This window comes from Drosophila teissieri, chromosome 2R (assembly GCF_016746235.2).
Source record: "Drosophila teissieri strain GT53w chromosome 2R, Prin_Dtei_1.1, whole genome shotgun sequence".
In the NCBI taxonomy this organism is placed as follows: Eukaryota; Metazoa; Arthropoda; class Insecta; order Diptera; family Drosophilidae; genus Drosophila; species Drosophila teissieri.
In genome coordinates, this window is record NC_053030.1 from 4,437,456 (window position 1) to 5,500,823 (window position 1,063,368).

General features: G+C 42.7%; 110 protein-coding genes, 1 long non-coding RNA gene, 5 other non-coding genes and 3 pseudogenes across 196 annotated transcripts; 59 read left to right on the forward strand and 60 right to left on the reverse strand.

The window, feature by feature from the left end:
• The first annotated feature begins 339 nt into the window (after window positions 1-339).
• On the forward strand, window positions 340-5,505 carry LOC122614037. Its single transcript, XM_043788497.1, has 6 exons — window positions 340-832; window positions 2,934-3,270; window positions 3,557-3,765; window positions 3,910-4,165; window positions 4,285-4,760; window positions 5,001-5,505. The coding sequence occupies exons 1-6, from the start codon at window positions 625-627 to the stop codon at window positions 5,207-5,209; spliced, it is 1,695 nt and encodes a 564-aa protein (XP_043644432.1). The 5' UTR covers window positions 340-624; the 3' UTR covers window positions 5,210-5,505.
• Window positions 5,506-8,616: 3,111 nt separating this feature from the next.
• LOC122613468 (UDP-glycosyltransferase UGT5) lies at window positions 8,617-10,630 on the forward strand. Its single transcript, XM_043787664.1, has 2 exons — window positions 8,617-9,284; window positions 9,342-10,630. Exons 1-2 carry the CDS (start codon window positions 8,617-8,619, stop codon window positions 10,240-10,242), a joined length of 1,569 nt encoding a protein of 522 aa, XP_043643599.1. The 3' UTR covers window positions 10,243-10,630.
• Window positions 10,631-17,114: 6,484 nt separating this feature from the next.
• Window positions 17,115-31,880, reverse strand: LOC122612370 (rho guanine nucleotide exchange factor 7). Of its 8 annotated transcripts, none has more exons than XM_043785936.1 (9): window positions 31,453-31,880; window positions 26,445-26,840; window positions 26,187-26,387; window positions 25,696-26,116; window positions 25,400-25,639; window positions 21,765-22,185; window positions 21,409-21,648; window positions 19,455-20,303; window positions 17,115-18,046 (listed from the first exon to the last, which is right to left on the reverse strand). In XM_043785936.1, exons 2-9 carry the CDS (start codon window positions 26,780-26,782, stop codon window positions 17,853-17,855), a joined length of 2,904 nt encoding a protein of 967 aa, XP_043641871.1. In that variant the 5' UTR covers window positions 26,783-26,840; window positions 31,453-31,880; the 3' UTR covers window positions 17,115-17,852. The 8 variants fall into 8 exon arrangements, with proteins under 8 accessions (XP_043641871.1, XP_043641873.1, XP_043641872.1 ...); XM_043785935.1 differs by lacking the exons at window positions 17,115-18,046; window positions 19,455-20,303 and adding an exon at window positions 23,050-25,327 and having other exon boundaries at window positions 21,507-21,648; window positions 26,445-26,829; window positions 31,453-31,506; window positions 31,697-31,880; XM_043785932.1 differs by lacking the exons at window positions 17,115-18,046; window positions 19,455-20,303 and adding an exon at window positions 23,050-25,327 and having other exon boundaries at window positions 21,507-21,648; window positions 31,453-31,506; window positions 31,697-31,880.
• A 375-nt stretch (window positions 31,881-32,255) lies between these two features.
• LOC122615224 (la protein homolog) lies at window positions 32,256-33,887 on the forward strand. The gene is made up of 2 exons (XM_043790182.1): window positions 32,256-33,327; window positions 33,400-33,887. Exons 1-2 carry the CDS (start codon window positions 32,353-32,355, stop codon window positions 33,595-33,597), a joined length of 1,173 nt encoding a protein of 390 aa, XP_043646117.1. The 5' UTR covers window positions 32,256-32,352; the 3' UTR covers window positions 33,598-33,887.
• A 105-nt stretch (window positions 33,888-33,992) lies between these two features.
• Window positions 33,993-72,845, reverse strand: LOC122615223 (protein spire). Of its 5 annotated transcripts, XM_043790177.1 has the most exons (18): window positions 72,421-72,845; window positions 71,648-72,345; window positions 62,137-62,204; window positions 49,098-49,215; window positions 48,555-48,664; window positions 46,850-46,967; window positions 46,705-46,787; window positions 43,174-43,304; window positions 42,744-42,855; window positions 42,315-42,447; window positions 38,864-38,937; window positions 38,595-38,802; window positions 36,979-37,068; window positions 36,576-36,721; window positions 36,032-36,370; window positions 35,764-35,967; window positions 35,387-35,700; window positions 33,993-35,325 (listed from the first exon to the last, which is right to left on the reverse strand). In XM_043790177.1, exons 2-18 carry the CDS (start codon window positions 72,240-72,242, stop codon window positions 35,106-35,108), a joined length of 3,063 nt encoding a protein of 1,020 aa, XP_043646112.1. In that variant the 5' UTR covers window positions 72,243-72,345; window positions 72,421-72,845; the 3' UTR covers window positions 33,993-35,105. The 5 variants fall into 5 exon arrangements, with proteins under 5 accessions (XP_043646112.1, XP_043646114.1, XP_043646116.1 ...); XM_043790178.1 differs by having other exon boundaries at window positions 33,994-35,325; window positions 46,705-46,784; window positions 71,648-72,845; XM_043790179.1 differs by lacking the exon at window positions 36,979-37,068 and having other exon boundaries at window positions 71,648-72,845.
• LOC122615225 lies at window positions 69,258-69,710 on the reverse strand. Its single transcript, XM_043790183.1, has 2 exons — window positions 69,656-69,710; window positions 69,258-69,595 (listed from the first exon to the last, which is right to left on the reverse strand). The coding sequence occupies exons 1-2, from the start codon at window positions 69,663-69,665 to the stop codon at window positions 69,276-69,278; spliced, it is 330 nt and encodes a 109-aa protein (XP_043646118.1). The 5' UTR covers window positions 69,666-69,710; the 3' UTR covers window positions 69,258-69,275.
• A 9,089-nt stretch (window positions 72,846-81,934) lies between the features above and the next one.
• Window positions 81,935-82,692, reverse strand: LOC122614194. The gene is made up of 2 exons (XM_043788715.1): window positions 82,591-82,692; window positions 81,935-82,486 (listed from the first exon to the last, which is right to left on the reverse strand). Exon 2 carries the CDS (start codon window positions 82,476-82,478, stop codon window positions 82,158-82,160), a length of 321 nt encoding a protein of 106 aa, XP_043644650.1. The 5' UTR covers window positions 82,479-82,486; window positions 82,591-82,692; the 3' UTR covers window positions 81,935-82,157.
• A 20,228-nt stretch (window positions 82,693-102,920) lies between these two features.
• Window positions 102,921-103,703, forward strand: LOC122614652. Its single transcript, XM_043789269.1, has one exon. It carries the CDS (start codon window positions 102,921-102,923, stop codon window positions 103,323-103,325), a length of 405 nt encoding a protein of 134 aa, XP_043645204.1. The 3' UTR covers window positions 103,326-103,703.
• Window positions 103,704-109,785: 6,082 nt separating this feature from the next.
• Window positions 109,786-110,624, forward strand: LOC122613376 (trypsin). The gene has a single exon (XM_043787524.1). The coding sequence runs from the start codon at window positions 109,814-109,816 to the stop codon at window positions 110,588-110,590; it is 777 nt and encodes a 258-aa protein (XP_043643459.1). The 5' UTR covers window positions 109,786-109,813; the 3' UTR covers window positions 110,591-110,624.
• A 48,211-nt stretch (window positions 110,625-158,835) lies between these two features.
• Window positions 158,836-160,371, forward strand: LOC122614097 (venom allergen 5.02). 4 transcript variants are annotated; one of them, XM_043788573.1, is made up of 3 exons: window positions 158,836-159,395; window positions 159,453-159,841; window positions 159,895-160,371. In XM_043788573.1, exons 1-3 carry the CDS (start codon window positions 159,276-159,278, stop codon window positions 160,364-160,366), a joined length of 981 nt encoding a protein of 326 aa, XP_043644508.1. In that variant the 5' UTR covers window positions 158,836-159,275; the 3' UTR covers window positions 160,367-160,371. The 4 variants fall into 4 exon arrangements, with proteins under 4 accessions (XP_043644508.1, XP_043644509.1, XP_043644507.1 ...); XM_043788574.1 differs by having other exon boundaries at window positions 159,453-159,844; window positions 159,920-160,060; XM_043788572.1 differs by having other exon boundaries at window positions 158,840-159,395; window positions 159,456-159,844.
• A 17,283-nt stretch (window positions 160,372-177,654) lies between these two features.
• Window positions 177,655-178,499, reverse strand: LOC122614403 (annotated as a pseudogene).
• A 702-nt stretch (window positions 178,500-179,201) lies between these two features.
• On the forward strand, window positions 179,202-180,016 carry LOC122612844. 2 transcript variants are annotated; one of them, XM_043786699.1, is made up of 2 exons: window positions 179,202-179,500; window positions 179,564-180,016. In XM_043786699.1, the coding sequence occupies exons 1-2, from the start codon at window positions 179,243-179,245 to the stop codon at window positions 179,876-179,878; spliced, it is 573 nt and encodes a 190-aa protein (XP_043642634.1). In that variant the 5' UTR covers window positions 179,202-179,242; the 3' UTR covers window positions 179,879-180,016. The 2 variants fall into 2 exon arrangements, with proteins under 2 accessions (XP_043642634.1, XP_043642633.1); XM_043786698.1 differs by having other exon boundaries at window positions 179,202-180,016.
• A 564-nt stretch (window positions 180,017-180,580) lies between these two features.
• LOC122612842 (plasmanylethanolamine desaturase) lies at window positions 180,581-185,642 on the reverse strand. Of its 3 annotated transcripts, none has more exons than XM_043786695.1 (7): window positions 185,498-185,642; window positions 185,011-185,197; window positions 182,098-182,338; window positions 181,646-181,857; window positions 181,363-181,581; window positions 181,139-181,308; window positions 180,583-181,072 (listed from the first exon to the last, which is right to left on the reverse strand). In XM_043786695.1, the coding sequence occupies exons 3-7, from the start codon at window positions 182,333-182,335 to the stop codon at window positions 180,982-180,984; spliced, it is 930 nt and encodes a 309-aa protein (XP_043642630.1). In that variant the 5' UTR covers window positions 182,336-182,338; window positions 185,011-185,197; window positions 185,498-185,642; the 3' UTR covers window positions 180,583-180,981. The 3 variants fall into 3 exon arrangements, with proteins under 3 accessions (XP_043642632.1, XP_043642630.1, XP_043642631.1); XM_043786696.1 differs by having other exon boundaries at window positions 185,504-185,621; XM_043786697.1 differs by lacking the exon at window positions 185,011-185,197 and having other exon boundaries at window positions 180,581-181,072; window positions 185,498-185,630.
• Window positions 185,643-185,917: 275 nt separating this feature from the next.
• Window positions 185,918-186,745, forward strand: LOC122614139 (28S ribosomal protein S18b, mitochondrial). The gene is made up of 2 exons (XM_043788628.1): window positions 185,918-186,312; window positions 186,369-186,745. Exons 1-2 carry the CDS (start codon window positions 185,948-185,950, stop codon window positions 186,697-186,699), a joined length of 696 nt encoding a protein of 231 aa, XP_043644563.1. The 5' UTR covers window positions 185,918-185,947; the 3' UTR covers window positions 186,700-186,745.
• A 173-nt stretch (window positions 186,746-186,918) lies between these two features.
• Window positions 186,919-189,168, reverse strand: LOC122613567 (protein nessun dorma). Its single transcript, XM_043787795.1, is given in 4 exon segments — window positions 186,919-187,194; window positions 187,255-187,996; window positions 187,999-188,754; window positions 188,824-189,168. Coding segments are annotated over 4 exon segments (1,806 nt in total). The 5' UTR covers window positions 188,969-189,168; the 3' UTR covers window positions 186,919-187,031.
• A 141-nt stretch (window positions 189,169-189,309) lies between these two features.
• LOC122614067 (transcription initiation factor TFIID subunit 13) lies at window positions 189,310-190,084 on the forward strand. The gene is made up of 3 exons (XM_043788534.1): window positions 189,310-189,449; window positions 189,512-189,854; window positions 189,926-190,084. The coding sequence occupies exons 1-3, from the start codon at window positions 189,405-189,407 to the stop codon at window positions 189,946-189,948; spliced, it is 411 nt and encodes a 136-aa protein (XP_043644469.1). The 5' UTR covers window positions 189,310-189,404; the 3' UTR covers window positions 189,949-190,084.
• On the reverse strand, window positions 190,016-191,560 carry LOC122614062 (pyridine nucleotide-disulfide oxidoreductase domain-containing protein 1). 2 transcript variants are annotated; one of them, XM_043788528.1, is made up of 2 exons: window positions 190,763-191,560; window positions 190,525-190,707 (listed from the first exon to the last, which is right to left on the reverse strand). In XM_043788528.1, exons 1-2 carry the CDS (start codon window positions 191,475-191,477, stop codon window positions 190,673-190,675), a joined length of 750 nt encoding a protein of 249 aa, XP_043644463.1. In that variant the 5' UTR covers window positions 191,478-191,560; the 3' UTR covers window positions 190,525-190,672. The 2 variants fall into 2 exon arrangements, with proteins under 2 accessions (XP_043644462.1, XP_043644463.1); XM_043788527.1 differs by having other exon boundaries at window positions 190,016-191,559.
• A 120-nt stretch (window positions 191,561-191,680) lies between these two features.
• Window positions 191,681-193,216, forward strand: LOC122614064 (PI-PLC X domain-containing protein 2). 2 transcript variants are annotated; one of them, XM_043788530.1, is made up of 2 exons: window positions 191,681-192,064; window positions 192,118-193,216. In XM_043788530.1, exon 2 carries the CDS (start codon window positions 192,137-192,139, stop codon window positions 193,001-193,003), a length of 867 nt encoding a protein of 288 aa, XP_043644465.1. In that variant the 5' UTR covers window positions 191,681-192,064; window positions 192,118-192,136; the 3' UTR covers window positions 193,004-193,216. The 2 variants fall into 2 exon arrangements, with proteins under 2 accessions (XP_043644465.1, XP_043644464.1); XM_043788529.1 differs by having other exon boundaries at window positions 192,123-193,216.
• A 26-nt stretch (window positions 193,217-193,242) lies between these two features.
• On the reverse strand, window positions 193,243-207,361 carry LOC122614060 (kinesin-like protein KIF14). The gene is made up of 2 exons (XM_043788525.1): window positions 205,799-207,361; window positions 193,243-195,291 (listed from the first exon to the last, which is right to left on the reverse strand). Exons 1-2 carry the CDS (start codon window positions 207,239-207,241, stop codon window positions 193,366-193,368), a joined length of 3,369 nt encoding a protein of 1,122 aa, XP_043644460.1. The 5' UTR covers window positions 207,242-207,361; the 3' UTR covers window positions 193,243-193,365.
• On the forward strand, window positions 197,854-203,707 carry LOC122614068. Of its 4 annotated transcripts, none has more exons than XM_043788538.1 (2): window positions 197,854-198,340; window positions 203,539-203,707. In XM_043788538.1, exons 1-2 carry the CDS (start codon window positions 198,184-198,186, stop codon window positions 203,691-203,693), a joined length of 312 nt encoding a protein of 103 aa, XP_043644473.1. In that variant the 5' UTR covers window positions 197,854-198,183; the 3' UTR covers window positions 203,694-203,707. The 4 variants fall into 4 exon arrangements, with proteins under 4 accessions (XP_043644473.1, XP_043644470.1, XP_043644471.1 ...); XM_043788535.1 differs by lacking the exon at window positions 203,539-203,707 and adding an exon at window positions 199,888-200,705 and having other exon boundaries at window positions 197,859-198,340; XM_043788536.1 differs by lacking the exon at window positions 197,854-198,340 and adding an exon at window positions 202,769-202,981.
• Window positions 207,362-207,651: 290 nt separating the features above from the next.
• On the forward strand, window positions 207,652-209,367 carry LOC122614066 (6-pyruvoyl tetrahydrobiopterin synthase). Its single transcript, XM_043788532.1, has 5 exons — window positions 207,652-207,785; window positions 207,850-208,212; window positions 208,320-208,399; window positions 208,739-208,884; window positions 208,948-209,367. Exons 2-5 carry the CDS (start codon window positions 208,145-208,147, stop codon window positions 209,158-209,160), a joined length of 507 nt encoding a protein of 168 aa, XP_043644467.1. The 5' UTR covers window positions 207,652-207,785; window positions 207,850-208,144; the 3' UTR covers window positions 209,161-209,367.
• Window positions 209,363-216,790, reverse strand: LOC122614065 (alkaline ceramidase). The gene is made up of 5 exons (XM_043788531.1): window positions 216,265-216,790; window positions 213,905-214,161; window positions 213,694-213,831; window positions 210,433-210,725; window positions 209,363-209,686 (listed from the first exon to the last, which is right to left on the reverse strand). Exons 1-5 carry the CDS (start codon window positions 216,400-216,402, stop codon window positions 209,616-209,618), a joined length of 897 nt encoding a protein of 298 aa, XP_043644466.1. The 5' UTR covers window positions 216,403-216,790; the 3' UTR covers window positions 209,363-209,615.
• LOC122614061 lies at window positions 210,857-213,106 on the forward strand. The gene is made up of 2 exons (XM_043788526.1): window positions 210,857-211,254; window positions 211,456-213,106. The coding sequence occupies exons 1-2, from the start codon at window positions 210,890-210,892 to the stop codon at window positions 213,029-213,031; spliced, it is 1,941 nt and encodes a 646-aa protein (XP_043644461.1). The 5' UTR covers window positions 210,857-210,889; the 3' UTR covers window positions 213,032-213,106.
• A 642-nt stretch (window positions 216,791-217,432) lies between the features above and the next one.
• LOC122612605 (protein valois) lies at window positions 217,433-218,848 on the forward strand. The gene is made up of 3 exons (XM_043786337.1): window positions 217,433-218,067; window positions 218,125-218,501; window positions 218,554-218,848. Exons 1-3 carry the CDS (start codon window positions 217,528-217,530, stop codon window positions 218,738-218,740), a joined length of 1,104 nt encoding a protein of 367 aa, XP_043642272.1. The 5' UTR covers window positions 217,433-217,527; the 3' UTR covers window positions 218,741-218,848.
• A 136-nt stretch (window positions 218,849-218,984) lies between these two features.
• On the reverse strand, window positions 218,985-227,685 carry LOC122612602 (ovarian-specific serine/threonine-protein kinase Lok). 4 transcript variants are annotated; one of them, XM_043786332.1, is made up of 7 exons: window positions 227,131-227,685; window positions 226,889-227,046; window positions 226,513-226,621; window positions 225,997-226,434; window positions 225,752-225,807; window positions 219,725-219,903; window positions 218,985-219,665 (listed from the first exon to the last, which is right to left on the reverse strand). In XM_043786332.1, exons 1-7 carry the CDS (start codon window positions 227,315-227,317, stop codon window positions 219,362-219,364), a joined length of 1,431 nt encoding a protein of 476 aa, XP_043642267.1. In that variant the 5' UTR covers window positions 227,318-227,685; the 3' UTR covers window positions 218,985-219,361. The 4 variants fall into 4 exon arrangements, with proteins under 4 accessions (XP_043642267.1, XP_043642268.1, XP_043642266.1 ...); XM_043786333.1 differs by lacking the exons at window positions 218,985-219,665; window positions 219,725-219,903 and adding an exon at window positions 224,833-225,513 and having other exon boundaries at window positions 225,573-225,807; window positions 227,131-227,404; window positions 227,466-227,684; XM_043786331.1 differs by lacking the exons at window positions 218,985-219,665; window positions 219,725-219,903 and adding an exon at window positions 224,833-225,513 and having other exon boundaries at window positions 225,573-225,807; window positions 227,131-227,684.
• Window positions 223,297-224,696, forward strand: LOC122612603 (protein valois). Its single transcript, XM_043786335.1, has 3 exons — window positions 223,297-223,915; window positions 223,973-224,349; window positions 224,402-224,696. Exons 1-3 carry the CDS (start codon window positions 223,376-223,378, stop codon window positions 224,586-224,588), a joined length of 1,104 nt encoding a protein of 367 aa, XP_043642270.1. The 5' UTR covers window positions 223,297-223,375; the 3' UTR covers window positions 224,589-224,696.
• Window positions 227,686-228,226: 541 nt separating the features above from the next.
• Window positions 228,227-231,029, forward strand: LOC122613038 (condensin complex subunit 2). Its single transcript, XM_043787001.1, has 3 exons — window positions 228,227-228,772; window positions 228,827-230,377; window positions 230,449-231,029. The coding sequence occupies exons 1-3, from the start codon at window positions 228,461-228,463 to the stop codon at window positions 230,791-230,793; spliced, it is 2,208 nt and encodes a 735-aa protein (XP_043642936.1). The 5' UTR covers window positions 228,227-228,460; the 3' UTR covers window positions 230,794-231,029.
• Window positions 231,030-232,984: 1,955 nt separating this feature from the next.
• On the reverse strand, window positions 232,985-263,441 carry LOC122613622 (short neuropeptide F). The gene is made up of 5 exons (XM_043787867.1): window positions 263,130-263,441; window positions 235,167-235,311; window positions 234,652-235,109; window positions 234,213-234,443; window positions 232,985-234,150 (listed from the first exon to the last, which is right to left on the reverse strand). The coding sequence occupies exons 2-5, from the start codon at window positions 235,273-235,275 to the stop codon at window positions 234,103-234,105; spliced, it is 846 nt and encodes a 281-aa protein (XP_043643802.1). The 5' UTR covers window positions 235,276-235,311; window positions 263,130-263,441; the 3' UTR covers window positions 232,985-234,102.
• A 1,819-nt stretch (window positions 263,442-265,260) lies between these two features.
• Window positions 265,261-266,109, forward strand: LOC122614075 (arylalkylamine N-acetyltransferase-like 2). Its single transcript, XM_043788547.1, has one exon. It carries the CDS (start codon window positions 265,311-265,313, stop codon window positions 265,977-265,979), a length of 669 nt encoding a protein of 222 aa, XP_043644482.1. The 5' UTR covers window positions 265,261-265,310; the 3' UTR covers window positions 265,980-266,109.
• Window positions 266,110-273,926: 7,817 nt separating this feature from the next.
• On the forward strand, window positions 273,927-321,099 carry LOC122612697. 2 transcript variants are annotated; one of them, XM_043786474.1, is made up of 6 exons: window positions 273,927-274,335; window positions 285,992-286,026; window positions 307,809-307,854; window positions 318,417-319,012; window positions 319,177-319,974; window positions 320,254-321,099. In XM_043786474.1, the coding sequence occupies exons 4-6, from the start codon at window positions 318,590-318,592 to the stop codon at window positions 320,455-320,457; spliced, it is 1,425 nt and encodes a 474-aa protein (XP_043642409.1). In that variant the 5' UTR covers window positions 273,927-274,335; window positions 285,992-286,026; window positions 307,809-307,854; window positions 318,417-318,589; the 3' UTR covers window positions 320,458-321,099. The 2 variants fall into 2 exon arrangements, with proteins under 2 accessions (XP_043642409.1, XP_043642410.1); XM_043786475.1 differs by lacking the exon at window positions 320,254-321,099 and adding an exon at window positions 320,033-320,092.
• Window positions 321,100-322,894: 1,795 nt separating this feature from the next.
• On the forward strand, window positions 322,895-323,753 carry LOC122612948. The gene is made up of 2 exons (XM_043786869.1): window positions 322,895-323,036; window positions 323,099-323,753. Exons 1-2 carry the CDS (start codon window positions 322,959-322,961, stop codon window positions 323,663-323,665), a joined length of 645 nt encoding a protein of 214 aa, XP_043642804.1. The 5' UTR covers window positions 322,895-322,958; the 3' UTR covers window positions 323,666-323,753.
• A 268-nt stretch (window positions 323,754-324,021) lies between these two features.
• On the forward strand, window positions 324,022-324,790 carry LOC122612950. The gene is made up of 2 exons (XM_043786871.1): window positions 324,022-324,168; window positions 324,224-324,790. The coding sequence occupies exons 1-2, from the start codon at window positions 324,097-324,099 to the stop codon at window positions 324,764-324,766; spliced, it is 615 nt and encodes a 204-aa protein (XP_043642806.1). The 5' UTR covers window positions 324,022-324,096; the 3' UTR covers window positions 324,767-324,790.
• A 300-nt stretch (window positions 324,791-325,090) lies between these two features.
• On the reverse strand, window positions 325,091-326,443 carry LOC122612949. Its single transcript, XM_043786870.1, has 6 exons — window positions 326,313-326,443; window positions 326,229-326,255; window positions 326,010-326,165; window positions 325,816-325,947; window positions 325,580-325,750; window positions 325,091-325,527 (listed from the first exon to the last, which is right to left on the reverse strand). Exons 1-6 carry the CDS (start codon window positions 326,361-326,363, stop codon window positions 325,309-325,311), a joined length of 756 nt encoding a protein of 251 aa, XP_043642805.1. The 5' UTR covers window positions 326,364-326,443; the 3' UTR covers window positions 325,091-325,308.
• A 323-nt stretch (window positions 326,444-326,766) lies between these two features.
• LOC122613787 (mucin-2) lies at window positions 326,767-328,028 on the reverse strand. Its single transcript, XM_043788170.1, has 2 exons — window positions 327,864-328,028; window positions 326,767-327,789 (listed from the first exon to the last, which is right to left on the reverse strand). The coding sequence occupies exons 1-2, from the start codon at window positions 327,891-327,893 to the stop codon at window positions 326,881-326,883; spliced, it is 939 nt and encodes a 312-aa protein (XP_043644105.1). The 5' UTR covers window positions 327,894-328,028; the 3' UTR covers window positions 326,767-326,880.
• A 151-nt stretch (window positions 328,029-328,179) lies between these two features.
• LOC122613790 lies at window positions 328,180-328,858 on the forward strand. Its single transcript, XM_043788174.1, has 2 exons — window positions 328,180-328,340; window positions 328,401-328,858. Exons 1-2 carry the CDS (start codon window positions 328,317-328,319, stop codon window positions 328,779-328,781), a joined length of 405 nt encoding a protein of 134 aa, XP_043644109.1. The 5' UTR covers window positions 328,180-328,316; the 3' UTR covers window positions 328,782-328,858.
• LOC122613791 lies at window positions 328,854-329,368 on the reverse strand. The gene is made up of 2 exons (XR_006325707.1): window positions 329,170-329,368; window positions 328,854-329,098 (listed from the first exon to the last, which is right to left on the reverse strand). It is a non-coding gene; the product is annotated as an uncharacterized LOC122613791 (long non-coding RNA).
• Window positions 329,369-329,498: 130 nt separating this feature from the next.
• Window positions 329,499-330,502, forward strand: LOC122613788. The gene is made up of 4 exons (XM_043788171.1): window positions 329,499-329,692; window positions 329,757-329,873; window positions 329,935-330,123; window positions 330,178-330,502. The coding sequence occupies exons 1-4, from the start codon at window positions 329,520-329,522 to the stop codon at window positions 330,356-330,358; spliced, it is 660 nt and encodes a 219-aa protein (XP_043644106.1). The 5' UTR covers window positions 329,499-329,519; the 3' UTR covers window positions 330,359-330,502.
• A 21-nt stretch (window positions 330,503-330,523) lies between these two features.
• On the reverse strand, window positions 330,524-331,824 carry LOC122613789. The gene is made up of 3 exons (XM_043788172.1): window positions 331,754-331,824; window positions 330,833-331,257; window positions 330,524-330,776 (listed from the first exon to the last, which is right to left on the reverse strand). Exons 2-3 carry the CDS (start codon window positions 331,242-331,244, stop codon window positions 330,640-330,642), a joined length of 549 nt encoding a protein of 182 aa, XP_043644107.1. The 5' UTR covers window positions 331,245-331,257; window positions 331,754-331,824; the 3' UTR covers window positions 330,524-330,639.
• Window positions 331,825-332,079: 255 nt separating this feature from the next.
• Window positions 332,080-463,926, reverse strand: LOC122614110 (protein sickie). Of its 7 annotated transcripts, XM_043788593.1 has the most exons (16): window positions 434,669-434,758; window positions 433,027-433,197; window positions 402,711-403,072; window positions 382,000-382,130; window positions 381,045-381,153; window positions 379,450-380,952; window positions 364,999-365,576; window positions 364,794-364,938; window positions 364,374-364,700; window positions 364,239-364,265; window positions 361,872-362,245; window positions 361,552-361,703; window positions 334,084-335,912; window positions 333,770-334,025; window positions 333,228-333,707; window positions 332,080-333,166 (listed from the first exon to the last, which is right to left on the reverse strand). In XM_043788593.1, exons 1-16 carry the CDS (start codon window positions 434,741-434,743, stop codon window positions 333,047-333,049), a joined length of 6,639 nt encoding a protein of 2,212 aa, XP_043644528.1. In that variant the 5' UTR covers window positions 434,744-434,758; the 3' UTR covers window positions 332,080-333,046. The 7 variants fall into 7 exon arrangements, with proteins under 7 accessions (XP_043644528.1, XP_043644527.1, XP_043644529.1 ...); XM_043788592.1 differs by lacking the exons at window positions 364,239-364,265; window positions 434,669-434,758 and adding an exon at window positions 462,322-463,926; XM_043788594.1 differs by lacking the exon at window positions 364,239-364,265.
• Window positions 376,876-377,337, forward strand: LOC122614114 (protein Turandot E-like). Its single transcript, XM_043788602.1, has 2 exons — window positions 376,876-376,943; window positions 377,001-377,337. Exons 1-2 carry the CDS (start codon window positions 376,876-376,878, stop codon window positions 377,335-377,337), a joined length of 405 nt encoding a protein of 134 aa, XP_043644537.1.
• LOC122614112 (xenotropic and polytropic retrovirus receptor 1 homolog) lies at window positions 397,318-400,013 on the forward strand. The gene is made up of 6 exons (XM_043788600.1): window positions 397,318-397,453; window positions 397,515-397,861; window positions 397,996-398,330; window positions 398,402-399,109; window positions 399,178-399,344; window positions 399,405-400,013. The coding sequence occupies exons 1-6, from the start codon at window positions 397,385-397,387 to the stop codon at window positions 399,717-399,719; spliced, it is 1,941 nt and encodes a 646-aa protein (XP_043644535.1). The 5' UTR covers window positions 397,318-397,384; the 3' UTR covers window positions 399,720-400,013.
• Window positions 463,927-474,467: 10,541 nt separating the features above from the next.
• On the reverse strand, window positions 474,468-474,644 carry LOC122615378 (annotated as a pseudogene).
• Window positions 474,645-474,887: 243 nt separating this feature from the next.
• LOC122615383 lies at window positions 474,888-475,003 on the forward strand. Its single transcript, XR_006325832.1, has one exon. It is a non-coding gene; the product is annotated as a U5 spliceosomal RNA (small nuclear RNA).
• A 2,568-nt stretch (window positions 475,004-477,571) lies between these two features.
• LOC122615372 lies at window positions 477,572-477,768 on the reverse strand. Its single transcript, XR_006325824.1, has one exon. It is a non-coding gene; the product is annotated as a U2 spliceosomal RNA (small nuclear RNA).
• Window positions 477,769-495,109: 17,341 nt separating this feature from the next.
• LOC122614113 (histone-lysine N-methyltransferase SETMAR-like) lies at window positions 495,110-495,977 on the forward strand (the record flags this gene model as incomplete). Its single annotated transcript, XM_043788601.1, has 1 exon — window positions 495,110-495,977. A coding segment is annotated over exon 1 (801 nt), but the record flags the coding sequence as incomplete, so codon positions are not given.
• Window positions 495,978-497,311: 1,334 nt separating this feature from the next.
• LOC122615373 lies at window positions 497,312-497,495 on the reverse strand (annotated as a pseudogene).
• A 475-nt stretch (window positions 497,496-497,970) lies between these two features.
• On the forward strand, window positions 497,971-498,094 carry LOC122615384. Its single transcript, XR_006325833.1, has one exon. It is a non-coding gene; the product is annotated as a U5 spliceosomal RNA (small nuclear RNA).
• A 1,073-nt stretch (window positions 498,095-499,167) lies between these two features.
• On the reverse strand, window positions 499,168-499,307 carry LOC122615382. The gene has a single exon (XR_006325831.1). It is a non-coding gene; the product is annotated as a U4 spliceosomal RNA (small nuclear RNA).
• A 14,659-nt stretch (window positions 499,308-513,966) lies between these two features.
• LOC122615175 (RNA-directed DNA methylation 4) lies at window positions 513,967-516,820 on the forward strand. 2 transcript variants are annotated; one of them, XM_043790109.1, is made up of 4 exons: window positions 513,967-514,245; window positions 514,746-515,203; window positions 516,317-516,495; window positions 516,558-516,820. In XM_043790109.1, exons 1-4 carry the CDS (start codon window positions 514,051-514,053, stop codon window positions 516,803-516,805), a joined length of 1,080 nt encoding a protein of 359 aa, XP_043646044.1. In that variant the 5' UTR covers window positions 513,967-514,050; the 3' UTR covers window positions 516,806-516,820. The 2 variants fall into 2 exon arrangements, with proteins under 2 accessions (XP_043646044.1, XP_043646045.1); XM_043790110.1 differs by lacking the exons at window positions 516,317-516,495; window positions 516,558-516,820 and adding an exon at window positions 515,458-516,210.
• A 25-nt stretch (window positions 516,821-516,845) lies between these two features.
• LOC122615176 (RNA-binding motif protein, X-linked 2) lies at window positions 516,846-517,529 on the reverse strand. The gene is made up of 2 exons (XM_043790111.1): window positions 517,249-517,529; window positions 516,846-517,183 (listed from the first exon to the last, which is right to left on the reverse strand). The coding sequence occupies exons 1-2, from the start codon at window positions 517,471-517,473 to the stop codon at window positions 516,944-516,946; spliced, it is 465 nt and encodes a 154-aa protein (XP_043646046.1). The 5' UTR covers window positions 517,474-517,529; the 3' UTR covers window positions 516,846-516,943.
• Window positions 517,530-517,774: 245 nt separating this feature from the next.
• On the forward strand, window positions 517,775-533,160 carry LOC122615174 (GTPase-activating protein CdGAPr). Of its 2 annotated transcripts, XM_043790107.1 has the most exons (8): window positions 517,857-517,920; window positions 518,302-518,371; window positions 526,964-527,368; window positions 527,424-528,697; window positions 528,771-530,396; window positions 530,464-530,776; window positions 530,866-532,730; window positions 532,789-533,160. In XM_043790107.1, exons 3-8 carry the CDS (start codon window positions 526,997-526,999, stop codon window positions 532,865-532,867), a joined length of 5,529 nt encoding a protein of 1,842 aa, XP_043646042.1. In that variant the 5' UTR covers window positions 517,857-517,920; window positions 518,302-518,371; window positions 526,964-526,996; the 3' UTR covers window positions 532,868-533,160. The 2 variants fall into 2 exon arrangements, with proteins under 2 accessions (XP_043646041.1, XP_043646042.1); XM_043790106.1 differs by lacking the exon at window positions 518,302-518,371 and having other exon boundaries at window positions 517,775-517,920.
• Window positions 533,161-540,766: 7,606 nt separating this feature from the next.
• LOC122614369 (brain-specific homeobox protein) lies at window positions 540,767-543,309 on the forward strand. Its single transcript, XM_043788938.1, has 4 exons — window positions 540,767-541,194; window positions 541,504-541,772; window positions 542,146-542,448; window positions 542,959-543,309. The coding sequence occupies exons 1-4, from the start codon at window positions 540,767-540,769 to the stop codon at window positions 543,225-543,227; spliced, it is 1,269 nt and encodes a 422-aa protein (XP_043644873.1). The 3' UTR covers window positions 543,228-543,309.
• Window positions 543,310-545,500: 2,191 nt separating this feature from the next.
• Window positions 545,501-547,848, forward strand: LOC122613053 (fructose-1,6-bisphosphatase 1). Of its 2 annotated transcripts, none has more exons than XM_043787027.1 (3): window positions 545,501-545,555; window positions 546,618-546,961; window positions 547,133-547,848. In XM_043787027.1, the coding sequence occupies exons 2-3, from the start codon at window positions 546,623-546,625 to the stop codon at window positions 547,796-547,798; spliced, it is 1,005 nt and encodes a 334-aa protein (XP_043642962.1). In that variant the 5' UTR covers window positions 545,501-545,555; window positions 546,618-546,622; the 3' UTR covers window positions 547,799-547,848. The 2 variants fall into 2 exon arrangements, with proteins under 2 accessions (XP_043642962.1, XP_043642961.1); XM_043787026.1 differs by lacking the exon at window positions 545,501-545,555 and adding an exon at window positions 546,121-546,190.
• A 373-nt stretch (window positions 547,849-548,221) lies between these two features.
• LOC122615374 lies at window positions 548,222-548,414 on the forward strand. The gene has a single exon (XR_006325825.1). It is a non-coding gene; the product is annotated as a U2 spliceosomal RNA (small nuclear RNA).
• Window positions 548,415-548,648: 234 nt separating this feature from the next.
• On the reverse strand, window positions 548,649-550,837 carry LOC122612741 (tRNA-dihydrouridine(47) synthase [NAD(P)(+)]-like). Its single transcript, XM_043786552.1, has 4 exons — window positions 550,691-550,837; window positions 550,482-550,632; window positions 550,124-550,424; window positions 548,649-550,026 (listed from the first exon to the last, which is right to left on the reverse strand). Exons 1-4 carry the CDS (start codon window positions 550,720-550,722, stop codon window positions 548,681-548,683), a joined length of 1,830 nt encoding a protein of 609 aa, XP_043642487.1. The 5' UTR covers window positions 550,723-550,837; the 3' UTR covers window positions 548,649-548,680.
• A 156-nt stretch (window positions 550,838-550,993) lies between these two features.
• On the forward strand, window positions 550,994-552,377 carry LOC122612742 (GTP-binding protein 10 homolog). The gene is made up of 3 exons (XM_043786553.1): window positions 550,994-551,090; window positions 551,150-551,672; window positions 551,731-552,377. Exons 1-3 carry the CDS (start codon window positions 551,049-551,051, stop codon window positions 552,315-552,317), a joined length of 1,152 nt encoding a protein of 383 aa, XP_043642488.1. The 5' UTR covers window positions 550,994-551,048; the 3' UTR covers window positions 552,318-552,377.
• Window positions 552,378-552,947: 570 nt separating this feature from the next.
• LOC122615162 lies at window positions 552,948-566,802 on the forward strand. 2 transcript variants are annotated; one of them, XM_043790080.1, is made up of 9 exons: window positions 552,948-553,891; window positions 555,379-555,524; window positions 555,583-555,912; window positions 555,973-556,237; window positions 556,298-557,380; window positions 557,440-559,943; window positions 560,003-565,792; window positions 565,854-565,955; window positions 566,020-566,802. In XM_043790080.1, the coding sequence occupies exons 1-9, from the start codon at window positions 553,306-553,308 to the stop codon at window positions 566,338-566,340; spliced, it is 11,127 nt and encodes a 3,708-aa protein (XP_043646015.1). In that variant the 5' UTR covers window positions 552,948-553,305; the 3' UTR covers window positions 566,341-566,802. The 2 variants fall into 2 exon arrangements, with proteins under 2 accessions (XP_043646015.1, XP_043646014.1); XM_043790079.1 differs by having other exon boundaries at window positions 552,948-553,162; window positions 553,226-553,891; window positions 560,003-565,955.
• A 549-nt stretch (window positions 566,803-567,351) lies between these two features.
• LOC122614209 lies at window positions 567,352-569,962 on the forward strand. Of its 3 annotated transcripts, XM_043788737.1 has the most exons (5): window positions 567,352-567,379; window positions 567,447-567,616; window positions 568,624-568,893; window positions 569,627-569,780; window positions 569,833-569,962. In XM_043788737.1, the coding sequence occupies exons 2-5, from the start codon at window positions 567,485-567,487 to the stop codon at window positions 569,937-569,939; spliced, it is 663 nt and encodes a 220-aa protein (XP_043644672.1). In that variant the 5' UTR covers window positions 567,352-567,379; window positions 567,447-567,484; the 3' UTR covers window positions 569,940-569,962. The 3 variants fall into 3 exon arrangements, with proteins under 3 accessions (XP_043644672.1, XP_043644671.1, XP_043644673.1); XM_043788736.1 differs by lacking the exon at window positions 567,352-567,379 and having other exon boundaries at window positions 567,419-567,616; XM_043788738.1 differs by lacking the exons at window positions 567,352-567,379; window positions 569,833-569,962 and adding an exon at window positions 568,969-568,998 and having other exon boundaries at window positions 567,420-567,616; window positions 569,627-569,716.
• A 967-nt stretch (window positions 569,963-570,929) lies between these two features.
• LOC122614242 (transcriptional activator hap3) lies at window positions 570,930-571,971 on the reverse strand. The gene is made up of 3 exons (XM_043788774.1): window positions 571,825-571,971; window positions 571,453-571,760; window positions 570,930-571,398 (listed from the first exon to the last, which is right to left on the reverse strand). Exons 1-3 carry the CDS (start codon window positions 571,895-571,897, stop codon window positions 571,309-571,311), a joined length of 471 nt encoding a protein of 156 aa, XP_043644709.1. The 5' UTR covers window positions 571,898-571,971; the 3' UTR covers window positions 570,930-571,308.
• A 90-nt stretch (window positions 571,972-572,061) lies between these two features.
• Window positions 572,062-575,638, forward strand: LOC122612528 (zinc finger protein 26). Of its 2 annotated transcripts, none has more exons than XM_043786211.1 (7): window positions 572,062-572,268; window positions 572,401-572,522; window positions 572,817-573,038; window positions 573,097-573,565; window positions 573,624-574,424; window positions 574,475-574,932; window positions 575,055-575,638. In XM_043786211.1, the coding sequence occupies exons 1-7, from the start codon at window positions 572,160-572,162 to the stop codon at window positions 575,388-575,390; spliced, it is 2,517 nt and encodes an 838-aa protein (XP_043642146.1). In that variant the 5' UTR covers window positions 572,062-572,159; the 3' UTR covers window positions 575,391-575,638. The 2 variants fall into 2 exon arrangements, with proteins under 2 accessions (XP_043642146.1, XP_043642147.1); XM_043786212.1 differs by having other exon boundaries at window positions 573,627-574,424.
• Window positions 575,639-575,739: 101 nt separating this feature from the next.
• On the reverse strand, window positions 575,740-576,624 carry LOC122612529. Its single transcript, XM_043786213.1, has 2 exons — window positions 576,492-576,624; window positions 575,740-576,431 (listed from the first exon to the last, which is right to left on the reverse strand). The coding sequence occupies exons 1-2, from the start codon at window positions 576,525-576,527 to the stop codon at window positions 575,877-575,879; spliced, it is 591 nt and encodes a 196-aa protein (XP_043642148.1). The 5' UTR covers window positions 576,528-576,624; the 3' UTR covers window positions 575,740-575,876.
• A 935-nt stretch (window positions 576,625-577,559) lies between these two features.
• LOC122614788 (tyrosine-protein phosphatase Lar) lies at window positions 577,560-695,652 on the reverse strand. Of its 5 annotated transcripts, none has more exons than XM_043789444.1 (20): window positions 695,638-695,652; window positions 681,401-681,473; window positions 671,063-671,344; window positions 638,814-638,945; window positions 638,566-638,727; window positions 608,722-608,901; window positions 598,496-598,732; window positions 598,291-598,437; window positions 597,940-598,215; window positions 597,635-597,658; window positions 594,175-594,275; window positions 593,053-593,245; window positions 591,727-591,877; window positions 591,497-591,633; window positions 589,054-589,350; window positions 583,073-583,212; window positions 579,620-582,961; window positions 579,445-579,555; window positions 579,074-579,379; window positions 577,560-579,005 (listed from the first exon to the last, which is right to left on the reverse strand). In XM_043789444.1, the coding sequence occupies exons 3-20, from the start codon at window positions 671,157-671,159 to the stop codon at window positions 578,937-578,939; spliced, it is 6,102 nt and encodes a 2,033-aa protein (XP_043645379.1). In that variant the 5' UTR covers window positions 671,160-671,344; window positions 681,401-681,473; window positions 695,638-695,652; the 3' UTR covers window positions 577,560-578,936. The 5 variants fall into 5 exon arrangements, with proteins under 5 accessions (XP_043645379.1, XP_043645378.1, XP_043645381.1 ...); XM_043789443.1 differs by lacking the exon at window positions 695,638-695,652 and adding an exon at window positions 695,227-695,493; XM_043789446.1 differs by lacking the exons at window positions 589,054-589,350; window positions 695,638-695,652.
• On the forward strand, window positions 599,043-600,242 carry LOC122614790 (protein screw). Its single transcript, XM_043789449.1, has one exon. It carries the CDS (start codon window positions 599,043-599,045, stop codon window positions 600,240-600,242), a length of 1,200 nt encoding a protein of 399 aa, XP_043645384.1.
• Window positions 695,653-696,273: 621 nt separating the features above from the next.
• LOC122614789 (zinc finger protein weckle) lies at window positions 696,274-698,422 on the reverse strand. Its single transcript, XM_043789448.1, has 3 exons — window positions 698,119-698,422; window positions 696,805-698,054; window positions 696,274-696,741 (listed from the first exon to the last, which is right to left on the reverse strand). The coding sequence occupies exons 1-3, from the start codon at window positions 698,323-698,325 to the stop codon at window positions 696,498-696,500; spliced, it is 1,701 nt and encodes a 566-aa protein (XP_043645383.1). The 5' UTR covers window positions 698,326-698,422; the 3' UTR covers window positions 696,274-696,497.
• Window positions 698,423-698,655: 233 nt separating this feature from the next.
• On the forward strand, window positions 698,656-699,942 carry LOC122614007 (proliferating cell nuclear antigen 2). Of its 2 annotated transcripts, none has more exons than XM_043788458.1 (2): window positions 698,656-698,828; window positions 699,121-699,942. In XM_043788458.1, the coding sequence occupies exons 1-2, from the start codon at window positions 698,721-698,723 to the stop codon at window positions 699,778-699,780; spliced, it is 768 nt and encodes a 255-aa protein (XP_043644393.1). In that variant the 5' UTR covers window positions 698,656-698,720; the 3' UTR covers window positions 699,781-699,942. The 2 variants fall into 2 exon arrangements, with proteins under 2 accessions (XP_043644393.1, XP_043644394.1); XM_043788459.1 differs by lacking the exon at window positions 698,656-698,828 and adding an exon at window positions 698,830-698,850.
• A 232-nt stretch (window positions 699,943-700,174) lies between these two features.
• LOC122613295 (E3 ubiquitin-protein ligase Hakai) lies at window positions 700,175-702,182 on the forward strand. The gene is made up of 3 exons (XM_043787404.1): window positions 700,175-700,806; window positions 700,959-701,479; window positions 701,546-702,182. Exons 1-3 carry the CDS (start codon window positions 700,449-700,451, stop codon window positions 702,038-702,040), a joined length of 1,374 nt encoding a protein of 457 aa, XP_043643339.1. The 5' UTR covers window positions 700,175-700,448; the 3' UTR covers window positions 702,041-702,182.
• A 205-nt stretch (window positions 702,183-702,387) lies between these two features.
• Window positions 702,388-703,909, forward strand: LOC122612907 (probable phosphomevalonate kinase). The gene is made up of 2 exons (XM_043786781.1): window positions 702,388-702,696; window positions 703,007-703,909. The coding sequence occupies exons 1-2, from the start codon at window positions 702,623-702,625 to the stop codon at window positions 703,500-703,502; spliced, it is 570 nt and encodes a 189-aa protein (XP_043642716.1). The 5' UTR covers window positions 702,388-702,622; the 3' UTR covers window positions 703,503-703,909.
• Window positions 703,865-705,292, reverse strand: LOC122612906. Its single transcript, XM_043786780.1, has 2 exons — window positions 705,012-705,292; window positions 703,865-704,954 (listed from the first exon to the last, which is right to left on the reverse strand). The coding sequence occupies exons 1-2, from the start codon at window positions 705,186-705,188 to the stop codon at window positions 703,986-703,988; spliced, it is 1,146 nt and encodes a 381-aa protein (XP_043642715.1). The 5' UTR covers window positions 705,189-705,292; the 3' UTR covers window positions 703,865-703,985.
• A 386-nt stretch (window positions 705,293-705,678) lies between these two features.
• Window positions 705,679-715,093, forward strand: LOC122613847 (protein spitz). Of its 3 annotated transcripts, none has more exons than XM_043788248.1 (3): window positions 705,679-705,808; window positions 711,337-711,531; window positions 713,789-715,093. In XM_043788248.1, the coding sequence occupies exon 3, from the start codon at window positions 714,006-714,008 to the stop codon at window positions 714,708-714,710; it is 705 nt and encodes a 234-aa protein (XP_043644183.1). In that variant the 5' UTR covers window positions 705,679-705,808; window positions 711,337-711,531; window positions 713,789-714,005; the 3' UTR covers window positions 714,711-715,093. The 3 variants fall into 3 exon arrangements, with proteins under 3 accessions (XP_043644183.1, XP_043644185.1, XP_043644184.1); XM_043788249.1 differs by lacking the exon at window positions 705,679-705,808 and adding an exon at window positions 710,516-710,601; XM_043788250.1 differs by lacking the exon at window positions 711,337-711,531 and having other exon boundaries at window positions 705,687-705,808.
• Window positions 715,094-715,628: 535 nt separating this feature from the next.
• Window positions 715,629-716,996, reverse strand: LOC122613845 (transmembrane reductase CYB561D2). Its single transcript, XM_043788247.1, has 3 exons — window positions 716,657-716,996; window positions 716,405-716,597; window positions 715,629-716,003 (listed from the first exon to the last, which is right to left on the reverse strand). Exons 1-3 carry the CDS (start codon window positions 716,960-716,962, stop codon window positions 715,693-715,695), a joined length of 810 nt encoding a protein of 269 aa, XP_043644182.1. The 5' UTR covers window positions 716,963-716,996; the 3' UTR covers window positions 715,629-715,692.
• Window positions 716,997-717,626: 630 nt separating this feature from the next.
• On the reverse strand, window positions 717,627-718,733 carry LOC122614610. The gene has a single exon (XM_043789217.1). It carries the CDS (start codon window positions 718,713-718,715, stop codon window positions 718,047-718,049), a length of 669 nt encoding a protein of 222 aa, XP_043645152.1. The 5' UTR covers window positions 718,716-718,733; the 3' UTR covers window positions 717,627-718,046.
• Window positions 718,734-719,143: 410 nt separating this feature from the next.
• LOC122614609 lies at window positions 719,144-719,813 on the reverse strand. Its single transcript, XM_043789216.1, has one exon. It carries the CDS (start codon window positions 719,811-719,813, stop codon window positions 719,145-719,147), a length of 669 nt encoding a protein of 222 aa, XP_043645151.1. The 3' UTR covers window position 719,144.
• A 1,221-nt stretch (window positions 719,814-721,034) lies between these two features.
• Window positions 721,035-724,029, reverse strand: LOC122614404 (CD109 antigen-like). The gene is made up of 4 exons (XM_043788973.1): window positions 723,987-724,029; window positions 723,272-723,604; window positions 721,295-723,213; window positions 721,035-721,236 (listed from the first exon to the last, which is right to left on the reverse strand). Exons 1-4 carry the CDS (start codon window positions 724,027-724,029, stop codon window positions 721,051-721,053), a joined length of 2,481 nt encoding a protein of 826 aa, XP_043644908.1. The 3' UTR covers window positions 721,035-721,050.
• Window positions 724,030-725,185: 1,156 nt separating this feature from the next.
• On the reverse strand, window positions 725,186-732,641 carry LOC122614605 (alpha-2-macroglobulin-like). Of its 3 annotated transcripts, XM_043789212.1 has the most exons (8): window positions 732,485-732,641; window positions 731,592-731,661; window positions 729,270-730,001; window positions 728,785-729,211; window positions 728,380-728,717; window positions 727,761-728,314; window positions 725,579-727,701; window positions 725,186-725,503 (listed from the first exon to the last, which is right to left on the reverse strand). In XM_043789212.1, the coding sequence occupies exons 2-8, from the start codon at window positions 731,612-731,614 to the stop codon at window positions 725,264-725,266; spliced, it is 4,437 nt and encodes a 1,478-aa protein (XP_043645147.1). In that variant the 5' UTR covers window positions 731,615-731,661; window positions 732,485-732,641; the 3' UTR covers window positions 725,186-725,263. The 3 variants fall into 3 exon arrangements, with proteins under 3 accessions (XP_043645147.1, XP_043645146.1, XP_043645145.1); XM_043789211.1 differs by lacking the exon at window positions 732,485-732,641 and having other exon boundaries at window positions 725,579-727,698; window positions 731,592-731,819; XM_043789210.1 differs by lacking the exon at window positions 732,485-732,641 and having other exon boundaries at window positions 731,592-731,818.
• Window positions 732,642-734,229: 1,588 nt separating this feature from the next.
• On the forward strand, window positions 734,230-735,713 carry LOC122614608. The gene is made up of 3 exons (XM_043789215.1): window positions 734,230-734,538; window positions 734,791-735,013; window positions 735,077-735,713. The coding sequence occupies exons 1-3, from the start codon at window positions 734,374-734,376 to the stop codon at window positions 735,406-735,408; spliced, it is 720 nt and encodes a 239-aa protein (XP_043645150.1). The 5' UTR covers window positions 734,230-734,373; the 3' UTR covers window positions 735,409-735,713.
• Window positions 735,601-738,745, reverse strand: LOC122614606 (protein ref(2)P). Its single transcript, XM_043789213.1, has 3 exons — window positions 738,249-738,745; window positions 736,063-737,562; window positions 735,601-736,007 (listed from the first exon to the last, which is right to left on the reverse strand). The coding sequence occupies exons 1-3, from the start codon at window positions 738,418-738,420 to the stop codon at window positions 735,862-735,864; spliced, it is 1,818 nt and encodes a 605-aa protein (XP_043645148.1). The 5' UTR covers window positions 738,421-738,745; the 3' UTR covers window positions 735,601-735,861.
• An 861-nt stretch (window positions 738,746-739,606) lies between these two features.
• LOC122614405 lies at window positions 739,607-740,296 on the reverse strand. The gene is made up of 3 exons (XM_043788974.1): window positions 739,967-740,296; window positions 739,734-739,911; window positions 739,607-739,670 (listed from the first exon to the last, which is right to left on the reverse strand). Exons 1-3 carry the CDS (start codon window positions 740,265-740,267, stop codon window positions 739,607-739,609), a joined length of 543 nt encoding a protein of 180 aa, XP_043644909.1. The 5' UTR covers window positions 740,268-740,296.
• A 934-nt stretch (window positions 740,297-741,230) lies between these two features.
• LOC122614607 lies at window positions 741,231-742,527 on the reverse strand. Its single transcript, XM_043789214.1, has one exon. It carries the CDS (start codon window positions 742,454-742,456, stop codon window positions 741,323-741,325), a length of 1,134 nt encoding a protein of 377 aa, XP_043645149.1. The 5' UTR covers window positions 742,457-742,527; the 3' UTR covers window positions 741,231-741,322.
• A 1,171-nt stretch (window positions 742,528-743,698) lies between these two features.
• On the reverse strand, window positions 743,699-747,598 carry LOC122612756 (ethanolaminephosphotransferase 1). The gene is made up of 5 exons (XM_043786571.1): window positions 747,185-747,598; window positions 746,870-746,938; window positions 746,157-746,779; window positions 745,919-746,099; window positions 743,699-744,899 (listed from the first exon to the last, which is right to left on the reverse strand). The coding sequence occupies exons 1-5, from the start codon at window positions 747,260-747,262 to the stop codon at window positions 744,567-744,569; spliced, it is 1,284 nt and encodes a 427-aa protein (XP_043642506.1). The 5' UTR covers window positions 747,263-747,598; the 3' UTR covers window positions 743,699-744,566.
• Window positions 744,929-745,723, reverse strand: LOC122612757. The gene has a single exon (XM_043786572.1). It carries the CDS (start codon window positions 745,495-745,497, stop codon window positions 745,054-745,056), a length of 444 nt encoding a protein of 147 aa, XP_043642507.1. The 5' UTR covers window positions 745,498-745,723; the 3' UTR covers window positions 744,929-745,053.
• Window positions 747,599-748,088: 490 nt separating the features above from the next.
• LOC122614034 (centrosomal protein of 104 kDa) lies at window positions 748,089-754,245 on the reverse strand. 4 transcript variants are annotated; one of them, XM_043788494.1, is made up of 9 exons: window positions 754,104-754,245; window positions 753,958-753,986; window positions 751,961-752,128; window positions 750,701-751,790; window positions 750,028-750,166; window positions 748,954-749,969; window positions 748,754-748,899; window positions 748,593-748,694; window positions 748,089-748,532 (listed from the first exon to the last, which is right to left on the reverse strand). In XM_043788494.1, the coding sequence occupies exons 2-9, from the start codon at window positions 753,968-753,970 to the stop codon at window positions 748,390-748,392; spliced, it is 2,817 nt and encodes a 938-aa protein (XP_043644429.1). In that variant the 5' UTR covers window positions 753,971-753,986; window positions 754,104-754,245; the 3' UTR covers window positions 748,089-748,389. The 4 variants fall into 4 exon arrangements, with proteins under 4 accessions (XP_043644429.1, XP_043644428.1, XP_043644427.1 ...); XM_043788493.1 differs by lacking the exon at window positions 753,958-753,986 and having other exon boundaries at window positions 750,028-750,142; window positions 754,104-754,241; XM_043788492.1 differs by lacking the exon at window positions 753,958-753,986 and having other exon boundaries at window positions 754,104-754,241.
• LOC122614036 lies at window positions 752,575-753,644 on the forward strand. The gene is made up of 3 exons (XM_043788496.1): window positions 752,575-752,833; window positions 752,968-753,160; window positions 753,217-753,644. Exons 1-3 carry the CDS (start codon window positions 752,669-752,671, stop codon window positions 753,543-753,545), a joined length of 687 nt encoding a protein of 228 aa, XP_043644431.1. The 5' UTR covers window positions 752,575-752,668; the 3' UTR covers window positions 753,546-753,644.
• Window positions 754,246-754,538: 293 nt separating the features above from the next.
• On the forward strand, window positions 754,539-755,467 carry LOC122612178 (dolichol-phosphate mannosyltransferase subunit 1). Its single transcript, XM_043785621.1, has 3 exons — window positions 754,539-754,699; window positions 754,757-754,967; window positions 755,035-755,467. The coding sequence occupies exons 1-3, from the start codon at window positions 754,596-754,598 to the stop codon at window positions 755,443-755,445; spliced, it is 726 nt and encodes a 241-aa protein (XP_043641556.1). The 5' UTR covers window positions 754,539-754,595; the 3' UTR covers window positions 755,446-755,467.
• A 51-nt stretch (window positions 755,468-755,518) lies between these two features.
• LOC122612177 lies at window positions 755,519-762,321 on the reverse strand. The gene is made up of 10 exons (XM_043785620.1): window positions 761,771-762,321; window positions 760,327-760,447; window positions 760,073-760,269; window positions 758,567-759,833; window positions 758,396-758,501; window positions 757,524-758,338; window positions 756,711-757,449; window positions 756,458-756,648; window positions 755,924-756,399; window positions 755,519-755,866 (listed from the first exon to the last, which is right to left on the reverse strand). Exons 2-10 carry the CDS (start codon window positions 760,395-760,397, stop codon window positions 755,649-755,651), a joined length of 4,080 nt encoding a protein of 1,359 aa, XP_043641555.1. The 5' UTR covers window positions 760,398-760,447; window positions 761,771-762,321; the 3' UTR covers window positions 755,519-755,648.
• Window positions 762,322-762,749: 428 nt separating this feature from the next.
• LOC122613557 (protein lev-9) lies at window positions 762,750-770,779 on the forward strand. Of its 2 annotated transcripts, XM_043787777.1 has the most exons (16): window positions 762,750-763,162; window positions 763,578-763,877; window positions 764,079-764,258; window positions 764,326-764,517; window positions 764,588-764,764; window positions 765,328-765,510; window positions 765,629-766,425; window positions 766,483-766,690; window positions 766,754-767,760; window positions 767,859-767,966; window positions 768,022-768,332; window positions 768,387-768,532; window positions 768,708-768,822; window positions 768,886-769,004; window positions 769,061-769,220; window positions 769,672-770,779. In XM_043787777.1, exons 1-16 carry the CDS (start codon window positions 763,111-763,113, stop codon window positions 770,624-770,626), a joined length of 5,010 nt encoding a protein of 1,669 aa, XP_043643712.1. In that variant the 5' UTR covers window positions 762,750-763,110; the 3' UTR covers window positions 770,627-770,779. The 2 variants fall into 2 exon arrangements, with proteins under 2 accessions (XP_043643712.1, XP_043643713.1); XM_043787778.1 differs by lacking the exons at window positions 765,328-765,510; window positions 765,629-766,425; window positions 766,483-766,690; ... (6 more) ...; window positions 769,061-769,220; window positions 769,672-770,779 and adding an exon at window positions 764,831-765,212 and having other exon boundaries at window positions 762,784-763,162.
• A 236-nt stretch (window positions 770,780-771,015) lies between these two features.
• On the forward strand, window positions 771,016-776,961 carry LOC122612478 (rho guanine nucleotide exchange factor 18). 2 transcript variants are annotated; one of them, XM_043786131.1, is made up of 3 exons: window positions 771,016-771,418; window positions 771,493-772,241; window positions 772,968-776,961. In XM_043786131.1, the coding sequence occupies exons 2-3, from the start codon at window positions 771,545-771,547 to the stop codon at window positions 776,192-776,194; spliced, it is 3,924 nt and encodes a 1,307-aa protein (XP_043642066.1). In that variant the 5' UTR covers window positions 771,016-771,418; window positions 771,493-771,544; the 3' UTR covers window positions 776,195-776,961. The 2 variants fall into 2 exon arrangements, with proteins under 2 accessions (XP_043642066.1, XP_043642067.1); XM_043786132.1 differs by having other exon boundaries at window positions 771,497-772,241.
• Window positions 776,962-777,061: 100 nt separating this feature from the next.
• On the reverse strand, window positions 777,062-781,094 carry LOC122612479 (DNA topoisomerase 3-alpha). Its single transcript, XM_043786134.1, has 4 exons — window positions 780,873-781,094; window positions 780,180-780,813; window positions 779,669-780,130; window positions 777,062-779,610 (listed from the first exon to the last, which is right to left on the reverse strand). The coding sequence occupies exons 1-4, from the start codon at window positions 781,026-781,028 to the stop codon at window positions 777,158-777,160; spliced, it is 3,705 nt and encodes a 1,234-aa protein (XP_043642069.1). The 5' UTR covers window positions 781,029-781,094; the 3' UTR covers window positions 777,062-777,157.
• Window positions 781,095-781,711: 617 nt separating this feature from the next.
• Window positions 781,712-785,981, reverse strand: LOC122612174 (zinc finger protein swm). 2 transcript variants are annotated; one of them, XM_043785615.1, is made up of 6 exons: window positions 785,852-785,981; window positions 785,272-785,547; window positions 784,746-785,211; window positions 782,377-784,686; window positions 782,174-782,302; window positions 781,712-782,109 (listed from the first exon to the last, which is right to left on the reverse strand). In XM_043785615.1, the coding sequence occupies exons 2-6, from the start codon at window positions 785,328-785,330 to the stop codon at window positions 781,885-781,887; spliced, it is 3,189 nt and encodes a 1,062-aa protein (XP_043641550.1). In that variant the 5' UTR covers window positions 785,331-785,547; window positions 785,852-785,981; the 3' UTR covers window positions 781,712-781,884. The 2 variants fall into 2 exon arrangements, with proteins under 2 accessions (XP_043641550.1, XP_043641549.1); XM_043785614.1 differs by having other exon boundaries at window positions 782,377-784,689.
• A 273-nt stretch (window positions 785,982-786,254) lies between these two features.
• Window positions 786,255-787,593, forward strand: LOC122613028 (cytoplasmic tRNA 2-thiolation protein 2). Its single transcript, XM_043786987.1, has one exon. The coding sequence runs from the start codon at window positions 786,326-786,328 to the stop codon at window positions 787,538-787,540; it is 1,215 nt and encodes a 404-aa protein (XP_043642922.1). The 5' UTR covers window positions 786,255-786,325; the 3' UTR covers window positions 787,541-787,593.
• Window positions 787,569-788,840, reverse strand: LOC122613029 (nucleoside diphosphate-linked moiety X motif 19). Of its 2 annotated transcripts, none has more exons than XM_043786988.1 (2): window positions 788,649-788,840; window positions 787,569-788,583 (listed from the first exon to the last, which is right to left on the reverse strand). In XM_043786988.1, the coding sequence occupies exons 1-2, from the start codon at window positions 788,736-788,738 to the stop codon at window positions 787,588-787,590; spliced, it is 1,086 nt and encodes a 361-aa protein (XP_043642923.1). In that variant the 5' UTR covers window positions 788,739-788,840; the 3' UTR covers window positions 787,569-787,587. The 2 variants fall into 2 exon arrangements, with proteins under 2 accessions (XP_043642923.1, XP_043642924.1); XM_043786989.1 differs by having other exon boundaries at window positions 787,570-788,558; window positions 788,649-788,743.
• Window positions 788,841-789,198: 358 nt separating this feature from the next.
• On the forward strand, window positions 789,199-790,637 carry LOC122613287 (nucleoside diphosphate-linked moiety X motif 19). Its single transcript, XM_043787391.1, has 4 exons — window positions 789,199-789,343; window positions 789,406-789,620; window positions 789,683-790,025; window positions 790,117-790,637. The coding sequence occupies exons 1-4, from the start codon at window positions 789,251-789,253 to the stop codon at window positions 790,519-790,521; spliced, it is 1,056 nt and encodes a 351-aa protein (XP_043643326.1). The 5' UTR covers window positions 789,199-789,250; the 3' UTR covers window positions 790,522-790,637.
• Window positions 790,638-790,710: 73 nt separating this feature from the next.
• Window positions 790,711-791,846, reverse strand: LOC122613288. Its single transcript, XM_043787392.1, has 2 exons — window positions 790,951-791,846; window positions 790,711-790,894 (listed from the first exon to the last, which is right to left on the reverse strand). The coding sequence occupies exons 1-2, from the start codon at window positions 791,802-791,804 to the stop codon at window positions 790,792-790,794; spliced, it is 957 nt and encodes a 318-aa protein (XP_043643327.1). The 5' UTR covers window positions 791,805-791,846; the 3' UTR covers window positions 790,711-790,791.
• Window positions 791,847-792,861: 1,015 nt separating this feature from the next.
• LOC122612285 lies at window positions 792,862-794,495 on the reverse strand. The gene is made up of 2 exons (XM_043785783.1): window positions 793,516-794,495; window positions 792,862-793,456 (listed from the first exon to the last, which is right to left on the reverse strand). The coding sequence occupies exons 1-2, from the start codon at window positions 794,444-794,446 to the stop codon at window positions 793,017-793,019; spliced, it is 1,371 nt and encodes a 456-aa protein (XP_043641718.1). The 5' UTR covers window positions 794,447-794,495; the 3' UTR covers window positions 792,862-793,016.
• Window positions 794,496-794,708: 213 nt separating this feature from the next.
• Window positions 794,709-796,440, forward strand: LOC122612286 (nucleoside diphosphate-linked moiety X motif 19). 4 transcript variants are annotated; one of them, XR_006325605.1, is made up of 6 exons: window positions 794,709-794,906; window positions 794,967-795,211; window positions 795,278-795,535; window positions 795,618-795,695; window positions 795,757-795,964; window positions 796,028-796,169. XR_006325605.1 is itself a non-coding variant. In XM_043785784.1 (6 exons), the coding sequence occupies exons 1-6, from the start codon at window positions 794,817-794,819 to the stop codon at window positions 796,228-796,230; spliced, it is 1,086 nt and encodes a 361-aa protein (XP_043641719.1). In that variant the 5' UTR covers window positions 794,724-794,816; the 3' UTR covers window positions 796,231-796,440. The 4 variants fall into 4 exon arrangements, 2 of the variants coding, with proteins under 2 accessions (XP_043641719.1, XP_043641720.1); XM_043785784.1 differs by having other exon boundaries at window positions 794,724-794,906; window positions 795,618-795,699; window positions 796,028-796,440; XR_006325606.1 differs by lacking the exon at window positions 796,028-796,169 and having other exon boundaries at window positions 795,599-795,699; window positions 795,757-795,774.
• A 15,229-nt stretch (window positions 796,441-811,669) lies between these two features.
• On the reverse strand, window positions 811,670-815,215 carry LOC122612743 (transcription factor Maf). Its single transcript, XM_043786555.1, has one exon. The coding sequence runs from the start codon at window positions 814,684-814,686 to the stop codon at window positions 813,157-813,159; it is 1,530 nt and encodes a 509-aa protein (XP_043642490.1). The 5' UTR covers window positions 814,687-815,215; the 3' UTR covers window positions 811,670-813,156.
• Window positions 815,216-821,565: 6,350 nt separating this feature from the next.
• On the reverse strand, window positions 821,566-824,292 carry LOC122613482 (alpha-tocopherol transfer protein). 2 transcript variants are annotated; one of them, XM_043787683.1, is made up of 6 exons: window positions 824,144-824,292; window positions 822,750-822,909; window positions 822,595-822,689; window positions 822,185-822,526; window positions 821,916-822,094; window positions 821,566-821,842 (listed from the first exon to the last, which is right to left on the reverse strand). In XM_043787683.1, exons 2-6 carry the CDS (start codon window positions 822,883-822,885, stop codon window positions 821,719-821,721), a joined length of 876 nt encoding a protein of 291 aa, XP_043643618.1. In that variant the 5' UTR covers window positions 822,886-822,909; window positions 824,144-824,292; the 3' UTR covers window positions 821,566-821,718. The 2 variants fall into 2 exon arrangements, with proteins under 2 accessions (XP_043643618.1, XP_043643617.1); XM_043787682.1 differs by lacking the exon at window positions 824,144-824,292 and adding an exon at window positions 823,114-823,224.
• A 1,951-nt stretch (window positions 824,293-826,243) lies between these two features.
• Window positions 826,244-832,350, forward strand: LOC122612794 (DNA topoisomerase 2). Its single transcript, XM_043786626.1, has 5 exons — window positions 826,244-826,486; window positions 827,403-827,990; window positions 828,048-828,471; window positions 828,536-831,573; window positions 831,642-832,350. Exons 2-5 carry the CDS (start codon window positions 827,433-827,435, stop codon window positions 831,957-831,959), a joined length of 4,338 nt encoding a protein of 1,445 aa, XP_043642561.1. The 5' UTR covers window positions 826,244-826,486; window positions 827,403-827,432; the 3' UTR covers window positions 831,960-832,350.
• Window positions 832,351-832,389: 39 nt separating this feature from the next.
• Window positions 832,390-834,734, reverse strand: LOC122612795 (ran GTPase-activating protein). Its single transcript, XM_043786628.1, has 5 exons — window positions 834,505-834,734; window positions 833,764-834,445; window positions 833,223-833,703; window positions 832,845-833,021; window positions 832,390-832,771 (listed from the first exon to the last, which is right to left on the reverse strand). The coding sequence occupies exons 1-5, from the start codon at window positions 834,608-834,610 to the stop codon at window positions 832,442-832,444; spliced, it is 1,776 nt and encodes a 591-aa protein (XP_043642563.1). The 5' UTR covers window positions 834,611-834,734; the 3' UTR covers window positions 832,390-832,441.
• Window positions 834,735-835,681: 947 nt separating this feature from the next.
• LOC122615216 (heparin sulfate O-sulfotransferase) lies at window positions 835,682-837,654 on the forward strand. The gene is made up of 5 exons (XM_043790164.1): window positions 835,682-835,983; window positions 836,050-836,368; window positions 836,427-836,565; window positions 836,625-836,845; window positions 836,919-837,654. The coding sequence occupies exons 1-5, from the start codon at window positions 835,857-835,859 to the stop codon at window positions 837,160-837,162; spliced, it is 1,050 nt and encodes a 349-aa protein (XP_043646099.1). The 5' UTR covers window positions 835,682-835,856; the 3' UTR covers window positions 837,163-837,654.
• Window positions 837,655-838,046: 392 nt separating this feature from the next.
• On the forward strand, window positions 838,047-844,626 carry LOC122615217 (alpha-tocopherol transfer protein-like). 5 transcript variants are annotated; one of them, XM_043790167.1, is made up of 6 exons: window positions 838,047-838,183; window positions 839,049-839,163; window positions 842,700-842,879; window positions 843,412-843,506; window positions 843,569-843,722; window positions 843,861-844,626. In XM_043790167.1, the coding sequence occupies exons 3-6, from the start codon at window positions 842,711-842,713 to the stop codon at window positions 844,346-844,348; spliced, it is 906 nt and encodes a 301-aa protein (XP_043646102.1). In that variant the 5' UTR covers window positions 838,047-838,183; window positions 839,049-839,163; window positions 842,700-842,710; the 3' UTR covers window positions 844,349-844,626. The 5 variants fall into 5 exon arrangements, with proteins under 5 accessions (XP_043646102.1, XP_043646104.1, XP_043646103.1 ...); XM_043790169.1 differs by having other exon boundaries at window positions 838,124-838,141; XM_043790166.1 differs by lacking the exons at window positions 838,047-838,183; window positions 839,049-839,163 and adding exons at window positions 841,591-841,728; window positions 842,380-842,503.
• Window positions 844,621-848,026, reverse strand: LOC122615218 (ras-related protein Rab-9B). The gene is made up of 3 exons (XM_043790170.1): window positions 847,583-848,026; window positions 845,788-845,982; window positions 844,621-845,622 (listed from the first exon to the last, which is right to left on the reverse strand). The coding sequence occupies exons 1-3, from the start codon at window positions 847,772-847,774 to the stop codon at window positions 845,236-845,238; spliced, it is 774 nt and encodes a 257-aa protein (XP_043646105.1). The 5' UTR covers window positions 847,775-848,026; the 3' UTR covers window positions 844,621-845,235.
• Window positions 848,027-848,244: 218 nt separating this feature from the next.
• Window positions 848,245-850,010, reverse strand: LOC122614285 (RNA-splicing ligase RtcB homolog). The gene is made up of 2 exons (XM_043788834.1): window positions 848,588-850,010; window positions 848,245-848,521 (listed from the first exon to the last, which is right to left on the reverse strand). The coding sequence occupies exons 1-2, from the start codon at window positions 849,878-849,880 to the stop codon at window positions 848,294-848,296; spliced, it is 1,521 nt and encodes a 506-aa protein (XP_043644769.1). The 5' UTR covers window positions 849,881-850,010; the 3' UTR covers window positions 848,245-848,293.
• Window positions 850,011-850,277: 267 nt separating this feature from the next.
• On the reverse strand, window positions 850,278-856,512 carry LOC122614286. 3 transcript variants are annotated; one of them, XM_043788836.1, is made up of 2 exons: window positions 856,378-856,512; window positions 850,278-851,239 (listed from the first exon to the last, which is right to left on the reverse strand). In XM_043788836.1, exon 2 carries the CDS (start codon window positions 851,231-851,233, stop codon window positions 850,511-850,513), a length of 723 nt encoding a protein of 240 aa, XP_043644771.1. In that variant the 5' UTR covers window positions 851,234-851,239; window positions 856,378-856,512; the 3' UTR covers window positions 850,278-850,510. The 3 variants fall into 3 exon arrangements, with proteins under 3 accessions (XP_043644771.1, XP_043644770.1, XP_043644772.1); XM_043788835.1 differs by lacking the exon at window positions 856,378-856,512 and adding an exon at window positions 853,845-853,977; XM_043788837.1 differs by lacking the exon at window positions 856,378-856,512 and adding an exon at window positions 853,890-853,900.
• On the reverse strand, window positions 851,317-856,515 carry LOC122614282 (alkaline phosphatase). Of its 4 annotated transcripts, none has more exons than XM_043788824.1 (2): window positions 856,378-856,515; window positions 851,317-853,406 (listed from the first exon to the last, which is right to left on the reverse strand). In XM_043788824.1, exon 2 carries the CDS (start codon window positions 853,365-853,367, stop codon window positions 851,577-851,579), a length of 1,791 nt encoding a protein of 596 aa, XP_043644759.1. In that variant the 5' UTR covers window positions 853,368-853,406; window positions 856,378-856,515; the 3' UTR covers window positions 851,317-851,576. The 4 variants fall into 4 exon arrangements, with proteins under 4 accessions (XP_043644759.1, XP_043644760.1, XP_043644758.1 ...); XM_043788825.1 differs by lacking the exon at window positions 856,378-856,515 and adding an exon at window positions 853,925-854,058; XM_043788823.1 differs by lacking the exon at window positions 856,378-856,515 and adding an exon at window positions 853,845-853,978.
• Window positions 854,128-879,761, forward strand: LOC122614284 (leupaxin). 6 transcript variants are annotated; one of them, XM_043788828.1, is made up of 9 exons: window positions 865,516-865,617; window positions 868,247-868,429; window positions 870,169-870,332; window positions 870,397-870,562; window positions 870,943-871,084; window positions 871,142-871,233; window positions 871,292-871,437; window positions 875,940-876,623; window positions 879,186-879,761. In XM_043788828.1, exons 2-9 carry the CDS (start codon window positions 868,345-868,347, stop codon window positions 879,450-879,452), a joined length of 1,746 nt encoding a protein of 581 aa, XP_043644763.1. In that variant the 5' UTR covers window positions 865,516-865,617; window positions 868,247-868,344; the 3' UTR covers window positions 879,453-879,761. The 6 variants fall into 6 exon arrangements, with proteins under 6 accessions (XP_043644766.1, XP_043644762.1, XP_043644768.1 ...); XM_043788831.1 differs by lacking the exons at window positions 865,516-865,617; window positions 868,247-868,429 and adding an exon at window positions 854,128-854,426; XM_043788827.1 differs by lacking the exons at window positions 865,516-865,617; window positions 868,247-868,429 and adding an exon at window positions 860,392-860,587.
• LOC122614290 (C-type lectin 37Db) lies at window positions 860,715-861,354 on the reverse strand. The gene is made up of 2 exons (XM_043788840.1): window positions 861,267-861,354; window positions 860,715-861,195 (listed from the first exon to the last, which is right to left on the reverse strand). The coding sequence occupies exons 1-2, from the start codon at window positions 861,343-861,345 to the stop codon at window positions 860,822-860,824; spliced, it is 453 nt and encodes a 150-aa protein (XP_043644775.1). The 5' UTR covers window positions 861,346-861,354; the 3' UTR covers window positions 860,715-860,821.
• On the reverse strand, window positions 861,507-862,211 carry LOC122614287 (C-type lectin 37Da). The gene is made up of 2 exons (XM_043788838.1): window positions 862,090-862,211; window positions 861,507-862,031 (listed from the first exon to the last, which is right to left on the reverse strand). The coding sequence occupies exons 1-2, from the start codon at window positions 862,178-862,180 to the stop codon at window positions 861,562-861,564; spliced, it is 561 nt and encodes a 186-aa protein (XP_043644773.1). The 5' UTR covers window positions 862,181-862,211; the 3' UTR covers window positions 861,507-861,561.
• Window positions 862,340-863,066, reverse strand: LOC122614288 (C-type lectin 37Da). Its single transcript, XM_043788839.1, has 2 exons — window positions 862,971-863,066; window positions 862,340-862,905 (listed from the first exon to the last, which is right to left on the reverse strand). Exons 1-2 carry the CDS (start codon window positions 863,059-863,061, stop codon window positions 862,436-862,438), a joined length of 561 nt encoding a protein of 186 aa, XP_043644774.1. The 5' UTR covers window positions 863,062-863,066; the 3' UTR covers window positions 862,340-862,435.
• A 987-nt stretch (window positions 879,762-880,748) lies between the features above and the next one.
• Window positions 880,749-888,742, forward strand: LOC122612454 (peroxisomal acyl-coenzyme A oxidase 3). 3 transcript variants are annotated; one of them, XM_043786092.1, is made up of 6 exons: window positions 880,749-880,865; window positions 885,494-885,653; window positions 886,206-887,129; window positions 887,288-887,413; window positions 887,471-887,816; window positions 887,924-888,742. In XM_043786092.1, the coding sequence occupies exons 2-6, from the start codon at window positions 885,519-885,521 to the stop codon at window positions 888,472-888,474; spliced, it is 2,082 nt and encodes a 693-aa protein (XP_043642027.1). In that variant the 5' UTR covers window positions 880,749-880,865; window positions 885,494-885,518; the 3' UTR covers window positions 888,475-888,742. The 3 variants fall into 3 exon arrangements, with proteins under 3 accessions (XP_043642027.1, XP_043642029.1, XP_043642028.1); XM_043786094.1 differs by having other exon boundaries at window positions 880,855-880,869; XM_043786093.1 differs by having other exon boundaries at window positions 880,856-880,873.
• Window positions 883,093-885,027, reverse strand: LOC122612455. Its single transcript, XM_043786095.1, has 3 exons — window positions 884,117-885,027; window positions 883,815-884,010; window positions 883,093-883,750 (listed from the first exon to the last, which is right to left on the reverse strand). The coding sequence occupies exons 1-3, from the start codon at window positions 884,901-884,903 to the stop codon at window positions 883,258-883,260; spliced, it is 1,476 nt and encodes a 491-aa protein (XP_043642030.1). The 5' UTR covers window positions 884,904-885,027; the 3' UTR covers window positions 883,093-883,257.
• Window positions 888,743-889,095: 353 nt separating the features above from the next.
• On the forward strand, window positions 889,096-892,320 carry LOC122613293 (keratin, type II cytoskeletal 1). 3 transcript variants are annotated; one of them, XM_043787397.1, is made up of 6 exons: window positions 889,096-889,225; window positions 890,536-890,631; window positions 890,944-891,220; window positions 891,324-891,398; window positions 891,485-891,710; window positions 891,965-892,320. In XM_043787397.1, the coding sequence occupies exons 2-6, from the start codon at window positions 890,571-890,573 to the stop codon at window positions 892,196-892,198; spliced, it is 873 nt and encodes a 290-aa protein (XP_043643332.1). In that variant the 5' UTR covers window positions 889,096-889,225; window positions 890,536-890,570; the 3' UTR covers window positions 892,199-892,320. The 3 variants fall into 3 exon arrangements, with proteins under 3 accessions (XP_043643332.1, XP_043643335.1, XP_043643334.1); XM_043787399.1 differs by having other exon boundaries at window positions 889,124-889,234; XM_043787400.1 differs by lacking the exon at window positions 891,324-891,398.
• A 988-nt stretch (window positions 892,321-893,308) lies between these two features.
• Window positions 893,309-896,168, forward strand: LOC122612845 (hornerin). 3 transcript variants are annotated; one of them, XM_043786701.1, is made up of 5 exons: window positions 893,309-893,447; window positions 893,885-893,897; window positions 893,968-894,003; window positions 894,354-895,800; window positions 895,908-896,168. In XM_043786701.1, exons 1-5 carry the CDS (start codon window positions 893,399-893,401, stop codon window positions 896,058-896,060), a joined length of 1,698 nt encoding a protein of 565 aa, XP_043642636.1. In that variant the 5' UTR covers window positions 893,309-893,398; the 3' UTR covers window positions 896,061-896,168. The 3 variants fall into 3 exon arrangements, with proteins under 3 accessions (XP_043642636.1, XP_043642635.1, XP_043642638.1); XM_043786700.1 differs by having other exon boundaries at window positions 893,316-893,447; window positions 894,345-895,800; XM_043786703.1 differs by lacking the exon at window positions 893,968-894,003 and having other exon boundaries at window positions 893,332-893,447; window positions 894,345-895,800.
• Window positions 896,169-896,496: 328 nt separating this feature from the next.
• LOC122614022 (probable GH family 25 lysozyme 3) lies at window positions 896,497-898,875 on the reverse strand. Its single transcript, XM_043788476.1, has 4 exons — window positions 898,674-898,875; window positions 897,556-897,831; window positions 897,314-897,451; window positions 896,497-897,048 (listed from the first exon to the last, which is right to left on the reverse strand). Exons 1-4 carry the CDS (start codon window positions 898,744-898,746, stop codon window positions 896,576-896,578), a joined length of 960 nt encoding a protein of 319 aa, XP_043644411.1. The 5' UTR covers window positions 898,747-898,875; the 3' UTR covers window positions 896,497-896,575.
• An 8,615-nt stretch (window positions 898,876-907,490) lies between these two features.
• On the reverse strand, window positions 907,491-909,995 carry LOC122613830 (parkin coregulated gene protein homolog). The gene is made up of 4 exons (XM_043788227.1): window positions 909,747-909,995; window positions 909,580-909,650; window positions 909,129-909,508; window positions 907,491-907,891 (listed from the first exon to the last, which is right to left on the reverse strand). The coding sequence occupies exons 1-4, from the start codon at window positions 909,831-909,833 to the stop codon at window positions 907,629-907,631; spliced, it is 801 nt and encodes a 266-aa protein (XP_043644162.1). The 5' UTR covers window positions 909,834-909,995; the 3' UTR covers window positions 907,491-907,628.
• Window positions 909,996-916,624: 6,629 nt separating this feature from the next.
• LOC122614084 lies at window positions 916,625-917,768 on the reverse strand. The gene is made up of 2 exons (XM_043788555.1): window positions 917,581-917,768; window positions 916,625-917,128 (listed from the first exon to the last, which is right to left on the reverse strand). The coding sequence occupies exons 1-2, from the start codon at window positions 917,752-917,754 to the stop codon at window positions 916,754-916,756; spliced, it is 549 nt and encodes a 182-aa protein (XP_043644490.1). The 5' UTR covers window positions 917,755-917,768; the 3' UTR covers window positions 916,625-916,753.
• Window positions 917,769-919,189: 1,421 nt separating this feature from the next.
• On the forward strand, window positions 919,190-931,637 carry LOC122613150 (tyrosine-protein kinase Dnt). Its single transcript, XM_043787184.1, has 4 exons — window positions 919,190-919,722; window positions 929,425-930,589; window positions 930,710-931,006; window positions 931,085-931,637. The coding sequence occupies exons 1-4, from the start codon at window positions 919,539-919,541 to the stop codon at window positions 931,194-931,196; spliced, it is 1,758 nt and encodes a 585-aa protein (XP_043643119.1). The 5' UTR covers window positions 919,190-919,538; the 3' UTR covers window positions 931,197-931,637.
• A 37,401-nt stretch (window positions 931,638-969,038) lies between these two features.
• Window positions 969,039-970,380, reverse strand: LOC122613992. Its single transcript, XM_043788441.1, has 4 exons — window positions 970,165-970,380; window positions 969,652-970,106; window positions 969,308-969,595; window positions 969,039-969,253 (listed from the first exon to the last, which is right to left on the reverse strand). Exons 1-4 carry the CDS (start codon window positions 970,275-970,277, stop codon window positions 969,114-969,116), a joined length of 996 nt encoding a protein of 331 aa, XP_043644376.1. The 5' UTR covers window positions 970,278-970,380; the 3' UTR covers window positions 969,039-969,113.
• A 458-nt stretch (window positions 970,381-970,838) lies between these two features.
• On the forward strand, window positions 970,839-972,403 carry LOC122614059. Of its 2 annotated transcripts, none has more exons than XM_043788524.1 (4): window positions 970,839-971,121; window positions 971,193-971,751; window positions 971,807-972,094; window positions 972,160-972,403. In XM_043788524.1, exons 2-4 carry the CDS (start codon window positions 971,373-971,375, stop codon window positions 972,309-972,311), a joined length of 819 nt encoding a protein of 272 aa, XP_043644459.1. In that variant the 5' UTR covers window positions 970,839-971,121; window positions 971,193-971,372; the 3' UTR covers window positions 972,312-972,403. The 2 variants fall into 2 exon arrangements, with proteins under 2 accessions (XP_043644459.1, XP_043644458.1); XM_043788523.1 differs by having other exon boundaries at window positions 971,297-971,751.
• Window positions 972,404-1,008,678: 36,275 nt separating this feature from the next.
• LOC122613529 (myb-like protein X) lies at window positions 1,008,679-1,011,862 on the forward strand. The gene has a single exon (XM_043787742.1). It carries the CDS (start codon window positions 1,008,810-1,008,812, stop codon window positions 1,011,678-1,011,680), a length of 2,871 nt encoding a protein of 956 aa, XP_043643677.1. The 5' UTR covers window positions 1,008,679-1,008,809; the 3' UTR covers window positions 1,011,681-1,011,862.
• Window positions 1,011,863-1,063,368: the final 51,506 nt, after the last annotated feature.

Sequence of the window (1,063,368 nt, forward strand, 5' to 3'; positions counted from 1 at the left end):
ATATAGATTTTAAATGTAGCCTTTTGGTAACAAATGAAAGCACAGCAGAACTGGCTGTTTGTCAACTGATAGGCGGCCGCTGATAAGGGAAAAGCCATTTCCACATTTTCCATCTCTCAGAGGAGAGAGCGCCAGAGAGCGAAAAGCTTTTACGAAAGCTTTTCTTTTCGGCCTTGGCATTGGTAAGCCATTTAGCTACGACTTCGGCTTCGTTTACGGCCAACAGCTGATCCGAATTGGCCAGTTGTTGAGCTGTCTTTGGCCCGCTGATTCAGTTGTGCCGCACAGGTTAGAGCGAGCGGTTCTCGTGTCGTAACATTCGGAAAACTAAACTATAGACACTGCGGCTATTGGACTATTTATGATTTTTTGTGCTGTGACAAATGCGATTTATTTGCTGACAAAAGTGTTTTTTGGAAATTAGCTGGTATTGTTCTGAGAGAGCCGGTCGTTCTGGCTAAACAAAATACCCTTCAACTACGGATAAATAAAGTATCTGAGCTCAAACACTTGGGTCCCCTGGCAACACTTGCATTTTCCCTCACGACCAATCGCCCAATAACTCCCAGCTGACACACATTTGATGAGAACAAACAGCAAACTTAAAAAAATCAACCGAAAATAATGTCAACGAAATCAATGGCAGCCCACGGCAGCTGCAACATGTTGCTGCTGTGTCTTCTGCTCCTGCTGCCGTCGGTCACCCCCGTCCGCTTGCCCAAAGGCAGCAGCAACAATGCAACAGCAGCCACCACTGCAGTAACCGCATCAACCGCAACAGCAACAACTGCAGCAATCCGCAATACCAATGCTAAGGCTGGCAGTAAATATGGTGAGTCCTATGAGCCGAGGAATACATTCAGACAATCACAGGCCCAGTTGAAGTTGCAGCTTCTAAAAGTGGTCGCAGGCATGTCAGCTCCACAGGAAAAATTACCTTTATACTAGTTTCTCATTTACCCAGTAGCAGAAGGGTATTATTTGTATATAATTTATATCCATATAAGCTGCAGCCAAATTAGGAATTTTGTTTTACGAAATATCTGATGAATATGATGGTTTCTCAAAACCCTTACAAATATTAATTGCAAACGGCATATGAGGTTATAGAAAACAATCATTTTTCCAAGTACTTTTTTTAAGGTTTAACTAGAACACAATATTATTTAGCGTGTTGATTTTCTGTTTGCCTATTCTTGTCGAATGCTGGCTAATTGCACTTGGTCACGATCATAGCTTTTTTCCCTGAACCTAGTTGGGTTCCTTGTGGTATTTTCCCTACGCCTGCCCTTGGTAGCAAACGAAAGACTCAGACAACGAACTTGCCCGGGGGCCAACTTTTTCTGCACCGTGCGCCAATCATGTGGGCACGCGGGAAATGTGTCGACATTTCCTTTTGGCCGCTAAATGAGGGCGGCTGGCACGCCCAGAACCGCAGAGCGGAAATTGCAAAGAGATTTTCAATGGAGAGCAAAAGTGTCATTAGGCTAGGACAACATGCCAGTAATTGTTGACCACAAAACACACGTTTCGGCCGTTCTCTCTCTAATCGAATTAGCTAAAGCGGTGCAATTACCCCACCATACGGTGACGGATCAAGATTTCTCTGGCCAGATGATAGAGGATAGAATTTGCCGACCGATCTTTTATTTCAGAACTTCCCGCTGGCTCTGGCCAATGGAAAAATAATGAATCTGTGGTCTGTTCTCTTCGACACTTCCATTTCCTGGCTTGCATAACACTGCAGTGACAACTTACGAAAATATGGTCTAACCGAAAATTTGTGCGCCGTCATAGATTGAATTCCCAAGATCGAAGAGCACCATTAATCATTGCGATGCTGCAATTGAAGTGTCTGTCATTTCTTCGTGGCATTTTTATTAATTTTCTGCTGGATTTTGGATTTTGGCTCAGCAATGGCATCTAGCTGTAGCCCCGATATCAGAATTTGTGCCATCGCAGACTTTTCACTTTTCCATGTTCTCTGTGCGAAATTCGCCTAAAAATGCTGCCGCTACCATGCACAGCCGCACACAAAATCGGTGTCAATGATTTCAACATGGGAAAAGCATGGAAAAGACAGCCACCCCAAGCTGCAACAAGCGCAACATTGGCAACACAGCAACATGGCCAAACACAAACAAGTCAGCTTCGGCAACTGGCATTTCTAATTGCAGATTATGCAAGGTTCTGGCTCAGAAGAAGTCACCAAGCTGGCGGGCTTGGGAAATCGCCTCGAAATCGGGGCTAAGTGGGCACGGAAAATTGAAAATTTGCTGGGACTCGACGTGGTGATTAATGAATAATTGATCAGGGATTTATTGTAGTACTGTCTTTAAATGCTAAGGTATAATTTCAGTTTGAATTCGAATTCGAATGTGTGTGAATACTACATTCTATCTCGTTCAACCAAAGCTCTTGGAAGCAATCTTTACTCCCATTTGAGGTCCAAGTACCATGTTGCCCCATCCCTTTAGCAGTTCAGCATCATCATCATCATCATCGTCAGGTCTAGTTTTTATTCCGTCTTAACTGTCTGCCCCCCTTGGCTAATTCACGTCACACTTCGAGCCAGATCCTCAATCACTTGCAGCTGGAGTGGAAGTGCAGAGCTGCGGACTCCAACTGGCAGCACACTTCAGATCTTCTTCTGCAGATCTGCCAGTGGGAACAAGCACTTAGTGGGTCCACAAAAAACCAACCGAATGAAACAGAACTAATCCAAAAGCGTGTCTGAAACTCAGGCGGCGGAAAACAAGTTCCTTGCCCCGAACCTATGCTCTTGCAGAAGAGTAACCATGGTGGCTCATTTGCATGCAAGACCAACAACTACCAACTACCAACTGCCATTACCACTGCCACTGCCACGAATCTTGGCTATAACCCCGTTTTCCCGTTGCTGCCCATGCTCATGCTTTTGTAACCTTCGATAGAGATACGCGGCGTTGCCGGTGAACCAAATTACAAATCGGTGAATCTGACCTGGGAAGTTGAATTCGTGCCGTCGGCCCATGACACAGATTCGAGCCCCAACTCCAACTCCCATTCAAGCTCCAGCTCCAACTCCAGAGCGGACCAGGTGAGCGCGACAAATATGAGCGGCGATGTGGAACCGCCCCGGGATCTGGCATTCCAAATATTCTACTGCGAGATGCAAAACTACGGCCCCCAGCGGTGTCGCGTCAAATTGGTGAACGCCACCACCGCCGAGGTGTCCCAGGAGGAGAATGAGAAGGCGACGGATCAGCAGGAGGATCACGAACCCTCGGGGTAAGTGGTTCTGCCATTTAGGAAATGCAAAAGTTCGTAACAATGTTGGCGCACTTTAAATTCGAAATGTAATTGGATTTACCTTTACGAGCAGTAGAAAATTTAAAATATATTCACTTTTAAGCTTTCATTCAAGAAAATATTTTAAAAGTAATACAAATACTTTCGCATGACCTTAAGCAAAATGAAATACAAGTAATATTGCACGAGTGCAAGTAGTTGCTTGAATTTTCACTGCAAAGCTGAATGTCATAAATTTAATACCATTTACTCAATATTTGCGTAGTTCCCATGTGCAACACTTTGCTGCTGCTGTGGACAACTTGCGTATGGCCACCAAATACAGTTTCCACGTTCGCCCGGCGGTCCAAAAGCGCCTCCAGGCGGGCGGAACTCGCAGTTCCAATGCCCGGGCCGACTTCCACGATGAGAATGAGATCGAGAGTGGATCCGGACATCTGGCGGGACAGAGCATCGTCATACCCACCAAGGGCTGTAAGTGGTTTCCAAGTATTAGTTCAGTTTATGAACAAGTTACGTTTGTAAAAAGCTAAATACTAAACGTATAACGAACAGAACACTTCACTTGTACTTGTAGTACCTAATTATTATATATATATATTTTCCGAATATTACCAGTCACCGCACATGCCACCCAGTGTTTGCCGCACGCCTCAGAGATCGAGGTTGAAACAGGTCCGTACTTCGGAGGACGCATCGTAGTGGATGGAGGAAACTGTGGGATCAAGGGCGATGCCAGTGATGCGGCGGACAAGTATACGATGAGGATCGATCACAAAGAGTGTGGAAGCTTGGTGAAACCGGAGACCAACACGGTGGAGACCTTCATCACGGTGCAGGAAAACCTTGGCATATTTACCCACAGCACAAGACGGTAAAGAACATATGTGTAGGCCATTTATTATTATTCTATGTATATGTTGCAAAAATATTAAGCAGCGTAGCACCTTTAAAGAGACTTACAATTTTGAACACCCCCTTTCCCAATCGTAGCTTTGTGGTGGTTTGCAGCTACCATTCGGGCATGCAGACGGTCCGCGCAAGCTTCACTGTACCCGGAAAGAACGGAGTGGCCGCCGCCTACGAGCCCAACGACGCATTTGAGCCAGATGAGGATCAGCGCCTGGGCCGGGAACTTCGACAGATGCGTTACGTCAACAAGACGGAGCTGGTGCTTCGCGAACCGGACTCCCAGCGGGAGTCCCAATCCGATTCGGAGTCCGTGGAACAGGATGCGGTGGTGGAGCAAGCCCCGTCGCCCACCACCGAGCCGGCTTTTCAGCCCAGAGGTCAGGGTAGAGCTCTGAACCTCAACGAGGTCAACAGCTTGGCGGATGAGCCGGCGGAGGGACATCACTTGGAGCCTGTGGTGGGCACCAAGTACGCCAAACTGGTTGTCGACCAGAGCCACAGCTCCTGGATGCCGTTGGAGGCGGGCTCGCCACCAGGTGGTAGCGAAGAGAATGAAGGTAAGTGACTTGCCTGCGCCAATCGTGATTCCTAAATGCCCATAAACCTAAGGAAAAACTAAATATTTTTGTTGATCCATAGGAATAACTTTCAAGACACATTTCACATTTTTCTGCTAAATTATATCCTCATCCATGAGCTCCACATTTTCAATCGTTCTGTAGGAATTATATTTATTCTTTATTATTATAAAAATAGTTCAATGGATTTTATCTACACCCTTTTTTCTTCCTGTGCAGCCATTCTGCGTTATATTGGCTCCCATCTGAGCAGCGTGCTGGTAACCGTCTCGCTATCTGTGATAATCATCAGCATTTGCATCGTTCTGCTGCAGCGCCAGCGGATCCGCTCGCCGCCCCGCAGCCCCTCCCCCTGCCTGGCCGCCCACCTGCCGCACAAGACGCTGCCGCGCGCTCTGCAGCAGCAGCAGTACCAGTGCACCCTGTAGGTGCCCCTGTTCCACCTTCACTGACTGCCCCGCCGAGCCCCCCGACTTCCAGCTACTTAGCTATGCCCACTTGTCTTGCTGAATGTCAAAGTTTTGCGAGATAGAAAACTACATTTAGCTGAAGATGACTGCGCACAGCCACGCCCCCATCCCCGACTCCTGAAAAACGGTTTCCAACTCAAGCCCCATCGGTACCAGTGGGTTAAGCATCCTCCGATTTACATAATTGTAAGTTTGACTTCGACTCTGGCCAAGCTTTAACTGCGATTGCGAGAAGGACGAGCGGACATGGCACTTCTCATAGAGCGAGATTAGTCTGTAGACTCCTAGATGTAAGGTTTTGTATAAATTATGTATGCGCAGAGAGAATATATATATATTTTAGCTACTTAATAAAGTGTTTTTTTAAATTTAAATCGGACTAAAAGGGGTTATAGAAGCCAACTAAATGCAAAAGATGATCAATGAATCAAAAGGTAAGCCCGACCTAAAATTTCAAATAGGTCTAACATAAAAACAGAGTCCAACCAGACACTGCGTTATAAAAAAAAGATAGTTAAGAGAAAATACCAGTGCAGAGTCCAACCAGACACTGCGTTAAAAAAAAAAGATAGTTAAGAGAAAATACCAGTTTAGCGAAATAAATTCAAATATGAAGCACAGAATGATTTCCGTTATCGAATCTTTCCCAAGCATTAGATTCTGATTCTGCGGAAATGAAAGTCAGTCAATAGGTCGACTGCCCTTATAGAAGCACTCCTCCACAAAGTTCTCACTTCTGACCAAGAAGCCTGCCGATATCTAGGTTCCCACTGCCATCATCATCAGACTATAATTTCGGAATTACGTTCTTACCGATTTCACCAAGGGTTACGAACGTGTTATGTGTCTGGGCTTCTGGTCGTAAAGCAAAATTACGAAATTATGTTAAGATGTTGGCTCGTCAGACGGCGATTTGCATGAAAGTGGCACACAAAGTGTTGTCAACTCCGCACGTTCTTGGTTCTTAGTTCTCCACGTACCCTAAGTTCTCCACTTGGTCTTCATCGGCTTCGCCGGCTCAAACGGAAGCCGGCAAATATAAAACATGTAACGAGGCGACCGACAAAAGACATTATCTGCAGTCGTGAGCTCGTCTTGTTATTGTTGCCGGTTGCCCAACACGGAGGGGAGACTCCAGTTGAGTCCAATACCAAGTTGAAGCCGGGTCCAGAAAGCAAAACCCAAAATAGGTGGGCACTTACCCTCGATGAGACAGCGGCGAAAGGCTTTCTGCTAACTTTCTGATTGAAGTGCCTGGACTTGGGGATCGCTGGATTTTGCATAGAAAAGCCATTAGGTTCGGCTTTTCATCATCATCGCCATCAGATACAAAAGTTTTGTCTGGCCTTTTGTTTGCATTATTAGAACACAAAAACCAAGTGAGCGTTAAGATCGCGCGCGCAAAAGCCGAAAAAGAAAAATGGAAAACTACAAAATGCTAGATAAACAAACTTTCTCATCTGCAAGCTAGAATGCACTGGGAAAATAGTTCATAGAACTAAAATAAATATAACCATATGGAAGTGAAAATTAAGTTACTTCCTTTTTTAATTCATTTATAATCTTACATACGTTGTGTATGTACGTAATACGTTCGTATTACTAGTTCTTTATTATAAAATTAATAATAATAAATTATGAGGTGATAAGTAGAGTAAATGGGTGTAGTAGATCCCTTCAAACGTATAAAACATGTAGAGGAAAGCGTGTTTTTCACCTTCTATAATATATATACTCTTGATTACGATCAGAGAGAGAGCAGAGTCGATCTGACCATATCCGTTTCTCCGTCCGTATGTCCGTATAAACGTCGAATTCTCGCGAACTATAAAAGCTAGAAGGTTGAAATTAAAAGATCGCCACTCCACTTTAACGCCCACAAACCGCCCAAAACACAGTCAAACTCGCATTAGGTGTTTTGTATATAATAATTATATATAACTTACTTATTCATTTCTTGGAGTGCTGGTGGAAGCTGAAAGAATCTGCGCGAAGTCCAGCTTTTGCCTTCACCTTCACCCATTTCAATGGGCCTGTGGTGCTGGAGCTGCACCACCGCAACCACCAGCGGCTGCTCAAATTTCAAATTTCACCCACAGTGAGGCCTGGTGTTTTGACGTTGATTAGCATGTGGCACACATAAATCTCTGGGATTGGGATTGGGCTTCCGTTTCCCTTTTCGAACGCACTCTGCAGATCTCGAGATCGCAGATGGCGGCAGAGCATGACGTGGTGGTGCATTCACCAGTTGAGGAGCCGCCGGGGAGTCGAGTGGAGTTGTGGAGTTGTGGAGCCGTGCATAATGAGGCCAACGATCTTGGCCAAGAAGCCAGCCGAACCAGTTAATGAGTCGCCGCCGTCTTGGATTAGAATGCGAGCAGCTGACGAAGACGAAAGTAAAACTGCCTCGAGAAAGTTTTCATTTCTTGCCAAATATAGAGATAATTTTTCTTGTTTAATTTTTCTAGCCGGGATTATTAACGTTCGAACGCAGCAGGCGAATGCTTTCTAGGGTAATTACTGGGCCACCTCCTTCTCCAGGTTACTTCTAATTATTTGCGATCTGAGCCCGATATTTGTGTCAGGTCCGCAGATCTGCATTCTGCCGGCAATTGCACCCAAATGCTAGTATCCCCCCATTTTGGCCCAAAACAACTAGCCAGCATCTGGGTTATCTTTTGGGCAATCGTGATCTGGCAGAACCACAAAAATGGAACAGTCGCCGAGCGGCTCATTGTTTTTAGCCATCATTTGTGTTGGAGTTTCTGTTGTGTTTCCGAACCCAGATTCTGGGCTAATGACAGTCGCACTTTTTAATGATTGTTATTATGAATTATGTGTGGTTTTCCGAGGGGGATCCGGCTGAAGAGGGGCTAGAAATCGGTGTCAAATTGGGGATTGTTTGCTGCTCGAAATGGGTGAACTTTCGCGGTTATGAGGTTAAAGACTGTTTTGGCCAGAGTTCGTCGACAGCTTTAATTTGATAAGCTAAGTTTTACATATAACGTGTATTGCAATTTATAGATAACTCCGCAATCATTTTATAAATGACGTATATTTTGAAAAAAAAAAATTCTCCTTCACGCAAAGTGTTGATAAGATGGGAACTCTATTTGCTCTATTTGCTATTCACACCAAAGATTAGAAATGTATTAAAGGCGATAGTGCAAGTGCTATCAATACGTGTACAACGAAAGGTTTCAGGAACTCCCATGGATGATATTTTATTACCACACGGGTTATCGCAAACTGGCACTACTAAGAACGTACTTTTCCTCAAGTGGTGTGTCATTTCAATTTTGTATTCCAATATACAGACCCTCGATTCATTTTCACTGGCAGTCAAATAAAAATCGGCGATCAAAATGGTTGGGAGTACAAATGGTTATTTTTGGATTGTCCTAGCAGTTACTTCGTTGATTTACGGAGCTGAAGGAGCAAATATCCTGGGACTCTTCCCTAGTCTGAGTCCCTCACATCTGATCATTTCGATGTCAGTTGCAAAGATTTTGGCAGACCAGGGGCACAATGTCACGGTTGTTACAGTATTGGAGCCGACAATTACCCACAAGAATATAAACTTGGTTTCAGTGCCAATGACCAAGGCGGAAATAAAGCAAAGGAGCGAGACAATTGGAGCCAAACAAAAGAACACAAGCCCCAATCGGTTGATTTCCATTCTTAATATGTCAGGTCAAATGGACTCCATGTTGAGGAAGATGGCAGATGTCCTGAAGGACGAACGAGTACAGGGGTTGTATTTGAACAAAGACAATCACTTCGATTTGGTGATATCGGGCTATTTCATGAACGACTACCAACTTGGATTCGCTAGAAAGGTGAATGCTCCGGTCGTTGTCCTTGCCCCCAGTTCACCCAGCCAGATGCTAAACTCTCTTATTGGCAATCCCCATGATAAAGTGCAGAAGGAGGAGGGCATGACATTTGGACAGCGTTTAGATAGCTATATAACCAGCCTCTTGTACGGAATATTTGTGCGCCAAATCGACCAGCGAAATCGCCAATACTACAAGTATGTATATTCGTATTTAAATCCATTCAATTTAAGTCACAATGATTTCGATTTCAGTGAGCTTTTTGGGGATGACCCCACCATGCCGGAATACACGGACGTCCTTAAGAATACATCATTAGTTTTCTTCTGTTCCCATGCAGCCAGCGAGGGACCCATTCGGCCTAGTGTGCCAGCTGCCGTTGAGATTGGAGGCATTCAGATCAAGGATAAGCCGGATCCCCTCCCTAAGAACCTGGAGGAGTTCCTTAGCAATGCTACCCATGGAGCCATTCTTCTGAGTCTGGGCTCCAATGTTCAGGGAAGCCACATCAAGCCGGATATAGTGAACAAGATTTTCAGCGTTCTCTCGAATCTCAAGCAGCGGGTCATTTGGAAATGGGAGGATCTCGACAAGACGCCCGGTAAGTCCGACAATATTCTCTACTCCCGTTGGCTGCCACAGGACGACATACTGGCCCATCCGAGCGTCAAACTATTCATAAATCATGCCGGAAAGGGAGGTATTACAGAAGCTCAGTACCACGGAAAACCCATGCTTTCGTTGCCGGTTTTTGGAGACCAGCCTGGAAATGCTCATGCCATGGTGAAAAGTGGATTTGGTCTCACACTCAGCCTTCTTACTTTGGAGGAGGAGCCCTTTAAAGCTGCCATTCAGGAGATCTTGTCAAACCCAAAATACAGCCAAAGAGTGGTCAAGTTTTCCTCCCTCTATCGAGATCGCCCAGCGACTGCCCGGGATTCGTTGATCTTCTGGACGGAGTACGTTATTCGGCACCGTGGAGCAGCGCACCTCCAGAGCCCCTTGGTGCACATGGACTTTATAGCCGCCAATAACCTGGATATATATGCCTTAATCGCGGCTATTTTAGTTGTTTTTTTATTAATACTAAGGAAAGTTGTTCAAAACATTTGCAAAAGACACACAACAAAGTCAAATAAGGTTAAGAAGCAATGAGTATTCATCATAAAATCGTTACCTTTCGAAAAGTATCGCTTGATACAGTGTTTAGTAATAGTAGTGGCTCACGATATATTATCCGGCCACAAATAAATGAATGATGAAAACTCCGAACGATTATGGGTTTGTGCAGAAACTACCGACCAATATAAAGTGTAACTACAGATGCTTCGAACATAATTTAGCGTAAATAAAAACCTGATGTTTGGTTAATTTTCTTTTGCATTTCCCGCCGAGATTCCCCTCACGCGCCGCGCGCAGGAAAACCGGAGTAGAATAACAAGTGGAAGTACCATGCCCAGATCCAAAGGCCTGGGCTATAACCACATCTCCAGACAGCAGTCTAGTTATAGCCTTGCACTGAAAGAATCAGTGTGACACTTTAAAAAAGCATTAAATACATTGTACAATATAAATATTAATAGGAATAAATAAATAAGGAAACACGTATCACGGGAAAAAAATACCACATTTATGTACAAGTTGTAGGTTCATAACAATAACTTTACTTGAATATCTCCTAAGATCTTCCCGTGCACTTACATATGTATATGCACCTGCTGTTGTTGCCTTCTGCTGATTTGCCGCATCGCTGCATGCAAGTTATGTCTCTATCAGGTTTAGAATTTGTATCTGACGCCGCGGCGTGCAGAATTCGCAGCCAACTTGATGCATGGACGCAGTTGAAGCGCAACGGTTGCTGCAGCAACTGCAAGTGCAAGTACAAGTACATCTGCAACAGCAACCTGCAACGTGCCACATGCGGAAACCACTTTGGCAGCGACTTTTGTAACCGTAAGCAGCCCATTCCCAACTCTATCGCAGCCCGAATAGCATTCTCGGTGTCGCAATGCGTTGCAGGCGTCTGTTTTTGTCGGTTTTTGTAGTCGTCATAAATACCCTATAGATCCAGCTCTATAGGCTACCGAATCGAAAAGTACCTAGTAAATACTATTTGAATTTAGTTTTGTAGTTATATCGGTTGTAGAATACAAACTGCTGAACATATCCCAAAATTTAGTAATAACTTGAAATGCGAACATCGCACCGCTACGATTATGCATTTCAGGCCTTTTTTTTAAATACCAGTTTCAAGACGTGGGTTTCCTTTAGAACGCGCCGCTTTGGCCATCGCGCATTTTTAAGCACATTTTTAGGTCTCTTCATTTGGCTCGTCTCGTTCTGCGAGTGGCTGGCGGCATCCCAAGGAGGTCCATCGGGCCATCCCAGATCACCACAACCCATCTAGGCCCATTCTTGGCCACGACCATGGCCAACCAATTCCCAAACTCAAGCCCAATACCAATCCCAATACCCACTTCCCGTTCCCCAGAATGGCCATTTCATTTCGGCTCGGAGCTCATAACTGTTCTTGACGCGCTTACCTTTGAAATTAGCTGGCCTGGCCAACTCCAGCGTGCGTTTTGGCCCGTTCTGAGTGACAACGGTGGCGGTCACGGCCAGAAGAAACCAACTAGCCACGCCCCCTGGGCCGGCCCCTGCTAATCAACTGCGTATTTCAATTTACCGTTGCCAAAAGTCAAAAAACCTACACACCGAATGGAGTGGACCAGGCATGGAGCACTTAGGGAAATTCAGAATTAGCTCTCATAAACCAGCTATGAATTGGTATTATTTATCTATTATATTGCATGCCCTAACTCTGATTTTGTGGCTCGTTATATGCTAGTATTCTATATTAATATTTTAATTCAATCGCAGCCGCACATTTAATGGAAAATGTAGATTTGTAGAATTTTTGCCAGTGCTGTGGAGGCGGAAAGTGACTAGGCACCAGGGTGTAATGAACAAGAAGTTATCTTCCGGGGGACTCACGCTGATTGCGATTTTTATGCGACACCCGTTAGTTTTGGCCCATTATTGCCGGCACTCTATAATGTAGGTTCTGCGGATGCAGGGCCTCCGGACTTAAGAGTTGTGCAGATGGTGGGAGATCTCCGTGCCATTTCGTGGCTGTATTCCCTGAACCCTGCACCAGACTCCACTCCGCATTAAGTAATTTTCCCATTGAATCTGCTCCAGATTCCACACAATTGCTCCGCCACTTGGGCTTCTACCGCGCACTTCTCTCCCTGATTTATTTATTTTGCCAGGTTTTGCTAATTTTTATTTACTTGCAATTTCCAACTCTTGCTCGAAATAATTGCAAAAAGCTGCTTAGAAAATAAACGGAATTGGGCGCAGGGCGAAAGTGTAGTAAGCCATCTTAAATGGGTTCGGGCCATTAAATCTGCGGCCCGATGAAACTCATTTGGGTCGCTTTGTTGCTTTCCTCACTCGTTGGATTTCTATACAGCGGGCTATACACATAGCCTAATGGGTGTCTGTGAGAGCCATCCAAAGATAATCGCCGAAAGCCCCGTAATTAACAATGCCTGATCTTGGGTAGATCAGATCCAAGAGGGCTGAATTCAGCATCTACAATTTGAGTGGATTTCTAATAAAAAGTGCTTACGCGAACCCCCTGAAGAATTTCTCTTTCAAGGCTTAAGTGCCCGAAGTTTTCAATTGTCTTCATAACTACCTTTTATTAGCTAAATTATGGCAATACTATTAATAGAAATTTAAATAGCCCACCAAGTAGTTGGCTAAGCAGAGTTCTTGAAGATTAAATAACCTTTGGATTTTCTTATTAATTAAGTACCAAACCAATTATTAAGTATCCCAAATGCCAAAGAGCCGTCCAAAGGAACTTAAATCATGCTAATGATTGAACCCTCCGGGTCAAAGCTTTTAGAATGATCAAAATATGTATTCCAATTCTGACCCATACCAGCAAAGACCAAATGGTGTTCCCCACCAAGGAAACAATCCATTTTAGCACCAACACGAACTTGAGAACCACACTGCCTACAACAACTATGTAAGCAAACTAATTCGAACTTTTCCCAAGCCGCGCTCTTCCCAGAATTTTCACTTTGAATTTCCGAATACCACCTCCCCTACTATCAATGCTCCAAAAAAAGGCCCATTTCACTATTAAATCTTTAAGCAGTATCCCGCTGCGTCCGATTTTCGAGAGCCATGACCCCAGAAAGCCCTAAGATCCATAAAAATGAAATATATAGGGGCGGGGGGAATGGAACAGAGACGTCAAGAGACAGCAGACAATGCCAGCGTTTTACTAACTTAATTCTACACCTCGCATTATTCAGGCCCCAACTCAAGCCGACATAATTATATGATTAATAAGCTCCATTGTGAGCGAGTCGCGAGTTGGATGAGCGTGAAAATGAAAGTGCTGTCGATGGATGGTTGGAAAACTATGTGTGCAGAGATGGCAGTGCAGTTTTCCGTTGCACTTTTCGATTTCGCACCGGTCCGCGGGCTCCGTTATTATATATAGTATATTAGCGCAGTGCGATATAGCCACCTCCAACGTACCCATTGTTTGCTTTTAATCTTCGACGTGCGAGCGCAGACAGGTGCACTTATTAAAGGCGCTGCGAACCGCAGCGCAACCACTCATCGCTCATCTAACGGATCGAATGGCCTTCATGTAGACGCATGGAGGCTGACTTATTGCCAGCACTGTGTTGCCAAGATCAATTCAAATCGAACGGTTTTGAAAACCATTTGTCCCAATATCGTAAGCTTCAATTAAACGTAATTTAGCTAAAATAATACTATCATCCTTAGTTAGCCTTTGAATATCATATTTTAAATTTCAGATATTTTCCCACTATTCTCTCGCTATTCTCTGCTGCATAGTGTACATTTGTTAAATTTTCGTGTACGGAAAGTACTGAAAGTTGGTGTCAGACGCGCTTTCGTTGGGCATTAATAACAGCAGTCAATAATAAATATACTCGAAGTGTCCCGAAGCTGGCACGCTTGCTTTGAATGTAATTAGGGTCACAAGTGATGGAGACGGAGATGGAGTCCGAGATGAGCCACCAACCATTAGTGGTGCTCAACCACACTCAGGCACACTCTTGTGGATTGACTTTGGGCCAAAAAGCGACGTCAAATGGATGCTGACAAATGCCAGAGCACAGTAGGCAGGAGAACAGAAAAACCTTTCTTGATAGTTTTGCCATGTAAAACAGAACACTTGAAAAAATTCGGAGAAATATTTTGTCTCTCGTAATTAAAACTATCTATGACTGACAATCTTTGATAAACAGATTGTGTTTATCGTAATTAAATGAACAAAAAAGGGAATACCCATTAGATTTAAATTGACTGAAAATGTATTGCTTACATATAAAACCATGAGGAAAAGTAAATGAAGCATTATTTCTTTTTCCGTGTATGTACATATGTACTTTAACAGTCATCGAGAAATTTGAAAAACTTAGCATGGACCGTGAATTGGGTTAGAAGCATCGCATTGCATTGACACCGATCGAATTGAGCCATCGAGAATCTAAGCCAGCCACCGCTGCGTATACGTATGCCGATGCAAACGAGAGTACCGATATCGATGACGTTCTGTCGGGTCGTTCTGTCCTCTCCTGATTTTATGCCGCTACTCACGATTACCGTAGATGATGAGCTGCTGACGATGGATGTGGTGGCCAATGTGGGTCACATGCCTTGATGCTCAGCCACGGAAAAGTGTTTCTATGCTGCTGTTGGCTAATATCATCTGGCGATTTAGCATTCGAGATATGAGCCTGTGTACGTTTGCACCGACTTACAGAATCATTTCGATATTCAAATTCAATCTCTGCCACAAGTCTCGTGCACCGAGTAATTACGACCAGACGGCGATTTGAAGATGATCAGACGGCTGTTAAACGATGGGTTCCAATTGTATGTCCAAAATAAAAGAGGAGTTTCCGCAATAAACTTAACGCCCACAAACCGCCCAAAACTGTCACATTTTGGTTAGACTTATAAATTTCTTTCGATTTGCAAAAAATGTATCTAATATTTGAGGAAATTGTCCATAGCGTTTTGTTTTATCTTGTTTTGCCTTTTTTGCAGATAACGAAACCATGACAAAGCCAGTTAAGAGTAAACTACACTCTACTATATGTACTAGACTATAAAAGATGATGTATGTATGTATAACCAAATATTCATAAAACAATAAGTTCTAAGATATCAGGTTTAGGAATGGGAAGATCCAATTACAACAGGAAATAATTACAGAATTGTTTCAATCAAGTAATGAGGCATGATAAATGATTCAGCTGTCAGTTACTGTCTCCGCCTCAAAGTAAATGGCTTAGTCCAATTAGGGAAGTATGCTTAAATCGGAGTTGCTGCAAACCATAATTAAGAGCCATTTATAATAGTTAACCTCCGTGGACAAGCCTCATGAAACACAAAGCACATTTCCCCTAAAGTCGAAACAAAAGTAAAAGCTAAAGGCAAATGGGAAATGGGAACTGTGAATTTCTCCACACTTAATATAGTAAGATAATATATCAGTGGATCTATTAATATGTAATAATACGTAGTCAACCACCAACAACCATGGTTAACCAAATAAGACAAGCAATAAAACACAACTGCTACATATGCAATGCAGATATTGTGGTTTACATTATAATTTAAGTTTCCGAGTTACCAGCAGATTAATCTGGGAGGCTGACATCCATGGGCTAGCGTTGAAAATGGGTTAACTTGCGCGAACCAGGTGAGTTATTTATACTTTAGGAGGCCCAGTCAAGAGTTAATTCCAGTGCAGCGCCAGTTTTATTATCCCCACCTGCCAGTGCCATCAAGGCTATTATTTTGTAAGTCAACTGAGGATGAAGACGCTACAGGATGAATTGATGTCAGACGTTAGTTCAGAACACTTGGGAAAACATTGTTTAAAAAATAATTCTTAGCTCACAGGATTTAGATTTCCCATAGTGAATGAGACCGAACTTATTGTAATGGTGTACATTTGGGTTAGGTAATGTCCATGCAGTGTTGTCCATCAGTGGTTTATCCTAAAAATCTAAATATATTCATGTAGTAAGAAAAGTATCTCATTTGGCTTGCAGGCTATTCTTGTTTAGCCTAGTAAGCTTAGGCATACTTCTTCTTAATAAGGAAATTCGCGGTGTTTTCACGAATTACCAATATAACTAGTTTTAATTTTACTCCCTAACCAAAGCAGAGAGCATCCTCTTTCTCTGCGTGTAGGCCTGCAAAAATTGCTAACCGGCGGTAATTGCTAATTATTAATAATTTAATAGTTGAAAAATAAGAAAGGCAGCCAGCCGGAGAGCGAGCCAGTAATGATTGTCATTAAAGCTGGAGTGTAGCCACAGGGCCGAGGTGCCACAATATCCAACCGTTTAGTTAAGCAGCTGCAATGCATTTTGGCCAACAAGCAGAGGGAGGAGCAACCTTCCAGATTGCATGCGAAAACTTCCGCAAGCCTTCGCATCCGCAAGTCTAAAGCAGCTTCGCACCCAGGTTCCACGGCCCCTGGAGCCTAGGAAGTGGAAGTGACACATTCCGGCCAAGTCTGCCAGCCAGCCAGCCTGCATTGTTCTTAAATCCTTACTGACACACTGAAATTGTTTTGCCAACAACGTCGCTCGGTCTTGACGTGGTTTGTTGTTCATTTGTCGCTATCTTCCGCTGCCTCTGCCACTGCCACTGCCACTGTATGTTCCCGCTGACTGATTGCAATCTTATTATGCTCCCCTGTGGTCGGACATGGGTTTCCTCTTTCCTCTTTCCAAGTCGCACGAAGCAGAGCAGAAAAGCCGACTGGCACTCCGAATTATTCAGCAAAAATTGTCAGACAAGCGATAGCGGTTATACATTGTTTTAGACTCGTTAAATCGTTAGGCATTCTTGGGATCCGGAGTGGTTCTGTTCTGCTTATGTGGGTTCCGATTGCAATCTCCAGATGCTGCCACTTGAGAATGTAATAACTCAATGAAAGCCTCTAGTTCATTTACATTTTCTGAGCGTGTATATTATTCAATAAATGTTCTACGTATAGTCGGTAAATACAACATATTGAGCGATTTTTCGTACGTTGTTGCAGCTTACTAAAGTATTGGCACATTTTAAAACATTTTGCATTGTCCATTTGAAATCATAGTTCAAACAAAGAACAAAACTGGGTCTATCTTTTTGTTTAGCTTACACAAGCAGCTATGAAAAGCTGCATGGCGGCAACGTCGTAAAATAAGTTTTAAACTAAAGATTAAATCTATGCATTATAACGAGTTAATTATGTTCAAATGGGTTATAAGCAGACGATCGCTGAAGTTGTCCGAGTTTTAAGAATACTATAGTTCAAATTATGTATGCGGTCAATCAAATATGTTAGGTATTTTTGCTGGGATCAAAAAATAATTTTAATTTTTTTTTTAATTTTTGAGACATTTGATAGATCGGACGACAATAAGATAGATAGAAGCAGATGCTCGGTAACATTACAAATAATTGGCATATTGTCCATTCACAAATATACATACACATAAATATTACTCGGTAAATACAATCCATATACGATTCTAAAAACCATATGTAGTTAATTTTTTTTGGTAATTGACCCACTGCCCCCGAAGATGCAAAGTAAGAGTGTCTAAAAGTGAATTAAAGCTAAAAGCAGCGGCGGGTTTAGTTTCGATGTATCGATCGAGGAATCCCCTCCAGAACAGTCCCGGTCACTTGCATAGTCAACACTTGGGCGTATTGGCCCCGCTGCTCACACTGCTCGTCTCCAAGTGCTGCATGAGCAGCTGCTGAAGATCGGCTCGCAGGGCCCGCTCCTCGTTGATCTGCAGCTTGATCTGGGACATATCCTGCTGCATCTGGCGAATGGCGGTCCAAAGTTGGCGCAAGGTGGGGGTCATGTCCTCGTTTTCAAGGCCTGCTGGGCGGTGTGTGTTTCGGTGGATAAAAGAAAATCGAACAGAGAACAGAATATGTTAGTGTTGTGTGCGAGAGGTCGAATGTGGGACAAGGGTGGATTCATGGTAATGTACAAAATATGACTATGTAGGGATAAAAATATGTTTAAGCGTGGGTGTGAACTATAAACTATTGCTAGGATAAGTAGTGTATATCTAGAACGTCATATGTCTAGGGAGCCATAACACAGGTTTTCCAACTACAGGACATCAATCTATGGACTACTCTATTAGTTGAAGGGAATATTTAAGTTATCGCTATGTTCATTAACAGAAAAGCACACAACCACATAGACAAACAAAGGGAGATTCGTCTTGTAAAGAATTTTATTCATGGTTCGATTGGATTCGCTGAGTTATTCCTCTTTCGCGTCGACAAATATCAAGTCAATTACAGTACAAACGTATAAACTGGTTAATAGTAGAGTATGTAGTAGTTATTTTTGGTTGTTTCACAAAACACTTACAAAATAAGTTCGTTTATCCATCGATCAATAATGCACAACAGTTGGTTACTTTGATTTAGTTGCTGATTCTAGCTATTACTAATTACTAATATTTAAAGCGCATTCTTTGATTACACATTGCACACTCTTTGATTTAATTGCTTGCTAGGCAGGTAACGGACATTTAATACAAAACTCACTAGGTCAATATCCTCCAAGAACACAGATGCAATAGTAGATAGATTGAACTATGGCAATTAGTAAATTTCTATGGCAAAATTATGATCCGCACTCGATTGGCCACGTAAAAATATTATTTGTCAAGGCGTGGACGGAAATTTAAGGACTGCCTTTATTAAGCTGAACTAAAGTCTATAAAAATTCAAAACGGAACCAGGAGTTGCACTCAGTGGCAAGCAACATCTTCTCACGTAGTCTCTTATTCGCCAAGTCTATTCACAAATTACATATTGGTAATAAGCTAAGTTAGGTGTAAAAAATATAAGCTAAGCTCAAACTCTAGTTACAGTCTAGGTGCCGTGAAATTCGGTTGGCTGCCTGAAATGCAGACAGTTGGGCGAATTTCACGGCAGACACATCAAGGCGCAGCTTAAGGCTAAGACAATCAAAGCGAGCACAAGTTAATCGCCCATTCGCTTACAGCTTTATATAGTTCGCTGGTCTAGAATCTAAGGCTTGTGGCATTGGAAGCTTTGCGCAGCCAGTAAATCAACTAAAAATCAAATCAATCGATAAAGATTCGCACACAGAGCGCATTCAAAGCAAAGAATCTGTATCTGGAGCTGGAGCGGCGTAATGCGATATGCGGAGGCGATAAGGATGACTGATGAAGGCATGATGATGCCCCAAACCCAGACTCAAACATGGTTGATCTTGCGCCACTGCTTCATCACAAAATTACCGCAACACCAGCTGCCCGACTGCCGTTTGCTGCCATCGACATTAAGTTCCGAATTCGCCGTGCGCCCAGCTCCATTGCTCCGCAGCAGTTCCCGCTCCACATCGCTGTCATCGGATCTTTCTCCAACGGCCAACTGAGGAGTGCTCCTCTGAAGCGTACTGGTCCGCAAGGCTCCGCCGCAATTCATCAAATAGCCCGCACCATACCCGGCATAGCGGTGCGAAGTGGAGGTCTCAAAGGAGCGGTTCAACCGGCGATCGTAGAGTCCTGGGTGTCCTGACGGATTTGGCTTCACTATAGTGGTGGCTGTGGCGTTTCCAGGGGATCGCTGATACGACTGCTGGGCCACCAACTTGGGGGCCGGCTTGTTTTTCCTTGGCAGCAGAGGTGATGTACACACATTGTCGTAGCCAGAACCAAAACCACTTTTAAGGCGATTCAGGGATTTTCTGGTAGCCCTCTCTTCAGATAGGGCTCTCTGGTAGTCCTTGATAGAGGGCGATCCTCCCGCAGCTCCGGATAAGGAGTACCGTTGAGCCGGTGTCGCATTCAGCGAGGAAGACACCGAACTGGAGTACAGGTTAAAGTTGTTGGGACTGGCCTCGCGCCAAATAAAGGAGGAGTTCAAACTGCCGACGGAGTGCTGTCGACCTTGTTGCTGCTGGACATGATGTTGCTGCTGCAAGTGTTGCTGCTGCAGGTGATGCTGCTGGTGGTGGTGCTGATTGAGGTAGGCTGAGTTGCCGACATTGGCTATGAAAGGCAGCTGTGGATTGGAGGTCGAGAAGGTTTTGCTCGTTTTCAGCTTGCCACCGCGGATGGGCAGACACGGAGTCCAGGGTTGCAAAGCTACAGATCGGTTTGGACCAGGTCGGATTGGAATAAAGAGAGAGAGAAAAATGAAGAGATTTGAAGAAACGGAAAAACGAAATACCAACAACGACAACAGTTGGGACCAAGGAGAACCAAAAACCCAAATAAAAAAGCAAAAGGATCACAACGCCAACAAGGAGATAACCACAATAACCAAATGTGATGAGGGTGAATAAAGCAGGAATATGGATAGACTGATAGTGTTTTCCTATAAGGATGAGTAAGACACCAAGGGAAGAAAGCGCCCACAGGATAAAACCAGTACCATTAGCAGGGGACCACAACAATACCAGTTGCAGTTAATTCAGGACTGCGGGGTGAGTGTGCAATAACCTAAAGCAAAAATCCAACATATATACAGAATGTGCAGCTTAATGTTAATGGTAACAACTTAAGATGAATTGAGCCTGGGAATGGGAGTTGGAACAAACGGCGGTAAGAATAAATTAAACTAAGGTTTACATGGGTAATGGGATAACAAAAATAATGTTTATTTGAAGTAAGAAACAAAGTAATTCGAATTCAATGGTCGTCAATACAAATAATAGCTATACAAATACAAAATAATTGGCTTTTTTAAAGCAAATAACTTTGGATTCCTTTGCTCGCTGCTTAGCACCAATTGCAGAGTTGAGTTTGTTGATCTTAAAACGAAATCAGTTGCCAATTGTACAACCAAAAAATCAATCGTTTCTCTTAAACATAATTTGGTAACTGGTTAACAATTTGTAAGCTTAAAGTTAATAGTTCAATTAAGCCTAATACAATATTCTCGGTTAAATTTGGAAAATGGTTCTTCGTATAGTGCAACGCCTTGTGAAAAGTGAATAAAACCATGAAATTACAGAGCAACCAAACCAACAAAATGATAAGTGGTTTGTTTAGCGGCTGAACTCTTAAGTGAGTCTGTGTTTTGTGTGAGGATTATACAGCTGTGTTTTGTGTGAGTGTGTAAATAAGCAACTTAGCTAACAGTTTGTAACTTTCGTTCTTCAGCAAATGATAATCAAACTTGGTTTGGGAGCACATAGAAGTTTTTACAGCTAGATGAAGCACATCTGGGATGGCCTGCGCCACTTACCCGAGTGGATCGTGTTCCTGGCATTGTTCTGGTAGGCGGCACAGTAAGCCTCAAAAACGCGGAGCACTAGGGCATCCTCCTCGTAGGTGGGCTGGTTCTTCCTTCCGCTGCAGTAGCTGGCCAGGGCATTACTGGAACTGCTGCCGCCGCCACTGCTGCCACTTCCCGATCCGCTGGTGGCATTCAACAAACTGGGGCGCAACGGCGGCGTGGGTCGCAGGCAGCTGATGGTCCAGTTAGCTGGGGATGCAAAAGTATGATGCTTAGTTCGAATATTAAAAAAGAGGAAAAGAAGAAACCATCATGCAACCTTAGTAGGAAGAAAACATCATAGGAGTAAGTTCTCAATTTCTCACCCTTTGTGCTTCCTTTCCTTGCGCTTGGCACCCCCATTCCCACTGCTGCCGCCGCTGCTGCTGCCGCTGCCTGAATTACTGGACTGGCGTCCATAGATGACGCCTGGATTGGAGCTACTGTCTTGCTGTTTGGTGTCTGGGCTGAACTTGATCTGGGGCCGGCTGCCCCCAGATGACTTGGCAGACTTGGTGGTTGTGGTGGATGCAGATGATGTGGTGGAAGCTGAGTGGGCGTGTACTGATTGTAGCTGAGGTGGTGGTTGAACGACTGGCTCCGTTTGTGATGCGACATCGAGTTGGTGGCCGGCGACCCCTGGTTGCTGTGGCTCCCTCCGCTGCTGCTGCCGGGCGGGATGCTGCTGGGAGTGGCAAGCGGACGACCGCCGGGTGGTAGGAGGATGTGGCTGGATGGCGGCGACATCTGCAATGCAAGAGATGAAAAGGCCTGGTTAATAGTGCTTGTGTTTTTCTAATTTAATCTTAACGCATAAAATATTGTAAGTTAGTTTAAATCAAAGAATATTTATGCGAACCGCCGTCAACAGGATCAGCGGTACAATAGCAACAAGAAAACGTACAACAGCAGGTGAATCCTTCAGGCAAGTCCTGCAGCGAGCCAAGCGCAGCAAGCAAATCGAATCGAATGCGTTTGATTGGTTTTTGATTTATAATTTTCATTCTCATTTTGAATTTTTGTGTTGTCTAGCGTTAGATAGATGTTTTGTAATTCGTTTAGCTTTACGACGGATGAAATTTCAACCCAGAGTGAAGGGAGAAACAGTAAAACTAAATGTTCATTGAATGCCGTTTGATCAACTGCAAGTTCTTAAATTCAGAAATCAGCATATTTAATTATTACCTGCTTTCAAACATCCTATGATTTGGTATGGTTTATATTGATATTCAATAAGTAGGTAAATTTAAACCTTAATGTATGAATGAAACTTGTATTTAGAGAAACATATTTAAAAGCTACTATTTGTTGTTTTATTAACAATTCCTTTAGAAATTTGGGCAAACAATGAACTCGCACGGGGTTAGTCAAAGGATGTGCTGATGGAAAAGCAATGTTTGATGACTTTTTTGAACGTGCTGCATTTGGCCAAATGGTTGCTGATAGAGCATTAGGGATTTTTGAATTTGGTGAACTTGAGAGCAAAACGAATTTACAAAACAATCAAACGGAACACGTGCACGGAACAAACGCCGCCAGCCAGGGAAACCGGATACCATTCGACAGGAATCCGTAAATTACCTGGCCAGCGATCTATTTCGGATTGCTTGCCTTCTTCGGCGCCGGAAGCAATGTGGCCAGTACATATGGGGCAGTCGAGCGAGGAAGAGTCGTGGGTGGGGGCAATCAGGCCTTCGTCCTCACTGCACAGTGGACAACTGGAGGATGATGTGGTGGTCGTCGTATTGGTGGTGCTGGTGACACTGCCGTTGTAATAATCCGCACAGGTTTGGCATACCGAGCAGTACAGTGCGCCCTCGCTGTAACCGTTCGCTCCCAGGGAACAGAAGCAGCTGGAGCACACGGACCCCGAATCTTTTGAGTCCTTGGAGGGAAAGCTCTTATTGTAGGCGTGGGCTATGCCACGCACCACCTCCGGCGGCAGGCGCTCTTTCTTCCACCAATGCGCATACATTCCCGAGCGAAAAGTGGCCTGCGGTTCCAACTGATCCGCGGAACTCGAACTAAATAAGATATTGTTTGGTGAGATATTTCTGTTAGTCTCATCCATGCTTGAGCTGGAGGGCAAAAAAATACTCCTCGTATTTACTTGCACTTGAGCAGAGCTAATGCAAGTAGGTTCCTCTTTGTGATTGGTAGGGGTAGTAGATGCATCTGATAGTTGAGGCTGCTCCTCTGATAGATCAACAACATCCTGAGTGGTCTCCGGAGTAAGAAACTTTTCCCTGAACATTCCGCACACATTAAACCTCTCTGGCTCCACATTATCCAGCATATCGTAGCCTGCGGCCTCCATGGGAAAATATGATTCCGGGTTGGGCGGATCCGGTGAGGTAATTGTGCAACTGCCAGCCAATCCGCTGTCACTCGACCTAGGACTGGGACACTGGGAGTTTTCGCAGCAGCGGCATTTGGTGTCTAAGTGTAGATCCGGATCTCTGCGTGGCGGTGGGGGAGGGGCCGGTCTATTGGACATCTGCAGGAACTGATAGCTGATGCAGCGTCTAATGGAATCCATGCTTCTCTCTGGCGGGGTATTGCGCTTTCTTAAGGAGGTATCGATGCAGAGCTCGGTGGTGGAACTACATCTTGTGGCAAGATTTGGATCTGTCTTTGGATTTCCTGTTGATGGGCTGTCGCTCTTGTGGGAAACCCGCTTATCCGAGTTATGAATATGGTCCGGGAAGGGCGTAAGTGCCCGATGGAGCTGTAGAGGTTTTTCTAAGATCTCGTCGTAGTTGTAAAGTAGTTCTGCCTGCAGTTTATCTGGAGCAGATAGACAAGCGGCTGGTAGATCAATGGAACTGGAGTGCAACTCCTCATCCTGCTGCGCATCCACACTCTGATTCTGCATTTCCTGGCGATCTCGCCACGTTGGTACATATACCTCGGTGTTCTTGCTGTGATTGAAGCGATTGCCCACAAATATTGTTGGCATGCTGTGCCTTTCTGTCGGTGAAGCTGGAAGGGGAGTGGGTGGCTCTTGGACAGTCGACTCCCTGCTGAGATCATCAGGCATACTGGCTAGATTCTCGCAGGCGGTGAATGCACCACCCAATCTAGCTACAAAAATTGAACTGGCATCGGAACTTTGTTGTTGCAAGGAGAACGATGGCTTGACCTTTAAAATTGGCTCTTCCTCAGCACAGTTTGTGATGCTGCCACCGATACCTAGCTCCAAAGTAGCCGTTGATGTGTGCACACTGGAATTTCGGGCCGTCGATTTTCGAGCCAAAGCTCTAAGGGCCCTGGATCCTATAACAAGAGACTCCTTTTTCAACTCGTTGAGCGCTAGAACTTCGTCCGTGTCTGCGGAATCCAATTTAATAAGGTTAATAGAGGAACAGTGCCTCCTGGCACCTGTCCCGTGGTCTACAAAAGTGCCTGTAGAGTTGCACAGGGAATCATTGCGCTTGTTTTGGTAAAACTGCACATACTCAAACGGATCCGAGTCGTAGGAATGCACAAAATCATCTTCAAAGTCATCATCATAGCTCTCCGAGTCTGTTGGTAGTTCAACTGCATCCTGTCGTTCCAATTCGGACTGCCCCGAATCCTGGTTGGCATTGAGATCTTTTAACTTAGCAGATGCCTTATGACAACGCTTTTTGCGCAACGCAATCCTCTTGAGATCGATGCTCTGGCGAGCCTGCGGATACAGAAGCATCTTTACGATAGCACTCCTCAGTCCTCCACATTTGACAAGCCTGGCAAAGTGAGCACTAAGATTGGCGTACGGAGCTGTCGCTGGGTAGTTGCTTGGAGGAAGAGTCAAACGGAGAGGCCGCACATGGCATAGGGGGCTGGAGTAATAGGCACATAGCGAGAATCGAGTGCAGTAGCCCCGTGAATCCAAATGTTGACTTAGCTGCTCACGGTTTAAAGTGTTGCCAAAACGAAACGATGATAAAGGTGAATATAGAAAAAGTACACTACTTACATGAGCGGCATTTAGTTGTCCTAGCGAGGAGTTGCTCAAGTTGCTCAATTGCCGTTTGATGCCCATTGGCAAGCTGGGATTGTTGGCATTAAGCAACTCCACCCACTTGTTGGCCTCACTCGGACCCTGGCAAACTGCTACAATGCGATCGATCAGGGGACTGCTTATCTCAAAGGCGTTTTTGAGGGCATCCGTATCCTCCAGCCGATTTACTATTATTCCAGTTAAGGGTAGCTTGCCCTGCGTGTAAAAACCAATTATAAACAAATTCGCCATGTTGTACTAGTTTTTCATACCTCATAAATGAATGCACTCATCCGCTGACTAACGCTAAGAAAAAGCAATGTTTGTGGGAAGAGCACAAAGTAGCGATCGCGATGATCAGCTCCAACTGCAACGCTGCCCATGTGGATGATGTCTCCAAGTGTGCTTAACTCTTGTCCCTGCCATCCACGCACTGGCCCCGTGAGCACTTGCAGCTCCAGTTCTTTTTGGCGTCGCGTGGCCGAGCAGGTAGCAGCTATGTCTTTGTACACGGCAACACTCCGCTGGGTGTCGCCGCGATCCGGATGACTGCTCTCCATATGCCGCTCTAGCTCCTGCAGCATGGCCGAGTATTTGTCCAGTCGCCGAAAGGGCTTTGATAGACCTGTCGTGAGCACTAGTAAACCAGGAGTGGCTGCACCCTGTCGTTCCATATACTTTTCCAGATCGTCCCTTTCAAAATTGGAAAAAATGTATATTTAATAACAAATGAACACCACAATTGGGATGGGAGAGCCTATACTTGTACTTATCCAGTATAACTATGGCCTTAGGATGGGCAGCACAGTAGGCCTGGTGGACCTTCTTCATCAAGGGGGCGCTAGTGAGAAATAGTTTTCCAACTCGATCGTTACACTCCTCGATCTGGATGAGCAAATCCTCATGCGTTCGCACAATCTCCACGAAGTTACACATCAGCTGGGCATACTCATCCTGACTGAGCCTGTGGCAGGTAGAATTTAAAATTATTTTAAATTATATCAGCGAATGGAAAACATACATCTGCGTCTGTTGCATGGGTTCCAGGAAATTCTCGAGCAGACCCTGCAGCTCGGCCACATGTGCTCGCTCTGAGTCAAGCAGATCCTTAAGCACTACAGACCGATACTCCTGGATCTCCTCCGGTGGCCTTATGGTCTCCGTAAGAGGCAGCTGCACCTTGCACTCATTGACGTAGTTGCTGGGAAACCAGCCAGTCTTATCGTTCAGCGTTCCCTCCCACCAGCCGCCATCCTCTCGCTGGGTAACCGTGATGACATCGCCCTTCTGGAAGCACAACTCGTCGTTGTTGCTGCCCATGAAAGAGTACTCCGCCTGCACCACCAGTGGCTGATCCATTGTCGGATTGTTGAGGGCTGATCCGAGTCCGCACTAGATTGTTTTAACTGAAACGAGCCTGAAATGAGTATTGAACTTGAAACATCAGCTAGCCAATTTGCTCAATGAATTAGCATATGTGAGCATGTCGCTTGTTATATACAGCACCTACGCATTATTGCAGCGATGAGCTACATCATCGTCGATCGCTCGGAATTCCTCAGCTTTTTGGCATTAGCCAAGCAATAATTATGGCCCCAAAGAAGAAAACATTTTGAAAACATCTGTCGAGAAACGCGTGCGCAAGTTTCTTGACACTTTTCCGGCGACTCCCCTTCCTTGTTTACTGCAAGTATCTGGAAGACTCGTGCGCTACCCGATGGCCAAGGTCACACAAGCTGCGAGGATCCATTAAAAAATTGGGTAAAAAGCACTCGCGTATAGTGAAAGAAAAACTTTTCGGGCCATAAAAAAATTTGAATAGCCGGACAGGCCAACAAATAAATCATAAAAAACGGCCACGTCGCTTTTATAAATATTTACGATATTTTTTATATGTGTTGATCGAACAACTCTTTAAAAGATCAACATTTTATTTAATTGTGAAACACTGTCGTTGACGGAAATGGGATGGGCACTTTGGATTCTGGAGGCAAGTGCATTCGATCCAACAGCTATCTACATATAAAAAGAAGCAAAATCGCAAAAAATTGTGGAATACCTCGAGAGTTATATTGTGACATTGCTACCCACAATAAAACCTCAACATTCCAAAGAAAAAATCCAAATAGTCTTTTGTATGAGTAACACCTTGTAAATGGCATGTTATAAAAACGGGAAATAGTAATGGAATTCGTCCATTGTAGTCATTAACTGATGACTAAAATAACATTTGTTATTATTTAAAATTGGCAACACACATCGCTTTTGTTTTTGTTGGATTTTCAGCTAGTGCAAAAATTAAATTCTGGACTGAAGAAGCCAAAAGAACTGATCTAGTTTCTAGGCCCCGTATATATAAATAGATGGATCACATTGTTGCGCTATTGCCGCAATGAGTAAACGCAAAAATATGAATAACTTGGTTTATTTTGCTTAAATATTTTTTCTAAATACTAAAAATAAAAAAAAACGAAGAAAATATACATATTGGCGGATCGCAAGTCCTAAATGGCCAACTGAACCGTTTAGTTTTTTCCGTATTACTACAGCTCTCCAGAGATGGTCAAGATTTATTTGTTGACTGCCCCGGCACTTCGGACCGAGATCATTTCCCTAAGGCAAGGTCACGTTTTGGATGCACACACGCATGAAACTCTTAAAATGTCGCTATTTCGCCACTTTGGCACTTGAATACATATACCCGCTACTCTGCTGTATAGATGGGTGATATATACTTTTTCGACAATAAATTGTGGTTTGCCGTTTTTGCTGCTCGCAGACGTTGCACCGCACGCGTTCATTGCTTCAGCGAAACTGCCGAGAAAAGCGGAAAATACCGAAAAGCTGGCGACATATGGCAGCCGAATTTTCCACGGCAACCGAAAGTGCCACTCTCCCAGTCATTTTTTGAGAGTCCCATCGGATCGTAGGAGAATCGAATATATTTTCAGATGTACGCGAGCGTTTTCGACCGGACACATCGCATATTTTCACACAAAATCAACAGAGATGTGACAAAAAATATAAATCCGGGGACAAGCTTTTCATCTGCGTTTCCAAAATAGCGATTCGGGGGATTGTGATGTATCTTAATTTTATTTCATTGAGAAATAAGCGACACCAGCGGCATTCCTCGATGTGCTTTTGTATTGTGTTTTGAAAAAACCCATAAAAATATTTGTGCTGAAATATATGCGGCATGGCAATTGGATGTGAGATTTTCCATGTTTGCGGATTCAGTCATCAATCGAAATCTTCTGCATTTTAAGCAGGTCTGGATCGGAAGCATACAGAATTGTTTCAGAAAATTTCACCTGTTCTACTCAGTTTCCTGTTGGTTTGAACATAGCTATACTATATACATATGCCTGTGAATCATATGGAATTTGAATACTTTTAGAATACAAATTTAAAATCACGCGACACACATTGTAGTTTAATGGGAAGGCCGTAGTCTCAGGAAACGTTAACTTCGCATTATTTTTAGAATTTAATATTTCAAAGACTATCATTCTAAAGCAAGCAAGGATGCTGGAACAGTAAACTATACTGAAAACTATACTAAAGATGTTTAGGCTTATAAACCGACAGATAATATTGAGCTATATTAATCAAAAACTAAGCGAAGCCAAACAATATTCTTTCGGAAAAATAATTCATTTTAGTGCATGAGTACATAGTACATAAACCAGAGATTTTTAAGTCAAATTTTTAAATCTGCCGTTGCCAGAATGTGGAATAAACATTCATTATAGATGCATCGCTAAAGCGAAGCCAAATGTATGTCACTTTCCACCACTTCGTTTAACCCTGAAATCACTTTAAGTCCATGGCCGGGAACAATCAAATTTCCGTAGGTGGTGGTGCACCAAACGATGCATCGGAGGTCAGATGAGCAGATGCATATATGCAAATACCGAGTGGCACACACCCAGATATGCATATATACATACCTATGTACCTATATACCTATATATACATACATATGTACATACCCCATTGAAACTCTCGGAAATTTTAATTAATTCATTAAACTTGCACATGGCGCTTCGCTGATCGGCACTGCAGTCCGCGCTGCAGACACAGATACAAATTTCAGATACAGATACACCCGGCCCACGCTCTCCGCGTATAAGAGACAACTCTTTTGGTTATTAACGATCCGTCGCTGAAGGCGAAATTCAAATGAATTCCTACGGCTTCCGGAAATGCGCAATTTGGCGAGAAAAACGTCGCATCCATCGGTGGGGAGAACCCCAAATCAAATCACCGAATGTTTATTTTCGTGGGACGCTGGGAACGTAAACAACAATGACGAGAGATGTAAGAAAAGCGAGTGGACTTTTTGCGTTGCTTGCTTTGTTTTGCTTGGCAAAGACAGCGGCAAAGACAAACAAAGTCAACCAAACCCAAACCAAATTAATGCAGTTCTGCCTTGTCGGGACCGGATCCGAATCGCCATCCCTACTACCTCAGCCGAACTGCACTCAATAAGGCCGCTTCAATGTGTCAATACCGAGATTTACAGGCTGCACAGCAGCCACTTGAGATGCATTTCCTCAGATATATGAACGTATTATAGTTTGATTGCTGTGCTCGCCGTATTTATAGATACTTGGCGGAGGAAGTTTTTGGTGGGTGTGGAGTGGGAGTTCCTATAACAAGTGGGGATCCCATGTTCTCGACACCAACACACCTATAACGAGGTCAACAGCGGAAATATGAAGTAATGCTGTTTCCCAGCAGCCATAAACGAAAATCCCGCGCATGATTTGACGACCGATAGTTTGTTTTGGGAAACCACAGGCCCATGTACAGATACTCCCAAAATGCTTTAATTAAAACGTAAGAATAACCACCTTAGGGCGCAAAGGGGAAAGTGGTTCGACTAGGTTACACCCTAGACTTATATACACATTGTACACCTTAAAATGCAAGATATTGTCATCTTTTTGTTTGAAAAGGTATTTATTTTTGATTCAAATAACATTGTCTAGGGTATGAAAGTGATATTGAACTGGTGTTTTTTTTTACCTTTAAAAAGGTATTTATTTTTGATTCAAATAACATTGTCTAGTGTATGAAAGTGATATTGAACTGGTGTTTTTTTTTTTAACCGCAACCAGGACCATTTGTATGAAAAGAAAAGAATGAATTTACATTCAGCTTGCCACCCCCTTTCATAGAAAATTCTCTTGGCATCGGTTCAAAATTGTTCGGGTAATGATGCTTGTTGGTTCTGGGGATCTAATAGGGGAGTTTGGGACTAGGAGGCAAGTGGCAGGTACCGAAACGTGCCTCCGTCGTCGTCCGGCATTGCTTTTTATTCTCGCAACGAGTGCTAGCAAACAAACGCTATTCGAGAGGAGCAGAAACGGATGCCCCACATGAAGTCCTGCTATTGACCAAATGGATTATGCAGGCGGGCCTCTGAACTCCAGAAGCCGGCAACAAATTACTATTACTCGAGCAGCAGCAAGTTGAACCACAATTGTGCCGAAAGTACAGGAGTCATTCTATAAAAATTATTTTTCACGCTTAAAAGTTCATAACGTAGGCTTTTAACTCACGTTTTTAAAAATGTAGTACACTACTTTCTATATTGATGTGATGGCTAATAGAAGTATTGGTTTATAGAGTAGTAACTGCATAAAAACAAAATCTTAGTCTACTATATGCTTTTATTATAAATGATTTCTTCAGAGAGGAGAGGAGAGAGGATGGAAAATAGCAGAAAAACCATTTTCTGGTGGAAATCTGGTCTCAAAAAAGACGGCAGAAAACTCATTCCATTCTTATATATGCAATATAATACCCCCATGGCGTTCCTTTTAGGAAGACGAAGGCTAGATTAGGTTTGCCCTTGTGGAGATGTCTACGATGCCTTAGTTGGATGACGCATAATGAAGTAAATTTTCTGATGCCACTGTACGTTTGGCTATACGAGTAGTTAAACCTGACTCATTTCCACGGATAAATATTTCCCAGCCAAGTTTTCTAAAGGGTTACCACTGTAGTTTTTAGCTCACCTTTAGCTGCGCTTCGTTTTAACAAACATTTGTTGCTCCGTTTGTTGCTGTTCCCTGTCGTTCGTTGAGCAAAAATAGAATAGTGACTAATACTTGAATTTTCCCAGTTTCGTTGGTTGCGCGACTTATTCGCCCTTATTATAATATACACAATTGGTTATAGAGCAAAGGGAGCACACTTTTTACTATTTATTGCCCGATTTTCGGTTTTTTTCTAGGCCGACACAATCTGAACTGCACTCACTTTTTTTCAAAATTCTTTTTTACTTAAGTGCCGATTCCGCGTTGCTGGGGCTAACCGCTTGGAACGCCCTTTTATGAACCAGGTGCACTTATTTAGGCACTTTTAGCAACTATCTTTTCCCATGGCAAACATAAATAAAACACAGCGCACGACCAAAATAGAAACCTAGAAAACCAGGGCTGCAATAGCCCGCATCCAAATTAGGGATGTGTGCGTGCCAAAAGGTCCTCGGCATCGATAGTGCTATCGAGAAGCACTCCGTGACTTTGCATCGATAGTTCGGGAGTTAGATTGAAGTGGTGCAGCTATCTATGTCAAAAATAATATAAACCATGTTCCGTCATATATATTTTTTATATTACTTTAAGTACGGTAATCAGATACTGTTATAATTTTTTGCTGATACATTACATAATGTGACAGAAATGTGAACAGATAATTATGGAATTTATATTTTCATATGAATAAATCAAGATGCCCGCACAGCATTTTTAAGTAAATGCTTGCCGCTAGTCACGGTTTCTGGCCTGTGCACCTCTATCACGGCATTTCGTGATTAGTGTTGCAAAACGCCGTAACTCGTTTTACCGATTTCACACGTGTTTTAGTGAACGCACGTTTAGTTTTCATTTCTTCGCGAAATTCTCACAGCTAAAATGGCCGAAGTTGCTGAAACCCTGAGTGTGGAAAGCCAAGAGGAGGTGGCACAGCCCGCCGAGGAGCAGGTGCTGGAGGCGAAGAACGGCGACGCCAAGGAAGAGCCGGCTCCCGCAGCAGAGGAATCTGCTGGCGACTTCTCTAAACAGGAGCGCGCCATAGTCCGCCAGGTAGAGTACTACTTTGGTGATGCCAATCTGAATAGGGACAAATTTCTGCGCGAGCAGATAGGCAAGAACGAGGACGGCTGGGTGCCTCTGTCGGTGCTCGTTACCTTTAAGAGATTGGCCTCCCTGTCCACGGACTTAACCGAGATCGTGGCTGCCCTGAATAAATCCGAGGAGGGCCTCGTGGAGATTAGCGAAGACAAACTCAGCCTGCGTCGCCATCCGGAGCGTCCCATTCCGGAGCACAACGAAGAGCGGCGCAAGGAGATCCAGGAACGGACAGCCTACGCCAAAGGCTTCCCATTAGATTCGCAGATGAGCGAACTGCTCGACTTTGCAGCCAACTACGAGAAAGTGGTCAACCTGACCATGCGCAAGCATTACGATAAGCCCACCAAGTCGTACAAGTTCAAGGGCAGCATCTTCCTTACCTTCGAGACCAAAGAGCAGGCAAAGGCTTTCCTCGAACAGGAGAAGATCGCTTATAAGGAGCGCGAACTGCTGCGCAAATGGCAGGTGGACTATCTTAAAGAGAAGCAGGAGGAATACGCCCAAAAGAACGAGAAGCGCAAAAACAAAAAGGAGGCCAAGCCTGAGCCGGCCTTCGAGTTGCCAAAGAACGCCATTGTTGTCTTCGAGGGTGCTCCGGAGACCTCAAGTCGCGAGGAGATCCGCGAAGCCTTTGAGAAGATCAAGGACTTTGAGGTGGCCTACATTGAGTTCGCCAAGGGCGAAACAAAGGGCTCTGTGCGGCTGACCGAGGCCGATGCGGCCGAAAAGTACATCGCCAAGGTGGAGGAAGGCAAGGTAAGAATCACAAATTGAGCTATACATTTTTTTCGAATCAGCTTATACGTAACCGTACTTGCCTATCCATAGCTCAAATTTAACGAAGAGGTCTCTCTGTCTCTGCGAAAGGCCACCGAGGAGGAGGAGAAGGAGTTCATCGACAAGGCCATCGAGTTCATGAAGAAGCGACGCGATTTCACCAGGAACAAGGGCAAGCGCTTCAACCGTAAGCGCCACGGCGGAAACGACCACAAACATGGTGGTGGTAAGAAGGCGCGTGGGGATTAACTCATCCATCTATATTCCGCCACCCGAGTCTTTTGATGGCAGTAGACCAAGCTTAATTGTTACTCGGTAGATCTAGTTGACCTAGCTTTAAGGCCTTACATATAAACCCCATGCTTTTTTTTACCTTGCGAAATAATCGTAAGAGGTACGGAATATTCTTCAAAAATGTATGTATAGTCTGTTACATAAATAACGAGATGGACTCTAATTTATTTTACATAGAAGACTACGAATCCATTTGTTTCCCTCAGCAGAAAGCTACAAATAAAAACCAATGTGAAAAACCCGAATCTTGTTCATTAGTTTGTATCTTCATTTATTATTGCTGTTTTGTGTATTTTTAATCTCTGTGTGTTCGTGTGTGTATTAAATTATTGTAAATGAATTTAGCTTAAAGGCATAAAATTTAATATTACAAGTACTTAAATGCATTTGCAATTACAGATAAATGAAACAAAATTTTTTCAAAAACTGTTAGAAAAATTATAATAGCAACTACAATTAGGTAATATAATGTTTGTTATGGGCTTGCTTTGCATCATCAGCTTGTACAATTATATAGACGTCGCTTACAACTTAGACGCTCTTAGATAGAATTAAAACTAAGCGAATTAACTAATTAGTTTGGCCTGCATAGCAACGCCGTCTAAAATTAAATTAAGCTATCAAGTAGTTCTTGCGTTATACATTGACATCGTAGTTAATAGGGGAACAAAACGAAAACTTCACAAGGTAAACAAAGATCTGCGCAAGCACAAAAGTTTCACAACATTTTTGGATAACTATTTAAAGAAACGAAATTTTTTTCTTTGAATTGGGAATCGTTTGTGAATATGGGAGTATTTTGAATGATAAATACGTCGTTCATGCTGAACCGAAAGCAGGAGCCCGGGTACAAGTAAGGTCGAATATATGTGCACTTGATATACGCGGATACAAGAGTTATGATTACATGTACTTAACCAACTTTTACGCATACTTTGAACAGTTAAAATCAACGGCATCGTATTGCGATCTGCGATAATATAATGTGTAGCGACATGTAAGATAGCTCTTTTATAAATAGTAAGTGGTGGGGTGCGCTCAAGCGGATCTCTCTGTAGCCTGCAGAAAATGTACAAAGCTTCAGCCAGGAAATCTCGGTATTTTCACCTATGCTTATTCACTAGACTAACACGATTTACAAACGAGGCTCCTTGAGGCTCTATCCTTTTAAGTGTACAACAGTCGATCTATTCCATATCTATGTATGTATGAAAATAGCTAAATATGCATGTGCGCTCTGAAGGCCCTAAAACAGCAACGCTGAAACTGAAACTCACAGGTAAGGTATGTGGTCAGTAATCAAATAGTGTCTGTTGTCTGTCAATATCATGTATCAATGTCATATATTCAATGGTACTATGTATAGCGATGTACAGCCAAGTCAGTCGTTAGAACTTCATTGCAACCATCCTACGGTCTTCAAACGCACTGCGTAGTTGTCCTATCTCTGATCTGATTCCTGCCTACTTCCAGACGGGTGTCAGATCCAGGGTGAGATTCTGAATGGTGCGGTTCCTGGCAGAGCTGCGCTTCTGCTTCACGGAGCTGGTGATCTCGTTGACCAGTCCCTGGCAGTCGTTGCACACGGTTACCTGTTCGCCTCGAAGGTTCTCCTTTTGCTCCTGCGTTTGGGCCAGATGGCTGCCCGAGGAGAAAAGGTTGAATCCCCTAGAGAAGCGGGATCTGGTAATAAATTAAGGATTATTGTAACTCTTTTGAACCACAACCCCATCGCAAAACTCACTTTCTCTCCAGGGTGCTGTTGTTGGACAGCGGTCGATATGCTGGACTGTGCACGGGCAGACTTCGGGGTCCCTCCATGCTCCTGGACATGGCGTTGTTGTAGTGCTGCTTCTGCTGCTGGTGGACGCCCGAGGGTCGCATGGCCGCGGAATACGAAGACGACATAGTCGCCTGGTCGTGCAGAGCCTCCACGGCCTGTCCAGTGGCGGCCGCTGAGGAGGAGGATGCTCCGGGTCCAACGCTAATGCCCGGCGTGCTCATGTTTGATCTTTGGTGCTTGGGTGAGGATGGGGCACTGCCCACCGTGCTGCGAGTCTGGAAGAAAGGAATCCAAATAAATAATTGCATGTTTACTAGTCAGACTGTTGGGAAGCCTACCTTTCGCTCTGACTCGGAGCGCAAAAGGCGCTCTATCAGCGACTTGGGGAACTGGTCGTCCATGATGTTCCCCGTCGATGACGAGTGCGCTTGTTGGGCATGATGGGAGGGTGATGGGGTGCTCGAGCTGGCCGGACTGGACAGCAGCGATGGCGAGATCAGCACGAGGGGCACGTTGCGGAAGTGCTCTGAAGGAATTCGCATCTGGGAAATAAAACTGAAATTGTAAATATGCAGGCCTAGGGATAACCATTAACCAAATACCTACCTTCGTATAGCACTTGGCGCAGACCGTGCGCTGGCACAGCTTGCACTGAATGCCCCAGGGACCGAAGAACGAGAACCGAGTGCGCAGGCACAGGAAGCAGACGCGACGCTTTTCAACATCCTCCTTGACGCGCACGTCCATCGGCAGACCCTCCAGCTCCGCCTTGGTCATGACAGAACGGATGTGAACGATCTCCGCCAGCGTGACGGACAAGCGATCGTCCCCCCGTTCCATCCAGGTCTGTTTGTCCATGAAGGACTTGTTCCATGGCCCAAGTGAGGATGTTGAACTGCCCTCGTCAGAGGGATGGGTCTGCTCCGCAGGACTTCTTTTAGGCGTCTGCAAAAGATTGGTAAATAAAAAATTTAAATAAGAAGAATGTGAATGCAGAACGGGTAGACAATGAAAAATGTCTAGCATATTGTGAAGTATGAAGTCACACCACAGATGGTTGTACGTCCTCGAAAGGATAATAAAAAAGTAGAGAGCACCCACTCCCCTCGATATCCTTATTAACCATAAACCATTATGGGGGCGAACTTACCTCCTTCCTAACGTCGTCAGATTGACGCGACTCGGGACGCGTGGGTGGCATTGAGTGCGTCTCGTCCAGGTTGCTCTGGCATCCAACGATGGTGTGGCGGCGCAGGGAAGCTCTCCTTGACTCGCACTGAGTGGCCAGGTCGTAGGCTGTCAATTAGAGAGGAGAACGGATTCAGCCAGGGTCAACAGTGCGTCTGAGTTATTTTTATACATGAAGGACAGTAAAGGCGGAGGGAAAAGCGACAAATGTTAAATGCCAGATGTGTATTTCCAAAGCAAGCTGTTTGTTTAGTAGCGTGATATATGTAGCGTCTAAATGCAATTTCGATATCCGATAGGAGGGACAATCATGCAAGATGGCAATGCATTACGGTTTTACGTGTTTTTTTTAAGCAAATATTTACATTCCAGGACCGTGTCGTAGAACTTGTGGTAGTCGTCCTTCGTGAAGGATGGCTCTTCTGGAGGCGCCGCCTGCTTTGCTGGTTGTTCCACTGATCGGGTTTCATTTTCATTTTGCGCAGCAGTTAATTTTGTTCGTTTTTGGATTGTAAGCGTCATTTTTTTGTGGCAATTTAAAAATACGTTATTTTTATACGAATATCGGCAGCCGAGACCAATAAATTAGTACCAAAGGAAAAGCCACTACGAGGGTGCCATAATAAATAATACTAAGGGCAAAATGCACTAGACTTTCTTTTATTTCTACATTCACATTTGTTTTTACAAAATATTTCGAGATTTTTTGTTGTATATTTGTGTGGTTCATTGTGTGTGCTTAAGTGCCTCCTCAACCGATCGTCAATTTTGTATTGTTATTTGCCATTTCCGCCCACACCACACCAAAATTTCTATTCGGTTTTTTAGATCTTAGTGCGAGTTTTGGTAACTTTTCATTCTCTCGATTTTGCTTGGGCTTTGCTTGCGTCATACAAAATCATAAAAATTAATTAATCGATACAGGCTAGCAGTGTGATCACAGAAAAACGATCAAATACCTTGGCAAAATAAGATTGTGTTTGTTTTTTTTGTTTGTTGTGTAAGGAAAGGAAAAAAAGTAAGAAACAAAAATAATGTAAATTAAAATTATGAAAACTTAAACCACACCGCAGACAGTTCAGTTACTTTACCATTAAATAACAAACAAAACGGCATTTTATTCTATTTGTCTTGCGGTTTTGTAACTTTCTGTCCGCAATTGAAAACTAAAATACATACTAAAATACATACGTAAGGCAATGGCTTGGCCACGGCATTTAAGCTAGAGCATAAAGTAAACCGGTTTTAAAATATAAAATTTTTTTTATGCAAAGGAATTTAGTTGTGACAAGTGGTTAATTAATACTTCATAATTTGGAGAAAGCTTCTTAAAATATTGTTAAAATGTTGCGACAGGTCAAATTGTTAAGATTGCGAGGACAAGAGAGAACGCTATAGTCGAGTTCCCCGACTATCTGATACCCGTTATTCAGCTATTGGAAGTTCGAAGAAGACAATTTTAACACTTACAGTTATAAAATATCAAAACATTTTTTAAACCCTTTCCTTTTATAGTTCCGGAGATCTCGGCGTTCATACGGACGGACAGACGAACGGACATGGCCAGATCGACTCGGCTAATGATCAAGAATATTAAATGTATATATATATTAATTATTATATTATATATATATATTATATATATATATATTAAATATCTCAATTATATGGTATTGAAATTTATATGTATTAAATAATAATATATTTATTTATTGTACGCTGTATGCTTAATTTGTAAAAAAAATTATTTGCATGTATTTATTTATTAGTTTGCAGCATATTTAAACGCCTCTCTAAATTACTAAACTTAAATTCGAAACCATAAAATGTTAGTGCATCGGCGCAATTTCTCTCAAATTTCAATCAAATCCAAACCGCCCCTGTTCTTTGTGCTCTAGTGGCGTGTGCTCCCAAAGTACCGAAGTAAGTTATAGATATACGGACATATGTTGCATAATCCGTGGCAGAATCGGATACTCACTTGTGCGTCGGGGCCGCATCAGCGTCGCCGTCTCGCGGCAATCTTGTCGTGCCTGACTGGGCACCATGTAGCCACCGAACGGATACGGCGGCATCTTGGGCTGCGAGCAGCGGTGCATCTCGACGAGATGTGGATGGTGCTGGTGGGTGGCCGCTGTGGAGTGGGAGCTGCTGATGCTGTTCTCATCGTAGAAGAAGGTATCATCGTCCTGAAAAATCGGGAGGTAGGTAAAATCACCTTGGAGGCTAATAGATTTTTACGAAACCCACCTGAAACTTGGAGAAGTCCACTTTGATGAGCCGCTGTCTGGATCGTGACAGCGTGGAGTTTGCATTTGGAAGCACTGCAAGAAAAACAGATCGGAGTAACAATAAGTCCTCGTTTCTCAGCCGAAAGTGGTGGGAAAGTTTTAGGCTTGATTGGATTATCTAATGAATATCATTGGACAATGAAGCAGGCATCTCTGGATAACTCGCAATAAAACTGGATTTTCCAGCCCTTTTTGCCCGCTCATTGCGCAAGTAGAGGTGACATGTTTAGGTTCTCACTTCACCGACGTCAAAAGTAGTCATAGTTTTTTTTTTATTATATTTAGTTAGCTACTCCATAAAAGCCGTTAAGCCCCTCGCACCTAATGGTTCTACTTGGGAAACCCACTCCGCTTGTGCAACGCCTGGGAACTCGTATCTGCAGCGGAAGAGTTCGCTTTGCCTTTGTGCAACTGAAAGATACTTTATGGGTTCAGGGCTCTGTAATAACTGCTACGTGACTCGACTCGCTACTGACTACTGACCACGGACCACCGAGGGCTAGGCATTATATCCACTAGCATTAACCTTTTGGCTGGGGGCTATCTCGAGCGTTTTCATCGATCTGATTATTCGTAATTATGAAAACTAGGAACTAGTTAAAAAGCCTAGCATTTTAAAACTCACATAAAATCTTAATCAGTTAATCATAGCACATTCTGAACTACTGTAGCGACTTGTCAAACCTTTAACAAACTTTTTTTAGTCTATTTATCTTAGGCATTATTTCTTCATGCCGCCAATGACCAAAGCTTTAAGATGCAGTGAAAAAATAAAACAAACTATTTTCCAATGTTATTTGGCAACGAAGAGTATTTAGCCTTCGGCGTATGTCCAGATCTGCTTTGGACCCTATTTCTTCATGCCCCTAATGACTGAAGCTTAAAATCGAAGTCACAATATGACGGCAATTGCCGGAGCACTGCAGTTGCCTTGGAGTAGCTCCTTGAGCCCAAAAACACAAAAACACTGCCTCGACGAAGTGTACGAGCGCCGAAACCCTGCCCCCATCCCACCCACTTGCACTTTGGGGCAGGCCTGAAATCGAAACCAGGTCAAAGCGGAGCACATTCAACAATGGAGAAACGCTATTGTGTGTTTTTTGAGGGTCTGGAGATGCTGATGTCTACCTTTTGATGACCTGATAGCCTGACGTGGTTTGGGTGTTGGCGGATTATTGGAGGCCGATGCTCTCGGCGCCGCCCGAGGTGTTGGTTGAGGCTGGTCCAGATCCTGGCCAGCACTCGGTTTGGGGATCGGACTGGATGTGGACTGCGCCTGACTGGACTCGCCGTCAGAGCCGCAGTACAGTGAGGCATCGCTGCCGATGTCCACCAGATCCGACTCTCGCGGCATGTGATGCGACCGGAAGACGGAGGCCGCCGTAGAGCGTTTCGCTGGCCGCGTTTCCATGGGTTAAGCCTGGCACATTTCCGTTTGGCTTTTCACTTTTCGGTTTTCTCACACGGTTGCATGGAGGCTATCGATCCGAGTCCGAAAAAGGGAAGCCACCCTCTGGGCCGCACTGTTCTCTCTTTTCAGGGAGGGTTGATGGGAATCAGTCGGTCTTATCCTGCAGCTCCATTAAATTTGGTTGAGCGTTTGCCAATGTCTACTTGTGACACTTTGTTGAACTTTGCTTGTTTTAATAGATAGCCACCGCTTTCGTTTTCATTTTCACTTAGCTTACTGAATAATTGAAAGCTGAAGAGCGGACAACGACGAGGCGTCCCCAGCGAAGCTCAACACGGAACTGAGAAATGTGGCAGCTGTCAACTCGAGTTTCCCCACTTCTCAGTCCGGTTTGCGCATGCGTCGCTCGCGGAGAGAGCGCCAATGTTTTGTTTTCACATTTAACGGCCGTTGTCGCTATTGTTGTTGCGTGGGTGATTTATACGTCACCGTTGAGGTGATGACGTAGACTAGCGGCCGCAAGGACTCGCCACATGTGATGAGTAAGCGCGTAAAGTTCCACGACGAAATGGCAGGGAGTTCCAGGAGAAGGATAATATCAGGTGGGGTCGGCATGCACTCCAGGTTTTTGCACTTCTAATTGCATTACTAAGCCTGCCATTAATTGAAGAGTTTACATTAAAAACCTGCTACTACTTAAGCGTCTCTAAAACCAAAACATTTTATTTTTAAGCTTCCATAAGTATACTTTGAAACTTTAAACTGAAACTTTTCTCCTAAAGGTTAGGCTACACAATTTAAACCATGTAAGGTAAAATGTAAAATGTGTGAAAAATATATGTATGTTTATTTATCAACATCAGATTAGCCAACAAAATTGTTTAAACATGTTTAAACTACTGACAACCGCTGGACTGACTAGTTAACCAACTCGATAAGATTTTATATAGTTATACAAAATATATTCGGTCAGCTGCTGCAATATTAAAATGAACTTTAAAGTCGAAGAAGTTTCCCCGCCGAAAGAAAAGCCAAACAGCCAAAAGTAGCCAGCTTAGACTGAGGTGAGGCTGTCGTGCTTGGTTTTCTTCGATTTTCTTGGCTTAAATGTTGCAGTTGCCGTTGTTGTCGTCGCGTTGTCTCTATCTTTGTGTGTCACAATTTTGCACGCTTCCCCCATCAAAGAGGATTGGGGATTTCAATGTTGGGTTCGGGGTGGGGATTTCATAGGGAAAATTTGTAAAGCCCCCCTACACTTTGTAGATAAGATTTAGTTTGTAATGTTTTAAAAAACTTAGTAATGGCAATACTTATAAGTTCTGCGGAAGAACCGCATCAGTTTAATAAGAATTCGATATTAAGAACTTTCTCTTGGTTGCTGTGCAAAAATTTCTTTCAGTGTTGTGATTGGAAAATGTTGCCGTTTTTGATCTATGTTGGCATGCGCTCTTTGTCCGGCAAACACACACAAACAGGCAAACGGCAAACAGCAAACAAAAAAACATGGCAGAGAAATAGGAGGACGGACGGACAATGGGGCTCCCCAGCAACAAGTGCAGTGAAAAGAGTTTTTCACTTGCAAGACTTTGCCAGTAACTAGTTTTCCACCAGCGCCCCTTTCTCTATCCCTCATCAGCACTCCTCTTTATTTCTCGGCGGCGGGAGACATCGGTTGCCTATATAGGCGACAACAATTTATGGGCCATTGGCGGTAAAAATTTGGAGTCGGCAAACAACGAACTTAAGGCCAGGATCCAAGCGATGGAAGCCCGCAAAAGATTAGAGGCGGCATCTATTTTGGCAGGCGTTGTGCAAACTGCACAGGTCTCCCTTTGACAATGGGCTTGGCCTTTTGAAGGGTAGGTCAGTGATAGGGGAAACCATTAGTTGGCCCCACTGTACTCTTACCACACATGCAAGTGTATGTAGTCTTACCAAAAAAATTATTTTGTATATAAAAGTCTAGTTTCAATAGTTAAGTTAAACATGGATCACTCACCCCTTTCCTTGAGGGTCGGTGCTTCCGGCGGAGTGATCTGCTTGAGCTCCGTTCCTTTCCGTATGGACTCCATGAGCTGCTCCCGCGGAGAAGGTTCACACATGCGCGGCGGGCCCAATTGGCGATCGCTGGCCTGGTGGGTCCGGAAAATACAGAAACAAAAACGGACAGTGAACTAAAAATTTTTATTTCAAAAGAGAACAACAATTTGATGCATTCGGTACAAAAAATGGGGAATCACGGCAAATGAAATGAAGTCGAAAGGAGGGAAAGCCTCAAGATCAATATTTTCATATTTCACACTCTGCAAGCGGCAAATGGGGATTTTGATGATGAGGGATTGCAGTTGGGATTGCGGTTGATTTGGGTACTGGCCGTGCAGTTCGATTGGGAATTCATTGGCGCACTGGGACTAGGGGCTTTACACACCTTCTTCAGCGGCGGCCGTGACCTGATGAACTCCAAGATCATGGCGTGGGCATCTTTCTTAACACGCGGCGGAATATCGCCGTTTACCATCACCTTGCGCAACTGATACTTTCTGTAAAGAGAAATTCGGGGTTAGATGCGATTTCTAGATTGGGTATTGCTTTCATTCTTTTGTTGGCTACAAAAAAGTGTTTTTAGGATATTCTCTTTACTGTGAGCGGTGCTAATTATTTTATATATGCACAGACAGAGACCACTTATATCAGTGTTAGCAACATGTCCACTACTATATCGTGTGATCGTATAATATTTTGTGATTTATTCTAATAATCATTAAGTAAAACAAACAAAACTAAGTAACCACCATATATATATGGCATATCACCTGTTAAAAACCAAGTTACTCAAATATCGAATGGTTTGTACTCACTTGGCTCGAATGTCGCCCATGAGTATTTCGTAGGGCGTCAGCTCGTATTCGATGGGAGTGCGCTCGTGGTTGCTCTTCTTCAGCCGCACTCCCCGACGCAGTTCGTCGATCACCTGCACCCAGAAGCGTGCCTGTGGATTCGGGAAGGTGTGGTTAATCAATAGAGATCCAATACTAGATAGCAGCGACGGATCGCTGGAGATGTGGGACACGACAAACATAGAAACAGGCAGTCCACAAACAAACAAACAAACAAACAAAATGGAGAACATGCAATGAAACCATGGACCTACTTGCAGTGCCCTCCACAGCTGCAGTTCGTGCTTGAGACAGGAAGAAAAACAAGCAGACAGAGTGGTGAGAGGTGCATTTCACTTTTGCAATTATTTTTATTTAATTAGCCAATAATTTAGACTCCCGCTGCGAGGGGACCGATCCAATCCATCGGCATGACAAGTTAACTGTGCGTATGAGTAATGAGCGTTGAACGCTGCGCGATGGCAGGAAGACTATTTAGCACACAATGGGGCCTGATATGTAACAGTGATCCGCAATTTCACTTTCCATTCGCCATCGCCTTCCTGTACGCTGCCAATTGGTGGCCATGCATCTTGAGACACCTCATTAAACATGCAAAACGGCCGAGGAAGGTGGAGCGCATCTAGGGTCCGATTTCAGCTGAAGGCATCAATGGCAGCACATGTTTTGACACCATGTTGCACATATATGTACAAACGATTAAGATGCCGCGCCACGCTTCGACTTCGCTCACCGCAGCAGCATTAGACACAGCAGCTGCCACATTAACTTGCAGCAGCAACATCAGGCCAACTTTGAGAGCATATTGAGCAGCTTCCGCAAAAGTTGGGATGTATCTGCAGTTGCTTTTGAAATACTTTGGCCCATGTGCGTACAACATTGGTATCGTCTGGATCGAAAATTAGCATACGTAATCATCATCATCATCGAAGGCAGCTAGGCGAGACACAGACGCGATGTCTGCCAAAAAGAGAGATTTCCTCGGAAAACCGTTTTCCCCTCCCAGCAAAACACGTTCAAAGCCAACGCGAAAAATAGTAATAAAAAAGAACCAGCTAGATTTCCGCAATTCCAGCATTATAATGCCTAAACAAAAACAATGTAAATTCAGTCAAAAAGTGTTTTAACAATCAGTTGACTGTGTGACATTCTGAAGGCTGTTGTCTTCCCAGAAAACACGATAAAACGCTGACTAAAGACACACTTCTTGCACTTTTTTTGGCAGTAGCTAAAAAACGAGTGCAAATAAAAGAAAAACACTCCCTATAAACAATAGACCAAACAGAGGTAGAGAACTCTTATCGGAGAAGTATAAAATGATAAGATGGCGTTTAATCAACGCTCTACAATGAACTCAAATTACGTTTCACAATACCAACAAAACAGAAGACACAAAATAAACACACTCGACTGTATTTGTTGCCAGGTCTTCATTTCGCATATGATATATGGTGTATGTCTGGCCAATTAATTGGCCAATTCCACGGCTGCACCCTATTTTTTAATCCCCGCCTTTCGGCACATGCAAATGCACGGTATAAAAATATTTATGGTCTATTTCACTATCTGGTTGTGTTTTTTGTACTCCAGTATAGGCAAATAATGAATAAATTATGTCGTCTATTTCGCACGCAAAGGTTTCTTATTTTTGCGATTTTTATTCCTCGGACGATTCCTACATTTAATGAAGCCTACATTTACTTTCTTGGATCCAATAATTTATATTATTTTATAATGATTACTGCCCTAAACTTCTGATAAATTTCTTTAGTGCGGCTCTCTTGACGATTCAAAACACAGAAACAAAACAAGAGAGAACGCTATAGTCGAGTTCCCCGACTATCTGATACCCGTTACTCAGCTAGTGGAAGTGCAAAGGAGAGTTTTTGGCGGTTTGTGGGCGTTAGAGTGGGCGTGGCAAAAAGTTTTTTGGGAAATCGATAAAAATTTACAAGACTAATACAATAATGAAAAAATATCAAAACATTTTTCAAAAGTGTGGGCGTGGCAGTTTTTGGCGGTTTGTGGGCGTTATAGTGGGCGTGGCAAAAAGTTTTTTGGCAAATCGATAGAAATTTACAAGACTAATACAAAAATGAAAAAATATCAAAACCTTTTTCAAAAGTGTGAGCGTGGCAGTTTTAGGCGGTTTGTGGGCGTTAGAGTGGGCGTGGCAACATGAATCGACAAACTTGCGCTGCGTCTAAGTCCCTGGAGTCTGTATGCTTAATCTCAACTTTCTAGCTTTTGTAGTTCCTGAGATCTCGACGTTCATACGGACGGACAGACAGACGGACAGACAGACGGACGGACAGACGGACATGGCCAGATCGACTCGGCTACTGATCCTGATCAAGAATATATATACTTTATATGGTCGGAAACGCTTCCTTCTGCCTGTTACATACTTTTCAACAAATCTAGTATACCCTTTTACTCTACGAGTAACGGGTATAATTATTAAATTGAGCAATTAGAAGTTCATATAAATAAAGTAATTTCTGAATTTGTTGGTGATAATAATTTGGGCCAACTAATTGGCAACTGAAATACTTGCTATATTTTCCGACCGATCATAGCTTTTTATTTTAAATCAATATGGTTTATAATCATGGCTAAAATATGGATAGTTTACCTGAAGAAGATTTTCCGAAGTAGGCAAAAAGTGTGCAATCTTAAGCCATTGGAAACGAAAGAACCACCTACTCAGCATATTCTCATCCTTTTCAACTTTTGGGGGCAAACTTTGCCACCTATTCTTTGAAAGGCTTGGGTTTCCATCTGATTGAACAAATCAAACACACCTCGAACGGTAAAGACAACTATAGTATAACTTTTCACACCACAAAAAGTCAACAAGAAGCAGAAACAAAACAAGAGTGAATTTTGGCTTGCGTGCCTGGCCAATTTGCGTGTGTGTCTCAATGAGTTTGAGAGGTTGTATGACTGCGATATAGCGGTATCGGACCGATGTGATGATGGCAAACTCCTGTGATGGCCTCGACACATTCGGCAAAGGTCACACCGAACGCCTAAATATATAGATGATATATGCGTCCATTATAATAGCTCACGATATCCCATAGTACATACACAAATGGAGCGGCGTTGAACTCATTAGGATGATGGCCAAAATGGAGGCGACCACCGCGGGCCAATTATTGAAATTAAAAGTGAGTTTTATTTGGCAATGCCTGAAATAGTTATAGTTCACTTTTTATTCCAGCCCAGAGCGGAAAACCCCGCCACAAATGCTCGTGATCTGTGCGATAATGATTATGATGATGATGGCTCATGGCATATGTTTTCGTTCGAAGAGGTGCGCCAAACAAATCGTGAGTCGCTATCGCCACTGTAGGCCATTAGTGGAGCACCATTACATAACCTAGCTATACTTAGGTATGGTATGGTATGGTATGGTATGGTATGGTATGGTATGGTATGGTATGGTATCTTGGTGTTTAAGGGGACGGCACTCTTGAAGAATCTTACCCAGTCGTTGAAGCCCAGCTTTGCCAGTTCTTGTTGCGTGGTGGCCGATGTTTCCGAGGCCTTGATCAGTTTCTCGGCACCTGCTTATTTAGATTATTAATTAGTTAGCAGGTTGCTTCTATATTGTGACAGTAGTAGCACTTACCATTGTTCAGGACCTGCTGCAGAAATACTCGGAGCTCTATGGTCTCCGTCACGAGGGCTCTGCAGACAGCTCTATAGTGATTCTCTGGCAGGGTGGTTTTTATGTGATTTCTGCAGGTCTATTAGAGGATAATAAAATGAATAAAGAAAATAAAGGCACTAATAACAACTTCAAATGAGGTGAGGAATAACAAACCAATCCAAGAACCCCTTATTCAGTGATAATCAGGTTTTCAAACTTATCCGTGTGCCACACGACTATAGCCTATGTATTTATATATCACATTAAGCTGCAGTATATTTTTTTGATTTATTTTCTGAGCGTCCATAAAAGCTACATTTTTTCATAATAAATTCTTGGAACAATTCGAAAGACTACTATTATCTGCGGATTTCCCGCATGCATACGTTCTGCGTACCAAAAGCTTATTACGTTTCACGCCTTCGGCAATTTCCTTTCACTTATTATGATAATCATATCGCGAGTATCGACCAACTCAATTCCTCCAAACAAATCTTATCTAAGACGAGAAGCACAGACATTGGAGAAAAGCAAATTTATCAGTATCAGTTGCGGATACTTTTCCACTTAACGGTGGAGTGCTAGAAAAGTCAGGCAGGTGGAAAAAGATCAGGGATCCACTCACTGTGCACTGTTGCCTGACAGCAATGTGTCAATTCCATAAAGTGGCTCATTAGAGAAGAACCACCCAGCTCCGCCCCTTCGCAGAGCACTCAACCAGAACCGAAGATACCGGCTCAATCAGCAACGGTGTGAGGTTCATCACACGCCCCACTGCCAAATCGGGGATCCTCGAGTGGGTCTCGAATGGATCTCCGGCGGACCGAATGGGACGGCAGATGATGCGCTGGTTGCCGGAGAACGCGGAAGCATTCCCCAAGCGCAATCAACTGCGGCAGGTAGGCGGTTTCAGATTCAGATTCAGATTTCTGATTTACAGATCTGCGGCTGATTTCCTACGATTACGAAAGCGTTTGGTTTTATGGTTATTTCGGTTATTTAATATCGAAGCAATCGAGCTGCAATTGAAATTGTTTTCCAGTCGGTCGCTCGACCGAGCATCAAAAGCTAGGTATCTCACTAGAACCCGGACTAAATCGGCATGTTTGCGGTTAGCCGCGATACAGATACGCGCACAACAAGTATCTGCCAGCCAGTTACTTTGATTTCTGCACAGAAAGAAAAATGGTCGCATTGATATTGAGAAGTGGAGATCTTGATCTTATGTTTCACTAGCGATCATAAAATAAAGTGCGATTGAAATGTAACGAGATAAATAGCAGATGAACCCGGATCCCTAATAAATAATAATATATTTATTTTGTTATTTTCGTAGACTTTTCGTGTAGACTGCGCACACTAATTTGCAGCGTTTGGATTGTGCATTTTTTCTGTGCTTTGGTTAACTGTAACGTGAGCCAAACAAGTTTTCCCACCGATGAATATCGATGCATTGGCTCAATGTATACGAGTATTTATATTTATGCCAGAGCTGGCAAATAGAGCGAATGCGCGCCTGGTCAAAAGGTCAAGTCTTGGCGCACCCCCGAAAGACTCTGACTCACCCTTGGCTCGGAGTTCGATTTGCATTGGATTGTTTTGGTTTGGGCGCCTTGTTTTTGGCACATCATGCCACGACCCGATTGCAAATGTCAGATACGATCGACTCGAATTGGAAACCCACCTCGATTATGTGCTCTAGTTCTTTGGTATCGTTGCGCTCCTCCTCGGTCTCGTCGTCCCAGCGCTTGTCGCCCTCGTCGATGCCCTCGTCAATGCAATCATCGTCTGCCTCTGCAATGAACAAGATCCAATCAGCTCTATAAGGTTTGAATATAGAGTTTATTGTATTATAATTATTTTTGTTAAATTTATCACAAAGAATACGTGATTCATGGCACGCCGCCTCACTTAACCTTCATCTTGTTTTCGCTCGTGGAGCTCGATAAACGGGGCTTTCCGTTGCAGAAGGTTCCTGCTCAAATATGATTAACTGACCTCCGATTGGGGAACTTTAATACGAGATTCAATTGCTCCTCTAAGCTACATGGCATTTACATGAGTCACAAAGAAAACGAGCACAACACGATCACAAAGAAAATAATGTCAAACACGAATGTTCTCTTATCTCAAATAATTTACGCTGGACTAGTAACACACTTGATGATCATCCATGGCGTTAGGGTTTTAAAGGACAAACCTATCACTGCTGAGAATCTATACTCACCATCTGCCGTCATAAAGTTGAACAGATTCTCTAGCTCCTGTGACACTTGGCACTCTTCGTCCTCCGGCAGATTGTAATCCAAAGCGGTGTAGACGATTTCCGCCAGTTCGCTGATAATCTGCAATAACATTAAACGGACAAATATTAAATATAATAATTACAGGGCTATGAAAAAATGGCATGCATTGCCGAAAGCAAACTGCAGTTGAAGCTGGGGCCGAAGGTTAGGGCCGATGAGCCATAAAAAATTGTGCAGCGTGTAATGAGTTAACCCCCCGAAGCCCTGAAGTCTGCGAGTTGGGGACTCTGTGTGCCTTGTTCAGACAGCAGTTCATTAAACTGACACTCTAATTGGAGTTTGAAGTTGACGGAGCTTCGTTGGAAAGCAGAAAATACATATATATATGTATGTGTATATATTTATATGTAATCAGTGTTCGGGAAGTTGTAGAGTTCAGGTGCAGCAACAAGCAGCGCCAACTTCAAACAGCCAAGTGCAGTGTCAGCTGTTGTTTCACTTTCACTTTGGCGTTGGCGAAATCACTTGCCGAAAAAGCTACAAGGTGTTAAAACATCCAAACATCCGAACCGAAGAAGCCAAAGCCGTTAAATAATAATTCGGTGGCGTTATTTTAAGCCCAGCCAGTGAACCCGTCTTCATTGCCAGCCCAATCTTAATCTCAATCTCGATCCGCATCCAAATCTGCGCGTGGGTTGCCGCCGCGGCTCCGCCCACACACTTAATGCACATTATGGCACATTTTCTCAGCCACGTTCACATGGATTTGTTTTTATCGTGGAAATTAAATGATAAAACATTGTGACAGCTGTGCAGTGGATGCATTGCCGAGTGGCATTTCCACCCGGGGGCCTGCACCACTGAAGAGGTTGACAACAAATGTCAGCTAAACGCTTCCAGCGTTTTTTGCACCTCCGTAGAGTATGAGACCCTTACATCATTTGCCGAAGAATTGCATCTGCAGTTGTTGCACCTCAGCAATTTCAGTTGCAGGCGCTGAAGGTTGAGAGACATAATTAATGGGAAAATTATGGAAGAGGTGGAAGTCAAGTGAGCGCAAATGGGAGACGGTAATACTATAATATGTAGTGGTGAAAAACAAATCCAAAAACAACATTAAACCAGAAGATGCTATATTTTCATATAAATGTTTGAGATGCAATGAACAATTTTAATGGCTGAGAACATAAATGATTTATTTTACTGAATTTATGACTGTGGAAATTCGTATTCTTTTAGAAGTTCATCAGAAAAAAAACTTATTAAAAACAAGAAAGAACGCTATAGTCGAGTTCCCCGACTATCTGATACCCGTTACTCAGCTAGTGGAAGTGCGAAGGATAGTCTCACTGACAGTTTTTGGCGGCTTGTAGGCTTTAGAGTGGGCGTGGCAAAAAGTTTTTTGGAAAATCTATAGAAATTTACAAGTCTAATACAAAAATGAAAAAATATCAAAACCTTTTTCTTGGGCGTGGCAGTTTTGGGCGGTTTGTGGGCGTTAGAGTGGGCGTGGCAAAAAGTTGTTCGGCAAATCGATAGAAATTTACAAGACTAAAATTAAAAAATATCAAAACCTTTTTCAAAAGTGTGGGCGTGGCAGTTTTGGGCGGTTTGTGGGCGTTAGAGTGGGCATGGCAAAAAGTTGTGGCAAATCGATAGAAATTTACAAGACTAATACAAAAATGAAAAAATATGAAAACCTTTTTCAAAAGTGTGGACGTGGCAGTTAAAGGCGGTTTGTGGGCGTGGCAACATGAATCGACAAACTTGCGCTGCGTCTATGTCCCTGGAGTCTGTATGCTTAATCTCAACTTTCTAGCTTTTGTAGTTCCTGAGACCTCGACGTTCATGCGGACGGACAGGCGGACGGACAGACGGACATGGCCAGATCGTCTCGGCTATTGATCCTGATCAAGAATATATATACTTTATATGGTCGGAAACGCTTCCTTCTGCATGTTACATACTTTTAAACGAATCTAGTATACCCTTTTACTCTACGAGTAACGGGTATAATTACAGAAGTTGGCATCATCAGGCTGAGAGATGGCGAGGTCTTCTTATAATTATCATACCCAGCAATTAAGAGTATAATGACAGCCTATATAGGTACAAATCAGGCGACTTTTAAGCAGGAACCATTGGCTTGTGAATTTTCCCATGCAATTAGCAGTTAGAACAGAACTGGGAATATCTTTGGATTCGAAATGTGCATTGTGGATGGTAAACTGTAATGAGGCAAAGTGTAATATGCCAAAGGCAACTAACTTTATGGCTATTTCTTTACCCCACTTTGCATATACTTCCATCAAGTCTAAATAAGTGAGACTGTCTTTGTCGAGGGTGCGCCTGTTCCCAATCCGCCAATTCTCAGCGAAAAACGAAAACTAAAAGAAACTGCTCGCCGAACTCGGGCTAATATCAAAGTTGAAACCACGGACATGCAATGCGGCAATTATATAGTAAGCCAGTTGCCAAAGTTCCATTTCGGTTTTCGGCGAACAAAGGGTCTCCACATCCACTCCACCTCCCATCGTTGTCAATCTTGTCAGTTTAACCTTTAGCCTGACCTCCACGCCGAGGATTAACTATACTGGCTGTTGGTTCTCATCGGCTACTGCCTCTGGCTTTCCCCTTTTTTGGGGCAGTTTGCACATAAGCAGGAGCTGCTGAGTCAGGCGACACTAATAGTAGGAGGGGAAGTAGTAGGGCTGTCTGGTGAGGTGTGAATATTTGGATGTACTTTGGGGCGCAGCTGTAATTGCCGACTGTCCATTCGAGTGCAAAATACACTAGCTTTTGTTATGAAAATAAATTAAGAAAAGGTAAAACAAATTATCAAAGTCTATGAAAGTCTGGACTCTTTTGGAAGTAACATTCAAAGTAATAGAACTTATTCTTATAGATACATCTAAAAGCCATGTTTTAGCAGGAAAATAGTTACTAGGATTTCTAACAGTTCTAATATTTCTAGAGCCATAACTAGTTTTCTCAGAGAAGAAACTTTAGTTGCGAGTCGCGGAGTAAAACTTGATGTATTTATGTGCGGGCCTCTTGCAATCCTCCATTATGACTACCCATTGTCTCCTAAGCATCTGGGGGAATCATAAACTCCTTGTCTGGTCATCTGCCTCCACTCTTTGCTCGCGGCCAGCCTCTCCGGTCTTGAGTCTACGATCTCCTACTGTTTTCTGTGATCTACCCACTTGACTTGACCATTTCCTAGAGGCTGCCGTCGTCTTTTTTCTGTCACTATCAGGATTCACATTTTATGCAATTGTTTCCATAGAAAGAATGGCGTGTATAAATACGTATATATAAAGAGGAATATAGTATATATAGGCAAACGACAATCGGCAGCCGGCGCACAAGCAGCTCTCCACTTGGCCACTTCTCCAGGCTATCTGGTCAGTCGTGATCAATGTTGGCAGCAGCAACTCCAACATTGCAGCAGCAACTGCATCAGCAACAGCGGCAAAAAATGCGACGCCAATGTAAAGCAGCATAAAACGGTCGGAACTCTTTTTTCGTTTTTCTAGGAGGGAATGGGGGGTCTCAACAACGTTGACAAGGCGACGCTCGCGACAAAGATTAAAATCTCTAGGGAACAGAGCTCACAAAAACAAGAATAAGTAAAATAAATAAAAAAGCGCGGAGAGACAATGAGAACTGGAAATATTTTTGTAAATTACAATGCAATTTTGTGCCACGCACACAAAAGGCTCGGTTTTTGCCTCTTGTTCTTCTATTTTTGTTTGCTAAGCCCGGTCAACTGTTTCGGGCCCATTAAGCACTTTACATTCGATGTGGCAAGATCAAAGTGGCTAAAATTTATGGCCGCAGATACTGAGATACCCGGGACCAACTGCCTGCTCTCGACCAAGACCCAGTACGGCCCACAGACTAGTGGGTTGAAGGAAACCAAACCACATCTCGGCCGGCTGGAAGCAGGTTATACAATTTTAGATTTTCCAGTTTCTCTGCCAGGCATCCAAGATGGATGACAGGGGCGACAGGTGGGCAGGGGGCATGGGGCACGGGGGCACGGGGGCTGGGGATCATTTGTGATAAGGAGATGGCAGGGGAGGCCAATGAGTATGCATGTTTGACCCAAATTCAAGACAAGAGTCGAACAGCCAAGAGAGAATTATGAATATGAGCGGTACACAGGCGGAAACGTTGGGGTTCCTGGTCACTGGAAACATATCTCTAGCAGCAAAGCAGCAAAGCAGCAAAGCTGCCATTAATATGAATTTATTTCATTTTGCAAAGCCATGATCTGTTATTCATTTAGTTACATTAACTAAAGGCATTTCATAAACTCATAAGCCAATATATACTACAATATATACTTTTTACGGTGCACCACACAAGCCGCATATCATCTAATAATTGCGTTCACAGCTTGCTGATAAGGTGTCGTCAGCACACCTAAACAAGCAGGGGAAAGTGAACGGGAATGAGAATCTAAATAAATGTGAATGCGAATGCGAATGTATGTGAATATGAGCGAGGACTTAAGTGCGAATGAGTGCGGCTCGGCATTTGTAACTGTCTTGAAATAATATTTGCACATTTTACCAAGACCGCCTGCAATTAGCAGTGGAAATGATTATCAGGCAGGTGGTTCCCCGCCCTCTTACCTTTCCCCTTTCGCCTACCCCATTTTTGAGGTGCATGTTGCCTTGTGGATTTCAGGTGAGTCTGCTTTTGTCGTTTTCTTGTCTTTGTTGCCAGCGACTCGTTTGCCTCGCAAACTTTTGTTTGTTTCGGCATAGACCTGCGAACTGGGTTAATTTTCTATATGTACATATATATACATACATACAAATCTATGTACAATATATAACTATGCTGGTGCTACGATTATAGTTGATGTTCATGTAGAAAACGGTAATTCACACGATTCGCAACGTCTAAAATTGTGAATAACAATAATTTCCCATTATTTTCTTTCTTTGTTGATACCATAAATACATATACCACTGGCTCTTGGCCTGAAAATCGGTCGCAAGAGGCAAGTATGCGATCTGTTGAGAACTGATAAGGCAATTATGGAGTTGAGAATGTAGGGCACAGCGAGAGATACCGGGAAGCCCAGTTGCAAGACCAACTGGCATAATATGACTCATTGAATTATTACTATTATTTTTGTTAATGTTCGGTCGCAGTCAAAGGCCCAATTTTTCTCAGTGGACCATTCTGGAGATTAGAGCCATTTGCTCATCGCCGTCGTTTGCTCATGTATCCATGGGAACCTATTTCGCCAATTCCGCAGTTTACCCAACCCATCCATCAATATCGAATGCCTCAATCAAAACGCTTAATGCAGTTCCGGTAAGTTCTCTGGTCCCAACATCGGAGAACCGACCACCTAGAGAAGCCTTCTCGGGCACACAGCCAGACAGAGCCTCTTTTAAAGACAGGCTTAGAATGAGAGATCGGAGATTGCGATCAAAGCCCTACAGCAACCAATGAGCAGCAATAACCAGCAGATCGGCCGCCAATATCAAAAACTGAAACCCAAGATCCCAGCGTCACAACAGACCGACAGACCGACAGACAACGCATCGATAATAATCGATAAACGAGTTTTCGGATTTTGGGGAGCGAGGTGGGGCGTAATCCCTAACAGCATTATAACGGAACCCGAAACAAAACGCTAATTGTACTCGCCTCTAGAACATGACTGGAATCGAAGAATTGCCAAGGGGCCATAGCCTACAAAACGGCATATATCAATATTTGGGCATCTGCGGATCGGGATCGGTTCGGCATGGGGGAACGGTACGAGGGGGAAACCAGAGGGGGTGGTGATCATACTGGTACTGATGGCGAGGATGAGATAGCACAAAACGCTGGCGTTTAATTGGGTAATTGGCTCAAGTACCGTACGTATTACCACCGGCGGACCAAAACAGAAATTGAAATACGCGCACATGACTGCAGAACTCAGTCGAACCGCTCTGAACTGAACTGCCCCTCGATATCAAAAGACCACGAACACGTCGCAAAAAATATACGCCCGAAATTGGTCATAAAAACGGGCTTTACATCTTTATAATATTGCTGTTATCTTCGACATAAAACATGAAAAATGGTAACAACGAAATCATGAGCCGCAAAAGCATAGAAACTCACATATATACAGATTGGAGGTGAATAGGGCTAGACTAGAAAATAAGTTGATAGGCACTTTAGTTTCAATATATATAATATATGTGCTCTCAAGTTTTATTTATTTCGCCCTGTGTAGCGGTCATAGCCACCACTACACCCCTAATGCCACAAAATTGCAAGTGTGCCTATGAATCGAGTCTGGCCAAGAGAAGTCGGAGCTGGCAAATAGAATAGAATGGCTAGTGCCGGGACCAACTCGTGACTGGCAACCAGTTGCCAGAGGTTTCCCATGACGGGCTCCAAACTGGACGCCAGCAGCAACTCCTCTATGTGCAGGCAGGTCCCAAAAAATTAGAAAGATACATATATATACTTATACGCTGCACGTACATATCCGTGTATGTATGTTGGAAAAGTAACTGTTACTCTCCCAAGCGAACCAGCAACTTGTTCGGCGTCTTCTTTCCATTTTGCATTATAAAAGATGTTGGCGAATTCCTGATACTCATCGTTTAGAAAAATGTATCTAAATTGACATTGCCCTATTATAATCTGTAGACCACCACAGATACTATTTGCTTAATTTCTTAATAACATTTGATAAGTTTATTAAAGAAAACGTAATTGCAACTTTAGAAATATTCAAGAGATTGCGTTTAAAAGCTAAAGAAATAACGCTTAACGTTTAAATAGCCCACCCATTCCTACCACCCAAAAAGACAAAGGGTATCAAATAAAGACTGGTTCGCTTTTGGAGTGTTGTTTTGGGGGTCTTGAAGTGGCAGAGCAATTGAACAAGTGAGTGCCTGGCATTGGTGTGTATCTGTGGCCCAAACCCGTGGCCTGGACCCCAACTGCATCTCGTCTTTGGGGGCTGCTGGGCCGGCCCATTGAAGTGATGTTTTAATGAGTCCTTTATCACGTCCATGTGCCACGAACTGGCAGCCCCAGGAATGGGCTTCAATGGGTTGGGTTTCGTCCAGCGAGAGCCACGAATTATGGCTTCATTCCCACATAGAAATCCCAAGTGCAACGACTTGGACGTTGGCATTTATTCTAATTTCGAGTGTGGCCGCTACTTGAGGGCCTCCTTGTGGATTTTCGGATCTTGAATTGTTCTTTGTTTGCCTAACGGTCATCGAAGAGCAGGAGGGGGAGCGGCCTCGGGCGTCAAATATTGACATGCATTCAATTCAAATGCTAAGTGTTTATTTAGGCGCTCAAAAGGTTGAAGTCTGTAGAATATGCAGTTTAAAAAATAATGGGAAATAAGATGTAATATGGCTTCGACATACAAAAGTTCTACTATCAACTTTTGTGACGAAAAGCTATTTTACAATCCTATTAAATCCGACTATTGCTCTTAGCCGAAAAGTGCATTTTTTATTGTCAAACAAATTTTGAACGGAGAATCGGATATTAACAGATTTTCTTCATCATAAACGTTACATACCGGCGGCTAAATAGTTTTCTTAATTCGAGCAACGTTTGGCATGTAGATGAATAAGCAAAAGTAAGACAGACAGAGGAACGAACATGGGAAGATCAATTCAGATAGTGATCCTGGATCAAGAATATACATATGTATCTAGAATACATACTGCACCAGGAATCTGGCAGACTCCTTTAATCTTCGAGAAACGGGTGAGGAATATTATTAATATTAATATCAATTCTACTGGCAGAATATGTGGATAATAATTTTTAAAACTGCCTGATTAAACAATTGATTTCATACTCAATATATTTAAGGCCTTAACTTCATTAGTAAAGAGCTTATTTCAACTTCGAATTTTGCTCAGTGTATTTATGTTAAAGGTATGTGCAAAAGCACGGCGGTGCATGCAATTACAGACAGTCGTGAATACAATTGCTCCATAGAATCAGCTCCAAAGACAATCCCGTAGCACCAGCTCCGCCGAGCCATGAAGTTTTGCCTCTTGGCTGCCTCTCAAACTTTTCCTCCGTATCCCATATATACCATTTCCAATTCCACTCCCTTTTCGGCCATCATTTTCATCCGCAGGCCCGAGAAGGTTTAGTTGATCGACACTTTTATGTTGACGTCGTGCGCGCGTTGTCATCGTCATCAACATGGTCATCATCCCCATCCCGTGTGATCCTCATACAATTCCCATACCCGTTCTCTTGGCAGTTCTGGTGCTGTGCCTGCTCCATTGATTGATTCCCTAGAACAATGGGCCATGGAGCGATGCGTCTGCGCCGTCACCAAGGCGAGCAGGCAGCAGGAGTCGAGTGTCACAGTGGGACCAAGTATTTGGTTTGCTGGAGAAATTTGGTGAGAACTCAGAATAGGTTTGAATGCAAAGAAAACAAAGTATGCAAATGAATCCATTGCAAATGCAGAAGTGGTCTTATTGAACATATGAAAGTGTACTACAAGTACCATTTTATTATTTTGGATGTTCGAATTGGGTTATCTATTATGTTTGCAATAACAATAGATTCATTCCCCGAATTAACTGTATTTCCTTTGGCTTTGGACACTGAAAGTGTAAGCATCGACCCACTGCGCCGTTTTTCGCCTATTATAAATGCGTGCCTATAGCAGCCAGTCAAATCCAGAGTCGAGGGGTAGCCGGAGTCAGAGAACCAGAGCAAAAACCAGAGAACCAGACGAAGCATAAAGCAAACGGCGAGGCACTCAACCAAGTCGCCATCCAGAGGCGACTCATTGTTTTTGGAGCTGGCCAACGGCAGCAGAAGCACCAGCAGCAGCCCAAGTTGCAAGTGGAAGTGGCAGCAACTGTTGCTCGTTGCTGGTGCTGTGTTGCTGCTGATGTTGTTGCTACCGGAGCATACGGCATACGAATATATCGGGACGAGCTGAACCCATAAAAGTACGGGCGGGCCAGTTAAATGGAACAGGTAGGCCAGCTGTTCACGCTCTGAAAAAGCGATGACTTATTTCGTTAAATTTTTCAAAGCAATTCGAGAAAGAGTTTTGAGGCGGAAAGGAACGAAACCTGAGAGCCCTATTTTATGCATAATATTTACAGTAAATAATTTGCACGCCTTTGGGGGCTAATATTAGGTCGGAGTAATCATAAAGCCTTCATCTCGCACCGCAGTTTGCATTGGTAATTGCTCATCGCACGGCATTGACTTCACTGCGAAAATATTTATCCCAATCGATGTCCAGGTTGTCCAGGTTAACTGACTTTCCGACCAATTTTGAATGAAATTGAAGTCAGCTGCGCATTAAATTACACTGGCCTACGGTGTGTCACCCGATATCTATGATATTTGGGCCACGGCTTCTGCACATCGTGTGGTTATCTATTTTGGAGATACGAAAACTCTTTGCACGAGACTGTTAGCCCTGACAGCCGAAAACGGTTTCATAACCAAATAATTGTTTGTTTGGTGTAATGAATTTATATTTTAGGCGGGAGAATACGCTATGGAGGTGGAAAACAAGGTACCGAGCTGAAAAGCAAAGGTTTTAAGACACATGTAAAGTATATTTCTCAACCTGGCGCCATTAAAGGGAATTAGATTGTGGGATGCTTAGTCACCAGATATCAACAGCCTTGGGTGGTATAGTAAAATTCAGTAATCTAGTGTTTGACCAGAACTACACTTAATTGTATCACGTGAAGGTAAGAAATATAGTTTCGCAGTATGTTGTATAATGAAGTCAATTAAATGTAGTAATTCCATGTCGCGTATGAGATAATATTTTAGATAGATCAAATGGTTAGAAAAATATGGCTGCTAGTTACATAACATGACCTTTACGAAACGTTAGCAGTTTAATCCGGAACTGTCTTCTGGTAACATTAAAATCACCCAGCTTAATTATGCCTTTCCCTATTTGGCAATTCGCCCGTATAACCCAATAAAAGACAATTAAAGAGCCCAGAAAATATTACCGCAGCCTGTCAAGCGAAGTAATCCTATTTGGCGGCCCCGAAAAGCCGCCAAAGCTGCCAAAGCCACCGATTTCCGACTTCGATTCCCTCGGGTAGGTGGCGCACCCAAACAATATCGGAAATCCATAAACCAATTACAGAAGTGCCCCTATGCACTGCAAAGTTGAACTCTATGATACGCTATTTATGGCAATGCAAGCGCAACAAATGGAGCCGACCAAGCCCTTATTCAAACTTATGGAAGAAATTGGATGGTGTGGGGACATGTACTTTCGAAGGTTTTTTTCGGCTGTTTGCCCAGTGAGCAGTGGAGTGTGGCGAAGCGCATCACCGATTGACTCACTTTTGTGGGGTATGGATTACGGATTTCTAGACGACCTTAGTAGGCTGGGCAGACCGCAGAAATTCGCCAATCGACTTCCTAGTCCGCATCCCCATAAGGCAGACCGCCTGTCATTTAGTCAGTCAGCCATTTTGTCAGTCAGTCAGCTTGTTAGTCGTTTCAACTAGCCAGCTAGGGAGCTAGTTGCAGATCACGAGTTCGGGTCTCGAAAAGCGATGAAGACTTCTGCGGTTAGTGGGCTGCCTTCCAGCTGCAATTTGTATCTGCAACCATAAACATATCTCTTTTCTATCTTTCGGGCGCTTAGCGAGTATATGTGATCATCGATTTTTGTACTTTGCATAATATGCAATGACGATGATTATGATTTCTGGTTTGTCATATGATAGGCGCCACAAGTTCCGCATCGCATCGCATCGCATCTCATTGCTTCGGTCTGTCCTTCGGGCAATTGCATAACCCCAACTTGGCGATGGGAATGACTGGGTACCCAAAACAAAGGTCAAACATGCCTAAAGTGCATTTTCGAGCGGAAAATGTCACTGCACGCGCTGTCACTCTTAACGCCGAAGTCTTCGGTCTCCGGCAATTGTTTTTCCACTCAATTTCAATTGTTGTCGGGGCTTTAGGCAAACAAATGAACATTTTTGCGCATTGCACTCGCACTTTTACAGCCCCTTTTCGTTTTGGGGGGCGGGCTAACCTTACCAGCAACCACCATCCCCTGGGTAATTTTTGCAATTGTTGTATAATATTGTCCAATTTCAGCTTGTTTCAGCCACTGACGGCTGAAACGGCTTGATTTAGTGGATCGTAATTTAGGGGGCTCACGATGGGGTGGTCAAGCTAATTGATATATACTTTCAACGTTGACTTTGATTTTGTGATCCTAAGTGTACTTTTTACGTAAGATATCTTTAAACGACATCGATTGTAAAACCTAAAATAAAATAAATACTTTTCAGTATTTTAGTATTGAAAGCATTAACTTTAAACCAACCATTTAATTTCCTGAACGCAGCATTATATGGTACAGAGCACATCTTCTTTTCAACTTTTTTAATTTACCATAAGATTGGCTACCAATTATAGTTTGAAATATAAGTTTAACTGAAACCTGATCTTATTTACAAAACAATTCCCTCCGTCTTTTCATATTTGTGAGGGAATGTGTGCTACTCGACTTAAATGGGGTCTTCTAAGACCGTAAATTATAGGAATGTTAAGGTAACTACAGCGCGGCGGGGGTTCTCATGAACCCCAAAGACAATAGAGCTGCCTTGTCCGATTTGGGTAGAATGAATATATAGCTAGTATACCCAAAGAACGACCTCCATCGAGCGGTGAAACATGCATATTTCCCACACACATCCATTACGGCAAGCACACTTAATTGAAAACGGCATCTATATAGTTTGCAGAATGTGGTCGGGGAAAGAAAACAACGAGGGGCAAACTAAAAGATACATTAAAGTTTCCAGGCGTGGAGAAACTTGGCGCTTCCATGTTACGATCTTCTTGGGCCCAAAATGCAGTTGGCCCTCTTGTGGCTGCAGTTGCTTACTGATTTAATTACCCCGCGGAGATCCAAGCCTGCCTCCAAGCAGGGTTGCTAACGATCGCCATGTGAATTCTCCCGCGTTGCGCCTGCGCATTTCCTCAGCTCTTTGGTTCGTTTTAAGTTTTCTGTAGCTCTCTAGTTTTTGGCCTATGGGAACTGAAACCTTACAGTGCATTCTTCGTAGTACTTTTTTTTTGGGCAATACTTTCGCATGTGCGGCTGTGTTGAACATCTGCTAAAATTGCCATAAAATCGTTGATGGTGCTGTTGCGCCGCCAACACTTTCACACATTATGCTAGGGAGCTCGTCTCACTGGTTGTAGCTCATTTTGTTTTATGGCCTGTTCAATTTGATGTCAGCTCTGGGCCTTTCGAGATAGGAGTTCGTGTGGGGGACTTCGTTGGGGCTGATTGAAAAGAGCATGGGTGGAGCTAGTACGGCAGAGAAACTGAGGAGCCTAGATAACCAATCAATTGATTCAGCACCTCAATCTCTTGTACAAACCATTGGAAAACTATGCCGTTTTCTAAGCAGCAGTGCGTACTTTGTAAATTATTTTTTCGAAGTATATGTCATCGTTATTGGGAACAATAAATGCGTCTTTTACATTCCGATTCAAATTTTGATTTTCGTTGCGTTCTCTCTGGTTTGTAAAAAGACATGAACCATTCCGTGATAACACTACTAAAACCCTACTATAACCAGATTATTAAGAGCTAAGCGGTAATTAGTGCAGTGCAGTTAAAATCTAATCCATGCAAGCGACACTTAACGCGTCTTACGATCCGATATTAATCCGTTCTTGTTTCAACTCTTCCGCCCCTTTGATTCGAAATCGGCGCTGCGGGGCTTAGAACCCATTTCTTTTATCATAAATCATTAGAGCTTAATTTAAGTCGAAACCGGAACCGTAGCAAGACAGCGAAATGAACTCATTTGAGTTCAGTTTACAGGCCGTACTTCTAATCTGTAATCTGAGGGCACTTAATAGTCGCCAACTGGCCGACACGAGAACGATATACAAAGACTTTACGATCCATTAAAGCCCCGGGAACAAGAATGAAATACTCATGGACCAATCAATCGATGTCAAACTCACCTTTCTATGCGAAACGACGAGCGGCGTGTGATGGTGATGATGATGGTGGTGATTGCTGTTGTCGAAAGCTGTTGAGTAAACAAATGGGGGATTAAATATTGTAAATTATAAAGACTTAGTGCGAGTGCAATTAATAAATTCGATTACAGTTAGCGGAAAATCAGAAACGAGTCAATTGCAATTAAACAGAAAGCCAAACAACAGCAGACATTGTTCACCTTTCCAATTGCATTTTAAAAATATGCAAACATTTCGAGTTTCAATTTTTGTTTTCTTAGCTCTGCAACTTCCGCACTTGATGGCCAAGCCCAGTGCATAAAAAAGGGGGAAAAGCGGGCAGAAATTGTAACAGAAATAACAAATACCAGTGCTTGGAAACGGGTTCAGCAATCATAAACTTGTTGTGCAGACAGACAGATACCGGGGTAGACCGGCGGTACAGGGAGCGGTATCGGGAGCGGTACTGGGAGCGGGACTGGGACAGGTGGTGCTGGCAACTGCTGACTGGCAACTTGGCGACTTGGCGGGGTGGGGCGGTGCGGTCCAGAAAATTGTCAATGGACATGCCGAGCAATTGTATTATAACTCATATCTCTATAAGCCATATAACGCGCCTGGCATTTTGTTAAACAATTAAATGCAATTTTCAACTAAAAAAATAGTTGACTCAGCGCGCCGCTACTCGACGCTCATTCCAAGGTGCCCGAGTTGGTTTTTTTCGGTTTGATTGGCTGACCGGCCGGCTTTTCATACAATCTGCGACAATAAAGCCATGGAGAAAGGGGTGGACAGCGGTATAAAAGGGGGAGGGCAGTCAGTACCCCCATATCATGGCGCAGCAATTCCACTTTGCAGTTTATTAAGCGTGACTGACTGACCAACCGGTTGGTACACCCAAACTTTAAATACCCACATAGGCAGATATTATTGCAATCAACTTGATTTTGCTATCTTAGCACCCAGTGGAGTACGTTAAATTTATGGAATATTCACGAACGTATTGACGGAGCTGTTTGCATTTTTATGCATTTTAGTTTATCGAAATAATGGCATTTCGTTTTATCCAAATAAAATCATATATGTATATCATTTACCCTTGTTTCCATCTCGAAATACAAATAATTTTCCGGTCTTAAACTTCATAATTAGAGTTTCCTACCTGATTTACTTCTACGGTAATAAAAACTTATACAATCCCGAAGTGATTCATAAGGCCCATGAATTACGGGTATTTGATCTTAGCTCTTTTGGCCCTCCATTGTGTTGGTTCCGCATTAAACTCTGGACCTAACTAGAGGTTAACGAAGTTAGCGGGTCAAACAACCAGAACACAGTTTTCGGAAATAAACCGAAAACCGAAAAAATAGTACAAAAAAGGCTGAACACGAAAATAAAAGATGAGCTCGAGTGCCCAGCATGATATCATTATGATGTGTTTCGTACTCCAGCTGGGTTGTCCATCACTTTCGCAGGAAATGAGTCAAAAAGAGGTAACTTTGGGGTTCTAGGCAAATTCATCCCAAAATTCCAACGCGGACACGACATGCCGCGACTTAATAATTAAATAACAAATATAAAGCTTCGAGGCAGACCGTCGGTTCCAACAAATAATTAATTGACATTAAGCAAAGAATTTCAAATGAAAAGAATGCGCTGCCATCTGCGAATACGGTCGAAATTTGCTCAAATTTGGTCTTTATTAATGCTTGATTTATGAGACAGTCGTAACGCTTTTTCGCTGGCAACATGTGCTTTTGATTGAGCGTTATTGAATTAGCTAGTGAGCGTTACAATTTGAAAGTTCTCAGCGAATCCGGCAACTCAGAAACAGCTGTTGGTACTTAAAAGTTGCAGTTTATTTGCCATATGTTGAGATAATCGATCAGCCAGTCCATTTTATATGATTTCACATCTGCGTTTCATATCTTAGATTATCTAGTCCATTACCTTGTTTAACAATCAGTTAAGAAGTAAATGGTGAGTAAGAAGTAAATGGCTATAAAGAAAGGGTAATTGCTACTTCAATTCCTAGTCATTCCTAGTTTTGTTGATAACATTTCTAAATCTAATAGTTAATATTAGTCGCAATCCTCTGATTTTCACAAATAGTGGCCTTATAGTTGACCAAATGTATAAAATCACAGTGCCCTATCTTGGAATGAATCACCGGTCGGTCAATGCGTCAATTTCAAGTCAGTTAATTGGCGATCCGACATTGGTTGCCAAATAGAGTTGGATTCTACTTTCCTATACACATGGTGTTGTGCACTTTGCTCGCTGGAAAAAAAGAAATTAACGAACCCATTTCGATAAGATTAGATTGCCGGGGAACCGCTCTAAAGCGTGGACATTCGAAATTGAATGGGAAAAATTGCATTTCCGATTGGAAAATTGCGAAAAACATCGAAGTACACGGCGACCAGTCTCAGGGTCAGACAATGGATTTTCTTCCCGTCGAATCCAATTAATAATAGTAAAGCCAAGCACTTTGCCAGCCCGGCTTCCAATTGTTTGGCAGCCACAGCCTCGGCAATCTCATCATCCCACTTGCATTTCATCAGGTTCAATGGAAACTATATAATAAAGTTTTATAAATGTTGCTGTAGGATTTTGTGGTAGAGGTGATGGTGAAGTGCACGGCTCTGGTGGTTGACCAAGTGGCCTCATGGCAATTTACTTTCTAATGTCAGCAAAGTCATGTGCAAGTCAACGGCAACCGCACGCTGACTGGGTTTTTTTTGGTTTACATATCTTACATATCTTATAGAAATTGATAAATAATTTGTGCAAAACCTACGAAATCTATGCAGATTTGTGAGCAAAATTATTAAGACGCAGCGATATATGTTGAAGCGTTATAAACGTACAAATCGTCGGCATTTTAAAGACCATATTTTGCCACTGCCTTTGAACCTCTTTTCTATCCCATAATTTAAAGACGGCGAATGCTTTTGGCATGTGTTTCACGTGGCGATGGATATTTACATCAACTATAGGCATATTTAAAGTATTTATCAATCAAATGCGGGCAATGAGCGGTTGATGAGTTTCCTCCTCGCCTCTGATTCATTTCGGCTTTGTTTTGGTTACACCTAAGTGCCTGCCGCGTCTATGCATTCAAATTATAAATGAATTAATAAGCGCGGATGAAAAATGAATCAGGAAATGATAGTTTGTTGCCAATTAACGTAATTACGGGCGTTGGTTTTCGGAGTGATTACTCAATAATCAAGCGTAACTAAACTTGGTCACTTTAAACAGAATCAAAATGGGTTTTTTTTTAATTTAATAAGTTTTGGTCTATTGTATAAAGCTATTGAGATTCAATGTTACAATTGTTACTTCAAAATTTCATCGTTTAGTAGAAGACTTCCGATTTTCCCATAACGTAAGCCACAACATAAGCTTAAAGATTACCCCAAAAGATCATTAACTCAAAAACCATATTGCCAACCAAATTCCCAGTCTATTTTTCGGACGTTCATTGATGGCTGCTTTCTTACATCATAAGGAAATTCACAATACAAACGTACATTGCCCACAAAAGCTTAACACAATCCGATTGTAACCTCTGTGAAGTAACCATTCCTGCCAGAGATATTCCGAATCAAGTGAATGGCATTCCGAACTTAGCCCCAAAAACCACAATATCCACAATTCCCATTCTTTAATTATCGTGCGTGTATTTTCAATATTGCATAAGGTCTGGAATATAATTCCCTACAAAGGGCGGGGACAAAAGATTCCCAATTTTGGGCCTGAACCGCTTCAAATGTCACTCTTGCTTTCATCTTTTGTGATCTCGAGAGAAAGAGCAAAATGTGAATATTTATAGCCCCCGATACCAAATTAACGCCGACAAATAGACGAACAAATTCATAAGATATGCAGACTATGCAAATTCGCCACCAAATAAAAATAGTTTGCAGCTGAAGCCAAAGTCAGGCCAAATATCCACTGAAAATAGCCGGCTATCCGCGCATCTGTATCTCAAAAAAAAAAAGATATTCAGACTCGTCAACAGGTTGCTGCTGCGGTCCAACAACAATTTTGTTTATGGCAGCGTTGCTGGTGTTGTTTCCACTCTTTGAGAAATGTGAAAGATGAAAGCGTAAATGCTGATTAAAGATTGTTTCTTCCATACGTATGCCGTGTACATAAATTTATATTGTAATTTCAGCGCCGGCGATATGCAAAGTGAAAGAGATTCGAGTTTTTCACTGAGCCGGAGTCAGTCAATCAGTCGGTCGGTTAGTCGGTTATGATAACAGCGATATGGCACCACCCGCTCCACAGCCTTCAGTCTACAGTCTTCAGTCTTCGAGGCAATCTGGAGTCCGCCGTCTAATTTCACAGTCATCAAGGCGCGGTACCGAGCCGCGTAGAAAGCGAGAGTCTCGATTACAGTTTAGTGCGCCTGCGCAGTCATCGTGGCCCGTGAAAAATCGCCATCAAGGTGAATTACCCCAACCGGAGGCGCCCACGCCCCGCAGTAAATGTGTCAAGCGAAATGGGATCGGCGGCTGAAGATGAATGTATCTCACGAATATATAAATTAAACTGTTATGCGATTGCGATAGACGGTGCAAAAAATGAAATGCATGTGGGATTTCGAATACTGAATTGGATTTACCTAAATTATTTTCGTTTAGTTACCATCAAGTTAGATATCAATTTCTGATAAATAACTTTTAATCACTTAACGTACACGGAGGTTAGGGAAGCAAACCCTACTGTTTTATATTCTAAAGGAACGTAGATCACAAACGTTTGTTTAGAATTTAACAAGATTATAGCACCTGTCTTTAATTTAACTTGACCAATCCCAACAAGGTCGATTGAATCTATAATAATCTATGACTCTAGGCCTAATCAAATAATCTAATCTTCGAAATACTATTGTAGTATGGCGACTAATTGGTTTAACCAAGAGTTTAGTACATTTCTTTTCGAAGTCTCATAATTCCATAAATAGAAGTCAAGCTTATCACAAATGTTGCTATTATATCTAAGACTACCACAGTATCACTACAAATCTGTTATAATACCCTTATTATATGTTATGTTATATACCTATGTTATAATACATTTGTAGACGGGCCATAGTTTAAATATATTCCCATAAATAGAACCTTATCAGATGTATACAATACACATTATAGCTTATCAAACGGCAGCACTTTCTTTCCAGTTGTCTTGTTCTATCGCATATCCGGAGGCAGGTTCCCATGAAGTAGATTTCTACAGTTCACATTCGTCGGAAGCACGGGTTAACAAACCTTTTAGCAAGTTTTCTTGTCTACCTCCGAGTCAAAGCTGTTTATGTGGCTGCAACTCGACACACATTTGAAATATATAAGCACGTACATTAAGCGGCGACATATAGGTGTTTTATTTACTTACAAAAACGATAAGATAGGAATACGAAAAATAGCTCTATCGAGGCGCATTTACTCAACGACTTTGCCGCTTTCGATTGCGTTTAATTGCATCAAAATGTATTTATAATTTGGAGCGTAAACAAGCGATTCAGGGTCAATCGGATCGGTTAGGCCTCAAATGTGACCGCTCAATGGACCCCACAAGTGTCATCCAAACAACGGCGGGAAAAGCAAGCCACAATTTGGATTATCGTCTGATTTATTGGGTCTGGGACGCACTTTCAAAACCCAAGTCTCGGTCTCGGGGGTCTTCCATTGAGTCTCTGTCTGTGTCCGAAGGCGACACAAAGTATTTCCATTTCAAAATGCAGCCAATGGTCAGCGGATTTCGTAACTCGAATGCAAACTGCACAGGTGGACAAGTTTCGGAGAGGCCCAAAAATACAAAATAGTCCAACGCATTTGGGTCTCTGAAATTTGGTTCAGGTTCGTCGTCGCGCTTATGTCACTTTTTGTCATTATGAAAAAATTATTATATTAATTGTGCCCCAAAACTGGAGCGTCAACAATAGCTGGCAATTCAATTTGGGTCTATGATGTGTCAAAAAAAATATAAGCTAACACGGAAACCTAAAACCATGTGGTGTGGTCCCCAGAAAAACATAAACTATTACTGCCGGTTTTTAATAAATGCATTTCAGACAGCTACCTAATCCGAAAAAACATAAATTCCAAGATACTTTGAGTGGGTTACGAGGTTGCAAAATCAAAATGTTTGGTGGTTTTGAAATCACTCATGACGGTTAGCTAAAACATTTTACCAAAGTCAATATCTTAGCTTTTCTGGAAACTATGGAATTATAAATTACATGCCACTAATCACAAAATTGAGAGACGGAACCTTTGACCTTGTCTTGAATTGAAGCCATTTCGAAACTTCTCCATTTAAAAATGCCAAACTTAAATGGCTAATAAAGCCCATCGAAGTGCCTAATAAATAGGCGGCCCATTGCAATTATCATTTGGTAACTCTTCATTAGACCCCACCCAAAAGCTCTGCTAGACAAAGAGATAAGCCAAGATTAGCAACAATTTCCCCTTCGACCATTTAAAGATACTTCCAAGAGTCTTTTTTTCATTTTTCTCCACACAACGGACAACAAAAAGTGCACCAATTGGCTGCTGAGCTTTAGTTTTGTTATAATTTTGTTGGGTTTTTTTTTGTTGTTTCGGTGCCCGTTGTTTGGGTAATTTTTAGTGTAATTATTTAAACATTAAACCAGTTGAGCGGCCAGTTGTTTGTATTGTCGGTGAAAACAATAAAGTCATAGACGTGAAAATAACATATCATCACCCAAGCGGATGATTCGAGGCCCAATAGGGATTTTTTTTAGCTTTCTTTCAGATTTCTTTGATTACTTCGGGTGAAATGTGTTTGGAAACGGAAGAACCCAATTAAGTGAGATGAATTAAATGAAACTCAGAGGCAAACATAATCAACAGCTGGCTTGGAAAGAGAGAACCTACCGCAACAAATGTTTCCTTTTCTTTTCCCTGTTTTCCGGTTTTCCGATTTTCCCGAACTGCGCATGACCCATGACCTTGGAGAGAAGGCTCCACAAAATACGTGGGCGAATTTTCCAGTGGAAAATTCTCAATAACCAAACACCTGCTAGCGCAAGCCGTTTCCCGAATTTCTGCGAACCTGCTAAAAAACGTAATGGCGAGCTTGTGTGTTGACAGATTCAAGCGCCAATTTTATCGGTGCTCCTCTGAAAATGTGGAAAACACTGTGGAAATTGCTGCGCGCCTAATCGAGGCGCCAGAGGGCGCGGCGACCCGACGGCGCCGCCGACGTTTTCCAATCAAAAGCTCCGTCTCCCACGCCCCGGTTTCCATAGTCGCGGGTGCTCCCGAGGGTTCCGATGGTCTCCGAGGGTCTGGAGCCGAATTCGACACAATCAATGATTCGATGCGCCCGTGGATGCGGTTGTCAGGAGGCGATGGAGCGCGATTTTCAGCCAACGGAAATCGAAATCGCTGCGGCATGTTCAAAGCCTCCACCGAAACAATGTAACCTGCGAAAAACGTTTCACCGATTTTATGTATTTGTTTCGGATAACACAGAAGCAGCCGACCGCCAGCCATTAGAAGGTGCTGAAACTGATGGCATCCACCCGTCCGTCTACCATCTGTAATAACTTGTTTGAGCAGACTAATTGCCCCCGCTGGCGGTTCTCGAGGTTCCCGAACCAAAACCTTTCAATATCTCACCTAATAGCTTGAATTTTAGCGGATAAATTAGCGTCGATTAAGGTGTTACAAGGTGAACTTAGATAAGAAATAGGGGATTATATTATTTATTATATTATTTTAAATGCTATACTCAAATGGGTTTTAAAACCCCCTTAGGAACTTAAGAACATTACTCCTGACCCATTCCTACAGCATTATCAGCCGTTTTTCTATAGTTTCTTAACCTCCGATATACATAGTTCAATTAATACTGAAACTTGTATGTACATGCCCTTAAGATTACCCATGTACCTGGCTAATTGCTTGTAAGAGCTAACTAATTGGCCTCGCTGATTCAAAAGCCGGCTATAAGCAGAGTTGGCCTGGCCAAATAGAGAGGCTCATTCGAGAAAAGATGCAGTGGAATGCAGTTAATGCCGCGGACCAAAAGCTGTGTGACTCACATTAAGGGCCACCTAGGAGAGCGAACACCAAGATTCTCATCACTACCCACGTATAAACGCATTTTCCAATTAACGTGGCTTATCTAAAAGCCGATAGATCACCGACATGTGTTAAGACAGTCCTCGCAGACGAATGATTAAACAATTAGCTGCGAGACACACTCAGACACGTTCTGTAGATTCAGAGATTGGGAGGCGAAAAAGCATCCCTCATCAAATGCAGAGAATTCGGGGGGAGAAAGAAGACGTTTTGATCGATACACTGGAAAAAATCTACTTTGGTAGATTTTGATTGGATTGTATTTCTGTAGGAAAAGGTATTCAATTTTCTGCTCATCCGAACATGACCGGCATTTCTTCCAGTGATATTTGTGCTCTCCGAGCTACAAAAGAAAGTGAAAAACACTGCTGATGGGGTACTGGGTACTGGGATGGGAGATGGGACCTTCTTCATGGGAGTCGCCGTTTACACTTTCCCAAGCCAGCACGCAATCAGACAGAAGGCAGAAGTGGGGAAAACCTCAATCAAAGCTGGCTGCATAACTTAAATGCAGAGGTCATCATCGGATGGCGGATAGTGTGGGTTGTTTGTTTGGAAAGCGCTGGGATTCCGATGGCGATCGCCGGGCGATGCCAATAGTGAGATGGATGGCACACGGAAACCCACATCACGGCAAATGTCCGAAAATAAAAGGCCAAGAGAAAGAAGTTAACTGTGGCTTATTAACTGAAAATGAAAGCGTTTGCCCAAAAGACAAAGACCCCTTAGCATTCGGAGTGGCATCGGCTCAACCGGTTTCCCGGCCCAGCTAATCACAGCCCCAGTTTTCATCACTGTTACAGTTCAGCATCTGAAGTCAACACCCAACTGAACTCTGAGGGGCCGAAAGCTATACACAAAGTATATAGCTTTAGACTGGTCCAAAGACACACAACGTCACACAAAGTCAAAAGAATATACAAGCGTAGCCAAAGATAGTCAAAGTACATTTGCTCGCCATGTAAATTATTTGTTATTAAATAAGTAGCTATAGCCTTAAGAAAAACGACATTAAAATGTCGTTTGGGGTTGCCAGGTTCATTGGGTTATCAATGCAAATTGTTGGTTGATCAATGTTGTATTAAACTTTTCCACTTCCATAGAGATGCTAAAGATTACCAGTTTTGTATACTACGGTAAGAGATGGATGTACCATTTCTAACTATGAATATAGAAAAATTTTAATTTACATGGTTACCAAAATATAATATGTATAAAAAATAAAATATGTTTCATCAGACCCACTGATTCAAAGAATAGGAGTTTGCTACTTGTTGAATTTCTGATAAAATTGATTTCTAAAATAGGAAAAGCTGAAAAGGCACTAAATTCCGCTAACTGTAGCCGTGTAAAATATGTATATTGATTTTCCAGTAGGTCGGGCTACTTACCTCTGTTGATGACGCTCCTGTCGCCGCTGCTGCTGGCGCTGCGGTCCGGCTGATCCCCAGTCCCACCGTTCTGCGCGGGAATCTTCTCCTGCTGCAGCTGCTCCTTGGGGGGCAGCTGATCCGGGCCGGAGAAGTGTACGCTGCCGTCGCGGTGGAAGTGCAGCTCGAATCCGGTGGGCAGCGCGGCCTCGTAGTCAGCGGCACACGAGTGCGCCTGGACGGCCACCTGGTGGTAGAGCCCGGCGAACTGGTGGATCAGGGCCCAGGCCTGGTCCTCGGACAGCGGGGCCTTGAAGGAGTCCAGGATGTCGTGCAGCGTGACGCACTGTTCCGCCGAGGAGCAGCAATGGAAGGCTTGCTGGATGATCGGGCGGGCTTGGCCCGGCTCCTCGGGATGCACACTGGAGGACATGGCCAGCTGGTCCGCTGGTAGCTTGTGCTGGGCATCGCCGTTGGCGCTGTCCGGTGAGGTGGACAGGAAGGCCTCTTCCTTGGCGTCCTTGAACTTTCCACTCGGCGTGGGTGTGGGCGTGGGCGCGGCCTTGACCTTGGTGGACGGTGTGTCCGCCTGGCCATCCGTCTGGTGCTCCGTCATTGTGTGTGTGAGTGGCTATCGATGGCTTTCAACCCGATTCCACTGCAAAACCGGCAGTGGCCAACATATAATTGATTTTTGCGCCTCTTTTGGGTGGGCTAACCTGCAAATTTCGCGGTTTGTTTTTCGTTAGTTTTGCTGGACGCGCTCGCGATTTTATTTTTCTTATTTTCCTCACTTTTCTCTTTTTTGTGTTGTTTTGTGTGGAAAGCGGCAAAGGAAACTTTAATACAATAATAACACAACACAAGGGATGGGATATTCGCCGCGCACAATTTTATTATTTTGTTTTTGTTTGTCGTCAGCTACATTAAACACAAAGCACAGGGGTATAACAAAAAACACATGATTTTCGCTTGAGAATATTGAAAACTGGCGTCACGTTTTTGTTTTCGCACTTTATGAGTCGGCATTCGCAAATCGCCGTTAGACTCTTCTGGGAATTTTACAACACATGAGCTGGAAATCACGAACTTTTCATTATTTTTATTTTCGTCTGTTTCATTTGCATTTCTCAATTATTTTCAAACTCGGTTTTTCTTCGGAAATCGCACTTTTTCGCTTTGCTTTCTTAAACACGTCCGCTCGCCGCGAGTTAAGTTTTACTTCTGTTTTACTTACTTCCATTCATAGCAATAGCAACAAGATGATGCAACATTCCAAAATGTTGCCGACTGAAATGTTGCTGACTATAATGTTGCCGACTGAAATGTTTCCGGAACGGTATGGAATGGTATAATAAGATCACATAAATAGACATTTAAATCAAATTTTGTAATTATAAGTGTGACACATAATTTTACACCATCCGAAATGTAAAAAATAAAATAAATTTTTCTTTGTTGTAATTGTAATTGTATTCTGATTTACTTGTAATTAAATCACATAATTGAACATAAAGCTACCTTGTAATTAATTATTTTTGTAATAATGTAATATAACTAAATATTATCCAGAAGTTAGAAACATAAAATCAATAAAAATAAAAAAATATTGCTGAAATATAATCCAACAAAACCACAGCAGTTTGAAAGATATGTTTTCGTTTTTTCGAACTTTCCATTCGCCGAATTGAAGTGCTAGTGCAAAATATCAGTGTCTATAGTTAATAATTAATGCCCTTAGCGGACTTGACCCAAAAGCTGGTAGGCGAATGGGGCTTGTGATCAAAAAGTTCGCGGAGAACATTCTGGAGTCTGCAACCCAAATATCGACGCTTGGTCCTGGTCGTCGACAAACTGTCCAAGAAAAAGTGTGTTGGTGGATGAGGGGAAGCAGGCCGTGATCGCCAGTCAAAGACGAAGGCTGGATCACAACCGAGTCGTATGCCTTATCTAAAGGAGCGATAAATGCAAAAGGAGACCTAAAATCACACGCGAAAACGTGTGATTTCCCAAAAAAAACACCTGTGACGGTAGAGACAGGCCGGTTAGGAGTGGGAGGTGGAGGTCTTTTCGAGGCAGGCAGCAGAAGGACGCCTCCGAAATAATGTCCATTCTCCTCGGCGAGATGTTCCACCTCTAGCAGACCTTCCGATACCAGCAAAAGATCCATGTTGAGCAGGAAGAACGTCAACACGAACACATCATTGCAAGGCAAAGGAGCACAGTATTCTTTAAGGACCTTAAGGACCTTAAGGACCTCAAGGACACGTACCTGTCTAAAATAATTTCAATTTGGCGTTGAGCGAAAAGTATCCGCACAAAATTATGAATGCTATTCATCTAAATGAATCGGTAAGTACTCGCACTTGGTTTTTATTTCTTACAACAATATATAAATAAAGAAGGTGTCCGGGAATATTCTTGTGGTGCACAGCGGAACTGATCCAATTTCCGGTCACTATTTCGCGTTTGTATGAAACCACCTTCAAAAGTTTTTCACCAACCCCCAAAAACCGAGCAAAGCCCCATTTTTTTTATCTCTCAAAGGAATGACAAGGAAATTAATAACGTTAGATTAATTATCCGACCGCAGAAGTAAACAATTATAATCAATAAAAGCAGATGTAGTTTGATATATATCAATTCTGTATATCAATCGTTGAACTAGTAAGTAGTAGTAAATAAGAGTTACAGAGTGTGCAGAATTGCAGTCCTCGAATAAGAAATTGTGTGAATAAGAAAGAGGGGTGCACATAGTTCTCAAGCTAAGTTTCGATTAAAGGCTGATTACATTTTTTCTGCTGTAGTTTTTGTTGAATCGAGCATTTGCCCATTAACATTTGTAAAGGAACTGTGGCTTAATTTCCTACGGGATTGGTATAGTTTAAGGTTTTTGGTTTCATCTTTGTTAATGTCACACGGTAATTTTCGTACTTAACTGTATTTTTTTTGTTTACAATTATTAGCGATTTTGTGACCCCACACACCCAAAAAAAAAAGTAAAGTAACAGGTACTTATTTCCTCTTTGGCTTTTTATTTTGATTCCGGTTTTCATTGTGTTTTCCATTGTCGGTAAACAACTTTTGCTTTTAATCTGGTTGTACTAATTTATTGTATTTGCTTTAATTTTGGACTGCAATTTGGGCTGAGGTTAAAGTGGTACATCGTGCCAGCGGATATGGTTAGATATTAAAGTTAGAACAGCTAATTTTAGATAAGTTTAATTAGGGCTATTCATTACACTCGAGTTATTTTTCGAGGTCACGCATTGAGATGTGAATTTAATCTTGTACAACAGCCCAGCGAGTTAAGGGAACTCAAACAATATGTGCAAAATAAAATAAAAAGCAAATAATATAAATGCAACTGGGGACTAACTAACACGTAACAACAAAAATCTTTCAGCGCCACACAAAAATGTCTTTTTAAATTTGCCTATACTAAATGCCTGACAGAAGTCATACATTTTGAATTAAACAAACATTAATCAGTTATAAAATTACCCCATCGATCTCGAAGCCACCGCAGGAAGATACGTATCTATATGGAATTTCACCAGCTCGCCGTTTCAAGGTCTCTGGAAACCGCGGAGCATCCGACAACAATTGTAACTAAAAGATCGAAGACAGGCGCATTTTATGAGTTAATACGCCCCATAAGTACGGCCCCCATTCCACCGACCAAGTTATGATATATGAGCCGTAAATTGAAACTTTATATCAATGCCGACTCGCTGGGGAGAGATTTGCATACATACTCGTACAGTATTGTTACAGCATCGGCATCTGCGGTAGGCTTTAACGACGTGTTTTTGTCCGCTGGCAGAAATGAAAATAAAACTAAAAGTAGGTACGTGTAAGTATGAAACAGTACAAAACAGCATTTATTAATTGGCGGAGGAACCTGGCCACGTAATCATCGAACAGCCATAAAAGAGTGTCCTCAGCTAAGGACACCGATGGACCCCAGCTGGCCAAGAAAATGACGACACCTCGGATCGCAGATTGTCATTAAAATCGCAGAAGCCCGTCGTTGCAGTTGTCGCCATTTTATGGGCCAATCACTAATGAATTAATTAGCCAACTGCGTTGGCTTACACCCAATAAAAATGATAATTATTGGCATTGGCCAGATTGGGCAGACAGATCTGTTGGCTTAGATGGCGGGTTCAACAGCCGGCGGCGAACTTCAGCCCACTCCAAATGCAATATACATGAGTATTGCAGCTGGATTGGTCTTTGTTCTCCATTCAGTATGCGAACCTGACTCATATGAATCACTCACAATAACTCAAAGAACTCAACGGGCCAGCGCCAGAAACAAATGTGAATAGGTGTAGTTATGGTGCCGCTTAAATGAGGGCATATTCATGCCACCGGGGCTGAATACCTTCCGAAAATAACAAGTGTTTGTGTTAAGATTGGGAAATTAGTACGATAATTCGGTTTTATTTCCATCGTTAAAGAAAACATCTTTAGGTCCTATTAGCATTCAGCTTAATTTCATATACATTTTGAAGGAGACATATAAAAATATCTTTAAGTACCCTTTTACTTCATTGGTTTTTTATGAGCTTATTGGTGCTTCTTTAAATGTCGATTAATTTTTCATTGTTTTTTATTTTCACAAAAGCGTTTTATTAAAAAGTAAAGAGTAAAAAGTTTAGCGCTCCATAAAGTGAACCAATGAAATCGAAATATACTTGCAGTCTCATTAAAGTTTTCAGGCTAATATTTGAAGTACAACATAGACCAGGTACACAATAAATAATTTAAAAATGTTTTTTAATATGTTACATGTAACTACAGGACATCTAGTAGTCGAGTTCTAGATATTTTTCCACTGACTCCATTCTCTGCCCGTTGACGACTGCTGTTCTATTGGGAAGGTTCAGCCAAGCGTTGCATTTTTGGTCAATTACGTTTGTCGCGCGGGTGGCACTTGGCCAAGCTCCAAGCTGCAGCCTCAGCTTCGGATATATATCTGACTATATATAGCTTTTTTCAACTTGCCTGGTCAGTAGGTGGGCGTGGATTCTGAGTCTGTGAACGGGCATTGTTTGTCATGCCACAAACCTTCACACCGGAAATGTGCATCCGTTTTTGGACAGAGTTGCATGTACTCCAGCGGCTAAAGGCCAGCATTTAGTTTGGTTTTGCCAAACGAAAATGGGAGTTTCCGAATGTGTGCCAAACGCAGGTAAGTAGAGTCGCTTTTGGCCAAACTTGGTTGCTGCATATTGCGTCCTTTGGTTGCCACATGTTGCAGCATTTCAGCAGAGGATGCAACGCTTCGATGCGCTTGACACTTTGCTCAGAAATTGCATAAATTCGAAACAGTTGCACATCGGGCCCTTTGCAAAGGCACAAAAAACATTAAAATATATTGTATTGTAAACTCGGAACTAAAAGATTTTAAATGGGTTTATTTAAATTAAATACCAGAACTGACGTTTTCATTATTAATTTGATTTTCCTAATAAACAACTTTCATTTGTGATGTTCCTGTTCTCAACCAAACAGATTATTTTCTTGGTGGGGGAACTGGAGCGTCTGCGATTTGAAGATATGTTTGAAAATGGTTATTATTGTCACAGCCCCGACTTGGCGTTCAGTGAAAAAAACCTGCCAGTCAGTCAACCCGTCAGATACGGATGCATGTGGCCGTAGAGTGTCGGAAGGGGAAGGGGAGGGTATGGCTTCGAGGTGGGGATCTCGGCTCACGTTGGGAAATCACGGGAGTGCAACTAATGGGCCTTACTTTTCTTTGGGACTGTTGGCTCCGATGTCTCCTGGCCCTTTACAATTGTGTAATATTCTGTCGGCATGTTCAAGCCCCAGCCTGCAGTTGTGGAGTTGCTCTAAAAACGTGATGCAATTAGGCCTTTGAAAGCCTGCCGTTGGCCAAGAAGAATGGAGGAAAATATAAAAACGAGGGGAAAACTTTGTGAAAAGGGCGGCGGAGTTATGATTATCGTACGTGTTCTTCTCAGGTAATCAATTTTTTCACCTCTTCATTACAATCTGTGTTTTCGAATGTGGGAATTTTGTGCAGGTTTAAATGGGGTGTATGTTCATGGGGGTCTAAGACATTCTAGGCCTGCATATTCTTAATTGCCGCCTCAGATGCCAGCTAATTTGCAAATGCAAATCAAGTGATTTTCCAACTTTCCATCACACATTATGGCAATTTCACCCTTCCCATTTCCCCAACCACTTGCAACTGAGACCAGCTTGGGAACTTCCAGCCCTCTTACGCCCATTAATGCCACATGTGGCACATTGACCCAAGTGCCAAATACCACACCAGCTAACCCAGAAAACACCAATGACAAGAAGAACGTCTCCCTCCTCGGAGAAGTAATAAGTATTTTCTATTTTCTTTGGGCCAACTCCAGTGATCACAATACGCATTATTTTCGCCGGCTATAAAGCATTCTTCAGGGGCTTAAGGCAAAGTATCGGAGAACTATGATCGCGGAAGAATCGAGGGCCGTGCTCAAGTAGACGTGACAGAAGACAGAAGACCTTCGGAGAAAGCTGGGAATCGGCGGAAGAGTCGCAATCAGCGGAATCACTAAAATCACCGAAATCACAGAACGATTCCTATGCGGCGCGCTCCAATTTGTGTTCATGCAATTATTTCAGGTAACTCCGATTTGCCTGCGAAGCTAAGTGGCCCATTTAAACGGTAGGGCAGCGCATTTAAACTAAGTGCCACTTAATACACATCCAGAACTATGGCAAAAACCCCTGACAGCAAATGAGATTGTCTCTCTAACTCCGAACCAAGCGAAGACAAATACACACCGAGAAATACGGGTAACAATATGGAAATATTCATATATAAATATGAATAAAAGGGAAATATGTAATTGAACCTATTTCAAGTAGATCTTTTGTAATACCCAAATATGTGGGGCGTGGTTAGGTTGTCCTTCAATTCAAGATATTTGGTAAGTGCCTAAGTTCAACTCCACCTGGGGCACATTCAGCAGTTGCTCCATTCGGCTGCCTCCTATGTGTAATGCAATTTCTAAAACGTGATTCGTGCAGGGACAAAATGCCACACTCCACTCCCCCAATCTGGCCGATCCACCAAATCCCCGATCTTCAGTGGAGCACAACAAAAGCCTATTAATATAATTGGTGTCTAGAGTCTAGAGTAATACTTCGCGAAATGGACCCGCTGTCTGCGCTTTTGGATTTTGAGCTCCGTCCTAAACGATTATTAGCTGCAACTCAGAGGCGACTTGATGTTGGGAAAACATGCCACAGTTTTCCCAAATCGCATTGAGTTTTTCTCTATTTGTTGGCTGACGGGGCACAGTCACCGGGTCTTACTCCCAAATAGATCAAATAAAACCGCTGATCGTGTCGCCGCCGTCGATCGATTGCGCACATTTTGTGTGGGCCTTTCCTCTTATTTATTTTTCAGAATTTTGTACAACGTTTATGGGATGGCGCTTTATTTTTACTAGCGCGCAACCAATATGCGATTTTCATGGGAACAAATCGATCGGAAGTCCCCAGAGGGGCTGCCGTGTTGACAGCGCGATAAATTTGAGTTAGGATTGCGTTCTGTCGCGTCTGCTGGATCGGATGGTCGGAAATGGCCACCAAAGTGTGGGCGGAAACAATTGGGGTAATAAAAACTTTGGGCTCCATGTGATGACGCAATCTATTGGCCCAATAGGCACGTCTATTAATTGAACTTAAAGCTTATTGTCGATGTCGCGCAGACGAAACCATAACTTTCTGACTTGAGAGTTTCGACCAAACTATTTAATGTCGTATATCCGAACATGAATATCCAGCTTACATTTCAAGATACTTTACCTGCCTGACTAATAGCGGCTCGAGTCCCTCCTTGTGCCCCATATCGTTTTAGCAGTGGGCAGCGAACCCTTTAGACCCCAACCCCTTTAGCTGGAGCTGGTAATCTTGGTCGCGGAATGGCGACAACAAATCAGCTCCGATCGGTGTGCGATCTTGCGGTTGCCCGGCCATAAACTAAGTGACCACCTGCGAGTTGGCTGGCGGGCATAAAGCAAAGTCTTTATGGGCCGCTATGTTCGACGATGACAACGACATCGACATCGCGATGGGAAGCCATCGGTGGATGGACACTGGGATCTGTGGACCGGCGTTCTCGTTTGATGATAATGAAGATCTCCGCCAGAATGGTCTCACTTTCCGAGGAGCACTTAGAAAAAAGCCAGAGTTTGATTTCCTGAACAGAGAATGCTTAATTTGAGACGTTAGTCCACTATTTACTATATCTACTATATACATATATCAAACAAATGTGAATAATTTTAATATTAAAGGGTTGTGTTTACAGTGTAAACTTTACACGCAAAGAAGACGTAAATTCGTTAAACCTAGTTCTTTTCTTCCTGTGTCCTGGAACGAAGTCGCCTGGTGTTTAATAAAAGAAAAAAAAGTGACATTTTCAGTGATTTCGAAAAAAGCCGACCACACAGCCGCCTATCCACATGGGCCGGAAAAGAGAGAGTGAGAACCCAAGATCGGGATCTGGACTTGCAACCTGAGTGCGCACTTTCATTTTCAGCTACCCGCCGCATAATTAATTGCGACCGAAAGTGGACGACGGTTTTTCGTGGCGGCAGAAAGTAAAAAAGCACCCCGATACCCAATCGAAGGAACATCGAACCTGTAGCGACCACCAAACCGGATCACTACGGCTGGCTTTTCATACCCGGAGCAACTTTCTTCTTGCGGCTTCTGACACACTAAACTGACGCAACGCAGCGTGTGGCAAGTGTCTGCCGGGTGATTCCCCGATCCCCATTCCTGCCACAAAAGAGTTGAACTTGCAACGCCCACGAAAAATCCATGGAGGCATGAAATGCCCCGGCATTACAACGAAAATGAAGCAAGTTTTTAGCACGGAGTGTGGGCAATGAAAAGGGGTTCCCCATGGTGCACATGCCAATTTCCCACGAAGCAGATGCCTGGAATACCCTTTTGCTAGGGTATCACTTTCAAACCGAACACCTAAGAAACAGTCGACCTTCTATTGTCTAAGGCATTAGATATTTCTTATCACACCAATGCTAATTAGGGCACCATGAACATGCATTATAGCAGTAGTAAATACAATCGAATTACTACAAATTAGTGTTTCCGCTTTTAAATTGCTCAATATAGGTTATTGGATTTTATTTTACAGGTGTAACTACGCTACAAGGAGTGTTGCAGATGCCGAACCTAAACAAAAACGCAAAACTTGGCCCAAAGCAAAAAAGCGAAGCCAACAGAAAATCCGATCGACAGTGCAACGGCTGACAGAACCAGTTTAATGGCACTTGAAATTTCACCAAAAAATCTGTGAATCTCCAGGCGTAGGTAAGGAGGGGCAGGGACGGGGGCTGTCCGGGGGCTGTCCGGGGGCGTGGCAAGTTGATTTGCTTAAAAAGAAATTCACTTTCCTTCGACGGTTTTACTTTTTCAAATTTCGTGTGCGAATGCTTGCTAGTCGTTTCTGGATTTTGCTTCGGTTCGACTGGAGACGAGTATTTCTCTGCACGGAAGATAATTTTCTTAATTTAGTAATGATGGTAAGAATGCCGTGTATAAAATTGCTATTATTATGCCCTCCAGAGGCAAATAACTTGTTCTATTATTAATTTAATTTTATTATTTGAAGTACAAAGGAATGCGACAGGGAGTCCTGTGCTTGTTCATAATTTCTTGCTGTGTAGACAAGGCGAAGAAGGTCACAGTGTGTTGTAGATTATAAGGATTGAATGCGATACGAGGCCCACAGCCAACAGGAGGTGGTCAAAGCCAAGTCGGAGGTCTAACTAGTCATGGGACTCACAGAGACCCAGAAAATCCACAATCGAATGCATTGGCAATGAGCGCAAAAATACTTTTAATGAAAGTAGGCACTTTGCTTTTGGGTTTCCTCGGCTTGTTTGGGTTTTTCGGATTTCTCGTCGTTTTGTTTTTTAGTTTATTTAGTTTTCGAGCAATTTGATTTGTGGTAGGCAGCCGTGGAAAATGGTCTGTGGCTTTAGAGGAGCATTTCCACAGGAGCTCTTCTCTTGCCTTTTAGCAAGAGGTGTTTGCGCCAACTATTTGGACGCGGACAATGGATGGTTTATTGTCTGCGGTGCTACTGTAGATCCCCAATTGGTGGGTAAGCTTCAAAGCGGATCTATTTGTGGGGTGTAAAGTAAATCAAGACAGCTTGATGTTGTATGTTTTAGTGTGGCCTCCCCATTTTCACTATCGATGAGGGTGACATTTTATGATGGCCACAAGCAGTGAATAGAAAAATGGAATTTCGATAGGCTTTTACTCACAGACACTAAATATGACATCAAACTAATGTGATGCTTCAATAAAATGATCTAGTTTGTTTTAACGATAAATCTGGCAATTTTAATATGCTGCGATGTTGATAAATAGCTCCACGCTGCAAATTCTTCTTATGGAAGCCCCAGAAAAGTGTTATTCAGAAGTCACCGTTTAAAAGAACGCGTGTCGTAAGGTCTGGGATCTATTTCTTCTTATCTTCCTTTTTGTCCTTGTCCTGGTCCTTTTCCTCGTGGGCCTCTTGGGGTGGAGGTTCCTCTGCCTGCTCTTCCTCCGCAGGCGGAAGTCCCAAATGCATCCTCGACCATCGAGGAAGACTGAAGAGGCAGTAGAAGGGAATGATCATCATGACGACCAAGGAACCGCATCCAATAATCAAACGCTGCGCAGAACTCATCGGAAATCGAGGAGGACCGGCCATGGGTATATAGTTGCGACCCGTGGGCTTTAGGTGCTTTAGGATCCCCATCTCGTTCAGATGTTTGCGCATTAAAGAAGTACTCATGTTGCTTCCTAAAATGGAAAATATCTAAAATATAATATCAAATCTATAATCAAGTTTTAAAGTCTGTATACTTTTAAAAAGATTGTAACTAGATTGTTTACGTCCAACTTACCAAAGGTGTTAACGCCCGTGTGGATCAAACGAAAATGACATAATATAAAGAAAGATTTATAAGACAATTCACCCCAAATACGGAAGACCCACAGCCTACTGGAAGCTGAGAGAAAAATTCAGCAGGAAACAATCGAAAGATGGGGTTCATACACAAAGGTTAAACAGGCATTAAAAATGCTAATGAAAGATATGAGCCCGGAGGCCTGATTTCAATTCAACTCGCAGACACAACACTTGAAGGAAAATGTGAAATTTTAATTTGGAATTCCGTGAGTAGACAATTGTCATGATGGATGGGATTATTTCAAAAAGTGTGCGATGAACTGCGAATGCCCGCGGATTAGTGCAAGCATTTGGCATGGTTTTGTACATATTGAAGGTAAATATGCTTAAGACCGCAGATTATAGAATGCAGTTCATTTGTTCAAAATGCAAATTAAAGGCTGTGTATGCTGAAAACAAATATTCAAATTGTCAGAAACTTAATTTAAAGAGGTATGTACGTTGAAATCATCTCCTAACATTTAAGAACAATAATAATTTAAATTTCCGTTTTCGCGGCTCAACTCTTTGTGTTTTCATAGACACGAACCGGGGTTCGGTTCCTGTCTCTGCTAAGTATATTACCGTAGTACAAGGAATGGCCGCACAAAAAAAATTGATTGGGTGGCGCCCCAGAAGTGACAAACATTTAAAAAAAAACTCTTGTTAACTACGAAGTTTTTGTTGTGTACCGAAATCAAACCTTTGTACTTCGCAAAAAAGGCACTAAAGTGGGAAACCCAATTTTGCAATATAAGTGAAGTGAATTTATGAGCATCCTAGTGGCTACCGCTAAGCTAACATTGTACTATAAAATAATGTATTCGCACTGCAGAGTTCATGGTTTATGTTCAATGTTAACTATTTACAACAGCCAAAGTTAAGGGGATGTCTCTCAGTCAGAATTTAAGTTTTATTTTATTTGTGAGTTTTATTTCTTTAGATAAAACATAACAACATAACTCTTCAATTAACCCTTTGCACTGTGGATCCGAATAATTTGATATCCTTTTAGTATTGCACCCGCGGCCTTTAGTGGTGCTCTTTGGGGTTCATTTTCTTATTTCCTTTGTTGGTGTTTTTTTCTGTTGCTTTGACAATATTTTTCAAGTTTCTTTTAACATACTTTTCGTCACTTAAGCTACGACAAATATTTTGATAGATGAGCTTAAGCACTCACCGAAGCCGTCGTTGATATTTGAAACTGGGACCTGTCCCGCTTTGAGTTTGCTTACAAGTGGCCGTTTCGCCCACCACCCAAATCCAGCCACCACCCACTCCCGCAGGTTTTCCCGAATTCCACCCACTTCCCCCAACACCCACCCACTTCCCCGCATGTTCTGGGCCAGATCTTCTTTTCGGTGATGTGTTTGCTCTTTGTGCGGCAGATGAAGTTTGGAGAGCAAGTTTTAAGCGAATTTTGTGCGAGAGTTTCGCCTTAAAGATTTAACGGGAAAGCAAGGTGTTCGTGGGAAAGTTCCTTCCCAGGAAAATTTCCATTTGAGTATGCGATTTCGGGGAAATAAGATTAATGCAGGGTTCATCAAGCCATCATTACCTGATGGCTTTAAACGTACATGAAAAGTTCTCGCTAAAGGCCATCCTGTATTAAAATCATAGTATTGCGAGGAACTCTACCATTGCGCAATGAAAGAATTTGATTTTTTACAAGTATATATCGATCTAAAATGGAAATTTTGGTGCACTTATTTAACTATTATTTTTTTTTATAATAATAGCCTCTTATTTTGCTTGCTAATTCTTTCCATTTATTTAACTGTTATATTTAACTGTTATATGTAATAGTAATTAGTAATTGCTTAATATTTATAGCTGGAAAGACCAAGCCACGAGCAATAATTTACAAGAATTATGCGTTTTCCTATATCCTTCCGCTCTCTAACCCCCATAATCTTGAACTGCCAGAGCAAAGTGGCACGAAAACTACACCCAATAACAAAGAAATCTGGAACAGAGGGAAAGTATAAAGCGAGATAAGTTTTCAAGCCGGAAAATTACACAACTTAGTCGTGGGGCGGGGAAGAGGGAGGGGAGGGCGCTAAGGCCAGGGATCGAGCAGCAAAACAGGGCCTAAGAATATTTACGATTAGACGCAGGACTCGCATTCAGACAACATTGTGAAGGACTCATGCATATGTATGTAGTATATGCAGGCACATCCTAGTAGTGTGCATGTGTGTGTGCGGCGGAAGTGGAAGTGAAAATGGCACACGCAGTGTCCTCCAACTAAGTCTCCCTTTTCAGCCACTTGGATCGCTGCCAGCTTGTGTCCGCGTGTGTGTGAGTGGGCCAGTATGGCGTTGTTGGTGTTCGTTTGTGTGATGAGCAGAGGACAGCTCTGAGTCCTGGTGACACTTGAGTGGAGACAGACAACCACTTGACTGCTGACTCGCCCTGAACAACCAGGACAACAACGGGCCAGGCGCCACCGGAACGGGGAAGCAATATCTCTGGGAGGGGCGCGTCCTACAGCTGTGGCTATATTATTATTTTATATTATATATATTAATTACTATTAATATCAGATTAAAAAAAAAACAGCAAACGTGGTTGTAAACTGTGATCAGTGTTAAAAAACATATATCTTTAATGAATTGCTGATTTTGTACATAATTGTGGCAATCTGCTGGTGAATCTCTCTTATTATCTTGACTGTATCTGTTCCAAGCGCAAGTCACGGCATATCCTTATGCAGAGGACATTAATGTGCGTAACTCGGACAATTACCACAATGAAAATGACCAAGAAAAAGTTCGGCGAGGAGGGTTTTAGCACACACACGCTTTGAGGCAGAACAGAATTTAGTACTCAAATATTGGCAAGTGACGGAAAAGAGAAGGATGTAGCCGGTCAAGCTGGAGCCGCTGCAGATGTAGAGCACAACAATAAAGATCCAAATGAAACTCAATGGTAAATATGAAGGGGCTCAATGAATGGGGGGCTGTAGCGAAAGCTCACATGCCCCACGAAGCCTGTAATTACATGGGGATTTAAGTGCTTTGGGATTTTAGTTTTTATTTTCGGTTTCGTGGTAACAATGCGAAAAGTCCTCACCGGCCAAATGCAGTTGAAGAGAAAGAGCGAAATGAAAGTAAACTAAGCTCGCAACAAATTGAAGGCGGTGAAGTGAAAGTACGAATCGATCTTAATTGAAGGTAGAAGTTCGGGGTTTAGTGCAGTCCAGTTTTCAGTTCAGATGGGGCACCGCTTTTTGTGGGATTTTGTTCTGCCAACGGTTTGTTCTTGTTTCACATGAAAGCTTATTGTAAAACGTGCCGTATTATAGTTTTAATAATTTTTCGGCTACATTGTCTATCTCTCAAAAAATTGTATGAAAAACTGTACTGTCTTAAAATTAGTTGCAAAGCTGTCCAAAAGTGGCAACACATTTATTACTAGCTTAAAACTAACACCAAATACTGTAGTTGATCTTAAAACAAGTGCACAACACTGCGCGATGCTCACGGCCACGATTGCACGCGGTCCTTTTTCCCAGCATCTACCCACTTATTTGGCAATTGTCTTTCATGTAAATATGACCCGGGATTTCCGCACCAACACCCAGGATGTGTTAGCCCAAAGGCAGGAAACTCTACATTTTTTACTGCCACTGTTGTTCTGGGCCGGGCATGCAACAGCTTGTGTTAATCACTTGCCCGAAGGACCTTAATGAGTACAACTACAGCACGGGTAGCAAAAGCGGGATATAATAAAGACGCCAGTTTTGAGGCAGTAATCTACCCAATTTCATGGGAAGCCTATCAGGCGTCCTACATAAATCAATAGTGGCCTGAAATCACTGGAGTTGGTGTCTAAGAGTATGCAGGATATAATGATACTTAACCCATTCAATGAAGTAAATTTATTACGTACTTTGCGAGTGGTTTTTAATTACTTTTAAGTGTCATGTAGAAAAATGTCATAAAAATTAAGCTAAATATCAAACAACTAATCGGTTTTTATACTGCACATTAATATATTTAAATTTCGTTTGTTCGAACAGACTCTTTGAATACCTTAAAAAAAGTGGAGAGCCATACAACATACAACATTATCATTAAAAAAATCAATTTGCAATTATGTGCACCGAAAGTGTGAGAGCTTTAAAAAAGTGACAAAAATTATATCACGTTGGGTGAATGTATAAATTTTACAGCGTAAGTGAAAAATGTGTTAAGTGCATTAATATTAAATTTTATTTCCCTTGGCCGTCTGTGGAAAAATGCGGGCCGAGTCTACACGTCCCCGTGTCCAAGCCAACACATACTGTATATGTACTCGTACATATGTGGATATGTGGACATTATATGGATAGGCCTGCCTCAACCAGAGGACTCTGGTTTTTTCATTATGTGAGCCCAGCAGCAGTGAGTTCGACAGCAGCAACAACGTGAAGATGAACAACTGTGAAGGACGAGGATTAATGCGAAAAGATTTACATCCGGAATCAGTAGGCTACAAAAAGAAGATGCGCTCCTTTGAAAAAGTGCGAGAACACCGAAGCATTTTCGTAACTATATGCAACAATAAACAAATCTTTAAAAAGCATTTACTCTTTATACCATGCTTTAAGCACCCTTAAACGGCTTTCAATTGTTAATCACAAATATTTTATCAGTGTATATCAGATGAGCAGTTACAGGATCAGCACAAGAAATTGCCCATTGCAGAGGGCTAAAATGTTTATAAGCAGGGCTACCAACATGACGTTAATCTGAGCCCTGTCCCATTTCGTATCGCCCAGTCGCACATTTGTTTGTCGGTCGGTTCTACACATTTTTGGTAGCACCATTCGCTATTCGTATCGAATAGTGATTGGGACTTTGATTTGATATTTGATAAGAACCTGAACATGTCGACTTGCTGTGCAGCTTAATGTATTTGTTGCTTATAAGCTGAATAGCTTGACTAATTTGAAAACGAATACGGGTATTCACAATACGAATAGTTTGCTATTGAATCGCATTCAGCAGTTTATGAATCTGCTTAAGCTAAACGAACTGCGGTTAAAGCAATTATAGGGGAAATAGTAAATGATATTCAGCAGTGTCCGGGATTTTCAGGATAAACGTGCGGAGATCGATAAAAGTGAAATGGCAGTATCGTTTAATTGCATCGACTGCATTGTAAATTTTCCGGTTGAATTTGCCCTACCTTGCGGTTATCAACACCTCCACAAAATCCCAGCAACTAACCAGAAAAAGGCACGTCAGAGGAAAAATCAACCTTTCCTGTCAATGGATGGCTGCTGTTGTTATGTTTTCCCCCTCCGTCCGCTTGGCTTGATTTATGTGGCTTTAATGAAGTGCATGAAGCGTTGGAGGGCTTGCGGGTGGTTGGGTGGAGGTGGGTGGTTGGGTGGAGTTGGGTGATTGGGCAGTGGTTTATGCCAACCGCAGAGGGCAGGACTCCGGGCTCCGCACAAAGGACAGCAAACAAAGTTAAAGTCATAAGCCAAAAGCGCGTTGCAGTTTTTGTATCCCAGCTATTTCGAGACTCTGACATGGCTAACCCCTCAATGGACAGGAAACTCGCATCTGACCACCATATGACTGCAACTAACTGCTGTTGAACTCAACCTCAAACCTAATAAATAGCTTAATTAGTCTGGTGTATGTGAGAGTGGGTCCTGCGCTCTCACCTTCGACTCCGAGCAGCAAAAGGATCCAGCCAGCTGACCCGCAGTCCCATTACATATTTAAACGGCTGCCAGTTGTAGAAGGTCCTGCAGATCCTGTCCTCTGCCATGTCTGGCATTGGAAAAATGTTCGTCGAGTTATTGTCGGGGAGTAAACGTTTGGAATTGCCCTAGAATGTATTTGAATCGCTCTTGGCTGTTTTATTCTGTTCTATTTGAAAGACCATCACATTGCGTAATTTGGACTGGCTCTAAAAATACAATTGCAAAAAGTGAAAAAAAAGTTTGGAAAATTAACTGTTCAAGCCGATTAAAGTTGAACCACTACAAACGCGATTTTTTTTAGTTTCAAGCGAAATTAAATCCGCTTTCATGTAAATAAAATTAATTTAAATTGGATTTTTAAAATAAATCACATTTAACTCCAAGATTCAACCGAGGGCATTTTATCCATAAATTCCATTCCAATAAACTCTGATTTACTGTCCTTGTACTTTTTTCAATTGCCGAAAATCCTTCAGAGAAATTAAAAGTGGAAAAGGCGACCAAACACAAAAACCCAATTTATAAAAAAACGGTAGATATATACACGCTTGCATTTGGGTATGTTTGTAATTTTATACATTTTCCACTTGTTTTTTTTCACCACTTGTAATCGGAGTGTGTGGGCGGAAAATGGATTGGATAAGGCCGAAGGACGAAGGACGTGGCACACGTGCTCAAAATTTTCCGAAATTGTTGTTTTTTAGCCCTGCCATGGACGCTATTATTGCTTCTGCTGCGCGTTGTCCACTTTATAATTATAGACGTCAGTCAGGCATTTAACCAGTAGCCGCTGTTTTTGTTGCCTTGTTGCTAGTGAACTCAGCGGCATAAGCGAAATGGTTGCCGGCCTCGTCGGTTTCAATTTGTGTGGGTCTCACGTAGCACGCACACAGGGCCACTTGCCTCTTGCCACTTGCGTTTGCAGCACAAATGCACAGTCAAACTCCCAGAACCCAAATCCCTCGAACTAGCCAGAGCAATCGGAACCAAAGTTGGTCTGCAGGTCTCTTACACGGCAGCCTAAGATACTATCAACTCTTCAATATTTGAATAGTTTTCCAAGACGGGGCTTATACTTACGTGTGACTTGGTCCGTTCAAGTGAGACTCGTCTGTACGCGTACTCAAATACCCTTAAACATGAAAACAAAACAGTTATTGCCACCATGTCCGCCCGCGGTTGTTGTTGCTGGACACGCGAAATAATTGCTTCATACATAATTATCGCGAGCCGCGCCAACCCCCACTCACCACTCGCCCTCCCCCTTAACCCCTGCACGCCCCATTTATTTCGCCGCTCGCGGCTTTTGGTTTGCATATGTTTGTTGGTGTTGGTGTTGATGTTGATGTTACTGCTTGGCATGGGCATGAGTGTGGGTGGTGGTGTGGGTGTGGGCGTAGGCGTAGGCGTGGGCCGAGCAATTTTGTGGTCTGGCGCCTATTTTTCGTTTGCCGCACAAAAGTATGCAACGCATTTCAGTATTTAGCTATGGCACAGTGTTGGTTTCGCGCGGGCGCGGAAGCGGAAACGGAAACGAAGGTGCGACAGGGATAGGTGATACAACAAATTTGGCAAATTAAAATGTATTAAGTAACAAGAATGTTTAAGTTAAGTGAGACGCGTGCAATAATTCATCTAAAGTGAACATTGAGAGCGTAGCGCATGCAAATGAAAATTTAAATGCATTGTGCAATTGAAACGAGGACACTTCTTTCAGTTTAAGAAAAGGTACCACAAGTTTCCACTTGAAATTGAATGTATTATTGATCTTCTTGAAGCACTGAGTGTTAAAAACATACTTACAATTTAAACTAGAAATGCAAACTTATAAATTTCCCTTCCCTGGTTAAATTGTTAACCCATACTTCAAAGATGTGCAGGTGCTCGCTCTTCGGCTGCAAAAGTGGACAGCGTTTTTAATTAATAAAAGCAATCTGCACACGCCTGGAAAGAAAAGATCTCTTCCAGTCACTCTTGTCGGCCAGATGCCAGATATTTACATAATCGTTTGTCTGTTGGCTTATCCCCATCTTTCACTTGGACCACTCTTTCACTTTGTGTCTGCCAATCAACTGTGAGGTTGAAAGAGGGGCCTGATAGGGAACTACAAGTGCTCGAAGGCAGCAGAAGTTACGAATTCCCCCACCTTGGCTTACCCTTCAAGTCTGCGGTGCCATGGATGACTGCAAGGCGAACGGAAATCGAGGGGCTGGTTGGTAATGCAGGCAGAAAGAGCGGGCTTATCGACTTCAAAATCGAATCAAATCAAATCAATTTGCAAGCGCCATTCGTAATGGAGAAATATGCCAAGTTCCAACTTGGCAAAAACAAACTCGGCAAAATAGATGCAGCCGGGCTTTTGTGTGCGCTCCTTACCCTTTCTGTTTCTCTATCTATTTCCATCCTACCTAGTGCACTCATAAATCTCAATTTTCACCGGCAAATGGCTGGCAAAAGTTTTCAGCTGCTTTCCTTTCCAACTGTTTTGCTTTTACCTCGGGTTTCAGGGGAGGGTGGCCTGCATTTCTTCTTTTAAAGGGGTTTCCTTTAAGGCACGGCTGAAGTGCAGGGCGAATATTTAAACACTCCTCCTTTTTTTCCAGATTTTCAGCTGCACAGCAATTACAAGCGGAATGTTGGGGCAGCCAAAACGTTCGCCTATTTTATCTTTATTTCGACCTAGTCTACTTTATCGTCGCACACACCGCACAGCAAATATCTTTTGTTTTATTTTGTGGCAAGCGTTGCCATTTCCGCCATAAAACCGAATCCCTTTGCAGCCCCACTCCTCCGAAACCCATCCTCGAGCCCTAGGACCATAAAAAATTAACAAAAACAAGGAGGGCTGACAAGAGAAATATTCTAAACGGCACAGAAAAAAATGGGAAGCTGGAAAAAAGGGTAACATAAAGCTCTCTTGCCCACAAAAATCGTAAAAAATTAAAAGTATCTCGCAGATACTCTCGTCCGGCAACAGCATTTGCACATGACCGTAGAACCGGAGGAGCGGAGGAGCAGTACGGATTCGGGGAATTACTGTGGAGCAGAGGCCGATTTCACTTCTCGGCACAGTCTGCGCCATAAATATTGCTCTATGGTTTCGGTCATGCAACTAATTACATTTGCATAACTGTGCGGAGTCCTTTTTGTCCCCTGTCCTTCTCATCCCGAAAATGCGAAGCATAAAAGTCAAAATAACCAAATAAAATAGAGGGCCTGGTTAGACAGATGGCAAAGCGAGAGTTAAGTTAATGAAAAGCGAATCGAATTAAATAAATAAAACGCAATATAAGGTTAACAGTTGGCAGGAAAATAAACACACAGATAAATTTAAGCACACAGACATATATGTACATATATACATGTTCACGTGCACAATCATATTTCTCTGGGTAAATTTGCTGTAGCGATTGCATATCGACAGACTCAGATGTATTGCATATTTGGCAAACAATGCAACGGTTTAATAAAGTGCAGTTTTCTACAGTGCAATATAGCAAAATCAATTAAAGCCAGTTCTCTCAGTTCTCCTCTCAGTTTGTAGTTCAATTGGTAGTATTCCAACCAGAATTGGTCTCTACTTAAAACAAATTCATTGAGTCAGTCAAGACGTCGATCCTTTGGATCTCTTTGTGGTTGGGGAAAACCGTCATCTGTAAGACCACGTTCTGGTTAAATAATTAATGTTCTTTATTTTTGCGATGATTTATTAATCCAATATTTCAATGAAACTAAGCTTAATAACTTAATACTCGGCATCCAGTCCCTGAATCCAGGAACCTCTCAATTTAATTCACTTTAAGCGACAAGACAAAACGCTGTAATTAATTAAGTGCATGCACTTTATGCCAGAAAGCGGCTAGGGGCATCCGCATTTAGATTCGGGGCTTGGGATTCGGGGATGGCGGTGGGGCTAAATCGCAGACGTTTAAAGCCGAAACCGCACAATCAGCTAAATAGCAATTGCCGGGCTGTTTGGCAAGCTGGCTAAGGAGGGCAAAGTTCAGAGGGAAAAGGGTTGCCAGCGGGGCGGCGGCGACTGAAAGCCGCGACAGAAGGCGTCAAGTGACATCGACACCCGAATGCCAAACACCTGACAGCCACCGCGGGCCCCTTGCCAACCACCCAAGCCACCCAACTCACAACACCCAGCAGCCAACTACCCACCACCTAACGTCAACTTCATTTTGCCTGTTTTGTTGTCGAGTGGGCCAAAACGGTGGCAGGAAATGCGAGCGGTGAGCGGCGAGCAGCGAACAGCGAGTGTGTGGCAAATTAATTGACACTGCGCCAAAAAGTTTGCCAATATTATTGGCATCGGAAATTGTTGGTTCAAGATCGCCTGAATTGAGAGGGCAAGTGGTTTCTGGACTCTAATTTGGCTTTCGGTGCCAAACTAATTAAAGCTGATTGCCAAATGATGATGACTCATCTGGCTGAGTGATCTATTTGCGCTGCAGAGTATGGACTTGGTAAACAAATCAGTCCGATAATTTGCTATGTCATGCATATAAAATGTATAAAGTAAAGGTAAGGCGAAAGCCAAGTTAAGCTCGGTATAAAGCACAGTACAACTTGTAAGTTCAAAATATATATTTCATCAAGATGGAAAAAAAAAAAAAAAAAAAAAAAAAAAAAAAAAAAAAAAAAAAAAAAAAAAAAAAAAAAAAAAAAAAAAAAAAAAAAAAAAAAAAAAAAAAAAAAAAAAAAAAAAAAAAAAAAAAAAAAAAAAAAAAAAAAAAAAAAAAAAAAAAAAAAAAAAAAAAAAAAAAAAAAAAAAAAAAAAAAAAAAAAAATAAAAAATATATATTTCATTAATATGGAGCGCTATAGTCGAGTGCTGAGTTTCCCGTTACTGGTGGAGTTGTTGAAAAGTCGCTTTGGTCCTTTAAAGTCGCTTTGAATATCTCCATACCCCGCACATTTTATTTAGCTAAGTAAAGAATATATGAAAAAGCTGTCTACAATGTTCTCACTTGTTTCGTTGAATCATTGATAACGTTTCACATCCCAATAGCCTAGCGAGGCGACTAAGTATCGCAGCCCAAAGTCATCGGAGAAGAACGAGATGAAGACTGAAACGCCACCACCGGGACTTGACATAAAACCTACTATACTATCCTGTACATTCTTTGCCATTATAATTATGCCCTTTCCTTAAATAATTAACACATGTAATCTTTGTAAATAACTTAGATATCAAGAAAAATCGTTTAAGTAATACAGATTAAATTAAGTTGTCCAATAAGGGTAATAGTACGCTAGTCCAATTAAACAATTTCGTTGAATAAAAAAAAAAGAAAAAAATTTATAACGCAATTTTAGAATTTAGAATTCTTACAATAATCCATTTAAAGCATACTCAACAGTAAGGCTGTAGCATGAATAAATAGAATGAAGTACAAGTATACAGCATATAATACAGCACGTACAGCATATAATGTGTTGCTTAACCCTTACTAGTGCCTATAAAAAATAGGAACATTCGCTTAGAATATGTGCTATGAAATATGCTGATCACGCAGGATGTCCGAGGGATATTCTGTTAAACATAGGGTTATTCTCAGAAAAAAAGGATCAATGCCCTTTAGGCGGCTGTTTTTATCGATGGCCGTGCAGACCATGGCCCGAAAACATGAGTGGTCCCAGTGCAATGGCGTTGAGCTGCTCCCACGCGGACGCTTGGCTTTAATCCATTGACCAATAGACGCACCACGGCCAAGAGCGATTCTCGATTCTCTCCACCCGCCAGGATGCTTGGATACAGGATTCAGGATACAGCACTAGATGGATACTGGTATGCAGGGGCAGATATTAACATGCGACGGCTGCTGCAACGCAGCGCAGCTGACAAAATGGCCAGTTGGCTTATGGCCATGGCCAGTTGCCGGCACTCGGCAGTCGGCAGTCGGTAGTCGGCAGTCCCCTGGCTTCCTGTAAGTGATCAATGTTTGTCTATGCTCTGCGGTGTGCCAAAAACCCAGCCAGGCCCCCCACCACCCCAAAAAAAGTGTGGTACGCGTCCTGGCCAGTGGCCACTGGTCATTTGTTTGCTTCTGCTGCTCCCAGGCCAGGGAGCCCCCGGAACGCACACTCCCATCTCACCCATCGTGTTGCTGGAATTGCCTTTGTAAACATGCATAAATTGTTGCATACTTTTGGGCTGGATGCGCCTCGAGTTGCTCTCGTCCTGGTTTGGCCCAGGGAGGTTATCCTCCCACCCATTGCTTAGCCTGTGATTATGTTTGTAGAGCCTGTTAGGACCTCGCCCACCGATACAAGCCCTTCGCCAGCGCCGCTCGTTAAGTGCCAGTGACTTATTTGCCTTGTCATCGTGTGGGTGTGGACTTATGTGCGCGTGAGGCGGTTTAACGGTGGTCGGCCACAAGTTGGCTTTAAAATGTACAAAGACGTTCCTTTTAGCTGATTGCCGTTTGAACTAATCGATTTAAACAGTAGTATGCCTAATCTGTTGGTAAAATATAATGTGTGTATGTCCAATTTAGAACCACTATAAGTGCATTTTGATGTAGCTACCTTTTGCCATTATTTCAGCACCTCATGCAACGTTTAAAAGATTTCCCGTTTCCGTATATAGTGTTCGAACGTTCAAGTGGGAAAAGCCGTAATAATTTGGGCCATATATATGGATAATACTTCCCTAACTGGCGCCCGCTCCCCAGTTTTATCTTTAAAGTTTGCCCCAACTTTTGTCAAGCCCCACCTGATGATGCTCCCCGGCTATAATGGCAAGCTTGGAACTTCCGCTTTGTGGCAGGCAAACGCCGACGGACCCCTTTTCAGTACGAGTTGTACGTGTTGTGTGGGAATGCACACGCTGTGCGCTTAATTTCTCAATAATGCGCGCCAGCACAAGGCGAGAAATTTGCCTGATAAGCGGTTTCCTCGGCATCCCCAGGCCCCGGTCCTCCGTGCAATTCTACTGCCTTTCAACCCATTCACGCCTTGGAGAAAGAGCTCGGAGCCGATAAAACCAGATGCACAGTGGGCCTCCCCGGTGGGGGGGATGGGGCAGGAGGAGACAAAACTCAGACATTTTATTGGCCTGGCCCGAAAAAGTCAGAAAAGGGCTGACTGAAGGTAAACGGCAGCGACTGCTGCTATGCAGGGGAAATAATAATGGCGCCCAGCTGTGAGCTGCATTTGAAGAAGTCCCGTTGAGTGCGGGCCAATTAAAGAACCCCAAGAACCAACGGCTACAACAAAAATCATTAAACGTGCGAGAAAAAACTGAGAATGAAAATGAAACTTGCAACTGCTTTTTAAAGTCGATTGTAGCGCCCATTGAAGTTATACTCGAGTATTTCCAACTCCAACTCCAACTCCAGCTTCAACCGTTCTCCGCTCGAATTCTTTTCATATAATAATTGCATACTTTGCGGTTGCGGTGAGCGGTATGAATGGAAGTCATTTTCAGGGAGTGAAGAAAGTCAGATGGTGAGAAGGAGAGGAGGAGGGAAGGAGTGGCACAAACCAGAGCAAAGGAACCAATATTTACACTTTAAGTTTGCGTGTTAAGTGGATAAATTAATTGCTTGGAACTGTTTCAGTGCTATCAAATTTATTGCCAATCCAAACGAGCTCAAGCACCAGGCGTATTACTTATTGTAAGATTGACCACTTTGTAACTATTAGGGAACTTTTTGCACTTGCAAGTCTTTTGGCTCGATATTCAAATAGTCTTAAATCGAATCGCTGAACTTGCTTTTGTGCATATTTACGCATATGCTTGCTTTTGAACGGCCAAACGGGTTTTTCTCTAATTGGATATCCACTTTGAGTGTTTTAAACAAGCTTTCATTTCATATAAAGTTAGGTACAGCTTGTGGTTTTTTACGCTCTCGACTCCCATTATGCTGCGATAAATTATTATCGTAGCTTCAAACTTTATAAAACGGATTTACACCCTTTTTTGCTGCTTCCATCCCTATATTTTTTCTGCGATATCAATTTTTTCGCAGCGTTCCTTCGGCCCTCCGCCGTGGATTCTTGGACAAACAAGCAAAAGTTATAATTTGCCATATAGACACAAGCATTAGCGATGCGTGGCGGTGGGTATTTGAGTGGGTGATCTGGGGATCCTGGGTGTGTGACGTGCTTTTGCACGCGAAATTGCTCGGAAGTAATTTTGTTTACCTTCTATTTTGCGGTAATTGTTTGCATATGCAGCTGACAAAATTGTCCTCTCATGGCTAACAAAAATATACATCCAATACAGTGGCTGTCATGCTCCCCGCTCCACGAACAGCTCCCCAAACAGCCTTCGGCGATAGGAACTTGGTCCGTTGACCGAGTTGTGGCAGGTAGCTTCCAGGTAACAGAAAACTAGAGTCGGAAGTGCGTGCGCTTGGCAGTTGAAGGGCTTTCTTCCACACCCAGCAGTTTGAAGACAGGAAGTGCAGCAAATCAGGCAGCCAGGACCCTTAGAGGGGAATTCCTTGAAGTCCGATAGAAGTCCGATCCGATTCAATTGACTGCGGCCTAATCAAAAACAGTGATGCACACGCATTTCTAAGTGTCCTTTTAATTAGTGTGCTTCTTAGTATATATTTGTTAATATTTTACGAAAAAATGAGTATTATTTGCGTAGCTAGGAATCTCAAAAACATTAGTACAAAAATCCTTGGAAAAATATATAAAAATCAAAGAGGGCCCAAGCCTACAGGAGGAAACCATTAGAGACCTTAACTATATCACACCCTACTCCGTTCCCAGGGTATCAGAAAAGTTGGTGACTACTGACTACTGAGTCAAAGTGGCGCTCGCGACCACAGTTTGTTTTTAGCTTCGGCCGGCCCGGCGCTTTGATAAAGTGCAGTCCCCGCAGCATAAACAATGAGGATATGTGGCCAGGAACCACCTTCCGTGGGCGGCCCTCCTCCTCCGAGGCTGTCGTGGGGCGTGGCCAGGGCGCTGCAAGCACGTGTTTTTGCCCGTGGAGTGCTCTCGGTGGCCGTTAATTGAAATGCATGTGCTGGGCTGGTGGACTGAGGTGCGAGACTCCTGGAACCAAAGGGCCGCAGAGGCGTTGACTGGCTCTAGAAAGCGGCTAAAGGTGTTTTCGGTTGGTCGATAGGGAGAAAAGCGCGCATATCAGGCTGCAAGGGTACCTCGTCCGCGGTCTGCAATTCTTGAGGCCTTAGCTTCCAATAACCAGGATTAGTACGAGTATCTCTAAAAGGAAGGAAATAGAAATTGGTCAACTAATTTAGGCAAACGTCACAAATTACTTGGTAAGCACTTTATCATATTTAATTCAAAGAATTAAGAAGTGACATAAAATAAAATCAATAAGAATCGAAGAATGTTACAGTTTTAAGTCAGTTCCCCTAATCCAGGGTACCCCTGGGTAGTTACGGATTTCCACTCGGACTCACAATCAAGAAATATGTACACTTGCGGTTACTCTTTTGTATCCTGGCTTTGTATCCTGGCGTTCGACTTTCATCTCGGGGCGTTTCTGTTGTTTTAGTGCCCCCACTTCCGCCCATTTCCACGCCCACATACCGCCCACCGCTCCCTCCCGCCCTTCTCCAGCGGCGAAGGGCCTTCTCTTCGTGCTTACTTTTGCACGCACATTTAGCCGGCGGCAGTTAGATTCATTTTTGGCTGTGTACTTACGTGTGCGTGTTAGTATCTGTGTAGCTGTGTATCTGTGTATCTGTGTATCTGTGCATCTGTGTACCAGAGCAACCGTGTATCTGTGTGCTTGGCAGTTATAACACGCACATTTCGCCTCGTGTAGTTCAAGCGGTTTCTAATTTCCTTGCCGCTAGCTGTAGCAAATTCTAATTTATTTGCAAACTATGTAACGCACTCTCCCTCCGATTCGCAGCCACCCTCCGGGGTTCGTGCCCCCGGGCAGCGGCAATTGCAGCAGGAAGGGCAAAGGTCGCAGCAGGAGCAGGTGTGTATGCTGAACGAGAGAGAGTTTCCCCAAAGCGTTGATTAAAATAACGCCCTTTTCGAAACAAAGCATCTGAGGGGAAAATAAATAAAATAGTTCACCATCGCCGCGGGTGGTAATAATGTTTAGCATGTGCTGTACAGGTGTTAATGGGCGAAATACATAAGCTTTAGTGGGTTGAAAAATTCGATATATTTAAAAAAATCTAATGTGTTCTCTTCAAATTTTAGGAATAATGAATAATTTGAAAGCACAGAGCATCAAATGATTTCTGTGTTTATTGATTCATCGGGTGTATCTGCTATCAATCCCGCATTAATTGGGAGGTTGGATGTTGGAAGTCCGTCAGTTAAAAAGGCAATTACAAGTACTTATTATCGGATATATTGAGCTCAACAACATCGAGGTTAAGTTGACTTTGCAGGATATTTTCGCAGTAAGCCCTCAACTTTCGTTTTAGAGCAGACAAAGTACACTTGTCCTGTCTTGTGCATCCGGATAATGCAGAGGCCTACAAAATGCCTATCCATTCAGTCAACATCAGTCAGATTATGTCCTCATCTGCGCAGGCACAAACGAAAAAGGACACATAGTCGGAGTGAAGTTTAATTTCCAAAAAAAACATAACAACTTCAGCTCACCCTGCTGCTGTTGGTCGGATGGAAAAGTCAAAAATCAAGGAGGCCCGAGCTCAATGCAATCAATGGCTTAAACCAGAGCACAATCGGTTGGCAACAACAATAAAACAGCATCAAAAACACGACCAACAACTCCAGCAACTTGTCAAACAACCAGGCCACTTTACACAGATTGAGATAGGCAGAAAAATTGCAGTGAGCTGAGAATTTCATAACAATTTTCATTGCCAGACTGTGGGGCTTTCAGGCTCAGTCCAAAGTAAACAGTGCTGGGCTTCTAGATGTATGCAGAGCATTTTTACCGACCCATCGAGATCGGGTGGGTGCGGGTGTGGGTGTGGGTGCGGGTGGGGGGTGAAAGGTAAAAATCTTGCTGATTGAATGGTTTACTTCCACTCAAGCTGCCCACCCCGGCCTCAGCCAGTATCCAAGCAACAAATTGACAAAAATTGAATAAAATAATACCCAGGCCTGGCTGAGTTTTTCATGCGTGTGGCTTAAGCCAGCACAGCCAGCACAACCACTAACACTACCACAAGCACCACTGAAATATGGCCAGGTGGCTTTAGCTTATGCAATCCTGCAAATGGAAATATGTTGTATATATTTATCGCTCGCATCGCCTGCTTTTCAAGTAATATGGAAAGGCAAAAAGTTGCACTACGCAAACTCGATTGCAACACTTACACAGGCAACCAACTGACACAAGCACAGAACGCACACTTTCGCACGAGCTTTCAGTGCACAGAGCATCAAAGTATTGCTAAAAACGCATTTCAACCTGTATTAAGTCCCTGAGATATATCTTTTTAAATTATAGCAAGTTTACTACTTATTCAACGGTAGGTCGAGCTTTGTGATTGCACCAAAACAGCTTATTAAAATGCACCCAATCCCAAGAGTAACTCATTCAACTGCTATTCAAGGGGAAGAAACCGAAAATGTTGGTCCCACTGTGCCGTGCAGCGCATAGTGAACATTTGCGCCTACAAGCGGGCAATAGATTTTGCAATCTGCTCTGTATTTGCGCACATGATTTTTCTCACTCAACGTGCGTTGCTTCCTGTCCGCGTTGTTGTTCACTTTGTTGTTGCCCGCGCTACCCATCTTCGCTGCTGGAAAAGCTGAGAGCTAACATGCCGCACAAACTTTAAGGCTTCAACAACTTTTGAATAACATTTGCATTCTTTCGGTTATCACTGAGGACATTAATTGCACGCCTATCTGGTCTTTCCCTAGTTTGATGTTTAGTATGTAGTATAGATATACTTGGTTATAGGACACACATACTGACTACTTGAAGTACAATTATCTTACAACTATCATCTATTTAAATGGGCCGATACCTCAGAAACTCCTCTTCCGTTGACCAACATGAGTCCTAATAGTTCGAAATCGTCCTGAAGAGGATATGCGAAAGTCGGATTATCCCCAAACGCTTCACATATATGTCCGCAGGGTGTGTGAAGGAGCGGCCCCCAGAGCGGCGTGTGTAAATGTGCATATGGAACTTGGCTGATGATGGGCCACTGCGAACTGCGACGAGGATGGGACCCAGCTGGATGGCAGTGGAAGTGGCGTGGTCGGTGGGCGGAGTGGCGTCATAATGCTAATGATATTTGCCTTAAAGAATGGCAGCCGGAGTCGGGTTACAGGTAACATCCAGTTAGCAGCTGCTGCTGGGGACTTTAGTGATGAAAAACTCTTTAGAAATGCATTAGTAATTTTCCATGGCTTGTTGGCCAGGACCTCGGTCCTTCTGCTGTCCCTTCCACGGTTGTGTTTTTGTTTTCACAGGTTTTCACAGTCAATTGACCAATGAAATGTGCAGAGGAATGAAGCGTGTATAATGTGGAGTGGCCGATGGAACGATCGACTGGCTGAGTTGGATTGCATGTGTCTCCAATGAAAGTCATTTATCCTTTTCATTCTATACAATTTCAGCTTTATAAGTTTATTTTCAACTCAACAAATCAAGTATTGTAATTGTTTTAAGAATTTCGTTAACAGAAATGTTAAATTCAATTTAAAGTAAATTAGCTTGGCCTTAAAGCCCATTTCCATATCCAAAGTATGATTTGCACTGTTATTTTAGTAGAAGCCGTCATTAATTTCTTTTGTCACCATATCAGAAAAATTATTTTTATGAATTTAATCTGGTTATAATTGAAAGTTTTTACGAGCACATGATTATCTTTGAATGAATTTATAAGGCAATTTAAAAATACTAACCATTTAATTTTGACAAAAGCTAAGCTTGGAAATATTTTTTGGACTTCAAACCACACATTTGATTGACTACCACAATTTCTGCATTTTTGTTTGTTTATTTAAATCGAACTTATTCGCTTATATTACATTTATATTACATTTATTCGACAATTAATTTACGAAAATTTCTAAAGGTACAAATAAGCAAATTACCTATATATTTGTTATTGAACATTAAAAACAAAATGCAGTAAGTGAATACCTGCAGTGAAATTTGTTTTTAGTAATAATCGTAACTGACAGCTCATTTGATATTATGCGGCAGTGCAAACAGCACATTTAAGTTCCCCATAATAAAATCAGATTACGAATAAATATGAGCAACTAAAAAATTCGAATTGCTAATGGCAGAATCTCGTAATTGACAGCTCATTTGATTAAAATCGTTTAAAAACGGCATTGAAATTAAATTCAATGCAAAAGTAATCTGTTTTACATTATTTCAAAAGTTATGATTTTATTTATAGTACGTTGAAAGGATAAACACGTTTGAAATAGCTGCAACATAAGAGGACTTTCCACGCATCGTTTGAATTTAAGAACGGGAGTGCTCTATTGCTTCTTCATAACTTTTTGACTCCATAAATGCGGTTTGATACCCTCTTGACAATCGCAGTGGGAACATAATTAAATCATGAGTGTAACGAATAAGTCTAATGGATTCTCCCCCATCTAACTCACACTAAATTCGAAGTGGAGCTGGGCGTTCCGTGATAATGATGTCGTCGAGGCCATGATGGCATGGGCGTGGATAATCGTAACAATTATCAGCGATGAGTCTGCGACACTTGACGACAAACATTGCCAAGCTTTATGCTCCAAAACCCAAAACCCCCTTCAACTTGTAGTACTAGTGGAGCCCCTGCCGAAATCCCCACCCACTTGGGGGCGATAAAATTTTGTGGCCCACAGTAACGCTCAACGATTGTGATTGTGTTCATTGACTTTGGTCTAACGATTTTGTTGAGTAGGCTAATGTGTCAGGACGGGCCCTATCCCTATTGTAGCCACTTTATGGTGGCAGATTTTGGAAGTGGGACAAGTAGAGGGAGCCAGTGCGTGCGGACGGGAGCTTATCAGGCTTATCGGCCAATAATTCCCCGATAGCGCATTGCGCACATTCGACTGCCACCATGAATCAGCCGTTGGATCCATGAGCGTGATTTGATAACTGGCGTTTTGGCTTTATCTGCCCGCCTCCGCGCACCGAACGTGACATTCCAGAAAGGACGTTCTAGACGAAGGGTAGTGAATTTGGCCAGGCTTTTCAGTTTTGAAAGCAACATAGCATACCTTAAGGTATTCAACAGGTATAGGGTATGGCCAGTAGATAACATTCAAAGCTCTTCAAATAAATACAAAACCGTTAAAAGTATCCATACAAATTTGGTCAAATTATATTCAGAAGCTCACGAGAAATCTTTAACTTCGCTAAAACTTTCACTCTTCCCAATGCACGTGCATTGCTTCATTGCCTTGTATCAGGTTCTTCAATAACCTATAAATAAAACCACACATTTCGACATACTATTTTTATGTCCGTAGGTTTATCAAAGTCGAAATCGTATCGCTATAAAAACACAGCACTTGGTGCCCAACATTTAGTTGCAGAGATTCTGCCAAACAAACAGGCGCTGTGCAGTGCAGAGAAAGTAATAGTATTAATTAAAATTATTGAACAACCCGTGGCCGGCGAATAAATTATAATAATTGACAGTGCGAGCGATAAATTAAACAGCGAAAAAATGCCCAATATTGTCGCATTAAAGCTGGGCGGCAGCTATTCGCTGATGGCGGGTCACCAGGACGAGGGCCATATCCTTGCGCTGGACCAATTGGCGTTGCAGCAGCAAATCAGTGCGAATTTCCTTTTCCACGCGTTCTCGAACTACAAGAAAACGCCATCCGAGCGAAAAACGCTGGACTTCATTGCCAAAAAATGGCTGCACATCCAGAGGCTGTGGCGCGAGTTTCGGCTGAGGGATAAGCAAATACGGCGGCGAGGCCACAAGGATGCGCGCTTTCTGGAGCACGACTACTTCCAGCAGGAGCTCTTCGAGCTGGTCCACGAAAAGTATATGGTTGTCCGTGGATTCCTGAGTCGTGACAAAAGAAATCTGCTCGCCGGTCAGCCAGCAGCACGGCCATAATGTTTATTCAGACGACGGTCGACGGCGACAAGGCGGTGGAAGACCCGTTTATAAGAAGCAAAATGGAGCCGGCAGGAAAAGGATGAGCCAAAAAGGATACGGCGACACGTGGAAACTTATTCCCCTGAAAAAACACCATTCGAGTGTGTGTGGCCTGCACTGAGTCAACAGCTCGATTCCGGCCCTGGGATGATATCCGTCAACAGCGATTCCATTTCCATTCCCCAATGCCAATTCGAATACGAGTCCCAATCCCAATCCCAATCCAATGGGCAATCAATCTGACTGGACTCTGGACGCCATCTATGCCCAATGATTGATTGCATTCGGCAATGCTTTCCACAATTATTATGATTTGCCAAAAGGTTATACAAGTCACGCTGATGACGCCGATTGGGGCGACGAATTGTGGCCAAAGGCACTTTAACTTTTCAAAGCACCTTGGAATTTAAATAAAGTTTCTTTCACCTTTGCAAATTTAATCTGGATCAAACGAATGCCACTTACTAAAAATATGACCAATTCACTGGGGAATTCCTGGTCGACCGGCCGAAAACACTTGACGATTGTATCGCCCAAATCAGCGATTAGATAAGTCGTGCCTTGGGAATTCCGCTTTCAATAGGGGGAAATGCCTTTGCCAATTAGGGGGACCGTCCGCAGCTGTCTGCGAGGCAAACTTAATTTACTGTCCGGAATTATCTTGTTTTGGCCAGTTCTGTGAACGGGGAATCAATTTCCCTGTGCTGTACCAAGTGCAGCGCTAGACAGCTAATAAAAACTGGCCGCACACCAAAACAAACTAATTCGATAATTTGTTTTAGATGCCCAAGCGAATGAGCAAAGGCCATCACAAGTAGGGTGTTTAGCCACGTTCTTGGCATTCGTACCGTTTTGGGCCGTGAACATCGACTTATATCTAATTTAGCGCGATTAAGAGGGAGCCGGCAAAAAGGCAGCGAAACAAAATAGAGGGCGGCCTACTAAACTGAATTAAGACCGCAAATTTATGGGCCCCCGCTACCATCCCCAATCAAAACCCCTAATGGGAACCCAATGTTGGGAAACCAATGTCCTTTCGGCGGGATTGTGAAAATGTTTGTTGTTGTCAAACATAATGATACGTGCAAGTAATTGGTGTAGTTCCTTACATTAATTACGATACAGTCATGTGATGCAAACATGAAAAACCTTAAATTTCTCTTATTTTTCGGTGGCAAACTACTGAGTTCTATATCTGTATAGTTCACTTTCCATGTCCATGTTACTTAAGTAGTGCATGTTACTTAGTAGCTACGGTTGCCCATAAATCAAGGAACCAGCTTTCTTGCTAGCACTCATAATATGTAATAACATTTTTTGGCTAAACATTTTCCACCACGACCCACACCCGATTGTAATCCCCTGCAACCCGCTGTTATGGTCGACAATCAACCCAAATTGATGTACATTAAAGCCGGGTGTGACCCTCCTGCCCACCATCTTCGGTGCCAAGTAGTCCTCGTGGCGGAGTGAGAAATAAATTTATGTAAAGCAAACGCAAGGTAGACAGACCCACTTCCCTTCCAGTAGGCCTCCAAATGGTCGTTCAAATGCCGCGGAGTGGCGTTGGCCGAAAAGGACGAAACGAACAGCGGAAAATAAAAACGTAGCATATTTTAGAGGCTGTGCGCACTTTAATAAGATTTATTAAGTCGCGAAGGACCGCGGGAGGACCTCGACATTGACTGTGGGTCCTTGGCACTGTCTTAACCAACAACAAAGGCAAATAGCCGTACTGAAATGGGTGGTGGGTGTAGGGTGTGGGTGTTGGGTAGTAAGTGCTGGGTGGCATTTGGGCCAGCCTGTACCGCGCTGTAAATATTTGTTACTCAACTCTTGCCGCCACTGTTTGCGTTTTGTGTTGTCGGCTGTTTGTTTGCTGTTTGCGTCTTGCTCTCGGATTCTGCAGCCAACCAAAATCCCGCCCACATCGCACCACCCCACGTGTTTATTTTGCAGCTAATAAAAAGTTGATGTGTTGCCTGTGTTCTGGCTGGCATTTTTTTGTTCTGTGGAATTTTTCGCAGTAAGCTGCTGTTGGCGCCTAAAAAGCGGCAATGAACTTTCGCTGAACATACTTGTATTTTTTACCCCATTTCACAGTTTTCTTTCCTTTCCTTTTTTTTGGCAACGCTTTGAGGGTTAACATATGACTCCAGCATATGTGTGAGTCAGTGGGGAAAGTCGGTTAAATGGAGCGGCAATTGTTTGTTTGGAAACTTTGGTTTCGCCAGCTTGGGGCCAAAGATTTGTTTGTTCCGCCACAGAAGTTTTCCCAGTTGATCTCAATCGGAAATCTGTGAGAATAGGAGTATGGGCTCTTGGAACTTCAAGGCAATTAGACTATAATATCTTTTCGATTGAGACATACCCGTGTTGTATCATAAAGATAGCTGTAACACTGTTAAAGGATTAAGAGTGTTGTGATAAGAAGGGTTTGGTTTAGACTGCTGATTTCTCAGGGCTAGTCTGAGTTAATTTTCAGTTCCAATTAAGTGCAAATGGCTAGTCAGTCATGATTTTAAAAACTTGAAGAATTGTAGAAAGTTAGGGCAAACACGTGCCGCACTTATTCTATTTAAAAACAAGAAATATCAAAGAAACGAATGCATTTGACTCTTATTTGCGGATCCCATTATTCCTTCAACCAATTGGGCAATCAATTTTGGTTCTAACTCACTAATCTGGGATCCCTATACAATTCTGTCCCTTTCCCTTTGCTAACCCCAAAACATATTAGAGACGAGACTGCAACCAATTGCTTGGCTTATTCCAGTACTCGCTCGTGTTTGGGAGCATGTTTGTGTTTATATCGTAAAAAGAAATTTAATAAATATTTTTGGGGCTTCCAGCAACAGCGGCAGCAGCGGGGGGCAGTGAACCATTTCAAAAAGCGGGAAAAAAGCATGAAACAACAGAAACGTGGAATCATGAAAAATTGATGCCCCTGTCGTCTGGTGGCGCCACCTGGTCTGCCCTCTCTCTTGCACGGCATCTGGCCGTCTCTCTCATGCACACACACCCAGTAAATAATGTAATAATCTGGCCGGGTTGTGGTCTCCCTGCGACGACCCATAAACCGAAATTTATGCACGAAATTCAATTATGCTTAAAATGTGGTTAATAGGCCGTCTGGCGGAGCCTCCAACTGGCAGCCATGGCAGCCATGGCAACAATGGGCCACAATGGGCACCCCATGGGAAGAATATGCAATGGTTACGACCTCCCAGGTCCCCAGATACACTCCCCGTATTATACCTTTAACCTATCTAACGAAATTTATTAAATATTATTCGGCCCACACCCTCCTCCTCCTCCTCCTGTTGAAATTAGATATTGTTATGTTGTTATTTAATAACAATTTCAGTATTTGTTGTTACTCTTTTATGGCTCATATGTGGGGGCCCTAACCAGAAATGGTCGCACTCTCGCCAGGAGTTTTATGGGCCCCCGAACCGGTGGGAAAATATGAATGTCCTCCGAACGGAAGCTTGACTTGCTTTTTGTTGATTCTTCTCAAATGGTTTATGGACCGGGACACATCATATTTTCATCTCGTTTTATGATTTAGTGGACAGACAGTGTCTGTGCGAAAGTTAAAAGTGGTTTATGAGTGGGTCAGAATATTATTTTGGACAAAACTGGGAAAGGCAAAGTTAATTTAACCGAAATTTGACAAATGAAAAATGCTCTGGAAAAACATAAAACGAAGTGAGTAATGGAGAGCAGCAAGTTAATTCTAGCTGAATGAGGTCTGGTGTAGCTTATACCATCTTTTTTTTTTGTGATGTGAGCCACACACTTCTGTAGGCCGGAGCCATAAAAGAATTAGATGCAATCGAAACGGATCCAACGCAGTTATTTGTCTGCTCACTTGATGGACTTAACACTAACTGAGCCCCTGGCTTTGTATCCCCTCCCCTCCTTCCGATTTCTTGTCTTCTCTGACACTCCAGCAAACTACAACGAAACAAACCCGTGCACATGAGCTGAACTCGGAGCAGGAAGATTGGACGCAGGGAAGCCGTGTAGGGAAAGTCTGGGGCAAGTGGAACAGAACAGAACAGAAAGACAAACTCAAAGTCAGCTCAAAACTTGCAAAATGATTTTAAATGACACAGGGACTGGCAGACGCAACGCACACCCCACATTCACATTCACATCCTCGGTCATGCGTCCTGGGTCTGGGTTTAGGTCTGGGTCCTTGGTCCTCTCCTCGATCTTGTTAAGATAAAGTCGCCTTGCAAATATTAACAACAACAGTACGTTGATAGAAAAAGTAAATACTGAAAACAAAATGGCAACAGCAGACTAACGCAAAAACGCTGGAAAAGCGCCTGCAGGTCGTCTAGGCGCTCGATTCTAAGACAACAGCCAGCACACATGAGCAGCCATGACCATGTCGCGGATACAGGGGATCTCATCGTGCAAAAGCTAGTTGTGTTAATAATTTATCTTACGTAGGGTTAAAAACTCTCGAAATTCAAGTGAACATTATTATTTATATTGTTAAACACAGGATCCGTGTACTTCTTTCTTAAGCATAATATATTTACAATTGTTGTTCTGCTATACCCTGCTACACTGTGGACTTGTGTCCCGCCGTGCCAGCGCTATAACGACAACGTGAGCCATTTCCCAGCTTTGTATAGCTCCATTCTGCAGGCGGTCGCTTCGTTGGATCCCCTTTCTCATATTTTTTTTAATCTACTCAGAGACATTTTTCTTTCAATGTTGTCGGAGCCCCTTCCCCTGCTGTATTCAGCTCTTTTTCTATTTGTCACCCAGATAAGTGTTTTGTAGTATTTCCTAGATTTTTTGCCTTGTTTCCTTTGATACGCCCGGCGAAGGAAATCCAAATCTTAACTGCACTGCGCTACGTGCCTTGTGGCCCCGGCATAACCAACTGTCATGTCAGACATGTGGATGTGCCAGGGTGTGTCACTCCATCCCCTGGAATAGTCCTCCTCCGTTCCAGCATCAGTTGCCCAGTTGGCAGTTGGCAGTCGGTTCTATTCAAGCGGCAACTGTCTTTAAGTCCCTGCCACCACACACATCCCACATGCACATCCTCCCTCGCCGAATCCGAGTTAAGTTGAGTTGAGATGCCGGCGAACTGCTTCGAATCTTCGGTAATAGATATCAACAACTTTTCGGAACAAGAACAAGAAGAAGAAGAAGAACATGAGACCCGCTTCGAATCCGCTCGTCCTTTGCGGATTTAATAGATTGTTCTCGTCGGAGTGCGTTTCCTTTTCGGGGAGGATGTGTGTGCGCGGTAAATTAAAAATGAACTTTGGCAGCTCAAATTCATGGTCATGTTAACTTCTTGCTGCACTTGCTCGTGGCTGGTCAACTCCACTCAACGCAGTTCGCCATCGTTTGTCTTGTTCGTGGCCCCCGAGGGTCCTGGCCCCAACCCACTCTAACCACTCAAGCCACTCCACCCACGATGTCCTTCGAAAGTTAGTTACGGACTGGCTTTAGCGTCTGCATGATAAGATAAAGCTTTATTCTGTTCGCGGTTCTTTGTGACTGCTGTGTTGGCTGAGCAGATTGCAGCTGTCTCTGGCATGTTTCAGAACTGCATTCTGAGGATTCAACATCGAGTTCAAGATAGTCGAATCACATGAGGCTGTTCGGATGCGGTTGAGGAACTCCCTTTATTTGTCCTAATTGGTTTATGACCTTGTCAAGGCAAAAACTGCGGACCAGAAGTATTTGTGATAACTAATTAATTTTATCTTAATACCACATGTTTTCGTTTCTTCAACTTTGATACAGATTCAACATGTTTGAATCAGAATCTACGGAATGATACTATTGTTCTAAACTTTAAGTTCAACAATATATCCAAAATTGAGTATATATAATGTATTATTATATAAACAGACTTATTTTGTAATCAGAACGTTTGAATTTCCCACGCATCGACTTTTTTTGTTTTTTATAATACCTTTTTTAGAACCCGCACATTAAGTCATCGATTGCAGTTGGATTATTTCCATCAACAATATCACCTAACCAGAATCAACAGAATTATAAAAATGTTTAGATTGATTTACAATCAGTGCCTGTGATTGGCACGCGATTCGCTCCATTAACAATCAACCATAAGCAATGTATACTTTGGTTATGTTATATGGGTTTTGTTTTTTATGAGAGTATCCCAAAATAATTCTATCATTAGAGCAAGAATACTTTGGCTCCCATATATAGGCACTTGTTAAGCTCTTTGTCTGATAGATTAACTAGTTGCGATTATTGCCGAGAACAATAAACCTTAATCGAAAGGCGTCATGGACCTAGACTCCTGATAGAGAGACTCTGATTTACAACTGCAAAGCCAGCCAGTCGCATGGTCAATCGATAAGGCCCATGGCTGAGATCACTTGGCTATAAAAGTCGAGGCCTCGAACGGATGGCGGTTAGTGATCACAGTGAGAATGAATCGTTTGCTATTGAGTGTGGTGGTGCTTGTCGCCCTGGCTGCCTCCTGCCATGGAAACCCCGGTTTGGACTTCCCCTTCGGGCGGATTGTGAACGGCGAGAGCGCGGACATCGAGAACTTCCCCTACCAGGTGTCCATCCAGACAACCAAGGGCTCCCACTTCTGTGGCGGAAGTCTGATTGACTCGGATACCGTCCTGACCGCCGCCCATTGCATGCAATCGTACGCCGCCAGCGAGCTGCAGGTGCGAGCTGGTTCCACGTCCAGGAGCTCCGGTGGTGAGGTGATCAGCGTCCGCGCCTTCAAGTACCACGAGGGCTACAACAGCAAGCTGATGATCAACGATGTGGCCATCATCAAGTTGAGCTCTCCCGTTCGCCAGACCTCTAAGATCCGGGCCATCGAACTGGCCGACTCCGAGGCCGTTTCCGGAACCAAGGCAGTGGTCTCCGGCTGGGGCACCACCTGCTTCCTTTTCTGCTCCTCCCCCGACACCCTTCTCCAGGTGGAGGTGGATCTGCTGCACTACAAGGACTGTGCCACGGACACGTACAGCTACGGCAGCGACTCGATCCTGGAGACCATGGTCTGTGCCACTGGCGAGAAGAAGGACGCCTGCCAGGGTGACTCCGGCGGTCCTTTGGTTGCGGAAAACAAACTTGTGGGTGTGGTGTCCTGGGGCAACGGATGTGCCTGGACCGGCTACCCCGGCGTCTATGCCGATGTTGCCAGCCTTAACACCTGGATCGTTGACACCGCTAACTCGTTGTAAACGGAAATAATAAATGCAAGAGTATTTCAAGATATATATGTATTTATACACACACATTGAGTAGTTGCTTAAATGGTTTTCACAGGATTCCGAATATTCCAGATTCTAAAATGGATAATGGATAATGGATGGTTAAGAGTACTTCCTACTTTGTTCTACTTTTGGGAACTTATCAACTGTAAGATCATTATTCAGATTAATAATATTTAAATACTACAATTTTTGGTGCAGCTCTATAAATCGAATAACATTGCGATTTTATTAGTTAGATCAAATAAGCCAAGCCAGATCTGGTCAAGTGAAACCTATGGAGACCACTTTTCTGCTAACTGTTGTATAAAATCTATCCCAACAAAATGTATAAATCCGTTTTTGGCAGACTGGGCAGTAATTCAAGAACCCCGACCTGTTGCTTCACAACCTATTCGCTGTCATCGCGATTTCGGCTAGACTATCCACACCCATGCACCAGGAAACACCGCCTCCTCCGCAATCAGGCCAGACTGGAATTTTGATGAAAAATGTATTAAGATACTAGATACAACGGGGGATACGACTGCGACACAGAGCCATGCAAATGGGAACTTGTTCGTACTCTTGGACAGAAAAGCAATTCGTGTTGCTCCCGCCCATTTTGTCTATCCGCCTTTGTCGGTATTTTATAGCTTGGCTCGATCTTGTTTTTGGGGGCGTGGCCGGTGGTTGTTTTCTATAAAGCTGTTAAATACTTAAGTGTAATTTATGGCATGCGATATTATTCGGCTGTGTGTTGTCATGTTTGCCTAAAGTTTTACATATGCCAAGCCCAAACTTAAACGAGCGAGGATAAGCTCACAAGGGCAGAGCCATGAAGTTGTATGCCCAAGTATCTGGTGAGTAATATGCTGGGGCGTCAACAAACAGACTTACACGAATTTCTTATGAAATTGTTGTGGCCACTGTATGTGTGTATATGGCACTCATATGTTTGTATCTATACACATGCATGCCCGGGTGGCCAAGTTTGTCAACTCCCATTTAGTGCACAATTCTTTGCATATTTTGGGGCTGTCTGTCGCCTTTTGGGCGGGTGGGTGTGGTTGCCTGTTTTGCGTGAACAGGTTCCAGTCTATTATCACTTAATAAATGAGCCAGTTATAGACAACTCGTCTACTGCTCCTCCTGTGGCTGCTGACGGCATGTCGTGGCATTTGGGGATTGCCATGCAGGGTTAGCAGCCCAGATTAACATCACTTGTCAGCTTTTAAAAGGATTCAGGCCAAAGGGCACTAAGTTATAAAGTCAGCTGCTGAGATTGCCTTTTAGCAGCTATTAAACCACAAACCTGTATATGACTTATTATTAATATGGACTACATATGTAAGGACCAGGACAATTTTACTGCCAATTTATGAACACAAGCTCAAATTGTAACGTATGTAAGATTGTTTTGATTAGTAATATTTTTAAGAAAACTGAAGAAATCCACATATCAGTGGTAATCAAGCTGCTTTCCCTGAACGTAGAGTAACTAAAAGATAAATAAATTATACGTGTTTGGAAGTATCTGTATGCCAAACAAGACTGCTTTGAGAAAAGTTCGCTAGTGGATAAAAAAGAATATTGTTTTCTGTTACACACGGCCTGCTTTTTCTTCGATTTAAATTAACGGATTATATAATAGACGGATTAAACTGCGATGCTCTCTAAATCCTCGTTTTAAAAGTCCTCTTTTCACTTCATAAGCTGCACCTCCCATACAAATTTACCGCTTGCTTCCCTTGCACCACCCTCGTGTATCATATACTCGAAAACACCCAACTTTGAAAAATGCCAAAAATATCTCACATTGTGCCCCCGCAATTGACCCATGCAATTTTAGGTATAGACCCCTGTAACGCCGGTTATTACAAGTGGCAGAGCAGTCGGGGTGACGGGGTTTTCAGTATGGCGTCGGGATTTCCAGGGTATTTGGGAGTTATGACCCCGGCAGCCAGGCAGCCGGACATCAGGAGGGCATCAGGCTCCCAGTCATCGAGACAGGTGAAAAATTATATGCCAGCAGTGGGGCATAGCGCAAATCGCTGACGTCCTGCATGGATTTCCGATACACCGACACTTACCGTCTATGTGTGCGCTTCAATTTCAAAAGATAACAATTTTAATTACAACGTTTTGCGATATATTGGCAACCGCAGCAGTCTGGGCACTCAGGCAACTAGCCGCCTCGTGGAATGGAACACGACATTGTACATATAAAGTGGGTCCATTCTGGTGGCTCAAGCGAGAGAGAAAGAGGAATATCTGTGATATTATTGAGGAGTATACGTGTATACATATTGCACTTTATGAAATATCTGATAAAATTCTTCCAACCCTTCAAGTTTTTCTTTAATTTTAAAGTGAGTGTTTTAAAATGAGAAGAAAAAAGAATCAAATATAAATAACGTTTTAAGAGATTGTAAAATAATTACGGCACCCACACAATGGAACGTTAATCCTTCAGAACCTAAATGTTTTACTTTCAGATAACCAAAACTTAAATCGCGCATCCACCGAACCATTCAGCGGAGCTGCATTTAAAAATTAATCGGATATGAAAATCAAATGAGTCGTGCATTCGGGGCACAGTCCTGTGGCGTGAAACAAAAGCATCCAGCTCCTGGACAGGTGGCAGTTTCCATCGCAACACATCGCATTTCATCGCATCGCATCGCAACGTATCGGATCGCAGATTCTACGACCGGTGGCCTCTAGCCAAGCGAACTGACAGGCAGCCTTATTATGAGCGCTTTTTAAGTATAAACATCAGGCTTCCTCATGTGTTTATGACATAATGACAGCCAACTCGTTCCCGGGACGATGCCCTGGCTTCCGCTCCGACTCCCGCTCCTCGCTCCTCGCATTGCGCATACGCCACGTTGCCGATGGCAGGGCAGGAGCAGTCCAGTCTGCAGCCAAGTTACTTTCTGACAGTTATGAGGGGATTCAAATGTAATCAGCCGTTTTTAACTCTCGACCTCCCATCGCTACTGCATCCTTCTAACAGGTTTACGAGTGTTTCAGCCGGTGCTGATGCTCAGAACTCCTCGATTTACGCGACGGGGGCCGTTCGAAGTGCCAGACAGAGACAGCGGCAGCGGACTTAGCCGCATAAATTCAACTTCGGGCGATGCCTCAGCGTCACTTTTTAATTTCTTACTCTTATTCCGCCTCGTTTTATCCTGCATAACATAATATAATTTATGCCCGTCTGCCCGAGTGGCAGATAAAGGAAGAAACTGTGTCAACTTTGACTCTGATTGTGTCAGTATCGGGGTGGCTCAAAAAGTTTTGAGTAAGTCGCCGTTTTTTACTTCTGGTGGGCTCATTAACAGAGCATGGCTTTGTTTATTTCTAAAACACTTGAAATTAAATGAATATTAACAGAAAAAGACATTTATAAAATAATAATTTACTTTGCTGAAAGTTTTCAATCCCACGCCTTTAAATACCTACCCGCTGGCCTTTATATTTTTAATATTTTGTTTGCAGTGGACTTTGAGCTGAACGGGCAGGCATATAAGCCATCGTCAATCAAATTTAAATTAATTAAGTTAAGTTAGCGCTGATATAAAGTCGCGGATTTTTTCAGGTTTGGCTCTTGACTGAACGCTAATTGAATTAAGTTGATCGGAGTAAATACAGAACTCGAAGCCAGGGCTGCCAATTAAGCCCCGCCCATCTCTTATTTAATTAATTAATTCACACGACCAATGCACACATTCGTACCTCCACGCACACGTATGAGTATGTGTGGGTATGGTTGGGTATGTGTGCACGCATTTAAATGTCAAGCGAAAAAAGTTTTCAAGTGCTTGACAAAGTTTAGAGTAAAACAGCAACTAATTGAAAAAAAACAGAATTAACAAATGCAGCTTGCAACATGTTTAAGTGCCCACAAGTAGCTTTCCTCAAACAAATTATTTTGTATCGCAAATAGCTAAGTGGATGAACATTGATGTTGAGCTCCAATTTCAAGCTGATGTTTCCATGGAAGGGTAAAATAAACTCTTATTCTTCAATACATGGCCTTTGATTTGATTTATGTGCTCCTCTGACTATTTTATTAAATTTGTGATACGCTTGCTAAATTGTGTGGGATTGAGCCATATGTTAAATCTAAATAGTTTCAAAAACAATTCACAAAATGCCGGTTTCCATTTGGCCTGAACCTAACGTTTGGTGGCTTGGCTTTCGTTCTCGAATTGTGGCTTAGTGCCAGTGGGCAATCATTTTCGAGGAGGAGCAGTCGACCAGGCTCAGCCACTCATTACTCATTTGCCATAAACTTTCCTCGACTTTTCATATTTTCAAAATGCAGGCACATACACATACACGACGGCACACTCATTATGCGCTTTTCAGCCATATTGATTTTGCTCAAGCACTAAGTGCAAGTGGATTGGGGTGGACCAAAAACCGAAGTAGCAGCGAGGACCGGGGCCAGACAACAAATCGGTAGCTATAAATCCTGCACTTATAACTTTTCAACAGTTTTTGGTACTTGTTATTTCTGGTTGAGCTTTTGCACAATCATTTTTTGCAGCCGGGTAGGTAGGCCTTTTATGGTAATCCTTGTCGCAATTTTCTCTTGTTTTTTGTGGACAGTATTTTCGGTTAAAATGTAATTTGTTTTCACATCAATTTTTTGTCCGAATTTTCTTATCTGCACAGTTTATTTGGCTTGCCATACTTGTTACTCGAAAAACAGCGGGCGAGGTCTACATGTGTTTTGGCCATGCCCCCAATCCCCAACCCCTCACCACACTGCCCCAACTCTCAAAGTTATCCCCAGCTCCACCCCATTTCACCCAACCAGTCAGCCCACAACAAGTGGCTGCAAAAGGCCTTGGAATTGTTCGGCTTCAAAGGAATGAAGTTGAATGGGAAATGTTGCCACAGAAGTTTTCCCTCTCATTTCGTTTGCCTTCCTTTTTTCGTAACAACTTTTTGGTATTTTCCAAAGAGGGAATGACATTTTTACCGAGGTCGCAAGGCGGTGAAGTGAACAAGTGTAGGGAATGATTGGGGTCAATGGTTCGTGAGTCTGCCAAAGCTTTGGCTAATTTCTCCACATTAAGCTTGCGTCCATTTCGAATCCTCCATCGAAACCATTTCAGTTCAAGCGCTCACAAAAAAATGCAAGAATACCTCATTTCGTTATGATCATATGGTAAAAATCGATTCAAGCCATTGAAAGGATATTGCTCAAAACTCTTAAGTAACAGCATCTACAAAACTGTGGCACCACCACCCCCACCCCATATTTCATAACGTAATTACACTTCAACAATAATATGGCAGGGCATGTAGTAAAAGGAAAAATACACATTTTGAAGGGCTCAAGAGCAAATCAGAGCAGCAAATGCACTTTCACCAGTGGAAACTGCACCGAACAAAGCTCAACATGCCGCAAAAACCTGAAACAAGGCAGCTGCCTGTTGAGAAAATTTTGCGTAAAAACTATTAACTTGTTTTGTTGGCAGCAGGCAGAGGCCCAAAGCAAAGAAGTTCTGGGGGACAGATGGCGGCGAGGGCGCACATGTTATCATAATTGCAGAGTGCACTTGCTGCCAGCCTGACGCTTACACTGAGAGAAGTGGTGTTTACCCAAATGGTAACGGATGTTTTCAGTTTAAAGCACCCATTCCGGTGTCGAATAAATATATTTTGATAAATCCAGTAGCTACATATCTAAAAGGTTTTTTCCATTTTCCATTTCCATTTACCTATGAAATATGCTGTACTACTTTATTGCTTCCAGTGCACATACATATGCATAAGGACTCCCCCCACGCACACGCATACTTGAAGAAGCTACTTAACATCTCCATACTATAAATGAGTAAGAGTTGTTGCTTGTTGTTGGGCGGGGGTGGGGTGGCCTGTGGGGAAGGGGTGTATTTTGGGGGCTGTAAAGAGTGAAGGTTGGCTCCGCATTGGGCGAAAGTTTTATGTTTTTCTTTACCGAAAGTTCTGTTACCTTCTCGCTAGACATTGCAGTTGTTGCTGCTTCCCACACCTCATCAAAATTTGGGAAAGTTTCGGTTCGCTGTGTTCCTTTTTTTACCGTACAAATTTTCAACGCTTAAGTGATTTTCGCTGTAGCATACTTTCGGATGCCATTCACATGCGTTCAGATTTTTAAAGTGGCGGCAAAAGCGGCGTTGGCGGTCAACACGCATTGCGGCATCAGCTCACACACACACTCGCACTCTTACAGGACTCTCAGGACCCCCTCAAAACACACCAACCCACCCCACCCCGCCCCCTGTTGTCTGCCCCTCTGGCGTGTGTCTGGCGTTAAATTGAAGGCGTTTAGCGTGGCAACCGAAGGACACTTAAATTGTTTTCGCTTTGCTACCGCTTTTCCCCCATTGCCGCTTTGCTGTTTTGACGCTCTCGTTTTTTCACTTTATTTTTTCGTCGTTTTCCAGGAAAAAATCATAAAAAATGCATGGCCATATATTTTCTTGTTGCTCACACAAATTGCGCTATTATTTTTCCGTGTCTGCATTGAGTTGTCTATTAGGAGCGGCTTAAAAAAGTTTCCTTTTTGGTTTGTTACATTTTCCATTCAGTGCGTCAATTTGGCTAATTTCACATGTGTGCCAATAGGTATTTCGGCCAACCATTTATTTCTAAATCGGCGATGACGCCCGTAGTTGATATTTTAGTTTCTAAAATGCTCTTAATTTTTACATGATCTGCCGAAAATTATAAATAAGAATTTAAGCCGTATCCCTTCTGGCTACAAATTGCAGTTTAAAGTTTGGCATTGACCTTTAATTTTTTAATAATATATTTTCGTGGTTTATTTTACCTTTGGTGTATTATTTACATAATTTAGATCAATTGTACTTTTAGTTCATTCAACATTTTTTTTTTTTGCATCCTTAAAGCGTTGCTTTCAAATCCCAAAGGATCTATTGTAATGTTTCGCTGGTCGAAACCGTTTTTTATATGGATATCATGGTAAAATCCCATTCAACGGTGCCACCAGGGATATATAAGACTTCCAGGTACTGGGGCTAAAAGCGAGTGCCAAGTTGTTGACGGATTTAAAATAGAAAGGAGCTACGCGGTGAAATCTTAGGGACAATAACCAAGGAAAAACGGGGCTAAAATCTTTACAGGAAGCCCGAAAACAAATTGTAGCGGAAGCTCACCAAACACAATAAATGTTTAATAAGCCAAAACGACTGAACAAGAAAAGGCAAGCAAAAAATAGTCACTTTAAATCGGAAAAGAAAGGAAAAGCGATACTGATGGAGCTGTCTGGAAAATGAAAAGCATGGTCGATGGTAGGTGCGTTTCGTAGCGGAAACTTAAGCGTATCCTTCACGAGCCAAAACGAAGACGGCGAAAAGGAGTTGGGGGCCTCGGAAAAGTGTGTAGTTGTAGTAGGAGATATTTATGCTATTTCAAACAAATTCCAGGAGAGACACTTTGGCTGACATTTTAATTGTGCGGTGAGGGGGAAGCTCGGGATGGCAAAACTAACATCTAAAACAATGCTGATGATGAGTTTCACTCTGGCTACTAAGTGGGTCGCTTGAAAAAGCCATAAACTTCACGAAGTGTATGGCACTCAAAAAGTTGAGTCTTAAAGCAGGTGGAGCTTCGGATTCCAGCTAAATTCTTAAATTTCTTGGCTTTAATCATTTTTATGGAAATAATCACTTCATCTTATTGACCTCACGTAACAATACTATAATCAATGATTTACAAAATACAATTCACAATAACTTCAAAAGCGGAGTGATTGGTATTTAGTTTTAGCGTTGAAGGAACTAAGATATATTATAAGTATTTTATTAATATATCATAATATTCATATTAATAAACAGTTATGCACTTAGAGCTGATTTCCTTAGCACTCGAAAGAGTGGCTTCATGTCACCTAGCGAAGCCCACTTAAGTACGGTCCGTGGAAGTTCGAGTGTCCTTCATTCTGTCTGCTGGACAAGCACTGGAGCATGACCCCAAACATCCACATTACGATCCGCTGACCTAGCCCAATGCACACTGTATCGCCCCAGTGAAGAACAGCAAGGGGAATGTGGGGAATATGGGGAAATCAGGCGGGCGAGATAGGCAAAAAGTCAGTAAGCTGAAATGAAATGAAACGCATAAGAATCGATTCGATTAGTGAAATGAAATTTACGCCAAAATAAATTTGCACGACTTACCGACTTGGCGCGCCTAAGTGTATGCCATATATTTTCCTCTCTCATTTTTCCCGACGCTTTTCCGGGAAAAGCGCCATTGTTGTTGTCCTGGGCATGTCATGGTGTTGCTGCCGGTTTTCGTTGGACCTCTTGTTGGTGTTGGTGTTCTTGTTGTTGTTCTGTTTGTTGTTGCTGTCGTTGTCGTTGTTCTTGTCTGTTGTCGGCGGCGTCGTCTTTGTCTCTAAACTTTTGTACGTTCATTAATCTTGCGATGCGTTTTCACTGTTGCGCTCTCTATGTGTATGTGTGTGTATGTTTATATTGGTTTGTGCTTGTTTCCGCCTGGCATGTCCTTCCTACCCCCACCCACTTCCACCAGCCCCTCCCAAAAGAGAGTTTGTTTGCCTGCTTCGCCGCTTGTTTCCCTTTCTTTCTGCCCTCCCCCCGCCCTCTTCACTACGTCCTTGCCGACATCCTCGTGCTTGTTCGGGACACTTGTGCGACAGTTGTTGCATGATAAGGTTTAATCTATTTAATTGTAATTGATATTTTCGCAAGATAAGACAACTCTGCCTTTCCTTTCCCGCTCGCATTATTTTTTGTTTGTGTCTTGTGCTATTCCCGTGCCTCTAACACCCATTTATAAACCAAATGAGGCGTCTACAACGTCGATAAGGATATAATCTGCCTGTTGTTGGTGGCAACTTGTTGGCAACACAGGAGCTTTCGCTAGCTATCGGGGCTAAATCATAATTTATACAGTGCCATGAAATGAAAGCAGCCAAGAAAGAGCAAATTCCTTTTTGACTTCAAGAGGGTAACCGAAAACACTCTGGCTTATGAACTAAATTAACTTATTTTTTATTTTTTACAGAAGACTCTTGCTCTTTTGCTTTTTGTCATCCAATGTTGCATTCTGTAACTAATTCTCCAAACTATTTTTTCACAAAAACGTAACCGAACAAAAGATTTGAGCTGGTTGAAAAGCCACGCGATGTGGCGATAAAACAAAAATTGTTTGGGTCTGTAGAATAATTTAATTATCCTTGTGCTTAGCTCCTTATTTTGAAGTAGACATCCCAGTTCCTGATATCTATGCATTTCAACGCAATCAAATTAAAAATAAACTTTTGTATGTATGTTTTTAACAAAGACAAAATAAATTATTAGGTTCTGTATCCATGTTATTTACATTTAAGCCGGTAAAATAGAACGATTGGAAATTAGTGAGCAATTGCTCGGTGCCCGGTAACATTGAGTTAGGAAAATTAACTTTAATTTCGGATAGACAAGTTTCTTCCTCCACCGGAAGAAGGGACTTTCACTCACACTTCCGCTTTTGGGTTTTAGCCTGCCTTTTTGGCACCTGCTTAGACATTAACGCCCCGCAAGGCAAAATTTCCTCACCTGCTGCCGGCACGAAGGGCCCACAACATTTTCAGATAACCAGACGCATTGCTCACATCGATATTATTTATGCATGAGCAGTTGAGAACGAGAGGAGGGCCGCAGAGAAAGCATTTTCCACAACACTGTAAATTTAAACGGCGGGGGTGGTTGGGTTGGACTGGTTGGGTGGCCTTCCCCCAATCACGGCAGGATTAATAATAATTGTTGTTGCCTACTTGGCACACAGTCAGCCTGCTCCTGCCGCCACTGCACCTTCTGCCACGCCCCCTGGCATCCTCGGCTCTTGACTCTGGCTTCCTGTTTGGTCTTTTGTTTTTATTGCTTCATTTTCGATTATCGAGCAATGCACTTATCGCTGCCGAAGCGCCCGCCCATTGTCAACGTCTTCGATCTTTGTCAGTCGAAGGATAAGAAGTGGGCGGAAACGGAGGGGAGTGTGGCAACTGGAGCTCAATCTCACTGTGTTGTTGCTTCACCCTGCCGAGTGCCTCATCTGTCTCTGTAATTGTTGCTTGTTGATTTCAGTCGCGAGAGCTTTCCTCCTGCCTGCCATTCTCCCGATTTTATACTTATTTATCTAGATACACATATTATATAGCCGTATACAAGCATACAATATACATACATTTATAGCGAGCGGCACGCGAAGTCAGGCCTTTCTGCCTGTCTAGGCCAAGTCCTTGCCCCCTCGTTTCGTGCACTCCTTCAAGGATTCAAGTGGCAAATGGCAACTTGGCCAGCGTGTCAAGCACTCCTCGCTGATGCTGTCCTTCCACTTCGGCTTTTGCTTTTGTGCCATCCGCGAACAGGGAGGCTTGTTTTGGCCAGCTGCAGATGGAGTGAAGCTGCAGGAGTGGTAAATGCAAGGGAAATCTGAGTAAATAATGTAAAAGGAGATTAGGGAATAGCAGATATTCTGGTTTTTAAAAACAAATGCTGCATTCAAAGTATACTGCGTGGATAACCTTCGTTAGGAACTATTATTATTGCAGTTGTGTAAGTCTTAAGATATAGATACATGTTTGATTTATTCATTATACAGAATGTATAGAATATTTGAATGAATTGTCGTAGTAGAATATGGCATATTCTTATGAGAACAATATACAATTGTAGACATATATGTACTCTATGTACCCTCCGTCTCGTTTAATCCCTTTATTTTAACAAGTTTATCCAACTAAATTCCCATCTATGCGACATGCAAAGCTAATGTAGCATTTAGAGGTTTTCATTATAAATTGATCCCTGAACCATTTGTGTTTGGCTTCAGAAATGGAGCATCGACTTCTGTGCTTGTTTTAATCAGCACAGGACCACAGGACCACAGGACAACCTGCCAAAGGGCAGTTGGTGTGGTCTTTGATCGGATAGCCAGAGAGAGATGGAGAAATGCCGAGTGGCCTTCCGTTCCTCGTTCGCCATTTTCCACCGTCAGCCACTCACCAATTTTGTCACTAATTTAACTCTTCCGCTGCCACTTAGTCGCTTTTCACTGTAACTAACTAAGTCCCAATCCGGCGGTCCGCCTCCGCGAACTTGGCACAAGCCTAAACCCAAAAACCTGTCGAAATGCAGAGCAACGTGTACCAATTGTGCAGTGTGGCAACTGGCGAAAAGAGCAACAACGGCCAGAAATCGCAGATGGGGAAAAACTGGGCCTCGGAAAACTGCGAGCTGGAAACTGAAAACTGAAAACGGAAAACTGGCAGCAGAAAACTGTTGGCGTTGAAAAATGTTCGCTTGGCATTTGCCGAAAAAGTTTTGTGCGCTCACACAAAATGCACGACAAATGCCAAAAGCTTCTGCTTGTCGAATGCAGGACTCAAAGCCAGTCGTCCTGGCAGCCTCACAGGACCCCACCCCTCGCACCCCTCGCACTCCAACGCCCCTACTCCTTCTCCCCCCTCAAATCTCATGTCTGTCGTCCTGGATGGCTTTAGTTCCTTTTGTTTTAGTCAGGTCGAGCGCCATTTTCTAGCAATTTTTACTTTTTAATTGACATTTGTTTGTTTATGTGTTGGTACGAGTAATATAGATGTGTCCATGTGCAGTCACATACATACACATGCATACGTGCATTGTCCTCGTGTTGGTGAGCACTTTACGACCGGCGGCAGACATTTTTGTAATTATAGCGCAAAATTGATTTGATTTTTGAGTTTAATAAGTATTGACAGGATTTTTAATGAAGTGGGCAGCATGGAGTGTGTGTCCATGTGTGTTGTTTTGCCACGCCCACCCGTGCGAACGTGCCCAAGTAAGTGTTTGCCTTTTGAGGGTGTGGGAGCTTGTGTGTTAGTGGGCGTTGTGCACAATTCAGCCCAAAGTATGCCACATTAAAATGTAATTGAATAATTTTATGCAAAGCGCTTGTAAAAGTCATTGACTTCGTTCGGGTCTCGGCTGTTCTAAAGGATTCAATTGTTGGCGGCTATTAAACTGATGCAGCCCAAAACTGCCCAATTTTAAAGTGGATTTTCCCGAAAGCCCAGCGCGGATGCTTTAAATTTTAATTTAATCCTTCATGCTTGTTTTCGCATTTTCTGGGTATATTTTTTATTTTTGTAATTTTATGTCTTTTATAAATAAATTGAATTCTTTTTCTAAATTTTATCCATCTGCTTCCAGATACAGTTGAAAATTATTTAATTCGTTGTGGTAATATTCCAAAAACAGAAAACATTCAAGCAAATCAACAAATTGCAACTATAAACGTACAATAATAAAATACTGACAATAATAAGCTTCTACAATTCGAATAATTTTAAATGGATTTACAAATGATAAACCATTCCCGTTAGCTTATCTGTTTATTTGTGAAAGCCAAGCTAGAACTAAAGTATGCGATGAATTCTCACCATTTATTTATTGAACTTTAAACTGAAGCACCATTACTTAATGGTCTGGTTTAATCATAAACCAGAAAACCAATAATACACGTTTAAGAACCAATTTAAATATTTAATATGCTCCTAATATGTTGAGGTGGTCTTCGTTTGCGTCAGGTCTTCATTTAAATTGTTACAGCACCAGCCAGTCAGATATTTTATTCATAAATTGTTTAATTTAATTTCGAAGCCCTTGTTTTGCGGTCGGGTTGTGTTGGTCGTGTTTTTGGCTCGATCTAAGCCAATGTCCTGGTAGTCCTTGCTGGTGGTCGAGGAACACTCGGGATTCTGTGGGGATTGGTCAGCTGGCAGCCCGACATAAATTTGCAAATCGACAAATATGTCATGCTCAATACGGTGTGTAAGGGTGTGTGTAGGGTGTTTGTAGGTGGCATTGGTGTGTTTTTGATGGACAATGTTTGCTTATCGCTCCACAGGCTACGTCACTGACCCCAATGCGTTCCTTTCCCGTCTCCTCGCTTCCCCTTTTGCACCCCCTTGGCCCCTTTGGGGGCACGTGACTGACGCCTTGGTTCCAGTTCCCAATCCCAGCCTTATTTTGGCCAAAACCGACTGTCCTGTGCGCCTAAATGTATGCAAGATAGCATCTGTTTTCGTCGTGTTTCCGACTTACACATGTAAGTCACTCATATTTGAGTGTGCGTGTGTGTGACTAAGCGCCTACATTCATAACACATGTATGCGTATTAGGCGCAAATATTGAGGCTTTACTTAAACAGCATTAAGTCGAAATTAACATGTCTAAGCCAGGCCGAAAGGACCTTCGAAGCGAAGCCACATATAGCAGATAGAATCGCTGATAGATTTGCTGGGTTGGTGGGCATTCACTTTCAGCCAACTTTTACTCATCAGTCCAATAAAAGAAGGATTGTCCTTACATTTAAGGACAACTTGGCTTTGTTTTGGGCCTCGCTCAAAAATAAAGCAAAGGAAAGTCCAGTATAAAATAATATTGTAACAAGTAAGAGGAGCCAAGCTCAAGCATTCTCCTCGGCATACAAAAATTCGTGGAAAAATAAACCCATTAAATAAATAAAATTCACGTGTCCCACACGCTGTGTTCTAAAAATGTGCCAAAAATTTAAGTTCAGCTGCTAAATACAAGTGAATCAAAGCTTTCCGATGGCCCATTGAATGAGCTTTAAAGAGAATCAAAGGATATTCTCTTTAGTGGTGAGTTCCTTGTTCGGCAGGACTCGCTAAGAGAAAAGTAAGAACTCGTGAAAATCATTTCAAAGTTGAGTAGTAAAGAGTACGTCGGCGGTTTATGGTTGAGTGATTTTATATTTAGCCATTTCTTCTCTTAGATAATGAGAGTTTTTTCATAACAAATGAGAAGCTCAAGAGAGAACTTAAATCTATTTGAGAAAATTTTAGGCATAGTGTTAAAATTGCAACTCAACTCAAAATGCACACTTTTAAAGTGAGTGAGTTCTCTGTTAAGTAGAGCTAAATTTACAGACTTACTTGTGGGCGTTAGAGTGGGCGTTGCAACATGAATCGACAAACTTGTGCTGCGTCTATGTCTCTGGAGTCTGTATGCTTATTCTCAACTTTCTAGCTTTTATAGTTCCGGAGATCTCGACGTTCATACGGACGGACAGACAGACGGACAGACAGACAGACAGACAGACATACAGACGGACAGACAGACGGACGAACAGACGGACATGGCCAGATCGACTCGGCTATTGATCCTGATCAAGAATATATATACTTTACGCTTCCTTTTGCCTGTTACATACTTTTAAACGAATCTAGTATACCCTTTTAATCTACGAGTAACGGGTATAAATATCAAAAGTTTTCCAAAAGTGTGGGCGTGGCAGTTTTGACCGGTTTGTGGGCGTTAGAGTGGACGTGGCAAAAAGTTTTTACTCTCCTAGTAACGGGTATAAAAACTTTGAAATATAGTTACCCATTCTGTCTTATATTAGTTATATTAGAATGTAATTAAAATAATTATAATCAAACAATTGTCATTTGCACAAAATTCGTAATTTATAGTCAGTTTATATTCATATGTATGTATATACATATGTATATGTGCATATATTTATTTTTTACGGTGTAACTCCTTAGGCAATACACTTCAATTTTGTACTAGAGCTCAGGTGTGGTAAGTTACACAAATTGACTAAACTGGAATACCGCAAATTGCTAAAATATTTACGCACATATCCAACATATTTATGTTACCCTTCAGCTATCGATTATTTGTCGGCCAAAATGCGGAAAATGCCACAAATTCTTGAAATAAATGCGGTCGGCTCTGCCATGGCAGATATTCAGATAAATGGATTCAGATAAGATGCATATTCTCTGCCGTCACGGCACCGATGCCGAGTAAAAGTCATTAATAATTCATAAAAATAAATTTTACAACGAAATTCAATTGATTGTGTAAATATTTTCCTTTACCGCAGAGGCAGAGGCCAAAAACCCAGAGAATGGAAAGCGGCAAGGCAACTGTTTCGCGACCCAATTCGCTCTGCCGACATGAGGACACGGGAAAGTGGCTTCTCTTGCCTTTTGATATCCTGACGGGTTGTGATAAATGTCCTGATCTCAATCCAGTTCTGTGTCCTGTGTGCACCTGTGGTGCACAGGAGTTCAACTCATAAAAAAGGTATTGCCTATCCAGGCCCCAAAAGCGAAATATATTGGTATTTACACTTAAGCTAAATTTCCGTACATAAATCGAAAAATTCGATTGAAATTAGACAACGCGTTTCGGGGACCCAAAGTAAGTACTTATTAGTACTAAGACATTAATACTGAATTACAAGATCATGATGATATATATTATATTTTAAATTTATCTGAGCACTACTAGGTTTGTTATTATTCATTTGTATGTTCTTTATGTTCTTTGTTCAATAACAATTTTTCTTGGGCATTTTTAATTAGGCGCCAAACACGAAGTGGCTGAGGTCAATAAAGGACCAAAATACACCACTAGTTATGTAAAAAAGATCCATAAATAATGTATAAGTAGACCTGCTTTGTATCTGTAACTACGATACACTCCTGGATAGAAACAACAAAGTTGTAAAAACAAATCTCGGCCTAGCCGCACTAACAACACAACCCAAGGAAAAACATTTATACACCGAGCCAGGCCGCAGGTTAAATGTATGCAAATATAAACAGCGTGTGAAAGATATGGCCAAAGGGCACAAGGTGGGCGGGGCTGGGGGCGTTGGAGGCGGCATGGGCGGTGGGCGTGGCACCTCACTTGTAACCGCCTTGAGCGGTACTTATGCCAATGTTCTTGCTCCCTGCCAGTGCTCGCCTCAAGTGCCTACTCCACTTCATTGTTACACTTGCCATCCCCATCCCCATCCCCATCCCGAATGTGTGTTTTAGCGCGGGGTATGATAGGTATGATGGAATAGCTCTACTGCGGGATCTACCTAGATATAAGCTGACCTGGTTTGATCGGAATGGCTGCAGCACTTAGGTGTGCTAAGATATGCAACTGCGTAAGTGATATATTCGAAACTTCTAGTCGACAGAAGAATACATTCGATACTTGAGCATAGTTTCTATAAATGCTCCAGTTGGTCAACAAGTTTATTGTTAAAACATGTACACATTTAATTAAAATGTAATAAAAAACAAATGTACCTTTTAGACACTCTATGTAATTATTACTTACTGAGAAACCTTCTGGGTAACCCTTAAATAATATGGCACAGCTGCTTACTCAGAACATTTGCCGCATGTCCTCAAGCTGATTAGTGTATGCCGTGGCATTTTGATTGCCTGCCCCGGCAGCCTGTTCCTTGAACACCTGTTGTGCCAGGACCTTTTTTGCCTCTTTCCGACTTCGCTTCTGGGCCTCTTGGGTAAGAAGGCAAGAGCAATCGAGCGCGTAGCGTAATAAATTAAATAAAAACAATTGGTGGATGCTTGGGAATTATTAATAAAAACAAAACCAAATCCAGAACTCGTGAAAACCGATCCGCCAAACTCAATTCATTTGGTATGCATGACTTATGGCCGCCGACGATGATTTGCTTTTAGAAATTTAATTAGCGCTAAAATACTGTTGGTAAAAGTTATTGGCAGGCGCAAGTCGACAAAAGTCGCGTATAAATCGTAAACTTTTTAGGGTCTCATTTATTTACTTTGGCAGGTTGAACCACTTAGATGGCAGGAAAGCGCAGCTATCACAAATTAGTCCATAAAAGTTATGAGTTTATAAACGTGAGCCGTTAAATTGAAATCGGTCTGAGCGAATGAATATTTTATTCTGTCCAAACAAAGTAAACCGAAATGAGTCGGTCAAAAAATGATATCAGCAAAATCAATTAAAAAAGGCAAAAGGTTTTGACCAGTTGTTAGCGGAAAATGGTTTTTAAAACGTAAAGTTGTTTTGTGTGACAATCACGCGAAGAGGATTTAACCACTTGCATGAAAATACACATTTAATAAAGATTTAAGTTTACAGCGAATGGATGGAATGAAATGTATATTTTTTCCTATGGTAACTGTGCCCATGTGATAAACAGTTGTTGAAAGCTGAATATATTAAATATTTAATGGTATTCGGGGAAAGCTGGTAAGAAATCGTTTGGTTTTTGTCCTGTATCAATAACCAAGAACTTTGATTGTTTTAAGGTTTCGTTATTAATTGCTGAATTTGGATTAGCTTAGCTCACTTTAACACTCTAATCCACCAACCGTATATATTTTTTTTAGATATTTCAATCACTCCGCAGATTGGCATTTACTTTGCCAGCTTCTTTTTCCATTAATCAACACCTTTTTGCCGGCTTGTGAAACACCTTTATCCCATTTCCAGGCAAAGTTGACATTCTATTAGTCAGGGCAAAAACAGCAAACCAAAGACGGAAACTACAAATGGAAAATTCTTGCCGCTCATTTGCATAAAGCGACCATAAAACAAAACCGTAACAAAAATCGAACAAAAAGCGAAAGCCCGAAAAAACAAGAACGAAAAATCGAGGAAAATCCGTAAGGAACCGCAGTGGGAACTTCATTTATCAAGTGTACAGATCTACCGAGCCTCTCGAACACATCTAATGATAAATTGCCCAGCACTGAGCGGACCACATGTCGTATGATTGACGTGTGCTCTAATGCCCAGCCTCGGCTTGGGTCCCATGTCCCCCGATTTCGGACTGCTGCAGTTCCTCCTGCCCTGCCTCTGCATAACTATGCAAAATCGCAGCCAAACTATTTATAATATTTTAAGCCCTGCCCCGCCCACCACCATCAATCTGCCTGCCTCATATTAGTTATGCAGGCGGGGCTGCGTTGATGAGAAAATGCAAATTAGTTACTAACTTTGCCACAGCCCGCTACTCATGGAGTAAATAGCAAAAAAGTGCAAAAATAAGGGATGTGGCGCAGGGATGGGGAGGGAAACGGAGCGGGGCGGGGCGGGGTGGTTGGCATCGCCATCACCTGCTCTTCTGCTCTTCATCAGTGTCACAGACAGCCGAAAAGTATGCAAACATTTTTCGCACTTTGTAATTAAACAACTCAAAAGACAAAGAAGACTTAAAGGCGTTGCCGGCTCCCTTCCTTTCGTCCCCTCGTCCTGTACTCCTGCCGTCCTGTCGTCCTTTCGCTTACCCGTTCCCCCTCCCTGTTAACCAGGACTGGCAACATTTGCACTGTAATGAACTTTTGCAATAAACTGCGCCGCAATTTTTCGCTGACAAAGTTTGGCCCTTTCCCCCAAACCCAAACCCAAACCCATCATTTCGCATGGACACTCGAAGGAGGAGCTCGGAGAAAGTGCGGCAGAAGGCGAGTGGGGCGGAAGTGGGGGCCGGCATCTTGTGCCTTTGCTTATTTGTTTTGTTGCGTCTCTTATTTCCGGATAGCTGCGCATTTTTATTGCGCTCAAAAAGTATATGCAAGTTCAAATGTCAAACTACTTAAAAACTTATTGTTAGCAGAAGTACGGCAAACGGCGGGACTAGACAAAACTACCAAAGGAGGGGCAGAATGGCATGCGGATGCTGACTCCTGCAACGAATGGTGATTACCCTTAGGAACACTACGCACAAATCTTCAAAAGAATTTTAACATTTTTCAGTAGAAACATATTAAAAAAAACTATTTTCGATTAACGTTTATATAACAGTATTCTTTTATTCAAGTGCAAACTTTCCAAGTGATTTCAGGCCACAGCAGATTTCTTTAGCACCCCTGATTATAATCATTTTAAAAGCTTAACAGCCATCTTACCCATCCGCAGCTCTTTCTCTAGCAATATTCCAAGGAAGTCAAGCGGATCGCGACAAGTTTTTCGGGCAAATTGCAAAAACCGGCAACGAAAGTCAAACATTTTCAATAAAACTGCACCAAATTATTTGTCATCTGTGAGCGTCTCTGTGGGATGAGCGAAATCCACTTCACGCAGAGAGAAAGATAACCGCACCACGTAGCTCTGAACACGTTTCAAGTTTTCACTTTAACTGCAAATCAAAATGTATTTAAATGCATTTGGTCGTGATGGGTGTACAGTCTCCCAGTCTCCCAGTATCGCAGTCTCCCCAAAACCAGGTCCTCCCACCTCAAGTCCCCATTCCGCATCCATTTCCCGGCTGGTGAGCTCCAGTGAGCTCCTCTCCTGGCAGTCGCCTTCACCTTTTTGGTGGCACAAATAGACATTGTTGACTTTGCATAATAATTGAGTTTAACTACTGCAAAATGGGAAATGGAATCGGGAGCGAGTAGAACGAGCAGTTCGAGCAGTGCCTGGGTTTTGGTGGTGTGAGTTTAGCTGCTTGGATGGGTTTTGTTTGTGGTTGAAGGAGCCCAACCAGCCAGGAGTCAAAGCCAACTGAAGGACATGCATCCACCTATCCACCTAACCGCTCTTCCGGAATCCAGCCTCAATCTCCCTCCACACACTGTGAGTGTGTGGCATCGAAATTTTTGGAAATTTCCTCTGAAGATACGGGAGGGGCGGGGTATCCCCTGTTTCCAACCAAACACGCACACACACACACACACACACACACACCCAACACTCATCTGCAAAACAAACTTGGGCATAGTGCAAACTGCTCACGCACCATCTACCCATATCGCAGGATCGCAGGATCAGGGGCGGGAGAAGTAGCCTCCTCTTGCGGTAACCAGCCACAGTCTGTGTTGAAAAGTAAACGGCAGACGCCATCAAGAAGGCTACAAGTCTAGTTGACACTGGTGGATTTACGGGGTATTTTAGGTACAGCTCACTGAAATTGGATATGATTCGCCATTCCAATTGCCAATTGATTGCATGAGACTCGAATTGAAGTCCACGTTGGCAAGTGCAATTAGAAAGTGGCAAGTTATTTCGGAAAATTCATTTAATGAGGTACAGACACGGCCTAAATTACAGACGCTGAAATTAAACTTAAACATTTTTCAATTTTTATTTCTGTTGCATTTTTGTATTGTTAAATTATATAAAAGCGTAAATATAAATATCCACAATTAAAAAAACGTACTTTTTAATCAAATATGTTTCTTTGCCGAAACCAATTGAGCAACTAATTTAGGTTTTATTTAAAGAAAGGCCTTTGACAAATACGCGTTAATGACATCATATGTACTAATTCTATTTGTAATGTATATATGAGCCTGTGCGAGCACAGCCTTGAACATTTATTATTCGAAATAGAATTGGTAATTGAAGCTTTTAATATAAGAGGTCATGCATATGTAGTCGATATTAATAGTCGAAGAACGCACCTTGACCACGCAGCCCCATTACTTTTCATCCGGCCTGTACGCCCCGGCTGGAAAACTAAATCTATGGCTTCGAACATCCGGCGTCCAGCATCCTGCGTCCTGCGTCCTGGATACTGGCTCCGACATCCCACATATCCTACATCCATGGCTATGTAAATCAGGCACTGTTGGTATTTGTGGGGCTGTGTGTGTGAAAACGCCTGTGTTTGTGCGGCCAGTAAGGAGTTGTCAACAAAAACATAGAGACGCACTTACGGCCCAATATAGGCAAAAATGTTGCTGATGTGATGCGTTGCAGCCGTAGGAGACTGGACAGGGCGAAAAATCGCAGACAACCTGCTGCAGTTGTCCTGCTGCAGACTGGTGTCCTTGCCGCCCGGCGTCCTTTCGGAGAAGCTGCCGCAGACGCCTGGCGCCCCGTTCGGCATCGGCCTTCCATCTGTGGGAGTGTGTGTGTGTGTGTGTTTGCGAACTTTATTAGCAAAATTGTGTTAGTACCGAAATATCCATTAGCCCAATTACGTGTACTTTTGCAGCAGCCAGCACAGCAGGACGAGGAAGCAACTCCTGGAGATCCTGCAGCACTTCGGCAGCAGGAACTGTCCCAAGACTGATAAACAAAGTGCAAGCACTTGCACAATACCAAACAAACGAGACGACAGTCGAGTTGACAGCCAAATGTTCAGGACTCGCCCAGAAATATCTCAGCCCACAAAAATAATAATAAATGTAAGACAAGTAAACGAAGCTTCCGAATTCTGCTGGGGCAGAAGCGTCGGGAAAGTGCTTTGTTTTTTGAAATGCTTTCTCTACTAAGTTTTTTAGTTGAAGTGTATATGGTGTTTCAAGAGGAAGGAAACTTTATGCAAACTGCGAAATATTATTTCAGCAATCGCAAGGCTGAGTGACTTTGGAGAGGACAAAATCGATTCAAATATATATAAATATGTGAAATTTTATTAAAGTATTATTTGCGTTTCCAATTCCATATGAATGCCATCTGTTGGTAAGAGTATCCATGAACAAACCCGATGAAAATGAAAACAAAATGGCCGAGATTTTCCTGGCCAGTCATTGGGGCTCTGCATGCTTTTGTGGTCTTATTCCAATTTCCAAAAATTAAGATATATGCTCATCGAGCGTATTTGATTATTATTAAGTGATAAATATGTATATTTCCCTGTGCTTGTGTTTTGCTCGGTCAAGAAAGAAGCCAAAATTGCCAAGTCGTTACTGGGATATTGAAAATTATTGGCTCATAGCAGACTACGAAATCGAGAAACGGGCTTTGTAGTCTAAAGTCTATCATATTTGTTTTACCCCAATGATTGTTGAGCAACTGGACGTTTGATGGACAACTGTCAAGTCCGGAATATTCAAGAGCTTTGGACGCTTTGCGGGCAATCAAAAGCCATACTACATTTCCCCTTGCTATTTTCTTTGCCTTTGGATTGAGCTTTGTATTTTCAGGAAAAAGCATATGATCCTCTTGGGAAAAGTGGGCTGCTGAAACATAATACCAAACGAATTTTCATTTTGAGCAGCAATTAGGCACGTACCTGGCTGCTTTAATGATACGGAAACCAAAATACATTTGTATTTTCATCTGTCGTGGCTAAGTAACCCCGTACATTCCCTCGATAGTCAGCTTTCCCAGATGAATACATCTGAGTTCTTGGGGAAATTAAACTTTTTACCATAATTGCTCAGCAATGATTGTCTAGGTTGTCGTATTCTTCACACCATCTTTGGCAAACTTTCTCTTTTGTTTGAATGTTAATAAAGGAAAACGGAGCGGCTTTCGTGGAGGTGTAAGAAAAATCTGACAATATGCGATAAATAATTTCCAACAATTTTCCTCTTTGCAAGGCAAATCTTCCTCTTCAACGTTTTACCACCATATTTTTGAGGCAACGGCCTGTCAGTGCCGCCACCTTCCAGTTCCCTCTTAGCCATTTGCAGACCCCTATTTTCCTTCCTTAAGCGTCCCTTTCAGCCCGTAAATAGCGGAAAATTCAATTAAAAGCTTCAGCCACTAGAAAAATATCGTCGCCATGGCTATGACTATGACATAGGAACAGCAGGCTCGTCCCTTGAATTGCGTAGGAGGATGAGCGAAAAGGATTCCCTCTGGCTTTTCATTTTTGTTGTCCCCTCCCTCCCCCCGTTAACACGCCTTCCACGGCGACGACAGAGCCAGTGACTAAGCGCAGGAGTATAAATTGAGGGGGTTCCTTGCAGGTGGAGGAACCAGGATCCTATGGCCAGAAAGGCTTATATCGGGCACAAGGATTAGCAAACGATACTAGGAGGTATTCAATTAAAATATTACTTGCCTTTTCAGCTCTAAGCTAAACATCGCTTCCATTAAATATTAATAACACTCATCTATGGAACAATGTTCTATATCACTATTAAATAAATTGAAAGGCGGGGTTCAAATATTTCTCTTATTTCCTAAGACTGCAATCCCCTTAAAAATCCATCTCCACCCTTGACCACCAGCACTGGACTGGAGTCCAGTTGGCCCAAGTTTCAGTTGAGCAATCACGTGACAGGTTTGTCAGACTTTTGCTGGAAACAACCCGAGCCTGCCAAGTCCTCGTTCCTCCGCCAATGAAAAGAAGTGTAAAATAGTGCACAGTTCCGTTCAACGATTGTCTGTGGATTCCCGTTGGAAGGGAAAATTGCCGACATGCTCATTGCTTTATTCGTCTATGCCTTACCATTTTGGTCCTTTTCCGTTATCCTTTTGTTTTTATTGTCCTTTTCGTGGCCATTACCACGAGCTGTTACCACTAGGGGTAACAAACAAAGGCACTGGGGCGTAAAAATTGATCAGCAAAAAATATTTCCAAATTACTCTTAGCAAAGATTTACTTGCATCTGATACTATGTGTAGTTTTTAAACATTTTTTTAGTAATTTCAATTTATTTACTGTTTTGCATTATCAGGATAAAATTGTAATTAAATCAATTTCTTAAGACTTCTCAAATATTCTGTTGTTAAATTTCCATTAGACAGACGGAGGCAAAGTTCGCCTACTACCAGATACCTATTACTCAGCTAGGCATCACACGCATCTGCATGCTTAATATCTACTTCCTATATTTTATAGATCCTTTGGTGATAAAATTCATACGGACAGACGGACGGACAGAGGACAAACGAACACACGGACATGGTAGGATCGACGCGACTAGTACTGTTGATCAAGAGAATATTTATATATACTTTATAGAGACGGAAACCCTTCCTTATACCTGATATATACCTTTTAAAGAATCCAGTATGCTCCTTTACTCTACGAGTAAGTGGTAGACAAATTGGAAAAATTTAAGAGGTGATAGTAGGAAGGAACGAGCAGCAGAGTCAGAATCATTGGACATGCAACCTGTCGCGGTCAGTTCCCTGTCTTGTTTTCATCCCTTTTTTGTCTTTGCTCTCCTTGGAAACCCCCATCTTCAGTCCAGGTCCTAACCATCTCCAGAGCACTTGGCCTACACTTCAAGCCCATTCCCACTGCCCCTTCTAGGGATTTGTTTGTTTGTTGCCCGATTTTCCTACTTCTGGCCCGGTCTTCCGGACCAGACGGGTCTCGTCCTCTTCTGAGTCGAACCAAACTGATCCGGAGTGGACTGTGTGATAGACACGCTTTTTCGCTTCCTCCCTTGTAATTGACAGATTTTTTCCATCGTTAAGCCAGACAAAATGGTAACGACATCGTTGCCTACGCTGTCGACAGTTAGACCGAATCCAACTTGGTCAAACTTCGCAGAACGGGAAAGGAGGTTACCATTTCCAAATTCCCTGATTTTTCCCCGCCAATCAAATGCAAAATACAGGCGGAAACTGTAGAATCGGTTTGGCTATATCTATTGAGTTGTATCTACTAATGAGCAACGATGGTGAATTGACTCACAGAGAAACAAGGAAACTGACATAATACTTTCTGTTTTTTAATTTTCTGTAATACATAAATATAAATATGAAAATCACAAAAGCCATGCTAAGCAAAAGCAAATCAAAGCTATCATATTTTCACCTTTATTTTGCATACAAGTAAATATATTAATGTTGCTCTTAGCTATTAATTCACTGGTCTCAACTTGCCAACAATTCGATTCCCTGGTGAACCAGACCAGTTGAACTTCACTACATTCTTCGAGGTTAAATCTGCCATTTATTACCAATCCCACATTTGTTTGCCTGCCACCAACACGGACTTTGTTTGCACTTGGCACCTGCTGCATTTGATTGGTCGGCTTTGGGCAGGGGCTTCGATATATGAATATTAATAGACCTTCGAGCCATATGCATCGCATTCGAAATTATGCGTCGTAGGACGCAGACCCAAACAAAAACCCCACCAGAGTCGAAAGAGGGGCGCAAAGCGATTGAAAAATGAAGTTAAATAATGGGGAGTATTCATTCTACCCGGCTCCTGGACGGCCAACTCTGATTTCATACTTAGACACACGCACTCATGGAAGGGTTTTCCTCTTTTTGGCTGTCTCCTGCTTTGCCAATTTTTCACTTTACTGCATAAATATTTATTGCAACTCAATTTCGCAGGCAATAGAAATGCCATTTGCACCATTAATTCAATGCAACACCTGCCAGCGACGACTTGGCTCTGCTCCTGACTTCTCGACGGCAAATTTTTTCCTACGACTCTGTACTTTTCTTTCCCCTTGACTTTGGCCATCTTGCCAAGGGATTGGCTTGATGGTGGTGGTGATGATGGTAAACTTGGAATTTGAAAAATGAAGTCGTGCTAAAATTTTTGTGTGTTTATAAACATTCCAATAGCTTTATTTGCTATATACTCTCCCACAGCAAAGTCCATGGTGAAAGGGGGTGGCTGGCTGTGGCGAATGCCAAAGGAATGCCGAGAAAGGGTGGCTGGGTAAGCTTTTGGCCATCATCGTCCTCTCGTCGAGATTGCTGTATTCCCATTCATGGCCTTTATCGTTTGTGGCAACAGCTGTTGCCTGAATTATGCTAAATTTACGCCCACACCCGCCGAAATGGGGACTCGAACAAACAACATCATCATGGACATTCCCCCATTTTGCACCGGAAACTTCATCATTAGCCGCCCAAACCCATCGAAAGCCACAGCTACCTTCACACCATCATTGTCATCATTTGCGGCCGTTGCTGTTACTCTGCCAGCTATTTTCGGTTATTTTTAAGTGATTTTTAATAAAGTTGACTCTGGTCTATGTGGCGGGTAAAAAAGGAAAAACGAAAAACGAAAAGAAGCGAGCTGCGCCAGGAAAAACCGCAAGTGTAAAGCGTTTGTGTGTTGGGCGCCAACAGGAAGTTTTATGCCCAACTTTGGCAATCACCCACTCACACCGATGGAGAGAAAATGGTTTGGCATTTATTATGAAATTTGAGGTTAAGTTTTATTTCATTAATTTGCCGCACCACTGGCAAAATCTGTATTTTTCATTCCGTGTTAATGTGCTTGTTAAGTTTTTCCAATCAACAGTCCTGCCTCGATGATACCCACATTTTCCTCGTTTCTCTTCTGATGTTGGTTGTGGTCATTTTGGCTAGCCACAAAACAGACAGTCGAAGCAATTTGCTTTTTAAAATGATATATGCGTAATATGGTTGGCTTTGTAGAGTTTTGATCGTTTCAGGCGTGTTCCTTTATGACTAGCTTTGTTAAATTTAAAAACATAAACAAATAAATATAGGAAAACGTTTATTGCTTAGCTTTATGTTTATTTTAACGCATTTTTAATTTTTTTCGAACATACATATATGCAACTTTTGAATGTAACGAAGGAAAAACTAAAAAAATTATTTTATTGTAATTTAAAATTGTTAAATTAACTGAAATATTAAATGAATGACTTTTAAAGCGTGAACGGTGGGTAGAGTATCTTAATGCCTACTTCTTTTCCTAAACCTTTTTTAACTTTGATGGTTTTTTTTTCGCCCTAGCTCCTTTTACTACATCAATTTACCAATCCGCCGCTCACAGTCATTATTCGGAAAACACTAATATTGATAGTAAAAAAGCTGAAACGGAGCTGGAGCAATTCAAATCAAACTATTTATTATCTTGTCATCCTTTTTCTGCATTCTGCTGCAAATGAAAGTCGACTAAATTAAATTCCGCAACGTCCTCGTTCTTCAATGACAAACAACAAAAAACAAGAACAAACCAAGAATGAATAGTGCAAATCAGTTAAGCACATCACTCACATTTCCCCTCTATGGAAAATGAATGCTTAGCATTTTCTCTCTTTTCAGGCGAGTATAATTTATAGGAAAACTTCATTGGTGCGCACGGCCTTTTAAACCATCCCTTGAACTATTTCAAATCTGTATAACAAACAGTCAGGGAGTGCGATAAATGTGTTTATGGATTTGATATCCTTGACTCAGCATTAAACCATACAGCTCAACTCAGAGAGGAATTTCGATATACATTTTCATTCTTTGAAACACAGTCTAGCTTTGAAACTTGTATACTGTTACTATAAGTAAGCTATAATGCTTTCAAACCATCACTTGAATTATTTGAAATCTGTATAACAAACATTCAAGGACTGCGATAAAAGTTGAATGGATTGGATATCCTTGAATTTATGTTAAATCATAGAGCTCTACCTAAGGAGGAATTTTTATACATACATATTTTCATTCGTTAAATCACTATCTAACTTTGAAACATTTATACTGTTACTATAATTAAGCTATACAGCTTTCAAACCATCAGTTGAATTATTTCAAATCTGTATAGCAAACAGTCAGGGAGTGCGATAAATGTGTTTATGGATTTGATATCCTTGACTTAGCATTAAACCATAAAGCTCAACTCAGAGAGGAATTTCGATATACATTTTCATTCTTTGAATCACAATCTAGCTTTGAAACTTGTATACTGTTACTATAAAAAATAAGCTAAAATGATTTCAAAAAAAAAAAAAAAAAAAAATATTACATGATAAATAAGCTATAATGAACTTTCAATACTGCTATACTATAACATAAGCTAATTGAATTTCAATCTGTATAACAAACATCAGACTGCGATAAAAGTAATATTGATATCTGACTTAAAAAAAAAAAAAAAAAAAAAAAAAAAAAAAAAAAAAAAAAAAAAACAAAAAAAATTATAACAAACATTCAAGGACTGCGATAAAAGTTGAATGGATTGGATATCCTTGACTTGACATGCTTTGAATCACAGTAAAAACTTGAAACTTTTCTGTTACTATAAATGTATTATTTTATGAGATATTTATAGCACAAAGTTGTGGTGAAAGCTCTTTTTTGTACAATTGGAAAAACTCTACACATTGATCTAAGAGCCTTATTAAAGTCTTAAAGTAAGTAAAAGCATTTATAGAACTGTTAAAACATAGAAAAACATAGTAGGTACTTTTAAAGGTCCTGTTATTCTACTTCCAAATTTAAGCAAGTCAATGTCTTTAAATATTTTATTTATTTATTTTTTCTTTATTATATTTTATTTATTTAATATTTTATATATATATATGTATATTATTATACATATATGTATATATTATACATACATTAAATATTAAAGATTCTTAGATTGGGTTAAGCTAGGTCGCAGTATTTTTTGTAATTCAGTTGTGGCTCCAACATATTTACTTAGAATTTACAAATATATATCAAAACGAAAACTTTCATGAATATTGCATTGACTGAATTCCAGGCAATGAAACCTTGTTGCTGCCATAACTAATTGCTTATTAATTGAAAGAAAATTAAATGCTCATTTATACCTTAATGGGCAGCCAACTGAGTCTGTGCACAGTGTGAGTTACCATTTATATTCACCGGTTATACACCGATGAATTTTAATCCGAATGCCAATTCGATTCCTACATTTATGAATGATAACTTAATTAATGTACCTGCGTAATAATGTAATGGAGGTCTTTTATTTAACCAACTAAGTCAGTAAACATCTTTAAAAAATAGAAGTAGAGCAATTATTTATGAAAGCTGTTGAGTATATGTAACTATCTGCGGATATTGGCCTCATTTTTCCTTGGCATAATTTAATTAAACCAAAACGTTGCAATTGCGGATATAGAAAAGGCAGACAGTCATTTTCCCCCAAAGAGCATCACACAATCATCTGGCTTTTAAAATCCGCTCAAATTTAATTAAAAAAACTTCTTTGCCTTTCCCAGTGCACACAAACACAAATAAAGCTCAATCAATTGAGCACAGACAAATAAGCCCCGGTGCAGCGGAAACAACAGAAAACTAAAAAACAAACATGTATAGATATACTACTATACAAATAAACAGAAATTGCGGCTATAAAAATGCCAAAGCTGGCGGAAAAAACGGGTTCATATAGACCCAAAAAACGTAAAAGAAATATTTTTAAAAATGCATGTAGAAACAGGCAAATTCAGCGAGGGAGATAAAAAATTTTGCCACAAAAAGGCTTCAATTTCGCGCTTAAATTCGTACTTTTTCACGCAACGTTGCATGAATTTCGTAAAAAAGTGTTCTTGCGGTAGAATGATGCAATGTTTATTTAATTTTAAAGGAAATATTTAATTAAAGTGTTTACCTTATAGAAAAACATGACTAACCTCACTAATTTTGAATAATGAGGACGAAATAAAACAAACCTGTTGAAGCTGCACTATTCTAATAAGTTAACACATTTTATTACTTCTCATTTAGGTGCAGTAAGTTTAACGTATCCCATGTATTATCCTGCATTTTATAAACCCCATTTACAACGAGAATAATTTTCACAAATGTATTTGACTTCTGACCACTTTAGTGACATATTTCACATGTTTTTGGACCTGTTCACTGCTGTTTCCAGATTTTATAGTCTTGTTTATGCGTTATTTATTTCATTTTTATGTGGATTGGCGGCTGGTTGAGAACTAAACGAGATTTTACGCTCAAACGAACAGGACGGCCGTCAGTCAGCGCAAAAAACAATGTAAAGAAATCAGTTTTTTGCACGCCCCACAACATTGATGCTAGGTATTTGGAAAGCCGCAGGAAAGCAGTTTATAAACAGTCACCCTCCGGTTCTTTTCCGTTTCAAGGGGCGGGACAGCGAGAGGAAAAGGGGGCGTGGTGTGCTGTGGAAAACTGAACGTAAATGAAATGTGTTTTGCGTGCCGCTGCCAAAGTCGAGAGTTGTGAGCATGTGTGTGTGTTGGGTCCTTGTGTGTGTGTTAGTGTGTCAACTGCAAAAGCCGCACGTCCACACACACTCACACCGACTCACTTTAACAAAGGCAAATAAAAGCTGAACTGCAGCTGCAAATATGGTTAAAAGGGTGTGCGTTCAGGGATCCACAAAATCGATCATCGCTTGCAAAAGTAAGACCAAATCGAGACCCCTAAAAGATCCGGATTCTTACAGAGCACAAAATTCAGGCAAATATATCTATAATTTATATACTTATTTTATATAATACTATATCGCTTTAATCTACGAAATACATTAAGTCATTTCTCAGAAACAAATTATAAACAAATTCTAATTGGAAAACTTCTTTAGCTAGCTTCAAAGTATCAGGACCCCATTCGGCGGTATCGCAAAATGTCACATGCAACAATTTCCGAGCGCATTTTAAAGACGCTCTTTATGCGCGCCTTTTTGCGAGCCTGAGTGCCACCAGCAAATACACGTACACGAGTGACTGCCTTCGTGTGTGCGTGTGTGTGCTTGTGTGTGTGTGATTGTGTGCCTGTGCAGCGCAAAATTTTATTTGACTTGCGTGTAATGTTCACTCACTTTCGCGCACAACGGAACAGAATGCCATGCGTCTACGAGTATATGGAATGTGCCGTGCATAGGTGTGTGTGCGCAGCTCAGCTACAAAGTGTGCTACTACTTGTGGCACGGATGTGCCTATGCGGCTGCTGATTAAATAAGTTGGCAAGGGGCTTTAAGAAAGCGGGTTGCTGCTGGACCAACGGACCAACTTAAAAGTGACACCATCCAGCAGCATTTCGACTCGAAAAGGGAAATATAAATGAGTCAAAGGCAGGACAGAACTTTAATAATGCAGAAAATCGTAATTTGTAGTCCGTTTTCCGGGAGAACACATGCATGGCTCTATGCCTCTATGATTATTCTATATCCTGTCTGCGCTGCAGTTTTCCCAGCTACTGTGCGCGCTTGTGTGCGTAAGTCGGTTTCATGCATTTTGTATAAGTCCCTGCTTAAAATGCTTTTTGGAGTGTCTGTGGGATTATAACCACCTTTAGCAAAATGCCGGCAAGAAGATGCGAATATAATTACATTTCGGCTAAAGCTTCAGTCTGACTTGCTTGTAGTTGCTGCTCGGGGGTTTGGGTTACGGGATTACAACCGAGAGTCAGCAGGCAAAGGGAATAGTAATCGAAATAGATGCTAGAATGTTAGAAGCAAGCATCTTTCACCACCACCAACTTAAATCAGAGCTCAAGCCTTTAAGTTCGTGAGGTGAGTCCACCTTGATGGTGAAAAGGCTGCAGGCAAATTGTTCCATTCAATTTACGCAAATGCCCTCGTCAGGACAACAATAAAACTAATCCCAGCCACAAAAGTCAGGCTAATTACGCGTAATAGTTTATTTAGCTGCCGGCGCAAAACCACAAACGACGATTTAAATGGCCATCCGCTGGAAAAGGAAGCGTTTTGCAATTTAATGTAAGCAGTGGCCGAAACAAAACGGTGTCACAGTGGGCTGAGACTGCGTCGAAAGCACTCAGCTAAACTTAGAACGCACAGCATGTTGACCCAAAATGAGCAGAAACTATTCGTGCTCACAGTACTCGCATCACGCATACGCCGCGTTGTCCAAAACAATGAAAACAAAAACGGGAGCGCAGTTACACCAGCTGACTGCTGTCTGGACAAGCTAATGTACGGCACCAAAAACATTTGCATGGAACACATTTGCAGGGTGTGGGGCAGGAACGACAATCCACTACAGAGCTCCTAATGAACCAGGACCACCATAAACACTTTGCTCCCACCAATCCCAACCCACCTACACATCCGAGCTGCCGAGGATGTGCCTGAAAGTGATAGTGAAAGAGTTCTTTTTAGAAAGCACACACGTAAGCACAGCCAAGTGCATGAAGTTTAAAGCCCTCACGTCCCTGTAATTATGCAGACCGGAAAAAGCAAGGAGCAGGAGCACAAAAAAGAGTCCTGCAAACAAATGAAGGGGCTTACACACACACTCTAATACCCTCGTCCCTGCACGTGTCTCACATTCACAACAACACGCCGAGATTTAAGCGCTCGGAAAATCACTCGGAAACTCTGGGAAAAAGGATTTACCAGGGAACTAGCTCGGCATGGTTTAAAACGGGTGAAAAGGACCCTGGAAAAGTATTTAAGCGAGAACCGAATGTTTATTGCCTATGCTGTTAAATGTTTATTATGGAAGAAAATCAAAGTTAAATCTTTAAACTGGCTCAAGTAAGTGTTTAAAATTCATTCGCAGAATTTAAATAATATATTCTGTGTAATCTAATTACAGCGAAGTAGCGAATGGAGAATCCAGCCTAGCATCAGCTGGAAAAGCCTTGGCCAAAACGAGTATGTGTAATAAAGATAGCAAAGGGCTGTGGAGCAAATAACACGAAGCGAAAGGAAGTCAGTGCGTTATGGGCCCTTTTAGCCGTCAAGGAGTGAGCGGAAAGCAATTAAATTCAAATAAATGAACTTAATTGAAGCAGATTAACCCCAGCAGCCGCCGGAAGTGCAACAACGAGCGAAGTGCACCGCTGGCTCTACCAAAGGTAGAATAGGAATAGGGATGTTGGCGATGCCGTGTGCATGCTCACCCAATGTCCTTGTCGGCGACATTTGCCCTGATTTCACTTCCGCGGCAATATCCGTCCTCCTGCCCTGAGCCTTGGTTGTGCAGTGCTTTATTTACACAGTTTTGATTAAATTGTAGTTCAAGTCATTAAATGAATAGTTGTTTACTATTGGGGTTAGGCCGGGCGAAAGTTAACCATTTTCCGCAGCCTCGTTGGAACTCAGCCAGAGTTAATGTGCCGCGATTTTTACGCTTGCAACTGGAACAACAAAGTGCACGCAAGTGTACATAAATGCCTTTGCAGAACTTGTGGCAGCAAGTGTTCCTAATTTCGATAAAGGCATTACCGAGATATGGTTTCTGTTCCATTTGAACTTGAGTATGCATATATGGCTTACATTAATATGGGGTAATAAAAATTCATTTCATGTATTTAAAATATCAAAAATATCAAACATCAAAATACAATTTACACCAATTAATTAATATTCAACTTAGCGGATTTTGCGAAAACATAACATGTAGGCATCCAGGAAGTTCGCTTCCCAGAACCACCCATTGAGCAAGGCGTGCTATTTTATGGAACATAAACTTGTGCATGCATTAATTTAATACTTCTGCACCACTGAGCAAATCCCGCATGAATTTGCATTTATAAATATATCAAACTGTTACACAGCCTGCTTCGCATGTGTGCACTTGCGCACTTGAAGGATTAATTGATAGCATGCGAAAGGTATTAAGTTACTAGGTCGCTCCAACTGACCCCAACTGAGCAGAAGTTGATGGGTTTAAGCCTCCATTGAGAGCTCTCACAGGGTAATTGCAGCAATGGTTTAACAATTTGTAAGCCGTATATAGTTGTTTTACATTTTAGTTGTTGTCGGCTTATTGGAAGCTGACGCGATACAGTAGAAGTATGAATTGCGTTAAATATTTAAGGATTTCACATCGGAATTCTTTTGTATTTAGACTTTCTGAAAAGTTGTAAGGTAGAAGAAACTGCTTTATACCCAGGTACATGTATTTGTCAGCAGGATATCTTGGATAAATCTAGCCATGTCCGCCTGCCTGCCTATGTGCTTAAGTTAGTTCACATTGTTAGATTAATTACTGACCTGTAATATGACAGAAAGAGATCTCTCAAAAACAATAATTATCACTTTTAATTATACGCTTGTCAAGAAACGTAGCGGGAAAATGAGAGATATTTCCAGGTTGTTATATTTATTGTTGCAACTTATGGACGCCCAATTTATTTGGCATTAATATAGAAATTAACGAAAAAATGACACAATTGTTCAGATCCCAAAAGTCATTAAATAGTTATGAACAAATATGTAATACCCGCTACGTAAAGCTCATCAAATAAAAAAAAAATTATTTGTTTACCAGTTACTCGTAGAGTAACTTTTCGACTCCATAGAGTACATATATTTTTGATCAGGATCACTAGCCGAGTCAATCTGGCCATGATTGTCTGTACGTCCGTCCGTATGAACGTCGAATTCTTGGGAATTATTTAAGCTAGAAAGTCAAGATTAAGCATTCTGGCCACACCCCACCCAACACGTTAACGCCCACTCTTTAAAAAGTGTTTTGGAATTTTTCCATTTTATTATTTGACCTGCTAATTTTAATCGATGTTTCAAAGTCATTGCTCTCAAGCCGCAAAAAATGGCACGACCACAACTTTGAAACCTGCTTTGATTAATTCATATTTTATTATTTGGCTTAACAATGTTAATATGTATATTATATTCACTTTTATGGAACTATGAAAATATATTTTTATACCCTTTACTCGTAGAGTAAAAGGGTATACTAGATTCGTTGAAAAGTATGTAACAGGCAGAAGGAAGCGTTTCCGACCATATAAAGTATATATATTCTTGATCAGGATCAATAGCTTAGTCGATCTGGCCATGTCCGTCTGTCCGTCCGACTGTCCGTCCGTATGAACGTCGAGATCTCAGGAACTACAAAAGGTAGAAAGTTGAGACTAAGCATACAGACTCCAGAGACATAGACGCAGCGCAAGTTTGTCGATTCATGTTGCCACGCCCACTCTAACGCCCACAAACGGCCCAAAACTGCCACGCCCACACTTTTAAAAAATGTTTTGATATTTTTTCATTTTTGTATTAGTGTTGTAAGTTTCTATCGATTTGCCAAAAAAACTTTTTGCCACGCCCACTCTAACGCCGACAAACCGCATAAATCTGCCACGCCCACACTTTTGAAAAATGTTTTGAAATTTTTTTCATTTTTGTATTAGTCTTCTAAATTTCTATCGATTTGCTTAAAAACTTTTTGCCACGCCCACTCTAACGCCCACAAACCGCCAAAAACTGTCAGTGCTGAAGACTCTCCTTCGCATTCCACTAGCTGAGTAACGGGTATCAGATAGTCGGGGAACTCGACTATAGCGTTCTCTCTTGTTTTATTTAATAATGGCAAATCTATTGACTAAAATGATTATCAGTAAAACTGAGGCTTTGATAATAACGGCGCCTAAATTCAAATGATTTACGTCCATTTATTGTAACTTTCCTTTCGTTTACGTATCCAATGTATATATCAACAAACGGAAAACGGAACCATTTGGGACGTTAAAGCTTATTATATTTCCCAAAACCATATTTTCTACCGAAAAGCGTTTGGAAAATCCGATAGCCGATTCATCAACACTTTCTACAGCTTTTCCGAGCTTTTCGCACTCTTCTATGGGGAGTATTAGCATTCTGAGAAGGTTTATGATATGTGTTATGTTACATCTTACATATTATTCATTTCATTAATTATTATTAATTATCCATAATGTGTTTTTAGAATTTGTGAATAGTCTTAAAAGTGCATTTAAGTTCTAATACTGCATTAAACGCTTAGACAACCGCCACAATTGAATTTCAAGGACCCCAGGGCTCCAATAAAATTGTCAAAAACTGCAATCGCCCAGGGGTGCGATAAGAATCAACATGAGCAAAACAGAAAAATACACGAAAATAAAACAAGGGGAAATTCCAGAGAGAGTAAAAGTTTCAACTGCAGTTACACTATTGAGTTTACCCAGCACACTTTAATTTGAATGAAACTAAAATTAAAAGAAGAAAACTCATAAACTGCGAAAACAAGTGGGTAAAAATGGCGAAGGAAGTAGTAAAAGTTGGGAATAAAAACTGGTAACGCGAAAAGTGAAACTGGCCCCGGTGAAAAGTTCCAGCTAGTTGTTGATGTTCTGTGTTCCTACTGTTGACGCTTATGGGCGACGCAATGGCGACAGAAAGTTCAAGGTCAGGCCAAAAGAGTGGCTCCACAGAGTCTGAGTTCTGTGATGGAGCCTCCTCGACGGCGTCCTTAAAATCCAATAATTGGGCAATGTTCTGGGGCCAATGGCCCTCGCTGGTTAATGAGAATCCTCCGAAATTTCTCGCTGATTTGATTAATGGCGGTGGCCTATCCAATAAGTGTCAATTACTGAGGACTTTTAGGCAACTGGCAACTGGCAACAGCACACACTTTGCGGGTTTTTCCTTACCACATCACAGTACCTCTGTCAATTACCTCGTTGTTGCTGTAATTTGGCTCGTAACGACATCTGACAGGGCTAACACGCCTCCAAGCCAAGACTTTAAAATAAATTTCTAGTCAATTCTGTCGGTTGTCTGCTGTCTGGCGTATTTTTATCATGGCAATGACGTACAACAAATCCCCTTAATTCTAGGGGTATGGGTGGCCATTCGGTGTAAGTCGTAGTAACTTTGAGATTTATCCCAGGGGATTTGCTATTTTTATAGGCAAAATAATGAGTTTTTACTTTAATTTCAAGGGTTGGCTGCCTTCTTATGTTTTTCGCCATTGTACAGAAACTGAAAACACCTTAAAAATATATTTATTGAAGCACTATACATTATTTGTACTTATGTTGAAACAATACCCTTTCTGTAAAGGATGGAAATTGAATACTAAAATTCTAGTTGGACTATTGGATTTATTGGTTGTATAGCGAAGGTCAATTTGCCGCTTTTGCAAGCCAGTACACAAATGTCATAAAACCAAACGAATTGTATTTGTTGACTTCCAATTCATTATATTCAGTTGATATCCAAATGAGAAGTGGCACTCGAGGCTCAAGGTCACTGCTACCACCTGACTTTCGTTGATTGCCCCCCAATCACCATAAACCAGCAACCAGCAACCAGCGGGCGGTATAATATCCATCATTATGGCAGAGCCCCCACCATCCCTGAACATTATTAGCCCAAAATATATGCATTATGTTTTAGTATGTATTTTCATTACCGCCGCGCGCGTAATGATTAATATTTCATGCACTCTTCCTTTTCGCAAAGGACCTCCGTCCCTGCCTCCCAAAAAGGAGCAGACGTCTCATCGGCACAATGGAGCAGACAGGAAGCCAGCGACCGACAAGTGCTCGAACACATGGGAAAGGGGGTGGGACCTTTCCTTCGTTCCAGCCCCCCCTGCACCTAGGAAGCCCTCTAAGCGGGGTCTTCAAAGCGCCAGTGAGGCGAAGATAAACACATGTCAAATGGAAAGTAGAGAGCCACGACTCCGAGGTACCCGGTACTACAAAAGAAAAGAGTTAACAAGAATGCGGGTGGAAAAGTGTGACCTTTAATGGCAGAAGTCACTTAAAAACTTACATTTAATCATACTATAGGTGAATATGAAATGACGCAGAGTACAACATACTCCTACATATTACAAATACCCTCTAAGGCAAAACAAAAGGAGCACAACAGAAGAAGAATGGGAAAACGACATAAGAAGAGCGATGAGGAAATTGCGAGAGACGTGTAAGAAATTATAACAAGAAACATTTATTTTTATTAAAGCCAGGACATGGCAGGTGGTTATGGGAAGGGTGGAAAAGGGGAGAGGGGGAGAGGGGGGCTAAGCAGCTATGGAGCTAAGGTAAAAGGATCTGCTCTTCCAGCCAGTCATACAAAAAGTGATCTCATAATCATCTGCCGTGTGTATTTTGCTTGGCAGCGATGCCAAAACGCCAAACAAGGCGCATAATTTTTACACAGGACCTCATGCATCCCCGAACCCCCTGTCTCCTAATTCAGCCACATTTTCCCCTCTTTTCGCTTCACTTTTCTGGCTGCAGCCGGAAAAGCGAGGAAATGCTGCTGCTGCTGCTGCTGCCTTCGCCGTTAAGTTTCAGCGCGTGTCTTTGTGCAGATTAAATGTTTGTCGTATTCTTTTGGAAATGGCGGGTATTAGCCCAGTTGAAAGGATATGGTGAGGGAGACGGAGACGGTGGCGGTGACGGTGGCGGTGGGTGGTATATGTGTGCACAGCCCAAAGGACATCAGTTTATTACGGTTTATTAGTGAGAAGACAGGCATTTCTTTCATCCCCATCCCCATCCCCATCCCATCAACGAGGTTGCCAGTTGAGTAGGCATGTTGCAGGTGAAACTCTCCGTTTGGCATTCAGCCAAGAGATACAAAGACGACAAGGATATAAGGATGGAGCAAGGATAAAATCCAAATTGTTATATCATTGGCGCAACCATCTTCGGAAATGTTTTATCTTTTATCTATAGAAATTTAAGTATTGCTTATTTTACCGTGCGACAATCAGTGCAATGGAATCGATGAAATCAGAGAACTAAGAGGAGTAGCTCAAATTAGTTTTAATCGGATAGTTCATATAGAAAAGACCAAATGCAATGAGCTCTTTTATGCATTCAAATTAGCTTCTTTTTATACTCTCTTCTTTCTAGTGGTATTAGTCCTTTGTTTTCAAACTTCCCAGTCTTTCTCAGCTGCTTCTGCAACCCGAATTCGTTCAGCTTCCGGGTCTCAATAATTACAGCAGCATTGGCCGCCATTATGCCGCATAGTTAAACACACAACTGGCTTAAGTAATTAGAAGTCGATTACACAGACCGCGGGCGGCATTTATGCTGACTGAAGCTGGAGGTGGTTAAGGATTTTGCACACCGAGTTGCGAACAAGTCGGAAACATTTCGAGCGCATTCAAATGAAGGGGAGAACTGCAGCTGCAAGTCAGCTTCGAGCAGAAATCCTGGCAATTAAAAAGGACTAAGAAAGTACACAAGTGGAGAGGCGAGGCGGCGAGGCGGCTAGTCGGCGCCAGGACAAGCTGAAATAAAAAGGGAAATGAAAATAAAGTCGCCCTGACAGTTGGAAAATGGCCAGGAAAACCGAGACTGCAACCAAAAAGGTGCAAACAGAACCGCAGAGGAACAAATTGCCGCGGGCATTGCAACAATTAGTCGAAGTCTGTGTGCCCCCACATGACCCAAAACAATCCGGAAAAGTTAAAATATTTGCGCACACACACGATGTCGGGCGTTTTAGATTCACCACGTTCAGAGACCACGACAAATTGCCCACAATTCGTGCCTAATTTTTTGCAGACAACTTTTTCGTTGAGCTGTGCCTCGCGTTCGCGATGCTTAAAGTGCTGCTCAGCTTGGGCTTGAAAAATCGGCTGGAAAAACCGTTTGGCGCACTTTGCACTGCACTTTGGCTAATTGAATGCGTGATGCCATTGCCATTGCAGACTGCGTGGAATGTTCCCGGCTTTGTTGGATCCTGAGAGCCTCACGACAGCCGAGGAAATCTGAGGAAATCTGAGGATGAAAAACCTTGACGGCGAGTACTTTTCGCTCTTCTCGTAAATCTCCTTGTCCTTACGCTCCTTTCTGCCATGAGCATGACAGACAGTTCACAGTTCAAGCAACTTTTTGTGAGTCAGCCAGGTTAATCAAATTTGAAGGCAGAAGGAGACATCTGCCATCGAAATTCGTAGAGGAATTTTCGGTTTGGCGGACCAAAAGAAATGTATTTAAATAGCGTGACTTTAAGCCAGTGCCTAATACACACTTTAAATTATATGAAACTCAAATCACCACTGCATAGTTAAGTATCAATCGATTGAATGACGAAACAGAAAGCTAATAATGTTGTTTGCCCCAAAAATCTCATTTCACTTCCAACAAACCACTTTGAGCAATTAATTTTTTATGCAAAGCCATTAAGTAATCAATTAGATCAAGCGAGATTCTCATCTTTAATGCAACTTTCGCCTCGCAGAAAATAAAATACGTTGTCCTTATATGCCTGTGGAAAATGAAATTTCCAACGTACTGCCGTCGGCGGAATTCATAGAAATGGAATGCTCGGTGCCGAAAAGCTTTTATCAGAAAACACTAGCCAATCAAACAAATAGGCAAACAAATCTGCATCAAAATAAATTCAACTTCTTTCCACTGACTTTTAGTTCGTTTTGCATTCTTCGTGGATGGGGTAGAACAACACAACGCTCGGAAAATGACCAAGGGCGATTGGGAAAACTGTGAGGGGCTCGAGAGTGGAAAATTCGACCGAATAAAACCAGAAAGAACTTTGAACTAAAAACGATTCCGGTTGCCTTTTGGGAAACAGCTATGCACACACAAGGAAATGGAAAACACATCAAAGGATTGTGTCTCTGGAAACTGCTGTTTGTCCATCTGAATGTGGGCGTGGCGAGGTCAATCAACGCGATTGAAAAGTTTTTCCATTAGATTTATGTTATAAATAAACCACCGACGTCAATCAATTTATCAATTTATCAGTCCAAATTGTTCCTACTTAGCGGGGAAATTAGTTTAAAAATTCTATCTCAACTACCCCTCCACAAATGACAAATGCAAAACTGAATGACAGTGGCCGAGAGTATGTCGGTTTTTCCCCGTCAGCTACTTGCATTTAAATTGACAAATGCCATTCAATGCAGACATCGTAACTGGAGCGTGGTTTGGTTGAGGTGACTGCCATTCGAAACTTTCTGAGCATGCGGGTAGTGTGTTAGAATGGCAGAACAGGGAGCAGCTTCGGCATCCCACATGACATCATTAAAATGCAAAACGCAAATTGCATCCATGGCAGTGAAATTGGCGAGGCAAACAAACTTTGCGGAATGTCGAAAGGGGTACGAACTCGAACCAATCGATAAGCCAGCTTGGGAGGGATTTTGAACACTGATCTGCTTCGACATGGCTGCAAATGGAAGAGGCACCATGGAATCTTCACTCACATGTTGTTTGGTTTGCTCAGGGTCCCTCAACTGCTGATATGACATCATCCAATTGGGTTTTATGATTAAACTATACCGTGAGAATGTACACGTTATATTTAGATCCATTTTATATATAAAAACTTAATATCTACTTATATTTTATAGCACAGCAATTTTATTCTTTGTGCTTCAGAAATAACTGTAAAATAATTTATTATATCTACTTATATTTTATAGCACAACAATTTTCTTTCTTTTGCTTTAGAAATAACTTTAAATGAATTTAATATCTACATATTTTATAGCACACCAATTTTCTTTTTGTGCTTCAGAAATAACTTTAAATAAATTTAATATCTACACATTTCATAGCACACCCATTTTCTTTTTTGTACTTCAGAAATAACTTTAAATGAATAACCATAATTACTACGTACCTATGTACTTGCTAGCACGCAGATTACATTATTTATTTATATAGTACATGTCAAGCAGATGTTCTGTTTGCCCACTCAATCATAAAATTCGAATTATTGTCGCAATACGGTGTTGCAGTTCCCATTTCTCGGTACAAAGCTGTGTTCTACTTGTTTTATTGGTTCACTGAAGCATTCAATCATACGTATATTATTTTCAGGCAATCCACCTTAATGAAGGCACATCCGCAGTCTTGGACCTACAAACAATGACCAAGTCGGCAGCCTTTGTGATTAGCATGGTCAATAAACAGAATCTGAATCACAACCACAACCTGAAGCCTTTCCGACCGGCAACAGCAAACTTAAGGGCTTAATCAAAGAGACCACCACCTACCACGGGCTCCCCTTTTTGGCCCTGATTAATTTATGCGGGTCGAACTAGCGACAAACTAGAGCTATGACTCGAAGTGGCTTAGATGGAATCGGAATCGGAATCGGGATCTCAGAGGGAGGAGGTGTTGGCCTGGGACTCGATAATACTTAATACCAAAGGCGATTACACTAATGGTGATTGGCTTTATGCTTTACGAGGGACTCAAAGTGCCAGTGAGACAACTTAACGGCTGCTAACTTTGGCCTAACTGTTGATCACCAGCCAAGTTTTGTCCGGCACTCACAAATCTTTTCGCCTTGCTCGGATGCCTTTTTCCCTGCCAGGCAAACTACTAACAAAGTCGTGACAAAGTCATTGACTGTATGGCATTTGCATAGAAATGCAATTTTCGGCCAAAAAACACACACAACGGAATGCGGGGAAGCCGTCGCCAAAGTTCTTCCTCCCACTTTGGCCTCATCCCTCCGGCGACAAACTCATATAATTTCTGGCTTAGAAAGTTGTGGCCCGCGTAAATGGTCCTAAACCCGCGCTGGAATCGATTTTCCCAAGACCGCTTAGCAGTTTTATCTGTATCCGCATCTCCACCTCGGGCTTCCCGAAAATTGCTCGGCTAATAGTTGGTCTCCGGCATATTGACAACTTGTTTAATCATAAATTCCATAACCTAAGCTAGCCTGACTCAAAATATGGTGGCAATGGCCAAAGGAAAATGACAATTCCTTTATTTTTGCGGTGAATTCGAGGAGGGAAAGTCGGATTGTGGATGGGCAAATTGGAGAGATATTGTTCTGCTTAGAGATTGCTGCGTTTAATATTAGAGTAGGTAATGGAACTTGTGCCTTGGCCTTTGTGGGATTAAAGATGACTTTTATATAGAGGCCACACTTTAGCGTCAAATATATAAATGCATATGAATGGTATTTTTTTATTTTCTCGTTAAATGCAATGCCATTTATCACTTCATAAAAGCACTGAAATATATTCGGCTGCATATCCACAAAAACAGGCAAACAGACAAGTAGACCAAAAGTTACGAGTTTTTGTCGTACAATTCACTGGCATAGCTGCAGTTGCTTGAAAATAAACTCCAAAAAAAGTAACTTTTCAATTAAAGCGGAAAGAGAGTTTGCTTTTTACCCAAGAGGAGCCGCAAACGTTGCAGTAAATTGATTGAAATATGCAATATTTCAACGGATCAATAAACGTGTTATCTATCCATTTGACTGCAACTCAAATCTAAAAGTCAAATAGGAAATGTGACCCACACGAATGACTCTGATGGTAAATTTCTGTGTACAATTGGCCGTAGTTTTTGCATTCGTGACAACAGCATATGCTGGAAAGTGCATAAAAACGTTATAGTCATTACAATTAACACACTCACAACCGAAACTCGAAAAATCAACCACACGGAGAATAAAAATGGTGGAAAAATCGAGGAAAACTCTTTGTCGTTCTGACTCTCTGGGAAAACTGTCAAAAAATAACGTTGCTGATTTTTGGCCAATTGAACGAAACGCTTGCATGACGATTGAGATAAAACAATTCGCTTTCATTTAATATTTTCACAACGATACGCGAAACAATTCGCTCCCCGTGGAAATTTAAAACGGAGACCAAACAATTTTGGCGATTTTAGAATGGCACCAGTTTTTTGTTCGTTTATTTAAATTTCTTTCTGGCTTTTGCTGATTGGCATAAAACTTTACGCCAATGGAAATGGAACTGCACTCGACATTTGACTTTTGAAATGACCGCAGCAGCCCACGGCGGAATGGAAATGTGGAGAACTTGCAAGAGTGCGCACTACCAAAATTTGCCACATTGACACAATGAGGCCAAAACTGAAGCCGGGATAAGGACAACACAGTACAGCGAACCTGGCTACCAGCTCTTTTTCAACAATTGCATTTTTAATGGCTTTGAATGAGAGAAAAGTTGCTTTTCCACTCACTAAAACTAATTTACCATTCCGCCAATCAGGGAAGAACTTCCCTGGAGCAACTATCGATTGCATTTTCCACTTAATGTACGCGTATACCTGCTTTAAGAGTTTGCGGATTTGAGTATAGTTTCTGTACGGTTCAGCAGCTCCAATTTTGTCGATTTATTCATTTAGACTATTTGCCATTTGGATCGATACATGAAAAAATATGTTTATCCCCGTCGCCAGGGTGAAATGTGTACAGAGACTTCTGCAAAGTAAATAGTTCACTAACCCAGTTGAAATAGCAATGTATGCCTGTCTCTCCTATTGTCAGTTCATATGAATGTCGAAATTTCGAGAACTTCAAGATATTAAATTAGGTATCCAGATTTCAATCTCAACAACTCAACTTTTCAGCTTTTCCGAGTTCCTGATATCTCAATACCCAGACGTACCGAGCTAGATCGACTCGGCTAGTGATCCTGATCAAGAATGTACATATTTTTAATGTGATCGGAAACACCATTTCCTTATACCTGAGTTACGCGTATAATAATGACTTGAATTGGCAAAAAAATAGGTAAGCAAGGGGAAAATTAAGCAAAAAGGAACCGTATGGCTTCGCGTTCTCCAAGACCATTTCCCATTTCCCATTTCGAACTCGTTTTTTTGCACAAGGCTTGCTCTTTGCCGACATAACTTAATGACGTCGTTTTATGTTTCACTTTGGCAGCGATGGCAATAAATTACCTGTGTCTTGACTCTTACTCGTGCTTCGGTGTTGTTTCCTGCTCCTGTTGTGAAATGTGCAATTTCGACCTTACCTTGCCACCCGTACTCCGCCAAAAGAAAAATCCGGAGAATTCATTGCGTTAGGTGCTGGGATTACCGGAGTGGAGTTTCGTCGGTGTCTGCTGTGAAAGTGAAATTCCGGGACATACGGAGACTGAGAAAACACCCGAATGCATGGAAATGGAGATTCAACACCTGGGCAAATATTTCAGACGACAAGCCAAGGTGAAAACGGTATGCCAAAGTGGAGAGCCAACGGGTTGTCGTTAGTTTGAATTTGCACTGTGGTCGTCTGGAAAATGTGGTATATGTGGCTTTAAGACTGTTAAATTTTCACTGAGGTTGGGGGAGATCATCATAATCAGAAGTGGAAATCATTGCAACGAATTTACTGGAATTTAACGCTGCTTACATACTACCTCAAACACTTAAGAATAATGCTCATTAATTCATTATGCTCATTCCACTCATTGAGGAGCCATTAGTCAATTAAAATTCGAAAACAATACAACGATTTTCAGTACAATACACAAATGCCGCCTGTCTGTTGCATAAGTAAAGTGTGTATTGTTTTTTAATTTCGTTGGCACTGCAAAAATGAACTCGAAACTTGGCTGCTCTTCCTGATGTGGCAGACACTGAAAGTGACAGAAACAGTTGAAAAACAACGGAAAACTCGAAGGGGGCGGAGTGGTTGCATTTTCACACCTGAGTGTTTTGCCAGTGGCAAGTTGAGCTTAACTAGACAGACAGTTGGATTGTCCAAAAGCGTCAAAGAATTCTCGTCTGATTGTGGATAAACTGTTTTTCACTTGGCTGTCACTGCTCCAACTTCGGCAAAATTAAATCTCATCTCTTCTCAAGAGCCTTCCATGCGAATGGCTCTTAGATATGTACAGAGTATTCCTTAAAAGGCGGAAAGTTGAGCAAATATCCCAGGTAGATTTACCCCACAAAGTCCAGAGTCTTTCGCAAAATTTGTTTAAACACTCAGAGGCACTTGGGTAAAATGCACACGTAGCTACGTAGCCACGTAGCCACACAGCCACATAGCCAAAAAGAGGTAGAAACTTGAGGCAAACTATCAAAAATAAAAAGAACCACATTACACGGCCAATTGGGAACTGATTGGGTCTGATTTTGGCTCACTGAGGTGGATGAAAGTGCAGCTCGACCAGATTGATTGCTGTCTGCAGAGCTGGCAAAAATTCCTGCCCCTCGCCTAACCCGTTTCCACTCCCCATCCCAAATCCCCAAGCCCATCCTGGCACACACACAGCCCCACATCTCGAGGCCCGTCTCGAAATCCTGCCTGCACTCCAAGTGAAGAACATTTAGCCGCCGGGCCGCCGCAAAGTATGCAATGAGTTTGCACTGAGCTTGGTGAGCAGGCTGTGTTTGTGTCATGTAATCTGGGCGTTATAAATAAGTAATTAGCACATAGTGCAGGTGCAGGTGCAGGTGCAGGTGCACTGACTCGTCAAACATTGCGTCGCTCCCACATTTCCACGTTCCGCAGATCCCACACTGCACCGCACTTAATGGCCTCCGAGGAGCGCAATTCGGTTTCCAGGACCTTTGTTCTCGCATAATGACGCTCTAGCCTTATCTTTCAAGCGCGTCGAACATTGCGTCTTGTCTCCGTGTTTGGGTCTCAGGCCATAGGTGAGGAGGAGCGACCTTCGGGCCCTAAACTAAAAATGAAGGAAAAACCCGCCTTGTTTGCTCGTTCAAGTCGCCTTTATGAGAACTTGCCTCGATCATTTAGAATGCGCGAGGTTTTAATTGCTGTTGCTCAGGAAATGTCAAGAAGACCTTTTCGATCATAGGTCTTTTACAAACATAGCCAGTTTTATGGGTTTAATTTTTGCACTAATCTCTTCTTGTATTAGACACATTTAAGATTAATAAATATAAAAAAAACAAGAAAGCTATAGTCGAGTTCCCGACTATCTGATACCGTTACTCAGCTGTAAAAGTGGAAGAAAATACAACACTGACGTTTTGGGTTTGTGGCGTAAGAGTGGCGTGGCAAAAGATTTTGGTATATAGAGTTTAAATTTAATTCGAGTTAGACGAACAAAAATGTGAAAAATTCACAACATTTCAAAATATGAGCGTGGCAGTTTTGGCGGTGGGGCTAGAGTGGGGGCAAAAGTTTTCTGCAGATCGATAGAAATACAATATAAAAAAAAAAAAATATCAAAACATTTTCAAAGTGTGGCGTGCAGTTTGGCGGTTTGTGGGTTAGAGTGGGTGCAACATGAATTGACAACTTGCGCTGGTCTATGTCTTGGTCTGTTGCTTATTCTCTTTCTAGCTTTTATAGTTCTGAGATCTCGACGTGCATACGACGGACAGACAGACGAACAGACGGACATGTCAGATCGACTCGGCTATTGACCTGATCAAGAATATACTTTATATGATCGGAAACGCTTCCTTCTGCCTGTTACATACTTTTGAACGAATTTAGTATACCCTTTTACTCTACGAGTAACGGGTATAATTAAATTACAAATGTTTTGATAAAAGTTATAGAATAAAATAAATTCAAATATTCAACAAATATAAGGTTATTGTCACACAAATCCTTGCTTAATTCACTTAAAGCATTTGTTGCAATTGCGATCTTTATAATGAGCTCACATTTTCCAATGTTTATTCAGGCGCAATATGCTCCAATAAAGTTTCCGGCAATTCATCCTGAAAAAGGACACCTGAAATGGACCGAAAAGGAGACTGTCAGCCAGGCGACTTAATACTGAAACGGAAACGAATTAATGGCGCCAGAATGGAGCTTCAACAGCGCTGGAAAGTGGGATGTCGTTGGCATATACGTGGATTCGTGGGCCTCCCATTCAATCAGGCAATTAACATTAATTATGATACACGCTCCAGGACCCGTTTCCCTTTGGCCACTCATATCGTATCTTCAACGCATTTGGCTCGCGTTAAAAGCATTTTTGCGACAACTGCTCTCGAAATTCAATTTCGGTTTCCTTTCTTCCGTGGTTTTCATTACTTTTTCCTGCGACAATATGCGCTGCTGATTTCCCCACAGGCGATTGGGGGGATTGTAATTAATGCAGAGTTCGAGGAGGGGGGCTGGGGGCCGGGGGTGTGTGAGTCATCAGCCATCAAATACTCACATATGGCCATCGATATGACAATTTGGTGCATCCATTTTCAGCAACTAATTGGAAGGTAAAATCTCTGGAGAGGTGCAAACATATTGCAACGCTGCGTATTTGTTTGGTAAATATTATGTTTTGATTGCCGCCATTGAAAATTGGCATTTAATATGCATAAATGTGAAACTGAAAACGCAATAGTAAAGGTGCTGAACTGCCACATACCCCGGGACTTAGATATACCAGAAGTAAACCGTCTGTTTCCAGACTTGCTCCTAGCATCTTTATTGCATTTAGAGTGGCCATGTCCGTAGGTGTTGGCCAGATAAATATAATTAAAAATAATAAAACTTTATTGTTAAATGTGGAGGTGACAGTCTTTTGATTGTTCGTATCATTCGAATCCATACGGCCCAAAGAACTTCCAGTTACATACTTTTCAACGCATCTAGTTTACCGTTTTACCCTTCGAGTAAATGGTATAATTACAGAAAAAGCTTCTATTCATTTGACTAAATTGATATTAAATACACAGTTAGTTATGTGGATATGCAAATTTTAAAATTCATGGACGTTAAAAAAGATATATAAAGAAATGTATCTTGTCCTATCGCGGATTTAAACACAACTTATGTATAAGCATGTATAAACATATTACATATTTATCCCCCGGAGCATTTTTTTTTAATTACTCTGAAACGCAGCTCCATTTCTATGAAAACCGCGTCGCTTTTCTCTATTTAACACGTCAAGAATTTCCATCTCTGATAACCCATTTCATTTGGATGCAAACTTTAATCGCGTTTTTTCACTTTGAAAACGAACATGGCGTGAAAAACGGATGTAACGACTTCGGCACATTTTCAAACTTTTATTTTTGCCCCCTGTGTGTCCCATCGCCTTCTCGGTTCGTTACCTTTCAAACTCAATTAGTTTAATTAATTCGACGTAACGGTGCCATCTCTTTGTTACCAATAACATCAAACCGTCCAAAGATGTACAGATTCTGCAGCAGCCACCAAACGGGGTATGAGAAATAGCTGTGGAACTCTGTGATTTTTAAACGCACTTTTTTAAGGCTTGCAATTGAACCCGTCCATTTGGTAGACCTTAAAACTGCTACTGAATTTTTACATCAACTTATTCGATTAAATTCTTATTTAAGTCATAAAATCGAACTTCTGCTCTACTGCTGTATAGTTTTGTACTTACTTCGGTCCAACCACCAATAAGTGGATTAGTCTGATAGTTGAGTGGCTTAACGAACTGCAGCAGAACAGACAAAAAAGGGAAAAAACTGGGCAATCTGTCTTCGTTTTTTAGCTGAGCCCCTGTTAAGCGGCAAATGTGGTGCAGCTAATGTGTGTATTATTGGATTTATTATTTCACGGCAACTAAACAGGGGATTTTACTCCCGATCGCTTGAATAAAGAACGTTGGGCTGAAAAGTTCACGAGACAATTGAGTGCAGCACAAAAGCAGAAGTACGGAAACGAGTTTTCCCTCTTAATTCCCTCATTAAAATACTAAATTCTGCAATCAGACAGCCACTTAAGCTTAAGTCGTTTCCTGAATCAATTGCCTATGCCTTTTCTTTATGAGCCAGGCGAATTGCTTTGAGTTTTAATGCAACAACATATAATTGATAAAAGGCATTCTAGAAATAGTGAAATATCTTTAAATGTGAAGAACTAAAGGGCCAATCAGCCTGATTCTATTCAAATTTATCCATGCCCTAAGGCACTCGGAGTATAACAAGTGAATGGAGCTGCTCTCAATCAGAAATATAAGCAGCCTAATTAGTCGCGGATCAAGCGTAAAATTCAAGATTTAATATAGGCACGTCAAGGGCTCGATTTATTTATTTTAAAACCTCTGCCGGAGCACACACCTTTTGTTATTTATGCCATGATAAAGTGGATCTGGCTGCTGTTCTCCACATTGTTTATTCGAGATATAGGCGCTTCAAGTAAATGGTGCCAAACTGACCTTTGCAGAGGACAACACGTGCTTTGCGAGGACAATGGAGTGGGTAGTAAATGGGTAATTCCAGTCATTCAGATCGCCTAACAGAAGTTCTTCCAGAAGTTTCACTCTACTTGTCCCAAACAAGCCACTGCTGTTGTGGAAATGAGCTGGGATATGATATACCTTATCGTGGACCAGCACAATGAATATCGCAACAAGTTTGCCGGCGGAATGGGTCAGCATGCGAAGGCGGCCAGGATGACCACGATCGAATGGGATCCGGAACTGGCCAAAGTAGCTGGTGCTCTGGTGCGTCGGTGTGAGCCCATCAGAGATCAGTGTGCCATAACACCGAACTACAACCATGGGGAAGTCAGCTACTCGCTGGAAAAGTACTTCTGTATGACCTCGAAAAAGGACGCCCTGAGGAAACAACTTGATCACTGGTTTGACCCAAGCAGTAAAGACGAAGTGCATAAGCTTTTCTTCTCATGGACTAGCAATCAGCAGTAAGTCCATTTACCGGAAACTGCCAAATATTATCGAAGATTTGTTTCAGGGAACTGTCCAAAAACTACTTTCAGGTACTGAGGGATCGAGCAAACCGCGTGGGCTGCGCCATAGTGGAATATATTAGACCAGCTCTGGTCCACCAGTTGCTGAAGTGCGTTTACAACTGCGGAGTGAGCCTCTGCGAAGATGAAGACAATCCTGTCTACGAGGACACCGATGATGAACCCGCTTCGGAGTGCATGAAGGGAACCAATAAAAAATACACGAATCTTTGTCACAAAGATGAGCTCGTGAAGAGCTGCAGTGGCGGCTCTTTATTCGAAGAACCTGAAAATGATTATAATGATGGTCAAAAGGAGAATGTTGAATATGACTATGATGTCAATCACATGTCCACCGTGTATACACTTCCAACTTACGACCCAAATGACGTGTTGCCTCCGTTACCAGACAACCCCGACTTTAATCCAGAAGACCTTTTAGGATCACCTAGAAAAAACGGAAATAAAAGGCATTAAAAATTTGTTTTAAAGTTACTTCCTAATCAAATGAGATGGACAGTGAGTCATCTTTTGGGTGTATCTCTTCTGAGAATGGTTACAAGATTTGCGATCTGATCTGAAAGCTGAAAAGTGTGACTCATACCCCATTCATAAACAGCCTCCGATTCGTAGTCCACTTTTCCGGTCCACCACGATATGCGAATGGTCAGGAAAAGTATTTGAAATGCAAGCTCTCGTATGGATGAGGTTTCGGGTAAGTGGGTTCCTTGGCACCCTGGGAAATCAAGGAACCAGGTCTCTCATGCCGGCCGCATTTAGGCACTTCAAGTGCAACCGTAAATGAAATGAAAACGACCGCACACAAGTAACAAACCAGGACAACAAGTTCGTGTTTCCCCTTTTGCAGAGCCAAGGCGTGTTTCCCTTGAAAACAGTGAATTTTCTACTGGAAGACTGAAACTTATCAAGAGAGAGAACTGCAGGAGTCTGAAATTTCCTTAGTTCATCGCATTTCAGCCTGCCATTTTGCAGTTCGGATTGGGTGCAAAGTGAAAATGGAATTCAATCAATTTCACGAAATAAAAGTCCTTTCCTGATGCACATTTCCACAACAATGATTTCAGTTTTTAATCCTCTTTCGGTTTACGAGTACTGAACGGTTATCATCGTGAATTGAGTCCTTGTTCGATGCTGGGTTTGTAGTTACTAAAATAAGACTGGGTATCCGTGGTGGTTGGTTTGACTGGATAATTAAGCCAGCATCAGCATAAAATACGATGATTCCACAGCAAAGATCTTCAAGTTAGGTTTTAATATTTCCTCGCATACTAATGCCCGGGTTAACCCGTCCGGCTAAACCATCAAAACTGTGACGCAACCAATCTGAATTTTAATACCAGCTTCTGCCCCGGAGTTTCCCCACCAGGTGGTGGGTGGATTCCGCTTCTTGCTTCTGAGGAAGAGCCCAGCCTGAATGGCTGTCGCAATGTATTAAATGGCCAACGTGGCTTTCGAGGGGGAGGGTGGGCAGTCTAGCACTAACCGCAATTTATGTCGACTTCACTTCCGGTCTGTGGGAAATAACTCTTGTTAGCCTGCCAGGAGCCAGAAGTCCTGCCCTGTTGTGCACTGTGCGTGGGTATGGGTTTTATTATGGGTGGGAGTGGGAGTGGGAGTGGGTGTGGGTGTACTGGTGCTGGGGCTGGTGCTGGCGGTATTTCTTGTCATCATTTTCAGGCAGCTGCAAATTAACTTGCATAATTCAAGCGTCAGTGGGAAAATGTGGTCCGAGTTCATCGGCGCATTTAAAGACTGGCGAAGACTATTATGTCCTTGTGTCCTTGGTGTCTGTTAAATTATGAGCCCACTGGGCGCATAAATCAACACAATGCCTTGTTCGCTCCTTTGCTCAATTAATAAGAAATTTGCATAAATGAGCTTTAATTAGATTGGGCGCCAAATTGAAAATGGTTAGCGTATACGAAGTTTGCCGGTTAGACTCTGCTAAAAGGTGTTTTCCACATTTCGGCGAAGCCAAGTTGAACCTTTCAATACAAGATATATTCGCCCTTATTAAAGTTGCGTTCTCCCTTCAAAGAATTCTGTACAAGTAGAAATTGTATCCAAACACTGGGAACTACTCCTCATTATGCATAGTCAGTGTAGGAATGACGACAGTCTCTTTGTCCTTGGATGTGGCGCCACGAAAACGTCAAGATTCGGCACTCTCATAAATTCTATGGCGCGTGCGGTTCGGGTTTCTAGTTCTGAGTTCTGGTGGCAGTAAATCTGAAAATGTTTAAGCACTATCCGAAAAATCGAGAAGCCACTGCAAAAGCCAATGACTGCCACTTGGCAACATTGGGAATTGAGCGCAGCGGAAACCGAGGAAAAAATTCGAAGAAAAGGAAGTATAGTATAAAATGTGAATGCGAATGCTGGCGGCTTGTTGCCGGCATTGGAAATTTACGAGTGACACAAATGTCCTTCCTGCTGCAATGCAGTCGCTGGGAAATGGGAATGGGAATGGAAATGTGAATGTGAATGTAAATGGGAGAAGCTGGTTTAATGACAAGACAAATTATGAAATTTTTAGATGCTTAACTCCCTTGGCAAACTTTCAGATACAAAATGAGTTTAAGGGAAGCAGAAGAGAGGAGGGCGACAGTCATTGTAAGTATACATAAATATGTACATTTTAAAGCTTTGTGTTGAGTTCAGTGTGGTGTATTATTATGACCTTATTACGCATATTTTCAAAAATATAATTAATTCGATTTCTGATAAATGGTTTCTGCGAGCTCGCACCACAATACATTATTCAATTGCGAAAATGGTACGCATTGAATTTAAATGGGAATGTTCTGTTCGCCCATACTCCCTAACTAGTATAATTAAATAAACTTTAAATTGGTCAACCTTACAACTTTTTGTCCCCGTCGACAAGTGCAGTCCAAAGTTATTCGAATGCAGCGTAAGTTTTAAAGGCAATGCAATCCCTCGGAAATCCGCAAACAATGCCGCCTGTCTTTCATAGAACTTGGTCCTGGGTGAAGTCATGGGATAACAATAAAGCACACAAAGCCAACAAAAAAGCCGCAAGAAGCTGCCAAGTTAGAGACAAAGACCCTTGCCACATTTTGTCTCCTGGCCTGGAAGATGAAATGGAGATGAAGGAGGAGCAACTGGGAGCGTTCCAGTCTTCAATTCACATGCATGTGGCCGTGTCAGCAGAAAGATTATCAACAATAAGAAATATGTCGACCTATCGAAGTTGAAGTGACAAAGTGTGCGGCGGTGGTCTCATCCATCCAGTCGGATACAGCCAGTGTTTGGTACCCCAAATCTCAGGGCCCGACTTTTGTTAACAAGAAGGATATTGTGGCTGACAGGAGTCGACAACGTGCGGCCAGGATTGATGTGGGTGTTGGCTGGGGATATTTGTGTTTGCCACTCGAAACAATAAATCCACTCGAGGCCACTCCAACCCGAAAAGGAAACTGAATCAACCACAACAACCCAGCGGCAAAGATTGCAAAAAGTGAAGGACCCCGACGACCAGAAAGATTCAAAGTCTTCGACAACTGAATTATGGAAAAAGTTCAACAAGGTTGCTGAATTGATTTGGGTTCAACTGTATCTCAATTGACCAACTGACCTGTTCATTTTATGTAAAAAGTACATCCAATCGATTTTCATTATTAATTGCTTCCGCTACTTTTTCCACAGCGAACAATGAGCGTAAATATTTTGCAACGAAACAAAAAAGTTACATAAAGTTTAAACAGACTGAGGGAAAATAAAAAAATTATTTAATTCAAGGTTATATGGCAAAAACATTTCATTCCATTACGACCACAAACCCCTCAACACTTTACTGGTGAAAGTTTTTGAAAACTAATTAATTAACCTCTAATTGCATTGGCAATGAAGTCCAATTAATCAATCTGCATTGCATACAACAGGAACAAACCTACTTGGTACTTTGATTAATTGCCAAAACTGGGAATGGCGAATAAAAATGCATTTCGAGATTGGCCAAAGCTGTCCGAAAGTTGAATCAATCTTCGTTTCGCAAAGTTGTCCTGCTCTTGCTTTTGACACTTCGTTGGTCGCATTTTCTGGCCAAAAGCGAAGGAGGGCCATAATTGTCAGTGGCAGGTTCTAGTTGGTCCCGGGATTGGGAAGCAAAGTTGAGAAGGGTTGAGTTGAAGACGTGATTCGACGTTGTAAGATGCTGTACAGCCAGTTTTATGAGAGATGTAATAAATGTTATACTGTATTAATTTTTCAGCCTTTTCAAGAGTCATTCATTTAAGAAGCACAACTATTTGCTAGGCTTGCTTTTCATCTACTCGTGGCTCCACGAATTAAAGTGAGTTCCGGGGAATTCCTGCTCCTTTGCTCCTTTGCTCCTTTGAATTCCTGCTTTAGTGCGCCATAAACTCGTGGTGCAAGTACAAGAAGGCAGCACGAAAGTCGCATTGAAATTGAAGCCTGTCTCAATGTTTTTGTTGTCGTCTGGCGAAGACACTTGAGACTGACATATAAAACATGTCTCGTTGAAAGTGCGTGCGTTTCTGCTCTGCCTGCATATTGCGAGACCAGGACTCACCGAGGCAGACATGTCCTTCCATTCAGAAGCACGCCTATCCATTCCGATTTTCAGTCCATTTCAATGGACAAGCTCACTCTCTTATCGTCACAGGCAATTTGATGCCTGATATTTTTACCATTTAGTTCAATCAATTTGTCACAATTTCCGGCAGTGGTTGATAAAAACCAAAAAACAAAACCAACGCAAACGAGAGAAAAGCACCCTGAGCCAGGACCTATTGAAATCTAATGGGACACACAGCTCCGTGACTGTGGAAGACGATGAGCATGGCGACGTGGATGGTGCTGGGACTGGTGGGAATGGTGGGAATGGTGGGTAGATGAGTGGATGGGTGGATGGCGATGTGGATGTGGAATGCTCGCAGGTCATTGATCAGATCTACGCGACACACATAACAATGGGCCCTGGACCGAACCCAAACTGGCACGTACTCCGAAAATTTGTAACTTGTTGAAATAATTTCCTTCCTTTTAACCCCAGAGTGATTTGATGTGGTTAACCTTTCCGTATGGTAAATGTCAAACATTTATGATATAAATTATAATATAAATTGTTTTTCTAAATAATATGTTGAAGATATTTTATTTTAATGCGATTAATTTGCGATAAGACTATTATTTTTTTTAAATATATATTTTTTTATTAAGAAAATTGTCTACGATTTTTGTTCGAAGCTCTCCGTTCAATACGAAAAATAGGAAAATCTATCGCCATGATGACTCTGATATGATACAATAACTCTGTAGCCACTTTAATCAATTAAATAAAGTGGTGCCAAGCATAAAGTGATGAAGTTTATTATTGCCATGACACATAAAACAGAACATCCCTTTAGGCCCTCGGGTTTCCTTTGCATACTAATGTTAATGCGATGTGTTGCAGGATAAGTGAGATCAGATATGAGAGTTTGTGATAAATTCGGACGGTTTGACTACGTTTCGAGCTCCTTTACTCGCCCCATCTTGTACTTTTCATTTTTGAATGGAAGAAGAACTGCAAAGCGTTGCATACCTGGAGGCGCAGTCGAGAGTTATGACAAATGGCCACACACTCACACACTCGCGTTTTTGGCGCCTTTTCTCCAGCTTCCCTCCTTTAGGTCCCGACTTTTCCCGACTTTTCCCGGCGGCTGCAGTTTCTATTAAAATTCAAGTGCGCTGCAGCACAGTGGCAGTGAGTGGGGAGTGTTTGTCGAGTCCCCTGCACGGAAATTACATTGTAAATTTCACCGCAAAGTCCAAGCTAGGCCAGGGCAAAACTGGTTCCACCGAAAAAGAGCAAAACAATTTAATTAAAAACCGTAAAACCGTGTGGCGAACAAGGATTCGGTTTCGTTTTGTGCTTGGGCCTTCCACATAGTCCCCCTTAATTAGTTGACAATCTGCGCCATAAAGGTCAACGAAAAGCCAAGCATTTCTTGTCAAGTTCGAGTTTGTGGCTAAGAGATCGTGTTTTTAGTTTTTAGCTGATGACAAGTAAAGTTAAAGTTAATAACTCTTTATTAAAAATAACTGAATGCCACCGTGTGCAAAACAAATAAATAAAAACAACTGTTGTTAACTATAGTAATGATTTAATATACTAACCAGATAAAAAAAACCATATAAATTAAATTATGGAAAGGCGAAATATTGATATAACAAACATCTTTTTAAAAGAAATTTAAGATGCAAGATACTCAGATATCCGTATTAAAGCACTTAAACAAGCGCTGCCTAATAAGATAAAAAGACTACAAGTAGAAAGCAGGCACTAAATTTGTCGTTTCTCCCTGTTAAATCGCCACCTTTTTATTGAGCACTTAAGGCCTTGATAATGTGTCAGAGCAAATGCAGAAGAAGGGGTAATTTAAATCCGTGTCTGGTGGCAGCTTTGGAACGAGTTAAGTAAAGTGTTTTGTCGGCCGCTCATAGCATGTTGACCATCGCGTTAGGTCATTCGACTTTCCGGCTTTAAAGGGCCATAAAAAATGTACGGCAGGGAACCCGTTGCTTTCGTCACGCGATTCTAACGAATTTTCACTCCTTAACTGGCCAATTGCGTTCGTTTTTCTTATTGTGAGTGTTCTACGTTTGTTTTACTTTCAGGTATCCAATTACTAACCGAAAAGGTAGTAGAAGCAAAGGAACTTTCACTGCTAATTGCATTTAAGGGAACATATTTATGTACTGGCAAATCTTTGATTTTACCAGTCACGCAATCTTTCAATAGCGCACTTTTGAGTGCTGGGTTCGTACTCTCACCTTAAACCGTATGACAACTTTCTCTGCATACAGTGGAGACATTTTACCAAATATATATAAATAAATCCGAGCTGGAAATTATAATTTAAAGGCCATACACCCCGAGCCTAGCAGGCTGAAAAAATAATAAATAAAAATGGGAAAGGCCCATAAAATACCGCAGAGTTACAAACTAAATATTTACGTTACTTTGATAAACATTTTCGAGCAATAAATAGTTGGCTTTACAACTTTATTATGGACCGCACAAAAGCCCAACGAACGAGGAACCGAAAAAAGCAAAAGCCAATTTAAACATAAAAGAACCTTTTGGGAAAATAAAGAGAAAAACAAGGCAGCATGGCGATTCCGCGGTGTTAAACTTTTTATGACTTCCCCTTGGATTTCGGTCCCTCTGCGCTTTCCTTTCACTCGACTCTGTTGAATACAAATATTTCTGTCTCCACAATTTGATCGTTATGGGTCCATTATAATTTGTGCCCTTATTATGGGTTTTATGTCTGAGAACAGCCAAAGCCATTAGAAGGTTGAGAATTGCTGGGTCCAATTAGAAATGGGTTATTAAAATTCTCGGTCACGCGTCTACAATGCCGCGTTTGGGACACCTGTACTGTCTTTCCGATTCTTTATTTCGCAATAACTTGGTCGTGCCTTTTTACTTTGACACTTTCGAATAAAACTTCCTAAAATATGGGATTAGCGCAACCGACGTCCTTTTCACTTCCCTTTTCTCCCTACATGTCCTAAGCTCTATTTTAAAGGCTAAGCCATTTTGCTATTGGTTTTCCCCTTCTTTTAGTCTACTCATTTTTGTTTGTCAATATGTAAAGGGGAAACCGACAAAATACCTGTCTCCGTCGCCGTCGCCGTCTCCGTCTGTTATTGTCATTCAGTTTGTTCATTCTGCAGGAGTCCGGTTCGCTTCGTTTATTAATGGGATCCAAACACAGCCGAGTGGCAAGGACATGCAAAGCAGAACAAGGACTCAAGAGGACAACGCCGTCGATCCCCGCTGACAGACAAACCGGATACTCAAGGTGACACGAAGATATGTGAAAGGGCAAAGGCGAACCCCCTTGCAAACTTCTGGATTGCCGGCGTTAAGGGTAGTCGAAGGAAAATCGAGGTGCAGCCTACGATGTTGCGTACATACAAAAGTAAAAGTAGTTCTCAAGTGCCGCACACTTCCGCACAATGCGACAAAGTGTAAAACGTACAGCAGGAGCTGCTGCAGGGAGCAGCAGAGACGGATCTTGAGGCGAAACAAAAAGTTGCAAGTCGGAGACAAAGTGGGCCACAGGTCCAATAAAAAAGCAAGAGATGCGAATACATCCACATCAGGATGCTGCGACCGAAAGAACGAGCAAAATCGAGCCAGATACAGACTGAAACCAAAACCGATGTGCTTCTTCCACACTCTTTGGAAACTGAGATGCATGAGGCATACTACATACTACATGCGAGTAGGTCCTGCTGTATTTTCGTCCATTCGTCCTTTCTGTCTGACTGTCTGACTGTCTGTGTGCTTGCTGACAGCAGGATGGCAGAAATTCAAGTCAACACTTACAAGTGGAAATTAAAATAAATCCAAAAAATAATGCGCACATGCTACAGAAGGAGCATTCATATGTATAACGCATACCGGTGTACGTCAGATAAATCATACTTAAAGATATTGTGCAGTTCACTCAATATTAAATACCATAAAAGCTGGTTAGAAGTATCTTGAAATAATAGAAATGTATACTATACTTAAGTTGTAAATCACAGTTCCAGGGCTGAAAGAATAAGAATCAAAGGTATACGAAGAACTCTGATAGCGCTAAACAGGAAAGTAACTGAATATTTTACAAGATAATGTTAAAGCTTAAACAAATTTCAATTTCCGAACGATTATACCCAATATTTAATTAGCATATTCTCGATTCAGTCAATAGCAAGGCTCCACTGTGGTACGCAGTTGGTATATGTTACGGCAAGGACATAACTTGGTCGTCAGCAGCTTGTGTGCAATGCGTATGCCAGTTTGCCCCTTCCTCCGCAGAGAAGCCACTTGCAGCCGGTGAATGTCATGCTCACACACAGATACACACGCACACAGCGGCAGTCTTGAAGGAGGAAGCAGTCGATCCTTGAGTTTTCATATAAATCTATAGCAGCATAAGACCGAGAAGTACACATGCTACATACACGCATATGTACATATATGTATAATTTATATATTTGAGGGTAATGCATATTTATCTTAAGCACTAGCACACACTAAGACAGTCGAGCCAACTTAAGGGCATTTTCCAGCTGAATGACTGCGATTTATCTCCCCTCTCATATAGGAACTATCTGTCTGAATGCAGGAGTTTTTTGATCGAAAATAACTGTGTGGAAAAGTTGCGAAATTAAATCGAAGAAGTTGGTAGGAAGTAAACCGATAAAAAAGATTGCAAGAAGTTAAACCTTTCGAAAGGGCGAAGTGTCACACGCTTTCAAAAGGTTGCCAAATAAATTATTTTAAATCGTAGACGTCGGAAATATATGCAATAGGTATATATAAAACCGCTTCCGAGCTTATTTAACTCCAAGTTAAGGCAATTGGCTCTAAATCATCATAACTTTGAAAATGTAAACTTTATCCCACGTTGCATAATCATTATTCTCGTTCTCGCAAGCTGCTCGAAATGTTAGTCTGGAATTCTTGCGTAAAGCGTGGATGCTAAAATAAGATTCAATTTGATTTCCATTCTATTAAAACTGTCTCATTGAAGATAATGGGCCACTTATGTACGCTTACGGTAGCACGAATAATATCGCAAGCGAACCAGTTCGAGTGAATTGGATAATCGCCATGGAGAACTGGAACGACCTCTGTCACTGTACTATTGATAAAACAAATTGGGACTTTTCCACGTTAAGAGTGTGCTGAGAGAAGTAAGATATCTCCATACTGTTCTACAAATTGCATTATTTGTTCAGTAAAGCATGCTAGCTTCTTCACATATTCTAAACTGGGCTGCTTTGGGGACTGAGCAAAGTTTAGTTTCCCCTACTGTTTTATATTCCATTCAAAAGTCTACTTCCTGATTGATAATTAATTCCTAGAGCACATTTCCGTAAGCATTAATATTTAAACTCATATTTTCCGGCGCTTTTAATGTAGGTTTCAATGGTGCATGCCCAAAACTTGGTATCCCAGATCCAGATAGGCGAAACCAAAACTGCTGTATCCAACTGCAGCCATCCAACTATTTCCCGGTGTGAGCCACAACGCAACAGAAAGCAGTCAAAAGTTATAATTTCAATTTCGGCAACAAGCGAGAACTTTTCGCAGCTCGTTGGTGACTTTTGGGCAAAACATCTAGAAAATAATTAAATAAGGAAAAGCTCGCCAAGGGGCCAACAGCACCACAGCACCAGAAGTCAGAGGGCCAGAGCTAAATGCTAAACGAGTCTCAAGTGAATCGCGACATTCGAGCCAACATGAAAAAGAGGAAACTACCAAAAATAATAATAACAGCTACTGCAACTTCAAGGGCCAACAATTGCATATGCACTTGTAGCCTTCCGTGGTGCTTCAGGGCTCACAGGACTCACAGGACCCCTCGGACCTGGTAAAAATCTGTCCATTGGCATTGCAAGAAACGGGAAAGTTTTTCAATTAAATTTGTTTAGAATTTAACTTTGCAATTGGCCCGACCTCCGACCTCCGAGTCCTTCTTCAGGGAAGTTCGCAAAGAAACCATTTGGACATTTCTTCGAAGACCCGAGTGGAGACCCAAGTGGAGTTCACGACTTCTTAGACCGGCGAAGTGAGGGACGCAAAGAGTGGCTATAAATAATTAATCCGTTCGCCATTTCATCGTAATGTTTGTTTGCCAATCTGTTGGGTGAGCGCAATTCAAAATTGATGGGTTCATTGTGGCATTAATTGATACTGAACGTGAGTGGCATATCAAAGTGCCTCGTTTCAATTAGGCCTGATTGATGGGTGGCCCGTGCTTTTCAAAAACAACACTCCTCGAATGTAAACAAACAACATGTAGTTCAGCCACTACTTAATTATATTATTCGTTTTTGCATGGGAGAAACTTTAAGCTCCGCAGTAGTCGCAAAGAAACTATGCCTGATTTCATATGTTAAGTTTCCATTCCATTTGCAATTAGTAATTAGTCCATTGTCGTATAAATTGTAATATATGTATATAAGTTGCACTATGCACATTTTCCTGCTCATCTCTTGTCAATTTGCCTTTGAACTCTATACTTGGCTACTTGGCCTGTTTGAGCGGAAAGTTATGTGAAGGAGAAAGATTATTGGGTCAAAAGCCGGAGGAGGAGGTCATGTGAGCTCAGTTTTAATTAGTCGCTCAATATGCTGCAGCCCACAACAATGGTTGTGTGTGAGTGTGAGTGGCTAAAGCCAATCCTGGCTCATGTCCAGTCAACCGATGTCCTTTATATAGCTACCTTTATCTGCACAGGTCCAGCCTTATCTGGCCGTTAAATCCGTTTTACGTGCTTCATGAAACGAATTGTGCCACACGCGGCATTAATAAATTACACGGAATTATTTTGATTGTGCGCCATTAACCATCCCACTGAATTGCCTTTTTTTAATACAAATTTAAAAACATTACGTAATGTATTATTAAAGATGTTGGCAACATACAACTTTCAAAGCCATTGATTATGAAATTAGGATTATTCAAAGATGATACTTTCAAATACAACAACTCATTTAAATATTTATTTATAGTATTTTTTTGACAAATTACATATTGTGGCAGTTCGTTAATTATGGTTAAATAAATCAAATATATTTCATATTGAGTGCATAGCATAGAAAATACAGGATAATAATATATCGCACTGTGTTTAGGCAATTAAATAAAACAATCCATTGATGTGTTGATGATACATAATTTTAAAAGTTTACATTTATAGTATTACATATATAAATGCATTAAACTACTCAACACACAACTCCTAGTTTTAACCCGCAATAAAACTTTTCACAGGACTTTCGAGCTTTCTATTCAACGCCCTTTCAGTCCTTTCTTCGCCGCAACCCTTGCCATAAATATTTACATATCTTAATGCAAAATTAGACAATGCGACCCACAAACTTGGGGCTAAAACACTAACGCCCTAAGCGGTCGCCATTCGGTTGATTGGCGAGAAGCTCCAGCAACCAGCAACCAGGACGAGGACCAATACGACACCCAAGATATTACAAACAATACTCAAGGAGACAGCAAACAACGTTGCAAAAAGTTAGCCACGCTGAGGCGGCGGCGGCGGCGGCGGCAAATAAAAAAGTACACAAAACTGGAGGAGAAAGAAAGAACTTTATGCTAATTTCACTTTTCTTGAACGATGGCATAACCCAATTCTTCTCCCTGGCTTCCTGGCTTCCTGGCTTCCTGAGTTTTTTCCCATTTCCGTCCAGAACCAACAGATAAATGGCGCCAGTAGCTGGAAGGAAAGTAAGTGTATGACTTGAGGTGTGGGAAGTGGCTGATATGATAATTTCCAGCATTGAAGGGCACGCAAAGTTGCCACAGGATGCGGATGCGAGTCGAACGTGACCCAGGCTAGGAAAGTGATGGCTCCAGGGATGCAATCAAATCCGAAGCGAAACTCTAGTTGACATTACTTTTTATTGAAGCCAGTTATGATTTATGAAGATTTGGCAGGCTTAGATGATCGAAAAATCACGCATGTTATATTTTCTTAAAAACTGTCACTTTTTAAACTCAAGGGCATCACAATAGGGGAGCAACCTTTTTCTGACACATAATCCTCGGAGACTTATGCAATCCACAAAAAGACGTGAAACAAAGGGTTGTATTCGTGGAAAAAAAGGATACATCTGTATATAAATAAATACAAATTCAAGCCAAAATGTACGTACATTTGTATGTTCCATAAGTCTTAGACAAGAGTACCTGTATCCAACCCATTATATAAGGGGTCAATCTAAAATATTGCTGAGCAGCTGATTTGCTCTGCGGAGGTCAATTCAAAATGAATTTCTAATTAGGCAGCTCAAAGGCCGGAATGCAATCGTAGCTGGGAGCAAACAAATGCGGCTAATTAACATTTCTGCTGCCTTCTGACACGTCATCAGTCAGTCCTTCAGAGCCTATTCAAATGAATTTCCCATTTCCCATCCAAGATCCAGCATTTAACCTGACGACAGTGGCGGTCTCGGGAAGCGGAACACAATAACACAATTACAATTACAATACCACTATTTTGTAGATTTTATTTATTCTTATTTTAGTTTTTACATATCGGATGATGTTAAACTAAGTGTCACAACTATGATAACCTTGTAGATTGTATAATGCACATGTTCATGCATGTGATCTTATTATTTTGTAAATCAAAACAAATATTTAACAGAAGTATAAAACTCTCGGTTGCCATTTGAATTCCTATTGGAACGTATAGTTGAAAGAGAAAAAAAAGACTGCTTAAAACAAAATTATATGTACGGACAAAAATGCTCTCTCAGTTCCAATTCCATTCGTTTCTCCTTCGGTTTAATTGAAACCAGATAGCCAACATGTTGGCTTCAAACATGTTGGAGTCGAACAGGTTCGGTCTCAAATTAAACTTGAGTGTAAAAATATTTCACCTTTTTCCCCCCCTTCGGTTCGAGTGAAAACAGCTAGCCAACATGTTTATGCTGAAGTCGAACAGGTTCGGTCTCAAATCAAACTTGAGTGGACAAGTAATTCACCTCTTCTCTACCCCTGCTTTTGTTGCCGCAACATTTCTCCTCTTTGGCAACATATAGGGGAAGAATAGCGCCACCTGGCGGTATTTGTGAGGCTGCGCAGCTCCACCTGGTGGCAAATGGAATATTCAGTGGCTCCACCAAGCGATGGTTTTCCCATCGCTGGCTCCACCTTTCGGTAAATTGTGGTTTTGTGGCTCCTCTTGGTGGCTTATGTAAAATGGTTGAAATATTAACTTTATCAGTATTCTCTTACACCTTACTCATTCATTATGTTTCTAGCAGTGTATTAAAAATGATGTATCTGGCTCCAGTGTGCGGGGTCCATTAACAGGGGTGCGTATCTGGCGATTTTGTGATGCATTTAAGGTTATTATCACGTATTCGCTGAACTTCAGGTAAAGGCAAGCGGATGAACGAGTAGATTTTGGGAGCCAAACGCTAGAATATTAGAAAAATGTCAGTATAATCCCTAAGATGCACAATCTGATGTATTTGGTATCAACACGCCCACGCAGTGCAATAGTGATCCAAAACTGTGCCACGCCCACGCTATGCCGATATTTTTGTCTTGTTTTAAGTAACTCTCAATCCTGAACAGCTGAGAGTAGTATTTATTTAACTGACTTTCGCTCACTGAATACGTACAGTCACAATCAAACAAAATTGAAGAATGATAATAACAATAATGAAAAACCGAAAAGGAGCAACTTCATTTATGACTTAACTGTCCACAAGCTCAGTCCGTGGCGCATTAGACCCCATTTCTGTTCTCAGGGAATGGTTGAGGCCACTCATTTGGCCATAACCGCCTCGCGTATATATCTACACATTGGTTTAAAGAAGGGCCAACACCGAAAGTGCAAAATGCTAACTGCGACAAAACTGAAGAAACTCGCTTGCAAATTGCTCCAGCTGATCAAAGCATAATCCAGAAGTCGATCAACGAGCTGGAATGATGGGAAACGGGCGTCTAACTGGAAAAACTTAGGTACACGAACCAAGAACACGGAAGCAAAAGAAAAGCTCTAGCTCCCGTATAAAAGAGTCCAACTTCAGAGAAAATAGAGGAGAAACAAGAAAAAGAAATATATGAATAATCTTAGATCAAACCGGGCAGCTAAAGTGTCGAGAGGAACATTTAAGCACAAAGGACCACTTTTACATCGCGTTTCGTGCAGCACCGGTTTAAGGATCTCCAAAATGGGCCAACGTCGTTAACAAGTTTGAGGTGATAGACCATACGCAAGAAATTGTTAGGGTCTACAATGCGTTGTGCCTCGTAAGTGATGGGAAATAAACCACGAAAAGAACCATGCCCAATCAGTACTAAGAGAGTAAAAGCAGTTTCATGCCGCCGACCCATCGGTAGAGTGACTTCCCAAAGAGCCCACATCCGACGAGCTAGCCGGCAGCAAGCGTGCCTACCCAGGACGCAACTCCTTTGGCCCACGTCCCTAACAGGCATGTGGCACTAGTATGCTGACGTACCAGACGAAATCACACCATTAGTTACTTCCAAGTAATTAATTATTTAATTTTTTTTTTTGTTTTGAATTCCTTTTTGTATTCCTCTCGGGAACTTAGGGCATCTACGAGAGCGATCCATCTAACTTTGTTTTGTGCTGTCTGTTTAGCATTTTCCCATGTGATGTTTATTTGGGAAAGTTCTGGTTGAGCGGTTCTTCTCCATGTTTCTCTTGGTCTTCCTACCATCCTTACTATGCTTCTAGGGTTTCTCCTCAGAGCGTCCCCTATCCACATCCATTTCTTCTTCCTTATTTGGGTGTGTATCGGGGGCTCGATCGTAACGCGCCACAGCTCTATGTTGGCTATTCTGTTTGGCCAGAATACTCCACATATGATTATCAGGCATTTGTCGCTGAAATCCTGCAGCTTCTGCGTTATTCTCTTCGTTGCGAGCCATGTCTCACTTCCGTATAGCAGTATGGATTTCACACACGCATTGTAGATCCGGAGCTTTGTTCGTCGCGACGAATTCTTGGGATTCTCGGATTCTTCGGGTCGATCCTGAGTTGATGAAAAGATGTCATGTCATATTGCAAGTTATTTCTAGTGGATTCAATGTCAAAGTAGACTTGTTCGAGATATATTGCAACGAGACTGCTGATCTTTTCGTTCGTTTATATCTATGGTACTGTCCACAACCGTACATAAAGTTCTGATCCATGGCCCACGAATCGTCCAATTAGCAATTTTACTGATAGGACAGCTATCTGAAGAAGCTCAGGAGAGCATTACGGAGAACATTACTCGCGGAAATGTTCACGAGAAAAGACATTTTTCTCCGACTCTTGGCTTCATCAGATCCGCTAATTTCAAGCCTACGAAAGGCAACTCCGAAAAAGGGAAAAAGTTCGTTTCCAGAAGCGATCGCACTACGCTGTTACGAGAAATATACTTCTGAAGACGAAAACACAGAAAGTAGTAAATCGGAGGAAGAAAATTCTGAAAGCGTTGACGGATGTTCGGATAGTGATGAATTATGTACTTGAAGAAATCGTACCTTTTTGTAATATAGATATATGTAATAACAGATAAGAGAACGAATAAATAATATTCCATGGAACATGTTCATAAATGTCGTTCTTCTTGAAAAAAATATCCATTATTTTGAATTTTTGATTTGATTCTGGTAATGAGCGAATTTCAGTACAAACGCACTATTTTTGGCATAAATGTCTGCCATTTTGGATCCGCCATTTTAAATTTTGATTTTTTTTATCATTTTCGTAATCAGCGACCCCAAAACCTATAAAGATGTTACAACAAACGAAAAATATTGGCTTTTTGATTTTTGGCCAGGAATTTTGGATTTCCGACCACCGTGCGTCGGCTGATTTGTCTGTCTCTCCATATGCGGTATAGTCTCCCAAATGCTAAGCGGGCCTCCACTGTTGGTTATGATGTTGCCAAGGTATGGGAAGCTGGTGACGAACTCGATTCGGTTCCCATGTATTGTTATGTTTCCTTGGTTGGAGTGGTCGAAACGCTTAGCTTTTGTTTTTGCTACGTTTATCTCAAGTCCGACGCTGCTGGCTATCCTGACGATGTTATCACATTTCCTCTGTATGTCGCCGAGTCTAAAGAAATGCTAAAGAAATGGTCAATACATCCGCAATTTCTCGTAAGATTCAATATTCTGATATCCCAATGTACCTCCAATACTCCATAAAAAGAACATATAATACCATAAAATTTTATTAGTGCATCTTTTTTGCTAGACGATCCGATCGAAATTATAATAAGAAATCTAAATTAGGATCCTAATAAAATGTTTTCGATAAAGGATTTTTCAAAGATTTCTCAGATCCATAGTTCTGTCATCGAGGCTTCTTCTTCCTTTATAATAGAAGATCAGGCTTACCTGCTTACTATTACCATTTTTAATCCTTATTGCTCGATTAAAATGATAAAGTACCTCAAACATAAAATAATTAGAGGGCGATATTTCGGCAGTTCGACCTCTAATATAGTTTACCTAATCACAGAGCAAATTTGTGACTTGTGTCGTAAATAAAATGGTTGACACGCCCAATTATTATCCTATCCATTTATATGGGTACCGCATCGCATACAATATTTATATCCGTTTCTCGCAGAGTCAAACTTTTTGGCAAATCGATAGAAATTTACTAGACTAATAAAAAAAAAACAAAATCACAGCATTTTTGAAAAAAATGGAAATGGAAGTTTGTTTTGGGAGTAGCAACGTTTGCTTTCGAAACTCGAACAGCGTAATCGTCTATAGAATTTGCATGCTTAAACTTAAATTAATTTTACATGATCACACATCCGCCCAAAAAATACAATTAATTTCAAAAGTTTTCATATTTTCTCACAGTGGATGATATACCCGTTACTCGCAGAGTAAAAGGGTATACTAGATTCGTTGAAATGTATGTAACAGGCAGAAGGAAGCGTTTCCGACCATATAAAGTACGAGGGTCGTTTGATAAGTCCGTGACTTTTTGAATAAAATATATTTTTTTCGTCAAAGAAGCGTTTTATTTCTCAACATAATCTCCTTTTAGCTCTATACATTTAGTCCAGCGTTTTTCCAATTTTTTTATTCCTTCCAAATAATAGGTTTTCTCAAGGCCCTCAAAATAGTCGTTTGTCTTAGTCTTACCGCCGAGCCATTTCTTCATGTTTGGAAACAAAAAATAGTCACAGGGGGCTAAATCTGGAGAATATGCTGGATGGGGTAGCAGTTCGTAGCCCAATTTATGAAATTTTGCCATGCTGACTACACACGTGTGCACCCGTGCATTGTCCTGATGGAACAGCACTTTTTTTTTCGCCAAATGCGGTCGTTTCTGCTTCAAATCAATATCGAATCTGTCCAAAAGCTCTGAATAATATTCGCCGGTGATCGTTTTACCCTTTTCAAGGTAATCGATGTGAATGATACCTTGTGCATCCCAAAAAACTGTGGCCATGACCTTGTTGGCCGACAGACCCACCTTGGCCTTCTTTGGTGCACGTTCACCCGGAGAAACCCACTGTCTTGATTGTTCTTTGGTCTCTGGTGTGGTGTGGTGGATCCATGTTTCGTCTACGGTAACGAAACGGCGCAAAAATTCGTTTGGATTGCGGTTGAACATCGCCAAACACTCCTTTGAAATGGTCACACGGTTGCGCTTATGGTCGTGTGTGAGCAATCGCGGCACCCATCGCGCGGAAAGCTTTTTCATGTCCAAATATTCATGTAAAATGTGATGTACCCGTTCAGTTGAGATGCCTACAGCCTCAGCTACCTCACGCACTTTCATTCTCCGATCATCCAATATCATTCCATGGATTTTGTCGACGATTTCTGGCATGACGACCTCTTTTGGGCGACCTGAACGTTCGGCATCACTTGTACTGGTACGACCACAACGGAACTCAGTAAACCATTTCTTAACCATTGAAATTGATGGTGCAGAGTCCCCATAATATTTATCAAGTCTTTCCTTGGTTTCGGTGATGGATTTTTTACGCAAAAATAATGCTTAATTAGCACACGAAATTCACTTTTTTCCATTTCGTTAAAATTCACGAGATCGTCTGCTTTCAATGCCTATAAAACGCAAACAAAAAACGCAGCTTTCTCAAAATTTTACAGTCAGCTGTTAATCGATAACTGCTGACAGGAGCAGTGTTGTATTTAGAGCAGGTGCGCGGCAAATACAAAAAGTCACGGACTTATCAAACGACCCTCGTATATATATTCTTATTCAGGCTCGATTCAATCGATTTAGTTTATCTCAATACTAAAACCAGGAGTAGCTCCTATAAACAAAGCATCACCAATTATTTCTGGATCCAGAACCAATCTGAAGTAATAAAAAATAAAGTTGAAACTATAAACACCTTGCAGAGCCTGTTGGTAATTGCTCAAGAACAACTAAAATACAGAGATGACATTTTGCAAATGCAAGAAAACCAAAAATGTGGGAGCCAATACCCATAGTGAAAGCGATTCTTATAAACTGAAAACCAATAATAACTTTTAATATATTTTAATATTTCTGTTGAACGTTTTTTTTTTGGAATGGAAATGGAATATAACTAACTGCAGCAATGGATTTGTTGGCATACGATATAAACCATTTTTAACTTGAGATTTAGTGTAAAAACAGGAAAATCTGAAATCGAAGCGTAGTGGGATATTTATATGTAATCATCTGATAAATAATAAAAAAAAACATTTTTTTGTATCATATTTCAATGATTATGAATCCAATTTGCCAAGTCGATATCAACAGGCCAGAGTGCCAGAAATGGATGGTCCAGGTTTACTCCAAATGTCGGGATCTCTTCAAAGCTAATACATTGCCCAATTGGGGTGTAGACAATACGCCTGTTCTTTATAAGGCAGGTGTGGAGGCCATGACTGTCGTAGATTGCCATCGGCTCAAGCGGGAATTGGCCAAGGAAGTGGCTAAAGAGAATGACGAGGTTGATGATCTGGACGATCTGGATGAGCTGGATGATCTGGATGAGGTTGAGGAGGTGGAGAACGCTCTTGATCCAGAAAGATTGGTGGGTCTATTTCTGGTCCTCTGCGCAATCGTTATCCTGTTCGTTCTTTTATGTCGAATGAAGCGTCGAAACATAGAATTAAAGGAAGTTGAGGTTCCGAAACCGGAACCCCAGGAAGCTCCACCTGCTTCAGCCCCAAAAAAAAAGAGAAATCGAGCCGCCAACTGCAAAAGCTGGATGCGCAGGAGCTGTAGACCCTTCTTCCTCCACAACGAATCTCAGGTCAGACAGTACCAAGCCCGTGCCGAAATGGAGGTGGCTGTCCACGAGGAACGCACACGGCGGAAGATCGCCATGTGGACAAAGGCCCGGGAGAGGGATGCCCAAAAGAAGAGGGATAAGCTGCAAAGAATCATAGACAAGGCTTCCAAAACTTAATACCGAAGGGCCACAATACCTACAATTTTTGAAATATTTGTATGTACCCCTTTAATGGAAATCACACATAAGTAAATAAAAGTATAAATATAAAAACAGCAATTTACAAATTACATAGTCGTTTTCTCTTAGCTGGATTAAGAATAAGGTACAGTTACCGTTTAGGGTTTCTTTTGTTTCACTTGCAACTTACTTCGTAACATAGATGTACAACATACAATAAATATATACCACGTCGATGTCGGCTTTTCAGCTTATGGATTTATTTTCTCAGATCACAAAGAATATTTCCGTCTTAAAGTTACTGCGTTGTGCAACAACAGCTCAAATGATATAAGCAACTAGCCTCTTCGACGCCGATCACTCTGAACTCTAGTGAATTACTTGAAAACAGTTGCACATAGCCAAATCCTTTGGAAATAAATTATACAAACTGGTCTCTTACACTTGCCACTAAAGGTATGTCCACTAAAACGGTTTTCGTTTGTCCAGAACAGGTTATACTATAAAATCGTTTTAAGGCAAAGGTTGAAGTCACATATTTGATTGCATACAGCTCCTAGTTTAATTGTATCTTTTATGTATGTATAGTTGTAAATAAATTGATTTACTTTAGGCCATCGATAAGCAGCGATTATTAGATCGTATTCAGACGGTATTGCTCTTCAAGCTTACATATATATCAAGTAATTACTTATATTTTGTGTAAATCTTTAAAAATTGACCAGCCAAGCTTGTGCTCAACAGTTATTAATCTGTTCCACTTATTATTTAGGTATACGTAAGGCTCACTCGTAGTACGATTAATCTGTGGCGAGATCAATTAGTTTATGCGCTCTATTGTGCGAGTGTGTGCAGGTGTACAATAGCAATATGGTATTTCAAAAACACGAACTTAATCTAAAACAATCAACTATTTTTAACAAACATGCAACTGAGAATTATGTGATAAACCTAATAAGTATGTATGCAATCTTGTCTCATTTAAAGCTACTTCATTCTGTTAGAAATACCGATTGTATGACAACATATGAAGGTGACGTTCAGCAATTTAAGGCCGCTTTTGGTCCATGTTTCCTATATACATTCGCTGGGCAGCGAGCCTATGTGAGTTTCTTGGCCCATTTCAGGTCGTCATCGCGGGGCTTGAGCCCCGTAAAATGCTCGATGATAAGCTCGAATGTTGACCAGAATCTACTCGAATACATAAGCCATTATAACCATTATAACCATCATAGTTGTTTTGATAGAGGGCCGTACCTGATGCGTTCCAGTGGCCAGTTAAGCCATCCGGTGGTGATGCAAAAGTAGGTCTCATGGGGCGCCACGTGATGTATTCGATGATGCTTGCGTGGCAGGATTATGTGACAGCTCTGGAGTAACAGGACCCACCTCGGCAATCCCCAATAGGTATGCGACCATTTGTGTATCTTAATAGGGTACGTTTTAAGTTTTGGCAGCCAAGGAAAAACGTTTCGATATACCTGATTGGTCATGGCCACGAATATGGAGCAGAGGAACACATAGGCTATCCAGCCGAAGTGTTGCTGGATCTCGCTGGGCGTCCTGAAGTAGAAATAGTGGACCAAGTACCCGAGAATTGGTATGCCAACCATAAAGTTGTCGCCATTCGTCTCAATGAAGTCGTGTCGCGTTATAGATGTGGGATCTAGATGATGCTCGCGAAAGGGTCGGAGGAAGTTCTAAAATAATCAAAAATATATTCTATATCAGTTGACACATTAAAGTCTCGATGTATATGCTTACCTTTCCAATCATGGGAATGTCCACCGATCCCCATGTGTCTGCCGCCCAGTGAACCAAGCCGGAGGCAAAGTCAGCCGTTATAATGCCGCACAGGGCGGACAGAAAAGCCACACTAATCCGCTCCAATCTCAGGTGCCTAACGATCAAGGCCAGGTTGATGATCATCAGGCCAATGCAGGTGTATACGCAAATGATTTCCTGGGCACGTTTTCCTATTTAAATAAAAAATGGAAGTCATTGAATCCAAGAGTGCGCCCTATAGTCGAGCGTCTCGACTATCATATACCCATTACTAAGGTAAAGGAAGTCAGGGTTTGTAACTCTGTAGGTTATTTTTAGCAATTCAGGGCATGTACTTTATTGAAATATTATAAATATAAACTTTGAAGTTCACCTTCTAGTAACTTTACCCGCAACAGCCTTATAGTATATAGCCTGTGTGAACTGCTCACCTGGACTGTACAATAAAGCCAGTTCCTGAGCGCCCTTATTCTGCGGACCCCATCGCGGAGAAGTCGAAGTTATGGTTGTTGAGTTGGGGGATGTTGTATTGGTGCCAGTGGGGGTGACCTTTAGCTCCTCCGGATTAACCGATTCCTGGTCGTCAGTGGCGGCGGGTGCTAAGTTGCCATTGGGGTCGTCCTCGTACATGGAGTTGGCCAGAATATCCATATCGCTCTTGGCCGTCATCGTCTGCGGATGGAGGAGTTTAAAAGAGGAGTTGAGCGAAGTAAACGGCTTGGAGGCCTTGACGACAGTTCCTGACTGATTGAATTCAATGCAATGACTGAATTCAATGTCAGGCCACCCGATTTGATTGCCTGTGAATAATGGCATCTGGATCAATTGGTAACCCCTACATAATTGATGATTGCGGGGCCAGCCATGTGGTCATAAAATACGTATATCTATATATTTAAATGATTAAAATGTTTTCGAAAACCACCAGCTTTCGCTGCAGCGCAACTAAAGGACACACCGTCCGTCGCGTAGCTCCAAAGGATGACCTCTGGTCAGGGATCCCAGCATGTTGCGTCGTTCGTTGATGTCATTACCTCCAGCTGCACCGACTTCCCTCCCTCTTCAGCACCAAGCGACTGGTCACGCAATATTTTGGACTTACGCCTGGTCTGCAGGGACCACCAGAAGCTAACCCTACCGAATGAGCTGACCTAAGTTGAGTTGAGTTCAGTTGAGTTGTCATAGGCGGAGGCGCGGTCTGGATGTGCCTTAATTAGGCAAATTGGTATTTAAATTGTTGTGAAGGCTATTTTTTGGGTAGGTTGATTAACGCGATGGGCTTATATTAGTATTATATTTTTAGCAGCTTATTTGTTTCTTTGTTATTCGCTGCTTTATAGTTGATGAGGCACTGCTCGCTCATAAATGGGTTCAAACACGTTATGTGGGCGTAAAACGTGAACAACAAACAAAGTCTCATTTGCACTTCAAGTTGGATCAAAATAAAGTTATTTTATTATTTTAAACTACTATGCCCTTTACACCTCAAGATATACTATTTCCGAAGATTACAGTCTGGATGAGAACTTTGAAGCACAGTCAACAGTCCAGACCAATATTAATGGTAATAAGACCGGGGCACCTCGATCAGTAGATCAAACTAATTTTTCATATAAAATAAAAAATATGCCAGAAAATATGACCTCTTTAACTAGAAAGCAATAGTTTATTGATTGCCGTTGACTTTTTATGAATTAAGAATACTTACTCCCCCAAAGCGCAATGGGGATTAGAAATTGACAAACGCGCTCGCAGTTAAACAAATTATCCCAATACGAATCGGAAATATTACACAAATTAACTGTTCCAATGCTTCAAGGGCCGTATTTCATTAGGGAACTAATGGTGAAAACACATTAATCAAAACCGGCAACTGCCTATTGATAAAGCACCTCCGAAACACGCGTGGCCATATATTCCTTGCTACTAATGTTTCCGAATCCGAGAGTCCGAAGGACACGAGGACAGGACCTGTAATGGGACGGTTGAGTTCCAATACGCCCAGCTGGCAAACGCAAACATTTCAGGTGACGTGCACCGGCCAGGATAAACAGACGGACGGAATGAACCCAGTAGAGTGCTGATTTCAATTTCAACTGGGGAGAACGCTGTAGTTGAGTGCCTCGACTATCAGATACCCTTTACCGATTAAAAGAAATAAGAAGGTGCAAGGATCCTTGCAAGGATCGGACGATTATAATCGTTATAACCTTTTAAAGAATATTACAATTAGAACGTTGTTCGGCATACTATTCGTGATACGGATACCTTCGTGAATGATCTCAATTGTTCAGTTTTTGTGAATCCCAATAAAGATCATGTCAGACTCGTCTTGAAGACAACTTTGTTATGACGGTAGAGATGAAACCTATCAATCCGGGATTCATATACTTCATAGGGTCGGATACGGTTTTTTGTACCTGTTACATAATCTTCAACGAATCGAGCATACCCTTATGCTCCACGAGTAACGGGTGTAAAAACACATGCCAACTCCTGAAGTTGTGGGTGTAAATGTAGCGATTGTGGGTGGTGGGCGGTGTTAAGCGGCGAAACCCAAATGAATGTGAGAATGTCGGCAACTAAATTCTTTGGCGCCGACTTCAGGGACGCCCACGCCTGTTTTAGATACCCTGTAGCCACAGGGTGCGATCAACTTGTTTGCTAACTAAATTTTATTCCAGTTGCAAAAAAAATGTTCAATGTATGTCAGGTAACCATTTCACATTGAAAGAATTGAAAAACAAAAAAATAAATTTAAAACTTGATTACTTGAATTATTATAAGATATGTATACTAATATAATAATAATCAATATTTTACGCGTTTTCCTAGCTTACTTTTGCCAAGTTTTTCAAGCGATTTAAATATCAACGCACTGAAATCCCATTAACCTGTTCTTTCAAAAATTTGTTGTCCAGAGAACAGAGAATTCCGTCCTTCGAACCGCCCACCTGGCTAATTATTCGTTTGTTTGCTTGCGCAAGGCATAAAAAAGGGCGCACAGCCAACAGGTAATAATTTGGCACAATGTAGCCACGATTTTTGTTGTGGCGCCGCGGGAAAGAAACAATTTATTACACGAAATGCGCGAGAAGACACTCCAAATGGGAAAGTTTGTTTCGTTTTCCAAAGGCAGGTTGTTTGGAAAAGGTCCACCCCATTCCTTTCGGGTGACAAAACCACCAGCTTTTGTTTGCCCGTCCTAACTGCGCTCTTCTTTTAAACATTTGTAGTTGGCATAGCGGTATTTATAGCCCCGTTTATTTGTTGTCGCGACTTTTCGCGAATTGATAAGAAACCTGCAATCGGCTCTATTTTTAAAGCAAGCGAAAATTACTCACCGCTTTGCAGGTGTTTCTATTGTTATTGTCGGAGCTCCAATGTTGTTGTTTGAGGCCTATTTCTTTCAACAATTAAATCTAAATGACCGTCTGCCAACTATTGATTAGGACCAAAAGCATGTGCACACGCAAGAAATTGTGGGGCATTCACTAGCGGCGCTTTACAGCGAACCCAGGCGTCGACGTCCTATTTTTTATAGTGGCATCGAAATGTAAATAAATGCCGTGCTTTTTTCTTTCGGGTTTTGTATGCACGTGATTTAAGGCTGCCCCACCGTACACACACACACACACACGCACGCCGCGCACTCTCGCACTCACAAACACACGCGGGCGCGGGAGCTGCAGTAATAGTACCGCTACTTTGCACCAGTAAATTCCGAAAGAAACTAAACTAACGGGAAAACCGAATCGTACGGCGCAGCCATTTTCATTCATGCCCCGAAGTCGCGTGTGTGTGGGTGTAAACGTGAGTGTCGGCCACTACCGTTACGTTGGTTTATTTTTGCGGTTTCAAACGCCACAGTCTGTAATGTTAGCCGTTTTGTCGTTGTTAAAAATATTGTAATTTTGACGGTTAAGCAAGTGCAAATTATGACTTAGAATTTTGAAACTACAACCGCAAACAAAGCTTGCTTGATTGCTTGATATATGTAGGTTTCTATCTAAACGAGAGTAATTAAACATTTAATAAAATAATTCATAAGTATAGGTTATATAAGATAGTTTTATAGCTGCTCAAGCCTTAAGGCTTATAAATCTTTGTATAATATTTAGTACATCTTATGAAAATAGTTCAATCAAAGTTTCAGTATAAGCTAATTAAAAATGTATCAAACTAAACATTGGTCGGGGAATACCCCAGTGATAGGTGTTCCGCCCCTGAATGTATCGATAGTCGATAGCTCGGCAGCGCTGCCAGTAGGTCGGAAAACATATGGTCCACCGGCTGCACGCAACTTACCTTGTTACGTCGCCTCTAAATTTTTTGAATTCATCTAGGTTTTATTCAATTACAATGTTGCCGGTAGCACTTGGAATTTACAGAGGACTGGTCAATATTACTCGGAATAGCCGGGGAGCTTTTCACACGGCCAGCGCCTTTCGATGCAAGGCGGGGACTTCGACTGAAGAAAATGATGCGGCTGCCCCTGAGGGCGAAGGAGAGGATACCACCAGTGGTTCCGCACCGGACGCAAAAGATCGCAGCAAGGCTATCCCCGTGGAGACCTCGATTCGATACTTAAAGAGCGCCGCTTACAAGCAAACCTACGGCGAGGACTTTGTGTGGACGCAGTATCGGTAAGTGCAAATGAAAACATGCACATAAAATCTTTAATTGCATCCAAAATCTTTAGGCGCAACCACAAGGGCATGTATGCGCCGCGGAAAACACGAAAGACGTGCATCCGTCAGAACCGTATCTCAACCGGAAATCCTTGTCCCATTTGCCGTGATGAGTACTTGGTACTGGACTACCGCAACACGGAGCTCCTGGAGCAGTTCATATCGCCCCACAGCGGAGACGTCCTCAGCTACTCCAAGACAGGCCTGTGTCAAAAGAGTCATTTGCGACTAATGGTAGCCGTTCAGCAAGCCCGCGACTCCGGATACCTTACATATGATGTTCCCTTCAGGGAATATGATTACAACGAGTACTACGGTAAGGAGCAGAAGCAGAAAGCTTAACTAACTGATTTACTTGTTTTAATTAAAAGAAATTACTGTAAACAAATTCATGCGTATTGATCGGGGGAATTATGTATTAAAGGTAGTCTTTTCTGGAAAACGCTCTTACATATATATAAACTAACTTTAACAAAATGTAAAACAAATAAGGTTTAGAGAAGGGGACATCCAACGAAATCACAAGATCAAGACACTGGACTAACGAGTTTTCCCATATTTTTTTATTGACGATTATCAATAGGATTTTCGGTTACCGCTAAGTTTAAATTTATTAATCAAGTAATTGCTGTATCGGGTGAACTGATTTAAATGTTAATGTACAAAATGTACCCCTAGACCATTTGAATGTTCTCCTTGTTCTCCCCACCGAGTTCGTCCTCAAGGAGCTGTTGATGCGATCGCTGAGCCAGCAGCTGACCGGATTCGTGGAAAACTCGCACATTTTTCTTGCAGTTGTAAAAGCTGCAATTACCTAGCAAGTTATCCTCGTTGAACCTGAAAACCAGTATATTAGTCGTAAGTTTGAAGTGTAACTTAAAACGTATTTTTATTTACCGCTGAAGTTCGCTGAATTTGTTTAAAACCAGTGCTTTTTCCGTTCTTTGCTCTCCCAATACAAAACCATCTGCCAGGATTCCTAAAGCACAGTTTTCAAAACTGCACTTGCTACCCTGCAGATTAACCGAAGTGGTTTTCTCCAGCAACTCTAGTCCAGTCTTGCAGGTTATAAACTGGACGTTTCCCAACTCAGCGCTAGATTTCGGTCGCATCGATACACCCACAGCAAAGTTTTCAATTAGGCAACTTTTGAGTTCCACGCTGGCGCCTGGCATGCAGACAATACCCTCCTGGGTGCTGGAGCTCCCATCGCCCAGCATGCGACACCCTCGCATGGTCAAAGTGCCGTTGCGCAGCAGGATTCCTCTCCGGACATGACGGCAATCCAATACCAATTCGGACAAGGTATAGTCGCCATCAAGGACCAACAGGGTGCTATCCTCATCACTTGAGCAAACCACAGGCAGCAGGGAAAGATCTGCAGAAGGAGTTAGTATGGCTTTCGGATTAGAGAGCCCCCTTATGCTGCCATTATCGTTGAGGTGCTCCAAGAATTTGATTGTGTGCTCGCCAGGCGAAAGCAGAATATCATCGTTGCTCTGGCAGATGCTCAGGACATCCTGCAGGGTATTGGACAGTTGCACATGCGATTCCGGCTTGATAAGTGTCTGGGCCAGCTTAAGCAGTTCAAGCTGATCCTGCAGTTTCCCCGGTAAGGTTACCACATGGCTTATGGAATCCGCTCTACCAACAGATCCTCCGATTGTTTGGTTTTCCCTGATGAGCAGCGAAGCCGCTTGAGGCTGTTTGACTGCAGCTCACTATAGGCTCGCCTCATTTCAGGATTTTCAAGGATCTCGAACTCGCTCCTTATGATTGCCATGCGCAGGTGCAGGCACATCAGATCCGTTACCGGAAGACTGGAAACATTGAGACTGCCATTGACACTGGCCGCCTTAGATTGTCTTTTAACGGGCTCTGCTGCGTTGTCACTGAGTTCCACAGCCTCGTCGTCGCTCTCGGCATCGCTGAGATCCAATTCTAAGTAGTCCAAACGCTGCTGAATGTATTCAGCCTCCGTGAGCAGGGTGCGCATGTGCAATGCAAGTGGGCGAGGCAGTCTGTTCTTGCTGAGATCGCAGACTAGTTGTATACGAGCCTGCAGATGCTGTTGCACCCAATCCCGATCATCGTCGTAGTCCTTGTCCCAAGGCATCCACACATGCGTATAGAAAAAGCGCAACCGATCGATGCATTCTGCTGTGGTATCCACATTCAGCGCGGTGTTCTCCTGCTGCACAGTGGGCCACAGCTCCACCAGAGACACTTCATTACTCTCCGGAAGGTGGACGTCGTTATCCTGCACGGCGGTTACAACAAATACCGCCTTCAGCTCGTCAAAGATCACCTGCTCCACGTAGCCGTAAACAATGGTAGGATAGCGCATTTTCAGATCCTCGCAAATAACTCGCGGTATTTTCCAAATCGCCTGCCATCCTTAAATCCATATAGTATACACTATACATGTAGTTGCTTTTTGCGCACGAGTGTGTGTGGGTGGCTTACCTGCAGGCTCAATTTTTAATTCAACGTAGGATTTCCACTCGGATCGAACCTGGGATGCAGGCATTACGGCTCCTTCCCATGAAAGTACCGCCTCCGCTTCTTTTAGACGCTCCAGATACGATTTTTCAAAGGTAAACACTTCCATTTTCCCCTATTAAATGAACTATGTGTTCGTTTATAAAAATTTTTGAAATGCGTGTTCAGACGAAGGCTTCGATACCGATTGATCGGGCGATGTGCGTTATCGCACAGTACAACCATGCGTTGAGTTTGTCTAGCTTTTTACTCTTTGACTGTTATTTTAAAAGCGCATATTTTAAAGCTACTCCTGTTTTTAAATATATATGAATTCTGTGTTCATGAGCTTAAGTATTAAAAATATTGTTGACAAGCTTAGATATTTGAATTATGAATTCCCGATCTAGCTATTTCTGGCTAGATTTAGTATCAGCTACTTTTCTCGACCAATTATCGCCAGCCCTACTGCAAGTATCGATTACAGTACTCACTCAATGCGGTTTTATTGGCGTAAACACAACTATTGTATACAAGTTTAAGATTTAAATACATATTTGAGCACTATGGCCTCAAATAGCATGCCAGAGGAGAGTTTCGAGGGCGGCGATGTAAGAAAATAGTATAAGCAACAGCTCCAAGTCTCCGGTTCTTTCCTAATCACCCATTTCAGTTCAACTTCGATGACGATGCGGACGATGACCAATTTGTGGCTACCAACTCCGGAAGAAAGCGCCTTTTCAGCAAGGAGCTGCGCTGCATGATGTTCGGATTTGGAGACGACAAAAATCCATACACGGAAACCGTAGACTTGCTGGAAGACCTGGTCATCGAGTATATTGCTGAGACCACTCACCGGGCAATGGAAATCGGTCGAACAGGCCGCGTTCAAGTCGAGGACATTATCTTTCTGGTGCGCAAAGATCCCCGAAAATACGCCAGGGTCAAGGATCTCCTGACCATGAACGAGGAGCTGAAGAAGGCGCGAAAGGCCTTCGATGAGATCAAGTATGTGGGTGAGTATTGCAACGATCGTCATCCCCAGATCTAGATATAACCCAACATTTGTTTTTCGAATTTTTCCCAGGCACCGAGGGCAAGCTTAAATGACAGCGGCCAAAAAAAGCAACACCAAATCCACGTGCAAGCCAATCCTAGCAGTAAGCTCCAATACAAATTATTTTACAAGTCTTTAATATTCTAAGCTAGCGCATAATAAACTAATCAAAATAGTCTTCAATGTCAATGTCGGGATTCAGAATGTCGTCGCCATAGGGCTCCAAATCGATGCCGTTCAGGATTAGGTTCTCGCAAGTCTCTGCGAGATCATTGTTGCCGATTAGCATGGCTCCCCGTAGTCTGCCATTCTGAAGCACAAACTTGATGTATTCTTTGTTTCTCGTGCAGCGCACCAGAATTTCGTAGTCCCTGCCCAAACCCTGACCATTAAAGCGTCCCAACAGAACAACAGGGTATCCGAAAAGTTTGGTAACGTGGCCAAAGAGCTCGAAGCAGAAATCCTGGTACACGCATTCGCCTTCACTGGCGGCCGCCATACTTCTCCCCGCCATGGAGCCCATTTGCCGAGCTTGAGTCCACAGGCGCATCTGGAACCAGTGCATCGCGGCTGGCCAGTTGGCCGTGCACACATCACCGGCCGCAAAGACATCCACCAGATTGGTACGCATCATTTCATCCACGCATATGCCACCATCTGGTGAAAATTCAAGTGGGGAATCACAGGTGTAGTGGGTATTAGGCAAAACCCCCGTTGCGGAAACAATAAAATCACAGGTCAACTGCTCAAAGCTCCCATCCTCATGCTCCAACTTAACTATAACACCTGTGCGGTCGGCGAGATCCTGAACGCTGTGTATACGAGATTTGTAATAGATCTTCGGTAGGCGCTTCTCTTCCCTTTCACCTGATCCACTCAAATCGAAGGTGCGATGCCAGTCTGGACCCAATGCAGCTCCATGGTTGTTAGTCTGCTCCTTGGGCAGCACTTCACTGTACCGCATTCGCTTAATAGCTGTAGCTGGAGAGGAATCTTGCTCCTTAAATTCATTCATGGCTATGTGAAAGAACTCCGCTGCTCCTGGATCCACAAATGTGGCCGAGATGTGGGAATCCTTAACCACCCAATGGACATTTATATCCTTCAGCTCGTAGGCCAACTCACTGGCAATGCCTCCATTGCCCAAGATCATAATATCCTTTGCTGTCGTCAATTTTCGCTGCAGCTGCAGTACAGAGTCCGTGTCTCGAATGCCAATGACAAGGGGATTTACTACTTGGCCGCAGAAGAGCTTGGGTCTTCCACCAGTACAGAGGCACAGATAGCGATACTTAACCTTCACACCTGCTTTAGTCCGGATGCAGTGCTCGCTGCTGCTGATGTGATCCAGTTGATCCACTAGGGTCTCGAAACTAGCTCCCATTTCGGAGACATCCTGTTCCCGAACATCGAACTTGTGCAGATAGCGAGCCACCGGCACCAAATTGGTGACACTCTTCACGATGCTGGACTCAGTGAGCAGGAGAATGGAGGCATTGGGTCGGCAAATTGCCAAGGACTCGGCGCAGCTGACGCCAGCGATACCTCCACCGATCACCAGAAACTCGCACTCCCGCGACATCCTCGGGAACAATTGCTATGATGAAATACTAAAAAATAATGAAATAGCAATGTGATTCACATTCCCTAACAAACAACTGAACAGCTGATTGCGGGGCAGCACAGTGAAACCTGTTTTTAAAGCACTCCACGAAAAAAGTGGCATAGGTGGAAAGTCTAACAAATATATATTTCGATTGAAATTTACATGTTCAGAAAATTAATTTTTTACGATGTTACTGCTGCAGATATTACACAATTATAGCAATGCCGTTTCAGCACAGTGGTTGCAGTCTCGAGCATGAACTGTACTTTGTGTTTATCACAAAGAAGATACCATCAGCTGCTTTGTTTGGTATTTAAAAAATGCCACAACTCAATGCAACCCCACTAAATATACCGCGCAACAGCCAAATAAACCCCTAGGGACGCCTCTGGATTATTTATAGACAACCTTAATATCAACAACACTTCATCGGTGTATGTCCCATATTAGTCTTCAGAGAAAGAATTAGGAAGGACGAGGAGGCACCATGTCCAAGGATCACTGGATGAGAAATCTGCAAAGTGAATTGCGCGACCTGTCCATCATCAATCTGGCTATCCCAGGTACGTATGAGATCATCGCACTAACTGAATTAATTGAGCAGTCTGCAATCTAGTATAGGATCCCACAATTCGATGACATATGGTATAAATAGCAAGTCTGAACTATCGCCAGATGCGGAAACTTCCATTAGGCGATGGCATCGCTTCTTTCCCTGTTTCGTCCGCCGTTGGTCCAAGACGCAATCCGCTGGCACTCTGGAGCAACTCGAGTTGGGAGTGCGGTACTTTGATCTAAGGATAGCCCAGAAGGATGACAAGTTTTACTACTGTCATGGCCTCTTCGCCATGGAGATTTTCGAGCCGCTTTTAGAGATCCGCCAGTTCGTCGACTCCCATCCAGAGGAAGTGGTTATCCTAGACTTGCAGCACTTTTACGCCATGACAGTGGCTCAGCACCAGCAGCTGCACAAAGATCTGATCCAGTTCTTCGCCCATCGTCTGTACTCCACGGTAGATGGTTCCCTCAAGGATTGTACTTTGAATAGATGTATGGAAATGCATCGGAGCGTGGTGATCATCTATAGGCGATGTCCCATTCCGCTGCCGCTTAGATTCTGGCCCAGTTATTCGTGGCCCACTCCGTGGCCAAATAAAACGAGTGTCAAGAAGCTGCAATCCTTTCTAGAGGACTCCCTACTCTCGCGACAGCCCCAGCAGGGTTATGTCTCCCAATGCCTTATCACGCCCACACCTCGTTATATCGCCTTACGGCTCTTCTTCACCCTAAAGAGCGCAGCAAAACGGGTGGACAAGAAGCTGGAGCCTTGGATTCAGGAACAGATTCCAGGTCCCTTCGAGCCAAAAGACGAGCCTAGGGTTAATGTGTTTCTGGCCGACTTTGTAAGCCTTAAGGACGGACAGTTCTGCGATTTGGTAGTAAAACTAAACACAAAATTACTGGAACTATTGGCTGTGGATAGGAATCTGGAGTCCACTTGAAAGCGTGGCAAAGGAGGACCCGAATGATGGAGATTTCCGCTATTATAGGAAAGGCAGAGGGAAGTCAGGGTTATTAGCCTGTGGTACTTTTAATATTTTTAAAAGCCAATATTTGGATTTTACTATGAAACAAAATAGGTCTGGAAAACGTAGAAGCATTCTTTGTAAGACCGAAAATCATGAAAGAGAATAAGTGATTTATTTGATAAACTATTTGTAAATTGTTTTTTTTTTCTTTGTTGGTGCTATTAATATATTTTATTTTTAAAAACCAATATACAAAATATATATTTAAAAACATAAAAACAAACACAAAGCACATTGCAGCATAAAATTTAGTCCAAAGTGCGGTCTAATCTTTGTCAATCTATAAGAAAACGCACAGCCTTCTGAGTTTTCGAAGGCGAGGTGACGCTTGCAGTGGCTTCCTCCCGAGCCAATGAAGTGTGCATCCCGTTGAGCACAGAGTCTAGTCGTGCCAGAGCCTCATGCAGGCTGACGGCCAGGACACCGTTGTCCTGATAATTCTCCCGCTCGAGTAGGGCAGCCTCGCAGTTGTGGCGTAATCGCTGGGCGGATCGCTGCATAACTTGCAGCTCTTGCTGGACGAGCGAGGTAAAACTACTCTGGCTGCCAGGTGTTTCCTCAGGATCGTAGGTCAGCAGGCGTTTGGTGAAGTGCACCAGTTGACTTCCAGGTGAGGGAGTTGATGTCTGCCGCGGTGTATTGCTGTTGCTGCTCGTCGCGTTTAATAGTCTTTTTAGCGGTTTATTCAACAAAACATCCTTCATGGCACTCAGATTAAGGGCGATGCGGCTCGAGTTGTGTGTGTCACTCAGAGTCTCATTAAGATCCGCATCCAGTGGTTTCCAGTCTACCTCAACACTCTGGAAAATGGTGTCGGCATTCAACTTTTCCTGCTGTTCTGAATTATCCCTGACCAAATCCAACCACACTCCGAGTCTGGCAGTGGGCCACTCGGCCTTTAATCCTCGCTGCTTATCCAGGATCAAGATTACAGAGCGCAGCAGACCAAACTCATCGGGCGTCTGAGTTTGTCGGAATTCCAATGGCAAACCCAACTGGCGACAGCGCTGGGTGGCCTCTTTGACCATCAACTGGGTTTTGTGAAGACTCTCCTCCGAGGGATTCAGCATGATACGCTGAATATCTTCCAGTATAGTCGACTTCTGTGCTGGAGTTGATACTGCATCTTCCTGTCTTAAGGGTGTGTGTTCCTGTTGTTGGGCCCAGGCTAGAGCTTGGCGTTCCGTCTCCAGCATCTCGCTGTTGCATTTGTACTTAAACTGCTCTAGTTCGAGGCACTGCAGACGCTCCTCAAAGTCCCGGGCATGCTGCGCCCGCTCCTGTTCGATCTTAGTGAGAGCGGCTCGCTTTTCCGCCTCCAGTTCGGTGCGAAGTTGCTGCTCCTGCTTTTGCAAAATCTCCTGATGGGCCAGCTGGAAATCTACCGGACGATCGGACTTGCCTCTCTGCGAGCAGAAGGGATTGGAAATGCGAAAGTAGTGTGAACCACCTATAACGAGGCGGTCCCCATGGAACAACTGGCGACGATTGTCCAGGAGTTCTCCGTTCACGTAGGTCTCGAAGTCCTCGCTGCCGGGAATGACATACAACTTGCCACCACGTTCATGCTCGATGCTGCAGTGCTGCAAGGCCACCAGTGGACCATCCAGTACAATATCAGGCTGCGAACTAGAACTACCTCCTGGCAGACGACCTCGTCCTATCCGCACCAGTCCTTGGGGCAAAAGATAGAACAGGGTGCCACTCAGTATGGGATCCGCTGTTAAATTGACCAGACAGGCCTGCTTTTGCTCGGCGGTTAGTTCCAGGGCCAATCCCCGGCGTTTCAGTACACGAAGTTCCGACTTGCGCTGGTCCTCCGCCTCCTTGAGCTTCTCCATCCAGGATTTTTGCGCTCGACTCAGCTCCCTTTCCCGTTCTGCCAACTGCTGACGCAGTGCCTCCACTTCAGTCTCATCCACGGAGGTTTCAATAATGATCTTACGTGGCACAGGATTATTAGCATTGCCGGACAAGCGCCGCTGGCGTTCGTACTCGTTCCTCAACGACTTCAGGCGATCCACTTCGGCGCGCAGATCCCGTATGATTTTGTCGTGGGGAGATTCGTTCACCTTCACCCGGTTGACGATGGAACGTGCCTTGCAGGCGTATCGCAAAGTGGCTAGGGTCTCATCCGCATGGATACTGGCCGGTGATATGGTGGCCAACATGACCGTCTTCGAGTTCCCGCCGAGATTTTCCTGGAAAGAAGGAAAACCAAAAGTTGAATTTAAAGTGAGTAATTGTTTTGTTTTGATGTTAATCTCTGGGGTAAATCACTTTACTTATTGGCAGGGTCGATGCAGCAAATGGGTGTTGTATGAAACCTGTAGCTTGACTTTCCGCTTCTCGCTTTTATAACAATATTTTTTAACACCGTTAAAATTAAGGTAAATCACAACAAGGGCATACATGAATCAGTAAAACTAGTGTAAGCCTAATATAATATACATATATATTCCTGAATTTTATTTGTATGATAGATGTAAAACTTATAGCCGGGAAAAAATCTTTTAAGGAATAAGAAAAACCTATTTACGTATTACGTCCTAATGTTTCCTATATGGAATTGTTATTGGAAATGGTCCATATAATTTGAATGTGATAAGATTTAATACGATATATGGGCTAAAGAAAAAAAAGCAAATATGAGTCTCAATAAACGTATTTTTCCCAAATTGATAAGGGCAACTTAAGGGCAATTTAGTAGAAAAGAATATACCCTTCTATGCGTGAGGTATGACGATTAACAATCAGTAAACACTGAGTCCATGGCGACTATAATGCACTCAAAAGCACTCAGAACAGATGCGTGAAAATCTCAAGGAATGGAAAACTGACAATCTAAACCTTCAAGTGTGTGTTTCGATTGGGGACGCGGTGCGATAAGGACGGGCAAATTGATAAGACAACACCCAACTGTTTGCGTAAAGCTACCGTGACAAAGGCACCTACTGATGGTCGCTATCATCTGACTTATCAGAAACTGCTGTGCGGGATTGGTAAAGTTGTTGTGCACACAAAATGCAATCACATGCAAGTACACGGAAGGAATAGGTTCGAAAATATAAGCTATTAATTCAAAATGTTAATTACATATTTGCTTGGTGTGATATTGGTGGAGGTTATTACAATTGCATTGCCCATACGCAGCATTTATATCTAAGAGTTCTTTTTTGAAGTGTACAGTGTGCATATGTATTCAAATAAAGCTTTGTATTAGCTATTTGGGACGCATTCTTGGCAGTGTGCGTAAGTGACACTTGTTTGATTAAGCAGGTCAGCACCATGAGCCAAACAAGAGCGGGAAAGGAAAAGAAAATGGTTGATTACACAAACTGCGCAGCAGCAGCGGCGTAGGCGTGCACAGTGGTCGGAGGTGCAAAAACATACCATGAAAAATAGCTACCATGGGCATAGGTGACCTTAGGGGCCCGTCAGTGTCGTCTGGTCAGAATCTGGGTCCATTAACCGCAAATTAAACCATATTAATGGCGACGCTCTCTGTTAGTCATTCACGTACCAAAGCGTACCATATATCAATAATTTCGCCTAAATATAGCTCTCTGCGTCCTGCCACCTTTAGAAATCATTCACGATCTCCTCAAAAGTATCTAAAATTCGCGTACACCAAAGTTAAACCGCAGGAAAGCGCTAATTAAGACAAAACAACAAAACCTTGATCGGAACCGGCTAAAATGACGTAGACCACCAATTATCACTACATTTTAGTAAATTTTTCAAATATTCGCAAACTTCTTAGACCCCTAGACTACTAAAAAGTGCAGCAGTGGCTTTACAAGCTGTGAGCCATTGTTGGGTTTTCAGAATGACACGCGGTTGAAATACTGTACATTTTGACTATGGAAAGTTTTTAAAAACACTCCATTTGGTCTTCTAAAAAGTACTCGATCCGCTTAGCAACCAAATTTGGTTTCATAAATTAGGCTAAATCACGGCATGGTCGGCCTGTAGTCTAGACCGTGATTAGCGAACCTTATAAAGACAAGATGTCCATCCAATCCTCCAGATGATCAGCCGTTGAACATCCGTCAGATCACACTCATGATTACTTTTTCGTCATCTTTGCGCTATTAGCAATTCCCCGCTAATAAGAAAAACTTCCAAGAGTATTCCTCATGCACCGGCTAATTAACATTTATTAAAAATTTTCAAACTAACACAGGGTGAATCATTTGGAAAATGGTTACTTCCACTGCCGAAGAGATTTTGAGAGTAGCGACCCACTGTGCCCCAAGTCAGTGGTGTAACCACTGTGGCCACTCGAAAGGGGAGGGGTCGGGTGGAAGGTGAAGCTCTGACAAAAGCACGAGACGCGAAAACACAACAAAACACAATGCCGCACATACATACGTGTTTATAAACAGGCACACATATTTTCCTACAAGTGCGGGCAGCAGAGTATAAACTCCTAACCGAAATACTAGCAGACATTGAAAATATTTAACCAAAATTTCAAATAACAAACTATTAAAATGTAATTTTTTTTCCAAACCAAAATCTTTTGAGGTGTTGATTAAGCAAGAAGAAAGTCCGTTGGCCTAAGTTTTTAAGTGAGGTTTTGTTAGCTATTAGGCCCAGTCCATTCATTCAAATACACATGCCCTAAAGTATTTCCCGCGATAGTTCACACACATTCACACGTCGGCACATGAGAAGTAAATATAGGGGAGACCCGAAGTGCGCAGCAAAACAAGAGCCGAAGCACAGTCAGCGCACGAGAGCTACAAAAATGCAGTAATTCTAGTGTTCGGCTTTCAGTTTCACGAGAGACTTCCAACAGAATACATCGAATTTCCGCGAGAGATTTGCAAATCGAGAAGAAAGAAGAAAACCTCTGCACCGAGTTACCTCCACGCAAAAGTGCACAAAAAACGTTATAAAAACAGAAACAAAGTGATTTTAAAAGCCAGAGTTCATTGGACGCCCAGCAATCCGAGAGACAAAGTGAAACGACCTCGCCCAACGCGGCAAAAAGAGAGAAAAAAAACACACCCACATCCCACACAACATCCCGCTGATTGGTACTGCAGTTCGCAAAAAAAGAACCAAAAACACAGCACAGCATCGACATGGATGTTTGGGGATTCTGCGTCAGCGACACCACGATGGCATATGGCGGGTCCATGCGCAGCGGGTACTACAGGGACTACGAGGAATTCCCGTATGGAACCCTGGAGTCCACCACCTCCTCACACGCGGTCAAGGACTGCTACAGTCGAGTGCAAGGTAATTTTTGGCGACAAACAGATAGCTTCGTACACATAGCGCGTAGAATGCACTGTCAAAAAAAGAGGGGCGAGATAGGCGCGTTTTCCACATGTATTCGCGTATTGCGTGCGTGTGTTGTTTGCTGTTTTTGCAACAATTTATAAATAGCCAGCCTGATTTCTTAGTCCATGTGCATGAGTGTGTACGTGTGTGTATGTATGTATGTATGTTTGTGTGCGAAACACGCCTTAATTTTGCGCACAAGCACAGGGTGTCTAAAGTTTCGCGGCGCAGCTCGCCTTATCAAGTAGGTTCCAGCCACACACCCCCCCGATTTTGTTTATATTTACGGCTTATATCCACGTGCTGGGGGATATTCGCGCTTAATTGCACACACACAACAGCTAAAAGCCCACAAGCTTCCTTACGAGTTTCCGGCATTCCAAAGCTAAAGCGCAATTCACATGGACACACAAAAAGAGTACATATATCGTCACCTGTGGAAAATCGTAAAAGGCAGCAAAGATACACATTGTGTGGCTATTTTAGAGGTGGTTAAACCCGCTCTTATCGAGGTCAGTTAAGTTCATTAAGAGGCACTCTGCACTCAAATATTTTAAGATTATTAAATACACAGACAACAGGTACTAAGAACTGAGACTTGGCTGTACCTCCAGGGTCGGCTCACTAAAATTGAGCAGGTGGTCGAACAATGGATTCTTTTTAGGGAGGAACAAATAAAGCAGGGCTTCATTGTGTTCGTTTGCCAAAACTGAAGCGCAATAACAAAATTGAGGTGTGCGAAAGGTAAACCTTCGTATATTATACATTCTTATATGACTAATTACGCGTAATGAATTATCGGGCTGCAGAGAAATACAAAAATAAAATCTAAGATTATGCAATGCAAATATTTAGCTCACTTTTGACTTTAGATTTACATGTATGTAGTAAAAACACAACTTACTTTATATTGGAATTGTTACATGCATACGGATATGCATATATGCCTATATCCAATTTATACATCACTTTTTTTCAGTGTGGAACACATTTAGAGATTATGCAAGGTCGCTTATCAGTGGCTATGAATAGACTTTCCACATGGATCGGCTGGTCTTTAATCAATAATAACCGTTTAGCTTTTAACATGGTCAATTGAGCAATCAAGGCAGTGGTTTAAAGAACTAGACAGGTCACTAGACAGGCTCACAGAGTGTAAGTACAGTTACAGTAGGTAAAAGACAACAATGTGACTATTAGAACCAAATATTAGATAGGTTAGAGTACCAGTACATAATAATATTAAATTTATAGCTGCTTGCGTTACAGGGTCACACGTCGAATAACGGGAAAAATCGGGAAGGGGAGGGGAGCCATCGTTGGCGACGTGACGTCGTGAACGTAGACGCAGCGACGTCACGTAGTCAAATCAGCTGTTCGACGGCCAGAAGGGCACGTAGGCCGAAAAGAGCAGAGGAAGCGAAAGGGAAAAAACAGACGAGGGCGAACATTCAGTGCCGACCTTCACTAACCTGTGACTTATATCATTCTCTCCATTGCAGAAAAGTGCAAGCAGATAAAGTCCGAGAAGCAGATGCGCAAGGACTGCCCGTTCTGCAAGGAGCACAAGAAGCGACCGCTTATCAACTACATGCGCAAGCGGGAGCAGCGGAAGCACCATGACAGCATCTGCGAGGACGAGGAGGACATGCACGAGCATGAGCATGAGTTGGAGCACAGCCACAATCACAGCCAGTCGGCCGTTCTTGCCGCCCCCCAAAGCTGCAAGGTGTGAGTGGGAGCGGGACGACTATACTGCGGACGATGCCAGCAGCATTCGCGAAATGCCATATATGTATACAAATGTATAACCAGAAGAAAGGAAACCTGAAAGAGTAAGAACAAAGACGAAGAAAACCAGAGGAGAAAAGAGAATGAACTCTTAAAGACGAAGATTGAGCGAGAGAGCGAGACAGCGACCTGCAGCTACAATAATCCAAGGCAACTGTACCCCTATTTTTGATATGGTTGTTAAAGCATTTCCGCGTCGCGAATACACTACCATTTACAAAAGCCAGATCCACTTGATACCAATTTACAACTCCCCTTTTTTCATTAGCTACCACTTCGTTTTTACACCAACTTCGCAGTTATGTACAATACAATTCGTTTACCGACAAACAATAGCGCACGACGAATAATCTTGTAACGAAAACCTGCCCGCTTGACCAACGCATTTTTTGACCTTAGGCAAACCAGAACATGGTAAAAAACTAAAAAAAAAAAATTATTGTATACACGAAACACAACAAGGGAAGCAAAAGCAGAATTTTCTATTTTGCGTACGAGACTGAGTAAATTGCAGTAGAAAATTTTTAAATGTTTGTTTTCTTCGTTGAATTAGTTTGGACCCAATTGGATCAATTACAGGTATACCGTATAAACAGCACGAAATAATGAAAACTATAACAAGCAAAATGCTCCATTGCAGCCAATCAAGGTTTACAACTATTATTTTTCGATATATGCGTAGTACATAATTTGGACCCCGTTTTTTATTGTATCCTTGTCTATATTAGACATTCCCCTATATTTATTGTAATACCAACTGGGCGTTGCACAGTCCGAGCAAGTGGCAAAATGAAATCAAATCGAAATATGTATGTTATGCTGTATATGTAAAAGTTGAAAGGGTTTCAAAAGTTTATGCCTAGTTAAATTTTGTTAGCCCAACTTGTAGTTACAGAACAGACAATGTTATTAAGTTTTTGGCGTTCAGGCTCAACTGTGCAAAAAGAAGGACGGAAATATTATAATAACGATTTAACAATTTCATTAGTCATTTAAGTAATTGATCAAAATATGATGATTTGTGTAAAATTTGCTTGCAGGTACCAAGAACATTTTCAATTTATACAATGTTATATATCATATATATTATATATTAATGGTTAATTTAAATTATATGTAAATCAATAAAACGACAAATGATTAAAAAAAATTGAAGTAAAAATGTGTATTTTAATCCAAACTGATAGAGTATTTATATACTAAATTCATAGTGCTACATTTTTTGAAATCAAGTAGAGATTTGATCACAAAAAAGAGATTCGACACCTGTTTCTATTACGTTAAGGTGGGTCAGTTCGGACAACCGACCTCAACTGGATAAAATTTTCCAAATAAAAGCTCTAATTTTTTTTGCAAATCTTTACGGAAATCTTTCCGTCTCGCACCAGTTTCCTAATTGAAGTTAATCCGTCCTTTGTGAGCTGGAGCTGATCTAAATGTTTGGAAGCTTGCGAAGATTAAACACGATAAGTGAGTACTTGATGGCTAAGGTCAGGTTTTGAGCACTATCCTGGGAGCTAAGTCTGTCCCCGAGAAAGCACCTCAAACCCCAATAAACCGACCTGGAACTTGACCGTGCGAATGTCCACGGACGCCCTCACCGCAATGAAACCCCCACACGACCTAACCGAATTGAATTAGAGCAATGAACGTGTGACACGCGTAGATGAGATCACTCGTGCCTTAATCACGAAAGTCAGGAACGGGACAGCGAATCAAAATTTCAACTGATCAAGCTGAGAACTGCCCCGCACGCCATCCGTTTCCATATTTCAATGGGTGTGCACGGGTATGTGCAGGGGGCGAAGCGGGGAAAGCGCTGTTTGAGAAAAACAAATCGCGGAGGAAGCCATACATTCAGTTGTTTGTGCAGTGAATTCTACTCATTTTATATTCAATGCTAACCACTTGGTTCTCGGGAAGTGGAACTCGACGGGGGGTGAGAGCGCGAAATATATTATTAAACGCTGGCTTAAATTACAAATGTTGTTATGCGGGAAACTGGAACGAAGACCACACGTTCTAAAGATTATGCCAACGTGGTCTGAGATAAAGAGGTACTGGAACTGCCACCAAACTTTTGAATTCCATATTTACTAGAGAAAATTTAAATTGTTGAATGACAGCGGACCTGCCCCCAGTGAAAAACCCAGAGTTCTGCACAGTTAGTCAAAATCTTATGAAAAATTAATATGGTTACTGCTTTGTATGTCACATTGTTTCGGTCCGATAATTAGCATTAATTTGTGAACTGAAAACGGAGCTTATTTGAAAATTAATAGCGGCGACAGACAACTCGACTTTTCTTAATTACGAAAATAATAAAATGACGTATCAACAGTGGCACGCTTTTTGTATTATACACGTATTAAACACCACGGATCAATTGATTTTTAAATCGTGTGAACGTACGTCATTTGCATTCAATTCGATGTTTCTGGATTTCATTCCGAAACCCACATCCACTTGCTATCTGAACAGTGTTTGTGGCTTTCCAACGCGAACTCGGAAAATTCTGATTATGAATTCAGTGCGGTTTACAGGGCTTTGCACACGAACAAGTTTGTTTTGGAATTTATTTAGAAAGCTGACTCCACATTTCCAGTTCCAATGTTGCTTCAGCCATGTGATGGCCTTAACGAGTTAAAGTCGTATAAAAATATAGAAATATTATAACCAAAAGGATATCAAATCCCTGCTGTCTTAGAGAAAAGAATAGATCCTTCTGCACTTGAAAAATGCTGAACCGTTTGTTAAAAAAAATTAAAAGTTCCGGAGGAGTCAAGTCGCAAGGTGAATTGGAACGTTAGCTACTTGATTTTTTATCGAATGAATTCATGTGTTCCTAAAAATATATCAACTATTGTAAACGTATTATTCTTTAAACAAAACTTTCTGTAAAACAAAAACACTTCCATAAAAGTGGATTGTTGTTAGGCAAATTTAATGACAGTATAGGTAATAGTATTAAAAGCAGGAACTGCAGTTCACTCATTATTAGTAATATATCCTCATTTTTATCCTTTTTTGTTCTGAATAATCAGCTTTTTAGATAATGAATTGTGTTAAAGCTTCAATATGGCTTTATAATGGGGAGTCTGATTATGGTTATAATAAAAAAAGACTGCCAATTTTCAAAGCACGAGTGCAGTTCAAATTTGAAGCTTTAATAAACCATCCAGATTTTTTTGTACATATTCATTAAAGGTTCATTTGTTTTAGATATTTACTAATTTTGATGCAAATGTAATGAATTCTGCTATTGATTACCTTTAGTGGCTTGAAATGACTTTGTAAATGTTTAGTTACCATTCAGACTATCTCTATGAATTATTCATATTCTGTACAAATTGTTATTGCAGCTCTTAAGGATGGAAAAAAGCTGAGCAAGGGCAATTGCAAATGCGAGCCATCAGCCTGCAAATGTGGAAAACGGCGACAACGACAGCAACAATTGAAAATGTTGGTGTCGCAACTTAGGAGACGCGATAACGTATCAAGTGTAATATTGTTTTAGTACCGGAGTACGCCTCAGAAAACACAAATAAAACATTATCTGCAAAGTATTTTTAAATCTGTGGGGTGGCAAAGGAAGATGTAGATGGAACTTGGGTTGCTTATGCAAAGATAGGAAAAGTACTTGAATGTTATCAAGAAACGATGGAAAGCCAAAAATATCAGAGGCGACCAAACAAGGTCGCTTCAATATTCTTTCCTGGTAGAGAAAATGTAACAAAAACCCTAACGACGTACAAACTAGTGACGATCGCACATTCAAACTATTCAACACATAAAAAGTTTTTTTTGGCAACCATAGCGGGTTTAAATTGTTCGAGGAGTGGTAGTTTCCTACGCGCATTCTGTGGTGCGATTCGTCACCACGGGAGCTGCCGTGCAAGGGTCCCCAATGGAATTGGTTACAACCAACTTGGGTACGACGCCATACTATCAAATATTTGTCTCCACCTTTTATGGCAAAGACCGCGTACAAAAATAAATCATGTGAGCAATTTTATGGGGCGTACTACCGTAACTAAAAGCGAAGTGGCTGGACACTAAATAACTCTCAGTGGAACAGGTTTCGGGAAAAAAGACAAGTGTTCGGACTTTGAAGTACCTTCAATCAAGAGACTCGCACTTAGGCGCCGTGTAATTAGTCATTGAGTGCAGTGGAATGATTATAAATTACGTTGTAAATGTCAGGTGCACCTTTTTTTAGAAGCTGATACTTGAATTATATAAAACCCATACTATTGGATTAACTAGCCTTGTAATATTCCAACAATCAAGATATTATAAACTTGTTATGTTCGTTTGAGAACAGTTGTTAACTCAAAGGGCACACATATGTAAGTATGTAACATGGATATACTACGGTTGTTACTCAATTCAAACAATCGTGAAACAAATAGCTTTAATATGATAAATGGTAATGCTCTCGCTATGTTAACTAATACAGAACAATCGAGTCCCATGACAATTTAATAACAATTTTTTAGTTAAGCATGTAAACATTACCTATGCCACCATTTGCGAAGGTCTTATAAAAAACAAATTATATTCCTCAAGTCAAGAAACTGTTTTTTGTTTTATTTTGCGTTCTTAAAATAATTTTCTAGAAAGTATACACGTGCCTTTGTATCAAGTCATAAATTTTATAAGCAAATAAAAAGCAACAAAAATAGATTAAATAGATATGATAAGAGGCCAAGACTTTAATCACCTTTTTGATTGAGGTGCGGGAGGTCTTTGATTTGGTATAATAAAATGAATAAAAGGCTTTTCTATCGAAAATGATAGGGAAGTAAAAAAGGAACTGAGTCTGACATTAATATTAACAAAACAAACTTATGATAACAAAGTTCGAGTTCAGAACTCGAGATCTTATATTTTGTCCTATAAAGTCCAGATAAACTGAATCTAATCTCTGCCTGCTGTTGTCTCTTCTTCCCTGTTTTTCGGACAGTTTGCCGCTTTATTTTATTCAAGGTAATTAGCACTCCAGTTAATTGATAGAGCAAACACAAATCTGTTAAGCAGCTGCTCCTCAAAATGCAGACATCATTAAAACTGGATTCGCGTGTCTGGAGTCGACACATCTTCACGAGATGATATCTCTCTGTAGACAACGGGCTTGGCTCATCACAGGATTTGTGGAAGCCCTAATATCGTGCCCAGCAATTCTATTTGGGCGGTTGGTTATATAAACGTTTGTTCGTATGAGCTTTTGTAGGTAATTTCCTCAGGGGTCGACGTGTCATTTGCATTCCCAGTGCAGTTCGACGTACTGATTGCTTTCCGGGTAATTATTGATTGTGAGGGGATCCCATTCCGTGGGCCACTGCCTAATCAAAGCGAAAGTGTTGATAACCAATCCATTGGTGGTGGCAAAAGTGGGGCCTTCCCCACTTGCGAATAAATGCAATAAATATATGCATATAGTGAAGACATATTCTGAATTATTACCGAACTGAACTTCTTTGTAGGCAACCACCTCCGAGTTTAATTACAACTTCAAAATCATGGAGGATAAGGAAGAGTTATCACTAACCAAAAGTAGTACACCCCACTGACCCACTTGATAAGTACAAACGCAGTTAATAACTATTGTGTAACACTTACCCTCAACAGCCAGGTGAGCACGCTCTCCCTATAGGGAACGAAGGTGCTGGGTGCTCCAGAGCCCAGGGCTCCATTCCCGCTGGCCTTGCGGGAATCGGCAAGAGCGGCAATAACTTTCCCCAGCGTCAGGAGGCTCTTGTTTATGCTGACGCCCTCGCGGATCCTCTCGCCATTCGATCCAGAGACGCTTATGCGTTCGCTGCCCGCCAGGTCCACCAGACTAATCTTGCTGCGTCGTGTCTGCCGGAGGGAGGAAACCGTGCCCGAATCCGTATCTGAGGACAGGCCATCATCACTGCTCAGATCGGTGAGGTTCAGAACAATGTTGAAGATGGAGTGTGAGCGCGAGCTCTTGTCGTTCATGGCCGTGGAGGCAGTGGCCCGCTGGGAGTTGCCCACGGCAAGCCAATTGCGGAGTGCCGAGTAAGAGTCCACCGAGTGGGCACTCAAATCCACTACGTAGGGCCCAAAGATGGGATGCTCTCTCACCTTTAGAGCCGGCCGCTGCTGCTGCTGTTGGATAGGCGTGGAATCTCCAGAGCCAGCTGCCGCATGTTGGACACTCAGCAGATCGTGTATCTTCTCGTTGTAGATCTCAAAGTAGCTGACCTCCACCTCTACCTGCAGCTGCTGCTGACTTTTCACAGCCTCTATCCGGCGGAATAGCTCGTGGCAGAAGCGGGGTATGATGCCCGCCTCATCGTGCGGCGGTCCACCGTCCAGAGCGGCGTCATCCAATGCTTCGATGCCCATCATGCTGTAAGATTTGCCCGAGCCCGTCTGTCCGTAGGCAAACAAGCAGGCATTATAGCCCTCGAAGGCGGTGTCGATCAAAGGACGAGCTGTGCCCTCAAAGATTTTGGCCTGGCAGGCGAAGTTCTTTCTCTCAGGATCGCATGAGTAGTAGACCTGGTCGTAGCTAAAGAAGTGCGTCACCCCGGCTGAGGAATCAGCACTGCTTCCCGCTTGGACAGTCAGCTCGTTGCTGTTTCCGTGCACCTGGACCACATTGGTGACCTGACCACGTGTGCATTCCAGGGCATTCAGGGGGCGCACTCGTACAGCAACAATCATGTTGCTCTCCTCGGACACGCTAAGGCAGGACTCCATAAGGGAGTCCCGCTCCTTCGGCCTGTTGCAGCTGGATTTCCCGGTGCCTGGAGTCTTTGATCTTCCAGGAGTATTGTTTGCATTCCTATACAGTGACGAGGGTGTGTAGCAGGCATTTAGCGCCGTGGACTTGGATTTCGGTTGCGGGGTGCTTCCACTGAAGGCAGTGTTCAGCAGCTGTTCGGGACGATCCAGGTGAACGCGGTGATCCCGATCCTCCGTCCGCGTCATCAGCACCTTCTTGCGCATCTCGGACGCCGGCGTGGATTTGTGGACTCCTCGCGTCTGGAACTGCTGGATGCGCTGGCGCACCGGTGTGCTCTTGTTGCTCATTTTTATTTTGTTATTGCGGGCTCTACGCTCGTTTTTTAAATAACTGTAAGGAGTTTCGAATTATTGCGCGGCGTCGTTTGTTATTTTATTTCTGGTGACGGGCGTCAATCGATAGCAAAGCAGAGTTGATTTCAGTGACACCACTGAGATCTGGCAACGCCACTACGCCCCAGGGATGTACAGCACATTCAGATTACACAAAGTAAAAAAATATACTTTTATATAATGGTCATTATAAATAATAATGTATTTATCGGATGGCTTTTATTTATAACTTTCAATAATTCCAAATATTGTAATGCTTTTCTCCATAAAATGATTTATTTTTGGCCAAATTTTTAAAAGCTAAATCATTTATATATAGTGCGTGTATTCTGCTAATGTGAATCGCTGAGAACAGTTACGGTAATAAACTGCGCACTGGTAGTGAAAACTCATCTCATCTCTGGCCGATAACCGATTGCGCTGCTTTGTTATCGGCAGCAGCTGTTGACGAGCAACGTAGACAAAAGTAAATATTATTGAAAATCCACAGCAAATAAAGGTGAGCGCCTTGCCTAAATAAGTCGGTTACCATGACTTTACCACATTAACCTCTGTCTTTGCAGCACATATAAGCTTTTGCAAACTAAATCGAGGAAACATCATTTGCTAATCAGCTGCATTTGCCGAACTCGAAAAGTTCAGAAGAAACTAGTTCCGAGCGTGCAAAGTCACAGTAGTCGCATTTGTGGCTTATATTTCCTTGTTCCCCCGATCCAAGTACCATATAAATAAGCGCGGCTCGAAAGCAGGTTTTGCATTCATTGTATAACAGTGCCAAAGCGCGCAGCTGATCAGCAGCAGATATAAGTCCGCATCCACATCCAGATCTAGATCAGATATAGTATAAATAGACTTGAAATGTCGCAGCAACCTGTTGCCTTCTTAACCCGTCGCGAAACTTTCAGCGCCTGCCATCGTCTCCATAGGTAATTCGATTGAATCAAATTGAATCATTCAATTGCTTGACTCAATCACGGTTTACAAACCAATTCAGTTCAATTTAAAACGATTGCTGCACTTATTTCCTCCCTAGCCCCCAATTGAGCGATGCCGAGAATCTGGAAGTCTTCGGCAAGTGCAACAATTTTCACGGCCACGGACACAACTATACAGGTGAATAATACCCCCTTAAACTCACTTAATCGCCTGATTACCTGCAAAGTGCCACACTTATCATATTACCTGGGTTCAATCAGGTATAACCCCACTAAACTGGTAATTTGAGACCGAAAAAGTGCCTAACCGTAGCAAAACCTTGGCCGACAAGCTCGCTTATCAAAACCATATTCAAGTTCAACGCTCAAAGGCAATCAATATGTACTGGCGACCGAGAATTGATAATGAGTAATGCTGTGAAGGAGCATAAAACTTTGCTTAGCTTGACCGCAATTATCACAACAAGGTTGAATGGATCTTCAGAGATGTCCTTATAATCCTTTGTAATCTTTTCAGTTGAGATAACCGTTCGCGGTCCCATCGATCGGCGAACCGGAATGGTGCTAAACATATCGGAGCTGAAAGAGGCTATAGAAACTGTGATTATGAAGCGCTTGGACCACAAGAATCTCGACAAGGATGTGGATTACTTTGCCAATACAGTAAACAACCAGAATTCGAAACACAACTTACCTTACTAATAAACCTATCCTTTGATGCCCTAGCCCAGTACCACAGAGAACTTGGCCGTCTACATCTGGGACAACATCCGTCTGCAGCTGAAGAAGCCGGAATTGCTGTACGAGGTGAAGATCCATGAGACTCCAAAGAACATTATCAGCTACCGTGGCCCGTATCCGCTCAACGGGATTTACAACCCCATTAACAAACGCATCGCCCACGATTCCTGCACTAATATATCGTCGGATTCGGATTGAATAGCAAATTACTTTCGACTATTGTGACATCGCCTAACGAATTTGATTGGACCAATGCTCAGCGAACACTCACCCAACCTCTTAAGCACACGTGTAGAAAAGGACAATTATCATGTAAGGAAAAGAAAAGTTATACGAATTACACAGTATGTAGGAGTAAAAAATGTTTATGCAACATAACATTGAATAAAACACAGGCAACTGAAATACTATACTTTATTGCGATTAAACAAGATAGCTTGCATTTCTAACGCAGTACATTTGTCGACATTTGATTAGCCTATGTAAATCATACTTCCTAAGCTATCGCTCTATATGGCAGCTATACATAATTTGGTTTCTGCGCTGAGCAGGCGAGCTTTGTAATTAATAAATAATATAGTTATTCCTCCTTCTGCAACTCTAACTTATATCACGCTGTGTATGTTTCTGTTTGGAGTAACCGAATTCATGCCTTAGTTCTTTCCGTGCTTGTAGTCATAGTCCTGCATGTACAAGCTGCAGTAGACGAGCCAATCTTTCGAATCTGTGGGATCAGCAAGGTAGCGGTTTGGATCATTTGAATGGCATAATACTTTGAGCAACGATCTACTTTAATTAGTGTTTTAGTTGTGGTTACTACCAGTAGTAAGAAGGAGCTAGTAGATTTCCAATCCAGGATGAGTAAAGCTGTTAGTTTGTTAGTTTGTTAGTTTGCGTAAACTAGATAGCCACAAAACAATTTACAAAGTCAGGTACTGACCTAATAAACCTAATAAAATTTGTCTTTTTGGGAAAGCGTAGGACTTTCTTGTTCTGGAAGTCATGGGGTGAATTAGTTCATAACATATCACAGTCCGATGGTAACTCATACTCATAGAACGGGTTAGAAGACTTTGATTAAACTCATCTAAGGGGTAGACGGATTAGTAAACATGCCTTAGATATGTCTTTTTAGTTCCACGGAACAATCGCCCATTTATGGACTATGCAGGGCGCTAATATTATTGGCTTAGGCCCAATTGTTCAGGTGCACCGAATATTAAGGCGTTTTACAGACTTATCTCTTTGGATACAACCGCGAATCCGATTCGTTTGCTTAATAAATATATCTATGGCTAATAAACGGTTTCAACTATATAAAAAGTGTGCGCTACAATTGCGTGGCCGTAATTTTACAATAATTGTTAATGGTTTTAAAGCATGTACGATATTATCGCTTGGTCTTTGGTCATTTCTCTGCCACCTCTCCACTCCAGAATCGTCTTTAGATGGTGTTTCGCAGAGCCTTACCTGGATTCCGTATCGAAATGAAGGGTATTCCGAACTCAAACTCGTTCTTCGGCCAGTACTTTAGCAGCGGCTGTCGCTGGGGCAGCTCCGATTCCACGTAGAAATAGGCGAACAGCACCAGCACCGTGTAGGCTGCTATGAAAATAAATATGTGCCAAAAGCCGTGCAGGTATGGAAAATTGATCGATGACCAGGCCTCGCAGAAGATCCGGTCATTAATCCAGCAGAATACCGCGACTGCCCAGACTGTCGTCGATCGAATGCCCAGGCGGTAAACCCTTTGGTCACTGACTCTATATAAACAAGAAATATATAGGGGCATTAATAAACTATTATAATTGAAAATAATTTAAAAAGAAACGCCAATACTTTTATGTTAATGTAGCCAAGCGTTGTGAATGCAATTATTAACGACACTTCTAAGCCGACACTGAAATTGCTGCTGCCAGAGGTGATCATGACTCAAACGCCTAAGGAGTTTCAAGCCCTTTTCATCCTAACATGCCTGGGCTTTTGGAACAGGAACAGTGTTCATGGGGTAAACGAGTACTATGTATATAGTCCGGTGTGCAAGATGCCCTCCGTGAATCCCTTTACGTGGGATACAATGAATAACTTCCACCGGAAGAAGCTAAGGCAATGCCACAACGACAGCGACCTGGTTACAAGTGAATTCGACTTTGAGACTCATCAGTACCGACTGCATGTACACGAGCACCTGGCCAAGCCAATTTTGAACAGGAAGGGCAATGCCACCCTGGAGTGCGAGTACCGGCAGATTTCACGGGATAACTCCAACGAGAAACCCGACGATACCTATAAGTGAGTATAAACATAAACTGCCGATTAGCTAAGGTGGTTCAACTGTGATTAACTCGAAGCGTTCACTATTCCACCGCCCAATTGGGTGCATATTGTACAAAAAGGAGTATTACTATACCGGTTAATGTTGAAGGAATCGATAGGAGCGATTTCACTTAAGCAATTACTTTTTCATTAACAAGGCAATTGCTCTTCTTGCAGTCAGCTTAGAAGGTGCCCCATAAAGCACCACCAGTTCGTCCCAAACCACACGGATTACATGATTACCAGTTGCTATGTGAAGGACGTTAGCAGACACCGGGAGCTGCTGCAAAGGGATGCCATTTCCTTCATCGAGGACCGCCTCCCAAAAGAGAAGGTCAAGGAGTTTGTGGAGGGAGAAAGAGAGGTGCACAAGCCGAGTGTTCTTATCATGGGATTGGACTCCACGTCGCGCATAAATCTTCGACGAGCAATGCCGTCGGTTTACAAATTCGTAAAGCAGCCCGGATGGTTTGAAATGCAGGGCTACAATAAGGTGGGCGATAATACCTTTCCCAATCTTCTGGCCGCGTTGACAGGGGATTCCGAAAAGGGAGTAAGGGATTATTGTGATGTCAGGAAGCCGGGCTGCCTGGACTCCTTAAACTTCATTTGGAAGCGTTTTAAGAAAGCCAACTACACAACAGCCTTCGCCGAAGATTGTTCATCCATTAGTACCTTCAACTACCTGAAACCGGGATTTGTGAAGCAGCCAACTGATTACTACCTACGTCCTTTACTTTACGCCATCGAAAAACAATTTAAAGTGACCAATGACTTCGGATTTGCCTACTGCGTGGGTCGTCATCTCAGTTTCAGTTACGTCTGGGACTTTGGTCAGCAGTTCATCGATCGCTTCCTCGGCAGATCCCCCATGTTTGGGATTCTGTGGAGCAACAGCTTCACCCACGATTACTTCGAGGGAGCCACTGCGCTGGACAACCTGTTCTGGAAGTATTTAAAGTCCTTCGAGGAGTCCGGTCTCTTCCGTAAATCCATCGTGATTCTGATGAGTGATCATGGCCATCGGTATAATACTTTGAGGCGGGCTGCCACAGGGTATTTTGAGGAGCGCATGCCGATGATGTTTATCTATTTGCCATCCTGGTTCCGGCGTAAGTATCCCCATCTGGCGAGTAATCTCGGGAAGAACCAGAATCGCCTGTCCTCCAACTATGATTTCTACATGACCCTCCAGCACTTGCTCCAGTTGGATAGCACGTCCGTAGATGATTTCCCGGATAGCCTCAAGGCCAGACAGTGTAGGAGCTGTCAATCTCTTTTCTTTGAGCTGCCCTTCAATCGCACTTGCCAAATGGCCGGAATCGACGAGAAATGGTGCTGTTGCCAGCCCACGGAAACCATTACGAATTCCCCGTATGCGAGGATAATTGCCGAAGCAATAGTGCAGCGAATGAATGAGCACTTGGTTAGCCAAAATCTGACCCATCTTTGCCACAATTTCACATTTGAAAACGTGGAGAAAGCTGACCGCAAAACCATCCTGTCCAACGGAGTTAGGCCGGCAGATAGAAACGAGCACGTTTATATCATTATGTTCCAGACAGTCCCGAAAAACCCCATTTTTGAGGCCACTGTGCATTGGAATAGTCGAACCCAAAGGCTGCGTCACATAGATGTGGAGGATTTAAGTCGATTGACCTCTTACAAAAACGACGCCAACTGTATAAGACGCAAGAACGCCAAGAAATATTGCATTTGCAAGGACAGCTTAAGTCGGTCTAGTAAATACTAATTAGAATTTATAATCTATGAGGAAAGTTTTTCGCAAGCAAACAGAAATAAATATGGAACTATTTTTCAACTATCACTATTATGTGAAATATGTATCCTTACTTTTTTAATAGTTTCCAAAATTAAAATCAAGGGTATAACGCAATTCCAGATAGTTGCGGCCCAGATACGTCATACATTACCAAATTTTGTGACAGCTGTAAGTCCCAAAGGAAATAATCAGTGGCCCGTTGACTACCTAAGCCAATATAAACAATAGGCCCTTGAGCTGAGTACTCTACTCCAGGTTTATCTTAATTACACAGTGGAATCGATTGATATGATTGATTGATGCACCGATGTCTTGCTCAAAACATTGAAAGCCAGTGCAGGGAAACACCCTTTCGTTTCGATCTTTGGTCTACTCGAACCATAACATATCATCTATGACAAGGAATAAAATTGAGTAAATAAGTGCTGATAAGGTGGAAACAGTTTTTACCCAGCCCAGTACACTTGTTCCCAAAGATAAAGCAAAATCGCATACGTGATAACAGGGATGAGTGATAATAGGATACATGATTTATGGGTTTTTCGGTTCATTTCGGGTCACCAGGCGGAAAATCAGAGCCGTCTGCCTATCGGTAAGACCCTCAGATTTGAGTAGTGGCTAGGTAAACTCACCTCTGCAGCTCTGTGTAGAGCATTACCATGGTCGGCACACTCATGAACATGAGAACAAAAGCGTTAACAATGGGCTTCCACCATGACAAGCCCGTTGCAGCAATCGCCGACAACAGCATGAGCCAACTGAACGTTTTGCTGAGAACAAAGGAAACCGAAAGTCGGGGGATTTAGATAGCAGCCATAGCACAGAGGGGTTTACAGTTCTTACCGATCGTTTTTCACGAACTTGGGATAGTAGCGCTTCGGATAGAAGAGCGAAAAGGCCGCCATGAAGACCCAGAGGATGGCCAGTTCATCCAGCAGCTGGCCAATTAGACTTAGGGTGGCATGGAAGTACATCGAACTCAGGCCAACCACGATGAGCAGCACCCAGATGACGTGGATTCCGGGCGTCACAAAGCGTCCGTACTCCTTGAAGAGCATTATCAGGACTGGCGGGAGGAGGATGAACAGAAAGTTGCTAAACTGTTGAAGCAAAAGCAGTAGAACGGATTTAATGTAATAGCGTTTTTCATTCTTCAATTAGTGTGACACTTAAAAATCAACAAGGGGGAAAGCCATGATCGAGTATCGTGACTACTAGATACCATCTACTCAGCTAATGGAAGTGCTATTGTAAGCAGACTTTGAATGCCTTCTCTTCCAGTAAGAAGCAAATTTAAACATAATACTCCGACTTTAACCATTCTTGGCACGTAGATGGTTATTGATAAGATAAAATACGAATACTTTAAGCATGTTGGCTGCAAGCAGAATCTTAATCTGAAAGAAGAGCCTGCTCTCCTACTTCCTTAGATCTTTACGTTCATATGTAAGCAGTGATCCTGATGAAGAATATATATCCCTTATAGGGTCGGAAATGCTTTCTTAAACCCATAACATACTTTTCAACGAATAATAAGTTAAATGGTAATTATTATCTTTTTCCTAGTAGAGTTCTATGATATGCAAATGTTTCCATTTTTCTTTGTGCATATCTCAAAACTATGACCATATGTCTCGATGTTGGCATAATATGCTAATTGTATAAATAATTAATTGAGCTTCCATTTTTACGTGGGTCACCGCGGCAATTTGCACCGTGTCACGTAAATGCCTGAGCCAATCGAATGAACAGAAATTATTTCCACTTTGCAAATGGGCGAAAAGGGAAGCAATTATCACATCTAAAGGGTGCAAGGAACAACATTGCCCAATTCGTATTCTATTAAGACAAGTGATAAGGCACTGGGCTGGACCCGTAAATATCTTTATACTATTACGATATATATACAAAGTCTCGCTTCGGTTTCATCAGAAGTGCCGCTGGTTATTGTGCAGCAGAGTGTCAAGATCGGGGTTATTCACTCCATTCGCTGAGCAAACCCAATTAAACAAAGCCGAATTGCGTTTCAAGCGGCGTGCACTTCACTGGCCCACAAACGATTACTCATGTCGACCAAATTAATTAAAGCCCATTTCCATTATCGTTAGCAAGCGGAAGTATATCTCCACCATATTAAAGGCTGTTCTACAAAGTTACTTTAGGCTTCCCATTTCACATTGACCGAATTGATGGTACTGCGTTCTATTTGAAACGCAAGATTGTAAGTTTCGACATACTATTGTCATTGTGTTGTGGACATATGGGGGCTTTGATAACCTCTGTACTTGGGTCCACTTTGAGACGTTCTATTTCTTGCTGGGAATGATAACTAATAGGCTGTAAAACTATTTAACGGGCTAATTTGCAGTTTTTACATTTTATATACTCTTATTGAGTTTAGTAATAAATTTAGAGAATGCAGTTAATCATATTGTTATATAGAATATAAAAACATATGTTTACAGTGTCGTCGTTGCTTTGATCTACTTTTAGTAGTTTGTATTCGTAAACTGCGTTTCAATCAGCGGTTTGCATCAGACGATTAGCATTGATAAGGCATAATGAAAGTGAGACCGGCACATATCAAGTTACGACTGTAAGAACGATTTTTTAATGCATATGGCTATCAATACAACTAACACCGCTTTTGTTTAGACAATTATATGATATACATATACATACATATATACAAACGGCAGACTAACTGAAGCCAATATGGAGCGCACTATCTATGTACATGTCATAATGCATTAAATTAGTGAGTGATGATAACTACCAAATGAGAGAAGCTAACCCTAGCAATACTCAGTTTAAAGTCCCTGTAGCAGCCAAGGCTGAAGAGGCACGAGTTTCCAGTCCGAGGGCAAAATGGGGGTCTTTCTTTTCCCTGCCAACATACCAAGTATCATATCGACCGGACGGACAGGTGTGACGCGATAAGAAAACTGCATTTTCCGGGTGTCGCACTGCGAAAATGGCCCTTTGCCCGTCTCGCCATCCCAAACGAAGCGTGGCGAACAGCATCTTTTGTTTACGTTTCCACTCGGTCTCGCTCTAAAAAGGTCAAGGCCGTTTCACAAGGAAAACTAGCAGCTGTCTGTGAAAGGGTGAAAAGCAATTTCAGCCACTGCGGCGGGGCCAACTAACTGGGGCAGCGAGAGCAGAGCGCATAAATGACATTTTATCAAATCGCATATACGCACCGTGTTCACGAACTCGGCGATGTTGGATGAAATCAAGTAATTGCCCTCGCACCAGTCGACGGGCGAGCTTCCGGGCCTCAGGTGCTCCCAGGCCATGGAGTAGATGTCCAGCAGCCCGCCGCCCCCCATCCCGCCCATTTTGAGTTCACTCGAGGGAGGCCCGACCGCAGAGATCACAGCTGACTTGGGGAGGTGGTTCCGCTCGTTCTACCCAGGCACTTTGTATTTGTATCTTTTTTTTCTTTGTCGCCTTTCTTTGCAATCTTAGACCAGCTGCAATAGTGCACTTTGCATAATAGCACGGTGTGCAAGCACTTGCGTGTCTTTGTTAATTGCCTTCCGTCGCGCGGCTCTTTACGGCCCATGTATTCCGAAGTTATGTAAGGAAATATTTCGTTCTTGGTGGCTCAGGCAATGGAATCTACGACGTTTGAGACGCTGCCGACTCGCACTAGGAACGCACTATTCAAAAAAAAGCCAGCGCGCAACGAGCGACGCGATAATAATAAACAAAAATACCCACTGTGTGGCCGCGCGCAGGGGAACTGTAAATGTTTGTCGTGGTGGGAAATCCCCTAAAAAATACCGTTTGACTTGGCGGACAAATCACAACAATACCGTTAGGGAATGTATAATGTACACATGTATGTATAATGTAGAACATTTAAATTTGTATAAATACTCAAAGACCTACTACCCATTATCGGTTTTTAATTAAGCTAAGCCTTTCATTTCTAAAGCTAATACAGCTCAAGCCCTACAGTTGTATTAAGAAATGTATAATAATAAATAAATAAATGGCCTACTATGATCTTTGATAGTTAAGCGGCAGTCCACGTAGTGGCGATGAGCACCAAGAGTGCCCAATTCGAAAATGGAAGCTGTTGCAGCCGCTGTAGCAAAATATGTAAAAAACTTGTAAAAATTATGTAAGTGTTTCTTTTAATCGTCCCAAATGAGTTCAGAGGTGCATTTGTTTAATAAAAATGTTAGGTGAAACGGAAATGTTATTCAAGTATACCTTTTACGAGCACATAAAACTGATATTTATGGGAATAAAGGAATTAACTTTGTTCAATAAGTCGATAAAATTTTAAATACCAGAGTAACCAGCTTGCAAATATTATTAATATTAATGTGTAATAATATCGATAGCTCGATTTGCGCTCACATCGATTTTTTTTTACTTTTGCCGGGCACGTTGCTCTTACTTCGCCGCTTAGCCATTTCTTGGTTGTTTTCCGGAGTCTTGAGTGAACGACCATGTTCCCGCAACGCAGCTCAGAGGTGTACCGCACTCCGGTGACCCACCAGCCTCCGCCGGCACTGGAGCTGGCCGGTAACCTGGAGTATCCGAACCTCAACGTTGCGGACCTGAACGCGCGAATGGAGAACCTTTCCCCGCGTCTGCACGACTGCTGGGACAGCATTGCCATGAATGACCACAACCACTTGGCCCTGGCCACCAACCGACGCGAAGGTCGCCACTGGTGGGGCATGTTCTTCGGCTATGGACGCGAACAGATGCACCACATGACCGTGGACACGGCGGACTTCAAACTACAGGCGGATCACACGGTGAACATTGTACGCTATGCCGAGAATGATGTTCTGCTAGTGGCCCTTGGGGATACGCGACTCCAGGCCTGGTCCACATATTCCAAGGTGCGAGATCCTCAGTCGCCCTATTGCCTCTTCCTCGTAGGCGAGTCTTGCGCGCATCCCACGCCCATCAGCCAACTGTGCGTGTTCAAAGCGGATCCCCGCAAGGCCGTTTCGGGCTCAGCGGATAGCACCCTTAATGTATGTATGACAATAGAGTGAAGAAATAGAAAATATCCAACGGAATCCTTCTTGCAGGTCTGGGATCTCTCGGGCGCCGATCTGGTGAGCTCCTACAGATCGCGCTCTTCGCACACCGACAAGTTGACTGCCCTCACCACACCCTCGGCTTCGGCCGACAAGTTTGTGACCTGTGATCGAGGCGGATGTGCCCGCCTTTGGGATGTCAGGGCAGCGGCTCCTTCATCCACGTGCCTTTATGCAGATTCCAGCCACTTGCTGAGCTTCACTAGTGCCGCCTGGGCCTCTGCCACGGAGCTTCAGGGTGACAATAACATTTACCTCGGGGACTACGACGGCAAGGTTCATACTTTGGACATCCGAGTGCCGCGGAAACTGGCGGAAACCAGGAAATACTTCGACAAGGGCCATGTCGCCCAGTTAATAATCAATGGGTACGAGTTTTGGCGAATCAGTGGAGATTATCTTTAACACACATATTTTCAGGCCCTATCTGGCTGCCATGAGCAATTTGCCCGCCTCCGTGAAAGTGGCTAATGTGCAAGCGGGCCATGAGTTCATCTACACGCACCAAGATACCCATTCTCGGCTTACAGATGCCGTTTGGACCGATGATAGCACCCTCATCACCATCGGACATGGTCGCAAAATGGTGACGCATACGATTAAATAATTTTGCTGGAGGCCCTGTGATTTCCTTTAGAATTTGGTGCATTTATTTTTTTAACCACTTAAGTTTCTATTATACACACCAAACTTGGTTCTTGACCGAGGTGCTACGACTTTAGTTTGTACCACACTATTATATTTAACTATATATAAATGTATATAAGTAGACGAACCAATTCATTCGTTGCGACATTGCAAGGAAGAGGCAATTTATTTTGAATCCTATAAATGAGCGTACAAAGTAAATATTACTTAAACAAATTCAGTTGCTTTATTTCGAAAAGCTGAATGGTTTGCTGAAGAGTCAAATTCTTACATTTAGAACTTTTAGTTGCTAAACATCTACAAGTAAATAAATCGTAATAATATTCCAGTGGAATGGCAAAATTCAAATCGATAGGAATCTTAAAATAATTGTGAAGCGCCCGGGTTTGGGCAATGAAACTTACACTAGACAACACGTAAAAATAAACAACCGCAAAAAAATACTTCAATTCGCCAATACACTCGGATGCGGCGTTGTCGGCGGTTTGGGAAAAATGTTGTCGCTTAATTTTTCCAGAAAATTAAAACCTTTTCGCGCCTTGACCTATGGGTATTATCGATGGAAACTTTGAAACAAAACTTAGCGTCGCGAACGCTTGGTGGGTGGTTCAAGAAAGTTCTCCTCCTCGATCTCCATGCCATCGAGCTTCATCAGCCTCTTGGCCTTTTGCAGCATGGGCGCATCCCGCAGCCAGCTGCTCTGCAAGACGTCATCGATTGAGGGTCGCCTCTCGGGATCCACAATGAGCATTTGGTTGATCAGCAGCTTGGCGCGTTGCGAGACACCCTTCCAAGAAGGGTGTCCGTACGCGAATCTGCCCCTCTTTATTTGCTGTGCCGCCGGGGTTCCATACTCGTCTGAAAAGGGCAGAGTGCCACTCAGGCTGCAAGATATGAATATTTTTCTATTTCATCTTAGTATGAGAATAACATATTGGCTTACCAAGTAAAGAGCACCACTCCCAAGCTCCAAATATCTACTTTTTTGGTGTAGGCTTCTCGGCCGCCGGTTATCAGCACCTCGGGGGCCACGTAGAGCGGAGTGCCACAAAGCGTCCGCATAACCGAGTCCTTCTGAACAAATTTACTCAGCCCGAAATCGGAAACCTTAAGCAGGGTCTCCTCGTCATTGGTCACAAAGCGTCCGTACTCCTTGAAGAGCATTATCAGGACTGGCGGGAGGAGGGTGAACAGAAAAGTGCTAAACTGTTGAAGCAAAAGCAGTAGAACGGATTTAATGTAATAGCGTTTTTCATTCTTCAATTAGTGTGACACTTAAAACTCAACAAGGGGGAAAGCCATGATCGAGTATCGTGACTACTAGATACCATTTACTCAGCTAATGGAAGTGCTATTGTAAGCAGACTTTGAATGCCTTCTCTTCCAGTAAGAAGCAACTTTAAACATAATACTCCGACTTTAACCATTCTTGGCACGTAGATGGTTATTGATAAGCTAAAATACGAATACTTTAAGCATGTTGGCTGCAAGCAGAATCTTAATCTGAAAGAAGAGCCTGCTCTCCTACTTCCTTAGATCTTTACGTTCATATGTAAGCAGTGATCCTGATGAAGAATATATATCCCTTATAGGGTCGGAAATGCATTCTTAAACCCATAACATACTTTTTAACGAATAATAAGTTAAATGGTAATTATTATCTTTTTCCTAGTAGAGTTCTATGATATGCAAATTTTTCCATTTTTCTTTGTGCATATCTCAAAACTATGACCATATGTCTCGATGTTGGCATAATATGCTAATTGTATAAATAATTAATTGAGCTTCCATTTTTACGTGGGTCACCGCGGCAATTTGCACCGTGTCACGTAAATGCCTGAGCCAATCGAATGAACAGAAATTATTTCCACTTTGCAAATGGGCGAAAAGGGAAGCAATTATCACATCTAAAGGGTGCAAGGAACAACATTGCCCAATTCGTATTCTATTAAGACAAGTGATAAGGCACTGGGCTGGACCCGTAAATATCTTTATACTATTACGATATATATACAAAGTCTCGCTTCGGTTTCATCAGAAGTGCCGCTGGTTATTGTGCAGCAGAGTGTCAAGATCGGGGTTATTCACTCCATTCGCTGAGCAAACCCAATTAAACAAAGCCGAATTGCGTTTCAAGCGGCGTGCACTTCACTGGCCCACAAACGATTACTCATGTCGACCAAATTAATTAAAGCCCATTTCCATTATCGTTAGCAAGCGGAAGTATATCTCCACCATATTAAAGGCTGTTCTACAAAGTTACTTTAGGCTTCCCATTTCACATTGACCGAATTGATGGTACTGCGTTCTATTTGAAACGCAAGATTGTAAGTTTCGACATACTATTGTCATTGTGTTGTGGACATATGGGGGCTTTGATAACCTCTGTACTTGGGTCCACTTTGAGACGTTCTATTTCTTGCTGGGAATGATAACTAATAGGCTGTAAAACTATTTAACGGGCTAATTTGCAGTTTTTACATTTTATATACTCTTATTGAGTTTAGTAATAAATTTAGAGAATGCAGTTAATCATATTGTTATATAGAATATAAAAACATATGTTTACAGTGTCGTCGTTGCTTTGATCTACTTTTAGTAGTTTGTATTCGTAAACTGCGTTTCAATCAGCGGTTTGCATCAGACGATTAGCATTGATAAGGCATAATGAAAGTGAGACCGGCACATATCAAGTTACGACTGTAAGAACGATTTTTTAATGCATATGGCTATCAATACAACTAACACCGCTTTTGTTTAGACAATTATATGATATACATATACATACATATATACAAACGGCAGACTAACTGAAGCCAATATGGAGCGCACTATCTATGTACATGTCATAATGCATTAAATTAGTGAGTGATGATAACTACCAAATGAGAGAAGCTAACCCTAGCAATACTCAGTTTAAAGTCCCTGTAGCAGCCAAGGCTGAAGAGGCACGAGTTTCCAGTCCGAGGGCAAAATGGGGGTCTTTCTTTTCCCTGCCAACATACCAAGTATCATATCGACCGGACGGACAGGTGTGACGCGATAAGAAAACTGCATTTTCCGGGTGTCGCACTGCGAAAATGGCCCTTTGCCCGTCTCGCCATCCCAAACGAAGCGTGGCGAACAGCATCTTTTGTTTACGTTTCCACTCGGTCTCGCTCTAAAAAGGTCAAGGCCGTTTCACAAGGAAAACTAGCAGCTGTCTGTGAAAGGGTGAAAAGCAATTTCAGCCACTGCGGCGGGGCCAACTAACTGGGGCAGCGAGAGCAGAGCGCATAAATGACATTTTATCAAATCGCATATACGCACCGTGTTCACGAACTCGGCGATGTTGGATGAAATCAAGTAATTGCCCTCGCACCAGTCGACGGGCGAGCTTCCGGGCCTCAGGTGCTCCCAGGCCATGGAGTAGATGTCCAGCAGCCCGCCGCCCCCCATCCCGCCCATTTTGAGTTCACTCGAGGGAGGCCCGACCGCAGAGATCACAGCTGACTTGGGGAGGTGGTTCCGCTCGTTCTACCCAGGCACTTTGTATTTGTATCTTTTTTTTCTTTGTCGCCTTTCTTTGCAATCTTAGACCAGCTGCAATAGTGCACTTTGCATAATAGCACGGTGTGCAAGCACTTGCGTGTCTTTGTTAATTGCCTTCCGTCGCGCGGCTCTTTACGGCCCATGTATTGCGAAGTTATGTAAGGAAATATTTCGTTCTTGGTGGCTCAGGCAATGGAATCTACGACGTTTGAGGCGCTGCCGACTCGCACTAGGAACGCACTATTCAAAAAAAAGCCAGCGCGCAACGGGCGACGCGATAATAATAAACAAAAATACCCACTGTGTGGCCGCGCGCAGGGGAACTGTAAATGTTTGTCGTGGTGGGAAATCCCCTAAAAAATACCGTTTGACTTGGCGGACAAATCACAACAATACCGTTAGGGAATGTATAATAATAATGTACACATGTATGTATAATGTAGAGCATTTAAATTTGTATAAATACTCAAAGACCTACTACCCATTATGGGTTTTTAATTAAGCTAAGCCTTTCATTTCTAAAGCTAATACAGCTCAAGCCCTACAGTTGTATTAAGAAATGTATATTTATATATGTGTGTATATTATTTTCCTTACTTTGACCAATAAATAAATGACGTACTATGATCTTTGATAGTTAAGCGGCAGTCCACGTAGTGGCGATGAGCACCAAGAGTGCCCAATTCGAAAATGGAAGCTGTTGCAGCCGCTGTAGCAAAATATGTAAAATTTTAATTTTCTTTTAATCGTCCCAAATGAGTTCAGAGGTGCATTTGTTTAATAAAAATGTTAGGTGAAACGGAAATGTTATTCAAGTATACCTTTTACGAGCACATAAAACTGATATTTATGGGAATAAAGGAATTAACTTTGTTCAATAAGTCGATAAAATTTTAAATACCAGAGTAACCAGCTTGCAAATATTATTAATATTAATGTGTACTAATATCGATAGCTCGATTTGCGCTCACATCGATTTTTTTTTACTTTTGCCGGGCACGTTGCTCTTACTTCGCCGCTTAGCCATTTCTTGGTTGTTTTCCGGAGTCTTGAGTGAACGACCATGTTCCCGCAACGCAGCTCAGAGGTGTACCGCACTCCGGTGACCCACCAGCCTCCGCCGGCACTGGAGCTGGCCGGTAACCTGGAGTATCCGAACCTCAACGTTGCGGACCTGAACGCGCGAATGGAGAACCTTTCCCCGCGTCTGCACGACTGCTGGGACAGCATTGCCATGAATGACCACAACCACTTGGCCCTGGCCACCAACCGACGCGAAGGTCGCCACTGGTGGGGCATGTTCTTCGGCTATGGACGCGAACAGATGCACCACATGACCGTGGACACGGCGGACTTCAAACTGCAGGCGGATCACACGGTGAACATTGTACGCTATGCCGAGAATGATGTTCTGCTAGTGGCCCTTGGGGATACGCGACTCCAGGCCTGGTCCACATATTCCAAGGTGCGAGATCCTCAGTCGCCCTATTGCCTCTTCCTCGTAGGCGAGTCTTGCGCGCATCCCACGCCCATCAGCCAACTGTGCGTGTTCAAAGCGGATCCCCGCAAGGCCGTTTCGGGCTCAGCGGATAGCACCCTTAATGTATGTATGACAATAGAGTGAAGAAATAGAAAATATCCAACGGAATCCTTCTTGCAGGTCTGGGATCTCTCGGGCGCCGATCTGGTGAGCTCCTACAGATCGCGCTCTTCGCACACCGACAAGTTGACTGCCCTCACCACACCCTCGGCTTCGGCCGACAAGTTTGTGACCTGTGATCGAGGCGGATGTGCCCGCCTTTGGGATGTCAGGGCAGCGGCTCCTTCATCCACGTGCCTTTATGCAGATTCCAGCCACTTGCTGAGCTTCACTAGTGCCGCCTGGGCCTCTGCCACGGAGCTTCAGGGTGACAATAACATTTACCTCGGGGACTACGACGGCAAGGTTCATACTTTGGACATCCGAGTGCCGCGGAAACTGGCGGAAACCAGGAAATACTTCGACAAGGGCCATGTCGCCCAGTTAATAATCAATGGGTACGAGTTTTGGCGAATCAGTGGAGATTATCTTTAACACACATATTTTCAGGCCCTATCTGGCTGCCATGAGCAATTTGCCCGCCTCCGTGAAAGTGGCTAATGTGCAAGCGGGCCATGAGTTCATCTACACGCACCAAGATACCCATTCTCGGCTTACAGATGCCGTTTGGACCGATGATAGCACCCTCATCACCATCGGACATGGTCGCAAAATGGTGACGCATACGATTAAATAATTTTGCTGGAGGCCCTGTGATTTCCTTTAGAATTTGGTGCATTTATTTTTTTAACCACTTAAGTTTCTATTATACACACCAAACTTGGTTCTTGACCGAGGTGCTACGACTTTAGTTTGTACCACACTATTATATTTAACTATATATAAATGTATATAAGTAGACGAACCAATTCATTCGTTGCGACATTGCAAGGAAGAGGCAATTTATTTTGAATCCTATAAATGAGCGTACAAAGTAAATATTACTTAAACAAATTCAGTTGCTTTATTTCGAAAAGCTGAATGGTTTGCTGAAGAGTCAAATTCTTACATTTAGAACTTTTAGTTGCTAAACATCTACAAGTAAATAAATCGTAATAATATTCCAGTGGAATGGCAAAATTCAAATCGATAGGAATCTTAAAATAATTGTGAAGCGCCCGGGTTTGGGCAATGAAACTTACACTAGACAACACGTAAAAATAAACAACCGCAAAAAAATACTTCAATTCGCCAATACACTCGGATGCGGCGTTGTCGGCGGTTTGGGAAAAATGTTGTCGCTTAATTTTTCCAGAAAATTAAAACCTTTTCGCGCCTTGACCTATGGGTATTATCGATGGAAACTTTGAAACAAAACTTAGCGTCGCGAACGCTTGGTGGGTGGTTCAAGAAAGTTCTCCTCCTCGATCTCCATGCCATCGAGCTTCATCAGCCTCTTGGCCTTTTGCAGCATGGGCGCATCCCGCAGCCAGCTGCTCTGCAAGACGTCATCGATTGAGGGTCGCCTCTCGGGATCCACAATGAGCATTTGGTTGATCAGCAGCTTGGCGCGTTGCGAGACACCCTTCCAAGAAGGGTGTCCGTACGCGAATCTGCCCCTCTTTATTTGCTGTGCCGCCGGGGTTCCATACTCGTCTGAAAAGGGCAGAGTGCCACTCAGGCTGCAAGATATGAATATTTTTCTATTTCATCTTAGTATGAGAATAACATATTGGCTTACCAAGTAAAGAGCACCACTCCCAAGCTCCAAATATCTACTTTTTTGGTGTAGGCTTCTCGGCCGCCGGTTATCAGCACCTCGGGGGCCACGTAGAGCGGAGTGCCACAAAGCGTCCGCATAACCGAGTCCTTCTGAACAAATTTACTCAGCCCGAAATCGGAAACCTTAAGCAGGGTCTCCTCGTCATTGGTCTCCAGCAAAACATTGTCTGGTTTTAGGTCACGATGGGTGATGCCTGAAAGTGAAAAAACTGTTTAGGGGAAAGTTCGATTGCTCTGTTTGCAATAGTCCTACTAGTAAATTTGTTAAGGTGGAGGAATGCTTTGCCTTTTAATTGAAATCAAGAGAGCTTTCAATGCTCATGATGACTTACTTATTTTCACAAAAAAAATGAACGAACAAAAATAAATATAATTAGTTTTACCCCTATCGTGTAGGTACTTGACAGCATGGCACATTTGGTAAAAGTAAAGCTTCGAGGTGTCCTCGCTGAGAAGTTTGTTGGTGATGATCCGGTTAAGAAGGTCACCGCCACGCATAAATTCCAGCACCATATACACGGAATCCGGCTTGTCCACGATGTCGTGCATGCGGACCACGCATGGATGGGAAAGATTCTTCATAATCTTGGCTTCGTTGAGCACCCGATCGGGATCACTAAAATTGGTGCTGGGTCGCGCACCAGAGAGCATGTTTTTCTTAACAATTTTCATGGCAAACTGCTGGCAGGTGCGGGTGTCATAGACCAGACGCACCAGTCCATAAGCCCCCGATCCCAGCTTGCGATTTACATAATACGTATTGTTAATCTCCTCGGGAAGGCCGATAGACTCGTTCGGGCTGAGATCCTTGAATACAAAGGCTACAAAGAAAGGCAGGTGCAATACATCAAATTACTTGCGAGTCCTTGTCGATATCTGTACCTGTTTGTCAATCTTACCTTTGTACGTTGGGTGGGACAGAGAAATTACGTCGTCATTCTTTAGAATTCGCATCCTGTTTGTGCCAATTTTTTCATTATTCACAAACGTCCCATTGCGTGAGAGATCCTGAAAAATGGGTGAGCAAAGGCAATGGTTACATCGGAAATTTAAAAAAAAAAAGCATCTGAGTTCTTTGTAAGTGGATATTCAGTATTTCAGTTATTTTTTTTTAGATAATCGCAACCAAATACAATTTAAATTTGAGTTCTAAGTTAGTTTTATCTGGCTAACTTGCGGGTTGTCATAAGGTTTTGTTAGTTTACTGTATCCTTTTACAACATTTTCTCCGAACGCCAACTTATTTTCCAATATGGTTTTGTAACCTCGACCTACCTGAATATAAACTGGGTTGGTAAGCTCGCAATTTGCCCGTTTTATGATAAAATGCACTTTGGAAATGCGCGTCAGGATTTTCTCGGGCAAATCGTTTAGCGTGAGTATTAAATCGTTGGCCTCTCCGCGTCCTGCGGTGAACTCGTCATTGTTAAGATCTGTAATTAGTACAGCATAGGATGCCCATTAATACATGCAGTGCACACGCAATAAAGACACAAAACAGGTGGAAATTCGGTTACCAACAGAAAAGGACGAATGCGTATAAAGAATTCGGTATTTTGAACTCGTACCCAGCGATTTGATCTTAATATTCTTGCCATACAAGCGGCCCCAGACAATCTTCTCCATCGGCTGGCTCTCCACTTGCGTCCAGATATTGGAGGCCTGGCTTTGGGTTCCCTGGGTTCCTTGTGTGTCGCGTGCCATGGTTATTCCGAATTTCCGCAACCCCGTAATCACGGATTCCTGCTATTCCGCAATTCGAACTGAAAAGCCCGTTAGGTTTCGCTGGAACTGCGCAAAATCGGAAGGTCCAGTTACTCCAGTACTACCACAGGTAGAAATGAACACATACACGCAGAGGGTAAAGTTCGGTAAAGCTAAAAATTGTATATTCAGTTTTGAAGCTCAGATCGTTTCCTTTGCCCTATTCAATTACATCGAGCCTTTCGCGTAGCTCTGGCAAATAGTTATTTAAAGTTTCTCAGACGAAAACAACGAAAACTAACAATAATCACGACATTGAATAGATGTGAACTGCGCGAGGGACTCACAAGTTCTGCGGCTGTGTGTGTGAGAGTTGCCGCCTTCCAGGGATGGAGTGGTTATCAGCGTCAGTGTTGGCAAGAGACGCGAATGCCATTTAAGGATTTTTACCAACTAATTATTTCTTAATTGTATTTTTTTAGACATTATTGTCAAAAGAGATGTGACACATCTAAAAAGAGTTTATTAATTACCACAGTGATAATTATATAAAAAGGAACATTTGTTTAGAAGCGAAATTACAAAGTATAGGAAACAGATTTATGAAATTTAATCTCTTTGAAAATGAACAGTCATCCCTGGTTGACCTCTAATTAGCTGTGACCGTGCTTGTAAATCCCTGAATGCAAAACAAAGTTCATATTCATGTTTTCATTCTATTTCGATGCTTATAAATGTAACTTAAGTTTCTACAAACTTTTTTTTAATAAAATACACTTATTAATAAAGTTCATTTGGCTTAGAATTACATTGCAAATTCTTTAGCGATTTTCCTGTCCCTATTTTCTAGCTAACTTGGCATACACTTAGTTTTAACCAACACTAAGATGCAGCCCTAAATTGCGGCGTCGTTTGAAAGAAACTGTAAACTAGTACTAATACCAGCGCAAAACCAGAAATAGACAAAATACAATCAACAAAAGTGTTTCAAAACTGTTGAATTGGGAACGCAGCTATCGTTGAAAGTGAATCTGCTTAATTGATGTGTTTTTAAAAATTCATTAAAACCACTAGCCTCCGGGAATCAAAATTTCCTTTGCTGTGCGCTTACGTTGGCCCTGATTTCTCCACTTCCCTGAAAGGATGACCCTGCCCCGCTTGGAAACTCCGCTCAGGCGGTCCGCGGTGGGCAGTTACCAAGAGGGGGTGTCCCGCATGCTAACCCCCCTTAACGACGACGAGGCGGAAAGGCGGGAAGCTCGCCGTCGCACGCTCCTGCAGCAGCAGCACCGCCCAAGCACTCTGGAGTCCATCGAGGACAATGAGACGATCAGAAACTGCCTGGAGATCTACAATGGCAACAAGCTGAGCAAGGACAACGCTTGGAATTTGATGCTCATCGATTCGCTGGCTAATCTGCTGGATCACCATCACAAGCGCATGAGCAACTTCAAGGTGAGTTTTGTGCACATTAAGTTCATGTAGAAATCATAATCGCTTCTTCCCTAGATGGCAGGTTCCTCTTTAGAAGCCTCTTCCAAGGTGTACGGTCTGCGTGTGGACTCCATATACCTGGATGCCATGCGCATTTCAGCTGGCTTGAGTGCTCGAACTCTTACGGATAAGCAACTCAACGCGGCCGAGGATGATGATGGCCTCCAAGGTGAGCAGGCGACTGGCGAGGGACAGGATTCAGAGCAACAGGCTACCAAGGAAGCAGCGCCCAAGCCCAAACGGCAAAAGAAGCCGATATCTACAGTGACCAAAAACAGAGATACGTTAAACAGCCGACTGGATACGGCTCCCTTGCAGGATCCTGTGTTTGGCAAGCTAAACTCCACTGTGGGCTCTATAAATGCTTCGAATCGTCTCATGCACAACATTCTTCCTAGTTTCGACTCGGAATTGCGCTTGCGCACCACCTACAATTTCTGGAACAGCGAAGAGTCCACCGTGGAAGTCCAGGACCACACAACGCTTAATGCAGAAATAGAACAATGGCCAGCCGAATCACTTATGAACACCAATCTCATGCGCAAACTACTGCCACATGCTGAGAGATCAAATCTGCGTCCGCTGCACACGGGCTACATCATCACAAGTGCTCCTAACCCCAAGGCGGCCAACGAAAAGGCAACGCAGGCAGTGCAGGATGAAGATCCCGACGAGGGTCTGGATAATGCCGATGATATGTGTGTAAATGAGATTTCCATGGCCTTTGACATTAATGCCGAGTGTGAGCCCATGCCGGACTTTGATGGACCACCGCCTCTGGTTCTGGAGGTGGACTCCAATGAGCTGGAGGAGCTCACTACCGAGGAGCAAACGGTGATCAATAATTGTCGCCGGCTACGCAAGCAGACAGAGTTTATCGAGGATTTGCGACCCGTAGACGGAAATTCTAAGCTAGAGTACTCCTACAGGCCGATGGATCAAATTTCCCAGTTTTGGGCCGGTCCCTCGCACTGGAAGTTCAAGCGCACTCGCCCGCGCAGCACTTTCTCGCAGGCCAATGGCCAGGTGGACACCCAGCCTATTCGCAGTCAACGACCCAAGAAGTCAGCGCTTCTGAGCGCCAACCGAAGAGCCAAGGCTGTGGATTACGGCAATGTGACGGAAAACTTTTTTCAACAGCTGGACACCACAATAAGGCAGCGCAGGGTGAATTTCCAAAAGAAGTGGGATCCCCGAAAGCTGATATTACCCACCAAGTTTGATTTGGACCCAGATCTTTTCTTCAAATACGACTCCGCTCCCAGCATAAGGTTGTCGAAACGCGTTGGTGAACCTGATTCGGATGAGGGCGGAGATCTTGGCATCGATATGGATGCGGATATGCATCACGATGATGACAATGACCAGGAGCTATTCAACAACGAACATTTTACGGATGCTGTTCCCGCCAACGTGAGCGTTATTGCGGCGATTGCCGCGGAGCATGCGGCCGAGGCAAGCATGATGGACGTGGACGCGGGGGAGATGGGCCTCACCCAAATGAACGCCACTTGCAATAACACTGTCTTCGAGATTGGCACAGAGTTCGAGGGTGCTCCATCGCAGGTTAGATATTACAATAAAATCATATATATATACATATATAATATAAATCATATAAAATAATTTACGTACAGGTTGCCAAAGTGATTGTTCCATTCGCGAAGAGAGCCAAGGTGATAGACATGAAGAATCTGAAAAAGTCCTGCAACTCCCTAATACAGAAGCAACTACTAAACGCTGTGCCAGAAGAGACGATACCATCGCATCCAAAGAAAAAGAACGAACACTATTCAAAGGGAGTTGCGAGTTTTCAGCAGGTGTATCACAAGCTGCCCAATCTATTGACTACCAAAATGGCAGACTCGCTGTCCCCGTCGGTGGCTTTCTATGCGGTTCTGCATTTGGCCAACGATTTGAAACTGCGGCTAATTCCTCAAGAAGATTTAGAGGACTTTCAAATTCGTCAGGTAGTGGATTAAATACCTTTACTGAGTTTGCAATTCATAGTTTTAGTTGCCCCTGAATGCTGTTACATTTCTTTCGCACGGCTACACAATAATCTCCTAATTGTATTTTTAACTTTGTAACCCCAAATCGTATCAGTATTCTCAAACAAATACCCTCACCCCAGTCGAATCGGATTTTTATTTACAAACGAAGCATTGTTCTGATTTAAACACTAGTTTATAGACAATAAAATAGAAAACTTCTGAAAGTCTTTCATTGTTTTAATCGGGTGTTTTCTTCTTTAATAGGTAAACGTTTTTTTTTTTGGCACACAGCGACTTAAATCTGTTATAAGTAGACGTCTATTTTTTATTCGTATTTGTGTTGCCTTGGATATGTTTTTAATGTATGCAAAGTAAACGCCACACATATTCTTGTGTGCCTACTTTTTTCCATAGAAAAGAATTAAAACTTTTGCATTAGTTTTGGCTGTTTATGTTCTGCCGGTCTCAGACAGAAGCAAAAGTAGTTAACATTGTTTTTCGTTTCTGTTGCTCTTTCATTTGCATACTTGTGTTGGTGCAAACTGACAGAAATAGTTTCATGCTCCAGAATGAGTAACGGGTATCAGATAGTCGAGGGGCTCGACTATGGCGTTCTCTTTTGATAAGCTCATCGATTTGCATACTCATCACATTTCATTTGGGCAAAAATGAATTTTTATATAAATCATTAATTTGAAACAAAAATGGTAAAATGTTGCTTGTTTTCTATTCAAGAATTTGCCAATTGTTACTTTTCAGGTGCGATAAAATTACAATGCTTACAGTGTAACATGGAGAAAAACGGAATGGAAATCCTTAGTCGTTTTTAGTTGCAAGTGGTTTTTGTCGCCTCCTGAAGAGGATTTTCCTTCAGCATTGGTGTATGTGGGACACATATTTGTTGGGTGTTGGGTGCCGGTGTGTTTGTGTTTGTTGGAAAACTTCGTTGTTTACAGAGCTCTTTTAGGCGACGCTTGCGTGTGTGTGTGTAATTGCATATTATTTGCATAAATATTTGCCAAGTATACTAAGTAACGTTGGGCGTCTGCTGATTACACTCTGTACATATGCGAGACGAAAACAAGAACATTGACAAGCAGATCATTCGAAAACGTTTCCAAAAAACTTTTGACATTAGCGAATGACACCGAACAAAGTTGTCATCTTAAAACTTGATTCTAATCTGCATATTTCAACACGCGTAAATCAGAAATTGACGGGTTTATATTATTACCATTTTTGCTTTTGAACTTAAATTATTTATAAGTTAAGCTTCTGGGAAATTTAGTTTTGTTGCGCTTTTTATGTTCTCATAGTTCTAACTAGTTTTTGTGAAAAAGTTTCCCCTGATTACATGCTTCCCTTGATTTCATGGGAAATCCGAAAATTCAAAATTCCATTTCATTAGCAGAAATTGTTGTTAAATAATTTGAGAGCATGTATCTTGAACATAATGACTTCTCGCAGTGAAAATATTAAACATGTAGTAAACATATTAAGCTAACCCGTTGCCGCCCACAAAAATTGTACCCTCGTAAAGTGCATTTTCATGTTAAATGTTCAATGCCTGCATAAAATTAACAAAAATAATGTTTCATGTACGGATTTATAACCATTTTAGGCAACCCACATTCCACAACATTACAGTTGAAAAGTTAATTATCAAAACAAACACCAACAAAGAGTTCCACCTGGTGGAAATGGGCGCTTTGGAGGATGGGGCAACAGAGTTAATGGCGATGACTGTCATCACAACAGGTGGGAGGCCAATTGCGGCGGATGGTTTGTGTGTGGCCGTGAGGATTCTCCTGCCCATTTCCCTGATGCCATCGTCATCAGAGTTTTTGTTTCTTGTTTGGCTTTGGTTTTGGTTTAATTTTCTTGCATTTGTTGCCTAATTCCATTATGGGCAGCAGTTGGTTTCCTGGCTTTCCAAGTTGATAATTCCAGGAAGTGTTGGTAGATTCATGGGTTTCATGCGGAAAAAGTTTTGTCTAGTGATTTTAGAAAGTTGGATCATAATATAGATTCTTTCTGTTAATGGGGAAAAGTGGAAGGGTAGGCATCTATAACGTAAAAAACTGAAAGCTTTATCAATGGTAAGCCCACCCAACACAGGTAAGAATACACAGTTTTAAGTTTTTACTCCATCTGAGTTATTTATTTGTTGCATAGATCGAGTAAAATATGTTTGCTTTTATTATGCCTGCTCTTTTATTTACATTCATGATATTACACACATTTAAAGGTATATATGCGTATATACTGATATATATCGCGGTAAACGGTTTTCACAATTTTTAGTGGAAAATTGCACTCAGCTGGTTATGGCAGCTGCTGGCTCATCAAAAAGTATATTTTCTTCATAATAAATATTTTAGTTGTTAAACAATAATTTCAATGATGGTGTAAATTAAATATACAAAAGTGTTCTAACCACAATCAGCTTTATGCTCGTTTGCTTTTGTAATTCTTTTCTCCTTTTATTAAAATACATCAATAAAATTTTAATAGACAATGCTCATCGTATATATATATATATAGTCGTATGATATAATAGTTGATATACATATATGTATTTATAAGTTTTAGCACACATAATATAACAAGTGTTACAGTAGTACAGCTTCCGGGGGCCTCTATGTTTTTCAAACATTTCCATCGTAACGTTAAATCGAAATTCGCTTACTAGTTTAGAAATCAAGAAGATTTTCATTAATAGAACAATAAGTTGTATGGCATTCTACCGTTGTCATAACAAATTGGCGCTAATTTTTAAAAGATTTTATCATTTATTTTATATACATTGAGTCTAAGCGTTTTTTGGGCATTCAAATAGTTTCAAAGTTGCATAATTGAACATGTTAGGAATAGGGAGACTTTACTGTTTTGAGAGTTGGCTATTGATACAAATTCAAAAGTATTGAACAAAAGACAAAATGAAATATAAAATATAAGCCATTGGAAAATAATCCACGTCAATATAGGTTTTACCTTGTTTTACCTGCGCATTGTTAAAGATTGCAAAAGAATATTTTTATAAGTTTTCGTTTGCTTGAATATTTGCTGAAAACCAAAAGTAAAACTAAGTGGTTAATTATATGTGTGCATGTATAATATATATATTCATAGTGTGTATTTCTAGCCCATGCGATCTCAAAATGCTTAATCAATAATGCCTTATCCAACGCGGGCCTTATATGTTTTCTGTATCTTATTGACCGTGTAGCTTGTTGACGATTTCTATCAATTGTTGCCAATCTCCTGCTGATCCTTCACATGGCGGATTATAATAGTTTAGTTCTGTGCCTTGGGTGGGGTTGATGAGGTTTCCTCGGGAGTGTGCTATATTTGCAGAAGAACTACTTTTGTTTGGGCACATAAAATTATCTGATATTCATTCCTACCTTTTGCTCTGAAGGGGCTTTTCCAGTGCTCCTTCCCCACCGCAAGCGCATCGGCTTACGGACTTCCCTTTGGAACTCCGATGCATCGTTATTCAGATCCGCATCAGCATCCTCGTCGTTGGCATAGCTGGCCACGTTCTCGGGCATTTCGTACTGCTGCTGGAGGGCCACGAGCATTCGGCGCATTTTGTCCGAGTTCAAAAGCGAGTTGTACCACTGCGATCGTTCAATCTAGCAAGTAGAATAGACACGAATTAAAATGGGGGCCAGATCTTTAGATTTTATTATTTGAGATTGCTGAATAATTTAATCAACTTTTCTTTGTACTTCAGATATCTTAAAAGGTGCTTAAAAGTATGCAACTGAATGCTGTACAGGTTTCATTAAAAAGCTAATACACCTTAATAATGTTGTATTACAATACAAATTCGATTATTACTTGTTCATTGTCCCCGTTGTTTGCCTCAAACTGAGGAACACTCCGTCCCCAGCGAAGACGCTGAGGCTTTCGCACCACTCGCTCGTAAAGTCCGTCGTAGTCGGCACCCAGGTCGGAATCTGACTCGGAAACCAACTGCTGCTGCTGCTGCTGGCCGTTGAGGGTGAGTTCCCGCTCCAGGAGGTCATCATAGGCGGTCCTTCTCATCTGCGGCAGATTGGGATCCCGCCTGCCGAATCGCAAACGCAGGGAGGGCGACCTGATGGGCTTCTGGTTGACGTCGCCGAACCAACGCTTCTCCACAATACTGTTCAGCATGTCCGGATCACTGCGTCCGAACCGGAGGCGCAGCGATGGCGAACGCTGGGCCTTGCGCTCCACCTGGTGGTTGGGAAACACGACGGGTCCGGCGTACTCGCGCTGCAGCAGATTATCATACAGATTGCTCAGGGGAGTGCCTACAAAAAAGTCTTTTGAGAATTGCTTCTTGGGCGGAGGCTGCACTGGGTGGTCACCTTGAGCTGAGGAAGCCTCCGCCTGGGTGGGATGTTGCATCTGGATAGTCACCAGGCATATAAGGGCCAAGGCACAGCCTTGACTCAGTTCCCGCTTCAAATGAAACATTTTACCCTATCACTCTTGCCTCGCGTTGATGGGAAACTGTAAGAAAGAAAACAAGGATGAAAAATTAGAAATGCAACATAAAGAAAAAACACAGCTGTCGTCGAAATACCACACCAAGAAGGATACATTTAACATTTACACTACAAATTGGTGTGACGCCTTTTGAATGCTTCATTATTATTATAGCATTCCTTGAACTTTTCTAGAAATGATCAAATTGCATCAAATTCAAAGCAATCCTATGTCTATAAAAATGTAAATTAATAAGAGTACATTATTTTTCTCAGGCATGTAAAACGTTTTCTATTTGATGGCAGCTGTCTTAATACAACAGTTTTTAGTTAACATTTTCCCTAGAACCACAAGAGAAAAATAAATATTCTTTTTAGAAGCATTTGCTCAAGCAATAGATTGAAAAACAAAGTTCATAGCGCAAAATACTTGTATTTCAGAGCAAACTCTTTTTTAGGTAGTTTTCCATTGAAATGCTTACACTGCACATTGAAAAAGCACTGAAGATAAAAGCGGCTTACCTATATTTTCAAAGTGAAAAACATATTTTGTCCAATGGAAAAGAATTTATGAGCGAATATTATTCATGACTACACTTGAATGAAGCCGCACACTCGAACATGTTCAATGTGTTTTTCTATTTAAAGCCCTCGAAAGGTTAGCTGCCAGAAAAACCCAACAGCTGCGCCAATGGCACCATTAGTTGCCACAGTTTTTATAGGAATTCACACATTTTACCAAATGATGTCATGGGTTAATGGCTTGTCTAATGGTCGGGGTCATCGGTTTTCCATTATTAAAAATTTAAAAATAATCAATACAACTGCAATTTGTGGCTCGTCCTCAGCATAGACGTGTGCTAGACAATGCGGAGGACCCTCATGTTTTTCACATCAAGTGTGAGGCCTTCCCTTCCGTTCATTGTAATTCGGTGCAGGCGTCATATGTTCACTTTGCAGCAAACAGAATAAGGCCAGGAAAAAGGCAATTGAATTATTTATAAGCGGAACACAACACATGCACGGCTCGAAGGGGAAAGAATTGCATCCGGTTGGTTGAGACCTTATGAATCCAGTCGGGATGCTGATAGACAGTTTTCCCTTGGGGCAGTACACCCGAGGCGAAATGGGGAGATTCCTCGAGTGGAGCCCTCATGACGAGAAGTGTCTGAACAATGGCCCGAAATGAGTATGCAGTATTATGCACAGCAGTTTCTCGACAGGAAGAGACACTTTCCCCCGAATGGGGCTGAATTTTCAAATATTGTTTTGGCTCTTTTTTGCTGTCGCAGCAGGCGGAAGTGGAATGTTAAGCCTTTGCAGCAGCATCGGGAGAAAGCTGGATTGCCTGGGGCGTTAAGTGCTGGCGAAATATTTTCTTAGGAGCTGGCTGTTGATGGCGATGCAACTTGTCGTATACGTGATAGTCTGCGTATACGTGATGTCAGCAAGGCGAGCCGGAAATTGAATTGTAGTTAAGACAGGGGCACGTTTCACGAAATAGTGTCGCCATGATGGGTAATAAGTAGATCATTCGAGGTTTTTCAAAAGCGCCTTTTAGGTATTAACTCGGCAACTGAAAGAGAATGATTTTCCAGGTTCTTTCAAAATATCTCAAAGAAAAGGGTTTTTCTAAAAAGAAAAGCCAATTTATCATATAAAGAATAACTATGTTTAAGTGTGGAAAGTGCTTTAATCCTTAACAACTGACGATACCCAATCGATCGCATGCCTTTTTATGATTTACCATTTGCAGTTCACCGCCATCCATCTCTTCAGATCTGTCTGTCCAAGCCTTAATCGAATTGACTTTCGCTTTCCCCTTTCCTGGCAGGTCCAGCCTTTGGCCAATGATATCTCGGAAATGTCCGCCGGAGAGTGATTTGTTGGACGGAAGCGTTGGCCAATTGCCCGGCGTAGTCCGACCACTTGGTATGGAAATTTGGTATCTGCCCGGGCTAGCAAGTGAGTGTTTGGCCGATGAAATGTGCCCCAAGACTGCGCGACATTTGGGACGTTTGTCAAAATTGAAAGTGATTTATCATCGTTCTCTGGCGACGCCTTCTTGTTGGCTTTTGACGAATGACGAATGAGTTGTGCGATGTCTCCTAGATAATGATGCTATTTACGTCCGAATGGTGGCCATTCCGCTTCTTGGTGGCCATTGAAGGAAGATCACGGTTTAGCAGGCTTTATAAAACAATGCGTCAACCAATAAATGGTACATGACAGGACGAATATTTTCGGGTTCTGGAATTGGGTTAGGAAAATCGCTTGATTGACACATAATAAGCAATCCCATTAACACATTGTTGAGCATCGAGGGCCTCTTTGGCAGTTTATCCCAAAACACTCGACACCAAGAGAAATGTATTTCTACACTTGATCTTGATAACTTATTAAGCATATTAATACAGCTCCTATGGTTCATAGAGTCAGAAATAAATAATGAGGTAAATACATGAGTATAAACGAAATCTATCTACCAAATCATCGACGTATATCTGTGTAAAAAAGGGATATTTAACCGTGTTCTTGTTGGGTAGTGTGATTTTTCCCCCAACGTCTCCTGAAGCGAAGCGTGAAAAACACATTGACGACGTTTAAATAGCCTTTACGGCATAGCGCAACTAATACATTGAACGCCCCAAAAAACAGACCTTAACACACACACGCATTACCCCCCACACACACACATGCACAACAGGTTGTTTTTGCTCATGTCGAGACTTTGACGAGGCTTTTCGCCCTCTTATTTGTGTGACACACAAATTTTATTTGCCTTTTATTTAACAATTTTTATTTCGCTCTGCGAAAAAGGTCATCTGGTGCTGGTCAGCCGGACCCAAACGCACAACCCCACCGCCGCCCTTCGAACCTTTAACTATTGCCCCAAAAAAAGGTTACTGTGCCCGGCTATCTAGCTGGCTTTATGGGACCCCAGCCCCTGGAAAGGGCATTAAAACGTTTTGACAAACACATTAGATGCCTTCGTCCTGGTCTGGCGGGGCTGCTCTCTGGTCCTAGGATCCTTTTCCCCTAAGCCAGCTACGTTGTAATCTTTTGTGTTTTATCAACATATTTGATGAGCCTTTGCTGCCGTTGCTGCTGGCTGACATTTTGTGGTTTTTGTGCTGCCTACTTTGTGGCTTTTGGGCGTTAATCATACGCCCTGTTGTACTGGGCCAGCCATGTGGTTAGTTTTTTGTGCCCGAAAATGTTTATAACTAATGAAATTAAATTGCCTGACACTTAGCTGATACCCTTCTCATTGGCTTCTTATTAGAAACTAAAACTTCTTTCTTTTCAATCTCAACTAATGCTTGCCTTTTTAGACTTGTTTTGGCGTTAATATTTATTTAAATTTCTAGGTGCTATGGGTTTCTATGGACAAACATTTATACAATTTTATATTTTGAAATGACCATCTCTAACATTTCTCGGAAGTTCTGACTTTAAGGTAAATATAGTTGTACCCATGTGGAGTGGAATTTTTTCAGTTGGTTCACACTGGCATTAATTAAACCGAGAAGGACGCAGCTGCCGGTTTTGAATACGACGCACGGATTCACCTCCCTCTTTCTGGTTTATGTTGGCATTCGTTCTGAAAGGAGTGCGATTGTGTAGGCGCCAAGTGAACTGTTGCGAACCAGAGGCAAGCAAACACCCACAAAAGTCATGTTGATTAAATTTTTTGCCAAGTTTGGTTTTTCTGCCACAATAATAAAATATGTGGGGCGAATACTGCCTCAGGTATGTGTTGCAGGAATGGGTCAATTGTATTTTTAGTAGCGCAGGGAGGAAAACTTGCACTATGAAAGGAACGATTTGAGATAAACTTAGGTGCGTCCTCTGGAGTAAACAATGTGTCGGGCATTATCGCATTGTCAAGAGACTGAACTTTTTCTTCTGTGTCTGCGAGGCAAATTGTAACTATGGCTTGTTAACGTTTTATTCTCTTTTTCAGATATTTCATATAAATGGGCTGAACAGAAAACTATGTAAATGGAAATATAAAGTGTTATATTTTTATTTAGCTGAGCACTAAATAAGGGCATAGTCAATCATAGCTGAAAAATAAATACACCAGTAATAGTATTCCACTCTTAGAATTCCTCATTTTAGAATAGCATTTTAATGTCTTTAGTCTGCAAATAGACTTTTTGGCTATTACCCTCCCCCGGAGGATGTTAGCAATTTGGCCAAACTTTGTTCGACACTCCCAGACACTCAAAGCTGCAGCCTTGGTGACTCCAGTGCGGCTACGTGATGCCGGAAGCAGGAAATGAATGTAATTTTCGGTTTGTTGTTTAGCATAGAAATGGCACAACCGATTGTTGTCTCGGCTCCTTTGTTTATGTTTTTCCACTTGGCCCAAATCGTTTTGTAGCTCCAGGGGGGTTTTACATTCCTAATTTGCCTTTTCCGTCACTTGCTTGTGACACCTGCAGATGGGCCTTAAAGCATAGTAACTTCAAATTTGATTAAAAAACGGTCTTTAAGGAATTTGCAAAGCTTTTGCGTTGATTGATTTGCTGCTGTCTGCTGTCTCGCTGGACTTTTTTCGGGTCAGGACCCCGGATACTACAAAGGAATTCGAACAAGGACGGGTGACATAAAGTACTAGGTGTCGGTCCCAATGAAGCTTAACTTTGGAGTATGGAGCTCATATTTATTGGTGACGAAAAGTTGCCCCCTGGCTTATACCAACAATTTGTTGTTCCTTTTTTTCGGGTTTGGCATCAAAACCAATAAATTCGATGGTAAGCGAATCAAATAAGTTACTGGAATTGAAGTTTTACTTTTGGCTTACCGACTGGAAGGTTTCCATTAAAATATTTTCGCTTAACATCCCATAAAATACAACAAAATGTAACCCTACAGTTCTTTAGGAATGCTAATCATCGATAAGTAGAAATCTAATGGATTCTTAAAAGAAGACGGCTACCTTTAAACTTTGATTGAGTGTCGCTTTTGAAAGACCCTTTTGGTCGATCCATTTGTATTCATTTACATAAGCAGCTTTATCAGCTTTTGGTGCAAGCCCAAAAAGGGAACTCAGTTTGCCAGTGTTTGTACTTGATGATGCGTTTAAGTTGTAAGTCTTTTGATTTAAAAGATTTTGCATAATCTCGAAGCGAAAAACAACTGACCACGTGCCAAGTCAAGGATTCAGATCTTAAATCTGCGAGCTTACACAGATGACAGAGAGTGGCAGAAGGTGAGTTGGGTTCTTTGGCCAAAAATTAATAGCCTGTCCAAAGTCAAAGTCGACAGACCACATGGGTCATCAATTGCTGCATGTTGGGCATTAGAAAACAAATAAAACACAACCAAAAACTCAAATTACAAATAACAACAAATAAGCACTTAAGCTCAAATATAAAGTCCTGCGAAAGAACAAGACCGAAGAAGGGCAAAGAAAGGCACCGGCAGCGGCAGTAGGCAACCCAAATCCAATATAAATTCATCAATATCCACTTCAAAATGTCTGCCCCAAAATGGCAAATATATGGCCACGGAGCCGAGCCGGCTTATGAAAAATCGAGGAAAATATGTTACGCACATAGATTCATTCAGTTTCCCCCCGCCTGCGTGTGAAAGTCAAGGAATGTCTAAGATTACACGGCAATTGATGTCTTTTTTGCGGGCCATTGTCTAATACCTTTTCGAAGGGAAAATCGTTTTAAAGCTTTAAAAAAATAAATAAATCTGGCATGGGTATGGGTACAAGGGCGTGTGGATTAGCAGCTTAACATTCCGCTTCTCATGCTTTTGCCATTATCAAAGCGTACAAATTGTAAACTTGCTGCCCTGCAACCCTCATAATCTTCGGTTGATAATCGCTGCAGACGAAAAGTTTTTGGCAGTAAGCGTAAGTTGCGGAAAGAAACTTTGGTTTTCGGTTAGTGAATGTAGATGTGCTATTTCATCGGGCTACTTTTTTCTACTTTTAGCGGAATTCTGTCGAGTTACTCAAATGAAATTAACAACTGAGTTGGCAGCGTAAAAGGTTAACAAGATGTTTGCCAAAGTTTTTAGCAAACTTTATTACAGAGAAAATATTACAGCATATGCTATTTAAGCAAATTTACGTTGGCTTACCTTAGGCGCTTCTATTTATACATTTATACATATCATACATTGATATTTTCAATATATTTGTTTATCTAGTTGAAAGTGCAAATTTGAAAGAGAAATCCTCGTGAAACATCTAAATTAAAATCAGTTTTAACAATTATATCAACACCATAACAATGTCAACGAGCAAATTAAAAGATGAATTCGATCCAGATTAAATTAAAATTTTTTAAATTCGTTTAAAGTTTAAACCCAGAGATATACAAATGCAAACACAATGATAGAGTCACTTGAAACAGTCGTCCGTCTTGCTTGGCCATCCATTATAATCAAAGTTAAGTTGCTATTAACTCCGAAGTTGCCATCAGCGCCAGGTGAGCATGGTGAGCTGGGCGATCCCTGGCCACGGAGCACCACAAAGTGCAGCCAATGTGCCAATAATGGCAATGAAATGTGCCCCGCCAGGGGAATCCCACTGCAAGTCTGGCTCAAACTGCGTTGCCAAGGCTCGGTCATTTGGCTTCGTGGCACGCAGCACATGGACATGGACAAGGACGGACTATATTGGCTGATGATGGCCACTATGGCAATGATGGTTTATTTATAAACACCAGACTTATTTGTCTGTCTACGCCACAGAATGAAACCATGATATGACTGGAAAGTAGTTTCAAGGTAAAACTATCAAGGCACTTGTGGCCCCAAGTCACTGGGAATTGGATCAAAGGGGCTCTTCGGGAAATTGTTCGCTTGTCAAAAGTACTTTAAAAGGGTCGAAAAGTGTGATCGTGACATAAAACCTCTTGAAAGTAAACTTAGCCCAAAAAGTATTCATATCTCTAAATTTGGTTGTTGGCAGAAACATTTATATTGTTTTATTTTGTGTATATATTACTACATAAGCACCTTACATGTATTAACTTATTATGCAATTTTTAGCGGGTTTCACAAGCTTTTTTAATATATTGTTAAATACATGGTTAGGGAGGTTTAAATGTGAAGGGTCCTGTTCGTTACAGATACGAACCAAAGTCGCATCCATAATTTGTTGCACCTGCACGTATCGGCCATCAGCACATTTATTTTGCTGTAATTTCGCCACATAAAATATGGTCATAAATCGCCGTTGACAACTTATTGAAAAGCGTAGATAAAGCAGCATCCAAAATTGTTACTCTGCTCGTTGTTTGTTCATTTGGCAGTACCATAATGTTGGGGCACGTGCTACGCTCCCATGCCAAGTGTTAAATGGTGCCCAACGATGGGGCTTATGGGTCGAGGGTTTCGGGGTTTCCCCTGGAAAACTGTTCAGTTCTTCAGTTCGCTACTCAGTGGTGGCAAGCGTGAAATTGAAATTTATGCTCTAATTACAAATGAATGCCCCGAACAGTAGGCTTTCATTATTGTGTAAGCGGCTTGCGAGGCTAATGCGCGACTCAAGTCAAGTGCTTTTTCTGTATTCTTCACGTTTCTACGGTTCACTCTTGTTTTGTTGTTTGTTTTGAGGAGCGGCTTTGTGGCTGAAATTTTCGGGCTAAGCTAATGAGAGTTGAGCTTTTATAAATTTTTAATCACTTTTTGAGGGAGACACTGAACTGGAGCGACAAGGCCTTCGTAGCTGAATGAATTTCTTTATTTAAGCAATTAGAGATTGATAAATATTTAAAGGAAAGTGGCCAAATCAATACGAATTTTGCATTAAAAATGTATGGGTAAACGCTTTAAATAAAAAAAATATTTATAAAACACATATGCGTTTAGTTAAAATAATAATTTAAATGCATTTATCAATACACCTATTTAAATTAGACTATTTATACCCGTTACTCGTATAGTAAAAGGGTATACTAGATTCGTTGAAAAGTATGTAACAGGTAGAAGGAAGCGTTTCCGACCATATAATTCGACCCACAAGCCGTCCTAAACTGGCACGCCCACACTTTTGAAAAATGTTTGGATATTTTTTTACATTTTAATTATTTGCCCAATATCTGTTTGCCACTTTTTTCGATTTGCCCAATACCTTTTTGCGACGCCAATTCTAACCTAAAATCTAAAAAACTGTTAAATTTCTCCTTTGCACTTCCACTAGTTGAGTAACAGGTATCAGATAGTCGGGGAACTCGCAAATCTCTGACTTATCTAAGCCAATTTAATTATATCCAATTACTAAATTAATTCGCGTATGTCATTAAATTCGAGACTGACGAAAACGATTTAGCATAATTTCAACGCAAGGCGTTTCTTTGAAGTGAGTGCTGGCGATTTGTAGTGAATCCTTGGTACTGTCGATGGCCAAATTCGGTGTTTCAGTTCCAATTCGATGGTAGACGCCAAATCACTTTGTAGACTCCGCTTAATGCCGGTACCTTTCTTCCTTACTTCTATTTTGGCCCGGCCCGGCTCGCTTTGACCTTTTCTTTTTTGAATGGATGAACAAAAACTTGAAATTGAACTGGCTGTTGTGGGCGGTGGAAAAAGTAGAATAGTAGGGAAGAAGTAGAATGAAGGACAAGTGGCCGTGCCAGTGTAATTACATACGCAATCAAATGGACAAAATCCCTGTGACAGTTTGTAAAGTTTTTTTTACGTTCAACCGTCTGACAGTTGAGGACATCCTTGGGCCATGCGCCGGGGGATCCTTACATCCTGCTATGTCGACAGCCAAAGACCACTGTTATTTTGTAGTTTGTTGGACTTTGCATACGCTTTGGCGGGGTTCCCCGGCATAATTGAAAGCCCATTAACATCGTTTACACGCTGAAGCGTGAAACAAGCGACAGTTTGTGTTAATTAATTAAATAACTCCGGCCGAACACCCGATGAAAAGACTTGCTGAGTGCTCTGCTGTGAGACGATAAGGCAAATTATGGCCCGAAAAGAGAAAGAGAAAATGTTTGGGGATAATGCCTGAGTTGCGGAAAATCGGTGACCAAAATTCAATTAATCAAGGTGCTGTTCCCAAAACTTGTTCTGTGATATTTGTATACCCTTACTCGAAGAGTACACGCTGAAGCTCTATTCGTTCAAAAGAATGTTAAATGTAGAAGAAAGCTTTTCCTATAAAGTATGTATAAATTGTTGATAACTACCGCGTCGATATGGCCATCTCCGTGTGTCCTTCCATCCGTCCGTCTGTCTGTCCGTATGAACCATAAAAGCTGCTACAAAGCTAGAATTAGGCATGCAGATTCTAAATTCACACAGATTCTAAAGCCAGCCACTCTCACAATTTGGACATTTTTTTAGTTATTTTGTTTTCTTATTTTTTGCGCATTTCTATCGATACCAACAAAGTTGTATTACAATAAGTTCAAACGGCCCCAGGTTACCCTAGTTAACAATCTGAGTAGAAGAGAACGCTATAGTCGAGTTCCCCGACCATCAGATACCCGGTACTCAGCTAGTGGAAGTGCGAAAAATAAATTTGGACATTTTTCTGGCATACTATAGAAATAGGTTAACAAAAATAATTAAATTAAAAAATGTTTCAAAAGCTTGCGTGGCAGTTTTGGGCGGTTCGTGGGCGTTAGAATGTTTTTTTAACAAATCGATACTCCCACTAGTTGAGTAACGGGTATCTAGTAGTCGATAAATCAGACGAGCGTTCCCTCTCGTTATTAAATGCCCATTAAGTGCTAGTATGCAAATGGAAGGGATTTATTTTAGTTTTCCTTCTGCTTATTTAAAGGACAATGCTTTGAAACTAACTTAACCTTTGGAATTCATTAACGCACTTTTAAGCTCTTTAGTGGTTGAAATGTTATTTCATGTAACGCCCATATATATATTTCAACAAAAAAGGAACCTATTGATTTATCTGTACCTTAGCTAGTGAAAGTGCGGGTCTTGACAAAGTGGCGTTGTGGCAAGTTTTGTTTTGGACTAATTGAATATCAAAAATGTCAACTTGGCGGTTTGGGCCGAGTGGCCAAAAGTTTTGCAATCGATAGAATTATAAGACTAATACAAAATGAAAAATATCAAAACATTTCAAAGTGGCCAGTTTTCTTAAGTGGCCAACATGAATCGACAAACTGGCTATGTCTCAGGCCAACCAATTTGAATTCGACATAGGACAGACAAAAAAAAAAACGGACACAAGACAAAAAAGACGCTATGATCTGATCAAAATATATACATATAAACCTTCTGTGTTTACCACGATTGCCCCCAACGGATTTTAGGGGACAATCGGCCAAAAGACCATGGAAGGCCGATGAGTTAGTAAACTGTTAATCTGATTCTAGACGTTTTTAAATTAAATAGGCTAACGGGTTAGTGTTTATTCATCAGTGTTTGAGCAATGACTGAGAGATATCCCATTTATTTACTTCAAGTTAAAGCAAAAAGGGTTTGTTATTTTTTTTTTTAATTTTAGCATTTAATATCCTTTCAACAACTGCGATGAACAAAATCTGTACGTGACCTTTGCCCCTGAAATGTCGAGGGGCTGAAAAAGTTTGAAGCTGAAAATCGTTGACTCTCTGGCACTCAGACGCTATTCATAATTGACTTTTCTAGTGGCGGAACGAATTTTGCAATGCAATTAAAATTGTTGTTCAGTTCGCACCCAACTTTCTCGTGGCCAAGCTAATTAGCATGAACTCTTTCAATTCATTTCACTTCCACATCCGGCGAATCATAAATAACTTAGCACTGGGAGACACAATTGAAGATGTCGAAGTGGAACAGCTGTCAGTCGGTGATTTCCGTTTCCGTTCGCTCGCTTAACCTTAAATTCGACTTTTTGAATTATGTAAAAATAAAAAATCATGGCATTTTTTCAGGCTAAGGACTTCGTTTTGCGGAAATGGAACAGCTCCCAGAGGTCCCGAAAAATACGTTTTGGGGTAATGTCGTCGAGAACGTGCTTAAAAAAATAGGGCCACGTGCAGCAATATACGCAATTTTGGCATTGCGCAGACACAAATGTATTTTTTATGTTTTGGTTTTCTTTTTTGTCCACTTATGAGTCCCATAAGAGTCGGAAGGTGTTTGTCATTTGTTTGCGTTTTCTATGATTTGCTGCTTGGCCCTGTAATGCTGTTAATATGCAGCTTACCAGCCATGTTACTGTTTCACACACTTTGGCTTAATCAATTTATGAAGCGAACTGTATAAGGAGCACGATCCTGTTTGACGTTTAGGTTGTTTTTGGGCCAAGGGAACGTACTTGACGACCCACCAAGGAGGTCACATGCTCAATCCATAAAAAACCGTTGCCAAATGTTCATTGTTTTGTGCCCTGACTGTTTACATTAAACCATTAGCTAATTCTGAAAATATTGCTGAAAGGTGGCTTTAATTAAGTGTAACTCTCACTGATTTAAAAATGATGTGTTGTCTTAAGTGCTAAAATTACTTTGAAGTCTTTGACGTCAGTGAGCTGACCAGAATGTCATAATTAATTTTATTTAGAAGTAGTAGCTTGATAAAAGAAAAAACATTCTTTTCCATTTAGTTTTTATGATTCGTCGTGTTAGAACAGTCCCACTTTTAATTACACTATTCCAGTCATTAATTAAAAGGCAATCACAAAGACAGCAATTGTGTAACTAACTTTGTAGGAGCACACCATTTAAACAATAGAAACGCAAAGTGGAAACGGCGGGGTAGCTTTCATGGTCAATAAAAGGACTCGGAGGACGAAAGGCAACTGCAATTACAATATGAAACCTAATGCTCCGCTAAATATGAAAACAGCACAACTAACTAAAGCCCAACTAAGCCGGATTCCGACACCTCCACTTCCAGTTCTCCTCTTGGGCCTTGGGCCACCCAATTCGTCGGGTTATTAAATAGATAAAGCCTGTGGCAAAGGCGGCAAAGTAGCAAAAAGCAAAACCCAGACCGAAAACCCCAAGGATTCTTGGGGGCGACCATTATGGCAAATCCCTTTAGTTTGCCGCTCTCGCAGCCGTTTCTATTTGCACATCGTTTTGTAATGTAATGCGAGTTGTTGCGACAAATTGCTGGGGATTTGGAGCCACTCGAATGTCTGCCCCCAATGAAAGCGTCTCACCCATTCAACCATTCCGCCCTGGGAACATGCAACTGGGAACTGAGAACTGGGAAAGGGAACTTTGGAGCCTGGGACGATGGGCGATTGGCAGTGTCAGTCGGTCGGTTGAATTGTAAACCGTAGTGTGGCATGCAGTCGGACTTAAGAGGTGAATGGCTTGAGCTTACGCCGCTTGCAACATCTATTTTCTTCCATCTGTCCCCTCATTTAAGCAAATTTCACACAAAGCCCTCGACTGAGGCAGTTTTGGTATTGGGTTCTCTGCCATCCTAAGCGAACTGAAAGCCGAGACTGTTGTTCCAGCACTGTAAGATCTTGTTTGCGTTGCATGCACTTCAACTGGTTTTCAATTGCAGTTGGATCGGAGAATAGAAGTAAGTGCCAAGACATATAGCTGTGTAATCAGGGGTTTCTGCTCAAGAAGTATGGAATTGATAAATGAAATTGAAATTTTCTTTTACTCTAACTACATAAATTATATAAAATCGAAGCTACAAAATATCCATAATAGGAAACTTATTGATTTGTGTATTGATTTTGTAAAATCAATTTGTTCATAATAATAAACTCATATTTAAATGTTTGATCTATAAGTTAAAACTTAAATTTGCAGAAGTTGGCTTACTAATTAATGATATTTTAAAAATTAATTTATTTATTTTTAAAGCACGGCTACAATCGTTTTTCCTTTTGGGTAAGACCTCCTTTTTAAAGTATATGTGTCCAGATATAAGCTATTTATTGGCTAAATTAATGGCATGCTTCTGGCTGCTTTAGCAATTTATTTTAGGAGTTCAGAGTGCTGTGAAGAACCCGCAAATCAGACACAAAAAGTGCTCCCTTTAGTTGGCATCTTAAATTCCGGGAATTTATTTCTTCAACTGAACCTTCAACTGAATCAAAACGATTTCGCCTACCTGAGGCAAAAGTTACTGACACCACGAGGGCGTTCATTAAATTAATTTTGCAGCTTTTGATCGATGGGGGCACTTTCTACTTTCTGCTTAACCAATATATGTAATTAATAATCCAGGAGAGCTACAGTCACGGCAAACGGCGAGAGCATTGAAAGGCATTTCATTAAGAAATTGCAAGGAGCACTCAACGTGAGCTGAGTGTATCGAAGGGAATGGAATTGTGTTATTCGCTGAGACCCATAAATTGTATAAGCATTTGCATTTGGAGAAGTGCACGCCAGGTCGTCCTGAAAGTTACGTAAAGCGTTTCCCTGAAGGGGTTTCATTGACTTTTACATAAGCTCATGTTCATATCCTTGCAAGCGATCTTCTTCCGCCTTGCTGGGTAAGTAGTTGAAAGTTTTGTCGGTGACAAAAGTATCTAAACTTAGCATCGCTGAATGGCTAATGTCATTGGCATCCGCAGTACGGTTCACTAATCGGGCCATTACTTTCCATATTTGCCCGCTTTCATTGGGGGTCAATTGGAAGGGAGAAAGGAGGTCCTTTTGACAGGTGGCATAACAGCAGGACACACAATACTTTCGGTTCAGTTCCCATATTCCCCATTTGCCATTTCCCATTTTCCATTTCCCATTGCCAAACAAAGGTCCATTGATATCGCAAGTGGATCGGAATAGAGGTGGCTTTACCATGTGGTTTTTATGCCCCAGCTACGACAAGAGTCTAGACAAGAGTGAAAATGCAGTTTGTGAGTTTGTCCAGTCGCCACTTTCGGTTCAACGAAAGTGGCTCAAATGATTGGCAACATAATGTGCAAGACTTCTTTGGCAGCTTTACATTGAAAGCATTTGTTTGGTAACTGACTGCAAAGTCGAAACGAAATTTCTATCTAAATCTACATATTTTGTTCGACAAAAGTTAATTTTTATTGAATTTGGGTAAAATATTCAGTGAGAAATACTAAATTGACTAAAATGTCAGATCTATTTAAAAGCTCGTAGAAAGCTTTTAAAGTGGTTATAAATATCGGGATGACACTAAACCAAATAATATGATTTGGCTGAATCTTCCATTAAGACAATAACTTTTTGTTGACAACATCAAAAAAGAATAACATGCTCATAGAAAACCTGTTTAAACCTTGAGTATGTATACTTCCTTATAGGTTTTACCTTCTCTCTTGAGTTGCTCTTAGTTAGGATCCCTCACGAAAGTTTCCAGCTTACCTACAAATCACCTTCGATTGATTACCATTTGTTCGTACTCCCCGCAATTTGTCTTCCAGCTTTCGCTTTCAAATCGCCTGCAAACTTCAATTCGTTTATTTCTTCTTTGATTTTTTCAGCCACAAATCGATAGCTTAATTAAGCGTGAGAATTTCTCTGGCTTTATTAATAGGTTGCCTTGGGGTACGGTACGTCCGTATGGAACTACTCGCACTCGGGAGGGATTATCACTGCCATCATCTGCTGGCCGCAGGTCAATTAGTCAAAATGCTGGCCGGCACCTGCTCCTGTGATGCATCCTTGGTTCTATCCAGTTTCGTTGGCCATCACCTGGTCAATATTTGCTCACTTAAACGTGCCTTAGAGTCGTTAAATCTGGCACGCCCACTTCGGATGGCCATCTGTTTTGCCTCCCTTTTTGCCGATAAATGTGTAAGGTTAAAGCTAAAAATATGCTTTAAATTTTCGGAACCGAACGACAGTCTCAACCCTTTGATACAAGTTTCCCTTCAATTTCGCCTGCCGGAAACTGTGCAACAAGTATTTTTTGCTGCCATGCCTATAAATTAGTGTCAGCCATGATTAAATTTCCTGAAGCCTTGTGGTTATCTAGCAAGGGGCGTGGCAAGGTCATTAAGTGGCAAGCGCTCGGCTTCCAGTGAGCTGGCTTATCACTAACAAATTGCACATACGCCATGGTTGACTTGAACTGATGACAGGCCATCGGATGCAGCTAAAATTACACATGCAGTTAGTTAAAACTGCTGACACATTTGCCTGACCCGACCTGGCCACCGCCACCGCTTCCCCCTGCACCTACCGCCTCCGATAGGCCACGCCCCCCACGCCCAAAGTGGAGCAGCAGCTGTTGGGGATGCGAATGAATTTCCGTTATGAACTAAGCCAGGCGAGTGGGCGGGTGGACGCCTTTGGGAAAGTGTGTGTTATTTGCACACAAGTGTTGCCCACTTTATGCGGCTGGAAGAGGCTATTTCGGCGAATTATGTATTTCCAATTTTAACAAACTAATATAATTTGACAAAAATGTGTCATTAGGATTTAAAATTGTTCAGAAAGTACAAGTTAGTCTTTCAAAAGTGTCTAAAAGTATGCCTCAATATGCTTTCTTTACTGCATACTTCTGGCCTAGATTTCAGCTCCGTTTATTCTTATACTATTCTTAAATGTTATGTGCGAGTTTTGAAAACCTCGTCTGTCTAGTATTTCAGTTTAAAGTAAGAAAAAGGCCAAAAGAGCACCACTTGGTCGAACCGTGTACGTTGTTGCGTGTTTGTTCACACGCTTTGCACTCGTCATAATAATAAAATGTCCCAGGTCGACCACCCACCCCCTCCCGTGTATCTTCTGAGCGCAACACGTGAACAATGGCAATTGTCTTGGCCTGACATTCTGGCACAGGTAATACAGGTAGTGAAGATAGATGGATGAGCAGCGCTAGCTGAAAGATTATACACGCGCTTGTTCAGCTTCCTGTGCGACACCATGAATGAAAGTGATGAAAGTTGGCCATATTTATGATAACTCGTTTTTGGATTTTATTTCAAGTTGCTTACAAGGAGTAGTACGGAGCTGAACAGAAGCACTTCAAAGTATCCGCATCAATTTAATACACAGAGAAAAGAAATAGTAAAATACTTTTAAGACGGGAGCTACTATTGAATTTATATTAGTATACTTTCCGACACGGCTTTAACAAGATTGATTTTAAATAAGCGTATCTTGAAATACCTCCAAGTTTACAGACTTTTCAAAAAGAAGAAAATTCAAGGGCGTATTATAAATCTGCGGAAAGGAACTTTCCAATCAAGATGGTTTCTTTTACCTAATGATTCTGCCACCCGCTTTTGTCTTCCAGAAACCGTTTCTTTTTCGGGACGGCTCAGCTTTGTTGGGTCTGTTTCACCAAGTTTTTTATTCCACCGAGCAGAACAATGCGCTTGTCAGCTTCCTGAGATTCTAGAGACTCCTTCAAGTGCTAATATGCCCATTAAAAGGCACCCACTTCGAAATGAGCAGCACACAGACAATTGCTGTGAGTGACTGCACACAATGAGCATGCGGAAACTGTCACGGAAAAGGAAAAGCGGAAAAGCGAAAGTGGGGGTTGACCCAAAAAAACATTCGGCTTTTGTCGCGACTTGAGTGCATTGCCAAGGAGATGAGAGCTCGGAAAACTCGCGGATATTTATCCATACGATATACTGTTGATTTAAGACTTCAGGTTCTGCACTTAGAAACATGCCATCAATCAACGTAGTTTATGCTGTGGTAATTACTGCGGTCATGTTAATGTTACTGGGATTGAAATTGAATTACCCAGAACTGACAAGCCCTGATTATATCTATGCTCGTGGCGCTCAGCTCTCATGCTCATTATGTCACAAATTGACGTTTTATTGGAATCTTATTAGCCGTTTGCATTCCGTCTCTAATTAAAATGGTCACGCCTTGGGCGAATGCGCCTTCCTGCTCGAAGGGATCAGTTCTCGGGAAATTATGCATTTTCAGTAATATGGCAGTTGCGCAACGTACATATGTGCTTGTCGGAAATCGACAAGCAATTATCAAGAAAGCTGCCTCAAATCCATATGCCACTCACTATGGCTAACAATTTTCGCACTGAAACTTGACCCAAAGGCTTCAGGGACGGTTATTGGTGCGCTTTAAAGGCTTTTATACCCCCAAAAAAAATGGCAACGCTAATGGGTGGCGGCGGAAAGTCAAAAGACTCCGGCCCTGAATGTGTGATTCAGCTGGCAACTTAAAGTGGCACAGCTGTTGCATGCTGCATATTGAAGAGGCCATGAAAACTCCTAACTTTCCATTTGGGCACACACGGGGGTTGAATGTCAATGCGCCTTAATTTTCTGGACCCCTCAGGCAGATATTTCCTAATTAAGTCCGATTTGGGTAGTACTTTTTAATAATTCATAATCAACAAAATCGCTTTTACCAAATAAAGTAAAAAATGTTGCGTTTTATAACATAAGTAGTTTTCCGCGCTAGTAAACAATTAGTTGTTGGGAAATGTTGGTACCTTCTAATGTCAAAATGCCAATTGACGGTTTAGCTAGCACATTGTTAGCAGCTCAACTTTGGTTTCGATTCCCACGGGCACTTATTGCGACCTCCTAATTAAATCTAAGTACTCGTTATCCTGTAAGGCCTTTGTCCTTTTTTATAAAAAAAAATAACACATAAACGCCTCTGATTGCGTTAACCTTTGAGGTAATTACGGATTAGTTGCTCTGACCTACGCGATAACTACCTACCTCCTGTTAGACAGAGCCACTTGAGCTCATAAAGAATGCATATGGGGAAGGGCAAACAAGCAGTCGTCCATCAATTGCTCGACTATCCAGTGCCAATCGAAAGTGAATTGATAAATAGGCAATGAGGCCAGCCGAAGGCTTGCAAAAGACCTATCGATTTTGAGTCGAGTAGTGCGTGGGCGAATGTAATATGGCTTAAAGAGCTGGTCGTTTTGCGACCAATACACATCCGACTCGGTCTGCCCGCAACTGTCCCATTTGCGGTTGGGAGAACGCAGTTACAAAGCAATACTAAGGCTGCGGCTTTGTGGCCCAAATGTCATAGACCAATTTCTGTTTGGACTGCTGTTGCCGTCATTTCCTTGGCCGAATCGAATGTCTCGGCTGCGTCACGGATGTGTTTAATTAGATGCATTTCATTTCGGCCAATAGAGCTTAAATTAACCACTAATATTTATCGACGACGATTATGGAGTAAACGATATTTTGCCTTCTATGCATAGGACATGAATATGGATATTTAATTAAATGTTTTACATCAGGCGGCTTACTTTGCAAATGAAATCGATTGAAACTTCCATAATTTTTCTCATATGGGACCTGTAACACAGTATTTATATTTGCCACATAACATAAATTCCGAATGACATTTGATGTTTGGTAAAAATTATAATACAGCTGCAAATGGTGCAGAGTGCGCAAAATGTGTTTTTCTCAATTTTCAATTTTAATACCCAGCGTGGGTATGCCCCTGCGGCATATTGATGTTGGCCACTCCCCTGTCTCCTATTTTGCCCCTCCTCCTTTTTGAATGTCCTGTCAATTTTTTGATGGCCACTTTACGCCATTTTATGTGACACGCAAAGCCATCCATGAATAGTCATGTCATACACTTGTTTATGGCCAAGTGTGCAATGGGCTTTATTTATTTCACTCGGCTTTTAAGCTTCCCTAAAGTGGTTGTTAAGCTGTAAATATTCAACCGAAGCTGGAATTTTTGGTGTTACATTTCGGACTGGGTTCGGTTTCGGATCAGTACCCTTGCGGAAAGTGAGTCAAGCATATAGGAACCAGTCCCTTTAAAAGGAAACTTATTTATTTCATTGATAATATTGTATTTAGAAGAAATTAATTTATGGTTTCGATAGCATTTGATAATGCTGAAAAACTATTGCTGCTGCATTTTCACTTAGCTAATTATTTTTTTTTTTTTTGCATTGCTAACGCAGTTTTTGGTATTCTGATTTCTACAAATCTGTCATGGCCGAAATTAAGAGTAGCTGGATAATTTACCTTAATTCAGACAAGAAAGTTAAAATCGTCGTGGTCGACTGATAAAGAATATTGCCCTAATGCAAACAACTTGACTTGGTTAATACAAGTCACTTGGCAGTATAAGTCGCCAAATGTGTTGCAAAATGCTAACGTAAATGAAGTCTACAGCCGACGGCTAAGCGTAATGCCAAATTGTGTTTACAGTATTCAAATGAACATTCCTCGCCGCCAGAAGTCCATCAACAAGTGCAGAGCATGGAGTACACCCTTCGATGGAAATTGCTTATTGCGGAGGAGGAAAATGCCTGCCGCCGAATTAAGAGTAAATAAATGTGTCTTGTCCCTGTTCATTGTTTGCTTTCAATCATGCTGCAAACAGAGGGTTTGGCGAGTCCTTACCACTTGTGTCGGTATGTATGTGCATGTATGTATATGTGTAAACACGGAAGTGCTCCTGATGGGCATCTTGAAGGCAGTATGGAGATAAGTGCAGTCGCAGATATCACGCATACGCCGGGTGTCCATAAACTTTTTTAATGGATATGGATATGTGGTGCGCGCCAGCCCCTCTGAGCAATTAATGCGAGTGAGAAATTATTCGATAGGGAGACTGAACGTTTCCTAATTCTTTGTTAAACTCGGTGGTTTCTTCCCGAGCCTCGTTAAGTGCCTGTGCAATGATTTTCATTTATGCCGGGGCGTTATTTGATTTATAAAACGCTCTTATTTTGATGGACATTTTCGCTGAATGAACACGAAGCTGCCTCTTTTAGGCAGTTGGTCTCGTCTGTCTCGCCTGATTTATGTATTTCCCCTAGCCCAACTTCCATTCCTAGCGCCGCTTGAAATAAATTTAAACGAAAACTGTGCCAAGTGTTACACGAAGCTTTTTTTCGGCGCGTGCACACGACAGGCGCCTTGAAGTAATGAAAAAAAAAACAGGGAAAAAAAATTCATTTTTGTGTGATTAAATAGCTGAAAATCGCGTTTACATATTTAAGGCATTTATTGAATTAGGCACATTCGCTTGAAATTATAATTGAAAAATAATTGGGGAAGTTCAATCCATACTTGCAAATACTGCGTATTTTTCTTGAAGCTGTCAAGGCTTTATCAAATATTGGGGGAAAAAAAAAATTCATTCTTTTACCATCTGAGCCATCTTGCAATTCGCTCAATTGCTTCCGTGCAACCCCTTTAATACCTCATTACACTTTTACTCCAGATATAATGAGCTATTCAATCAAGCAGAAATGCTGTGCAAATATTAGCTGAAAGTCATTCTAGATTTACCCAAAGGCAAAAAGCCTAAAGATGTAAAATACGTTGCGATTTCATTTAACCGCCGCTATTGCGGCTGGCAAATGAAAATATGAAAAAGTTTGAAAATTAATTTTAATATAATGGAAACATCCACCAGCACTGCTAGGGAGAATATAATGGGAACTTTGGCTGATTCGTTTAGAACCAAAATTATAAAGTAATTGAAAGCTATTTGGGTTGATGCGGGCCAAGTTTGCACTCAATGGGTATGGACATACATACGTCACTAGTGCGATAAGCGAGTAGATTTCCATATCAGCAGTCAGAACATTTTAATATGAGAAATCTATATTCTCCCCCACAATGAGGACACTAAACACGTTATAATCGCTACTTTATCGGGGCATTTACCGCTGTTCAACCAAAGCAAGATAACTCATTTTGGATTAGATAGGGTGCTATTTACTAACTGGGTTCTATCTTTATATCCGATTCCCGAGTGGCGACTTAATTTTGTTGACCGTTTTGGTGGGCAGGACACGTGATTTCGTCATCTAATTGAATAAATCAACTGTTTTGACGGAGGGACATTGCTCCTATGGTTCCTTATAATGTAATCGTTTTGAAACAAATACATTAGAAAAGTGGATGAATCAATACATGTCTAATTTCATATTTCTAACGACCAGAAAACGCAAAATGCTTTTTCCGATATTTTAAAAGAATGTTAACATTTCTTCTTCGCACTAGCTGAGTAACGGGTATCTGATAGTCGAGGAACCCGACTTTTGTTTCCTTTCTGTTTCAGAAGTACCATTCAGCCATCTTTATGGTATGCTGATAAATGAATCAGAAAGTCGATTAAAAAAGAATTGTGATATATATTTGATTTCAGAGCATGCCAGTGTTTTTTAATTGATAAGATTCTTTTTTTTTACCACTTTTATTAAACGGTGTCACATTCTAATCAAACCCATATGCCGCTTTTGTATTTATTTTGCACATGCAGAGCGAGACAATTATTCAGAATAACAGGATTTACACGTGTTAATTTTTATTGCCGATTTTTTTACTTTGTCAAGCATTAGAAACTTGTTGAACAAATAACCATGCTGGAATTTTGATTGGTATTTATTCAATATATTTTTAATACTTTTCCGCTATTCGATGGATGGCAATTCCGTAGTTGAGGAAGAAGCATGCAAAGCTGGGTGAGGGGTGAGTATTCATTGACCTCAGTTGAAACTCGTGGAAAACACATGAATGCAGGTGGACGAGGACTTTATTTTTCCTTTTTCCCGAATGATATGGAAGCATAGGACGGAAACTGGACATGCTGTGATTCATATTGAAAAATACCGATGCGCCTGATTGATTTACGGGTACGTCGGCTTCGTTGGGCCAACAACCCCGAAGGTTTGCGGGGCACGCCAGTCCGCATGAAAGGTGCCACCTGCCGCAGCCATTGGTTGTGACTGTGATCGGGACTGGGATTCCAGGAGCATTTGTATCTCTAGGCGTCTCTGGTGCTCATAATTAAGCTTTCATGGCCAAATGGCTCATAAATTGGTTACAAGGATAGGAAATTGGATGCGCTCTTGCTGTAGCTCAGAAAGTAATGAGTAGTTCGGAACGGCCATGTCTGTCCCAAGTTTGTTCTTTGCCGATAACATTTTGGCTATTACGAATTGCAGAATTAAGTAGTCTTGATCTGTTGAAATGTTTTGTCGATGAAGTGCAACACGAACAAGAGAGAACGGTAAAGTCGAGTTCCTCAATTATCAAATACCCTTTACTCAGCTGGAAGGAGAGCGCAATTCCTTGAAATATCGATGGAAATTGGCACGGAAAATTATAATATGAAAAAAAGAATCAAAACATATTTAAAAGCATGACAGCTTTTTGTGGGCATGATCATGCATTTAGTGGTCATGGCCGATATATTTTGTTTACATATAAAAGGCATAACAAAACAAAACAGGTGCCCCTATCTGCATGCTTAAGCTTAACTTTCTAGCATTAAACTTTTTCTAGCTTCGGTGATCTCAACGCTCATACGGACAGACAAACGGAGGGACAGAGATACGGACGGACGGACAACCGGACATGGGGAGATACACTCGGTTAGTAATCCTGATCAAGGGTCTATATATTATATTTTATAGTGTCGAAAACGCATCTAACAGTTTCCTGTTTTCAACGAATCTAGTATACAATTTGACATTGTTGTCTATTTAACCGTGATTGTTTTTACACCCGTTACTCGTAGAGTAAAAGGCTATACTAGACTCGTTAAAATGTATGTAACAGGCAGAAAGAAGCGTTTCCGACCATATAAAGTATATATCTATATTCTCTCACAAAACGCCCAAAACTGCCACGCCTACATTTTGAAAAAGGTATTCATATTTTTATATAATTCTCTATCGATTTGCCAAAAAACTTTTTTTCTAAGTTTAAATTTCTAAGTTTTTAAATTTCACAAACCGCCAAAAACTGTCAGTGTTGAAATTTCTGCTTCGCACTTCCACTAGCTGAGTAACGGCTATCAGATAGTCGGGGAACTCGACTCTAGCGTTCTCTTTTGTTTTTATTATAATTTAGATCAGTAAGTAATAGATTGATTATTCAACAATATATCAATATGGGTCAATGGTTTTTATATTTAATTTTCAAGAAACTCTTTTAATATGTCAGAAGTTTTCCATCTCAGGTAAAACCTTTAGAATGCTATAAGTCACAAAGCTTTATTAAAAGTTTTCTAAGAGCTACAGTAGAAGTTGCAATTTCTTTTCATAATTTCGCTTGCCTAATTGGATTTATTTTTCGCATTTCCTCAAATGTCAACTTGATGATTTCCATTTGAATAATCGAGGGAAACAGAAAACGGAGTCCGATGATTAATTTGCCAATCCGATGGCTGGCTCGTCTAATGCGCTCGACAGTCGCCTAATTGTCTAAAACAATTTATGAGGGTCTTTCTCGCTTATTTGAGTTGGCAGTTTATAAATACTTTTGCCCTTTGGTAATTCTTCATTCAAAACGCAACGAGCTGGGCAATTAATTAGCTAATGAAATTACATTTGAGTGGCTGAAAACCTTTGGCAATACAACCTGTTGACAGTTTTTTCGGAAGCGTTTTCCGTTTCGTGTTTTCCCCAATTACATACATATCCTTTTGGTAAGCCAGTAAAAACCGGCTTACCTGCCCTTGGGCCACATTTGTAACGTGTCGCATAATTAGGGCCAGCTAGAGTCAAAAACTTAAACGTTGTAAATTACTCATGGATTTTTCGCCGTCCGAGCTAGAGCTTAAAGTGTTTGGCTTTTGTGTTGACAAAGCCGAAGCCTAATTGTATGCTCAAAAAGGGGGAAACATGCGTCCTTTAAAGTAGCATTTCCTTCACATAAGTGAAGAAGTATTTTTAATTGTTTTTCCCAACGACATTTAAAATAGGGCTTTGCAAAAAGTCCACATAGAGCTCTAGGCGCAAAAATATTGTTTTGCCCTTTAAGTATTATTTATTGATTCCCAAAACTCTGGGTAAAAAGCTTTTGGGATCAGCTCCTATGAGCTGTCGAAATTTATTTCAAATAAAATGCCATGATTTGCATTGGTGAAATAGCACCATGAATCAGATGGAAAACATACCACACAGAATCCAGTGAGGATGTAGCCAATAAGTCATGGTTAGTCGTGGCCCATAAACAGCAAATAGAAGCATATTGCACGCGTGTGCAGTGTTCGATTTTGTCGCCGACTGCACATTGCGTACACGCAACGTTGGCCAAAGCTCATTAGAGCTGGTCGTTGTTTTTAAATGGGCGTGTCAAATCCGCCCACTTTTCGCTGTGGGCGAAGGACCTCAATCACGGCTGAAGAGAGCTCGTCAGCTCGTCAAACTGATTTAATGGCGGGGAGTCCACTCACAACACGTGCAACCAATTAAAATAGTTTTGCAGCTAAGCAATTATGCCAATTACGGGAGGTCTCGCTGACATGACCCCGTGTTCTTCGATCAAAATCTTGAGCAAGTAGATTATGTGTATGAGAGAAGTTCACTGATATGTGACATGTGCACCGTGGACTGGAATTAAGTCAGAAATGTCACCCCAATTGGCCATAAAGTGCGGAGAAGCAATCTTGAAGCCAAAAAGGCGACACAAATTCTAGCCAATTCTCCACCATATTTACTTATCACATTCAAACGGCAAACTGAGAAAGCTACGAATGGCCAACAAAGAAATTGTATGGTATCTGGCGGAAATGAAGGATGAGACAGGAAGGGGCATCAAATTACTTGGCTTGGTCGCAAAGTGGTTAATTTCAGGCTTGGCTGGAATGGGCGTGGCCGTTCGGAGGCGGTCTAAGCCAATTTGTGGAGTATTGTGCGCATTGTAAATAGTTGAGATGTTGTTTTGGACTTCTCGAGTGCTCAAGATTTATTTATTCGGGATTTGCCTGTTGATAAAGTGCGTTAACAGCAATCCTTGTGTGGGATTTAAGAGGATTAAGTTCTCTTGCCATATTTAAAATAAATATTTATGAGTCTTTTGCTTGCCACTTGCGACAAATTTGATAGCATTTAAGCTTGTACGGTGATTCTTGTCAATTCAAAATGTCGCAATACAATAACAAAGCCCAATGAATCGTATTAAATATTTTTATATATTTGCATGATCTAATGAAAGTTATAGTTTTAGGGACAAATTGAAATGGTAATTCTTCTAAAATCCCAGAGCACACTTCGCTAGTTGTACTTGACCATCCAGCAGAGATGTTTGCACACTACCTAGTTGAATAATTCACTCGGAAGGATACCCCTTTTTACTGTCTACCCTTTCGGGTTACCCTTTTCTCAACCATTTCAGCCATCTCGGCGCTTCCTGACAGCCAGGAGCCAGTTGAGAATGTAATAAAGAGCTCACAATTTATGGCACCTTTCCAGGAGTGGCAGCATTGTGCAAGATGGGACTAAGCCCTGTCACCTGTTCGAGGAAGAAGGAGACAAACGGAGTTCAAAGGTAAACAGTTGGCACCTGTTGATGGCCACCTGTCACCTGTGCATATTTAAACATTTGTGGATTTTGTAGAAAACAATGTGTGGAGTTGTCCTCGGATCAACAATTAACCAAGGCTTTGTTTGCTCAGCTTAATAATATAATCTAGTGGGATATAAATTGTGAAACTATTCGTGTCTGTCGCATTAATTTCATTACCTCCTGTTTTGGGTCTTTTTGGGACCGTTTAATTTGGTGGAAAATTGCATGGGCAGCTAATTAGGTTTTGTTAGGCAGGATAAATTATTTGACAGGTACCGTCCCCGTTTGACCTATCCGCCAACGCATGGAAATGCCTAAATTTTTTCCTCTGTGGTTTCTTTGCGAGCATGTTATTGTGTCAACGTCTTCATTTCATTGTTTTCATTTGCTTCGGATTGGTTCGGCGACTTCTGGCTTGTGGGTGCCCCAAATTGTGGCATTGACACTCGCCGGAAGCCAAGGAAAAACATTTGCCGACGGCTTCTGATCGGACCGACATTTCTGTCTGGCATTTGTAAATCGGTTTTCACCCGCAGACCAAGCCTCAAAATTTATTGTTGACTTGCCAACTCAAATCAATACCCCTCATACACACATATGTGGTTTCAATTAAATTTGAATAAATTCGATACGCCTCGAATTAAATTTTCTGACAGTTTAAATTACCTAAAGAACAAGAATAGAACACAATTTTATATTCGCTAATGAAAATAATTCTTTTTTTGGGAGTTTCATGGGTGTTGAGTGTTGGGTGTTGATATTTTATGGCATTTAATTTGTCGTGTTAAAAAATAGCAGCCACATTTATTTAGGGGCACATTGAAGCCTCCGCAAAAAGCTTACGATTTTGATCAAAACAGATTGAAATCAAATCGATGTTTTGTTAAATTTAGCTAAACTCGCTTAAATATTCACACTTGCTTACCTACATTGTAAACTTTTAAATATTTATTCGCCGCAATCTCCTTCACAGACAATTAAATTAGCTAAGCCGGGCAAATGTGTCAAAATTAATTCTAAAATGTCATCAGTTTAATTAATGCAATTTCCGATGCTATATTGTGGTGAGCCTGGTTCTGCCTCACCTGTTTGAATTATTTATGCAAATTGAGAGGCCCACAAATGTTGGCAACGGATGTGTGTGATAGGCGGAAACGGATGACAAATGTTTTAATAACCTTACTTTGCCAAGTGAGCATGTTGTTTTAAGTGTGAGCTCTTGAAGTCACTGGCTAGCTATTTTTGCCCAAGCCAAAGAGCAGAGTGTTAAATAACCAACGGAAAAATGAAAAATTAAAATGGAGCTAAGCAACATTTCAGCCCAAAAGGACAGACAGTAGGACAAAGACAAACACTAAAAACTCTGTTTGCATAATGAATGAACCGGTTTTAGAACAATTCGTGCGGTTTGTCCTGCAGTGTAATATATTGATAGAACCACTATTTAAGTCAACTCAAATCAAGAAATTGGTGTAGGTTGAAATATATTTGACTTAAAACTTCCGCAAATAAAAAAGTAATTGATGAAAATAATTGGACGCATTCAATTCACATTGTCAATACTCCATAATCTGTATGTGATTCATTAATTTGCACGTAATTTAAATGTTTACATGCCACTTACACACGCCAATGTTAAGCAATGAAGCTCTTTGATCACGTTATTTTATAATTACTTGCGTATTTCAACACCATTCCTTTTATCTTTAAATAGTTACAAATGTCACAGATAATGCTTTTGTAATGATATTTATCAAGCGGCTTACAGATGTCGTTGGGAGACTTATTTTTACCACCATTTCGGAGTCCCTGTCCAGATTATCATCTGCAAGGGACGTGCTCAATCTGACACGCGAATTTGTTAAAATTACTTGACTCCTCTTTTGCAATTTCACCCGCTTTTTTCACTTCCGTTTCCGCTTTTTGTAAGCCATATGTCATGAAAGTTACCTCCATGCCGAGGCACGCCCACAATGCCTATATTTTGGATCTATCAAGTAAACGCCATCTTTACTTGTTGTTTTGTGTGCCTGCTTCTTTTTTGGTTGATAATGGTATAATGTTGCCTACTTAGCAATTTCTTTTTCTTTGAGGCTCTCCCGATCTGTTGTAAAATTCCTAGTTTATGTTTAATTTGTTTCACCTTACCCGTTAAAGTAAAGTATCTTATGGGGTCTGAAGAGCCCTTTTAACAAATTATAGCTTGGTTCTAAAAAATAGCTCGATGAAAGCCGCTATGACTTTGTATCTTACACTGACCCGAAGAGTTGTAAGAAGGCTTTATGCCAGACTACAAAAACACAGTAGAAAAAAATTGATTGACAATTATTGGTATTTTATGAGTTTTGTTTAACAAAGTAGCTGATGTCGTTTTGATACGGGTGACGAGGGTCTTTTGTTGACATTAGCCTTACATCGATTGTACAAAAAAGCGAACATGATTCATGGTGACTACTGACTTAATATATAAAAGAATCATTTTGGCGGAAAAAATATGTAAGGGTACCACACACGCCAATGGTAACGAAAAGACGTTCATTAAAATTAAGTGGTGCTCGTCTTCTGATATTTCTCTTTAATGTTTTTGAGAAAAGCTTGAAGCAGGAAATGTAATGTTTTAAAGTCGTAAACATATATTATTTGTCGTGATTTGGAACCAAAAAAACTTCTAAAAATCAATTTCTTAATTATAGTCTGTATTAGACTTTAGAACTCACCTGCACTTCAATATAACAACACGCCTTTACTTTATTAATTAATTTAATTTATACAGTGGAAATTCAATTAACTTATTCAAACTGTCTTGTTCCGTAATAGATTTTCTTTAGAATGCAATCACTGGTTTAACTGGATTTTACGTTTCACAATGTATTCCACGCTTTTTGAAAATTAAATTAAAATGTTTGACAGCTGGTCAAACACTAATCTTAGGATCACACAAAATGGAGTTGAAAACTAGGTTTTTTGAAACCTTTTGTGCGGTTAGCCGTTTCAAGGTTGATTGGTTGGTGGTAAGTTGAGATTCCTTCGAAGCGCGCCGAACGAATGCAACGGCCACGAGGAAAACGACTTGCTTTATAGCCAGCCGTAAAAGCCGAATTCCTCCCGAAACGCAACGAAGTTGATGATGTCGGCATGTGGCACGTAGTTCAACTTCAACTGGTTGCTCCTGTTGCTTCTTCAATCAAAGCTTTTCCTGCTAGCCGGCTACTCGAGGTTTGGGTCCTGGCTAATAGAGAACACTTTGCCGCCTACGCATTTCATACCCTCACTGGTGGTTTGAAGTGGGAGTATTGGTATTGTTTAGAAATTTGCTCAAGCGAATATACATATGTATGTTTGCATATATATTCCTGATCACGGAACTCCCTGAAGCCATTTTAAAAACTTTGAACCTGGTTTGAATCGGAAAACGACGTCCCATTCAAAAGAATATTACAATCTCGTTTAATTTATCCATTTTATATTTCACAGTACGGATTAAAGTATTTACCTTCAATCGCTAACATTTTATAAATAGTTTCCATCTAACGTCAATGATTGATTCAAATAGCCTACATATGTATTCTGGATCAGGATAATGGATACAGAGTATCCCATAGTCGACTCCCCTAAGCTAAGCTTTCCTACTTTTTTGTTGCCAATTCCGTTGTTGTTGTGGTGACGTCAGCGGGTCGGGGACGCACTGATTTAAAGCTGTGCTAGCTGCCTGCCATTCGCTGGAATCGGAATTGGCCAAGTTGTTGTAGAGCTGGTCACCTACGCACACATATCGGTAGGCGGCGCCTACGCTGGGATACTAAAAGCTAAAATCTGGAAGGATATAGATATTCAGTTATTGCGACCTTTATTCGTTCATATTTGTAATCTGGCACTCGGGTTGCTTACTCCTGTCCTCATGTTCCCTTCTTAAATTTCGTTTTGCAGCTGTATTTACTTATCACTTTTGACAAGCTGTCCCTTAATGACCAATGAAATAACAACATAAAAAACAATATGGTGTTGATATAGCCTATGATTGCGGAAAGTTTTATATGAGTCATTTGGTCCAAGTGAAAAGAGATAAGACTTATTAGCGTATTATATTTGAATTTAAATTATTTCTTTAGCTGAGTAACCAAGTGCCAATCGCGACACTCAACTATACAATATCAGAAACAAGAAAGAAAGCTGTATTGGCTTTCCGTGATTATCAGATACCCATTACTCAGATTGTAGTTGAGCTCGGTAAAAATATAACTATTTTGTTATTTAACGCCGGTTTGCTAAGATAACATATACAATTTTAAAGACTATTCCAGTCCAATATGCTGCTATAGACTTCTTATCGCTTGGCTATTCAATGTAAAGTGTACACAGAATTGATTGTGATTAAATGAAAAAGGAAACAAGAGAGAACGCTGTATTGGCTTTCCGTGATTATCAGATTGTAGTTGAGCTCGGTAAAAATGTAACTATTTTGTTATTTAACGCCGGTTTGCTAAGATAACATATACAATTTTGAAGACTATTCCAGTTCAATATGCTGCTGTTGACTTCTTATCGCTTGGCTATTCAATGTAAAGTGTACACAGAATCGATTGTGATTAAATGAAGAAAGGTTTAACACTAGTTGACCATGTTTATATTTTCTCTTAAAAAGTTTAAAAATGTTTGCACATTTTAATTTTAGTACAAAGTACAAAGATGAAACATTCGTAAAATAATTGGCGCATTAGGCTTAAATTAAAATTCAATTCGTATTCTTTACGACATTTTTATTCGCTACAATTTTTTGTGCTATAGTGTAGCAATAAAAATAGATAACCCGCTTGTATAAAGGCATAGATCACCTGACCACTACTTTAGTTTCAATTCATTCGTCAAAAAAGAACGAACAAGTTAAGATCAAACCCACTATGGTCTCCAGCACAAAAGATGGTATTACCATAAGGATCATGACAAAAGAGGACTACCCAAGTGTAAAAGCACTCATGAAGGACTCCTTTTTCCATTCAGAGCCACTGTGCCAATCAACTGACGAAGAAGTTGAAAGTCAAAACGAGAAGGAGAACGATGAATATCACCTGTCGATGATTTCTCAGGGCACCTGCTTGGTGGCCATCGATGAGAGCAATGGTGGACGGTTGGTGGGACTGGTACTTGCTGGTGCCCAGTATCCCGACGATGTGGAGAAACATCGCATTGAGGCAGAGGCCTTGGAGCAGAACTTTTGGGGACGCCTCAGCAAGTTTCTCTCCAAAATTGAACGGGAGGCCAACCTCTTTGAGCGCTTTGGCATATCGAAACTGCTCTACTCCCACATTACCACTGTCGATGTTTCAATGAGGGGCAAAGCACTGGGCTCACGACTCGCTGGTACTTTAATGGAGGTGGGTCGATCTAAAGGATTTCCCGTGATGGTAGCCTACTGCACGAGCTTTTACTCCGCCCGCCAAAAGGAGGCACTGGGGATGAAGTGCGTCCATTCGCTCTCCTACGCCGATTACAAAGACGATCAAGGACGACCGATCTTTACACCCGCAGAACCACACACAATGGCTCGAGTTATGGCCATCAAACTGTAATTATAAAAGATTATATAAAAAAGATGATAGCAATCAATGAAAAGTACTTAGATAGATTTTGTGAAGCTCCTTCTTCCTGAAATCTCTCTTTATACTTTGCATTGATGTGATTTGGTCTTTATGATTTATTTTTAACAAAACAATAAAAACACTTAAGAGAACGCTATAGTCGGGTTCCCTTGACCATCAGATACCCTTTACTTAGCTAGGTGGAGCTGAGGGAGGTGGCAATTTTCTTTAGTAGAAAAGCAATGTGCAAATAAACAAATAGTAAAATTAAAACATTGGATGTGATAGTTTAAAGTTGCTTAAGAGCGTTAGAGTGGATGGAAATATTTAGAAAGAAACTTGCACCGCGTAGGCAATAGAAGCTTTCTAGCTTTGTAGCTCGTGAGATCTCATGGATTCAATACGGACAGACAGACGGACTCGGCTATTGGACCTAATCAAGAATGTATCTACTTTATGGGGTCCGAAACTCTTGCTTCTACCTGTTGTATACTTACTTATCAGCGAATCTATCCTAGCCTTTTACTCTACAAGTATACATACTTACATACTTAACCAGTACATTATACCTTTTGTCTACATGTATGTTTACATTTAACCACTTTTTACACAACTTTTTAGTTTACGTTATTTTGACTGTACTATTATTTGTTCACAAGTAAAAGCTTTTTGGATTTTTTGTATTAGATGAAGCTTAAATCTTGGATTTTTGGGAGTCACGCTCGAAATTACCGGCTTGGAATAAGAATCAAGTATTAGTATTTAATTGCTTCGTAAATGGCCTGTGTCCTAAGTATTTACTTTTTTTTTAGTAGAATATACCTTTTTAAGATAAATTAATACGGTTTTTACCAATTATACTCTAGTACAGCTCCTAATTAATATGGTAGGTTTATATTTTGGTGAAAGAAAAGAAATGACGGCAATGATGTTCCGGCATAACCTAGGTAACCCAGTAAAATATGACGTGATCAAAATGTCGATCTAACGTGGATTCTACAACAAACATATTCAACGCCCCAAAAATTGCCTTTAATTTATTGAAAAGTTGTTCGTGCGTTGTTCAGTGAAAAAATGCACCTATTAAATTTTAAAAACTAAAAAAATGGAAATTGAGCTGTGGCTGGAAACATGTTATACAATTATTCTGTTATAAAAATTAAACAAATGAAATATGATAACAGGAAAAATATTCGGAAAGTGTTGATTTTAAAGCAACAGTCATTAAATGTATTTATTTTCTTATAATTCCTTAACAAAAGAGTTTTACTATTTCTCCTATTGTGGCATATATGTATATTAGTATGCTTTGCAAGTATTTTATGTAGCTATTTAACATACATTCTAGCGCTTTTAAGGATTAATTGTGCAAAAGTTTTTACTTTTTTAGAGCTTAATTTATTTGTGTCTCCGGTAGGTAAACATTTATTATACAAACTTTGAAAATAGATTAGAAAACAAATCATTTCCACTGTTTAGTTTACAAATGTTATAAATGTTGTATATTGTGTTTTTACCTTGAGGTTATTTGCTTATAATTTTTAAAGTGTTCCCAGCCATATGTCGGTAGTTCTCATAAAAACTTGAGGTTCGAAAGACCAGTGGGTAAAGTGGCATATGTGCTCACCGCTTCGACAGCTTACACCCACTTTGATATTAGCGCTTGATCGTAGTCTTCAGCCTGAGACAACTACCCAAAAAAGTAATCTCAAGAGAAGACGGATTCGATTAACTACATACTTTAAGCCAAAGACCATAACTTGACGGGGACCACCTCTTGTAGGTCTTGGGAAGGTGTGAAAAATCACATGGAAGCGGGATTAATTGAAAACCCATTACTCCCATGGAACATCCAGGATGAGCCCGTCGTTAACTATGATTTGCGGGCCGCGCAACAGGCGAAGACCTCGTTACGTGCCATTCCTATCCTATATTCCTGCTCCTGCTGGGCGATGGGACCCCATGGATAATGATAATTTCGCATGACGCTTTCCGCTCGACTGACGCTGTTGTAAAATTTTATCGCCGAAACATGACGGGCAAATCAATTTTTATTATTTTATCGTCATCGACGCCTGCTTAAGCGGCTTCAAGAATTTTCCTTGCGCGGAGGCGAGACTTTTGTGCGAGTGCCGCACAAATCTATAAGACATCTCTAACTAAGCCCAATCATCAGGGGAAAGGATGCCCTGCAACCTGGTAACATTCCGGCTCTAGACTCCCGAGAGAACAATAGGCCTAAAGTACCCGCCACTCCAGCCCCAACAATGCGCTAAATCATTATCAGTAATTATGCATTGTGCGCCCCCTGACAATGCAACTCATCTGGGAGGATGTACGACTGCCTTTTTGAATGCGCTTTCCATTTATTTTTGCATTTCATTTTTCCCCTTTTTGAGCACACATTTATGATTGATTTCGCTGATTGCAGTTGGCCTTGAGCTGGCCTTGTTCTATTAATAGGCCCGCCAATCCTTTCGGAGCGTCCTCCCACCTCATCATCATCAGGTGGTTTCCTCAAACACCTCACCTCAGTTCGCCAGGAGCTGCATAATTTATGTGCTTCAGGCAAGCGTTTTATGCAATTAAACAAGCTGCTAATGCCATTTGCAGATACGTCAAAGATAGCCACAGTCTAGGGAAGGAAAATAGGGGCCAAGACGTTGTCTTATTTGGTAAGTAATTTCCAAATTAAGTGATTACCCAGAAGGGGGCCAAAAGCCGTGAAGGTGCGCCTTACAAATCACTCAACTGTTGCTCAAAAGATGCTTGGCATACTTCCTAAGGGTTTTTGGGGGGTCGGACTGGGGGGCCGGAGCCAAACGTTCGAAAGCCCCAATCTTTAAGAGACTGGGCTTCCTTGGCCAACAGCTGAATAAAAATAGAATGCTTGGGTAGATATTAAAGTTCTGTCGACTTTATTGAGGTGCACTCTGCCTGTTTAGTCAATCAATAAGCAATATAAGAAGTCATATGTAACCAAAACTAAACTAACCTTATCTGCAAATTCAACACAATTCGATATAAATTATTTTTTCAAATAGAACCAACCGAAGCTACATAAAATATTTGTAAGTCAAGTTCTTAATAATTAATCTATAATTATTGCCTTACAATATACAAAAAAAAAGATAGACCTGACTATTTGAAAAAAGTAAAGATATTTCTTGGATATAGTTAGGGTATCGAATTTTCCTTCCCTATAAACGAAATAATGCTTTGTTCTGGACAAACAGAGAGATCATTCTTTATTATCTAAAGTGAACTTGTATCTTAACTCTTCGCTGAGTTCAACTTCGACGTTCCTGGGTAATAAATTAAGCTGCATTTGGCTATTTTTGTAGTCATTAGGCAAGACTGCAGTTTGTCTGTTTTTGGTCTTGGGCCTATAAGTGATGGGTAGGCGACCATCGACCGTCTTCATCTCCTCCAACTTTTTCCCGGTTGGCCAGAACCGAACCGTAGAACCTGGAGCGATGCAGGCTTCTATCTGCTACAAGTTTTAATGAAGTCTCGCCTGAAGATCTATATGTCTGCCGGAGTCGCGGTGGAAGGCTGAGTTATGCCTCTTTAGTCTTCACGTGGAAATGGCATTATGAGTTATGTGTCTGTGGTTCTGCGGAGGATGGCTTAATTTCTCGTCAACGCCATCGTCATCGACCCCGCAAAATTTCTCCCACAGTGCCACACAGTTCAATTAACATAATTAATGTGCCTGAGTGTGCTTAACCCAACTGCACCTGTCTTATCTCGACTCGTTGGATCCTTGTGGCATAATTTTGGATCGGTTTACGCATTGTTACAACTCAATTCGAGTTGCCTGCAGCTCTGATACCTGACTTACTGAACAACTAACTGGAACCGCGTTTAAAGCCTTTCGCCTCGCCTCTGAGCTAGCAAACATGGGACATACATAGTTTATTTTTGTTTCTAAAAGAGAAGTGATGTGTTAACCACCTACTTTATGGTTCGAGTGTAATAATATTTTCGAGTTAGCAAAATGTAATCATGGCTGGCGTTGTTCCTCACATTTTATAATTTTCTCACAGTTTCATAGTGGTAGCTTTCAATTTGAACTTCTGTGTTTTTATTACATGCTTTTATTTTATAAGGCCATGCGAATTATGAAATAGGGAGGTGATGTTTGTGACTCAGGCCTTCCTCGCACTTCATTTACCGTCCATTCAAAATTTTAACAACTTCACATCAAATAACACTAAATATAAATACACCATCCAATAGCGACTAAAATTAGTAAATAATAAATATATATATAGAAGGAATCTATTTTGCAGTCGAAATGGCATATGTAAACATGAAAACTGTAGGCTAAATCATTCAATATATAATTTTTATTGATGCAAAGTAGTTTCTTCGTTTACTTGGCAATCAGCGAGCCATTTACTATTCATAAACTTTGCAAACCATGGAGCGAATTTTTTTGTTGTTCGAAAAGTTAGAACCACTTTAAGCAGCCAGGACCACAGCTAATGCATGTTATAAAGTTTTACTTTCCAGATGCTTGTGAAGTTTTATGACGGCATTTCAAGCTCATAGTCAGGACTCTGAGGAGTGACAGTTGAGCATGTTTAGCTGCCGTTAGGTGGGCATATTAAATGACTCCTGGCGGGTTAATAATCTTCTCCATGCCCGGCCATTTGTCAGTTTTGGATTTCATATTTTTCGGGGACGGCGGTCCCCTTCAAGTCCCCCTTCTCCCCAAGAAGTGCACTCGAGAAACAATTTCAGATTGCACTCAAAGCTAAATGGGCGCTCAAAAAGGTGACGATGGGTTTAAGCAGCGGAGCCGACATGTGTGAAATATGATATGCTCATTAGGGCTCTTGCCCTGTCTTTTCCCATCCAGCCACCCGACTGCCACGCCCCTTCCTCCCTGGGCCGCCCAAGTCGCCACGCAAGTCAAGTGCATAAATAAACGACTGGCTGCCTCTTAATGAGAAAGATGACGAGGGTGATGCGGCGTACACCTGCCGCCCGTCTGCGTTTGTGATATATCATCCGGCTGCCGGTGCGCAGCCAAGGACACCTGACAGGACTACCTCATCCTCCTCCCCCATCTAGCCACCCACCCAGACACCCATCCAGCCACCCACTCAACCACAAGTTGAGTGAGAAATGTAAAGCAGTAAGACAGCGGGAATCTGCCTCTCAGTCAACTGGATTTCACGGCTTGTTCCCGATGGTAGACTTTTAAGATTCCGCCCAGGGAATCCTCGGGTGTTTTAAAAGACAGAAATCACGTTGTTTTTGTTGTTAAACAAATTCTTAGCTTGCAACAATTGTCATGTTTTTACACGAAAGTGTATGGTTTATTACGTCCACAAAGCCCAAAGCACATACAACTATAAAAATTAAAAAAAGCACACGATCTATAATCAAACCACTTTCATGTACGCTCACTTCAGAAGAGTATATCAATCCCAATGAAGCCCACTTCAGTTGGCGATTCTGGTTTTCACTTCAATCGGACTTAGTAAGATTGTTGGCATAGTGCGTGGTCAATCGGCATAATAAATCATTATAACGCCCACCGAAGCCAAAACTCCGATCACCGATTAAGTCATCATCAGCACAGGGCCAGAAGACCGAAAGGGGAATAAGTGGACTCAGCGACATGGCCAAGATCGGCCATTCGGTGGAAACAATGCGTCTTCGTCATTACTGGCGTGCCCAAAAGTCGCCTTGGGGTCAGGGTCGGGTTTGGACCTGGGTTCGGGATCGGTTTCTCTGCTTTTCGGGCTTGACGCGGGGTCCATTGACGCCAGCGAAGCGCCTATGGCGGGGCTCACTTAAAAAAAAATAAAGATTTAATCTGTTTTACTTACTAATGAAGTCATTTAGAATGTAAATATTGAGCCGAGTACAGAAAGCTAAAGCAGAGTTTACAAACGGAGCGTTTTGCGTTTGCAACGCCTGTTTTAAAAGATTCGCAAGCTGAATGGAAGAGAGTCTTTTCCATAATTCCATATTTCTGATCTATTTAAGTTTCTTCTAACACCGAGACAAACTTAAGTTCTCCGAATTATAGCTATGAGGTTAAATGCAAAAACTCAATAAAAACTTGGGTTCATTGACTACAAGAGTGGGTCTCGTCACCTCACAAGTCGATATACCTGTTATTATCCGCACTCCCTGGCGTGAAGTTCTTTTCTAACATCGATTGCATCAAAGTCTTCCTCCGTTTAAGTGGATTATGTTTTATTTTTGCATTTTCCAACTACAACTATCGCCTGCCCTGAGGCACCTGTTGAACCCACTGCGATGGCCACATTATTTACCTACATCTCAATCTCAACCATAATCACAATATTTACACCTTTCTCCATCGCTCTTTCGGTGCTGGCTTCCGCTCTTCGATGGAGGAAACAGTGTTATACAAATGCAAATCAATTGTAAATACAAATAGAAAATCTGGCCGAAAGCAGTGGAGCAAAAGGTAACATTGAATATAAACAACAAAACGCCGTTAACAGCAGGATCAGCCTTAGGAAGTATTCGCCGAAGTTGCAGTTGTAGATACACCTGAATCAACTTGTTGAAATGTTATTTAATAATATTTCTAGATGCCATACAATAGTAATTTAATTTTTTAGCTTTATTTAAGATTATTAAGAGTAGACTGTTGCTGAATATGTACTAAAATGTTGCCAAATAGTTAGTTAGTTAGTTAGTTACACAAATTTTCTTTCGGTATTGCGACTGCATTGAGACTAGAAGCCTTGCGTTTTCTTGGCCCGGTGTGAATTTATTGCTTAATCATGCGCCTTTAAAGCGGCACGGCTGAAATGTAAATAAGGCGCAAAGGCAGCTGGGTTACCCAGTGGGTTTTGGGTTCGGTCTTAACAAGGTGAGTGCTTGTCCAACTGGACGCGCTCCGTTTTATTTTCTGGCCATACTCTACGGGATCTTCCGGGTAGGCGTAGGTGCAAACGTAGCAAACGGCGTCAAAAAGGACAAAAAAACGAAGTGAACGAGCGAAGTGTGGCTGCAACTCTGTGTCGTTTGTTTTATTCGCCGGGTGGACGTGGGCGATGGGTAAACGGCGCAATTAATATGAGGCACATGCAACAGCAACAGCAGCAGCAGCAGCAGCAAAAGCAGCAAAAGTAGAACCAGCAGCAACAGCTGGCCCACCCACAACTTGCAACCAGCAGCATGTTCGATTCTGGGGTGGCATGTTGAAGTTCGATTCGAACCAGCTTGTGATGAACCTAACATAACGATTCCTTTAAAATGTTGTCTTGAAAGTTTTATTTTAAAGTTATTTTTTCCATTTTGAGTTCGATAAATTTATTAGACTAACATCTTTCTTATAAAATCAATGGTGAATATAAATATGATTTTTTTGACTAATAATCCGGTTACTAACGCTAAAATGTAGCCAAAGAAAGCGTTACCAAGTTTTTGGCTCCCCATTCTCGAACCCTTGCTTCTGGAAATATTTTTGTAACCACTTTCGGAATTAAGCATAGTTAGTTCTTCTAGAACCGTGGTGGCGGACTTGCAAAAATTGTATAAAATAATTATTAATAGATCAACAGATGGGATAAAAATATCATTCAATGCAAAGAATTTAAAAAAAATCTTTTTAACGGTGGTGTATTCAAATCGGAAAGTTTTCGTAAGAAAGTTAACAGGCTAATGGCAGGCAAAATCGTTCGATATTAAAGAAATTCTATCATTTTTGTCACTTCTTCTCTGCTGTTCACTGATACACCTGTGTTAAAATGTGTATTTTCGCACGGTTAAGAAGGAGAAAACTGAAGTGAGGAAAGGCAACATGTTGGAATCGAACTTGTAATGCTTTCGCGCGGGCAACTAACTGCGAACATAAAGCTCACCACTCAGTCTAAAAACGAGTTTCATCGCGTTCGGCTGCCGACTCGCACAATTTTTGAATTCATTTTTGGCCTGGCCCACTAAAAAAAATAATACAAATCGAAAACAAAGCCCCATTGCGCCCCATTAAGCAAATGCTAAATTAGTTCGTTGTGTAAAGGTGTGAAGCATTATTTGTCGAAATTGGCCTACCGCAACAAACCCCATTTGCTTGTGTTGGTTTTCGCCCAATTATTTGGCCAAAGTACCACGGAGTTTTGTAAAAATATTTCTGGAAAATCTTCCTCAAAGTGCAGTGATTGTGTTTGTGTGCTCGATTCGTTTGTAGAACGGTAACAGGTAAAACAACATCAACATCAATATCAACAATCCGAATCCGAACGAGCGACCGCTATCGGTGAATATAACCATTAAAATGAAGTTAAAGTCGCTCCCCAGCTGCATACAAATGCTGCTGTAAATAAGTCTAAACAAACACTGGCAGTTGGTGAGTTTCAATTGCCTTTTGGGCTTTTCTGGGGATGGGGGATGGGGTCTGAGGTCGGGGTGTTGGCCAGATGTGGAATAAATCATAATTAGAGGGGCTTACGATCCGAATTGGGTTATGGGTACAACGGAAACTCAAGTGTGGGAATCTGTGTTAGTTGTCTTTATTTGTGGAACTATTTCGAGCTGCGTTAATTGTGGCCCAGTGTTTGCCGTGTATACTTATCGCATTAGCGAGCTTAAGGAGCTGGAAACTGGCGGAATTATAAATACATATGTGGGTTTTTAATTGGAGTAGATTTCAGAAATTAGAATAAATATGCATGCTTCTATTTTGCTTTACTTTGCTTAACAAGTAATTAAAATTCTATTTTTATTTTAGATACATTTTTGATCATTAGAAAGATTAGAAAGATTCGTATTCGAATCTATTTGATATATAGTCTAATCCATCTTCGAGAGTTAAAAAAATACAAATACGCGTTTATCATTTTTCCCTAGCTACTCTAACTCTAAGAGTTAGGTGTAGAACGTGTTTACTGTGAGCCAATTTGAAATGTCAGGGATAGCTTTAGAATTATGTTATATTTGTAAGTTTGCATTTGTCCAGTTGAAGCCATTTACCATTTCCAGGTAGTAGACTATGTCGTCTTCTTAAAGCCGTTAACTGTGGCCTGGACTTCAGTTCCTTGACTCTCGGTACGGTTCTGAATTATATGGAAGCAACCCGCAAATTTTTGGTGCTTGTGGAAATTATTTCTCGACAGTTGCTAATAAACCTGCCTACTTCATGGGCACAGCTCGCAACGGTCATTACTCATGCCAAATCTTCTGTCACTTCACACCTTCTCCGGGTAATTCTACGGTCAACTTGTCAACACGACGTGAAGTGGGGTCTGTGTGCGTGAGAGCTCTTAAGCCTTATGCAACAGCTCAAATTAGCCATGCAATTTGTACTTAACTATTTGCAGCGTCTGGTTGCAAGTAGGGGTCTTGAGGAATGGAGATGGATACTGGGGACTGCTAACTGGGGTCTGTAGAGTGGGGTAATGGCTTCTACAGGGCACTCTCTGCAGAGGCGGGAATAATAAAATGTCCAAGGACTTGGAGCGGACAAGCGACAAGTTTATCACTTGTTAAGCCAAACGCTGCAGACATGCAGCAGGCTTCATCGTGCACCATCCCTACCCAGACTCCCAGTCCTACTCCTATTCCTACTGCATCCAAGCACCCCGCTTTGGGAATCCAACTCCAGACGACGTCGGCGTCGAGTGGCAGGCCCAGATGGGCGCGGCAGATAAGAAACTGGAACCAGACCCGAAAGACCAGGCCAAGAATTGGGCGTTCTGGCTCAGATCCTATTTGCATGGCACTCGCTTGAAGTGGGCCACTCTCGGCCTGGATGAAAGCGGATATCGGGGCGAATTCACGGAGACAAGAAGTGAAGCGTTTGTAATACGAATCCATTTACTCATCTGAGCTTAAATCCTAAAGAACAAAGGTATGGGTACTTCAAAGTCAAATCTTAGTTTGGGCGCACCCAGTAATAATGTATGTATAAACCATAGCAATCCAAAACGTTAAATAAACATATAGGATATAAAAAACATGAATCTTAGTACAACATATGTTGTATAGATTGCCATTGTAGGCATTTATCACCAAAGATTCCTGATTTATTTTCAGTGCATGATTCAGTGATGAAACTAGTGTTTAAACTAGTGTTTAACTAAACTATTTCTTTTATAAATAAAATATCCATATTTTTCTACAAAATAGTAAATAATTCCTATGACCCGGATGTGTGTATAAAAAGCGCTTTACCATCAGTAAGCCATCAGGCAAAACGTTTGCTATAATATTCATAGTCCCAATCTAAAGCCAATTGCAGGCCATTTCTGAGTATCTTTAGGCAGCTGGGACTTTAAGTTGAGTCTAACGATATGGTCCCGACCTTTTCGGGAGTCCCTCGAAATGGGGTTTCATCCACGACCTGTCACCGAAAACGGAGACTTCCGCAGACGCAGCTGCTCTTCTTTCATTTGGGCCATTTAAATAATGGCTGCAAATGGTTGGGTGACAATAAAGAAGTCCAGCAGCCACAAGCAAAATGTCCGAGCAAAACCGATATCGCTAATAAATAGTTGAGAAAAAGTCCGGAAGCGAACGTCAACTGAAAAATTACGTATACGCAGGCATTGATGCTCATCGATAGTGCGACGTGGACTCGCTTTCGTTTCCACCGTTGAGACGACCGTGTTGACTTTTCATTTTCAATTTTCATTTAAATTTAGTCTGTCGAACAGCGTCAGTCTTGTGTATGACCATTGAATTGACACGCTACCTGGCACTCGGGGCTCTTCTGGGTATATGGCCATTATTGAGGCCATGGGACATAATTGATTATGAACTGGGGAAATTGCGACAGTCAATAAAGAAAATCCCACTGTCAAGATCGACTAGACAGGAGCTTTAAACGTGTACACTAGTGTGGTTAGTATTCTGTGAAATTGTAAATCAATGTCATTTAAATGAAGCATCCTTCGACTCTGAAATTTGATTCCTTTCTAATTAAAGTATCTGTCCTTAAATATCAAAGCCAAGGCAAATATTATGAATGTGTAAATATGCCAACCAATTATCCGTCAGCTTGCCTGTAAAGAAACCTTAGAAGTCATTCTAAATTATTACACTCAAACTCAAAATTCTTTGACTGAAGAATATAAACTTGAGAAGTTCACTTCAAGTATAAAATGTTTATCAAGCATTTAGCTAAACCAATGAGTTATTTTTTTAAATTGTGTTTAAATAATTTATATTTTTTACATAGGTAAGTTCATATTTTCAGTGTACAAAAGAAGGCAATAGAAGGAAAGCAATCAGTTAATCTACCAACCACCTCAAGAGCTACAATTGAAATCCTCTATTTAACCAGCACTTTACTTACAAGAGCTCTTTGTAATTAACTCTCACAAATCTATTAGGACCAACTTTTCCCAAGAAGCTCGACCAATTAGCATTATTAAAGTATTCTGCTGTTCGCAGGCCAAAAGAACAGGTGGCTAAACAATGCTAGTCACTCCTTTGGATCTGCCCGAGGTCGTCACTTTGATTTGCACAAGGTATTTGCAGGGAGCAGCAACAATGGGTATTGCTTTTACGCAACTTTAATTAGCAGGACAAACAAGCTGTTCTGACACGCCAGGAGGTAATACCTTTGACTCCACCCCTCGTGGCCCCTCGTGGACCCTGGCATGTCCTTTGGATGCCGTTTTTACTTGGAAACCCGACCACCTTTGACGAACGGAAGAATTGGAGAAAAAGGTGGGGATATGGGGGGCACCGAAAATATACTAAACACAAAGTCAGAGTTGAAATTTAATTAAAATGCTGCTGGCAAGAGCATTGAACTGTAGATATGCAAAATGCGTCCTTTTAGGGCCGATTCTGCGTATGCGCAATTTTTTGCCTATTATCAGCAATTAATGCGGCTATCTTCTTAGGCCGCCTGTAATTGAATTTTTGGTTTGCCCAAGGGGCCTGCGAACTTAGCAGTCGCTGACCCTTTTGTTTTTGCTTTCGCACGTGTCCTGCAAAATTGATAAGCCATAAATATTCGTTTTGCCTAAGAGCAACAGTTTGGCCACAGTCCGTAAACATAAAAGGGATTCTTTCCAGCCTGAATTCTATTCCTTTTCTCGGGTCTCTTGGCCTCAAGTGTAACTCAAACAAATGCCCAACAAAGAGCACGAAAAGTTTTGTTCTTGCGAAGATTTCATGTTATGCTTCATTAAGTTAATGCTGTTTTCACAATAAATTTTCATTCTTTCCATTTCGGCGCTAACAAAGAGCATTTCAGGCATGCTTATGCTAATCCCAAAGAATTTCCATTTCTCCTGGTTCTCCTAGAGTTGATTTTGCAGATAGTGTGCGAAATTTGGGGGAATTCCCCTGTATTGTAGCATTACTGCAATTGGCTTAGAGAAACATAAATGTAGCATGAGTGATAAGGATGGCAAAATATAATTTATTTTGCATGAACTAAACATTGCAGAGTTAACCCTTTTTAATAACAAATGCCTCTGGTGGGTTAGGTGAGGTCCCGCCTTTCAGGTGCGCTTGAGTGACTGGCTGTCACGATTTGCTCTAGAACTTAGGACTTCAGCGGGGCGAGTGAAAGGCATTAGGAAAACGACATTGCTAAACTATAAACTGATGAACTTGGCACAGGTAAATAGGTGCGGGCTATGGGGCGGGAAAACAAGTTGTTTATAATTGTATTATGCGAACTGCAGCGGGAATATGTCGTTCGACTAAAGGGCCCTTGGCCCTTCTATGAATATATTTGCTTTATTGGAGCGTGAGTCCATGAGCATTCATCCCATTCCCATGCATTTGGCACTCTGTCACGCTTTGATTGAGTTCAGCCGGGCTTTTCAGCTGCCAGGGGGTCCATCCATCAATATCAATATAAATGCTGCTGACTTACCGGCTTGCGACCATGTTCTATGACCTGTAATGCTATATTTATATCATAGGATGTGATAGTGGTAATCGAAAGCTAATAAATGTTCTGGTTTGCCCAATTAATCTGACTGAACTATTTGATAATCAGTGTACTACCTCCTAACTACCCACATAATAAAATAATATATTGAATGCAACCGTTTTTGTAAGTTCCCTGTCACTATTTCCATTCTCACTGTTGAATAAAGTTTAGCATTACAAATAATTTAAATATTATTATATTACAATTTCAAAGTTAAGTAAAATTTGTAATTTTACTACAGTTTTGGATGACTTCATAAATTGAAAGATTTTTGATACTAATTATTTCTCAAAGTGGAGAAACAAGCATTTGCTTTTTCGCATCACAGGGAATACCCCTTCTAATGGCGGTTCGGGTTGTGGGCAAGCTCGTGAGCCAAGTTGTTGGCCAAGTCGAGAGCCAGTGCCATTGCAGTTCATTTGGCCAAAAGCAAGCGATCTCCGTACTTGCTGCCCGCTGTTGGCTGAATTTTTGGCTGGATGGTTGGCAACAGCCAAACAATTGCCCAACAACGAGAACCTTTCTCCGAAAAAGATGGGGAACAGCTGCTGGTTTTGGTAAGGGATCTGGTATCTGGTGGCACGGGGAATAGAAATGGGAATGCGAATGGCATTAGGAATGGAAATGGGCATGGGTTTAGGCCATGGGTCTGGGCATTCTAGCGGAACTTTGTGTCGCATTATGCCGTGTTTCGGGTTGTCGGTGGATGTTGCTGCTGTCGTGGCTGCATGTTGACTCCAATGCTCGGTTACAATTGCTTTTTTTTTATACAACCTGCCAGCAACATGCATAAATACATAGATACAATTGTATCTGTTACTGGGTTTTGCACACACACACACATATTACGTTTGGTTTGCGCTTGGCTGACGCTAAAATCATACAACCTCCCCTTGCAAAGGGCTTTTAATTATTCCCATGTCACATTTCAGTTTTGTTTTATCAATAATTAGACAAAATGCGAGCATTTCAAGAGCACAGATTGAATTCGTTGTGATTCCGAGCCTAACCAGGAAACACCAATAATTTGTACATACATACCAGTATATGAGGACCGACAGATAATTGAGCTTAATATGAATATAAAGTTCATTTGCCAACAGTTAAATGAAATGAACTGCGCAGACATAAAACATTTGTATTCAAATAGTGCATATTTGGGTTTGCTTATTTGAAAGTTTCCAACTAAGTAGGTTAGATTTCCAAATGAGCAAGCATGAAAATGTTGAAGATGATTCTTCAACTAAATTCTTTCGAAATGTTTTTCTAATTGCCGACCATGGTACTCTAAGTAAATCTTTTTTAGGGTGAGGAAGTTTTCTTACGAAAGCCGTCAAGTACAGGTCCATCATAATCAGATTAATTACGACCGCATACAAAACTGACCACTTTACGCAATTATAAGACATGAAGTTCAGGGCTACTACTAGATAAATCCATGAAACTATACTTTTCTTATGGACCCGTACCTACGCCAACTTTGAGTTGCATTCAATGGCATGGACAGCATAAAAGTTTATCGCCTTGTTTGATGGCCAAACTTGATCCAATGGCTTTATGGATGGGAAATAACTTTATGGATCACTCGAGCGACCGAGGCGTTCAATTAAATGGAAGGCACACGAATAAGACGGTCCATAAACCGATAAAGTAAATGACATCAGCTGGAGGGGCAGAGAAGACGAAGAAAAACAAAACCGACACGAAAAGAGGGCAAAGATATGTGGAGCTGGCCACATTTTGTGGGTTAATCAAATTTAGTCGAGGCTTTCCTTCTTTTCCTCACTTTCACGGGGTAAAAAACAAATGACGGTGGCCCATTAGGCACCTGTGTACTCGCCTTCTCATTCGTATTCGTGTGCGTTCGTTCTTGTATGCGGTACACATGTATCTTGCAGATACGTTTCACGTGGCTGCCACAGATACCAAAAGGCACACGCATTTTACGTTAATTACATGTCGCTACATTGTCGGGCTTTGTAATTATTTTGACAGCCAAAGCGTTTCTGCCGTTTTTTGGTATCTCTGCATTCGAAAATCCGAGAGTTACAGTTACATTCGTTAGCTATGCGTTGATATAATGTTTTTTATTTCTTTCTTGCTTTTCCACAATGACGAGCATCTCCAAAATCCCCCCAAATACCCCTCTTTCGGTCCGGCCGGCAGCCAGTCAGTCACTCAACCAGTCGGTCTGTCAACAGTGTTTTGTTTAATGAGCTTTTTACGAGCCGTGCAATGAGTAGATCTGTATGTACATGCAGACCCACGGAAGATACAGATACAACGCGGCAAAGTTGATGTCGAGTTGCTGAGTACCCACACATGACATCTACAGTTAGGACGGAACGTGAGGCCCAAAGCACAGAAATTCGAGTTGACCCCGTGGGTTGGTAGTATCATTTGGTGGATTTGGAAATAGCTCCTGAACTAGGCAGTATAAGGAGCTTAATATTGCCTTTTAGTCAAGCCAATTGGGTTAGTCCTTGAAAGCCGTAAAATTCTAGTAAAGAACCCTTCTAGTTAGAACCCTCATATATTTAGGAAAGGCTTAATTCCTCTAAGCCCAATGTACGAATACATATTTTCATGCGGTAGTTTGATGGCGTGGTGTAATTAAAATTACCTATGATCTATCTAATAAATTAAAAAAAAAAGATAGATTATTCAGCTCACAAATAATGCTGGTAAAGTGCCGCCAATCTGCAATTGATTTATACCCAACAGTTGCGCCAGAGGTAAAATTTATTGAACAGCAATTAGGCGCAAAAAAATATCAATTCAAAAATATCATTTCTGCGCTAACAGAGAAAAACTTCTGGGGAAACCCTCGGGATCGTGCGATCCCTTTTGAGGTTTGAAGAGGACTCAGTTGGTAGGAAGTTAGTTTTTAGCCCGTTCTCGACTGTTCTTCACTTTGATGGAAGCCGTATGTATGAAATGACAACCGAACATCAAAGACGCTGCTCTTCAGCCAAGTGCGATTGCAACTGGAATGACGGCTATGAGGATAATGACTGTGGGGTGGCAATGAAAAACCAATGTCTGCGGCTTTTTGCACTATTTGATTGACTGCTTGACTAACTTTCCACTAGCATTGCAGCAGAGTGCTTCATTTTCAACTGACTTTTTTCTAGTTTGGGGACGAACGCGTGCGCGTTACGCTTTCGGTCAAGCAAATCGGAATAATCGGCCAAAGCCATATATACTGGTGGTACACCGGTAGTCATGACTGTGGCCCCCTGGCGCATAAATGCATAAAAAGCGAGACGAGTTAGTTGTATATTCGCAAAACTATTTGCATAAGCGGCAACGACGAAAAGTAACAAAAAAACTTCAATATCCGTTGTTTGAAGCATCGTCGAGCAAGCAATTGTAACTGCCAGATACATATACATTTGTATTTATGCTACAATCGACGACCGTAGTGTCGCATCTACATATTCGCGGCTGTATTTGGTTTCCATTTACGAGGTTGTTGTCGCTACCGTTGCCCCCAAAGCTGGCCCACAATACCCCCAATGTTATTATTACTCCCCGTGCAGTCAATATGGAAATCGAATGCTGACATATCCCGGGAAGCCATGTATTATTGCTCGTCAAACGGCCTGATACTTGAGGGTATTTTGAGATTGTAGTATGATGATGACGTTTTGTAGAATTGCATTATATCTATAAATAAGAAATTCAATTATAACATTTATAAAGCTAGTTTATTCATTTTATTTTAAATGGTTAGGAAGCTGAGGTTTCACTTCCCATGAATTAAAATCAATTAAACTTCTCCTACGCATGAAGTCAAATAAATATGGGAACGAGTTTTTTTTTACCATATCCTTTCAAATGTGTTCTGTTTGCCACAACAGTTTTTCTATACAATTTCTGAACTAAGTAAAACAGAATTCAATTTAGTTTACTCCATCCCCCACCTATTTAAAAGGAAAATCGAAATGAAACATTTAGCATTCAACAGCTCCCCCTGTTCCCCTGTATTTCGCAGCCAGCTCGTAATCCTTTGGCATTAAATATGAAAAATCAATTTCAGATGCTGTACTTTGGCATAAAAACCGCAAAACGCTCGACCACAGATACAAGACCTTACACATTCACGTGTCATAAAGACTGAAAAACTGAAAGCGGTAAACGCGAGGAAGAATGAAAATAATACAAGCCCATGCATTGCACCCCTGGACTCAAACTCATAACAGTTTCATTGTTAGTCGGGGAACATTGCATATAAACGTAAATAGCATGAATACACCGAGGCAAATTTATTGAAACTGCGGTAATAGACGGAAAAGAAAATAGGTAGTGAAACCAACAAGGACATGGTCGCACTTCAGTAATTGTAATCTTATATTTCGATATTGGAGGCCTACACTTCATAACAAATTTTCATCTTAAGATAAATCTAGGCATTTTTAGTAAGACCATACAAACGGGTTTTCCAATAGATTCGAAATTTTATGAAAACGTAAGAAATTTCATACTGTCGTGTAGTGTAGTGCAGGGTATATGCATATGCATTTGCCGGAGGGCAAGTCAAGGAGCTTTCGGTGCGGAAGGCTCAGGAGTCGAGGGCTAGCAGTGGTGGGATGTAAGGTCTTGTGGCACAGCCTGGATCCCTCACAAATCAACCCCCGTTTCAGAGCAACGCCAACCCCTTTGGTTCCTATTAACGCTTAGGTTGAAATGAAAGTTTTTCCTTCTGCTGGCCGATATTTGCATAAAATGTGCAACGCCTGCTGGCTGCTTGGGTTACTTTTTATTTTTCAGTTTTTTTTTGTAGTATTTATTCATGCAACCGCCTCGATTGCTTTCCATGGACTAGCACGACTTGCACGTACTTTTTCGATTGCAGCTCGCTGTAATGGCATTTATTTGAAGCCTAGTCAAGTGCCTCACAAAAAAGTTGGCGGCAAATTAATGAAGTTTTACCACCCTGATTAAAACTTTGCTCTTAACCTTACAGCTCGGCGTGCATAAGGTCGTGGGAAAAGTTATCTTCCGGCACATTTCCATTTGTATTTGCATTTCCATTTTTATTTCCATTTTCCCGACTGCGATCTCTTGTCTATTTTCTCAAAGCCTCTCTCATAGTTTTGCGAGTGTGAGTGTTTTCGATTCATATCGAGGGTCCGCCCTCATCTAAGATTTGACCCAGTTATGCCCTGCCCGCAATCACGATTCCCAGTTTCATTTTCCCATTTTAATTGTAGTCGCTTTGGCTCTCTGTTTTGTGGTCATCATTTTTTCTTCATTGCTCCGGCTTTAAACCGGTCAGATAAATAGCCAGGAGGCTGGTTTATTCAAATTGCTATTGTTGTGAATAAAATAAAATATCTGGAAAGACTTTTTGTGTGGCTTTGTTCGGACTGCCTTTTTTTGGCTTTTGGCGCACTGAGATTGATGGAGATAAATAAAGAAATGGAGTGGGATGGCTATAGAAAAAATATTTGTATTATTCATCTGCTTTGAGGACGATTGTACGGGAAAATAAGATTGGCATAGCAAATATTATTTTGATGTTTTTTACTCCTTAAACAACTTCATGGCCAATTTAACTTAAAACCAGTGATGGAAATAAATGATTTTTCATCAAGCTTACGGTGAATAATATGTGTTAGTGTGCATAAATATTTTCATTAATAAAATAGACGCCATCAATTAAACTGCTTTATATAAATTTCACAAAGGGTGTTTACACAATTCATCAAAAAGACCAGGTGGATAGTACACTCAAGTGCTGGGTTTCCATTTAAGGTATTGGTTTAAAAACTGTGAGGAAAAGAAACACAGAAATACATTTTAGGAATGCAATTAGCAGACCAAGGCACAGAACTTAGGCCATAAACTTAAACACATAAGTAATAGTTGAGCTGTCGTTGTTCTGGCCATTTGGTTCCGCCACTTTAGGTTTAACAATTGCAGTTGTGTGCTTAACATCCAAAAACAAACAAAATGCGGTTCACGCAGCTGGAAGAGATGAACAAACAGTAAGGAAAGCACCTACAATGGCCCCGGCGATCTTGAAACTGGCAATTGGATCTGCTGGCCCCGGTGCTTAATCAAGTGTGAAATCTTTAATCAAGTCGAGCTCCCCATGACTGAGTGAATTCCCAGCTGCCGTCGGCCGAATCCCAGACCCAGTACACTTTCCACTCCCCATCCCCATCCACGTCCCATCCACGTCCCAATCCAATCCCCAGGCCAGTTTAAAATCGCAGCTCCAGTAACGGCCCCAAAAAGCCGATGCAACGCAGCTGTCCTCTGGCTTTGGCTTTTCAGTTAGCCTACCTGGCATGACCTTTTTTCCGCCACTCAAGTTGTTTTTTATCATTGGATCCCTTCTCGGAGGAGCCCTCCCACGCTCCCAGGCCTGTCAATTAAAAGCCCATTCGATGGCCCAGGCCCTGAACTGCACGACTCGTTGCCAGTTGGCTATAAACAAGGCAGAAAAGTACAAATAAACCAAGAAAAACGCTGCTAAGCTGTTTTATTTTCTCTGGCCACTTTCGAGTGCGAAATTAAGCGAATTAGCTGTAACTGCAATGGCTATATTATTGGCACTGGTTTTGGGCCAACTGACAGCCTAGAAAAGTTTTCACCGGAAATAAAAGAATTTCCATTACACATGCGAAAAGGCTTATAGAAAGTTTTGCTAGGAATACGTCACTCTCCGTATATTAGATGTGGCAAAAAACTTTGTTGAAATACCGCAGCCCAGTAAATTTCTAGTATAATCATTATAATTTTACCAGCTCTGTTTTAAGTCCATCTGGCTTATTTATTTAAGCTATCTACGAGGATAAGGGATTCAATGTTAGAACTTAAATCCTGCAAAAAGAGTGGACTTGTTCCAGCCATGCATCTTTGTTCCAACTTAAGGATGCTCTGCACTTTGCAGACTCTGATGGACTCACCGAACCACAAATGACTCTCTTCTTAGACAAGCAAATATTGCTTAACGTAGTTTTAATTTAAAAGCGACTACCAGGTAGCGTGCCTTTGGGCTTCTGGGCAAAGGAATTTTCCACTACTACAGTGTTATTTAGTTAAAAAGTTTGCGAGATTTCTTCATCTAATAAGTATTTTCATACATTTTTTGCAGTTAATGACAGGAAGGAGAGCTTTCAAGAACTGGAGGTAAGTGGAGATATGGAAAAGGGTTTGTTCAGCCCCGGAAGCACATACGCGCACATTCAAGGGACCCAAGGGACGAATCGGTATCAATCTTAATTTATAACAAATTTAATGTGGTTGTTTTGCTGTCGAAAACCGAATTCCCCTCGGAAAAGCTTGAAAAGCGCCAACACATATGCAAGACTTCGGTCTGTGGGCTTACCACCCAACGGGCGTTGAATCCTTAAATCCTTGTCGTCGACGCCCGTAAATATGCCACAAAAAATATTGAAATGGACGCCATGGAACGTGTACGGCAAAACACACTTAAGTGATTTTATGGCCCCATTCAAATGTTTTCAAATCAGCCGAACGTGAACCACCGAAGCTGAGGTTTTTTCTCTGTATCCATAAATTGCTTGCCAAAAACCTCAAGGCGTCTCCTTTGTTCCGGCATGTGAACAAGTGAAAAACGTTTATCAGCAACAAGTAGACAGAAATGCTTCTCTGGAAAACTCCCTGATTTTCTTATCTTTAAGCTCCGCCTGTCGACGGTTCTCGATTGGCCTGGCTTTCCGATTGACTGACTGACTGAGTGCGCGATTGAAGGAGTGACGGCCACACGCGGTTAAGGTCTTGCATACTTAACTAGGCCACATTAAAGGGGGTCCTCTGAGCCCCGATAAATTATTGAGCGATTCTCTGCCCCTGAGTTCCTGGATTTTAAATTCGAATGCCTTATACTCGTTGGTACTCCGTTGGGCGGCCATTAAGCCCTGTGGATGCCTTTTTGGCCCATTCGATAATTGCTTTTCCCACACTCACCCCGATGAAACTCTTTCCTTTAGCACAAGCAGATAATGTATTTCAAATTGTTTACCGTATACGCAACATAAAACTTGACAAAAGTTTGTGGCAAATATTTACCTTACTCTCCCTCTCCATCGCTAATGTATAAATAATTGCATGTCACTTGGCGACTGAGCAAACACACACTTCATTGTTTGCCCCTGCGATTTGGATTTAACTTTGCGTCTGTGTGTTTTCTCTGCCAGGCTTTAATTTTGATTTAAGCTGGTTTTTCACTATATACGAGTATGTCGGTTGACGGCCTAACACCTCGGCATAAGTGGCTAGGGAGCCGCAGAAGGTCTGTCATTATCATAATGCCAAATGGACGGCTATACTGCATAATTACCCACCCATCTGGGGCTGAACCAAATCCAAAACAAACCCAAGGGTTCAATTTGCGTTGACAACTAATAATGCAAATATGCTGGATCGCATGTGTGTTTCTTTATTATTTATGTCACATTATTATTATTATGCCATCAATAATGAATCCGAAAATCAATGCTGAACCAGAGGCCAACCGAGCAAAAAAAATTGTTAACTGATTCGCTGACGGAAAACTCCGCAGTTCAAAATGTTGCAATGGACAGTCGACAGCTTGTTGCCAGTGGCGTCTTAAATAATGAAAGCCATTAAAAAGAATAAACTGATTGTATAAAAAAATGCAAACAGCACTAAATGGCAATTGCGGCCGTTCAAAGACTATATGAAATAAAAGTTGGTTACGAGGCTTACGGTCACAGAGGTTGGGAAATGTGTCTCTTTCGCTTTCCGCCACTTTGACCATCATTATTGATCGTTATTGGTGACGAGTTGCATTTAATTGAGTCTATATATGTTACGATTGCCTTTCTTCGATTGAATAACTAAGCGTAATACCCGATATCTAATTTAGTGGTTACTTAAAATATATCTGTAAAAGGAAGCTGCATTATAACTCATCCCTAACTAAAATTGTGTAATTCTTATGTTCATACTCCTAGTGTGTATGACACCTCATTCCTAAAAGATTCCCTTCACTTAAAATTTGGATTTACTAAGGTAAAATAAGGGTTTTAGGTTGCTCTCCTGCTAAAAGATGAAAGCATATTTGACACAGCCCATAAAAGGCCCCTTCCTGCCGACCTCAAGGTTATCTGTGACTCTTGTTTCGGCTTTAAACGCGAAATCGGGATGTCTGTGGCCAGAAAGTCGCGCCGACAAGTCTGGAAATGCGAGTTTGTCGCCCTCTGCGTGTCTGTTGTTTGCTTTGCGCCCCATAAATCACAAAATAAATTTTGCGCGTGCAAAATATACATATATGAAAACGGAAGAGGGAATGCAATAAAAAGTTTTTGATTTTAGATCTTTTTATTTGCTTGCGCGCGGGTGAGCAAAATGAATCGCCGAACTCCAAATGAAACTCCCAAAAGGGAGACGCAGGCCGGAAACGGAAGTGCGTAATGCCATACGTGACCAGAGTCCAACGAAAAACGACACTGGTGTCTGTGGTTTGTCCACGGCAAGGTGCAAACAATTTTTATGATTAATTACAGGGCCCCGAGCCCAAAACAGCATGAGCATGGGCACGAACATGAGTCAGTGGATCTCTGTTCTTTTGTTGGTAAATGAAACAATAGCCGCATTTGCACTAAAAATAAAATCAGGCAGCCATAAAAATGTAATAAAGGAAAAGGTTTTTCTTTTGGAATGGAAGAGTGGAAGAGTCATTTGCTTCGTCTGGCATGCCATGTCGTAAATACTGATTATGATGTTTAGGCGCCACTTTATGAACCGGTTTTATTTCTGTCATATGCACAGCTCGTAAAAATATTAAGGTGCAATCAAACAATTTCCAACGGTTCTCGAATATCGGTCAACCTTTCCATATCATGATGCCGTCATATTAATTAATGACTTATAAGCACTGCCCAAGTACTGAAGCTGTATATTATTAATCGGACTAATATATTTCTAAGAAGCTTCCTAGTAGTTGAAGCAAAGACATTAGAACATTATTGTATTGTTTCTTATTTTAGGAGTATTAGAAACCTTTTTTAAGTAATCTCTTATGGCCGTTTTGTCTTCCTTTGTGCTGTGATCAGTGGTCAAGTTTGGTCAGGAGTTTTAATTAAAACTAATTAAGGCGGCAATTCATTCAAAGAGCACCTTCACAGAGCCCTGACAACGCCCAGTTAATTATAGGTCATGCCTAAACTGACGTAATTGTTTGGAGGCGATGCCGGTCCCCGATGCCGGACATCCCCACTATTTCCTCCAAACAACCCCCATCAACCCGCCTCTGGATGCGGAGTGCAGCAAATGAGCATGGCAGCATGGGAGCATGGCAAATGTGAAAGCAGCTGTTGGCCAAATGTGCGAAAATTACCTGCAAATGGCTGTCGAAAATGACTCGACTAGACCACGGCCATGGTTGTCCGCTGATTTGCATAAGAAAGCTGGCGGGCTCAGCTGCAATTCCGCCATTATTCATGCGCCAGTCCGTCATTCAGTCATTCTGTTCTTCTGTTATTCTGTTAGTAAGTCAGCAAGTCAATCGCATCATTCTCAGGTTCTACTTCTGCCCTGAAGCATCGTCACCATCAGCATCTGCATCTGCATCTGAATCTGGATCTGCAGCCGCTTGACTTTCTTTTGGAGGCGAGTTCTTTCTTCGGATACCGACTGCAATTGGGATGCCTCGTAACTGTACTCTCTACAAGATAATGCCGCAATTTCATTATGCAGATTGACTGGACCACCTCAAGTCGACCCTTCTGGGCTCCACTGCTCTGTCTGGAGCTAAAGCCAATGGCATGCGGTTTAACTGGGCCAGCTGCAGATGCATTGAAGCCATCTCGTCGGAGTCTCAATTACTTGGCTTGGTTCAAAATACCCTTGGGAGAGCCCAGTTGTCAAAGAGGGGAGCATATTACAATGCGGCTTTAAAGGAACACCATTTCATCATGTCGCCTTTGAGTGAGCTCCATCAGAGTCCCTTTTGCTGGCGTATCAAACTTCAGATGAGCGTAAAAGCAGGATGCGAAAAATTACTTCGGAAGGACATTTCACCGTAGGCCTTTTTGAAAAGAAGTTTTGTTTTCCTCTTTCCCTGTAATGTAAGTTTGGGGAGTGCTTATATTAGGGGAAAACCGCAAAAATTAAAACGGAGAAATAGCAGCACGAAACGCCGTTAGCAACATTAAAACATGGCTTATTTAATGAGGACAGAAAAAGTAATTAACATTCTTTTTTAGTATTTCCTCTGGTCAAATGGTGAACCAAGTTATAAACAAAATATTGAAAAAAACCAGATACTGATTCGAATATGTTTCCAAGAAGATTTTCGTTCGAACAACAGAATTTATAAAATAAGCAGTTTTAGAGGGAATCCCTTCAATATTTCAAGGAATTGTAGTGTGTCAAAAAGTTTTTGTTTACCCTTGTGTTTCCATAAAATGACTACATGTTCAGTTGGCCTGTCCCTCAGCTCAAAGCCCTCCTTGAGTTTTTAATTATCCCTGGCAGCGCGAAAACTTTCTCAAGTGTTTTCCCTCTCGCATCCCCAGTTTTCCGGAGGGTTCCGGCAATTAACGCCACGTTTTGAGTGGCGAATGTTTTGTCCTGTTGCCGTAGCTTTGGGTTCGCGGCCTTGGCTCACTTATTAATTTGGCCAATTTAAAGACGGAAGCGTCGGGCGGCAGAAATAAATGAAAATTCATATTTCTCGGCGGCATAAATGCCGTGAGAGGAGCGCTGGTAGCGCTGGTCTCCGGCTTCTTTCCCACAGCCCCGGATGGAAATGAAGATACACGCACCCACAGATGCCGCAACTGCCACCGCAGCAATAGCTTAAGCATCAGACCAATTTATCCGAAGACTTCGCGGCGACTTTTCCCACAGTCATCGCCATCGCCATCGCCATCGCCATCGTCATCGTCATCGCAGCGGAGAGGAGACTGTGGCGCCACAGTGGCTGCCAAAAGATGTTTGCCACAGAGGAGAGCCATTCGGGACCCGGATGGTTGGGTGGGTGCATTAACGAATTGGGACAGTCAGAGTTGGATTTTTTATGGGCGCCTAAAACGCAAATTGACAAAGCACAATGCTTTTGGGAAAGCTTCATTAATTAATTGAAACAAATCATTCGCCGTTAAATCGGCGGAGAAATAAGATGAAATCGTGTTGGTGAAACCTAATTAGCTGAATGAACCTCCAGATGGCTCCGTACCTCTGCCCCATTCCAGACCCATCATCTGCGTCAACTTGAAGCCGATTGTTGTTCATCCGCACGCGTACGGCTCAAATATTCCAGCGTAATTGTTTGGCCCTGCCCGGAGGTTTTCGAGTGACCCAGAAAATATGAGGAATATGGGCGAGTGGATGATGATGAGTTTTGAGGCTGTCAAAAATGGTTCCTTTCTTTTCCAATCTTCTCTATTCTGTCCAAATTGCTATGCTGGGCCTAGACAGCTGGCAATTTATTGGACGGGATTGGAGTGAATTGGATTTGGCCAAGTGCAAGCTGCAGGTATTAAATTAAAACGTGCCCGGCCGAAACAGAGTCGTGATGATGCCGTGGCAGCTCTTAACCCGCTGACGCCCAGCTAGTTAACCCAAAATGAAGGCCCAGTCGCAGTCAACACTCAACAGTCAACACCATCCATACGATAGGCAAAAACAAAACCTAAAAAAAAGGGGAAAGGGAACGGATGACTATGGGTGAGGTTCTTTCGCTGCCTTTCCTTGGCCACAAAATGGATTATTATGTTAATTACTGTCACGTCACGTTTCGTGTTCCGTGTCGGTGGTGAAAAGGCTGCCTGCTCTCCCCTTTTTTCCCAGTCTCGCCTGGCTTTTCAGCCAAATGCAGTATGACATCTGCCTCAGCTTCTGGGTCTGCAGCTGCGTTTAAGCGCCATTCAGCTGCAAATTAGCGAACATACAAAATATGAGCGCCAGCTGGGCGCATTTACTACTCACTCCTCAGTGGGCGGCTTGTGTGGCTGGCTGCCTTTCCGCCATTTTGGTCTTTGTGAACAGTAAATTCATACAATTCATTTCCATTGAGGGAAATGCGCACAGTTTCACGAAAGAAATTACAAATTGAATTCGAGCAAAAGACCTTCTTGCAGCGTAAAGTAATTAATGTTCACTAAGTGTGGCAATATATTCAAGTGGTAACTGAGTGTCTTTTGTGTGATTCATGATAGTGGACACGGGTTGTCCACTATATTTTTCCATGGTGGACAAAAGGGGTCTAGAGGCCTTATGTTCGACTGTATTATTTATCTGCCTAAATAAGCTTGCCCGTCAATAGCAACACATCATTTATTTTCATTTTCATAGAAGCTCAGGAAGCAACAATACCTAATCAAAAACAAAGCCAAATGAGCTTAGGCCAGAGCCAAAATTCCAATATTGTTCTTGCATTGTTTAAACTTCGGTGTTGGTGTTTATTCCATCGCCCTAAGAGCAAAGGAATGCCTTTGGGAAATCTATAATTAGACTTGGCTTCGACTGACCAGTCGGCTTCCTAAGATATCGCGTACCAGGGCCTGGAAACTCGAGGCTCTTGTTTCGGGCCGTTAACACTCTGTTCGATATTATTAAATTAGAAGCGTCAACAATGGCCAAGAGTAGAAGAAGAACTAGACTTGTTTCCAATATCTCTGTTTTTGGCAAACATTTCTAGACCATGGCCAAAATCCGGTTTTCGGTTGGTGGGGCCCCTCGTACTCGAGGTCAAGACTTCGACCGACTCATTCCCATTGACGTGCGCACGTCTCGAGCCAAATAATAATGGCCGTAATAATCATCAAATGAAATAATATAGAAGAATTATGTTAATCGCTCGGTCGCCGGCGACTGACCATAAAAGGTAGCGCGTCCAAAAAGAGAGAAACTTCTTGCGTAATCGCAGTGCATTCGGGCCCGACTGCGATTTAATTAGCTGGTCGACTGGACAGCTGGACAGCGAAGACCAGGCTCACAATAGAGCGACGTCCTCTTATCTTTCGCCGAGAGCGTTATGAAAAATGAAATAATATATTTTAATATTGTCCCTTGGTCCTGCTTTCTGTTTGCCGAGGCCCGAGCATGGTTCATTTAATTTTCATGGCTGTTTCGGTGAGCACCTGCAAATGACACTTGCTTTGATATGTAATTAGAATTTATGAAAGTGTCAACTTGGAAAAACTTTGCCGGACACCCGGCCAGACACGCCTTCCGATCCCATCCGCCCCTCAGATGACAGCTACTCCAACCATCATTATTCAGACGTGGGCCAGCTTGACAGGCGGTCCAGTAAAAGTGGCCAAAAGTGTCTCCGAGTTTTCAGCAAGGAAAAGCAGGGAAAACGGTCGGGGCGAAAAGTTGTGGGTGGTGGCCAAGTGTGACGACGGAACGAAACTGGGCCGCCAAAGGGGAATTAGAAACCAAGGTAACGCCGGCCAGAGGTCGTAATGCCTTACGTAAAATGGCGACAAGCCGATACTGCAGCGTACCGGACTTACCATTTACTAATTGCAATTGCCAAAGAGAAGCAGTCTGTTGGCCATACGTAAGCGGCTTATAGGCCAGTTGACAAATTGTGCGAAATATCTGCACCCCCTGCCATTTATTCATTTTAATGAGGCGCACGTAGTGCCAACTGAAGTACAAACATTAGTACTAAAAGTCGAGTGCCGAATATGAGTCTTTTATTTATTATTATTTATTTTGTACTTTTTTCGTACTTGTATATTTGATTTTTGATGTGACTTGCGTGTTTTAATGACGTCGCTTGCGTGCTTAAGAAAGTGTTGAAAGTTTCCTTTCTTGTACTCGTATTGCTGCTACGATTTGTACTGCTGGCAGTTTAATAAGCGGAAACATTGGGGCAACATAACAACCCCGTCCGAAAAAAAAGGAAAAGAAAAACAAGACGGTGGGAGGTTGACAATGAACCCCCAGAAAACGCAGTGTGTGGGGAAACCCAATTATGACACGACAATAAAAAAGTTTTGTTTTTATTATTGTTTATATACACACTTCGCTTTTATTTTCATTGGTAATTACCGCATGAAGTTCGCTTACTTTTCCAACTCTTGACGACGTTGGCTCTTTCATTCGCCATTCAGGAGAAAGCCTTTCTAATGCACTTCTCATAGCCACGATTGCAACATAGTTAAAAGTAATTGTTCCTCTCCCAATAAAATGGGCTTTTTCTTCTTGTTCTAATTGCCCCGCTGGCTGGGGAAATGTTTTTTCTTTATGCTCAGCAATTAAGAGCACTAGGATTGCTCCCAGTGAGATATAAAAACTGAACTCCCAACTTGAAGGCTGTCAAATTATTAGGATGTCTAGTTTCTTTATGGATGATCGTTAAGCTACTTTTACTTTGCCTAAAAAGACCTATCTACTACTTTTAAAAATACCTATTCAGCTCAAAATAAAGCAGTTTAAAGATGAATATATATCAACTAATTAAAAGGGCATCACAACGCTCGAAAGCGTAAGCTTTAGCCATATTATTATTTAGTTCTTACAATTGTTTTCTCTTATTTTTGATTCATTTTTATAATTTGTTGGGACTAGAAAATAGTTGCGCTAAGTACATTTTTTACGTAGCACTTAGCCACTGCACTCTATCAGTCTCCTAATTGTGAGTGCTCAACAGTATTTGGCCACAAACAAGCCGAACTTTTATTCAGCCAGCTATTTTGCCACTGGCCCATTGCCCGCGCAAATCACAAAACGCACTTAGCGCAGATTGTGAAAGTTGGAAAAGTTGCTGCCACAGGCAGCCCTAGAAAAAGTCAGAGACCCATCTTCCAGTTCGCATTTTCCGCGATGGGAAACCCCCGTGGAAGTTCTTGCAGCCGGATTGCTCTCCTGATTACCAGCTCACGCACTCGCCACTGCCACACGCTGGGGCAGATAGAAAAATAAGCAGAAAATGCAAAAACTTGCAGCGACAAACGAGTTTTGCTTATAGGCAAAGTTAAGTGTAACGTACCGCAAAGCAACGGCACAAGAAACGTGAGAAACCGGAGGTACACCAGCCTAAATAGTACAAAAATTAAATCGCATTCCAAATGCTCTTCTTTGTAAGCTAATTTCTATTTTCTACTATACTTTTATTACACCACTTATATGCATATAGTTGGAAAACATCGCTAATTATTATGTTATGTTACACATGTAACAATATTTGCTTTAATATGTTATTTTGAGATTGTTTGATTGTATTATATTATGAATACTTTCCGGTACGATTTAAACATGCTTCAACTCAGCCTGCTATTGATATCACTCCTCAGGTGAGTGTACCTAAATGTCATAATTATGGCCAAGCACTGAGTTCGTTTGCGAAAACAGCTTGAGAAAACGGAAAATGGAAAATAAACCGAGGGCAGTGGGTTAAGTTAAACTTTTGGCTGACCCACTGCGTGCGTGGCGCCCCCTGGCGGCTCCCGTTTCGGATTTCGGTCACAATTGAAGTTGCGCTTTGGATAAGACATTTACATATAGTATATGTATGGCTGCGATATACATTTTATTTTTATTTGGCCAACTCTCGAGATCGCAAAACCGGTTGCCGCTTGGTGGGTGTACTTCAGTATTTATTGTTACTGCTGCTCTGACTTTTGTCTCTGCAACACAGCGGTCTCGATTATGCAACACTTCGTGTCGCCGCTCCAAACTCAGAAAGTTGTGCAAGCCACGGCAGTTGGTCTTGTATTTGTTGATTGTGCCTCAGTTGCAGTCTCAGACTCAGTCTCAGGCCCAGTTTTAGTACTTTTGTGCCTTGTAAGTTGGGGAGACTCCCGACTGTCAAAGCGAAATGCCCCACCAAAAACCAAAAAAGCAAAGCCGAGTGCCAATCTGGCCGCTCTAATCAGCAAGCAAATTTGCTGACATGTCGAGCAAAACGGCCGAAAAAATCGGAGGGGAAAGCCCAGGTATCCGACACAAATGTGGCAAATAAGCCGCTTTGCGAACGGCTACGGAATGGGGCATCAGAAGGAGAGAAATTGTACAACCGCAGCTGAGCGAAGCAATTTAGACGATCAAATGCAAGGTTCCACGGCTCAATCAATACGTTTTTAAATTTTGTTGGTGCGATACAATTCTATTTGATTATTTTCGATCATCCCATTATCCACACACAGTACATGCCAAACTATTGCCTTTACCAAACAACGGTAGCTGCTCAAAGTAACCCCGTCCCGTTTGTAGCAAGTTTCATGTTCTGTCGGTCTATTGACAATCGCATTGTGTCTGGTTCTGACTTCCGTTTCAAGGCGACACACTTCTGGGTAGAACAAAGCACTGAAAAGCCTCTTTGCATGCGCCAACTCAAGCCCAGATTATTGTGCACATGGGTACTCACGCACCCGTGTAATAAACTTTGGATCCCCCGGCTCTTAGCTGTAAAATATAATCTGGTTGCACTTTTGACTAGGCTAATGCTCCCTATAAGTGGAGTCACTTCCGCTGTTCGCTGTTGGCTGTTGGCTGTTGGCTGTCGGCTGGGTTGACTTTGCTGCTCTGGCTTTTGGGTGGGGATTGTCTTCAGCGGGAGACCCTTGCCTTGTCTTCCCCGTCGGAATCACCTATTCTGGCACCTGTTTCCAGCTTTATCTGCTCACTCCCAGCCCCAGCCCCAGCCGGTTGCTATTGGTTGCCCCATTTCCTCCGGACGACTGCATTAGAAGCCAAGCGGTTGAACAACAATAACCAGCAGACGAAACCGAAACAGTGGAAAGATACACTTGAAATTAAGCTTATACATATGTATATGTACATAGCAAGGGAACTAAGAGTAAATAATACAATTTTTGAACAATTGAGTATACAGTCACTGAGGTGGCAAACAATGGGAAAACAAGAATGAAAGGAGGATATAAATAGGAATTAAGAAAAATATTTTTTAAACCATTATTTATCCACCAACACAAGGTGCAAACAAGAGAGCAATTCAACTGAAATATTTTCAAGCCCAGTTTATTTTTAAAGCTTGGTAGACCAAGCTGCATTGATGTCTATATACATACATACATATACCATGTATTATACCACTTTATTTATACCAAACAAAGTATTTATATTCTTGATCGGGATCAATAGCCGAGTCGATCTGGCCATGTCCCCCCGTCTGTCCGTCTAGATCTTAGAAACTATAACAGCTAGGAAGTTGAGATTAGTTATGCAGATTCCAAAGACATAGACGTGGGGCAAGTTTGTTTCCTGGTGTTGCCACGCCCACTCTTACGCCCACGAACTGACCGACCTCATTATAAAAAAATGGTTTGATTTTTATTATGATTTATCTTGCCAACATTCTATCAAGATGCCAAAAGAAATTTTGAACTTTCTTGAGGAACTCTACTATTGTAGCGTTCTCTCTTGTTTTTATAAACTTAGCTAGGCAAGTCACACTTCATTGACCAATATATATTTAAAATAGCTTTAAAAAATTTGGAATATATTTTTTGGCTAAGAAAATAACAAATTTCACGCAATAAAGCTGTACAAATGGCATAAGCTACCACAAAAAGTTTCTACTTTATACTACCAACTAATTAACAAAAGTCAAATTGTGTCGACCTGGGCAATTAGCCACGTAAATTATATATGCACCTTGTAAACGTTTTGCGCTCTTGTTGATAATAAAGTGGATTGCTTTCTTTTAGTTAGAATATATTTATTAATACTTTTGTTTTGTGCTTCGTGCACTTCCATTCAGTTTTACATTCTTTGAGCAAGTGACATAATTATGTTATTTAACATTACATTACATTTCATTACATTATCCGCGATCAGCTGATTCATTCTTATGCTAATTAACATTTCATATCAAGGCATACACATTTATTCCAACACGCCTCTTAAATTTGTTGTCTTGATTTTCTTTCATTACTTTAACTTTACAGCATCTCTATTTCGTATAAATTTCTGTTTGTCTAACGCTTTGGTTAACATGTCTGCTATATTAAGTCTTGATTCTATCTTCACAATGTCTATAATACCTTTTTCATAATTTTCGTTAACATAATGATACTGCACTTCAATGTGCTTCGAATTTTTTGTAAAGTTACCAAATTTAGCAATGGCTACTGCGCCTGAATTATCTTCGTAAATCTTTATCGCTTTTTCGTTATCAATATTAAATATTTCACATAACATGTTTTTGACAAATAATATTTCTGTGACTGCTTCTGACATGGCAATGTACTCTGCAAACGTTGAACATTTTGTTACTGCGTGTTGTTTGTGTGTTTTCCAATATACTATATTTCCATACATTCTAATTATAAATCCCGTCGTGGATTTTCTATCAACATTATCTCCTGCATAATCGGAGTCTACCATACAATCTAATAATTCATTATTCTTATTCTCTTCAAAAGTTAAATTCAGATCTCTTGTCTTATATAAATATTTTAATACTCTTAGCGCGTATTTATAGTGTGTTGAATTGTAACAACTTTGATATCTGCTTAAGTAATTTACGGAATATGATATATCTGGTCTTGTACCTGCGCTTATATATAATAATTCACCTATCAAATTTCTGTATTTAATTTTCTCATCACATTCAGTTGCTTGATCTAATTTTAAGTTTGTTTCCATTGGAGTTTCGTATAGCTTAGCATTTTCCAGATTATACTTAATTGCCAGTGATTCAATATATCGTTTTTGATTTAACGTCATTTTCTTACTTTCAGTACTATAATTAATTTCTATTCCAATATAACTTCCGATTTTTCCTAAATCTTTCATTGTAAATTTGTTCATTAAACAGTCTTTAATTTCAGTTATTTTCGTTTTGTTCTTACTGCATATCAATATGTCGTCTACAAATACTAAAATATATATTTCATCTTTATCCTTTCTTTTTACATATAAACAATAATCGTAATTGCTTCTTATAAAATTTAATTTGTCGAGATATTTATGCAAACATTCGTACCATGCTCTTGGGCTTTCTCTTAATCCATATAATGCCTTTATTAATTTATAAACTTTGTTTTCTCCTGTTTCGTAACCTTTTGGTTCATTTACATAAACTTCTGATTTTACATAGCCATTCAAAAAGGCTGTTTCGACATCCATCTGATTTACAAACAGACCATTTTTACAACAATATGATAGTAATATTTTTAATGTTTGCATTTTTCCTACTGGTGAATATACATTTTCTAGTCGTTCTCTTTGTTGGAAACCTCTTACTACTAGTCTAGCTTTGTATGTCCCATCACTTTTCTTTTTGTACACCCATTTTACATCTATAATCTTTTTGTTTATCGGTTTTTCTACAATTTGCCATGTATTATTTTTATTTAAGCATTGCATTTCTGTATTCATTGCTTTGAGCCATTCTTTCTTTTCATAACTATTCATCGCCTCTTCGTACGTGTTTGGTACAATGGCATTTACATAATTGATATAAATAAAATGTGTTACTGGGTTACCGTATAGATTTACTGGTCTTTTATTTCTATTTGATGTTCTCTGCACTGTTAAATGTTCTTTGTTTTCCTCACCCTCGCTTTCATCGCTAGTTTTTGAATTAACTTCTTCCGTGTCATTTAGTTCGTCTGTCTTAGCGTTATCTTCATCATCTTCTTCATTTTCATCTATTTCACTTTCATTATCATTCTGCTTGTTTTTCTCTAGGCAAATTAATTTTGTTTTCTCTTCCACAACTTGAACATGTCTTGCGTTTATTACTCTATTGTTTAGTAAAACTCTATATCCGTTTGTATTATAACCAACTAATACTCCTAATTCTGATTTGTTATCCCATTTACTCTTTCTGCGTACTTCTGGAACTCTAACAAAAACTCTACTTCCGTATATTTTTAAATTTTCTACATTTGGTTTTATACCAAAAAATATTTCATATGGGCTTTTATTTACTGCTGTATTTGCGATTGTTCGATTTTTTAAATAAGCTACTGTGTTCATCACTTCTGGCCAATATCGCCTATGTATGTTTGCTTCTCTCATTAAGCACCTTCCAATATCCATTGCCGATCTGTTATATCTTTCTGCTACGCCGTTTAATTCGTGTACATACGGTGGACATGTAGTTAACTGAATTTAATATTTCTCTATTCAAATATTCTTTACCGTTATCGCATTGGATTTGTTTTACTTTTTTACTGAACTGATTTTCAACATAATTAACATATTCTTTTAAGCAGCTCGCAGTTTCGGATTTATTTTTAATACAATATATTCTCGCGCATTTACTAAAATCGTCAACGAATGTCAAAAAATATTTTTCCCCACAATAACCTGTTGTGCTGTGTGGTCCGTTTAAGTCTGTATGTATTAACTCTAATGTCTCTTTAGTTTTCTTTCTATTGTTCTCGAATGGTTCGTTTGACATTTTACTTTGTATACAATTCGCACATTTCATTTCGGTATTCTCGATTTTATCTGGCAGACCATCTAACATTTTATTCTTAATAATTCTATTCAAATATTGAAAATTTACGTGGCCTAATGCCCTGTGCCATTTTTCTTTTTCAGTTAATTTAGTTACATTTGTATATATTTCATTTCTTTTATTTTTTGGCATGAAGCTTTTTACATTATATAAACTATCAATTTTACTCGCAACTGTCAGCAATTCTCTCTTTTCGTTATAGATTTTTGTATCATTATTTCTGGCTACGACTGTACATTTATTTTCAGTTATCTTTGATATGCTTAGCAAATTTTGTTTTATGCCTTTTACAAAGTATACATTTTTAATATCGATCAAATTTTCATTGTTGTATGTTCTAAAATATGTTTCTACATTTCCAATCTTGGTCGCTTGCAATTGTTTGCCATCGGCTACTTTAACATTAATAGGATTTTCAAATTAATACAGTTCTTAAAAAGTTTACAATCGTTTATAATGTGATCAGTGCATCCACTATCTAATAACCAATTTACTGTAGTTTCGTTGTTACTTTCGCTGTTATTACAATTTATTAATTTTTCGTTTCTTATCATTCTTGTTGTCCATGACTGTACGCTGTCGCTGTTTTCTTGTTGTCTTCCTTGATTCCTGTCTCCTGAGTAATTTCCACGTCCTCGACCATTTCCATGATGTTGACCTCTGCCTCGGCCGCCTCTTTGATTCGTATTCTGATATCGCCTGTTGAATTGTTGTTGTTGTTTATTTTCGCCTCTCGCATTTTGCTCAGCATGCCAGCAGTCCCTCTGAATATGACCTGTTTTGCCACACACATAGCATTCTTTTTTAGTTTTGGTGTTAAATGTGCTTACGTTATTTTGTTTGTCCACTGGACCTCTGTTTAAACTTTTTTCTTTTATTTTTGATTTTACGTACTCTACCGTTCGTTGTGCTTCCGGAATTACATCTAAGAAGTCTCCAATATAACTGTAGCTTGTTGGTAGTGCTTTTAAAAGATACCTCATTTTTTCGTTTTCGTCTATGGTGCCTCCAGCGTTTTTTAATTTATTTACTGCTTTCTCGAATTCTATAAAAAATTCTTCCACTGTTTCATAGTCTTTTAGTTTAATTTCGTCGATTTTTCCTCTGCACAGTATTTGCAGGGCTGTTGATTTTGTCGAATACATTTCATTTAACTTGTTCATAATTTCTAATGTCGTTTGGCACTCACTAATATATTCTAACTGTTTGTCTGATATTGTACTGATTAAAATTGTTTTCGCTTTTAATTCTGTTTTCATCCATGTTGTTTCATTATCTTCCGTTGTTCTTGTTCGCACTGCTGGTTCTTTGCACTCTTTGTATTCCAATATTGTCATTAATCTGAATTTCCAGCTTCCAAAATTAGCTCCATCGAATATGGGCATAACAATGTCTTCGATTTTTGCGTTAGCACTCATTTTTTCCGTTTCACTTTTAATCTGTTCGCACACTTCTTTTATGTCTCTTTCTATGTCATTCATTTCATGCACATTTTCATATAGGGTCACACTTTTCTACTTCCATGTAATAAAAAGGCTTGCACGTGAACTTTTAAATTTTTAATCTGCTTCCATCAATCCTTTTAGTTTATGTTTTCAATCTTTTTCCGTTTAATTGTTCAGCATTAGTCAATAGTCTTGTTTACGTATTCGTATTTTTTAATATTTCGCACTTTTAATATTGTTTTTCTCTTTTTATTTCTTATACACGTTTTTCTTTTTTTTTTTTGTCGCTTCACTCGAACAGCATTTATTTTTATAACTTGGATTTAGTTATACACTTTGGATTATTTTCTTTTCTCGAACCTTGGATTAATTTTTTCTAACCTTGGATTAATTTTTTCTAACCTTGGATTAATTTTTTCTAACCTTGGATTAATTTTTTTTTTTCTAACCTTGGATTAATTTTTTTTTTCTAACCTTGCTCTGCTACCATGTTGATAATAAAGTGGATTGCTTTCTTTTAGTTAGAATATATTTATTAATACTTTTGTTTTGTGCTTCGTGCACTTCCATTCAGTTTTACATTCTTTGAGCAAGTGACATAATTATGTTATTTAACATTACATTACATTTCATTACATTATCCGCGATCAGCTGATTCATTCTTATGCTAATTAACATTTCATATCAAGGCATACACATTTATTCCAACAGCTCTATTTAACGAACTTTCTTAAGAGTATAGAACATATCTCAAATACTTTCATTTCATCTTAGAGCGCGCAGCTTGTGGCTATAAATTTGGCCCATAATAAATCCAAGAGAGTTCATTTTTCCTTGTGTAAAAGAGAGTTTACGCACCGAGGAAGCCACCGATTTTCGAAGGAGAAAATCTTCGCTGACTGCAACGAGTCTTGTTCGATTGTTGTGGTTGTTACCGGTTCTTATTCTTGCGCGTTTTGTTGTCAGTCTGGCACCAATCAAACGGCCTGCACGAGCACTTAGGAGCCAAGAAAAGCAGCTGTTGCTGCTTTTGGCCCGATTTGCCGGCTGCCTGTTGCACTTGTTTTGGACCGCTTGTTCTCGTTCTCGTTCTGCTGCTGGTTTGGAATAGGATTTTGGTTGGTTCTGGTTGGATGCGTTCCAGTGGTCTGAGCTTGGTTTTTGTTGGCTATTTGAATGCAAATATTTTGTATACTCTGTTGACACATTTACCAGAATATGCTTTATGGGAAAATATAGCGGAAGCTTCACAAAAGTTTTATTTACGACGATAAACTGTTGGTGCGCAATAAAATAAACAACTTTTGTATATGTAACCAACAATAGGCTCACAAAAAGATATAAAGCACATTTTCCGAAAACTCTCCTTTTGTAATCCAATACTAGTCTTATTCTGCCCAAGAAAGAAATAAACAATTGTGAGTTGAATGAACTGACCGCAAAACAACCAAGTAATAAGCCAAAGCTGCTGCCCCTACAAACAAAGCGAGAATAAACTGGCCGCAATGTTCACAGTTGGCCAAAAACTGAGTCACAAAAAAGGTGCCAAAAGCCGAGTTGAGAACCATGATTGCGACTTGATCTGCCTGGGAAAATACTGGCGGCATTTTGCACTTAATGTCATCAGTTAGCGCCTCATTGTCCCATTGTCCCATCAACTTCCGATTCGATTCATATCCAGACTGCAAAATATTTTGAACTCAAATTGATTTGGAAATGGAATCACATTGAGGGACTTGTTTGCCTGTTTTCAATACCCCCAGGTCGGAAATAAGCCAATGTGAAGCAACTATAAATTGGTTCAGGTTCAGTAACAGTCGTTATTGTTGGCCAGTCGCTTGGTTGGTTTGCTTTTAATTATTATTTCTGGCTGACGCAGAAATATGCAAACAAGATATTTGCCTCTCATTTTTTGGCTCGGCAATCTCTTTGCAAAACTTTTTAATTACATAGTTTCGACTGCGGTGGGCGTAAGAGTGGGCGTGACTGGAAGTTATTGCAGCACTCTACATATTCATGCAGAACCACAGAAGAAGCAAGGAACTGGGGAGTTTGCCCTGGGATCCCATGGTTATAAAGTTACAGAACATGCAAAAAAAGCCGGTGACGGTGAAATTATTTTTCCTTCACCAGTGAAATACGAATTTTCAGCTAAATTAAAACAATGCTGAGGGATGTAAAAGTATTCATATATCATCTCGCTTTTCCAGGCGAAAAGTCCTAATAAGCTTACCACCGCCAGGAAGTGTATCAAAAATAAGAAATGCGGAAAAGCCACATGTTTATTTTACTTTCGGTACGTGCCAAATGAAAATAAAACCCGAGCGCAGCAAATTTAATAAATATGAAATGAGTTTGTCATACACACAGGCACACGAGCTGCCAAACCCTTGCCCCAATTACAAGGATGCCAGGATTCCGCCGCCTGCATGCCTTCGATAACGTGCCGCAGCGCCAAAAATACCTTTAAGCCAGACCCAAAGGCACTGGCGGTCGGGGCAAGGACCTTCCTTAGCAAATAAACACGCACTTACCGGCTCAGAGAACTTTTATGGGTCCTCCGCTAGCTAGCCGCACACAGACTCCTCGTGAATAACGTGTGACAAAATAAATGCCACTAAAATAAAGGATCACAAGTCGCACGGCGTATCCTTGAGACATTCAACAAATGCCAAACAAATCGAATGCCCGTATAGAAAGGGAAACAGAGAGATAGAGAGAGAGAGAGCTGAAATATGTGATTATACGCGCATAAAACAGCCGCAGGACTTCGAGTCCTTGGCCTGTCAGGGCGAATCCTGTCCCTAGTTTCGGGCCCAGCAGCGGAACTTGTTGAATAAATAGGGAAATGAACGGCAGACTGTCACACAATCTGCTGATTGCTACACAGGAATTCCTGTTGCCCGCATTCCTGCCTCCTGTTTTTCGAAACGTTATAAGTAGAGCTCGTTGGCGCTCCTGGCTCGCTAATAGCATTTCGGAGAGTCCTGCCAGTTACACCGTGAAACGACAAAATAGTTACCTACTGTATGTGATGATGACCAGAGCAGCGGAGGGGCATTAATTGGCTGAGGACGAGAAAGTTCAGCGTGAAAAAGTTTAATTATTTTATGAAGAGGTAGAACGTAAATTAGCAAAACAAAAAAATACGTACTCACCGTTTCTATTTAAACCTGAAATAATGTGACATCAATGAAAAGTTTTCGCCTATATCACATTTTGTTGGTGAGAAGAAGTGTCATAACGGAAGTTGGCAACTTTTGAATAATGTATATAAAGTGAGTGCTTAAAATGCATAGTTTTCATTTTAGTAGCAAGCAACTTTGTTTTGGACAGCAAAGGGTTAGTATCCTGTATTCCCTATTTAATAGGGAATAATAAAATTCTTCGAATGATTTTCGTGGTCTTGGTATAATAATAGGTAGTAGGTATAATAAATGAATGATAGAATATGTTTGGGATAGGAGTTCCCCTTCTACCGCTTCGTTAGCTAACTTTTGGGGAGTTTTCCCAAGTGAGCATCCATAGTTCACACAGCGGAGGTAACAAAACATTGGCAAACTCCACAAGGAGGGAGCTCTGGAATCTATACCATGAGAATGACAAGTGCATAATTTATGCGAACAATAGTGGCCACTGTTTGCCATCTCAATTCACACGACGGGGCAGACAAAATTGTTACACAAACCGAAAGGCGGTTGGGCATTTTTCCCCACCTGTCTGTTTGCACAAGCTAATGGGCTCATTCATTTTATTTCTCAGAATAAGAGGAGGAAAAACAAATATTTTCTTATGTTACTTGCCTCTGAGAATTGTGTGATGCCGGGGCAGAAACTTAAAAAAATGTATTCCACCGATAAATAAGATCGTTTAGGCGTTGCGTCTGGAAAAGTTTGCTTGGAAACTAGAGTGGGAGATTTTCTTACTTTTCTTCAATTGGTGAATGAGTTCGAAGAGCATCACGAAACACGTCATGTATACGCCACGTTGCTTGAATGTATTTCTTCTGCTCGTATTATTTGTCTTAGGTGCTAGCTGCTTTATAATGCAGCTTTAGTATACTCGCTTTAGTTTGTTGTACTTTCACTTTACGTGTTTTGAGGGGCATCTAGAATAACCTTGCCATTCAACCGACGAACACCCCACCCCAGTGCCTCCTTCCTCGATGCATCAATGCAACAGCCTCGCTTCATCAGTGTTAACCCTCAAAAGCCCGCAGGCTGGCATTGTCCTTGGTGGGTCGTCTTTTGTTTCATTTCGCAGGGGAATGGCAAATAAACCTTAACCAATCTGGGACAAATAGCGAGTGAGCAATGGTGAGCGGAATACCTTTTAAGTATACTTTAAAAGGGGGCTGAGAGTAAAAAGAAATTATAAATATAAGTGGAACAAAACTGCACGCAGGGATCTTAAGTAAATACTAGAAATAATCTGAGGAAAGGTAACTATTGTTTAAAACATTTAATCAGATCATTAAACTTCTTAATCAAAGACTACTAACTCACATAAGATTCCAATTGTGTGGAAAATTCTGTTCGTCCGCGCAATAGGTGGTCTTTTGGGTGGACCCTTTTTCATTGTGTCGAAGTCTTAGAAAGACTGAAACTGAATAAAGGATACTGTGTTGCACAATAAAGTGTGCACTCGGTCGATGGCACTCTTACGAGTTCGGTGGCTTTTTGTTCTCGATATTTATCACGTCCTTTGTGCTTTCGGCTTTGCCCACCGCAGTGCATTTGCATCCCGATTGCAACGGTCTCGAGCATAACGAAAACTTGTCCCGCAAGCCGAATCAACAAAAGACACAAAACTTTGGGCCAAGTCCTCGAATCCTTCGAAGAAGACAAGTTGCTAACGCAATTGGCTTGGCCAATTCCCCTCCCCAAAAACGCCAAAGGCGTAGAAATGTTGTGCAATTTGTCAGTCGTAAGGCGATCAAGTATTGAATAACAAGGGGGTTGAGGGAACTGGCTGCATCCCGATTGTTTAGATTGTTATCCGTATCCTGTTTCCAAACATGATTAGCCCGCAAAATTGGCATTATTGACATTCGTTTGTTGTCTTGAATTGCGTAAACAGACGCCTTAAGGTCTCGCCAGTATAAATCACAGTCTTTGCTCAGCTCAACTCTTTTGCCATTGGCAAAACTGATAGTATCCTGCAAAGGAAGCAGCTTTTCAAGGGCTGAAAAGGGCAATTTAAGTCGAGTTTAAGTCTAAAAGCGGCTTTCATTATGCCAGCCTGTGAAAATATTCAGAGTATATCAACAGAGTGCTACGACAAATTTGCTAGCCAAGCCATGTATACGCTTACGCAAAAGCGGAGAACTGTGCTGGCCCATATCCTTCTGGACCATATCCTTTTGGGTTAGAGTGAATAACATTACCCAAAAACAATGCCTGGCAATATAAATAAAAAATAATCAAGCCAAATGGCCCGAGAAGCGGACAGTAAAATGTATATGTGCATTCATTCACACAAAGGGCTCAACACAATTTGCATGGCTGGATTTTCGCCAGGATACAAGGATACAAGGATACAAGGGAGAAAAGGTGTTGGAAGGACGTGCTCCTGCGGTGAAGGAAGCCAGCTGTCACAACAATGCCGGGAGCCAATGCAAAATCCAGGCATGAGCAGCGTGGGTTTAATGATTTATGGCAAGAGGGCTCTTCTATGGCAACTTGGCTGAAAAAGTGCGTTTCCTGGCAAACCACAAGCACATCTAATATTTGTCCGAAGCCCGACTTGTGACTCTACAAGCAATCCTGTATCCGCAGAAGCTAAGCTGGTTTTTCCGGAAATAGGAGTAGCTGCAATTGATGGTGAAGCACTGCAGCTGAGGCTTGGAAAGTTATTCGGTTTAATTTCTACCAACTATTTAAACGCTCCACACCCACTCGAAAAACATTCGAGACATTTCACGGTCGCCCAGTTTCAATGCAAGTAATTCCATCGCATATTTTCATTATACACTTTTGACAATGCCTTTGACGATGTTTCCTGCCATCAGCCCGCAGCACCGGGTTTTGACATAATTTAATTCGTTTTTATTAAATTTATGTAAATTCTGCTTCGTCTGCTTGCAGGACTCCCAATCCCTTGGCGCGGACTAACCGAAAGTAAATTGAAATTGTAAGTAGCCGAGAGCATTTTGCACATTTCCCGATTAATCCGCTGAAAACTGTAAATTATGCTGTCAGCATCAGGTCGGAAATGGGTTGGGTTGGGTTCGGTTCGGTTGGAAGAAAACCGGGAATAAGCCACAGGCTGGCAGGCAGGTCAGAGTTCAGCCATGTTTAACGATTTTTGCACTTGGCCAACGTGCCGTATGATTGATATTCGAAATGGTGGCGCTGCGGTTTGGTTTACGGTTAAATTAATGCGAAGCCAAGGTGTTAAATTGCCCGTAACCGCGCCCACAGCATAGAACACCCCAGCGGCATTCACGAAAAATGTAAAACAATTACTGCTTTGCATTAAAAAACACAAGAGACAATGTCCTGTGGACATTGTGGAAAAATGTCATTAGATTACTGTATGGTTCTACACTCAACTGTCCTTTGTGGCTTGTCGCAAAGATTGGGTAATGTCCCTGTCATAATACGACAAATAGAAACTAAGCAATGACATTGTCATTGTTTGACTATCATCGGCTTCGGATGTGCACCTGATTATTGCCATGGATAAAAATCTGGAAAATCTTTGCATTTTTAATGACCATTGCGTAAAACAGAACTCTTGTACTCTTTTTGTACTGAGGGCAGTTGTACCAATATTTATTTAATTAGTTGTATGTAAATTCTTGTGCAACGTATTCGTTCCCTGGTAAAGTGTTCAATTTTCCCATGCTATGCAGCTCTTGCCATTCAGTTAATGCAGTTTACTTCCCTCGACCGTTTTTATCACTCATACGACATGTGGAACGCAAAGAACAGCGCAGAACGGATAATTTACTTATGTAGCGCAGTGTAAAGCTGTTACGTTTTTGGGGCTGGCACTTTTGACCTTGCCACGTGGCAAGCGATGGTTTCAGTTTGGTTAGCAAAACGTGGGGTAGAAGTACAGAGAGATGTGGAAAACGTTTGAATTATGCAAGTTGAGCAGCTAGCAAACGTTCTATTTTCGATTTTGAAATGTATGAAGTGGCTAAAATTGAATTAGTGCGCAGGATGTGTTCAATCCCAAGACCAATTTATGCGCCACATGTTACAGCTGGCCGAAGTACCCATTCGTCCTAGCTGGAATTGTAAAAGTTTAAATTTTTCATTGGGTGCCGGATAAAAACGACAGTCTTACACAAAGTTTCCTTTACCCAGATTGAGAAGGACACGCGGCCGTGCCAACTCATTTGGTGTCTGGTGGCGCAAAACTCTCGCCATCCGTTTCCGACAATCGTGGGAAATAAATTTTTAAATCTGCCTGCGAGGGGAACGTCCGCGGAAAACACAAAGCACTTGCTGTTTTATGTAACAGCCACCCAAAAGTTTAGACGGGATAGGTTACAGGACTGAAACTGTAACTATAAAGTATTGATAACGCGGTTGTACATTTAATAGCCTTCGTGATCAGGACCTTTCTCAATTAAGTTCTTCAAAGTTTAAGTGATGGTAAAATACTTCATATTAATAATTTTTTTGCTTTGCTTTAGATAAGGGCTAAGGAAGCAATAGAACAAATACTTTCTTTTGTCTGGCTTACCCGGTTTTTATGAAGTTTATTTATCATCTAAGGGGCATCAGCTAGTCGAGTTTCCGCACATTCGGACTTGTTGAATCCATTTTAGAGTCCGGCTGAGAGTGTAAAAACAGCAGAGGCAGTCGCATTTACGGCCCACTGTCCCAGCTGAAGGTAAACGTAAACGTGCGAAGGACACTCGAGACGAGGGGCAAGCTGGCCAGAAGGAGGGGGCGAGGAGCCTGAATAGAAGCTGCATGGAAGCCCTGACAAAATGTAACAGATTGGCCGCAGAACACATATTCAAGGCGGGGCACAAGGCTAAGGCCCAAAGAACCATGGAAAATGTCGGGAGCCACATAGAGATGCATATTTAATCCTGTTGATTTTTATTTGTTTCCGTGTTGGCCCTTGCTCGACTATTTTTCATGGCTCTTTATCTGCCCAACGATTTTGCATGCTGCAGTGTGGCCCATCACCTCGGTCCGCCGACCTTGCACGTGTCCTTGAAAGAGTCTTCGGGTATATGACATAATTTCCCTTTCCTTCCAAGGAGGTCTTATGTTCGTCTCCAACTCACCGATGACATTTGCAATATAAATATCAGTGAAAGACATTAATCACTTCAACTTTCGTATCCTTTGAAACTGAACAAAAGTAAGCAGTACGACAAATAAAAATTAAAATAAAGATATACTCGTAGATATTCTCGCGGAAGCAGATTAATTGGCCCGCCAAGGTAAACGAAACAACATACGATGTCACTTTGGCCAAGTTCTCAAACTCAGTTAATTCTCAATGCACCAGTTAATGAGAATTTATATAACTGACATACAGAATAAATGAGATTGGCAGACATCGCGCCAAAGATAGTTGCGTTCGCTGAATTTCTCAAGGTTTTCTCAATAGCAATTGTATCGAAATAGAGTCACACAACTTCGTTTTCCATTTCGATGCGGGTTTGCTGTATAAATCGGCGATTCATCCCCAAACCGAAATTCAAATGCCACATCATTAAAAGCCACGTTCGCCCAACTAACAGCGGAAGTTTATGTGGTCAACAAGCTAATAAAGTCAGAGTAGATATAAACATGCGAAAAACGTGTAAGTCTCAGCGGGGCAAACACGTTGCCTATTACAGCGCGTGCCTTCAATCAATCAATCAATCAAGGCATCGGTTAGTTTTTGGTGCCACGATCGATTTTGACTGATTCACTTGCCACCCGGAATGAGTTGTGAAAGTTACCAGCCTGTGAGTCGAATTGTAAGAGGTCCAAACTAATAGCAGTTGCCTTTAATGAGCTGTCAAATATGACGGCGGTTTCGAAATTTGAATTAGACTTTTGTGAGTTGCAATTCGAATGGAAATTTAAGTATGTGTGGCAAGGGAATTCGGATTAAAAATTAACATTTAGGATATATTTGGTGGCCCCTATTTATACCTATTCGGCTTTAAAACATTTGAAAACCCACACATGGGAAATCAACCAGGAAGGTAATGTCAAGTCCTCTTATCCCAGCTTCCGTTTTCCTCTCAGGAAATTAAGTCACGCGGTACAGAAATCAGCTGAAAAGTAAAGTAAAACTAATCCTCAGTTGAGTAAAATATTGGCATTAAGTTGGCTTGACTCTCAGCTCATAGCTTCGCCAAAAGCGCAGTGAGCCGGAATTCGCTTTCTCGGCCACGTTTAGTTTGAGGGGATCTGGCTTATTAAGTTGGCCATCAAACCACAATCAGGAGATCGAAGGAAATGCCACTTCGGTGGAAACGAGGATGAGCCAACTGCCCACATTGACAGCGGAAGGCAGCCAAGGTCATTATCCTCCTCGCCAACTGCCTCATCATCATCGAGTTAATCAAAATGCCATTGGCCATTGGCCATTGCCATGGCGTGGCCGAAACTGTGCGCAGAAGAGAAAAAATTAGCTTGAAAATTGTTATAGCATTTTGTGGTTCCTCTCACCGCAGAATCAAATCGGCTTAGAAACACGCTGAAGAATTCCCTTTCATCTCTACGCGTCTTCATGCTTTTTCTTTCATTACTCTGCACTTGTTTTCATTTATTTTTGTGTTTTTGTTATTTTTTATACGAATTGCTGGCACTGCTCACTCACTGGAATTCTAAAGTTACTTGACCGCAACAAAGCGTTAAATTGTGCCGAGTTGTTTTCACCACTTATTTATATCAAATTTGTTCTTAATCAGCTGAAAGCGTAGCCAACTTTGCCCGCCTCATGACGAGCGGTTTATATTCGAGCTACAATTGAGTTTACAGCCAACTCCGAGCAGGATATTTTAAGTATTTTTCGGAGGGGAACGTATAAAAGGATTTCATTGTAAGAGGTTGAATAAGAAAAGTGTTTAGTCACCTGAATTAGGTGCCCTCTGGAAATTACTGAATCAGTGCGCCGTTATCCTTTACTAGGTTGCCATGAAGATTTTATACATTTTAATTTTTAAATTGGTTTCTTGTGTTTGCATTATTATTAAATGTAGTATCAATTTCATCTCTCTATTATGCAAATTATTTTGTAGCTTGTAATTCTGATTAAACTTGAATTGTCAATCAATTTCTTCGCCCATGGCTTAAATGCTTAAAATGCCGGACGCATTATACCCGCTGCTCAGTAATATCCTTCGGCCACAAGGAGCAGATTGTTGAGCCGGGAAACGCATATGTACGGCAGGCATAACAATAACAGGACGAACAAAAACCCTATCCGTGCCACATCGCAGAATACGTGCGTGGCATTCCACTCCAGACTCTGTTGTCCACCTGATTCCCAGGATGCGGAATTACGTGCCAGACCGCCTCTTTTGCGATCCTTTGCCTCGCCCGCAATCCTTTCGCGCCCCAAAGTAGACTACGTAAATTAAGAAATGCCCAGTGCTCAAGTATCACTTGCCTTGAACATCTCGTTTGCTTGCGGCCAGGAAAATGGTGCAAGGAGCTAGAAGGTGAAGGAAAGGTAGACTGAGGCAAAAACTAGGTCAACTGAGCGTTTTTATCCCCCAATAGGAAGTCCCAGTAGGCGGCTGACAAATTTAAAGGACTAAGCTTTTATGGAGCAATTAAGCCCTGTTAATAAAATCAACCTTCTGCTGACGACCAAACAGAAAACCAGAAAAGTGAAGGCTAAATGGATATTCGTTCCTGGCAATTAGCCTTGAGTATCCTCCATAATGTATGTGTCCAATGAACTGCCAAGGGTTCTAATAGGCATAGACAGTGAGGAGTATACACGGGGAAGAAGGCTGGTGTGATCTGAAATGTTTAGGTAGTTGGGGAAAAAATCAATACACTTTTTAACACAAAAAGGGATAAATCACAAATGTATATGCTAAATAAAAAAAATGAGTTATCAATTCGATGTATCCTTTGGCACAACGATACTTTTATGTTTGGAATTTAACTTTTCCATTGTTTCTGTAAGCTGAATTGAGGAAATTCACTTTTGCAGCTCAGTGTAGTGTCTCAAAGGCCTGCGCCTAATTGGGAATAAATATTTTATTGGTGAACCATAACAATACAGTTACCCCAGAGATGCGAAAGGAATACATACTTACGTGAGCTAACTCCCAATCGGTAGAAGAAGTAAAAATTGATGGGGATGCAATGGAAAACCCCTCCAGATCGGAGAAACACAGAGAGCAGGCAAAGTGATGGCCTAGACCCACATAGTACGCAGACATCAAAAGTCAATCAATGTAATGTCAAAGCTACGTGGCTATCTGCCCAGCTTGGAGTCGCATATATAACCCAAAGCAGGGGGCGTGAAAGGACCCGACTCAGAGGACTGGGAAATGGAGAATGGGGAAAGGAATGGGAAAGGTCCCAGGGTGGTGCACAGCTTGACAGGAATATATTGCACTCGCCGCCCAGTTGGATACCTTACTATCACCTGTCCACGCCCACCCAGAAAATGTTTGCAACTTTACGGCTTTAAGCCAACTTACCGAGTGCGCTGCCCAGCCCAGGCCACTCTGCAGATAAATGTATCTACGTGCCTGCAAGTAGAGATCTGGATGCCATTGTTCTGCACAAAAGGCTCCAAAACAATCGGTGGAAAGTAAGCGCCAATAACACAACAGCAATATTCAGAAAAAGTTCACTCTCAAAATCCCGTTTTTTGCTGAAAATTTGGTTTGTTGAATGTATTTTTTCAATTAGTTTACCAGTATGCCTGAAGGTTTAGCAGGTAGTAAGATTACGAATTAAGAAGATTCTTCTCTAAAGTATCTGGAAGTGCATCTCGCATTCGCAAAATTCATATCCCTAGGAGTAACCCAACAATCATTAAACATGAGCTAAATAACTAATTGGAGTCATTGGCTAAACACTGCGTGAATAACAATAAATCTTTAATGAAATATACCCAATTACAATATAAAATTTGTAGCAAGTAGTAACCTTATATAGACTCTAATAGGCTTATAATTATGCACTGCCTCAGCTCTTCGGTATCGCTGCTGTCCAGCTATTACAATTTAATTAAAATGCCATAAAGCGGGAACAGCTGGCCGAGATAGCAAACTAGCAAACTGAAAAGTGAGACGAGCTTCCAGTGGAGTCCTGGTAAATAGCAGGCTTTAGCCACTCTGGTGGGCCATTGTCCAGGAGCGGGATGCCAGCCGTGATTACGGAGATGAGCTCACAGTCATTTAACTTTGGCATCGCTGTGCATTTGGCACACACAATGACAGTGGTGTTGGTTATTGGACTCTCTGTGAAAGGAGTTGGTACTTTATCTATGTCATATCATCAGAAATAGTCAATGTCTGTACTCAATGCATTAGGAACAATTATTTTGTATAATATACCGAAAGCTTTATTACTTCAGGATTTGAAAATGTTGTATATATTATTCTTATGTAAGCCCATTTTATACAAGCCTTGAAATTTGAGTACATATTTTAAAAATTCCTTTTTTCGACTCGCTCCCGTGAAGTGTCAGAGTCGTTAAGAGCGATTAAAGTCTCCTTTTCATAATATAATTTATGCAGCTGCCACAAATTATGCTACTGGTAGGAGGTACTCTATCCATTTAACTCTAGGGTCCTTCAGTGTCCTGCGCATTTTCCGTGCTGGGTAATGCGAGCTCGAAGCCATTTAATTAATGCTGAGCATTAAGCGCGATTATGTGGAATAAATGACCAGAAGAACCGGTAGAAACGATTACCCTACAGGATGGGGCAATGGGGCTCAAACAACTCACTTAATGGTCAATTGGCTAAGAGCAGCTTTCCGAGTGTTAAATTGAACACGAATCGATGCACCGGGCAGGTTTTTCCTCCCAGGCTCTTTGTTTTACGCCTTCAAACTACCCCAAACTTTAATCGAAGAGGAATCCAGCTCTTAGTGAGCCGAAAGTGGTTGCCTGCCTGAAGTTTGGAAAACCAAATCCATTTTAGCAACGCACGCATAATGTGAACGGCGGGCAAGCAAACAAACAACGAGAGCAAACAAACAACGGCTAACAAGCAACATGTGGAAGTTAAGAAATGTTTGCCGTGCGCTGTAAATAATTCCGAAATCCCGCTTGCTCAGAGGCCTGAATATGATAAGAGATAAGGAGTCGCGATGGAGTGTGTACCAAACAAAAGGAATATAAAGTAGTCGAGCAGAAAGCGAAAAACTTCAGATTGCAAATAATAAAGGGCGAAGGAGAAAAGTGAAAAGCGCACAGGAAAACTCTGCCAGACATCCTCTCTTTCAGGTAATTGAAGAAGCAGTTGGGGTAGAAAAAACGTAATGTTGGAGGACAGCCAGCGAAATATGCTTTATTGATTGGATAAATATTTAATGCGCTGGAGAAACACATTTCTTTCAGTGGGGCTGGCAAATTTGCGTGTAAAACGGCTTATAACGGTCACGTTCCACCTATAAAAGTAGAGAGGCACCGAGAGAGCGACGCACAGGATTCGAGTATCCTGCCCAGCTGGCGAAGACCCCAAAAGTTAGCAGGGTTTTAGCGAGGGTAATTTCTGGGAAAATACAATAAGATAACTCCTGGCTAATGTCCCGAAATTTACTGAGACACTACCAAGAAACTGTGCAAGAGGGCCTAAGTCGCCAACTCAATGGCAACTATTGCGGCATGCGAATTATCTGCTAAGTTCAAGGTCCATTTTGCATGAAAATTCACCTGGAAAATGTAGGATATCTTTATTACACCAAATAAAAAAAAAATAGATTACGAATGTGAAATATATTTATATACGAATTTTATTTTATTTATGCCAAACAATATTGTTGATAATTTTGTAGTAGATATTATTGTATGCCGAGTAGTGAGTAGTGATTGCTAACTCTTTTCCTGTAGAACATCAAAAATTAGTGTTTTACTCATGCGATTTGAAAAAAAACTAATGGCTGTTTCAGTTTAACAACTGGGAACTATTAGATCCACAGGCGAGAGTTTATCTAGTTACACAGGTAGGCAACTACCTGAATGAAACTGCTTGAAGAAAGGTTGTTGTTTGCTGAAGGGCTGTGATGACGTCTAACATCATTAATAGTGTCCTTTCATGTTTTGATGGTCGTGGTCAAGGCAAAACAAACAGTCCAAGAGCAGCCGGCCTTTCAGGGACGACAGAGCTGGATAGAATCACATGGAGGAATGTGCCCGTGGAACTTACTGACATGGAGGATGGGACTGAGGTTCAGAGGGCTATTTACCCTCGCTGTTGTTTCAGGCCACTTTATTTGTCTGTTTCCTGCTCTGCTCCCTGGCTGCAAAGTGTAAAAACTGTGAAAAAATCACGTTCATCACATAAACACACAGTTCCAGCCACATTACGCACGAAAAAGGTACCGCAGCCAAAGGACAGGCATAATTAATTACCCCCAGGCCGCAAACATTTTACAGCCACTGTCTGGCCATGGAAACCCAATGAATTCCTCACACTGGGCTACCGAAAATAGCCCGGCAGGATAGGAAACAAGGCCATGTCCATCTGACATTCTGAATTTGGCCAGGAGGTCAGGTGTCAAGTCAAAGCAGCCCGCTTACGGATTCAATTTACCAGTGGTTATTGGCATACTCGTAGTTACGAATATGACTGAGGGGCAGAATTTATTGTCATCATTGCATGGAATATCGCCCGTTTTCTGTGGAAACCAAGGACATCTGCAAATGACATTGTCGAATGTGTTAATTAAACATACAGATAAAACTCAATTTGTTTTATCTCCAACTAGGCTAGCCACTTCGGATGTTGATTAGATTAGATATGCATATAGTTATTAAAAGAAAAATGTTTTAACCATCAAAAGTAGTTAATATCGATTTAAGTATTTACCTTTATATACTGTGACCGCTTGTCGTGTTCAACCTTACAATTATTTAAAGGCAACTCATTCTTGTCTTCCTATAAATTTGAGCAAAAGTGAAGTCCAGGTACTTACTTAATTGATGGCGTCAGTGAGTCACTAGCTTGTATAGCAAATAATTCCTTCTCAATTCATCAGCTTTCAATTAAGACCTAAGTAAATTGAAACTGGTCGATCAACTCGCCAAAGAGGTTATAAATCGAGGTTCCAAGTGGAGATTGACCTCGGCGATAATAGCATTACTCGAAACTAGCAGGTGAACAAGTGAGAACTTGGCTATTTCCCATCGCTCGTGTGCAATTGTCATAATTAAGAGTGATGAATGAGTCGGCGGATGCAAGTCGGCAGTTGCAGTTGGAATCCCTTCTGAGGATGCGAACATGGAGTGTCTTTAACTTTCATTGGATCTCAGACTGAAGATTGCGTGTCTGGCAATTTGCTAATAGTTTTCAATTGCATGTTCTTGGCCAAAGAGCATTCCTCATTCCCCATGCCGGCAGAACGGAAGTTCTCAAGTCACTCAACTCAACTTGACTGTGCTGATGAATTGCACAAATTAAAGCTGAAAGGTATTTTAAATGAAAATGTTAAAAATGTGGTTCTTGCTTGCTGGTCTTCCTCCGCTTCTTTTCCTTTTGTGTGTCGTCGTCTTTCCGTTTTCCTGGCATCTCAGGGGGTTTTTGTTCATGGCCGAGCTACGGAACAGATTATATGGATAATTTCAATTTATCTGGGCTTAGAAGAGCAGCGACGTGAACCATTTCTGCGGAACTCATTAGATCTCCTGCACTGCAGATGCACTTCAATCCGCTTTAACAGGCACTGAGCACTGAGCACTTTAATTGGACGTGCCGGTAATGACTTAATTCTTATCCGAAATCAAAGCCCTAATTACTTTCCAGCAAAATCATTAGGCATATTTCAGTGTTTGATTTTTCCCACACCTGAGGAAACGCATTACAGTGTAAAATATAATTAAAATCCCTTAGCTAATCTGATTACCAGACAATGCCATAATGACAATAGTCATAAGCTCATAAATTCCAACCCCAAGTCAGCCCCATCGATAGATGGGAAACTATTAAAGGATTCCCGACTCTTATCTGGGGACGAAACCAAACCGCAGGTTGCAGAATTTTACGGTCAGTTTCACATTTCAGTTTGAGCGCGTCAATGGGCCACGGGCTAATATATTCAAATCAAAGTGCGTGTGTATATACTTAAAACACTAATTAAAATTGCATAAGGGAGCGCAAAGTGGGTGGCCCGAATAATAATAATTCCCCGAATTTAAATTTAATGGTTGCTTAATGTAATTCATTTTATGCATTATGCCATTTTCTGTCCTGTTCCACTCTCTGCCTGGCCTTGTAATGGAATTTGCATTGTGGCATCTGTCGCATCCGTGCCATGGGGCGTATACGTAATTTGAGTTTAAACCAAGCTCCCTGGGGTGGATAGGAGATTGTTGAAAACCTCCTTCGCCCACCCGGTCGAGGTAAATTATTCGAATACACAGGAATAAACAGCAAGCTGGACAATGCAGTGCGCAAGCAACCACTCATGAAGGCTTAAGTTTAAGTAAATATGTGGCGGGGATTCATCTTCTATTTGTTGCTTGTTCTTGAGTTTCACTCGACCAGTAAATATTGACTATTAATAAAACCCCCGCGCATCCTCTTGCAGTCAGCACGTTCTCGGGTCCGGACCAGTGCACATCCATCGAGCGACTGCCGGGTTTTGCATGCTGGCCGGGCAGATAGCCCCGGCGTGAGCACACACATCGGGCTGGAAAAGATATAGGCAACGAGTCATCCAGCCATCCAGCCAACCAGCTGCATCGAATATATCTCGGCCAAATGTACGCCGGTCGGGCGACACAATTTGCCAAAACCATCAGCAGCATGGCGTGCAGCATACAGAAGCAACCTCAGGCCCCGCAATCAGTGGATCCTGGCACTGCAGGAGTGGATCGGGTGGGTGGAATGGGAGGGGGAGGAGGTGGTGGCCCCAGTGGAGCTGGCACCGTCCCCTCCACCCCGAAGACCAAGAGCGCCCAGCCGAGGGGCTCCCTGCCAACGGATGTGAACCAACCACCGTTGGAATTTCAGTGGCCACCGCCCGTTCCTGTTTCGATACACACGAGCAACTTGCGTCTGAACATGATGAACCAGGATCCCAAGGACCTCCATACAGCCCGAGCCATTATTGAGGAGCTGCGCTCCAAAGTGCGCTTCCAGACGGAGCACATCATGAAGTGGCGCAAGGCGTATGCCATGCAGGTGAGGTCAACCATCTATAATACATATGTAGTAGTGAGTTCCTATTACATGATTAGTAAAATTATTGCATTAGGATTAAAGTTAACAAGAAATGTTAATGCTTGTTTTATTAACCATTAATGGATCATGGATTGTAAATACCCATCCTTATTTCCCGCCCTCAGGTTCAGCAGCACTATCGGTATCAGAAGGAGAAATCAGATCAGATGAACTCGTTGACCTCGCAGCTCTTGCTCCTAGAATCCCGACTGAAGCGGAAGCAGAAGCAGATAGCAAGTCTATTGAACCATCGGGAGTTGACCATCCAGCGTCAGCAGAAGATCATCGACACCCTGTCCTCCCGGTTGGTGGATCATGGCTTGGAGACCATTGAAGCTAGCTATGCCAACGAGCTGGACTCCCTGAACGACTCGGACTCGGCGGTGGTGCTGGAGGACATTGACTCCGACAGTCCGATGACCTTGGGCACGCGACGGAAGAGTAGTGGCGCTGGCGGATTGGGCGGAGTCCTGGGCAGCGACGGCATCACCATAGTACGGTCCATATCCGATGCGATCGAGACGAATCACAACAAGTACGGAGCGGCCAGGCGAAACAACTGCTTCCTGCGTCGTCCCGATATCCTGGAAACCGTTTACTCCGTCGAGGAGGATCCCGAACCCACCACGGACGTGGCCGAAAAGCGGGACAAGTTCAAGAACCGCTCAGACAAGGCTCTAAGTTCGAGCTCGACCGAGGGTCAGATAGACGCCGCCAGTTCCTCGACCGCGGACAAAGCCAAAGATTCATCGCCCGTCGAGGGCGGATCCACCATTCCAAGACGTCAACTAGGAGCCCTCAAAAGATCTCCCAGCCACGACTCTCCGTGCACCACACTCAGTGTCAAGGTCCCCCAGCTGCAGCCACCATCTCCTCCACCATCGGCAGGTGGAGCGCAGGAGCCGCCCAACGGAAAAACCCAGGTAACTGAGAACTAACGGATTGAATTGCGGAATGTTGCACTTAAATTTTAAATTTCAGGAAAATGTTGAGCCTTTGGAGGGAATTCCCATTTTCTTAGATTGCGAAATAATTTTATAACATTTCTTAGATTTTAAATTTTATAAGGAAAAATACCTTTTGTTTTTCTGCATAGCATCAAATTTTTAATTAAATGCATTAAACCAGTCGTTGGCTTTTTTAATTAAGTATATAATTTGTTGTATTAAATATATATAGTTAATGTATATATCCCTTTCCAGGTGACCAACTACAACCGGGTTATGTTGAACCATCGCTCGGTGACGAAGCCCAAGGACGTGAAATACAAGCGCATCAACAAGGCAAAGTCCAAGAGTCTGGAGGAGCTGAGAGGGCGTCTCAAGAACCTAGTGGAGCGGCCTCCTGGCCTGGACGGCGGTTTCTCCGGCGGCATGATGCCGCAGACGGCGCAGTCATATGCGTGACACTCGCAGCAGCCGGACGGGGAGTCCCAAAGGTCAACGGAAGGGGTGAAGTTGGGAGGGCAGCCGGAGGCGGCGATGGAACCTCATCCGCGGAGGGAGAGCGCGGAGCCAATGACTTCGACCTCGGCCACGACCTCGACCTCGACCACGACCACGACTTTGATCTCCGCCGCCCAGGAGCCGCAGGGCAGCAGACATGGCTTTCCCAAGAGGTCGCTGACCTTGCCGCGCATCCTGGTGCCCCGGCAATCAGCAGCGGGACTGGCGGGCTCTAGCGGCGGGGGCGGCGGTGGGCGTGGCGGCTTCTAGCAATTAAAGAAATTTTTCATACGCAATTGTGATAAAAAGTAAACACGTTTTCTTCCTCCGTCTCTGTACTGCCGACTTCAGTTGCTTTAACATGATTCTCTTTTGTAACATTTGTTTCCTTGACATTTATCCTAAGCTTAGTTTGGTTAACTATGCATTTACATACATAAGTCTAGCTTAAGTTTTACAAACCGTACTGCATTTTGACGTAACATTACACATAGTTTTCACAAAACAAATAAATCATTTTGTAAACCTAATTTTCTGTCTATGATTTTCACACTTTACAAAGAGCGTATGAAAAATTTCTCCAACCGTAAGTCAGATATATCATACAAATGAACGGAATGTGTACTCGAGGACAATATTTCCAAATCCCAGATGTTGAATGGTGAGTAGCTCCAGTCAGTCCCAGAATTGTGGGTGAAACTAGGCTAGAAAGGATATTATAAAAATTTACTCAAGGTATAACTAAATAATATATAAGAACAAATGCATACTTATATTTAAGCAGATTGTTAATTGTTAATATTACATATATTTCCGCAACATTTAAGAGCTTCTCTGATATGTCTTTTACATACATAAAGCATTTCGGCTTGCTTTTGAGAACTATACATCCAAAAAACGTAAGAACACACTTCTCTATTAATATTCGATCTAGTTTTAAGCTCTACTCCATGGACTGTCTTCTAGATAACAGAATTTACAATTGATCATACATAAATATGAGTATATTTTCTTACTAACTATTACTAGCCATTTATATATATTTAATATCTTTAACTAGCATAAGGTAGGAGAATATTATTTTTGCATTTTGTCACGATTATTTTATAACTTGTTATCGACTATTGGGGTCTGCATGGCCCCAATGTCCTAAATGTCAGATGTACCTTGAGAACTCGTAAAATACTGTACAGATTTAACCCAAATATCAGCGTTAATATTAGAAAGTGAGTTAGAATCTCCATAGGTGTGAACTTCGACAATGGCTGCTATCAGGTCTCAATTATAAAGAATACATATATTTAAAAGCCAAACAGTACAATACCTGGACAGCTGAAAAGCAACAAGCTATATATTCGAAATACTCTTAAATCAAAAATATATCAATATGCAACTTGGTGTTTCAGTGATTGTCCTACAACAATGTGTACCTACATACGTGTGTCAAAACAAATCATTTCCAGTATTGAACTATAGAGTATGGTAAAATAAACCTCTTGAATTCCTAAGTCAATTGGACGTTAATTTAATTATTTTAAGCAGATTGTTAAAAAAATGCCAGTGTATTTGCCAACAATCGCGGGTAAAGCGTGTTATTCTGAACGTAAATTAAATAAGACTTATGTATAAGTACTTTTTGCTGAGATACAAAAGGAAATAGTTATAAGGTCGTTTGTCGCATGCCAAACGCTTCTTGATTTTTAAAAATTTATGTAAATTTCAATGTATGTAACCAATAATGATGTAAGCAATGCTTTTTCAGTCTTCGTTTATATTATCACGAATTATTTTTCTTATCCATTCACCGCACATTTTTCGATCATTTTAAAAACCACCTTTCTTTGTTTTTTGCAAACTTATGAGATCAGGCAGAAATTATTGTTATTGTACTAATTATCAAACATATTTAAATAATCCGGGCACATTCTTCACGTTGCATTCATTTTAGAAACACTTTTTCGATTTTTTACAACCTTCAGAGATAAGATCCAACAAGTTGTAATTGTACAAATTATCAAGCATATTTTGATTATCCGGACAACTTCCTTCCCGTTACAATCCAAATTACAAATGCTGAATATGAATATATATATATATATAGTCCGGTTGAATATGCGATACTACGAGAATGCAGTAGCTTGCTAATAACCTAAGTATAAGCTAAGATGTGTAATTTACAAATCTAATTGTTAATATTACTTGTTTGTATGCAGATTACTACTAATATTCGACTATACGGCATTTTTTTCTAGCAAGCTTAAATTGAAAATCACGAACAAACATTAATGGCCATTAATTTGCTCACTCTATGAAATTCGACTAAACAGTACTTAAGATATTTTCTACTCGCGCTTAATAAAACAAACAAACGAAACCTAAGCTAGTCGAGATTGTTTGGGCGGGGAGACTTTTTCGGATCCGTCCGGCATGATCAGTCTAAATCGAGCAGTGATCGGAGAAGCATGGCGAGATCAGGGCGCAGTTCGAGGTTTCTTATCGGCAGCACTTGCTGGTCGGTGGTTACAGGTCTTATCTGCCTGGTGAGTCGGTGAATGCAAGTGGATCAGATAAGGTACTTATTGATTTTCCTCTCGATTGCCAGGCTCTGGCGGACTCAGTCCGAGTCCCAGAACGCAGCCCTACGATCCTGACGGAAAACACAATTCAGGCGGTGGAGAGGCTCTTCAATCAGGTGCTCTACGCGACCATCGAAGATGCCCGCCAAAGACTTCCTGGTCTTCCAGCCAACGAATCCATCGATCGGCAGTACTTCGAGGAGCTCGACCTGGTTGCTGGGAACGAGGACTACTACAGCACTGCTTTCTATATCTTCGCCTGGATAAACAGCGACCTCATGTACCACAACACTCCTAATAAATTGCTTATTGAGGTTTTGCCCGGCGAGAAGATCGCCATCCGCAGATTCTTCGCCAAGGTAAAGCCGCATCTCACTAAGTATCTGCGACTTAGTCGGCAGGACAGGGGTGAATTGGCTTCCAATATCACCCAATTGGCCACCGAAACTAACGACAGTCTGATCACAACCTTCTTGGAGTTTCCCCAAAATCTAAAGGGCCAACTTCCTGAGCTCCAGCTAATGGACTACACCAAACTGGCTCAGGCATTAGTGCAGGGGGTGGCCAGGGGTATTTGGATGAAAGCTGAATAGCAAAATATTTAAGCAACATTATTGAATTAGGAAATGTTTGTAATAAAATGAGGCATTGACTATAAAATATATGTACTCCAAAGAGAAATATTTTATTTGCATTTGGAATCGGAATCGGAAAATTTCCGCACGTCTGATCAACTTGTGCAGATCTCGGGAACTGATACTTTAGAGCAATAAAGATATTAACGTGACCTGGGAAATATATACGACGTTATAATCACTAAATAGACGGTTTCCACTACCCACTAATTAAAATACGAAGGGGAGTACTCGTTCTTATCACGCTCACCGATTTCTGAGGACTGATTACAGTCTACATGTTGTCTCACGATCAGTGGGTATTTATTATAGAGGCGTTCTTGCATTTAGTATCAACTTTGTGAATTAAAGAGAGGGATTATAAAAGGAATCAGTTCGATGGAAACTAGATGCAGTTTGAAATCATGGCTAGCAAAATAACTTGGACTTTTCTGTTCGCGATAGCTGCCCTCCAACTTTCGGTAAGATCCTTACCACGAAAATATCCTGCAGAAATAAACTGAACTTTTAACGCAGCTCGCAGCTCCGCCCATAAACAAATGGCAGTTACAATTTGAAGTATCCAATGAGCTCTTTCAAATGGTAACGGATGCCATGGAACAGCTGAGAAAAGTCTTCCAACTCGTCATCGACGAAGCTGAACTTATTTTACCACCGGACTCCAATGGAAACATTCTCAGGGAGCTCAAGGAATTTGTCGCGGCCTTGGACACACTGGACTTCGATGATTCGTTTGAGCTGAACAGACTGGAAGACGCTCTTGAGGAATTGGAAAGCATCATTTCGATTGCAGGCAGCAAAGAATTCGAATCAGAAGCTGACGAGGTTGTGGTCCAGCTATTCATACAGCATGGAGTTGAGGACCTGGAGCATATACTGGAAAAAAATTTGGAATCTACTCTGAAAACAGTCGAGCAGAAGGTGGAGAAGTATATGAGCACATGGTCCGACAGTCGGTTGGCTAGAAACTCGGACTTAGTTAAGCAGTTTAATGAATTTAAGAACGAGAAGGATGTGTATGAGAAGCTGGATAAGCTATCCAATTCTGATTTCATTTAAATATAAATATTATGTTTCAACTAACTTTGAATCATTTCCAAACGTCAATTATCTATGGATGAATATTCGCAACGTATATAAATTCCATAAACTGCCGTGCTCACATAAATAATAACAAAAATCCAGAGTTCGTTTTTCGTATTATCACGCTTGCCGTAAGCTAAAAATTGATTACATATTGCAACCAGTTTAACAATCAATGACCATATAATATATTCGCTAGTAAGTGTGTATTAATTATGGCATGAATGACGTAAGAAACGCGGAATTATTTTTGCTCTTTTAAACAATTGTTAACAGCCAATTTTCAATAGCTCTCATCGATAGATTTACTGACTTCTTTTATTCCTATTTAATACGACTATTGTTTAGACTAATAAATAAAGCAAGTAAAATGAATAATTATTCCTAGTGGAAAGAAGATTTACATTAGACTGCCAAGTCGGTATAATCTCTGGCAGCCTCAACTAGTTATTCCAGAACTCAGAAGACGTCAGCTATCAGCTTTGAATTTCACTTATTAGTTTCTATTAGAAAGGCGGTTAAAAGTTGCGGAAAGATGATCCAAATCCATTCCGCGAGTCGTACACATCCCGCTCGATCTGCGGAGGTCCTCTTCCGTCAGAGGTGTAGCTATAGGATTCGGACCGGTAAAAGTTGTTTGAAGAGCCTCCGGAACCAAGGGGGCCACTATTACCAGCCGAAATACTGGGACCTCCGGAAAATAGGGGGATCATGGAACCACCAGATGGTATAGGTACCTGAAAAAAGTATATTAGTTTATTTAGCCAGTAAAAAGATTGATCTCCTTACTGGTCCAGATACCCAGGTTCCCGAGTTTTGGTTGCCGAAAGACGTATTAGGAATTGGTCGAATGCCTCTGCCACGGAAATCCGGGGAACTCGGAAAAGGTCTGTTGTTAAAAGCGTTGCCTCTGGGACCCACATTGTAATCCGATTCGAATGCATTGTCGTAGTTGGGTTGCTAAAATAGTTTATAGTAACTACAAGTAACTACTAGTTTTTGTAACTACTTTTAATTACGCTTACGGGAATGCGAAAACCGTTTGTTCGGGGAGGACTCTGAGAAAAAAATGGTCGAGACTGAAATGGGATAGGTCGCAGTGGAAGGTCCTCCTCTTCGTAGGAGGCGGTCACTTCTTCCACTTCTCCGCTGGATCTCTTTAATGAAATTAAATATAGGTTTAAATAAATGTATATTAAATATATTAGAAGAGACGAACATCTAAAAACCTGACATCATTTCCTGCTTCAGCCAAGGCAGTGCTATTTCCGCCATTTAAGGAAGATCGATCGGAAATAGGTTCGTTGCTCGATCTCTGGCCCACGGGCTTGAACAGATGCGTCGGAATGCTGATTGTTTCACGAGGCACCCTCACCTGGGGATTATGGAAAATTGTACATGTATATATACTTTTTAAGGTGTCTGGTAGCAAACATACCTTGGGCTCCGGCAGAGTGTGGCTTAGCTAAAAATCCAGATCGCATTGAAGCATAAGTTATGGAATAGGCCGATGTATACCTACCCCCTGTGCGATGAACAGACAGCCCAGCAAAACGAATTGAAGCGGCAACATCTCGCAGATCTCGACAGGTACTTACGTCTCGAACTTCCGACGATCGACAGAACTATGAGTTGACTGCATGGAATGCCATGCAGTTAAATGCAACTACGATCCCAACCCGTCCGACTGGAAATAGTCAAGGTGAGAGCGTCGGGGCCGGGGTTATCAGCCTGGGGATTACACGACAGGGAAATCAGAAGCAAATAAGTCAATCTGCTCATATGCGCAAATCAGCAATTATCATTTTCCCGAATCTAGGAGCCGTTCATTTAGGAGCTAGCACTTAATTCACAGAAAGAAAACCACAAGCTATGCAAAATATGATTCCCTCATTAATTGAAGAACACTGTACCGACCCTCTCCTGATCGAAAGCCTTATATGTTATATAATAATATACAAAAACTTACGAAAATATAATATTAACGGTATTTAATGTGTTAGGAAGTACATTTCAAGAATGAAATAAAATTAATATAAGATTGACTATCTGGGGTCTGAAGATTTTTTCACAGTATTCAGCGCAGAGCATTAGTATCGTCCATAGCCGTAGGGCGATCCATATCCGCCTCCTGGACGTGGGAAGCTGGGTACAGAGATCACTGGCCTTCGGGGAACCAAAAAGACCTGTGGGTAGCCAAATCCAGGTGGCTTCAGGGCCACATCCTCATCATTATCCCCTTCTCCAGACCTGTCCTTGTGCTTTTCTTCGTCGGAGTCTTCCTCATGATCGTGATTGTGGGGGTATCCGTAACCGGGACGTGGAGGTCCGTATCCTGGAAAGCTGGCCCAGTTACGAGGCTGGTTGAACACCGGAGGTTGATAGGGAGAGTAAGGGGGTCTAAAGATCGGATAGGAGGGGTATCTAGATAACTCCGGCGATTCCTTGTCCGCATCTTTGGAAGTGGGCGGTGTCGCCGATGTAGGGGGAAGTTTTGGGCCCGCGGCGGAGAATATTACTCCAGGGTGGGAGTAAGGATACTGAATGGGGTATGGATAAGGGTGGGAATGCGGATGAGAATTGGGATGAGAATGGGGCTCATGCTTATGGGGCTTTGGCGTTGTGGTAGTTGTAGTGGTGGTCGTCGTCGTGCTTGTGGTTTCCGGTTCTGGAGTGGTGGACTCTGGGAGAGCAGATCCATCATTGTTTTGTAGCAAACCATCGTCCAGTTGTCCCAATCCGTCATCCGGAGCAACGGTGGCCTCACCTTCCTGCTGTATAGCAGGCGTTGTAGTGGATTCCGGCTTTGGAGTTGTGGTTTCTGGCTCGGGAGTGCTGGTAGTCAGTTTCTTGTGGGGATGATGAGGCTGATATTGCGGGGGAAGGTGGGGCTCCGGCAGGTGCGTAGCATCTGTAGTCTCCTCGTCGCTATAAACCGAGGCATCGATTTGTTTTTTAGCCTCATCGAGCGACAATTGAGCGTAGCTAAGCGCCAGAAGCTAAAAGTTAAATACATTTTAAATAACCACAGTTCGAGTCATTTTCCCTGTCCTGGCCAAGATCTGACACCAACCTGGCTGATTAGAAGCAGCTTGATAAACATCTCAACCGACTAAGTTCAACAAGCAAGGGCCCAGCGAAAACTGATTGTTGTCTGCCGGTCATAGCTGACTTATATAGCCCAGAATCGCCCACAATTATGGAAATCGGTAAGCCCACAATTACAGTCAGCCCCAGAGCAATCAGCTCTCGATCTCTCTCGAAAAACCCGATTGGCATCAGGTGTTGGATGCGTCTGCCGGAATTTCCCTGACTGCGTTGGCAATTAAAGTCGCCACCTATCAGTTGGTCGTTGGTCACAAAGAGAATTGGTTCTGCCCGCCAATCGCAAAATCAGGCAGCGATTCCTCTAATCAATTTTGAACTGCTCCAATCGATTCCACCTGCGCAGCGACTATAAAAGGTGGCTTTGCCCAGTCGGCGCTTCTGGTTTCGACGCAGCATATGTGTCAGGTGTGACGTGAGCATGGCGAAACTTGAACTGAAGCTGGTGAGGCCCATGGGGTATTCCCTCTTTTTTGCAAATACTCGAAAGTATTCTTTGTTCTAGATTGGAATCGCTATATTCTTGGTAGCCGCTGTCGAGGCTCAGGAAACCCCTGCGGCTGAATCATCACCAGCATCGCAAACCGCTGGTGAAACTTCTCCAGTAACTGAAGGCAGTTCTACCGGAGAAGTAACTCAGCCCACTGTAGCGGCGTCGGAGGTTACAGGAGCACCTACAAATAGCACCGATATTATTGATGGCCCGGACAACACAGACAACACAAACGATCCGCCTGGCCCCGAAAATGGAGGAGATCCATTTGTAAAGCCGGGGAACCATATAAAGGGACCTCGACACGTCAGAGCACATGATGGCTTTCACAGCCTGAAGACGGAGAAACATTGGGCTCACTGGAACGACGCTTTTACCACATCAGGTCCTTAGCTAATTCTACCCATTATACAAAATAATTTTGTGACCAAGCTCGGAAGATAACTGAATAAAAACTAGTATTGATTATATTAGTATTGATAATTTATTTGCTCAGAAATGAGGAAACCCTATATGGTTTTACCAAGAACTTTAAAGATGACGAATGAAATTAGTTGACATTCTATAGTTCCACAATGCGGTTGGTTTTTTTCTGCTTAATAGGTTAGGTTATACAAAAATTTATCGAAGTCCCTCTTTTTGTGCCTGCAGATAGTATTGCCCAGACACATGGGTCACTATGGATTCCACGGTATCGAGAAGGAAAAGCGCTGGAAAAACACCATCATAAACCAAATAACTCCATCTAATGGCTGACAAGGTCGGGATCGCACGCGATTACCTGTGGCCCGTTACAAAATCGTTCACAGGGCCATATTGTCTCAGATCTCGTCAGACAATGGGAAGCGGAAACCTTGTCCATCTATCAATGGATCACTGTTAATTGAGCATTTTCAATGTTCAATGTAAATAATAAATTGAATTGTATTAATTGCCAAGCGATATACATTTCTAATGAGAAATGGATTTTCAACATATGAAAAAACTACCTTCAAAATGACTATAAATAAATGTTTTTTTGTTGTATTTTAAGCTAAATCACTAATTGGGAATCGATTGGTTCCATAATACATCTCAGCCCTCTAATTGTGATTTTACGCAGAGGTTAAAATTACTCTATAAACTACAGCCATGGGATCAAGGCTCTATCCCGCTGGCATCCTCATCCTCCATTGCCTGCTGATGCTCCTCGTCCATGTGGACGGCAAAGCTAACCAGAACCACTCGGAGAATGACAGACAGCGTCACCTACGACCACACAATCTGCACAGACCTCCATACGAGGGTTACGATTGGCACAAGCAGTAAGATACACATCCGACCAAGTTGAAGATACATTTTCGAAAGGCAACCTTTCACCTACTTTAGCTATAGCCGAGATACGGAACCAAAGGCGGCAGCTCCAAATGAAAAGGAGCCTCCCAAACCCAGATCGGGTCATTTGAAACAGAAGGAACGAGCAGCTAAGGGTAGTTCGCACTGGATGTAGGTTCATCATCTGCATCACATAAGCATGCTCTGCGATAAAGGTACATATTCTTTCCAGGAGGGTTCATAGCGTCTACCAGAAAGAAAAGGCAGAGCTGGAGGAATGGGCTCGACTGAAGAATGTAACTGATCAGGAACTGAAGATATTCTTTGACGGGGAAATTTCTACTACAGACAAGTATAAATTATTTCAGAACATTCTAACCGTTGTTAAGATCCTGAAAGCGGTGAAAAAAAAGGGATCTGTGTAAGTAGTGTTATTCTGGTATGTCTTGCAAGCCGTTGAAGTCCTTCTTTTTAGAACCGAAAATGAGAAAACAATGCTAACTCCGGAACTGAAACCATTGATTTTAAAATTCGGCCGCATGTTTGAAAAGGAAATTATCAAAAACTCCAAGACCTTCCAAGCCTTGAAGATGGTTGTAGAGGAGGTTAAAAAAAAGGACAACAAACATAAAAGATCCCAAAATCGTCATCACTAAGTGGCAAATAAATTGGCTATGCCTGCTTCATTTTTCAGTCCTAAACTAGCAGCTATAACGTAAAGTTTGTAATTAACATACAACATGGTCTATTAATAAATCGATCTTTAAGGCTGCACCTGAAGGTTGGTTTCCTTACAGAAACGGTTGACTGATCCGAGATCGTTTAGTTTAGGCAGCAGCCATAACTTTAATTTCGACTATCTTGCTTTTACTTAATACACATAGACGTCGTCTAACTTAATCACACACAATCGCGGAATTATTTAACGACAGCGCACTTAGTTCTTCCACTTCTTGTTCTCGTAGTCCCACTTGGAGGTCAATCCGGTGACGGGGTTGATTTCCAGGTCGATGATGCGCTGCAGCTGGGCCTTCTGGTGCTCCTCGTCGAAGGTAACGGGCAACTCATCGTACACTGAAGGATTATACTCAATAATGAATTACCCCAAAAGGGACTTGTCAAAGGCTTACCGAAGAGGTTCATCAGCACGGCCACCCAGATGGCGGCGGCGGTGAAGAGGTGCGCAACGCCCAGGTGGAGCTTCCACTCACCGGATCCAGCCTGGACCTCGGCGATCGTCTGGCAGAAGCTGGCGCGGTACAGAGCCTTGATCTCCTGGGGGCTGAGCTTCTTCCAGTCTCCCTGCTCCTTGGTGCGCAGAGCGTTGATCTCGTTGGTGGGCTCACGGAAACGCACGGCGGGCAGAGGGTAATCCACGCGATCTGCGTAGCAGGCGGTGCCGTTCCAGCCGTAGCCCACGATCTCCCGCTTGCCGATCTTGTCCAGTGTGTGGACGGCGGCCACGCTGCCCACCTGGGCACTCTTGGGCAGCTGGGAGACCAGCTGGCGGAGCACAGCACTGTTGAGTAGTCGCAGGGCCATTTTCTCACAGAGTCTGCAAGGGAACAACATGAATATCAAATTATAAGGTATCAAAAAAGGAACATAAGGTCTTGCACCCGGGAAAGTCAAATTTCCAAAGCAACTAGGCGGTAAGCCGAGAATTGTCACGGGTCTGCAGTGGGATATATGGAGCCCACTTAGTTGGAGGTTATGTAACAGCTAGCTGCACTACGTGCTAAGTTACAGAAACTATTGCCATAGGAATCCCATTGTTTTGATGTTCCAGTAGCCCTACTGGTCATTTATTTCTTCCGATTTCGTGCTGTTGGCATAATTTCCGCATAATTCTCCCATTTTTCATTGCCATCACAGATGTTGTGTAATCGGTGGGCGGTTGCATCTACCGGAAAACGGCTTTTAAACCGGTGACAACGGGGTTTCCAATATATCTAGTGTTGCTTATCTTGCTCGTTAGATATGAAGGTTTGTGGTCGCAGGTACTAGGTAATTTTCATAATTTAAACAATTTTTAAAGCACTTTTACCTACTTTTCTTAGACTTGCTGAACAATGTGACCAAGAGGAATATGCAAAAGATGGCATATATGGATGGGTAATCATGACTCGGTAATTCGGTATTTTCCAGCCACAACAGTGTGACCGCAACGCGATTGGAAAAATAATAATATTAATACATCGATAAGTCACTGGGTATCGCACATGGCGGGATATTTGAAATGCACTAAAGAGAAAACCAAAACCGCCAGCTATTCTTTTTCATTTTGTATCGCAACCTGACGGGATATTTAAATGGCAGATCAGGAGATGGACTGTATATTCTATTTGTAGCTTGCCGGCAATAAAAGAAAGAACAATTAATGTTTGATATTATATTTTATTTTGATTTGATGTCATATCTCATAAATGCACACATTTAAATTAGACAGAGACACATAATTTGCTTTATCGTATCATATAGTTTTGCTGCTTGAGTTGGTAGTATATGAGCTTATCTTTCGATAGGGATCTGGGTTCGGAAATTTTGCTATTTTATCGAGGATGGGGCATTACGTATTCACTCTCGCGTATTCCTGTGTTTAAGCGCGGCTTGGCATAATAAATATTTTAATGGTATTTTGCTTTATTGGGCTTTATAAATATGCAATATGTTTGTAACAATATTTAATGATAATTACGCAAATAATTAAACTAAAGTGAAAGCTTTTCCTTCAACTATACATCTTGTAAATTGGTAGTAGCAAAAACTTAGAGCTACATTTACAATAGAGTTAGGTATTAGTTGCAATTTAATTTATATGATCCGCCGGTTCTGGGCTGGGATAAAGGGTATAAAAAGTCTAGACCGCCGGTCATGTTCACACTTAAGCATAGGGGATGGGGGGTTTAGTTGGTTCTATATGTACAAAAATGAATTCACTTGTCTTATCTCCTTAACATTTCATGTCACTTAAGGTTTAATTTCTCAAGAGTTGGGTACTTCGGAAACACAGCCGGGGTCCTAGCATTTTGGGATGGTAGTGCTTCGTTATCAGGTTTCTTTAGTTGCTTGGACAATTTGCATTTTTAACAAGTGCGCTAAAAAGTGCAATTTACTCTAGATGGCAGGGAGTGGTTAGATACGATGGGTGGAGAGGTCGGTGACTTGGTGCAAATGGAAAACTCTTGGAACTGCTTTTGATCCTCGCTGCGAAAGTAGAGCAAGAAGTCTCATTTGTGCGGGAAGAAGGTTATCATGGGTGCAGCAGACCCTCGACTGGTGTGTTTCTTTTAGTTAGTCCATCTAAATTTGGCATGTACGAAGTGGTTGGCTTAAAAAGCTGTTCACTCTGCTCCGGCGGAACTTTCGGGTGTGACATTCGAGTCCAAGCTGGCGCAATCGGATTCCTGGTCCTGAGCCTCCGAGTAGTTGGCCGCCTCCTGCAGGCGCATCAGCATGTTGAGCTATTGATAAAACGCGTCATAAGTTAAATATCAAGGAAAGGAACTTTATTCTATATCTTACCAAGGGATCCTGTTGTTCTCCGTTGGTTAGAGCCACGCCTTCGAGTCCCACATCCTCGGCATTGATTTGTCGTAATGGAGGCACAGAGTCCGGACCGTAGGGCCACGGGTAGGAGTTCCTAATGAAGGCGGAGGGGTCGTTCCAGGCACCTCCTCGTCGTCCATAGAGCTGAACTCCCTCGCGCACCGCCTCCACTAAATATGGCGACAGGTGGTAGTTCCAGATGTCGGTGAACCACACCTGCGAGTCCTTCAGATCCATCGGGCAGGCGAGGAATAGCCTCGGTCCGATGGTCACATCACTGGAGCTATGCACCTCCAGGAATCGGTTGATGTGCTGCCAAACGGAAGGCAACCAGGCCAGAACTGCCGCCAACTCCGGTTGAGGATGTTGCGTCTGCAGTTCCAGCTGGAAGAGTCGCCGCCTCAGGAAGCGACCCAGGAAGCCTTTCACGGGCTCCATGTGATTGGCTGTTAGAACCTGTTATAAGTGATGAGCACAATAAGTAATGATCCAATTTTTAAGAATCCCCAAAGACATACCCATCGGAAATTGTGGTGCAGCTGCAGGTTGGTGGTGTTGCAAGTGGCCTGCGACATGGTGCCAATAATGCAGGGCAGCTTGTTGGCAGGCCCTGCGCTCAGGAGACAGGAGAAGACATCGCCCAAGGCGGAGGCATGGTGCAGGTTGTCCAAAATAATCACACAGGGAAGTTCGGAGACTCCATTGGCAATGGCAGCCTGTTCGGCAATGTGGCCCAGATACTGACGCAGATCCTTCGAGGATTTGTGGTCAACACTAATGGGGAGAAATGGTATACCAATCTAAAATATATAGTGGGCTCTTTAAGACTTACTTGAACGTGGCAATGGCCTCCGAAGGGTTGCCCCTGGCGGAGCGGGCCACAAGGAACTCGGCTAGTCGACGGGCCAGGTAGGACTTTCCAGTGCCGCTGGGCCCGCACAGGATGAGCCGACGGTGTTCCGTGAGCAGGCTGATGTATCGGTGGACGATGCTGCGGGGGATGAGGCTATCGAAGGCCAAACTTCCCACCCCCTGTAGGCAAATATATAGGGTTCTCACGCTGCCCACTATGTAACCACAGGGCAGAAGTTCCGGGAATCCCATCTCGGGACCCCTCTTCGCCTCACCCAAATGGTACGAGGTGATGGAGTCCGTGTTGAGACCCAGATTGGTGCCCGGATCAATGCGCGCCACGTAGTCCTTGAAGGTCTTGCGCACCACGTAGTCCAGATTCTGCCACGTTGTCTTTCCGGAGATGTAGGTGCAGGCTATGACGAACTCGTTGCAGCTGGCGCTGGCATAGTTGGACTTCCTCTCGCTTTGGGATTGGGTATCCGCCTCGTGGCCATTGGCATAGAAGCCATCGAGCTCCTGCAGCTCCTCACAGTACTTGGAAAACGCCTCTGGCTGGCCCAGATAACAGGCAATGGCTATCTTCTTGCCATCGCACACATCGGCCAACTCCTCCGTGGCATTGGCAATGTGCACAGGACTGGCCATAGGAGCCGCCTCCAAGGCAGGCGGAGGTGGTGTTAGGTCTACGTGCGTACTGGGACTGAGGGGAGCCACATTGACGCCATTTGGAGCCGGTGGTGATGGTTGTTCGGGAGCCGGGGCAGGTGGCAAACACTCCTCCTCCAGTTCAAGTTCTTCAGCGAGTCGAGCCGGAAGTTCCATGGGTGGGCGATTGTTACTATCGGCGAGGGAATAGCGCCTTGAGACCTCGGAGCTTCCAGCCACAGACCCATTGGGACTGATGGCCTGGCCCAAGCTGGCCTCCGACCCAGCCAAGGATCGCGTCGTTACCAGTTTCTGGAGACGCTCGTTGTTGTGCTTCAGGGACATCATCTCCGCCCGCATCTTGTTCATCATCTCCTTGAGGCTCTCCAGCTGGGAGGCCGAGCTCAAGGCCTCCAGGCGAATATCAGTCAGGACGAGATCCTTTTCGCGCAGCTGCTTCTTGAGGTCCTCGACCACATGCTGATCCTCCTGCTCAATGGCATCGATGGGTTTGGCATTGTCTATGAGGGTGACGGTCTTGGCGGGACTGCTCTGCTTGCTATTCGGCAGGGGAGGAGCAGGTTGGGTGGCCAACGAGGCCAGTCCCAAGGGCTCACCGTGACCATTATGCAGGGGAATCTTTCCAGCAGCCAACTCTTGCTGCGAGTGGTTTTGATGATGATGGTGCCCCACATGACGGCTAGTCTTGGAGATCTTGGCGTTGCGGGAGAAGGCCTTGGTGAAGCTGCTCCGCAGCCAGCCCTTCTTCTTGTTGGCCTTGTTCTTGTCTTGGGCCGCCGAGCACCCGGAACTGATGGAGTTCAGGGAGCACATGGAGTCGGTGCTGTGCTGCCGCTGCATTCCCAGGGGCATGGAGCCATTGTTGGCATTAATGGCGCGTTGGGAGCCCGAGGTCGGTGGCTTCTGGTCTGAGCCCGGCGGACCCAGGGCCTGGAGCTGACCTTGACCCTGGGTCTGGACACCCATGCTCTGCATGTGCGCCGTGGTCAGTCCCGCCTGGATGGACTGCTTCCTCAGCAACTCGATGGTCTGCCGCATGTCCGTCAGCTCGCCGTCTTTTCGCTCCGCCGTCGCCGTCAATTGATGCAGTCGGTTGGTCATGTTGGACAGCGACTGCTCGAAGGCGGTGACCACATGGGCCTGCAAGGAAGAAGATGAGAGGAGCGATTAGTTTGCGGTTTGTATGGGCTTAGGCCAGGTCTATACATTCATCATCGTCCGTTTTGAGCACATCTCGATCGTGCCTCGCATTCTGAGGCCGAGCGTTGCTGCTTGGCATGCATGACGTTGCACCCGCAACTTGCAACTCAACGCGGCCACATGACTCACTCACAATAAGCCGGGCTCAATGCCGGGCTTAAGTTACTTTTGAAAACTTCTGATTCTTCTTTGGAGTAAGTGCACTTAGAAAACGTATCACTAAAAACCACTTTTATATTTAAAACCTTTTTAAAGTGTTTTTCAGAATGCGTTTTAGGCAATGTAAGGATGTCTTTGAAGTGATAAATGAGTTTAAAATGTTGCTCCAGCTAAAGTTTTTGGTTGCTTCTCTAATACTATACTATATACTATGATATCGCCGTGTGAATTTGAGAACCTTGCCATTTTATGTGCTTTGTTATGCCAGCATTTGCTATTGTTGCTTTTTTTTATGGGCCGACGTGACTGGTCAAAAATATGTGCATAGGAAAACCCAGGGTAAATATATATATATTTGCATCAAGTTGATGAGTGTCATTAAGGAAACTCAGAGAAGAAAAGTGGTGACTCAGAGCGGATGTTGTAATTGCATAGGAAGTAATATTTTCCTTTTGCTGGTAGAATTGCTCATTAAGTACTTAAGCATTTTAGTATTATTAAATTGGGCGACACGGCGGGAGTTTTAAGCGCGCCAGACTAATTAAATTATGAATTGGCAAACGTGATCACAAGTGTACAGCACACCAGAGCACATTACAATCAACACGATTTGCATTAAAAAACCACGTAGAAACCCTTTCAACTTTCTCCGCTTCAGCATATTTGGAAAAGGGCTCTGGAATCAGCCTCGTTTGGCTGCCAACTCACGTATGTGGCAAGCATAAAAATTGATTACGGTGCGTATGAGTAACGTGACACGCAGTGCAAGGCGGCAGCTGCAGGAGCACATCCTTTCATTTCCGCCAACAATTAAAACGATTAACGACTCATTTTCCTTTGGGTGGGCGATAAAGTGGGAAGTGCCAGTGATTTTATTCAGAAGCAGCCACCAAATCAGCTTCGCCCATAAAACATTGCCTCTTTCCGACCTTGAGCTACAAAACCTTTGCGGGAGTGTTCATCTACTGCTGATGAATATCCGTTTAAAAATGTCCCTCTACAGAGCGTGCCATCGCAATTTGCATAAATGAGTGGCTAATTAAATAGCGAAACGTGCTAGATGGGTATCAGTAAACCAGTGGGACATCGGGGTATAGTCTGAAATACAGATTAGCGGCAGTTCTAGCAATTATATTTCGCTGTATTACGAATGTGTCTCTATATTTGTTTTTAATTTTTCCAATAGCTGTGAGTTTTGCCGGCAGCTTATAATTTCGATGAGGTCATTCCCATGTCCAGCTAACTAACTTGCCGCATTCCAAAGGTAATTCTGCGGCATTGCGCGGCATTAGGAGACCCCTATAATTTCCGGAGCCGAATCAACTGCGATAAGTATGGTATTTAATTAAGTTTTAAATTATATACTCTACAGGTTTCGGTAGCAACCGTAAATGGCTCGATCAATGTGCTGAAAGCAGCTCAAGTGCAGAGCGGATCAAGATTAAAGAGAAGAGTTGTTCACCACCCACAGAAGGTAAAGCCATTGCAATATCGTTTAAATCAGCCCAGACTCACTAAAGTATCATTATTAAGTATTGGTATCAGATGGTAAACTGATATAAACTGATCAATGGAGCATTAAACGCTACTTGATAATTCAGTTGCCATTGCAGAGGAATATTCCCCCCTAAAATTACTTGTTTCCGTCTCTTACGCATTTAAGACCCATCTTAGTGTCCGGAAAAAAAACGCTTTGAAAGGAAACACCCTCTTCAACTACTAAAAGTCAAACATTAAAGACCCCAAAAGAAAATGGCGAACGACGAGGCGAATAGAGGGAGCAGCATGAAAAAACGACATCGAAATTAAAAGCAGCGACGTTGCTCCAAGCCCCGCACAGTGCCCCTCAAACTGTACGGTAGTGGGTCTGGAAAAGGGAGCTTGCTGTTGTTGCTGCAGCCTGCAGATGATGTTGCCGCTGAGCTGACGTTGCTGCTGCTGCTGCTGCTGCTGCTACTCTTGTTGCGGCAGTTCATTTGCACGTTGGAGGCATCGAAGCGTTAAACGGTTATGCATCAGCTGCGAGCGACACGCAGTCGGAAAGTAAAAAACCGGCGAATAGAAGGGGATAAGAGCCAGTCGGTGCAAGGGGCCATATGCTAAATGGCTAAGGCAGCAACAGAACAGAATAGAACCCCCGACCAAATTGCCAACTTTAATTTGAGTGTCAATGTGGCTGGTGGCGGATGTGGGGTAGTTGGGCTAGGTGGGGCGTGCTGCTGGTTGTGGCGGATGCATTGAAGAATTTATCGCTGGCAATTTGCAGAGAGCAAAACAAAGTTCAAGTTCAATGGTGGCCATACATTGTTTTCCCCAGCGAAAAATAAAGACACATTTAAAAGCAGCGTTTAAGCAGGGAAAATGCTGCTTTACTGATAACCAGCTGATTAAGTTTCGACTCGATAAGATAGTTGGCCTTCGATTGGCTGCGTTCCGGTGATAGTGGGTGATAAAAGTAGGTCGCACCGCTCATGTCCACTGTAAAACTCAATAAATCCGGCCAGCCCGAAATTGTCCGCTGGTGTTGCTGCTGCACATAAATCATGCTGCAGCAGCGGCGACTGTTGCTGCTGCCCACTTGACAACTGCTGCAGACATCAGGCGACCATGTGTTCGTCCCTCGTAGCGAGATTTTGGTGTGTTCTGCTGGTTACTGGTGGTGTTACTGGCGACATGCCGTAGGCGGGTGCACTTTGACCTTTCCCATGATTTATGCCCCGCAAAAACAAGAACAAACACAACAAATACAACGACAATGGTAACGGCAGCACCAGCACAAGAACCAGCAACATGCAGCAGCAGCAGGAGCAGCAGCAACTGCAACACTTGACATTTGCTGCACTTAGACAAAAGAAGCAAACTGTAGCAGTTGTCACTGGGCTTCCTGATTTATTATTCCACTGTGGTCGTGGCCGTGTGTCCGCCTAATTTGCATTGGAATATTTGATGATTGATGAAGGCATCTGCCCCTTCTCTGATAATAGTAAAAGTACTTCCAGGATGCCTGTATTGGGCCTGTATGACCAGGATGTCTGGGCGGTAATGACTAATTGAAGAAGGCCTTGCAAGGTCAGGTGCCAGTCAGTTGGAGCTCGCAGGTTTCTTTCGGCCAGGTCTGATGGCTTTAACCTTGCTTAAATATGGATGTGTTTCCCTGTAAAGTTGATTGGATTTTCGGATAGGGCAAAACTAGTGAAGACGGATGGAAGCTGAAGACTCTAACCTATCTGACTGTGCTTTGATGGAGCCCCCTTATGCTCGATTGCTAATTAAGATTAGAAGGAGTTGACTGTCACTATCGCAGGAGAATAAGCCACTTGAAATAGATAAGATAGCGTGTGCTAAATAAAAACTATTTTTAAAAGCGGGTATCTCTTGTTAGCCATTCAAAGCTGTGAGAAAAGAACAGCACAGTTTTTGCGTATTTAGTAACATGCTGTGTTCTCTAATGAGGATTTCCTGCCTTCGGATTCCTTTCAACCACTTGTGGACTCGATTTCCCGTTGGTTTCTTCATTTCAGCCGAAAATAATTTCATCCGACCCAATCGAATTCGAGCTCTGAGGCCTGCCACATCATAAAATGATTAACAAACTAATCCGTTCTGATTGTTTGTGGCGAACACAGTCACAAATCGAAGTGGAACCCCAAGGATCCTGACAAGGCGAGTTGGTGCCGCGAGCGTAAAAAATAGCATATCATCATTAAAATCTTGGACAGCTCTGGCAAGATCGGCAGAGGGAAGTGGAAGACGCAAGCCCACAACGAAGTTGTATCCACACAGTCCAATCGAGTCCACTTTGATCCGCCGCCGCAGTCTCCGCTGCATCTTCGACGTATTTTCCTTTTTTTAAGAATGGAAGACTCTGTCCCAGCGGCTGGTGAAAGATCGCGATTGCCGGCTCCATTATTTGTACAATTGCTGATTCGTTGCCTCTGCTGCCCCGCCGACCAAATACTGCTACCCAGATAAATATGCCATTTAGCTAATGGTGGCACCACACACTTACGTCGACCCCCTCGTAATTTTCGTATTTTCGGTGTGTGAACTTACCTGCAATGGAAGAAAGAAGAAATGGGAAATTAGTTGATTGAAAATGCTGAAATTGGGTAGCAGGGATTACATATAGACACATATAGATATTCATAAATATACAAAGTGTACACACTCCTTTAGGAGCTCTTAAAAAAAGTATTATATAATACTGAGCTTTATTAATGATGGCTGTTCATGGCATCCCATTCCCATTTTTATGATGTCTCACCAATCACCAGATAATCATTTGATGGCTTGCTTATAGACATCACCCGGATCAGTCCAAATCCAAATGAGCGTTTGGTAATCGGGTCTTCTGCTTTTCTCCCGCCGATGGTCTGAACATTGTCAGTTAATTCCTTTATCAAATACTCTGAGGAATCACAACAATGACTGGCTTTGGTTGTCCACGATCATGACGATCAATGGGCATTCAAGGGCCTTCGCTCCCCCTTCCAATTCAGGTTTTTATATTTTTGTTGTCGTATTTTATTGATTTCGTTCAAGACCGGAAGCAACAAGAGGCACGTCCAACAAGAGACAATGAAGATGCAACGATGACGATGGTAACCATATAATATTGATGTGGAACATTCAAATCAACATCGCAGCTAAAGTTTCGAGCTTGTTTACATTTCCCCTCTTTTGTTGCTTATCAAACAAGAGGGCAAAAGATTTGGATTTGAGCTTGGGTTTGAGGTTTCTGGTTTCTGGATTCTGCAGCTCGATTTTGTTTGACCGTTGTTGTTTGTTTTGATTCTGGGCTCGAGTCCAATTGAGTTTACTTTGCCAGCCGCTGATTTCCTCGGGGAGACGGGTATACCTACATATAGATGGGTATATATAGTCGGCACTGACTCGTCCTTTTCACCAACAGCTTCATCATGGTCACGTCTGTGTTTGTGAACCTTCTCCTTCGTTTTTTCCACTTTTCCAGCTTGTCTTGCGGTTGGAAACAAGTTTTTTGTTCTGTTTTTTGTTTGCTGGGTTTTGGCTGTTGGCTGTTGGCTGTTAGCTGTTAGCCTTTCGGGAAGGGAACCCTGCCCAAGAACTACTTGTACAAAACTGGTTTTGAGCCTCAGCCACCTGTGACAGGTCGAATGGCCACAAAAAGCCAACGAACATATGAACAAATGAACAAACTACGAAGTCCAAACACGTGCCCAGCTCAGAATAATTTGCTGACTTGCACAGTGAAATGAATAAATATTTATAGTTTAATTACAAATTGAACGGGCGAGCTCAGGTGCGGCAGCGGTGAAACTCCGAGAAGCATTTGGGAATCGTGTGGAGATACAGTGCTCTTTGCCTCAGAGAAATACAAACTGGCCGCCAATTGGGAAAGACGCACTCGGCCATTCAGTCAGTCAGTATGGCTGATAGTCTGTTAGTTGGTTAACCAGTTTCTTTGTTGGCTCTGTGCCGCAGTTGCAACTATTATCTGCGCGATATGAATATATTTCATGTGCAATCGAGCACTCGCCACAATCGCCGGTTCGCCATCTCGTTTATCAGAGAGCAACTGTTTTAATAAGCGATCCCCGATAGATAAAAGCCAACAAGTTATTTAAGGCCAGCTCGAGTTGCCAATTTGTTGGTGTTTTGTCAGCCAAAGATTTATTAATTATGCATGGCAGCACTTCGAAAGTGGCACAAACGGTTGACGAACTGTCCTTGCCACAAACCAGAGTCTTAGCTGGTTGAAAAAATCTATAAGGTGCCACAAATGGGGGACCTCACTCAGGGGATACCATGTGCTGTACGGAACCCATTCAATTCCTGCATCTACCTTTATAATTGCACTTGGGCCGTCAGGTGAGGTCAGTCAATGAATGCTCAATTGAATCAGTTTGATATCTTTACATTAATCAATTAACCATTGACAATTCAACCTCTCTTCAGTGTACGGACAAGTTTGCATCAATCATTTCACAGTCTAGATATGCCCAACAATACCAATTGCCAAATATGTAGATTCCGAATAATAATAACAAAATACCGCGATGAATATAATCAATTGAAAGCAATCAACTTTTGGCTTTCAACCCCTTGACCCCCCAATAAAAATTGTGATATCACCTCCGACCATCTGGAACCAGTGCTCCCCCAACTGCCAGCGGCGCTTGTTCACACGCCATCTGACAATTTCACTTTCCACGGTTCCACAGTGGAAGTGGACTTCTTGGCTTCTTGGCCAGCTCGGGTTACCACTGCCATCGCGGACTGGCAGCTGCTAGAGCCGCTCATAAATAAACATGAAATGAACACGAAAAACGCCTTAAAAACCGTCGGCGGCGTCGCTGGGGCTAAGCCTAAAAACCGCTTTAAAAACGCGCCAAATCGAATGTGAGCAAAAAACTACTAAAAAATGGATAACAAAAATGAAAAAAAAAACGTATAAAAAACCAACGTACTCAGCGTGCGGCATTAATGGCAACTTTATTTGTTTTGAAAGTTGACATTGATTGGACCCGCAATTGGCGACGAAGTCACTCGGTTTTGTTGTCTTTAGTGCTTGGCCATTGATGTTGGATTGTCGGTCGGAATGAGCTGGGTATATAGGTTGATATAAATGGGCATATTTCCTCAGGCCTCTTAATTCATTCAACATTTGCGGATTAAATTGCGATCACTGAGTACCCTAGCCTTAATGCTGAGAGATTTCTTTTATGGGTCTATTAATTATTATAGTTGGTGATTGTCTGGGATATTCTATGATATAATAAGGAAAAATATAAGAAAAAGCATTCTAAGCTGATTCATTGAAAATCCATTACTGCGATGTTGAAACAGTAACGTAGCTGAGAAAATGGCCAAGTTATTACCAATGACATTCTTGCTCGAGTGTGGATTTCAACAATAACATCGCCACCTCTCGGATTCATTGCGATATTTTCTTTCCCACTGCAGGGCATTCCAAAGGCTGGCAGACTCAATCATCGATGTCGGATTTCTTTCGTGGACATATCAATTGCGTGTTCCGCAAAACCAGGTCATCGGTTTTGGTCATCAGCGGCAGGGGCCACCACTGCAGAGACAGCGACTACAGATGCGACTGTGCCGTCGTCGTGGGATTAAAAGCCAATAGCTCGCCAACTGTAATGGATTACCATGGGACGTGAAACTAATGGGTGAAGACTGAGCCTGGCCTGGCGGCGTAATATGCCGTATTTCCCCGGGCCCAAAGGCCTTCCGAGCCGGGCTGCTCATGCAACTTTGATTAAATCAATCAGCGCACAAAAGCATCGCATCTAACGGCGACTGACAGTTGTGGCAACTCAGAATGGGACTCGCTCTTCACCAGGTATTCTGTGGCCACTATAGTCTCAACTTGCCGTCGAGTTCATGTCCACAGCCCACAGTCCACAGCTCCTGCATAGCTTGGCCATATTCGATGAGCTGCAGCGGGAGCTGCATTCGTAATGCCAACGCTGGATGAGAATTCCAGGTGAAGACATCAGCGGGCACAGAACACGCACCACATCCAATCTATAACCGCAGCAACAAACCGCACAGAATTTGTAGAATCCAATATTGCATGCAGTTTGCCAAGCGATGTCGGATTTCTTTCAGGGGCAGTTTTCTTCTCTCACAAATGGCGTGAGTTTCTTAAAGCAGTTTGCCTATTTCCCCTTAAAGAAGGAATATCAAAGGTAGGTTGATCATAGAGAAAGAAGTAGATTGGAGCTAGTATAACAAGGTGAAGATAGTTTAAAAATGTAATTCAGATATTGAGAATGAACTCCAGTTCATAGTATCCCTTCAATATTATTTTTATATTACGCGTATTATTGAATCAGTGCTGTACTTCACCTGTTCAAGATCCTCCTGGGGCGAAGTCGCCAAGGTCAAGGATCCACCGACCCCTCCTCCCACGCCTGATCCACTGATCGGCGGGCAAGACTGCCGCTTGAAGTCTCTGCGAATTGCCAGTTCGTACCAGGGGATCAAGGGCTTGCTCCGCAACGTGGTTTGGCATCCTATCTTGAAGTCCAGTGGATCCATGTACTCCGGTGCCATCCGGTTCAAATCACTGACGGCGGCCTCGGCGGAGGCGTAAATGTTCCCGGCGGACTGGTTGCCTGCCCTGTAACGCCAGTGGCCGCCGCTGGCCACGTCCAACATGGAGCCAGTGGGCACATCCAGGCTTCGATGCAGTCCAGCGCCCATGCTCTTGACCCTCATGTGACCCAGGGTGTGGTATCGCCTATCCACTGCGTTGGGCAGCATGGGCATGGCACTGGGGATCACCAGCAGCTCATCCTGGTCGATGGTGGCAAGACTCTGGCTGGTGCAGGACCTCTCCAGCAGCTCGGCACTGTTGCTCCTTTGGGTCACAATTGGAAGCTCGTACAGATTAAGGCGAGGACTGGTCGGCGGTCGCATGGGCGTGGCATAAATCTTTGGCTTGGCATAGAGGCTTTCCCGACGAACTGGCGCCGGAGGTGGTAGTCCTGTGGGCGATCTTGGCGTCTCGTTCAGGGACAAGGTCATGGGACGCCTATTGCCCGTTGAACCCACCGAGTTGTGGCGCAGGGTTGGCGGTCTTAGACGCGGGCAATCCCGCTCCTGCATGTCGAAACTCATCCTAGGTGAGGGCGAGTAACATCCGCGATCTGAACTCTCATAGGAGCTCCGGATGCCACTGTCTAGTCTCCGTTTTGGACTCTCTGGAGCAGTGTACAGGAAGATGGGCTCCTCTTCGCCGGCTGTGTTATAATCGGGCGTCTTTGGAGTGGCACTACTCTGCAGGGAATCCAATGAGAACCGGGAGTTCTTTTTCACATTCTGGTAATCACAGGGCATGCTGCCTCCCCCCGAGGAACTCGAAGCGTCCGAGAGAGGGCGAAAGGCCGAGGGATTGGTGTATATAGGTTCCAGATCCCCGATGGTCGGGGTTCTAACAGGTTTCGCCCTGGCGTAGATCTCCTCGGACTGACCGCCCGGCAAACTGTAGTTACTCCTCAGGGAAATGGTCCTCTGCCTTCGTGGCTTCTGCAAGACCGGCGGGAGTTGGGCTCCATTCTCCGATTCCGCCCTTATCGATCGGGATCGGGTCAATCCGCGGGCGCGTATCGTAGCATAGCCATCGTATATAGGCACCGATATCGGCGATGGAGGCGGCCTATTACTCGCACTGACTGCCGACATTTTTCTGATGGTATTTTTCTGTAGTTTTATGACTTTTGCTTATAGGCTTTTCATGCTGTACCGTCTCTGTTTTCGTTCACTTTAAACATTGATTAATTGCTGCGGCATTCAAATTGAGGTTTATCATTTATAAGCAAAGAAATATAAAGTTTGCCCCACTCGCGCACTCGATTGTTCATTGCTGGGGTCCCCCACTGGGACTTAAGAGATAAGACTGCATCAATCATTTTTAATTGAGCCTGGGATTCATAAATTGAAGCCGCTGGTCCAACGAACTCGGCCTGACACGCCCCAAACTCTAGTAACTCCCCATCTTTCTCCGCTCCAAAACCGCACTCGTCTCGTCTGCCTGTCCCTCAAATTTGGTTCGTTTCTATGGCCAAGTTGTCTCATTAGCGCCTAATTAGCATCTATTCCACATGACGCACGTTGTGTCGGATTTTGACGGACATCCTCTATAGAAAAGTGGAATAAAAGCGAAACTATCGCACCTTAGAGTCTCTTAATGGAGCAGCACTTTGGGGGGAAGTCATATGGATAAGATACTTTCTTGAAGGTTCGTACCGAGGGATCGTAGGGAAAAGTAGAGTGGGTGTTGAATGCAAAGGGAGGTGGAATCAAAGGAAATGAGAAGTTGTGAAGACGAAAGTGAATAAATAAGCACTAGAGACCCAACATGTATCTCATTAAAACATTACTCAGTATTAATCTATCTAGAAAGTCTGTTAGGTTCACTGCCAGAAATTCACTTGAGTAAATACTTTTAACCTTCAGCCAAATGCTTAAAGGACGTGTCAGTCAGCAGACCTAATATCTAGGAAATAAAACAAAAAACATTTACTGTATATTTCCCCCTAAAACTATATCTCATGTTTCCTTTTTGCCGAGAGTCTATAGTTTCATGGGTTTCATCATCTACGCGACACTTTCGACTGACACCAACGGCACTTAAACATATCTATAAGCATGTGGCATCCCGAGATCCGCTGGAGTCGCCACATACCCCTCCCGTATCCAGTCCCATGGCCATTCTGAAACCTATTCCTATGGCTGAGTCTGCCTGTCAATTGGTTTGTCGGTTCAGTTCGGCACGGTTCGATGACACTTGGGAGCCACGAAGGAGTTCTGGTTCCTTGTGGGGCTGGGGCTACATGGAACATAGAACCACAGTTCGATGTCTGCCGGACTTTTGCCATTTTGCCATTTGGCCATTTGGCCAGTCGTCTGGTTAGCTGACAGCGGCAACAATAACAAGGAAATGCAATAAACAACCATTTTCTAATGTCATCAACATACTGCGAACGACGTTTCAATGTTTCTGCTTTATTGCTGTTGATTTTCTCTTTTTTCTATTTTTTTATTGTAGGTTTCTGCAGTTGGGAGTGGACTGGGAAGTGCTCGAGGAGTGAGAAGTGGCAATTGTGACTGCTCTGGACAGTTGCTGTTGTTTTTAGCGCTGCGTGAATTGGCTGTAATTGTTTTGATTGCAGTTCATGGTGTGCTACACTCGGTTGTCGGACTTCTCGGTTCCGGGGCTCGGTTCTCGGGGCTTCTAATAAAGAGCGACTTTAATTGCGGACTTAGAGTGGAGTGGCGATGCGACGGAATGTACATCATTTCGAAATTGCTCAATGTGAATGAAGAAATTAACTAAAAATTAACGCTCACCAGCGATTAAAGTAACACTCTGAACAGGAATCTAAGCTAAAGTGGTGGTCGAGTATTACGATTTCTGTAACAGTTTAGTGGTAAAAATGTAGTCAAACTGCAGTAGTGCTTGAAGGAAACATTTTGGTTAGGATCATCAACCAAATTATCCATACACAAAATGTAAATTTTCAAGAGAAGTTCCACACATTTCTGTTCCTTGAAAATATCAATGCAATCAATCAAACCTTTCAATGAAGATCCAGTAGACGATTACAGTGTGAATCACCATACAATTTGCTATACACACCCAGACATAATGTTGCAGGGACTTTGCGACAAAGTGTAATATTTATGGCCTATGCAAAGCCCAAGTAAAACAGAAGTGGAAAGGTCCAAAGTGAGTCAGCCTGCGGCAAAAGTTTGAGCAGGACTAGCCCCAGTTTGTGATGCACTGGACGGGGGAAAAAATTCAATCAACCCAATCACGAATCGTGCAAATTAATTCGAGCACAGCGAAAATAAATCAAATTTTGTCAAAATTCAATAGCCTAAAGCACCCACAGGGCATCGGGAATGCGCTTGAATTTTTTCTCCTTCAAAATTTGACTTTTCTGGGTCATGTGGGCGTCTAATTGTTGGCATTTTTCTCCGCCGATTGTCTTTGTCTATTGAAATTTATGCAATTGCAGCTTGCATTGGCATTTAATGGTGCATTTGGTATCTATTGTTATGCTAAAATAGTAAAAATTGAACTTTTGAGGCAGGCTAAATGGCAAGGGTTCAAACCCAACTCGTTTCCTCTGCGAAGGCGTTTGTTATTCCTCCATTTCTAGTTTATCGTTAACGCACCTTTGACAGCATTGACAACTTTCGCCGAAATGCAAAACGCGGCTGGGGCGTTTTTCAGCGGCTTTATCGCGGTGTCTGTCGCAGTCTGTCTAGATTTCTGTGCTTTTCCTGTGGGCAGGCAGCTGAAAAATAAAAGGGCCAAAGTCTAGACAACGGGGCTGCCGAGCTGTCTTATCAGCCAGCCGAAATCTAAAAAGGAAATTGCCTGGGACTCGGTAAAAATGTATATACAAGAAACAGCGCTTAAATATAAGCAACTGACTGAGAACGCTGAGATCGAGGGGGTAATTTGATTAATGTGCTTAGGCGATGGAATCAAGCATATATAAAACTGCTGATGATTAAAGCGTGAAGAGACCTGCTCAACACATGTTCTCAACAGAGGAACTGGGGGTCGCTTAAAAAACTATTTTTACTGGTGATGCTGACATTGGGACTTCCATTGATCACTACGCCATTTGCTGGCACAAAACTCGTTGGCTAATTGTGTCAGGCGCACATATCCAAAATATTGTGAGTGCTCAATTTCGAAACTGGTTGAAAAAAACATCATGTGTGTGAAGTGCGCAAAAACGCAAAGCCGGCTTGAGCTGTCAACTGCATAGTTAAGTAGCTCAGAACTGTTGGGGCGGCAGTTTTGACAGGTGGAGGTGTGTGGTTGAAATCATTTTTGGCTAAACATCAATGCACTTGAGAGCCATTCAATAATTGGGGCTTTATTTGCCTTCATTCGGCTGATCAAGAAGCTCTGCCATTAGATCATTCAAGGTGTGTTGAAGTAACAAAACGTGACGCAAATAAACTATAAAAAAAATGATCAATTTGAAAGAACAATTTTATGCCCGCCTTTAAAGTGTTTTATGGCTCCTCTTTCAAATTTATGAAAATTAGCGCTACAAAAACATTTTGTGTTGACAACGGCGGCGCCTAAGTCGCCAAAATTATTTCCACCGAAAAACCGGCTTATCATCGACTGTTTATCTCCGCGATCGTAAAATTATACAATTATTATATTTATGCAAAAAATAAAAAGGTCTTGAAAAGGGAGCGCCAGCAATCTACAAAACTAAAAGTTTCTATACACACATTTTTCCCAAAACTTTACCCTGAAGTTTATCGGCCTGCATTAATTAGGCACGAAACCTGCTGTGCGAGAGGGTCAGAAAATAAAAGAAGGGGCTAAGCCGCCGTTATGAGCCGAACTCTGGACACTGAAAGAAAATAGTGGAACATATGATGTTTAGAATGCATTGCAGGCATGTAAAGAAGTAATGAAGTAATTGTTTTTTTTGGAATTACTCTCCCCTATGTAATTAAGTTTTATGCATTAATTAACAAATACTCGTGCACCCAATATTCATGAATTCATATATTTTAATATGGAAAATCTGAGAACGTTTATGAGTTTTTCCGCTGTGCAGTCTGGGCCAGCTGGGGATTTTTAGCGGGTGGACTTATAAAGTGCGAAACCGGTTCGCCAGCCTAGAGTTTCTTAATCGGCCAGAAGACCCAATCCAAGCCCGAAATGGAGGCAAGACGATCTCCGGCCGTTCTCCACTTCCTCACTCGACGCACTTGACAGCCGCATAAGCACTTTTGTGGAAATTATAAACAATTGAGGCTAATTTAAGTTTCTTTATTTTCATCTACTGGCAAACGCTGGGAGATGTGCAATATCGTAGACTATATAACAACATTAGCCGTGTAACTCGAGAGGATTGCTCGAATGGGGAAATGAGTTTTTGCGTCAGAGTGCTTTATATATAGACTTAATGCATTTCATTAAGAGTCACTTGAGGCGCGAGATGCTGCAACGCCATCTGAGTCTGCTATTCAATGGGGGTGGAAATCGCCAGCCATTGCATAACGAAGGTCAATTCAATGAATAAAAAGCCAGAATTTGTTCAATCGAAGATTCGGTCTGAATGGTACGGAAGCACGCCGGCTATTTCAAATGGAAAGATGTAAGCTAGTAATGCAGCAAGCAAGTTAATACTCGCTTAATGAGATAAGAAGACAGCAATCTAAAATTTGCACGCCGTTTAAAGCTGTTTAATGATAATCCTATTTCAGAGAGCTGCAAAGTTGCTAGCTATAAGAGGTAATATCTGCAGGCTTTATTACCAGCTATTTTAAATATTTGTCTACCGCAGATAAAATGATATTGATAAGATACAAGTGCAGTTAGCCCATTTTACTGGTTTTCCGTAGAATTTTGTAGACATTTAAACAGTACTATTCCGTCGAAACCCAGTGACCATTTCCACTTTCCTGCTCCATCTTTCATCTGAGTAAAATGTTACAATGGCGGAGCACCCTTTGGTAATCTGCTCCAGCAGCAGCATAGGCTTCTACAATAATGCCCATTGGGCTGCATGTTTGAGGGGCATAAACAAAGTCGACCCCCTAACCCAAACCATTACATTACCCGAAACCCGAAAAAAGGAAGAAGTGCAAGGCCCGAAAATGCGAGAGAGGAAAACTTTTTCATTATTATTATTAGCGCCGAAGATGGGGGCCGCCAGATATAACAGAGCCCAAAAACTCATCAGCATAATCAACAGGGGAAAGGGCGGCGAATGTTGCATGCCACATGCACACAGCCTGGTTACCGACCGACTGAGCTGAGCTGAACAGACTGACAGACTAACAGACTAATGTGCAGTTGTCGTCATTGTTTTGTGTGCATGTACAATAATTCCAGATACTACAGCCCCATTGTAGTTGCTCGTCAAGTGGACTGCCATCCGGCGCTGCGAACTGGGAAAAGAGTTGCCCCGAGTTGTAATTACGGACAACTCGAGTGGAACTCCAGTGCCAGATCCCCAGCTGAGAGGACAGCTGACCGAAAATTTGAATTCAGGCGCAGCCCTATCGCCGTGAAGACCAATAAATTTCCAATTGCATTTCATTAGCTTTAAGCATTCGAACCAGACTGGCCAAGACCAAGACTGAGACCGAGACCAAGACTGATAAATGGTCTGCTGACGTGATTTGTTTACCAGCGACCGAGACTCGATTCCCATTTTCAAGAGGCTATCGTTTTGATTAGATTTCTTGACGCTGCTATTCGGATCTTTCGTTATTTTATGACTCCACAATGGACTCCTGTTTCTCACTCTGTTTCGAATCGTATGCAAATTTTCCAGTTTTGTTCGAAAGTGAAGTGGAAGTGGGGTGTCTGCTAGATGCTTTCTATGCGATTAACAAGGTCTGGACATATTGATGGATGTCTCCAGATACGCCATCTGCTTATTATATTTCCCACTCGCATGTTGACTCAGTAAATCAAGTGAGGATAGTCAATTAAGCCGGGCGGTCATTGAGAAAAGTGTTGGCAGAGTCAACTCATTTATTAAATCGTTTTTCCAAAGGAAAATAACAGACCACGTTCCAGCCCTGGCGATACTTTTAATTTACCAATTTGATCCATACTCATCTACCTCGCCGAGAACAAGTAAAGTTCTGGGAGAATGATAATTAAATTTTCAAGAACCAAAGGGAGCGCCTTCTGTGAAAACTCAAGCACTAAATGGAAGCCCCAGATAAGAAAAGGGCTGGGTAGTTTTGGTTGGTAGTTGGAGTTGGCCTTTCCGAGAATCATCATACAGTGGATCTGGAGCAGGCGGCCGAGTTGGATGCCCGCTCAATGGGTTCAGTTCAGTGTTTGTCAACTGCAATTAGAAATATGTACATGGCAGCGGAATGGGAATCTGACTGGGAATGGGTTTCATCTGCCAGCTGCCACAACATTAGTCGCAGCTGATTAATGATTGAAGCGCATTCCTCGGTCTTAAGCGGTGCCACTCCTCTCGCTTAACAGCACAAAAGTAGACAAAAGGCGGCTTTAATGCCTCTTTATAGAGTGCCAGAAAGCCACAAGGACGGCTGCATCCTGCTGCAAGCAGCTGCTGCCCAAGGTGCAGCTCAATTAGCCAGCACACGCCGTCCACGAAAGGTGCATCGATAGGGTGAGCACTGGGAAGGGCAACCTTGGCTGGTGGCTACTCCGTAATTTGGCCAACGAGAGCGGCTCGAACTGCCCTTGCGTAATGGGTATATTGGCCAGGGGTCTTTGAAAGTCCATCTATCGGATAGGCTGCCTACTGTACTTCTGAACATGAAACTTGGCTAGTTAGAAACTAATGTTAACCAATCCCTTATATGGTGACCTTATTGTTTAAATATCAGATATATAAAACAGCACATGATCGAACGATTAAATAACCTTACCATTTGTAAGCAAGTGAATCGAATTACTCTACAACTGTAGAACTGTTTCGTTTTCAAATTATACCTCCCCAATTTCTCTTTGTCTTCGCGACATGATTTTCCCATGACAATTTTCTTTAAATTGCTTCCTCCCCACAATCTTTTCTTGCTGGGCTTTCATAATTATCATTTCTCCTGGCTTTACTCTAAACCACAATATTTTTCGGCAATTAAGGAAGACAAAGAGAAACTTCGCCCGAGTCTTAACCCTTTACACCCGACCCTTCTAACCGCTGGTGGGCAGAACAGGTAGCGCCTCAACGGGAATCTATTTAGGTATGCCAGACGGCGCCCTGGGTGCCGATATCTGGGATTTCGTGGGTCATTAGCCCGAACAGTAGCAGGCATCGATATCGATGCGGGTCACAGGCCAGTCAGCTCATAAAATTCGCCCGTAATTAAGTGCCTCTACCCCCAGTTTTCGAGCCAATTTCTTTGAGTGTTTCTGGACTGGCCCTGTGTGCAGTGTACATATGTTTACCGGGCGATCAAATATTTACATGGCATTTACATCAAACACGGGGAAATGCAAATCACCCGACAGGGCGACATATACTGCCAGCTGGAGACAGACTGTTTGGCGGCATCCAAAGTCGGTGGAGTTGCAGGCATTTGACATCGTTTCCTCTTCCTCGATTCAACCGAAGCCAACTCAACTGTCGACAAACAAAATTGGAGTAGACACTGCCATTTCCAGAGTACTTCAATCAAAGAAAAGTGAGCAAAATTGCTGCCTTTTATCGGCTCATGCAAGTCAGGTCTTCAGGGAAAGGCTGGCGATCTTGGGATACTTTTGCGATACTTTCCAATACTTTTCTGATATCTGCTGCTAAAATATGTACATATGTATGTATCTCAGGCTACCCATCGACCGTTTGGCCGGAAATTGTTATGGACTTGTGCGATCGGCGGCGATCCGAGGCGGCTAATTGAACTGGAAAACTTGAGCAGTTTTCCTTCGACGATTTTCACACTTTCTCGCCGGCCGAGCAGTTCAAAGAGAAACGGCTATTAGAAATCAAAAGCAACTTCAAAGTTGACTCCTGTCGGTGTGTGAAAAATTACAAATTAAAAACTAATTTTCCTTTTCCCCACCCCTAATGGACTCCACCTTCTCCGATTTTCCGGCATGACTAATTTTGATTAGCTGCGCGTGAAAATTTATGCGCAGCAGCGGCGTCGTTGCAAAAATCAATCTTCATCAAGGATGCAGGCAGAAAGTTCCCTGGAATAACAGCATAATTAATTGCCATATTCTCTCAATTAAAATCTTTTGGGGGGCTGCGACCCTGTGTAATTTCTTTCATTTGGGACTATGAAAGCCAAGGCTCATAAATCGTTTTTGTTGAGGGGGAGTCCACGTTCTGCAACTCCTGTCCAATAAGAATTCCTTACACACACTCCCCAGGATATAGGGATGAATGAAATAATGGGAGCCGTAGCATTCCCTTTGTCTCCTTTTCCCGATTTTAATTGATCGCTTTCCACGCACACACGCAACGCGAAAAATGGAATGTGGAAAATCGTGAGGGAGGGTGTCACCTCTCGAAAATTGGGACAGCTGCCCGGAAAACAGAAAGCCCATATGCGAGGGAGATCAGGGAGGGAGTTTCCCTGGATCATTCTGAACGATGCCACATAACTTACATCAGCCAGTACAGTCAGAGCTAATTCGCTTATTTTTGTTTGGCTTGCGAGATGTTGAACCGAAGTCATTAGCGGGAAATCAGCAAAAACAAAGGAGAATTTGTTTGGCTGAAATTTGGCAACATCGTATAGCATTTCCCACCAGCGATTTGAAATGCAATCCACGGGCCAAATTAATACTCAGCTTTCAGTGGGAATAACTTTAGCTGAACAACTGCGACTGCGAACAGAAAACCTAATAAAACACCACAATGCAGCAGACAAAGTCTTTTATTAACCCCGTATTCTGGTTCTTCTTTTTGACATGTTTGTGCCATTTGTGTGTAGGCTACTGTTCGGTTCAATTGCAAGGGACATGGACGTGGTTAGGGGGTGATTTACGGTCCGGCCTGGAGATCATAAAGTGATATCGACAGTAAGCAGTTGCATTTGTAAAGTGTGGTTGTACTAAAATGGAGTATTTGATATCCTTCGCGAAGTCCTGAATGTAAAGCTATTTCAAGGAGCACACACATGCAAATGATCGGCCATTAAAGACCAGGAAATGCCGCTTGGTGAATGGAGTGCCTAATGAGTAATCAACAGAGAGCAGTATACTTCTAGTTGTTTCCAAAATAAATCCCCTTTGAAACTACGACACTGTGTCAACCTTTTCACCACTTGCATGTGTGGAGCTGAACTCAACAACTCGCCCATCTCATTTCGACATGCTCCATTAAGCGTTTTGCCATTGTTGCACATCTCCCTGCACCTATGCAAATCTCCATGGAGCCAGTTTAATTTGTAGCTATTTTGGTGGATGAAAAAGAAAACAAATAAATAGGGATAGGAGGAAAGTGTCCGAGTGAGTCAGCTGGTATGGCAGATTTTCCCCGGTGCCCCTGAAGTGTTTTGCTGATTTTGCAATTATTTGCGGGGCTCTAGTGACGAGTAACTTTATAGCAACTCTCCCTGGGAACCAGATACAAATATACCCTGGGAATGGGACACCCAGGCAATGAACAAAGTATAGTTTGTGCCGCAGCTTCCGCATGGTTCATTTGTATTGCAATGCTGGCGTATTTGCTTATCAGTTTTTATCTCGTTCCGTGTCTGTTAATTTATGCAATTGTAGGTGAACTTCTCTGTGTTATCTTTCTGTGTCAGCAATTTTTAGTAGAAGAACTTTTGCTGACCGGTTTGAAACACAAAGTTGTATCCATTCATTTCAAGGTGTATTTTGTTTTGCACGTCACAAACACGTTTCTCATTTGGCTTTGCCGTTTTTCCATTTATTTATAGAGCATAGAGCATTTAAGCTCTGCTCAATGAACCTATTGGCCCGCGTAATTCTGTTGTATTTCTCACAAATCTTCACCTCACTTCGCGCAGCACTTTGGCAATCAGTTGGGCAAACAGCCGCCAGTGATCACGCACTGCAGATACACCCGTACACCCGCTCGAAAAAAACACCCGTCAGATACTCCGGCTCTCGTCTTCAGATACACCCGATGCGCGACAGTACGTGCTGCTCCGCTGGCAGTCGGATTGGAACTGGAACTGAGGCCCGCCGAGGTTGAGCAAGATCAGTTGCGCGGCTTCTACTGGTACCGGTTCGCTCAGTTTACCGGTTCGCTCAATTTCAAATCGTTCGTCTTATGGTCTAGCAAAAGGAACTTGAAGTTGGCAAAATCTTCAGAATATTAGGATGAACCGGGCACGGGACACATAATTAAGAACCAGGATATGACAAACTGATTGCGATCTTCGGGGAGCCCCAGGATCGATAGCTTGGTAACTCCGATTTGTGATGCGTGTGGCTCGACTTCGAACGCGGAACTGAATATGACACACTCGACGCGACTCCGAAAATCCTTTGGCAACTGCTCCAGCCGCGACGTCGACTGCGCAGCAGCAGCAGCTGGAAGTGACGCCGACTTGTCGGCGACAAAACAAATAACAGACTCCAAAGGGAAAACAAAGCGGAGGGGGTGGATGCTCTCACGGGTCGGGTCCTTCGTTTTTCAGGGGCGCTACACGTATTTCACAGCACATGAGTTATCACGCGACGCGAAGGTCACATCCTGAGAGTAGACCCTGAGAGTATCCCTGTACCCAATCGTGTGAAAAAACTCAATTACTATAATTATGTTGGCTTTGAACTCGTCTATGGATATGATCTAACTCATACAGCAGTAAGTAATACTTTCAAGAAGTTTTTCAATGTGTGCATGTCTAATGTGTAAATTATTCATAATTTTGTTTTGTTTTTTTAGTTCTTAAATTTTTTAAATTTTTGAATTGTATTCTGACGGAAAGTTCTAACAAATTAGACTATCCTAAAAACAGTGTTATGCTCCTTCTAAGCTCCTTCATAATACGAAATTATGTAACGCTTCGCATTCTTGAGTAATAAATGGGCATCAATGTTAGTACTTAATTTCTTATGTAGACAAGTCAAACATCCCAAACTAGGCAGGGCATTTGGACAACAGGCATGCCTCTCCAGAGTATCCTGCAGGACTGCCAGCGACCAGAGTCAGGCGCCAACGTGGCGCCACCGCCGAAGGATACGTATGTTTTTGCGGACCGTGTCGCAGGCGTCTGCCCCATCGACGACCCCTTATTTAGATGAGCGCACAACTACGCAGACCGAAAAAATTACAGACGCAGCTTCCTTGGCGGCCAGGATGGCAGGACGGCAGGACAACAGGGCGACGACGAACAGCAAAGTGGAAAAAATTGCAAATTTGAGTTTTGTGTTTTGTGGCTAGTCGTAAGGCCAAAGTGAAGGACAAGCCGGTGGGGACGCACAGCGCCCAATGTCGTTTATTTTTGGCGCGAGACTCCGCGGCGCCACTAAAGAAATGTCTGCACATACTTTATGCTTCCGAGCTCTCGTATGGAGGCCAAGTCAGGGGGACTGGGACATAATAGAGCTGCTAAGACTTCTGTGGGTGGTGCGCTTAACGAGTCTAGTGGGCGGCCGCTAAAAAATGATTGATTATCGGCCATCAAGATGAAGTCGGGTGGTTGGCTTTAGACTTTTGGCGAGACTCAGCATAAATTGCCGACTTGGCATTAGTTGAACTGCTGTTGGCCTACCCAGTGGCATATATCCGAAATGGATTATATGTGAAAAGTAGTAATAGCGGCGAGGAATTGATTTCATGCTGGAATGGCGACAGCTGTATAAATTATGCCTTGGTTAAATTCTACGTAGTAGAACAATGGAAATAAATTGTTTATAAGCAACCCACAGATGAGCTGAAGGGTTTTTATAGTAATTTTTACATACCCAATCTCAGTGTATACATTTCAAAGACAAAAACTGCAGATTTTTACTTACCTGAAAGAAAAAGAGCAATACATTAGTTTAATAGGTCATTATATCTACTTGAAGATTGGTCTCTTGCATAAATTACGCATGAGCATGAACCTAAATTTCTTACTTGAGACAATCAGAAACATTTGCGCCACAGCCATTAAGCAATTTAGGCGATTGCTCAGTTTTCAACCAAGGGTCACTCAAAGGGTAAGTTCAATGGGATAATATTTGCACGAGCCTTAGAAAAAGAATACGTACATAAACGACTTTAAATAAAATAAAAACCCATTCCTAATACATTCAAGTGCATTCTCCTCAAAGCCCAAATCAATTAAATTCTAGGCAAGCAAACATAAAACATCCGCCCCCACTTATTCTATATTCTGAGTAACCTTCCCTGTCTGTACATTCCGTATCTTTATCTCATTCAGTCCAGATAGAGTCACCCGGGAATAGCTCCGAGATTTGGCGCGAGTTCTGCCGCTTGAGGCGATCTGTCTAGTCTTATACAGATAGTTATGCCCCTTTGTCTTATCGCAGGGGGGTGGGGGAAATAGTTCCAGGGGGTTGGTGAGGGCTCCATCACGCTTTTAGTGTTATTACACTGGGATGCATGGGTCCCATGTCCGTTCTGTCCCATGTCTGTGCCCCCGGTCACTTGGGTCAATTTCGAGTGCGTGATAAATGGGTGCGTTGCGTGGCGATTCCCCAGTTTCGTGGCGTCATGTTGATGTTTTTGTTGTGGCTTAGCATTTATGGTCAATGATAAGATTGCTCAATTGGGGTTTTTCTACACCGAGAGAGTGGAAGGGGGCAAAAGCTGAATGGAGTTCGACTGAGTCGAAAGCTGTTTAAAGTTGATGTAGGTTGGAAGTTGTATAAGCTGTTTGGGTTTTATGTGAGAGCGCCTGAATAAAGCGTATTATAAACTACCATAAAGCTCAGCCTGATAAGCAAAACGGGGAAGGGGTAGGGTGGGCCATAGAAAGGGATACTCGCTTGGGGGATTGGCACAGACTAGAGTTGGAAAAGGTAAGGCTAATCCGTAGTACCAATGGCTACAGAAGTGACTGACGTTTAACGAAGTTATACAGAAGCTTATTCATAAATGTCTGGTTTGTGCAGACTTGTTTTGGGCCAGGACAGACGAGTATTATTCCTATCTCCACATCAAAAGTTCAAGCAAACAGTTCGCATTTATATCAACTTTTGAGAATAAGTATAAAACTTGCAAAATTAAAGGGCAGAGTTCCAAAAATATTCCCAATCCTCCTGAAACTACCCACATTTAAGCGCACATCTCGAGAGCATTGCAAAAAGTTCACAAACTGCATTGTCAGACTTTCAGTGCCCCATCCACATCTCAATTTCCTCGAGCAAATGCGAAAAACCAAACCAACTGCCAATGTATGGAAGCTTCAGTTTTTTTTCAACTACCGCAAAGTGAAATTTCATGACGTCGAAGCCTCCACAACGGGCATCTGTCAATAAAAAATACTCGTAATACAAAAAAGCCAATGGCAAATAATATGCGTCAAACTGCTGACAGACTGGCATTGGATGTGGATTCAGGAGGTTCAAATAGATCGATAGATGGACTGAGGAAGTGCGGGAGCGACATATCGGCATCTATGCCATTATAAGCCCAGGCGGAAATTTAATTAACGCAGGCAACTTTGGCCAAGACAATGGCAGGGAAAGACAAAAGAAACGACAGTAAAGTCAATGGGCAATTAAAAAGTTTTTAATCCGCAATGGACGAAGAGCAGGGGACTCTGAATTGCGAAAGAAGTAGCAAAACTGTAGTTAAAAATCCCAGGACCACTTGAAACTGTAAGTCGTTTTCGAACTTTTAAAACGCACAAGCATGTCGGTATTTGCAAACGTAATTGAATAAGAAGAGAATTGATCGCAGATGGGACTTCATTCATCCATCATCATGTTGAGCCCTTTAAAAAAACGGTCCATACATTGTAATTCTATATTCACATATTACACAGACTAAATTCAGGATATATAGTTTTCCTGGAACGCCATATAAATAATCGCAATTTGTCATTTTCGTATCTTAGGTGTGATCACACTGGAGGAAAGTTTGACTAGCCGGCTCGGAATGTAGCTCAAGTGTTAGCATTATGGTAAATGTACATCTCTTGCTCAACCCACTCGCAGATAAATCATGCTGCGGCGACCCATTTTCCCGGCTCTTTCCACTTTTCCCCACCCAAGCACCTAATCCACTTAACCAACCAGACTCACATCCAGACCGCATATCAGACCATATCAGCTGGGACAGATTCCAGCCGGCATAGCTCCATTGCAATTATTCTCCGTTTCCACATTGTTTGCACTTTTATGGCAGCTGGACCGTCGAAGGTTCTCTGCTCCGCCGCAAAGTGCGAAAACGGTGAAGTGTTGGGGAAAACTGGCCAAAGTTGAAATCAACTTAAAGTTTCTGCCCATCAAATCGCCATCGAATCCATCAAGTCCACTTCTACCAATTTACACGTACGCCTTGACCTTGGCCCCAGACTTTCCCATACCCACCCACTCGGAGCTGCCGGAGCTGTGGAAAGTGGGGAAAAATAAGAGATTTATGTTGTCTGCCTGTCTGGCCCCGATAAATTTGATGGCGAAAGGTGTGGGTGGCCAAGGGGAACTGGCTATAAAATACTTTATAGCGATTTTACAATGTAGACAGGCATAAAGTGTACAATGACTGCTCCAAAGCTCTTTCCCTGACGGAATGCAATTTAAACTTTGTTTTATTTTCAAATGAAAATTGTTGGCAAGAAATTTGTAAATGAAATCAATTTCAGCCCCACATGCAGGGAGGTTCATCAAAAAAAGTCGCCCAAAAGTAGGCGAAAGTTGCTCCCCACCTCTTCAAGTACTTTTGTCTGCCGCGGAAGTTTATCAGACTTTTGCGTGACTTCTGTTGACAACGCACACACACCATTTTATAGACAGAGTCACAGTTTCAGTCTTTTAGTCCTTACACTTGAAGAAAACCGACATAAGAAAACAACATAAATGTTTACAGCTCCTAGAAGTTGCAGTCCAAATATTTGTACGTACAACAGAATTTTAAATAGAGGAATTCGAAATAAATATTTTATAATTTAAATGAAACTTAATATGAATTCAGAAAAGTATTGCAATCTTTCGATCGCTGGTTCCTGTGTGCCGAGCATCTTAACTGGGATATGACGGACGGCGACTTGGCGGAAAAGTTGGATGCAAGCTGACTGTTTGATAAGGGAAGCGAACGAATCTTTCAAAGAGCTCAGCTCTTGGCACGCCATTCTGGAGGGAAAGTGGAGGGAAGGCGGTGAAGCAGCCAGTTGCCACATTTTTTCGGCATCGCCCCTGAGCGTAGGCCATGAAAATGCGCCAAATGTTGCAGCAGCTGCGAAACCAAATAAATTGTGGCCCAAAGTACACGGCATAACCACTTAAATTAATGGCCGGGCACAATGCAGACGGCGAGGCTAAACCATAAAAGATGCGGTGGGCCAGATTAGGAGGAATTCTTCTTATTTTCCTAATTTATTCAGGTGACTTTTGTTGCAGTTGGCACTGCAGTGCCAAGTGGCTATTTGGACTCAGCATATTATATAGCATGCTTTTCGGATTGTTACGGAAATAGGGTTTTTATATAGGACCCTGACAATAAAAGTGATAAAAGTTCAATTTAAAATTGTTAAAAATAAATTGGTTGAATAATGAGTTGGATAACAAAAAATAAAAACAAGAGAAATCGCTATAGTCGAAAAATGCTTCAAAAGCGTGGGTGTTTCAGTATTGGGCGGTTTGTGGGCGTTATGGTGGTCGTGGCAAAAATGTATTTTTGCAAATTGATAGAAGTTTACAAGACTAATGAAAATATGAAAAGGATCAGAATATTTTTCAAAAGGGTTGGCGTGGCAGTATTGCGCGGTTTGTAGACGTTATGGTTGTGCTGCGTCTATGCCTCTAGAATCTGTATGCTTAATCTTAATCTTCTAACTTTTAAAGTTCCTGGGATCTCGGCGTTCATACGGACAGACGGACGAACGGACAGACAGACAGACGGATATGGCCAGATCAACTCGGCTATTGATCCTGATCAAGAATATTATATAGTCGGAAACGCTTTATTCTGCCTGTTACATACTTTTCAACGAATCTAGTATACCCGTAGAGTAAAAATGTATACTTAATTTCTTTTCATGATATAACGGAAATATGCTACTCCTTTGTGATATAATTATTGCATTAATGATTGAGTGCGTGGTACTATTTCCTTCTTGCTCTTCAATATTAAATACATTTCTTATTTTATTTGTTATTATACAACTTGTAGCATAAAAGACAAAATGCCCTTGTGTCGTGCAAACGTTTCAAGTGATAGGAAAGACACCAAACATATCTCAGGCTGTCAGTAAGTTCAGCCGAGCAGAAGGATTCGAATGCACTCACAATTCATCTGAACCTAAAGCGAATGTTTGGGCATGACGAGGTACTCACATTGGTTGACAGCTGGCTGCTCAGACTGAGCACCTGATCCCGGGCATCCTGCAGCTCGCGCTTCAGCCTCCGGATTTCGTGCGCCTGCCGCTCCTCCGCGTTTCCGTATAGGGAACTGCCTCCGGACAGCAAGGAGGCGGCACTGCCGTGAACTGAAACGGAATCACAACGGCAAAGTTGCATTAATCTGCTCTTAAGCCTGCACTTAAAGAAGCCCATTAAATATTCTGCAAAAGTTCGCTGGGTTTGTTATGACTTTAGAATGAGAGGGATTCCAGATATTCAGTTTAGGGCTACAATCTTTTCGAGTGTAATCTCACCTTCGTCATTCTTCTTAGGATATGTCAGCCGATGCCCGACCATTGCACCAGCGCCTGCCCCTGCGCCAGGACCCACGAGTCCTGCGGCTAATGTGGATCCATGGGTGGGCGATAGTACCGATGCGGCTGCGGCTGTGGTGAAGGGGCCGCGGGTGAGCGGGGTGGGCGAGGTGGGCTGGCTCCAGGCCACGCCCCCCACGCTGACGCCCATGCCGGGATTTCCCTGGGCCGCCTGCGATTGAGCAGCCATGGCAGCTGCCATTTGGGCCGTTAGCACGCCGTTGGTGCCCACGGGCAGGCAGTAGTAGGGCTCGATTTCCACCTCTCCAGCACGACTCATCATCGAGGGATACATCTTCTCGGATTTCGTCGATCTGAAATTGAATCTCATTAGTATCGTGTGGCGCTATGTGACATTGAATGAGTGTGCGAATGAATCAAAAGCATTCTAAAATGGAGCAAGGCGTGATTATAAGTATATAGCATCGGCATCCTAAGCACTCTAAACAAACTCACCCAAAAGAAACACGCAATATAAAAATTCATATTGTATAAAATTTAAAGAGATTTTCCGAGGAGTTATCAAAACCAAATACATAGTTGTATTAAAACACGCTGGACACCTCTAGTCTTTCTCGATTTAGATCACTTCTGTGATGAGTAAATGTGGTCAGACAGTTGCAAATTTCCGTTGCGATTGTCAACTTTATGAGGCCGATTTTATTATGAAAATGAAAAGGCCCCCATTTCCGGTTAATTCTGTTACAAATTGGTTGCGGCCACTGTGCATTTGAATGATAAGGCTACTCGGTGGAGCCATCGTTGCGTTTAAGTCCCTACACAAATTGTCATAAAATGCAGAGATTTCTGAAAGCTCACACAATGACCGCTCCACAAACAGAAAAGGATTCCGGAAAAGGATGGGTGCTGGTCCAACCAGTCATGTCCACTCGCGTGGCTCTGATAACTGTGACATTAATGGCATTTCGCATGCAAATCTAATATTACGTATACGTCAAGTGTGCTCCCGTCGGTACGGGTGGGCTCAGTTGTTTGCTTTTGGTGGTAGGAGCTGTCGGTTTTCTCCGGGGCTATTTGCCACAAACTTTGGCTGTGTGAATAGCAGTATAAAATATGATAACAAGCCACTGAGCTGGTTTCAAGTGTTTCTATTTCCTCTGACATTTCCCATTGCATAATTGATGTGGATGCTTTGAAAGCGAAGGCACATATAAACTGGGAAAGTAGATATGGGCCATCTAAGTGGGAATTGAAGGACTTTGAGCTGGCAAGGATTCGGAAAATGTCTAAATATTTGACCTATGTGGGTGAACAATTTTGTTTTCATCGTGACATTATTTATTGAACCATTATGCAATAAATTTACTCCAAGTCAAAAAGATCGATTTTTATATCTGTATGTTTGTATATTTTCTGTATAAATTTGTGTTTTAAATATTATTTAATTTCTTGCCTTTGTGGAACACATTTTAATGAAGCACTTGACCACCGACAACCGACCGCAGTCAAAAACTCGCTGACAAAGCAGCCAAAAAAAAGAATAGTAAGGATATCTGCATCCTTGCCAAGTCGGAGTTCACAAACCTATTGACATGTCAAATAATAATCTGGCCATCAACAACACCTCCCAGCTAGCAGACTCTTCTTTGTTTTTTCGTTTTCCATTTTCCCTTTGGGGTTTTTATTTTTTTTTGAATGGTTTTCCCAGCTCCTTTTTCCAACGAGCTTTCGCATTGTCTGTTGGCGACAACCTGCCCAAACGCCATAGCATCGGAAAACTTTCCTCTTTAAATAACTGGGCATGTCGCCCTTCTCAGTTCTTCGGCTTTAAGTGAATCCCTTAAATATGAAGAGCGACACATGGAAAAACAAGCATATGTCCTGGCGACAAGGAGGCTACCAGTCGAAGGTAAGTTCGCTTGGCTTTCTGGTGGCTCAAAACAGGAATACCAAAAGTTGTTTGCATATTTAAGGGAGAAGAAAAAGTAAAATTCCGCTAACAGGCAAAAAAGTGTGCTTGTATGGTAGTCGATTTTTTTTATACGGACATTCCTCCCTTTAGTGTGTTGTGATACATTGAAAAAAAAAACATAAAAACAGCAACTAAACTTGGGAGCTCTGGAAATTAAAAACCCAATGGTGTTACTCATTATCAAAGTCTACAACGCAATGGACGTGTTGGTGATAGGATAACTTATGTAGATAATAAGCATGCAACATGTCAAAAGCGAGTAGATGGCAAAAAGTGGTTAGGCTGTTGCTGATTTTTTGCCGCAATGGTGAACTGTTTTTTCATGAGATGCACAAATGTTTGCATAAAAATGTGTGCTGAAACGCTTTGGTCACCTTGGATATGTCCTTTCTTTCAAGTAGCTGTTCAAGGGTAACCAGATGTACAGAGGAAAAAGAGAGAAGTAGAGATACAGGTACATTCATGCAGCAAGGGAGTGTTTACTATCTTGACATTGAAACATAACCAACCTTATGCTATTGCTGCGGTTCATGCGCGGACTTTGCACGTAGGGCGACTCATTGCCTGACATTTGACCCGCCATCTGACCCGCCATCTGACCCGCCATCTGACCCGGTCCTCCAGGGCGATTGTGTATCATCTTGTGACCATGACGGGTCATCGCCGGGGACCCAATCTGCAGCTGCTCCACGGACTCGCCGTCAGACAGCCGACTGCCCGCCGTATTGCTATGCTTGAGCCACATGGCGTATGAGCTATATTCTGGCTTGACCTCAGCGTAGGTTTGCGTATCGGACAGCGATCCGTCGTGACGAGCACCTCCTCGATTGGAGATTCTAAAAGATAGAACAATTTTAAAGCTCAATTGTACGGAAGTCCCCTATATTTTTGGATTGTTAAATTATCTTCACTTGAATATGTTTACTTACCTGTGCTGAAATACGTGCAAGTCGCTGCCCGGCTTTGGTAGGCTGTGTGATCCGGTGGCTAGTCGTTCCCTAATGGACTGGCTCAATTGGGTGGCCGTTGGTCCGGTCAAGGAAAAGCTCCGATGCTGGGTATTCGGTGGAAGCTCTGTAACAGATTACAATACATTTGAAATAAGATAAGAGGTGTTCATTTACTTATACTCACTGTTCATGTCATTGGGCAGGGTTTGGGTGCCGCCGGCAATCTTGCGACCGCTGGCGGTCCGCGGTACCGCCGATACATGAGCGGTACGACCGCAGGGCAGTCCATTTGCTGCCGCCCCTCCGGTGGCCATCATCATGGCGATGTTCTGCTGCTCGGCGGTGGAGGCGATGCTGCCGTTGGCGCGCTTTACATAGCCAAAGCTGGGCGGAACACCCTTGGTTCGCGAGGAGGAGGAGGGCGATCCCTGCTTGGAGGAACTGCCACTCCCACCGCCGCCCATGCTGCGCCGGGATGGCGAGGACTTCTCCGACTTCTCCACCTTCTGGCCGTTGAGCGGTTCCGGCATTTTGCTCCAGTTATCGCGCCCATTCCGAGATCCTGGCCGGTGGTGGGGACTGCCATCCATTTTACTGCCGCCTGCCGAGTTATTGTTGTTGTTATTGTTGTTGTTGTGGGCGTGGGCGTGGGCGTGGGCGTGGGTGGTGGTGGAGCCGCCGCTGGAGCTGGCCTGGCTGGCCGCTGAGCTGCCGTTCGCGGCGGTTCCAATGCTGTCCAAGGAGCCGCGACTATTGCGAATACTGAAAAGATGACCAAACAACGGATTATATATTATAACCATTATATAAAATAGAAGAACAAATCTCTTTATAATAATGTACTTATAAGTATGTAAACATTAGTTTATGGAGGCTAATTGCCTAGCCGCTTTTTAAAAGGAAAAGGATGGGCAATTAAGTATATTTCGCCAACAATTTTTTTTTAATTTATGCGAGTCAGGCCTTAAAATTGGTTGTATATACCTAGATTAGTACTATAAAATACATTTTTATAATGTACACATCAAAATTCTATTCAAGAGTTAAATTGCCGAACAATGGCCAAATCAGCGGGCAAACAAACGCCATTCAAACGACGGAAAGTCAAGACAAAGGCGGACAAAAGACCTTAACCAGAGGAGCTGGCAGACAATCCGCAAATACAATTGCCAAGTGGCTAGCGAAAGAGGTGTTCGGGCGGGCAGAGAAAGGGGCGTCCCAAGGAATGGCTACATTTTTCAATTAAAATGACAAAGGATATTCCGACTGGGAGCAGAGCGGGAGTGCCTCATAGTCGAGACTCAGCCGGAGAATTGCATGTCTAATCCAAGCTGCGTCGCAATGGGGAGGTATCATCTCCGCTTGGCTGCCATATATCAAAACTAATTGGGCGTGTCCGTGATCCAATAAATAATGTTGTATATTTATGTGGAAAGTCACTTTCTGCTGCCGAGCGCACGAATTGCGCTGGTAAGTATTTTCTAGAGAAAGTAATTTCTAGAACGTAGTAGCAATAAAGACATATATCTTGTATAAAATAAATAATCTTATTTCCAATTTTGGGAACTTAAAAAGAATTTGAGTACGACCACGGTCACTCGCAAAATATTCCAGTACAAGTGAAATTCTCAAAAAGTTGCATAAAATAGTTACAAAAAGGATAATTATTTTAAACGTGATAAAATTTCTTTTATTGTTTCATTCTCTTTTGATAAAATAATAAAGATAAATTGGTTTTAATACATTTCAGGCTCTAATCTTCTCTTGTTTTGGAATAAACCAGAAATCCTGCCATAATGCAAAACGGAGTGGCAAAATGAAATTGCAAAGATAAAACATCGCAAAGCCGGAATAGCGAGTACTCCATGTGGCTTCTGCTGGCATCAATCCACATTATAACAATTTAAAGCATCACCAATCTAGATGGAGTTCATGGTACAACAACGGGAAAGCTGGCCAATAAATTAACTAATTGGTGTTGCGTTTCACAGCGGTTTCCAGGGCGACTAAAGTGCTGAAATCCTGAATAGTACGCTATGATTTGGGGCTCCGTAAAGTGGAACACGGCCGAAGGACGAGGAAAACAGCTGTCTGGGTCGTAAAACGCAACTACACCCCAGCAAGCAATTACAGTTCAGCTCGACCCGAACTGGAGGGAAAAAACAACATTCTCCCTAAAACTGAGACGTCCATTTGGATCCGAGGGTTGGGTTCTGCTCGTCAAACCCTCGAAGAATGCGTGACTGTCTCTTGGGCGAGTGAGGGACTCTTGTGGGACTCTTGTGGGGTTGGTGTGGACGGAAAATGCCAGTGAAAGTGGCATCAGAAGTGACACATAAAGCTCATAAATTGTCGCGCACTCAATATGCATGAAAGGGGAGGAGTGAAAAGCTGGGGAAAAGGTACGTACGGAAGCAAAAATCAATAGCGATTGCCATATCACTGTGTAGGTGGTCAAATGACCCCCGATGCCTCCTGAACGGCCAGTGGGTGAAATCGATAGGAATATCAGTCAGCATGGGTGGGCGAATATGAGCGCCGCCCTTAAATTCAATTATAGTTAACTTAAACGCTGGCATACATCAATTGATTAAAACCAGTTGCGACTCGCCGTATCCGTGGAACACATCTTCGGCCAACGCTTTGTTTAGTTTATTTATTAACATATCGTGCTATTCTTTCAGTGGCAATACAATGTTTTTTTATCGTTCTTTTGGACTGTGTGGGCTCGTTGAATGTATTTAGTTTGTGGGATTTAGTATGCGAATTCAATGTGAACTGCAAACTCTTTTCAGCTTCAGTGCAGTGGCAAAAGGCAAACAAATGACGCGTAGCAACAGAATCCTTGCAATGGAGGCATTTTTCTTCCCCTTTCAGCGTCAAGCTTCTGCAAAAAATTGCGCATACATTTTTTGCGGGCAGTCAAAAAAAGAAACGGAAACTGGCATACACCCATTCTGAACAGACTTACAAGCAGGGAATTCGAAAGGAGCAACGGGAAGCGGATTTATAGCCATTATTCGAAATGGAACGAAGAAGAGCGCAGCTAAGAGCCGAACTTTTAATACCCTTCCAGAGCACTTTAACGCATTTGTTCGTCTTGTTTTATTCAATAAAAATAAATACAAATATTAAAAAGGGGTGTTATAATAGCGGGTCTTACATTACTTTGAAGCAGCACCCTTCTTTTGCATTTTGTTGCCAGGAACCGAAATACGATATTCTCTTTATTTTAGGCATTATTCCTATTCTATTCCTATTATTTTGGTAGCTTGTGCCTTTCATCGTATTCAACATGGCTAACAAGTTTAAAGACGCAAGGACTATCAGATGTGGATATGAATCGATTCCGAGGAATGGCATGCGTATTGGAACTATTGCGAATTAAATATTGGATTTTGATTAAATCCAGATTGCTTCTAACGTCTATAAACAATTTTTAATCGCTCTAACTCTTCACGGCCATCCTTTATTGTTAAAAATAAAGGCCTCGTCGTTCACTGTACTTGAGGGTGGCAAGGACCTCGTCTCCTAAATGGAATCCTGGCATTTCAGAGCTCCGTCCTGCCGTTGTGTGCACTTTGTATCGATGTCAGTGCGCGGACTTTAGTTTTAGGAGCACATGCGGCATATACGTAGAACGTGTTGCCAAAAAATAAATGCCTCCCCAGGCGAGAGTGCAAAAATGAAATTCCATGCATGTCTGCAGCGAACTTCCCAGCTCCACTGCTCCCACCATTTCGGCCATTTTAGTCCGCTGGAGCTTCCTAATTTCGTGCACAAAATGTAATTTGCATGGGAGCCGAGCCGAGTGGCAGGAGCACAACAACCAGGGCGGAAAGACAAAGTGAAAAGCCATAAACAAGCGGTGCTCATTGCGCTTTAGAGTGTCGGTCTGTTTAAATTCGGGGCTGTGTTCGAGTATTTTTTAATTTAGTCTCGCTAATTTATTCCCTGGCCAAAAGCACGTGTTCAATTTAAATGAGAAGGCCTCTGACGGCCATGTTTTCAGAAGGGGATTGCTTTTCGAGGTGGCAACACATTGGCGTAATTGCCGCTTTTAATTGGCAGTTGGCTCCGAAATTCGCCAAACTGGCATGGGCTTTTACGTAGATAATTAGGCGTGGAATTCAGGTCCTTGACAAAAATTAGTGACCCTAATTCACACAGGCACTTGTGTATGCGCACAAGTGACTAATGGGGGTCGTGGGCAGGACTTGAGGAAAGGCAAAGAAAGGTGGTAATGACTCCAAAGAGGGAATGGTGGTTAAGTGGATTGCATTAGAATCACCATAGTTCTGCTTATTGTAATTCTGCGATGTAAAAAAATCACCGAAGTAAAACAAAATCTCTCTCTTTCAGCTCATTTTATGCTTAGCTTCCTTCTTGTGTAAACCATATAAAATAGGATGTACTATTGCAATCCTTTTCATTTATTACAGCTGTCAGCAAAGCAAGAAGCGTTGGCGACAAAGTACACCGACTTATCAGCCCAGGAAATAGCAAACAATGCTACAGTGTCCTTCGGATCCCCTTCCCTTCCCTATCCCCGCACACGATAACGTTCTGTGAATGGAATTCTGACAGCCTTACGGGCGTTACGAGCGCATTAATAAAAGTGTCGAACATGCAGGCCGGAATGTGGGTGGCACGCTCGATCCGAGATGAGTTGGCACGCAACCTTCAACCGAGCTCCCCCCAGCCTGGATTCTATTCCGCGATGGCCTTGCAAATGGCGGCGAACAAGGCGAAAAGCCGCCTAAAAGCAGGCAGCACTCGAAACAAGGCAAAGAGCGGGGACTGTGTCAAGGATATTATGGAGGATTTGGTGGGCGCTTCTGGCAACTGAGTAGCAAAGAGGGATCCTTTTTACCACACTTGCTTTCTGTGCTCTAGGATTGTTTTATATTTATACACATTAATAATAACATATTTAATTTGGGGATATAATTATTGTCAAACAGATAACTAAAAGCAAATATATTCTTTTCATTCTCATTTTATTTCCATCTAGGTTTAACCTTTTCAGGTGCCCTAATCCCACTGAAGCCATCTGACTCGCCACTACTGGGTAGCAAAAAGAATTGCACAGTCGTACGAGCAGACCCACATGAATTATGCAACCGACAGGGAGTATTTCCCCAAAGCAATTGTTTGCCTTTTGCGATACTCGACCAACTGTGTGGGCCATAAATTATGGGCCAGCCAGGAAAATAGGTCCAGTTGGTAAGACGAAAAGCGGCCTTCCAGTGAGTTAAAACATTGTGTGGGGGACCACTCAAAGGCGAAAGTTTTTGTGAAACATAAATTCTTGGCCGGTTATTTTGGACTTCAGAGGGCTCCTCGGATAAAAGCGTCAAACGAATGCAGATTAAATTAAGCACAAAACTTTGTTAATATGCTAAGCCAAAACATAATACTTCAGTTCGGTCCAATGGCTAAGAATAGTGCTGACTGTAAAAATTAAGGAGCTGAGTTTTTGGTTGCACATTTTAATTACGAAAGCTGCAAATTACAGACAAACAACAGACAGAGCTAAACACTCGGAGGAGCAGGATGAAAACCGGATATGAGAGATACAGAAAGCATCGGACAAGTTGACTTTAACAATTGAGAAGGGAAGAAGATAAATGAAACTTATATAAAGTACTAGGCATGGGGTTATTTTGGACAGACGAGCTTTAATGACAGGACATCTGCTGCTGTATTGAGTTCCCAGTTTCAGTTTCCCATTTCAGTTGAAACTAAAGGTACTTTGGGTTAGCCTTTTCAAGCATGTTATAATTAAAGAACTTAATGGGCTTTCCACTTTCTTACCCCTATTTTCACCTGGCAGAACTACTTAGGCTGCTCATTAATAAACTCATTTGGTAAGTTAGTTAGTTTGTTTACGTCGCTTGTCAGTTTACTTCGGGGTCCTTCAGTCAGAGGACACGCAAAAGACAAGCCCTCTTCGATAGCCCACCACAACGCCAAGTAATTGGCTGTTGCTAATCACATTGTGCCATCGATTTCCCATACAAAGGACACACCTCCCGGCTGCTCACATATCTGACTTGCCAGGAATATGTGTGAGCCAGGATAAGCAGCAGGATAAGTGGTATATCGCAAGGTATATTGCGATTTTCCCTATGGCCCTAAATCATGCAAAGTGGGTTTGCGTTGCGGTATTGTTTTTGGTTCGCCACTTGACAGTTTCCACTGCGGCAAACTTCTGCCGTTTTTAGGCCAACCCGTTTATGGCCCGTTTGGGCCGTCCTGTCTTGCCTCGTCCTGTTGCCGTGTTCCCGGGTTTCCAGGTCCTTCCTCCGTTCGCTCTTCCCTGCCGCAATAGTGTGAATCTCTTTCTGTGCTGGCCGACATAAAAGTTTTATATATGCCAGGCCAGCGTTTGAGGCGTTTTTATTAGCCTCTGACTGTCTTACATAAATTTAACATTAAATTAAGTGCCATTTCACCTTGCTGGAGGGTTGGAATGCCGGGAACACGAAACTAAAGGAAACGTTTTCCGCAGTTCATTGCTCTTACATTGACCATTGAAACAGGGGAAGTTTATCAGATTGTTTGGCTTGAAGAACATATTCGCATTAAGGAACTCAGAATACTCCTTGTCCTTCCACACAATAGATCAAATATTTAAAAAACCTCTTGTTTTAAAGACTTATGACTTCAATTTAATGGCTTGTAATCAACAAGTGTTTATTGCTTAATTTGGAAATCACACCTCAACTCAAAAGAATGCAATTAAAATTAACAACGTTTGTAGAATTATCCAGAATATTATTTTGTACCCGGAAGCCACCTCGCTGTTCAGCTTCTCAACTGATTCGGGATTGAAACCTCATGGCGCCTGGATGAGCTTAACCAGCTTAACCCTGTGCGGTTGCTGGTGGTTCTTCAGACCCCAGTCAGGCGTGCCTCGAAAGCCGCTTAGCTTATTTTAAATTCCAGCTAAGCCCGAGCACAGAAACTATTAGGCAAAGCCACTTGAGGGGGTTGAGAGGTGAAAAAACAGGTCCTCCGAAGGATACACACTGCCTGTTGCTTTTGGTGTTGTCCTTTTTGGAAAGGAGGCCCCCAGTGGTTCCCTTTTAAGATTTATGGGCGCTTCCAACTAGTTGGAATATACATGAATAGAAGAAGGTCTGCTATTTGAAGTAATTGTTGAAATTGATGGACAGTTGATAGACAGAGCGAGTAAATTGATTAGGGTGACATGTGGGAAAATGCGAGCGGGTCTGGCTTCCATGTTTGTTTACCTTTGACAGGGGGCCCTTTTTGTGACCTTCTTTGCATACAACTTGGCCAAACAGAAGGACAAACACCAGAGCAAACACACCAGGACCGAGTAAACAAAGGCCGGAGTTCGAATGGAAGTCAAAGTCGGTCCGAGGGTTTAATGCCCCGGGGCAGTCATTGACACCCGCTGCTCCTCCATTTGCTGGCGAAGGTAGGATCCCGATTGGAACGGAGTAATTTAACAAATTTACCTTTATCTGATGTCGGCAAATATTGGAGAAGTTTTCACTCCACGAACATTGTTATCCGCACGCTGAAAAGTATGCAAGCTAGGGTTACTCATGGGAATTCGTTTTGTTTTCCCAGCACTCGAATATAAACCACACTTCACTGGTCATTTGAATATATTCATTTCAAGCTAAATATTTCGTTTACACTTTTTAAAAAGCTCTACGAATAAGCCGATACTTTTTGTTGAGAGTCACTTAAGCTGTTAGGAGAGAGAGAGCACAAGTCACTTCAGAAATCGTACGCAACGTATTTATTAACTCATTTTATTTTACAACTTTCCACATGTTTACTGAATTTTAAATATTTTTATGAACGCGCTGTTTCCGTCCGCTGGTTCCGCAGCATTTTCATGTGGCAACCGCAAAGACCGAGTGTTCAAATGCGTTTCTGGGGTTGCTCTCCGTTGTGCCGTGGAAAACCCAAGTTCGAAAGGCAGGGAAATTTCGAAAAGCCATTTTAAGAGCGGCCAAAAGAGAGCCGCTGGGGATAAGAGAACGTTTCTGGCGTTTCTGCGTTGAAAGTAAAAGGTTGTGTGACATGCAACGCCAGTCGAATTCAAGACACCTGCCCACCCGAACACCACGCCATCTGGGTATGGCCATACCTGTCTGTTTGCAACTTTGGAGTTTCGCATTTTTGGCTTTGGGCGTATTTTTTGGTCCGTGCTCTGCTGGCCACGCACTTGTTAAATAGTTAAGCAGCCCGGAGCATGATAATTTGCCAAAACAGCAAAAGGGGGAATTGGATGTGGCAATGGGTTGGAAAGTTTGGCGAAAAGGAAGTTCTCGCAAAGTTTGTAGGATGGCTCCAGCCTGCAATTGATATTAATGGGCTGTCTTACCATGAATAAAAATAACTTGCAGATTTTAAACTCTGCGCCAATAATATTCAGGGGATTTTACATTAAACTTTTTAATTAACGAACACTTTTCTATATTCAACACACTGCTGCATTCCATTCAGCAAAGAGATTATTTTCAAATTTTCAGAATCTTATTTGTGTTTTCCTAAGATCAAAATATGTTTACAGCTACCAAAACACTAATAAAGCTGTCATATTTCTTTCTCTTAGAACGACAGTCATTCGGGTTTATGGTTCCTCGTACGTGCATCTAAAAAGCGGGCTTAAGTTTTTCTTTTTCCCGTAGTTCTGCGCTTTTGCTCTCTTTCGGCCAAGTCCTGAGTCCCGCCAGATGATGTGAATCATGGCCAGGAGCAGAGCAAGGGAATCGTGCGACTGCCAAGTGGGTTGGTGGTGCGGTGGTGCGTTAGTGGTTCTCTCGTCCCTGTCCCACCCACTCTCGGGCAAACTGTCTGCCAAAGCAACAAATGTCTTTCAGCCACAGTTCGGTGGAGAGAGCCACATACAGCTGTTGGCCGAACTTAAGAGAAAAGCCCAGTTCGAAACTGAGTTCGCTCTTTTCCTGATGCCAACAACCGAAACTCGTTTCGCACTGTTTGGGCGTTTGTCAGCCCGGCTTAAACGCCAGAAATAATTGAGCCAAGGGCGGGCTGGTTGTGCTTTTGCAATGCACCAAAAACCGAAAAAACCGAAAAAAAAATCTGCAAAATGTTCACAAGTGTTTGGTGAATGAAAAGCGAAACTTGATTGGCTGGCAAGTTGACGATGGAAATTCATTAATTGACAGCGATATCCAAGCACCATGTGCACACACAGAACATTTTATGGCATTTCATTATTGTGCCGCAGCTCATTAATCTTGTGGAACGGAAAACAGTGATTTCGTTGTACAATTGGCTGTCCAATTGAAATTGATAAATTAGGGAATATCGAATATCGAACAACAATGATAAGCAGATGTATAAGGTAAAAATAATACAAATAATATTAATAATATAAACAAATCAATTGTCATTTGGGTCACTTGCGATTATCATCTCTCTGCCTTCCTAAACAATCAAATAGTCAAAGCCGCTTGCTACTCTTCCCCAAGTCATAATTAAAAAGGCGCGATGCTGGCCAAAAATATAACTGAGAATAATAGCTTGGAGCCGTGGCCAAGTTATTGCAAAGCAATTAAGTCAGCTGCTGCTGTTTGCCAAGTCCAAGCCACAATATATGTATTAAACGCAGACAGATACGTACACACACACTAACGTGTTTGATTCGGGCATGTGGAAAGGTCAGTTATGGCTTAAAGGCTTACGATTGCTTGGCCACACGCCTTGAGTTGCTTTTAATTGTGCAGCACATGCCGTGGGTGAGTTCGAATGAAGGAAGTTGGCTTTTGAGCCGCAGCGCCTGCTGCTTTAACTATTTTATTTTCTGGCATACGGAAAACTGCAACTGGTTTTTGATTCGCCAAGCCTGACAAATGTTGCAATTGTTTTGCAGCGCAATTTGTTAAATTGCGTTTGCAGAATGTCAAATGAAAACCATACTTTTCGTTTCTTCTAAACCATACATTCATCAGATTTTTTTATAAAACTATTTAATTTAATTACGCATTCAAATTGTATCACCCAAAAATGGTTGATTTCTGCACGGTAGCAACAGCTTATAGCCACATAAACTTTGAAGAACCTTTTTAATCCCAATATGAATTTTCAATTAATATCTTATCTTGAGTTGCCATTTCGATGCCTAAGGATATCCTGCGTTGCCATCCTGATTTCTAGGATGTCGACAACTGAGAACATAGGTTTAAGTACAAGATATCCTTAGTCATTTCTCAAACCATGTAGAATGTATATCTCCGCAGAATATTATATACGAGCGAAAAGTAGAAAACCATTAATATGTAGAAAAAAATGAATACCTTTTATAAACAATTGAAAATCATTTCCACTTTGTTGTATGATTATACTAGCCCAAATACAAAAGATATAGACATTTAAATACTTTAAGAGCAAAATACTTTTATTTTTCCCTGACGCTACAAGAATTGTATACGACTTCAATAAATATAACGCGTCCATAATGCGTCACACGAGCATTAACGCAAAAGGAGGTTCAAACAAATTGAATACCCCAAAAATGTTCGGTTCATTTAACCCACCCGACACTCGGGGGTCAACTAAAACCGGAAAAAAGTGGATGAGAAAAAATGGAGCCCAAAAAAGTGTATCAAATCGAGGTTGTTGAGGGTCAGTTTGCCATTGAGCACTCGAGTGGACAGCAGACAGGTGGAAATGCCCGGTCAGGAAACACTTTTAGTCCACGCTGCTTGGTTCACTGAGTCTGAGGATTGCATTAATAAATTGCATTAATTCGTATTTTAAGGTGATTAGGTGATTATCCTCTTGAAGCTCACATTTTGTAACTATTTTTAAGCTAAAAAAGGTTCTGGAAAATTCCCTTTCGAAAAATGCAATAAAAGTTCATTTTCACTTACCGAGTCCGGTAAAAGTGTAAGAATGGCACGCTCGCACCATAAATCAATTGCATTGAAAAATGCTTTATTAAATAAAAGGAGGTAGCTGGGATTTCCGATGGCCAGCGCCGAGCCACCGAGGATATCGCCATATGTGCGTCCAGTCGGGGAACCCCTGTCCCTAACCCCCTCTCAACAAACATTCTGTCTGGCTTGCACCTAACTGTCTGCTTCCGATGCCACAGTTGTTCCCTTTTCCCTGCGCTGGCCATCCAGATATCCATATCCATGCTGAAATATGTTTGCGCCCTGCTGCATTTTGATTTACTTTCATGGCTAGACAACGCATGCTGAGGCGTCATAAGACCGGCTCACTTGTTGGGCTTCGGAAATTATGTCCTGCAGGTGTCTGCGCCGCAACTGATTAGCTCCTGCCCCCAAGGACTCGCCGAGGGTCCTGTGGCTCCACCCCTGACGATAATGCGACAGGTTGCCACTGAGCGACGTGCATTAAAATTCAATTACCACATATTTTCAAACTGCACTACGTGACCGGGCTTAGAGTCAAGGGCCAGGGTCACTTTCTGTTTGTGATGGCAAGGCGCTCAGTAGTAGAATTACTGAACTCGAACAGCGACAGCTGTTCCTATTTACAAGAGCTCAGTTCGTTCCGGCAGTGGTATTGCATTAATTTTACAGATCAAACGCGCTGACAGAACCGCAGGCTAATGAAAACGTGAAAAGCCTCTGACAGCCCCACTTTCATTTAAATTCCCATTCACAGAACGAAAGCGCTTTTTAATAAAATGCGGTGATGTGTGGGCAAAACTCCATTCCGACAAGTTCTTTGACGAATGAAGAATAAATTTCGAAAACTTAATTTTATAGTAAGCAGCTACTCTTGCCTAATATTTTAAGCCGAATTATTTCATAATATGAGCCTAATAAATATCTCTTAACTTTCTTGTTTTCAAGAAAGTGGTAGAAGGTCACTTCTTAAAAAGTTAATAAATATATACATTTCCAATTGCGCCTTTTCTTAGAATGTTTCATTAAATATGTTGCACTTCCTTATCTCGCAGAATTATACCCTGAGAACGAATTCGGAGAAATACCCTATAATAAATAAGTGATAAGAAAGCGGTGCAGTACGGTTGCAAAACACATATAAAGCGGAGAGATTGAGACTGCAACTTATGAGTTACAATCGAACAGAACCCAGCTCCACATCAATATTGAAGATGCATTCCGTACTGCAAATTAGGTGAGCAATACTCAAATGGGATCTTAATCCAGCCGGCTTAATATAAAATATTTTTAGCTGCCTTCTCGTTGTTCTTAGCTGTCTTTTGGGCTCAGGACAGTCTCAAAGTGAAGCCGAATTCGCGGCCAAGTCCCGAGAAATAAGTCAGATTTTCGGCAATTCCTCCGTCGATAAATACACGAAGGTGCGCAATTTGCCCGCGCTGGTTGCCTTTTACGAGAAATACTCCAGTCGCCTACGACTGACAGCTCAGGAGAAGAATGGTATCGATAAAGCTATACGGCAGTATCGGGCACAGCAAAACCAGAAAGTTGATGGAGTATCTGCACAGGGAGGATGGTTGCTTGACATCCTCAAGACAGTTGTGAACGTCATTATAAAGGCCGTTGAATAAGATCACATGGATAAGCTTGGAACTGGAAATTCGTGCACCAATTGTCAAGATGTTTTAATTGTAAATTTGTCTGCTTGAGTAAAAGTCAACTTTTCAACATACGAAAAGAAACACATTTGTTGGAACGTTTTTATACTAATCTGGTTAAACAAATAACTGCAATAAAAATAAATTAATTCAAAATGGCGTCTTTAAATGTCTGAGATTTTATCTTAAAGTGGTAAACCAAAACTAATAACAATACCACATTCAATTTACAAAAGGTTGATATCAACTTTTGTGTCGAAACATGATTTACCTGCTACTAAATTAGTACAAAAACTTTAACTCATTCAGCACGTTTTATATTAATATGTATCGGTTTACTTTACTGTTTTTCCAATGGCCCACAATTATAATTAAAGGTCGTTCTCTTAATATTCTTTAGCAGATAAACCAGGTTTAATTTAGGCAGTCATTTCAATACCATCTACAAGTCTAAAGATATGTGTTATATACCCATATATGTATATGTATGGTTAGATAATTTATTATCTAGTGATGATTCTTTAAAAGAGTATGGTGTACTGAGAAAATGATTTACTAAGATTTGGTTGAAGCTAAGATGATCTCACTCAGTGCATCAAGGCAAAATATGAAGACATATGAAATAGTTCTCCGAATAAAGTAAATAGACAAATCTTCATCCGTTAAACATCCGTTAAAGATCTGTTTGTAGCTTCTTTCAATTTAGAATATTTGCTAAGAAATATATTTGAATTTTAAAATAAAATTAACACAAATATTTCCCCAACTGAAATCTAGCTCAACATTAAAAATTAAGAGGTTCAAAGCAAACTTCAACCTTTTTTGGAAAATAGACTCGAGCAGGTGGATGGGTATCAATGGGGATTTCCGGCCTGCCATTGACAATTTGTAAATGACATTTGACATACCGCAGCACGGATTCTGGCAGTTGACGTCGAGTGGATTTCATACAAATTGGCAAATTTTAGCTGGATCGGAGCTGGCCTTTGTAAAGTGGATACCCTTGTGTATCCTGCAGGAAGTTGTTGAGGTAGTCAAGTGGCTGCCAATGCAATTAACTGCTTCACGTGGTGATGAGAGGTGCTCAAATGGCTGTCAGTACTATATGTTAAAAGTGTGAAACAAAAAGTGCGGCCAATTGTGCGTGGAGCCAGCTGAGTGAAATGACACCAAAACACATCCAAAGTGCACCGAAGCCTGAACTCAAAGAAGCGCCCGAACCGGCAATTCTTCCGTTTAAACTTCGCTTTTTGGCCGCACCAGGCGACAAAACAAGACGCCACATTTACAAGACACAAATGCAGGGTTCATCTTCTTGGAAACAGCCAGCCATACCAGGCTACAATCGAAGAACGGCAGTTTTTGGTTGACTCATTGGTGTCAGCGGAGGCAACACTGCTTTAAGAAGCAAATTTCGGATGACTCATGGCAACAGGCGAGAAAGTAAGTGCTCACCTTAGGAACCACATTGCCAATCAAGGCTCAAGTAAGAAGATGGCTGGTGTCAAATTAGCAGAAGGAATCAAAATATCCCACAGGCAATTTCTTTTGCTTTGTAATTCGTAAAATACTAATGTGTATAACATGTTATATAAGCGATTCGGATCCCATAAAGAATATTCGTCACCAGGAACAGTAAATCACACGGCGGGAGGCAGCAAAGACAATAAATAAATTGAATTACAATATTTCATTAAAAGGTATAGAGATATAAAGATATTAGGATCTTTTATATACGACGTCAAAGAGTTTTGTTACACTCTTGGGTATTTGTGTCCGAGAATCTGAATGGTCAGTTCTTGTTAATTTTTTATTTAATATATTAAGAATTAATTCTTGAAATTATTTATCTCGCCGCATTACATTGTTCAGGCAGTATTGATAACTTAAGAACGAATTCAGAGAATAACCCAGTAAGACTCCCATCCGAGAATGATAAGAAGGCGTTGCAGTCCGCTAAAACTCCTCCTAATGCAAGCCATCAGTTTCATTTGAACAGTACACAAAAGCAAATCAATATTGAATCTTAACCAAAATTGTCCTTAAATTTAAACTTAATGAACAAAATGTAAGTATGGAACTTACCGCTCTTCAATGGTGGTAGGCAGTTGGGTTCGGGCCCGCATCATGCTAAGAAAGTGCTTTCCGGGTGAGATGCCTCCTGCGGACGAGCTGGGCCCATTGAGACCGCTGCTGCCCTCTGAAAGGTATCCATTGTCGATGTCGTGGAATCGCGACCCCCCCGGGGAGCCGCCCACTCGCAGAGCATCGCCATCGCTGCAGTAGCCCTGGCCAATGTCGGATTCACAAAAGTCCAGGTAGGATTGATGTGGGTGGTGGCCACCGCGAGCGCCCCTCGTCGGCAGGGTCACGTGCGAGTTGTAGCCCCTGAGCAGCGGTCTCATGGGCAGGATTGAACCTCCAGTGGCTGGTGGCGGTGGTGGGGGCAACTGCTCCTCCTTGGACTCGTAGATCGTGCCCACAATCTTGGAGGGTATCGTGTGGAACTTGTTTGGCGAAGCGGTGGGTGTGTTGGGTGCCGAGTTGACCAGCGGCCTCGGCAGTCCCTGTCGCTGGTGGTGCGGCGGAGAGGACAGTATATGTGGTCCTGCGTTGTACTCCAATTTCCTAGGAGCACTCAGGGCGGACTTTGGTGGCGGAAGGCGACTGCTGCCGTAAATACCCGAGCTGTGCTGCGGAGTACTGGGCTCACTCAGAAACCCATGCGATGATATGTGGCTCGTTGGCTGACTATTCGCATAGTAGGGAGGTGGTGGCGTCTGATTCTGATTCTGATTCTGAAGGATATGTGCATGTGTGCTGATGGGTGGCTCAGCCGGCGGTGCCTGGGATATGTTCGAGGATATGTCACTGGTTTCGCGTTTGAGCAGCTGCTGGTTCTGCTGAGATTCTGGAGCCGGAGGGTGGCCAGCACCACCACCCAAGGAGGGTAGCTTGCTGGTGCCCTTGATGGCGGCAATAGGCTTGGGCAATCCCCCGCCACTGGGACTCTGGAGGAGTTGGGGCGCCTTCAAGGAGCTCTTCGAATCCGACTTCGAGTGCAGCGAGGACTTCGAGGACGTCTTGGGTGTGTTCTTCTCCACACCACCAACTCCGCGGACCAAAGAAGACTTGCCAGTTCTGCCCATTGTGGAGCTACGTGACTCATTGCCCGATTCCTCCTTGTTCAAGGACCTCGCTGGACTCTTCTCCTTTTTGTCCAGCTTGGTTGCCTTGTTGGCCTGGTCCTTTTTCTGCTGGGCGGCCAGCAGCTTGGACTGCTTCGTCTTGGGCTGCGGCTTCTGGGAACTCACGCTAATACTGGGTGGTTTCAGCTGAGATCCATGACCATCATTTAAACTCAGGCTGGAATCGGAGCGCTCTGAGCGCGCGGAACTGAAGCCCGATGAGGAGGATGTCCTCTTTGACTGGATCTGCGTTTTGCTGGCTACTGAGGCGGCATTTACCGCATTTTGTTGCTTCTCCTTGTTGAACAGCTTCAGCTTGTCCAGCATCGAGTGCTTCTGGGGAGCGGTCTGCGGACTGCTCGGCGAGGGAATGCCGCTCTTAACGCTCGGGGGTCGGAGGCTGGAATTAGATATATTATTTAAAAATTATAAAGAAATGGGTATGCATTTCAGGAGATATCTCCTGTAGTGAAGACCTCAGTAGAATCTTACCTGTTATTGTTGCCGCTCTTGAGGCTCTGGATTGTGTGGTTGCTTGTGGGCGGACTGTTTGGACGGCTGGTATTGAAATCACTTCCGCTCTTTCCCAGGCCCGGTATTGCTGAAAACAAGAGCGATATCAAGGGTTACGGAATGCTTTAAGGAACTGCAAACCCACTCGACTTTACGATTATCGGCGTCCCCTTAACAGAAAGAGTCAGAGGCTATAAATTAATGCAAAGGGCAATGCGGACATTAAAGTTAATTAATTGCCTTGCGTGAGGCTGATAACAGATTGGGAGGAGTCTGGGCTCCGAGATTTATGATTGCCCAGAGACCAGTCGAATATCTGGAATATAAATCATGATGGAGAGTGAAACTGTTCTATAATATGCCCACGGCCGTGATTCAAGCTGAATCACAATTTAGGTCAAAAATGCATGTCGAACGGGAATTGAGGTTGATGAGATTATTCTCACATTTCATTTGATTGCTAATATAATATTTCTACGCTATTTGTGCTGCTTACCCTGAAACCAAGAAGTTCGTAAACTTGTGTCTCTGAATTTGTTGAACTTTGAATTACTCTCCAGCCTCCTAATTAAATGAAGAATTCAGTTACCTCGTCCACAAATCAACGTCACCTTTTAGGCATACGATATTCTAACCCCAAACGGATCCCCAGGGATCTGATCTGACTGTGAAGTTGGGACACCCCCTCCAATACCAAAATCTCGGTCACAGACCCACCCATAAAACGCATTTGAAAAGGGCTAAGTGCAGTCGCTGTTTTCCAGCTTCGGTGGTTGTTTCCCGACCCCCGAAGCCCGACCCTCGAGACCGAAATTTGTTTATTCCCGGTAAACAACGGGGAGGTCCCTCACCTCCCTTCGAGAACGCATCAGGGGTGGCTGAGGGCTTACAGAATTTTTTAATACACTTTCCCAAACCATAGATGAGTACTCACATGGCGTGTGATTCGGTGTGGGTGGCAGTGGACGCACTTTATCTGGCGGACAGCGCCGTTGGACCATCACGGTGGCGGGCAGTGGAATGGCAGTTCCGCCATTGACCTTTGCGTAGGCGGGAGCAATTTGTCTGCAATCGAGGAGAAATGCATATAGATATTAAAGTGCACATAATAACGGGAATAATTCATAGATTCACAGAAAATTACAAATGTGTTTTTTAAAAATAATCTTTTATGGTTTTAATGGCCGTCGCCCACGCCTCTGGTCCTCGGTAAATATTTATTGGCAGTCTGCATTCGCAGATTTGCGTGGACTGCGGTATCGGTATCTGTAAGATACTTTTGCATTAATTTCATGCTCACAAATTAACGAACGTATGGCTTGTGGTTGCCGCCAAGCCCCTTGGTGCAATAAAAAATAAGAAGAGAAAACAACATTGACTTTAAGACCTGGCAGAGCAGTAAATTTTTTATGTTCGTAATCATAAATTTGCATATCTTGTTGATAGTCAACTGCAAAGTACTTTGTTTGCGGACATGTCAGGAACGTAGTTACATGAGTAGTCTCTTTGATTGGTCTATAATTGTTCCTGAATAGCAAATGTAATTATATTCCGAGCGTAAATCTGGCTTCCATGGTCATTCAATGTCTCTTTGGACAAGTATAAATTTGCTTAAATGAAAAATCGTGAAAAGATGCTTGAATCTTCTTATAGTAAAGCTCCTCCATAAATTATACTGAAACACAAAACAGTTTTGCCGAGCTTTCCGTTCTAGTCTGCGCAATTAGTCATAAGTCTGATTAAGAAGGCAAATTAAGAGGAAAGTAAAGAAACGTATAAAAATACAAAACGCACTAACTTTTAATAAGTCGCGCACATAAACTTCTGGACGGGATGCCAAGCCAAGTGGCAGACAAAGATACAAATGTATCTTATGGCTGCCGCCACACAATTGTTGTTGGCCATTAATAAGTCAGCCAGAAAAAGGCGGAGAACTGGTAGCAATTGTATTAAATGAGTAAAAAGCAGACAATAAAAACAAAGCTGACAGACAAATGAAGTTGCCACGTCTCCTTCTGCAAATTAAATACGCATGCCAGACTCATGGTCTCGGCAAGGATGTTTTCTTCGCCAGGACATTCTTACTTGCCGTGGCACAGGCAAACAGCCAACGAAACTTCGCAAAATCTTGCAAAATTACTTTCGCATTATTTTATTTGCATTTCATATTGTTCCTCAAGACGTCCACGGAGTTTGGTTCGTCTTTGTCGACGCGATTTGTTAAAGGATTGTGTTCGCACACGAAACACTCCTTTCACGCATTTAACTCGGAATTGTAAGAGTGAAACGGAACGCCTTTATGCCTTCGGAAGCTCACACGAAATCTCAGTTATTGAATGGATTTTCATGGGTGCACATTTGTATGTTTGTTATGTGAGCAAACGCAACAGAATACCTGACATTCAAACCCTTTGGCACGCGAAGTAAAGTACTCATTTTATTTGCTTTAAATCATAATATTAGAATCATTTTTAACATCATTATCATAAATATACCATGTGAAACCCCTATCTTTCTTTGCTAATGATGCATTTGTACATTTTGCTTGACACCCGCCTCCACCTACATAGTATTTCACCTCGACCCCATCCCATATCTACATCTGCAGGGAACTACTCTGCATGCATTTCGTATCTTTTCGCTGCGATCTCCCCTTCAGGTGTCGCATGTCAAAAGTAATGCACCGGGCGCCGCGACATCTTTTTATGTGCTTTATTTTGGCCCATTCCCCCGCTGTTGCACAAATTGAATTTACGTCTTTATATTTTTGTTGTTTTGATTTTTGATTTGTTGCTGGAGATGCGGAGATGCGGAGATTTGCACAGATGCAGAAATGAACCGAACCGAACAGAACTAGGAGCAGCTGCCAAGTGTCTTTGACCTTTGCTGGCAGACTGAATGAGCCACGGGTGTGTGTTCCTCATAATAGCTGCCCCTGCGGATGGCTGATTCTCCGTTTCCAATGCCTTCCACTGGTGGCATTCACCTGTGCTTTACCTCCTCTTACATCCAGCTACTCCGCCATTGCAGAAACCCACAAGCCCACGCAGTTTTGGACCACTCACTAAACATTTCCGTGTGGCAGGGGGGAACGTTGATGGCATCTGTGCTTCCATATATATATATACATGTATACATATATATGTATGTATATATGAAGTCCTGCTCCTCCTGCTCACACCCCCGGAAAACTTCTCGTCCTGGCTGCCCATTAGTTTGCATTGCATTTCGCTGCTGCTTTGTGTACAATGTATCACTTGAGTTGCATTTGTCATGGCAACAGCTTCTGAAAGCCTGACTCTCGTTGGGGAGCTGAGTATTACACTCGAGGAATAAAGGTGAAGTAACGCAATGAATTTTTATTTGTAAACACACCCAAAACATCTAAAATACTTCAACCGCTTCTACTCATGAGAAACTTTTTTCTGAGTGCATAAACAAATATTATTACAGTTTGTGCGTTCATATAATTTAACTGACTACATGACTTATAGAAATATTTCTAGTTTTCTGCTACCAAATATTAAAATGGCCTTTCATCGTGAGTTCTTTCCCAGTGCAATTAAGACAAGATTGGGTCTACGTGCATGGACACAAGGAGGCTCCACTGGCTTGCCTGCTGTGACCATTTTGGGAATCTGCCAGTTGCCTTTTATGCAGCATCTTTCGCTTTTATTATTGCTCCGCACACATGGAGTGTTGCATGGAGTTAGCCCGTTATGGTTAGATCTCGAGATCCGGCTTGTCCCTTTGGCATTTGAGTTATTTAACAATTTGAAGCCATCCGAGGAAGAAATGCTTTGGAGCTTCGAACGGCCTCACCTCAAGACCGCACGACAGATCGGTTCGGCCAATTTTCCTATCCCTCTTAACCCGAAAACCTCTTGAGCCCTCTAAGTTTTGAGTGGTTGTGGCGGTACTGCCGTTAAGCGCAGAGATTTCATAAATTTGCCACAGCAATTCGGCTGGCTACTGCACAACCTCAAAGAACAGAGGAACCGAAGAACTGCTATCCAAAACAAAACCGCATCCATCGGATACTCCCCCTTGCACCGCCAGAATGTTTCAACTGGCCTGCCTGTCAGCCCAAATCAACAGCCAAGGTCTGTTTGCAATTTATGCGAGTTGGCCTGGCCAAAAAGCCAGAGCAACTTGCGCCACTCGAGAGTAAGTAACTGTGTCTAAGGAGTGCTTTATTCTTACTCTTTGTATCTCCTTTTTCCCTTCGCCATTGGACTTTTGAAAAGGTGTTGAATGGCTGGTAATAAGCAAAATTATATGCCATTGATATGGCATGTGGAGTGGCCCACAAACGGAGCGCAGAATCGAATTAAAGAGCTATTCAGAGGAAGAATGTTAATGGCTCGGGAGAAACTGTAAATGAAAATCGATTGGATGTGTTTATTTGAGCCTGTTACCAATGAAATCACAAACAATTCCACGCGAGTGCATTTTCCAGAAGGGAAATCTTACACGGCTATAGACACATCTTTCTGTTTACATATTTGGTGTTGCTTTTTATAAATTACTCATCTTGTGAAAAGCAGTCCGCAAACTTTCCGTAATTTTCGCTTGAACGTATTTATTCTGCTGATGAAAGGCTTTGGGGATAGGGATACCTTACTCTTTCACTTAGCTCATAATCAACACCGGCTTTGTTTCCAACTAAAAGCCATGCCACAATGTCTCCGCCCTTTGAAATGTTGGTAATGCGATACGCTGGAGAACGTGTTCATTCTTTAGAGTCGTGTACCGTCATCTACCATCATCTACCATCATCTACATAGTGCCCCAGACCCTAGGGAATCTCCTGACTTTCTGGTTTGCTGGCCCAAAAGAAACAGAACTACAGCCAAGTCATATTGTGCTCTCCCATTTTCAAGTGCACACATAAAGTCACGATTTTCAGCTATTAGACGGGGGCGAAACTTCGTGCTTTTTGTCTTTTGTTTTTTGTGCGCCTTTGGAGACGCATTTTCTCAGCTGCAGCTGGTGGCACAAGAAACAATTAATAGCGTCTGCCAAGATATGTACATACATACACCCTCCCCTTCCAGATCGGCAAGCTGAAAGATGTTTCTCAGCCTGCTAATGGCTGTCGTCATCGTTGGACTGCCACCTTTTGTCGGCTGGTTGGCACCCTTAAATATGCAGCAGGTTGGCTTAAGCCTGTAAACAAGCCGCAAATGGAGAGTGGCCGGGCAAACAAACAAAATAGGAACACGAGGAGCGAGGCTTGGGGCCTCGAAGGACGTGGGGAGACCCTCTTCGGCAGCTTCCACACTTGGCCACCTCAAGTGGCGACTTCCACTTCCTTGTGCCGCAGTCACACCCAGTCTGCAGTAGGGTTTTTTGAGGGAAATGAGGTGGACTATTCACGATATTCAGGGAATACTTTTGAAACGAATTTGTATGACGGGTTTAAAGAGTTCCAACCAGCACAGTGCTTGTTTGGCTTTGTTCCTTATACCTTAAACTGATAGAACGTTTCATGATTTTACATAAGTATATCCTTACATGTAGGACATATTTTGTGCCCCAATAATGACATTTACAGCGTTGCCCCAGCAGACATAAAATAGGCATTTTCTTCACACCCAAGGCTGAATGCAGCTGACAACATTTTGTGCTTTATAGTTTGTTTGAGGAGTCGAGTCCCTCACATACGCATGTCCTGTGCGGGGGTTGCTCAAACAAACAGCATTTTCCAAGGGTTGGACGAAGACTACTGATAAGTAGCACATAGGCAGATTCCCGAGCACTCGCTCTCTTTTTCAATTATGCAACTTTGGCAAATGTTTTATTTATTGACTTTGAAACGAGGGGGGAACTGGAATGTCACACCATTTTCATCATAACTGAAAGGTTTTTAGCTACGGTGGTTGATTTCGGGCATGCGTTTCTTTCAAACATTATTTAAGGGGGTTGGCAGAGCACTCCCGCAGTGTGTTCCCATATCTAAAATGCACTTTGAAATATTTGAGTATACTTGAGTAATATGGATATGGTGAGGCAGCTGAACTCTGCCGATCGCTGGATTATGCAACGAATTTCCATTGGGAGAGGGCAACAAACCGAGGGCTCCAGCTGGATTTAGATGCCGTCTGGCTGGCAGCCAGAACTTCTTCATTCAGATCCCAGTGCTTTCGGCACTACGATCGTTGCGTGTCATCTTCTGTGTCGTTTTCGGCACCTCCAGACAGATGTATGTATATATATATGTACATATGTACATACCTAAGTAAGCACTAGATGTGGAAGAAGTCGGGACAGACTGCGCCGGCATTAATTATGAATCTGGAGTGAGCTGGGAAAATTTGCACTTGCCCGCAAACATCTTGGGAACCACAAAATGTCATTTCCATTAGCTGCCCGGAAAAAGTGTTCCTAAAAATATCCCGTTTAGCTTGAGAAATTATCGTAAATCTGGTGGAACTTTGTTTTCATTTTGGGCTAAAGATAGCCCCGAAGTTGGGCATGATTGACTTGATTTATTGTGCTGACACTTGGCTCAATTCGAATGTTCTTCGTACCCATAATGACACTCATTAGTGGCCAGAAATCTAAACTTACACTTTCCCGGAAAAAATACGAGTATATAGAGCTGAAAGCTCAATTGGTTGGTTACCTTCTGACATCCGGTGAGTTGGGTAGACTGCGACATTTCCGTGAACTTTTTCCACCATTTGCCGATGAGGATGATGCATTTCCCATGTTTCTTGTGTTGACGGGGATTATCGATAACTAATTTAAATTTGGCATTTGGATGCAACTTTGGCACTGAATTAGCTTTTGCTTTTTTCCTTTCCCTTTTTCTCACGCAGAGTGTAATCTGCAGTTTTCCATTACTCTTGTTTGGTTCATAGTGTTCGCAGAGGTTTATTATGAAAATATCTATTTATCTTGAGGGGTATTTAAGTTACTATTAATAGCTTCTTAACAGACTCATTAGGCTATTTTATGGCTTTATATTGTATACTTTATGGCTTTTGAAAAAGTGTATGATGTCTCCACTCATATTTTTATTTGAAATAAAGATCAAAGGGTATATTTCTGATCCCTCCGGTTCTACATATATGAAACTCCCATCTTCCACCAACAAACTCGATTTCCTTCTTCTCTTCACTATTCCAATGCTAATTACATAAATACACCAAAATGGTGTATTTTCACAGTAATTATGAGCTCAGATATCGGAACGGAATGTTTACTTGGTGTAATTAGTTTGCAATTAAGTCGGGGATGCTGCAGTGGAAGTAGAAATGGACCAAAGCAGCCAAAATGCCTGGTAGCAACGCCCTCCGGTCAAATACAGTCCGAAAAGGGAAAAGTAATCCATTTTGGGGTGACCAAAGCGAAATATTTGCACAGCACTTTGATCTCAGCCCAAAAACAAATGGGGGTTGCACAGGCGGTCGGCGGTCGGCGGTCGGCCAAGTCCCAAGTTTAATGCAATTAAATGAACATATTTGCAGCTTCCGTGCAAGACAAACCAAACCAGACGGACCGACATTTGTTTTTGATGTATGATGCCGATGCGGCTAATCGAGAAGAACCGAAAAAATGGGGTAGATTTTGCTCAACTCGCTATGAACTTCTCGAGGATTGAGCGGATGCGGATTCCCTGCTCTTTTCGCTGGTTCCTGGCAGGAAAATCAATAACTTCAATTACAAGGATGGAAAGCTGGAACAAAAAATATTGCGTGTACATAATACGCACGTGTGCGTGACACGTGAGTGGGTGGCAGTTGCGCCCACCCACCGAGAGTCCTTGGAACATCCTTTTTTAGGAATTTTTCAAGTGCCTGCTAAATGCTCTCAAAGTGGTCATATTTTCCCATCACCCCGGCAGTTGCGAGGGTGCGAAGTTCATGCTTAATCAATTTGTCGTAAAATGTAATGGGCAGAAACGGGCTGGATTCGATTCGATAAATGTAACAAGGGACTTGACACGTGTACGGGGATCGTCAGCTATTTCCCCATCGACTTTGACTTGTGGGTGCACTTTTCTGATTTATGGAAAGTTTGCACCGGTTGCGTAATCACGCTGCCACGACAACAATTACGACAATCAGAACCTCGCAAAAAACCCGCACTAGGCCAGACCGAAACCTCTCGACTTGGCTGAGTCCCGACTGACTGCATAATTTCCATAAATTGTTGCAAATTGCTGTTTGTTGTTTGTCACTCAAGTCCGGGCCCAAAGAGCTCGGCTGGGCGAAGATGTGGAACAGGAAGCTAGGCGGCATCTATGGAAATCCATGAATAGTACAGGGGTGTCTTGGCAGGCTGGATTCTCTGGAGTGAAAACGATGTGCTTACAAGACTTTTGACCCACGATGAGTTGGTTTTCCAACGGGTATAGAAAAGCTAACAGAAAGGTGATTTGCTGGGCGGTTTTCATTGAAGATGCTAAACATCAAAAGTGATTTTTTTCTCATTTAAAATTAAAACTATTTCGCATAACTGAGAAAGTAAAAGAAGTATGTAAAAAAATCCCATTATTTCCTCTATTCTGTGTACTTAAAATCAGTAAGATAGTAAGCCCATATTTAAGGCATGACAGCCTATAGATTTGGCTGACGCTCTCATCACGATGGCTATAATGTCTGTAACCAATTCCCATCCTGCTCCCCGCCACCCTCCATAATCACCGATAACTAATCGTTCGATTCGAGAAATATCACGTAGCCAACTTGAGCCGCAACTTTTTGACACACTTAAAATGCCGACGGCCGCCAGTTGAGTTGGGGAAAAGTTTCGAGTGGCAGGACTGAAGGAAACTGTGTTCTTATCAGAGCGTTGCACTTTTCGCACACTGCATAAAAAGTGGCAGAGTCGTTTACCCAGCTCTTATCTATGCCGACACATAGGAGGCCCGAGGGGCGCTCTAAGGAATTATTAAAATCGGTTTTGGAAAATGCATTTTGCATAGTGGCCCGAAGCGGCAAGAAGTGGAAATTGACGTTTAGTCACGTACAATGGTGCCCGCAAGTTGGCTAAAGAAAATAATTTAATATGCGGCAAAGAAGTGGCAAAAAGTTGTTGAAAGACACGCATACATAATCCAATATGTGAAAAAACACTGCGAGAAACGAAAGCGGTTGGATCTATATTTAAATGAACAGATTTTACTTGGAACTCGAAATTTGTATGGAAAGCTTTACAATTTTATTCAGTGTTCAACAGTGGCTATTGGAAGTTGTTTCATCACGAACATAATCCTCCTTCGCGGGTGGCAAAAAGTGGGCGGGTTTTTGGAAAAGCCATACCTCAGAATGCAGATTAGAGAGGAAATTCACAGGGAAAATGAATGGGTCTCCGAATCAGTGTAACTCTGCCATTGTTGTTGCCGGTCAAACACGACTGGACTGGACTGGACTGGACTGGAGTTTGTGGGCCATTTGGCAGTTTCTTTGTCCTGGAGCGTCTCGAAACATAAATCTAACAATGCTAGCGTTCAATCACTCCAATGGTCCTCGGGTTTGTGGAAACTCCAACGTGGCGCTACGGGCACATGCAGTGCATATCAAACCGAACTTCGTCTGCGGCTTTAACAAATAAATTCTGAGGAGATTTATGGCAAAAGCCCGCCCCAACCCCACAATCCCCTCTTAGCTGACATAAAAAATACTTCTATCTAAATATAAACAAAGCAGAGGCATGAAACGAAGCGAAGGGCGGACTTGGGGATTGGGGAACAAATTTAAAACGTGCAAATGCACGTGCTGCTCCAAATTCTAGAAGCGCCAGATGAGGAGGGGTAAGTACGCATGTGGAATTGGGGGATTTTGGGGGAGGGAATGGGAATCCGGGGGGTTGCCTTTTGCGCTCCAGCGAACAGCGGGGACCAAAACAAAAATAGACAAGTTTATGGAGCAGAAATCAACTTGAAAGAGTCTTTTAGCTTCCGCTTAGATATACAAAAGTGGAGAAACGAATGAAAAACAAAGGGAAAAGCTACAAGTTTCGAGAGTGTCACAACTTGGCGATACCCTCGTCTTCTGGGTTAATGGGCACTGCACTTCTGTGGACAGGAAATAAATCTCTTTTACTGCACTCCCAAGAAGGAGAAGAAAATTTAAAGCAATCCATATTTCACGCTTGTATGGCCAGCCCAGTCACCATGGGTACTATTTTACTAGCAACCCAAATGGAGTGGAAGTGTTGTTTTTCCATAGGCTTACACCTCTAATTTGATCGAACTAATGATAGTTTCGGCTTCGTACGTTTAATATTTCCCTTTAGACAAAAAGTGCTGGGTATCTGAATGGAAACCTGAAGACAAAGGCGTTTTTCTTTTTATATGTCAAAGCAAATCAACAATTTGTCACGGCATTTTGCATTGAATGGGAGCAGGGGGACTGATAGGAAGGAGGGCAAAGTTGGGTGGGGCCAGAGATTTATACGCATTTCACTCTTTTTGGGCAACTCAAAATGACATTTGTCTTCCGACTATTTTACCCTTTCCAACTCGTTCCTCCCAGGCAGCCAATTAACTGCTTGGAAGGGCCGCCTTAAGATCAATGTGCGAGGTGCGGCCCACATCTTGAATTTAAACGGAAAATATATGTATGTGTATTTACATGAATATTTCATAATCGCTCGCTGTCTTCTGAAGTTGCAATTGACATTTCCTTGAGCTGTCTGAAATCTTGATTCTTCGCTCCGCTGGCCTTTTCAATTGAAAAGGCGACAAGAAACGTAGAAGGAGAATCAATGTTGCTGAACGAGGGACTTGGGTGGTCTTTCAATCGCGTTTATTCAAGCCACATATGGACTTTAATTTATCAAGCAATTTGCACAAAATTTGAGTACATCAACAATTTGTGCATCAACACGAAAGGTAATTGCGTTGAAAAGATGTAAATGTTAGGTGAAGAGATTTAAAACTTGGATTATTCACCCCACTATTAATATAATTATACGTGACTTTCTCCTTGGCTCGTTTAAGATGCAATTCTTGAAATATCTTCATAATTAATGCCAGCAGCTCGTCGCTGAAAATCGCTTAATTGTCATCGCAACCACAAGGAGTTCAGCCCGCGTCCCGGTGGCCATTACAATTATCATAATTAAGCCATTAGCGCAACGCTGCAACTAACAATCAACTTATAGTGCTCACTGCTCCCTCAACTGTCAGGTACCTCGGGTTATTCACACGCTTGCCCCGAGATGTTGTGCCCCTATCATTAGCTTATGTTTGGGATTGAACTGAAAGCAGAGGAATAGGGCTCCCCGAACAATTGATTTTGCTTGCTTGATAATTTGACAGCTTGCGTCTGATATCTCGAGTTTCGAATTCGATTCGACTTCTGTGAGGGTTGCGAGTTCAATGCTCCCCCACCGAAGGATTTTGACAGCGCCTGTTACCCGCTTGTCAGATTGCCAGATTTTCAGTTTGTCAGTTTGTCAGATGTCAGTGGCAGAGCAGCATTGGAAAATTGAAAACTGAATGTAGCCGACTTCAAAACGTCTCATTCCCAACCTCTAGTGAGCATAATTAGCAGGAATCCCGAATCCCGAGAATGGTAGCTTCCACGCATCTTCCCAAACATAATCCTTTTGGTCCCAGGTGCCACTTGAATAAAATGAAATTAGAGACGCAGGGAAACGCGCTTAAAGAAGCTCCCAAGATCCAACAGATTCGAGGCAGTGATTAATTAGAGACACGCGTCGAAAGCCCCGAAAAAACCGGTTATCCACCAGTCTGCAACATGCGATGACAATGGAGATTAGCACCCTCTGGGATCCCAAATTTGGTTAGCTTCTCTATCCATTGTCTGCCACTAATTACCGTTGAAACCGCTCCGAACTTAGACAACTCCCATTTTCTTCAGACCGTCTGACTGCTTTGGAGGCAGTCATATGGAAAGGTGGCAAATTAGGGTGAAATTGACTGATAAGAACGAAGATAAAGTTCACCCTTTACTAAACGATGTTGTGGTTCGATAATTTCCGAGTTGGGATTGCATTCCAAGGGCACGAAATCAAACTTTTACAAAGCATTTATGGCAGTTTATTTATGTTGGCGTTGGACACAGCGTATTCCATGTCAGAATTTCATTGGAAGAACGGTAAGTTGCAGTGAACCTAAGACGAAGTTTAACTAGATTTTTAAGGAGAAAGCCACAAGCTATTAGATCAAATATCAAATGAAATACATTTTAGTTAGCTAGCTATCGTATATATTGCTAACGCTATGCTTTTCCAACTTTTGTATTCTGAAAACTTTTTACTCCCAAAGGTCCGCAGACATGAAAGCCAATCCTTCCAAGGACTTAAATGGCGCACAGCTCTTATCAAGGATACATGTATAAAACATGGGCCGTGGAGAAAAATCGTCTGGTCTGGCCATTTTTTGGGTACTGCTTGGCTGGCTGCAGTAAGCCTTTTAATTTGTGTGCACTGAGATAAGGCGATAATTATGGAGGGTGCTAGAGAGTTTCAGGGTACGGTTGATGGTGGGTTTTTAAAGCCATGAAGCATACAGCCAACAGCCTGTTGGATACATTTTATGGACGAACTTTATGTACGAGTATAAAAGTCGAAGAATCCCAAGAAAATTCTGCGATAGCACATCACTTGGCACATTAACTTTATTTTGGCACTTCTGAGCGATGCTTCTGAAGCGTCGGTAATCAACTTTATTCACACACTCTTTGACTTGCCGCCATTTATTTTTGCGAGTGGCACGCGTCGCTTGAAGCCGGCGAAACAAAACAAAACAAAACAAATCAAAACAATCCGTATCCAAAAACGTATCCGTACCCGCACGAAAATCTCCCGTCCGTCGACGCAGCGAAACCAAGCGACCGATCCGAACTGCTGGTGATGGCGTCGAAAAACTCGCTTGTGCCGGCGATTTTCGTCCCAACTCACAATTTTCCTGCCAACATGTTCGATGTTCGAAGTGGAGGTGGTTGCATTGTACACTCAGCAAAACGGTGTCAGTCAGTAACCGATGTCAAAATACAAAATAAAATGCACTGAAAACCAACAATTTATTATCTCCAATCAAATCATTGTTTCTTAATCATTTTAGGGATCGAATTGAATTTACAAATGAGAATGAAAAAGGTACATTTTTTGATGCATGATTTAGGAAGCATGATTTAGGAAGCTAGGCAATGTATTTAGAAAGGATTTCAGCACTTTGACAACAAGAGCTTTGAAGTCATACGAAAATGCATTAAAAAACTTATTTTCCTTCCAACATTAAATGAATGTTAAATAAAATGTGCCTCATTGACCGCCTCATTTCACGGTGTGCATCGAACCTCTGGAGGCGTTTGACTTGCTCGCTGTTCGCGTGCTGCACTTGGCGGCTGCTCCAAAAATACTTGGCACTTGCACTTCTGGGAGGAGGACTTGGGCGGAGGGTCTCGTCTCCTCTGAAGTTCAATGCACATGCCCCAGCTGCTGGGGGTCAAGCAGCCAGTTCGCCGAGTGGCGAACGAAACCAATTAAGCCGGCTAAAGTTATTGTTGGCCAGCAAACAAATCGCCGCAATTCAACAAAGTAAGCAATTATAGCAAATAGTTTCGAGTCACATAAACTGTCGCAGAATTGGAGAGTCTCCGAAGTCGCGGCCAGGCAGAAAGTAAAACTGTTTAATCATCGAGCTTAATTTCCATTGGGAAGCTCGTCTGACGCCAAGCCGATCGGACACGCACTCAACTCGTTTCATCCAGTTTGGATGTAGTGTTTCTGCTTATACCCTAACCCCTTTGGTGGCTTACTTCACTATAATACTTTAAGTGTGTGCATTTGTCGGCTTGCTGCAGTCGTCTGGCATTGACACTTTTTTCAAATGCTCTATTTTTAGATCGGATGAAGTTTATGGCCAATGCATATTGCGCAGCGTGTCGAAATGATTGCAATTACTGGCATGTGCGATGTAGCCCCAAAATCGCAATGATTGAACGGCAAAAACGAGTTTCGATCTGAAAGTGCTCCGGGGAGTTTGCCACTATAATTGGAGTTGGGTTTTAGTGTATTCAGTAGAAGTGGGCGGCGAAGAAAGTGGCCGAATGCAATTAAGTTGTTGCAGACAGCTGAAAAAAGGAGCAAGGGGTCGAGTTGACTAGCTTCGAGCATAGGTTGGATTTCAAATTGAATTTATTGGGCAGATATTGTCATGGAATGCGATTGGAGCCCATGTAGCTGCCACGTCTGAATAGTGATACACAGAGTAATGTGGCTAGCAGGCGAGTGTTAATTGAATGGAAGCCAGTAAATTAACTGAAATTATATAAACTATTTGATAAGCTACGAGTAAGTTAGTTAGGGATGTTACCTACAGTAATGGAATAGTCTGTCCCTTGTTTACTTGCCTCTAATGTTTTCTAAGGGAAATAAAGAGTAGAAAGATGCTTGAGTCTTCCACAACTCTCTATCTTCAACTTGTTACATCCACAAACAGTTTAAAAATAAACAGCATCTATCCTCTGTCCCTCTGCCACTCCTACAAAATTCAGAGACAACCAAAACTAGACCCAATAAATCTTTGTTTGGACAAATCCAAAAAGCATGAAAGCCTTTCGCCCGACTTGCCACACACAACATACGGATATAACCAGATGTAGTTCCAGACGGACTGCTCCGAAACCCCCTCCTAAGGCCATTAAGCCCCTGCTCCGGACTCAGGACTCCGGACTCGAAAAACACCAAGCATGCATTTTACTGCCTTTTGTCCGACTCCGGCGAACTTTCCGGACGGAGAGGAGCTCAGCCGGGCACTTTATCATTTCAATGGCCACCGGCGGACACTGCAATGTTTACTTTTCATTTTATTTAGTCTGTCCCCGGATTCCGCCGATGATGTGTACCACCCCGTATTGTTCACTTGGCCGTCCATCCAATTGTTGAGCGGTTCGTCTATGCAAATATTTTTATTTGTCCAATGGTTATGGGTGTCCAGCCAGGACAGCCCCAAAAAAATCTGCTGAAAATACTCTAGATTTCACTTATTAAATGGCAAACTTGCCATTGCCTAACATGGAAAATGCCTCAACTCCTCAGTAGAACTCAACCAAATCAAAATAACTCCTGATGCTTAGGCTAGAATATATTTTAAATAGATCTGAGTCTAAGCTGTATTTTTGTTCACTACTTTGCATAATAGCCAATTATTACGGATCGTACGTTTTCAAACTCTACTTTAGCCTGCGAATTTTAACTAGAACCAGCACTGCTGACATCTGCTCATTTTTCATTGCTGAAAAAGGGTAATGCTCGGTATTATATTCCGCACATGCAGCTGTTCTCTGGCTTAGTTTTCCTTCACCATCACCCGGGAAATTCACGAGCCGTAGTCATCAGCTTAATCAAGTTCTTCAAGTAGTTCATGTTCCCGGGGGAGTTAATTACCCGAGTATTTAGCATATAATTATGGAGTTCACCTGTTTTCATCATCGCCTGTCCGTGTCTTGTTCTCCACCCAATCCCCCCCAGAAATGGTCCCTTGAGGGCAGGACCAACTTGATGCCCCGCCCATTGGCAATTCAATTTTCCTTTACGACCGAACAACAACAACAACAGCAACAGGGGGAAAACTGTTGGAAAAAGTAATCATCGTTGCAATTGTTTCACATTTTTCACATTCTGCCTCAGAGGGGAAGATGAATGCCGGCTTTGATGATGACGACTGAGGTGAGATGGGAGTCCTTTCTGGCCCCCCACAACTACTCATCTTGGGATGCCTGTAGACGACATTTTCCCACTTTTCCCAATTTTCTTTTCTTATGACTAATGGCAAGCCTCCGGAATCGAATTGTGGCTCTCCATTGGAGAGTCAGCGAGCTTAAAGAGTTGCAAAACTGAAGCCAACCCTCAGTCAACTCGTTTTTCTGGCGTTCTCTGTATTTTAATAATACACCCAAGCGCAATCACTTCAAAAAAGGCGGAAAGCTCGAAAAAACGAACTTGAAAAGCCAGAAAATTGTAAGGATGGAGTTGTGGTCCTGCGGACATCGTTTGCGAAAACAAAAGCGAAATTGTCAACTGCTGGAATATGGGAGTGGGAAACGCATGTCAAAATTTGCGTGGTTGTCCGCGGACAGTGAGCAAGTTTCACGAATGGAACAAATTTTGTTGACGTTCTAGAAGGGATGAATTCTCTATTACAGGATTCAAGGCTGCTGGATTTTGGCTAATAATAATGCCTTAGGCTAATTTGGGATTTAACTTTCTGGTTTAAACAAAATGTGTATCAATTTATATCAATCGTATTATGATCGCAATAGAACTAGTATTATTTGTCAAATAATTTGAGCTCACAATAAAAGTGAACATACGAGTATAAAAGCCCTTTAAAAATGAAGTTCGGCAAGACTCTTGATAGTCTCATGGTACCCGAATGGCGGCATCAGTACATGAACTACAATGTAACTCTGAGTTATTTTCCAATCCTTAATCCAGACTAAACTTTCAATCTCATTTTTCCAGGAGCTAAAGCAGTTGATACGGAATGGCGTGAGCAATGCGCCCAGTGGAGCTCGGCCAAGTAATGATGTTGTTATCGGATACTACAGGGACTTCGAGGAGCTCTTCTTCACCACCTGCAGAGGTGAATTGACCAAAGTAAATGACTTTTTTGCCCACAAGCAGGCGGAAGCGCATCGCAAGCTGGCCACCCTCAATTACCAACTAGACCGTCGTCGTGCTCAGCAGGATCCTCGGGGATCGTCGATATCCAGGGGCTCAGCTTCGTCAAGGACTCGCCAGGCGGAGGACAAGCGTAAGATGCCGCCCATCAAGAAGCTTCGTCTGGCCATGAGCGAGTTTTATCTGAGGTATGTGTCCCTAATGTCCCTGTCCCTTACGACCCCTTCACAATGTTTTTCTAATACGAATCTAACATCAGTTTGTATGTTGAGCCCCTTATTTGTAACTTGAATTAAAAGAATGCTAAAGTAGTAACCCCCAGCCTGATAATGTTGCAGAATTATCAGACACTGAACATGACAGCCTTTCGCAAAATCTGCAAGAAGTACGACAAGAACCTGAAATCAGAGGCTGGACTTAGCTGGTTCGAGAGATTCGTTCTAGTGTCGACTTTTGCCATGACCTTGCAATTGGACCGAATGATCTCGGACACGGAGGACCTATATACGGAATACTTGGCCAATGGAGACAGATCTAAGGCTATGGCCAAGCTTCGAGTGCCGCCATTGGGCCAGCGAACTCCACCGGTTCGCGTTTTCAGCGCAGGGCTCTTTCTTGGTCTCTTTTTGGTGGGAGCTATTATGTGTATTGTATCATGTATGTAGATCTTGTACATTTGGTTAGCTCGCGGATGATCGTTTGTTATCAGACTGCCTTTCTTCCTGTAGATTTCTCGTTAAATATGAGTCCAGAGCATCGCTACACCTTTGTCAGTCTGTTTAGAGGGCCCATTTCGGGTGTGACTTTTGGCTTCTGTCTGGCTATAAATATTAAAGTGTACGAGAACGTGGGCGTCAACCACGTTTTAATCTTCGAAGTAGAGCGCAGGAGTGCCTTGGGGGCCATGGGGTCCTTGGAAATAGTCAGTTTCTTTGGATACATGAGCACTCTCAGCATTCTGCTCTACTTGCTCCACAAGGAGTTCTTTATAGAGGATCCGCACTACATACCGCTGGTCCAGGTGGCCGTGGTAGTTGTGCTGTTCGTGAACCCCGTTCCCATCCTTTTCTACTCAGCCAGGATGTGGCTATTGACCGTCATGGGACGCGTCCTTTTGACCCCCTTCTTCTTTGTGAACTTCGCGGACTTTTGGGTGGCGGATCAGTGGACCTCTCTGGTGGTCAGCATCGTGGACCACTATTACCTAGTCCGGTTCTATGTGCGATATTTCCTGGATCGGAGTGATGCCTTCGAGTTTGAACCGGACTACGCGGTGGCAGTCATTAGATGTTTGCCTGCGTGGTTTAGGTTCGCTCAGAGTCTTCGAAGATTTAGGGATAGTGGCTCCAAGTCCACGGATTATCTGATCAACGCCTTAAAGTACTTTTTATCCATAGGGGAAGTCATATGTTCAACAATTCAAATGCAAACAATTAGTACGTGGGTTAATTCTAATGACTCGATTGCTCGAAATAATCTCAAACCTCTTTGAAAACACCCTTAGGCCAATATACTGAACTATTTGAGAGCCCCTGGACTTGGGCTTATTTAACAATATGCATTGTTTCGTCCATTTATTCTGTGTTCTGGGACTTGCTGATGGACTTTGGTTTATTTAGAGTGTGGAAGGGTGAGAACCTATTTCTACGCGACAACTTGGTCTATCCCAGGGTAAAACCTTAAACCATCATTTATTCGAAAGTAATCAATACCAACATATTTATTCTACAGTGGCTTTACTACTTTGTGATCGTGGAAAACACCCTGCTTCGGTTCGTTTGGATCTTGGAGTTCGTCCTGGTCTATCAGGATTTGCTAGCACCGTACAATGGAAAATCCTTGATTTGCTTCAGCGAGATAGTGAGGCGATTTTTCTGGAACTTCCTGCGCCTGGAGAACGAGCATTTGTATAATTGCGGGCAATTCAGAGCCACAAGGGACATCTTCATAACGAGGTTGGATCCGCAAGAGGAAAGATTCCTGGAGAGTGTAATGAACAATACGGAAGATTTGAGAAGGGAAAGAAGAGACAAAAAGTACTTTTAAGGCGCAATCCATATTCTGGTGTTGTGCTTGCCTTACCCTTTCCTATTAATATTAAAGTATTACATGATTAACAACTTAAATTGGGCTGTTTGAAATTAAAGCTGATTAAAGAAATCTTAAATTTCAAAATTCAAAATTCCCTTCCTTTGAATGCCTGTTGCATTGCCAACATTTCGGTTCCACTTTCGTTTCTCACTTTCCTCCTTGCCGCTTCGATTGCCAACAATTGACAGTCAATGAAGCGTTTACCCCAGACCTAAACACAAGCTGCCAGGATTTTGGGCGGCCGTCCAACTCTGGGCACGCAAATTGAATAAAATTAATCTCACATTTACGAAATTAAAACCACAAATGGAATTATAAATTCAGAACAGAGGGGCCGACCATGTGGAAAAAACCAAGCCCGCAGGACAACAAAAGTTAAGCCAGACGAGGCTGAGGACAACAAGGACTTGACAATTTGCCAGTGGAGAGTGAAGAGTGGTCACAGCCAGGACGAGTGCACTTGGAAGGGGGAAGAGAAAGGACATGCTGGATCCTGGTATCCTGGGATCCTGGGGGACTGCCTCTTGTTCATGGTCACGCATAAATGCATGCGAATTAGAGAGCCACAGGAACACACGCACGTGGGCGGATTTATCCAATTCAGGGGGTAGCTGTGGGGCCCAACATCGTCCATGTGAGTTTCCGCCCCCTTGGAAGACCTCTCCCGTCTTCAGGGGTTACTTTCGAGCCAATTCCAGAAGCAAAGCTCGGTTACAACTGCTACAAATACAATACATACGGCTGGCATGTCTGCCAAAGCAATTTGCAGTTATAAATGGTGGGAGTTGTGCACTCGGGCTTAAATCGCCATCAGCTGTTGCTAAAATCCGGAGAATAAGTCGGGGTATTGGGGCATAAATTCAAGTGCTTTATGTCTATGGGGTATGTCCCCTAGTTTTAATTATGTGCGTCGGTGCAACATGTTGCTCCAGCCAGCAGGTTGTCGCCAAAAAATCACAGTCAGTGCTTCGAGGAGCTGAAAACCTGCGAAGTGCCGTGAAATTGGAATTCCCCACGAGCAAACCACCCACCCTCTGTGCGGAATAAAAAAGCAGTCAGTAGCAGCTGGCGTTGTTGAAATGCTTTTGAATTTTGCATTGCCCAAATTCCAGCGAGGACTGCCGCTAATGGTACACGCAGAGAAAGAAAGTGGGATAAATATTTTAAGGTTGTATCATCCTTATTTGCTGGGCTGCTAGAGTGCTGTACGCTGTCTTGAATAATGTAGAATTTCAGTTTATTCGCAGGAGGACTTTTATACAAGTGCACACAACTTTCAGCACCTGGACCAGCAGCAGTGGTTGACTTTCTACACTTTTCGTGTGGGTGTACCACTCTCGGGGTTGCTATTTTGTCACCGTTCCGGGTGGCTGGCGGGATCCCCAACTCCCTAACTGGGTCTAGGTCGCCAGACCGCAGACAGTATAAACATCGCTCTGGAGGGTCGATGCCACGGCGCGCAAGCGAAAGTTTTGCGGCGCAACTTTAAGTGAAGCGCTGCAGCCGCCTGATTGCGTCGCCTACCACAAACTAGGCGCAAGGACGACCGTAAAAATGCTGTGTAATTTATTTGTCTGCCAGGACGACCAGCAGCGAACGCAAAACATTTCCGCAGCACATTTAAATTTCATAGCCAGTGAAAGTCATCAACGCTTTGGGGTTCGGGTTCTAGTTAAACGACCAAGTCGGAGGACGGGAAAGTGGGACGGGGCGCCACACAAAAGCTTCCGCTTCCTGTCTGCATCTGCGAGGATTTCCCCGAGGGTTGCAAACACGACGCTCCAACGGAAAGCCCCAAAGGAACGAGCCGGAGTCAAAACCGAAGACCTCCCCACAGACATTGGGCAAATAAAGTTTTCTAATTTTGCCATCTTCTTGCTTTGAATTTTTCTGAGAGCACTTGCGGAGTTCCCCCTCTGGCAGAGATTTTCCTCTCTTTAAACTCGTAGCACGCCAATTGTGTTTGCCTTTCTGGAGTTTTCCTGCCATTTTCCCGATGACATCTGTTGGCGGCGGTGTGGAGCGTTGTGGGGCGGAACCCCAAAAAAATGGAAACCCAATCCAGGGCCCAACTGCCTGTAATTTCCGGCAAACAAACCAATAAATCATATTAAACTCGCCAGGAATCCTAGTAAAGCGCAGAAAGAAATGCCTGCCGGATGTCTTATGACGCTCTAAGCTAAATTCAAAGGAAATCTCTGACATTGATATGCAGTTTTTTGGGTGGCACTGGGGGAGGTATTCTGAATCGATGGGGAGTTTCGGATACGTAGAAGAATTACACACCGCTTGTGGAGTTTTTGAAATTGGCTAGTTTCATTTGAATTTTTGCTGGGCCAAAACACAACTCTAAATGCAATTATGAGCAAGCGCGGAGTCTTATCAAAAGTAAAAACTATAAATTTAATAGTAGAATGCTTTTTATCTAATACCAACAATTTAGAATAGATTCCAGTTCTGATATATTTAAAAGTTTGAAATTGTATATTTTCATATTTTTAAAAGGCCCGCAGTGGTTCGAGTACATGCTAACATCGCTGCTAGCGATAAAAAGCTCGTTGCTACAAGAGACCAATGCAGCGGCTCACCGCTAGATGGCTCTGTATGTAAGGCGAAACTGAAAGTCACTTTAGCAATTATATGACAGTAGTATAGGTGTAAGATGTAAAATGTAGAATGTAAGTAGAACTCGAGGTGTGCAAAAGTGTGCAATGAACTCTAGAACTTTGAATTGAAAAAGATGGATCAACTTATTTCGGTGCATACTTCTTAGCATAAATAAAAAACAACGCGGTTGGAAATTAAGAGAATGTTTCTAAAAGTATATAACACAAAAACGTTGTCGCAAACCATTCAATTGCACACTTCTAAGCACTTACAGAACAATCTTCAAATATTTGGTTGCGGATTTGAGATATTTAAAAGATGCTCACGCAATAAACTTACCGATTCACCATCTCATTGCCGTTTTCCAGCGATTGGGCCAATTGCTGCGGCGTTTGCTGCTGCTGCTGCTCCTGCTGGTTCTTATCCTGGTTCAGACTGGATGCCGGAGTCCTCAGTCCGCCGATTCCCAGAACCGAGCCGGCGATGAGAGTCGACGAGGCGCCCACTCCGCCCACTCCGCCGCTGCAGCCAACGCCGATGGATTTGGTCTGCTTGGCCTGCTGCTTGAAGCGACTCAAGGCGAAGAAGAGGGCGAGCACGGCTTTCAGGCGACCGGCGCAGATGTCATTGGTGGTGATGTTCTCCAAGCCGCCGACCGACTGGCTTCGCAGCACATGCAGACACGAGTTGACGTTGTCGAACTGAAACAGGGATTGAACAGCGGAATGCAAATGAAATCAAGGCTCGGGAATGGCCCACACTTAAAGCTATTTAACTACGCGATGATTCATGGGCGGATCTCTTTGGGCCGCCTAATATAAATGTAAATCCTCGAGCTGGTTTTATCGCCGGGCGCCTGCAAGTCGTGATTTTGACATGACTCCCAAATGAGGCGCCCCCGAAAAACACCGATGTACAAATGCGTTTTTTATGGCTAATTTGCCCAGGCGTCTTTAACTGCTTCACGCACACGACCAGGCCAAAGAACCTCTCGACTCAAACCGAAGCCGAACGAAACAAAAACTGACATTAAGATAAAGTGTTCAGGCATCAACTGCCCCCCTCAGCACCGTTTTCCATTTCCATTTGTCAACACCAGAAAAACACAAGAGACAGGTCGCACGACTTCGAGATACTACGAGTATGACTTGGGATTAGGAGAAGTTGAGGCTAAATCTTGAAACTGTAAAAGTACTCATGCTGCATCTATGGAACTCGAATAGTTCTATGTAAATTAAATTGGTCTTTAACCATAAATAGTATTTAAACGGCCCTTTTATATTTGTATATTCATTTTCTATTAGAAAGGAAAGGATTTCAGATATTTAAAATCACTCTGTGATCAGCTACCCAACTCGCCACTTTGCTGAGCGAGCCAAATCTGGGAAAGAGATTGGGCAGAACAATGTCGACGGGCTTCCGAAAAACTTCACAAATTTGTCTTTTCTGTATCGTAGAGCACGATATTTCATATTTTTTCCCAGCTTTGTCACAGTGGTTGCAACAAATTAAAAGACACAAAAAGCATTTATATAGTTAAATAGAACTGAGAGGCAAATGTCGAAAAATCAAACTTGACAACTGACATGACGGCAGACAAATGACAAACGTCTGCTGGCTGTGTGCACTCAATTTGCTGGTCGAGAAGCCGAGAAGTCGAGAGGTCGAGAAGTCGATGCATCCGACGGTCCAAAGTTATCTATATCCAGTTGACAGTGGGGCTGGGCGGACGAACTTTAAAAGGCTGCCAAAACTTATATGGCAAACTTTGTAATAACTTCGTGAGAGACAAAATGGCAGCAACTTTTCGCCCAATGACTTTGTCAAACAATTGCAAAGCTCCAATCGCAGATAAGTTCAAGTTCAATGCCGCGCCATTATGCGTATCTACGAGATACTTTCCACTCGAATCCTCTTCCCCACCACCCATGCCTGTCAGCATTAATATTTGGCCAAAGTGTTCTCGCTAGCTCGCAGTTGCTCAATTCCTTGCATTATAAATTGAGACAATAAATTTACATTAATTTCAGCTTTCCTTTCTTTGTTCAGGGAAAACGGGGCCACTACTGGAAAGCGGAGAGCTTCTACCTACGGTCTATCAATTTGTATCTGTTGCTCGTTATCGATTGGGGTTTCAAATGATAGATAAGTTCTGTCGAATGCCACATTAACTTCTGTAGTCGCCGACGAAAGTTTTCCTGTCTTTCAAACAAACTGCAATTATTATGATGTTGCACTAATTGGTCCGAGTTAAAACTTTAGTTTTGAAAGTTACTAATGGCCCTAAGAAATTGTCCAGATTTCCTGGCTAGACTTTTGTTAGATCATTACGTGTAATATTGAAACGAAATTAGATACTAAGGGGAACCCAAAGCGAGTACTAACATAAGCGGCTTTTTGTTTAAACCGTAATAATAAATTGATTTGGTTACTGTTACTGCAATTCTCCATTGTAAAAGCCATTGTAACATCGAATGAAACAAAGCATTCGAACGTGTAACGCATTTTCCGCACCTGCATTTCCCCGCGCTTAATCAAACTGTCTAAGTGCGATTGAGCCAACAGATCGGACCATTTGTTACGGCCCCGTTAATGGGGAACTCCGCCATTAGCTCGCCTTGACAACATCATTTCTCTCCGCGAACCCCGGTTTTTACAGCCGTTCCGAGGGGCAAGTACTATCGTTCGATCAATCACGCGCCGCGTTGACAGCTGCAAGTGTCAAACAGAGCGGTGCACTTATTTACTATGCTCCACAATGAACACCGCCCACAGAAGCCACAAAGCTACAGTAGCCCAGTATACACAGGGAGAAATAAGCACCCCATATTAGTATTAATGCTTCGACTAGAAGAACACATACAATTTTTGACGTACTTATCGCCAATCGCCAATCATCATATATAAGTTCCTTGATCGTGCATTTTAAGAAATGCATTTCATAAGTTTTCCTGTTTAAAACATAGTTTTCAGGCCTTGAGATGCTTGGTTTCATGAAAGAGCCAAATAATAGTAATGCTTTCCGGTTTCGGAAGCATTTCTTCCTGAGCTCAGAAACCTTATCACATTTCCCAAGTGTAGATACCCGTGACTCAACAGGGTCACAGAACACGAGTGTCGGTGGCACAGTTAAGACCCATTGAATCGCGTAGCTGGCGCAGGCAAAGTGCATCGAAACCCCGACTTACGTAATATGCAGCAAAAGTCAAACAAACCACAATAGATGGGCGGCGGGAGGAGGGGCCGAAAGTGCAACAAGATGCGGCAGCTGCTGCCTCTCCAAAGAAGACGGCGAACCGCAACTTGAATGCAACGAAATCGCGAAACCGATACGATACTCCAGCAAAGTCTGACGCAGCCACAGAGCAAGGAGCTTCCCCCTCAATCGGATACCCACACACAAACGGGTTGAGCAGCGAAATATTGGGAAACGCAAGGCAGGCTCACTCCCTTTCCCCAAAAAAGAAAATAAATGCAAATAATATTGTTCACATTGAAGCTGTCAATTGCACTGGGGAGCGAGTCCTATCATTGACCCCTCCTCCAAATGGGTAAACAGTGGTTTCCAGTGTATTTTATAGCTTTTAAGGGTAAGCATGTTAAGGATCTAGTAGTTATACCAAGTTGAAGGATTCCATGTGACATAATATAATATATATATTTGATGCTTCTTAGAAAATGTCGAATTCAATTACCTTAAACATTTAATTCAAAAATTAGTGAATGCTTCAAGAAAACATCAAAGTTTTCCGTTGCTTTGCGAATTTTCCTTCATTTTCCACATCGTTTGAGCGCACTGTAGCGATATGATTGGACTTTTCAACTCTGTGCCTGGTGCGCGATCGAAAATGAAGACAACAAACTGGCCAAGTGACGCTTATTGTCACAGGATGCAGTGTCATTAAAGCCGAAAAAGGGTGGCGAGTGCAGGGGGTGTTCCAAGGAAGGGACGAGGACGGACGAGGGAGGACGAGGAAGGATGAGGAAGGACGAGGTCCTGAGGCAAGAGCTGCAGCAGCCATTATTGACATTCTTCGATTTTTCTATCTTTGTGTTTGTGTGCCAAGCGCAGAGAATTTCTGAATTGCACTCGATGCATTGTGTTGGAGCTGGTGTTGGTGTTGTTGTTGGTGTTGTTGTTCGTGTTGTTGTTGGTGTTGTTGTTGGTGTTGCTGGCCATGGCCAGTGAGTCTGTATTTAAGTCCTTTTCCCGCTCCCCGTTTCGCTCTCCGCAGCCTCACCCATTTAATGCGAATTTATCGCAGAATGCGGAGCGCATCTCCTTTTGCCGGCTCGAGGCTCCGCCAAAGGATTAAGAGTGGTCAACAAAGACGACGTAAATGAAAAGGCAAACGGACCAGAATCGAAGCTCTGCGGCCATGGAAAGTCCTTTGTTAATGGCGCTAAAGAGTGGCCCGCCCAACAGGACATCATGTCGTCCCACTGAAGTCAACTCATGAGTCCGTTCCGTGTGTCACTTCATTTAAAATACTATATGTACATTTCGTTTGATTTATACACACTTTAAAGCCGATAGCTATAAATCAACGTAGGCGTCTGCTCCTCTTCCCCAAAGCCCGCGGCCAAGCCCCTTTTTTAATTAACCGCCGGCCAAAGGAATTATATAAAAAAAATGCGAAATATATGTGTGTTTTCGTCTGCGATTTCGGCTACAAAAACAATATGGAAATTCACCAAATCTGTGAATTTGTCAGGTGGGAGAACCAAAAATTGAATTGTTTTAAAGAGTAATTGCTCGGCAAATTGATCATTTTACCGACACTGCAACGTGAGTGCATGAATATACATACCTTTTCATAGTAGAATTAAATTTCAGCTCAAATATAAAAAAGGGTAATCGGTTAATTTATTTTCAATTCAGTCGGTTTGAGCAATAAGTACGTTTCACAGTCTTAAAGTCTTTAGGTACTTCCAACTGAGTTCGAGATTCCCCTTGATGAGACAAAGCTCCCCCAAACCAATTAACAACTAATTAAAAGCTCAGACACACACTTCACATACACTTTCCAGCCGAGAAAGATCCTCGAGCAGCTGCGTAGACTCCTTGGCATTCGGAAATCAATAACCAAATCCACACAAATTCTTCGAATCACTCAGAATGAGAAAATTCCTGGGCAATGATAAGCAGACAGACAATTGCATTCAGACACCCTCTCGATTGGGAATTCGAGAATTTGGGAATTCGAAGTGCGGAGGGCAGCGCAAAATGGCAAAACAATTTCAATAATTTCAAGTGTCCTTCGTGGCAGGACAGCAGTCACTCAGCAGTCACTCAGCAGTCGCCCTCACAAGGGTTCGATACGAGATTTGGCGATTTGGGACAATTGTCGCCAAAGTCACGACTTCCACCGATAAGGGGCTATAAGAAATTGCGAAGTAAAATAAGAAATAAAAAATAAAAATCAAATGAAATTGTTTCGGGGCGGCTAAGAAGTAGAGCCCGCTAAGACTGAACTGTAAATTCAATTTACGAATGACTGCAAGTGCAACACGCGTACTGCACAAGCGATTTGGCTTTTTTTGGCTGCCTGAGATGGCCAAAGGCCAAAGCGAAATGCAATTTGATTGAAGTGAAGAAATGTAATTGAAATTGCCGGACATATGTGTTTGCCGGAGACAGGAGACGGCGTAGAAAGAGCCGGGCATTCGTAGATGGCGTAGATGGAGCCAGTTTAATTTGGCAAGTGCAATCGAGTGAAAGTTGAATCGGCCATCGTCGCTGCAGCGAGGGAATTGAACCTTTAAGTTCGGAAATGTTGTTCTTTTATGTCAAGTATCCCCACTTGAGCCATTTATTTCTTACTCATGAGCTGTGACATTATGCAAAGTAGTTAAACAGTAGTTAAATTAAGTTTAAAGTTTAAGGTTCCCTCTTTTTAGTGTGCCCTTAATTTTCTATAATTGCTTCCTACTTACGCCACGAAAAGTTTCACAATATGCTAAGATTTGTCTTACTGAATAAGAGAGTGGAAGTGTAAACGGAACCAAGTGTAGTTGAACTTACTGCTTCCTGCCAAACGAAGTGGTCCCGGGAAACTAATACCTGTTCATATCAATAAAGTTAATAAGAAACTTGTATGGTTTTCTAAAGACTCCACGCTGGAGACCTCCCACTGGAATTGCGCAACGCAAACTCCGTCACATCCGCAGTTTCCTTCCCACTCCGATGAATTTCCCAGCAGCCACATCGTTACTTTCCTCTGTGTTGAAATATTTAGTAAGATTTCAGCGCATTCACAGCAATTGTAGCAACTTTTCAGCCAGCAACGAAATCACTTTCAGGGCTTCTCTTCACAAGGAAATCCACCCACTCCCCAAATTCGTTCCTATAGCGACCTTTGGCAAAGTGCGTGTGCTCCGGCGCATTAAATTGATTGCGATAAAAATATTTCCAGGATGAGGCGCGGCCAATTTGAGTTTAAGTTCCCCCGCCCACACACTCGTCTCTCTGGAATTTTCTTTCTTTCTTTTTCCCATGAAACTGTAGCAGAGGAAAATGAAATTATCGATAAAGCCAGGGGAGGAGCTTAAGAGGCGTCTTAATAAAACTGCAGCCATGGGTGGCCATGGTGGCCATGGTGGCCATGGTGGCCCGGGAAATGCCAGAAGGACTGGCAAGGAGACTGGGCAAGAACTAGTAGGAAAGCACACACGGTCACAATTTAAATATGCATTATGATTATTTACTGCCAGCGCAACTTAAATAGGAATACAGTGGGAAAATAAAAATAAAAATAAAACGTGCATAAAGAGACGAGGGTCTCAACTCGAGATGATGATAAGCCGGGAGCTCTGGGTGGGGAAATGGGGGAAATGGGGAAAGCATAAGCAGGCAAATTGCGCACGCAAGCTCCTCAATTTCCTCCGCTGGATTCGAACGTCTGTTCCCGTTCTCCGTGTTTCGTGTCCCGTTTCCCGGATGCCAGATCCCTGGGCCAAGGCTCCCCCACTCTCCTCGCCGAGATTAGCCTGGGAGATATGGTATGCTAAGGTGCCGCTCCACTCCACCTCCACCTCCACCTCCATTCCACTTGGGGCGGCCTTCAATAGGCGTCCGAAGAAAGTGCAGCGCCGGCTGAGAGCATTCGCTGCGAACGTGTTTCCACGTTGCACTTACGCAAATCGGAGGGACATTTCTGCTCACGAGGACATCTGTTTGTGTGCACCTCTTGCCAAGCCATCAATTTACCGAAGAATTCATTTTCTGATACCTTCAGCTATGGATGAGCTACAACAACACGTACTTTTTGGCTATGTTGTTGGCTATTGAGGCTTCTTAGCTGATGTACCTTTCATCAACTTTATCCATGAATTCCTCTCAGTGTTTTAGCGCGTTTCGCTGCATTTGCCATTGGCACACAATTGGGTGAGTTTTCCTTCTTTTGGTGTTTTGTTTTCTGGGCTGTCGGGTCGCAACACCATCTTAGCCTTAGCTACGCCTTAAGTTATGCTCTGCGAGTATCGCCTGCCACCTCGACCTCCCCCACTTTCGCCACCCAACAGTCAACAGCCAACAGCCAACAGCCAACAGCCAACAGCCAACAACCAACATCCAACGGATAACAGCCAACACGGATGCCGCTCTAAGCTGTTTTCATTTTTATCCTTCGCGTTGCGATGCGAGTGTTTAGATTGCGAGAAATTGCAAGTTGCGTCAAAATATTTGCCCGGCTGACACGGAATGCAAGCTAATCATTTGGGGAGAACTGTAAGCTGGATTCTGGGCAAAACATGGCAATCAATTGGCTGCGATGCTTTGCCAAGGATCAAAAGCACAAATTTGTAAAATTAATTATAAATATGAATATGCGCTCAGAGTTTGTTTCATGCCCGGCTGCATCGATTGGAAAATATAGGAATATTTGCCCAGTTCGCAGCATTTTCAAACTCACTAATTGGTTGGCGTAATCAGTTAGCACAAAATATGCCCATAAATATGCATGAAACAGCAAACAAAATCAAATAATTAATAACCCGTCATTTGTGTTGCCGCTGACTTTCCACGCCCAAGGAGAGTGGAATGCAAACATTTGAAGCTTAAATTTCATTTGGGCCAGCTCGGCATCAGCAGCCTATGCAATTTGCATTGTTTGCACAATAGTCAAAGATTCGTTTGTTTTACAAATTTACAGATATAAAATCAATACAAACACCGTGTCGGTGAAACGTCATTAAGCCCACTCACCTGCAGCGCAACAGAAAATGTTGAATGTGGCCAAAAGTGTTAAGCTTTAAAGCGAGAATATTTTCGAGCTGCCAAATGACAATGGAAAAATATGGATTGTTCTGAGAGCATGAGCTTTTTTCATATCGATGATAAATCGTGACAGCTATTGAAATAAAAAGAGGTTACGTTGACAAATCAAACATGATTGCTTCATATTTTTTCGAGCTTCATTACGGACGAGTTGATGGGCATACACTTTAAAATGACTTTTTCAAACTAATAAGCCTAAAAAGTATCTGTTCCCGTAGTTCAGCGCGATAAAAAGAAACTCACGAGCAGTAGATATCAATCAACAACATACATTTTCAAGTTGTATCGTCGTTTGTATCCCCGTTTTTTGCTAAATCGCGTGTAATACATTCCGGTCCTATTCAAAATATATTCTATTGAAATATTCGGAATATATATTACCAAATACATTTTTCTTCTCTTTTACTGCAATGCATTTTTCAATTACTCCTTTACTCCTTTTCCCGCTGCATACATTTTATTTCGACATTTCGCCCTGTTTGGTTCCTCTTTTTATACGGGGAGAGACTCATAAGTTTACGTTCGATTTTGGCGTTTTTAGTAAAACGAAATTGATATTTTATGGCCATGCTCATCTGGCCAAAAGAGGGAAAAGGGGGCATCGGGGAAAATGGCGTTCAGCATACGATTTCAAAGTTTATGGCGCGTGTATCTGTTAGATATACTTTTTCTGTGTTATTTACATGGATACTTTGTGCGGAGATTTGAGTTTGAGCGTTTTTTTCTCTTCTTTTTTATAGTTATTTATGAATGGGGCATTGTTTGAGCCGCATACGAAAAGCACGCCAAACTCAATCGACACATGGCCAACTGCAATGCGCGCTTAGATGCAGGAGCTTTGATTTAAAGCCCTCTGCAGTTTGCACATGGATTAGCCTTTTGCAGTTGATTTTTTCTTTCGAAATGGCATTGCCGGTTATTTAATTAGTAAAAGGCACATCAGAGCTTACAGCTGTAAAAAACCGTTTAACAAATATATTTGTTCAGCTTTCTGTTGTTTGTTTAAGGGAACCAATTCGTTTACATGGACAGAATGTCAAGTCAATGAAATCAAATTAACTTATGATTTAGCTAGGCACCATTTTTAACATAATTTAAATCTAAATAATTGACATGAAATATTTTTGACTTCTAAGCTCTTGCGTTCCCATATATAAAGTTATAAATCTTGGCTGAGCGTTTTTATACATTTTAACCAGTACTTTATATATTCGTTAAATTGCCTAGAAGATAGCTGCAAGTCTCCGGATAGCTCCAAGTATTTGGATACTTTTTAGAAGCCTCCGAGGCAGAACACGTGCCATTTGTCGGCCCCAGACTCATTTGATTATCATGTGACAGGATCGAGGTAGGCAGTGTACTTGTACATGGTAATCAACTTCTGGCAACTTCAAATTGTATCTTTTTCTTAAGAGAGAGATGTATTTATGAGGCCCATAAATAAAATGGCACACCAAACGAAACAAGCAAACAAGCAAGAAGAAATGTGAAAACGTGCTGGGCATAAAGTCTACCAAAATTCAAATTTGTTTTAGCCCCACGTAGGAGAGGCCCGAAACAAATGGACTGAGGCAGGTATAAAAATCCGAGTGGGGTATTCAAACAAAATTTGATATATTCATTAAATGATATTCGGCTGCTGCGGTGCCACATCCCATAGTCACATCGCACATCCGTTCCCATCACAGTTGCCATTTGCTGTGCCAAAACTGCAGTCGAGCGTGAATCCGAGGTATCTGTATCTGTGACTCCGTGGAAAAAATACATATACGGGTGTACTCGTATATATTTTAGCGGTTCTAGTGCGGATACGAAAGGTAAACAAACAAATGGACTGTGCAAGCAAATGAAATATTGAAACTAAACAAGCTGGAACAGGTGTCAGCGTCGCCGTGCGGAGGTTTCATTTGACGAGTATTCTTTCCACCGATTGTATTATTTGCATTTCATTTACGTTTCCCTTTTTGTTTGCCCGGCTTCTCTCCGCTTTTTTGGTTTGTTATTTTTCCATTTTGCAGGTGTCCAGGCCAATTTGGGACCCAGAAATCAATCAGCATTCGAATCGCTCACTTATTTGTCAATGGTTGTCGGCGGTTTGGCCGCCTTTGTTTTTCGGCTCTTTTGTCTTGCCTTGAACTTGACACTTACCACTTGCCACTTGCCACTTGGCCAGCGAACTGGGCAATGCCGTTAGGCTCTACCGCTGGCCTAAACGGATCCAATATGGCTCCCAAATGGGCCAAAATAATACTTGAACGTTTCTAATTCCATGCTAATGACAGGGCCAACGCAAGCGGAAGTCGTGACTTGGGAAAGCTCAATTGTAGCTTATGGCCGAGAAAATGTTTCGGTTTGGCTGCGATGGGAACACGGCTAATTATGGCTAATTAGGTAAATCGACTCGTCGAACTCGTCAGCAAATGCAGTTACACATCGACAGCGCGTGGACAATTGTAGTTGATTAGGTGCGGGAGAATTGAAATTTTAGTTGCTAATTTATAGGCACATGTATTTACTCAAAACGGCAGTGAAATTATCGCTGCACGATCAGTTTTAAACACTCTGGGATCATTGTTGAATATCAAGTATCTGACTAAGCGTTACAACGAATTTTAGAAACTGTAATTGTTTGTGTGTCAAATAGCCTCACTAGTGACGCGCGTTTCCATTACATTAATTACTCTTTCATTCATGAAAACGAAAACTTATTAATATGTTATTATTATGTTTAAATTTCAAAAACAAATTTCCAGTTTGTTCTAACTTACACCAGAATCATAAAGTCAAAAGACCGAAGAGCTTTCGAAATCAGGAAATCATGCAAATGATCGATCTAAGCTGTGATTTTGGCTAAGGCAATGGTAATATCAGCAATTCCTGAAATCAGGTCAGCAATCATAGGTTGCCACAACATCGACCACTCGAGGCAATCGTTAGAACTCCGAGCAAAGGCGTTTATAACTTTGCTCTTATGGGCCGAGTCAACAGGCCAAAGTCAGAGAGGCGAGATTCAGATTCAGATTCGAGTACAGGGTGTGTCACTTCCAATGCTTTCGCACTTTGCACTTTTCAGCCAGAAAAATGAAAGATACGAATGCCACAGCGTCGGCGTTTAAATAATTGCGCTGTCAAAATGCGTTAGGCGTTTGTTTTGGCCTACGGACTCCTCCGCCAATCTACCAATCTCCCAATCTACCAATATAGCAATCCAGCCAACCACCGATTTCGCCATGTCGGTGCGCACAATATTTAATTATAGGCTACATTTAACACAAACTCCCCGGTTGCTGTTTGTTATTTGTTATGCATAATGAACTTACGCATGCAAAATTTATCAAATTTGCCACGCAACACGAACGCAGAATATTTCATGTCGCTTGATAGAACTTCGTACTTCGATGACACTGAAAAAGGTGCGTGTAAAAAATATTTTAAATGCAATTTTCATAATTCAGACTCTTCTGCCTCTAACTGTTCGGTTGTGTTGACAAATTAATTATGTATTGATATGCGGTTTTAGTGCTCACAGAGGCATACTAGTTTTTGTGCTCGGAAATGTCATTTAGAAATAGCGTGTGCGAGAAATTTAATCTGCGAATAGGTGAATAGCTGAAACTCCGATAATTAGCTGGGTGTAACCGTTTAAAAAACAAAATTTGTTATTATTATATTATAATGATATTATTATTATTGTACAAAAAAAATTACCGAATAAACTCAAAAAGAGTAAGTAGGACTAAGCCCACAACATGACGTATAACTCAGTGGATCAGATCGATCAGAGATCAGTGCAAATCAGGGATCACATATTAAGAGCTCTTCCAGGAAGTCGTGTTACCTACTCGTCGGTCCCATTCAGACCATCACGCACAGCTATCTTCGCAGGTTCCCGAGTGTTCCTGAGTGACGCGACGTAGGTAGGTAGCTCAGTTGCTAGGTAGCACGAAGATGCCAGGTTGCATGCCCTGGACATATCCTTGAAGCTTGCATTTCTCGGCTGTCAACTGTTTAACTTGGCTTAACCTGCCCTGCCCCATTCCAGCGCTCCCCCTGGGTTTTTTGCATATTTGACTTTGACACTTCGCAGTTGCAGTTGCAATTGCTATTGTGCGTTGTTGCTTTCGCCCCTGTTAACATGTCCAACTGTTCGTTGTTCGGTCCGTCGGTGGGTCTATATGTCGGTCTATATGTCTGCCTGCCAGTCGGCCGACTACAGCTCCCTGCGTCCAGCGACAATGAGCTGGGGCATTCCTCTTGAACACGCAACGTGCAATTGTCAGTGTCAAGCGTTGCCGCCACTGCAAAAATATATGCATACGGCAAATATATATATATGCATATATATATATAAATATATAAATATATCTGCATCTGTATCCGTAGACATTAATGCTCGAGTGGAAGATCTATGTATGTGCAGTGCCTGGGATGCTGCCGTTGAGTCTCCCACAGCCCCTTGTGCGAATCACAATATATATAAATAGTTCACACTTTAAGGGAATTTATTCAAAATAGTAAAACAAGTTATACATTTCTTTAAAAAATTAAAATATTTATATTACCATTTATTCTAGAGCACTTCCACTTCGCCACCCCTTTGAAACCCCATCAATTTGACAACTTTTTTAGTGCCGCCATCAGTCAGTTGCGGGATGAACTGAGCAAATTGAGTGATGGTTTTCAGAGCGAATGAATTATTTTCGTTTTTCCCATGGCTCTGGAACAATTGCATCTTGCCTGCACCCCGAACACAGTCGCACAGTCGCACAGTCGCACAGAGTTGGCAATTCAATTTAAAGACCACGACTAGTTCATGGCCAACGCAAATTGTCGGTGGAATCCAGTTTTCCCAGCCTAATATGCCTTTTAACGAGCAAAGCTCTTCAAATGGCTGGAGGGCATCGAAAAATCGTGGTACACGCGTTTTCTGGTCATGTTTGACAACTGCCGAAAATGCAATTAACATTTGTGCCCGGTAGTTGTCAACAGTTTCGCAGACAAACACGTTTTCATGCGAAAGCACGCTTGCAGTCAAGGGCGGTGCTTAGGAAATTATGGTGGGGTCATTGGGGCATTAGCTATATAAAATATAGCAAATCTAAGTAAAGCCAGGTTTGGAAATAGTTTAAGAGTTAGGCGGGTTTCTAAAGGGTTTCCTAAGCCTATTTGAACTACCCACACACATACTTTTCAACTAAGTGCCCGTGGTTTTTAACCATCCTCAAATTCTGGGAACCGAATGGAGATTAAAATACATGGATAACATGAAATTCTTTAATAAGTGATCGGCAACGTTGAGAATCGTATCTTATCCAATCTGCACTATATCTGCGCTCTCTCTGCTCAGGGGCCCTCGAGAGTCTCCATTCACCCCCCTGCAACTCGGAGGGGACTGCGCCACTGCCTCGGGCGGAGGTAGTCATGCACAAACAGTTCCGGAGACAATTGCGCCGTTAGAACTGCACACAAATGAATGCCCTTTGGCACCTGTCGACATCAACCTGGTTTGTCGAAAATGTTGCATAGTTTAGTTGCACTCTGCGAAATTAGCCAATGGCCAGCACGGCTCGGCTCGTCTCGCCTCGAAACTCTGAATTCGGCATTCCGGGGGATTCGGATTGGGGATTGGGGATTGGACTGGCATGGGATGGATTGGGTGGGATGGGATGGTATGGGATGAGATGCTATGGGATGGGATGTTTTGGGATGGGCTGCACTGGGACGAGGCAGCACATTTACCTGCATTATTTGCACGTAGGATCCCCAGCGGAGTGGAGGCGGACCTGGCCGACATTAATGCATAATTTTGCCAAACTATTTTGAGGTTTGTTTGCCTGGCAGGCAAACCGCATGCTGCAGCTTCAGTAGCTACCTCCACCTCCACCTCAACCTGCACCTCCACCGCCACCCCTCCCACTCGCCCACTCCCAACCAGGCCAATTTATTTGTCATGTCAATATTAACGTCGTGTAGCCAGAGATTCGGCACAAAACGCACACCGAGAAAAACAAGTCAACTATATTGATCAACTTTACACATTCATAAAATACTCTCTTGGAAAATATCTGTCAACATCAGTCAATTACTTTGTATCTCTATACAATATAGCATAATGATAGCTTATGTGACTTACAAATATTTCTGTCTTTTTTATTTTTAAGCCCTGTCTGCAATTATATTTACACTTTTTTTTTACACTGCTTAGACGTTTAGAGATCAAGAAGCAGCTCCATCTGGCTTTCGCATTCTAGCGAAACATAATTTACTGTGCCTTCGTTTTGGGATGCGGCTTTTCTTGCTGCTGGCAACGTGCCGAGCTGACAAATATTTGCAAAATCCAGGCAGCAAACTAGTTGGCAATTGTGAATTTAATTAGATTTTATCGGACAGGAGAACTGCGAAACAGAGGTGAAATGGTGTGCTAATGCAGTAAAATGGCAGCTTTTCTTGGGAGTGTCGGATTGGAAGACACGTAGCCAATAGGTGCCGAAAGACAGATGTTAACTCTATGATCGAGTTTGACTGACTTGTCTATGTTTTCCAATTGCCAATCTGAATTAGTTTACTGGGCCCCCGCCCAACTCCTCGCATTCAATTAGCCTGAACAATCGCGGAGCAGCTTGGCCTCAAATTATAGTCTTATGATTTCCTGTCAAGCTCCATGAGCGTCTCTACTGCACTACAAATGCTGCAGTAAACGAACAGCGCCCAGAAATCGTATGGCGAACAAGTAATAACCATAACAACGAACTGATTTGTTGGCCAATGAAGCGTGGCTAATTGCCGCCACTTGAATACTTTAAAGTGAAAACTTGTCGCCTGCTAATGAAGTCATCAAGCAGATTGCAGACTATGTAAAGCGGCAGTCGAAATCGCTTTTCCCATTCCCATACTCATTCCCATTCCCATTGCCGTTCCCGTTCCCTATTGGACCTGACATAACAATGGCAAGAGGGCGCCTTTTGGCCAGGCACAGATCGCCTCGAAGGCGCAGCCTTTTGCCATGTTCAACTTTTTACTTCTTGCGATTTTTCAACGCCTTTGCCACAAGATTTATGACCGCACAATGCGTGACCGACTGGCGGGAAAAACAAGGAGTGGCCGTCGCTCTTAGGCGGGGCACACTGTGGGGCGAGTGGGGCACGCACCTTTCTTCCTTGTTAATTTCGAACGAAATAAGAGTTGTCGTGTTAAAAAATGTGTTCAATCAATATTTTGATTGCGTGCAATTTCTTTGCAATGCAGCCGAAAACGAAGAAAGGCAATCCTTACAAATGAATCGAGTTAATCAGGCATCAAGGAATGCAACTGGAAAGACTCTCAATTACTGTGCCCACTTATCACTCACTTACATTTGTAGTGTATTGCCTTTGGTGGGAAATGGAAAATGAATGGTTTGCTAGCTTAACGAATTTGTTTTCAAATAGTAAAACCATGAGCCATACAACCAATTAAAAACGCGAAAGGTACTCAGGAGGAGAATAAAGCAATTTTGTAACAGGATAACATTAGATAGTTCACTATGTCCTGTGTGTATTTTTTTGGTTTTTTGTTTATTTTTGTTATACCTCATGAATAAGATTTTTGCGTTCTCTTAGTCACTCGCTTGGCACAAAGCCAAATTAAAAGCAAAACAGCATTTCGGCCAATCCCCAATCCGTATGTCTAATTACTCAGTTCCCGCAATGCAGAATTTCGAATTCAGAATTCCTCGAATTGTAAATTGTGTCACTCCATCTATTCGCGCATAGAATTGCGTGGGCATCCGCCTGGATTTCGTCAAATCTCTGGCGAATATTTTATGCTAAAGAGGCTAAAATGGAAACTTTAGAGCGCAGCTGCAAACTCAGATGCAGATGCAGATGGATGGGAAATGGCCAAGCCATGCAACCGGAGGCGGTTGCACATGTGGGTGGCTTGACTGTGCCATCATACCATCACACCATCGTCGTCGTCATCAGCAGCATTGTAATCTGCGGCACGATCATCATCATCATCGTCATTGAGATTTATGTTTGTGTTTATGCTGCTGCCGGTTGACATTTCCGCTGCGCTTCTTCAATCAAAAGGCAGGCGAGGAGCGCAGAAGTGATATAAAACAAAATCTGCACGTACCAAAAAATAATACAAGTCCGTCGTATCTGGACAGAGTGACGAGTGACAATGTGAACCAAAGTGGCAAACAATAAAATGCAAGTCGGGCGGGCGATAAATGATAAGGCACGTCGACTCTGCTGATTGCAGTTCCAGTTGGACGGCACTTTGTGTTCAAGTTGAAGTTGAAGTTGAAGTTGAAGTTGCAGTCAGTGCAGTTGGGCCCTAATGAATGGGCCTCTGGCCCACTTGGAGTTCGAGTGGTGGAGTGGCCAGGATTGCAGGGAAATGACGTGCTGCAGCCATTGTGCGTCTTGAACTGATTGAGTGGACGGCTATCTATTGAGCCGAGTTCCTTTGAAGGAGCCTCTTTACCCGGGTAAAATCATTCACGTGCAATTAATTAAGCCATTTGGTTCGATTCAGGTGGGATAGAGGAGCGAAATTGGCCATGGGCCACGTTGGAACCACATTGCTTTATATTGGGTGGAAAATGTAAGAAAGGACTTGCATTAACAGCTCGGTTAAATTCGCTAATAGATTTCCGACCACAAGCTAACTCAAATCAATGCAAGGCTCTTCTGTTCAGCAAGCACAAATTATACATATATTAGCAGCAATTTACCTAATTTTACTTTGATAATGCACTTTTTACCAAAAACCAACCTTCAACCACAATGGCAAACATTTGAAGTTTTGAAGAGTTTCCGCCTTATTTGCAGTCGTTTGTCTTATCTGATTTCGAGCTACCATCCAATGTCTTCTTATTCTTTCTAGTCTTTATTGAACGTGTTTTGATTGCCGGTTAGCTGAGCTACCTAAAAAGTAACTTCCCCGCTGAATTCCTATATATAATTAATGTGAATTTCGCCCACGAAGTTGGCCAATGTTTCGCCCCCGGCGTACCAGTAAAAACCGAAAAAGAACCCGAGCAAAACTGCTGTTGACTGAAGTTCGCCGACCATCGAGGGGCCCTCTAACAAGCCCAACGAAAACCCGAAACGAAATAACCCCCAGCCAAAATAAATGAAATCAATAATTTGTTTACTTTTGTCAAGAAATTTGTTGTGGCCACCCAGGAAACACTGTGAGGAGTCAAGGGATTGTGATCGAATGAGTGCTGTCCCTAGCTAAATACTGAAAAAAAATGATACTCTAAACAGTTTAACAACAATTAAACAAATTAACAATTATAACAAAATAACATTAATAACCATTAAATAAGCTAAACTAAAAGAAAGCTCTTCAAATTGAGGATTGGAATCCATTAATTATCCATAATCCATACCTATTTGAAGCCACCCTTTCAGTATAACTCGTGATGCTGCACAGCCCTGTATGCCCGAACTACAGGGTACTTCCGATTTGGTTCACACACTGCCCGGAGCAAAAGCGAGACATTCGAAGCCGTGCTAATTTGTAGCGCCCATTTCCGTTCTTTATGTGGCGGCGGGTCCTCCGCGGATCCTTTGGATCCTCCGATTCGCGCTGTGCGGTCCACGAAAGATTTTCTTTATTGATGCCCCACAATTAGCACGCCGCAAGAGCCAACCGCTGTCGGATTCGGATTCCGGTCGTAAACAAAGCTTAACGCCCTTTAACCAGACGATACTCGAAACAAAGTACACAAACCGCAAATAAACCAGCGACCTTGACTGCAGACCAATAATGGCTGAGTGTGAGGTGGCCAGCCATGTGGATGACCACCAACTGGCCACCAACTGCAGCCAAACTGAGTCACCTTTGAGCACGGAACCGGTTTACCATTTAACATTCGGTCGGGACGCAAAAGGTTCTTTGAACCTAACCGTTCTGAATTCGTTGATGGATTTATTTTGTGTTTAATGCGGCCGATTGTCGAGTAACGCGTGCCGTATTTCGAAATTCACTTCAGGGGAAGCGCGCCAGTTGACACAACTAATGGGCTGCGTTAATGATGAGATATTAAAAGAATGTTTGGGCAGTATCTCCGTGAAATCTCCATCGAGTATGGCACAGTCTCATATAAAGTTCCTCCAATGAAGTTTTGTAGAGATCCATTAAACGCAGTTTAGCACTAGCACTAGTTTCAGAGATGATGGCCTATTCAGTACAATACAGATTATTCAGAATCCTGTTAAGCCTTGAATTGTATTTAACTGGCAATTTAAGAGCATTGCACACTCTGAAATAATTTATTTACATCTACCCAATTTGCCTGCTCCTTCCTTAATAACTCAAGCTCTAATGTGTTGACGCCCCTAATAATGATAAATGCGTTACTTTCAAATTAATACTGAATTATTTTCGAAGTACCAGACTTTCAACTTAATAACCACAGCCCAAACTAATAAGGACTGCCACTGACCCACTAATTGAGGCTTAGGGTGCCTCCATCTAATTGGCAAACGCAATTTATGGCATCGAAAAACACTTTCCTCGCCTTTGTGGCCACCACCTTGTGGCGGCAATAATTGGGAACAATCGGGCTTAGAGCAATGTTTGCCGTGTGCAAATTGGACAAATGTGATGCGGAAGTTGTTAGGAGGGGTCTAAACACGAGACACAGAATTCCATTTGCCATTCCATTGAGTAGCAAATCGGAAACAGACAAAACCAACTGACAAGCCTGTGTTTCGGCCAAGTTTCGCCTTTGGCATTAATGGGTAACTAACGTGACAATGCGCTCCGACGATTAGCAAGGGGTTTTTTATTTGGTCTTCTGTCCAATTTAAATTTCTCTTTGCATAGGATGGATATGGCGAAACAAGACATGAAAAAGTTCGGTTGAAAAAATGTTGTAGAAAAGATAGCAGCGATTAACTTTTTTGGCAAACCATTGTATTTAAAACAAGAAAACTATAGTCGAGTTCCCGATATTGATACCTTATAGATTGAAAGTTGCAGACACAAACTCACAGTTTCGTTTGGCGTTAAGTGGCAAAAATTGCAAATCGATAGAATTTACAAAAATACAAAATGAAAAATAAAACATTTTGAAATGTGCGTGGCAGCTTTTGGCGGTTTGTGGGCGTTAGGGTGGGCGTGGCAAATATTTTTTTTGGCAAACCGATAGAAATTAAGGAGACTAACACAAAAATGAAAAAATATCGAAACATTTTTCAAAAGTGTGGGCGTGGCAGTTTTGGGCGGTTTGTGGGCGTTAGAGTGGGCGTGGCAACATGAATCGACAAACTTGCGCTGCTTCTATGTCTCTGGAGTCTGCATGCTGAATCTCAACTTTGTAGCTTTTGTAGTTCCTGAGATCTCGACGTTCATACGGACGGACAGACGGACAGACGGACAGACGGACAGACGGACAGACGGACGGACAGACGGACGGACAGACGGACATGGCCAGATCGACTCGGCTATTGATCCTGATCAAGAATATATATACTTTATATGGTCGGAAACGCTTCCTTCTGCCTGTTACATACTTTTCAACGAATCTAGTATACCCTTTTACTCTACGAGTAACGGGTATAAAAACAAACAATTTCCCTCTTCTTAGATCGGCGAACATCGACTCATACAAATTTGCTGTTAATAGCTCACGATAAATAGCAATAATATTTTATTAAAAAACCGCAAAGAAGTACGTTTCGTTTTTGTTGACATATGGTGTTCCAGAACTTTAGGATTAATTCCAGTTCCCCGTAAATTCAGTTTGGCATGCTGGATCACACTTGTTCGGCCTTATAACGTGGAAGTCTCAATTAATCCAATTCCTCAGCCTGTTTGGAACACATGACGCACACGATGACTCACCTCCGAGCAACTACAGCTCTACTGCCACAGCCTCAGCCACAGCCACTGCCACTTTGCAACTTCATTGGCCCGCGGGCCAAAGTCCACAGGCCGTTGCAACAGCCGTTTGTCTCGTGGCTGCGGCTTCAACATTTATCCGGCTAGACAAAAGCCTAATTCTGTCTGGCCAACCAGCTGTCAGCTGTGCAGCACATAGGTGGGTGGGTGGTGTGTGTGGGAAAGTAACCCCCACTAAATAGAGACGGATCCGGCAGCCTAACGAAAATTAAATTTAATACTTGCCAGCCAGTAACCCGCCCAAATCTTGTTAAATTAATAAACTTCCAAGTCACTGTGACAGCTCGTTGCAGAAGCAAGTCAGGCTCGATTTAACGCTCAATTTGGTGGCTTAGGCTTAGATTTAAGCCGGGGTATTAGCCAACCACGGATGATGATGAATCGCCAGCCGTGGCCCAAGCTCATCGCTGTGTCAGTGATAAATAAAAGCTCATTAGTTGGCCAAAACTTTCGGCCAGATATCTTCCTCCCCCTACGAAAAATAAAAAACCCGCCAATCGGACAATCGGACAATCTTGACAGATAGCCAGCCATTGACTTTTCGTGTTCCTAGAAAGCCCAGCGGGAAGCTCTACAAAATCACGTTACTGCACACAAAATCTGGCCAAAAACCACCCAAGAGGTGATCTCTCGGGGGGATTAGTTCAACGAAATTTAATAAGCCCCTGCCTTAACAAAGGTCAATAGCAATAATTATGTAATTTGTAGCTGGAATGGGCATTTTATTGTCAACCTCTGAGGGGCAACCGCCGCCATAGCCATTCACGGCGACAATAAGGGGCAATAGAATGACAATAAAGTTGGCCGACAATACAGGCAAATGGGATTGAAAAGGTAATTTTATGTACGAAGAGCACTTTCAGAGTGGAATCGGAGGCAGTGGCTGCGATATGTGGTACTAAGAGGGGCTGGGGTCCAACTAAAGGATTTTTAATAAGGTAAACGAGTTCCAAAGTTGTTTGCATGAAGATTGCTTCATTATATGTTTTTCTTATAATGTATAAGCTCGATGGCCATTTAAAGAAAGTTAAAGTGAAACCGATTCCGCTTCTTCCGATTTAGTGTCGCTGAAATCCTAATTGACCTACCGACCTCCATGGTCTTTCTTACACTATTTTCACTACCTTTTTAAAGACCACCTTCATTCACACCGATTGCAGTGGAACAGTAGGACGCGGCCCCCGTGGCTCATACTACGCCACTGGTCCGGCGCAGCTGTGCCCCGGTTTTAGCCGGAATAGATGGGCACGTAGCCGAAGTTTGGCCGCACACGCCTAGCCACAAAGGCCAAAAATTACCTACATGTGGATGGATGTGCGTATGTATGTGGGTAAAAAGGTGAGCCGAAAGGAGGTAACCATGTATGTATATCGGTATATGGGCTCACAATAGGCAGGGAAAGTCGTAAAAATGACGTGGCTAACAGGACGCAAAGGGCGGAGATCGAGGACGATAGGCTAACAAGGGGCGTGGCAATCGCGCCTGCCAGCGGCTTTCGGGTTTTCCTTCACCTTTTGACAGTTGTGTCATGATAATTAGTTTTGGCCTGGTCGGGGGTGTCATGCCTCCTTTTTTATGGCTCCTCGCATTGTTTATGATGATTTGATGTTAATTTAACGTAAAATTGATAAATATCTTGGTTAGAAAAGAGGGGGAGCACGGGGGAATGGGTCAAACATTTTCATTTACCTCTTCAGTTTTTCGGGTTTCTGGCTGCTGTTGTGTTAGCCACTTGAGGTTACTTGACCTGCATACGTCGATGGCACGAAATGGTTTTCATTCCTCTTGTTTGTTTTTAAGTTTGGATATTTCAGCTCTTTTTGGTGGAGCTTAATTGGAGCAGCGACAAAACAAAGACGCTTGAACGAACTTTTTAATTGATACCATCTATTGCGGAATTCGCGCACAAATATGTATGTACGATGTGCACATTTAAGGCAATCAACGTTCGCAATTAAACAAATGAAATGAATTTTTCCTTTTCAAGCTTGAGAAATCAGCGGTTTAATTTGCATGAAGTCAGCACTGTACACTGGCAGAAAACTCGCACTAAACGGCTTTTTGCACTCTGGATTGATCAATCATCTGCTTTTGATTAGCAATCTATTTTATTAGCTTGTTTTTATTCAGTTCCCGCGAAAAGTAACCGAGTTCGTAGGGATCTACGAACGCGACACTTCCAAACGACGAGAAACACAACTGTGTCGAGCAACAGTTGGTTGTCTACTGACTCGTAACCGGCAAAAGATCGGTTCTTCGGCTGACTTCGGCTTCGACTTCGGCTCAAACGTTCGATTGTTTTGGGTCGGCTCATCTGTTTTTGCTTTGTTTTGTTTGCCCATCGAACGATCGCACAGCTGTTTGATCAACAGCAACATTTTGCAGACAGGTTTGGGAATGTTGCCAGACTGGGGATCGCTGGGAAACGTTGCTGACCTGGGAAATGTTGCAGACAGTGCTGACCGTTTCGGTGGGATTTCCACAAGTCATAGAAAAATGCTTATTTTGCTTATTATTATTGGACTATTGTTATTTTTAAGACAAAGTATCTAGTTTGACTTTTTTCCTTTCCTGCGTACGTGATTTTCATATCTTCACTGTTATCTTTTTAGTTTTTGGAAAATCCTGCAACAAAGTCCCAACAAATTGTAGTTAATATCTCAGCAACATGTTGCCCAACAAAATTGGTACCAGCTGGATTGTATTTGTTGTTGTTTTCGTGCCCAGACATAAACACATTTCAGTTCTTCAATTTTGATTTCATTTTTTTGACAGTTGTGGGGGTGTGTGGGAGAGGGACAGAGCTCTACTGTCTGCTACATCGTTCTGGGGGCAATGAGTAAACAAATTTTAAATGGAATTTTCAATAAGTCATCAAAGAGGTACGCATGAACATATCTGTGCGTGTGTATTTCTTTGTCTTGATGGATCACCTCTTGTTGTTGTTCTCCTGAATGGACTCGTAAACTCCGACACAGTCCCCAAGTCCCCAATAATCACAACGATCGCAGGCGCAGTTCCCTCAATGAATTCCCCATCAAACCATCAACGAGTTCAATAGTATCATAAATTATAATTGCAAAAACGTGCAAGACAATGCCCAAAGAACAGAGTCGAATTAAGAAGTGGGCCAAACTGTGCAATTCGGTCTTTTCAGTTGAGTTTTACATGGCCCAGCGAACTTGCGAGTCAACTGGCAATTAAAGAACCACAACCACCGCCGAATGAATGGCAAAAGTGGCAGTCGATAAATCTATATGGTAATCACGAACTGGTCGCATCGCCAAATATAAGACAAATAAAATACGGTTGGACTTTTACAATACACTATTGAAGTATTCAAATATACATATTAAATGTTTTGATAACAATAAAGAAAAGGTTTAAGGATATGTTCCAGATCAAAAATCATGCAAGTAATTCAAATGTCACGTAATGTCACTAAAACAAATGTAAGTTTAAAGAAAAGTTCGATTGGGAAAATAGTTACGAGTAGTATTCTCTTTATACTTCTTTATTTATACCTCATTTATTTTTCCTACCATTGGTTATATGTTTGAGTGAACTCGCTTAGAATCAAAGTCCCAACCTTACCTTCAATTGCAAGATCTTCCAACAATTGCGACATGCTGGTTTCCAAGATCACTTCGCAGATCGTGAAGATCCCTTGTAACCCCAGCGATGCCAAACCTCAGTCATGTGGGTGGCTTTTCCACAAAATCCCAATCGATGATAAATTGCAATGAACTTCTCGCTGTGGCCTCCAAAAATGATGTCAACAAGAAGTTCGCTGCACATAAATTTGGAGAGACGAGGCCACAGTTAAAAAAATCGGGGGGCCGAACTGAAAGCCAGAAATATGTCGGCTGGGTCAACCTGTAGGCAAAGAGCAAAGTCTGCCAAGTGTATGTTCATATATATAAGTATATGTAGAGGCCTTTGGAAGTCTGCATCTCTGTCTAAATTTAGATAGAACATCTTGCAGAGCACTCGAAATGAGGTCGATGCTATGTTCCGCCTTTTTGAAGTCGTTTTTGGGGAGGAACCAGTGCAATTAGAGGAGCATCAGAGGCACCCAAATCGACTGTGGGGCCCCGTGTCTAATTAAGTGCGTGAATCTTGGCAAGAGTTGCTCACGAAAAAACCGGACCGAAAATAGAAATGTATTTCCACACATTACACATTTTGGACTTGGGCCAAAACTTTGAGCAGTTTAGCCAGCCAATTGAAGTGTAATTCACTTCCGCTTTTGTTTGTTGACCAAACAACCAGTTGGGAAGCCAGAGCCCAAACCATAACCGCAGCGAAAACAAAATCCAGACCGACCGGACTGGATCGGACCAGACCAAGGACCATGACCATGTCCATTTCACCATTTCCCCCTTTTCCCATTTCCATGTCCATGTCAACTGGCCCAGCAGGCGACAACGGGCAAACATCTGTCCAAGTCCAGTTATCAGTGGAGCTAATTCCCCGACTGGTCGGGGTCCTTGCTCCGATTTCGTTACTGGGTATGGACCTGGGAACTGGGAACTGGGATCTCAGCTCTGGACTCCGCACTCTGCACTCCCCCAATGACAATTACCGAGTACGACCACAGCTAAGTACCAGACAGGGGATTTCCCGCCGCACTCCCCTTGTGAGCTGGTGGAAAAGCTAAACAAAGTTCTCGAACACACAGAAACAGAGAAACACAGAAACACACACGACCGAAGGGGGATTTACATTTGTAATTAGAAAGCTTTGGCGAAACTTTGACGAGTGAACAGCCAAAAAACGAACACAGAAAATCCATCAAAATGAACTGCGAAATGCGCTCTTAATATACCCTTAAAATAAATAAAACACGTAGATACAAGGGCGGAGCACTTCTAAAATTGATGCTGCTTGCCTGTTTGATAATGTGTGCTATTATTAAGCAATGGTATTAGTATTGTACGGACTATTTAGTACCTGGATGTATTTTTGATTTCATTGTAAAGAAATATATATCTATCAGTCGAAATACTAATAACTACTAGTTCAAAAATCCAATTTACATGGGGCTTAGTGAGAAGGAAAACAAAAAACATTTATCATAAAACATCTTTTGTGCAGTTAAAATGCTTTCTGTGTCAAACTTTTTTGTTTTAAGCGTTATGCTTCTAAATGCTCGTAGTGCCACATGCACCATCCAAACGCAATTTGGAAACTTTCAGTCGCCAACTTGAATACTGCAGTTAATGTCTCTAATTTGCTGCAAGAGCACTTCAGGGCAACAGGACAAACTAATGAAATAATGTTGTGGCCTTATAGTTTTCGAGATGGCTCAATTGGCCAACCCCCGGCTTACATGGCGTATGATAAACAAACTTGCCAAGCGAATCAAGAGCACTTGTTCTGTTGACCAATAGAGACTTGGCATATGGGCGCCGCTTAAAGCAGGCTTAGAGTTGTAATTTGTAAGTGAAAAGAATTGGCATTTAAGTGGCGGGGTAGCTAAAGTTTAGTGCGGCAACTGTACTTGAAAGTTTCCCTGACCGGATCACGTGCCGCGACTAATTTATGCAACAGAAGGCGCAGCCATTGATTGGTTGCCCCACCCACTTGGCACCCAGTGGCACCCAGTTTTCCACCTACTATTCCACCCATCTTCCAGGCTTTTCTTCTCGTACAACTTAATTTGTGAGCCGGAATTTATGGATGCTGCACGTGCAAAAGGGCCTGAGTTGGCCTCCCAGAAAGTTTTTTACCGCCTGATTTGTGGTAACAAAACTTTTTTGTTATTCTTTATTTTTCCTTTTTTGCCTATTTTGCCTTTGCCACGCAATTGTGAATTGCAAAACACAGAAAAAAGCGCAGTTGAATTTGTATTTTATTTTCTTAACCCGTGGAGCTGAGGAAGATTGTGCAAGCCGAAGTCGACTATATTTAGCCAATTGAAATGTACACAGAAAAGCTTAGCCCCGACCAGCAATTGTGGCATTGTAAACTTTAATGTGGAGCCATAAAAACTATGCATTGTTTACCATGGAAACGGTGCAGGGAAACGAAGGAGAAAATGGTATATGGTATCCGGTATCTGGGCTACGAGAGGAATTTCCCTAAAAATAAATCCAAGTCTGCTGCATTAATGAACTTCAATTCATTAAAGCGGCAGAGGAATCCGTAGCCCCATCCTTAGTTACCTGCCACCTAAGCAGATTTCATTTTAGATAGAGCAGACGTAAGCTTTTCCATTGAACTACGAGCATTGAACAGGTGAACAGACAGGTGAAGAGACGGGAAAGCCAACTAAAGAGGTTTACGGAACAGTAACCAATGGTGGAAATTGGGCTGCACGAATTTTTATGCATTTGCATTTATCTTAAGTGGAACCCAACATGTAAACTGATGGGAGCAGTAATTTTTAAAAAGATCGAGTCTGACTGGGCATCAGGAATTTATTTCGGCTTTTGTCGATCCATGCAGAAACCGTTTATTTCCCTAATATACCCTTTGTTTTTCGCAAAGCTCTTAAGCTAGTAAATATCTCTATCTTAGCCACAAGATGATTTTTCCTTTTAAGCCTTCCATCTGAATATTTTATATTTATTCCTTGCATAATCACTTAACTTTTAAGCACCCAAATCGATTTAAGACGGAAAGAAAACCTCAACCTCTCGAATCGCACTTCAATCAGGGCATTTATCTGAAACAACAATGGCTCGACTTCTTCGAGGGGCAAATCAGTCAAGCGTATTAAATTGAGCTATTGTTTTAGTTTAATTACATAATAATTGCCTGTGCGTTGTTATTCATGTTTGTTTGCTGCTAATAACTGCAAGCAGCTTATGGGAAAAACCCACAGCAACTCCAGCAAAGCGTAGTCAATGCACGAAGAATGGCCACGGCAACTGGCTTCAACAGAAGCTTTTGGCCTGCACAGGACAGGATGAAAGGACAAAGGACCAAGACGGGCAATTATGTAAGACACAGCATGTGCTTATTTTGATTTAATTTGCCATTTAAGACTTCGCCCGCCCGTTATTTACATACTTGATTGGGAAAATCTTTATGTGCGAGCTCGTATGTATGTATGTAGGTACTATTTTACCTTTTCGACTTGCAGCATCCACATGTTCCCTTTGTTTAGCTTGAGAGTGGAAATCAAATTAGTAGCGCTGTAAAATTCATTTGAGTAAATTTGCACAAATTGCTCTTTGTAACAGCAGTGACTCAGCTGAAGGCAGGACTTTAAGGACAAAGTGAAGAGGTTGGAAGCGAGTTCTTTAAGTCCTATATTCCTGCCGCAGAAAATTCCAAATGTTGGATGTGGCCTATGACAACAATTTCGCTTATATGAAAATAGATCTTTAATTCCACGAGTTCATTCAAATTAAGCTAAAGATCTGCGTATATGAATGGATCTACCCACTTTAAACGGACAAAGACTGGCTACTAAAGCCGGTCAGTTTTCGAATGGAAAAAGCAAGAGCATCTCGTACACAAACTATTTTAACGACCCTGTTAACTCTTTCGTGTTAAGAGAAGTGCAGTTCAAACTGCACTTCAGTTTTCGCGAACTTTAAGCCACCGTTCTAACCCTTTCGCCTTTAACTCGATTTTTGCGGCCTTTAATTTGGATGCCAGGAAACTTTGGCTTTCGGGTTTTCTCCTACGCGTTGGCAAGTGCCGTCGCTAAAGTTGACTTTGAACACTTTTACGTTTCGCTGATTTTTCAAGAGTTTCGTTTTCCTTTTTTATTTTCCGCTGCGGCTCTAGCCACATTTGACTCCAGCCCGGATCCTTCGGCTCTTTCAGATGCTCCCTGTTCCTTCGTCGTCACTCATTAGAAAAACGTTGCGAAAGTCGAAAAAAATGTGCACTACGTGTTGCAGGGGCGAAAAAACGGCAATGAAAACCCTCATGTAAAGTTTGCACTGGCAAAAAGTAAGCTGGCTCACAAAAAAGGTGGAGATGGTTGAGAAAAGACCAGGAAAAGTTTATTACAAAGTTTGGACTGAAACACGCGCCAAAGAAAGGAGAACGCAAACTAAAGTTTAATATTTGATTTAAAAGTTGATAAAATTTACTTTAGTCTGCACTCAATGCACTCAGCGCGGTGTTATTTGTTTTTATTGAATTTGTTCAAATGTGTCTTGGCCAGATTCCCTTGTTCTTCGTCCTGGTTTCGTCCTTTCCCCGAGGTTTTTCCTTTGCCAGCGCTGCACCTGGTTTGCGTCCCGACTACCACGTGGATTTCTCATTTTGCCATGCAAATATGAAAAGCAAATGGGAATATGGAAGAAGAGAAGTCGCCGGTTCGCAACAAAAAATGGCCTGAAAATGGGAAAATTTTCAAATGCATTGTTTGCTGGCTTTGGAACGGAAAACACGAATAGTGCGATGGAGCGGGACAGCGCATGGCCATTGTTTTGAGTCCGGGATATTAAGGCAGGGGCGGGGTTGCAAAGGGGTCGCACAACAGGTATAAAACCACGGGGGCTCTAGTTAGGGTAATGAATGATGAAGTTGTAAGGACAGGATCAATGAAAATCAGACGGCAGAACAAGCATTTTGCAAGCAACGAAAATTGGCTACATTTCGGAGGGGCAAAAATGGAAGATAAAATATATATAGAATATAAAACAAATGATTCGTTTTTGCAACTAACACAAACTTAAAGAATGTATACTGTAATTCGCAGAGGTTAATCTTGAGCAGTTTTGTATAGGTCCCTATACTTTTAACACCAGTTGGCACAGGATGCAGATGAAGAGACTACACTCACAACTCTCTTTAATAAGTTGCACATACATTAATAGCTAAGCAAATGCGACAACATTTTACCAGAGGTGGTTTTAATTTGGGAATTTCATTTTGACATGCAAATATATTTTCGAATTTTCCGGCACCGCCAGCAGTTATTTGCATTTCCATTCGATGCGGAACGAGTTTGCCATTCGCCACACAATCATAAACTTGCACCTAAACGTATAACCGTTCCCCCGACCATCTAAAAAACACACAAAATTCGCATGCTACCTACTAATTTTGGATATATTTTTTATTGCATTCTTTTACTCTTTTTTCGTCTATATTTGAACGGCAAATTGGCAAATTGAGTTTGTTAGTCCAAGCTCCTGCTCGTCAACTATATGGAAGTGTATATATACAGGGAAATGCAATGCATTGCATGGCTTCGAGCTTCTTCATCTCAAATAAACCCAATTTGGCGCCCATGTCACATACGTCAACGCGACTCGGTCACGCCCACTTTTGGGGCAAGTTCGCTGGCAATTTGTCAGCTATTTTTCCACGTTTTTTGTTTCTTTTTCTTGCGCTTTTTCGCTTTCGGATTTTGTTTTTTCGATTCTTATATTTTCTTAGCAGCATCACGTGCCACAACGGCGCACGTTTAGCTGAGCTTATCATTTTCTCAAAGACTTTGTCTCCTGGCATCTCTAACTCGCAGTCCCTGCCGCCTGTTTAATATGCAAAACGTCAACTAACCAAAAACTGACAAAGTTGAAATAAATTTTTATTTCATGGACCCGCTTTCAGTCTCTGTTTATATATCGGCAATGAACTTGCCGCAGAATCAGCGCAAAACCGACGAAAATATGCCAAAGCCTCCGGGAGTCTTTGCTCCTGAAGAGCTGAAAGAGCCTAGCGAAAGCTTTTTTTGGCAATCTTCTCACGTAGCAGACAGAAAAGTAAAGGAGAAAAACCAGGAAAAATGCACAGTTGGGGCTCCACAAGGTTTTTGTGGAGCCCGGAAAACCAAAACTTTTTAATTTTAATTTTAATTTCATAAATGCAGCGAAGTGCAACCATCGCTGCAGCAGATTCGAAATCGTTGTCATCATGCCAATTCAATCAGAGGAACCGGTGGAGCAACTGGCACCTGGTGCCAAATTGCTTAGTGCGGCGGAAATCATCATTTTCCAACTCGTAACTGAATTGTGGAGCTGCCGCCGCAGCACGGATGAAAAAGTTTGTCATACGCCCCGTGGTACAGCCAACACGGCGGATGACGGATCCACCTTTCAAATGCACACCGCACTCGAAGCGTGTGAGCGTGTGTATGTGGAATATTTTCACGTTGAGCCGGCATTTGCATATGTCGGATAATGGTCTGGCTTTAGTCGCTTTCCCTCTGTTTTTCCACTTCTCCATTTTCCCATTTCCATTTGGTTTTTTTGGTCGTGTAAAAAACAATTAACGCAAAAAATGGGAGTGACTCATGAGCCTTTGCGGATGAAATAATCAACGCTTAGATTTTTCCACGTTTCCAGGGACATTTCAGTGGTGCGGTAAATGAGCAAAATTCCAAAGAAAATCAGCTAGTCATTGCCTAATGGAAGTTTTTCCTGCAGTTAACGTTTAATTCAAATTATTCTAGATGGTTGGAGAGCTCTTTTCGTTGAGCAAGACGTGCAAATACATTGATTATCCAAGGTTTGCCCTTCTACTGGTAAAATGGTGGAATTCTTCCTTGGAGTTAAATCTTACCATTTGCTGTTGATTCTTTGGCTTCTTGACCAAATCGGGCACCTTGAAGCCGGTAACTGCCTCGATAACCTCGGCGAGAAGCAGACCATCTCGACAGTCGGCGGAGAGATCTGTGACTTTTCTTTTCGACTTGGCACGTTCCAAGTAATAGTTCGCCCAGTCTGTGTATATCTGAAAGGAGATGAAAACATATGAATTTAAATGTTTCATAAACGGCAACCTAATGGTGCATTGAAGTTGTAATTATGACGAGCCATCCCAGCTGTCCCCTGGTGCTGCACAAAACTGCAGTCTTTTAGCAATTTGGCTTTCAGGATATCATTAGCAATCCTGCCGTTCGGCCAACAGCAACATATGCACAAGGAGCTGAGCAAACAAATTAAAATTGAAGATATTTCCTCCCAGAGAGCCCTTGCAAGTCGTTAAGAAAATCTGTGCAACAATTTTGGCTAAACGAAAAATCCTCTTTATTTCTTGGCCGTTCTAGTGGCCTTATCCTCATCCCATCCTCAGCCCGTTCACCTCCCTTCCCCCGCAATGTCCTGCATTCATTTGTTGTCTTTGGTCGTCCTTGGCCCGGTATATCCTTCATCCGTCTGACTTCCTAAATTCGGTTACATAAATTTAACTACAAGGAATACAAGTTATGTGAATAATGCCGAATGGGTGTTTGGGCTTTATGGGCTATTTCGAATTTTAAAAGTCTAAGGTCAGATAGCAATGCAAAATCAAACAATTTTGATATCTATTGGTAAGCTACGAATATTAAAAAATATTTTGAAAATTAAAGATGCATTTCGGTTTGCTTATCTATCTAAAATCATCTTGCATACACTTTCTTTTGCGAAACTTCTGATCTTCAGGGTATTTGAACTTTCCTTTTTGTTTCTGGCAAGGGCATTATTAGCTTTCAGACATTGGCCCTTACGTCGTTAGCCACATCCTTACATAGTTTTATTGTGCCCCCTGCCAGTTGGCAATCCTAATGTGGCCCTCATCTTCCGGACTTTTCTGCATATGCATGCGACACATTTTATGTTCGCCTTGCTTGGCAATAAAAATATCTTGCATTGTACTTTTGCTATCTTCGCCAGCCTTCTGTTTGTCTAGCTGCCATTCTGTTATTGTCCCTGGCCCTGTTCTGGCCCTGTTCTGGCCCTGTTCTGGCCCTGTTCTGGCCCTTTTGGCCATACTCCTCTGTTCAGCTATATTCCATTTCCGACCGAGTTACGGACGGGCTTTACATCTCAAAGGGCCAGACACACAACAATGGACTTGGCCCAGGACTTTGAGCCGGCTTGCTTGTCTAACTCTACCCCATTTTTCAGCTGCTTTCTTTAGGCTCGGGATTTGGCTTTGGCTTTGGCATTGGCTTTGGCATTGGCTTTCCGAACAATAAACTCAAAACTTGTTAGTGGAAAATAGCCGGGCAAATGCCACTGTTACTGGCTTATAGCTCATGAGCTGCAAGGACTGCCTCGGCGTGTGTATCTGAGAGATACTTATGTTTATAAAGCGACATTTTTTCCACTTTCCACGCTTGCAGCGTGACATAAATTCAGTTAGTCTTGCTGAGCACAAAAAGCTACTCTTTGGCTAATTAATTTAGTTCCATTAGTTGTGTCTCGTCCTTTATACAAACCTCGGCATAGTCACGCGTCAGGATGCCGTTGATATTATCACAGGACCCCTGGTAGCTCACACAGCGAGCCAACATTTTTCCGCAGCTAAAAAGGTTCACTGATTGATGGAGTTGATTCCTTTTTTTATTTACACTTTTTCACACATTTTGTTTGCATTTACAGGGAGTCGTTTATCATTTGGAATGGCAAATGGCTCTAAATATTGATATAATATTTAATTATCTCACAGTGTCAAGAAATAGTACAATTTTACGAATTAATACAGCATTTCAATCAATTAGAGGGTTAAATCCATTGTCCAAATAAAGAACATGTAAAGGCTTGGAACAATGCCCCACAACAACAATTTAAAATGTCCTTAGTAAGGCCCCATAATACACACACATAACAGAGCCCATTTTTCAAACTCCTGTACTTATTACACATTATGCACCTTTCAACCACAGCCGTGTTTATGGGTAAGCCCTCTCAACACGTTTCCTTCCTCCAGTGCTTTTCATAAATAATAGATTGCTTCCAACGGTTGCCCGCAAGTAGAAGAGCTGCACTGTAGAATGTATTATTTTTTTACAGTCCCATTAAAATGTCAATTATGATAAAGTTTTATTGGAACACCGAGCGCTGAACACATTAAGCCTTATCAGCGGGACCAGAATGGAGCCCGCCTTGGTAATAATAATAATAAAAAACATTAGGCAACATTTTCACTTTCACCCTTTTCAAAAACACTTCCCGTCTTCTAAACAAATACCTGGTACCATTTAGGGAGTATTGGTTCCCTGAGAAGGCCAGTATTTGAATTTAGAAGGGCTTATAAATTTAAAATGAGCTTCGCCAGCTTGCGTTTCAAAATGATCTTAAAAAATATAAAATGATTGGAATTGTGGAATTGTATGTACCTAAAGCCCTGAAACTAACTGAACCTCTTGCTTCAAGCATTGTACATTTTAAAAAATATCGCATTCAAGGGTATTTAAAACCCTATACACCTCTTGCATGCCTTGCACCTTGCTTACTTACTTATTATTTATTTTTTGGAGTTCCGTGTTGAAAATCACACGCCCACTTGGACAAACTAATTGAAAATGAAAGTGGCACCCTGAGCTGACAGCACCAGAGGCATCCTCGCCATCATTTTGCCAACAACAGGTTGGTTGTTTGGCTGCTCCCGAACCCGCGTTCCGGAAATGGGTTTTCGGGCAGGACCCAGGTAGCCCCAACTGTCCTCTTTTTGGGGGTAGCGCTTATGCATAATTGGAGCTGACACCCTTGTCAGCGACAATTCAGATTTGTGTAGGCCAAGCATTTTTGCTGGCCTGATAAGTTTTAGTTCGGGGCTGAAAAGGGGTTGACAAATCGTCCAGGAAATCAATTTCGGTATTGGGGGTATGAGTGTGGGTATGGGTATGGGTAAGAAAAAGGTCAAACGGCCATTTAGGAAATGAAAAAGCAGCCACGCCCACCATCCGGGGTCTCTTATCTAGTGTGTAAACATTTTTCGGGGGTTGAGCGGTGTTTCTGGGTGAACTTTAGCCCTGAAGTACTTTACTTTACTTTCTGTGAAATGTCAGTGAAATGTCAGAATAAAAGTAATGCTGATAAAAATTTTATAGCTTGTCAGAAATGTGCAAAAAACAAAAATAACCGCCCCCGAGGGCTTGCTGTCGCATTCCCTGTTCCTTCTGTTCTTTATCAAAAATGTCGCGACTTTGGTACTTTACTTTATTGGAATTTGCATGGCAACAGCTACAGCAACAGCAAAAGCGACAGGTGATTTTAGGGACATGGTGGGATGCTTCGCGTCGAATTTATGTTAAATCGAACGGCCATAAATGGGGTCTGCAGGCTGTTAAATAACTCCATCGATGATGTGCGCCATGTGCCCAAGTGGGTTTCGGTTATCTCGCACTTAACAGTCGCTTTAAGCCGCTTTAAGGATTGGCCAAAAGCCTCTGAGTGCCAACTCAGGTGTGTGAACTCCTGCCATTCTGCACAATTCTAACTCAACGCGGCCTCAGTAAATTGATTCTTAACAGTGCGTTTCAGCCATGGTAGTTCAGCATAAATTATTATTATTATTAATTAATATAATTGTTGAATATTAGGAATTCGTTCTCATGTCTTGCAATAGTAAATTATTAAGTATAGGCTTAAAATTATGATTATATTATGAAACGCTGTGTAAATGAATTTTCAATACTAAGCCTCTCACATACGTTGCTCCTGAACATCGAATATGCTCGAATGGCATCCAGTGACAACCTGTTGTCAGCCTTTGATAATGGAGCTCCCCGACTTCCATATTCCCTCATCGGAGCATTACACCCAGTAATATGAGCAAAACTCTCCCCAGGATATGGCTTTGTAGTCAGCATCCCCATCTAACCTCATTAATTTGGATTGTATTATCGGCTTTTATCGCATTCGACCCAACATTTCAGGCATCTTCACTTCTTCCACCTGGAACTCAATTTGCCAGAAACTCAATGAAAGCCTCAGAAGAAGGAATCAAATCACAGATTGACATTTGAAAGTAATGTCAAAACAATCTCGGACACCTTTCGCCCGGCAACTTTGATTTGGAGGGACTTAAAGAAATGGGGATCGGGGAGAAATTCGAGGCAAGTGAACTGATTGGGCCAATGTGTTGATGTGCCCAATCAACCGACTTTCATATCAAAGGCAGGTCCGTCAACATTGCCAAGAGTTGGGGGCACAGAGTGAGACATCGTTTAGGATGGGTCTATCGCATAAGAGGGTAATAAAACCGCCTTTAAGCGATAAAGGCATTAAAATGCCTTTAATGCATTAAAGAGCATTTACAAAATGCTACCTACAAAAGCTATTAAATTAGAGTTTGCTTTTTATGAACTATAAATAGCATATCATGTAGTGATAATATTTTAAAATAAAACATTAAATGAATCTAAAATACTACGAAAATGACTTTAATAAAATGAAATGTATTCGATATAGCAAACAAGTTGAAGCAGCTATAATAATATACTTTTGTAATTTTATATTTGTAGCTATGTAATTTAAGGTAATCTATTTATTCAAATGAAGCAAAAATTACCATGAAAATAAAGTTTAAAGACCCTATTAACAACGTTGCAGACCAAATCTGCAAAACCGGAGTTTCTGTTTGTTATACATTGCAATAAATTCCTTGTCTAGTGCCATTTACTCTCATATGCAGCTTTTCAAATTCGCTTACACAATTTTAAATAAATAGGCAATTCAAGTGTTTTATGACACTGAAATGGACGGCAAAGCTCTCCACAAAGCCCTTCCTTCGTTTTCAGATAATCATTTACCAACACACTTTATCGCCTACAAAGGCCAATAAACTAAACCCTTGTCTCCGCCATTCAAAACCCCTCCCTCGTCATTCAAACATTCAAACATTTGTGTAGGTGTGTCAAGTGAATAAAAAGCCCAAAGTGATTATGGGCAATTTCCAGAAGAACCCGTGAAAGAAGCTTCTGAATTGAGTATTTCTATTTGTTCTTCTATGCTGTCGACCCGTCCATTAATTGATAACAATTCGTGACACAATTATTGGAAAGCTCGCCTCAATTCTTTTATTACCCATAACAACTAGGCGAAACTGAAGGCACAGCAAATAAACAAGAACATAAATTGCGAAAACTCAGTTAAGGAGGGGAAATCAGCATTTCTGCTGATGGACAAACGGAAAAACGCGAAAGGAAAAGTAAAAGTTGAGACAGAAATGCTTGTCAACTGTCACATAAATAAAATATAGAAATTTATTTTTTGGCAAAGCCAAGCGGAAACTCCAATGCCCTCCCCTTCGTTTAGCGATTGTCAAGAAGGAAAGGTGAGGGATGGCTTGTCGCTTTTAATAATGACAACTCATCAAAAATGTATATGACCCAGTTGCCCGGATCCACACACCCCCACAAATCAACCTACTAAAAGATGCCAAAAAAAGAACAACTTTCACAAATAAAACACAAACGGATCCATAACAAATCCCAAATATATATAAAAATATATTTCATCCGACAAGTTGGCCAAAACTTTTGCCTTACTGTTCGGCTAAAGTGCCGCCAGCACTTTCATGGCAAGTGGAGAAGGTCCTTGGCGGGGTGAAGGATGTTCCAGCTGGGGCTAAGTGCCAAATTAGCGATGCACGGGGTCGGTTGCTCCAAAAGGTCTCATCGGGGAGTATTTACGGGTCAGATAAGTGGCAAAATATAGGATACAGGGCACAAGATACGGTCGATCAGAATTGATATAAAGTGTTGAATTTTGAATCTGTCGGTGTGGGAAACCCATTAATCTATTACAGCTTAGGAAATATATTCAAGCTGTACTTGTCTAAATACACTGAAGTAGCAAATTAAGATATTGTCAGAGTTCACATGTGCTCTTAATATAAACTTTGACACAGATCACAAAAGATAACAATTTGATTAGTGTCATCTGCATACTGCTTTATTTGGGCAATTATCGCGATCCACACATCGACAGCTTCAGCAAAAGCCGAACATTTTGCTGGTAGTTTTCCCGACCATTAGTCCGCTTGACCTGCCGCTTTATCTGGTGGAAATCCAATGAAAGCTGCTTTATGCAGACATTAAACTAATTGCCCGACGCATCAGCTGCTTGCCTAATTTTGCATAAAATTTGCACAGAATGAAGAAAAAACACCAATGGTTGACCGCAGGGAGTAGGAGAAAAGCCAGGAAGACCGCATATTGGACCGCAGGATACACACGAAGGGACTAAAAACAGGCCACTACGCCAAAGTCAATGGGCATTCGGGCAATTGAGCACAGATGCGAGTTGAAAGGACCGGTCGCAGTGTGAGTGACACGTGGGCTGAGTTCTGAGTGGACACAACCACCCAGCATCCGCTGTAAGGCACAATGGAAATCGATATGTGGGCTCCTAAAAATAGTACCCAATTTCATAATGATTAAAAGGCTGACCCGAAAGCTGGCAGGCCAAGAATAAAGTAATTTTTTAAATTATGCTTTCAATTAATTATGCGACGCCACATTGCGGCACCCTTTGGAAAATACTGCAAACGCAAAGAAGAAAACTTTCTGGCGTTAATTTAATTACCTCTAAAATGCCGAATGAGGGGTAAAATGGGCTCAACTGCTTATTATTATGCCGCACGAATGGCAGCGCGGTGTTAACAGCTGTTAAGGCCATGGCGTGTTCGGGCCAACTTAACAGCCATGAGTCACCTGCAATTGACGTCGAGGGTGTGGGGTGCGGGGGAAAATCGTGAAAATAAGAACCCTTTTAAGAAGCTCCTGGCTTGTATTACGCATACGCAACGAGCAACGAGCCGACCGAAAAATGAAGGCACAACAAGGTGAAAAGTTGCCCGGGGGGGCGAGCAATCAAAGTTTGCCACAGGCAGAGAAAACAAAAAATTGTTTCGAAAAGGGTGCCTCCTTTTAACAGCTTGTTTTTACGTTCGAATTTAAAACAGCTTGCAAAAGGGGGGAAATCAAAGTCCCGGACTGGGAGCTTGAGGAGCTAAGTGGAAGGGAAAAGGGGGCACAAAGAAATTGTTGCCTAATGGCTTCATTGCTGATGGGCTAAAAGGGTTTGGGTTTCACAAAAATGAGCTCGTTGGAGCTTGTAATGCTCCGTTGTGTGCAAAGGCATGGGGAATTTGTATAATATTTTAAAATTAAGTATTTTCCTTTAATATGATTTGTGGTCCATTAATAAGGTGGAGAATAGGAAAATTAAACCCTTTAAAATGCATTATTTTGTGCACATCCGCTGTCGCTAAAATTATAATTGTACTATTTATTTCACTGCAACTAATGTAATTGAAATATACATTTGTTCTGTTTTAAAGTTAATATGCTGATGACTTTAACAATTCAGAAATTCAACACGACCTGTATTATTCACTATTTAATTTGAAATTTATTAACCACATCAATTACCACGCATTTCGTTCATTATAATGGGAATTCAATTAAACTGTTTGTTAAACATTAAGCCCTCAGCACTCCGAAAATTGATTTATTATTGCTGGCACTATCATTTAATGTGCAGCATTCAATAATTTATCTTATCGGGCGGAAACAGGCATTTTCCACCCCCGCCAAAGCGAAGCGCATTTTTATTTACACTTAATTAACTGCATTTTCCGAAGCACATAAATTTCACTTGATTAAACCATTTGCTACACTTCTTTCTCAGAATTCTCTTTAAACAAAAAACGACCGAAAGCGCAATTAATCCATTAAAAATAAGTCGAACCAGGGGAACCCGTCTAGGTCTAGGCACGCTTTTCAAATCTCTTTTCCGCCGAACCGAACGGAAAAGCGCTTTTCCCCAACCGCTAAGCGACGCGATCACAAGCGAACTGAGCATCCGAGAGCATCCAAATGGGAGCATCTTGCTCCTCTTCCAGTTGGGAATCTATTTTTGGTAGAATGCCAGCAACATTTTCACGATGGCCGGCAACATTTCGTCGAAACACACGAAAGAAAATGCGTGTAAAACGGAAATGTTGCTGCTGCCGGATTAAGCGATCGTGGAATGGAAAATGGAATACGGAAAATGGGAAATCTGTGCACACTCACCGAAAATTCAATTACTCAAACCATTTTGGGAAAAATCTCAAATTTAAATTACAAAACAAACAATTAGATTTGGGCACAAGTGAGTGATGGAAAAGCAGCAACTCCAACATGCCAAATGCACCAGCACAAAACAATGAAATGAAAGTATTCGTGAGTAGAGGAAAACAGAGGGTTGGTAGTAAGTGTTCCGTTCTGTAATACAATATCACTCAAGATGGAAAGTTTTCAGTTTCAGCGGTGCAAGTTCGGGGTGGCAAAGATGGTGGCCAATGCAAATAAGTCAAGTTAAAATTAATTCACATTTCACAACGGCAGCAGCAACAACATGTTGACCCAAGGCTAATGGTTAAACAAAAACAAGGAAAGAATCCTTGCTTATTTTCTGGGTATGTCCCGAACAGCAAATTGATGGGTGGATGGGTGGACACAAGGCAAGACGCGAAAGTCAGAATGGAAAGTCAGTAAGGGATGCATTCTTCTTTTTTGCAAGACACTTTAAAAGTTTCCCAACTTAAAACCTCCTATTTAGTTTTCTTTACCCACCTGTCAAGCCAGTGCGAAATTAGCGCTGCAGCCCCTACAATAAAAACTATTCAACTTGTAGCCAGTCATGCAACAGTTTTCCCCTTTTGGCCATAAGACATGCAAAGTCACTACTGAGGTAAATCAGTAAATTCGAACTCGCAGAGTTGCAAAGCGAACTTACAAGGACTTAAAGTCCAGTGCTGCAGTAAATCAATCTAGGAATAGATACATAAATTGCGGACTTGTGGGTATCGTAAAGCTTAAGTTGTTATGCCCTAAATAAACACATTTCAAATTTATAAGAAACCTAGTAAAGCATTTATAAAAATAATAAACACATTTATAATTTATAAGAAACCTAGTAAAGCATTAATAAAAACAAGATAATTAATGAAAAAACAAGGAAGTTCCTACTTTCTGGGTAATTTTACACACACTAATTGTGCACACTTCATTCAATATGTATTCGAATAGATTTAAAACCAAATAATTAAAAAGGTTAGGATTGTGGTTGACAAAACACTTAGATTTTTTGTATATAAATCAATCCTAATACACTCTTTCGCATCTAGATCCCACGACGGCTCCCCTATTAGACATCAAAAACGATAGTTCTAGCATTTTGCCAATTTGTCGCCCTTTGACTTGTTTTTCTAAGCCACCACTTGACATCGTACCGCAGACCACTTCTGATTAGCCCAGGCTGAAGTTTATCGATGCAGCCGATTTAATGGGAAGCTACTCGAGAGACTCCACGCCAAAGCATTCATACCACTCATAGCACTCATACCGCCCATGGCAGTGCCACCTTGACAGCACTTCGTCTACATCAAAAGCAATTGCTAAACGGGACCCTCTCCATTCGACGCCACTGAACCCAGACAATGCATCAACAATATCTAAATATATGCAGCTTGTCCACTCTTTTAGCCGGCAAGCCCCATGGGTTTCCAGTGCCATTGCCAGTGCCAGTGCCCCGCCAACTTTATGCCAGTGCCACACGCTATTTTTACAAACAATTTTGCAAGTTGACAAGGATTGGGGAGCAGAACAACAGCGAGACGTCTGGGATGGAGGAGCACACGACATTGAACCACAACACGGAACAGGATCGGCATTCCGGGGATCCAGGGGATTCAGGGCACCCAAGGGGAGGAGTCATCGGGAACAACATGGCAACTAAGTGGCCCCTTCAAGTGGCTGCTTCCTGTGGATGAGGACGTGGTCGGAATGGGGATGGGGATGGGGATGAGGGTTTGGATGTAGATGTAGATGTCCCTCCAGCTTGTTAGTTGTTTCGCAAATTTCCTTCTCGCTCGGCCAAGTCAATACAGCAAATTTTTGCTGACTGGCAGACGTTGGGACTGATGAAGACTAATTGCAGTTAATGCGGCGTGAAAACGGCATCATCAATCGGCCTTAGAGTGTTGCAAGTGGCAAGTTATGAGCGGACCTATATGAAAACCACCACCAGACATAAACAAAGGGAAAACGTGAAGAGTTTACGCCTAATTAAGTAAACTACTCATGTTAATTAACACAGAAGACAAACAAAAGGCGCGGCGCAACTCATTTGGGGTGTCAAAAATTCGGGGCTATTTATAGGATGCTGACAACAGGCACTTCAAAATCAAAATTCGTTTAATAAACGCACAGGCAGCGGGAGTCGGGGGGAAGTCAACAAACTTGAGAGTGGGGAAATCGTTTCAAAAACAAATTAGGCTGCTCACATAGAGTTCAAGGTCCGAATTGCTAATGAGAAGCAAAAAGGATGTTGGGGTATATAGACATTTTTGTAGAATATAATTTTAAGGGCTTTGCTGTTTGCTTATTTTATTAAATATAATGAGAAACTTTTTTATTGGCCATCAACCTTAATTGCAACCTTCGGATTATGAAAAGCGCTCTTTATTGTTATTAAATTTGTATAAATTAATATTGCATTATTGTTGGAATGTTTGAACGAAAAGCGAGTAATTCAAACATCTCTCATCCCGATCCCAAGTATAATTGTGAGTCAATGACTGGGTATTCCCCGGTGGCAGATAACGTGCCTGATCGCTTGGCGATGCGTATTTATAGAAATAGCACAAGTTACACTGGCTCCCAGAGAAACATGTGCCACACTCCCAACTAGGCGTGTCTTGTTGTCTGCCGGCGCTGCATCTTTGACAAAATAAATTGCATCAAGTTCAACGCCGCCAAATGTCGAAGTGGAAATAGGGAAACTGCTTCTAAAAATATGTAATAGTACAGCAGCCAGTTGGGAGGGAAAAAACTGTCAACGTGCCTCATGATTAATTGCAACGTTGCACCGACCGGAGGGCAACTTCCTTCCTTGTTAGAAAGACAGCGCGTGCGTGGACCTCAGAAAACGAAAAGAAAAACTGAAAACCCGTGTGCGGGCCTGGAAAACCTTTGACTGATCACATGCGGAAGGAACAGGAGGTCAAAATATAGCACGAGTTGGGGGAGGATTTTCAGCCACATGAGTTCATGGCGCCATAATTTATCGTCTCTCATTAGGAGTTGTTATAATTTCATAACTTTTCAGGGAAAGGGTTGAGCTCATGTGACAACGTGCTGTAATTAATTTTCGCACCACGTCCTTAAATTTAATCGTAAAATAGTTCTCCAACAGGCCACTTTTAAGTAGTGTGTCACAATTTCACATGGACCATTGCGAAACAAGTTTATGGACGCCACCGCCAGCCAACTTAAGTCCTCCTTAAGCACTACCTCTCCCCGCTCCCCCGGCGACGTCGTCGTAAATTACGAATAAACCACAAATCACACATTATTACAGCATATTAAACCATTCCGAGAACATCAATAAAACATAAAGAACGGGCACAAGAACAAGTATGTAAAGGCCGTGCGTTTCTCGATTTCTCCCTCTTGACTTACGGCCAATGGAGCATTTGCATGTTGCTTGGCAACATTGTTGCAGGCCCACAGAAATGAGTTGACATTTTCTGGACTGTTGTTGGTACCCTGTAAGTGTGCAGTGCTCGACAAACTGCTTCCCATTCAGGTGATCAAAAAGATAATGCTCCAAATTGATTAGCCCTAGATGTTCTTGCCTTCTCGACAGGTTCAAAATTATTTTGTTGCGTTTGCTGCATAAGAAACTTTAGTTGAAAACTGATCTTTCCATGGGACTATATACTTTAAAATGACATCATTAGCAGGTAACAAGCGGTCTGTGTTTTTCACAAAGCCATGTTATTTTTTTGCGCACTTGGCTCTGCCTTTTCGCCCCTGCTTTCAGCATTTTTAAACTTTCATGCGGACTTTCAGCGCGTCGGATGTCACATAATTATGAGCGTGGAGCACGCGTCTGAGGCAGCTGGCTTTATTATTTAAGCCCTTATGCGTGAGCATGTGAACTATGTACATGCATACATACATACATGCACTATGGCACTATGGCAGGATGCATGTGAGTGCGGTACATAAAGGGTGCAGGAGTTTATGGTAAAAATGCCTGTTTTTTACGACGTGCTAACTAGGATAGGATGGCCCCGACAGACGCCACATCTACACCGATTTCCTTTGGCTTCCGTGGTCGTGTCTGGGCATAAAGTCAATTAAATGTGTATAAATTTAATGAGGACGTCGGTGGAGCTTAATGAGCCCGTAATGCGCACTGCACAAAGAGCGATGAAAGCCGCTTGTCTCCAGTTGCTTAATGGGTATTTCGATGCCCGTTAATCACATGCGAGTGACCAAATCGAGACTATTATGGCAGTTCACAGGTTAACTGCGCCACACGAGGGCCTTTGATATGGCGCTTTATTACATATATGTACATATACTCGAAATACCTCTCTTTCTCTTTTCCTTTTACTTTTTCCTTTTAATAATTTAAATGCATTTAAACGCATTTAAACTAACTTGAACTTATGCGATCTTTATTTTTAACATGTGTATCACCTATATATTTTCCTCAATTATAATTCATAACCAGCCATTCGGCTTGTCAATACATCTTACCACGAAAATAACTTTAGAAATTTAATTAGATTCTTTTGCATAATTCCCATTTTTGTTCTTCCAACTTGCCAAGGTTTTTCGATAAGTTCCTAATCCACTTACAACTTATTAGCATCGACAACATCGAGCCGACAAACAAAATCGCCAAATCAGCTTACCTGAAATGAGAGAGAAGCGGGGCAAATTAGAATTTTAATAATGAAACCAAATTAAAGTTCATTTAAATATGAAAATGAAACAGTAAGCTAATTAGCGGCCAGAGACGCAATCTTGAGCAGATTGAGTTACCCAGGCTTGGACTTTTGGCCAAATATCAACAGCAATTAGGAGGCCAAGATTTTAAATTCGTAAAATTCCCTTTTCGTTTTGGCCACGAAAAGCCTTCCACTTTGCGTTGGTAAATATTAGGAAATTCCTTGCATTTACCATCAGCTTCGTGGCTTCATTTTACGCTTCAAGTGTAGTTAATGCCATGAAAATTCCTTTGGTCTGCCAAAAAAGTGGAAAGAGGAAAATAAAGGAGCAACAAAAGGGAGGCGCCTACTTGCACTTGTGAAGTTGGTCCATTGGCCATCTGGCAACCATTTCGGAGCAAAATGGAGAAACGAAGAGCCAACCATGTCAACCAGCTTCCTGTCTAATACTCTAATATCCGTTTTACTCGTTATCCTTTTTCCTTTTTTTCTTTGTATTTCATTTTCTTTTTATTTTTTCTTTTTTTGGTTTCCTAGTCTTATCCACTTTGGTGTTGTTGCATTTGACATGTGTAAGTGGCTGTCAAGCGTTTTCAGAATGATATTTTTCCTGTCGACCGGCACCTTCTGCTTTTTTCTGCCCCCCGTTGTTGTTCCTTTTGTCCTTCCGCAGTTGATTTTATTTACATTTCTTGAATTTTTCAACCTGCCCAGAAATCTAAGGCTCCCTTCAATTCGGGGCACTTATGCTAATATTTTTGGGGACGGGTCAGGAAAGTATTCTATTTGCACTTCCCACCCTGCAAATTGTTGAATCCATTTCACAAATTGTAAATCCTTTCTGCAGGCGTTTTACCAAAGGCATGGCCTATTTTCGGGCTTAGGCAAAATCTTTTAGTTATTTGCTACCTCGAGTGGATCCTTGTCGGTTTCACTTTCTGACGAGGGATAGCAACAAATCAGTCAAGAAAAACCCTTTTGATACTTTTCCATATTGGCCACATGTGGAAAAGCGTATAATTTTAAATGGGGATTAAATTACAGACATCGCAAATCATCGAATCAGAATCATGCAATATATAGAGCATAATGGCACGGTAAAAACGACTACAATATTATTTAAATGGTTTTAGTTAAAACCTTTTCAACAGTTTGTAAACTTGTTTTCAATTTCAAAAACACAATGGAGACCCCAATGAAATTTCGCCTTAAGTTTGCATAGAAACCCAAGCAAATTAACCTTTCGCAAAAATTTGTGCCATAAACTCCAACTCCGACGACTTTTAAACTCGCATTTGCAACTATGCTTTCTATAACCTTTCCTGTTTCGGTTTGGAACTTCACGAAACCTTTCAAATTCCAGTTAGGAACCCAGGGCAAGTAACCTTTCAAGTTCAGTTTTACAAGCTTAGCCCGAACTCCGAACGTTTCCAAGTTTAATTCACTGCAGCCATCGAGGAAACCATATTCTGCACGTCTTCCGCCCAAAAGGAGTGTGGTCCAAACAAAAGTTTATCATTAAACCGAAACTTTGTTGTATTAAAATTGGCTGGGCCTGGGACTTTGGGTGGCCCAAGCCGACATGCATATGAGTTTTCCAATCCCCGGAGCAAACGAGTGTCTTTAAACTGATAATTGGATTTAATTTTTGAATAGACGACGAGCCTGAATGGACCTGGACCGGGTCCAAGACAAAACCCATTAACATTTTAGACACCCAACCCGAGCGCAGTTTGCAAAGCCCCAAAAGCGCCTGTTTTCGGCCAGCAGCAGTTTTCCAGTTTTCCTTTTGAGCTGCGAAAATTTTGACATGTGCTTGCCGCATAACAATGCCTGGAAGTGAGTGGCTCCCCCGAGTGTCACATAAATATTCATTTTCTTGACTTTGCCGTCACTGGAAAAGGGTGACTGTTCAGCGCCCTTGCCCTTTCCCCAACCAACCAACCAACGAACCAACCTCTTCTGTTGTTGACTCTCCCGAATGCGTGTTACATAATCCCCTTAGAGCTGCCAGGGGCTAATTTTTAATTTTTATGGTTCACATGCTTTGCCCGACATCTCCCCCCCCTGCCCTCAACGTGGGCTCATAAAATGAATAATTGCCACTTTTTGGCTCCAGTAGCTCGTTGGATGCTAATAAAGCGGGACCCGGCCAGACTGGCCGTCCACCCCACCAAACAAATGGAGATTAATTTTATTATAATGTTTCCCGGCTCTGGCGACTGTTTTTTCACTCCCCCCATTGGATTTCCCTTTTTGATTCGGTTTATGCTATTTTTTGCTTTTGTATCCCGGTATTAAATTAATTTGGGGGCTATGCTGGGCTTTGGCCAGCGTAATTCTGTTTGACCAGCCCCAACGTCTATAGAGTGGACACTTGATTACATTACACAGCTCCTGAATATCCTGAATATCCTGGGTGGACATGGGGGTGCGAGTTTGAGTGCAGGCTTGAGTGTGTGATGTGGTTTGGCTTGAAATGAGCGCTTATGTGCCTTTGATATGGTCTTTTGGCTAGTGGCTTTGTGTCTGGGCTTAAACGGGTCATTAAGGTCTGTTATTGGCTAATAACTTCTTATGCTCTTGCGAAACATTCGCCAGTCGAGAGTTGAATGAGTTCCTAATTGCTTAGTAGGTATTTACAAAAGATTTAAGAACTTTCATTTCTCCCCACAGATAATTACCTAATTATCCTACTACCTAAGCCTAGAAAACAAAACTAGTTTACTAAAAATAAACTTTTTCATACTTTGCCTTTCTTTCCCTTGAAATCTTTTTAATTAAATATAATTGTCATTGCTCCTGAGAATTATTCTCGTTACAAGCACACATTTTTCTTAAATAAATATGCAAAGCCCACTGTTCGTATTCCGAATGGAAATTGTGTTCCAAAGGGGATGCATTAAGCCCTAACCAAGCAGACCCCAAAATGTTCAGATATTTGTATAATGCTTATGCCTTAAAAGGACGCAAATCCAGACACTCGAAAACAATCATTCGGCTGAGTCAACAAGGACATGAAGTTGGAGCTTTGGGGGCTACGCGCTTTTGGCGGGGCGTTATTCAATGACAGGTTGAGCGGCTGAGCGGCTGAGAGGTTGAGCGTTTTGTGGGAGGACGGTTCGGTATGCATAAATCACTCTCACTTGCTTACACAAGTAGGCGCAGAGTCGGGAGTTGGGAGTTGGGAGTCGGGCTTTCCACCGGAAAATAGAAATATTCCGTGGAGCAGACTGGGCTTAACGCAATTTTCAATTTTTTTCTCCACTTGCTGTTTGGCTGTTTTGCTGTTTATACTGGCCCCCACAACGCAAAAGGACAAAGGCGATCCGAACTGGACGTAGCTGTGGGTCAAACACACACGTACGCGTATATGTGTGTATCCAGACGGATTTCATTTGACAGGACCTGCCACGCCCCCTCCCGCCACACAAACACACACAATATTGAAAGGGAATAATAACAACAGTTGGGCAAACAATGTGCCGCCCGTTCAGGTCACGTTCCTGGGCTTAAGCCTGTCAAGCTGCAGGTCTGCAGGGGGCCAGGAATTTCGGGAACACATTTCTCGTGCTGTATAAACAATTTAAACGATACACGGCATATTTTTGTTTATTATTTTGCTCTGTCTGCCGCATAATGTTAAATTAATACGCCCCCCCAACACAGCGCCTTCTTTTTCATTTTGTTCCTTAGTCAATTGGCGTGCTATAAATATTTGGCTGCATACTTTCGGGGGCAACGTATTTGTTCTGTCCATAAGCCGCTTTTGTGCTGCTCCTTCACAAAACGGGAAAGTAAATAATTAACTCCGCCCCTATTAAGTTGATGGCCTCATAACACATTTGGCTCAATTAAATCAACACACTGCGAACACTCACATCTAAATAAATAAACAATGAAATCAAAACAAGTTCCAGGAACACGAAAAAGTTTTACCAAAAAATAACATAACAATCCAGCGAAAGGAAGTTTTGTCAAAACTTTGGCAAACTCAAACTTTGCCTGCTATTAGCTGAAACAACAAGGGAACGGGAACGGCAGAATGGGATGGCAAGTTTTGGGGTGGGGACACTGCCCACGCGTCCTGTCAAATTATCTAGGGAAATTATTTTTTAACACGCACCAGGACTACAAGGACAGAATTTGTGGGAAACACTCCGGGAATATTTGCTGGGAAGTGAGGAATACATGCAAGAAGGCAGTTTTATGTTTCAGGAGATGATGTTATTAGTGTCACTGCTGCGGAAGATTAAAAATAAATATGACAGGCACTCCTGGCTGCGAAAACAACTTTTATCAGTAGCGATTACTTCCTTACATTTATTTTCATAAAAACCCAAGTGGCATTTAGCGACTGAGTTCCGCCCTACTTTGTTCGCCTAACTTTCAAAATATTTAAGTGCAGCACGCAAGTGTATTGTTTATAAAAGAATTTATAATAGCACGCTCAAATTACGGGAGATGGTAATCATGTATATCGTTAGTATGTGAATGTTACTTAAAAGCGTATTTTATATGGCTTAGATAATATAATAAAGTTGAACAATTAAGTTATATGCTACTTTACAGAAACTCAGCGAATCATCAAATGGCTTCAACTCGCTGCCACTCTAACCAATTTTCGATACCATGGAACTGTTGCTTTTGGCCAAATAAATAAAGCGCCAGCAAGAAGCAGTCTAAACACTCCCAGCAGAATCATCGGAAACAAGTTTATTTTAACTTCCACTGCCTGCCACTTTTCGAGGCAATGAAAGGGGTGTTTCGCTGAAGCCATGACTATTTACACAGGCACCGAAAACGTCCCTAATTAGCCGCCGTGCAGTTTCGAGTGCCAGTGCGGAAAACAACCAAAATATTTGCACTACAATTTGGCAGGAGCCAAACCCACTCCGCACCACGGAAATCCCTCGGGTTTCAGGGGGATTTACGTATTCGTTGCGGTTGGCACCTGCGGCTAGTTGGCCAAGTTATAACTGTTGCCTAGGTAAGTTTGCGTTTGACTCGACCACAAATCAAGGCAAAAGTTGGAGAACATTTTTATGACTTTCTCATAAGTTCGTCCGCACGCAAAGCAATTTTTCAATTTTGTGCCACGCTGATAGGCCGGCACGATTTCCGCTGACTTGACAAATCGTGCAGGAATGAAATGTAAACCTTTACATACAAAAACTTCATTCCACCCCACTTCTCTCTCATAGTCGTGCTTCTTATTTCTCCTTTTTTTTGCTTATTACGTGCCCGCGTTACCAAACACGGAATGGTCACAGGGCTCGAAGGACAAAGGACCCTCAGATGATGATGATGAGGAGGCACAACCGACGGCCCAAAGGACTTTTCGGGACAGCCTAATATGTTCAGGGCCTGCGGCCTGAGCTTAAGTGAAATCAACGAGAAATATATCCATTTATCTAAAGTAAGAAATCATAAGCAATCAAATGCAGTGAGACTCTGGAACGATGCTCTATAGTTTCGGGTTAGTTAGCACTCGTGCTTATGAGGAATATTTTCATGAGATAAATACATAATATGTACAATGTCACACAGAAATATTCTAGTTACATCCTTAACCAAAATTTCGATATATTTATGTATGTATACTCCATCTATTGTTTTTTAGTCAAATTTAAATAATAAATTGAACCAAAATCCGAATGGCAGAACAGTAAAAAAAGCAAATTATTTCTCCTGCAACCTGCAATGAATTCTAAAATTATTGCAATATATATTGCCATTGCTAATATACTCAGCTCGATTCGCTCCGAGGAGTGCACTGTAGGGGCAGAAAATCACGACCAGGACGAGCTCAATGGTTGCCTCTACCGCTAACACTGTACATTCATCACTCAGGGAAATGGAAGGAGCAAAAAGTGGGCGACTTAGGTGGCGAAAAAGTTGAGTTCAGTCTGGAGAAAGATGAATGACTTGACAAATGCGCTGGTCATGAATCAAATATCAATTTGACAAGCGGAAAACTCCAAAAGGAGCTCAGGTGGCCCTTACCCCTGAAAGAAAGCCCCAACTTATTCAATTTAATTGCGGTGGAGCCAGTGTAAATGACACGGGGCTGTGTGGCCAAGCAATTTCGACTGGGATTAAACTTCGAATTCGCTGAGGGCCCAGAGATTAATGAAAAACTTTATCGCTGCAGTTCGCAATTTTCGACGTGAGTGTTTATTAAGTTCGGCTGCAAGTTAGATTGGCCTGCTCCAGGATAAAGCTTCCTTCCAAGCAGCCAAGCAGCCATCAAAACTCGACGACGTTTCATTAGCAGGCGGCGAAAAGCTGCAGGACAGCGCGTCTGGGGAATTTGCATAGAGTCAACTCAACAGACAGACACACACATCACATTAATTATAAACAAGCCAGCCGCATCCGCTGGGAATTCCACGGGGAAAGCCCAATCTACTTGATTAATAGTGTGCAAGCGGCAGGCAGCTCGAGTCGAGTTGAGTCCTCGTCACTCGGCTGCTTCCAGCTAGATAAATGGGAAAAAGCAAACAATTAACCCAACAAAAGCAGTGTCACCTGCGATTGGGGCTACAAAAACACCAACCCCATCCCATCCTATGCCATTCCATCCCATGCCATCCAATCCCATCCCCTCCCGAGCTTATCAAACAGACGGGGCCCTGGACTCGATGGAAGTAGTCCAACTTCCTGCACTGGCGCTGCACTCCGGGCGCTTTCATTTTTATTGCCACTGTCCGGTGGAAAAAATCAAGCTAGGACCCGAAATGGAACCGGAACTCGAACGGATGCCAAATGCCACAGTCAGTTTTTGCAATATGTCGCCAGTCGATATGGCACGGACACTCCTATCTCTACAAATCCATGGCCCTCCTGGATGCTCCTCCTTCCCGATTCCCATTTCCATGCAAATCTATGCCAAATTCAGCGACATTTATGCCCGAAAGGCGGGAAGCGATTTTGCAAAAAAGTTTTATTCTTGTCCGTTATGCATTTTTAAATTATTCTGGAAAAACTGATTTGCGGGAAGGTGTAAGAGATACTCCAGAAATATGTTAAAAGGTTTAAAATGAAATGGAAAATTACTGAAATACTGACGTTTTGCCACCTTTTAAAACCATTTACTAATAAATCATCTATAAATTAAATTCTTTTTGGCTCGCCGGTAAATCTTTTGACATATGCCTTTGCATAACTTGTTGGAAAGTGACACGCAGCTTTCCCAGCACTAGATCTTCTTGCTTATTGCGGTCGGGATCATTATTTACGCCGTCAACGATATTTTCAAATATTTAAAAAAATATGCAAATGCACCGGCAAGATGGATGCAAGAAATTCCAAGGGGTCTAGCCAGGTTAGAAAAACAAAAAGGGCAAATGCATTTTTCAATGACGCCTGAGGGCTAAAAACTTGCATTTGCATGCGTAGCTAGTAAACCCAAAGACCCCAACCACGAAACATTTGAAATGAGGTTGCCGGTGCCTTTGCAGAGTTGAAATGTGGCTAAGCCACAAGGGAAGCTGGAAAAATGGAGGGCTAAACTGAGTTGAAATGCGGTTGGTTTGGTTGGTTTGGTTGGTTTGGGGATATTATTAAAAATTCTCGCAATGCCAGTGGCAGTGAAGTCTGGCTATGCAAAGAGGTGTTAGAAGGGACCCTGCTCATTACTCTTGCTCCCTTTCGCCCCTTGAAAAGTGTGACAACCCATTTCCAAACTGGTTAAAACAGTTGAAACACTTTCGCAGAGAGTGCTCGAAAAGTGCTGACGATTCCCCGTCCAAAAGAGAAACGGAACCATCAATTTCTAATAATGTAATTTGGTAAACGTCGTTTCGTACCCCGAACACCCCCTTTTGAGGGTGGAAAACTTTCTCTGGCTTTCATCACGTACAGCTAGGGAAATTCGCATTGGCGCAGCGGAAAATTTTGCAAAAGAAAAAATTGTTGTTTAACGAAGGCAGTTAGTCAAATATTTGCAAGTTGCATCAGCAAAAGCCGAAATGAGCAGAGAGCGCGGGCTCCGGCAAACTGAAGCTCAAACTCAATTACTGGCCATGACACCTCACAACAATGCTGGCGGAAAATTCAGGGGAGGCAATTGCCAGGGGGATTGAGCAATCCACACCCACATCAAATGCAAATACAAGCCAGAAACATTCGCACGCTTCACCCGGAAATAGCTGGGATACCGGATGTACGACAAGGGTGGGCAATCGTGTCCGTGGGTGCAAGAAATTAAAATCTAATAACACAGCTCAGAGCATAAATATTTGTTATACTTTCCATATCAAGTTTAAGGCTTAGCTTAGCATTGGAATAAAAGGGGGAGGACTGCGCCTGGGTGACCTTTTCGTTCCGCCCACCCGAAACCCCCGCTTATAGTTTACGGTCGCCAGGACTCCGGGATGCGAGTGCAGGAGGGATGGGTTGCTGGGCACATAAAAACAAATGATTCAACACTCCATAAGCCCCAGGAGTAGGTGGGTGGTATAAACTCCAGGGTAACTGCAACAGACATCCTTGATATGTCCGCATGATCCTGTTTCTGTCCCTGTTCCTGTTCCTGTTGGCAGGGGCAACCTGTGCAACATTTTCCCAGCTTTTGCTGCCTTAGGTGAGGCTTCTGTTTTCTGTTTTCCGCCCGTCTGCGATACTCAAACTCCGATTCCCCGAGATTGCTCTTTGTTCTTTGTTGTTTCGCCCCTTTATTTTGCGGTGGGTGCTTTGGTGGTTGCAACAGCGAGGGTTAGCTGAGGAGTTCTCTCTAACTGATCTAATGATGGATAGCAGCTTAATACAATTCTGGAGATAGATCTTTGTTATCTATCAAATTTTTGGCAGCTCTGACGGCGATGAACACTTTTAACCCAGGATCAGCATTCTGTAATTATGGCAAACTCTTTTTTGTTTTCATAACAAAGGAACCATATTATACTATGTATATCATTGGAAAGTGAGTTAAAATGTATCTGATTTATTGTTGATCAAAGTAATCACATCCAAATACATGTTATTCCTTATGAAAAAGACAAAATGCTTATATTTTCTTGTTTTCTACTATTGCAAATACTTTTCTGTGTACTTCAAAGGTCCTTACTCGCCATTTGCTCAATCAACCCCCTTCAGCAGGATGTGAACTCCCGCATCCTGAGAAGGAGGTTGTCTATGGCAGGTCTATTACAGGTGGAACAACACAACAGGGAGGATTACTTTCCTTTTTGAGGCTACAAGTTTTAAATGAATTTAGTTCAATTTGATTATGACTAGGGCACATATTGCATTTTATACCCCGATCCGTACTGTAGTTGACGTTTAATCTTGGCTGGGATGTTCAGTGGGCGTAATTGATTGAAGGACTTTTTTCTGCCTCTGCCGAGAAAAAGTCTTTGAAATTCAATATGCAGTTTGGGTCCAATATTGGCCAACATCCCCTTATCGAGGTCCAATACAAAATCAATTATGGGAATCAGCGCGCCTGGGAACACACACACACTCTGACACCATATATCCAGTATCATGGAGGTCCTTCGAGCCGTACGTGCGTGTAAAGCAAGCTATAAGCCTGTGTAAAACTATAAATGGCACACAGGACTCGGCGATGTCGCCTGCGTAGGCTTAAGTGTGTTTGACTGCGGCTAATATTTATTTCCGGCAAATAAATCCTCCCCAACCCCCTAGGCCAACATGCAGCACCCCGTCCCGGGGCGAAAAAAAACAGGATCAGCAAACGGCAAAACAAAAAGGAAAATACAGTAAAACCAGGTTATTAATTTCTCACAAAGGGTCCCCCAAACGTATCTTCTGAACTAACCTTTGACAAAGCAAGGGTATATCGATTTGTTGGGGTGATTTGTTAGCTGATGCGGGAAAAAATTTTTGAAACTTTTCAAAAAACTTAAAACAGAATTTGTATTTATTTTAGTTTTTGACAATAACATTTTTATAGTACTTACAATTCACTAAGTGGGTGAGTATTTGAGCTTTAAACACATTTTCACTACCCTTTTTAGTGTATTTTTCACAATGCTTCTGCACCGTGACACATTTGGGCATTAGTTTTATGGCATTTATGTCGCAGCCCCAAAGTAGCACAAAAACATCGGAAGCAGGGCAAAAAATCGTTATTGATAGCCCCCCAGTTGGAGTATATGGGGGATTTGGTGTGTGTTGTAGCCTACATTCTGGGGTGCACGTCATAAATTTCCGTGTCCACACCCATACTCCTCTTATCCTGTCGTTCACCCTTGGTTTTCGTTGTTTTGCTTGTTATAACTCTTATCACTAGGTTACGTCTTTGGCCATTCATCTTGTCAATTTGGTGAGTTGTTGTCTCTTCTAATTAGCTACAAATCTCAGACGTTTGCTTTGTCGTTGCTGTTTGACAGCTCACAATGATAAATATTTAATGCTATTAGTATTTGCACAAAAAGCCAGCCATTTCCCATCAAGAAGTTACCTTCAAAGTTGGCCAGTTGTACGAGCAACCAGATTCGGAGTCTGGATTTCAGCAAAACCTTAGGTAGAAGAATCTTTGTGGAGTGCACTTTAATTGGAAAGCCATTTTTTGCCTGTTTACCTTCAAAGTTATGCAAACCATATTTAGAGAAGTTAAGGGTATACAAGAATAACCAATCAGGAAGAGAAATGCAATGAATTTTAAAGTATTGGGGAAAGCAAAAAAAATATATTCACTCTATTTTAATTAGGAAAGCCATATGGTTTTCCAAGAAGAATTTGTATTGGTATTTAATCGCCATTATTGTAATCAGCACTAAGCTTATGAGCAACTCTGTACCCTTAGAGTATTGTAGTCAGTTCTGTTTACTTCCATTTACATTTAGGTAAAGTGTGTCAGCAAAGCTATTTTACTGAGGTAACTCTACCTCTGGTTTTCAAGTTCCTTTACTTCCCAAAAAAAAAAGAGTCCTTTTTCCAGCATTGTGCACTGATTTATTTGCCATGTTTTCTTACCTTTCAAATGCACAAATATACAACAGCTGCGGAGAGAAAAATGGGAAAGATAGCAGGCATCTTGCGCCAAAAGAAATGTAAATAATGGCGTTGTGGAAATCTTTTTGCCGCTTGCCAAGGAATTCCAGAAACAATGCAATTATTTTATGTGCTCAGCATCTCGGCTGCATTGACTAGTAAATTAATTGCATATTTTCAAAGTCCAGACTGCAGACCTTCTGGCATTTATAAGTGCGCGCCAATGCAAGCTGTTCCTGCCCAAGGGCGAAAAAACCAAAACTTTTAATTAGTTGCACCAGCCTCAAGCTGCAACTAGAATTTAATAAATAAATTTCTCAATAAGCCAAAATGCGCAATTTTCAGTTACCCACTACCCACCGCACAAGACCAACAAAGCCGTTTAAAATATGCATTAACTGGTCGAAAACAGCAAAGTGCCGACTGCCAGCCTCCGTGGAAGCCTGCCCAGTCTGGTTAGTGGCCAAAAATTATGGCTATAATTTTTCACAGCTCCCTAAAAGAACCGGAACGAGGACCAGGAAACTTTCCCAGCTCCGCTCTGGCGATTATCCCATAAGCAAAAGTACGAAAAATAAAATAAAATAGGAAAGAAAAGAAAAGAAAAGAAAAGGAGCCTGAAACTTTTCCCTTTTCAGCATTGCTGCTCTGATGCATTTTTGCAATAGGAATAGGCAACCAGGAAGCAAAACAGGATCTGGGGACATTATAAATCTGTCACGATTATTGTTAAATAATGCATGGGACTTGATGTTTTGTTTGGCCAGGGAAAAGCAACTAAGTCGCCGTTCAGACGCTGCTATTTTAAATTTAAATTTCAAACTTGTTGGCTTACCTCGCAATTTCAAGTCATCTGGGAAATATACATATATTTTTAGTGAACAACTTTTTTGACTCTTAAGCCAGCCAGCACTTGCTTTCAAGGACCTTATTAAATTTAAAGTCAAATACCCTCCGAAGCTTGCGCACCAAATAAAGTTTTTTTAAAACATATGTAATACTACAAATTTTCTTGATAGATAATAAATTACAAATCACTAGCTTTGCAATCTACAATGCTAATGATACATTTTAATTTTTTAAGTAACCCATTTTCCTTCCTTTAAAAATGCCTGAATTAAACCTCAAGTAAAGTCGTATTATGCTGCAAAACTATGCGACGCACACGCCGAGTCCTTGGGATAACTATTTCCCAAGAGAACCTAATCTTCGGCTTCTGTTCTATTTCCTGCCGGTCTATTACTATAACTATCATTTAGGACTAGAAGGGGGAATGTCCCTCTTGGAAGAGCTTCTTTCTACGTCTGTTTGAGTGCTGTCTGGACGGCCTGACATGTTTTAAGCATAAGTGCAACGCATTTAGCTGTCAGGGCTGCATTTTCCACTGGAGTGTGGAACACGAAGTGGGCGAGGAGATGGAGAAGGAGAAGGAGAAGGAGAAGGAGGATTCTTCGTCCTGGCTGACTGGATGACTGCCTTTAATGTCCCGCATGCGGCCACTAAGTGACAGCGACGGAGCCTCCGTCCATGTAAATAAAATGGGTCCGAAAACCCGAGGCCTGCAGCAAAGGACCTTCCCAGCTTGTAGTGCGGCGAATTGAAAACTTTAAGTGTGTCGGGAAAATATGAAATGTGCATTTAACGGAAAGGCAGTGCATTTCGAGCCGGAAAATGAGAGAGCCCGATGCTGATGCTTATTCCCTCCGCTTTCGCCATCGCACGTGCAGCAAAATGTTGCATTAATAACAGCAGAGCGCATTAAACGAAGTCTGTGCCGCCAGTTGCATTTGCCTCGAAGGACTGGTGAAAAATTAAAATGAAAATTAAAAATTATTGTTCTTCCCCGCCAATATAATTACGAATGAACAAAAATATTTTCCCTATAAATTTCAGCTTAATCTGCTCCTCTTTGGTCGGGGACTGCTGCAAAATCCCAGGGGCATCGTGCAGGGCAATGAGTTGAAGCTTTTACAATATTGACAGTGGCAGCTGGAGTTCCTTACCGAGGACATTCGTGCTTGCTTACCTGTTAAACGTGAAAACAGAATAATTTCTCTTTTTTATTGCATGTATGCAACAGACGTTTGTTGGTGTTTTTTGTTAATTCGCAGTTGCCTGAATCTCAAATGGAAAATGGTTTCACGTGAGTGCATAATTGAAATTCTGTGATGATTAACCATTTGAAATGGTAATTTTTTATTGCCTTTATCGCGTATGCTATGCTCAGTACTCAGCTTACTCGGAATTGATATAGTTTTATGAATTGATGATGATCGGAAAAAGCGTTTAATACCGAATTATCCGGTTTGTTTTGTTACTCTCTTTTTGAACAGTGCATTATCGAACTGCACAAAATGCAACATAATTTTTCCTGCGAAACACAAGTAAAAATTCCATTCGTAATTATGTACAATTTTGCACATATGGCATTGGCATTTTCCATTCATTTGTCGCTGTAGGCGGAACATAATTATAAAATGCATTGAACATTTATTGCCGGTCATAAATCAAAAAGTTATCGAAATGAAATCCCAACCCTCCACCGACAGTACATCTGATAATCACCAAGGGAATGCAGTGGCAACATCAGCAGTCGAAGCGACACTTTTTACAACTTATTGGACTAATCAGAGGCGTTTTTCGGATGGGGTACAGGGTGTTTTTGGGTCTGGATCCATAAAGTAGCCGCACGACACGCGACTTGCGAATGGCCATCCCCTGGATGGCTTACAACCATCCTCCCCGCGCAATCGAAACACCTACCCTTCTCCACACAAGGAGTAAACGATTTTTGGGTGCAATTTTAGAGCCACCCTTCGCTGTGGGTGCATCCACCGCTTCCGCAGCATCCGCACTCGCATCCTTTCGCAAGGACAGGCAACTATGCCTGACAGTTGACAGCTTAGCGCCTCGCGACAAGTTCTCTTCGGAAAAGTCCGGGAAAATGCCAGGAAAGCGGTGTGGCTGTACGGAAAGCCAAATTGCATGCCTCAATGTGCTGTTTGCAATTTGCAATTGAGACTTTCGCCCAAGCAGTCGGGGTAGTTCCCAAATTGTCGGCCAAAATGGGCAGTAGCCAAAACATCAAGCCAGGCCAAAAATCCGTTGACCATTCACAAGCGAAAAAGGGGAAGGGCTGTAATTTATGGTTATGCAAACACCAGCCGCCGTTTACATACATTCCAGAAATGTTTTTGTTTGCTTTGACTTTGATGGAAAGTGGCATTCGAGGAGTTGGCTTGGAAAAGCTGCGATATAGTGGACTGGACAATGGGGGTGGAATATGTGAAGTGGAAAACTGTGGTTTCGTTTCGTAAGCAAAATTGTGTAGACCATTACAGCACTTGACTCCTGATGCTGCAGCTGTTTGTATCTTGATTGTAACTTTTGGTTATTAGTGCCACTAAAAATTGTGGATTTAATGAGATGTGCTTGGGGTGGTAGGATGTATAGTTTTGATGGGAATTCTTCAGTTTTCCAAGCTGTGTACATAAATAATTGTGTTATAAATTTTACTTTGCAATCAAAATAAAGGGATATTACTTAAAGACCTACAAAAGATAGCATAATAGTATTTGACATTAGTTGATTACAATTTATGAGTTTATTACAATAAAAACTGGATCGAATCCCTTTCCTTTCCTAATAGTTTAATATAGCTTAATATGGAAATCTCTATTTTTTTAGGGCACCAATTTATGACACTAATTTTCCCTTCTCAACAACATTCGTGACAGAACTTTACCTTTTAGCCCGCCAGCTGATCCTGCTTTAGCACCCCCTCTCCCGCGTATACCAATTTACATTCCATTTGCTGCAGGACCTCTGCCCATCATCCCTGGACTTTTGCTGGAAACCTTCATTTGCAGCTCACCCGGCCTTCTATCCATCCGTCCAGGCAGGATCTAACACAACCACCACTGCCCCCCACAAGGATATAAAAAGCAATGCACTTGACACTTTGCCGACCACTTCAGCTGGGCCAAAAAGTGTGCTTCACTTGGTGTCCTGTCGTCGTTTCATTAGATGGTTCTGATGGCAAAAAACTGCCCCAAGAGATTCTTTCGGCGGCTGTAATTCTTTGCTTTTTTTGGGAGCATGCCTCAAAGCAAAAATGTACAGCGCGTATTTCAATTTGCAAATGATGGAAAATGCCTGTGGCACGGAAAATCGGGGGAGGGCGAATAGCTTATGTGGGCCAGCCTTGGTATGAGTGCACCCACTTTTAACTCAGCACCATGGCAACAATTTTAATTCAATTCCATTAAAAGTCGCTAAGATTGAACATACATTCGCAGCTGGTGTGTGGTTGTTGTTTCCTTCTGGGTTTCCCCGATTTCCCCCCTGTCCCCTGCTTTTCTCTTTCCTTTCTTTTCTCTCTCAACCTGTCCCTCACTTGGGCACACAATCAAACTAATGTTTGGCGGTAGGGAAAACTAATGAAGCGAGCAGTGAAAACGCGACGATTGATTGCTCCCCCGAGGCACCAAGAAAACAAGGGCGAAGAGCGAAGAGCGAGGAGCGGGAGAAAATGGGAAAGCCAGATGCAATCCAGCAGGAGCAGGAGCTGCTCGGAAAAGCCCTGGATTCTGGAAATCATCTGCAGTGCACAGTGCACTGCCTCGAAACTGCAATTCCATGACTGCTTCTTCCCTTTTTTTGATAATTTATACCCGAGTTCTCGGCCGTGGGGGTGACATTTGTTCATCGCCTTTGCGGGTGGGTTTTTTCGAAAGAGGTCTTCGAGGGGTAGGCGAACACCTCCCCTGGGGTGTTTGAAGATGCATAATAAGACTTGTTAAGTTGCTCGCTCGTTAAGATAAGTGAGCCGGCAAATGGCGACAAGTGCGACTTCGGAAACAGCCCGCAATGATTACCGGCTTAAGATATGCGAAATTATCCATATAGATAAGCGCTGATGCGACCTGCTGCGTGGGGCTCTTCCAATGGTTAATGCTGCGATTCACATTACGGTAAGAGGATTATGTAAGAAATGTATGAGACTCAGCCAAATGCACTGGGAATATTGGGGGGTCCTAAGAGCTTCCCAAAAATAATCCATTTGTGGAACCCCGCCGAGCTGAACATTATGGTGGCACTTTTCAGGCTGCATCTTAGCAGTAATACTCGGATTTGCATAGGTAATAATAAAGGTCCTTTGTCAAGAAAAGCCATCAAAGTTAACAAGCCAGTCATTTTTGGGAAAAAGGAACGAAAGTGGAATTGTGTACCAAAATTAGAATAGATAGGTTTTTATTTTAATGACTAGACGACGTCGACATTTTTCTCCTTCAGCATAATCGATACTTCAATAAGGATTGTGCTCTTTTCAAGTGCCTAAGTGCCTATTGTACTAACAAATATATTACTTAATTTTAGCAAACTTACCTCCATATATCCCTGAACACTGTCGCACTGCTGAAGCACCAGAATGGCCGGATTCGCCCTCATTTCTTCGGGGGAGCAGGGCGATAGGAAACCACTATCCGCATCGCTGTGAGTTGATAGAGGTCGTGGTTTGCGTATCTTGTACTGGACATGGCGACTGGGCACTGGGCCAGGATTAAAGAGCACATAATTGGACTCCGTTGGAACCGTGTGGGAGCGCTGATCCTTTCGCTGTTGCTGCAACAACTGTTGCAGGTGCAACATGTGATCCGTGCTGACCAACTCGGAAATGGCCCGTTGCTGCTCAAAAGTACTCTTATCGATCGACTTTTTGCCACTTCGAAAGGGGGAGAGATTCAGAAATGTCAGCTTTTTCTTCACCGATTGCTGGGCGGGATTGGTCAGGGAACAGCTGCCCGCGGAACTTGCTGAATTTGTGGAAGTCGATGATTCGACCAGGGCGGTGGATGTGGTTTCCGTGTCCTTGGACTCCTGACTATTCGACATGCTGGCCGTGTTCTCCAGTTCGTTGAAAAGCTTCTCCAAATTTTGCTGTTCCAACTTGGCATTCACCAGCTGCTCGTTGGTATAAGGATTAGGTATGCCAATGTCCATAGAGAAATTCGCGGGGTCTATGATAAAGTAGTTGTGATGATCAAAACTAGACAGGGTCTCTGAGTTTTTGTGAGTCGGTTCTGCTTCAGACTCCGCCTCTGGCATAGCTGAAGTCTCTATAATAATAGTCTCCTCCAACTCCAGCTCCTCGTTATCGTATATTACTTCCGGCACCAGTTCATCCTCATCCTCGCAGACCAAGTGCTGCCGTGAGCTGAAGAGAGGATCCCTCAATCCATGGGCTTGGGTACTAGGATATCGCATGGCTTTTTCGTTGATAAAGTCCACGGGATCAAAGAGACAGTAGTTCTCCATGTGAGAAGTGGCAGCCTTGCGCTGTCTCACTGGTAGATTTTTAAGCTTTTCGGAGTAATCCGCCACGTCTTCATTGTTATTAGCTGATTCTGGAGCCGGAGGTGGAGGGGAAATCTCCTGGCTGATGGGTCGTTCCTCTTGCTGCTGCAGCGATTTCTGTGAGCCCCTATGGAGGGTGGCAAACAGGCCACGAGCTATGCAGTTCTTCAGCTCACTCACACGTCCTTTATAGGGACTCGACTGGGCACTGCTGCTCAGGATCGAGGACTCGTCGATTCCCAGCTGTTTGCTGAGCTCCTTGCGCTCCTTTTTGCTGAGCACCACCTTGCCACGACTGGGCGTATTGGGGGCGGAGTGGAGCAGCCTCGAGGGCATTTGGGAGAGGGGCGGTGGTGTGGGGGGCGGCGGATCCCTGTACGGCGGTGGACCCACCAAACAGGTGGCATAGCTAACTGGTAAGTCCGGGTAGGCCGTACTCTGCGCCGATGTCGTGGGATCCGTGGCAAGGAACTCGAGTTCCATATAGTTGGGATGTGGCAGTATCTTCGGTTGATTCTGATGATGATTGTCCGTTCTTTGGCTCTTAGGCTTGGCGCCCAGTTGGTTCTCCTCATTCGCATTGCGATCGGACTTGGGTGAAGAACCCGGACGCAGTTTTCCTGCCTGACTGGCCATTTCTATGGTTTCATTGCGGCTTCCATGGGCTCAGCACTTTTCACTCACTCACAAAATTTGTATACATTTTTTCGCCGCTTGGGCCAAATTAATGGCTTTATAAATCTTCATCTTTATGGAGGGCAAAAACGCGTTAATGGGTTTTCTAGTCTTTCGAAAAAAAAAGGTCCTTTTTCCATCCCTCTCTCTCTCTTTCTCTCTCTCTCTCTGTGTGTTTACATTTGTGTTTGTAATTGGATTTTTGAGCTGATGCATGTCAAAGTTAAATTAAAACTGACCCAGCAGGTCGAGGAAAAAAGAGTTATATGATTCTAGGTTGTTTTTGCGGGCAAAGTCATGGTCATGGTTACGCCGTGGTTTCGTCTGCTTTTGAAGTGATCCAGGATGCCCCGAAACAATGCCGAATTCGAGCTTTTACAATTTATCTACAAAGCAATTAACAGGAAGCCACCGCTGAAGGGATTGTGATAAAGGGGTGAACAATAATACAATTAAAGTATTGCACATGCGGTTATATCTTGAAATTGTGCATTGCAGTTGCAGAGACTTCAGAGGAGCCAACTAAAATGCTTTAAATTAAAAAAGGCAAAAACAATTCCACATATTTTTCTTCAGCTACCGACAACAGCACAGGTATTATTTTGTTTGTGATATTTCCGAATAAAAGTGATTGTGCGATAGAAGCTGGAAGGGAAATTCAATACAAAAATGCATATCAAGTGCGCTCTAGAGTTTCACATTTGATTAAGTTTCATTTCTCCTTCAGTGGAAAACCCCATCGAAAAATTGCAGGCATAACGGAGATATCAATAACAAATTGACAGCAAATGGATCCATGAATTTATTAAGTGGAAAGCAAAGTGAACAAAAGAATGGTTCAGCACTAACGTTCAGGTATCTTTTCCATTACACTTGCTGAGATTCGAAGAGTAAATGTGAGTACAAATAGTAGTGAGTACAATAAATACGAGTATAGCAAATAATGAAAAATTACACAGAACAGCATGTTCGCCAAATCAAGATTATCCCAGCATTGTTTCCACTCGGAAAACCAGCAATAAACTTTTAATTTTCTTTATTTTAGCCCACTCACAGGACTATGACGAACATTTTTGCTAGGCCAACGAGGAACTACTGAGAGGAAAACCGAAATGGAAAAAGTTTTATTGGCAACAAATTGAAAACCGCCTGGCCATTCGAGTCAGTGAACCAACAAGTTGCATAATTGTTGGCGCATGATAGAATTAAACGCCTTGAAATGAGCTGATGTTCCAATGCCTCCCCCTTTGCCCCGTTCCCCTCCTCCTCCTGCTACTTCCGTTTCCGGAAATGGCTGGCTGCAGGTGGCAGAAGCGAAAGAAGTTACTCCAGTTAAGTGGAGTTTCTCTGCCGGTGTCTGCCTGCCCGCCTGCCTGTGCCATAAAGTATACTGAAAGTAATTTGCAATTAAAATGTTAATTTTTAATTGAATTGCAGATGGCAGTAGGCAATGGCAGTAGTCTCGAATACTGAATCAAGTTAATTAGTGTCAAAGCAGGGAGTGGAAAGGGGGCAGCATTCAGTTCAGTTGGGCAGCATTACCCCAAGGTTGATTTATCCAGATTAGCAAAGAATGCTAATGAAATGCTAGTGAAATCCAAATGAAATAAAATGCCAGATTTCGTTATTTTACAGATTAAATGCAGTTGGTAGAAACAACAAGCTGTTTCTTCACGTCAGTCTAACTCGAAAATGACTCGGAAAGTGTTAAGTCTATACTACAAATGTATGTTATTTACTTTATTAAGGTCTTTAACCAGTACCCTCTATACCTTTATAACTGAGCAGTACACGTATTAAATATTTAACACCTATAAAGCCTCACAATCCTCGCCTGCGTCTATTCCCCCTGGCTTAAAATCTTTCTGAAAGGCACGTGGATAGTTCCCTACTCCAGCATCAGCTAATCCCTGACACTTTCAGTTTCCATGACGATTCCATGAAATGGGGACAAAGAAAAAAAATATAAGGAGACCGAAGAGAAAGGCAGAAGGCAAGACTTAAAGTTAAACACTTTTGCTTTGAGGTTGAAGTTGCTCGCACTTCATCTGCCTTTGCTTCCAGCTGGCAGCAGTCAAAGTTGACAAAATACTTGTCAAGATTTGTGCATTGGGTTGAGTCCTCCTTTTCCTACTTGTAATTGCAGCTTTGACGTGGTCTCTTTCAGTTCTGCAGGGAAATATGAAAAAAGAACAGATTTCCACCCACTGGGAAAACCCGACGTTTTGCCGGAGGCCATCAAGTCGCAAACTTTACGAGTTGATAGCTGAAATAAAGTGGAGCATGCATTCCAGGGCTTTTAGCCCGCCCACCCACTTCATGACATCATTTTATTTGCACTCAATCTGAGTTCTTTTAGCGGCGCTTTCTGCGCCCAGCACGCTCTGCAAACTTCGCTGGCAAGTTAGAAATGCTTTTGATTTGCTAGTAAGTTGACCACAATCCCAGCCCCTCGACTCGTTTTTCACACAAAAGCCCACTTTGGAAAGTGCACGCTTTTCTTTCCTTCTTTCAGCTGCTCTCATTGCACCAAAAAGCCCAACCAGAACCCAAAACGTTATTCAAACAAAGAAGAGAAGTATAAGTATGGTGTGGCAGAAAAAATTCAAAGGAACGTCTTTTGAATGATTTCTAGATACACTATCAACTAGTCTTCGCTTGAAAATTGATTCATAGCCAATCTTATTGGGGAAAATTATAACAGAAGAACCCTGTATGAATGGACACCTTGATTAAATTATGAAGGTCAGGTAGAATCTAAAATAATTCAGGAAAGGCCTAACGAACTTTTCTAGTACAGGGTATAAATAAAAGACGTACCAAAAAAGTAGAAGGGAAATAAAAAGTAGCAACTTCAGTGCGTATGACAGTTTTAAACACTTCTAAGGACTTTTGAGCTTTGCCGCAAGTTGGGGCATGGTAGGCGTGGCAAAGAACCACAAAAGCAACGCACATCCTCCACTCAGCTTGAGGGCACAAAAAATATAAAACTAAATCAGAATCTATGTGCAATTCAATTAAAGCGCAATTTGCAGGCAGTCATCATATTTTTGTTACTTAACGAGGCTGTTGGCGGATAATGAAGACCGCGAAGGGTGTGGGGCAATTTAATAAGACCCTTCGAGTGGGGCAAAACGGAAATCGCTTGAGGAAATGGTGTGTTTCAAGCAAAAGCATACATAATAAACTCATATAAAAGATTGTTGCATACTTCGGGGAGCAACTGCGAGCGGAAAGCCGGAGCGGAGGTATAAATACCCGTATTTGCAATTCGAAGAAGTGGAAGTGGAAGTGGATGGGAAAAGTCGGAAGAGGGATTCTGGAGACAGGCGAATGTATCCCTAGGCGGACAACGGCGAACACGAGGAAAAGCGGAAAAGCAGCGGGGACCACGTCGAATGTTATTAAAAAAGGAAAGCAGAGCAACGCTAAAACAGCAGCCCCACTCATCTCCCCCCGCTCCATGACGCAAAAAAGTCATAAAATTTATTAAATGCCTAAAAGTATGACAGCAATAGACAATTTATGGTGGGGGAAACCAAAGGAACGGGAAGAAACAAACTAACCGAGGATATGAAAACAAGATTTTTCTTCGCTTTCGTCCACCCTTAGAAATTCTATAAACATTAGCGGAATTTTAATGACCCTGAGTTAATTCACGCAGAAAGTATAAATATTTATCAAGAGCATATTTATAAGCGTCAGCTGCTATCGAAATAAGCCGGAAAATATATTAATATATTAATATTTATAACAGGACCACCCAGCGACAACCAATCGAATATTGGCATGTCCTTTAAACACAACTATTGAGTGCTGCAATTTAAATAGCAGAAAATACTGGAGCAATGAATTTTTAAATTGCTTTTGAAAATTTCCACTAAATAGTAGTTACACCAAACGAGAAAGAAATAATTACTGTATAGTGCGAAGATGGACAAAGCTAATTCCAAAACGACAATACTCAACTTTTGATAGGTGCATGCGACGACTCGTGTCTCCATTAGTGAAATGGCCGCCACCTACCCACCCTCTACGATAGCAATCGAAATACCTTTGAATATTTATAAGCTAGACCGCATACAATTTGCACTAATTTAAAGTTACTTTCGAGCTCCGCCCGACAATTTTGCGAGCCATTGTCGACGTGGACACACCAAAAGCATAATTCAACTTCATAAATTGAGCAAATAAACAGGCGGAGCTGGTGGCAAGTGTCCCTGCAGACGGATGTGCAACCATATGGTCACGCCTCAAGCTCATAAATTAGCACCATACGACGGACGAGGAGTAAGGACGAAGGACTATTCAATTTTCAGACAGCAAGAGGGACATTTGTAAGGATTTGGCCAGGTGCACGAAAGCCATTAACATAAATGGGTCGAAAGCTGCTAACAAGGCTAACAACAAACTCGCATTTGAACTTCCCGCCCCTGGTGTTTTTAATTACGTAAGCTGAGAAGACATTTCCAACTTATTACGTGTCTTCACTAATCCGCTAAGGACAAAAAATGGCGCACAATCAATTCTAAGGATTTCGCCGACGCGAAGGAAACAATTTTCCTTCCAGCTTGTTTCGCATGGCGCAATTTTCCACTACATCGGATTAAAATGTGATATGTTTGGGATTGTTTACACACAGTGTCGGTGGGGTTTTTTCGGGTGGGTGGGGGGATGGGGGGCCTGCAGACGAGACATGTGTTTGTTTACGAATTTTTGGCAGCTTTCTTTCGGGGGCGTGGCACGTTTCGCTGGAGTGGGTCTTAATTTCCGCTTCGTAAGCATTTCTTTTTCACAAACAGCATCTTTTTTTGTTGCGTCCTCTTCCTGGTAGTCTATTTTTTCCAGCTTGTGTCCATGATTTTTGTTTATTTTGGATTTGTTTGCCCTTTTCCCTTTACATGCTTGCTTATGTACTTCCGGTTGCGCCGGAAGTGAGAGGAGCACATATCAGGCACAGTGGGACACAACGCATGTCAGGGGGCTTGGATGGGCGTTGGGCGTTGGGGGGTGGGCGTTGGGCGGTGGGTGCTGTGCTGTGGCTCTGTGGGGGCTTTAATTGCTACGAGTGGAAAATTGAATTTAACTGGCATGTCCGCATATGGACGGAAACCAAGCTCCACACTCCTAATGCAGTTTGAACTTACAAAGTTACAAGCACCAACAAAACTAAGACTTTTAAACGACTTCTCATCTGGAAACTTTATTTATATTTTTGTAGCTCTCAAAACATTTAGGCTCAATACGCCTTAACAATCAAATGTTTCTACGTTTCATCTCCAAAAAATTTAGCTAAATAAAGGCTTTGCATATTCATAAATTCATTTGCCAAACACTATGCACACAGTACCGAAATAATTAACTGCAAAATGAATTAGCTATCGCTTTCCTAGGATGCTGTGAAAACTTATTGCTTGCATAAACTTCAAGCAGATTTTATGTTGCACAACACGTTCACGGAAGTTTTGCCTTCCGAAAATTAGACAAACACGCCTTATACTTCTGCTCACTTCTACTTTCGAGGGCATTTGACGCATAATAAGTAAGGCAAGCACACATGAAGAAAATAAATGCAGACGGACAGAAGATATTCCCTTTAAGGATTGGCTAAAACTTTAATTTGTATTGCCTTAAAATTAGTTTAACTAAATACATATACATACATATATTTTAAAAAGTCACGTGTGTTTCGAAGTACAGAACAAACAGACTGAATATTTAATAGGCTTGCATAGTTTAAATACTGTTATTTCATTAAAAACATCACAGGCCTAACGAAATTAACAATATATATACTTGAATATACTTCCAAAAGCTGTATCTTTCCTTTTCGATTCCGTAGAAACCATTTGAGAAACCAATTTGAAAACGAAATACATAAAATTCAGCTGGCCATAAAGATTACCCAAATCCTCCTCGAAATTCATTCCACAGTAAGTTGCGCCCAATATCGTTCAAATTAATATACCCTTCAGCCTTCGACTCCACACAGCCGCCACCACACGCACTTTGAGATCCTCATTATGGCACATCATCCAATCTAATTTAAGGCATGACGATGGCTTGTTGTTTCTTGATAAATTCCCGATGAACGAGAGATTTTCTGCGACTGATTTTTATAACGCCCAAAAGCGCAATAATCGGGCCAGAGCACGCACCAAATTGCAGAGTAGGCTTTCCCGAAACGAAACATTTCCGTTCCAGGGGCCAAAGCTAAAAGAACGACATTACATTTTATTATCTATTATATCGTGGCGCCTAAAATGTCACTACATTAGCCTAAAATCCGTACACACACATGGCGCAGAGAGTGAGGGAGAAGGACGTGTTTTTCGCCTGGCATAAAGTAAACATTAAAACAGGAAACGGAAGCCACGGCGGTGCCAAAACGGCAAACCGACATTCATAGACAATGTCCTGTGGCGGCGGTTATGATTATTTTGACTCGCTTATCCTGGCGAAGGTGTGTTCTGGCATTTATGATTTTGCCCGCTCCTTTTTATATCGCCGAAAGGGTTTGAGTCGGGGTTGCCAGAGGTTAATTTACTATGCATAAAGTGTTGCCTGTGTCGCGATTCGCCAACTTCTTGCCACGTTTGCATAACAAATCACTTGACGAGTGCACATACACATATTTTTTAATTTTCACTTTTTAGTGCTGGCCGTTGGCGGTCGAATGTAAAAGGAAGACATTCTTTATTATAATCCACAGTTGGTAAAGAATGCCGAGCTCCTTTGGCCAGGACCCAAAACTCACGAAACGACGTAAAAAATAACTCAAAAATGATTATGTGAAACGTGAACGCGTACGTCGAGCCGGGAAAACGATGTGCGCGCCACCACAGACAAGTTAGCACTGGCAGGACTTCAAACCCAAAATATTTCGAGCAACAAGGAATTTCCCAAAAGGACATTTGCCGCTCACTGGAAGTGCTGCCGGTTTTCCCCTCCGTCTATTGCATTTGACCTTAGCCTTCGAGGATAACCGCTTTCTAGCCGGCTTCGGTTCAATGCACCACCGGTTCAGGACGAGGGTTGAAGGACTTTCTCGTCCTGGGGAAATTCTCTCATTGTTGTCCTTGTGTTTGGTCCTTGCTCCGGTTACCGTTAAATGCCACAGGTCTAACAGGTTGGCACGTGACGTCACAGCTGACTAGGGGAATTGTCACCAAGAGGATATTTTAGGAGGGGTTCAAAGATATTTCTCGGCTGGAAGAGGCTCGGAAAAAGTATTAAAAACCAATATACTGTCATTAAACGAGTTATAAACGAAGTAAATTCGTTGGGGACAGTAATACATATTTTTACTTTTTCGCAGTTTTGTTAGCATCAAGTAAGAAATATTATATTCCGTGATTAAAACTGCTGTCACTTGAATTTAACTATTCAAATAAGATCAGGTTTATAAAAGCAATCAATATCTATATTTTCCAAATTGGATAATGAAAAAAAAAAGTATTTAAAATAATTATTTTATGCATAATATACGAAATTCATAAAATTTGTTATAATACGTTTGGAATTTTGCCACCTAAAACATACATTTGTATATTGTATATATTACGCAGCATTTTGCATCTCTTTTTATTTTTTTGGAGCTTCCATTGTTTCATTTCTTCTCTCGTGGCTATATTGCACAAGCTGTTCCAATCAACAATTTAATATTTTCATTTGTTTTTTATCGCTAACTTGATTAGCGCCATACACCAGTAAAGGCCCCCATAAAACCGAAGAAAGCCGGTCTCAAATGATGTTTGCTTTCCACCCTTCTCAGTCTGAAAGCACGGCCATTTCTACATTACATGTTCATCATCTGTCTAGGTCCATGCATTGATAACTCCCAGTCGCGACTATAAAACAATAGAGCCCCAATTTCCATGGCACGGGCCTGCACATTCATTCCAACAAAATAAAACCAAAACACCATAGAAAATGGTCGAAACCATCTAGGGAATTTTCGGGGCAATAACTATAAAATGCCCGTCGAGTCGCGTCGCGTGTATGCAGTCAACCAGGACGCAGGACAACACAAACAAAAAAGGGTCCTTCGTTGTCGCAGTCAATGGCTAAAGGATTAAAAAACAAGGCTACGGCGACAACAAAATATTATCTCAATAGAAAAATCTCAGGCACATGGACAAAACAAAGGGCAGAACAAAAAAATAGAGAGTGGAAGAATTAAGGACGGACTTTGATAAAAACAAAGTGAAAATTTATGCAAAGCGAAGATAGAAAGCTTCGCTACGAAGAGAAAAACCGGAAACGAAGAAAGAAATTGAAAATGGGCACAGATAATACAAGGAAAAAGATAAACTGAAAGAGTTGAAACACGCTTTCAGCTATGCGTTTAATCTCTGATCCGCGAGTAGTTTCAAAATTAAAATGTAAGGCTTGCAGAATATTTATATAATAAATTTTCGTAACATAAAATTCTTTTTTTATATTACAACAAAATCTGAAGAATTTTGAGCCCCTTATACCACAATCTCATTTAAGATGTGAGCAATATTATGTTTTGTGTAAAAATGTATGTAAAAACAAGATAAAACGCTATAGTCGGGTTCCCCGTTACCCGTTACTCAGCTGGTAAAAGTGCGAAGGGAAATTACAACACTGACCGTTTTTGGCGGTTTGTGGGCGTTAGAGTGGGCGTGGCAAAAAGATTTTTGGTATATAGAGTTATATTTACAAGACAAACAACAATGTGAAAAAATTTCACAACATTTTTCAAAAGTATGGGCGTGGCAGTTTTTGGCGGTTTGTGGGCGTTAGGGTGGGCGTGGCAAAAAGTTTTTCTGCAGATCGATAGAAATTTACAATACTAATAAGAAAATGAAAAAATATCAACACATTTTTCAAAAGTGTGGGCGTGGCAGTTTTGGGCGGTTTGTGGGCGTTGGAGTGGGCGTGGCAGCATGAATCGACAAACTTGCGCTGCGTCTATGTCTCTGGAGTCTGTATGCTTATTCTCAACTTTCTAGCTTTTATAGTTCCTGAGATCTCGACGTTCATACGGACGGACAGACAGACGGACAGACGGACAGACAGACGGACAGACAGACGGACAGACGGACGGACAGACGGACATGGTCAGATCGACTCGGCTATTGATCCTGATCAAGAATATATATACTTTATATGGTCGGAAACGATCCTTCTGCCTGTTACATACTTTTCAACGAATCTAGTATACCCTTTTACTCTACGAGTAACGCGTATAAAAATATCAAAACATTTTTCAAAAGTGTGGGCGTGGCAGTTTTTGGCGGTTTGTGGGCGTTAGAGTGGGCGTGGCAACATGAATCGACAAACTTGCGCTGCGTCTATGTCTCTGGAGTCTGTATGTTTAATCTCAGCTTTGTAGTTCCTGAGATCTCGACGTTCATACGGACGGACAGACGGACGCACAGACGGGCATGGCCAGATCGACTCGGCTATTGATCCTGATCAAGAATATATATACTTTCTATGGTCGGAAACGCTTCCTTCTGCCTGTTACATACTTTTCAACGAATCTAGTATACCCTTTTACTCTACGAGTAACGGGTATAATTATCATCGTATCTTAAATAGTTTACGAGATATTAATTTATGCAAAAAAAACAGGTAGAATTAGTGGAATAGTGCAATGGCTGCACACTTTGACCCACGAGTAACTGGTATAAAAACATGATTTTATCTTTTTTTAAACCATTTTTATTTTTAAACTCTATTATTGCTTTATACTTTTTGACATTTTTTGACATCTTACATTTTACACATTTGAAAATTTTCTGAACTCGTCCTTTACTGAAAAGCGAACAAAACATCGAAATATCCAGGTGTACGGCGAAAATTCTTAGCAAAGACACAAACCAGATTTTCTTTTTCTCCTTTGCATGGAAATTTAAAGAACTCCGCCTATAGATGGAGACGAAGCCAGTGACTTACCGACAGATGGCGCTTTTTTACGATTGAAGTACTTTTAATGAAATCGTTTTTAAAAACTTTATAACATAGAAAACTAATTTTTCTTTTTATAATTTTTAAATGGCCTTTTGAAGAAATCAAACAAATTCTAACAAAATTTAATAAAAGGGAAAAGCATATATTGTGAAAACAAAACAAAATTACTTCCGTATTTAAAACGGACAAAACTTTTAACTGTTAAATTTAAATGCAATTACGAATTGGGGCCAATCAATTTAGCAAAACTATCATAAAGGATTTGTTAATAGCATTTGACAAAGCAATATATCAATTCAATTTTCCAAATCACTTGACAACGCGACGATAGCTAAACAATTTTCGATAGACAAAACCCAGATTGCCTGCCTCCGTCCAAAAGGAATAGTAGCAAAGGAATTGCAAGGCGAAGGACACTTTGCTATGTCAGCGGGATACTATCCCACCATTCGAATTTGCATTTAAGCGGGAGAGATTGTTTTTAACGTCAAGTATGCAGCCATTAGCGAATGGCAATAAGGGTGCTGTGCATTTTTTAGAAATGTTAATATTTATTATTCAGTTGGGTCGAAATCCCGGCGGTAATGCAATACAGGGCCAACCCGCGACAGAGGTGGAGAAAGCCCCTGGCACTCCGACTGATTCCAAAAATCAGTTTAACATTTGTTGTCCTCCAATGGAGGAACTATCAGATGTTAAGCTGATAAGAACAGGTAAAAGGACACGTATAGTATTCCAGACAACAGCGTTTATCGACTAGGCTAATTATCCAGGTAACAAATACATACTCTTTATAGTCCTTTAAACGAACCTGAGGCACTCATTAACTATAAATGTAAGTGTTTATACTAGGTAGCTGCCAAAGTTGCGACAGTTATCTTGAAGTGAGTTTGCCATTCCTACTCAAAGGACTCTTACAATTCCCAAGTATTTCTGGCCAATACTGATCCTAGAGGCATCATCTTGCTGATATAAGGTCACTCTGGTTTCTCTTCAATTGTCGAATAAATCTTTCGCCTTTTACTAAAGATTTCCGTGGAGAGGAACACTTTAATGAGTCTAAACTCAATTTTTATTAAGGCCTGACGGCATATGTTATCGGGCCACTTGATAATATATATTACTTATATACTGTGCGAAGGGGCAGTACTATATAAAACCAGCATATCTAAAATCTGCTGTGGTTTCATATAAGAGAGTGACATACTAATCACAAGGAATTCAAAAATGCTAAGCTAAGTGTTTTTGTATAAGTTTAATTTTACCCATAAATGTTGTGTTATGGTAATCAAAGGCAATAAAGCCTTGTAATTACGCTTTAATTAATCTACATTTTTATACTCGTTACTCGTAGAGTGAAAGGGTATACTAGATTTGTTTAAAAGTATGTAACAGGCAGAAGGAAGCGTTTTCGACCATATAGAGTATATATTATCTTGAACACGATCAATAGCGGAGTCGATCTGGCCTTCAGCATGTTACATAATTTTCCTTACACGACGAAGCAGTAGTTAGTTTAGTTTTCTAAATATGATCTATAGGCGGTACTGAACTTTCAGTATCGTATAATAAACATATGGCAACTCCAACAAGCCAAGTTATAATTTGGGTTTAGTGAACTGACTGGAATAAATTTAGAGTAAACAACCTCAAACAAATCAAGTACTATTACAAAATTTCAAAATGGGAAACTTTTTCTCAAATCATTCGAGGTAACTGCTGGCTTCCATTAGGCAAAAAGGACAACCGAAAAAATTGTTTGTGCGTGAAGAAGCCGAAAGAGTTCGGAAAGTTAAAAATATTCCTGGACTCAGTGCTTCGGTATTGAATTCTTTGCCGACCACGGAACGATCGATTAAGAGCAAACCCTTCAACGTACCATAAAAAACAAGGATACAACGACAGAGCTAGACCGATTTTTGAAAAAAAACTTTTCCAGGCAGTTCTCCTAAAAGGACCAATGCTGGTGTAATGATGTAATATTCTTAGATGAACGCAAGTTTAATCTTTTTGTATGTGACAGCTGGACAATGGATTGCCAGAAACGAAATGTGGAGTTTCAGAAATCAAATGCAAAACACGGCGAAGGAAGTGTGATGAATTAGGCTGCATTTTCATAATAGAAGTGAAAAATATTTCGTTTATTCGTGGCATTATAAATCAAGACAAGTACCTACAGATTTTGAAATAAAATTGGCAACACTTGAGAATTGGATCACTTCGTTCACAAAACTCCAATATCGTGGATATCTAATCTGAATACATACAAAAAAAATCATTAAATATACATATGCCAAAACGCCATAGTGATACCTTAAAAATGAATGGTTTTCATACTAAGTATTAAAAATAATATTATTCTCTAAATTAATTCTAATACTAGACTCGTTGAAAAGTATTTAACAAGCAGAAGGAAGCGTTTCCAACCATATAAAGTATATGGATCAATAGCCGAGTCGATCTGGCCATATACGTCTGTCCGTTTGTCTGTCCGTCCGTATGAACGTCGAGATCTCAGGAACCATAAAAGCTAGAAAGTTGAGATTCTAACTCTAACACTATAACACCCACAAACCGCTTATTAATCTTAACAATGCTAAATCACTATGGGTGGAAATCTACGTAGTGACGACGGTATTCATCGACAGGTAGTTCGCAAAGAGACAAAGTCGCAAAATGGATTGATGCTCTTTACAAGTGCAGAATTTTTAGAAAAGGATTGTGAAGATATGAAGGGAAAGTGAAAAAAAAGCATTTTAAAAAGTGAATAAGGCATACACGTTGAAGCTTAGAGTGAATTGTGTGTTTTTTAACGTTTCGGATTTCGATAATTTTAAAAATGACCCCAATGATTTTGATTTTCACTTTAGTATTTATATCCCTTGCGATTACGAAACTTTTGCCCAAAAACACATATAAGTGAAAACTTCGTTGTTATTTTCATCATGTATGTACATATGAACACATACATACATACATATATGCACATTGGAATATTTTACACCAAATATGAGGATTAGTTTAGTAAAGCACAATTCGACTGGTAAGTATCTAAAAACAAGAGAGAACGCTATTGTCGAGTTCCCCGACTATCTGATACCCGTTACTCAGCTAGTGGAAGGGCGAAGGAGAGTCTTCAACACTGACAATTTTTGGCGGTTTATGGGCGTTAGAGTGGGCGTGGCAAAAAGTTTTTTGGCAAATCTATAGAAATTTACAAGACTAATACAAAAATGAAAAAATATTAAAACATTTTTCAAAAGTGTGGGCGTGGCAGTTTTATGCGGTTTGTGAGCGTTAGAGTGGGCGAGGCAAAAAGTTTGTTGGCAAATCGATAGAAATTTACAAGACTAATACAAAAATTAAAAAATATTAAAACAGTTTTCAAAAGTGTGGGCGTGGCAGTTTTATGCAAAGAGGTGTCGACAAATGATCCCAAATCACTTGACAACGCGACCTAGGCTAAACAATTTTCGATAGTCAAAAACAAGATTTTATTGCCTCCGCCCAAAAAGAATAGTAGCTAACGAAATGCAACGCAAAGGAAACTTTTGCTGTGTCAGCAGGAAACTATTATTGGAATTTGCATTTAAGCGGGCGAGATTATTTTTAACGTTCAATAAGGGGCCTGTGAATTTTTCACAAATGTTAATATTTATTATTCAGTTGGGCTGAGATCCCGGCGGTAATGCAATACCGGGCCAACCCGCGACAGAGGTGGAGCAAGCCCCTAGCACTCCGACTGATTCCAAAAATCAGTTTAACATTTGTTGTCCTCCAATGGAGGAACTATCAGATGTTAAGCTGATAAGAACAGATACTACACTTTTGATCTTAGCCATAAGGCCGAGAAGCGATAACTACTCAGTTCTAAAACGAAGGAGTTCTTGCAATTCCAGCTAAAACCCGTTCGGAATTACTATATTTGAGGGTCTAGAATCCCAAATCGTTATTGCATACTTTAGGGGAGGATTTCCTCACGTCACGAAAATCCTTGGGCAATCTTGTAAGATCAGATGCAGGTATAAATGTACGTATGTATACAGAGTTAAAGGACACGTATAGTATTCCAGACAACAGCGTTTATCGACTAGGCTAATTATCCAGGTAACAAATACATACTCTTTATAGTACTTTAAACGAACCTGAGGCACTCATTAACTATAAATGCAAGTGTTTATACTAGGTAGCTGCCAAAGTTGCGACAGTTATCTTGAAGTGAGTTTGCCATTCCTACTCAAAGGACTCTTACAATTCCCAAGTATTTCTGGCCAATACTGATCCTAGAGGCATCATCTTGCTGATATAAGGTCACTCTGGTTTCTCTTCAATTGTCGAATAAATAGCCGATACTCGACGTCGTTCTGCAAGGCAACAAAATAGCGAGAATCGATCTGTGGAGCAGGTTCAAAATACTGCTGGCCATAGGGAAAGGCGCTTGGATCCTGCTCTTCGCGCAGCTGAGCAAGCAGCCAATAATCGCCGCCATTCTATAAGACGTTTTGATCCCGCTCTTCGCGCAATTGAGCAAGCAGCCGATACTCGACGTCGTTCTGCAAGGCGACAAAATAGCGAGAATCGCTTATTAGAAAGAGAGCGTGATAGGGCTAACAGAGCTAGGGCTAGGGCCGGTAGGGATCGCAGGGCAGTCGAGCAGGCGAGAAATACACTTGCTCGACGAAGTGCACGATTAGCTGCTCGACAAGCAACGATCGATGCAATTAGAAATGTAAGTCAAAGAGTTTGTCAGTATAGAAGCCTTAGTGCAAATAGGGAAGCAGAAAATCTTCGGAATGCACTTCGAAGTCAGGAGATTAGACTTGATATAGCTCAGGAAAATAGGGCTATTAGAATCAGACCTATTGAAATAGAAGCTCTCATAGCTACATTCAATAGGAATGTTAAGCTTGGCCCAGATCAGATTTGCTTTTGTTGCAAAGGGTTGTGGTTCCCCAAGCAAATAAGTAAGCTTTCTAGGTCTTATTTGGAAGAACATTACGAGTTCAGGGAAGAGATATACCAAAATGCAAGACATCTTGCTTTCACTGGTAATCTTTTCAAGTTTTGCAAAACTTGTCACAGCAACATTAAAGCCGGCCGAAAGCCCAAAGGGGCCATTTCAAATGGCTTAGATTTCCCAGAAATTCATAACTCTTTGAGGGGCCTAACTCCCTTGGAAGAACGACTGATTTCACCTCGCCTTCCATTTATGATAATTAAATCAATAGGTCACGAGCGTCAAAGTGCTATTAAAGGAGCAGTTGTCAATGTCCCTATTCCGGTAAGCAATATCGTGACGTCTCTTCCACGAGCTTTCAATGAGGCTGAGGTAATACAGCTCCACCTCAAACGAAGAATGGAATATGGACATGATTTCATGGCAGAAACCATACGGCCTGCCAAAATTGCTGACGCTATTAGGTATTTAGTTAATACTGAGCTTTATAGAAAGCACAATGTGTCAGTTAACGAGCAGTGGATCTCTGACTTCACATCCGATACTGTTCCATTCGTAGCATCACAAGCTGATGTAGCCTTTGTAGAGGGACAACTAGCCATCCAGCAGGAGGATGAAAATTCGGAGGCGCGTAATTCTGATCAGAATACAGAAGCCGAAGAACTAAACCCTGGAGGACAAGAAACACTGCTTGAGAATAACCAGACACATAATGTAGGAATGACAAGAATTACAATAGCTCCAGGTGAGGGCCAAAAGCCTCTCGACGTAATTCTCGACGTGGATTCTGAAGAACTGGCATTCCCTAGCATTAATGCTGGCATAAAAAGACCATCTTCAGAAAGCTACACAACCATAGTTAGATCTGAACTCAGGAATGTAGATAGACGAGGTTGCCGAACTGATAAGTTATTCTTCAATTATAAGAAGTTGGAATTAATAAAAATTCGAAATAATATTTCAACTTGCTTACGTAAGCGGAGTACCTCCAGTGCCATAACAGCTGCTAAAGTCCTGAATGAAGATTTTATGGGCAACCTCATTTGTCATGATGAGGCATATAGGATCCTTAGGGACATTCGCACGTCTCCTGCTCACTGGGAAGATGAGAAGAAAAAGGTCATGGCCATGATTCGCCAATTTGGGCTGCCAACTTTTTTCAAACCTTTATCGGCCGCTGAAACTAGGTGGCCAGAGCTGCTAGTACTGCTCAAGCGCAATGTAGATAGGGTTAATAAAAGTGAAGAAGAAGCTTCAAATTTGCAGTTTAGAGAAAAGGCGCGCCTTATAAGAACAGACCCAGTGACGTGCGCTAGATATTTTGATTACAGATATAGAGAAGTTTTAAAACTTATGAAAAAGCCAGGGGGTGTCTTTGGAAGTAATTTCGTTACTAGCTATTACTGGCGAGTTGAGTTTCAACAGAGAGGTTCGCCTCATATTCACGGCATGTTTTGGCTGAAAGATGCCCCAAAAGTGGATTTAAACAAGGAAGAGTCTATACGTACTGTAATAGCCTTCATTGATCAGTTTGTAACTGTGGATGTTACAAACCCAGATTTGGCTCCGTATATTGAATACCAAAAGCATAAGCACGGGCATTCGTGTCTTAAAAAAGTGCGGGGACAATCTATTTGTCGTTTCGGTATTCCATACCCTCCAATGCCCCAGACGGAAATTTTAAATCCCGAAGCAACTCAAAATTCTCTTCATAACGAAAACTTCAAAGAAATTCGAGATTTTCTACTTCGCAAACATGCAGATGACTTGATTAGCCATTTAAGCATATTTGAAAATTTTCTTTCTCACAACCATGTGAGCCTCAGTTACGAGGACTACATTTATGCTATTAGGTCTAGTTTGAAAAAACCACAGATTTTTCTGAAGAGAACATTTGCAGAAATTCAAGTAAATGCTTATAATAAACACATTCTTTTTATGCAAAAGGGCAAATATGGATATCCAGTTAATTTTGGACCCTTTTGCTTGCTGTAGCTACATTATTAATTATATTAACAAATCCCAACGGGGTATTTCGAAGTTAATGCGAGAAGCAGCTAATGACATTAGAAGAGGCAATTCAAGCATTCGACAAAAGCTACAGTATCTCGGTCACAAGTTTATTTCAGGCACTGAGATATCTGCTCAGGAAGCCGTGTATTGTTGTCTGGGAATGGCGTTGTCCGAAGCAAGTAATAAGTGCGTTCATATCAACACCTTCCCTCCAGAACAACGAGTTCGTATGCTTAGACCTACACGCGACCTTCAAAATATGCCTCAGAATTCAACTGATATATTTCTGAAAGGATTGCTGGATAGATACGAACAAAGACCAGATTTTCATGAAGGCCTGTGTTTAGCCGATTTTTCAGCAAATTTTGAGTTTTCGAAAAGCCGTAGAAGTACTCGTCAGAGGGCAAATAGTGACGATGAAACTGAAGAAGGCAATGACGTGTTAGGAGAAGTATATTTTCCGCTCCGAGATGGAAGCGGTTTTATTAGGGAAAGAAATAGGGCTAGTATTATTAGGTATAGGCCATTTAATATTAATACAGATAGGATTAACTATTTTAGATCATTAGTTATGCTCTTTTCTCCGTGGCGAAACGAACAGGTAGATTTAATTCAAAGAAATTGCGAGGATTTTTATAAGGAGAATGAGGAGGCTATTAAAGACAACTTTGAAAAGTATAATGCCATAGATAGTTTAGAAGACGCGCTTAGAAGGGCCATGGAAGCAGATAGTATAGAAGAAAATGAAGAAGAGGAGGTCGAACATAATGAGGAGTTTACGGCATTAGCTATTCCTGAAATATCTTCTCAAATTAATGTTTTAAACTTAAACAACAATTTGTTAGATGTTGATCCGGATAGCAATATCCGGGTAATAAAGCTTCCGCCACTTATATCCCCTTTAAACTTAGCCAATTTAGTAAGATCTCTAAATTTGGAGCAAAAAACTTTCCTTACTCATGTCTTGCATAATGCAAGGACAAATCGAACCTTTTATGAGTTCGTAGGTGGCGGAGCAGGTGTCGGCAAAAGTAGATTAATATCAACGTTATTTCAGTCCCTATCCAAGGAGTATAATGGTAGAGTAGGATGCGACCCAACTTCGGTAAAAATTTTACTGTGTGCTCCCACAGGCAAAGCTGCTTTCGGAATCGGAGGATCCACTCTTCATTCCATGTTCTCTCTCCCTGTAAATCAGGCTGGGTCCGCATTTAGAAGTTTAAGTCCTGATTTGTTGAATACCCTTCGTTCAAGATTTATTGATCTTAAAATTCTTATAATAGACGAAATTTCTATGGTCGGTGCAACAATGTTTTCTCATTTAGACTCTCGCCTAAAGCAAATATTTTCTAATGTTGAAACTCCTTTCGGAGGTATTTCGGTTATCGTGTTCGGCGATCTTAGACAGTTGCGGCCCGTATGTGATCGCTGGATTTTTCAGGCCCCGTCGCATGATCCATACAGTGCTATATTTGGATCGTATCTGTGGAGTCCTTTTAGGTTATTTGAACTCACAGAGATAATGCGACAGCGAGATGACCAACCGTTTGCAATTGCACTTAATAACATGGCATCCGGCCAAATGACGTCTGATGATATTAGCTTGCTTAGATCTAGAATTTCCGATGAAAGTCAAATTCCACAATAGGTACAATAGGGAGAAGCTTAACTCGATACCGACTGCTCAATTTCTCTCGGAAGCTTTAGACTCAGTTAAGTCCGCTCAAATAAGCTTAGAGCAGAGGAACAGATGTCTGGAACAAGCTAGGTCCCTTAAAACATCTGAGACACAAGGATTGTGTACCTCGCTCACTTTAAAAACCACTGCCAAATATATGATGACGGTCAATGTAGATACATCAGATGGTCTCGTAAACGGAGCCACTGGTGTCCTTAGAGAGATAGGCTTCAGTACGTCCAACACTCCAGATCTTCTTTGGATACAATTTTTAGATGAAAGCATAGGAGTAAATGCGCGTTCTAAGCGCAGACATTGTGAGGAGGCTTCATGGACGCCGATTTCGAAAATTATAAAAAGTTTTCAAATTAATTATAATCAGGCAACTACAATTGACCGAAAGCAGTTTCCAGTGGTTCCTGCAGAAGCAATAACTATTCATAAAAGTCAAGGCGCTACGTACAGTAAAGTGGTAGTTCACACTAACTCCAGCATGCAGAGAGCTGCACTGTATGTAGCCTGTAGTAGAGCCACAACTGCGGCAGGTCTTTTCATTATTGGACCTTTTGTCCCCCCAAGATCCGCTCAGGATTCAGCTTCAGAAGCAGAGCTCCGAGAATTGCGTTCCACTAAGCTACTGAATACCCATCATAATCAATAGTCCGAATCTTCATATTTTTTTCCATAATACGGAAAGTTTACACTGCCACAAGCGATGTTTGTTCCGATCGTCTAATGCTTAGGTCTTCTCTTTTGTGCTTCGTTGAAGCATCAACATACTCAAATGAAGTATACGAAATTCCTGGCTTTACCACAGCAGTGAGATTAGATTGCCAGTCAGTAGCTAGCGGAGCCCGACCAAAAAGAGGCATTCTCGTTTTTATTCGAAACGAACTATTTGAGAATGTTAGTCTTTGCTCAAGTGGTCGATTTTATTCAAATATTTCAAATTTAGCCTCTCCAGTGTTTGAGTTTGCTATCTTTAAGTACCGATCTTTAGGGATTATTGTTTTATATAAAAGTCCGACCTATCCCTTAAAGAAGTTTGAAACTGAATTTAAGGAGTTATTTCAGCAGCACACATTTTTAAATAGTAATTGTTTAGTGTTAGGAGATTTTAACTTGTGCCTCCACTCCATCTCTGGCTGCTGCAAGCAAATTTTCGATTTCTTAGTAGATGTAAAGGGTTTTGGTTCTTTGCTAGATTTGGATTCGTCTACAACCAATTGCAATACACATATTGATTGGGCGTTTTCAAATATTTTCGATAATCGGGCCACTGCGCGCACATTTGAGACCACATATAGTTACCACAGCACAGTGGTTGCACTTGTAGGGGACCGCGGCCATAAATAGTTCCCGTTGAGATATCGTTATGAAATTTTTACTGTAAGTTCTTTGAAAAATAAGAATTGGAAAAAATCTAAAAAATGGGCGTGGTCGTTAGTATTTACGCCCACTAAAATGCAAAAACCAAAAAATACACCTAAAAGTATGCTTCAATTTTGTTAATATAAAAGAATATTGTGAAGAATATTAAGACAAAAACAGGGCGGCAGCATTCTTTTGTGTAAGATAACTCAGCCGTCTGCAAAGTTCTACAGCTGAATTTTTTTTAAATATATCTATAAACACAGACCAATATTTTAAAATTAATTTCATCGTGCTATCAGGTGCCCATAACTTTTGAAAAATGAGTTTTTTTAACATTTAATGCTTAAAAAGACACAGGAAAAAGTGCAGTTACAAGAAGCGTCTGTAGAAAACGGTAAGAAAAGAATGGGGAGAAATATAATAAGCAAAATTGTTGACACAAACATAATTGACAAACACAAATGATGATTACAAAAGAAACATCACAAAAACATAGGACATTCAGCAAAATACGGCGAAAACTTAACCTTGAAGATTGCAAGACAGCTTGAGTTTATTATTGTTTACACGAATGTTTGCAAATATTTGCAGCTAGACTTACGATTTTTATTTCCTTAAAACATGGACAAATCCAGTGATAGCACTCATTAAGGGGGGATCAGGGGGCAATATATCTAAAAGTTTACCTAAACTAGGAAAATGACGTTCACATAATACACAAAAAAGGTATAATCCATCAAAAATTCACCAAATATGATAAATCAATTCAATGATTTTCACATTTAGAATTTATTAAAGTAAATACCTGAAACTTTAAAATTCATTTTAAATAATTAAAATTGGACCTATCAATCGCACGTTTGACCACTTTGAAATTCACTTTTGTTGCGACGAAAAGCAATCAAAACTCCGCTGTACTGCAAAAATGAACAATTGTTCTCCCTTTACACTCTATTTTTAGAATGCCTCATTAGAGTTAAGACAAAACGGTCTTGGCATACACATATTTGGACATTTTAGAGACAATCTGGTTACTTTTTGTAAATATTTGGAAATTTTTTTTTTGATTTTTGGCCTATGGGCGCAACCACTGTGCACAGTGGTATATTAGTTAGCGTTAGGGAGGCAGATTAGGTATTGTAGTTATTTAATTAAATATAAACTAAATAAGTATTTATAATGTATCATTATAATTATTTATTATTAAAAAAAAAAAAAAAAATCCAAAAAAAAATTAAAATTATTATTATTAAAAAAACACAAAAAAACCTAAAAAAATAATTAATATTTTTAAATAAGTCTGATAATTTAATTTAATTTAAAACAAAAACAAGGAAAACCCACAAAAAAAATTAAGTAAAAACAAAAAAAAATCTAAAAAAAATAATTAATATTTTTAAATAAGTTTGATAATTTAATTTAATTTAATTTAAAAATTCATTTTTTAATTATTTAATTTAATAATAACAATATCTATGCCTCCGTATGCTACGGACAAACAAAATTTTTGGGGAACATGGAGTTTTTAAAATATTTCAAAGTTTGAAAACTCAAGTCGACTCGTAGGTCCCCAAAATTGATTTTGGTTTAAACGACCCCGTTGTAACTCAACGGCCTCCACGTGGTGTTCCCTGGGTACCGATTTCAAAATTTTAATCGGAAGCTAATTCGAGCGGCGAAAAGTTACGTAAATATGAAGGCATATTTATTGTTTTTTAAATTTAGCTGCTGAGTAACGGGTATCTAATAGTCGGGGAACTCGACTATAGCGTTCTCTCTTGTTTTCTTTATGAAGAGTCACTGAACTTAATGTGCCTTAAAGCTTCAAGAATGGATCAGGTTTGTCTAAACTTAATTAATTTTTTTTATATGTGTTTTGTCGTTCATTGTTTGTCGTGTTTGTTCTCTGCTCTGTCGATATGTGACTTGTTTCTCATTTATTTATCAAGAAACATTTTATAACATACTTTTTGTGTTCAATATAGTCGCATACCAGTGATTATATTACAATATTATTGGAAGATAGGGATGCCGGAAATATATCGAATAATATTTTTCCAATCAATATATTTATATCGCGATATTGGTTTTGGCAATATATCAAATATGCGATATTTTTTTTTGGGTCGTATTTGATACTTTTGCGTTGGTCACATTTGCATTGGAAAAACCACGACCATGAGCGTCATGCAAATAATAGAAAATGATTCTGATATTAAAAACGGCACTGCCAAGTGCAAAATATGCGCAAAAACTATTAAAACAAGCGGGATCTCTACTAACCTAGTGTCCCACATTAAAAATAGGCACTATAATATATATCTGAAATGCCAAAAAATGGTAAGCATTTAAATCATGTGGCGCGTTTTCTAAAATTAATTAGAATAAGTTTAAAATGAAATTAAAATATATTTAATTTGTTATTTAGAAATATATGTACATACATCTTTTTATCATGGGACGGATATATTTTTGTTGATATTAAAGAAAAATTTTAAAATATCGAAAATATCGTATATATTTATATTTTTAAATGATATATATCAATATCAATTTTTTTTAATATCGAAAAAATCATCGATACGATATTTTAAAAATTTTCGGCAACCCTATTGGAAGATGCCTGCTCAGAGTTAGGTATTAACCGTTTCAAGTGGACAACTCTTACTACTGACAGCGCTAGTAATATGAAGTGCGCTGCCAAACTTTTCTTGGGGCCCGGAAAGCATGTTCCGTGCTTCGCACAAAATATTTACTTGGTTGTCGATGATTCCATTAAGAAAATACAGTCGTTTTCCAATATTTTGGATAAAATAAAGCGAATTGTTATGCACTTCAAGCACAGCACGGCAATGATGCCCCTATGGAGAAAGGCGCAAGCCGATGAGGGCACTCCGGAAGGAAAAATAAAAACTCTAGTTCAAAATGTAGACACCAGGTAGAACTCGTGTCTTGATATGATGCAATCATTCCCGAACCAAGCCATCAAAGCCGCAGTTATTTTGATTAATAAATCTGAACGCGGTAACAATTATATTTAGGGACTTATGTAGTCTCCTTCAGCCTTTTAAAGCAGCCACGGAACAGATAAGTGGTGAGCAGTATGTCCCTGTCAACTTAGTGATTCCCTTAATAACTTTGATAGCGAACCAAATTCAAAAATTAAACATAGACGTAAACATAAACGTAGACAGAGAACGGAAAGCTAGCCAAGGAGGCGCTTGTGAGGATTTCGAATAAAAGATTTCAGTCATTCCAGCAAAATAAAATCTTGGTAAAAGCTTCGTTCCTAAATCCTAGATTTGAAAAAATGTACTTATTACCAATGATGGTGAAGGAGGCGGTGTTTGACATTAATACTGAAAACACAATGTCTGCCCAAGAAAGGCGGGTATGTCATCAAGCTAAAATTTTGCTTAGTAATAATAATAATAATAAGTAATCCCTAATTTAATAATGTAAAAGTAAATAATTTACTCAGTTTTGCACCATCCGTTATTCGGTCATGTTTTTGCACTTCTTTCTTTCTCATCAGCAATAGAACGGCAGATTTACCGTTAAGTGCTTTTTGCATTTATTATTCGTTGTCAGAATGCAGAAAATCACTCTGTTCCACAATTTTATAGTTGATTTGTTGAATTTGTAACTTAGTATCTAATTATTTACTGCAAATTGAAGAAGCTGTCTTCTGATAAAGAAAATAGTATTATCTCCCTATTGCTGAGAAGCTGCAAATTAGTCAATCAGTGGTTGTCAAGGTGCAGAAAAGACAAAATGTTTGTGCTGAAAATAATTTGAATGTTCGCCGTTGAGTACATGCCGTTGGTTTTTGTTTTCGAATTATTACTTTTCCATTTCTTCTTTTTCTATTAACGCCTAATTGTAAGAAATAAACAAGGTGTTCAATAAAAAAAAGTTTTTGTCATTTACTTATTCGTTTAATATTTATGTGAGCTCAAAAATGAAAACGTTGATCGTGGGAATCACTTTTGCTCCCCACTCTATATATATATTATATATAACATTTCAAATTTTGCATAAAATTAGAAATTCGCATACTAATTATTTAAACTTTTACAGGTTTCTGATGTCGACAGTTCTCAGGATTTGGGGGACTTCATGTGCCGCCATAACACCTCCATTGCAAGAGACTTGGACAATAAAAACAATGAGAGCAAGGAGCTTAAATTATATTTTAGCTTGCCCCAAGCTGCATGGGAAAGTAATCCAATTGAGGTATGGAAAGGCCACAAGTCAACAATGCCAGGCCTTTACCGCTTGGCCATGAGGTACCTGTTAACTGTTAATGTGTAATGTGCGACGCACGAAGCCGAATGACGGACACACATATTACTCAACGAGTGTTCTTAAAATCACTTAATTCTAAGTACTGGCATTAATATATGAAATTTTTAATACTTTTTTTGTTATTATTTATTATAATTGAGAAATTAACGCATAATTAAAATTATGCGGAATTTTGGATTAGCTATAGCAGCTGAGGGCCTTAATCTAGTTTTTTTGTATCTTCCAAAAGTAATTCAAAATATGGGTATTGCTGCTAAAAAAAAAGCATATTTCAGCAAGACAATGATCCCAAACGCCAAATTTTCAGTCGCTGAAGTGGCTACCGCAATCTCCTGATATGAATCCCATAGAAAATTTGTGGAGCCATGTCAAATCCCAACTGGCAAAATTTGCAGTCGCTCCAAGTGGAATGATGGAGCTGTGGGAAAGAACAAAGGACGTCTGAAATGGTGCTACGCTATACCCAAAGTATGCCAAATCGCATAACGGAGCTAAAAAAATCAAAAGGGTTATGGACTCATTATTAAAATAATCGCAAATAAAATTTTCGTTTAATATATAACCCCAGTGCATAACTGTAACAATTGACTTTTTTTACATTTTGCTTCGGCATATTTATTCCAAATGATCAAATCGCTTCACAAGCGATAGTCAAATATAGTAGCAACAAAACAAGACTAAGATTATTATCGTACTTAAAATAGGAGAGAAGGTACTGACCGTTGAAGTTAGAATATGCAACTGGTGTTACAGTTTTGCTCGTCAGTGCATGTATGTAAGCAGTTGGCAGCATTGGTTGGAGAGACAAGAGTTGGCAGCACTAGAAGTCAAGAGTCGATCGAGAGTCAGCGGAGAATAAGAAAGAGGTGGCTACAAAGAAGCCGAGCTGAACTAAAGTAGACAAGCCGTAGTCGAGAGTTGTAGAGAGCCGTAGTAGAAGCAGTAACCTAAAGCCGTAATCTAAAGCTGTAATCTCAAGCCGTAGAAGCCGTTATCCAGTGCTGTTGTCAAGCTGCTTTTGTCTCTTACTTATTATAAACATTCGCCGAGCTGAGAACTTTAACTATTCCTTGTATTACTACATAAATACCTATTAATTATCAATAAACTACATATAAACATATATCTACATTTGGGGGCTCAACCTTGCCTAACCGTGCCGGATTGTGCGTGATCAAAAGGCTGAAAGTGTGCTGATAAACAGTTAAATGTGCCGAAACTGTAAAAGAATATGAGAAGAGGAAATACGCCAAAAAAAACCGCAAGTACACCGAGAAAAGCCGCTCCGAAACCAGCAGTGCAACAGAGACAGGACATTGAAGCGAAACCTTTAGCTGTGCCAAAGTCGTTGGAGCCGTCGAAACCAGCAGTGCAAGAGGGACAACAATATAACACGATCTGCGACAGGAAAATTGTGAATCTCGGGGAAATTGTGAAGTTGCTGAGCATACAATGCCAAAATGCTCAGAGACCACAAAACTGGGCGAGAGAAAGAAACGAGAAGCCGAATCGTTTCATGAATACGTTTTGCAGATGAGGCAAATTGCCATGTACAGCTGCAAGACTTACGATGAACTACAGAGTCAGTATTTAATTTACGAGCAGATGAAAGAACGCGAACCAGTTCATAAACATACAGCCGGATCAGGGAAAAAAGCCGAATATGGAGGAATAGTACCGCATTGTTTTAATTGCGGATCCATAGATCATTTTAGGAAGGATTGTCAAGCTGCAACTAAATGTATCAAGTGCGGCGAAAGTGGAAAGTGGGTCGAGAAATTGTCCAAAAGCTGTGCAAAGCGTAAGAGTGATTCGAGACAACAACCGCCTTATATCTGTTGTCATCAATAAAGTTGCGATCGATTGTCTCGTTGACACAGGCGCTGATGTATCTATCATAAAAGCTTATCTGTCTACAAACTTCGAAAATGTCCTCACCATAACCGAGTCGTTGAAAAGTGCAGAGGCGTTTAATGGCAAGTGTGTTTAAAACCTGTGTGTTATTTAAAAATAAAAACGTATCTTTACTTTTATTATAGATGATGGTTATAAGACCAAAGAAATTACATACGCAATCGATTTTATTACTTGCCTGGATGTGTAGGAGCACTGACTAAGATTTTGAGTTCTGTGGAAGACGTAGCGTTTACCTGCGATGCTGTTACGATTCCAAACTCGAGTCTCACAGTTACAGCTAATTTTCTTTATGAAGAGTCGCTGAACTTAATGTGCCTTAAAGCTTCAAGAATGGATCAGGTTTGTCTAAACTTAATTAATTTTTTTTATATGTGTTTTGTCGTCCATTGTTTGTCGTGTTTGTCTTGTGCTCTGTCGATATGTGACTTGTTTCTTATTTATTTATCAAGAAACATTTTAAAACATACTTTTTGTGTTCAATATAGTCGCATACCAGTGATTATATTACAATATTATTGGAAGATAGGGATGCCGGAAATATATCGAATAATATTTTTCCAATCAATATATTTATATCGCGATATTGGTTTTGGCAATATATCAAATATGCGATATTTTTTTTTGGGTCGTATTTGATACTTTTGCGTTGCTCACATTTGCATTGGAAAAACCACGACCATGAGCGTCATGCAAATAAAAGAAAATGATTCTGATATTAAAAACGGCACTGCCAAGTGCAAAATATGCGCAAAAACTATTAAAACAAGCGGGATCTCTACTAACCTAGTGTCCCACATTAAAAATAGGCACTATAATATATATCTGAAATGCCAAAAAATGGTAAGCATTTAAAGTCATGTGGCGCGTTTTCTAAAATTAATTAGAATAAGTTTATAATGAAATTAAAATATATTTAATTTGTTATTTAGAAATATATGTACATACATCTTTTTATCATGGGACGGATATATTTTTGTTGATATTAAAGAAAAATTTTAAAATATCGAAAATATCGTATATATTTATATTTTTAAATGATATATATTAATATCAATTTTTTTTAATATCGAAAAAATCATCGATACGATATTTTAAAAATTTTCGGCAACCCTATTGGAAGATGCCTGCTCAGAGTTAGGTATTAACCGTTTCAAGTGGACAACTCTTACTACTGACAGCGCTAGTAATATGAAGTGCGCTGCCAAACTTTTCTTGGGGCCCGGAAAGCATGTTCCGTGCTTCGCACAAAATATTTACTTGGTTGTCGATGATTCCATTAAGAAAATACAGTCGTTTTCCAATATTTTGGATAAAATAAAGCGAATTGTTATGCACTTCAAGCACAGCACGGCAATGATGCCCCTATGGAGAAAGGCGCAAGCCGATGAGGGCACTCCGGAAGGAAAAATAAAAACTCTAGTTCAAAATGTAGACACCAGGTAGAACTCGTGTCTTGATATGATGCAATCATTCCCGAACCAAGCCATCAAAGCCGCAGTTATTTTGATTAATAAATCTGAACGCGGTAACAATTATATTTAGGGACTTATGTAGTCTCCTTCAGCCTTTTAAAGCAGCCACGGAACAGATAAGTGGTGAGCAGTATGTCCCTGTCAACTTAGTGATTCCCTTAATAACTTTGATAGCGAACCAAATTCAAAAATTAAACATAGACGTAAACATAAACGTAGACAGAGAACGGAAAGCTAGCCAAGGAGGCGCTTGTGAGGATTTCGAATAAAAGATTTCAGTCATTCCAGCAAAATAAAATCTTGGTAAAAGCTTCGTTCCTAAATCCTAGATTTGAAAAAATGTACTTATTACCAATGATGGTGAAGGAGGCGGTGTTTGACATTAATACTGAAAACACAATGTCTGCCCAAGAAAGGCGGGTATGTCATCAAGCTAAAATTTTGCTTAGTAATAATAATAATAATAAGTAATCCCTAATTTAATAATGTAAAAGTAAATAATTTACTCAGTTTTGCACCATCCGTTATTCGGTCATGTTTTTGCACTTCTTTCTTTCTCATCAGCAATAGAACGGCAGATTTACCGTTAAGTGCTTTTTGCATTTATTATTCGTTGTCAGAATGCAGAAAATCACTCTGTTCCACAATTTTATAGTTGATTTGTTGAATTTGTAACTTAGTATCTAATTATTTACTGCAAATTGAAGAAGCTGTCTTCTGATAAAGAAAATAGTATTATCTCCCTATTGCTGAGAAGCTGCAAATTAGTCAATCAGTGGTTGTCAAGGTGCAGAAAAGACAAAATGTTTGTGCTGAAAATAATTTGAATGTTCGCCGTTGAGTACATGCCGTTGGTTTTTGTTTTCGAATTATTACTTTTCCATTTCTTCTTTTTCTATTTAGGCCTAATTGTAAGAAATAAACAAGGTGTTCAATAAAAAAAAGTTTTTGTCATTTACTTATTCGTTTAATATTTATGTGAGCTCAAAAATGAAAACGTTGATCGTGGGAATCACTTTTGCTCCCCACTCTATATATATATTATATATAACATTTCAAATTTTGCATAAAATTAGAAATTCGCATACTAACTGTATTATTATCTGTATTAGAAATCCATGAATTTAAATAAAAAATTAAGTTTAAAAGAAACTTTTATATTTTTTTTGTGGGGGAAAAATTCTATTTGAAAAGAAATGTCAAATGTATCGATATTTTTTTGTGATATTTTAAATATATCTAGGGATGTCGTGATATTAAAAAAATATCGTATCGATGATATTTTTCTTATCAAAACAAAATGATGATAATATTTAAAATATCACAAAAAAATATCGACATATTTGATATTTTTGATATATTTTTTTTAATAAAATTTTTTTTCCACAATAAATAAAATTAAAGTGTCTTATTAACTTTATTTATATACCCGTTACTCGTAGAGTAAAAGGGTATACTAGATTCGTTGAAAAGTATGTAACAGGCAGAAGAAAGTGCTTCCGATCAATAGCCGAGTCGATATGGCCATGTCCGTCTGTCCGTCCGTATGAACGTCGAGATCTCAGGAACTACAAAAGCTAGAAAGTTTAGATTAAGCATACAGACTCCAGACATAGTTACCACCTTAACGCCCCCTGTAGCTTTCTCTCTTATTTTTATTTAAATGCATGGATATTCTATTTATAATGCAGATAATAATTTGTTGTCTTTATATATATATACCAGTACTTAGAATTAAGTGATTTTAGGAAGACTCGTTGTGTTATATGTGTGTCTGTCATTCGGCTTCTTAAGGTGCAAAGACAACTTTGAAGAGTTTCCAGTTGTATTAATAATTCGGTCGCAGAGTTTGCCCTTTGCGGTCCCGTTTTTTTATTAGTGTAATTGGATTTTATGTTCATTTTAACACGTGCACTTTTACTCGGTATCGCTTTGGAAATCAGAGTGAACGAAAATATCAAAAAAAAATATCGCAATATCGATATTTGTTCAAAAAATATATCGATATAAATATATCATTTTCAGGAAAATATCGATATATTGATATTTTAATATATTATCAACAACCCTAAATATATCTGTATCGTATCGTATCGATGATATTTATCATCGTATCGATGATATTTTTTTAATATCACGACATCCCTAATTTTTATTAAGGCCTGACAGCTTATGTTATCGGGCCACTTGATAATATATATTACTTATATACTGTGCGAAGGGGCAGTACTATATAAAACCAGCATATCTAAAATCTGCTGTGGTTTCATATAAGAGAGTGACATACTAATCACAAGGAATTAAAAAATGCTAAGCTAAGTGTTTTTGTATAAGTTTAATTTTACCCATAAATGTTGTGTTATGGTAATCAAAGGCAATAAAGCCTTGTAATTACGCTTTAATTAAGCTACATTTTTATACTCGTTACTCGTAGAGTGAAAGGGTATACTAGATTTGTTTAAAAGTATGTAACAGGCAGAAGGAAGCGTTTTCGACCATATAGAGTATATATTATCTTGAACAGGATTAATAGCGGAGTCGATCTGGCCTTCAGCATGTTACATAATTTTCCTTACACGACGAAGCAGTAGTTAGTTTAGTTTTCTAAATATGATCTATAGGCGGTACTGAACTTTCAGTATCGTATAATAAACATATGGCAACTCCAACAAGCCAAGTTATAATTTGGGTTTAGTGAACTGACTGGAATAAATTTAGAGTAAACAACCTCAAACAAATCAAGTACTATTACAAAATTTCAAAATGGGAAACTTTTTCTCAAATCATTTGAGGTAACTGCTGGCTTCCATTAGGCAAAAAGGACAACCGAAAAAATTGTTTGTGCGTGAAGAAGCCGAAAGAGTTCGGAAAGTTAAAAATATTCCTGGACTCAGTGCTTCGGTATTGAATTCTTTGCCGACCACGGAACGATCGATTAAGCGCAAACCCTTCAACGTACCATAAAAAACAAGGATACAACGACAGAGCTAGACCGATTTTTGAGAAAAAACTTTTCCAGGCAGTTCTCCTAAAAGGACCAATGCTGGTGTAATGATGTAATATTCTTAGATGAACGCAAGTTTAATCTTTTTGTATGTGACAGCTGGACAATGGATTGCCAGAAACGAAATGTGGAGTTTCAGAAATCAAATGCAAAACACGGCGAAGGAAGTGTGATGAATTAGGCTGCATTTTCATAATAGAAGTGAAAAATATTTCGTTTATTCGTGGCATTATAAATCAAGACAAGTACCTACAGATTTTGAAATAAAATTGGCAACACTTGAGAATTGGATCACTTCGTTCACAAAACTCCAATATCGTGGATATCTAATCTGAATACATACAAAAAAAATCATTAAATATACGAGGGTCGTTTGATAAGTCCGTGACTTTTTGTATTTGCCGCGCACCTGCTCTAAATACAACACTGCTCCTGTCAGCAGTTATCGATTAACAGCTGACTGTAAAATTTTGAGAAAGCTGCGTTTTTTGGTTTGCGTTTTATAGGCATTGAAAGCAGACGATCTCGTGAATTTTAACGAAAATGGAAAAAAGTGAATTTCGTGTGCTAATTAAGCATTATTTTTTGCGTAAAAAATCCATCACCGAAACCAAGGAAAGACTTGATAAATATTATGGGGACTCTGCACCATCAATTTCAATGGTTAAGAAATGGTTTACTGAGTTCCGTTGTGGTCGTACCAGTACAAGTGATGCCGAACGTTCAGGTCGCCCAAAAGAGGTCGTCATGCCAGAAATCGTCGACAAAATCCATGGAATGATATTGGATGATCGGAGAATGAAAGTGCGTGAGGTAGCTGAGGCTGTAGGCATCTCAACTGAACGGGTACATCACATTTTACATGAATATTTGGACATGAAAAAGCTTTCCGCGCGATGGGTGCCGCGATTGCTCACACACGACCATAAGCGCAACCGTGTGACCATTTCAAAGGAGTGTTTGGCGATGTTCAACCGCAATCCAAACGAATTTTTGCGCCGTTTCGTTACCGTAGACGAAACATGGATCCACCACACCACACCAGAGACCAAAGAACAATCAAGACAGTGGGTTTCTCCGGGTGAACGTGCACCAAAGAAGGCCAAGGTGGGTCTGTCGGCCAACAAGGTCATGGCCACAGTTTTTTGGGATGCACAAGGTATCATTCACATCGATTACCTTGAAAAGGGTAAAACGATCACCGGCGAATATTATTCAGAGCTTTTGGACAGATTCGATATTGATTTGAAGCAGAAACGACCGCATTTGGCGAAAAAAAAAGTGCTGTTCCATCAGGACAATGCACGGGTGCACACGTGTGTAGTCAGCATGGCAAAATTTCATAAATTGGTCTACGAACTGCTACCCCATCCAGCATATTCTCCAGATTTAGCCCCCTGTGACTATTTTTTGTTTCCAAACATGAAGAAATGGCTCGGCGGTAAGAGATTCGGGTCAAATGAAGAGGTCATCACAGAAACAAACGACTATTTTGAGGGCCTTGAGAAAACCTATTATTTGGAAGGAATAAAAAAATTGGAAAAACGCTGGACTAAATGTATAGAGCTAAAAGGAGATTATGTTGAGAAATAAAACGCTTCTTTGACGAAAAAAATATATTTTATTCAAAAAGTCACGGACTTATCAAACGACCCTCGTACATATGCAAAAACGCCATAGTGATACCTTAAAAATGAATGGTTTTCACACTAAGTATTAAAAATAATATTATTCTCTAAATTAATTCTAATACTAGACTCGTTGAAAAGTATTTAACAAGCAGAAGGAAGCGTTTCCAACCATATAAAGTATATGGATCAATAGCCTGTCCGTTTGTCTGTCCGTCCGTATGAACGTCGAGATCTCAGGAACCATAAAAGCTAGAAAGTTGAGATTCTAACTCTAACACTATAACACCCACAAATGAGTGAAAATCTACGTAGTGACGACGGTATTCATCGACAGGTAGTTCGCAAAGAGACAAAGTCGCAAAATGGATTGATGCTCTTTACAAGTGCAGAATTTTTAGAAAAGGATTGTGAAGATATGAAGGGAAAGTGAAAAAAAAAGCATTTTAAAAAGTGAATAAGGCATACACGTTGAAGCTTAGAGTGAATTGTGTGTTTTTTAACGTTTCGGATTTCGATAATTTTAAAAAAGGCCCCAATGATTTTGATTTTCACTTTAGTATTTATATCCCTTGCGATTACGAAACTTTTGCCCAAAAGCACATATAAGTGAAAACTTCGTTGTTATTTTCATCATGTACATATGAACACATACATACATACATATATGCTAATTAGAATATTTTACACCAAATATGAGGATTAGTTTAGTAAAGCACAATACGACCAGTAAGTATCTAAAAACAAGAGAGAACGCTATAGTCGAGTTCCCCGACTATCTGATACCCGTTACTCAGCTAGTGAAAGTGCGAAGGAGAGTTCCACACTGACAATTTTTGGCGGTTTGTGGGCGTTAGAGTGGGCGTGGCAAAAAGTTTTTTGGCAAATCTATAGAAATTTACAAGACTAATACAAAAATGAAAAAATATTAAAACATTTTTCAAAAGTGTGGGCGTGGCAGTTTTATGCAAAGAGGTGTCGACAAATGATCCCAAATCACTTGACAACGCGACCTAGGCTAAACAATTTTACAAATGTTAATATTTATTATTCAGTTGGGCTGAGATCCCGGCGGTAATGCAATACCGGGCCAACCCGCGACAGAGGTGGAGCAAGCCCCTAGCACTCCGACTGATTCCAAAAATCAGTTTAACATTTGTTGTCCTCCAATGGAGGAACTATCAGATGTTAAGCTGATAAGAACTTGATCTTAGCCATAAGGCCGAGAAGCGATAACTAATCAGTTCTAAAACGAAGGACTTCCTGCATATGCCGCTTAAACTAGTTGGGAATTTCTGTGTTTGGACCTGGACCAAATACTACTGTATACTTTTGGGATGGATACATTTATCTCAATGTCAATTATCATTTATTTATTGCAAAGACCATTATATATGCAATTATACATAAATGCCCAAGCTGTTAACAACATACGAGTAAGCAAAACAGCATTACGAAATTCAATGTAAAAATAAGCATGACTACTGTTAAATGATCCGATTGCTTTGATGGGAAATATTATACTGTTAACTTAGTTTGAATTAATTTTGCAACCCTACCGGATAGAGATTTTTCGCAAACACTCCCTTAACATTTTTATTCAGGTAACACACCATAATTGTACCAGGTTTTACTTATATTTCGTGCGTTAAGAATTCCCAAGCAGTTCTGGACAATATCGATTGTAGAGGCACACTATTCTGATATTTAGGCTCTGGTTTCTCTTCAATTGTCGAATAAATCTTTCGCCTTTTACTAAAGATTTCCGTGGAGAGGAACACTTTAATGAGTCTCAACTCAATTTTTGTTAGTGCTTGGTTATTGATTTAGCCGGGCCAATGATTAATAAATACGAAAATGATGAAATCAAATTCTTACATTGGACAATTGTTAGGTATGTGGTCCACCATTCCATTTGCCTTTCCCATAAATTTTAATTGAATTATTTTATCTTTTTCTTGGTTCCCGAGGCTTTAGTGTTCTGGGAAAGCATCTTCATCAATGCGGGATTGCTTTGCATAAATAACGCATATATTGAAAAGATCCAAAAAAAAGGCTGACAATCCAAATCTGTGCTACATGTTTGGCATTGACAAAAAGTAGGCTAAGCGTAAAAAATGAAATATGTTTGGGGTCATGGGTCGCCTTGGAATTACATCTGCCTAGTTCATAAAAAGGAAACAAGCCACCAACGTTAGTCTCTAGAGTTAAACCTACGTTACGCATCGGAAAATCTGAGCTTTGTGAGGGGTCGTTCCTTTTTTTTTATTTATGTGTGTGTCTAAATTGGATGTAGCCACAAGAGGAACCAAAGCTCAGTTGAAGTTTTTCGAAAGCCAAAACTAGCAAAGTTGTAAATTTACATAGAAGTTAAAGGTTTCAGTTTATCTGGTTTGCTCCTTCTGTCGAACTTGAACTATAAAAACCACAAAAATCCAGTCAAAGGAAAAGTTTCCAGTCACATAAACATAAATTGCGATAGTAATTTTCGGTCAGGAACGTTTTGGGAGTTTTCCCGCACTTACACACGACCAGTCACATTTGCATGCACAGCATACAGGATGGTTATTGTGATTTAGCTGGAGAGTAGGCTAAATGGGAGTTACCATTAGGTTTAATTTGTCTAATGCCCATGAACCCTTTTTGAGGATGAGTGTGATTCGAATGGCTTAAATTAATGGTTAGATGGTTAGGTTTACACGATGATGTGCCACGTTTCTGGGTATCATAGCCTCTTTAAACATGCACAGTGTTACCCCAGGAATCTTAGTTATTTGGTCATCTTACGATTATGGACCATCAAGATTTGACTTAAGTATCCTTTCATTAACGATGCTGAGCTCAGCACCGTTTTTCAAACGGGCCCTACACCAACTAAAGACTAATATTCGAATGAATTTTTAATGGCCCTCTCGGGCTCCCAAAAATTGCCGTAGTGGACGGTATTTCACGTCCCCATGGCGGGGTATTGGTTAAAGTTTTCAACTAGCAATAATCGCACCTCAGTAGAACTTCATTGGTTACGATATCGCCTCTGCGCAAAGATAACTTTCAACCCCAAATCAGTCCCTATACCACTCAAAGGAAGCCAGAACCATTTGAGAATTATAAGCGAGCTAAGGATTATCTTGGGCACGTTGAAATGTTGCATACTTTCCATGCAGTTCATACCTGAATGGTAGTTACTACCTGGTTTTGAAAAGAGGGATAATGCATTTTAGGGGTGAGTTTCGGATAAAGTATGGAACGATGTTCCATATTATTAACACGAAATAAGAAACTTTTGTAGATGTTTCGGTAAAGACATTAAAGCAGGATCTTTTATCAAAATGAAAGAATAGGACAATCATTTTCTTACGGGCACGAAATATTGTTTTCAAGGTACCTTGGAATACCCATTAAATGACTATACCTCCTCATTGTTCATAAGGACAACATAATGTGCAATTTACCAAATCTGCACCGCCTTATATGTATTTCCCCATTGCCCGAAATCATTGCAAAATTCGTTTATTTACATTTTCATTTCTTCTGCTTTTTAGCGTCCCATTCGAAATACAATTAATGAAAAATTCAGAGCCTAGAGTCGCAAGGACTCTGAGGAGGGAGATGAACGGCGCACAAGGTTCCTTGAGGTCATGTTCGCCTACTCTAAAATGCTAAATAGCCACTTTTGCGGCCGGGCACGACAAACTTTGTGTTTTTTCTTAGCCCTAGACTTCTATCGTTCCTCGCTCCTCCACGCCTGTGTCATAAAAAATTGAACAAGCTTGCCTAGGGAAGCCAAGTGTGGATGGATATGGATGGGTGGTGCCCCGTGGGGTGGCACAGACAGCGCCGACAATACCGGAAATCCGTTTCATGACAAATGCGTCACATTGTCCTGGCGTCCTGGCTGAGTGTTAAGAGAAGTGGCCACCCTCCTTTCTGCCTGCTTTACGATCCGCTCCTGCCGGCAGTGAAATTCCTTCAATGGCAGCACGTGACTTGGCCAATAAGAGCGCACAACAAATGCGGCTAAGAGAACGTCGACATTGACATTGGGGAGAGCAAAACATGTCGAAGGCGCAGGCGCCGCTCTCGAAGGACTCGCAGCATTTCCATCTACGTGCCGGCATAGCTTTGGCATTTTAATGAGAAATCCATATTTATGTTGTTTGTTTTGCCAAAAAAAAGTGACAAAAAAGCCAACTTCCAAGCGGGCAGCATATGCGGCAAAAAGTGAAATTTTTTTCGTGGGAGGGCGTGCTAAGGCATTTCTGTAATCATTTTTAATGGGCCGCGGCGTCTGCGGGTATATAGAGCGGCATATGGTCGCTATTTCCGTCAGTATTGCAGACTGTTCAGATACCCGACCATTAGTCGAAACCAGAAAACAGTTAATGGTATTTGGGCGGAAAAGAATAACAATTGGGAGCAGAGACCAGTTTTCAAAAATCTATTAAAGTCTTTTGAGGTAAACTCTGGTAATAACTCCAAATGTGTATAGCTTAGCTTTAAAATTAAAAGACAAGATCCTTTACATTAAATGTTAGCGAAAGTGGACATTTTGCTTACCTGTAGCTAAATATATTGGAAAAAGCTCTTAAGGAAATGAACACGAAAAATTTATTACTTAATACTTTTAACAAGCGTTGTACTGTGATAAGTGATACGTGATAAGTGATACTTCGAAGGTAAATTAAAGGAAAAATAAAAATGTTAAAATATTTCTGCAACGTAAGTAGTAATATCCCTCGTTCCTGTAATGCCTGAATCCAGCTAGCACTGACTTTCTCATGGGAGGGAATGAGCCATCCATTCGTGTGATCCCACATGACGAGACATTTTAACTAAACCACGTTCGCGACTTGTCACAATGGAGCCATAACGTTATCATTCCAGCGCAAGAGCCATAAAAATAGCGGCTTAAATAGTAACAGCCAGGAAACACGTCCAGAATGAAAATAGGGATGCAATTCCCGGGGAAAAGTCCACTTCACACATTTTGCTCTAGCGCTCCTTTTCATCCAACTTTAATACTAGAAGAGCAGTTCCAGCGAAACAAAAAAAGTTATGTTTTTATTGTGCAAATAAAAGCACGCGGAAACTACTTAATCAAGTTTCAGAGACGAAGCCCGCCCTTCACCCTCTCCGGCTTATGTCCATCTCGTTTTTGCCCGGCACCGAAGGAATCCGGAAAAGCAGGGTTCTCCATGAGGGAAAACAAAACAAACCCAACTGAGGAATAAAAAGCAACAGCAGCCTGCACAGACTTTCCCGACGTTATTTTTTGCACTTTGCTTCACAGTGACGGAGCGGAGAAAGTGCGGGAAAACTCGAGGAAAGTGGTCGCGGGAAGAGCCGAAGCTGAGACAACATGCAAACCAAAACAAATGGGATCTGAAAAGTAACACTTCTGTATTGTGTCGAATAATCGATACTCTTTAAAGTATGGGAATACATTTTAGGATCTTAAAATTTTGATTGGTAGTTTTATAATATAAGAGCTGATTGTGAGGATATATTAAAAACATTATAGACCTCAGCATAAATGGAATATTTCATATTAAAAGGATTGGCAGAGTTAGTTATTAAAATACTAGTAAAATTTATAATATCCAGGAAAACGGTTTAATTTAAACTAGGTGTGAGCATTTCTAAGATAGTGAGGTACAAAAAAAAATCAGCAAAATATAATAACAATCTTTAGCAAAAAAGTATATTTAAATAAAAATTATTATCGCAATGATATCTTTCCGTTTCGAGGCAAGCCGCTTCTTGATTCCCCCAAGAACACTTTCCATTAAGCTATTTCTTTCCTTAATTGCTCAATCTACCCGAATTCCTGGAACAACCCTTTGGTAATAGCGCAACTACCCCCTTTTTCCCGTTTTCCCCGGCGACAGAGTATAACAATTTGCCGAAGGAATGTTTCCCAGCGAGTTGAGTTCAAAATTTATGACAGCAATTAGCGGGACAGTAGGCGTGTCTTGGGGGCAGCTCCCGACTGGCATTGTCCAAAAAACACGAAAACTCTTCAATTAATTTGTTGAGCTCTGCTCAAACAAACAGCAAAGCGACGGAGCACATCAATCTAGTCGAGGAGCAAGTCAAACGTAAGGTCTCCATTCGGACGACGTCCTGGCTCCCAGATCCCTGCTATCCTGGGTGTGAAAAATCACCAGGATAAGATAGAACCCGGTGTACGCCCACAAATTTGGTCGCGTGCCAGACTCCTAGGGTCGTAAATTGTTCGTTTCATTTTTAATTATCGCACTTAAGTTGTATTTTTTAATGCCAGCCAGCAGGCGATTCGACTTAAATGGCAGAGAAATTGGAGGACCACAAGGAGCTAAGCTTACCTGAATCGTTTCCGTGGCGGAATACTTTCGATTGTAGTCGACGTGATGGAGGTTCGGCATGTTTGCTCACAGTTCTCTGATAATGACTATGGATAGAGCTACTTAACACGTGTCCCTGGGCTGGTGGGTGGCACTTCCGGTTCCCGTTCCCAATCAAGATATGCCAGTTTATGAGGCATTTGTGTTAATTTCTGTTGTCGTTCCACTTTTTTGCCTTCTCCTCATGGTTTCCTCTTCTGTAAAACGAGAGAGTGGGCAAAGTTTGTAAGTTGAAGTTGGAAAAGTGTAAATTACTTCGAGCAATCTCCAGACTTCTTCATGTTTCCCCTCATGATCCCCCTTGGGCATTTGTTTACTCATGTCGATATGGTTAATACGCCACGTGTTCCACAGCGGGATGCGTGTAAGTCAGGGATACATGCTAACGTATATTCGGGGTGGTCCATGGACGTTTGGGCTTACGGATTTATTGCCAAGTTTACGCTACGTGCTTTGACTAAATTTATAAGCCGAGGACGCACAAAGAATCGAGCAATGGCCCACAGGCACTGGCAGAAACAAATAAGCACGCACACACAAATATGTACTTTGGAAAGACATTCGAATACAGTTGTTTCCAAGCAATTAGAAGCTTTGTTTTGTTTTCAGTGTATTCTATAGCTAACTAACTACACTTGCTTACACATTGTAGGCTATATGCAAACTTTTATATATTATATATATTTAAATGTTTGATAAATATTTAAAGAGGTAGTTAAATAAGATTTAAAGTACAGGGATAAAAATGTTTAAAAGGTTTACATATTATGAAGCAATATTATTTCATTACTAAAAATTAATTTGTTTTCATTATAAATTCATGTCCTCTGCTGTCTGCAAATGTATTTAAATCTTCCAAAATGTAGCTCTCAGCTATATGCACACTGTACTTATGATATATGTATATATGTATACATATATCCAAGGATTGCCAAACGCTAACTTTTCGCTAAGCTGTACAAAACCCCTCAACCTTTTGTGGTTAGATAGTTCAACTGCTTAAGCATTCGTCATCATGGCTAAGACGCTTCAAAAAAAGGGTCTAATAATTAGAGGGTAACCAATCGATATGTTGAGTAAAACTGTTGCCTTTAAGGGCCAGCATCGTAGCTACAGGGCAAATTGACTTTTGTAGCCGTCATAACTGTTGACATACAAAATAAGGGCGATAAACAAAGTAATATCCATGGTGAAGGACCGAGAGCCGTGCAACAGCTGTAATTTTTTAATGCCCATTAAGTTTTATGCGTAGACAGGCCAAAATTTACGTGGAAACAAGCTATGTATGAGATTTCGATTTCTATAACCTCATAAAACTTGAAGACTTGAAGAAAATGTGTTGACTGTCGCATGAATTACGAATTAGGTTAGACAAAACGCATAAAGAAGTTAAGCTAATTTTGTAAATAGTAAATGAATTACCTTAAGTTTTGTACCATTTTAATGTGATATTAAATAGTGTTATAACTTATAATAATAATAGTAATAATAATAATAATAATTTTTATGAGGTAAAAACCCATTTATATTATATATATTTACATTTAACAAAGTGCATATCAAGTTGCAACCAGCAATAACAATATATCATGACTCCCTTGGCAGTGCTTTAAAATTAATGATGCACTTTGTTGGCTGGACCCGGGAACGCGACAACTTTAATCGTAGAGTGCGGATTGGCTTGGTGGTCTCAGTCATTTCACTAATTACGCCCAAAACAACATCTATGTTTGCCTTCCAGTGGGGGTCGATTTGGCCAGGATGTGGAGCTGAAACTCGCCCAAAACCTCTCCACATGATGCATGACCAAAATTTATTAGCTGCTTATGGATTAGAAATGTGTAGTGTATGTGGGAGTGTGAATGCTTGTGGGTTGTACGCAAATGTGTTGAGAACATGCTAATCGAGGAACACCCGGATGGCCAGGAGCAACAGGAAGCCAGACCCTCAAAGTCAAGCAGTGCTGGCCAAATTAAATTGTTCAATAATTGAGTTAGTCGAGGAAATTCCATAAAGCGGCCCAGGGCACTTAAAGCCGTCGCTTCGGTTTGGTGCAAATAACTTGGCCATACATCAATCGATTTACAACTGATTTAAGGCTCCACTGAAGGAGAAAGAGGTCCTGTCCCGTGTCCTGTGTTGTGTTGGCTAACAAAAAACAGCTTGAGTGCCAGGGAGCCAGTAAGCAGTCATAAATTATGCAGCGACACAGTCAAAGGACAACAGCCCAGGACATGGCCCCCGACGGCAGGGATATGCAGTTGCATAGTCAAGCAGTTGTGTCCTGTTTCTAGGACCCCGCCCCATCACGGTCTATTAACTCCTCTGGCAGAGCTGGAGAACTGAACGCAAAATGGCTGAGCAGTTAATAGGAACAACTTGTGCGGGAAGTCGGAGGAGCAGCAGGCTTACACTGCAGCAGTTGCAAATTATGACAAAGTAGTGAAAAAGAGCCGGAATGGCAGGAAAAGTTCAACGGGTTGAATGTGCCCCGTGGCGTGGCAAAGGAGGCCCCAGAGAGGCTCTAATTTCTGGAGGAATACAACCTACAAGGGGTACCACATAGTTTCAATTAGAAACTGCGGCTGGCACCTCAATGCCGTATGAAAATTTCAGCTAAAAGCTAAAGGCTGAAGGAACAAAGTAAATACATTTGAATTACACTGTGCTTTTCCTCTAATTTATAACATAATTACTTCTAATTTCTCGATAGAAAAATCGGAATTGAATAAAGAATTGAATGTGACAAAATGGAGAAAATATATGCCCAGTACAGGGAATAGTGCATCCTATTTTAAAAACATATACATAAAAGTAATTGTAAGCGCTTCAAACCAACGCCTTTTAGGCTAATCCTATTAAGGCCTATTTAAAACTCCATTACGCTGACAGAAAATATAATTATAATCGACGTTTGTGCATAATTTTGGCTAATCGGATTACCACATTTGAAAGTGTTCAAAATATTTAAGCTCCTAATTGTTTGTAAAATAAATTATAATAAAGGGATGAAGAAGAAAAAGTACCAAGCTTACTTTTGTCACCCTTAACTTCAAATTTCGGAACAGCACAACATTTCCATTATCTTCCTAAGCCACATTTGGTACTTCAACAAGTTACAAACTTCACATCCCAGTCACAATGACATTACACAACTGCGTTGCCCTGGAAAACTAAAAAAAGAAGTAAAAGCAGACACCAGTTGTAACTGGAGAAAGCCCAACAGGTTGAGGAAAAGCAGACACCGATGTTAATTACAGAATGTCCCCACAGTTATGAAAATTTGCGCAGCTACATCCACTATCCTTTAACGTTTTTCAAAAGAACTAACTTTGTCCTTCTGCAGACGGAAAATTTGACAAACGGGCAACGCAAGCAACAAAAATGGAAGAACCTAATGAAGAACTGTTTGCTTTGCGGTTTAATTAGATTTAAAAATACTTTCAGGCACAGACGCCGCCAAGAAAAAACTTTCTGACAAAGTTTAGATCATTTGTCAGCCACAGTTATTGCCGCAAGTATAGCAAAAAAAACCAACTCAACCGAAATTCTTCGCTTTCGAAAATTCGAACAAAAATCAATAATTGAGAGGGCAGCCAGACAAAACCAAAAATACAAACCCGACAAACAAGTCGAAGTAAAATGCGGCCGTAAGAACAATAAAAATTGATGGTTATCCCTAAAAGAAGTGAAACAATCAGCAATAAAAACAAAATATAAAAAGCGAGGAATGCCGAAGTTTCACATACCCTAAGAATAGAATCAAGTTAAGCTGAAAATCCTTTGTTTATAAGTTTGATTAGTTCTATTATGCTAAGTTATTCTATAACATATGAGAATAAAACATATTTTTTGTCAAGAGTAAACAACTAGTATGGGATACAACACATTCTCTGATGATTGAAGAAAAAAGTTTGGTGGAACATTACTAATGAAAGAACGGAAAATCAAAAGATAACGCGAGTTCTCCCCTCCTCGAGTCATCGCACCCATCCTCACCATTTTTGTGTTGGCAAGTAATTGAGCTTTGCGTACTTTTAGGCCTCAGAAAGGCGTTCAAATACCGTACTTGGAATAAAATGCGAGGGCGTTTGGCCTAATCCTGCAAGGACTTAGCACGGCTGTTAGGTGTATCAAGCTGCTTCTCTGAAATATAAGGCCGATTAAGGTTGGGACTCGGGGAAACTTGGGGTGGAGCCAAGGAGCCACGGAGCCAAGGAGCGAAGTTGCTAGCGCGGCATTTAAACTTGCCAAAGACCGAAAAGGGCCATCTGCGATTTTTAATTCAAGAGTTCAAGATTCTTTTGAAACGAAGGTGTAATGCTCTTTCAAGTTAAATTTGGCTATACAAATTTAGGTGAACTTATTTAAAAGTCATTTCAATTTGAAAATAAGTCAATATATGTGGTTACTATTTTATTTCTTAAACTATTTTAAAATTAAAAGTAAGCTAAAACCTGCTTCTTTATACAACTAAATGAACCAGAGTGTCCAGAGAGTATCGAAACAGGTGTACCAAAAGCGCCAATAATAAAGCAAGCATAACCATAAAAGGACAAAGACTCCAAACTCGCATTTTGGGGTTCAAAATTCAAAAAAGGCCAAAACGAGCTGAAATTCAAATAGAAAAGAAAACACTTGAAATTGAAGTGCTGACGAACAAGGATGCAAGGATGCGAGTCCAATGTTACCCCACTTGTTTACGCTTGTAGTGCTTTGATTGAATTTTTTCCAGGGAGGAAAAGAGCAAATGGGAAGGAAAAGCAACAATCTGCCGGGGCAACAAAATTATAGAGGCTCTCCTGCCGGAAAAAATAGTATCAAAAAGAACCAAATTCGGAGTGTGGCCATCCGCATCCCAGTTTGGCTGTTGTCCATCGGCAGGTGGACAAGTGGGCATATCTGCCCGCTCCTTCAAACGAGTCCTTTTTATAGGAATGTGCAGTGGGAAAATCCGGAATCAAAATGCGCGCAAAATGGAGGCCAAATGGGGTTACAGAAACACAAACGCTGTCAATTCCCATGAGGGCCATAGTATCAGGCTTTTTAACAGTGGGCCTAATCTGAAAATTTGTTGATTATTTGAAATGAACAAAATTTCATTTTATTTCACTTCGTTTTAATCAAATTGACTGTTCCAAACAATGTGCTCTCTTCATTTTTAAGGTTTTAATAATTTAACTTTAACTAAACGTTATCTTTAAATAAACTGAATAACTAGATTGCATAATAATTAATGAAATGTTTTGCTTGATAGAAATGGATAGTTTAAACTAAAATCAATAAATTAAATGTCGCAAAGTGTGCTCCATTGTCCACTTATAGCCCTGGCGAAAACTAAGAGGAGGGGCACTCGCTTCAAATGACAGCGGTTGGAATTGAAGTTGGCAAAATGTTGTTCGAGGGTGGATTTTAAAATGCAAACACACTCGATGCAGGAGCGCGGGTGACAAGGGTAGCCACAGGTAGGGGGGCTGGGATCCCGGTGAGACGGCGACCCGTAGCATAGCCTTACATGCCACCAGTGCTGGAGTCCCAACACGTGTCCTGCCTTTTGGCCTGTGTTCTGGGCAGCTGCCAATTCCACGGATTGCCTCAATTTATGTTTATTCTGTTTTTGGCTCGAGTCGAAAATCAAAACGACCAAGGAACCCAAAGAAAGCCCGAGGAACTTATCTCGAGGCAGTTAAATCAGGAGCGTTTTTCCATCGCGTGCCAATGAAAACAGGCTGGTGGGCTGGGAAAATCTACGGGATGAGGCTAATAACCAGAGCTAAACAATAGCGGAAATAATTTTATTACACTTGGCATGCTATTTGCATTAGCAAGCAGACCATAAAAGTCGCCTGAGTAACGGATGAACGCACTTTTTGTTTGGCTATCTGGCGGCCTTAATATTTGTGTCACTCAAAGTGCTAATGAGAAAAGGTCAGGACTGTTTTCCTTTTCGCAGCCAAGCAGATGTGGTTAGCGAAATTGTGGTTAGCGAAAAGAAAGTCCAGAAATTATCTTTTTAAAAATCATACAATGACGTTGGTGGACTTTGTACGCTTTAAATTGTGTTATCTTTACTAAAGTTCATAGAAGCATTGGGTTTTTATTTCGGAATTTACTCTGTAATTATGTATCACACATATATATGTAAGTGTAATTTAAAGTTTGCACTGTCTTTAAGGGTTAACCAAAGTAAATATCGTCTCGTCGTATATCTCGTATTTCTATTCTACTCATATTTTATTCAAGTACGGAAAGTGGAAAGACGTAGAAGCCAGACTGAGCAAAGTATTCTGTAAAATGAAAATGGATTTATGCGTCTTTTGATAACTAATTCCCTTTGGGCAGCTGTCAACAAGCAGATAAACTGCTAGGCGACCCAAAAAATATGGCGAATGTAGCCAAACTCTTGCTAAGCCGAGAGAAGGAAGCTGCGAGCAGAGGGGTGTCCTTAAAGGACTTTCGGCGATATTGCGTCAGAGAACTTTGACTCGTATTAGGTCGGCATTAAATGAAAATGAACGAATTTTCGGCATTCCATCCTATGACATACACCCACTCCTTCCATTCTGTCACACTTAAACGCCTGTCAAATGTGTGCGAAAAAATGGGCGAAAACAATTTGAGGCAATCAGCTGGCAGAAGTACGTGACTCACTCTTTTCTAGACTTCAGCCAACCAGCTACACTTTCAAAAACTAGGCCCTCAATATATAACATAATTTTCACAATGTTATTTACAATCAGTAAGACATAAATAAATTTCTATAGATATTTGATCTCCAAACGTAACGAAAGGCGATAACTTTTCCTACGTTTTTACAAGTGTATAGTTAGGGGTACAAAGAACTTGGGCAGTGCAAAATGCAAACATCTGCTGCCCAGTGACCCCACCCGTGACCAAGTCGGAAAACTGTGAAGATCTGGGGGACGCTGGTCGAGTGTCAATGACCTGCGGCTCCTTTGACTGGATGCTAACGAGCACGTGAGGCAAGTGTACCGGAAAATGAGCTAATTTGTGCTGCGTTTCTTTTGGCCAGCTCCACCGGCCACGTGTGGCCCCCAGCTCCCCAGCGACCTCGGCAAAGAAAAGTCAAGAAATTCAATTGCTAACATAAATCATGCCCAAGAAGAACATGCAGGACATCAGACAGGATGAACACGCAATCAGCTGTTTGTCACAAAGCATATCGAGGATGTGTTCGAGTGAGTGACTCTGTGGGTGGGTTAGTGGCAGTTGGGGATCCCCTTGTGAGCGGGGGCATGTCAATCAAGCCACAAGCAGCCACGCACCCACAGCCTTGGCTGCAGCACCAATACCACCATTCCCACCCACCCATCAACTCGCTGGCATCCCAGTAGGGAGTGATCTGAAGAGTAAGGACCCCAATCGGACCAGTCTTGAAATCATGCTGTGGGTGTCAAGTTCAAGGCGGGTAATAACGACATAGCTGTACCCTGAGTGTGCTAACAATAAAAATATTTAGAAGAAGAAAAAAATGTTCTTTCCTCAAAAAAGAAAGTTAAATCAGAAATGGAAATTGGGGTTACTCATTAACAGGATTGTTTAACATTCTGCGAGGGTATCCAAGGTGCAGATTCAAGGGGTCGATTTCATCGATACCTCTGCATGACATAGGCGATAATTTATTTAACAATGTGTGGCATGCGTTTTTCTCGGGGAGCCCGAGCCGAAGCTTTTGTCCATTGAAATGTAAACGCTTTGGGATGTGTTATCCTGGCCAGCTGCGAGCTGGCTGGCTGGGAAACATTGGCCCCGGGGCTAGAACAAAGGAGAGAATCGGTTTTATCTGCCACAGCATTCACTCCTTTATTTGCCAAGTGCAAATTGCAAAATGATATTAGAGGGGTGGATTCCTCGCTGCACCAAAGGGGGTTGGCCCCTTTCCGGCAAAAGTGGCAGGATGTCAGGATGGCAGGACGGCAGAATGGCAGGGTGAAAGTGGAAAGTGGAAAGTGCGTCCTTGTCCGGCACCAGCCCAGCCGAACAGCTCGTCCGTAATGAGCACGAACAAAATTAATGTGATTTGTGTCGAAGGGTGCAACGACTGTATTATCGAACTGGAATACAGTATAATACGGGAAGCCCAATATCGCTGGTATTGTGGCCGACAGCAGATTTCTATTTGCACTTGTAATTGGCGCGTTGGTCCGGAGAGCAATCCCAACTCGTAATCCCTAACACTCCCCACAGTTTCGCTGCACAGTCATCGGCTTTAATGAATAATTGAGCACATACAATCCCCAAAAATAGAAGCGAAAAATGTTTGATACGTGAAAATGCACGCATTTCATTGCTGTTTTTGGCTGTGGTCTCCACTTTATCAAATGAAATCAATTTCCCGTGTTTTATAAATAAATATTTTATCACGCGCATTTATCTTAAATTTATTGATTTTTCTATAGATTCTTTTTGGATTAACATTTGAATTAATCTTATTTTCCTATATTACTGTTATCATTACCACCGTCCATTTAATTCACATAATGAAGATGATAAATACATTATTGAAGTGACCACAGCACTTAACCGTTACAACTTGTCCCTAACAAAATACATAATAATGATTTATGGGCGTGGGTCCGTAGCCAAAAAATCAACCCTCTGGACAAATTAACGAGGATATATGATGATAATGATGCTGCTCTCCAAAACAGAGCCACCCAAAAAACAAAGGCTGTCAAAGCCACAAAGAGACACTCGACCCAGGCAGATGCCCGGAGGTGTTTTCTCGACCAAGTTTAAACGAAAATTAAAACACCTACCCTCCCCATTTGATGGCCACGACCTTTCAGTCCCTTTTCCTTTTCTGAACTTGAAGCTAATCAAAAATGTTACACAAAAGAGCGTAAGAAAGGAACGGAAATAAGTTTAAGCTTCGGTTACAACGAACTTACTTTACACTGCACTTTGTGCCTTCAATTATTTCCAAATCTTAATTTATTTCAGTTATTATTGCCTTAAAGTTACAAAAATAATCTTTTAAAATTCTAAGTTGAACAATATTAAAATAGATTTAGAGTTTTCAATATTCTATTTAACGTGTTGTAACTGTGGAATCATATATTTTTAAATTCCATGTACCCATTCTTCGAACTATCCTAATATAATATTAATAATATTTTTCTCGCTAAACAAAAACTTATGCTACCCAAAAGGATAAAAAATCACAAATCCTGTTTTAAGCGAAAGAGCAAAAGTAGTTTCAACAGTTTTTTTTGCAAAGCTTACAACCACAACCACCGAAAGAAAACATAAAAAATGTTTCCGAACTTGGATGGATACTTTTTGGTTGTCCTGGCAAGTCATGTCGCCATGATTAGCATTTTATCAGCAGATCCTTTGGCTCATCATGCCGTGTCTTAGGACAAACACTTGGCCATATTTATGGTAATTTAGTTTTGGCTGATGAGCGGCAACAGCTGGCAATGTTAAAGGAATGTGCCGGGGAAAACCCCATGGCTCAGTCCCTTAAAGTAAAGTAAACTGGTAGGCAAGTAGTACTTGCCACATGAGGAAGCTGCGTGCCACATAATCAAAATTGAGGCAAACACAACCTGCAGGGTGCTCTTTATGTTTTTATGTGCGGATCCCATTAATTTATTGCCGGAGACATTGAGACACCTCCAGCCGAACAAAAGGCGACATTATTATTTCATTATTATGCCAAACGCATCAGGATCCAGTTCCCGCTTCCAGCTTCCCTTCTCCCAAATGCACGTGGGCAGGCTCATATTACATACATGGGGAGTCCACGGAGGATGGCACTGCGGTGGAGGCTTTTTCGACGTGGCAGATGATTCATGCGATGGCAAATTTTTTGACGCCCGCCACATAAATAAAAGAGGCTGCCCGGGGAGCTCAGACATATGTTTGGATAGTCCCCGGGTCAAAGGGCCCAGTTCGGAGGCTGTAATATTCACTCGTAAATATTTTTATAGGCACTAAGGCTTCCGCTTCGGATGAACAAAGCGCGAAGAGTTCACATGGGCAGGTGTTCCATGGAATTAAATAAATATTTGTTACGAAAAAGCAACCTTTTCCTCTTTATTTGGGAAATTGTGGAAAAATCACAAGCCACATATCCTGCAACGCTTTCGGCATGAAGCATTTTGTTAATTAAGTCCGTGCCCCTGATTTTTATTTGCCAGACCTGTAGCGTCAAGAGATTCCAAATTGTAAACCAAACATCAATGCTACATAACGAGACTTTATGGATGCATTGTTAATAACTATTATGCTTTAAAAAAAACCGGGAATATACCCATCCATTAATATTGGTTGTTGAATAACGAACATAACGAGTTTCCAATTCAAACAATGAATTATTGGCACCTTAAATTGCTATACCGATTGACTGCCTTAGTTCCGCAACCAATTTGTTGAATCCATTTCCAATTTGCCAAAATCAACAAAGTTAAATAGCATCCCGATGGAGCGCCCACAAACATCCCACCTTTGCGACGAACTTTCGACTCCTGCTGCTAATCCTTTCGTGCGTGCGCGTGTGAGAGTAAACCATTTAGCGCCAATTAAAACATAATTGCGGCATTCGCGGATAGCGATCGGGCACTAAATCATTTTCGGGCCTATTCGAGTTCCATGTTGGCAGGACGAGAATAGCGGAACATACACACATACATACAACGTCGAGCAACCGCAACAAATGGCAAAAAGCGCGGGCGGAAACGCGAAAGCACTTGGCCGCCATTCACCGAATAATGGCTTCAATTCAATCCAAGGCTCAGCTCACTTTAATCTGGTGGCACTGGTGGCGTTGATTAAAAACACAAGACCGCACTGGCAAACATTTCACTTTTAAGAACGTAATTCCGACGGTAGATTTTGGCCGGGAATCTCGAGCACAGAAACCACCCGCTATAACAACCACACTCCGCCGGCTAAGAGCACTAACTGCTATTCCTGCGAGCTTCTTTTGGGGACTTCATCCCCGCAGTGGCGGCTTTTGATCAGCTGATTGGGGTATAACGGACGTACCGGAAACGGGGATGAAAAGTATTCAAAATTGGCGGGCTTCCTATTTGGCGAATAGAGTAACTCCCTGTTTTAATACAAAATACTCAATATATGTAAAATTCTTAATGCATAACAGGAATACAATCATTTTTAAACATTCGCATGATATAGTAATTTAAACCTCTCATTGCCGAAATTAGCAACTGTTTCCAACAGACGGAATGATATAATTTAATCTGTTGTTTCTATGATTTATGCATTCCTTACGATAGTTTTCCCGCCGATAAAAGTTCTAACAAATCCCATCCCCATCAGATATCTTTTGTCACACCGCGAACGGTCACACTGCGCGTCACATTTTTAATTGTTTCGATTTGCCTTTCATTGTTTCCCGTATTCGGCGAATTAGTCAAAATGCCAGCGGTTGTGCGGATCAAGCGACGCATCGACGAGGAGCCGCACACCGCATTCGTGCTGAACGGCAAGCGGCGACGTCTCCACAACGATGAGAATACTCTAGAGGACTCGGGAGCGGTGGCGGGAGCTGCGGCATCGGACAAAGACGAACTGACCACCGTGCTCAAGTTTGCCGGCACGCTGGAGAAGCAGGTGGGATTGGGGGATTCGAGTCCTCAAACCGTACAGCCGTAGAAATAATGCCCATGCCGGTCATTGCTTTCTGTATATTGCTAATCCTATTGCTGCTAAACAAAAAAGGCCAGCGTCGTCATATTCGAAATGTAAAAAGACATTGGCTATTCGTTTTCCAGCACAATTAGCCCAAAACACACTCATTGAACTGATTTGAGCTTCCTCCTATTGATCCTCAACCAATAGTTATTCTAAAGAAATATATGAGGATAACTTCAATAATACTAACCAGTTAAACGTCTTTAACTGGTCTTTAACGTTTAAAGGTACTAGCATCTTATCTTGAAAGCGAATGCACATTTATCATAGCAAAAGCCAATTTCACTAGCGCAATAAATAGTAGGTATATTATAAAAGATAGCTCTAACTGGTTATTGGTAATAGTGATACTGCACAAGTCACAATAAGGTTAATAACTATTCGGTTTCCTAACGTTGAATTGTATGCCCCTTTCTTAGGACGACTGTGCCACTCGCCAATTTGCAGCTGCACGACTGAACAAGGCCGCAGCCCGCGAGCTGGTGCAACAGCAGCGTTCCAATGATGCAGCCATTGCCAGTGCGCTGCGGCGAGATCGTCAGCGTCAGGAGGCTCAGGAAAATGCACGGGAGCAGCGTTTCCGGGTGGTTAACTGCCTACGCAGCACCCTCGAAAATAGTGCCGCAGAAGCGGAATTCCCGGAGAGCGCAAGTCAGGAGTCCAGCAGCCACATAACCATCGTGGACATTGAATCGCAGCAGCAGCAGCAAGCGGGCCCTGAAAACGCTGCAGCTCAGGAGCAGCAGCTGGAGATAGAGCACAGCCACGATCAGCAGCAACCAGCCGATTCGGACGTGGGCTATGTTTACGATCTATATGTTCCCGAGAACGAGATGCAGGCGGCTTATGTGGATATGATGGACGACAACTACTTAAGGTTTGTCATTCAAATTGAGCCACAGAAAACGTTGAGCATTACCAACTACTATATGTAACCGATCACTATACTTATGTACTATATGGCATATATCTAAGCGGTGTGTCTGTGTGTCGGTGCTAGCGTATCTGTGTGGGTGTGCGTGTGTCTGTGTTCGTTGTCCTCGGGCGCAGTCTCATACTGGCATATTACTCTTACCATCTAGACACGATTGCAATCACTACAGCTCAATAATACGATTCGTTCTCCATAAGGTTGTATTATCCGTTTAATTACTACAACAACTGCTACTGGTAAACAAGAAAAAACTAAATGGAGAGAGACAGACAAGCCCCAGGCACTTAGGAAGTGTGATGACACCCAACGCCTCCACCCACGACAATAAAAAAGGACTGCAACTGGCAACTCACATCACTAATAGTTCATTAAAGTCAGCATCTGACAAATGTCCAACGTTGTTTTTATGAGATTAACACGGCATGATCTGAAAACTAATGATTCTGAAAGCTATTTGATTTGTTACTGTGAGATTCCGTTCAATTTAAATTAAACTATGTTATGCCATATTCCATTTATATATATGTTAGATAAAAACTTATACAAATAAAAAATGTATCATAATTATATAAAGTTCTCATAATTCCCTCTTGCCAAAGTTTTAATAAAAAAAACATGTATTCTACTAAATACGCACAATAAGTGAACTACTTGGAATAATTTTAGGCAATTGTCTCATTACCTTATGTTCATAGAATAATTTAGCTCTTAGATTAGAATAATTTACCCTCACGCACACACACACCGCACTTTTAAAATCAGCTCACCGAGCATTTTTCGTATAGTTTTTCGTTTGCCAGTTGTCAGTTGCCTTTTTTGTTCTTTTTCATTTCGACAATAAACAACGGATAACACTTGTGCTGAAGTCTAATTAAGTGCATAGTTTTAGTTTAATTTGCTTTATTTTTATTGGGGTATAGCGTTGCCCGAAATCGAATATAAACTAAATAAAGAAACCCTCAAAATACGTGACAAACCTTGCTGTGTTTCAATTTGAAAGTGCTGCGCTATCAAAGAATCGATATAAACCTTCTAATTATTTTGGTTATTCCGCAGAGTGATACCTGTGGGCGAGATCGTGCTAGAAGATTGCTACAACGACCAAGACGAGGATTACGATTCGGAGGACTCCAATCAGGAGAACTACTTTACGAATGATTACCCGGACGACGAGGAAGCGGGCGCCATGGGTTCTGATGATGAATTGTGTCGGCAAATGAACAAGTTTATGCTCGGTAATATCTGAGTAAACTGTTTTTATAGGCTCAGATTATGAGTAGGTGTATCTTACTTCCAGATGACGAAGAGGATGAGTTTGCCAGCACCAGCGACGATGATGATTATGTCACCTTTACCGATCCCTATGTGCACACGATCGACACTCAGGAAGACTCATTCGTAGACGATGTAGACTTTTATAATGTCGACCGGGAGAGGGGCAGTGCATATGAGCGCTATAAGCGAAGGATTCTAAAGGAACTGGAGGGCCAGGAAGAAACTAATGAGGATGATGATGACTCATTTGCGAGTGCTGATGACGAATGAGAGGTTGAAAAGCCAATTCATTCCATCGTCATATATTTCTGGCTTTAATAAGATAGTATATTTTAGCTTTTAATAACTATAAAATTTAAGTAAATAAAAAATCTTGTATTCTTTATCATATTTAAGGTAAACTTCTTATCATCTATAACTTTTGCTATCTTTCTTCTCAGTCTTGATGTGTTGAAGCTGAGGTTTTGGCGCACAGCCCTCCATATAAAGGCGCAGGGTTTCCTCGTCCATCCTCTCATTTTCCTTTGGAGGCTTATAATCTGCCACATGATCGACCCTTAGTGTTCTATCGAGAATTTTTATCCCATTCAGGTTGTCCACTGCCAGAACTGTGGATCTCTGGTCTTCGTAGCACAGGAAGCAGAAGCCCTGCATAGGTTTAAACAATGATTTTTGGAACTTTCTTAAAAGGGAACCATGTGTTTTTGCTCTACCTTGGACTTTCCCGTTTTTGAGTCTCGGATTAGATTAATGTTGACCACTTCGCCGTACTGTGAGAATACGCAAACTAAGTCACCCTCAGTCAGGGTATACGGAAATCCTGCCACGAAAATCCAGGCTGAGTCCTTGTACATGTCGTGCCAGCTCTTCTTTCCTCCATTTTGCAGTTCATGTTCGCTAAGTTTAAGCACATTTTTCATATTTGTTAATGGATTCATCTTCAAGTTGTTTTATTTGTTTATGTTTTTGTGGTGATGTGACCATCGGTCTGTTTTGAAATGTTTTTCGGTAATAAGCAAGCAGTGCACGTTGTACTTTAGTAAATGTACTTTAGTAATAGAAAAATCGTTATCGATAAAAGCAAACTCAGGGACTTCCTTGAAGCCCAAATGAATGAATTATATGAATAATTTATAGATATTTATCAAATTCCCCTTTTATTAAAAAAAAAACTAGTTTTTTCTTGTGATGCAAATATTTGGTATTTAATGTATCAGAAGGGGTATTAAATAGTACATTAGTCCCAGGTCGGCGGTATTTTTATCGTTATCGTCACATTTGTTGTCGCGTTGTAAAAGGCTGCGGAACGCAACCCAGAAATTTGTGCAGTGGGACGGACAGTGAAAAATGTTGTAATATAACCACGGTGATATATTCGAGAAAAGGTGTGTACGAATGCGAAATGGGTTTACATAGCCGCCGTCTGCTTGTTTGTGTGCGTGCGGTGTGCCAGTGCGTGTGCATGCTCGTGTGCGTGCTGAAGGAAAAAGATATGCTGAAAAAGTATCTCCTCTCTATTTAAAAATGTGTGTCAGTGTATTGTGCGGCACCAACGAAAATAATAAATAATAGCTGCCGCGACTGCTTGGTGTAGCGAAAGAGGAAAAAATAAACGAAATACCGTTTGGCGTCTTTGGGGTCTCTTAATTGTGCCAAAGCCATTGTTTTACCATTTTCCCATCATCACTCAAGACGCGTTCTGTGCCGAATAACAGCGAATAACGCCCCGTCTTTTCTGTTTTTTCTCCCATATTATTTTTGCGAAGGAAGCTGAGTGTGTTTCCCTCTCTGTCTCGCGCACGTTATTATGCCTGCGCCTCGCTATTGGAACAGTTGGTATGTAAAAGACATAAGTGCGAGATGTCCGTTTCACACTAGGTTTTGTCACCCTGTGGCAGCCGCACTCACACACACATACTCTCACCTGGGACAACTCCACCATATGTCCATCCGTCTGTGTGTCCGCCTGTCTGTCTGTCTACTGCTTTTCCTTAACACATCCACACTCACATGCACATTCCACCCCATTGGCAATGCCTCTCTTCGTACAGCTGCAGTCAAAATAATAGTAGTGGGTCTCTAGTTCCTCCGGTTCCACGGCGGTAAGGTATCTTGCTGTCTTTATGGAGTCCTTAGTAATGGGAGAGGAAGAGCACACAAAAGCATTCCTCCAAAGCTGCCTTCTTTTGTCCTACAACTTCAACCCCAAATTCCCAGTTAAGGAAACGTGCATTTCAAAACCCCTATAAATAGAGTTCCTCACTTGACCACGACTAGAACTTAGTTTATGTTGTCCATTTTAAAACAATATTTGCATTTCCTAATACTTTGCATAATAGCAATAGGACAACTCATGCAAGCGGCTTTCAATTGAGTCATCACAATCAACCCTTTGAGAGAACTACATTCCCAAATTTTTGTTTTTAATCCTTGGGTATTGCTATTCAAAATACAGTACAGTAATACTTAAGATTTTAGTCCTAAGCCACTAAAAGGGTATTTTAAAAGCCAATGACCTACAGCCTAAGATAACTCATGACCTTAAAAATAACCCAACACGACTTTAAAGTATTGACCACCGCTGTATGGTCGTTGGTGTCTCTTTGTTTTTGTCCACGCCAAAAGGAGGGAACATGTACTTTCCTCGCTTGTTTTTAATGTTTAGGTGTGGTTTTAGTTGCGGGCTTACACACATCCAGTTGTATGTGTTTTTTCAAGCGGAAGCGGTCGTAAAAGAGTTTTCGTGGCGCTGCCCACACAGTTGACATTGAACTCGCTCCGTCCTGCTCCTCCTGCTCCTTCTGCTCCTCGTGCCCCAAACTCCCACCCACTCCGCCAACTGACTGATATTTTTGGCCCGCTCTGTTACTTTCCCAAAAAGCCAACTCCTGGCCTTTCATTTTTCGCTGGCCGACCACACTTACTTTTCTTTGTACCCTTTTGGAAGTAAAGTCAAGAGTTTTGTGAAAGGAGCGAGGTGCGCGATTAACGAACTAGGTGTAAGGAGGCAGAAAATCAATTAACAAATACTATTTGGCGTTGACTAATTGTTAATTGCTAGGTTGGAAATCATTTCATGTTTTTACAATAGTGTTAAGTACACTGTGTAAATTTTGGCGTAGTGCCGTAGTTGGAATAACTGAGTTGAATAGATTTATGGCTCGTTATAAATATAATTATATATGATGATAATTAAAGATGATGTTTGTCGCCAAACATCAGCTTTCTAAATATTATCTGAACTAATATCAAACCATCCTCGTTCTTGATACGATTTAAAACTATATTTTTGTTTACATATACATATGTACATTCCCCTACCATGCAATGGGTATTCTTGTAAAGTGAAGGAACATGGCTTAAAAAGGGAACCCATTGCTTATCCCCCCGCAGCACAGAACTTCCCCCAGTAACTTGAATTACTTCTGTTCTATGAGAACATTTTGGGCCCATGTTGACTCATTTTGGCTGTTGATTGCGGGGGCTGGGTGCGGGCAGCTTTCTCGTTATTATTACGAGATACGTACAGATATGTACTGCTATATGTACATACACTCGTGTGGGGCTCCTTCTGCGGTTATTATGTGGCTCACGTCTCTGGGAAAGATTCGCGTCGCGACTGCGCACGATTATGGCACATTTCGAGTGACGAGAGCAAAGTTGACTGCGCTGCGACCGCCTGTTGCAGAAAACGTGTCAAGTTGGCCAGATACATCTACTCTATGTCTATATATATGCATTATATACATTTATGTACGAGCACTATATGTGCAGCAGCATAACCAAGCGAGCTGCCTCCACCCCCGCCAGCGCCCGATCTCGAGTTCGATTAATTTCGTTGCGCCTCGGTAGCTGTGCACTCAACTCAAACATCCGCTCAAACGGGCAGCCAGCTCACACCGATTCCAATGGGGAACGTTTACCTCGCAGGCGACCAGCTCATTACACCACTGCCCACAGATGCGGCAGATGCCGGTCCCCGGATTCCCATACCCATCCCATACTTTCCAGCAAAACCCTTTCCTATCTGGGGGAGTTGCTTCGCTCGGCTGGTATTGTGTTTCGTTTCATAACAGCGGTAACGAGATCCGCAAATATATTGTGAACTACTTTTGCACTAGTTCAACAGAAGGAATTTCGCATTTCCCTCTCGAAGTATCGTAGGGATAAGAATTACACTAGACTGCACAGTTGCTTCCCCAAACTTCCCCGAACTAGCAGTTCGCCCCAGTTAAGGTTTGATTTTTCATAGTTATGAACGCATTAAAATAGGCAAGTTATAATTCTTAATTGCAGCCACTATCTCTGATTCAATAACCCAACCACTGTTTTGTTGAACAATATAAACAGCTTACAATAGCAGACACATAAAACATTTCAAAGAAACTGCCAACAGAAAATTCGCTGTTCTACACATTTCGCCTTGTGTCTTATTGCTGTTTACACCTGTTCGAGCCGACGCCGTCGCGTTTTATATTCGCATTTTGTTTTTGTTTACATTCATGTAAAAAATTCTTCATCACCGCTTCATATTTGGCGACTGACATGCCCCCAGCCTCGCCACTATATGGTTGGTTATTTAAGTGCAAGCGGGGGAAATGCCGAACCCCACACAAAGTATAGGAATTTTTGGGCTGGCGGCTTTTGAAGCTGGCTGCTGATGTTGTGTTTCATATGCGTATCAAATAATTGAGCTCAATTGATTTCAATTAAAACTGACAAGTCGCTGGGGCTGTTGTTGTTATGGTTGTTAGTGCCAAGTCATATGAAACAAAAACCATCAAAATGCCTCAAAAGTGCCCTCTGTTTGCTCGATGAGCTGAGTCGAATGTGAAATGCGCTAAGAATGCGCTTGATAGGAAACTAATGCGTTTGGGAAAGTTAAATTATAGAAAATAATAGCCTGAATGTCTCAGAAGCAAATAAATATATATACATTACCCTTTATTAACATTTATTATTCATATAATGAGTTGGATGATTTCATAGTTTAAATATAGAATATGAAATGTAGAGTCAGTTCAATCACCGATTTCTCAGTTTAATTGGCATGATCTCCGATCATCGTAACATGATTGCTGTAAGTGATTACTACCAATATTTATTTATTATTTATTAATATGATGTTGCAATGTAGTTCAGCTTCTTCCTATCTATCATTTAATCGTAGCTTCAGATAGGGGAAAGTGAGTCATCAGTGAGACAGTATAATTTTTATCAACCTATATTCTATCCATGAATCACCCGCACAAATCCAATGAGTTGCCTTATTTAAATATTTAGAGCTCGAATAGTTTTAATTAAACAGGTGTAATTTATTATTTCTAATTAGCAATTACTTATGAGCAGTACAACTTACGGCGAAGTATAAGCAAAATTTAAAATAAACCTTCTCGATAGTATATAGAGATATATTTTATCTTTTGCATTTATTTAGTGAACAATAAATATTTGCACATTGATACACTTAAAAAAAAATGGTTTTATTTTTAGAACACCTAAGCCCTTAGCAATTTGTACGAACTGCCGTTCATCGAAACCATTTTGCCTCTTTCAAGAATAGAAATTTAAGAATAGCCCTTCAAAATACCAAATTCCTCTAAAGGATTCCGCAGCCGAGTGGAGATCCACCCTTAAGCTTATATGCCCGGCAATTGGAAGAGCACACTATTGTCTATTAATACGAACACGTTTCGTATGGAGGGGGATATTTTGTGTATGTTTTCGCATTTGTTTATGAATTTCAACGCTTGTGCCAATTGCCCCCGTTTGTTGTGGCCGTTTGTCTTATTGAAATTCAACACTTTATTTAACAATTCATATGCACGGCCACTCGGTCGCTCGCGCTCGCATAGAAATGAATAATAATTAAATTATATTTCCACTGCCCCAGTCTGACGTTTGCTTCTAAATATTTGGCCACTGCGCTTTCTTCCAGCAGCTGCTTCGCATATTTGTTAATGAGATTTTTATTGTACGATTTTATTTAGCTTTGTTTATTTTTAAAAATTTCGCATGCCGGCGCCACGAGCCTAAGACAACCTGAAATAAAAAATTTGGATATTGCCGGCCGCGTGTGTTTGGCTCTGGTTTGGCTTTGTCTACGTTTAGCAGCTGTATATGTTTCGTTGGAGCGCGCAAAACTTTCACTTCCATTAAAAATATAAAATCTGGTCTCGGATAGTCGGAGTGTGAGTCTATGTGTTTATGAGTTTATGTGTACCTGTTTTTCGACGACGCTAAATGACACTAGGCTAGGTTTTATGGTTCGCTGGTGGAGATGAGTTTGTTTGGGGCAGGCGAAATTCTGCACAAATGTCAAAGTAGAAAATTTACATGGGCAGCGGAATTGAACGATTTCGCTTTTCTTTTCTGCCTGCACTTTCCTATTTTTTACATCAGACGAACGCGTTTAATGCCCTAACAATGGCACTTTAATGGACTGGCTGAAAAGTTTTAGTAACTTGGGAATTCGCTGTCGGTACATTTCGAAATTATGCAATACCCATATAGTAAAGTAATCATGTCGGAATAGGACGGAAACCAATTAGGAAATGCATAATATATATATATATTTAACCATTTTAGATAATCAGGCACAGCATAATAAAAGAAATATATACATTTGGTTAACTGGACATGTTCGTGTTATATAAGCGCGTTTAAACTTCTTGAACTAGTCAAACCATTTCTCTCGTTTTTGCGGCACCTAACTTGCAACTTGGCATTTGTGTATGCCACAATCCATAATTGTGTGAACGGAAGTCGAAAGCTCGACAATTAAGGTGGCCATGGGAGTGTAAAGTTTGGTCCGTTGCCCAGGTAAAATAATAAAACGGACTTGGGCAGTCCGAAGCACGAGCGTTGACTAATGTGGCGGTTAGTCTAATTGCATTTCCCACATGGCGGCCTTACTTTTATATACTTACTTTTTCTATAACATGAGTCAGTCAGTTGTCGGCGGTGGGGTTGTGTGGCATCGATTCGGGAGCAGTCCCCACAAAGGGCTCTACATTGATGCACTACATGGCAATATGGCTGTATGGCTGGCTGGCCGTAAACAAATCCGCCATGTGAGTCAGCCAGGCGGGCCGAACTGATCAGATTTCCAAAAGCACAAGTGCCACTGGCTGTCAACTGGGGCGTAGATTGATACCGCTCTGCTCAACAGATTAACGGCACATAGCGAGCATATAGCAACCGGATCAGCCTTGGGCTGCAATTTGTTCATGCTGCATGGTTTATAAGAGCGCTCCCTGATTGGCTGTCTAGCTGGCTGGCATCAATTGGCCAGTCTAATGACTTCATGTTGGCCCATTAGTCACGCGGCCCAAATCTAAGTATCTGGTCCCTGTCCCGGTCCGGGCTGGATATATTATTAGGTTATATATGCGCATCTGCCAAGACCAATTAAGTCGCCTAATGTGACTATTTTAAGTGAGTCAATGCTAGAAGCTAGAGCCATCGAGCAATCGGAAAGGGTCGTCATTGTTAATTGTTAATCATTGTTATTTCTGAAATAGTTCGGTATGAAAAGCATTGTACAGAAATCACTATCCAAGCAAGTTCAGATAATTTAAAAACTAGAGTTATCTATGATAATTTCTGAAGAAAATAAAAATTAAAAATGTTTTCCAAGTGAATCTTCTATTCGTAAACTAATAATAATAACTACAGTATCAATAACAAAAATGTTCATTTATTGTGGCTTGGATTGTGCGTTATGAATTTCTAGCAACTAAATGCCTAGTTTAGTCAAGAAAATTCGAAGTGCCGAAATCGTTCTGGCCGATAAAAAGCCTCTATCCATTCTAGTCCTCTCCCCGTGGCATTTTCTTGAGATATATTGTCGCGGATCTATTTAATTGTCCGTCAGCGTATCCGTCTCATTCAGATGCACACCAGCATCGTTTAGCACTTGCCGGCTGAAGTGAATGAGTGAGTGACTGACTGACTGACTGACTAGCTGACTGAATGAATGTCGAACGGAGGGGAACCGACTGTCAGTCTCAGCAACTAGGCTTAAGCACATTATGCATGCATTTGCAGCCTCGTAAGTCTTTTATGGCCGACAACCGACATCATTCGCTGCAATTGTCCGCTCTAGAAACCAGTGAGTAAGTGACCCACTTTGGGCCATAAATTAGCACAAACAACAGCAGTCCAGTCAAGCTACTTTTATTCAGCTTATTAAAGATAAACGTCTGTCCATGCTGTCTAGTTGGGCTCCAGACTCACGCACTTGCAATTCCAGCCTTGATTTATAGATCATTGTCATGTTTGGCTTTCGGTTTCTCGAGTCCGCTGCGAGTCAATTGGGTCAAGCCTCGACCGAGCTGAGGTGGAAAACAGAGCCTGAAACCCGCCATTAAAAAGCCATTATCTATTGTCCAATATTAAGTTATTTCATAGCATTAAATTGGCCTGAGCCTCGTGCAAAGCGATTGAAATGTTTGCTGCTCTCACAAACTCCGGTGTTTGGCGGCTTGGAGTCCGGACATAGACAATGTTGTTTAATTGATTGGAGAAAGTGTGCTGGCCGAAACAATCCGATGGGAAAATGTCTTCATTGGGATCGTTTTTGGCCAAAGTTCAATGAGAAATCAAGAAAGTGAATATGCGTATATTTGTTTATATTTTGTTTTTAACTTTTGTGCATAATTGAGATGAAATTATTTTATCTTTTGTGGATTCGAATAGCTTTTAACGCAATCAATGTCTGCCTAATCATGTATTATAATTTTTATCTCACTATCTCTCAAGGTTTCAATTGCCCAACATAACGCCATTTATATTGTTTTTTAAACTTTAAATACTTGTAAAATATGTAAAGCTGAACAGAAGGCCCACTGCTTATATACCAAGATAAGTTCAAATGTGAGGTTAAGCAATAAATCTCGGTAACTGATTTGCTTATATACATATATGTATATTCCCAATGTATACATCGTCAGAAACATTGTCATATGGCTAATATCAACAGAACGTGCTGACCAAAAAGAATTCTTTAGATACTGACAATGGGAGAACAACAGATTTAACAATAAAAGAACCCTAATTAATTCATAAGAATACGTCGTGAAAGCTGCAGATTGCGGTTACGTGGAGTGTTATTATCTCACCCATTCATTCACCATTGTTGGGTAGCACTCAATCACACAATCGATTTGATGATCGGTTCGATCTTTTGTAACACGTTTGTATCTTTTTTCCCAGGTCGTTGGCATATGGTTTTTATATTTTGTCTTAGCCGATTTTAGATGCACTTTGCATTTTCTGTCAATCCGTCGTTGCTCTTCTTTATGTGACTGCATTCTGAGACCGTTAGTGTTAACAATTTTTAATAGTTTAGCTGCGCTTTGGCCGCAAGTGATAAACGGCCTCACCAGGCTCTCGAGTTTTCCTCCTAGGCGAGTGGAAAAACCCGTTTGCCCCAGCTACGTACTCCATGCTCCTCTCGAATGGTTTCGCTTCGTCCAAAGTTGTCCGCTGTTGGCTTAATTTATGAAAGTTTAAATGCTGCAGCCTGCCGGCGATTGCATTTCGTGTCGTCTGTAAATCAGAACCACCGCTAGGCATCGTATCCTCATCCACATCTCCTCCCCTTCGAATCGCAATTCGAATTCGAATCCCATTCGACCATTCGGTCCCCAACTGGTTTGAACTTTATAAATATTTATTGTATATATTCATTGAGTCGAACCATACCCCTACGTGTGCCACATCCTGTCGCTTGTCTGAGCCAGTGACCTTATTTATTCCACCGCCAAGTCGGAAAAATCCACCATCGGTGGCAGAGAGAGTACAGCTTTTTAGCCCCGAAAGTAGAACATTTGGCCTGGCGAGACTCCAGGTCGCTTGGCTGATGAAAAGATCGCGCGTGCCATTAGAAAGTAAACGTGGATAAACGAGGCCTGAATGTTTAATTTAGCTTTTGGGCACTTTCTGCTAAATTACACTCCATTTGGGGTGGGAAATTCTAGGCTGGAATTGGATCATAAGAAAGTGAAACATTGGGGACGGCCAGGGATCCGGATTCAAGCTTTGGATTTCGGAATGAGAACGCCAAGATTCTAATAACAGGTAGTCATGTCCCAAATAACTAGTTAAGAAGAAAGATACCGATTACTTAAAATTTGCGATCATTATATATATATCATTTGATACATGTACGTTAGATATTCCTAAGACTTGAGTCTGACAATTACCAGCTTCGAAGTGACTATATAAAGACTGCAAATTGTTTATGCAAATGGATTGGAAAGGCCTGGAAACAGAATAGCAATGGTGGGCATGGTAAATGGAAAAATAGTGGGAAGAATTGTAGCCTTCGCATTGTTACTTATCGTGGGTTCTCGACTATTGAAGGCCTAAGGAGTTAAGTACTCAGAATGCGTTCTCTAAATCTGCATTCCCCACTTCTTTCAGATGTCGCAACTGGCGTAGTGTGATCGATCCATCATGTCCGACAAGGTGAGCACATCCTTGGCAGCCCAGCTGCATTCCCATGCCCTGGCATCGGCGGAATCGGGTGGTGTTGGTGGAGCGAATGGTGGCCCTACTGTCTGCCATGTCAGCACGGATAAGGATGCCCAGGCTCCACCGCTCCAGTTTGAAATGGATGCCCCGGCGGCCGCTATCAGTGCCCAGCTGAACTTCAAAATCGTGCCCGCTGACAGTTTGCCCGGTCTGACTTATCAGGACATGTTCGCCTCCATGAATACATCACAAATCTCCAATGCCTCCACTGAGTCCAGCTGCAGTCCGCCCATCCAGGGCGCTGTACCGCCTCCAAAGCCCAGTCGTCATATGGCCGTGCAGCCGCTGAACAGCGTAAGTAGTGATGTCGATCAAATCCTCCAAATGTTATCTTATTTTCCATCTTCAGAAATCGTGCCGATTCCCCAAGCTAGAGGAGTGCGCCCACTTTCACTACGAAAGGGTGCAGCTGGGTCCGTTATCCGTGCAGCTTTTAGATGACAAGTCGGAGCATATGGGCAGTAGTATTGCTTCCCAATCTCTTGGTGGTGATTTGCCACACAGCTCCCTGCGCAGCTTTTCTCCGGATAGCTGTTGGTTCATCATCCGTGTGTGCCCACAACGTTGCGAACCGTTCCTAATTAAGCGGAGCTTCGAGAACATGCAGCTGCTGGACGAGATGCTCCACCGGTGTGTGTACGACCGGAAAATCAGTGGACTGCGCAACATGGAGGAACTGGCGGCCGAGCTGCCCAGCGAATCAGATGTGGAATATGCGGTGGCCAAGTACCTGGAGCGTTTCTCGAAGATCGCCTCCGATTCTCTGACCTGCGGCACAATTCTGACCTGGCTACAGCTGGACAATAAGGGCAGGCGACTACCGCTGGCGGATGGGGAGACTCAGAGGACTATCAACACACCTGCGGTGGGTGCCGCCTATGGAGTGAGGCGTTATCAGGCCCAAGCTCCGGACGAGATCAACATAGAGGTTGGCGACATGATTTCCGTAATCGATATGCCCAGTCCAGCAGAGTCAATTTGGTGGCGGGGCAAGAAGTCGCATCTCCAGAAGTCCCTCTACGAAGTGGGGTTTTTCCCGCAGTCCTGTGTGGCCACTATCGGCGATAAAGTGCCCAGAAATTTTCCAATGCCGGCTCCGCTAGTGGGTCACTTGGATGCCTCACCCACTAAGCCGGTGCTGCGTAAGCACGGCAAACTGATCGCTTTCTTCCGTTCCTTCATCCTGTCGCGACCATCACGTCGTCGCCTAAAACAAAGTGGAATTTACCGCGAGCGGGTCTTTAACTGTGACCTGTCAGAGCATCTGCTGAACAGCGGTCAGGACATACCCATGGTTCTCCGATCCTGTGCGGAATTCATCGAAAACTATGGCGTTATAGACGGAATATACCGGCTCTCCGGCATCACATCCAACATCCAGCGGCTGAGGCGTGCCTTCGATGAGGAACGTGTGCCGGACTTGGGTAACCCTGAAATGAAGCAAGACATCCATGCAGTCAGTTCGCTGCTCAAGATGTACTTCCGCGAACTTCCAAATCCCCTGTGCACCTACCAATTGTACGACAATTTTGTAGAGGCCATTCAAGTAAAGGCCGACGAGGCGGACGAGCGGTTGCGACTTATGAAGGAGACGGTGCTCAAGCTGCCACCTCCACATTATCGGTAAGTGATTGAAATCTTTCATAAATGGGAAAGAATTTATTTATTTGTTAACATTGTCTTATTATCCTTGCAGAACCCTTAAATATTTGGCCGAGCACTTGTACAAGGTGTCGCAACACCACGAACGCACCGGAATGACGGATAAGAATCTGGCCATTGTTTGGGCGCCAAATTTACTGCGCTCACCTGCCCTTGAATCGGGGGGCGTGGCTGCTCTGCGCGGTGTTGGCGTGCAAGCTGTGGTCACCGAGTACCTGATACGGAATTGCCATAACATCTTCGACGCTCTGGACGATCATCCGGCGCGACAAAGCATGGTGGCGAGTGCTACGGTTGCTGCTGCAAATGCGGCTGGTGGTGAACTACGTCTGGAGTCACTTACCGATTGCGAAAGTCTGCTCGTGGAGCAGCGGGAGCAAGATCAATCCTTGGGCGTGGTGGAGCGTCCAAAGAGTCTGAGCACAGGTGGAGCCAAACTGATAAGCCTAGAAGAGGCCCAGGAAAGGCATTCGCGGGTAGAGGGTGCTGACCTCAAGCAGTCACTGCCCATTAGCATGTTGACCAGTGCTAGTAGCAACGCCGCCTCCAACATTGGCTCCTACATCGAAGTGGGCGGTGGTCCGTCCAGTTTGCCGGATAAATACCACACAGTGCTGTCGGCCCCGCGCAGCTGGCAGAAACGTAAGCCGGACAAGACGCCGTCTTGGAAGTCGATATTCACTCGAAGTCAAAGACAGGGTAATCCGGATCCTGGTCAGAAAATAACCACGGATGTCAAGGATCCAGTTGGTTCCCGCGTGAGCTTTGTGCAGGCATCACATGCTCACGCTAGCAAGGAACTGACCAAGCATGACAAGCCCAAATCTATTGAACTCCTGGAGACAACGAACAATGAACGCGATCCGAAACCAATGGACCTGTGCATACGTTCCAATTCAATTGATAGCCTGCGTACTGTGGGTCATTCGAGAAGTGTCTCACATGACTCTTACTTTGATTTGCTGCAGTCTCCGCAAAGAGGTCACATGACGACATGTCCGTCGCGGGAGCTTTCCGAGCTGGGTCTTAATTTTGACCGCGAAGAGCCGGAAATGCGTATCTTCTCAGAGAGCGAATCTCTGGTTAGCTCACCGCGCGTGGGCAAGGAGAATGTTCCACCTGCCACTGGTTGCGCCACTCGTCGCATTATGCGTGCTAGGCCTGAGGAGTTCTCGAGCCAGACGAATAGCGTCAATCCCAGCCCAAAGAAGCAGCCACGCCTCAATCTCCTATCACCCAGTTCGGCCAGAACGATCCCCCCACCACCTCCTTCGGCGCCTTGTACTGCATCTTCTTCCTGTGGACATGAATCCGGAGGAGCTGAAAACTGCTGTAAGCGTTACAAGCTGGAAGATCAGTTGTGCGACATTCAGTTCATTGACTGCGGAACTCCGGAAATTGTGCCCACCACTCAACAGCAGTTTGCCAGTGTTGAAGTGCACCCACCACCAAAGCCGGCGAGGGCAATCCAATCACCCATATCGTCATCGACTGGCGCATCTGCAGGTTCCTCCTCATCGTCAACCCGCTACAGCTATCCGTCAGTGCAGCTGGGGGCCAAGCGGAAAGAACAGCAGGATGCAAAGGAGCGTTTCAGCTACCAGGGAACCTTTACGCAGCCAGCAAAGAAGCAGGAGCCTTCAGCTCCAAGACCTGTGCGGTGAGTATACATGACATTGCACGGTTACTCAGTTCAAAAACGCAATTCAATCTATTTCTATTAACAGTGCCAACAACAGTGCTACTCTACGAAAACCTCGAGTGGAACCTGTCGAAGATGGTCAGATAAAACTCAATGTGCCTACTCCTACAACTCCTGCCCGCAGTCCCCGTTACTCCTTGTTGTTGTGCGACACCGAAAGTTCCGATAACAGTTCGGCGGTAAATACACCTCAATATGACATGGAACCCCTTATGCTGACATCGGCTTTGTCTGGCCTATCCGGTGTTTCATCCAATGTACAGCAGCAGCAGCTGCTTTTAAATGTGGATACGGCTAGCAGTTACCTAGGCAGCTCGCACGAGAGCTTGGGACAGCACGTAAGCAATCAAATTGATTTGTTCCCAGTAGGGAATCATCGATTGATCAGGGATCTCCAAAATCCATAACTGACATTTACTCCTTGCAGATCAACAACCACCAAGATGCTGAACAGCGTGATATGAATGCCCTAAAACGGGAGCTATCTTTGGACCTTAACCCACTGCAGCCACGCTTGCCACAGCCCACAAATCGAGCTGCCACTTTACCGGTAAAAGATCAACTGCAGACTGCTGCGGTGACCATGTGCTCTTCGCCCAACAACTCAAATTTTACGGACAACACTAGTCAGTCAGTGACACCGAGCGAGTTTGGCTACCAGCACTTGCAGCGACAGCTAAGCATGCACTCCCTACTGGCAACCGATGAAAGTTCGCCAGTGTACGAGGACTTTGAACAAACTCCCGTCAAGATGGTGCCCAGCCCCATAAAATCCACCATTAGCATCACATACAAGTCGCCCGAGAAGGAAAAGAAACCTTCGGCCATCTTAGAGACGAACTTCGATGAAAACACTGTCTATGAACAGGTGAAGCTGTTCCGGAATTCGGTAACCGAAGTAAATCAAATGTTACATGAGCGTTCCAGCCTGAAACAGATTGCCGAGGAAGAGCAGCACGACGGGGGTGCCCATAAGGCAGCAGAGATGACGCAGCAGCTGTTGCAGCTGGAACAGGGGCACCATGACCACCAGGAGCAGCAGGAAAAAGAACCTGAAGATGAGGAGCAATCTCAATTACTTTACGAAAACATTGAGCTACGCAAACCGAAAACAGTTTACGAAAATCTACGTGGCGAGGAGATGAAATTCATTACAGAAGAACAAAAACCAAACATTGATAGAATTGAGCTCGATAGTCTAGACAGTTTGCCAGACAACATGGAACACGAACAGTCTTCGCCCAGCAAATCGCCCTCTTTCAGTGTCAAGGAGTTGGCCAATAAATTCGAGAGCTCGCCCGTGGAGCAACTGCCTAACTTTGATTTCTCAGTGCGTGGCGGCTCCATGAAGAAGCCCAACGAACTGAGCGTACCCAAGGCCATGCCTGCACTCGTGCCCCTTAAGAAACTGAACAATAGTGCTCAAAAGATAACCCGCTCGCTCGATGAGAACGCCTTCGTTAGGGAGTTTGGTGGCAAGCAACTACAAGATCTGGCTGTCTCTAACAAGCTACCCGAGGTGATGTCAGAGGTCAACAGCCGCCGCAAGAGCTTTGACTTCACGCGGCCTAAAACCTTGAATCCGCCTAAGCGATTGCCGGGTATGAGCATTACCGAGGAGATTTGTCAGAAGCGTGGTGGCGAACTCGAGCCAATTACCCCCACCACCGAGAACCGTATCTCACTCATCCAGCAGAATAATATGCCCAAGGAGCAGCAATCGACAGCTAATCAGTTCCTGCCTCCGGCGGGTCGAAAGAACGTATTAACAGGTGTGGTCCTGGATCGTGAGCGCATCGATAAAATTAAGGAGGAGCGCCGTCAGCAGCTAACGCAAAAGTACTACGGCGATACTCTTAAGTCTCGCTCGCGTACTGAGCTAAACTCGGAAGACAACTTCCCTGCTGCAGAATCCCTGCGAATCAAGTCCAAGTCACGGGGCGATATGCACGCCTTGCAAAAGGATATCGACATGAATCTAAAACAGCTGAGCCGCGTCACTGGCGGCGGATCGGAGTGCACCCTTCACATGAGCTTGAGCCAGGGTAACGGACAGGAGCAGCTCGGACAACAGCGTGTGCGCAGGATTTCCGACGAAAAGAACCAAAATTGTGATACCAGTAATGGTGGCGTAAGTGGCATAACCGCCACTTCGCTACTCAGCGTCAAGACGACGGCCCAGAAGTATGGAAGCACCAGCAAGACGCCAGCGAATAAGTTTGAACGTAGTCAGCCCATGCCGCGCGATCGCTTGCAGAGGAACTCCTTGGCCGAGAGCAATGCAGGCACAAAGTAAGAACCAAGCTACCGCAATTTTTGAATAAACTGTACTAATTCACACTTTTTACAGCAACAGAGAAAAGATCTCACCACAATTCTCAATACGCGACGTGACAGCGATGTTTGAATCTCGTTCACAAAACCAATAGGCTAAGGCAACTTTACCAACTAATTACATCGAAAAAATGAGACCGCTATCTACATATAATCACAGTTCTGGAGCAGCGTGTGTATATGCCTATGAAGGCATATATATTTTATTTAGTTTTTAATCATTCACTTAAGCGCATTGAAATTCTCAAAAGTGTTCTTGATATATACGGCGCAAGCGGATCCAAAGACATACAGATTTAAAACGCCGTGTTTATTACAACCACATTTATAATGATATATCGATGATAATCATAATAAGGACGCTTTGCGCCTTAAATCATTTGCAAAATTCAATTTTGTTTTGAATCAGCATGAAGAGAGTTTAACTAAAAGACCATCCTTACCATACCCCTCTATCCTAAACAGTGCATATTGTTATTGCATTTTGGGAGTTTCTTTAGATAGGTGTTAAGTTTCATTCGTTTAACCATACAAAAACAACGAATTCAACCTTCTTGAATTCCATTTCGAATTGTTTTTGCTTGATTTGTGTCTTGAGTGTTTTTATATTCTTGTTTTTGCGACTAAACAACTTGACGCATGTATCGGAGATGATATTTTTCCTAGTTTCTAATAAAAGCATTTTCAACCACTTTGAGCAAGGTGTCCTATGTTAATTATTATACTATTAATTTATATGTATTTTTTAAAACAATAAACTCAATTGCATTGTCACTCACATACTCCTTCTTCAACCAAACCAATCTTTGTATATACTCTTTGGCTATACCTTTATATGTTGCTAATGGAAACTATATGCATAACTGGAGATTTAAAAAGCCTGTGTACCCGACTTAAGCGAATTTTCAATTCAAATCCAGAATTCCGTGTGGCGTTTAGTAAAACATTTATGTATTTGGTCAGAATATAAGCAATCTGTTTCTCATATACTGAAACGCAAATATATTTTCCTTAGTATTGAAAGTAATTGAATTGAGAAAAGTAAAACTAAATAAACAATATGGTTGTCTATAAGTATATATACATACCTTTACACTAACTGGTAACGTTCGCTATAAAAGAAAAACTAAATACTTAAAACAGCAGTTATATAACGGTGTCATTCGAATGTAACTAATGTTTACTTTTAATGAAAAGTAATATAATAGGTGTTTTTGTTGATTTATTTGGTGTACTTCAGAAAGCTTAAGCTTACTATAATTAGCTTTGAAAATATTACATTTCTGAAGTCAAGCGCATGGCTGGAAATCTGCTGAATGAAATTTGCCAAAGGCTGTAAACATATTAGAGGTCAAACACAACTTGATTTAGTTAAAATATTTATAACTTTTCTTTTCCTCTGGTAAATTTGTTAGCTTTGTTATGCTTAAGAGCCGATTTATTTTATAAATCTTTAAACGTATGAAATACTTTCTGGAAAGTCATTAGGCGCGTACACAGCAAACATACGTATACTTATAAAACTTACTACCAATATGACCAATGAAAGGAAAATCTGATGCATAACTAAATAAAGAATTTTTGTGGCTAGTGCTTAGATTTGACTAATAGATCAATTTGATACTCTAAAAGAAAACCTTGCGTTTGCAAATTTTTCAAACCATTATTTACTCCAGAGCAGCTGCCAAAACTTTTTGATTTCAATCGTATCAAAATTTTTAAAGAAAAACAAAGCCACAAAACGGAAGAATAACGGAGATTAACAGAATTGTAATACAATAACTAAATATAAAGCTTTAAAAAATAAGTTAGCATTTGATATATTTTGATAAATATAAAAGAAAACCACAACATAGTTTTTAACAATCGTATTTCATAACGACTGAACATAAAAATGGAACCGGAGAAGAAAAACAAATAGGCAGCGCTTGGGACAACGACGACAAGCTAAACTATGATGTCTTACAAACTTATATTTAATAGAGCAAAGATCAATCAATATTAAACAAATGTATGAGATGAAACGTCATGAGATACGTTCACAATTTGCATTAACACTTTTATAAGCCATAAATAAAACGACAAAATACTTCTTTAACGCATTTAAATAAAACAAGAACATTTAAAACAATTTTCGCAGAGGTTTAATGTATACTATGATTGTTTTTAAGCTGATGTAACTATAGACGACCCGCTAAGCATTTCACATATATACCCTTTTTGAGTGTTTATTGATTTCAGTCAGAAGTGTGCAACGCAGTGAATATAAAATGCAAATAGACGACTCGCAAAGCATTTTACACATATGTGTACCCTTGCAGAGAGTTTATTCATTTCAGTCCGAAGTTTGTAACGCAGTGAATATTAAATAATTTACTACTGATCAAAATCAACATCCGAGTCGAAATAGCTAGTCTATAGCCGTTGTAAAGTGTGTAACAGGTAGAAGAAAGCATTTCCGAAGCTATCTATTGCTTAGGTTTACTAGTCGAGTCGGTTCGTATGAACGCTGTGATCTTGGGAAGACCCAGAGTAAAAGGGTACTCTAGTGTTTTGCGCGGTCTCCTGCCGAGGGCAGTGTCTCCGCGGGGACTTTCGGCGAGAGGTCCTATCCGTGGTCCGAAGTGCGTTAGAAATCGGACTACTACATTTAGATCTTTACTGATTTTATATCCCAATATTTTGCAATCCATCTAGCGCTATACTATCTGAGTAACGGGTATCTAAATAGCCACACTCGACTAAAGCCTTCTATCTGGTTTTTGTGTAAATTTGTTTTAGTGAAGTGGTAACCTAAGCCATTTACATATTATTATATTGGGTAATGAAGATAACGAATGTTATTATAGTAGTGAAAGGAACTCCAACTCTTTGCAATACAAATAAGGCCGTAACATTCCCGCTGATCTATTATTCTTTCGTCCTTCTGCGATTCATACATGGAGTTCAAAGAGAAGGCGTTGTACCACCCAACGTTAAGCCGTAAGTCCATAATTTTATTAGCCATAAGCATTGTCCATTGCTTTTATTTTAGAACCTGCTGGGAAGCAGAAAAGAGCACGTGAGAAAATTAATTTGATTAAATTGCCATAGAGATGCACAGCGGGTCGGAAGTGTGACAGGATGCGAGGGTAGCGATATGGGATGTCTTATCGCTGAATCTGAATCAGTTGTTAGCCGGCTACTTAACGCGGATGCAGAGCCACCCCGAAAGGAGTCACGAAAACACATCCTGCGATGCGGGCTTACAACGGGAACGGAGTAAATGATGTGCATAAGTGCGAAAGCGTTTTGCACATGGACTGCCCCACTCACTCTTGATGTTTAACTTTTATTTACTCTTTTTACTCTCTTTTCCGTCCAAGATGCCCTCCTGTCCACTGGCTGTCTGTTTGGGTTGATTGACGCTGATAGAGCACGTGCTGGCAATTATTTTGGAATAAACATAACAAGCCTCTCCAAGGGCCAAATCAGCAGATGACTTCTCTTCCTCAGCTTCTAGCTCTTGGGCACGACAGGAATATAATTTCCCATACAAATACGGCACTAGATTGGAACAGGCGATAATAAAGCACCTCGATTGATAAGGCATTATTAAGTTTAAATATTAAAATATTAATTGCTTGGTCTTCATTTTGAAATTCTTCTATTTCAGGATTTATATTGGGATTGTAAAATGTTACCTTAGTTGCACATGCTCCTGTTCGCAACATTTATCATGGAATGAAATTTAGCATATAGGTAAGAGAGAGAATATACGTTAAGTAATATTAAGAATTTATTACATTTACCTGGTATATTTCAGTATTAATTCGGAAGCATCTTTTGTCGTTTAGATAGTTTTGTAACAGAAGTATTAAGTACAGCATGTAGGTAATCTTTTGGAAATTGGTGAATAATTAAATAACAACGATATTGTGTGTAATCAGTTCATTACATTCTAAATTTGTCAGTCCGTCGGTCTTTAATTGTCAAAATCTAAGAGCTAGGATCGTTAGAACACCCACCATTTCTCCCTAGAGGGTACTTGATCTGGCCGACGAGTGGCGCTTTCCGCTTTTCGCAGTGCTTTGTTTTGGGCGGTCGGCTGCTTATTAAAAGTCTCTTGTTGTGATCCTAGGCCCAGTAACCTTTTCGTCCTGTCCCTCGTCCTCGAATTAGACCGCCCTGACAATTAGAGCACTAACAAATGCAATTATCCTGCCACCTCCCTCTACTTGGGCACCATTCCTTCACCCCTTGCGGCACACAATTGCTCTCATTGGCAACAATTGTGGATGAACCCGTCGTCGTCCGCAGTCACAAGTCCTTTAGGTCCTTTCCCAGCCAACAAACAACGTGAGTTCAGAGGAAGAAAAAATGAAACGAAAATACGTGCGGAGTAGAAAGAGTCGAGCTAGGAAGGCAAAAGTTTCCCGAACGCGTGCCACATATTAAATTACATCGAAATATGTGCACACGATGATTTGTCGAGGGGCAGTTTGTAATTTGCTGGCATTTTCCGATTTTATCAGCCGACGGGGGCAGCCTCGCTGTTATTTTGATACAGTTGTTGGGCTCTACGGCCATGTAGTGTGCTATATAATTGAATTTATCCCGCGCAATTATCGTGAAATCTACTGAACAGCCAGGCCCTACAACACGCTCGATTGTTCAGCCACTGAATTCCCGGATATGGCATTTTTGGTGGGCGTAAGGCAACAATTTTGAACATATTTCATATTTAAGTACAGCCGAATAGCCATTTGATTGCGAGTTACGTGAGGATTTTTCTAGAGTGGGACAAGCTAGGTGAATTTTAATTGGGGCCTTACAACTAAACTATAAATAACTTGATCTATTATCTTCTTCATACCTTCTTGTAGTGCTGAACGTATTCTCATGGTAGTTAATGAAACAAAAATGGATGATAAGGAGGTGAGGTAAAAGTGTCGATGGCGCCTGGATTGCATTTTTCATTATTATTTAAAAAAAATGTTGTTTATGATATATAACGTGTTTCCGTTGCCTAAGACGTTGGAAAACTTTAAAGAATTGAACAGCCGTGAAAAGTTGCTGGTTTATCTGTTAAATAAAATACAGGTAGTTCCAGGACCTTGTGTTTCTTTTTAAATCTTTGAACATAGTACCCAATATGGACAATTGGTGGTGGTCGAGCTATAATTATATAGCAGTTGAAACATGTTGCTCAGTCGGCGCCACTGCTACAACTATCAAAATGCTCACATTTTTTCTTAGCTAATGCTTATTTCCAAAATCAGATAGATTTTCAATTTTAAGACCTTAAATAGTAGTCGCTACGGTCCACATGAACTTATAGAAAAAACGAACTGTAACTTAATCTAATGTTGGTTATGATTCGTTCGAATTGGTTATTCAATTATCCTTCTTAACGGAAAAAACACGGACTACAAGTACGTTTTTTTTATTATGGAAGGTTTATCAAATGAAAACTACAATACAACGAAGGAAGCGTAAGGATGTAGCCACTTGAGCGCTGCTCCCAAAAACAAAGGACCCGCAAGGATGTTCAAGTTTGTGTTGCTTGTATCAGAAGTTAATTTACCGAGAATCAATCTTTAATGCGGAAAGAGGATCTGAGCCGATGTGCCGCCAACATTCACCCCAGTTGCGAGTCGGGCACGACCTATGGCTTATGTAACCTGATCGGTGACACACTTCAGCTTTGATTCCAGGGAATTATGCTAACACAAAAAAAGGAGGAAGGAAGGAGACGTTCATGTAGACAGCACAGAGGGATTTGCCAGACAAACTGACACAAAATGTTGTAATTGCCCCAAGGAAAGCACCCTTCTTTAACTTAAACCGCAAAGTGGCTGGCAATTCGATGCCCCAGACGTAGTAGCATTTTTATTATTATAAAAATTAGGCTCAGCCCATCAGACGGGCCACGTGCAACAATGGGAAATTAGGCAGACTAAATGATGGCTCAAAAATATGATCTGCCTTCATAGTTGGCCCTGGGAATCTCCTTCGCAAATCCGCTGATTTCGAGCTAGCGAAAAATCAATAAAAAACGCAAGGTAGACACCCAGCCAAGCAGACTCACAAAAGAACTGAACAAAATATACGCGCTCACAAAGGCCCTTTGGCACGTTCATGTCAGCGGGTTAACAATGGATGACACCGAAGAGTAGTCCATGGAGATGGAGGTGGATGTGGAGCAGCCAGTTAAGAGCTTTCAGCCAGGTGAGAGGAGTGCTCATCTCTGGTTGGGATACCTTTTTTCAGCTTATATCCCTCTCTGGAGCTCTGATCCTTCTATACCGAGGTTTATTGAGTTATATGTATATTAAAAAATCTCCAAATATTTTTGTGTATTACTTATCTACCGCTTAGATAAGTTTCTGATTTAATTTCTCATATATGTAAAAATAACAATATTATTAAGGGTTTTATAAAAGTATTTTATAAAATAAATTTAAATTAAGAAAATATATAAGAGAACTGTTGTCTTTTTCGGAATTCGTATATAACTCGTTTTAAAAGTTTTTAAATTGGGAGAGCACTTCTGAAATTATGTTATCCCTTTTAAATACTTCTACGTAAGCACAAGACCCATAACCTTTCTGACAATATTTTAGTCTCATACAAAATTAACGGTTTAATGTCTTTAGAGAATATGCGATATTTTTGCCCAGGGACAGGGCAACTCAAACGCGTCCCCAACCATCCCCAAGTAGCCACAAGCAGCCCCAAGCAGCCCCAACCATCACCGCGATCACTCGAATGCCATCCTAATGCGTCCGTTTTAGGGCTTTAACCTAATAATGACGTTCGACTTAGTTTGCGTGACTTATTTTATTAATAAAACGAGCAAATTTGTCTTGCTTTTCGGTCGCATCGCCGTGATATGCTTTTTCTCTCTCTGCGATGTCTCGTTATTGTCCTTCCTTCCTGCTCTGTTTGCGGAGCCACCGCTCCACCTCACCACCTTTAAGGATCCAGGCTTTTCAGCAGTGGTAAGACTGGTGCTCGGAAAACAGGACGAAACAGGACGAATATACTGGCTAAAACCACCCCTTGGCGAGCTGTTCAGTGATTGGTGGCTTGCAGCAAAGGAGGTACGCCCCCTTTTCGGTGGTGGCACTCAGTGGGTTTGGGGCCGGGTTCCTTGGTGGGTGGTGTACGGCTATGTGGGGCTCTGATTCAATTAACCGCTCGAGGAAAAAAATAAATGAATGCAAAGCAGGCGAATATGTGGCCCCCAACCCAGCGGGTACAGTTGCGTTGGATCCACCTAGCAATTATGCTGTCACAGCAGCAGAATCGATTGTTTAATTCAATTATAATAATTGTGGCATTTAATGCACGCACATCGTCAGCCAGACAGACAACAATGGCGGCCGTGACACGTTAATTATGTGAAGTGGGTGTCGAATGGGTGGTGGCAAGGGACGAGGCAGGATGTGCCTGCCTCACAAAATGGCTGCAGAGCAAGGACGCATAGTTGTGCAACTTATTTGCGGCTAACGGGAACCAATTACTCTAAGGTTTTTCCGCACTAATCGGATGTCCAGTGGATGCCAGCAGAGAGATGAGTTCTCAAAATCCTGCCAGAGCAGGACAACCGTATGCGCATGCAAATCTAGGGGTGTGTTCATGTGCCCGCTTACGGGGATTCCCCGAATATTGCCGCTCTAAGCGGGCACCGCAAAGCAGGCCCAACTGCAACCAGAGGGGGTGGAGGGGGTGTCACTGGGTGAGAACGGGGTGCTGCGCTCACTTTTTTCCCCCTGCTTTTCCGTAGGATGCAGGACAACATCGCCGGCTCGCTCGCACATGTCTACTGGCTGCTCGTTTAGAGCAATTTGCTGGTTGATGTGCGGTGATTGCCGCAAACTCAACGCGACCGTCAACGAGCAAACAACATAAGCGCGCGCGCGGTCCAAGGACACGTATACATCCCGGCTGCCTGGCTGGCATATCCTCCGGTCTCCAACACTGCTCCTCCTCGGCCAACCTCCATCGCAATGGCAATGCTTAATGAGGCCAGCTTGAGTCCTGCGGACGCACATGCTCATGCCAACGCCACCACGCCCACGCACAGCAAGGCGGCTGCGATGGCCAGTGCGACCACAATGCTGACCACAAAAACGCCGTTCTCCATCGAGCACATATTGTTTCAAAACTTAAATAGTGCCAGCAATAATAACAATAGTAGTGATAGCAACAGCATCGGCGCCAACAGCAACAACTACGCTCAAAAGAGCAACAGAAATGCTGCAAAAAGTGCCAGAAATGGCTTTGCCCAGGACAATAATCCGCACAAACATCCGTCGCAACACTCGCATCCGCCGGCGTCCGCATCCGCATCCGCGACGGCTACTGCCCGTAGCAACCAGGCTGCGTCGGGTTATGCTGGCGAGGATTACGCCAAGTCCTTGCACAACACTCAACGGTTGGTTTCAGAAATATGTGACGTAAAAGTAAATAGTAAATGTAGTACTTTTAAGCCAATGTGCCTCTTGTAAATACCAAGAAAAGTGAAAAAGAGTGATAAAATTACAAAATAAGTTAGAAGTAATGTTATTTATGTGACACTACAACAAAGTAACAACTAAGCATTAGGCATTCAATATCGAATGTGGTCAATAGTATTACCTGCCTTAAAGCCAAACATTTTGAATCAGCGTATGGGGCGTGGGGACACTGATACTATACTATCACTATATACAGTATGCCCTTAATTGAACTCCTTGATTCGTAGGACCAACAACCATTTACGTCATGGGGCTTCCCACTACAACGGAGATCATATTTCCCAGCAATTGGGATCCGGAGCGGGACCACATCCGCCAGTGCCAACAACTCAGCCTCCGCCTCCGTCGACCCTGAATGGAGGAAGTGGCGCATCCAATGGAGTCCTGTATCCGAATGCACCGTACACCGATCACGGATTTCTCCAAATGACCCTCGGATATCTCTCTCCGTCGTCGGGCACTTACAAGTCCGTGGATCCCTATTTTCTATCACAAGGTGTGTATGCCCAGATGCTGGGTGGCTTCATAGCTTCTCGAAGAATACATGTTGGTCATTTTACCCATTAAACAAATAAGTGAAAGTCAAACACATGGACAATTTAAAGTCAATTCTAGCTTAACATTAGCTCGTCAAAAATTAAAATTCACATCCCCTCATTGAAGAGCCAAGTAAAAATTAATTTTCACATTAAGAACTTTTCTAAAATAAAACACAAATTAGTAGAACAACTGATGGTAAGGTGTAGATTTTTGTTGCCACACAGCTTCATTTAGGGGAATACTCGGTGTAAATGACCATTAACACCGAAAGTTTCCATTTCTTCCAACTATAACGAAGTTAACCAAGTTTTGGCATCCGACCCTTTCAGCCAGCCTGTTCGGGGGAGCGCCCTTCTTCGGGGCGCCTGGGTGTGTGCCGGAACTGGCCCTCGGTCTGGGAATGGGCGTGAATGCCCTGCGCCACTGCCGCCGGAGGAAGGCCCGCACGGTGTTCAGTGATCCGCAGCTGTCCGGCCTGGAAAAGCGGTTCGAGGGTCAGCGATACCTCTCCACGCCGGAGCGCGTGGAGCTGGCCACCGCCTTGGGACTCAGCGAGACGCAGGTTAAGACCTGGTTCCAGAACCGCCGCATGAAGCATAAAAAGCAGCTGCGCCGGCGCGACAATGCCAATGGTGAGCACACTGATTTTATATTCACCAGTTCAGTCAATCATTATAATGAGGAATTCAAAGATTTATTCATTTTGTTAATTCCACTATATAAATTACACTCTTTAATATGAATTAGTATATTAATAATGGGCTCCTTTGAAAAGTTATTACATTTTCTATTACTTTGCCGACTTGTTAAAAACAAATAGAAGGAAAATAGCTGTTCGAGTCCTCCAGCGTTAAAACAATGTCTTTTTGTTAGTAATTAAATTGCCAAAAGGCATTTCAAAGGGAAGTGGTCAGCGGTTTTCAAGTTGGTCACAAAGCTTCGAAAACTGGACCACTGGAAAATAATAGAGCAAAAGAGGCAAAAGACTGTGAGTAGTTTCTTTGAGGAACTTTTGGACTATCAATTAGACCTTTTGGCTTTTAGCTGGCTCCTTCTGATGCAAAAAGTTTTGCTCAAGTTTCTCCACAAATCAAATTAGTTATAAATTTTGTGGAAATTTCTTTGACTCTTCCATGCCGCAGAGCCCGTCGACTTCTCACGCAGTGAAACGGGAAAGCAGCCGGGCGAAGCCACCTCCTCCTCCGGGGACTCCAAGCACGGCAAACTGAATCCCGGATCCGTCGGCGGCACACCCTCTCAGCCCACAAGCGAACAGCAGCTGCAGATGTGCCTGATGCAGCAGGGATACTCCACGGATGACTACTCCGATCTGGAGGCGGACAGTGGCGACGAGGACAACTCCAGCGACGTGGACATCGTCGGCGATGCGAAACTCTACCAGTTAACATAGATAGTTCGGTCAGAAGGAGGACTTGGATCCTAAATTAGTAAAGTTTTCGGTGTTTCAGTTGGGGAAATACAACTAAGAGGGATGTGCTAGTTTATTAAAATTCTTCCGCTCCATTCCTCTTAAAAGGTTTTAGTTTGAAATGTTCCATTTTGTTCTATCAGAAAAGAACAAAACAAGCACAGCAGGTAAACAAAAAACACATATCTTATCAGCGCGAGCACGGTTAACCATTTTAAAATATGTAGCATTACGAATTGGTAAGAACTATAGTTCGTTTATAACTTTGGAAACTTTCCCATCAGTTTCACATTGTCACCTTTAAATTAATTGATTGAAACTAACAGATACCATCCAGCTAATCGAGCCTTTTTGAAATCGCTATTGAACTTGTCCAAAAGCAACCAGAACACTTTTTTCACTTTATAGACGCAACCATATTTTGCTACATCTATAGTTGTATTTCCCCACACATATTTGAATTGAAACGAAAAACAGTGTAAATACCAACGAGTTCTTGAACGAGTATTCTAGTCATGTATTAAGTCTTAAACTAATCAAATTTAGTGATTGTATTCGAGAACTTCCATTTTAAGATATATTAGTTCCCTGCGACTTCTTATCCAGAATATAGTGCTTACAATAAACAGAACAGAGCGCATTATGCGAATGCTTGAAAAGTGTTACTTGGCCGGGAAGATATCCGGCCTCCTCGCTGGGCAATCAAATCCAATTGACAACACAAAGTAGCAACTAATATGGTTAAGCAGCGGGAATACTGATGTATGGGGTTGGCTGACTGCCACGCCCTGCGCATGTCCTGGTGCCCAAGTGGGTGGGCGGAAGCGGGTGGGATTGGATTGAATTGGGGTGGGTGGAAATGCACTCAACAATGGCAAAATAATTGCGGGTTTTCAGACAGCCATTTTAGTGAGACACCCATTGTCAAGTGCGGGAGGTGAGAGTTAAATGTTTCAAATTGATTGGTAATTATGGGTTAGCAGGAATGCCCTGGAAAAATTACTAGTTGACGGCATTAAACATGAGCCTTGGAGGACATGGACTTCCATATGCTTGTATGAATAAACCCATGATCAATTTATTGAGAAGTAATCATTTTATGTTGATACTTTGGATTGCAAAGTCTTTTCTTGACGTCAATAATACACATAGCCAATTCTATTCTCATAAATATATATTTGTAAATAAAATGTATTTCTGTATATTTCGAGTGTGCATTGAGATGTGCTCAACTCGGTAGACATACTCTAATCGGTCGCAAACTAACAAAAAGCGACACATTGCCGCGGAATAATATACAATCTAAGGTCGAAGCAATGGCAAGGCGCAGTCGCTTTAGCCACTTGTATTTTCCCAGTAAAACAGAAATTGGTAAGTAGTACTCTAGGGCTTATCTTACTATTGATAAGGCCAATACCAAAATTAACTGCAGGAGACGAGCCTCCGCCGATTAGATTGGGTTGGTAATAAAAATCACACACATGTCACTTAGTAACTATGGCCAATAAATGTTTTGATTTTAGCCTCTTATTATTATAAAACGTAATTTCGTATCCCAATTTACAATAAACTTCCTCTTTAAAATGGGCTTATCGTCTAATAAGCCATTTTCATCGGCAAGCTTCCCAATTTTTTTCCGCTCTTCATATGTGGCTCCCTCTTAGTTTTGGAGCCATATGTATAGTATGCAGCTGGCTTGTGCTCCCCATCTGGACTCTCTTACACTCCGCTCTCTTTTCTATATACACTTTCTGTGTGTATGCTATTTACGTGCTATCAGTGGCCGCCGTTGAAAACGGCAAGCCGACCTTTCTATTCCCTAACAACTGTTTCTCTGAACTTGTATTAAAATTCAGTTAGATCTTACGAGTGATAACCAAAGAGAAATAAAAGGAAAAACTGTATGTCTATAAATGTCTATAATACTTTTAATCTTTTATAAAAAATAGCCATCTATATTTATTATTATTTATGTATTATTTTTTAAATGGAATTAATGAATTATAAGAACTGTATGAATATTTTACCTGTGTATCCTTAATTTAACGATTCAAATTGGGTTTCCAGTGATCAGATGAATAGTTCATTAATAAATCTTAATTAGGATCATATTAACGCTTATATCTCATAGTTATGCTCTAAGCAACCCATCCAAATGCACACACACTCTGAAAGGGTATATCCGGTAGTGACGTTTCGCTGGCTTTCCTCCGCCGTCGTCGTGGCCGTGGACTAAAGCCAAAAGTAGTCTCTTTAGATCAGCCGTCGACCGCGGTTCGTTGTTTGTGTGCCAGAGTTTGTCGATTTGTTGTAAGTGAAAGTGCATTTCTAGAGTTCTTGGTGAAGCTACACAAATGTTTGAGGTCAATGGCGGCGTTAAGGACACACCTGAAAGTCATTTAGATCGCTCTGTTATGGAAGATTAAAAGAGATATACGTATACTTTGCTATAGATACTCTGTTTACTTATACTCTATGCGTTGATATATATTCAGTTAATCGGATGCTACGCGAAGACATTCCAAAAATAAATAAGGGGCACGTGTCGATGTATTAGATCTGCCGGTAGAAATAATATTTTGTGGTTCTGGTTCTATACATTTTTCCATAACACATTTGTATAATTTTTGTGGAGCAAACAGGTTATCAGCTAGTCAAATTCAAAATAACAACCAGACACCACAACCACAAAAACAAATACACGCATAATCAGAGTGACAAGTTTTTGATAGTGATTTTTTATGCAACAAGCCCCCGAACAAACCACTAGAAACAAAACGGGGTCACTGATTCGACCTTCCCATAGAAGCAAAGACCCTTGGTTCTGCTAAATTCTACTAAATTGGTAATTGTTTTTACTTTAATGGATCCCCACAGGAACCGCAACATTTAGAGAGCGTACTATACCAACATATAATCAATAATGGCGGTCAGTAGCGGTGATTGTAAGTGAAGTAGCCTCCTCCTTCCTGCTTCCTGTTCCTTCAATGCTGCCCAGCTTCTTTTACCCCAATAGACCTTTCTCCCAATATTTTTCCCGCCTGCACCGCCCAAACTCGTTCCACTAACCAGATATTTTTTTAACCAGTTGCTGAACTCCAAAATGATAACCATGCTTCACCGCCATGCCTTCAGTTGTGTACCCCGTGCTGAATCCTAAATCATTTCCAGTACCTATAGATGTTATTTATATGTTTGAGTTTTCTTTAGTTATGGCCAAGTAATATTACTGATATGTATGTGTGGCTCTGCATTTAATCGATTTAATTTAATCCTATGCTAAACCCCTCCCAATCCAGCAAAATAATATCACCCCTTTTCAAATCTGGTTAGCAGTTTAGTTACTAAACCTTCTTTTTTCACATATAATAGCCAAAATGAGCCAACAGGGACCAGCTTTTGACTCCAATGCGATGACGCTCACGCGATTCGTGCTGCAGGAGCAGCGAAAGTTCAAGAGTGCCACTGGCGATCTCTCCCAACTGCTAAACTCCATCCAGACTGCCATCAAGGCTACATCATCTGCGGTCCGGAAGGCCGGCATCGCCAAGCTCCATGGATTCGCTGGTGATGTGAATGTCCAGGGCGAGGAAGTCAAGAAACTGGACGTGCTCTCCAACGAGCTGTTCATCAACATGCTGAAATCATCCTATACCACATGTCTAATGGTTTCCGAGGAGAACGAGAATGTGATCGAGGTGGAAGTGGAGAAACAGGTAAAGTTCTATTAGGGTCTTTAAACATTGGTATGAGTGTGTGAATTAGCTTGCAGCTAATAGGCTCTATCATTGAGAAGCCTTCTAGTTAGATATGGTGGTTATAATTTCTTATACTTCGTAGCAATTCATTTTTTGGAAACAATAAATTATTCGTTCCTTCTCCTACAGGGAAAATACATCGTGTGTTTCGATCCCCTGGATGGATCCTCCAACATAGACTGTTTGGTGTCGATCGGTTCGATCTTCGCCATTTACCGCAAGAAAAGCGATGGTCCGCCCACAGTGGAGGATGCCCTTCAACCTGGAAATCAGCTGGTGGCCGCCGGATACGCGCTGTACGGCTCGGCCACAGCAATAGTCCTGGGTCTGGGTTCCGGAGTGAATGGCTTCACTTACGACCCAGCCATCGGAGAGTTCGTCCTGACCGATCCCAACATGCGGGTGCCTGAGAAGGGAAAGATTTACTCGATCAACGAGGGTTATGCCGCGGATTGGGAGGACGGTGTGTTCAACTACATTGCGGCCAAGAAGGACCCTGCCAAAGGAAAGCCCTACGGAGCGCGGTACGTAGGATCCATGGTCGCAGATGTGCATCGTACCATCAAATACGGTGGCATCTTCATCTATCCGGCTACGAAATCCGCTCCCAGCGGAAAACTCCGTCTTCTATACGAGTGTGTACCTATGGCCTATCTGATGATTCTGGCTGGAGGCCTGGCCAGCGACGGAAAGATTAGCATTTTGGACATTGTGCCCAAGAAGATTCACGAGCGCAGCCCCATTTTCCTAGGATCCAAGGCCGACGTGGAGGAGGCGCTCAGCTACTTAAAGTGATTGTAACTACAGTGATGTATCAATAAAAGTGTATATTTTTTACTAAGAAATGCAAGTCCTTGAGCCGTACTGACCCTAAACTTATGCTTAACAAATTGCCAAACCTATTTCCAACGTGACTGCATAATTCACTACTAGTTCTAGCTGCATTTCGGGGTGGAATTGTTATCGCTCTCGGCCTTATGGCTAAGATCTTAGGATCAGGCAGTTCACCCTGCCAAGTGGAGCTCCCTCCAATTAAACAATACTTAAAAATAAGAATAAATGATTGAAATACCAATATAATAAATATAATAAAATAAAAAAAAAATTGGAAACAATAGTAAGCAAATTAAAACATGGAAACAAGAATAAAAGTTGAAAAAAAAACAATTAATAAAAAAAAACACTAAACGCTAACCCGGCTTGCCCCAGAGGCAGGCAATCATTCATTGGCCGTATTATGGCTCATTTCCTATATCTGTTCTTATCAGCTTAACAGCTGATAGTTCCTCCACTGGAGGAAAACTAATGTTAAACTGATTTTTGGAATCAGACGGAGTGCTAGGGGCTTGCTCCACCTCTGTCGCGGGTTGGCCCGGTATTGCAGTACCGCCGGGATTTCGGCCCAACTGAATAATGAATATTAACATTACAAAGCTCCCTTATTGTGCGAATGGCTGCATGTTTGACGTTACCAACAATCTCGACCTGTTACTTGCAAATTCGGACGATAGGATAGGATCTTCTAAAACAAACGTAATATCTAACTATGCATATAAATAAACATCCTGTTAAAACAATCACTTTTTTTAAAATTATTTTAATTGAATAAAGCAGCTAACAGAAGTAATGTCACACCTCACACAACTTTTAAACCACAAATTTATTTACAAAATCAATCTAAAAGGCATTCGCCTTGTGCTTGGGTACAAAAGTAAAGCATTCTGGTACACGACCCAGCAGCGATTCACTAAGCTTCACCCAGTCAGCTGCATTGCCGGAACTCATGAGGGTCTCCATTTCGTCGCGTCCGCGGTACTTTTGCGGACGAGCGTTGATCTTTTGCGGCGGAGCCGTCTGCAAGGCCTCGGGTATGTATCGGTACAGAAAAGACTGCCATTCGAGGAGGAATCGGCGAGTGGTCTCCACACCCTTAGTGTCAGAGCCCCAGTGCTCCAGACCGTAGTTGCAGAACTTTTGCAGTATCTCATAACGTTGTCCGGACGATGGAGACCAGGAATTTTTCTCTTTTATCTCTTGGAATATCCAGGGCTTTATTAACGCTCCGCGACCAATCATTACGGAGCTAACGTGTGGTGCCAGCGTCCTACGCTCAATGTAATCCTCGTAGCTGAGTATATCGCCATTGCCGATCACCGGCATGCGCTTTGCCTTGGCAGCACACTCCTCGATGTAAGCCCAGTTGGCGTGTTTAGTGTAGCGCTGCTCCCTGGATCGCCCGTGCAGAGTCACTGCTGAGGCACCCCACTCTTCAACCAGTGGCAAAAGTTCGTGCGCTACGCTTTTATCTGCATAGATGCCGGTGCGCATCTTCACGGTGAAGGGCAGGCGATTCGACAAGGCTGCACAACTGCGCACTGTCAGTTCTAAGATATTGGTTCTTCGCATCAACGCACTGCCTCCGCCTTGCTGGTAAATCAGATCTATCGGGCAACCAATATTAAGATCAATGAAATCCACTTGGGCCGTCTCATAAATAACCTGCGCCGCCTGGTTAATCATGTTCGGATTATTTCCGCATAGCTGGACTCCAAAGATGTCTTCGCTCTGGTGTCGCTTGGTCAGGGCCCACTCCTGGCCCATACCCTTCAAAAGAGGCTGAGCACATGCCATCTCGCCACAGGTGATGTCTGCACCGAACTCTTTGCAGATCCTCCGAAAGGGCAAATTGCCCAGCGTTGTAAGTGGTGACAGCACGAGTTTCTCGCGGAAATTAACGGCGGGCTTCTGATCAGCATCTCTGCCGATAGCGGACTCATCAATTACACAACCAACGCCAGTTGGTTTACTTGTAGAATCCGTCAGTTGTTCTGCATCTAGCATTTCGACGGTGTCACTAGGTTGTTTTTCTCCTGGAGTGGAGCTTACTGTCCCTTCAGACTGATTCTTTTCCTTTTCCTGTTGTTCTTTTAGTTTTCGCGCATCTCTTAGCTGTTCAGCCATTTTGATAAGCTCCTTGCTGCGACTAAAGTCATAATCATGTTTTCGCAGACGCACTTGGAGTTCTGAAAAAAGGTTTAGTTAATGAGTTTATCAAAGTACTTTAGTTATTGGTTCTAATCCTGTAGCAATCTAAGAGTTAGCTGCAGGAGAATTTCGCACCTGAACTGACGCCATTGCACGTGGTTGGATTAGCGTTTTCATCGTAGTCCTCTCTTTTGAGGTTCCTGCCCTGTTCATTTGTGTGGGCCTTTGCAAAGCGACAACTAACCCCGCGGGCACAATAGCCCTTGGTGGTGTACACATAGCATTCGAGGCCCAAGTCCTCACCCTTGGCGGCCAAGTAGGCATCCAAATCGTGGACATAGCGACAGTTGGCAAGGGAACAAGGTTCTCCACCGGTTCCGTCGATCAACGAGTGGCACAGATGCGAGTACCGCTCGTCCTTAAAAACTGGGCGGTTCTGAAAATACAATAATTTGTATAATATTCAAATTTTTTAATACAAATATACACTAACTTTGTTTTGTCCACGTTTGCGTTCCTTTTTATCCCATTTCTTTTTTCCGCCGTCTTTCACATCTTCGGCGTCCTCGCGTTTTCTTTTGTTTTTATCGCTGTTTTCAGTGTTAACTGCTGCACTGCTGCCATCGGTTTCAGTTACCAGGTATCTAAAGGATATCAAAAGCAAATTAAACCAATCAAATATTTGTGAATGGATGTACTTACTCTGGTTTGATGTAACAAATACCGGAATCCATTTCACAATAAACAACCGCACGTGTTGGACTGCGTCTTCTTCTACCTTGTTTCTGTCAATCAGCTGCTTGTAATTTATCGATAGATACAACGATAGTGGTCGCGTTTAGCATATCTGTGGATTGCACGGATTTCAAAGGATTTCATGAATTCTTAAATAAATATATGATTTGGAGAGAATTTTTGAGTTCTCCTCAGACCTTCAATTTGTAATTTAAAAGCCTTTTTAAGCAAATTAAGTGGACATCGATATATTCCCCCTCCTGGTCACAGTAAAAGTCACTTTTTGCGGATCTGCTCATCGCTATTGTATAATGCCGCCTCTGCAATGGTGCAAATCTTTAAATTCCTGTTAAAGTCCAGCAATTCTGTGAGAACCATATTGTATAACGAAAATCAGAAGTAATATCGAAAAGTCTTAATGCCTAGCCCGGTCGTGCCCACTTCCGGCCCACTTTTCTGGACAATCTGCGCTTGACAGTTCGTGGAGGCCATGGTGGGAATGGATTACCCAAGTACGGAGGAGTCGGTGGTCAAGGCGGTTGCGTTTACTTGGTGGCAAAGGAAGGACTTACCCTGCGCAAGGTCGTCCAGGGATTGAAGGACAAGCGAGTGGCAGCATCCAGTGGCGAGGATAGCAGCAAGGCCAGCATCTTTGGACGCCGTGGACTCGACCAGAGAATTGAGGTGCCTGTAGGCGTTCAGGTGTATGACGACCAACAGAAACTCATCGCCGACCTCAACGAGCACGAGGCCACCTGCATTGTGGCGGGCGGAGGTACTGGCGGATGCACGGCCACAAATTTTCTGGGACGTCCCGGGGAGAATCGTATGGTAAATCTGGACCTAAAGCTTATAGCAGATGTGGGACTCGTGGGATTTCCCAACGCAGGCAAGAGCACCCTTCTAAAGGCCGTATCTAATGCCAAACCAAAAATTGCAGCCTATCCCTGTGAGTTATTGCTAGATCGGGTTGATATTTGATCATTAATTTATCACTCTTACCTCAGTTACCACCATTCGACCTCAGATTGGAACCATCGAGTACAGCGACCTGCGCTCCATCACAGTTGCCGATCTTCCCGGTCTGATCGAGGGAGCTCATGCGAACTTTGGCATGGGTCACAAGTTCCTTAAGCACATAGAACGCACCCGCCTGCTGGTCTTCATGGTGGATATATTCGGCTTCCAGCTAAGTCCCAGGCACCCGCATCGCGACTGTTTGGACAATGTGTATGCGCTCAACAAAGAGTTGGAGCTCTACGACCCATCGCTTCTGGAGAAGCCCAGTGTCCTGCTCTTGAACAAAATGGACAAGGAGGGTGCCCACGAGATCCTCTCCAAAGTTAAGCCGTTCATCAATGACTTGGCCAGCGGGCTTGAACAGTGTCCCGAAGAACTGCGTCCGAAACAGGTACTTAAGTTTGAAAGCATTGTCCCCATATCGGCCATAAACTCGTCGAAGATCCCGCAAGTGAAATCGCAACTTAGGAGGACCCTTGTGCGGCTGGCTGAGAAACAATTCCTGGCGGATGAGGATCAGGTTAGGGAAAACCTTAAGCAGCGCGTTGGCCTGGTTGGTCCCAAAATTACCTAGTTGTTAATGTATGTATTTTGTATGCGATTTATGAAATTAAATTACCTTTAAACAGCGAAATTTTAAAATATTTAAAGCAAATATAATATATAATATATGTATATAACATAAAATATACCTTTTTTCTCTACAAGTAACGGGTATAACTCGTAGAGAAAAAAGGTATACTAGATTCGTTACAGGTAGAACGAATCGTTTCCGACCCTATAAATATATATATATTCTTGATCAGGATTAATAGCCAAGTCGATCTGGCCGTGTCCGTCTGTCCGTCCGTATGAACATCGAGATCTCAGGAAGTAAAAAGCTGGTAAGACATGTCGCTTCCAGAGACATGGACGCAGTGCACGTTTGTTGGCACGCCTACAAGCCAACCAAAACTGTCACTTCCACCATTTTAGAAAATGTTTTGATTTTTAAAATTGTATTATTTGTGTTGCCAAATTATATTTCTACTGTTGTGGTCAAACAAAGTGTAAGACCTTGGGAAGCATCCTTTGAATTGGAAACTGTTTTCAAAGCTTCCATACGATAAAAAAGCTCCTGCTCCGATTGCACTGCTATCGATTGCAGACTGCTGTGGCCCCACCGCTAACTGCGCTCCACAAACAGTTTGTTGTTGTGTCTTGCTGGACGTTTCGTTCGTCGCGCGTTCGGGAGCGAAATAAAGCGTAAAATGGTCAAAACCCAACGCCCGCTTCGAGCCAATATAAGTTGCAATTGCCGAGCAGTTGCAGAGTGCCATGTGTGAGTTGCGGTGGCAGCTGGAAAATGCGAAATCCTAAGGACAATAGCAACAATGCCAGTTCGATACATACACACAGACGGGGGCCGATGAAAAACTGGTATATAAAAGACGCCAAAAGCTTGCGAAAAAGAGAGCTAACGCGCCCCTAACTTGGCTGCAGGACAACACACCACAAGGCGATACGAAACCAGGCGACACTTTCCAAGGGGCAGCATAAACACAGGCAGCACCGCGTCCGTGATGTCACAACAACACCCCCATCACGCCCACCCCCACCACTACGCACACCACTACCCGCCGCCCGCGACGCCCATGCCCCTGCAGCAAGAGCAGCAGCAGCAAGCGCAGCTGCTGCCTCAGCAGCAGCACGCCAATTGGTACTCACATGTTGCTTCCTACCCCACACCCCACTCGGCCTTCGGCCCCGCCCCCTCTTGCAAGGCCACCAACAACAGTAGCAGCGGCAACAACAACAACATCATGGACGGCGGGGGATACGGGCCAGGGGGTGGTGGCACGCAGGGCTATTATGGCGCCGCTGGCGGCGGCCTCAATGTCAGTGGGGCGGTTGTAAGTGGTGGTGGTCCGAGCTACGGCCTTGGGGCCAATACAGTGGCATATGCCCACAACCAACTGCTGCAGTATCAACAACAGCAACAGCAGCAGCACCAGCATCTTCCACAGCATATAGGCCAACAAAGGCCCTATATGGGCCACAATATCATGACCGGCAGCTATCCTTATATCAAAAGCGAACCCATGGAGGCCTACCAGCAGCCCCCGAATCCCATGGCCCCGCCACCGGCACCAGAAGTATTAATAAAATGTAAGTTCCCAAAAATTAATGTATGGTACAAGTACACACTCGAATGAAATATTTATTATTTTTAAACATTAGCACCGAGTATACTTTCCTTAAAAAAAGTCAGTAGACTTACAGTGGGTTGGGTTTTTGTGTATACTTAAATGGATTCTCAAAGAACCTAAAGAAGAAAACAGCTATTATAAAAATGAGAGTAATTCTTTTAATTACTATGCAAATGACAGTACAAAAGAATGAAATAATGTAAATTTATGATAACTGAAACACTTAATTTCCATAGATGCAAATCAAATATGTAGACTTATCCATCCTCTTGACTAGGCCAGTACAAATATCAAAATCCAAAACCAGAAAGTCTGGAAAACTTAGGCGCAAAAACCGCCTTTGAAATAGATGCGGAATGCACGCAGTATATCAAACTTACAGGGGGCCATTTTCCTATAAGTAGCGTAGTTTCAGCTCCATTTTGGCGTCGAATCAATAAAACGTTTGTTGAGTTTCGCTGAGGTTTGGCGCTTGTTTCGTTCGGATGGTTTTCGGATTCGGATTCTGATTCGGTTCCACCGCTCGTCAACCTACGGCTCTGTATCTGTATCTTGCTCTGTTCGGTTCCGTACCGTACAATTTGGCTCTGTTTGCGCGTCTCTCGGTATGTGCGATGGTACGGTTGTCAGTATGTATCCATTTGGCAAATGTGTACTCGGATAGATGCTTTATACTACCGGCGTAACCTATTCAGTTCGATTCCTACGCACACATGTGCATGCACTCGTATGTCCAGTGAGTGTGCATATCATCTCCCTGTCTTACTTTTTTGGAACGGGTTGTGGGGAACTGTCTTCCAAGTCGCTTCTTATGTAACGTGCTCCCGTAGATTAACCTACAAATTATTGGTCCCGCCCGCACTCCCAGTGCCATTTTAATGGGCGTGTGGGTACGCACAGAACGACGCCCAAAACATTGATATTACAGGTAATGAATTCAGTCTCTCAAACATGTTCGCGGTATCCATGTCAACATAAGTATACGAAGGCAGAAGGCAAGGTTGCTAATGAATATATAATATGAATGAAAAAAATTATTATTTCTGCTCTTATCCAAATCAATGAGTCCAATAGCTTTTACTTTAAGAACAATTATAATATAGTTCAAATGGGAAAGTCTAGTTGGTATCATTAATAATGTAAATAGAAGAAATATCTGCGTGTCTGCAGAGCACTCGGTTATCTATCCATTTTATGTAGCGGCAGTTAATTCTTATCACCAATCAAAGGGGAGTACAAAATACAATTCGAAACCATAGAAACAGCGAATAATGGATACAGAATTTTTCATCTGCGCAGAGTTTTTTATTTCGCGGTCATATATATATTTAAATTTCTCCGCAGTCTTAATTAATTAAATTATAGGCTTAACTTTTATTTATTTCAACCAAGTAAACAGGATTTATTTTTTAAGTCTCACACAATAATTAAATATTTCCTAAACAGCGGAACCCATTGACGAGCATTCCTATAAGTCTAACTATATAGACGACAATACGCCATTTGCTGACTTTAGCAAGTTCAGCGAATTCAGCGAGGACATGCTGAGCCCCAAAGTGGAGCTGACCGTGAAGGATGAGTCCTACGGAAAGGTGAGTGTAAAAGAGTTCCTTGATGAAACACACTTGAGTCATCTTTTCTCTATGTTAGAGCACTAGCAGTTTCCTGCGGCGAAAACAACAATCGGATCGGGGCACCGAAAGTCTGCCCATCTGCCAGCGCTGCAAGGAGGTCTTTTTTAAGAAGCAGGTATATGTTCGCCATGTGGCCGAGAGCAACTGCGGAATCCAGGAGTACGACTTCAAGTGCAGCACCTGCCCCATGTCGTTCATGACCACCGAGGAGTTGCAGCGGCACAAGCTCCACCACCGGGCCGACAGGTTCTTCTGCCACAAGTACTGCGGCAAGCACTTTGACACGATCGCTGAGTGCGAGGCGCACGAGTACATGCAACACGAGTACGATGGCTTTGTCTGCAACGTAAGATGCACATTTTATTGCTTTCTTGAAACACCAATTCATTGATCGTTTCATTTGCAGATGTGCTCCGGGACCTTCGCTACGCGGGAGCAACTGTACGCCCACCTGCCGCAGCATAAGTTTCAGCAGCGCTTCGACTGTCCCATCTGCCGTCTATGGTATCAGACGGCTGTAGAGCTTCACGAACATCGTCTGGCTGCGCCCTATTTCTGTGGCAAGTACTACACGGGGGGACAGTCATCCTCTGCCTCCCTGTCGCAGTCGCAGGCGCAGCAGCACCAGACAAATTACAAGCTACAGGACTGCCATATGGCGACCATGGAAAGTTAGTTAGAAACATATGTATTTAACACCTTTTCTAACGTGCTATTTCTCTTTGTTTTAGTGACCACAACCACGCACCACAAAACAACTCCATCCGGCTCGTCCTTGCCGGCGACGGCTGCGCTGAATTCTCTACTGCAACAGCGTCAGGCAAATGCCGATGGAGCTGCCATGTTCGCAGCATCCGCAATAAAGAACGAAGTGAATGTTAAGATGGAGCGGAGCTACAGCAACTCTACCAGCGAGTCATCCTACAGCGTTCAGGACAGTGCGTACAATAATACCTACGGAAGCGACAGCTCAATGCACGCAGGAGCGATCGCCGGACCACAAGCGCACTCCTCAACGCTGGACGACTCCGAAGACGCCTTGTGCTGTGTTCCTCTGTGTGGAGTGCGCAAGAGCACAAGCCCTACGCTTCAGTTTTTCACGTTTCCCAAGGACGAGAAGTACCTTAATCAGTGGCTGCACAACCTCAAGATGTTCCATATACCCGCCGCCAGCTACGCCAATTTCCGCATATGTAGCATGCATTTTCCGAAGCGCTGCATTAACCGCTACTCTCTGTGCTATTGGGCCGTTCCCACTTTTAATCTGGGTCATGACGACGTGGCCAATCTATACCAGAACAGGGAACTCACTAACACCTTCACAACCGGCGAGGTTGCGCGCTGCAGCATGCCTCACTGTACAAGTCAGCGGGGTGAGAGCAACTTAAAGTTTTACAACTTTCCCAAGGACATAAAAAGCTTGATCAAGTGGTGCCAGAACGCACGACTACCCGTTCAGGCAAAAGAGCCGCGTCATTTTTGCAGCCGCCACTTCGAGGAGCGCTGTATCGGCAAGTTCCGACTGAAGCCGTGGGCGGTGCCTACTTTACATCTAGGTGCCCAGTATGGCAAGATCCACGACAACCCAAAGAATTTGTACGTTGAGGAGAAACGCTGCTGCCTCAACTTCTGCCGCCGGAGCCGATCCTCTGACTTCAATATGTCGCTATATCGATTTCCCAGAGATGAAGTTCTTCTGCGACGCTGGTGCTACAATCTTCGCTTGGATCCTGGAGTATATCGTGGGAAAAATCACAAAATATGCAGCGCCCACTTTATTAAAGAGGCGTTGGGTCTGCGGAAACTATCTCCGGGTAAGTTTCAACGCAATTATAGCGTTTGTGAAAAATATTTAAATGATTTCTTAATGTAGGGGCAGTTCCCACACTTCATCTGGGTCACACTGACACCTTCAACATCTACGAGAACGAACTGTGGCCGCCTCCAACAACTCCAAACAGTCACAGCAGTGGCCTCCAGCACCACACACAACATCATCCATCGCAACACTCACTGCAGCAGCAGTTGCATAGCAAATCATACCAGCGCCAATCTGCGGCTTCCACGTCCTCCTCTGCCAGCTCGGCAAACTCTCATTACGTTGATCCTGATCTAAGCGCTTCTTACCTGGCCTTAAGTGCCAGTGGATCTTCTGCAATTAATGCCAGCGACAGCATGGACGTATGTTGTGTGCCCAGTTGCGAAAGCAAGCGCCACAATAATGAGAACATTACATTCCACACCATACCACGCCGACCGGAGCAGATGCGCAAGTGGTGCCATAATCTGAAAATACCCGAAGAAAAGATGCACAAGGGTATGAGGATTTGCAGCCTGCACTTCGAGCCCTATTGCATTGGCGGTTGCATGCGTCCATTTGCGGTGCCTACGCTTAATTTGGGTCACGATGACGACGATATTCATAAAAATCCGGATGTGATTAAAAAATTGAACATCCGGGAAACATGTTGCGTTGCCGTATGTAAACGAAATCGGGACAGAGACCATGCCAATCTGCACCGTTTCCCAAGCAATGTGTCTCTATTGACCAAGTGGTGTGGCAATCTTCAGCGTCCTGTTCCGGATGGGAGTAAACTTTTCAACGACGCTATTTGTGAAGTGCACTTTGAGGAACGATGTCTGCGCAACAAAAGGCTTGAGAAGTGGGCGGTACCCACACTATCGTTAGGCCATGAAAGCATCCCATACCCGCTACCAACGCCGGAACAGGTTACAGAGTTCTACGCTCGACCCACTGCACCCAATAATGGCGATGAACAGGGAGAGTGCTGTGTGGAGACGTGCAAGAGAAATCCCAGTGTGGACGACATCAAGCTTTATCGGCCTCCGGAAGAAGCTTCCGTGTTGGCCAAATGGGCGCACAACCTGCAGACGGAGAGTAGTCAACTGACTAGCATGAGGATCTGTAATCTTCACTTTGAGGCACACTGCATCGGCAAGCGGATGAGACCTTGGGCTATTCCAACACTTAATCTGGCTGGTAACATAGAAAATCTCTACGAAAATCCGGAGCATTCGATGCTGTACAAACGGCGAACTCACTTAAAAACCAAGCAGTCGGCTTCCGTGAAGCCCACTTGGGTGCCCAGGTGCTGTCTTCCGCATTGCCGCAAAGTTCGGGCTCTCCACAACGTTCAGCTTTATCGCTTCCCCAAGCTAAATCGGTCCACTCTGGCTAAGTGGGCGCACAATCTGCAGGTTCCTATGGTTGGCAGTGCCCAACGCCGTCTATGCTCTGCTCATTTTGAGCCGCACGTGCTGAGCAAGAAGTGTCCGGTGCCGCTGGCGGTACCCACATTGGACTTGAACGCGCCGCCCGGTTTGAAGATTTACCAGAATCCTGCCAAGCTCAAGGCAAGCAAGCTGTGTCTGCAGCGCGTGTGTATTGTCGAGAGCTGCCGCAAGACGCGGGCGCAGGGCGTCCAGCTCTTTCGGCTGCCGCATAGTCCAACGCAACTGCGCAAGTGGATGCATAACATCAAAACGCGTCCTAGAGCGGCGATGAGGGCCCAATACCGGGTGTGTTCCCGCCACTTTGAGACACACTCTTTCAATGGTAGGAGACTGAGCGCTGGCGCCATTCCCACCCTGGAATTGGGTCATGACGACGAGGACATCTATCCTAACGAAGCGCAGGCCTTTGCCGATGAACACTGCGTGGTGGAGGGATGCGAGGCCTCCAAAGAACAGCCGGACGTACGCCTGTTCCGTTTTCCCACAGAGGATGACGATATGCTATGGAAATGGTGCAACAATCTCAAAATGAACCCGGTGGATTGCACCGGCGTGCGCATATGCAATAAACACTTCGAGGCGGATTGCATCGGGCCCAAGCACTTGTACAAGTGGGCTATTCCCACCGAGGAACTGGGCCACGACGATGCCGAAATCGAGCTAATACTAAATCCCAAGCCGGAGGACAGGTATGTGGATCCGGTGTTCAAGTGCATCGTACCGACCTGCGGAAAGACGCGTCGCTTCGACGAGGTACAGATGAACAGCTTTCCCAAGGATGCGAATCTCTTTGAGCGGTGGAAACACAACTTGCGGCTGGAACACCTCAGCTTCCAGGAACGCGATCGGTACAAGATATGCAACTCTCACTTTGAGGATATATGTATCGGAAAGACTCGGCTAAATATAGGTTCGATCCCGACTCTAGAATTGGGTCACGACGACACAGACGACCTGTTCCAGGTAAATCCAGCGGAATTGCAAAGCAACCTTTTCGGACGACAACGGCGAATACAGGACGAGTTGGGCGGAACAATTATCAAGCAGGAGTTTTCCGAGTCGGAAGACGTCAAAACGGATGTGACAACCATGTCTGATGCCAAAGATTTGAATACGAGACAGGTTTGTTTATAATTATTAGATAAACCAAATTACCCAGTTTAAACTGCTTTTTCTTTAAGGTTAAGCTCAAAAGGACTATGTCCGATCTGAAGTGTTGTGTGCGCAGTTGTGGGCGCAGTCGACTGGAGCACGGAGCACGCCTCTTTCCATTTCCCAATGGTAAGCAACAGCACCTAAAGTGGCGCCATAACCTGCGTCTGGAACCCGACGAGGTGGAGCGTTCGACACGGATTTGCAGTGCGCACTTTAACCGCCGCTGCATTGATGGCAAGCATTTGAGAAGCTGGGCAATGCCCACGCAGCAACTGGGCCACCAGGAGCAGCCGATCTACGAGAATCCGAAAAACATACCAGGATTCTTTACGCCCACCTGTGCTTTGAGTCATTGCCGCAAGCGTAGGAGCATTGACAACGATCTCCGCACTTATCGATATCCAAGGAGTGAGGATCTTCTGGAAAAATGGCGGGCGAATCTGCGTCTGGCACCGGATCAGTGTCGCGGCAGGATATGTGCGGACCATTTTGAGGCACAGGTGCGTGGAAAGTTGAAGCTGAAAACGGGAGCGGTGCCTACTTTAAATCTGGGCCATGATGAGGGCTTAATATACGACAATGAGGCTATAAAGGTGGGAATGGCCGAAGAAGAGGAAGGTAGCTCGGAGTTGCCACGACTGAAAACCAAAAGGGAGCTGATTGATGAAGAGGAAGAAGAACTAGAGGCTGAAGAGGAGCACCATGAGCAAGATATTTACGATGAAGATGAGAAAGACGGCCACTATTTCGATCCCCTCGAACTGGTCGAGACGTTTGCTGAACATCCAAGTGATGATGAAGGCGAGTATTGTGGAGATGAGGAGGATGAACGCGTCGAAGAAGAGGACGTGGAGGAAGCGGAGCACTTTCATCCGGACGCCCCACCCACTCCTCCTATTATCCCTCTGCGTCGGGAAAAGCCCGCAAATAATGTGACGCCCATATGCTGTCTAAAGCACTGCAGAAAAGAACGCACGGCTTTTCATCTACTGAGCACCTTTGGCTTTCCCAAGGATCGACAGCTGCTGCTCAAGTGGTGCTCCAATCTACACCTGAATCCTGATGACTGCATCGGCCGCGTTTGCATAGAGCACTTTCAGCCGGAGGTACTGGGAACTCGAAAGCTTAAGCAAAATGCAGTGCCCACTCTCAATGTGGGCCACGATGATCCACTTAGATACTCTTGTAATGGAGTAGATCTTGACCAAGAGCAATTACAGCCACAGCACTCGGTTTTTCGGCTTTGGAGCCTAAAACACTGCCGCAAGAGGAAGCTGACAGAGCCGCCGGACATCCGCCAAGACAAGTGGAGTGCGCTGGAAGTGCGGAAGATGCAGACGTTGAGGATGGAGATGAAGGTAGGGAGGAAGATCAAGCTGGAGGTGCAGACGGAGAGGGAAATGATGATGAAGGAAAAGACTCCAACGAAGAATCACAGAGAGAGTAATTTGGAAAGATGTTGCATCAGCTACTGTGCGAATGCGGACGTTAACCAGCTACTTCCGCTGCCTGAGGAGCAAAATCTTTTAAAAAAGTGGCAGCTTAACCTAAAGCTTTCCCAAGACACGGACTTCAAGGAAATTCGAGTGTGTCTTAAGCACTTTGAGGCACAAGTGGTCGAAAACGGAAAGCCCTTGGAGCAGGCAGTACCCACCTTAATGCTAGATCAAAAAAGTTGGAACATCTACAGAAACCATGGCAGTTGTCTCTTTCCCGAGTGCGGAAATTCTTCATCGGATCACCTAAGCTTTGTTAATTTACCCGAAAATGTGGTCATAAAAGATGCCTGGATAAGACACCTTAATTTGCCACCCAGCAGTGAGGGTCTTCTTTGTGGTGACCATTTTATGCATCTGTTCAAACGGGTGGAGCTTCCCAAAGTATTGGCCGCACAAGATTTGGAAGATTTGAAGTGGGTTCATGATGAACTTAAATGCGCAGTGCCTAGTTGTTCTTCTAAATGTGATAGGGATCTTCAGCTAACCCCGCTTCCAGACAAGGATGCTACCCTTCTGAAGTGGTTACATAACACAAAGATATCTTACGATCATTCAAGGCACAAAAGCTATCGCATATGTTTTCTTCATTTCGAGCCAATGTGCTTAGAAGCAAATTTCCTAAAAACTTGGTCCATACCTACCATGCATTTAAGGCACGATGACGAGATTCATTTGAATATCAGCCCTGAATCTCGCAGTGATACACCAAACAACAATTCTAGACTAACTCCTTTAAGAATTAAAACGGACCTCGCCTCCTTGGAGAGTCCATGCTCGAGTGCAAGTCCAAGTCCTCGAGGTAGAATCAGGATATGTTGCATTTCAACATGTGGACAGATTGGAAGTAGCCAAATTCGACTCTACCGCTTTCCCACCGAAGAACAGGCCTTGCTCCGGTGGCTGGTAAACACGCAGCAGCAACCTCGCCTGGTTGACCCTGCGGAGCTTTATGTGTGCCAAACTCACTTTGAACCAGACGCCATATGCAAAAAACAACTTCGCTGCTGGGCAGAACCCACTTTAAACCTGGGCCACGACGGGTTGGTTATCCCCAATGCCAAGCACAATGGAAACATTGCTGGAGGCCAGGACACTGAGGAGGCGATGAGGCTTATTCGGGAGCGCTATTGTTCCATACTTACTTGTTTCCAAGGTGAAGCTAGCGGTATAAGACTCTATGAGTATCCCAAGGATATGCCAACTATACGAAAGTGGGCAGCAGCGTGTAGACATCGGTCAATGCAGGCCAGCAGCAATGGATTCAAAGTATGCCAGTCTCACTTTGCACCGGAATGCTTTGAGCAGGACACTTTAAATTTGATTGACGGATCCGTTCCCACTCTGGAGTTAAGTAGAAGCGACATCGAAAGACATTGCCTCGTGTCTGGATGTGAAAAGGACCCCTCTGGAGGACGTCTCCGCTTTTATAAGGTGCCAAAGACCGCTGCTCAACTGAATGCGTGGAGCAATAACCTGAAGATCAGTTCCGTAGACCTCGGGTTGGGGGAGCAGCTTATCTGTGAACGTCACTTTGAGCCCTTTTGTTTCGGTGCTCACAAAGGTTTACGTCCTGGCGCACTGCCGACTATAATACTAGGGCACGACGAAGAGGTGGAGATGTTACCAAACCCAGAAAGTCTCTGGCAGAAGAAAGCGGAGGTTTGCTGTGCCCCTGATTGTGGTCGAATATGGCAGCCCGGAGACACTAAATTCAGTGGATTTCCTAAAACGCTGGCGTTGGCTAAGAAATGGATTCATAATCTCAAACTGAGCGTACTTAATGACCAGCTGGGCAGTCTGAAAGTCTGCAGTGCGCATTTCGAAGCCTCTCTCTTCAATAAAAGTGGATTAATATCGGGTTCCATACCCACACTGGAGCTGGGCCATTCCTCTCAGGATATATTTCAGTCGGACACTCAAAGCCTGGGTAAAAGTTTAAAGTGTGAAAGGAGAGCTATAATATCGGAGGTAGATTGCATTTATCCTGAGTGCAAGGAACTGTGCAAAACCGTGTCATTCAACCTGCCCCATGAAGAGAACCTACGCAGAGCGTGGCTCCGTCATTTGAAGATCGAAGAGCCGTCGAGTGATGGTGGTCAGCTATGCCCACTACACTTCGTTATTCTTTACGAATTAAGTATCAAAAGTTTTCCAGAGCACGTTTCAAACCGATTCCTCGAAGAAAATTACTATTCTGCTCGAAACAACAGACGCGTCAAGATCGTTAGCTGCGCGGTAAAAGGTTGTGAAATGATCAGGCCCCGGGATAAGGTGCTCCTTCATGGGTTGCCGCAAAGGGAAGACATACTGAGGATGTGGGTTGAGAATGGCCAACTAGAGATTACGGAGCCGCAGCAGCAATATATGCTTAGAGTATGCCGCAATCACTTTGAGTCCCGATGCTCGTTTGACGACAGGCGGCTGCATCCCTGGAGTGTTCCCACTCTGAATTTACCTGGAAATCCGGTGCACCAAATTCCCACTAAGGAAGAGTGGCAGGAAATGACAGTAAAATTTACCCAGGAAGCCGATACAATTAAATTGGAGAGAGAGGAGGAGCTGGAAGAGGAACAGCTTCGCGAGGAGGAAGAGGGTGACAGTTTCCTTCTAGAGCCCATTGTAAGAATGGAGCACATCGAGTCTGATGAGGAAGACTCGGAGATGCAGGCCCTGGAGGTCCTTCTGGAGGTTGGTCACGTTGAGCGAATGGACAGCTACGAAAGAGTGGACAAGTCCTATACCGAACATGCCGTCTGCCACTCTAATAGCATTCGAAACCAGTACAATGCCAACCACTGCGCCGTTGAAGGGTGCGAAGTGACAGTAGAAGACGTGGACGGGACCATCAAGCTGCACAAGTTCCCCGCATCGTCCGAGGCCGCTCGGAAGTGGATGCACAACACCCAAGTTGACATGGATGAGAAGTTCTGGTGGCGGTATCGAATTTGCAGTTATCATTTCGAACAGGAGTGCTTTCAGAGCGCTAGAATAAAGAAGGGAGCGATGCCCACTCTACTCCTAGGACCTAAGAGACCAGAAGAGGTATATGAGAATGAATTCGCATTGCAGGAGACTGAGGAGCTTATTTTGCCCGAAGAACTTCAGTTTGAGGAGCACAAAATGGTTAAAAGTGAGGTAATAAAAATGTGCCTGCCAACGCCGGCTCCGCCCCGAAAGTCCAGTAAGTTTTGTCAGATTGAGGGCTGTATGAATCACCTGTCCACTCAAAACATAACATTGCACAAATTTCCTCATTCAGAGGACATGTGCCTTAAGTGGCAGCACAACACACAGGTGCCTTTCGATCCCTTGCACCGCTGGCGATACCGTATCTGTAGTGCCCATTTTCATCCCGTGTGCCTGCTTAACATGAGACTAGTCCACGGCAGTGTACCCACCTTAAAACTAAGTAGCAAGGCTCCCACCGACCTATTTAATAACGACTTCGAAGCCATTAACCTCAGGCTGGACAAGAAGTTGGGAGCGGACACAAACACCGTGCAGATAAAGGAGGAGGATGAAGATTCAATGCCGTCCCTGGAACCAGAACTTCAGCTTCATGAGGACCAAGAGGCGGAGGATTCAGCAGCTACGCAAATACCCTTTACCCAGACAAACTGGAAGGGTCAACTGAGCTTGCCAGTGAAGCAGGAAACGGTGACCTACAACCAGGTGAAGTCTGGATACGATAAGTGCTCATTGGCTCATTGCCAGCGGCAAAGATCGAAGCATGGCGTCCACATCTACAAGTTTCCCAAATCGAGGATCCAACAGGAGCGTTGGATGCACAACCTCCGCATCCGCTACGATGAGCGAAGGCCATGGAAGTTTATGATCTGCAGCGTGCACTTCGAGCCACACTGCATCAGCCTGAGGAAGCTGCGCCCCTGGGCGGTTCCCACCCTGGAGTTGGGCGACAATGTGCCCGAGAAGATCTTTACGAACGAACAGTGCCATGAACTCTTCACCGATCGCAGTGAGGTGGAAAGCAATGCCGATGAGGACGATGGACTGCAGGAGGATGAGGACGAGGAGGATGAGTACGAGGAGGATATGGGGACGGAGGTACGCATCAAGCGGGAGCGGCGTTCCAAGCTGGATCCTTGGCTGCCTGGGCAGGTTCCGCCGTGGAAAGTTAAGCAGTGTTGTCTTCCTTACTGCCGGGCCTTTCGTGGCGATGGCATCAAATTATTCCGGCTGCCCAATAACCGCACCTCCATACGAAACTGGGAGCTGGCGACGGGCATGGTGTTCAAGGAGTCTCAACGAAACACTCGCCTGATTTGCAGCCGGCACTTTGAGCCCGAGTTGATTGGGGTAAGACGTCTCATGCGTAACGCCATTCCCACGAGGCACTTAAATCCCCAGGCATCCTCAGACAAAGTTAAGAGAAAGCCGGATCCACCCCTCCCAATTGCAACCTGTTGCATGGCTGACTGTCATCATAATGGAAATGTTAAACTGCACAAGTTTCCCAGTGGTAAGTAGTACTAGTACAAAACTATAACAAAACTAATCTACATTTATTGTTCCTCTCATTAAAGACCCGGCGCTGCTTAGACAGTGGTGCCAGGCACTTAGGCTCACGGATACCCAGCGATATCGGGGCAAACATATTTGCTCGGTCCACCTGCCCTCTGACAGGACGGTTAGCTGTGTCATCTGCGGAGTGGACAATGTCCAGTTGCCGATGCTGGACTTTCCAGAGCAGCGCAATCAGCGCGCCAAGTGGTGCTACAATCTCAAGATCGAGGCCATATCCAAGTGGGACCACTCCAAGCACATTTGCTGTCGTCACTTCGAGTCGCAATGCTTCCTCCAGCCAGGTGAACTGCGTCCAGGTGCGATTCCCACGCTGCAGCTGAACCACAACGACACGAATATATTCCTCAGCGACTTCGCCACTGGTTCGACCGGCAATCGGATCAAGGATGAGCCGCAGGACAACGACGACATGCTGCTGGTTTAGTCTACCTACATGGAATCATTTTAGTCTAGTTTTATCTGTACCATTTGATAGAACTTTTTGTACAACCTTTGTACAATGCCACATCACGTCTTCTAGTTTTACCATGTAGTATCTACCGGTGATTTTAATGCGTTATTAACTCATAAATGGCTTGTGGAGAAAGGATATGCCATGCAAAGAAACAAACAACACAAAATGTTCCTTAAGTTTTTGTTTTACTTTTTATACATACGCACTTTAACTGTGAGAAAAATGTGTTTTAGTTTCCGTAATACTGACATATATAAACTATAGATATACTACGTAATATCCTTGAGCGTATATGTGTATGTAGACTTGTAGATGGCCCAATATTAGTTGGAGGTTTTCTAAATATACATATTACTGAAACTAAACGTATTGCTTCTGCGATATGGGGTTTGTGATTGGAATAAAATAAATCTATTGAGAGGATTTTGGATTCCATATAAGTTGTGTAACTTTTACCATCGGGAATATTTTAATTTCAATTTTAATATTTTCCTTTTATTTGGGTTATTGGTGTATTAAGCCCACATGAAATTATAAATCAAATAATCCTGAGAGAACGATATAGTCTACTTAATTGACTATCGAATACGCGTAACTCTGCTGGGCAAAGAATACAAAACACGAAATTTAAAATTGTTTAGCATATCGATATAATGATCCTAATCAAGAATCTTTATAAGGTCGAAAACGCAGCCTTCTACTTGTAACATGGATGTAGTTTTTACTTCTTTTACTCTACGAGTAGCGGGTATTCAAAGTGTGGACGTTTTTTTTTAATTTTGAATTTGGCGGGTTTGTCTTCAATAAGTGGTACCAATCGCAAAAATCCCAAAAAAACAGGTTGGCAAGGCACTCAGCTGATTTTTAAATGGTCGCTATTATATCTAAAGCATCAAAACAAAAAGGTAACATTTGAAATAAACAACCTAAACTACAAACCAAATTTATTTACAGATTTGTCGTGCTTATCAGGTTATACAGCTGGAATACCAAAAAACCTCCACTATAAAATGGAGCAGGTCCTGGTGAAAGAGGAATCACAATTAGAAGACGAGGACATTCAAGTGTACAATGCGGCCCAAGTTAGAGTGGAGCATCTAGTAAAAGAAGAATACGAAGTGGACGAGGACTTTGCGATGCAGGTAAAGATTTCTATAAAGGAGAAGCTTTCGATGCTGGAAAAAGTTTCTGTTAAGGAGAAACTTTTCTGCTTGGCGAGAACTCTGTTAAAGAGGAGGATTCGATGCTGGACGCTATCCCCGATAAAGAGGAGTCTCCAGATAAGCAGTATCCAGTATAAGCAACAACCAAATCTTTTGAAAGGAAACGATGGAACGATGCCGACCTGTTGTATACCCACTTTGCACCAGGAGAACAGTCAATTCCAAATCTTTCGTTTTCCATGCTATGAAAATACTCTAATCCTGTCGCTTGTAAACACCCAGATTAAGCCTACTCTGGTTAATCCGCTCGAGCTTTATGTATGCTAGTTTCACTTTAAACCCAATGTTATGCAGGGTAATCAGCTTTTTAGGTCGGCGGTGCCAACTTTGTTCCTCGGCCAGGTGCATGTGATTCCGAATACCCAAAAGGATATGACGGCAGTTTTCAAGTAGGGTCAATTCAAAGTTCAGATGGTCAGGTGTGCCATTAAGGGATGCGATACCTTTTTGCCCAGAGACGGTGAAACCAAAGACATTAAAATAACAAGATGCGTAACGCTATACGATTTTTTTGCATACGTTTTTTTTGTGCTGTCGCTATAACTGGCTCCAGGCTCCCTCGAAATTTCGTTCAAAAGCCAGAGACCGGAGAGCTCTAGGGCCACCTTTCAGTACCAAAATTCCTCGCCTGTAATTTTCCTCGCGAGAGTTCGAAAAAACAAATCTGGCAGGCTTTTTCTAGCAAAGTTTCGAACACAGAATTCAAGCCGAATTCAGTCGTGGCTCAGCCGCTGCCTATGCCCTAGTTCATATTTGTTGTTTTTTTTCGAAGTAGTTCACAGCAGACCGAAAATGAAAGACGAGAGGAGACAAAATCAGAGTCAAGGAAAAAACGCTATGTATAGACGTCTGAATAGCGTTCTAGTAATTTGAGAGATATTTATATATTTGTAAGTGTATATTTAATTTATATTTGTTGATTTAAGGATTTTATGATGGAAACTCGTCAACCACCTATTAACCAACTGGCCGAGATCAGCCAACGTGTACGGGCCTTAGAAACCGCATTGGAGACGAACACGAAGCAGCTGGCGGAGACCACGAACCAGGTTGCAAGGATGGCGGACTTGTTGGAGTCATTTTTATTCAAGGGGAAGGCGAAGGATGTGACTGTGGAAGTGGCGTTCCCAGTCGCATCGGAAGAGGACCTTGTAGCTTTAGAGCTTAAAATAAGCTCAGTGTCAAAAGAACGCTACGTAAGTAAAGTATTTATAGTCTAAGTAATCGTAAAATTGATTCTGTGTTTTTATTTTTATACCCGTTACTCGTAGAGTAAAAGGGTATACTAGATTCGTTGAAAAGTATGTAACAGGCAGAAGGAAGCGATTCCGACCATATAAAGTATATATATTCTTGATCAGGATCAATAGCCGAGTCGATCTGCCATGTCCGTCTGTCCGTCGTCCGTCCGTCTGTCCGTCTGTCCGTCCGTCCGTCCGTCCGTCTGTCTGTCCGTATGAACGTCGAGATCTCAGAACTACAAAGATAGAATGTTGAGATTAAGCATACTGACTCCAGGACATAGACGCAGCGCAAGTTTGTCGATTCATGTTGCACGCCACTCTAACGCCACAAACGCCACAACTGCTACGCCACACTTTTGAAAATGTTTTGATATTTTTTCATTTTGTATTAGTCTTGTGAATTTCTATCGATTTGCCAATAACTTTTTGCCACGCCACTGTAGCGCCACAAACGCCAAAACTGCACGCCACACTTTGAAAATGTTTGATATTTTTTTATTTTTCTATTAGACTTGTAAATTTCTATCGATTTGCCTAAAAACATTTTGCCACGCCCACTCTAACGCCCAAAAGCCGCCAAAAACTGTCAGTGTTAAAGACTCTCCTTCGCACTTCCACTAGCTGAGTAACGGGTATCAGATAGTCGGGGAACTCGACTATAGCGTTCTCTTTTGTTTTGTTTCAGATGGAAGCTATAACCAAAATTTTAAAGCGCAACCATTTGCCCAAGGCAATCAAGGGCATTTTGACGGAACCGCTCTTGTGCGCCTATAACATAGACGGCCTTAACGGGAAAAAGTCTTTAAAAGCATTTCCCAAATTCTTTTCCGTTATGATTGGTATGTATATTTGTAATTTAGCTATATATTATTTAAATATTTTTCTTTACAGATAGTATAAGCACATTAGAAGGCCAGCAGCCAGCGGAGAAGGCCTTGGCCCATGCACTGACATGTGCTAAAAATAATGCAAATAAAAAAAGAAAAAAATTAATGTAAATAAAACAAAAAAATTATTTAAATGTTTAACTTTTTTACATTTTTTGGGAGATTTTTTCTGGACTTACAGGTATTTTCCCGATGAATCCTAGAGGAATGCTTATTTTTCGACATTCCCCAGGAACTTTGAATTCCTCGACAAGAACGCTTGTTCCTCGCCGCTTTGTATGGAAAATTCCCCGGGATTCCTCGAGGATTACTTGGGGAATCCTTAGGGATTGGTACTGAAGGGTACACAAGCAAGAAAATTATATTTTTAGATTTTTACGCTCTCAATTTTAGGCGAGCGAAAAGAGAGCAATTTGGTCGTCACCAAAAAAGTGGATGCATAGTGCAAAACCAATGTATGGCCGTAACGTAAGTCATTGGGCTAAGGAAAGTGAATCTGATTTTTTGGATTCAGGTTCAATTGACGAAGAGTACGAAGAGCAATCGAAAGGAGGAGATCAAGCATTGGAAGAACTTCTCGAAGCATCCCAAAAGCCCAACCGTGAACATGATATCCTATCCGAGCAGAAGAAGTACAGCGCCTATCGCTGCATTTTTCCATTCCATTAATGACTTATCCAGGATGCAGGACCTCCTTTGACGACGTAACCAGAACTTTTCGGCTACACAACCTTCCAGAATCCGAAGATTACGCCAATATGCTACACAATACCCAAGTAAAAATGACCAGAGAGACTGGCGCAGCTTTCGCATATGCAGCCTCCACTTTGATCAGGATTGCTTTCCAGGGTGAAGAAGGGGCCAGTGCCAACGCATCGCTTGGAGGAGAAAAGAAAGCCTCTGTTCGTAGTTTACGAAAGTGAGTGGATAGCCAAGAAAAGAAAGCCTCCATCCCGGTTTCCCAGAACAGTGAAGGATTTTGTTTACTTTATTACTAAACAAAGTTGAATTTTTTGTAATCTCTGAATATCGTTGCTCTTTGGTTTTCAATAATTTGTAAGAATATCTTCTTTCCAAAAATAAATGCAGTTATTGGTAATATTCGTGTACTAATGTATAATATATATTTTATATAAGGGTATGAGTAAATATTTTCTAAGTGTATGCATTACATAAATTCATGTTTGTTACTAGTACGGAGACGTTAATATTGAGTGTGACTATGTATCGGAAGGGTAAAAATTAATTTATGCATATAAAATCTGTAGTTACAATTAAAATAAAATCATCACTGTCTGACAGTCTAGAAAATGAATAATTAAATAATTGCAAAGAATAATAAAGATACTTTTAACTTAAATGGTGATTGCGGGATCTAAATCTAATTTATACTGTTAGGACTTAACAAAACACTTGGAATTAAACAAATATTTCTTTACTGTCAGAAGAACCTTAACTAACAGAGCACGTGAACAAGGGGCTACTGTTTTCCCGCCTCGTTTGCGGACGATCCATCTTCGTTGTGTGGATAATTGGCGTCCAGGAAGAGATTACGATCAGATTTGTTTGACTGCAAAGGGATACTTGGTTATATACTGCTGTGAATAAAGTAAAGTAAAAGTACCTCTCGGTACTTTTGCAGGTAAATAGACAGAGGTTCCACGTAGTTATCGAATCCCAGATTGCTGAACGCAACCAGCAGGTCGTCCCCATTGACTGTCTTGCGATTTTCGGCAACGCTACGTTCGATGGCCTCACTGCTAATGAAGGATATGAATTCAGAGACGCACTCCTGGATGCACTCTCGTGCATCCTTGGCTATCTTGCCGTTCTGCGGCACCGGCACCTTCATGATCTTAATGATGTTGCAAATGGGCAGAAATCGGTCCTGTTCCCGAAGCATTATCCCTCCATCCTGCTTGTCTGAATCGTCTGCGGGGGTAAATTAGCAGTGTCCAGCAACAAAACACACGTTTGTGGGTGGCATTTCGCTTACCGCCGGACGCTTCGTCCTCCTCCTTGACCAGCATGTCGTTCAGATACTGTTGCGAGTCCTCGCTATTACTCATATCTAGAATTTTTATCAGATTTCTTTAAGGGATTTGCTTTTGTTTACTTTGCCAAATTCGAGGTTTATCGTCAATCGATAACGACCAATAGTGGTGAAGGCTTACCGCTCCACCCGATAGTTCCTTCGCTGGATCTGGCAACGCCGTCCATTTCGATAGTCCTCTTCTGATCGCAGCGGTATACAGCGGTATTTATTGCGCTGCTGCTCTCTTCTTCTTGATATTGATAGTTGTTGATCTGATATTCTCTGATCGGAGCGAAATGCAGGCGAATTTGGCGCTGGCCAAGGGGGAGATAGACATGGAGGACACCAAGATCAAGTTAGAGCCGCAGGACGAAGTGCCGCACAGTGCCGTCAAAATTCTGAGCGGTAAGCTTGCAATGCTGCTCACATGCATGTGTGTGTGAGTGCTGCTAGGTGCTGTAGTGTTGGTGTCGCTGCTATTCTATTACGCACTTTACCGTTAACTTTTAATTCTTGTTAAATTTGTCCACCCTACAGCATGTGATACGCTGAAAATTTTGGACGAGGGAACTCAAATGATAACAGTGCCGATTAGGGATCGTTTGCGTTCCGAGGACGAGCGGCTATTTATCGCCAGTCTTGGACTTGATCAGCAACAGGTAAATATACATAACCTAAAAAAGCACATTCGTGCACAAGGGGCGTAGTGGAAACGGGGTTTCGAGGATCCCGTTTCGGTATTCAATTTTATTTATAAGCAAGAATTCAGATTCAAAAATCTAAACTAATATATACAGTAGATAAGTATGTCATATTTTCACAATTAATCATATGTATTTATGTTTTTATAATAATCTAGCGTATTTAAAAGTATATATCTAAATTGTCTTTTTTAACTTAAAAATACAAAATTATGAAACAAATCAAATTAGCTAATACTTTTACACCTCCAGATATTTGCATCTCCATTGGAAAACAACCCAACCCCAAAAGATTGCAATATTTGCCAGTACAAGTTTAAAAGCCAACTGGATATATCAGGGCACCAGGTCCACCATGAAATGAACTTTCATTTCTGTCGCCTGGGCTGTGGCATATGGTTGGATACTCTCGAAAAGATTCTTGAGCATGAATATCGTCAACACTCCCAGCCGGGACATGTGTTTTGCTGTAGGGTGAGCTCATCTGTATTAAACTTTCAACCACAGATTGATTAAACAGTAAACTGCTTAGGTTTGCGATTTTTTGGCAAAAGGTGCGGACGACCTGGCTCGCCATATGCAACGGCACGTTTACATATATCGCTTTGTTTGTTCCATTTGTCGTCGACATTTTGATTCCAAACAGAGTCTTAATTTGCATAGGAAGCAGAGCCAGGACGATTGCAGACGTGTGGATTTCAGACAGGGGCTATCTCCGAAGCCGGAACTTGTGGCAGTTAGTACGCCGGTGCCTTCAAAGTCTTTTTGCAATGTGCAGATAAAAGAGGAGCCCCTTAACGCAGACGATAGAGATCAAATGCTATTGGAAGACAACCCCCCCCTTAACATAAAATTGGAGCTACAGGACTACGAAATACCAGATGTGAGCATTAAGGAGGAACAGTCAAATGGTACGATCTGGCCAGCCATACCTACTCCGTTAAGGAATAAACTGCGCCTGCCAGCTTTGAGCTCCACCAAAATGCAGTTGGACTTAAAAAGTTAGTTTTTTTGCAATAATAATTTAAAATAATTATTTAAATACATACACCTTCTAAGCAGGTGTTAAGCGAAATGGACTACCAACATCTAACGCGGAATCTCTTAACAAAAAATCTCTTCACGCAGTGATTTCCGATAATTCAAATATTCTTCCAATTTGTAACCAAGACTCTGTGGCACATACAAATTCTTCAATTTCAGCCAATATACTGAAAGTGTTACCTAGTAACTGCATGGTCATCAAGTTGCCCGCCAACACAAAAATCTTTAAGATGCCAGGTCAAGCTCCAACTGTCCCTAAGAATTCGTTTACTGTAACTGTGAATGGTACGGAGAATTTAACCAACGTCATAAAGATTCCGCAGGCGATAAGTATAAGTACCGTCAGTTCTGTTGATAATCCTCCAAGTATTGCTACTCCTGATACTGTTAGGACTGTGTTAACACCCCAAACTCACAGTCGATCATCGTGCTTCCTTGTCGACGCATTTAACAAATCCGAGAGCAGACCCGAGTCCATGAAGATAATCAATGAATTTCGTAATCAAATTCGCTCCATTGAAAAGACATTGCCACTGCCAGGAACAGTGCTACAATCCTCCAAAGTAAAGATTAATGAATCAACGCCATCTGCTACGGATGCACCCAGACCCGTAGAACTGATCCTCAATGCGTTGTCTTTTATGGTGGCCAAGGGGCTGCAGATCCAGTACCCGCTATATCGTTTTATGTGGACTTGTCCGCTATGCCAGCGAATTTTCGAGAAGCATTGCGCATTTCGTACGCATCTGGCTAGCAAGCATGACTTAACGGATGAAAAGTGTAACACTCTTAAAGTGGTCTTAATGCCTTCTAAAAGTAAGTAAACTCAAATCATTTTGAAAAGCATTTACTAATTCCCTTTTCAGTACTTTCACAGGACTCAGGAAATGCTGCAACTGAAAAAGTGAATGTGCCATCGGCTACGATTGTGGAATCAAATCCACAATCGCCTGTGATTCCTCCCGAAGTACACAATACTGTTAATTCGCCTTTTCTTGTATCCGGAGGGGTTGCTCCTTTAACAGATCAGACTTCCGCACTATCTAATATTCCTGTTAACAAAGGTTTATCGCCGACAAGTGTAAATAAGCAAACATCAAAAGGCTCCAAGAAGTCCAAAAACAATCAACTGAATTGTACACAGTTCCAGTGCACCGAATGCTCCAAAGTGTTTACTACTTTTGGAGCCCTCCGCATCCACAAGTCAATACACACGGGAGAACTGCCTCACAAGTGCAACTACTGTGATACACGTTTCCGAACTCCTGGACAAGTGCGAGTTCATCACCGTCGCCACACCGGAGAGAAACCATTTAAGTGCAAGGTGAGAAGGGTCTATATCGTTAAGAAACGCCTTTTGGTTTATAAAATAAGGGATTATGCTTACTCTGGAGAAACTAGATATTAGCTTTTTGATTTATAAAAATCTTACTGTTTCCTTTCCAGATTTGCTCGTTAGACTTTACTCACCGGGAAACTTTAATTTCCCATCTATCGCGTCATATTGGAATGAAGCGGTATAAATGCTACGGATGCGATAAATACTTCGTAGTTGTCAGCGGCTTACGTGCCCATCGTCGTCTCCGGCCAGACACATGTGGGAAGGTGAAGTTCACTGCTCGAGCCCATGGTCCCCGCGTGCGGGTCATTAGGGGAGAGGTGGTGTTCGAGCATCATCCAGAGCACAACGGCTATCTACGCAGTGAAGACCCGCTCAACATTTTGTCCCAACGTGATCAAACCGACTCAACCCAACCAGAAACTGCAAAGGGTATAAATTAATTGTTTTGTTTTGTTTTTTTTTAAGGTACAATATCTTTACTGTGTTTATTTTTGAACCAATTGGATAACGCCATTTCGATATAGATCGTATTTTTTTGAAAAACACGATGATTTATTCATCAGAAAGTAGGATCTGGATCCATAAGAAATTAACATTGATATTGCCATGAATTATCATTAATTTCTAAGTCTTCAATTATGTTCCAACAAAGTCCATGAAAATATACGTATCTGCTATTAAAAATACACTCAATGGTGGACTAATATAATGGGACTTCTAAAATTATTCAAAACATTTCTTATCAGTGAGTGAATTATTAGGATGATATTTTGAATAAGAGCAACCTCTCTTTCATTGCCAACCTCGAAAGCGATTTGTGATAACAATATAATGCCGGTGTGCTGTCACCCTAAGCAAAAAAAATAATCCGCTTTTACTTATCATTCCTTGTTGTTTAAATTTTTTATTGACTTAAGTGCATATGTTTAGAACCTTTCCTTGAAGCTCATGATTTTTACAAAGAGAGGTTCGTGCTGCTGTATATCAGTAGAAACGGTGTATTCGTTGATTGCATTGAAAAGCTCACTTTCCCGACCTATAGTGGCCGGAGTCAACATAGCTTTCATTTGGATGGCACCTTCCACAAACTTATTATGGAGATGCTCATCCTCCCTGACGAATTCACTGCTAACGCCTAGTAAACCCAATAAGCTCATTCCAATCACCTGCGATTCAGGCGCTGATTGACTCAGCTTGTTGTTGAGTCCTTCAAATACCTGTTGCAGTTCGTAGATGTACATATATTTCTCGCCAGTGGTGCCTCTCAAGCGGAGACTCTTGCCTTTGTTGGCATAGGCCTGAAGAGTAGCGGTTCCCGGTCCGCGATGCTCAGCGGGAACGCTGTCCACAACATGCTGCACGAAGTTGATGGTGAGGCTCATCATGTTATGAATTTGAATGCCACGTATGGTCTCGGCATAGCCAAAGAAATGAGCTAGAATCTCATTTTGCGATTTTGGAGGAGCAGCACAGGCCAGACTCTGTGGAATATTCATTGCGTTAAAACAATGTGATCCGATTTGCTGTGTTTTAATATTTACCACAGCAGATATGACAAGTATATACATACACCGCATCTTCAACAAATGATTTAATTCGACTCAAATAAATTTACGCAGAGATAGGCTTTTTATACACATGTCGCTATCAGTAAATCGTTTATTTCTTTCATGAAATATTTTCTTTATATGATGAATTGTCTAATGAGATAAAGGAAAGTCGATTAGAAACTAGAAACGAAACTATTTTCAGATGCTATTGAACTTTCCGTATAATGTCTTGGGGGGGCATTCCAACGGAAAAGTGTAGGAAATGCTCTGAAGAATATTAATATAATGTTACATTAATAATTGCACTACCGATAACGTTTGAATACGAAAATTTCTGACCGGAATTTATTATACCCGATACTCGTAGAGTAAAAGGGTATACTAGATTTGTTAAAAAGTATGTAACAGGCAGAAGGAAGCGTTTCCGACCATATAAAGTATATATATATATCAGCATCAATAGCCAAGTCGACCTGACCAAGTCCGTCTCTCCGACTATGCATAGAACTTACTGTAACCGTTTACTCTACGAGTAATAATTAAAATTAAAGGCACGGGTTTTAATTTCATCTTTTATTATTTCTGATCATTCAGTTTGCAGTTTTTTGAAAATGATATAGTATTTGTATGGTACTTTTAAACATAATATGACATCCTTACCCATACTTTAATGCGAAATACATACGCTCTTCTGTTTGCTTGATTAGTATAATCATTATATTGTTTGCTTGTTTGTGTATCGTATTACCTTTAAAATTTTTATATCTTTCTATTTCGTAAAACATACAAAACAATTTATATCTTAACAAAATTTGACAAGCCGGCAGATTTGTGTAATATACAATATAATCGTACATTTCAATTTATGTATATGTTATGTTTAATACGATTGCAACTCTCTGTGGGGGTACCTTTATCTAGACATCTATTTTTGCTAGCGCTATAGTTTAATTTAGTATCTCTCGTTTTACTCCAAATGCGCCCAGCCGGCCAGCATCGTCTCAAAATTTACTACTTCCTAACATTTCCGATCCAATTGGCAGGGGCAACATGCTAAAGTAGTTATAACAAATACTTTTATTTCGTATAAATATTTAGTTTACATATGACTATGGTGGTTTAACATGTGTTTCAGCTAATAATTTAGTGTTTGCTTTTAAGCATTTGCTTGCTAACTTTTTATATATTTATGTATAATTACGAGGCCGAATTCAAACGTTTTGCAAAACAGCTTATCAGTTATATACATTATTATGTACCTTAACACCTATTGCCAATGTCTCGATTTATATTTATATTCGCGTGTGTCGCTCTATTTTATGGTAAAAATTATATGCTACAGTACATATCTACAGTTATCATTCTAATCTGTTTGCTTGGTTATTATCTATGTCTTCATACACCTTAGGTACAATAACTGCTTTTCAATCTTAAATACACATAAATACGTGGCTAGCTCGGGTATCGACTGTGGTATATACAGGAATGTACTAGGAAACTGAATAGAAAAGTCAAGGGAATGAGGTTGAAGTTTCAATAGCTGCTTGCCTGGAAGTTGCGTCTGAGGTCTGTCTTATCGGTCTATAAAATTTGAACTGCCTGTTAGCTACCTAGACATCGATCAGTCCATAAAGTTCGTGTTTTTTCAGGGAGATCAGAACGTAAGTTGTGTTTGAAAACTAATTTTAGAATCTAGCTGCCTTATTAAATATGCGCTATGCAAGCCTTTTGACTAATTGCACGGACCGTTCTTACTGGTTTCCAACAACCGAGGCAAAAAAACTGATTAACATAGCAGTGTTTGATTGATTGTATTACTCATACGTGTTTATATCATAATTTCGATTGGATTTTGCTGCCAAATCGCCAGAAGTTTTTGATTTATTTAAAATGGCTTCTACTTTCAACCCTATGCTTCCGTTAGAGATTCGATTTAGGCAGTAAGACTAATAGCTACCAAGTCCTTAGTTCAAATATGTATCGGTTTCCTGTGACGCGCACAATTCATGGTCATTTCGACGGCAGCCCCACGAACAAAAAGTTGATTGACATCCTTCTTCATTAGCGAGCAAAATCTTGATGCACGTACATAGAAGTGCATGTGGGTATCTAAAGTTTGATAATTAAACGTGTAACAGTCTTCTTTAGTTTACATTATCATTAAAATAGAACGCATTAAAAGATCGAGTCCCCCAAACAATCGTAATGGTAACATAACCTGCGGGCGGGGGTGCGCTTATCAACTAAACATATCCACGTATATAAGTATAGGTGTATTAAGTAAGTGTGGGCAGTAGCTGGCTATAATACTTTAGAGTTATGATATCCATGTATATCGTAAATGCGTATTATGCGTAGAGTACGAAATAAGTATGCAGCGAACGCAGGGCCGATGAAATTTTAGCTTAGGCCGGGCAAACCCATTGAGAAATGCCCTCAGTTTGCATAGTTGTCGAATGAGCCCAAGTACTCCAATGCAGCGCGATAGCAGAAGTGGTATTGATCCTACGGGAATTATAGAAGTTTAATAAACCATTTTTCTTTGTCGCTGAAGAAGCCAGTGCAATACCCACCTCGGTTTGTACCATGGCCGGACGCTGGGAACGCAGAATACGCACTGTCTGGAAGACATCCAGTACTCCCTCGTACTGCATACGTTCCAGAACGATGCTTAGAGTGATAAAGACCCCCGATCGTCCCACGCCCGCTGAACAGTGCACGGTAATGGGTCCATCCTGGCCAAACTGCTCCTTGGTCTTGTGCACCTGCCCGATGAAGTCGATGAAGCCTTCGCCCGACTTGGGCACACCCTGCTCCGGCCAATCGATGAACTGAAACTGGCGGACGGTGCGCGATGAGCCATCTCGTGCATCTGTGACCTAGTGGCGGGGATGATTAAATTAGGTTTATGCTGTAAACTGACAATAAAGTAATTGGTGCTCACCTTAAATTCACGCAGCTTGTACTGCGGCATGTTGTACTCAGCAATGGGATCCACGACATAATACTGATAGCGTACGGATCTCTCATGGGGCCAGTACTGGAAGCATTTCTCCTGCGGATGTAGTGTTTAATGAATATAAATAATCACTGTATTATGGCGCAAGAAGGGGGCTTACCCTGCCCATTTCCTTGAGCTTGGTCAGCATGACCACAATGGTGGAGTTGTGCTCCCAGAGCATGCGCCAAAAGTCCTCAGCGGCATCCTGCACAGGACCTTGTGCGGCGATGTAAGCGGATCGGTATCGATAGCCGTCGATGAAGCTGGCGTTGACATAGTCGCTTCCCTCGATTCCATGGATAGGGGTGAGGTAGACGCGACTTGATTCGTACGGCAGAATATGGACTAAGCGGTTCTTGTGCTTGTTGCATGGCAGATTGGCCGTTACGAACTTGGACGAGTCCATCTTGACGTTAGAAAGCTTCTTGAACTCCACCTCCATGCCCGAGATAGTTTCGCCGGGTTCCGTGATCAGTAGCTTCTGAAGGTGGGTGTGTAGATTGCGAGCCGGCACCTCCGTTACCCCACATATGATGGCCTCCAAGATGGCGTCATGGATGAAGATATACTGATCCTCCGTCTGCACCATGTAGTTCCGTTGCGCCCGCAAGCAGGTTACATGTCCATAGATGTCGATAATCTTCTCGTGTTTCATACGTTCCAACATCGAATCGATTACAATGTAACAGCCAGTTCGGCCCACTCCAGCTGAGCAGTGAACAATCACGGGTCCCGATTCCGGTGGCGTAAGGGCGCGACACCGGCGCAAGAATTGAAGGAAGGGAGCCGGATGATCGGGCACTCCATGATCTGGCCAGGCGGTGAACTGCAGCTGCTTGATCTCACGCCGATCGTTGAAGCCCTGCCGGCACAACTGGAACGTACGGATGCTGTAGGTGGCCAGTTCCTGTGTCTCCGTGATGGTCACAAAGATCTGGCCATAGGTCTCCGTTCCACGAGTCGGCCAATACTGATCGCACTTTATGCGTGTTCGTTCCTCCAATCGCGTCATCATCACAATGGTAGCCGTTTTCAGTTCCCAGCACATGCGCCAGAAGTCCACAAAGGTCTCCTGCAACGGACCTTGGGTTGCCACATAGGCATTGTGCTTCCGATAGCCGTCACAGTAATTGGCATTAATGTAATCTGATCCAACCACACCCTCCACCGCTGGCAACTGGACACGTGAATGGTCGTAGGCGGTGACATTGGCATAGCGGTTTTTGGACTTGTTGTGCTCCAGATTGGAGTTATCCCAAGTGAACTGCTGGCCCGGCTCAATGCTTTCGTACTCCTGCGAAAACTTCTGATTGTCATTGGACTTAAGTCGTTCGATGTGGTTAGCAAACTCAGATATGGGTATGGGCGGATGGGAGATCATACCGGGCGTCTGGAAGTTCAAGCGCCTCATGTCAACGGGATCGCTGGGAGTAGGTCCGGCTCCCAGGTCAGCGGCCATCAGGGGCCTTGTAACGGCCGCCTGATCCGGAGTCTTGCATGGCTGACGGCGACGCTTCACCACACAGAGAACAATCAGCGCGGTGGACACGATGAAGGTGGACACCATTAGGGGCAGCACCACCCACAGAATCTCCGGCTCGTCCTTGTTGCGGTTAACCGACACTTCCGGCTCCGCGGGCCAATTGGGATCGGGTCGGTGGGGCCGCTCACCTGGCGGAGCTTCCCTCATGTCCAGCGATAGAAACTCGGAGAAGGGACTGGAGGTGTACAGGTGCTTCTGTGGCGTATCCACCACCGCCCGCACAAAGATGCGGTAGCGCTTCTCTCGCTCCAACTTGCGATTCGTAAAGTTATGATAGTCATCACCAGATCCCAGGTGAAATGTGAACGGAATGGAACGCTGCGGGAACTTGGCTGCAATGTACGGCGCATTTGGACGCTCCGGTTTGTTCCTGCCCGGCAAGAGATCATCGGTAAGGAACTGATCGGGTATCTTGTGCAGATTGGACTTGTCCTCCGGGACCACCACCAAATAATAGTGCGATATGGGACCGTATTCCTCCGAAGCTTGGGGCAGTATCACCAGAATTTCCTCTCCATTAACAACGCCGTAGAAATCCGGTTTTACCATAGGCTGAGGTGCAGCCATTTGCGTTGTGACCGTAATCTTTGTGGGCGGGCGGTAAGAATAATCCGAGGGAATGGCACTCACATTCACATTGTAGGTGGTAAACGGACTGAGTTCGTTGATCGTGTGGGTCTTCACATAGTGCTTAAGGATGATCTCTCTCTTGGGAACGATCTGGGTCTGGGAGAATCCCTGTGAGTCCACAAACACCTTCATGGCATCAAAGCTGATCTTGTAGTTGACCGGAGTTAGGCGAATGGGTGGTGACCAACTCAAGGTCATCGAATGGGTGCTGACATCGTGAGCACGAAGATTAAGCGGCACATCCTCCGGTTTGATTCGTACCGTAACCTTCTCACTAAGACGTCCCAATCCGTTCTTGAACCTGGCCGCAATGGCCACGGCATATTGGGCAAATTTCTCGAGATTAACTAGATCAGCGGATTCTGTGAGTCCAACGGTTTTGGTTTGCCAATCGTCCAGATCCTCAACAGCTGTCATGGTGTAAAAGATCTTGTAGCCGAGCAACTTGCCACGACTTGTTACCGGTTCCCACCAGATCTCTGCCGTTTGCTCCGAGGTCGCCTCTGCCTGCAGGGACATCGGTGCTCGACCCATGTCACGTTCTGTCTCCACGATTAACTTGTCGCTAAAAGGACCAGCTCCCTGCTTCGTATAAGCCCTCACCCGGAAGATATACTCGGTGTTTTCCTCCAGATTTGTGAACACCGCCTTTCGGAGAGTCATATTTCGCTCGGAACCAAGGCCATGATCGATTTTCTTGTGAAACTGGACATCGTAGCGGGTGATTATGCCATTCCGGTGCTCCCTAGTTGGTGGATCCCAGGTCACGCATAGTACATCCGGCGTTTGGAAGCGAATGGTGATGTTTGAGGGCGGTCCACCTGGTGTTCCTTCTGGTGTTTGAAATATTTTCACCGTCTCTTGTCCAATACCGATATGGTTGCTGCCTGCCACACGGAATTCGTACTCTACCCCGCGTTCCAGGTTATCAAAGCGTTTCTTGGTCATTTGAGGTCCTGAGAGCATCTCCTCCTTCAAAGCCTGGTCCTTGACGCCCCACCGAAGTCGATAGCCACGCAATTCACCGTAGGTCTGCGCCGGGCGCTCCCATTCTAGCTCGATGGACACGATCGGTTCCCGCTCCATGATCTTCAGACTCACAGTTGGTCGAACTGGTACACCGCCAGGAGTTTTGACCACAATCGCTGCACTCCGGTCACCGTCCCCTTTACGAGTTAATGCCGCCACCTGAATGGAGTACTTTGTATCCGGCTGCAAGCCAGTTACATTGAATTCCAGCGTGTCCACCACATCAAACTTGAAAGGTTCGTTCAGAAAGCCCTTGCCCTGATTGCGAAATTAAGAGTTTTGTGAATCAAAATGAATAACACAGTAAGGAAGTGAAAGCGTATAGAAAATCGTTTGTTTAAATATCCAAAAAACTGCCTAAAAGCTTACCTCATCTCGCAGCTCCTGGGCGTGTATATGATACCCACGGATGATGCCATTGCGATCTTTTTCGAGAGGCGGCTTCCAGCTGACATGGATCGATGTAGAGTTCAAAGGCGTGGCCTTCACATCTTGCGGGTCGCCGGGCACTAAAGGCGACGACGAGGAAAATGACGATTAGATGAGAGCACTCACAGTAGTGTAAACAACTTGAAATATTAACATTAAAGATAGCTTAACTTATGCCAATTTATGGGCTATGGTGGTTACAACTAACTTACTTAACATTGTAGTACAGAAAACTATGGCAACTATTACTAAGATATTAGACCCTAGAAGTAATACATAAATGATATATGTTGGAAGTACAGAGCCAGAACAAACCTAGTTCCAAGTCAATGCCATCACCACAACACAGACAAAAACTGATTTAAATAAAATTAGGAGTGGGAACTGGAGAAACCAAACAACCAAAGTGCTGCTTAGGCGCTATATAGTTTGCATATAGAAGGGGTTGCTCAATTGGTGCTCACAGTTTATAGGGGGTGCAGATTATACCTTGATATATAATAAGTTTATAGTATAGACCATTACTTAAGAGTATGGCGTCAAAAAAGTACACAAAAATATGGGGTATCGGAAACAATTGGATTTCGATGTCCAACTCGTCTCACTTAGCAAAAACAAACATGTAAGCATTCAAAAAGTTGTTACTTGGTTGTGTGCAAAAAACATACATTGGAAAATCAAAAAATAGTTTATATATATTTTTTATACACGTGTGCTGCCTGTGGGAGCATCAAAAATCCTTGTCGACCTCTTAAATGGTTTGGTAAGATTTATCAAAAATCGTTGAAATAGAGAAACATATCAAAAAACAGAAGACATGTGATTTTTTTTAGTTATCGGTCAAATGATTTTAGACCAATTCAAAAATATGTTTTTTGGAAAAAGAGTATAGGTATAGAAATAGAGATGTATTGTATAGTATAAATAGGTTTGCTATAGGGCATTCTTAAACATAATACATAGTCAACCATTAAATATACTCACTCTTTTTCTCTAAATAGTTTTAAAATGTTTTATATGTATTATATATATAAACCACCATCCATTAAAGGTTGCGTTCAAAAATCAAATTTCGCAATAATTTCGTATTCACATCAAAAAGTTTCAAAAAGATTTTGGTTTATGATTTTTGTTTTTGGTTTTTTCCATTTTGATTTGCATTCAAAAAAAGGTGCACGAAACAGAGCAATTGGTGCAAGGTGCGAGTGGCCAAGCAAAGTTATTTGGTTTTTTATAGTATGTGAAAAAAGATATAAAATATAGGTATTTAGTTTACAGTATACAGTTCCAAAAAGGGTAACTAGTGCACAAAAATAGTTTTAAATCCGGAAAAGGAAAGGTGAACAACTGAAGAGGGAGAACATGATACAAAATCTACATATTTGTTGGCACACCGTTTTGATACTGTACAGTGTTTTTATTATGACTTTTGAAAACCGTTTTCCTTTTTTATGTGGTAGTTTGTAGCTTCAAAGCAGCCAAATTTAGCTATTAATCGGTTAACTTAAGTTTTACGCCTAACTTACCTTAGTTGGTTTTAGGATAACAAACCAATTATTTACAAAGCTTAAGACTACCTTAAAATACATTTTACTAACTTGCAATACCTGACGTTGATATCACAATTTTTAATAAGAATTAAATGTTTTTTTACATAATTTTTAGCTTAATACGCGTTAATCTAAAATGTCAAATTTGAGATCCGCTGCAATGAATATGTTGTACAATTTCGTACACATGTATGTATACCATTCGTTATTTTTGTACAATAACTCCCCGCCCGGCGGTTTCTTGCCCTCAACCATTGCATTTGGGTTCATTAAAAATGTTAAATAAATGCATAATACAAATTATTCAAATGCATCTGGCGGGGCAAAAAGTTAAATTATGCTTCATTAGTGTCCTGCAGCCTGGCAGCTCGTCTGCTTAACTTTTTCATCAGGAAGCAGGTGGAAGGGGTCAAATGCCGTAGCGTTGTCTCATTTTTTGTCATTTCACATCCATTCACTCCAGGTGAGATACCTGCACACACATATAGACAGCCCCCACCCGCACTCCCCACAGTGCACTAAAAATATAAAATAATTAAAACGCTACCGTAGAAGTGTTCTCTATTTTGTGTTTCTTCCCCGTGCTCCTTTCCGTGCTGAATGGAACAAACAAAGCAAGGAGCGCGTGCTAAGCTTCCAATGCTCGAGGTGCTCATTTTTTAACATTTTCCTTCTATATGTTATATGTTATATGGTAGGTGCATGTGTTCTATATGGTTTATTTTTTATTTTATTTTTCTATTTTATTTTTTACTTTTTATTTTTCGGGCTATACGTGGGCAGGACGACTGCGAGAGAGTCTGGGTGCACGAAGGAGGACGCGGTACACGTGGCGGAATGAAAAGCAAGTGCCCAGCTTTAGACAGGTGGAATGCATTTGCATTTGCATTTGTGCTGTGGCAGCTAACAAGCGCATCACATCATAACGAAATACGCTCCCTACATACGAAACACAAAAATTAGTAGTGAAAGACCAGTGGAATGAAATAGTCGGGTCTCTCGACTATTGAATACCCGGTATTGTGTTCCAAGCCAAAAAGGACACTTATCAGACCGCAACATGTTTCTGATGATATGAAATTTCGCAGAAAAGGAAATATAGTTCCCGAGATCTTCTTGACATAAAATGACAAACATATCTTTCAGATCTATATGAAATTTGGTATGTGAATACGAATTTTGTAATGAGAACACAAATCCGTGTCTTTTCAAAACTCGTCAGAAGCAGCGTTCCATCTTCTCGGCCTTTTAAATATTTCCAAGATCTGCTTATCAACGTTATAGCTTTCGGCAAACAGAAATTGCTCCCACAATACAGGGTATAAAAGTGAGTACAAGAATAGGATAAAAAAAAGATAAATTCAGTGCCATGTACACTGAGTACCAGCACCACTACCATGAGCTGACCCTTAATGCTGGCCCAGCTGCTTCTACTGCAGCTTGTGAGCCGCTGGCTACAAGTGCGAAAGCAGGAAACGGAAGGGAGTCGGGTTCGGTTTGAGATATGTGGTCGTTTGCCCCTGGATATGCCAAATTGAGTACAATTAAAACGAAATTCAAGTCAGTCACAGATAGCTCAATGCCGTTGCGGTGCTTTGGTGCTGCTCTTATTGCTGCTGGGTTAATGCATAGCGAGAAAATATGACTGGATGAGTTTAGTTCTTTATGATGATTCTTTAGTTCAAACCGAGGATTTTTCCGTTTAGTTTGAGAAATGCATTATTACGTAGCCGACATGTGGGCTGATTAGTGTTATCTCCCCGCTTGGAAATCGATTGGGAAATGTAAACACCGCTACAAAGGGTTATATTACTAGAGACTACTGTTTTATAGATCTGTAAAGTTTCAATCCGGTGATATTTTCTTTCTGTGCGCCCTGCAAGTGATTTCAGTGGAAAATATCCACCTATTTACATAAGTGTCCTTCCATTTCGCATTGTGTGTGCCTGTGCATGAGGTGCGGTGCTATCGGTGCTGCAGACTTAAGACTAGGCTTATTATAACATCTAGAGTGAGCTAAGATATAGAAGTGTGACACCGAGAGGGAGCGAGTGAGACGTACACTAAAGGTGCTTACGAATAAGTACGTTTAATTTACAGTGCTTAGCCAAATCAAAATGAAGTGACGGGCCACCACACTCAGATGGTGTTGAGCTCTTAAAACACACAAATTGAGTAGGTACTTTATAAAGAAAACTGGTTGCTGTCGTACAGGCAAGTTAACAGCTAACAAGCAAATGAAGGTACATAGTATATAAGGTTGTTTAAATCAGAATGGATGTTTTTTGCAAGGAATTCATGAGCGAGAACAAAAGTATTATATAATGGGATTAAAACAAAGCTACATTGATGTGATCTGTTTTTAGTCTTGAACCACTGGTCAATACCACTGAAGTTCAACGTAATACTTGAACAAATTAAGTATTTAAATTATGGAACAAAAAACATTTCGATCGGACAAAAAATGGTAGGGGCAGGTGCCAACGATGAAAATTGCAAATATGCAAATGTGTTAACTGTGCAAACATGCAGGTGATTGCAAATAAAACTTAATAAAGTGGGTCAACAACACAAAATATACAAAATTATGTGCGTAAATAAAAAGTTCGGTTAATTTTGTGCAGAAATCAATTTAAGGATTTGCCATTTGCTGTGCTGGATTCGCTATTTGCATAGCAGTGACAAAAAACAAAACCCATTTAAAAACGTGCGACATTTGCGGGGCTTTTGGGCATTCGTGGTGGGATCGGGATGTGTGGAGCTTCACTGGTGACAAAGTGCAAAAACCGTGTGCCAAAAACCAAACAGATAGGGGTAGAGCTCAAAATTATAGTACACCGAGCTTTAGCAAACGTTATTAAATATGTATGCACTTATGTAAATATCACACATGTAGATGTAGTACTGGCAAAGGTGTGTATGCAGGTGAGCGTGAATTGAGAAAAAAATAATAAACAAATAGAGCGAAACATTTTGCGCTATTTGCGTTGAGTAAACATCGGAATAAAAAAGTGAAATATGTGCGGGAAATTTATTGGGCTCAAAAAGAGGGTTATTATGGCCAGAGCCTCCGTTTAGGTACGTGTGCTGTGTTTACATTTATAATTGCATACATTTAATTATGCAAATAAATAAATAAAATATTTAAAGCAAACAACCTAAAATCAAATTTGTGTATTGGTTTTGGGCATTAGGTTCGTGTTGTTAAGGTTGTGATTACAAAAACTATATGAAAATGCCAAAAATACAAAAAGATTACATGGAGTTCATGGCGATTTTTGGTGCTTTACAAATTACCACAAACAATTGATGCATTATATTCAAAAATAGTTATTTATAAAATTCGATTCTTTAGTTTTATTAAGAGATATATCTTGGTGTTGTGCATTTCTCGAGACGATTGCGAGTCAAGAAGTGAAAGGATCAAAACTATGTTTGCTTGCATATAGTACACAATACATAGGAGTTCTTCTAAAAAGAGATATTTCTTTTTTCGTAAGAGATTTTGTGCAAAAAAGTAGTCAAAAATTGCGCCAAAAAATATGCAATTTCATAGTGCCAATAAGATAATTTTGTAGATTTATAAAATTTCAGTGAAATATAAAAACGATTTCTCACAAATAATAACGTAAGAAGGTCGTAAAATATAAATATAAATATATATAATAAATAAGACAAGGTTTGGGTGCTAAAAGACAGTAAATATGTGGCTTTCAACAATACGAATCTATATCCAATGGATCCCAAGCGATCATAATTGTGTTTATGCTGGTTAAAATATCAGACCAGATGGCAAGGTATTGAAGTTGCGATTGCAGATCATAAATATAAATGAAAACCGTAGATCTCTTACACTTCGCAAAGAATTTATTACTGGTCTGATTAGCCAGATTCGGACAGACTTTAAATTCAATGAAATAATATTTTGGGCTAGACTACAAATCAAAATATAGGTCGCTTCAAAACATTTATATACAGCTGATTGGTAATTGGTAATTGAGGCAAAACCACGTAAACTAAAAGGGTTCAATTGGGTTGACAAAAATATATATATATATAGATATCTGCATATATATCAGATAACGCTCCATAGTGTTCAGCAGTTCCTGTGGTGAATGCTCCCGGTATCAAAATTCAAAAATTGTACAAAGTTCGATTAGTTTCAGGTTGATACTTTTCAGGGGATGATGATAATGGTAACGAGATAAGAAAATAGCAAACATAACTTAGGACAAATGTAAAACTAAGAGTCGGGTATAACTTAGGGGTATTTATAAATAAAAATAGGTAAATAGGTAACTAAACGGGGAAACGAAACGAAACATTACGATAGGACTTACGCTTAGGTAAGATCGTTATGGGCATACATACCATCCTCTTGGGTGCGCAAAATTATGGGATGCGACCGCGGCCCATCCCCTACTGAGGTGCCGGCCAGCACCCAGATCTTGTACTCTGTCCAGCGCTTCAGCTCGTCCAGCACAATGCTGGTCATATTGAGGGTCAAGGTGGTGGCCTCGTCGTCTTCGCGACCCACCTCCACGAAGAACACCTTATAGTATATGATCCGGCCGTTCGACCGCTCGACGGGCGGAGGCAGCCAGTTCAGGGATATGGTCGTCGAGCTGGTGGCTATGGCGGTGATATTTCGAGGCGGAGCACCTGGTACTAATTACATAGATGGGAACGGAACGTATTTGTGTGTGCATTGATTTGATTGGGTTTATGGGGGTTCATTGATGTTGATGCATAGCCAAGGTTTTGGATATGAGAGTTGGTTTTCATAGCGTTCAGCAATTAGCGCAGATAATACAAAAGATATTTTGTCAAACCAAAGTAAAAGGGGTAACATGAAACGAAAAAGCCGTAAAGCGAAATAATATTAAATCATATGGTATAACATGGTTTATATAGGCATAAAAATATCAAAACATAAATTCGAATATCAAGGCAGATTTCCAATGGTTTATGCAAATAATGTTGACTCCTTTTGCGTCCGTCAATAATTTGTGCATATTTTTTGGTAACGACTTTTTGAGCTGAAACATTTCCCAACTATCTTCTACGGAAGGGAAAATCCATGGCATGCATAGCTTAAAAAACAATAAATAAACGTTAACTAAGCATTCAGGCAACGACATTTACATACACACGAAAGACATTCATTTGCATAAACCATTCGAATTTAGCATACTCTGGTACATAAAGAGAGGTACAACTAAAACCCAATAAACTACGAAACCAAGGATCTGAAAATGCGCCGATTTTAAAGGCAGAATTGCTATGGCAAATGATTTATTCAACTGAACAACATGAGTGCCCTGGGCACCATTCAAATGGGAATACAATGTAATTGGGCATCTAGTATTTCGGCAATATTCGGCGAGCAACTCAACATTAAGCTCAAACTACAAACTACGAACAGTTCCAAAATAACTTTGTGGCTTGTCTTCATGGCAACCGTCTGAGCCGCAATAAGTGGCGTGGCACAGACAGACAACCATTTACATTTTAATTATGCGAGTATGCAAAACGTGCAAATATGGAAACCAAAAGTGATATTTATGCCGCTGCCAAGAACTTTGCACTTCCGGCGTTTGTCTTCGCGCCGCTCTATTAAAATATCATTCAAAATCAATTTTCTAGACACTGATGCAGACGAGAAGTTAAGGAATTTTCGGTTTTCGGTTTTGTGGTTTCAGTGCTTTGGTGCAGTGTGCAGTGTGCTTGGTGCAATGTGCGAAGTGCGAAGTGCATTAGGAACTTTGGCACTTAAATAGTGGTCTAAAGTTGGAAATTGTTTGGGCACAATTTACATGATTCAACACTCAGCGAGCCACAAATAATAAATGGAATATAATCGGGCATTGCACAATACACAAATTCAAGTATGCGTGCCATAACAGATTGGTTACTTTTCATATTCTTGCATTTTCCCACATATTTTGCATTACATTATCGTGCAGCTTGCTTCTCAACTTAAACGAAAAAGGTGTTTTTGGTTTGGGTCTAATTCTGTGTCTGAAGTGGATGTGGACTGTTGGCTATTGTTCAGTGGGTTTTGGTCTGGTTTTGGATTAGTTGAACAGATCGCAGTGGCATTGTTATATTAAGATTGCAAATATTTGGGGAATAATCATTAGTTTTTTTTCATTTGGATATCAGTTCAATTAAACAATACTGCGGTTTACCCAACTCTAATTTGTAATATATAGTATATTCTGTTCTATGTGTGTAATGCTAGAAGTCTTATATCTATGTATGTATGTTGCGTATATATGTGTAATCTATGTAAGGTATTTGTAATCAGTGTAGTTTTGTACAAACTAACTAATAAAATGTTTCTAGTTCGATTCAAGAGTTTATAATCTAAGGAACTAAAGCTTAGAACTAACTTGCAAGTAACGAGAACAATTACATGTCAAACAATATATATGTGTATATCGATATTGGTATGTATAGTCAAGATATGAGAGGTTGGGTGCATAAAACTCAGTGCACACCAGAAACACTCATCCAAAATCATGTATTCACTGCATTCACTCACTCTTTACCTGATTCCACGAAGGCACAACTCAATAAAAGTTATTTCGCACACAGACATTTTGGTTTCGGGGGCAGTAACTGAATAATCAACTACATGTTTATGGACACATGTTCAATGTATCGGGGTTAATATATCATATATATGTGGACTCGTATAGAAATCAATCAGTCTTGTCGCTGCACTTAAGCCTATGGAAACTTGTACGTCTACGGCGTTTCGAACTAACTTAAGGAGTTACGCAGCTAAGTGCCGGATTGGCCAACTTACCATATTGCTTAGTGCGGACCGGAATGGGTGGGGTGGTGGCCCCCTCGCCCCGCTGCGACCTTGCAGCCAGCCAGATGTAGTAGAGGGTATCGGGGTACAGTCCGTCGAGGGTGTACGCCTCCGAGTTGGAAATGCGCCTGAAAGAGGAGCACATGGTTTAGTACTGCTCTATGTGGGGTTTCGGGTTTCATCGTTCGGATTTTGGGGTAAACTCCGAGCTCCGGACTCACTTGTGATGGGCCTGATTGGCGTATGTGTCATTCCAGTAGAGCTCGTAGTGCACGATATTCTCGCTGGAATGCGTCGGCTTGGTCCATTGCAGTGTGACTGCGGTCTCGCCGATATCGGTTGCCCGGAAATTGCTCGGTTGCGATGGCACACCTTTGTAGACATATCCGTATTTCATATTCCGGCGTTTTCGGGGATATTTTTGGGGGGGTCGGGGCGTCGAGGGGTTGATGTGCGTTGTTTGCCGGTTGGGAATTGCATTTGGTTTTTGGTTTGGTTATAATGAAACGGAAATTACGGAAATTAAATAAAATACAAACAAATCAATGTGGGGCATTTGTTTGCATGCCGATGGATCCAAGCGATAGCGATTCCGATTCGGTTTCCAATTCAGAATGCTGCCTGATACTGATGAGGTGACACACGCACACCAATCACTGCATCAGCATTTTGAATTCCTATTTGGTTTTGGTATGAAATTGATTGAGATGTGTCCATCTATTCAAACATCGAATAACCCACCCGGCCCATTCTATATTTTTGAATATTTCGGCGCCCACCACGGCAACCATCTGGGAAAACCGGGGGAGAAAATGATTATCAATTTTCAAATATTCCTGCTCCCCAGGGGTGCCAAAGAAGAAGAGGCGTGCCATCGCTTTGAAGTTTTCGGTTTATTGAATTAAACGATATCATTTCGAACTGCCAAATGGCTTTGGATGTACATAGATTGGCTTAAAAAGTTACATTCCCTAATTAAACCCCAACTCAAAGTCACGTCCGACCCTAAAAGGAAGTGGACATATTTTGCAGCTTACATGACCCGGAGTAATAAGTCGGCGCAGTTCAAAGTTGACTCCCTGTTTTGTTAGTTATTGTTGCACTTAAAGCTTCTTAAGATGGCCGCAACCAGCAGTAAGTCAGTCCGTCCGACTGGCCACGCCCCCACCTAAGCGCCCTGATGCACTCGGTCAATGCATTTGCATGCAATATAATTGCATACACACAGATACAGATACTTGTATACATGTATACACATCCACTGATTGCAGCAGTTAATGAATATCTGCCGGACATGCCCACAAGTGCAGTCGGTGTTTTGCTCGGACGCAGATAAATATTTCATTGAACGGACACACGTTTCGCCTGACATTTTGTATTATAATTAAATAATTGGTGTGATCTATGTGGGCCGATTGAGTTGAGCAATTAAATTGCAAAATGTGCCCGATTCAAAATGCGTGCATGTGTGTGTGCGAGTGTGAGTGATGTGTGTATTTCATGTGCCTAATTGGAGCTGATGGCCCAATCAATTTGGCTTAGCTTACCTTGCTGGGCCTTCACCTGGACCGGCGTGGACATTGGACCGGCTCCCATCGATGTGTAGGCCTGAACCCTGACCGTGTAGATGGCGTGGGGCGTCAGCTCCGAGACTGTGGTCAGTTCGCTATTGTCGACCATCTGCGAGTTCCACGAGGCCTCCGGCTGATTCGAATTGGTCGTGTAGTACACCTTGTAGCCCTGTTTTGATCCAGCGAAAGTGTGAAGGAGTTAGAGGCTTCCATACTGATATTGTTCCATACAGATATGCTTATATTTTATGAATGTAACGCTGACGGAATCTGAATCTTAACCCTCTAGCTTTAATAGTTCCTGAGATCTCGACGTTCATACGGACGGACAGACGGACGGACATGATCCTGATCAAGAATATATATACTTACTGTGGTCGGAAACGCTTCCTCCTGCCTGTTACATAATTTTCAAGGAATCTAGTATAACCTTTTACCTTACGAGTAACGGGTATAAATAGTTAAACGGAATTTAGGACAAAATTGCATGTTTGACAAACAAATATTTAAATGCAACTTCTTTCCCAATAATTCTTTTTAACATTTTAATCTCTGCTTATTGAGTTAAAACTTGTGCTGACACTAAAATTGTTAAAAACTACTTTCAAGTTGCGCTTAACAAATGCAAGATTAAAATACGATCTGAAACGCAGCAGAGCTACGAAATTGAAGCCATTCGAAGCTAAACTCCAAATCCGATTTTCACCTTTCATTAACTGATAAACCGAAAATGATATATTGCTGCTGCTGGGAGATTTGTGAGCCTAAAAGGCCCAGAGAGACCACAGCGATTGCCGACTCGGAACGGAGACCCGTAGACAGGTGTCTAGGATTTGCATACGAACGTCCGCCAGCCATTCGTGTCCCGGAACATGGCTAAAGGCATTTTGCCAATTTCCCTTCGATGGGCCCCTCTATCCGACCCATTCGAGCCATTGGGCCTGACGTGACAAAGTGCGTTGGTCGGACTCCGACCTCCGGGCTACGGGTTGCGGGTTGCGGGCTGCGGGTTCCGAACCCGGATCCCGGAGCCCGGAGTACGGACTTTGGACGCCGGATCTTATCGTTTAATATGCGCACTTGATGCCAGGTACTTACGTTCACTTGTCCATTGGGCGTCTCTGGTGGTTCCCAAGTAATAACCATCGTGGACGAGCTCAGCGTGCGCACTTGGACATTACGTGGTGCACTTTCCATTTCTGCAGTCGAAGGGGGAAGACAGAAACGGGAAATGGGTTATATTAGCATTGTCATGACAAAGGTTGGGCATATACCAAAGGCTGGCTGGGATGGCAGCTTGCACACCAGATATTATGTATGTGGTCTGGCTAAGCGAATTTTGTAAATGCATTGGCCCTATGAAAACTCATTGGATACCGGCTTTGGAGTCCTGAGGATTATTTGCACTTGCTCTGGGTTACACCAGCCAAACCAGAACTCGATTAGATAACAACTCTTTCATAATAATGTCACCATAACTACATTTTTCCTTACTTTATGTAAATTCAAATCTGCATAGCTTAAATTATGTTTACTTATTACCAGAAATAGATGGGTAGCATGCACCAACGAAAACTGCCATAATTTCCCTGTAAGTTGCTTACCTAAATGCTACATCCTTCGCCACAGTGTTAAATGTAACTTTTAAATGCATACAACCTTTATTTGACTATTCGGAACTGGTTTTAGTTTCAGCTTCCTGTCTATATTAAATGATTTTAGAATATGCTGCCCGCCCGCCCAGCACGCCATTCATCCCGATTTCCCCCCTAAAATCATAAATATGCAATTTTGTTAAATGATTTTCTGGGGCGAAATGCGCACGACGACAAACAAATGCCATTATCGAGAAACTAGTGAAGCCAGGAGGCGAAGAGGGGGTGTTTTCGAGCGCTTTCTGTGGCATTAGGGCATCGCAAATGTTTTGCACAGCAAACAATCCCCATCCATCACAATTTGTTTTTCCAATGTACGCTCCGTTGTTGTTTTAGCTTCTGCTCCTGCTGCTGGAGATGCGTATTTCATGTCGCGTTTCATGGTCGCAGGAGGTGGAGGTGGAGATGGAGGTGGAGGTCAGTGGGCATGGGGGCGCTGGGGTCTGCATTTCCGGGGAAAATTGGGCAAATTGTTATGGCGCGTTGGAGCCTAGCGGCTGTTATAGAGAGAATTTTGCATTTATAAACTGATTTTTGTGTGAGCTCGCCGCCACCACGGCCCCAAAAAATGATTTCCCGCGAAGCATGAATCTAGCTATTCGTCATGCATTTGCATGCATTTCAGAAATTTGTCGGTCAACTGCATTGTCAGCCGCGAAATCATCGGTGGCATTCTGATGCCACGCCGCCCCCCCATGCCGGCGAAAAAGATAACCCCACCAAGCAGCCCCATCATGAATGGCAATTAGTGGTAGAATTCTCCATCACTCAATTTTCCTTATGTGTGATATGGGTGGGTGTGGTATGTGTGGTGTGTGTAACCGATTCGTAAACCGATTGGTTAATGGCCAATCAATAAATTCCAATTTCTCACAATTTTACTGCAATATCCACAAACGGTGCAGCAGCAGTTTTATCCACAATTTATATCGCAGTCATCTCATCTGTTACCCAAGTGCTACCCCCAATTGCGAGTAGTGTGTGGATATGGGTGGGTGTGTGTGTTGGCCTGGTCCATTGCTTGTTATAGCCAAGATTTGCATGCAGCTCGCACACACCGATTCACCGATAGATTCAGACAAAAATTTCCTCCCAGCCTTGTGAAGCCCTGTGTCCGTGTGTGTGTGTGTGTGTAGAGGAGCAGGATGCAGGGCATCACGTAAGTTGCATTTAAGGGCATATCCATTACATACGGATACGCTCCATTAATATGTATCCTTGCATGCCAGCGCACACGCCTACTCCTTATAGCACCAGCTTACAGCACTAAATCGTAGCCCCCATCTCCATCTCCATCTCCATCCCCAGCTCCGCTCCCATATTCATCCGCACAAGGTTGGGAGGCAGGAGGAGCATGTGCAAGCCATATATCTGATTACTTGACGAAAGGATATGCTCAAGACTCGTTGAATTCTCGCCTCAGACCCGATTGCGGTCCGCACTTAAAATGTGGGTTTTGATTACTGCCCCTCAAAACAGCTTCTGCTTTCAGACGCTTTCACAAACATTAATGAGTAGGTTTACCAAATGCAGAGGCAGAATCTCCTGCAAATTTACTGCTGCCTTGTGACTGCTAAGAAGCTATCCAAGCTGGGTGGCAGATATATACATATATCAATGCAATGGTCAATTCTGTGTATCCACTGAAAGACGTTTGCATTTTACTCAATGTTCTTATAGTTAAATTTCAATGAAGAAGTAGGAGATACCTGATTTAGTTTAAAATACGAATTGGTAACATTTTGAGAACTTAAAACTTAAGTAATATATGTTTCCGGACACAGGTGTTTAAATGGCCTCTACCTTACGTTTCTCCCCATTTCAGTTAAGGCACTCCTCTTCTTTGTAGTGTAGCGTTACTAGCCATGAGAAAACCCTAGGATTACCCACTTGGCTCATCTGCTACCTAAGCCAGTGACACGTGTTAAGCATTACGTTGACCTGCTGATGCCCGTCCTGTGGGATGCCCGTCTGGAGCCCAGCTTTAAGCGCCCATAAACGTGGCCATCGGAATATTATTTCGAAACGATATTGGGCAGCGATAAGCATAATTGCGGCAATAAAAGTTTCCAACTTTTGTACGACACGCTCCTGGATCTGCTGGTAAAAATGCAACTGCAGCTGCTGCTGTTTCTGGAAGAAGCGAGCTGCCCGAATTGAGAAATACCCTTTGATACGGACCCTTTCCAATTGATATCTAACTAGTAAAAATGTCTTACTAGTAGTAATGTCTTACATTATTCCAAGGTGAGAAGTACATTAATATGAGAATAGCTTATTAGAATTAGCATATTAGCTTCAGAATAATGATGGAGTATTTCCACAGAACTTTGTATATCTATAGATGTAAGGCCGAAGCCAGTGATACAGGGCTTCTAGCTACTAGCTACTAGCATACCCTGTGATAGCACAGAAAAAGCAGAAGTAGCCGGAAAGGCATGTCAGACAAGCGCACGCTTACGCGGGAATTGCCAGGACTAAAACAGCGTTGCATGCACCCAGCACACACACGCACACACAGACACAGCCATCCGCATCCAAACGAACGCATAACAATGCAAACTTTATGGGACTTACGGGGGAGGATATCCCCCATAGCCCCAGCTGCGGCGCCACCCCGCACCCATCCCCTCACGCGCATACGTCAGGATATCGCCAGGACGCGTGGTTCTGTATCGCAGCTGCGTATGCAACGATTTTTTTTTACATTGCATTTACCTTTGATTCTATCTAGCTACTTGTTATTCCGCTTTCTTTGCTCCATTTTACATTTTCTTCTTTTTCTACTTTTTATACCCTTTTCACATTTTTCGGGTCGGATTTGCGCTGCTCAACAATTGTTATTGAAATTGTTTTGCCAATTTTTGGCCAACCATAAAATTTTGTTTGCCAAGGATACTTACTTGTGCCACCGAATGAGAAATCGCCTGAGAAGGCAATGCCATGTGAGAAAGCGAGACAGAGAGAAAGAGAGAGAGAAAGAGAGAGGGCAAATAGACATTTTCAAGAAGGGTTAGTACGATTGCCGACATAATGGACCAAGGCAAATAAAAACGGATCTAAGCACTCCAAATTCAAAATGAAATTGGTTAAAAGTCCTTTGTGTAGCATGTGAAAGACGACGAGGCGAGAGAAGGCAGCAGTTAGTTAAATGTCCTCCGAAAATAAAGAGGGGTATCCCCACATCCGCGATACTCACTTGTCTCACCGGTGGTACATGTCGCTGGAGCCGAGGGTGGTCCGCGTCCAATATTGTTCACGGCTATCACGTAGAACTCGTACTCCGTGTAGGGACTCAGGGCGCGGACCACATAGTACATGGTGATGATGCCGCTAATCTCGCTGAAGGCCTGGTTGGCGTTCTTCGGCTTGTACTGGATCACGTAATACTGCAAGTCCTCGGGACCCTTGTACGACCACTCCAGACGCACCGAAGTGGCGGTCACCTCGGAGATTTGCACATCGGTGGGTGCGGTGGGCAGAGCTGTGGAAGATTGTCAGTTTGCCAAGTAAATACTGCGCTCAACCATCGCACTCTACTAGTAAGACCTCCACTTACATTGCACTTTAACCACCGAAACGGAATCGATTTGGCCCAGCGTGGAGGCCGCTATGCAAGTGTAGTTGGCGCTCTCCTGGATATTGATCAGCTGCAGGACATTTCGCCCGATTGGCATCTCATTCTCGGGAGTAAGATCTTCGGAGCCTGAATAGGGGAAGAGTAACTGAGCATTGGATCATCATCATGTACAACAATGACATACCCTTCATCCACTTGACATGGGGCATGGGTGAGCCGACGGCTATGCAGGATAGATTCAGATTGGATCCCAACATCACCTCACTGATGGTCTCTGGTGGGCGGGAGAAGGTGGGCGGAACACGACGGACTTTCACATACAAATTGGTGGCCTTCGAGTGCTCCGTGCCCATTGAGTTCTCAGCTACACATTCGTATTTGCCCTGATCCTCCTCGCGACTGTTTTCGATTTGCAGGAAACCTAAAAAAGAGGGAACGATTGAAGTTAGGCATGTGATATATGTTTATATTTATGGTCGATTTTACATTTAATGCAACTAAAGTTCTACCTAAGAATCTATGCTTATTGGAGATTTACCTGTAAACATATTCCTAGAGCAGCTGCAATATCTTCAGCTCTTACCTGACTAATGGGTAAACCATTTACGTGCATTTATAGTAGAACCTCCCTAAAGCTGATGCAATTTACTACCTGGTCTCATATATAAGCTACTGTTCCATGACCACGAAAATCAGTATTAGTACGAGTCTCTCCGTGAAAACAACACAAAATGTTGAACGTGTTTATAGTAACCAGCCTGCTTTATGTTGCAAGTGGTACCACTTATGTGACCACCAGTAGTCACATCGAGATGCCAATATACCAAAAGCGTCCTTTGAGCGAGCAAATGGAGATGATTGATATCCTGGATTTGGGTGATCGTCCGAGAAGACAGGCGGAGCCCAATCTCCACAATTCAGCCTCCAAATTCCTTCTCGAAGTTTACAACGAGATCAGCGAGGACCAAGAGCCAAAAGAGGTCCTGCATCAGCGTCACAAACGCTCGCTGGACGATGACATCCTGATTTCAAACGAGGATCGACAGGAGATTGCCAGCTGCAACAGCATCCTTACCTTTTCCAGCCGTATAAAGCCCGAGGAACCGGGCAACGAGCTTGATATGCACATTACCTTCAATACCAACGATGTGCCAGTGGATTTGAGTTTGGTTCAGGCCATGCTCAGGATATACAAGCAGCCAAGTCTGGTGGACAGAAGGGAGAACTTCACCGTGTCCGTGTATCGAAAACTGGACAATCGCCAGGACTTCTCGTATCGCATTCTGGGCTCTGTGAATACTACGACCGGCCAACGTGGCTGGTTGGAATTCAATTTGACAGAAACTCTGAGGACTTGGTTACTCAATAAGGGACTGCAACGGCGAAATGAGCTAAGGATATCAATTGGCGACTCCCAACTGAGCACCTTTGCTGCTGGATTGGTGACTCCGCAGACCAGCCGCTCTAGCCTAGAGCCCTTTATTGTCGGCTATTTCAATGGCCCCGAGCTTTTGGTCAAGATACAGAAACTTCGCTTCAAGAGAGATCTAGAGAAGCGAAGGGCCGGTGGTTCTCCACCACCTCCTCCTCCACCGCCCGTGGATCTGTACAGACCTCCACAGTCCTGCGAGCGTCTCAACTTCACCGTGGATTTCAAAGAGCTGCATATGCACAACTGGGTTATAGCGCCCAAAAAGTTCGAGGCTTATTTCTGCGGCGGCGGTTGCAACTTCCCGCTGGGCACCAAAATGAATGCCACCAACCACGCCATCGTCCAAACCCTGATGCACCTGAAGCAGCCGCACTTGCCCAAACCTTGCTGTGTGCCCACAGTTTTGGGAGCCATTACTATTCTAAGGTATCTGAATGAGGACATCATCGACCTGACCAAATACCAAAAGGCAGTGGCCAAGGAGTGTGGATGTCATTAGATTTGGATTTTTATTTCAATTGCGATGTACATGTTATTTTGTAATAAGTTTAATTAGGAAAAATAAATCATAAAATTCTTGTAAAACTGACATATTTGAGTGTTTATAATAGTTATTCTATTCCTTTTTCATAAACCGAGCTGGCATATTAACTGATTGTATATGCTTAAAACTATTAAGCCTTAAGGAATAGCTACCAATGCTTAAATAAGTTACTAAAACTGTCCATAAAACTGAAGACACAACTAGTTGCAACTCTTAGAAGAACCTATGTCTATTTGAATATTGCGGCGTAAAAACTTTTTCGGTTATTTAGCAAAGCCTTTACTTGTTACGCTCTTTTATGACCTCCTTTCCTAATGGGCACCGAGGTTTAACGGTAACGGACTCGTAAGACCTTAGATTTATCAATAAATTTGAAAGTCGAATGGTGTTTGCTTATCTCACATCACTTTGATAGGCAACCCACATTATCCTTGCCCCATAAAAAGGTCCTCAATTCACCTTGCTTTTATGCACGGAATCCATCCACTCGACTTTGGGATGTGGATGCCACGGCTGCCATGAGAAGCAACACATGGAAAATTAACACTTTTTATACGATTTTAAAAGCCATATACATTTTACGACAGTCACCACCCCCCAAAGATGTTGCAATACCTCCAATGAGAAATTACACCCCCGCACGCGTCTATTAAACATCGAGGCTCGCTTTTCCGGCATATTACGCTAATGTGGATGACAAACATACGGCGGAAATGCCGGAGGAGTATTTTTGATGTTCGGTGGAGTGGGCGGGGGGGCCATAAACTGCCTTCACATTGACATTATATTTATATGACCAATAAACAATAAAGCGGGGCGCGATGAGTAGACAAAATGAATTTTACGCAAACAAAATCCACTTCCCTTTTGGGGTTGTTTAGTGCCCTAAAAATGCAGTGGCTTTTAAAATCAACAGTTACGAATAGTTTTTCCGGCAAACAACATTTTGGACATCCATTGGCATTTTAGATCCGGCTAAAACCATTAATTTGTGGCCCAAATGCGTATGTTATTGCGCTCTTTAATTAACCAATAACTATGATTTCACACGATAATTCAGAGAGCCATAGTTGACATCACATGATTTGTTTTACTCGGTTTATAATTTATTTTGCAAATTCATTTCATACTTTACAGAAAATCATATTAGCATTTTTAATGAAGCATGAGAGATTCGTCAACAGCGTGTGAATTTCTAAGCGTTTAAACTCCAAAGCAGAGTGTTACTGTTTGCGTATGTATGTGCGAAATTAATCATATTGAGTTCGATATTCAATTTTCTCTCGCATACAATTAACGAACAACCTCAATTCAATATGCACACGTACCCCCATAAATAGCGTGTTTGTGTGTATTGTGTGGGTGAGCGAGTTTAAAATCTGCATGAAATATGACAATTAATTTGCGAAACAAGAGTTTTTCATATGCAATATTATCGTTTAATTATTTATTGCTGAATTTTGTGCATATTCAAGCAGTATTGATCGCGCTTAAACGGAAAGCTTAAATTACAAAATTGTATTTTCTTTTAATATGATACTGGGCTTAATATTGTGGTGAATCGCCTGATCAATCACCAGCGTTTGTTGCTCTTTATGAGAACATCGTTTTTATGTTCCAACTCATAGTCATATAGACTTTTTAAATTTATTTTTCATAAAATAATTTACTAGTTACCCCAAGTAAGTTTTGAAAAGAACGAATTACCAGTGGTTTCATAAAGCTTTTAACGTATGTTGCACATTGGAAATTCGTGCTGGTTTAATATCTCATGGCAAAAGGTTGTGTAGTTACCATTTAAACGGAATAATAAATAGACCGTGCCAATAAACAAATATAGTAGTACTTTTGACTACAGTTGAGTGAATCATTTTAATGGCTTCTGATGTTGCAGTGCAATAAAAAAAAGACACCACGGCTCCCAAAAAAGGGTACTTTTAACAGGAAAATTGTAAAAAGGAAACTAAATTCTAATTCACTAAGAGCCTATATATAATCTTATTTATTGGAACAAATTTATTTTCTAAATTATTCGGTTTTCGGTTTTTTCCCCCATTAAAAATCTTTGACTACGCTTGTGTCCTTCGAATATTGAGCAAAAACGGCAGGATAGCGTTAAATGTTGCAGATTCGCTCAGTTCGCACTAAAGCCATGTTTATTGTGTCTATTTTATGTACCTTTCCGTTTTACTATGGTTGTCATTTTTTGTTTGATAGCAACAAAACAAACGGGGGAGAGGGGCTTGTGGGGAAAATAAAAAAAATGGGCAGATTGCTGTGCGGTTTTGGTGCACCGCCCGTTGAAGCTGTGTTTTAGGTTTGTTTTCGCTGTGAAAAGGACGCTTTGTGCTTTTATTCCCGCTGCCAGTGCCGGCTCACCTATAACATGCATCAAAGTTGATTGTTGCGAAATTTATTGCATGCTATTTGGCCTCCATGGCGGAACATTTATTACGCTTGTTGCACTTCCTGTGCAGCAGGCATTCCCCCAACAGGCTGGCCTATTGTTTAGGGCCCGTTGAACCATTCAAACAAGCATTAAATGGAGCAACTTTTATAAATAATCGACCCTTTCGTTCCTGCTGACATGTGTAGTTCAGCGATCCAAGCGAACACTATTTGCGCCATCATCCACGCTGAAATTATTCAAGGTAACGCGACGGAATACGATGCAAATTATGGAACAAAAAGACAACGTCTGTGGAGAGCGTTGATTAAAATGTACGAAGCCAAGATTCATTAAAAGTCTTGACAACCCTCTGCCAAAAACATTAACGCAGGCCCCACACAACCAAAAACACACACACACACACACACACACCTTGCGTGCGGAATGGCTGTAGCAATAAAAATTAAGCTAGCATACATCTGGGCGCCGTCTGTGTCCCGAATGTAAGTCATTTTCACTGAGTTTTCGGCCTTGTCTCTGCGTGCGTGTGCTACTCTTATGAAAATTAAAAATTCTTTTAAGCGCCATAAAAAAGAAATACAAACAAATGGACAGGCTAGCAAAGGAGCCCGGCCAGTGAGCAGGTGAATATTTCATAAAAAAATGTCGCTTAACGTGAAGGGGTTTGGCTTTTGGCCTTTCAGATAAAATGTACAAATCATTCTTAAGTTAGTGGCGGGGTTTTTTACATAATCTTCTTCTTTAAGTCTTTGTTGGTGGTTAGAAGACTTCATGGTTAGAAAAATCAATCGATCGTGTATATACAAGAATTTGTTTACTGCTCATTGTTCATTTATTACTATTGACAATATGACATTGCTCATTCCATTTCCCTCATTTTACAGAATCTTAAAGCCTGTTTAATGTTACGATTTTTTAATGGAGGTTTTAACAATCTAACTCAGACAATTCTTCTTTACAATTTGAACTACTTTTTAAAAGCGGTATCCAGATTGAAGCACCGTAGCTTAGTGAAATTTAAGTGAAAAATACGAGAATCCCTCGTCGAGGCCATGGAGCACCTAGTGCCACCCAATGCGTCCGCCTCGCCATGCGGCCGCTGTAAATGTGGCAAGACATTGGTTGCGGGTTAGTTCGGACGTGGCACACATGTGGCATGCCACACAGCTGCACTTCCGCTAGCGCAGTCATTTTCATATTCAGCAACTTCCGCTCGAAACGCACACTCTTGCACTTTCGTTGCCAAGGATTTTGGGTTCGAGTTTCAGTTCGACTTTGGCTTTGGCATTGGGTTCAGCCTCAAATGCTTGGCTTCACGCCCAAATGGGATTATTAATTTAATTATGCTTTAATTTAAGTAGTCCTCGTTGTCGTCGTCGTTACAAAGTGACATTTATGGGGCGACTTTCCCATCTCCGCCTCAAGTTCATCCACATAAAAGTGTGCAAAGTTTCAATTTTGTTAATGCAAGTGACGACGACTTATCGTCAACCGAAAGAAGAAACCCAACTGACCCCCATTCCATCCACTTCATGAGGCCAAGGAGAGTGGAAGTGGATGTGGAGGTGGAACAGGACATGCCCCCGCTGGGAAAAAGCCGTTCTAGTCATGCACATTTTGGCAATTACTGTCTCATTTTCAACAAAAGTGACTGTCAACTCTTTCGAGTTGCTGCAGGAGCGACAAGGACTGACAAGGAGGAGCTCATAATTTAAGCATTAAACTTTTCCCAAAATGCTTTCAAGTTGACTTGCCTTAACTACAGTTTTACGGCTCAAGTAAATAATTGCGTGCAGACCCCGTTTCCCGCCTTGCCGCCTTACCATTTTCCCCATTTTCGCATTTTCCCTCCGCAGTTTCCTCTTGGCCCACAGGTTGGTCACGTCAAGTGGCAAGGCGATTGTAATGATGGAGCCCAGCAATTAAAGAGTTGTGGAGCCGGAGCCCAGGTCGCAGTTCGCAAGTCGAGGGGCCATACTCCTCGCAGCTGCTGCCCCTTATTTGGGGGAAGGAAGTGGAGCCGTTGCCACGTGCAACTTTCGAACAAAAGAAGGTATAAAAATGTCATATAAAAAATAAGACGATGTTGCAAGCTGGGCTCTCTTCCGCGACTCAAACTGGTCATAAGTTGCCTTTAAGTTTTGCACATAAAGGTCTACCTGCTGAGTTATATGGCCTCTATTCGCTCTTTTACGCCCCGGCAATCCGGCGAGCAATCCAACTCAATACTCAGCTAGTTAAAACTTGAGTACCCACTTGAGGAAAGCTGTGTTTAATTTTAACTAGACTTTTATTGACATGTTTTGCTTATAAGATCGCGCACTTTATATTCACTTAATGGAACGCTCAAAGGAACACAAAAGCCAGCTGAGTTTATACTTGGCATTTACGTACCTACATTTGCTTTAAGTTTAAAAAATATAGATTGAATAAAAATGAAAACAATTTACTTATATGTGCCAAATCTTCTGGACTGGTACAATTCAATTGCACCTGCTCAAGGAACGGAAGCCATTATCGTCTCAATCGCTCCCTGAAAGACCCTCTTCGTTGACACTTCCATTCAGTTGAGTTCATCTGCCAACATACAACCCATTAAGACAATTGGCTCAGGCGAAACCAATTTCTGATAAGCCTCTTTTGTTTAAAAGCCAAATTATGATATTTGAAAGAGCCCAACATTTTTCTGCTACTCCTTTCCCTTTTGGCCAATGAGGATTCCAACCCCAAGAATGTAATTTCCCCAGACGCTGCGGCAGAACCTTTTCATGAATAAAAAAAATGACAAGGAAACCAGTAAGGGAAACAGGGAAAAACCGTGGTCACTACGCCAAAGGTTTTTTATTCCTTCCGTTATGCTTTTTATTGAACAAAAGCCCTCAGGGACTATTTGGCGAAATAAAAATAAAGGTATAATACTCAATAATATTGTCGCTGGTCGTTGCCCGCATTCGTCCTATTGGGAGCCTACCCTTTTTTGCCCGATTCGCTTCGAAGGACTAAATTAACTACCAACTGGCAAAGAGTACGAAATGCCCTACGCAGTAATTTTAAATAAATTATTTATAAATGTATTTGTGCATTGAAGTGAGACCGCTGTCATTTGCCTTTGCCACACGCTCAAGTGGAAAATGTTGAGGAACCAAGGACCGATACCAAGGAACCATACTTTGCATAATGCCAGCTTAACATGGGCCAGTTATACATATATGCTCTGTGCAGCAGATTTTGTAGATTACTGAGAAAAGGAAATGTATTTTAAAGACTTTTGTAGAGCTCTTATATTTCACTATATCCGATATATCCGACGACCCCCTCTCGTCCGTTCCTTTGTAATGCCCAACGATTTTCGGACTTGCCCGAGGGCTAATAGTAAAGAGGAGTGTATAATAATCACATTAATGTATCCGAGCGAGGGCGCCTGGTGTGCGTCAAAGGAAAGGGAGTAGAGCTCCGCCATGAGGTGCTTCGGGCTCTTGAGACGCTTTTATTAAAATAATAAAGTTCTAATTTAATTATGACGCGAACAAAATGAAGTACGACTGCCGCCGAGTTACTTTTCATTTGATAACTCACGTACCCCGAAGAGGACCACCCCACCCACAATCCTGCGTCCCTGCAGGCTCTAATTAGCAGGCGGCGGCCGTATAACCGAAAAATCAACGCGCTCAGGGGAAAATGGCCAGGATATATAGGGAGTGGGGGGATGGAGGCGGGGTGGGTGCACAATAAAGGACCATAAAGTGCTAATTGAATAAAACGGCACATGACTTGCATAACTTATTATGCGAAATATTTATTCTCGCCACTCGGCTGGGGAATGCAGGGAGACCCAGGACGAAGGACACAGAACTCAGGACGCGTTGGATCTCCACAATAGGGCAGCACAGCGAACCCGTCCGAATCCTCACCTCGGGCCAAATATTTATTTTCATAAATTTAAAGCGCGCTTTAAGGAGCGCGGGGATGCGAAGTGAAAGGGCGTTTAGGGCACCCAAAAGGATATTTAGCTGGCGGAAATACTTTTACGTTTCGTTTAACGCGCCAAAGATGGTGCCAGTCTGGTCGAGACCCCCGCCCCACTGCCCCCTGACCATGGCTCACCTTTTGCAGGTGGGTAAAACAAGTTACTCGGCCCACGTAAAACTAATTTAACCCGCAAAAGCCTCCTCCGCCTCCTGCTCCTTCCTCTTCTCCTTCTTTATCCACAAGCCAACACGGCCACTTTGGTTCGTGTTGCGCTAAATTAGTCGACCTCCACATCCGTGAAAAGCGGGCAAAAAATAAGAGAATCCAACAAACAGCCGTGGACTATGTTTGCATGGATTCTCATCGTTGAAGCGGCGAAAATAATTTCACCTTGGGGAAATACATGTAACAGTTTTTAATTTGCATCGCTGTAGGCCAACAAAAAGCGATGGATAGTTTTGCTTGGCCCGCGTTTCAAATGGTTGCAAATTGCGGAGTCGGGGGAATCTAAAGCAATCTACTCGCTTGAATAGTCTGATGGAAGCAAGGAACTTTGCTCCGGGGAATCTATTCTATTTTCATCTCTATTTATTAGCTTTTGATTTGAAAGTGTGTTCTAAGATATGAAATGGTAGAAGAGGTCATTGAAAATATGATACTTTTAGCTTTCTACAACTGAAAACAAGTGTACTGTTCTCTAGCTTAATGGTCAGTTCCCTATGGTTGAATTAGATTATCTTTAGCAACATGTCCTCCCAACATCCTGTACCGTGCAAAAACGTCGCTGTGACATCTCAGGGCGCTTGAAAGTCAGTCGCCAGTCGTCCATGGAGGCCAGTCAATCGTTTGGTGGGCTGTCATTACGCGTAAGCGACCGTTTCATTAGCATAGCGGCGCGGCGCCACAGGCAGATGTTGGATGACAGGACCACTGCAGTGCACTGCCCAGCAAGGACATCGCATAATGTTTTTGTTAACGTCGCTGTTTTCTTGCCATGCCCGACACGTTTCAATTGTTAGGGCTCGGTGGCCGAGGTGGCTGAGGTGGCCGAGGTGGCCGAGGTGGCCGAGGTGGCGAATGACGGCCCGATGGAAATCATTTGTCCGATCACCGCGTCCAGGCAATTGAAATAATGCCCGCCCAGCACCTCTCGATCCACAATTTTCCGCATTTTCCGAAGCCCCCCCGCCCCGGCACTCCACTCCCATTTCGTTTGTCAACGTGTCCATTATTAATGTCGTTTTAAAAGGCACTCTTTAATGCATATTAATGTCAATATTAATGTCAATATTTGAGCCTCTAATGACCGGAGGCTCTGATGGTCTCTGCAGCTGGCAGCTTATGTGTTAGTTTTGCCCACCTTGCCCCCCGTTTGATGCGACCCACAGAGAGTAAGATCGGTGTGCTAACGACGCGACCTGACATTGAACATATAATTATCAAATGCTGCGAGTCCTGCGAGTGCTGATTAAAGGACCCGGTGACGTTTTGTTGACATGCGGAAAGTTTCCAAAAGCTGGAAAAGGTCGCCCATCCTCATCGGCGTTTCAAAGGACAAACTTTGCTCAGGTGAGAGTTGCTGGCTGCTACCTGACAAAAGTCAAACGTTAACTAAGCGCCCGAAAACTTGCGACACAAAGTGCGTCGAAGCGTAAGTAAACTCCCAAGAAATTCAAATGAGCGTAAGGGAAAAACAGCTGAGCAAAAAATTATCTAAAAAGGACGGGACCCGCTCAAAAGGTAACGGACACAGTGTGGGACTAGAATTTTAATAAATGAAGTCCTTTCCCCATCGAAGCTGGCGGGCGAACATTATGTAACGTAATCCCTGACCGATGGGAGATAATAAAACTCAATCTTTGTATATGCTCGGGTACCAAAAATGTATAATCTGTTGACTGAGCTACACATGCAGGAGTTCAGTTTGGATTGGAGTTTAATATAGATAAACTATGATTTGTATGTACGATTTGTTCTCAATAACTAAGCACTAATTACTTATACTACTTAAAACAACTGCGATATCATCACTTTAACTGATTGAGTTGTACTTACCATCCTTGAGAGAGTAGCGCGGATTGCTCATATCCACCTTTGTCTGATTCTTAATCCAGTAAATGTTAGGCGTCGGATTGCCGATGGCTTTGCATGTCATGAGGACCGTGTGACCCACTTCAATGACGCGAGTTCCCGGACCCTGGGTTATAACCGGAAAGCCTGCGGGTGTTTTATCGCCTGCAACGAGGAGAAAGTAGAGGGTAACAAAGGGTTAAAAATTATTATGTTGCGAAATGCGAGAAACAAAACAAAAGTAGCGAGCGCAAAAAGCAGTGTGCTCATATGGCAGTTTAAGAAGGAGCGGGATCTACGAGGGAACTACGAGGCAGGACGCCTAGGAGTTTTGGACAAACAATATGGCGTGGCACACACACGCACACACATACGAACAAAGTATTGTTTTACACGACTCTTTTATACATACGGAAGTTGCCGTTTTCTGCCATTTTTTCTTTTTGTGTGTGAAAGCTTGGCTGCGTCGTCAGTTGCTTTTGTTGGCGCTTTCTACGCCATTTTGTAAGTCAAACAATGGGATTCCCGCACTCACACACTCGCACACCCGCACACACGCAGCATGCACACAAGTATTTGTGTGTGAGGTCAGCATTTACCCCAACTCCGGGTGACATTTCCTTTGTGGCAACGCTAGCCAGCTTTAAGGGAATTTCAGTTGTGGACGGTTTGCCCTCTCCCGCTTTCCCGCTTTCCCTCTTTTCCCGCTTTTCCCGAAATCCCCACTTTCATTTTATTTTATTTTTCCGCTTTCTGCGACCAGCTTAAAGAAAACTCTCGCGGTGGCTGTCAAGTAGCCCCGGCTGCGACTGTCATCTGGGCGCCCAACTGCATCTTTCAAATGAACAAAGCTCATTTACATTTTCCAATTAAATCCGTCGGCGGCCATGGCAATTGGCAAAAAACGGGCGCGCAAAGGGGCCAGGATGTGGACGTGGATGCGGATGCAGATGCAGATGAGGACCAAGCGGATGAGGATGATTCCAGATGCCATGACGCCGGCAGCAGCTGCCATTGCATTCCGTCTGCCGACTGTTGCTGGAGGATTTGGTACACTAGGCGAGAGAACTCTACAAGTTGGGGATCCTAAGTTACATTACAATCCACTCAACTCAATTCCTAAAACGACTTACTTGACCTGAACCACAACATCTCAAATCGCGTATAATAATTATTTTAAGATCCCAAAAATACCCCTCTTTTTATTACGTTATCCCCTACAAACATCAGTTCTTAAAACTCGTAAACTCGTTTCCAAATGTTTATCTAAACTCTTTTGAAAGACAGGGTATATGAAGGTTGTTGTGGTCGTAATGACTTTCCTAAGCCAGCTTTTTGGCATTTACTGAAACATTTAACAGCGACAAAATCCACAATAAACGGGCACCCAGAAGTTAGTTGCAGTTGCTTGTTTTTGCTCTGGCCTTTCCTCTGTTAACTACTGCAGCCCTTCAGTCCCGCCTTCAACCAGCCCCCGAATGTCCTGCCAAAAATGTCTTGCCTCGCACTTAGTTGTTGGAGGTTTTTCGCCTTCTGCAGGACAAATTCTGATGCAGGATGCGGAGCCCTTCTGTGTGTGCGTTTGTGGTGTGTTTTCAGCGTGAAATTAAAATTTTAACACAGAGGATACAAAAAAATGTGGTTGCCTGTGAATATGTATATGCTTTGCACAAAGGCATAAAATGCAAAACTCCAGTAGCAAAAAGAATAAACAACGCAGCATTGATGTTGACATTTGACGTTGCCGTCATCATCATCATCATCACACACAGCCACATTCACATCCATTTCCCCACATTGTGTCCCAATGTCCTGCAGTCCCAAATGTCCTTCCTCTCAGCCCTTTTCTGCCCTTTCAGCCCCCTGATTCCATATTGTCGGTTGCCATTTTCAGTCATTTTCACATCACCCTGCCGTTTGTGTGCCGCCGTTTGTTTCGTTGCTTTATTTATTATTGCAGTGTCACTTCCTCGCAAATGCATAACGAAACAAGTACGCAGCAGCCGAAAACGGAAAAATAAAATGGCAAATGAAAAACAATGGAACTGGGCCAAAATTAACAAATAAAACTTTTACATTTGTATTAAACAATGTAGAAAAGTGCATTCTATTCGAATAACGAATGTGCATGAGCGCAAACAGCGCTAAAACTCCGACTAAGCGTATAACAATGAACAAATATCGAAGCACTACGGTTAGATCCTCTTTTAAAATGGTTTAGTTGTCCGAACTGTCGAGGGAAGAACCCTGCGCGTTTGGGTTTGAACGAATATTGAAAAGCAATCAGATTAAAAAAATGGCGAAAAAGCGGCACTTCCCCCTTTAAAGTGGCTAAAAACAACAAAAGCCAAGGGGTTCAATTCACTTTTGAAATTTGTAGTTTGGTCAATTTTTGGATAAAAAGGCTGGGTAAATAAGAAATAAAGTGCAGAGATAGGGATTTTGAAAAAAAAAAATATACTCGTTTTATAAGTCATTCAAATATTCTAGAAAGATCTTTATTTGATAAAGAACCTGCATTCGACAGGCCATAGTGCCAATTTATGGGATGATGTGACTAAGCTTGCAAAGTCCGTTGTTCTCGAAACTGATGACAAGTGCCGCCCAAAAATCCACAACAACAGTTCACACTTAACAATGAAACTGGACGATGTTGTGCGCCATGTGTGAGCGGAAATTTTGTGAAAATTCGGCTGCATGGAAAAGCTGGCCAACTCTTAATTTACAGCATTTTATAGGTCCAACGGGAAAAGAGGTGTTGCCACCAATAGCCCATCCCCACAAAAAAAAACTAATATAGAACGCATAGATGGTTCGGACTACTATAGTATGTACGGGGAGACAGTGCGTGACCAAAAACTGGGAAAGGCAAGAGGGGGCTTATAAACAAGAGAGAACGCAATAAGCGAGTTCCGCGACTATGAGATACCCATTGCTCAGCTGCATAAAATGTATCTTCTACGACCTTTAGTTAACTTTAAATAACTTTCTTGGACCCAATTAAGTTTTTTTAAGTATATACTATTTAGTCATACTTAGGCGTCATGTATGCCTAAACCCAAAGTTCTAGCCTTATGGTTCCCGAGATCATAAGGATAGTTTAACGGACAGACGGACGGGAAGTCGAACGGACAGACGGTGATGGCCAGATCGATCCCGGTTAGAAATACACATACTTTATGGGGTCGCAAATGCTTCCTTCTAACTAATACATACTCTTCAACATATCTAGCATAGCCTTATACCAGACAAGTAGCGGGTATAAAAAGTCGAAAGCAGCAGTGGCACCACCAGCCTGTCGAATTCCTCTGACACTGCAATGCATGAAACATTTCAATTAAACTGTCGCTCGAGTGTGAAAATATACAAGGCTAAGTGTTTGAATAATGTCAAAGTGGGGGATCGAGAACAAAAGCTGACTAGACGACAGCAACACCATTACCACTACCAGCACCATAGCTCTGTTGATCTCGGCGACAGGTTCTAATGAATTAGCCAAAAGAAAATAGAAGGACTCAGAAAGGACCTCCTCCCCACCAATGGTCCCTTTCATATATGGCGACTGTATGGAGGCGTGTATCTTGAAAACGATAAACATCATTAGCCGGCACAAAAGGGCTTTATTTGCATCCCGTCTGCTTTTAGGTGCCACTGACCCGTCGCCAGGATGAATGAAATCTCAGGTTTTTGCGTTATCGACTCCGTTTCAAAAGGCGCGTTTTCACGCCATGGTTTTTTTTATTCATCCGACATCAAAATGTTGTGTTCACAAGAAACTCTGAACGCTGGATGAATGTCACTCGAAAAAGGTGTTTGTGGACACGGCAAACATTTTCAAGCGAAATGCTTAAAGCAAACTCCCCATTTTGGCTTTAAAGTCACCGCCAGTTTCACAAAAGAGCGATACAGCCGGCTACTGGCCACAAAGCATAAATTTGCATATTTTAATTATTCATGCATTTTTAAGATTGATAAGAAATGTTGAGGCCAACCGACGTTGGGTTCGTCGTCTGTCCAAGGACTTCTAGGGGTCTCAATGCTCCCGGCTAGTTAAAATATCATTTTTCATTGGTCAGCAGCAAAAGCAGCAGGCAGATACCGAAAATTTGCACTGAAAATTTGGATCAGAGCGACAAAAGTGTGAACTGACATGGCAAAAGAGTTAAAAGTATGATTAAATTGTAGGAAAATAAACTTCGTTTACAGCTACAAAATATTTTGACTTTCCTTTAAAGTCTCAAGCTTGGCATACAAACTAATGAAATGTTCAGCACAGCATAAACATTATTTTAGGGAGTTTTTGGAATGATAAGGTGTATGTGCTTTGTGCTGAAATTGCAAAATATATAAAATCAACCGTTTTTGGACATCAATAAATTTAAAAAGGCATTTATGTTGTTCAAGGCATTCAAAAGAAATCACATAAATTTAAATTAAAAAATGGTCACTGCAAGACGGAAAAATCTCCTTTTGAACACGCAATTATTTATAATACACCCACGAATAAATTCAGTGAACAAGAAAAGACAAAAGCTAAATCAAGCAATCCAAAGCAAATCAAACTTGGTGTCAACTTATTTCGGATTATTCCCGGCAAACTTTTCTCCTTCTGAGTAGCCAAGCAATTGAAAACAAATCAAAACCGAGGGAGAAGCGGTGGCAGCCACAATTGACAATCTCGGGATATATATTTATAGGCCGGAGTAGGGAAACCCGGACTAAACCAGAAAATTCCTCACCGAGGACGACAGAGCAAACAGTTGCGGGCTTCTAAGCAAAGTTTCCAGCTATAGTTAGGGCAAAATCCCAAACAAAACATTCTCGAAAATTGAGTGTTTATTGTGTTAAGTAGACGACACACTCTCTGCAGAGCCACCAAAGGAGGACATATCCAGAGCCCGAAGGATCCAGGGGGAAATGGGAAGTGAGAAGTGTGCGACAGGACGAGCTAAGCTGAAGAGCCTCTGGCAGAGTAAATAACCGTTTTTTAGTGGCAGGCCGGAAGGAAAAAAGGAAAAAGACAACTGGCTAAAGATGTTAGACAATGCCAACAATAAAGCCGCAAGTGCCGGCAGCTTTGGAACAAGAAAAAAATTGGGACTGGAACCCAGAGCACGCAGACGAAGTTTCATGCCCAAGACGTCGGCAAATTTGTGGCCAGTCAACACTTCCTGTTCCCGGAATCGCATGTGAATTGTCCGGGTGTGTGCGACTTGGACTGGCTATAAGTGACATCAAGGAGACCCATTGATCAGCGTAATGAAGAGGCCGACGTTTCCCTAATTGCTGTCGCCAGTAGGCGCACTCATAAAGGCTCAGATGCAGTCACGCCCGAGAAGATGATGATGCGAATGAGCTCTTGGCTTTCGAGGCTCGGCGGTTCCGAGGCCTCGAGGGTCCTTAAGCTGGCAGCCATGATGGCAGTTAATAGATAATAGCTCCGGTCGAAGCACCCTCCCGAGGAGATGATTTAAGTGGAGTTTAGTTGACGAACTGGTGGCTGACTGAAATCAAATGAGTTGAACTTCTAGGACTTGCAGAATTATATAAATTGAAGTTTCAACAAATTTTCGGGCTTAAGAAAGCTGCACTTAAGGTTTAACCCTAAAATGTTTGCTGATTACGGATCAACGGAATAATATACATAGATGAAAACCGTAAAATGCTTGCGCCCATTTTTCGATTCCTGCCCTCAAGTGTCCGCTCCGATGTGGATGTGGATGGAAAAAGGATGCGGGTTGTCCTTCTCGTCTGACAAACTGACGGACTTGGATGGCTTGTCTGTTTGTCTAACTGTCAGTTCCGTCTGATGGCTGCATGTGTATCCACTGACAGACGACATGCACAGCGTACATCTTATTAAGTTTGCATTACGATGTTGCACTTCGAGCTAGGTGCTTGTGTCCTTGCTGTCCCTCGGCTCTTGCCGAATCGACTCAACTCCTAAGACGGTTGGCACTGAGGCAAAAACATAGCTTAAACCTAAAGAGATTTCAGAAAGGGAAAGGACTTATTGCAGTTAGACTAACTATACTCAACAACTAGTCAAAAAATATTAAATGGTTCTTGTATGCGTCTTTAAAAACATGTTGCAAATTAGAATGAATCAGTTTTACATCACGATTCCAACAACTTCTTTTGAAAGTATTATTTAGAAGTTTTTAAGTTTTAGTTGGGTAATCTAGAGTAGTTTCTCTTAGTGCGCAATGATGAGATAGTGAGCTGGACAGAGGAGTGCATTGAAGTGTGCCGGAGTTTCAATTTCTCTGTCCAGGCCATGACTGTCGAAGTCTATTTCAACATACGTCCGCCGTCCCTTTTGTTCCGAATGGTACTCTCTCTTTCGCTCCGCATTTCGCAATTTAATTTAATTTTTCTCGTTGTAGACGTTTGATAATGCAGCCCCGCCTGCCGACCAGTTACTATTACTACTCCTGCTGCCACGGCTGCTTTTCAGCAGCTTCTGCCACTGGTCTACTTCGCAGTTATGGGCTGGCTGGCGCATTTTATAAATTTTTAAACTTATGGCTCATTTTTATGCATTTCCACAGAATGCGCAGTGAGACTGCAAGGGAAAATAAACGAAAAGAAAATGAGAAGCAAAGGACGATGGAGAGAATGCCTGGAAGGTATGCGGACTGAGCCGATTTTCAGTTTCGGTTTTCAACCTATCTCTGCAGGACCTCCTAGCCAGCACTCACTTGTCTCCTCCCTGAGCATTTCTAATGCGTTTTAATGCTATAATAAATCATTGGGAATCCATTTGTATTGTCAACACAAGTTGACAACCGAAACGAAAAGAGGACGCGTTTGGCTTGCATGCGTGTTGACCATTAAACGCCAACTGGTATGCAATAAAAAACGAGAATCGAGAAAAGCTGTTATATTTAGACAGCGAGACACATAAACACCTCGCCATCTAGATTTCCTTGATAGTCCTTGCTAATGATTTGCCAGTTAAAGCAGGAAAGTTTTAATGAGATTGAAAAAAGGATGGGTTCGTACTGGCGGTGGTAAAATTGCTATACTAGAAACAACATGCTCAGGTTCAAAGGATCTCGTAACGATTGTAAGACAAACGAAAAATGCATTGCTGTTTCTTTTATGTTTGGAGTGCAAGCTCCTCGATTTACGGCTGATTTCATGACCTTAAATAGTGAACCATTGACCCACATGGCGTCATGGATCACGCTCCGTTTTAGCCTGGAAAAACCGAGAGAAACGGCGCCAGCAGGCAGCACAAACAAATAGCAACAAAGGGGACGGTTAAATTAATAAATAAATTAATAAATTACAAATAATTTATCACAATCCGCACACAAGCGCGCTGGTATTTCCTATTCCCAGACAGCAAACCTTCTGTCTAAATAAGTCTATTAGAGAAATGAAAATTAATTGCGTGCTTTCAGACGCCTGCCAGGACGAAACATCGAATGCCAACAACATGCGAGGTCGGACACACACAAGCACAAACATCAGCAGGAAAAACAAAAGCGAAGTTCAATTATAAATGCGTGTAGCAGGCATTGTCTATAAGTCCTTTTATGTGCTATATGGTACATAGACAGACGCTGTGGAATGGTTTCGGTTTGACTCCGGCTGTGCGCTTGTGTACTAAGTGTAAGTGATTAATTTTTGACAGGCACATTTGTTGTGCGGTATTGAAAACAATCAATGCTCAATCTACGACAAGGCTCCCCAAAGGATCCCCTCCCAAAATTGGCAATTAGAGAACTTGAGCAAAAATGTCCGGCAAACCTCAGGTGGATTGCTTGAGATTGCGTTTATTGAGAACACAACCGATGTGGCCAGCCAACATGTATAGTAAATAAATATTTTGCATACCATTCCTAATTGACTACAAAATCGGGGCCAACTAGGACAGCCATTGCATATAATGTGGGTTCGGGGCTTGATTTGCAGTGCATTTAATTGTCGTGCAAAACTTATTTATTGAGCATATGTACTACTTAAAATATATGCGGTTTCAGGAAGGAATAAAGTATGCGGCGTAAATTAAGTAAGGCAACCTAGAATGCAAAAAAAACAAACCAAACATATTTCTAAGAAAGTCTGAATGAATGCTCAGACTCAAAACGTTTTTGGAATGCAGTTGGATAAGACGTGAATCAAAAATATGTGTTTTCAAAAAAAGCCTTGGTAAGTGGAAACAAAAAAATCGATTATCCTACCTCGAAAACGCACAGCCTGTAGGCTTCAACCTTTGGTGCCTTCATCTCATTTAGTGGCCATTTCTCAAATATTTACATGCTGCCTGTTTTTACGACTATCTGCTGAGCCACGTCCACGCACCACAGCCCCCGCGCCAATTGGCAAATGTGCGTTTTGGGTAAAATTATAACATAAACCACCTGGATCCCCAACCGATTCTGGATGCTCCGCATGCAGGTGGTAAATATAAAAATCAAGCGAAAAACCAAAACCAAAGCTAAAAGCCGCCAGAAACCCAGCGAAGCTCTGGCCATAATGCAAATTTATGATCAGAATTCAATTATGTGCTTATTGAAACGCAGCTGCTGCCAAATGGTTCTGGCGTAGGGAATTGCAGGGCAGGAAGGGAACCAAGGAAGGCCGGCCATTCACGCATCCGGCCAGCAGTTAATACTGCCCAGTTTAACGGCTGAAGCCAAAAGACTATGATTTACGCACACCCAAACAGATACGAACGTCGAATGTGCATGTCCGTGTGGCACAACAAACGAATACACACACACAGAGGGCAATCGTGGCTTAAAGTGCGAGGCACAGCACTTTATGAGCAACGGGGCGGCACAGAGCCGTCATTAAATCAGTTAACAAATAAAGAAAGAAGAAATCGCGGCGGCTAAAAGGGGCAGCACATTACTGCCTTCAAATTAGGCCAACAGGGAAGTGCCGATTGGCTTGGGAGATATTCGTTATTTTAACATCAATATAATAAAATAGCTAATAAGCATATACCGAAAACTATTACATTATTTATACTCGACCATATAAGATTTTATAATATTTACAGAATTGGTCTTCATTTACAAAAAAAAACCGTAATTCAACGCCAATATTAAGGTAAATTACTACAAAATTGTATGTTTTAAATTGGCTTTTTGAATTATTTATTTATTCTTTTTGGCCCCTTTTCAACCGAAAAGGAAAACTTTCAATTAAACTTCTACACGCTGGAATCCTAGTAAATATTTCCACAGCTAAATAGTTGCTTGTTTTTTACTTTGCGATATTATTATTTTAATTTTAAGTTTGAGTTAAGTTTAAGGCAAACTGTTTAATTGGAACATACACAAGGAATAAACACCACAGGGAGGTGGGGCTTTCAAAATAGCTTCCCTTTTTTGAATTTCCAGAAATTTTTCTTTTACTTGTATTATTTTTTAGCTCGATTTCGATGCTGCTTTTTCAGTTTGCACTGTCTGGGTGTTCATGTATAAATAATTTGAAATTAATTACATGTAACAGACTACTGTTCCGCCTGTCTGCTTTATGCGAGTTTGTTGTTAAAACATAAAAAAGAGAAAAGAGCAAACAAAAATTAAAACAAGGACGGGAAAGGTTTCCGTTTCACTGTTGTCAAAGGTGGACGTCGGTCAATTGGCAGTAGAGTGTGAGCAGTGGGTTATAAAATATATATAAAGTATATGGGGAAACAAGATGTGCGACGACTGCTGCACGGATTTATGGTACGCAATTAACAATGCCGGCCATTAAGCGTAACTACAACTACAGCTACAACAACTGCCAAGCATACAAGTACAGCAACATTTACAGGCCACAAATACAATTGCACATCCGCGTGTGAGCGCGTTCAACATTTTATAGCATACTTTTATGGGGCAACAAACAGACTTTTATTCGCATTCACACACAGCACGCTCTCAGTACAGCCGCCGGCAGCTTAAATGTTTTGAATTTAAACTTATAATTAAAAAACTTTTCTCCTCTGTGCCGGGCCCCCGACATTGTTAGCCCTTTAATTGGCTCTTTGTTACAGTAGTTTTCCGCTTTCCGCCGCCACCACCACCTTCCGCCTACCCATCCATCCATCCCATCCTAGCCACCAAATGGCATTTCAATTCATTGGCATTTTTGTTTTCGCCCTCATCCGCCCTCAGCAGACTTAAATCTTTCATATGTAAATGGAATGTTGAACATTGAAATGGACTTGCATTAAGTTGCATAATTACATTTCGCAATAAACGCTGGACACCGCACACATATAATTGAGTGCCGTTCGCCTTGCCATTTGGACGTGGCACTCTGGTTCGGGCATCCGGCACACACAATATATTATTTATTGCAAATATGCCCATAAAAAGCACAATGTAGTTCGGCCAGTTGGGGGGCAGGGAAGAGTGGGGGAATCAAAATGGCGTCTGAGGTAAAAGTAATGGCAACTACCTTTTGCACTTTGACATATGACAACAGCTGCGCTGCTGTAAGCTGTGCATAGTGCCCCTGCTGACATGGTGCATAAAAAATGATTACAACGCACAAAAGTCGGGGAACGCAGTGAAATGTTTGCACTTTATCCCGTGATAATGCCCGGTCCTGGGATTCCGCACGAGCACTACAGTCTACAGTGCAGTAAAGTCAGTGATAGAAACGGCGAAATAGCCCTCCAATATTTGTTTCCGACTTTATGCGCATTTCCCATTTGCTTTAATTAACCGCTCGTTCTTTAATGAAGACAGTAATGCCATAACAATAACTGGAATAATGCACAGGAAAATCGGAGCTACGACACACAGAAAACCAGGAGAGCGTCGCATATGGCGCATAAAAATGCCGGAAATGCCGTACAAAAAACTAATAACCAAACGGAAATGCAAAAATGCAAACGAACATACGTACTACGTACGTATTTAAGCAACAAGACAAAAATAAAGAATACAGAGCGACAGCCGTTTTTATGGCCTTTTTGGGGAATAAACAAAATTGAACCAAAGTTGTGGGTCTGCAACTGAATCTGGCACTACAGCGAAGGTAGCGACCATAAAGCAAAGGACATTAAATGTTCAACTGACAGCGAAAAAACTGAAATTTAATTAATTTCATACGCGAGTCAAATATTTTCAGTAACCAATGCATCTGCATCTCTGTTGATTTCCACCTTTTTGCAACTTAACCTGGGTCTTCCTTTTAATATATGTATACATTCCAAATTTTTTAGCCGGCAAATGTATCCGTACATATTTTCACTCCGCATGTGTTTCAATTCTGGTTTGACATCTATTAACATTTTTCTTGTTGCCGCTCTACCCCTTGCTAAAGCCCCTCGTTTTTCCATTTAGTTTGCTTGTTTTTTATGGCCAGACATTTACATAATTAAATTTATAAACATTATTGGTGGCATGCTTTTAGCTTTATTAATTTTGCGCCCGTTTTCGGATGCATATGTCAGGGGAAATGACTGCGGACACACATCGCGATACTCGTCGAACCCCAAGAGCATGGGATGGATTTGGGGTAATGGAGTCCACTTCCTGTTTGCCAGCCACCAACATATGCTATATACATACAGATATACATACATATATGTATGTGCTTCAGTTTGTTTATTAATTATATAGGTTTGCTGGCCCAAGGACCCGTTTTGGGGTACGCATATGTGAAGCTCATTTAATCAATTTACCTATAGTTGATGATGGGCGGAATAGCCGTAAAGGCAAATGAATTGCCAATCACACATCTTGATATTGTCATTGGGTTGACTAGTCTATTTTCACTACCTTAAATTAAAACAAGAGAGAACGCTATAGTCGAGTTCCCCGACTATCTGATACCCGTTACTCAGCTATTCGAAGTGCGAAGGAGAGTCTTGGCGGTTTTGTGGGCGTTAGAGTGGGCGTGGCAAAAAGTTTTTTGGCAAATCGATAGAAATTTACAAGACTAATACAAAAATGAAAAAATATCAAAACATTTTTCATAAGTGTGGGCGTGGCAGCTTTGGGCGGTTTGTGGGCGTTAGAGAGGGCGTGGCAAAAAGTTTTTTTGCAAATCGTTTGAAATTTATAAGACTAATATAAAAATGAAAAAATATCGAAACATTTTTCAAAAGTGTGGACGTGGCAGTTTTGGGCGGTTTGTGGGCGTTAGAGTGGGCGTGGCAACATGAATCGACAAACTTGCGCTGCGTCTATGCCCCTGGAGTCTGTATGCTTAATCTCAACTTTGTAGCTTTTGTAGTTCCTGAGATCTCGACGTTCATACGGACGGACATACGGACAGACGGACGGACAGACGGACGGACAGACGGACATGGCCAAATCGACTCGGCTACTGATCCTGATCAAGAATATATATACTTTATATGGTCGGAAATGCTTCCTTCTTCCTGTTACATACTTTTCAACGAATCTAGTATACCCTTTTACTCTACGAGTAACGGGTATAATTAGTTGCCTTGCTAAACATATATAAAATCATAAAGCAGGTAAATAGGCTATATCCAAACATGTCTTAAATTCGGGAGTTTACAAATAAATATTTTTAAAATACGTATGTAAACACATAAAACTCATTGAGCGGAAGCTCATTTTTCTGCACTTATAAAAGCATATAAAAGCCATCTTGAATATTGTATGCGCCCCGACAAAGTTTATTTATTATTTATTCTTATTGATGAACGTATATAAATGTTTTACTAGATTGATTAAATGAGTACTTGAGACTGTCCTTTGAATTCCGGAGCCATTAATTTATTTATTAATGTGAATTGCGTGTCAAGGACAAATACGGGGTTATTTGCATTTTAAAAATCAAATAAAGCGCTATAACGGGTGAGTAAGTCAACCAATGAACAAAGGCGCACGATTTTATCATATTTGATAATGAATAAGTGCAAGAATGGTCAAGGGAATGGCCAGCATTTAATTACGAGTGCCCGCTAAAAGAATAAATAAGAAAACAGCGGGGATTCGCTTATTAATTAGTTCACAATTGGAGCAAAAGGACGCTATTCACTGCTGCAAAGAGCAGAAGCACTCGTGCATGTGGGCGTGTCCGAATGACAGAGCCAGAATCCTTCTGCAAATGGAGATGAGATGGGCTGAAATGAGATGAGATAAACTTGAGCTTGAGTTGCTCGAGTTGCCGTCATCATTTTCATTATCATTATCATCAAACAACAAGTGCATTCTTAATTGCTTTCGCTGCGGAGAAGATGCACAAGTTTTTTTGTTGTCGTTTGGACTTATTATTTGCCCATAAAGCAAATGCGTAAAACTCGGCGACGAAAGTTATAATTATGCTGATTGCGGCGGCAGAGTGGCGATGACGTTACTGTTTGTACAACAGGACATCTCTTTAGCAGGCCATTGGAAATTTAGGCCAGAATCACATATATGTATATAGATATATCGGTAAGCCGCATTTCCACTTTTGCCATAGATATGCAAATGTAATTAGTTAGCTCAAAGAAGCTGGGTCCGCAAAAATCGAATTTTTGAAATTTGAAAGGTGGAATCGTTTGCCCATCGTTTGCCCATGTTTGCCCACCAATTAGTTTTTTTTGCCCACGTCCAGTTTTCAAAATATGAAATTTCGAAAATTTTCGAAAATTTTCGAACTTCAAAAAGTTGACTTTTTTTTTTTTAAATCGCAATAACTTCGTTTGCCCACGTTTGCCCACCCTTTAGAATTTTGAAAAAACGTTTAGTTTAGAAAATATAAGCACTTAAGGAATTAAGCATTTTTCATACCTCAAAACTAAATATTTTCAAACTTTTTTTTTTTAAATCGCAATAACTTCGTTTGCCCACGTTTGCCCACCCTTTAGAATTTTGAAAAAACTTTTAGTTTAGAAAATATTAGCACTTAAGGAATTAAGCATTTTCCATACCTTAAAACTAAATATTTTCCAAAAAAATCGTTTGCCCATCCTTTAAAAATGCTTTTAATCGTTTGCCCACCCTTTAAAAATAGTTTTTTTCGTTTGCCCACCCTTAAAAAAAATGTTTTCGTTTGCCCACCTCTTAAAAATAAATATTTTCAAAAAAAAAAGTTTGCCCATCCTTTAAAAATGCTTTTAATCGTTTGCCCACCCTTTAAAAATAGTTTTTTTCGTTTGCCCACCCTTAAAAAAAATGTTTTCGTTTGCCCACCTCTTAAAAATAAATATTTTCAAAAAAAAAAGTTTGCCCATCCTTTAAAAATGCTTTTAATCGTTTGCCCACCCTTTAAAAATTGTTTTTTTCGTTTGCCCACCCTTAAAAAAAATGTTTTCGTTTGCCCACCTCTTAAAAATAAATATTTTCAAAAAAAAAAGTTTGCCCATCCTTTAAAAATGCTTTTAATCGTTTGCCCACCCTTTAAAAATAGTTTTTTTCGTTTGCCCACCCTTAAAAAAATGTTTTCGTTTGCCCACCTCTTAAAAATAAATATTTTCAAAAAAAAAAGTTTGCCCATCCTTTAAAAATGCTTTTAATCGTTTTCCCACCCTTTAAAAATTGTTTTTTTCGTTTGCCCACCCTTAAAAAAAATGTTTTCGTTTGCCCACCTCTTAAAAATAAATATTTTCAAAAAAAAAGTTTGCCCATCCTTTAAAAATGCTTTTAATCGTTTGCCCACCCTTTAAAAATTGTCTTTTTCGTTTGCCCACCCTTAAAAAAAATGTTTTCGTTTGCCCACCTCTTAAAAATAAATATTTTCAAACAAAATCGTTTGACCACCCTTAAAAAAAAATAATATATTTATATATATAAATAATATAATATATAATATATATAACAATATAAATATATTTGGATTTTATCGTTTAAACACCTCTTAAAACTAAATATCTGCAATTAAAAATTACTTTCAGTAAGTTGTGGCGCCAATTCACACGCACACGTGTTACTTGCCGCATTGACAATGCATACGTACATATTACAAAAACAATGTTGTGTATTCTGCTTATTCTTCACTAGTTCCTTATGCTGAGCAACAACAATTTCATATGCTTAACAGTTAATTTGCTGTTCGACTGAAAAGCTACATAGCTAGAAATTAGTCGTACGTTTCGTTGCTAGCAAATTGGTTCATATACATACAACCCAGAAACCAATGTATTATATAAAAAAAAACGAAAAACAAATATGTGTTTGCTATACCATATTATTATCCAACCTAATTTGGATTTTTCATAAGCATAAAAATTATGTTTTTTCTTTTTTTTTTCATTTTGTTTTTTTCAGTGCAGATAGCAGACCCGATAATGTGTATGTGTTTTTTATTTATATGCATATGTTGGTTATAGGCAAAGACACCTCCGGTCTTTGATCGTTTCTTGGGAGTAAGAAAGAGAAAGAGAGATTTCCAAAATTAATTATTTTTAAGAAACAATTAATAAAAAGAACAATTTTTAGAGGTGGGAAAAAAACAATTTTTAAAGGGTGGGCAAACGATTAAAAGCATTTTTAAAGGATGGGCAAACTTTTTTTTTTGAAAATATTTATTTTTAAGAGGTGGGCAAACGAAAACATTTTTTTTAAGGGTGGGCAAACGAAAAAAACAATTTTTAAAGGGTGGGCAAACGATTAAAAGCATTTTTAAAGGATGGGCAAACTTTTTTTTTTGAAAATATTTATTTTTAAGAGGTGGGCAAACGAAAACATTTTTTTTAAGGGTGGGCAAACGAAAAAAACTATTTTTAAAGGGTGGGCAAACGATTAAAAGCATTTTTAAAGGATGGGCAAACTTTTTTTTTTGAAAATATTTATTTTTAAGAGGTGGGCAAACGAAAACATTTTTTTTAAGGGTGGGCAAACGAAAAAAACAATTTTTAAAGGGTGGGCAAACGATTAAAAGCATTTTTAAAGGATGGGCAAACTTTTTTTTTTGAAAATATTTATTTTTAAGAGGTGGGCAAACGAAAACATTTTTTTTAAGGGTGGGCAAACGAAAAAAACAATTTTTAAAGGGTGGGCAAACGATTAAAAGCATTTTTAAAGGATGGGCAAACTTTTTTTTTTGAAAATATTTATTTTTAAGAGGTGGGCAAACGAAAACATTTTTTTTAAGGGTGGGCAAACGAAAAAAACAATTTTTAAAGGGTGGGCAAACGATTAAAAGCATTTTTAAAGGATGGGCAAACTTTTTTTTTTGAAAATATTTATTTTTAAGAGGTGGGCAAACGAAAACATTTTTTTTAAGGGTGGGCAAACGAAAAAAACTATTTTTAAAGGGTGGGCAAACGATTAAAAGCATTTTTAAAGGATGGGCAAACTTTTTTTTTTGAAAATATTTATTTTTAAGAGGTGGGCAAACGAAAACATTTTTTTTAAGGGTGGGCAAACGAAAAAAACTATTTTTAAAGGGTGGGCAAACGATTAAAAGCATTTTTAAAGGATGGGCAAACTTTTTTTTTTGAAAATATTTATTTTTAAGAGGTGGGCAAACGAAAACATTTTTTTTAAGGGTGGGCAAACGAAAAAAACAATTTTTAAAGGGTGGGCAAACGATTAAAAGCATTTTTAAAGGATGGGCAAACTTTTTTTTTTGAAAATATTTATTTTTAAGAGGTGGGCAAACGAAAACATTTTTTTTAAGGGTGGGCAAACGAAAAAAACAATTTTTAAAGGGTGGGCAAACGATTAAAAGCATTTTTAAAGGATGGGCAAACTTTTTTTTTGAAAATATTTATTTTTAAGAGGTGGGCAAACGAAAACATTTTTTTTAAGGGTGGGCAAACGAAAAAAACAATTTTTAAAGGGTGGGCAAACGATTAAAAGCATTTTTAAAGGATGGGCAAACTTTTTTTTTTGAAAATATTTATTTTTAAGAGGTGGGCAAACGAAAACATTTTTTTTAAGGGTGGGCAAACGAAAAAAACAATTTTTAAAGGGTGGGCAAACGATTAAAAGCATTTTTAAAGGATGGGCAAACTTTTTTTTTTGAAAATATTTATTTTTAAGAGGTGGGCAAACGAAAACATTTTTTTTAAGGGTGGGCAAACGAAAAAAACAATTTTTAAAGGGTGGGCAAACGATTAAAAGCATTTTTAAAGGATGGGCAAACTTTTTTTTTTGAAAATATTTATTTTTAAGAGGTGGGCAAACGAAAACATTTTTTTTAAGGGTGGGCAAACGAAAAAAACAATTTTTAAAGGGTGGGCAAACGATTAAAAGCATTTTTAAAGGATGGGCAAACTTTTTTTTTTGAAAATATTTATTTTTAAGAGGTGGGCAAACGAAAACATTTTTTTTAAGGGTGGGCAAACGAAAAAAACTATTTTTAAAGGGTGGGCAAACGATTAAAAGCATTTTTAAAGGATGGGCAAACTTTTTTTTTTGAAAATATTTATTTTTAAGAGGTGGGCAAACGAAAACATTTTTTTTAAGGGTGGGCAAACGAAAAAAACAATTTTTAAAGGGTGGGCAAACGATTAAAAGCATTTTTAAAGGATGGGCAAACTTTTTTTTTTGAAAATATTTATTTTTAAGAGGTGGGCAAACGAAAACATTTTTTTTAAGGGTGGGCAAACGAAAAAAACTATTTTTAAAGGGTGGGCAAACGATTAAAAGCATTTTTAAAGGATGGGCAAACTTTTTTTTTTGAAAATATTTATTTTTAAGAGGTGGGCAAACGAAAACATTTTTTTTAAGGGTGGGCAAACGAAAAAAACTATTTTTAAAGGGTGGGCAAACGATTAAAAGCATTTTTAAAGGATGGGCAAACGATTTTTTTGGAAAATATTTAGTTTTAAGGTATGGAAAATGCTTAATTCCTTAAGTGCTAATATTTTCTAAACTAAAAGTTTTTTCAAAATTCTAAAGGGTGGGCAAACGTGGGCAAACGAAGTTATTGCGATTTAAAAAAAAAAAGTTTGAAAATATTTAGTTTTGAGGTATGAAAAATGCTTAATTCCTTAAGTGCTTATATTTTCTAAACTAAACGTTTTTTCAAAATTCTAAAGGGTGGGCAAACGTGGGCAAACGAAGTTATTGCGATTTAAAAAAAAAAAAGTCAACTTTTTGAAGTTCGAAAATTTTCGAAAATTTTCGAAATTTCATATTTTGAAAACTGGACGTGGGCAAAAAAAACTAATTGGTGGGCAAACATGGGCAAACGATGGGCAAACGATTCCACCTTTCAAATTTCAAAAATTCGATTTTTGCGGACCCAGCTTCTTTGAGCTTAATTAGTTGCATGCCAGGACATGGACACGGATGCAGCCACGGACAGCGAGGATACGGACAGCAGCCAACTGTAAAACGCCACACTGCGCTCTCGACGCTCGGCGCCTTGTAAAATGTTAGCGTACCGAAACAATTTATAGCGAAAATAGAATTAAAACCACAAAAGCAAAACTTGCCAACAAAGGGGCGAACAAAAAAGAAAAAAATGTAAAGGAGACGCAGTGGAGAAAGGAAACAGAGAAAGGGACCTGAGCGATATAAAATATACAAGCAGCCAGCCAAAAGGCAGGACCCACTGCGAAAAAATGCAAAATGGGTGGCGTGGGGCGGTAAGAAAGAGCAGTCGGCTAAACCAAGATTTATATGCGGAAAAAGTCTAAGGGGTCCTCACTGGAGTCGTAGAATACCTCTTAGGCGTGGTAATAAAATGAATAGATATCGAAATAAATTGGAAAGCTCCGGGGATACTTAACTGCCTTAAAGGTTAGGTAATTGTATGCCTGATCAATCAAAGTATTATTGAAATTAGTAGTACTCAAACTTTACAGAATTTCAATGAAATTAGCATTAATTATTAACACATTTTAATATGAGCTAAAGTGTAAAACATATTGAGACTTTCAACCCATTTATATTTAATTTAAAAGTACGTATCCGTAGTTTTTACAAGGCAGGGATCCATATTTTGATAAGAATAAAAAACACAAGGCGGAACCATATTGCGCTTCCATTTGAACTCCAGCTTTTTGTAGTATGAAGACATTTAATCAGCCAGCTCGGCATTCTCCCATTCTCATATACGCATACCTGTGGCTACAGGGTATGCTCACAAGAGGCAACGAAATCAAGATGGAGAAGCCCGGAGGAGCCAGGTGGGGAGTTTGGGGGGCGTTGACCAACAAAAAATGTGCATAGATTTGGCCACAATGCCTGGAACGCGGCAGGAACGCTCCCGAGCGAGAACAACGAAATAGGACGATGCATATAAATTTGTAATTCTTGATGCAGCCGCGCCGTTTATTAATTTAAAATTCAATTTCAAAGTGGTCAAGTCTAAGTCATGCAATAAAACGTGGTCCCTGGTGACCATCGCCGTTCCCATCCTGCAATGTCTTTTGTGGGGGAAAAGGGAATCAATGGTACTCGCATTAGAACAATTAGTACGATGAAGTCTAATTGTTTTTCCCAAGTCCATTTGAAAACCAATGGAGATGGAATAACTAATGTGCTGGACGTTTGTTGTGTGAGGAAATGTGCAGCTGTCACGTCTGCAAATTTAAAGCTGCCAGGTGAGAGTGAATTTAAAGTGTTTTTGGTGTTTTCCCCCAAAAGCCACAAATGAATTTTTTATTTTCTGGGTAATTTACTAACAAATTAAAAAAAGGCCAGATGTTTCAAAAGTTTAAAAATAACGCCCAAAAATATATATATTATTTCATTGTCGTAAAGTTTTCAGTGCACTCTTCTACGGAAATGAGCAGATAGTTTATATATGTATTTTCAACCAAATATTAAGGCATACGTATTTTAAACAATGATATTATACTTCAGGAATTAAGCCCCAATCACACTGAAGACAATTCGTTCAGTATAACACTTTCTTTTGGGCATTACACAATAAAAGTTCCACAGATAGAACAAGGAAAAGCGGGGCAAGACGAAACAAAACGAAGGAAAATGCTATGCAGAACATTAAACACAACTGACAGCTCGAACATACGTCACGTTGCACTGTCGTAAAGTTTCTGTTGCCGTTTCAGCCACAATTCGTGGAGGGCGATCCTAGACAGCAAGACGGCAAGACAGCGACACACATGGCCAACAACATCGATGACTTCGGGCCTTTTTTAATAGAAACTCATTTTTGAGGTTAATTGTAAGCAAAGTTGTCTGGGTCCTGGTGGGTTTTTATTATTTTGTCGGGATCCGGCTGTTTCAGTCCGCTATCCAAAGGCAAATGCAGCACATACGCGAGGATGTGGTGGACTCAACTGGCTCAAGGCTAGCAAAAAGAGCATTGTGTGCGGAAAATTATGAGCGAGCACACTGACTTGGTGGGGCATACTGGGTTGAAGTTGTCCCACTCTTGGTGCCACCACCAGCAAAAGCGGTTAATGTTCTGCAGTGCATTTTATAATGAGCGGAAAGATTTTTGAACGCCCTTTCCAAACAGGAAAGCGTTCAGCGTTATTTTATAAGAAGCCCATATCTTAGTTAAGCAATCGCGTTCATCTTTACAATGTGGTATGTATCACTGTTAGCAGAGTAATAGTTTTCAATTTTCATTTTGAGTGGCTAGCTATGGTTAATTCGTTTTTGGCAAACGCTTGCAAAACAGCGCATTACTAAAATCCGGAAGCAATGGCACTGGCAGCTAAAAATGGCCAAGCTTTTAGCCATTAAAGACACAATTAAGGGCATCGAAGCCAGATTGTAAGTACCTACCCATCGCAAACATAAAACTTTAAGTGTGCCCATTTTTTGATTGCAATTTCATGTGTAAGCCTCATTTCCATGACGCAAAAGAAAATCCTCTTTGGGCCACAATTCACACACATATTTTCGCTGACTCGACTTTTGGCCACCCAGAACATCATCATTTGCCAGCTGAGCAGCCAAATTCCGCTGCGAATTTCCGCTTGCTGATGTTTACCCTTAACCAAAATGCTTTAATTAGACCCCAGCACACGAATTCAAGTTCAGAAGCCTCTACTTTTCCCTCTGCAGGCAAGGAGAATGGAGAAAGGCAAGTGCTTAACATTTTTCCGCTGCCAGGGCATAAATGGCTTAATCGCCGCCTTCAAGCGACACTAGAAGAAATTCCATTTGCAATTACTTTAATTACGCCTGGGCAGATTTATCGGTTTGGGGTGCCCGAAAGTATGCAGTATTATGATACTACAAAATTGTTGGCACATATTTCAAGTTGTTCGCTCCGGTGACAATGACACACACAGATGTTGTTCGCGCGCGCTCTGCATACTCGGAAAATGTTATTTATAAAAATGACAGACACTTCTATTTCGCCTCGGTCCCTTATATACCATATATAAATATATACTCTTGGTATTTTCCTGTTTTCGTTTTTTTCTGGGCGGGCACAGAAAACAATGTGAAAAATGGTAATGTGTGCGCGGCATCACGTTCCACAGCTCCAGAGTCTCTGGGTCGTCCTTTCGCACATACCACACTAGATTAAATTATAATCGAGCGACGAATGGGGCCCCAACTTGGCCAGATTTGTGCAATTGACTGTGTAAGTGTGGCATTGCCAGAATAGCTCTCCAAGCTGCGACCTCCCCTTGTTTTTAATGAAATGTCAGTCACTCGCCAGGACAATTTTTCATCGCAGGACAACAGCAGAAGCAACGGCGGCAGTAACTGATTAACTTTTAACAACCGCTTTTGCATTAAAAAAAAATATAAGAAAAATACTTTTATGCCTTGCCATTTTAATCGGCCATCGTAAATCATACAAGTCAAAATAGAAACCCTTTTTTGACTCGGCTGCAAGTTTGACATTTTGTGTTAGTTTAGGCGATATTTCATATGTGATAAGCCAGTGACATTTAGATGGGTCTTGCCCTATGAAAACGCGGTCCACTATTTTTCCTCGACTTGTTCCAACTTTCCTTTCCCACAGATCTGGCCCGATGGTCAGTGTCAAAGGTCATTTGCTGCCCTTTTGCATGGCTCATTGAGCACTTTGTTGTTGGGATGGCGGAGGCGGAAAAGGTCGGGAAAACGGTTGAGCTAAGCTAAAATTATTTGAGCGGCAAGAGTAAGTGATAAACTATGAGATGAAATGTCCGAAAAAGTGTCAAATAAGACATTTTCCGGTATTAAGTTAAGCACAATGTTTATGAAGGAAAGCCAAAAGCTTTTTAAGGGAGGCACTAGAAGATAAAGCGGTACAAAGCTGATAAGGCAAGAAAGTGGGAAATTCGCACAAAAAAGGATAGAAATATCACCAAAAAAAAAAAAATTGAATATTTCCGGGAGAAGTCCAATTATTAATCAAGAAATCTCACCCAGACTGATGACATAGAAGTGGAGGATAGGATAATATTTCAGCGCACGACATATTCCAACCTCCTGACTTATTGCCGGATCTTCAGCATTCTGACAAGCCGAAATAATTTTTCACTGCCGATTCGCAATTTTTTGGAGAAACTCGGAGTAGGGGGAAATGGAAACCACCCACCTTCTTTAGTCTACACACTCGTTTACAATTGTTTTACGCGATTTATGCCACATGTCAAATGCCTGACAAAGGATGACCCGCTTTCATTCCCCCTCTCGTGATGCCTAACCCAACTCCACATGACAGATAAGTGAAAACTTTTTCCGCGTACGCTAAAAAACAAAAAACAAGCAAACAAACAGTAACCCAAATAAAAAACCGAAGGAGGGGTTAAAAAATTTCGAATGTTTCGAATTTTTTCGAGCCTGTGTTCTTTAATGTGTGACAAGCTCAAAGCAAATGCAAAACTTTGTTACACATGTAACGAAAAAAATAAATAAATAAACGCAACAATTTGTTGGGCGAGGGTTGAAGTGCTACCCTGTGACAAGTCGAAGGTCCTTGTCAGGCTGTGCCAACGATAGCACTCACACTCACACACATAAAAACGAGCCGAGGACGGGAGACGATTGCCTCGATTTACAATGCGCTAAGTGTCGCCAAAAGCCACGCGCCAAAAGTTGAGATATCAAAAGGCACCACAAACAAACAGAACACAAAACAAACAAACGCAAAGGAAACAAAGACATATCGTAAGTGGCATCGTATGTCAGGACGTGTCAGGATCACGTCAAGGTGAGCCAAGCAGGACCTTCCCTTCTGCCTTCGAGCCATCTCATTTGCCTGCAAGGCAAACACAGGCACTTTGCATCACGAAGTTCGGTTGATTAAGTTGTAGGCTATTTGGCAGTGGAGTGAAAAGTATCTTTGCCAAATCAACGGAATTTTCCATTTTCGCGAAAACGTCCAGAGTGTCGGGAGGAAGAATGCATTTATTATTTATCGGGCCAGAATAAAACCGCCGACCGTCTCGACAATATCCACATCATTGTTAGCTTCTCCGTGGTCGTTGGCAAGGCAAAAGCCCCTGGTGCCGCACAATGCGCTTTCCCAAACAAAGAGCAAAAATGCGGCCAAAACTAAAGCGAAACACACAAACAACACACAACAAAGACAGCAGCTTCTGTCCGCAAAAGTGAGCTTTGAAATAGTAAATACATACATGTGAGTAGTGCCGTGTTTCCCGTTCTTTTCGGCGGGAATAGAATAATAAACAAACACTGCCTGCTTATGGAGCAGCTGAAATTATGTATGAATGGCTGGGTGAACACGGGCCACATTCAAGTGCTTCAAAGAAACTGCCGGCTGAGCAGAACTCACAACAGGAGGAATTTAATTAACTCCACGTTCTTGAGTGAATTTTAAAGATGTTTAAAGCGATTAACACGCATTTTATTGGTCCAAAGTACTGCATGCTAGTTTAAGATCGATTTAGAAGTAAAAGTCACTCATTGGACTTATTCCTAATTAATTAATTAAATTATTGCACGGACTTTATGCTCCTTATGCTTCATAGTTTAACACCCGAGTTGGTCTGCCTAACTTACAACTATCTGTTCACAAAGCTTTATTATAATGGAATGTCGTTTAACAAGGAAAAAAAACGCACTCTTTTTTTCTCCTTTGAGATAATATTGCACTGAATGGTGAGCTTCGTCGTCCACCCTCTAGAACCTATAAAAAGTAACAATTTCACTTTTCTTATCTATTTTCGTTTTTCATTTTTTGGGAAGCCAATATAAGTTCAATTTTTTCAAGTCGCTTCCAATTTTATTTAACGTCATTACATCTGAAACTTTAATACCGAAAAAATTGAGATGCTGGGTCGAAGAGAAGGCGGTGGTGGCTGACTTGCACTTACTTGGCAGCCAAGAGAAGCAAAAGTGGGCTGATTGAGGGCCGATCATATATACACATATATACATACGTATATTGATGCAAAGGAGGACTGTCATGTGGGGGGTATCTACGTAAGTAGGTCTGCTACCAATTTCTACTGATGAATTTCAAATGCATTTTCCGGCATAATAAAATGTGTATATAGATATATGGAGATTGTAGAGGAAAAAAGTGGAAAGCAACCTCCAGAAACGGAAATCCGATTTATATGTTATAAAATATATTCCTCTCGTCACCTCGATTTCATGTATAATTCAAACTAAGTTGGCTAATCTCCAAATACAGTTTTCATTCCTTTCTAAGCCTCTTCGACTCGCTTGATTAAAATCTTCGCCGACCAGGCTTCCTTCATTTCAACCAACAATTGAGACTCTTCTCCATCAAACCCGCAATACGCCTTGCAGAACATTTTCTGCTGCACCCTATTCCAAAGGCAACCCGGTTTCCAAGTTGCCCAACTCAAGACGACTTTTGGTATTTACGTGTGCAGCTCGGTTGCACGCAACACAGCAATCGCAGAATATATATGTGTACGTATATATATGTGGTGGCTAGTTTTTGAAATATTTTCGCAATTTGGAGCAGCACTTTATGGCTTTTCGGCAGCACAAATCATAAGGTGAAATGCGAGTGAGCGAGATGAACATTTAATTGGTCTACATTTGAAAAGCAGCGAAATGTGTTTAGTTGAGCTATATGGCGGGATTTTTTCACAGCAGCTAGTAGCCAAGCCGCCAAGTTATGTTATGACCATAATAAAACACAATTTATGAAGATATGGTGACAGCATTTACATTTAACGAGGTATTTTATGACATAATGAGCTGTTTTAGTTTAAAACATATGTATATACTTCAGTAAACGGTGTGCTGGCCAGTTATGTATTATGTTATTATAGAATGCCCTTTTTTGCCATTTTAATCGAGCTAGCGAAGTTATCGAAGCTTTAATTTTATATTGACACAACTGAGGAAAGTTTAACTAACTACTACAACTTTTGAATAATGTACATTGACTAACGGGCTATTGTGGGCACTTTTTGCAGTTGGACTTACTGCAGTTTTTGCTTTAAGTTCAGCACTTTTGTCATACATTAAATATAAACAGCCATAAGTCCAATAACTTTGCAGCACACACACTTCATTTTATGGAGGATGGAGTATGCAGGGTGTCCAGGATCCGGGATCCAGGATGCAGGATCCTTATTCCTGGCACAGCTTGGTGCCACAGCTGCATTGCTGCAGGGCCAAAATAGCCGGCTCCCTTCTCCGCAGCAAATTTCGCCCATTTAAACTTTTCGCTACTGTGGAATTTTCATTATTAATACGACTTTTTAGGCGAACCGCAAACGGTGCTCAGGGCCGAGGGACGAGCGAGGGACGAGGACTCCTGGTGGCCGAGGATGTGGCCAATGCCGCTGGCCAGTTAAATGCGCCCAGTGTATTGTCAATGTTTGTCTATGTGAGCGCACAACGGGCCAAAGCCAAGGATGAAGTTTTCCCCAATGCCCAGAACATGCCATTTGACTTTGCAACAAGTGCAGCCTGGGTGGGTTTTCCCGGCTCGGTTGAGTCCAGCGTTTTAATCAAGCCCAACTAATGGGCCACAGTTCGGACTTCCCCTTTCAGCAAAGGAAAAAAAAGGGAGGAGTAAAACCTAAAAAACAGGAGGAAGCCCAGGCAAACCAAACCAAGCCAAACCAAACCGTAACCAGCAAAGCCGCTTATTACTATAAAGTGAGATTAATGAATGCTCCTTCCCCCCAAAACTGCGAAATTCTTGAACGATGCCATCGCAGTCTCCTCTTCGGGTGGCAATTAATGAAATTTATTTGCGCCTCCACGGCGGACGGCATATTGTTTTTGCCCAGGGATTTTCCCGAACAGCAAGGAGGAGCGACCGAAAAAGGGAAGATTGTTAGCCGTTTGAGGTGCTAAAATGTTTTTTGGCAGGCAAATTTAAAAGCAAATTGTTTTGGGTTTGTTGCTTTCTGCTCTGCGGCAAAGCAGATTGCCTTTCAGATGATTTTATTGCAATTTGCAGGAAGGCAAGCGGCTTTCATTAGCTCCTTTGCGTCTAGACAACACCAACGAACCAAAATGGAAGGGGATGTTGGTGGGGGGAATAATTAAATGTTTCACAAATAATAAAGTACAACATAGTGAAAGAAGATATACAAAATAAAGTGAGACTTTTTATTAAATATTATTAATAATTTCAAAACAAACTTAACTGGTTTATAATATAAATAATGTAAATCAAGGCAGTTTGATTGAAACTTTTCGTAGTCACTTACTCAAACTAAAGACTTGAGAAGACATATACTTAATTGCAACAGATAATACAACACTGGCATCCAGACACAGGCAATTAATTTCCGCATGTAAAAAGTTGCCATGCCATAGGGCAGTTTTATACTCTTTACTTTTTGTCCACATAACTTTTTCTACCTTTGCGCGCTCCTTCATATATACAATAAATTTTTTATATTTTTTGCGTGATAAATCTCAATGTAAAAATTTTCACACACACAGAGAAGAGTGTGGAAAAGCGTGGAAAAATAAACGCCACCCAAATGCCAATAAAGGCGCCCACATATGCAGAGGAGCATCGTTGGGGCACGTTTGAGTTTCACGTGAAAGCATTTTTAATCAAAATTCTCAACAGGCTAAAGCAGCGCGAGATCAAAAACACTTGCCACAGCGATCTGTGTGTGAGGGTGTGTGGGTGTGTTTGTGTGTCTGTGTGTGTGTGTGTGCGCGTGCATTCTGCTACTCCTCTTGCTGCTCCTTGCCACAAAAGCCGACGAGCCGCCACACCCACGAGGGCCAGGTTTTTTGGATAGATTGCACCTGCAACACCTGCGAGTAACGTGACTCTGTCTCCTCACCTGTCGAGCAATATCTTGCCAAAAAGAGGGCGGCATAGTAAATCCCCCTTTGCCTTTGCAGCTTTATGCACTCCCCCAAAAAAAACAAAAAAAACAAAAGGGGAAAGAAAATACAAGTTAAACAAAAGCGTGGGAAGCGGATTCCCACTTCCATATATGTGTATCTGCACATATCTTTTGACATGTTTGTTTTTTATGCAAATATCGAAGGAAAGATTAGTTTTGTGCTGGCGGTGGCTGGATAAATCTTGCCACCGGAGGCGTGACTCCTGGCATCCTTCTTTTATTTCCACGCATATTTATGCCCGAAACGCTTAGCCAACTGACTGCGTTAGTCGTTGCGATTTAGTGCTAATGTGGCCCGGTCTTTTGGCCAACTCGCCGCCCCTTTGTTCGCTGGCTGCTGAAATTTAGTGTTTACAATTTGTTGCCTGATTGCTTCTGTTCTCCGCACGCTTTGACTAAATTTATAGCGAGCGATAAGTTTCTTTTTTCTGGTATTGGTGTGTTTATTATAATGCTGTCTTCCATTTGCCGGCTGCATTATTATTTCGCCATTAAGCCAGGACTTTGCCTTCGGCCACGTTGCTGCTCATGGCTGTGTGACTTTGTTATCTGGCGGATGGTGGTCGTGTTTTCAGCTCTAAGTCTCTGGATGAATGTTTTGCTCTTGACAAGAGCAACATTTTAATTATGTGCCATGGTAACAAAGTGGGGTTTCTGGGCCACCTTCCGATGGAGGAAGGGGTAATAAATTTTGGTTTTAAGTTGTACAACTATTTCATATTTCATGCAATTCTCCCCAGTTTCTTTCTGGAGGCTTGTGGGGGAAAAAATCTATTTATTATTCACCATATTTTCAACCGTAATCGCAGCACACCCCCATTCTGCACTGATGACTTCCAGGTGTTTGGCAGACATTTTGTAAACGGAAAATAATTACGTACCCGAAGGCTGGAAGGTGGAAAATTTATGTACGCGGCGTATGAGTAATGTGCACTACTTTTATCCCCGAGTCTACGAGCTGCAGCTCCAACTTATAATTTACTACTGTCTGCCAGCCATTTTAGCTTGTTTATTATTGTTGTTGTTTCGGGATTTAGCCAGTTGTTTGTTGGTTGTTTATGAGGCCGCCAAAGGGAACCGCAAAATGTGTGAAAATTGCACAGAGGCCAGAAGGTGAACGAAGCTAAAAAAAAAAAAACTAGTGGATAGGAGCATATTTTTGTTGATACACTCCGGTGGGCCTGTTTTGGTTTTGGCCCTATGTCTGAGGCCCCTACCCTTAACCATTCCACAATGTCTCTATCCGCACTCGGTCTTTTTATGCGGCTAGTTTGCATTTTTAGTTGTTAATTATGCGAGTTGATTATGCTCTCTGTGCACTTTGGCGCCACGTAATTGGTGTGCATTTGATTTGTGGCAAGTTGGAGCGCTCGCTGATAGACTCAAAAGCGAATGGAGTGCACCCCAGTCCATATGCCACATATGGGGGAAGTAATTAGTGTAGTTTACCGAGGACTAACAACCATGTGAGTGAAGGTAAAAGTTCAGCAAAAGACCAAAAGGCAGGCCAAGGTAACGTGGCTTACTAGCCTCGTTAACACAACAGGATCTCAACACATAAATACCAAATATGTACGTTAGTCAGTGGTGTATTTTGGCTTTTTAGTTCGGGGTGCTATCAGCCCCCCAGCATTTGTATGCAAATTAAATTTCTTTTTACTATATACTGTTTAAATTTACATTATAAAGACTACATTTAATCCTTCTTCCGAAACAAGCTTCAATCAATTTAAGGGCATTAAAGGGCATAATTATGTTATAACCCAAAAACGCTCCTAATTAATTCAGCAAGAATTTGACTTTCGCTTCAAATGAACTCAGCCAACCAGAGACCATCGATCAATATGTATTTTGTATTGGAGTTGATTTACCAAATAATTTGCTTCTTTAATCTCATTAAAAGTTATAACTTCTGCCTTTTCCAAGCCCACTCCCCATTAGGGAGAACAATTTTTGTTATTGAACTTTTGCTGTTTATAATTTGGGACCAAAATAAAAAAATAAAAATAAAAAAAGCAAGGTGGGTGGGAAGCTGAGTGGAGAATGTATAAATACTTGGACTGCTCTCAGTTTAAGCAAATTAGTTCAATTGCCTGGCTATCCAAGCCCATCCGCCCTCTACCCAGACTTGATTAGGCTTAGAGAGCGAAAACTTTATCCTTTGCCCAGTTGTAAATAAGCAAAAGTAAATTTTGGCAAGTAATTTAAGCCACACAAACAAGCTGGCAAATAACTTTCCACCGCCACCCTTGGGGGCCTGGTGGTTTGAGCTTCCCAAAAGTTTACCATTTACGCCAAGTTCTTTGCCCAGTTTTAATTCAAAATCAATGTATGAACGTAGTTTACATTGCGACGCATCCCAGGCGAAACTTTTTGTGTCGCTCTATCACGACTCTTTTCTTCGTAAACCGGAAAATAAAAGGGATTCAGTTAGATGGGTAACGCAAACTTTGTTTTTACCACACTAAAAAATCAAGATCTATTTCGCCACAAATTTCTTTAGGATTGTATTGGTAAAGGATTAGTTAAGCTGCTGAAAATGATCAAGTGACTTCGGATTTGCATAGCTATGCTGTGCATGCCCTAAGTACTACACTCATGGTTAGTTCCAATACAAGCATATACACATATTAGTCTTTGATTTCAGCTACAGAATTTCGCCCAGTGCATCTCCCGTAGAGTGTGGTTCAATTAGGAGGCTGCACTCGAAGGCCATAAATAACTGCAAACGGTGATGTCGATGACGGCACGGCACTTACCTTCATAGATGGTTAAAGTTGCATCTGCGGAAACGGCATCGCCCACCCCGTTCTCCGCCACACATTCGTATGGGGCATCATCGCGTCCCGCCCGCACGGGCTCAATCCGGAGTATGGAAATCCCGCCGGGCTGCTCCAGCACCGTGTAACGCGACTGGGTTCCTGCAAAACGATGGAAACCACGGGGCTCCGTTAAGAGAGGGAGTGGGAGGACTGGGCCGGGGAAGCCGTTGTTGGGGGAAACTTACCCGAAACTTTTTTGCCATTTTTGCGCCACACTATCGATGGAGGCGGATCACCGCGGGCCGCACAATAGAAGCTAGCAACGCCGCCCACTCGGACTCCCTGATTCTGCGGCTTCCTGATGATCTCCGGCGGATCTGTGGAGGGTCGTAAAAGAACATGGCAATGTGGGTTACTAACTGGGCTTAAAAGGCTCTGGAAGCACTTATTATTTCGGGCTTAGAAATTCGGAATTTCGAACGCAGTTTTCGGTGCCACACATGCTGAGCTCGCTAAACTGGGTTGGTAAGCCTGTGAGCAAAGAGCTCACAGCCTTGTACTAGTATGCCGAAAACATACAAAATAGTGTGGCTCATACGTCCAAGAAGTATACGTTGGCCATTGGTTTCATTTATTTTTGTGTGCGCTAAGAGCATTAAGTAGGCATCAGCCGTTTTAAAGCTGCTGTGCTGAATAACTCGAATGCATTTCCATTATTTCGAATAGCTCGCTTTCTGCCGGGCTGCAGGCAGCGGGTGTTTTCATATATTCTTTTTACATATTTGTCACAATATGCTGTCAATACAACGTCGCATGTTGTTTGCTCACACACACCCTCAACGGAGTACGTGCCTCGCAGATGTGTGAGTGTGGCAAAAAGGATACCAGGCCGCCAGGACGGCAGGATGGCAGGACGGCAGGATTGCACAGGATAGCAGATTGCGGGAATAGGGAAGCCGGGCGACGGCAGGGAAAACAGATGTGTGGCATTAAAAATCTGGCAAAAATCACGAAACGTTAAACAACCAGCAAAAATATTGTCATGCGTATGCTGCATGCTGCAATATGTAGCCCACATCATGTCGTCCATACGTATGCTTCTTTCGACCCGGAACGTAAAGTAGTTTACCCAACATATCAATTCGATTTATGATTCTGATTTTAATTCACTTTTTGCATCAGACTTTGATTGAAATTAAATATAAAACGCGCCGCTTAAATTGTTAGTGCAATGCAACCTTAGGCCGCAGCCTGACTTACGTGTGAGATACTGTATATATGGTATATCCGAATAATTTGCATCTGTAATGGGCATCAGACCGGTTAGTAATGGCGTTTCGAATCGCGCACGAGAACGTCGGCAAATTTGCTTTCAATTTACGCGAATTATTGTATTATTCAAGCTTTGGTTATACGGTATTTTATGTTATCTATATTGCCATACAATATTGCATAGAACTAGGAACTGCAACTTGCAGGACATAACTTAATAAATAACTTAGCCAATACTCCTTAGTTTTTATCGAAATACTTAAAGATACTTAAAGTTATTGTATTGTTTTAAAATCATAGTAAAGAGGGTTCATACTCCTCATAAATCAGCACTAGGATACTATAAACTAATTGGTAAAATGAAGCGACAATCAGCCACTTGCAACATGGATATATTGAAGTACTGGTCCTAGAGGAATAACAAAGGAGGCAAACTCGGGGACATTGTACTCCGTACAGCCTAAGAGTATTCTAAATAATTTAAAGTTTTCCACAGGGCAAAACTTCCTGTGGCCACCGCTTTTTGTGGTTAGCCTGGCCATAATAATGGGGCAAATTTGCTGTTGCTGCAACACAGTCAGTCTGTATCATTTACCAAAGTTTCTGGGCTCAACTTTGGTCGCAGAAGTTTTCTGATCACGATGCCAAGGCAATAAGTTAAGGCAGTGGGGCAAAAGGCAGTTGCAATTTATAATGAAAAATTCGGCGAATATTTAAATCAATTTCATATAAACGCAGTTGCAGAAAATAAAGCAAAAGTAAGCAGGCAGAAAATGGCAAGGAAATGTAGTTCTGCCACCTACAACAATTGTTGCTTTTGCTCATTAAAAAATGGAACGAAGGAAATGGGAAGAAATGACACGTTTTGCACCCCAATCCCAAGATGATTTGCCATCGCGGTTTGGTTTGCTAGATTTGCTGGATTTGCGAAGCACTTGAAAGCATTTTACGCTTACGTTAGCAGTTTTTATAGCCACGACTGAGCTGCCGGCGAATCAGCAATAAGCATATTGGTTTTTGCGGCTGTAATGAGCTCTTCGCTTTTCCGCAGGCAGACGCAAATTCTTCAGTAAATATATATTTTTTCCTCGCATTTGTAAAGTTTTATGTTTGCTTAAACAATTTGATGGCGGGGCAATGGCTAAAGGCAGAGGAAAAAACACAGACAGACAGACAGACGGCGTTCAAGACACTTCCGTGCCGACTCATAAAAAGCGTATCATTAAGGCCATAAACCAGGGATTTTTGTTTATTTTGCCGGATTGCCAACACTGCTCGTCGTTTGTTTGGTTTTAGGCGAAAATACAGAGATAAAATTTAAATAAATTTAATTATGCTCGTGCTATTTGGCGGCTCCATTTCCTGTTACAAAGATTAAAGGCATAGCAAATGAAATTTGTAGATTACAAAGATACACAGCCCCGGGCCATAAAAGGGGGTGGATGGGTGGAAAATCAAGGAATCTGAACTGCAGCCAAGTTGTGCTTGCGTGCAACTTTTTGCTGATTTTTCATTTCGCACGTTCGGCTGGAAAAGCGAAAAAATGGGAAGCACTGGCAACGCAGTCCGCATTGAGCAAACAATTTCGTTGTTGATATGTGCAAATTGATTTGAGCGTTTGAAATGTGCAGTTATAGATACACACCCACACCCACACACACACACGCGCGCAGACAGAGGGGCACAAATACCAATACGCGCATTCAAGCAATTTATATGGAAATTAATACTAACATTTTTACTATGGCCCGTACAAAAAAAGGTTGAGAAAGAACACCACACACAATAGAAAATTCGAATTGATTTTATGAAAAAATATTCTATAAGCTTTATGCCCAATAAGGGGCGTAGTTAAATAGAACTGAACAGGAGGGTCAGACAAGCGGGAATGGGTTAAAGTGCAAATCGAGAGATAGATATGATAATAGGTCAAGGCATCATAAGTGGACGTGTGGAACATTTGAAATTAAATGCAAATATTAAACTAGGTATCCAACTTAAACTAACTTAACACAAGGCCATATTAATTTAATAAATTACACTGCTGTTTAACCAATCCCATTTACATTTAATATTCTAATTTGACTTTGATATTGGATTTTCACTCAAACATTTGAAGTTGAAGCCCAAATTAACAAGCTGAATCAGCTATTTGTACAATGAAATTTGGTTTGCTTATAGAACGTTGGGAGTTCATTATATAAATGTTTATATTTATGTTTGTATTACCATAAAATATAGCAACCACTCCCTTTTATATATCTACTTTTAAAGTAACTAAATAAACTAACTTAAAGGATCTAAATTTATGGAAAAAATGATGCCAGCTCCCTTTGGTGCCTCTCTTTTTGTGGTGCCCCTTTAAAGTATACCCATAACTTTTGGCCCCATTTTCCAATATGCCGAAATGCTCATAAAAATTGACCCCGTGTGGCATTCACGGAAAAGAGGGAATATGCCTCAATCGCTACTTTAGCCGGGGTATGTGTGTGGTATATACATATATGTATGTAGATGTTTGTATGTGTATAAAATAAGCATATGCTGAATGGAATCGTAAAGTATGCAGCTGGGTTTTATGGCCCCAGGCCTAGTTAGGGAAAACTTGAAAGTTAGGCCTCCGGCTACATTCTGGCAATTTATGCTCGAAGCCAGAATTTCAGAGTTCACCAGCCCCATCAAACATACGACTTTTTAATAAGTGCAAAGTGCGAGTGGGTACCATTTTATGGGGCAAAAGGGGGAGATTCAGGTTCGGCTTGTAATGGAAACGCTTCCACTGCAAATAGTCATAAGATGCTCTGCAGAGGAAGGATGAGCTGCTAAGCTGCTTGTCAGCTCTATAAGTCCGCAGATGTATAGACTGTGTATATAGGTACATTTCGTATATATGAGGGCATGTTGGCGACAAATCATTTGGCAAGCAGGAAGCTGGAAAAGGGGAAAATAGCAGGAGAAGATGCCTTTCCAAACGGGAAGATGAGCCGAACGGGTCGTTTCCACTGACTGACAGCTGCAATTCACCTGTCAGCATCAGAAGCGTTTTCGTTTCGTTTCGTTCGTTCCGTTTCGTTCAGCTGAATTGCATTGAAATACGATGCTAAATTTAACGATTCATTGCATTTCCCACTCCCTTGCCTCCTGGGCACTTTCCTACCCCAAACCCTATCCCCAATCTCCCTCCATGACCAAATTGCAACTCTGTGTGTGTTCCGACCCCCAGCACTCGATTCTCGTGTTGTATTTTTAATGCGGCAACTTTGGCAAAGCATTGCTAAATCTGCTGAGTCTAAGGAACAGAGACTGCCTCGAAACTCGTACTGCTCTCCTCCACCGCCGGGATGCTACAAATAAAATACTTATAAAAGCGCAGCATAGTTTTACACTGGAGGATTTTTATAGCACTCCCCCAGCCGTCGTCCCTTGAGCTGTTGCGTATGCAACTAAATTTTAATGTTACTTGAAAGAGTAATAAAAATAAACTTTACGCCAGTTGAGAAATAGCGAGGCAAAGGCAGCCAGCGATTATGACCAACTCCTACGGAAAGTATGCAGTGGAAAAGGTTTAATTAAATTGCACAGGGAACCGTTTTCCTTCCGCACGGAAGAGAAAAATTCTGGCTGGAATTGGACAAAGTGTCAAGCGAATCGCACGAGGCAATTCATCATGGAATCGATAACATGGAATAGAAAACTTTCGGGATAAAGTTTTAGAAAGGCCTACGCCGAATGTTCGGTCAGTCAAGCATATAAATGATGCGGGCCAAAATGTCGAGTTTGATGCCATTAATCAAAATTAAAAGCGTGTGACTTTCCTTAAAACACTCAGAAAATTTACGATTCAAATCTAACTAAAACAAAGAACCAATTTGTATCCTTAAATTGATTTAGAAAACAAATTTGATTTGCAGCTCCCTATAAATCTATTTAAAAAATAACAATTTGTTTATCAAAATGACGAATGTGTTTCAAACTTGAGTGTACTCACATTTTTTTTACAAGTGTGGGGTTGGTGTACTAAAACAGAACCCAAAACTGTCTTTCATGTAAAGGTAAGGAAGTATACAGATTAAGGGCACGGTTTTAAGATGATTATTGTTTTGGCTCAACATTCCCTGAACAACCCCTAATTGAAAAAGATACTTAGACCAGCTGTCAACTGTCAAGGCTACAAACACATACATACATATTTCAAGGAATTTATCAGAATCGGAATTTCCTATGAACTAGATTGATGCAACATCAAATATTTATAGGTTGTCAATTTTCAATGACCAAAAATACCAAGCGTTTCGGCTGCAAGTTAGTTATCGACTGTGTTGATTGGCTCTTCAATATTCCCCGACCCTGGCCCATTTAACTCTTCATTTAAATATCCATTAAAAAGCTTAGCGAAGTTTCGGCAGCAACTTTTCGGCCATAACTCGTAGCCACATCTCACAGTTCGTGTGCCAAAAATGACTTGGCAAACTCGCACGTTTGTGTATGCATTAAACTGTATAAACTAACCAACTGGTTGGGCAATCTCAAAATCCCTGCAAACATTTTCGACCAATGCCAACGCCTCGGGTCAGAAGCAAAAAAAAAAATGTAAATATACATATACGTACGGACAGTTTTCCATGACATTTTAATATAATTAGTTTCTGCTTCTAGCCTAATGTAAAGTTGTGGCCAAAAAATTGTCAACACGTGCGAGGAGGGCCGAGAAGAGGCCGAGTCCTTCGAAATATAGGACATGGCAAAGTTAACATGACTGTTCTGCGGTTTTGCATCAGCTTCAGAGAGACAACTATTCAAGCCTCTGGGTAAAGCTGAGGATTCCATAGACCACAGCATATTTAATGGCGGAATTTCCCAATGCCCACCTCACGCCTACTCTATTAAATGGGGATTTGTTGTTTTTTGGCTACAATCCATCTGTGTGTGTTTTTTAAAAAGAAAAGCAGGCCGAAGACGTTTGGCCACATGGCAACTCTCATTATTTCTTTGCGGGATTACCAAGTAAGCTGGGGCAGCTTAAAATGCCGCAAACTTTATGAGACGCAGCACACGTGGTTCGCCTTGGATTGGTTTGCTTTGGATTGGTCTGGTCTAGTCCGATGTCACTCCCTCATCTTCCTTTGGTGCTTGCCAACGAATCCTGCAGGATCCTCGGCGAGTAGGCCTTAGCAATTTATGATTGCTAGCGACCGGGCGATAACAAAGGGCAGGAGGAACAAGCACAGGACAATGATGACGACAGGAAAGAAGGAATGCTTTGTAGACAACCTGGCAATTTCATAAACTGTCCTAGCACTTGCCAAATTGCCAGGAGAAAAACCAAAATCACCAAAGCCCAAGGATATTCCCAAATTGAAGGAGAATTCAGAAAGATTGGCAACACGGGCATGTTAGCTATGTTGGGGCATATTTAAAGAAAACATTTTTTTTAGTTAATAACTAATTTTGTGTGAAAATATTTTATAAATGATTAGTGGATTTACGAATTTATAAATGTAAAACTTTTAGGTTTTTATAAGAATAAATCCAGTATTCTGAGTACAACGTATTATTATTTTGATCATAATGTATTTATTATAATATACCGCATAGAGCACCTAACCTTCCCGTAAAAGTACTCTCCACTTAGCTTTCTTGAAGTTCCCTTCACGTTGACGCCCCAGTAGTAAGAATGCTTTGATATTTTATTGAGCTTGTCATAATATTTATGAAATGTATTAATGCATACAGGGATAGGATGGAGTATCTGCTGCCAGAGCAAACACAAAACCGAACTAAAGCCTAAATGTCAACCGAATGTTTCAGTCTCAGTATTTTTGGAGGTGAGAGCGACAGGGACAATGCAAAAAGTTTGCCGAGCGGAGTGCAGGACAAAGTTTTATTATTATTAGCATGGCTTTTGGCTTTCATTAGTTTCAACTTTTGACAGAAATTATATTGAGTATATACATTCGCTCTAGAGGACACGCACACATACGTACGTATTGATGTTGACCATGATGGACGAACAAGTTTCCTACCAGCCACAAAGTTTCTTTTCCATTTTTGCTGTTTTGTTTAATTTGCGTTATTTATAAGCTGCCAAAAGAGCCGCCGGCCAGATGGCCAGTCCAAAAAACTTGTCTACCACTTGCCACTTGATGTTACATGCCGCTTCTCGCTCCTGCGTTCAACACACGCATTTGGGCGGCAACGCCCGTAAGTAGGCAGCATCAGCCGCAAAATGGCTGGCAGCCAAATGGGCGCACAACACAACGAGCCGCACTTAAGTCGACTCTTAAGGAAAACAATGCGAAGTAAGCCCCAGGTAGCCAGGCTACACTTTGCCTCTGGGCTTTGGCTTTTAAGGGAGCTCTACACGTGGGCAAATCTGAAGTTTGAGATTTGCTGGCATTTTAAATGCCTGCGAAATCCGCATTGTCATACCTTGATAAATAGCTGAAATTACTTCTGGCACACACTTCTCCAGTTGCCTCTTGGCGAAAGTTCGCCGAGTAACGCCCGGTAAGCCGGTGTCAAGTTAAGAAACTAAAACGAATTCCATGTATTTCATTAAGATGCCCCCACGTCCTGCTGGAGGATCTAAGTATGAGACAAGACTTTTCCCACTATTGTTGTAAATAGTATTGTTGTAAATACCTCGAAATCATTTAAAAGTTACTTCGATATTAATACTTATGTAAAATTGTTTTTGAACTAACAGACCCTTAGACTAACCAACTAAGAGAATCTAGGGACATTTTCCATTTCATTAAGCGATAAGTCTGCTGAGAAAGGCAAATTTCTATCTCTTCTTTTTAATCAAAGAAATGTAAATTTCCACTTTCCATAAGAAAAATTGTTTCCTCCAGGTAACATAACGTTGGAACCCAACTAGTACATTAAACATTCAGCTCAATCCTCCGAACGTCTCTCCCTCCAAGTTGTCCTTCCCATTTATAAACCTAATACCATGCTGGTTCCCAATCCAGCGAAACTTCTGTATCTCCATCTCACCTTAACCTTTGAGCCGAGAATTAATATGTGGCCCCAACCCCAAACTCCCGCCTCCTGAACTTGGCGAAACTACCAGACGTAGACAATCCCGTCAGGTCCCGAGTTTCCTTTACAAAATCCAACAAAGCATAAATGTTTTGTCGCTAAGCCTACAGTCATATAGCCGTAAAGTATGCATTGCCTGTTCGGCCTGTTCCATTGTTTCATCCTGGCCAAACGAAAACCTCCACCAGGATGGAAGGACCCAGCCGACTCTATGCTATCCATTCTCGACAAGTCCTTGTTTTATTGTTTCTCAAATCGCTGCCTGTCGCTGACTTTTTTCTTCTGCCACCCGTCGTCTCGAGTCCTGAGCTTCTTGTTTATTATTATGCAGCAAACGTCGCGACGCGTCGAGATTATGGAGGAAAATGGTGGAGAGGGGACTCTATAGGCATTTATGTTTCAGAACTTTGCCGAGGCCCTAAACGCAATATTTAAAAAAATAAACATACGCCCAGAACAACAGAAAGAAGTTTAAATACTCTTATTTTGTCAAAAGCCATTCCAATAAGGGTCCAGTCCTCCAAAAAGCTACCTTTAACTCAGGACTAGGGATAAAAGAACCAAACTGGAATTATCTAGGATACACTTTAAGTTGCTTCTAAGATCAACCAAAGTGAACACATAGCCATTTTTGGGAAGAGAATTGCCAAGTAAACGTCCAGGTACTAACGAAATTTGATATATATCCTCTTCTCTAAGGGCTTATGCAAATTCGTGGAGCGAAATCAGCACTGCAGGTCGACCAGAGGTTAGGAAGTGGCACTAAGTTCCCGAAGTACTTACTGAAGGTTCCATCAATTTTCATGCCTTGCCCAACTGTTGCAAAGACAGGCAATTACGCCGAGGGCAGGAGTAGTACATAAAAGAACAAAAAAGAATATATGCACTAATGTCCCAAAAAAGATCGAGTCCGAGACAATTAAGACGATAATAACAAGCGACAAGTTTATTGCCCGCACACAATCAGTTGGGGCAGAATAAGCAGATGGGGGCGGAATGGATATTGGCCAGCCGCAAAAACTCTTCCAGAAAGCCTAAGCTTTTGTGACCCGAAGCCTAATGCGTTAACAGCAATAATAACAACGGCGCAATGTGGGCTTTGGAGCCACAAAATACCACAAACATACATACGTATATATATATATATATACCAACATTTGCTCGCCTTAAAAGCCAGTCGTCCACTAATGCCAACAGCTGGCGACATAAATATCAAAAAGTGCTGTGGGATGCGGGGGCGTCAATGGGAACCACGGCTTTTGTCTTTGACCAACAGCCAGACTAAAACAGACCATGAGCACCGGGCACGGGCACTAAACCACTAAGTAAGATAAGTGAGGTCAAGCAAAAGGGGTCATGTGCGCGCACTGTAACCGAGTTGCTCACGCCTCCGCTTCCACCTCCACCGAGTCCTCCTCCTCCTCCTCGTCCGCCACCTCCTCCATCCTGGTTATCTAACCACATGGGAGAAGCAGAAGCATCTTCGTCGACGACCACATCGAGGAATTTCGCAGTAAGTCTGGACAACGATGGTGTGCCAGGAACAGCAACACGAGCAAGTAAAAGAGCAACCAGGTGAGAGCAGCAAAAGTTGCCGATAAAGGAAAGTACAGGGACAACACTCATACGCCTCGGAAAAAGTGCTCAACTCAATCAGTAAATCAATAACTCAATGGCCGCAGTCTTCGGGGAATTGCGGTTAAGGATATATTGTTTTAACAACCAATCTTTCTTCTCAGAACACAACATCACAATTAAAACTTTAAGCTTATACAAAATATGCATATACATCGTGAATTTATGTTGTCAGTTTTATGCATACTATTAAAGAAACAAGGGATAACGGCACAGTACTACCAGATACTTGATATATCAACTAAAGACAGCAAATGGAGATTTAGATATTAAGTTAGGAAGGTGACTATTTCCAAGATTGCACATGAACGCCATCTAGTTGCACTTACTTCTCACGACCCTTTAAAGTGAGTGATAGATTATGAATTACTTTTGGGGGCAGTGAAGTGGTTTGGACAATTTGTTGTATTTTGCAGAGACTGACTGAAAGAGTATGCCCAAAATGGTAATGGCCCTACCATGCAACTAAAGGTGTTTAATTTGAGAGATATTTTAATAACTCAAGCTTTACGTATTAAGGTATAACGTATATTTACGTAACGTAAGGTATAACCAACAATAGTAACTTCCTATTATTATAAAAAACACGTTTCTAGATATGTGCAAACTCACAAATCATGTACAGCAATCAGAAGTCATCAATTTGCATCACTGAAAATCCTGCATTTGCTCCTCCTGGGCAAAAGGTAAATGAATCTCTACGCAGATTGTAAGCCATGTGATGACTCTCTATAGGCAATGGCGATGATAGTGCTGCTTTGACCTGTAATTACTTTCACTTTTTCGATATGCCGAGTCATGCAAAATAATTTCCTTATTGGCCAGAAAAATACACAACTTAACTTTTTGACAAAACGTTCGCCTGATCCAAAATCCCTGAGTAGAATGGGCAAAAAGTTATTCATGTTGCCCTTACCCTCATCCCAAGTGATGACTTTCATGCTTCCATTATTCATTATCTATGCCTAGAGCAAATCTGGGGATCAAGGTTTTGGTTTGCGCTTGGGTTTGGGTTTTGCCGTTGCCGGGGTTTTAATTAATGAAGCTACAATATGACAACAAAGCTTAGCTAATTAATTTGTTGCCAGAGAATTCGTTTCGGAAAATATAAAAATTAGGTATGTACATCAGTTCGCTCAAGGAATTAACGAATATAGGTTATGGGTACATCAAAGTGTAAAAACACAATGTGAAATGTCTCCTTATTGTGATTGATAAACAAAGAACAAATAATTAAACATTCATAAACAGTTATGAAAAGCGTGTGCCCCTTCGGGATTCGAATGCCAGCCTATGAAAAATGATCCAAATTACCCAAAAATGACACTTGTACAACATGCTTTAGAAGAAACACAGCGCCGTAAGTTGGCGAAATGTTACTTTCTCATCTGCACTTTGCAGCAAAAGTCGAGATGCGCTTGCTAATGTTGTGAAAGAACCGAGAGCAAACAGAGAAGAGATGCCAAAATATGCAAATCAACTTTCTTTCAACTCCGTGAGTTAGAAAAAGAATAACCAAGCAAACATGTGGGTGAGCCACACACAGCGTACACTTCGATATGGATTAATGTAAAACTGATGCGCCGCAGAGTGGGTTATTGTCTGGCATTGCCCCGCATAAACAACCATAAGTAAAAACAAAACAGAGAGGAAAACAGGGAACAGAAAAAATAACAAGAAATTTCAATAATGCCCAGGCATTTGTTCGCCACTTGAAAAATGGTTGCGAGCAAAAATATGAAGGAGTCGAGAAAGTCGGTAGAGCACTTCAGGCAATTTATGGCATATGTTACCTAACACACAAGACACAAAAAACAAGAAACAAAACTCGCATACGACGCCACGCACACTCACTCGTATGTAAATGCTAAAATAATACGTATGCGTGTGGCATAAAAATTGATATGCCAACATTTCTTTCATGTGTGAGTAATTCACAAGTAAAGTGCACAAAGTTTTTAAATAAAATATAAAATATCGCTAGAGTGCTTGGAAAAACAAGAAAGCCAGAGGCAAATTGTTGACTTGATGTTTGCCCTATAAGTGATTGATCTCGAGGGTAAGGGAAAATATGTAAGGCAGCCTTGGAAGTCATTTATGAAATCCCCCCTTTTTCATTGACCATCATTTATGGGTTATGGATTTTAAATTAATAGCCCCCATTGCCAAATATTTTCCAGGATATTTGAAGGCCAAGAGCCCCAACACCAAACTCCGACAACTATAGCCTGAAATAATGACGCACAATAAATTGAACTTTTCATAAATTTTCAGCACAAATTGGCCCAGCGTTTGGGGTTTTCATTGGGGTATCCACTCAACTCAACTCAACTCCGCTCTGCTCCTTCTATGTGTCCTGCAAGCCATCTTGGCATTGTCAACGCCTGCCACGCCTACCATCCGGCCAGACTGCCATCCCCTTTCTGCCAACTGAATTTATGGTTGGCAGCTTTTAGGCTTTGTTTTGCTGCTTATTATTGTTATTGGCACCAACAGTGACATATTAGGAGCACCGCCATCGCCATCGCCTTCATTTTTCCTTCTGTCCAAGCTCATTTGTTGGCCCCGACCAGAGATGGCTGATCGCTTTTGGGCCCGGAGTCCTCAAAGGTCCTGCGGTCCGTTGCGTATGCCGGATTATTAATATTAGAGGAACAAAAAATACGAACAAAAAAGAAGGAGAGGAAATATATTTTCTACTGGCCGGCTGCTGCTGCCACTACTGCTGCTGTTTTCGATTATTGTCCTTCGCATCGTCCTGTTTCTTATCCCGTAAATTGTTATTGACAACGGAAGCAGCAGCGCGGCACAAATTGGGCGTTGAATTTGCGGCTTGCTTGGTGTTTCCATCCCCCCAAACTTTCTTTATTTCGCTTAGCTTTCTTTATGCGGCCGTCCATTTGCTGTGGTTATTATTATGGTTGATTTAGTGGCCACAAATTGAATGAATTGTCTTATTTAACCAAAATAAGCAATATCGCATAGGTTTTTTAAATTCAATAATCCCGCCAAAGTACGTCGTTCCTCAAATGAGATTAAAACGAAGACGGAGACGGAGACGGAGAAAAGCGGAAATGACAGACGAAGCACTCAATTGAATTAATTAATGCCCAGCCGATGAAAGGGAGTCGAGGAAATTAAGTTTAAGCGGCTGGCGAACAGCAGGCGAAAATGTTGACAGCACGACATATCGCAGAAAATATTTAAATAAAGTCGTAATTAAATGCATAGCGTTCCCAGCCACCAGCCACCAGCCCCCACATACCGCATACCACTCATGCAATCCCTTCAGTCTGTAAGTTGAGCAACAGTTGGAATAGCATGGAAATCACGCATACGACGACGTCTGAAGCTAAAGGATGATGAGTGTTCAAGTGGTTGACGATATCTGCATGTGCGGGTGGAAACGCTTGAGCGGTAGCTACGCACAACTTTCACAATTAGAAAATTAAAAGTACACAGGGAAGAATTTTGAGTGCACAAGTTTAGTTAATGTTGAATATATCCCTCAATACATAAAACTAATGATCAATTGTAATCAATTACTCATGAGTGCTTAAAAGTTAGCAGTGAAACATTTACTACTACCAAATATAGTGCTTCTAAACAGCTTTGTGAGTGATTTCGTCTCCGTTCGAGCGTTTTAAAAAAATGAATTACTTTAACTTCCAAGTTTCTTTGTCGCCTGCACACATGTTTCACCCGAATCAGAAAGTTCAAGTGTTCCAGTGCCATAATTAATTATATCGTTCCGCGAATAACACCGAGGAAGTACAAAAGTACAAAAGCCTCTTAGTGCATTGTTCAAGTGTACCGGCTCCGATAAACACACTCAAACACAATGGCTAACAATTTGTTGCGTTCTGCAGACTTACTTGGCAAGCTGTTGGCAATTTTAACCACCGCCACGAGGATCTCTTCATTTCCACAGACGCCAAAACAGAAACCCAAACCAAAACCGAGACCAAAAACCAAAAACCAAACTGCGAAGCCTCCAATGGGAGCCACGTTGAGTGCTAAATGGCGGGGAGTTGTCCTCAGCGCCCTCCCCTCCAGCAGCGCACAGGCATATTAAAATATTTAATTACCATGTAAACTTACGACTTTTGTTTTTGTTATTGTTTTAATTGTGACAACAACTGTCATAATAATGAATATGATGATGTTTGCCACGCGGCAAGTCCCCAATACTCCCCATTGCCCCTCTCCTGCCCCGCAAAAGTGCACAACGCATGGCGAACATGATACGGAATTGCGTAAGCGGCTGGGAATATTGCCCGTGGGGGTGCCTCCCACCCCCACAGGATGAAAAAGGACGAGGGCATAGCAAAGCTTTATTACATTTCGCGCGCGTGTATCTATGTGTGTGGTTGATTCATGGCACATATGTCCCGGTGGTTGATGGTGTAGGAAGAAGTGAGCTTTGGCGGTTTTCTAAGAATTGTCTGCCGCCTTTCAACACATTGAGTTGTTTGCTCTGCTCTGCGTACGCGCTCCATAGTCTCGGCTCCTCCCATTTTCCCATCCGAGCCATCCCGCCTTGCATGTTATTTGAATTTTAATTGCAAACTTTTGTTGCATACTTTTGGCGTGGATTTATTTTATGGTCGAAACTGTGCTTGGCTCCTTACTTCCTCGCCTCCGACCGTCTGTTTAATTAAAAATGCTTTGCGGTCTCCCCTCCTCGCTGCCTCAAATTTTTTGCCTCTGGCAGTGCATTTTCATTGTTCTGGCCAGGTGTTTCCGGGAAAATTAAGGCAAAATGTCACGCGAATGATACCACTTCGAATTGTTATCATCTACGTGGAAAGTACCTATTAAAATCGCTCTTAAATGGATTAAAAGTAAGCACGCACTATCTTAGTGCGGAATTAAATTAATTTGTAAAAAATATGTTTTGAAAATCGAAAAGTTAGGATTTAACCAGAAACTAGTGATCGTAGGTTAGGCTTAAGCTTAGTTTTATTCTGAGCAGCATTCGAAATATTTCCCAAGTTCGCAAAAGAGGACAGTTTTCCACTGGCCACAGCTACCTTGTTGTACCCTCTAATTACAGCTATTAGAACTGAATGGTGCCCATTTTGTTTGCTCAGCGGAACTAATTAGTTTGCCTTCGCCTGCTTATTGACTGACCCCCATCCCATGCCAGACTCTGTTTTCAGGGCCAGTTCGAGGATGAGATTTTTCAATTGACATTGTCAATGGCGGGATGCTTTCTGCAAGGATGCCTTGGTACAAGGGGCACAATTTTTTTCGTAGGTCTGCTATTTAGTATGCGGCACACAATGCACATAAAACATTAATAAAGCTTGTTGTCCTTTTCGGATGGCTGCGTGTCCGTGCCTTCCCATCTCGAGCGAGCCCTTGTCATTACCAGGACACGGCCCACGTCCTTTCCCGGCTCCTCCTCGTCCCTTTATCCCATCGTAAGCATATGCTTAGCATAAATTCGAAGAACTCTGTTTTGGTATGCAAGTGATGCTGGGCTGATGATACTTGAAGGAACTGCCGCAGACAACTTTGATTTGGGCCAGTGCTTAAAGCGTGGCGTGGCTTAATTAAAAAAAATTCTAAAACCAAACACAGCTTTTAAAGTTTGACGTTTTCCTTATTTTCTATTCTATTTCCCAGCCAATTATTAACGGGCAGTTCACTTGGCCATGGTTCATACAACATAATTCAGTCATATAAAATTTGTCTAGCGTAAAATTAGAAATGCTGCAGGAAGCGGGAGTAACAAGGACGCGACAGACGCTGCGTAATTAAAATGGGAAAAAATCATAACACACATTTCAGGGGCCGCCATTGATATGCTGATGAGACTGAAAATCGTCCTTCCAGGCGAGGAACTGAGAACAGGAGAAACTGGGGTCTGACATTGAAGTGACTGCCTTCAAAATAGTGGGTGAGCAGCATGTGCGTAGCCGCGGCAGGAAGCTGCCGGATTTTGTATGGATGTCTGGGTGTGCGCTTGTTTACATAAAAATTTAAAGCGAAAACTCAGTGATTTTTATGCTTATAAACAGCGAAATTGAAAATGCCGCCTGGCTTCAGATTCCCCTCGAAGCGAAAGGAAACACAATATTTGTTCGGATTAAGTCCCACACACACACTGGCATAATGCAGATGAAAAGTTTATGAATTTAAAACGGATTCTCTTCTCCGCAAGAACCATGAATTCCTAATATGAACCGCATGTTTATTTTTCTCTCGGCCTGCATTAAATGTTACTAGTTTCCAAATCATCCGTTTTTATAGTCAATTTTATTGACATTACTTTATAGTTTCGCTGAGCTTTTGTATGTTAATATACCTAAAAACCTTGTTTTTGGCACACTGTGCACCTTCATTTGGTGTCGTCAAATCAACACACACAAGTGTGGGCCTTAGCGTGTGTGCGAAAGTTGATTTTCAATCGAAGAAGCAGTCAACGGCCCTCTTTTCCGGCATACTTCCACCCCTCCAGAAATGGAACCCCAAAACCCTCTTAGAAAAAACTTATTTGCCAAGTTTTGCGGTTTTTGAGGTTGACATGTTGCCGTTTATGTGACCCGAAGAAGTGAGCAGCTGCTCGACAGCCATCGCTGATTATGATGAGACCGAGACAGGCCGTTCGGAAAATCCCTTTTCGTTACAAATTTGTGCCAAGCTGTCGAAACTTTATTTAAAATGGGTATACCTCCTGCCCCTGCCTTCTCTTCCCAACCCGTTCCGTCCCGTCCCGTCCATTCAGTTTCGCTTCCGGCGGAAGGGGCTGGCGATCGAGTGCTAGATGTGAAAGAAAAATAATCGTACCCTTTGGCTAGATTTGCATTTCCTGTCAGGTAATTACCCGGTGATAGAGGCAGGCTCCCTCGCCATTCAACAAAACGAGCCGTTGACTGGGCCCGTCATCAATTTCTAGCACCGTTCTAATTAAAGATAGGCATCAAACATGCAAACTGCTGAACTGAATGGCAGGCAGCGGAACTACGGACAACGAACTCGAAAGGATCCCATATATGTATGTGCAAATGAATGTGTATGCATGCATATGTACATATGTGGTTGTGGGCATATGAGTTGCGAAGTCGAGTGCGCTTTGTAATTGATTTGCTGGCACTTGGTTGTTTGCCAAAGGTCGGTCACAGGGGGCGGGAAAGCTGCGGGTGGAATTTAATAAATATGAAAACATCAAATTATTTCAAATGCCTGAACTATCTTGTCTGGCGGTCGGTCCATCTGTCTGCGCGTCTGGCTGACTGACAAACGCCCGCCAAGCACGGAAAATATGCTTTCCCAGGCGTGGAAAGGGGACTGGGACGGAGTTCTATGACGGTGGTGGCCTCCTGACTTTTGCATAATTCTGCAATTTCTCCACAACAAATCGCAGTTGATTGTTTTTGTATGTGTTTTTTTTTCCCTCTGTTAGTACATACATAACTGCAGCCGGCAAAACTGCCTTAAAATATGCAACGAAACTTTGCTCAAAGCATAAAATAAACTCGGAGCAATTCCACTTCTGCCGCCCAAAAGGGTAAAGGGAGGGGCATGGCCGGGAGATTGGGAGTCCGAATGGGAAATGATTCGGGAGGGGGAGGTGGTAAAGGGGTAAGAGAAAATAGGAAATCACTGTTTGCGAAAAACAAGCGCTGAAAATAAAGCTCACCAACACACTCGCATTAAACTGAAGCGGAAATGCAAGGCATTCTTATGCATATCCTCTAAACAACTGCACACAAGCGCACACACACACACACACACATACAGACAGGGCAAAGAGAGGAAGAAAGGGTGCAAGGAGAAAGAAGCAGCCAGGAACTGTGGAGCTAACTCGTTTGGGGAATTGCTGCTGCTTCCTCTGCTGCCACTGCAAAAGGAATTTTTCATACGCAAATTAAATCTACTTCAAGTCTTCAGCTATGTGCGCCTCCCCGACTCACCGCCCTTGCACCCCTGCGCCCCTCGTCGACCACGCCCATTTCCACGCTGCAGTCGGCGAGATTTGCAAATATTCATTACATAATAAACTAAATAAAATGTGAGAATCCTGCTCAGCTCCGAGATTTCCTGAAGGCAAGCACGGCAGACTCAGTGGTGCACAAGCCGAGGTAAGTTAACAATCGGAGGCTTCATCTGGTGTGAGAATTTGGTTACGACTTGTAGCCTTTAAATTTTAAAAGGCTCTTCACTTGGACGAACAATTTAGGTTAATTTTAAATCAAATAAAATGAAAACAAGCGATTCAGTTTCCTAGTGTGGTAATCTTTTCATTTAAACCGCAGATCATTCCTGTCATTCTGTATTTTAAACATACGTCAGAATGATAAGATAATGTTCCTAAATCTAAATTGTTTTGGTTTTACGTAAATATTTTATTTTCAGTGCTCTAACCAAATTTATAAAACAAGAGAGAACGCTATACTCGAGATCCCCGACTATCAGATACCCGTTACTCAGCAAATGGAAGTGCGAACAAGAAATTTTGAAATTTTTTTATAGAAATAGAAAAAATTTGCGCTGCGCCAGATCTACACGGCTATTGATCCTGATCAAGAATATTTATACTTTATATGGTCGGAAACGATTTATTCTGCCTGTTACATACTTTTCAACGAATCTACTCTACGAGTAACGAGTATAAATAGAAAGATAAATCATGCAAAAATATACAATACTAAAGAAGATGTATTACCTATATGGTAGCATCCGTTACCGTGGCAATCAAAGTTATTAGGCCAAAACCGGGGCAACAAATCAAATTGGACATCGCATCCCAAATTGGTGGCAATTGGAAGCCCACCGGATAGAATGTTTCTGACTGGTGAAATATATGTGGCAAATCAATGACACGTAAAAGCTGTAATTAAACGCACATTTCTGGGGCGCTATTTCGAAATTTTTGGTTCGTAGAAGAATGACCATCGGCACGCGGAGACCATTGCCATGTGGGTTGGCCAAGGGTCATAAACTGGTCTACCCCTCATAAGCACCAGACCATTTCCTTCCTTCCCGCCCCGCGGTCTGGAGGAGGAATTCCTGCCCGGTTTCGGGGGCTCAACACCACGTGCTGCGCCTTGGGCCAGATATAATTGAAGGCTAGTGAACTTGCTGTATGATCTATGACTGTACTTAGATTAGACCACCTCACGTTGTTTTTTTCGCTATTAAGGGCCCTCAAAAATACATTGATATATTTACACGTAGTTTGAATTATACACTCACTTTGTTGGCAAAAGTAGGAGCCATTTATATCGGATGCCCCTTTGCAAAAGCTTGGTTACAATTCGTTTACCACAACAACTCTCTTAGTGCCACATTGCAAACTGAGCTCCAACCACTGTGTCGAAGAGCAACTGAGGAGCTAGCCTTTCGCCGGTTAACCCCTAACCCCTCACACCAGAAAACTCCGTGTCCCAACAACAATTCGTAATTATATTGTATTTATACGGTTTATATATGGCGCATAATTACCTTGCTTCTCTCCGCTTTTTTACAGCGCTTTAACATGTAAATTCGATTCGAGTGGACTTCCATCCAAGGCACACACCAACCCACCCACACACACCTTAATTAAATTTCTAATTATTGTAATTAACCACATTAATATGACCTCATGCGCACCCTAATTTGCCGAAACTCCAGGCGAAAACAAAAACTCGGAGCGGCCGTAACCCAGACCGAATCCGTATCCGAATCCGAGTCCCGATCCTCCGAGTCTTGCGGGATATAAAATTGTGTAGAAAATTGTCGGTAAACACATTTTTACAGTTTATTTGGGGAGGGGACGCGTGGAAAGGCGACGCGACTTGTATATTTGTGGGCCGGCTGGATGTGGTTTTCGGACCAGCCCGTCCAGGCCGTACTTCCCTTCCATTATATGGCTGTATGGCCATGGCTGTGTGTATAGGAGTATGTGTGTATATTGCGGAATACGAGGCGGCAACAATGCTGTTCCAATGGTTTCGGTCTTAATGAGGTCATGTGTGGCGACCACGACCACGACAACGACAACGACTAAGGACGACGGCAGTGGTGATTATGATGGCATGAAATTAACATTTAATTTGAGTTGAAGCCACCTAGCGGGAAATGGCTTTTGGCTAATTTATACCGCCGACGCGGCACCGTCTCCATTCTGAATGTGCCATCATTAGAGGGCCAAAGTTTGCGGTTCTGCAGCCCACGCTGGATTCCATTGGACAATAGCACCTAATTTATGTTTGTCTTAGCAGATGCTGTCCGCCATCTCCATCTCCAGCTTCTTTCCAATTCCAGTCCCAATCCCCACCAGCTTCAACACTTTTGAAGGCAACAAGTTGGATGTTGGATGTTCGGGGAATCAGAAGACCCAGGCCAACCAGTTAAAAACTTTTTCCTTTTCCCGCAAAAGTTTTCCTGTCTGCGTTTAAGCGCTGCGAAAAATGGAAAGTTTACGGCTCAAAGACAAATTTTTGTGCGGTGCCAGGCGAAAACTTTATTCACGGCTTATCAATGCTTTCGCATTGATCAGCTAAATTTTATTGAAAACAGGCGAATGGAAATGGAAACGCAGCTACCTGTCGTTTTCCCCACTACTTGGTTATTCATCTCTAAATATTCGCTGCATTATTTATTAATGAGGCTAAGCAGCGTCTAACATTTCAAAGCTTTCTCCTCGCCTGCGGATAAATGGAAACCGGAACCACAACAGGGGCAAAAAGAAATAATAAGAGCGGAAAAAGGCAAAAATGTGAGCGCATTAAATATTAATTCCCATTTCGTAACTGATAAGAGCTGAAGTTGCTTCTCGGAAAGGATGGCCAAAAGGTCAGCGGCGAATAGGGCTTTCAATTAGCTGCGCCAAAGAAGCATTATAAATAGCGCAGAAAGGGTTAAAATTTTGGGGAAAAGGCTTAGCGAGCGCATAAATCAGATGGTATAGTTTGAAATATTATACTGGAGTTCAGGGTTGAAAAGTTCTAGTGCTTTTCCTCCACCCATGAAAGTTGCTTATTTATGGAGGAATATGTTTAAGCTGGAATTAATTATAAAAATCCATAGGCAGTCCTTGTAGTACAATACCCTACAATTGAGAAGCCTGCTTTCGGTTATGTTCTAAAGGGGTAAATAAAAACTCCATTGGATGTCCCTAAACAAATCGAAAACAGATTCCATTTGATTTTTTGTCGGACTTATTGCTGCTTGTTAGGTCATCCAATTGAAACGCCCTACACTTGTCTCTTGATCCAAGAAACACTTCATTTTGGTGCTTTCAGACAACAAAAACCCGTAACGGACTGAAGTTAATTTTTGGTTCCCTTATCCTATCAAAGTTGGTAGCAAAAGAAACGACATACAAATTCCGTGAACAAAATGAAATGTCAACAGTAAATTTACCTTCGAGTTTTCCCTTTTTCCCCTGTTGTTGTTGCCTGGCCTTTGATTATTTTCCTTTCTAATGCGGCGAAAGCTCATTTTTCTTATTTTGAAACGAAATTTCTGTTAATGGGATTTACAAAACGAAATGTCTACAGAGATTCTTTGTGTGGGTCGTCTGCTTTATTTTTTTCGGGACATTTTTTTTCGGGTCATTGACGTAGTGTGTAAAATGGCGCATAAATATGTTGAAAATGGACTTGAGAATTTATTTACATAAAAGGGATTTAGCAAATAAGGCAGAGAAAGGGGACTCGGCCTTGGTGATTTGTTGTTTGCTTATTCGTTTCTTTTGTTATTTTAAGCTGGTGAACGATCCGATTTTCCGAGAAGTTACCAGGCGACAGACGATGACGATGATGATGATGGGTAAAATATTGAGGCAGTTTATTGGATTTATTTTGTTATACAATGGTCAATGATCACAAGTTGAGGGAAATACTTTGATTTTGGAATTTTGCACGTTTCGCTTACCGAAAAATGCAGAAGTTCATTTTAGAAAGTACAAAAAAGATGGGAAATGAAGAAAAGCGAAGCCAAGTTGTTCGAACCGAGAATGGGAAGTTGTCGCGCTCAAAGCAGCAAATCCCTTCATCCGATTTAAGTAAATGCAAACAAAATAAGTAAATAGCAAGAAGCAACACTTCGTCTCCATTGCCTTGTAGCTTTTGTTGGTTCCTCCTTTTCCCTGCACGAAAAGGGGAAAATGGGCGGAATGGGCGAAATGGGCGGAATGGGGAAAACGGAGCTTATGGACGCCGCCGTGGATCCGGCTCCATCTCCGTGCACATCTCATCTTTCGCAGCACTTGGATGAGAGCTTGTTAAAACTTTAAGTCCGTTTTACTTAACGTGGCTACATTTTAGCTGACAGTTGTAACTGCTTCTGTTGCTTTGATTTCTTGTCGGCCCCTCGGCGTTTTCCATTCACCATGTTTCTGCACTTGCTGTTGTCTCCCGGTCTTTAAGCTGTGAGTTTTTTAAGGCGCCGAGGATGAACCCTTTAACTATTTAGCATATTAGCCTCAAGTTCCTTATCATCCCACTGTCGTGTGTTTTGCCATCGACAACGCCTTTAATTGACTTCCATTGTAGCCCTTCTCTCTCTTAATCGTTCTTGGTCTCGTCTTTTTCATTTTTTTCCCTTTTTTCTTGCTCCCATGACAAGCCTTGTAATTAGTCATCTCGGTTTGAGCCACTTTTTGCTATTGACACTTGGCCAAAAGCAACGATGCCTTTTAAGTTCGCTGCTATCGCGCTTGTGCTTTGCTTTTTAATTGAAAGCAGAGTCCTTTGCGGAGTCTTGATTAGGTTTATTAATGCGACAAGCTTCTTATGAACGTGAACTCGGGCCCAGTTCAGAAATGTTCCAGTAAGTTGGGAATAATGAGCGCACATAGGGGGTAAACGATGAATTTATGAAACAGGGCGCTTTAGGACTGCAATAAGCCATTTCAGTTGTACAAAAAACGGTAGTTTCAATCTTTTCAACTTGGAAAACATATGTCAATTTAATGAGACAAATGAATTAAAAAATATTATTATGTCTTCCATGAACAATGCTTACATTGTTTGGCTTTCCGACACTTTAAAGAGGCATTCCCCTTAATAGCCGAAATCTGGCATTCATTTATGACGCACACCTTTCAGCAACGAAGGAGCAAGTCACAAATTCTAAACATAGTTGGCGTCGCACTCGGAGTTGCAAACTCTTTAAAATTGTTGGCTGGCGAAAGTCGAAACGAATTCATTCGTTCACCCATCTTTCGCAGAATGTGCGCATATTTGCCTACCTCGGCATAATTTGAAATTAGTGCACTCAATGGCTATGGTTTCTCTACTTTTCCTACATTTTCGGCCTGCATATTTACATAGGACGATGGGTTTTAGGGATTGAGGGGTCGTATGGTGAAAAGCTGGGCCTACCTCACCAGCTGCTTCAGCTAAAAATGCAAAAGTGCTTACGCTGGCCAGCAATTTCGTTGGGTTGTTGGTGGTGCTAAAGGGCGGTGTTGGTTGCTCATGGTGGCTCGTGGTGGTTCGTGGTGGGCGATGGTGGCTACCAAAAAAGCCAGCATCAATTTCTGCAACTGCAGCTCGGGAAATTTCAACAAAAACGGAGGAAAGCAGTGGCCGCCATGGCCTATCGCAGGAAAATGCAACGATGAGCGCCATTTTGGGCTTCATGGCTTTAAAGTTTCGCTGCATAAGTTAAGGCGTTGGCACTGCTGGAATATGAAAAATGTCCTCTAATGCTTTGACATTTCGCTACTTCTCGTTCTCCTCTGCGTTTTGCCACCCGCCTCGTGTGTCTGTCTCGTGTCGCCAGCGAAATGCCCCTGAAACGGCAAGGGCGTAAAATTGCCGTAACATGACAGCGAACAACTTGGCCAAAAGGTAACTCAAAACGCGCTGCAAACACGCACCCCTCCTCCGCCCCCCAACCAACCCATCCACCCATCCACCCAACACGCCAGCAAGCCACGCCATTTCGGCCAGAATACCCGAGAACTCTGCTCCGCTTGTTAGCGTTGAGTTAGAGGACCACCACCCACAGCTACCCCACACTCATATATATATATATATATATCCGCCGTATATATACTCCAAGATGTAGAGCTTTATCAGTGCGTTATAGTAGAAAGTTTCCCATAATGTGTGGGAAAACTGCGCAAAAAATAGTACCAAAGGATAAGACAAAACTGTCAGCTATTCAAATTTCTTTGGGTTCTTTTTATGATTTTCTAATACCAAAAACACATATTTGGCACGATGTTTTAGATGTTTAGCGTACAGTTATTGATAATACAATTTCTATCATTTTCTCGTAAATAATAAATGAACACCCACAATTGTATTATATTCACTTTAATATTCAATTTTCATTGGTAAATATTTGTACTAGTTACGCTTAATAAATGTCTGACTGCCGTTCAATATTATATTATATTGAGTTTATGATTACACAAGCTTCAAAGCTTCTGTACGTTTACTACGGAATTCTTAGAATTCAATTAAATTTTTCAGCCTAACATAACGGGTGTTTTTTTTAGAGGTATAGAACTTTAAGTTGGCATTACTGTTCAAGATGGCGACCGATTTAACAGCTGTCAAGTGATTTATTCTCAGTTTGGTTTGGCAATTCGTCATGAATAGACTCACGCCTGAACAACGCTTGCAAATAGTGCAATTTTATTTCGAAAATAATGGTTCTGTGCGGAATACGTATCGCGCACTACGTCCATTTTATCGTCGACAAAATCGTCCATCGTCTGGTTGAATGGCTACGTCAACAAACAAAACTGCCGCATTTGGAGTGAAGCTAATCCTCAAGTGTATGTCGAAACACCGTTACATCCAGAAAAACTGACTGTTTGGTGCGCTGTATGGGCTGGTGGAATCATTGGTCCGTACTTCTTCAAAAACGATGATGGCCAGAACGTTACAGTCAATGGTGATCGGTATAGAGCCATGATTACTAACTTTTTCATTCCTGAATTGAACGACCATAATGTCCAGGAGCTGTGGTTCCAACAAGACGGCGCAACGTGTCACACAGCTCGTGCCACAATCGATTTATTGAAAGACACGTTTGGTGACCGCCTAATTTCACGTTTTGGACCTGTGAATTGGCCTCCAAGATCTTGTGATTTAACACCGCTAGACTACTTTTTGTGGGGCTATGTAAAGTCATTGGTCTATGCGGATAAGCCACAAACGCTAAACCATTTGGAAGACAACATTCGCCGTTATTGCGATATACGGCCAAATATGTTGGAAAAGTCATTGCAAATTGACGTCCAATTGACTACATCGAGCCAGCCGTGCGTCATATCCAGAATCATATTTAAAATGTAATGCCACAAGATTATCTTTCATGTCAATAAAATTCATGTCAATCGAATAATCCATCGTTGTTTTATTGCAATTTAAAGTTCTATACCTCTAAAAAAAACACCCGTTAGTATTTGCTGCATATCGTTTTATAAATTCCACTAAGAAATTACATTTGACATGACCGAATATTTTTTAATTCAATTTCCGTAGCCTGTTTCACAAAATGTCTAATTGTCAACCAATATTTTGGGAAAATTCCTGTCCCGAGTGTATTGCATATTCGGCTTCCTGGCTTCTAGGAGCAAATATTTTCCTTTTCCCGTGCGGCTTTCCTGCTTTATTTTTCCCTCTTGTCTACATTATTTATGCATTTTACTCTCGGCTGCTGCTGCTGGCTTTTAATAGTTCTGCATGTGTGCTGCGTGTGTTTACCACATTGAAAAGTTTTCTTTGCAAAGTGCTTGGTACATACAAGCGCGCAAATATGCCAAAAAATATGCTACACAAAAATCGCTCAAGTGCAAAGTTTTAACAATTGAAAACTTCGCATGGCTTGCGCATTGTGAAAAAATACTTCAAAATAAAAAGAAGAAAACTTAGAGGCGCTTCTCCCCCAAGTAGTTAACTCAAAGTGTATGGAGTGTCAAAGCGGAAGATTGAGGTGAGAGAAAAGTGGTTGGAGATTTTGTCTGAAATCGAGCAGACTTGAAAATCAGTTAAAGTTTAGCCTTTCCCCAAAATACATCATTAATCATAATCATTACAATCATTGGCAATGTGAATCTGCATAAAAGCAGACATTTTCCTTGCACTCAAGCGATATATTCAGCCTTTAGCAGAGTTGGTTTTTTAAATTTCTGGCAATCCCTATTAAGTTTTAAGGTCCTGCAGTGGAGAAAGGCACAGAAAAACGCATAAGGGAAAGCGGAATGAAGGAAAATGCCACTAAAAACAAACTATGCAAGCTTTTTTATGTGCTCTGCAAGTGGCCAAGGAAGAGGTAAGTCCTTTAGTGATTTCTTTTCTCTGCTTTCATTCTTTGCCACTCGCTTCTTTGAGCCACCTTGCCAGAGCAATGAGGTGTGAAGATGAACTGTCGCAATTGTCTAACGGCTTTGTTGTAGCTGCAGTTGAATGCACACATACCCTCGACCAGGGGCGCACCCAAAAGGGGATTTAGTTTTAGTAGATGGCGAAGCAAAATCTATTTTGTTCCTTCCTTTGATATACAAAATCGTGTAAAAAATTCGCGTTTCAAAACATAAAACAAAAGGTAAACAATATTTTTTACAATAATGTTGTTGGGGTTATTAAATTAATGCATTTTTATTGATATTCTTGTGATATTAAACAATCATTCCTAGACTGAGGCCTTTTATCTTATTAATTTTCGCTTTGAATACCGCCCACTCCCGCGGGGATTCCCCAATCCGACTGCGAATACCCCTGGAATGCATATACCCCAGCTACGCACCTGACAGCAGAAGGACAGCAGGACATCTTCTTGCCTTGACTGGGTATTTTTGTAGCGCCGCCTCTTCAGTGCCCCTTCTCAACATTTTTCTGTTTTTTCTTCTTGTGACTGAGTATGCGTAGAACAAATATCCCACTAAGGCGAAAGCAAATCAAATGTAAAGCCCGGTGTAGGCAAGTGTCAGTTGGTGTGTGCTTTGTGGTCGCTCCCATACACCCATCCATCCTACAATCCTGCCAGCCAACCGTCCTGGCATCCAAAACCATCCCAGGAACACCCATCTGAACCCCTGGCATGCTCGACTTGACTACACCTTTTGTGGAAATCCAACAATGTCAACTATGCAACACAAAAGCGACAATGCTGTTGCTTTGTCTGACCAAAAGAGATCGAAAGTGTGGCAAGGTGGTTGTGGCGCCCTTGTTGCTGCCGCTTTTATGTGCCACGCAAAAATAGCTTACTTTTACCCCAACATTGTCCGCTTTCTCTGCTTTTCGGTATAATTTGTTTTCTTGGTCTTTCGTGCACACAATTTGCATTGGCGGCTTGCCCTCCTCCTTTTATTTACCCGTTTGCAACTTAAAGCCACGCAGAAATAATGACATTAAAATGCACATTACATTAAACCAAAAGGCAAAGGAAAAAAAAAAAAAGAAAACAGAAGGAAAACAAAATTCTAGATTTTCCAGCGCGTGCCGGTTTAACCCCTTGGCGTGTGCCCCATAAAAAAGCCCAAGTTAAACCAAACCAAGCCCCAAAAATGAAACGAACAACATGCAAATCAGCAGCCAGCAAACAGCGCCGGCAACAATAACAGCCATAACTACAACTACTTCAGTTTTACGAGCTCCAAAACCCTCCCCGCAGGACCTCCACCCCCAACCCCCCATTGACAATTATTAGACCGACCACGCCCCTTGTCGTGCTCATAAATTTTGTAATTATTCCCCTGCGTGCGGAAAGAAAGTCCAAAAAAACAACACCAAATTGAGGAAAATACACGCATGTCTAGGCCAAATATGGGAAAGAGCGGAGAGATGAGTTAAGATTGCCACCGGAACGATTGTTTGCCTAAAACTGTGCTACCAATTCTCTTTAAGGGCTGTGAGTCGCAAATTTAATTTAATTACCTGGCGATATCACACTCAATTTCCCTAGGGAAAGGTAGAGTTTAAGAGTTGTTCGCATTAAAAATGTGTATAATTCATTTCAAATAATATCTGTAGTGTATCATTTAATAGGGTATAATATGATAGTAAAAATCGTTTCTTAAATTCTTTTTGGATGACACATCATTATAAGTATCATTATAAGTATTGATCGAATATTGTTTTCTTTCGCCGCGCTCAACACCCCACAAATTATGCCTTGAATATTTTATTTGGTCGCCTAACACTCCTTAATCGCTTAACGAGCTTTAAATCAATTAAAATATTTTTCAAAAATACTAATTAAATTTCAACAAGGGGTGTGGTCTTCTTCAGAAGCCAGGACAAAGTCGAAATATGAGGGCGAATAGAAAAAATAGAATGGTTTTATAAATTTTAACTTAAAAGGCTTGCGAGAGACTCTGTACCGCAGTGCAGCCATAAACATTAATTAAAAGTTTTGACCCTTTTTGCCATTGCTCAGGGGCTCATCAGCTGCAATATTCATGCGCAGCCAGCACACTCACAACTACAATAAAATGCACTCAAATTGTTGCTGTGGGAGTATAGGAGAAAGCCAGGCGGAGAAAGCCCAGTTAGCACGGCGAAAAAAAGGGCCAAAACCGCGGCCTCAGTGGCCTTATTTGCACGTAGTGCTAACAAAAATTACGAGCTAAGCACTTTTCTCCCAGGGCAAACACACTCACTCACATTCGCAGTCTTCAATCTCCGCAAATGCGGCCCGCACTCACATGACTCATGAATCATTTAGCCCACACTCGGCCGGCCAAACTTTTATTTTCGCCATTTACATGAGCAGTGTTCGCGCAAAATGTTCAGTTTTTCGCCTGCCGCTTCCATAATTTCCTTTTTGCCGTTTTTTGTGGCTTGTCGAAAATATGACTGGGACATATGGGCAAACAATTGTCATCGTGTTGTGAGTGTAACTATCTGTATAAGTATTCATGGCCGTGGCTGCTGTGACACACTTTCCAGCGCCGTCAGCCAGGAAACCAGTGAAAACAAATGGAATTCGCCGAAAACACACCGATTCACCCAGACCAGTCAACTGGGGGTTCAGCCAAGCATTAAATTAACATTTTTTCTAATTAAAGTGGCCAGCGGAAGTGGTAATATACCACAATTGTCCCTGGGACACTTAAAAGCGAAGCGCATTGCATTCGTAGAACATAATGTTTAAAGGACTTAAACAAAGACAATTTGGCAACGGGAATCTAATGTAGCATAAGTCTAAATTCAATTAATTTAAAATATTTAATAGATTGCCTAATAAAATAGTAAAGAAATTTATATAAATTTTTATATAGTTATTTTTGATTTCTTTAGGAATTGCCATTAAAATGCCAACAGTGGTTTTTCTTTCAGCATTGATACATTTTGGCCGTTTGCCAAAAACACATTTAGGGCCTTTAATAGGCCGTAATTAGCCAGAAGATATAAACGGTCATTTTCAATTGTCAGCAACGGCCGCAGATAAATGTTGATTTATCTCAAACCGTCAGTCTCCACTCGCATTAATGTGTTGACATTTTGGGGTAGCAATCCCCCTGTCCTTGCCCCAAAACATATAAATAAAAAACTAACAGCGTTTTGGGGAAATAGGGAAAGAAGGCGGAGGCCTCGTTGTAATGAAAAGTAATAATATTAAATTAACAGAACTCTGGTGAATTGTTGCCGCTTGGCCGGAGACAACCTTTGGGAAATGGGAAATGTGGAACGGTGAATGGAGAATGGTGAATGGTCCGAACCAAAACATTTCGGGAGTCCCCCTTCGAAGGTCCACACTATTTTTCGCTAGGCCGCAAGAAACATCTTATTTATGGCCTCGTTTCTCGTAAAAATTTGTTATTTAGATTTATGGCGCTTTGCTCTTTGTTGTTGCCAACATTTATTTATCTTTCTTTCATTACGATGTTCTCGGTTATTTTTTGCTTTCTTGTAGCCCACTAAGTGGGAGGTGGGTCCTCCACTCATTTGGGCACTGAAATTTTAGAGCCACTTTAGCTGGTCACTTGTCCGTCGACTAGCAACGCGAAAAAGTGTGATAAATGCCCGGTCATTATTACTCTTGAAGAACTCAGATATATGCGAATCCTGAAATATTTGCTAATATAATGATATGCGGCGTGGCAAGTTACACACGCGTTTGTGTTGCCCATTTGTCCAACTGTTAGGAATAAACAAATGATGAGCGTTCTCAGAGCTAGAAAAGATAATCTTCATATCTTAGAATTTACGCTGCCAACCTATTTGTAACTGATAATATTAAAAGAAATGTTTAAATGTTTAAAATGTTTAAATTGGATGCCTAATACAATTTTATTTTAAATGATTCTTGTTTTTAAATGTCATGTTACTTTAGTATTAGGCGCTGAGCACACAGACGACTTCTGAAAGAGTAGAAACATATATTCATTGGAAAAGTTTGGAGTTGATTTGTGATCGCCTGCCCTGGAATTTTCCCACCCAACCGATTACTCTCGCGTCTACTGTTTAATTACCTTTCGCTTGGCAAATTCCATCAAGCCGAAAGTTATCAATTTCGGATTACTTTCCCCCACAAAAGCAAACACAGGCGCAAAATCGACTTTAACCATATTTCATCCAGACACTTTTCCGCCCTCGCGTAGTTCAACTTGCGGCTTTTCGACGAAGGATGAGGTAAAACTTTTGCTATATGTTAATTATGGTTCCGGCATTTATTTGCGGCTTAATATGGGCTATACTCCTATATGGGTGTACGCATATTTAGTTTAGTGCCCGGCGCCTTTAGTTTAGGGAGCGATTTTCCCAGGCCTTCTGACATTTGCTGTTCCACATTCCCGTGTATTATTTTTTTTTGGCCGCTCTCGCTGTCTAAACGAAAACTTTTCAAATTATCGTAGCATCAACTTTTTGCTCCTCCATCTTTTTTGCCACTGATGGGTGGAATGAAAGGAAAGGAAAGCAAGAGATTGGAGCATTGGCGCCCGGAGTTGCGCAAATTAATTAAAACTTGTTGCAAAAAACCAAAGCAAAATGAGTTCCCTTTGCGTGAAATATATTTCGAAGCTGGACACAGTTGAGTTAAGTCGGCAATTGTTGAGCGGGGCTTTTGTGTCATAATTTCCAACAAACGACAAATTAGCTGGTCGAAAGTGGGTGGTCCTTCGAGCCGGGCTGGTGTGGTGCCAGCAAAAAAGGCCGGAAGAGACGAGATACGGCCCAAAAACCATTTACATGGCAAACAGCAAACAGTTTTGCATATGTTTTTAGATACTTTCCCCTGCAATGCTGCTGCTGCCGCTGCTGTCCAACAGTTTGTCGGTCTGTCAACGCCCGAAGAGCTTCGGCAGAGAAGCAAAACCCACAAAAAAAAAAAAAAAAAAAAAAAAAAAAAAAAACATGGAGGGGGTTAAAAAAAAACAGCAGCAAGCCGCAACCCGCAACGAGTTGTACAAACATTTCACGCGGCAAAGTGCCGCATAAATTTCAATTTAATGCCACATACACAAAAAGAGGTGCGACAAACTGCAAACTGCAAACTGCAGGCTAACCAGGCAAAAGCGGCAAGTACAGCAAAAGCATCAGCTACCCGGTAAGGACAACAAATAAAAAGGCAACAAAACCCGGCCAAATACATCAGGATGTGCAGTGTTTGTGCTGCCTGTTTTTCTGACTCTCCCAGTGCCCCTGCAGCTTGTTTATCGCTCCTCGTACCGCCCGGCCCCACCCATCTACCATATCTACCATATACCGTAGTCTCTGGGGTTCCCCGAAAACCCCTCAAAATGAAATGAAGCGCCTATGAAAAGTAAGTGCCACGGCGAGTGGATTGCGCCAGGAGGTATAAGTCAGACTCGACACTTCCACTTCCACTTCCACTTGCACAAAAGGCCTTGTCACAAAATATGAGCCACATTTGACTGCAATTCTGCAAATGTCAACACTTTGATTGTTATTTGTTTCTCCTTTCTCTGAGGTGACGAAAACGGTTTCCAGTCGGGCGGACTGGGTTGGATGGAATTGGTAATTGAATGCGAAATGTATGCAGAGCCAAAAGAAATGCAATTTTATGAGCACTAATTAGCAGGAATGTTTATCTAATTCGGTTCTTTAAGAATGTGAGGTACAGGCACTTTCTACTTTCTACAACAGCTTACCTCTGAAAACGTGTTGTGTCAAGACTAACGAGCTAGCTTTAAAAACTTCCACTATTTAAAATTTCTAAATTATTACTTTGTTCTTATTTATTAATATTTAAATAAGCTACAGATTAGTGGGTTTATGCTATAGTAATATTGGCTGGAGCATCGACATCCTACCCCATTTCTGCTAATTAAAAATGTTCTACTTGCTTCTGCAACTTTCCGCTGGCTAATTTGAGCTTCAATTGATTAAAATTCTTTTCTTTAATTTTCAAATGCTTGCGCCGCATAAACGTTATGCTCCTTTAAGTTAATTTTAGCACTCGGGCCCCTCCAACTTTGGCTAAAATCCAAGTAAACTCAACTCCACTTGAAAGTTGAGCTCGCTGGCAAGAATGTTTGAAATTAAGAGCGCAACTTAACGTAAACTTATGCTAACTTGCGTGTAAAGTGGCGGCGTAGTATGGCAAAAAAAAGTCCATTAAATGAGTTCTTAGCATAATATGCGCGGTTCTATTCGAGTTCTAGCCTAATACTTACGGGCTGCATCCACGATTGTGGGGGTCCAGGTGAGCAAGGACAACACTAACAGGCTGAGAGCTGCAATCGGACTGGCTGCTGTTATCTGCAGACCCATTATTTCGCTATGTTTTCGCCGGAAGTATCAAGGGGATGTCGCCAGTTGGTAACAACAACAACAACAATGGGGTTTTTAATAATTTTAAATGCTATTTTTTTTATTTACACACAGGCTATGTCACTGTCAGACTTACTCGTTGGCTGACGGACTCACTCACTCGCCAAATGGCACTTAAGCTTTTGCTGCAGGTGCCAATTGAAAATTCAAAGTCGATAGGAAAAACCAACGTCAACGGTTGTTGCAAGTGGGGTTTTCGGTACAGTGTAGGGTTTGTGTGTATTTTGTGTGTCGGGAGTGCGTGTGTTTGGTGATTATTGTTGATTTAATGTTGGTTTATAGTCGTAGATATAATGTGAGTGTTTCAATCGTTCGTTAAATACATTTTCGAAAGCCGAAAATCATCGGATATTACAAGATGTGTTAGTAAATGCGATGTCATCATCATTATTAGCATGGCAGCAACATGTCGTATGCGTTATAAATATATGCAGTTGTTGTCGTCACGTCGCATTCATTTGTAGAAGGTGTTGTCGTTGCAAATAACACAAATTGATTGTTGTCGACATAATCGGAATTTGGGAGTCGCAGTTCCAATTGCAAGGTTTATTGCAGTCGTCGATTCATCGATATATGGTTACCATGTGGAGGGAAGCTGTTGTTACTTATCTGACCAGAATACATTTACCTGAATAAGTCTGAACCTAATACTTAAAGAACTCTTATGTTTACTTCATTTACATATATCTAAAATATAATCTGAGATATGCAGTTCATTCTTTATCTTATTGATTTATATATTTTTGCTGTGATTCAGTTCTGTGTGCCGTTCGGTATTTGGTATTCCTGCAAAAAAGGATACACATAAGAAGGAAGCAGGAGGAAAAACAATTGTTAAGGATAAAAGTCAGTCGACCTGGCTTATATTGTCAGAGACCTTTGTGTGTTGTGTGTAAATACGTTTTTAACATACACTCCCGCCCCAAACAAAGGCAAATAAAATTGGAAAGCTATTTAGGTGATTTAAAATTTAAAAATTTTCTTTGGAATACTCAAAAATGTCCGAATAAACATACTTTGCAAATTATTTTTGATGGGAAATTCATGTCTGCAAATAAACAATTTATCTAAAAATAAACAATTATTATCCATAAACCAAATATAAAAAACTTGTTTTCCGGCAATTAAAGGTCAATTAAAGGATATTGCATTTCCTTTAAAGAAATATGAATATAATTAAAAACAGAGGAAAAACAATTAATGAGTCACAAACTAGCTTTAAATAAAGAAAAAAATTTCAATTAAAGATGTCTTCGAATTGACTGTAAATTCGAAAACTAAATTACAGATTTGCTGCGAGCAAAGTTAATCGCAGTAGATTTCATTGGTTCAACTGCTTTGCCTACTATGAGTAAAGGACTCATTAAGGCAATCACCTAAAAGCAAATCCCTCAAAGGAAACCCCAATAATTACAGTAGCAGGAGCACACTCAGCAGCAATTAAAAAGTCAGGTGTAGAAGCCAAGTGAAATAAGGAAAGGAAAATACCGAAAAGTCAGGCAAGAATTGAACAAACTATAAAAGCCAAGCCAATTGGAAGAGCCTAACGAATTTGCACCTTGGTTCATGGGGCAATGTTACTTTTGATTTCTTTTCTTCCCCCAGTAAGCCCCTTGCATCTACTTTGTTTACACCAAGTTATAGACCCACTTAGCTAGCACGGAGAAAGGGAAATCACGAAAATCACGACTGCAGGTAGGTCCGTGCCATATGTACGTATGTGTGTGCGTCCATCTCCGTATATATGCACTTGTAAAAATCAATTAAACTTTTCAAGTGAAGTTATAATGGCTGGCAACCCTTTCAGCCACTCACACTCATTTTTCTGCTTGATTTTTTGCGGACTTTCGGCTTTCCCCTACATACATATATTGTTTTTGTTGCCTCTGGCTGTTCAGTCAGTTTCTTATTGTTTTCATAGCCTTGCAACGCCTTGTTGTTGCAGTTGTCAAAAGTTTTAAAATAATTGGATTTTTTTCGGTCTGCATGTGCGAGTGAAAGCACTGTGAGTACAGAACACGAACATCGGAATGTCGACGACTGCAGCCAAAAAGGGGAGAGGGTGGAAAATGGAGGTACTGCCGCCCACAAACTCATTCTATATAAATTAAAATTTCTTTGTTGCAAACCCCCTTCGCGTTCACACACACACACACACACAAACTCACACAAACTCACACATCCACAGACATCCAGACACAGGAGGGTACTTAATGCAGGATTGCTGCAGTCATCCAACCAACGCCATCATCATGAGTATTACCCAATTTCCAGCTGAAGTTTTCAACACCAAATTGTAAACGTCAACAACAACCGGGAAAAAGAAGAGTGGGCGTGGCCGATCAGCCGCCTCTATATAGCCAACCATGGCATGCGAACGAATGGTGAAACGCGGTTTGAACAGACAGAAGAGGCCCATCGAAGTGCTTTTCCCCTGGCTTCAACTGACTATAGGGCTAATGGGAGTGGAAGGTCGTCTCGGTGAGGAATGCAAATGAAGCACCCGCATTCATTAATATCAGTCCATCTATCTATCTCTTGTTTTCATTCATTAGAACCATCCACACGTTAATATAATAAACAAGTTGCATAGTAATTTGAGCTTGGTCAGCACCTAATTAACCTCAAGCCCTACTAGAGACCTGTGAATGATGTATCAAGCGATATAATTTCAATTAGGCTAATGCAAGCCATAAAATATCCTATAGTTGTTAACAATCAGATCCTACAATTTCCGATTGTTTCTGCCAACGAAAATAGCCCGCACCACTTGTGAAGTCTATTTTAGGTATTCGGTTTACATGGCGTATGCGTATTATTTTGGTTTCAAACCTCATTTCAAGTTAGAAAAAGGAATGAAAGAAAAAAATTTACTTCGCCCCTTCGTCGGCAATTTTTCCTTTCTGCTTCTGCTTCTAATAAAAACACTTGACACCAAAACGAGGAAAGTTCCTTGAGGCAAGTGGTGAAAGACATTTTAGGTTGAGTTGTGTTGTACGAGTTTCTTCAACGAAAATATTAAATACTTGTCGAAATATTTAGAAAGGCTTTTTCAGAATATTTACTTTATAAGTTTTATTTAGAATTTACTCAAAAATAATATTGTATACAAGAGAATAGAGCAAAGGCCCTAAAAAAGAGCCGACTTGAAAAATATAAAAAAAAAACAATGTTTTAAAAACTGTGGTAAACTTTACTCAACATTTTAGCTTTAAAGCAACCTATATAAAGCTATGTAAAGCTAAGTCAGATTAGCTTTACAAGACCCGGCCAAACTTAAATTTTCTTGTGCTCATGCCAAGGACTCCCCATTACTTGCTGAGGACATAACTATGTCAATCTGAAGACCCACTCTCACCACACAGACACACACACAAACTGCAGTCCTTTTTTCTCCATAGCTGAAAATCACTTCGCAGCTGGTCCTAAAACGATTTTAGGCCGCTCAAATCACAAACACACACTCGGCACACCCGAATCGGAAGCCAGCGAAAACATCAGCCACAACAATCCTTCCAGGACGCAGCGTTATTTTCGCACCAAACTGCAGGAAACCCCTCCAGGACCTCAATCGAAAAAGAACTGTGAAAAATTGCCAACGGTTTCGCTTTAAGGCCGAAAGGAGCGGGCCGAAAAAAGAGCTACTCGCTCGTAAAACTGCAAATGAAAATAGATAAAAAGTATCTGTCGTCCCAACCAGTAAACTTCATTTTGTAAATCAATTGAATTTTCAATTGTGTGCGAGCAAACTTAACCAAACCACGACGAAACTAGGGAGCACAAAAGGAAAAAGTAGGTAAACATAAAAGGACAAGTAAAGGAAACGACACTATTACTAAGGCAAGGATGGAAGGATTTTCTTCTCCCTGGGCAATCGATTCAATCTCCATCTCGAACAGCGGCACAGGATTGCCGTTTCTTATTAGCAGGGCCCAAACGATAAGTATAAAGTCCATATATATCGTTATTCATAAGGATGTTCAGGTCACACGCACACACACAAAGATTCTGATAATTTCCAATGTGTTCTTTAGATTTTACCGATTTATCCGCCAGGTATTATCAGCTTCTACAGTTGTTCTTCGGTAATTATGTTTCGCGGAAGTTCTTCGCCCGCAACGTGGGTGGTGTAATTATAGAAATAATTTTTTAGCCGGCTTGCGGCAAAACACGCTCAGAAAAACAAGTGCACATACGAGTACAGTGGCAACAACCAGATAATGGAGAAGGGGCTGAAGGGGGTTGAACCGAGGCAAGCCGAGGACTTCGACGAATTGGTTTTTGGTTAACTTGGCTAAAATCACTTTGCCGGGATTACCAAATGCTGTGGATCTTTGCTATTTCATTATAACCGAGTACGACCTTTGTTATATCACTTGATATTGGATTCAATCGATTCGTTGGATTTTTTGCGAATTTTGTGTAATATACAATTTGATGTCGCGCTGCTTGTTGCCCGATTATCGCACACACACGGTTGAGAAGGACGCGCTCTGTTTCTTACACGCTCGTTACATCCTGCCAAATCCCGAAATTGTACTAAATACGTACAAAACTTTTACGATTGGCTAAGGCTCCTAGCAGCGGTGCTCGTGTTTTCCCTCGCGTTCAGTGTGTGCGTTTGTGAGTCGCCACTCGACCCGAAGAGTCCTTCTGCGAGCCCGAGGATGCGCCGACCGAGTGCTGTGTGGTGGGTTTTCCCGGAGAGCGGAAAAGCCGAGAAAATCGCTGAAATCGCCAGCCGAAGTTGAGAGAGACGGAAGAGAAACACTGCAGGACGGCCACTCAAAAGTGAGATTTACTCAAAACTCAGCTAAACAGGCCAACAATTCAGGGAAATGTTAAGAGCACAACAATTGGAGTGATGTTACTTATCATTCGAAAGTAGCTCAGTTGTGCAGAGTTTAAAAGGGAAATGAAGCTTTGAGTTTTAAATTTGATAAAATAACTCTTGCCCTTAACGATTCTCAAATAAACTAAAAGGGCTTACAAAAAAATAGGATTATTATTTTAAAAATTAGTTTGCAAAATTATAGATTGTCTTTAAAACATTTTAAAATTGATTTATTAGTTCATTTAAAAATGCCTATTTTAATAAATGCCTTTTTGGAAACCGCAATTCGCTTCACTGCTTTACCAAAATGAAAATAATTCATTTATTTAACATTGAGACAATTACTGAGTGCTGTTCTGCCAAAGCCGCTAAGTTTCTCTTTGAATTAAGTGCTCACTTTTATCTTGACACTTTCATTTTTAGCTCAACTATAAAGGACTCAAATTGCAGATCCTAAGAGCACAGACTTGTATGAGAACTGTTAATTTTAAAATCATTTGAAATGCTCAAAGGCAACAAAACAGACTTACTCAACTTCGAGTTTCGAGTCCTTTGAGGCCTAGAGAATGAGACCAAAGAGAAAAGCAAAAGCGATTAGGAAACTCAGTCCTTCTCAGCAATAACTAGCTCGAAGAGAGCCCGGTGAGATGGGTAAATGAGCTTTCGACGTGGGTGAATCGGAAGGTTTCGGGTTTTGAAAACCGAGCCCATCGACGAAGGTGAAAAGCAAATCGCGTCCACGAAAAGCCCGCCATTGACTTTGACCGTCGTTCGCCAGTCGTCAGTTTCAACTGGAGCGGCGGGCAGAATGCTGAAATCGGCTGAAAGGACGTACTCGCTGGACATTTCGGAGGAAGACGAACTAGAACAGTTCCGAGCAGGAAAAGGCGAGAAACGGCCTGTGCTAATTTTCCTGGATATTCCTGATTTTTGGCGCGCTCCAGCTTTAATCCTGCAGTCTAAGTGAATGTGAAATGTAACAAGCCCAGTGACAGTTAGCAAAAGTCAGAAGGCAACAGGAAGGGAGAAAGGCGAAGGGGGAGACAGCAACCAAACAGATGGAAACAACTCGCAGATGCTGATGTTCCTGCCCCAGGAGACATTTAACATAATAAAAACGAACGTGTGCCTTTTGGCCAAGTTAACTCCTGTTCCTGCATCTGTATGTGTGTGTGTTCGTTCCATGCTAATATCACAGACAGTCGCCCCCGCTCAACCCACACAAACTTACAAACAAACAATATTGCAAGTGTGTGCGTGAGGCAGTTGGCAAAAGTGTCGTAAATCGTTTAGACAGCGCGACGTGGCCCAGAAAAAGGAGATGAGGGCCAAAAAACGATATGTAAACGACACAGCAGTCGCCGTGGGAAAAACTGGGAAATGACAACAAAAAAGACCAAGAAAACGGAGGATCCAACGATGAAGTGCATTTGTTGCTCATGTGAGTATCCCGCCACAAAGAAATTATCTCTTTTTCGTTACGTTTTCCACTCCCTTATTACTTTTATGCGGTTTTAACGTGAAACAATTGGGGAGGTGCAGGAGTGGTTGGCGTGTCATAATAAAATTTTATGTGCGATTTCTCTTTCTGTGAGTGCGTTTGCCAATAATGCCACCGAAGTAAAGGGGCTACGAAATACTCAATAAAAATCAACACAATAAGTGCAGTCAGTGTGTGATCAGCATAAAAATCAAGATAATTAAATTAAGAAAAGTCTGTATAAACAAGGCACACATTAATGTGTTTCTCATTATGTCACAAAGATTTATTAATATTAATTGCATAAGAATATACAGTTAGAGTGGAAATATCTTACTGCATACCTCTGGACTTTTGGATCTTTATAATAGTGATTTTTTAGGACCGTTGACAAATGAGAACAAACAGAAATTCTCGTTAGAAAGAACACAATTTCCATTTACAACTAAAATTACGTTCGAAGCATGGCAAACAGAATGCTAGAACTACAAAAAAATTTTAATTATTTCGGACAAAACCACTGTTTGTTTTTACTTTTGGCGAACAATTAACTTGTAACCATTTATTTGGATCAAGGACCGTCAGTTTAAGGGGTACATTTAAATATATTCGCATGGCAGAAAAAAACCCGCAAAAACTAAAATTAAATTCTGTATATAAAGTTCGATATCAAATATATTTTCAAAAGTAAGCAGACATGGTAAAAACAGAAAAAAATACAATTGCATGCAAATCCTATTCCAGGTCAAAAAAGTTTCAATTAAAAATGTTAAACAAATTTTTTAAATTGCTAGTTATCAAAAGCAAACCAAATGAGACAAATGGTAAAAACAAACAGAATTAGGTTTTTAGCATAAACACAAGTGTCTGTCAAAATAGTTTTATATTTTGACCTACATATAAAAACTTTAAGATTCTTTTTTTAACGAAAGATATTTTCTTCTTAAATTTCCAGATGTTTTTGATATGATATGCAGAAAAAAAGTCGTGACAAAGTAACTTTTTGCAATGATGACTGATTAATCAATTTGTTGAATTCCCTTTTTTACAAAAAGTAAGTACACGTTGACTCAATTTTTAATCTTATATATACAAATTTAAAATGAATTAAGAATACATTTGCTTTTATACATTTCGTTTGTATTACATTTGCTTTTATACATTTCGTTTGACAATCACACATTTGAAAATTAGCTTTAAAAAAAACCGATTTAGAACCAACAGAGGTTTCAGGACCCGAGACAAGCTCCGTTTGGCTATAGTTTAGTTAAAAAAAAAAAAAAAATACAACTAATCAGTTATTAATGTTGCATAAAGATTTTTTATTTTTTAAAGGTCAAATTACAAATGAGAATTTGCACAAATAATAAGACCCGATTACACTATTCGAATACACTAAACTAAATAATTACGTCACAATTTCTTTTTAAATTGTGGGATTAAAGACATTTTTTTAACTAGTTGAATATTTTTGAATAAGTTCCTCCATAATGCGAACTTTACACATTTTTTCACACTAAAACCCCCGACTTGCTAATCCCTTCTGACACGAAATTCTTTGAGACTCCACTCCACCAAGCCTAATCTTCAACAATCTGTCACACAGTGTTACAAAGTGTGTGAGCCAAATCGTTGGCTGATAAATCGTAAAATGACAAAGCAAACCAACTAGAGGGGAATGTGCGTTGTGAACGCAACAAGCAAATGCACTCAAAACTGGAATCCATAAAAATTCCAAACAAAGGGACGTGACCATTGACAAAAAATGCGTCAAAAAGGATAATTTTTGTACTTTTTGTTTACGATCAAAGAGTAAAATAGCGGGAAGTATTAATAAAAATAAGACAAGAGCTCCGAGGATAAAGGACCATGCAGCAGGCACGTAGTTCCCTGCTGCTTGCCATTGCATACTTTTACGCGTCTCTTTAGTATTAATTTGTAGGGGTAACCCGCATCCAGGTGAAAGGATCGTGGGCCTCATTATGCATGCTTGTCCGCACGTTGCCCTGCATTCCCCCGAAATCATCCAGCTTAAAAGAACAGATGCCCCAACACACATACACACACACACACACACACACTGACACGCCAGGAGAAGAGTTTTCGGTTTTGGGTTCTGGTTCTGGCTGTGTTCCCGTTTCTGCTAACTTTTACCAATTTCATTTTCAATTGACTGGCGACCAGAACACGCAGACCAGCTCGGCTAACCACCAGCAATTGAGCGTAGAAGCGCCAGAAAGGTCCTGGGCCCTCACAAAAAGTTTCTGCGAGGCAGGACACCAGAACCCAAAGTCGTCCACCAACACACACATAAGACAGAGACACGCACAAAGAGATATCAGCAGAGATACAAGAGTCTTTTTTCTTTCCGTCTTTATTCTTTGTGTGTGGCCCAAGAATCCTTTTCTTTCATTTCAATTCCGATGCCGGCAAAGTTGCCTTCTGTATTATACTACTTATTTTATTTCAAGCGGAAGGAACGTGTGCGCCCTGTGCAAACCATCGCAATCCCAATCGCCTCTACTATCCTGCCTTATCCCTTAGAAAGTTTTCTGCGAAATTGCGCCACGCACAATTCATTTGCAAATAGGAACAGTTTAATTTGTTGCCTTTGTATGTGTGTGAGAGCTGTATGACAAGGATATCCCTGACTGGTTTGCAAAGTTTTTGAAAGGACCCGCATACGAGGGACACACCAACACACAAAAGGCTTCTTTAGGGGGAATATTGCATTAAACGAGCCGGCCCACAATCAAATCAGTTCGATTGGGGCCTTGCCCCCTCTCTCTCCACCTTTCTCCGCTCCTCCATGCTGACCAAGCGCAGTAATTAAGCCGGGATACATCCTACGTCCTTTTCTCAGAGCAGATCTAAATCACTCCGCACCGCATTCCCTGAACACTTTGAGTGAAAGGCAAATATTCTTGGGCAACTGTTTACTGCATTCATTCCATAGTTGTCAGAAGTCTAGACACTTGAAAAGCTTTCTCCAGCTTGCCTTGGCACGTATGCGAATTGATAATCGAAAAAAGGAGGAATGGCAAAAATAAACTCCATGGGAATAACTCAGGGTGTGCCATGTTGTTGACCGGATTTGACAAGTCCTGACAAATGAGCAAGAGATGAAATCGTGATAGCCAGAAGAAACACTTTCGCATGACATATAAAAAATACTAATGTTCCTTCAATAGTTATCGGAAGGGTTACTCCTTTTGCTCGTTAAATCTAACCACCAAGTATTTTTTTCCAACTAACCACCAAGAAATGGTACGCGAAAAAGGGGGAAGAACTAATAGAACATTCTGTTTATGCACTATAGAAAGTAGCATTTCTTTTAAAAGTTTTTCTTTAAAACAGGAAATACATAAAGTAAATACATAAAAGTAATACATACGTTTAAAAGAATACCATTTATGTTTTTCATAAAAACTATGTGTTTATTGGGTAGAAATGGATTAAAATTCATTAAGAATTTCTGTTTATTGTAATCGTAAGTGAACAGCATTATGAAAATAACGAAGAGGGGTTCATTTTAGCATGTCAACGTATCTTCATTGATAGAGCATAACTTTTGATCATTAGTCTAACGATGAATTCCGCGGTAATCACTTGATTTTTTGTTTATTTATTTATTTTATTTATTTATTTTTCTAATTTAGGAAATATCCTGTATTAATATGCAATTCTTTGTCAAAGAAACAAACGTTTGCACTTATTTTATTTTATATATACTTTAGAAGTAAACTATGAAGTAATATTATTAGTAAGCCGCATGTCTCAGTTATACAAGTGATATTCATAAATTTACATAAGAGTTCTTCAAATATTAGTATCAGAATATTAAATTGCTTTATAAGATTTACTTACGTGTTGAAACATAGTAATTGTTTTATTTGTTGTCCATTTAACTCTCCAGAAATGTTCGTTTTGTTTGCATCACCTATAAACAAAATAGTTGAGAAAAATATTTAGAAAAATGTATATATGGTTCTCGTTCTATGGTTCTAATTTACAAATGGTTTTATTATTGCAGATCCTCACAGAATAATGCTGACGATGACCTATCAATATTGCGATGAATATAAATATTGCCATAAATAAAGCTATTTTGTATAAAAAAAAAAAAAAATACAGTCAATAAAAAATACACTGCTGAATCGTATTTGTTAATAAACGGGGGTGGATTTGAGCTGAGGTGTAGACCGTTCAGAGTTCACAAAATGATTGTTATTATACGCCCTTATTATTATTATTATTATTATTATCAAAGCCAATGTCAAGCCGACGAATAGCGAAAATAAAAAATCCAAGAACAATAGTCAAGGAGCTCAGCAGGACAAAATCAAAAAGGCAGCAGAACGTGCTCGGCATAAGTAGCCCACCTACATCCAAGTTGGTCTCAAAAATTTATGTATTGTTTGTTTATGCAGTGCTACTCTCTTGCGCAAGGAGACATCCACATGAGGCAGTGGTTTTCCTCCTTCTTCAAGGCAGTTCCTCATGCAAATGTATACACCTTTGCAGGCGGCCATAATAAATATTCCCGAAAAATATATCTGGTTTCAGCGCCTTTTGTCTCCTTTACGCTCCGTCCGCTCCTTTTGCGCCTTTGCTTTACGTTCTTGTCGCCCTGTCACGTGTCGACATCATTACCACACGTACCAGAATTATTTATACAAAAAATATATATCGTTTATAAGCCCAGCAATTGCAAACCCAAAGGCGAAGGTGGCACAAACGAATCTCAAATGCTCTTTAGAACTCCATAAGAGGGCACCACAAAAAGCGAGATACATTAGGAGTCATTTAAAGAAATCCCCGGCTAAAAGCATAGGGGAGACGAATTTAAATCACCAGTAAATGTTTGCCAGGAGCAGAGCTAATTGTTCAATATTTGTGACCAAAGGCAGCTGGCACTTTGAGCCCTTTGGGAAATGTGTTGGTGAATTTACGACACATATTCCCGCCTAAAACTGGCCAACAAAACATGCCAAGCATGTCGAGCCCAATCGCCCTGAAAACAGTATCCTTCGTTGCCCATCCGAGCCTCACAAAACCCCATCCCCCTGTCCGGTTCCCCAAAAGCGTCACAGTTAATTTGTTGACAGCTTTGTTGGAAAAGCGGGTGGGGAGCCCAGAAGGAAACGGAAACATTGGGCGGTATAATACGGCTGCAGGACACATCGGTGGACAACCAGACAAATGTCGTCCTCCTCGGGGACTACAAGACATGGACCCATGTAAAGTGTGCAAATGACCAAAGAGAAAAGCTTGAGAAATATCAGGGCTCCAAATTGTAATTAGTGGGGTGGGCGGAAGGCGCTCGATGTTCGACGTTCCATATAGATTTGTAGGGGGGCAGGCAGATGGACAGGAAGATAGCTTCGATAAGAATTGAAAATATGCAACCATTTTTCCACAAAACTAAAAAATTATGAAGAGTAATCACTATGTTTGGTCTTATTTAATAACGTTGATGAATTCAATCCTATGCAATGTAAGTTATCTACATTCCAAATTAGTGCACATCTGAACTAAAGTATGTTATAAAAATGTTGATGAATACAAGCCCAAGTTAGGTTCATTTTCTAAATTTAAAATTAAGTTACACCTGAATCAAATGTTCATTATTTACCCAAATTAAAAAATAAAAGGACATCTAAAAAACCAAAAAAAAAAAAAAAGCAAAGCCACAGCCTTTGCAGAGAATGAAAAACACAATATAGTTTTCTTTCACATTATTACTTCATTTGATTATCCATTTCCAGGAACGGAAACCCAAGTTAATGAAGAGTATAGATGACCATTATTTATATAAACTTTATTTGGCAAATACATTTTGTACAATTTGAGGCTATGATTTTCGATTGGTGACTGGTTTAAGGAGGTCTACTCAGTTCCCCTTACTGAGATGTCAGATATCAACGTCGCCATCGTCAACTAATTGGGTTTGGACTCCTTCCACGAAAACACAAAATATTGCCGTATCTGTTTGGGAGAGTGGGAAAAAGCACGAGGAAGTGAATTGCCAGGAGGTGAAGATACAAAAAAGCGACGTAAAAAAAGATTAAATTTCCTCGTTACGACTTTCATCTGAGCTGAAAATAAGAAACCGAAAATGGCGAGAAAAATGAAAATAAATATTGAATTATTGATATACAATATCCCAAACGAGTATTGGGTGCCAGCACAAGAAGTGACAAAGTTCCTTCTTTTGGGTGGATGCTTGTAAATTAAAATGACAAAAACATACCTACGTAAATGGGTTCTTTTTTAGAATTCAGCCGACAAACTCAAAGGTTTTGATGTACTAAAAATGGGAGTCTTTTGACTTTAAGTGCTTTGTTCTCAGTTGACTTCTTATTTGAGAAACGGGAATTCCCCAAGTTTTCTACGATGTCTTGTTATTAGGTAAATGAAAATTTTCCCTCTTTGGTAGAGTATACCTTTAAAACAGTTCTTAGTCCATCGAAATTCCAGCGAATTCGTTGTCTGAAAAGTACAGTACAGTTTACTTTCTAACTCGACTTATTGCCAGCGCAAATATTTGTTATTTATTCATATTTTTGGGTAGAGCACAGGTATTTCACCGTTTCTTGTCCTCCGAAAAAAGGCTCAGCATGAGCCCTAGCTTATTTATTTTTATGATGAGTGCGCTTTTCGACGTTCCTGCTTTCTTGTAAGGCGCTGAACAATATTTTGCATGTTTGGATACAGAATATCATATTTGCAGAGATTGTTTCATTAAAAAAGCAGGTGCTGCCGCTGTGCACATATTTCATCTGCCCATCCTCTATCGCTGGTGACTGCGTATCCCTGTAGTACGTGTTTAGCTTTAGCACCTCCTCGTTCCCAAAACGCCTACACATGCGTGAGCCATAAAATGGTCATATTACCAAAATAGCAGTAAGTGCTACGCCACGGAAATTGGTTTCACCACGCACCAGAAATTGGTCGCCAGTATGGATATGTATATGATAGGGTAGTCAGGAGGGAAACGATTCCTAGTTTTGTATGCTGAACAGGTGGACTTCTCTGGTGAGCTCGTAGCTCGTAAAAGCTTCGCCGATTCCTGTTGTATATTGCCTCAGCCCAATGCATTGGAAACGCATAAAGCCTAAAAGTTTGCCCGCATTTAAGTCATAAAAGGTCTGAAAGAAATATATTGGGTACCGAGGGTATTGCCAAAGAGTTAGTGGGCTTAAGCAGAGCACTATTAAGACGAATCCATTTTAAAGGCTACTTCGAATTAAGCCTATCAATAATCAGGTAAGTAATCTTAAGTACGGAGTACTACGTATTCCAAAAAGCTCATTGTGTATCTGCGTTTTTGTGAGCATGAACCCTAAGCGTTGTGGCTTGTATTGAAAAACCATTCATAGTAGCTGGAAGTGACTGCCGCATTGGTACGTTCAAATTCCATAAGGACAGCCATCTTTGCAAGTTAAAACCTTTCCGGTTTCCTGGCACTTACTTTTCCTTTTACCCGAGATGTCAACAGCTACCCACCTGCCTGGCCAACTTGAAGCACTGACTGCTTACTAACCCAAAGGAAACACAATGTTAGTCAATTATTGCGTTGACAGTAAGCACATAAAAATACAAATAGATGACACCCAACGACAAGGAAGCGTAGAAAAGGTAGCAAAAAATAAAGGAAGGACTTGTAATGGGTTTGAGGCATTTGAAGCCAGTGGAACTAGGACACACTGGCAGACTGGCAGCGACTTGTCGGTACCTTTTCTCTAATCTATATTTCGTTGTTCACTTGCTGCTCGCTGCTCGCTGCTCTGCGCCTATGGAAGGACATGAAACGGAGGACAAAGGACGCACGCCTTTATCGGAGATTAAGTGCGATGACATCGTTATACTCATAGACGCAGTCATGGTCCCAGTCTTCGTTAGTTATATTGTGTTGAAATGTGCTTACAGGACATTAATTTCTTGCACCTGACATTAAGATAATTGTTGCCTTTTGTTTAGTGATGGCTGGGCGAGATAATCAAGTCGTAATTTGGCAATGTGTTGCTGCGCCTCTTGATAACTTCGCACAATGTGTCCTGCACGACTTGCTGGTTATCTGGACAGTTGGACAGTTGAAAGGGACGAATCAATCAGATCTATGCTGGCTACAAGGACTTAAAGCTAGGGGTAAACCAAAGTTGTTGTTTGAACAAATAGTCCAACTGTTTGAGTGAATATTATCATTTCTTTCCTCATTGAAAATATTTTTGTTTAGATCCCAGAGTTTTCCGTCCTGGGTTATACTCGTTTACGAGTGCGAAGTATAACAATTTATTATTCACGCAAAGAAGAAACCCTCACAAATTAATAATAAAAAAAAATGAACAGAACGCTTATTACATTCGCCAATGTAATACGACAGAAATCATCTTTTAATGGGATGGAATTTGAGAGGAGGTTGTCAATCGCTTTGAACTTTGAGGGGTCGCAAACTCACACACTGTTTTGGCTGTTTTTTGATATATCTATATTGTTGTATATCTAATATATATCTATATATTTTTGTATTTTTTACGTTGGTAAGTCAACGCGGGAGCGACAAATGGCTAAAAGCCGCCTACGCGCTTTCGCTGGGTTTGCTTAGTAATTGCTTATGAAAAATGCATAGGGCCTCCACTCAGTCGTCATTTTTATACCCGTTACTCGTAGAGTAAAAGGGTATACTAGATTCGTTGAAAAGTATGTAACAGGCAGAAGGAAGCGTTTCCGACCATATAAAGTATATATATCCTTTATCAGGATCAATAGCCGAGTCGATCTGGCCATGTCCGTCTGTCCGTCCGTCTGTCCGTCTGTCCGTCCGTCCGTCTGTCCGTCTGTCCGTCTGTCTGTCCGTATGAACGTCGAGATCTCAGGAACTACAAAAGGTAGAAAGTTGAGATTAAGCATACTGACTCCTGGGACATAGACGCAGCGCAAGTTTGTCGATTCATGTTGCCACGCCCACTCTGACGCCCACAAACCGCCAAAAACTGCCACGCCCACACTTTTGAAAAATGTTTTGATATTTTTTCATTTTTGTATTAGTCTTATAAATTTCTAACGATTTGCCAAAAAACTGTTTGCCACGCCCACTCTAACGCCCACAAACCGCACAAAGCTGCTACGCCCACACTTTTGAAAATTTTTTTGATATTTTTTCATTTTTGTATTAGTCTTGTAAATTTCTATCGATTTGCCAAAAAACTTTTTGCCACGCCCACTCTAGCGCCCACAAACCGCCAAAAACTGTCAGTGCTGAAGACTCCTTCGCACTTTCACTAGCTGAGTAACGGGTATCAGATAGTCGGGGAACTCGACTATAGCGTTCTCTCTTGTTTTTTCTCAGTTGGCAGAAGTCACGCACCCTTTTCTGCCGGAAATCTTGGGGCCCCTTGAATGCGGTTCAGTTTTTCGTTCTTTTTTATACATCCATAGATACATATTGGGGAGTTGGACCGCCCTAGCATGACATAGCCACTTAGCGGCTACATTAATGGCAGTGCCAAATGACTCTATCTCCCACTGAGAGTGTGTGGGTGTGTATTAGCCGTAACTGAGCGTGTAACGATAAATAAACTACCGCCAACATTCTGCAGACGAAATGCTTTAGGCATAAAAATTCAGCCGTCTTTTCTGCGTATGAAGATGTTATGTTATCCTGTATCCTGTGCCCCCTGTATGTAAGCTGCCCCTAAACCGAGTGCATCATGAATATTTAATGCTGACATATACAAAGTATGGCACACATATACGAAAACTTGTAACTGTACATCAACAACACATCTGAAGGACGGAAAAGCCAGGCGAATGACAAGAAAAATTACAAACGTAACCAGAAAGTTTCGCCTTTTACCGAGGACTTAATTTTCCTTCTTGTTTTTTGGCAGTACAAGTGCGGGATTTTCCAAAGATTATCAGTAGGAATTTTTAGGTTTCTACTTTGGTAACATAAACCAAGTCAAAATCTTAAAATATTTAAATATTTTTTGCTGCTTAGAATTTTGTTCTATAATTACACATTTTCTATATAATACTCAAATTTCTTCTATTTAAAAACTTTATAGTTTCAGAAGTGTAATTCGATATGGCAGGATAAACAAAATTATTAAATACAAAACTAAACCCATCATTAAATATAATCATAAAACGGTAAATTCCCATGGCAGTATACTAGAAATACGATAGTCCATTCAGCAAACCCAGCCCCCAAATCATCAAACATAATTATGAGAGTCGTTTCGTTTCGATTCGGTTGAACGTGGAACTTCCAAAACTCCAACTAACACAAGGCAATTTATACATAATACGTATACTAAGACAACAGAACAATTTAACGCTTTAATGATAATGATGTATGAACAAGGGAAGGACAACAAACAGAGGTGAAAGTTGCACGTGTGTTGGCCAAGTTATGAACGGAATTTTGGTCGGCGTCCGCGGGGAATTGCGATGAAGAAGAGGTGAACCATCGCTTAACAAGCTAATGTGCTTTTAATGGTTTCGCTGGTTCCGCTTTTTCTGGCCTCCCGTCTGATTATGCCATTTGGGTGGATGGGGGACGGATAAGGGGGAAGGCGGTTGCCAAGAAATACAAGTAAAATACACAAATAATTAAAATTAATTATCTTGCAATTAGTTTACGATTTACTCATTAAGCTAAAGGTTGAAACGTGGCGGACGGTGCCCGGAAAAGTATGCTTCGCCTTTGTTTGTTTGCTTTGCTTCCCTCTCTCTCTCTCCTACACACACACCCACACGCACACACTCATAAACACTCTGGCAGGATACAATGGATGTATGAAGGATAATGGCTATGACAATATAATTATGAAATTAGTGCTCTAACATTTCAATTGAGTTGTTTATTTGATTTATGTGCAATTGCACAAGCAAATGGAATATGACGCCCACTTAGCATGCGCCCAAACACACACACACACACACACACACACACACGCAGCCGCACATACACAAAAACACACGACTGATGACATTTATTGCGCATACGACATGTTGACTCTGACATTTATACTCAGCAGGAGCTGGCCTGCCTTTTATTGACATTTAACACACTCCCCATCATCCAAACTCGCTTTTCTTTTTGCGCCCATGATTTACGAGTCAACTCTTGAATTAACCGATAGGTTAAAAGCACTAAATTGCTCAATCCTCACCCTGCCCGGTTTGTAATTTAAACGTGTTCCCGACCCCACAAGCCGAGTTTCTTGCTGGCCCCGCCCTGCTTAGTAAAGTACTTAACCGTCTGCTTATTATTAAAAGGCAAAGCTTAAGTGGCAAAGTCAAGCTAATTGAATTAGCCTGGCCAAAACCCCGTTGCGCGTGGTGCGTAAAAAAAGGCATCAGCAGCCAAACCCAACAGCAATAACAACATCGTTGAAAAGGCAACAAGAAACGCTAATGTTGATAAAGTGCCGCGAACTCAAAAAGATTTTACAATATTTTTGACAAAAAACAGAAAACGTCGTCAGGAGACGACGCGAGAGTGTCTGGCTTATGTGGACTCGAAAATGTCCTTACCTAAGTGAAAAAGCATTTTTCCATCGAAAAAAATAATTACATTTTTTAAGTTTTTAAGTACTAAGCTAATGTACAGTATTCAATAAATAACTTTAAAGTGTATATTTGCTTTTCCTAATAAAAAAAAAACTTGTGAAGTGTAAAATACTCATCATCGTGGTCAATCTCAGTCTAACCTCTGTCAGTCGGGATGCCTTGGAGCGATACTCACGTAGCACCTTGTGCCAATAGCATTAAAAAGGGTTTTTAGCGCATTGGAGTTCTGGCCCAACTCGGCTATCGGTTTACGCGCTATGCTTCGTTAAGTGCATTTTGAATATTTAATGTTGAACGCGCTTGCCAAGATGAAAGGGGCTGGTTAGGAAAAGGGACTCCACGAAGTCTCCGTCTCTGTCTCCAGCTTCTGGACTCCCTGTTGCCGGCGAGTTGCCGGCGAGGTCCTGATTAATTCGCTTTATTAAAAAACCATACGCCGAGAAATGCGTAATACTTTTTAGCACTTGGCCGGGACGCGCAGCTGCTCCTCTTGGCAGTAACAACAAACAAGGCAAAATAATCAACACAAATTACACGTCGAGCATAAATATTCCTTCACAATCTGGGGCGAAAAAAGGGGTAAGGGATTTACATCGGGCAATGAAGCACTGCTGAGGGTGAAGGATATCTACCCGTGGCCAATTAATTTTTAATTTACGCTAAGCATTGCAATTTTTGAAAATTAAGCAGGGCAGTTTTAGTCAAGTGGCCAGCGATATTTGCCTAGGTTTGCTGCTTATTCTCTATGAACAATCAGCATCAGAGGGCATCACGGGAAAACTAAGCCCAAGAGACAAGCCCTGTTTATAGCGTGTTTGATTTAATTTAGGCATATAGATCATATCATATCATATAGATCAGCTTTGGCATAATATATGGTCCCCCCAAAACAAACCGAACAATCGCTTCAGGAAAAAAACCTGCGCATAAAATAGTCGAGCCCACAGGCTGCACTTGTACTACACATTTTCCTTAAGCTTGCGGTTTCTTTTTCATGATTTGCAAAAGTGCCAACAGCAGTGTAAAGGATTTTAGACCAAGCCAAGGGATTAATAAAAGGATTACGCAGCGGAAAATGCCAGCTGTGATGCTTCGAGAGTTGGCAATGCTAATGCGGATGCGGATGAAGAGGAGGAAGTTGAGGGCGGGCGGAGATCGTCCTGCTGCTGCTGATGGAAATTTGTAGCAACACTCGACTAGGATAACGATATGTGGGGTGTGGGTGAGGTGGAAAGTGTGGGTGGGAGTGGAAGTGGAAGTGGACGAAGTGTGTAGAGTCCCCGCTCTCTTTACGTGTGGGAGGCACTTGCAGCAGGCTAATTGCGATTCGGTTCGCCTTGGCTGCACCAGCATCAATGGGCCTTCGCCTGCTTTTACCACAAGCTGCAGTTTTTCGGTGGCCGGCTTTGCGTCTGCGGGTTTTGTATGAAATGGTATGTCTGCCTCGAATATATGGCCGGTCATATATTTAAAATAATCCATTCGATATCTGTTTTAATACTTCAAATTTATAGCACTTGGCCAAACGAAGCAACAGCAGCAGGAGCAGCACCATCAGCTACCAGCTACAATAGCAACAAACAACTCTCTGTGTCATTTTGAAGGGCTTTTAGCTTGGTATTTTATTGCTTAAAGGATGCGTCTGACCATCAAAATGCGAGGGATGGTATCAAAAAAACATTTATTGTTCTATAAACTCAAAACTTAACGGATTTGTTGTGCGAGTGCTTGGTTTGGTGCGTTTTGAAACATTTTTGAGAGCAATTCAAAAGGTTCAAGAGTGCTTTACCCACAAGTATCTTAAACAAGAGTTGTTTGTCAATGCTATTTTAATTTTGGTAAAAAAAATAGGCATTCAAGTAGAACAGTCTTCGATCCACCCTCGCTCCACATTCGTACATATGTCATTTGTTATTTTTATGCCCATTTTAATAATGACATTTGTCTCGGTTTTCGCTGCGGTTGCCTTCTTATGTTCGCTCTCCATTTTTTTATGGATAATGCTCGAGCGCTGATTTGCTTACAATTGACATAAACGACCATCGCTTGAGTTATGTCATAACTCAGTCGGGTTTACCGCACTCCCTCAAATCCAGAATAAACCATATACCATATAGCAAATGGCATATGGCAGTGCAGATAAGCCGCACTCAATCAGCATAAAAGTGTGCAGTGGAAAATCATCGGGGAGCCAGGAGCATCGAGAAGCGGAGGGGTGGAGGAGGGGAGGAGCTCGAGCCGCCGTTAATCAAGGAGGCAACATCTGGGGGATATAGAACAAAGTCAGAGCAAATCTAAATTGGGACTCTCCCAACACGCACGCATTTAATTAAAGTAAAAGCTTTGCCTTTCTACTCATTTTCCCTGGGCTGCTTATTTTTCAGTTAGTGCAAAATGCAAATGCGAAAAAAAATTTCAAAAAATGTGACCGTCAAGGGATGCAATGTCTGTCTGATTCTTCAGTTTCTGTTGCACCGGGTAATAACGTGCAATTTATATGCGTGCCACTAGTTTCTTTCTATTCCACTGAAGCGTCTGCGAAGTGAGGCACTCAAAGGATTTCCAAAAGGGGAACACTTTAAACTCATTCACTAAATTCGCAACTGAGAGTATAAAACCATTTTAATAAAATTTGGCGACAGCAAAGGGGAAATTCGGTACATTCATTCGGTACGGTGTGTTTTATGGCAGAAATAAATACTTAGGGGTGGAAAACTAAGGATGTATAACAGATATTCGTTCATTTTCACTTCTCAATTCATACATGTATACAACATGGATTTATGGTATTTTTGCCTTAGCTCATAGTTCATGTTCAAACATCACTAATATAAAACCTAAAACAACTAAGTGTTATATATAATTATAACTATAAATTTTGTTGTATGTATAAAAGTTTATGGTTTATTTATAACAATTTTAAAAACCCTTTGGTGAACTTAATAGGTGCTTTTCAGTGTTATAAATTGTTATAATTACAACAAAAATGTTGACTGTAAGTATAATAATTTATGGTTTATTTATAGACATTTTGAAAAATCTATGGTGAATAAATGAATAAGTGCATTTCAACAACAAGCTATAATTTGGTGAAAAGCCCTTTTTTAAAGTCTGTTTTGAAAACTCTACACATTGATCTAAAAGCTTTCTATGAAACTTTAATACTAAAAGGAATTGTCAAGCTTTTATAGTACTGTTAAAACATATAATGTTAAAGGATATATAATTAAACATCGCAAAATAAAATGTTACGTGTCTCATTGGAAATGTACAAGTAGCTAAAAAAAAAAAGGATTTAAGTCCTTACAGTAGATACTGCTGGTATTTAACGAATCTAATACAGCATTTTAATCTACGGGTACTGCGTATAGTTAAAGCAAATTGAATTACCAGAAATTAAATTATTAATCCCACCACTAACTCAGATTGATCAAACTGCTGCAATGCATTTAACAAATGCAAGTAGCCTCATATTTTCGAAGTGAACCATTTTTCCACCTGCACAAGCCCATGACACAAAGTTGGACAAAGCTTATCAATGAGTGAATGAAGGTCCTTAGCTTGCGTATGCCAAGTGGATTATACTTCAGCGCTTTGCGTAGGCGCTACTCAAGAAGCCAAATAAGCCAGCCAAGGCAGCACATATGTAGATAACAAATAATATTGATAAACGGCCATGATAAAAAGCTAGTTGGTCGCGTTTGAAAGAGTTATTTCCATTTTATGAGTGTTGATATGGGGCAAGTCAACATTTATTGAATCGCCAACTGAGCAGTTGACAAGAATAAAGAGCATTCGATTGAGATAAAATGCTCTATGCAGATGCGAGAATGACATATAATTTTTGGGGTTTTAATAAATATTGCGTTTAATCGGCGAGAATAAAATATTATTAAAATATAGTTTATTCCATATTTTAATTCCATAAACCCATTGCCTACATGACTATATACATACATGATTAAAATGTATGATAATAGATAAGTAGGGTATCGGTAAGAGTCGCTGACAAAATTATCATTTAGCCTCCATATTCTGTAGAAGGTCAGAATACCAGTATCTTCTTTGCTGATTTGCAAAGCAGGAGAAATTCAACAATATAGCCTAAGCAAGTGAAAGTGTACATCTTCCTTAATTTCGCCAATTAATCTGCATTCTAATGTGACCAAATGAAAACATGCAGAACAGAATTTCAGAAAGCGATTGCTTAAAATTGAAGAGAACTAATTTCAAACGAAACCAAACTGGCCCTTCTGATCCTGATCTTGGCTTGAGATAAGTTTAAAATTCGCAATTAACTTGTAGGGCTGCGAACAGTATGGGAAACCACTGAAATCAACTGGCATCCACCCCCGCGAAGCGAGGATTTAAGGATGCCTACCCTGGTCAATGGAGTTGAAGCAACCCCGAAACGGAAAACTGCAAACTTTTCCAAGGGGAATGCATCCCGGTTTCAGCCAGCCAGTTTCCACACTGGGGAGTATCGGGTGTCGTGTGTATTCAGCTAAAACATCTAATTAAGATTCCGCCTTCGCCAAATAGAAAAGAAAAGTCATTTGAGCGAGAGGAAATGAGCGTTTTCAGAGTCCGGCCGGGGGGAAGTAGAAAATGAAATAGCGAACCTATTGATAACCGGAAAACTGGAGAATCTTGCTCCGTTTTTCCGCAGGGCAAAACAATTTCAATAAGGAAATTCTTACTTTGACAAGCCGTTTGGCCCCATAATTGCCAACTAATGAGGCTGGCGGGCGAGTTTTTAATTTCGACCAGGCTGAAATGAGTTTGGCTCTGGGTAGAAAGAGACACTTTAAGAACTTGCCACAGATACTTGTAAAAGGCGGCAGTAGCAACAGCAGCAACAGCCTGGCAAAGTTCTTTCGGCAATTAACTTGCCGCATATTAAATGATAAAAAGAAGGCAGTCGCACAAAAAACGAAGTGCGAGTTGGAATCTTCCTGGGATGGCAAATACAAGGAGCCCAAACTCGGGACAAGAAGGACAATGAAGTTGGAGGCACAAAGACAAAGCAAAGGCCACAGGCGGAGTTCAGAGGTTGCAGTTGCAATTTGGGTCAAGCCAACAAGATAATGCGGTTCGCGGCTTCTATCCACTTTTTTCTGCCGCCCAAAGTTTTGTTTGCATCTTCCGCTTCACAAGGAGCCCGCGTTTAATTCCAACTTTCGGTCAGAATTTTCGGTAGTGAATTTAACATAATTTCTAGTTTAGCCAACTTTAACATGATTCTCAAGAATTAAGCATAAGCAATGATGTTTTGTTTAAATTTTGATTCCCAATAAACTCTTGCAAGTGAAATTTATGTAAAAAAGGTTTAAATGAGTTAAATGTACATTTAATACTATAGCTTAGGCAATAATTTAACTATTTCAATTATACTGATTTAGAACCAGGTAATACAATTTTACCAATTTTAATATATGTAAGGACTTTTGAAAATTTGATTTTTTGTATAAATCATTATTTGCCGAACCAATTATAGCAAAGTCTATGCACTTTGTAAGATATTTTTTATTGGATTTAATAGACAAAACTCATCAATTTTTGGGGGCAAACATCAAAATAGGATTGAGTTGGAAAACGAAAGATTGCGCCTAACCGTTTTTCGAAATGACCGTTCTTAAGTATTATCTTAAAGTATATCACTTGGACAATGTTAGGAACTCGGTTCCTTATCTTTTTAGACCCCCGATCCTGGAATTCTGATTTACACAATCACAACCCATTTGATGTGGTAGATCGCCAAATAAAGAAAGAAATCGGTAGGCAAAACCGGACCACTGAACTGATTTTGGAAGGCACATTGCACTGTTGCGTCGGATTACAGGCACTAAGCACATTTTGGTGGCGACTCTGGGACTTTGCCTCCGTCTCCGATGGCATACTTCGAGTCCGCCCACGCGACTGTTTTCATTGGACTGGTTTGGTTTGGCTTGGTTTATGAACAACAATTGCGAGAAGCACAAGATTTCCATGCTGCTGGGTGTTCGGTTTTGGGTTTTGGGTTTCGAGCACACATGGTACACATGTTACACATTTTCATCGATTCAGAGCCATGGCTTTAGTATGTGGCGGAGTAATTAATGGCAAAAACTTACAACAGAATCGATTTTTTATTCACACGAACACTCGCACACACACACATGCAACTGGCGCGTAGTGTGCGTAAAAACAATGGGAAAACGCCGACAAAAACTCTCAAAAACAAGGGGCGATTCGAGAACCGTCACTTTGCGGGTACTCAGAAAACCGATAGTGCCACTTTGCACTACTAATACGAGCTCGGAATGTAAGAAAACATTTATATTTAGGTAATTTCGCGCAGCCAAAGCGATTTGGTGTTGTTCTTTCGTGTGGTTCGCGAGCTGATTCCGAAAACCCAAAACCAGGGATGAGCTGGAACAGAAACAGCTGTGGAGTCGAGAGCCAGGGCTGCACTGGCACATTTCACTTACTTAAACTTTACTCTTAGTAACGTTGGATAATTATTTAAAAACTTGTTTACTTACACTTTCTATTTTTTTTTTGATTTGTGTTAGGTTCTTGTGTCAGCTGCTTTCCTGCTCTTCTGTTTTTCTCCCCTTCTACCTACTAATTTCACTAAATATTTAATTGAAAGTCTATTCTTTCGAAAAGCATTCAGTTTCCGAGCACTCCTTTTACACTTCGAAGCCCAGTTATGTTTTTTGTTAATTGAAACTCATCGGGCGTTTTGGGGCATTTAGTGCACTTTGTTTTTATTGGGGGATAAATCGATTTTTTTGATTTTTCGCTCGCACGTCGGAGTAAAGTGTGCCTCACACTTTTCCCACACTTTGTTTACTGCCCAATTTGGACATTTTTGATTCAGGCAATATTTGGTTGGGTTTTTCACACATCCTTAACGTTTCAATTCACTGGTTTTCGGCAAAAGTTTTCTTCAAGAGCAGGACACGAGAAGGCGCACGCTGTCAACTGAACTAAATTCCTTTATACCAGGACAGGATTCAAATGGGGGTGACTTGGCTTCGCCTAAGATTCCGACTCCGGACCCCACAGCACATGCGCCAGCCACGGATACGTTTAAATCCACTTTCCCGCTCGCTCAGTGGAGTTATTTCAGAACCGTAAACACTTTAGGGCCAATAAAATATGCCCAAAAGAAATTTAATTGCTCATAAGCAAAATATTTAATTTCTCGTAGAAGCTCCCTTTCTAATTACAATATCAGATAGGATAAAGTAATAATTAGGTCAGCCTACGTCTTTCGTAGTTTCCAAAACAATTAACTATATCTTTAAACAGGTTTCACGAATACGAATTTGGAAACAAAACTTGCGCATTTTCGCCAATAACACTCATGGTTGGGATACTCCGTAACTCGAGAGGATCAGCGATAGTCAATCATGATATGGTTATAAATATTATCTAACGTGGGTATAGCCGCAGCTGGGGGATCGGGTTGGGCGACGTTTTCCCCTCTGGGATCAGGCGCTAGTTCAGGCTGAGCATCTTGGGTGGAGGCGGGTTTAAAAGCTGGATTATCTTTGATAGTTGCCCTTGATTTTTTCCCGAAAGCAAAGCAGCCGCTCTGTTTGGTGGCCACCGGCGACAGGTTGTCCTTGTTTTTGGTGCTACAAACGAAATTGGAAAATCATTAGAAGCTCTCATTAAATGTACTGTTTTAGTCAACCTACAACGCCTTGAGTGCCTCCAGCTTGGGTATATTTCTGTTGTGTGACTTTCCGCCTCCCGCTGCCTCCTGGGCAGCCAGTTCGTCGGGATGCGACTTTTTCTTGTGCGTGCGGCAATTAGAGCCGTTGGCAAAGGTGCGGTCACAAAAGTCGCAGGAGTACGGCTTGAGTCCTGTATGCAGGATGAGGTGATTCTTCAGCGCCTTGGCCCGCTTGAACTCACGGCCGCAATAGTCGCACTTATGCTGCATCTGATCCGTGTGCACCAGCCGGTGACGATTTAAAGTGGTCCGCGAATTTAGCTGCATGCCGCACTCTGGGCAGATGTACTTGTGCGGATCATGCGTCTCTTTGTGGTGTTTTAGACGATTGGCCGACTTAAAGCACTTCTTGCACACCTCGCACTCAAAAGGGGCATAGTCTGTGTGCTTCAGAACATGCTCCTTGAGGGCGCTCATCGAGTGCACACCCACGCCGCATTGTTCGCAAATCACCGGCCTCGGCCGCTCATCCAGGTGCATGTACTGTTCGTGCTGCTGGGCTGATGCACTGGTGGCAAATTTTTTGTCGCAGCTAGTGCAGGCGTACTGCTTCCGATTAGGCAGCGGCACATGCCATTTCATGTGCCTTTCAAGCTGGTAGTGTAGGCGAAACTTCTTGAGGCAATCCGGGCATTGCAGCTGCTCGGTTGAGGGCTCAGTCTGACCATGATCCTGTCGCAAGTGACGCTTCAGGGTTTTAGACGTGGCGTAGCTTCGCAAACACTCACTGCACTGGTGTCTTTTTTCGGAGTCTGCTGCATCCTTTCCATCCTCCTGAATTCCATAGACATCACACAGGTTCATTAGTACGCCATCTTCATCCGCTTCGTAGTCGGCATCCCGCTCATCTGGTTCCTCCTGTTCTTGCTCCTCTGTCGGCAGGATCTGTTCCTGATCTATATTTTCCTGCTTTTCCTCTGGCGTTAGTGGGTTTTCCAGCTCGTAAGCCGACTCCTCTGGCAGAAATTCAAGCTGTTCATCCAACTTCGGCTTTTTATCCACATAGTGAACCTCAGTCAGCGTCTCCTCTTCGACCAATCCAAATTTAGACCGGAGTTCGTGGAGATTCGGGCTATCGTGACTGGGCGTGCTTTGCAGGATGCAGTAAAGCTTCTGGACGCGGGTAATCCGTTTTGAGAAATTCACCAGCGAGGTGACCAGCGACAGGCACTCACTGCATATCGTCTCCGGCAACTCTTCGCCTCGAGTTATCTTATAGAACAAGCAAATGAAACTGGTTAGCTTGTGAGTCCAAGGAGCCACGAGGCGCACTCACATTCACCCAAAAGTACTTGCCAATGGCAGTGGCCAGTTCCATAGAGGATGCCTCGCCGGAATCTTCGTTCTTAAGGAACACATTCATGTTGCCTTGCATGTCGTCCTTGGCGCAAAGGCGACACCACTGTCGCCAGTCGCTGCTCGGATTTCTATCGGCATGGGGAGCCGCATGAGCAGCGTGTTCCTCCAACTGGGCGGCAGCCATCGTGGAGCTCAGCAATTAGTTATAAATAAATGCCATTGCAGCGTAAACATATTGGACGATGACTGGATCTGCAACTGGAACTTGTTGAACTCAAGTCCGTGAGAACCGGAACCAGCGTTGCAGAAGCTGCCAGATCACTCGGATGCTCAATTGAACTGATTTACTTAAAATAAAAACCGATTACCATCGTGTTTAAAATCGCATTGTAAAATCTATTTGGACTAATTGTATAGATATCAACGTAACTTAAATCCGCTTCAGGAATAGCCTAATAGGCCAAATTACAAGGATCTGCGACAATCTGGCATCTCTCCGCTTGCAGCAAAACAGCTGACTAGTTTCAGTTTGCTTGTGAATTGTGAAATTAACGGGACTGCGATTGTTAATTTTTAAAAATGATGGAGGCGCGATTAAGTCAGACTTTGTTGCTGAAGAAGATCATCGATGCGCTAAAGGAAATCATCGCCCAGGGAACATTGGACTGCAGTGACTCTGGCCTGCAGGTGATGAGAAGAAACCACAATCGTAAAGTATTTCATAAACGGAATCGTGTTAAACAAACTTTCCAGTAAACATAAAATCATTTTTCGAACCTCCTTATTAAAATAACAATTTTTACCTGCATACATATGTATAATACAGGTTGGCGGTTGTTATGGGAAATGATTAAAAATGTAGAAAATACCTATGTATGTATTTTGAAAAGGAAATATGACGTGTAAGGATAGAAGCTTTTGTGGGGCAGCTTGTAAGGTGTCTTGAAGCGTAAACTAACCACGTAACTCTAATTTCCAGCTCCAATCAATGGACAACTCCCACGTTTCGCTGGTGGCCCTAAGCCTTCAATCGGATTGTTTTGAAAAGTTCCGCTGCGATCGCAATGTCTCCCTGGGCTTGGATCTGAAATCCCTTGGCAAAGTACTTAAGTGCGCCAATAGCGACGATGCGGTCACCATAAAGGCCGTTGACAAACCGGACAAGATTACGCTCAGCTTCGAGTCAGATGGCAAAGAGCGCACGGCGGAGTACGAGCTAAGGCTCCTGAATCTTGACGAGGACCACCTGGGGATTCCGGAAACGGACTACTCCTGCGTCATACAGTTGCCGTCGGCTGAGTTCGCCCGCATTTGCCGGGACATGAGCATGTTTGACGAGTCCCTGACGATCACCTGCTCCAAACAGGCCATCAAGTTCTCGGCCAATGGAGATCTGGGCTCCGCCAACATCCAGCTAAGTGAGGGCACCAAAATGGATGTGAGCATTGAGGTGCAGAAACCCCTAACCCAGTCCTTCGCCGGTCGCTACCTAAACACCTTCACAAAGGCCACTCCTCTCGCGGATCGCGTCAAGATCTGCCTGTCCGCCGACGTGCCTCTCCTGGTGGAGTATCCCATCGAGGATTACGGCTTCATTCGATACTATCTCGCACCCAAGGTGGATGACCCCGATTCCTAGCTACATAAAACACACTTTCCACCGCATCTAAGAACATAACGATACATTTATTTACAATTATTTTAGGTCGAAAAATACCAAAAATCATATTTTTAAAGCTCAATTTAAAAATATAACTATAAATAAAATAAAATAGTAATATTAAAACCTATTATAACTAGAACCAGCATTTTAAAAATAAAAAATTGTTTTTAAAATTATGTATGATTATGCATCTTAATAGAATTTAAAGTAGCTTTTACATACTTTTACTGATTTACATACATATATAATAGTTTAAGTTTCAAGGCTCGGATTAAAAAAAAAACATTTTTCAGTTTTTTATGTTGAAACTACGAAGGCATTGCAACTATTGATATGATACAAACAATTGGAGAATAGCTTATCCTTAAAAATAATATATTGTTTTTTTTTTGCCATCCATTAAACTCAATAATGTTAATTTATCATTTAAAAACGGGAAAAAAAGAAACAGAAAAAAATTTTATTTAAAACTGACCTGCGTTGCCGGACCGTGCAGTGCCAGTGTAATTGGGCGCATGGTCACCCTAAAACCGTGCATATCTTTGCGAATCGCTGACAACCCTGCCCAGGCGCAAATGCAGAGCTAAACAAAAACCGAAAAACTTAAACACCGGCACAAAAACTAAGGCTATTACTACTAAATCATGGACACAGAGGAAGTAAAGCGCGGCCGCGGTCGAGGGCGAGGTACCAGGGCTCGCGGGCGTGGACGTGGCCGAGGACGCGGTCGTGGCAAGAAAATCGACGACAGCAGCATCGCCGACGCCGCAGCCCTGGCGGCCAGTAGCTGTGCAGCCCTGGAGGATAGTCCTGGACGACTGGACCCCTCCGAGGATTCGGTCATGCAGGAGCTGGAAAAGGAGGCCGATATGGAAACAGTCACCGCGCTGGAGGATCCGCTGCACCACGCAGCAGCAGGAGCCGTCAGCGAGGACATGCCTCCAGCGACGCCACAGCCACCGGTCCTGCAGCAAGTGCCACCGCCCGTGCTGAGCCAAACAAGTGAGTCTCATCATTATTTCCGCATAGAAATGGTTGGCACAAGATAGGTAATCTGCTATGCTTGCGTAGTATTCCTTTATCTTTGCTTAACCGATTTTCTGGAATCCAAACATACCTGACGCATATAACCAAGCAATCTCTCGCCCGAGCAGTTGACATGGAGGCGGACATATCGCAGCTGGAGGCGCCCACTTTCACCACGCTATCGCGCGGACCTCCGGAGCCGATGCTGCGCCTTAAGTGGAATCACAAGGTGAGCCTGATCGGCGAGAAGGTGCTTAACCCGATGATCCACTGCTGCGATCAGTGCGACAAGCCGATCCTCGTCTACGGCCGCATGATTCCCTGCAAGCACGTATTTTGCCTCAAGTGCGCCCGTGCTGAGCCCATCAAGAGCTGTCCCAGGTGTACAGACAAGGTACTCCGCGTGGAGCAAAGTGGCCTGGGCACCGTGTTCATGTGCACGCACGGCGGCAGTCGCTACGGCAGCTCCGGCTGCCGGAGAACCTACCTATCGCAACGAGACCTGCAGGCGCACATCAACCACAGACATGTGGCGCCGCAGCCGCCACCGTTGCAGCCACAGCCGCAACTGTCAGCCATGGCGGAGCAGGCAAAAATGACGGATCTGGGCGGCGTCGGTCTGGGCCTGGAGTTGCACAAGCAGCGCAAGGCGAGTGGTAGCTATGGCTCCTAAACTAAGCTGTCCTGTCTATAAAAACCCGATTGCCCCTTGCAGCTCTCCGAGTCGTCTGTCCCCATATCCGTTTCCGCCTCCATTGCCCGTCCCGTCCTGTCGCGGCTGCCACTGGTCGGCGGTGTCGGGGGCATCGGTAACATTCCGCCACCAGGATCTGCCGCCGCCGCCCAAAACGCCATCCATTGCGGCCACTCGACGCTCACGCTGGCCAATTTGGCCAGGATCAACAATGCCAATGCGCAGGACTGTCACCAGGGCAAGGCCACGCTGCACCACACGCTCAAGAAGGGCAAGCCTCACCAGACCGAGTCGGTGGCGGATGCCTCCTACTACAGCAGCGTGCTCGCCTCCTTCGGCAGCGCGCCCGGCAATCCGGGATCTGGGCCACTGGGCGGCGTGGCAGCAGCCGCACAGCCTTCCAATCCAAGTGCCAGCCATTCCGCTGGTGTCCCAGGTGCCCTGATTGGAGGCTCCGCCGAAACGCCAACTGGTGGCTCAAGTGGCAACTGGCAGCAGTCGCAATATTACAGATAAGGGACGGAAAGCGAGGGGCTAGAAACCAGGGTAGACTATTTGTACGCAGGCACGGCTTTTAATTAAGTGAACCAATGTATGTATGTTAAGGTGAAAACTATTAAAGATATTTTACGGGGTTAAGCCAACCCGAACTTTAAAATAAATGCTACTCCGATTTTAAAACTATGTGTTTCACAGAAGTGTTACCTTTGCCAATCATTTGAAATTTCTTCAGTACTTCTATAGAACATTTGATGAACTAAAACTGAACCAAATTCAAAAAAGTCCGCTCGATTGGCCTCCCATCGATTGCCTGCGATAACGATAAGCTTTCCAGCTGGCTGCTCCGCCAGCCAAATACAAAAGGTAAACAAATCCGACTTGGAGCCCAGACATTGAATGGAGCATTAGCATTAGCATAAAAACAACAGGCCGGGAGTGCCGGAGTCAAGTGGCAGGCCACGGAGAATACCACATGCAGTATCTGATGAGCACTGCGTAGAACTCGGGAAATCGAGGCCAGAAGCACAAGCAGCAGTAAAGCATAAGCAGCGGTTGTGAAAGAGACGGACGGCCAAAAGTGAAAGTTGCCCCCGAAAAATGTTGAAAATTGTACTGATCAGCGGCAAGCGAAAGTGCGGCAAGGATTACATATCCGATAGGCTGCAGCGGAGGTGGGTGGTCTCCATTCATGGTCGTAGAACTCCCCATTATCCAGAACTCTTCTCTCGTTGCTGTGGCTCAAATGTTCACACATTTTCGTATCGAAACATGACTAAAGCCAATGGGCATTTGTACCGCTTCAAAAGTTATTTAAAACCAATTTAAAGTAACTCTTTAAAAGTACAGAAGCTACCCTAATGATAAATTGTCAATTTTAAAATATCCACTTATTCTTAATAATCTCAGAAACCCTGATTTAAATGGATTTTAAACTACTTTCTACAAAAATTTTCGGAAAATTAAAAACCAATTTTATTTCAGATTGGGCTCCCGGTCGCGAATCGTTCGAATCTCGGAGCCCATTAAGTCAGAGTGGGCTCGCAAGCTGCAGTTGGACCTGGACGCCCTGCTCAGCGATGGTCCCTACAAGGAGAAGTACCGGCGTGACATGATCGTGTGGAGCGACGAGGTGCGAGCCCAGGACTACGGCTACTTCTGTCGCGCGGCCATGGAGGAGGCGCTCAGTCGCCAGCCGACGGCCTACATTCTGGTGAGCGATGTGCGGCGCAAGAACGACATTAAATGGTTCCGGGAGACTTACGGGGCGGAAAGGGTCACCACTTTGCGACTGACATCCCGTCCAGAAACCCGGTGTTCACGGGGATGGACTTTTACTGCGGGCATTGACGATGTCCCCTCCGAGTGCGATCTGGATGATCTGGCCGACGGATTCGACTTTGTGCTGGCCAACGACGAGCAAATCGACCAGGAGGCCATTGACCTTCTGCTGGACAAGCTGCAGCTGCAGTATCGGTAGAGCTCTAACTCCTCGAATCACCATGCTTTGAACAAATGTATTTTTGATATGTCACGTATTCCGGTCCCTTTGAAACCTCAAGTGGTCCTCACAAATAGCGTAGTCATTGCAGTATATTACATTAGGAATGAAGTTAAGTCCTAATAGTGTTATGAAATACTCTTAGTAACCAAATATAGCTTGTGTGGCGGTTTTACTAAAATGTAACGCTTAACGTATCTTCAATGGATACACAAATTTTAAGTCGCTTATTCTCGGTAATAGGTAACATCAAAAATAAATAGTCCGCGTTTCAACTGTGAGAAAACTAGAGTGAATAATACTCAAAAAGCTTCCTTCATCCATCAATAATAAAAACAATGTACTGGCAAGAAAACTAATAAAATGTTTTATTAAAAGATGAGTAAGAAACGTATGTGTTTGTGAGAAAAGATGAATTGGTGGGTTTTGTGGGCATAAGGCAATTGTAGCTACTAAACTGTATTAGTAAACGGGTCCGTAAAATCCCTCGGCGCCAGAGATTAGCCGCAGTTGATCGTTGAAGTTCTGCACGATAGGAATCTGATTCTTTGTGGAATCCTTTTCCATAGAACGGGATCGCAGATGCGGCTTATTCTTAACACAACTGAGTGGAGTTCGCTTTTGACCGGACAGCGGGGTACTGTTCGTCTTGGGCGTAATGGACTCTATGGCCCCTGAGGAATCCTCCTCCTGATCAACGTAGATCTTTGGCTTGTTGGCCCTGGCGGGCTTGCGCGGTGGCACCCGACGCTTGTGACCCAAACGCACTCGCTCCAAATGTTTGTTGGCCGGCACTTCTGGTAGCTGCTCCTCGCCAGCGGCAAAGGAGGCCATGCTGCTACCAGTGCTGAGATTCAAGGTTAGCGTTTCCAGTATGTGCTCCAGCATCTGGGCCTCCCGTGCCTCCTCCTCCTCGTCGTCACAGAAGATGATGGGTGTGCGATCGACGCCCAGGCTGGGCGAGCGGGGATCATCATGGGGCTGCTGTACTGGAGGAGGTGTGGTTACTTTCACCTGACCCTGATTTTGATCCTGCTCCTGATACGGCAGCAGCTGATGCTCGCAAGGTAAGGTTTCCTCCTGATCGTAGGGCAGTGAAACAATCTCCAGGGAACTATTGTTGTGTGCAGCAGACGGCGGTGTGCCGAAGCTATCGCAACTCTCCTCCAAATCCACTTGGGAAGGCGTGGCAGGCACCGCCCTTTGTGCTGTACCCACTCTGGTGTCCACGAAGAGATCGGCAAAGGTGTCATCCAGATTGAGCGAGCGAACCTCATCGAGGACGAGGGGAGTGCGATTCAGCTGAGGAGAACGAGGATCATTCAGGGAGAAGCCCTTGAGCAACCGTTTTCTCAGCATGGAAAAGGCATTCTCACTGGTGGTCACATGCTGCTCCTCCTTCTCGACTCTAGGCTTCGACGCCTGCAAGAACTACAACACCGTCATCATTATTAACCCCACAAAGAACCTTAATGCATGTAAACTTACGGTTAAAGGCGTGCGACAGCCATTTGGTGATCGAGGATCGAGTAAGGCGTTGTTTTGCTCTCGAATCGGCGTCGTCATTTCCATTTGTTCTCGATTTTCGCTGGCCAGGCGCATTTTGTTTATTGTCGGCGTATCCGGCAGATATTCACCTTCCAATTTGGTTGCCTTTGCTCCCATTTTTATTAATTGATCTGACTAATTTTGCGACTTCTTACCAAATGTTGCGGGGTAAAATAAAATCGTTGCCGCGCATTTGTTTTGAAATGGCGTCGCGTGGAGCTGCCGGATCAGCAAATGCCTACTGGAAGGGGGACTGAAAACAGTATTGCTAAAGACTGTCTAGCTATATTCAAGCCAAATCTTACAGTACTAGCTCCTTGTAAAAAATTAATAATGCAAGTAATCTTACAGTACTAGCTACTTGTAAAAAATTAATAATGCAAGTAATAGTATAAATAAATAAATAATATAAAAAAAAATCACGCTCGTGATTAAACTAAACATTTAAAAATCTTTTATTGCTAGTAAATTGGAAAATCAAAATCTATAATACAGAAATATATAATCAAGTAAATTACTTAAACTTAAAATTTTTAGATATTTTTTCATGTTCGCTTTACAGCACTGATCTTTTTGTTGCCATGCGATAGTGTCATCTCTGCCTTCTGCCGGAAGTCTGGCAACACTTGTTCATTTAAGACGCGACAGAACGAATTGTACTCTTTCAATTTTCCAAAAAAGAAAATGGCTTGAAAATCGGCCAAAAAAGTGCTACAAACGAAGAGCTAAACCCCAAAGTAAGTGCCCAAGGAAAATTTTTGATAACTATCCGTATAAAAACCAACAAAAAAAGCTTAGCCTGCATACGTAAATGCGCGAGTGTGAGTGCTAAAAAATAGTGACTGTGTATCTTCGGCGAAAAAAAGGGGAAATGAAGACAGGAAATGGAGTTTTTTTTTTACTCCACAAGACTATTTTTATGGAATTTACGCAGTTACTAAATAGGCGTGTGTTTTGGTGTATGTGTGTGGGCGCCGTAAGCAGCAGTAAATATTCCTGTGTGTACATGTTTTTTTTTTTTTTCTATGGCCATCTCCTTTTTACACACACTACCGCACAATTCAGCTGCGTCTTGTTTTTGCCGACATTTTTTTTAAATTTTCTTTAATTAGGAAGACAACTAATTTTTGCAGGCTTTGCGGAGCAATCAATGTGGGTTAGTATGCTAAAATGCTGCGTAAAAATGCGCTATTGTTTTATTTGCCAATTGTAGCGCAAAAAGTAAACAAATTGTATACACACAAACGCCAGAGCGCATGTCGTGCAGACTTTCTCTCTTGCTCCAAATTGCAAGGGTGTGCGTGCGTGTTTGTGTGAGTGAGTGAGTACACTCTGAAAACAACCGAATTTCATTCATTGCTCATTTCCGAGAAAAAACTACACGCTACATTCGTCGCCATCTGCAATTGCACCTCTGTATGCGTAAGACACTGTATCACAAGTACATACGATATATGCATGCATAGGAGCCGCTGCACTTGTGCAACATGTTAATTGATTCCAGGGGCAGCTGGGCGTGGCAGGTGCAATAGCCCCCTCCCCCGGCTTCTATTTACAGAAACTTCTTCCCACTTCCAGCCGCATTCCAGAGTTCAACATTCTTGCTCTTCCCGTCGTTTGGCAGTCGTCATTGGCCGCGTTTTTCAAACATTCCACGAGCGGACGTAGCACACTCACACCGGCACACTTGTCTATGGCCTTTTGCACGCTATGTATACATACATACGTATATTGATTTCAATCAACTTTGTAAGCGCGCTCCGCCCTCTCCTTCGCTTATTCGGCTGTGTGCTTTGCTCTCTCTGTCTCTATCGTGCTCATTTGTGAATTAGGCACCACGTCCGTTTGGCGGCTCATCAACATTTCACACAGACACACACTACACTGGGCTGCATCCGTGTGGGTAAATTCCATTTCCTGTTTATAATATTGCGGCACCCTCTCCTTCCGCCGCCTCCTTCCAGGCTCTCAGAAAACGCATGGCGTCTTGTCTGTCTGCCGCACAGCGGAGACGCAAACCAGCAGCTCTCCCTTTCACCTTTTATGCCGCTTTTCTTGCTGCACAATGAATCGATCATTTTGGATTGGTCCTAAATGAGCATCAGCATACAGTTAAAAATTATTTAATCTTTATAAAATCCATTTTTTAACAAAAAAAAATTGTAAATTTTTTAGTTTGGGTAGTTTTGGTAAATTTTGATCATGTATTAATTTTGAAACATTTCAAATTAAATTATTAATACTACAGAAAAACGGATATCCGTATACTTTCGCTCTTATCCTACATATATTCTGCTAATGATCCAACCACTAATTTCGGTTTTGCACCAAAACACTTTTTGTAACGCAACCACTGTGCCGTTGGCATTGGAACGCTGAACGCTTTGGTGCTGGGAACAATACGGAATCGGAACATCCGAATGCGGAGCTCTCCGCTCTTATTCCATTTCCAATTTCGAATTCCCTGCCTGATCCGTCTGTCACTGCTCTTGTTGTTGTGGCCGCTGTTGGTAGCGGCAGCGGTGAGTTGAGTAGTACAGTACGTGCCACTTCCTTTACATTCAGAAAAATAAAATTTGCTCACACACATTCATGCTTGTTGTGTACGCCTAAAGCATACATAAACAGACGTTCCAGACAGACAGACAGACAAACATTGAGTGGAGCGTTGGGAGGGGGAGCGGTTTGCTTGGCGTCTGCGCCGTGTGTTGTTGCTTTTATGCTGCCCCTACTTATTGTTTTTGTACAGTTGCAAAGACACTCACTCACATTGGTGCACGCGCGTGTTTCTGTGTGTGTGCGTGAGTGTGTGGAGTCAAAACAGTGAAAACGAGTTTGATGTCTGGCTAGATATGGCAACTCCGTCGGCGAGTGCACATCCCCCACCCCCAAGCGCCCGCTTATTAGAAGAGAAATACCGCAGAGCGTTGTTGTTGATTTTACGTAAGAAGGCCGTCGAACTCAGCATAGAAAATGGGGAGAGAAAGAGAGAGGGGTCGCGAGAGAGATGAAGATGGGACCAAAACCAGAATCAGAGCCAGAGAGAGTGTGCATGCAAATAAGTGTGAGTGTGTGTGTCTAATGATTACCGTTACTATTTGCATGTTGTCTAGTCAGACGTCTCGCGACCCAGACTGTGCGACCCACCAGGCAATTGGCGAAAAATTCTTCGTCGTGACCTTTTATCGTCATCGTTTCAACCGGACATCCAATACATGCATATGTAGGAATTAATGTGTGTGTGACAGTAATGTTGTTTATTGATTTTTACTAGCATAGCCTTTAAATTGGCTTTCCGAATGATCATAAAAATGAATGCGACAGCGACGGCGGTAAAAATGTTAGCAATTTGCAAGAATGAACTGGAAAAGAAGAACGCACACCATTGGGAATTATATATCCGATTGGTTCGTCATTTTGCTTAAGTACCTCGGAGTTGTAAAGACTTATATTTATATTAATGTCTTTCGAAAATCCGTTGCAACCTAACCTTTGGATTGCAGATATTAACTAACACATGTCGGTCAATTTACGCGTAAGATAATCAATTATGCAGCAGTCTGGAGGAATTCTTTGCAATGCATTGCTAATACTGTGACCGCAGCTGTACACTTGCCACTCAGTTGCGTGCGGTTCTGCATTTCTGCCGGCTGTGGTTCAACGTCCTAAGCCGCACACAACAAGTGCAACAATTGTAACATCAACAAAGCAACAGAACACCGCAAAAGGGGCAGAAAGGCGGTGTGGCAGAGAAGCACAACTTGAATCGGAATGGAAATGGGATTTGGAATGGGAATGCACAAGAGCAGAAGCGAAGCAACGAAGATGGCAAGCGGAATGAGGGCAGGTCCTAGGGCAATCCATTAACATTTCACCCATTCCCCATCGCACATCCCCCATTATTATGGTCGTCGTCATCTTCTGGGTATTATTGTACAGTTGAACCTGTGGCACTGAGTTCCGCTGGGCTGTAAACTAAGCCGATTGATTGTCCAAATCTCTCCTAAATAAACTTGCCATTCGGGTGACTCTTGGTTTCTTTCTTTTCCTGATTTTCTCCCATTTTGCGATGCATTCCGACATCCGTGAGCTGTTGTAACCCAGAAAGCGTTGTGCCAGGTTGTTGCTGTTGTGTCGCTTGTGACGTCAATTGGCTGTGGAATGGTGTCGGCGGCCCACATTGCGGACCGACTACACACCGGAAACGAGTAGTTGTGCCGCCTTTATACATGCAGTCAAGCTTCCATGAGTCGATGTCCGCCAAATGGAGTGGTGGAATTCCAAAATCTCATTTGCTGTGACAGGGGCGTACTAAACGTTTTAGATCTCGTAAGGATTTTCGTAGAATCTATAAAAAAAAATAATATAAGTATAAATTCATAAATAACACGTTTCAGCTTTGACATTATCAGTTTAAATATAGCACACCTTTTTCGTATTTTTAAGTGAACTTGCACTTCTTATAGAAACACTCTTCCAGCCCTGAAACCCGGAATCTTGAGTAAGTTGGTTCGGCAGTGCTCTCGTCAAGGGCTTTGAATCGCGAGAAATCTGAAAAGTCGAAATCCCAATGGTTGTGTAAACGAAATCGGTTGGGGCTTTATTTTTGGCGCGCTTCTCGAGCGGCCAGAAGAAATTTCCCAAGGAATGGAATGTTGTTTACTTGCGCGCCTGCGCATCCCCAACCTTCGGCCAGTTCCATGAAATCTGCAGTTGGGCCGAACTCGTCTGGGTTTCATCCTGTTCGTCCCGTTTGTCCGGCTACCTGCCCCGCCCCTGCGCACCGCCACGCCCCTTCGCTCTTCAGCGCAATTTTTTTTTCTTCGTATTTTTGCACCGCCGCTCTGCGTCGCTTCTTGTTTGTGTGCTTTTCGCTCCGCCAAGCTCAAAAGTGGCGGTGTCGGCGGCGTCGTGTCAATAACATGTTGATCCTACATCGTGCGAAATCTTCTGGCAACACCAAAACAAAAACAAAACAAGAGAGCGCCCTTTTTACGGACCGTAACTACTCAGATATACCCTTTAGTCTATGAGCAAATATTTCAGAATACTGAAAAATGATGATAAGATAAATGGATAATTATTAATATTTTTACCCTCAACATCTTACGAGAAACAAAAAGGAATTTTAATTTGTTTAAAATATAAACATGTAAATTATCTGAGTACTTATACAAAGTATTTGTTTGAAAAAATCAGCGTGAGGGGCTCCGTATACCCCAATAACTATCTAAGTATACAACTACATACAGCATGAGCTCGGAAGCCGCTCGCCGCTTTGTTGTTATTATGCCGCATTTTTAAAGGAGAGACTTCGTCGCTCTCGTTCTCTCCCGCTCCCTCTTCAGCGAGAGAATCTTGCGGCTGATGCTCTCGCTCTGCTGAAAACACCTCCATCTTCAGAACCAATTTTGTTGTTGTTCGGCATTCGGTTTTCGAATCTTTGGCGGTGCGGTTGTGTTTTTTCGTGTGCGCAGTGTGTCGTCGGCGTTTTGCACTAATTTTGTCCAAATTAAAATGAAAACAGTTGGTAATTTGTGAAGAGAAAGCATAGTGAAGTGGTGTTTTAGTGTGCAGTGTTTAACATTGCTTGGTGTTTAAGCAAAAAGAAGGGGGTCTTAACGCCTACACGCGATGTCTCTCAGTTTTTCCCATCTTCTGCGTCTTTTCTGCCGCCTTTATGTTTGTGTTGGTGTAATATATTTATTTTTCGGCTAAGCGTTTTTGCATAGCGACGTATAGCGAATTTTCTTTTTGAACTATTAAATCTGTTGTTTGGTTTTGGAATATACATATATGCAAGTCCGCGCCCCGTTTCATTTGTTCCTTTTGCAAAATTCTTAGAATTCTTCGCAACATTCCCGCGCACACACACTCGCGATAAATATATACATACATAATGTATCCCCTTGAAAGGCATGGAGTAAGAGTGAGACGGCAAAGCGAGCAAAAGAGAGCGAGAGGTAAAGAGTTGGCTGTGTGTGTGGCAAAATGGACGTATACCCAGCACACCTCAAAAGGTTGTGGTCTTTGCTAAATGGGCCTTCGTTGGGCTCTCACGCCTATTTTCTCTCTCCTCTCTTGATTTAAAACTTGTAGGACTTGATTCTTGAGCTTTTTTTTTTTCTGCAAAAACATAAAAACCGGTAAATTTTTTTTCGAAACTGCAAGCAGAGAAAAGAGAGCAAGCTGTGTTGTTGTTCCTGTATAGGCATTTTTTTTTTTACCTTAACCATATTTTTCACACACTTTGCTTTCCTTACAGTTTTCTAAACACACACATACAGAAACGAGAAGAGCCAACGAACTCGTGCAGCGACGCCCAAGAATGAAAGAGAGCAAGGCAACATGAAAATTACAGCAACAAAAACTGGCTTGCCGAAGAAGTTTTAAAGACGCAAAAGCAGAAGAAGAAGCAGCCACAACAGTATTTTTTATTAGCGGGTGTTGTTGTTGTCATGTATGTATGCACACTTTTTGCCGTCCACACTCTAATATAGTTGATTGTTGTTGTAATTATTGTGGTGCTTGTACATATTGCTGTTCTTGCTATTGCGTTTGTTGGCTCATTCCTTTATTATTAGGATACACTAAAAGATCATCGAACTTGCTTCATTTGCTATTTACGAAAACCCACAAAATATTATAAAGTGCCGCCGCTGATCTTGACCTACACGCTCGCAAGTTCAGCGCATTTTATATGGCTATTGGCTATTCAACTTGACTTTTGCGCTCATTACTTCGACTTTCTCTCGCACTCAAACCTATATACATATGTGCTATATGTATCTACATGCATGCGAACGTATCACATGTATTAATGAACATAAAAGCGGCGGCGGTGGATTTAATTTTTATAACGGAAATTTTAATAAGCTGGCCGCTGTCGCTTACCGCGCGAGAGCGATAATGAGAGGGGAAAGAGTGCAGCAATTGTAATTTACGGTTAACAATTCTAATACATAAATAAGTCCCCACACCCGTCATATAACTGTTCTTGCATGCATTGCATGGAAGTGGGCTCTCGAAATGGCGAACAGTAATGCGTTTTCATTTATTTTCATATTAAAGTGATTATAGTGATCCGGATGGATAAAGGATCCGTAATTGAGATTAACTGTTTACGTTGATGTTAATCGTGTTCTTCCGTTTTGTTATTCCCCGTTTACATTCCTTATCAGTTTGAATTTCCGAACTCGAACTCAGAAATCAAATAAAAACAAATTTGGCGTCAAATTGCCAAAGGCTGGCGCCAAATTGATGTTTACATTTTTATTATAATTATTTAGGGTGCACTTCTTTTTTCCCGTGCCTACTTTTTTCTGTGTTGTTTTTCGGTGTTGTTTGTGCCTGTTGAATTTTGTTGTTGCTGAAACAATGGCGATTCTATGGCGTATAAATGTACGAAATTTGTCCCATTCACTCGCGCCCTGTCGCCATTCATAACAATCCACATTTGCGTATTATCACCAGTACCAGTCTGTCTCATAATCGTAATCATCATTTCCATCATCGTCATCGTCGTCATTATCATCGTGTTGTAGTCGTCGTCGCATTTATTTATTTTCGTACTTTTTTCATATTTGTTTATTGTGCCGTGGCTGCAAAAAAGTACAAGGCTCCAAGCCCATGGCCGTGAGAACGTCGCTAAAAGACTAGAGAAAGAATCTCAATCTGAATCTGAGCCTCGGCTCTCATCGAATCGAAGCAGGAGAATTGTGTCATTCTTCAAAGTGGTTGTGAAATGTTTGCCTTTTTCTGCCTATTCATATCACAGCCAGCTTTGAGGAGCGACGCGATGCTCAAGACGAAAAAAAAATCACAATTTAAAAATGAAAAAAATGCATAATTGAACTCAATAAGTATAAACGGTAACAAGCCTCTGATTTTGTTTATATCATTACATGAGCATGAAAATCAAAATTGAAAATTCTGAAATCCCGCAGTCAAATATCCCAAAACCTCCCGATCAATAAAACTATATTGGCGCATTCATGCTGGGCTCTCAAAGTGGTTGTGAAATGCATTTCCGCTTTGCGCGGCATATCACAGCCAGCTTTGATGAGCTTAGCGTAATGTATCGTACATCAAATCATGGTAATACTTCCCGCCACATAATAATCACACGCCCATCATAAAACACACTCTGTCCGCCTCAAATATACATATATATTTATAGTGAATTGCAATCTGAAAAAAAGCCATGGCGAACTGAGATCTGAATTCGGAACGACCGTCGACAAATGCATGCCACAGCACCGAAAAATGGCTCAATTGGACTACCATCTCTGACTTAGGGCGCTGTCGCACTGATTACACACACACGGTGCAATATAGTTACTAACCCATTCATGAAGTTGAAGAAACTGTTCCTTCATCCGTACGATGTTGATTATCTAAGCCTCATCAAGTGGTTGTGATATGGATACCCAACGCATATCACAGCCAGCTTTGATGAGCTAGGATAATCAACGGGAGACAACGTAAATGGAATTTAAAACAAAAAGTGAATTGGTTGGAAAGGTGGAGTTCTATGTATCTATGTAAAATTTATTCACAGCGATTTTTAATATATACTTCTATAAATACATACATGGTTATCATTTGATTTTATGCAGTTTTTTTCCCCTTCTGTTGAGTACACAGTTTTAGAGTTAAATACCCCCGATGCTACTTGGAAACTTCTGGCTACTAATGACTTTATATCTTTCTCACAGATACACACTTCTCCTAACTCGACGTTTACGTTCCACCAGTAGCATGCATATGTAGAGAAACCAATTCCAAAGAGATCTGACGACGCCCCTACAGCGGACAACGAATATTCTAATTTATTATTGTGATAGCCATTAGTTTTAGTATTTTTAAGCTTTTAAACAACCAAACGTTGCACGCCAAAAACGAGAGCAGATACCCAAAAAGCTATAAATTGTAATGCATTCCACAATGAGTGTACAACAGGGGCTGGTTGCCCTGGTACTGATCGGCTGTCTGGCACCTCCGTCGTACGTCGAGGCCTGCTCCAGCCGTACGGTTCCCAAACCGCGGTCCTCGATTTCCTCATCCATGTCCGGCACGGCATTGCCGCCGACCCAGGCTCCAGTCACAAGTAGCACAACAATGCGCACCACCACGACAACCACGCCCAGGCCCAATATTACATTCCCCACATACAAATGTCCTGAGACCTTCGATGCTTGGTACTGCCTGAACGATGCCCATTGCTTCGCGGTGAAGATTGCCGATCTACCGGTTTACAGCTGCGAGTGCGCGATTGGTTTTATGGGACAGCGGTGCGAGTACAAGGAGATCGACAATACTTATTTGCCCAAGAGGCCGCGTCCAATGCTGGAGAAGGCGAGCATTGCTAGTGGAGCAATGTGTGCCCTGGTCTTTATGCTGTTTGTCTGCCTGGCCTTCTATTTGCGATTCGAACAGCGGGCAGCCAAGAAGGCCTACGAGCTGGAGCAGGAACTGCAGCAGGAATACGAAGATGATGACGGCCAGTGCGAGTGCTGCCGAAACCGGTGCTGTCCGGATGGCCAGGAGCCAGTCATTCCGGAGCGCAAGCTTCCCTATCACATGCGGCTGGAGCACGCGCTGATGTCCTTCGCCATTCGCCGCAGCAACAAGCTGTGAGCAGCGCGAACTGTAAAAGTATATAGGATGCCGAATTTCGAATATGCCTTGCCCAATACACAATTCTTTACTGGGCTTTAGTCGATAGCTGATAATACGTATTTACCGCATGCTAAAGATCTGTTCACCCGATTTTATATAGAGATCTTCACTTTCTTTTACCGAAAGTTACCCCGAAAATGGATTTAAAGCCAGGAAGCCTTGTATTACCCAATTGACTATGAATTTAAATACCTAACGCTAGCTATTTATTATTATTGCTTATTGATATATACGTATCACACACAACGAGAAACACGCGCCAAGTATTATTTATTGCGAGAGATTTTAGAAGAAACGATATGGATTTTCAAAATAAATATATGAAACTGCACCATGCTAAACACACGATTTTTTATTAAAAGTACCGGAAATCAAGCTCTTCATTTCACAGGGTGTCAAAAGTTTAGACTTATTTAGAACGGTTACTATCAATTATGCGGCCTCTATGTGTCACAAACCGATCCGATAGAAAATTCGGCCACCTTTTGAATTTTTAATGGTATATGCTTGCCAAAATGTAATAAGAACTTAATTAATTGTATAACTAAATTTATCAGTTGAACGTTTTGATTGATTAACTAAGGTGCTTGCTTTATAAGTGAGTTGGTCAACAATAATGTAACCAGATTGCAGCATATCTAATAGTCCATTCATTCATTTTTCGGGCCTTATCAGCTGTTAATCAAAAGGGGGTTCTACATCTTTTATAGTTGAATACTTGAAGACAAGAAAGTTCTGACCGCTTATTCACCGGGTTTTTCCCTAATGAGGTATTGTTAAAATAATTAATAGTCATAATAGTCGTAAACACACTGTACCTAATAAGAATTAGACGATTGTGTGTCGTTTTAGGAATATTTGCATAGGTCGAAAAAATGAATTTTTAAGAAGAATTACATTTATTTATCTACGTACATTCGAGCGATACTTTTCCTCCTATCTAAAACTGGTTGAATATATTTTTGCATTTCTGGTAGAGTGCTTTCATCGGTCCGTAGCTAGACAGAACCAACGATATGAGGGTGAGGCACTTCATCAGGATTTGGAAATCTGTCTCACTACGGCTCTTGAAGTATCCAGTCTGATAGCCGTAATACTGGGTTACCAGTGCGATTACGAAGCACGCGAATCCCAGGAAGTTGTGGAACGTCTTGTTCAGCAATGGTGTGATAAGCTTCTTTATGCGGGCGGAGAAAAGTGCCGCCAAGCCCGAGGACATGGCCAGAATGCACAGTATGAAGGCAGTCATCCCTGTTAACGAAGAGCGAGTATATAAGTCAGTTCCTGTTAGGTGTAATGCCGATATTAAATACCGAGAAAGGATTCTCTAAAGATTTGTACCGCTTTTTACCGCTAAAAGCTGATAAAAATGCGATAAAATATCTAGCCTATTGTAAAACTAAATTCTAATAAACTAATTCTGTAGGGGCGTATGATAGAAAACGGTTGTGTTAAAATACTAGTTCTTTGATATTCTAACAAACACACATGTATGTTATACAGGGAAATATAACTTGGAATAGCTTAATTTATGAACCTTTAAATATTTTATGGGAACCACAAAAGAAAAAGAATACGAGGATCTATCACTGAGTTTTGAATCGAACATCTGCTGCTATATAGCAGGCATTGCGTGCTTGTGCTGAACTCACCCAGCCTCCCATGTGTCGATTGCAGCAAAAACCCCTTTTGAATCATTTTGATAAGGGCACCAGCTGCCCCGCAACCGCCTCCCAAAGTCAGAAGCACCCAGTGTATGGTGGTCTTCGTTTGGCGCTTGTATCCGTTTGTCAGCACATTTCCGCCGTAGTGGATCATAACGCCCTCGGCCATGAAGAAGGAGAACTGTGGTGTTGGATGATCTTCAGTGCCCGCTTAGAAGGTGATAATCCCAAACTATTTACCCCTATGGTAACCAGCCAGGCATGCAGACCCGTGCCAGACAGCCCTGTTCGTAGCGTCAGGTAGGAAATATAGATGGTGACGAATCCAATGCACATCTGGTTCAAAACGTTCAGAAAGTACTCCAATTTTTGAAGGCGGTTCTGGCCCTCGTGACCGGACAGGGAACCTTGGGCCATTTTGGAATAGCGACGCGGAGATTCGATCGGAATAAATGTGGGTCGGCGTAGCGATTCCGTCCGGATCGTGCTGCCGTAGTCGACGGATGACTGCGTTCTACTAAGCACCGGCTGCTGACTCTCGGACATTGTAGTTCCAGTTTTCCGTTTTTCGCTTGCCAGCCTTTATCAGTGTGCTGAAATAATGTTATTTTCGTGTTAACATTTATACATTTGTCGACTGATAATACTGCCTGCCACTTTTCACAGACAAATTACGGCAAACTATTTATTATTGGGCAAAACCAGCCGTGTGCTCATGCTACGACAGCAATTAAAGGTTTAGTATTCGACCGATACGCCCAATGAACTTGATTAATCAATTCATTTGGTCGACTGTTTATGAACAACTGGCGAAGCCATTCTTGCAGCGTCATTTACAAGTTGACTGGACTTGACCACAAGATTATTTAACTTTTCATTCCTAATCATATCGGTTTACGCTCCGGGAAGCTATCAAAGTGCAGCCAAACCGCAACTAGGCCTTCGCTCGTATGCCTTTTTCAAATTTCCGATGGCGCGAAGAGTTTAAATGCGTTAGGTATTCGTATCAATTTGCACTTATCAACACTAAACGATGCAAATGTGCAATGCAACAGTGATGGCAGTGTAGCGTAAATATGTGTTAACAGGTAAAAAGTAGTGTTTGGTATACTAGCGCTGTTAATGGTCATTCTAAATCATATCAATGCATATACCTAGGTACATCGACACATTTAAAATCGATATTTTATTACAAGCCAGACCAGTTCTCAGTAAGCATACGATTCCACAAAGGGTTGTGTCCTCGAAATTCCATTTTTTAAATACATAGTATGTTTTATAAAATTGGGTGCTTTGTTCTTTTTCCAAAAGTACGTTGCTTTTTTATCTTTTTCAATAACATTAAAAACCCACAAAGAAAGCTTTAGAATTGGAGGGATTGCTAACCCCTCAAAAATACGTTGCATACCTAATGCTGTTGAGGGGTTTTATAACATTTATCTTTTGCACATGAGTTGCACATTGTTCACTACTTTAATTAAATCGTAATCACATTGTTTACTCGGACTTTTGTTCTCTTAGTTCTTAGTTATATCCTTATAATAACATTACATTAATATATGAATAACAAATAGTCTAGCTTAGCTCAAAATGCACCATATACAGGATAAAAGATAGATGTCGAGCGTTTTTAACTGGCCAAGCTACCAAGTTTCTGGTACAGGGACGTAATGGCGCCAATGCTGGTTAGGACCATTAGGACCATAGTGACGACCTGCATGAGAACAACGAAATCCTGGCCTTGGCCCCTGAAAATTCCAGTCTGCGTGTATCCGTAAAACTGCGCCATCATGGCGATGACGAAGGCGGCAAAGCTGAGGACCACGTGGAAGGTCTTGTTGACCAAAGGTGAGATGGTCCTGCTCAGGCATCTCGCCAGGAAGGCGACAAGTCCACTCAGCAATGAGATCAGGCACAGGATGAAGGCGGCGAAACCCAGGCGTGCATGCAACGTGACGCTGATTGCCCAATCGTCACGTATAAGTTGGATCAAACAGCCGGCCACGCCCATGCCGCCCCCCAGGATCTGAAGGACCACGTGAAAGGCAGTCTTGTACTTTCGGGAGTAACGCACCGTTAGCCAACTACCGTCGTAGAAGCACATCATTCCCTCGGCCATTAGGAACACAAATCCGAAGGTAACCAGCCAGGCATGCAGGCGAATTCCCGAGAGGTCCTGGCGCAAACAGGTCCAGCTGACCCAAATGGTGACGAATCCTATGCACAGCTGGTTGATCACATATAGCGCCGATTCTATATGCTGCAGCACTGACGTTGGTTTGGACTTTTCATCGCTCATTGTGACGCTACCTTGGAATTATTTCACAGAAATTGTAATTGCAATTTCAAGAAATTAGTAATTTTAATTTCACAAACACTGTACTATCAGATTCACAAGAGCTTCTGTTTAATTTCGCAAAGGTTGTAATTTTGATTTCCACCTAGTTTCACAACGGTTATAAATAATGTTTAGGCCTTTGAGTTTCTATTCTCGTCTCTTGAAATGGATTACATATACTCCTTATGAATTCCTTTTTTCCGTTAATTCAAATGATTTTTAAGGATTCTTGCATATGAAAACTGCCTTTTGACTAGCGATCCGCCGTGCATTAGCTATTACAACGCACTATGCGGAACTGAGGTTTTTACATTAATATATGAATAACAAATAGTCTAGCTTAGCTCAAAATGCACCATATACAGGATAAAAGATAGATGTCGAGCGTTTTTAACTGGCCAAGCTACCAAGTTTCTGGTACAGGGACGTAATGGCGCCAATGCTGGTTAGGACCATTAGGACCATAGTGACGACCTGCATGAGAACAACGAAATCCTGGCCTTGGCCCCTGAAAATTCCAGTCTGCGTGTATCCGTAAAACTGCGCCATCATGGCGATGACGAAGGCGGCAAAGCTGAGGACCACGTGGAAGGTCTTGTTGACCAAAGGTGAGATGGTCCTGCTCAGGCATCTCGCCAGGAAGGCGACAAGTCCACTCAGCAATGAGATCAGGCACAGGATGAAGGCGGCGAAACCCAGGCGTGCATGCAACGTGACGCTGATTGCCCAATCGTCACGTATTAGTTGGATCAAACAGCCGGCCATGCCCATGCCGCCCCCCAGGATCTGAAGGACCACGTGAAAGGCAGTCTTGTACTTTCGGGAGTAACGCACCGTTAGCCAACTACCGTCGTAGAAGCACATCATTCCCTCGGCCATTAGGAACACAAATCCGAAGGTAACCAGCCAGGCATGCAGGCGAATTCCCGAGAGGTCCTGGCGCAAACAGGTCCAGCTGACCCAAATGGTGACGAATCCTATGCACAGCTGGTTGATCACATATAGCGCCGATTCTATATGCTGCAGCACTGACGTTGGTTTGGACTTTTCATCGCTCATTGTGGCGCTACCTTGGAATTATTTCACAGAAATTGTAATTGCAATTTCAAGAAATTAGTAATTTTAATTTCAAGAAATTAGTAATTTTAAGTTCACAAACACTGTACTATAAGATTCACAAGAGCTTCAGTTTAATTTCGCAAAGGTTGTAATTTTGATTTCCACCTAGTTTCACAACGGTTATAAATAATGTTTAGGCCTTTGAGTTTCTATTCTCGTCTCTTGAAATGGATTAAATATATTCCTTATGAATTCCTTTTTTCCGTTAATTCAAATGATTTTTAAGGATTCTTCCATATGAAAACTTCCTTTTGCTATTACAACGCACTATGCGGAACTGAGGTTTTTATTGCCTTCACCGTAGCTTTGTGACTTTCACTAGACTGGCGTACAATTTGTTTGCTATCGGGCTATCAGCGAAACATTTTGGGTGCCTCATTCTAATGCAGCAGACTTAAAGGATTATACAATATTATTAAGTGGTCGGCGCTGCATGTACACGTTCGCAGTATCGTGGGCCAGGAGATCTAATCGACCTTATCGACATCCATGCATTCACCCATTGATGTTGGGGCTTTCGAAACCAAAGTAACGGAGGATTACCATTCAGGGGCGCTCGACTATGCGATCGCACTCACGTTGACCATTACCCGAAAACGTCATGAACCAGGGGCTAAATTTAGAGGGGTTATTAATATTAATTAGACTCTCGTCACTCGAGTACTGGCCCACTCTGGTTCCACTCATTGATAATATACATAATACTAATGTAGTCCTCCCATCGGATCGCAAGTCACCAGCGCCTTATCGAAATGCAAAATCGCACGTACCAGATAAAAGTTACCACCTACTTGAATATACAGAAACACTGTTGATGTCTTTGGGCCAAATGTCTGGGTAGACAGGTTGAATTTTAGCCAGTCACTAAGCGACTAACAGACTGAGAATTTTTAAACCATCCACGCGCCTTAAGTAAGCACTGCGGTTTTGATAAACCATACACATTGCGATCCAATTTGCTAGCGCAATGTTTACAAATATTTATTGCTGACTCAGCAGATTCGTATCTACGATCTGACATTGAAGGTGATTAAGGTATATTGGATTTAACTTCGAGTTGTACCATAAAAATGTGGGCTGTAGAAAGCTAGGTGCCCCGATTAAAATGACATAGCTTGATTTATGAGGCTGGGGACTCGAAACTGGGACTTTAAGTGCCTCTAAAGTCGCTGAGCTCCTATTTAAGTTGATAATATTCGGTTGCCTTCCGGCCATAATTATCATAGATAACTACACTGGAAGGCTTAAGATTGGTCACTTCAAGTGTTCTGTACGCCTCGACGGGAATGCATTTATTTTCATTCTTGGCCAGACTTTCAAAGTAGACGATGACCACGGAGTCTTCATTCTTGGTATCAACGGACTGCGGAAAAAATTGATAATTTTAGGGTCTATTATTATACAAATTTTGCTAAACTCACCCCAACTCCTTCGACATCACGAATATTCTTAAAGCTTGATTTATCCCAGCTGTATCCGGAGGGCAGGGACACCTCCAAAACGACCATATCGGAGTCATTTGTGCTCTTCTCCACGAACTCCACGCACACGACCAGCTCCATTTTCGATGACAAACTCGGTTTGACCGTAGTCTGAATACTGAAGCTTGGATTAACCTCTTTTTCCTTGAAGTCATACGCATAGCTAATCTGGATGAGAGCTGCTCCAGTTCCCCTTGCCTGAACCTCCAGGAATTTGGTGCCTTGAGGGAAGTTAATCGACTGGGTCAAAAGATTGCTTTGGATAAATTTTTGGGATATGTCTTCGCTGCTGATGCTCACTTCCCAAGCGCTTGGATTGTAGCCCCACTTTTCAGCGAACTCAATCAGAGCTGTAAGACCAATAACGGATTTCTGGCTGGAGTCGAATTCTCCATAAATATTTCTCTGGGCCAAAAGCCATCGAACGGTGCGGATTGCTGACTCTGGCACATCCATTTCCGAGTTCATGAGGGAGAGCAGGGCATATGAGGTGATCTCCACATCTTGAAGGCTTCTGTCCTGCACATCCTCCGCCCACCAAATTTGGTAATTTTCCTGCTTTGCCACGGATCTAAGTTGCGCCAAAAGTTTGTCAGATTCCGGGGCCTGCGACTTTTGCAATGCATATATGGCCATTGACTTGGCCAGTGATAAGCCTGTTTCCTCGAGCTGAGATCTAAGAAAAGCCACCGCTTTGCTTATGGCTTCCGTGTTGGGCTTGGCTTGTTTCTGAAGAGCCAACAGTACACTGGATGTGAAGAAAAGAGAACTGCCGGACCTTGAAAAGTATTTCAAATCCTCCGTGAAACTTCCATCTTCATGCTGATGGCTCAGCAGAAATCCGAAACCCTTTTGCAGAATTGAACGATCTATATATATGACTGCCTCAATATCGCTTAGGTAACGCAGGACGTAAGAGGTTAACCAGATGGAACCGTTGGCTTGCGGAGGGTCAAAGTAGCTAAAGCTCCCATCTCTGTGCCAAAAGTTCAGTATATTCTGATAGCCCTCTCTTAAATTATTTTTGATTCGAGTGGCCAAAGCTCCATCGAGCTTTTTGGTTCGATTAAGGTAGCTCCACACCAAGAAGTTAACTGCCATTTTAGACATGGTCAGCTCGCCAGTGCCACCCGGTATTGAAATATCCAAGTTTTGGAGGATCGGACCGAGAGGGTCACTGAATAAAGTAAACTCGACCAATCTGGAATTTGGGAGATCAAATTGGAAGGTGCTCTTGTAGTCCTGATTCTCCTTTAAATTCACTAAGATAGCGCGATGGCTATATTCGGTACTGACATTTAATTTGTCTTTAATAACCCTTAGCGACTTATCAACAGTAATATTTTGAACTGAAGAGATTGCTGAAAATTCGAGAGGAATAAAGTTTCCCGTATAGTTGGGGCAGAAATTTACGAACGCGCTTTTGGCTCCATACTCCTCGATTTCCATTAGTTGTGTTTGACTATGTTCCAAGGAATCACGAAGGTCATTAGCTTCGAAGTCCAGTGCTAACTCGACTTTCAATAGGTCCGGTAAATGGTTGACGATCAGAACCGGAATTTTGACCGTTTCTCCTAGTTTCACTGAGTACGGCAAATGAATAAAGAGCGAGTAGGGCTTGCTTGTTCTGATTTGTGTGAAGTTACTTTGGAAGACGCCCAAACCTTTTTCAGGGTGCAAAGAAAACCCCTTGACTATCCAGGTGCCCAAGGTCTCGGGAAGCTTTATTTCCATGTCCGTCACCCTTTCTCTGACTTTTTGTATATCCGAAAACAGCCAAGACTCAGTGGTTTTCAAAGGATATCGTATTGCAGACTTGCCCTTTTTGGTAGATATCGCACGCGCGGAAACGTCTTTGTCTGCATAAAATAAATGCCATTAAGACTCTCCTATAACTAAATATGTATATATAGTTACCCATGTCGAAGTATCGAAAGATTCTTTTCTTAATCTGGGCGTTTGTCATGGTGACGAGACCAAGCCGCGATCCGGGAACGTCGTGGTAGGTGTGCAAATGAACATCGTTAAGTTTCTCTTCTAAGTACGACATGTTTATTTCATGATTTCTGGGAAGTTCCGTTGAGGGCTTGGCAAATGACAAAATATTTGACAGTTTGTTGGCATAAAACTGATAATCAATATCGTCATGTTTTATGTTATCTGTCTTTATCCTCCCTGAAATCCTTTCTTCGACCGCCAAGATGCCGACAAGGGAATTGGGTTCTGTTCTGATTCTTAGCTTGACTTCTTCTTCTCAACCAACTGCGAAGAGCAGGGTCTCCAAAATGGTCAACTTGGAGTTCTTGGACGTGTCTTTTGCCACGTAGTCTACACAAACGTCAAAATCCAGATTGGCTGTCGACATTTTCGGCAGAACAGTGACCTGAATCTGGAAACTGGGGTTCGAGTGCTGTTTAAGAACATTACACTGATAGCTTATCTGAATGAAATCTCCTCGTGCCCTTAGCATGGAACTCCAGGGACCTGGTTTTGCTGGGCAAAGTTAACCGTCTGCAGCAATGGCATATTGTTCGATATGGATATGACTGAGTTCTTATTAAGTTTGCCCGGGATTGAAGGCGATAGTTCCCAAGTTATTTTTCTCACCAAATAAACATCGGGTGATGCAGACTTCTGATTCTGGCATATCCGATTTGACCAGATTTGACCTTCATCATGACAGGCAATCAATTTGAGTTAGTATGAATCGGTTGGTTGCTATCGGAATCTTGCACCTTTGCCTTCTGCAATGGTTATATGGCCTCTTCAAGGTCGTTTGCTGTGGGGAGATGCGCGAACTGGGATTCATATTAGGAATCTGTTGCAATACCGATTCTCAGGGTAACAGGTTTTTTGATGTAGTGAACAGCCACAGTTACTTTGTAATCCCAATTGACCTTTATGGCACCAGTAGCCACAATTTGGAATTGTTTGTTATGAACCCAACAAGTTCATCTAGAAAACCCGGTTCCTTACAAAATCCAAATGGCACCTAATAGCTTTGCTTCTTTTCCTTTAATGGATGTAGAAGAGAACCAATGTCCACCAAAGCAGAGCCTTGACTGTTAAAAAGTAATTTATTTACCACTGCATGCTACCAGTCTTTCCTGTTCTTCTGCTTATGCAACTCATGGTTTCTTTTGAGATAATAATATAATTCCAGACTTTCTTACCTATCTCGATGTTGTAACTCCGAAACGTCCCCAAATGACTCCATTTTCATTTAAGAAAGAGGATTAAGTGTTAGTAAGATTTAAGGGATTGAACAAGTCCTGAACACTTATTTTATATTGAGAGGGTTCGTTTATCAAATAAACACCTTTGAATATATTTGATTCTGCAATTTCTTGGTATTTGTCAAATAGTTAGTAACCATAAGCATACGCAACTCATACGGTCTTTCGTCTATCCCATTGTACAGTCTTTCGTCGTGTTTAATACTCCAGCTTTTGTTTGGAGTGGCCTAGCTACTTATATTGTAATTGTCACAATTCTCATCCTTCTAAAGGATAGCCATTTTGTCTGTGCTTAGACTTAGCCGCAGTTGGCTAAGTGAATTGTGTCACCGGGTTGATAGGTAAATTCGCACTTTTCTTTCTCCTCCCTGTTAGTTTAAACGGCACCCTAGTTCAAAACTAACAATTTCAATGTATTTTATTTACTATCTCACAAACCGTTAAGTGACTGCCAGTCAAGGACAATCAATTAGTTTATGGTGCTTTCAAACTGTTTCTAAGATTATATTTGGATGCCGGAGGCCTTAGCACACTCTCTGATGCGCTTCGTCACTACGTTAGAACCCTTATTTTACCCAAAGTAGTAAAAGAGACATTTTGTATATACATTATAATCACAATTTTATTTGAAGTAAGGATAGAAAGTATTATTGGTTCGTTTGGTTTGGATACTCTAGCACTTGCTCTTGCACTCGTCACCCTCGCAAATGTCGCAAAGCTTCGACTCGATGGAGTAGTATTCGGTGGCCTTCTTGTTCGTGTCATAGTAATCGTAGAGGACCACCGAAGATGGCTTCTGGTTGGCCACCGCATGGGTTCTGTAGGCCTCTATGGGAATGCATTGGTTTTCGTTCTTGGCCAGATTCTCGAAGTATATAACTACCACGGAGTCACCGTTCTTGGTTTCCACCAACTGCAAGGGGATTATTTATAGATGATTTTTAGATGAAGAGAAAAGTGTAGAGTTACTAAGGAGCCTGAAACTTACCCGCACACGTTCGATGTCTCGGATGTCATTAAAGCTATCTGCATCAGCAGTATAACCAGATGGCAGGGATACCTCAAGGATGGCCATGTTGGATTCCTTGGACTTGCCCTCCTCCACGTAGTCCACGCAAACGCTTAATTCCAGTTTGGCTGGCGACGATTCCGGCAACACGGTGGTCTGAACCTTGAAGCTAGGCTTCGGCTCCTTCTCCACCACGTTGTATTGGTAGCTTATCTGGACCATAGCAGCTCCAGTGCCCTTGGCCTTAAACTCAAGCGACTTGGTGCCCTGTGGGAACTCGACAGTCTGGAGCAGCAGGTCGTTTTCCTCCGATGTGGTGAGCTTCTCGGACTTTTCACGCTTTCCCTTGTTGGAAACGGTCACCTCCCATTTGGCCGCCTCGTAGCCCGACTTCTCTGCGAACTTAATGAGGGCGGTGAGGCCCACAACCGTATCCTGTGTGGAGGCAAATCCTCCGAAGCTATTTCGTTGGGCGATCAACCAGCGAACGGTGTTCAGAACAGTGTCGGCTGTCTCCTGGTCAGATTCCAGAAGGGAAAGCAGTGCATATGATGTGATCTCCACGTCCTGACTCCAAACCCAACACCACCAGCGTCCGCAGTTTTTGGAGGCACGTAGCTTATCCAGATCCTCGGTCCACCATGTGCGATCGTCCTCTTGTTTGGCCAGGGACTTAAGACTGGCCACCTGCTTGGCAGCTTCCGGCGCCTTAGCCCTTTGCAGGGCATAAATGGCAATAGATTTTGGCAGAAGCTCTGTAGACCCTGCGGTGTTAGCGCTTAGGTAGGCTACTGCCTTGTCAATAGCAGCCTGGTTCGGTTTTTCCTCCTCCAGCAGGGCAAGCAAGGAATTTGCGGTCAAGGTCAATAGAGATCGCTGGGAGCCATAAAAATATTCTCCATGTTCCGTGAAGCTTCCATTTTCTGCCTGGCGAGTTAGTAGGAAGTCGTAGCCCTTGGCCAAGAACTGCTCATCCAGGTCAACTATATCCTTGATCTTGCTAAACGATCGCAGGACATAGGCTGTCAGCCAGGTGGAACCATTGCGCACCGGATCCTCTTCCCTCCACTTGGTGGGCCCAAAGGAGCTGAAGCTGCCGTCGTCGTGGCGATAGTGCAACATATTCTGGTAGCCCTCCTGGAGATTTCTCTTGATGCGAGTGTCCAAGGCAGGTGTGAGTTTCTTGATGCTCTTCAGGTAATCCCTCACCAGATAGTTGGGCACCAATTTGGACATGGTCTGCTCACCACAACCGCTGGGCAATCGCAAAAGGTTCTCAAGGTTCTTGACCACTGGTCCCAAGAGATCGCCCACCAATCCGAATTCCACATGCTCGGAATCGGGAACCACATCTTCCGGCACTTCCAGCTCGAAGGTGTTATTAAACTCACCCGTATCCTTAAGATTGATAAAGAATGCCCTGTTCTGGTACTGGGTAATACCTTCGGGGATTACCTTTAGCGGCTTGTGTATAGCATCTCCGGCCAGTGGTGAGATAGCCTTGAATTTAAGCAAAATATTTCCAATGACCTTGGGTCGGATCAAAAATGAGGCTCCAGCCGCTTCGTTGGCTCCCACTCTGATGTTCTGCGTACGCTTCTGGTCACCAATCACCTCATTCGAGGCATCCACAAAGTCGTATTCTTGATCCTCGTTGTCCAGCGTCAGTTCCACGTCCAGTGTCTTGGGCAGATAGTTAAACACCAGAGCCGGTACATTGATCACCTCACCTCGCTTCACAGAGTAGGGCAATCGTACGGAGACAAAGAACGGCTGGAATGTCTTGATGTGTGTCTGATCATTGGTGACACCCAATCCCTTCTGCGGATGCAGTGAAAAACCAGTGACCACCCAATTAGTGATCGTGTCGGGTATGGTCTTCACCCACTTGAAGACCTCCTCCTCAGTGCTTTCGATATCGGCAAAGATCCAGGTCTCTGCAAAATTCTTTCGCACTACTGGCGCTGCAGATGCACTATCGGCGGAGAATCCCTCGGCTTGAGGTGCTGCAGCACCAAGGGCGGCGGTCGTGGAGTGGAATACTGGACTGTCTTGTGCCACTGCTGTCTTCCTTACGGCGAAACTGCTTCCACCAAATCCTTCTGTAGCTTTTAATAATTGCAATTAAGGTTCATTATTATTATAGTACAGATATACGTACGTGTATGGTAGACGGGAGCGGTGCGATTATAGAAGAAATAGGCATTTGTCATCGTCACGACTCCAGACCGTTCTCCGGGGTAGTAGGAGTATCCACCCTGCCAGGGAGTGGAGGTGTCATAGCCATTTAGACGCCAGTTGAAAGATTCCTTGTTCAAATCGTTGTTGTTGCCCAGCAGGAGGACACTCTGATCGACGGCCAACAAACCAACGAACGACTTTGCCGGCGTCTTGATCTCCAGTGCAACGTCGGCACCCGGTTTCACTTCCTCGGGAGCCTTGATTTCAATTTGGTTCTGCAGTTCCACCTCCACACTGAATGTTTCCTCGGCATATCGGAACTCTCCAGTCTCGTCCACGTAGTAGAAGTACACCCGACCATTGGGTGCAGTGAGGAAAGAAGGCTTTATGGTGACGTTGACTGTCTTTTGGGGTTCCGCGAGATCCACACGTTTCGTTTCTAATATGTTTCCACGTCCCACAATGTTGTACACAAAGTAATTGAGCGGTCGACTTGAGTTGAGGGTTACTTGATACTCCTGACCGATCTTAAGGCTGCAATACAAGTATTATAAATGGTTAGTAAAAACCATGGAACCCTTAGTCAACCGTGAACTTACTTCCAGACATCTTTGGGCCTCTGCACTTCGGCCCTGAACCACTCCTTTTCCTCTTCAGTGCTGGGATTCTCAATATTTTTTGGTTCCCTGTAGGGATAGGTGGTGTACAGCTCTCGTGTTTCATCGACAAACTCTAACTCAATGCTATAGTAACGAGTAAAGTTGGCGATATCCGGCAAATCGGGAAGAACCACCTTGAAAGGCGCCACACTGGACTTATTCAAATGGCTCTCAAACACGAACGTTTTTTTCTCAATCTTGGGCAATTCCGGTTCTTGATGATCAACTCCAAAGTTATAGAAACCATAATTGCGTCGAATTCCTTCAGTGAACTTGGCCTAAAGTTAAATATGAATTAAGGGTCGCAATGAATAAAGAATAAAATCTCTAAGATTTCTAACCCACCTTCACAACAGACTTGGAATCTGTAATAAGTGTACCGTCGACATATGTAATCTTAAAGTTAAGTTCGTGTTCCTTGTCGGGTTTGAAGGAGAAGCAGGTGGAGTAGTCAGTGCAGGACATCTCATACCGATAGGGATACAGCTGCACACCGCTTGTTTCATTAAGCTTCACGCCGGTGAAGTCTTCCTCCACGGTGGCCGTAATCTGGGCATATGAAGACGAGGTCTTGTGCGGCAGATAACTGGCGAAGTCCTTGAGATCCATGGTCAACTTCGCCTTGCCACCGACCATGTCGGCGGTTCCAACAACAGAATGTCCGGGGTAGTCCGTTTGCACTGTCTTGCCATCCACATTCTGCCAAATGCTCGTCGAATCCAGATGGACATTGACAAGAACTTTACCATTCACTGGTTTACCATAGGTATAGCTGGGGTTACCACTGATATTAAAACGTCCTAAAACATCAAACTTCAGGTAATACTTACTTGGCCTTCAGGACGACATTGAACTCGCCATCTCGCACCGAAACCTGCTGCGTGGCATCCATTTTGACGGAATACTTGGGCAGCACGTACTTCTCCACTTCAAAGTTAACCCGCTCATCCGACCGACGCCAGCTGTGACCAAATCCTCCGAATGGTCTCCGACCACCAAAGTAAATGCCTCCGTCTGACTGCTGCTCTCCGTTCTGAACCTGAAGGGACCAGGAGCCCAATGTGGCGAACTCGGAGAGCTCGAATTTGCCAGTGTAGACGCCACCTGTGGTTTTAATGTGTTTCTCCTGTTTGATGCGATTCCTCTTGGAGTCCTCAAACCAAACCACCACTTCATCCTCGGCGGTATCCGGCAGCAGGTTCTCGTTCAGGAAGATCACTCGATAGTTGATGGTATCACCGGGCTTGTACTTTCCCTTGTCGGTCTGGATTTTGATGTATGGCTTGAAGTTTTCCCAGTTCAACTTGGTGGAGTTCTTGAACTCCAGTCCCTTGACGCCCTCCGCCGTCAGATTATATTCACCCGACTCCAACGGAGGCAGTTTGAAGGTGATCTGTTTGAATTCATCGGCAGTGGCTAATTCCACGGTTTCAGTTTCATTGTAGGAGGGTCCAGTGATGCCCACTTTAAGGGTGACGGGCTCCTTGGTCTGATGAACAGCCACGGCCACATTGTAGTCCCGGTGGGAGTGGATGGTTCCGGGACCCACAATGGTGTACATACTGGAATCGAAGAAGACGTCAAATTATTATTTTCTTAAAAAAAAACCCCGATCCGTTTGAATATGTAAATTTTGTTTATAAATTATTCGTATTTTTTGGGGCGTATTGCATTTAGTTATAGTAGCTATAGCTATCAATATGTAAAACATCAGTTCCTGACCCATCCCTAAGTATTTAAAAATAAAATTATTTTGTCTAATCTGTAGGCAAGCACAAACATGAAGCTTAAAATCTTAAACGGCACCATTAACCTCGTATTGATAATGAATCCAATCTTTAAAAGGCAATCCGAGGTTCTGTTAAAGTTTGTGAGTAATGGTTTTTGTTGATCTGTGACAGTAAATATTAAAAAATATATATATATATACCGGATAATGTTCCGGGAACCTGATCTTCTACTGAAAAGTATGAAACCGGCTCAGAGATTACATAATTCCAGCTTTTTACGATAAGCCTGTTTTCTTGCACTTACAGCCCTCGTACACGTACACCAAAATTGTTAGCGTGAACATCATTATCTTCTTTTGATTAGCTTTGTTCGAGGCGTTTATGGTATAATTCAATCTTCTGAGACTTTTAAGTGTATTCACTCACATTTATATTCGTTTGTAGCTACTAATAACTACAGGGAACGTAAAGATATACAGATATATGTTAAGATCGTGTGACAGATTTATCAACGGAACCATTAAGCCAAAGTATTTGACGTGTTCCTCTTGTTTGAGTAAAAAATTAAAAAATCCATATTCAAAATGGCTTGCAGTGAAACTCAATTAGCATCACATGTTCAGCCACGCCAAGTTCAGCTCAACAAGGTGAGATTAAAGTGGGGATGGCACCTTCAACTCAAAATTTAATAAAAAACATTATTTCAGGAGAATCTAAGCTCTGTACAGTAGTATCCCTAAATTCCACACTCTCGGTGCTCATCGTCACCACGCGGACGGGCAAACACAGTGAAATTTAAAACAAAGGTGTGATAAGGAACGATGTTTGTCATTTGTTATTTGAAATATATAGAGCAAATAGAGCACGCATAGTGGTATAGTTAGGGATTTGTAAAAACAGTAAAGATTCTCCTATAAAACCAAGGGCAAGCCAGATGAAATAAAAATTAAGTTAATACGTGATTTTGCGTATTCAAAACAACTTAATTACCTTGATGTTCATTAAAAGCCGCCCTATCTGTCTATATGCATACTTAATTAATTGAAGTATTCACCGACAACCATACAATGGCTGTGGAAATAATAGTGGTAATAAGCATTAAACATATATAATATGGGTTGGATATTAGTAATCTATACTTAAATGTTCAAGTAAGATGGTAAGCCAACCACTAGCATATTAGGAAAACGGTTAAGCATTTTGGCCATCCATTTTTATTCAAATTATCGACCGTTATTTCCACGAAGTAAGGAACAATACGTTTTATAGACCATCTTTGCAAAGAACTGTGGTATATAGCACTTCGGGTTTGATATATTCCCCTATATTTTCGCTATTCGCGAGCCCGATTCTACTAATACGCTGGCCGTAGCTGTGTATTTCGACCGATTTGATCATATAGTAAGTGGTATATTGACTTACCCCTCTGCTTTTACCGGTTCCATCGTCTGCAGCAGGGCCAAAATCCCACAAGCCGTGACAGCAAAAGCGTCTGCGCGACGCATTTCGATTGCGTTGGTGGTCAAAGGAGGGCGGGAAGGAAAATAAAAGCACAGATATTATAAGGCTATAATGCGGGATCGATTCTTGCGGAAATTTGGTAAGCGCGACTATGACCGACTGGGCTCAGAGCCGAGCTGGGACTGGTTCGGTTCGATGCCCCACGGATTTGTTATAACACCGAGCGACTCTAAAATCCCAAGCGCGGCAGACGAAGCCGAGTTCCAATGAGGCGAGCGAAGTCGTAAAAACAAACTGATAAAAATTATAAGTAAATAAAACTGGCAGTGTATGTATGTATGTACACACGCTTATGTGCCCACTGAAATCGATGACGGACGGGAGTTGGGCAAACAAAACCCAAACAATAACATAACACTGGCCACAAAAAACGCCGGCACTTGAATATTCATTCGTGAGTGTTCACTTGGACCAGTTTCAGCTGGAATATCATTCATAATTGGATTGCAAAAAGGATTTATTGGAATTTACTGCTAAAAACTTGTAAAAATTAATGTTTTGAATTTCATCATATTTCATAAATCTATATAAAGGAAATCAGGGCGAAAAAATATACGTGTTTGTATAGAAGAACAGAAAGTGGGTATTGCCCGTGGGCCGAGTGATTACCCATGGGTGATATTTCAGGTATTTGTCACAGAACTATGGTCATGCAATACTCAAATTATAACAACTTTTGTATATTTCGTGTGGGGTTTTTCGATAATTAACACTTTAATTGTCACCAATAACTGTCGCTTCGTGTTTCCGCAATAATTTAAGATATAGATTTTCCGTATAAATGATTTACGTACATAAGCTGGTTTTTGGAAAACCCCAAATGATTTATTTGGGAAGATCTCGCGTAAAGTCCCTGAATCCCTGAATTGAATACAAATATTTATGTTTTCCGTGTGTCGAATGACGTGTCGGGCAATATTATTTGGACTTGTTGATTTGCAGTGCCAACGGAACTGGCTTCTGCATCGGAATAAAGTGCCCAACTGACTAGGCGTTATATATATCGAAAACTCTCTTCTCCTCTCTGAGTCAGCTGTTGTTGTTTTCGGACGTTTCCTCAGTGGGGCATTCATAAATATGTATGTATTTGTGGCTCTCTTGATTTGCCGAATAATGACGTCACTTGCCTATATTTCGCACTGTCTTGAAAATACAACGGGTACATAGTGTAGTGATGAGTAATGCCCGAGAAGTATATATATGTATACATATATTTATTTGGCTTTTTTTTTGGTGATTCCCCGTTCGGGTTTTCTTTCGTGTGACTTAGTACGGTGTAATCCATCAGTGTTGTATTGAATACCCTGTAATCACATTAAAATTGTGTTGGGAGGGTTCATGCAAAGATATTGGGCTTAATTATTTTTTTAATATATTTTCCACTGATGTGAATTGGTTCTGCAAATCCAATTAATTAATTTGTAACAAGTAGTCCAAAACAAGGTAATACTGCAAAATACGCCTTTAAAAACTATCTATTGTAAAGCTGATATACGTATGTAAGAATATTTGAATCTTTAACCATTTCCTGAACTGTATTGTATGTATTACAGAATTGAAACTATGCAAAGCTGAACAAAATGTTTCAATTATTTTAAATCACTAGTCGGTATTGTTTGAGTTTGGAGGGTAGAAAGGCTTTGGAATCTAAGTTTTAGATAATAATGCATACATGGACATATGCGACTATGTACATCTCTTGCGATTATTCAGTGATCAATTAAAAAAGTAAATAAATGCGAACAAATGTACATACAGGGTTTATATTGTTATGGAGTCAATTAAATGACTAAGGTAACGCAAAGGTATACATAACGTAGAACTACTCAAACTTACATACTCTTTTCCATCAAATCTTCATGTAATTAACCCTTCCATTTTTATAGTTTCAAAAGCGCTGTAGCGAAGTGTTATTGTGTTATATTCTCGATTACATTGCTCGCTTTTTATCTCTCTATTTGCTTCGGTTTTTGCTGTTTATTCATCGCGCATTTGCTTTTGTTAGCAATTTCACAACAGTGATCATCATAGACAACTATTTAGGGTGGACCTAAGCAATAGCTTTAATATATTTCCGTGTATGTATGTATGTGTATATAATTTGGCAGAACTAGAAAACGAAAATCCATCAACATTCCAACATTAAGTAAGTTATTTTAAAACTTATTTAATTAGTAAATGCTAACTCCCTTGACTCTGCTTTTGGGAATCACTCATGGTGAATAACATGATTAACTCCGGTCAATTATCCAATCCGGTTTTAGATTGCTCCAAAAATACCGATAATGGCGTTTCGTCCAGCTGGAGAGCAATGCCAATCGCGACCACCTGTGGCCGCTGCCGCCTTTCCCGCCCCAAGGTGAAAAACACGTGCCCCGTTCACGATCAGCTGAGTCACTTTTTGCGAACGCCGCGCTCCACTGGCTTTGAAAGTGTGATTTTTCGGATCTCGCCGACGGAATCGAAATTCTCCGGCGAGAGCGACTCGAGAGCTTTCAATGGCGATGGCTATGGCTTTTTCCAGCTGATCCATGTTGTGAGGACCTCAAAAGCGTTCTAACAATCGCCACGAGCGGTTGCGATCTTCGGTTTGTAGTGGCCAACTGCTTGGCTTATCGGTTCTACGTGCGAATCTCACGTAGCAGATAAGGGATTTTCCCACAACTAAAGCGTCTTCAGCATAATGACATCTGCCGAATTACATGGTTCCTATGGAGGCCTCTACTTTGGCTTCTGCACACTGATCTCGCATATACTTCTGGCGGGGATTACCGCAGCCATTGTTTACAAGTGCCTGGTGCTCAAACTCGTGCACACTGCCGGACATGCCTTCTACTGCACGATCGCCGTGAGTACTTTGATTTGTCTCACAGATATTAAACTTTTTTAAAGATTTATATGAAAAAGAGAAAGTTTGAGGTCACGGTTATCAAGTAATCTAATGTCTTCATGTTTAAAAGGTTTCAAATAAAGGATATTACTGCTTAAAAAATGGAGTGAGACTTCTATATCCGGAAGACCTAAATAAAAACTAGTTTGCTGTCTCCTTATAGTTCTACCCATCCTAAATCATTTCTATCTATCTTTAATTTCTCCATAGTTTGTTTTTTTCATGGGTGAGGCACTGTTGGTTCGCAACAGCACATATCTGGAGTCCTCGTTGGGTCCTTTGAACCTCAACCGCCTGCACGCCATCCTGGGGCTTTTGGCGTTTCTCGTCGGAGTCGGCGGAATCGGAATCAAGACATGGCAGAAGCTGGAGCGCAAACGGGAAGATCCCAATGCCACTGTTCGCCACTTTAAGAGCAACCATGCTTTTTACGGTGGGTTCGTCTGTTCTTTCCCCAAATATAATGATAATTTATGCCTCCATCTTTCCCCATCAGGTATAATCGGCTGTGTTTTTTTGCTGGGTAGCGTTTTGAGCGGTCTTCCGCTGTATTTCATCAACGGTGGCTTCGCCTTAAAAATGCTTCATCGATTTTTCGGATTGGTCGGATTCCTCGCTCTAATGGTATCTCAAATGTTCGGATATAACACGGGATTTGGCCGGCGACAGTGGAAGGCACACCACCAGAAACTGTTCAAATTTTTTACATTTATTGCCACCATTACGACAGCAAATTACGAATTTCGACGATTTGTACGAGATGTTGCGGGTTTGGCGACTAATTATTTCATTGCACCAGATGGAGCAGAAGCTAGAGAAGATCTTTGAGGCTCTTTCAACAACCGAGTTTTATCTCAGTGGATTCCGAAACACAGTATTGTGGATTTTTGTATCACCCAAAGTGCGTTGCAGATCAGAGCTCTGAAGTTTGTTAATAAAAAGCCCACAAATGAATTACGTTTTAACATATTATCGTATCTGAGGTTTATGTTGTCTGTCATATTAAGTAAAAAACGGACATTTTAAATCATTTTCACATTGTGCCTTTATTGTAATTTCACACACAAATATGTATATATACGATAACATGTTGTTGATTATTTAAAACATAAAATAAATACATTTTCACATTTTTTGTTTTTGGTTACGAGATTAATCTAGCACCACAGAAAACACTAAGCTACGTAGTAAACTGATACGATAAAGTAAAATCCCATTTTTCATTGGGTTCGATAGATATTGAAGATACATAACAGATATATGGATATTGAATATGTATATTTAGTTGCGGTTCTGCGAGACATGCATTACGTCCAAGGCTGCTGGGATATTGCCCTGAACCGACTCCAGGAGCTGTGTGAGCCAGGCGCCCTCGTTGCTGAAACCCATGGCCATCATGGCATGGATTGATTGATTGATGCGGTCATCTGAATAAGAGGGATAATTAATATAAAACGATTAGGTATTCATGTTGTCACTTACCAGTGTGGTAGACGGGGACAGTGCGCTTTTCCTCGGGAGCTGCTGGAGAGGTGCCGACACTATTGGTGGCCACGGATGTGGTCGACGTCGATGTACTCACCGTGTCTACTTGAGCAGTCTGGGTATTGGCCGAAGCCTGCTCCACGCGAGCCTCCTCGTTTATATGCTGTCGCAAAAGTTCGCCAAGCTGACCAAAATCACGCACCGGCTGCTGAGTAGAAGCTGTGGGGTTGGTTGTGTCCAGATTGATTAGATTACTGTTGCTCGCGGAGTAAGCATTGTCAATGACCTGCCACTCTGGATCCAAGCTGTCTGAACGCCGTCTATCCTGCTCTGTCTCGCTGGTGGTGGCCGGAAGTGGTGCCGAATCAGATGGCTTGGAAATCAGTGGCTCTGTCTCAAGGGGAGCATCAGAGATCGATCCAGAAATTGATGGAGTGGCCGACTGCTTTGCAGATGGGACATTTGACTGATTGGCCGATGGAGCAGCAGACGAAACAGCTGACTGGCTGGTTGAAGCTGCCGCCGACTGGGCACTGGATTGACCCATCTCTTCTGGTTTCTTGTTCTCAGTACTGGAAGTCATTGAGGGTGGAAATATTCCCGAATCACCCAAATCAGTGGGATCGATCATCTTGGCAAACATTTCGCTGAAATTGTTAAGGATTTCGATGCCAGCGCGCATGTACTCGGGTGGCACAATCTGCGAAAGGTTGTCCAGATTAATCACTGGAGTAGTTGGCTCAGTGGACCGCGGAGTCGTCACTGGATCTTCGGTTGGGGGAACACTTTGATCAGTGTTTATTTTCTTTGGCTCAGTTGGTTTGGCCTCGGATCCAGTTGCCTTTTGAGCGGTAACAGTAGGCTCAGCTTGTGGAGCACTTTGTGTTTGTTCTGCAGCCTTCGGCTTCTGCGGTTCGGCTGGTGCCGTGGCCGTAGTTTCGTTCAGCGGCAAGTTGGTCATCATCTCGACAAACTGAGACAACACCCCGCCATGGCGACGGGCGTGACGTCGTTCGCGACGACTATCCCTGGTTGATTCGCCAGCCGGAGATGCCTGGCTTGTCTCCTGAAACGGACAATGTCCCCTGGAGCGCCGACCACAGCGACGTCCCAATCCTGGACCTGAGAACCAGGCATCGACCATACCGGGCCCATTGTTGGTCGGCATACGCAGCATCAAGTGTTCAGGATGCTTGTGGGCCGACTCGCATTTCTGGCAAAGATCATAGTTACTGCACTGCACGCACTTGTAGCGGAACCCAATCAAGGGAGCCAAGCCGCAGCCATCGCATTCAACGGAGTCGTGGATTGTGAAATTGCTTGGAGCGTCGGCGGAAGGACCTTCAGCGTTGGCCGAAGAACCCTCCTGCTTGGTGGCCTTTGGCTCCTCTATGGGCTCCAGTGGAGCAACCTGAACGTGCATATTGCTCTCGCACTTGGCCAGGAAGATCTCATAGTCATTTTGGTTGACTATTTCGATTTCATCTTGATCCGTGTCTGCAAAAGTTCGAAAATACCGAAGAAAATAAAATCAATTATGAGTCATTGTAGTTTCATTATCGATGTTGAATCACGGAGGGCTCAAACTATAAAAATACAGTTGTGGTTATACCAGCACAACCACTTTATCTATATATGAATGTATATACATATGTGTTTTTCAATAGTTTTTAAATTTTGTATAACCTTTAAAACCTAGTGTGTTAGAAGATGTATTTTCAAAATATATAATTTGAAAAATCAGAAAGTTTGAAGATCAAACAAGTTTGTATTTTAAAAAGGCATTGTGCAATTTTTGGAGCAGTGCATCTATTATGTTGACCACGTCTGTACTGTAAAGCTCCATACAAATATTTATCAGCTAATGTGTCAACCCATTTTTGCCAATGATAAGCATAGAACACCAATACTATCTGGGTGATTCCCTTCTTTTTGGCGAACAACGCAATAAATTGGGATATTCTTGAGATAGAAAAAGCTAGACTTAAATCTAAATGGCCAGCACTGCTTTGCCGAATGCACTTATATATGTATGTACTATATACTAATGTACATACACACATATGTATGTTGCAACCTTTGGGACTCGATTGCATTTGTGTACCTGCAGCAAATAACTGTTTGTATGTACATTTATTGTTGTACACAGTTTTATTCTGCTGCATTTTCTATATAGAACTCACCGATCCAGAAGGTCCTTACGTCGCATTTAGGCAACTGGCGTTCCTGAAAAAGATACAGCTCAATTTCGCGACGCAATATGGTGTAATTCTGGGAGGGCATCCTCAAGTATGCATTTATTTTCTTCTGGGGTCCAGCGACGTGGTAGGTTATTTTCAACAACTTTTCCGGCATTTTCGCAATGTCTTCAATAGTTTCGGAAGATGTTTAAATATATATATCGGTGCTGACGCGTTTATTCTCGTTTAACTTGTTGCAGCAAATTTATATGACGGATTATTTTAATTTGGAGCTCTCGACTACTACGTCGTATTTGTTCGGGCAATCGATTGTGTATACAAGTGCAGCTGAGGCGGGAGCAGGTTTATATACCATGCGAACTAGTTGCTCGAAGGTTCTTGAATAGGTGAGGCTCAAAATATTGCAAATCACGGTGCTACCGGCTGGGCCGCACTAGTTAATCTATTCCCAAAATTGTATTGTAATGCCAAAGCTGGTCTTTGGTAAAGGTTAATAATACTCTAGTTATCGATAATGTCAATATTTTTACGTCGCCTTCACTGGCGCTCTATCGAACTCACTACTTTTAGTAGTTTATAAGTTCACCAGAGTATCGATATATTCACGAAAAAACCGTTCACACATACATGAGTTTCTTATCGATATCGAAACCTGCAAAATATTTAAACCGTTCTGTTTAAATTTTACATATATTAATCCTGGCAATCTAAATAAGAGCTAAAACATCTAATTTCAACTAAAATTATGTTTTATCTGCCACATTTGTAAACGAACCTCTGCGTGGGGATTTTGCGAATCGATTAGTACTAGACGAAATGGGCGGCCACAAACCGGTCAACCTGGACAGGAATTGTTTCAAGGAGCGTCCCTCTGTATTGATGTGCCGAACTGGAGACGTTGTGGGTGGATATGTATGTATATTTAAAACATATATATTTTATATACATATGTATAAGCAATCCTTTAATGCGAAACCTGGCAACCTGTCGTCTGATATTACCCATAATTACCTGTTAGTGACCCACGAATCTTCGCTTCATGAACTGGATTGGATTGGAGCACAATCCACAAACCCTTGTGTCTAGGACCTTGAAGGACTTTGCAAGTTTGATGGCCCAATTGTGGAAAAAGTTAGAAATACCCACAAAAAAATGAATATGAGTGTAATCAAGAATCCTATTTCCGAGCCTTCTAGGATTCTTCGTATACAAGTACGCAGGCTCAAAAAGCTTTGATTTTGAATCAACGGGTGAAATATCGATGTCTTACCAATGAGATCAACGGAAATTTAAATTCGAAGAGTGGTTGTATTTTGGGTGTATTTTCCAAGAACTTATAATTAATTTCTTAAGGCCTTAGAACTTTTGAGCATCTTAAGTAATTGGAGTAGTTGAGTTGGAGATCTGAGCAGAAACCACCTATTAGTTAGTTGTGTACACAGAATTACATATTAGTGCTGTACTAACCGGCTGGCAGTTTGTGAAGCTACAATTTGATGTTGTCTGCTTTCCAAATCAATTTGGGCTAACTCAGGAATCTTAGTAACGCCCTCGGTGGGTCCAGAATCTGTATCGGTCTCAGGATCCCTTTCGTACATTTGAGTTGACTCTGGATCTGGGGTAGATTGGCGCAACATTATTTCACCTAAGATGGAATAAAGATTATGTCCGGAATTCAATTCTATTTCAGTATTACTCACTCAAATAGGACTCCGCCATTGAGTAGAGCAAGCTGGAACTCAGTTGAGGCGCCAATCCGATGACGACCCCATCCACTTTGAACTGATAGTTCTCCGCTCCTTTTTGCCGTTGGTCGTAGAGAATGTCCTCGCGCTGAAAACCATTCTCAGAATAGTCGTCGTACAAGACTTCCAGCAAGTCGCTGACAACGTTCCTCGAATTTTCCGTCTTAATCTTTCCGCCAACGGGTTGGGCCAGAATTCTTCCAAGTCCCACAAGCAGCAGGGCGAAGACAAACAGCCGGTTGGTGAACTTGCACATGATGTTGCCCAAGCGAAAAAACGCAGGACCGATGTGATCCAATGGCGTGCGGTGAATGATTCCATGTTCTCGGCTGCAGTGAAGGCAAGCCTACCTGGACCAGAAGACCAAGAAAACCCGATTTCTGGACACAGTTCAATGGCCGCCTCCAATCAGCCCAAAGACTTCCGCATTGCCAGGGTGCTGTGGGAACCTTTTGCTTAGCACATTTCTAATGCTTCCTAGCAGCCACGTACGAGACGAGCCATCTGCCAATGTTATTTGTGGTCGATCCTGGTCGATTTGCCTTCAGTTCGAAAAAGAAAATCTTGAATCTTTACTCATCTTGCGCCAATTCAAACCCAATTTTAGGAATAATACCCAAGCGGTCGAAGAAATTCTAAATGTAAACATAATTCCAAAGTATGTTAACCCAATAACATCGATTTGAGCCAAGTCCAAGAATAACTCCAAATCTTTATGGCAGTACTAATTGCCCCGCCTGCATTAGGTACACCAAGATCTGTTGACTCTTCCAGTTATCTAGTCTGGGTGCAGTTCTGGGCGCAGGTTCAATGACTTGGCTACAGAAAGGGGCTGGCATCCACCTGCAAACTGGTTTCGCACTTAAATCTTGCGCACGTCGCAAATTACGGAGCACCTGGCCTTTGGCTCTGGACGGTAATTGCCGTTCTGTGGCCCCAGGCTGTCAAGATTCTATCCTCATCCTTCAGCGCATGATCGCACTCGAACCGTTAGATTTGGTACCCACTTCCGCTGTTGGAACACCTAGAAGGTGACTTACAATGTGAAGCTGCTAACTATTAACAGAAAGTAATTAGCAATGTAATGATGCTTATTATAAGTCTCAACTAAATCGGTGTGCATCGCTGCACTTCCCAAAATTTGCAAGCACATTACTATTCTTGGCTACCTTCTTACTAACGACCAGTTTCATCTTAGTGTCGATTATGTTTTCGCATTTATTAATAAGACAATTTCGTCGGCTTAACTTTAGAGTGTGCAATGTATGAAACTAACATTTAGGCTGGCAGTCTGGCGTTCTCACTCCTCCCTCAATAGCCCTCGATCTGGCGACAGGCTCCGTAGCTATCACGCCGTTCTCCGCGGGCGCAACGCGCCAGTCCGTCGCGGAGGAGGGTTTGGGATTCGACCAGATCGTCGTCGGCCAACAGGTCAAAGCTAACGATCTCCGGTTCCACCGCTTGTGCCCGAGTGGGCTCCTCGTCCAGTTGCCAGGAGCGAGATTGGTCCGAGAAATAGGTAGGGACGTCGATCGGGGGGTAAAGGCCATTGGCTCCTCTGCCAAGTTCACTGCGGTAAATTGGGGCACTAATAGAGCGCGGACTGGCAAAGTCACCGCCAGTCAGACGATTGGTATCCAAATAGCTATCGCCTCTCAGGGAGCGGGAGCTGCGGAAGTACTGAGATCCGGGATGATTGAAGCTCTCGAGGAGATTCGATCCGGCACTGCTGCTGGCGGAAACGGGGGGCAGAGCTTGAATCAATTCCGGTTCCGCCTCTAAGTGAAATGGCTTAATTAGCTGCGGCATGGGTATCAGTTGAGGAGGCAGTACGTCCACCTGCTGGCGCTGCAGGCGTTGAGCCTGCTCTGGATCGCTGGCTGAGATGTCCACGTGATAAGGCGTCCGACCCTCAATGAACTCCGGCAGAGGTGCCGCTGGCGAGGATTGGTGATGATTCCGTTGCTGCTGCAACTTCTGAAGCAGACTCTTCTGATAAAACGACTTTAGCGTGTTGCCCCTGGCGGGATATTTGCGCTTGGACGGTCCACTGCTCTTGGTGTTTCCGCGTCCCAGCAGTTCCAGCAGGCTGATGCCCTCCTGCGGTCCAGGTGGGATCAGGAGGATCATGAAATTCTCCAGATCAGCGCGAATGTTGTACTGCCCCTCCTGGCGCTGATCGTACGTGACTGTGCGGCGACGCAGTGCATCCTCATCTGCGCTGGGCGATTCTAGAGGAGGCTGCAGTAAAATGGGTTGGCCACTGGATCCGCTGGACTCCATAGCCAGGGCCGGAGCCATGGCCGGGAAGTGCTCCTCCTTGATGACCTGAGGCACGTCAGGAGTAGGAGCTGGTGAGGTAGATGGCTCCGTTGTGGAGCTCAAGGGATTGGCTAGACCTGCTGCCAAAAGCAGGGGTAGAAGCGTGAAAGTCTTCCAGGCCATCTTTTCTTAGTAGATCTCAGATCTCAGTTCCTCGGGTAAGGTTGCTCCGCTCGGCGTTCTTGACTCGCGCGCTTCTGCCTCGCAACTGATTCCCAGTCCGATGGGAGAGTTTTCCATGTCGGCGCAGGCGCAACTTTCATATTCTGGCGCTGCCGTCGGCGCTGCACTAAACGAAGTGGTGTATAGATTCTTGAATCAATGTTGTAATTTTGAACTTTTTAATTTTCTTTTTATTTACGTATTAAGTATATTTTATATACTTTCCAATGGGATAAAAATTATTTTCGAACGGCTGCAGGCAAACTAAATTTACTTGTATGACTGCTTGAATGCTCACATTCCATAATTATTTCCATAAATTAATATTATATTTATGAAGTCGTGTAGTTATTTCCTACCCCATTTCCTTTACATATTTTTTCTTCGAGTGCAGCTCCTCTGCTACTGCGGCTTTCTTCTCTCTCTGCTCGATTCTCGTTCTGGTTTTGCTTTTATTTATGCCACTTACTTTCCGACCGTCTCTTTTTGTTCGGCCGTGCCCATTTCGACGGCGTGACTTGGTAGCCATCTCCTTCTCCGTCCACATCTCGGTTTATTGATATTGGCCAGCCGTTAGGCGGGGCGAGGAGGGCCTGTCCGCGAGGTTCCCATCGCCCGGCACAGTGGGGCCTGTAGCTGAATTTCACGCCAATTAGCTAATGAGGAAGCGTTTTGTTACCCATTGACTGGGCTAACATCCACATCACGTACGCATCCCCAGAACCCGTCACCTGAGCAAACGCTATCAATCCGATCATGAGGGTTCTATTGAATAGATTTATGCCTTCGCCAAACATAGGTGCAGCCCTAAGTTTGTATGTACTTACACTGGCGCCCGTAAAAATGATCCACACCCTCTGACCATTAGCACAAAACCATCACGACATAACAATGAACCATCTTACGGATTCTTACATTAATATTACAATCTTATATTGAACAGTTCAACATATCAGTTTGTTGAACCTTGGTCAATCGTCGTCCGTATCCTTGAAGCTTACTCCTACTGGCACGGTGCAAATATATTGAGAAGTAGAATAAATCCCCTTACCTAAATATTTTTGTAGCCTTTAATCTGATTTGGAACTTTCATCTGTCATCACGGCCTACAAATGTATTTATAAGTGGGCAAACTGTCCACTTTGCGATACGTGATAAATCAAATGACGAACTCATCTCAAAACTCGGTGTGAGAATTTCACATTTGGTTTTTTGTTTTATTTGTATACTGTCTTGTCTTTAACACAATGTGTGGGGCGAGGTAGCCCGGTTTTGGGGTACATGAATAGATTCCATACAATAAAGCGTGCAGTGGCGCTATGGACGACGTCACATTACAGTTGAATGACATTGGGATTTGGTTTAAAAATAACGACTATGCTTATGTGTTTAAATAATTAGAGGTCTTTGCGGTTATTTAGTTAGAAAAGTTGGTGTTCGTGTATTCGTGTTTGTGGAGCATTTAAAACTTGTACAATGGAAATAAAATAAATTAAGCGTGGAAATAATTATTCGATTACGTCTAGACGAATATAAAACATTGATTGCTATCAAGGTCAGCGGAAGCAAGCGTTTTTAAAATATAAGGATTTTGCGTAACCTTTGCACTGAAGTTGGATAGCTGAAGGCTAGAACAAGTAGTAAGCCGCTCTGTTGCATAGTTGAGCTGAGTTTATGGACTGGAACATGCCTGGCCGCTATTTTAGCCTACTAACTATACTTATTTCATATCTTAGCAGCAGATCAGATCACTTGTCATGATTACTCGTAAATTCCATTGATCTACAAGGGGTCATTGAAGTTTGGATACAATACAGATAACGTCAAGTTCGGATTTAACTGTAGAGTTTACAAATTATCATTGGAAGAGAGCATTACGTAAATAGTCATTGGAAATGTGCCAACAAGCTCCAATGTTAATGTAGCACTATAGTCAATTTTTAGATATATTCTAACTAAGACAAATTATACATAATCTCACAAGAATTGTTTAACTAAACAGCCTCCTTGATATACAGAAAAACTTGCAAAATAACTCGCAACTAATCCAAAAAAAACCCAATCCGATGCCTTATTTCTCTTTCTTCAATGGCTCCTCCGTTTGTGGTTTATCTGCCTGATTGATTTTCTCTGCCAGCAGAGCCTTCTTCTTAGAGAGCTCTTCTTGCGGCATTCGCTTGTGGACCGTAAAGCAGACCCGGTTGAAATGCTCGCACATCTGGTTTACCACGCTGGCCCCGTATTGCCAGTGACTCAATGTGGTCACAATCAGAAGCAAGTACAGCAAAGGCCTTTCCAGCAGCGGAATCCACAGGCTCGTCAAGAAGGATATGACAAACATTGGCGTCTGCCAATGCCACGCCTCACATCTTGTCACGGACATTTGGGAGACAATCAAACGACACTGAAATAAGAGATACAAGTAAGTATGTAATTTGGTCACTATTTAATTTCGTCAGAAAAAATGTGAATATTTGAAAACCCATCTAAATTAATTTAAATTTACTGAATCCAATCTTTACAGTAAACGCATTAAACCTTGCAACACGTTGGGAACTTTAAGAGCGTTTAAGTTTGTTCCTTAAGATTTGCTCGATCATTGGATCGTTCTCGTGAGGAAAGACGAAAGTGCCGCGGTCTCTTTTCAGATAGCGGTGGGCTCTATCCGAGTACCATCCGTACATCTGATTCACAGTCATGGGCTGCGGCGTGTTGTGCTTCATCTGATACTTCTCCTCCACGCCCTTGTCCAGGCTGGCAATTTTCCGAGCGTTCTGCAGGGACACTGGGTCAAGTTTCTCCCGTATGCGCCGCACCTCTTGGCTGGTGCAATTAAAATAAGGCCAGTCGTGGCGGGCATAAAACTTCAGGGACAAAGGACGTTCATACTCCGCGGTCGTGGTGTATATAGTCTCCCTCAGCGATTCGCGACCACCTTCGTTCAGATTTTCCTCCACCAAATCATTGGCACAGCGGCGACCACCGCAACAAAAGGGTGGCATTCCGAACGTCTTTTGCTGCGCGTTTTATCAACGTGGAATGGCGATATGGGGCAGGCAAGTCAAATGACTCATTAAAAGTGGTTTGTGGCTGTTTGGCAGTTAACTCCGTGCCAAGCGGCCAGCGAAAGATGTAAACACACCAGCCTTATCTAGATTATGTATGATTCAGGCCACACGCGACACAGGTTGATAAGCGAAGCTCTTTCGTTTCTGTGCCCGATTACATTTTAAACAAGAACAATAAGCAGCTTATGCCTCTTATCCTAATATTTTACAGGTATCTTGGCAATGATAAATTAATATAAACTTATACAACTAAATAGTCATTTTAAGGATCAAATTAAAAAGTAAAGTGAATCAACTTATATAGTTTCCTTTGGCATACCTTCGGCCATCGCTAAATGAAATGTGAAGAACTTACGCTGACGTTGGAAAAGATTGTGCCGCTCAGCATGAAAATAGCGCGAGGATCCTTTTCCATGATGTCGTTCGGCGATACATATGGCCAGGCGAGCAGAATGACAAAGTAGGTGAAGAAGGGCCACATGGGTCGAACGGCCTCCCAAAAAGATAGTAGGCGACCTGTGCGATGCGCATAGGAGCTAAAGATAAGAGCATGGATAAAATGTGTGCTCGCAAAATTGATTGGTATATTATACTTGTAGACGTTAATAATGACTAGTGGAAGATTCGCCATAGCACTGACATGCAACACTGCCTCCATGACATTGCCCAATGGCAGGGTTCCGTAGGATCCCAGCGGTAGTTCAAACTTCCAGCGTTCGTAACCCAACCACCAGGTGACTAGGTACATGGCGGTGCTGCCCCACATGCTGAGGTCATAACCCCAGGGCAAATAGAGGATGCCTGTGTTATACTTCTCCCAGTGCGAAACGAAGAAGTTGAAGTATACTGTTAGGCACACGTAGTACATCCTCATGGGTCGCACCGAATACACGCGGCTGCGTCCAAAAATGCTGTACAGGCACGTCGGGATCAACATGGCGGTATATGAATCCAACCCGTGATCGAAGAGCTCTCCCAGCGGACCAGATAATCCAATGCGGCGTGCTTGTTTGCCATCAATCCCGTCCAGCGTGTAAGCTAAAAAGATATTGATGGCTGTGCAGAGCCAGACCCACGACGGAATGGGGGTGGTGCCCTCCTCGCCGGAACTGGCTTCAAAGTTCCAGTCATAGTAGGAGAGCAGCACTAGGTTCATGGCGCTGAACAGGAAGCCCAGAAAGGTCATCAGGTTGGGCGCAAACCAGCGCGGAAAGAACTGCAGTGGGTGGCAGTGGGATGGTTGTTATGGTGGGGTGCCCCTCATGAGTATTGATTTTTGCATGATATAATTCCGCGGAGCACTCACCTTAACTAGCCAATCCCAAAAAGGATGCATCACATACTGACTCAGCGGTGAGGTATCAATGGCACTGTACTGTAAGTAAAAATTTCTGATTAAAGAGGGGAAACTCATCACCATCATCAGTTTAACGACTATTTCAATAGCTTTCTTTTTTTCGCATTTTGCTTTGTTTGGTCTGGTGGCTTTCTATAAAAAGAATTTTAATGGAAAACAAGTACGGTGTACAGAGAACTGGTTTTGGTTTCGAGGCATCGGGAAGGGTTCCCCTACTGAAGTACAGCCGCCCACGATGCTTCCTTAGGGAGTCCTTAAGCCTACCTTGTAGTTGTCGAACCCATTGATCTGCTCCTGCGTCAGATACTGGTGGTCCATAAATCGTCTGACTAGTTGTCTCATTTTCAATGGTTTCTTAGGGAACTACGAGTGCTTCAGCGTTTTTTAATCTAAGCGGAAAAACACGCGACGGTCTTCAACAAGGAGAGCACCGAGAAGGCGGGGGTTCTTTGATAAAGGCAACTCCTGAGCGCGTTGGACGTTGTAAGCTGTGTGGTCAGAACATGATGACAGAAGTCTAACGTTAACCGAAGTGGAAGTGAAAATTCTGGGCACGACTTTCAGCCAGATATAGCTCGCGTTTATTTTTATTGCGAAAACTGATTTCTGCCGCTTCTGTTGCCGCCGCTGCCGCCGGCTGTTTTTTATTCACGCTCGCACACGCACAGCCACCAACACTGACGCGCTCCCCTGGGAAGGTTTTCCAACACTGAAACAGCGCAGTGCGCAAAAATAGTGGTCCGTCAACTCATAATATTCGGAGCCAGATTTTTCAGTTATCACGAGAAATAAATTTGATGTTTTCTTCTTTCGTATTTAAAAATGATTTTAATAAAATGTTGTACATTATCAATTGTGTTCATTTAAACAATTTTAATTCAAAATGGTAAAATTTTTATAAAATTTTTATTAGTTGAAAATAAGTAAAACTTCACATTGAATGCTATGGACTGCAATTTCTCTATTTGAGAAACTATCTCTATTTGCCCACACAGCCATACTTAGATGGTCAATCATGCAATTGTGTTGCATATGCCTTATATGCAAGGCAATTAATAATTTATTAAGGAATGCGCATATGAATTGGAAATTTAATGCAAGCGAGGTAACCCATTCAAAGACTAGAGTAATGCATACAAACAACTCAAATCAAAACTCGAATTCTTAAAACTGTTTGGATGGGATTTATTTATTGTAAGGACGATTCAAAAATTCATGTTTCATTTAACAAATCACATTGCGTACAAAAAATACAAAAGAATGCACAAAGTAGATCTAACTACTGGTTTAACAAAATGTGTCTAACTTAAATGCTCTGAGTGAGAAACGAATTGGTTAACTTAACGAAATGACTGCGGCTGCTGCTACTGAAATGAGATAGCTTCCTTGAGTAAGTATCCTGCCTAGAATAGTTGCTTCAATAAATTCGCTAATTCGCTAGGCCTACAGATAGGTAAAGTGTACGGTTTTTAATTTGACTTCTTGAGATTCCTCTTGCGTATATTTCCGGGACACCCGCCGGCGCTCAGGAGATGCAATTTCCAGCCGCCGTCCTGGGGTAGGTGAACATCGTCATGACAGAGGGGACATCGAGCAGCACCCGTTTTCAGTTCTGGAGAGGGGAAGTAGTAATATAGTGTCTATAGAATTGATGTCAGTTTTAAGATCCTACCCCGACAATAGTCCTCCATCTGATGCAGTTCATATAGCTGTTTGTGCACCGATTCAGTGCAGCGGACACAAACCACGTAGCTCTCCTTGGCATCGCATTCCGCTGAGAAAAGTTTAAAATATTCAATATCATATGTACATAGTATTATATTGCAGACTTACTTGTCAGGTGATAGTTTAAAGCAGCTACCTCCAGCACTTGACTGCACTGCGGGCACTTGGTGAGGAAAGGACAGGCCTTCCAGTAGTGTCGGTCCAACTGAGTAGCGTCACTGCCAGCACATGACCAGTCGCAAAAGGGGCAACGTCTAAATAAATATCGATATTATTGCGGATTCTTAATGAATGGATTTTTACTACACATTTTGGGTGTGTTGTCTTCTGTGGACTCCGAGTTGGAAGCGGATCCCTTGCGCGAGTTGGTGACGGATAGCATTGAGCGCTTGAGTTGCTCGTTGTACTGCTGCTTTCCATTGCAGCTTGCATATCCGTTACTGGAGCTGGCCATTGGGCCCAGGCTATGACCACTTCGACTATTCATCAGACGAGAGGCATCTGAGCTGGTGGACGCCTTGTCCGTCGGCGGGGTGGCCGCATCACCCGAGCTGTGACCTCCCCCATACTTGCTTGCATCCAGTAGCTCCTGCTTGCGATCGAGATCCAACTTGTCGAATTCGGTAAAGAGTTGGCGGTACAAGAGGTTGCGACGCGTGATGTCGTCATCCGGAGGCAATTGCTTACGCACTAGTCGGGGATTCACCTTGTAGACAAGCAGCAAGATGCGTTCGGCCACCTTTCGCACAGGCTCCGCGGGATGATGGATGCCGGAGCAGCCACACTCAGACAATGCCCTGCATGTGAGACCACTATGCTTGTCCGTGCTGATGCCCTGAGTGTGCACTAGCTGTTCCAGCATCTGCAGCCGACTCATTGCCAGTCGCTGGTGGGTTCCGGATCCAACGCTTCGTGATAGTGCCGGGGCAACCAGGTGCTGCTCCGCAACCTCTGGACAGGCGGCGATGCTGAGGATCGTGTGCTGGGCCAGAGTGTGCAGGCGAGCAGATGGATCCCCGGACTTGGCCAACAATTCGGGCAGCAGGCGATCAACGCAGCGGGCAACCTCGTTGGGGGAAACTCGACCGGGCACGTACTCTAGGAACAGCATGCGCACCGTCTCCGTGGCCTGGCTAAACACCGAGTAAACGGCGTCCCTTACAGCGCGGTGCAGTAGCAGAGCAGCGCTGCGGGCCACTTTGTTGGGACTGGCAGCGTGCTCGTTGCTCGATGACTCCACCAGGTCGTGCTCCTTTAGGAAGTTACGCAGACGCATTAAGCCATCTTCCCGGTCCTGAAACTGACGCGAGTAGAACTGCTCCACCTGGGAATGTAGGATCCGTATTGAATACGTAAATTATCGTATTTAATGGAGCACTCACCAGCTCATTCCCAAAGACCAGGATGGGTAGCGCTGCCTGGCGACGCTCGCGGTCGTTCAGTCGCGAACGTCCCCGGTTTGGATCCGCCTCTAGCAGCGCGTTTCCTTGGCACTCCCTTAAAAATTCATTAGTATTTGAACTGTGAGCGGTTTGTGTATTGTTGTCGAAATGGCAACGTTTACGGATGCGGTTACAATATACATATAGAAGTAGAAAGGTAAGTACAATTAAGTTAAATCTATCAAAGTATTACTCTTTTAATGTGTTTAAACAATTCCCAATTTAAATTTGTGTGCCTGGATTTTAAATTCAATACATACATTTTATAGAATTAAAAATAATTGGTGTAACATATTTTTCTTCTTTTTTTTAGATTTTAAAAATGCATTACAAGTTATAAACACTCTTTTTTAATATCTATCAAATTAGGTCTCATTTCGATCTTTAAAATCTACGCGGGGGATAAATTTGACGGGCAGTGTTACTGCTAAAGCTATCTATTGCTAGTGTTGACAAACATTCAAACTAAGAATACGAAACCCGAGTCATCATGCAACTCTGTAATGACAGCTGTTTCGAGTAAACAAACGAAGTAATTACTATTCCACAATTGTTTACGTAGTTATAAGACACCCAGACAACGAATAAGCCTCAATCTACGCTCGGTACTCACTGTCGCAGCGTGGGAATGGCCCGCTCCTCGTAATCTTCATAGGAGTTGCGTGGCACGCTTTTGTTGCGCCTGCGCAGCGATCCCTGTCGACTTGACATGGGTGAGCTGTGCCTGGAGGGTAGACGTGGCGACTGCGGCAGCTCGTCGTGGGACTTGCGCCAGCTCCCCAGCGTGGGAGTGGCCTGCAAAGAGGAGGGCGCAGGAGCGGGTGTAGGAGTAGGCCCAGGAGCTGTCACCATATTATCGTTACCGGGCTGGGAGCCATCCGTCGAGGACTTGTCCTCTAAGCTGAGACTCGTCATGCTCTTGGGACTAAATGTGGCCTCGGCGAGTGCCTGTGCCACATCCTGCAGGCTGGGAGCCGACGGCAGACTGGGCTTCCCACCCGCATAGATCTCACAGCTTTGGTCATTGGAGCTTAAGGCAACGCCCTGCGCTTCCAGAAGCTGGTGCACCTGCAATTGTCGAAGTACTGCCGCCCGGTACATCTCGACCTGCTCCTTGCGAAGCCTGGCCGTGCTAAAGTCTTCCTGCTGAACAGCCTGCCTCTTGGCCAGGGCATAGCGTCCCAAACGTTCTCCGGCAGTCCTTAAAGCTGTCATGCATAGCTTTAGTTTTCGAGCGTACTCGAACCTTTCGGAGTTTACGGCCAAAACCTTCCGCTGCTCCAACTCTCGAATGGTCTGCACTATTGACTCCTCCACGTACATGGAGAAGAGCAGGTCATCACATATGGAGGCCAGCGCCAGTTCTCCGGTGGCCGTGTCCAACGGCGGGGCCTCGTTGGCCAAGTGCTCCTCTCCGTTGCCATTATTCGACCCTGCTTCTAGATCCTCGCCAAGGACGTTTACCGCTAGTAGGGAAATCTGGCCTGTGTCATTGTAGTCGTTTCCTTGGACGCCAATCAGACGCAGCTTGAGATGAGTGCCTCTACGTGGACACACGGTGACGCTCTGCAGCTCCCGGGACTTGTAGTTGGTGTTCGCATTATCCGCTAAGGCAACAAAACCCAGAAAGTCGAAGTACTGCGAGGATGGAGTGCTGGGCAGGGATTTAGGAGAGTAATGCAGCCACAGTTCCACTTTCTCAGCTGGATGAAAAGAAAACATATTAACGGGAGTCCTTAAGCTGTCGACCAATAAGTTGCCTATTATTACTTGTTTCATATAATATCATATTAGAGATCAGACATGCATCGATTATTTCTGTATACCTATTATGTTTGTAGCGATGTCCAATTAATTTAGCACATAAACTTACGTATAAGATACTGGTGCGCCAGGAGCTGAATGCGATAGATTTTGGCCGGATGCTGGAATCGGAGGATGATGTCATGTGAGGTGAGGCTGCCGTTCGGAGCACTTCGCCATCCGTGAACTGTGGGGCCGTGATTATTTAGCTCGCTGGCCGGAAAGTTAACATCCTCGTCTGAAAGACAAGCAAAATGATCGAATCATCATTACTTTCAGGGTGTTATAATCTACATATGTATGTAGGTATACATAGGTGGTATAGGCCAGGTGACAATTATTCTCTTAAACAATCTCTTTTTTTTTTGTTTGTATACTCAGCTAAATTGTCCCTCATGATAACGATATCGGACTATTTTTCGTTCTCTTTCGCTTTCTAAGCTAAACAACAGCAGCGGCCGATACGAAAGCTACGATTTAAGATAAATTAGAACCTGAACCTTTAAATATTCAAAAACAGTCTATAACAGCCTATGTACATCATAACACGTATAAAATGAAAAGCATAAACAAAAGCATTTGGGTTACGTTAAGATTCCTTAACTAGCCCTATTATTTCGAACCCAGCTGTACAAGTATAACCATATCTCACTTGTTGTTCTCTATCTTCAGGCTTTACTCCCTTCTCTTTTCTATTTAAGCGATGTCGAGTAACATGCTAGTTTAGTCGTCACTCTGCCGCTTGTGCTCTGTTACTGAATCTGGTATAGCAATTGAAATGCCGGAGGGTTACACGAAAGCCACTGCCTGGCTGCAAATTCACAGCCTGCTGAACAGCATCAACCACATGCTCATCTTCCTGGTGGCCATCTTTTTTTTCGTCCTGGCGCGCAGTCTGGAGTTCAAGGACACCGCCATGCATATGTTTATGACTGGAATTGGAGTAAGTACGCAGCGATAAGCACTTGGCCACATAATCAATAGTGTTAGATCGACACGGATAACACGGACATGCAACGTCACTTGTTATCTTATCGAACTTGAGCTGAATTAAAAGGCTTTCCTTGCTCTCGCCAGTTCCACGTCCTTATAGCCCAGGCCATGATGTCACATTCGAAAGTGAATCCGCTCACCCGTTGGCTGTCACACCGAAACAAGTCCCGCTTCCACGCCATCCTACAGATTGTGGGTGGTTCTATGGTTCTATTGGGCTCCCTGGGCAAATTTTCCAGCAAGGAGGTTCACTTTAACACCTGGCACGGTCGAGTAGGTGAGTAAATAATTTGGTTAATTCTATAAAAACTAGTTAAAGATGACATTTTGCAGGAGGAACTGCTTCTTTTTTCTGCGCGGCTAGCATTGTGGGCGGTTTTGTTAACTACTTCCAACCGAAGTTCGCCCTAAAAGTGATGCCTTCATCGGAGCTTCGCTTCCGCCATAATCTATTTGGCTTGGTCACCTTCAGCCTGGGCATGGGCGCCATTTACCTGGGCTACTACTCGAAATTCTTCTCCAAGTATGTGGACACGGATTTCATTCCCGGCATGATGCTGATAACCGCCATGGTTTATGGACTCACCATCATTGCGCCGGTGTCATCGCTGCTAACTAAACTTAAGTATCGGTCTAAGAGAAAGGCGGAGCAGGCCCAATAAGTGATACTGGGCAGGATGAGACTAAAGCCATCGAGGCTAACCGAAATCTGTCAGGTTCTAGCAAGAAAATAAAAAACTTGGCGTTTGGCCAAATTGAAATCTCTGGCTACAACTCAAATTGCACATGCAGACGCAAAAAGAGTCGACAACCCGGCAGTCTGACAATATCATAATAAAATATTACAGTCATCGTGGTTGCAGTGGTTTTATGCCGTGGTAGGCCGAAACTTTGGCAAATTGATTTAGCATCCTGGCAATATTAAAATGTTACTATTTCCAGCATATTAGCTGCAATTAAAATAGCAGCGCCAGTTTATTTTAAAACCCAACGTCCTGCTACACTAGGCGTATGCGTGATTTATCGATTTCTCAAGTGCAGCGGGTTTGAAAAGGAGAAATGGTGGTAGGAAACCTTTAGATCTCATCCAAATCCAGTCGCAACTAAAAATGAAATTAAGAACATAAACAACGCATAAAATAAGGAGACCAAATAAGAGAACTATAAATAATAGAGTTTTTGGTGGTTTCCAGCCTGAACATTCCTTTATTTTTGTTTACCTGAGGCGAATACCACATTAAAAGGTATTTTTCTGGCCATGTTCACGTCGCGCCGTCAAAAGCGCTCTACTTTGCCACTTTCATTGGCTACTCCGCACATAAAGCGAGCACTTATTCTTAAAGCGGCCGTTTCCGAACTGTGTGACTGCGCAATTGTTTATGAATAATACCGGTGTTCTCTGAAAATTATACAAAAATACCTTATTCTGTTTGGCAAATATACCAAAAACATACTAGCACTAACATACAATGTTAATAAATAAAGAATATCATTTAATTATCGCTGTATGGCAATGCCAATATTTTATCAAATTAGAAAAATTAATATCATTTATTTAACATTTATAATTATATTTTGAATTGGATACTTTTGGCAACTGTACAATTTCCATCGACTATCGATTTAAGTACAGCTGTTTTGTGTTTTTGAACTGACCAACACTCCTCTAATTCTAATTGGAATTATTTACACGGTTCCCGAGAACGAACATCATGCCAACAAATGGCCATAAATACAGCATTTTGCTGCCCACCTACAATGAAAAGGATAATTTGCCCATTATAATATGGCTTATTGTGAAATACATGAAGGCAAGGTGAGTAGAGGCTGCTCTGAGGTGTAAATGCAGGCTTTTAAAGTTCCCTCTTTGCAGCGGCTTGGAATACGAGGTGATTGTGATTGATGATGGTAGCCCGGATGGAACATTGGACGTGGCCAAGGACTTGCAAAAGATATATGGCGAGGACAGAGTTGTGCTGAGACCACGTGGTTCTAAATTGGGACTCGGTACGGCCTACATACATGGCATCAAACATGCCACCGGAGACTTTATAGTTATCATCGATGCGGATTTGAGTCATCATGTGAGTCTAGATAACAATGTTCAGTTGATAGATGGGATAAACGTATCTACTATTTTTCCCACTTCAGCCCAAATTCATCCCAGAGTTTATCAAGCTGCAACAGGAGGAAAACTATGACATAGTATCCGGTACTCGGTATGCCGGAAATGGAGGCGTCTTTGGCTGGGACTTCAAGCGCAAGCTCATCTCGCGCGGCGCCAACTTTCTGTCCCAGGTGCTCCTACGTCCGAATGCCAGTGATTTGACCGGCTCCTTCAGGCTTTACAAGAAGGATGTTCTTGAAAAATGCATTGCCAGCTGCGTGTCCAAGGGCTACGTGTTCCAAATGGAGATGCTAGTTCGGGCTAGACAGCACGGCTACACTATTGCTGAGGTGCCTATAACTTTTGTGGATCGTATTTATGGCACCTCCAAGCTTGGCGGGACCGAGATTGTTCAGTTTGCCAAGAACCTCTTGTATCTGTTTGCGACTACATAAAAAAACCACCATAAGCTGAGTAGATTTTTTAATTTTTAATGTTCTTTGGATTTTCTTTGCTTTGTACATTTGGTAAGATTTGCTCAAAGAATTTTACATACATCTAATGAATTATGCATGAGAAATTTGTTTGCCATATTTATAATAATTCAGAGTTCTGCTTTCATTTATAATTTGAATAATGATAACTAGCGTTAATTGATTTAATTACTCAAGTCGAAAACTTTGTGCTGGTTGTCTGGATTGCCGTAAAGAGTGCCACAGTCATCGTCGAGGGCGCCCGACCCTCCGCTGTAGTTCTTCAAAGCCAGTGTAAGCAAGGAGTTGCGATCCTTGAGAGCCAGCACAACGAAGGCTCCGTTTGGTAGAATCTCACAAGTACTCACTTGAGCCGGTGGCTTAAACACAGCCAGAGATTTGGCTGCAAGAACAGGAGCATGATTAAACGGTTTATGAAAGCAAAGTCTTTGGTACATACCGGAATTCAACTCCCACATGCGGACGGCCGAGTCACGTCCCTCCTTGTCGTAGGAGAGCAGCGCCTTTCCCAACGGATCCAGCTTTAAGAACGTTACCGGAGCATTGTGACCGATCAAGGTGCTCTTGCAGTTGCCTGTGACCAGATCCCAGATAAGGATTTTGGCATCTTCTAGGCCGGCGATGACGCAAGCGTTCACCTGGGAGATTGCCAGGGAAACTGTGTTGCAGGCGGGCTTCCACTTCTTGAACAGAGTGCCGCTTTGTAGATCGTATACCACAATGAAGTTGGGCGTCGTCGGCTCGTTTAGCTCCTTGGCCACCACGCAAACGTAGGAGCCCTCGTGGGTGATTGCGGAGAGGGAGGTGATGAAGTCGTGATGCGGGATTCGGAGGTCATAGAGCAACTTTCGCTGTGAAAGGTGCCAAACGAGCAGTGGGAAAGGCTTCTGGGTCTCATCACCGCACACCAAGATCCTAGACATCAAACCAGAAATTAGCTAATACTTATATACGAAACATGTCAACCGGTTACCTTCCATCTCCAGAGACCAACAGGGAATTGAGGAAACGGTCCTCACCCGCCTTGAAGGTGGTCACACAATCGCCTGACTCCAGATTCATCAGATTCACATACATCCGGTTGCGCGATAGGCAAACCAAGTGATTCTGATCGTGCAGACCGAAATACGGCATTTTCTGGTTCATTACGCCTTTAAGAGTTACCTGGAATTAGAAGGAATACCACATTTACATAAGATCTAAGATAAGATATAAGGACCAATCACCTTAAACTTTCCTTCGTCTAGATTAATGACGCGAATCTCGCGGCGACACAGGACTGCTGCCTCATAGTTACCCACAGGACACATCGCCGTCGGCTGCTGGATGCCCTGCAGCTCCCGGATTCGGCAGCAATTCTTTACGTCCCATATGCAGATCTCAGCTCGGTCCGTGCACATGGATGCCACATAGCATCCGGGCTGGGGCAGATTCATCAGGACATCGTAGCCCTTGACGGGTACCGAGGCTGGTACTTCGTCCTCCGAAGGCTTCTCCTGCTCCGCCTGATTGCCGTTCTCCGCATCCAAGTCCGCGTTGAGAATCTCGAGGAAGGCAAACTCAAGCTCGTTGGTGTACTCCCACCAGGAGCGTATCTTCTCGTCGTCCTTGAGCTCTGGTGCCTCCCGGAACCGCGTCTTCAGGTAATACTTCATTAGAGTATAGAACTGCTGGCCATCGTAGCTCAGCTCGTGGAGATACTGCTCCAGGAATTGCTTCAGAAAACAGATGTGCACGTAAGCGGTGGGGCAGTTTTCGCCGCCGGATTTGGCCAGCCACTCCGCCTGCAGGATGTCGTTCAGCAGGTGCTCCGGACCCGTGGCGTGCACCTTATTAGCGATCCACTGCAGGTCCGTAAAGTAAAAGCAGTTGAAGAGTATGTCGATCTTGTGAGACGCCGGATTGTCCTCGATCACGGCACAGAAATGATGATAAGGCAGTTTTAAGTACTTTTGGTAATTGTAGCTGTTGAGCAATTATGATTTGTATAAATTAGATTTTTGAAAAGATTTGAATGGTGGGAAAGGAGGAACACTCACGTGTTGGCACCCTGGCTACCCTTGAACTCGCTGTCCTGCCGGTCGAAGTAGTCCCGCAGCGCTTCATGTACCAGCCACTGCTTCTGCGCGTACCTCGCCAGGACCGCTCGTCCAAAGCTCTTATCTGCTATCCTAATATTCTTAAGACCTAACAGCATTGGTCCCATCAGCCAGCAGAACTTGGACCAGACCTTGAAGGCGACCTGCGCCTCCAACTGGGTCATTTTCTGGAACACGCCCAGGCAGTCGCTCTCCCGGATGCCCCACGGGGACAGGCGGATGATCAGCAGCAGCAGTTCCACCTGATCGGTGGCGAACTTGGACTCCAGGACCTGAAGTATCCGGCTGGAGATGTCGCCGATCTCGCTGATCGGCTGAGCCACATGCCCCAGCCAAGCCAGCCACCACAATGACTTGGCGTGGTAGGGCGTCTTCCCGTGCAGCATCTTCCATTCGTCGGGCAACTTCAGTGCCCCGTTGGCCGCATAAAAGTCACCGCCACCCGAGCTGAGGATGTCGTGCCACTGGCGTTCCGTGAATTGTCGTAGCCGCAGGAAGCACCGCTGTGGTATGCCCAACTGCGCCAGCGCGGCTAGCATATCAAAGGAGTCCCCAGCCTCCGTCCCGTCCACATCGTCCCCCTCATCCGCCAGCTCACTGACGGTGAGGATCAGTTTGGCGCTGCCCAGCTGCTGAGGAAGCCAATCGAGCAGCTCATCCCGCTGCAGTTCGTCCACACCGTCGATGATCAGCACGAAGAAGCGCTGTTGCCGGTCAAGGATGTCTCGAATCACTCGAGAATAAGCCCCTAGTGTCTATTTGGAAAGATCACATTAATATAATCGCTCTATGTTTAAATATAATTTCCATACGTGTGGCACTTGGCATTGATGTCCCGTCTCCAGGACCGACATCTGGTTGGCCATTGAGCCTAGCAATGAAGTGAGATCCGATGAGCGGGCACTGAGATTGGCGTATCTAAAGAGGTAACAATTAGATTATCAATACTAACGTTTGAAAGTTTATAGTATTTTATATCCTACCTCAGTATGAGCTGTGCCTCCGGCTTCCAGCGGTGGACGTTCTCCATGATCTTGGAGACCAATACACTCTTGCCACTACCCCGTGGCCCGGATACGACCAGCGGATGGGCGGTGCTGTCGCGAATGTAACGCTTTACGTCGTTCATGATGTCGAAGTTGGCTGAGTTCTGTGCCAAAAGCTTCGAGTAGTGGCCCACCAAGCGAAGCTCCTCGAGCAGCACGCGGTCTACGCCCAGCGTATTGTAGGGGATGCTGTTCTTCTGCAGGTGCTCCTCGAAGATCCCGGCCAGCGTCTTGTCCAGCAGACTCTCGATCACCGCCGACAACTCCTCGTCCAGGATACTCATCGTGGGCAGCAGACGGATGAGGTTTTTCTCGCTCAACTGGCTCTTTAGACCGGAGTACACATGACTGAGCCTCCGCTGCACCTCCAGCTCCAAAGGGCTGGCATTCTCCAACGGCCGTGCCACCTGACTGCCCGTCTGGATCCAGATACAGCGCTTGGCCTGCTCCTGGCTCATCAGAACCGTGTTATTGATCTCCTGCTCGACCACGGTGGTCAGATACGAGTCCTTGACGTCGTCGGAGAAGAGACGCAAGAGGACGGCCAGTAGCTCGTTCAGTTCCCCGTTCACCTGGCTTGAATAGGGATCCACCTGTTGGGCATGCAATCGGTGGCACATCGGCTGGTACGAGTTGTCAATGGTGTACCATTTCTCTAGGAGCAGACGCTCTTCTTCACTAGCGGTGCCCAGCACCGAGGTAAAGTCCTGGCTCTCGATGGTCAGCGGCAGCATCGGAGTGCCCAGGGTGGCGCCCAAGAACAGAACGGGGATCACATACGCTCCGGCCGAGTGGCGCGTGATCTCGCACAGGCAGTTGGCCGCTTCCTCATGACCGCCCTGCGCCTCCAGCGGTGTTTGGGTCCAGCGCTTCGCCTCCTGCAGGCGGGAGAAATCCTTTCTGGCATTGCCATTGCCCGGCTCCGTCTCCGGCTCGCTGTCGTGGACATCGGCGATGATGAAGTCAAAGCCACGGCTTTGGCACTTGCTCTTGAAATGCTTGTACAGGCTGTGAACCACTCGCTTGTTCTTCTTGTACTCGGTGCTGTTGTCCGCCAGGATGTAGACCACGATCTTCTTGTCCCGCTCAATCTTCCGGCCGGGCGGCGGTTTGCCCTGCAGCACGCTCAGGTTTCCGGCTCCGGGATTGGCATTGGCCACGTCACTGGGCGCCTGCGCCCCCTGCGGTGTGGTGCTATTTGAATCTGTTGGGAGATGAGCTTCGTTTAGTTGGTAATTAAGTTTCATTAATATATTCATGTGTCTATATTCTAACTCTTATTCTAGACTCTAGAATGAAGATTCGCTTCTGTTGTGCTCATATTGATCGAAAACCAAATAGTTTAATAATATGATATAACATACTACAGAACTCAATAAGAGTTATATATAATTGGCATTTAAAATAAGCTGGTCTCAATTATATTCAAGACATCTGACTCACCCTTCTCTCCTCCCCCTGGCTTTTCCGGTCCCGTTGATGGCTGCTTCTGGACCTGCTGGTTTCCATTGGCCTCCGGCAGCGGGGTCGCCTCCGAAAGTGCCTCCACGGCGGCCAAAGGAGCCCGCTTTCCGTCCCCAGCATTCGAATCGGCGGGCATAAGGGTGTTCTTCTGTTCCGCCTCCTGGTAAGGAGGTGAGCTGCAACCACAACTTTAGTACAATCCACGAAATTAATACACTAACGCGTGAACCTACTCGTCTGACTTTTCGGAGGCACTATCCTTGTCCTTCTTTTTCTTCTGGCCGGAACTGCACACGTTGCCCATTGCGGTCGTTTAAGTCCCTACTCTTTAAATTACAATTGACTATTGATGTCCTGCCAAGAATAGTAGAAGAAAAATCGTTTTAGGGAGATTGAAATAGATTGTGGTTATCAAATGTATCAAATTTATCAAATGCATCCATTGATATAGAATCCATGTATGGGATCTGCTTTTAAATTCACTTGGGGCTGAAACCCTTTCTAATTATTCTAGGATCTGGGAACTTTAAAGCTGCTCACGGAATCTCACACTCATATCGATTAGAAAGCACTCGAGGTTTCATCCTTTCATTCTTGTGTAGAGTAGATTTCATTTGTTTAACTATTTAAGAACCGTATAGCATGTGTGTACCCATGTTAATGATAACTAAAATAAAATAAAAACTTGCTAATGGAAACAATATTTGCACAATATTATTTAAGAAACCTCCCAGCTGTTGGGGACTTTCCCACTCTCTGATGAACTCAGAAGCACTAACGGATATTCGATATCGTTCAAAGGATGTTCTCTGGCTCATCTCAGGATGTTTCCTATGAGGTTGTACAGATCATTCAATCCTCGCAGTTTTCCGCACTCGGCCTTGAATAGTTAATAACTGTATACACGTATGGATTTCCACAACAGGTCAATGACAAAAACAAAGTGCCTGGGGACACAGAGCACATCCTGTGCGAGCGAGATGGGGCGAGTGCGGGCCGAGAGCAGAGAGAAAAGCTTTCGCTTTCTCTTTCTCTGGGAAGGCGAACGCATGCTCTCTGCGAGAACTTTTGTAGAGAATTTCTGCGTTGAATTGGCATTGGCGTTAATCAAGTGGTCGAGTGAACTGGCCCAAGTGGGTGGTGGTGGGTGGTGGATGGAATATATGGTGGGTTCTGCTGGGTCTGGGTCTGGGTCTCGTCTCGGATTTATTGCGGGCAATGCGCTTGGCTGGATTTTTGTGTACACGCTTGAAAATTGTTGACGCGCGAGCCCCTCGTTTTCGATACCACCGATGGATGATGGGTGATAGGTGATGGATGCTTGGTTTGGGAACTACTTTATTGGATTGAGAATATGTTTGCGATCGTTCGATTCACAATACACACAGCATTGGCCTTTCGCGACCGATTTGAATTGCCTGCGGGGCGGGAGGGGGATTAAAAAATCGCTAAAAATAAATTCCCTATATACACCGAATCTATATGTTTTTGAATCGGTTAGTTCGACATTTTGTCGCAGCGGACTGCGAAGTGGTTCAATATCAATTAATTTGTCACAGATTCGCTCGCATCTCCGTTCGCAGATGCGATTTGCACTGGCACCCAGTCGATTCGGTGTGTATGCATCGTTTAGTTGGTTATTTGATTTATTTTAATACACAAATTTGCGCCACTTACTTTTCTTTACGCGCTTTTCACATGCGCCCCCCGCAAAACCCGCCGCACCCCACCGAACGGAGTCTAAAACATTTCCACCCACTGACTGCACTTCCACTTTGTTCAATTAATTGCCTAATCAAAATGTTTCTTGCACACACGCCGCGAAGACATTTCGTCGGAAAAGTGTATCTTTCGAGTGCGTTTTCCCCGCTCGCTCCCTTGTCTTTTGCTCCCCTATATTTTTTGGATTTTCGGATGGCAGAGCGCGATTCGACTAGTTTTTCCTTATCCCGCCGCTGTGCGTCGTCGTGGTGCTCGGCGCTCCGGATTTTCACTGCTTCTGATTCCGTTGGAAAATCGGTCGCCAGCGAGTGCGTGCGGCGGAAAGCTCTAGTTCCGGAGCTTTTCCGACCTCCGCGCTCTCGGAGCTTTTCCGCGACGAGGGCTGCAGTTCGTTCAAAGACGGGATAAACTGAATTACCGTTAGGACGCACGGTGGAACTCGACCTGGAGAGTCCAAGGAACAATATCCTTGGCCATATGACTTGGGGACATGTTAGTTGTTAGTTTCGTAAATCTTCGAAAATGACTCATTTGGCATCCCCCTAAATTTAATTTTAGTAATATAGAGCTTTAATCTATTATATTATTATTATTATATTATAGTATTATAATAAATTAAAAATAATGTGGAATATAAATAAATGATTTTATTTGTTATGGCTTAGTGATGGAAAAATGGTTATATTTGACTGGAATAGGCTCATTTATGGATAATTTGTATCACTTTTATCCTCGTTTTCTGATACTATATAATCTATAATTTATGAACCCCTTTTTCTTTCTCTATTTAACAATAGTTATGGTAGTGTTAGCTTAATGATCCATAGATTGTATCGATTGTATCGATACCTCGAAGTATAATAAAATAAACTTCCAAATAGGCGAAATTATCGACATTGGGCAACATATCTTATGATATCGAGATTGATAGAAGTTGTTTATATTTGAACGTTTGGATCCTACAAGCGAGTGGGACTCATGAACCCTTATCTTCACCGTTTAAGGGACCCACCACCGCCAAAAGCTGTCAACTTGGGTGCTTCTCGCCCGATCTGTCAAAAGGCCAGAGCCAAAAAGGGGAGAAAGCAGCTGGCGTGGTTGCATTTCGTTTCCTTGGCTCAAAGTGAGAAGTTTCGGGCCACCGAACTGGTCGAAAAGTTACCAATTAAATTGGCAAGCATAGGAATTTTGCAAATCACATAGCTTTATCACAATGCTATAAATCCGAGGCCAGCTCGGCGAAAGGAGAAAAATCAAAAAGGACACGGATACCCCTCAACTAAACCGGAATCAAAATGAATCGCCTGCTGCTGCAGTGTCTAGTGACCACCATTCTGGTCTACAAAGGTCAATAAGTAGCCCGAAATCCCTAGATTCCGATAATTACAACCAGCAATTCGAGCCCCATCGCGTGGTAGTCCGGATGAGCCCATCAGCAACCAGAATAACCATTTGCCATTTTTGGGAGTCCTCTATATTGGCAAGATGAAAAATGTATATGCTGCTGAATTATATAAGTTGGCATCATCCAGTGCGCAGACTCCAAAAGAGTCTGGGACCGAGCCATGAGGACCATCTGGACCAGGCATCGGGGGAAATAGGTCAATGTTTTTGCACGCACGCGAGGCGGAGCAAAATAGACGCGAATCCCGGAACCAAAACAGAAGCCTCGCTAAGGGGTTGATTTGCGTCAGGCAAATCCTAATTGGGGTTTGTTTTCCAGCCCAGATGACTGACAGCTGTGCTCCTTGTTTTCTTACAGTGATTTCGGTTCCGACCAGCACGATGAGTACCAGCATTCAGACCACCTCGGAGATTCCGCAGCAGGATGACGACGACGACGACTGGGAGGAGGACGACGACTCTCTGGAATCTGATGACGATGGCCGCGTCTACAAGAACCCACGCAACTCCCCCTCATCCGAGTGTCCCCGCGACGAGGAGCAAGCCACGCTGCTCGGCCAGAAGTGCTTGAGGAAGTGCTCCTCCGACGAGGACTGCAAGAGCAAGAAGAAGAAGTGCCTGTGCGACGGCGTCTGCGGCAACTCCTGCATTAAGCCAGGTGGGTATAGTTTCTTTGTGCTATGCAGCCCTCCTTTTAATAAAATAACTTTCATATTGTCAGCAATACTGCTTAATAACTTTTGCAAAATAGGTCCGATAAAATCCGATCGTTGATATGTATGTGAAGGCAACAAGTCTCTTTGTACAATATAGTTCAAAAAATTTAAAATCCCTGGATATATGTACTCTGTTTCCCCAGATCGCGAGTGCCCGGAGCTAGCCCAGCCCAGCTTGGGTCAGGTCACAGTGGCTGGACGTCACTTTGGAGCTCGCGCCTCCTATGCCTGTCCCCACGGCTACCACGTTGTAGGCCTCCAGAGCCGTCTTTGCCAGGCGGATGGAAATTGGGCCGGAGCCGAGCCAGCTTGCAAGCAGAATAGTAAGTGCAATGGGCCCCAAAACGTTTATGAACAGATTAATTCCAAATGTATTTGCAATCGTTCTAGTTTATTGCCTGAAGCCGCCGCAGATTGAGCATGCGCGGAACTCGGCGCTGCCGGAACAGGAAACCTTTGACCTGGACTCCACGGTGCAGTACCATTGCCACACTGGCTACGTGACCAACGGATTCCCACGGGCCAAGTGCCTGGCCATTGATAACCTGGCCAGTTGGTATGGGCCGGATATCCAATGCGAACGTAAGTAAATTCAATTCTAATCTAAATGGGGAATCCTTACACACCTAATCATTGGATGATTCGATTCCAGCTCGGTCCTGTGGCCAGCCTCCGGATCCGGCTTACGGATGGCATGCCGGCGAGTGCTACACGTACGGATGCAAGATCACCTACAACTGCGGCACCGGGTACGAACTGGTGGGCAAGCACGAGCGCTACTGCCAGTCGGACGGATCGTGGACACCCAAGGAGCTGCCCACCTGTGTCTGTGAGTATTGCGAGCTGGCGGCGGTAGAGTTTGTAACCGAACCTCTTTGACCTCTGACCTTTAAAGCGGATAGCGCAAATGTAACCACCACCCAAGCGTCGTTGTCCTAGGCGAGGCGACCCTTTGAGTTTCGTTTCCGACTCCTTGGAGCTGGCAAATGGCACAGATCCCCATATCCGTATCCGAAACTATGTATTAAGCGCACTTTGGTCAGGGCTCAGGTTCTCCAGTCGGAGTTCTTCGATCCTGTAACCACACACATTCTCTCTCAATCTCCGATTTGGTTTTTGATCTAGCGTTACAAACAAACAGATTGTTCAAATTTTATGCACTACCTTGTTGTTGTTGTTGTTGGCCAGTTAATGTTGAATGAATAAATAAAAGTTACCGCAAATCTTGAGCAAACAAAAAACAAAAATATACAAGAATTAATTAATCGAATTCGAAACCGTTTCCTCGAAGTTGTTTTATTTGGTTTGGCGGCTTTCGAAGATTTGTGGTAACTTTTAGCGTACCCTCATCCCGATCCCATTGCTAACCCCATTCTCCCGCTTCCCGCACAGTGGTCACCTCCGTGGTGTGTCCCACCCCGGAGAACCCCAAGAACGGCAAGGCCACCTACACCACCCTGGCCTACAACTCGGTGGTCAGCTACGAGTGCCGTTACGGATACACCCTTGTTGGCGAGAGTTCCAGTCGCTGCGGAGCGGACCGAAAGTGGAGCGGCACTCTGCCCACCTGCAAAGGTAAGTGGGGTAGTCTCCTCTGATGATTCTATTTTATACCATCTATGTTATGGAGTTCCCATCTAAGTAGTGGAGCAAATTTAATAAGTGAGTTTGCGCCTCCTACCTCCTTTAACAGAGATCAACTGCGGCCATCCTGGAGTGCTGTACAATGGATGGATCGAGAACATCGAGGCGGGCACCGGACTGGGGGCCAGCATCATTTTCCGATGCCAACCGGAGATGATGATCAATGGACTGGGCTCCAGTGTGTGCCAGATCGACGGAAGATGGCGGAACGCCCTGCCCGAGTGTCTGGCGCCCTGTGTGGTGCCCACCATTTCGCAGGGCAATGTGTATCCCATTGAGATATCCACGGATGAGAACGGAACGACGATCGTCCATCCGCCGACGACCACCACGCAGTCACCCACTCAAACGCAGAGCATTGGTGGAGTGGAAAAGGTTAAGCACGGAACGGCACTGGAGGTCAAGTGCGATGAGAACTACGAGTTCCCGGTGTCCCTACTCAGTCCGCCCACATGCAACAATGGCACCTGGAGCATCATTCCACGCTGTGTGCCCGCCAGGTGCAAGAGCATGCCGCGTCCACCCAAACACGGCATGGTGATGGCTCCCAAGACGGAGCACGGCATGAAGGCACGGTTCAAGTGCAAGGATGGCTTTAAACTGGTCAGCCCGGAAGGCAAGGATGTGACAGATCCGCACGACTATGTGCTCACCTGCTCATTTGGCAACTGGACCGGGGAGACGCCCAAGTGTGACGAGGTCTTTTGCTCCTTTCCCGGCTATATACCCAATGGAAAGGTCCTGCTCGTGGGCAACATGGGTCTATATGACTATAGACCTTATGTCAAGAAGATCGTGAACAACAAGCAGATCATGTACGATTGCGACAAGGGATATGTCTTGGAGGTAACTTTAATATCCTATTAGTATTGCTGATTCAAAACGACAATCTTTCTTCACTAGGTTGGTCCGCCTGGCGCCACCTGTGTGGGTGGCAAGTGGCGTCCCTTGGACCTGCCGCAGTGCCTCCTGGGTCAGCATCCTCGCCTGCGTTGGAATCGCCGCAGACGTCGATCTCTGCAGATTCGCCAGTTAAGATCCATGTACCTTCTGCAGCGCCAGCGACAACTTCAAAGGCAACTGGTCGATAACCAAAAATATATAAAAGCTGGTAAGCAATTATAATATAATTCAGTTTTAGGTGTTATATCAACAATATCCTTCCCCTTTATAGTAGCCGATCCTGTCCAGCACTCGGTTCACCGGGTGAAGCGAAACGCCAGTCCACATCCGAACTCACAACCCTATGCATCCGACGTCGACCTAGCCTACTCCAAGTACTATCAAAAGATCAAGGAGCGATATCAGCGCTACGTCCGAAAAATGCTGGGGCGTGACCGGATCTACCAGAGGCTCCATGCCCAGGATGCAGGGGGTACAGTGGGAAACAACCTGAATACCCACGATGGAGGACAGGTCACCATGCGGGGCAAGTCCAACTTCAGGGAATTTGAGAATGGAAACAATTACCTGGGAAGCGGTGGCATTGGATCAGGAGGAGTGGTAGGATCTGGAGTGGTTGCCCTGCCCAACATTAATCAGGCATCGCGAAACCAGATGGTTCATGTAAACAGAACTCCTAAGGACGAGCTGCTATCCAACGGATCCCCCCCTATAGCACCGCGTAGCCTCCACTTGAATGCCACCAGGTCCTACATTGATCAACTGAAATCCCAGATAGTCCGCCGGAGGCGCAGAAGGAGTTCCAGCATTGGGCAGTCGCCTCCTCCGTCGGGAGCAACTATTCCAGATGCTGAGGTGGACATCAGCGATGGAGGAGAGGCCGGAAAGGGAGGTGGAGGCAAACGATTGCGAGGACCATGTGAGGATCTCGAGTGGGATTCCTTTGCCAACGTGACCACGGTTCGTCCTGGCAAAGTTCCGGGCAGAAATGCCGTGGGCATTATGCTGCATCTAGAGTGCAATGCCGGATTCAAGCTAAACATTAGGGGGGAAAATGCGACGGCGCGCTGCATCCGCGGCATTTGGAAGCCGGAGACGCCCAAGTGCCTTTCCGCTCCATGCCTGGTGCCCGCCGTGGAGCACGGTCAGTACTATAAGGTGGAGCCCCACACCAAACAACTAAGCGACAAACCTTCATTGACCCCGCTTTCCACCTACGAGGAGATCCAGTCCAACGAGTTCATTACCCTGGAGTGCGAGGATGGCTTCAATATACAGGTGCATGGGACATCCATTAAATAAATACGTTTGATCCTTGCAATCCATTCATCTTTAATCATCCTATTTAATCATCCCTAATTCCCTTGAATTTCCAGGGCTCAGCTCAGCTCCGTTGTGCCCATGGATCCTGGTCGGTGAATGCCTTCTCCGAGTGTACATCGGTGCCCTGCACGCTGCCCAATATTCCAGGAGTCATTTACGATGTAAGATCTCATATATCCCACAGAATATTAAAAACAAGTTAACACCTGTTTGTAGGGAGGCTACCGGGCAGGTTTGACCATTGGACACGGGAGCAGTGTAAGCGTTCGCTGCGAACTCTCCACGAACGCCAATCCAATTGAGATGTCCTGCCACAAAGGCATCCTAACTCCACCCAGCATCCCTTGTGAGTCCGGGTTAAGGAAGTCCCGTGAGGAACTGGAGCATGCCACCCCCACTCCACATCCCAAAGTGGAACACAACGAATTGGACAACGATCACGATCATCACGACAACGGTACCGATGAGCACGACGACATGAAGATGTGTGGACCACCCATGCTAACGGATGGCGCCCTGGTCTACAAGTGAGTTGCAGGATCTTAGAGCGATGGTCTGTTATTAGTCCCTAATCTTTAAAGGAATGCCGAACATCCAGAGCTGGATGGCGCCTACGAGAGTGGCACGGAGATCTTTTTTAACTGCATCCCAAATGCGGCTGGGGATCGGCAAACATGGCGTATCATATGCGACAATGGACTGTGGATAGGCCGATCCTATAATTGTGGTGAGTTGCAAAGACGGTCAAAAGTCATTAAAGTAGCCACAGGACAACCGGGTCGATCTTGGCATGTCCGTCTATCCATCTATCAGTTCGTCTATGTGTCCATCCGTATGACCTACATACCTTTCAGAAGGTCTAGTATAAAAATGTACCTATTTAATTTACAATATCTTTTTAGAAAACGGAACTTGTGTGTTCAGGAACAACGAGGCTAATGTGGTTAGTTTTTACAACGACCTAGAGATCCGTGAAGACGTGGTGGACTTTCCCCCAGGAGCCACAATAATATCAAGGTAAGGAGATATTGAAAGAAAAAGGACTTTCTTCGATTATGATATTTACCACACGACTCTTAGATGTATGGATATTGGAAAGTTCTCATTTATGGGCAGCCACGAGAGAACCTGCATCCACTCGGAATGGACCAACACCAAGCCCGTATGCTCCGGCTTAAATCAGGAGAACGACTATGCGAGTAGGTATCTTATAGCCGAGTTGGGGATAGTTAATCTTACTTCACCTCAAATCCAGTGGAAAAGGCTCCGACCATCCTGTTCCGCCATCAGAACGGTCCCATCGCCCAGAGTAATGATGGCAAGCTGATTGTCTATCCGGGAACCACTCTGCACATGGAGTGCCTCTGGATGCGCCGCTTCGGGAATCCCAAGTGGAACGTCAGTCACACGCACAAGTGGGTATCGGGTGGTTGGGCACGCTAAAAGACCTTTAAAGTTCCTAATTAATTTCAGCAAGGGGTATGTTCATAAATTAATTGCGTCTGAACTCGAACTTCAAATTAATGTGTATGGTTTTTTTTCATTATTGGATTATAGGTTTAATTTTAAAAGCAGCAAATAGGTATTTAAATTGATTTATTTCGTTTGACATTAGGGGCTTTTTTATAAACTTAATTTTAATTTTTGAACTTAAAATACACGTTAAGTTATATTTATACTATAAAAGGCAATGCTCGACAGGGTCTGGTTCCAAGAATCCCTTGGAAAAGACATACTCTTATGTAAACATTTCATTTTATAGGTACCTGAACAGTCTCTACATATTTAAATCTGGTTAAGAGGAGATACCTTCAGGAAAACGTCCTCCTGGGATTAACTTAACTAATGAATCTCCGTGTCTTGCAGGAACTACACGGAGGGCTGGGTAACCGAAGCGGATGAGGGTCGCGACTCCACACTAGAGTACCGGCTGAGCATCGTAGACGCGGCCAGCGACGACTCCGGGTTCTACTCGTGCATGACTCCGGCTCGGCATGAGCACACCGTGGAAGTGGTGGTGCGGGCCATCAATTGCCCGGAGATACCGATGCGCCGCGGCCTAATCGTGAACACCAACGATACTAAGCTGAGCACGCGGGCGCTGCTGTCCTGCGCTAACGGGAACTCTTTGATTGGTGCTTCGGAGCTGTTCTGCCTGCCAAGTGGCAATTGGAGCGCACCGTTGCCGGTCTGCGAGAGCGTCGAGTGCGGCGACATCCCACTGGGGATGGGCAGCAACGCGAGCTCGCCCCGTGTCTCCGTGCTGTCGCGCGAGGTGGGCGGCCGGGCGGCCTTCTCGTGCTCCTCCGGTTACGGGCTGCGTGGTCCGGCGGAGGCGATCTGCAATCCCACGGGCGAATGGTCAGCGCCGCTGCCCACCTGCGTCGAGGTGCAGTGCGACAATCCGGGGGCGCCGCAAAATGGTTACGCCCAGGGCTCAGCACCTTATCGTGCCGGCGACGTGGTCCAGTTCAATTGCAATCCGGAGTACATGATGCAGGGTCAGCCGATCATTGCCTGCCAGGATAATGCAAGGTGGTCAGGCGGTCTGCCCAAGTGCGTGCAGGCCTGCTCCTATCCGGGCACTGTCATCAGCGGCAGAATGTCCTCTGTCAAGTTCTACTACGCCATCGGCGAGAGCATCACATTCACCTGCGATGCCGGACTTGATCTGCGCGGCTCCAAGGTGCTCAAGTGCCTAAAGAACGGCAAGTGGTCAAGTGCCATTCCTACGTGCGTGACCAATGAGGGTCCAGTTGGTGGAGGCGGCGGATCCGGATCCGTTGCCACCAGCAAGCACCTGGCCACAACCATGGGCTAAAGCGATGTGGATTGTCAATTGCTCCAGAGTGATACTAATACATATTACCTACTAACTAATGCACATTCCAGGCGCACAGTAACGCGTTTACCAACTAATAACGCCACTCTTGCGATTTAATTGTAACTGTAGCCCTGTACTGTAATCGCACGGCCATCCTTTTACTTTCAATAAATGTTCGTCGAATAAAGATAAAAGTTCTCATTTAAATTGGTTTATGTATTTTTACGTTCGTTAAATACATAAGATTGAATTTCTATTCAAATGTTAAACAGTGTTGTTAATCGTCGTGGTTGGCGCTTTTCTTCAGCAGTGGACAGTTAACGACTTCGCTGTTAAACGTTAGGGGTACAGCTATGGTCACACTGCCCGACTGCTAGCGATAGTATCGGGTGAACATAGATATTAGTTCCAGCCCTAACTCGAATCGCATTTAAATTTTAAAACGCTGGCAAAAATCTGACTAGCTTAAGATTCCATTTAGTTTTCGGTTAAGTGCAACGGCCAGTATTCCCACCGCACGCGCAGCCTCCGTTCGAATTTATCGTTTAAAACTTGCACATTCCCCTCGCCCACGCACTGCTGTTGTTGCTGCTGCTGAGTTGCCGTTGTTGTTCCTGTTGTTGCTTACACTGCTGTTGTGTGGCTGCTGTTATTGTGGTTGTTGTTGGTGCAAGGACAAGTGACGTCCTTCGAAAAAGGCGCAACAATTTACGTCGCGCAACAAGGTGTTTTCGGGGTGGCGGGAAAATCAATAAATAGCAAAGAGCAAGTGCATACACAAGTGTATATGTACGTAGACACATATATTGTGCCCGTCGCGGTTGAGTGTGTGTGCGTTGAATACTGAAACTTTCTTTTTCTAGGTAGGCAGCTGCAAATTGGCACAAAATAAAAGAAAACTCAAAAGACCCTATTATGGACAACGCGGGCGAGGACAGCGACAATGATGTGGTCACCGATTTTCTGAACTCCAACTGTAGCGAGTCCTCGGAAGCGTTGGTCAATGGTGACTCTGTCAACCGAGGCGCCTCCATCGAAAGCCAGAACTACTGCATACCCGTAATAAACGCACCTGTTCCTGCCCCAGCCCGCGCCCCCGTTGCTCCGCCACCCGCATCCACTCCTGCCAGCCACAACATCAACAACAACAACATGATACCCACCATCAATGTGACGCCACACAGTCCAGCCCTGGCCTCCAAGTACAACAATATATTCGAGGACACGCTGAGCCAGCTGCAGAATATCCGTGAAACAGTCGTTCAGATGAAGAACTCCTCCTCGCCCAGCCAACACATGCAGGACGGCAGCTTGGCCAATCATGGACTGCTCAGCGCAGCTATACTGAGTACCTCGTTGCCCGATCTCACGGGAACGGGCACGGGTCCCGCGTCCGGTGGTTCCAATTACGCCTTGTGGTCGTCCACGGCACCGCAGCAGTGCCAGTTTCTTCACACAGACCGACGGAAGTCCTGGACAGCCGTGGAAGATGGCAGTGGAACTGGCGACTGCACCAACAAGAGCGTAAGCCTATCCAGCCTGGACAGCGAGGAGCAGGAAACCATTCGCGTCACCGAGCAGCGGCGAAGGTCGGCCAGGAACAGCACTGGAGGTAGATATGCACTAAGGTTTCGGGGTGGGTTTGCAAAGCCATAAGTGTGCAATACAATAGTAGTTGTAGTAGTTCTAACATGGCTTTCACTGTAGATTAGGTAAATTTGCATATTTTATTAAATTATCTAGACAAAAGCGTTCAGGTCTAAACTTAAATAAAAACTAGTCCAAAACAAAAATTGTAACCAAAATTGAGCTGGAAATGCTATTCGCTTTTCATCTTTCAGTTTCAAGTGCATACGTATTTATAAACGAAATGTTATATTGCTTTATAAGAATGAAGTAATTTCAAACGGTCTGTAGCTCCCTTTTATCTTTATACCCCTACTGGGTTTGTTGTTATGGCTGTTAAATGTGTACAAAAGTAATTATAAAAACTGAATATATATTTTTCAATGCTCTGGGGATCCTCGAATCCACTACGGTGTTCTAGAAAACGGTTATAAAATTATTTTTAATTAGTATGATCGACCCTAAGAGAGTGAAAAATGTGATTTGAGTAGGTCTCAATAGCTTCTTCCAATTGATTCTTAAAAATAATATGCCACTGAACCATCGAGTAGGGGCTATTACCAAGTTAGCTTCGATTTTGATAAGAAATTCCACAAAAGCCCGTTATCTGGAAGCCCCTATAGTGCTTTGGCATTGGTGGCTCCGACCAAAGCGAGCAGACCCCTTGCGATTAGTAATTGCTAACCGAGTCTCTAACTCTGATCACTTGCAGGCATTTCGACCCACTCGCTAAACGAGGCGGAGCTAGCCCGTGACTTCGAGCGGATTGCAGCCAAACGAAGCCTGGCAACTGAGATCATCAGCCGAATACCGCTGCAGAAAAGCATATCGACAAGCTCAATTATCGCCAAGGAGGATATCAAAGCGATCGCACGCCACCTCACTGACAGCGAGGATGAGAATCAAAGCCTGTTGCGGGCGCATGCGAAGATCGAGGTCTACGACACCGTAGAGAAGCGTCCCAAGCGCGGTTCTATATTCTTCCGCAAAAAGAAGCCCAAGGCGAAAACGAAGTCCTTGGTGGGAGGACAGCTTAGTGCGTGCGACGTTTGCGGTGCGGCAATCACTCTGGCGCAGATCAAGGAGCATCACCTTGAGTGCAAGGTGAAGAAAATGGGCGTCGGTCAGGATTACTACGACGGGCCGGATGCTAGCACCTTTAGCAACCCAGAGGATCAGCCTCTGATTCGTTCCGATTTGCAGTTTCTCAACGAAGCGCCCATTGAAGCGCAGGATTTGGGAGCCGATCCCGTTTTAGGAATCGTTCTCAAGGAGCACGACTCCTGGACACCCAATGTGCCTAGGGACTTACTCAAGACGCTTAAAGAATTGCAAATCAAGAGGCAGGAACATATCTATGAGTTCATCATGACCGAGAAGCATCACTGCCAGACACTGATCGTCATGCAGAAAGTATTCGTTGAGAGTCTGGAGCGGCACTTTCCCTCACTTAACCTTAACAGCATGTTTCCGCGCCTGCAACAGCTCACCGATCTGCACACCTGCTTCCTGCGTCAGTTGCGACTGAAGCAACGTGAGCAGCACATGGTGGACAGCATTGCCGACATATTGCTTGATTTCTTCTCGTTGGAGCAGGCACAATGCTTGCGACTGGCCTACGGAGAGTTCTGCGCCAACCATCGCAGCGCCCTGGACCAGTTTAAGCTCTGTCTGACCGAGCCGAGCTTTGCCGAGTGGTACAAGCACTGTCTACAGAATCCGTTGCTTAAGAAGAAGGGTATCCCCGAGTGTATATTGTTTGTAACTCAGCGCCTTACCAAATATCCTTTGCTCATCGAACCACTGCTGAAGAGTGCCAGGGATAACAAGTTGGAGACAGACAAGCTTCAGCATGCCCTTAACCTGGTCAAATCTCTACTGGTCGATGTGGATGCGTGTGTGGCGGAGAAGGAGTTGCGCGAACGTCAGCTGGAAATCTATGGTCGCGTAGATGCCAAATCCTTTGCTATTTACAAAAACAAGCCCTTCCGAAAAACTGAGCTAGGTGTGGAGTCCCGACGTCGTCTGAAATTCGATGGATTGGCCACTCTCATGCAGGGCAGGGCCAAGACGCAGCTTGTCCTTGTTGTGGTGCTCACCGACTGCCTGTGCTTTCTTAGCGAGAACTCCGGTCACAACAAGTACTCGTTCTTTACGCCGGAGCACAAGGCTGGAGTGGTTCCTCTCCAGAAATTACTAATCCGCGAGAAGGCGGGCACCGAGTCCCGGGGAATATATATTATCAGTTCCAACCCGGACTTCCCAGAAATGTACGAGTTGAAAGTGCAGACGCCAAAGGACAAGAACACTTGGATTCAAACCATCCGTCAGGCTGTGCTTGACTGTCCCGCAACGGACATAATCGAGGCGGAGGATCTCACGGCGGAGGAAAAGTTGCGCATCGGAGTGAACAAAAGGGAGACCATTGAGAAGATGCGTCAAAAGGACATTGAACAGGCGCTACTGCTGGAGGAGAAACTGATGCTTCAGTTTAATTTGCTCAAGGAGCAGCAGCCCTTTGGCGATGTGGCCGGCAGCAATTCCAATTGCAGTGCAGCCAACTTCCTAGCGGCCTTTGGCTCATACAAGGATCTCGTCAGTGCCGACTGTGACACGGCGGAACTGTGGCGCAGAGTACTCAACACGGTGCAGGACATTAGCCAGTTAGCTTCAACAATCTACTCGGCTGCCACAGGTCAACCAGTGTCCAGAACTCTGAGTAGCGTAGGCGAAAAGCAAAGTGAGCAGTACGCTTCGCCCACTCTGCCAAAGCGGGCGGAAACTTTTGCTGGCTTCGACGAAAAGCGCGGCAAGCTGGCCTCCAAGCTAGTGCTAACACCCCGTCTACAGGAATTAGAAGAAAAGCGAGAACCAAAAAACGGATCCAGCTCGGTGTCAGAGCAGCCGCTAGAAAACAACTATGCAGTGCTACAAGTGTCGCACCATCTGCAGACTCTGCTGTGTATCATCTCCCAGCAGATGACCACCATCAATAACCTGCAACTCCAGCTGGCCCTTTACAGGGAGAGTCCTCGGTCGAGTGCCTACACGCACAAGGATCAGTTGGAGGAGCTGCGCAACCTGCAGGACAAGCAGCAGGAGGAGAAAACCGCCTGGCAGCGTCAGCTGAAGCAGCAACAGGAGGAACTCGCCGAGATGCGGGCACAACAGCTGCAGTTGCAGAAGCAAATCAAAGCCGAGCAGGAGGATGTGCGTCAGCAGCGTGAACAGTTGTACAAAAAGATGGAGCTCCTATCCAGTCAGGGTCTGTTGCTGTCGCCCAGCACTCCCCTGCCTCCGGTCAGCAACAATCATCCTCCACCCGCTGCGCTGTTCGATGACAGCCACGAGACAGACAATGGATTTAGTGGGACGGGAAGCAGCACGCCCAATATGGGCGGAACCTTCGATCGACGCAAAGAGAAATGGCTAAGTGGATCATCTAGCTGCAAAACTCCGCCTGTGAATTTGATCAGCGCTAACAATGCACCCAAAGCCAACGCCACTCTGGTTAAGCAAAAGCTGCCCATGAAGCTCTCCTCGCTCTCGTCCAGCGGCAATTCCAGCTCCCGCGTGGACAAGTCCGCCAGTTTTAATAGCGCATCTCCGACACCCTACATCTCCTCCGGCAGTGTGCAGCAGATGTTTCCTCTTAAGTTGGCTGACCGGCGAACAGCAACGCCCTCGAATTGTACAACGACGCCCACGACGGGAATTGTGCCGCAACACTCGCGAACAGGCAGCTCGCCGGCAATCATCCAGCAAGCAACGACTACCGCTACTCCCACCCAGACCCCCATAGGCCGAGCAGAATCGGTGGCCCATTATACACGAACTCCGACGAGCAGCCGTACAGCAATTGCAAGAACGGCAGGAATCGCTGTGGCCACAGGCACAGCCCCTCGAGCAAAGCCCGAGGAAGAGGAGATCTACTTCTGACGCCAGTTCACACCGGAAGTCGAAATCTAAATGTTGAATCATTTGATACCAGTTTCATTCCGAACGATATAAATCCCTTCTTAAAAACAAAACCGGAAACCTGATCTTGGGCAATGAGAAGAACTCGAAATACTTGTTGACTGTACCTATACTATTCCAAAATCCATATCCATTCAATCCATATTTAGTACTGCCCATTTTAGGCTCAGCATCGCAAATGTTATATTTAATTTAAGCAAACGTACTGTACTTAATGGTATTTCTTACGGACTCGCTATCAATCCAATGCATCTCAAACTGTTCAGTAATTCAGTTAAAAAATTATTTATTAACCATAATTTATATACTTTTTAAACCAATATTATTTTGGACAAAATAATTACAATAAGTGTGAGTGTTTTCTAACGAATTTTACTTCTTCCAATAAGGAAACCTATTCAATATTTATTATATACCCAAAACGGAAATGCAATCTAAAAGCCTTTCAGCGTTCATCCAAATTAGGATTAGAATATATGTTTATATATAACCACAAGGAATGACATTTCATCGAGATTGCCCAACTTTTTTATCTTTTAAGCCCGTTTACGAGCATCTTTCATTTTTAATGTGCTCTCTATTGACGTTATGAACTTTGTATATAAGTTTAAATAACTCTGTACTTTACCTTTCCAATCCTCGCTATAAGTGTTTATGTGTTTAGAGGAGATTAAGAACTGGTCCCAAACTTTCTCATCTACGCAATAAATGAAGCTCGCTCCAATAAATGTTTAATATTTATAAAATCTAGAAACGAGTGTTTTTATAGCTTGTGATTAAAATTCCTATCCATTAGAAAGGCTTTTCATTGTTAATAATGCATTTTAATTCAAAAGCAACAATTTTTTTTATTTTCACTTTATACAATGTACATACGAATACATCTTCCCTTATCGTTTCTGTGATAATTTCCGTGTTCTTCTACTACATATCAAAATCATTCTTGCGTGGACACTTGGTTCTGACGTGTCCCTCCTTGCGACAAAGACCACATTTTCGCGTCTTATGACCGTCAGACGTAGAAGCTGTGGGATGACTGCGTCCAGGGGGATTCCGTATAGCCGACCCCCAAGACGCGCTGCTAACACTGTGGTTTTGGTCCTCATCTCCCCATTTAAAGAAACCGCATGACTTTTCCCGCGTAGGACAGGCATAAAAGGGTCTACCCTGGTTTGGTCCGTCTTTTCGGACCGTCAGCTTGCTAGCCAACTGCCCACAGTTGCATTTAACCTCCTCTCCGTCGACTGCAGTCGGGGTATTCCTCTCCTGCTGTTTATTTTTCGTTTGAGTAATAGTGACAGTACTACTCGAGTTTGATCGTGTAGATGATTGGCCACGCTGTGAGTTGCTATGCTGAATGCTAGGCAGTGTAACCACTCGATTGGAACCCCAGGTGGTGGTACTTGGTTGGGCACTGCCAGAGGAATTCTTGCTTTTGGCGGACGACGATGGCTCATCAGCCCACTGAAAGAAGTTACATTCATCCGCTTTGGGACACTTGTAGAACTGCCGGCCTAGGTTGGGCCCATTCTTACGAACAGTGTTCTGGCGAGCTGGCTGCTGACATCCGGTACACAGCACTGTTCCTGGCTCAGGAGCCGAAGAGGGTGGTGTGGTATCCCATTCTGCACTGTCCCATCTCGGTCGTTTAGCTGCCGGTTTCGGAGGAGGAGTGGGAGCAGCATTACTGAACGACGCTCGGTCCCGAGTTCCCCAAAGCATGGGCATCTCCTCCGCTTTGTTTTGCTCTTGTACCCATTCCGAAAGGCTTTTGTCCAGGTCCAGATTAGAGTTAGCCTGCATGGTTGCGCCGTTGACCAACGCCTCAAATTCAGCATCATCTTCCGCAGCAAACGCGGCAGCAATGTCGTCATCCAGAGGGACCATACTGGTGGTTTTGGGTTGGCTTGTACTCGATTCCACGAATTCAGCAGCAGCCAACATGGCGTCCTCAAAGCCATCGTTACTATCGAAAAATTCATCTAGTCCATTAGTGGAATTCGTAGTCGCTGCAGTTGTGAAGTAGCTGCGTATGTTGCCAGACGATTTGCTGCTTGCATTTTTCTTGGCAGTTGTTTTTGGCTCTTTCGTCTTTTTCGGCTTTGGCTCAATTGGAGGTTTTTTAGTATCTGGTTTTTTAGATTCGCTGTTAGGTTTCTTTCCTCTTTCTGTTGGAGGGTTCCCGCGACTAGTTTCAGATACCAAGGTATGGCCTCCCCTGCCCAAACTAGCACCACCAGGTCCGCTGCCCCATCCTCCAGAGCCGCCTCCTCCGCCAGAGCCCCCGCCTCCAGGTCCTGGTCCTGGATCCCATCCTCCACCTCCCACCTCACCTACAATGCCACCCACTTTCTTAACCGAATCCAAATTAATGTTGAACGTGGTGCGAAATAGATTATCGCAGGGCAAGCAGGTCTTGTACCAACCGTGGGGCGTATTGAAAACCCCGCAATAGTATGGCGTGCTCAGACGGAACTTGAGCATTCTGTATCCATCGCCACAGGTGGGACAGCACTCGCTCAGCACGGAAACGTCCTTGCACTCTGTCGGAAGCCAGACTACGTTTTTGCAGTCGGGAAAGTTATTGCAGCCAATATACCAGCCCTGCTGGTTCTTCTTTGACTTGAGCGCCAGAGGAGCCTCATTGCACTTTGGGCACTGGAAGATCGATTGCATAGTGCCTTGACTTGGACCACCTCCATCTTCTCCTACCTGACCCGAAGAATTCGCCGTTGGTGTCTCATTGATGCGAGCCGATATCTTCGCGTCCATGGCGGTAATCTTTTCGGTAATCTGCTGGTAGGACTGCTTATACTTGGCGATCTGTTCTGTCAGGACCATCTTGGGATCTTTCTGCCCCTGACAAATTAGTTTCAGGTCTGATTCAAACTCAGCACGAAGTCTTGGCTTTGCAAGAGTCAGTTCCATGGCATCGTATCCCTCATATAGTCCCATTCCTATAACTCCAGGTACCAAAAAGCCCTTGTCCAGCACCCCAATGTAGCCGCGTTCCTTGATCGTATTAATGTGCTCAGCATGCGTGGCATCTGTACCAATCCCATGCTTTTCCATAAGTGCAATCAGATCCGCTTCAGTCAGCAGGGGCGGGGCAGTGGTGGCACCTTCGTGGAGTGACACTTCCGTTGGCTCAAAACGCTGCCCGTTTTCATAGTGATGGATCTGCTTTGCACTCCACTTGTCATAAACATAAACATCCAGGTAGTTTCGCTCGTGAATAACCAGACCATTGGCCGTGAACTTCTCACCGGCAATATCGATATGGACAAGGGTTTCAGAGCCGACGGCGTCTTTACTGACGCAGGCGAGGAAGTGACGGACGACCAGTTCGTACACTCGCGCCTCGTTTCCCTGCAGGTCTTTAGGAGAAAGCGGTTTGTTATGTTGGGCATAAGATTTAAATAAAAATTTGCTTACTTTCTGCCAACTTTGTGGGATGAATGGGAGGATGGGCCTGATCTGACTTATTACCGTTCCGAGGATTTGGTCCCCACTCAATCACCCGTTTGGCAAATGCTCCCCAGTCACGATGACCCGTTTGCATTTCAACTAGTGGCGCTAGAGCGAACTCCTTGGAGAACTGGTTGGTTTCCGTACGGGGATAGCTGATGAAACCCTTGCTATATAGTTTTTCGGCTACAGTCATCGTCTCCTTGGCAGATAGCTTGAGTTTTCTTGAGCCAAGCTTTTCCATTTCCACTGTATCCAGCGGAGTGGGTCGCCATTTGTGTTTGGGCTTAACGGTAACGCTCTCCACGAGTGCCCTAGGTTCTGGCTCGGCCAGGCAGAGGAGCAGATAGTTTTCACAAGCTTCCTTATCGAATAGTCGGTTTCGGGCCCAATTAAACTCCACCGTTAAATCATCAAGTGTGTGCAGAACTAAAAATACAATATTTATAGCTTTCCAATGCCGTTATTGTCCTCCTACCCTTAATCTTCCAAAATGGCTCGGATACAAAGGCCTCAATCTCCTTGTACCGCTCGGCGACGAATCCCAGAGTGGGAATTTGGCAACTTCCATAAGAGATGAGCTTATCCGCTATCTTTTCCGGGAACAGACGTTGTAGGCGCATTGTCTGAAATCGGGTGATGGCGGCACCAGTTCGTAAATCCAGTTCCGTGCGCACGTCCACTGCATCGCTCTGCCTTTTGTCCGGCTGACCCAGTTGCTGCAAAGCCCGACGCACCGCCACAGAGGTAATCTCCGAGAAAGTGGCACGATAAACCGAAATATTCGGTTTGATAGCGCGACACACGTCAATTATCTCGTAACCAATGTTCTCGCCCTCGCGATCGCAATCCGTCCAGACAATTAATCCCTGGCAGCCGCGGACCTCGCGCTCCAAGGTCCTTTTGATGGGTTCATAATCTGAGCTCACGCCCTTCTTCACAGGCGCGTCGAATAAAGAGCGCGGATCCACCGTTTTCCAATTTTTGTACGACACCTGGAATGCCAGCTGCATCAGGTGGCCGGATACGGAAGTCATAACCATTTTGGCATTCTGACCGCGAACAGGTGCCTCGAAGTCGAACACCTTGTTGTACACCGAGTAGCCTTCGCGCTGGAGGCAGGAAAACAAATAAGTTGTGTTTATCCCACAATAGCCACTATACTACATACCCTTCGCGCGGCGCCATTGGACAGCAAGCCAGCAATCGTTTTGGCGGCGTCGTTCTTCTCCGCCACGTTCAGGTACTTCATGGCCTGGCCGGGACTAGCGCAGTATCTTCTGTGTGAAGCGAAGACAGGGCGAAAACATGTTAATACAGCTTTCATTCAAATAAATTCGCAGTAAAGTAAAACCAAACGTTTGATCGCGCCATATGAAGAGCAGAAACATCGATGAGCTTATCGATGTTTTTTCTTCAGTCATCGATTGATTTCCTGGCAGCGCTGCTGCTTTCCAGCTGGTAACAGCGAAAAAGAGGCGCGTCTTTTGAAAATAATGAATATAAAAGTAACACCCACAATATATAAATCCTTTTAAATCTATAATTATAATTGCCACCCTCCTTCAAGCAAAAATAGACATTGTTTCTCCTGAAATACGAAACTATTTTATTTATTATATCTCTCTATATAACATGCTGTTTAGCATTCACGTTGCTACGATTTTTTTCTTTTTTTGACTTTCATTGCGCTTGTTTTTGGGGATTTTTTCTTTGCAATTTTTTTTGTTCTTTTTTTTTATCGTTTTAACTCAACATAAAATCTTAACAATTATATATCTGCGTATATATATTTGTATATTAGAAAAGGATAGAGTGAAAAATGTGTAAATACAAAGGTAGTTTGCGATGTTTAACCAATGTTTTGTCTCGCGCTATTTCGCATCGAGCCTTGGAGTTTGGTTGCATTTCGCTGTTGAATTTGTAGTTTCAGTGTTGTAATTACGGACTTAGGCTTAGCTAAACTCATTCGTATTTTTAGGCGATTCATAACTTATGTTCAATAAAATATTAGTAATATTTAGAGCGTTTAATTGAAGTGTGCAAAGTGCTCTTTCATTCCCAGCACTGACACACACTCAGCAGTTAGATATAGAATAACAACAAATACATGTTAAGGGTTTCCTAACACTTATGAGCCACACGGAGCTTTTCCGGCCGCCTCAGCAGCGCAGGGCGATGCATCAACGTCGCCAGGATCGATCCTCGGACTCCTCGTCCTCCTCCTCATCTTCCAGACGCAGCTCTGGCAGCGTGTCGCTGCCTAACAGACTCTCGCTCTCACTGACGGACTGGATTAATTGTTTGGGGTTTTCTAGGCTAACGGGCATGGCACCTTGGCCAGCAGACTTTTCAACAGGGGCGGCCATTGGAGCTGGTGCGGGTGTTACCACGGGAGCCCACGAAATCTATGGGTGCATAAAATGTTAATATACTGCCGTCTTCGGACAGCAGCCTTTGTCATTCACTTACCTGCAGACGCTTGTCTTTGTACATTTTGCCCCGGAGTACAGCCTGTTCGGCATTGAGACGGGTTGCGTATGAGAGTATTAACTGTGGAATCTCACGGTCTACATCATGCTTAGAAATCTCGCCAAAGTTCTGTGAAAAGACAAAAATACTTTTAGTTACATGTTCATTGCAACTCAATCTCCAGAACTAGGCATAAAGCTTACCTTAAAGTGCCCCAGGACAAAGTCTGCCTCTTCGGCCGCAAAGCCAGTGACCACAATAGCCTTTGGTCGCCTATCAACGCGCGTGGGTCCCTCCGGCAGATTCGGACGCTTACGTCCTGCACCGCCACCGGGTGCCCCGGAAGCAGCTGCATAGTGTGGAGACTTGTTACTCGCAGCTGGGCCAACACCTAGATTGCGTTGTAACTCCTCCAATCGCTTCTGTATGGCTGTAGTGTCGTTACCCTCTTGTTGCTGGGCGATTAGCTCTAGCTCCATGTCAAGCAATTCCTTCTTTTGCTGCTCCTTGGTCTTCTTGACGGGGGGCTGTTGCTGCTGCTGTTGTTGCTGGATTTGCGCTTGCAACTGATCTTGGTCGGCCTGGATTTCCTTTCGTAGTTTGTCGATTGTCATCTGCAGCACCTTTATTGTCTGCAGAGTAGGGGCCCTCTGGGGATCCTGCTGGTCCATTCGCTCCACCAGTTCTAGGGCAGTCTTCATCTGCTTCATATAGTTCTGGAGCAATTCTTGTTTGCGTTTGCGCAGGCCGTTAGCCAATTGGTGAACTGCTTTCTGCTGCTCCTCTTGCTTTTTGCGTATGCTAGCGGCATTGGCAGCGGGGTTCAAGGGGCGACCTGATCCCGGTGCTCCCGAACCAGCTGCTCCTCCAGCTAAGCTGCCAGCTATCGCTGTATTTAACTTAAGACGCATTGATGCTGGAGCCGCTGTGTTGGCTTGTTCTGTCGCAGGGGTGCCAATATTACCAGCTCCCGCCTCAGTCAGAGGATTGGCATTGCTGATCTTCGCACTATCAGCATTGGGTGTTGGCACTGCCGGAACGTTATGCAGATGGTACTGGCTGGCGTTCTTTCGCCCACCGCCTCCTCCACCACCCACCATTTGGTTCATCTGACCCACATCAGCCCCGCTGCTGTCGTTGTGCCAGAAGACCTTTATAAATCGGTTGTTTAGCACCGCCTCCGTGCTTCTGTAGGCCACATTTGCTTCAGCATGTGTGGAGAAAGTCACAATAGCTGCCTCTGGATCGCCTTCGTACGAAACCTGAATGTTAACAATCTTGCCGAACTTCGCAAAGTGGTTGTTCAAATGAGCGATGGTGTTTAGTCCGCGTGGTACCTTCCTCAGCTCCAGCGAACTGTTATGCTGCTGCATGTTGGGATTGACCCGCGGGCCAAGTCGACTGTTGATCGGCACCTTTCGTTTCGTGGGCACATCGGCAATAGCCACTGTATCCTCCAGTTCGAAACGTCGCTTTCCAACCTCAGCAACGCCACCCGTGGGAGCGCCATCAACTACGGGAATAGGTATCAGTTGCCTCTGTAACGGAGTGGTCACCGCAGTTGGGTTGAAAGGGAATGGCATCATGGCAGCCTGCGGAGGAGCGCCCGGATTGCGCGCATAGTCAGCGGGATTGGGAACGCCCATCGGATTGGGCCCAGAGCCGCTCATCAACGTACTTGGTCGAACATTACCGCTGAAGGGGTTGATCGTAGTTTGTCCGGGTTGCGATGGCGGAGGCACAGGTCCCTGACCAGCTCCTGGTGGCGGACCTCCACCCCTCGCCCATATTTCAGGCGCATCCGGATTGTATTCACGCATTGACATCATGAGGGCCGAGTTGTTGATACCCTCGAACACTACCGGATTGATGCCGTGGTCCCAAGGACATGTTTCACCCCTGACACAGTAGCCCTTCTCGTCGAAGTCCCGGCAGCGCTGACGAGGATGGGAAGCCGGATGCTGTACGGGTGCTGGCGCCGCCACTGGTGCGGGAGTTTGGTTAGCTTGGGCTGCTTGTACTCGGTCTGGGGAATTCTGGTTGCGCCGTGCGTTTCGTTCCGGTGACATTGACCGACTGTGAGAGCGCCGGCTCTTATTGTTTCCAAATCGATTACGATCTTCTGCGTTACCTCCAATGCGTCGGCGATCAAAGTTGCGCCGACCATGATGGCGATTGTCGGCCTGAGAGCCTGGCGGAGATTTGTTACGGAACTGGCGTTGAGTTTTCTCGCGTTCATTCACCCGTCGGTCGCGTGACCTGGACCGCCGAAAAGTGCGCTCGTTAGAACGCGAACGGGAGCGGGAACGGGATCGTAGTGAAGCACGCCGCCGTCGACTGTCGCGCGGCTGGTTTTCCTTGTCAGCATAGCCCGCCGCAAGACCCGCTCCGCCAGGACCACTTCCTCCACTACCGCTGACGCCGCTGCTTCTGCCCGGTGGGCTGGCACTGCGCACATGATGGTGTTGGTAGTTTGAGGCGGACTGTTGATTGTGAGAGTCTTTGGTTTTGTGCTGCTGGATAAATATATTACGTTAACAAAAAGCTACAACGAGAGACCAAATAAACTTACATCAAAGGATGGCTTTGCATCTGTAGAGGCGTGCATGGCAATACCGGCTTCCTGACTGATAAAAGCTAGGGCCTCGGCTTCCCTGGCATCTAGACTGGCCTGCTCTAACTTCACCTGATTGCCATCGGGGTTTATCACATTATCTTTATGAGGCGGTGGAGGGGAATCGGCAGCCAACACCGCTTCGATGTCGTCCTGGGCCCCATCAATGGCCAGGGCCAGTTCCTGGTCGAGTTCCAGCTCAGCGGTGGATGCACTGGAGGCCGTTATCAGGGGAGCAGCAGGGACCGTCAGGTATTCCTCGCTGGCAATGGCATCGAAAAGGCGTTCCACAAAACGCGTCGTCTCCTCGGATAGGAAAACATCGAGCTGCTCAATCATGATCCGCTTCAGGTCTTTATCCGATTTGTCCTTCTTAAGCAGCGCGATGACATAGCGCGCCAAGGCCGAGGAGTCCGCATCGCAGCTGTAAATGGGGTGGGTTAGTTGAGGGATAGATAAGAAAGAGCGGCTTGCAAGGACTTACAGTGGCTCCAAGACCACGCTCAGCCAATCCTTGAGCTTATCCGAATTCTCCAGAATCATGCTAAGGCGGGTTGTTCCTACTGGTTGCTGTTGTTTTTTGATTGGGGGCTTCTTGCGTTGGTCTGCGCTAATCTGGGTGGGGGGTTTATCGTGCTCGGGGGGCACACACGCCCGAAAATTATTTTTAAGATGACCTCTGTCGCTCGGGCAACTATGCTGCGGGAATTTGGGTGAACTTCTAACTTCCTGTTACCGTCTTTCCTTCTGCTTTTAATCTCTGAAATAGAATTTCAGCGTTTATTCCACTTTTTGCCTAACCTTTTTCTTCTCTTTCAATTAAATGTAAGCGCTGAGCAGCTGCTTCTTCTTTCCCCATCTGCTATCGTCAATAAGAAAGTTTCTCGATTTTGCTACCCGATACTTTTTGCTTGCGTACGAGCACGACGCACACACACAGCCACACAGCACGTACAAGCACACAGCACTCACATACATACGTATTAGCAGCACCCAGTTTTTTGCGCCCAAATTTCGTGGGTTTTTCGAACCCTTTTTTCCACACAAACTCCAAACTCACGTACCTGAAGCCTTAAATATAACTTAATTATATGATTTGTACAACAAATTGTAGTTTAAACAGCTATTTTTGTAATTTTCACTGCACTTTTCCTGTTGCAAGGTTGCTTTGGACGAGTCTAGGCTGCGTAGTCGATATTTTACAATGTATATCGATAGCCTCACCGAATGACCTAGTGATGACAGCAATCAGCTATTACTTAGCTACAAAACGAGAATATAAGAATTGTAAATTATCAATATGTTTAATGTTTGCGTTGATGTCCAGGAAATTTATTTTATAAATTATTTTGTATTTATTTAATAGGAAAACGTTGGCATTTATAATTATTTATGGCTTAGTTATACTCTCTATAAAGCTTCAGAATTTGGCTAGAATTTGGTTGATTTGTTTCAATACATTTCAAATCGTATTCATCCCTGGTAGTTTTGCTTATCTGCGAAATTCTATTTTTTTGTATTAGACGTAAATTATTACCATGTGCAGCATTGGTGAAGATGATTTTGGTGACGAGGGCGCCGCCCATGCCATGGTCGTGGAAGCTCTACCATTGGGAATCGTTCTCAGCCCAGGAAATTGCAGCAAATGCGATGTAAACTCCAACGAGCTCTACAAACTTAACTTCCGGGAAGCGGAGTGCCGTGAATGCTTTCTGGCGTATGCGAGGCACAAGTTTCGGGCAGCTCTGGGAGCAGCCAAGATTCTGCCAAGAAACGCAGAGGTGCTCCTTGTCCTGGACGGCTCGGCAAAATCGCTCGTGCTGCTCGACATGTTACACTTCGCACAAACGCAGAACACATTCAAAAGACTCCATTGCAATGTACATGTGGTCTACGTGGAGGAGCAGCATGTGCAAGACCGCGATCCTGTGGGTTTGGAAGATCTGCTAAGTGTATCAATACAATACGCACCTTTCGAATTCTATGTGATTGAACTGGGACAAGGGTGCTCCCTGCAGCGCATCAAGGATTATAGACCTTCGCTCAAAGCAAACAACGAGCTTATCTACAAGGTCCAGAAACTGCAAAGTCTGACAGCACGCCAGGATTACCTCCAGCAACAGCGCAAGAACCTTATCTGCTCGGTGGCCCAGAGTCTGCAATGTACTCACGTCTTTGAATCTAATATAAGTGTGGACTTAGCCACCCAGCTGCTGACTGCAATAGCGCTAGGTCGTGGCGCCAGTGCCGCCTTGGATGTGGCTCTCCTCGACGATCGGCTGTCTGGAGATGTTAAGCTACTGCGACCCCTTAAGGACCTAAGCGAGCAGGAGATTAAATTTTACATACATGCACAGCGACTAAAACCACTGTTCCAAAACGGCTCACATTATGGGATGGAGCGTGGACAGACAGCCAGCTTACAGAACCTTACATCAGCCTTTGTGGCCAATCTGCAGCAGAACTACGCCTCCACAGTATCCACCGTGTTCCGAACTGGCGACAAAATAGCCGTCAATTCCAATCCAGAGCAGGCCTCTTGTGTTCACTGTCGATCTGCCCTGGATTCCGAACTATCCGACACTCTGCTGGCTATCGAGTACTCCAGGTCAGTTTCTGAGGCCGGCGTGAGCCTGAACAAAATCGGAAAAGACCTCGAGGGCTTGGCCAAGAAGCGACTGGAAATGCAGGATGGGCTGTGCCACGCTTGCCGCACCATACAGGCCGAGTTCGATAGTAGTAACTTGTTGTAGCGCAAAAGAATAGATATATATTTTTCTATTAAAACTATATTCTTTAACTACAACTTGGCTAGCTTGTTATTAACGAGTGACTGCAGTGGCAGATGTCCATCGCTGGGCGGTACATTAGAAGCCAGTACGACTTTGTGGAAGTCGTAGATGATATAGCGATTGTATTGCCTGGCCTTTCGATGAATGTCCTCTACCGATCCCGACAAGACAATTGTCTGTGTACAAGCGCCTGGATCCTCGGGATAGAGCTCATCACCAGGAAGAACTCCAAACATGCAGTCATCGCAGCGATAGTAAACGGGCTGCACCATTGTGGATCCCTTGTAACTCCTTCGGCGGGAAAAATTGAAAAGCTCCTTAAAACTACATAGGTTCATCAGACGAGCGATGTCATAGAGCAGCATGAACGGGAGCCAAATTATGCCTTTCTGGGAGCTCGACCAAGCTTCGGTCGGACTAATCCAGTGGGCTGAAGCCACCTCATGCGGTTCCAGAAGCAGATTTATATTCTTGGTGTGCTCATCCAACATGGTGATGTAATAAACAGTGTCATATTTCCGATTGGCAGTGGCAGCTGTCCTCCAAATGGACCATTCCTGAAGAGACCAGATATTGGGAATGACTTTATGATGCCTGAAGAGTTCAAGGAACTGTGAGGCATCATTATGAACCCGATGTTGCCATTGGGAGCGTGCGTTTGGCTCGAGAAGAAAGGTTCTAGGATAACCTGATTTAGAATCCCATTTTCGTAAGTGTTCCTGTTCGGTGCAAATCAAGATGCCCACTTCTTCAAAGGTTTCCCTGAGCGCAGTCAGTCGCAGTGCGATGTCCTTTGAAAAATGGTCGCCACCAGACAGAAACTCCGGCCTTGGAGAATCCTGATTGTGACTACACATTTTCAATTGTTCATCGGTCACTCCAAAGGATTTAAGAAAAGTTATCCATTTCGCAGATAGATCCTCTACGGAATCGAAGACACCGCCAGGAAAAACGCAATGGTTCGATGCATAGGAAGTTCCTTCAGTTCGTTTGATCAATAATAACTTTATCAAAAAACAAGCACTCATCATATGCTTAGAACTTATATGTACATATATACTTAACATACTCTGTAGTCGTAGTCCTCTAAAGAATCCTCTTTCGCGGCTATTATAAGGCTAGCCGAAGACCTATAAGTTCCAGGTTTCGTATTCGTCATAGTAAGAATCCAGTGCCATTTAATTCCGCGATCCACTTTTTCAAACCTTTGATCTTAAGTCTCAAAGCAATAAGTGCTGTTGCACTTGTTGTTGTAAATGTTTTAACGCATTAGTTAAGCAACTCGACCCTGAGATACCCCTGAAATATTATATATTTAGTTGACTTCAATGAAGACATATAAAAAACCTTTCAATAAAAGTGAACAATCTCTATAAATCTTGAAATGGTTTACTGAATTGTTACCATAACATTTTATTTTTTTAACAGAAGTAAGAATTTAAATTAAAATAAAAATTTCTATAAATCTTGTAATGGTTTTCTAGATTTTTACCATAACTACCATAAATTTCTTTAACAAAATTAAGAATTTCAATTAAAACCAGAATTGAAACATCATACCCATCATACATCATTCAACAGGTGCTGGGTATTTGATAAGTGTTAACAAAATCAGCTGGTGAGCAATCGATATTTCCGCCCACTCTATCGATATCGCTGTGTTACCTAAACATGTCGAAGCTTTTGCCCAAAATTCGCTCCTCCTCAAGTTTAATCCTTCTGGCTAAGAACCATGTTGATAAGGCCACGTCGTGTGATTACAATGTGAGTTTCAGTTGAACTTTAACATAACTTAACCACTTTGACGTTATGAATTCTTCGAATAGGCCCTTCTTCTTACACGAACGCAGAAGTCCACATTCATGCCGGAGTCATCGGTGTTTCCTGGCGGAGTGTGCGATGCCTCGGACAGTTCGCCTGCCTGGTTGGATCACTTTCAGCGAAACGAGATCAGTGCCTCCAAGCTGCGGAACATGGAGCACGTAAGAGGGCCGCGTCCGGATATTTTCCACACCAAGGCAGATAAGGAATCGCTTAATCCGTAAGAAACTAAAATAGATTTTTAGAAAGTATGTCCTGTAACTAACTTTTCGCACCTAACAGTTCCCTAGCACTGCGTCTAACTGCCATACGGGAAACCTTCGAGGAGTTGGGCATCCTGCTGTGCAGGGACAGCAAATCGTTGACGTCCACTAGCGGTTATGGAAGGTTTTATGACCAGTTTGATCGCGCCCACTGGCAGCACATCGTCCACAACAATGCCAGCCAATTCCTGGAGCTCTGTAAGCAGCTTGATGTACTACCGGATGTTTGGTCACTTCACGAGTGGTCCGTCTGGCGCACTCCGTCCACGTTTAAGAAGCGCTTCGAGACGGCTTTCTTTATGACTCCCCTGGAACAGGAACCCAGTGTTCACATCGAACCCAATGAGGTCAAGGATTGTGCGGTAGGTGGGGCGGTTATTATACGGAACCAGAACGTTACTCGAAAACCGAAAGTTGCATTAAATGAACTATCATTTATGTATATTCTTGTAGTGGCGCTCCCCATTGGATTATCTTCAAGCGAGCCTAAGGAAAGAACTCTGTCTGCCGCCTCCACAATTCTATGAACTTTCGCGCTGCCTAAACTTCTCTTCCTTAGATAATCTGCGTCAATTTGCAGCAGAGCGTGAGGTCAAAGGCATTCAGCTGATCCATCCTGTATTGTACAAGTGTAAAAATGGAATTGTGCAACTCTTGCCAGGAGATGAAGCTTATCCCGCCGATCCGGATGCAAGCAACGATAAAATTGAAACCGGTTTATCAGTCGAGGAATTCCGTTTTCAGGCGAAAGCTAAACTACATCGATCGGAGCACTGGAACCAGCACCAGTCCCAGCTGATAATTAACTTTAACCGGGATGATGGTCAGGTTCATCCACTGGATCCATGCAAATTATAGAGGACAAGGCAGTCTCCTTTATGTCATGTGCATTTACTTAGGTTTATAAGTTGTCCGATTAGTAATAATAATAATTGGACATCACCCTTTTAATTATATACGAATTATGAAGTTAATTTTTGTTTAATTATTTTTGTTTATTACATTGTGTTAGAGAACGGTTTAGCATACACTTATGTGAGTCTAATCGACTTTGCTCTAATATATTTTTAGGAATCAACAAATCAAGAAATTTTTAAATATGGTATACGAAATCTGTCTGTTATCGTATTAATGCTGCTGTCCTTTTCCATACCAGAGTTTGTAAAGGAATTCAGCCTCATCTTGGGAGGCATAGCTGCTTTCGTATCCTTGATTTCCCTCTGGTTTTGGCCTTAAAAAGATTAGATGGTTTTAAAGTACACCAAAAAGTAGGGATTACAAACTTACTGGTTAATAGGTGCGTGTGCTGGGTGAGTCCAGATCTCGTGGGGCTTCTGGTGTGACGGATTTTTGTGCTTGCAGCCATTTAATGACCGTTCAATGTTCTTCTGGTTGTTCAGTAGGGCACCAAGTTTATGATCAACCTGGGAGGTGGCCACTTGCACTCCATTGACAGTGTGCTCGATGCTGTTGAGGCTTTCGGACTGAGTGCGGTTAAGAATGACCAGACCCCACTCCAATTGATTGACTTTGCGATTGGCACGATCTGCCAGGGCCTTTAGTTCGCCCAGATATCCTACTTGACCCACGATGTTGCGTTGCTGCTCCTGAAGGACCTTCGCCTTGTTGTCCAAGCTGATGAGTTCGCCTATGACGGCCTGCGATAGTACCTGCTGAATCTCCGCCAGATGCGAGGTGACGGATAAGGCCACCTCATTAAGGTTCTGCTCGTATTTGTTTTGATTGGCAGCCACTTGCCCCAGGGCTCTCCTGATGTCCAGCTCCACTTTAGTGAGATTCTTAATAGAGTTTTCATTTTGGCTCTGGATTGCGTTAACAATGGCTGTCAAATTTCCTACTCCGGTGGCCGTGGCTTGGAAGCTGCTTTGAACGTTTGTTTCCAGCTTGGCTATAGCAACCTCCAATCCTGCAATAAGTTCGATCTCGTCGCGCTGATGCTTGAACTTCTCTTCAATGCCCTTCTGCACGTCTTTCACTTTTTGCAGTCCATGGTTCAGCTCTTCAGTACCTTTGATAAGCTCCTCCACTTCACTGCGGATCTCATGGACTAAGTCCAGATCCTCTGCTGCAGCAGAGCATAGGAAAATGCATATCGTTAGCAAAGTCAGTTGCACTCTCATGGTGTTTCTCTGATGGCCGCTCACCGCTGTGTGTCTTTTCTCGATCTAAACCGCAACTTAAGTAGCCCAACTTAAGGTCCAAAACGTGTCTTAGACTGGGTTAAGTTCTATCAGTTCGCCAACCACCCACTGCGGTGGGTGCAGCTGCAAATGCTGCTCCAATCTATAATTGTGTGTTTACGAGAATTTCCCTACTACACTATATGGTGCAGCTAAGAAGATAGTCGCAAACAATTGTTTTGACACTATCTTATGGCTCCAAATATACTACAGCGAACTATGTTATATGTTGTCATTCTAAATAATTACTGGTTCATCGACATTTTGCAAAAGTTAAGGAAAATCCAGAGATTGTCACGTTTTGAAATTCTTCTTTGTTTCTAAACAGAACAGATTGACCTGGTTTTTTGTGTGTTACGGTAGTAATAATAACACTGAAAAACGTGCCCCAGTTGCCTCTTGATCGAATTCATTCAGAAAATAGGTCTACGAAAGTAGTGATAACGAAACATATGTTTTCAGATATGCTTCCGTTCACCAAGAATATCTCTAAAACCATGCAGAAATTCAAGATAGCGAACGGCTAAGGTCATTTTGTAAAAGCTGAATTTGTCTACATCTTCTTTCAGTTTTGGAAGGCAGTACTATATTTATTAAACATAAATGGTTTTTCAAATACGGCCAAAAAACCGTTATATTTCTCGGGTAAATATTAATAAATTTGGATCCTTTGCTATCCATATTCAAATAATTTCAAAAATTGCTACTATCCGTTCTTAAACAATTAACATCGTTTGTTGTTGTCTTGTTATCTTAATAGCTAAAGGACTTTTTTATGTATCATTTGCATATAACAAAACAAAACAGCTTACCACTTTTGTAGTTTAGATTGGTTTTCAATGCCGAAAAACGGTTTGGTTTCGGTTTTGAGAAAAGTGTCAGAAAAATCAAAGTACGCATACGATGTTATGCAATGATGCGTATGATTTCTATGTAATTATATCCTTTTTATAAAGATATTTATTAATTCCCTGTTAAGAATAATTTAAAGTGCTGATTTCTTTTGAGTTTTTATTTATTTATGAAAACAACAAAATTGTGAAACAACTAGTTGTGAATCTAAATTCCAATAAAAGTTTTTGTTAAATGTTTTGAAAAGTTGGATCGGTCATGGTAACAATGGGTGTTCTAGTTATTTCTTTTCTTAAATTTTTAGTATCCTTGAGGGATGGAACTGTCTCCATACCAAATTCTGAAAGACTCTCCTGCCTGGATGGGCTGTGGCTTGTAGATTTCCTGATTGTAAGACTGGGTTTCATGATGGAGCTTATGGGATTGCTCGTGGTTAGGATTGGGATCATAATCCACAGGAAGTTTGAAGGACTCAGGCTGGTCATGTGGCAATGGAACATAGGATGCCGGAGTGGGGAGCTCTTTCTTGGGACATGGCTTCGGCTTGGCAATGGAGTTGGGACCGTGGGCAGCAGCTGGGTTCCATGGCTGGTGGTGGTGAACTGGGGCGGACTGATATGGTGAGACGTAATCCCAGGGCACCGACTGCCGCCAGGACACGGCACTGGAGCTCTGATAGTTCTTTTTTAGCTCGGGGGACTGGGCATAGGCGGCAGCTTTGTTATATTCAGAGTGTTCTCCTATAAATGGCAAGAAATTAATTTGTGGTCCTAATTTGAAGCCAATGAGGACAACTTACCGTGCTTGGGTTCTTCGTTGATGCTCCATACCTGTTCTAGATCCACTTGCTTGGGCTTGGGATGAGTATGCTGCGGCTCTGGGACCTCAGCTCCGTAAGTGGGCTGATAGGACTCCTGGGGGCCATCATGTCCATATTCCGAATGGGGCTGGTGACGGCTGCACTCTTCCAAACCCAGCTCGATGCGTTTCTGCGATATGATCAGTTCGCGGAGGACAGCCTCCACTTTCCAGGAACTGTGAGGCTGCAGATGCTTCACTGCATCGATTAGGATGTCCAGGCGCTGCTCCTGAGTGCGATTAAGTTGTTTTAATTGCTGTTCCAGCACGTCCAGCTTTAGGTTGGAGTTCTCACTGAGCTCCTTGACTCCAGCCAAATTCTTCAGCTCCACCTCCACGTTGATTTGGGACGTCTCCAAGCTATCGAAGGTACACTTCAGGCCATTTAATTGTGGCAACACCGTCCTAGTAATAAGTTTCGCCAGACCGTCGATGCTGCTGTCAATATTGCGGGAACTGTGGAGCACATGCCTCTGATAGGCATCCATTTTGGCCTCCAGCACATTGAGTATCTCCTTGGTGCCCTCCTGCAGGCGGACCACTGCCAGGAGTTCTGCCTCCGTTCTATTGCCGTATTCTTCCCCCTGCCGGGAGATGTTTTCGAGGGTAGCAACCAGATTGCGGGAGCCAACATCCAGAGCGACAGTCAGCTTTGCTAGCAGCTTCTCCACGAGCGTCAGGACTTTCAGTGCCTCCTTTTGCTCCGCCAAGCCGACCTGGGTCTGCTCGCTTACTTGAGCAATCCTGGTCAAAAGCACATTGGCTGCCTCTACGCCCTTCGCATTGTCCTTCAGGAGATCAGCAATACTCTCATCCGCTTGGATGCAACAGAGGCAGACGCCCAGAAAGAAGAACGTGATCAGTACTTTCATTTCAACTGCAAGTTGCTCTCGACTGGAAACACCAATTGCAAGTGTCTTTTCTTGTCCAAGGGCAGAGCTTAAATATGTTTGCGAACACGTGTGGAATGGAACTATCTATTTGGGTTTTTTGTTCTTCTTGCTTGCTTCTGAATCGTAATCTCGCTAAAAAGGTAAAGTTTGAAATTCGCACGAATTCAAACGTTAAATATTCAGCGCTTTGATTAGGCGACTATCGATCATTTTGTACCACAGGAGTCGGTATCGTGCCTATCGACCAGTCAGCTGATTGGAGGGAACACATTAACCTTTTGATTTTGTTTTCATTTGTATATAGGTAAAATTAAAGTTTAGCTAATCACTTTGCAAGGTATCTGCAGACATGAGCAAGGCTGCTTTTCCTACCAAGTGGCGCACCTCGGCCAGTGTTATCCTGGTGTCCAGAAATGCTGGCATTAGCGAAGACTACAAGGAAAGAGAAAAGGTCATTTCCAGAAGTGGACCATAAGTAACCATAATCCTCACCTTTCAGGTGCTTATGCTTAAGCGCAGTGATGCCACGGCTATGGTGGTCAATCAGACAGTGTTTCCCGGTGGCCTCCTGGACTCCGAAGCGGATGAAAGCGTAGCATGGCTACAGTACTTCGAGGAGTTTGGTGTTCCAAAAGAGGCACTACGCCGCCTGGTTCTCACCCGCGACGATCGTCCTGCCATTCTGGCGCCCCAGGGCACTGGCTGCTACGATCGGTTCTTCGAGCGTTCCCGCATTTGGGCTCGGTAAGTCCAAAGGTTGCGCTAAACTCTTTCACACTGGGAGTTAATCTATGACCTTTGTCTTTTTAGAGAGATTACACTGCGACTAACCGCCGTGAGGGAATGCTTTGAGGAGGTGGGTCTGCTGCTTTGCCGGAGCCGGAGACAGCTGGATTTCAGTGCGGTATCTTGCGCTCAGCATGTCTCAGACCTGGAGTCGTGGCAGCGAAGGGTGCACAACAAGCCCACTGAGTTCCTATCCCTCTGTCGCGAGCTAAAGGTTGTTCCAGATTTGTGGGCGCTGCATGAGTGGTCTGCTTGGGCGAGTCCGGGATTCATACGCAAAGGGTTGGTATGGGGTCACAAAATGATCTTAAGTGTAGTACGCTAAACTTCTTGTTCGTAATATAGTTTTTATTGCATTATGTAGGCATGAAACCGTGTTCTTCATGGCTTTTGTCGACAAGCTACCCGAACTACTGGAAGAACCATCCGAGGTCAAGGAAACGCTGGTGAGGCTAACCCTTTAAGCCCGATTTTCAGTATAACCAAATTATTTATTTACATAGTGGTTGTCACCTTTTGAACTGCTTCGTCAGGGTAGCTTGGGCAATGTTTGGTTCATGCCGCCACAGGTCTACGAATTGTCCCGGTTGATGGGAATTAAGGAGTACCAAAGTCTGTTGGAGTTTGCCATTAAGCGCAGCGTATTGGGCACTACCTTATACTTGCCGGTTGGCTATAACTGCCACGGCTCTATGGTTTTCGTCTTACCTGGTATGTTCTAGGAATATTCATTTTAATACCCAAGTTAGAATCTGAAATGATTATTTTCCTTAGGCGATGACTTCTATGTTTCCGAACCTCACTTGGTTCACGAAATTATCAGTTTTCCTGGGTCAGAAGATGAGTTTAGAGCTCGTTCAAAGCATCTGCATCGCTATACCTATGGTCCCGCAATTCGGAGTTTGGAGTCAAATATGCCCCTGCCAAACGGACACCTGAGCCCGCTGACATTTCATCCTGAGCGCCAAAAGCTGTAATCACATTCCGTAGCTGGACGGTTGGTGACCCCAGCTGCTAAGCTCTGATAAGATGCTTAATGTTACCCCAGAAATAGGGCAGTCACAAATTGGTGTTTTAAAATTATTTTAAGCGGCTTTAGCTGGCCATCAAATTATCAAGACGGTGGCTCCGAAGAGCATTAATTATTATTTTATGGGACAAATTTTAATTAAAAATTTACAGTTTAAGTTAAAGTTAGTAGGCACTTAGCTTAAGATGAAGGTGCCCCTTTTAGGGTATCCGTTTTTTATGGTTAGCACATCAAAAGCGCAAATTCATGCATATTTATGTGGGCCCCCAACAACCGCAAATCGGAGTAGGAATGAGAATAGAGTTGAAGAGAGCTTGTGGTAGCTCAGACAGTATATAATTTCATCCCATTAGAAATACATTTAAATCACTTTGCGTACTGAGACAACCACCCACTCTTCCAATGCTCATCGCCACCTGCCGTGTGACATTGTGCGCTTTACAGCCTTGTCTTTTGAGTCACAACCAGCCTGCACATCCACCCCCGACGTGCCGCTTAAAAATCAAAATCTCAACGAGCTTTGTTCCCCACTTCTGTTTGCTCCGTGCCCGCTCGACTGTTTATTATGCATTGTAAAGGACCCAGTCAGGACAACCCTCCACAGGACTTCGCAAACTGCCAGAGGGGGTCGACTTTCAACGGCTGGGGCTGTGTAACAATTACTTCGTTTAATTTAACCTTTTGTGGCTGGCTTCCTGCGTTTATTGTCCTGCTGCTGTTCATTTAATATCGATTAATTATACTATTATGTGGCCCAGCGGAAGTAACCATTAGGAGTGTAATTAATGAGTACCTCCCACGTATCATGGCAGAGAAAAGATTACTCCCACGCATTGAGATTGGGGGTTATATCAGTAATGCTAAAAATAGTTTTCAAGGGATGGGGAACTAATATTGTCTAAGAGGTATAGCTTAGCAAGGTAACATCTTAAGCAATTGTTGTGTTTTAGGCTCTTGTTTTTCAAATAGCAATTTATATAAAAATGTGAGTGTGAGTTTAATTGTTAGTGTCTTGATTACAAGGCAATTGTAAACATTTTTTTGATATTGTATTGCATATTATTATATGTAGTTCTAGTTTTCTTAACGTCAGTAAATGTTTTATCATTTTTACTGCTTTCCTTGCGAAATTGTACCCCTGTAAGTCCTGTTCTGAACTGATTTTCTAATTAACAGACACCGCAGGCGGGAAGGTCGACAAATCCACCCATAAATTACACAGTAAATTTAAATGCATAATGTGACAAAGTGTCCGGGTGAGTTATGAGCGCCAAAGCCGCTTAGCATCTACTAAGACATCTCGAGACCCGGGTAATTTGGCATCTGAGGAGCAGGCGGCCCAAGACTCTTGATTTATGCGGAAATGAAAAGCGACTTAGGAAAATGAAGAAGACAAGACCCGTAATTGAATTTAGAGCTCATTTTCATTGCCCCGACATAATGCTGATTTACGTGGCCGCCGATTTGGTGAAATTGGCTTATTAATTGCCTAGAAGGTGCAAATGCGTATCACGTACTATCCCGCCATTCCCATCTCCTCTAGAAGCGGCCAATTAGGGCGATTATTCGAGGGATCCTGCTTACCTGGCGGTGACATGAATGCCAAAACAGAGCTTGGCCAGATCGATTCGCAAGTAATTGACAACTTCTCGCCCGGACTTCCCACGGGTGTAACAAAACACACACTTGTTCCGGAGAGATTTATTTTTATTGTGCGCATTGTTTGCACTCAACTCGACTCGACTTGACTCGACTCGACTCGGTTTCCATACCCTGTACTGATAGGTAGGGGAGTGATGTACCAGGGGAGATTTATGAATGCTGCGTGTGATTCTAACTGTTAGATTTCAAGAAGTCTTATATTTTAATAAATTAAACCTGAATTTTAAATTACACAGATACATTTAACACCATTTACCTATATAAAATAGAAAAGTTAAAAGAAATGAACCGAGGATTAGTCCTTCAACTTGAAATTACTTTACCTTAAGGATGGAAGGTATACTTGGTACTGGGTATCTGTTAGTCTGATTCCGTGGCCATTCACGTTGTCGCTCTTCTCGTTCTTTCCCCTCGGGGCTGGTCCGCTAAATGAGTATTACCGCAATAAATCGCCGCAATTCATTTAGGGCGAGCCGGCTGGCTGGCAACCCTTAAATCACCAGCAGAAGCTGCTAACTGTTGATGAGCGCAGGCGGTCGGTTTCACCCCTCCAGCCCACTTGCACGGATTGCGGCCCTGCACCCCGCAGGGCACCACCCACTATTCGTCAGACCGTGAACCTGTTACGGCATGTCACATTGTCACTGGGGATTGCCCCTGGCCCAACCCAAATCGCAATCCCAGTCCCAATCCGAATGAGCACTCTCCTCTCCTTACTTCTCCAGCCGGTCGGACAAATTGCATCAATTGACTTGCGTGTTCAACATAATGGCAATTGCGGCTGCCCCCGGAGTGGCCGGGGATCCTAGGTCCTGGTTGGGGGTGTGGCGACGACAGCTCGACTAATGCACTACATGATTTTCTAATGATGTCTTTATTTCCTGGCTTCGTAAGGGAAATAATTTCGAGCATTTCGTGTAGTTCCCTGCCCTGCCTATGAGTGTTTGGCTATGAAAACAGCATATAAAGTAGCCATTTGTCTAAGTGCAGCATTTTCTTGACCATAACCCTTTTTACAACTTCTAGGTTAATGTAAAAAAAAAACGCTTTTAATTGATTACATTGGGGCTGTCAAATATCTTCTCTTAAATTATAATGATTAAATGTTTAAAATGCCTTCATTGGAAAGTTTTCTAATCTGTTGCTTTTGGTTAGAGCTAAAAAACAGAAGGTCATGGGTACTAGGACCAATCGGTAATGGATACCATTGAAAATGTCACTGTTCTTTAAACCCTTAAGGTATGAGGTAGATAGTTTATAACATATCTTAAAGGAAATGCATTATATTTAAGACGTATGGTCAAATGTATAGAACGCTTTTTAGTTATTTAAATCCATCATTATGCGCATAACTACACCTGTATTTGTGTAGTAATTCACCAAGAATAATTGAAAATCACCTGCACACACATACACACCCTTGAGTGGGCTCCCACACAGACGCACTGTGGGCGTGGGCGTTACTTGCGAAATATGAATTATGCGCTTGCTCCAAAATTTGTTGTTGTTGCGGTTAATTCCTATTTAGTCATTGCTCTCTCTTTCTCTTCGGCCAGCGCTCTCTCACTCACACTAACAGTATAACGAACGCCCTCCTCCTGCAGGTTTCACACCTAAACAGCGGCCACCATTGCTAAAGACACAGACACACCACACACACATGCAGACACTTAAAGGGAGGGATTCCCCGCCCCAGAAGGACACCACGTAACTCATTTCCAGTTTTGGGCCTGCGCAAAGAAGAGGATCCGCTGGAAAGTGGAGCTTTCCCGGTGCCATTGTCGCCTGCATTGTGGCGGAGTGGGGTGGGGTGAATGTGGCATTATGTTGTCACCGATTCCAATTGCATTCCACAAATGTATGTGCACAAGCATACATATACATATGTATGTATTAACCATGTTGGTATACTATACAACATAGCGCTGCAATTCGGCACATGTGCAAAATGTGCAATTTCGTTAGCGGCGCCACTTTTTGCATATTTCTGTTATCTGCGCAAAAAAGCGGTGACCTTGTAACATTGTTTTAATTGCAATTGGCAATGCACATCCCATACTCGTGGTGAAAGAAGCCGCAGGAAACCACATGTCACAAGCGTAAAAACTTCAAAGAAAGTTCCTCCTTTGTCTTATCGCGCCACCCAATAAACTTTACCAGCTGTCGAGCAATTGAGAAAATAGATTCATTGGGTTTTCCTTGGGAAACTGGGGACCCTTATCAAAATCGCAGCCACCACTGCCATCTCATATTTCCATTTAGGAAGTCCAGCGGCGGGCGGGGTGGCGTTTAGGAAACCATAAATTCGACGGCAAAAGCGGATAAAGTATGTTTATTTGGATATTAGGCTAAGCAGAAACAGCGATTCGGAAAAACGAGCTCATAAAAGGGGTAGCAGCACAAAAAAGAAATTGCGACTCAAGGCGTACGGAAACCAGACGAAGATGTCTGTCAAAAACTCTTTAACACTTGACTTAACCCATGCCACACTGTTACAGTGGAAAATGTATCGGCGAAGTAAGGACCTTGGAGTTTTCGATGGGAAAACCTTGTACATCAAAAGAATCACCGATATAAAAGAAAGCATTAGCTTTAAGTACCAACTTATCATACAAATATTATAGGGTTTTTTCCTTACTGTCTCAAGACACAATTCATTCCGAATGCCTTCTAAGACTAGAAATATTGTTAACAATATCAATTAAACTAGAACCATCCATAAAAACGTATCCCAGTGAAGCGTGGTGTCTTTTCCTTGAGCCAAATACAAATTTTTAGAAGGAAAGGGTGGTTCTCTGTGTGCTTGGCATACAAATATGAATTGTAATAGATTTAGATATGAATCAGACATATGTACGGATAGAGGGCTACCGAGGGACCTCCAAGAAAGGTTTGGTAAGTTGAAAGGAGCAGGTCCAGCGTAAAAGCCATGGCAATGGTTGACGAAACCGCTTTCTTTGAATGAGATTGAAGAAAATTGCAAAAATATTCTTTAAAATTACACAAAGGGAAATATTAATTTTCTATTTGATGGAGAATGGGGATAATACAATTTAAGCCAAATGAACTGGCCGCTTCAGTGGAAAGTCGCACACAGAAAGCGAGCGACGAAGAGTTTAAAGTTTCCGCCGGTGAAGAATGTTGAAAAATTCTTTACCAGATTGCGCGTATCAAATTCGACACCCACCAAAGTTTTTGGAGTCTCCTCGCCCGTTTTTCCCCATTATAAATTATATGGCACTTGCCACGTGTCGCTGATTTGTACGGGCGAAGTGTGAAATATTCCGGAAAGGACTCTATAATATTCCCTGCCCTCCAGACGTCAGTCTGCCCAACCGTGAAATATTCTTCGCTCCTTAACTTGGCACGAAAAAATTTAATTCGTGCGGAAATTCAACCAATTTAAAAGGAACACACACGACTAGCAGGGCACGCCCTCTTTTCTCGGTTCTGACTTCATTGTATCCCTTTTTGCTTCGACTTGTCAAGGAAGGGCGAACTGCTTAATCCGTTTTATTGTGGTAATAAAACTACGATACAAATTGTTTGAATGGGATTGAACAACATTTGAATTGAGCATGAAATGATGCCGGTTCCTTGACTGCTTCTTGGTCTTTCTGCATCGATTGCTTCAATGATTTCAAGTCGATATTTATGGATTTTTTGTGCCTCATTTTGGGGTACATTAGAAAGCAATGTTAAAGTCCTGTCTTGAATGGTTCCGTAAATGGTTTACTCTTGTGTTCTGATTCAGGTGTTTAATTTTTTGAGGTTTTAGGCAAAATAGTCTAGATTTTATTTAAGGAAATATTAAAGCTTACAGACTAAAATAATATTTAAATTTGGGTCTGCAATCTTGAAACGCTGTAACATTGTAAAACTCTGCTCTCCAAGGTTAAATTTGAGCCGACTCCAATAAGTATGCTACAAAATATTCCTAATAAAATCCCAGTTATTTTGTTGATCAAATATTTTTGCATCATATTTCACATCGTTGCCGTTGATAAACAATCCATAATACTATACTTTTAATTACCAGGATCCAGGGGATTACTGGCATAGTAGTATGCAAATATATGCTACATTGTGGTCACTATTAAGGAGTTTATACCCAATAAAACTGCCGGAAGAAACAAGGTCAAACCGGCATCCTCGTGGGTGATGGTCACTGGACCTGGTCAATGGGGATTTAATCTACATGTTTATGGCTATTTGCGTTTTGACCTCCGCCAAGTCGACACCATTCGAGAGATAAGCCATAATTTGATTAAGCCGGCCACCTTCCCACCCAGATATGTGTTTATTCTCGCCCCTGCACCCCTTTTTGTGTTAAGTGAATAAAAATATGTAAAAGCATAACTCAAACCGGGTCCACAAAGGGACGGTGGTGTGACCAGGACTTAGGCGCATCACCAGAGGGCTCTGGGCCGTAAAACCCCGGGCGTAAACTGCGGTCAGCTTGACCAGGCATGTGTGAGCGGCCTTGTTTAACCAGCGATTATGGAAATGGTCCCTTGCTCCCAAAGATTCGCTCGACCAGATAGCTCGAATGACACGTAGCCGGGGCTGGACACCATCGCAGCAGAGAGCCGGGAAAAGGACACCAGCAAGGACCCGCATGAAGGGCGGACACCCTCTAAAAAATATTTGTTCACACATGTGGGCGGCGTTGGGTGGCGAAAGCCACGTTCACTGCAGTCACGTGTGAGATTCTTTTTTCTCTGTGTGCCGCCCTTCCCCCAAGGACATAAATTGCACTTTCTGAGAGATGTTTGTGCACTGAAAGTTGTATGGTGATGCTGTAAGTTAGATAATACTAGTATACAGAATACTAGTTTTAGTCATTTAAAAAAGGGCTGCCTTTAATTAAATTTCGATATAATGAGGATGGGGTTTATATAGTTCCAAACATTGACTAATCAAATCGTAAGATACAAAATGTCCGTGCACATTTAATTTTGATTCATTTTCAGAAGGCTGTTTTTTCTGAGTGCAATAGTGTACTTCCACTTTTTCCCTCAGCGCTATTTAAACTAAATCAAGTCCCTGTATATATCAGCGTCAAATTGGCAAGCCAAAGTCTTGAGTCTCGACCCCAACGGATGAAACATAAAAATAATCATAAACGTTTATCACATGGCCAGCGGACAATGCAAAGGATACGGAAGGCGGTGCAACAAGAAGGGACTTGGTGGAAAGGATACCGGCAATTGGAGCCCGACAAAAGGAACCAGTAAGGAAGACGGAACGTGATGTTTGGTCGCTTGCAGTTAGGGATTCGATGTGGGTCACATCCTCACCAGGTTGACCGGAAAACTGATTGGGAATTGTACGGGTTTGTACGCAAAAGGGAAATATCAAATTTCCAAAGAACTGAGAATTAAAGTGATACATGTGATATTTATAATAGAAAGTTTTTAAGTACACTGTAGCTATATCAGTTAAAGAAAACCAAAACCAAGCAACCCTTTACTATTTTATCTATTTTTAACTCTTTATCTCTTGGATCCAGATAACAATATCCTTTTCAGAAACAAAATCCAGCGTTAACCACCAGCCGACCCCAACAGCCAAAATCTGCAATTTCAAAAGCCGAAATTGCACTTGAGTGACTTTCAACTGGCAACTTCCGCTTTGCATTCGCCATCGAGACATTGGCAGTCAGCAAATCACGTAACATCACATAATTTCCCACCACATGTGGGTGCTTTTCAAAGGGGCATGTGTCAACATTGTTGGCGAAACAATGAGCACTTAACAAGCCAGAAGCAACCGTGAATTCACCTTTTCACACACCAAGTCCAATTCGAGTGCTGCTAACCGCATGTGAAAAGTCTCCTTTGGGCCAGCAATTAAATTTGGCCAGAGCGAAAGGGCCGCCGACCGACTAGCACCCAGCAAATGAGGGTCATTACGCCGGCCAGTTCCCGGTCGGCTCATCGATGGGTATTCCCATGTATGTACTTTCTGCCCGGAGACATTGTTGTTCTCCTGCTGGATGTGTGCTAATCTCTTAATGCGTTTAGCGCACATTTCTATTTGCTTAATGAATTGTTACCGAATACATTCATTACCGAGTACATACAGCCGACTTGCTGCTATTCATTTATTCACTGCGCCAGGTCATTTGTCGACGTTTGTCTTTTGATTTAGAACGGTTGGGGTTTGGCTTGGAATCGAAATCGGAATTTCGATTGGGATTGGATATGGGTATGGGTATGGGTACGGGTACGGGTTTATTCCCATATCGAACGGTGTGGAAAAGTGGAAAGCGGGTCAAAGGGGGGGTCAAAAGGGGATTGAGAGTGAGGAGTACTCGGTGGCAGAAGTTGGCCATTGGGGCAGCTCAATTAGGTTGATTGCTCGGCATGCTGCATGGTCATGGTCAAGTTCCCTTTCGGTCCAAACACTGCACAAAGAGTGAAAAACAAATAAATTTGATATGTTATCCTATTATCTATAATTCTGTTTACGTAGATACACTAATTCCTTAGGTATATTTAAAATGGTTCTCTCCCAATATTTGAGTAAGACTCTTTTAGGGCTTCATTCTTTTAGGATGCTGTTTGGCCATGACTGCACTCAATATTCTCAAGTCCACTATCAAATCATATAAATATGTTTATGGAATCCATAGATATGGCAATTAATATCCACAAGTAGACCACATCATTTCCATAGACAAGTTTTGAAACAATACTTTTGGAAAACAGTCTAGATCCGCCTCGATTACCTCCACCCACATATGTACATACATATGTACATCCTCCCCGAAAAGCGATTTCCATTTCAAGATCACGCTCCACTAAACAGGAAGAAAGACCAAAATAGCCAAATCGAAATCAGCAAGTGACTTTCTTGTTTAGCTTTTAACTGCCGCCACAACATCTATCTATAAACAATAATTTTATTACCCCGGTCGAAGTGGGGCGGGGGTGATGTGAGCGATATGCAGCGATTGGCTACGGCATAAATTACAATCAAAATGAATTGATATGCGTGTTAATAAAGGGGAGCCGGGCACAGAGGAAGGCAGACAGGACCGAAACAGGAACAGGAAGTAGTCAGCTCGGCAGCCACCACGGAATGGCGGCATTTCGATTTTACGCTTTTGTGATTTCCCGGATTCCGGGGTGTGGGGAAAATTGTGTGCGTCTGAGTCTACGGGCCTCTTAATTAATAAGCCTGGCCAGAACTTGTGTGTGTTTGTTGGCTAAATATTTGTCCTGGCATAAATTAAACCAAAATGTGCGGCCAGGTACAGTCGCACCCGAAACACTCAAGCGTCGATAACACAAAGAGGAAGAGAGAGAAAGACAGAGAAAGAGAGAGAGGCGAGAGGTGGACAATCGAGATATTCAGCTGCAGATTGTATAATTATCGGGGCGGTCTTAATGGCAGTGTAATTCAATATTAATTAAATCATCAAATTGCATTTACAGCCGTCGACGAGAACAATAAATAAATTAAGCGGCGAATTGACGGAATGCTGATCCGTGCAATTGATTCAGTTTTTTCCTCCTCGAGTCGAGTTTATTGCCAAGTCAGCAGTTTCAGTTTTGCGCAAAAGTTTTTTGGTTTCAATCAGTTTTTAAGTTGCTTGCTCTGATAACAATATGTTGGCGAAAAACGCAAATTGATTTATTTAACAAAAAATATATAAATTGTTTTGCAACCTCATTATGAGCGCATGTCGCGCGTGCAATTTGTTGTAGTTGTGGGCATTCGCAGTGAAAGAGCTCTACTTGAAGTCGCTATTTTGCAAAGCAAATCAAATTTGTTGTTATTATTGTTAATTTTTTTATTTTAGTTTTCCGCCTTGGGTTCATCGACCGACAGCTTCGACCTCAGAATGCTGACACGAGCGGTTGAAAGTTCCCCCTCATACGCCTCGTGTTGCAATCTCCGGTATAATTCACTTTTTTTCTTTATTTATGCATTTTTTTCTAATCAGCACTACTCAAGTACTATACGACTAACGCGATTCGTTCTCGTGAGTAAATTACTCCCAGGAAAACTATATACGATCGCCGTCGATCTATCAATGATTAATTACTATCACCGCGAGGCCTAAATACATTTTAGTTTTGTTAAAATGGTAGCTCTGGTAAACCAACTCGTTGCTATTTAAGCAACTGATCTAGAGATCCTTATTATAAAGTATATTTCTGAGCATCAGAAGTCATTATAACATAACATATAACATATAACAGGAACATAATTTAAGGAACACCCATAATCAAATTCAGAATATTACCCTGTTGAATTCAGCACCCGATCGCCGATCACAAGATCCCATTGCACTTGTCTGACTTTTGTAATGCCATTGGGTATCACTTATACGTTAAAATATCTATATGTACATATACGAACATACGATCGGAACGTGAGGAAAGCCGTTGTTTATGTTCCCACGGTTGTTGCACCATTTCGAGGTAACTGAGAGTCTACAAATAATCAGAACATTATTTAAATATCAGTGTTTTCAAGACGTGATTCAGAATAACAGTATTAGTGCATATGATGTTTCATATTTTATTCTAATTTGTATTACATTGAGTTAGTTTTGAAACTATTCGACAGCTCATTGCATATCTGAGATTATGTGGTTCCAAGAATAGTCGCCGTGAGACCCCATCTTCTAGGACTCTACATCTATATGGGGTCCACCAAAACACTCTTATCAAAAGCTGTAGTTTATCTTTGAAAGATGGCCTGCTGCATTCCATGCGAGATTCCAGGAACCTCATAAAGTATAAATATGCATATCCGATCTTATGCCGTGTAGAAGTGTACTCATTACTCATCTAGCTTTTAGCGGTTGCACTTTGTTTGTCTTTTTGCATAAGCCAGTGCAACAAAAAATGAAAACGAACCAAACAATCAAAGTGCCGAATCGGCGGAAAGAAAACACCCGGCTCGGAGCGAAGAAAAAACAATAATACCAAAAGAATATAATACACCGAATGAAAAGCGAAAAGCAAAACTTAATGGTGGCAAAAACAATTTGGATGCACCTGTGTCGCCAGCACTACCTGTTTCTTGTCATTCGGATCTAGATTGAGGCTTCGTCGGCGACGGCGGGGACGGCGGGGCATTTGCCAACTGGCTCAACCTTCTGCAAAACCCACAGCTCACCGAAGGTTGCCCCAGAATAGTTTCGCCCATCTTCCAACCCAACCCAACCCAACCCAACCCAAACCGAAAGCCACCAAAGCCAGCATTCGAATAGTGGACACCGCAGCTCGCTTTTTTGGGCCAAAATCAAATTCGACCAATTTGTAATGGCCCGGAGTCGCACGCGAAGGCAAATGTCTTCATATGCTTTATGCTACGGGCTCGCCCTCCTCCACTTGCCTCTTTTTATGGGCCACAGCCAATGAACCGGACAGGCATCATGCAGGGCCCACACACATGGACGCACACCAAGCGCCCTAAAAAACCTACCTTCACACCGAAGACCCAAGTGCTCTATCTTATTGGTCAGAACATTGGGGTATTATAGCTTTTATAGTAACTGTGTATGCTTCATGGAGGGTGCGAGATTAAAATTAATTAAAAATAGTTGGTTATACAGAACTTGTAGTTGCCTTAATATGAAACAGGTATAACAACAAGTTACATCGAGTATATCAACAGTCATTCTACCTACTCTTAACCATACCCATCTAGGATTATTTATTCAAGTCTAACTCATCAGTTGAAGTACAACTCATACTTTGTTCCATCTTAGCTTCTATTGATTTGTAAATAGTTCATATAACCCTTAGCTAGAGTAGAAGAAAACGAAAAATCCGAAATGTGATTTAATTTATTATTACAAACGTTAAAGGACTCGAAGTCGTCCATGTCCATAGAAACTAGGAACTTGGAGCATTGGAGCGGGGTGCAACGCGATTTACGGCAGGACATCAATACCACAGAGAGCAGAGGAACGCGGGGCCTGGCAAATGAGTTCCATTTATATCATTGGTCATTACGGAAATTATGCGACGCCGAAGCATTTCGAGCCCGAGTCCTGGCCACGGAAGCGGTATAAAACGATAAAGATACATTGCGAACGGATGTGCCAGTATGAAAATCGCCCCGGGGACATTCGATGGACAGGGCAGCATGGCCAAGGATATGCGGATGTGCGGATGCTGCTGGAGGAGATTGGGACTGGGCAGGGGATGATACTGAACTGACACTGACCATTCACCAGGCGGCCGGGGTGAAGTCGTAAAAAACAGCCAAAGCAGCCAGCGCATCAATAAAAAACGCAAGACAATGGACTCAGTTCGATGGGATGAGTGAAGCGCCCTCCTTGCAGAAAAGGAAGGATTTTTACAAGATGCCAGCCCACAGATTAGAAATGGGAGGAATCCAGTGAGGAAAGGAGGTGACAGATGGATATTAAATTTATACGATTTACAAAGGTTGTACGAAATTGGTGCGACTTACTCATTGTTCTTATGCGTGTGAAAACTAAGATAAAAAGAAAAAGAGGTTTGGATAAAACGAAACAAATTTTCATGCTGAAATTTTTGATTTACTAAGGTGGATAGTTATACGGAAGATCTAGCCCTGGAAAAGTAGAGGCTTAATTATTTTATCCTTAAATTCCTTAAAGCCATAGTGTCTTACCCCCTTGGAAACCCACACACATCAATGATTGATAGGACTTGGTCGAAAACTTTTTGGCACTTGTCCTTCCTCGCGATAAATTTCCCTTTTCGGTCGCTGCCAAATCGAGATTTACGAGCATATTTTGGTGAAAAACTTTCGAGGACCCAACAAAACGACAACTAATGAGCTCCTGGAGGACTTGCTCGCCGCTCTTCATTAGGCTAATGAGCAGAGTGACGCCGCAAACTGCTGGAAAGCTAATGTGTTAACATTAACGATTTAAGGTTAAAGTCAGATCGGAAACTAGGAACAAAACACACCCCATGCCCCGTTCAATGTCAACGCTACGTGTTTGGCATGCAAACCCAGAGAAAGGCGGAAAATCGGGTAGACCGGAGTAAAAGTAAAATGCACGAGGAAGCCCCCCAATCATCCGGCCATGCGATTACATGTGTGAACTATCGATTGAATTAAGACCAGCCCGAGCAGATGGGGGCGTATGCGAGCCACTTAAGCGTGTCGCTCGACGTCGCTTCGTCCTCGTCCACTTGAGGAGCATCATAAAAAACGCACCACCCCGCACACCAGATAGGCCAGGAGATATTCCGCACGCCACACCATCCGATCCCATCGCTACACTGAGGGAAGTCCGGCGTCTCTTTAATCCCACGTTTGGATTTAATAGAGTTCCTAAAACACTGATATGTGTTCGGATTTTTAAGCAAAACGTTTAATACAGTAAAATAATTATAAAATATACCCCTTGTTTGTCATATAAAAATCATTATTCCTTGCGAATACATATATGTACCTACATATTTGTCATGACTTAATATGTTAGACCTAGACATACCTGTTCTTATTTTAAAAGAGATTTTCATATTAAACATGTAAGAAAATAAATCTTTAAGTATGTTTTAGATGAAACATGTCTTCTGCATTTTCGACCTCCTTTTATACATACACATTACATACATACATATATTAATATTACATACATATTTTCCACTCTAACTGATATCCCCTTTTTCGCAGTGTACGTCTCATCAAAGCCGTCACACGTCGCAGTGCAGGCATAAAAAGAGTGTCCCGAATGCACGGCATAATCAAGCGGTGTGTGTGTGTGGACCATAGTAATGTACACAATCATCCCAGTTGTCCGAGATGGTTTTTACTTTGGGTTTGGTATCTGCCCCTAAGCACTGATTATGCCCAAGATGAACTTAGCCCATGGCCATGACAATTTACCGATTGTCATTGCCGTGTCTATAAATTTCATTTGACAAGATGCTGGGCACTCAACGGCTCTTCCCGAAACCCCAGTCCTCAGCTCATCCACTCTTGACATCCACTCAAGCTGCCTGCTCCCAGTACTTTGCTCGTGTCAGCCCTCCGGCAGGGAATGTGAAAGGGAGTCGGCGGTGGAGGATCTGGGGGCACGGAGACTCTCTGTCGCCGGCGATTTGCATCAGAATTTCATAATTATTGTTTAATCTGCACTTGAAGCCGAATCCCGAAATGTCGCAGACCTCAAGAGAAATGGGAGCAGGAATCGCTATCGGATTGGTTGTGAGCCAAAAGGTCTGAGTGTGCGCTCAATGAAAGTGACAAAATAATGGTTGGGAAATATTAAAAACATAATATAGCTGTGCTCGACTCAGACAAGACTAGAGAAGTAAATCCAGACAGAGCAAATAAGGTAATTTAAACATAAAAGAGTAAAAAATATACATATTCTGTGCCTTTTTTTGAAAACAATGTTTAGTTATTTACTACCTTATATTATTAAGCTTTGAATCATTTTCATAAGAATTATATATTTTGTGTCTAAATCAAAGTATTTTCCGTCTTCCAGTCTTGATTCTTGTTTCCAATTTCGGCTACAGTTATTTCCATTTTATTGCATGCTCGGAAAAAAGCGAAATTTGACACTTCCTGCTCGTCGAAAAATAAACTAGAAAAAAATAAGTAAAGGCAAAAGAAGTCAAAGAAAAATGTCCACTTGACTTGATGGCGATCGCCATTACTCGGGCCAAAAAATCCGAATTTCATCAAAAACTCTTGCGCAACTATTCGATCGAGTGGATGCGTCTGGTTACATAAACTCCTAAGAGATTCGAGTTCTTGGTAGGGCAGGAAACTCATATAATCAAAATAAAAATAATAAATTCAAGTCCAGATTCTGGAAATAACGTCGCGGGCGACACCGCAAGAAGTGAAATCAAAATGGAAATGAAAATGAAAACAAACAGACTAAAAGAACCGATTTTTATTAGGGATTTATTACAGGCAAGGCGGCTTGGAAACGCAGATATGGCCCTCTGATTATTGCCGAATTACGCCGCCCCAACTGAAAGCTGGACTGCTCCAAAGTATCCCCCTTTAGGGGTCGGCAGATGGCGATTGATCTGATGCTGATCTCCATGTTGACGATTGTAATCCAATGCTGCACTTCGGCTGGATCTCCTACTCCTCCAGTGCTCCTGCATGCGCCGTTACGCGACCCAAGTTTGTTGACTGAAGTTATCGGAGCCCGGAGGGATCGAAGTGTTTATTTTGATTCTTAAACTGTTGCCCGTGGTGGTCGGCATCGCTGGAAGCCCATTTACCCATGCCGACAGACCACACAGAAGAATCCGCTTCTCGGAAAGAGTCGAGATAAGACCCCAAATCTATGATGCAAGCTGAGACCTACTGGGCTTCTAAAGCCCAGATATGAATGTGGCCTGAGACATAATAATACATCATGATATAATGGAATACTATAAAAAAATGCATTGTTAGACTTACGAATTGGAATTATCAATTGTTCAAATTATCAATCAGTCAAAGGACTTCGTTAAGATCACTCAATGAATCCGTATGATTATTTAATAATGCAATAGCTAATTTTAATAGCTAATTCAATAAAAATGCTACACTGAATCTAAAGTCGAACGCCTACTAGCAAGATTACAAACCTTAAGAAACCATTTTTGTTAAATCTTAAATCTAGACTTGTTTTTATAATTCGGTTTCCGACATAATTTTATTCAATGTATGCGCTGGAAAGGAAATGACCAAAAACGTACGCACTTTGGTTTATTAATTAATTTAGATTTATTTATTACTAAATTGTTTTATGCACACTTATCAACTACTCACAATTGTTTTTAGTTAGTAATTAATCTTTCATTTTCCGGCCCAGTATTCGTGTGCTTCGTCTTGTTTCACAAAGACAGAAATCTGAATCCATTCAAAATATCTTAAATTTACAGAACCTTTATCTTTATCCGTAAGTGTGTTGGTGTATGTACATTATTTTCCATCATCGTTTTCAGTGCTCATTACATTGTATAGGACTTGTTTGTTAGTTTACTTCAGTTGAGTTTTGTTCTTCGGTTCGATCCAGTTTCACTTTATACATCGGTTCTTTCAGTTTGCGGTGTTTAATCGTAATACAACCTTTAGTTTTATTAGATGTATTGCTACTGAAGGGTTGGAGTTTTGAGGGGGTGTGGCTAAAACGGAAACGGAAGGGGAATGGAAGGGGAAAGAAAGGGAAAGGGAAACACGGCCTCTAGAACAACTATCGCATCTATGATATTATAATTCGCTTCTGCTTCGCTTAATACTAGTAGAGAAACTAAGGCTAGAACTAATCAACAAATAAGCGTGTGTTACTAACTCGTACTTTGTAATAATGTAGCGATTGATAATCAGAAGCTGCTAGTTATATTACCTTTTTGTTTTTGTTCCTTGGGTTTATACAATGTTTGTCCTTTATACATACGAGCTCCAATTAGTTTTATTTATAATCGATCTTTGCCTTAGTCAGACTGATTATCAGCAAAAGTTCCATCCAAACGGGCACTCTCTCTCACTTTTCTTTCTCATCTATCATCTCATCTATCTCAATCTCTGTCGATCACTTTCCAAGTTCTCAAACTGATATTCATCGGAATTTATTGTCACAATCAGAATAATGGCGAATTAAACGCTCGAAAAGCCCCAATAAAAAATTGTAAAGTAACTAAGTTCAACCGAATTCCTTGAAAACCGACTAATTTTTCAGCATTATTGATTAAATGGAAATGTTTTTAAGTTAATGAGGGAAAATGTGCTTAATGTAGTGACTTAATGTTATCTAAATCGCGTGAATAAATATCAACAGTGGTGGTAATGGGAATGCACTTCTCTTGAAAATCAACCTAATTACTAAATTAAATTTAGGAATACACAGAAATAGGTATAAGCTTACAATAACGCTTGGTTTAACATAAATCATTTTGAATGTATAACAAACAGAATTTCCATTCTGACACTTAACCCTTTGGAAACGCTTTTACAAACACCTTTTGGAAAGTGGAGACTATTTGGAGAACATTCTTGAAATAGTACAAATTTACTTTACATTGTGTCTAGGAAAAGCTCTTGGAAATGACAAACTCTTTGGGAAGTACCTTAAGCTCGGAACGATTTCTACTTAGTTGACCAGCTGCTGGGAATTCCACTGTGGACCCCGATGCTGGAGATGGAGTTGCTGATGGTGCTGCTGCTGCGAGGAGGAGGATGAGGATGCGGATGCCGATGCGGAAGAGCCGCTGGCCACTGCCAACTGGCGTCAGAGGTAGAACTCCGGAGAGCTTTGGCTATCGCCGCCGGCGGATGCACCTCCTGCACCGCCCACCCCACTTGCCGCTCGCTGCAGACGCTGCATGAGGGCATCCCGCTCCTGGCAGACCCTCGAGTACTCCAGCTTCAGGCGGTGCAGATCCTGGTTGAGCACCCGGTTGGCCTTCTCCAGCTCGTGGCGCTGATGGAGTCGCTTTGACCGGCAGTTCTGGGCATAGCCGCGATTCTTCAGAGTGCGTCGCTTCTGCTTCAGACGCACTACCTCCTCCCGTGGGCATCCATGGAGTCGCTTGTTCAGCTCCCGCACCGTCAACGTGGTCAGCATGTCGTCATTGAGGCAATCCTCTAACGTGGCATTGCTGTAGGCACCCGAACATGTTCTGGGCGACATGTTGTTTGAGGATCTGGTTGAGCTGGCGGAGAGTGGGCGGCAGGGTTGGAGGGCAGCCCGTGTGATGACGCATGATCCGCCACCCACGCTGCCGGGTCCACCGCTCCCGCTTCCACTGCCTCCTCCGCCCCCGCTGCTGCCACTCCCGTTGCTGGGCACTTGGGGCAGACAAGTTGGCGTCAGGGATCCCGATGCACTGCCGTACGAATTTGAATGCATGTTGATGGGCGTCAGTTCCAGATTGTGGAAGTGGTGGTGATGGTGATGCGGGTACTTGCTCTGCTGCAGCATCACCTGGTGGGGATGACCGCCGTGTCCATGCGGATGATGCTGCGCCTGCATCAACGGCTGTCCATGATGGTGGTGATGAGCTGCCGCCGCCTGCAAGGCGTAGTCCCGCTGCCTGTCCCACTCCTCCGCCTCCTCCTGGGAGCCCGGATAGGGCAAAGGTCGTAGATCCAGCGGCTGCTGGTCCGCCCGGATCGAGTTGGTCAGCCACATCATGTCGTGGCTCAGTCCGGCACTCACCGACGCTGCTCCGGCAGAGGCAGCTGCTGCAGCGGCGGCGGAGGCGGATACGGAACTTCCCGGTGTCCTGGCATAGTGGTGTGCGTAAGTCTGAGCCGGACAGCTGCTGCTGCCGGTGGGCGAGCCCACTACGGGTGGCGTTTCCGGCGGCGTTGAGGGCACTCCGCCTGGAACACCCGCTCCCGAAGATGTGTTCACCAGAATCGCCTGTCCGGGCAGCGGACCATACTGCTCTGGTGGCGGAGAGAGCGGTTGCAGGCGCCGTTCATCCATGTGCCACTGGTGATGGCCGGAGAAGGACCTCAGCTTTATGTGCGGCGATGGAGAGACTTCGACTGCTCCGGCGGGTTCTGGTCCGGACAGCGGCAGCGAGTCCGGCTCATCGTCCGGATTCGTTGGATCGCCGTGAATCGTCGTCCATTTCACCGCCACCGGCTGCGGCGGACTGTGATCCTCGCGCTTCACATGGCCAAGGGCCGTCGCCTGGGATGCGGCGCCGGCTCCGTGCGCCTGACCAGCTCCATTTCCGCCCACCTCCAGGTGGTGCAGATCGAACTCCTGCACGTACGTGTCGTTTATGGTGGGATCTTCCATTTTCATTGGATCGACCAGGGACCGGACAGGGTCGATTACGGGTCTCACATGCAAGGGTGTGTCCGTGGTGTTTGGTGGGTGGTGGTGGTAGTGGGTGGTCTCAAAGGTCAACTACGCGATCGGGGTTCACGGAACCAAACACTGGCTTTTGGCCTGCGGTTCAGCTTAGTTTTATCTTGTTCTCTGGATTTAGATTACGTTTTTTAGGGTTTACCCTAGATTCTTTCAGTTATGTACTGAATTACTTCAGTGTTTATTTGGTCGGCGGTTTGTTAATTTTCGTTGTAAGAGATTGGCTTAATTATTTATGATTTCAAATGTAAGTATGCTTTTATTCAAGCGATCACTTTCCGCACTTTGGGGCTTAATTCGTTTATAAGCTCGCTCTCTTTCCAATTTTGCTCACTAATTTCGCGAACGCGCTTTTCGCGTCCAATGTGAAAGAGTTAACGGTGGCGACTGAACTCCGGGTCCGGTTCAACTACGGCCGGACTGAATCTGACTCTGACTGGAGGGTGGCTCTGCTCTGGAAGCTCTGCTCTGGATGCTCTGCAACGCAACGCGCGCACACCCATTCCCATTCCCATTCCCATACACATAGCACACCCACACCCACACATACCCATTCCTTTTCCCAACAGCCGACAAACAAAACGACTTGCCAAAACCAAAAAGCCGACCAGCACAACAACAACCAAACCCGAGCTCGAACGCCATTCGCTGATGGCTTTTTGCTGCGAGGGAACTCCTGCTGGAATCGTGGAAATGGCAGTTCCAGTGGAAGGAAAGGGGCGGAAGGGCGGTGTACTTGTAGTTGTTGTTGGTGCTTTCGCCGGTTGCTGCTCTCTCGCACAACAGTCGCACCGGGAAAGCTTCGTAGATTCTGTGCACTGCACAGTGGGATGGAAATAGCAAATACTTGTATGCATGTATAAAATATATATATTTCTGAATTTGTACAACTTTAATTAACATAAACAATTTTAGTAAGTGTTTAAATTTGTTAAGCATTAAAGTATTAAGTATTATTGTTAAGTATTAAAGAAACATAGCAAGTGGTAGTTCAAACAATTGAAACAGTCTACCAAAACTGAACTGCTCAACGTGCCAGAACAATTTTTGCCTAACCTAAATACCATACATAAAGGTTTAACCGGTGCAGTGCCTCATAATTGAATTACTTTTATTTTACGAACAGTTGAGCACATATATTATATACTTACAATTTATTTAATGTTTAAATTTCGGAACATATAGCAATAAAAAATAGAAAGTTTAGGTATCTCTTTGTTAGGGAAATGCGTGATAGCAAACTCTTGACCACTGTGCAGGAGGTCTGGGGTTCCACTTTGTTGGTGGTGGAAAGGCAACCGTTGGTGTGGCTGCTCTGCTGCTCGGTTTATTTTGGCAGAGCTCTTGAAGTAGGCGTTTTGAATTGCCATGGAGCGCATAAAAAATGGCACACATAGATACACAGACACACCTTATGCTGTCGTCGGCTCCGCCCACTTTGCCACTGTGTGCGTGTGTGTGTGTTTGTTGGTGTGGCTCTCCCATTTTGCGAATGTGTTGGTGTCTGAATATTTATGAGCAACTACCACGGAAATTCCCACATAGCCCCGTTTACCGATTTCCAGTCTCATTTGGCTGGCCATCGCCACAAGCAGTCGGAGATGGATGTACCCATATGTATGTACACATATCCATATAGGAAAGTATCTGCAGGAGGGGGTCGCACAAACACAAATCCATATCCACATCCACATCCACATCCAGGTCCACTGTTCCATTTTCCAGTGCATAAGTCAATGGGAGATGTTTTAGCCGAGATAAGTCGCTCGATTTGTTTTGGCTCGTATATAATACACTGCCCACTCCATGGCCATGTGTGTGTTTGCTTTGGCCAAAGGATTCCATGGTGCACAGGTGCATCTTTATGCTGAGCCAGCGGAAATGGAGTACAGACCTAAGGAGCCTCCGACGGCCCAACTTGGACACGGGGTGCTCTTGTTTTACTTTAATTTGGTCCCTTTTTTCTGGTTTTGTGTTTTGAGCAAATGTTTTGTCTTCGCTGGCCAAACAGATTGCTCTAATGTAATATTGTTGTGAGATATCGAAAGCCTTTCGCTTTGTTTGAGCAACAAGTTCTGGGTCGTCAGAGAATGTGGGACTACTAAGCCAATTCACCTTTCATATTGAAAGATTCCTAAAAATTATAATACTTTTTGGTTAATTATTTGGCAAAAGATCTGTGGTACCTAAAACCACAGGGGTAGCGATTTTGAGAAGCCAAGATGCTATCTTTTGAACAGCTATTTGCAATGATTTCTGCCATTCTAAATTGTTAAATTGCTTTAATATATGATGCTTTTAATATTATTGCTTATTATTATAAAAGCTTGAACACTATTAGTTTTTGGAAACGGCAAATAATTATTTTAACATTTATTATTTTTTAACCCATGTGTTAGCATCTATAAAATGTATGTTTTTCTATTACACAAATTTTTAAGAAAATTTAATGGATTGTTTTACGATTTGTGGTTAAAACTTTTTTTATTCGCCTGTGGAGAATTTCAATGAACTCCTTCCCCCAGAGAACTATTCCGTATTTGGTTAGCTTGCGAGCCGCAAAAGTGACCACAAAACTTTGTTCCACTTGCTGCGACAACTGGGCCTTGTTGCCGAATCCACCTCCCCCTTGACATCCCGGGCACACCCATTCTCCACGCAATTGTTGTGTCGAAAGGAATCGGCAAGGGGCGGAAGATGGCATAAAACAGGACTCTTCGAGACAGCAGCCCCTCTGCCAGCAGGAAAAACATAAAACAAAATCAAATCAACTGCTGTGGGTGGGAAGAGCGAGGGAAAAAGCAAAGGGAAATGAGAGGGTGGGTAGGGGGTGCTGGGCTTCATTGAAGCTTGTCAAAATTAAATTGAACACAATCGAATTATCCTCTGTATGCTCCATTTGGTTGTCTGTGCTGATTTCCAGTATATGCGGGGATTGGGGGCGGTTCACCAGAGAAGGATGAAAAATCGACAGTAGAAAAAGACAGCTCGACGGTCAGGCAGGAGCAGCACTTAAGCATATTAAAAAGGGTTAAAGGTGTGCAAATATTTACCTGCGGCCAATTAAAAATATTGTTAATAATCAACTGAGAATCGGGGGCAGTCAGTTGGCTGGAGTTCGGGCTTTCAGCCACGTGTTGGCAAACTTTTCGGTTTTCTTATTTGCACTTAACCCCCGTGCCTGAAAGTATGCAATGAAACAGATATTGTACAGATGGGAAAAAGATAGTCCTGCAGAAACAAGGGCGTTAGGATCAGAAAGACGGCTCCTGAGCAATAGTTATTATTAGTAATCAAAATCTTCAAGCTACACAATCGGCTCTAAGCTCTATACTTATATAGATATAATAAATTAAGTTTTGTAAACATCCCAATAGTACTGATGTAAAACCTGTTAATACAATGACGATTTTCTAAATTATCTTCGATAAATTTTGTTGTATATCATGTAGCAAATGTTTATCTGTATGTCACACTATTTATTCGCGTCCTTTTTTCCTCTTTACCTTTTTTTAACAAAAGGGAGTTTTCGATTCCGCAGGTATGCCACAGTCGTGTTACTTTGATTTTATAGCTCTCATTTGCATCCGTTCCGAACTTCGAGGGGCTTCGATTGTCAACTGGAGCTGAATCCGAGTGCAAATATTTGTACGCGATTCCTTTCAATTGCATTTCAATTGTTGCCGCTGATGATGATGTGTATGTGGATGTCAATAATGATATCTTCCCGCATCGAGTGAACGCATTTGACAATGTTTATTACGCCGGATTAGGCAGCATTACAACCTACTGGGAAAAGGCGCTCCAGCATGGTCGCCACCCCGCCACCCCTTCATCAGGCCATGTGGTGATGTGATTGATTGTACCCGACCGTCCATCCCCGTCTCCCCGGAATCCCGCAGATCATCGCCTCAAGTGCACTTTAAGCACGAAGTAAAGTCGTGTTTTATCAGAAGCGACTCCCGGTAAATCTACAGAAAATCGATTTTGAAAAATCAAATAACGTTGACATGTTCACCACAATTTACCTTCCGTACCCCAGTGGAAACCACCCACCACCTCCTTTTTAGCCACAGGTCTCAGTGCACATCTCAGCGGGAGTTGAACTCCATTGGGGGTCGCCTTTGTGCTACACAATGATTTTTACTCGATGTATGCTCCTACTTTTCCAATATAGTATCAATTCCTTGTGACAGGGGATCGAGAACAAGAGAGTCAACTTGGAAATAGACTGGAAGTTAATGCATGTGCACCAATTTTAGTTTTAGGATGGGAGCTATACAGCATTATGTTAAAAAGTAGTTATGATTCAGAAACCCTAAACATATCATGGTAATATCATGTTGTCTTTAAAAATCTTCGTTGGTTAATTGTTAGGAAATCAGATTTCCAATATATAAACAGAAAATTTCCCAACGTGATGTTTCAATATCTCATAATCAGATATAATTTCCATTGGCACACTCAGTTGGCAACCGGTAGTGCAAAGTAAATAAATTGCACAACCATTTATCACTTGGGAGGTCCTTGCCGAGCAAACAAGCTTCGTCCTGCGGCAGGACCTGTGGTAATCGGTGTCTGTGGCAACAGGGCCATAAAGATGCACCATTTACGCGGCATACACCTTCGCCTCGGGCCAGGAATCGTCGTCTTCTGGAGTCAACAAATTGACAGCGAATATTTCAATTATTCTGCCCTGGTCCTTATTTACGGAAATCCCCCAAGACCGAACAATCCCAATAATCCCCATTTCGCGGGGCAGTGGGAAAATGACCCCCGTTCAGCCCAGTTTATGTTTGTTTACAAATCGCTGGACATAATTTATTTGCTCCCATTGTTTTGCTTTAAGCCTGGAATCTGCCTGCCAATCGCTGCGTGATAAACTGCCTTCGGTGATAAGGAAACCGAAACGGCTTGTGAGTGAGGGGTTGATTCGGTCGGGGGCACCCTTGCCAGCTCATTAGGAATCAATTATCCGTTTAGGGTTGCAAACATACCTCCTGGGAGAGAGGGAAAAATTGAAGGTCAGGTACACTGTCAACGGATGTCAACGGATGTCAACTACTGTCAGTTTGACACTGCCTTCGGTGACAGTTGACAGCCGGGGAACGCCCTCAAATGTGTCGCCTGGATAATATGGCCAATTTCGGAAGTGAGCTGTAGATGAGTACGAAATTGGGAAGTTCTATGGGGGATTGTACTGTCTGCATGTCCACAGAATAATAAATCGGAGGTTATTTCAAGAGTAAATTTAGTAAAATTAGTTGCATACTAATAGGAGAGATGGACCATAAGCTATTTAAGGATCGAACAAGTAGCAATAGGTGCTTATTTAAAAGTTAATTATCCTAGCGCACTAGGCGGTTACAAATGGATTCTGATTTACGTTAGCTCAGTTAGAAATTCATTTTCCTTAGTTACTGGTCAACAAGATTTATTTTCCATCGTCCCTGATGATATATGTATAGATCAAAATCCCCAAGATATTGGCTACTTAAAAGACAACACATGTTGGAGAAGGCGAATCCTTTGCCCTTCTGACCGCCTTCTTTGTTTTTCAATAAAACTCGAATAAATTCAGTTTGCAAGCCATAAATTATGTCCAGTTCGGTTTTGCCTCACACACGTGTTGCCAGAAGCCAAAATGCCAAAAAGCCAACTAATAATGCGCATTGGTCGTGCCCCCAAATGTAGGCTATGTGATGTGTGTTTTTTGTCCGAATGTTTTCTCCGTTCTGACTGCCACTGTGTTACTGTCCCCCCCATAAATATTTGCGCAATAAATTTTTTAATCTTGTCGCTTTAATCGCACAAATGTCGCTGTCCTTTATACGCACTCACACAGCTGTCCAGCACGCACACAGATTATGGCCAGCCCCCACCCCAAATCAGCCACACACACATAATGCCAACCTAGACCCCCGGTAGCATCGAAATCAATTTCACTATCGTTGACCAGAGGGCACAGCAAGGACACTGAGGGGAGAAGCGGGGATAGGAGACTGAGTGTGGATACCCTGCACTTGGACAGGCAAACCTGACCGGAACAAAGAGTTCAACCATACAAAATATTTATACACGTTATAATTAAGTTCATAAAAAGTCTATGCAGAACTAAACTCTAAAGTTATAGGTTACACAAAAACCATTTCTAAAATATTAACCAGGAATGCTTATCGACAATACAGAGTACCCAAAGGTCGAGATAGAAATGAAGTACAACCAAACGATATTCTCTTCCGTTTTTTACGCAGACGGCAATGACTTCCGGCGGACGGGGCTGGCGTTGAGACAACGGGATTCAATAAAAAATATCAAACGTATTCGCAACGGTCAGATGGAGGAATCCCCAGCGACCGCTCCCTCTCTTTCCCTCAAGCTCGATCTCGCCTCTCGCTCGCATCCGGTGACAAGACTAGTGCAAACATATTTATGGCCGCCGACTGCATTTTATGCGTTGTCCAACACTCAATTACCATAACGCAGAATGGGCGTGCAGCTAGTTGTCTCGCTCTGGCACCTAACGCACTTTGCATACGAATCGCATAAAACTCGAAGGACCAATATGCTGTACATCCTAACCGAAACGAATCTTTTGCGGGCTGGCTGGGCCATTTGATTCGGTTAGGAGCAAATTATTATTGCCTATTGCCCTAAATTCGGTCGTGATAGCCCATGGGTCATTGATGTGGCCACCAAATGTATTGGGCATTACATTTAAGGTCGCTTCCAACCTCAAATTGTTGGGATGTTGTGGGTATGGTGAATAATACATATTATATTCTAGTCAATTTCAAAATTCTTTAATTTTGAAAAATATCACCTCCTTTGCTTCATTTCAATTTTGAATTATTAAATTACACCTAAGTAGTACAAAATTACAAATAAGATATTCTTGTTTCCCTTTAATATTTTGAAAAGTCAACTGAGAGACCATTGGTACCAAGTGGAGCATAGCATATCATTTTAGGCCTGGTCAAAAATGAATCCCAATTGCTCCATATCCTTTTGGACACTATTACCCGAACACTGCTCCTTCAGCATATCCAACCAGAGCGTATAAGAGTAATCCTCGTGCAAGCCGCCATATCTGAAACGGTGTTAGTTTTGGTGCATTTGTCAAATTCTCATAAATAATAATAATTAATAATTCCATTACTTACCGCTTGGGAAGATGTTCCGGGTTGATGTGTTTGTGCAGGGAAGTCATATCACTGCCATGGATGTAGAGCCTTTCTCGCATGGCGGCATTAAGAAAAGGCTTGAATATCTTGAATGCCGCGTTGAAGACCCAATTCTGGTTTACAATATGGAAGGCGGATGTTCTAATGGGCATTGAGGTCTGTAAGTGAAATGTTGGTTAAACAGTTTTTAGATGTAATAAAAAGGCCTGATGTCTACGAAAGATTTACAACTTTACGTGTTATCATACCAATAGAATAATCATCTTCTGAGCCACGCTGGGACTCAGGTGCAGTATGTGTTCCAAGCCCAGATCCTTCAGATCGAATATTCCCACTCCTCCGACGATCTGTGAGATGGGTTCCAAGCTCCCCAGTTCCTGCAGGACAATGGTGGCACGGAATATATCGTCTACGGTTACTCGATTGGGTCGCCACAGTCCAAAACGGTAGATGAGTATCCTGTGGCCATGTTGATCCCGATAGGGAGTTACTGTCAGGATGTCCGATTGTCCAACGTGTCGCAGATCCAGAGGTCGGACCTTCTCATAATAGCTTTTGTTCTGCTCCCGAAACTTGTAGTAGCTGCAGAGCTGAAATCCATACGTAATACGTAGATTTTGCATACTTCTATAATATAGATTTTCTTAAGTTGTCTTACCAATTTGTAACTGTTCTCGATTTTCCAGTATCGGGCTCTTAAAAATTTCTCCAGGTACCTCGCATCATTTCGGTGTGGCTGGCATTCATTGTGTTCTAAAGGGGATTAGTTAAGGGTCGTTTGGATAGGCACCTTTGACTTCTTATATAACCAACCTAATATGTAGTTACGGAATTCTTCGATGACCTTATCCTTGGAGCTGGGACATTCGCCGTGCTCCTGGGCAAGTCGCCGGATGTGCTCAGGAACCTCCTCCTCGGTGATGTTTAACTTGTGCTCGATGGTGGGCATGGTGCGGGATCCACTGCAGGTCGTCTAAAAAAGGCCCAAACTATAGTTACAAAGTGGCCATAAGGGGGTGCACTACTGAACGCTCTTCGCTCGCGCCAAAAGTAAATAAACATAAATCTGGTTGAGAAAAACGCAATATGACTGCTAGCGACATTTCGCCCCCCAGATTGACATTGAAATTTCAGGGCGATTCGGCATGCCACTGGTGGGTGATTTTCCTGTTGTTACCATTGATGGGCTGTGCTCCGCTCGACTCCAAGTGTGAAACTGAGCCCCCGAACGGAATGGGGCCCCCAGAATGGGGCCAAATGGTGACAGTCCCAGGCGAATTGCTGTTTGTTGTTACACATGTATGCGACCATTAAATATTAACTAGAAACCGAACAACAATGAACATCGCGATAGAGCGAAGGAGACAGCCAATGAGTGATAACAGTGTGTCACAGAGCTGAAGCTATATTTAGTGAATCTGCTATACCTAATTGATGGAGCGCGAACCCACATGAATTATAGAGGAATATATTAAGCTTCTTCAACGTGTTAAGCAATTGGCTTCATTAGATACTAAATATTTACATTATACTACCTTTGGAGCTGTTTCCAGTAATCAATATATAAATAGGTTTATCTTCGTAAATTAAAAATATATGTACATTTTTATTGTATAATACTTGACTCCAGTATCCAGCCTCCTCTCCAAAATATGTGCTCTTGAAAGTGTACTTCGACCAGCCTTGGCCTGAATTCTATCCCTACAACCAAGACGCAGAGCCAGACCCAGCCTTGCCCTGGTGAACCCTGCGATTGCGGAGGAGCCGCTCCCTGATAAGCCATTATCCACTGCGTTACCAGTTCGCCAACGGCTAATCAGGTCACTGGGTTGAGAGTTTGACACGTATTTGGCAGATAACAATGATGATGCCACCGCGATCTCAAAGTGCAGCACATGCAAATTTCACACGTGGTGGCCGTGCAAAGTGCCTGGGTCAATATTTAATCATATTCCACAAATTCCAACTAATTACACATTATGCACTTGTAAGAACGACTGATTGCAGTGCTGAAGCCCCACCACATAGTTCGGTTCAAGTGTTAATGAACTCGCCATTGTTGTCGTTAATTGTCCCTATGGACTTGATAGTCACAAGAATAGTGAACTCCATTAGGGTGTTTGATTATAAGCAATTATTTCACAGCCCCGCCTGTCGGCAACACCTGTTTTATTACCCCATTAGTTCGGGGTCTCCACTTTCATTACCAGGTAATAATCCAATCCGAGTGGCGGTTACTGTTTCTGGTCACGGTTCTTCCAGCTTGCAGTACGGGGAATCCGGCTTAGCGAAGATCGCGCACAAGTGGCATCGCAGAAGCTGGGAATGAAACTGAACTGGGTATCGTTTAGAACAGAAGATTTTGTGAACAGAAGTCTCAATGGAAAAAGTCGTGAAAAAGCGCAGTAATAATGACTCTAAACCAGTATGCGAGAATAAGCAACCAGCATATGAAAATGGGGAGAGCCAGCTCGATCATCCATCGACGATGGAAACACTCTTAAAAACGCAACCGAGTCAAATTTGCTTATTAACACTACAGATTTATCGCAAACACAAATAAAATATTTCAGGCCCATTGCTAAAGCAAATATTACAAATATTACCAATGCCAAATTATTATTATTATTAATTTTAGTTGTAGGATGGGCACAAGTGCACCAATATTCATTAAAGCATCCGCAATGAACTGTACTTCACTCTGTTTAGAATTTTCCCATGCATCAGCTGAAACTCCCAACTTGGCAGGGTACAAACTGCACTACGCATATAGAGAGCTCTTAGCTGATGCTTGTCAGACGAGAATTAACAGCATTTGAGGAGTAGAGAACATTTCTGGATGATATTTGATGCTGTGCAAGTTCAATGAGCTCCGTTGACGTCATTGCGTGAAGGGTGCTTCATTACCCAAGCAGAAATTCCGAGTAATTCAAACGAAACTTAAATGCTTATCCAGAATGTTCTTCGTTGTTCGCACTTTTCAGAAAACATGTTTCTGTGCTGGAGTGAAAATCGCAAGGGGATGGGGAGAAACATGCCCCTTTGTGACGTTTTGTTGGGCAAGGTCAGTCAAAATGGCAGAAAGAAAACCTGTTCGCTTTTAGCCATGGTCTTGGCTCTGACTGCCTGGGCAATTGGCTTTGGAATATTCATATTACCAGGTGGTTAATTGGAAAGCAATCTGCACTTCAACGGTGCGAAATTTAATTGCTGAACTGTCACTCTAGCTGAAATCTTTGTTTTTCATGTCAATCGGTTTAGTTAGGAACATCAATTATTATACACTGATATGGGAAAACAAGCATGCAATGCATGTCTATGGGACATTGCGCTAAATGCTTTATATTTAAATAAAATTTAAATCGGACTGCTATCTCTCGCTAACATTTATTTCCATGCCTATTTATTATGCCTTAAAAATAGTTGAAATGTTAATTACAATATTTAAAAACACTATTTTCCACAAGCGTAGCTTTTAAAAAGGAATGGAAACCCAAAAAAGGTTATTTCTTTAAGGGGGAAACTACCTTTAGAGACCGAAAAAAAAGTTTTTTTTAAGTAGTTTTGTAAGGTTTTGAAGACATTTAAATTTATAAGTAATAAAGAAAATTTTTTCTTCAAAAGTGAAAATTGTATTTCAACAAATTTTACAAGGATCCTTTAAGTCATATCACCGCTGACATCATAATTTGCGTAAGTGATGCTGCTAACAATTTTAGTCTAAATTCAACAAACCAAACATTTTAATACTCGAAAGGGTTTCTTGTCGTCGATAAACTAATATCTTTTCGAAAGTCAAAAATTGTAATTGCTGTCAAAAAGTGTCTAAAAATGTTTTGGTTTTAAAATCTTTAATGTATATAGAACAACTTTGTATGCTCCTTAAAATAAAATCTATATGATTTGTTATCACTTGCACAAATGTAAAAATCATGGTTTCGAGAAAATTATGTTTAAAATTTGCGGTCATGGAAAGACTGGCTCGGCGCCAGTAACTTCCGAAAGGCATCTCTTCCACAAATTCGAGAATAAGCTTTTTAAAACAATTTCTTTAAATTTTTATTTAAAACTTACATTTATTTACATTTCCTTATTTTATTAATCATCTTTAGAATTAACGGTTGCTGTACTCATCAACGTGATTGGACAGAACTTAAAATTGTGATTTCAGCGATCACGCTTTTAGCAAATACACCCACCACAGTTAGCAGTCTAACTTAGCAAAGACACCATCCAACAAAACACTGAAACTACAATTATCGATGGCGAAGTCGTTTAAACATCGATTGTGCGCCCTGCCAGCACTAAAACCACTTCTAGGTCTCATTTGTTGTCAGTTGTGAAAAGTTGTTAAATGTGCTGTGCGTATTTTAAAATTTAGTTGCGAACTGTAAAAGTGTTAGCACAGGGCAGCAGACGCGTGGGGCACATACAAGTCGAAAATTGTAGTGCACCGCCTCGTTTATCGCCTGCAACATCGAGTTTTGCCGCGCTTCGGTTGTCGGCGGCAGCAACAAAAAGCAGCAGAATCTTTGCAATTTTTAAACCAGGTAAGCAGGGAATGCCAAATCATGTTAATAGAAGTGGGTTGAACGGAAAAGCGTGAAGACCATGTCAAATAATACTTTATTATGATGGATATAGCAATTTTTCGGCAGCGTCGCTTGCAAATTAAAAATGGCGATACCGGTATAGATAGCTCATTATCTGATGTTAGGCTTTAAAAAACTATAGTTTCGTGGTCACTCAGAGCCGAGCCTACATGTAAACCTAAATTTGTTTGCATTAAAGTAAAAACTCTTTGGAAACCTTAACAAAAAATAATAAATAGCACTGAGTACCGGCAAACGCCAGTAAACACGCACACTCACGCATACAGACGGGCGCACGCCAAGCGTTGCCGCAAAAGAGACAGGGCTGTTATTTCAAAGTGAGCAGAGAATCTGTTCCCAGTACAGTAGCACCAGGCGAAATAATACTTAATTTGCAATTTATCAGTTCGTCTGCGGTAAACTCCATTTATCGCAGCCAACGTATTCCCATTTGGCCTAGTCCCATTCCATTCCGGCGTTTGTCTGGACGGAATTCACTCATTGCGCGGGCGCGCGTTTGTTTTTTTCCGCCGTGGGTACAGTGTGCATTCATTAATAAAAAATTTGTGAAGAGCATTACCACATACCATTGCACAACCATCACCCGTATTGAGTGGCTATTAAACAGTGGATATAAACAGAAACAGAATTTGTTATTAATAAATATGAATATTAATAATTTATATTAATAATATTAATATTAGCTACTGTTGACAGACTGATGGACACTGTAGTCTTCTGCTGGTCGCTTTGGTTTTTTTTACTTTGTAAAACGCAGACAAAGTCATTAATAGTACCTAAGGCAATGGCTCGAAACAGTTCGGCGTACAGTTGCTTCAGTAATTAACAAACGCTTTTTGTTTGCCCTTCGAAGATCCAGCTTAAGCACAGCGGCAGTAGCATCATGGAGAACGGAAACAAGGCCTTGTCTATCGAACAGATGTACCAGAAGAAGTCGCAGCTGGAGCATATTCTCCTGCGGCCCGACTCGTACATCGGTTCCGTGGAGTTCACCAAGGAGCTGATGTGGGTGTATGACAACTCGCAAAACCGGATGGTGCAGAAGGAGATATCTTTCGTGCCCGGCCTCTACAAGATCTTCGACGAGATCCTTGTGAATGCGGCAGATAACAAGCAGCGCGACAAGAGCATGAACACTATAAAGATCGACATCGATCCGGAGCGCAATATTGTGTCCGTGTGGAACAACGGCCAGGGTATTCCGGTGACCATGCACAAGGAGCAGAAGATGTACGTGCCCACGATGATATTTGGTCATCTGCTGACCTCGTCGAACTACAACGACGATGAGAAGAAGGTCACTGGCGGCAGGAACGGATACGGAGCGAAGCTGTGTAACATATTCTCCACCAGCTTCACCGTGGAAACTGCCACAAGGGAATACAGGAAAAGCTTCAAGCAGACTTGGGGCAACAATATGGGAAAAGCATCCGATGTGCAGGTAAGGAAATACCATTCATTGTTTATAACATTTATCTAATGCTCAGTACACCCACAGATCAAAGACTTCAATGGCACTGACTACACTCGCATCACATTCAGTCCCGATCTGGCCAAGTTCAAGATGGAGAATCTCGATGAAGACATTGTGGCTCTGATGTCGCGTCGCGCCTACGATGTGGCCGCCTCATCTAAGGGCGTATCCGTCTTCCTAAACGGCAACAAACTTTCTGTACGCAACTTCAAAGACTATATTGATTTGCACATAAAGAGCACGGACGACGACTCTGGCCCACCGATCAAGATAGTCCACGAAGTTGCCAACGAGCGGTGGGAGGTTGCCTGCTGTCCCTCGGATCGCGGCTTCCAACAGGTCTCGTTTGTCAACTCGATAGCTACCTACAAGGGCGGTCGGCATGTGGACCATGTGGTAGACAATCTCATCAAGCAACTTCTCGAGGTTCTAAAAAAAAAGAACAAAGGTAGTGTTAACTTAATGCGTATTGCTTTAAACTACAACTAATACTTGTTTTTAATCTCTTTCAGGTGGCATCAACATCAAGCCGTTCCAGGTCCGGAACCATCTTTGGGTTTTCGTCAACTGTTTGATAGAGAACCCCACTTTCGACTCGCAGACCAAGGAGAACATGACTCTGCAACAAAAAGGCTTCGGCTCCAAGTGCACCCTCTCAGAAAAGTTCATCAACAACATGTCCAAGTCTGGCATCGTGGAGTCTGTGCTGGCGTGGGCCAAGTTCAAGGCCCAAAATGACATTGCTAAGACGGGCGGTCGCAAGTCAAGCAAGATCAAGGGCATTCCCAAGCTGGAGGACGCTAACGAGGCCGGTGGAAAGAACTCGATTAACTGTACCCTCATCCTGACTGAGGGAGACTCAGCCAAGTCCTTGGCTGTATCCGGTCTGGGCGTTATTGGCCGAAATTTCTACGGCGTGTTCCCTCTTAGGGGTAAACTTCTAAATGTGCGAGAAGCTAATTTCAAGCAACTTTCGGAGAATGCGGAAATCAACAATTTGTGCAAGATCATCGGTTTGCAATACAAAAAGAAGTATCTCACGGAAGACGATCTAAAAACCCTGCGCTATGGCAAAGTGATGATCATGACAGATCAGGATCAGGATGGCTCCCACATCAAGGGTCTCTTAATAAACTTCGTCCACACCAATTGGCCAGAGCTTCTGCGTCTGCCCTTCCTTGAAGAGTTCATTACACCCATTGTGAAAGCAACCAAAAAAAACGAGGAGTTATCTTTCTACTCGCTACCCGAGTTTGAGGAGTGGAAAAATGATACAGCTAATCACCATACGTACAATATCAAGTACTATAAGGGTTTGGGTACTTCGACCTCCAAGGAGGCGAAAGAATATTTCCAAGATATGGAACGCCATCGCATCTTATTTAAGTACGATGGATCGGTGGATGATGAAAGCATCGTTATGGCCTTCTCCAAGAAACACATCGAGTCGAGGAAGGTATGGCTTACCAACCACATGGACGAGGTGAAGCGTCGCAAGGAGCTCGGTTTGCCAGAGCGATATCTCTACACTAAGGGCACCAAACACATCACCTATGCGGACTTCATCAATCTGGAGTTGGTGCTGTTCTCGAATGCTGACAATGAGCGCTCTATTCCTAGTCTGGTGGATGGCTTGAAGCCGGGTCAGCGGAAGGTGATGTTCACTTGCTTTAAGAGGAACGACAAGCGTGAGGTTAAGGTAGCCCAGCTATCCGGATCGGTGGCCGAGATGTCGGCCTACCACCACGGAGAGGTTTCCCTGCAGATGACAATCGTGAATCTAGCCCAGAACTTTGTGGGTGCCAACAACATTAATCTGCTTGAGCCACGCGGTCAATTTGGTACTCGCTTGACGGGAGGCAAGGACTGTGCCAGCGCTCGTTACATTTTCACTTTAATGTCTCCCTTGACGCGACTCATATACCATCCATTGGACGATCCACTTTTGGACTACCAGGTGGACGATGGCCAAAAGATCGAGCCTCTGTGGTATCTCCCCATCATACCAATGGTATTGGTAAACGGAGCCGAGGGTATCGGAACTGGATGGTCCACGAAGATATCCAACCACAATCCTCGTGAGATAATGAGCAATCTAAGGAAGATGATAAACGGAGAAGAGCCAAAAGTGATGCATCCGTGGTACAAGAACTTTGCAGGACGCATGGAGTACGTGTCGGATGGTCGTTACGTTCAGACTGGTAACATACAAATTTTGCCAGGAAACCGTGTAGAAATCACTGAACTTCCTGTGGGCGTTTGGACGCAAAACTACAAAGAAAATGTACTGGAGCCTTTGGCGAACGGCACCGAAAAGGTTAAGGCCATTATTTCGGACTACAGGGAGTATCATACAGACACCACCGTTCGCTTTGTGATCACCTTCGCAACTGGAGAATTTGAGCGCCTTCAAGCCGAGGAAGGTGGCTTTTACCGAGTGTTCAAACTTACCACGACGCTGTCGACTAACCAGATGCATGCCTTCGACCAGAACAACTGTCTGCGACGCTTCCCCACTGCTATCGATGTCCTTAAAGAGTTCTTCGAACTACGTCGCGAGTACTACGCGCGCCGGAAGGACTTTTTGGTCGGCCAGCTAACGGCGCAGGCTGATCGCCTTAGTGATCAGGCGCGCTTTATTCTCGAGAAGTGCGAGAAGAAGCTGGTGGTGGAGAACAAGCAGCGCAAGGCCATGTGCGATGAGTTGTTGAAGCGTGGATACCGCCCCGATCCCGTCAAGGAGTGGCAGCGCCGCATCAAAATGGAAGACGCCGAGCCAGCTAATGAGGAGGACGACGAAGAGGAGGAGGCAGCTCCCAGTGTCAGCTCAAAGGTTAAGAAGGAAAAGGAAGTTGATCCAGAAAAGGCCTTTAAGAAGCTAACTGATGTCAAAAAGTTCGACTACCTTCTGGGAATGTCCATGTGGATGTTAACAGAGGAAAAGAAGAACGAGCTGCTCAAACAGCGCGACGCCAAACTAGCCGAATTGGAAAACCTGCGCAAGAAAACGCCAGAGCTTCTTTGGCTGGATGATTTGGATGCTCTCGAGTCAAAGTTAAATGAAGTAGAGGAGAAGGAGCGCCTAGAAGAGCAGGGAATCAATCTCAAGACCGCGAAGGCTTTGAAGGGCCAGAAGTCTGTCTCAGCTAAGGGCAGAAAGGTTAAGTCCGCGGCAGGCGGAGCGGGTGCTGGAGACGTATTTCCTGATCCCGATGGAGAACCTGTGGAGTTTAAGGTCACCGAAGAAATCATAAAGAAAATGGCAGCGGCTGCCAAGGTGGCTCAGGCGGCTAAAGAGCCGAAGAAACCCAAAGAACCCAAGGAGCCGAAAGTGAAGAAGGAACCAAAGGGCAAGCAGATTAAAGCGGAACCTGATGCCAGCGGCGATGAGGTAGACGAGTTTGATGCAATGGTCGAGGGCGGCGCAAAAACCTCACCCAAGGCCAAGAAGGCGGCTGTCAAGAAGGAGCCGGGAGAAAGAAAGCCGCGCCAAAAGAAGGAGAACGGCGGTGCGCTCAAGCAAAGCAAGATTGACTTCAGCAAGGCCAAGGTATGTTTTCAGTAATTGTCCAAGTTTTAAAATTGTGTTTTCAATTTTAACATTTTCTTCTTTTGTAGGCGAAGAAAAGCGACGATGATGTTGAAGAAGTTACACCTCGTGCAGAACGTCCTGGACGTCGACAGGCCAGTAAGAAGATAGACTACAGCTCGTTGTTTTCGGATGAGGAGGAAGACGGTGGCAACGTTGGATCTGATAATGACGCAAATGCCAGCGATGAAGATTCTCCAAAACGTCCGACCAAGCGAGTTCGAGAGGATGAGAGCAGCGGAGGAGCCAAGAAGAAAGCTCCGCCCAAGAAGCGGCGTGCTGCAATTGAAAGTGATGATGATGATGTCGAGTTTGATGACGATGATGATTCTGATTTCAATTGTTGAGTAACCAATTGCCGTACAAGATATTGATCGAAGTATTTAGCAAGCGAATCGACTATTGGAATCAGCATCATTATCCGGAGAGAATCTCGAGGAGGCGCTTTTATGTGCGGACTTGCTCGCCACGATTGTTTATTATTTTATAATCTTTCAACGTTCTCCTCGATGTTCACGTCAATGTTTTATATTTCGTGTTTTTAACTTAAGATAACAACTTCGCTACATTCGTTTACTGTAGCTGATTCTGTGTTCCAGAGCAGCAAGAAAGCCACCAAGAGGAATTTACAAACATAATATCGATGTATTAACATGTTTCATAAAGATAGTTTGTAGTCTCCTAAACGTTTTCTTCATGTAAATAAATCAATTTTGCCTAATGGCTAATACTTTAAAAGTTAATTGTCTTTACTGGTATTAAAGGAGTGCTATCGGATATGAATAATACGTTTTTATTCTCCAAAGATACACATATCTCTTAATTCTCTTTACAATTCAACACTCTCCAGGAAAGTCTTAAAGGAATTCTTAATGTTGTCGTTGGCAAACGTCGGTTGCTTGAGAGCCTCGCGCAGGGCAAATCGACAGCTCTTGACATCGTAGTCCGAATTGAATGTCTGCTCGCAGTGCAACAAACGAAGCTGCATCAGAACATAGTTGAGCACACGGGTCTCCTGCTTCGTCTTAATGGCGTAGTCAAAGGTGGCTTGGTACAAGGAGATGGCCAGATCCAACGCAGCTTTCGAGGATTGCGACAAATGCGCGCACTTCAAGGTGGTAAAGACGAGCAGCAGCAAATGGTTGTCGCCGGTGAATTGCTGTACAAAAATATGTTATTTTAATTTCTTTGCTATAAATTTAGTTATTTATTTATTTTCACAAATATCTTACGTTGACAATAGACTGAAAAGCCTCAAGCTTGTTATTCTCATCTAGCGAATCGAAATCTTCCTGGGAACAGGGTGTTTGGCTCAAACAGAACTTCTCCGGAGTGCATTTTTGGCTAATCGTCTTGTTTGCGACTGCAAAAGTATTGCTGGCCATCGAGTTGGTGGTGTCGTTAAAGAGCTGTTTTAATTTAAAATAAATTATTAAATTTACATTTCTAATATGTGAAAATTTGAATAACTATACTATCAATGGGGAGTTATCGAAGTAGTTTCGAAACATCCTCCTTTCCTCATTCTTTCATGCATACATTCAATATATACATGTTGTTTTGCTAAGAGTTATATACCATTTGGACAGTACTCCGAAGTATAAACTAACCTTGGTCGTGTAGGCATTCGTGGTGATATAGGCAGTATCCTCCGCCTCGTTGTTGTACTCCTCGTCGTCCTCGTCGGCCTCTTCGGTAGTATCGTTAGCGTGCTCGTGCTCGTCGTAGTCCTCTTCGTCATCGTAATCTTCGTCCTGGTCTTCAGCATCGTCCTCGTCTCCCGAATCGTCCTCGTTTTCGGAGTTAATTTCCTCAAACGGTTGCAGTGCGGCAGCATTTGGCAACTTATTCATCTCGTTGATTATCTGCTCGCTGCCATCAAGGCCAAAGCTATTGCCATCTAGATTCAAGATGCGCAGCTTGGACTTGTTTCGCATAGCGTTCACCAACACCAAGCCGCCGTCGCTGTTGATTTCATTAAAACTTAAGTTGACAACTTCTAGTTGATCGTTGGCGCTCTCCAGAACCTCCCCGAAGTGGTAGGCGCCATTGGTTTTGATCAGGCAGTCTCCAAAGCTCAATTCACGCAGCCTGCAAAGCAAAAACTTATCAAATAACACTCTCATATCAACTTCTTTACCACCGACTCACATGGGCACGTAGGGAAGAACCTCTGCTATTTTTTCCGCTCCCTGGGACTTTAGAGTATTGTCGTTCATGTTCAGCACTCGCAGATGGGGGTTCTCCTTGAATGATTCGGACAGGGCCTCGACGCCGTCGAAGTAAATTGAGTTTTGCTCCAAAACAATCTCCTCGAAGGTTTTGAGGGTTTTGAATGCGGCTGCCAGGGCCGTAGCACCGGTATTCTCGAGGCGATTACGTGAGCCTATAAAAACACGCAGCTGGAGCGGAAAGCCCGCCTTATTGGCATTGGCATGCAGATCGATCAGGGCCTTGGACAGCATTCTACCGCCCTCGGGACCCAGGCCACAATTGTACAGAAGCAGCTCCTGTAGTGAGTAGCAGACCGGGGACCGCAGGAACTCCTCCAAGCCTCGCATGCCATTCGGTCCCAAGGCATTGTCACTGAGATCCAGGACAGTTAGCTTAGCGCCCGCCACATTTAGCGCGGCTCCCAAGTGTTTAAGGGCCTCCGGAATCTCGTTTTTGAGACGACGAGTAAACAGGTTCTTCCACAGTGCCTTTCTGAACTCGGGATGACGCTTCAGACCCTCACCAATCGCCTTGGCCGCCTCCACGCCCAGGGTGTTCCCGTCCAGATTCAGATAGTGCACCGTAGTCTGCTTGTTGAGGGCATCCACCACATCCTGGACTGTAGAAAGCCTTAATTTAGCCACTGCACGGAGCACTCAAAGCGTCACCTAAACTCACCATCGGCAGCTGTGTCCCAGGTCAGCGCCTTGTCCTGGAATGAAATGCCCTGCTCCTGGCCCACTTGAGCGGCCATGCTGGCGAAGTTAAAGGTGGAAAAGGACATGATGACGGCTGCTTTTAAGTTGAAATATTTAATATATAAATGACACTGTACTTTGCAGTTGCAGCCGGCTTGCGAATTTTATTTTAACCTCGCAAAAATGGGCGCTAGAATATTGGCATTGTTTGGTATTATTTGCCGGCATAGATGGTCACACTAATCGCAAAAGCGATGCTAAAGGCGAAATGGGTTCGTACAAATCTAGCTGCGATTGCACTAAAAATATATTTTTTTTTTCTGCGTTTAATATTATATTATATTTAAAAGCCATATTTATCGACCGCAGAATTTAGAAATTCAATGTTACATTAATTTAAGTATTGTAAGCTGAAAATTAAATAAAATCATTTAAGGTGGGAACTCCCTTTAGACATTTCAAAAAATCGATTTTTTTTTTACTGTCTTAATCGATAGGTATATGCTTCGAGAATATAATTCCGAAGTTTCAAAATTCTATTTTCAAAATTGTGGAAGTTATGCGACTTTAAAGCGGCGCGCTCGACCGGTGCGTGAGCGTTTTTCTCGACGCTAACTTTGAACGTCGTTTTCTCAAACATGTTTTTTAAATTTGCGTGGTGATTACAAAAAACTAGTGAACCGATTTTGTTATCCTTGATTTATTTGAAGATCATAAAAACTGCATCTGTTACTAATTTATGAAAAAAAAATTTTTTTAACTATTTTTAAATAAAAAAATCGAAAATTTTGCTTCAAAAACGGAAAATTTTTGAATGCTCAATTTTATAGTTAATGTTCATAAATACCGTATATTTAGTACACGACAGAAAAACTTTCGAGTAAAAAATGTTTGATTTTATTTCAGATAAGAATGCGTCAGGATCGCCAGCAGATTCATGTCAGCCGAGCGAGATACAAGATCAGCTAAACTTCATTATTTATAATTTTGCAACAATGAAATGTTTTTTCTTATTTTAACATTGTCTGAATATATAATACATTTATGTGATCTTTTTTATTTCCAAAATAAATAAAAAAATCACTAGATTTTTTCTAAAGTCCCTTAAGCTACACATTTAGCTATTATCCATCACTAATCACCATCAGCAGTCAACACTCATCTCAGCTGCAGCTGCAGATTTCGGTGCCAGGCAACACTGCTGCTAACCAACACTGCTCGACGTCGTAGATTGCAGAAAAAAACAAGGAAAACAACGGCCTCAGATAATGCTTAAATAATTTGGGTGATATGAGCTGCCGTGCTGACCTGTAGGGCAAACCGACACGAGGCATGCTTAGGAAACTGCTCAAGATGTGGATTCTGCTGCGACCCACCCACTGGCTGATCCTGATAGCCCTGTGCGCAGTCACCTGTGCAGGTTACTGGTTGCTTTGGTCAGAGATTCGCCTGGAACATGGTAAGTAGAGTCCAGTAGTTAGGCTCAGCCAAGTCCACTCTAACACTGACTACCTATTTTGTACAGCCTTCAAGCCGCTGTCTAAACTGGGCGATTCCTTAACCCCAGATCAGCATGCCTCGTCCACCACCGATGACTTTGATTTCGAGGAGCACCTGGTGGTGCTTTACAATCGCGTTCCGAAAACAGGATCCACCAGCTTTGTCAATATAGCATACGATCTCTGCAAACCCAACAAATTCCATGTGCTGCACATTAATGTTACTGCCAACATGCACGTCCTCTCGCTCCCCAATCAAATTCAATTCGTGCGCAATGTTTCCAGGTGGCACGAGATGAAGCCAGCTTTGTATCACGGCCACATGGCCTTTTTAGACTTCTCAAAGTACGTAATATCTATTCAGGGCAGCAGACCCCGTCTTAAAAGCATTACTCTTTTGCAGATTCCAAATCGCCCACAAGCCCATCTACATAAATTTAGTGCGCAAACCTCTGGACAGACTTGTCTCCTACTATTACTTTCTACGCTTTGGCGACAACTACCGACCGAATTTAGTTCGCAAGAAGGCGGGCAATAAAATTGTAGGTAGAGCACCGAGGGATGGTAATTTTTTCACCGAAATCCTTACACTTTTTTGCAGACATTCGATGAGTGTGTAGTGCAGAAGCAACCCGACTGTGATCCCAAAAACATGTGGCTGCAGATACCTTTTTTCTGTGGCCATGCAGCCGAGTGTTGGGAACCCGGCAGCAGTTGGGCCTTGGACCAGGCCAAGCGCAATCTAGTCAACGAATACTTCCTAGTCGGAGTCACTGAGCAGATGTACGAGTTTGTGGATTTGCTAGAGAGATCCCTCCCAAGGTGTGACACCCAACCAATTGACATTGTCTTTTTATAATACTCCAGCTGCTTTAATGACCTGCTTTTTTCGCAGAATTTTCCACGGCTTTCGGGAGCACTATCATAACTCAAACAAATCTCATCTGCGGGTGACATCTTCCAAGCTGCCGCCGAGCGAATCGACAATTAATGCCATTCAAAAGACAAAAATCTGGCAAATGGAAAACGATCTGTACGAGTTTGCACTGGCCCAATTCGAATTCAACAAAAGGAAGCTCATGCAGCCCGACAACAAGCATGTGCAGAAGTTCATGTACGAGAAGATTCGGCCCAAATGATTGCAGAGAAGGCGACGGAGTCGCAGAGCGAGGATTCGGCCGACTCCAGTGATCTAACCAGGAGTCTCCGATAATTGTATTGTAAATACGTAACTCTCCTTCACATAGATTTGATCTGTACTTAAGAGTAACTAATCCGTACACTTAAGCGCTACCTAAGACTTTAGCAGTGAATATCGTTGACATATTACTAACCCAAACCTTTTGTACGTAGTCTAAGCTTTAAACGTATAAAACATCCGAGAACGCTTTTGTTGTTCATCGTAAGCAATATCTAGAAAAAATTGTCTGCACAATATCTGTATGATTAGTCAAATTTACGTTTTATACTCGACAATACAACGGAATGAATGGATGATGTAGGCCATAGATCGATATACGTAGAATTATTAAGTGTAAATTCATATGCAAACGACTCTCATTGATTGTAACTCTTATAGGCTAGGCCATAAATCTGAATTTGACATTCAAATTAAATGCATGTAAATAGTTGATAATGGAGTGTCTGTCCACATGTGAAGCGCGCTGTGCGTATCAACAGCTGTCGTTGGGATTGCGTGTTTGTAAATTTATTAATGCCATCAGTGGGTTACTTTTAACTCTCAGCGTTCTGTACTTTGACAAAGCTAATTGCACTTGGCTGCCCAACGAAATTCCGCCGGACTTTAAAGGCTGACGTAGCTCCGTGCTCGAAGGTGATCGGCTGACTGGCCGACGGAGTGGCGATTCGTCACGCAGAATGGGCTCAAGCAAGCGCAAGAAACTGAAGGAATTGAAATACATTTGGAAACCGCAAGCAGTGAAATACTTAATTAATTGCTCGTGCTTGAAGCTAAAAGCAAATGAGTTCGCATTACCCACAGCCCCCGTCAGTTGATCACTTGCTCGTGAAACGCGGACACGCCAGTCGAAAGCAGCTACCTCCTACCTCCTGTACGCCAGCAAACAGCATTGTTGCCCAACGAGAGTGATAGTCAAAGTAATAACTACCCATCCGTGTAGCTGACCACACTTACGACCTGTAAGAGAGATTTGAAACACGTTTTTTGCTCAGTCACAGTGGCGATTAGTCTTTAAACTAGTTGTGTACGAAGCGTTCAAAAGTTCAAGTCTAATTGCATCCAAGTCGCGTAACCATCAGAAGATTAACCACGATACACTGTGCGAAACCCGCGGACTATTCGCAAGTGTCAGTGAGTTTCTCGAAAGTGCTAAGCAGTAAACGTTACAAAACATATATAATTTCAAAACAGAAAAGTGGATTTCGTGATTGAAAGTACTGCAGTTTTCAAAGAAATATGAGTGAGACGTCAATTAATAAGCAGTAAAATAAAATAGCAAAATTCGAGTTCTTAAAGTGGTTGTATAAACATGTTGGTATAGGGTACAACATTTTGAAAAGTGAACATAAAGTGAAGAAAGTGTTCTAATTTGTAGTTCTCACTTACTTTCAGTGTAGCTTCTAAGACATTACATTTAATAATGTTAATTACTGTAGAAAATCGATTGAGTTCGCTGCACCGTGAGAAATACCACACTTGTCTTTACATTTTAATGTTCTAAAAACAATGGAAAAACATAAAATTTATGCTGAGCTCACTGAACAATTGCAAACACCACTCATGCAAAACAACCCAAAAAATAAAGATCCCATTCGGCGATTCGCGACGTGATCTTAAACGCTCTTTACTCGAATCTGGTCGCTTATAATGACCTATTAAGTCGCGTTGGCCTTACGAGTGCCCGACTATTCCGACCGACATATATATATATGTCATATACTATATATATATCTAGATAACTATAACTTTGTTGTACGTGCAATGCACGCAGTACATAAAAGGGGCAGCTATAAAGCGATTTGACAAGCAGCTTTGTATTTTCAGTCTTCAAACGCGGCCGCAGCTCACTAGATATACGTTTCAGTGTCGAAAGGGAGTTCCAAAGGATTTCTACTGCACCTGCCACTATTTTTGGATTAGCCGATTCTATTCGAGCAAGGTGAGTAAATGGAAAGCACTTATAAGAGTGCTGATTGGTGGGTTCTATGCAGTCCTATAGCTACATTCCTCGCTAGAAAGTGGTTCAAGTAGGATACTGTAACTCCCCTAACTACATATGAACATACGTAAGTATCTTAACCAGACCCCCTTCACTACGTTGGTCACACACATGTACATAGCTAAGATCATCAGCTATTTACGAGGTATGACTGCCTAGCAGTACTCATCACTGCCCGTCGTGTTTTTCGCATTGCCTTTTCCTCATTACTCGTACTTTTGCAGGCATTCCCTTTTCGCACTCGTCGGTCGAGAATTTGAGACAAAGTTCAGTAACTCGCCGACATTGGCCCATTTACCCACCGATGCTCCCGCCTCGAGCAGCTTGGAAAATATTAATTTATTTACGTGCGGTTTACGCATTTGCATGTGCCGTACCGGTTGTGTTCGGCGGTTTTTGTTAGTTGTATCTTGTGCTCCACTTGCAGCGTCATGACCTTGCTGACCACTGCATCCGCGATGAGGTGCCTGCCCTCCGAGTTTCCTCCGGAGGCGCCGCGATTTGGTGAGCACTAGTGAAATCTCCGCGAACCCATTTATCGCTTCGCATATTGTGCCAGCATTACTGTGTGCCTTTCCCTAGAATCATCTCCTCTCCAGTGGAATCGTTGCACAAGTACATACATACATACATATGTATGTATTATGTAAAGCCTACAGTTGGTAGAAAAGTTATGCACCATTTAGTTAACCACTTTTTAGCCGTGTATCTAACATGGTTAGTAATCGAAAGTCACACTTAGTTCGAGAAAGAGTATGAAAAGGCATTCAATAAATAAATTTTATAAAAAGAAGGGCTAGAATCAACGACTACCTTCCATCATATTCAATTCTTTTACTGCCTTTCGATATGCCTTCTGAATTGTTTGGGCATCAACCAAGTATTCATGTAATAATCAATTACCGACACCGACTCGCACTTGTTTTATCTCTTGAGTAAGGTCAAAGCACTTTTGCCTTGCCATTGTCACGTTCTTCAAAATCAGGTTTCTCATGTAGGGTTTTTTCCCACTTTTTGCAAAAAACCGAAGGGCGAAGGTTGGCATTGCAATGGGTCTTAACCCCAGAACTACTCGTACTTACCTATTTACATATATAAGTAGCATATTGGCAGTATATTCGTAGCATATTCGCAGCTTGTACCACCCAGTTTTCGTCAGCATCCGCTTCAAGATGGACAACATAAATAGACGAACAGCCAACAAAAACAGGCCGAATGGAAATGAAATCGAGAGTTTCATCGAGTATCATCGTATCGCAAATCCATGAATGGCCGAAGTCTTCGCACGTGCGATCGTGCGATTGAACCGATTTGTCCAAAACCGGGCGGGCATCATTTGCTGTCCACAACGCAAAGGGTGCTCAGCTTTGGAACGTGTTAATCATGCCAAATATGCCTCGCACTCCCTCTACACATGGGGCTATCAGAATAGGAACATATGATCAATTCAGCTGTAATGGTGTCGTTAAGTTCGAACTTAATCGTCTGTTGATCACTCGATCACTTGTCTGCCCATGAATTTTCCCTCAAATAGTGGGAATGCTTACAAGTTCCAAGTGTTTGCAATCCCACGCTTCGGAAAGGCCCACCAACTTCGACTGATAGTGCTATTGGGCTGACCCCAGGTGTAAGTTCGCCGAACAGGTGTAAGCCCTAATTGGCGTGGAGCTGGGCAGCATTGAAACCGGATAGCCGGAGCACGGGGCTTCAGGGTCGCCGTGGGAAATGCCTATGCCAAGGGATTTTTGACAGCCCAGTACTCTGGGCGATTGCCCGCAGAAAACCCGAATAAATTAGGCAAGGCTGCGGCTCGGAAAGTGTTGAAGCTGAAAGCGAATCTGAAACTGAAACTGAAGCTGATACTCATGCTGATACTGAAACCGGCTTGAGGTGGCATCATTTCCCAATGACGATGCACCCAGTTGAGCTCGCTCTCCCAGGCAAACTCCGTCTCCGCGTATCTGTATCTCACGACTCCTCGCTCTTTCGACGCACGTGAATGTCATGCTCAAGTTCAGATTCAGCTGGTGCTGACCACTTTATAAGCTCACAAGCTGTGAAATCCACAATAGCTACTTATTACTTATTATTTCTATAATAGTAATATATTGTTTTCTCCAATCAGCAGTACAACCAAGCAACAAAGTGCTTAAAGATATGTTTCCGTAGAAGTTGGAACGAAGCCTACTTTTTAAGAGACCCCTTGTAACCCAAGTAGTTATGTCGGGAAACAAACCCACTCGGCAGCACTGCCCATCGATCGCCAACACCCACTCTCTTGGCGCTCAGCTCACAATACCAGTTTAGTTCTTGGCCTGGCATAAAGTCTCGACTCGCGCTTTTGGCCGCAACAGTTTCATCTGGGCTTTCAGCTCCGTTGCACGCGTCACTCGCAGCCGTCTTTTTGGGCCATCTTTCGGAATACTGTTAGCCATTATACCTTTATAGTCAAACAAGTTTCGGTCGTGTTGTTTTGTGTTGTGTTGTGGTGTTTTGTGTTGTGTTGTGAGTGATCCTCGTATTTTCCCAGACACAACACTAGCGAATCAGTAAACTCTTGTGCTTATCGTCATTTATGAATGCGAAATCAGACGATATCTTACCATATCACCTGGCCCATCTGATCGAAACTAGTAGAAACATTCAATGTCAGCGCTTCGGATGCTAATTTCCAAGTCTTTTGTTTCGAGCCAGCCATTTAAAGCTGCTCTGCGCAACCAGACGGGAAATTTATGGCGCTAATTTCTAAATTTGATGGAAAATCTACTGCGCTAATTTCTGACCACCACCACTGTAAAACTCGAAGACCCTGGCTGATCATCTCGTATTTAAAAACTTGCCCAACTAGAATTTCGTTCAAGTAGAACGCGTCACATGCAGTCCAGAATTCAGTTCAAGGTAACTGAACTAACATTACTTTCCGACTGATCTGCTTGGCTGAGATGCTCTCATGAAGAATTGCATTATCTTCGCGAATCGCTGCCTTCTTCTTTCGTTTTAATCAATTCGCGAATGTCAAGGTGAAGGTCGGCCAGGTGATCAATAAGTATATGTATATCCGGCCATCGGTCTAGGAACTCAATGCAGTTTTGCCGGTTTCGAGTCACTTGTGTCTCGCTAATAAATTTGAATTTCTACGCTCTTTCCTATAAATAGAGGGCACACTTTTGCATTTGGCAAACAGAAAACACACAAAGGCGAACCGCTTTGAAAAAGTTACGGCTTAATATTATCGCAGAATAATTTCAGTTGAGCCAGAGCTGCAGCAACTGCGAAATGAGTAAGTAATTGTGAAGTACTCGTACTGCAGTCATTACGAGTATATGGCAACTAATTGGCAATCGATGTCAGTTAGCTCAGGTTATTTAGTTGGCCGAAGTTCCAAGTGCGCCCAGTGCGAGAACCCGTATCTCCAGCTCAAAGTACAGAAGCTAACGCTAATTGACTGACGCTAGTTCCCACCGCTTCCCTTCCAGGAGTCCCCACCATGCTGTCGGACATCGACCAACTGCCCACGCTCCAGGTGGGCGACTACACCCTCCAGTTCGAGCTGGGCGAGCCGACGGCCCAGGGCAAGGAGGTGGCCATCAAGGAGCTCCGGGAAACCCCCGAGCGGCAGAAGGAGGCGGCCAAGGAACTGGCCCGACTTCTAGAGGGTAAGATATGACAAGGAATGGGCTTGTAGCCAGGGCTTATGAAAAGTCGTTTGTATCAGTAAAGCTCTCCTAAAAACTACTGAAACAGCATTACAGCTGGTTCAAAGTTTTAGGATATATACATATATAGTATTTGGCCTAACAATTCTGAAAATAACTATTTACCTATTTAGTGGAGACACTAGCTAGCTTTCATGTCCATCATATTTAAGTTTTCCCTAAGATACTCGAACTACCGATCAATTTCGTACACCTACTTAACCTGCATCCAATAATTTACCCGACCGTTGGGAATTGAAAATCCATTTGTACACTACGTTCGAACGAGTAGTTCTATATCATTAGCTGGCGATTTCGTGTAACTAATAACAAGTTGGGGTTCAAGCAGTGCGCCTCGAGAGGATTTCGTTGCATAAACAAATTACTATTGCTTTTTAATTACAACCGATCAACTTACTGTCAGTGGAGTTGTGAGTTTAAGCATTAAGCCTATTGGAGGGGAGGTCGATTAATATCCGCGATCTGCTTGCAGCGGAGACGGACTTGCTGTACCCCAAGGGAAACGAGGAGTGGCTGATCCGATACCTGCGGCCCTGCAAGTACTACCCGGAAAGTGCTCGGGATCTGGTGAGCCTTGTGTGGTAGCCCAGTTAGCTGCGTCACTAATTGCTTTTTGAAATATCTAACAGATTAAGCGGTACTACGCCTTCAAGGTGAAGCACGCTGATGTGTACACCGACCTGAAGCCGTCGAACGAGGCCAACATCTTCAAGCACAACATCCTTACCGTTTTCCCCAACCGAGATCAACTGGGTCGGCGTATTTTGGTCCTCGAACTGGGCAGTAAGTACACGAAATAGGTTAAATAGACTAGATAGATTTTTCTTAACCACAAAAATCTATATACTCGGGTGCAACTCTGTGTTTCTGAGTTGTAGTAGTAGATTTTGTAGATTAATCTTTTGCAATCCCTGATTGCAGAGCGCTGGAAGCACAAGCAGGTCACCCTGGATGAGGTGTTCAAGGGAGCCGTGATCTTCTTAGAGGCGGCCATGCTGGAGCCGGAAACGCAGATCTGCGGAGCTGTGGTGATCTTCGACATGGATGGCCTTAGTCTGCAGCAGACATGGCAGTTTACCCCACCGTTCGCCAAGCGAATTGTGGACTGGCTGCAGGACTCGGTGCCCCTCAGGATCAAGGCCATCCACATTGTGAACCAGCCGAAGATCTTCCAGGTGGTCTTCGCCCTGTTCAAGCCCTTCCTCAAGGAGAAGCTGCGCAGCAGGATCATCTTCCACGGCACCGACCGCGAGTCCCTGCACAAGTACATGTCGCCCAAGTGCCTGCCAGCCGCCTACGGAGGATTCCGCGAGGCCAGCCGCATCGACAGTGACCAGTGGTACCAGTTGCTGCTCAAGTGCGATACCGAGTTCGACACCATCAACTCGTACGGCTACAAGAAGAAGTGATCTGTGGCCAGGTGCTGCCGTGATAATCAAATCCACTCGTTTCCACATTAAATCTACACGCGTTTTAGTTAAGCACTCGATCTACCTTACGCTTGTCCTGTTAGTGAGTAGCGCCTAGAGTTTGCCTTAGTCTTAATCAGGATCGGAGTGTCGATCGCAGCCAGAAGAAGTGTTATACCTACATGCATATTATTTTTAATCCGGGGTAAGCGTATTTATATCATTTTACTATTGTACATTAAACCAATTGTTGAAATATAAACATACTTTTGTAAAGACGTGCTGCATTCTAATTTATTCAGTTGTTCCCAGCTTTAATATCAGATAAAAACACTAAGGCACTCCGAACTTATGCAATATATCAGAGAAAAAGGTAGCTAGTACATTAACAAAAATGTAAACATTCTGATTGCCTTAAAAGTTGTGTATTAGACATCGAAAGCTTGCGTTTCTCAAGACACTTGGTTATGGTAGCGCCATATACGATTGTTTAACAAGTAAGAGTATTTCCTACGGTAGCATAACATAACAAAATAATATTTAAGTAAGACGTATTACTGCATTTGAATCCAATTTTCTAGTATTAAAGCAATGCAAGTGAACAGCAGATTCCTTCAGGAAAATGTAGGTCATATTCTGAACTTAGAGAATAAGTTTTCCTGTATACAGTGAAGCTCGCTTTTAAGTAGCTCGCTGTGAAGCATAGTTCCCCTAGAATATCAACCACAACGACGAAATCTCCTCTACTGCCATCAACATTGGGTGGTACTTTTTGGTCTGAGGCTCTCTTCCCTCCGCGTAATGGAATGCATTGAATCTGAAGGTCGACCCGGCGGGGTGAGTGGTTAAATTAAGCGTAAGTTCCCTGACAGCTCCTGTCTGTCTGCTCATAGCCGATAATTGGTGGATGGCGCCTTGTTGGCGATGCGCTTCTGACCGAACACTTTCTTGCCCGGGCTTTGCATGGCGGCATCATCGCCATCCGCGTCCTGTCCTCCGCCTCCGCCGCCTCCGCCGCCTCCGCCCGTGCAACAGATGCGCCGCTGCACCAGGCGAATGGGGCGGGTGAGGTCGATGGTGTCGCCGTGCTGGCGCAGCTCCGCCTCCGCCACGCACTCCATGTGCCGCCACTGGCGGAGGCCAAGGACGAAGGCATCCGTCACATTGGTGGCCGCTTTCGAGGACGTCTCGATGTGGCAGGTCACCTTCTGCTCCGCGCACCACTGCTGCACTGCGTCGGAGTTAACCTGTCGCTTTTGCGCCGGAATGTCGTTCTAGAATGTAGAATACATTTGTTCATATTTTAAAGAAAGTTCTGAGGGTTGTACGTTCTTAGTTTAATAGAGGTTTTTAAAGTGAATAATCTAGATGGTAATGATACAAACATAAAGGGTTGACTATTTTCTTCTAAATATCTTCCTTCTGGATGCATGGCTCACCTTATTGCCCACCACGATGAATGGAAACTTGTCCTGGTCCACATCCGCGTAGTTCAGGAACTCGCTGCGCCACAGACCCAATCCCTTCAAGCTGTCCCGATCGTCGAGTGCGTAGCAGAGCAGGCAGATGTCCGATCCCCTGTAGAACGGAGTGCGGAGCGCCCGGAATCGCTCCTGGCCAGCGGTGTCCCATATCTAGTTTGGGGAAATTCCAATTAAAGCCGTGCATCAATTGATTAAGTCTGATTGAATTGGCGAGTCAACTAGCGCTCAATTGAAATTTGCATTCGATTAGGAGTAAACTCACCGAGAAGCAAACACAAACACTTTCTGGGTTCAAGATCAGAGTGTTTGTATGCCTGACTCACTTAATTCAACACGTTTACTGGCATTTCTTGTGTGTTAATTCAATATTTAGTTTTGGGCTGATAAGGAGGTGGTGATAACCAAATAGCTCGGGAAATAATTCGTTGAATATGAATTTGCTCAGTGCCCAACAGCTACAAGTAGCATACATACTTTGAAAACCATATAGGCAAGAGGTTTTAAGTAATGTAACTTGTACTTTTTCCACTTTTTGTTTGAGCTATTCGTCATTAACAAGGGATATTTTTAACGACTATCTGATGCCAACCCCTTTCGCCTCCAAAACCATGAGTAGAATGTGTTCATATACATATATGTAGGCAGTACAACAACACCCCAGTGATTCCAGTCTTTTTAAATTGTGGCAGCATGGGAAAAGCCACTTGTTGCCAAGTTCTTCTTCGGCCCAGCGGACTGTGAACCAACTACTGCTTGGACTCCAGCAATCTATGCGAAATTCCCCTGGAATTAGTCATATGCACATACATATGTATATCAGTCCACGTTCCCCCATTTCTATAATGTATCTGATGGTTCAATTAGAAGCATTATTCCGATTTGCGACACCTTGGCTGGATTTCGCTTACTCACTGAGACGCGCTGCATATTCATGAGTTTTCCGAGCTTGGCGAACTGTGAAAATCATTTAGTTCGATAATTTCGAAGACAGCAGACGGAAAACAACAACTACAACTGGAAATCAACTACGATACGGATGAAATTGAGCACGGAAACCGCGTCGGCGGATGAAACAAAGTCTCTCGCTTATTTGCCGAATAGAGAAACTGTCATTATTGTTATTATTTCAGTGTTTGTTTTCTGCAATGCCATTCCGTTCTCAGCGCTAATTGAGTAGAAATAAAATGCCTACATGTGTGTGAGTGGGCATGGGGCAGATGGAACAGATACCCCCATAGACGTAGGTACAGCCACAGTGGTAAACAATAAACCAAAACTACTCAAATTGCAGTTGGTTGCACTTGCTTACTTTTTTTAATTTAAGAGATAACCCTTTATAACGTACACTAGAGAGCTCTACAACTTATAGTCATCAATCCCCTAGTTCGAGCTATCATTTCAAAATAGTTCGAGTTTTTTGCCGTTCTGTTTTGGCGCTGTTTAACTTACTACCCTTCCACTGTACCGCGAATGGAAGGGAATGGAAAACAAGGCTTAATCGTTGTTCGGTTTCCAAGTGCTTGCATCAACAAAATGCCGGTGGATCGGATAGTGGGCTGACTACCAGGTGAGGGGGAAGGATCGGGTGGTGGAAATAGACGTAAAACAAGGAAAAGCACCAGACCAACTGTTGCATTCACCATAAGAATGGCCAGAGTTCTACGGCGTTGCGGGAAAAGTTATCGCAATATCGGTATTACTTGAATAGTGGTAGTGATTGGATTGCATAATAGTCCACCACAGAATTCACCTGCAGAGTGTAGCGCTCCCCGTCGACGACTATGTCCTTGTTCATGAACTCCACGCCGATGGTGTGGAAGTTGTTCTCCTCGTAGCGGTTGGAGACGAAGCGGGTGAGCAGGGCGGACTTGCCCACCCCCCCGTCGCCCAGTATGACGACCTTCAGCAACTTGGACTTCTGCGGTGGCCGCATGTTTGCCATAGTGCCTGCGTTTGTTTGTTTTTGCAGTTAAGTTAGTTCTTCTGCTTTTCCTACTGCGCAACTGGAATGACTGCCGGCTGCAGAGAGTTATCGACTTAATTTCACTCACGATCCCCGACCGATTAGCTGTCACATTCACAATTACACCGGTGTGTTGTTAACAACGAATACAATTCGTTTTTTGTTTAAATAAATTTAAATGGGCAGCGCAATCGAAATTCGCGCCGTGCAGCAGGTCCAATTGGATTGGCAGTCAGCTGACAACTAACAGACCGGGCCTGTGCCCTAACATTATGTTAGGCTCGCCGTTAACAGATTCCCAGTGTAGGGTGATTTTGGTTACTTAACAGTGGTTCTTAATAACTGTTAAATTTTGATAACGAAAATCTTCAAAACGAGTTAACGAATTCGATTCAATAGAATTTCTAATTATAATTCATTATTCACTCGCTATATTAACAGCGATCGGACTAGCTTATAAATCTTTATTTATAATTAATAATTTATAATAAATTAGACTCAGCCCTTTATCACCGCAATAGGTCGCATTTTGATGCACTTCTTGCTAATGCCCGCTGCATGACAGGTGTCGACCACATCGGTCACGTCCTTGTAAGACTCGGGCGCCTCCTCCATGACCAACTTGGGCGAGGCCACGCGAATGGCGATGCCCAACTGATCCAGCTTGTCCAGCACCTCCTTGTAGTCCAGGTTGCGGCGGGATTTGGCACGAGACAGGGCGCGACCCTGAAGATCAAAATTCAGGAAGGTTTTAATATGCTAAATAGGAGGAAATCGCATTGGGGCACTCACCGCTCCGTGACAGGTGCTGCCGAACGTCTCCTGCATGCCCTGCTCCGTTCCGGTCAACACGTAGCTGCAGGTGCCCATGGTTCCACCCACCAAGACAGGCTGCCCGGTAAGCTGATAGTCCACTGGGATCAGTGGATGGTGTGGCGGGAAGGCGCGCGTGGAGCCCTTGCGGTGAACCAGCAATTTTCGCTCCTTGCCGTCTACTATGTGGTTCTCCACCTTGGCAATATTGTGCGAGACGTCATAGATAACATGCATGTCGAGATCATCTGGAGTAGTGTTGAACATCTTGGCAAACGCCTGGCGGGTGAGGAATGTCATGGAGCTGCGATTGACCCAGGCAAAGTTTGCAGCCGCTGCCATGGCCTTAAGGTAGTCCTGTCCTTCCACCGAATTGATCCTGGCACAGGCCAGCTGCCGGTCATTGGTCTCGATCTTGTCCCGCTTCATGGCCTTCTCCATCTGGACCAGCGCATCAGTGGCAACCTGGTGGCCGAAGCCGCGACTGCCAGAGTGAATCATCACCACCACCTGGCCCTTCTCCTCGATGCCCATCTTGGAGGCGCTCCACTTGTCGTAAATTTCGTCCACCACCTGGATCTCGGCGTAGTGATTGCCCGCACCCAGGGTCCCCAGCTGGGGCAATCCTCGCTTCTTGGCCCGCATGCTCACCTTGGCGGGATCGGCGTTCAGCATGCGGCCGTACTCCTCGCAATGCTCCTTGTCCTCCGCCCACACGTATCCCTCCCTCAGCGACCAGTCCATGCCCATCTCCAGGGCCTCCTCCAGATCGCGGGCATTCATGGGTATGATGCCCTTGGAGCCCACACCCACGGGGATATGATCAAACAGGGACTGCGCCAGTTGCTCCTTCACGGGCTGCACATCCTTCTCGTAGAGATTCGTGCGCAGCAGGCGGACGCCACAGTTGATGTCGAAGCCCACGCCGCCGGGACTCACAACGGACAGTGGGTCATCCATGTCGAAAGCAGCCATATTCCCAATGGCGAATCCGTAGCCAGAATGAATGTCGGGCAGCCCAATGGACCTGCCCACGATGCCCGGCAAGGCAGCTACATTGGCTATTTGCTTGACTCCAGGCAGGAAGCCACCCACTGCTCCCGGGCGACAGGAGTTCTTCAGCTCCTCCAGCATCAGGCGCTCCAGGCGGCTGTTTACATAGAAGCACCCCTCCACATTCATGTTCGGCTGGAAGCCCTTCTTGATCCGCCAGCAGTGGTCGCTCACCTTCTCCAGGTACTTGAGCTCATCGTTGTACGGACGCACCACCATCCTGACTCTCCGGGGGTTTTCTTTGCCAGCTAATCGCTTTGCTATTTATGAGCTCGCTATTTCGTCAGTTTTTGTTTCTGAATTGCATGCCGGCACGAAATACTTGGCATCGATACTATCGCAGCTCGCAATGTGCCAGAGAAATACAAAAAATACCAAAAGAGGAGGCGCTCGAAAATACCACCCTCACACTTGCCCACCAAGTGGCACGCACCACATTCAGAAAAATTGTTATTTTAATTATATTTAAAATGGTGAACAGCACTAGGAACCGTGTTATTTGAATATTTTGCCAACCGAATTATGAGCCACGATTTTATTTAACTATGTTTTTGTCCTGGTAGACTAGTTGCAAAAGCAAGCAGTTAAAAAAGCAGTATACTTACTCCAACGGAAACTTAAATTTATCAAATTTTTGGATGTATCATTGCCGGTTTATTAACTGAAAATAGGGAAACGAGGAAGTAAATTATGTAGAAATGCAGAGCTTTCGGCTGTAAGATTCTTTGAGTGTATGCTTTAAATGCATTTGAAGTCTCTTGCATAGTGAAAGGCAAACATATTTACAAAAAGAAGTTCAAACATAAAATCCTATTCCACTGAGATCTTTTCCAAAAGCTCCGAATGTACTTAGTCGGTCTTGAAATACTCATTATAGCATTGGTAGTAGTTCTGTATGTAGGCAGGCGGGCCATATATCTTGAAATCTCCTTTGATCAGGTCGCTGATGAGGAAGCTCAGGTTTGGGCACTGCCGGGTCAGATTCTCGGGGGAAAAGGCCATGGAACCCAAGGTGGTTAAGTGGATGAGCTTCAGAGATTGCAATCGGTTGAGTACTTGGGGCTGCAGATAGGAATCACCCGTCTGATTGTCAATGTGGAGTAGAGCGAGCGCCTTCAGCTCATCGGCCGATTCCAAGAGCTGTGCTATCTGGTAGTCTCGCACATCGCAGTGACGCATGTCCAGAAACAACAGCGATGGGAGCACCTGGGCCACAGCTTCCACTATCTCCCCCGACCACTTGGCATGGTCCAGTTTCAGAGCCTTAATCCTGCGGCTTCCAGAGGCCCCTTGGCACAGTGGCATCAGGTACCGGAGGACATCCGCGTCCTTGGTGGAGTAGCCCACGTTGATGTGCAGACTGTTCAGCTGGCCACCCAGCTTAATGAGAAATTCCTCCTGAAAAGCAGGCGCTTGCCTCATGCTGAACCTCAAGTCCCTGAATCGATGGAGTTGTCTCTCGATGGCGCCATCAAAACATGGAATTTCATTGTAGAGCGGTGCTAGCTCCTCTAAACTCAAATAGCCAAATATAATATCCAAACAATCGTCGTTCAGCTGCAGCAAGTCCATTGTTCACTAAAAAACACAATAAGTCAATGGTCTTTAATGAATAAGTAGTAATCACATTTATTTGTAAGCTTCAGGTTCAGTTAGCTTCTAGGGCAGTTCTAATTTTGGCTGTCTAGATAATGGGAATTCATTAAAGATAAGGAACATAAGATGACAGAGTAAGTCTTGAGTGTTTTCTCTTCAAATTAAAATTTATTCAGCGATCTCATTCTATAAAATCCTTCAATGTAATCAGCTTAGTTTTTCACTGCATTTTCAGGCCCCACTTCGGCGGCCCAATACTTAAGTCTAATTTGTAAGCTTGGCGAGAATAATTTCCTTAGGAATATATCAAAGTGGCCTTCTATATGGGCGTCAGCTCGGCCAGAGTTTCGGCAATGGAGCTATCCCGGAACCGTCCGATCCTCAAGGCGTACGAGATGGCGTGCGCCACGTAGCTCTGTTCGTGGACCCCGTGGAACAAGTAGGACATGGCACCCTCGGCGTGAATCGTGACATCCGAGCCACCGTGCAGATTCTCGTCCGTGTTTATTGCTGCCTGCTGGGTGTACCCCCAGTCGGTAATATCGTCAACCGTTGGATCCCTGCGGTTCTGGGTGTTAGGATCCACCTGAAACCCCTGGTAGCTGGTGCCATAGGTCAGCGTGGTGTACGGCGTCCCTTCTGTCTTTGACTTTCCCGCCAAGCCCAGTATGCTGGATCCCCGATCGGGGTGTCCATTGATGGTCAGGCTGTGCGAGTGGTCGGCGGTCACAATGACGAGGGTTTCGTCCAGGCGATCCGTTGTCTTGAGGAAGGACAGTGTGCCCTCAACGGCCGCGTTTAGTTCGAGCACCTCACTTAGCGCCTTTCGAGCGTTTCCTCTGTGATGGGCTTGGTCGATTAGACCGGCTTCCACCACGAGTAGGAACCCCTTATCACTGTTGCCCAGGACCTCGAGCGCCTTGCGGGTCATATTGGACAACGAGGGCATGCCGGAGTCACTTCGGTCTCGTTCGTGGTCGTACATTAGGTGACCATTGGCGAAAATGCCAAGTACGTAGTCAGTATCCTGGCCATTGAGATTCCACAGCTCTCGGTTGTTCTGGACTACCGCATGTGACACTCCCTCGTCCTCTTTCTTTCGCCTCCAATCCTGGATGAGATCTCGCCCATCCCTCGACTGACTGGCCCAAGTATCCAGCGGATCGGCTGCTGAACCGGTCACATCTGAGACCAGCATCTGACGACCACCGCCCATTATTACGTTAATCCTCTGACCCGTCGGCTGTTCGATCAGCTGGCGAGCTATGTCCATGCATCCCTCACCCTGAGCCGCTGCTGGCATTCCGGTTTCACACTCCCATCGGCGATCCGGCACGTGGGCGTAGAGGGCAGCCGGAGTGGCATGCGTCACCCGGGTTGTGGTCACGAAACCCGTTCGCATGCCGTCCACCTGGGCCCATTTGAGGATCGTCTGCACATGGTGGTCCTCCTTCAAGGATGCGGTGCAGTTCCCCAAAGGTACGTTCGCATCGACTCCACCAGTTTCGTAGTTCACCTTTACTCCCCCAAAGAGAGCTGTGGCCGTGGAGAACGAGTCCGGTACTTGCTTGTCGGCGCAGTAGGTCTTCAGAAGTCCCATGTCCGCGAACTGCTCCCAACGGAGGAGTCCCTCCTCCTTGAATCCGAGTATCCGCGCTGCTGTCACCGTATTCGGACCCATACCATCGCCCACGAACAGGATCACGTTCTTGGCTCGCCGGCGATTGAACTGCCTGGAAACGGCCTTCTGGAGCTCATCGATTCCTTGGTCGTACCACTCCTGCTGCTCCTTGGGCAGATCTACGGGCCAGTAGGTCACCGTCTCCATGTCGCCCACATCGCCGGACATCCCGTAGTGCACCACGAAGCCAATACACATGGCGGTAATCAAGAGGGCCGAGAAAACAACGGATATGAGGAAGAGTCTGGATCTGAACCATTTCGTCTGCTGCTCGGGATTATTCTGGTCACTGCCCTGGAAGCTGCCTTCTCCCGCCGTGTCCTTGGCACTGGAGTCCTCCAAATTGCTCAGCTGCACCTCCATCATGTCCACATCGCTAAGTTTTCGAAACTTTTGGCTATTTATCGGCGTTCCACTTCGCTTTTCCATTTCCCATTAACGTCTGGATCGGCCTAATCTCTACACAGACTGAAAATGCGAGATATATTGCAGATTGTTAACTAATCATTGTTTACCACAGATAAAAGGCACTTTATGGACAGAAAGACGTGACTACCATTGATGTGTCGTACTTTTGGGTTGATTTTAAATTGGGACACACCGTTATTTGGGGAGTCTAAACGTTTGGGATGATAAAGTTTCGCTTATTGTTAATATATGTACGTCTTTGGGTCGAGCCACTATATTATTACTTGTTTAGCGATATTTCTATTGTCCTAATGCATCAATATAAAATAACTTATTAAACAGTTTACATATATATTTATGTGTCCTACTATTTTAGCATGGGAACACTGTAGCGTAGAACTTAGTCTGTTATGGGAACAGCTGTAAGTGTTTACATTTCGCAGAATTCAATGTAATATGATCTGTATCACTAACGAGAGCTCCAGTTAGAACACCTACCAACTTTCCAACTGGTAGTTTCAAAACGTTGGTTGGTATATTTACAGCGGTAAGATGATGAGTATTTTAGGTAAGTTTACCACGGTAAGCAAGTTTCTCGGTCGGCGCGATAGTTCCTACTATACCGATACTGCTATCGATAGCCCATCAGCTGTTTCGCTCTCTCCCACTGTCCAGTTGAGCGGGCGTGCGCTTGTGTGCGTGTCTGCGTCCGTGTACGTGCTCCAATGTTTTTTTGTATTGTTTATGACCGACCGCCGCTCCAAAATTAAAGTGATTCATATATAAAACTCGTCTCCAACTCGCGGCGAAATCCACCGATACTCGCCATTCGGGCGCTGGCAACAGCTTAAAATTAGTCTCCGGCCAACTCCGCGGTTTTCAGTTGCGGGTGAACAAGAAAATAAAGTGTTTGCGTGGACTTGTCGCTCTTCGTTTCCAATCAGCATCAATTAAAAACGCGTGTGCTTGTGCCAAATAAATCCAGAAAACTGAGCATTTCAGTTGGTCAAGAGCGGAAAACCACACGCACACTAGCACACAGGGCGGAACAACGACAACTCATCGCCATGGACGATTTGGGTAAGTGTGGTCCACTTTTCCTAGGGGAAAAGACTACCTGACTTCCTTAACCGGAAAATTCCGCAGCATAACCCGTGTGACGTAGGCAAAAGCCACAAAGTAATGCTGCGACTTCAAGGTCAGTTGTTAATTGGAGTTAATTAATATGCAGCAGAGGATTCTGACGTTGGCCGCCAGGTGGCGGCACAGGAAGTCGCAAATCTTACGCTTGAATAATTTTCGTTTACAGTGAAGAGTGGCTAAAACGTGCTCACGTGCTGAATGGCATCGTGGCTTCTGGTTTTTACTTAGTTTCTAATTCGTTATTCACTTCCGTTTTAAGGAGCACAGCATTTGTACATATAGTATGTACATATATATATATATATATACATAGGCAGGCCAATATACAAATGATTCGACATGGAATTTTTTTAATGGCCAATGTTTACTGTTTTTCGAAACTCTTATCGTTAGCATACAAGCATTAATCACGATTAAAAATGGCTGTGTTACGTGCCTTAAAATTCTTGATGATGAATTTCAAGTGCTCGTGTTATCTCTGAACCCGTTCATACATACAGACATTTGTACATACATTCCTTGCACTTTTATGATTAATCCTAATTCCTGGAATCGCACATAAAAGCATCAAGCTCAGCACTTCCAGTGTGAGCTCATCTACAATTCTGAAATGCAAAGAGGGTGTGGTTTCTTGTGTCCCCGAGTTTGAAACCCTTGGACTTTAGTGAATGATCTGATCTGAGGGAGGCAGCTTAATCAGTTGGGCGCTTTAGCTGTATTTGCTTTCTTCGCTGCCACACAGTGCTCTTTAGTCTCCATCAGCGAAATAAAGGTCTATATGCGCCGTCTCACTTTATTTTCTTTATGACACAATTCTTCGCTGTTTACAGTCTCTCTGCTTGTTCTTCGGAATGTCTTCTGATAAAAATATAAAAAATTAAGCAAAATAAAATGTGCAGCCAACTCTCCGTGTCCAGACATTCTTAAGAAATGACTAAAGGCCACAAAGGCCAGGTCAAAAACTCTTATGAAGAATTCCAGCTGACTGGCACGACACCTACGCACAGTGGTCTAAGACCCCACTAAAATTTGGTTATCGGCGGGATTTGTAGGATTCTACATTTTAACCGACTTTAATACAAGTTATTTAACTTTGATCCTTTGCTAAGTAAAATTAAATAGAAACTAATATCTCAGAGAAGCGGTTTAAGATGGGAGCGAAAGTGTTTCAAACAATATCACTGATTATCGTTTAAGATATGTATTTATGTACATCTTAACATAAGCACGGATTTTACCCTCGAAGCTTCACTTTAATTGTCAATCAGATGGCACAGGAAGTAGGGACTTCAGCTCCAGCTCAATCTTCATCTTGATCTTCTCCAGCAACTCAGTTGCACCAATCTTGCTTTGCAACCATTAGTGAGTGCGCGCCCACTTCATCGCCCACTCGACACGCAATGTCTTCTGTTCGTGTTGCGTGTGCGCACTGTAACAGCAATGACGAGATGATCTGTCGAGATCGGTTAGGTCTGGGCATCGAGCGGCGATGGAGTTTTTGCCGAGGGGAGCTCCCAAACTGCAGAGCAATGATCGCTAATGGTTACAGGAAAACGCACAGTGGGACAAAAGGTTTAAAAGTTTTGGAAATAACATTTCTTCCTTTTCTTTGGATGCGGAAATATGGTTCAACTGAGACTGTGCATCACAGTTTCCATGTTGTAACGACCATGAAAGTGTCTAATTAGCTACCTTCCATGTTTTATGATTCTTGTTTGTCGATAAACTGTTATAAAGCCTAAACAGATGTTAAGTGATAAGGCTTTCCCACATGACTGTCAGAGAACAATTTTGTTTTCCTCATTTTTGGATAGCATTTTGTGAAACATTTGAGCTGTGCTGTAGTGAAAGCCCAGAGATGTTTTAATATTGGTTGTCTTTAACTCACGTTTTTGTTTATTTGTCACCAACGAAGGGGTGGCTTTTCTTGGCAACTGGCCCACTGTTCACACACCCAAAGGAAAGCTCCAATCGGGCGACAATGTTTTCGTCCGCTCTGGTTTCCTTTCGTTGTGCCTCCCACTTGCGGTCGAAATGCTCAGCCGCAGGCCGCAAGCCAAAATGAAAAGCCATTTCAAATGAAAAGCGACGTGGTGGGGCATAATGATGCTCTTTCTCTCATTTACTGGGGCTCTTGGCACTGAGAATAACAAACTTCGTATATATGTGTATTGAAATATGATTTGGAATAGCATAATTATTTAAATTCGATTTTGTAACATTAATACTCAGAAACTTACTCAGAAAGAACAATATTCATAAAAAAAGTATGGTAAACTGAAAACGGTGATAAATACTTTTGAATGCGTTGTGAAATATATTTCTAGTTACTTAGATATTCCCCGAATATCATGCTTTATATATATATAAATAAACAACACGAACTGGATTTTTCGCAGTGCAGCTTGTTTACCAGCTCTCTAACACTGGGACTCTCTTGCTCCCCCGCTCTCTATGAGCAACCAGGAGAGTCGGAGCGCTCGTCTATTGGAGCCCGAGCATCGGGTCCCCCCTTTGGATTTCAGTCGGTTGCGACGCTTTTACTGAATCGCGAGCGCAGCGCGTGTGTTTTCAGAGGTCTCTCGATTGCGGTCTCCCAACGGCGTCCTACGATCTCTGGGAATAATATATAGAATATGTGACAACACACTGCCAAAGTGCAGGCAAAAGTGCACAGATAACGCGATTAAATATATAAGAAACAAAGCCCAATAAAAACAAAAGGCAACCAAAAAGTGTTTAACGGCGAGTTGAAGCGGGAAAAAGTTAATGGAAATCTGTGGAACTGTGTTACTGGCAGGTTGGAGCGTGGGAAAATGTTTTACTTCTAGTGCAAGAACAGTATGCAGTAAAAAGTGGACAAACATCAAAAGATATCTAACACTAAGAAAAGCAGCAAGATAAAGCAGGAATGCCAGAAGCAGTCAGCTAAAAAAATAATATAATATAATAAACTGGCCAAGATTAATGGATCCGTGTCACTCGCCTTAAGATTCCACTAACTCTTGGCAAATCTTTTGCAGAACATTTCAATTTCATTAGCATTTTCACTAATTATGGAACTAATTATCAACGGACAAGACATTCAAATATATGACATATTTGCCCAGACCTGGCAGACCATAGAATTTTGGTTACCCCATTAATTTTCGCCTCGGGGCCCCAAACGGATTAAAATCGTGGGCGCTGAGATGGAAATTAATTTGGTATTTCTGTCTTCTGGAGGGAAATGCTCGAAATAGCCAAACGAACATAACAACAGACAACAGACAGCAGAACAGAAAAGCAATTAAATTGTGCCCACTTAATGTATTAAAATTATGACATTTTTCACATATTTCATGCAATCGAAGCCAAGTGCATTTACGAGTGGGGGGTGGGAAACTTCCTTCCCCTTCCTCGCAAAAGTATCTCGAGTTACGACAGCCAAATGGAAATGCTGGAGAATGATGTAAACTGGGCTGACATAGTGCGCACAAGTGAATATTTTGTTGTTGAGTTCTGCACTTATGAGAATCGCTTTCGTTTTCCTTTCGTTTCCTCCCCAATATTTCGTTATCTCGCAGATACGCTCAGTGGATGCCATTTGTTTACGACCAGACAGCTGCTGTCTTTGTCCCTCCCCAAACTCTCCTGATCTGAAAACTCTACCTAAGCATCTACAGATCACTGATCTCTGGATTATTTGAGTTTCAAAGCTTGTTTCGAGCCCCAACTACTTAGCACCTCTGGAATCTCCATCATCGAAATTATAGTGCAGTGAGTTCTTCGCCAGTTTTGAGCTGGATTTTCGTTTGTTCAGCAAGTTCCTCTGTGTTTTGTTATTCAACAAGAAACAAGATTCTTATCGCCCAGTCATAAAAATTCAATTAGAGTGTTTTGTTTCGATTGCTTGAGAAAGTTGAGAGGGTTCGATGGATTTCGAAATCGTTAATTGTTGGCAGGGAGATGATGTGCAATTAAAAAATTGGGGTACTTTCATTGTTCACAAATATATAAGCTTGTGAAGAAATATTTTGAAATAAATAGTGCAGATCAAGTAAGAAATAATACTATTAAATTAAGGCCTGGCTGTCCATTGTTTGCAATCGACAAATAGAACCAATCAAGCTTCCATTGAGCCAATCAAAATACTCTGATAATTGATTCTAGAAAAGCCTTTTATCTTCTAAGTACTTAGCTACTTCCCAATAGACCCTACATATATCTTATCAAGACCCCAAAGGCCCCAAAAGTCAGTGGGCGATAGCTCGTCGCTTTTTCCCGCCCTATTACAGAAGAGGAATGTGGAAAGCACAGTTTACAACGGCATAAATTGGCCAAGTTTATTGAAAGACCCGGCTAAAGGCCACTAACCGGCGGAGAGATCGCCCATTGCGATCAGTACGAGTAACACCCCTGCGAATTTCCCTGGGCTGGTACCCAATTTTCTGTTTGGCCACGCATTGCGTTTTCACCTTAGTGCCTTTAGCAAGGTCAACACTCGCATTCACACACATTTTATCCACTTACTAATAAAATATTTATATTGAGATCGTGGCGATCGGCCGGCAGTAGATCGCAAGGAATTTCCTGCGAAAGAAACACGAAATCGTGCCTTTGACTTTTTTCGGCCCGACGTCATTCCCAAATGGACTGAGTAATGCCTCAGGTGTGGAGGTAAATGGATTTGAAGACCTGGAAGGAAAGTGATATTTTCGCTGGCTTCACGCTTCTCTTTTTTCGGCCTTCCTTTTGGCAACGATCTGCGGAAATCTCTCGTATTTTCAATTAATTTCCCCCGATTTTCCTAGTTTAGCCCTCCTTCATTAGACGACGAAACGTCGCCTTTGATTTGCTAGAAATGTTTTTTATTTTCTCTTTTGGATATTTTTAGTTGGCGATCATTGGTGTTGACGTAATTTGGCAACCTTGATTCCCCGTTCCCTTCTCGATTTTCGTGTTTTTGGCCCGCTTCGCTTTGTTTTAGTCGGTGAATTTATGTTTATTATTTTTTACCTTTTTCCAATGTGTCGTTATTTGTTTGAAACGAAAATCTAAAATGTGGCCTGCATGTTCGTTTTGGTATTTTTATGATTCCATAAATCTGTCTTTATAGACCGTTTGGCTCAACTAAATCTACAGGCCATCGTAAATTGTGTTAGTTGCATAGATCATCTATTGGGATCCACCCACGCACTTTGCGATTGGGAAGTCAGAGTAACTAATCCGGATTTGTTGTTATTTCCCGATTTTGTGTCCATTGGTCTAATTTATCGCTCTTGTTTGTGCTCTTTGGTCTTTGGACGCGGATTACTCTATAAAGATCACTTTTTGACTTCTCTATCTACTCCTAAATTATTGAGTTGAGCTGTCCTTGGCTTAACTAAATATCTTTGTTTAGTGTATTAGTTTGGGTAATTTTTTTTTTCTTGATGACTTTCAATTTTAATGCATGATGAACTGATAGACGATGTTTACGTTACGAGTAGATCTATTCATAGTCTTTAAGAGCTCTGCATAATATATGCAGCTTTGATCACCAATCTCTCACCTCACCACATCCCTTTAATCTTTCAAAGCGCTATTTTGTCAGTCCCAGTCAATTAATAGACGAAATTCGAATGCACAAAGCACTCCCCAGACAACAATTTCCAACATTGAATCGCTTGGACTTCCACTGGGGCAAGGAGCTGGTTTCTTTCGTTATTTTTTGGTGGACTGGGGCAAAGCTCTGATAGACGGGCAAAGACGACGACAACTTCGACGACGACAACTACAATATCCACTGTGACAGGCTAACCCAACGCAAACAAAACAAAAAAGACAAATCCGTCGTCGAGCCCCGAAAGGCCAAAAATAAAAATGCGCTTATAAATAATTCAAATAAAACATTTTGCCGGTGGCGCAGTGCAACATCGTCAGCCAAACCTGCAGACTTAGGGAATACAAAATGTCACTTAACATATTCTTGATTAATCATTAACGTTTCAATTAAATCAGTGAGAAAAACAAGTTAATCTCGCTCGGCACAATGGATAGAACAATGTACGGGAAGATCGATCCGGGTGCTCGGCAACCCTATCGCACAGCCCGAAGCAAGGGTATCCTGCCAGGATGTAAGTATATATCATTGGTTCCTGCCATACTTCCCATAAAATATTTAAAGAAGTAATGGTTTCTTGGCTAATGTAAAACCATCCTCGCACAAGAATTAATACAAATGTAAGTTTAGTATCTGTACTTGCGTGAAAATATATGTTTTTGAAACGCCAGTTAAGAAATATTGCAGCTTTACTTTTCCAACACTCAATTAGAAAACATGTTGTTCACTGAAAGTTCCGATGTTGACACTAGTTTAGCTGACAAATAAAGGCGACGGAGTTTTGGCACGGGAGGTCGTTCATCTGGAAGGAGGTTGTCGGTAACCAGAGCTCGACACATCGGTCGTGGCCACTGCTGTTGTCCGGTTCTCCGGCGGACCAGTTAAGAAATGGAGCCTCTAGACCAGTGGCCTCCGACGCGTAAACGCCCCGAACGCCGAGGTCATTGATGGATAGCCAATAGCTGTAGGCTGGGTGGAGGTGGGGGCTAAGAAGCTCCAGTTCCTCCCTGCTCTCCAAGTTGACCACAAATCCGCCCTTCTGGCGGCAGTGGTTTGTCGCCTCGAACCAGTTGGTCCTCGCCAAAGAAATGTAGTATCGCTTTTCACCGATCTCTAGGGCCTCTAATAAAAATCTTTGGTTTATATTTTTTCCAAAAAACTTATAAGACTTTTCTCCTGATTTTTGTACTTACTTTGCTTACCCAAGGGAGAGGCTTCCGAAGGAAGAGCACTCCAGCACACCAGGCAAAGCAGCAGTAGTTTGACCATCATTCCTCGAGTTTCAGTTCACAACTGAGTAAGAAATCGGAAATTGCCTGAGTTGGACAGATAGCCAAGACTGATAGAGCCTTGCGACGATATGTGTGTCAACATTCATAGACTGATAGTTAAAGGCATTTTAAGCTCTTGAAATGTGAAACAGAGTAGAACAATAAATAGGAACAACGTTTATTGATACACTTAGTGATATATTTGCAGCTATACACTTTACTTCCACACAACAATAGATATAGTTTCCTGCCTTGGAGCCTCACAAATGTACTTAAACAAGCTATTCGGATCGCTGTTGCAGGGTCGATCATTCAGTTGGATCTCCGTTGAGTGTCCGTAGATGTAGCCCAAGTGTATGCAATGCTCCTTGCCCCCCGCGTTGTCTGGTTGGTTGGGCGCCCAACGCTTGATGGTCACGAGTTGGGCATTGGAAAACCAATAGTGGGTTCCGGTTCGACCCAAGTCATTGCCAGAAGTCCAGTGCTCGGAGCGATCTCCCCGGGCATTCAGGAACGCGGCAATGTCGTCAAACTCTTCGGAGGTTTCGAAGGTCACCAGTTCGGAACTCAACCTGCGGCAGTTCTCGTAGGCGACATACCAATTTACCTTAGTCTGTCCAAAAATATAGTAGCTTTCGTTGATCTTAATGAAGGGACTCGTGTTAACGGTCAAGTTGTTCGGGTTTCCTTAAGAGCGTTGAATATAACATATAATACGTTTGCATAAATATATATGACTTCCTACCATTTTGTATGTGGGTGGTGTACTTGTCGTAGGAGAATCCTGGTGCAAATCCGGCAACAATAAGCAGAAGGCGAACCAATGTCTTCGGCATTTTTCTTATTTCTGGTAAAACGCGACAAGAACAATCTCTTATATACCCAGTGATATATTTACACGAGTGCAAGATAACTTCACGGCTCACTTAGTTACTGACTATTACCTGTTATCTTAAGAAAATAGAAAAACTTTGTTTTGTTAGCTATTATCTTTATTACATGGCTGCTCAAGTAAAAGAATTCAGGGTGTTTCCCTTTATTGCAAAACTAGAAAGGTAACCATCCGATATTGAAGAGGCTTTATAAGTACTTTACTTCCACACCACAATGGATATGGTTTCCAGTACGGGAGCTTCGCATATATACTTAAACAAACTGTTTCCGTCCCCTGAGCAGGGTCGATCGTTCAGCTCGAACTTCTTGGAGTCGCCGTAGATATAGCCAAGGTGGATGCAGTGTTCTTTCTGCCCAGCATTATCCGGCTGATTCCTTGCCCACCTGAAAGTACTTATGCGCTGGCCACTGGTGAACCACCTGTGGGTGCCAGTCTTGGCCAGATCGTTTCCCGATGTCCAGTAATTCTGGCGCGATCCGTTGGCCGCCAAGACATCCGTTACAGCATCGAACTCCTGGTCTGTTTCAAATGTTACCAGCTCAGAGTCAAATTCGCGGCATTTCTCGTAGGCCTCATACCAGTTCAAGGACTCCGTTCCAAAGAAGTAGTATCCGTCGTTGATTTTTCTAAAGGGATCCGCCTTGAGGATCGCATCAATGGCATTTCCTGTATCAAATGTAAGGAAGACATTCACTTAATTTTCTTTTTGAGATCGCTGGACATATCATTACCGTCGTTTACTTGAATGGTGAACTTTTCACGTGTCCATCCAGTTTTCGCTATGCCTAGCAGTGTAAGAAGTAGAACCGTAAGCTTCAGCATTTCGGTGGTCTCTGGTTTTCCAGCAGAGGCTTTAAGCCTTTATGGGGCCGAAATCGCCCCGATTTCTGATTAAAATTGCTAATTTAGCGGCATATGTATATTTTATTCTGCGCTTTTGTTTGCATTGATAATAGCGTACACTTTTTCCACAGTAGTGTTTGTTTCCCTCATTAAATCAAATAAAGAATTAGTTGAGCAACACAATAACTTAACCAAATTGTAATTCTTTTATTCGTAACTTATATACTTATAGAGGGTAATTATTAAGTTATACTATGGTTATTATTCCTAGGAAATCTGGATATTTTGGGTAAACAGCCAAGTTTCATAAGTTAAGCATACTTTTGGGAACTGATTTTATTAATCGAGTTCTTTCAGGAGAAGCTGTCTTCTCGGCGTTCATCAATAAAAATGTTTGAACTCCGAAAATGGTACATTTCATTAAATACGAGCATTTCGAAACGCGAGGCATCATAGGAAATCACCATTAAGGTAAATGTAAGCAATTGCTCTCCAAACACTCAACAGATGACGCAATCAAATAGACAGTGTATACAAGTGCATAGCATGTAAGGTAAACAAATTTAGCATTTTGTTGCTAACTTTTCCATTTCCGAGAGTATTGCCCTAAGCATTTTACTGCCTATATATTCATGCACTCTGAAAAATTCTAGGCTAAGCACAAAGTAATTCTAAGCATCGGTAAGTCATGTATAATAACAGCTAATGTAGACGCTCATTATTATTCACAACGCCCGCCAAAATACTTCCATATATTTTTGGGCAGTGTATTTACTTAGCACGTTTGCTTACATCTGTTTGGAGTAATGTTAATTGCACTCAGACCAACACCTTCGATTGCACTCGCATCGCATTCTCCAGTTGTCAGCACACGATTTGAATATTCCCCATTCAGTTTGCTTTTCGACGTTGTGCGGTCTTCATCGGATTTGTTTAGCAAGTGAGCTGAGTGCAAACAGTCAGTCGATTGACATGAAAATCGGTAAGCCTCAGTCTTTTGAGTTTTGCGGTGTGGGTTTCATTCTACAATCTGTAGACTGGTAGTCGCTGACCTTACTACGCGTTTCATTCATTGGATCATTAGATCATTAGATCATTGTTCCCATTGAGTCGGCAGCCGATCCAAGTATCGTCGGTGGGCGTCAGTGGTTTCCAATCGACTCGTGTTCTATTTACTGCCAGACACGACACTTTGGCAACGTATACAAGTATAATCCGTGAGGATAACGTGCGTTTCGCAATGGTAAGGTGGCACATATCTCCCAAACTATGGGATTAATATGGGTATAAACAAAATTGATCTAGTTGTAAGGAAGAGTTTCAATTGATGCAATTTATCATTAATTTTAGCTCATTACTTAATAGCTATTTTATTGGGTATGGTGTTTTATGTAAGCTAAGTACTATAGTATTTATTTATGATATATTCCTATTCCTTGATCCCATACGATTGTTGTTACCTAATTTGGAACTACAGTTTTGTCTGGCAAAGTTCAATATGACAGCATACACCTGCTTAAGTTGGTATTACGCAAGATATTCTAATTGCTGGGGTGGTAACCTCAGGGCATCTGAGATCCGATTGATTGATTACATTGGCGGCTTATCTTACAAAGTGGGCCTTACAGATACGAAGGATGTTGGGTTGGTATACGACGCTGTTGAGAGCTTATCGGTAAAGCAGAACCCGTTTTACGACTTTGAATTGGCACAGGTCGGGGCCAACCGATTACTATTATATTATTGGTTTTACCAATAGCTAAACTCTTATTTAGTTTGAATATTTTTAAACCAATACAAACAATTGAGCAAAAGTATCGCCATCAGAGCGACCCAAACAAAAAGAATAAAACAAATCACTTAATTCTGAACAAAAGCCATAACAATTTGTGACTTTGTGTTTTTGTTGTTGTTATACAAATACTAATTTTAGTTTTCTTTTCAAAGTCAAGTGATTCATTCATTTCGTGAAACAAAAAAACCGGCAAAACACTCGGGAAATGAGTAAAAAGGCAAGCGCGAAAGGCATACGCCAGGTGGCGCCACCACTTGTGTGACACACTTACCCACGCAACAACAACAAGAAATGATCATAATTACTCAACACCTGTGCTTTGAAAAATATTTGTCTAATGTTCTAATAATCAATATTCTGGTATATACATATGTATATACTTCGATAATCCAAGTATAATCCTTTTATGTGTGTTCGGAAAGTATTTCAACAGGTTGTGATTAGAATTTAAAATGAATATTATAAAAAAATTATTTATAAAGCTTTTCCAATATGGAAAATTAGTTCCAACACAAATTAAGTATATTTTGCAAAAAAGCACCTTTTGGTACGAACTAGTGCATTTTTTCCAGTGCACAGTCGACGCTGCTGCTTCTTGCTGCTGTTGGTTGCCTCAACTGAGTGTGAGTGGCAGTGCCATGGCGGTGCGCGCAGCTTCGACGAATTCGTTGTCGAGCTTCTTGTTCAGTTGATTTTGAGATTTTGCCGAGGGAAAATAGTTTCTGTGCTGCTGCTGCTCCGTATGTGTGAAGTCTTTGCGCGGGTGTGCGGGTGTGTGTGTGTGTGCGGGAATTTAATTAAGGCAGCCGCAATCGATCAGCAATATCAACAACAACAAACTAAAACCGCAAACAAGCCGCCAAAATGAAAATCGAAAGTGCTCCCAAAGCGAGCTAGACAATACCAAAAAAACATGTGTACATACGTAGATATGTAACAATGTCAACAATAAAGCAACAACAGAAAACAGCGGAGTGCAAAAGGGAGAGCGGGCAACAACAGCAACAATTCAAATTCGCAACTGTTTTAGCTGCCTCTCTCACCGCGCTCTCTGCATCTCCACTCCACCTCGCTCCATCACTGCATCAAGTTGTCAATTGCAAAATTTCAACAGCTGTCATGTCCAGCTGCCTCCCTGCCCCCTTATTCCCCAGCCACTCTCTCTCTTTCTCTCTCTTTTCCTCTCCCACCCACCATCATTTAAACGAAAACCGAGTTTGAGTGCAACTCCGCCTCGGGAAAAAAAACAAGAAACTCACTCAGTCAGCTACTGCTGGTTAATTGATTTTAATTGCAGTTTAATCAAGCCAGTAGCTTCTGCCAATTGCATTCCTCGAAACTAATGTGTGAAATGTGTTCTTGATGAAATTCGCCTCGTGAAGCATCAAGTGGCTTATTGAGCATATTTTCTCGCACCCTGAGGAATAGTACAGGGCCCTCTCGGTATCAGCCACCAGTTGCAGTACTGTATATGCTAAAACCTAAGTGGTTTACTGAGAAGAAAATCTCGATCCTAAAATTATACCCAACTTCTTGAAATAATACAAATACTTCAAATGTTTCTGTTAAGTTGAATTTGATTTTTCATTTATTCTCTGTTATGTCAACCAATTACTAAGTGATTGCAGTATTTGCGTTAGTGTAAACCCTTTTATCTTCAAAACAAACAAACGATCTTAGGCCGATTTGAAATATTTGTTTGTGTGTTCCAGTGATTTAAAAAGAATCATTTCCGCCTCGGTACCATAAATTTAAAAATCCCATTCGTCTTCTTTGTCGGCTCTTCCCTACTCGTTGACCCAGTGAGGCGTGACGTTCTGATAACCCTGCCCTGTGCTATATATAGATGATCCCCCGCCTGTCTCATCCAAGCGGAGCATCCATGGAAATGGGAGTACGGAGACCCACATATGGTGCCTGGTGTCTGGTGCCTGTGCCTGTGCCCCGAGTGATTTGCTCGTCAACCACATGTTCGATCATCTCTCGGTTTTGGACTATTTTTAAAGATATTGCGAAATAATTTGGCTGATTCTAGCCCAATAATGCAAATGTTTTCGAATATAAATTCGGGCATCGCCTCTTGATCACTTTCATACGAACTTTTATGAATTCGCTTGCCAAAACGAATGAATCGCGTCACACCTTATTTTCCTTTATTCATACATATACTCGTAACTCATAATTTGAGTGGTTTTCAGCGGCTGAGTTTCCACTCGATGTTCTGGCGGATATTTCGCTTTTGGCATTGGCCCAGTTACAGGTGTGCCTTTTTCCGACTCTTCCCCAGACTTTTGAACTCTCGGGTGAAATGTTCGAATTTTGTTTGATTTATTTGGTGGTCTTATAGCTTAATCGCCTGCTGTCATGTCTTCCGGCTGTTTTAGTGTTCTTTCGTTTTTTGGGTTGTTCTGTTGCTGTGGGTGGGTCAAGTAAATGGCGTTAAGTGCGATTGTATGACAGCAGATGACACGAGACATCCAATAGATACTTTCGGCAGGTCTCAAAGCCAGCTTAAGCACCCTCAATCTAATGCTTTCTGCACACACAAAAATAAAACCAACTTCAAAACTGCTTAAAGCCAAAGAAAATCTATTTGTGGTTTTGTACGTAAATACTAGATTTTAAACATGCCATTAAACACAGATTTTGTAATATCATTACAAAATATAACCTAGATCGTTTAACATTTGGATTTTATGTGTTCCATTTTTATTATGCATAAATTATAAATAATTATGCATACATTTTACTCACTAATTAAATTAAAACAGTTTTTTCTATTTTATTGTCTAAATGCAAATGCTTCTATTTTTCTCCGTGCAATTTATTGCCGTTTTTCTTGGGTTTTCATGCGCTATTATCATGTTTACTTAGGCACTTCCCTTCTCCTATTGATCTAAGCTAAATTAGAGGCGAAAAGAATGCAAACAACATTATTTTGATCAAATATGTTTTCATGGGACGTACATTAAAGAAACACTAACACACTGGAAGGTATTATGGCATCGAGTAGATGCGATATTTCTTGACTTGGTGCGATTTTTAGCCAGTTCGACAAGTTCGTCCCACCTAAACTGAATCAAAAATTGTGTGTAGATGTTAGGTCCCCCGCTCTCCAACTATGAATGTGATATTCATATATACATACATATATATATAAATATATACATATCTATATAATCACCCTCATACTCTGTGTTTCGCTAGTTTTGGGCTGCAGTGTGGGTGTCTATTGCCTGACTTTGTTTGGCCCCGAGTTGATTGAGTTTTTGGTGCTTTAATTTGGTCAGTTGGCAACTGAACTTTCGGTTCGGTTGTTGTTGTTGCTGTTGAGCCGGTAAAAATATCTAACTAAACTACCGTTTATAGTGGTCCAGACAAAACGAAATTTTTGCATATCGGCAAACGAGTGACAATCAAGCTATACATTTCGATTCCATCGATTCTGGCCAAATTTAGTGCGTGAAATGTCTTCAAAATTGATATCATCGTCGTTCCACAGTTCGCCCCTCAGTGACTGTTTTAAAGTGGGCGAGTTCGAGAGACGTCTGGGTAAGTTTGTTCAATGGGAACAAATGGAGTGTGGGCGATAAAGGGTTAATAATGATGTTGATGAAGTCGTTCTTCAACGGGGGCCACGGGTCAAGTTCAAGTGCAGCTGCTTATTGTATCAGGTGTTTTAAAATAGATTCATAGTTCATCTCCAAAAAAAATTATTACATTTTAATTTGAATGTGCATATTAATTGGTATTTTTTGACATTATTTTTATATGTTTAAAAAATTGCAGTTTTTAATTTTTTTTTTTAACTGCAATATCATTATTTAACCACGTTTGCCCACCCGTTAAGTTTTAGTTTGGAAAATATAAGACATTAAAGAGATAAGCGTTTGCCCATATCTCAAATCTAAATTTTTTATTTACCCACTCTTTAAAAATAGTGTTTATCGTTGGCCCACCCTTAAAAAAGGATTTTCGTTTGTCCACCTGTTAAAACTAAATATTTTCAATTAAAAACGCTTATATATATGTATATATGTATGTACATATATGTATATGAATGCATGTATTTTCTCTAAGTTCTGGCGCCAATGCCTTGGGATCTGCCAACGGAAACATATGTACATATATGTACATATGTATGTATGTATATGTAAAATTGCGAAGTATTTTTTTTTGCATTAAATTGGCATAAAACGTGGGCAAACAATCTTATTGCGATTTAAAAAGAAAACGGTCAATAAAGTAAACTTTTTGATTTTCGAATTGCCATATCTTCAAAACTGGACGTGGGTATAAACAAACGAATTGGTGGGCAAACATGGGCAAACGATTCCAGTTTTCAAATCTTAAAAATTTGATTTTACTGAATCCAGCATCTTTGACCTTGCTTATACCCTTTGTTTATATAATAATAATTGAATAATTTGGCTTACTAGATTTGTTAAGCAATAAGGCAGCAGTTAGAAGTAAGTGCTTCCGACCCTAAAACGTATGTTAATTCTTAATCGGGATCACTAGCTGCCCCAATTGAGACTTGTCCGTTTGTTTGTCTGTCCGTATGAAGGTCGAAATCCCGAGATTAGGCATACGCATCCAGTTACAATGCAGTAACAGTAGGTTTCGAAACGTTGCACGCCTACTATAATCTTGAAACAGATACAGATGCGCTAAATTCTAAAACATGATAAGAAATGGTTCTGTCTTCGAGCTCGAAACAAGCTTTTTCCTTCAGTTATATCAATTACCCTAGACACAAACCAGAGAGAAGACCCATTAAGTAATTGTAGGCATTGCGATATCGCTCAAGACAAAAGAAAACAAACAAAATGTTATCAGAAACTTTTGCTGTGCGATATGTTCCAGCAAACGAAGGCAAATGGAAACGGAGTGGAATCTCCGTTTAGTTAACAACGGACTATGCGTCAGAGGTGCAGTGACAGGTGCTAAAAGTTTGGAATTTAAATAGAAAATACCTGCGACCGAAAGAAGAAGTGTTATGGCCAACTATGGGGATTACGACAATCTGGGTATTGATTCTCAAAATTTGATATGCAATGTGAATATGTACACGTGTGACAAAATAAAACGATTTCCGACTTAAGTCCAGCGTTGAGTTATCAAAAAAGAAAATAAAAAGCGTCATATCCTAAAAATAAATTAAAGTTAGTTTCATTTGTTGAACAGCGTAACCGTTCAAATGTTTTAAATAATATAAAAAGTTTTCAAGACCAAACTAATGCTAATTTGTCGTTTAAGATATATAATTGTTTCACCCTTCTTCATTATAGATGCTCTATTAGCCGACCTGCAAAACAGTGTGCCAGGCCAGCCGCAGCAGCCTCAGCCGCAATATGGAACTGTCCAGCCCAAACACCAACCTCTGCAGCAACAGCAGTTTGTGGATAACACTCCAGGTTATGGAAGTCTCAGGGGCAAAGCCCAGCCTCAGGTGGTGAGTATATAATATTACAGATCATTTGGAATCAATACCAATTCGAATACTCTCCTTATTGTAGTATCAAGAGCACTATAGCGTAGAAACACGCTCCCCAACGGCAGGACATGATTTTAATGGCTCCTCCACGACTTCAGGATACGTTAACCAGGGATCTCTGCCACGTCAGGCGGCGGGAGCAACCACAGGACTCTCAGAACTGGACTCCTTGCTGCAGGATCTGCAGAGTAAGGAAAATTCCAACGTTATTGACGATATAGGGACCAATGTCAATGTTATATGCATATGCATTACTGTCCATTTGCTCATTTAAGATTTTGAGTTAAGTTAGGAAAGTATACTCATACCTCCCCGTTTTATTTTTTTTAGAAATCGTTGTTTTTATGATTTGTACATGAATAACTCTTGTTTGTCAAACTCGAGTGATTTATAACACTCGCCTCTTTGTACAAAAACGTAGTCAATCTCTTAAACCGAATTTTGAATTTAAAAGCATCTTGTAACTACATATGTATACAATTATGTATTGTTTTATTAATGACAATCGAAATCGCTTGATTCAAATTGTTTTTGTATATCATTAATTGGTTTTTTGTTGACTCCCTAGAAATCGATGTACCGGTCAATTACAGTACTCCAGTTTCAAAATACAATACGATGAATAGTTATGCCACCGTGGAGGAGCGTCCTACGATGGACAGCCTGCTGAATGAACTGGACAATGCTCACATCTATGCTGTTCCTAACGGGTAAGCAGATCAAAGTAGAGCCAATCGCGGTAGAACTAACTCTTCATCTTTATTTAGATCTGCACATAAATCTCCGACGCCAGGACGCCATGTCACCATCACCGTTCGGGAAACGAAGACAGAGAAGCTGACGGGTCCTGATGGACCAGGTAACTACCAGCTAACTAACATATTTAATTATGGACTAACATGTTCTTCCTATTGCAGTTGGTACTGTCGAGGAACAAGTTGTGCAGCAGAAGGACTCTTATACACCCAACCATGCTGTTCCGGGACAACAAGTGCATCAGGCCTATACGTCGCAGGCCACCAAGGAACTGGATGATCTGATGGCTTCACTGTCCGACTTCAAGGTAAGTTGTTCGACTACGGTTTCCATAAGGGCCATATTTTGGTGCTGTCTAACAAAATAACGCACACGGAAATATGGTTGAAATCATTCTGATAGAGATATTAATAAAATATCTTCTATGTACCATAAGCTACGGAGATATGTTTAGTATCCAATGAATGAACAATGATTACAGTACAATGATGAAGTACAAACAATGCTTGCTTTATTATGACCTGTTGGCAATTTAAGCTTTTTACTTACATTTATAGAAGAAAACATATCGATTCGATTTCTAAGTTGAGTTTACAATTTATAGAACTAAAATTGATTGTGCTTAGTGCTTTCCATCGCAAAACTAAAAAAAAGTTTTGACAGGAATATATTGCAATATATATATATATATTGGACTAGTAGATAAAGATCTGCAAGCAGCCAAACGAGTACTGCATGATGCAGATAATGCGATTTTAAAATGTGGAAACGAAGATAAATAAACTAGATAGATAAGTTAAACTAAACACCATTTATACATTTACGAATTCATCAAGCATGTAGGCGACAGAATTTAGCTTAATAGCCCTTTCGCTCCATATGGGTCACAAGAATCCTTTATTTCCGTTGTCTAGCTTTTATAGTTCCCAAGTTCTTGACGTTTATTCACTCTTCATTCTGTTAAGTACTTTTCATGACTAACATTTATCATTCGCTTAAAACATTTAACTTCTTTGCTTTAGTAATATTTTGTAATATTGATTTATGAATATTGTATTTGTTTCTAATTAGGATATGCATTAGGCATCCTTGTCAAGTATTTAACGAAAACCATTACCAAAAAATATTATTTATCCAATCTACATATATGGTTTTTTATTAAAACGCCATCTTAAGTGTACTTATATGTAAATTATAATGTAAATTTTAGGTAGAATTTTGTAAAGAGCACAAATGTTTTCACTTTTTTCACCTGCCGTAGGGACACGCTCACTTTAAAAGCGTCAAAACAAATTGCATGTGGCCGAAGTCTCCCGTCCCACTTTTCAACCACCCGATCTGGTTTTCTACTATGTATTTAACTATTTTTAGCAAGAGACAGCCCATTGCTTGGTTTAGTTGTGAATGGTAATAAAGACCATAAAATGAATCTATTTATCATCGCAAATCGTCTGACGCAAGGCAACCGAGCGAGTCTAATGACACCGCCGATCCATAGATCCCATGCCCATTGAAGATCCCTTCGAGAAGTCGAAGAGCATCCGAGAAAGATCTTGACTTTGACATCTGCCAACGCAATCCGGAGGTGGATTTCGGGGGATACTTTAATGGGCCACATAAATTGATTGGTCTAATGAAATCTGATTATGATGGCGAGGGACTGTCACACGATTTATTGCACACGGCGCCAAGACATTTTAAGTTTTCCCCAGAGCAGCATTTACACAGCCAAGTTTATTTTATATTCTATCTGTACCTCATTAGAGCATCAATCAATTTGGGTGGCAATCGAGTAAACAAAAAGAGTATTTTTCATGCACTGCACATCTTCTCAGGATATAAAAACAACAAAATATTGTTTCCGTTCAATTGGACTAGCCTGGTTCTCTTTTATAGCGATGTGTCCATTTTCCTTCCTTCACATGTCCGACATTTGTTTTTAGAACTTTCTGACATCTTGAACAGAACGCCTATATAAATGATGTATTTCAGCAGATGTCTTTCGCGTTTATTTGGTCTTTTTGCGCCACTTTTCCGTTTGTTTTTTATGATCTTGTTTAATATATTGCAGTGCGTCTGCTCCCTTCTTCATTCCAATAAATTTGGGTCAAGGTTGGCCACAGTCCTTTGCTCAGTTCGCGAATGGAATGGAATGCATAAATCTTCGAAAAGAAACCGAAAAATGTCAGTAAACGTAAATGAATAACCCGAAGGTGTCATTACAATCTTATATTTTTGAGTCCCTCAGTTGATAACCTAGTGGAATATACTAGAATGGTAAACGTTTCAGTATATAGGACATAAGAAAGTGCTTGAATAAATTCTTGCGGCCTAACTTAAAGTAATTTATTGCGTTATTTCAATCCTTAATGTGACAGTTCGTAGCGTTTCTGGTTTAATGCTTCCTAACATTTTATGGGTTTTATAATTAAATCAAATATTCTGAATGCTAAATCACCTGAATGTTTACGAAATATCCACTTCAACCAATTAAACGAGTATCTGAGACTTGACCTCTTGTGCCTAAGAATTGCAAAATGTCGGCAGGGAATGCCGCGAATTGCCAGCTTGTCGCCAAGGTATTCGGGTTGCATTAATTATTAATTAATTACTAAGTGAAAAATATTTTTGCACACTTCTTTAATTTTGTTGGCAATCGATTCGATGGCCGTCGCAGTCAAATTAGCAGACATTCGTGTGGGGAGGAGGTGAATGGATTCTTTAGACTTCGAGTAAATTGCAATTCAATGTCATTGACGAATGGCAGGCGTGCATGCGAAAAGTATACTCGTATATGAGAGGTCGGGCCTGTTAATTATTTAATATCATTTTCAATTTTCCGCCAACGAGGGTGGGCGTGGGAAGGGGGCAGAGGGCGGGGCAAGGCGTGTCCGTGACTTTTGTTGATATGATAAATATGAAAATTAAATAGAAAAGCCTCTTGGTCCCTCGTTCTTTTTCTGTACATTTGGAAAGCGGGGGAAAAATAAAATACAAATATATTCGGATATAAACAATATTGCACACGGCCCGTCGGATTTTCCCGGCGCTTTTCCTACCCACACGTACACTCAAAACGCACAGTTAGTCGTACCCCCACTCCCACCCCCATCCACGCCCCCTGGTCCCACTTGTCAACGCGATTTCCACAACGCCGCTTTTGCTATAGTTTTTCATTGCAAATCATTTGCATGGCTATTTTCGAAAGCGTTTTTTATTATATTTTCTTTCATTTCTATAACCCAAGCGATCCATTTAGCTGTGGGTGTTTCAGTGTGCCTGATATATTCTCTATATTTTTGTTTGCGCTTTCATTGCCACAATCATCTGGCGTTCAAAACCGCATTCGTATTCACATTCTCCGCCCATTCCTCCATCCTCCTCCCCGTCTCATTCATTGATCGAGATTTCCTCGCTGCCAGCTTCCTGTCCCCCATTTCATAATCCCTCGATTTCCCACCTTTTCCCGATTTTCCCCCGTTTATTGGCCACGACTGGAAACGTGTGCCGAACACTCGGCTGCGCTTTTTATGGGGAAATCCTGTTGACCAGCCGGTCGATGTTCATTTTATACTCCATGCCAAACGACGATTTCAGCGGACCGACTGCGCTGTGTACGATTTGGTCTTAAAATAGCCAATGAAAATATTAGAATAAGAAAACCTCGCCAACGCTGAAGCCAATGAAAATTGGTGCGGCAAGCACAACAGGAGCGGAGTTCCGATGGACAGGGCGGGAGGGTATACATATATCTTGATAACTGTGGGGTTTATTTGATTCACTAGAAAGCCATCGCAAATTATAACTATAGTAGACGCCTTCTCTTGGTGCGTTTCGTCACTACGATGACAGCCGTCTACTCTGATAAAGTTATCCCAGACTTAATAGATTTAAAAGATTATGAATATGTTTTCCATTTTGGGTCTTTAATACACTGCTTAAAGTAATCGGGATTGGTACTATTTTATAAAAAAATGTCTTTCAATTTTTATAATAGGGCTTAAGAAGGTTTCTCCAAATTAATTTTGAATATTACATTTGTCCAGGGAATAAACTATTTTCCGATTTCGTTCGTAAATTCCTAACCAAGTGTAAAAAAAATGAAAAGGTTAATGATTATTCGCGTAGTGACGAGCGTCTACTAGTAATAAAGAAATTAAAATCTCCTTGTCCGATTATGTTAACCGATAGAAAAATATAAGTAATAATACATTTAGTGAAGACAGCTAATTATTAAAGTAGATTGTGTACTTCCCCTTTTTAATACGAATCCTCCCCTTTCCACAACAAGAGGCCGCTTAATTAGGCGTCTACTTAGTTAGGCTGAAGCAGGCAGCACCCGAACACGCCCAATGAAAATGCAGAGTTTATGAAAGAAAAATTGAATATTGAAATGGAGACTCGACAGACAAGATCCGCACAGAAGCAGTAGAGAACCCCTTAGCCGCCCACTCCTTTCGTTCTTCGGAAAACGTTCTTTCGTATTTTTGGCAATGAACGAAAACTACGTCAACGTAGAAGAAAAATGCTTCGCATATGAGGAGAGCGTCGTGCGCAACGAGGTCCACATACACACAGATATATTGCTATATAGTTCGGTCAGGAGAATCTGTGCGAAGAGGAAGAGAAACATTATTTTTGATATTTTGATTTTTTTCGTGCTCGGTGGCGGCGGCTAAAAGCAAAAGTTTTTGTGCTAGCGCTCGCACAACTTTTGATTCAGTCGAGGCAAGCACATCGACGTAAGCCCACCGCGACAGGATCCCAAGGATATACCATGCTAATTGGAATTGTTATCCATTATTCCAGGTTAGCAACGGAACGAACGGCATCGGGAACGGAAGTCATCCGCAACAGCACTCGTCGACAGTGCAGCACCAGACGGTAACCGACTACGCCAGACCAAACAAGGGTAGCCAGCAGGCGCATCTCACCCAGACGATCGAGGAGACGACCATCGTCGAGGACAGTCGCGAGGATCAGTTGGATTCTATGCTAGGCAATCTACAGGCCAATATGAGTCGCCAAGGAGTCAATACCGTGCAGAAGGGCTGCTGCAATGCCTGCGAGAAGCCCATTGTGGGCCAGGTGATCACAGCCCTGGGCAAGACTTGGCATCCGGAGCACTTTACGTGCAACCACTGCAGCCAGGAGTTGGGCACCCGCAATTTCTTCGAGCGCGACGGCTTCCCATACTGCGAGCCGGACTACCACAACCTGTTCAGCCCGCGCTGCGCCTACTGCAACGGCGCCATTCTGGACAAGTGCGTCACCGCGCTGGACAAGACCTGGCACACGGAGCACTTCTTCTGCGCCCAGTGCGGCCAGCAGTTCGGCGAGGAGGGATTCCATGAGCGCGACGGCAAGCCGTACTGCCGCAACGACTACTTCGAGATGTTCGCCCCGAAGTGCAACGGATGCAACCGCGCCATCATGGAGAACTACATCTCGGCGCTGAACTCGCAGTGGCATCCGGATTGCTTCGTCTGCAGGGTACGTTATTCTCTCATATAGATATGCTGGTCAGAATTAATGCCATTTTTGATTCATCGTTTCAAGAAGGAGTTGTAGAAAGGTCTTTGCCACTGACACATTTGATTCCTTTATATGGATTTCTATATCCATACCTATTTATACTTACACATACCATTGGGAATCTAAATGTGCCAGTACAGCCTACCTATTTAAAAATGCGTTGCATTTTCGCCCCGCTATTTCTTAATCATGATTGCTTAATTTAATCGTTCATCCTCGTCACATTTACACTTTAGGATTGCAAGAAGGCCGTTCGCGGCAAGTCCTTCTACGCCATGGAGGGCAAGCCCGTCTGTCCACAGTGCGCGGGCGTCGATGAGGAGGAGTAGGAGAGATCCACAAGCAAAAGCATCAGCAAACTTGTTGCTGAAGTTCAGCAGCCAAACGAAAATAGCACCCGGCGGCGGCGGCTTTGGATACATTCTGGTATCTAGCTGCGTGCCACTTTTTTATTACCAGCGTCATGAGGAGAGCTCGCGGCCAAAACAGCTGCCCGCCGTCCGTCTTGGCTATTTTCGTTGCGGGTCTAGGAGCAACACAGCAGCATGAACAACAGCAACATGCGCAGCAGCAACATCTGTGGCAGGCGCAGCAGCAGAGCCCTTTTGAACCCCTTTCGCTCGCCCAGCTGGCCCGCTCCTTTTGGGGCAGGTGCCGCTGGGGAAAATGAGTCGCAAGTCCCTGAAAAGCAGCCCTCTATGATGGTCTTTTTGCCCGCCCCTGTCCCTGTCCCTGAACCTGAACCCCCGACTTGTTGAACTTTTCTATGCACTTTTTGTAGGCTAAGTTTATAGGTACTTTTTAAATTTAAAATCATCATGAAAATGACCAACAATATTGTAATTTGTTTTTGTAAATAAAATTGTAATAATTACACATTAAAACAACCAACCAAAATACAAAACGAACAACCAACAAAAGCAAGCAAGAACAGAAAGGGGGAGTGGAATAGTTGAAAAGTGTTCGCCTCTTTTCAAGGTGGCGGCGACCTTCGGGCGGAATCAACCCACCTAGAGCCACCCAACCAGACCTCGTGTCAAGGTCAGTGTCAGCGCGCTGGCCTTGACACATGTGTCTGTTGCTGTCCCACCTCCGCAGATTTGTGTTCTTGATTTCTGCTGCTTTCTATCCGGTTGATAAACAAATTACAATATTGTGGATTCGATTTTCGATTAGGGAAAGCCATAATTCCTACCAGCCTAGACTATTTTCGTTGCTGACGTTGTAGTCAGCATTTATATGCTTCGCATGGAGCTCGGCTATATATCTGTCTATAATGGACATAAGATTCGCACTGTTTATTGCTGGACTTTAATGGGCACCCCGGGTGTTAATTGGTTGATTGGACTAACTAAATTTAAGTTGATTCGTCAATTTCAGTCGAAATAAAGCTAGCTAGTTAGAATGTTTGTCCAAAAATAGCTGAACTATTACAATGCGAGATTGCAAACACTCTTTAAATATATATAAGACACATAATTGAAATTCTCCATTGAGTGTTGAAAATTCGTGCCTTATATATATTTGCTTTTTATTTTTAGTTCATATCGGTATTGATTATTTGGCTTCATCATTGTTGCTGTGCTCCACTTATGGTTTTGCTTTCGTATAATCAACAAAGGAGAAATTATGAAACGGCTTAGGGAAATTGTTGCACCTGTTGTTTGTGGATTGATTGATTTGTATGAGGTGGTGAAAAACGAAAATAGCTTTTCCGCCGCAGATATCACGTTCTCAATGATCCTTCGTTCCATGTTTCAATCGCTGTTGCCGGTTGGATGATATTGTCCCCTGCCACCTCTCCACACCTTCAATAGCCCTTGTTTTTGGAAGCTGGCCAAAAGCGTGCGCAAAATGTTATTGTCTTAATACAATTGTTGCTGTTCTTGCTGCTGCTGTTGATATGTTTTTCCAAAAGCCCCTGAAAAAAGGAAATACAAAGAACGAAATGGCTTTGCCGCACTTTTTTCATATATTTATCATATTTAAATTTCACCGAATCTTTTTTTTTTAATGTACAATCTTTGTTTTCCAATTAGCTAGACACCGTGCACAGTGGGTCCCAGGGTACCAAAGTCCTCCGTTCGTCTCGTTTTTTTCGATTTAACTGAATTTTAATTAGGTATTTCAGGCCAGGCGTAAAATTTTGCACAGCGAATATTATGTTGTCGGCTCTCGATCGGTTTGCTGGTCCGTCATGCTATATGGCAACTAATTTATGGTCGTAATTAGCCCCAGACAGAGGCTGCACCGCCATTTGGCCCATAATACATCATTCTCATACCTCTCCTATATTTCCGAAGCACAAATGATCATACATACAATTAAAGATCAGGACAGTGCGGTTCTGATCTTGAGGCGCAGTAAACATTTCAAGTGCTTATATACTGCGATTATTATTCGGTTATTTAGTTCTGGCTAAAAACGATTAACCCTGAGTATTCCTAGAACATCTTTAAGCTATTATAAACATTTTTTGTGTTCAAAATACTTATGAACCTTTGATTTTATCACTTACAGGACTGCCGACAGCCCTTCCAGGGAGGATCCTTCTTTGATCACGAGGGCCTGCCGTACTGTGAGACGCACTACCATGCCAAGCGAGGATCCCTGTGTGCAGGGTGCTCAAAACCCATCACCGGACGCTGCATCACGGCCATGTTCAAGAAATTCCACCCGGAACACTTCGTCTGCGCCTTCTGCCTGAAGCAATTGAATAAGGGCACTTTCAAGGAGCAGAAGGACAAGCCATACTGCCACACCTGCTTCGACAAGATCTTCGGATGAATTCGCAGCTGCCAAACTCTAGTTACGCATATAATACTGTTTTTTATACGACTTACGAACCCAACCCCAATCCCACACGCACAAGCCCCTATACCCGTACACCTACTTACTGTGCATCTGTGCTTTGTATAACCGAGTCAATTTAGTAATTTAATTAACGCCATCCGAGCAGGATACGATAATAGAATGCGATCGTAATCAATTAGCAGACACTAATCCTAATCAATAATGTTGGTCACTTTGATATTGCTACTCGTTCGACAAGAAAAGACCATAGAACCGAATGATAAATAAATAAGAGAAACCATATTCTGTATTTTGTATTTTGGGTTGCCTACTTCGCGGGTTGATTTTCTTCTTCACTGCCGATAAAGCCGAGGAAAAACGTTGCCTAATCATTTGTTTACGTTTTCTGCATGTTTATGCTCATTCAAAAACGCGACACTATATAAATACTGGTGCATACTTTTATGATGGAAAGCTTATGTGACTTGGCCGAATTTCAGTCAACTAATACAATATTCATGATTTATAAGCCTATGATCTATGTATAAATTATTTTTCTTATAAAATCTCTCCTAGATAATGCAAAACCGAAATTAAAAAGTTTAAGGCCAAAGACAGTTATGATAAGCTCGATAGCCGGGACTCAAACCCGCGCACAGTTCTCTGCTCTGTGTATCTTGTATCCGTATCGCGCATTACCATCTTCGCATCTCTCCCACTCTCATTATCCGAGTCTCGTGGATGCCGTACTCACCCACACAGCTGTAAACGATGCCGGCCGGTTAACAACTGCTGCGTTGCCTTCTCGCTCTGGCAACAGCCACTTGACATTGAGGCAGAATTAGAGGAAGAAGAGGAACCTGGGCCAGCTCTCATCGACCCACTTCGCACACCCCACCACGACCCCCGACCACCCGACCGCTATTCAGCATACATCCCCAGGAGAGAGAGAGATGGGGTACACGGAAAGAAAAGTTATGTCGAGAAAGAGTAACGGAAAACAATAGAATAAGTTGCATGACTAATAATACTAAATATATAGTAAAGTCGGCCTACTTGTGCCTTTCTTACCTCTCGCTCTTTAGAAGTATGCAATATTGCGTGTAACAGGTAGACCACATCTCGCACCAATCGTGTCGCAATTAAAAAGTGTCCGATTCGATAACCATCTGTTCATTTTCTCCCTGTGCATGTGGGACTCGCCCCTATGAAAGACCGTAGGGTTCCCATACTATGAGTGCCGTGAATCAGGCGGCGTTATTCTCGCTCTTCCGCTCATTCACTTTCCATCAGTTGGCCGTGTCGGTTCGTTTTTTCCCCAATTCTCCAATTCTCGCTGCCCGATTCTCGATTCTCTCGCGGTCGTGTGCCGGTTGGTGTTGTTGCTGCTGTTTAAATTCCGCGTTGGTGGGTGTGTATGTATAATTTTGGATTAATTGCCATGGTCTTATGAGCTCAGCTGGTTAAAGTTTTCAATTTTCGGATCTGGCCACAGTGAAATTTCATCGGGAGAATACGTGCGAATAAGGGCGGGCCCAAAGACGCGCTACAGGTTGGCGGCTCGCACACAGATGCATCGAGAGCATCTCTCACGTGGCCCAGACCCAAACACAAACCCAAATTTTCCAACTCCCATTCTTTTCACGAGCCTCTCTCCCGCCTTTTGGGCCCCAAACCGTTTCTACCTACTTGTTGTTTTCGCGGTGATGTAATACAGGCAGTCGGCAAACTGAAACCGAGTCCTTAGCCAAACAAGTTGCGTACAGGGTGTGCTGGCGGTGCAGTGAAAGCTCTGGACACCTACCCGTTATAAGCGACAACATTTTATGTCCATCCTGCTTATAGCCCCTATATGAATGTTTATCAGGACCGTAAAATGTAATATAGTGTTCAAAGATAATAGAAAATCAGTGAGTGGAGTTATTCCCCTTTTCTGTTTATAGTGCCTTTGAGCTATTACTGATGTATATAATGTTTTATAATGTATATTCCCGTCAATACAAGTATAGTCATTAAGGGATTCAATGCATAGTTGTGTTCTACACTTAATTACAGTCTTCAACAAAGTTCTTGAACAAAGCCTTTCACTGTACGCGATACCAGCCTCAATTGCGCTTGATTTGGCCACAATGGAGGCTCCTCTGTGCCGGAGTGTTGATTGTGCGCTAATTTGTCTGGGAAGTGTTTAAATAAGAGGGAAATTAGCTGCTGCACATTGCATTGTAATTCATTTAAAAAAGCCAGTGGGGCGACCCCACTTGCCCAATTTGATTGATTCAAAGGGAGTCGGTATACAAGTATGTTGTATATACAAAAATAAACGGGGGCTATTTTCATGTTCAAGGTTGACTCGCTATAGAACCCACATCCAAACCGGGTGGTTGGCCAACAAATTGTGACAATTTTGAACGGCACGCAATGGCGATTGGGTGGACTAATGGGTTTCGCCCATTACATCCTCACCTGGCCACAAATTTCTACCCGGCTTATCACGTAAGCCGAAAGTTTTGCTGCCACTTGGCTGGCCAGCTGTTCAGTGCTGCTCCAACTGCCGAAACTCTTTATCAGTTTTGCGTTTCTCCATCGCTGTTTTTGGGTTTGTTTAGATTTACATACGTATGTCCCACATCAAGCACATTCATAATTTCAGTTCCACGGGACTCGGGTTATCGACTACCATTTCCGCTTAAAATTCTAACTTATTTACTTTTTCAAAGCGCTGTGACATTGTTCTCTTAAATTGTCGAGTGCAAGCAAACAACTCCGAGTGAAGCGTGGTTTCCTCGTGATTGCGCAAAAATTTAGATTGTGCGGACTCATGGGTGCGAGTACATATCTGAGATTGCGAATTGAGTTGTGCTAATTAAGTGAAGCACTAAACATTTTTAGAAACCCATATAAACTGGTTTATTGCTGCTTGATCGCCCATTTCGTCAACGAAAAGTTCCCGAACCTAGACAATAAGAACTTATCACTGCGAATGTCGCGTTGCGGGAATAATTATTGCTAATTGTTGTAGTTAGCTGGAGGTTGATACCGAATCGTCCATTTGCAGTCGCTTTTATTTTAAATGCAAATGAAACTTGCTTTCCTCCCCCCTTTTTTTTTTAGAAATTAAAAGATGTTTGGCCTTTTTTGCACCTGGTTTTTAATATTTTCTTGAAGAATTACGTCATATATAAGCCTTTTTTCAAACATTCATTTTTTAAATTAAGTATACACACTTGTGTTGTTAATGACAAATTGATATTAAAAAGTTATTGCGGTATAGTAACTGACTGTTTGAACTTTCCCTTATCAAATACTTGCGATTGCTCAGAACCAACAGTGAAAGGTTCATCTACAATTTTGATCCATAATTGATTATAAAGATAAGGCGGTAAACCCATATAACTAAATCAGCTATAAGGAGTTGTATGACACTTCACAATTATTTATATATCCCCTTTGCATGTTCCCGTTTAGAATACTTCATTACCGCAAGATCGATTTATGTGCGTACCTCCATGGGAATGACTCAATTAATGGCTCAATTAATTCTATTTATATATTAGACATCTATAGGTTTGCAATGCAGCCGAGTGCGTGTTCAAATACCTGAGATATCGTGAGTCAATAAATTCATGCAATACGCTCAGAAGCTAATTATCTTCGATATAATTATACACTCAGCCGTTTATGGCATTGATTTTAGGCATTGGGTAAATATAATGTTTTTACCTCAGATGAATGAGTGAATAAAGATCAACTGAAAGCCGAAGAGGAATCAACATTAAAATTTCATAGGAACAGAGCCAGCTTAGATGTCTCCCTCAGCCAGTTTAAATGTCTTGAGGTCGACATCGTCGTAAGGTGCCACATCGTGGCCAGGGTCCTCTTTCTCCTCATCCAGCAGACAGTAGATGCTATCCGTTTCCTGTTTGATAATCTCGTCACCCAGTCGCTTCCAAAAAGGACGACAGCGGTTCTTCCACTGACGTAGGTTGAAGAAGGCGCAATATCGAGTGGTAGAAGACTTAAGCATGGCCATGTAAAGAGGTGTGATTTCATCCGCCATTAACTTGGCCTGTAGGTAATTGGCCATCTTGCGGCTATGCAGATCGTTAAAGTCCAAGTAGATGCGCTTGGCGTGCTCATAGCACTTCTTAGCTATGCTTGTCATCTGTGTGTCCTTGGCGAAGATCTTGCCAAGGTGCAAAAGTATCTCCGCCTCCAAGTCCCGGTGGGTATAAAGTCGAGATAAACGAAGAGCTCGCTTATAACACGAAATGGCCTTCTCCACGTGCTCAAAACTTTCGGGTAGGAAGGAGTTATGCAATTTTGGATGATCTAATTATTACTTTATAACCCACTTACATCTCGGAGCATTGTCCCTGGAACAGGTAGTACTTGATGTTGAGCTTAACAAACCGGTATTCGGTGCAGGCCAGGATCTGGGTTTTGATCTGGTCCAGACACTGCTGAGCCGAGTTAAAGTTACCGATCTCCATCAAGAAGTAGGCACGCTCCAGAAAGGTGTCGCAGAAAATCTCCATGTTCTTATCCCTGCCAACTGAAAGAGTGGTCAGTTATAAATTTCATAATAAAAAGTCAAGTCTTTTAATGGATCATTATTTAAATATAGTTATTTAAGATGTTTTACCGAGAATCGTACTTACTTTCTGCTATAAGGACCGTGGCCCTTCGGGCCATGGCTACCGCGTCTTCGGGGTGCTGACGCACAATGGACTTGCCCTGGATGAGGAGCTGCTTGGCGAGATTCTGGGCCACCAGCTCGTGGAGCGTGAGGCTGCCTGCGGGCATTCCCACCTCGGCGGTCCACACGTGACCACGCACCAGATCCATGGCAATTTGTAGGAAATTGATGGCCGAGGTTCGCTGACCCGTGTTCACCAGATACATGGAATAGATGTAGTAGATCCGAGATATGTATTCGGCGGCCTCCCGCTCCTGGCCAGCAATGTTGCGGCACAGCGAGATGATGTGCTCATTGAGGGCCACCAGGGCGTATGCGTATTTCTGACGATACGGCTCCAGCAGCTGCATGGTCTCGAAGAATAGGCCAAAACACTGTTTGAGACCCCGATGCTTGTGCAGGCAAACGGCCAGTTCGGCATCCCGGAGTCGATCCACCATTCCGTAGAGCAATTCGGAATCATCGGATAGCCGTTCCCGGATATTAAGGCTCTCGAAAAGTGCATTCTCCTTGGTGGCCAGGCAATGGAGGAACTCCGGCAGCATGGTGCATCCTGCCCGGCGCAACTCGTCCTCCAGAGCCTCAAAAACTGGTCCCTTGATCCGGCGCGCCTGGTCGTAGGTCAGTGGAGTGATTGCTTGCCTTATGGTCTCGCGATCAAAGTTAATCTCTCGAAAATTTCGATGCGGTAGATTGCGCTTCACTTGGCGCGTAATGCGCACCACCTCATTTTGCCACTGAAGGGACATGATCTTGTATCGGGTTAAGGGTTATACATGAAATGTATTATTTTCAATTTATTTTTGTGGCTGTTATGCTTTGAAGTATATTTATTGATCTGCTTATGGTGACTGAGAAATCATTTGTAAGAGTTACTGTCCTTTGTTATAGCTAAAAACAAAGGTAACTTGATTATTTTAAAACCACTTATTTACTGACAAATTTCAAACTACATTCAACAGATCATTAAGTTTTAAAAGCACTCTTTTTGTTATACTCTGTTCCCATTTTGGGCGTGAAACTAACTAAGACCATTCACAGTGGTTTGAAACTTCTCTTTGTGCGTATAACAATAGTTTGATGAGAACAGTGTTCGCTAAACTGTTTAGCTGGCGAACAGTGGCTTTAAAACCAACGCCTCTTGAGGGGTTTCCTTTCTACGGCTTCAGTCGTTTGCACGCTTGTAGATAAAACAGTTCGAGTGCCCCACTTGTTGACTGGGTTGTCTGGTTGGTTGGGCCATTTAAGCGTTTGGCTTAGATCGCAGTCGTTCTATAGTCTCTTGGTTGTCAACAGCTCTACTGATCCGATAACATTTCCATTTTCTTTCTTCTTCAAGAAATCAAATTAAATAAAATCACGCAATGGCCAGCGAGGACACAAGCTTTATTCCCGATCTTCCCAGCGGTGGACCGTTGGCCGCCTACAGAAAGAGGGCCAATTTTGACTGGAAGCGATTGCGACTGCTATTCGAAAAGGAGCAGGGATTGCGAATTAAGGTAAGTGGATGGCTATCTCTAGGAAAAAAACCTTGATGGAATATACTTGCATGCTTGCATCTTACGTAACAGCTTATTATATCGTTGAGTTATGGCTTACGTCTTTAGAGTCACGAAAGTAAATTGATGACATTATCCAATAACTTTTAGTTTCTTATATTGAAAGGCGTTAAAAAAACACGTAGAATACATTTTTGTTGTACATTATACATTAAACTTTTACTTTGGATTAAAGTTTTCAAATGTATGTACTCGTTACTCGTAGAATAAAAGGGATATACTAGATTCGTTGAAAAGTATCTAAAAGGCAGAAGGAAGCGATTCCGACCGTATAAAATATATATATTTTTGATCAGGATCAATAGCCGAGTCGATCAGGACATGTCCGTCTGTCCGTCCGCCTGCCTGTCCGTCCGTATGAACGTCAAGATCTCAGGATCTATAAAAGCTAGAAAGTTAAGATTCAGCATGCAGACTCCAGAGAAGCAGCGCAATTTTTGTCGATTCATTATTATTATTACATACTTTGTTGAATATATCCTTGTTTTGTAGTACAAAGTGTGGCGTCGTCTGGAGAATGACCCCCTTTTTGCCCACCCTTCCCGGACACTGCCCATGGACGAGCAGAAGCGTCTGTGCGCCATGCAGGTGAATCGCATGAAGCACCTGGACCTGGTGCCCAAGGAGATCGAGAACCTGAGCTTCTCGGCCAAAACGAAGTATCTGATGTACATCAACGAGGCGTTGGCCTGCTACTCGCCCAGTTTATCGGTGAAGATAGCTCTGGGCGTGGGCCTATTCAACAATGCCATCCGTGCCATGGGAACCGAGAAGCACCAAAAATATATAGAGGCAGCATGGAATCGGGAAGTGATCACCTGCCTGGCCATCACAGAGCTGTCGCATGGCAGCAACACGAAGAGCATCCGGACAACGGCCACCTATGATCCGACCACCCAGGAGTTTGTGATCAATACCCCGGATTTCGAGGCGGCCAAGTGTTGGGTTGGAAACCTGGGGAAAATGGCCACGGTGGCCATGACTTTTGCTAATCTCTACACAGCTGATGGCCAAAATCATGGGCTCCACGGCTTCCTGATTCCCATTCGCGATCCCAAGACACTGCTCTCATATCCGGGAGTTCTGGTCGGCGATATTGGAGAGAAGTGTGGTCTAAATGGCATTGACAACGGATTTGTGGTGTTCACCAACTACCGAATTCCCCGCGACAACCTCCTCAATCGCACCAGTGACGTGACTCCGGAGGGGGTTTACGAAAGTGTGTTCACCGAACCGGGTAAAGTCCTTGGGGCGGCCCTCGAGAGCTTCTCCGCCGGACGCATTGGCATAATGCAGGAATCGGCCAATACCTTGTGCAGTGCCGCAGTAATCGCAGTTCGATACTCCGCAGTGAGGAAGCAATTTGGCCCGGAGCGTCACGGCGAGGAAATGGCTATTCTGGAGTACCAACTGCATGTAAGTCGAGCTAATTACCAATTGAATTAGTGGGATTATCTTGACCAGAGTACTCAATATTCATCCAATATTGCAGCACAAACTTGATTGCATTATCTACGTTATAATATATTTCTGTTATTTAAATGAACATACGTCTAAATCCATCCCATCCCCAGCAATATCGCATCTTTCCCTATCTGGCGGCTGCCTGCGTTCAAAAAATCGCCACTGAAGAGCTGACAAGCACTTATATGGAGATCATAGCGCGTTCCCAGGCGGATTCCAATGGATTTGATGTTTTGGTGGGTTGTCTTTATATTGTGTATCTAATAACACAACTAATGAAAGCAATATTTTAGACACAGAATGCTGCGGAGATCCACGCCCTGATCTCGTCGTCGAAGCCTTTGATTACCTGGGCAGCACGGGATGCGATTCAGGAAGCGCGAGAAGCCTGCGGAGGACACGGCTATCTGGCAGCAGCGAAGCTTGGCCAGATGCGCACCGACCACGACCCCCTGTGCACCTATGAGGGCGATAACAATGTCCTAGGACAACAGGCCTCCAACTGGTTGCTGCGCCAGTGGAGCGCCAAGGAACTCGAGACCCCCATTGGCAGTGTGAAATTCCTGGAGCAGCGTAACGAGTTACTGGCTCTCAACTATGCGTCCTTGGTGCAGAGGACTCCAATAACCAGCTGGCAGTGTAAGTAGATTAAAGTCTTATGAGCTATTACCTTAGTTGTGGTAAACTAAAGTAAGGCATTGTTAAGGTACTACGAGTGTTTGACTAAAAAGTTCCTTTTCCCTTAGTCTCCCTGAAGTGCTACGAGTGGCTGCTGTGTCACCTGATGGCCAAAACCACGGCTCACATCGATGGCCAACTGGCGGCGGGAAGCAGTAAGTTCGAGGCGAGAAACAACTCGCAGGTGGCCGGAGCACGGGAACTGTCCCTGGCCTACGCGGAGTACTATGCTCTGACGCGCTATGTGGACCACGTTAGTACACTGACTGTGGAGGCGCCGTATGCATCCGTACTCCACCTGCTGTTCGACGTGTATGCCATGTGGCTGCTGGAGAAGCACATGACCACCTTCTACGTGGGTGGCTTTGCGGCTGGGCGGGATTTCTCGGCTGCAGTGCGCCAACTGCTGCTGGACAGCTGCCTGAAGCTGAAGGACGTGGCTGTGAGCGTAGCGGATGCCATTTCGCCGCCCGATTTCGCACTGAATTCGGTCATCGCCCGGGCGGATGGACTCCTCTACGAGAACTTGCAGAACGAATTTATGACCAATGAGGGGGCGTTCCAGCGACCCTCCTGGTGGCGTGACGTAATCATTCCGCAGGCCCAGTCCAAACTTTGAGGATTACCACCGAGTTCTCAACCTAGTTACCAAGTGCCTGACTTCGATACTGAAGCGTTCGCTTGGCGCGTAGTAAACCGAGTTAAATTGGAATTGGTGTTGCCTCTTGATAATCAGGTATAATGGCCAACTACATTCGCATTGATCCTAGTGAAACGTTTTTTAATCATATACCAACTATAACACACATTCGAGTACTTTAAGATGAAATCTGTTACTAGATTACTGTTAAACGAGTTGAAATTAAAGTATATATGTATATAAACGAGTTAAATTAGTTTTGAATCATTTTGCGTTACACGGTTGTATCTATAAATATATGTAAACCTATATAACCTAATCGCAAATTTAAACTTGGCCGAAATGGCAAAGAACACTGCTAAGAAAACCCTACATAAAAAAGTTAGGCGCTGCACCAAAAGTTATAAGTTCCTTAATGAAGGAAAAGTAAAAGATATTTCTTTTTATTATAATCATTCAGCCAGCGAGCATCCCATTTATAAGATTTTACTATAAATCCCCGATTCGAGTGACTCGGTAAGCGCCCCACTCTCTAGGCGTCGTCATCGCTGCAGGCAGTCACCAGGTGTCCGATCGCTTATAAGAGGACCTGTGCCCACCTGTTCCGACTCAGACGTTGCCCAGTTGTCGATCGGTGAAGAAGATCGGCGAGCACGAGAGAATCGCAGTCCGAAACCGATTTCGGAAAACAAAAACTGGTCAAGAACCTATCGAATCATAAACAAATCAAGTGAGTCAAGTGAGTGAGCTCGCTGTGTTTTTGTATCTCTATCTCGCGGTGGGACTCTCTATCTATATGGAAATCGATCCCCTCTCCCGGCGATCACGGCCATATAACATCGATAGTTTTGCCAATTCGTTGCGCAGTTTTGGTTCCGTACTGGGAAGTGTATGTAGTGTTTTCAATATTAGTGGGTCTTATCAGCGAGATTTTAATGATGTATACGAGAGTTCGCATTGAAAAAGTTCGGTGATCATCAAAGTCAGGGGCGAAGTGACAAAACACGTTCGTTCTTCGAGAGTGCTGCTTAGTCGAGTTCCTTTGTTTCAACAGAGCCGTGCACAAAACTGTTAATTGTTTATATTTTGGTGTATTAAGAACAATTATAAATCATCTTCAGACCGGTTGCTAAGCCTTAAAGTTATTAAATTAGAACACACCAATTGTTGAAATCAAAAATCCCCGCTCTTAATGGCAACTTGATAAAGTTTTGTAAAAAATGACAAACAAAACGTTGAAAATGTACAGATGACTGGCAAAAGGGGGAAATCAAAATAAAATAACAAAACAAAACATTCAATATACGCGTACATTTCTAAACTCTGAACATATCAGTGAGAACCGGTTCGTTCTTCTCTTCCTCTCGTTTGGCAGACGAGCAACCGAATTGAGTCAATAATATACACAGTCATATGGAGATCCATTAATTTACATTTTGGGGTTTTTTGTTTTCGATACGGATGGCCAGGCCCTCCTCCCTCTAACCGTGCCCCCGGTTCTGATTTCTTTTCGCCAATTCATTATGGGAAAATCGTGTAAGGGCAATTAGTTGTGGGTTGGGCCAGAAAAATATATATGAATTGGTTGTAATTGCCGACTATGGGCCTTACGCTTCGTGTCCAGTTAAGCGGGGGAGGCAGTGAAGCCAATGACCCTCGCCTAGGAGTCCAAGAATCGATTATTGGCAGTGCATCCCCTATTCCGCACGTTGCAACCGCGCATATTACCGGCTTGGGCAGGCGGATTTATGGATTCTGCCCCGAGCGGCTAATGACAATGGGTGTGAAAGTATCGGGCAACAATGAGGCAGCAGCTCCCAGTTGTTAGAAGTGGCTATTGGGCAACCTCTAGATGGGATCTTATATAACACTAAGCCATCTAGACGTCTATATGTCATCCAATCAATTGCCGCTTCCGTTTAAACGACGTTAAATTTTGTAGGCTTTAACATATTCAGCGTTTCACAAACAAGTTATATTTACACAAATTTCCAAAACAAGTTTTTAATGATTCCATTGTTTTATTTTGTACACCCCCAGCTCCAAAGTCCAATCGCAAATGCCCAGCTAAAAATATGTGGAAGTTTCTGCTTATTTGTGTGGTGATGAGTGCTCTGAATGAAGAATCATCGGGAGGTAAGAGAACCCACTGATGTAATTATTTCCGCAATGCTAATAACATTATAGTTTTCAAAAAGAAATATGACGAGGAGGGAACGCTATAGGCAAAACATTTTAGAAATCCTTATCCAGAATACTTTATTTTTTATTGGTTTGGAAATGCTTCTTTCTACCTGTTACCTACTTTTCAACAAATCTAGTATACATTCTTACTGCACGATCAACGAGTTACACTTTCACAGTGTAATAATAAATTTAAACAATAGAAAATCCTACAATACATTGCAGAATATGTTGTTATCATGCACACGATTTTTTTTATTTCAGCAAAAACGGGTCCGACCCGCAGACGACGAGCATACGCCGGCGAATACGCCGGAGGGTATGCCAGTAGTGGAGGAGGAGGCGGTGGCTACACTGGAAGCTACAACAGCGGCGGTGGACACAGCAGTTATGTGGGTACTGGTGGTGGGGGTGGTGGTGGTGGCTACTACGATTACGATGACTATGGCGGCACCTCACCCAACTTTGGCATCATCGATCCGTATCTTTTCCACCAGCAACTGACGAATCATATTTTGGCCCAGAACTTCGCCAACCAACAGTGAGCATAGATCATATCCAGGGGTTATATTGTCTCGGGTTCTTGGGTAGTCATACGGCGGGCTAAGGGCAAACCTAACGCTTGAATATATCTGTTCTTGTAGAGCTATAACTGGTCTGGCCACGGCTGGCAACGCTTATGCATCCGCGGATGCTTCCCTTGTCGACGACAACGATATGTAAATACAAGTAGCTAGTTCTTAACTTAATACTTATACAGTTGTTCCCAATGGTGTTCCACACTCTAATTTCCTTTTCTGCGCAGTCGCATCCAGCAACAGATCGCCGCTCAGCAGGCCTACCATGACAATCTAGTGCGCCAGAATAGGTACAGAGGCGGTTCGAGCTCTGGATCCGCATCCGCATCTGCATCAGGATCAGGATCTGGATCCTACAACTCAAATCGCTATGCACCCAGCTATGCCTCTGCCTCCGGATCCATCGGCTCCAATGGCTATCGCCAGACGGCCTTTATTAGTCCACCCAATCCGGTATGAAACCCGTATACCTCATTTCGATCAAGAACATTAATCGCACTATTTTAAAATCGAAGTTAACATGTCAAGCATTTACTTCGTAGATGACTATTTTTCTTAAATCGTCACACTTGTTTGTAATCAATAGTTTGTATGTCAAAAGGTTAAATTCTAATGGCATTTAACAGTTCCAAAAATATTATGAAAATAGCCCACTAATTCGCATAGTCGAATGACTGATTCAACCAATAAAAATTCTATTTTCACAGGCCTCTCCCAACATTGTGAATCGCTTTGGTGGCGGAAGCGGTGGTGGAAGCGGTGGTGGATCTTCGTTCTCCAGCTCCAGCAGCTCCGGAGGAGGTGGTGGCGGAGGTGGTGGCTACAAGGGCGTCTCGGTCTCGTCCTACAGCCACAGCAACGGAGACGGAACAAGTCGACGTGGAGCCCAGACCACGGTAAACGACAACGGAAAGGTCACCTCGTACTCGGTGCACTCTTAGGAATATCGGTCCAGTACCTCCTCCGGTGGCTAGGCTAACATTTACTCCGGTCTGACGAAGCAAACCGATCCCATTGAATATGTATAAAATATATAAATAATATACGCGTATTTTATTGTCAACTTGGCGGACTTTCTTATCGGCGGGGCTTATGGCGAAGCTTTCTTTAAGTAGAAAGTTTCGTTCTCCCTTTCTGGCTTAGGCAAAAATTGCAAGTTTTGTATTTTCATTTGTATGTCGACCTTGATTTTGACGTTTCTGCTGGCATTGATGTGTATATAAATGTGTTGTACTACTTAGTTCAGCTTGCAAGATTATATTTTATATATATTTTATTTCAATGTTTTCGTTTTTTATTGGACGGATGGGCGTATCAAAGGTGACCGGAAATGATCTATCTCATTGAAGTTGATTCTGTATAAAATGGCTAAATATCAAGATCGTGTTCTTTATTCAAGATCAAGTGAAGCTAGAGACACGTCCTTAAAGATTGTGAATTTAAAATAGTTTTGGCCACGGTAATCCCAATATAAAATGTATGTAATAAATAATATCTTGAAAAAGTTGAAGATACAACAGCTCTTCTCAGTTGTACAATAGTATTTTTTTTCTGGACTTGTTTCCAATTAATAAGACGCAATACCATTTACAAAGGCTTTTAGAAGGCTGGCTAATTTTGAAACATACGTCTGAAAGGAATGTTAGTTCCTGAATTGAATTTGAAGCTCAAGGTTTTTTCTATATATTCCTTCACCTTGCCCACAGTTTTTCTAAGTTCAATGGGAGCTCATTAGCATTGTGTTCCACCTATGAACATAAAATGTATATATATGAAAGTAATCGCAAAAGTGATAATGGTCGTACATGGCAACTATATACTTTGTCTTTCTTGAGCAAGGTTCCCCGCCGATCATCAAAACTGAATATGGAAAACATTCTATATAGGGCGATGATGTCGCAATTAACTTTCATCACTCGGCTTTCTGCACCAATTGCGAGCTCCAATTCTACGTGTACTATCAGTGGCATTCCCTCTAGGTCAGAAATCAATCAGTTCAAGACTGATTTATACATAAGTGACTCTTATCACCGCCGTCTGAGGCTTTAAAGCGGAGCTTCCTGCGCTCGATTGCATTAGTACAATTTTAACCGCGAGTGTCGAACGTATTTTTCGGTCAAGAGCTACCACAAATTGCCAAAATGAATAAGCTGCTGGTTTTGGCCCTTTGTCTGGGTGTGGTCTGTGGAGGTAGTGCACTGTTCCAAAATCAACTATTCCAAAAAATTACACCTAAGATGTAACCAGAGCCGGCTTGGTCCTGTCGATCTGATCCAAGTTTTTGGAGGCTGCCTATCAGTGTTTGTGGATCAGTTGTCGTCAGTGTTACTTGGGTTTTTCCTGAATGAAATATTTACACAACACCCCGAGATATTGTGTAATTTATGGCGCGTGTGGCGATAGAAGATTGTAATCCGATCGAAATATACTATTGAATAGTGTTAAAATATATGTACTTTTTTAAAACCTCAACTCTGCGGAAATATAAAACGATTTCAGTGAACGAGAAATCTTTTTGAATGAGACTGATAAAAGTTAAAATCTTTACATTTCGTATTTAAGTTCTAATTTGAGGATAAATATATTTGAGTAAATTAACTAACAGATTTTTTTATTTTTCATTACAGATTTCCAAGCAAGGTAATTTGGTTTAAAATGTCCCTTTTAACATATAATATAATGGTTTGTTTTCAATTTTAAAATCTCCAAGTTTGGCGAGAACCAAACGCGACAGTTTTCACTCGCGGTAAGTGCCTTGTTGCAAATGTTAAAGATTTTTCTTTTCCGAATCGAGAAAATTGAAATTTCCCCATTGGCTGACATGGTACTTAAAAATTTTAAATTTTAATTTAAAAAAATCTTTGCGTAAAAATATGGGTATAATCAACAAAAAAATGAAAATATATAATTTATTTTAGTGCAGCCAAACCACAATCAATACTAAATTTAAAAACGAATGTTTTGTGGTTTCTTTTAAGTTGCGTTCATATGTAAATTTTCATTGTTGATTTAGAGATCCGTTGAGCCCAAATGAAAATCTTTTCCTTTTTGAGGTATCGTTATTAAATAAATTGCCCTAATCCTCAGCCACTACAGTTCCCACGGGCAGGCGGTGGAGCAGGCTCGCAAGAACTCTGGCTACGGAGGCTATAGTAGTGGTTTTGGAGCTGGTTATGGAGGTGCCTCCGGTCAGGTGGATGGCGCAGCATTGGGAAACCTGGAGAGCTCCTACGACTCCGTGGGTGCCACTGAATCCGCTGAGGGTGCCTCCGCTGGTGGCGTTGAGATTTTAGGTGGAGCTGCTGGTACGAACAGCATTGGTAGTGGTGTGGGAAGTGCTGGTTCCTTCGGCTCCAACTTTGGCGCCGGTTTTGGCACCCAGAACTCTGCCGGTTTTGGCGCCCAAAACTCTGCCGCCTTTGGCGCCCAGAACGCTGCCTCCTTTGGCGCCCAGAACGCTGCCTCCTTCGGCAGCTCCTTCTCCAGCAACGCCGCCTTCCAGAGCAGCTCCGCATCCAACTTCGGCAGCTCCGCCGCCCACCAGGTGGGCAGCAATGTGGAGTTCGCTGAGAACGCCAATGCCGGCAACAAGGTCGACTTCGGTGGAGTGAACGCCGTGGACACCAGTGCTCAGCTGCTCAGCGGAGTTCAAACCGTGCAGTCTGCCCCCGCTTCCGAGTATTACAGGCACGAGAAGATTGTGTCCACCCCGCAACAGGTGATCTACACCATTCCCGGTGGCTCCCAGCGTTACGTCCATCACGAGGAGCGTATTGTCGAGCAACCTGCCCAAACTCAGGTCACACAGACGGTCCCAGTTCAAACCGCACACTACTATCAGCGAAAGGTAACCACCACTGCCTCCGCACCACAGCTGGTTCAGCCAGTTGCCAGCAGCCGTTTAACCTACGGATCGAATGCCGCCTCCACTTTTGGCAGCAATGCCGCCTCCAACTTTGGCAGCAATACCGCCTCCAACTTCGGTAGCAATGCCGCCTTCAACTCTCAGCTCGGCAGTTCTTTTGGCCAGAACTTCCAGCAGAACAGCCAGCTGAGCCAGCTGATCAGCCAAACCCAGCAAGCTGCCCGCCAGCAGGCTGCCTCCCAAAGCGCATCCGCCAACCAGGTGCAAGCTGGAAGTGGCTACACCTCCGGATCACAGGGAGGTTTCAACTCTGGCTACAACTCCGCCTTCAACTCTGGCTCCCAGTTTGGTTTCAACTCCGCCAGCTCGTTGAACTCTGCCAGCTCCCTGAACTCCGCCAGTGCCGGAAACAGTGCAGCTCTACTGAGTGGATCTTTGTTGGGAGGAAGCCAAGGATCTCTGTTGAGCGGACAGGTTGGCGGACAGCAGTCGCTGCTCAGTGGATCCCTGTTAAGCGGACAGCAGAACTTGGGACTTGGACTGAATGCGGCTCAGAGCGGTCAAGTAGCTGGAGCTAGCAACGTTGGGGCTGGATTATCAGCAGGTGCCGGAAACCTGGGCAGTGGCTACAGTACCAAGCAGTGGGAGAAGCAGTCCAAGTGGTCTTCCCAGAACTCGGTGGGTTTCTTTTTGACATGTACATACAAAATGCATGTGTAATTGCGCCGCAATTGAGGATCAACATTCTTATGTATTATAAAAATACTTTTTTCTTGTTCCAACAGTTCGATTCCAATGGCGCTGTCAACAACTACAAGGATTTAGTTACCGGCGAGAGCGAAAGTATTGACATCAATGGAAAGCGCACGGGATACCATGCAGTCACAGCTTCCGTCGATGACAATGGCAAGTTTGGCACCCACAGTGTTCACTCGTAAAGCGGTTACATCAATCAGCACCCAAAACTTTACGCCTGTCGTGTTCTTAGGGAGTGAAATACTCAGCTCGCAAAATAATGTGAAGTAAAATAAATTGTTTAAATGTCAGATTAAGTCTTTTATTTAACCGGGAAGCAAGCACTATTTACCTAGATTCAATTCTTTACGCTGCCTTTGAAGTCTTAAGTTACAAAGCCTCGATTCCTTGCTGCTTAGTGCCGAATTCGAAGATATTTGTAATACATTTTGTTGTATTATATAAGACAGCTTCTTTACTAAATTGTATAAAAACTTTCCAATCCTCAAAATTTGAATAAGAAATGTGTTATTATCAACGGAAGGCGTTACGAATACCATGCGGAAACAGCTTGAAAAATAGGGAAACATCATATATTAAAGAGTAAAATGAAATTTCTAAAAAACTAAACTACAGCTTTATTATAAATATACTTGTGCATTGCCTAAGTTTACAAAAAATTACAAAATGGAAATTGGTTTGAGCAGAAGGCTTTGCCTCACGAGAAGGGCCGCTCCAGCTTGCCGTCCACCACCTGGACGACCCCACTGTTGATGACACCCTTGTGCTGATCCTCCTGCTCCCTTCTGGCTTTGCTATCCCGACGGCGCCGGAACTCCGTGGATGACATGCAGTAGCAGGGCTTCCAGCTGGGCCGCCGATAGATCTGCCCCTGTTCCTGGGGCACCCGCTCCGTGGTCCAAACCGGGACGTAGTGCGTCCAGGTCTCGCCGTTCCTGTAGATGCTGCCTGCATCGGAACTTCCGCCGGTGTAGACCTTACCGGGGTAGTACTGAGGATAATAGTCCCCGCGACTGGAGCCCTGGTAGCCACCTCGATTGGCTCCCTGGTAGCCGCGCTGCTCGCCGGAGAAGTTGGGATTCCACTGGGACTTGGGATCGTACGGCTTGCGGGTCTTGTGCTTGGAATCGCTGCCCCCACGACCCTTGAAAATGGGCACACTGGCGTCCTCTGTTGGCGTTTTCGCGAAACATAGTGAGAAAATAAAATACATGCAGTTCGAGTATATTCATTCATATGTTATCTTAATGTTTCATAGGGTTGTTTTACTTTGCCAGGAGTTGCACTCCTTTTTAATTAAACTTCTAAGCTAAGGTGATTCTTTGTGTCCCCAATGCTGTTCTCTGAATTAAGTTTCTGAGTATCTGACCCCTTACTGATAATATTGGTTGAAGAGGGAAAGTGAGTTTGTTGGCGGATTGCGAAGGCCACTCACCTTTGTCGCCGTGCTGCTGAGCGGAACTGGTCTCATTCCCGTCCGAGTCGGAGGTGATTTCGAAGGTGATGTCCGTGTGGATGCCCACACGCTTCTTGTGCTTGCCCAAATCCGTAATTTCCACGCTCTCCTTGGACTCTATATGTGTGTTTTTATTTTTTAATTGGGGCGCCGAGGGACTCGGATTCGTTAGTTTTGGTGTTGTGCATTTCTCACAGGTGGGTGCGAGTGAATTTAATTACCTTTCGTTTGCTGCTGCCCATCGCCCGTATCGACGGTGACCCGTACTCCGTGGATCTTGGGGCGATTTCCCCCGCTAGAAGTACCGCTGCTCCCACCGCCCGAACTTCCTCCTCCACCACTTAGGCTTCGTCCCGTTCCCGGGTCGTAGCTCCCGTTTCCAGCTCCGCCCGCTTGTCCGGGTTGCCCGGGTAAGCCCGTCTGGTTCTGATTGTTGCTGCCATCGCTGCCATCGCTCTCATCGAAATCCAACTTGGAGGACACTTTACCCGCCTGACCTGGTTGCCATCGGACGCCAGCATCGTTGTTTGTTTTCGGTTTAGCATGGAAATTAGATTTAGCAGAAATTTAATTAAAGTTATGCAAACACCACGACCACGGATGGACCCCAGGGTCCAGACCCGATGGTCCCACCTCCTCCGGACTTTAATCGGACGAATTGGAGCGTGCTGCGGGTCCGTGGCGTACAAGTGATGCAATTAGCACACGCTGACTTATTTACGGATATGCACCGCACCGATTCGACCGACTGAACTAATCTGCAACCTGAGCTGCCGCTGACCGATTTGAGGTTGCACTTGAATATGCACGGGCAACGCCACAATTATGGGATTAGTCACAATCAGAATCGGATTTCGCTGGGGGAGAGCCAATTAGGCTTCCAGCTGCGAGCAAAGGGAGCAAGTCTTCGATGGGAATCGAGTACTTTCAATTGCTTGGCTTGTGCAGTCCATTTCGCGGTAAGCCCATATGGGATTTGTGAATTTTTGGGGTGAAGTATGATGGTCTCTTATGTTTATAGCGAATTAGTTGGGATTTCATTCTAATTAAATGCATCTACATCGGTTTCAATAAGCCATTCTAAGGGCATTGCATGCATTGCCAATACCTTCAGGCTAATTGCGTTCAAAAACTGCTCGTACTCGTAGCCACGAACTTCACCCTCAAACTCAAGGCCGGAGATCTGATAGAATTGCTTATTTCGTATTTCCCCGCCACTGGCAATTCCCTACAATCGAGTGACACGCAGCCACATATATTTCCGAAAATTCCCGCTGACTCATGGAGGAACTTCTTCGCCAGGCGCGTGATTGATTGCCGATCTATTACTTTGAACAACCTTGGACGCAGTGATGAGTTAGCAGCAGACCACCAAAGAGTAATATCCACAGGTGGGCGGTGAAAGAGCTCATTGTTAACCGCGAACTGGCGAACTGGCGAACTGGCCTGGGGTATGGGAGTGTTCTAATGGGTATTTCCCTAGGAGTTTCTCGAAAACAGATCTCGAGAATGGAGCCGCGTCTCGTGTGCGCACTTGAAAACCGCCGACCAACAACTAAGCGAGGCAAAACAAGCAAGCTGATTTCAAATATCTACGGAGATTCATTAAAATTAACTGGCGAAGCTGGTGAGCGGAAAAAAGTCGCTTTTGTTTTTAAGTCTACTTAAGTTTTAGACACCGCTGCACACCGCTTCTGCACAGAAAATAAAAATGCGTAACGAATTGCTAATTCATTGATTTAATGGTTTCCAATAATTACAAAATAAATGCGGTCCAAGTAATTACCTACTTTTGATTAACTTTGGGCATACAAACAACAGCGTTGTTAAGACAGCAATTTCAGCTCAAGGACGCTGTGGTCACAAACGGTTTTTGGGTCAAAGGATTTTCGTGACATCAAGGGAAGCGTGCTGTAGGGCAAGGATAGTTTCTCGCAGTGTGCTTTTGTTGTTGACGGCTTGTTAGAGCTTCGCGGATAAGATCTCGACTGGCCGAAGTGAGTTGCTGCTGTTGTTTAGAGGTGAATGCATCCGTGGGTGGGGCACGATGCATCTGAGCGTTATGCGTAGATCAAAACCCCGGACCCCTGTTCCAGTAATTGAAGCTAATCGGTGGGCTAGCATCTTTTGTGATTGTTTCGATGTAGTTTCCGCTGTATCTTGGAGATTCCATTGTATCCAGCTGTTGCTTTTTGTTCTCGATTTGTTGTTGTGTGTTTTGCTTTGTTTTGGGCTTTTTCATAATGCTCTCATCGTTAATCATGGGACGTCGAGCGCTTCTCTATGGCCAGTTGGCAATTATATTCTGCGGCAATTTTGACAGCCACCGAACGATTATCGTCATTAGCCCCTTGAAAAGCCGAATACGAAGTTCATCGCATCTCAAGTTCAAGTTGGCTTTCAGAATAAACGCGTTTGTATTCGCAGGTTTATTGGGCAAATACATTTCCTTTTTTGGGGGACTTTCCTATTCTTTCCTATCTGCACGGGTTTACCTCCCTTAAGCCCGTTGGTGGTGCACTAATGAAGCATTTTCTCATTTGTCAAGCAACGCCCCCGCGTCAACCACTTCCTGAAGACGGGAAATTGCATTAGATGGATCTAGATCTCCCCATAACCCATAACCGCACATGTCGGAATAATAATGTCGGGCCAAACAAATGTATAAGCCATAAATTTCACCCCACATCGCCGTTCAGCACAGTACAGTTGTGGGTCCACGGCAATTAATTAGCAATTGCATTTGGCGCTGTCATTACGTGTGATAATTAAAAGGACCGTGGATGTGGCCAAAGTATCCTGCCAAAGAAAACTGAAGAAATCCTCCAAATGTATGGCCATAAATCGTGTGGCCCGGCCCAAAGATCCTGACCCGTCTGCAAATGCACTTTAATCTCGAATTTATCAAGCGTAATAGTTTGCCCTGGAAGGCTTTTGTAATCTCAGGGATTAGACTGGCACACGAGTATGTGTGGACACGTGGGGAGGGGCGCACATATAGCCAAAGTGGGTGGGCTCGGCCACTGGGTTGGCCAGAACCCATTAAACAGATGGATTTAGTTGTCAGCCTTTTTATCGCAAGGTATGAGTGGTGAGTGGTGGTCTACAATCCAAAGACTCTCAGGAGCATATGGTTTTTAAACGAATTTGCTAATCCAATGATTAATACAAGCATACCTACAAGTAATTATAGATTTGAAGAATAAAGGATACCGCAAGATACGACTAACTACAACTAATTAGCTTATAAAAATAAATGATCAGTTCCATGCTGATTTTATGTAAGTCTGTCCCTTTTCTAGAGACAACAATCAGTCTGGAAATGTTTTAACTGATCTACCACAACAACCTTGATACGAGATTTAACCAAAGAGTCTCACATGCAGGTAATCGAAAAGTAACTAGGTGTGCTAATATTAGTTTTTGCATCGCTCTGACATGCTGAAGCTGGTGATTGTGAACTTCCATCTCGGTGGGTCCAATCCGGACCAGAATCAGTTCCACATTTGGCTGACTGACAGCTTCTTGGCAATGTTGTTGTGCGTCGTTGTGTGGTGGCCAGCGATTTGCATAAAGTTTTGCATTTGCTTACATCAACTTAATGTTCATTGTTTCTATGCATTTGTGCTGCATTTTTGCTGCACTGGACGGAGGAGAAGTTCAAGTGCGTTTCGGCGAGTTGCTTGCATAATTCTACGGGCCGGCCCTTCAAGACCAGAAAAACTTATACACTCGAATATCTGTATCTGGCGGATATGGATGGGGAGGGTGTGGGTGTGGGTGTGGGGCTGTAGAGACCCAAGCTCGGACAAAGGCATACTTTCGGGCTGCTAGTTGAAGGAAAATTGGATTTTTGATATACTCACTTTGATAATTTCTGGGTATTCGAGCAGAGTTCTGTGCTTGACTCGACCAGTGTGGACTCTTTGTCCATAAATGTTAATTACACAAAATATATTTGTATAATGGGCGGCAGAAGTCCGAGCGGACACCTATCTAACAGATGCAGATACAAAGATACAACATGTTCGCCTAACCAAAGACTATTACCATTGTTTCGGGATCCGGACAAGGGCCTGGCTTGCAAACAATTAAACTGGCAAAATCAAAATCGAAATTTACTAATTTATGCGTCTAGCTGCCATTTGCAGTTTATACAATATTCCAGTCATTTCTCTTCCCATATCTTATATTGCTGGAATAATGCCCGAATAAATTGCGCATTTTCGAGGGGCCATCCTTGAACTAATGAAATAATGGGCCGGCCGAATTAAATTATGGCCAAAGCAGTCCCAAGGGATTCCGGATTCAGGATTCAGGACTCGGGACACGGGACACGGGTGCAGGACAATAACTAAATTTGCACCCACCCGATTACCGAAATTTTTGATTGCATTGTTGCCGTTTGATTTGCAACCACTCGAGGAATGAACCACCACCACCGCCACCGCCACCCCACCGCAGGGCAATTCGACACCTTGCAGGAATGGCACCCACCCAAAACTTCCCCTTCCCCTTCTCATTGACTATTCACACCCATGTATTTCTACTGCGCGTCGTATTATTATTATTTTTTCTCCTTTGGCTGTATATAAAATTTTTATTATTCGCTCGTTTACGGCTCTAGCATTTGGTTCTTCCCCCACTTCGGTTGTAGAGTTCTCTGTCTGCTTTTGGGTTTATCGTTTCTCGTTTCTCGTGTAGTGCGAAATTATCACAAAACGCATTGAATTTGCTTTTATTGTTGCCGGGTGTCGGCTGCCTTTGGTCGCTTCCAAGTGGAAATCATTTTCCACCCCCTCTTCGGCATCCACCTTTTCCTAATCCAAAATGTTAGCATACGCTTGGAAAAATGTCGATAGGGATGCATATTCAAAAACAATATTTTAAGCTGTTGGCTTTCCAAACCCATTTTTAAAATTCCAGAAATGTTCGATTCCATTTCAAATATATGTATTGCTTTTTGATTTCAGCTTGGTAACACTTTTTGTAATATTTCCGCGATGCTGTTATTCATCACTCATTTTATCTCAGTGTAGCTGCAGCGGAAGTCGACTGCCTTTGCCGTTCTTGTCGTCTTATCGTCTGTGTGGTTGTCCTTTGTTGTGTGGGCACCGCCATCGCTGCTCTGATGCTGCTCCTGCTGCTGCTCCTGATGATGCTGATGCGGTGGCACTCTGTGGGTGGAGGGCAACACCACAGTGGTTCTCATGCAATTTAAATGCATGTTAAAGAAAACTGTGTTTAAGCTCAATCTAAAAATTCCACCTGTAGTAAGCTATTGTTTTATAATGCATAATAATGGAAATTGAATACAGATTCCATCGAATAAAACAAGGAATAACTAATACAAATAAATATAATATAAATCTATTTAATCTTAAATGAAAAGTAATTGTTCCCCTTATCGCGACCCACTGTTCATGCAAGGATTTTTTATGGACACCTTGCCTCCCACATCGACGTAATCTGGCAGGTTGCTTGAGTGCAAAAAAGTTGGTTTAAGGCCCTTGAAAATGGAAATGTTTGGCGCTGTTTCGAGTGCTGGCCCTGCTCCTGTGGCTTGTTGACCGTCCACCCACTTCCCACCCACTCCCACCAGCAAGGCCGTCCCCCAACACCCAACACCCAACATCCAACTCCAACCCCCGCGACACTTAGCTGACAATGAGCAGTGACAGGAGGAGCGGCTGGAGGAGCGGCCGGGGTGGCCCTTTTTAAGACCCTCTTGCGGTCGCACCACAAAACCCTCAGACCTCCGACCTCCGACCCCGGAAGTCTGCACGTCTGTTGCATCTGTCGCATGCCGGAACTAAGCGACAACTGGGGAGGATGAGGGTGTATTATATTCTGGGTGGGGAGGGGGTGAGCCCCTGGGGAAAGTGCAGTCGATAATGATTCGTATTCGCAGCGGCGATTATGATGAGCTCGCTCGATAGAGCTGCAAACGGGACAACTACTCGACTTGACATGCATGATTTAGTGCGGCGTCTGCCGAGTTCCACTTGGCCAGTCCGGGTTCAACCCCACTCCCAGTGACCTTCATCCTCTTTCGGTCCCGCTTCCATTTCGCAAATTGCAAATAAGTCACTACAAAGTGCCCCCGAGCCGTGTCGTGTGACAATTCTCGCAAATTATGTTTTTTCGCTGTGCTTCCCTCCAGTTCTCCAGTTCTCCGGTTGGCCGGGAAAGTGGAAAGTGGAAACTGCAGCCAGCCTAATCCGATTACACTGAGCTGCAATATTGAGACGGAGTCTTGCCAGGTTCAGAAATATAGTTATTAGTAAGACACTATTATTATGCTGTTGCATTTGTTTGGTTTAATAACGATTACTTATATATAGTGACACAATCTCTAAATTTAAAGTATTTGACAATCAAAATTTCCAGACAGAATATGTGTAGTCACCAATCAAATATAGTTGTATTGTATTGGTGTGCTTTTAGTGCCATCTCGATACAAAATTTGCATAATATGTGTTTCAGTTCTTTGCTGCATAGTGTCTCTGCACCCATTTCTATTCCGATTCGCGCTGCACTTTTGGGTATCTCGCAGCCAGCATATGGCACACTCGGCTGCGGAGGATTCGAGGACCTACTGCTCTTGGGTTACAAACGGATCTGGAACCGGTCTCACACACGTCCCATAATTGGATTTCGATGACTGCAAATTGGTGATAATTTCGATTCGCTTCCGGGCAGCTTCCACAAAACGCACGTGGGTCGTGAAAATGCGACCATCTGCGCCCGATGGGGCAGACTCTATACACTCTTCATACTCTTTATACTCTTTATGTCTGGTCGTGACCGGCTAAGTGCGGATTGCACAAATGGACAAACGGATTGGGAACGGGGTCCAAAGTCCACAACTGCGCTTTGTGTCTGGTCAAATAGCCGCGATTACACAAACGCGACTGGGGACAATTTGTGACCCCCCAAAATATGAAAAGAAACGCGAAAAGGAAACGAACTTCCGCCCATCGCTTGATGAGAACTATTATGCAATTACTTGCCAAATAAATGGAAAATACACTGGGCCACAATGCAATCGTAATTATGGCAAACTTAGTGGGCTTACTTCTAGTTCTAGTCCTAACAAAGTTTAAAGTATTGGATTTAATCTTATGAAGAGAAGAAATGTATAAATTTGTTTTCACAACTTTCTGTCAGCGATTTGTCTTTGGCCAGCTAAACGTATTGATGATTTTTTATTCGATTTTTATATTGATTCGCACGTTCTACATGCGCCTTTCGTTCGGAGATGTATGTTCACTAAAAATGGGCTTGCTCGCCTCAATCCCAGTCCATAAAAATTCTGTGAGGAGTGAGGCAGTACTTTCGGTGTCTGAAATACTCATTACATTGGATTGGATGGGATTGCGCCCACGGGGCGTTGCGTGTCAATTTATGCAACTCTCGTGCAATTTCCGGGGTATTAAAGCAATTTCCAGCCCACTGGCCACAGCATACACCCGTAGATTTGGGCATGACTTAATGGGGAAGTCCTGCATGTGAAAGCTCCCCGTACGCCAGTTTGGGAGTGACGGGAAAGCCCTTCTGGGCATTGGAGAAACCGAAGGAGTGGTCCAATCGACTCCATCAAGGAGGGAATATTTCGGTAGCTCACCAAAAAATTAATATCACATTTGGCTAAGGTGCGAGTGGGCGTAGGTATAACAGAAACTACAGAATTTACATAAACTTACAAGTTTTAATGCTCCACCATGTTATCATTGCTACTTATACCCGTTTAGCTTCAAAGGGTGTCCTAGACTACATAGCAGGAATTTAACAGGTATTAGACAGTAAGCAACTTTATCATAAAAAAAACAAGTGGGGACGGTATAGCTTACGAAAGCCAGTGGAAGCCAAATTTGAACGCCAAGTCTCTGGTCTCATTTGTACGGACGGACAGGGCTAGATCGACTTAGCTAGTTACCCTGATCCATATGTTATATACTTCTGAAGGTCGATGCTTCATTTTACCTATAATACTTTCCGATTAGTATATCTACAGTAATGGAAAATATCTTGGTTATTTCATAATAAAATTACCCAATAATATAAAAAATCGAAATATGTCATTCACCTTATATATTTAAATACTTGAATAGCCCCTATAAAGACCTCCCTTATATCCTAGACTTCTCATTATATCCCAAAGCTGATTATATTCTGATGAGCGACCTAAGCATCTAAATCAAAGTTTCGGCGTCCTGTTGTGAACCCTTTTTGCCTGATTCCACCCCATGATGGAGACAAGTCCAGAGTCTTCAGACGCAATAAAAAATAGTCTTCGAAAAGTGCGTATAAAATGTCAAAACGTTTTACCAACATTTTAACATTTTGAATCCGGTAGCATCACAATAACATGGAAAACTCGCAGCAAGTAAATGCAATTTAGCCCAACGGGAGGGTCGTCAAGTGGCGCTGCACCCAGGGGGACTGTTTGATTTACCGTCAACAGGAGATTGAAAAGGAGAATTCAGAAATAGAATCAAGCAGGCAAAAAACACGCGCCACCAAAAAGTGAATTAAGAACTTGTGTGCTGGAACGATGCGGGGCCAACCCATCGAGGGGTAGTTTCCACATGGGGTGTGGCTTGGCTCGGGGGGCAAATTGAGTTGCAACACTTGGCAGGTTTTTATCTACGCACCACAATCAACCAGCCACCGGCAACGAGATGGGCGGGGGTCCCAGTCCCTCTGTCAGCAGGTCAGAGGCCATCCAAACCACCATCTCACCATCCCATCGCGGAATGCACTGGAAAAATTGTGTTCTAGTTTGAAAATATCTTTATCAAAAAGGATTTCAATTTGGAATTGTATAATTCAAAAACAGAAGTTGAATGATAATGATTAAAATGTAACAATTATATTTATAGCCATAGAAGCACTAATCTTTGAAACATCAATAACATTTAAAACAATTAAGGAAGAATCCTAAACTATAAGCCTACATATCCTCTGCAATCCCCAGTGTGGTCCAGTTCCAATGAACTAAGGCAGTTAATGCGCTGAGTGTAGATTGACTGACCAACGGCCTGGTCAGAAACCGAACAAGAGCAACTGTTTCGTGTTGGTGCCCGTTGATAACAAGATTTGTTTTTGAAATTTTCTGGAGGGCCGTCCTTAATTACGCCGAAAAGCGCAATGAGCAATTTTGAAATGGCAAGAGGGTGGGAGGGTGTTTGGGCCGAGGTCCAAACCACATCCACCCCAAGCAATTTAGGTAAATTAAATTTAGAGTGCGCCCATCCTTCGATTTTCAGGAACTGGCGGACTCGAGGACTGGAGGACAGCGCTCAAAAGTCAAAAGTGTATGGCCCGTTCGGCTGATTTAGGCCAGAGATAAGGGGATTCGGAGGACAGACCCAGACAGGACAGTAAATTTCGGCAGGAGGAGCAGTTCCAAACCCTCCCGAACACGCATCCTTAGACGAGTGCTGCTAACCAGACACTCGAAGCCCGCTACACGGATATTCCATTAAAAAGAACCGGAGCAAATTGAACAATTTTCACTTTATGATTTATTGTAATGAGCTTTTTATTTATGGCACGACTTCTTCTATTGGCCCAAAACTGTAAGCATAAAACGTATTTTTCCCCGGCCGCCTTTCAGCGTTTTCGAAAATTAAAAATTAATTAGGCATTTATCACTTGACTGTCTAGCAGATGGCACTTTTCCAGTAGTTGGGGTGTTGGGTTGTTGACACAAGAACGGGACGGGGTAAGTGCAGCCGAACACGAGTATTGCTTTAGGCAAAAAGTCCTACACGGAAACCGAGTTAAGGTGGAAATATTTACATGAGCCCTCATGTGCCCTTAAACATATCCCTTACTGTCTTTAAACGGATTTTGTACAAACTCGATTGAACTCGGGCCACAATTGAATGTGCTTTACAATACATAAAAATACTTGTTTTAAGTAGACCAACTTAATTAGACAGGCTTTCTCTTTAAGTGGTGTTAATGCGTATTACAAACTTGCATTCAGAATATTTAGAAAAGAGTAGAAAACTGTAGCTGCTAACAGAAAGTTACGGTCAGGAATAAACAGCTATAATAAGATACTTTACTGCTTTGAAAGTCTAAACGTGATCTTTTAGAGTAACGAGAACCTTCCACCGCAATTCGCCAAGTAATACTCACAAACTAATGATTAATTTTGGCTTTACTCATCCCCGATTTGAAGGTTCACAAACTTCGATTTGGCAGTTAAAACTCGATCGCAAATGCTCGTTAACTGAAGGCTAACCAAAGAAAAGCGAATTGGAGGCGGACATGGGACATGTCAGGCATCCCGGGGCTCGGGCGCCTCGCACTTGGGGAAGACGCTGCTCTCGTAGGTGGGCACCATGTACTTGATGTTGATGAAGGCATTGGGGCCTCCGCAGTACTCCAGCAGCTTCAGGGTGTCCTCGATGACGTCGCCGATACGGCAGTTCCGGTCGGGATCGATACCCTCTCCGAGGTTCACGTTCACGTTCTTGTAGAGGTTGCACACGGCCAGCAACTGGCGGTAGAAGGGCACCAGGGCCTGACCCACACAGGGACCTGGGTATTGCATTGAATTGAGTGAGTAACTTATAATAATCCCAAAGTGCTCAATAATAGTGTAATTGACTAATCGGATTTCGTAGTAAGACGGTTTTTACTAATCATGCGCAACGCATGTTTCGTGGTAAAAACTACTTTATCAGCAAACTCTTGATATAAATGGTTCGTTTCGAATAAGGCTGCTTAATATACATACATCAAATCGTAAGAGAGGATACTTCGTATACCGCTGTTGTGCTTTTTAAATTATGTTATATTCAACGACAAGACTTATTCTGCTGATATTAGTCATAATTTCCATTGTGGTAAGATAGTCTGATACTAAATGTTGTAGAAGAGTCAGTTGAAATAAACCTAATTTAAGTTAATAACTTAATTTTTAGGTGATATATATCCGTTGGAAATATACCACTGGAAAAGAAATGATGAGCAGAAATACTGATTGGGATGAGCAGTCAACAATCAATTCGAAATTAAATGAAGAGCCTTCTTATGAACGGTCAAGTCTGGACAACATGCCGTGCATTTTAAAACCGCTTTTCCGCTGTCTGGGATTCAATGACTCCGATGATTTAAAACATAGATCATTCGAGAGAATTGGCGAAAAGTTCTACTACATCGAGAGCATTGAAAAACTAGAGTGGTATGAAGCGTTACTTAAATGTGACATAATGCAAAGTAGACTGGTTAGCCTTGAAAATAAAGAGGAGTGGAGTGCTATTAGGGCTAGACTGCAAGTGAGTGAAAACTATTGGGTGGACATCAGTAACATTCTATCTGATGAAAGCTTTATAAATGAGGCCTCTGGACTGAAAGCTAGATATATAAACTTTAACCTTGAGGATACAAATAACCTATCTTACAGTGAGAAATGCATCGAGTTGCAAGGGTCCTATAATCATTATATGATCCCGGTAGGTTGCCTTGACCAGAATTACTTTATATGTGAGATAGACAATAAATCATACAATGAAATTATGATGGGATAATAAAAGCCATTGCAATGCCTTACAGTGAGGAATGCATTAAGTTGCAAAGTTATATATATATGATCTCTGTAGATTGCCTTGACCAGAATTACTCTATATGTGAGATAGACAATAAATAATACAATGAAATTATAATGGGATTATAAAAGCCTTTGCAATGCCATTCCATTCCTAGTACCTCAATACCTATGACTATTATAAACATTTGATAGTTCACCCCGAGAACATGTGGTCAGCTAGCTCACCCAGTCGGACCATCAGCTGAATGACTTGGAGGGCGGAGATGATGATCCGCTTGTCGCGCGTCTGGAAAGCCCGTTTTAGTGGAAGGATGAGCTTGGGCAGCACGGGGAGCACCTTTTTGGGGGACCGCATGATGAGGTCGATGGCTCCGTTGACCGCGAGTAACCGGGTGTCGTAGTCCATGTCCGCCAGTCCGTCCACGAAGATGGGCAGATAGTAGCAGTAGTCGAGATTCTCCGGCACACAGTGCCACTTCACCGGACGCTCCTTGGTGGGATCCTGTTTGCTGCTCCTGCCGGACATCACACACGGAATGTCCCCGCGATTGAAGTAGATCTTGAATACGGTCTCCTTCACTGGCTTTCGCTTGAAGATGTCGATTCTGTGAATTCGTGGGGAGAGTTTAAAACTCAGGTTTCATAAAGATAATCCCGCGACCTTCGATGAACTCACTTTGGAGGAGGTTTCACCACAGTATTGGGCTGCAGTGCCTGAAAAGTGAAGGCGGGAACTTCACGTACCGGCTAGCAAATGAAAATTCAATAAGAAAATAATATAGTGTCATAAATAATACTTTTCATAAGTAATTAAGCTAGCGGGCTTACAGAAATAATACTTACCACCCTCGACCTGAGGTACAACAATTCCCTGCAAACCTTTCCGGGTTCATGAAGCCGTGTGGCCCGTTCGTTGGTCTTAGAGCACATTGTTAGTATAACTAAAATCAGTTAATGTCTAAAAAAAAAAGGTAAAAAGCCAAGATGTGGGCGAAGCCTATGTTTCAAAGTCTGTAATAAGTAAGTCTGGAAGGTTGGATTTTTTGTTTAGCTGTAGAAAATATTCACGGATGTTTTTTGAATGGGCTACTGGGTATAAATGCCAACGAAAACTGATAAAAATATTGTGAAATCGACAGTGGGCTGACAGTATGTGTGCAGCATGCTCATGCCCACATAAAAAGAGATAAATTGCAAATAAATGCTACGCATAATGTGAAAATATTTTCTAAACATGCTCTTATCAAGACGTCAACACTCGCCCCCCTCCGTGAATCGGAATAATTTGGGGGTGTTGTCACCCCGTCGCCCTGTTCACACCTAAAAGTGTTTGGCGTCTCTAAATAGTCATAATGGGAAAGTGCAAACATTTGCGCACTTCATCATCTCTCCCATTTCCCATTTCCCGACCCCTGGCTTTTCGAGCGGTAAGTGTAACGGTAAATATTTTGCGACGCCCGCCAATTAAGGCGTCTACTGGAGGCCCCCAGCCTCCGCTTTTGCCCAAAAAACCATAGCGCACCCACCTCTCGTGCAGCATTAACCTACTTAAAACGGTGGGGAAACGAGACGGATTCCCCAGGACGACCTATCTCCAAGGCGCTTCTTGTTTCTCTTGGCCTGAATTAATTAAAATCCGACATGCGAATTACCCGACTGTCCTTATCTGACTCCGCTTTTCCAGCTTCGGCTCTGGCTTTTCCAGCTCCCGTTTTTAATTACCCACGCACAGCTTTTCACTTTCGCCCAACACATCGTTGCACGTCGCGATTTATCCGTTTTAATAATGTCGAGGGGACCTCGGTTCGGATTGGGATCTCCCGACTCCTGGCTTCTTGTTCCTCGCTCCTTATTCCTGATTCCTTGACTTTGCCCGGCTTTTCCTGTGCTCAGCTCCTGTCGCATTTTGGCATGTAAATTGAGTTAGAGGCGTTTTGGATTATGGGCCTCAAGGATGGGCCTCCGACTCACTCGCTAATTGCTACGCAGTTCTGCTGGAAAATACGAAGCCAGCAAACAGAACGGATTATCTCATTACTGCATCTCAGTTGAGATCGCTGGAGAAGATTGTAAGGCACGTGCATATGTCGAGATACATACTTGTTTCCCCTCCTCCGTATGCATATGGCTGCTAGTCACGTAAAATGAGAAACCTGTATTAGCTGAACTTGGCTAAGTTGTATCCCCCTCTAGTTCGATTTCATCTGATCAGCCCCGAAGTAGGCAATATATCAAATGCAAAATAATTATGCATTTTTCCCCATTACGCGAACGCTCAATGCAAAATCGAAACAAAAGTCGCCGCTGGCAGACGACGACTCGCAAACTCACAAACTCGCACTGGAAGCTAGAGCTTTTACAATGGCCACAGCGCAAATCAGCCGGATCATAATTTATTGGAGCCGAAATGGGGGGAGTTCCCCACCGGCGAGCTGTGGGCCACAAAATGGACAAAGGCCGTGGCTTCCGAAAGGGTTGTTAGGTGAGGTGAGCCATCGGTGAGGCAGAGTCCGGGGTTTGGGGTGCGTTTGTCTAGCTGACACTTTCATTAACAAAAAGTCAGAGCGATGACAGGGGACAGTGGGCAGTGGCAGTGGGCAGTAAACAGAGTGGGCAGTGGACAGTGGACTTTGGACTGTGGGCGGGGGATCCTGTCTGGTTGTTTTTGCATTGTTACAAAGTGCAGTTCTGGGTGGGGGGGGGGAGTGGGTGGCACTTTGGTGGGTGGCCATTCAGCCGACATGGCTGCAGTGCGGCACGTAAATCTAAACAGCCACTGACAGCTTTCAACTGGCACTCAAACCCACTTTTTATGTGCTGCTCGAAATGGACAGGCGGCATTCGTGGTGTGCAGTGACTGGGCCCATCTTGGATGTCATATAAGCCATATACATATATATCAATATCCTGGCCATATATCAATATGCACACGCGCTCACATATATCTACTTACGTTGGCTTGTTTGTCTGAAATTGACATCGCCTGTATGCTCTGTGTTCTGTACGAGTATTCAGAGTTCCCCTATTCCGCCATCACATGGACATGGACATGGCCAACCGGGCTTGGCCTTTTGTTTCGGCCCACTCTGTGCAGTACTCCTACGGCCCGGCCGAGATTTTATGTTCGCATACATTTTGAGCGCTTTATTGTTTGTCCAATTTCGTGCAACATCGCCTGGCCAGGACGACAGGGAGAGTAATCGAGTATCCGTTGTCTGTCTGGTGTCAGGAATAAAGAGCTCCATCCCGTTGGCCGTTAGGTGTTAATCTAATAACTGTCAAATGCAGGATGTCGGTACTTCAGATTGGTAGGAAAATTGCTGCTAACTCGCTCTAGTGGCGAATAGATTGTAGTTAAAGGAGAGCTGCGATGAGGGGGCTAAGATGAAGGGATTTGGCCAGGGATAACAGTGTATAAAATGTGATACAAAATGCAACTTATTTACAAATTTAGTGCGCAAAGTAATAGTATTTGATACTCGCAAAAGATTACGTGTTGGGATCAGTCGATTATTGTCCGAAGTAAAGAGCTTTAAGAACTTTGTGCACATTAATGTTTTCCAGCACCAGCACATTCAGAGTTCAAACTTGAATTCCGACCTATAATGGCCGTCACTGTGTTTATTTGGTTGAACTGCGCTCCTGGCACTCTAAGAATAATTTCTGCATCGCCAAAATCCCATAAAAATCAACAACTTTGCGATGGAACCCATATGAACATCTAACTGCTAACTGCAGGCCCGGTCACAAGAGCAGTCGAGCATTAAATGGTCACGACCGAAGGGCCGGTGGCTGGGGGGCTGGGATTCCGCGGGGTGGGGGCTGAATGGCTTACTAGATCCAGCACATCCCATCCAGACAGATAAAAGTCCGCTCCGCACTCTAACATTTTTATGAGTCGTAAATCGAAGCGATAAAAATCACAAGAAAATGGAGATACAAAAACAAACAAGCCTGCGAACCGACTGAGAGGTCAGCTCGAAGTCTAGACCGGACTGGGCTTCACTTTGGGCCCATCGTATCTCTCATAAGTCACACGATAAATTCTGCAACATTGCGCTAATGACAACGCTGCACTGCCAAAATGTTTTGTCCAAGTATTAGTTTTAAAAGAAGTATAATGTTTGATTTGGTCAGGAAATACTGTCAAATATAGGTTCTATTGTCTACGTTGTAAAATTCCTCCAACTTTCATTTAACTTATCTAAAAGTAAACTATAATCAAAACAAATATATTAATGAATAAGCAGCTTATGGCTGCTATATTTACAGATGATCAAGAATGTGCCAAGTACTTGCGCCCCAAGAAGCCAAAATCTTTTCCGAGTGCATTTGCGGAGATCGAGTAAAGTCAGCTGCATTCGGGCAAAGGCGGAAGTTCATTATTGTCAGTGATTAATGACAAGAAGCGCGGATGGATCCTGGGACCGGGACCGGGACCGGGACATGGCCGATGGCCGATGGCACTGCATTTGACTCTGGTTCTCGGCCACATAAGTTAGCTGTTGCTGTCAGTTGGCTCTACAGTTCGAGGCAGAAGCCGCCTGGATGGAAGCACAAAAAATTCTGAAGCCAGGACTTGCAGACCCCGAGGGCGGGCAAAAAAAGGACTCGGACAGACGGGGACGAGCTGTTGACATCACTCCGTCCGTCAGTTAGCTGGGAAATGCATTGCTGCCTTTTGCCTGCTGCCTGCTGCCAGCATGATTAGCGCGTTGATTTGGCAACCGATTGCCGAATGGAGTGCATCCGAGCCAACATTTCCACACTCATCCTCAACATCCTCAACATCCTCAACAGAGGAGAGTTTGGCTTGCCAACTTTGCTGCTCCTCCGTTCATCCTCCTCCACCAAATGTCCCTAAACTTATGCAGTGCTAAAGCGGCATTGGCAACGGCACGCACACATCGTTTGACATGGGCGGCGTTCCTGGAGGGAGGAGCTCAGGGGCTGGGCCGCCCTTCTGATTCTGGTTCAATGTACGACAAGTGAAATTAATTTCAAACAATGCAGCAAACTCCGAGGACAACAACAAGTCAAGAGAAGCGGAAGCTGAAGCCCCACGACAGCTGAAGCAAATTAAATAAAAATTCCAACATGAACGTTACCGGGTGGAGAGAGGGGAAGTACATTGAGAAAAGCTAATGAGGCGAATTAAAACAAAAAGTGAAAGCACTAGGGGACTTTTAATTACTTGGACATTTGCCTAAAAGTATGCAATGGAAGAGAAACGGCGTGTTTCAAAATGGAAATTCTGCTGCATTCTTTTGGACAGCTTTATAATTGGCCTTTCCGTTTCTTCAGTGTACGCTCAGCATCCTGATAAGGAGCGCCAGGATTGCCAGCCATATGACAGACTCAATATACGTGCCTCGATTCGATGAGTAAGCTGAGTAAGTTAAGGCAGGCAAAAAAGCCAAGTCGAAGCAAACCAAACTTGTCGAAAATAATTTCGTTTTAATTACGCCGAAGGGCGTTGTCAAAGGACGTGTCGAAATGTGTCGCCGTTTCGGATGCACTCAAAATGAAATCACGTCACCAACGATCTGCCCCGCCCCCTAATAAAGCACCGCCCACACTCCGACCGACTCCCGACACCTACACCTCAGGTGCCTACAACTTTTCCGTTGTCATTATCAATTTGAGTTAATTGCCGCAGCCATTCCGGCCAGAACGTTGCCATTTTGGCACTGCTGTTGTGCCGTCGTCACTTCCGGTCTGGGGATCCCCCATCCTTCCGTCACACCGACTCCCCCAACCACACCAACCCCACCAACTCCACCACCGCCTCCAGACGACGCGACGACGCATTGTCTGTGACTGTTTAAAAGCGTTTAGTCGAAATTTATTTGTATTACATGCCAGAAACTGCAGACTCTCCAGTGGCTGCGGGCACCAGGCCCTGGCGAACTGTTGAATTATTAAATTAAGTACTTGTTTGACAACGCCATGAATTCCCCCGCCCAGCGGAAATAAGTTCAAGTAAAGAAGTTGAGTGCCCGCGGCAACTTCGTGTAGCAGGTGTAAAACTAATCAGTTAGTACATGAGATAACGTGAGAAGGGTGGATAGTTCTATCTTTACATGCTTTGGATTAATAGTAAAAGCCGCCTGCCAAAGCAACTTATTTATAATGTTTCCATTGAGTTAAGCTCGCAGGCGACGGCGTTCACCAAGTCCACTTAAACGCCCCTTAAACTACAAATAGACACACAAGCCTATCTCAAACTCCGGATTGCTCTTCTTTGTGGCCGCAAAATTGGTAAGGTTCGTCGCACTAACATCCTCCTGCCCTTTGGGCGTGGGTTGATATCGCTCATAGTTGGATACAAGTCGCATTTCCTGGAAACAGGGAACCGTCACCAGGCCGTTCTGGGGATCAGTCGTACCACATCCAAAGATCGCATCATTCAATCCATCTGAAAATCATTAGTCAGGCAAGTGATCAATTTGCAACTCATACATATGAGAACTCAAACATGAAGAACTAACTTATATGTGTGCGATATATGCAGGGACATATGCATAGTCCTATGTCACAATCATTGTGCTTAAAAACCACTCGAAAAACTCAAAAACCGGTACGATCGAAGTAAGGAGGAAGTTACAATTTGGAGTGGTGTGCCGTTTGAGATTTCTAATTAAGCAGATCGGCGATCTTCCAAAATCTAAAAGTTGTACAAAAACTTTGAATATTTTTTTGGTGAATAACGTAATTACACATATAGACTTATCAGAGGAAACGGTATGCACTTAATTCAACTTACCCTAACTGAAATGCTGTATTCCTGACTCCTAAATACCAATCTGTATATTTTACAAATTGGAAAAATTGTAAATATGAATCAAACTCAGAAGATCACTTAAATTTGAATTTGAAAATAGTAATGTTATCTAATTTTCACAAAAGGATTTGAGCAGTGAGCTATAATTATATTCGAAATGACCCGCAAGACCTATTTTTAGAAATGAATCCGGTCTTCAGGACCAGGAAAATAGTTATGGCCAGAAATAATGTTCCCAACGCTAACAATTTGTACAACGAATTCTAATTCAAATTTTTAAATTTTGCAATAGGAAAATTTACACAAATCATGTGGCAAAAATGGTGCCTTTAATTTTTTAAACAAATCACTCAAGTTTCAGTGTGATTGGTAATATTTTATAAACATCGATTGCAATGAAATCTCGTCCTTCAGTTCTTGGCTTGAGTTTCTCAGCATTTCATTTGAGTACTTAGAAGGAATAATAAAGTAGGTCACATTAAAAAACCATATGATTATTACTTGGTGATCCGATCTGGTCCGTTCAGACTTTTGTATTACCAGCAATACAAAAACACAAATATATTTGGGAAAGTTTGCGAAGAAACGCTTGGACGGACAGACGGGCATGGCTATATCGACTCCGCTGTTGACAATAACCAAGAAAGTATATCAACTATATGGTTGCATTGTTCCTATATATTTCTAAACGGAATATATGTATGTTCAAGAGTATGCCAATTGAGAACGATATACTTTAGCTAAAGGGTGTTTGAGTGATGACTCGGTCTTTATTTGGCGTTTTGCTAGATGTTGTCTAGAAAAATATGCATTGCCAATAAAATTTGTCTACCATGTATTAACTGGATTTTGTCATTTGTGGGCGTTAGAGTGCCTTGAGTCCGAAACGATTCATCTAGCTGTTACATACTTCAGTATTCAGAATTCAGTAGATCCCTTCATTTTATGAGTAACGAATACTCGAAATTATTATTTATTGAGAAGCACTCAAAAAAAGGTAATAGATATATAAAATCTCAATTTTTAGCTAGGTACGTTAGTAGATATTGAGATACATTTCTGGCGATCAGTGGATCACGGGACGGGAATCCGTTCCGTTCAGCGTCTGCTCACATATATCGACTGCTCGGGTGTAGCAGGACTCACTGCTCATGATGAGTTCTCCTCCGCGGAGAGTGAGAATCAGGCAATTGCGTCCCATTTGGGGCGTCGGCTCGTCCACCGCCCAGTTGGAGTAGTTGAGTGGTCGGGCTCTTCCAAAGTAGTTCCAGTAGAAGCGGTTGTCCCCAGGCCACCGATGCCCGGCACTCCAGAACTGCGTTCCGTTTGGGTAGCCCAAATTGGCCAGGTGATGGGCCAGAACCCGCATTTCCTCGTCACTATCCAGGCACACTCGTGAGGTGCGCTTGTCCTGGTAGCAGAAATTATGGAACGATGTGTGCTGTATAAAAGGAAAAGAGGCATTTCTTTAGACTTGTAATTCTATAGATGTGTAGAGGTTTTATAAGGTTCAGATGGGTATTGGAGGAATAAACTTTCGTTTTAAAGCAAGCCTGTTTTTAAAGTTACACATTGATGTACACATCAAAAAACGGTGTTTTTATAACTTGTTCCATCTATTATTAATTTTTGTTATTTTTATTTGTTTGTTGGCTCTGTTTCAGGGCATCTTACAGTTGCTTTGGTCAAGTAAAACTCGCCATAGAGCGTCATCCTCAGTTTATTTTTACACCCATATGTATATGTTTGATGTCCGTTCTTCGCTGATAGGAGCGGCTACAATTAGCGAATTCCTCTTGAATTCCTTGCGTACAGGAAATCCACATAATTTTAGAGATTTATTCTAGAAACCAATCGTTACTTCATAAGTAGGGGCTTCTCCAAATCTCTCACCAGCGGCTCCTCGTCGGCAACAAAGTAGCAATAGTTTTCCCGGACCCTCTCATAGGGATTCCTGCACCGCGTGCCATCGGCGGGGTGAGCCTGGATCAGGAACCACAGGAATAATGCCAGGAAGCACTGGAGTCGAATCCGGCGATATTTCTTCCGCGTCGGGCGATTCGGCATTGCGCTCAAATAAAACTGGCAGTTGGCATCAGTTGGCGTTATCGCCATGCGTTATCATAGCGAGCGGGGTGCTATCTATAAAGCGCTTGATTTATTTTATTTGCTGATAATGCCTTTTTATGAACTGGTTCAAGATCACGCAAAACAAAAGCTCTACACTAATACATTTTATAAATACATTTGTTTAGGTCTAAAAACATAATCATTCATCTTTTAAAATATACCTTTAAAAATTATATCACCTTCGTTCATAGTTAATAAAAACCTTATTTTTCAATGTGCCAATCTAATGCTTAGCCTATGCATATTTAGGATCTGCATGCTAATTATCAATCTTCATTATTTTTTAATTAAGTTGGCAACCTCATATCTTGCTGATCCGATTTTTTGTCTATAAGTATTTCCCAGCCATAGTAAACTTAGACTACATATCTATCTATATAACTGGTATCGATGCTTCACTGTACCTCGAAATATAGCTCCGATTTTAGACATAAATCTTGGGCACTATAACGGATCAAAGCGCGACTTCCTTAAATAATTATTTTATTTTCGTAGCTCCGCGAGGAGAATGAGAATTTTGGATAATATTCAATTAGCGTCAAAATTATAATATATTCTTGCAATTGCAATCAAGGCTTATTTTGGTTATGTTTATTATTATTATTTTTATTATTATGTTTAATAGAAGAGCACCAAAAGTTTTCGCTGTTACATTTCATTCAAATTTTCGTCACAATGCGTTATAGTTACGTTTCTTTGCAACTTAGATTGGGATCCACATGCAACCGATTCGAATGCAACTTTTTCACTTGCTTGCAACCGCCGGCAGGTGGCGCTTTATTTTGTCAGCTCTTTCCTTTTGGTACGCTCATTCGCATGTTCGAACATCTGCTCGATTTTAAAAATGTAAACAAGTTCTGAGCCGTGCTGCCAGACCTTCGGTAAACAGCTAATAATAGCTAGAAAATGTTGATGGTAGTTAAAAAATGAAGTTATGGTATAGAAACGATATTTGAATAAACACAATGTCACAAGTTAGCAGATTTGGTTTGCAAGACCAGACTATGGTATATAGCTACATTCAGGTGGCTTATCGATGTTCATTTCCAAAAATATAAATTCATTAAGAGTACTATCTTAATTTCATAAGTATAAATTATTTATTAAAAACGATCAAATAATTAGCATCTACATTTTGAAATACGCCACAATTCGTTTATAAAACATAAATAGTAATTTGCAAATAACAAGGGTTTATTAGGGTGCTATTTTTAATAATTTTAAAAGAATTGTCAAGATAGGATACCAACCAAAAATGGAAATTCGGTTGGAAGAGATTTCTCGTTAAGACTTCGATGTTCGATGCTAACGTGTTCGTCGAGAGAGGAGAGCGGATCAGATTTGTTGGACAGTTTGGTTTCGAACTCGGCCGGGAAAAGTTGAAAAAATTTTAAGAAGCAGCTGCTAAAAAGGTCATAAACTGAAGAAAACTCGTGGAAAAGACGTTTAAAATGAAATGTGCGTGAACAAATAGTCAATGTGTTATTTATAAGACCAAAATAACGTGATTTGCCCGGTTAAACAATGTTTTTGATGAAATTTTGGTGCTAAAACGACGCCGTCGCACTTTCTCGCTCTTTCTCTCTCGCGGCGTCCGTGTCTCTCTCCCCCCACCCTCGCGACTTTCGATTCGCTTTTGTGGTGGTCGTTCGTTCGAAATTGTTTACGAATAGCCGTGTGTGATAAAAGGGCAAAAACTGGCAAAAGGAACAGAATATCTCATGGAATCTGCGAATAAATGCGGTAAAAGCGCAACCGCAAGAAATTGTACAGTGAAAATGAGTGGGTGGAAAATATGGGTGCTTTCGCTGCTGGCGCTGTCAGCGCTGCAACTGCGCTCGGGCAGTGAAGTGGCGGCACATTTGAATGTTTTCCTAAATCCCGTGGAGGTTATGCGTTTATTAGGTGAGTTTTTCCCCCTTTCAACCCCTTTTCCTTCTGGGTTTCCTTCTGGTTTTCCTTGCCGAGTGACGCGCCCTTTGTTATTGATTTCTCTTTTTTTTATTCTCCCACTAAAATAAACAGTTGAGTAATTTGTGTCAACCAATTAAAAAGACAGCATTAGGTTTTCATTCACTTATTCGTCGAAGAAAGCGCACTTCCCTTTAAAAATTATGTTTATTTGTTTGCTTTTGGCTTAATTTAGATGCTCGCTCTACCGCCCCTCCCTTTCTGTTTCTGTTACTCTTCCTCTCTCTCTCGCTCTTGCGCATGCCGCAGGTGTTGTTAAACAGTAAAACAAATAAACAAACCGCCCACAACAACAGCAGCAACAACCAGCTTTCGTTTGCTTCGTTAGGAAATTTTACGCTTGGTATAAAAACAAAAAAGAAGAGGAAGCAGCAGACACGCCAAAATATAAAGACAACAACAAAGTCTGAAAATCTACATGCTGCTGCTGCATTCAATTTATCTCCCTTGGTGGAGAATATTTTTGAATATTTCTTGGAACTTAAATTCCTGGGCTCCCCAAAAACAAAAATGGCCAGAGAGCTTGCCGAGAAAGAGAAGGGAAGAGAGTGCAGAAAAGAGAGGGCTACATGCAAACGAGATGACAACGCAAAGGCGACAACAAAAGGCAACAACAACTAAAACGTGACTGCGAAGGAGCAGAAAGAAAAGGAAGGGTGGCGGTGGGCGGGGCATCAGCTGTGCGGGGCGGAAGAATGCACAGTGGGGTGCATTTCACGTATTCCACGAAGAACCCTCGTAAAGCAAAACTTCCAGAGAGCGGAACGCAATGAACACATGATATGATTCATATGATTTATTCTTATATTTAGAATTGAATAGAACAAATTAAATTGATTTTACGTTTCAATTTTAAAACATCAATTGAGATGGTACTAAAATACCTTTAAGACTCAAGTTTACACAACAAACTATTTTCGATTACTCTTAAACAGTTTCTTATATCTGGTAGACTACCGCATATCTGGACAATTAGTAAACCCTCAGTTTGCAAACTAAATTCTTCTGCCATTCCTCGGAAGGCTCCACTGTGCTTCCTCGGAGGGCTCACTGTATTTTTGGTAGTACTTTGCATGACAAGTCGCCCACATGGCAGTGGTTGCTGTTGCAGCAGCAGCAGATTTTGGCGTGCAACGCGCCTTGTTAAATCGAAGTTTTCTTTATCTCCTCGCAACCATGTGTGTGGGGGCAGATTTGCTGACGACGATGACGATGCGCATAATTTTGCGTATGCATTTCGGATTTGCGATTTTGGGGGCGTGAAATCAAGTATGCAGAATATTCCGCAGACTGTGGGCTGCAGTTGCCGGCAAAACGCGGCAAATTGCAGATACATATATGTGTGTATCGGGGTAATTAAGACAAAGTCGAAAAGTTTCGCAGACTTGCGTAGGATATTCGTGCATAAAGAAAAGCGCAATTGCTTTGTACTCCCCACTCCGTGAACCATAAATCAATTAAGCTGCATAATTTGCATTTGATTTGTGTGCGCTAAAAGGGGTTTCTGGGCTGGCATGGGGGTGTCTGCGCGGTCTTTAGTCAAAGTTCTCGGCTTAAATAAATTTCATTTCCATTTACGCAAAATTTATAGCCGCCGATGATCGCAGCTCGGTTTCATCTTTTTTTTATTTAACCGACAGCAGGGGTCCCGGCAAGTTCAATGCTAAAGGAGTTTAAGTCATAAAGTCCCTGGCATCTGACAGTCAATGAAATACGATCCGGCAGAATGGCAGAAAGGGCGGGGCTCTCGATCGAATCATCATCTTCATCATCGCATAATATCAGTCATGTCGTACATGCCCAGCATTATTCCGATTTCGATTCCGATCGTATTCCCCAGAAATTACAATCACATTGGAGAGAAGCACCCAAAAAGTTTAACGACTTCTTCGCTGCTGTGACACGCGCTACATTTTAAGCAGCCGAAAGTGCATTATTTAAATTTAATTTTATTGCCAGCCCGGCTACAGTTTTCGTAGATTCCTAGGTCCTCTCTCAGTACGTTTTATGGCACTTTATTGACGATTTGGAATTTTCCCTGCTTTTATGGCCACCATTTTGGGGCGCTTTGATTTAATTTTACTGTTCCCCAGCCTGCTAATGAAGCTGCAATTAAAAGCTGAAAATGGGGAAAGAGCAGATTAGAAAGACTGCCAACGGCTTCGGCACGATTTTCACACATTTTCGAGTCGAGGAATGTGCTAAAATATCCACGCCCCCAAGCGAATGATCGATTGGTAGCTGTTTCGGGCCATAAATTAACGGCCATGGATTTGAAGATACATACATACATAGGTAACTTGGGACAAGAGAGTATTGGTTGGATGTGTTAAATCTACCACCAACTGTGCTAAATAAATTAAGAGCTCGGGGGCCTTTGTTTAGGCCAATTTAAATATTTTCATATTTGCCCAGCTATCGGGAAACATATATTGATGGCTTTTGTTATTTGAAGTGAGCCGCGGCTAAGCGGCTTACAGCGTTACGGCCTAAACAAGCTGCCAAGAGATACAAAAGTATCTCGAAGATACACACGACGTGCTACTGTGGCAACTTTTAGCACCTAACCGAAGCTAAAGTTGTTGGTTGTATCTGTCGGATGGCCGTAACAAGCCAGGCATGTATCTCGTTTGCTTCTCTCATTCTTTTTGTGATATTTTGTATCTTGTTTTTGTTTTCCCCGCTGCCTAGTAGAGACATTTGTGCGCTTCTCCTCCGGTTTATGGCTTGTTCTTGGCTGCCTTTCCGAGATCTCGCCAGCCGATAATTGTAAACGAACAGGCCGTCTCATCTGGTCGTGCTAAAAGCCTTCTGAGAAACGCCACCGATCCTGCAAGACTTTATTCCCCCCTACTAACGGTTTTCGCTCGATACTTGGCTCGGTTGGCTACTTGCTGCTTGGATATGATCAGCAGGCATGATCTATATTTTAATTGGTGTTTGGCAATTTATTGTCCAGCTTCGCCTTTCGCTGGTTTCGCTAGTCAAGTCACACATAATGAAGTGGCCATTAGCTAATGAAGCTGTCCCCTCTGTGAGGCAAAAAATGGAAATGGGGGAAAACAGAGAGGGTGGGGAGAGTTTATGGACCTGATCGCGCCACTTTTTGCTATACGATGTGCTAGCGCTAACAGCTCACCTGACAGATCGTAAAAAGTGCTACCCGAAGGAGTTGACACAGCCGTCGCGTCTGCAGATCTTATCTGTTCAATTAGCGATCGGGAGAGCGGACAATAAACTGTGTTAGCCGGAAAGATCTTGATGGGGAGTCACAAACACACACACACTTTGATTAGGGGCATCATTCAAGAATTTTGCGCCATCTCAGCTAGTTCATGATTCCCATCAGTAATCAGTCAGTTTTATGATTTCCTTACTACAAGTAGTTCTGGAGCATAATCACCATATAATTAATAAAAACGTATATATGTACAAAGGTGTCCAATCTACTTCCTCTGTTAATGTGTTTCTTTTATACAATATGTTGTCTACCACAAAGCCGATTCTAACAAGCCAGTAATAAGATCCTCACCTGATTTCAATCTGCTGGCGTGGATAACTGATCATCGCCGGCTTTACTAAATCTATTATCTAGCCTGGCCGCAGTTTATCACGTTGCCCTGTGATCATTTCCGCACTGGCTTTCTTTGGTCCACGACCATCGGAGATACTTATCTGTTCGTACGTGACTTATGAGCCAGTCCCAAAAGTTCGTGGTGTCTGGGCAGTGGGATCAATTTTTCGATTTTATTTTCAATCTATTTTTAATGCGATCTCAGATCGTGCGGCCTCGTAGGGCTATCGATTTCGGATTGATGGCCACTTGGCGGGTCATAAAGTCTCCCCAAAAACCTACCAGCAAGATCTCCCCTCCTCGATTTCATTACGCTTTTTTCATAGCAGAGTGTCGCATTACCAGGCGACGAGTTCGACATTGGGAAGTGCGATTTGATTAGGCCTGGTTTGTTATATGCGATGTCGGCGGGGGCCTGTTGCACATTTATTTTATTTTATGCGTTCATGTGTCTGGCGGCTGTAAACCGCCATAAACTTGGCTAAGCCGGGGCTTAAAGCCATTTCCATTACCTGCCAAACTATGGACAAAAAACGGCATTTAAACAAATGAAAATCGCATAAACCGATTGCAGGCAATAAAGGCGACTGCAATTCCACTGCACTACCTCCCTGCGTATAATATACGCCGGAATGGGGCTCGACTCTCGTCAATGGCTTACTGGGCGCACTGATATCTCCGACTGCCTGCTTCTGTGCGGTTATCACTGGCAACTGACAACTTTGATAACCCCGCCGGGGGCTGCCAGATGCAGAGCAACGATGGGGCACTGTAGCGTATGTCAATAATAAATATCAGCCATTGTTTGCCCGGCTGGCTCCCTTGCAACATATAGTGTACATATGTATGTGCATGTGCGAGCTGAATGTTCTGGCATAGTATGGCAAAAAAGGAGTAATCATATTTACTTTAAGCAACAACAACAGGCGCCATCGATGAAGCCCGCTGCCGTTTGTGCAGAGAGAGAAAACTGTGCAGAAAACTATTTCAATGATTAAAGACAATATCTGAATAAAAGTGTATACCAAATTGGAAATTATATTATATTCACAAATACATATGTTTCCTGATTAAAAATTATCAGCGGGTTTCCCTCTTTGTGGCGTTTCTCAGGTTGGTGCTTTACAGACCCAGTTAAAGCAGTCTTTTTTGTGTGTACAATTTTCGCAGCCAGCGAGTTTAATTCCACGTCACTGTGACATGTGGGCGCTGCGAAGTGGGGCGTGGCAGCTTTGGGCAACTGCAAAGATGCAGATGCAGATGCAGATGCAGAGCGTGCATCTGGGCTTTGTTGTCGCTGCAGTGTGTTTATTGAGTTGTTCGTTGTTTATTTGGGTTATGCGCTGTGGGAGTTTTCCGTTGCAGAAAGCAGCATGGAAAGTATATCGCATATCGAAGGGATGGCGAATAATACCCATCGGAGTGGCCGTGGGAGGGGTATTTCTATAAAAACAAGCAGTTGGCTTGTAGATTCGTGGCAGCATCTAGAGGCATCGCTAACTAGGCATACAACGGCAATCCGTGAGATGAATGTGCTGCTAACACGATTTTGCTGACATTCCCACAATGGGAAAAATTCGTGATACGCTTCGCCGTATATTAGTATAGATGGCAGAGCTACCGGGCAGATAGTGTTGCATTCGCATGATATGGGACTGCAGAGATGTTATCTCATTCATGTATCTACAAGTTGTTAAAGAGGTAGTGTATAGGGGTTATTCAAAAATTCACTTATGTATAAATTGAATTTTGTACCGGTACATTATGCTAGAGCATAAAGTACTGAGAAATGCATAAGTGCATAAATGGTGCCTTTTTTGTATCTTTTGGATATTTCGCTTGATCAAAGGTCTTTAGCTCGCCAGTTGCAGCCACTCGATGCTCAATTATCTTGACTAACCACACTCTTGACCCGCATCATTTAGTTAACATTTTCAGGTACTGTCCTCTTCCCTCGCAACTCAACACTCGTAAGACAACAGAAAACTGACAGAAAATGAATAATGAATGATTTAGGTTAATTACTATTGATTCTGGATATAACAATAAGCCGGTCAAAGTCGTTTTTTCTTTGGTGCTTTTGACAGCCGGCCAAAATTGTTTGAAAACGTCAACTCTTGAAATTTGAATGATTAATTTGAGCTTATTTTCGGAGGGCCCCACGGAAAAGGGAAAACGAAATCTGCGCGTTAACTGTGCCAAATCGCTTGACTTGGCAGAGATTTTGCCCTAAAGAGCCGGCTAATTTTGCTGGCACAAATTTGTTACAATCAAAAGCTGAAAACGGGAAACGAGAACGATGAGCCCGCGGCTGGGAAAAAAGCCAACCGAGCAGGAAAAAAAGAATATTAGGCAAAACAAAAGGAGCAGCATCATTTATCATAACGACGTGAGGCAACTAAGAAACGATTCACACAAAGATACGGATGCGACTGGGGGTTTCCAGGGGGTTTTTCCAGGGGGGTTTTCCAGGGGGTGTTGCCAGTTGGGCCGGAGACATGGCTCAAAAACATGTTAAATGTTGACATGTGGTGGGCGGTCGTTTTGGGGGTGGTGCCCAGAGCTTGTAAGCGAGATTGTTGTGCGTGATAAGCCGATGGGGAAGGGATGGGCAGGAGGAGGGGGCAGCGGGAGGGGGACGTTCTTTGAAGGCGGTTCCCGGCAGGCGCCGATCATTTGTTTTATTTATTTTTCGATTTGGCCACAAACTGCACAAAAGAGCCGGAGCGGATTCGAAGCCAATGCAGCCAGTGACATATTAGCCATTAGATGGGGAAACCGAAAACGAAGCAGAAACTGATGGGGAAGCCTGGAATATTGGCTGACTGGGGTTGCAGAGCCGGAGGTTCAATGCGGTTACGGTGCAGATGGAGTCGCAGCGCCATCATTTATCATCTATTGCAATTTTGTTTGCCTGGTAGGATTGGACAAGATAAAAGACGCCAGACGACGAGATACCCAGCGAACTCGCAGAGGGTTGTCCATCTGCCACACGTTCCAGACTGTTTGCTTAAGCAAAATTACTTGTAGTCGCAGGCTGAGCCTGGTATATTTGTCAAATGGAGAAAATGGCGAAAGAGAAGCCTCGGAGTTGATGAAGGAATACGACAGTAAATCGAAGGTGTTGCGCTGGCACCAGTTTCCATAAATTGCCCATCACTTAAAGTCCATTTATAAACATCAGGGATCTATCGTCGACACAGGCAATTTATCTTGAAGAGACCTACGAGATAATAAGTAGGTAAAACTAAGGGTGCAAGCTTTTGTTAAATGAAATCATCATAAGATACCATTTCAAGTCTACAAACGGCATATGATTTCAAAAAGTACCCATTTTTGCAAACATCTCTAAAGCGGTAACCCCAAGAGGTATATTTACAAAGTAAATACTTGCGTCCCCTTCAGATACCTTCCCGCCTACACAACCACCCCTCCCTGCCCAAAAAAAGAACCCAAGTTATGAGATGGTCACTGCCAAACCGCTGAACCCGAAGAGTGACCCGGCGAAAACTCTAATTTTTTGCCGGCCTTTGTTTCGCTTTGGGAAAAATCAGCATAGGAAATCGGCACAGCGGAAAGCACTTCACGAATTGCAACGCTAATTACATGAAAATGGAAACCGAAACGTAGACATTTTTCGTGTTTTTTTTCATTTTTTATTTTGGAATTCGAGTGTCTCCGGACAGGCGGTTCGGCTGTTCTATACCACTCCGCTCCTTGGAAGCGGTGCAACAATGGTCACGACTGTGACTCTGAGCAGTAGCAAGCTATTAAAAAGTTGCAAAAATACTCGCAACGACAGCATCATGACTGCACGCTCCGAAAAATTCGACATACGATATGGGCGACCCTCGACGCCGCCACCACTACCAGCACATCTTTGTGCAGCTCCTCATCGCAGGCACGCCCACACCGGGAGAAATTCCATCGGCCTGTGATCAACACTGAAATCATCTATTGATTTAGTGAAACAACCGTTTTAATTAAGTGAAAATATGATATGAGAGGGTAATCAAGTTTCTTGTATGAAACACCTTTGATCTCATTTAAATTAGACTAGGAAAGATTACATTAGAATTTGGTTCTCTGTGCGCTACCAAAGGCAGCCAGTTATGAACATGGCGGATAATACGAGCACAAAAAGGTTAAAAAGGTTCAAGAGCCACCCGCGCTGGGCACATGCAAGTGACATTTGGTCGTGACATGAGGTAGACGACAGCGTATCCACTTCAAGACGCGGGCCTCGACAATCCAATCCCATCCCATATCCCATATCCAACATCCCGTATACCAAGTCCCCGTCCGCATCCCCGAGCACCTTATAAAAATGCAATAGAGCGGCAACTTTCACATGAACCTGTGAACTCTGGGCCCGGGCCTGGCCCCAAGTGACGACTCTTAGCCGGGACACATCTTTCTGGCCTGGGTGAAAAGGGTCAATGGAAGCGTGTCTGAGGCTGAAAAGCTGACTGCCTGCCTGAGGGAAAATGCGATGTGGACAGGACGCGTTGCATTTGATTAAGTCATGGGCGCTATTTTTAAAATGCTGCCGAGGAATTTGTCGTAGCCGCCGCAACTCGGCAACAGCAACGTGCAACATGTTGCACATAGCCAAGGAAGTTGCTGGCAGGGCCCATTGGGGAGCCAAGTCTGCAGGGCCCAAGCAAACCATGCAGAGCGAAAAAATCTGAGCTAAAGAGGTAGACATAGCTAGCTGTGAAAATTAGGAAACATTTGTGGAAAACAAATGAATATTACGAATACGTATTACTTCCAGAAAGACATTTTTTCACGAGCTCACTATTATTTATATCATCATTGTTTGCCATTGGAATAGAGTTGCAATAGAAGTTTTTCTAGAAGTGCATGTGTATACCCTCATGTCTGACACAATTTATACGCCACCCAGTTGAGCCATTTGCTGGGTCTGCCATGGCCACCGTCTTGGAGCATATACATATACTGCATACTACACTTCTACGTCTAGGGCGATGTCTGGACTGAAACCCAGTCTACCTCCAAGCTCGCTGATTTTTATTGTTATTGCCAGTTGTCAAAGGAAGTGCGCGTGGCGTTCCTTCTCTCGGGTGTTCCAGCGATTTAAGTAAATTATTTCCTGGGCCGCAGTTTGCCAGTTTTATTTGGGGGAAAGTTGAATGCACTGAATGCACTGAAGTGGCAGTCGAAATTTGGGAAACAGCCGAGTGCCGTTGTCAATCAATGTGGCTTACTTCAAATTCAGTTTGTGGGGTCGGGGTCCCAGAAATTTTGTTAGGACGATCCATGGACTGAGTTCGAAACTACCTGCTGGCCTCATTATCATTAGCATAAGACGTCATAACAATCCAAATGAGTTGGCAATCGCAGCCAGACATCTCGGAAAAAAGGAATAAGACTAAAACAAATAAAAACACTACTGGAGATGCTTCATTAACTCGGAGAATCGGCCTGGTCAAACCGCAATCAGGCAGGCAGGCAGGTAATCGAAGTAAAGGGAACAAATCCCCACACACATGGGTCAGTTTGTTTGTCTTACCTTGTTCTTGTTTTGCCAACTTCAGATCGTCGCTGTTCCATTGGCGTTTCTCCCTAAATCCAGTTCGTGCTGTTGTTCTACATAGATTTCCAGAAGATACAGATACAAGCGACGATAAACTCGAAAATAGTTTCCAAGGAATTCCCTGAACTCGAGCGCTCGTCCGTGTTTATTTATATTAAATGTTGCCGGCGACTGTCTGTGGATCGGGTTGAGCAAACAAGCCTCTGGAAAAACTCATTGCACTGAGTGCATTCAGATAGATTTACATACAAAGTACTGGATGAGTTTGTTTTATCAACGAGCATGGGTAGTGGTACTGGTAGTGGTAGTGGTCTCAAGGAGGAAATGGAAAGTGCACGTGTTCAGTTTATAGAAAAATAAATACGAGAGCTTGTTAGGGATTTGATATTTATAATATGATTATTTCTCTGTTACTTCAACCACACCCTGTGTTCAGTGTACCACATTTCTGCTCCCATAAAATTTCTGTCATTACTAATTGAGAATTTTCTTTTACTTTTAGGCGTCTCTGCTGAGGTGTACTACGTTCGCGAAGGCCATATAAATAACTATGCTCTGAACTTCATTGTACCTGTCCCTGCGAACGTCAAGGACATAAGTTTCACCTGGCAATCGCTGGCGGGGCGTGGCCTTCCCTACAGCATCAATGTGGTCAGCTCCGATCAGGAAGTTCTTCCTCGACCGGCGATCAATGTGTCACACAGTGGGGAAATCCCCACCAGCATACAAACCTGGTCCATTGCCCTCAAGTGCAGCGGATTGAAAGCGGCGGAGGTGGATGTGACTGTCAGTCTTGAAGTGGTGCTTAACCGGTCACTAAATAATGTGACTCACCTGGTGTTCCGGAGAAAGAAGATCTGTCTTGTGAATGACAGTGCCGAGGACTTGTCGGAGGATGTAGACGATCCCCAGTTGCTGGAGACCGTTATGTTACCACCCACTGGTTTGATCACCCTGGTGGTTGGTGTTTCTGTGGCCATGGGATCGGTGTGCCTGCTCCTAATGATTGCCTATTGTGTCAAGGGAGCAGCCAACAAGAGGCAACATCATCAACACGGAGGACAACCCATGAGGACTTCAAGCTTCCAGAGACTAAATACCCACCCGCCATGCCAGTCTTCCATGGGATCGGCTGCCTACATGACGCCTTCGATTATAGCCCCGATTCATGGCTCCTCCTTGCCCCGCAAAGTTCCAGTCTCCGTTGAGCAGCAACATCCGGAGGAGCTGCATCGCCGCATTTCCGAGTTGACCGTGGAGCGCTGCAGGGTACGACTGTCGAGTCTCCTGCAGGAGGGCACCTTTGGCCGAGTTTATCGCGGCACCTACAACGACACCCAGGATGTCCTGGTCAAAACTGTGGCCCAGCATGCTAGCCAAATGCAGGTGCTGCTACTTCTCCAGGAAGGAATGCTGCTCTATGGCGCCTCTCACCCTGGAATTCTGTCTGTTCTCGGCGTTTCCATTGAGGATCATACCACACCGTTTGTGCTGTATCCCGCTCTGAATAATACCCGCAATTTGAAGCAATTCCTGCTGGACCCTGCATGTGCTCGCACTGTGACCACCATCCAAATTGTCATGATGGCCTCGCAATTGTCCATGGCATTGGATCATCTGCACAGCCACGGAGTGGTGCATAAGGATATTGCCACGAGGAACTGCGTGTAAGTAGTAAACCAATTTGTTCTATACTTGTTTAGTTTTACCCCTGTAAAACGTATTTTAAAAGTTTTCAATTCATAACTTGAAAGTCTAACAAATTGTGTTTATATATTCCTTCCTAGCATTGACGATCAGCTGAGGGTGAAGCTTTCTGACAGCTCCCTGTCCCGAGATCTCTTCCCCGCGGACTACAACTGCCTGGGCGACAGCGAAAACAGGCCAGTTAAATGGATGTCCTTGGAGGCACTGCAGCACAAACAGTTCTCCGAGGCCAGCGACTCTTGGGCCTTCGGAGTTCTGATGTGGGAGCTGTGTACCTCCGCTAAACAACCCTATGCCGAGGTGGATCCCTTCGAGATGGAGCACTATCTCAAGGACGGGTATCGCCTGGCCCAGCCCTTCAACTGCCCCGATGAGCTGTGAGTATTCGAGACGATAGAGATCTTAACCGATGGTTTTACTAATTCAATGGTCATTCTTTTATCTTCTCATTAAAGGTTTACGATCATGGCCTATTGTTGGGCTCTGTTACCTGCCGAGCGGCCGACCTTCGCCCAGCTGCAGTCTTGTCTCTCCGAATTCTATTCACAAATCACGCGCTATGTCTAGGACAGATATCATCTATGTCATCCGCAAGGAAATCGGCTCTTTTGAAGAGTTCCGGAGTTTGCGACTTACTTGAATAAAGTCCTATAGCTTACTCCACTTTGTTATGGCAAGATTTGTCAAATCGAATGTCTAGCCCATCCCAGGCCCATCATGTGTACATATAGTTTACATATTCAGCTCTTTAAGTAAATATCTTTAAGCTTATTTTACGATAAACTCGATTCTTACCACATAGATGAAATAGTTCAGCTTGCACAGTTCTCTTTCTAATCCATCAAAACTAGCTAAAACAAAGGCCGAAATCAAATATAGTGATATTTATAAATAGAGATAGTTATGTCTATAAGATTACGCACACATATTTATGATGCATATAATACATGTTGTATGTTTAGCATTTTTGACAATTTACCGTTTATATGAGAGATTAAAACATGATATACAAATATATACACACATATATACACTCATATATATGCCAAAACAATTCCAGCAATTACCAATTTGTTTTTATCCGATTTTATGGTTTCGTCGTTAAGGTTTTATCACCGTTCTCTGAAGGATTCTAGGGTTCTTTTCCAGCTCAAGTCACGCCTTCGTCCTCGTCCTCGAGCCTTGAGGTCGGGACTTAGGCTGTCTCCCACACTTTTCCGGTGAAAATTGGCCAGGCAAATGAAGGAAATTTACGGCTTTCCTACTCGAAGGCACCGCAGCAAAAGGCCGGGCAACAAAGTTACGTTCACGCACACAAATTAGCCATAAATTTTAATTTTACATGACAATGTTTTCGGGATCGAGTGAGGAGGAGAAGGGATATAACCTGAAAAGAATTTCCCAGCGACCCTGGCAGATGAATCAATTTTTCTTCTGCCTGCCAAGCCACCTTAAACTCGATGTGTGTCCTTGGCAGCGTGGAAGAACTCGGAGATATACGAGTGTATCCTGGTGCTGGGAAGAGTGTAGCCCGCAAATAGCATGTGCTACACATGTCCGGCGTCCTTCGGCTATTGTGTTTGCGTTCGTGGGCGGGCGTCCTTACACTTTGAAAGCCATTGCCAGAGAAACGACGATGACGACGACGACGACGACGACATATCGTAAATATTTTGACAGAATCGCCTTTTGCTTTCGCCTTGGCGTTTTGGCCATTGTGTTACCAGCATCAACTTCCTTTATCCTTGGCACCTGCTGCCCCTAAACAGGACAACATCAACAACCACAGTTGCCTCTGCCTCCTGGTAATCCGCCTGTTTGTGCGACTTGACCCGCTCCGTTTGCCTGGCATTTCTGGTTATAGCCTTAAGCGGCTTTAAACTTGCTGCCTGTTGCTGCTCGTGTTGCTTGGCTTGTTTGGCTTGTCGTCGTTGCTGCTAATATATATTCCCCGAATAGAACAACAGGGCATTACGGCTACGATCCCCCACCGCAGCGCAAACAGTCGACTGAGCGCATGGTGTGCTTGTAGCACAAACTTTATACTTATTAGTTGATAATGTGGCATGTTGACTGCAGTCAAGAGGCAAAATCGAGATGGCGGAGAAGGGGGCGACAGGTGAAGACATTCACATTGCAGTTGGGACTAACTAGTTAACTATTTTATGAATGTGGGGTTGGGGTAAATAAATACATAATATTTCACCATCCATTCATGTTTTGCACACATATCCTTGGGTGTAGGTACTGATAGCTTACAGCATTGTCAAAGCTGCAGTTTATACGTAATATAATAGATCATTTGATTACCCGATCTGTATCGTAGATTCGTCTAGACATCTCCATGCAGAGACTCCAGCTTGAAAATCTTAAAGTGATCGCTTCCGAAATCTGTCCTTTGTAAATTTTGCCTTATTCCATTGAGTTTTCCCCTGTAAACAAGCTGCCCAGACAATAGGCAAAATACTGACTTGCATTTCCGGCTTCTGTTGGGGCGCCGACGCCAGACAAGTCCCACCAACATTGATTCCACTCGGAGGAAATGTTCCTGGCCCTGCCCCACCTCATCAATGCCGATGTATTCGATGTTTCAAGCATTTCCCGGGAAGCTGAAAAGGGGGGATACCCGAGCGATTGGGTGGGAGGCTTGTGGTGCCACCATTTCCATTTCACATGGCCATGCGATTTCCATGTTACATCCACGTCTGACTCAAGTGGCAGCCGCGCCCTCGCTCCCAAAATTTCCCATCTACTATTCAGCATAACCCTACCACCCGCACTCGCATCGGTGATAATTTAAAAAGTTTATATGGCCAAACTGCCTCGGATTGCCAGTGCTGCCGTTGCTTTGCACCATTCCAATGACAACTTAAATAAACATCAACAATGGGGCATTGCCAGGGAAATTGCTGGGGAAAATCGAGCTGAAGTCTGAAGAAATATCCATGAAAAATGTGCAAGGCTTCGACCGAATGATACTCACTAGTCCGCAAAAATAATACTTCAAAGTCTAGATGCTTTAAACTGGGATATTATTAATAAGGGATTTACTTTTATCCTAATATTTTGTACTATTGCTATGCATCGTGGGTATTAAATTGTTTCCCCAGTTTAATAAGAATCCAGATTCTTGGGTATCACCTCACAAGTCTATTGAACGATGCAACTCCTTGAGTACCCATTATTAAGAACGATCTGCGAGAAAATGGAAGTTCAAGTTTCTCATCGTTTAGGGCGGGTGGCCATTGTGTGGAAATATTTATTTTCTATAAATTATTTTCGATTATCGCTTCTGTGCCCCCTTTCCCCAGCTGGAGAACTAAATAAATACACTGAACTGCAATTAAAGCCAAACAAAATGCATAATTTCTGCTCATTTGTCGATAAGCTGGCACTCGATTGGGAAATTCCATCGTCCCGCTGCTTTTATTGGAGTAGGGGCTCAAATTTATGTGCCTCGCTTCCGCTAATGGAATTTTAATGTTTCATTGGAAGTAGACGCATAAATTCGAGTTTTGGTCAAAATCCAATACCGGCGTCCGCAGAGAAGAAAATTCTCATTGCGTTTCCAATATTTTTATTTGGAAAACCCAACAGCTATCACGGAAAGTTGTTGTTACGAGTAAACGAGTTGGCCCATTTAGCTCATTGGCGCCGCATTTCCATAGAACTGGACAACACATTTAGGAATTGGTTTTAATTGGAAGGCAGCAGGTGACATGGAGCTGGAAAGTGAGGAGTTGCGTTCTGATAGAATTGTATTTAGAAGCCATTTAAAAATTGGTGTGGCCAAAAGCCTCAAAAATGTCAATGATTATGGGAAGTAAGAATAAACAGAAGTCCCCCCCACTCTATTGCGGAAATACTTAATACAATTTGCTTTGCAATAGTGTTACTTTTGCTTCTTTCCGCAAAGTATTTTCTAGTGCGAAGTATTCAAATTCCCTTGGTAGTCCGCACTGGGGAAACACACTCTAGAAACATATTCGATTGCACATTTTGTTTGCAAAGCAAAGTCTTTGCCAACTATTTGGCAGATAGAAAAATGTAAGCCCTAACTCAGTTATTCACGCAAATCCTTTAATGCCATTTATCATATGAGGTGCACACACATTTCAAATTCATGTAAAGCACAATGCATCCTGTCCTGGCACCGATCCTGATCCCTCGGCAAGAACAACATTAAATTGAAACAAATTGAACATAAAAAGCATTCAAAATAAGGCAAACACCTCGACGATGAGAAAGGTGCCAGGACTCAAGTCCCTGGAGCCAGGGCCCGGCAGCCAGGACCCAAAATTCAGGACACAGACGAAGACGAGTTGCTGCCAAGGTAAACACACAACGACACCGAAAACTACGGGAGAAAGTTTCCAGTGGTAAGTTAATTTTTTCCCTGCGCTACAGCTGCACTGCGAAAAACTAGGAGCAGTGATGATTGTTGTAATTATTCGTGTATGTTGTTAATTGGAAAATATTTTCTAATTCTTGTTTTATTTATTTAAAAGTACCAATAACCACCAAGCTACATTACTTGCACACTTTATTAGGGATGAGACAAAATAATTGTGCTATTATACTTAATACAATTTACTGTGGATGCGAGCTTTCTCCCAGTGTGGGCTGCTGGAAAATCAGCAAAGGTACACAACAGTCGAGGGAAGAGCATAGGAAACGGAAGTATTTTCTGTTGATACTGAACTCAATTTAGACGAAATCAAGTCAAACATGGCAGCTACCAAAAAAGGAGCAGGGACTGGGGGCGAGGAAAGCGGCCACAGGAAGCGTTGTAGTAAATCATGTGGGAGCCGTGAGGTAAGTGGAAGCGGAGGATGTGGGTTGTGTGTGCAGACCAGACGCCAAGGAAATGCGACTACGACTGCGAGTGCCAGTGCCAGTGCGAGTGCTCAAGACGATGTCCTCCCACACTTCCCGAAAGAAGTTGACAAAAATACAAGCAGCAGGAAGAAAAAACGAGCAGACCCAGCTCGGAGCTTGATTGATGTTTGTGCTGTTAGTTGTTGTTTGCGCAGGGCGCAGCGAATCGGCGAGTTAAAGTTTCGATTAAAGATTTCGATTTGGGCGGTCGGCGATTCGGTCTCTTGGCCAGGAGAGCGGCCACTAATCAATCCTTGTCCAAATATTTATGTGTCCCGAATTGAGTGAGCCAGACCAAAGTGAAAGTCATGGATGGAGCGACTAACTAACTAGAAAAGTCGTGGGAAAAAATCTGTTTTTTTCAAACTGATGCCAATTCCACGCATTCGGTAATCGCGTTTTAGCATTTCATTTAGATTTGCTATTTACTAGGATAAGGTCATGTTTTCAATAAAATTGTAATTATTGCTTTTGTCAACGGAGTACTTGCCATCACACGTATTACAAGTATAACTCTCAGCTCTGCGGGCCATAAAAAACGAACAAAAAACGGGTGGGAGCGGTTCCAGGTTGCCATTTTTCTAGTTCCATTCCGGGGCTCGTTTAATGGCCTTAGTTCTCGTTTGCTCGTTTCGAGAGGAAGGAAGGATTTAGGTTTGGAGTTAGGCACTCTCAGCATGTGGTGGCAGAATTTTGTGTCCTTGCCGTCCCTCCGTCCCTCCGTCCGTCCGTCCGTCCGCACTTTCACTGCCCGCCGCGCTCTATTTACAGTTTTCGGGATGTCGGGAAGGGGGGAGGGAGAGGACAGGACAGGACGACGAGTCCTGTGGCCTGTGAGACACTGCGGGTTTTCCGGAATTGTGTTTGGTAAACATTTTTCGGCTCTCTGTTGTTTTTAATAAGAAAATTGGCCAAAGGCCACACACACAACGGACGAAGCGGACCCATGGATGCGGATTTCGTATCCCAGATTGCTTTTAAATTTTGGCTTGAGTTCTGCTTTTTTCTATCTGGTTTATTTTCCCTGCTTTGTCTTGCTGGTGATTTATGTGTTTGTTTTGGGCTGCTCTGTGGGTCAAGCCGTGGATGAGTGAAACCGTTTATAGGAATTAGTCGGGTAGTGGCAGTTTAGCTCGGATCGGACTATTGAGCCACGGATGCTGGCTGAGTAAACAGAATCCGAGACCCGAAAAAATATAAATTTGAAAAAGCAATTGAGTTGACAATTTCCACCCTGGTTCGAAATAACTTTCCATTCCTCTCACTCCACTCGCACAAATAGACTTCGATTATAATCTTGAAGGGAAATACAATCGAGACGAAACTAATTCCCTAAGCAAATAGCAGTATGTATTGAACTTTCCCATCATATTCAAATTTAAATATATGCAGGTATATGGAAAGCATGGCGCACGAAATATGAAATAGGTTCGGGTACAACAACACATCAAAAGCCAATAAAAAGCGATACAAATCGCAACCTTAACCATCACATAGAAGGTCTAGAGAGACGAACAAATATCCGAGGAGTGGGAAGGACCGTCGCTTATCTTAGCCATCGGCAAAGGGGTTACGTTAGGGTTTATGTTTTTCGATTCGAGTTAGGGAAGCCTTCGATCTGGGCGTAATCAATTAGGCCTAAAGGTAAACAAGCCCAGACGAAACTCGAAAGAATCGTTAGCCATAATCAAGTCGAACGTTGATGATGATAATGCAGCTCCCGTTGACAGGGAACCCAGTTTAGACGCAATTCATTTACCGATAATCTACCAGACAGAACCTCTTCTGGCCAACTGATTAATGTTGATTATTATTATCAGATCCGGCGTTGGAAGGAGCGACTTTTCATTTGATAAATGAATGGGAATATTGGGATACTCTGTACTTCCCTCATGTACTCACTGCTCATCAGCTGAGGATTTCTCTGCAGAGAAACGAATTAAAAGAGTAAAAGGCCTGTCGAAATGACGGTAAACATTTTCAATTAATGAAGCTCAGAGTGCCTAAAATTGCCAGTTAATACAGGGAGGAATACAAGGAATTCCACACACGAGGACTCAAGAGATTAATGGTTCAGTGAAATAAATATTTATTCGTTTCTCAGTACATCCCTTAAAGTTATTGCAGTTGTATAAGCTTATTATTACTCCAACACAATTCTATTGTATTCAATAATTATGTTATCCACTCATAATAGTTTCCACCTCGCCTGGCACACAACTAAGTAATCTTCGACAACAAAGTGCCTGCATTCTATCTAAATCATAACCAGCTTGCCTCTAAAGCACCTTATTTGTCAACTCAGTAACTTGAAAGCATCTTTGACTTCGCATCTCAACAGTATTAGCTGTGTGCCGAGAAAAATGGCTAAGAGGAAAGCGCCAACACACAGATCCTTCCATCCTGGCTTTAGCCCAACTACCAACTATACTTATACACTTACAAGGACAGTGCGTTGCAAAAATGAGATTAAACTTGACTTGTATCCTTGCAGTTACACAAATATATATTCAGTGTTTAAAGGGAAATAAGCTGGGCCAGCTGATATGATTCATATCATAACTAAATAAATAAATGGAACAAGCGACCTAAATTGTAAAATATCCATTAACGTCTTTGCCAATATGGTTCGCTGGCAGATGCCATTCAGCATTCACTTGAAGTAATGAAAAGCGTGCTGAAGGCTTTCCAATATTTCCCATTTTAAAATCGGGTTTCCACTATGAAACGGACTGTATCCAAACCAAAATGCTATATACAACTGTCAGCCATCAACGGCAAAAGTGTTGACAAAAGCGGCCGACAACATCAGACGTCAACAGATGCGGTCCACACTATCCGACCACCAAACTGCCACCACGCCCCTTTGGCCACCGCCGCCCCTTACCCCAGGACAGCAGCAAATCCAAGGTATTTTGCAGCGGAAATAAACCGCGCACATTGCACAAACTTTTGAGTCTTTATGGCAGTCGCGGAAAATTGTCTAAGGGGGAATAAAATTTGCCCAAGTTTGCTGAGCATATTAAAAAGTGGGATAAAAAGAGAGATATTGGAGAGAGGGGAGAGAGGGGATGGCAGTACATATGTATAGGAAAGGAACTGTAAAAATTTGCTGCACCGCCAACGGAAATGAAATAAATAGGAAAAATAACTAGCTTTAAAAGGAGGAGACAGAAGTTTATAGTTGAAGTCTTCAGCTAGTTTTCTTTTATGGTTGAAAAGTTCTTTTTTCTGCTCGCATGCGGCTCTTTCCACTCGCCCCTCCCCCTTCGCCCCTCGCCCCTCATCACACTCAACCTTCCACCATCCGATGCAGCTGCTCTTACGGGGCGCAGAGGGCGTGGCCGGGACTTATTTAGCATTAGCTTTGGCCAATGCCACCCGTCTGGAGGAGTGCGCACACAAGCTGCCAAACATGGTAAACTAATTCCGTATGCAAACTTGGCCCAAGCCCAAACCAGAGCTCTCCAAGAACCGAAAGCAAGCAGGCTATACACCGTTTGGGTCAGACGGACCACCCCAAAATGCTATTGAAATTTCGGAATTTGCAGTACCAGAAATCACGAGAACTAACTGAGTTTTATGGCAAAATAATCATTGGCACCCGTGTGGCCTATTGATTAGCATTTGCCTTCAATTCCAATTGCCGATTGCCGATTGCCCGATTCCCCGATGCCAAATCCCCTTCATCTCTGTCGTCTCCTGCTGAATGGCCTTATGCTAATGCCCATGTTCATGTTGCAGGTGCAACGCGTTGGCATTTGCATGCAAATTAGTTGACAACGCTCAACACTTGGCTTCGATTGGCTCGAGATGGCCAGAAGTCGTCAGGGAGGCGGTGGAGACTCATCGATCAGGGGTCAAGCAGATTTGGATGTCACACAGGCTAACACTTTAAGAAATCCTACATCTGCGAGTATAAGATCCAATACAAATATGCTGACCTAAATTAAGTGTCTAAATAACTTTGAAATACCATTTATAATGCTTGTATATCGTAGCCAACCCAAATATTTGCATGGCAAATGAAAACGGCATTTTTCCTAACTTTAGAAGTAAGATGGCTTAAGTCAAAAGTTTTCTTTTAATGTAGTTTTCATCAGTAGAAGTAGCGCCAAAGAATTCCAAGTAACAGATTCCCCAGTGTGTTTCTCCCTCGCTGCCCGCACATACTGAACTTAAATCAAATCAAAGTCAGGGCGGGCATAAATGTAAATCTTATATTTGGTCATGCAAAAGCATTTTTATTTGTCTACATACCCTGGATCTTGCTACCCACGTTGCTGCTTCATTTGCATTGAGGAAAGTCCCACACAGAGAGCTGGAAAATGGGGAAATCTATGTGCGGCAACTCCTCAATTTGGTATTCCATTCGTCGTCTGCTGGCCTCCTACTGCAAAAACCCAGAAACTCCTTCTCCCTCTTTTTTAATCAATTTCTGTCAGTTTGGCTGTCAGTTTGGTCCAGAAATCCACTCGGCCGCCCGTTCGGGCCACATACAGGATGGCCAAATGTGGGGCCATTTTCATGGGGAGGCTGGAATTATGCGCATAGTTTTTCCAGTTCGTGACACTGTCCAGTGGACGCGGGAAGGTTTTTGGGTGGGTGAACTTGGTGATTTTTAATTATGATAAGTCGCTAGAGACATTTCCGCAGCCGATAAGAATCTAGAGCAAATTGTTGCAAGCATGGCCACTGCAATTGCACTGCAACAGAAATTGAAGTGCAGGAAAACAATTTTGTTCCGTGTTTATCCGGCAACATTGAAAGGCCGTGAATAGAGGAGCGGAAAAGTGGGCGGCAAATGGGGGCGGAAAACGCACGTTGATGCCACTGACCCATTGATTCAGTTTCGGTCCATTGAATGGCGGAAAATACTTACATTCAGCGGGGAAAAGCATTCAAGTAATGTGTACACAATTTGAAAATGGTCGGGAGAATCGGAATCAGTTTTTACGCATTCTTAAATATATGTTGGATTGCGTACAACCGCAGGAAAAATAAAGAAACAAAGAAAATTAAATTAATGGTAAAGTACACATCTGCGATATCATAATTCGCCTTAGGCATAATCTCCTTAAACACATTTTCGTATTTTAATGCGATTTTCCCATGAATGTGCACTTGCCCACGTTGCTTTTGCATTGAATGGCTCTGTTTATTTTGCCATTCAAAAGCAAATCCCTCAACTGATTTTAATCTGGGCCTTTTGTTGGCCTTTGCTCGAACTGAACCGTGATTAGGACCTCACAGAGGGTCAGGAGGACTGGCGACCACTTAAGCACCTTAAAGACGGTGCATTGCGTGGGTTTGTCGGCACCTCCTTAAAAAATGGTCTGGCGACCCGCCCATCCTGCGTACGCCCCTTCTGGGGTCCTCCTACAGATCCTCCTCCTCATAAGAAGTGAGCACCAAGACCAAGATGCGTGCCTGACGCACTGCCTCGTTGGCTTTCGGGCCCAGAGCGATCGTGTTTGGGAGGCATCTCTTCCCATCTCTTCCCATCTCTTCTCATCTCATCTCATCCGGTCTTTTGAGTATTTGGAGGCTGCTTGTTGGCACCGCGTATCGCGTTACTTATGCAAATAATTTCAGTGGAAACGAGCGGACATGGAGACTTGGCTCCGTCGCAGCCTCGTCTTCATTTTTCCATCGAATAATTTTTGGTGTCTTTCTCAGTGTGAGTCGCAACGCAGCCCGTTGTTGTAATTTAATAACCAGGCAAGTCATATTTTTCTGCCTCCTGCTGCTTAAGGCCAGCGGCATCGAAATGGAGCCCAAACGGGAGTGGGAGGAGCCGTGGGTTGTTGCTGCCGTGGCTTTTAAAGCACTTGTGCAATAAATTAAAAAGGCGATTTCGTGTCGCCCGTTGTTGCTGTCCCCCTGGCCCGGGAATCTTCTGGTGGGGCTTGGGGAGCGGGCAACAGACAGCAAGTGGTGGCAGACATGCAGATTTTTGACATACTTGTTTGCATTTTGCTGCCGTGGCTGTGGCTGTGGCTGTGTCTGCTGCTGCTGTTGCTGTTGCAGCTTCTCCGCCTGCTGCAGTTGCTGCATCAGCACCAGCTCCACCAGATCCAGCAACATGTCGCAGTTGCCGCTGCCCGCCAGCCACCTCAAGCTATGGGCGACACAGAAAAAAGCTGGGACAGTCCACTTTAAGGTGGATCACATGCAAGTAAACAAGGAATCCTTTAAATTTGTCATTTACCATATGTAATTATTTTGTACAGAAATATTTAATTGACAAGTTTTGTTTGTGGTTTAGTAGCAAATATTATTTTCTTGCAGTGCTGTGGACACATTCCGCCCTGTAACATGCCACGCCCCTTGGCAGACATGACACCACAATTGGGGCCGGCTCATCATCATCCTCATCATCCTCATCATCATCACGAGCATCGCCGGCATCGCTGGATGTGAATCTGATTCCAAATCTGAGCCTGGACAGACGCTCGGGCATCGTTTGTCAGCTTAAACGTGTCCCTGTTTCCAGCCCCTTGCCCGGCTTCCTCTGCCGGCTTCCTCTTTCCCCTCGCGGACAGATGCTTAGCATACCCGGGGAAAATTGTTTTTCAACTGCAGCGTAAGGATTTATGTCCCCACTGGGGGTCTCGATGCATCCAACATCTCTTAGCTGCTAACTCCCGATTCCCAGCTCCCAGCTCCCAGTGGCCTGCTTGGCCATTTAGTGGCTGCCAGTCACGCTATGATTTGACCCACTTTTATTGGGACCAAGTAAGCCGACACGTAATGAGCTCAAGGATTAGCTGCGAAGTGGACAGTGCATCTGGAGAGGCACATTGGGACAAATCAAGATCACTTTGGAAATAAATCGATATTGAAGAGATGACCTCGGTTTCTACGAGCTATTCTACTTGATTTTAATGCTAATGACTTGGCATTCTGAAGTAATAAATTCACATTATAATACCAAGCTGCACCACCCCTGATATCTTGTCAACTAATGAATGCCACTGTTCCTAGACTATTTTCAACATCGAAGCTAGAAATGTGAATTGATGTGTGGCCCCATTAGTAAAATGCATATTATTGCAAAGTTCGGATGAATTATTCTCTCTGTGCAGTGGCAGCTGGAGCACCTGGGGTACGAGACCTGTACATTGGCACCTACAGAGCTGTCGACCAGAGAATAGTGGTTCTGTTGTCCTGTCACCCGGCAATAAGCCGGTTCCCGACCCGACCCCCCACACCGCCTGCTAAAAACACAAAAGACCCAAACACACAACTTTGGCAGAAGTCACAGCAGGCCGTCGGGAGATCGGACAAATTGCTGGGCAGTTCTGGTGGGGGAAATGCAAAATTATGACAACTGCATTTGCAGTGAGCCAGCTTCTCCTGGCAGGGGGTCTCCTCCGGTCCTCCGGGCCTCCATTCCTCCGGTGCTCCTGGGCTCCGGTGCTCCGGTTCTTCTGTTCTCCGGTCGAAGCCCAGTTCCAGTTCCAGTTGCAAGTGTCAAAGTTAACTCGAAATTATTGTTGGCTAAACTTTTGTGGCGCTTAGTTGCTGATGCTTTTGCTGTTGCTTTTGCTTTTGCTGTTGCAGTTGCTGGGGCTTCCCATTCTGGCCAACTGAATTTATTGTTTGCGGTGTTGGGCAATTGCAGTTGTTGTGCCTCGGCTTAATCAACTGCAATTGCCGCCAACTGTTTCACAATTTCTGCATTTTTATTCAACCGTTTTTCCTGCAGAGCTGCACTAAAAGTTTTGATTGTTACTGCAGCAGGCACATCGTTGGCCAACATGATCAATTGAGTACCCAATTTTCCACTTAACCCGCCGCTTGACCTCAATTAAGCCCAGCCCAATGCGATTTTCACGCTGCTCAGAGACAATCACCTTGTGTTGACCTAATCACCTTGGCGGCTGAGGTGTCCTCGCCCGACTTCGTTCATACCTGAGTGGAAAACAAACCAATTTTCCATTTCCCCGTCGTGACCTTTCATAAGGCAGCGTGACACTTTCGTAGGTCGGGCTGCCAGCCACGCCCGTTTCCAAATATTTCTGAAAACCTATTTGTGTGTATTTTTCAATTTTCGGGCTGTCAGTCCCGCTGAGAGGCAATCAGTGTCGGGCCCCGCCCAGGAATACTACATATACTACTTTGGTATAAGTCGAAAAGGACCCGGGGCACTCGGCGTTGCGGTTAGCAGCTGGAGGCTGTCTTCTCCTCCAGGAATGCATCTCGGAATCACGCACAGTCGAACATCTTTCGGGAAACCCAAAGCGGAATCGCTTTAAGCGTGCATTAAATAGAATGCTAAAATATTTCGTGTCAGCACACACGATAAAGTCGAATAACTGCCGCATAAAAATGCAGAAAGTTGCATTCGCAATTTTACACCGAAAATATAAATAATCTTCTGAGGAAAAATACGGATTTTATTTTTTACCTCATTCCTTTTAATGAAACATGCCATTTCATTGTAGGGTGTGAAAAGACTAAATATAAATTGGCGTTATTTATTAAAATGGTTAAGCTTCATAGCAGATTTCATATTAAATTTCCTATCAATTGATACCTTTAAATTATGTTTAGTTTCTATTTGTTGTAAGTATATGCAAATGTTTCTAAAACATGATTTGCAACTTACCTTTTGAGACAGTTTGTTGACAGCTTTGACCCTTTTATACTATTTTACTATTGCTTTAAAGCAAAGTATATATTTTCTTTCAGTGTCGGCTGAGGCGCAGGACACGAGTGCCAGGTTCAGGCTCTACCCACACACACTTCGTCTTGCCATCCCAGGCACAACTCAAACTTTGATAATAATGACGCTGCATAAATTGCATTTTAATGTCAACAAAGAGACAAATATTATAATATCCCCAAGAGTCCGGAGTGCAAAGAGTGCATCGCAGACCCCAAAGACCCCAATTGGAGGCACCCCCCATTTCTCCATTACCCGGCCAGATGTCAAAGTGCGAACGCAAACGTGGAGAATTATTTGCGGCTGGCGAAAGATATTTCCTGTGGCTGCGGCGAAACTTTCATGCCACATGCAACTTGCCGCAATCTAATGGAAATTTATGTTGAAAGCATGCCATCCCGCCCCTGCCCCTGCCTCTCCCCGCTCCCTGCTACTTTCCTCCGCCCAACAGATGATTGCTGGCTGGTTAGTTGACTGTCCGATCGGCAACAATAGCAGCAATAGCAGCAACAATTTGTAGGCATTTTCACATCGAACTGGCCAAAAAGACGACCCAGGAATGACACTTGTCAGAAAAGTTTCAGAGTCTGTACTCCTTCGAAAGGGTTAAAGGCTAGAATACGTGCACTAGAGAGTAGATATCCAGTTTTGGTTAGTGCAATAGATTGCGGAGCTTTGGCATATTTTATAAGCCTAAGATAATGAAATAGCAAGGAATTAATGATCTGCTTTTAAAAATGCAACCGTAAACATAGAGAAACATGGAATACTCATAAGGGCGTTTAACGGACCCCATCACCATTGTTAATTTATCTTAGAACTATGGTTTGTTGCTTAGTGTAAACTTCAATGCAAGTCACAAATGGCCGTCGGAAGAAGGCGAGGGAAATGTAATTTCGCAATTATTTGCTTGCCATGGCCATAACTCACAGTACTTGTCATCAGTGGCGGTGGAGAGGGAGCTGGGGATGGAGTTGCTGGGGAGTGTGGGTTCCGTCCTAGCCTCGGCAAACCTACCCACTTCTCCACTTCCTCCCCCCTTGAGCACTCCCCGATCCTTTGTGGCCTGTGGATTTTTGCGGCCTGCACGTTTCCAATGCCTGAACTTTGACACACATTCACCCGCGCGCATCGCCCATCGCCCGTCGCCCATTTAATTGATAATCGCAGGCTGCAGAGGAAAAGAGAGAAATATGCTCCACGTTGGAGCCTTTGGGGCGTTTGCCGTGAAAGTTTGTGGGATGCAGATATGGCCTTACTACTTCACTGCTTTTTTGAAAGGTTTCGCGGGTTAAGCGGCATATGGAAGTGGTCCAACTACCTGGTTCCATTCCCTTTTCCCGAGTATCTCCCTGGGCTATCTCGTGACCCTTACACGATCAGCCGGCGCAGATAAGGATTATAAATCATTTCTACAATATTTTCCACATAAACACACACACGACAATAAATCAAAGACGCAGAGAAAAAACTGTCAGTTGGCGCCAGTCACCACCGTAAAGACAGTTTTCCTAAAGATTCTCACATTTAACCAAAAACCGTTTAAATGATTAATGTCAACTCTACGCGTTTATGATAAACCGTCCAAAGGTAATTTGCATAATTGCGCCTGCGACCTTTGCCGTCAAGGAAATAAAACCTGATTGGCTCAAAGCAAAACAATATTCAGGCATTGAATAATGATTTCTCTGGAAAATGCCAGTTCCCATCGGGTGAATACATTTTTGGGCTTGCATTGGCCATCACATCAGACTATCACCCTAAATGATCACAAGGAAGGGTGTTGAGAACGATTCAAGGCTTTTGTACATATTATTCAGGCAAGAATAAGTTATATAAAACGAGTTTCCCTCAAAGTGTCAGATATTTATAGGTAACAACAATAAAGCCACTTATAAGACATTTGGTTTTACGTGTTAGTAATTATTTTCTTAAGCCCAGTTATACTTTTCACTTTGCTAAAAGTACTCGAAAGCAAAACGTGACATACCAATGCATTAACAAGTCTTTTTTATATAAAAAATGGCTTTAATTAACTGTATAAAAGGTGTCACTTAGCAAACAAACAAACCACTCTGCACATTCATGTATTTGAACAGCTAATATAAATGGCAACAAATAGTTATAATTAATTGTGTGAAATGTGAATGGAAGCAAACAACCGAAACTTAACAAGCTTGAACTTAACAATTTGAAAACGAAATGCCCCGATTAAATAAAATTGTTTTCTGTTCAGGCGTTAGTACCTGCATTGAGGGCACCTTTGTTGCACCTGACCATAAATCACGTCTCTCGACGATCTCCTTATCAGCAGCTGAGTTGAGGACCTCGGGCTGGCCTACATGCAATCGATAGATAAGGAAAGGCACACGAATCGTAATCTCTGACCCGAAATCGCTGTGTTGCTCTCCTTAGAATTGCTTTATTACGCCGTGGATGCCAACACTTCCCAAGAACTTTTTGCCTATAAGAAACCTGAGGGCTGCCTTTTTAATTGATTGCTGCCTGCCTTGTCCTCTGTCTTGCATTATTATCACAACAGGGCAATCTGGCTTTGCAGCCAGAAACACGATAAATAACAGCTCGCAGCGGGGATTCGCTGGCTGGAGATTCGAAGACCCTTTCTAGGGTCTCTGTACGTGCCCTGCCTGCCGAGGGTTTGGGCCACTAAGCCCATAATGAACCCTTCCCCTCCGCACCTCGTCCGGCCCACTTCTCGCCTCTTGGCCATGGGCGCGATAAACATCGGGCATCGTTAGTCTTTCACTCCGTCTTCGTCTTCTTCTGTTTACCCAACCCAGCCTCAGCAACCTCAGCCTCCTGGTCCAGGTTCAAGCCCAGGTCCAGCACCAGCTCGAGCTCCATCTCCATCTTCATCTCGATTTCCATCTGAGCCCGTGTTTTGACTGCCCGTTTTGCTCCGCCAGTTGATCTTTGTTTGCTTCGTGTGCTCTTAACGAGCTTGTACTTGGGCTATCGATTAAGCGATCCCAATCTGAGGCCGTGGACCCAGTGATTTTCACTTAGCCAGGAAGCACCTTATTAAGTGTTTTATAGTCCGCTCGAATTAATTTCATAATCGCCTCACGTCGGTAACAAAAGCTTCTGTAAGAAAATCGGTATCAGGATGATTTTATAATTTCAGTTTTTGAACAAGATCACAATGTGCATTCAGACTTGTGGCGTTTCAGAGCACTTTGACTCTTGTATGAACATTTCAGTACAAGCAGGGCAAAGTACAAACTGAAGCCCAGTTCTTTGGTTGTTCCTACAAATTACCGACAGGAAAGGACGATAAAACTGTCTGCTGCCTGCGGCTTAGTCAGCTGTCAGCACTTGATAGTTGTGCCACCAGAACGAGATCAGGCCGCACCCAGATGAAGTCGTGCACTGGGTCTCGTATCCAGAGATCCGGAGACTCCTCCAGAGCCGAAACGGTGCCAACATATGTGTCGTCATTCCCTTTCGTCGCTGGCATTATTGTGACAGTTCATTTGTCACATCCACTGATTTGACGCAATGGGAGCGGGAATGGCGAGTAATGGGGTGGGATCTACAGTGAACCCTCGGCAGATGTGTGAAAACTCACCAGTCACCATTTTCCATTCAGCTGCCACTTGAGGGCTTCAAAGGGGCGTGGCCCGTGATCACAAAGGAAATCTTAATTGCCGCTTAACGAGCAATTGAGGACTCCATTCGAGGGAGTGGCGGATATAGCTGAAGACTTATTCCGCGGCAAGAGTGCTGCATACGATTACACATCTTCACATCTTTATGAAGACCAGTAAATACATATGACTTAAAACAATATATTATTGTATAAAGTAGCTCAAAAGAAGCAATGCATTGTATGCAACGTACGCTCCAAACCTTCGAATATACATATGTATATACTTTGCAGCCACGTCCCGTTCCATAACTCATGAGCATTCTAATCAGCCCGGGTCGGTATCGAAGAAAGCCACCTTTAAATGGGAATTTATTGCCTCCATCGTATTTGTTTCCCCCCTCGTGCGTTTCCCCTTCCCAGCTCGACCCCAACTGGAGCCCAACTGGACCCCAACGCCCATCATCGATGACCCCATCGGAATCCACAGCGGTCTTGTTAGCAAAATCACCTGCAGTGCAGACGGCCAAACGGCCGAAGGAATTAATAATTCAGTCTGGAGCCGCCCAATGGCTTTTTGCCGGACTCGATTGGGCCTGTATTCGGGATTGTGTTTTGAGTTGGGGATCGGATTTTGGCTACCTGCAGAGCAATACGTCCAGCGCCCATGTGAATGATGCATTCCGCCGACTTGGGGGCTTTTTTGACTCACTGAATTATGGAGGCGACTCTTGTCAAATTTAAGGTAATTGATGGCTGTGAGCGGAAACCCAAGTATCGTGTGTAAAGCGGGTAGCGAAAAAGTATGCTCTCAGGGTTAAATAAACACTTTTGCTTTGATGAGAGGGCCGAGAAGGAAGAGGAGTGGCCCAGAATGCCTCGCGTATTTAAGACCTCTTTCTTTTTAGCGAACGCTTAAAGAATTTCATTTAAAATGTGTCTGAGTGACAGGGGACCTTAATTAATTAATTTAAATTACATGGATTGATTGCATTTTAATATACATACCTACGGGTCTGCTATTCCAAGTTCCCATATATACAAATGTCCAAATAAAAGATGTCAACAATTAAAAGTAAATAAGTGATACAATTTAATTATTTCCTGAAAGCCAAACTCGAATGACAGGAACGGAACAGGATAGTTTGGCAACCAAATAGCCAAACACCGTTTAGAGGAAGTTGAGCTCCTTAACTCCGAACACTCGTTAATTAAAGCAGCAATTCACATTTTAAGCCCTGCAATTTCATCCAGTTAGTCCCATCCTAAAGCGTATCCCATTCAAATCCATTGCTAACATCCAAAATCAGAGCCAACTACTTCGTTTAACAACCCACAAAACAGGCGCAACATTTGACTTTGATTATGGTTCTGGTCCCATAGAGAGGTGAGGGGTCGTGGAAGATTATGTAAATTTGTGCAGGGCCAGGCAATGAGAAAACTGTAAACATGTCGCATAAACTTAATTAATTACGATTTCTTTATCCAATCGACCCAGTTCGGACTGCAGTGCTCCACCTCCACCTCCGCCTCCGCCGCCCCTCCTGGGACTTTGGAGTTGGAGAGTAAACGTTTTATGGCCGCACAGCAGCCGCCTACAGATCATCGAAGATTAGGAACTATTGGGGGACAAAGGGGAGTCTGCATGCCCCAGGTCCGAAATCACTTGATCACACTGCCCCGGGCCGTTGTCATCCAATCAATGTGGAGTTTCACAGGGCCCGTTTCTTATTCAAATTTGATTTAGTTTTTCATTCCGGTTTGGGACCCAAGTGGAACTCATGTTCGATTTTGGGGATTCAGGGGGGCGCACTGACCGCCTTTGGCAGCTCATTAAGAAAGTTGTTCCGCATTCATTTTTTATCGCCGTTGTTTATCGTGCCGCTTGATTATCTCGCTGTATTCCTATTTGGAGCTTTCCTCTCTTCATCTGGTCGCTTTTTTATTGTCAGGCGTTTATTCTATCTAAATGTTTTGATAAGTTCCCCGAAAAGGCGGGCCGGGTAGTTGGAAAATTTATGTGGCATCGTTTGTCATTCGGTGTACGGCTTGTTTAGGTGAGATGAAAAGCGATATGGGGCTTTATGGTCCGAGATACCCAGCATTAACTAGTGCAACAGTATGCACCTGTCATTATATCACGATGCAGTCCTTATCTTATCTTAAATCGCTTTCTACTTTCCATGTCGCCGGTTGATTTCCCTTTCTGCATCCCTCATTCCAAATATTTTTCACCTTACCACCTATGCATTTTAGGCAATGCAATAGCCATTAATTATCATCAACTTCCAATTTTTAAAAATTCAATTCAAAATCTAGAATTAATATTGCTATGACACTCTAAAAGTTCGTTCTCAAAAAACGTATTTTTTTACAGCATTTAATGTGTTAATTTATACATTGAATTTTCAAAAAGTTCTTTCATTACAGCATTTCATGCATTAATTTACGCATTGCAAGGGGTAATGAACCTTAAATAGGAGTTTCGTTGGAAATAACTATCCCCAAGTCGTAAAACTAGCTTGTCTATACATTGTCTTGTAAATTGTAAATCTTGTCTGAGCTTAAACATGTTATCGCTACTTGGGGACATCGTCATCATATAATCATCGGACATATATGTATAAACTATAATTTTTTTACGACCGACTTCCCCAACTGTCCGATGCGGGACATAATTTCAACATTAGGGCATCGTAAAAGCGTCATGATAATTGAACGAAAGAATAATTTTCCTCCTTCGCCTCTGTATGTGTAGGCTTTTTATGAAGGAATTACGAAAAATGCATTAAAAAAGAATCGCACAGCCCGGGGCACAAGAACAATATTTTATTAACACTTCGTTCCAATGAAGATCAATATTATTTTTAAACGTGAAGCTCTTGGAGCACCGCAATCTCCTCGCATGTTCATCAAAAGGGTAGAGCTGAGGAAATAGGCCGATGGAAATCTTTGTGGTATTTTTCATCAGCTGCAACAAGGCGGAAATTCATTTCAATTTACCAACGAGTTTTCCAAACACGCACTTTAATTGCACCATAAAAACGTCAGCGACTTGCAGTCGAATAACTATTCTTAATTTGTTTATTTTAATTTATATTTGCTGAAGTTTTTATTTATTTCCCCAGCTAGCCTTTTGTTTTTTGTGGGCCACGCATACCGAGAGGCGAGCAGTTTATAAACACATGAATCACTCGACAAGCGGAAACTTTTTTGGGCCAGATTTTGTATTTCCCCCCCATTCCTCGAGCATCCTCCGCTTTCTTGGTACTTTCTGGTCGAGCTGGCTGGGATGGCCAGTCATTAGCCGGGAAATTGCATGAGGCGCCCCCTGTCGGTGATGTGCGCCATTTCTCAGGACTCACCACCCCCACTTCCACCGACACATAAAGTACCAGGGCCCACCTCAGACTCCGCCTAGGTAATTACCGGTCATTAATAATATGCAGATGTGCACTCCGTTCCTTTTGAGCCAGGACTCATCAGCTCGCATTCACTTGTGCCATTTCTGCACCATTTTCGGCTACGCTGTGTTTATGTGCTTATGTTGTTATGTTTTTATGTTGTTATGTTTTTATGGACCGCATATTTTCGAATACACAATCATTCTCAAGTGGCTGTTAAAAAAGCGAGCCATTTTCCCGTCCTCTTCCTCATTTCTATCCACTTCTTGACCCCACGGGACCGACAGCAAACAAGAATTTTATGATGGGAAAAATGAGCATCTTCCGTTTGTTTTAGGTGACAGCAAGCAGGATCCTGAGGAATGGGAAACATCTGTGCCTCGGAGGCTGGAAGGATGTAGGGGGAAATGCCTAAGGGGGGTAACTTTAATTGTATAATAAATTATTTTCAATAAAAAAGGGGTCAATTTTTCATTCCCTCTCAATCGATTGGCATCACACACTCGATATTGACAAAATTGCTCTTTTTCAGCAACCAGTTGGTTTTTGAATGTTCTCATTTGTCCCAAATACAAAATACTGGCATGCCAAAATTGCAGCTTGAACTGAAAAATAGAATATTAAAATAGGAAAATGTTGCAACATGTATTGTAAAGTAAATCATTTGATCAAAAATGGCTTTATTAACTACAAATAAAGGAGCTAAAATAGAATGACTCGATATATTGGGTTTATAAGTGAAAGCGTATATTAAAATGGTCAGTTTTTACTGGTTTACAGTTTATTAAAAGTCGTTTGTGCCGCAAACCATAGCGAAAAGCTAGAATGCCTCTGGAAATACCAATTTTCGCCATCCACAATGACATTTTTTGCATCTGCGCTCCGACTCGATTACATCGAATCTGGCTCGCCTAATGAATTGTCTCGAATAGTGAAATAAAATTTTATTATACATTGCTGCAGCTGTTGCATGTTGCAACTAATGAATAAGTGTAAATCTAATGGAAAGGCGTTAAGCCAGAATGCAGGAATAGGTGGGGATTGAAGCTGGAGCCCAACTATAGAGCGTCAAGTGCTGCAAAAGAATGCAAACTGTGGCGCAATTCAATTAAAAATGTAAAACAACTCAAAGGCGTGCAACAAGAGGGGGTGTGGGTGGTGCGCGAAAAGGGCGGCAGAACGGAGGGGCGGGGCAGGGGGCCGATGGAGCGTACGAGAAGCGACAATGCAAACGAACCCACTACATGCAATTAGAAGAGGAGGATAGTGGATCCGGCAGAGAAGCTGGCCAGCGGAGACTATCGGGAAATAATACACGAGGAAAAATAGGGTGCTTTAAAAAAGTACATATAATTTTAAGCATTTTTAAGCTAAAAATGTATTGACCAGCCCTGCTATTGCATGCACATTATTTCCCCATTACCAAAATTCAATTTGTTTACAACTAAATTAATACATACAGATACGAGTATTGAGGTGATTTGCCAGGACTGAGGAACTGTTTTATCTGTTTGCAAAAAATGGCTGGTTGCTGTTTGTCCTAATTGTTGATTAAAGTTCTAGACACTTAATATAAAGTTTTCGTATTTGTTGCAGTGCATGAGCAGGCACAGTTGGCTTTGATTGCTCAATATGCGTGTCTGGTGGGGCGATTGGTTTATTGTATCGCGGTTTTTGTGCGAATAGAGAGTGGTTCTCCTGACCCCCATCCCCATCTCCTGAAGCCCTTATGCCCGGTGGGATGGATGGACCCGGGCCGTAAAATGCACAAAGAACTTAGTTAAAGTGGACACAACATCGTCATTACATCCGCGAGCAAGATCGAAAGCGTGGGTTAAACGCAGGAAGAAGCATGGTTGCAAGGACCCGAAAAGGATTATAATATAACTAATGGATAAATGTGGCTAAATAAGCCCAGATAACTGAATCTTTGAAGATTTTTAACGAAACAGGATACTGGCTAGAACCTTTCTATAATCAACCTCTTGAGGACCCAAATCATCTCTGGGAAATGGCCCAGCTGGACAAATACTCGTACAATCCCCAAAGCTAAATATTTCTGCTAATAATTTTACTCGACTCAATTAAAGTTTCGCCCTCGAAGGAGAGAGTCTCTACAAATCGCGGTCCTGCAGCCAGGACTATCATTTATACTGAGTCTAAGAAGGAATAACTCTGTTCCACCCTCGTCGGAGATTTATTTGCCGAGATTTTGGGGAAAGAGTTGTGGCCCCAGCCGCGTGATTATCCAGTGCATTGAACGCGGCCAGACATTAATTACCAGCAGCTGTTGGAGATGCCTCTCAAGCCCCCACAGATCCCATTGGGTTTTTGTGTTTTGGAGTTCCCAGTTGCCAGTTCCCAACCGCATTTTTGCCTATTTATGAAAAATGATCTCCCCCTGTGTGGAGGTAAAATTTAATATTTTTCACTGCGGCTGGTAAGGAATTTAGGTGACCCGAAAGGAAAAGAATTCCGTAGGATTTCCCCAATTGTGGGGATATAAGTATGTATAAGTTTCAGTTTTTAGTCGCACCCCTTGCTTTAAAATGGTTATACAAATATGCGTGTTTTCCCTTTATGCATTTTCCCGTGCTCTGCGGTGTGCGAGCACCTCTTTTATGGCTGCCCGGCTTTTATGGTGCTAAAGACATTAAAACTGTCATAGCATTGGGCACTTAATTTGATATTCGAGCGGGGGATAATTGGAGCAGACTCCGTCGTGTCGCATCGGGATGCCGCTGGAAACGGGATCCGCTGCAAGTCCGTCCGGCGTTCTTGTAGCGACGTGGAAATCATTTATGACAAATACTCGACGGGTTCATGGGTGGCCCACACACAGGAGGCTCGGGTGCGGGGGACTTTGGCGTGGGAGTCGCCGGATGGGTGGGGCAAGTCGCTCTATTTCGGGAGTTGAGTAAACATTAGCTGGCACTTCGCATGGGGGATCCAGTTACAGATCTTTGGGAATGATGGCTTGAAAAAGTGCCCTTGTACTCACTTATGTGTTCACTTTATTTAAAACACTTCCTTTTTAAATTTGTAAAAAAGGGAACACGCCAGGTCGAGTGCCTCGACTATTGAGTACCCATTCCTCACACAGAGAAAGAGCGATATGCAAGTAGCAAAGCGAGTGCTTCCGTGGGGTCGCTTTTATTAATTTAACAAATTATTAATATATAACAAAAACAAGCCAAATAAACGCTATGGCTATACCGCAGTCCGTCAACAGGTATACAAAAAATGTAGAGAGAGTTATGTGGTAAATAATTTACCTTAACAATTTTTGTGTGGTTTTTTCCATACATTATTGTAACTAAAAAAAACGGCAGAGCTAATTTAACAAATTCATATTATTGACAGCATTGGAATAATGTCAAGCTTCGGAATTATTTATAACATGTTTACGCGTGTTAGCAAATCTTTTCTATAAAATTTCTATAAAACACTTTAATTACTAGCAATACAATGAGGCCTGTAGTTTAATCAATATTCATGTAGCTTTTTTTATATATTTTACTGTAATTATTACCGTGTCAGACCGTTTTTTCCCTTAATATTTATATCATTTTAATCAATAGAGTTACAAACGCTTCCAATGTCCAAAACAACCCACAGAGGGATTTTCGCAGAATTAGGTACCTAGAATATGAGGGTCTGGCATTTCGATTCCGGGGCATTGTCACTCCATGATGCGGCTCCACCTTCTTCCACTTTTCTTGCCCCACAGCTGGCAAGTTCATATCGCGCCAAGCTGCGGCATAAATCAGAATCGTAGTCATCGCAGGCCGTTCGCAATTGCGATGGAAAGGACTTTCCCACGCCCGGAAAGGGGGTGGTGACTCAGAGGGTTCCCGGCCATAAACCATGCGTGGTTCTCGTTGCTGGGGGGCACATAAAAAGCTCTCTCCCACAATATAATAAACAATTTCCTGATAAATCGCCGAGAGCTGGGATTAAGTCTGCCATTGCCATTTCGCCGGGTTCAGCAACTCACTCATTGGCATGCCGCATGCCGCGAATGGCCAAGACGACGACGGCGGACCATGAAATTTATGGCAAACTCAAATTTATGCATTTTAAAATGTAAGCGAATGCGAAACAGAGACGTACGTGTCTAATGTGCGAATGGGGAGAGCCTCATTAGGGCCGCGGGCCCCTTCGTCCCCCCTCGGCCGCACCAAGCTGCAATGTTGCACAAATAACTCAAGTTGCAACTAATTACGACGCATTTCGTACTTAACAACTGTGGCAATAAATTTCGAGCGTGGCCCATGACACGACTGACGTCAACGGAGGCGACTGTTGGTCGCCGTATTTCCCGCGGAGCCGCCAGATTTCAGACCAGATTTTTTCCGGCCCCTCCCGGGAAACCCCGTTTTCCTCCTTAACGCGCCTCGTCATCATATTCGGAAGCAATACATCATTCGAGTCGGGCAGTTGCGAAAAGAGCACTCAGAGAAATAGGTTGCAGCCATATAATATTGCAAAATAAATTATATAATATATTCCTTTTTAATCTTAAAAGTAGTCCCAAATATACTGACTACGAAGTAGTCAAAACAAGTAGTATAAAACAAGACTTGCATCTGGAGAGCACGAGAAGAAAGTCGATCTTCAAATTTAATCCTAGGAGTCACTTAAGAATCCCTGAGGAGCCTGTGCTTAAAGAAACCCCTTTGAAAAGGTAGAACATAAGAAACTCGACATGTTTCTTTCAGTGTGGGAGATATAAGATTGTATTTATTTTCTTATTTTGCCAATTACAGGCTAACAACACTTCTCCAAGTGTACGAGGGGAGCAGAGCCCATGTACGCGGCATGTGTCACGATGGCAACCGAGTCACTTGCCGCAAATTGGTTTGCATTTCGCAGGGGCGGGGGCTGAAAAGCAAGCCTCATGCCTCCCATCTCGTTAGTTGTGCTGCATGCGCAGATTGTGTTCTTGATGTGTTAAGAGGAAAGTGGGGAGTAGGGGGTTAACTTGGGTGGCGAGTCAGGTAGTCAGTTGGTATAACTGAATTTCTAAGTGCGGACGACATGCATCGTAGATCGAAGAGCTGTGCAACTTAGTGGAAATTACATCTTAGGTACCAAGATTTCGATAATAAATGTAAATGATAACATTACATGATAACATTAAATCTATGACAGGGCATTCATTTATTCTATTTATTTACGACGCTAAGCTCCATAATTAAGAGTAACCCAATGTGGCTTAGGCGCATTGTTTAATATTATAACGCGAATAGTATAGTTCCATAAACTAATTACTCCATTGTTCAAATGCTGCCTTTCAATGCTAATTAAATTGTTCGCTCATTTTCAGTAACATATCTCCTCGTTTATTTCCATTCAACCAGTCAAAGCCTTTATTCAGCTTTATGCCTCAGACGTCGAATTAACAGCTATATTAGCACCTGACCGCAACAACTGCAACTTTCCCACCTTGCCACCCGTAATTCGTGGATCGCCGACTTGTGGAGCGGGAACGCCAAAGGCACTCGACACCCACAAATTCGCGACAAATTCGATAATCAGTTGTATATAAACGCATTTAATTGTAAGTCAAATGTCGCTTCAATCCCCGGTCACGCACCGAAACAACAAAAAAGGAGGTGAATCGAACGTATATGTATCCCCCCCACCATGACAGTCCAGTTTTCAAGGGCTGCATACAAATCGCTGCCACGCCCCTTTCGCCTAATCAGGCAAACACATGTGCGCTCCATAATTACATCGGAGCAGCCGATACGTGCCCTGTTCACTGAAACCCGAAATTAAGAGCAGTGCAACAGCGCGAGCGGCAATGCGAGTGGAAATGGAAATGCCAACAAATAACTCGTACTCCTCGTACATTACAACCCCGCTCACCCCGCCCACCCCCGCACAATATGCCCCAAATGCAGGTAGTCCAGAGGTGTCGCATGCCCCAAATCAGTCGGCAGTTGCGCGCGGATTAGATATGAGCAGTGGGTCACATGACGGGATAGCAGTGAGTGCAGTGATTGCACAAAGTTCCCATTACAATAAACACTCTTCTTCTGTGACATAAATACTGGACACTGCCATAATCGATGCTAATAAATCAAGTATCCAAGCACACATGGGTGTAGGGTTTCCAGAGTCTGCTCAGCTTTTGATTATTTATAGGTTTCAATGAGGTTGATGAACACGTTTTCATATAATATCCTCACTTTTTAAAAATATTTGAACTTTCCCAACTGGTTTAGACACATTTTCTATATTCAAGATTAGTCTTTTACCTATATTTAACTATTATACAATAAACTAAATTATATAATTCCCTCTCTAATACATTCAGCTCAAATGTATCCCGGTATCCCAGCCATCCAATCTGGTCATCCTTCGCTGCGTTGTGCCACCATCGATGCGCCCTGCCCAATCACTTCCTCGCTAATCACTTTGATTGCCAAATCACCGCCGACCCCCACTGCCTCCTCCTTTTCCTGTTTCCAACCTCCACCTCCGCCCACGCAGCCACGCCCACCCCCGTACCCCGGCTGCTGCCTTCATTATTGCACTCATCACGTGCAAGCTGCAACAGCAACAGCAACAGTAACAACTGCCACAAGAACGCCGGCAATTGTAGCAACAACCGCACAATCAGTCGGCTTGTAGACCCCACCCCCTCCCAGTTCCTGCGCCCATATTAGCCCCTTTCCCGGTAGTTTTCCCCGATTTTCCCCTGATTTTCCCCTCCTCCCGCTGCGGACTGCGTAAAAATCACTCGTTGGCTTCGCTGGCTATTGAAGTTTTATTGGGCAGCGCCGTCGATGTTGCAGCTTGATGTTGTTGTTGTTGCTGCCGTTGTTGTTGCCGTTGCTGTTGCAAGTAGAGCTGCAGTGCCACAGTTGCAGCGCACTGTTGTTGAGTTGGTTACCGCTGTTGTCATCGGCGGCGTCGTCGTTTCCGTTTGACATTTTGTTAACAATTTCGACCACAATGGCCGTTGCGTTTTCATTGCGATCCAAAACGAGATGGGTGGAGATGGCGGTGCTTGTGAATGCGTGTGAATGGTGGATGAATACTTGAATGAGTGCAGTTAGTGGATCCCAAAGGGGGAGCCGGGAAATCGGAAAGGGGGGATACCTTATTGTTCGGGTGAATTGAAACGACAAATGTCACGAATCTAATGAATCGAAACGTGCCAAAGATTTGGCCCCAAATTAAAGAAGTGATTTGGGGAGTGTTGATATATGTACAAATGACATGCTTGAGAAGGAAAACATAAGGGAAAATTGGGAAAATAGCCACATTGACTTGTGTAGAAACTTTGGGACGAATCTTGCAATTGATGTGACAATCATGAGTTATTGTATATTAAATATACATGCAGCATATTTGTAAACTGGGTTTTGTTGCTGGTCCAGATCTTTAAGCTTAAATAGTTCCTAGTTCAGCTTAATGACGCAGGAACATCGAAGGCTGTCTGAATCAGTTTCACATCAGACCAAGGATAATGATCAAGTCCTGGCTACCAAGGTTACTCCAGCTCTATCTTGAATTACTTACGACTGACATTTCCCGTTGGGGGACTTCCAAGGGGCTTCCTGTCTCCTAGTCTCCTAGTCTCCCCGTAACCAGCTGGATGAGCAAGGACAAGGCCACGCACTTACGCGCCCAACCCAAGTCCTCTCAGTCCCCTCATCAGGCGCAATGTTGCAACATTGTGCAGCTCTTTCTCTTTTGCACCCCCTCCCCGGAGACACTGACATTGCAATTCCGCTTGCCATTCTTTTTCCAAGCACTTTCCTTCGAGGGACCGTGTTGGGGTGGCGCATTCCTTCTCCGGACCCGTACCCGAACCCGCACCCGCACCCTTACCCGGATACGGATCCGGACTTGGGGCCTGGGGCCTGGGGCCCACTTGTAACCGTCGTCGTCGCACGGCTGGCCGCCCATTGTCACTGCAACTTTTGTTGCAAGGCGCAGCGCTTTAATCTTAAACACGCCAGCGGAACACTCGAGCGATGTCAAGTGGCCGCCTTGACTGCTCGACTGCATGACTGCTTGACTGCCAGCTGCCGCAGATTCGCTCGCAATGCCAGTCAGTGCCGGGATCTGGAAGTCAAGGCCCTGACGAGCGGAGATGGCGCAAGCCTGCTCTGGGAAAGCCAAGACGTCATGGGGATATAATGGATCATTCTTAGACTACCTAAATTAAAGGAAATCGCAACAAGTTTTAAATCATGTTCAGTGTTAAGGTCTGAATAAAACTATTTAAGCTTTAGAATATAATATTTAATGTAGTCGGAATTCATAATTTAAGGTCTATATTTGTCACCGAATTGCTATGCTTTCAAGCATTTTTAATGTTGTTTCAGTCCCTTATACTATGGTTTTTTATTAAAATGTTTAGGTATTAACCTAGGGACAATCTAAAACTAATAGTAATATAAGTACCATATACATACCGTACATTATAACTTATAATAATGATAATAGTAAATATTCCGCTAGCTTGAAGCTTTATTTACACATCAAATGTAAGGTTTGGAAAACAGTCAAATGAACATTTCTGGTGACGACGCCCCCTTCGCGACACCGACAATTGTCCTGGGCACACGCAAAGTAGACAGTTGACTTGCAGCCAGCTCGTGGCTGGTTGGAGCCCCCCTCCGCCCCTCGAGAACCCCTTTAAGTACCCCCTGCCATGTGACCTCCGCGCGAGGAGGGGGCGTGGATCCTCCAAGTGTGGCGTTGGCTAAAGCCCTGCTGGCTGATTTCCATTTCATGCCACGCCCTCGCACGAAAGCTGCTTAGACACCCAAGTCGAATCCCCAAATCCTATTAGCCATCCTCAAGTGTTTATCTATATCGCTGCTGGAACCAAAGTTCCGCAATTTCAGATCGAATGATGATGCTCTAGCAAGGATGATGTGAGTTTAAGCGGCACTTCTCTATTGAATTATTTTAAGCAGCTAGGACAGAAAGTAATTCTCAAAGAATGTGAAATGTGAAAGGTGCTCATGTGACTGAGTACGTTTTACTGCAACTTGGAGTTATCGGGGCTTATTTATAGATTACAAGAACAACACAGTACTTTGGAATCTTCAATCGAATTTGTAGGGGTAGCTGAAAAGCGCCAAGGGTAACCGAAATTCCGAATATCTAAACACGACCTTTCAATTTGTTGTGTGGACTTGGCTCAGTTCCCTTTTTTGGCATGTGCGCATTTAATTGAAATTTCCACAGACGCCCATTTTGGGGCAGAGGGCGTTGGCGCAGGCCACGCCCCCTTTGCCAGCTATGTTACGCACTCGCTTTCGTCTTGGCAAATTTTAATTAAAATTTTCGTAAAGCATTCACGTTTTCGCCGCATTTTTTCCAATTGCTTCGCCGACGCCAACGCCGCCGCTTTAAAGTGTGAAGTTCCGAGACATTTTCCGGTTGCTGCTGGGCCCCCAACGGCCCATTTCTACCCATTTCCACCCACTTTGGGTGGTGGGTGGTTGAAATATTTAACATGCAAATGAGTTTGGCTGTGCATAAAGTTTCGCTTTAAATGTGTTTATTTTAGTTGCCACGCCCACTCCGCCCAACGCATCGCTCGTTAAAAAGAGTTACAAAGTTGGTGAATATTTTAACACTTCTTCGCTGCGCTTTAGCATTTATTTAGTCCCGGCCAGGATTTGCCATTTGACCCCCTCGCTCCTTAGCTCCTTTACTCCTCCTTAACCTATTTGCCGGCTTTTAATGAGTTTTTCAATTTCAATGAGTTCGGTTCGGTCCCTTTTCTGTCACTTCATTAGGCTACTCTCTGCAAACACCTTTGGCTCGAATCTGGCACTTGTCGGCGAAGGCAAGGACAAACAAACATCGCTGCTTCGGAGAAAGGATACTCGATACTCTGAATGGCACTCTGAATGGAACTAACCCGTGTTTTGCCTCCTTAATTGAGGAGCCTTGGGCAAATATTTGTTGTCTTTAAGAACACTTGATTACTGGAAACATGCAGCTGGGAATAAAGAACATACTTCTACTTTACAATATATTTTAAACGCAATTAATATCTTAATCTTTAAGTGGCGCTGATCATTTTGCTCATTCATGCTATCCATAGGTATAGCCAACACAATTATGCACAACCATTAGCAACGTCTAATCTAATCGATCCCATTTCAGATGGATTTAATCATGACTAACTATAAGCAGACTTCCAAGGAGTCTCCCCAGCTCACCTGTGTTTGCTTAGACATAGATGGCGCCACACCAAGACATGCCCAGCCATCCTCATTCAGACAGGCATCAGGAGTTGGAAAACTTTTTGCATTAGCAAGTGCCACCAAACCCGTCCTGCCACCCAACAAACCCGCTCTTTGTCTCCACTGCAGCGACTTTCTGGGCTCGCAACTGATTGCAACTGGTGTCTGTGGCATAATTGATTCGCCAACCACCGAGGATCTCCGGCCGAGGAGTCGGCAATGTGTATCTTGCCACTAAACGCTTTGCTGACAAGCAGCCACTTGTCTGCCTCCAGCTCTCCAGATCTCCAGCACGGCTCCTCATCGTGTTAGTCAATCAGTGACTTTTCTTTGGCTACAAATTTCCCAAATGAAAGTGCAACATCATTTATCAACATCAAAACAGCAAAACAGCAAACGGCAGCACATTGGCCAAGGCAAATGCACTTGAACAAACATAAATTGGAAATTAAGAATTCAAGAATTTATAGTAACTGAATGCTGATACATACACATACGGAAACTAAGAGAAATTTGTGTATGTTTAATTTAAGATTCTGAGAAAATCTTACTATACTCGATGTGCTAGTTTCAAGATAAGGCCAAGATGTTGGGGCCAGGCCAGCATCACTCAGGCTGCAAGTAGCTTTTCCTAAGTGTATATGCAAATAGGGAAGGGAGAGCCAAGAAACCTCCTCTTGGTTACTCTTGAAGTAGCAAAGTTGAACACTCAGCCCAGCACTTTGCAAGTATCTAAAGGAAGCTGGGGTGCAATAAAACTTGGCCCAGATGCCACACCTTTTAGCCACAAAGTTGGACTCATTAGAAGGCGCCGGTGCTCTGTGCTCACATCAATGGATTTGCATGCACTTCATTAGGCGCAGTTCCAATGGACGCCCACATGGTAGCCACATCACCAGCCCAGCTCCGATCATCCGTCCATGTCCTCCGGCCACATCAATGACAATCCCGAAATTGCTGCTCCTGCAGCCTGTTGACTTTGAGCCCCACTCCCGCCACTCGGCCCATCCTTTTGGCCAGGGCTAAGTAAACACAGCACAAGTGGAAATAAATTACAGACGACTTTGTCATGTTGTCCACTCTGCTAAGTCAGCCTCCTTCGAGAGTCTTCGAAAGACCTGCACTCCCGCCACCAGCGTTTTGGCTAAATAATTGCAATTTTTATCAGAGAACGCAATAAATGCCAGACAGTCAGCGAGAGTGGCCAAACTATCCACTCACTATCATCGCATCGTGGTTATAATACTCATCGTCATTGCCATCGGAGACTACATCAATGAGGCTGTTGCTCCGGAGACTGGGGAAAGTTGCTGACCGGTCGCAGTGGGGATACCCTAGCAGAGGGTATTTGGATTCCTTGACTTTATATCGAGCACATATTTGGGAATTTACTTACCTTCAATTTGTCTAAAGCTCTATGTTTTGAAAGCAGTGACATTTTAGTTTCGATTACCAGGTAGTTAGTGTGGAGATGTTATTTGTTTCACATATCATTCCTTCGCCGCTAGAGCATATTATCTTCTCGATGCCAGGTTTTCGACGAATTTCTAGTTTCGCCAAATGGCAAACTTTCTTGGAGAGACGTCTCGGCTCATATGGCTCGGCACTTAATTGGATTTCTGCTAAAATTGCGTTTATTATTGTGGTCACTTTGGCAGGGCCTCCATCTCCATCTCCTGCCTCCAGTTTGAGTGGCTCTTTATGAGGTGTAAAGGGGCCAATCAGGTCCATGAATCCGCAGCACCCCAGTTCCCAGTTCCCAGCTACCCCACTCATCTAACTGCCCCAATAAGTAGCTGCTGACCAGGCGGTAATTAAGTTTTTGGAATGCCCTGGTCTATGCATAGCTTGTGGTTTCTGTGGTCTGTGGTTCGCTTGGATCGAGGTGCGAATTGGCTGGCATATACAGTAGGTGTCTTAAAGCAACGTGGCTTAAAGGCGGAGCTCGTCAGACAGGCAACAACCGAAAAATCTCATGTCAATTGTAGGACATAAATCAGCAGCTAGTTGAATTGAGCACATGTAAATGTGAGACCCTTTGGATTGGGGTAGTACATTTATCCAGGTTGACTTTCAGCGAAGGACCTTTGGGTGCTCAGCGCCGGTAAATGGCGACAATTTGTAAAGCGAGAGGAAAAGCTGTTGAATGGAAGGCTGGGTGAATGCGAATGCCTGGCCCACATGTGAGGAGGATGCCGCCTCTTCAGCTTCAGCTCACTTTTTATTTGCCTGACCCAGTTTGCTGACGGGTTTTGTGTTTTTGTAAGACTTTCGACTTGATTACACTTCTCTGGCCCAGCTGAATGGCGTTCTGATGGGATCTAATGCAGCTATCTGGCCACGCGATGCAGTCCACTTAGTGCCGGTTAAGCTAAGTGCACTAAGTCCACTTTCACTGCCACACTTTGCTTATCTGTCGGTGCGAACTCCCCCGTTCTATGCAAATCCGGGTCCTTGAGCCTGGACACTTCCTCTCAGATGCTCCCTGATTCTGCCCCTCCGCCCGGCCTGCCATAATACACTTGATATATACGAGTATTTTTGCATACCACTCGACGTTGTTTCGCCTTGTGACAAAGTGTCAGGAAGGGTCGCCCGACATTCCGGCCATATCTGCAGAGAAACTGGTGCTGAAGTAGAAGTTGAAGCTGTAGTCAAATCTGAATGCTGAATTATATTAAAAATTACCGCCTCTGCTGGCTCTCGTTTGCCACCGAGGGCTCTCGAGATTTATGGCTCTGTGATTATTGCTTCACTTGTCTGGAGATAGAACAGAATCTGTCTCATAAATCCCACGTCACTTTGGATTGGTTTATCATCTGGAGGGGGTTGTCGTATGCTCACTCAGTGGATTTAATCCTAAGCAACTTCCGGTTTCGGTGTGTATAAGAACCACTCATTCCCTTGTGAAGGAAAGCACCCCGCCACGAGCCACACATTCATACAATTAAGCACTTAATTGTCTGACAGGCAAATTGCTTTGTCAATATTTTCACCGAGTCACCGACCCTCTATCTATCCGTCCATCCAGCCATCCAGCCATCATGCCATCCAAACATCCATCCCTATCGCACCCACTCTGACAGCCTCGAGTGGCGAACTTCATTACCCAAACCCTGGGAATCGGGAGGAGCAAAACCATCAAAGAGGCTTTCAAGTTTGACCACAAGTGTTGTTGTTGACGTTACCTAAAAAGCTTCCTTTTTCCTGCTGTCGTGGGGATGGTTTGCCTGATGTCTGCCTCGTGTCACTTATAAACCTAACTTTAAGCTGTCAATATTTATAAATATTTACACGCCACGGATGGTGGTAGGATTGGCTGGGGATGGGGATGGGGATGCGGTGGAGGAGTGGGCAGCCTTGGAGACCTGGTGACCTGGGTTTTCTGGAGTGGCGCTTGATGGTTTTACGTTTCCGTCTGGGAAGATTACAGCTCTGACACGACCTAGACTTGCAGTAAAAGGAGGCAGGTATTTTATAACAGCTCGTTTCGGGAGGAGCCAGAAGCTTGAATAGGTGATAAAGTGGTGGCTTTAAGACCAAACGCAAGAGGAAACTTTATGTACCTGTCGCATGTTTTTTTGCTTCATTGGAAAAAGAGAACTTTCCTGAAATTCTACTTTAGAAGTAAGTCGGTGGAGTTTTTAATCATTGTGCATAGTACATATACCTGATATCCTTGCTGTAAATAAAACGATTTTATTGGCTTAACCCCAGGATTTCCCCACCCCATCCGATGGTTGGAAGAGCCTAGCCCACATCTGACAATCATTAGGCGTAATAAATTTCAGCTGTCATCCATCTAAACCCTTTCGAAGAGACTACCTTGTGGACCCCGACCCTTCCATCCGGATAACAAAGGAAAACGATAAAAGACAAGAGCTCGCTTCCTTTAAGGCTGAATTCGGGGCCATAAATGTGCAACATAATTCTCGGGGCCCTCAATTGGAACGATATTTTTATGCAAATTGTAATCAAGGAGCAGAGGGCACACAATCGGAATCACACATGGACATATGCCGAGCCCAATTCGGGCCAATAAAAAGCGAACAAATGCCGCTTGGATAAGTGTAAAATTTACAATTCCAATTCCGCATCCGTTTTCAATTTCCACGCAGTTGTGCGCCACGGAGTCTTTAAAATCGAACAATGGGCTGGAAAATTGTTAGGGCTTAAGCAAGGGTCTGATAACAATGGGACTTGGTTGCGGGACTTAAGGAACAATCCCGCAGATGTTTAACACATATTTTGCACAACTAGTTAAGCCGTTGATTTCGACGCCCAATGAAATTAAAATTTTTCAATGCGATTTCTTGTATTCGATTGTATTCCTCGCAGGGGTTGATGGTTCTGCCATCTCAGCCAGCGGATCTCTAATGAAGCCATTAAGGGTTGGCAGCTCCTCCATCTTGGCATGTGTGTGGTTAACTTTCGGCAAACACAGAGGTCCATAACTGGTGTCGTTCCAGTCGGCAAATGAATAAATTATCAACTCTGTATGTGAGGTAGGAAAAGTCCTTCGGCCCCATCTCACTCGGTAGTTGACTTCCAGTTTGAGTGTGCTCTAATTGCAGCTCCTTGTCGTCGGGCCATTAGAACCCGGCACTAATGGCTCTCATTCAGGGGGTGGTGGGTGGACAGGTGGGCAGGTGGCTGCTTGGGTGGTTGGGTGTTTGGGTGGTGCTCCGGTAACTTAAAGTCACCAGAAGCCACAGCGACATTAGCGCATAAAAAAGGCATTTGTAAGACATGAAAGGTACTCAGTCAAGTGAGTTGTGGGTGGCAGGAGGCATTTATCTCCGCCCACCAACTCCAATGACACAATAAAGGTAAGCAAATCGAAACCACGAATAAAAAATACCCTATATATAAGGGAAAGTTACAAAGCAGCCGAAGTTAGTCTGAAATATATTGCTTATGTTCAGAAGACATTTGGTATTTGTATCTAAATGCTTAAGAAAAGCCATAGTATGTTTGAGTATACTTCATAATTTACCGAATCCCCACCAGTTTCTGGAATATATGGGTATAATATATTGGCTGTTGCTCAAATCTCCAAGTACATCATACCCCGTGATTTGCGTGGCAACGGGCTGCAAAAAAGGAAGACAAATCAATGCAGGTGTCACAAATGTCAGCCGACAGCTTTTGGATCCCTTCCCTTTTCCCTTTAGAGGATATTAATGTCGCCAAGTGAATTGATGATGCCGATTGTTGTTGTCCCAGGGCATAAGCCGATTTGCCATCTTATCACAGGCCACGTCGCCCGACGACTCCGTCAGTAAATCCAGCTCCATCGCCTACGCTCAACGACAATTCCTATTTTGATTCTGATTCTGATTCCGATTCCCATTCCCATTCAGGTTTCAATCTCCGAGGCGAGCTTTCATAAAGGGCCTCCCCTCCGCCGATTGACAGGCATAATAAATCATGTGTTATAGTATTAATCAAGCTCCTTCTGGCTTCTTCGACTGCTTGCTCCTTTGACTGCTGAGCCTGTCTTTGTTGTCTCGGCATAATCGCTTGACATTTATTGCAGCTCCCGCCAGGATGTGCTGGATTCGACTTTAAATCCTTGCTTTAAGCTGTTCTCGCAAAGTGTCCTTTAATTGCGCCTATTTCGTCTGCGCCTTTCGGCCTTCCACTCGTGCATTTTGCCAGGCATTGTTTCTCTAATTGCTATTTGTCGCCAGTGTCCCATGCAAGTGGGCAGCCTTTCGCCCCGCCGCCGCCCAACTTTTCTGTCTGGCCGTCACATTAAGAACTTGTAAAGTTAAATTAAGTGTTTCGTCTAGTAAGCAGGAAAAAAGCAAATGGCAGCAAAAGCGCCAAGAAGCTGCAGAACTTTCGGAAATGATAATTGCGGAGGCGGATAGGTAGTTTTGCCTGCTAATGTCTATCTGCTTTTAGGAGGATAATCTGTTTAATTTTAAAAGCGCGAACTTGCTAAAAATGTTTATTATTATTTTAATGTTTAAATTGCAATGAAGCAATTCAAAAAGTAGAGGTCGTAAAAGGGGTATCTGCTTAAACTTGTTCTGCAGAACGTGAAAAAATGGGAGTCTGAAATATGCATCGGTCCATTTCATGCGCAAATCAAATTCTATATCACACTGCAGCTTGACACTCAAAGCGCATAGTTTATCTGCAAAGTTCAAAGTAACTTGGACAAGAACTGTGAGAAACAATTTCAGAGCTCCAGCTCCATTGCGAAACTGAAAGTATTCCGACAAAATGTTCAAGCCACCCACGCAATCTTCGTGGCCTCGTTTCACCTACGCCGCATTGCTGGCAATATTATTTAATTCGCAGACAGTTAATTGTAATGCAATTAAGGGATTAGCTGGGAATGCCATTAGGCTTTATTGTTCATACGAACAGGACAGGATGAAATGGTATCTGCGATGAATAAATTCGGAGAAGGCTGCTCATTTCTCTAAAAGATTCATTTTAATGCCAGGCACTTCAATAACTCAAATCTAAGCGGGCACAGAATGCGTTACTCAATTATTTAAATTGCAGGCAACAAATCTAAAGTGTTCGCCTGATTTCTCCAAGCCTCATTCTTCAGCCCCATTCCGCTAAGCAACTTAATGTAATTGCTCTCGCACTCAACAGTAAAATCCGAAATGAACAAAAAATGGCTGCAGGGGACTGGCCAACTTGTGGGTCGTCCATACGGTCCATTTAAATAAACCAAATGTTTATTTTGCCGAACTACTTCGATTTCGTGCGCTCCATCCTTACCACTTCTTTTTGTTTTTTATTCTTGCTCAAAATAAATGTCTCTGCATTTTAGTTTGCTTTCCATTTGATTTGATTTTTAGCCTAGGTCTATCGCCGAGTGTCCTGCCAAGAGTCCTGCGAGTTTCCATTCGGGCTGATATCAGCAAAAATCGCAAATCAAATAAAGCAAATTGAATAAGAGACAAGTGCCACGCCTCCGTTGGCGACTCAACTCAGTACCCAGTGTGGGCGTACGTGGGGGCGGTGGTGGGGCGTGGCAACGGTTCTGGGGCACAAAAATTAGTTGGTAGTTCCATTCGGGCAAACGTTGTTGTAAATGCGAGGACAGAAATCAAAATGTTCGCATAAAAGAATTATCTGTGCTTAAGTTAGATTATCCCTGGGCCATAGAATCCAATTGGCAATTGAATGGAAAGATGTCGCAGATTCGATTTGCCAACTTTATTTTCCTTCCCATCGCTTTGTCCCTCCCTGATTTGAAGTTCGAGTGCCACTTGAAAGTTGCCCAGCCTCTGGTATCTCTGTCCTCGAATGCATTTCCTTTTTATCGGATTCCATTTGATTTTCTTTCGGGCATGAAACAACAATGCTCAACCGAATGTTGTGGGTTCTCTATTTCTTTGGGGGCTGCCAAGGTTTTAAGGTTAGACAAATGTTATGGGCGCCATAAAGCTGAAGGTGGAGCGCCCATTTAAGTTCTTAGGGATGGAGTCAATCTGCGAGGATGTAAGGACTCTCGGTTCCTGATAAAGCCTAAACCGTTTGAGGGCCATAAATCACCGTTGAGTCGTACGTTTTCCTTGTAAAGCTTATTTCTAATCTCTGGTTTAGAGGAAATTTCCAAAATATTTGCATCAAAAATACCACATGGTATTTGAACGTTGTTCCATTATTTAAAGGATTCAGAACCATTTATTTATGCTCTCTAAAAAATAATATATATTCTGGTTAGCACATACGTCCCGCACCGACCTTATCGCCCTTATTGGACTCCAACTCCTGAAGGACCGATGAAAGCAGACTCATTTCGCGCATGATGAAGCTCATGATTTTGTCAATCTCGTAGCTGTGGTAGCTCGGAACAATGTCTGCGGAGGCGGAGTCTGTATATCAAGAAATGTCGACGGATTTCAAGGACATACCTCGACGCTTGCAGAGCATGCGGTAGATGATCTGTATGCCATCGAACATGCGTTCCTTGTCCAGATTGTAGAGCGACGTGGTGTCCTTGCAGACACTCAGTATCTTTTCCCACTTGAGGCAAGTGGCCCGAGAGTTGACATAGGACCGATCCAATCGGGCCAGGTCGTTTTTGAGACCCAAAACGGTCAGAGCCGCGTCGCTGGTGATCTGAACCATTCGCTGGCGCATCTCCTCGATCTCATGTAGTTTCTGGCTCTTCAGCTCATTGATCTCCACCTGGGCCAGCACTGCACAAGAAACAATAACAATGGATACGAGTATTAAGGAAGTGTGGAGAACCCACTTAGCGCGTCACATCGATCAATACAGTCCTTCGTGGAGATGAAGATGTCCGACACCTTGACCACCTCCTCCAGGACCCTTTCGTATGGCTGAAACTGGGCCACTGTGGCCTTGAACGCATTGCGAAAGGTGCTCAGCTCGGCAATGGAGGTCTTGAACTCATCTATCTCCTTGGTGACCTCCGCGTGGACGACGGTCTCCTCGCGAATCGACTTGTCGGCGCTGCGCTTCTTGTCCGCACAGTCCTTGATGAACCCATTGACCTCGACGAAGCGCTTGCGCAGGCGCTCCTGAATTTTGTACATCTTGCGAATGCGCTGCACATTCAATGCCGTTTGCCGCTTGGCATCTTTGAGAAGCTGGTGCTGAACCTGCTTCATGGCGTCGTATTCCCGGAGATTGGCTATGTACAGCATCTCGATGGTGTCCCCGGCCGAATCCCAATTGGGTGGTTTCCTGGACCATCGAAGCTTAGTTAATTTCCGAACCTAACATACTTGCATTTTGAACTTACACAAAGAATTGATCCTGCTGACGGGAGACGCGGTAATCATCGATGGCCGCCTCTGGACTGAGGTCCAGATCGCCGATCACATCGGTCTTAATCGTCGGTTTACGTCGCGGCATCTTGGCCTCTCAAAATATGATCTTCTCTTGAAATGTATTATTATATACTCGGGGAATATCTATGAAATCTATACGAGAACGATGTGTAATGAGTTGTACATGTCTAAGGGCAGACAGCACAGTCAAGGGGATGTAGTCTTAAAATTGTTTTGGGCTCAGCAAAAGATATTTATAATTTCACATATTTGTACCCTTGCCGACGATGTAATATTTTTAGTCAGAAGTTTGAGTGATCAAAATCCCTCATCACCAACATATAGATGCCATAAGAACTTTCTGAAAATCAATTATAAATAGCCGATAGGAAATCATAGCTTCGTTGTTATTGATTATAAATTAAATGAATTTTTGATTTAAACTCTTACAACAGCAAGGGTATAACTGATTCGGCAGGTCGAAGCTAGCCACCTATCTTGTTTTTGGGAAAAGAACAACATTCTGCAGTTACCATGGCACAGAACTGGGTACACCTTTTAAACCATTGTCAAGGAGACGAAAGAAGCTCCAGGCAACCAAGTGTTTTTTTGTGTCACCCAAATAGAAATCATGTTCCCAGTAGGTCTTGTTAATTTATATTACAAAACAATAACACATTCCGAAAAGCAAACACACAGCACACACAACTACAACACGCACAGTCCGCAGTATCGCGGTAACCAAAGCAAAAAAAAATATACAAAAACTGGCAAAAACCTACATTTTAGCTTTTACTTTCGGCAAAGGGATCCAAGATGCCCCGCGTGAAGCCCACCAAGAAGCTCGATGTCCTGGGAAACCTGGACCTGCGGCCCGAGGATGCCGTGGGAGACTATATCAGCTCCAAGCAGCAGAAGAAATTCTTCGTGTAAGTAGGGAAACCTATTCTCGGTCCTATAAAGTTGCTACTGGTGTTGATAGAGAAGTACCCACTCTTAGGCTCATCCTAGTCATGCAGTTTGAGCTTTTAATGATTAATGATTTATGCTACAAGGATACTTATATTTGGTAACTACTCTATGACCATACATCAAATCCTGTAGAATTCCGCCGAATTCGGACTCCGCCGGCGACTCCATTGAACTGATATATGTGAACAATCTTCGCGAGCACGATGCCATGCTCAAGCTGCAGGAGGAGATGCTGACCAGTGCCAAGCGGCAGACCAAGCTGAACTCCGCCAGAGTTAGGAACATGTACAAGATCCAGGAGCGCCTGAGGCGGCGCTTCATCGAGGTGAACAGCTTCATCAAGGACTGCGCGGACAAGAAGAGAGTGGCCGACAAGACCGCCCAAGCGGAGACGCTCTACCACAAAGAGCTCGGCGAGGGCATTGAGAGCTTCAAGGACTCGATCGACGAACTCAAGGCCTTTCGGGAGGCTCTCAAGGCCACCGTACAGGAGTTCCAGCCCTACGAGAAGGTACTCGACGAGGTGGTGAAGGTATCCGACATATTCGTGTCGCCAAAGGACTGCACTGATCGCTGCGATGCGCTGAGTGAGCATTAGTGATTTATAATATAAGACAAAGTTAATAATCTTTGGATTTACAGTGCTGGCTCAAGTGGAGATCACCAAATTGGAGCATCAAAAGCTCCAAGACATCGAGGGCATGCGGCAGCGTATGGTGCAGATTACAAATGAAGCGGCTCTAACTGTACTGGGTCTAAAAAACGACCTGGCCAAACTGGAACGATCCTATAACGAGTCCAGGGTCCAGTGCCTCAGGTGGGAAAAGATCCTGGCCCAAACCAAGGACGCCATCAACAATAGCTATATGGACAAAGAGCGCACAATAGATGCGATCACCAACCTTCACAGAATCCTTCTACGGCGAAGAGGTAAGTTTATAATGACCCAAAAAGCGGAATTCTACCAAATAGGCTATTAATGAATTATTGTTTAGACATACATTCCTTCCCTGCTCGCGGCGACTTGGACAAGGTGTTGGATTCCATCAAGAGCGAAGTGGAAATACTAACTGGCGTTATAAAGGAAATCGAGTCATCTGACTCCGCGGTGAAGCACGAGGAAGCCAGAGATAAAACTCTGTGCTAAGTGGATATGCAAATTGCTAGTATTGGTAGGAAGGCTTAGGCACACCTTAAAACTATTAAAACTATAAAACTCTGGACTTCTTTATAAAACAAGTACTTTGTGTGATGGTTCGTTGCTCTTAGCCTGCTTCTGCAGCTCGTAGCGATTGTTAATTGTTCTGAGCTCTGCATTCGGTTGTTAATGCCACTTTCTAATTGCTTTTACCTCATAAATCTCCGCTGCAGTCTCCGCTGCGTCCTCAATGCCGTCGTCCAAGTGCGGGGTCCAAATGGGGGTCCTAGCCACTTTCGGCGCGTCCTGCTCTGCAGTCATCATAAGTCACCGAATTGTCGGGCACTCAAGACAAATGTGACACTGGCTTATTTAATTAGAGATCTGCAGGCGGGATGGAAGGCCAGTACTTAAGCTCCGGAGTCTGTGCATCAACTGGACATTTAGCGCTAACTGCGCCAACTTCGCTTGACGGCTTTTTAATTACGTCAACCAGGAAAATGTTCCTCTTACCGCCGCTCTGCATGACAATTAGCCGGTCTAAAAAACTCGCTCTCTGGTCAATTGGAAATTTTCTTGCTATTTTTCAGCTGTGAAAAACTTTTTTAATTACCACCGAAAAGAGACGGTGACAAAAAACAATGGTCGGCCATTTGGCCGCCGGCTCTGATTTTCAATTATTTATTGACAGGAGTCTCGATTCGTCGTTTACCCTGTCGACTTCTTGACACGACCCCGCTTTTTCAACAAATGTAGGGTTTTGGCTTTACACTTTTGAGGCAATGCAACTTTAATGCCGGCTAACTGACAGATTTTGCTTCAATAATTGATGAGAAAATGCATAAAACTATTTTGATCAAACAGTTTTTAGATGTCATCGTGTTTGTACATTTGTTAAATATGCATTAGCTAGAAAAGCAAACACGTTGACCGGCCAATAATTGGCTTAAACATTCGAGCTTGTCCTCTGCCTAAAGTGCTGCTGTTGGGAGTGGCAAAAATTAATCAGCCCCACAAATTATCGCCCAGCGGCCAGAAATAAATTCGAAATTTTCCCTACACATATGCGATCTCGAAGATGTTCCTAATACCCCAACCCACTCGGTCTCTGACATCTTTATGCCATGTCGGCTTCTGGTCGTGTTTTGGTTTCCCGGTGCTCGAAGACATTTCCGCTCGGGCTGGTCTGCGGATTGGATTCCCGAAAAAAGGTGTAAGAAATCGGGCGAGGTGATGTATGGAAACATTTTAATTAATGCTGACAGCTGGAAATGTCGCGGCCACCTTTTGTTGTGTAAATTTCATCGACTCGAGGCGTTGGACTCTATAATTATGATTGGATATCGTTGCACGTTCCTCGCTCCTCCATTTCTTTCTATTTTCAATTTGCCTCACCCGTTTCCCCATTGAGCAGCACGTCACTAAATTAATCCGCTTAGTCGTCGCATATTCCCCTCGAGGTTTACCGGACCAGACAACCAGCAGACCCATCCCATCCAATCCCAAAGAATCAGATTCGGGGGAGGAGGAACCGGCCAGACGCTTGACCAGACGGTTAAGCCTTAATCCTCGATAGTTGTTGGCCCTTAAACTCTTCTAGGGTTTCCATTCGGACGTTTTTTCTTCCAGGTGTCAAGGTGAATGAATGGCTCATTGGGGAGCTGGGCTCCACTTGTCTGTGGAGCTAATTAGTGGCAACGATTGTTCGGTAAACGTCTGTCATATATATGAATAAAGAAAGCATAACTTGCGGATTAATCACACAACTTTATTTTAAACAAATCAATTGAAAACGGGTTTCTATTGCGATGGAAACCTCATAAATAAGTGGGGATCAATAAATTTCGACTATATTCAATGCACTTGCAGAGTGGATGAAATTACCAATGCAAATTATAAAGATCCTTTTAGATTCTGTTTGTGAATGCATTTCCAAATTCTTTATTTTCCTAAATCTCATTTCATATCTCCCAAGAACACCGAACATCAACCACATCCCCAGCTAATAATAGGCTAATAATAAATAATCCAGAAATCATCAATTGATGGTCTTCGTCGGAAACCTCCTCTATGCCAAACGAAACTATTGACCCTGTCCAAGTCGCCTTAACCTTTGCTGTGCCCGTCGGCCAGAACAAGTGAGCTGCTCCTGACCAACGATTTCCATTGTAATAACAATATATAACACACAAATTTGAATAACAAATTAACTGCTGCACACACTCCTCAGCACAAGGGTGACATTCGGGAAGTCTTGGGCCACTCTTGGCCCCACTCTTGGTCCTCCTCCCTGTTGCGTGGGCCTGGAAATAGCCATTCGAGCTCGACTCCTGTGCGATACGACGCAGCGTAGGACATACAACATGCAATATAATTGAATGCCTGCAGGATGTATAGACACATTTGTGTATATGCGCCATACACAATATACCAGCCAGCTAGCGTAGCCACAAAATATTTGCTTATGTGGCCCAAAGCAGACCAGACCAGGCCAGGCCAGACCCGACCAGACCAGACCAGACCAGAACCAAATCCAAGCCGGAGCTGAGTTTGAGCCCAGCCCAAACAGCTTTCGACCACCAGCCAAATGTGACTTTGCAGCGTCAACGTCAATGTTGCATAAATCAACACACCGACGATGGCGCTGCCAATTTTGTGGCCCATATCCGCCCCCGAACCACTGAGCCCAACCATCCAACCACCCAACCACCGAACCTCTGAACCCCTGAACCCCTCAACCGCCGCACCACCGCCGTCTACTTGATTGAATATTTCAAGCTATGCATCTTTAATAATGCGCCACGACGGCGTTGTCGATGTCGATGACGTCGCCTCGGGCCAGTTTGTGGCACCGGCCATGCAAATGCAAATGGGCAAATGTAAAATGCAAACTGAAAACTGCAAAATGCAAAATGGGAAAATGCACAGTGGCCGTCGAGGATGTAATTTGGGCGTTTTTTCCTTCTTCCTACACTAAACTGACCGCTGTCTAAGTCAGACCCGGCACTTTTTGCAGCTGGAAACGCCTCCTAATCAAAACCGACTTGACTTTTATTTTCTACGTGCCGCCTTCTACCCTTTCTTGGGCATCTAAGGCAGTCGAAACCGGTCTCTAAATTTTTACTTAAGATATTCTGGTCGAATATTGTAAGCTCTCAAACATATCCATTTATGAAGGTAGTATTATGGTATTAAGCATTATTATAAAAGCTTAAAGGGTATAGCCTGTTCTTCTTTAGTCTCTATTTTGTTGCTGCCCAAAATATAACTTTAAAATTTGAATTCAGACAGGTTCTCGGTTAAGGTTTCCTTTTCGGTTTCGGTCTGGCGACATCTAATTGAATCCGACCGCATCAAGATGAAGTTCGTCTTTGCCGACAGTTTTGTTTGGGGTTTCCCTTGCTTTCCATTTGGGTCCATCTACTTTGTGTGTGTTTAGTTGACCGCAGTCAAAAATAGCTTTGAAAAAGTTTGGCTGGCAAAGTCTCGCCTGCGGAACAGTCGAGCTCCTCTCGGTTTCTCGGAGGAAGATGATGCGAAACCGGGTGGATTTTCGGTTGCTGGCATCTTTGTCAAAGTCAAAAGTTTGTCATAGTTCAAGTTAATGTTCTGTGACTTTTCGCCATTTTTATTTTGGTCAGGCAAATGAACCATGTTCCGGATGATGTATTGATGTATTCCCAACTGTGGCATAAAGATAAACTTTTAATAAGTTTGTCAATTGCTGGCATAGATTGCACTATTGGCAGCGCGCTGAAGAACTTTCGGGGCTAATAGAGAACTCTGAGCTCAGAAGGTCTGAAGCTCATAGGTCTGAAAAGCAGTTTCCTTATCTCAGCTCCGACTTTGCAGTTAATTAATATCTGCATAAAAATCAGCTACTGCGGCGGCTAATGCTATTATTTCAGCTATCGTTGCGTATACGCCATGTTGCAGCTGGCTGAAACGGCACCCAATCGGCTTAGTTCGGCTCAGCCCGGACTACGGCTAGTGCTCTATCTCCAAGATCCAACAATGGCTGAATTTAATTACGCCTCTGCTGTATATTGTTCACCATGGCCTAGGTGAGCCGCCCATCTAGGTAGCAACATGAGACGCATTACACATACGCAGCGTTGTCCGGCCATTGTGGCCTTTTCCCACTGGGGCCAACCACAGGAAATTAATTTGGTGTCTGTGCATTTTATTCCCTGCAAAATGCACTGGGGATCCGCAGACAACAAGTCCTAATCCCGCTTGGAGCGGGGTGGGTCAACAACAAAGCTTCTCAAGTTGGTCGTAACAATGTTAGCTTAACATGCGAGCTTAAGTACTACGATTTTTTGATACACTTAAAGCCACAGTCGATGTTCGCGTAAAAGTCGAGAATTTCGAAAACATTTTGACTTTGACTAAGTACAAGACCTTATTTAAAGCCCCATTTAAAATGTACAGCATTATCTGCACCTGGAATTTATTCAGTGCTTGCAAATTGCCCAAATGTCCATCCAGAGATCAAGCCCCTCGAACAGATTGGCCGTTAAGCGGCAATTAGTCACACGACAGATTCCACAGGCACTCTTGATTGGGGCGGGGCGTGGCAATCAAAATTACACCCTGTCAATATTATCGACACGCACTATAAGCCTTCTCCACAGCCCACCGCCCACTCACACGCCCAAGTCCATCGATTTGAGAAGCCTCCGCTGGAGATGATATCCTGCTGACACTTTGGACAGGCCGCAAACCCCACGACTTTGATGTGGGCACCACGACAAGCCAAAGGGCAACGATATGGGGCCCTGACAAAGGTGTGTGTCCACCAGCGGAAGCTGTGCATAATTGGAAAATAGTTGGGACCGTGAACAGCCGGGGGCCATTAAATGGCTTTGCCGTTTGAGCTGGCTGTGGCTTTTCCCGAATAATTGGCCAAGAGCTGGGATCTGTTGCAGTGCCTAAAGTTGGCAAATCACTCCGCAAATTAATCTTAAGAGAACATTAATTAAAACAATGCTAGTATGCAACGCAGAACTCCTCGTCTGATGAGCTAATTTATACTCCGGACTATATTGTTGTATGCAAACTTATACGATGAACGATGTTACAAACCTAAAATCACACGGTATTATACATTTATTACATTGCTGCTATATTAATTTATTATGAAATATTCCTAGAAAAACAGCGGGTTAGCGTAACTGCGGTAGTTTCACATTAACATTTTTATAAAACTACTCAGTCAAACTACTGAGCCAAATTTACATTCAGTGAATAATTACGCAATAAAACACTTTCCGAAATTGTGCCAAACTTGTCCCCAAAATTAAAGACACACTAATACCCTAGGTCTACTCATCAGGCGCCACTTTAATATTCACTTTCCCATTAAGTAAAAGTTGCGGAGTTACCTCCTCACTTCTTTGGCAGCTGGCTGGAAAAAGTTTGCTGGCGTTGGCTCATAAATTTCAAATTTGAGTCCATAGACATAAGTTCTGGAGTTTCCAGTTTGCCGAACAAAAAAGAAAATTCCGCAAATACACAAATCGCAAAACTCATTACGGTAATTAGACGCGGCATGGCACAGTAGGCGGATGCTATAAATTTATGTGGAACGGACTAAGTGCCTCTGCGGCTGGTGGGGCATTTGGAGTTTTCAATATTTCGAATTGATTTCTGCTTCCCGCCAACAAGCGCTATCATTTAGGCCAATTTGATGTGGCTGTACTGGGCGGTGCGCTGCATGGGCGACGTGAAATGGGTTGTAGGTTGTGGGTTGAGGGTGGGCCCACTACATACTATATACAATGCTTATCAACTGTCAGTTGCATTTCGCTCTTTTGGGTCAGTGAGCTCAAATGGGATTGCTAATTGAGTGGAAGGTGGTTAGGGAAGCAGAAGGCGGGGTATCCAGTATCCAGTATCCAGTTTCCAGTTTATAGTGTCCAGCCACCCCGTACTTTGTAAACACTTCATAAATAATTTGTTGATAAATTTGTAGTTGTTGCTGCTGTGTTGTCGGACATGCTGTGAAGTAAGGCAATAAGTGCATTGACAATGGCCGCGTAATTATGAATTTTACATCGATAAAAATTGAATTTAAATTCATTAATTTTTGCCGCAATAATAGTCCGCACTCATTTCATATTGTTCATTATTGTGCCTGTCGAGCGCTCTGTAATGCGGCAGTTGTTAAGTCCTTTAATTCATTTTCAAACCACTGACACTTACAGGCCATTTATTTTCCCTGTTCAACTGCCCCAGATGGGGTCGTTGAATCAGAGGATTGCATTTTGACACCGTTTCGGAACCACAGCCTTAAAATGGGCCCTTCTACGCACTTCTCACTGTTACGAGTGCCCGGCGCTCTGTTGCATAACATTGAGCTTATGTCGGCCAGTAAGTACACTTTCCGTTCTCTTTATTTCGACTCTGTGTGCACAGGCGGGAAAACCACAGCCACGCCCTCGTTGCCCTGCAGCCACCGCCTTCGTGCGTGTATATAAATGCTCATGTATATATGTATGTATGCATACACACAGAGAAGTCGGCCCTTTTGTCTGAGGCAACCGCATTGAAATTAACTTTAGTGCCATTTAAAGTTATGCGCTTCATAAATTTGCAAAAACAGTTTCAATTAAAATGCGGCCATCATAAAAAGGAAATGCTGTCGGCTCACACTGCTCCTGCAAATGCAATACAGTTGTTGTAGTAGTTTCTGTTGTTGCTCTCACTAGAGCTCGTCGTAGTTGCTATATAGAGAGGCAAACAAAAGGCGCAGCATCCGACCGCACGGCCAATAATGCAACAGCCCAGGGGCGTGCAGCCAAGGAACGTTTAAGGAATTAGAACAATATTCGAAACTTCAAATTTACCCTGGGCTTATTTAATCTTATTAGAGCTCATAAATGCTTACAATGAATATTAATTTCCCATCAAGTCTCCTCTGAAGCAGCGAGGCATTTTTAATGGCTTGGCTGGGGATACTGTTAATTATCAAACGCATTGAATGGCCAGACTATTCAGCTTGCATAAGAGGACTTTCCACACTCCAGTGTTTTTCAAACCCCGCCACTAGCGCCCAATGGCGCCTCTGCTCACAGTTGGTTCGTTTGCATGGACTACGTCCGGTTATCTGCCGCTCTGACCACGTCCACGTCCACATCCACGTCCACGTCCACGTCCTCCACGCCGGGCGGCCAACGTCATCAACATAATTTGAATGCAATGCTTTTAATTGCAAACTTGCATTAATTATGATTGAACAATTTTAAAATGCAACTGCGCATACAAAAGACATTCTCGGTTTTTCCGCTTTTTTCCCGTGCTGTGAATTTGCGGTGGCTCTGTTATCGGAACATAAAGGGATTGTTGGCAGCCTTTGTCTGCGTTATCTATTCCTCGCCAGAACTTCAAAGGCGCTCGGGGCGATGAGGAGAACTCTTAATTTTTCCCCCACCCTATCGCACTTTGCCTTCGCGTTTGCCTCTTATCGAGGCAGCCATTTCCATAGGCTCACCTTGCCTCTGCCCCGCGGCAATTGGGATCGATAAGGGGAAATTCTTAGCCTGAGTGAGTTCCATGAGTACGATGCTGCCCTAGTTAGGTGATGCCATCAAATTTATCGAATTTTGTAAATTGACGGTAAGTGGTCGGAGTCAGTGAAAGTTTTTCGCCGCGAAATTATACAAGTTTTCTTCTAACGATGGAAAACTCTTAAGTCGTGGGTTTCGCGGTGGAAAACGCACCGCTTACCAACCGATAGAACTTAAAGAGTTGCTGCTTTTAAAAAAAGCTCGCCTGCAATTAATATTACCAACACTTTTCATTATTATCTTTCCGCTTAATGAAATTACAATTCAGCAAGGAAACCAAGCCAATCAGTGGCAATAGCCAATGGCCACGTGGAAATTGAGAATTTAATGTATAAATATTTGGTGTTAATTTGTTGTGTAAATTTACTGACGATATTACCAATTGCGAGTATCGATGGCATTGGTGCTTTCATTCGATCAAGATAATTTCTTAAAAGCGAAAACTGTTTGTAAAACACTCGTACCCAGAATCTTATTAAAAATTCGTTTCATTTCGGTTGGCTGTGCGGCAAAATGCCAGAAAATATGATAGTGGAAGCCAATTGAATCTCTTCGATTAATCAGAGATTCGTATTGAAAAAATTGAATTTTCAGTTAATCAGACATGGCCACAAATGCGCTATAAGCAAATACAAAAAGCAACAGCGGACCAAAAATACAAATTTTAAATAAAACAGAGAGGAAACGCTATAGTCGAGTACCTCGACTATCAGATACCTATACAGAACTAAGCATTATGCTCACTGACGAACATTCATTCAGACATGAATAGATTAAGTTGCCTAGCGCTCCTGATCAAGCATTTGTATACTTCATATGGTGGGATACGTTTTTTTATATCCGTTACATACTTTCAACTAATCGAATATACCCTTAAAATAATCGAGGTACGTGTAAAATGCAAACGGCTAACGATCCCGATGGCCTGCAGCACGGATTGAAGCATTGGCTTTCATTCCACACGTGCCTTTTTATATTCCTGTTCAGTTTTTGCCTCAGCTGCCGTGATTTTCCCCTACGCACCCACTACCCGGCATCATAATTGTTGAATACACCGTTGACGATGGCGTCTATAAAATAAATCAAGGATAATGCCGAGCGGAATTAAAAATTAAACGAAGTGCACCATTTACGGTTCTTGTGTGTGTTTTTTCTGTGTTTTGTGTTCTACCCCCCATGAAATCATCCATGGCCACAGTGAGTATCAGATCCTGATGACGGTCCACGTAGTCTACGGGCATCCATATTGCATATCGTGTGGGCATAGCCGATTTTTATAGAAGCTTTTTATTGCGCATTTTCCATTGATGTTGGAAATTCTCGCCGGTTTTTCCTTATATGTATGTTCCTTCCCTTGGACCACCATTCACCCGCCATTCATCCGACCGGGTTCGGTTTTTCTGTTCGCCCTGTTCGCTGATTTTATTTGAATGAAAATTGGCGAATTGTATGATAGACGTTGTCTACGATTGGGCGTGGCATGCGGGCGTGGCGTATGCGTAATATTTTACAGCGCCGCAGGACGAGGAGCTCTCAATCAAAATGGGCAGATAGGGATTGGGGAGCCTGATGGGTGGTGAGGTCGTTTGCTTGGCTGCACATCTGTTCAAGTAGCTGATTATGTTTGGAGAGCAAACATTAACTTTAAGAACTTTAAGTGGACTCAGTGGAATCGAAAAATCAATGCAAACTATGGGTAAATCATCAGTGGTTAAAAAACGCTGTTATAATAATTGATTTGGGCTCTTGAAATGAATATAGTTTTTGTTAAATTGAAAAAAAAGGTTCTTTCTTTATAAACTTTACACAACCAAACAAATAAATAAGCTTCAATATCTGTGACCCGTTCTGCGAAATTGATTTGGGTGGGAAAAGAAAAATTTGTCAATCTAAGCTAACAAACACAGGAAACGGAAAGGACTCCCAAACATATTACCACCAACGTTGCTCCTTTTTGGGCCACATTATTTATGTCAAATAACCCTCATTATTCTGTCTTATTACCAAAATAAATTGAGTTCTGGCTGAAAAATTTGCTTTGTCGGGGCTCCATGAGCAGATCCTCATGTGTAATCCAGCCAAGTGAGCTGTTGTGGACATTCTTTGGACCTGTATTTTTGGTCCTTCCGCAAGTTTTTTAAGTAATTGAAATTAAAATTAAATGGCCATTTACTTTTCGCACTCAAATTGCGAGAAATTGAAGAGAAAATTGAGTTTACCGGGGGCCCAGAAGTGGGGAGAAACTGTTTGTCCTACTGCTCCATTGAAAATCCGCAACGGGAGACGTGGAAAAGCAGTTTTTCCCCCCATTCCCAGGTCCAAACTTTAATTGCTGTTGCCGTTGGCGCCTCCGTAAATGTGAGAAATGCCAAATCAAATATTGACGCAAAGTAAGTAAAAGCGGACTCTCGTTCGCGTGAACAACATGGTGAATTCGATTAAGTGCCACGCCTCCAGCGCCGCATTGTGAAGCCATTAGCAGGGCTCCTCCGGTCCACGCCCCCTTCTGTGCGGCCAAATTGAATTGAAAATGATTCATAAAATGGACGTTTGATTAATGCTCCCCTTCTAAGCTAGGGACACTCGAAATGTAGAATTCGGACTACAACACCTACGAAGTGGCGAACTGTGCAAAAGGGGTTTCGAAATAAATGACGGTCGAGACTGTTGCGCAAGTCAGTCCAACTAATCATAAAACTGGGTCGTTGCTCATATGCGAGCGGCTAGAAGGAAGGACTAGTTTTTCGTCCTGCCACACAGGTCCCTTTCGACGCTTTGCCTGTTAATGAATCTCCTTCGTGGCTGTAAAAACTTGCAGAACTTGAGATGCTACCATACCCATCTGCGCACAAATTGGGCAAGGACGAGACGCATAAATTAGAGGACAGCGAATGGGTTTCCAGAGAAACTTTTTGCGAAATGAGGAATGAGGAGGGCAGCAACTGGGTTGGGTGGGCTCGGAGGCCATCGTAAAAGTCAACTGCCATATGGTGAGGTAACAAAAAATAACAAGCCCAAGTGCGAGGACCTGAGCGTTAGTCACCCTCTGGTGACACATTACCCGGGTACGAACTCAAACCCCATCCCTGTCGTCCTTGCCACTGATCCTTGAAGGCGGCGGCGAACGTGCTTGCGGCACATAAACGTATAAAAATATATTTCAATTAGTCGCCCGCTTCTTTTTTAGGATCGTAGTTTAACTTTGAACGCCCAACCATAAAACGTTCGTGAAGCGGTTGCGAGTTCATTTCTGGTTCGCTTCGACAGACTCGTAAATTACGCGGCTGCAAATCGTAAATAATTTTAGACTGCTAATAGGTTTTTACAGCTCTCCTAGCAGCAGATGTTCCTGTCTGTTTTCATGACCCATAAAGACACAAGCCTGTTCATTTGCAAAGGGTTTTCGGATTGCAAGGGGTTTTCTTTTCAGAAATACGATATGTTCGCCGGACTGATGGATGGAGTGTTTATGAGTTGTCGGCTGAAAAAGTTTGAAATGGGTGCTCGGATAATTAGGAACATCTATTCTGACGTTTTTATTCAACTAATAAATTCAGCAACTTCCAATACTTGTCGGAGTTTGGGTATGTATCAAAAATTTATTGCTGATTTTTCGGCACTTCATTGACTATTTGAAATACATGGAAATGTTCCCATAATTCGTTTTATCTGCTCGACCCGAAAGCCAAAATTTTTCCCCAACATTAAGCGCATTATGAATACAGGCAAAACTATGGAACCGAGGTCTATTCGGTAGGCCAACACCCCTGACGATTTAATTCAAATGGACAGATGCGAAAACTTTCGGTGCGCCGCCCAAAACCATCAAAGCAATGCAAATAAAATCACAACGAATTATTTTCGTAGCATTTACGGATCGGAAACATGGGGGTATATGTATATGAATAGTGTGGGATGAATGGTGTCCTGCCTGCATATTTTGCTTTGCGTGCAATGAAAATTCGCTGCGAATAAATTCAATTTGAATTTGACCGTTTAGGAGACCGATCCCAGGAAAAAACGCAAAGCCCACTACCGAATAAGCCCAGCGCCGAAAAAGGAAAAATAACCAAAAACCAACCACGCCCTTCCAAAAACATTTTGATATGCCCAAAACAAATTGAATTTTCGCTGACGTAAAAAGCGACATAGTTTTGTATGTATGTCTACGTGCATCCCTGATTCTTTTTTTCCTGGACTCACGGAGTATCCGGATCCGGAACTGACATCTTCGTAGCTATGTAAACCAGCTTAAGAAATTGAAAAACCAAATTATTTTCTTGCCCAGTTCGTGTTTTTTTGTTTATGTTCTTATGCCAAGCAGTTATTATTCTTACAAATATTGTTCGGCCGAAGTAATAAAATATAAATAAACACGCTGCACTCTCTGTGACCAAGTATCAACTTTTTAGAATGTATTTTTATCTGTGGTGTAGGTCAAAGATTTTAATAAAACATAAAACTTAATATCAATTCCGATTGGCAATTAGTTTGGAATGTATCCATTTTTAAAAACAATAAGTAAATAAACAAGTTAAGCTTCAAAAACATGCTACTGAATAAAACTAAGCAAAATAAAGCTGATTTATAAATAAGTTGTTGTATTACAGGTTCCATTGTCAGGTTCCAGACGTTTAAAAAAACCCTACAGCTTTCTTAACATCCGTACTTCTTTAACAATTTCCTTCAGCTCCATCAAATTTCCCACTGGGCTTACCGCATCTTCCTTCTGCCGCCGACAGTGGCATCAGCATCCGCATTCGCATCAGCAGCCGCAGTTAGCAGTAGGCAATTTCAGTTACGACGACAGTCAGCAAAATAAAATCATTTCTTCTATTCGGCGGTCGCTCTGTCTGTCCAACTGTCTGCGAGCAAAGGAAAAACATCATAAAATACGTAACGAACGACGATTTGCCTGCCATCTACACGGCCGCCAGATACCCTGTAACTGGAAAGTATGTGCTGTTTGGTAGGAACTCTTATTCTCTGAATTTTGAAAATCTGTTGTATGTTGGTGAGAATAGGGAACATTCAGAAACAACATTACTTTAACGATAACTCCAATATATATTTTAATTAACTTTTAGCTTGAGCAATGGGTATCACATCCTCGAGACACATTGAGTGGTCTTCCTTGCCCGGAGTCTACTCACATGTCCTGGGCAGTAGTCCTGCATTTAGTTTGCTATTCGCATTGCTTTTTGCATGCTCGGTCCGCTGGCAGATAGAATTTTCCGCTTTGTGCGAAAGTTTTCCTTTTCTAGGCTTGCTTTTCCATGGCCAGTGAAGCGTGTAAATGGCGCTGACAATGGGCGTTGGGTGGGTTTTTCACGGGAGGCACGGGTGGCACGGGTGGAACGTCAGGAACAGCGGGGAAATTCCATCTATCAACAAATCAGCTGCCAAATTCTTGTTCACGCGCGTAGCCATTGACAACGGCCAATATGCAGCTCCCAATTTCCAGCTCGTATCTCTTCCCCCACGCAAATCACACAAAAGTGCTGATGGCGCAATGGTGGCACTCTGAAAAAAGAAGAAGCGAATCAGCCGAAACAAGTTCAAAAAGGCGGCCAAATCAAATAAAATTGTTAAATTGAATAAAAATCGGCAGCTGGAAAACGGAAAAATATTTGCGCATTTAATGCAATTGCAGACATGGGAATCCCGCCGCTGCCGGGAGGCCAATTTGTAGTGTCCCGCGGTTCAGTAGCCCCCGCACCCGAATCGGATCCAGGTTCCCGGATCCCGAATCCCTTATGGTGAATCCGGCTCCCCCGCCATTCGCCGTTGGCCCGTAATTAATGGCCCATCGCCGGCATCGCTTTAATGGACAGATGCTGAGCCCGCGACCCTTGACCCTCCGCACAATGCGATAAGGTCTTCATTTGGCATTCTCATTGGTAACTCCATTAGCGCGGCCATGAGCGGGCCACATTAAGCAAATGTAAATGGCCAACAATCAAAACGGAGCAAACGTTTTCCGCCTCGTACATTAAAGGCACTGGAATGGTATGTTGGGGATTGTTTAGCGGAAAACACAATATAAGGCCAGGAAAACTTGGGCCTTAAAGAGGCAAGGATAAGCCCTGTTACAGCGAAAAAGCGCAGAAATTTCTGGTAAGCAAACTTGGTGAATGAAGTAAACACATATTGTTCAGACTTTAAGGGGTTTTATTTGCTCTTTTTCTGCTGTTCAGAAATCAATGAGGAAATCTAGAATAAAAATAATTGAAGAAACACAAATGTACCACTATGCTTAAATAAGATAAGTGAGCAAAAAGCAAACTTTGCCTAAATCTTTGAGTGGCAGTCTTGTTCTGTGGCTGCTATTCAGCCATTGACTCAGGCATTTTATCTCCTACCCATCAGATTCAGTCACCTTTGTGCTCTGATTTCCTCTGATTAATTAACGGCTAACCACAGGCCAGTCGGAAGTCGGCAAGTGAACTGTTTCCAGCTGCAACTCTTCTACAAATTGTGTTTACAGTTGCCGCCGAGCACTGAGCACACTCCAAAGTAAGTTTCAAGTTCAGTCGCAGTGCGTCCGACTCATTAAAGTTACACAAAGATGTTCTGGCTGGGAGAAAGGCCACTGGTCCAGGAGCAGGAGCATAAGGAGGACGAGGAAGAGGACGAGTACGAGGACCAGGACCTGATGTGGCAGCTCAATCGGAGCAGCTCCTTGGAGAATGACCAAGTTGATGTCTCAAGCAGCCCACAACTTTTTCCTCCCTGCCGCGTTGTTTGCACAATAAATGCCACAAGAAATGGCCAGAGAGAAGGAGTTGTGGGCACTTCATCAGGACGAACCGAAATCGTCAAAAATCGCACTTATCGCCCTGACTAAGAAGTCGTCGAGCAGTGCAGTTCAAGGCGAAACAACTGAAGCGCTCTCCTTCTTTCTGGAAAAACTTAATTTCCGCTTTTGGTGCGAGGAGTGGGCCCTGAAAGTTTATGGCTGCTCAAGAGCCCCTGGAACAACAAAATAAAACTTAAAATAACAACAACTATTTGCTCGTAAACAAGGAAATTCCACCCAGACACTAGATGGATGGATAGACGGGGGTCCTATGCGAAAAACTTTTGGGCTGAAGCGACCGAAAAACCCTGCCAACGAACCAAACTCTGAATTTGTCTGCCGGAAATCCGCCGGAAATCGTTGGATTGTCCCACTCCCACCAGCGAGACGAAAAAGAAGGGTTTGTGGAGTTGTGGAGCTGTGGAGCTGTGGAGCTGTGGCGCTGTGGAAATGAAGACATTGAAGGCCAAACCTCGAGCAAATTGTCTCGTCTTTAGTTTAATTTCCATGGCTCTCCGACTCACGTTCATCGCCTGGTAATTATGCAGCCAACAATTGGGCCCTGGACGTCGGCCAATCGAGTTAATGTGGCAAACATTTGGCATTAGCCTCGCATCCAGCGGCAGATGAGGAATCGAATTGCTAGCCATTTGACGTACAAATAATTTCCAATGAGTTTGCGGCCCATTGAGCTTCAGGACGTGAGCGTATTGGCAAGATGGCAGGACGGGGCGGGGAATTTCGCTTTTGTCCCGAACAATTTACCATGGTCAGACGTTTGGCCTAAATGTTTGGGCCGTCTTCGGGGCTAACCGTTGCGTATTTTCCACTGTCTGGGACTTCCGGGCCTGCGAAACAAAGTTCCTGGCATTCAGGCGAAACAATTTGACATCAATTAATGCAAATGAATGTCTTCATATGTGGGGCTTCTTTGCAGCCTTTGGGGCTGCACCAGCAGCAGTTGACTTTTGAACTCATTAGAGGCCATGAATGCAGGAATGTTGGCTGAGAATGTAATTTCATATTAATTATACAAGAGTGGGAAAATTCGAACAACCACACGACTGTTCGCTGCTAGGGATACAGCATTAATAGGGGGGTGTCTTGCAGATGAATATAACAATGTTTCTATCAATTAATTAATTAATAAATATAAAGAATAAATATGTTCTGATTTTTCAGTTAATTTAATTACATTTGGAAATGTTCAACCTTAACCTTCACTGAAAATGAATTAAACAACTTAACAGAAACCTACTAATATAACTGCTTTAATATCATTAACATCTGCCACAAAAAAAATTCATATTGGCTACATTTTAGCATTCGTATTGGCCAAATTTATGGGTATAACTTTCTGCGATTCAGCGCACTTAAATTTCAATAACGAGCAGAAAAAGCTGCTCCACGTGATGCAGTGGCGCAGCCCAACATTCAACGACCCGGCACAATGCTTACACATTCCTCTCCTGCCCTCCGTGGGAAATGGAGGAGCTGAAGCTCCGCCTGGAGACCCAGGAATCCTGCCCACGTGGGCGCAATGGAAAACTGGCACTTTTCAAGTGGCTCGGCACAAAGAGCAGCCGAAAGGGGTTTTGCATTTTCATAAATGCCATCGCATAAAGCAAAGTTGTTGAAGCTGTTATTAAGTACATAATTTCGGGCAGGCAGAGAGCAACTATGGCTGCCACGCCCACGTTCGCCCGTTTCCGTTCAGCTGCCCGCCCCCCGTTCGCCGCAGAAATGTGTTTCTATTTAATTTTTATGAAATTGCAACGCAACCAAAAATGCGAGAAGGCAAAGGCAAAAAGGCAAGCCGGCAAGAACTTTTTGCCGGGGAGGTCGTTAACACGTTTACTACCAACTCGAACCTCCCTTTCTGGCCGGTAGGGGGCGTTCTCCGAGGAGCAACAGTTAACGTGGCGTATGCGCAACGTATGCATTTAATTTAATTTCATTATATTTATGCGCATCTATAGAACATCTGTGGGCGGTGTGTGTGGTAGGCGTGAGAGGCGTGGCAGGGAAATTGCAAAACTTTCTGCTCGTCCCCATTTTATGTTAAATAATTTATGTGGCAATGTATGCCACACACAGTTACACACACAGACACGCACGCACATAGTCGTCGTGTTTCGTTTATGAATTTAATATTAAAGTGCCATTTAATTGACATTTTTTGATCAAATATAATATAACGTTTACGTATATCGCATGCATATATTTAAACTCATTTATTTTTATGCCGAGCTTGCGTGATATTAAAATGGGCTGTGGAAATAACTCAATTAATTAGGAACAAGTATTTGGACTTTAAAACGATTCCACCGCTCTTAGTGAGCAACAAATAGGTGCAGTTAAATTTTCGAAAATATATTTTCGCTGGATTTCAATTAGCCACAAACGCAGACCTCGCATTACGGAGATGAGGATGGATGATACAGCATCTGCTATTTAAACAGTTTGTTAATTTGCATTCGCTTTCAGCTAAAACACCTCCAACACTCGTTGGTTTCCTAAGCGCTAATAGCCAAAAACGGTGCGATATCACCGCCAACTGGGGTTTCACGAATCATTTTATTCGTCGCGACAAAATGCATAAATAAACATTGCGAAAATTATGCGGAATTTGTGAATGCGAAATTTCATAGGACGGTGTTGCGTGCTGGATTTGCTTTTAACTAAGCACTTGGGCGAATGCATTAATGCCGGTGCAATTTAAAATTTGAATTATGCTTTTGGGATACAAATTAGACGGACCAGCTGCATTCGTTAGCTATGCAGATGCTGAATGGAACACCAAAAAGGGTTAGGATATCAAAGGCGAGGATTTTCAGGATCGTGGGGTAATGAGAGTGTCTTGGCCGCGGGGAAACTTTACACCACTCGGCTGGGGTCCAATTCCCAATGGTGGTTTCATTTGAAATGCAAATCGGTTTTTTGGCTTGGTTTGATGACTTTTAACTGGTAAAAATAGTAATAATAATAAAATAACTGAAAGAAGCCATCCACTTATCTCTCTGTATTTGTGATTTGAAGCTTGTTCAAAGCATCAGCCTAAACAATGGAACGCACTTGAAGCCACTTTCGCCCATCTCCAGCCTACTTGAGCTTTGTTGCGAGCTGGCCAAAACTCTTTGACCAAGTTATTTACAAGCGAATTAACTTATTATCCATAAAGTAAACCCCATTTGGCGGGGCTTTTAAATGCAACAAGCAGCTGGCTTCTGCCGTGCTCCGCCTTCCCTGGCGCCCTTTGTTTGAGTTACTTGCAGTTGGCAATTGTGGGGCCACAATGGACCAGACTGGGCTCCAGACCGGGCAGCATCAGCATCATCATCGTCGTCGTCGTCGTCGTCGTCATAGTCATCGTCATCGCCGTAGTGTAGAGCCGTGGAAGTCAAACCAAGCGGAAATGCTGCTCTTAGCTCGTTTTTAGCTCGTTTTCAGAACAGCATTTTTGCTCATTGTTTTTAGCATTTCTATGTACTTTTCGCTCCATGTTTCCCCGCTTGGCGAGGAGATTTTTGCACGAGTAACACAGTTCCGCTCTTTATGTGCCATATTTTAGTTAAAGTACTTGTTTTTCCGCACGCCTTTGTTGGCTTTGCTGCTATTATTTTTGCCGTGTTCGCCTTTTGTTTTATAGATTCGTTAGTTGGCAACAAAGTGACTGAAGGAGGGCAGGCGGGTGGTTGCGGAATGGCTAATGCAGATGCAAATGCGAACGTGAATGATTTTTAAGTGCACTTTTAGCCAGATTAAGCATACGCCACGGGGTCCCTATAATTATGCACAAAGCCAGGTGACCCAGTTCCCGCCCCGTCGCTCCCTGCATACGACTTTTGTTCTCCATACGTCCTTTTTATGGTCTAGGATTACCCTGCTTTGATAGCCGTCAATTAAGCTTTAAGGCAGTCATTCTGGATTAACCCATCTAGCCAAATGAACCCTCCTGCTTCAGTTAAAAAACACAAAAAGATGAAAAAACCAACAAAATATTTCCTCGTAATTGAATTCCGCTCGAAAGTGGAGCTCTAAAGTTTCGTTTGTTGTTTTCGTTTTGACGCCCCCGAATGCGATTTAAATAAACATATATAAATGCCATAAATGTGCAGGAAACTTTTTAATTACTTTATATGCGAACGAACTTCGTTCTGTGCTGATTTCCTTGTTATTGTTTATATTTAAATAATTTCTCCGTTGTCCCTCTCGCTCGATTGCCCTCTCTTTCTGGCCTGGCTGGGAGCTAGGCTTGTGTCCTTGTTTGTTGAATTATTATCATAAATTTGTGAGCTTCTCGTTTTGCTACCCCCACTAATTAGAAGTCCTTGTTCCGAGTGGGCTTCCTTCCATTGTGACCCTGTTGGTGTCCTTTGCGTTCGGTGTGTGTACGTGTCATAAAAGTTTCCATAAACTTTTTCACTTCTATCTTTTTTTTTTGTTGATTGCTTTGACACTTTTAGGGAATTTTTGTTATTGTTTTTTTTTTTGTGGATTTCAAATTATAATTGGATTGTTTGGCCTGGATGATTAGCTGTTTTTGTGTTTCCTTTGGAATACAGAAAAATAAAATCAATTGTTTCGATAGAAATTTTCCCCACCAAACGTAAAGCCTGCACTTAGCATCCCGATAATTATGTTGCGTTTTTTCTTAAACTTGCTTTAACTCTGCTTTGCGGTCAAAAGGAGACTAGAATGATCCATCCAACTGGGATTTATTCAGCAATCTAGTTAAAGTGCACCATTTACCCTAATCCAAGATCCCTTAAAAGTTTGCGAACATCCAGAGAGCAACAGTTAAAACATTTGAAAGTTCACATTTCCAGCTCATTAACTGGCACAAACTGTGAACATTTCTCTGAATTCCCAAGCAGCCGCAGAATAGAGGGGCATTCAGGCCATATACATACATATATTCAAGCAGGAAGGAGGCTAAAAGCCCGGGCTTGACCTTCCGGCAGCCAAAACCAGCAAAACAATGACAGGAGCAACAACTAATGCCTAACTAAGAACATATATTTGGGGTAAGAGACGCCAGTTCGCCAGTTCAGCAGTCAGCCCCAAAACTATTTCGCAACCCCAACTTCGTGGGAGCCACGCTTTTAAAACTTTCGGGCTACACAGAAACTTGCCGAGGGAAATTGATAAAATTTCTTAAAGCCGCCTTGGGGACACATTCCTGAGAACGGGATCCAAAGGCAGGAGTTCCTGTGGTCCTTAAAGACTCGTGGCGAGCTAAGCGCACAATCATTTGCCCTGAGTATTTGGGGAACAGAGCACAGAGATATAAGTGCAAACTGCATGCGCACGCACACTGCAACTGCCAAATTTGCATTTAAAACTGTTGACGGCATTTTATTAAGTTGAAGATAAAACCAGGAAAGCCACAAACTAAAAGTAAAACACGAAACTTTTCCCTCAAAAGCTGCCGAGCGAAGCTGTGAAACGCCACGCACCTACAAGCCACCCAAGGGGTTCGAGTTTGGGTTTGCGTTGGGGCTTGCATTCGGATTCGGGGGCAGAATAGCAGAGCAGTTGGGGAACCGCAGAAAGCAACGAGTTTCGGTGGGGCACTGTGGCAGAATAATATTGAAATTAAATACACGAAAAGAGATTATTTGAGTGGGGTATCGCGCTGCAAACTTTATCCATTGCTCTCGTTCCAGTTATATAATAATATATAAATATAATTTCTATTCACAAACATAGTTATTCCTTAATCCAATCTGTTACCAAGACATTCTGATAGTTTTTCTCGAAAGGTGCCAAATATTATCAGCAATTTTAGCAGCAACACTGCACATTTAATAATTGTGATCAGCTAAGCCGACATATATTTCGGCAGTCGCTTACTTATTTATGTTTCTGGCTGAGCCCAAAGGACACTGTGCATCGTTGATGTCGACGCCCCGGTTGTGAATTGTGGGTCCTGCTGCCTCCTGCGCCACTCTTCTTCTCCCAGCCAGTGGTCGACGGTCGACTTTGTGTGTTAAGGGATATGTAACTTGTGGGCTGCCTTACACAACCCCGCAACCCAACAACCCCAAAAACCACCCACCACCCCATCCCCCAACTTTAACCCGTTTTCGGGGACGCTCCCCTTCTGCCGCTCGCAGGTTTTATTTCGGCGAGCTTTTTGTAGGGCCAAAAGTTGTATGTAAACGAAAGTGTTTACAAAATGAAGTTGCCACTTGAACGAGTAAACAAATGAATGAATTCATTGCTTCCTCCGGGTGGCCGGCGGGCGGGCAGGTGGGCAGGTGGGAGGACCTCTGCCCGAGGGTCTGCCATCAGTTCCGGTCTGGGATTCCGCTTTTCGAGGTCGTACTATTTGCCCCTCGTAGGTGTCAAAAGTTAAAGCATCGGAGCGCAAAAGTTGCGCAAATTTTAAATGCCTTGCCATTTATATATTTGGCAGTGGAGCAACTTTTTCGGGTCACAATGTGGGCGAGGTCGAGTGGGTGGCTGTGGCTTGTGGAAGCGTTGTGAGATCGCAGATGGGTGGCTCGGAAGTGGGTGGCGGTGGGTGGTGGCGTGTGTGCCAAAGCAATTATTTCCCGCTGGCAGCATTCTAAATTGAGGCTGCTAATAGAGCCATAGATGGCCGGGAGCAAAGCTCAGTTAGCGGAACACTTGCCATAAGCTATGTCCTCGATTAAGTTGAGTTGCCACCGCAAGAAGGACACAATTAACTGTGTGGCCCAGGCAGGAGAACGGGCGTTTTCGACAATCGCTTTAAGCTGTATTTTATTGGGTCAGACGGCTCAGATTTAATTCCAGCTATGGTTACCGCGGAAGTACTTGGGAGATGACATCTTAAGGCGCCACTGGATTTACTCGTCTTCTGGTTATTCTCTTCAATAATATGCATACATTCCTATTCCATTGTAATACCCCAATTCGAATGTCGTTATTAATCTTGTTATGCTTGAGAAACCCCACACCAAATCGCAGAAAATAAATTTGGTTTCCTTTTTTTTGTCATCCTTTCCAATCAGATGTTTATTGTGCAATCCGCTTTCATAGTCTCGCTGCAAATAAGTTATTCCTCGGACTGAGTCCTTCTGTTTTGACCCATCTACTACTTACTGAATACTAAACATTTTAAGCAAATGGCCATAACCAATGGCCATTGGCCATAACTTATGCCATTCAAAATGTTCCCATACTTTCCACTTTCGCACTTCATGACCATAAAACATTTTCGCCTCCTTATATATCAGAGGCTAACGAATATTAGACCGGAAACTCACCAAAGTGCTCCCCTACTTTCCGCCCTATAAACTAGACTAAGGCTCTGGGCCGCAGAAACAAGCCGGCAGCAAACCCAGAACTCAAGCCCAGGCCCCCGAAAATAGACAACTTGAACTTTCGCCCTGAAATTGCGCAACAAAATGCAAAAGTCAAAATTCTGTGGTCCTGTGGGTGTGGTGGGTGGTGGGAGGTTGGGGCGTTGGAAGTTGGGGCGTGGCAGGGGCGTGGTTATGAAATGAGCGTTGCCAAATTTTCTGTACTGTTGTGGAAACCTAATGCATGCATAATCAACTTTGTTTAAACTTGGGCGCCATTCTAGCAGTTTTTGTTGCTGTTTATGCTCCAATTGCTGTTAGCCTTCTTAGCTGGTGGCGCCTTATCTCGCGCGTTCCGGCTAAAATGGCGCCAAGTTAAACTCAAGTTAAAGGTTCATTTCATTAATTTGCAAGTCGCATTTAGTGCGTCGATGTCGACAGAAATTTGCATTTAAATCCCGTGACAAAACGAGCAGAAAAGCGCCGAAAGTCGAAAGGCGAAAGGCAAACGACTGCGACGAGGGCGGGCAAAAAACTACTGCGGATTTTGGCCGGGTCGGTGGATGCCGTAGTATACATACTACCAACGGGAGTGAGCTCGGGTGGCCGGAAGCTGATTTCAGCGCCTGCCAGGCAACTTATGTCACTGGGACTAGCTGACAGATACCCTGCGATGGCAAATCTGGTTTGTGGCCACTTGAATTTCACAAATTTCGCACGCTTCTTGCCATGAAATATTCAAAAGACAGCCAGGAAGCGGAAACCCCACAACCAGCCTCATTTGGGTGGAATTCAAAATTCATCCGATTAGAGTAATGTCTTAATGTGTTAATCATGAATTTTTATAGGTACTTCAAATAGATTGTCTAAGGAAATTTATTATGTGTATTTTAATAAATTCCTCTCCAGGGAAACTTATTATTATTATTTCTTATTCAAATTGGTAACCTTGGTAAGTTTTCCCAGTTCACTGCTAACTAGTAGGGTACTTGAGCGAGCGACCATTTTTTCCGGGGTGACTGCAAATGGAAATTGTTTAGCAAATTAAGTTGCCACTTGAGTCGCTGGTAACTTTTCCTCCACTCATGGCCCTACTCGCTATCTTTTCATTAGCCATTAATAACTCGATATCGATGAGCCGAACGAGGCCGCACAGATCCTTGAGGGCAAAGTGCTCCGAATGGTTTAGGAATCCAGCTAGCCGCAAGTCGACAATTGGATACGTTGCCGGGACACTCGGCCATATCCATTCCATGCGATTTTGCCAGTTCCGCCTGCGGTTAGACGCAAAATTATGTTTACCACTCGGGCGTGCCCAAATGCTGCTAATTGGCTGGCCACTCGAGTGGGCAGATGGTTGGCAGGGTTGGAGACCCAGCTCCAGGTTCGGTTTCAGCTCCCCCAGCACTCTGATTTAAGGCTTTAACTCCGCCATTAAGCATACGCCGCGTGGCCGCATTACAAGAGCAGCTCTCTGAGCACTCTATTGCCTGATGCGCGTCACGCTCCTTTGCATAATCAGCAGTCCCGTTCCAGAGTCCTTGAGCACTCGAGTCCCGATTCGGGGGCTCCTCCATTAAGTGCCGCGTGGGAAGCGCCGCAGCTGCCCGAATGGTGAAATAGGAGCCAAGGAATGTGCGGCTCCAAGGACATGGCCAGGGTGGACGGATCTTTCGGCTATAAGCGTCGCCCTGTAGCCGTTAAAATAAACACAAATTATTTGTGTAAACTTTGCCGAGATCTCCCACTCCTTTCGCACTCTGTTTGGAATATGAATTGAGGGATTGTGATGCCTAAGTGGCCACTCCCCATCCACCAGGCCCAGAGTTTGATATGGGGGCATCGCTAGAAGTTGATTGATTGAAATTGAGCGGCTTGCAGCTAAAAAGAAACCCACTTTCCTGGGGCAACGGATACGCAACCCTTCTCAGGCCTGTCACGTCATCGGGCCTGAGAAGTTTGATATGCAGACAGGATTTCTTGGGCCAGGGATAGTTAGGTGTGCCAAAAATGCAAATCGATATGCCAATTTGTCACGCTTTTCATTTGGATGCTGGGTAAACGGCCCAAATTGAAATAACCAACAATGTAGTTTGTTTTACAGGAGCACGGCGATGAGTAATATCTAGCACAAATTGTACAAATAATATTGTTAGAATTAAAGGTAACTATTTCGTTTGCCTTCGATGGTTTCTTAAGGAATATAAAGAAATATACGTATTGTAAGTGCAGTAGATTATGACATCATACGGTTTTAGCTTCTGCTTCAATCGCCTCTTAAATGCGTAAACAGGAAAATCCATTCCGAGTGCGCTTCAATTTTTAACAACTTAATTGAGTGGATCTCGGCAGTGTCGGGGACCTCAAGAACATTTTCCAGATTATGCCCAGTTCGGTTTACCATTTCAACACCCACGCAATGTCGGACATAACTCATTGACATTAAAAACAACGATGACGACAACAAGAAAAGCGACACCGACGAACAGTGAACGCCCGTTTCATGTTCCGTTCGAAAAACGTTCTGGAGTATCGAAAAAAAAGGTGGAAAAGCAACACAGACACCTAAATCGCAGACGAATGTCAATTTCTTGGCCCGGACATTTCGGGGGTCGGATCTTTAAACGTTGCCGCTGCAACGCCACATATTGAAGTCATTAATTAAAACGTTTTATGGATTACATGGAGCGCGGCGAGGCGTGTTACTTTTCTGTTCTTTGATTTGGGGGAAAGAAAAGCGTGTATTTTCACCTTTCCAATGATTTTTCACCATTTTTCAGCTGGCCACTAAATCACTTTAATATTCAAATATTTCCCCAGTCTCGGCGACCCGAAACGCAAGAATGAAAGACAAACTCGAACAATAAAACATAAAAATGTCAGGGAGATGCCAAGGCCCCCCGACAGGAAGCCGGCGGAGTGGGGCGGGGGGATTGAAAGAATTCCTATCCCCACTCGTCTATTGATATTCTATAGGGGGCCTGGCAGTCGGGGTCCTACGGAGGAGCAAATGTTCGCTATAAAAATGTCACATAAATACCACGCCGAGTCGATCTGAATGGAACTTTCTTGGTTTTGCCGGCTCGTTTTTCGACAATTGTGACCCAGTTTTCGGGTCCAAGGAATTCCAATTCCAGCCGCTGCTGTTGGGGATGTGTCGATGGCGTTGCCATTACCATCATCCGGGACATCCGGCTGCCGGAAATTAAATGCAATGACAGGCGAGTCCCGAGCAGGGCTAAAGCCGCATACTTAAACCCTTTGTTGACACAACCAGATGTCTAACCCATCGCCACCAATCCAGCCCATCCTCCCCCAGCTCACTTCACTTTGACGCCTCAAAGTGTCAGAGGCAGAAACCAAGCAGCAGCTCCTTTCACCTGTCCTGTCCTCCGTGCTTATACTTGTGAAATATGCCAAGGAGGTGCCAACTCCTCCCTCGAGGTTATCCCGCCAACTGCACATCAAAGGCAATTCCCAAGGAGCTCGGCTGGTGCTGAGTTTCCCGATGACTTTCGTTCATTTGCGTGCGATGGGTAAGCATGGAAATGCAGGGCCAAAAGCAGTTTTTCATTTATTTTATGCAACTTGTAGAAACACCAAAAGCGAAAATTGTCAAAGGCCGAGGGCCGAACACAAAGGATGAAATTCAAAAAAGTCCGCACAGCCTTTGTGCATCCTTCATGGGGTCGATGTGGGTTAAGAGCTTGGAGGTGGGTGGAGGGCAGCTGGATTTGAAGAGTTTGGCGGCAAGTCAAAGGTGTTCGTCAAAAGGCAGCCGGCAAGTGCTTTTCGTGGAGTAGAAACAGAGTTTAAAATCTATATGAAATGAAAAAGGTTGTCTCTTAAATATTTTTAATTTGATTTTGGTGTTTTTATCATTTACCATTTAGTGGCAAAAAAAGAGGAACCTGGGCTTTTAAAGGATAAATATATCTCCATATATATTTTTTGCAATTTATTTACAATTTTATTCTCATTTGAAGTGAACTTAAAATTTTACCACAAACACACAGTACCCAAAATATTGATTATTTTATAATTTTTAAAATTTTTGTTTAATAAACTAGCGTTTCGGTTAATGATTTCATTTGTTTGTTTATCCGTTACTCGTAGAGTAAAAGGGGATACTAGATACAATAGTATACAATTGGAAAGTATGGAAAAGGTAGAAGGATTCGCTATCGACCCTATGAAGTATAAATAGTATAGATCAGGATCACTGACCAAATCTTTCTGGCCATGTCAGTTCAGTCAGTCAGTCCAAGTAACGAGTATCTGAGGGTCGAGAGACTCGACTACAGCGCTTACTCTTGTTCAGCTGTTTTAATGCTTTTCATTTATTTATAGTGCTAAGATGCAGGCACATCTTTTCCGATTAATCAGACCTCGCTCTTGACAAACGTCTCTTAATTGCATTTTATTCAGCTTTTAATAACTCGCCTTCAATCGCTTGAAACTGCATTAGGAATAAAAGCACTCCAGATCCATAGAGTTCCATCCGATCCCATCAAAGGCAGGACGATGGCACACCACCACCAACCCGCCCGTGGGCGCCAAATGCAAGTGTCAAAAACTTAATTAAAAACGCGTTGCTCGAGCTGCTCGGCGGCCAAAGTAGCCTGGCAAACAAACTTGGGCGCCAGCTACATCTACTTGCGCTTCTGCTGCAACTGCAACTACATCCACATCCGCATCCACATCCACGGCAGCCACTTAATTAGACGTTAAACACTTGTAAAGCGCTCAGCGATAATGGATGCGTGAGAGGAGCGAGTCCTTAAGTGCCAGGAGTTTGGGTAATTCGCCCGGCGTCGAGAACAATTAAGCAAGGGAGCTTACAAAATTATTAGACAATTTGTAAGACTTCATCTGATCCGGCTGATTGATGAAAGCACAATAGGTACACTAATTTTGAACATTTCAGGTGGAGTTTAATATCTCCACTTATGGACACAAATCTTGACCCTTTTAGCTTGAATTGAATTCTTATTTTTATTTTTATAAAATCTGAATAAATCCCCCTAGATGTTGTAATGAATGAATTATTCTTTAGTAATAACCATTTCATGAATTTCCCCCTAGTGGGTAAAATCATTTTTTACCATCAACTGTGTATTTGCAAATTAAGTACTGTAAATGCGACGTGGATGGATGGTGAAGTGCATAGCAGCAGACCAAAGATAGTACTCGGTTACCATACGGCAATCTTGGTCTAGTTATTTCACAGCGAGGAGGGGAGTGAAGCAACCAGCTAACCATAAATACGGGGATTTCCTTTGCCGATGCCGTTGGAGGCATTAGAATCTACGATACCCGGGTGCTGGGAAGCTGCCAAAGTGAAATCGTGTAAATTGGACCACACAGACACCAGCAACAAGCCCGTCCAGGCGGACCGGGTTAGAACCCAGCCAGCACCACGTTTTGGCCTGGCCAAAACATCAACTCAGGTGAGTTGGCATGCAAGTTGTAAGCGAAGGTGGAACGGACGAAACTTTATGCATATCATGTGCGGTGTGGAGTTCCTGGGGCAAGGGGACCACTTCAGTCTCCACTCACATATATTTTGCATAAATTATCATCCGAGACTGGAAGGCCAGGGCAACAAACAAGATAATGCCACAGCGGTGCAACATCATTAAGGAAATTACTCGTAGTACCAGCAGCAGGTACTTACTGCTCGCAGTTACCCAGTTACAAGATCTCTGCGCACTACTCACCTCAAAATACTACACAGAGATAAAATGAATGGACTCGCCTAATTGATTAGCCTGATTGAAAATAAGAGGATCTTATAAAAGTGCTGCATAGCAATAGTGTTCGATATTACACAGTATCCCCACCTACCAGTGGGTACATTCATTTGTCAAAACTTTTTTATGAATCCACCGATTTAGGGTACGTAGTTGGATATACATATATAATAAAAGTAATATACGATGTGTGCTTTTACAATATATTTAAGCATTAGACTGGGAGTGGCGTATTCTCCATTCCTTACCCCTACCCTCAATATCCACTTTAAATGGATAACATTTTATTCTAACATACATATGTATGTATATATTTTTATATCCGAAATAATTTGTATATACGGTTTTCTTGCTGTGTAGCGCTCTTTGGTGAGGTGGTAATTCTGGCCATTGAAAATTATCATAACTGCTGCAAGCTCTGGTCGCCGTACGTTCTCGATACTTGTAATGCAAAAATAATTAATGTGAGAAGAGCTTTGGCAGCTTGCTTTGGTTTTGGTTCTGGTTTTGCGATTCTGACTCTGATTCTGATTTTGATTCCCACTCCGATTCGGATTCTGTTGCCTGATTGTGTGACTTTTGCTACTTTAATCGTGGTCGTGGTTGCTTTAATTAGTTCACCGTAGTAGTTGCACGTAGCTGTCTTGCCAGCGAAGGGCTTACAAATTAAGCTATTTGCTGTATTTGTCCTGCTGATTAGCCAGGGCGATGGTACCAGGAAAACTCAGGTTGAGTCACGAAACACAAAACAAATTGAGTGATTTTAGGGTTACTTTCAGGATTGGGACTTTGCTTTAGTCTACAACAATTTGAAAAGCTTGACAAATTCCAACAGATAAATCCAAATATATTATTCAATTGTTAAAAAAAGGAATGTATAAAATTATTGATGTCAAGAGAGCAATTATAGAACTACAACTGAAGTCATACATATAACTATTGTAAATAAATAAATAAATAAATTTAAATAAACATTGAATCCCATGCAACACAAAAGCAATGCGAAAGTGGTCGTGGTTTTGTTCCCTTTTATATCAAAGGATTATTGTGCATAAAGTAAAAATTCATTGCCAAAGAAATGGTAAGTATAGCAGTTTATTTTAGAAATGGCATGCAGTTTGGTCGCCAATTGGCTTTTTTGTTGAGTATTAAATTAATAAACTCATTCGGGTGAGGAAAGCCTAAATATATTTATCCAACGCCATGTATTTTTTATTTTATCAGTGCTCTTTGTCCGAATGAAATGGAATTTCTAGTAATATTGGTTTGCACTTCTGCAGATGCTCCATGCGGGACACACCAGATTACTTTCATCTCGAACATTTGCCGCAGAAGGCAAACCATTTGCAGCCTTTGGTAGACCCACAATCACTTTCACTGCCCGATTCCTCCCAAATCCTCCACACTGCCAACAAATCGCAGCCCAGGCTACCCGAACACACGGATTCCCCGGCAGGGGGGGAGAAATCCTTGTGAGGATGGAACATTTGGGTTTCGTTGGCTTTGCTCTGCTAGTTACCCGAAATTCTACTGCAAATTACACAAAAATTAAATGCATGAATAATTCGAATGGTTGCTGTGGTCAACAGCCCGAGACCCGTAGGCGTGGCACCGCCCTGGCCAGCCCATCCCAAACTAATCATACAAAAGGACCAGAAGGACCTCAAAGGATGTAGGGAAATGTGGGGGAATTGGGTTAGCTGCTTTGTATTTACACTGCATTTTATCGCTTTAACACTCTGACACAATGAATATAAATATTTGGACAGCAAAAACAGCAGCAACGGCATGTCCTGGACCTGCAGGACATGGGCTTCAGCTCTTCCATGTGGGGGAATGTGTGGACTTGACCTGCGCATAAATTTTAATATCGAATGAAATGCCATACGACAACATCGAAATTGTACGTGAATTTGATGTGGCCAATATTTATGTCCGCCTAACAGGTCAATGTTTCCGCAGAAGTGCTTATGACATATCGGTTTATCGATCGAGAAGCAAATACCTTGCTCGCCCATTAAAAATTGAAAGGCATTGCCTTCTTTATGGACGCTTTTAGTTAACTTTTTGCAGCGACACAAACTCGATAGACCCATAAATTGGGCCCCAAACAAGAAGCCAAAGTTCGTTTAAAAGGAGCACTCCGTGTACTCCACTTCCACTTCGTCCGCAACCTTTTGCCTGGCAAATTTGTCGCAGGAAATGTGCGTTGTGTTGTCCTTTAGCCTTTTTGGGTAGGTGCCAGTGCTGCTCCTTATTCTGCCCTCGGAGCGAAATCAATTTCCGCCGTGGGAAGCCGCCTGCTCTGCTGTTCATTCTTCGGAATTCGCAACCTTCTTCCTGTTGCACAAATAAATACTTCGCACCGGATGTTTGGGTCGCAATTTTCGCCTGATTTACACACACAAGGAACTGCTCATTTTATTTTATGGGTGGAACTCAAATATACAAAATAATTGCATTTCCCTTTATACATTCCAACGAAAGTTGGCAACGCCCATTAAAAGCCCAAAAATAATTTCAAATTTTTGACTGACTAAATATGGTTACTATTTAGCTCAGCAGAAAGCTCTTAGAAAGCCATATTGAAACCGTACACATAGTACATAAGTTTAATTCTTCAATGACAAATTCAATAAATATTTAAAATTTAATCATTCCATAAACGCTCAGCAAGCAAAAAAGTGTGTCACATTCGCTTGCATACGAATTAATTAAATTTCGCAAATGTTTGATGTTTATTTAAGCTTTAATTAAATCATAGAAGAAAATTTAATTAGTTAAAGCATCACATTGCGAAATTCAAAAATCAATACCTTTCACATTTTATTCAAGAATCAGAATTAATTTACACGCGTTAATGCCCGGCAAACAAGGAAATTGTAGCAATGAACGTGATTGAGATTACCTAGTTTTCATAGGGCATCAGGATTCTTTTTGTTTTACAAAAATCTAAATGAATCTGCTGGAATTAAAGTGTGGCCACCGGAGATTCCCCAAGACTCAGGTGGCTTTCCTAAGCTGGATTTAAGCTTTGCCCGAGATCGGCTTCATTAGTTGCCCGGCACGACTTCGCCGACATCCACGTCTCCATCTCCATTTCCGTCTGCATTGCTGTCTGGACAAAAACCGCAAAAACTTTAAGGCACGCACTGCACCAGTCCCTGTCTCATTCCGAAGACCAAGTCCATTCCCTTTCTTATTCCCGAACCCAAACCCCAAACACGAGCCCCAGCCTCAGCCCGATTCCGATCCCGATTCCGACCCCTGGCCAACCTGTCCTGGCCATCCTCGGAGTCCTTGGCCAGTGCTCAGCTAGCTGATTCTTAAGTCGCAAAAAGAGTGGCAAACTTTTTGTGGAATTCTTTTTTCCACTCCTGGCGCTGTTCGACTGCCGACGGCAAAGTTCCTTTCTTATTGTTGTCCTGGCATGCTGCTAAAAGTTATATTATGATTTTTCCTGCTCGGTTTGGGTTCTGTTTTCCTCTTTTTTCTGCAGCTTTTTGTATGATTTTCATCGTGTTTTGACTTTGTTGACAATTGAAATTGATTTTGCGGTCAGTCACAATGGCTGTTGATTTTCGCAAAATGTATTTTTTATGTTATTCACATCACGGAGATTTAATCACACGTCGCATGACAAAATTTGAATCAGTTTCAATGTAGCAAATATTATTTGATATTTTGGTGCGATAAAATGTAGTGCCATGGTGCATAATATCATTTTATTTGTATTTATTTTCTGCCTCTAAATAGGAACAGCTGAAAGTCTTTGGCAAATAACAAATAGCACGTCGATTCAGAAACACAAATAAAAATGGAAACCAAACAAATAAATCACAAACAAAATGTTGCGCATTAATTTGAATCCACCTGAAGGCAATCAGGATACTGAGGGGGTCGATGGGTCAAACAGGAAGAAATGTCCAACTTAATTGACATTTTAATACGCTGATAGTCGCCGGCGATAAAGCGCGATTTAATATTCTGATAATTGTAGCACTCACAGCTACAATTATGCCAAACTTAATCGAATTGTCAGTTGGGCGGATGGCGAAAATGCTTCCACTTCTGGTTGGCAATGCATCGTACGCATGCGATTTTGTTCATGGAATTTACGGTGTCCAAATGGAGAAGCGAAGTATTCTTCACTTGCATTGAAAGAGCTATGAGAATAAGTTATTGGCTTTTGTCATGCCCAGTTGGGGCACTTCGGTAAATTTCTTTATTCCTCGCCTCATTAAATATTTAAATATTTCTTGACATAGATCACAGCTTGAGTTCAATTAAATCGCTCAATCACCAATGCTTTGTTGCATTCTATTTTCCGAACCAACGTTCCCCTGTGGTTATTCTCACCAGTTTTCCTCTTCTTTTGAAAACCAATTTGTTGTGACAGATTTATAAACGAGGCCCACCACTGTTTCATGAAGTGTATCCAAACATATCGGCTTCATAAATATTAAATTGTCTTTGGACACTGAATATCTATGTAAATAAGTGCTCAATAAAAATATTGATTCCTTACATGAGGTAATGACGATAAATGTACGAAGTATTTAGTATTTAAGAAAAGAAACAATGTAAAGTAGTATATTTGAGCAACTTCTTAGTTATCTAGTAAGGATGAGCTACATTACTTTAGATTGCTTTCACCAAACAAACCTTCGATGTCTTTGTGTTATGCTTTTCACTGAACAGCTTACAGTCAGGAGGATTTTCCTGCAACATGCCACTCGGTGAACCATTTTCACAAATACATATATCCTGCAATTTTTCGATAATCCCCTGATGCCCTTGCCACCTCGGCTATCCGAGCACCTTGAGCAAATAGTGAGGAATGATGATTTCGTACGTTTTATTTGCGCCTTTTGTAGCCGGCATTAAAATTGAAATTGAAATGCCACCAGGCGGACCGCAGCAGTGGCAGCCAACTAAAACCCATCCCAACGAATCCAGCTGCTCCTGATGATGATGACAGCGTGGCCAAAGGGAGGATGCGCAACCACGTACAGTGGACACTCGGCTTGAGGGCCATCCGACTGGTGCCAATCACTAGTCTTGCTGTTAAGGCCGAGGGCGCACTTTAGCCCGGTTTTTCGCAGTGGGTGGAAAACTTTTGGGGGAGGGGGTAGCGTAAAACAAACGAAATGGCGACAGGCGCATAGTTTCATTATCCTTCGTCGGGCAGACAGCGGAACAGGCACGGAGCAGGATCCGTCGCTACACGAGAAGCATTACAAATTTTCGAAATGAAACTGAAATCAAATAAAGGACAGCGTACGTACACAAACATCAGTCGAACGTCGGACCGAAATCTATATGTATGTACATATGTATATAAAGAACTCACCCAGCGAAACCAGCAACAATGCCGCGCAATTAAAAATGGCCGTGCTGGACCAAAAAAGCGAAAACCCATGCTGGTGAAGGGGAGGAGGAGTGGGGGATTGCCAGAAAAAATAAATAAAACAACCGAAAATTGGCAGCAGCAGCACAGCAGCAGCAGAAACGCCAACAAAACTGCGGAATGACAAACATGCTGCGAATTTGTAATCTGTAATATGAATTCGAATTTTAAAGATACATTTCCAGGCAGCCGAGAAGGGGCGAAACAATGTGGAGCATGGAGCTTCGAAGCGGAAACGGATGCAGGTGAATATGATTGCAGTTCGATTTAATTGAGTTGCCCTGGAATGCCAGGGAAGAACCGAACGAACAGACACTTTACATACCCATACCCATACCCATACCCATACCATACACATGCAGGTAGTGCGCAAAATAAAAAGTGCGGAAAAACAATCGGAAAAAGATTGGCAACAATCCAATCAGCTATACTGTAATTGGCAAAATGCAAAATTGCGAATGAACGAATACTTTTTGCGGCAAATTGATTGAGAACTCAAAATTGGCAAAATGATGAAATGTAATGCAAATGCGGTTTCAGTTCGGTTTGCTTTTTGCTCTGGCCCACAAGTAATGTTTTCGAGGATGGGCCAAATTGTGTGAATGATATGTGCTGCTATATCGAGCGGAAAAGCAAGTGCGTTGAGCATTTATCGTTTGTGGGGATAGGTTGGCTTACATTAAATGTAATGCATTGTCCACACAGAAAACTTTTCCTGGTAGAAAAACTAACAAATAGTGTCTCTTCAGCAAATAAGTGTTACTTGGCAATAAAATAAATCAGGTTGCATAGTTTGCTTTATTAAGATAATATAATATCTTAATATTTGTATTACAGTTTGTTGTAAAATTAAATCTTACATTTCTTAGCTTAGTTACTTATTAAATAATTTTAAAACAGTTAATGCTTTATTGACATTGTTTGTTTTGCTGAAGAAGGGGGTATTAAAGTACACTACCATTTTTAAGGCAATTTCCGGAGTTGGCTTATATTTACAGTTGATCTGAAATGCCTTCGGTATCAGTAGCATATAATTCATTTTACACTTCTAATCGATCACTTAACCAATTATATCTTCCTCTGCGTAGCATCCACATTTGTTTTTTCCTCTCCATTCATTCGGCCAGTTTTCAAACTTCCTAACTGACGGACTGACTGACTGACTGATTGCTTTGTCTTATCAATGCCCTCGAACCGAATACAATTCAATTTGTACAACTGCCACGCCCACCGGGCAAGTGACGCCCAATTTGTCTTCTGCTTGTATTTATTTCCTTTTTGGCCTGGTTTTACCTCGGTCTGTTTTGCTGGCGCTTCTAATCAGAATTTGTAACCAATTTTCAATGCTTGGTGCGTTTCCTTTGTCGCTTACGCAATCATCCAAAAACCATTTTGTACCAGCTACAAAAAAGGCATTTGACTTTGCGATTGAATCAAACAATCAATTATCTTGTCTTCTTCTGTCCCATACTTTTTTCGTAATATTTTCCTCATCTGCATCTGGTTCAGCCTTTGTTTGTTACCATTTCCCTCTTTTGACATTGTCTTCAAGCAGTTGCCATTTTTATTGGCCACATTTTTGGGAAATGCACAATGTCAAACGGAACTGACTGCTCTCGAAAAGAAGACAAGAAATTGGTCTAAGTGGGCAACTCACTCACAGTCATTGCCGCGGAATGAAACATAGGAATCTACTGAAAGATTGATTAAATAGGAATAGTAGTTTTTGATATTTCAAAGATATACATACCTACGCTAAGATAGTGACTAGCTTGAGATCAAACTAAAATGCTACTTAAATCCAAACGCATTAATATTATTTTTGTTTAGATTTCGCTTGGGAATAGAAGTCATACTCGTATTTGGATGCGGACATGGAAAGAGTTCTTACGGATATTTGCACGCCATTCGGGAAGCGTTACCGACTTTTTAGTGGTCGAGTCGGCATTGCCGGCCATCTTGCACGTCAACAGGAAGTCAAATATACGCACACACACACGCACTCGCACTCGCACACGCACACAAGCTCACGAGGGCACACACACGCTTATGGCCAGGCAAATACAAACATGTCCGCTGCAAAATGGCGAGCATAAATTTCCGCTTCCGCCGGCTGACGTTTTATGAGCAGAAGAGCGCAGCCGAGAAGAAAGTGCCAGAGACTGAGTCAAAGATTATTTATGGTGGCCAACAGTTGATTCATCGCATTTAATGGATAACGCCGAAGCACATTCAGCAGAAGGGGAATCAAATTCGCGAACGGAGTGAGCATATGCGAGTGCTGCCATTTTATGCTGAATTTATGAATTTATGAATTTATGAATTTATTTCTGGCGAGAACGCGCGAAGGGTCTCTAACATATTGGGGCAATAAATTCGCCAAGGAGACATGTCTCTGTGCAGATGCCCAGGGCGCGAATGGAACGTAAATTCCTTCACTCACTCAACTCCTTCATCAATTATGATTATTTACATGTGATGCAGCATGACTGCGCAGCACGCGCCGCTTAAAGCCCCAATTACCAGTGATTGTTTGTCGAAGCGGCCTGAAATTGCATCGCCTGATCCCCCAATTGTTGGCCAGATGGCGATGGCTTATCATTTAATGAACTGCTCGGATCACACAGTATTGCTACACAATATGACCATTGTAGTTATGGCCAATATTCCCCTCTTATTGTCCCCCGTGTGCAAGGCTTTTGTTTAGCGCGCTAAAGTCGGCGCTTATTTTTATTTAGGTCAACTTTATTATATGCACATAATTACAAAAGCCAACACACTGAGCCTCCAAGTGTGTGTGCCTGCCGGAGATAAAGCATTTATGAAGACAGACATGTGGGAATTGCGGTGCTGGCAGGACAAACAAAGTGCCATCGTGGGGAAATCCGGGACAACGCCTCCGCCCGCCCCCGTCCGCCACCCCCCTTCCGAGTCTCATTTATTTGCGCTGTTCTAATAATAAGAAATAATGTCGTTTCATGTCCTATTCCAGCCTGGCCTATTGACCATGTCCTTGCTGCTGCTTCTCCGGTCGCCAGGACGCTCCAAATGCCCAAAGTAAAATATTTATGCGACAAAAGACAATTTTGGATTTATGCACCCTCTGTGTGTGTGTGTGTGTGTGTGTACTTTATTCACTTCCAACCACCAGTGCTAAAAGCAGCTGAGTTGGGCATTTGTGCCTATGGAATTTTTCCCTTTTTTGGTTTTTGGTTGAACAGGAACTGCTCCATAAATAGCACAGCCTTGTCAGGCTCTTTCGTGTGCGAATTTATGTGGCAAAGGCCAGGAAATTGCATGGCCAACATGGCTTGATCGGGGCAGCATTGTGGCCTAAAAATGGGGCAGCAAACCAAAGTGTGCAAACTTTAATTGAAGTTCATTTGGATGGCTGCAAACGCATGGCATTCTCTGGGCAAGCACATTTTACAAATGATAGAAGTTCGTACTCGTAACTGGATTTAAACATTGGGTGAGATGATGTGTTTGGTTATCAATTCTAGTACAGACCCACTTTGCAGTTAATGAATGTAATCGACACATAGATCAACATTTAATCTCTGAGTCCTAGCTAAAGCTCTCAACTCTCAGGAAGTCCTAAGGTTTGGCGTAAAAAAATATATATAACGACAAAATTTTAGTAGTAAATGAAAATTAAGAGTGGTCCAATCCGATCCCGGAAATGCACAGGAAGGCGTTGCAGGGGCACCGCTCCGCTGGCCGGGAAAACGATCCACCACAGTTCAGAAGGCGTGGCTGTCAGGACTACCGCTCCCAACGGGCGGAGACGTATCCTTCGATCCCAAAAGGAAAACCACATTGCGACCCCAACAAGAACGAGGCAACCACACGGTTGGCCAGCAACCTCGCGGCCGATGGCAGTGGGCGACCCTTCGACATGGTCAAAGACGACGTGCTGCTCGCTTGGCAGCAGAGTCCTCACAAGGACACGTTGGGCTTCTATGGCGTAGGGTCGCCCACCCACCAGCCCGAGTCGGTGGTGTTCAACCAGGTGGTTGCCGCCTGCTTGGTCAAGGTCAACGGTGGCGGCACTCAGCGGAGGATCTCCAAGCAGGCTAAGAAGTCCTCCCCAAGGGACATGCTGGCGGAAAAGAACCATATCCCTCAGACTTGCAATCCCTTTATTTTGAACCGCCAGGCATTGCAGTCGGATCTACAGCAGATTCCCCACGTTCAGCGGCAGCTGGATCCCCGAAAAGCATGCGAGGTGTTATACTGCACTGATTCTCCTCAGGTTACTCGCGATTCCACTAGAGTGGCACGCCATCTGTACACGGGCATTTCAAGAGATCAAGTTTTCGACATGGAGCCTGCGAGAAGAAAGGATCCACGTGGTCTGCGTCGACGCCACTGGTACTGCCCGCCGGATTGCATAGAGTCGCGCCATGGGTGCACTCAGCACGAGTGGGCCAAGAACAAGTTGGATCCTCATCCCCTTAACAAAGAGTTCCGGAATTGTCCGCAAGAAAAAGAGGAGCACAAGGGTCCGGAACCTATAAACTACGACCAGCTGTACAGTAGAATCCTTAACTGCTTTGAGCAAAAACACTGTCCAGATCCGCTTTGCGAGCCCTATGAGAAATGCTGCAAGCCAAAAAGGTCCCATGGAAAGGATAACCAAGGAGGAGGTGACAGTCAAATACCCAGAGGTGATCTAGGTGATCCAACAGGGAAAAAAAAGAGCGAAAGAGGACAGGAAGGTAAAGATAAAGTAACTGGAGTGCGAGACGAAGGAACCGTAGATAAAGGGGATAAAGAAGATAAAGAAGATGGCAAGGATAAAAATCGAGTCGATGACAGACATAAACCAAAAGTTACAAATAAGGAAAGCGATAATGATGGTAATAGGAACAAGGATAAAGAAAAATATATAAACAATGATACAGAAGACGGTATAAATACAGAAAAAAAAAGAGACAAGGAAATAGTTAATGAAAATGCGAAAGAGAGGGATAAAAAAAAGGATCAAGAAATAGAAATAGGGAAGGAAAGGGGAAGAGCAAAAGAAAAGGAAAAATCTCAGGACAAGGAAAAGGTGAAGAAGAACAAAAAAGAAAAATATAAAAAAAGGGAAAAGAAAAGAGGAACAGAAAATGAAAAGGAATGGGAATGGGAAAGGGAAAAAGAAAAAGAAAATGAAAAAGGAAGAAAAAACAAAAGAGAAAAAGAAAAAGAAAAGGAGAACGAAAGGAAACGGAAAAGGGAAATGGAAATGAAAAAAGAAAGAGAAATTAAAAGAGAACAAGATAAGGAAAAGGGAAAGGAAAATGAAGAGAAGAACAAAAGAGAAAAGGAAAAAGAAAAAGAAAGGAAACGGGAAAGGGAACAGAGAGAACACGAGAAAGAAAAAGACAAAGAAATAGAAAAGGAAAAACAACGTGATAAAGAAATGATAAAGGAAATAGATAGAGAAATAGAAAATAAAAAACGAAGAGAAAAAGAAACAGGAAAGGAAAAAGAAAGAGAGAAGGAAAATGATATGAAAAAAGAACATAAAAAGGAAATAGAAAAGGAACAAAAAGGTAAGGAACAAGAAAAAGAAACTGAAAAAGAAATAGAAAAGGGGAAGGAAAAGGAAAAGGAAAGGAAAAGGGAACAAGAAAACCAGAAAGAGAAAGGAAAAGAAGTTTACAAAGAACAAGTAATTGAAAAGCAAAAAGAAAGAGAAATTGGAATAAACAAAGACAAAGAAAAAGAAGTAGGTAAATTTCCAGAGAAAGGCAACGAAAAAAACAAAGACGAGGACATAGGATATGAAAAAGATGACCCTGATAAGTATAAAAATCAAAACAAACAAAAGGACAACATTAAAATAAGCAAAGACATTAACACCGAAGTAGATAAAGTCTTAGAAAACAAGGAAGAGAATAATAAACCGAAACGTAATAAGCCAGAAGAGTCCCCGCGATTCTCCGAAACGGAAAGACGTAAAACGCAACCGGAAATCCCTTCGGAGGGGGAGCGTGAAAGACCTAGCAAAAGAGGAACTACGGTGGAAGAATACGAGTTTCCAGCTTTAGAACTCGGCAAGAACGAGCCAGTTGCTCCGACTTGTAAGCTGAAGGTTCCGCCTAAGAGAAAAAAAAAAAAGATATGGGAAAAGAACGTTTGCAAGGATACGCCCGAGAAAACCTGCCCACCTTGTCCACCGGCAGGTTGCCAGTGCGAGATCTGTAACTTCATGGATCGCCCGTATAACGAACAGGAGGCTCCCTTCATGCGCGAAATGAGGCGGGCGGAGCAGAGGCGCCAGCTACGTGCCTACTACCGCCAGATGTGCCATCAGGAATTGATCCGGGATCGACGTAGGACGGAGTACCGGGCGCCCAAACACCAATGCGATCCGATCTGCTGCTCCAACTTCTTGTGCCAAAATTCCCGACTCGCCGAGCACTGCGATTGCCTAGGAGCCGTGCAGGAGCTACAGAATCTTCTCGCCAAGGACAACGAGGATCACAGCAGGTTGCTCCTGCGCGTCGAGAATCTTCGGAAACGAGTCTGCGAGCGAATGTGCGATTGCATTCTGGCGTGAACTGGATCGGAGGGTATTCGAGTTATTGAATGTAAATTCTTTGTTTTTGAGAAAGTACCTGTGTATGCGTGTAATATGTGTAATATCTGAGTATTGGTTTTAGATTAAACAAGACATGTAAATTAAATATAAATATACTTCCTTAGCATATGAAAATTCAAATATAATTTAATATAGATATATGCATTACAGCCTTTCCTAATTAATGAAACCAGAATCCATGCTTTACAATTTTGTTATTTTTCAGTCGAAATGGGTTTATTTAACCGCCTCGAAAAAGCCATTTAAGATGACAGACCTTAACACTACGAGAAGCACTTTGCCACTCGTTTATAATTCTGCTAATACAGAGCACTTATTACATAATGGCAATCAGCAAACAAATTGTGAGTGTCAATCCCAAGCAAAAATAAAAAAATCCTTGGGCAATCATTGGGTTTGGGTGTGTTTGGCCAAGGCCCAGCATTACAGCCACTCCATTTTCAATATCGAATTTCCCAAAGATTTTTCAACAGCCGCAAACACTTGAACGTTTTCCCAGCGCTCAATTAAAGGCCATTAGGCAGCAGTGTGTGCAGGAGTCCGGGGGGGAAAGTCCACAGAAAGCTATCGAAAACTTCCCCAACCCCTTACCCAAATCCATTGCAATGAGGCGCTATGTATGGCCAAAGGATATACTGGAAACACGCATTGAATTTCGCAGACAAAGGACACAGGCTTGTGGCGAATTTTTCCCCCCATATGCACAAATTCACATGGTGAAAATCTGCCCCACGTTCACCCATCTGCTCCTCGGAATTTCCTCATAGTATTATCCCTCGGGCACATTACCAGACGAAAAACTCGGCTTTGGTCCTGGAGGCTGGGGAGTAATTAAAGTTTTGCTCAAGTGTCGATAAATTATGCGGAAGACGCTCTATGCAAATGGCTCACAACAGTACGAGCAGCTGCCAAGCGAGGCTTGACGAACTGACAACCTGACATACTGCTGGACGGAGAGATGGATAGATGGACGGACGGACAAACTGGCGGACGGACGGACAAGCTGGCGGACGGACGGACGGACGAAAGGCGGACGGGCTGTTGGGCATTCTTTCAGCCTCCGAATGACAGGCACTTCATCATCGTGTCCTTCGGCGAGTGTGTAATTCATCACGCGAACAACCGCAGCTTCCCCCTCTGTCCATCCCCAAAAGTGACATGACATGTTGAGCCGGCAAAAGTGGGGGAAACGGATCCCAGATTCAGTAATTTCCCATCCACTGGAGAAGGCTTTAAGTTCGGTGAGCCGCTTTTCGGGATGAGGCACAAGGAATGCTATTAAGCAAGTTGACATTAATCGTTTTGACTTCCAGGAGCAGAAGGAAGAAGACGAGGAGGCTGGGGGAAAAGTCAAGGCTGCCTCATGTGTCCTGGTGCTAATGAAGCTCTGGTAGTCACTAGGCTGCCTGTAATGCGAAAACAATTAAGTATGTAAAATGCAAATGACGGGCCCTAAAAATCTTGTCAAAATGCTCGTCATGCATATTGATAAGCTTAAGGAGTGGAACCGAACAGGAGGTCTGACATGATGTGCAATTAGTACATCCTACTTGGCTGTCGTCGGTGAATAAATATGAGCCTCAAGACTGGCAAATACTCAGATGAATGTATGTACTAGCCACATGTTATACATTAGCCACAAGCCGTTTGTAGAACATAATTATTACATTAAAATTTGCGTTGAAACTAACAATATGTGTTATCCATGCATACTTTCGTTCTGCACTTCACCTCAAACTGAAGCAAACGTTACTTCAGAAATCTAATCAAGCTTTAGATTTCAGTGGGAGTATTATTCCAAGAGTAGGCCAAAGTTTAATGAGGTACTAATTCTCGAATCCAATCTTCAATAATGTGCAAATAAATATGCACTTAGCAATCTCCCTGACATTTTGAATGTACATATGTCCGTCTTATGAATTCGATTTCGGCCAGAACAAAAGCCTAATTAGCCCCAATGAGCTCGTCTGCAATCAGTTGTTATGTGCTAAAATCCTAATTTATGTGGAGAATAGGTAAATTGTTGGTGCAGTTGGAATGATAAAACGCAAACTTGAAAATGGTTAGAGGGATTCGATAAACAGGATTACGCATACGCCATGTGGCACACCGCCCACAAACTTCCGTTTAAGCCGCCGGTCTGATTAAACTACTGCAAATTCTTGCATGCACTCCCATATATTTATGTTTGCTTAATTAATGAACACTAATACCCTTGTTTACTGGCCCCCAGTCCCATAACCCTAATTCTTCGCCCCCCTTACTTAACCAATTTCCTGTTGCCCAGAGCCAGGTACAAATTTTAGTTAGTTAGTGAAGATGCTGGGATCTGTTGCTTGTATTGCTTGCGTCGAACTGCACATTAATGTTAATGCAATTATGAAATTCAAATCTTGTTTATTTATGTGCCGATAATTCCGGGGTTTTGACTGAAGCTCCCCCAGTGAATTGGTACTGACAAAAGCAAATGCTGACGAAATTTACTAAGAAAGTGTGTTTAAAATAATCAGGTTTATTTTGAAAAGCTGTTAGGTTGAGCATTTAAACTCTCGCTTATCGGATTACTACCTCTAAACATAATACGGAAATTTCTTTCAACCAAATTTCTTCCTTTTAAATGAGTAGCCCCCAACTTTTCCCTCCAAACTTTCCCGCCCAGCTCAGTTCTCTTAAGAAGCGCCAATAATAAGAATGAAGTTTGAGTGCCCTTACGAGCGCTAACAACGTATTATGATGGCGATTAGCATTAAACTGGGCCAGGACCCGCACATAAAACCGTTTTATGTTCCAAATAAACAGGTGAGGGGCACAACGATGTGGGGGAAATGCAGGTGACACTCCCAACCAACAAACCGCCCTCAAAAAGATGCCCAATTTGCCGCAAATGTTTCGGCTTTTTATTGGACGCGTGCTGCTCTTGTGAGTCTTCAAAATGGCCAGAACATAAAAATTGTATTAAGCCATAAAGTGGAGCGCAGAGTGAAGAAATAAAGCAGTCAAAATAAACATAAAACGATTTTATATGCGGCTGCCAGACAATTGAATTGACTTCTTGTACTTTTCGCAAAGGCGTGTTTTGATTCATCTATTAAACTCTATTGTTCTGGCAGTCAAAACTCCATTGGATCTGAATTCATGCTTCGTCCTTCCTACTCGTAAGTTCTGCTGTTTATACTGAACAAAAAAATATGAGATTTTATATTCGACTTCTTCGAATTCGTCGATTTTATATTTTCCTTTCATATCCATTAGTCATTCTTCAAGGGCATATGCGCATATCCTGCTCACCCCAAAAAACCATTTCGGTTTATTTCATAGCTTTTCCTACATATATCCGTTGGTCGCAAAAGGTAAAACAAAACCTCTAAAAATGCTTAAACTGAAAGGAAAACGTTTAAGTTTTAAAACTAGTATGCCTAGTGGCTTAATTAAGTTTATGAGGTTAATCAGCTTGGTTATTTCTATGATGCGACAGAATTTATACAACAAGTTTGAGGAACAAGTTAACGGATTAACTTATCCACGTTGTTATACATTTCTGCAAGGTATCCTTTAGTCGCCCATCGAATGGCAACGTAATATTTTTTGCTGAACTCACGATGTTTGTCATTTGCGAGTTGTGTGATGTTTGTGCGAGGGAAGGTCGGACCACTTGAATCCAGAATCCCCCGACACCGAGTTCGAAGTCTGAAGTCAAGTGCGTTTGTTCCGTGCTCCTGCACTTGCCCCAAATATGATTTCAATATTTTTTCATCTAAGAACATTTCAATTTATGTTCCGTCGGTTCTGGTTTTGGTTCTTGCTCTGTATGCGAGTGGCCGCCCTCTGCAGTGTCCTCCGGCTTAGTGCAAACATAAATCGCAGAGCATATTACACAATGCGAGATGCGTGCCCGGCTTCCATGGATGAGGCAAGCAGGAGGTCCTGGCGGCTGTGCAGCTCCTTTTCCTGGCAGTGTTTGCATTGCAAATGGCTGAAACGGTGGTGGGGCAGCGGATTGAGTAAGCATAGTTAGGGTTACGGGAACAAAGAGCAAACTTTTTACGCTACGGTTGTCCTGTTGCTGCACTGGAGCGGAAAGGAGCGCCAAGGAGCGACAGGAGTGGGGACTCCCGGCTACTAAGGATCCAGCTTGTGTGGGCAGAGATGAGGGCTCCATGGCCCTAAGAACCCAGCACGCTCCGATTAGAGCCAGACAACGTGGGAAACTGTTGAACTATCAATATTGTACGGGGAGCGTGAACGAGATTTTTAAAATATTCATTCGTCCTTGATTAATCTTGTTCTGCAATCAATCAATGCTTGGGAAGGGTACTCGTTCAAATTAAGTGCTTCACCGTTCTCACCGGAAGCACTGAATAATAAATATTTCGTTGCAGATTATATGCTACAAAGAACTATAAATTATAGAGTTCTTTATACAAAAAAGATGAAGAAAGTTGCCTTTTAATGGGGTCATGGTTTAATTAAAAAATAATCCAATTTATTCTATTAGTATTTTTATATAAACTTTATTGGAAGTACTCGAGAATCAAGCTGAAATATATTAGCTAATCAAGACGACCACAGATCGCTCGTGTCACTCTGCTATCGCCATCGCCAAGATAGTTTCCAGCAGAAAAGAGACATTCCCAGCCAGTGGTTCGCCTCCAAAAGCGTCCTGACTGCTCCTCGTCTACGTGTCCTGCCTGCCAAAGCATTCAAATTGTTTACCGTATGAGCGGGGTGCGCACGTGAAAGCCAAAAGAAATTGTAGTAAATTTTAAATGGTACGGCAGCAAAAATGTGCAGCGCCGACTCCGCTGCTCCTCCTCGCCGAGGGTTGGGAGCAGGGAGCTGGGAACTGGGAACTGGAAACTGGGAGCTCGGATCTGGGATCCAGGGAGCCTTGACGCAGTGTAATTTATTGGCAGCACGTTTATCATGCCGTCGACTCGGCCTGAACCTGGTGCCTTCTCCTGCTCCTCCTTGAGCTCCTCCTCAGGCCCACTGACTCGGAGTCAGCAGCTCTCTCGCCTACATGCAGTGCAGCATCGTCCTTGTTCCCCCCGTTTCCCCACAACTCCTGGCGTTCCGACTCACTGGTAAGCCCAAAAAATGCAACCATGCGCCGCATGCAAAATGCCTATGCTTAGGCGTGCACTAAGCTTTAAAACGTGATCCAAAATGTGGAATAAAGTTCTATGAGGAAATAAAATGTTTAGCATGTGCACGAACTTATCTTTTCCTGAAGACCTTTTGGTTTTAAGTAGCAAAGGCTAAAAATGCTTGCATTCGATTAAAGTATTTATTCTAGCTAAAAAGAGAGTGAAAGCAATGAATCTGAAGTCAATAAGTTGTAAAGACATTTAGGATCTACAATTTCGTGCTCCCCTTTCTCACAGTGCAGTCTCCACTCAGAGCGCTGCAGTTGGATCTGTTTCCGCCCCGTTTTCCTGCCCCCAGCTTGCCACAATATTTGCACAAATTGCATCCAACGAGCGGGCGATGGCGGGCTCCTTTGCCACATCCTTTTTACTTACTTTTATCGCTAGCCCCAATGTTTGTCGAGCATTTTGAAAGCCGGCTCGAAGCCCTTTTCCCATTGTTTGTCTGCTGCAGCGGCGGCTGCAACATTCATTAAAATGTTGCCAATGTGTTTTTGTGGCAAATTGAAGCTGTCTGAGGCCTCCGCTCCGGCTGGGCATCTGGGATATGCATTTTCCGAGTAGTTTCATATGCATAAACATGAGGCATCGGATTAGGCAGCAGGTGGGTGCAGCATGGCTGGTTGTAGCAGGTATAGCAATGATTGGAAATCAGAAGTTCCTAATGGGTGCGTCAGGTGTTGCGGTGGGTTTGTAAGGGACCTATGTATCTACATGGAGATGCAGGAAACATCTTTCAGTTACCTGAATACCACGATATCTTAATAATGATTTCTTTGTCACTGAGGGCAAAAGCCAAAAGGAAAGTATAAAAAACATATCCCCTAAGGGTGAGGTTTAGTTTTTGTAGTTGAGATCTAAATGTACATGTAGTGGCAAGTCAGTTTCTTAAATAAGTATAAGGTTATGTCAAATCAATTTGTCTTCGTCCTTGTGATAAGAAAGTGTCTTCCGAAACACTTCCTTTCAGTTGGCATACCCATCATCAAACTCTCTTTTGTACATTCCTTCTTTCAAGACTGCTTCTTGTTTCAATTGCGGGGCATCCAGCATGAGCAACTGCATCTAATTGTTATTTAACTAAATCATAAACGTTGGCAATTAAGACGGCGCCCGAACTCCTCCTTTTCCAAGGCTTTTCCCACAAACTGTTGACACTTTGTTAGCAATTAGTCTGGTCAATAGAGTGGGCGAAGGAGAAGGGGCCAAATTGGTTGGGAAAACTACTGAGCTCAAGTTGAGTGAAGGAGACAGGAGCTGAGACGGAAAAAGTGCCTGGTCCAGACATCGCCTCAAATGTGGAAAATTGCAGCAATTTTTTGCCATCTAATTGGGGCAGTCACAAAGAGGAAACGGCGATGGAGGAAACGGCAGCAGGAAAACTGAAGAGGGTCGGGATGGGTGAGTGGCAGCCTGGCCAGAAATTAATTAAAATGCTGACTTCTTTTCTATTTACACAACAAATTGCGGCAAATGCGCATAAATCAAATTGTTCGCACCATTCAATGTTTGCCTTTGCCAGGCATCCTCCAAAAATATGGGACCGCGGGAAAATTCAATTTTCCATGCATATTTCATGTGTTTGTGTGTTTCCCGGCGTGTTTAAAGCCGCACTCGACGTGGCCCCTTAAAACAAACCCCCAACCAGCGCCAAAAAACCCCAGAGCAACCCAACCATGCGCAGGCCAACAGGTTTTTACCACTCGTCGTTGGTGTTTGCAGGGGTCAAATCGGTGGAAAACAAAGCAATGCAGCGGAAAAAATACTAAAGGGCTTGCGTCTCACGACTGTTTAATACCCAGCAAATCGCGACTGCGCAGAAAGCATCCTGAATTCAATAGGCCCTCAAGGCCATTCTAATTTTACTCAAATGTTAACTTCGTTGCTAAAGGTTTAAAAAGTCCTGTATAGCGGACTATTAATGTATGTAATGTACAAATCGCCATGCACACCATGAAATCAATAGACCCGAGTGATTTCCATTTCTGCGTACAAAAACAGCAGAAAAAAAGAAATGCGTGAACAAAAAGCTACCCAGGGGAGCACGCCAGAAGAGCAGAAAAGGGCATAATGGCAGTGGCGGATGAGGAGGAGGTGAGGAGGAGGATGAGGAGCACTCCTGGAGTGGGTGAAGGGCATTTGGAGCAGGGACATTCGTGCTGCTGGCAGTGACTGTCAGCCTGTTTTTGATTCATGCGTTAAATGAAAATTAATCCGATTTAATCTGTCGCTAATTAGGTTTACTTTGGGTTTGTTTCGCACCTCTCAGCGAAATCCAATGAGCAACCCCCAACGAGCTCCAACCTTCGCCAAGTGTAACGAATCGTATCGATTTCGATTTCGATATCCACTTATCCCCGAGATTGTATTCGAAATCAATTAATGTTCGAAGCGCAGTTCGAAATACAGTCAGCAATTTGCAAACGCCGAAATAGATTAATGGTTTGACTATGGAAAATGCCTTGATTTATTGCTCGGTTAAATAATTCGATTCCCATTCGAAATATTTATATCGTGGTGTAATTAATAACTGCCCCCTGTAATAAATTTGAGTGTGTTAATTATAATTGTTAATTGGTTGAAGATAAAAATGGTTTCACAACTCTCTAAGTGGATTACGGTCTTATGCTTGTGCAATTTAACCAAACTGGCATTGGTATGAAATCCCATTGTTATAAAATCCAGGCCCTTACGACCAATTTATGTTTTAGAAAACTATTTTACTATGGCTTTTATCCTTCCCAAAAACACCTTCATAAGGCTTTAAGCCGATTTAAATAACTGGCTTTGATCGCACTACGGTTTTACCTGCTCAAAGGCCTCCCCAAATCAATGCTGTTGATGACACTCATACGCACTGTTGCCCTTTCATTTGAGCCCTTGCTCCACGTCGGCTGTTGTTGACAACATTGTTTCAAACGCACACCAGCACACACACGCTGATACGCCAGTCCGCCCATATGTGGGTGTTCCTGGCATATGGCCATGTCTGTGACTTGGTTGTACACTTGAAAAAATTATGAACAAATTATGGGAACAAATAACAGATAATCGATGAAGTAAATACAATATCGTGTTTAACTGTCCCATACCACTTTGGACATTGAAATATGGAAGTACTCCATGACGATTAAACACTTAACTGCAACTCCATAACTTAACACTATACTTTCTGAGCTGTAATTCTGATTCATTTTTACCGAACCAAATGAGAGCCTGCCGCTTTTGCAGTGCACTTGCGTAGACCTGCTCCTGGCTGGTTTGGCTGTTGACTGCCTCATTTCCATAACGAAAACAAAGCCAAAAATCTGAAGTTTCATTAGACGAAACTGGCTCCCACCGCCCCTCTAACCATCTCCTCTGTTCCGTGTCATCCTGTTTTTGGGCTTCCATTCCGGCGATGTCAAGAGCCGGCAAATCCAAAGTCCTGGTGCGCACAGGATCGTCGTCTGGCAGGCGTCTGTGCCTGCCTAGATAATATGCTTAATACGTTTTTATGTGCTCGCAGTGGTTGGGCCAGGACCTGCATCCGTTGTCGGGTGTTTCATTGTTACTGCCAACTACCAACAACCAACAACCAACAGCCAAATACCAGCTCCCGGCTCCCAACTCCCACCTGCCAACTGGCATTGACTGCTGCTGGTGCCTCGCGTGAAATCAAATTTCCACTGAAACGACTTTTGGGTCAAAACAAAAACTTTTTGCTGTGGCTGATCTCGTTCGCTGGTGTGTTTTGTGCTGCCCATGAATTATGCAAAGGGCCCTAGGCTCTGGCTCGTTTTGGTTGCCTGTTGGTTATCAGAAACTATTGACCCATTAACGGTTGTTGTCTGCACAGGGATGCCTGGGTGTATGGGTGTATGGGTGTGTAAATGGCACTCGAGTGCAACAGCAGACGATGCCAAACAATCCGCAAACTAATTAACATAACGCATTAAAGCGGCAAACACTTTGGAATTATGTCAAGTGGCTCAGCTGGGCGAGGCATCAAAGGATCTCTACAACAGGGTGGATGCAAGCTGATAAGTATCCCATTTGAGGATATTTGATACCCGTTAGAGCGTCTTGATTGTAAGTAATAATTACTGCAAATAGGAAGCAAGAGTTGGTAGATTTGGTTGGAGCCAATAAGTTCGTAGGTATGAAGCTTAGAAGCTACTATTTTGATTGAGTTTATTATATTACAAAAGAAATCTTAAGATTTCGCTGGGCCTACTGCAATAAACAGAACGTAGGGTATCGCTTAGCCGATACCACGTTACTTACTTTCCTCTTTCTCTCTTCAAAAATGCATTTGCATCCATCAGGAAGGGAAATGGTGGATTCTGGAAAAGTCTGAAGGATGGGTGCGACTTGGACGCTTGGAGCTGGAGCTTTGTTTGCGCTTTGACACGCGTCCCGACACTCAAAAGGCAGCTCAAAGAAACTACTGGGATGATGATGACGATGATGTGGGTAGTGATAGAGACGGAGATGGAGATGGCGATGGTGATGAAGGTGGAGATGGTGTTGCGACGTCCCGACATTTTCGACAGCGAAGAAGACTCAAAAGCGCCAGACGAAGCATATTAAACACTCGAGTGGCGCCACTCGCCTTCAGTTAGTCAAAGAAACTGAGTTTGAGAGCCAAGATGCCATCTCCAGTATATGGCAAAGGATTCGCATGTGATTTGATCAATTGGCTGAATTAAGCAGGTAAAGCATTTTCCATTGATGTTATTTTAAATAAAGTTTATTCATAATTACCAATACTTCATTCCCACATAACTTTATTGTTTCCCCAAGATACTGCAGATAGCAGTTTTTTAATTTGAACTAAAGTACTTTTGTCTCAATATATCTTTGGTTTAAGTGTAATTAATTCAATACGGGCATAATATTTAAGTACAGAACTTGTCGGTGGCAGGCATTCCGCGTGAAAAGTGCTCGAAACAATCACTTAATCGGCCGCATCTCTAGAGCTGTTAGCACTTGTGCTCGACTCATTATTCGCTCATTATTTACGTTAAAACAATGGTGGGCCGTAATAAGCAATTACATAAAAGTTGATGTAATTATTAATTATTCAATGTAAATATAAATATAAATAAAAGTCACGACGCTGTGCGCTCGCGATGGCCGTGTGTGGGAAGGAAAATAAATGTATTTAAATTTATTGCATAATAAAGATTAAATATTTATTTACACAACGTTTCAATTAACTTTCGGCTTTGCTGACCCCCATTCCCACCCCCATTCCCACGCACAACATTGCATTCCACTCGCGACTATTATCCTGTTTTTGCGCCAATTTAATTATAAAATTTATTGTTTAAGCCCGCGTCAGCAACAAAATGGCGTCCGACAAACCGGAAGTAGGTTGACGCCGGCAGCCAAAAACCAGTTGAACGACCTTCCCCTGTGTGCATTTGTATCTGTATCTGTATCCGTATCCCTTAGTATCCCCATCGTCTGGGAATGTGCCACATTTTATGCGGCAAGGCGCGGGAATGTAGGCCGTAAACTTGCCATAAATTCCCCCGAGCCACACGCACAAATGGCAAGGAATTCGCTGTGGGTTTCGCTTTATCTTCTCTCTTTTCTGTGTGTATGTAAATTTCACTCAATTGACATTGGTCAAGGGGTTGCAGTTTTCCCCCGGGGGCCTGCAGTTTTCCCTGTTAGCTCTCGTTTTCCTGCACTTCAAAGTCAACGCAGCTGTTGCCCGGGCCAGGAAAAAAGCGAGTCCGGAAACTGCACGGAAACGGAAGTCGCAGTGGCAGTGGCAGTGGCAATGGGATAAAAACAGGGCGGTGGTGGAGGAATGGGAAGCAGCACAGACAGAGATGGCCAGAAGTAGCAGCTGTGCTGACCAGCCGCACACTTCCCAATACCCACCCATCACTAGCCGCCCCGCTCGTCCTTTTCTTCCGTGCCAAATGTCCGTGGAGAGATGAAAGTCGCGCTGCTGCTGTCGCTTTCAAAAATTCATATTCGTAATTGTTGACTGTATTGTCGCCCCAGGATTGTTGCCACTGCCACAAACCCACACTCCGTTCGCCGGGAGGAGTGCAACAGTCAAGATTCGTTAACGGCGATAACCGAGTGGCGGACAATGAAGTGCAAATGGGGGAAATTAAATTGAATGGACTCGCTCAATTCCAGAACCATTCAATTTTATTTTATTTTACGATGCATTTGCTTAGTGCAACGCTGAATATCGTTTTTTATATCGAAATAATGTGGTGCCAATATATGGCCATTGTACGTATAAGCCCCTTTAGGCTTCGTAACTGCTTTCAATAGTACATTATTTTGGCTAAAACGAAACCCTCTACTCAAGCTTTCTCCCCCTAGTTCCCACTGTTTAGAACTTTCCATTCTCGTTTGGGATTTGGCACCCAGCTGGACCCTCGTGCAAAATGTACAATATTTTACTGGCTAATCTTATGCGGCCGGATCCGCTGAGTTCCGGCTCAGCTTTGCCAGCGTTTTCCGCTATCCGGCTATATCCTCGCTGCATGCCCCATGCATATGTCTTGCACATCCTGTCCCGCCAGCAACATGCAACATGCCGCATGCAACATGCAACGAGCTTAAGAGGTTCCTTAAAAGAGGAGCTCTAGGAAGCCATTCGCGGTGCACCAAATAAATTATTGCGGGTTGAACTTTTCACTCCGCCATAAATTGTCGCCTGAGCCGCCACTTTATGGCAGCCCACCCCCTGCAAATGGTGGGGAAATTATTTTTAGCCCCTCCCTGATAAGCAACTCGAAAATTGATGGAACTTTCTTTCGCTTCCCTGCGGCTCAATGGGTTTCGGGAGCACAGAAAGAAAGTAATATGACTTTTGCCGAAACATACATTCAACGGAATCTTCTTATTAAAAAGTACTATTTATTTTTCAGAAGTGCTACGTTTTACAGTGACAAAGTCTTTGAATACATTTCGGAAATTTCTAAATTTGTCTCGGTGTGCACTTAGCAAAGTGCCGCCAGCATTATTCCCCACATCATATTTGTGTGACCCACACCCGCACGGAGTGCAATCTCCACTGTGGACCCGATTCCCCCACTCCGATTCTCCTGCTCCAATTCTCCGGAGCGGATAGCTGAGAGCGGAGTAAAGTGCAGACATCGCTTTGTTAATTGCAGACGGGAAGACCGCCGGCACTGAAGAGTTTAATTGAAATAATGTGATGCACTCTTGGCGGGGGCACAAGTGGAAGAGACATTAATAATAATTTTGTCTTTTTTGGTTTGTCTCTCCAACGAAGTTCGTTCCCCAAAAAATAACAAAGCGGACATGGGCAGAAGCTTAATTGCTTAAGCCTAATGGAGCTTATGATTTGTCGCAGAAGTCATCTACATGCCATTTTGGAGCTCTACTTCAGTTGCAGCTGCTCGAGTTCGTAAGCTCTTGAGATTGACGTTTATAATTGTCTGTCTCCGATTTGCTCTGTTTTGAGATATGATGCCATATTTCTCAATTTGTGATATGCTGGCAGATTTCCTTTCAAGTTTATCGTTAGAAACGATATTTCTAATCTTTTTTTTCGTATATTTGTACCTCAAAATCATTTATTTAAAGATCTCTTAAATATTAAACTCCTCCTGAATCTGGTTGCGATTTACTATCATTGAATCGCAATCGAATTCGCTGTTCAGCATTCAATTTGCCAGCGCAATGTTAATAGGTTACAGCTCATCTGACCAAAAAAATAATTGAAGCAAGTTTCTGACGAAATGCAGTCGAGTGGAAGATATTTGCACGCCTGCACCTCGTCGCTGCCCCAATCCAACTTGGTGGAACTTTATGCAGATTCTCCCCCTAACCCCAGTCCGCCACCAAGACCGCCCCAGAAATGATCTATTGTGGAGCTGATGCCGTTAAAGTCATCTTTTGGATGGCAAATGGAATGGGACGGGACTTGGAAAGGAGTCAGGAGTCGTACTCTGCGAAACTTGCGGCTGCAGCCCCGAAAGTTAAGTGAATTGTGCAAAGTTTCTCGTTCGCTGCAAATTTGTTCGAGGCACCCCGTAATAAAAGTTGTAGGACATAAAATAGTATGGCTAGTGTACCGAGTCCCACTCCCGAAAAAAGCTAAAAGGTAAATATGGCCCAGAAGCAGGTACAAAAAAGCAACAATAGCCACACAATGGGCCCCATGGAATGTGCCACCAAATGCAAAAATGGCTTCTGTGGTTTCAATGGCAACGCGACGACTCGGCTTTTCCGGGAAAGGGACTTGCCCGCTTTTCCAACAACATCGGGTGAACCGCTGACGCTGCGAAATTTACAGTTGCGAACTTTTATGGTGTTGCACTTGGCCAGGCGTCCGCCAGGTGGCGCCCCATCACACACACACACACACACACACACCTGAGCCACCAGTTGAATTGACACAGAACAACGTAAAATGAAAAGTTTTTATAAGCGGTACGAGATGGAGTGAAGGGTATGCTGAGCTCTGATGATAACAGGTTTAAATATATTACATTTTATACTAAAATGAGCTGAGCGTAGTGTATTAGATATTTTCAATCTAGCTGATAATTTAATAATAATTATTAATAAATAATAAATATAATGCGAAAGAGTCGGCAATTACTAGAATAAATGAAAGACCAAAACACATCGTTTTCATTTTAAACTAATATCTAAACTAATATTTAACAAATATTATCCATATTAATGGGTAATTCGAGTTCGAACTGCAATTCTTTTCCCTCGACCATCAGCACAGGTGTAATTTGCAACTGTTGTTGTTGCAGGAGCTCTTTGCCAGATGAAGTAATAAATGTTGCATTTAATGTATTAGGGGTGTAGCGGTGTCGGAGGATATGGTATGGATCGAGATGGAAATGAGGGAGATTTCATGCGCACTATAAAAGTGATTTACAATTGAGATTGGATCGGCTGCCTTGGTAATGACTACTTTAAAGGAAGTTCATTAAAGGTATATGCAGATGAAAAGAGGTGAAAGCTTCGTTTACAGGTGTATTGCATGATTATCACATTGCCTTAAAGGTTACAAATAGCCTTTGAGCAGATTGCTATGATAAATATATGACATTCCCTTAAAATGGTAAATGGTAAAATTCCCTTATGTATTTAACAAACTGCTTTTGGGGCCACTTACCTTAATATACCGACATATATCCCATTATCCCTTGAAGCCCCACAAATGCGCACGTCTTCAGTTATACCGCCATAATCGGTTGTTAAATTCGTATTACATCCAAATAAAGTTTGCGCACTGGTGAGCTTGGGCTTCCTGAACAGGCACCCCGCCCAAAACTGATCCCCCACTTGTAGGACTTCCCGATACGAACTTAATGACATCGCTGGGGGAACACGGAGGCATTCGAAATATGTGCGGACCTTGTCCGACTGTCATGCGATATCATAAATCAAGTTGGACACTCGCCCGGCTTAGCTCCTCAATTTCAGCATGGGACAGTGCAGCCGATTAATTGATTGTCTAAATGCACTTGTAAGCAACTCGGCAAATCAATGAAGTGTGGAAAACAGCATAAAGTCTTTCAACCTCCCGCGCACATCGCATTCACTTCTGGACGCGGAGGTCAGAGGAGCTGACGGCGACTCCCAGACGGGCAAATAAAAAATAGAACGAGGCAAAAAGGCAGCAATAAAAAACCAAACCTCGAGAAACAAAGAACTCTTGTCTGGGAATTGGATTTTGCGGTTTCACGTTTCAAATTACCATCGACAGCAGCTGACAGATATACCAGGGGATAGCCGGATAGCCGAGCGGGTAAGAGATTCCCTGGAATGCCGCATCGCAGTTAGCCACTGTTAATTGTCACTATCGTTGTCTGGTCGGATCGGTCTGGTTCTGGTGCTGTTTCTGGTGCTGTTTCTGGTTCTGGCTTTGGTTCTGGAGCCACCTCCGAGTGTCGCAATTATGCCGTATAGCATTTCAGAGGGCGTGTGTGGCGCTTTTTTATGGGAATGGCCGGCACGTCAGCGCGAACAACTCCTTCACCCATCCCCCTTTCTTGGGGGAAACCAGCGAGTGATTCCATGGTAATCGCTTGGAATTTGTCTGGAATTCATCCGCATCTAAGCCACGCTTCGTTGGCTCTCGAAGGTCTTTGGGGTTTGGGGAGGACGCGAATGTGGAATTATGCTGGCAAGTTCATCAAGCTGGTAAATACTGTAAGAGTTCTTACTTTTGCAGAGAAATTGAGGGGATTTTTATGCATATGTATGGCATGGAGCATAATAATCGTCCACACAACCATTCAAGAAAAAACACTTTGCTGGCCATTGTGGGTATATATGTATTTATGAACGCATTTCTAAGTATTTACCTACATTGTAAAGTTGGCACTAAAAGCTTTCAAGAAAGTAATCATGAAATACATTTAGGTTGGCTTCTACAATCCTTGAATATTTATTTATTTTTATTCCTTTTGTACCTTGATATAATGTCCAAGAAGCAAGCCGGCTTACTCACTCCTTGTCATCTTTGTTTCACACTGCAGTAAAGCTGGTCGGCAGGTTGGCTTAATCATGTTAAGCATTTTATGGACAAGGCTCGCTGGTTCTGCTCCCAGGCCGACTACTTTTTGCTGGTGCACCAGAAAACCTTTTTGCGGCTGTCATAATTGTAATTTTGGTCACTGCAGGGCTGCGGCACAAAGTGCATAAATTTATGATGACCGGCCCGGAGTCAGATTGAGACCGGGAGACCAGGAGACCAGGAGAACAGGAACAGCCATTCCCGGTGCTACCCCTGACACAGATTCGGCAATGTCCGCATCATAAATGTCACAGAACAGCTTAAACATACATATATATATATTCATTCCATCTATATGCTAAGTTATGGTGCGGTCCGTACTCCGCACATCATCATTTTCAAATGGCAGGACTCTAGGCAGAGTTGGAGCTGGAGACTTGTGGTTAAGTGCATATTGAGCAGCCTTTTTGATGGAAAGCAAAAGTTTTCGGCATGCTGTTGCTGCCACTCGAAGTTAAGTGCTTGACCGTTGGGAGGTGGACGATTCAAAGTTGGTTAATAGAATGGCCAAGTGAACTCGAGACTCGAGTTCGCCAGGATCGTCTTGGGTATCAATAGCCGCAGTTTTGAACTTCCTCTCAATTGACCGGCCCCGTTCTGCCCCACAGATATTAGTCTATATATATATATATATATTTATAACTTACCAACATGGCCAACTTGTTGGCTAGTGCAGTCAGGCAATCATTTTCGGCCACTCTTTGTTAGATCGAGTCCTCCCGGGTGCCGATTTTATTGTTGACTGAACATTTACACAATTTATACGTCAACGTTTGTTCCATTTAAAATTGAAAACAATTTCCCCTGGCTTAGTGAAGAACAATGCAAGGCCACAAATAAAGGTCCATCAGATACATCAACCGAAATTGTTATCCACATTCGGATGACTGGATGGATGGTTGGATGGCTCGGTGGCTGCACGGCTACTGAATGGCTGTTATCAACGCATATATGCATATGCAGCCAAAATATATACATATCTAAGCCTGGCTGAATCGCTCTTAAATAACCAAACAATAACTGCAAGTGGAAAACAACACAGCAGGCGATTGCCGTTGGTCTGCATAGCATTTTTATTTACTCACACATGTGCCACAAAAAGGATTCGATTCGTAAAAAGGACTAGAGCTAACAGAATAGAAAATTGAAAACGCATTTTGTTTGCCAAAAATTTGCGAAAGGACTGATACAAAATAAACAAAATAAGCTACTCAAATCCATAAGCAGAACCCAGTTCTAAAGTCAATCTGTAGTCACATGAAACCCAGCTACCAAAAACCCTTTTTCCATAGAATAGCTGAAATAAAGGGATATTTAAAAAAACCGGAACAGTTTAATGGCGTACACAGACCCATCTTATTCAGTCAAAAACGTTACGTTATGTATATTTTTAAGCACACAAAGCTGAGCCCAAATGTACATTAATGATTTCTCGAGCGTGGAAAAAGGGATTTGAAAAAGCTGCCTCCTCGTTTTCATCCAATTAGAATATTTCCCACTCCTGCCAACCTTTTCGTGATCAATTTCATTTCCTGCATCCTGCATCGTGCATCCTCCATCCGCATTACATGCATCCAAGCCCATAAAGTTGTAAGGCACACCGCCAATAAACATAACAATGGATGGGTCGCTGCGGAGGATCGGATAGGGGCCATGGGCATGCCATGCGGACCCGTTTAGGAGCAGGACCTCAATTTGTTTTAGCGCTAAAAACACAAATAAAACACAACTCCTCGTGGCATCGACAGTGGGGGACCCTTGAAAAAACCACACCAATTTGCAGCTGCAGCCAACATTTTATGCCGGGATATTCAACACCAAAAACATCGACCATCGACTGAAAAATCGTAAAAACAGTAAAGAAATATCGCTGGAAGGGGCAGAAAATGTGGGCGGGAGGAGAAAAGCTGGACGGCGAAAAAATATGTCTATTTAAATTTGTTTTGTGGTCTCGTTGTGTTCGTCTGCGGTTCTTTTAGGTAATTTGCACATTTTACACGCAGACAGGACGAGCACAGGACAGGACATAGATACACATTGAACCGTGGACGAGAGGGGCACCCGACTATAACATAAATATTGAAATGTATTTGGCAGCTGCGCTCGAGTTTCGGCCAAAAGCAAACAAGTGAGGGGATTCGTATTCGTATCTAGGCATGGGTGTATCTGCGTACATCCCCCTTCTTCAGGGGAAATAGGAAATAGGGTAGCTAACATATGGCTTGTCGTACAGCGGCACGTGATTTGCATTTTGAGGCGATTGCCGACGCTTTATAATGTGTAATATGTAATCATAATGCAGCGGGAATTAAGGACGATAAAAATATTAATCATACGCCGCGTGGCGCTCATTATGCGCCACTTGAGGAAAATTCCAAGACGCAGCCAGCGGCAACGAGGCCAAATGAAAGAAGAAAAGCCACTCATCGAGCAGCCAGGGTAAGCTGGTAAGGAGTGAGCTCCCAGTGGAATGGAAAGTGAAAGGCTCCTCGCAGAGGGGCGTAACGGCGTAACGTAACGGGCGTAACGTAAGCAGTCCTTTTCCCAGTCCAAAACGGAAGTTGGAAAAATTTAATTAAAGCTGACTACGCTGTAGGCGCCCCACAAGCGCAAGAGCTGCGGCAGGGTGGGCGAAGTGGAAAAGTGGGGAAAGTTCCTGGCCAAAAGTTGATTTTATTTAAGAGTTTTGAGAAAAAGCGAAAATTGTGTTAGGCAAACGGAAGCGGGAAGATCGATAAAAGAAGAAATCATAAAAGGATAAGGTAATCAAATAATAGTGCTTCAAAGCACTAGCACTGCCCTATTGGGCTTCTTTTCATCCTGCAGAAAATGTTATTTTGTTATTATTATTATCAGAATATTTGATTATTATTCGCGTGGAACTAGCAGTATAGCACGCTTTTAGACGCTATATAATTTTATTTTTACCAGTAGAACACCAATTTAACGACCAACTGCTCATAGGTTAGTGCTTTATAGCCTCGCGTCGATAAATGGGGCCGTTTTGCTCGAAGCCCGCGGTACTGTTGCTCACTAAGCGAGTCGCTTGTTTATACAGTGGCCTCTTTTGTGTCCAAACCAAATGTCTAACCGAGCGTCTTTATGTCCTGACATGTCCTGTTCTACTCCCGGGTGGATGTGTGTGTGTGTGTGAGTGCATGTGGGTTAATAACGTCATTTATTATGCACTTCTTTCCGGCATTTCCGGTATTTACCGCGCACGCGACACGACACATAAATGTTGCTATAAATTTTGTACTGCAGCGCCGCAGGACCCCGTGCATCTGTGTGCTTGTGTGTGTGTGTGTGAGTGTGTGTGAGTCGAATGCAGTTCACGTTTGCTCGGCATTCCTGGTTACGACTCCTCCGACGATGTCTTCACTGCGGTCTCGCGAGGTACGTACTTCTGCTCAAATAACTTGCAATTTATTTACCACATATATATATACACAAAAATGCATGTGTGTGTGTGGGCTGTGAAAAGCGACTTCCGCTGACGCCTCCGCCATTTTGTTGGCGCGCCACAAACGCCATTTTGCAAGGGCAACAACATGGCGTCGAAAGAAATGCAAATGCGAGCTGCAAACTGCGAAATGCGAAATGCACGCCACCTGTCCAGAATCCCTTGGATCCTCTCCGCACCTGAGCTGTATTTTATTTTATTCCGTTGCCTTGGCGGTTTATAAATTTGTATTTCCCCCGTTCTGCTTGTTTTTGCGATTTTACGGCGCAAAACTTTACGGTTTACGCGGTGAAAGTGGCTTCAGTTACGCCGGAGTTCCTTCGTTGCACATAAATTTCCATTTCGTTTCAGCCATTGGTTTTGCCCAGAAATTGAGTAGCTGCGACTCCTCATAAATCTCAGCCAGTTCAATAAGGTAAACAGCAAGCAAAAAACCGAAGCTTGAACTTTGAAAGTTTTTGGTCCTGCGTTACATGATTTGCATTTATATGCAGTTCGGCTTTTCCAAAGCTGCTTCCGCCGGAAGTATATTAAATGTACATGCATGGGAGTGAGTCTAGTGCTTCGTTCTGGCCTGGCCTGCCCTTCTTACAATCTTAAGTGCCTGCAATAAGCTGCTTTTGTGGCGGCAAGACATAATCGTATTATACAATCTTTACCTCTGTGCATACTCGTATAAATATATATATATACTTATTTGTGTTTACTAACCACATCGCGGACATCGCAGCTAATTAATATCAACGGCGACCACCAAGAATGTTGCTCAATTAGAGAACATCATGTGTTGTACGGCTCCACCGCAATGGAGCTCGAGCCTCCCACATCGAAGAAATTGACATAAATTAATATCAGCAGCAGTGGTGTAGAACACGACAATGGAGGGGATATGGGCCCTATCTTGCAGACACAAGCATTTAATCAGGAAACCAACTGCTTTTAACTAGCAATATGATACAAATATATTTTTTTCCAAGCAAAGTATATACTTCGTTAAATAATTGTTTTATTGCCACCATTTTAGTTAATAAATAATAAATAAACGCCTAAACAACGGCCATGAAGTCGTCAATATGTGAGTTACTACTTTAGCTTTAGTTCATAATTTGCTTATTGAAAACGAGAAAGAAAGTGCACCCTTAGAGCTAATATTTTTCACTACGCCACTGCACGAAGTAGCGAGCTTCGACAGGCGCGGCGCCATCCTCTGTTCGCCGGATCTCCTCGTCCTGTTTATTTATTGCCATAATTCAAACTCAATTTTTATCTTTCAATGCTCGGGTTCCTCGTAATTTGCGCGAATTGGCGGGAAAAGGGCGGGACGGACTGTAAAATATGCAAAAATAATTATGCGCCAAGTGCAGCCAAACAGTACTGTGCAGGACTGTACCGCCTCGCAGTGAATCGCTGCATGAATGCAGTTGTAAATGTGTCCGTTTATTTGTTTGCTATTTGTTTGTCTATTTGCTTGTTTGCCGCTCCTGACAAACCGAATGGCGTGGAGATGGTGATGGTGATGGTGATGTCTGTTTACTTGGCCGCCCGCCTATTTTGCATAGTTTGTCGGCCGGCTGCTGAAGGGCGGTGATTTCAAAAATTTTAACTCATTTGATTTGCATGAAATTTCATTGGCTTTCCTCGGTTTATTTACCTCACTTTGATGTGCCTGCACTGGCCGAAAGCGTAGCTTTTTATCTGAAATATATGCTGATTTATTTTAGAAACACCAGGAGTTACATTGGTGTAGCCATAGAAAGCTACGCTTGTAATGAAAGGCCAATTGCTGTGATGGGCTCTCAGTTTCAATTAATTTATATTCCTTCGATGATTCGCCAAGTGTATCTCTGGCATTTCGCAACATTTCGCAACTATAACTACATAAATTGATGTGCATTTATAATTGTTCGGAATGTACACACAGAGAGTGCTTTCGTTTTATCACCAGCTGAACAGAGCACGAGCCGAACCAACTCGCAATTGCGAATGGCCATAATGAAAATGTAATTTCATTTCTGGCCAAAAGACCCATCACTTAAAACACTCCGCTCAGCCCGGCCAGCTCCTCATCGTCGTATCTGCGTGCCCCTCATCCATTGGATTGTTTGTCGTTGGATTCCGTGCCGCGCTGTTGTTTTTCGCTTATGAAATTAATTTTCATTGATTTGGCAAACGTTGAATTCATAATTTTGACGCATTATTTTTGTGTGAATTTCGAATTGTAATTATCTGAATAAATAGGCGCATTAAAAGATAATGACCATTTGGGGAAGTGCTCGGATTTATCGTTTCGAGGCTGGCTCTCTGTTCTGTTCACGGACTTTGCTGGTAATTTGCACATGAAAAGCAAAGCCTAGCATAATATAAATCTAATCGCAGATGAAGCATGCCTCGTTTTGATAATGAAAATCGGTCTAGAAATCAAAATGTGAAATGTGATAATCGATTACGCAAAATTTAATTTTCGTTGTTTGAGCACAAATGTTTTAGAGATTTGACTAATTAGAATAATATCCTCTCAGCATGTACAAGTAGTCCGAATTAACCTTATGTCTTGGTGTTTTTTGTATTCCAACTGAAGAATTAAGTTAAGCATGCCGCAAACCAGTAAAAATTCGTAATTATAAATGCAGCCACTTCAGGGCCACTCTCGAAAACAATAACCTTGACATCTTAATTAAGCAACTTGCCATCCACGAAATTGGCACTCGAAAATCCGAGAACGACTCCAGCGAAAGGCAGAGGAAAACTTCAACAACATTTAACACATTGCCAAATCTACCGAAAAGCCCCTTTTTCTGTTCAGGCTCGGAAAAGTGCAGAGCCGGGCCAGAGAGCTGGACTGGAAAATCAGGGGAGAAAACTACGAGAAACACCCACTGCAGAAGTTCATGAAAATTTTATTTACACGCTACCAAACGGTCCGAATTAATCTCTTGGCAAATTTATTTGAAAATGTGCCATAAAAATGCATACAAAAAATAAGGAAAATCGAGGCGCAGAGGGTGAGAGCTGAGCAAACAAGCTCTATACAATTTTCCCTCACTTGACGCTTTCACAATTTCCACCCAGCTTTCCGAGCACACAACCCACACTTCTCTAGTTTCTTTAGCGTGAGCTGCTTGATTTTCGATTTGTTTCTTAATTTCTGTTCATTTGTTCGCTGCTCAACGATTTGGGCAAACACATCGGGAAAAGCGAGGGGAAGGAAAATCCCCGGAGTGTCCACCCAGCCGAACCATAAATACATCCTCCCCTTTCTGTCATCAACTGATTTCCCTCTGATTTATTTGCAAATGCGAAATTTGCTTTTTATGTTTCTATTTTTATTTACTTTATATTCGCACCACGACTTCGGTAAGCAGTGCGCACAAAATCCAGAGGGCGAGTGTCGCCCATGCCACGTCCACGCCCCCTCTATTGCCGCCCATCCCTCCCCCTCAACCCCTCCACCACTCAACCCCTGGAAGGTGTGAACATGTTTTCTTTTCGGCTTCCACCACCCCGCAGTTGGGTAATTTTTCCCTATTTTGTTCAGCACTTTCACTTGGCTTCACCGCATTTCGACTTCTTTCCCGGCTGCCTTCGCTTTTCCTCCACTTTTCTCTGTTCTTTTCCTTTTCGCCGGCATTTACTGTACACACAATATTCATTGCAATTTTGATGCTCCAATAATTTGGAAATAAGTTGGCAACGGTTGAAAGGGTTGTTGGGTACTTGGGAGCCGCGGAGTGAAGGCACTCGTGTTCGTTGAGTAAATTTGGGTTAAAATGCATTCTATGATGCACTTAAACATTAAGCCATATTCGAAATCTCAAAACATGTTGCCTGCTTGAATAACAAGTCCTTCACACTGGAAAGGAGTATTATAAACAAGTCAGGATATTGACAGCTCGTTTGGCTTCCTTTCACCCCAGTCGGTGGTGCCACCGACTAAGCCAGCAACAAATCCCTCAGGAGCTCTTAGGCAACACCCACCAACAACTGGCAGCTTTTCGGGATTCATCCGCACCCAGCTCACACCTAATGAATCAATTCACCTCTATCCATGTGATTCAACCACCGAGTTGTGATTCAAAGACCACCGTAAACTCTCTTATCTGCCGGGCTCGAAATGAGTCATATGTGAGTTGGACCTGCCCACCTAGAGAGCGGAAATCACAGTTGCGAGGCCGAAGCACCCAAAATAGGCGAGAAAGAAGCCCTAACTCCAACCCCGGGAATTAACCAGAAATCCTGGCCGGGCCATGAATAAAAGCGACAAATGTCAGTTAACGCCTAACGCCTCGTACCCACCCAAAACCCAAAGCAGTCGCGATGTCTATATAAATTTGCATTAGAGGCAAACGAAGGGTCGCATTATATCGTTTCCTATCAGTTGTGTTCAGTTCTGTTCGGTTTGTATGTTCTCCTACCGCCTGTCGTCCTTCTTCATATGCATAAATTATCTGCAGAAAAGGAAGTGCGCAGCGATTTCATTGCTGTCAGGCATCCGAAATGGGAGAGTGCGAGAACTTGTTTATATTTAAATTAGTAGGCAACGCAAACAAGGCTGGCGAGGACATCGGAAAGGAAAAAAGGGTGATGGCACAATCCTCGCACCACCGTAGCCACCGCCACCATAACCACCATTACCACCAGCCCCATCATAACCAACCCCCTCGGCAGAAGCCACCACCTTCACAGAAAGGACCTTGAATTGTGACATCTGATTTGCTTTGGTTGGCGCGGTAATGAGCATTTTATGAAGATGCCTCCGAACTGACAACTTAATTAAGTTGCTATTGTATGCACCGGCGGTTGGGGGATGGACTTAAGGATGACTCGGGACTCGGAACTCGGAACTCGGAACTCGGAACTCGGAACTCTGGAAGGGAATATGGTTATTGGGTAGGGTGCTGAAGGCGGCAGCACTCTATCTTCTGTTTCTTGGCAATCAGAGCTCATTGTGGGCAGAGTGTCATAGCAGCATCAGAGTAAGCTCCTTATGACGCATGCCCCATTATGATCGATCGATCCGAACGCAGGTCGGGCTGGAAGTCAGACCGCTGACTGTGCAACAAATAACTGCAATTAATTTCAAGCGATCCGCTTATTAATTAATAACTGGGCTGGCCAATGGTTTTACACCTCTATAAATCTGAAAGTTAAATCGAATGAGAAATTCAATTTTAATTCCTTACTGAATAGAACACATTTCGTATCATATGTGTTATTTAGTGATGCCTTTCTTAAACATAAATATACTCAAGGTAGTGGTGCTTCTTGCCATAGCCTCTTTTATCTCAGTGTAGGCGTGGACACATCGGTCGATAGTGAGGCAAAACTTGTTGCTGGCTATCTTGGAGCTCAATGTGCCCCCAGCCCACCAAAACTGCCCCTGCTAACTAATTTGTGGTTGTTGCAACTCATTAGCGTGCAATTTTGGTGTGAAATTGATTGTTGGTTGCTGCAAGATTTCAGTTAGTCGATCAATCAACTAGAAAACGAGTTTTCGCTCAGGTGAGTGGTTGATAAGTTGCTGGGCATGAATTAGATATGGCAATGGCTGGATTGCAAGAATAATGGATGGATGCATTCATTGGGCAACGGTGGTGAACCACATAAGAAGGTAATTGATATTTTATCAAAACATTTCAACATATCAATCTCGTTCTTTTCATTCACCATGTCTACTTTCGTTGAAGATTGTTTGCATAAAGTTGCAAATAATGCAAATCAACTGGCATCCAAGTAATTTAAAACAGTGGCCTTCATTTCCTGGGCTTCTGCTCGTCAAACTCCTCGTTGACGATTAAACATTGTCCCAACATTTCCATTGTCATACCCATTTCCCGTTGCTGTAACCCCAGCCTAATCCCAAACAGAAACCGCCTTCCGACAATGATTACCGACTCATGGTCAGAGTCAAATATTTTAATAAAGTGCCCGAAAACTGTCAGTGGCAAGAACTCAAATTACACTTCATTCTACAGAGGGATTTCGCCCACCCAGCCCCAGGTTTTCCCATCTGCTGGGAAAACTCTGTAAAATGCAAAAGACCCATTCTCAAAGGCATTGTTTGCTGCACGTTGGACTCGCCCGGAGTCGCTTGGAGTCGCTTGGAGTCGCCTGGTGGCATATTTATTTAAGCAATCAACAGACCGCTGCTGGAGCCTCATGCTGCTGCTCATGCCTCCTCCCGCAAATCAAAAACACAGAACTAATTCCTTTGACAATGCCACACGCAGTTGCTGGGTATTCTGGTATTTTGAGTGGGAAACTGGGTCCTTCGGGCATCCACCCCATTCCTCTGCTCAAGCTGATGATGCTGTCAAAGATGCATTCAAGGATTAAATTAATGTCACTGCCACCGGACAATGGGAACAGGATGGCACTGGGATCCATCCACACAGCCTGCAGTGCTAACGCTTAATTGTTTGTAGGCAGCGAGGAGAACCTGCCACCGAAATGAAGTCATAAAGAAGCTCTTAAGTATGGAAATGTATTCCCGGGGCCAAGGGTCTTCATCTACATCTTGATTCTGGGCCCTATTCTTTAAATCAAATCGCATTAACATTTCTATACAATTTTCTGCCCAGCTTCTTGACAAAGCAGTGGGAAAATAGAAAAAAATAAAACAAGAAACTCTCGTTGGAATATAAACTGTTTTGTTGTTGGGCGGCCAGAAAGTGGCTGGGGCAAAGCGCATAAAAAGGATATTTGACACTTTTAAATGTGCGCTTATTGTGACTGCTCCGCCGCCCTTCTTCCCTATTTTTTATACAGATTTTCCTCTTTTTATTTCCTTTGTCTGTTGAACTATTTGCTGGGCTGCCTTCAATTTTTGTTATATTTCTTGCGCTCTTTTTTTATTGTTTGCTTTGTGTGTCTTGGGTCTTGACTGCCATCACAGCAGCCAGCAAAAGTCCCCGAGGTTCCCCCTTCCGCTCTGGTAAAATCAAATCTATTGTCATCTTGCCAGCTTCGTCGTAGTGTTTATCCATACACTGCCCCGAAAATATTGGTTTGGTTTATGAATCATACATAGCTTGAGTTCAATTACCGGATGCATCTGTATGCAGATTTAAAACAGATACATTAACTAAACAAAACAATACCAGACTGACTGCGTTACTTGCAGACAAATTAAGGTCCTTCTTACTGTGCATTTCTTACTGTGTAACTCCGCAGGTCCTTCGATAAAAGGGCCTGCTCTGCGCTTAGCTCTTTGGCGGTGTCTCCATCCATCGCAACCTTCGTATCCTTGGGCTGTGTGGCGTGGTTTAAAAGCTCCGAGCCTTGGCTTTTATTGAGTTTTTATTGTTTTTTATACGCCCTGTCCCGATATCGAATCCCGTCTGCCTGCTGCGGACTCGAGATGCGGTACGTCACTGCTGATAGTTTTATTATCAGGAATCAATGATCTATAAGTATTTTCCAGCCACGTTCCCCGTTTCCGCTTCTCTTCCTATTGGTCGCATTCTGTCAGCACGTACAGTGGGCAATGCAGCTCAACTTGATTACAGTGGGTACTGTACTGAAGATTATTCAAAACACTTAATAAGAGTGTGCTTGCTAAATAATTTTATCAAATTTCTACTGATCTTCTACCCGACCTGATCATTATAATATCCAAATGGTACATAAAATTATAGTATATTTCGTGCGTGTTCACTGTTGAGTCTATAATCAAAAGGGCTTTGGAAGTAAATCCATTACATCATCCACTTTCAGTGTGGCATCCTTGAAAGCTGGAAGACTGGAAAACGTTTGGCCTCCTGCGTGGTAGTCGGCACCATGCTCACAACATCAAATGTATGTCAATAACACTGGCCAACACAATTCTCCGTGCTGTCAGCACGACTAGCTACCTTGTCTACATATATTCCCCTTCTCGAGACATTCGGCAAATCGTATTTCAAAAATTCATTCCACTTCCCCGGAAGGGAATGAAAAATAAAAGCAAAAATCGCCGGATGGAGTGAAGAAATACACTATACACAACGCTGTCGCAGCATGAAGCTCTAGGAAAACTGAGAAATGAGAAGTATTTTCTGCAATGGTCCATTGAAATTATGACAAACGCATTTCTAAGCTGTCGCATTGATTGAATTTTCCGCCATCCAACGAATCTCTCGTTTCCGCATTATATTCAGTCCCTATCCATTGTGCCCTCGGAATTCAGCATCTTTTCATCAGCGCGCGACATTTATTCATCCAGATTAAGAAGGGCTCAAAGCGGCAGACTTCAAATTCTAGTTTGAGCTCGGATTGGAAAAATTAATTTTTACCTACAGAATTTACAGTTGGCGATTGCATTTTCATTTGTGTCACCTTTGTGTCGACACCTTTTCCCACCTTTTGTACCTCAATCATCACGGGCGACAGCTACAAGCGCTTAGAAATAAATTAACCAAATCTACTTAAGTGACACAAAGGGCACCTGGTTTTGGGCATCGGGGCATATGTTTTCTGGGAAATCAAAAGATTTTAAGATACATTGTTTCTATTCTTGGTAACTCATATGCTAAAAAAACAATGGTGAGACTATCAACTAGCGATTTCATTAAAATTATTATTTTAATAGATATTAAACAAGACTCCCCCTTTTTGATTATTGATTATTTGAATCCAGGTATCGTTAGCATCTTTTTAAGCAGCCGGCTGCAGCCCCATCCATAACTCCATTAATGGGCTTTGACATTTGAGGGTTTTTACACGCTTCGCTCGGAGGAACCGAAATCAATTTTCATAAATATTGAGACAGGCGAATAATTGATGCCGGAAACCTCAAACAGTGCGAGAACTATTTCCGAGCTCTTTGCATAGTTTCGCAGTTTGATTGATGGATGAAACCGAGTCGGAAAATCGAGACCGAAATTGGAAATGGCCTTCTCCCCGAGACCGAAAGAAGCGCCATGGACAATGTTATTTATTAGCTATTGCCCAAGCATTTTCCCCATAAATTTTGCCATTTTTTCCTCTCCTCCGAACCGACAGATCTCCTTATCAGAAATGATTACTAATTGACTGATTTCCCCGACCCCCTTCGCTGTTGCCCCATACCAATGCTGTTAGCCACTTTGCGGTTTCTTTTGTTTTATTAATGCGGTTGGCTAAGACAGATCAAAATCTTCAGCCCACACTCAAATTGGATGCCAGGGGGGGTAATCAAGTCGATCAATCATTTGATTGACGCCACACAGCGCCGGGTGAGGCTTGTGCATGTGTGTGTATGTGTTTTCGTGGGCGAGTGTGAGTGGAAAAGTGGGAAAAGTGAGAAAAGCGACCCAGGCGGTTCCACCTGTTTTCGATGCGGGTGTTTGTAAGAAAAACACGCAAAAAGTTGTTTGGTCAGCAAGCTGACGCTCGTTACTGTGTTGTGGAAATGTGGAAACAGTGGAAAGGCATCGCTCATCTGGCAAAAGGCAGTTACTTTAACTCTTTTCCGCCAATTGCAAGTTGGACTTCCCCTCCTGCTTATAGGTCCTGGCCAAACATAGTGCGCCAAACTGCAATCAACTTTTTTCGCCATTTTTCCTGCCTCGATCCCTTTGCAGCTGACAGCTTTTGATGAGCTGCTGTTTTACACTCTCCCAACTAATCATCAAACAAAATCCATTGACATGTAAACAGCGTTTGATTAATTCTTTCATTTGCGGCTTTTTTTGTTTTGCTTCTTTTGTTTTTTTTTTGTTTTTTTGGTGGGTGTTTTCTCTTCATTCTGTTTTTGCGATTTTCGCACTCAGGTGGAGTAAATTATTGGGCACGCCATTTTGTTGTTAGCCTCTCAACAAATTTTTTGCACAGCCTTTACAGGGTATGCGGTTTTTAGATGGTTGGTTGAGATCGAACAGACAAACAATAGAATATCGAACATATGTGTATAAATACCATATTTGTTAAAAAATCTAAATTTATAGTCCTTATCAGAATACCATACATTACATTACATTATTACATTAGTTAAATACATTTCAAACAATTTCTTAAAAATAAAATCAAGCGCCCTTGAAGGTGTAAAAACTTTCTCTCAAAATAACAGAGAATATATATATTCTTAGCCGGCCGCATACTATATCTTTTTCACCCCCTTGAATTCCAATTAAAAACTCAATTTTCTGCTTCAAAGAAAAGAAAAGAGTAAAGGAAGTGAAAGTCTCCAAGTTGTCCATGGTATCTTGTAGTCGGTAGCGATAATTAAAGTTTGTTTCCCTTTTCGTTCTTGTTTGGTGCCAGTAACGACAACAAACAAGGCAGCAAACCAAACAAAGGTTCCATTTTTTTGGACTTACTTTTATTATTGAAAATCGCGGGCCAAAAAAGGAGGCAGAAAGACGGGTAAGAAAAACAAAAACAAATGGCGATGCCAAAAAATTCGCTGCTAATTGCTTTTAAAATGCAAAAGCTCAACGGCTGGCAGACAGAGGGAGTTCCTCACAAAGGACCAGCATTGACTTTGCCGTGGACAGGCAGTCGAATAATAAAAACCGCAGCTGGCCAAAAACGCGAACAGTGAGTGCAAAAAGTAAGCGGTCCCCGTAATTGTTTATGGCGAAAGACCCAAAAAACAAACCCAAAGAACCTTCGCGCTCGGATGGATGTGTACCAGCAGGATACACATAAATCAAGGATAATGGCCAGCGTCGTCGAGTCGTCGTCATCCGTGCGGTTTGAAATCCGTAATTCGATGCCTCTTGCATTGGATTCGATTCCGTTCGATTCGATTCCCGTTAGCCGAGTGGAGTCGAGTCGAGTCGATTCGAGTCGAGTCGAGTCCTGCCCAGCATCCCGTTCAAATCGATTCTATGGCTCCGCCGCGGGGGGTGTGGATATCTCGGATATTTGTGTATCGGGAGGGTATCCCTGATGAAGCCGCACACTATTCCTATAGGGAAGCGGGATTAGGGCGTTGTCTGGCCTGACGTTTCGTGGCAGTTGTGTGAAAAGCCGCCCCGTCCTGGTTTCTTTTATTTCTCCCTGCTTTTTTCTTCCTGTCCACCCCGAACCGCCTTGTCTTTAAATCAATGTTAAAGCAATTTGTCACGGCCGACGTTCCCGGTGACAATGGGACCAAGGAGCGTTGAGTGGTTGGCAGGGCAAAGGGGTACCAGCACACTCAAAAAAACCTGACGCCTTAAATTGAGGCATTTGGTTATGGCGTTCGCCCTCATAAAAATCCACGATGTGATTGACATTAATACTCGTAAATATCACAGACAATTAAGCAAATGCCCATATTATGGGTCTAAAAAATCGTTTGTTGTGCTTCATTTCTGTTAAATATTCTCCAAAAATACCCCTCTTCAATCATCAAACATGTTGCCAGTATCACCAAATTGACATCTACCATCATCTTTTGGTAAATATTTTGGCAGTGCTAATTCTTTTCGCTCAGTGCACCTCCAGCGGATGGCAGAGAACTTCCAGGGGGCTGCCATTACCTGTCAAGTGAGCTGAAAACAAATCGCAATGGGAATGTCAATAGGCCAGGACCAGCAGAGCCGAGTCGAGTCGAATCGAATCGCAATGCTCCCAATCGAGAATGCAAAGTGGCGGCAAAAAGGCCAACATCGTCGCCGGGTCAAGTCAATTGAGTTAGTGGTTGACGGATAAAATCAATTCGCATTGCTGGAACTCGAAAGTGAATTTCGCAGAGCCGAATTTATGCATTTTGCTGCTCCGGTTTTATTTAACGTTCGCTTAGGCCTGTTCAATGCATGTGGCTTAGAGCATTTCAAAGCACTCGCCCAAAACTGGGCCCTCATGTGTAATGCGCATAATTGAGTTGGCTGCGTCCAGCAGAAACATAACAACTCCATTAGAGTGAAACGCAGGCAGCGCGGCAAATACTCGTAGTGTCCTTTGCTCACAGATAATCCAATTAGAGCGGTCGGTAAGCGAAAAGTTCAATTGAATAAAACTGAACAGACACAAAAGCCGAAGCAGACAACGCTAAGCTGAACCACAGCTGGAAAATGCAAGAAAATTTGAGGTGGCCATCGGGAGCTGTAGATGGATGCCACACATTTAACCCGGAAAAGTTGCATGCCAAGCGAGAGCGTGCAGAACTTCAAATATCCTTTCAAATCCTTTCGGATGCTTACAAATTAGTTACATTAATTTAAAAATAGTTAGGCTTTTTTTTTTTTTAAATATATTTTAAGAAACTAGAATTGCTAGTTTGGTAAAAAATGTTGGTAAATAAATAAATATTTTTAATATTCCTTGACATGTTAAATGTAGGGAATTCATGAAGAAGCACACTCTAACACTAACTAAGGCTAATAAATAACTAGAACATTCCCAATTTAATGCACATTGTACATGTTCAAAGTTCGTTACAAGTTTTCCTGGCTGCTGATGAACTGCACTGGCATGAGAGCACTCGCCCAAAGTCGGATTCAGATTCGGATTCGGATTGGGATTCAAATTGTGACGCGTGCGGGGAAGTCGAGTCGATAGCGATAATTATGTGGGCGTGTTGGTTGCCAAATAAAGTCATGGCTAAGGCTTCCCTGCATCAAACGCGAAACGCCGCACGTGTCGTCTATGGTGGGTATATCCTCCTCCATGTACCGAGTGCCACAGCCCACAGCTCACATCCCACATCCACCTCCATGGAAACCTGCATCGCCGGCGTGTGTGGGTGTACGACAATTGCTGATAATCGCGCCTGATCGGCGGCGGCCTTTTTGCAACACCACCCCCGCGGCACCTGCCACTGCCACTCCATCCAGGCTGCACTTCACTTAATTAAATTGCAACGCAGCACCGTTCGCCACGCGGATATGGATGTTTATGTGGATGTGGATGTAAATGTGGATGTGCCGCATTCTGCTTGAAAGTCGCCGCACCATAATCGAATTATGCGGCAAGTCGGCGCTGAAAAGAGAATTACGATGGCAAAAGGCGAACGCAAAAGAAAGAAAACGCCGGCAGAAAGGAAAAACATTATTAAAAGCTCATCAGCAATTGACATGCGGAGGAGTCGACGAGGCAGGCGGAAAGGTTAGACAGCCACGACCCGCAATTAAACGGAAGCATCAACTTAAAATGACTTCATTAACCAACCTTTTAGGAGAACAATGGGTGGGTCCAACCACTCTGGAGTCCCCAACGTCATCATCTGCACCCGGAGGAAGAAATGAAGCAATGTGAATATGGAAATACAGCTTAACTTGGTTAACCGGGGGTGGGGATCAATAATCAAACTCGACTGAAACGTAAATCCTTTTATAATGAATTGCTTGGTGAGGGAAATCGAATAAATTAATGCAATGAATCCTGGTTAACAATGTGTTGGCGAAACTAATGGTGGCATAAGTTCATCCATATTGTCGATGAACTTTTCCTTTAACAAAGTGAATATTAGTTCTAATTAACCTAATCCAATCTTAAATTCGATCTACAATCAGAAATTCACAGTCTTCACTCTCTTCCCTTCAGCTTTTTATAGATTTCATTTTATTGACCACACACTTTCCCACTCCCACAGTGAATAGCTCGGGAAACAGTGACTTGATGTAAATTCAAATGCCGCCATTCCGTTTCTTGCCCAGCCATACCCTCCACTTGCACTTCTCCTGCCATTCCGGCCAAGTCGCCCTCATATCGCTCACGTGGAAACACTGAGAAGTACTCCGCAATGTGCAGATAACGTGTGCACATTGCCATGCCCATTATCGGCGACATCAGGATCCGAGTGCAACACTCTGGGCTCTTCGTTCTCCGGACTTCGAGCTCACAGCTTACAGCTCCCAGCTCCTTGCTGCGGAGTCCTTCATCTGCGATGCAATCCACGTGCAAGATTTTCAAGCTTGTTGTTTGTTTTTTGCTGCGAGCATCTCATATTGAATGCGACAGGAAAATTATGTCCACACATTAAATTGACGCTGGTCGTTTTTGGGGCGACAAAGAATCGAGGCAGAACATCTGAGATAGTTAGGAATCGCAACTATTAGATACCCTACTAGATACTTAACGCAATAATAAGCCAAATAAAATGAAATATTTAAATAATGTATTAGAAGGATCTAGAGAACAAAGACTATCCATACTTTCTTTAATCTACATATGTAACATTTTTAGTATATTAATCTACAGTTCAATGTTTTATATCTTAAAATCACTCTTAAACTGTAAGATCCTTAATTAACTATAACTATTTGGTACTTTTGTCGACTAGTCTAATATGCCCAAAGTGTTACATTGAAAGAGGAGTGTGGAGTGGTGAGTGTGGAACTACATGTACTATGTGGCAGAAAGGCAACAGTAACGCGGGGCAGGGCCACATCTTGCAACTCGGGCGCTTGTCAACTTAATTTATGCTCGATTCCGAAAGCAGGCAAACAGCCATATCCATCCTGAGCACCTCCAGCTCCCCTCACTGCATTTGGCAAAGGCCATCGATCGAGTCGAATCGGATTGGATCGGATCGGCTCGGTTAGGTTCGGTTCGGTTTTGGTCTTGGTCTGGCAGATACAAGATCGGAGATCTGGGAGATCTCATTGCTGTGGCAACTTGCGGCGACATTTTTCATGTCTTCATGTGATCGAAGGCATAAATTATCGCAGATCGGGCTACGCTGCGCTGTTTGTCTTCTTATGGCCTCCAGTCTGCGATTCTCCCTGCCTCAAGAGGCATTCAATCTTTGTGTCAACAGAAATTATTTTTAACAGCAACTTCAACTGCAGAAGACGCGGCAAACTCGAAGCAGCGCAGAAACGAGTCTCCAGATTAATTGGACCTGATTACAAATGTTTTGTATGGCAAACTAGCTGCTGCCACTGCCACTGCAAGTTGCCACTTGAAGGGACAGTTTAAGCATTGTAAAATAAACATTTGGCTCCATTAAGGCTAAAATGTGATAATGGTTAATGGTTAGCATGGCACTTCCCAGTCTGTAGGCTGAATTTGCAATGCTAAGGCTTCGAACCGAGGGGTCCATATATGTGGACCTTGACAGCCCCCAATGTTGGGTGATGAGTACGTGGTCGGAATGAGATATGCCAGGATGGCACCTGCAGAATCTGAGATCTTTCGACGAATTCTGAATTCTTGCCATTCTTCGGTTATCTCGTTTTGATTGTGTGGCTTTTCTTTATTGCATTATTCCAGAATTCCTGGAATTCCATAATAATTTCGTGACATTGTTTTTTATTACAGTATAAGAAGGCGTAACTTAATTTATCTCTGCCTTTAAAAATATAATACAATTTTAACTCCTAAGAAGACTTAATAACCTGGTCGAAACTCATTTAAGTGCTTTTCTTGACGATTAAGCGTCGTTTTAAGCAAAGATTTCATTTAGGTGCGGAAAGCCCGCCCATCCAATTTTCGCTCTTAATGTGAATATCTGTGGCTTCCGCTTGGAGATCAAAATTCCGACGTCTGCCGCGAAACTTCGCTCCAGGCCTCCGGGATCCTGGAAGAAATCCAAAACCAGGCTGCTCCCTAAGTTTGGGAGGGAGACAAGAAATACCTTAATAGTTTATTAATGATTTTGCTGCTGCCGTCGAGGGCTTTTGTTGCTCGAGGTGGAAGTTTATTATAAGCGGCTCGAGTAAAGTGGAGTGCAACGAGGGGGATTACTATCTGCAAGTATCAAACCAGCCAACACTTTCTTTTCACGTTTTTTAAACCAATTATAAAAGTATTCGGTGCAAGAAGTTGCAAATGGGCGGTAAAAGGGGGCTGGCTGGGGCCAGAGTCTATGAAGCCATCATGTGGAAAAACACTTAATTACTTTAGAAGAGCTGCTAGGTTGGCACAAAAGTGTAAAGTGCTTGGCCACGCCCCTTCCGATGCCCCGCCCCTGCCCTGCTAGTTCATAAACAGTTAACTAACTGAGGCAAACTGGTAACTCTGGTCGGGGGGCCTTTGGAAGCCATTGCCATCAAAGGTTGCTCCTCGAATCCTCGAATCCCGCCCTCCCGATCCTCAGCTCCTAGGTTTCCAGGCTGACGTGTATTCGTATTTAAATTAGATTTGCCTGAAATCGTGCGTGATTGTCAGCGTTCCAAGGGGTTCCTTCGCAGTGGTTCGGAGTTCGGAGTGGTACGAGGAGCACTGTACATATTCCTGGGCAAACACCATTACCTATTGCCTGGGATGTGTGTGTGCCACTTGAGAAACTTGCAAATTGGATTTCGGTTTTTCACCCATCACGCCCCCAAAAGTCGGCGGCAACTTTGAGTGTTAAAGTTCTTATTATACCGGGGCCCACGTGGGTGCCTCATAAGTGGCAAAAGGCCTTGGAGCACCGCTCGTTCACGTTCTTTTTCCTCGACTCTAGACTCTAAACTCGACTCGGGTCCGGTGTCCCGCTCCTTGAATTCAAATCATCTCTTCGTTCGGATTTCTGGGTCAATTAAAGTGAAGCATTTGCTCTTGATCAATTAAATAAAGTCCAGTGACAGGCCGTTCGTCTGAAGAGGGCCTCGCGAACAGAAAGCGGCATTGTTAATTTGAGTTCCCACTTTGAAGTTCTCCTATGAGGCGGGGTATATAGGCTTTTGAGGCAAGTAAAGACTTTGACGATTTCAAATTAACAATCTCTAATAAAATAGATTTATTATGCATTTCATCGATTCTCACCATGATTTCAACTTACGAAAACTGGGACTAGCTAGTACCATTTAAAGTGCTTTCCGAATAACGTAAAAGGTATACCTAAGTCGAATTGCATCAAGAAACGCTGTATTCCTTTGTTTATTTTATTTAAAGTTCTGCGATGGGAAGGAAATGAATCATTTATGGGCCTCGAATGCTTGAAATGAATTGAGAATTTGTCTTAATCAGCATTTAAGTGGTGGGAACGTCACTCCCGCTAGAAAGTACCCAAATTCCACCAGACATTACGATATCGAGAAAAACCCCCCAGCAGCGTTAGATCCCAAAGCGGAAGTATAAATAATGAAATGAAATGGCTGACAATTAAAGCCGTTTTAACGCGCATTTGTAGCCCGGACACCGCAGGACATTTATCCCAGCCAAGGACAAGGATATCCAGCCAGACCAAGTCCCTGCATAACATAGATAATAAATGAGCCTGGCGGAGGACTGGGGGCGGCGGCTAAACTGTTTTGACTTTGTTAATAAATTGAAAAATTATGATAATGCCACCGGGACAACGACAACTGTGTGGGCACATTATATTCAACAAAAGCAGCTCCTGGAGGACTCCTGCGACTGCCACTACGACTGCCACCACGCCTGCCACTGGGACTCGGACTTTCAGACTCGTGCAATGCGCAACGCAACATTAAGCAGGCGACGCGTCGCTCCAGGACATTAAGGCCACCGAGGCAATGATGCAACACATTCCGCCGACCGTTGAGGACTCCAAGACGCCGCAAATGCGCAATTACAATCTCCCGTGCCCCTGCCCCTGCCCCTGCCAGTGTCCGTGTCCGTGTTCTGCTTCCTTCCCCGTGTCCGCCTCGGATCGTGTTCCTCGGTATACGTATGTATTCGCATCCGTGAGCCAGGACGAGTGCGTGTGCATATCCTGCAGCCGTTGCCTGTGGCACTGCAATAAAGTGTCACTATAAATAAATAATAACGCCCTCAAAGAGAAGCCAACGGGGATACTGTGAGAACATTCTAGCTGAGCATCACAACTATCAGATACCTTTCACTTAATGAATGTTCCTAGTTACATGAAGTAATACAATTTAAGCAAAACTTAGCACACGCTTAAGATCTATTGTGATGGAAAAATGTAATGAGATAATATATGAACTGACCTATAAAAACCAATCATACATACATATTTTAAGTATACATTAAATTACATACTTGACTTTCAAAGCTAGGCTAGGTAAATGGTTCTGCAATGGAAAATGTAAATAATTTTGTATAAGTGTCAAGCGGTTTATTTGGGTCAATGGCTTGGAGCTTGCAGACCGAGTAGTCTGGCATACCCCGAAACTATAACGAGTGCGCGGTACGAAATGTCGCCCAGCACACGCCCGTGCAGCAGGGTGCCCGCTGTGCGAAAATATTGAAAAATTGTAATTGTATCTATAAGATACAATTACAGAACGGAGCCTGACACGTGACCGTCGCATCGCATCGGCGGATCGAGTGCGAAAAGTCACCAGCGGCGACGTCCTTCGACGACACTTAATGGACCAGAGTTCCGAAAAGCAAACAAAAGTAACGCTTGATTGCGAGCGGATCGCTCAAAAGGGCAAAGGGCAACGGGCATTGGCAACGGGCACTGGCAAAAAGGGCAGTGCGTAAGCCCTTGGCGAATGCAAACAAACCGATTCCTGGAGAGGGGGCAACGGGGCTGGATGTGAGGAAGGGAAAACTGGACAGGAAGACCGGAAGCGACTAACGTGCCACAGCAGATGAGAGATGCCATGTGATGAGCTGCCGCTGGAGATGGAGATGGCGATGGCGATGGAGCGGCATGCCACTGGACTGGGTTAAACACGCTGGAGGGCAGGACAACGGCTCCTGCTAAATGCGAAATGTTCCGGGCCAACGAAAGTGTGAAGCTGAAAGCAGATGTCACTGGCAAACACCAGATGAGCAGCGTGTTAATGGTTCCGATGGCATTTGCTTGATCAGCCAGTTCATTTAGCCGAAAGGGTTGAACTGAAGTAAGGTTGCAGCTAGCATTTAAAGGCCAATTTTCTGGTCTCATCGAGACTAATGTTTACTACCTTTACATTGGTATACACAAAATCAAAAGCCCGAAGTATCTAGAAAATATGATAATATTCTCAAACTTGAAGCTAAAACCTCCCTTCCACTCTCCTCCACTATTAGTTACCCCATTAGCAAATCTCATTATACAAAACGTTTGATTTATGATTGCAATCTATGAATGTGAGAAACGCACACAAAGCACTTCCTGCTGTCTGCGAATGCGGACCTGAAGGACTCTCGAGGAGGGGCGCGTGTCCTTCGCTTCGAAGGCTCAAAGCCAGGCGCATAAGCAGAGGCGCAGGATCAACTTAAGTACAGGCCACAAGGACGCACAAGAGACGCGTGTCCATGGCCCAAAGTCGCATAAAGTATATATAATCTCTTATTACAAGTACGACAAAAGCGACCAGACCGCCATATGCTGCCATGCCACGCCCCCACCCCACGACCACCAAACGACCACCCCACATCCACCCCTTGTCCAACCCATCCGTAATCTTGGTCTTCAATTCACTGCAGGCAGTCCGAATCTCCGGCCCGAATTTATTGCCCCTGCAGTGCAATGCGAACTGGGAAATGTTACTTGGGACCGGGAGTGCAACAAGCGGTGGCTCGGAAAAGTATTTATAACTAAGGCATAATGAACTCATATTTTATAACCGCGTTTATTAACCCATTGATAACCAGGCGTTCCGAAGAATTTATGCGTCTGTCCCCCTGGTCAACCCATTTAAGGGGTTGATAGATAGCCAGGCAGGGCGCTTTGGGTGGGGCGGAGTGCGTCTGACGGGCTATGGGAGGCAGTCCTAAGCAGGCGGGTCTTGTGACAAATAAATGTCATATTAATGTCACAAAACCCACAAGCAGAATTGATTCGCTGCGGTACTTGGACCCCAAACGCATGTATTCAAATCCCTGCGATGCCGAACTCAAGAAATGGGTCGACTGTTTGTGGCGATGGACGTTTGGGATGAACAAAGTTGAGAGAACTAGGTATAATAAAACTAGTTATACAGAAACAATTTTACATAAGTGATAAATCAATCCTAAGGTAAGTTTAACAGTTACTAAGCTTAAAAAAATAAGAAAATAATACATTTAATTGAATATTAAAGCTGTTCAAACTAAGTGTATGAGCACGTCAAAAATAATGCACTAAATGGAATATCAAAACTATGGAGTATGAGCACGTCTAAATGTGAAAGTATGTGGACAAATCATATTATTTTATATGTAATATGGCATTAATACGATATATTTATTTCCATTTCCGAGCGGAATCGTGTCACGCTCTCATCCCGAAATACCCAAGTATGTGCTTATCCTGCTTCAAAGACTTCACGAATGGCTTTAATGGCAGTCGCTTTATTTTGGGAATATCTGCGATAAGCGTGTATTATGTTTTTGGGATAGCCGTGAATAGAACTTGCTGGGACGAGGACTACTGGATTAGGGAAACTACTGGTTATCACAAAACAAATTGTTCTCTGTTATAAGAATGAAATTATGGGATAATGTGAGTGTAGACACCCACTTCCATTGGGAATTGGAAACGTCTTCATTCAGGCATCGATGACTCGCATTACCCATTGTTCATTTTCGTATTTGGCCAATTGTTTCAGGTGCTACTTGTGTGGCTTCGTGGATCGGCTTCTTCAGTACGGGTTACCCAATTTCTGAATAACCGAAACAAAGGGAAAGCCGAGACCTATTGACCGCCTGCCAATTTCACGTTAATAATACCCGTAAAACGAGCCAATCCCCTAATGAAGACCTCCGGTCCCAGTCCACCTGCTGGAACAGCCAGTTCTAGCAGTGATTCTGCGAAGAAGGAGAGAATAGCTAAGCCGTGACCAGGATGACCGGATCGAACCGTATTGTGCTCGGATGGGAGGGACGCGTGTGGTCGACCCATCGGCCCTGCAGACAAAAGAAAGCAAACACAGCAGCAGACAATAAATAAACAATGGATCTGTTTAAGGACTGCTACCTCATGTTCCCTAACCCCGTCCTTACCCACTGACTTTTCCTTACCCACAGGACATGCGTTTTAAATTTGTCGCCTGCATAAATTTTCCATCCGCCTTCGATTATTCTTTCGCATCCATTGTTGTCCTTTCTCGAGTGCGTGTTTGGCCTAACAAATTTCTAGCTAATGCCTATTTCCTTTCCCTGGGCTCGCCTTATCCTATCCAATATCCAATATTGTGTAAACAAATGATGGCCGTAGGTGTCGCCTTACAGTTTCCTCTGTCATACCATCCTTTCCCCTCCAGAAACTCTGCGTGTGTCTCGTAGATCATGTCTCAGTGGCAGCAGCCTGTTGGATTCGGTTCCGCCCATATCTCTTGGTATCGTGTACTTTCGAATTGGCTGGGATAAACACAATTTATGGAAATAGTAATTAAGGTCTTCAAATATTTGGAAATATCTTTCCAAAGCCTCAATTAAGTTAAGCGCTATAATGATTATTATAATAGGCGACAGAAATCAATTACTCATACAAAAATGCACTATAAGTTGACATAAGAAGTTGCGTAGAAAGAGTCCCAAATAAATGGGTATCTTTTACTCCATACGACTAGCACACTTTTAAAAATTCCAGCTTACTTGAGTCAGTTGATAGTTGCCGGCAGCTGTTCATGACCATTATCATTCTGTGTTTATCTGTCTCCGAATGCGGGTGAACCTATTGACACAATTGTTTTCGCCCAGAGGAGACCAGGGGTTGGACCTTCTTCCTTGGGACCTTTGACGGGCGGACAATTTGCGCCATTGTCTATCCCTGGGCTATTTTTAATTATTTGTATTATGTTTCAGTTGTCTCCGTTGATGCATTTCAAGTGTAGCCATAGCCTCAACCTCTCCACTTCCCCATAAATTTCTCCTCGTTAATGGCATTGGAAATTAATGTGCTGCTCGTTGAGGTTGGATAGATAGTTACATAGATAGATAGATGGCAGCTTTTCCAATATTTGCGCCTGCCTTGAGTTCGGGTTCACTTACATGGTGGTCTGTCACACTTATGAGGGATCTAATGCGGTTACTGTGTTAGGTCAGTTGGGTCAAGCACTTTCCCGAACGACTTTCCCTGCGGTTCCAGCTGCCCGAGTCTGAAGCATTAGATTTCAATTATCCAACCTCCACCGAATCACCATCCATTATTATCCACGGCCGTCTGGGAGGCTTAATGCCAAGCTAATACCTTTAAAATTGCCAAGAGCCATGGGAAGGAATTAGGCTTTATTGCCAGATAATTTCATTATTTAGCCAAAACATAATCAAATGTGCCCATATCCATATCCATATCCATCACCGCATCCACCCTACACACATCGTACAATTAATTTCATAAGCCTGTGAAAACGTGCCGAGGCAAAGGCAAAAAATCACACAAAAAATATATCTACCTAGCGGATCTGATAAACCAAGAGGTGCTAAAAAGGCGGAGGGTTGGGATTTTCGGGCAGGACCAAAAACGGTACAGAAATTATACATAATCCCGTCGTGCAATCAGCGTGTAAATTATAAGGGACGAAGCCTGTGCCAAAAGACCGCAAAACTTGCAAGCGGTCCTGAGAATAAAGTAATGCGAAATAATCCTCGGTTTGTTATCACACACACACCCGTACACAGAGCGAAAAACCTGGCCCAGCACGACGCTCGCCGTGTGCCACACAAAAGCCTAATATTGCCGTTCCGACACCGAGGGTCGGCGGGGAAAACTGGAAAATGCAAAGTGGAAAGCGGAAAGCGAAAAGCGAAGCCACGATATGGAGACAGGATATTTACACAACGTACAATATTTGCTTACCGTATGTGGGCGCCTCCTTTAATCTCGTGTATGTAATTCGAGCGTGGCAATAGATTTTGCACAGTGCGGTTCTTTCTCGTAAGGAAAGGATGAGTATAGATTCAGTGCTATATTCGGGCTTAAGAATGGTTGTATTTTCACAATACAATAATATAAGGGGAATAAGGGGAATTTAAATTTTACCACTTCTGTTTCAAAAATCATAAGAATCGAAATATATTGGATAGCAAGTATTCCATAGGTTATCGTACACCTATATGATATGCTGTACACTTTTGAAACGCACTGTAGGCCCGTACGTATGGCTAACATTGGTCCTCCCGCCAAAAGGGGATGATATATGGTGTTTGCGATGTTCTGGCATCGGTGAGAGACGATCAGATGTGGGCGGAGTTCGATAACAGGCGAGATATTTATTGAGCAACAAATTTAATTGGTGGTTAGAAGCGGTTTATCTTCAATAAAATGGCGCAACCGCAATCGATCGACTTAAATGAGTTTAATCAGAGGAGATCATTAGTGAGATAAGTTTTCAATTGATTCTGAGACGTCTTCAACTGCTGATTATGTGAGCTTAAAGGAAAACTAGCTTGCAATGGCTAACAATTAGGTAAATATATGTGAAGGTAGGAAATAAAAACAGAGCTCAAATAAAGAACAAAGCACCCACTTCAACTGGTTGGAACTTTGAACAATTTAAATTATACTCGAAACACACTTTATGGAATACCCTTCTAACAGGATTCATTTCATCAAGCAGTTCTCAGCAAGGATTTCCTCAAAGGATCCCCTCATTATCCGGTTAAGTGTAGAGCCTTCGACAGGCGTCGTATGGAGGAGGTCCTCTCTCTCACTTGGCCCGCTCGAATTGTAAGCCCTCTTTCATATTCCCCTCCCGTTTTTTGTCTGCAACAAAATCAGTTTATAATGGTTTTAATAAAAATTTTTATCTTTTGTTGGGCACACACACACACACATAGACACGCAAAATAAAACGAAGGCTGCAGAGGCGAGGCGATGAAAAGCCGCATTGTCATCAATTTTGCCTTTGAAAGGAAAAACACATTGGAGCGGACGAAGCGGAGAGGCTGACAAGGCAATATCCCTTTGCCACCCGTTTTTACGGCTTCATAGTTTATGTTGTGCACCATTTTTTTTAATTTATGCACAATTTTGCTCAGCCGTGAGTGTTTAGGATAAGGTTTTTGTGAGCCGGCGAACAACAAGTAGGTCATTGTCACTAAATAGTTGCGGCAGCACAGGCAATTGCCCATGGGTAGAACCTCTAAAAAATAAACCCATCCGGCCCTTTAAATCCGATTATGTGCGCATGCAACAATTTTAACAATTTGAACCATTTGGTGACCCTGCTGGCGAGAACCTGAAATGGATTAACGCTTCAATGGAAATTAATTTTCGGGGGAAAAGCGAGCCATACACCGAATCCTTTTCCAATCAATTGTTCACAACGGGGCCTGGTTTCGTGCCAAAGTTTCGTGTTTCGTCGCTGTCTGAAATTTGAGCTCGAGTAATTCTTCAAAACATGCCAGAAACAAGATACAAGATCCGAGACACCAGATACGTATTTATTCGAGCTCGCAAATCCGCTCACAATTCGTGGAAGAAAGATGTTAATTGAGTTATTCGAATGCACACACACCTTCAATGGAGCCCCGAAAAGTGAATCTTTTCTTCTAGTGGTGTTTTCCGCACTCGGAATTGGATTGAATTACATAGGATGACAGCTGTGTGCTTTATCGCTACTGATGGATTTATTGGATCTCAATTCCCCCCTCCCGGTTACCAAAGGTTAAACGGAATACTTCCCGGCTGTGACCTAAAACATATTTTTATTGAGATACACATACACTCCATGCACCATGACCATTCAGCATAAATATATTTGCACACAGAAAAAGTGCTTTCAGAGTCGAGAGGTCGAGAAGTCGAGCAACCGAGCAACCGAGCAACCGGCTACTGACTTCCAACTGTGCTGCTCCTTACCAATCTGTCTGCTTATCCATCTATGCAAAAGAAATAACTCGTGTACCGCAGCATTTTATTGATAAACTTCTGCCCACACTCCTCTCGGAAACTCCTCTTCCATTCCCACAAAAGGCCACACCTCATTGGACACAAACCAGCTACGTTCGGAACATGACCGCCCGCCTAGGACTCCCAACTTTTCCATCACTGCAGGCCAGAAAAGCCAGACCAAGAGAAGCCCGCTCCACTTTCCAACTCCGAATCCGTTTTTGCAAAAAACGAGAGGAATAAAATATAGTATTAATACTGAAGAAAAGTGCGTTGGGGTTTGAAAGTTTGAAACAGATAAGCAAACCATTAAGCCAGCCCTAATATAATCAATGCAAGTCTGAAATAAGCTTTATTTTCAGAGGTATTATTTTTTAAATACATTTTTATTAGCATTTCTATCCGCTAGGGATGAAAATATATTAGATTGATTCATAACTAAGACAAAACTAAATTGCATTAACCCATAAATTTGAAATTCTCATCAATTTGGAAAGTACGCAGATTCCATTTTATATTTTCACGATGGGCCGTAAATTTGCTCAATAAGTGCCGAGCTCAAACTTTATGGCCGTGGGTCGAGGTGGGGGAGCAGCTGGAGGGGAGCCAATTGGAAGACACCTTTTTTGAAATTGAATCGGACGTGAGCCAAAAAAATGCAACACCAGTATAAATACGATGGCGAAGTGCTCCGTGGAGATGGAAAACGGGGACAGAAATGATTAACTGCTCAGCTGCAAGCCGGGCGAGAACGAGTAATGCGAATAATGTTGTCGCAGTCGGGTAGCTGCAAAAGAAAAATGAATTTAAATCAATAAAGTAAAATATATATACACACCGTTGGCTGCTGACTGTTGGATGTTGGCTGTTGGCTGTTGAGCGCTGAATGTGTCTCAAGGAGTTTCAGCCGAGAAAAACTAATGAGCAGTGCCTACACGTTTATGGCCAAAAGCCAGAGGCAACTGGCAGGTGGCAGGTGGCAGAGTAGCAGAGTGGCAGAGTCGCCTAGAAAGGCCAGTACGTGAGCCAGATCGTTCTCCTCGGCTCCCAAGGAGTGTTTAATTTATGCGCCGCATATGTCGCCGTACGACAGAGTTTCCAGGTATATGTATCTTCATACAGATACCATACTCGTGTGTGCCTGGAGAGCTGCGACCCGCTTCTCCGTTTCATTGGGCACGTAGAAGGGGCCAAAGCCGGGTTTCTGGAACCCCAGAACTAGACCAGCGCAGAGCGGACCTGGGCCAAAAAATTTAATTAAATTGCCGTTGCGAGCGGCACCATTACGAGTATTATTGTTTGTTATTGGCGCTCTCTGGCCACCGTTGCTCCCCTTGGCCATCTGCATTCAGTTTGCTGGCAAGCTGGCTTGCCGGAAAGTTGCCATAAACAAGTTGCCAGAATAAGCGGGAAACTTCGACTCAGATTACTGGGGTGTTAAACAAGTTTGCACAATGATAGTTAAATAAATTTAATTAGTGGAAAATATGATCATAATCCGCACTTCAAATTTATATATGTATATAAGTGTGCTGAGGTTCTAACAATAGGAGCCCTATCTGTTTTCAGCCCGATGATTGATTCGTAATGGTTTTAGAACATATTTAAACGTTTTTCACACCCAGCCTCAGAGAAGCCTCATTATTCTCCGACCGCATTCAATAATCATACAGAGTACGGGCTATAGAAAGGGGATAGAAACTGGACATCCTGTCCATGCATGGCACTTAGCCCCAAGCCGCCGGTCCAGTGAAGCCCCAAAAAGAGAGGGTGCCTTAAATTATGCCAATGATTTGTTGCATAAAACCAAGTGGCAAGTGGCAATATGGCAGCAGCAAGTGGATGCCCCAAAAACGGAACCCCCAGCCGGCAAATTGTGCAACTGCAGTCGGCCAAAAGCCAGTGCTAAACCGAACCGAAGCTGAAGTTGAAGCCAAAAATCCAGGGGCTGGGGCAGAAGCAGGCGCAGTGGCAGTGGCAGATTCGAGCCAAGTCAAGTAGAGTTAAGCCCCTCCAACTTGTGCCCCTTTCTGGCCGTGCTGATTTTGGCAGCAAGTGGCATGGCCACATTTGTCGGTTGAATGGAGCTGCACCACCCACCCACTGCTCATTCGTCCTTGTTTCGAGTCTGCATAATTTTTATTCGAAGCCTTGGCAACGTTTCTGTTCTATTCGAGTTTGCCCATCTGCCGACCATCCTCCTTCGGGCTCAAGTTTGGTTCCAGTTCCGGCCATCCAGCCATCCAGCAATCCAGCCATCCAGCCATCCAGCCACCCAGCCATCCGACATCCTGGCTTTGGACCGACAGCATCGGTAATGGCCAAAAGGCAGCCGCATTGCATTGACAATGGCAAATGATTAAGTTGCTTATTCGACAAATTGATGTAGCGTTCGCTGCATCCCAAAGAGGAGATGTATGTGTGTGTGTTTTTGGCTCTGGGAGTCCGTATTTCGCCGATATAATGGCTTGACTGTCGCTGCTTTGTGCAATTGTTTCAAGCTGATGCCAATGGGGAAATCTGTGTGGTGAATCTGTATATAGCTGGATTGGGAAACATCACACAAAATTACACTTGAAGGGCGGTAGAAAGACTAGAACAAACTAAGCTTGGTAAGCACTAACTAATTACGGTTTGGCAAGTTTAAAGCCATTTTTGACAAATTATTAAGCTCTAAAAACATACAAGTGGAGATATAAGAAAAATGGTTGCTATCTTACTGACCAACATATCCCAGAACCCATACAAGAAACCGATTTATCGACGTTGACAGAGACAGCAATTCGAATAACACCAGTTCGACAGCGCTTGATTAAGCCAAGTTTATAAATCACAAGAGTGAAACTTGTCACTGGTCGCTTTAAGTTGAGACTCTCAATCCCAATTCCCCCTCCAATCGCAAGTTCAGCCAGTGTTTTATGGGCCCTGACTGCAGAATTTAGCGTCAACACAAATAACCAGCAATAACCCACCGAGTTGATTCTCGCCGGGAATCGTACATAGGCAGCCTGCCATACTTGCGACAATTAATCACACGGCGTCCGGCATATGTGGGAAATTTTCGGCCAACTTGCAACTTGCTAAAGGGAAACTCACAGTACTCGCAGTGGCCATGTTGAAATGGGAAATGGGAAATGGAGGTGGATGAGGTGGATGCTCGAAAACAGTTTGCGATGAATAATGACAATTGGCAGAAAGTCAAAGGCAAAGTCAAAGGCGCCAAGCGACGAAAAGTGGCGGTGCAAAATGATAAATTAATGCAGGTGGTGTCGCCTTTTTCGGTCGAAAAGGGAAGGCAGAAAGGCTAATCGATTGACAACGTTGGCAAAAAGTGGAAAAAGTTTTTAATGAATTTTCAAAGGCGTTATAATCAAAAGGAAGGCGAACTTCCTACACAGTTCGCTTCCGTGAAAATCCTCCAACCACTCGAAAAGATAGACAGTCTGCGACTGGAGGCACGCCCGAGTAATTCAATAAAACTTTGCGACAAATGAAGCGGTAGCTGGAGTTGAAGGCTACACAATAAAAATGTGAGGAACAGTTTTAAATGGCAGAGGAAGAAAGAAATGGTAACACCGAATTTAAAGAAAATACACAATACATACATAGTTTATAAAAGAGATACCATAACTTTATAACTTTACTTGTGTTTACTTTAATTGTGTTTTTTCATCATTTTTTTTTTCTGAGTGCAGCTGAAGTTGGCTAACCGTAACTCCAATCAGGCGATAGCTGGCAAATGAAAATCATTTCCTTCCACGTCATTATTATGTATTTTAAGCCAACTCGCGATGGTTTTCACTTTTCAACCATTGGATTTGACTCATCGACACGACTACAGCTGTAGATACAGATACAGATACAGCCAGAGATAGAGCCACAGATACAGATGCAAATACTCGGAAGATACATATATGTATATGTATGCATGAGTACTGAGATACAGCCCTTCGTTACACCACCGAGCAAACGAAATTTTCCTTTGGCGTTTGTCTGGCGTTGTATGCTTTCCGTTTCCGCTTCCTTGGCCGTTTGCAGTTTTGTTGCTGACGGTGCTGCCTCTCACTCGCTCCGCTTTCCCGAAACTCCTTTCCCATTTCCCATTTCCCAGCGACGGCGGCAATTTGGAGAATTTTTCACATAAAAAATAATAAGAAAAGTTGTATGCTAATGTTGTTCTCTGTTCTGCTCTGGTCTGTTCTGTTCGCTCGCTGCTTCGTTCCGCTGCGTGTATTGGATGAAAAAGAAAATAAAAGAAATTGAAAAACAATTTTTGCATTTGGCATTTTCTCAGCGGGCGGGAAAATCGGTTAGGGTCGAGTGGAGAAAGTGGCTTAAGAAGAGCGCAGCTCTCCAGCTTAAAACTTACACACTGACTATAGCCATTCTTTAACCCCAGTGGATACTTAAATTTAAAACCACTTTAAAACACGCAATTGCTCTAGGCATGCAACAATAAATAATTAAACTACGCTTTAAAGTTAACTAACTAATTGAACAGAAAATACAGAGTGATTGTCGCTAGGACCTTTAAGACTAAGTTTAATCAGATTAATAGTGAACATACAAAACTATAAGTTTTATAGTTTACATTTACATCGCATTCGCATCATAGTGCCTTTCCTCCACTTATTGCCCGTGACAACCGCAGAAGAAATTAACCCTAACTCTTTCAAAAACCCTTTCATTCAACCACTGCCTCTGCTCCTCTTGAATTAAATCTTTAAAAGTAATTCCAAGCGACGAACTTCATCAACTTTTTAATTAGTTTTGCAATCGAAAAAAAAAACTTTTTGAAGAGAGCCGCGCTGATGCAACAATCATAGGATTCGTACCAGAAGCAGGCAAACTTTGGCTCATAATTTCAAAGGTAAATATTTATTTTTCAGCTAATGCCCCGTGGCCATAATCAACAGCTTGAACCTGCCAACCCAACCGCACTGAACCAAACTGGACCGCGTCGCGCTCTCGACAAAGTAATCAATTTTTTTGAGGACATTCCAGGCCCCGACCGACTTTGGCAAAGTTGGGATGCAGTTGGCCAAGCCATCACCAGAACTGATGCCTACTCCATACCGGTGGGTCAAGCCAATTTTAGCTTTATTTAAGGCTAAATACTCTTAGATGTCAAGGAAAAGGATTGTTTTAAACTTGTATTGTATGATATCACGCTTAATTAATACGCGATAATGTAAATTAAAATTTGCATAGAGATGATCTAGTTTAACAAAGGAACGATTCAATAGATTTTAGATTTAAGTGATGTTTGAAGGATGCATCCTGCATAGGTCAAATCTTAGTGGTACAAGTTCTAAATAATTCGAATTTTAAAATAGTGATAGTAATAGTAAGTCCAAAAATAGTTCTGTTCGTATGTCTTAACGGTTCTGTATAATTTGTACTAATTGGCAAGTATCAATATTAAATACAGGACTTGGTTATTTATGTTTTATATTTCAGACTCGGTTTCGTTTTCAGCTCAAATATTTTAGCTCTTGTATATAGGCGGGCCAATCAAGGCCGTCAGCACTGGCAACTAGTCATCAACCCACGCCAGCCCATCCAGCGAAAAGTTCAGACGTCAGGTAGCCGCAGGGAGTGGAGAACAGTAAGCAACTGGGGAACATGGGGATCATGTGGAAGGACGACGGACGCTGGATGGGGCATGGCCGATGGCATCCCAAATGGCACCCAACGGACGCCACTCTCGCTGACTGAGGACCGAAATGTCGCCCCACTCTCACTCACTCTTGTTTTCCCCGCATTTCCACTTTTCCGCTTTTTCCGCTCACCGGTTGCTGGTGTTTTATGGCATTGGGCGGGGGTTTCCCCATTGCCGATGCAGAAAACTTTTCCAGCAGGCTAAAAAATTGAAATGCTGCCTCACGTGCCACCAAATTTTTTATATTTGTTGATTTTTGGCTTAGAGTGTTGACCGAAAACAAAGTTCCAGTTGGCTTTTGTTTTTCAATTTGCAGTTTTTTTTCCATACCCTCTTTTTTTGCGATGGTTTTCATTTGCCGCCCATTTTTCGACTTCGGTTTCACTAGCTAGCTAGCTTTTGACGTACCAATGTGGCTTCCATTTGTTTTGGACGGACTAGCTCACCTTTTCTGCGCTTTTAATAACTTAATATCCTTTGTACGCCCCCCGGTATTCCGTAGTTTAATTTGATTGAAACGCAACTATTCGAGTTCGATTCACCGATTTTGGGCCCTTTGATTGGGTTCCTTTTGACTCCATAAATCTTTTTAGACCGCAAGGCGATTTTTATGGATATTAACTGACTGCTGGCAATTTGTTCGAAAAGTCAAAGGGATGCGCTTTTTCATCGGTGTCACTCGAGTCACGAGTTCGCTGCTCTTTCATCGATATCACTTTGAAGTTTTGAACTTTTAAGAGTTAGTAAAAAGTTTTTTGTGGGATTGGTTTTTTCTGCGTTGCAGATTGGCCACAAAGTATTTTTTGCGATTTTTTTATATTACTAGGTGCTTGAGTTTACAGTTGCGCATTTAACTATTTAAATTGTATTTATAAAGAAGATTTTGTTGGGCCTCACAATTTTGTTACTATTGAATTGGTTAAGGAAGTTAAATTGCTTTTTTAAAAGCTTTAGGGCTATAAATGATTCAAAGATTATGGTCGTTCTATACGAGAACCAGAACGAATAGAACACTTTTTAAAATGAACTAAATTTATGCATAAGCAGGAGATTTGTGACTCAGTATAAGCTACTTTCCTGGAAGACGCGAGTCCTTGATGGTCGCGTACTTATTAGCTTTCGATTTGCGTGGTGGCTTTAGCCAAGTGCCCCGGCTGGGGGCACGTGCCAACGAGCAGCCCACTCGGAGCAGCTCTAACGGACCCAAGGAGGAGGATCCAAGAGGAGGCGGACTAAAACTAGTCTTCCCTCGTTGATGGTGTGACGGGCATATTAAAAAGAACGCTGCCAACATCATGTCCCCAGCATGACGTGCCAAAAACTAAGTAGTGTCAGCATGGCAATCAAAAGGCATGCCATGACCTGGTACCTGGTCCTTCCACTCGCCCGTCTACAATTCACGTGCCGGTGTGCGGGAAAGGACCTTACCTGTGTCAGTACAGTGGATAGTCCCTAAGGAGACCTTTTAGGACAACTAATAGCTAATAGATACAATACATCCGTTGATTTTTGACAATTAATTCAAGAGACCAAACAAATGAATCACAAAGAGATGAGAGGCATTGTTCAGCATTCCAGTAATGAGAATGCTATATAAATAGGTAAATGAGTGATATGCATGTTAGAGATCAATTATAAATGTTTCCGCATGCTCGAGACAGTTGCCATTATCGGGCGACACCTGTAGTGAGAGGTAGGAAACATTGCCTACTCTCAAATAGGCAGTTGGCATTACATGCTTTTGTGCTGCAAAGAGATTGGTTCGGCTGCGTTGGGTCTGGTTGGACTTACTCGGGGCTTGGGGATGGGTTCCTGGGTGGTTGGGGAATGGAGAATGGGGTCTGGGGTCTGGTGTAGGTGGTAACCAAACAACACATTGCTCTTAGAGTGCGTTGTTTTAGGCTAAGTGACGGGCGTGGCCCGACTCAATGAGAATGCCTTACTTACCACAGAGCATTGCTCGTTCCATTTCCCCTGTGCCCACTTCAGAAAAGAGCCAGCATTTGGTTTTGTTTTTAAATATTATGCACGGACGTTTATTGAAATCGTTTTCTTTTGTGTCTCTGCCATAGAAAACCATAAGAGTAACTTAAGAACTAATGCAAACTGCTTAAGTATATTACACAAAAACTTACAACTCGAGACTGCACTACAAGGGGCGGTAACTTAGGGTTAAGGATATTGGGTCGGCTGTGCACTAACATTAGATAAATATTTCGAGTTCTTACTAGCACTACGGTTCTTAGACATAAACACACACTTGAATACATGTACATAGATATATGTATCGGTATCGTATTGGTATCCCACTATAATGGCAAACTTGCAACGCTCTCTGTTAAACTACGACATAATT

Excerpts from the sequence above, each read along its gene's own strand:
- LOC122612741 (XM_043786552.1), bottom strand. The coding sequence starts at position 550,722 with ATGGATTCCGGTATTTGTTACATCAAACCAGA. Across the intron at positions 550,633-550,690 it reads ATTTGTTACATCAAACCAGA|ATACCTGGTAACTGAAACCG; the intron begins GTAAGTACATCC and ends GATATCCTTTAG. Across the intron at positions 550,425-550,481 it reads GCAAACGTGGACAAAACAAA|AACCGCCCAGTTTTTAAGGA; the intron begins GTTAGTGTATAT and ends TTGTATTTTCAG.
- LOC122614114 (XM_043788602.1), top strand. The coding sequence starts at position 376,876 with ATGAGTTACAATCGAACAGAACCCAGCTCCACATCAATATTGAAGATG. Across the intron at positions 376,944-377,000 it reads CATTCCGTACTGCAAATTAG|CTGCCTTCTCGTTGTTCTTA; the intron begins GTGAGCAATACT and ends AAATATTTTTAG.
- LOC122612906 (XM_043786780.1), bottom strand. The coding sequence starts at position 705,188 with ATGGGAGCAAAGGCAACCAAATTGGAAGGTGAATATCTGCCGGATACG. Across the intron at positions 704,955-705,011 it reads GCTGTCGCACGCCTTTAACC|TTCTTGCAGGCGTCGAAGCC; the intron begins GTAAGTTTACAT and ends ACGGTGTTGTAG.
- LOC122614062 (XM_043788527.1), bottom strand. The coding sequence starts at position 191,477 with ATGTCGCGGGAGTGCGAGTTTCTGGTGATCGGTGGAGGTATCGCTGGC.
- LOC122614369 (XM_043788938.1), top strand. The coding sequence starts at position 540,767 with ATGGCAATGCTTAATGAGGCCAGCTTGAGTCCTGCGGACGCACATGCT. Across the intron at positions 541,195-541,503 it reads TCCTTGCACAACACTCAACG|GACCAACAACCATTTACGTC; the intron begins GTTGGTTTCAGA and ends CTTGATTCGTAG. Across the intron at positions 541,773-542,145 it reads TCCCTATTTTCTATCACAAG|CCAGCCTGTTCGGGGGAGCG; the intron begins GTGTGTATGCCC and ends CGACCCTTTCAG.
- LOC122612845 (XM_043786700.1), top strand. The coding sequence starts at position 893,399 with ATGAATAAGCTGCTGGTTTTGGCCCTTTGTCTGGGTGTGGTCTGTGGA. Across the intron at positions 894,004-894,344 it reads CGCGACAGTTTTCACTCGCG|CCACTACAGTTCCCACGGGC; the intron begins GTAAGTGCCTTG and ends CCTAATCCTCAG. Across the intron at positions 895,801-895,907 it reads AGTGGTCTTCCCAGAACTCG|TTCGATTCCAATGGCGCTGT; the intron begins GTGGGTTTCTTT and ends TTGTTCCAACAG.
- LOC122612174 (XM_043785614.1), bottom strand. The coding sequence starts at position 785,330 with ATGATTCTGGAGAATTCGGATAAGCTCAAGGATTGGCTGAGCGTGGTC. Across the intron at positions 784,690-784,745 it reads ATGCAAAGCCATCCTTTGAT|CAGCACAAAACCAAAGACTC; the intron begins GTAAGTTTATTT and ends ATATTTATCCAG. Across the intron at positions 782,303-782,376 it reads TTGTCCTGGGGCACTTTAAG|AACTTTGGCGAGATTTCTAA; the intron begins GTAAGCTTTATG and ends GTCTTTTCACAG.
- LOC122613830 (XM_043788227.1), bottom strand. The coding sequence starts at position 909,833 with ATGTGCTCTAAGACCAACGAACGGGCCACACGGCTTCATGAACCCGGA. Across the intron at positions 909,651-909,746 it reads TGTACCTCAGGTCGAGGGTG|CCGGTACGTGAAGTTCCCGC; the intron begins GTAAGTATTATT and ends TTCATTTGCTAG. Across the intron at positions 907,892-909,128 it reads TCAGCTGATGGTCCGACTGG|GTCCCTGTGTGGGTCAGGCC; the intron begins GTGAGCTAGCTG and ends TGCAATACCCAG.
- LOC122614610 (XM_043789217.1), bottom strand. The coding sequence starts at position 718,715 with ATGAGCGATGAAAAGTCCAAACCAACGTCAGTGCTGCAGCATATAGAA.
- LOC122615162 (XM_043790079.1), top strand. The coding sequence starts at position 553,306 with ATGTCACAACAACACCCCCATCACGCCCACCCCCACCACTACGCACAC. Across the intron at positions 557,381-557,439 it reads TCTGCGGAAACTATCTCCGG|GGGCAGTTCCCACACTTCAT; the intron begins GTAAGTTTCAAC and ends TTCTTAATGTAG. Across the intron at positions 565,956-566,019 it reads ACTGCACAAGTTTCCCAGTG|ACCCGGCGCTGCTTAGACAG; the intron begins GTAAGTAGTACT and ends CTCTCATTAAAG.
- LOC122614097 (XM_043788571.1), top strand. The coding sequence starts at position 159,276 with ATGATAAAGTGGATCTGGCTGCTGTTCTCCACATTGTTTATTCGAGAT. Across the intron at positions 159,396-159,452 it reads TGCTTTGCGAGGACAATGGA|AAGTTTCACTCTACTTGTCC; the intron begins GTGGGTAGTAAA and ends AAGTTCTTCCAG. Across the intron at positions 159,845-159,894 it reads TCATGGACTAGCAATCAGCA|GGAACTGTCCAAAAACTACT; the intron begins GTAAGTCCATTT and ends GATTTGTTTCAG.
- LOC122614607 (XM_043789214.1), bottom strand. The coding sequence starts at position 742,456 with ATGGCCTGGAAGACTTTCACGCTTCTACCCCTGCTTTTGGCAGCAGGT.
- LOC122614788 (XM_043789444.1), bottom strand. The coding sequence starts at position 671,159 with ATGGGTCTGCAGATAACAGCAGCCAGTCCGATTGCAGCTCTCAGCCTG. Across the intron at positions 598,216-598,290 it reads TTCGGTGGTTAAAGTGCAAT|CTCTGCCCACCGCACCCACC; the intron begins GTAAGTGGAGGT and ends AATCTTCCACAG. Across the intron at positions 582,962-583,072 it reads CCCAGGAGCTGCGAGATGAG|GGCAAGGGCTTTCTGAACGA; the intron begins GTAAGCTTTTAG and ends TTTCGCAATCAG.
- LOC122614652 (XM_043789269.1), top strand. The coding sequence starts at position 102,921 with ATGCCCAATATTGTCGCATTAAAGCTGGGCGGCAGCTATTCGCTGATG.
- LOC122615216 (XM_043790164.1), top strand. The coding sequence starts at position 835,857 with ATGCTTAGGAAACTGCTCAAGATGTGGATTCTGCTGCGACCCACCCAC. Across the intron at positions 836,369-836,426 it reads GCCTTTTTAGACTTCTCAAA|ATTCCAAATCGCCCACAAGC; the intron begins GTACGTAATATC and ends ACTCTTTTGCAG. Across the intron at positions 836,566-836,624 it reads AGAAGGCGGGCAATAAAATT|ACATTCGATGAGTGTGTAGT; the intron begins GTAGGTAGAGCA and ends ACTTTTTTGCAG.
- LOC122614404 (XM_043788973.1), bottom strand. The coding sequence starts at position 724,029 with ATGAAGGTCAAATCTGGTCAAATCGGATATGCCAGAATCAGAA. Across the intron at positions 723,605-723,986 it reads CGGATATGCCAGAATCAGAA|AAGAAGTCAAGCTAAGAATC; the intron begins GTCTGCATCACC and ends TTGGTTGAGAAG. Across the intron at positions 721,237-721,294 it reads GTGATGTCGAAGGAGTTGGG|TCCGTTGATACCAAGAATGA; the intron begins GTGAGTTTAGCA and ends TTTTTTCCGCAG.
- LOC122612529 (XM_043786213.1), bottom strand. The coding sequence starts at position 576,527 with ATGCGGTGTATGTATATACTTGTCATATCTGCTGTG. Across the intron at positions 576,432-576,491 it reads TACTTGTCATATCTGCTGTG|AGTCTGGCCTGTGCTGCTCC; the intron begins GTAAATATTAAA and ends AATATTCCACAG.
- LOC122613788 (XM_043788171.1), top strand. The coding sequence starts at position 329,520 with ATGGGATCAAGGCTCTATCCCGCTGGCATCCTCATCCTCCATTGCCTG. Across the intron at positions 329,693-329,756 it reads GGTTACGATTGGCACAAGCA|CTATAGCCGAGATACGGAAC; the intron begins GTAAGATACACA and ends CACCTACTTTAG. Across the intron at positions 330,124-330,177 it reads GTGAAAAAAAAGGGATCTGT|AACCGAAAATGAGAAAACAA; the intron begins GTAAGTAGTGTT and ends CCTTCTTTTTAG.
- LOC122614287 (XM_043788838.1), bottom strand. The coding sequence starts at position 862,180 with ATGCCGAAGACATTGGTTCGCCTTCTGCTTATTGTTGCCGGATTTGCA. Across the intron at positions 862,032-862,089 it reads CACCACCCACATACAAAATG|GAAACCCGAACAACTTGACC; the intron begins GTAGGAAGTCAT and ends AACGCTCTTAAG.
- LOC122614282 (XM_043788824.1), bottom strand. The coding sequence starts at position 853,367 with ATGGAAAAGCGAAGTGGAACGCCGATAAATAGCCAAAAGTTTCGAAAA.
- LOC122613287 (XM_043787391.1), top strand. The coding sequence starts at position 789,251 with ATGTCGAAGCTTTTGCCCAAAATTCGCTCCTCCTCAAGTTTAATCCTT. Across the intron at positions 789,344-789,405 it reads CCACGTCGTGTGATTACAAT|GCCCTTCTTCTTACACGAAC; the intron begins GTGAGTTTCAGT and ends TTCTTCGAATAG. Across the intron at positions 789,621-789,682 it reads GATAAGGAATCGCTTAATCC|TTCCCTAGCACTGCGTCTAA; the intron begins GTAAGAAACTAA and ends CGCACCTAACAG.
- LOC122613557 (XM_043787777.1), top strand. The coding sequence starts at position 763,111 with ATGAATCGCCTGCTGCTGCAGTGTCTAGTGACCACCATTCTGGTCTAC. Across the intron at positions 763,163-763,577 it reads CACCATTCTGGTCTACAAAG|TGATTTCGGTTCCGACCAGC; the intron begins GTCAATAAGTAG and ends GTTTTCTTACAG. Across the intron at positions 767,761-767,858 it reads AGGATGGCTTCAATATACAG|GGCTCAGCTCAGCTCCGTTG; the intron begins GTGCATGGGACA and ends TTGAATTTCCAG.
- LOC122612757 (XM_043786572.1), bottom strand. The coding sequence starts at position 745,497 with ATGCCACCCTTTTGTTGCGGTGGTCGCCGCTGTGCCAATGATTTGGTG.
- LOC122614112 (XM_043788600.1), top strand. The coding sequence starts at position 397,385 with ATGAAGTTCGGCAAGACTCTTGATAGTCTCATGGTACCCGAATGGCGG. Across the intron at positions 397,862-397,995 it reads ATGAGCGAGTTTTATCTGAG|CCTGATAATGTTGCAGAATT; the intron begins GTATGTGTCCCT and ends AGTAACCCCCAG. Across the intron at positions 399,110-399,177 it reads AATTCAAATGCAAACAATTA|GCCAATATACTGAACTATTT; the intron begins GTACGTGGGTTA and ends AAACACCCTTAG.
- LOC122612795 (XM_043786628.1), bottom strand. The coding sequence starts at position 834,610 with ATGTCCTTTTCCACCTTTAACTTCGCCAGCATGGCCGCTCAAGTGGGC. Across the intron at positions 834,446-834,504 it reads CTGGGACACAGCTGCCGATG|TCCAGGATGTGGTGGATGCC; the intron begins GTGAGTTTAGGT and ends GGCTTTCTACAG. Across the intron at positions 832,772-832,844 it reads CTTTTCAGTCTATTGTCAAC|CAATTCACCGGCGACAACCA; the intron begins GTAAGATATTTG and ends ATTTTTGTACAG.
- LOC122615174 (XM_043790106.1), top strand. The coding sequence starts at position 526,997 with ATGTCCGACAAGGTGAGCACATCCTTGGCAGCCCAGCTGCATTCCCAT. Across the intron at positions 528,698-528,770 it reads CTGCCACCTCCACATTATCG|AACCCTTAAATATTTGGCCG; the intron begins GTAAGTGATTGA and ends TTATCCTTGCAG. Across the intron at positions 530,397-530,463 it reads TCAGCTCCAAGACCTGTGCG|TGCCAACAACAGTGCTACTC; the intron begins GTGAGTATACAT and ends TTCTATTAACAG.
- LOC122614067 (XM_043788534.1), top strand. The coding sequence starts at position 189,405 with ATGGCCTCAAATAGCATGCCAGAGGAGAGTTTCGAGGGCGGCGAT. Across the intron at positions 189,450-189,511 it reads AGAGTTTCGAGGGCGGCGAT|TTCAACTTCGATGACGATGC; the intron begins GTAAGAAAATAG and ends CACCCATTTCAG. Across the intron at positions 189,855-189,925 it reads CGATGAGATCAAGTATGTGG|GCACCGAGGGCAAGCTTAAA; the intron begins GTGAGTATTGCA and ends AATTTTTCCCAG.
- LOC122614789 (XM_043789448.1), bottom strand. The coding sequence starts at position 698,325 with ATGGCTGCCGCCCAGTTGGAGGAACACGCTGCTCATGCGGCTCCCCAT. Across the intron at positions 698,055-698,118 it reads GCAAGTACTTTTGGGTGAAT|ATAACTCGAGGCGAAGAGTT; the intron begins GTGAGTGCGCCT and ends TTGTTCTATAAG. Across the intron at positions 696,742-696,804 it reads CTGGAGGCACTCAAGGCGTT|CACCAAAAACAAGGACAACC; the intron begins GTAGGTTGACTA and ends TTTCGTTTGTAG.
- LOC122614007 (XM_043788458.1), top strand. The coding sequence starts at position 698,721 with ATGATGGAGGCGCGATTAAGTCAGACTTTGTTGCTGAAGAAGATCATC. Across the intron at positions 698,829-699,120 it reads GCAGTGACTCTGGCCTGCAG|CTCCAATCAATGGACAACTC; the intron begins GTGATGAGAAGA and ends TCTAATTTCCAG.
- LOC122614284 (XM_043788827.1), top strand. The coding sequence starts at position 860,503 with ATGGATAGAACAATGTACGGGAAGATCGATCCGGGTGCTCGGCAACCC. Across the intron at positions 871,234-871,291 it reads GACGGGTCCTGATGGACCAG|TTGGTACTGTCGAGGAACAA; the intron begins GTAACTACCAGC and ends TTCCTATTGCAG. Across the intron at positions 871,438-875,939 it reads CTTCACTGTCCGACTTCAAG|GTTAGCAACGGAACGAACGG; the intron begins GTAAGTTGTTCG and ends CCATTATTCCAG.
- LOC122614059 (XM_043788523.1), top strand. The coding sequence starts at position 971,009 with ATGCCCCGCGTGAAGCCCACCAAGAAGCTCGATGTCCTGGGAAACCTG. Across the intron at positions 971,122-971,296 it reads CAGCAGAAGAAATTCTTCGT|AATTCCGCCGAATTCGGACT; the intron begins GTAAGTAGGGAA and ends CAAATCCTGTAG. Across the intron at positions 971,752-971,806 it reads TGATCGCTGCGATGCGCTGA|TGCTGGCTCAAGTGGAGATC; the intron begins GTGAGCATTAGT and ends TTGGATTTACAG.
- LOC122612178 (XM_043785621.1), top strand. The coding sequence starts at position 754,596 with ATGCCAACAAATGGCCATAAATACAGCATTTTGCTGCCCACCTACAAT. Across the intron at positions 754,700-754,756 it reads GTGAAATACATGAAGGCAAG|CGGCTTGGAATACGAGGTGA; the intron begins GTGAGTAGAGGC and ends CCCTCTTTGCAG. Across the intron at positions 754,968-755,034 it reads ATGCGGATTTGAGTCATCAT|CCCAAATTCATCCCAGAGTT; the intron begins GTGAGTCTAGAT and ends TTCCCACTTCAG.
- LOC122614060 (XM_043788525.1), bottom strand. The coding sequence starts at position 207,241 with ATGAGCAACAAGAGCACACCGGTGCGCCAGCGCATCCAGCAGTTCCAG. Across the intron at positions 195,292-205,798 it reads TGCTCACCTGGCTGTTGAGG|GAAAATCTCGGCGGGAACTC; the intron begins GTAAGTGTTACA and ends CCTTCTTTCCAG.
- LOC122612743 (XM_043786555.1), bottom strand. The coding sequence starts at position 814,686 with ATGAAAATGGAAGATCCCACCATAAACGACACGTACGTGCAGGAGTTC.
- LOC122612602 (XM_043786332.1), bottom strand. The coding sequence starts at position 227,317 with ATGGCACGCGACACACAAGGAACCCAGGGAACCCAAAGCCAGGCCTCC. Across the intron at positions 226,622-226,888 it reads CCAACCCAGTTTATATTCAG|GATCTCTCACGCAATGGGAC; the intron begins GTAGGTCGAGGT and ends CCCATTTTTCAG. Across the intron at positions 226,435-226,512 it reads GTCCCACCCAACGTACAAAG|CCTTTGTATTCAAGGATCTC; the intron begins GTAAGATTGACA and ends CTTTCTTTGTAG.
- LOC122614606 (XM_043789213.1), bottom strand. The coding sequence starts at position 738,420 with ATGCCGGAAAAGTTGTTGAAAATAACCTACCACGTCGCTGGACCCCAG. Across the intron at positions 737,563-738,248 it reads CGTAAGGACCTTCTGGATCG|ACACGGATCAAGATGAAATC; the intron begins GTGAGTTCTATA and ends GAACTTTTGCAG. Across the intron at positions 736,008-736,062 it reads TGTCCCCGTCTACCACACTG|ATGACCGCATCAATCAATCA; the intron begins GTAAGTGACAAC and ends CCTCTTATTCAG.
- LOC122614110 (XM_043788592.1), bottom strand. The coding sequence starts at position 463,926 with ATGGCCAGTCAGGCAGGAAAACTGCGTCCGGGTTCTTCACCCAAGTCC. Across the intron at positions 403,073-433,026 it reads CAAAGAATCAACAGCAAATG|TTCGACAACGTCAACTCGTG; the intron begins GTAAGATTTAAC and ends TCCCTGTTTCAG. Across the intron at positions 380,953-381,044 it reads AAGAGCGGCAACAATAACAG|CCTCCGACCCCCGAGCGTTA; the intron begins GTAAGATTCTAC and ends ATCTAATTCCAG.
- LOC122614084 (XM_043788555.1), bottom strand. The coding sequence starts at position 917,754 with ATGCCGAATCGCCCGACGCGGAAGAAATATCGCCGGATTCGACTCCAG. Across the intron at positions 917,129-917,580 it reads TTGCCGACGAGGAGCCGCTG|CACACATCGTTCCATAATTT; the intron begins GTGAGAGATTTG and ends CCTTTTATACAG.
- LOC122614608 (XM_043789215.1), top strand. The coding sequence starts at position 734,374 with ATGACATCTGCCGAATTACATGGTTCCTATGGAGGCCTCTACTTTGGC. Across the intron at positions 734,539-734,790 it reads CCTTCTACTGCACGATCGCC|TTTGTTTTTTTCATGGGTGA; the intron begins GTGAGTACTTTG and ends ATTTCTCCATAG. Across the intron at positions 735,014-735,076 it reads GAGCAACCATGCTTTTTACG|GTATAATCGGCTGTGTTTTT; the intron begins GTGGGTTCGTCT and ends TTTCCCCATCAG.
- LOC122615175 (XM_043790109.1), top strand. The coding sequence starts at position 514,051 with ATGCCAGCGGTTGTGCGGATCAAGCGACGCATCGACGAGGAGCCGCAC. Across the intron at positions 514,246-514,745 it reads CCGGCACGCTGGAGAAGCAG|GACGACTGTGCCACTCGCCA; the intron begins GTGGGATTGGGG and ends CCCCTTTCTTAG. Across the intron at positions 516,496-516,557 it reads AATGAACAAGTTTATGCTCG|ATGACGAAGAGGATGAGTTT; the intron begins GTAATATCTGAG and ends TCTTACTTCCAG.
- LOC122615218 (XM_043790170.1), bottom strand. The coding sequence starts at position 847,774 with ATGGCAAACATGCGGCCACCGCAGAAGTCCAAGTTGCTGAAGGTCGTC. Across the intron at positions 845,983-847,582 it reads GGGAGCGCTACACTCTGCAG|ATATGGGACACCGCTGGCCA; the intron begins GTGAATTCTGTG and ends TCCCCAAACTAG. Across the intron at positions 845,623-845,787 it reads TCATCGTGGTGGGCAATAAG|AACGACATTCCGGCGCAAAA; the intron begins GTGAGCCATGCA and ends TCTACATTCTAG.
- LOC122612286 (XM_043785784.1), top strand. The coding sequence starts at position 794,817 with ATGAGCAAGGCTGCTTTTCCTACCAAGTGGCGCACCTCGGCCAGTGTT. Across the intron at positions 794,907-794,966 it reads GCATTAGCGAAGACTACAAG|GTGCTTATGCTTAAGCGCAG; the intron begins GAAAGAGAAAAG and ends CTCACCTTTCAG. Across the intron at positions 795,536-795,617 it reads CCGGGATTCATACGCAAAGG|GCATGAAACCGTGTTCTTCA; the intron begins GTTGGTATGGGG and ends TGCATTATGTAG.
- LOC122612605 (XM_043786337.1), top strand. The coding sequence starts at position 217,528 with ATGTTCCCGCAACGCAGCTCAGAGGTGTACCGCACTCCGGTGACCCAC. Across the intron at positions 218,068-218,124 it reads CAGCGGATAGCACCCTTAAT|GTCTGGGATCTCTCGGGCGC; the intron begins GTATGTATGACA and ends TCCTTCTTGCAG. Across the intron at positions 218,502-218,553 it reads GCCCAGTTAATAATCAATGG|GCCCTATCTGGCTGCCATGA; the intron begins GTACGAGTTTTG and ends ACATATTTTCAG.
- LOC122614034 (XM_043788492.1), bottom strand. The coding sequence starts at position 754,143 with ATGGCCAGAAAAATACCTTTTAATGTGGTATTCGCCTCAG. Across the intron at positions 749,970-750,027 it reads TGGTCTTTGGGAATGAGCTG|GTGGAGCAGTTCTACTCGCG; the intron begins GTGAGTGCTCCA and ends CTACATTCCCAG. Across the intron at positions 748,533-748,592 it reads GATGGAGGACTATTGTCGGG|AACTGAAAACGGGTGCTGCT; the intron begins GTAGGATCTTAA and ends TCCCCTCTCCAG.
- LOC122613992 (XM_043788441.1), bottom strand. The coding sequence starts at position 970,277 with ATGCCGCGACGTAAACCGACGATTAAGACCGATGTGATCGGCGATCTG. Across the intron at positions 970,107-970,164 it reads CAGCAGGATCAATTCTTTGT|GAAACCACCCAATTGGGATT; the intron begins GTAAGTTCAAAA and ends TCGATGGTCCAG. Across the intron at positions 969,596-969,651 it reads TGATCGATGTGACGCGCTAA|TGCTGGCCCAGGTGGAGATC; the intron begins GTGGGTTCTCCA and ends TTTCTTGTGCAG.
- LOC122613790 (XM_043788174.1), top strand. The coding sequence starts at position 328,317 with ATGGCGAAACTTGAACTGAAGCTG. Across the intron at positions 328,341-328,400 it reads CGAAACTTGAACTGAAGCTG|ATTGGAATCGCTATATTCTT; the intron begins GTGAGGCCCATG and ends TCTTTGTTCTAG.
- LOC122613529 (XM_043787742.1), top strand. The coding sequence starts at position 1,008,810 with ATGCACAGGAAGGCGTTGCAGGGGCACCGCTCCGCTGGCCGGGAAAAC.
- LOC122612455 (XM_043786095.1), bottom strand. The coding sequence starts at position 884,903 with ATGTCCCTTCAGTGGCAAAATGAGGTGGTGCGCATTACGCGCCAAGTG. Across the intron at positions 884,011-884,116 it reads CACGGTCCTTATAGCAGAAA|TTGGCAGGGATAAGAACATG; the intron begins GTAAGTACGATT and ends CCACTCTTTCAG. Across the intron at positions 883,751-883,814 it reads CAGGGACAATGCTCCGAGAT|TTTTGAGCACGTGGAGAAGG; the intron begins GTAAGTGGGTTA and ends CCTACCCGAAAG.
- LOC122613295 (XM_043787404.1), top strand. The coding sequence starts at position 700,449 with ATGGACACAGAGGAAGTAAAGCGCGGCCGCGGTCGAGGGCGAGGTACC. Across the intron at positions 700,807-700,958 it reads GCCCGTGCTGAGCCAAACAA|TTGACATGGAGGCGGACATA; the intron begins GTGAGTCTCATC and ends TCGCCCGAGCAG. Across the intron at positions 701,480-701,545 it reads AGTTGCACAAGCAGCGCAAG|CTCTCCGAGTCGTCTGTCCC; the intron begins GCGAGTGGTAGC and ends TGCCCCTTGCAG.
- LOC122614065 (XM_043788531.1), bottom strand. The coding sequence starts at position 216,402 with ATGGGCGGGATGGGGGGCGGCGGGCTGCTGGACATCTACTCCATGGCC. Across the intron at positions 213,832-213,904 it reads AAGTTCGTGAAAAACGATCG|CAAAACGTTCAGTTGGCTCA; the intron begins GTAAGAACTGTA and ends CTTTGTTCTCAG. Across the intron at positions 209,687-210,432 it reads CATTTCGATACGGAATCCAG|ATTCGAAAGATTGGCTCGTC; the intron begins GTAAGGCTCTGC and ends CTGATCCCACAG.
- LOC122615217 (XM_043790165.1), top strand. The coding sequence starts at position 839,655 with ATGACCTTGCTGACCACTGCATCCGCGATGAGGTGCCTGCCCTCCGAG. Across the intron at positions 842,880-843,411 it reads ACTGGCCCGACTTCTAGAGG|CGGAGACGGACTTGCTGTAC; the intron begins GTAAGATATGAC and ends ATCTGCTTGCAG. Across the intron at positions 843,723-843,860 it reads TTTGGTCCTCGAACTGGGCA|AGCGCTGGAAGCACAAGCAG; the intron begins GTAAGTACACGA and ends CCCTGATTGCAG.
- LOC122614139 (XM_043788628.1), top strand. The coding sequence starts at position 185,948 with ATGGTCCACCGGCTGCACGCAACTTACCTTGTTACGTCGCCTCTAAAT. Across the intron at positions 186,313-186,368 it reads TTTGTGTGGACGCAGTATCG|GCGCAACCACAAGGGCATGT; the intron begins GTAAGTGCAAAT and ends CAAAATCTTTAG.
- LOC122613293 (XM_043787397.1), top strand. The coding sequence starts at position 890,571 with ATGTGGAAGTTTCTGCTTATTTGTGTGGTGATGAGTGCTCTGAATGAA. Across the intron at positions 891,221-891,323 it reads CAGAACTTCGCCAACCAACA|AGCTATAACTGGTCTGGCCA; the intron begins GTGAGCATAGAT and ends CTGTTCTTGTAG. Across the intron at positions 891,711-891,964 it reads TTATTAGTCCACCCAATCCG|GCCTCTCCCAACATTGTGAA; the intron begins GTATGAAACCCG and ends CTATTTTCACAG.
- LOC122612949 (XM_043786870.1), bottom strand. The coding sequence starts at position 326,363 with ATGTTGCCGCTTCAATTCGTTTTGCTGGGCTGTCTGTTCATCGCACAG. Across the intron at positions 326,166-326,228 it reads ACACTCTGCCGGAGCCCAAG|GTGAGGGTGCCTCGTGAAAC; the intron begins GTATGTTTGCTA and ends CATAATCCCCAG. Across the intron at positions 325,948-326,009 it reads ATGATGTCAGGTTTTTAGAT|AGATCCAGCGGAGAAGTGGA; the intron begins GTTCGTCTCTTC and ends ATTTCATTAAAG.
- LOC122613376 (XM_043787524.1), top strand. The coding sequence starts at position 109,814 with ATGAATCGTTTGCTATTGAGTGTGGTGGTGCTTGTCGCCCTGGCTGCC.
- LOC122614061 (XM_043788526.1), top strand. The coding sequence starts at position 210,890 with ATGACTCAAACGCCTAAGGAGTTTCAAGCCCTTTTCATCCTAACATGC. Across the intron at positions 211,255-211,455 it reads AAACCCGACGATACCTATAA|TCAGCTTAGAAGGTGCCCCA; the intron begins GTGAGTATAAAC and ends CTCTTCTTGCAG.
- LOC122614242 (XM_043788774.1), bottom strand. The coding sequence starts at position 571,897 with ATGAGTAATAGCGAGGACTCGCAACAGTATCTGAACGACATGCTGGTC. Across the intron at positions 571,761-571,824 it reads GGAGGACGAAGCGTCCGGCG|ACGATTCAGACAAGCAGGAT; the intron begins GTAAGCGAAATG and ends TTACCCCCGCAG. Across the intron at positions 571,399-571,452 it reads ACCTGCAAAAGTACCGAGAG|TCAAACAAATCTGATCGTAA; the intron begins GTACTTTTACTT and ends ATCCCTTTGCAG.
- LOC122614022 (XM_043788476.1), bottom strand. The coding sequence starts at position 898,746 with ATGAGCTCTTTCACCGCCCACCTGTGGATATTACTCTTTGGTGGTCTG. Across the intron at positions 897,452-897,555 it reads TGGGCAGCAGCAAACGAAAG|AGTCCAAGGAGAGCGTGGAA; the intron begins GTAATTAAATTC and ends ACACACATATAG. Across the intron at positions 897,049-897,313 it reads TCAGCAGCACGGCGACAAAG|AGGACGCCAGTGTGCCCATT; the intron begins GTGAGTGGCCTT and ends AAACGCCAACAG.
- LOC122614286 (XM_043788836.1), bottom strand. The coding sequence starts at position 851,233 with ATGGACTTGCTGCAGCTGAACGACGATTGTTTGGATATTATATTTGGC.
- LOC122612742 (XM_043786553.1), top strand. The coding sequence starts at position 551,049 with ATGGTGCAAATCTTTAAATTCCTGTTAAAGTCCAGCAATTCT. Across the intron at positions 551,091-551,149 it reads TGTTAAAGTCCAGCAATTCT|CCCGGTCGTGCCCACTTCCG; the intron begins GTGAGAACCATA and ends CTTAATGCCTAG. Across the intron at positions 551,673-551,730 it reads AAAAATTGCAGCCTATCCCT|TTACCACCATTCGACCTCAG; the intron begins GTGAGTTATTGC and ends CTCTTACCTCAG.
- LOC122613787 (XM_043788170.1), bottom strand. The coding sequence starts at position 327,893 with ATGTTTATCAAGCTGCTTCTAATCAGCCAG. Across the intron at positions 327,790-327,863 it reads AGCTGCTTCTAATCAGCCAG|CTTCTGGCGCTTAGCTACGC; the intron begins GTTGGTGTCAGA and ends TTTAACTTTTAG.
- LOC122612603 (XM_043786335.1), top strand. The coding sequence starts at position 223,376 with ATGTTCCCGCAACGCAGCTCAGAGGTGTACCGCACTCCGGTGACCCAC. Across the intron at positions 223,916-223,972 it reads CAGCGGATAGCACCCTTAAT|GTCTGGGATCTCTCGGGCGC; the intron begins GTATGTATGACA and ends TCCTTCTTGCAG. Across the intron at positions 224,350-224,401 it reads GCCCAGTTAATAATCAATGG|GCCCTATCTGGCTGCCATGA; the intron begins GTACGAGTTTTG and ends ACATATTTTCAG.
- LOC122612948 (XM_043786869.1), top strand. The coding sequence starts at position 322,959 with ATGGCGAGATCAGGGCGCAGTTCGAGGTTTCTTATCGGCAGCACTTGC. Across the intron at positions 323,037-323,098 it reads TTACAGGTCTTATCTGCCTG|GCTCTGGCGGACTCAGTCCG; the intron begins GTGAGTCGGTGA and ends CTCGATTGCCAG.
- LOC122614066 (XM_043788532.1), top strand. The coding sequence starts at position 208,145 with ATGTCGCAGCAACCTGTTGCCTTCTTAACCCGTCGCGAAACTTTCAGC. Across the intron at positions 208,213-208,319 it reads GCCTGCCATCGTCTCCATAG|CCCCCAATTGAGCGATGCCG; the intron begins GTAATTCGATTG and ends TTTCCTCCCTAG. Across the intron at positions 208,885-208,947 it reads TGGATTACTTTGCCAATACA|CCCAGTACCACAGAGAACTT; the intron begins GTAAACAACCAG and ends TTGATGCCCTAG.
- LOC122612285 (XM_043785783.1), bottom strand. The coding sequence starts at position 794,446 with ATGAAAGTACTGATCACGTTCTTCTTTCTGGGCGTCTGCCTCTGTTGC. Across the intron at positions 793,457-793,515 it reads CAACGAAGAACCCAAGCACG|GAGAACACTCTGAATATAAC; the intron begins GTAAGTTGTCCT and ends TGCCATTTATAG.
- LOC122613150 (XM_043787184.1), top strand. The coding sequence starts at position 919,539 with ATGGAATCTGCGAATAAATGCGGTAAAAGCGCAACCGCAAGAAATTGT. Across the intron at positions 919,723-929,424 it reads GGAGGTTATGCGTTTATTAG|GCGTCTCTGCTGAGGTGTAC; the intron begins GTGAGTTTTTCC and ends TTTTACTTTTAG. Across the intron at positions 931,007-931,084 it reads TTCAACTGCCCCGATGAGCT|GTTTACGATCATGGCCTATT; the intron begins GTGAGTATTCGA and ends TTCTCATTAAAG.
- LOC122612794 (XM_043786626.1), top strand. The coding sequence starts at position 827,433 with ATGGAGAACGGAAACAAGGCCTTGTCTATCGAACAGATGTACCAGAAG. Across the intron at positions 827,991-828,047 it reads GAAAAGCATCCGATGTGCAG|ATCAAAGACTTCAATGGCAC; the intron begins GTAAGGAAATAC and ends GTACACCCACAG. Across the intron at positions 828,472-828,535 it reads TCTAAAAAAAAAGAACAAAG|GTGGCATCAACATCAAGCCG; the intron begins GTAGTGTTAACT and ends AATCTCTTTCAG.
- LOC122612842 (XM_043786697.1), bottom strand. The coding sequence starts at position 182,335 with ATGACGGCCAAGAGCGATATGGATATTCTGGCCAACTCCATGTACGAG. Across the intron at positions 181,309-181,362 it reads TCGTGGCCATGACCAATCAG|ATACACAAATGGTCGCATAC; the intron begins GTATATCGAAAC and ends TACCCTATTAAG. Across the intron at positions 181,073-181,138 it reads TGGCCACTGGAACGCATCAG|ATTCTGGTCAACATTCGAGC; the intron begins GTACGGCCCTCT and ends GTATTCGAGTAG.
- LOC122614285 (XM_043788834.1), bottom strand. The coding sequence starts at position 849,880 with ATGGTGGTGCGTCCGTACAACGATGAGCTCAAGTACCTGGAGAAGGTG. Across the intron at positions 848,522-848,587 it reads GCAGCACCTGTCACGGAGCG|GGTCGCGCCCTGTCTCGTGC; the intron begins GTGAGTGCCCCA and ends TTTGATCTTCAG.
- LOC122615224 (XM_043790182.1), top strand. The coding sequence starts at position 32,353 with ATGGCCGAAGTTGCTGAAACCCTGAGTGTGGAAAGCCAAGAGGAGGTG. Across the intron at positions 33,328-33,399 it reads CCAAGGTGGAGGAAGGCAAG|CTCAAATTTAACGAAGAGGT; the intron begins GTAAGAATCACA and ends GCCTATCCATAG.
- LOC122613622 (XM_043787867.1), bottom strand. The coding sequence starts at position 235,275 with ATGTTTCATTTGAAGCGGGAACTGAGTCAAGGCTGTGCCTTGGCCCTT. Across the intron at positions 235,110-235,166 it reads GGAGGCTTCCTCAGCTCAAG|GCACTCCCCTGAGCAATCTG; the intron begins GTGACCACCCAG and ends ACTTTTTTGTAG. Across the intron at positions 234,444-234,651 it reads ACAACGGGGACAATGAACAA|ATTGAACGATCGCAGTGGTA; the intron begins GTAATAATCGAA and ends TCTACTTGCTAG.
- LOC122614068 (XM_043788535.1), top strand. The coding sequence starts at position 198,184 with ATGGATGTTTGGGGATTCTGCGTCAGCGACACCACGATGGCATATGGC. Across the intron at positions 198,341-199,887 it reads CTGCTACAGTCGAGTGCAAG|AAAAGTGCAAGCAGATAAAG; the intron begins GTAATTTTTGGC and ends TCTCCATTGCAG.
- LOC122614605 (XM_043789210.1), bottom strand. The coding sequence starts at position 731,674 with ATGCGTCGCGCAGACGCTTTTGCTGTCACGGCTTGTGGGATTTTGGCC. Across the intron at positions 730,002-731,591 it reads GAACCGGTAAAAGCAGAGGG|TATGTACACCATTGTGGGTC; the intron begins GTAAGTCAATAT and ends CTTCGATTCCAG. Across the intron at positions 729,212-729,269 it reads AATGTCGTCCTGAAGGCCAA|CTATACCTATGGTAAACCAG; the intron begins GTAAGTATTACC and ends TGGTAACCCCAG.
- LOC122612528 (XM_043786211.1), top strand. The coding sequence starts at position 572,160 with ATGCAGGCGAATTTGGCGCTGGCCAAGGGGGAGATAGACATGGAGGAC. Across the intron at positions 573,039-573,096 it reads GACATGTGTTTTGCTGTAGG|GTTTGCGATTTTTTGGCAAA; the intron begins GTGAGCTCATCT and ends TAAACTGCTTAG. Across the intron at positions 574,425-574,474 it reads GGTCTTAATGCCTTCTAAAA|TACTTTCACAGGACTCAGGA; the intron begins GTAAGTAAACTC and ends TTCCCTTTTCAG.
- LOC122613847 (XM_043788248.1), top strand. The coding sequence starts at position 714,006 with ATGCATTCCACAATGAGTGTACAACAGGGGCTGGTTGCCCTGGTACTG.
- LOC122613028 (XM_043786987.1), top strand. The coding sequence starts at position 786,326 with ATGTGCAGCATTGGTGAAGATGATTTTGGTGACGAGGGCGCCGCCCAT.
- LOC122614288 (XM_043788839.1), bottom strand. The coding sequence starts at position 863,061 with ATGCTGAAGCTTACGGTTCTACTTCTTACACTGCTAGGCATAGCGAAA. Across the intron at positions 862,906-862,970 it reads CACCATTCAAGTAAACGACG|GAAATGCCATTGATGCGATC; the intron begins GTAATGATATGT and ends CATTTGATACAG.
- LOC122612697 (XM_043786474.1), top strand. The coding sequence starts at position 318,590 with ATGTACGCCGGTCGGGCGACACAATTTGCCAAAACCATCAGCAGCATG. Across the intron at positions 319,013-319,176 it reads GCAAGGCGTATGCCATGCAG|GTTCAGCAGCACTATCGGTA; the intron begins GTGAGGTCAACC and ends TCCCGCCCTCAG. Across the intron at positions 319,975-320,253 it reads CGCCCAACGGAAAAACCCAG|GTGACCAACTACAACCGGGT; the intron begins GTAACTGAGAAC and ends ATCCCTTTCCAG.
- LOC122612756 (XM_043786571.1), bottom strand. The coding sequence starts at position 747,262 with ATGAGACAACTAGTCAGACGATTTATGGACCACCAGTATCTGACGCAG. Across the intron at positions 746,939-747,184 it reads ATGGGTTCGACAACTACAAG|TACAGTGCCATTGATACCTC; the intron begins GTAGGCTTAAGG and ends TTTTACTTACAG. Across the intron at positions 746,780-746,869 it reads TTTGGGATTGGCTAGTTAAG|TTCTTTCCGCGCTGGTTTGC; the intron begins GTGAGTGCTCCG and ends CACCCACTGCAG.
- LOC122612950 (XM_043786871.1), top strand. The coding sequence starts at position 324,097 with ATGCAGTTTGAAATCATGGCTAGCAAAATAACTTGGACTTTTCTGTTC. Across the intron at positions 324,169-324,223 it reads TAGCTGCCCTCCAACTTTCG|CTCGCAGCTCCGCCCATAAA; the intron begins GTAAGATCCTTA and ends CTTTTAACGCAG.
- LOC122614405 (XM_043788974.1), bottom strand. The coding sequence starts at position 740,267 with ATGTGCAAGTTCACCAACCGGCTGTTTGTCTTCGCCCTGCTGCTTGTG. Across the intron at positions 739,912-739,966 it reads AATGGCGGAGTCCTATTTGA|GTGAAATAATGTTGCGCCAA; the intron begins GTGAGTAATACT and ends ATTCCATCTTAG. Across the intron at positions 739,671-739,733 it reads GCTTCACAAACTGCCAGCCG|ATCTCCAACTCAACTACTCC; the intron begins GTTAGTACAGCA and ends GTTTCTGCTCAG.
- LOC122614036 (XM_043788496.1), top strand. The coding sequence starts at position 752,669 with ATGCCGGAGGGTTACACGAAAGCCACTGCCTGGCTGCAAATTCACAGC. Across the intron at positions 752,834-752,967 it reads TGTTTATGACTGGAATTGGA|TTCCACGTCCTTATAGCCCA; the intron begins GTAAGTACGCAG and ends TGCTCTCGCCAG. Across the intron at positions 753,161-753,216 it reads CACCTGGCACGGTCGAGTAG|GAGGAACTGCTTCTTTTTTC; the intron begins GTGAGTAAATAA and ends GACATTTTGCAG.
- LOC122615176 (XM_043790111.1), bottom strand. The coding sequence starts at position 517,473 with ATGAATCCATTAACAAATATGAAAAATGTGCTTAAACTTAGCGAACAT. Across the intron at positions 517,184-517,248 it reads CAAAAACGGGAAAGTCCAAG|GGCTTCTGCTTCCTGTGCTA; the intron begins GTAGAGCAAAAA and ends AAACCTATGCAG.
- LOC122614194 (XM_043788715.1), bottom strand. The coding sequence starts at position 82,478 with ATGAGTACTTCTTTAATGCGCAAACATCTGAACGAGATGGGGATCCTA.
- LOC122612479 (XM_043786134.1), bottom strand. The coding sequence starts at position 781,028 with ATGAAAGCTGTATTAACATGTTTTCGCCCTGTCTTCGCTTCACACAGA. Across the intron at positions 780,814-780,872 it reads CCAATGGCGCCGCGCGAAGG|CGCGAAGGCTACTCGGTGTA; the intron begins GTATGTAGTATA and ends TCCTGCCTCCAG. Across the intron at positions 779,611-779,668 it reads TCCCACAAAGTTGGCAGAAA|ACCTGCAGGGAAACGAGGCG; the intron begins GTAAGCAAATTT and ends TTTCTCCTAAAG.
- LOC122614290 (XM_043788840.1), bottom strand. The coding sequence starts at position 861,345 with ATGATGGTCAAACTACTGCTGCTTTGCCTGGTGTGCTGGAGTGCTCTT. Across the intron at positions 861,196-861,266 it reads CTCTCCCTTGGGTAAGCAAA|AGGCCCTAGAGATCGGTGAA; the intron begins GTAAGTACAAAA and ends GATTTTTATTAG.
- LOC122612370 (XM_043785933.1), bottom strand. The coding sequence starts at position 26,782 with ATGGATCAGCCACTGGTGGTGCAGGCGGAGTACTCTTTCATGGGCAGC. Across the intron at positions 25,640-25,695 it reads TGAGTGCATTCATTTATGAG|GGCAAGCTACCCTTAACTGG; the intron begins GTATGAAAAACT and ends TTTTACACGCAG. Across the intron at positions 25,328-25,399 it reads GACAACTAAATGCCGCTCAT|CTAAGTCAACATTTGGATTC; the intron begins GTAAGTAGTGTA and ends AACCGTGAGCAG.
- LOC122614790 (XM_043789449.1), top strand. The coding sequence starts at position 599,043 with ATGTTGAACGTGTTTATAGTAACCAGCCTGCTTTATGTTGCAAGTGGT.
- LOC122613845 (XM_043788247.1), bottom strand. The coding sequence starts at position 716,962 with ATGTCCGAGAGTCAGCAGCCGGTGCTTAGTAGAACGCAGTCATCCGTC. Across the intron at positions 716,598-716,656 it reads CCTGGCTGGTTACCATAGGG|TTCTCCTTCTTCATGGCCGA; the intron begins GTAAATAGTTTG and ends CCAACACCACAG. Across the intron at positions 716,004-716,404 it reads ATCGACACATGGGAGGCTGG|GGATGACTGCCTTCATACTG; the intron begins GTGAGTTCAGCA and ends CTTCGTTAACAG.
- LOC122613038 (XM_043787001.1), top strand. The coding sequence starts at position 228,461 with ATGACCCTGCCCCGCTTGGAAACTCCGCTCAGGCGGTCCGCGGTGGGC. Across the intron at positions 228,773-228,826 it reads AGCGCATGAGCAACTTCAAG|ATGGCAGGTTCCTCTTTAGA; the intron begins GTGAGTTTTGTG and ends CTTCTTCCCTAG. Across the intron at positions 230,378-230,448 it reads TCGAGGGTGCTCCATCGCAG|GTTGCCAAAGTGATTGTTCC; the intron begins GTTAGATATTAC and ends ATTTACGTACAG.
- LOC122613029 (XM_043786988.1), bottom strand. The coding sequence starts at position 788,738 with ATGACGAATACGAAACCTGGAACTTATAGGTCTTCGGCTAGCCTTATA. Across the intron at positions 788,584-788,648 it reads TAGAGGACTACGACTACAGA|TTATTATTGATCAAACGAAC; the intron begins GTATGTTAAGTA and ends TTTTTGATAAAG.
- LOC122613482 (XM_043787682.1), bottom strand. Across the intron at positions 822,527-822,594 it reads TCGAGAACAGTTACAAATTG|CTCTGCAGCTACTACAAGTT; the intron begins GTAAGACAACTT and ends TATGGATTTCAG. Across the intron at positions 822,095-822,184 it reads AGAAGATGATTATTCTATTG|ACCTCAATGCCCATTAGAAC; the intron begins GTATGATAACAC and ends TTTCACTTACAG.
- LOC122614209 (XM_043788737.1), top strand. The coding sequence starts at position 567,485 with ATGGAGCAGGTCCTGGTGAAAGAGGAATCACAATTAGAAGACGAGGAC. Across the intron at positions 567,617-568,623 it reads ACGAGGACTTTGCGATGCAG|GATTTTATGATGGAAACTCG; the intron begins GTAAAGATTTCT and ends TGTTGATTTAAG. Across the intron at positions 569,781-569,832 it reads ATTCTTTTCCGTTATGATTG|ATAGTATAAGCACATTAGAA; the intron begins GTATGTATATTT and ends TTTTCTTTACAG.
- LOC122612177 (XM_043785620.1), bottom strand. The coding sequence starts at position 760,397 with ATGGGCAACGTGTGCAGTTCCGGCCAGAAGAAAAAGAAGGACAAGGAT. Across the intron at positions 760,270-760,326 it reads GCCTCCGAAAAGTCAGACGA|CTCACCTCCTTACCAGGAGG; the intron begins GTAGGTTCACGC and ends TTGTGGTTGCAG. Across the intron at positions 755,867-755,923 it reads CATGTGGGAGTTGAATTCCG|CCAAATCTCTGGCTGTGTTT; the intron begins GTATGTACCAAA and ends CTGTTCTTGCAG.
- LOC122612454 (XM_043786092.1), top strand. The coding sequence starts at position 885,519 with ATGGCCAGCGAGGACACAAGCTTTATTCCCGATCTTCCCAGCGGTGGA. Across the intron at positions 887,130-887,287 it reads TTCTGGAGTACCAACTGCAT|CAATATCGCATCTTTCCCTA; the intron begins GTAAGTCGAGCT and ends TCCCATCCCCAG. Across the intron at positions 887,414-887,470 it reads CCAATGGATTTGATGTTTTG|ACACAGAATGCTGCGGAGAT; the intron begins GTGGGTTGTCTT and ends GCAATATTTTAG.
- LOC122614609 (XM_043789216.1), bottom strand. The coding sequence starts at position 719,813 with ATGAGCGATGAAAAGTCCAAACCAACGTCAGTGCTGCAGCATATAGAA.
- LOC122612478 (XM_043786131.1), top strand. The coding sequence starts at position 771,545 with ATGGACAACGCGGGCGAGGACAGCGACAATGATGTGGTCACCGATTTT. Across the intron at positions 772,242-772,967 it reads GGCCAGGAACAGCACTGGAG|GCATTTCGACCCACTCGCTA; the intron begins GTAGATATGCAC and ends GATCACTTGCAG.
- LOC122613468 (XM_043787664.1), top strand. The coding sequence starts at position 8,617 with ATGGTTGGGAGTACAAATGGTTATTTTTGGATTGTCCTAGCAGTTACT. Across the intron at positions 9,285-9,341 it reads CGAAATCGCCAATACTACAA|TGAGCTTTTTGGGGATGACC; the intron begins GTATGTATATTC and ends TTTCGATTTCAG.
- LOC122614037 (XM_043788497.1), top strand. The coding sequence starts at position 625 with ATGTCAACGAAATCAATGGCAGCCCACGGCAGCTGCAACATGTTGCTG. Across the intron at positions 3,271-3,556 it reads GAGGATCACGAACCCTCGGG|TTCCCATGTGCAACACTTTG; the intron begins GTAAGTGGTTCT and ends ATATTTGCGTAG. Across the intron at positions 4,761-5,000 it reads TGGTAGCGAAGAGAATGAAG|CCATTCTGCGTTATATTGGC; the intron begins GTAAGTGACTTG and ends CTTCCTGTGCAG.
- LOC122612907 (XM_043786781.1), top strand. The coding sequence starts at position 702,623 with ATGTTGAAAATTGTACTGATCAGCGGCAAGCGAAAGTGCGGCAAGGAT. Across the intron at positions 702,697-703,006 it reads TCCGATAGGCTGCAGCGGAG|ATTGGGCTCCCGGTCGCGAA; the intron begins GTGGGTGGTCTC and ends ATTTTATTTCAG.
- LOC122613789 (XM_043788172.1), bottom strand. The coding sequence starts at position 331,244 with ATGGCCCTGCGACTACTCAACAGTGCTGTGCTCCGCCAGCTGGTCTCC. Across the intron at positions 330,777-330,832 it reads CGTGCTGATGAACCTCTTCG|TGTACGATGAGTTGCCCGTT; the intron begins GTAAGCCTTTGA and ends ATAATCCTTCAG.
- LOC122615223 (XM_043790177.1), bottom strand. The coding sequence starts at position 72,242 with ATGACGGAGCACCAGACGGATGGCCAGGCGGACACACCGTCCACCAAG. Across the intron at positions 48,665-49,097 it reads CAACTTTATGACGGCAGATG|AGGCAGACGATGATTGCATT; the intron begins GTGAGTATAGAT and ends TGTTCATTGCAG. Across the intron at positions 37,069-38,594 it reads GATGCGGCCCCGACGCACAA|TGGAACAACCAGCAAAGCAG; the intron begins GTGAGTATCCGA and ends AAACCCGATCAG.
- LOC122612844 (XM_043786698.1), top strand. The coding sequence starts at position 179,243 with ATGGTCCAGGTTTACTCCAAATGTCGGGATCTCTTCAAAGCTAATACA.
- LOC122613288 (XM_043787392.1), bottom strand. The coding sequence starts at position 791,804 with ATGAGAGTGCAACTGACTTTGCTAACGATATGCATTTTCCTATGCTCT. Across the intron at positions 790,895-790,950 it reads GCACACGCACCTATTAACCA|GCCAAAACCAGAGGGAAATC; the intron begins GTAAGTTTGTAA and ends AATCTTTTTAAG.
- LOC122614064 (XM_043788529.1), top strand. The coding sequence starts at position 191,989 with ATGTCCAAGGATCACTGGATGAGAAATCTGCAAAGTGAATTGCGCGAC. Across the intron at positions 192,065-192,122 it reads CATCAATCTGGCTATCCCAG|GATCCCACAATTCGATGACA; the intron begins GTACGTATGAGA and ends AATCTAGTATAG.
- LOC122614075 (XM_043788547.1), top strand. The coding sequence starts at position 265,311 with ATGGTCTCCAGCACAAAAGATGGTATTACCATAAGGATCATGACAAAA.
- LOC122613053 (XM_043787026.1), top strand. The coding sequence starts at position 546,169 with ATGGCGGTCAGTAGCGGTGATT. Across the intron at positions 546,191-546,617 it reads GGCGGTCAGTAGCGGTGATT|CCAAAATGAGCCAACAGGGA; the intron begins GTAAGTGAAGTA and ends CACATATAATAG. Across the intron at positions 546,962-547,132 it reads AGGTGGAAGTGGAGAAACAG|GGAAAATACATCGTGTGTTT; the intron begins GTAAAGTTCTAT and ends CTTCTCCTACAG.